Below are 1,124,982 nucleotides of genomic sequence, written 5' to 3' on the forward strand. Positions count from 1 at the left end.
CGCCGTGTTGTTGGCGTGGCCCGGAACCCCTCCTGGGTTGCCGCGGCAACACGAGGACGCCAGCCGTCCTCCGAGGGCGTTCCCACGGCAACGTGGAAACGCGGAAATGACGTGTCGGAGAGGTCCGACACGTCTGTTCCGGTGGATGCGATGCTTGTGTTCGGGCTCGCCCGTTCACACAGTACAGCCAGGATCCCCAAGAAGGGTGTGTCAGACAACTTTTCAAAAGATGCAGTATGTGCCCCCCACCCCCCCACCAGCTTGGATTTAGCTGTGCCCTGCTTAGAAGTAGGTAGCACATCCCTTCCTGCAGGGAAATGGGAGGAATTGAGCCCCGTTGCTGGCTGTAGCCTCTTAACTGGTGAGTAATAGGCCCCAAAGCTTCAACCAGATCTCACTCCAAGAAGCTATCAGGGTGCTCTTGGTAGGGGTCAACATCTACTTCAGAGACGCCATAGTGGGCCATCTTGTCAGTCACAAACCTGATACCCCCGAGGAGTTTACAGACAAGGGGATGCTCCCTTATGGGGCGACTATCCACCGGATCATGGCCTGCGGAAATTACAGAACGAAACGTATTGATGGATCTATAGGCTAGGCCAAGGAAGCCAAAACATTAAGGATGTGGACATTTTTTTGACCCCACAGAATCCAGGTGCCGTGGACAACACTAGCCCAGCCATCTAGTCCAAGCTGATCGGTTCTACTTGATGACACAGTCAGCCCATGATTTTGTGAGCAGAGTTGCAGCCTCTCACAAAATGCCTGGGATTTTCCAACGTTCTCTGTAATCTTCAAGTCCTAGAGGCGTAGAGAACGCTCTGTCACATGATGGTGGCAATTTCCCGGAAAAAGTAAAAGACAGATGGGAGAATCCCAAGACAGTTCCATCAGAACTGGAAACCAAACTTGCGATCTCATAATTGGGTATTTACCACCAGGTCCGCAATCTGCCACCAAGTCTAAATGGACAGCCTCATGATCATAGCGAATGGGGAAAAGTATACCCCATTCTCCAGGCTTCAGGTCTGGAGAAATGTATCCTTCACCGAGGGATCTGACTTCCAGCTACAAAATCTGTCCAGCTGACGGTCCAGTCTTGAGGCAAACAGGTCCTTTGTGAAAAGGCCCTAATGGGATTGGATCCCTTGAAACACCTGCGGATGTAGTTGCCAGAGGCTGATATCCCGATAATAGCGAAAATTCCAATCCACCACTTGGTTGAACCTCCCTGGAAGCTGTTCCGCTGTCACAAATATCTGGCCTCTTTTGGGCATTGACCCAATATCAGGATGTCGTCTACATAAACAAGCATCCTGATTCCTCGAGCCCAAAGGTGTTCTACCACTGGCAGTAAGACCTCCAGAGGTGTTCTACCACTGGCTGTAAGACCTTGGTGAAACACCACAGCACAGAGGATAGACCAAAAGGGAAAGAGGTGAACTCAAAAGTCCGTCTTCTCCACTGAAATTGGAGGAAACGCCTGTGAGGTGGGAAAATGGGATTCATGAAATAGGCGTCCTTTAGGTCCATGCAAACCATTTAGTCATTCACTTGCAGGAGATCCCTGAGTAGGTGAATTCCCTCCATTTTGAAATGGTGGAAAACCAGCCACTCGTTGAACTCCTTGAGGTTTATAACGGGCTGTTGTCACCTGTCCCTCTTTTCTACTAGAAATAGATTGCTGAGGAACCCAAAGGGGTGTAACCAAGCCGGGACAATCTCACCTTTCTCCAAAAGTTCGGAAACTTCAATGTCCACTAGTGCCATCTGTGGAGAGGAACATTTTAGAGGGCGTGGTCTCATAGCCTGGAAAGGGGATCCATAGAATTCTATAAGGAACACTTGGACAGTCTGCAGCACCCATGCGTCTGAAGTAAGAGCCTCCCAAATTGTGAAGAAACATAGCCAGTCTGTCCCCCAGCTTGAGCCCCGAAGGGGGTTGAACACTCACTTTGGGAAGAGGTGTTGGAGGCACCATTCCTGGAGCCTCCTCTGAAGCCGCTCTGGCGCAGATAGCCTCTTATGGGGTAAAAGGTCTGAAGTTGGACAAATCCTGCCACTGTCCTCCTCAGACTTCTGGTCCATTGGAGGATTGGTAAGTGCCTTGCCTGGTCAAGCGCCCCCTACCACGACCTGCGTTGGCAAAAACACAAAGCGTGAAGACTCGTTTAATCAATGTCTGGACCTTATCAAGAGAGGTAAATAAATGTGTTAACAAACTTCCCTAACTCCCGAATAAAGGGTTCCCCAAAGAGATTCCCTTGGGGAGTTGGTCCGGCTTCAGATGTTGCTAATTCCTCCAATTTGGGGTCGTTCTTGATTCATTCGGGAACGGCAACTTTCTGTGGACATAGCACAATTTGCGTTCCCCAAAATAAATACAGCTTGTTGAGCACAGCCGGGCAATGCTTCAGGAGATATAAGTGTACCCGATGCCTTGGCATCATCTGCCATGTCCAATATTTCTGTTAGAGGACCAGCGACATCCAGTAACTTACCTTGGCATGAACGCCAAGACCAGTTGATCCCTTTTTTGGGATCCTTCACAAATGTAACAAAAAAGGTAGCCCTCTTAGTGTCGATATCTGGTGTGAGGAATACCTTACCCTCCAGTTAGGGCCTAGGGCATTTTGCCATTTGGTATTTACTGACCTTCCTGAGGTGGCTCGCCACATATGATGCGACTTTCAGAGCCAAGGACTATTGCGTGGAGCGTGGGTGCAACAACTCATCCGGGTCCAGCATATCAGAGTGTGTGAATAGAAGGTCCTGTTCTGACTTACGTTACTCTGAAAAAGGAGGATGAAATAGCAGATGGACGCCAAGGCCTCAGATTCTCCCCATCGCCCTCTTCATCAGTGGCTGATCCATTACTTGGTTGTAGGATAGCCTTGGAGGTACTGGGAATGGGTGAGGGAGACCTAGGCGGAGGCTGGGACTCCATGAAGGCCGTCTTTAGCCTTACCAAGGCATCCAGGTCCACCCCTGGTTCGAGTGCGTGTGTACGCGTCTTTTCTGATGGTGCCTGGGGCTGCCCTGGAGGTGTGGGGGCCAATAACCTAGTTAAGTCTTCCCTCCCCAAGAGGAGTTGTAGACACAGGCCCTCATTATGACTTCTGCAGTCCATAACCTAGACCGCCAAAGTCCCGCCAGCCACAAGATCGCCAGGGATGGCAGTCATCCGACCGCTATATTATGACTTCTGGCGGCTCTTCCCCAGAATTTGAGCGGAGAGCCACCAGCAGCCATATTGGCTGTCCGCGATGCAGTGACGGCTGCTCCGCTTGCACCACCATGTCATCACAACACCGCCACCCCTATTACGAGTTGGTAATAGGCGTGGCGGTGTTGTGGTGACAGGGCAGTGCCAGCGGAGCAAGCCCCAAGGATCCCTCCTGGACGTCCACTATGTAAAGGTAAGTGCCCGTCCGATAGGGGAGTGATGAGTGGTGTGTGCGTGCATGGGGGTGTGCGTTTGTGTGATTTGAGGGAGGTGGGGTTTGTGTGCGTGTATGTGTGATTATGAGTGTGTGAATGGATGCAGGGTGGTGGGGGTGTGTGCTAGTGTGTGTGTCTGTATGAGTGCGTGAATGCATGATTGCATGTGTGTGTGTGTGGTGCGTGCATGTTTGAATAGGGTGGGGGTGTGGTGGTCTCTAGGGGATGAGGGGGGACCGTGGCTAACGTTTAACAGCACGTTTAGCACAAGTGATTTTGGTGCACGGCCCTCTAGCGGTCGGCTGAGGATGTCGCACCCAAGAGCCCAGTCACACAGATCAAAGAAAAAGTGCCCGCGTAGGAGCGGCAAGCGTTCCCGGGGCTGTGCTACCAGGGATCAGTATCGCGAAGCATAACTGTACTAAACACCGGTGTGCCAAGCACTCACTGTAAACGCACACATTCACAAATCCAAAGAGGGAAGGCAAGGTACTGATCCTCACGACTTGCCGGAGCAGTGAAGAAAGAGGAGAAGATGCGACCTGAGCGGCTCTTGAAGGGGACGATGCTGTGAATTGGAGGCGTATCTTCTGTGGATTCATGGGACTTGTAGTTTGTTGTTACACTGTTGACCTTTTCCATGTTTGTCAAAGGCAGCTGGTTAATAACGCGAAGAGAGGAACAGCCTAATTCTCACCTTCGGTGCTGCCATAGAATCTTGTGGTACATCTCAGAAAACCTGGTCCAGCCTGGAAGTAAAGTTTCCTAACACAACTTGGTGCAAACATCCAGAGAGGAAGATTCTCACACAACTAAGAACTAAAGATTTGAGGCCCATCCTCTGTTCAAGGATTTTGAGGAGGATAGAGGAGGGTGGAGTGGTCTGCTCTGTTAAATACTGCAGATACATCTAGTAAGACAAAGTGGCAGGTATCGCCCTCATCAAGCATGGGATGGATATCATCAAGTATTTTCAGAGTTGCTGTTTCTGTGCTGTGGCCAGCTTGAAATCCGGATTCAACAAGGGAGAGTAGATTTTTTGTTGTCAATGTGTTTGCTCAATTGAGAAGCCACACATTTCTGAATGCCTTCACCTAATCAGGGGCAATTTGTTATTCATATGTTATTATCAGGTATGTTGGATCCACATTATACTTTGTCAGAATACGTGAGATCTGGTCTACCGTGAGACTGTTGGGGAGGGATCCTTGGTGCAAGGATGCGCTGATAAGTAAAAGCCAGTGGAGAGCAAACAAGTTTAACTCTGTTTCTATGGCCTTGGCAGTAAAAGGTCTGCCCTCCATGGGCTTCCCTGGACTAGCTCTCTGACCAGTGAAGGCCCTTGGGGACCCGGCTCCTGCACCTGAGGCTCCCACCTCTGGCCTCTCCTACTGCACTCTCATTCCAGCTCTTCTGGGCACTGCTTTGCTAGTTTTCTCACCCACTCTGTGATCTTTTCTTTCACACTTTGTTTGTTCTGCTCCCTTTCCCCTGTTTTCTCTCCCTCCGCTCTTGCTTTCACTCTGTGGTTATGTTTGTACTTTTCACCTTTTTTCTCGCTCACTCTGTGCTCTCTCTTTCACATGTTCTTCCCTTTTTGACCTGCTTTTCTCTCTTTATGATCACTCTTTCCTTTCACTCTTTGCCTGTTTTGTACTTTTTGGCCATTTTCTCACTTCCTCTGTGCCCTCTCTTTCACACTTCGCATGCTTCTGCGCCTTTTACTCTGTTTTTCTCTCCCTCTCTTAGATCTCTTTCACTCTTTGCCCATTCTGTACTCAACGTTCTTTTGTTCTTCTTTTGCTTTTTTCTGCCTTGTGCCTTTTGCCTTCCTCCTCTGCTATCTCTTGGTGCCTGTTTTTCTCATCTACCACCTGCCGCCCTTCCCCTCCGCCTACCGCTCCTTACTTGTTTTCCCACACTGCTGCTCCTTTCCCATGCCGCTATAAGCCCTGCCCACTGCTACTTGTGCTTCTCACTTTTTTTGTTTCTTGCACTGAACAGGGCCCCCATGGCAGAAGTGGGCATGGTAGAAGGTTAAATTCACTATTCTAACTCCAGTCCTAGAATATTTAGGGAAAGAACAACTTTCCCCCAAATATTCCAGGAGGCTTATTTACTGTTCTAACTCTAGTTCTGGAATATTTTGGAGAAAGTTATAAAGTCCCCAAGTGTTTTAGGGTTGAAAAGTAATGATTTTGAATTAGAAAAAGTGCTGACCTCTGGGTTCAGCTTAGGGCAAAAAAAATAGGAATACTGCGCTCCTGTCCCCTTTATGGACCTAGTTAATGTCGGCTGCTGATGCGCCAAGGACCGTGCTTAGCGCCACAAACCCTGATCCCTCCACCCCCTGCACTACTCTGTGGTGCGCCTCCGGTCACTGAATCCAGGGAACCCATCCACATGTTGCTACTGCACCGGCCTAACCAGAGTGAGCTTTCGCCTTCTCCACCCGCTTGTTTGTTTGCAACACCACACCCACCATGTCAATCAATCAATCAATCACAGAATTTGTAGAGCGCGCTACGTACCCATTAGGGTTTCAAGACGCTGATGGGGGGGGGGGGGGGGGGGGAAGCTGCTACTGGTCGAAGAGCCAGGTCCTAAGAAGTCTCCTGAAGGCGTGTAGGTCCTGGGTCTGTCGTAGGTAGGTAGGGAGGGTGTTCCAGGTCTCGGCGGCGAGGAAGGAGAAGGATCTGCCGCTGGAGGTCTTACGCTGGATGCGGGGAACGCTGGCGAGGGCGAGGTTGGCGGAGCGGAGTTGGCGGGTAGGGGTGTAGAAGTTGAACCTGTTGTTCAGGTATGCTGGACCAGCGTTGTGGAGTGCTTTGTGTGCGTGGGTGAGGAGCTTGAAGGTGATCCTCTTGTCCACGGGGAGCCAGTGGAGGTTTCTTAGGTGATGGGAGATGTGGCAACGGCGGGGTGCGTTGAGGACCAGTCTGGCGGAGGCGTTTTGGATGCGTTGGAGGCGTCGTATGTTTTTTGCTGAGATGCCTGTGTAGAGTGCGTTACCGTAGTCTGGCCTGCTGCTGACGAGGGCCTGGGTAACCGTTCTTCTTGTTTCTGTCGGGATCCATTTGTAGATTCTGCAGAGCATGCAGAGGTTGTGGTAGCAGGAGGAAGAGACTGCGTTAACCTGTTTGGACATGGAGAGGGAGGAGTTGAGGATGAAGCCCAGGTTGCGAGCGTGATTGGTGGGTGTTGGCAGGGCTCCCAGTGAGGTGGGCCACCAGGAGTCGTCCCAGGCGGAGGGGGTGCGTCCGAGAATGAGGACCTCCGTCTTGTCAGAATCATGTCATGTCTACTCCACGCACACACACAATACCAAGACAAACTTCCATGCATACTTCTCAACACACGATCACTTAGCAAACATGCCACAGAAATCTGGGACATGCTGGACAATGACTCCCTGGGCCTCCTCTTCCTTACAGAAACCTGTCTCGCATCGGCATCCGACATATACCAGCAGGATACAAGCTTGCACACCAAGCCCGCAGCACTGAACAGGAAAAGGGATCACAATATTATTCAAAGAATCCTTCAACTGCAACACAGCCTCCTCCGTGAGCTCCTACACTTCAGACTACGAATCACAGCATCTTTTTTTTTATTTTTATATTTTTATTAGCATTTTTTCAACAAACAAGCATTAATCAACTTGCCCCACATTTCCCTCCCCTAATCCTGTATCCCTTTATCAGCTCCAATCCATGTACACTGTCCTGCTTGGGTATTGTCATTCTGAGTCACTGGTGCCAGGTGCGTGACGCAGCTCGTGTCTTTTATGTTCTAGTGATTCTGCTCTTCAGCTGCATCTGATTCCCATCGATGATGTGCCTTGTTCCCGGGATTCAGTTTTTGGGTCCTGAAGGCGATCAAGCAAGTGGTCCCACTGCTGCGCCCCGTCCACATTCCCAGCCCCTTTCGCTACTTCTTGGTGCAGGGCCCTTCCTTCTGCTTCAGCCCGTCGGACTAGTGTGTCCCGCCATCTTGATGTATGTGGGCCTCTGGGATCCTTCCAGTGCATTGTGATCTCCCTTTTTGCCAAGATCAGTGCTAAATCTAGGTATTTGGTTGTAATTCTCTTCGGGTGGGGTCTGGGGAATCCTCCCAGCAGTGCCACATTAGGGAAGACTGGAGCCTCCTGTTCGTCACTATTGTAATGCTATGTAAGACCTCATCCCAGTATTGTTACAGAACCCTACATTTCCATAGCATATGTATCAGTCCAGCCTCTTGCTCCGAGCACCGAGGGCATGCATTATTTGCATTGTTATACATCGATGCTATCTTTGCAGGGCTGAGATATGCTCTGTGGTATATATATATAAATTAATTAACTTAAAGCGGGCATTTCTAGGTACCTTATATACATGTGTTGTAATTCTTCCCCATTGTGCATCATCTATGGGTTCCTCAATGTCTTCCTGCCAGAGGGTCCTCAATCTTTCTAGGGGGGACAGTGTGCCTCTTTGTAATGTTTTGTAGAGTATGGATACCACTTTCCTCTCTCCCCCTATTGTGCAGAGGGCGTGGCATCCAGCATGTGTAGGAGGTTCCCTTGATCCCTGCTTCCAGTGTCACTGTATTTGGGCTGTGAGTGATCTATGCATTAGGAACATCCCTGGTGGGGCTCCAGAGTGTGCCATCATATCCTCGTATGACATCAACTCCCTGTCCCTGAAAAGGTTCCCTAGCACAGTGATGCCATATGTCCCTAGTTTTGTATTTCCCGCAATAGTATTTCCCCCAGGAAGCGAGGTCAGACAGGCCAATGGTAGGTTCGGTGAGTATGGGGATGTGGTTCTGGTGCGCTGTAAGCTGCGTTTCCAACAGTCGCTCATGAGCTGGAGGTCCAGCGAACCTATCGTCTGTTTCCCTCCAGGAACCAGGAGTATCACCACGAGGGCTGCAGTAGTGCATCCCTTTGGGTGCCCTCCTGGTGTTGCAGAGAGTGCTGCATGCCATGCTTTAGTCAGCACTTGAAGCTGGCCTGCTAGGTAATATAACTCAATGTCTGGCGCCGCCAACCCCCCCCCCCTCCGTCATGGGTCTCTAGTTTATGCCAAGCTAATCTATGACGTCCTAGTCCCTAAATAAGACTAGTGAGAATAGAGTCAATCTCCCGGAAGGTTGGGCGGGGGATCAGTATGGGCAGAGTCGAGAAGCCGTACAGCAATCTTGGCAGGGCCACTTGGCCCGCTACCGACAAGGGTAAAGTCCTCCAGAACTGGGCATCTGTTCTCAGTTTACGGATCGCACTATTCACATTGCCCTCTAGGAGGTCCCCTAGCTCGTGGTATATGTTGACACCCAAGTAGCGGAAGGTGGTCGAGAACCATTCCAGGCCGCGATTATTTATAATTTGGGGCGCTCCTTTTTGTAGTGGGGTAGATGAGGGATTTCTGGCAGTTTATGCAGAGCCCGACATGTCCCCAAATTGTTCTAATAATTTCATGGCACCTGAGAGTTCGATCTTTCAGGAATATTAACATGTCGTCAGCGTAGAGTGCGATTTGGTGAGTCTGGTCCCCAACTGTCAGTCCCTCGTGCTTCCTGGTTCTGGCCATCTGTGCCAATGGCTCCATTGCGATGGCAAATAGCAATGGCAATAGCGAGCATCCCTGTCTGGTGCCCCTACCTATTTTGTACGAGCTCGAAATTGTTCAGCCTGTGCAAACCCGTGCTGTGGGGGTTGAGTATAGCAGCTTCGTCCACTTTAGGATCCCAGGACCCAGGCCCAACTGTTTCATTATTGTCTCCAGATAGTCCCATCTGAGACTATCAAATGCTTTTTCAATATCTACTACTATTGTTGCTGCTGTGCTGAGATTTGGGGAACCGATTGCATTATCTTAACCAATCTCCTTATATTAAGGGCGGTATTGCGTTTTGGGGTAGACCCCGTCTGGTCGGGGTTGATACATTTTTCCATGTGGGGTAGTAATCTTGTGGCGAGGATGCGACTGAGTATTTTGTAGTCCATGTTAAGCAGGGATAGAGGGCGATATGAACGTACGTCTGTGGGTGGGCAACACTGTTTTGGCAGTGGTACCACAATGGCCTCATTTGTGGACGGGGGGAGACTTCCAGTCTGCAGCGCCTTTGTGCAGAGAGCACTTAACTGTGGCGCCAGGAGGTCCATGTACGCACTATAAAATTCTGCAGGCAGTCCGTCTGCTCCGGGTACCTTCCCTCTGGCCATCGCCCCCACCGCGACTGTCACGTCCCGAGGGGTTATCACCTCCCCCAATACCTGTTGTTCGTCCTCTCCCAGGGCTGGGAGCTGGATGCCCTCCAAGCATCTCAGCTGTTCCGGTTCTAGGGTCGCTGCTGGGGGGGCGTAAGGCGTCAAGTAGTACTCAGTGACGCTAGCATTAATTTCACTTTGCTCGTACAGTCTTTTCCCTGTCGGGTCCACTATTTTCATCACCAGCGACTGCTGTCTCGGCGGAGCTGAGAGCCAGGCCAGCAATGCCCCTGCTCCATCTCCTTCTGCATGCTGTCTAGCAATGTATTTCTTATAGTCAAAGCATCTAAGCTTTTCCAGAGCTGCTGCCACTTTGTTTTTGGTTTCGAATATTCTTGGGGCTAGATCTGGGTCATCTGGTCTGTTACGGTCCAGGATTCTCAATTCTTTCTCATATCTATCAATTTCTCCCTCCAGGGACCTCCTGACCCCCATTACCCCAAACATGCAATGGCCCCTGATAGTCACCTTAAACGCTTCCCACTCCAGGACCCGAGAGGATGCTGAGCGCTGGTTTTGTGTGAAAGATCCTTTAATTGTATCTCTAATGGTTTGCTGGAAGGCACTGTCTTCCAATGTTTCTACATTGAGTAGCCAGTCTGGTATCTGGGGGTGTTCTCTTCTCCAGTCCAGTGTGAGCAGTAGCGGGTTGTGATCAGATACTGTGCGGCAGAGATATTCTGCGCATCGTACTGTGCAATTCACATCGGGGGATGTCAGGAACACGTCCAGTCGGACATGTAGGTCATGCATGGGCTAGTAGAAAGAGTAATCCCTCTCTTGCAGATGAAGATGTCTCCAGGAGTCCGTAAGGCCCCAGTCCCTTTGCCAGTCAGTGAAACTTTTAGCTGCCCTGAATAGAGGGGAGTGTCCCAGGGGCGGATGAGATCTATCCCACTTAGTATTTGCATTGTAGTTAAAGTCGCCCCCCACTGTTGTTGCCGGGGTTAGATGTGGTCCCCACTTGTGTGAGATTGCGTTCAGAAAGGTGCCCTGGTCGTGATTAGGAGCGATAAATACCTCCCAGTGTGATGTCCCGTCCCCCCAGCCGGCCGGTCACTAGCACATAGCGGCCTTCTTTGTCTATTAGTGCTTCTGTTTTTTGGAATGGGACCCCTATCCGCACCCACATCAGGGCCCCTCTTGCATATGCCGAGTATTCTGTGTCATATTTCTGCCCTCTCTATAGTTTCGATATCGCTGTGACCTCCTTTCCTGTGAGGTGTGTTTCTTGCAGTATTGCTATATGTACTCCTTTCCTTTTGAGCTGATTATAAACTTTGTATTGCTTATTCATGCTGTTCAATCCTCTGATGTTCCAGGTGAGGAGTTTGTAGTCTGGTGGTCTATCCATAGTCTGTGTGGGTGTGTGGTTTGTGGGTATGTGGTTTGTTGGCGTGTTCGCCCTCAAGTGCCCATTTCGTGTGTGACAACGACCATGGATCTAGCCAAGGGGATATGTGACATGGAGCTGATATCCCTGCTATAAACCAATTAACTTCAAACATAACAGTTCTCTTCTTGTCCAAACTCCCTCTCCCCAGGACTGGTGTTGTAACTATCCCTGTCCAAACAGTCCCCAACTTATTAAACATTATGTGTGAGAGCCGAGGCAAGCTCTGTGCTTCACCCTTAGACCCCCTCCCATACCTAAGTCACTTGATGTTGTGCGCTTCTCCCCGGCGTTACTTGCTGTTATTGTGCGGTGGTGAAGAACCAAAGCAGTGCAGTCTGTTGTTTGCCGACCCCGTATGCAAACATTCCTGGGGCCCCGTTTAGCACCATAGTTCTGCAATGGCCCGGCTTCTGACAATGTCTCCTCTAGGGGCCAAACCTCCGTGTTTGTTGCTTCAGAGCGTAGTGTAGACGCCGCTGTCCCTCAGATGATCTCGTCGGATGTCCCTGGGGTGATTCTTGGTGGGTTGTCGGATGAGTCAGGTGATGAGCAGGAGGCGCCGCCGGATAAGGATTCCTAGTCTGATTGAGTCTCAGATGGGAACGGGGAGACAGACCCCTCCTTCCCCAGGTAAGCCACGGCTTTCACCGCTTCTCGCCGTTCCTGTAGGGCCTGGTTTCATTTTGGGGCTGCGCCCATTAGACGTCTCCCCTTTTTCCTGCGAGGTTCCATGTGCGTCCTTACAGCCCCCTCCTGGTTCTCTCCCACGGTCGTCCCCAGCTTGTCCAGCCATTCCTGCGCCTGCTGCGGCGATGTGAATAAGAGTGTGTCATTATTCGTGATGATCTTTAGTTTGGCCGGGAATAGCATGGCATATCGGATGCCTCGTTCTCTGAGTCGTCGCTTAACCTCCATGAAAGTGGCTCTCTGTCTCTGGGTGTTCCTTGTGAAGTCCGGGAAGATCATTATCCGCTGGTCACCCAACGTGATCTCCCCTTTCTTTCTTGCCTGTGATATGATGAAGTCCCTGTATTTTAAATGGAGCAGCTTCGCTATGATAGGGTGCGGCCTGGCCCCCGGAGGAGGAGCCCTTGCTGGTACTCTGTGTGTCCGTTCTATTGCAAAGTATTGCGACCGTCCCTCCGGAGCCACCTCTTTGCGCATCCATTGCTCCAGGTATGTTTCCATATCAGGTGCCTCCTGTTCTACCTTCTCGGGGAAACCAACCAGACGTAGGTTACTTCTCCGTGCTCTGTTTTCGGCATCTTCCGCACGTGCTTCTAGTGTTTTAATCTGCAACATCAGTTTGGTCACCGTTTTGGTAATCTTCAGGCATTCCGGGGTGAGTTGCTCCAGGGACTTTTCATTGGTGACCACTCTATCAGTTAATCGTCTATGAGGAGCGTCAGGTCCACGGATAAAGTAGCTATTTTAAGTTCTAGTGCGTCTCTAGATGCTTGTATGGCCTGTAGTATGGTGTCGAGCGTGGTTTCTTGGTGCAGGGTCTTACCAGGTTCACCGGTTCCTCCTTCTTCGTGGGAACCACTTTCATACCCTGGGCCGTCTCGTTTCCTTGGTTTGCCCATCTTTTGCAGTCTTCTCTCTGTTCCTGGGCTGGGGCCCCCTTTGCCTCTGTCCCGGTTGCTCCGCAGACACTGGTCGCCCTCACCACTCCTGTTAGGATCTTCTCTGAGCTGTTTCCCTGACTTGTCTGCTCAGTTTATTGTGTGCAAATAGGCGGCAGGTTTTAGATTAAAAACAATGGAGGGACCCGGGGTCACTTCAACGATGCAGGCAGGCACAGGGGGGGGCTCCTCGGGGTAGCCACCACCTGGGCTAGGCAGAGGGTCGTCTGGGGGTCGCTCCTGCACTGAAGTTTGGTTCCTTCAGGTCCTCGGGGCTGCGGGTGCAGTGTTGGTTCCAGGCGTCGGGTCCCTTGTTACAGGCAGTCGCGGTCAGGGGGAGCCTCTCAATTCTCTCTGCAGGCGTCGCTGTGGGGGCTCGGGGGGGGTTCGTCTGGTTACTCACGGGCTCGCAGTCGCCGGGGAGACCTCCCTGAGGTGTTGGTTTTCTGCAGGTCAAGCCGGGGGCGTCAGGTGCAGAGTGTGAAGTCTCACGCTTCCGGCGGGAAACGTGAAGTCTTTAAAATTGTTGAAAAGTTGCAAGTTTGTTGCAGATTGTTGAGCAGAGCCGCTGCTCACGGGAGTTTCTTGGTCCTGGGAGTCAGGGCAATCCTCTTAGGCTTCAGAGGTCGCTGGTCCCTGTTGGATGCGTCGCTGGAGCAGGTTTTCGAAGTTGGAGACAGGCCGGTAGGGCTGGGGCCAAATCACTTGTCGTCTTCCTCCTTCTCTGCAGGCTTGTAGGTCAGCAGTCCTTCTACTTTCTTCAGGTTGCAGGAATCTGATTTCCTGGGATCTGGGGAGCCCCTAAATACTGAATTTAGGGGTGTGTTTAGGTCTGGGAGGGCAGTAGCCAATGGCTACTGTCCTTGAGGGTGGCTACACCCTCTTTGTGCCTCCACCCTGTGGGGAGGGGGGCACATCCCTAATCCTATTGGGGGAATCCTCCAAAACCAAGATGGAGGATTTCTAAAGGCAGGGGTCACCTCAGCTCAGGGCACCTTAGGGGCTATCCTGACTGGTGGGTGACTCCTACTTGTTTTTCTCATTATCTCCCCTGGATTTGCCGCCAAAAGTGGGGGCTGTGTCCAGGGGGCGGGCATCTCCACTAGCTGGACTGCCCTGGGGCATTGTAACACGAAGCTTCTAGGTATTACTGTTCCTGCAGGGGGGAAGTGTTAAGTACCTCCACCCAGAGCAGGCTTTTGTTTCTGTCCTCAGAGAGCACAAAGGCTCTCCCCCCAGGGGGTCAGAAACTCGTCTCTCAGCAGCAGGCTGGCACAGACCAGTCAGTCCTGCACTGAAGGATTGGGTAAAATACAGGGTGCATCTCTAAGATGCCCTCTGTGTGCATTTTTTAATAAATCCAACACTGGCATCAGTGTGGGTTTATTATTCTGAGAAGTTTGATACCAAACTTCCCAGTATTCAGTGTAGCCATTATGGAGCTATGGAGTTCGTTTTCAACAAACTCCCAGACCATATACTTAATATGGCCACACTGTACTTACAATGTCTAAGAATAGACTTAGACACTGTAGGGGCATATTGCTCATGCAGCTATGCCCTCACCTGTGGTATAGTGCACCCTGCCTTAGGGCTGTAAGGCCTGCTAGAGGGGTGATTTACCTATGCCACAGGGAGTATTTTGTGGTCATGGCATCCTGAGGGGGATGCCATGTCGACTTTGTCTTTTTCTCCCCACCAACACACACAATCTACAATGGCAGTGTGCATGTGTTAGGTGAGGGGTCCCTTAGGGTGGCACAACATATGGTGCAGCCCTTAGGGACCTTCCCTGGTCACAGGGCCCTTGGTACCACTTGTATCTTTTACAAGGGACTTATCTGTGTGCCAGGGGTGTGCCAATTGTGGAAACAATGGTACATTTTAGGTGAAAGAACACTGGTGCTGGGGCCTGGTTAGCAGGGTCCCAGCACACTTCTCAGTCAAGTCAGCATCAGTATCAGGCAAAAAGTGGGGGGTAACTGCAACAGGGAGCCATTTCCTTACAACTCCTGTAAGAGCAGGAGTGATGCGGCCAGCACATTTCTTTCCTGAAGTGAGCCTAACTGCTGCATTGAGTGTTGCTTTCACAGGGGCTGATTTAGGTGGAGGCTATCCCCTAATGATGTGATTTTTAAGGCATAGATGTGTTCGTCCGCATAGGGGTGATAGCTGAGGTTGGCTTATTTCAGGATCACCGTAAGTGGTTTATATAGAGGTTTAATAATCTGGGATTTAGGATTGAGCTGGGACACCTTGGTTGACTGGAATTGTGTTGTATAGTGAGTCATCCATTTTGACCAGTTGTGTCTGTCGAGGTGTGAGATGAAGCATTTTAGGACAGTGTCCTTGATTCCCATGTGTGACTCACGGGTACTTAGTAGTGTTGTGCGTTCAACTGTTTTGAAGGCGGAGGAAAAGTCTAGGAGTATTAGCAGACATGAGTTCCCTTTGTCAAGCATCCTATATATGTCATCTGTTATATTTAGAATGGTTGTATCTATACTGCAGACTGATTTGAAGCTCCACTCAAGTATGTTGGACTTCCATGTGTTGACTGGGCTGAGGTTGTGTGCATTTTTCCAGGGCTTTTGGTAGGAAAGGTAGGTTGGTTCCTGAGTGGAAGTTGTTTAGGTCCTTGCGGTCTGCACTTTGTTTCTTGAGGAGTGGAGTGATTTGTCCTAGTTGAAGGCAGTCTGGCATTGTCCATTGGGTTAGTGAGGTGTTGATGATGTTGGTCCATATAGATGCTGTGTTGTGTTTGAGTTCTTCGATTAGTGTAGGGCCTGCCCGAACAAAGCCCTGTTGATGCAAGGCTTGTTTCTGATGTCTTCCCTTCTTTTCTCGGGCTCCCTGGTGTCTTTGTGGAATCCCTCTTCTCTGCTGCACCTGGTAGCATCTGGTGATTCTTCATCGACCGAAGGTTCATCCATTTCTTAGGGACAAAAGAAGAGAGACAATAACTTGAAAAGCAGCAGAGGTCCTGTCTTTGGATTGCGCACCACATGTGCTGCATATTTTGACATTCAGGATACTTATCAGGTTTAGGGTTGATGTTGGCAGCGTATTCCAGTGCTCTGCTGAAGATGAACCTTGTAACAGAAAAGACACACATACTTCAGTGAATGAAGGATTTAGTCACCATGTGCTAACTGGCAACATATATAGCGCACTACAAATATTTGATAACTGAAGCAATGAGTGATTGAGCTGCCTATACTGTGAGTTTTGTTAGCCAGTGTTCTGAATGTTTAATAGAGGCATTGAGGAATACATTGAATCTGCAGATATGTAGATGTTTATTTTTTCTTCATATGCATACATATGTTTGGTACCTGCAGGTTCATTAACTTCAAGTTTAATAACCAGGTATACAAGAGTATAGGTGTGCAACTTATTAGGAATGACTACATTTATTTCTATAATAATAATTAGCAGTGGCATATTTAGAATTACAAAACGTTTGTTATGTTATATATAGGAAGATAACACTGTTAAGCAGCTTTATACTACCACATAGACAGAGGAGGGGATTACCAGGTACTACACTATATCAGGGTTCCATATACCATTGAGGAGATACATACTCATACACCAAAACATAGTAAATATTGTTTTGTTTAATTACAAGAGGAGCTTGCGAGGAATCTTGGTGACTCAGATGTAGCGACCCTTGCTTGACGACTACCAATGTTTTTCCTTTCCCTCTTCCCAGTATGCCAGGATAGTCTTTGACTTCTGTTGTGTCTTCTTGTCCGACAGGGAGGTTGGGACTATTTCCGTGGCCGTTTTTCACTCCTGCGAGAAATACCAGATGAGATCCTGACAATTAGCAGTGATGGAAATGGGTCAGCAACGTAAGTTGTTGGGTTGAGATCTGATATGGTTTTGATTTTATTCTCTTCTTTTGAATGTCTGCCATACTACGTTGTTTTTCAAGGAAAGCAGGGTTGGATATGCTATGGTCTCTTTGTCCTCTGTTGTTTGTTTTACAAGTGGGTTGTGTCCATTAAGTACTCCTTAATGTCAAGGTTGTTGAGGATGCTTTTATATATGTGATTTATTTCTGTGAAGAACTTTGGTAAGTTTTTTACATTGAACCACTGTAGCCATTGTTTTGGTGAGGTATTTTGAAATGTTTGTTGTTTGATGATGTTGAAGAGCTGTTATGGGCAGTTATTTCCTTTAATTAGCTATGATCGAACTTGTCTCCAGTTATGGAGATGTATTTGTTGTGTCTGTTCCCCTCCTAGGAGTTTAAGGTTAGAAGGGGGATAGGTCCCATCTCCCGTTTCTTTCCATTAGTCTGAGCTGTCTTCTTTATTCATGTATTTCCTCCTTGAACCACAGGCATGATGGGCTATCTCTTAGTTGTGAAATTGGGCTCTTCAATAAACTTGACAAGACGGAAGCATTTTTAGGTAAGAAGTCTTGTTTATTATACATTGCCCCTGCCATCCAGCTCCCTACAACCGTCGTCCTCCTTGCCGTTCCCCTCGCTCGCGTCTCTCCCTGGAGACCGCGTGCGATCAACAATACAGCATCTCCGTGGACAATGCCTGTGCGCGATACAGCAATACACCGATGCCTGCGCGCAATATAGCAATATGCCACACATCTCCCTCCTTTATTATTAACAAATATTAACATAGAAGTATGTGTTATCCACATAAAAGATCCTAAACACAAAGTTAAAAACATTAGTACAACAGGAACTCATATGCCCCAAGAAATGTGAAACAACCAATGACCCAAACAACCCATATCCCCCACTACACAGTGAATTTGATTATATACACTATAACAAAGTAAATGCAATATTTCCCCTTGCTTATACAGAGCAAACTTACAAACCTATTAACCATTACCCAATTCATTCAATCTAGGACATAGTCTTTAAGATGCTCAGGACAGACTTTCCTCCGACTACTTTTCCTCGTTCCTTCACCTCTTTTAACTCCACTCCAGCTGTCATTTTGTGTTCTTGACCAAGATCCACTTCCGCTTTCATCTTCTATACTCAATTCCGGTTCCACCACTTCCTTCATCCGAACTACACGGTTCATGTTCCAAATTCTCCCATCAGACGTTTTTATGGCGTTCTTAAATAGTTTGACTACCAAAAGGGGTCTTGTGAATTTTGATCCATCTACACACCCTGTGGGTGCCTTTATCTTCACTATATCACCCACAGCTATGTTCACTTTACACACCTTTTTCCGTGCATTAAATTCTTGCTTCCTTTTCTCTATGAGTCTTAGTTCTCTATCCCGCCAATCAGATTTGTCCACATTGAAACTATTTTTTCCCCACTCCATCCAACCTGGACACAGTTTAGTATAGGTATCCTTTTCTTGACCAATTCAAAAGGAGATTTACCAGTGGTAGAATGTGGTGAAAACCGATAAGCCGTGATCCTCTTCAATAGTTCCGTCCGCCAATTCAAAGTTTTCACCTTTGCCAGTTGGATACTTTCTTTGATATACTTGTTGAATCTCTCTACTGCACCATTGGTCTCGGATGATATACCACTGGCCTTTTGTGCTTTATGCCGCACTCACTCATAAATTTCTCAAAACCTGTTGAGCAAAATTGTGGATCATTATACGATAACAATGATTTAGGAAATCCTTCTTTCCTAAAAATGTCCTCCAAGAAACGTATCACACTAGAAGAGGAGACATCACGTACATTTTTAACTTCCACCCACCTGGAATACAGATCTATTAATACAATCAGATATGGGGTAAAATGTTCACCTGATAAAGGGCCAAGAATGTCTATAGCCACTTCATCCCAGGGTTTGTATGACAAATTCCTACAGTACATTGATACATTATGAGTTTTTAATATTTTGTCGCTCTGTGAACATTGTATACACTCTCTGACCACACGTTCCGCCTCCAAATCCATTCCTGGCCACCAGAAGTTCGCTCTTAAATTTTCTTTTGTCTTAACTATTCCCAGATGGCCTTCATGTGCTTGGTTCGTTATCTTATTCCTTAGTATCCCTGGTGAAACCAATCTTGTACCTCTCAGCAACATGCCATTATCTGCTGCCAATTCATCTTTTATCAAACCCCACACCCTTCCTAAGACACCAAATCTTCCATATTCTAACGCTTCACACACCTCACTCAGTTCTACATCTTCCATCACCGCTTCTTTCCACTCTTGCTCAGTTATCACCCCACATGTAATTTCACACACATCACAGAAAATGTCACAAGTATTATCCTCCTGCCCAGTTAATTCCTTTTGCTCAACCTTCTTCACATCTTCCATTACTAATCTGGAAAGACAATCTGCACTGACATTCAACGCGTCCGGTAGATACTCCACTTTAAATTTGAATTCCTGTAGACTAATGATCCACCTCCTTATTCTTGCTGAAATACAATGTAAACCTTTGCTGCCAAACACCTCAACTAAATGTTTGTGATCGGACAGCACCACAAACTCCGTACCCCAGACAAAATGTCTGAACTTCCTCAGTGCCCAGTATATAGCCAATGACTCCCTTTCGATCACTGAGTTATTCTTCTCAGCTCCACTCAAAGCCTTGGATGCACAAGCAATCAACCTCTTCTTCCCTTTGTCATATTGCATCAAGATCGCACCCAACCCTTTCGCACTGGCATCAGTGACAATAGCTGTCGGCCTGCCCGGCTTAAAAGCCTGTAGACACGGAGCATTATCCAATTCTTCCTTGATTTTGGCAAATTCCTTTTCACATTCAGTGTCCCACCTGAACTCCTTTCCTTTCTTTACTAGGTCTCTCATGTTCACTGTTTTCTCTGACAAATTCTTGATGTACCTCCCATATTATTCAACCATCCCCAAAAATGAACTCACTTCCTTCTTGGTTTAGGGAGCAGATCATTTTTTTATCGCCTAAACCAACTCAGGTTTGGGTTTCACACCTTCCCCAGTAATCAAATGTCCCAGATACTCAACCTCAGTCAGACCAAAACGACATTTTCTCTTCTTAAGGGTGAAACCAGCTTGACTTAAACTTCTCAACACCAACCTCACTCGCTCCCAATACTCTACTGCTGTGTCTGCAAAGATCAAAACATCGTCCTGGTAACACTTCACACCACTCACGTTTCCCAAAATCTTGTGCATAATGCGTTGGAACACAGAGGCTGCAGATACAAGTCCAAAAAGCATCCTCTTGAACTTAAAGGCACCAAAAGGTGTGATGAATGCCATCAACTCTTGTGAACTCTCTTCCAACTCTACCTGATGATACGCCGATGTTAAATCTAGCTTGGAGAAATATTTTGCTCCCCCAACCATGGACACAATTTCTTCAATATTTGGAAGGGGAAATTTGTCAACTACTACCTCTCTGTTCAGGGCCCTAAGGTCCACACATAGTCTAATATCCCCATCACCCTTCCTTGCCACCACTATAGGTGCCAACCATTCAGTTGCTTCCACTTCCTCAATTATACCCAAATCCTGCAGTCTTTTAAGTTCTGACACAACCGGCTCTTGTAACATCAAGGGAATTTTCCTCATTTTTGCTACTACTGGAATGGCACCCTTCTTCGGTTTAATTTTATGTCTGTATCCTTTTAGACATCCCAACTTCTTTGAAAATACTTCAGGAAATTCAGAGACTAACTCACCTTTATCACCACCTACACACTACACTTGCACTTGTGGTCGTGCATTTAGATTTAATACAACGCCTAACAATCTTTGATGTGTCCAACTTAAAAGATTGTCTCCCTGGTTGGACACATAGACTTTTCCTACTAAATGTCTCCCTTTTAGCTCAAGATGACCTTCAAAATATCTTAACATCTTTATTGGTTGTCCCCCATAACCACCTGGACACACATCCATTTTTCTTAAACCTCTATCTTTCCTTGTTATTAGATCAAAACTTTTCTTGGAAATTATCGTCAATTGCGAGCACAAATCAAATCTCATCAATAAATCAACACCATCCACTCTCACCACCTCACTTGGATGTTCCTCACTCTTCCCCCGTGCTTCAACTTGGAAAATCACCTCCTGAGACACCTCTTTGATCTCTCTCATCATACTGCCATTACCATTCCTCTTCTTTTTGTTACGACAACATTTATAGTAGTGTCCTTTTCTCCTGCACCCATTGCACACTACATTTAGTGCTGGGCAATTGCTTGCATTAGCTTTGTGGCCACTTCTCCCACATCAAAAGCATTCTCCTTTAAATTTTAACCACTCATCTTTCTTTTACTCTGCACCAAACTCTTTGATTTTCACTTCACATACCACCTCTTCCACCTTCGTAGATAAACCACTCATAACCTTGTTACCACTTAATTCTTTAACGCACTTCAGCATGTGCTCCATCCTCTTTGCTGCCATGATCACTTCCTCCAAAGGTGGTTCATCTTATAACCACAATTCCTCCCTAATTTTGTCACTACTGCACCTTACTACAAATTGGTCTCTAATTCTTTCGTCCACTAACGTTCCAAATTTACATGACGCTGCAGTTTCCTCAAACTGGTAATATACTCCTCCACCGATTCATCCTTCCCTTGTTCTCTTCTCCCAAAATAGTACCTTTCCATTATCATACTCACTCTAGGTAAGTAATGTTTGTCCAGTTTCTTAATGCACAGTTCGTATTCATTCAGATTCCTAGACTCTTCAAGACTTAAATCTGATAAATTTTCAAGTACCTCTTGACCCTCACCCCCCAAACAGTGCATCAATATTGTGTGCTTCCTCTCCGCGCTGAGTGTCGGTCCACACACTCTAGCGTAGTGAACAAACATTTTCTTCCATTTAGTCCAAGGATATGTTGGATCTCCTGGACTGCTTAAGAAAAGCGGAGGGGGTGTTACGTTCTGCATTCTTTAACTATGATAATTCCCACCTTTCTAACACATTAACCAACACCACAGGTGTTCTTTACTTACCAACACAACACACTTTTCTTTAAATATGCAGGTGCAAGACTAAAAGAGCATTCCAACCCTGCAAATTTCCCGTAGGATACACAACACATATGTTTCCACCCTTAATACGTGTTTGTCTTTTCCTTGAGTCAGCCAACTTTATCATAGGTGTGCCTGTCACCGTGCAATGTACATGACAGGCAGAGTGCCTTATTAGAATATTGAGGAGGTGCCTGTCACTGTGTTATGTACACAACAGGCAAATTAACTATTAAATGTTGGAGGTGTGCCTGTCACCGTATCCAGTTAACACTGTTATGGTAATGTATCTTGAGATGTACACCAAAATCCAGCTTTACTTCTCCCCTTTAAGACAGTCTTTGATGATCCCTTTAAGGTCAAGGGAAACCTTCCCCTTTAAGACTGTTTCCTCGATGATCCCTTTAAGGGCAAGAACTCCTAATTCACACCTCCTGGAAACCGGAAACCAGAGCACAGCTTCCAACCGAGATGAGACTCCGGGGAACTCCACTGCTACACACTCTTTGCGTTTGAAAATGTGGCCTCCTTAATGTAATTAGCAGATGTGCAAAAGTTTAACTAATCGCCGGACCCAAAATGGACTCACGAACACGATGTAGGGAAGAACTGGGAGCCTCAGGATGCAGCGCATCAAACGCCAGATTACGATCGACTAAACCGCCGTCTTTAATTTAATCCTGCTGCGATTTTGAGCCATCCTCGTCACCAGTGTGAAATTGGGCTCTTCAATAAACTTGACAAGACGGAAGCATTTAAGGTAAGAAGTCTTGTTTATTATACGTTTCCCCAGCCATCCGGCTCCTTACAACCGTCGTCCTCCTTGCCGTTTCCCTCGCTCCCGTCTCTCCCTGGAGACCGCGCGTGATCTACAATACAGCGTCTCTGTGGAGATTGCCTGTGCGCGATATAGCAATACACCGATGCCTGCGCGCGATATAGCAATACACCACATTAGTCTCTTGTGTTTAGTGGGTTACTTAGTTGAGTATGTCTGACAGTTTTTCGTTGAAGAGTGCTCTTAGGTCTTTCCTTGAGTGGAGCTCTTTTGAGGAAGAGATGTGGGAGCTGATCTTCACTGCTAATTCTTCTTCGTTGATTTGTTTTGTGTTTCGTATCCAATGTTTGGGTCTGTGGGCTTGGCCTTTGGTATCTTCGCGTTCTGTGCTGAGGTGGGAGTAAATGATGTAGTGTTCTGACCAGTGTACCAGTTGGATGGTGTCTAGGCTTAGGTACTCAACTTTGGCTATTAGCAGGTCTAGTGTTGCTCCCTTTATGTGTGTAGGTGTGTTGCAATAATGTTTTAGGTCATTGTTTTCAATTAAATGTATCAGGATTTGTTACCAGGATGTTATTGGTGTCGTTCCACAGAAGTTGAAGTTGTCTAGTAATATAGTGGTGGTTTCCAGGAGTGACTGTTGTGACATGAAGTCCATTAGTTGTTCTGAGAAGAACTGTTGCTCTCCCAGTGGGTGATAGATTATATGGATTTTGGTTGGTGAGGTTCCATCTGAATTGAGGACTATTCATAGACACTCAAAAGTGGAGTATTTTTCTGTCCCAAAGACGTTGATTTACAGGGTGCTCCTTTGAGTGACCTCTAGGCCTTCTCCTTTTCTTCCATCTTGGTCTCAGCGTTTTATTGTGAAGTCCAGCATCAAATATGGGTGCCACGGTTTCATTCAGCCATGTTGCTGTAAGGAATGTTATGTTGATTTTATATGAGATAATTACTTTTGTTATTTTGGTTCTGTGTTTAAGAGCAGATCTGCAGCAGTGCAGCATACATTTTGATGTTGGTTTGGTAGTGTTGATTGCTTGGCCTGATTTAGAAATCGGCTGATGGGTTACTCCATCACAGCGGATATCCCGTCCAGGGAAATCTAAATCCCATGGGGAGTAATAGGATTTGTATTTTGGCAGATGGGATATCTGTCACTGTTGTGACGGAGTAACCCGCAGCCGATATCTAAATCAGGCCCAATGTCTCTATCAGTATCTTGTAGCTTCTCTGGGTCTTGACTTCTGTATTTGTTTTTTTTGTATGCCCGAAGCAGGGCATTATGTCTCAAGCAGTTACTTGCTGAGGTTACAATAGTACTATATCCACATATTCGTTGTAAGAGTTCCTACAACATGACAGCCCTGATTCTTGACAGCCTTTTTCTGATTAGTGGTTTCTGATTGTGGGTGTATTATGCTTTAAATTGTGGTTCCTTTTGACAGTTCACATCCACCTTGCAGTGCTCTTCATGTCAAGCGTACTAGTCAGTGCAAGCGCTGATATTTGTGAGGCATATTGTGGCTTAACAACATAGTGGGGCTTGAAGCCCGGCCACTGCTTACCATTGGTTGGCTTTCCTTATCCCTTCATTTGCCTCCTCCTTTTTTGAACTCCAGTATGTCAATATGATGTTCTTCCTCCTATGAGGCATTGCCTTTTCACAATCTCCTTGAATGGGTGGCACGTCTGCTTACACTGCTTGCTTTTCTAGCACTATTTGTTCTTTTGTGTTGAGCACTCTATGACTGTGCATGAGTTTCTGAGCAGACTCCCTTGTGTACTCCTCTGCCCCAGGGTTGCTGTTTGTCTCCTGACCCCTTGGCTGCTGGGCTAGCCAGAGTGCTTCTCTCCAATGCCTCTCCTCCATCTGTGTTGCCTCGCTGTCCTTCCCGCCCTCTCCATTATTGCAGACCAGTACCTCTTTGTGGCTTTTGCATCTGTCACCCTCATTCTCCCCTGTGTTGCTTTTGCAATAAATGGTTCTAACCTACATTGGAAGAGTGCTAAATCACACCAAATATTCCCATATTCAGTAAAAAGAAATCTCAAACATCCCATAGCCGCTCTTTAGTTTCCTACTTTAACTTCTACATTATAAGTCTAGAGTAGACAACTAGAAGCTGGTTTCAACTCAATGGTTAAAGTAGGAAAAGGTGGTACTGGCAATATGGGAGTGGCTCTATTTCCCAGCAGTAGTTACAATGCAGTATCTTTAGGGACAATAGTCCAGCCCTGCAAAAAGAAGTCCTACCCACTTCCACAGGAACTGCATCGGAATGAACCTCCCCACTGCTCCGAAGGCATGGCTCAGCCAAAGATGAGATGGTGCTTAAGGTGCTGTGATTGTGGGCCCCTGCATGATATTGTAAGTGCAGAGACCCCTGTGACGAATGGGCATATGGATAGACTGATGTTGTGAGAGCTGGATTTTGCAATTAGCTGGGGTTCCTCCTGTTGAAAGCCACTGCAGCACAAATGAGCTTTGCATTGACTTGACAGCAGGTCAGTGTTGATGAGAGAGGATGAAAACAATGGGACATCCCTTAATCAGGCGTAAAAACAGAACTACAATTTAGAAGCTGTCACAGTAGGAAAGGGGTGATATTTAGATTCTAGGTTCCAAGATTGCCATTTTTGTGGTTATGTCTTGGGGGAATGCAGAACTGTCATGTTTGCCAATTCTGTGGACGAGTAACCCATTCAATCCAAGTGATTTCATTGCATTGTGGGATTTGTAGCATTGTGTTGTTATCACCTAGCCATAGCTGTCAACACCTGTGTCATTTGGCATGCAAGGGATGACCAGAAGACACCTTATTTGCTCTAACTGATTTTATTTCTTGTATGATTATTGTGCAAGGAATTTGTTGGCAGAATCTTCTGAATCTTTCTCCTTCTTTTCTCTCCTGTAGGTTCCTCCAAAGGTATGTGCTCGCCAGCATCCTCGGAAAAAGGAGAGACACAGATAAGTGGTGTTCCTTCCCTATGTTTACTTTTAGAGGGTTAGGGTATTGAACCTGTCACCAGGTTATTTCCCAGGTTCCCCTGAACATGCAGGGTTATGTAGTGCCCAAGTAAGCAATTCCGTGAGGGTCTCAGAGTGCTCAGGGGTAGGGAGAAAGTGAGAACACAAAACACAACCTCTATCCATGGAAGACACAAAACAGAAATGAGTACTGAGAGAACACTCCTAAGTCAGGGAGTTTCTCGCCTTTGTAATACTAGTGAGAGAATCTGGCCCAACTTGCTCCCTTAAAGCAGTCCGAGCCCATTGTATCCGCGACCCCCTCTCACTTCTTTTGACGCCCCTACAAGCGGTCACGCACCTGTGATAGCCATGCTCCTCCTGGAGTGTGGCGGTGCGATGCAGAAGGCTTTCCTGGCATGAATGGCTGTTCTCCACTTCAGGTTCCTGTTCGACGTGGATTCTTTGCGGCCCTATCTTCTCCGACGAGCTGGTGTCCTCCACTACAAAGTCTCCAGTGTGTGTTGAGCGTCGACGGTGACTCCTCTTCCTTTCTACATGACGACCACGGAGTCCTTCTTCGTTTGCTCTTATGTCCCAAGCTGCTACTGCCTGACCTTCTCCTTCCTCCCTGTTGTTCCCTCATGGAAAGCCTCCAGGGACAAAATAGGGTTTTGCGCATGGTGGTGGTTTGAAATGCGGCCCAAGGGGAGCAGCAGGTAAGTCTTTCTCCCCATCATACCCTCCATCCTGACGATCAGGCTTAAAAAATGTGGGTAAAGTCAGTCATTTCAGAGGGTATGCCATTAAGGAGAGGCAAGCAGGAAAGGGGACAGGAGACAGACAGCAGCGGTAGGGGAGAGGAGTACATGAGGGACACTGCTCTAAAATGCATGCACAGTTAAAGAGTGCTCAACACAAAAGAAAAAACAGAGCTTGAAAAGCAAGCAGTGTAAACAGAATCAGAGGTGCTACCCATTCAAGGAGATTGTAAAAAGGCACCCATTAGGGGTCTAAACACATATTGGAGGTTTATGTTGGTTCGCAAAGATGGTAACTCCATTAATGTTTAGAGAGACATTATGCATGTTTGTTGGGCAGCTAAATAGCAGTAAAATGTGAGTGATGCCCTCCAAATGCAAGTGTGTTAACAGATATGGCTAACTTATGTACAGTGGCACAGTGAGGTTCCGGAGAACCTTCTGAGGATCTCCTGAGCCAGTGAGGTCTTTAGTAACACTTGCACAGAGATCTGGGTGGGACTGGATGTTGGGACTCTACACTGTTTTTTTTTAAGCTGACTAAATGATTAAGAGTGAATACCTGAACTTGAGGGCTGTTGGGGGGAATTTATAACACACCCTCAGTTCCCCGCTGTTAGAAACTGGGTTAATAGTTGACTTGGGTGTGAGCTCTGGTCCAGCAGCAACCACAAACACAGTAAGTCACAAGCAAACTCCAGAATAACCTGTGCTCAATCCCCTGGTAGCTTGGTATGGAGCAGTCAGACTTAACTTAGAAGCAATGTGTAAAGGAACTGTGCAACACTTCAAACTGTGAAGACACCTCACAAAAAACTCAAACCAGGCTAGAAAAATAGAGCTTAATTTAACAAATAAAACAAGACCACAATGACAAAAATTCAGTCAGATGATGCTGCGATATGCAGTTTTAAAGAGTGAAGTAAAAATAGTGCATAAAAGCACAAAGTGCCAACTGTGGTTATTAGGTTGTGCTGGACCTAGACAAAGGCACAGGGTCAGGCTGACCACGATGGAGCACGGGCTGGCTACAGGGACCCATGCAATGTTGCTTTGCAAGACCTCATGTTGCCTGGTGTCACTTCCAATCAAGCGGTGCAGCAATGCTTTGCGGGGCTTGAAGTTGCTTTACGTTGATGCTGTGTGACGAGGCTTTGCAGGCTTGGCTTAACTTTGCATCGGTTCCGAAAAGCTGTGCTGTGAAGCTTGGGGGGGACCTTGCGTCACTTTGCATCGGTTCCAGTCAGCTTGCAGCAGTGTGGCAAGGATTTGCTGGACTTGGCAGAAGCACCTTCAGGCCCACTTCCAAGGGTCCAGGACTGGAGTGGTTTGATTTGGGAGGGCAGGACTTACAGATGGCAGAGTCCAAATACTGGGTTCAAGGTTGTTGGAAGCCCGTTATGGCCCTGAGGCTTCTGATGAGGAGGACAGCCAGCCAGCCCTTGGAGTCACTCTGGGTTTAAGAGATGCAGGTCCAGTCCTTCTCACCCAGGCAAGATGGCAGCAGTTTAGCACATCAGGGCAGCAGACCTTCAGAGTAGCATTGTTTACAGCAGCAGTCCAGCAGTGTCAGTCCTTGTAGCAGCACAGCAGTCGTCCTTCCTGACCGAGTATCCACAGGTCCAAAAGTGTACTAAAGTGGTGGTGTCACTTTTATACACAGTTGTGCCATTTAAGTGGCCAGAAGCTTCTAGAGGCATCTCTTTGAAGTGCACAGATGCATTGCCTTCCCTGTCCTGGCTCTAGACAAACTTTATGAGGTATGTAGCACTTTGTGTGGAGATAGGACACAGCCCATTCAGATGTAAGTGAGGCTGGGCCTAGCTCCTCCCTCCCATACTACCAGTGATGGCACATCCAGTCACACCTAGTGCAGGCATCAAATTGTTGCTCAATCATGAATTTACCTTAAAAGACAAGAGGCGTCTGGCAAAACAGGAACAGGTGGTTTAATTAAACATTACGGCCAGGAGAGCAGTTACAGAACCGGGGTCTGAGGACTGTCTCTCAATGTACATCAGTTTGGAGTAGGGTTTTATACATTTCTCTGCGTACCATAAAGTAATAAAAACATTCCTTTCTTGGTTAAGAATGTGAGCAGTTATCATGGAGTCATAATTAAGGTCCAGATAACAAATGCAGGGGGCCTCGACCTTGCATGTACACAAAATGGACCAGCGAGTACTTGTCTAGCTGTCCGGTCTGAGGGGCAAGTGGTCACTGCGTGTGCTGTGTTCTGATTGACTAAGGGGGTGATTCTAACGCCAATGTTCCCCCCGTCAAAATACCGCTCCGCGGTCACAAGACCGCTGAGGGTATTTTGAGATTTGCCCTGGGCTGGCGGGCGGCCGCCAAAAGGCCGCCCGCCAGCCCAGGGCAAATCTACCTTCCCACGAGGACGCCGGCTCCGAATGGAGCCGGCGTAGTGGGAAGGTGCGACGGGTGCAGTTGCACCCGTCGCGTATTTCAGTGTCTGCTTTGCAGACACTGAAATACTTTGTGGGGCCCTCTTACGGGGGCCCCTGCAGTGCCCATGCCATTGGCATGGGCACTGCAGGGGCCCCCAGGGGCCCCGCGGCACCCCCTACCGCCATCCTGTTCCTGGCGGGAGACCCGCCAGAAACAGGATGGCGGTAGGGGGTGTCAGAATCCCCATGGCGGCGGAGCGCGCTCCGCCGCCATGGAGGATTCTGTAGGGCAGTGGTAAACCGGCGGGAGACCGCCGGTTTACCCTTTCTGGCCGCGGCTAAACCGCCGCGGTCAGAATGCCCTTGGGAGCACCGCCAGCCTGTTGGCGGTGCTCCCGTGGTCGGTGACCGCCAGGGTCAGAATGACCCCCTAAGTGTTCCTAACTACATGTGGCATCTAACTTTATAGTGTTTTTTGTGAATGCATACACCCCTCTGGCAATGTGTGTTTTATTGGGGCCAATCTTCTGAGACCATTGTGGTGTATCTGCACCTATCTATGGGATTTGATCTATGTTTCCTGTTTGTGCATTTGTCTGCAGGCTTCCTGTCACCCTAACTGTGACCTGTCAGTCAGTGACCGCAGGCCTGTGTCTCAGAGCCTGCCAGACCTCATATCTTCATGACGGGGTTGACGGAGAGTTCACGACAGAGGAATCTAAGAATGGTGATGTGACTTTGTTCTTGTGTGTGAATATATCGTTGCGTCCATCGACATTGATTATTCCAATATTAACATTCCCCCCCTCTAGTTGAGTTTTCAACTACACCATCAAACCCATACGTCATGACAGTCTCATTGGTGTCCCACTTCCCTAGCCACTTGCATTCTACCCAATTTGAGGACTCGTTTTTACAGCAGGAAACCTCCACTTGCAGGAAGACACACGAAAACAGAAATACGATGAAACGGGCAACAATGACGTGCACAGACCGGTCAGCCACCAGGGGAGCCAGGAGAACCAGTTTGTGAACCATTCCTGTTCAGGGGCACCTCCTTCACACATCTTTTTTGTAGTTGGTTAAATGCTTGGATGGCAAGAGTCAGAGTCCCATTGTCCATGTCATTGCTAGGTCTGAATGTACAGCAAGATGCACTGATCTTCGTGGATACTCCACCCTCCACTGCGGTCATCAAATCCAACACGTACTGATGTTGCATCACCATGAGGCGGATGGCTCTCAGTTCTTCCTTGATTGCATTTAGGCAGAGCTCAGTGCTGTTCATCATTTTGAGCATTTTCCATCTGGTTATTTGCAACCAGAGGACTTCAGTGTTGTGTGCAAGGTGAAGAAGGGTATGGACCCTCCTGCTGATACTTGTGCGTCACTGACAAGTTGGAATCCCTTTGGAAGGTCCTTGTACTAAGCCCAGCCAAAATAATTAGCTGTTATTTTCTCTTAAGCCTGATGCAACAGAGTTGTCTCCTTCCTTAATGGATGTTGGTACAGATCTGACAGGGATCCAGGGATGAACAAGGTTGTGGTGTGTATGGTGAGAAGGGAACAGAGGCCACGCCATCCAGGGACAGCCTTGCTGGATTTCCAGTAAATGTCCATCAGCGTGGAGGTGCCCCATTGCATGTCTGGAGTTTGCAAGATTGTACCACAGTTTTTGTTTGTACCCAGCGGAATTGTTCCTTTGCCTCTGAAACATAAGGAACAGCATGAGTCTCTGTAAAATTAGGAGTTGCCCTTTCCCTTCTATCCACCAATAACTATCTATCTCAGTGTCCCAGATCTCCTGACATGGAGCAGCTACGTTATTATTCAACCCTTTCCCCTATGAGACCTATTTCCCGTCATGTCATCAAGGTGGATGGCCCTGCACTGAAACACATGTCTGGGGTCCACGGTTTGTTAACGAAGACCGTCCCAGATACCCTAAGCTCCACTCTGGGACCACAGATAGACACGGGTGTGGATGTGTTTGTGCACTGATTTGGTGGTTTTGCTACCTCCAAGAATATTTTCTCTGGAAAATCTCGGGGACAAACAGTAGCCTCCCTCATAGTGCCCTTTCTGTGCATCCTAACTAGCTCAGTTTGGGTATCCCTAGGCTCGGTGAGAAGGTGGTCTTGTAGGGGGGCAGATTTACTACCTCCCTATGGGGATCTACTCTAGTACGTTGTATTTTGGCCCTAATCCTACATAGGTAATGATGGAGAAGTCATTTTGCTTTTTCAGGGGCTACCTCTTGGGATAAGTAAAGCCTGTCTGTGCCTACTGCATGTGGTATCAGCGAACAGATGTAACATGAAGCAGCTGATGTCCTGGAACCCACAGCAGTCATGTGCTGATACCACATGTTGTGTAAAAGGTCGCTGTGTAGTGTGTGTGTGGAATGCTAGTGTTGGGTGCCGTGTAATTATAGGTGACGGGAACAGAGACCATTAGACTAGGCCACTCTTTGGAAATGCATTGATGCAGTAGCAACCCTAGTATACAGAGGGTGTTTAAATGTATAAAAACACATAACTTGTAAAACATTGTAGTTCTTAAGATGATTCTGGTGGAGATGTCCGTGGTCTTCCGGTGATGGGAGTTTCTTGGTTGTAAACAATTTGAAAAAAAGTCTTTGGAGCAGTGTGTAGTTCGGGATCCTGTGGGATGTATTGATATGGAAAGTTCCTGGAGCAGGTTGTAGCTCTTAATCCTGTTGGGGGTATTGGTGCAGAAAGTTCTTAGAGTAGTTTGTGGTTCTGGATCCTGTTGGGGGTACTGTTGGACAAGAGCTAGATTTAGTTGTTAGAAAAGCAAAAAACATACTCTTGCGTGTCGTCTTGTGTTTTCCGCAGCTTTAGTAAGCCACCAGAAGGTGGCTCCACTCAGGATACCTAGTCTGGAAAAAAAATTAAGTGTATGTCTCTGAGTATGTTTTACTGTGTAATTCTCCTGTGCATGTTGGTAATTTAAATTTTTAAGTGGTGCTTCGCAAGCCATCCACTACCCTAGTGTGTGCATGGGGGTGCTATCGATGTGGACCTTGTTTTTGACCTGCATATGCGCAGGTGATGTATAAAGTAGAGGTGTGTCGCACTTAACGTTGGTCGGTGATCACAACATGCCCTGAGGTCACATGTTTACCCTTCTAGTCCTGACATGTGGCATGCAACGTGAACCTCCCAAGTGGCACCAGGTGTCTTAATTGCACCCTTTTCTAGAGGGTTCCTTTGGGCTAGCTTTGGCTTTTTATTTGGTCTTTGGGTGCTTCCCTAGACCTTCGCATGCTCTGTTATCTTAATTGTCGTGAACCTTAGTGGGTCGGAGAGTATTTCTGCGGCACTCATGTGCCTCTGATTTGCAGGGTTCAAAATTGAGATTGTTGTTCCCTTCGGATGGTGTGTGTAAGGTCTTGCATGTTGACTGATTGCTAGGCCTGATGAAGGGGTGAGCATATCTGTGTTCTATTCTGCTCAGAGCTATGAAGGATCTGTTGGACTCCCTTTTTCCCCAGCACCCCCTCTCCCTTGGACCATATCTTATTTGTACCTATGGTTCCGGGCTGGTAGTGGAAAACTTTGAGGGAAATGAAGAGGCAAAAATATTGCTGCATGGAGAGTCTGGAGCAAGGCCAAGAACTTGCCAACGTTTGCCTGAAATATGGGAATGGACTGGGATGGCTGGATGTTCTGCTGGACTCCCTATACTAATTCGGTACCATTGGTGCTTCACAATCTGTTGGAACTCGTGAATGTACTGTAGAGGTTATGGGGTCTCCGCTGTCCCAACCGCGTGGGAAGCCTTGCTCCCGACACTGGAGGACAGCTTCGTTTTGGAACCAAAAGGGGGCCTCCATTTGGCTGGAGGCTATTAACTTTATTTGGGCTCTATTGCTGCTGGTACTACATGCCAAAAAGAACTCTTGGTCCCAGCTGGGTGCCCAGGATTGGGGACCTTTTGAGCTCATATAGGAACCCGTCCCATTTGAACGATGGGTGCAGGAACCTGGGTGCCTGCTTTTAAATAGTGATCGGGGAGTTGTCCTGCCCCCCCTGGTCAGATAGCCCTCCCCCTGGGGTGTGGCTGACTAGCCCTGCCCTGGGGGATCAGCAGTAGAGTGGGGCAGAAGCTCCAGCAGGCACGCTGAATGGCAAACTTTACTGAGGACACCTAGTCTACAAAACATATACAGCAGTTCTGAGTTTCCTGAACACAAGTAAAAGCTTGAATCTCTAATGTTGTCTTGTTTGCCTTGGTTTTGAGTTTTAGTACAGCAAAATTTAAGGTGTGTGTGAAATTGATGCTTGCCTTGAGGGTATTATGTTACTGCATACTTGAGTTCTGAGTCTGTGTGAAGGCGCTGCTTCCCCAAACAGTTACCCCTCCTTGCCGCGGTTCTGATCCTAGTCCTTGTTGGGCTGGTTTCCCTGTCTGTGGTTGCTGATGCCATGTGTTGGTCCAGCTACCTAACCCCTGTTGCGGTGGTGCAGCAGTGGACTGACTTCCCTGCAGCTAAATATAAGCTGCATTCAGGTTTTCCTAGGCTTGGTTTGTTGATGGAAATTCTGCAGGGACTGGCCCCGGCTTATTGACTTCTGCTTGTGATATGCTCTTAGCCGGCATTTGTCGTTCATGTGGCCCATTCTGTAGCAATAGTGACATTCTATGGGGTCTAGCTGCTGCCAACCTCCCTGATTTTGATTGTTGTAGCTATATTGAAACCCTCTGGGGTTTTGCTGTGGAGCACCTTTAAGAACTGGTGCCATTTGCATGCTTGCAGCCAACATGGCCCCCTCAGGGGCAGTCTTTCTCAGGTTTTTTTGGTCCAACTTAGTGGTGTCTCTCTGGGCTTGCTCTCGGTTTTCCCTTTCCTTTTCCTGTTTTTTTGTTTTTTGTGAAAATGTGAATGCGCATGTATCTCCCGCCAGGGTTTGGTATCTAGTCCTACCACACTGTCCAAACCGCTTTGTATTTCGGTGGCCAGCCCCTTTGTGAGGATATTGTAAAAGAATACAATCTGAGGGACAGTATTGGTCTATGGCCATCTTGTCTCCTGTCCCCGCCATTCTCTCTTCCTGTCTTGAGAATCAGTTATGGTCTTCCCAGGTTTCATGGTTTCTGCCATCAACCCACCTACATCTGGGCAGTCAGGGATCATTTCCCTCAGAGCCGTTAATATATGGTGCCTGCATCAATTGAATGCGGCCTGTCATGCTCAGTGCTTGTCACTGATTGCTGGGGCTCGAGCTCAGTTGAACACGTGTTAGTCTGCTATTTGATAATACTACTTAGCAGACTTTTAACATTGTCTATCACTAGGGTTAATCCCACTGAGTTCTTCTCAAAGCATGAGATCCATTTCCCTGTCCCATCCAACAACAGCGGCAGTTTGGATCTTAGCCCTCATCCATCCGAGCCCATGGCACATAGATGGTCCTTGATGTGCCCTTCTGCAGTAGCGGGCATATTCTACTTTTGGGCAGCTCCATTGGTTTCTCCTCAACATAGCGTTCCCATCTCCTTAGACAATCCTGCCTGTAAGGGAAGTTCCACTGGGGATCTCCCCCTCTATGCCGAATGCAGTCTTGTGCAACAGCTATGTCCTCTGGTTCAAAGGATCCCTCCTCCAGCCAGGATCTATCATACTGGTCACTTACTGTGGTCCAGCGTGCTAGGAGGTGGCAAAATGGTTGTGCAAAGACCTTCCTTTCTTGCTACTATGTCCCTTGAGGTTAGTCTATCTGTGCTGCGCATTTGGGAGGAGCAGCGGATGTCCTCGTCACTGCTCTCCTTGTGTGCATGCAAAGGTGCCATCTTGGTTCTTCTGTGTCTAAGCTGAGTTTGCACCAGGCTACCTGGGTCCCTGATTTCCTGGTAAGCCCCTCTCCTCCGTTGGCACTCTGCTGAGGCTCGTACCCCAGTCAAAAGTCTCCCCCCTAATTCTACCTCAGATTGTTCCAGAAGTGGGGCTCTGTAGCTACCCCTGCTCTCCTCAGGTAGAGGGCGTGCTGCTCTACTCTCTCGTTGGGCTTCCAGGGTGCAAGCTTTCTTCCTCACTCTCCTTAATTCACAGCTTTCCTCTAAATACCACTGTAGGAAGTTGGCTCTATATATACTATTTCAAAGTAAGAAATAGTGTGCACAGAGTCCAAGGGTTCCCCTTAGAGGTAAGATAGTGGCAAAGGTAGATAATTCTAATACTCTATTTTGTGGTAGTGTGGTCGAGCAGTAGGCTTATCAGAGGGTAGTGTTAAGCATTTGTTGTACACACACAGGCAATAAATGAGGAACACACACTCAAAGACTTACTCCAGACCAATAGGTTTTTATATTGAAAAATATATTTTCTTAGTTTATTTTAAGAACCACAGGTTCAAGATTTACATTAAACACTTTAAATGTAAGGTACTTCACTTAGATACTTTAGGAACTTTGAATAAAAGCAATATCATATACAGTCTTTGTAAAAATGGCAATAAGCTATTTTCAAAGTAGACAGTGCAAAAATCAACAGTTCCTGGGGGAGGTAAGTAAAGGTTAGATTAGGAGGTAAGTAAAACACTTACAAGTCTCAGTTCTGGGGCATAGGCAGCCCACCGTTAGGGGTTCAAGTCAACCCCAAAGTTACCACACCAGCAGCTCAGGGCCGGTCGGGTGCAGAGGTCAAAGAGGTGCCCAAAACACATAGGCACCTATGGAGAACAGGGGTGCTGCGGTTCCAGTCTGCCAGCAGGTAAGTACCTTTGTCCTCGGGGGCAGACCAGGGGGGTTTTGTAGAGCACTGGGGGGGACACAAGTAGGCACACAAAACACACCCTCAGCGGCACAGGGGCCGGCCGGGTGCAGTGTGCAAAGCAGGCGTCCGGTTTCAGGTAGGAAACAATGGAGGTAGCCGGGGGTCACTCTAGCGGTGCAGGCAGGCACAGGGGGGCTTCTCGGGACAACCACCACCTGGGCTAGGCAGAGGGTCGCCTGGGGGTCACTCCTGCGTTGACGTTCGGTTCCTTCAAGTCCTGGGGGCTGCGGGTGCAGTGTTGGTTCCAGGCATCGGGTCCCTTGTTACAGGCAGTCACGGTCAGGGGAGCCTCTGGATTCTCTCTGCAGGCGTCGCTGTGGGAGCTCAGGGGGGTCGCCTCTGGTTAACCACGGGCTCGCAGTCGCCGGGGAGTCCTCCCTGAAGTGTTTGTTCTCTGGATCTCGAGCCGGGGGCGTCGGGTGCAGAGTCTGAAGTCTCACGCTTCAGACGGGAAACGTGCAGTCTTTGAAAGTTGCTTCTTTGTTGCAAAGAAGTAGCTGGTTTTGAACAGGGCCGCTGTTCACTGGAGTTTCTTGGTCCTTTAGTCCTCTGAGGCTTCAGAGGTCGCTGGTCCCTGTCGGATGCGTCACAGGTTTTCGAAGTTGGAGACAAGCCGGTAGGGCTGGGGCCAAAGCAGTTGTCGTGTTCCTCCTTCTCTGCAGACTTGTAGGTCAGCAGTCCTTCTTGTTTCTTCAGGTTGCAGGAATCTGATTTCTTGGGATCTGGGGAGCCCCTCAATACTGAGTTTAGGGGTGTGTTTAGGTCTGGGAGGGCAATAGCCAATGGCTACTGTCCTTGAGGGTGGCTACACCCTCTTTGTGCCTCCTCCCTGTGGGGAGGGGGGCACATCCCTAATCCTATTGGGGGAATCCTCCAAAACCAAGATGGAGGATTTCTAAAGGCAGGGGGTCACCTCAGCTCAGGGCACCTTAGGGGCTGTCCTGACTGGTGGGTGACTCCTCCTTGTTTTTCTCATTATCTCCCCTGGACTTGCCGCCAAAAGTGGGGGCAGTGGCCGGAGGGGCGGCATCTCCACTAGCTGGGATGCCCTGGGCACTGTAACTTAAGGGGTGAGCCTTTGAGGCTCACTGCCTGGTGTTACAGTTCGTGCAGGGGGAGGTGAGAAGCACCTCCACCCAGTACAGGCTGTGTTCCTGGCCACAGAGTGACAAAGGTACTCTCCCCATGTGGCCAGCAACATTTCGGGTGTGTGGCAGGCTGGCAGAAACTGGTCAGCCTACACTAGAAGTCGGGTAGGTATTCAGGGGGCATCTCTAAGATGCCCTCTGGGTGTATGTTACAATAAATTGCACACTGGCAACAGTGTGCATTTATTGTGCTGAGAAGTTTGATACCAAACTTCCCAGTTTTCAGTGTAGCCATTATGGAACTGTGGAGTTTGTGTTTGACAAACTCCCAGACCATATACTCTTATGGCTACCCTGCACTTACAATGTCTAAGGTTTTGCTTAGACACTGTAGGGGCATAGTGCTCATGCACATATGCCCTCACCTGTGGTATAGTGCACCCTGCCTTAGGGCTGTAAGGCCTGCTAGAGGGGTGACTTACCTATGCCACAGGCAGTGTGAGGTTGGCATGGCACTCTGAAGGGAGTGCCATGTCGACTTAGTCATTTTCTCCCCACCAGCACACACAAGCTGTGAGGCAGTGTGCATGTGCTGAGTGAGGGGTCCCCAGGGTGGCATAAGACATGCTGCATCCCTTAGAGACCTTCCCTGGCATCAGGGCCCTTGGTACCAGGGGTACCAGTTACAAGGGACTTACCTGAGTACCAGGGTTGTGCCAATTGTGGAGGCAAAGGTACAGTTTAGGGAAAGGACACTGGTGCTGGGGCCTGGTTAGCAGGGTCCCAGCACACTTTCAGACCATAACTTAGCATCAGCAAAGGCAAAAAGTTAGGGGGTACCCATGCCAAAGAAGCATTTCCTTACACCCACCTAGATTGCCTCCTTCATTCTGAGCTATGCACTGTTCTTCTTAGTCGTCGGGACCTGCCCTCAAGCTTGCTTTCTGTTGTTTCCTCAGTTACCTGAGCATACTCTGTGGCTCTCCCTCAGCATCAGATCCCGGAGGACTGGGACCCCTTTCCTCACCCTCACTAGGTGTCTCATTGTCCAGAAATGCAATGAATCTCCCTGTCACTCAGGTGTGTCCCCCGGAACCAGTGGGAGTGTGTGTTCTTCATGCCGCTGAGGTTCGGTGGCCTGGACGGACGGGGGGTGTCAAACCTCTGGGAGTTCTAGCGCTGGACTGGGGTGGTACTGGGAGTGTCTTGGATTGTTGGCCTGTTAGTATATCATGTCTAGACCTGACAGCTTGTTGTTCGGTAGGGGCTCCTTGGACTCCATCGACCGGCAGATTGGTGTGACCTAATGCGGGGGTAGCAGGCACCGGGGAGAGCACCTCTATACCTTCATATGGTGGGGGAGGTGCGGACGCCTTGCTTGCTGATTGAGGGTTAGCGTTGTTGGCCTGGGCTTCCGCAAAGATAGCCCTTATTTCTAGTAATCCTTCTCTTCTGTCCTCCTTTTGCCCTGTGTTTTTCCTTTGTATGTGTGTTCTTGTGTGTTTGATTATGTTAGTGTCAAAGATTCCCTCTTTTGGCCAGGGTGTGTGATGGTGTCTTTTAGGGGACAGTTACTCTTTTAGGTTATTAGGGGATCTTAAGTTATACATGTCTAACTTTTCTGTTTTTGGAGAATTTTAAGTTTTACTCTGGTAGCGGGAAAATATGTACACAGGGATTACTAATTCTACTCTGATAGTGGGGAAATGTATGCACGGGATTACTATATCTAATAATTAGCTCAATGTTATTCACAGATGCATAAAAATAAACATTAAACAAACATATATATTAATGCATATGAAGGATCACAACCTAGGAAAAAGTGCAATTGTTAATTCACACAGCATGAAATTTGGCATCAAAATAGCAAGCCTTACTTTGGTATCAAATAGCAATTTGTGAGAATCAGCAATGGCTTCATAGGTGTTAACTGCCGTGTTCATGTTGGCGGTCATTTAACTGACCACCAGCCCTCCTGGGACCCTGCCGGCCGTATAATGTACATTCTGCTGGGCCGGCGGGCAGAAACATTGTTTCCGCCCTGCCGGCCTAGCAGAATGCATGGAATGCCTCTGTGCGGCGGGTGCAGCTGCACCAGTCGGGCATATCACTGCCCGTGCATAGGCAGTGCAGGGACCCCCAGGGGGGCCCCAGTGCACCCCTTCCGCCAGCCTTTCTCCGCCAGGGAAAGGCTGGTGGCAGTAGGGATCATTATCCTAGGGGCAGCAGCGCTGAACTGTCGGATAATGATTCCCTCCGCCGTCAGGCTGCCTGTCAGAGGCAGCCTGGCGGTAGAGGAGGGCCACCTATGGCGGCCCTCCATGTGTTCTTTATATGGCGGTTCAGCCCGCCATGCCGGTGGCTGTCTTTTCACCTGCCGCCGGCATAGCGGGCTGAACTGCTGGGGATCATAATGAGCCCCTAAGTCATCAACAAAACACAACACTTAAGAGAAATGCAATTACAATAATATTAATTTACGGGCCTCACAGCATAAAACCAACATCATTTTAACTGGCGCAAAGAAAAGCGGACTAGGCACAAAAAAACATAAATGGCCTTGTCAATAATAACTTAGCCCGCTCCTCGCGCATGCTATCCTGTGGCTAGAGGAAGCTCTTCACAGTACTCGGATCCAAGGGAGCCTGAAAATCTCATCGATATCATCTTAGGGGGTGATGATAACAATTTATGAGGCAAAAGAAAGAAATAACTTCAACAACTGTTACACCGCAGCGCTCGCTGCGGCCGCGGGCTCAGGTTGCCGCGGCACGGCACGTTATTTTTGCCGCGGCCGACGCCCGGGCCGCGGTAGACACCGAGGCAGACACCCAGGTCGCGGGGGTCGCCGCGGCTCCGGCGAGGGCCATAAAGGCTCCAGGGAGCCGGTCTGGGGGTCACGGCGCTCGCCGCTCCCCCTTTTTCAAGTTCTGCCTTAAAGGCAGACGCGGCAGAGCCTGAAACCCCGAGGGGGTTTCAGGCATGGCCGCACACAGCGCATTATGCGCTTAACATTTATTTCTCTTGCATGTATTCACCTGCCCACCACCACTTACCGATGTTCCTAGGACAAACCGAACCCTTACACTGGGGGTTCTTTATACTTGCCTTTTTTCTCTTCCCAGCATGCTTACCACTTCCTCTCTACCCAGCATGCATTGTCTAACACACATACCTAATTCATTACTGTTTTCTTTTCCCCAATCCAAGATGGCGGTGTTCTACTTCCTGTTTCCTGTTTCCTCTCCAGGGGTATTTAAGGGGATTCCAACTGCCTGTTCATTGCGTTGCAACACTCCTTGGTGATAGTCACGCTCCTATTTGATATCCTTCTGCGAATCCTGTTTGTTCCTGATTTGCTTTGTTTTCCTGCCTTCCTGAACTGCGGTCCTAATACCCTGGTGTCCTCCTTTTCGTTTCAGGGAGTTCCTGTGGAGGTTTTTTACCCTACTGGGGTTTTTCCTCTGGGACTCCTTCTGGAGGGCACGGACTGTAGTGGTTCGCTCATACCAAACAGCACCGTGGCTACCGGAAGGGGTCGCCCCTACCTCGGCCAGAGCAGAACCCGTCGGAACAAGGACCGTTCCCCTACGCCTCTCCGCTCCGAGGGTAAGACCGTTGAGAACCGCGACAGATTGCAACGCCCACAATTCCTGTTGCAGTCCGGAACTATGGATAACCCAGTGGTAAACACGGAACCTACTAACCAGGACCTACTGGCGACGATACAACAACAGGCTCAAGAACTCCAGCAATTACGTACTGAGAATACTGTTTATCGACAAACCTTTGCCTCCAGGACCACAGATGTCCCTGCAGTAGCCGCCTCTACACCTCGATTTTCCGGGGATCCCACCACATTAAAAGAATTCCTGGATGCCTTAACGGTGTACTTTGCCTTTCGCCCCTCGCAATTTGTACAAGATAAGACCAAGGTGGGGTATTTGATTAGTGCCTTATCAGGACCAGCCTTGGCCTGGGCCACACCTCTAGTAACCAGAAACGATCCCTGTCTATCTAATTATTCCACCTTTATCACTACTTTTAAACAGATGTTTGAACGCCCTGGACTCGAGGCGTCAGCAGAAGAGGCTCTTTGCGAAGTCCAACAAGGGAGTCAGGATGTATTACAATACATCACCAGTTTCAGACAATTAGCTGCAGAAACAACCTGGGTGGAACGTACCTTGGTGACACTCTTTCGTAGAGGTCTAAGAGAGGACATCAAAGATGAACTAGTACATTCTGCCAGGATAGAAAACCTCAAAGGGTTGATGGACCAAGCACTAACTATAGAGTATCGGTTAAATGAACGACGAATGGAGAAAAAGAAGAGTCGTTTGCCTTTTCACTCAGTACCATCTCGTCCCTTCGCCCATCGTTCCGAGGAAGCCCGCCCTGAATCCAAAGGGAATACCGAGGAAGAGCCCATGCAGATTGACACAGCTCGCGGACCTCTATCCGCCAGCGAAAGGGAACATAGACGAAGGAAGGGGCTTTGCCTATATTGTGGTGCAGCTGGTCACCTAATTCGCGCCTGCCCCATTCGTCCAACCAAGCCCTTGGGAAACGCCAACTCCCGTCCCCAGTAAGAAGGGTGAGGACGGGATATCGTGATATACCTTCTATTTGCTCTTCCAGGGAGGAAGGAACTGCTCTTTTTCTCTTACCAGTTATCCTCCATTTAACTGATGGCCGTGAAGCAAGAACTTTGGCTTTATTGGATTGCGGAGCCAGTGGCCTATATTTAGATGAAACCTGGGCCAAAGAACAACAAATAACACAAATACCCAAAGAAATACCAGAACAGGTACATACTGTTGATGGGTCACTCTTGGCCTCTGGACCGGTACAATACACCACCCCTACTTTCTGTTTACAGTTCGGTAAACATCAGGAAATTCTCTCGTTTGACTTAATCTCATCACCACACCATGTCATGATCCTGGGAATTCCATGGCTTACACGGCACAATCCTTACATCAACTGGGAAACAAAAACCATTTCGTTATCCTCCCATTTTTGTCAACACCATTGCTATCCGGCCGGGGATTATTGGTCCCCAAAAAGTCTCTCAACAGCACCTGCCCAGGTGGGAGGATCCATTAATGTTCTACAGGGAGTTCCCAGACAGTATCAGGACTATATCGATGTATTCCAGAAGCCAGAAAGACCTGAATTGCCACCCCACAGAGAATACGACTGTGCCATTTCTTTAGAGCCAGACACTGTAGTTCCTTTTGGGCGGATGTACTCCCTCACCGAACCAGAGAAACAAATTCTGAAGGAGTACCTAGATGAGAATCTACAAAGTGGGTTAATAACTCCCTCCTCTTCACCCGCCGGGGCTCCTCTTTTCTTTGTACCAAAGAAAACCAAAGACCTGCGTCCCTGTATCGACTTCAGAGGGTTAAACAGGATCACTATCAAAGACCGGTATCCGCTACCCCTCATCAAAGACATCTTAGAAGCAGTCAGAGGAGCCAAGAGGTTCACTAAGCTGGATCTCCGAGGAGCCTATCATCTGCTAAGAGTCAGAGAAGGTGATGAGTGGAAGACCGCCTTTAGAACACCTTTTGGTCACTACGAATATAGAGTAATGCCCTTCGGACTCACTAATGCCCCGTCCATCTTTCAAAGATTCATGGATTCTATCTTTTCTGATCTTTTGCAACAAACAGTGGTAGTGTATCTTGACGATATCCTAATTTATTCGGTTCATCCAGAGGAACATTCCAAACACGTCCGCCAAGTCTTAGAAAGACTCCGACAACATCATTTGTTCTGTAAGCCTGAAAAATGCGAATTTGATCAGATAGAAGTGAAATATTTGGGATACTGTATAGACCAAACCGGAATTGCCATGGACTCAGACAAAGTACAGGCTATATTGAACTGGCCATCTCCTTCTTCCATCAAGGAGACTCAATGTTTTCTGGGACTAGCCAACTTCTACCGGCAGTTCATAGCAGACTTTGCCCAGAGAACCAGCTTCATTACTCAAACCCTCAAAAAGGAACACCTAAAGAAAGGTTTTTGTTGGACACCAGGCGCTGAGTCAGCTTTTCAGGACTTAAAGAAAGCCTTTAGTCAAGCCCCTATTTTTCGACACCCAGACACTAGCAAACAATTCATTGTTGTCACAGACGCCTCAGAAAGAGCCATTGGGGCTGCCTTGTTACAAAGACAAGACGATGATGACCTAGAACACCCTGTATTCTATCTATCCCACATTCTATCTGATTCTGAGCGAAACTATTCCGTGCTAGAACGCGAATTACTCGCCTTAAAGGTCGCGTGCACTGAATGGAGACACTTTTTGATGGGATCAAAGGAGCCCTTCGAAGCCCGGACCGATCATAGAAATCTACAGTGTTTAAGAAATTTCCAGTGCCAAAATAGCCGGCAAGCTCGATGGGCCTTCTTCTTCAGCCAGTATGATTTCTATATCACCTACATCCCTGGTTCTCAGAACATCCTGGCGGATGCCCTGTCCCGACGTTATCCTGGGTGCGGTGATTCCGCGGTTCAAAACTTATTCGACAACAATAAAATCATAGGGGTAGCACAGACCTTTTTAGATCAAGTTAAGTCTGAATATGCCCGTCTACACGAAACAGAACTAAAGAGGTTACGTCCACAGCTGCACATAGATCATGACTACTATTATCATGATAAGGCCCTGTTTTTACCCACTAAAACAGTGCAAATCGAAGCCTTACACATGTGCCATGATTCTCCTATTGCGGGTCATCGAGGAGTGAAAGCGACTCAAGATCTTTTGCTTCGCTCTTTCTGGTGGCCAACTCTCAAGGCTGACACTGAGGCATATGTGTTATCTTGTCCTACATGTGCTCAAGCCAAAACACCCCGAACCAGACCTGTGGGCTTACTCCGCCCATTACCTGTTCCCCCAGGCCCATGGCTTACCATATCCACCGATTTTATGTGCGCCTTACCTTCCTCAATGGGAAACCACGTCATAATGGTAACTGTGGACTCCTTCACCAAGATGGCCCACTTCACGGCCTTGAGAAAGTTACCCACGGCAAAGGAGTTAAGTCAGGTCTTTACTCAAGAAATTTTCAGGCTACATGGGCTACCCCAAGTTATTATATCAGACAGAGGTCCCCAATATATCTCCCGTTTCTGGAACCAATTCTGCAAGATCTTGGGGATCCAGGTGGCCTTGTCATCCGGGTTCCACCCTCAAACCAATGGACAAACAGAACGACTCAATCAGGGTCTCGAGCAGTACTTACGTAGCTTCTGTAACGCTACACAAAGTAATTGGGCTCCCTACTTACCGCTTGCCGAATTCTCCTATAATAACTCTCTACACAGTGCCTCTAAAGTCTCTCCTTTCTATGGCTCCTATGGTTTCCATCCCAGGGCCTTCCCAACTCCCCTGAGAGACAACTCCAACCTTCCCGCCATCTCCTCTTTCGTTCGACAGCTACGGGGTATACAGCGAATTATCCATTCTAACCTTGTGTCCACCAAGTCCCGCATGAAGACAATAGCAGATAGGAGACGCTGTGCGGCTCCTCTATATCAAGTCCATGATAAGGTCTGGCTCTCCTCTAGATTCCTACCTCTCCGACTCACCCAAAACAAATTCAAGCCCCGCTTTTATGGTCCCTTTCTCATTCTCAAGAAGATCAACCCAGTGTCCATGCGTCTTCGCCTACCTCGGACATGGAAGATCCACCCAGTATTCCATGTCTCGCAACTGAAACCTTACCGTCCTGATCTCTTTCATAGGCAGTTGCCCTGTCCCCCTCCTTTGTTGGTTGACAATGTGCCTGAATACGAAGTGCAGGAGGTCTGTGACTCTCGATTTTTCCATGGGCGCCTCCAATACCTTATTCATTGGAAGGGGTACCCTTTGAGTGAGTGTTCCTGGGAGGATGCCTCTTCACTCCATGCTCCTCTTTTAATCCGCCGCTTTTTTCGGCTCTTCCCTCACAAACCCGGGGCCTCGGGGAGGGGGCATACTGTTACACCGCAGCGCTCGCTGCGGCCGCGGGCTCAGGTTGCCGCGGTACGGCACGTTAATTTTGCCGCGGCCGACGCCCGGGCCGCAGTAGACGCCGAGGCAGACACCCAGGTCGCGGGGGTCGCCGCAGCTCCGGCGAGGGCCATAAAGGCTCCAAGGAGCCGGTCTGGGGGTCACGGCGCTCGCCGCTCCCCCTTTTTCAAGTTCTGCCTTAAAGGCAGACGCGGCAGAGCCTGAAACCCCGAGGGGGTTTCAGGCATGGCCGCACACAGCGCATTATGCGCTTAACATTTATTTCTCTTGCATGTATTCACCTGCCCACCACCACTTACCGATGTTCCTAGGACAAACCGAACCCTTACACTGGGGGTTCTTTATACTTGCCTTTTTTCTCTTCCCAGCATGCTTACCACTTCCTCTCTACCCAGCATGCATTGTCTAACACACATACCTAATTCATTACTGTTTTCTTTTCCCCAATCCAAGATGGCGGTGTTCTACTTCCTGTTTCCTGTTTCCTCTCCAGGGGTATTTAAGGGGATTCCAACTGCCTGTTCATTGCGTTGCAACACTCCTTGGTGATAGTCACGCTCCTATTTGATATCCTTCTGCGAATCCTGTCTGTTCCTGATTTGCTTTGTTTTCCTGCCTTCCTGAACTGCGGTCCTAATACCCTGGTGTCCTCCTTTTCGTTTCAGGGAGTTCCTGTGGAGGTTTTTTACCCTACTGGGGTTTTTCCTCTGGGACTCCTTCTGGAGGGCACGGACTGTAGTGGTTCGCTCATACCAAACAGCACCGTGGCTACCGGAAGGGGTCGCCCCTACCTCGGCCAGAGCAGAACCCGTCGGAACAAGGACCGTTCCCCTACGCCTCTCCGCTCCGAGGGTAAGACCGTTGAGAACCGCGACAACAACCACAGGCCATTGTTGGCCAAACACAAGCTGTGCCCAAGCTCCTGGATGCCAGTCGTTCTTGTTTCCTAACGTCTGAATCACATCCTTTGTCACACCCAGGTGTTATGCATACCATCAATGTCACGCCCAACGGTCCAAGAGAACACACCTTTCCCTTTTTTCAGATAGTAACAGTGTTAAGAAATCTGTAGCACTGAGAACCAGTTTAGCCTAATAAGATTGAGGTGTAGGCCGTATATCAAACCCAGAGCCCATCCCCACAACCTGTGTCATGCCCAGCGGTCCAAGTGAAGAGCATCTCTTAAAACAGAGATGCTGACCCTATATCACACCCAGGGATGCGTACCATCTGTGTCACACCCAGCGATCTAAGTGAAGAGCAACTCTTAAAACAGAGATGCTGACCCTATATCACACCCAGGGATGTGTAACATCTGTGTCACACCCAGCAGTCCAAATGATCAGCAACCTAAACAATATTCAAAATGATTTAAACAATATTCACCTGTCCTAATGTGGATAATCAAAAAAAGGTGACTTCTGCGGGTTATGCTTTTTCCTAGTTTGCCACACGCCAAATGCTAGGACTAAGGCTCTGGTGTAGTCTCTTACTCTTCTGACGGCGGCTTCAGGACGGACCTCAATCCCGCGGATATAGCAGAACTTCCAGTCAATTGCGGCATCTGCTCACCTTTCTTGTTGTGCAAATTTGAATCCGTCTGGGCTAGGTCCCCTTCGGTCGTAGTGCAGTCCGAGGAACCAATCAGCTCCTTGCTGGCTCACCTAAATGTTGCTCAAATGTATATTTACCTTACAAAACAAAAGACAAGAGGTGTCTTGCAAAATATGAACAGTTTAATTAAACAGTACGGCCAGGCGAGCAGTTACAGAACTAGGGTATACGGACTGTCTCTTAATATACTGGAGTAGGTTTTTATACATTTCTCTGAGTACTATAAAGTAATAAAAAAAATTCCTTCTTGGTTAGGAATGCGAACAGTTGTCATGGATTCATAAATAAGGTCCAGATAACAATTGCAGGTGGGCGTCTACCTTGCCTGGACACAGTGTGGGCCAGCGAGTATGTGTTCAGATGTCCGGCCTGAGTGGCGTGTGGTTGCTGCGTGTGCAATGTTCTGTTTGGCGAAGTGTTCCTAAATACATGTGGTATCTAACTTTATGATGTTTGTAGAAAAGCACGCACCCCGCTGGCCATGTGTGTTGTATTGGGGCCAATCTTGTGGGGCCATTGTGGTGTTGCCTCGCCTATCTGTGGGATTTGATCTGTGTTTACTGTGTGCACATTTGTCTGCTTGCTACTTGTTACCCCACCTGTGACCTGTCAGTAACTTGAGGCCTAGGTCTCAGAGCCTGCCTGACCACATAGCTTCTTGCCGGGGTTGATGGAGAGTTCAGAAAGGGGGAATCTAATAATGGTGATGCAACTTTGTGTCTATGAATGTATTGTGTGAATCAACACTGATTATTTCAATATTAACAAAATAGCTAAGGCAATAAAATGATAACTTTCTAAAAGAGGAATTTTCAAAATAGTAATTTAAAATCCAACTTCACTATACATTAGGATTTTAAATTAGGATTCCAGAAAAACGAAACACGAAACAGTTATTACAGTTATAAAATGTACAAAGTCAAATCCAAAGTTATCCTATGGGAAAGATAGGTCTTGCAGTGGTGAAAAACAAATGTAAGAGTTTTTCACTACCAGGACATGCAAAATTTGAAAGTACATGTCCAACTTTATAAATACACTGCACTCTGCCCCTGAGGCTTCCCAGGGCCTACCTTAGGAGTCACTTTTATGTATTGTAAAGGAAGGTTTGGGCCTGGCAAAAGATTTATTTTGCCAGGTCAAAATGGCAGTTCAAAACTGCACACACAGGCTCAGCAGTGGCAGGCCTAAGCCATGTTTGTTCAACCCATTCGCTGCCAGGCCTTTTCCCTCTCAGGTACCACGCCTTTTTTTGGCTATATGGGGCATTTCATGCTTTGGCCCTCATAACTTTTTGTCCACATAAGCTACCCACACCAAATTTTCGTCCTTTTTTTCCAACATCCTAGGGATTCTATAGGTACCCACAGTTATGAGTTCCGTTGCAGGAGACCAAGAAGCCAAAATACAGCATTTTTTTTTTTTTTTTAAATGGGAAAAAGGGCTGCAGAAGTGGTTTTTTCCCTGAATATGGCATCAACAAAGGGTTTGCAGTGCTAAAATCACCATCTTTCCAGCTTTCAGGAACAGACAGACTTGAATCAGAAAAACACATTTTTCCACACAATTTTGGCATTTAATTGGGACATACCCCATTTTTACAATTTTTGGTGCTTTTAGCCTCCTTCCAGTTAGTGACAGAAATGGGTGTGAAACCAATGCTGTATCCCGGAAAGCTAAACATTTCTGAAAAGTAGACAACATTCTGAATTCACCAAGGGGTCATTTGCATAGATCCTACAATGTTTTCCTACAGAACAGAAACAGTTGAAATAAAAAATAAATTGAAATTGAGGTAAAAAAACAGCCATTTTTCTCCACTTTTTACTCTGTAACTTTTTCCTGCGATGTCATATTTTTGAAAGCAATATACAGTTACGTTTGCTGTACTCTTCTGGTTGTGGGGATAAATAGGGCTTGTAGGTTCATCAAAAACCCTAGGTACCCAGAGCCAGTAAATGAGCTGCACACTGCAATGGGTTTTCATTCTATACCGGGTATACAACAATTCATTTGGTGCCCATACTAGCATGTGAATTACAGGGCATTTCTCAAATAGACGTCTTTTTTTACACACTGTCTTACATTTGGAAGGAAAAAATGTAGAGAAAGACAAGGGGCAATAACACTTGTTCTGCTATTCTGTGTTTCCCCGAGTCTCCCGATAAAAATGGTACCTCACTTGCGTGTGTAGACCTATTGACCACAACAGGAAATGCAACATGGACATGTCACATTTTTACATTGAAAACTGATGTGTTTTTTGGAAAGTGCCTAGCTGTGGATTTTGATCTCTAGCTCAGCCGGCACCTAGGGAAACCTACAAAACCTGTTCATTTTTTAAAACTACACACCTATTGTAATCCAGGATGAGGTGACTTGTGGGACTCTCACCAGGTTCTGTTACCCAGAATCCTTTCCAAACCTCAAAATTTGGCCCAAAAAAACCTTTTTCCTCACATTTCGGTGACAGAAAGTTCTGGAATCTGAGAGGAGCCACAAACGTCCTTCCACCCAGTGTTCCCCCAAGTCTCCCCATAAAAATGGTACTTCACTTGTGTGGGTAGGCCTACTGCCCCTGAAAGGAATTGCCCCAAAACACTATGTGGACACATCAAAATTATCAGATACTAAAACTACCTGTTTTTGCAGCAGGGAGACCTACGTTTTTGGTCCTGGGCTCAGCAGCCATATAGGGAAACCTACCAAACCCAAACATTTCTGAAAACTAGACACCCAAGGGAATCCAGGGAGTTGTGACTTGAGTGTATCCCCCATTGTTTTCTTACCCAGAATCCTCAGCAAACCTCACATTTAGCTAAACAAAAAAAAAATCAAATTTTTCCCACATTTCTGTGTGGGATCACTACACTGGGACAAAGTCCCTACAACCCAACGTTCCCCTCAGTCTCCCAGTAAAAATAATTCCTCACGTGTGCAGGTGGGCCAAGTGCCTGTGACAGGGAAGAGCCAAAAACATGTTGAAATTGAAAGGGAACCAAAGCGGGTCCAGAAGGGCAGTTTGAAAAAAAACAAAAACATTTTGGGCTGACAAGTGGAACAGACTTTTTATCAGTACAGATGAGACAATGCTGGGTGGTAGGAATTTTGGGGATTCCTGCAGATTCCGGAAGGTTCCATCACAAAAATGTGTGATTTCCAGCAAAGTTGGAGGTTTTCAGGGCATTGTGGGTAAGAAAATGGTGCGGGTTGCATGTGAAGCACACCACCCTGGAATCACCCAGATGTTTAGTTTTGAGATGTGTCTAGGTCTTGTGGATTTTTCTACATGGCAGCGTCTCAAAGTCCAAAAAGTGCAGACCTCACCATTCCAAGTGAGTCGATTTTGAGAGTTAGCCAAGCTCTCATGGCCCAAATGTAAATCCAAAACCCAAAATAATCATATGTCCTCTTGCTTGCTGTGGAATAAGATGCTTTAGTGTGCGGGGGTAGAGCTGAAAGACTATTACCCTTTTCAGTTGGGGTGGGGGGCACAACCAGGCCCATACTTGTTGATAGCCACCACCACACTTTTTTTTTTTTTTTTAAATCCCTGGCATCTAGTAGACTTTCTGCCTCCCCCAGGGGTGTGGTTTGGGGGGGTAATTGCCCCATCTGCCCACTGGTAGGCAGAACCACCTTGGGCCCATTTATTTGTGGTAGGGGTATGTCCATACCCCCACACTCTTATTTTGAAAAAAAAAAAAAGTCTTACCTGGTCTCTGGGGGGCAGATGGGCCTTCCAAAAATAGGCCGATATGGCCAACAGTAAAATGCCCCCATGGGGAGCGACCCAAGCATAATAAAAACAGGCCGTTCTCTTCCAGGGGATCCTCATCAATAGTCATAAACATTGAATATTCCCGCCCTCGTGTGGGGATCCCGGAGCATATATAAAACACACACATGTATAAGTATAAAATATATATGAAAAATATAGCATTTTTTAGTAGACAATTTTCATACCAGATTCATGTATACATGTGTATAACAGCAATGCAGACTATATTGATAAACAGGCTAAAATGCTTTATTTCTATGGAGTTTTTTTTTTTTTTTAAACACTCTCCTTGATAATTACAAGAAAAAACGTTCCAAAGCCCCATAGCCGGGCACAGAAAAAGAAGTACCAGCAACACATGTGAAAAAAGAGAAAAAACGTCATTGAAAACAATAGAGCATTATTAGCCAATAGGCTGCATGCAGGTTAATATAGCAGAACCACAAAATTTGGCACCGTGCCTTTAAGACCCTGAGCACCTCCAGTATCACACCATGCCTCAGGGGTAAAGGAGAGGTGACAGTTGGTTCACAGTTAGGTCAGTTCTTTTTTCCGGCTTCTTGTGGGAGGATCCTGGAGCATTGAGCTCTCAATTTTTCTGAGTTTTTCACAGTAAAATATTCAAAAACAGTGTTTTTTCTACCTTCAGTCGACATTTTTCACCTTTTTCTGAGTGAGGGGATTTTTTCCTGACTGGAAAATGCCTTCTCTTTTTGTGAAGTGCCCTTCCTGTGGGAAGAAGAAGGCCCAGTCTGATACACACTATCTCTGTATTGTGCATTTGCCTCAGAGCCACTGCCCTGACACATGCAGGCACTGTAAAAACATGTCCAAAAGGACTCTGAAGGACAGAGAGAAAATCAGACTTCATGGTCTTCATGAGAGGCAGAAAACATCGTCCTCTTCGCTTCCCAGGGAGTCAACAAGCCATTCTCAGGAGAGACAGGCTAGATTGACGTCAGCTGGTAAGAAGGTGCCTGTCTGTTCCCCGTCGACGTCATCGCTGCCACCGTCGCATCATCGCAGATTGCCGTCAATGGCTATCTGACCGACGTCGAAGGATACGACATCGAAGGCGCACAGCCATCATCGGGACAGATCTCCGTTGACGGCAACCCCACCGATCGACGTCGAGCCAGCACCGCCGTGCTCGTACGCCGTCTAAGGCATCACACCCCTCGACGACATGGAAGACGACGTCGAGATCGCCTCAACGGGGAGAGCAGAGGCTTCTGTCGTCAGCGGTCCATCACTCGACGGCGAAGCATACGACGTCGAGCCACGCACATTCAAGGGACCACCGGTCGCCGTCGAGGCACTTGACGTCGAGACCTGAGCAGTCCACGGTACTTCCTTCAACGTCGGTACACCTTTCGACGTAGAACAGGTACTGCCTATCTCTCAAGCGGAAGAGCGTCAGCAACTACCGGCTGACAAGAATGTCACTCCACCAAGTCCAGTGGTCTCCATAAGGAGTGGATCGTCTAGACGGTCAAGGGCCGCATTGTCAGGGCACATCTCGCCCATAAACCTATCGCCAAGGTGGTTGGAGAGTCTTAACAAGGCGCCTGCTTCTCCAGACTCTTAATACTCGCGGATGTATTCACCATCAGCGTTGCTTCCGAGGACACCATCGCCAACGGCGCATACAGAACGGGCTCGTTCTACGTCTCGCCAGTCTGCCAGTAGGCCTCGGCGCACTACAACAAGATCTAGGAGCAGGTCATGCTCCCAGAGAAGGTCTAGGTCAAGGTCGCGCCATCACAGAAGGTCTCCTTCTTGGTCCACATCGTCGAGGTCTTCCATAAGAGGTTACTCCCCGCCTCTGATGGATTCTCCAACAGCTAGAGTTTCCCCGGTGGATGACATAACAACCTTCAATGAGGTGCTGCTCAGGGGAGCACAAAAGCTTAATATTGATGTCCCGGAACCGTCAACCTCCTTGTCAGTAATCTTTGAAACCCTGCAACACAGGACGGTTTCAAAGAAGTTGTACCACTCGTGCCTGGTCTTCTCCAGCCAACCATGGAGACTTTTTTAACGCCAGCAACCTCTGTTCAGCTCCCACTAGGATCCTGAAAAAATACAAGGCCCCTGATCAGGATCCTTTGTTTCTCAGGGCTGATCCACCACCAGACTCAGTCATATTAGCCGCAGCACGCAAGACGCATTCAGTGGCGTCATCCTCTACGGTTCCACTGGACAAGGAGAGTAGACACCTGGACTCTCTGGGGAGGAAGATGGGTGGCACGGCGGCATCGATGATGAAGGTCTCCAGCGCCTCAGCACTCCTAGGCAGATATGATCGATCCCTCTGGGACTCGCTGAGCAGATTTGCGGAAAAGCTGCCCAGAGAGGACAGGTAGGACTTTCAGGAGATCCTTTAGGAGGGAAGTCTGGTGTCCAATCAAATCATCAGTGCAGCAGCAGACGGTGCAGACTTGGCAGCACATGGATACGCGCATGGGGTATGCGCAAGAAGATCTTCCTGGCTGATGCTTACAGGGTTAAAGCAGGAAGCGCAACAGCGTATCATGAATCTTCCGTTTAATGGAAACTCGTTATTTGGAACCCACACCGATGATGAGATGGCACGTATGAAGGCGGAGGTCGAAACAATGAGGGCAGTGGGCCTCGAAAGAAGGAAAGACTTCAGAAGGAGGTACAGGCCTTACGACAGGCGCCCGTTCCAACAGAGGGTTCAAACCCCTCATTGGTCCCAGAGGCCGCAACAGAAGCAAGGGCGTCCCCTCTTTCAGTCTCGCAAGGCCACAAGAGACCGAGGATCAAGCAGACCTCCGCAGTCTACCCCCAAAGCCCCCGCAAAACAATGAGAGTTTGCTTCCCTTAATACCGTACACCACTCCGGTTGGGGGAAGTATCAAAGCGTTCGCTCACGAGTGGCATGGCATAACAAAAGACAAATGGGTGCTGAACATTGTAGAGAGTGGATACTCTCTTCTTTTCCGACAACCTCCACCTCATTTGCCACCAACCAAGTCGAGACCTGCTCAGATGAACTTACTACGCAAAGAGGTTCGTGCTCTGTTACAGAAAAGAGCGATAGAAAAGGTGCCAGCCGCACAGAGAGGAAAGGGGGTATACTCCCGCTGTTTTCTAGTAGCAAAAAAGGGTCGGGAAGGAGTCTTGAGACCGATTCTAGACTAGGCTACTGAACAAATACATACGGAAGCAAAAATTCAGAATGCTGGCTCTTCATCAGATTTTCCCTCAACTGCATCGAGGAGACTGGATGTGCTCCATAGATCTGCAGGATGCGTATTTTCATATCCCGATCATTCCCAAACATCGGAAATTCCTACAATTGGTGATAGCCTCCCAACACTATTAGTTCAAGGTGCTTCCTTTCGGCCTAAAATCTGCCCCTCGCGCATTCTCCAAGTGTGTAGCAGTGGTAGCGGCGCATTTAAGGAAGCAGAAAATCTTCATTTATCCATACCTAGATGACTGGCTACTGAAAGCCTCCTCTCCGGAACAGGCGAAAAAGCATCTAGACATTATGCTTAGTGTTTTCCGATCTCTAGGTCTGCAAGTCAACTTCCAAAAGTCCACCCTCATCCCAACACAAACCCTCCACTACCTGGGAGCGATACTAAATACAGAGCTCGAAACAGTGTATCCTTCGGAGGAACAACTGTTATCAATAAGGAGGAAGTGTTGCGATCTTCTGGGTTTCCCCGCGCCTACAGCCCGTCAGGTGACATCTCTGTTGGGCTCCATGGCCTCTTGCATTTTCATTGTCCCGAACGGCAGATTGCATATGAGACCTCTTCAAGAGGCTCTAGAGGAAAACTGGAATCAACACACAGGCCACTGAGAGGGCAGAATGCTTCTTCCGGTAGGAGCGCGACGATCATTACAATGGTGGATGCGCAGACATCACCTGTCAGTAAGAGTTCCTCCTTTTCACCATCCAATCCCGTCCGACACTCTGGTAACGGATGCATCGCTTCAGGGCTGGGGAGCTCATCTGGGTTCCCTTCAAGCTCAGGGCTTGTGGTCCAGCAAAGAGAAGTCGTACCATATCAACCTGCTGGAGCTCAGAGCGGTTCATCTGGCTCTCAAATCATTTGCTCCATCGATACAGGGAAAATCTCTCCTGGTGCAGACGGACAATACGACAACATTGTATTATCTGAACAAGCAAGGAGGAACGAGATCCGGGCCCCTGTCTCGGGAGTCTCAAGCCATTTGGCATTGGCTCATTGCGAGGGGAATGTCTCTTACAGCAATTCACCTCCCAGGGCAGCAAAACGTGGAGGCGGACTTCCTAAGCAGAACCCTTGAGGACGCCCACGACTGGGTTCTTCACGACGAGGTTGTAGAAGACATCTTCGTTCAATGGGGTCAGCCTCAGTTAGATCTGTTCGCAGACGAGGTAAACAAAAAATGCCCAGACTTCGCGTCCAGGTTCTACCATCCGGGGTTTCGAGGGAATGCCCTGTTGATCGACTGGTCAGGGATATTTCTCTACGCTTTTCCACCGATTCCCCTGATACCAGCGGTGATAAACAAACTCTACAGATCCAACACCAGAATGATTCTCATAGCCCCGCAATGGCCTCGTCAGTTCTGGTACACGGATCTCCTCAACCTGTCACGATTCACCCTGGGCTTACCGTCGAGGTTGTGAGCGGCCCCGGTTCCTGCAGGTCCTGCTTTGGCCGAGGTAGGGGCGACCCCTTCCGGTAGCCACGGTGCTGTTTGACAATAGTAAGCCACTACAGTCCGTGCCCTCCAGAAGGAGTCCCAGAGGAAAAACCCCAAAAGGGTAAAAAACCTCCAACAGGAACTCCCTGAAACAGAAGGAGGACACAAGGACGTTAGGACTGAAGATTCTGGAGTTCAGGAATTCTGGAGACGGAAGACAGATCAAGAATAACTGGCTCCACAAGAGGAAACCAGCCAGGGCGTGACTACCACCGCAGGAGTGTTGCAACGCAATGAGAAAGAAGCTAGATTCCCCTTATATACCCCTAGACAGGAAGTGAAAAACAGGAAGTAGTAATACCACCATCTTGGATTGGGGAAAAGGTCATAACTAATAATAGAGAACATGCATCTGAAAAAGAGAAACAATGCATGCAGGGAAGAGAGGAAGTGAACAGCATGCTGGGAAAGGGAAAGGCATGCATAAAAGCTAAGCATGTGCAGGCATCCGGCTTTTTGCCGTGTAACAGGTAAGTGGTGGCAGTGAGGGTTCCCTGGGGAATCCCAAATGTGTGTTATTTAAATATGTGCTGCGCGCGCTGAGCGCGGCAAGGATTGAGACGCGACTCGGTGTCTCCTACCCTGCCTGCCCAGGAACCAGCGGCCTGAGAAATGGGGCGCGGCGAGTGCTGCGACCCTTGACTCGAGCCGCGGCTTCCCCCGCGGCCCACCCACGGGCCGCCGCAGTCCCAGAGTGCTGCGCGGCGGCGGCCCGTGCTCGCTGCGGTGGCGCAACAGTAGGTCCCCCCCCCCCGAGGCCCCAGGTTTGTGAGGGAAAAGCCGGAAAAGGCGAGGGACCAAAAGAGGGGCATGAACTGAAGGGACATCTTCCCAGGAACACTCACTCATAGGGTAACCTTTCCAATGAACAAGATATTGAAGGCGCCCATGGAAAAACCGAGAGTCACAGATTTCCTGGACCTCGTATTCGGGTACATCATCAATCAGCAGAGGGGGAGGACAGGAAAATTGCCTGTGATAAGGATCAGGAAGGTAAGGTTTAAGTTGTGAGACATGGAACACAGGATGTATTTTCCAAGTCTGGGGCAGACGAAGACGCACAGATACTGGATTAATCTTCTGGAGAGTCAGGAATGGACCATAATAATGAGGTTTAAATTTGTTCTGGGTAAGTCGGAGAGGTAAAAATCTAGAGGAAAGCCAAACCTTATCGTGGACCTGATATTGTGGAGCCTCACAACGTCTTTTATCAGCCATCCTTTTCATGCGTGACTTAGTGGCCACAAGGTTAGAATGGATAACACGTTGGACACCCCGTAGCTGCCGAACACAGAAGGAGATGGCAGGAAGATTGGAAGTATCTTTCAGGGGAATTGGGAAGGCCTTAGGATGGAAATCGTAAGATCCATAGAAAGGGGAGACTTTCAAGGCACTGTGTATTGAGTTGTTGTAGGAGAATTCTGCAAGTGGTAAATAGGTAGACCAATTACTCTGCGTAGCATTGCAGAAGCTGTGTAAATATTGTTTGAGGCCTTGATTTAGTCGTTCCGTTTGTCCATTAGTTTGAGGATGGAACCCTGATGATAAGGCCACTTCTATTCCCAGGGTCTTACAGAATTGTTTCCAGAATCGGGAGATATATTGGGGACCCCGATCCGAGATAATGACCTGAGGTAATCCATGAAGCTGAAAGATTTCTTATGTAAAGATTTGGCTTAATTCTTTTGCCATTGGTAGTTTTCTTAATGCCGTGAAAAAAGCTATCTTAGTGAAGGATTCAACGGTCACCATAAGTACTTCATTTCCCACTGAAGAGGGTAAAGAGCACATAAAATCGGTGGAGATAGTGTGCCATGGACCTGGGGGAACAGGTAATGGGCGAAGTAATCCTACTGGTTTAGTACGGGGTGTCTTGGCTTGTGCACATATGGGACAGGATGATAAATAGTCTTCAGTATCCGCCTTGAGTGTTGGCCACCAGAAGGAGCGAAGCAGAAGCTCTTGGGTAGCTTTCATTCCGCGATGACCTGCGATGGGGGAATCGTGGCACATACGTAAGGCTTCTGTCTGGACTAACTTAGTGGGTAAGAACAGGGCCTTGTTATGGTAATAGTATCCTTGATCTACATGAAGTTGTGGGCGCAATTTATTCATCTCTGTAGTTTCTAGACGGGAATATTCGGACTTGACCTGGTCTAGAAATGTCTGTACTAAACCAATGATCTTGTTACTTTCAAATAGGTTCTGTACAGGAGAATCGCTACACTCAGGGTAACGTGGAGACAAAGCATCGGCCAGGATATTCTGAGAACCAGGGATGTATGTGATGTAAAAATCATATTGACTGAAAAAGAAAGCCCATCGAGCCTGCCGGCTGTTCTGACACTGAAAGTTTCTCAAGCATTGTAAGTTTCGGTGATCTGTCCGGGCTTCAAAAGGTTCTTTCGAGCCCATCATGAAGTGTCTCCATTCCGTGCACGCGGTCTTCAAGGCGAGTAACTCTCGTTCTAACACTGAATAGTTCCGCTCTGAATCGGATAAGATGTGTGGAAGGTAGAATACAGGGTGCTCTAACTCATCATCGTCTTGTTTCTGTAGTAAGGCAGCCCCTATAGCTCTTTCGGAGGCGTCTGCGACAATGATGAACTGTTTGTTGGTGTCTGGGTGCCGTAAAATGGGAGCTTGAATGAAGGCTTTCTTTAATTCTTGAAAAGCTAACTCTGCGTCTTGTGTCCAACAAAAACCCTTCCTTAGATTGTCTTTTTTAAGGGTTTGAGTAATGTAACTGGTTCTCTGGGCAAAGTCCGCTATAAATTGTCGATAGAAATTGGCCAATCCCAAAAAACACTGAGTTTCTTTGATGGAAGAGGGAGACGGCCAATCCAGTATAGCTTGAACCTTATCTGAATCCATGGCAACCCCAGTTTGGTTAATGCAATATCCCAAGTATTTTACCTCTGTTTGATCAAACTCACATTTTTCTGGTTTGCAGAATAAATGGTGTTGTCTGAGACTCTCTAGGACTTGGAGAACATGTTTAGTGTGTTGTTCTGGGCGGACAGAAAATATTAAAATGTCGTCTAGATAAACAACCACTGTTTGCTGTAGAAGATCGGGAAAAATAGAGTCCATGAATCTTTGAAAAATGGAGGGGGCATTGGTGAGCCCAAATGGCATTACTCGGTATTCATAGTGACCGAAAGGTGTTCTGAAGGCGGTCTTCCACTCATCCCCTTCCTTTATCCTTAAAAGATGTTATGCTCCTCTAAGATCCAACTTGGTGAATCTCTTTGCCCCTCTGACAGCTTCTAAGATGTCCTTAATAAGAGGTAGCGGGTACCGATCCTTAGTAGTGATCTTGTTTAATCCTCTAAAATCAATACAGGGTGTGAGAAAGTAGCCTCTTTCTAGCCTTGTTACCCTCACTTTTGGCCTGTTTGTGAGTATATGTCAGTGTGTTTTCACTGTCTCACTGGGATCCTGCTAGCCAGGACCCAGTGCTCATAGTGAAGACCCCATGTTGTCAGTATGTTTGTTATGTGTCACTGGGACCCTGCTAGGCAGGACCCCAGTGCTCATAAGTTTGTGGCCTATATGTATGTGTTCCCTGTGTGATGCCTAACTGTCTCACTGAGGCTCTGCTAACCAGAACCTCAGTGGTTATGCTCTCTCTGCTTTACAAATTGTCACTAACAGGCTAGTGACCAATTTCACCAATTCACATTGGCATACTAGAACACCCTTATAATTCCCTAGTATATGGTACTGAGGTACCCAGGGTATTGGGGTTCCAGGAGATCCCTATGGGCTGCAGCATTTCTTTTGCCACCCATAGGGAGATCTAACAATACTTACACAGGCCTGCCAGTGCAGCCCGAGTGAAATAACGTCCACGTTATTTCACAGCCATTTACCACTGCACTTAAGTAACTTATACGTCACCTATATGTCTAACCTTTACCTGGTGAAGGTTGGGTGCAAAGTTACTTAGTGTGTGGGCACCCTGGCACTAGCCAGGGTCCCCCCACATTGTTCAGGGCAAATTCCCCGGACTTTGTGAGTGCGGGGACACCATTACACGCGTGCACTATACATAGGTCACTCACTACCTATGTATAGCGTCACAATGGTAACTTCGAACATGGCCATGTAACATGTCTAAGATCGTGGAATTGTCACCCCAATGCCATTCTGGCATTGGGGAGACAATTCCATGATCCCCCCAGGGCTCTAGCACAGAACCCGGGTACTGCCAAACTGCCTTTTCTGGGTTTGCACTGCAGCTGCTGCTGCTGCCAACCCCTCAGACAGGTTTCTGCTCCCCTGGGGTCCAGGCAGCCCTGACCCAGGAAGGCAGAACAAAGGATTTCCTCTGAGAGAGGGTGTGACACCCTCTCCCTTTGGAAATAGGTGTGAAGGCTGGGGAGGAGTAGCCTCCCCCAGCCTCTGGGAATGCTTTGATGGGCACAGATGCTGCCCATCTCTGCATAAGCCAGTCTACACCGGTTCAGGGATCCCCCAGCCGTGCTCTGGCGCGAAACTGGACAAAGGAAAGGGGAGTGACCACTCCCCTGACCTGCACCTCCCTGGGGAGGTGCCCAGAGCTCCTCCAGTGTGCTCCAGACCTCTGCCATCTTGGAAACAGAGGTACTGCCGGCACACTGGACTGCTCGGAGTGGCCAGTGCCAGCAGGTGACATCAGAGACTCCTTCTGATAGGCTCTTACCTGTGTTGCTAGCCTATCCTCCTTCCTAAGTAGCCAAACCTCCTTTTCTGGCTATTTAGGGTCTCTGCTTTGGGGAATTCTTTAGATAACGAATGCAAGAGCTCATCAGAGTTCCTCTGCATCTCTCTCTTCACCTTCTGCCAAGGAATCGACCACTGACTGCTCAGGACTCCTGCAAAACCGCAACAAAGTAGCAAAGACGACTACTGCAACCTTGTATCGCTGATCCTGCCGCCTTCTTGACTGTTTTCCTGGTGGTGCATGCTGTGGGGGTAGTCTGCCTCCTCTGCACTAGAAGCTCCGAAGAAATCTCCCGTGGGTCGACTGAATCTTCCCCCTGCAACCGCAGGCAACAAAAGACTGCATCACCGGTCCTCTGGGTCCCCTCTCAGCACGACGAGCATGGTCCCTGGAACTCAGCAACTCTGTCCAAGTGACTCCCACAGTCCAGTGACTCTTCAGTCCAAGTTTGGCGGAGGTAAGTCCTTGCCTCCCCACGCTAGACTGCATTGCTGGGTACCGCGTGATTTGCAGCTGCTCCGGCTCCTGTGCACTCTTCCAGGGTTTCCTTTGTGCACAGCCAAGCCTGGGTCCCCGACACTCTAACCTGCAGTGCACAACCTCCTGAGTTGTCCTCCGGTGTCGTGGGATCTTCATTTGTGACTTCGGATGAGCTCCGGTTCACTCCTCTTCGTAGTGCCTGTTCCGGCACTTCTGCGGGTGCTGCCTGCTTCTGTGAGGGCTCCCTATCCTGCTGGGCGCCCCCTCAGTCTCCTCACGCAATTGGCGACATCCTGGTCCCTCCTGGGCCACAGCAGCATCCAAAAACCCTAACCGCGACCCTTGCAGCTAGCAAAGCTTGTTTGCGGTCTTTCTGCGTGGGAACACCTCTGCAAGCTTCTTCACGACGTGTGACATCCATCCTCCAAAGGGGAAGTTCCTAGTCCTCTTCGTTCTTGCAGAATCCACAGCTTCTACCATCCGGTGGCAGCTTCTTTGCACCCTCAGCTGGCATTTCCTGGGCATCTGCCCAATCTCAACTTTGTCACGACTCTTGGACTTGGTCCCCTTGTTCCACAGGTACTCTCGTCCGGAAATCCACTTTGGTTGCATTGCTGGTGTTGTTCTTTCTTGCAGAATTCCCCTATCACGACTTCTGTGCTCTCTGGGGAGTATAGGTGCACTTTACACCTTCTTTTCAGGGTCTTGGGGTGGGCTTTTTTTCTAACCCTCACTGATTTCTTACAGTCCCAGCGACCCTCTACAAGCTCACATAGGTTTGGGGTCCATACGTTATTCGCATTCCACTTTTGGAGTATATGGTTTGTGTTGCCCCTATACCTATGTGCTCCTATTGCAATGTATTGTAACTATACACTGCTTGCATTACCTCCTGTTGCTATTACTGCATATTTTTGGTATTGTGTAGTTAATTCTTGTGTATATTTGGCATCCTCATACTGAGGGTACTCACTGAGATACTTTTGGCATATTGTCATAAAAATAAAGTACCTTTATTTTTAGTATATCTGTGTATTGTGTTTTCTTATGATATTGTGCATATGACACCAGTGGTATAGTAGGAGCTTTGCATGTCTCCTAGTTCAGCCTAAGCTGCTCTGCTATAGCTACCTTCTATCAGCCTAAGCTGCTAAAAACACGTCTTCTACACTAATAAGGGATAACTGGACCTGGTACAGAGTGTAAGTACCCCTTGGTACCCACTACAAGCCAGGCCAGCCTCCTACACAGGGGCGCAAGTCTTTCGTCTTCTTAGGCACAAAGAAGAGAGGAGCCCCTGCAGGTGAAGAGGAGGGAGCAATCAATCCACTCTGTATGTTCTCCTCTAGGTATTCATTAAGGATCTGCTTCTCAGGTTCTGTTAGAGAGTACATTCGCCCAAAAGGAACCACAGCATCTGGTTCCAAAGGAATGGCGCAATCGTATTCTCTATGGGGTGGCAGTTCAGGTCTTTCTGGTTTCTGGAATACATCGGCATATTCTTGATAATGTCTGGGTACCCCCTGTAGGACGTTAATAGAACATCCCACCTTAGGGGGTGTTGTTAAGAGGCTCTTTGGGGACCAGTAGTCTCCTGCTAGGTAGCAGTGGTGTTGGCAGAAGTGAGAGGATAAAGAAATGGTTCTAGTTTCCCAGTTAATGTAAGGGTTATGCCGTGTGAGCCATGGAATTCCCAGGATCATAACGTGATGTGGTGAAGAAATCAAATCAAAAGAAAGGTTTTCTTGATGTTTCCCGAATTGGAGACATAAGGTAGGGGTGGTATACTGTACGGGTCCTGAGTCCAAGAGTAATCCATCAACCGTGTGGACTTGTTCTGGTACTTCCTTAGGTATTTGCAAAATCTGTCTCTCCCTGGCCCATGCTTCATCTAGGTAGATACCACTGGCTCCACAGTCCAACAAGGCCAGAGCTCTTTCTTCCCAGCCATCAGTTAAGTAGAGGATAATGGGTAAAAGGAAAAGAGCAGTTCCTTCCTCCCTAGAGGAACGAATGGAAGGTATTTCGCAATATCCTGTCCTCACCCTTCTCACTGAGGACGGGAATTGGCGTTTCCCAAAGGCTTGGCTGGACGGACAGGACATGTGCGAATTAGATGACCAGCCGCACAACAATATAGACAAAGTCCCTTCCTTCGTCTGTTTTCTCGTTCACTAGATGATAATGGCCCTCGAGCTGTATCGATTTGCATAGGCTCTTCCTCAGTAGCACCCTTAGTTTCAGGACGAACCTCTTCGGCACGATGAGGAAGGGTGCGAGACGTCACTGAATGTGATGGTAAGCGACTCTTCTTTCTCTCCATTCTTCGCTCATTTAACCGATATTCTATCGTCAAGGTCTGATCCATTAACCCTTTAAGATTCTCTATTCTGGCAGAGTACACCAGTTCGTCCTTAATGTCCTCTCTGAGACCCCTGCGAAACAAGGTCACCAAGGTACGTTCCACCCAGGACGTCTCTGTTGCCAATTGTCTGAAACGAGTGATGTATTGTAATACGTCCTGATTTCCTTGCTGGATATCGCAGAGAGCTTCTTCTGCTGAAGACTCGAGTCCAGGGCGCTCAAACATCTGCTTAAAGTAGTGACAAAGCTGGAATAATTAGACAAGCTAGGGTCGTTGCTTGTCACTAAAGGAGTTGCCCATGCTAGGGCTGGGCCAGATAGGGTGCTAATCAAATATCCCACCTTGGTCTTGTCTTGCATAAATTGTGAGCGGTGGAATTCGAAATAGACCGTCAAGGCATCCAGGAATTCTCTCAATTTGTTAGGATCCCCGGAGAAACGAGGTGTAGTGGCGGAGACCGTAGGAACATCAGTGGTTCTGGAGGCGAAGGCTTGTCAGTAGACAGTGTTTTCGGTACGTAGCTGTTGAAGTTCTTGAGCCTGTTGTTGTATAGTCAGGAGCAGGGTTTGGCTTGTTGGTTCTGTACTCATCACTGGATTATCCATGGTTCCGGACTGCAACTGGAGTTTTGGGCGTTGCAATCTGTCACGATTCACCCTGGGCTTACCGTCGAGGTTGATGAGAGGTGGTGAGCGGCCCCGGTTCCTGCAGGTCCTGCTTTGGCCGATGTAGGGGCGACCCCTTTTGGTAGCCACGGTGCTGTTTGACAATAGTAAGCCACTACAGTCCGTGCCCTCCAGAAGGAGTCCCAGAGGAAAAACCCCAAAAGGGTAAAAAACCTCCAACAGGAACTCCCTGAAACAGAAGGAGGACACAAGGACGTTAGGACTGAAGATTCTGGAGTTCAGGAATTCTGGAGATGGAAGAAAGATCAAGAATAACTGGCTCCACAAGAGGAAACCAGCCGGAGCGTGACTACCACCACAGGAGTGTTGCAACGCAATGAGAAAGAAGCTAGATTCCCCTTATATACCCCTAGATAGGAAGTGAAAAACAGGAAGTAGTAATACCACCATCTTGGATTGGGGAAAAGGTCATAACTAATAATAAAGAACATGCATCTGAAAATGAGAAACAATGCATGCAGGGAAGAGAGGAAGTGAACAGCATGCTGGGAAAGGGAAAGGCATGCATAAAAGCTAAGCATGTGCAGGCATCCGGCTTTTTGCCGTGTAACAGGTAAGTGGTGGCAATGAGGGTTCCCTGGGGAATCCCAAACGTGTGTTATTTAAATATGTGCTGTGCGCGCTGAGCGCGCTACGCGCGGCAAGGATTGAGACCCGACTCGGTGTCTCCTACCCTGCCGCGCCTGCCCAGGAACCGGCGGCCTGAGAAATGGGGCACGGTGAGTGCTGCGACCCTGGACTCGAGCCTCCGCGGCCCGTGTTCTCGCCCGCGGCGCAACACAACCTGTCAGAACAACCACACAAGAGGCTGCCGTGCAGACCAGATCTCCTTTGCAGGCTGGGAGGCAAGATTCTTCACCCCAACCTTCCCTCTCTGAGCTTGACGGCATGGCTCCCGAATTCCTGCAGTATGGGCATCTAGGGCTCTCGCAGGAATGCATGAACATCTTAAAGGAGTCCAGAAGGCCTTCCATGCGGCGCTCTTACGCGTTCAAGTGGAAGAGATTCTGCATATGGTGTCGTCAGCAGGGTCAGAATCCTATTCTGGCTCAGGAGGAGGTCATATTGTCTTACCTGCTCCATCTGGCAAAATCAGGTCTGCAAGTGTCATCTATTAAGGTACATTTATCTGCCATTACAGCTTATCGTAAGTCACCTTCTCAGGAATCCTTCTTTACAATGCCAGTAGTCAAGGATTTCTTAGAAGGTTTAAAGAAGATTTTTCCACCCATTCGAAAACCCTCGCCTCCATGGGAACTGAACATAGTATTATCTAGACTCATGGGCCCTCCTTTCGAGCCTATCCACAAAGCTTCTTTGCAGCACCTTACGTGGAAGACAGCTTTTCTTGTAGCCATTACTTCGGTGAGGAGGGTCAGTGAGATTCAGGCCTTGTCCTCCAAGGAACCATACACGGTTTTCCATGAAAATTGAGTTGTTCTAAGAACTCATCCATCATTCTTACCGAAGGTGGTGTCGGATTTTCACATCAATCAGACTATATCACTACCAACTTTTTTCCCCAATCCGGATGCTCCAGCGGAGAAAGCATTGCACTCCCTGGATTTGAAAAGAGTGCTAAAATTTTACCTGGAGAAGACCAAATTGATTAGACGATCTCACCACCTGTTTGTAAATTACAGACATATGAGAACAGGCGATGCAGCCTCAAGACGAACCATATCTAGATGGATAGTTTCATGTATTGTTACTGCATATCAATTGGCTAACAAAAAGTTATTGGTTAGGCCTAGGGCTCATTCGACAAGAGGAAAAGCGGCTACTGCTGCCCTCCTTAATAATAATCCAATCTCTGAAATCTGTAAGGCTGCTACATGGAAGTCTGTACATACATTTACTAGGCATTACTGTTTAGACTCAGATGCCAGAGCGGACGCTCAAGTTGGGCAAGCGTCTCTGAGAAATTTGTTTGCATAGTGTATGTCTTTTTCCTGCTCTTCTATTAGACAGTCTGCAGAGATAAGGGCTTGCTAATCTATTCAATGTTTATGACTATTCATGAGGATCCCCTGGAAGAGAAGGATAAGTTACTTACCTGTAAATCCTAGTTCTCTTCCAGGGGTATCCTCATCAAAGTAATAAACAACCCACCCTCCTCCCCGGACGCAAGTCTCCTAGAAGTGTAGGACAGACTATCTTTCGAATCGGCTACACAGATTGTCACCGTAAAAAAGTACTGACCTAACTGTGAACCAACTGTCACCTTTCCTTCACCCCTGAGGCATGGTGGGATACTGGAGGTGCTCAGGGTCTTAAAGGCACGGTGCCAAATTTTGTGGTTCTGCTGTATTAACCTGCTTGCAGCCTATTGGCTAATAATGATCTATTGTTTTCAATGTAGTTTTTTCTTTTTTCACATGTGTTGCTGGTACTTCTTTTTCTGTGCCCGGCTATGGGGCTTTGGAAAGTTTTTTCTTGTAATTATCAAGGAGAGTGTTTAAAAAAAAAAAAAAACTCCTTAGAAATAAATCATTTTAGCCTGTTTATCAATATAGTCTGCATTGCTGTTATACACATGTATACATGAATCTGGTATGAAAATTGTCTTGCTATATTTTTCATATATATTTCATATTATACATGTGTGTGTTTTATATATGCTCGGGATCCCCGCACAAGGGCGGGAATATTCAATGTTTATGACTTTGATGAGGATACCCCTGGAAGAGAACTAGGATTTACAGGTAAGTAACTTATCCATCTGCCCCCTGGGGGGTCAGAAATGGCCTAAAAATATTTTGCCCCCTGGGGAGCGGGCCCTTGTGCGAGGGGCGCCCTAGTGAGGGCAGGCACAACCCATTCAGGTGTAAGTGACCACTCCTTCCTCCACTCTAGCTCAGATGGCTCATCAGGATATGCAGGCTACAGGACGCTAGCCTGGTGTGGTGGGTACCTAAGGTCCCTGGACACCCAGGTATCCCCTCAGTGAAATGTAGGCAGTGTCCAGAAGCCGGGCACTCTAGAGGTAACCAAGGTCTATCTAGGAGACATGCAAAGTTCATCGGAGCAAATCACCACAGACGACTAGAAGGGCAACCCACCAATTGGAGGTAAGTAATACACTAGTAGTCAGGCAGAAGCATAGAAAAAGGTTAAAAAACAGTGCAAATACCAATAAACAATAGTGACCCTCGGGGGGGCACAAACCATATACTAAAAGAGATGGAATGCGAATAAGGCACCCCCACCTACGTAAGTAAAATGTGTAGAGGGGGGCTAGGGATATCAGAAAACCACAAAGGTAAGTAACACAATGCCTCCCAGCGACCAGGAATGTAGGAGTAAAACACTAGATGTTCCCCAAACCACCCAAAAGGAGGAAAAGAAGACACCCAGAGTAGACTGCAAGAAAACCAGCAGTGGATTCCTAAAGTAAGAAGACCTGTGGAGAGAGGGGACCAAGTCCAAGAGTCACAGTGGAGTCAAGGAGGAGTAGGAGCTACTCCCACCCAGCTGTAGTTGCAGGAGTTGGTCGACGGTGATGAAGAACAGGTCAGCACTGCAGCTGAAGAAGAGTTCCTGATGGATGCAGATAATGTCCCACGCTTGAAGGAAGATAGCAGACGGGTGTCGGTGCAGGAATTCCACCAAAAAGCCTTGGCAAAGGCAAACTCATGGTTAGTGGAAAAGTGGTGCCTACCAGGGACCAGCAAGGCCCAGGAGGACTCAACCCAGGAGGGGGAGTCACAGGGGGCCCTCAGTTTTGCAGAGAGTCCACAGGAGCAGAGGCAGCACCCACAGGAGTCCAACAGCACGGGAACACAGGAGTCGCAGAAGAAGCCCACACAGCACTACAAACCACGCCGCAGGAGAACCACGCAGGAGGCTGTGCTTTGCAGGATGGAGTGCTGGGGGCTGGAGTACATGTCGCCTGAATATCCCTTGAAGGAGATGCATACAAGCCTTGATTCTGTACACGGGGGTACTGTTCTGCGTGGGAAGGCAGAGGCTTACCACCACCAAAGTCACACAGCTGACAGAGAGAACCAAGAGGACTACTCCAGACTACCAACAATGATTCAGGATCCATGCAGCTCAAGATGAGGGGAGATCAGCACAGCCAGTCGTCGCTTGTTGTAGGTGCCTGCGGTTGCAGAGGAGTGACTCCTTCACCCCAAGAGAGATTCCTTCTTCTTCTTGTGCAGGCTGAAAAGTTGCAGTCTTCTGAGGATGCACGGCCGGGGAAATGTTGCAAAGCTGACAGGAGACGTGGAAACACAGTTGCAGAAGAGTCTTCTTCGTTGTAGCAGCTTTGTTGGCTCCTGGAGGATCCAGTCACAGTTCCAGTGGGCAGAAGTCAAAGTGGAGTTTGCAGAGGAGTCCTGCTGGAGCACCCACCCAACAGAGAGACCCTAAATAGCTCTGAAAGGCGGATTGGTCACCTAACGAGGTAAGCACCTATCAGGAGGGGGCTCTGATGTCACCTGCCTGGCCTGGCCACCCAAATGCTCCCAGAGTTCACTGCCAACCTTAGAAACAAGATGTCAGAACACAGGGACCCTCTGGAGGAGCTCTGGGCACCACCCCTGTGGTGGTGATGGCCTGGGGAGTGGTCACTCCCCTTTCCGTTGTCCAGTTTTACGTCAGAGAAGGGACTGGGGGTCCCCTGAACCGGTGTGGACTGGTTTATGCACAGAGTGCACCAAATGTGCCCTTCATAGGAAACCAGTGGCTTGGGGAGGCTACCCCTCCCAAGCCAGTCACACCTATTTCCAAAGGGAGAGGGTGTTACCTCCATCTCCCAAAGGTAGGGCCCTATGTCCAGAACACGTGTAAAATTGTGTCCCCGCTCTCACAAAGTCTAGGAAAATGGATCTGGAGTTTGTGGGGGCACCTCTGCCAGTGCAGGGGTGCCCACACACACAGGTACCTGCACCCTGGCCTCTGGGCTGAGAGGGCCTAACATAGAGGAGACTTACAGTGACCTGTAGTGAAAATGGGTGCATGCACCCATTTCACACTGACTACAATGGCAGTCCTGCAAAAACCTTTGCATGGGCTCCCTATGGGACGTATAATAACTGCTGCAGCCCATAGGGATCCCCTGGAACCCCAATGCCCTGGGTACCATATACTAGGGACTTACATGGGGGACCAGTATGCCAATAGTGGGCATATAAAGTTACTAGCAACCAAATTTAGAGGAGAGAGCATAGTCACTGGGGTCCTAGATAGCAGGATCCCAGTGAACACAGTCAAACAAACAGACAAACAGGCAAAAAGTGGGGTAACCAAACTAGAAAGAGGCTACTTTCTTACACAAGCGACACCCCGCCCACCTTTGTGTCGCTGTCTAGAGGAGATTCACAAACAGCCCAACTGTCAGTCTGCCCCAACAGGGAATACACAAACAGGCAGAGTGACAGAATGGTTAAAGAAAGTGGAATTTTCAAACTAACAATCTAAAAAACAACTTTACTGAAAGATGTATTTTAAAATTGTAAATTCAGAGACACCGAACTCCACATTTCTCCCTGCTCTCAAAGGGAATATGACTTTAAGAATATTTAGAGGCATTATGAGAATGATAGGCCTTGCAACAGTGAAAACCGAATTTAGCAGGATTTCACTGTTAGGACATGTAAAACACATCCCTACATGTCTCACCTTTAACATACACTGCACCCTGCCCAGGGGGCTGTCTAGGGCCTACCTTAGGGGTGCCTTGCATGTATAATAAAGGAAGGTTTAGGCCTGGCAAGTGGGTACACTTGCCAGGTCGAATTGGCAGCTTAGAACTGCACTCATAGACACTCCCTCCTCGACCATGGCTCTTCTGTGCTGTGTTCTCTCTCCTCTCCTCCTGGACCACAGCTCTTCTGTGCTTCTCTGTTCTCCCCTCCCTCCTGGACCACAGCTCTTCTGTGCTGTGCTCTCTCCTTTTCTCCTGGACCACAGCTCTTGCATGCCTCTCTCCCCTCCTAGACCACAGCTCTTCTGTGCTTCTCTGCCCTCCTGGACCACAGCTCTTCTGTGCTCTGCTCTCCCCTCTCCTCCTGGACCACAGCTCTTCTGTGCTTCTCTGCTCTCCACAGCCCTCCCAGTTCGCCCTCCCCCTCTCAAAGCCCCCCTCCCTCCTCTCCACAACCTTCCCTCCCCTCCCCAGCCCACCATACCCTCCATGCCACCCACATCCCTCACTGCCTCTCCTCAGCCCTCCCTCTCCCTCCATCTCTCCCACCCCACTCTCCCCCAGGTCAACACATCCCTCCACAGCCCTCCCTCCCCACAACCTTCTCCCAGCCCGCCCCTCCCCCTCCCTCCCGAGCCCTACTCCCCCCCCCCCCCCGCTCCCACCTAATGCTTCTTCCCCTCTCCCAAGCTCCCCCTCCCCCTGCCCTCCACAGCCTCCCCCCTCCCTCCCTCGCCTGCACCGGGTCCTCCGGGCCTGCAGTTGGAGCTGCGCTCTGCTCCTCCTGTTGGTTTCCTGCGGAGGGAGGAGGGAGGAGGGAGGGAGCGTCACCTCGGCTGCACAGCTCCTGTTTGGGTATCTGCACAGGGTGGGCCCCGGCCCCCGATCGGACCCGCTTGTCCCGCGGTGAGCATCGCCGGGGGGCGGGGGTGGGCGGCTGCACAGGGCTCCTCACCCGTGGGGCGCCCTGCTCCAGGCTCCGCTCCACGGCTTTACAGGTCTCTTTACAACCCGGGGCTTTCCTGGGACACGGTGCATGCTGGGCTTTGTAGTCTTTGCTCCCAGTCACCCAGCTCTGCACCCGTGCAGGTGAAACCCATGACGGCTGGCCATGGGGGGATGGGGTCTCCCTTCTCGCACAGGCGTGCTTTCCTGTGGGGGGCTGCGTAGGGGAGGGTGCCTGCAAAGGACTTTAAAATAAGGGGGGGATTACTTCACCCTCTCATGCCCAGGCGTAGGTCCATCTAGGGCCTCTTGCCAAGACGTCTCTTCTGTAGTGTTTGTTGTGCAGGGAGCTCAGCCCATTGTAGGTTCCTGTAGAGTTCATAACCCAGGTGAGGGGGCGCAGCCCGGTGTTTGTGTACTGTAGTGTTTATAACACAGGTGTGCAGAGAGGGCAGCCCAGTGTGTACTGTAGTCTTTATAACACAGGTGTGCAGAGAGCGCAGCCCAGTGTTTGTGTACTGTAATGTTTATAACACAGGTGTACTGTGGTGTTTATAACACAGGTGTGCAGAGAGCACAGCCCAGTGTTTGTGTACTCTAGTGTTTATAACACAGGTGTACTGTAGTGTTTATAACACAGGTGTGCAGAGAGGGCAGCCCGGTGTTTGTGTACTGTAGTGTTTATAACACAGGTGTGCAGAGAGGGCAGCCCGGTGTTTGTGTACTGTAGTGTTTATAACACAGGTGTGCAGAGAGGGCAGCCCAGTGTGTACTGTAGTCTTTATAACACAGGTGTGCAGAGAGCGCAGCCCAGTGTTTGTGTACTGTAGTGTTTATAACACAGGTGTACTGTGGTGTTTATAACACAGGTGTGCAGAGAGCACAGCCCAGTGTTTGTGTGCTGTAGTGTTTATAACACAGGTGTGCGGAGAGCGCAGCCCAGTGTTTGTGTACTGTAGTGTTTATAACACAGGTGTACTGTGGTGTTTATAACACAGGTGTGCAGAGAGCACATCCCAGTGTTTGTGTGCTGTAGTGTTTATAACACTGGTGTGCGGAGAGCGCAGCCCGGTATTTGTGTGCTGTAGTGTTTATAACACAGGTGTGCTGTAGTGTGTATAACACAGGTGTGCTGTAGTGTTTATAACACAGGTGTGCGGAGAGCGCAGCCCGGTATTTGTGTGCTGTAGTGTTTATAACACAGGTGTGCTGTAGTGTTTATAACACAGGTGTGCGGAGAGCGCAGCCCGGTATTTGTGTGCTGTAGTGTTTATAACACAGGTGTGCTGTAGTGTTTATAACACAGGTGTGCAGAGAGCACAGCCCGGTGTTTGTGTGCTGTAGTGTTTATAACACAGGTGTGCTGTAGTGTTTATAACACAGGTGTGCGGAGAGGGCAGCCCAGTGTGTACTGTAGTCTTTATAACACAGGTGTGCAGAGAGCGCAGCCCAGTGTTTGTGTACTGTAATGTTTATAACACAGGTGTGCAGAGAGGGCAGCCCAGTGTGTACTGTAGTGTTTATAACACAGGTGTGCAGAGAGCACAGCCCAGTGTTTGTGTACTGTAGTGTTTATAACACAGGTGTGCTGTAGTGTTTATAACACAGGTGTGCAGAGAGGGCAGCCCAGTGTGTACTGTAGTCTTTATAACACAGGTGTGCAGAGAGCGCAGCCCAGTGTTTGTGTACTGTAATGTTTATAACACAGGTGTGCAGAGAGGGCAGCCCAGTGTGTACTGTAGTGTTTATAACACAGGTGTGCAGAGAGCACAGCCCAGTGTTTGTGTACTCTAGTGTGTATAACACAGGTGTGCAGAGAGCGCAGCCCAGTGTTTGTGTACTCTAGTGTGTATAACACAGGTGTGCAGAGAGCGCAGCCCAGTGTTTGTGTACTCTAGTGTGTATAACACAGGTGTGCAGAGAGCGCAGCCCAGTGTTTGTGTACTGTAGTGTTTATAACACAGGTGTGCAGAGAGCGCAGCCCAGTGTTTGTGTACTCTAGTGTGTATAACACAGGTGTGTTGTAGTGTTTATAACACAGGTGTGCAGAGAGCGCAGCCCAGTGTTTATGTACTGTAGTGTTTATAACACAGGTGTGCTGTAGTGTTTATAACACAGGTGTACTGTCGTGTTTATAACACAGGTGTGCAGAGAGCACAGCCCAGTGTTTGTGTACTGTAATGTTTATAACACAGGTGTGCGGAGAGCGCAGCCCAGTGTTTGTATACTGCAGTGTTTACAACACAGGTGTACTGTAGTGTTTATAACACAGGTGTGCAGAGAGCACAGCCCAGTGTTTGTGTACTGTAATGTTTATAACACAGGTGTGCAGAGAGGGCAGCCCGGTGTTTGTGTACTGTAGTGCTTATAACACAGGTGTGCAGAGAGCACAGCCCAGTGTTTGTGTACTGTAGTGTTTATAACACAGGTGTGCAGAGAGCACAGCCCAGTGTTTGTGTACTGTAATGTTTATAACACAGGTGTGCAGAGAGGGCAGCCCAGTGTGTACTGTAGACTTTATAACACAGGTGTGCAGAGAGCGCAGCCCAGTGTTTGTGTACTCTAGTGTGTATAACACAGGTGTGCTGCAGTGTTTATAACACAGGTGTGCAGAGAGCACAGCCCAGTGTTTGTATACTGCAGTGTTTACAACACAGGTGTACTGTAGTGTTTATAACACAGGTGTGCGGAGAGCGCAGCCCAGTGTTTGTGTACTGTAGTGCTTATAACACAGGTGTGCAGAGAGCACAGCCCAGTGTTTGTGTACTGTAGTGTTTATAACACAGGTGTGCAGAGAGCACAGCCCAGTGTTTGTGTACTGTAATGTTTATAACACAGGTGTGCAGAGAGCTCAGCCCAGTGTGTACTGTAGTGTTTATAACACTGGTGTGCAGAGAGCGCAGCCCAGTGGTTGTGTACTCTAGTGTGTATAACACAGGTGTGCTGCAGTGTTTATAACACAGGTGTGCAGAGAGCACAGCCCAGTGTTTGTGTACTGTAATGTTTATAACACAGGTGTGCAGAGAGGGCAGCCCGGTGTTTGTGTACTGTAGTGCTTATAACACAGGTGTGCAGAGAGCACAGCCCAGTGTTTGTGTACTGTAGTGTTTATAACACAGGTGTGCAGAGAGCACAGCCCAGTGTTTGTGTACTGTAATGTTTATAACACAGGTGTGCAGAGAGGGCAGCCCAGTGTGTACTGTAGACTTTATAACACAGGTGTGCAGAGAGCGCAGCCCAGTGTTTGTGTACTCTAGTGTGTATAACACAGGTGTGCTGCAGTGTTTATAACACAGGTGTGCAGAGAGCACAGCCCAGTGTTTGTATACTGCAGTGTTTACAACACAGGTGTACTGTAGTGTTTATAACACAGGTGTGCGGAGAGCGCAGCCCAGTGTTTGTGTACTGTAGTGCTTATAACACAGGTGTGCAGAGAGCACAGCCCAGTGTTTGTGTACTGTAGTGTTTATAACACAGGTGTGCAGAGAGCACAGCCCAGTGTTTGTGTACTGTAATGTTTATAACACAGGTGTGCAGAGAGCTCAGCCCAGTGTGTACTGTAGTGTTTATAACACTGGTGTGCAGAGAGCGCAGCCCAGTGGTTGTGTACTCTAGTGTGTATAACACAGGTGTGCAGAGAGCACAGCCCAGTGTTTGTGTACTGTAATGTTTATAACACAAGTGTGCAGAGAGGGCAGCCCGGTGTTTGTGTGCTGCAGTGATTATAACACAGGTGTGCTGTAGTGTTTATAACACAGGTGTGCTGTGGTGTTTATAACACAGGTGTGCAGAGAGCACAGCCCAGTGTTTGTGTACTGTAGTGTTTATAACACAGGTATACTGTAATGTTGATAAAACAGGTGTGCTGTGGTGTTTATAACACAGGTGTGCAGAGAGCACAGCCCAGTGTTTGTATACTGCAGTGTTTACAACATAGGTGTACTGTGGTGTTTACAACACAGGTGTGAAGGGAGCGCAGCCCAGTGTTTGTGTGCTGTAGTGTTTATAACACAGGTGTGCGGAGAGTGCAGCCCAGTGTTTGTGTGCTGTAGTGTTTATAACACAGGTGTGCAGAGAGCGCAGCCCAGTGTTTGTGTGCTGTAGTGTTTATAACACAGGTGTGCAGGGAGTGCAGCCCTGTGTTTGTGTACTGTAGTGTTTATAACACAGGTGTACTGTAGTGTTTATAACACAGGTGTGCAGGGAGTGCAGTCCAGTGTTTGTGTGCTGTAGTGTTTATAACACAGGTGTGCTGTAGTGTTTATAACACAGGTGTGCAGAGAGCGCAGGCCAGTGTTTGTGTACTGTAGTGTTTATAACACAGGTGTACTGTATTGTTTTCAACACAGGTGTGCAGAGAGCACAGCCCAGTGATGGTGTGCTGTAGTGTTTATAACACAGGTGTGCAGAGAGCACAGGCCAGTGTTTGTGTGCTGTAGTGTTTATAACACAGGTATGCTGTAGTGTTTATAACACAGGTGTGCAGAGAGTGCACCCAGTGTTTGTGTACTGTAGTGTTTATAACACAGGTGTGCAGAGAGCTCAGCCCAGTGTTTGTGTACCGTAGTGTTTATAACACAGGTGTACTGTCGTGTTTATAACACAGGTGTGCAGAGAGCACAGCCCAGTGTTTGTGTACTGTAATGTTTATAACACAGGTGTGCAGAGAGGGCAGCCCGGTGTTTGTGTACTGTAGTGTTTATAACACAGGTATACTGTAGTGTTTATAACACAGGTGTGCTGTAGTGTTTGTAACACAGGTGTACTGTAGTGTTTATAACACAGGTGTGCAGAGAGCACAGCCCAGTGTTTGTGTACTGTAGTGTTTATAACACAGGTGTGCTGTAGTGTTTATAACACAGGTGTGCGGAGAGTGCAGCCCAGTGTTTGTGTACTGTAGTGTTTATAACACAGGTGTGCTGTAGTGTTTATAACACAGGTGTACTGTAGTGTTTATAACACAGGTGTGCGGAGAGTGCACCCAGTGTTTGTGTACTGTAGTGTTTATAACACAGGTGTGCAGAGAGCTCAGCCCAGTGTTTGTGTACCGTAGTGTTTATAACACAGGTGTACTGTCGTGTTTATAACACAGGTGTGCAGAGAGCACAGCCCAGTGTTTGTGTACTGTAATGTTTATAACACAGGTGTGCGGAGAGCGCAGCCCAGTGTTTGTATACTGCAGTGTTTACAACACAGGTGTACTGTAGTGTTTATAACACAGGTGTGCAGAGAGCACAGCCCAGTGTTTGTGTACTGTAATGTTTATAACACAGGTGTGCAGAGAGGGCAGCCCGGTGTTTGTGTACTGTAGTGCTTATAACACAGGTGTGCAGAGAGCACAGCCCAGTGTTTGTGTACTGTAGTGTTTATAACACAGGTGTGCAGAGAGCACAGCCCAGTGTTTGTGTACTGTAATGTTTATAACACAGGTGTGCAGAGAGGGCAGCCCAGTGTGTACTGTAGACTTTATAACACAGGTGTGCAGAGAGCGCAGCCCAGTGTTTGTGTACTCTAGTGTGTATAACACAGGTGTGCTGCAGTGTTTATAACACAGGTGTGCAGAGAGCACAGCCCAGTGTTTGTATACTGCAGTGTTTACAACACAGGTGTACTGTAGTGTTTATAACACAGGTGTGCGGAGAGCGCAGCCCAGTGTTTGTGTACTGTAGTGCTTATAACACAGGTGTGCAGAGAGCACAGCCCAGTGTTTGTGTACTGTAGTGTTTATAACACAGGTGTGCAGAGAGCACAGCCCAGTGTTTGTGTACTGTAATGTTTATAACACAGGTGTGCAGAGAGCTCAGCCCAGTGTGTACTGTAGTGTTTATAACACTGGTGTGCAGAGAGCGCAGCCCAGTGGTTGTGTACTCTAGTGTGTATAACACAGGTGTGCTGCAGTGTTTATAACACAGGTGTGCAGAGAGCACAGCCCAGTGTTTGTATACTGCAGTGTTTACAACACAGGTGTACTGTAGTGTTTATAACACAGGTGTGCAGAGAGCACAGCCCAGTGTTTGTGTACTGTAATGTTTATAACACAAGTGTGCAGAGAGGGCAGCCCGGTGTTTGTGTGCTGTAGTGTTTATAACACAGGTGTGCTGTGGTGTTTATAACACAGGTGTGCAGAGAGCACAGCCCAGTGTTTGTGTACTGTAGTATTTATAACACAGGTATACTGTAATGTTGATAAAACAGGTGTGCTGTGGTGTTTATAACACAGGTGTGCAGAGAGCACAGCCCAGTGTTTGTATACTGCAGTGTTTACAACATAGGTGTACTGTGGTGTTTACAACACAGGTGTGAAGGGAGCGCAGCCCAGTGTTTGTGTGCTGTAGTGTTTATAACACAGGTGTGCGGAGAGTGCAGCCCAGTGTTTGTGTGCTGTAGTGTTTATAACACAGGTGTGCAGAGAGCGCAGCCCAGTGTTTGTGTGCTGTAGTGTTTATAACACAGGTGTGCAGGGAGTGCAGCCCTGTGTTTGTGTACTGTAGTGTTTATAACACAGGTGTACTGTAGTGTTTATAACACAGGTGTGCAGGGAGTGCAGTCCAGTGTTTGTGTGCTGTAGTGTTTATAACACAGGTGTGCTGTAGTGTTTATAACACAGGTGTGCAGAGAGCGCAGGCCAGTGTTTGTGTACTGTAGTGTTTATAACACAGGTGTACTGTATTGTTTTCAACACAGGTGTGCAGAGAGCACAGCCCAGTGATGGTGTGCTGTAGTGTTTATAACACAGGTGTGCAGAGAGCACAGGCCAGTGTTTGTGTGCTGTAGTGTTTATAACACAGGTATGCTGTAGTGTTTATAACACAGGTGTGCAGAGAGTGCACCCAGTGTTTGTGTACTGTAGTGTTTATAACACAGGTGTGCAGAGAGCTCAGCCCAGTGTTTGTGTACTCTAGTGTGTATAACACAGGTGTGCTGCAGTGTTTATAACACAGGTGTGCAGAGAGCACAGCCCAGTGTTTGTATACTGCAGTGTTTACAACACAGGTGTACTGTAGTGTTTATAACACAGGTGTGCGGAGAGCGCAGCCCAGTGTTTGTGTACTGTAGTGCTTATAACACAGGTGTGCAGAGAGCACAGCCCAGTGTTTGTGTACTGTAGTGTTTATAACACAGGTGTGCAGAGAGCACAGCCCAGTGTTTGTGTACTGTAATGTTTATAACACAGGTGTGCAGAGAGCTCAGCCCAGTGTGTACTGTAGTGTTTATAACACTGGTGTGCAGAGAGCGCAGCCCAGTGGTTGTGTACTCTAGTGTGTATAACACAGGTGTGCTGCAGTGTTTATAACACAGGTGTGCAGAGAGCACAGCCCAGTGTTTGTATACTGCAGTGTTTACAACACAGGTGTACTGTAGTGTTTATAACACAGGTGTGCAGAGAGCACAGCCCAGTGTTTGTGTACTGTAATGTTTATAACACAAGTGTGCAGAGAGGGCAGCCCGGTGTTTGTGTGCTGCAGTGATTATAACACAGGTGTGCTGTAGTGTTTATAACACAGGTGTGCTGTGGTGTTTATAACACAGGTGTGCAGAGAGCACAGCCCAGTGTTTGTGTACTGTAGTGTTTATAACACAGGTATACTGTAATGTTGATAAAACAGGTGTGCTGTGGTGTTTACAACACAGGTGTGAAGGGAGCGCAGCCCAGTGTTTGTGTGCTGTAGTGTTTATAACACAGGTGTGCGGAGAGTGCAGCCCAGTGTTTGTGTGCTGTAGTGTTTATAACACAGGTGTGCAGAGAGCGCAGCCCAGTGTTTGTGTGCTGTAGTGTTTATAACACAGGTGTGCAGGGAGTGCAGCCCTGTGTTTGTGTACTGTAGTGTTTATAACACAGGTGTACTGTAGTGTTTATAACACAGGTGTGCAGGGAGTGCAGTCCAGTGTTTGTGTGCTGTAGTGTTTATAACACAGGTGTGCTGTAGTGTTTATAACACAGGTGTGCAGAGAGCGCAGGCCAGTGTTTGTGTACTGTAGTGTTTATAACACAGGTGTACTGTATTGTTTTCAACACAGGTGTGCAGAGAGCACAGCCCAGTGATGGTGTGCTGTAGTGTTTATAACACAGGTGTGCAGAGAGCACAGGCCAGTGTTTGTGTGCTGTAGTGTTTATAACACAGGTATGCTGTAGTGTTTATAACACAGGTGTGCAGAGAGTGCACCCAGTGTTTGTGTACTGTAGTGTTTATAACACAGGTGTGCAGAGAGCTCAGCCCAGTGTTTGTGTACCGTAGTGTTTATAACACAGGTGTACTGTCGTGTTTATAACACAGGTGTGCAGAGAGCACAGCCCAGTGTTTGTGTACTGTAATGTTTATAACACAGGTGTGCAGAGAGGGCAGCCCGGTGTTTGTGTACTGTATTGTTTATAACACAGGTATACTGTAGTGTTTATAACACAGGTGTGCTGTAGTGTTTGTAACACAGGTGTACTGTAGTGTTTATAACACAGGTGTGCAGAGAGCACAGCCCAGTGTTTGTGTACTGTAGTGTTTATAACACAGGTGTGCTGTAGTGTTTATAACACAGGTGTGCGGAGAGTGCAGCCCAGTGTTTGTGTACTGTAGTGTTTATAACACAGGTGTGCTGTAGTGTTTATAACACAGGTGTACTGTAGTGTTTATAACACAGGTGTGCGGAGAGTGCACCCGGTGTTTGTGTACTGTAGTGTTTATAACACAGGTGTGCTGTAGTGTTTATAACACAGGTGTACTGTAGTGTTTATAACACAGGTGTGCAGGGAGCGCAGCCCAGGTGTAGGTTCTGTAGTATTTGATACACAGGTGTGCTGGGAGCACAGCCCAGGTGTAGGTTCTGTAGTGTTTGATACACAGGTGTGCAGGGAGCGCAGCCCAGGTGTAGGTTCTGTAGTGTTTGATACACGGGTGTGCAGGGAGCGCAGCCCAGGTGTAGGTTCTGTAGTGTTTGATACACAGGTGTGCAGGGAGCGCAGCCCAGGTGTAGGTTCTGTAGTGTTTGTAACACAGGTGTGCAGGGAGCGCAGCCCAGGTGTAGGTTCTGTAGTGTTTGATACACAGGTGTGAAGGGAACGCAGCCCAGGTGTAGGATCTGTAGTGTTTATAACACAGGTGTGCAGGGAGCGCAGCCCAGGTGTAGGTTCTGTAGTGTTTATTACACGGGTGTGCAGGGAGCGCAGCCCAGGTGTAGGTTCTGTAGTGTTTGATTCACAGGTGTGCAGGGAGCGCAGCCCAGGTGTAGGTTCTGTAGTGTTTGATACACAGGTGTGCAGGGAGCGCAGCCCAGGTGTAGGTTCTGTAGTGTTTGATACACAGGTGTGCAGGGAGCGCAGCCCAGGTGTAGGTTCTGTAGTGTTTGATACACAGGTGTGCTGTGAGCACAGCCCAGGTGTAGGTTCTGTAGTGTTTGTAACACAGGTGTGCAGGGAGCGCAGTCCAGGTGTAGGTTCTGTAGTGTTTGATACACAGGTGTGCAGGGAGCGCAGCCCAGGTGTAGGTTCTGTAGTGTTTGATACACGGGTGTGCAGGGAGCGCAGCCCAGGTGTAGGTTCTGTAGTGTTTGATACACAGGTGTGCAGGGAGCGCAGCCCAGGTGTAGGTTCTGTAGTGTTTGTAACACAGGTGTGCAGGGAGCGCAGCCCAGGTGCAGGTTCTGTAGTGTTTATTACACGGGTGTGGAGGGAGCGCAGCCCAGGTGTAGGTTCTGTAGTGTTTGATTCACAGGTGTGCAGGGAGCGCAGCCCAGGTGTAGGTTCTGTAGTGTTTGATACACAGGTGTGCAGGGAGCGCAGCCCAGGTGTAGGTTCTGTAGTGTTTGATACACAGGTGTGCAGGGAGCGCAGCCCAGGTGTAGGTTCTGTAGTGTTTAATACACAAATGTGCAGGGAGTGCAGCCCAGGTGTAGGTTCTGTAGTGTTTGTAAGACAGGTGTGCAGGGAGCACAGCCCAGGTGTAGGTTCTGTAGTGTTTGATACACAGGTGTGCAGGGTGCGCAGCCTAGGTGTAGGTTCTGTATTGTTTGTAACACAGGTGTGCAGGTGCCCGGCCCAGATGTGTGTCTAGTAGTGGTTGATACTCAGGTATGCAGCTCATATGTAGTTTCCTGTACTGTCGCCCACTGAGCCTTACCTGCAGTCAGTAGCCTGAGTGAGGGGGGGAAGGACGGGAGCTGCTCTCTCATCCTATGCTCTGTTTTCAGGTTTCCTTTGTTAACAACTTTCGAAGATGTTTAACCAGCACCATCCTCATCTACCGCACCCTCCTCCTCATCACTCCCAGCAGCACTTCCACCAGCACATGATGCAGCTGCAACAACTGCTGCAGCAGCAGCAGCACCGCCCTCGCCCCATCCCTCACGGAGGAAGGTAAGTGTGCGAACTTGCTGCCCCCCCCGGTGTGTCTTGTTCCCATGGACGCCAGTTACTCAGCAGGGGTGTAGCTTCAGAGGGGTGTTTGTGTTGTGACACCCCTAAATAAATGTATTCTTGGTTTACAGTTAGGTCTGTGGCCCTTAGTCGGACCTGTTAACCATGTGTCATGTTTTCTCGATGAGAGCCAAGAATGAAAAATAAAACTGTGACATTTCATGTAAACAGGAGAGAGAGAGCGAGAGACAGAGATACAATCTGGTGGCTGAATTTCAAAATATGAAAGAAAAAAAACCTGGAATCAGTACTTTCTTCCCTGCTTGTCCAAATTGTGTGATCCTAAGCACATATGTTACTTCATAGAGGCTCCTTTTTTCTTTGTCACATGAGGCCACTTTGAAATACTTGAGTTGTGCACTGTACAAGCACCTCCTATACTTCATATAATAGTCTACTGCTACTCCATCTGTAGTAGGAATCTAGGCCAAGTATTTAATTAATTAATTAATCTTTATTTCGGCCAATTAGGCCATAAAAGATGTACACAAAAAACACACATATGAACATGTAAAACCATCAGGGGAAAGTAAACAGGAAACACATCAGATAAAAGACCATACAATTAAAATGAAAACTTAAAATTAGATAGGAGCCTGCAACTTTAAAATACGGGTACGAATATGCCAGACATTGGTAAGGAATTTGGCTAGTGCAAACACAATTGGACCTGAAACATCAGTTTTTAAAATTCTGTACACCGGGAGGTACTCCCTAAAACCAAGGTTTCTAATAAGTGGTAGGAGCCAATATTTCCTGGCGGCCTTGTAAGTTGGACAAAACAAGACCACATGCAGATCACTTTCCTCTGCTCCCACACATGTCGGACATAGCTTGGTAGATGGCAGTGTTGACCAGGAGCAGGTGTAAGATCGCAGAGGCAATGTGCCATATCTCCATTGGAGAAAAAGCTTCCTGGCCAGCACAGGAGACATAGCATCCAGAACCCTCTCCAAACGGTATGAGTCCTTGCTTTGCGCGAATACAGATGTTAATGACCCCTCATTCTTGCAGTCTAGGGCCATAGCTAATTTCTGCTCGTGGTAAGCACTGACCAAAGCTCTTCGTGAGATCCTTAGTGAGGCGTTAGCTGGATCCGACCACAGGTCAGGGAGGCCCAATCCTATACAGGACTTTTTTATATATTTTATCCACGGGATCTGTAGGGCTTTAGGGTGGTTTAAAAACTCCCTCAGTTCCGCCCTATAAGAAGAGAGTTCTTCGGTGCTCCATAGCCTTCGCCAGAAGACTATGGGTCTGAGACCTAATTCATCTGCTATTGGTCTCAGACCCAGATCCATCCTCAGGGGGAGGAGCGGAGTACTGGACGGAAGTGCTACTATCTGTCTAATGAAGTTGTTCTCAGTTATAGACAAACTGCAGGAAGCTGTGTGACCCCACAGTTCCGCCCCGTACATCAGAGCTCCTCTAGCCTGTGCCTTGTATATCTGGATACGCGGCCCCAGCGGTCGATATGTGGAGCTTCTCATCAACCGAGCAATGCCGCCAGTGGTCTGCACTAATTTAAGGTTAACCCTAGTCTGGTGAGTTCCCCAGGACATGGTTTCATTCAACGTTACACCTAGATATTCAAAGGTGGAGACTCTCTCTAAACGTGAAGCTCCCAGTAAGGGGTTCGGGCGTGATCTTGGGGTTGGGTTAATAACCATAAACTTGGTTTTGTTAGCATTGATTTCTAACCCCCTATCTGTGCAAAAAGCCACAAAAGAATCAAGGATCCTCTGTATCCCCATGGGGGTTTTGGACAGCAGCAGGGTGTCATCTGCAAACATGATTGCAGGCACCCTGCTGCCATTCAATTTTGGGGCATCAGTGTATTCAGTTCCATTGAGATGGGCGATTACCCCGTTGACGAAGAGGCAGAACAGGGTCGGTGCCAATACACAGCCCTGTCTAACCCCCCTGTCAACGGGGAATCTGTCTGTTAATTCCCCATGTTTCCCGCACCTGACCCTGGCATAGTTATTATGGTGCAATCTCTTTAAAATTATCAGGATGTCTGGGGGGACCCCCATCTCAGCCAAAACACTCCAGAGTTTCCCTCTGGGCACGAGGTCGAACGCAGCCCTCAGGTCCACAAATATAGTGTATAAACTACCCCCTTCCAATATTGCTGCCCTCCAATAGATAACGTTCAGACGAAAAACCTGGTCCACTGTAGAAACTCCCTTTCTAAATCCCGCCTGATACGGACTAAGGGCACCCGTTTCTTCCACCCAGTCCTGAAGCCGATTCAGCAGTATCCTGCCAAACAGCTTCTGTGACACGTCAATTAGACTGATTGGTCTGTAGTTGGCTGGGAGCAGGGGCGAGCCCTTTTTAAATATAGGAACCACCTCTGCCCCCAGCCAAGTACTCGGAATTTCCATGCCACACAAAACTCCATTAAACACTGCAGCCAGATAGGGGGCCCAAACACCGGGCTCCTGCTGGAACAGGTCCCCGGGCAGGCCGTCCAATCCTGGCGCCTTTCCAGCTTTAAGTCCCATTAGTGCTACCTTCACCTCCCCCACTGTTATCAAATCCCCGCCATACTCTACCAGTCCAGTACCGAAATCAATCTTAGTTTCTCCCTGCTCGGAACTGTAGAGAGACTGGAAGTGTGCCTGCCACACCCCTGCTGCAATATTTGGTTCTATTGCCGAATGGAGGTTCCCCGACCCCCCGTTTACTACTCTCCAAAACATTTGGTGGTCTCTTGTTGCGAGGGAAGTGGTAAGCTCCTCCCACTGGTTCTCCTCCCATTCGGTTTTAGCATGGATGACCAGTTTTTTATAAGCCCGTCTACTTTCTCGCAGCTTCTCTCTATCTGTTCCCTCCTTGATGCATCTGAGGAGTTCTCCCTTTGCCTTCCTACAGACTGCATTGTACCATAAGGAGTTATGTTGTTGGATCCTCTTCTGATTCTGGACCCTGGTAAAAAGCTCAGAGGCCGCTCCCTTTATAAGGTCCTCATGAGCCTGGTATAATTTCTCATAGTGGACTATATTGCCCACATCGTTGGCTAGCTCTCCCACTTTTTTCAAAATGGGGATTAAACCTGCGTAGAGCTTCGAAAGTTTCACTTGGCTCGTAGCTAGTTTATCCCACCTGATTCTTCTCCTGTTATTGTCTAATAATAGTTCAGGTTTGGACTCCCCCATGGTTGTTATGGAGGCCTTTGGCCCAGGATGGCTAAGATCGAGTTCAAGGGCGTTATGGTCACTATCCAGTCTCTCCACCACCCTAAAGTCCAGGATAGAAGACCAGTTCACTATCTGTACAAGAGCATAGTCCAAGCAGGACTCTCTTCCCACTCTATTGTACGTGGTTTTGCTTGGTACATCAGACTTAATACGTCCATTGCAGGCTCTAATTCCATGCTTTAGGGTGAGAGCAGTAATCTGCAAAGCCACAGGCGTCCATGCCTTTGGGGAAGGTGCTACAACAGAGGGTACTGACCACCTGAACTCTTCTTCCATGGGAAATCCCTCTACGAGACCGACCAACGGCTCGAAATGGGAATTTAAATCCCCTCCCACTATATAAGGGATATCTCTTGGCATTTCCGCTAAATATACTGAAAGCTCCTCTATAGTGGGGGATTCACGCGAAGCTCCCACTGGCCTAGAGTAAATATTTATCAGGGCAAGTTTCGCTAGGTTCGGCCAGGCTAATAAAACCACTAGGATATCATCTGATGGCACCGGTAGGCGTGAAGCCTGACATCCTAAGTGGGAAGCCACCCAAGTTGTGAGTCCACCAGAGGGGCGGCCCCTACCCTCCCACCTAGCAGAGATGGAAAATGACTCGTAACCTTGATGGTTGTAATCTTCCCTTGCCCAAGTCTCTTGGAACATGCAAACATCCCCGGACTCAATGTAAGTTATCCAATCTTGGGTGCCCAGTTTGCTGGCTAAACCAGCCACATTCCACCAAATTAGTCTCATGTGCGCTGGAGAAGCCACAGAACAGATTGCAGGGATGGAATGGGGGGAAGAGCCAGTACCAAAGCCAGAAACTACACCAATTAATCTAACGGGGTCATTTTCTAAAGTGGGTTCAGCCGGATCAGGCAGTTTACTGGGACCATTATCCAAGGTCACAGGATTTGAGTTCGGGTTTGGGGGCAGTCAGTCCACACCATCCAGACCCTTCAGACAATTAAAACGATTGTGGTCCAAAAAGGGAGTCTCCGAAGGTCGATAAACTGGACGTGGAGCATATCCCCTGTGTCTAGATCTTCGTTCCACCCTTGTCCAGTTACCTTGTGGCAAGTCATGGTGCAAGCGAGTGGGAGGGAAAAAGAAAGAAACTGGCAAAGTCTGTATGGTAGAATCTAGTGATCTATTTGACCCAGCACAAATGTATAGTACTGTTCCAGGGTCTCGAAAAGACACAATGATACAGTCCCCTGCTATTGATTTCCCCGACTTCCCCAACCATGGTACCCTTCTTACCATAATGATCTCATTGTTGAGGTGAGCTGGAAGAGGTCTATTCCAATTCAACCATTTAATGGTTTTCCTCTTGAGTGAGTGATAGTTCTCATTTTCACCCAATTCTAGAGAGGGAACACCAGCCAACACCACCATGAGGCTGTTAGCCTCTGGTGGTAAGTCGGGTCCTCGTGGTCTAGGGGCAGGCTTACCAGGGAGTATACGTTGGAGTGCTGGGCCATCTGTTTCTGATGGTAGGATGTTAGAGTTAGTAGGTAAAATTGGAACTGGGGTAGCCATAGGTGGCTGTAAAAGAGGGGCGGCAGTGGTGCCCAAGGGAGGCCCCGTGTGGATCGGTGGGTTTTGTATATTGGGGAAGGTTCCTATTGGTAGATTGGACTCAGTGGTTCTACTCTGTTTGTTGTCCAAAATTTTCAGGGTGGTTAAAGTTGCCTCCAGAGTGGTCAGCCTGAATTCTATTTTCTGCAAGCTCTCGCTAATGGGCAACAAGAGTGATCTAATTAAAGATTCAATGCTCCCCAAAGAGCTACCGGGAAATAATGTGTTAAGTGGGCTCTTCCCTTTGTCGCTAATGGAAGCAGTGGTAATAATATTAGTACCCTTGGGGGGAGTAGCCTTCTGCACATTAACTAAAGGCCTGTCCAACATAGGTACGGACTTGAGTGACTTTCCAAAATCAGAGTGGGGGATCTTTTTCTTCCCCTGACCACCCCTCATCTTCCTTCTGCGTTTATTTGGTGGTAGGTCATACACCTCTGCCACCACAGTTTGCTTTAGCTTATTAATCTTGGTTTTGGCTCTGGTGTGTGTTTGGGTGAATAAGTCAACTGCCGAACTACTGGCAACTAATAGTGGAGTGGCGTCCGTAGTTTGTTTAGGAGGTGGGCCAGAAATGGGAGAACTATCCCGGAGTAATAGGGGAACGTCTTCTTGGGATGAAAGATCCGGGCTGCCATTGAGGGAACCTTCCTCTTGGGAGATAGGATAGGGAGTTATGTCACTGAGGGGCCTATTTTTCAAGTGTTCAATCGAGCGACGACGCTCTGTCCTACGCATCTCCAGAGAGGTTTCGATTCCTCCATCACCCTTTACCGATTTAAAGTAATTGTCCAGAGTCCCATTGTTGGCTCCCCCCTCCTTCGCTGCTGTTCCACCTAGGGCTGATGATGACATACCCAGAACCTTTTTCGCATACCAAGTAGGATCAAGGAAATGCAGGTGAAAGAGAGTGGGCCCAGCCCAGCCTCCTGACGGCCACAGACGGTCCCGCCCTTGTCCCGGGCTTATCCCCGGGCGCTCCCGCGCGCTCCCGCGACGCGGAAGTAGCTGTTTGAATTTATAAGAGAAAAGTTAAGCTATAAGTGAGGCGGGGCTTGCAGGGAGAGCGGCCAGGTGACAGGAGGCGCGGGTTAACAGGACTGCTGGGAGACGTAGTCCTGTCCCAACGCTCGCAGCCCTGCACTCGCCCAGTCCCTCACTGAAACTGTCCGTAGGTTTTGCACAAGCGGCTCTCACGCCGCAGCGGAACCCGCGAAGTAGAGGAGAGTCCAAAGGCAAACCAGCAGCAAACAGCAAGTCCGACGGTATCCGTGCATGTACTATTTTACCATCAATATGCCTAAATCTTCACCATTCATTTGGTGTTATACAGTTATTTACAACCTTGGATGTGGGACACGATACATAGAGGGTGCAGGACCCCACTTCTTATCTCCGGACACACTCTCTTGATACTGTTATTTCAGTCACTAGGAAGTAATGGAAAACCTCCTAATGCCCTTATTTTGAAGGCGTATCACCAGTTCCACACAGTTGGGGCTTTTATTTTGAAGTATGTCAGGTTGCGATGTTCCGCTTCTCTTGACGGGGAGCGAGTTCCTCTCGTTGCTTTTCCACAGTTCACAGTCGCCGCTGGAATCCAGGCACTTCGCACCCAGGTAGGCTATGGGCTCCGCTGTTGTTTGTTCGCACTATTCCCACCCGGGGACTGCGCTGCTGGGGACGCTCTAAGAGAGAGCTTCCCGCAGTGCTTCCACGCTGCACTGCCTGTAACGCTCGGGAGAGCTTAGCGCGATGTTCCGGGGATCACAGAATCTCCAATTTTTTTTTGGAAGTGTTAAATATTCTTCGACCTCTGCAGCTGAGCGGGCGACCCCAGGCCTTCACAGCAGCTCCTGCGTCCTCCCGACAATCCACCATGCACGCCTGCTCCAAACCAGGTATAGTATTTACACGAGCACTAACATAGCTTTGTTTCTAATGGCTTTGTCGTTGTGCGAGGCGAGCCATTAATGCTTCTGAAAAGTATCACTTTTAATAAATGTCTGTCTATGCAGTGATATAAACTGATGTACCAAGGTGTAACGCTTTCCATGTTAAGAGAAATATGAAGGAAAGTACACTAATTTTGGCATAGTTAACCCCACTTTTTGCCTGCGCTCAGTATTCTTTGACTGTTTTCACTGGGATCCTGCTAACCAGGACCCCATTGATTGTGCTCTCTCCCTCTAAATTTGGTTGCATAGGACTTTGCACACCACACAATTGGCATACTAGTGCCCCCATAGAAGTCCCTAGTATATGGTGCTTAGGTACCCAGAACATGTGTCTGCAGGCCTTCTATTGAAGCCTGCATAAAAAGGTGCATGCACCCTTTCACCACAGCTCACTACACCAGGTCACTGTAGTCACACATATGGTAGGCCCTTCCAGCCCAAAGGGCAGGGGTGCAGGTCCCTGTGTGTGAGGGCACCCCTGCATGAGCAGAGGTGCCCCTAAGAACTCCAGTTCCATTGTACTAGACTTGTAAGTGTGGGGAAGCCATTTTACCCGTGTACTGGAAACAGGTCATTATCTGTGTCCAGCTACATAATAGTAACTCCGAACCTGGGCATGTTTGGTATCAAACATGTCAGAATCATACTCCAATACTGTTGCCAGCATTGGTTGTATGATTCCATGCACTCTGGGAGCTCATTAGAGGACACCCAGTATTGCTCCTACCAGTCTTCTGTGGTTTTCTGGGCAGCCCACGCTGCTGCCACCCCTCAAACAGGTTTCTGCCCTCATGCTGCTTGACCAGCTGAAGCAGAGGAAGACAGAACAAAGGATTTCCTTTGGGAGAGGGAGGCAACACCCCCTCCCATGGAAATAGGTGTCACATGGCTTGGGAGGGGTAGCCTCCCCAAGCCACTGGTATGCTTTGAAGGGCACATTTGGTGCCGTCCTTGCATAAACCAGTTTGCACAAGCTCAAGGACCCCCCCCCGTCCCTGCTCTGGCACAAAACTAGACAATGGAAAGGGGAGTCGCCACTCCCCTGTCCATCACCACCCCAGGGGTGGTGCCCAGAGCTCCTCTAAGTGGCCACTTGATTCAGTCATCTTGAATCCAAGTTGGGCAAAGGGCCCTGGGAGTATCTGAGTGGCCAGGTCAGGTAGGTAACGTCACAGCTCCCTCCTGATAGGTGGTCATCCTGCTAGGTGACCAGTCCCCCTTCCTGGGCTATTTAGGGTCTCCCTCTTGGGTGGGTCCTCAGACTCGGCGTGGAAGATTCCAGCAGGACTCCTCTGTATTGTGTACTTCATCTTCTAGCCACTGGGACTGCGACTGGACCCTCCAGGAACCGACAAGCTGTAACCTCACCAACGAGTCTCCTCTGCAACAGTGCTTTTTCAGTGCCTTCCTGCAACTGCAACATTCCCCCAGCTGTGCATCCTCTGAGGGTGAGAAGTCTTCAGCTTGCACAAGAAGTAAGAAGGAATATTCCTTGGAGTGAAGGAGTCGCTCACCCCGCAACTGCAGGAACCAACTGCAACGATGACCAGCTGCGTGGATTTGCTCTCCTCCGGAACTGCGTGAATTCTGCATCACAGGTGGTGGTCTTGAGTGTTCCCCTTGGTCCTTTCTGCCAGCTGTTCAACTTGGAAGATGATAAGCCCTTGCCTCTCCTCGCAGGACAATACCCCTGTACACCATGACTCTTGCACCTACCAAGGCTTGTTTGTTCCTCCTCCAAGGGATCCTCACGCTCCGTGTAGTCCCGGCCCCCAGCATTTCTTCCTGCAAAGCACAGTTTCCTGCTTGCTGCTCCAGTGACATGGGACTCCTCTTCATGTGTGCTGAGTGGGCCTCACTGCGACTGCTGTGCCCGCTGTAAGTATGATGCCTGTGGGGGCTGCCTTCTTGTGATTCTCCGACTGCTGAGGGTCACGCCGGGCTCCTCACTTTGAGTTGAGTCCCCTGAACCTTACTGGTCCTCTTCAGCGCTGCAAAACATATTCTCCGTCTCTTGCATTTCCCAAGGCTTGTATGTGGTCTTACAGCACCACTGACCGACTGCACCTCGACCGCCGACGTGGGACACCACTTGCATCACTCCTCTTCATCTCCGGTGCTGTGTCTACCACACATCAGGCCAGCTTCCCACAGATGTCACCTTGGCAGCGAGGCGTCCCTCCACATAATCGGTGGGCGGCAGCTATTGGGACAGATTTGTGGACTGATTAAGGGCCTGTCAAATTGACCCATTTCAAGCAGAGTTGTCTGAAGTTTTGTTTATTTTTTCTACGAAGCACAGCAAGAACTTCCTTTGGACATTTGCTTTCTGGGGTTGCAGTCCTCAACTCCATCTAGCCTGGGCTTCCAAAACGAAATCCACAGGCCTCCATATAATGTACCAAGCATGTGAACATATACAAGGGCTGCCTATCAGCCCTTTTAGCTTTTTTGTGGTTGCTAATTGAGCTTCATTTTTTAAATCACCACATTTGTTTGTGCCAAAACCTTTGGTGATGTCTCCGTGTGACTTGAACTTAGTCCTCACTTTTTCGATGTGCACTCCTTTGAGCCTCTCCGCAGTTGTCCTTTGAGACTTCTGTTGTTAAACTCAGTCTTTGTCATGTCCAAAACATCAGCTAGATATGTGTGTGAACTCCAGGCTCTTACGAGGACCCTAGCTTCATTTCTTCTGAGAGTGGTTACTTATTATGTTGTGCAGGCTATTAACACTTCCAACAGTCTGTGCCCTCCCCCGCATCCCTCTAAGAAGGTAGACAGACTACACTGGTTGGACCCTAAGAGGGCACTAAGCTTTTACATTGATCGTGCCGTGGAACATCTAGTACAGCAATGGTTCCCAACCTGGGGGTCTGCGAAGCCTCCTCAGGGGGTCCACGACTGCTAAGAAATTAAATAATATTAGCAGATTAGTTCTCCAGTTTTAAGTAATGACTTAGTTGGGGAGCGGGGAGGGGTCCCCAGATTCCAGTAATGTTTCATTGGGGGTCCCTGGGTTCTAATAATGATAAAGTTGGGGTCCACAGATGTCAAAAGGTTGAGAACCATTGGAGTAGGCGATCGGCTCTGTGTAGATTTTTTCAGAGCAAAGAAAGGCAAGGCAATGCCAAAATAGATTTTCTTTTGATTAATTTTTGTCTGCCTAAGATCTGCCACATACTGGTGATGAAACTGCCCCCAGAACGATTGTGGGCTCATTCCACCAGAGACAAAGCTGTTACTACTGCGTTAGCACAAGGGATCCCTGTCGTGGTCATCTGTGAGGCAGCTATATGTGCATCATTTCTGATGTTCAGGAAGCACTACTACTTCTACAGTCACATCCATTGAGAGGAACATTTTGTTTGCTCCTTTCTGATGGACCTTTTGGTATGACCCTGTTCGCAGACCTGCTAATTTGGAAGGTACTTCTAAGGTATCTATTTACTAGGTGAGAAATATGGGGTTAGAGGTTTCTATCTGAGAGTTACTGTCAATAAAAATCTTTCCAGTGGATACACTAACCACAGGTTTCTCATCTTGTGACTACCCCCAGGTGCCAGACTGTTTATTCTCAGTAATTCCTGTGCACACAGGTAGGTGGCTTCACGTGGCTCTGCACTGGGTCTGTTCCGCCCAGAAGTAACTCACTTGTTCTTCTAATAGATACTTCAAACCCAGATTCCTTAACCACAGCAGTACTTCCCCAGGTGGTTTGTCTGTGGAATGTTTCAGACCAGAACGTCCTGCAGGAGTGAACGGGCAGAATCCGCTCCTCGCCAGAACTACCTGTGCGAGCAGTTGTGCTCTGTGATTGTGCGAATTTGGGAACTCCATTGCACAAAAAGTTGAACGCTACATGTTATCTGCTGTGGTGAAAAGATCAAGACAAGGTTCTTCTCATTGATCGAAGATGCCGAGTGCCATCTCTCAATGTTGCAGCCATTCTTGATCGGTAAGGCAACATCGAATGAGTTCACCCACCCTGTCATTTAAAGAGCCTGCAGATGTAGTGTGACCAGGGAGATCCTCTGGCAACTCAGCCAGTTCCGTAGGCATAAGAGTCTCTTGGCCCAGAAAACTACCCCACCCGGCTTGTTTCACTCCCACATGGCAGTTGTGTTGTCTGTAAGAACCTGCACGTGTTTTCCTCTTGATGATCGATAGGAATGCCTTTATTGCCAAGTGAATTGCTTTGAAATCCAACAGGTTGATATGGAGAGGGTTTCCGCCAGAGATGAGTCTTCTAATCTCCACCTCTCCCAGATGGATTCCCCAATCTAGCAATGACGCATTAGTCCACATCCATTAGCTCTGAATTGATTCTAAGTTCCCTTGAAGCTGAGCCCACTGAGACTTCAGATTTCATTGAAGAACCCACATTTGCCACCGATTGTGGTCCACAAGCAGGATGCAGGAAGGCCAAGAGGTAAAAAAGCTTCAGAACCGCTGTCAGTGAGACTGAGGTCGAGGGTTAAAACATCAGGATCATAGTTTTCATATCCTGGATTCTAGGCGGAGGGAAGGATGGCTCCAGTGAAAGGGAGCCTCTGTGAAGGAGTCCAGTGTGACTTCAGCACATTGATGGAATACCCCAGGGATGTCAACATGCCAGCTGTCATCTGGAGGTGGTGGTACCTGTCTGTAGTATCAGACCTCATCGGATCACATACTTGGCTGCATCTTGACCATTCTGAATCATCTGTTGGAGGTTGGCACGAAGGTCATCTGGGACTGTGGGCAAAATATCACTCATCATGTCCCACAACGTGAAAAGTAGCGCCTCAGGAATCAGCTCAAGTTTACGGACTTGAGGGCAAGGCTGGCAGAGGAGAACATCTGCTTCTCAAATGTTTCTGTAGTTTTCTCTTTCTGGTGGGGAGGTCAGAAACTCATTTGGGTTTCTTTGACTGGCGGAAGCCTGAACAAAAAGGCTCTCTGGTGCTGGGTGCTGCAGGAGGAATGGTGGGTCCACCGGAGCTGGCCTGTATTGTTGGGATGTTTGACTGTTAACAGAATAAGAACATGGTTTTGCCCAGCTGCCCAAAAGGGTGCCTGTTAGGGCCTCGTTGAATAAGAGTGGTTCAGACGAACTCCACTTCAGCTGCAGAAGCTCTGTAAATATGTTTGTTTAACCTCCTCTGAGTGTAGCTTGATATTGAGGACTTCTGCTGCCCTTCTTGTGACCATTGCAAATGAGTCAGATTTCAGGGGAGAGGGGCCAGGGGAAGAACTGAGGCCGTTGTTGGAAGAAGAGTAATGATCACTGGCCTTCTGGGGGGTCATCATCATACATTTGCATTCATCATTGCAGTCGTCGTCCTGCGGTGTTGGAGTCTGACAATTTGTGTGGTAGTGTGTCAGTCAGAAAGGTTGTGGAAGAGGTTGAGGTGAGTGCAACTTCGATCGAGGTCATGGTAAATTACTTCAGAGTCCGAAAGGACTATGGGGTCTTCCTCTGGAGTTGGCGGTGCTGTTGTTACATAGCCCATTTGATGGCTTGAACTTTCTGCAGCATTGCTAATGGATGCAGGAACTCGGGCAGGATCGGTATTAGTGAGGTGGTCAGTTCTTTGGTGAGGGATCAGGACCAAGATCTGGTGTTACTCTAGTAATGAAGCTTTCATAGGTGCACGTGCTTGAATCCTTCCCTGTCGTTGAGATGGGAGTCCCCTGTACCTTATAAAAACAATGCCCGAATAGGCATATACATATCAGGCCCTAGGCCTTCAGCTTAGTAACGTATCACAATCATTTACTGAAAAAGGACCAAACTCTAGAGTCCACTAATCAGGTCACACCACCCTCTAGTACCATTCTGGGAGGAGCTGCTTTCCCTCAGATTTTCCACTGCAGTGCTAAGGAGTCTTCTATGAGCTCTGATCATTTTTTTTTCTCGCAGTCACAGATACTTTTAGGATTTCTGCTTGAATTTTTGAATTTCACAAAAATACATTGTTTTCAAACTGGTAATTCAACCTGATGTCCACCTTGTCAGAGACACCAAAAAAGAGGCTTTTCAGTCCTTGTGCTACCTGCATGATGAAAAGGCTTCATACTGACAACCCACATAAAGACTGCATATGCTGTCTCTACCAGGAACATAAAACCAGAGACTGCAAGGTATGTTGCAAAGTGACTACAAAGACATGCGAGGTCTCCTGATTAAAGTGGTGGGAAGAAGGGGAACCATGTTTGGTCTTCTTGTGTTGTTTCTTCTATGTATGCTGGAGAACGCAACAAATAATAAAAGGAAGAAAAATGAAGTGAAATAATGATTTTTCTCCTCGTTGTGCCTGCCCTGGGGAGGCGCACAGATTAACACATTTCCAGGTTTAAACATCCTTGTAAATCCGGAAATGTATCAAAAACCATGGATGATGCATGGGAAAACACACTGCAACTCAGATGGAACACCTCCCTGACACAGTGTAAGGCAACACAGTGACTTTTGCGGTGTTGCCTTACACCATATCTATGAGGCTGTGAACCACGAAAAGCCACGCAAACTGGTTTTGGGTGCCCTTGTAAATATGGGCCTGCACTCTGCGTCGCCCGTGCGTCACAAAAAGTGACCCACCGGCGGCGCAAAGGGCTTGTAAATAAGCCCCTTAGTGTGGCCAGATTAATTCATGGGATTACATGAAAACAAAGTTAGATAAAGATTGTCCCAGCGACAGGCATCTTCTCTATTCGGAATTTACCATGGTAGCGTTCCGTATGTTAATCTGTGGTTGTTTAGTTAGTTTCTGATTTTTCTTGAAAACCGTGCTTTATTCATTGTATTTTTGCAGGGTGATGCCTCCACCACAGCAGCCTCCTGCGCCACAGCAGCCACCACCTCCACAGCAGCAGCCACAGATGATGTCCCTACGGGCAACGAGTCGTGCAACCATTTTGAGCCCCAACCCAATGCTGCAGCAAGCTCTGTTTATGCAGCACATGCAAGGTACTGACAGTTGTTTGTTTGTTCTTGGGTCCAGTTGATTCTGTAAGAAATGTACTCTGATCCAAGCAAGACCCTTCCAGATCAGTGTGTGTAGGGCAAGAGAGAGTTCCCTTGAGAAAAATGCCTTCTAGGCTTGGGTCTTTAGAGACCACTGTCGTCTTCAGTGCGTCCTGTTGACCAAGAGAGATGTTTAGCAACTAGAGACTGCTTAGTCTGCAAAAGGAAAGTGTTCTCCTATTGGAGAACAATATCCTCTTGATGACAGGAAAGGATCATTAGTAAGATTAATCCTCTGAGGCATGGCGACCCGCAGTGTCCTTTGAGGCAAGAGTGACACTTGGCTACTAGAAGCTGTTTTGTTAGTAAAGAATGCTATAGAATTGTTCAGTTCAAATCACTTTGTTAGATTTATCTTAATAAAAATAAAAGCAGCAAAAATCATTGTAACCGGGAAACCCTTGGGCGAATGGGGACATTATCCCTTGGGAGGAATTGCAATCAGACTACCACCAGTCCCCCACAGAGCCATATAGATACTCACAGGTGCACAATGGATTAAGGCCAGTATTGCCTAAGGGATCAGAGGTCCTTGAGGCCTCCCCCTTGAGATTCGCCTGCTTGATGAGCAGCTGACCCGTAAAGCGACTACCTTACCATGCACGAAAATACTCAACCACACGCCTGATACATTGCAACACCTAAGGGACCAGTGGGCACAAGATTTGGGCGAGTTGGAAGATGAGTGAGTGGAGGCACTGGCATCCCATAGAGAGGTGGCTATCAGAGCGTGCTTCCGACTCGTCCAAGTAAAAATATTGCATTGTTCCTACTATCCACAAACCACATTGATGAAATGGGCAGGACCACTCTCGGAGGCGATGTGGTGGTACAGGCACGTTTTACCATACAATATGAGGTTGTCCAGCAAAGCCGGACTTTTGGGAGGGGGTGGTAGCATGTATGTGTGAAGTAACAGAGGGCTCCATGACCCCAACTTTAAAGTGGTGTCTTCTCAATATATGGAGTGAAACGGACATGACCCGAATAAAGCAAATCTGGTAGATACTAGGCTTAATGATTGGCTAACACAACATTGCACGTTTATGGGGGACAGAACAGATACCGTGGGTGGGTGATAGGTGACGGGACATGGATTGGTGCATGTTGGCTGAGAGAGTGGCCTACGAAGGGAGATGTTGTCCCTGAAAATGGTCAAAACTCTGGGGGTCCTGAAATACCTTCAGGGGTATTATTTGAAGCAACTCTATCTCATTGGTCAAGACAGAAATGCTGACGGTCCCACCACGTTCTTCCTAAAATGATAGCTGAATGATTGCTTGGGGAAACATTGTGAAGTTTATGTTAAATGTCTTGCAAATTATTATTATTGTCTATAGTGTTTATCTGCTGAAACGATGTCTACCTGTCTTATTGCAACCATTAAGCGGGAAGAATGAAAAACACCCGCTCGAAACCATGATACATAAAAATAAACTGTATGACTCTTAAAAAATTTAGGTAGAGAAAAGCTGACCTTGCTTCCATAAACCCCAGTGGCATACATGAAAATGTAATCTAATACAATAGTGTACGGTATAATAGCTTAGAGTATAGTGGTTTACACTGGAGTAGCATACAGTGCCTGGCATACTTTCAATAGCGTAGAGTACAGTGGCGTAAATTCAACTCGTATAGACTGGAGTGACATAATGTGGAGTGTGTAAGTTAAATAAAAGGTACTGTAACATTATATGAGCACAATATTGTATCTCCAAAATATCAATTACTCCAGTATTGGAACTTTCATAGATTGACATGCTTGAATCCTTCCCCGTCGTTGAGATGGGAGCCCCCGGTACATCAAAAAATCTATACCTACAGGCTACTGCAATGGAAAAAAGGCCTAAAGGCTTTCACTATAGTAGCCTATCCTTATCACTATGAGTAAAAAGGACCAAAGCAAGGCCCAGCCAATCAGGCTTCCCCTCCCTCTAGAACCCTCCTGAGAAGAGCTCCCTTCCCTCAGATTTTCTACCGCATGTCGTGCTAGGGAGTCTCCATTGAGCTCTACTCAGTCAACACTTCAGAGAAATGTATTACTGCTATTTTTCCTCAGAAAAAGGATGTCCTACAGCAAGTAAGGTGTCTTCTTCCTACTTTACTTAAGGGAACTCTTTTTTGAGGAGAATTCACCATGTCTGATAAAGAGAAAAAAAAAACTTTTCAGAGCCTGTAAGACCTGTGGCAAGAAAAGGTTTCACTTTGAGGACCCACACAAGGACTGTATTTATTGCCTCTACCCTGTCCATGTAGCCAAAGACTTCAAGGTTTGCAGGACCTTTTCTAACAAAACCCTCAAAGACAGGGAGGGTAGGCTAGTAATTTGGCTCCAGAAGTTGAAGTCCAGATCTAATCCAGTGTCTGGTTTCGACAGTGAGGAATCTACAACTTCTTCCAGAAAACTACAGAAAAGAGGCAGATCTCCTCAATCCCACTCAGAAGATCTTCCAAAAAAAGGCTCACAAAAGACCAAACGGGTGTCCCCTAAAGCTGGAAGTCCTTCCAGTTCTCCTCACAGGAGTTCTGTTTCTTCTAAAAGACTACTAGAGAAAGATCTCTCTCCTCAGAGCGCAGCAAAAGAGCCTTTTCTGAGCCTCCAACACCACCTCCTGTGGTGAAACATGTCTTTAAGAGGCCATCCGAAAAATCTACGACGACGATGCTACCGCCGGTGAGACCCTCGACGTTGACTCTGCTGTCGTTGGTTTCCTGGTCAACGAGAATTTCTCCAGCGATGTCTCCGTCAGTGCTCCCGTCGACGATACCGTCGACTAGAGTTAAAGCACATAAGAAGTCTGATTTCCTTTCCCCATTGATGACATCTCCAAGTAGGGTTTCAGCCTTGGTACCTACGCATTTACTGGAACAAGAGGACTCAGATGATGAGGGACCTTTTGGGGTTGCTCATAGCCCATCAGAACTACATGTCAAGTGCCAGTATCTAGAGGAAGACACCAAGCATGATCCGCACTCTTATTACCCGCAGGCACACCTATAGCCCTATCAGGAGCAGATGGTTTCCTTGCCAGGATCGCTCATAGCTGATCTGCAACTCATTTTGGATGACTACAGAAGGCGGTTTCCACCAGCTGGCTTGGAAGTTCAGCAGCCTTCTGTTGCTCCCTCTGTGCCTTCTACTCCGGTCCATCTGGGGGTCCAGCCATTACATGGACAGCCACAGACACAAATTTCCATCCCTACGCAGGATTTGTCCTCTTCTGATGATGATGATGACAGAGAGGGGGGAGAATTACCGGATGCAATAACAGATTGGGACAATTATCAAATTCCTACTCCGTCCTCGCCCTCTCCGGTTCCTGTGGATTCCCCTCCTGGTGACATCGGCGGTTTCCACAGCTTGCTTGAAAGAGATGCGAAAAGGTTTGAATTGCCCATGCCCACGAAGCAGATGGACTGCTTTTTGTATGATTTTAAGGAACCATTTCAAAAGAGTGTAAAATCTATGCCGATTGTAGACTACATGTGGAATGAGGGCATTAAAGTGGTGAAGAACCTGGTCACGGTCACTCCGGTTCTACCTCGCCTTGACAAAAAGAGTAAGGCGCCTGATGACTCTCCGGCCTGCCTCACGGGCCGTCCCAGACCCGACTCAGTTATTGCCCCGGTGGCACAGCGTAGATCTAGGAACCCTTCAGCACCAATCTGCCCCACCGGACAACGAGGGTAGGAGGTTAGATAATATAGGAAAACGCTTCTCTTTAATGGCTTCGCTTATTATAAGAGCTTCTAACTCTCTGGCTATCATAGCCAGATATGATAGGCAGCTATGGGCTGACATTGCGCCCTATTTGGATCAACTGCCAGAAGACTCTAAATTAGAAGCCAGGAAAGTCTTGCAAGAAGGAGAGAGGTCTTCTGCCGAAATCATAGACTGTGCTATGGACATCGCCACCATGGCTTTCCGTCAGAGGGCAGGTTCCGCGGTTCTAAGAAGGCAGGGTTGGCCTAGAGCGACTTCGTTTAGACCCGAAGTCCAGAACAAACTTCTTGACCTCCCTTTTGATGGTGAAGCCCTATTCGGGAAGCACATTGATGATGTGCTTCAGTCAATCAAGACAGACACTGACACATGGCCAGGTCCCTTGGCACCCTGCAGTTTAAAAGACAGCCTTTTCTAGGAGCTAGAGGCCGAGGCTACTCATCGTACAGACTAGATTTTCAGCAGTATAGATATACTTCTGTCTCAGCGGCATCCCATTCCTTTCATCCACAGTTTCAACAGAGAATGCCTCCACAGGCAGCTTATTCGAGAGCTTCCCAGAGAGGAAAAGCCGGAAGACAACCAAAAGATACAGGTTGTAGACAATGACTTGCTATCGTCTCCGGCTACAAACCTTCCCTTGGGCTCAAGACTAGGGGGAAGGATTTCCCTCTACTTTCACAATTGGCAGAAGATAACATCAGACCAATGGGTCCTAAATCTCATTCAGTTTGGCCATACCCTGGAGTTCCTGCACTACCCTCCTACGAAGCCTCCCCTTCCTCGAAAAGTGAAACACTTGCATCTGCTCAAGCAGGAGGTCGAGTCCATGCTTCTCAAGGGATCTATAGAAAGGGTTCCACATCAGGAGAGAGGAAAGGGTTACTACTCCTGATTCTTCCTAGTTTGAAAGAAGCAGAAAAGTTGGCGTCCGATCCTAGACCTCAGGGATCTCAACACTTACCTCAAAAAGCAATCATTCCGTATGATCACCCTATCCGACATTCTGTCCCTCCTAAATTCGGGGGATTACATGGCCACCCTCGATTTGCAGGACGCATACTTCCATATCCCTATTCATCCCTCCCACAGAAGGAATCTCAGATTTGCAGTAGCTGGAGACCATTTCCAGTTCAAAGTCTTGCCCGTCGGCCTGAAATTGGCCCTCAGGATCTTCACCAAATGCCTGGCTCCAGTGGCAGCTTTCCTCAGAAGGCAGAACCATCAAGTCTTCCCGTATCTGGACAATTGGCTGGTCAAAGCCAGATCCAGATCTCAGGCGCAGAAGTCCATGAGAACTTGTATTGAGCTGTTCACGAGCCTGGGCCTAACGGTCAATCGCAAAAAGTCAGCATTCCAACCCTTAAAGAGGAGAACATTTTTAGGGGCAGTACTGGACACTTCCACTATACGGAACTCCTTCACCTCTTTCAGAACCGCAGCATCCCTCTACCAGTTATGCCCTCCCTGCTTATGATGAAGGAAGGCGAAGTTCTCCACCCGGATCCGGCTTCACTTCACTTGACAGTCTGGTTTCTGACCACCATGAGTTTGCGCATCTAGTTATACCTTTGGATTGCAGAGCCATCCTTGCCAGAGCTGCAGCTGAGAGTACCAACAAATGTTATTGTTTGATGTGGAGGAGATTTTGCTCTTGGTGTGCTCAGGTTCAATTGCATCCCTTTTCTTCATCACCGCAGCAGATACTACCTTATCTCCTACTGCTGGCCAGATCAGGATTGGCTATTTCTTCGATTAAGGTCCACCTGGCAGCTATTTCCCATTATTGGCGTACGTAGAACGTGCCTCCTCTGTGGTCGTCAAGAGTCATAAAGCTGTTTCTTAAGGGTCTATTCAGGTCCTTTCCTGCGGTACGGCCTCCACCTCCATCATGGCACCTTAATTTAGTCTTGTCTCAGTTAATGAAACCACCGTTTGAGCCAATCCACAAAGCAGACATGAAGTTCCTATCCTGGAAAGTCTCTCTCCTTCTTGCTCTCACCTCAGCCAGAAGAGTAAGTGAAATAAAGGCATTCACTATCCAGGATCCTTTCTTACAATTCAAAAAGGATAGAGTAATTTTACGAACAAATCCAAAATTCATACCTAAGGTCCCGTCGGACTTTCATTTAAACCAACCGGTGATACTGAAACATACTTTCCTAATCCATTGACGTCAGCAGAGCAGGCTCTACATTCTTTGGATGTTCAGAGGTGCCTGAAGTTTTACCTGGGCAGAACTAAACAGTTTAGGCAATCTAACCAACTTTTCGTGGCTTTCAGTGCTCCGCGTAAGGGACGAGCATTATCTAAACAAGGAATTGCGAGGTGGATAGCCTCTGCTATTCACTATTGTCATACAGCGGCAGAAAAACCTTTGCAGAATCCAGCGCGTGCACATTCTACAAGGAAAATGGCTGCATCCATGGCACTTTTTGCAGGAGTGCCCATTCAGGACATCTGCAGGGCAGCTACGTGGAAGTCTGTGCATACTTTTGCAAGATATTACTGTTTGGAGGAAACTCAGCAAGGTGATATGACGGTAGGACAAGCGGTGTTACAACATCTTTTCCAGTAACGGTGAGCTGTTGAAAATTCTTTATTCCTTTTTTTTTTTCCCGGCCAGCCCAGTTTAATTTGCGCACATTGCATAGGTTTGTTTCTTCCTTTACGGTTCTCATATTCCTTGTTTTACCTACTTAGGGTAACGTTCTATTATCTTATTTATTGCTTATCTAAAATGCTATTCTTTCCTACGTAATCTTTTTCTTTAAAGATTTTGCTGATATATATATGTTCCAAAATATATCTATATATGTATGTATGTATATGCATATAACAACAAGTATACATACATATAGTTTGATGCTATACAATGTGCTTCATTACTGCTTGCTATTCTGATTCAAGCATGTGAATCTATGAAACTTCCAATACTGGAGTAAGAAAATAAGTTACTTACCTGTAACTGTAGGTTCGATGGCATCTGTCGCTGTAGATACGCATGTTTTGCTATAGCCCGCCATCTGGTGTTGGGCCGGAGTGTTACAAGTTGTTTTTCTTCGAAGAAGTCTTTCGAGTCACGGGACCGAGTGACTCCTCCTTTTGTGTCCATTGCGCATGGGCGTCGACTCTATCCTCGATTGTTTTTTTTCCGCCATCGGGTTCGGACGTGTTCCTGTCGCTCCGAGTTTCGGAACGGAAAGATAGCTAAATTCGGAAGATTTTCGTCGGTATTGTTGCGTTCGGGATCGGCGTAGTTAGATTCAACACCGCATCGAAGATCGAAGAGCTCCGGTGCCCTTCGGGGTAGTTTTTCGATTCCCCCGTCGGGGCCTGGTCGGCCCGACCGCGTGCTGAAGAACGCCGATGGAACGGACCCCGTTCCGTTTCTGTCCCAAATGCCACAACAAGTACCCCTATACAGACCAACACTTGGTCTGTAACCTGTGCCTGTCACCTGAGCACAGTGAAGACACCTGCGAGGCCTGTCGTGCGTTCCGGTCCCGAAAAACACTCCGAGACCGTCGAGCCAGAAGACTTCAAATGGCGTCCGCGCCGACAGCCCACCGAGAGTTCGAGGAACAAGAAGAGGAAGGTACCTTCTCGATCCACGAATCGGACTCCGAGGAATTCGATGACCCACAAACTGTGAGTAAGACGTCGAAAACAACACATAAGAAGATTGACAAGGCACAGGGGACGCCACTGCCACCAGGCCATGGCTCGACCCATAAATTCGGTGACCGACCGTCGGCACCGAAAAAGGCCCAAACAGTGCCGAGACAGTCCGACTCCGGTCGAGACACCGGTACGCAGCCTTCTCGGGACCGAGAAAGTGCTGGAGACAAGCATCGACACCGACATAGCGGTGTAGACACGGCTCGACGCCGAGACAGCGGCACCGACGAAGATCGACGCCGAGAGGTTTCGGCCCCGAAAAAAAGAAAAGTCAGCTCGGAGCCGAAAAAAGATGCAGACAGGGTTTCGGTGCCAAAACAACCTGCAACCGACCCAGTTTCAGGCTCTTATACAGAGGAGCATTCACTAACCTCCCAAATGCGAAAGCATAGGTTCGAGGAAGAGCTGCAATCTACCGATGTAGACCATACGCAAAAGCGTATCTTCATACAGGAGGGAACAGGGAAAATAAGCACCCTTCCCCCTATTAGAAGAAAGAGAAGACTGGAGTTCCAAACTGAACAAACACCACAAACAAAGGTGGTGAAAAAGGTTACTCCACCACCCTCTCCTCCACCTGTAATTCACGTCTCACCAGCACAAACTCCATCACATTCCCCAGCTCACACCACCATGAGCCAGGGTGACAAGGATCAGGACGCATGGGACTTATACGACGCCCCAGTGTCAGATAACAGCCCGGAGGCATACCCTACGAAGCCATCTCCACCAGAAGACAGCACTGCGTATTCTCAAGTGGTGGCTAGAGCAGCACAGTTTCACAATGTAAGCCTCCACTCAGAACAGGTCGAGGATGACTTTTTATTCAACACCCTCTCCTCCACCCACAGCTCCTACCAAAGCCTGCCTATGCTCCCTGGTATGCTCCGGCACGCAAAAGAAATTTTTAAGGAGCCGGTCAAAAGTAGGGCAATCACACCAAGAGTGGAAAAAAAGTATAAGGCGCCCCCTACAGACCCTGTTTTCATCACTGCACAGCTGCCACCAGATTCCGTCGTTGTAGGAGCAGCTAGGAAAAGGGCCAACTCCCACACATCTGGGGATGCACCACCCCCGGATAAGGAAAGCCGCAAGTTCGATGCAGCTGGAAAGAGAGTCGCAGCACAGGCTGCAAACCAGTGGCGCATCGCCAACTCTCAAGCACTACTTGCGCGCTATGACAGAGCCCATTGGGATGAGATGCAACACCTCATTGAACATCTACCCAAAGACCTACAAAAAAGGGCAAAGCAAGTGGTTGAGGAAGGTCAAAACATTTCAAACAACCAGATACGCTCCTCCATGGACGCAGCAGACACAGCTGCAAGGACAATTAATACATCCGTGACCATCAGAAGGCATGCATGGCTACGAACGTCTGGGTTTAAACCAGAGATACAGCAGGCAGTTCTCAATATGCCTTTCAATGAAAAAGAACTGTTCGGTCCAGAAGTGGACACAGCGATAGAAAAACTTAAAAAGGACACGGACACTGCTAAAGCAATGGGTGCACTCTACTCCCCGCAGAGCAGAGGAAACTACGGCACCTTCCGCAAGACACCCTTTAGAGGGGGGTTTCGGGGTCAGGCCACACAAGTCAGCACCTCACAGGCAACACCGTCCAGTTACCAGGGACAGTACAGGGGAGGCTTTCGGGGCCAATACAGAGGAGGGCAATTCCCTAGGAATAGGGGAAAATTTCAAAGCCCCAAAACCCCTGCAACTAAGCAGTGACTCACATGTCACTCATCCCCTCCAAACAACACCAGTGGGGGGAAGAATAGGTCATTATTACAAAGCATGGCAGGAAATCACTACAGACACTTGGGTTCTAGCAATTATCCAACATGGTTATTGCATAGAATTTCTACAATTCCCTCCAAACATACCACCAAGAGCACAAAATTTATCACAACATCGTTCCGAGCTCCTGGAGACAGAAGTTCAAGCACTATTGCAAAAGAATGCAATCGAATTAGTACCAAACACACAAATAAACACAGGAGTTTATTCACTGTACTTCTTAATACCAAAGAAGGACAAGACGCTAAGACCAATCCTAGACCTCAGGATAGTAAACACATACATCAAATCAGACCACTTTCACATGGTCACACTACAAGAAGTGCTACCATTGCTCAAACTACACGACTACATGACAACCTTAGACCTCAAAGACGCGTATTTCCATATACCAATACATCCATCGCACAGGAAATACCTAAGGTTTGTATTCAAAGGAATACATTACCAATTCAAAGTATTGCCTTTCGGTTTAACAACAGCACCAAGAGTCTTTACAAAATGTCTAGCAGTAGTCGCTGCACACATCAGAAGGCAGCAAATACATGTATTCCCGTATCTAGACGACTGGCTAATCAAGACCCATTCGTTATCAAAGTGCTCACACCACACAAATCAAATCATACAAACCCTCTACAAACTGGGGTTCACCGTCAACTTCGCAAAATCAAACATCCTGCCGTGCAAAGTACAACAGTACCTAGGAGCCATAATAAACACAACAAAAGGAGTAGCCACTCCAAGTCCACAAAGAATTCAAAACTTCAACAACATCATACAACGCATGTATCCAACACAAAAGATACAAGCAAAGATGATATTACAACTCCTAGGCATGATGTCTTCATGCATAGCCATTGTCCCGAACGCAAGACTGCACATGAGGCCCTTACAACAGTGCCTAGCATCACAATGGTCACAAGCACAGGGTCACCTTCTAGATCTGGTGTTAATAGACCGCCAAACTTACCTCTCGCTTCTATGGTGGGACAATATAAATTTAAACAAAGGGCGGCCTTTCCAAGACCCAGTGCCACAATACGTAATAACAACAGATGCTTCCATGACAGGGTGGGGAGCACACCTCGATCAACACAGCATACAAGGACAATGGAACGTACATCAAACAAAACTGCATATAAATCACCTAGAACTGCTAGCAGTTTTTCAAGCACTAAAGGCTTTCCAACCAATAATAGTTCACAAATACATTCTCGTCAAAACAGACAACATGACAACAATGTATTATCTAAACAAGCAAGGGGGGACACACTCAATGCAGCTGAGCCGGTTGGCACAAAAGATATGGCATTGGGCAATTCACAACCAAATTCGCCTAATAGCACAGTTTATCCCAGGGATTCAGAATCTACTCGCAGACAATCTCTCTCGAGATCACCAACAGGTCCACGAATGGGAAATTCACCCCCAAACTCTGAACACTTACTTCAAGCTCTGGGGAACACCTCAGATAGACTTGTTTGCGACAAAAGAGAACGCAAAATGCCAAAACTTCGCATCCAGATACCCACACAGGCAGTCCCAGGGCAATGCCCTATGGATGAACTGGTCAGGGATATTTGCCTACGCTTTTCCTCCTCTCCCTCTCCTTCCTTATCTGGTAAACAAACTCAGTCAAAACAAACTCAAACTCATATTAATAGCACCAACTTGGGCAAGGCAACCCTGGTACACAACGCTGCTAGACCTATCAGTAGTACCACACATCAAACTGCCCAACAGACCGGATCTGTTAACTCAACACAACCAACAGATCAGGCACCCAGATCCAGCATCGCTGAATCTAGCAATCTGGCTCCTGAAATCCTAGAATTCGGACACTTACAACTTACACAAGAGTGTATGGAAGTCATAAAGCAAGCCAGAAGGCCATCCACCAGGCACTGCTATGCAAGTAAATGGAAGAGGTTTGTTTGCTACTGCCATATTAATCAAATCCAACCATTACACGCAACTCCAAAAGATGTAGTGGGTTACTTGCTTCACTTACAAAAATCTAACCTAGCTTTCTCTTCCATTAAAATACACCTTGCAGCAATATCTGCATACCTGCAGACTACCTATTCAACTTCCCTTTATAGGATACCAGTCATTAAAGCATTCATGGAGGGCCTTAAAAGAATTATTCCACCAAGAACACCACCTGTTCCTTCATGGAACCTAAATGTTGTCCTAACTAGACTTATGGGTCCACCTTTTGAACCCATGCACTCCTGCGAAATACAGTTCCTAACCTGGAAGGTTGCATTCCTCATCGCCATTACTTCCCTAAGAAGAGTAAGCGAGATTCAGGCGTTTACAATACAAGAACCTTTTATACAACTACACAAGAATAAGGTTAAGGACTAATCCTAAATTTTTACCAAAGGTTATTTCACCGTTCCATCTAAATCAAACAGTGGAACTTCCAGTGTTCTTCCCACAGCCAGATTCCGTAGCTGAGAGGGCACTACATACATTAGATGTCAAAAGAGCATTAATGTATTACATTGACAGAACTAAAAACATCAGAAAGACTAAACAACTATTTATTGCATTCCAAAAACCTCATGCAGGAAACCCAATATCAAAACAAGGTATAGCCAGATGGATAGTTAAATGCATCCAAATCTGCTACCTTAAAGCTAAACGACAGCTGCCCATTACACCAAGGGCACACTCAACCAGAAAGAAAGGTGCTACCATGGCCTTTCTAGGAAACATCCCAATGCAAGAAATATGTAAGGCAGCCACATGGTCTACGCCTCACACATTCACCAAGCACTACTGTGTAGACGTGTTATCCGCACAACAAGCCACAGTAGGGCAAGCCGTATTAAGAACATTGTTTCAGACTACTTCCATTCCTACAGGCTGAGCCACCGCTTTTGGGGAGATAACTGCTTACTAGTCTATGCAAAACATGCGTATCTACATCGACAGATGCCATCGAACTGAAAATGTCACTTACCCAGTGTACATCTGTTCGTGGCATCAGTCGCTGTAGATTCGCATGTGCCCACCCGCCTCCCCGGGAGCCTGTAGCAGTTCGGAAGTTACCTTCAACTATTTGTATATATATAATTTCAACCTTATATAGGTACATACTTAGTCACTCCATTGCATGGGCACTATTACTACAATACAACTCCTACCTCACCCTCTGCGGGGAAAAACAATCGAGGATAGAGTCGACGCCCATGCGCAATGGACACAAAAGGAGGAGTCACTCGGTCCCGTGACTCGAAAGACTTCTTCGAAGAAAAACAACTTGTAACACTCTGGCCCAACACCAGATGGCGAGCTATTGCAAAACATGCGAATCTACAGCGACTGATGCCACGAACAGATGTTCACTGGGTAAGTGACATTTTCATTCTCTTCCAGGGGATCCTCATCAATAGTCATAAACATTGAATATTCCCGCCCTTGTGCGGGGACCCCGGAGCATATATAAAATACACACATATTAACATGTGTAAAAAACAGCAATGCAGGCTATAATGTAAAAAACAGGCTAAAATGCTTTATTTCTATGAAGTTTTTTTTTTTTTTTTTTTTGTTTTTTTTAAATTATAAAGCTACAATAGAGAATAAATATCTACCCAAGCCCCTCAAACTAGGCTTAGGGAAGTAAGCAGCCGCAAACTCTAGAGAAAAAGAGAAAAAACTGCATTGAAAAACAATGAAGCATTCTTAGCCAATAGGCTGCATGCAGGTTAACACAGGAGAACCATAAAAACTTTGGCACCGTGCCTTTAAGACCCTGAGCACCTCCAGTATCCCACCATGCCTCAGGGGTGAAGGAAAGGTGACAGTTGGTTCACAGTTAGGTCAGTTCTTTTTTCTGGCTTCTTCTGAGAGGATCCTGGAGCATTGAGCTCTCAGTTTTTCTCAGAAAAATTCTTTAAAAAAGCGTTTTTTCATTTTTCACTCGACAAATAATATCTTTGTCTGAGCTAGGAAGGTTTTTTCTGACAGAAAAATGCCTTCTCTTTTTGTCAAATGCCCTGCTTGTGGGAAGAAGAAGGCCCAGTCAGATCCCCACTCTCTGTGCATAGTGTGCCTGCCTCAGAGTCACTGCCCTGACACTTGTAAGTACTGCAAGAACATGTCTAGGAGGACTATGAAAGACAGAGAGAAGATCCGACTTCATGGGCTTCAGGAGAGGAAAAGAACATCGTCTTCCTCACTTCCCAGACAGCCAGAAGGCCATTCTCAGGAGAGAATGGCCCGGTCGACTTCGACAGGTAGGAAAGTGCCTGTTTGTTCACCGTTGACGTCGTCGCTACCACCGCCTCACCGGCATAGATCGCCGTCGACGGCGACACACCCGACGTCGAAGGGAACGGCGTCAAGGGAACATCAGAGCAGGGGCAGGTCTCCGTCGACGGCAACCTGCCGATCGACGTCGAGCCATCGCCGGCGTGCCCGGTCGCCGCCTAAGGCTGTGCGCCCCCCGACGTCAGGACACACGACGTCGAGATCACCACGACGGCACGAGAAACCTCCGCCGTCGAGCTCCGATCGCTCCACGTCGAGGCACACGACGGCGAGCAGGTCGAGGTCCAAGGAGCGTCGTTCGACGTCAAGACACTCAACGTCGAGGCACTCAACGTCGAGGCAGGACCAACCGGCTGGGCGCCCTTCGACGTCGAAACAGCCATCGACGTCGACGCAGGTTTTACCTGTCCCACAGGGAGCAGAACATCGCCCCACGCCAGACAAGGCGCCATCTCCAGTGGTCTCCATACCGAGCGACTCTTCTTGGTCAAGAGCGGCATCATCTGGGCATGTCTCGCCCATCAATCTATCTCCGAGATGGCTGGAGAGCCTCAACAGACCAGCGGCCTCCCCAGATTCGTCAATCCGTCTCATCTCAGCTTGCTACGCAAGGAGGCTCTCGCCCTCCTAAGAAAGAATGCCATAGAAAAGGTTCCACCTGCACGAAGAGGACAGGGGGTCTACTCCCGTTACTTTCTAGTGGCAAAGAAGGGTCGAGAGGGCGTTTTCAGGCCAATCCTGGATCTACGGCTGCTGAACAAATACATAAGGAAGCAGAGGTTCAGAATGCTAGCGCTTCACCAGATTTTCCCTCAACTGCATCAGGGAGACTGGATGTGCTCCATCGACCGCAGGATGCGTATTTTCACATCCCAATAGCTCCAAAACATCGAAAATTCCTGCGCTTCCGAGTAGCGTTACAGCATTACCAGTTCAGGGTTCTACCCTTTGGCCTGAAATCTGCCCCAAGAGTTTTCTCGAAATGTATGGCAGTGGTGGCGGCACATCTCCGAAGACAAAGGATATACATATATCCATACCTAGACGACTGGCTACTAAAGGCTTCTTCTCCGGAGCAGGCGAGAAGCCATCGGGACATTGTACTAGGAGTTTGCGAAGCTCTAGGTCTTCAGGTCAATTACCAGAAGTCAACCTTGACTCCAATGCAGAATCTTCACTACCTAGGAGCTATCATAAACACAGAACTACAAAAAGTGTATCCTTCGGAGGAACGACTATCCTCAATAAACAAGAAGTGCCAGGACCTGTTGAGAGCCAGCGCACCTGCGGACGTCAGGTGACATCACTACTGGGCTCTATGGCATCGTGCATTTTTATTGTCCCAAATGCCAGACTCCACATGAGACCCCTCCAAGAGGCATTGGAGACCAACTGGAGCCAGAGAACAGGTCGCTGGGAGGACACGGTGCGGCTACCGGAGGTAGCACTTCAGTCATTGAGATGGTGGATGCACAGACCTCACCTGTCAGTGGGTGCTCCGTTTCACCAGGTGCTTCCATCCGACACCCTAGTAACGGATGCATCTCTTCAGGGATGGGGGGGCTCATCTGGGTCCTTTTCAAGCACAGGGTCTGTGGTCAGACAAGGAAAAGCAGTACCACATCAATCTGCTAGAACTCAGAGCGGTCCATCTCGCTCTCAAGTCCTTCATACCGCTAATTCAGGGGAAAACTCTCTTGATACAGACGGACAATACAACCACGATGTATTACTTGAACAAACAGGGGGGAACGAGGTCCCTACCCCTATCGCGAGAGTCCCAAGCGATATGGCATTGGCTCCTGGCCAGGGGAATGTCAATTACAGCAGTTCACCTGCTAGGTCAGCAGAACGTGGAAGCAGACTTTCTAAGCAGACACCTGGAGGACGTTCACGATTGGGTCCTGCACGGCGAAGTCGCAGAATACATCTTCGTGCAATGGGGTCGGCCTCAACTGGACCTCTTCGCAGACGAAGTAAACAAGAAATGCCCAGACTTCGCATCCAGGTTCTACCGTCCGGGATCTCGAGGGAATGCCCTGTTGATCGACTGGTCAGGGACATTTCTTTACGCTTTTCCGCCGATTCCCCTCATTCCGGCAGTGATCAGCAAACTTTACAGATCCAGGACCAGAATGATTCTTATAGCGCCGCAATGGCCCCGACAGTTCTGGTACACGGATCTCCTCAACCTGTCGGAAGAACCTCACAGGAGGCTGCCGTGCAGACCGGATCTTCTGAGCAGAATGGAGGGCAGGATTCTACATCCCAACCTACCCTCTCTGAGCTTAACAGCATGGCTCCTGAATTCCTGCAGTATGGGCACCTAGGACTCTCGCAGGAGTGCATGAGCATCTTGAAAGAGTCCAAACGACCTTCCACGCGGCGTTCCTACGCTTTTAAGTGGAAGAGATTCTACATATGGTGCTGTCAGAAAGGTCATAATCCCATACGGGCGCAGGAGGATGTCATACTGTCCTATTTGCTTCATCTAGCGAAGTCCGGTCTGCAGGTATCATCTATTAAGGTACATTTGTCTGCTATTACTGCCTATCGCAAATCGCCTTCTCAGGAATCCTTCTTTACAAAACCTGTAGTCAAGGATTTCTTAGAAGGTTTGAAGAAAGTTTTTTTCCGCCAATTCGGAGGCCTTCTCCTCCATGGGAACTGAACATAGTCCTGGCAAAACTTATGGGCCCTCCTTTCGAGCCTATCCATAAGGCCTCTTTACAACACCTTACGTGGAAGACGGCTTTTCTAGTGGCCATTACTTCAGCGAGGAGGGTCAGTGAAATCCAGGCCTTGTCTGCAAAAGAACCGTACACGTTTTTTTATGACAATAGAGTGGTTCTGCGAACTCACCCATCTTTCCTTCCGAAGGTGGTGTCAGAATTCCATATTAATCAGACCATAACTTTACCGACGTTCTTTCCCAATCCGGAGACTCCGGCAGAGAAAGCATTGCACTCATTAGACTTGAAAAGAGTGCTGAAATTTTATCTGGACAAGACAAAATCGATTAGACACTCTAACCGCTTGTTTGTAAACTATGGTCATTTAAGGACAGGAGAGGCAGCTTCTAAGCGAACAATATCAAGATGGATAGTTTCTTGCATTGTTAATACTTACCAGCTAGCTAATAGACAATTGCTAGCGCGGCCTAGAACGCATTCCACAAGGGGTAAAGCGGCTACTGCTGCTCTCCTTAACAATGTTCCGATATCTGAGATTTGTAAAGCTGCTACATGGAAGTCTGTCCATACGTTTACAAGACATTATTGTTTAGACTCAGATGCAAGAGCGGATGCCCAAGTGGGGCAGGCCTCTCTAAGAAATCTATTTGCGTAAGACATATCTATTCCTGCACTTCTATCGGACAGTCCGCTGGGTTTAGGGATGGGCTTGCTAATCTATTCAATGTTTATGACTATTGATGAGGATCCCCTGGAAGAGAAGGATAAGTTACTTACCTGTAAATCCTAGTTCTCTTCCAGGGGTATCTTCATCAAAGTCATAAACAACCCACCCTCCTCCCCGGACGCACGTCTCCTAGAAGTGCAGGACAGACTGTGTTTTGAATCAGTTATACAAATTGTCACCGTAAAAAGAACTGACCTAACTGTGAACCAACTGTCACCTTTCCTTCACCCCTGAGGCATGGTGGGATACTGGAGGTGCTCAGGGTCTTAAAGGCACGGTGCCAAAGTTTTTATGGTTCTCCTGTGTTAACCTGCATGCAGCCTATTGGCTAAGAATGCTTCATTGTTTTTCAATGCAGTTTTTTCTCTTTTTCTCTAGAGTTTGCGGCTGCTTACTTCCCTAAGCCTAGTTTGAGGGGCTTGGGTAGATATTTATTCTCTATTGTAGCTTTATAATATAAAAAAAAAAAAAAAAAAAAACTTCATAGAAATAAAGCATTTTTGCCTGTTTTTAACATTATAGCCTGCATTGCTGTTTTTTACACATGTTAATATGTGTGTATTTTATATATGCTCCGGGGTCCCCGCACAAGGGCGGGAATATTCAATGTTTATGACTTTGATGAGGATACCCCTGGAAGAGAACTAGGATTTACAGGTAAGTAACTTATCCTTCTCCAGTATTGGAATCTTTCATAGATTCACATGCGACCCTCCCTCCTCCACTGGGAAGCTCACCTTTTCCTGTCTTCTTCAGATACTCTGGCACTCGTGCTTGGGAAAATCTGAGGGAAGGGAGCTCCTCTCAGGAGGGTTCTTGCGGGAGGGGAAGCCTGATTGGCTGGGCCTTTCTTTGGTCCTTTTTACTCATAGTGATAAGGGTAGGCTACTAAAGTGGAAGCCTTTACGCCTTTTTTCATTGCAGTAGCCTGTAGATATAGCTGTTTTGATGTACTGGGGGCTCCCATCTCGACGAGGAGGAAGGATTCAAGCATGTGAATCTATGAAAGATTCCAATACTGGAGAACTACAGTTACAGGTAAGTAACTTATTTTCTTATAATATGTAAATGTTAATTTTGTGACCGTACATATAAATAGTGTATTTGTAAACTTAGACCATAATGGCAGTGAAACAATCACTTTAACAATTCAGCCATATTGTTTAAGAGGAACCGAACTCCAGCCAATCAGGCGACAGTACCCTCTTGCATATTCCCCAAATAGGGTGATTGCCTCAGATTTTCTATTTGTAAACTTGTAAGTTTAAAGGTTATAAGCTAATAAGCCAGTTGACAGTATAGCAGTTACATGGGCTTGGAGGTGGTGATGTGATAGATAACAATCAGCCATGTAGTTTTTATCAGAATTTTCCCTTATTATACGGTCAGCGTATGTCACTGACTTGTGGGTTAGGGTCTTATAGTTATCCATTCATTTTTATGATTGGTAATAACTTATTCCAACTTTATTTAAATGATACTTGTTTAATTTTGTTTTTCAAATTTGTAAAGTTATCACCTCCCTCCCAGGAATATTTTCAAATGTATCCCTTAATAATTTTCACCCCTTTTAGGAATGTAAGCAAATTCTTCCTGCGGTTTAATTCTTGAATTAGTCAAACTATGTGGGTTTATTTAAAATACAGTTTTAGATTTTGCATTGTGCCCAGACCCCAGGAGGGCAAAATCCTGTCTGAGGGGTTGGCAGCAGCAGCAGCTGCAGTGGAAACCCCAGAAAGGCAGTTTGGCAGTACCCGGGTTCTGTGCTAGAGACCCGGTGGTATTGGGGTGACAATTCCATGATCTTAGACATGTTACATGGCCATGTTTGGAGTTACCATGGTGACGCTACACATAGGTAGTGAACTATGTGCAGTGCACACGTGTAATGGTGTCCCCGCACTCACAAAGTTCGGGGAAATTGCCCTGAACGATGTGGGGGCACCTTGGCTAGTGCCAGGGGGCCAACACACTAAGTAACTTGGCACCCAACCTTCACCAAGTGAGGGTTAGACATATAGGTGACTTATAAGTTACTTATGTGCAGTGAAAAATGGCTGTGAAATAACGTGGACATTATTTCACTCAGGCTGCAGTGGCAGCCCTGTGTAAGAATTGTCCGAGCTTCCTATGGGTGGCAAAATAAATGCTGCAGCCCATAGGGATCTCCTGGAACCCCAATACCCTGGGTACCTAAGTACCATATACAAGGGAATTATATGGGTGTACCAGTGTGCCAATAAGAATTGGTAAAATTAGTCACTAGCCTGCAGTGACAAATTTAGAAAGCAGAGAGAACATAAACACTGAGGTTCTGGTTAGCAGAGCCGCAGTGATACAGTTAGGCACCACACAGGGAACACATACAGGGCATACACTATGAACACTGGGGTCCTGGCTAGTAGGATCCCAGTGACACAAGGGCAAAAACAAACATACATACAGTGAAAATGGGGGTAACATGTCAGGCAAGATGGTACTTTCCTACACTGAACAACTGGCTCATAAAAGCCAGCACCATTCAAACCTGTCAACGGCACACACATTCCACAATCGATACCCTACACAGTATAGGGTTCACAATTAATTACCAGAAATCTCACCTACAACCAGCGCAAATACAACCATATCTGGGAGCAATTCTGAACACTCAATCAGCATTAGCTTACTCAAACCCACAGAGAATTCAAGCGTTCCACAATCTCCTATCTCAGCTACAATACAATCAATCTTACACAGTAAGATGTATTATGACACTGTTGGGAATGATGGCATTGTGCATAGCAGTCGTACCCAATGCAAGTGTAAACATGAGACAACAGTGTCTCTCGCAACAATGATCTCAGGCACAGGGTCAACTTCACGATCTAGTGTTGTTGGACCACCAAACTTACAACTCTCTGCTATGGTGGAATCACACCAACTTCTCAAAAGGGCGGCCATTTCAGGACCCTGTGCCACAGACCATAATCACCACAGATGCATCACTGACAGGTTGGGGACCCCATCTCGACAATCTTACAATACGGGAGAATGGGACTCAGTACAGCAGACTTACCACATAAACCACCTGGAATTGCTGGCATTGTTCTTAGCACTCAAAGCATTCCAGCCACAGATCACACACAAAACAGTGTTAATAAGGACAGACAACATAACAACAATGTATTACAGACGATTTGGTAATGGGCAATTTATAATCGCATTCAACTACTAGCAGAGTATATCCCAGGTATACACAACCAACTAGCAGACCTCTTAAGCAGGACACAGCAACAAATACACAAATGGGAAATACACTCATAAGTGATTCAGCAGTACTTTCGTATGTGGGGAAGACCACACATAGACCGCTTTGCAACAAACGAAAACGCAAAATGCCCCTACTTCACATCCAGGTACCCACACCCACGATCCAGGGGCAATGCTCTATGTATCAATTGGTCAGGGGTATTTGTTTACACTTTTCCCCCTCTCCCTCAAATTCCATTTCTAGTCAATAACGTCCATCACACATCCCTCACCATGATACTCTTAGCTCCCACGTGGGCACATCAACACTGGTACACATTCCTGTTGGATCTATCTGTAGTACCACATCACAAGCTCCCAAACAGACCGGACCTGTTGACTCAAAACAAAGGTCAGATCAGTCATCCCAATCCCAGTATGCTCAATTTAGCGATTTGGCTCCTGAGGTCATAGAGTCCGGATATTTACAGCTTCCATCAGAATGTATGAACATTCTAAAAGAATCACGTAAACCTACAATTAGACAGTGGTATGCAGCTAAATGGAAAAGTTGTGTATATTACTATCAACCCAAAAACATTGATTCACTTAAAGCATCAGTACACAATATTGTATGTTATTTGCTTTACTTACAAAAAAAAAATCTTGCATATTCATCTATTAAAATTCGTTTAACAGCAATATCAGCCAACCGCCAAAACATACAGCATACTTCTCTGTTTAGAATTCCTGTCATAAAAGTGTTTCCTGAAGGCCTTAAGAGTTACTCCACCTAGAGCCCCACCAGCTTCTGCCTGGAATCTTAACATTGTGCTCACAAGGCTTATGGGGCCACCATTTGAACCCATGCATTCTTGCACTCTACGATTTCTCTCATGGAAAGTTGCTTTCTTAGTAGCAAGTACTTCCTTAAGGAGAATTGGTGAAATTCGCGCATTCACTTTAGAACACCCTTTCTTCCGAATCGACAAACCAGAATGGTACTTAGGACAGATCCAAAATTCCTACCCAAAGTGGTTTCACCATTTCACATCAGTCGGTCAGTGGAATTGCCAGTGTTCTTTCCACAGCCAGATTCAGTTGCTGAAAGAGCTCTTCACACTCTTGATGTCAAAAGAGCTCTTATGTATTATATAGACAGAACAAAGGATTTCAGAAAATCTAAACAACGTTTTGTGGCTTTCCAGAAACCTCATAAGAGTAATCCTATTTCAAAACAAGGATTATCCAGGTGGATAGTAAAGTATATTCAAACTTGCTATCTTAAAGCTAAAATACAACTATTAGTAACTCCTAAAGCACATTCTACTAGAAAGAAAGAAGCTTCAGTGACATTTTTAGGAAATATACCAATGGCAGACATATGCAAAGTGGCCACATGGTCCACACCACGCACATATACTAAACACTACTGTGTGGATCTGCTATCTCGCCAACAAGCATATGTTGGTCAAGCTGTGCTTAAACACTATTTCAGACTACTTCAACTCCTACAGGCTAGCCACTGCTTATTTAAGGAGGGGACTGCTTTTCAGTCTATGCACAGCATGTGTCTCTGCAGCTACATATGCCATCGAACAGAAAATGTCACTTACCCAGTAGCCATCTGTTCGTGGCATATAGTGCTGCATATTCACATGCACCCTCCCTCCTCCCTCCTCCCCAGAAGCCTGTAGCCGTTGTAATACCTTCTTTATGTAAATATTTATATACATTGCATGGGCATCTTCTTTTCTTAATATATATGTACATATACATTTCTTCACTCCTTACTTCACCCTCCTGCGTGAAAACAATCTAACAAAGGACTCGATGCCCATGCGCACTATCACCGAGAGGAGTCACTCGATCTCGTGACTAAAAAAAAGCTTATTTGAAGAAAAACAACTTGTAACACTCCGAGCCCAACACTAAATGGTGGACTTATGCAAAGCATGTGAATGTGCAGCACTATATGCCACAAACAGATGTCTACTGGGTAAGTGTAATATTCCATATATAACATTGGATCTTTTATATATTCACACGCTTGAATCATTCCCTATCGTGAAGTTAGGAATTGCCGGTGTGGACGACATTGTCGATGGTGTGAGCTTCATTAATGGCATGCTCAACAGTGTCATCGTCAATGGAATGCTCAACTTCAACTGTTTCATTGTCGTCAACAAGGAAGTTAAAGTCTTAGATGTTGACAGTCTTGTCGTTGACAAGGTCTCCTTTGTAGACTTTCTTGTCACAGGTGAGTTTCTGTAGCGAGTAGGCTTTGGTTTGTCAGCCGAGGAGGTGGCTGCAAGAGTTGTACTGAACTGTAAAATTCTCCTCTTGTGCGCTGCCTTCATGGAAGTGCGTGAGGAGGCACTTCTCACTGCATCTTCCCCTTAGGAAGGGGCATCTCCTTTAGAAGGAGAAACATTCTTTTTATTCATAAGAAACATCGCCGACCTCCTTTCCCTGTCCTTAAGAGTCTTAGTGGAAAAAGACTTATAGATCTTGCAATCCACTGAGTTAGGTTTAGGATAAAGACGATAAATACCCTGAGAATGTGAGTCTTCAGTGTAAATCTTCTTGCTGCCACAAGATAAACAGGTTTTAAAAAGAGATCTCTTCTCCTTGTCAACCAAGGTGAGAATCGCTTATCAGACCAAAAGATCTCCTTGGTCCAGAAATTTAAGCAATCTTCCCTAATTATAACTCGGAGTACAGAAGAGCTGAGGAAAGGGCTGGTTCAAATCCTGGGCAGACCATATAGAACCAATTTTGGGTTCAATGAAAAGTCAGAGCAGGGCTCTGAAAGGGGACTCCCTCACACAATGTGCTGTAGAAATCTGAGCTGTGATGGCTTAAATTTATGAGAGCTTAAGTTTACACCTCATTGACTGAAGTTTGGTTTTTTTCAAATGAGGTGGATGTGTTGCTAAACATACTATGTTTCAGGCCGATGGGCTTTTTACATTATGTGCTGTATGTTGTATATTTTTTACACTGTATGCTGCTATTTTAATGTACAGGGGATTCCCAGTCTGATGAAGGGGAATGCTTCAAGTATGTGAATATACAAACGATACCAATGTTGAAGAAGGAAATGTTTCTTATCTGAAACTCCTTTTCTCTCGTAGGGGAATTTCTCAGTAGCTCATAAGCACTGAATAGTCCTGCCCACGTGCCGGGCCCCTGGAGCAGTTCATCAGTATATATATTTATATGGAGATTTTTTTTTTTCATGAAGGACCGCAAAGACATTTAAGAGAGAGACAGATAATGACGTCTACATATTTAGGCTACAATGGCCAAAATCTTCATCATGAAGTCAAAAAGTGGCAATACACTGAAATTGTGGAATTTAAGATGGTTCACACACACAGTGTACATCTCCTTCACAAACCCCTTTTATTATGATAGAGATGATGAAGAGCAAGGAAATGTGGACTCATAGACTGCCATTATATGGCTAAAAACCGAGACTGAGGCTAAGATCCCAGAGACCACCAGTATCCCATCATGCTCAGCTGGTGGCAGTTGCTTCAGTTCTTTTTTAAGGCTATGTGTGACCTATGAAGATTGTAGAGATATCTCTGTCCACTCCACCGGAGAGGAGGGGCGGTTGCTTGAACCATTCCTTAACATTTGTCTTGTATTCCAATGTTGGAAAGATGCAGTTGCAAAGCCTCTATTAAAAAAATCTAAACTCGATGCAACCCTCTTTAGTAACTATAGACCCATTGCTCTTCTTCTTATTGAATCTGAGATACTTGAAAAACATGTCAACAATTAACTGACGTGCTTTCTCGAAGATCACCAACTCCTTCATCCTTCACAAATGGGTTTCAGACCACAACACAGCACAGAATCAGCTCTGTTAGCTGTTATGGAAGAAACTCGCCAAAGATTGGATTTTGGCAGACACGCAGTAACCCTTTTTTCTGATGGATACACCTACCTGTGGATTCCTCACCTAAAGAATTCTCCCCTCGCGCCAGCCTCGACGGAAATTTCTTCTGGCTCTGCACGTCGACGTCACAATCGCCCGACTCCATGCGATGCCGTATGACGTCATCTATGCAGTAAGAAGCCCTTGTCGATGTGCAGACGTCAGTTCCCTTTTTTCCGTGTATCCGAGTAACGTTTTTTCTTCGAGGCTCACCGGGAGCTACAGTTGCGTATCGACGGTTACAATGTCGCAACCAAGAAAATCCGGTTTTAAGCCTTGTAACCAGTGCGGGGGTCGAATGTCGGTTACTGATCCCCATGAGAATTGCCTCTGGTGCCTTAGCTCCGACCATGAAGTCGAGTCATGCGGCTCCTGTCAGCGCATGAACCCTAAGGCGCTTAAGGAAAGAGAGGCTAAATTATTCTTGGCCCGTTCCAAGAAGGAGAGGCGTCATCGGAGAGAGTCCTCTTCAAGATCTTCGAGGGCTCATCATCGCCATGGAGACTCTCGGCGCTGTCACGACTACTGGCGCCGATCGAGTAAAGGACGGTCCAGGTCCAGATCGGCTTCTCCATCAGCTCGACGCCGTCCGACGTGGGAGATAAGCCCGACCGTCACTCCTCCACCTCCCACGACTCCGACATCACCTGGGTCGGTTTTCGAGGTAGAGCCTCTTCAGAGGCCAGAGGATTCTCCTAGCCAGGAGTTGCCTGGCCCATCTTCGGCGTCTATGCCGGCGCCAGTGCAACAGCAATATCCGGCTTTCCCGGCGCCGGGTACGGATCCTGCGGCTTTTTTGAATGCCATGTTTAACATTTTTTCCACCATGGCGCCGGGTGGAGGACAAGCAGCTCCGTCGGGCCCTTTGGCCTTTAATTTGGGTGTTCCGACGTCTTATAAGTCGACGCCTTTTATGCCATTTTTGTCTGCTGCAGCCGAAGCGGGACCGATGCCCTTGACGTCGCCCAGGAGACCTGCAACACCTACTACGGCGCCAATGGATTCGCCTCGGATCCAGTCCACAGTCAAGGTTTCTGTGGAGCCGGAGGGTCCGGCGTCGGATGGATCCGAGGTTCGGTGCCAACGAAGATCTTCGGCGTCGGCCGACGCCTTATCGACGCCGGGGTCTCGAATCTAGACTTCGATCCAGACGTCTGGCTTTGCGCCTTCTGGAGGAGGAAGTGTACAGCAGACAACACCTGGAAGAGGGTGAAATCTTGGAACCTTCCGGTGACTTTCAAGGACTGGATACTGCAAGTGGCATAGATACTTCCCCTGAGTGGGATCTGGCTTCCCCTGGGGAGTACACTGAGGAAGCTGCATCTTTTCATGCAGTAATACGGAAGGCTGCAGACTTCTTAGATCTTCCTCTTCCGGCTGCGGAGGTGAAAAGGAACCTTTTGACGGAGGGGTTACATCCAACTTCTGTGACGGCAGAGCCTCTCTTGCCTTTTAATGAGGCTCTTCTAGACCCTATCAAAGACATTTGGAAAAAACCTGTGTCTTTAGCAGCTGTCAACAGAGCAGTAGCACAACACTATCGGGCGGCACCAGGTGACCCTGTCTTCTCTCCAAGCACCCGACACCGGAGAGCTTAGTAGTTCAGGCCTCCTGATCTTCCAGGTCCTCTCCTGGCTCGTTTCCCAGAACCCCTGCGGACAGGAAATCGAAGAAAATGGACCATTCTGCCAAAAACTTTTCTTCATGTAGTATGGCCTTAAAGTCAACCAACGCAACCTGCATTTTGGGACGTCATATTCATGCCTTTATGGAGGAAGCGAAAGGCCATCCAAACTTGTCCCAGTAAGTGTTACAATTGCTGACGGACGCTCAGGCGGCAGCGACCCAGGTGATCCAGTCTGGGTTAGACACTTCAGGCTCAGTTGCAAGAGCTATGGGCACGTCCATAGTTTCCAGGTTACAATCTTGGCTGCGTTCGTCTGGCTTTTCATTAGATGTGCAGGCGTCTCTCCTGGATCTGCCCTTTGATGGTGAAAAACTCTTTGGAACAAAGGCAGATTCTGCTCTTGAACGATTTAAAGAGAGCAGAGCCACAGCGAGGTCGCTAGGACTTCAGTCAGCTGCCTCCTCCTCATTTAGGTCTTATAGGAGGTTTAGGGGCTTTGGACGTGGCTCCTCCTTTCGGTAGCAGATTTCAAGGACCACAACAAACTGCAAGCTCCCTGCCATACAGATCCTTCAGGGGCAGGGGCAGAGTCCGTACAAGAGGAGCCACCCAGCAGCACTCTGCCTCTTCCTCTTCCCCGGGAGGGGTGCAGCAGGGAAAGCAACCTTAGTCCTCCACCACTCCCTGTCCACTTGTCTCCGGTAGGGGGGAGACTTGCCCATTTTCTTCCAATGTGGGTGTTTATAACAACAGACTCTAGGGTCATCGACATTGTGCAGAGGGGGTATGCTCTTCCCTTTCGGCAGTTCCCTTCTCCCTTCCCTCCCCGCCCATCCTTCTGTTCGGAAGACCATCTTCTGTTACTACAACAGGAGGTGTTATCCCTATTGGCAAAAGGCGCAGTAGATTTGGTTCCCGAGCAGGAGAGGGGTCAGGGCTGTTATTCAAGGTACTTCCTGATCCCCAAAAAGAATGGTCGGTTAAGACCAATTCTGGACTTGAGGATTTTGAATTGGTTCCTCAGGCAGGAAAAGTTCAAAATGCTGACCCTTTCACAGGTTCTTTTGGCGTTGAATGAAGGAGATTGGATGGTGTCTGTCGATTTACAGGACGCATATTTCCATATTCCGATCCTCAAATCGTACAGGAAGTAACTCCGGTTTGTGGTGGGATCGCAGCATTATCAGTTTGCGGTCCTCCCGTTTGGTCTTACTTCAGCACCTCAAGTCTTCACAAAGGTGATGGCGGTGGTAGCGGCAGAGCTCAGAAGAAGGGGGATAGCGGTGTTTCCCTATCTGGACGATTGGTTGATCAAAGCCAAGACTCTGGAGCTCGTGCGGCGTCATCTCCAGTCGTCAACTCAATTGTTGTATGACCTGGGTTTTTGAGTCAATGGTCCCAAATCTCACCTGGAGCCCTCTCAACGCCTCCTGTTCATAGGGGCAGTATTGGACACAACATTGAATCGGGCCTTTCCTCCGCCCCAGCGGGTTCAGGACATCCAGGCATTGATTACAATGTTTCGAAATGGAGCGGTAGTTCCAGTCCTCAAGGTCCTAATTCTGCTCGGTCTGTTTGCTTCTTGCATACTGCTGCTCACTCATGCATGCTGGCACATGAGGGCTCTTCAGTGGTGCGTCCGCAGGCAGTGGTTTCAGCACAAAGGAGATCTTGAGGAATCGATAAAGATCTCCAGAGACACTGCAGTGGATCTTCAGTGGTGGGCAGCGGTCGACAACCTGTCACAAGGAAGGCCGTTCTCGCTACCGCCACCAGTGGCCACAGTGGTAACGGATGCTTCCACTCTAGGGTGGGGAGCTCATCTGGGGGACCTGGAGGTCAAAGGCCTTTGGTCTCCAGTGGAACAGAGATTTCACATCAATCTGTTGGAATTGCGGGCAGTACGTCTGGCTCTCAAGGCCTTCCTCCCTTCCATTTGCGGTCAGTCAGTCCAGATCCTAACGGACAATACTACCGCGATGTGGTATATAAACAAGCAGGGAGGAGTGGGATCGTATCTTCTCTGCAGAGAAGCTCTTAGACTCTGGTCCTGGCTTCAGGATCACAAGATCTGCTTGGTAGCACATCATTTGGCCAGGGCTCTGAACGTGCGTGCGGACGTTCTCAGTCGACGCAACTCGGTCGACCACGAGTGGCGTCTTCATCCAGATCTGGTTCTGTACATCTTCCAGATGTGGGGATATCCACAGATAGATCTGTTTGCAACTCAGGAGAATGCGCAGTGCCCGCTATTTTTCAGCCTCCAGTATCCGGTGCAAGGAGCTTTGGGGGGCACGTTTCATATGTCCTGGAAGGGTCAGTTGCTTTACGCGTTTCCTCCCATACCCTTGATTCCTCGAGTTCTGAGGAAGATCCGCCAAGACCGAGCCCAGGTCATCTAATAGCTCCGGATTGGCCAAGAAGGGTGTGGTACTCAGACCTTCTCCAACTCTCACTGTGCCCTCTGCTCCGTCTCCCTTACAGGGTGGACCTCCTCTCGCAGTCTCAGGGGCAGATTCTACACCCCCACCTCCAGAGCCTGCACCTTCATGCCTGGAGATTGAACGGGGCAATCTGAGTGCTTTTTCTCTCCCACCAGAAGTGGTGGATGTTATTTTATCGGCCAGGCGACACTCCACCAAATCGATCTATGCAAGTCGTTGGGCTAAATTTGTATGCTGGTGTGGAGACAACAGAATTGATACCTTAAAGGCTCGTTTGTCTGACATATTGTCATTTGCTCTTTTCCTGGCGCAGAAAGGTTGTGCGGTTGCCACAGTCAAGGGTTATTTATCTGCACTGTCGGCTTTTCTGTGCCTTCCTGATCAGCCTTCCTTATTTAAGTCTCCAATTGTTTTAAGGTTTGTTAAGGGGCTTACTAACAAATTTCCACCATCACCATTTGTTATGCCTCAGTGGGACCTTAATTTGGTGTTAACATTCTTAATGGGGTCCCTACTTGAGCCGAGCATTCTTGCTCTTTGCTGTTGCTAGTTCTCAAGACTGTGTTCCTGGTGGCCATAACATTGTCCAGAAGGGTCAGTGAGCTTCAGGCTCCTAGTGTAGAGCCCCCATTCCTTTCTTTCTATAGAGACAAAGTGGTGTTAAGGACCAAGGCGGCTTTCCTCCCGAAGGTTGTTACACCCTTTCACCTGGGGCAGTCTATTACTCTCTCTTCCTTTTACCCTCCACCTCATCCATCCAAGGAGGAAGAGAGGCTCCACCGGCTGGATCCACGAAGAGCGCTGAGCTTCTATGTCGACAGGACGGAGGAGTTCAGGCAAGACGATCAGCTCTTCGTTGGATACGTGGGGAAGAGGAAAAGTAGAGCTGTCCGCAAGAGAACGCTATCCAGGTGGGTCATTCTATGTATTAAAATTTGTTATTCTTTGGGGAAGAAAGAACCACCTGTGGGGCTTCGTGCCCATTCCACCAGAGCTAAGGCTGCTTCTTCGGCTTTGGGTCGGGGTGTTCCTGTGGCTGACATCTGCAGGGCGGCGACTTGGGTGTCCCTCCATACTTTTGTCAAACATTACTGTTTGGATTCTGAGGTTAGGAGGGATGGCCATTTTGCTTGCTCGGTGCTGCAGGATTTCTTGGTTTGACCATTCGGCACCCACCTCCGGAGGTAGTACTGCTTTGGGACTCTATTCTTTAGGTGAGGAATCCACAGGTAGGTGTATCCATCAGAAGAATAAGTTCCTTACCTTTGGTAACGCTTTTTCTGGTGGATACAGTAACTACCTGTGGATTCCTCACGGTCCCACCCGCCTCCCCGTTGCCTGACTGGTCATACCATGAAATCCATGGGTGACCATCCTTTGTCTTGTGTATATATGTATATACCTGGCTTATGTATATAGTTAGGGCATGTATATATGTATTTCTTTCACTAATTTAGATGGTTCAAGGAACACATGTTTGGACTTGTTTGACATATTTTAATTTCATATAGAGCGATTATTGCTGTTACCTGACTTTATCTTTATTATATTAAATGCTGTGATTTCATTCCATTTGTTGTGACTATGTTCCCTTTAAGGTCACTTCACCTGTTCGCCTCTTAGGCACATAAAAAATGGTGATAACTGACGTCTGCACGTCGACGAGGGCTTCTTATTGCCTAGATGAAGTCATACGGCATCGCGTGGATTTGGGCGATTGTGACGTAATCGTCGACGTGCAGAGCTAGAAGAAATTTCCGTCGAGGCTGGCGCGAGGGGAGAATTCTTTAGGTGAGGAATTCACAGGTAGTTACTGTATCCACCAGAAAAAGCGTTACCGAAGGCAAGTAACTTAATCATTAGATCTCAGTGCTGCGTTTGATGCTGTAGATTACAGTATACTACTACAAAAACTTCTGGCAGTAGGAACTGAAGGCACCACAGAGGTTTTCATCCTTCCTGAAAGATAAAACTTTTCAAGTCCTTGATCGCTCCTTCTCTAACACTTTCTCCCTCACATGCGGACTCCTCGCTGAGCCCCACTCTTTTTAATATCTACATGTCCCCCTTAGCCAAAATTGCTGAACCTCACAGGCTCTCCTTGGTATCATATGCCAACGATACCCAGTTGGTAGTTTCTCTTTCCAGTACCAGCAATATTGTTCAAACCATTTTATCCCCTTGTATCACGGATGTAGCTAGATTGATGGCTCATTCTAAACTTAAACTTAATGATGAAAAATCAGAAGTAATGAAAGTTGGAAATCATGCTCTTCTTAAGTCTCCAGCCATGGTATTGGAAGTTCATAAAGATCTCCCTTCGCCCAAAGAAAACATAAAAAACTTAGGTTTCTGGTTAGATTCCCATCTTACGATGGACTGCCAATCTGAAAAGTTGGCCTCCACCTGTTTCGGCTCTTGAAGAAACATTAGGAAAATTCTTAACGTCCTCCCTTCTTTGGCCAGAAGCCTCATCATTCAGGCCCTGATACTGTCTTGCTTAGACTATGGTAACACTCTTTTCCTCAGCTCTCCTGGCTACGTACGAAAGAGATTGCAGGTTGTGCAAAACGCCGCTGCACGTCTGCTTATGAACACACCCAGACATATATATATTTTTTTAATCTGTTTATTAAACAGGATATAAAAACAGCAGTTCATTCCACTTATTTAAGGAAGAGAATAGACATCTTCTCTTCTCATGTACATTTACACGTATTTGTAGATTTTGTACAATAAGGTTTCAATTTAGCGTACTGGCATACAACTTAAAATTGTGCAACTTGTAACAATAGACATATCAATTATTATGTTTGAGTATATATAGTGGCGTCATAAATAATAGAGGTAACATTAGAATGTAGTGGCCAGAGAGGTACCTTTACTTTATGTGTGTATAATATAATCAGTAGAAGGGTCAGGTCGAACACACCCAGACATTTGTCTGCCGAACCCTCTCTGGCTTCACTTCATTGGCTTCCCATAGAACAACGTATCAATTTTAAGGCCATCTGCATGACACATAAAGCCCTTCATAATAAGGGTCCGCTGTTTCTCAGGCAATGTATAACACCCTGTACCCCTCAGAGGGCACTTAGATCCTCTACCGCCTCGTTGGTCAACACGCCCCTTTCAGGAAAGCAGCATGGGTAGGTAGTTCTTTTTCAGTTAAAGCCGCATATCTTTGGAACTCACTCCCTTTGGAACTCCAACAAGATCAGTCCGAATCTTCCTTTCGTAAAAGACATTTCTGTTCACAGCATAGGCATCTCTGAGTTTAGTGGTCTACCTTCAGCGCTGGGAAGCCTCTGGGTAGCCATGCGCTCTAAAAATTTGTTAAACTAAACTAAACTTATGACTTCTCATGGAAATTCCCTCATGAGAGAACAGGATTAACAGGTAAGAAACATTTCCTTTGTTTGCAGTCTGTTGCCTGTGGGGGCTGCGACTGCTTCTGCTGAGGGTCAGCCTGAACTCCCCTACAAGGGTCGAGTCCCCTGGACCTTGCTATTCCTCTTCTTTGCTGCAAATCCTCTTCCTAACAGATTAGCATTTGGCAAGGCTTGTTGGAGGTCCTCCTTACCACTAACCATCTGCGAAGGGAGGGGGTCACCTCAGCTCTAGACACCTTGGGGGTGGTCCCAGCTGAAGTGGTCACTCCTCCTTATTTTCCCTAATTTTCTCGCCGGACTTGCCGCTAAAAGTTGGGTTTCGTCCCGGGGGTGGCCTCTCCTCCAGCTGGAGTGCGTTGGGGCACTGTAACAAGAGGCCTGAGCCTTTGAGGCTCACCACCAGGTGTTACAGTTCCAGGAGGGGGAGGTGCAAAGCACCTCCACCCAGTGCAGGCTTTGTTTCTGGCCACAGAGTGCACAAAGGCTCTCACCCCATGTGGTCAGAAACTCGTCTGGAAGTGACATGCTGGCACGGACTGGTCAGTCCTGCACTAGACATTTGACTAAAATACCGGGGGCATCTCTAAAATGCCCTCTGTGTGCATGTCTCAATAAATCCAACACTGGCATTAGTGTGGGTTTATTGTGCTGGGAAGTTTGATACCAAACTTCCCAGTGAAGCCAATATGGAGCTTTGGAGTTTGTAATGACAAACTCCCTGCCCATATACTTTATATGGCCACACTGTACTTACAATGTCTAAGAATGGACTTAGACACTGTAGGGGCATATTGCTCATGCAGCTATGCCCTCGCCTGTGGTATAGTGCACCCTGCCTTAGGGCTGGAAGGCCTGCTAGAGGGGTGACTTACTTATGCCACAGGCAGTGGTTTGTAGGCATGGCACCCTGAGAGGGGTGCCATGTCGACTTTGTCTTTTTCTCCCCCCAGCACACACAAGGTGCAAGGGCAGTGTGCATGTGCTTGGTGAGGAGTTCCCCAGGGAGGCATAATACATGATACAGCCCTTGGGGACCTTCCCTGGCAACAGGGCCCTTGGTACCATGGGTACCTTTTACAAGGGACATAACTGTGTGCCAGGGGTGTGCCAATTGTGGAAACAATGGTACATTTTAAGTGAAAGAACACTGATGCTGGGGCCTGGTTAGCAGGGTCCCAGCACACTCTGTCAAGTCGGCATCAATATCAGACAAAAGGTGTCGGAGGGAATAACCATGCCAAAAGGGTCACTTTTCTACATCACGTGTATGTATAGTTGACTGCTCAAGTCGACTGACTCTTGGCCTGACTAAGATAAGAAGCGGCCTGAAGCTAGGAGTTGTTCTCTGTGACTGGAGGATGAAGAACCCTGTCTGTATCCAAGGAGATTCTGAATAGAGCAGCAGTTGCCTTTCCCCCTGACCACAGGGACTGGACTTAGCTGATTGGCTCCCTGAGTCTCTGCTGCACCTGAGACCCCCCCCCCCCCCCCACCTGCTCTGGCCCCTTAAAGTTTGTGGAGGGAAGGCCAAGACAGCCACCTCCATTTTGTGAGCCTCTGTGCATCTCCCCTATGTCCTGATACAGCCCAGTGTTCAAGGATTGCAAAAAGACCTAGGTAAGGAGCCTAGAGATTTTCTGGGTAAATAGTATTATTTGTTCAAAAGTGTTTGTTTCAGCTACCCGTGTCTGTTTTACTGTGGACTCTCTGTGTTTCAGGCAGCCTGGCCTCTTTTAAAGTGGTGTTTTTTTATTTTTTTTTATTCGTTTTTGCCGTGACTGTGTGAATTGCCTTGCTAGTTTGTGGCACCTCCCCCCCCCCCCCCCCCCTTTTTTTCTCTTCTAAGTAAAAAGGCTACATACATCTTGCTGAGTGTGTTTTTAGGAGACTTTAATCTGTTTCTGTGATTTAAATTGTGCTTAAAAACTGTCTGCCCCCCTGTATTTTTGCCTTTAAAAAAGCCCGATTTTAGAGTACGCACCCAGCACTATTGCAGTGTTTGTTTCTTAAACAATCTCTCCCTCACCTGGAAAGTAGACTCTGCTAGCTTGATAGTGTGGATTCAGCATGTCTGTATCCAAGAAGATTCTGAACAGAGCAGCAGTTGCCTTTCCCCCTGACAACTGGGACTGGACTTCAGTGAACTTGCTCCTTATATAAGTTCTTATTGGTTGTTGCATATGTTGTTGTGATAGGTTGTTGGGAGATGGTCTTTCATTGGTTGCTGGCTCCAGGGCTGCAGTTTTGATTGGTGGATAGGGCTGGGAATCTGATTGGCTGTTGGTTCTAGGGCTGAAATTCTGATTGGCTGTTGGTTCTAGGGCTGTGATTGGTGGATAGGGCTGAGAATTTTGATTGGCTGTTGGTTCTAGGGCTGTGATTGGTGGATAGGGATGAGATTCTGATTGGCTGTTGGTTCTAGGGCTGTGATTGGTGGATAGGGCTGAGATTCTGATTGGCTGTTGGTTCTAGGGCTGTGATTAGTGGATAGGGCTGAGAATTCTGATTGGCTGTTGGTTCTAGGGCTGCGATTGGTGGATAGGGCTGGGAATCTGATTGGCTGTTGGTTCTAGGGCTGAGATTCTGATTGGCTGTTGGTTCTAGGGCTGTGATTGGTGGATAGGGATGAGATTCTGATTGGCTGTTGGTTCTAGGGCTGTGATTGGTGGATAGGGCTGATAATTTTGATTGGCTGTTGGTTCTAGGGCTGTGATTGGTGGATAGGGCTGAGAATTCTGATTGGCTGTTGGTTCTAGGGCTGTGATTGGTGGTTAGGGCTGGGATTCTGATTGGCTGTTGGTTCTAGGGCTGTGATTGGTGGATAGGGCTGAGATTCTGATTGGCTGTTGGTTCTAGGGCTATGATTGGTGATTAGGGCTGGGTCTCCCATTAGTTGGTTGAATCAGGGCTTGAAATTGGATTGGCTAGGGTTAGGACCAGCTTCTTATTGGCCAGTAGGGCTATAAAAGGCTAGGACTCGGGGCGTCTCAGCCCGGGCGTCGAGGCGAAGGGTGGAGAGGACAAGGGCAGTTGCCTGTTTGGGCCTGTTCTGGACAGGTAGGGACTAGGGCCAGAAATGCTGCCCAACTCACAATTGACCAGGAATGGTTCTAGCCTCTACACATACCTCAACATGCAAACACATATCCTACAAAGGCATCCAACTCATGCATCACAAACTGACCACAGACAGATTGGATTGCCCCTTCACCCAACACAATACCCTATATACAACACATATCCCCCACAACTACTGCAGTCAAACACCTGCATTCTCACAGCCAACACTACTCTGTCCACTCCCGCTAACACAACCTGCCATCACCCACACAATACAAAACTACAGCATACATTTCTCTCAGTCTCAGCCTTCCAGATACACACACTCTGCTCATACTAACCAACAACACTATCCGCTGTTTGCTCCACACAGGCCACCTGTCATCATAACAATGCCCAAACCCTGCCTTCAAACACACTATCTACAAACACTCTTCCTCTCTCTTCACCAATTACACACAACCATACAATCCCCACATTTCACTCCACCACACATATTACCTCTTCCAGTCATCGCACCTAACACTAACTCCCCTGGCACACACCCATCACCTCTTACACACCTCGTACATTCATCTCCAAAACACATCAACACCCCATCTAACACTCAAATTCCACTTACCATCACTAACTCACATACAAATCCCTCACAAAAAAACACTACACCAATATCCCCCCTCACTATTCCACAAAAACAATACCAACCACAAACATCAGCACATCAAAGCAACACAAACTTACATTACACCTATCATCATACCCACTCCCACCCTCAGGACTACACAAAGAATACAAATTCCATCCTATCTCCACCTCTACTTTCTCACTATTCACAACACCTACCACAAGCACCCCAACCCAGCAACTTTCATTCACTCGCCTCTCCTCCATTGCACAGTTTAGAGCCTTACATCATGATCCACATGCTCCTCCACCACCCCTAACCCATACTCCATCCACACTAAACAAACGCAAACAAAATAAAAAACATGCCACTCAAAGCAACCTTGCATCTCCTTGTCTGTTACATAATAAAACTACCCTACAAAAAACACTACACTCCTCATGGCTCTCTCAGCCACCAAGTCCACCACCCACACACACAGACCCAACAAAATGCCTCCTTAACCTGCTGGAAGAGGAACACTATATTGAAAAGCAAAACTATTGTGAGCCTCAAACAGTTATCACAACTAGCAACACTCCTGCTTCAAGCTCACATTATACTACTTATCCTTCTCCTAAACAAAACAACACTACCACTAACACACCTTTTCTAAACTGCCAGCTCATAAATGCTCGATCACTCTCAAAAAACAAGCACCACATGTACGACCTGCTCACAGACACACAACCTGACTTAATATTCATAACTGAATCCTGGTTGGGAGGTGACATGGCACCAGTGTTGCACGAAGCCGTTCCTCCGGGCTATCAAACCATCACTCAAAACCGTATAGGCAAGAGAGGAGGTGGACTAGCTATTATATTCAAACAGGCAACGAACCTCAGTAAAACAGACAACATCTCCATACAAGGTTGTGAAGCCCTCCTTACAAGATGCCACCCTACTCCAACTTTCTCCTGTAACTTTCTCCTCCTTTACAGACCTCCACCTAACAACTCCACATTCCCAAATGCTTTTCTAGACAGTCTCAAACCTTATTACACTATACTCCAATCTATGCATTCTTGGGGATCTAAACATTTGGTTTGACAAACCCAATATGCCCCATCCAAAAGCTATCACCACTGGCCTAGTCGCATTGAACCTACATCAGATTATACACAATCCCACACACATCACTGGTCACATCCTAGATGTCATTTTTGCTAAGCCTGAACTAGTTACTATTCATAGCATCACGCCAATCACTTGGTCGGACCACCATATGATAACTTTCCAACATACAACTCCACAAATCAACACACCCCACAACTACTTACATTCGTACACCTATCGACCATGGAGCAAACTCCATTTGGATCACTTAGAAACACAACTAACAGAAAACACAGATCTAGATACAATTAATTCTGTGCCAAAACTTTGAGTGGCTACAGGAAGCTTTTGATATCCTAATACCACTCAGAAAAACTAAACACAAAAAAAGAAAACCAACACCTTGGAGAAACACAGAACTTAAAAAGATAAAGCAACAAATCAGAAAGTTGCAGCGGACATGGCTCAAAACAAACAACATTCAAGACAAACTGCAGCTACACAAACTTAACAGGATATACAAATCATCAATCAAATAAGCTAAAAAAAGATACTACTCAGACAGAATTCAAAATGCTCAATCTACAACCAAGGAATTTTATAAAATTCTCAATGAATTTCGAAAACCTACATGCATGGAAGGAAGTCATCCCACTACTCAAGATTTCACAAACAAATTGGCAACTCACTACACAACCAAGGCAGACACATTGGACTCTTATTTAAAACAGAAGAAAACCATCAGCACCAACTCCTTTCCTAAAATACCCTTTAAGAATAAACCAACCCAACCTCTACAGTCCTTCAAACAAATATCCCAGGATGAATTTACGGATTTGGTCAAAGCAAGCAGACCTTCTGGTTGCCCTTCTGACCCTTGCCCACCACAAATCTTCAAGAACATTCTTCTATCTACTTCTGCTGCCACACCTGTAAGAAGAATCATCAACAACTCTTTAACTTCAGGAACTTTTCCTGCAGACCTGAAAAATACGCATACATACGACCTTTATTAAAGAAAACAAACCTAGACTCGCAAGACCCCAACAACTACAGACCAATCACAAATGGACCTTTCCTGGGCAAATTGATAGAAAGAGCAGCATTCACCCAGATGTCACAATTCATTGAAGACAATTCTATACTTTCAGACTTCCAAACTGGATTCCGCCCAGGAAGAAGCACTGAATCAGCACTCATAGCAATCTGGGATGATCTTAAAAACACAGTCGACCGCAATGGAGTTCCTGCACTACTTCTCTTGGACCTCTCAGCTGCCTTTGATACGGTTGACCATGGCACCTTAACTCAAAGACTCCACGAAGCCGGCATACAAGGGATTGCTCTCGACTGGATTACTTCCTATCTTCAATAAAGATTGAATATCATCCACTCGCCCCCCTTCTCGTCTGAACTCTACCTCACAAAAGCAAGGGTCAATCATCTCACCTTTGCTTTTCAACATCTACATGAGATCTTTACCAGAACTGATCAGTGATTTCCATCTCACATGCTACAACTATGCAGATGACACACAAATACTACTTAAATTAGAATGCCCCAAAAACATTGAAAACTCACAAATCTTCAGTTGCCTCAGAGCCGTTGATCAGTGGATGACCTGGAGCCATCTCAAACTAAATACCTCCAAAACAGAAATACTCATGTGGTGACTGGAAAAATGATGACCCTCTGTGCGTCTGGCCTGACGATCTCGACCACCTCCTCAATTATCCAAGGAAGTTAAAAACCTAGGAATCACCATGGATTCCAAGTTAACTATGAATGCCCAAGTGGACAAATTAGCTCGAACAAGCTTCATCACCTTGAAGACTTTACGACGCATCTTCCCCCACCTCGGATTTCCACACAAGGTGCAAGCTACTATCTCACTTGTACTATCCAAACTGGATTATGCCAATGGCCTCTACCATGGATCATCTCTATCTGTTATGAAAAAACTACAACGTATCCAGAATTCCGCAGCCAGGCTACTATTACATGTAAAGCCGCAAGCCCACATCTCCCCTGCCTTGAGAGCACTACACTGGTTACCCGTTGCCAGAAAATGCACTTTGAAGCTGCTTTGTATCACCCACAAAGCTATACATGGAACAGGACCGGTTTTTATCAGAAAGAAAATTACCAAATACATCCAACAAAGAAACCACCGCTCAAGATTGGCACCCCGCCTTAGAACACCACCATACAAGAAAAATACTATAGGTGGTACATCCTTCTCCGTCCAAGCAGCCACACTATGGCATTTATTACCCCCAACTATAAGAGCCACAGATAACTTTCTTGTCTTCAGAAAACTACTCAAGAGTTGGCTCTTTCCTTCATAACCACCATATTCAAACAACTATGAACTGTATATGCCTATGTTGATAAATATTTTTTCAGATTATGTGTATATTTCTATTTATTTATAGTTTCTTTAGAAAATATGTATTGCTACTATGTCATAACAATAAAATACACACACACTCTTTAAACCTGTTTGACTAAGTATTTTTTACCCATGGTTCTAATTATGTATTGTATGTGCATATGTGTGTGTATTCGTGTGTGTGTGTGTGTGTGTGTGTGTGTGTATATATATATATTATGTATGTGTATATGTTGTTTCTGTGCTTGGCATGTTCGTGGATCATTGTATGGCTCCTGGGTGGGTTGTTATACTAGATATCTATGATTCTCTTCCAGGGGATCCTCATCAATAGTCATAAACATTGAATATTCCCGCCCTTGTGCGGGGACCCCGGATCATATATAAAACACACACATATTAACATGTGTAAAAAACAGCAATGCAGGCTATAATGTTAAAAACAGGCTAAAATGCTTTATTTCTATGAAGGTTTTTTTTTTTTTTTTTTTTTTTTTTTTTATATTCTAAATCTACAATAGAGAATAAATATCTACCCAAGCCCCTCAAACTAGGCTTAGGGAAGTAAGCAGCAGCAAACTCTAGAGAAAAAGAGAAAAAACTGCATTGAAAAACAATGAAGCATTCTTAGCCAATAGGCTGCATGCAGGTTAACACAGGAGAACCATAAAAACTTTGGCACCGTGCCTTTAAGACCCTGAGCACCTCCAGTATCCCACCATGCCTCAGGGGTGAAGGAAAGGTGACAGTTGGTTCACAGTTAGGTCAGTTCTTTTTTCCGGTTTCTTCTGAGAGGATCCTAGAGCATTGAGCTCTCGGTTTTTCTGAGTTTTTCTCAGAAAAATTCTTTAAAAAAGCGTTTTTTCATTTTTCACTCGACAAATAATATCTTTGTCTGAGCTAGGAAGGTTTTTTCTGACAGAAAAATGCCTTCTCTTTTTGTCAAATGCCCTGCTTGTGGGAAGAAGGCCCTGTCAGATCCCCACTCTCTGTGCATAGTGTGCCTGCCTCAGAGTTACTGCCCTGACACTTGTAAGTACTGCAAGAACATGTCTAGGAGGACTCTGAAAGACAGAGAGAAGATCCGACTTCATGGGCTTCAGGAGAGGAAAAGAACATCGTCTTCCTCACTTCCCAGACAGCCAGAAGGCCATTCTCAGGAGAGAATGGCCCGGTCGACGTCGACAGGTAGGAAAGTGCTTGTTTGTTCACCGTCGTCGTCGTCGCTACCACCGCCTCACCGGCATAGATCGCCGTCGACGGCGACACACCCGACGTCGAAGGGAACGGTGTCGAGGGAACATCAGAGCAGGGGCAGGTCTCCGTCGACGGCAACCCGCCGATCGACGTCGAGCCATCGGCGGCGTGCCCGGTCGCCGCCAAAGGCTGTGCGCCCCCCGACGTCAGGACACACGACGTCGAGATCACCACGACGGCACGAGAAACATCCGCCGTCGACCTCCCATCGCTCCACGTCGAGGCACACGACGGCGAGCAGGTCGAGGTCCAAGGAGCGTCGTTCGACGTCAAGACACTCAACGTCGAGGCAGGACCAACCGGCTGGGCGCCCTTCGACGTCGAAACAGCCATCGACGTCGACGCAGGTTTTACCTGTCCCACAGGGAGCAGAACATCGCCCCACGCCAGACAAGGCGCCATCTCCAGTGGTCTCCATACCGAGCGACTCTTCTCGGTCAAGAGCGGCATCATCTGGGCATGTCTCGCCCATCAATCTATCTCCGAGATGGCTGGAGAGCCTCAACAGACCAGCGGCCTCCCCAGATTCGCAGTATTCGCGAATGTATTCACCTACTGCCTCCCTGCCAAGAACGCCATCACCGACAGCCAGGGCAGAACGGGCTCGTTCAGCTCCTCGCCAACCGACCGCGAGGCCTAGACGCTCCGCTACAGCGTCTCGCAGCAGATCTCGCTCTCAACGGAGATCCAGGTCGCGGTCAAGGAGAAGATCACCCTCTTGGTCTTCATCAGGTTCTTCTGTCGGGCGTTACTCACCAACCCTTACAGAATCACCACCTGCTAGAGTCTCACCGGTGGATGATATTACCACATTCAACGAGGTGTTGCTAAGAGGGGCGCAGAAACTCAACATAGAGGTTCCAGAACCATCTACCTCCTCATCGATCATCTTTGAGACTCTACAACAGAGATCAGCGTCGAAAAAGTTGCTGCCTCTAGTGCCTGGCTTGCTGCAGCCAACCATGGACACTTTTCTGGCCCCAGCATCGCTTAAGTCTGCCCCGGCTAGGATTCTTAAGAAATACAAGGCTCCAGAACAAGACCCTTTATTCCTTAGAAAGGATCCGCCACCGGACTCGGTGATCATAGCTGCCGCCCGTAAGACCCACTCGGTGGCATCTTCATCCACGGTACCCCCGGATAAAGAGAGCAGGCATCTAGACTCTCTAGGGAGGAAGATATGCGGGACGGCGGCTTCAGCAATGAAGGTCTCCAGTGCGTCTGCGCTCCTGGGCAGGTACGATCGTTCTCTGTGGGATTCCCTCGGTAGATTTACAGAAAAATTGCCCAGAGAAGACAGACAAGATTTCCAGGAGATACTACAAGAAGGATGCCTGGTATCCAACCAGGTTATCAGCGCGGCAGCGGATGGAGCGGATTTGGCTGCTCATGGGTACGCACATGGTATCTGTGCGAGGAGATCTTCCTGGCTGAGGCTCACTGGCTTGAAACAGGAAGCACAACAACGCATCCTGAATCTCCCATTTGCCGGGAACTCTCTATTCGGTGCCCATGCAGACGAAGAGATGGCCCGCATGAAGACAGAGGTGGATACCTTGAAGGCGGTGGGCCTCGAAAGAAAGAAAGATTTCAGGAGGAGGTACAGGCCGTATGATAGGCGCCCTTTCCAGCAGAGGGTTCAAACCCCTCATTGGGCGCAAAGGTCACAGCAGCGACAGGGACAACCTCTTTTTCAGCGAAGAAACACAAGGGAGCGAGGGTCAAGCAGACCTCAACAATCCACTCCGAAAGCACCCACCAAGCAATGAAATCTCGCTTCCCTCGACACTGTACACCACTCCGGTGGGGGGAAGTATTACGGCTTATCTTCACGAGTGGCACTCTATCACAAGAGACAAATGGGTGCTCAATATTGTCGAACATGGCTATTCTCTTCTTTTCAAACAGCCTCCACCACACTTGCCACCAACCAAAGACAATCCATCTCATCTCAGCTTGCTACGCAAGGAGGCTCTCGCCCTCCTAAGAAAGAATGCCATAGAAAAGGTTCCACCTGCACGAAGAGGACAGGGGGTCTACTCCCGTTACTTTCTAGTGGCAAAGAAGGGTCGAGAGGGCGTTTTCAGGCCAATCCTGGATCTACGGCTGCTGAACAAATACATAAGGAAGCAGAAGTTCAGAATGCTAGCGCTTCACCAGATTTTCCCTCAACTGCATCAGGGAGACTGGATGTGCTCCCATCGACCTGCAGGATGCGTATTTTCACATCCCAATAGCTCCAAAACATTGAAAATTCCTGCGCTTCCGAGTAGCGTTACAGCATTACCAGTTCAGGGTTCTACCCTTTGGCCTGAAATCTGCCCCAAGAGTTTTCTCGTAATGTATGGCAGTGGTGGCGGCACATCTCCGAAGACAAAGGATATACATATATCCATACCTAGACGACTGGCTACTAAAGGCTTCTTCTCCGGAGCAGGCGAGAAGCCATCGGGACATTGTACTAGGAGTTTGCGAAGCTCTAGGTCTTCAGGTCAATTACCAGAAGTCAACCTTGACTCCAACGCAGAATCTTCACTACCTAGGAGCTATCATAAACACAGAACTACAAAAAGTGTATCCTTCGGAGGAACGACTATCCTCAATAAACAAGAAGTGCCAGGACCTGTTGAGAGCCAGCGCACCTATGGCACGTCAGGTGACATCACTACTGGGCTCTATGGCATCGTGCATTTTTATTGTCCCAAATGCCAGACTCCACATGAGACCCCTCCAAGAGGCATTGGAGACCAACTGGAGCCAGAGAACAGGTCGCTGGGAGGACACGGTGCGGCTACCGGAGGTAGCACTTCAGTCATTGAGATGGTGGATGCACAGACCTCACCTGTCAGTGGGTGCTCCGTTTCACCAGGTGCTTCCATCCGACACCCTAGTAACGGATGCATCTCTTCAGGGATGGGGGGCTCATCTGGGTCCTTTTCAAGCACAGGGTCTGTGGTCAGACAAGGAAAAGCAGTACCACATCAATCTGCTAGAACTCAGAGCGGTCCATCTCGCTCTCAAGTCCTTCATACCGCTAATTCAGGGGAAAACTCTCTTGATACAGACGGACAATACAACCACGATGTATTACTTGAACAAACAGGGGGGAACGAGGTCCCTACCCCTATCGCGAGAGTCCCAAGCGATATGGCATTGGCTCCTGGCCAGGGGAATGTCAATTACAGCAGTTCACCTGCCAGGTCAGCAGAACGTGGAAGCAGATTTTCTAAGCAGACACCTGGAGGACGTTCACGATTGGGTCCTGCACGGCGAAGTCGCAGAATACATCTTCGCGCAATGGGGTCGGCCTCAACTGGACCTCTTCGCAGATGAAGTAAACAAGAAATGCCCAGACTTCGCATCCAGGTTCTACCGTCCGGGATCTCGAGGGAATGCCCTGTTGATCGACTGGTCAGGGACATTTCTTTACGCTTTTCCGCCGATTCCCCTCATTCCGGCAGTGATCAGCAAACTTTACAGATCCAGGACCAGAATGATTCTTATAGCGCCGCAATGGCCCCGACAGTTCTGGTACACGGATCTCCTCAACCTGTCGGAAGAACCTCACAGGAGGCTGCCGTGCAGACCGGATCTTCTGAGCAGAATGGAGGGCAGGATTCTACATCCCAACCTACCCTCTCTGAGCTTAACAGCATGGCTCCTGAATTCCTGCAGTATGGGCACCTAGGACTCTCGCAGGAGTGCATGAGCATCTTGAAAGAGTCCAAACGACCTTCCACGTGGCGTTCCTACGCTTTTAAGTGGAAGAGATTCTACATATGGTGCTGTCAGAAAGGTCATAATCCCATACGGGCGCAGGAGGATGTCATACTGTCCTATTTGCTTCATCTAGCGAAGTCCGGTCTGCAGGTATCATCTATTAAGGTACATTTGTCTGCTATTACTGCCTATCGCAAATCGCCTTCTCAGGAATCCTTCTTTACAAAACCTGTAGTCAAGGATTTCTTAGAAGGTTTGAAGAAAGTTTTTCCGCCAATTCGGAGGCCTTCTCCTCCATGGGAACTGAACATAGTCCTGGCAAAACTTATGGGCCCTCCTTTCGAGCCTATCCATAAGGCCTCTTTACAACACCTTACGTGGAAGACGGCTTTTCTAGTGGACATTACTTCAGCGAGGAGGGTCAGTGAAATCCAGGCCTTGTCTGCAAAAGAACCGTACACGGTTTTTCATGACAATAGAGTGGTTCTGCGAACTCACACATCTTTCCTTCCGAAGGTGGTGTCAGAATTCCATATTAATCAGACCATAACTTTACCGACGTTCTTTCCCAATCCGGAGACTCCGGCAGAGAAAGCATTGCACTCATTAGACTTGAAAAGAGTGCTGAAATTTTATCTGGACAAGACAAAATCGATTAGACACTCTAACCGCTTGTTTGTAAACTATGGTCATTTAAGGACAGGAGAGGCAGCTTCTAAGCGAACAATATCAAGATGGATAGTTTCTTGCATTGTTAATACTTACCAGCTAGCTAATAGACAATTGCTAGCGCGGCCTAGAGCGCATTCCACAAGGGGTAAAGCGGCTACTGCTGCTCTCCTTAACAATGTTCCGATATCTGAGATTTGTAAAGCTGCTACATGGAAGTCTGTCCATACTTTTACAAGACATTATTGTTTAGACTCAGATGCAAGAGCGGATGCCCAAGTGGGGCAGGCCTCTCTAAGAAATCTATTTGCGTAAGACATATCTATTCCTGCACTTCTATCGGACAGTCCGCTGGGTTTAGGGATGGGCTTGCTAATCTATTCAATGTTTATGACTATTGATGAGGATCCCCTGGAAGAGAAGGATAAGTTACTTACCTGTAAATCCTAGTTCTCTTCCAGGGGTATCCTCATCAAAGTCATAAACAACCCACCCTCCTCCCCGGACGCACGTCTCCTAGAAGTGCAGGACAGACTGTGTTTTGAATCAGTTATACAAATTGTCACCGTAAAAAGAACTGACCTAACTGTGAACCAACTGTCACCTTTCCTTCACCCCTGAGGCATGGTGGGATACTGGAGGTGCTCAGGGTCTTAAAGGCACGGTGCCAAAGTTTTTATGGTTCTCCTGTGTTAACCTGCATGCAGCCTATTGGCTAAGAATGCTTCATTGTTTTTCAATGCAGTTTTTTCTCTTTTTCTCTAGAGTTTGCTGCTGCTTACTTCCCTAAGCCTAGTTTGAGGGGCTTGGGTAGATATTTATTCTCTATTGTAGCTTTATAATGTAAAAAAAAAAAAAAAAAAAAAAAACTTCATAGAAATAAAGCATTTTAGCCTGTTTTTAACATTATAGCCTGCATTGCTGTTTTTTACACATGTTAATATGTGTGTGTTTTATATATGCTCCGGGGTCCCCGCACAAGGGCGGGAATATTCAATGTTTATGACTTTGATGAGGATACCCCTGGAAGAGAACTAGGATTTACAGGTAAGTAACTTATCCATTCCTGCTCTCATCTTATCACACTTATCTACTCATCATCATATGTAATGTCTCTATCAAACTATCCTCCATTCTCACTCTGACTCATCCCAAATCCCTTCTACTAATTTAATCTCCTAAATAACTCTGCCTAAGCTCTTCCCTCCCCTTCCACATCTAATTCACCGAACCTCACTCTACTACTGTGACCTCCCACACAACCCTACTAAATTCTCCCACATTTATCTTGCCCTGCTACTATGCTCTCCCTAACCCTTCCACATACTCTTCCCTCCTCCACCCCCCTTTACTCATCCCAAGCCTTTGGGTTGAGTAAATGAAGAATATACTCCCAATTAACACTTCTGGATTTCTTTCCTCCTCCACCCCTCCATTACTCCAGTCAATCTAACTAACAAACTCTCATATCCGCGGCTCAAATCAACTCATAATAATACTAAAACTGTACTCCTTATTTACCGATACTAATCCATCACTAATTCTTGTTGGGTTCCATAGTAGCGTGCTACTCATCGAAAAGCGCTTTGACGCCTCGTCAGGGGTAGTAAGCTCTATATAAATACGATTACAATACAATACAGTACTTGCAAATATTGTGCAGAAAGTTTCATTGACTCTCCTTGCTGATCTTGGAAGAGTCGTATTTTCTGTATGGTTTTAAAGAGAAATTGAGTAATGTCTTAGATCACTGCCACTGATATTCTTGTCCATTTTTTAGATGAAGGTTTCACCAATATGAAAAGGAGCTGGGCCTTCTCCCTCCTATTATAATCACTTTTTTCTTTCAATTATATACACGAAGTATTGGACTCTCCACTTTGTGAAGAACAAATATTTGCTGTTAACATGCTGTGAAAACATCATGCTTAGTTGCAGAGGTATTCTTGGGGTCAGTGCGTGCATGCTTGTAATCTGCGCCCTCTGTCTAGCAGTTCACAAGGTCTTCCTGAAGATGTCAGTTGTAACGATCTGGTCCATAATACTCAAATGCAACTTTTTTTGTGTCCAGGTTACAACTATTACTCAAGAAAGTCTTTAGTTAATATGTAATCGGCAAAGTATCGTCGGTGCTTTACAGCCTCAGTCCAAGCATAAGGAGAAGTCAGTGAGGTCTTCATGAGGTCTTTACTTGTCCCCAGTCTTGTCTTGTTTTTGAGATGAACATATATTTTTGTGTTACTGACTACTGTTTTACTCTAGAATCAGTTAATTAATTGAGGGAATTAGCCTGTCTTTATTGCGAGAATTGCTCTGGCTGGGTGCCATTTAAGGAACAGCTTGAAAATCTTGATGAAATATGTGGATTAATCCTTGCATACGGTTTGCCAGAGACTCATGTCTTATAAGCAGGGTGACGGGGTGAACAAAAATGGCATTGTAGCATCGTTACCCAGAAGAAACTGCCACTTCAGAGCTGTGAGTCTTCACTGTCGTGGAAGAAGACTGATGACACCTTAGATCCTGATGGAGACCTTGTTCTCGTTGACTTATGCTTGGACTGAGGTCGAAATACATTGATGATACCTCGGAGATTACATAGCATATGAAAGACTTTGGGCCAAAGGCATCCACACAGTCAGTGAGTGATAGCAGAGGTAGCTGGATTCTGGCAGCAGAAGTTATTGTTACTACAGTATCATCTGTGGATTTGCTATACCTCTATGCGCTTCCGCTTTTGTACATGACAGCTGTTATCGACTTCTTTAGTTATTGTTATACTGTTCATATGTTAAAAAGAACCAATGACTCCTGCCTTTTACTGGTCATGCATGTATAAAGACAATCCTCTTGCCACGCTTTACTATATAAATGTCAATTGAACTCCGATTACGAGGTTGGTCACTGTACACCATTGCAGTATTTAATAAAGATCGGGGGAAAAAAGCATCATGTAGTGTTCTTTAAAAATGTACATCTCCAATTGTTTCCTAAATTAGAGCAGCATTGGGGTGTGGTGAATCCATTTTAGTTCTTATTGGGACTGAGGAGTTTAGCTTAGCCTCTGTCTTTCAGGTCTGTGCCCAGTCACCCAGTGACTTTTAACCTACTTAGCTCGCTCTGTTTTATTCCATTTATTTTATTATTTGTTCTAAGATAGCTGCCATTGTTTATATTTTATACAAATGCTTTGATTTGCATTATCAGTGCCACTCTGAGAAGGCGTCATTATCAGCGGCTTGATAAGTGATACACTTAGGTATTGTCATCCTGTCCCTTTCTCACTCACGTGTGATGGAACATAATGTGCACTTGTTGGGGGTTGTTTCTATAATTGCCGCTACAAGTCTGCCTCCTTATCAGTTGTTTAGGAACATACCTGCGTCAGGGATCCTACATGATCTGTATGAACACATCTCACACAGACAAGTCATTAGAGGGTTCCTTCCAGATCCCATCGACGCTGCACGTCACCTCGCTGCAGAACTTAGCCTTTGTGTCACCACAGATTCTGACCTAGACACCTCATTCCAAGGTAACGAAGGTTGGGGAGCACTTCTCATGGACATGGCACTGGCTGATTAGATTTATCACACCTAGTTCTCATTAAGTTAGAGATTAGGCTTCCTATGTTACGAATTTTATATCTCATGTTTACTGTAAGATGGTTGGGGGGGGGGGGTTTCATATTCACAACTCACAGCTTTTAATATGATTAATTATCCTAACCATTGCAGCATATGCATTTTATCGTAGATTGTAGTCTTTTCAATTAATATATTGAAAACTCTCCTGCATCTTCTTCACTACCTGTGTGTGACTGAAACGTATTGCCAACGAGAATAAAGGGTAACTTCTGTTCCACTATGACTCCCCTGAAAGGTCTTATCTAGAGTTCATGCGTAAGACTGCCAGAAATCACCTTTGCTTTCTGAGTTTTGGCGAGGTACTGCTTGTGAGCCGGGAGGGTTGGGCCAATAGCTGGGACTTGTTGTAGGAGTAAATCAGTCGCTTACAAACATAAGTGCTGTCATCCCTAAACCAGCAGTCTCACCTAGGGCAGCGGTAGTCCTGATTGATACTGGGATGTTGTTACACATCCTGTGTGCATAGATGGAAAAGGCCTGCTCTCTTGATTATTTTTTTATTGAAACTATTTTTTAGAGTTCTTAGTCTCCGACCTGATTGTGCCCTAGCTGTTTGTGTACCTAGAGTCACCAAAGATGGTGAGTGTGTATGCAAACGAAGCAGAGGTGCTGGTCTGATGGCTTTGTTAATGATGTAGCTGGTAGTGAAGATGGTGCACTCGCGTCTTTCATAAAGCAGACTAGTTGTTGATAACATTTGGAAACTCTTCAAAAAGGTGCCCCTTCTCAAAATAAGGTGTAGCCCTTTTGGTTGTAGCAGCAATATCTGTCATTCCAAGGCAGGCAGACTGATCCAGGACCATCACAGCACTCCCTAAATATCTCCACTTCCACAACTCAGGTTGTTGGAGTTCCATTGGCAGACATACGTAGGTCAGCGACCTGGAACACTCAGATCTTTACACAGTATTGCTGTCTAGAAGTGGCAGTGCAAAGAGACGCAGCAATGGACCAAGCCGTCCTTCGTCAGCTGTTTCAGCACGGTTAGTACAATCTTCCATTCCTGCACACCACTGTTACATTTGTATATTGCCTTATTGCACTGCTTGAATGTGGGAAGACCCAGTACTGTGGAAGGAAATAGTTACTTACCTGCAACAGCCGTTCTTTAGCTTTGGTATCTTCCATGGATTCACATGTGGCCCACAGTCCCCACAAAAAGCTTCCCTACCATTGGCAATCCTTCATACTAGTTATGAAGTCTGAGTGATGTTGGCCTCTGGAAGGTGTGATCTTTACTGTGCGCTCACCTCACTGTTTGAAGCTTGGTTGGTTTTCAGTTAGGTGAGTAGGATATGTAGGTGACGAGGTCTACAGCCGTTCTGGCTCTAACATTTTTCTGCTATTATAATGTTATTGGGGTATTCGCAGCTCGGCGAATGGGATGATTCATGCTTGCTACAGGTAAGTAACTTTTCTTTCTTTTCACCTTCCCTTTCTTTTTGTGAAAAAGCTGGTAAAGTACTAAATTGAATTCCTTCAAAGCCTGTTAGAACTAAATGATATCTGCTAAACAGTGTAATTTCTGCCTGTAGGTCTGGCCATACCCAACAGAACACCTTGAACAGAATACCTCCTATACATTTATCAAAGCCCTTGTGCTGTAGGTAACCCAGTTCCCCAAAAGCACCAGCCCACCACCAAGGTATGCCAGAGGCAAACATCCAGCAGAACACAGTAGCCCTTTACCTACATCTAACAGAGCACATATATACATCAATGATTTCTTTTTTAATCCACATCTAATTTTGACACGCAAAAAGTATACTCCATACAGTAAAATATACAAGTCAAGATGTGTTGCATTTGCAAATGCTTGCAAATTGTCCAGATGTCCATTTGATTTTATTACAAGATAAAAAAAAATAAGTTGGTGTCTTTAATTATGCTAAGAAAATGCTAGCAGAGACTGCCTCACAATTCTGTTTTTGTTCCTTAGTATTTAGTGATGCTTTTCTTCTGCAGGTAACATGCGTGGATTTGCACTAGGGCCAGCTCCTGCCATGCCGCAGTTCTTCACTCACCCAAGACATTCCATTATGAGAACCCCTCCCATTGGGATCTCAATGAAACCCCCACGATTGGGCTTTCCAGCCATGTCCTTTCAACCTCAAAATCGGATGTTTTACAAGGTAAGAAACACTTCATTCCCATGATGGCCATGAGATTGAATGGAACTGTGGGAGCAGGTGTGTAGGTCCTGGTTAATTGAAATCCTGGTCTTCCTTCTGGGTGACACATTTCTGGTCTCCGAACAGCTATGGAATTTGTTCACTAGATGGTAAAATAATGCACTCCATGTGAATCTAGAATGGTCTCAAGCTTCAAAACTAGTGTTAAAGGAAAGTAAATGCCTTTCTGTTGGTGAGAAACAGAATGAAGGACCAGTGGACTTTGGGAGATGACGAGGAAGACCATATCAAAGCAGTTAGTTCTCTTTCAGCGGATCACGTTTGATAAATTATGAACACTGAATAGTCTCACCCATGCCCACATCCGAAAGCACTTTTTATAAAATTGATTTTGAAACTTTTCTTTAAAAAAGCTAATTGTTAAAACAAAAATATAATGTTGGCAGCTTATTTGTAGGCTATTTTACATATATTTTGTTCCTTTTCTTTAAGGAAAGGTCAGTTGCAAATTATAGTTCTCACTAATTTAGCAAAAGAAGCAAGGCATATTAATAATCTTTTTGAAAGGAGATGTGGGAGAAAACAAGGGCAGTGTAACTTGATAGGATGTAGTCTGAGGAGGCTACTCCTTGAGGAAGCATGCTTCACCAGAATCCCATCCTGCCTGGTCAGTGGCAGTTTCTCCAGTCTGTTTTTTTTTCCAGCTCCTGTTAACCGGATCGTGCAGTACTGAACTTGGCCTTGCAAGCCTTTTTTAAGAAAGATATTCCCATATCTCGTGAATCTTCTTCCCCTCATAGTCTTTACAATGTATGTCTTTTTTCTGCAAAAAATATTTTTCTTTTTAATCAAAATGTTTTCACCTACTGTAAATTGTCCTGAGCGGGAAATTGCTAACAAAGATCTCTTTTACCTCTGTATTATGTTCCTGGCAGAATAATATAAGGAGGACAAGTGCCCCCACGGCCAGAGGTGTTTTATTGCAGGACCCAGAAAGATATGGAAAAGATTGCCTCCATGGTGAGCAGTTAGTAGGAGAAGTGTCCCCAGGGTCAGAGGTGTTTTTGAAGGACCCAGAAGAATATGGAGAAGATATGCCTCCATGGTGAGCAGTTAGAAGGAAGTGTCCCCAGGTTCAGAGGTGTTTTTGAATGGCCCAGAAGAATATGGAGAAGATACGCCTCCATGGTGAGCAGTTAGAAGGAAAAGTGTCACCAGGGTCAGAGGTGTTTTTGAAGGACCCAGAAGAATATGGAGAAGATACGCCTCCATGGTGTGCAGTTAGAAGAAGTGTCCCCACGGCCAGAGGTGTTTTTTTGCAGGACCCAGAATGATTTGGAGAAGATACGCCACAACGATGAGCAGTTAGAAGGAGAAGTATCTCTATGGTCAGAGACGTTTTTGGCAGGACCCAGAAAAATATGGAGAAGATACGCCTCCATGGTGAGCAGTTAGAAGGAGAAGTGTCCCCACGGTCAGAGGTGTTTTTTTCAGGACCCACAGGGATATGGATAAGATATGCCTCCATAGTGAGCTGTAAGAGAGACACTGCCTAGAATCTCCTTCTGAGGTCTCTGGCAGCAATTACTTGTGGGCTGACTCTACTTCTGCTATCACGGCTGACTCAGAGGACTCCACTAGGGGGAGCTGCAGAAAGAGCTCTTACTTGAGGAGATGGTTGAATAATATGGAATTCTGAAACCACCTTAGGCAGAAAACTGTGATGAGTTTTCATTACTCTATGATTGTGGAATACTGTTTCTTTTCCAGGGGATCCTCATCAAAGTCATAAACATTGAATATTCCCGCCCTTGTGCGGGGACCCCGGAGCATATATATATAAAATACATACATATTATCATGTGTAAAACAGCAATGCAGGCTATAATCATAAATAGGCTAAAATGCTTTATTTCTATGCAAGTTTTTTTTTTTTTTTTTTTTTATATTATAAAATCACAATAGATCATAAATATCTACCTAAGCCCCAAAAACTGGACTTAGGGAAGTAAACAGCAGTAAATATCAGAGAAAAATAGAAAAAAACACATTGAAAAACAATGAAGCATTCTTAGCCAATAGGCTGCATGCAGGTTAACACAGGAGAACCATAAAAACTTTGGCACCGTGCCTTTAAGACCCTGAGCACCTCCAGTATCCCACCATGCCTCAGGGGTGAAGGGAAGGTGACAGTTGGTTCACAGTTAGGTTAGTTCTTTTTTCCGGCTTCTTCTGAGAGGATCCTGGAGCATTGAGCTCTCAGTTTTTCTGAGTTTTCCTCAGAAAAATTCTTTAAAAAAGCGTTTTTTCACTTTTCACTCGACAAGTAACATCTTTGTCTGAGCTAGGAAGGTTTTTTCTGACAGAAAAATGCCATCTCTTTTTGTAAAATGTCCCTCTTGTGGGAAGAAGAAAGCCCAGTCAGACCCACACTCTCTGTGTATTGTCTGCCTGCCACAGAGTCACTGTCCTGACACCTGCAAGTATTGTAAGAACATGTCAAGGAGGACTCTCAAAGACAGAGAGAAGATCAGGCTACATGGGCTTCAGGAGAGGAAAAAGTCAACATCCTCTTCACTTCCCAGACCTACAGCAGAAGGAATGGCCCGATCGACGTCGACAGGTAGGATTGTACCTGTTTGTTCTCCATCGACGTCATCGGCACCACCGTCTCACCGGCATAGATCGCCGTCGACGGCGACCAGAGCGACGTCGAGGGACAAAACGTCGAAGCATGGACACAGGGGTACATCTCCGTCGACGGCAGGCCGCCGTTCGGCGTCGAGTCATCTCCGGCGCTCCCGTTCGCCGTTGAGAACGTCTCACCCCTTGGCGTCGAAGGACACGACACCAAAAACACCTCGACGGCATGAACATCCGCCGTCGACCACTCGCCACTCAACGTCGAGACACACGACGGCGAGTAGGTCCAGGTCCCGCGATAGGCGATCGGCGTCAAGACACTCGACGGCAAGACCTCCGACGTCAAGACCTTCGACGTCGAGAGCAGACCAGCCATCGCAACCTTCGACGTCGAGGATGCAATCGACGTCGACACAACCTTCAGCTGTGTCACAGGCAGTAGAGCCAGCGGACAAAGCTCCCTCACCGGTGGTCTCTATAAGGAGTGCATCATCCCATTCCAGAGCATCGGGGCATGTTTCTCCCATCACAGCATCCCCGGATTCACAATACTCGAGGATGTATTCTCCTACTGCCTCATTACCGAGAACGCCATCGCCTACAGCTAGAGCAGGACGGGCTCGTTCTGCTTCTCGTCAGCCGACCACAAGACCTGCACACTCTGCTACAGCCTCTCGGAGCAGGTCCCGTTCCCGAAGGAGAACCAGGTCACGAACACCACGCAGAAGATCACCTTCTTGGTCTTCTTCAGGATCGTCTGTGGGGCGCTACTCCCCCACACTCACAGATTCTCCACCTGCTAGAATTTCCCCGGTGGATGATATCACCACTTTTAATGAGGTTCTTCTAAGGGGAGCGCAGAAGCTAAATATTGAGGTACCGGAGCCGGCCACCTCATCCTCAGTTATCTTTGAGACCCTACAACACAGATCAGTCTCGAGAAAACTGCTGCCACTAGTACCGGGTTTGCTGCAACCGACTATGGACACTTTTCTGTCTCCAGCCACTCTCAAGTCTGCCCCGGCTAGGATTCAAAAGAAATACAAAGCTCCGGAACAAGATCCTTTATTCCTGCGGAAGGATCCGCCACCGGACTCTGTGATCTTAGCCGCAGCCAGAAAAACACACTCTGTGGCATCATCTTCCACAGTCCCCCCGGATAAGGAGAGCAGACACCTAGACTCTCTGGGGAGAAAGATGTGCGGTACGGCGGCATCTGCTATGAAGGTCTCCAGCGCCTCAGCACTTCTGGGCAGATATGACCGCTCTCTGTGGGACTCACTCCACAGATTTACAGAAAAGTTGCCCAGGGAAGATAGACAGGACTTCCAGGAAATCTTGCAGGAAGGGGGCCTAGTATCTAACCAGGTCATCAGCGCGGCGGCGGACGGGGCGGATTTGGCTGCGCATGGGTATGCGCACGGAATCTGCGCTAGGAGGTCTTCCTGGCTACGGCTCACGGGTCTGAAACAGGAAGCACAGCAGCGCATTTTGAACCTCCCATTCAGCGGGAGTTCGTTGTTCGGTACCCACGCGGATGAAGAGATGGCCCGAATGAAAACGGAAGTCGACACGATGAGGGCAGTGGGCCTGGAACGTAAAAAAGACTTCAGGCGGAGGTACAGGCCGTATGACAGACGACCATTCCAGCAGAGGGTTCAAACCCCTCACTGGTCTCAAAGGCCACAACAACGACAGGGACGTCCCCTGTTTCAGGCACGTAGACCCACAAGAGACAGAGGGTCAAGTAGACCTCAACAGTCTACAGCAAAGACACCATCAAAGCAATGAGGCATTGCTTCCCTCAGCACTGTGCACCAATTCCCGGTGGGGGGAAGTGTTACGCATCATCTTCGCGAGTGGCACTCAATCACAAAAGACAAATGGGTGCTCAATATTGTCGAACATGGCTATTCTCTCCTTTTCAAAAAACCTCCTCCACACTTGCCGCCAGCAAGGTGTTTTCCTTCTCATCTCAGCCTGCTACGCAAGGAAGTTCTCGCACTCCTACAAAAGAAAGCTGTAGAAAAGGTTCCTCCGGCACAAAAAGGAAAAGGGGTGTACTCCCGTTACTTTCTGGTGGCGAAAAAAGGTCAACAGGGCCTCTTCAGACCAATTCTGGACTTACGGCTCCTGAACAAGTACATAAGAAAACAAAAGTTCAGGATGCTAGCCCTTCACCAGATTGTCCCGCAACTGCATCAGGGAGACTGGATGTGCTCCATCGACCTACAGGATGCATATTTTCACATCCCAATAGCAACCAAACATCGGAAATTTTTACGTTTCCAGATAGCGTCACAGCACTACCAATTCAGAGTTCTTCCATTCGGCCTGAAGTCTGCACCCCGAGTCTTTTCAAAATGTGTAGCAGTGGTAGCGGCACACCTTCGAAGACAAAAAATATTCGTCTACCCCTACCTGGACGACTGGCTAGTGAAGGCCTCATCTCCGGATCAGGCGAGAAAACATCGAGATATCGTTCTAAGAACTTTCGAGTCTCTAGGTCTTCAAATCAACCACGACAAGTCAAACTTGATTCCAACACAAAACCTCCACTACCTGGGAGCGATACTAAACACAGAGCTCCAAAGAGTGTATCCTTCGGAGGAACGACTTTTATCAATCCACAGGAAGTGTCAACATCTATTAACAGCCGATGCACCTACAGCTCGTCAGGTGACATCGCTTCTGGGCTCCATGGCTTCATGCATCTTCATTGTCCCGAATGCCAGGCTACGCATGAGGCCCCTTCAGGAGGCATTAGAGAACAATTGGAGCCAAAAGACTGGTCACTGGGAGGACAGAGTTCGACTACCAGCAGTGGCTTTTCAATCACTACAATGGTGGATGCACAGACCTCACCTGTCGATAGGTTCTCCGTTTCATCAGACAATTCCAGTCGAGACTCTGGTAACGGATGCGTCTCTTCAGGGTTGGGGTGCTCATCTGGGTTCCTTCCAAGCTCAGGGTCTGTGGTCCGACAAGGAAAAGAACTATCACATAAATCTTCTGGAACTCAGAGCAGTCCATCTGGCTCTCAAATCTTTCTCTCCATTGGTTCAGGGGAAATCTATCCTAATTCAGACAGACAATACAACCACAATGTATTACCTGAACAAACAGGGGGGAACAAGATCACTACCTCTGTCTCGAGAATCCCAAACGATATGGCATTGGCTCCTGGCCAGGGGAATGTCTATCACAGCGGTACACCTGCCAGGTCAGCAAAACGTAGAGGCAGATTTCCTGAGCAGACATCTGGAAGACGCGCACGACTGGGTGCTACACGACGAAGTCGTCGAGGACATCTTTGGTCAATGGGGTCGACCTCAGTTGGATCTCTTTGCAGACGAAACAAACAAGAAATGCCCAGACTTCGCGTCCAGGTTCTGCCGTCCGGGATCTCAAGGGAATGCCCTGTTGATCAACTGGTCAGGGACATTTCTCTACGCCTTTCCACCGATTCCCCTCATACCGGCAGTAATCAACAAATTTTACAACTCCAGAACCAGAATGATTCTGATAGCGCCACAATGGCCCCGCCAATTCTGGTACACGGACCTACTCAACTTATCGGAAAGACCTCACAGGAGGTTGCCGTGCAGACCGGATCTCCTGAGCAGAATGGAAGGCAGAATCCTACATCCCAACCTTCCCTCTCTGAGCTTGACAGCATGGCTCCTGAATTCCTACAGTATGGGCACCTAGGCCTCTCACAGGAGTGCATGAGCATCTTGAAAGAGTCAAAACGACCTTCCACGCGGCGTTCTTACGCTTTTAAGTGGAAGAGATTTTACATCTGGTGCTCTCAACAAGGTATAAATCCCATACGAGCTCAGGAGGACGTCATACTATCCTATTTACTTCATCTGGCGAAGTCTGGTCTGCAGGTATCTTCTATTAAGGTTCATTTGTCTGCAATTACAGCGTATCGTAAGTCGCCTTCTCAGGAATCCTTCTTTACGATACCTGTAGTCAAGGATTTTTTAGAAGGCTTGAAAAAGGTTTTTCCTCCCATTCGGAGACCTTCTCCTCCATGGGAACTGAATGTAGTCCTGTCAAAACTTATGGGCCCTCCCTTTGAACCTATCCACAAGGCCTCTTTACAGCACCTTACGTGGAAGACGGCTTTTTTGGTGGCCATTACTTCAGCGAGGAGGGTCAGCGAAATTCAGGCTCTGTCTTGCAGAGAACCGTACACGGTTTTTCACGATAATAGAGTGGTTCTGCGAACTCACCCATCTTTCCTTCCGAAGGTGGTGTCAGAATTCCATATCAATCAGACTATATCTTTACCGACTTTCTTTCCCAATCCGGAGACTCCGGCTGAGAAAGCATTGCATTCTTTAGACTTAAAAAGAGTGCTGAAATTCTATTTGGACAAAACAAAACCGATTAGACATTCTAACCATTTGTTTCTGAATTATGGTCATTTAAGAACAGGAGAGGCAGCGTCTAAACGAACTATATCAAGATGGATTGTGTCTTGTATTGTTAACACTTACCAACTGGCTAATAAGCAATTACTGGCTAGGCCAAAAGCGCATTCCACAAGGGGAAAAGCGGCTACTGCTGCCCTCCTTAACAATGTACCAATTTCCGAGATTTGTAAGGCTGCTACATGGAAGTCTGTGCATACCTTTACTAAGCATTACTGTTTAGACTCGGATGCAAGAGCGGATGCCCAGGTGGGGCAGGCCTCTCTTAGAAATCTATTTGCATGAATATGTATTCTTTCCTGCACTTCTTTCGGACAGTCCGCAGAGTTTAGGGATGGGCTTGCTAATCTATTCAATGTTTATGACTATTGATGAGGATCCCCTGGAAGAGAAGGATTAGTTACTTACCTGTAAATCCTAGTTCTCTTCCAGGGGTATCCTCATCAAAGTCATAAACAACCCACCCTCCTCCCCGGACTTAAGTCTCCTAGAAGTGCAGGACAGATTATCTTTCTGATCAGTTACACAGATTGTCACCGTAAAAAAGTACTGACCTAACTGTGAACCAACTGTCACCTTCCCTTCACCCCTGAGGCATGGTGGGATACTGGAGGTGCTCAGGGTCTTAAAGGCACGGTGCCAAAGTTTTTATGGTTCTCCTGTGTTAACCTGCATGCAGCCTATTGGCTAAGAATGCTTCATTGTTTTTCAATGTGGTTTTTTCTATTTTTCTCTGATATTTACTGCTGTTTACTTCCCTAAGTCCAGTTTTTGGGGCTCAGGTAGATATTTATGATCTATTGTGATTTTATAATATAAAAAAAAAAAAAAAAAAAACTTGCATAGAAATAAAGCATTTTAGCCTATTTATGATTATAGCCTGCATTGCTGTTTTACACATGATAATATGTATGTATTTTATATATATATGCTCCGGGGTCCCCGCACAAGGGCGGGAATATTCAATGTTTATGACTTTGATGAGGATACCCCTGGAAGAGAACTAGGATTTACAGGTAAGTAACTAATCCGTATGGTTCAATAGCACATCACAGCTGAATTTCACTCATGCTGCGTGCTGTTGTAATCGCTACTAAGAATGCAAATTTCCATGTAAGGTGTTTCAAAGAGGATTTATGAATTGGCTTGAGTGGGATAGGTTTTGTTAATTCAGATAGGACAGTGTTAAGTTCCCAGGGAGGGGATGTGACTTAATTGAAGGGAATACCTTCTTATTCACTTCTAGGAACACTTTAATTACAGGTATTTTCTATAGGCTGTTATTGCCACAAGATGTACTTTTAATAGAAAATTGTAAACCACACCTTGCCAGATGAAGTAGGTAGGTATAATTACTTCTTCCTGCCACAAGAAAGGATTGCGGCTGTTCTGAATGCTCCATAAGCAAAATCTCTTTCACTTAAGGTCATACAGTTTTATTCTGCAAGGTCTTTTGGCCTCTCCTAGTATGTCCATGCAATCTTCTGAAATCCCTAGATGTCCATATTGGAGGAATTCAGGAGCCAAGCAGTCAGGTTCAGTGATTGAAGGTTAGGTTGCAGGATCTGGCCCTGGACTTGTGTATTAGAGTCTCTGCACGGCAATCTCTTGTGTATTCTCTGTGACAGGTGAAGCAGGTCTGTGAACCGCCGTATGTGAGACCATTCCGGTGCTATGGTTATCATTCTGCTTTTGGGTTTGTAGAGTTTGATGAGAACTGTTGGTATGAGATGGACTCTGGGAAATGCTTCTATCAAAAAGGCATTTCCTTCCGACTCTGGTTGGTAGAATCTGTGTGCATTTAACAGTGTTAAACATTTAAGGCCCTCTCTTAAAATCATTTAATTGCAGAAGTCTCCCATCTGGGTAAGCTTTTATAGTTTGCACATTAGAGGGTACAATATCCACTTTGAGACCTCACTAAAGATTTTCCTCAGAGAAATAAATGAACATTCTCTGCAACCACCCATGCAGGCACCATTTGCAGCAACATTGTTGTTGCCCGTGTATAGGTTTGACCTTTCTTGGGTGTGGCATTTGCATCACTGCCTTAGATAGAAGAGTTTAAAATTCAGGCAAGCCTTCAAACAAGACATTTGCTGTTTTTTCTTAAAAGAATATGTTCTAAGAACATGTCTAGGCTTTTTGCCCAATTTTTGTGGGATATACACATTAATTAATCCATTTCTTTTTCTTTTCATTTTCTAATTTCTCCTACCCAACTCCGAACATGTTACCCACGTTTACCCTCTAGTTCTCATTGTATTACCACATGGATGGTACAGTGTATTGAGTACTTGTTATAGGGGATTCTCCATTTCTATAGGCTATTTCTAAGTTGAGTCAGTTGGTTTCGATTTTGCCACGAAAAAAACATTTCTCTCGTAGGGGATTTCCATGTATAGTCATAAGCACTGAATAGTTCCGCGCGCCTGCGGGGACCCCGGAGCACTGATGTGAAGTATATTCTTAAGTGCAGATACCAACCCTTTGAAAAAAGGTTTGTCAAAAAACACTTAAGAATAACACTGTGCAGCCTATGTGAACAGCTACACAGGCCAAATTGTTGAAAAGAAAAATCAATATTAGTGTAAATTCAAGTTCAAACACCTATTTATTCTAGAAATGTAATAACAAGTACATTCTCATACTTTATTTACACCTCTGATGAGAATAAAACAATGCAGGGCAGTGTAGCCCATAGGCTGCCATTATACAGAATGTAAATAGAGCTGTGCCTTTAAGAAAGTAAAGTCTTCCTGTATCCCATCATGCACAGCAAAAGGCAGTTGCCTTAGTTCTTTTTTCCGTCTACTTCTGACAGGACCCTGAAGCATTGAGCTCTACCTTACAAAGCTTTTTGTGACAGAAATTCATTTAAAATCTTTTAAATTTCAATTTCACTCGACGTTTTTAACATTGAGTGATCATTTCCTAGTATTTTCTGTTAAATTCTGACAGAATTTTGAGGTTTTTTCTAGTTTAGAAATGCCTTCACTTTTTGACAAATGTCCTTCTTGTGGCAGAAAAAAGGCTAAAACAGATCCACATAGGGTCTGCATAATTTGTCTTCCATCCAGCCACAAACTGGAGTCGTGTGACATCTGTAAAACCTTCTCTAGAAGAACTCTTCGTGATAGAGAGAAAATCTGACTTCAGGCGAGAGAGGACAGGAGAAAAAGTGGCCATTCCACCACAGAGCGAGGAGAAGGTCAGGCTTCTACCAGGGCTCAACCTGTTTCCTCTATAACTCCTACCAGACCTGCTGAAAAACGGCACAGGTCTCCGACGTCAAGGGAGTCGACGTCGAGACAGGGAACGGCAGCAACATGTTCGCCGTCGAGGAGTGGTTCGCCGGCGAGGAAAAGACATCGTTCGCCGTCGACAACCATTTCGCCGTCGAGACGGCGTGGACACCCGACGTCGAAAGGATCTGGGTCGCCGTTGACACGGCGAGGACGTTCCACATCGAGGAGATCCGAGTCAGGCTCGCCGTCGACACGGCGAGGGCGGTCGAGAGAGAGTGCTCGCCGTCGGAGACGTTCGCCGTCACCACAACGACGTCGAGGGTGGTCGTCGAGAGGTTCTCAACGGCGAGAGGAATCGACGTCCAGAGGCACTCGCCGTCACCGCACTTCGACGTCGAGGAGTGTGTCGACGTCGAGACGACAATCAAAGAGGCCTAGAAGGGTTTATACAACGTCTGAATCCTCGGCCTCACTTATCCTGCTTCCAGCGTCTCCACAGCTCTCGCCTCGGCAGTCGCCTTTACCGCAGACACCGGTAACACCTACGGCTCCTCTTCCGGCTCCTCCTTCAGAGTCTGTTCCGAGGACTCCAACGCGATCTGTAAGGCGTTCTGGACATTCTTCTAGACGTTCATCTTCCTCTCAGCACCATCGTCATGAATCACGACAGAGATCTCAGCATTCACATCATAGACATTCTTCTTCGTCTACACAGGACTACTCTCCAACCCTATCGGACTCACCGTCCCCGAGAGTGTCCCCCATAGATGATGTGAATACATTCCAGGAGGTCTTAGTGCGAGGGGCAACCAAACTGAATATCCCGCTGGCGGTGCCGGCCCCATCGACGTCAGTAATCTTCGAGACCTTGCATCACAGGACATCTTCGAGACCTTTGCTTCCACTGGTTCCGGGTCTTATTGAGCCGGCAATGGTCATTTTTCTTACACCGGCTGCAACAAAGTCTGCTCCTTCCAGAAATACCGTCCACCAGAACAAGATCCTCTATTCTTGAGGTCGGACCCAGCACCGGACTCGGTGGTTATAGTGGCAGCAAAGAAATTGCATTCTACGTCACCGTCTTCCTCTTCACCTCCAGATAAAGAGAGCAGAAAGATCGATGCTGCAGGAAGAAAAGTATGCTCTACTGCATCCATCACCATGAAAGCAGCCAGTGCCACTGCTTTATTAGGGAGATACGATCGAGCCCTCTGGGACTCTGTACTGCAGTTTGCGGAGCATCTTCCTAAGGACAAAAGGGAGGATTTCCTGGAGGTCGTGGGTGAGGGAGCTATGGTTTCTAACCAAGTTATAAGTGCTGCGGCGGATTCTTTGATACTATCCGCACATAACTATGCTCACGGAATAGCGCTCAGGAGACATGCATGGCTGCGACTTACATCTCTTAAACCTGAAGCACAGCAGAGAATACAAAATTTACCTTTCTCAGGCTCCACTTTGTTCGGCTCTCATTCCGATGACGAGATGGCCAGAATGAAGTCTGAGCTGGATACCCTGAAAGGGGTAGGCATAGAACGACCGAAAGAACAGCGAAAGGTATTCCGCCCATATCAACGAAGACTGTTCACCCACAGGTATCAGACTCCACATTGGATGTCTTCACACCCCCAGCAACAGCAACAACAGCAGCATCATAGGGGTTTCTCCACACAACGAAGGTCGACAAGGGGTCGTTCAACACCTCAAACCAAGACAACTCGACAGGCTCCCGCATCTAAGCCCTGAATCTTCGCTTCCCCCTCCTCCATTATCCACTCCGGTAGGGGGAAGTATCTCAAATCATCTGAACGAGTGGCTACGCATCACATCAGACGCCTGGGTATTGAATATTGTGAGACATGGTTACGTTCTCAGATTCACTAGTCCTCCACCATCTGTTCCACCCAAAACAACCAGCCGACACCTCGAAGCTCTTCAGTTAGAAGTCACCATTCTATTACAAAAAAGAGCCATAGAACCCGTCCCGATCAGCCAGCAAGGGAAGGGGATTTATTCGAGGTATTTCCTTGTGCCCAAAAAAGACAAGCAAGAGTTTCGTCCCATTTTAGATCTAAGGACAGCAAACAAGTGGATTCGCAAAGAGAAATTCAGGATGCTATCTTTGCACCAAATTTACCCACATCTTCGTCCGGGCGACTGGCTCTGTGCAATAGACCTTTGCGACGCTTACTTTCATATTCCGGTGGCCAAGAAACATCGAAAATTCCTAAGGTTCACCGTCGGAAAACATCATTACCAATTTGCGGTTCTGCCCTTCGGCCTCAAATCAGCGCCAAGGACTTTTTCCAAATGCATGGCGGGGGTAGCCGCCCACTTGAGGAAACATCGAATATTTGTCTACCCCTATCTAGACGATTGGCTCATAAAGGCCTCCAGTTATCTAGAGGCGCAACAATATTTCAAATGGACTCTACAGCTGTTGCAGAAGCTCGGTCTTCAAGTAAATCTCCTGAAATCCACAGCAACACCTGTTCAGAGGTTGCATTACTTAGGGGCCATTATAGATACCAATCTAGGAAAGGTGTTTCCTTTGGAGGAACGACGATTATCGATTCTCCAAAAGTGCAAACAACTGCAAGAGACTCCACAGACCACTGCAAGAGTAATAGCTTCTCTACTGGGCTCGATGGCGTCTTGTATCCATCTCGTTCCCAATGCTCGCCTCCATATGAGACCATTACAGGAAAACCTGGAGGATCAATGGAGTCAACTAAATGAACGAATGGGAGAGCAAAGTCCTCCTTTCTCCCCACGCCCTACAGTCCCTCAAGTGGTGGTGTCTACCCGACAATCTCTTGGTGGGGATTCCGTTCCAACAACAGCCTCCAGCTCAAACCATCGTAACAGATGCCTCACTGCTCGGATGGGGAGCGCACATGGAACATCTTCGAGTCCAAGGCAAGTGGTCACAGAAAGAGAGTCTCTATCATATCAACCTGCTGGAGCTTCGCGCAGTCCACCTTGCGCTCAAAGCTTTCCTTCCCTCTCTGAGAGCGGAAACTCTCCTTCTCCAGACGGACAACGTGGCCACTATGTACTATGTAAACAAACAAGGAGGCACCAGGTCCAGGATTTTATCCAGAGAGGCTCAGACAATCTGGCATTGGCTTCTAGCCAGGAACATGTCGCTAGTAGCAACTCACCTGCCTGGCATCCAGAATGTTCAAGCGGATGCTCCCAGCCGCGTAATGGACGAGAACCACGAGTGGGTTCTACACGACGACGTCGTTCATTCCATTTTCGCACTATAGGGTACCCCCTCTATAGACCTATTCGCAACCCCAGAAAAAAAAAAATCCCAAAACTTCGCCGCCAGATATTACCATCCAGGGACACTGGGGAATGCCCTGTGGATAAGCTGGTCAGGAGCATTTCTTTACGCCTTTCCACCGCTTCCCCTGATTCCGGCGGTCCTCCAGAAGTTATCCAATGCTCAGTCCAAAATGATCCTGATTGCTCCGGAATGGCCACGCCAATGGTGGTTCCCAGACCTCCTTCACCGGTCACTCAAACCACACATCAGGCTCCCTTATCGTCCGGACCTGCTCACGAAGTTCAGAGGGCAGATATCCCATCCCAACCTCTCATCGTTGAGTTTGGCAGCATGGCTCCTGAGCTAGTGCAATATAGACACTTGAACTTACCTCAGGATTGTATGGAAATCCTGAAAGAAGCAAAGCGCCCTTCCACACGATCGACTTATGCAAGCAAGTGGAAGAGATTCTGCGTGTGGTGTTTAGACAACAACATTGACCCGATATCCTGCGGAGAGGAGTCTATTCTGCCATACTTGCTAAGTTTGGCAAAATCGGGCTTACAATTGTCATCAATAAAGGTACATTTGGCTGCTCTAACAGCATACAGAAAGAGCCCCTCACAAACTTCCTTTTTTCGAATCCCAATTATTAAGGACTTCCTGGAGGGTTTAAAAAAGGCTTTTCCTCCCATTAGAAGACCATCTCCTCCATGGGAACTGAATGTTGTCCTATCGCGTCTGATGCTACCTCCATTCGAGCCAATACATAAGGCATCACTTCAACATCTCACATGGAAAACTGCTTTTCTGGTGGCAATCACTTCAGCGCGTAGGGTCAGTGAAATACAGGCCCTTTGCGCTCAAGAACCCTACACGGTTTTTCATTCTGCGAAAGTGGTAATGAGGACTCATCCAAAATTTTTACCGAAAGTCGTCTCCGATTTTCATGTGAACCAAACCATTTCACTACCAACTTTCTTTCAAAATCCAGCTACTCCTGCTGAGAGAACTCTGCACTCTCTGGATGTAAAGAGGGTTTTGAAATTTTACTTGGACAGGACAAAATGCTTACGTAAATCACAACAGCTTTTTGTTAACTATGGCCCAGTTAGAACAGGGTTGGGCACGTCTAAGCAATCATTATCCAGGTGGATTGTTTCATGTATAATGTTATGTTATCAGTTAGTGAACAAGTCCCTCGGTGGTAGGCCAAAAGCCCACTCTACTAGAGGGAAGGCAGCTACTATAGTCTGTCCATACTTTTACTCAGCATTACTGCCTTGATACAGACGCTAGGGCAGATGCGCAGGTTGGACAGGCCTTGCTTAAGAACTTATTTGCATAACTTTTGTGTTTTGGCAGTATTTTTCTGTCTACTCCACCGCGGTTATGGGGATGGGCTTGCTAGTCTATTCAGTGCTTATGACTATACATGGAAATCCCCTACGAGAGAAGGAATGGTTTCTTACCTGTAACTCCAGTTCTCGCGTAGGGGTATTTCCATGATAGTCATAAGCAACCCTCCCTCCTCCCCGGTGGAGTTCACATAGAAAAGGTTGCCATAAATATTGTTGATGTTGGTACTCCAACAAAGGGTGATCCAGGTTAAAACCCTTCAAAAAGAACTGAGGCAACTGCCTTTTGCTGTGCATGATGGGATACAGGAAGACTTTACTTTCTTAAAGGCACAACTCTATTTACATTCTGTATAATGGCAGCCTATGGGCTACACTGCCCTGCATTGTTTTAATCTCATCAGAGGTGTAAATAAAGTATGAGAATGTACTTGTTATTACATTTCTAGAATAAATAGGTGTTTGAACTTGAATTTACACTAATATTGATTTTTCTTTTCAACAATGTGGCCTGTGTAGCTGTTCACATAGGCTGCACAGTGTTATTCTTAAGTGTTTTTTGACAAACCTTTTTTCAAAGGGTTGGTATTTGCACTTAAGAATATACTTCACATCAGTGCTCCGGGGTCCCCGCAGGCGCGCAGAACTATTCAGTGCTTATGACTATCATGGAAATACCCCTACGATAGAACTGGAGTTACAGGTAAGAAACCATTCCTTGTGCTCTTCCAGGTCAGCCATGTTTTAATTTCACCTGAGGTGAAACTATAACAAACGCACATTGCACTGTACTTAGTTCTTCAGGTAAAAAGCAAGAATGAAAAATTCCCTAGCTATCGTAAAGTAAAGTTTCAATTTTGTTAAGGACACCTGAGACTCCTCTGCAAGATATAAGACAGAGTAGCAAAGCCTAGCTGAAAGCTCCCTTCTGGAGCGATACTGGTTAGGTTGGCAGGACAAAAACAGATTCAAAACTTGAGTGACATCCCAAAGGGATGTATTACTGGGGTCTGGTGGAAGGGAAAGCCTGATTCCCTGAAGGAGATGACACACGCCCCTATGTTTCTATGGAGAGCTGTCCCCCATAGAACATCCAGCCGAAATAGCTGAACTAATAGTATTAATAGGACAATATGCCAGGCCCTTAGTTGCAAGGCTGGCTAGAAAATGAAGTACATGAACTACATCAACGTCCACTGGATCTAGACTCCTTAGCAAACACCAACGAGACCACTGACCCCATGCTGATCTGTAGTGTTTAGGCATGCTTGAAGCCCATGCTTTACATAAAAGTTTTTCAGCTTGTTGCGAAAGGCACGGAATCGACCATTGCCCCCTGAATTTCACCACGCCATCAGCGATAGAGAGCCCCCCCCCAAGAACCATCTGATGCGACATATGGTCCGGATTTAGGAAAAGCGAGGGAAATAGGGAGAGTCGATTGGAAAATCCCAAAACAGTTCCAGAAGAAACCAGACTTGAGACTTCCAAATGGGTATAATCAGGACCAGATTGGCCAGTTGGCGTTGTAGTTGAGTGGATATTTGAGTAATCATCGCAAAGGGAGGAAAAGCGCATCCCCTCTCTTGGCTCCAGTCTTGTAGAAAAGCGTCTGTGGCTGTCGCCAGGAGATCCGGCTTCCAACTTAAGAATCTGAGAAGTTGATGATCCAATCTCGATGCAAATGGATCTACTAAGAACAACCCAATAAATCCTGGAGATGTGAAAACACCGCTAGATGGAGTTTCCACAGGCTGGAATCTCTGAAGTGTCTGGAATGGAAATCCGCCATCTAGTTCTGTTTGACTGGAAGGTATTGAGCTGTGACCGAAATTTGATGATCTAAGCAGTATTGCCCAAAACTCATCACCAGGTTGGAAAGGGTTTTGGAACGAGGGCCTCCCAGGTGATTGATATAGCAGACCGCTGAAACAATGTCCATTTTTGGGAGAACACCTGATTGAATTGAGTCTTTGGTCCAGCACTTGATTGCAAAAGAACCAGCTAAAAGCTCCAGACAATTTATATGCAAGTTTTGTTCCTCCGAAGACCATATTTCTCTGGTGGAAAAATCTCCACACTGCACGCCCCAGCCTGACGTGTTGGCGTCTGATTCTAAGATGAGATCCGTGGCCGAGCCAAAGATTGCTCACCCTTTCCAGGCCTCCATGCGTGAAAGTTACCAATGGATCTCCTCTTGTGATTCCTTCGACAGAAGGACTTCTTGAGAGTACGTCGACCCTCTGCGAAGATGTGCCACCTTTAGACGTTGAAGAGCTAGATAATGGAGAGGACCGGGAAACATTGACTGGATAACAGACAAGAGGAGTCCCACCAGACGAGCAATCTGCCGAAGTGAAACATGTTGCTTGGCCAGAGTGCGCCGCAATTCGTGATGATTCTTTGTCATTTTGCAAGATGGAAGACTTAGCGTGGAAGAAACTGAATCTATGATGAAACGTAGAAAAAATGCTTTTTGAGAAGGGACTGTTCCACCACTGGTTTGAGAACCTTTGTGGAGCACTATGGTGCAGAGGATAGACCAAACGGAAGGGTCGTAAATTGGAACGTTTGGTGTCGCTAGACGAATTGAAGAAAACGCATGTGTGGTGGGAAAATAGGTATAGTCAGACAAGTTGAGACACAATAGCCAATCGAGAGGCCATAGGAAATTGCATAGAAGGTGAATCCCTTCCATTTTTAAATGGCAGTAGTCCAACCATTTGTTGAATTAGTGTAAATTGATGACTGGTCGTTGACCCCTGTTGGCTTTGTCGACCAGCAATAGATTGCTGATGAACCCCCAAGGATGCAGCACTGCAGGGGAAATACTGCCTTTGTCTAATAATTCCACAACCTCTGCATCCACCAAAGCAGTACCTTGAGAGGAAAAAAGAAGAGGATGTGGACAGAAGTCTTGTCTGGGAGTGCCATAAAATTCTATCTGAAAACCTTTGATCATTTATAAGACCCACACATCCCTTGTGATTGACTCCCATGCCTGGTTAAATTCGCCAAGCACCCCCCCTACTTTTAGAAAGAAAGAAGGGATAACACTTACCGGAATAAGACATAGCGGAAGCTCCTCTGCCACCTCAACCTCGGAAACGCTGGCCTCTTGTTGGATAGAAATTGGTGAAGCTGGTTCGAGCTTGGAATTTCCCTTGTCTAGATGGAGCCTTGTCCTTTGAAAGAGTTTTGTGCTTGAGCATGGCCGGCCGTGCGACCCCTCTCTCGACCGGCCTCGTGGAAAATTCAGGAGGGAAAGACTCTTTTAATAGACGTTTGTGCCTTGTCCAAAGATGTGAATGTGTTCACAAACTTTCCTAGCTCTTTAATGAAAGTTTCTCAGAATAAACCTACCTGAGCCACAGCACCCACTTCTGAATCAGGCTTAGAGTTCCCCTTTATTAACAGAGAGCGGTGATGCTCAGTTGAAAGGGCACAGTTTGCAATGCCCAGGAAAATAATAGCGCGTTGCTCCCAACCTGATAGAATCCCTGGAGTAATCAAAGTGCCTGAGGCTTTAGCATCCTCAGCCATATCTAGGATTTTTGTTAACGGGCCCAGGACATCCAGGAGTTTATCCTGACATGCATGCCAGGATCTATCAATTCCCTTTTTAGGGTCTTTAGCCCCTTCGCTGCGAGGCCTTTTCTCTCTCCTGTGCCAAGCCTTTTTTTGACTATTTGGGGTAGTTCGCGCTTAGGCCCTCATAACGTTTTGTCCACTTAAGCTACCCATGCCAGATTTGTGTCCTTTTTTTTTTTCCAACATCCTAGGGATTCTAGAGGTACCCAGAGTTTGTGGGTTCCCCTGGAGGAGACCAAGAAATTAGCCAAAATACAGCTAGAGTATCGTTTTTAAAAAAAAAACAATGGGGAAAAAAGTGCTGCAGAAGAAAGCATGTGTTTTTCCCCCCTGAAAATGGCATCAACAAAGGGTTTGCTGTGCTAAAATGACCAGCTTTCAGGAACAGGCAGGCTTGAATCAGAAAACCACATTTTTCAACACAATTTTGGCATTTTACCAGGACATACCCCATTTTTACTATTTTTTGTGCTTTCAGCCTCCTTTCAGTTAGTGACAGAAATGGGTGTGAGACCAATGCTGGATCCCGGACAGCTAAACATTTCTGAAAAGTAGACAAAATTCTGAATTCAGTAAGGGCTCATTTGTGTGGATCCTTCAAGGTTCTCTTACAGAAAGTAACAGCTAAAATAAAAAACATATTGAAATTGGGATGAAAAAAGAGCCACACTGTCCACCTTTTCTTCTATAACTTTTTCCAGCTATGGCAGATTTTTGGAAGCAATATACTGTTACGTCTGCTGGACTCTTCATCTCGTTGCTGGGATATATAGGGCTTGTAGGTTCATCAAGAACCCTAGGTACCCAGAGCTAATAAATGAGCTGCACCTTGCAATGGGTTTTCATTCTATACCGGGTATACAGCAATTCATTTGCTGAAATATAAAGAGTGAAAAATAGGTATCAAGAAAACCTTTGTATCTCCAAAATGGGCACAAGATAAGGTGTTGAGAAGCAGTGGTTCTCTTCCAGGGGATCCTCATCAATAGTCATAAACATTGAATATTCCCGCCATTGTGCGGGGACCCCGGAGCATATATAAAATACACATATATAAAGTATGAAATATGCACGAAAAATATATATAGCATTTTTAGTAGACAAATTTTCATACTAAACTCATATATACATGTGTAAAACAGCAATGCAGACTATAATCATAAACAGGCTAAAATGCTTTATTTCTATGGAGTTTTTTTTTTTTTTTTTTTTTTTAAATTGTTCTCAAAATTACAATAAGAGAAAAATATCTACCAAAACCACACCACTGAGCCTAGGGAAATCAGCAGTAGTAATCATCAGAGAAAAAAGATAAAAAACGACATTGAAAAGCACTAGAGCATTCTTAGCCAATAGGCTGCATGCAGGTTAACACAGGAGAACCATAAAAACTTTGGCACCGTGCCTTTAAGACCCTGAGCACCTCCAGTATCCCACCATGCCTCAGGGGTGAAAGAGAGGTGACAGTTGGTTCACAGTTAGGTCAGTTCTTTTTTCCGGCTTCTTCTGAGAGGATCCTGGAGCATTGAGCTCTCAGTTTTTCTGAGTTTTTCTTAGAAAAATACTTTAGAAAAGCGTTTTTTCCTACTTTACTCGACATCTAACATCATTGTCTGAGTCTGGAAGTTTTTTTCCTGACTGAAAAATGCCTTCACTTTTTGTGAAATGCCCTTCCTGTGGGAAGAAGAAGGCACAGTCAGATCCACACACTGCATTGTGTGCTTGCCTCAGAGTCACTGCCCTGACACTTGCAAACACTGCAATAACATGTCAAAGAGGACTCTGAAGGACAGGGAAAAGATCTGGCTTCATGGGCTTCACAAGAGGCAGAAAACATTATCCTTTTCGCTTCCCAGGCAGCCAACAAGCCACTCTCAGGAGAGACAGGCTAGATCGATGTCAGCAGGTAGGAAGATACCTGTTTTTTCCCCGTCGACGTCGACGCTGCCACCATCTCACCGCCATAGATCGCCGTCGACGGCGACCCGACCGACGTCGAAGTATGCGGCGTCGAGAGAACATGGCCACCGCAGGGGTATATCTCTGTCGACGGCAACCCACCGATCGACGTCGAGCCATCACCGGCGTGCACATTCGCTGCGAAGGCCTCGCACCCCTCGACGTCAAGAAAGGTGACGTCGAAATCGCCCCAACGGCGGGAGCGAGGACATCCGCCGTCGACTGCCCACCGTTCGACGTCGAGGCACACGACGGTGAGCAGGTCGCGGTCCAGAGATCGCCGTTCGACGTCAAGACACTCAACGTCGAGGCAGGAACAACCGGCGGCGCTCCCTTCAACGTCATTACGGCTGTCGACGTCGACGCAGGTTTTACCTGTCTTGCAGGGAGCAGAGCATCGGCTTCTGCCAGCAGATAAGACCACTCCATCTCCAGTGGTTTCCATAAGGAGTGGTTCATCTCGGTCGAGAGCGGCATCGTCGGAGCATGTCTCACCCATCAATTTGTCACCAAGATGGTTGGAGAGCCCTAATAGACCAACGGCTTCCCCGGACTCGCAGTATTCAAGGATGTACTCTCCTACTGCCTCTCTCCCGAGAACACCATCACCGACAACGCGGGCAGGACGGGCTCGTTCTGCTTCTCGCCAGCCGACCACGATGCCTGGGCGCTCTGCTACAGCATCTCGCAACAGGTCACGTTCCCAGCGACGATCTAGGTCACGATCAAGACACAGAAGGTCGCCTTCTTGGTCATCGTCAGGGTCATCCGTCAGACGTTACTCTCCCACCTTAACAGATTCTCCAACAGTGAGGGTTTAACCGGTGGGCGACATCACTACTTTTAATGAGGTGCTTGTCAGGGGAGCACAGAAGCTAAATATAGAGGTTCCAGAACCATCAACCTCCTCATCCGTCATTTTTGAGACTCTACAGCATAGAGCGGTTTCGAAAAAGCTACTGCCGCTAGTGCCTGGTCTGTTGCAACCAACCATGGACACCTTTTTAGCGCCAGCCACCCTCAAATCGGTTCCTGCTAGGATTTTGAAAAAATATAAAGCGCCTGAACAAGACCCTTTATTTCTCAGAACGGATCCGCCGCCGGACTCAGTCATATTGGCCGCAGCCCGAAAAACTCACTCAGTAGCATCATCCTCCACGGTTCCACTGGACAAGGAGAGCAGACATCTAGACTCTCTGGGGAGAAAAATGTGCGGCACGGCAGCATCTATGATGAAGGTCTCCAGCGCGTCTGCACTCCCATGACCGTTCACTGTGGGACACTGAACAGGTTCACAGAAAAGTTACCTAGAGAGGACAGGCAGGACTTCCAAGAGATCCTTCAAGAGGGATGTCTGGTCTCCAACCAGGTCATCAGCGCAGCGGCAGATGGGGCAGACTTAGCTGCACATGGATACGCACATGGGATCTGTGCAAGAAGGTCTTCCTGGTCGAGACTGACTGGATTAAAACAGGAAGCACAACAGCGTATCCTAAATCTTCCGTTCAACGGGAACTCGCTGTTTGGTACCTATACGGACGAAGAAATGGCGCGCATGAAGACGGAAGTTGACACCATGAGGGCAGTAGGCCTGGAGAGGAAGAAGGACTTCAGGCGAAGGTATAGGCCTTATGACAGGCGCCCTTTCCAGCAGAGGGTTCAAACCACGAGGGAACGAGGGTCAAGTAGACCACAACAGTCCACACCCAAAGCGCCGGACTCGCTTCCCTTAACACTGTGCACCACTCCGGTGTGGGGAAGTATCACAGACTTTATTCACGAGTGGCGTGCTATAACAAAAGACAAATGGGTGCTCAACATTGTCGAGAATGGCTACTCTCTTCTTTTCCGGCAACTTCCACCGCACTTGCCACCAGCCAAATGCAATCCGTCTCACGTCAGCCTATCGCCCTTTTATGAAAGAAGGCAATAGAAAAGGTTCCACTCGCGCACAGAGGGAATGGGGTTTACTCCTGTTATTTTCTGGTAGCGAAAAAAGGCAGAGAGGGCGTTTTCAGACCAGTTCTGGACTTACGGCTACTGAACAAGTACATAAAAAAGCAAAAGTTCAGGATGCTGGCTCTTCACCAGATTTTCCCTTAGCTACATCGGGGAGACTGGATGTGCTCCATTGACCTGCAGGATGCATACTTTCACATCCCAATAGTTCCCAAGCATCGGAAATTCCTGCGCTTCCAGATAGCCTCACAGCACTATCAGTTCAAGGTGCTACCATTCGGCCTGAAATCTGCCCCTGTGTTTTCTCGAAATGCGTGGCAGTGGTAGCGGCACATCTACGAAAACAAACAATCTTCATTTACCCATACCTAGACGACTGACTACTGAAAGCCTCCTCTCCGGAGCAGGCGAGAACCCATCGGGACATTGTGCTCAAGGTTTTCGAGTCTCTAGGTCTTCAAGTCAACTGCCAAAAGTCCACCTTGATTCCAACGCAGAACCTCCCCTACCTGGGAGCAATACTAGACACAGAGCTCCAAAGAGTGTATCCTTCGGAAGAACAACCATTATCAATAAAGAAAAAGTGTCAAGACCTGTTAAGATCCGACGCACCTACGGCCCGTCAGGTGACATCTCTGCTGGGCTCCATGGCATCATGCATTTTCATTGTCCTGAATGCCAGGCTACATATGAGGCCCCTCCAAGAGGCGTTGGAAAACAACTGGAGCCAAAGGACAGGTTGCTGGGAGGACAGAGTGCGGCTGCCGATAGCAGCACGTCAGTCATTGCAATGGTGGATGCACAGACCTCACCTGTCAGTAGGGGCTCCGTTTCACCAGGTAATTCCATCCGACACTCTGGTAACAGATGCGTCTCTTCAGGGATGGGGGGGCTCATCTAGGTCCCCTTCAAGCTCAGGGCCTGTGGTCCGATAACGAAAGGAAGTACCACATCAATCAATCTGCTGGAGCTCAGAGCCGTCCATCTGGCTCTCAAGTCTTTTGCTCCATTGATTCAGGGGAAATCTCTCCTAATACAAACGGACAATACAACCACAATGTATTATTTGAACAGACAAGGGGGAATGAGATCCCTACCCCTATCTCGGGAGTCCCAAACAATCTGGCATTGGCTCCTGGCCAGAGGAATGTCGCTTACAGCGGTTCACCTACCAGGTCAACAAAATGTGGAAGCAGATTTCCTGAGCAGACACCTAGAGGACGCCCACGATTGGGTCCTACACGACGAAGTCGTCGAAGACATCTTCGCTCAATGGGGTCGGCCTCAATTGGATCTCTTCGCAGACGAGGTAAACAAGAAATGCCCAGACCTCGCGTCCAGGTTCTACCGTCCGGGATCTCGAGGGAATGCCCTGTTGATCGACTGGTCAGGGATATTTCTCTACGCTTTTCCACCGATCCCCCTCATACCGGCAGTGATCAACAAACTTTACAGATCCAGCACCAGAATGATTCTCATAGCTCCACAATGGCCCCGTCAGTTCTGGTACACAGATCTCCTCAACCTATCGGAACAACCTCACAGGAGGCTGCCGTGCAGACCGGATCTTCTGAGCAGGATGGAGGGCAGGGTACTGCACCCCAACCTACCCTCTCTGAGCTTGACAGCATGGCTCCTGAATTCCTGCAGTATGGGCACCTAGGGCTCTCACAGGAGTGCATGAACATCTTGAAGGAGTCCAGACGACCTTCCACGCGGCGTTCTTACGCGTTTAAGTGGAAGAGGTTCTACATATGGTGCTGTCAGCAAGGTCAGAATCCCATACGGGCTCGGGAGGAGGTCATACTGTCTTACTTACTCCATTTGGCAAAATCCGGTCTGCAGGTATCATCTATTAAGGTACATTTATCTGCCATTACAGCCTATGGTAAGTCACCTTCTCAGGAATCCTTCTTTACGAAACCAGTAGCCAAGGATTTCTTGGAAGGTTTGAAAAAAGTTTTTCCGCCCATTCGGAAACCCTCCCCTCCATGGGAGCTGAACATAGTACTGTCAAAACTTATGGGCCCTCCTTTCGAACCTATACACAAAGCCTCTTTGCAACACCTTACGTGGAAGACGGCTTTTTTGGTAGCCATTACTTCCGCAAGGAGGGTCAGTGAAATTCAGGCTTTGTCCTCCAAAGAACCGTACACAGTCTTTCACGACAATAGAGTAGTTCTGCGAACTCACTCATCATTCCTACCGAAGGTGGTGTCAGAATTCCACATCAATCAGACTATTTCTCTACCAACTTTCTTCCCCAATCCGGAGACTCCGGCGGAGAAAGCGTTGCACTCCCTAGATCTGAAAAGAGTGCTAAAATTTTATTTGGATAAAACAAAGTTGATTAGACATTCCAACCACTTGTTTATAAATTATGGTCATTTGAGAACAGGAAAGGCAGCATCTAAACGAACCATATCAAGATGGATAGTTTCTTGTATTGTTAATGCATACCAGTTGGCTAACAAACAACTACTTGCTAGACCTAAAGCGCATTCCACAAGAGGAAAGGCGGCTACTGCTGCCCTCCTTAATAATGTTCCAATATCTGAAATTTGTAAGGCTGCTACATGGAAGTCTGTATTTATCCAGTATTGGATCTTTCATAAATTCACATGCTTGAATCATCCCCGTCGTCAAAGTGGGAGTCCCACGGTACATAAAATAGCAATAAATAATAAATACATTTTTTTTGCCATAGGCTATAATGGAGCTAGAGCTTGCTCATGTAGCCCAGCCATGTCCTTTTGTGAAAGGACCCAAACCTGCCTGCTGTCCAATCAGGCACCAGCACCCTCTAGAACCTTCTCCAGAGAAGCTCTCTTCCTCAGATTTTCTACCGCACGTCGTGTGAAGGGAGTCTCCCTGAGCTCTGCTCAGTTTTTCTTCTACTTCAGAGATTTTCTCTCAAGAAAGCTTCAAATATGTCAGATTCTTCTAGAAAAGGCCTTTTCCGCCCTTGCAAGACCTGTGGGAAGAAAAGGCTCCATGTGGATGACCCACATAAAGACTGTTTGTACTGTCTCTACCCACAACATCAGGTTAAGGACTGCAAAATATGTCGCACCCTCTCCACAAAGACCCTCAGAGCCCGGGAGGGCAGGCTCCTGACATGGTTACAGGCCAAATCCTGTACTTCAGGTGAGGAGAGTGGGTCAGAGAGGCCACATAAAGGTCCAGATCTGAGGACCTAGGCCACATAGAAAAATCCAGGAAGAGGCAGAAATCTCATCATGGGAAGGGCTTACAGACTTCAGTCTCCTCTGAGCCTTCCTCTCCTCTTCAAAAGAAGGAGTCCTACCATCTATCTCCTTCTTCAGAGCCTTCCACTTCTGGAAAAATGACTCTGAAAATCAGATCAACGACGACAACACCGCCGACGACCGTGACGACGACGATGGTACCTACATCTACCGTCTCCACTTCATTGTCGACGAGACCGTCGTCAGCGTCGACGACCTTAACATCGTCGGTAAGGGGTCCGATCCCCTCTCTCCAGACTCCATCGGCACCGTCGACGACTGCCCCGTCGACTATAACTTCAGCGACGCCATTCTCATCGGCGATATCACTATCGACGGGGTCAAAGAAACTACCGTTGGCGATACCATCGTCAGCGAAACCATCGTCGTCGACGAGACCATCGTCAACAGAAAAATCTCTACCATCCACGGCTGCTTCAACTTTCACGCCATCGACAGCAGTGATGCCTAGTAGACAGGTTGAGGCCACTCGTACCTCTTCCAGGTCTCCAGATTTCCGAGCCATGGTCCGCATCAGAAATTTACCTACACAGGACATTTATCCAACCGACACATCTCCAAACAAGGTGTCGGCTTTACTACCCAGTCATCTTCTGGACTGGGAGGAATCGGACGAAGGTCCTTTCGGAGATGCACATAGCCCTTCGCAGCTCCATGTCAAAAACCAAGATGACGATGAAGAGGATGAGTATGAACAGTTTCAACCATACTACTCTCATCAGGACCAATACTATGAAACACGAGAGCCTCAACACAGAGACACCGTACAAATGCCTTCCTCCTTAAGCCAGGATTTACAATCCATGCTTCAGGATTATAGGAGAAGGTTTCCAGCAGAAGGTCAACCATCAGCGCCGGTCTCTACGGTGATGCCAGTTAATGCTCCTCCTCCTCCAGCTACTCCAAGATCAACATCACATTCGGTGTTAGCTGCACCCCCCAGAGATGAAGGTTCCACTTCAGGGGAAGAAGAACAAGAAGAAGGAGAAATTTCCACTCCACAACATCCTACCGAGGAATGGGATGATTACTTGGCCCCCACTCCTTCTCCCCCACCTCCTCGCCCCTCTGATTCTCCGCCCGAGGACATAGGTGGTTTCCATAATCTTATGGACAGAGCCGCAGTGCGTTTCCACCTACCAACATCTGTCTCCCAATCAGAATGTTTCCTGCATGATTTCAAAGAACAATCACGGAAGTCGGTACGGTCCATTCCGATTATTGATTACTTATGGAGCGAGGGCACAAAAATTATGCGGAATCCGGCTACGGTTCCTCCAGTTCCACAAAAACTGGATAAAAAATATAAGGCAACCCAAGATTCTCCGGCATGCCTTACTGGCCATCCAAAGCCTGATTCGGTCATCTCACAGGCTGCTCAAAGACGCTCCAAAAATCCATCAATGCCTATCTCTACTCCTCCAGACAAGGAAGGTCGCAGACTGGATAATATTGGCAAGAGATTCTCCTCCATGTCTGCAATCACTGTCAGGGCAGCAAATTCATTAGCAATTTTAGGCCGATATGATCGTCAAATGTGGTCCAACATGCAACCTTTCCTGGACCTCATCCCAGAAAATAAGCAAGAAGAGGCACGAAAGATCCTACAGGAAGGTGAGCGTGCGTCGGAAGAGATTATTGACTGCGCTCTGGACATAGCCTCTACTGGTTTCCGCCAACTAGCGGGTGCCGCTGTCTTACGACGACAAGGTTGGCTCAAGGCCACATCCTTCAGACCAGAAGTGCAGTCCCGAATTCTAGACATGCCTTACGATGGGGAATCTTTGTTTGGCAAACATGTGGATGACGCACTTCAAACCATTAAGACGGACACAGACACGGCCAAGTCCCTGGGTACCCTGCAGTACAGGAAGCAGCCCTTTCGAGGGTCTAGAGGGAGAGGTTTCACCTCATTTTGAGGTTCCTTTCATAGACCATACCAGCAATCCCAGTACAGGCCTTCATACCACCAGCAGTACAGGCAATCATCGACTGCCTCCTATACCAGACAAGGAGGGAAACGAAGGCAGGGTTCTCTATCCAGAGATCAACCCAGAAAGCAATGATCTTCCACAGGCACCGGCTATGCTCCCTCAATGCCCGCAACATCAGCAAGTAGGAGCAAACATTTCCAACTTCATCCAACAGTGGAAGAAGATAACATCAGACAAGTGGGTGCTGGATATAGTGACAAGAGGTCATACCCTGGAGTTCATACAAAAGCCACCGCTTCACCCACCAACATCAGGCAGCTCTCTCCACCTTCGTCTGCTTCAAGCGGAAGTCTTCAGCCTTCTGGCCAAAGGGGCTATAGAGACAGTTCCTCTGCAACAACGGGGTCTCGGATTCTACTCCTGTTTTTTCCTCATAAGGAAGAAGTCAGGAGAGTGGCGTCCTATATTAGACCTCAGGAAACTCAACAAGTTCCTTCAGAAACAATCCTTCAGGATGATCACACTGTCAGATATCTTGCACCTCTTGAATCCTGGAGATTTTATGACAACCTTAGATCTCCAGGACGCCTACTTCCATGTTCCAATACACCAAAAACATTGCAAATATCTCTGTTTTACAGTAGCCGGTGCCCATTATCAATTCAGAGTCCTGCCATTTGGCCTCAGATCAGCTCCGAGAATCTTCACGAAATGCCTTGCCCCAGTCGCAGCATCCCTCAGAAGCAAGGGTTTCCAGGTGTTCCCTTACCTGGACGACTGGCTCATAAAAGCTCCGTCATCTCTACTAGCCTCAAAAGCCACAGATGCCTGCCTAAGACTATTCAACAGTTTGGGTCTAACAGTGAACCTACAAAAGTCAGTCGTGTCTCCCGCGCGCAGAAGAGTTTTCCTGGGAGCAGAATTGGACACTATCCAAAACAAGGCATATCTTACCCTAGCAAGGCAGCAGAAGCTGACCCAATTGGCTGTCACAATCTCCGCAAGAAAGTTCATTTCCGTACGGCTATTCAAATCGCTTCTGGGCATGATTTCCTCAGCCATAGTCCTAGTACCGCTGGCAAGACTCAAAATGAGGCCTCTACAAGAAGAACTACAACTTCAATGGATCCAATCACAAGGATCCTTCGACGACTTAATAACCATCACACCAAGGATTCGGCAAACGTTAGAATGGTGGTCTCACATCGACCACCTCTCCCACGGTCTAACTTTTCTGGCACCAATAGCAGATTTTGTTATCACCACGGACGCCTCCTTGGAAGGATGGGGAGGCCACTTACAGGACATGCGCATTCAAGGCAGATGGTCCAAGCTCCAAAAAGAGATGCACATAAATCTGTTAGAACTGAAGGCGATTCATCTTACGCTCAAAGCTTTTCTGCCACGCATCGCAGGATCATCAGTGTTAGTCAGAACAGACAACACAACAAGCATGTTCTACATCAACAAACAGGGAGGAACAAGATCCCTCTCCCTCTCAAGGGAAGCTCAGTCTCTCTGGAACTGGCTCACACGGAACAACGTCCGCCTCCGGGCAGAGCACCTGGCGGGTGTCAACAATGCTCTAGAGGACTCTCTCAGCAGGACAGACGACAACTGTCACGAGTGGGAACTCAACCAGACCATACTCGAGAGCATCTTTCAACGATGGGGTCGGCCGATCCTAGACCTGTTCGCCACCAATCTGAACGCCAAATGCCAGTTTTACGCCAGTCGATACCCGCTCCCGGGGTCGTGGGGAAATGCTCTTTTGATAAGATGGTCCGGGATCTTTGCATACGCTTTTCCCCCCATTCCACTGATTCCCAGACTCCTCAGGAAAATGAAGACCGAATGCTGCAAGATCATTCTCATAGCCCCCAAGTGGCCGAGGCAGTACTGGTACACGGAGGTCCTCCTCCGGTCAATAGCCAATCCAGTCAGTCTCCCTCGCAACCACAATCTTCTATCGAAGAATCAGGGGCTCATCTTACATCCCGACCCAACTTCACTGCACTTGCATGCTTGGCTCCTGAGTTCAGAGAGTTCCAAGATATGAACATCGACCAAGAATGTAGGCTCATATTATCTAAAGCACGAGCAGAGAGCACGAACAAGACATACAAATTAAAATGGAAGAGGTTCTGTGTTTGGTGTTCTCAGAACAATTTTCACCCATTTCAAATCAATCCTGAGCAAATTCTTCCTTACCTGCTCTCCCTTTCCAAAGCTGGTCTTTCCTATGCATCAGTCAAGATTCACCTAGCAGCTATAGCCTCTTACAGACGATCGGCTAACATGCCGTCTATTGGTTCAACCAGGGTAATCAAACAGTTTATGAAAGGGCTGTTCCGCACCTTTCCTCCGGTACGCTTACCTCCGCCAGAGTGGCACCTTAATATTGTTCTCTCCCAACTCATGAAAGCCCCTTTTGAACCCATCCATAGAGCTGAACTCAAGTACATCACCTGGAAAGTATCAACCTTGCTCGCTCTCATCTCTACCAGAAGAGTCAGTGATATACAGGCGTTCACTACCAAAGAACCTTTTTTATTTCGTTATGCTCCGAACCAATCCCAAATATATTCCCAAGGTTCCATCTTCGTTCCACCTCAATGAGCCCGTTATTCTACGAACCTTTTTTCCAAACCCTACTACGATAGCAGAGAGAACTCTCTATTCTTTGGACATTAAACGATGCCTAAAATTTTACCTGCAAAGTACCAAGCACATCAGGAAATCTGACCAACTCCTAGTATCTTATTCTCTGGGACGTCAGTGAACAGGAGTAACCAAGGCCACTATAGCCCGATGGATTTCTTCAACAATCCAATTTTGTCACACCAAGACAGGAAAACCCTTGACTAGGCGCCCGAGAGCCCACTCTACAAGAGCAGTCTCCACATCGGCTGCTTTGTTTCAAGGTATTGCCCTTGATAAAATTTGCCAGGCTGCGACATGGAAAACTACGCACTCCTTTACGCAGCACTATTGTTTGGAGTCATCTCAAAGAACAGACTTTCTAGTAGGACAAGCTGTGCTACGCCATCTCTTTCATTAAGGTGAGACCTTTCCTTAATTATAGTCATATGGTTTGAGATGCAAATAACCATGTTTCTATTATGCTTCCATGTGAATATGTAAAGTGTATGTATGTACTTATGAATGTGTATACACGTACTTAAAGTATCTGTATTCCTTCGTAACTCACGGTCAGAAATGTATGAGTTTTCTATGATTGTTATTATTATTATGATTATTATTATTTATATTTGAGATAGAGGGTCTTCATGCTCGCACCCTCCACCCACGCTGGATACAATGTTTATCAACCATACTGCTGTCTATTCAGATTCAAGCATGTGAATTTATGAAAGATCCAATACTGGATAAGAAAACAAGTTACTTACCTGTAACTACAGTTATCCAGTATTGGTATCTTTCATAAATTTACATGCGACCCACCCGCCTCCCCTTTGATGCTCGCATTTCCTCTCAGGTTTTAATTTTTCACTCTCGTGCTGGAAAATCTGAGGAAGAGAGCTTCTCTGGAGAAGGTTCTAGAGGGTGCTGGTGCCTGATTGGACAGCAGGCAGGTTTGGGTCCTTTCACAAAAGGACATGGATGGGCTATATGAGCAAGCTCTAGCTCCATTATAGCCTATGGCAAAAAAAAATTATTTATTATTTATTGCTATTTTATGTACCGTGGGACTCCCACTTCGATGACGGGGATGATTCAAGCATGTGAATTTATGAAAGATACCAATACTGGATAACTGTAGTTACAGGTAAGTAACTTGTTTTCATACATTTACTAGACATTACTGTTTGGACTCAGATGCAAGAGCAGACGCCCAAGTCGGGCAAGCCTCTCTGAGAAATTTGTTTGCATGATACATATCTATTCCTGCACTTCTATTGGACAGTCTGCAGAGTCAAGGGATGGGCTTGCTAATCTATTCAATGTTTGACTATTGATGAGGATCCCCTGGAAGAGAAGGATAAGTTACTTACCTGTAAATCCTAGTTCTCTTCCAGGGGTATCCTCATCAAAGTCATAAACAACCCACCCTCCTCCCCGGACGCACGTCTCCTAGAAGTGCAGGACAGACTATCTTTCGAATCGGCTACACAGATTGTCACCGTAAAAAAGTACTGACCTAACTGTGAACCAACTGTCACCTCTCATTCACCCCTGAGGCATGATGGGATACTGGAGGTGCTCAGGGTCTTAAAGGCACGGTGCCAAAGTTTTTATGGTTCTCCTGTGTTAACCTGCATGCAGCCTATTGGCTAAGAATGCTCTAGTGTTTTTCAATGTAGTTTTTTATCTTTTTCTCTGATGATTACTACTGCTGATTTCCCTAGGCTCAGTGGTGTGGTTTTGGTAGATATTTTTCTCTTATTGTAATTTTGAGAACAATTTAAAAAAAAAAAAACTCCATAGAAATAAAGCATTTTAGCCTGTTTATGATTATAGTCTGCATTGCTGCTTTACACCTGTATATATGAGTTTAGTATGAACATTTGTCTACTAAAAATGCTATATATATTTTTCGTGCATATTTCATACTTTATATGTGTGTATTTTATATATGCTCCGGGGTCTCCGCACAAGGGCGGGAATATTCAATGTTTATGACTTTGATGAGTATACCCCTGAAAGAGAACTAGGATTTACAGGTAAGTAACTTATCCTTATTTGCACATCTCTGAATTCCAGGGTGCCCCTACTAGCATGTGAATTACAGGGCATTTCTCATATAGACGCCTTTTTATTTGGAAGGAAAAAATGTACAGAAAGACAAGGGGCAATAACACTTGTTCTTATATTCTGTGTGCCCCCAAGTCTCCTAATAAAAATAAAAAACCTCACTGTGGGTAGGCCTAGTGCCCGCGACAGAAAAAGCAACATGGACAAATCACATTTTCACATTGAAATCAGACTTGATTTTTGCAAAGTGCCTAGCTGTGGATTTTGGCCTCTAACTTAGACGGTACCTAGGGAAACCTAGCAAACCTATATATTTTTTTTAACTAGACAGCTAGGGGAATTCAGAATGGGGTGACTTGTTACCAGGTTCTGTTACCCAGAATCCTTTGCAATCCTCAAAATTTGGCCACAAAACCACTTTTTCCTCACATTTCAGTGATCGAAAGTTGTAGAATCTGAGGAGCCACACATTTCCTTCACCCAGCATTCCCACAAGTCTCTTAATAAAATGATACCTCACTTGTGTTGGTAGGTCTAGTGCCCGCAACAGGAAATGCCCCAAAACGAAACATGGACACAACACATTTTTAAATTGATAACTGACATGTTTTTTGCAGAGTGCCTAGCTGTGGATTTTGGCCTCTAGCTCATCTGGCACTAAGCAAAACCTAGCAAACCTGGACATTTCTGAAAAATAGACACCTAGGAGAACCCAGAAACATTAGCAAACCTTAAAATTTGGCAAAAAAAAAATTTTTTCCTCACATTTCGGTGCTGCAAAGTTCTGGAATCTGAGGGGAGCCACAGACTTCCTTCTACTCAGCATTCCCCCACATCTGCTGATAAAAATGGTACCTCACTTGTGTGGGTAGGCCTAGTGCCAGCGACCTGAAATGCCCCAAAACACTACGTGGACACATCAAAATTATCAAATACAAAGCTACCTGTTTTTGCTGGGGGCACCTGCGTTTTTAGTCCTGGGCTCAGCAGCCATCTAGGGAAACCTACCAAACCCAGACATTTCTCAAATCAAAACTAGACACCAGAGGGAGTCCAGACAGGTGTGACTTGCATGGATCCCCCAATGTTTTCTTACCCAGAATCATCAGCAAACCTCAAATTTAGCTAAAATAAATATCACATTTTCCTCACATTTATGTGTGGGACCACTGCACTGGCACAAATTTCCTACCACCCAACATTCCCCTTGGTGTCCTGATAAAAATGATACCTCACTTTTGTAGGTGGTCCAAGTGCCTGTGACAGGGAAGAGCCAAAAACATGTTGAAATTGAGGGGGAAACAAAGCAAGTCCTAAAGGGCAGTTTGGGAAAAAAACGTTTTTAGGCTGACAAGTGGGGCGGAAGTTTTATTGGTGTAGATGCGACAATGCTGGGTGGTAGGAATTTTTGTGGATTCCTGCAGATTCTGGAAGGTTCCATCACAAAAATGTGGGGAAAATGTGTCATTTCAAGTAAAGTTGGAGGTTTGCAGGGCATTGTGGGTAAGAAAATGGTGCAGGGTGTAGGAGGCTGGCCTGGCTTGTAGTGGGTACCAAGGGGTACTTACACTATGTACCAGGTCCAGTTATCCCTTATTAGTGTAGAAGAGGTGTTTCTAGCAGCTTAGGCTGATAGAAGGTAGCTATAGCAGAGCAGCTTAGGCTGAACTAGGAGACATGCAAAGCTCCTACTATACCACTGGTGTCATATGCACAATATCATAAGAAAACACAATACACAGAATTACTAAAAATAAAGGTACTTTATTTTTATGGCAATATGCCAAAAGTATCTCAGTGAGTACCCTCAGTATGAGGATGCCAAATATACACAAGATATATGTACACAATACCAAAAATATGCAGTAATAGCAAAAGGAAGTAATGCAAGCAATGTAAAGTTATAGTAGATTGCAATAGGAGCACATAGGTTTAGGGGCAACACAAACCATATACTCCAAAAGTGGAATGCGAACCACGAATGGACCCCAAACCTATGTGAGCTTGTAGAGGGCCGCTGGGACTGTAAGAAAACAGTGAGGGTTAGAAAAATAGCCCACCCCAAGACCCTGAAAAGTAGGTGTAAAGTGCACCTATAACCCCCAGAGAGCACAGAAGTCGTGATAGGGCGTTTCTGCAAGGAAGACCAACTCCAGCAAAGCAACAACAGTGGATTTCCGGACCTGAGTACCTGTGAAACAAGGGGACCAAGTCCAAGAGTCGTGACAGTGTCGAGAGTGGGCAGATGCCCAGGAAATGCCAGCTGAGGTTGCAAAGAAGCTGCCACCGGATGGTAGAAGCTGTGGATTCTGCAAGACGAAGAGGGCTAGAAACGTCCCCTTTGGAGGATGGATGTCCCACGTCGTGAAGAAGCTTGCAGAGGTGTTCCCACGCAGAAAGAACACAAACAAGCCTTGCTAGCTGCAAGGGTTGCGGTTAGGGTTTTTGGATGCTGCTGTGTCCCAGGAGGGACCAGGATGTCGCCACTTGGATGAGGAGACAGAGGGGGCACCCCGCAAGTCAGGGAGCCCTCACAGAAGCAGGCAGCACCCGCAGAAGTACCGGAACAGGCACTTGGAAGAGGAGTGAACCGGAGTCCACCCGAAGTCAGAAAAGGGAGTCCTACGACGCCGGAGGACAACTCAGAAGGTTGTGCACTGCAGGTTTGAGTGTCGGGACCCAGGCTTGGCTGTGCACGAAGGAAACCCTGAAAGAGTGCACAGGAGCCGGAGCAGCTGCAACTCACGCAGTACACAGCAATGCAGTCTAGCGTGGTCAGGCAAGGACTTACCTCCACCAAACTTGGACTGAAGAGTCACTGGACTGTGGGAGTCACTTGGACAGAGTTGCTGAGTTCCAGGGACCACGCTCGTTGTGCTGAGAGGGGACCCAGAGGACCGGTGATGCAGTCTTTTGTTGCCTGCGGTTGCAGGGGGAAGATTCCGTCGACCCACAGGAGATTTCTTCAGAGCTCCTGGTGCAAGAAGGAAGCAGGCTACCCCCAGAGCATGCACCACCAGGAAACAGGCGAGAAAGCCAGCAGGATGAAGCGATACAAGGTTGCAGTAGTCATCTTTGCTACTTTGTTGCGGTTTTGCAGGCGTCCTGAGCAGTCAGCGATCGATCCTTTGGCAGAAGGTGAAGAGAGAGATGCAGAGGAACTCTGGTGAGCTCGGGCATTCGGTATCTGAAGAATTCCCCAAAGCAGAGACCCTAAATAGCCAGAAAAGGAGGTTTCACTACCTAGGAAGGAGGATAGGCTAGTAACACAGGTAAGAGCCTATCAGAAGGAGTCTCTGACGTCACCTGCTGGCCCTGGCCACTCAGAGCAGTCCAGTGTGCCAGCACACCTCTGAATCCAAGATGGCAGAGGTCTGGGGCACGCTGGAGGAGCTCAGGGCACCTCCCCTGGGAGGTGCAGGTCAGGGGAGTGGTCACTCTCCTTTCCTTTGTCCAGTTTCGCGCCAGAGCAGGGCTGGGGGATCCCTGAACCGGTGTAGACTGGCTTATGCAGAGATGGGCACCATCTGTGCCCATCAAAGCATTTCCAGAGGCTGGGGGAGGCTACTCCTCCCCAGCCCTGACACCTTTTTCCAAAGGGAGAGGGTGTAACACCCTCTCTCTGAGGAAGTCCTTTGTTCTGCCTTCCTGGGCCAGGCCTGGCTGGACCCTTGGAGGGCAGAAACCTGTCTGAGGGGTTGGCAGCAGCTGCAGTGAAACCCCAGGAAAGGTAGTTTGGCAGTACCCGGGTCTGTGCTAGAGACTCGGGGGATCATGGAATTGTCTCCCCAATGCCAAAATGGCATTGGGGTGACAATTCCATGATCTTAGACATATTACATGGCCATGTTCGGAGTTACCATTGTGACGCTATACATAGGTAGTGACCTATGTATAGTGCACGCGTGAAATGGTGTCCCCGCACTCACAAAGTCCGGGGAATTTGCCCTGAACGATGTGGGGGCACCTTGGCTAGTGCCAGGGTGCCCACACACTAAGTAACTTTGCACCCAACCTTCACCAGGTGAAGGTTAGACATATAGGTGACTTCTAAGTTACTTAAGTGCAGTGGTAAACGGCTGTGAAATAACGTGGATGTTATTTCCCTCAGGCTGCACTGGCAGGCCTGTGTAAGAATTGTCAGAGCTCCCTATGGGTGGCAAAAGAAATACTGCAGCTCATAGGGATCTCCTGGAACCCCAATACCCTGGGTACCTCAGTACCATATACTAGGGAATTATAAGGGTGTTCCAGTATGCCAATGTGAATTGGTAAAATTGGTCACTAGCCTGTTAGTGACAATTTGTAAAGCAGAGAGAGTATAACCACTGAGGTTCTGGTTAGCAGAGCCTCAGTGAGACAGTTAATCATCACACAGGGAACGCATACAGGGCACACTTATGAGCACTGGGGTCCTGGCTGGCAGGGTCCCAGTGACACATACACTAAAACAATATATATACAGTGAAATATGGGGGTAACATGCCAGGCAAGATGCTACTTTCCTACACTGGGTGCAAGTGAAGCACACCACCCTGGACTCACCCAGATGTTTAGTTTTCAGATGTGTCTAGGTCTTGTAGATTTTCCTACATGGCAGTGTCCCAAAGTCCAAAAAGTTCAGCCTTCACCATTCCAAGTGGGACGATTTTGAGAGTTAGACAAACTCTCAAGGCCCAAATGTAAAACCAAAACCCAGAATAATCAAATGTCCTCTTGCATGCCTTGGATAAGATCTTTTAGTGTGCAGGGGGAGACCTGAAAGACTGTTACCCCCTTCAGTTGGGGTGGGGGCCTAACCAGGCCCATACGGCTTGGAAGCCACCGCCCCACTATTTATTTATTTTTTATTCCCTAGCAGGCTTTCTGCCCCCTCAGGGAGTGGATTGGGGTAACTGCCCCCATCTGCCCACCGGTGGGCAGAACAACTTTATCCCCATTTATTTGGGGTGGGGGTATGGCGATACCCCCACCCTATTTTTTTGAAAAAACAGTCTTCCCTGGTGTCTGGGGGCTTTCTGCCCCCCTTGGGGGCAGATGGGTCTTACAAAAATAGGCTGATCTGCCCCAAGGGGGGCAGAAATGGCCAACAGTAATGGGCCCCCATGGGGCGAGCGACCCTTGCCAAGGGGCTGCCCCACCCCCACAAACAAAACACACACACCAGCTCCTGGTGCCTAAGTGGGGAGGCAGCTCGGCCTACAATAAATATACTCCCCCTAGGGGAGCGAACCTTGCCTTAGGGGTTGCACCCCTTGCGTGAAATTCGCGCCCATAAAATCCCTGGTGTCTAGAAAAATAGGCTGATCTACCTCCAAGGTGGGCAGAAATGGCTAAACTTGCACCCCAGGGGAGCAACCCTTGCCTAAGGGGTCGCTCCCCATCTGTAAAAAAAAAAAAAAAAAAAGAACTAGAAAAAACAATCCCTGGTGCCTAGTGGTTTCGGCGCCACTTGGGGGCAGATCAGCCTAATTAAAATAGGCCGATCTTCCCCCGAAGGCGGGCAGAAATGGCCTAAAATAAATTTAGCGCTCCCCTCATGGGCTGGTGCCAGGATGTAATGGGTACTTCCGTGGTGCTCCAGCACTGCGCCACCAGACGTAACCATTGCGTCTCTGGCACCCAAAGGTTTAATAAACTTTTTTTAGGAATGTGGACATTCTGGGATCCGATTCAGGAGTTAGGGCAACCTTATTTCATAAAGAAGGACTGGGAGACTCAGCTCTGAGGCAATTACAGGATTCCTTCTCCAACAGTTTTCAGATCCGCTCCGATACATAATTCCCGAGACTGGGCCCATTCGGAAAAACGAGGATGAACAATTTTATCAGGATCCAGCATATCAGAAATTTCTGGTGCAGAGCTCTGAGGAGGAGGTTGATAAGAAGGGAGACAAGGCCTAGATGGATTGGCATCATCTGGATCACCAGAAGAATCAGTGTACTAATGCGACGGGGAGTGGGGAGATTGAACATCTAGAAGACCTGAGGGATCTAGGGAAAGAGAGGGTCGCAGTTGGGTTAAAAGAGAATGTTTGACATGGCCCAAAACGTTGCGATCAACACGAAACATTGCTTTGCAACAGTGCTTTGCCAGAGTTGCGCCAATAGATGAAGGTTCAGAATCATTTGGAGGTAAAGGAGGTGCTGAGGGAGTTAGGGTAGAAGCTGAAAGCTTGGCGCAGTCACGTGCGATCTGTTGCGAAACCCTGTCCTCAAGAGGACCAGTGCCTCGTAGAGTTCCTCCTCACTGATCTCCATTATTTTAGTAAGAATGAGAAGCAATCAGGGCAACAAAACCACTAAAAATGGTAGTATAGGCGAAAAGGTGGGGAAAAAACTATGAATTATAAACATATCTGGGTAAACCCTTGTTTAATGAGATGGAGGCTGGGTGGCTGCCTAAATGATCTTAAGTGGGCGAAGCCAAATTGAAAGAGGGTCTCAGCCTGGGACACTTCACCCCTGGTGCATTCAAAGTTGTTATTATGGGATTGCTGCTTAGGAGCAATATTATGCCCAAAATTACAGATTTCGTTCAGCGCCCAGAAGAGTAGTACAGGCTGCGTGTATTCAAATGGGCGTCAAGCAAATACATATTACAGCTATGGACCCCAAAGAAGAACTGGGACATAACTCTCCAGTCATCAGAGGCTCCACTGAAACTGATGTGCAGCTTCGCTCTTGATGTGAGGGAAAACTTAAGCTGCGCGTCTACTTCAGCACGTTTACCGCAGCTCGAGTGTTCTGTGCGATACGTAGTGGCCTCAGAACTCTGCAGGAGCTGCACCTCGTCCAGGTAAAGCCACAAAGGAGCAGCATCATTCCCGCGGCTGAAAAAAGCAGCATGCCAACTATGCGAAATACAACAACATAAAAAATATACATAAACCTGTACAAATAAACACCAAGAAAATAAACACTAAGTAGAGGTAAATAAGTTAGTACAGTAGAGAGCGAACATATCTCGGCTGCGAGCAGCGAAGAAAGAGGAAGGGGAGAAACAGACGTTGGACTATATTCTGGACTACTATTATCTGATTGGACATGTTACTTACCTAATTCCAATTGCATGTTTTTTCTTATACTTCGATTCCCAAGGTTTCATGGGAATAGTAGTTTTTGACGTTTGATGTTTTTGTGATCGGCTGCTATTCAATAAAGCGGAGAAAGGCAAAGCATAATCCTTGCCTCTGGTCCTGACATAGAATTGGCAACACTATTAGGTCAGGCCTATGACTAAAAGTGCCTCTTCAGTCACTATTGAGTTTAGACTCGGTATCAAATTTATTTGGACTATGTCACTCATACTTGCTCTCATGCACCCATTTATCGTCCCGCTGATATTCACTGTATAAACTTTAGAGGGTGGTGTATGCTTTTATTGGGTAGCCGTCTCTGGATAGTGTTGGGCTGTGTTATTACAGCGATGCAAGATGGCTGTCATGTTGCTTCTTAATACAGTGGCCATATTGAAGTAGAGATAAACTATAGCAAATGTCATCCTCAGACGTCCACCCTGTTTGGGAACAGTGGCTGTACAGGCTGGCGCACACTACAAATGTAAAATACAAAGAAACAAAATAAAACAAGCACTGGTTAAGCCAGTAGGCCTGGTAATATTTTCGTTATTGCAAACATATGTCAGAAAAATAAGAGGAAAAAACAGTAAACATACTGCCTAAAGTGGCAGACATTCACTTGCAATAATAATGTTTATTTAAAAAAAAAAAACGGAACCATTACAAATAATTTTAACAGAACAGTACTAGTGCTTTCTAGGAAGTGGGCTCACAGAACAGATCTAGACACCCTTTGTAGTTTTAATGCCCATCGTTTATAAATATGATTCATAACTATACCTGAAAGACAAAGTGGAATGATTTAGATATTGACGGACAAGTTACTCCGGCAGGACGGTGACGGATATCCCATCCACGGAAATCTAAATCCTGTTATATCCTGTGGTGTTTAGATTTGGGCTGGTGGGATCTCTGTCACCGTTGTGACAGAGTAACCCGTCCACCAATATCTAAATCAGGTGCATAGTGAAAGCATGCAAGGATTACTGAATATAAAATTTTTATAAACAAATGGGGAAAAGCATAGGGAAATTCAAGTTTTGACAAATAAGCTTGAGCACGTAAGTGCACTTCTTTTTAGGAGGATTTTCACATGTGGTCGGGTGAAAAATGTAGTGTCTCAAAGTGGCTGGTTGAAGTGTGTTGACTCACTGTCCCAAGCTGTATGCTCTCGCGAGCAGTAGCAAAATGTGAATAGCATTTCAACAAATGTATGAAGGTGGTTGAGCAAAAGCCCGTCCGTGCATGTAGGTATGTTTTGTTTATGATGTGTTTTGTATTTATTGCACGAAGCTGGCGACGCAGCCAACACTATACCTCTTAATAGAGGAAGTGCTATATGTTGATTTGGGTGGAAGATGTATGTGAAAGACACTTGAATAGACCAGTGGCTGAAGAGGGATGACACAGGGTCCCTCTACGTATGTTTGTGTACGTATGCATTTTTAGTGATTTAGTGAAAAGTCTGAAAGACAGTTAAAGCTGTTAGGCACGACATAAAAGGTTCTTTAACCCACACACAGCTAAATACTATGCATAAAACTACAATTATGTCCAAAAAAGGGCTAGTTAACCCGGCAAACCTTCTACCTCCATAGTTTGTCATAGAGGGTAACTAGCTTCACATAAATTGCCTAATGTGGCCATCTGTGATATTCCATGTGACAAAACAAATGGATACAGGCTTTTACACCGTGCCACAACAATCCAGCCTTAAACGGCTGTTGGCTCTTGCATATAAATAAGTAATGGTTGTTACCTTTGTCGTAACGTTTAATAGTAAATAGATCAGACCTATGACATTGGACAGAATGTTACCCAAAGGACCAGCTGAGCCTATTTATTCCCTTCATTATTGGTTTGTCACCATAGCCTACTCAGGCCTACTGTATTCAGCATAAGCTTTCCCACAAGGCAGACATCAGGCGTATAGACATACAATTAAATATATGCACAACATTACAGATGGAAAAGCAGTATACAGCCATTTCAGGCTGGTGACCCTGGGGGTGTGTCCAGCCTGAAAATACAACATGCCTCCTCATAGCCAATTTTCCCGCCTGTCCAGGTGCCAGATGGGCCTTGGCGGGGAGGGGTTGCATCTTCCTCTGAGGAAGACCAGATCTGCATACCAGAGGTGGTGGGCCTCTTTGCTGCTCCCCTGCCTTGGGAAGCAGGTTTGTGGGTCATCCTTTTGGGAGAGGTGTGTTAACACTCCTGCCAGAGCAGGTTTTGTTTCTGACCTCCAGTGACCTCTGGAGAGCAAAGGCTTTCATTCTTGTGGGTCAGAACTTTGACTGTTGGCGGCAGGCTGGCTATAACTAGTCAGTGAGCCCACCAGCAGTTCGTAGGTTTTCATGGGTTACCTGTAAGGTTCTCTCTGGGTGCATGCATTAATAAATCCATCACTGGAAACATATGAGATGTTTGATACCAAGCATCCCTATTGCCAGTGAAGCCATCATGTAGCTGGGGAACTTGTAAAAACCAGTGTCCAGCACATGCACTTAAAATGGCTTCACTGTTAACTTACTGTGTCTGAGAATCGACTAAAGCATAGCAGGGGCATATCTGCTCATGCAGGTAGGCCCTCACATATAATATAAGGCACCCTGCCTTTAGGGCTGGAAGGCCTGCCAGAGGGGTTACTTACATATATTGCATGCAGTGTAAGGGGACAGGGCACACAGGCTGTGTGCCATGTTGTGTTTCTTTATTTTGTTCTTCACCAAGACACGCAGCCTGCAAAAGCAGCAGTGTGTGCACTTAGTGAGGGGTCCCTGAGGGTAGCACAGTTCATGCTGCAGCCCTCAGGGGCTTTCCTTTAGTACTGCATGACCTAGGTACCAGGGGTACCATTTATTGGGGAATTATAGTGGTAGCTAAATGTTTGCCAATTGGGAAAAACGTCTGTGCAGTTTTAATGGAAGAGATCTGGCACTGGGGACATGTTTAGCAGTGACCCAGTGCACTTTCAGTTCAAATTGTGCCAGATAACAGGCAAAAATTGTTTAGGGGGCGGAGGGTGACCATGTTAAAAGAGGCACTTTCCGACAACATGCCTGACACAGTAACCAACTCAAAACTACTGTACTGAGGATAAGCTTGCCTCAATGAAAAAAGTGTAATACAAGTAGTCCTTTTCACACCGCCTGCCCAAACAAAAGCTTATAGAGAGGAAGATTAACATGTGGGTGGAGCTTAAGTCCTTCCCTCCATACTGTTTCTTAAAGTTCTTTTTCTGGTGATCAGATAAGGTATGATATATTGCCCTGTTAAACCAGACCTAAAAAAGAGTGTGTGTTTTTTGCACATATGATCTGTCTACTGCTGGACATGCAGTTTTTAAGCTCTGTAAGTAACGTGTGTTACATTTGACCTCGTTGGGCGTCTGAGTGTTCGTGTCTTTGACCACAGTCCTTCAGGGTTGCGAAGTATCTCGTCTACCTTTGACTTGTTAGTATCTTTGAGTACAGATCTCTGATGATGCATCAGCACTCTGAGATATTTTGCCAGCTTTCGAACAGTGACATTGTTGACCCCGTGAGGCATCTCTCCTGCCTTTGTCGGTAGCTTGTTTGACCACAGAACTCGGGGAGCACATGAACCCCTGCAGTATCTTACCAGCAATAGAATGTTGGTACCTTTGACCACATATCTCCACGGAGGTACGTATAGCCCTTGAGGTATTTCACCATCCTTCAAATGTTGTTACTATTGACAAAATGATTTATGGAACCTTTGAAGCCCCCAAGGTATCTCGCCAGCCCTTGAATGTTAGTACCTTTGGAAACTGATCTTGTATGGCACACCCGTCTTTGAACTTTGGTTCATAAACTGGTCAAGCATGCACTGGTCAAGCATGCACTCTGGTCCCAGGATGACTCTCGTTTGGGTGAAAGTTGTCCTCCGGCATATCTCTTAGTATGTGTAAGGAAATGCCTCCTTGGCATGGTTACCCCCTGATTTCTTTGCCTTTGCTGATACCAAGTTATGATTTGAAAGTGTGCTGAGGCCTGCTAACCAGGCCCCAGCACCAGTGTTCTTTCCCTAACCTGTACCTTTGTCTTCACAATTGGCACACCCTGGCACCCAGGTACGTCCCTTGTAACTGGTACCCCTGGTACCAAGGGCCCTGATGCCAGGAAAGGTCTCTAAGGGCTGCAGGGTGTCTTATGCCACCCTGGGGACCCCTCACTCAGCACAGACACACTGCTTGCCAGCTTGTGTGTGCTGGTGGGGAGAAAATGACTAAGTCGACTGGCACTCCCCTCAGAGTGCCATGCCAACCTCACACTGCCTATGGCATAGGTAAGTCACCCCTCTAGCAGGCCTTACAGCCCTAAGGCAGGGTGCACTATACCATAGGTGAGGGCACCAGTGCAAGAGCACTGTGCCACTACAGTGTCTAAGCAAAACCTTAGACATTGTAAGTGCAGGGTAGCCATAAGAGTATATGGTCTGGGAAGTCTGTCAAACACGAACTCCACAGCACCATAATGCCTACACTGAAAACTGGGGAGCACCATAATGCCTACACTGAAAACTGGGAAGTTTGATATCAAACTTCTCAGCACAATAAATGCACACTGATGCCAGTGTACATTTTATTGTGAAATACACCCCAGAGGGCATCTTAGAGATGCACCCTGAAAACATACCGACTTCCAGTGTGGGCTGACTAGTTTTGCCAGCCTGCCACACACCAGACATGTTGCTGACCACATGGGGAGAGTGCCTTTGTCACTCTGTGGCTAGTAACAAAGCCTGTACTGGGTGGAGATGCTTATCACCTCCCCCTTGCAGGAACTGTAACACCTGGCGGTGAGCCTCAAAGGCTCACTCCCTTTGTTACGGCACCCCAGGGCACTCCAGCTAGTGGAGATGCCCGCCCCCTCCGGCCACGGCCTCACTTTTGGCGGCAAGGCCGGAGGAAAACAAGGAGGAGTCACTGGCCAGTCAGGACAACCCCTAAGGTGTCCTGAGCTGAGGTGACTGTGACTTTTTAGAAATCCTCCATCTTGCAGATGGAGGATTCCCCCAATAGGATTAGGGAGGTGCCCCCCTCTCCTAAGGGAGGAGGCACAAAGAGGGTGTAGCCACCCTCAGGGCTAGTAGCCGTTGGCTACTAACCCCCCAGACCTAAACACACCCCTAAATTGAGTATTTAGGGGCTCCCAGAACCTAGCAAGATAGATTCTTGAAACCTGAAGACGAAGAAGGACTGCTGACCTGAAAGCCCTGCAGAGAAGACGGAGATACCAACTGCTTTGGCCCCAGCCCTACCGGCCTGTCTCCCCACTTCAAGAAAAACTGCACCAGTGATACATCCCCCAGGGTCCAGCGACCTCCGAAGCCTCAGAGGACTACCCTGCATCTAAAAGGACCAAGACCTCTCGAGAGCAGCGACTCTGCTCCAAAGAAGAAACAACTTTGCAACAAAGAAACAACTTTAAAAGGACTCCACGTTTCCTGCCGGAAGCGTGAGACTTTGCACTCTGCACCCGATGCCCCCGGCTCGACCTGTGGAGAAACAACACTACAGGGAGGACTCCCCGGCGACTGCGACCTTGTGAGTAGCCAGAGTTGACCCCCCCACCCCCCAGCGACGCCTGCAGAGGGAATCCAGAAGCTCCCCCTGACCAAGACTGCCTGCTTCTAAGAACCCAACGCCTGGTAAAGACACTGCACCCGCAGCCCCCAGGACCTGAAGGATCAGACCTCCAGTGCAGGAGCGACCCCCGGGTGTCCCTCTCCCTTGCCCAGGTGGTGGCTACCCCAAAGAGCCCCCACACCTGGCCTGCCTGCTTCGTTGAAGAGACCCCTGGGTCTCCCATTGAACTCCATTGAAAACCTGATGCCTGTTTGCACTCTGCACCCGGCCGCCCCCGTGCTGCTGAGGGTGTACTTTTTGTGCTGACTTGTGTGTCCCCCCGTGCCCTACAAAACCCCCCTGGTCTGCCCTCCAAGACGTGGGTACTTACCTGCTGGCAGACTGGAACCGGGGCACCCCCTTCTCCATTGAAGCCTATGCGTTTTGGGCACCACTTTGACCTCTGCACCTGACCAGCCCTGAGCTGCTGGTGTGGTAACTTTGGGGTTGCCCGGAACCCCCAACGGTAGGCTACCTTGGACCCAACTTTGAACCCTGTAAGTGGTTTACTTTCCTGCAAAACTAATCTATACTTACCTCCCCCAGGAACTGTTGAAAATTCACTGTGTCCAGTTTTATAATAGCTTTTTGCCATTTGTGTGAAAACTGTATATGCTATTTTGCTAATTCATTTAAAGTATTGTTTGTAAATCTTGAACCTGTGGTTCTTAAAATAAAGTAAGAAAATATATTTTTCTATATGAAAACCTATTGGCCTGGAATTGTCTCTGAGTGTGTGTGTTCCTCATTTATTGCCTGTGTGTGTACAACAAATGCTTAACACTACCCTCTGATAAGCCTACTGCTCGACCACACTACCACAAAATAGAGCATTAGAATTATCTCTTTTTGCCACTATCTTACCTATAAGGGGAACCCTTGGACTCTGTGCATGCTATTTCTTACTTTGAAATAGTACATACAGAGCCAACTTCCTACAGTATGTATGTATATAAGTGTATAGCTCAAACCTAGCCAACATGACAGCAGAGTGCTGTTAGGGTCATGGTGAAGCATACAGTCAAAGGGTGACAGAAGAGGTAGCTGGATATTGGATTAATACATCATGGTGAGTTAGTATCCTTTAAAGAGATGTCTTCAACTCGTTCCTATATTGAAGCGGAGTTGCCTTATTTTTTTTATTTTTTACACAGTCTGATGGTATTTTCACTGTGGGAGTCCCAAGATAAGTGGTTGTGCTGGTGATGATAGCTTTGTAAATAATGAAACTGGTTTTGAAGATGGTGCGGGCTGGCAACAGGAGCCAATGGAGTTTCATCAGGATGGGGGTTATATGATCAGATTTCTTATAGGCCTGGATGAGACTTGTTAGAGCATTTAAAATGCCCTAGGGGATGCCAGTACAGATTCTGGGAGGCCATTTAGCAAGATATTACCACCATCCACATGCAAGAGTAGGAGGGCTTGCACAAAAGTCCTAAAGATGCTTTCTGTAAGAAACAATTCAACTTCCTGTAGTAGTGAGTGGGTACCAGACCATCCTAATTTTTTTGGCAATCTGTTTCTTGGGTCTCAAGTTGAATCCAAGTGACTTGGCATTCAGTAAAAACCAGGGGTTCAAAGCCATGAGGCTTAATGTAACTGAGATGGGTTTGTACTATTTCTTGTTTGTTTTTCTTGACAAATAATAGTAATTTTGTCTTAGTTGGGTTGAGCTTCAGGTAGGAACTGGACATCCAGGTCTGGGTTATGTGCAGGCAGTCCTTGATGCGACTTTCAGGGGAGTTGCGCATCATCCATTTAATGGTGAAACTTGATGCTGTTTTCTGTGAGGGGAGCTCCATGCAGAGGCTGAAGATGACAGGCAGCAGGATGGAACCCTGGGACTCCACAGGTGATAATCACCTCCAGGTCCCAAAAGATCCCTATGTGAACTCACTGGTGTCGATGGGAAAGATAACGGGAGAACCAGTGAGGGGCATTACGAGTGAATCCCATTCGAGATTCAAGGGGTCTGGATGACGATTGGATGTTTGACTGTGTCTGCAATGTGTAAGGCAGTGGTTGCCGTGCTGCAGCGTGATCTAAAGCCAGATGGTAGTTACGAAGGAGCTGTTTAACACTGATGTGATCTTACAATTAATCATAGGCTTAATCACCTTGCTGATGACTGGCAGGTGAGTTACAGTCTGGTAGCTACGTCATCAGAGTATTATGTAGGTTTATTCAGAATTGAGAGCATCTGGCCTGCCTTGAGAGCTTCTAGGAAGATGCCTTGAGTGAGGGAGGCGTTGAGGTGGTGAGTAGGGGGCGGTATATGAACTTCAGCAGTTTCATATAACAAGCATGATGCGAAATGTTGGAAATCATACAGGATTAGGCTGGTGTAATGAACATTTGGCCCATGCCTACTGTTGACAATGACGATCACTGTCTCATGGCCAGTCAGAATAGGTTTTCTTGTGGTATCTTTGTGGGCTCATTTTACTGAGCTTTGTCTACAGCACTGCAGGTCACCAGTTCAAACCCGAACAGGAATGACTTAGCCTTTGACTTGGCCCTTCATCCTTATAAGGTTGATCAAATTAGTATCAGTCACTCTGATAAAGCTAATGTGATTGTCTCAATAAACGCTATGCAAAAAAGGCCTTGTTGATTAGTGCTTTAACAAAAATAATTAGTTATGACCAAGAATATTTTACATCGTAAGCATCTCACCATGTGAGTTGAAGCATTTGCATGCTGAAAAAAATCCTATTTCTTGTTTGTTTTATAGGATTATCAGAGAGGCTATGAGAGGAAACGTGAACTGGAACCAGGGACTTCTTCTCAGACAACAGGGAGTGATGTGAAACCCTTGGAAAAGACTGAATTGGATGTTCCAAAAGCAGCATCGGAAGCAGAGCAGGGCGCCATCTCCCCAGCCGGTAATTCATTCTCTGCCAGCCCAGGATGTGGCACTGACTCTGTTATTACTGCTTATTTTCTTCCTGTATAAGCTGGTTTGGGGGATTCTAAAGGCTAGACATTGTATGATGCGGACATTTTTCTTCTGGTGTGCACCCTTTCCTCTCCTAGGGACATGAGTGACCAGACACTGTGTATATCTCTGAATACACTCCATCTGTATTGTTTTTCGGTGGTTTAACTGGCTATACTTCATTCAGGAGAAGCTGTATGCTGTACACACCATGAGATCTCGAGGGAAACCATGGATCAACCTCCCCCAGCACATTAGAGCCTCTTTCTCACTTCTTGAGTTCTGCAAGAGCTGAAGACCTGGCTCGTTGAGTAACTCTGCAGGGACCGTACGCCCACTCGGATACCCTCACAGGTGCTCAGTCGCGCTCCCCAAATCAGCCTAACACAGTGGTGAACCCCTTCTTTGGATCTGTGCGTGGCAGCTCAAAAAATGTTTTGATACTTTGCATCCAGGGTTACAGAATCAAATTCCGTGGAGAATGCCTGTTGATGTGGCTGCTAGAAGAGATTTCTCCATGCCTTTCCACTAACTCCACTCCTTTCAGCAGTGTGCTTCAGGTTGTGCCAAACTCAGTTGAAGATTCCCACCAATGTGGCTGATTCAGTGGTGGTACCCAGACCTCTTTCAGAGGGTTATCTGACCTCACAAACAGAATCTACTCACCAACTCAGCGTTCCAATATAGGATGATTGAATTGTGCACACAGCTCCTGACGGCGTTCAGCACCAGCACATAAATCCCCCACCTGTTCGTATGGAGATTCAAAAGGAGGCCAACGCTCTTTAGCAAGAACGTGCTATGCAGTGAAGTGGAAGAAGCTCTGCATATTAGTTTAGTAATGATGACCATAATCCAACCTTACGACAGGAGACTGTCATCACCCCTCACCTCTTACACCTGGCCCAGTCAAAATTGCAGTTTTCCTTCATAAGGGTACATTTTACTATAATCACAGCAGTCCATAATTTGTGAAAAGAACAGTGCTGGTGTCCTGGAGCACTGCTCAGAAGCCACAGGTGTTAAAATTAAATGCTGGCTTGCCAAATATCAAGGCTGAATGAACCTCGTGCCTCTTGAATCCACTGCCAGACACTCCCGGTCCCTTTATCTCACTTCAGCAAGTCCCTAATTTCTTTCTTTTTGTTGGTTTTTCCATTCTCTTTCTCCATCTTTACAGTTTGTGGGCTTTTCCCTGTCATCCTCTCGGGCAATGTCTGATGTGGAAAAAAGTGCCGGTCCCCAACAATAAGTGCTGGCTGTCTCCATCGGCCAACGCTGGCTCAAATTAAGCACTGGATCACTTCCTGTAAGACATCCCCAGACCGGATTTCTGTTTTCATGATAGCTATGTTAAAACGTTTTTCAGAAAGTCTGAAAAACTGTTCCATCTAATAAGGAAACTGTCCCTTCCCTGGGAACTCAGTGTGGTCTTATCTATATTAATGTCAGTGGCATGGGTGTAGAAAGCTGGCTCTTTATATGATATATCAAAATTAAATATATTGTGCAGAGAATCCAGGGATTCCCTTACCAATATATTGTATATTTTGTGGCACCAGAATCAATTTGTTCAGGTAAATACGTTTTGCAAGAAAAATCTTTACAGTTTTGAAAAGTCGACACTTAGTGCAATTTTTGGAACCTGCAATGTTATCCTATGGAGGAAAAACAAAGATGGCAAACAGGTACAGTACAGTGAATTACAGGACTAATCTCCTGTACTAAAGAGGAGTATTGGACAAGGGTCAGGACCACACCAAAAGGACACAACTGGCGGCACGGGGGCAGCTGAGTGCAGAGGTGTAGTATGGCATTGGTCGCCCAATGTCAGACGGTGAGGATCGGTCCTGTCGAAAAGATGCTGCAGGTGGGGAATGGGGATCCAGCTGGGAAAAACCAACAAGTGGGTTACAATCTTTGGGTGTCAAGGGACGTGGGGACACCTCAGGTCCTCTTCTCCAGGGGCCAAAGGCAACAGGTGCAGAGGTGTCTTAAGGCATCAGGATTTCTCCACTGGAGCACTTGCGGTTGAAGAGGCTTGCACGCAGAGGCTGCAAGCAACATCTGAGGATCCAAAGTAGACCAACGTGGACTTCGTCTCTGGAGGGCTGAGGAACCAAGTTGGCACCGTTGGTCCACTTGAACTCTGGCTGTGAAGGCACGGGTGCAGTGGTGCTTTCAGGTGTCGGGTGTTTGGCGGCCCTGAGTCCCTGTGCTGTTCCACAGGAGTTCCTGGGTCTTTGTTAAAGGCAGACAGACCTCCCAGGCTTCGGAGGCACAGCAGCTGCAGGGCGAGTCGACTGTGGCGCAATTCAGCGGGAGCAGCAGACAGACCAGCAGGGCTGGGTCCAGGTCAGGTGCTTCTTCCTTTGCTTTTGCGGCTCTTCAGTGTCCTTCTTCATAGGTCAGCAGGAATCTGCCTTCCTTGTGCCAGAGCCCCCCCTAAGTACTGCATTTAGGGGTGTTTCAGGGAGTGTAGCATAGTAGCCAATGGGCTACTTACTTCTGGGGTACCTACACCCCCTATATGGACACTTCCCACGGGAAGTGGCCATAACTTAGTCCCGTAATTCCTACGTCCAACAACACCAAGATGGCAAATTTCTAAAATTTGTATTCACATCAGGCAATGCACCTTAATGGTGGGACTGACCTGAGGGGTGTACACACCTCCCTGAATACTAAATTCCCACCTGTCCACGTGCCAAGTGGGCCCTGGGGCAGAGGGGGTGGCAACTCTCCTTTGAGTGAAGTGAGATCTGCATGCCAGGGGCTGTGGGTTTCTTTGAAGCTTCCTGCCTTGTAATGCAGATTCACAGTTCATCCTGTTGGGTGGGGAGTGCAAGCACCTCTCCCAGAGCAGGCTTTGTTTCTGACCACCCAAGAGCAAATGCTCTCACCCTTGGGGGTCAGACTCGTGTCTGGTGGTGGCTGGCTGGCTCAAACTAGTCACTCCACACACAGGTAGTTGGTAGGTTTTCAGGGGGCACCTCTTAGGTGCCCGCAGGGTGCATGTATTAATAAATCCATCACAGGCTTCAGTGACGACTTATTAATGTGAGATGCTTGATAAAACCCATTCCCATTTTCAGTGAAACGATCATGTAGATGGGGTACTCGTAGTGACCAGTGTCCAACATATACACTTAAAATAGCTTCCATATTCACTCACTATGTCTAAAAATGAAAAAAGACATAGCAGGGGGATAGCTGCTCGTGCAGATATGTCTTCACATGTAATATAATGCACCCTGCCATAGGGCTGTAGGGCCTGCTAGAGGGATGACTTGCATATATCGCATGCAGTGTTAGGGGACATGGCATACAGGCTGTGTGCCATGTTGTGTTTGCACTTTTAACTGCACCAAGACACTCAGCCTGCAATGGTAATCTGTATGTGCTAGGTGAGGGGGGCCTTGAGGGTGGCACAATTCATTCCTCAGCCCTTGGGGGTCCTCTTTGGTGCTCATGCCCTAGTTACTAGGGGTACCATTTACTAGGAACTTACAGGGGGAGTCAAAGGTATTGCCAGTTGGGGAACAATTTCACAGTTTTAGGGAAAGAGAACTGGCACTGGGGACCTGGTTAGCGGGAACCCAGTGCACTTTCTGTCAAAATTTCATTAAATACCAGGAAAAAAGTGGTGTTGACCATGTCAGAAAGGGGCACTTTCCTACAAAAGATACCAAGCCTCGATTCAAGGCAGCACTGAGTTGGCCTTGAGGGAAGTACCAGTCCTCTTCATAGCTGAAATCTACACCTCCTTCACAGGCACTGAATAGATCCTAATTGAGCGAGGTATCTCCAGTCATCAGGTTACCCAAGGTCCCTGATATTAGACTGTTCAAGATTTACATTTACCGATCCACAGGGTAAATCCCTGCTTCAGTCACAACTCGTTGGGAGGTTATAAGCACCACAGACACTCCTAGCGAGGAAGAGAAAGTTACCTTTTGAGGAGTGGATAACAGAGGAGCTAGATAGCTTTCCAGGTCTTAGAAGGGCAAAGAACTCCTAACCACCCCTGTGCCACAAAACCCTCTGCACAACCCATCACATACACCTCACCCATATGGTCCCCCACCACAGTTACCATATCAGTCACCATCGCCTCAGGAACCTACCTACTGTCACACTCAGATAGTCAGTCATTATGACGAGCAACCCTTATTTGGAGCTCATGCCTCCAAGTGCTGGAGATGACCCATGGGAAGACTATCAAGCTGGCTGCAGCAGGATACAAGCTTTGAGCCCTACCCTGAGTCCAGGCACCCATACTGCATACATGCGGTGATTCAAAGAGCTATAGAGCACCACAAAGTGTAGCGCCACATTGTGAAGGAGGAGGATTTCATGGTGGAAAGAGGGCAGTACAATACTAGCTAATTCTTAAAAGCATGTCAGGGTGCGCCTCAGAAGATTTCAGTTAATTAGTTAAAGTTTGTAAAGTTATTTCAACAGTGTAGAAAAAAGTACAAGCCCACTCCCAATGACCCACATTATATACCAGGGGCACAGTGCCGGAACTCCATGTTCGTATACACAACGAAGAAAGGAGCTGCTCCCAGGCCACTGGGGGTGCCCCTCCTCCTGACAGCAAGAGCTAGAAAAAAATGGAACACTGGGTATGCAGTTGCACGTTTTCTGTCATGGAAAGCAGATCAACCCCTAGAAGTATTCTCAAAGTGAAGTCCGCAAGAAGCATTACAGTATCAGTGGGCCTCTACTCAGTAGTGCCAATAGCAGATAAACACTGGCCTGGCAATAAAGAGCAATGCCACACAATGAAACAGCACTGTTGCCAGAAGGAATGGTACAAAGAGACATGGCGGTGGGCCTGACAGTTCTTAAATATCTTTTTCCTATTAGGTGAGCGTCTTTCGGATTACCTGCCATCCACTGTTTTGCTTATATGCAACTGAGATAAACTGCCTGGTACACTGATTCAAATATGTAAATCTTTTTTAAACCTCTAGTGCAGAAGAAGAAAATGAGTTACTTACTTGTAACTTCAGTTCTCCAGTATTGTTATCTTTCATAGATTCACATGCTTGAATCATCCCTGTTGCCGAGGTGGGAGCCCCACTGTACCATAAATTAGCAGTATAGAGAAATTTTCTTTAGAAAACAATGTTAAAGTGCATTCACTTTGACTGCTTAATTGCTTCGTTAGAAAAGACCCAAAGTCCAGCCAATCAAGTGAGAGCACCTTCTAGAACCCTCAGCACGGTAGCTCCTGTTTCTCATATTTTCCAGCACATCAAGGAGACATTAGGGGAGCCTTTATGGGTAGGTGGGTGGGTCACATGTGAATCTATGAAAGATACCAATACTGGAAAACTGCAGTTACAGGTAAGTAACTCATTTTCTTCTCCAGTATTGGATCTTTCATAGATTCACATGCTTGAATCAGAATAGCAAGCAGTTTCAAAATATTAAGTACTTATGATTGCATTAAAGTGTGGATAGTGGATTGCACAATGATAGCAATAATAATAGTAATAATCAGAATATATGTTTGTAATGTATTATGTTAAATACATAATGCGACCTGAGATACTAAACACTGAGTCAATTGAGAATTGATAAAGAAACCAGAGGCTCACCTTGCTGAAATAGATGTCGTAACGCAGCCTGCCCGAGTGCTGCGGTGTGATGAGTCTAAGCAATAGTGCTGAGTGAACGTGTGTACGCTCTTCCGCGATGCAGCATGACAGATCTTTTCCACTGCAACTCCTGCGAACAATGCAGCCAAAGTGTAAACAGCTTTTGTTGAGTGTGCTTTTTAATTGGAGTAAAGAGGTTTGCCTGCTGTTGAATGGCAAAATTGTATGGTTGCTGAAATCCATCTAGCAATGGTTATTTCCGCAACAGCAGCGCCTTGTCGTGATTGTGCATATACGACAAATAGCTTTTCTGATTTTCGAAAGGGCTTAGTGCGATGTGAGTAAAACTTGACACAACTTACTCCAGTATTGGAACTTTCATAGATTCACATGCTTGAATCATTCCCCGTCGACTAGAGCCCCCTGTACATTTAACCAAGCAGGTTTGACATAAATAGAACCTAAGGGCCATAGGCCTCTTAATTTAGCAGTCTATCAGAGTCATTTTAAGAAAAAGGACCAAACTTGAGCATCCACCAATCAGAAGACACCACCCTCTAGAACCCTCCTGAGAGAAGCTCCAGTACCTCAGATTTTCTACCGCACGTAGTGCTAGGGAGTCTCCTCAGAGCTCTGCTCTTTCTTCACACTTTTGGATTTGCGCTAAGCTGATTTTCGTCTGCTAAACTTGTTTTGACTGATTGTGGGTGAGGCCTACAGCATGTCTGACAAGGTAAAGAAGGGTTTATTCAGAGCCTGCAAGACCTGTGGCAAAAAGAGACTATACTCTGAAGACCCTCATCAGGACTGCATATACTGCCTCTAGCCAGACCACTCAGCTAAGGACTGTAAGGTGTGTCATTCCTTTTCTTTTAAGACTCTGAAGGATAAAGAAGGCAGATTATTTATATGGCTGCAAAGATTTAAGTCCAGAGATAATCCAGTCTGTGACTCGTATAGTGATGACTCCTCAACATCGTCCAAAAAGTCTTCAAAAAGGGCTAGATCACATTTAAGATCTTCTTCAGAGCAATCAAGAAAAGCCCACAAAAAGACCACCGCAGGGTCTTAAAAGGGCCGCAGCCCCTCCACTTCACCTCATAGATCCTCCAAAAAAGGGGAAAGAGGTCATGCCAGCAGCTCTGAAAGGCACAAAAAGGCATCTTCTGTATCTCCATCTGTGCCTGCTGCACCTTTCAAAAGGCCCTCATCTGCTCCTGGGGCAAAAACTATACAGTTGATGTCCGTCTCATCGTCAACGTCGGTGAGTGCCTTTTCACCGTCGACAACGGCTTCCACTTTTTCAGCGCCAACGGCAGTTCTGACAACGACGAGCATCCCACCGTCGACGAGGACACAGTCGACTATGTCATCGTCCACAAGGATCTACACGTCATCATCGTCAACGGCAGTAACAATGGTGTCCCCATTGCTGTCGTCATAGTCGACGACCACGTCGAAGGTAGACTCTTCAGTAAGACTGTTGACGATTAAGATCTCTATGCGTTTGTGGTCGACGACTCGACTGTCGAGGAAGGCTATTTCTGCGACGTCAACGACACAGTCGACGAGGGGAAAAAAGCACAGAAGCCAGGAAAAACTTACCCCCCAGTATACTTCACCTAGTAAAGTAACCCCTCTTATTCTAGTACATCTGCTGGAGGGGGGATGAAGAGTCAGACGAAGAGGGACTATTTGGAACATCGCATAGCCCCTCACAGTTAAATGTGAATTATCAAGAGGAGGATGATGAGTATGGCAAGACCTATGACCTGCAGTACTATGTAGGGGAGTAGGCATACCAGGAGGAGGCATATATACCAAGCTCTTTGCTGTCTGATCTCAGAGCAGTGCTTGCTGATTACAGTAAGCTCTTTCCACTTCAGGAACAGAGACAACAACAGCCTCCTCCGTCGCCCGTTTCAAGAGTTACCATTCCACGTCAGAGGCCAACCTCTTTGCCACAAGCGAATATGGCCACGCCGGATATGACCATACCACATGACATTGATGTTTCGAAATGTGATCAAGAAGAAGGAGAGCTCCTTGACACTCAGTTGGAGTGGGACGAATATGTAATTCCTGCTCCTCCTTCCCAGCCGAAAGTGGATTCTCCTCTAGATGACATCAGGGGGATTCCATAATCTCCTGGAGAGAGCGGCTAAACGGTTTGCTCTTCCAATGCCATCTAAGCAAACAAATTGCTTCCTATATGATTTTAAAGAGCTATTCCAGAAATCTGTACTTTTCACACCATTAGCCAACTTCTTATGGAAAGAGGGTTTAAAAGTAATGCACAACCCTGCTACGGTCATGGTGGTGCTTCCTCGACTGGACAAAAAGTACAAAGCACCGGAGGATGCCCCAGCATGTCTAACTGGTCACCCTCATCCAGATTCAGTGGTCGCTCAGGTGGCACAGAGAAGGTCCAAAAATCCCTCTGCTCCAATTTCCGCACCTCCGGAAAAGGAGGGTAGACGCTTGGACAATATTGGAAAGAGGTTTTCGTCAAAGGCTAGCCTCGTTATAAAAGCAGCTAACTCCCTGGCAGTGTTAGCCAGATATGACAGACAACTATGGGCAGACATCACCCCACATATTGACCAGTTGACGGAGGATGTAAAGTCAGAGGCGAATAAAATGTTACATGAGGGAGAGCGTACGTCAGCGGAAAAGATAGATTGTGCTATGGATATAGCCAGGACTGCGTTCCGTCAGCTCTCAGGTGCGGCTGTCCTTCGGAGGCAAGGCTGGTTAAAGGCTACATTGTTCCATCCTGAGGTCCAGAATAAAATCTTAGATCTTCCTTTTGATGGGCAGGCATTGTTTGGAAAACATATTGACGAGACACTGCAGTCTATTAAATTTGACACAGATACGGCAAAATCCTTGGGAACTCTCCAGTTCTGGAAACCTTCCTTTCAAGCCACGAGAGGACGTAGAATCCCTTCATATAGGGGAGGCTACCAGCAATACAGATACGCAACGTATCCTTCCTCTCAGCAGTTCCGTCAATACTACAAACAAAGTCAAGATCTGGTTCTAGAGGACGCTCAACTCGCCTTGCTAAAGACTCAGGTCGCAGAGCTTGATACACCCAAGGCTCCACCTGCATCCAACCATCCTCCTCTGGTTCTAGGCAGAAAGATATCCCTATGTTCGATGGCATCTGTCGTTGTAGATACGCATGTTTTGCAATAGCTCGCCATCTGGTGTTGGGCCGGAGTGTTACAAGTTGTTTTTCTTCGAAGAAGTCTTTCGAGTCACGGGACCGAGTGACTCCTCCTTTTGTCTCCATTGCGCATGGGCGTCGACTCCATCTTCGATTGTTTTTTTTCCGCCATCGGGTTCGGACGTGTTCCTGTCGCTCCGAGTTTCGGAACGGAAAGATAGCTAATTTCGGAAGATTTTCGTTGGTATTGTTGCGTTCGGGATCGGCGTAGTTAGATTCAACACCACGTCGAAGGATCGAAGAGCTCCGGTGCCCTTCGGGGGTAGTTTTTTCGATCCCCCGTCGGGGCCTGGTCGGCCCGACCGCGTGCTGAAGAACGCCGATGGAACGGACCCCGTTCCGTTTCTGCCCCAAATGCCACAATAAATACCCCTATACAGACCAACACTTGGTCTGTAACCTGTGCCTGTCACCTGAGCACAGTGAAGACATCTGCGAGGCCTGTCGTGCGTTCCGGTCCCGAAAAACACTCCGAGACCGTCGAGCCAGAAGACTTCAGATGGCGTCCGCGCCGACAGCCCACCGAGAGTTCGAGGAACAAGAAGAGGAAGGTACCTTCTCGATCCAAGACTCAGACTCCGAAGGATTCGACGATACACAAACCGTGAGTAAGACGTCGAAAACCACTCAGAAGAAGATTTACAAGGCCCAGGGGACGCCACTGCCACCAGGCCATGGCTCCACCCATAAATTCGGTGACCGACCGTCGGCACCGAAAAAGGCCCAAACAGTGCCGAGATCGTCCGACTCCGGTCGAGACACCGGCACGCAGCCTTCTCGGGACCGAGAAAGTGCTGGAGACAAGCATCGACACCGAGATGCCGGTGTAGACACGGCTCGACGCCGAGACAGCGGCCCCGAAGAAGATCGGCGCCGACAGGTTTCGGCCCCGAAAATAAAAAAAGTCACCTCGGAGCCGAAAAAGGAAGCAGACAGGGTTTCGGTCCCGAAACAAACTGCAACCGACCCAGCTTCAGGCTCTTATACAGAAGAGCACTCGCTAACCTCCCAAATGCAAAAGCATAGGTTTGAGGAAGAGCTACAATCAACTGACGTGGACCATACGCAAAAGCGTATTTTCATACAGCAGGGGACAGGAAAAATAAGCACCCTTCCCCCTATTAGAAGAAAGAGAAGGTTGGAGTTCCAAACTGAACAGACACCACAACCAAAAGTGGTAAAAAGAGTTACCCCACCACCCTCTCCTCCGCCCGTGATTAACGTCTCACCAGCACAAACTCCATCACACTCCCCAGCTCACACCACCATAAGCCAGGGTGACCAAGATCAAGACGCATGAGACCTATACGACGCCCCAGTGTCAGATAACAGTCCGGAGGCATACCCTACGAAGCCATCTCCACCAGAGGACAGCACCGCATATTCTCAAGTGGTGGCTAGAGCAGCACAATTTCACAACGTAAGCCTCCACTCAGAACAGGTCGAGGATGATTTTTTATTCAACACTCTCCTCCACCCACAGCTCATACCAAAGCCTGCCTATGCTCCCTGGTATGCTCCGGCACGCAAAAGAAATCTTTAAGGAGCCGGTCAAAAGTAGGGCAATCACACCAAGGGTGGAAAAAAAGTATAAGGCGCCTCCTACAGACCCGGTTTTCATCACTACACAGCTGCCACCAGACTCTGTCGTTGTAGGAGCAGCTAGGAAAAGGGCCAACTCCCACACATCTGGAGATGCACCACCCCCAGATAAAGAAAGCCGCAAGTTCGATGCAGCTGGTAAGAGAGTCGCAGCACAAGCTGCAAACCAGTGGCGCATCGCGAACTCCCAGGCACTACTTGCGCGCTATGACAGAGCCCATTGGGACGAGATGCAACATCTCATTGAACATCTGCCCAAGGACTTACAAAATAGGGCAAAACAAGTGGTTGAGGAGGGACAGACCATTTCCAACAACCAGATCCGCTCCTCCATGGACGCTGCAGATACAGCTGCACGGACAATTAATACATCTGTAACTATCAGAAGGCATGCATGGCTCCGAACGTCTGGATTTAAACCAGAGATTCAACAAGCAGTTCTCACTATGCCTTTTAACGAAAAAGAACTGTTCGGTCCAGAAGTGGACACAGCGATTGAGAAACTCAAAAAAGATACGGACACTGCCAAAGCCATGGGCGCACTCTACTCCCCGCAGAACAGAGGGAATTACAGCACATTCCGTAAAACACCCTTTAGAGGGGGGTTTCGGGGTCAGAGCACACAAGCCAGCACCTCACAAGCAACACCGTCCAGTTACCAGGGACAGTATAGAGGAGGTTTTCGGGGGCAATATAGAGGAGGGCAATTCCCTAGGAATAGAGGAAGATTTCAGAGCCCCAAAACCCCTACTACTAAACAGTGACTCACATGTCACTCAGCCCCTCCACACAACACCAGTGGGGGGAAGAATAAGTCATTATTACAAAGCATGGGAGGAAATCACTACAGACACTTGGGTTCTAGCAATTATCCAACATGGTTATTGCATAGAATTTCTACAATTCCCTCCAAACATACCACCAAAAGCACAAAATTTGACAAAACATCATTCCAATCTCCTGGAGATAGAAGTGCAGGCACTATTGCAAAAGAATGCAATCGAATTAGTGCCAAACACACAAATAAACACAGGAGTTTACTCACTGTACTTTCTGATACCAAAGAAGGACAAAACGCTGAGACCAATCCTAGACCTCAGAGTAGTGAACACTTTCATCAAATCAGACCACTTTCACATGGTCACACTACAAGAAGTATTGCCATTACTAAAACTACACGACTACATGGCAACTTTAGACCTCAAGGATGCTTATTTCCATATACCAATACACCCATCGCACAGGAAATACCTAAGGTTTGTATTCAAGGGAATACATTACCAATTCAAGGTACTGCCTTTCGGATTAACAACCGCACCAAGAGTCTTTACCAAATGTCTAGCGGTAGTCGCTGCACACATAAGAAGGCAGCAAATACATGTGTTCCCATATCTAGACGACTGGCTAATCAAGGCCCATTCGTTAATACAGTGCTCAAATCACACAAATCATATCATACAAACCCTCTTCAAACTAGGGTTCACCGTCAACTTCACAAAATCCTAAATTCTACCGCGCAAGGTACAACAATACCTAGGAGCCATAATAGACACATCAAAAGGAGTAGCCACTCCAAGTCCACAAAGAATTCAAAATTTCAACACCATCATACAACGCATGTATCCAACACAAAAGATACAAGCAAAGATGATATTACAACTCCTAGGCATGATGTCTTCATGCATAGCCATTGTCCCAAACGCAAGACTGCACATGAGGCCCTTACAACAGTGCCTAGCATCACAGTGGTCTCAAGCACAGGGTCACCTTCTAGATCTGGTGTTAATAGACCGCCAAACTTACCTCTCGCTTCTGTGGTGGAACAACATAAATTTAAACAAAGGGCGGCCTTTCCAAGACCCAGTGCCACAATACGTAATAACAACAGATGCTTCCATGACAGGGTGGGGAGCACATCTCGATCAACACAGCATACAAGGACAATGGAACGTACATCAAACAAAACTGCATATAAACCACCTAGAACTTCTAGCAGTTTTTCAAGCACTAAAAGCTTTCCAACCAATAATAGTTCACAAATACATTCTCGTCAAAACAGACAACATGACAACAATGTATTATCTAAACAAGCAAGGGGGGACGCGCTCCACGCAGTTAAGCCTGCTAGCACAAAAGATTTGGCGTTGGGCAATTCACAACCAAATTCGCCTAATAGCACAATTTATACCAGGGATCCAAAATCAACTCGCAGACAATCTCTCTCGAGATCACCAACAGGTCCACGAATGGGAAATTCACCCCCAAATTCTGAACACTTATTTCAAACTCTGGGGAACACCTCAGATAGACTTGTTTGCGACAAAGGAGAACGCAAAATGCCAAAACTTCGCATCCAGATACCCACACAAACAGTCCCAAGGCAATGCCCTATGGATGAACTGGTCAGGGATATTTGCTTGCGCTTTTCCTCCTCTCCCTCTCCTTCCTTACCTGGTAAACAAACTCAGTCAAAACAAACTCAAACTCATATTAATAGCACCAACTTGGGCAAGGCAACCCTGGTACACAACGCTGCTAGACCTATCAGTAGTACCCTGCATCAAATTGCCCAACAGGCCAGATCTGTTGACACAACACAACCAAAAGATCAGACACCCAGATCCAGCATCGCTGAATCTAGCAATCTGGCTCCTGAAATCCTAGAATTCGGGCACTTAGAACTTACCCAAGAATGTATGGAAGTCATAAAACAAGCCAGAAGGCCATCCACCAGGCACTGCTATGCAAGTAAATGGAAGAGGTTTGTTTGCTACTGCCATATTAATCAAATACAACCATTACACACAACTCCAGAACATGTAGTGGGTTACTTGCTTCACTTACAAAAATCTAACCTGGCTTTCTCTTCCATTAAAATACACCTTGCAGCAATATCTGCATACCTGCAGACTACCTATTCAACTTCCCTATATAAGATACCAGTCATTAAAGCATTCATGGAGGGCCTTAGGAGAATTATACCACCAAGAACACCACCTGTTCCTTCATGGAACCTAAATGTTGTCCTAACTAGACTTATGGGTCCACCTTTTGAACCCATGCACTCCTGCGAAATACAGTTCCTAACCTGGAAGGTGGCATTTCTCATCGCCATTACTTCCCTAAGAAGAGTAAGCGAGATTCAGGCGTTTACAATACAGGAACCCTTTATACAACTACACAAGAATAAGGTCGTCCTAAGGACCAATCCTAAATTTTTGCCAAAGGTTATTTCACCGTTCCATCTAAATCAAACAGTGGAACTTCCAGTGTTCTTTCCACAGCTAGATACCGTAGCTGAAAGGGCACTACATACATTAGATGTCAAAAGAGCATTGATGTATTACATTGACAGAACAAAGAACATCAGAAAGACTAAACAACTATTTATTGCATTTCAAAAACCTCATGCAGGAAACCCAATATCAAAACAAGGTATAGCCAGATGGTTAGTTAAATGCATCCAAATCTGCTACCTTAAAGCTAAACGACAGCTGCCCATTACACCAAGGGCACACTCAACCAGAAAGAAAGGTGCTACCATGGCCTTTCTAGGAAACATCCCAATGCAAGAAATATGTAAGGCAGCCACATGGTCTACGCCTCACACATTCACCAAGCACTACTGTGTAGACGTGTTATCCGCACAACAAGCCACAGTAGGTCAAGCCGTATTAAGAACATTATTTCAGACTACTTCCACTCCTACAGGCTGATCCACCGCTTTTGGGGAGATAACTGCTTACTAGTCTATGCAAAATATGCGTATCTACAGCGACAGATGCCATCGAGCTGAAAATGTCACTTACCCAGTGTACATCTGTTCGTGGCATCAGTCGCAGTAGATTCGCATGTGCCCACCCGCCTCCCCGGGAGCCTGTAGCAGTTTGGAAGTTACCTTCAACTATTTGTATATGTATCATCTCAACCTTAAATAGGTGCATACTTAGTCACTCCATTGCATGGGCACTATTACTACAATTCAACTCCTACCTCACCCTCTGCGGGGAAAAACAATCGAAGATGGAGTCGACGCCCATGCGCAATGGAGACAAAAGGAGGAGTCACTCGGTCCCGTGACTCGAAAGACTTCTTCGAAGAAAAACAACTTGTAACACTCCGGCCCAACACCAGATGGCGAGCTATTGCAAAACATGCGAATCTACTGCGACTGATGCCACGAACAGATGTACACTGGGTAAGTGACATTTTCATTTTCAAACAATGTCAAGTCGTAACATCGGGCGAGTGGGTCTTACAATTAGTGAAACAGGGTCACACTCTAGAGTTTGTCCAAATGCCTCCACCTGTAGTGAATCCTAGTTTGATTTAATGGGATAACGGGAGTTAGCTTAGCCTCTGGCTTGCAGACTTGTGCCCCTGTCACATAGTGACTTTTAACCTACTTAGCTTGCTCTGTCTTAGCCCATTTATTTAATTAATTCTTCTAAGATGGCTGTCTTGTTTATAGATAGGCCCTTTTGTTTAGAGTTATGTTATCAGTGTCACTGCGCTAAGGCGTCAACTCATGCAACAAAGACAAACAAACTGTAGGTGCTCACATTAGAAATTACCGTCCAAGCACGCAGTGTTATCTATTGTTTTGGAACAACCTACGTCATGGGTCCAAGTAGATCTGTATAAATACATCACTTTTTAGACAGATAATCAGAGAGATTCCGACCAGATACCATCGCTGCTATCAATGCTGCATGTCGCCTTGACGCTGACCCGGACTTCGCATTCGTCCGAAGTCTGAGCTCGAGACCTCATTCAAGGTAACCAGGTTGGCGGCTCCTTCCAGGGACATGGCATTGGCAGATTAGGTTTAACATACCCAGCTCTCCTCTAGGTAGAAGGTTAGGCCTAATATGATAGGGTACACAGACATATGATACACTTTATGTCTTTCTCTGTTAATGCAAGATGGTGGGGGTCTTCATAATCATGACCCTCGTCCTTACAATTCTATCTCTTGCACTGTTCATTATCCTAATCATTGTAGCCCATACGATTCATCGTATTGTATTTAATAAAAACTATTGAAACATTACTGCATTTTCGTTATTGCCTGTGTTTGATTGAGACATGATATATCTCTGAGAAAGGGGTAATCTCCGTTTAACCACGACACTCCCTGGGATGTCATACTTTTGAGTCCATGCGTAAAGGCTGCCACAAATCACCTTTAACTGTTTGGGTTGTTGGTGAGGTACTGCTAGTGAGCCGGAAGGGTTGGGACTACAGTTGCAACTTTTTGTAGGATAGGCATAGTTGCCTACAAACATAAGTACTGTCATCCTTGAACCAGCAGTCTTGCCCAGAGCAAGAGTCCAAACTCCTCCTCGCAGAACTTCACCAAAGTATCTAGAACAACTCAAAAGGGAGATCAACAAAATGCTCCTCAAAGTAGCAATAGAGAGAGTACCTTCATCACAGCAAGGAAGGTTTTTTTACTCCAGGTTCTTTCTCATTCGCAAAAAGTGGAAGGACTGAAGGCCGATCCGCAACCTCAGAGAATTAAGCACCTACGTGAAAAAACAATCCTTCTGCATGATAAGCCTACAGGATGTCCTTCTGCGATTGAACCAGGGAGACTTTATGTCTACACTAGACCTAAAGGATGCATATTTCCACATCCGCATTCATCCAGCCCACATAAAATACCTGAGATTCATGGTTGCCGGAAGCCATTTTCAATTTCGAGTCCTCTTTTGGCCTAAATTCAGCCCCCAGGATATTTACGAACTGCCTAGCTCCGATTGCAGCCTTTCTCAGGAGAAGAAAATATCAGGTATTCCCATACCTAGACGATTGGCTGATAAAAGCAAACACCTATACAGGAGCGCGCAGGTCAACAAGAAAGTGCGTGTCCTTGCTCAACAGCTTAGGCCTGACCCTCAACTGGGAGAAATCCAAACCCCTACCATCACGCAGGATCACCTTTTTAGGAGCAAAACTGGACACTCAATCCACCATGGCATGTCCCATGGTGGAGAGACAACAAAAAATATGAGCTCTAGCAAAATCGATTCAGAGAGAGGACTACATTTCAGTTTGCCTCTTCAAATCTTTACTGGGCATGATGTCATCATGCATACCTCTAGTTCCTCTCTGCAGGCTCAAGATGCGCCCCCTGCAAGAGCAGCTCAATCTGCAATGGCTCCAGATTTCAGGAAGCTTCGAAGATCAGATAAACATATCCCCAGCATTAGTCAAAGCTATGGTATGGTGGTCTCAGAAACACCATCTGTCTGTCGGCCTATCATTTCTCCATCGCCCAGCACTGTGGACTATCACCACAGACGCCTCCCTGGAAAGTTGGGGAGCTGTTTTGCAAGACCTAAGAGTAAGTGGCAAGTGGCAACTAGAGTTGACGACCATGCTTATCAATCTGCTGGAGCTCAAAGCAGTTTATCTGGCTTTACAAGCTTTTCTCCCAAAGATTGCCGGGTCAGAGAAGGTAATAAGACCGGACAACACCACTACGATGCATTACCTCGACAAACAGGGAGGCACAGGATCTCTTCCTCTCTCCAGGGAAGCTCAAAGACTATGGAACTGGGCGTCTCAGCAAGGCATCAGGCTCACAGCGGTGCACCTTCAAGGTATACAGAACAAGACAGTGAACTTGCTCAGCAGACAAAAATGTATGTGTCACGAATGGGAACTGGACCAGTCCCCAGTCAATCACATTTTTCCCCAGTGGGGAACGCCCAGATTCGATCTATTCACCAGCGGGTTGAACGCCAAATAAGGATAAGTTACTTACCTGTAAATCCTAGTTCTCTTCCAGGGGTATCCTCATCGAAGTCATAAACATTGAATATTCCTGCCCTTGTGCGGGGACCCCGGAGCATATATAAAATACACACATATAAAGTATGAAATATGCATGAAAAATATATATAGCATTTTTAGTAGACAAATTTTCATACTAAACTCATATATACATGTGTAAAACAGCAATGCAGGCTATAATCATAAACAGGCTAAAATGCTTTATTTCTATGGAGTTTTTATTTTTGTTTGTTTTTTACAATTCTTTTCAAAATTACAATAAGAGAAAAAATATCTACCAAAGCCCCACAACTGGGCCTAGGGAAATAAGCAGTAGTAATCATCAGAGAAAAAACTACATTGAAAAACAATGGAGCATTCTTAGCCAATAGGCTGCATGCAGGTTAACCCAGGAGAACCATAACAACTTTGGCACCGTGCCTTTAAGACCCTGAGCACCTCCAGTATCCCACCATGCCTCAGGGGTGAAGGAGTGGTGACAGTTGGTTCACAGTTAGGTCAGTACTTTTTCACGGTGACAAGCTGTGTAGCCGATTCGAAAGATAGTATGTCCTGCACTTCTAGGAGACGTGCGTCCGGGGAGGAGGGTGGGTTGTTTATGACTTTGAGGATACCCCTGAAAGAGAACTAGGATTTACAGGTAAGTAACTTATCCTTCTCTCGTAGGGGATTTCCATGTATAGTCATAAGCACTGAATAGTTCCGCGCGCCTGCGGGGACCCCGGAGCACTGTTGTGTAGTATATTCTTAAGTGCAATCATCAGCTCCTTGACAAAAAGGTCTGTGAAAAACACTTAAGAATAACAATGTGCAGCCTATGTGAACAGCTACACAGGCCAAATTGTTAGAAGAAAAAAACAGTTGTAGTGTAAATTTCACGTTTAAACCTCTATTTATTCTATAAATACATAAATAAATACATTCTCATATTTTATTTACACCTCTCATGAGAATAAAACAATGTAGGGCAGTGTAGCCCATAGGCTGCCATTATACAGAATGAAAATAGAGCTGTGCCTTTAAGAAAGTAAAGTCTTCCTGTTTCCCATCATGCACAGCAAAAGGCAGTTGCCTCAGTTCTTTTTTCCGGCTCCTTTCTGACAGGACCCTGAAGCATTGAGCTCTACCTCACAAAATCCTTTTGTGACAGAAATTCATTTAAAATCTTTTGAATTTCATTTTCACTCGACGTTTTTAACATTGAGTGATAATTTTCTGCTTTTTTCTGTTAGATTCTGACAGAATTTTGAGGTTTTTCTACTTCAGAAATGCCTTCACTGTTTGACAAATGTCCTTCTTGTGGCAGAAAAAAGGCCAAAACAGATCCACATCGGGTCTGCATAATTTGCCTTCCATCCAGCCACAAACCGGAGTCGTGTGACATCTGCAAAACCTTCTCCAGAAGGACCCTTCGTGACAGGGAGAAGATCCGACTCCAGGCGAAAGAGGACAGGAGGAAAAGTGGTCATTCTACCACAGAGCGAGGAGAAGGTCAGTCTTCTACCAGGGCTCACACTGGTTCCTCTATAACTCCGACCAGACCGGCTCAAAAACGGCACAGGTCTCCGACGACGTCGAGGGAAGGAACGGCGCCAACATGCTCGCCGTCGAGGAGTGGTTCGCCGGCGAGAAAGAGACATCGCTCGCCGTCGACGACGATTTCGCCGTCGAGACGGCGTGGACTTTCGCCGTCGAGATCTGGGTCACCGTCGACACGGCGAGGACGTTCCACGTCGAGGAGATCTGAATCCGGTTCGCCGTCGAAACGGCGAGATCGATCAACGTCGAGGGGTGCTCGACGTCGTAGACGTTCACCGTCATCACGGCGACGTCGAGGGTCGTCGTCGAGAGATTCTCAACGGCGAGAAGAATCGACGGCGAAGGACACTCGCCGTCACCGTACTTCGACGTCGAGGAGTGTGTCGACGTCGAGACAATCAAAAAGACCTAGGAGGGTTTATACAACCTCAGAATCCTCGGCTTCAATCATCCTCCTTCCAGCGTCTCCACAACTCTCTCCTCGACAATCACCATTGCCACAGACGCCGGTAACACCTACGGCGCCTCTTCCGGCTCCGCCTGTAGAGTCTGTTTTGAGGACTCCAACGCGGTCTGTAAGACGTTCGGGACATTCCTCTAGACGCTCTTCTTCCTCTCGACACCGTCATGACCCACAGAGATCTCAGCATTCACATCACAGGCGTTCTTCTTCGTCTACACGGGACTACTCTCCAACCCTATCGGACTCACCGTCCCCGAGAGTGTCCCCCATAGATGATGTGAATACGTTCCAGGAGGTCTTAGTACGAGGGGCAACCAAGCTGAACATCCCGCTGGCGGTACCTGCCCCATCGACGTCAGTGATCTTCGAGACCTTGCATCACAGGACATCTTCCAGACCTTTGCTTCCACTGGTTCCAGGTCTCCTTGAACCAGCAATGGATATTTTCCTTGCACCGGCCGCAACAAAGTCTGCTCCTTCCAGACTTATTAAAAAATATCGTCCACCAGAACAAGATCCTCTATTCTTGAGGTCGGACCCAGTTCCTGATTCGGTGGTCATAGTAGCGGCAAAGAAACTGCATTCAACCTCACCATCTTCTTCTTCACCTCCAGATAAAGAGAGCAGAAAGATAGATGCTGCAGGACGAAAAGTATGCTCTACTGCAGCCGTCACGATGAAGGCAGCCAGCGCTACTGCGTTATTAGGGCGGTACGATCGTGCCCTCTGGGACTCTTTAATACAGTTTGCGGAACATCTTCCTAAGGATAAAAGGGAAGATTTCCTGGAGGTCGTGGGTGAGGGATCCATGGTGTCTAACCAAATTATAAGTGCTGCAGCTGACTCTTCGGTGCTATCCGCACACAATTATGCACACGGGATAGCGCTCAGAAGGCATGCATGGTTGAGACTTACATCACTCAAACCTGAAGCGCAGCAGAGAATACAAAACCTGCCTTTCTCGGGCTCCACCTTGTTCGGTTCTCATGCCGATGACGAGATGGCTAGAATGAAAGCTGAACTAGATACCTTGAAAGCGGTAGGGATGGAAAGACCGAAAGAACAAAGAAAGGTTTTCCGGCCATATCAACGACGACTTTTCACCCACCGGTATCAGTCGCCACACTGGATGTCTTCGCGCCCCCAGCAACAGCAACAACAGCAGTATCAAAGGGGTTTCTCTACTCAGCGAAGGTCGACAAGGGGTCGTTCAACACCTCAAACTCAGGCAACTCGACAGGCTCCCACGTCTAAGCCCTGAATCTTTGCTTCCCCCTCCTCCGTTATCCACTCCGGTAGGGGGAAGTATCTCAAATCATCTGGACGAGTGGCTACGCATCACAACAGACGCCTGGGTATTGAATATTGTGAGACATGGTTACGCTCTCAGATTCACCAGTCCTCCACCATCTGTTCCACCCAAAACAGCCAACCGCCATCTCGAAGCTCTACAGTTAGAGGTCAATATCCTATTGCAAAAAAGAGCCATAGAACCCGTTCCCATCAGCCAGCAAGGGAAGGGGATTTATTCGAGATATTTCCTTGTACCGAAAAAAGACAAACAAGAGTTTCGTCCCATCTTAGATCTGAGGACAGCAAACAAATGGATTCGCAAAGAAAAATTCAGGATGTTAGCCTTACACCAAATTTATCCACATCTACGTCAGGGCGACTGGCTATGTGCGATAGATCTTTGCGACGCTTACTTTCACATCCCAGTAACCAAGAAACATCGAAAATTCCTAAGGTTCACTGTCGGAAAACGCCATTACCAATTTGCAGTTCTACCTTTCGGCCTAAAATCAGCGCCAAGAACTTTTTCCAAATGCATGGCGGTAGTAGCCGCCCACTTGAGGAAACAGCGAATATTCGTCTACCCCTATCTAGACGATTGGCTCATAAAGGCCTCCAGTTGTCTCGAGACACAGCAACATTTCGAATGGACTCTACAACTGCTGCAAAAACTTGGTCTTCAAGTCAATCTCCTGAAATCTACAGCAACACCTGTTCAGAGGTTGCATTACTTAGGGGCCATTGTAGATACCAGGCTAGGAAAGGTGTTTCCTTCGGAGGAACGACGGTTATCGATTCTCCAGAAGTGCAAACAACTGCAGGAAAGACCTCAAGCCACTGCAAGAATAATAGCTTCTCTACTGGGCTCGATGGCGTCTTGTATCCATCTGGTTCCCAATGCTCGCCTCCATATGAGACCATTGCAGGAAAACCTGGAGGATCAGTGGTGTCAACTGAGGGACGATTGGGAGAACAAAGTCCTTCTTTCTCCTCACACCCTACAATCCCTCAAGTGGTGGTGTTTACCCAGCAATCTCTTGGTGGGGATTCCGTTCCAACAACGGCCCCCATCTCAAACCATCGTAACAGATGCGTCACTGATCGGATGGGGGGCGCACATGGAACATCTTCGAGTCCAAGGCGAGTGGTCACAGAGAGAGAGTCTCTATCACATCAACCTGCTGGAACTTCGCGCAGTCCACCTTGCGCTCAAAGCCTTCCTTCCCTCTCTGAGAACGGAAACTCTCCTTCTCCAGACAGACAACGTGGCCACTATGTACTACGTGAACAAACAAGGAGGCACCAGGTCCAGAATTTTATCCAGAGAGGCTCAGACAATCTGGCATTGGCTTCTAGCCAGGAACCTGTCACTAGTGGCAACTCACCTGCCCGGCATCCAGAATGTTCAAGCGGATGCCCTCAGTCGGGTAATGGACGAGAACCACGAATGGGTACTACACGACGACGTCGTTCATTCCATTTTCGCACTCTGGGGTACCCCCTCTACAGACCTATTCGCAACCCCAGAAAACAAAAAATGCCAAAACTTCGCCTCCAGATATTACCATCCAGGGACACTGGGGAATGCCCTGTGGATAAGCTGGTCAGGAGCATTTCTTTACGCCTTTCCACCGCTTCCCCTGATTCCGGCGGTCCTCCAGAAGCTGTCCAATGTTCAGACCAAAATGATCCTAATTGCTCCGGAGTGGCCACGCCAGTGGTGGTTCCCAGACCTTCTTCACCGGTCACTCAAACCACACATCAGGCTACCATATCGTCCGGACCTTCTCACGAAGTTCAGAGGGCAGATATCTCATCCCAACCCCTCATCGTTGAGTTTGGCAGCATGGCTCCTGAGCTAGTGCAATATGGACACTTGAACCTACCTCAGGATTGTATGGAAATTCTGAAGGAAGCAAAGCGCCCTTCCACACGATCAGCCTATGCAAGCAAGTGGAAGAGATTCTGCATTTGGTGTTTACACAACAACATTGACCCGGTTTCCTGTGGAGAACAATCTATCCTGCCATACTTGTTAAGTTTGGCAAAATCGGGCTTACAACTGTCGTCAATAAAAGTTCACTTGGCGGCTGTCACAGCATACAGAAAGAGTCCTTCACAAACTTCCTTTTTTCGGATTCCGATTATTAAGGATTTCCTAGAAGGTTTAAAGAAGGTTTTTCCCCCCATTAGAAAGCCTTCTCCTCCATGGGAACTGAACGTTGTCTTATCACGTCTGATGCTGCCGCCATTCGAGCCAATACATAAGGCATCGCTGCAACATCTCACATGGAAAGCTGCTTTTCTGGTGGCAATCACTTCAGCGCGTAGGGTCAGCGAAATCCAGGCCCTTTGCGCTCAGGAACCCTACACGGTTTTTCATTCTGCAAAAGTGGTAATGAGAACTCATCCAAAATTTTTACCTAAGGTAGTCTCCGACTTCCATGTGAACCAAACAATTTCATTACCGACTTTCTTTCAGAATCCAGCTACTCCTGCTGAGAGAACTCTGCACTCTCTGGATGTAAAGAGAGTATTGAAATTTTACTTGGACAGGACAAAAAGCTTACGAAAATCACAACAGCTTTTTATTAACTATGGCCCAATCAGAACAGGTTTGGGTACATCTAAACAATCTTTATCCAGGTGGATTGTTTCATGTATAATGTTATGTTATCAGTTAGCAAACAAATCCCTTGGTGGTAGGCCAAAAGCCCACTCTACCAGAGGGAAAGCAGCTACTGTAGCCTTGATGAGAAATGTCCCTTTGGCAGAAATATGCAAGGCTGCCACTTGGAGGTCGGTCCATACCTTTACTAAGCATTACTGCCTTGATACAGACGCTAGGGCAGATGCTCAGGTTGGGCAGGCTTTGCTCAAGAATTTGTTTGCATGATTCATGTTTTTCTCAGTATTCTTATATCTACTCCACCGCGGTTATGGGGATGGGCTTGCTACTCTATTCAGTGCTTATGACTATACATGGAAATCCCCTACGAGAGAAGAAATGGTTTCTTACCTGTAACTCCAGTTCTCTCGTAGGGGTATTTCCATGATAGTCATAAGCAACCCTCCCTCCTCCCCGGTGGAGTTGACATAGAACATGAATATTATGGAGGTTGGTACTCCAACAAATGTTTTGTTTTTTCTTCATGTCAGGTTAATAGCCTCCAAAAAAGAACTGAGGCAACTGCCTTTTGCTGTGCATGATGGGAAACAGGAAGACTTTACTTTCTTAAAGGCACAGCTCTATTTTCATTCTGTATAATGGCAGCCTATGGGCTACACTGCCCTACATTGTTTTATTCTCATGAGAGGTGTAAATAAAATATGAGAATGTATTTATTTATGTATTTATAGAATAAATAGAGGTTTAAACGTGAAATTTACACTACAACTGTTTTTTTCTTCTAACAATTTGGCCTGTGTAGCTGTTCACATAGGCTGCACATTGTTATTCTTAAGTGTTTTTCACAGACCTTTTTGTCAAGGAGCTGATGATTGCACTTAAGAATATACTACACAACAGTGCTCCGGGGTCCCCGCAGGCGCGCGGAACTATTCAGTGCTTATGACTATCATGGAAATACCCCTACGAGAGAACTGGAGTTACAGGTAAGAAACCATTTCTTCTCTTCCAGGGGATCCTCATCAATAGTCATAAACATTGAATAGATTAGCAAGTCCATCCCTTGACTCTGCGGACTGTTCAATAGAAGTGCAGGAATAGATATGTATCATGCAAACAAATTCCTCAGAGAAGCTTGCCCAACTTGGGCGTCTGCTCTTGCATCTGAGTCCAAACAGTAATGTCTAGTAAATGTATGTACAGACTTCCATGTAGCAGCGTTACAAATTTCAGAGATTGGAACATTATTAAGGAGGGCAGCAGTAGCCGCCTTTCCTCTTGTGGAATGCGCTTTAGGTCTAGCAAGTAGTTGTTTGTTAGCCAACTGGTATGCATTAACAATACAAGAAACTATCCATCTAGATATGGTTCGTTTTGATGCTGCCTCCCCTGTTCTCAAATGACCATAATTTATAAACAAGTGGTTGGAATGTCGAATCAGCTTGGTTTTATCCAAATAAAATTTTAGCACTCTTTTCAGATCTAGGAAGTGCAAAGCTTTCTCCGCCGGAGTCTCCGGATTGGGGAAAAAAGTTGGTAGAGAAATAGTCTGATTGATGTGAAATTCTGACACCACCTTCGGTAGGAATGATGGGTGAGTTCGTAGAACCACTCTATTCTCGTGGAAGACTGTGTACGGTTCTTTGGAGGACAAAGCTTGAATTTCACTGACCCTCCTTGCGGAAGTAATGGCTACCAAAAAAGCATTCTTCCACGTAAGGTGTTGCAAAGAGGCTTTGTGTATAGGTTCGAAAGGAGGGCCCATAAGTTTTGATAGTACTATGTTCAGCTCCCATGGAGGGGAGGGTTTCCGAATGGGTGGAAAAACTTTTTTCAAACCTTCTAAGAAATCCTTGACTACTGGTCTTGTAAAAAAGGATTCCTGAGAAGGTGACTTACGATAGGCTGTAAGCGCAGATAAATGTACCTTAATAGATGATACCTGCAGACCGGATTTTGCCAAATGGAGTAGGTAAGACAGTATGACCTCCTCCTGAGCCAGTATGGGATTCTGACCTTGCTGACAGCACCATATGTAGAACCTCTTCCACTTGAACGCGTAAGAACACCGCATGGAAGGTCGTATGGACTCCTTCAAGATGTTCATGCACTCCTGCGAGAGCCCTAGGTGCCCATACTGCAGGAATTCAAGAGCCATGCTGTCAAGCTCAGAGAGGGTAGGTTGGGGTGAAGTAACCTGCCCTCCAGCCTGCAAAGGAGATCCGGTCTGCACGGCAGCCTCCTGTGAGGTTGTCCTTATAGGTTGAGGAGATCTGTGTACCAGAACTGACGGGGCCATTGCGGAGCTATGAGCATCATTCTGGTGCTGGATCTGTAAAGTTTGTTGATCACCGCAGGTATGAGGGGGATCGGTGGAAAAGCGTAGAGAAATATCCCTGACCAGTCGATCAACAGGGCATTCCCTCGAGATCCCGGATGGTAGAACCTGGACGCGAAGTCTGGGCATTTCCTGTTTACCTCGTCTGCGAAGAGATCCAATTGAGGCCGACCCCATTGAGCGAAGATGTCTTCGACGACTTCGTCGTGCAGGACCCAATCGTGGGCGTCCTCGAGGTGTCTGCTCAGGAAATCTGCCTCCACGTTTTGTTGACCTGGTAGGTGAACTGCTGTAAGCTACATTCCTCTCGCCAGGAGCCAATGCCAGATTGTTTGAAACTCCCGAGATAGAGGTAGGGATCTCGTTCCCCCTTGTCTGTTCAAATAATACATTGTGGTCATATTGTCCGTTTGTATTAGGAGAGATTTCCCCTGAATCGATGGAGCAAAAGACTTGGGAGCCAGATGGACCGCTCTGAGCTCCAGCAGATTGATGTGGTACTCCCTTTCGTTGTCGGACCACAGGCCCTGAGCTTGAAGGGGACCTAGATGAGCCCCCCATCCCTGAAGAGACGCATCTGTTACCAGAGTGTCGGATGGAATTACCTGGTGAAACGGAGCTCCTACTGACAGGTGAGGTCTGTGCATCCACCATTGTAATGACTGTCGTGCTCCTATCGGCAGCCGCACTCTGTCCGTCCTCCCAGCGGCCTGTGCTCTGGTTCCAGTTGTTTTCCAGCGCCTCTTGGTGGGGCCTCATATGTAGCCTGGCATTCGGGACAATGAAAATGCATGAGGCCATGGAACCCAGTAGAGATGACACTTTTTCTTTATTGATAAGACGTTCTTCCGAAGGATACACTCTTTCGAGCTCTGTATCTAGTATTGCTCCCAGGTAGTGGAGATTCTGCGTTGGAATCTAGGTGGACTTTTGGTAGTTGACTTGTAGACCTAGAGACCTGAAAACCTGGAGCACAATGTCCTGATGGCTTCTCGCCTGTTCCGTAGAGGAGGCTTTCAGTAGCCAGTCGCCTAGGTATGGGTAAATGAAGATTTTTTGCTTCCGTAGATGTGCCGCTACCACTGCTACGCATTTCGAGAAAACGCGAGGGGCAGATTTCAGGCCGAATGGTAGCACCCTGAACTGATAGTGCTGTGAGGCTATCCGGAAGCGCAGGAATTTCCGATGCTTGGGAACGATCGGGATGTGAAAGTACGCATCCTGCAGGTCGATGGAGCACATCCAGTCCCCCTGATGTAGCTGAGGGTGAAGGGCCAGCATCCTGAACTTTTGCTTTTTTATGTACTTGTTCATTAGTCGTAAGTCCAGAATCGGTCTGAAAACACCCTCTCGGCCTTTTTTCGCTACCAGAAAATAACGGGAGTATACCCCCTTCCCTCTGTGCGCAACTGGAACTTTTTCTATTGCTTTCTTTCGTAAAAGGGCGTGAGCCTCTTTGCGCAATAGGCTGACGTGAGACAGATTGCGTTTGGTTGGTGGCAAGTGCGGTGGAGGTTGTCGGAAAAGAAGAGAGTACCCATTCTCAACAATGTTGAGCACCCATATGTCTTTTGTTATACCACGCCACTCGTGAATAAAGTCTGTGATACTTCCCCCCCCCCCACCGGAGTGGTGCACAGTGTTAAGGGAAGCGAGTTCTCATTGTTTGGCTGGCGCTTTGGGTGTGGACTGCTGTAGTCTACTTGACCCTCGTTCCCTCGTGGTCTTACGAGACTGAAAAAGTGGGCGTCCTTGCCTCTGCTGTGGCCTCTGGGACCAATGAGGGGTTTGAACCCTCTGCTGGAAAGGGCGCCGGTCGTAAGGCCTATACCTTCGCCTGAAGTCCTTTTTTCTCTCCAGGCCTACTGCCCTCATGGTATCCACTTCCGTCTTCATGCGCGCCATCTCTTCGTCTGTATGGGTACCAAACAGCGAGTTCCCGTTGAACGGAAGATTTAAGATACGCTGTTGTGCTTCCTGCTTTAATCCAGTCAGTCTTAACCAGGAAGACCTTCTTGCACAAACCCCATGTGCGTATCCATGTGCAGCTAAGTCTGCCCCATCTGCCGCTGCGCTGATGACCTGGTTGGAGACCAGACATCCCTCTTGAAGGATCTCCTGGAAGTCCTGCCTGTCCTCCCTAGGCAATTTGTCTGCGAACCTGTTCAGAGAGTCCCAAAGTGAACGGTCATATCTGCCTAGGAGTGCAGAAGCGCTGGAGACCTTCATCATAGAAGCCGCCGTGCCGCACATTTTCCTCCCCAGAGAGTCTAGATGTCTGCTCTCCTTGTCAGGTGGAACCGTGGAGGATGATGCTACTGAGTGTGTTTTTCGGGCTGCGGCCAATATGACTGAGTCCGGCGGCGGATCCGTCCTGAGAAATAGAGGATCTTGTTCAGGCGCTTTATATTTCTTCAAGATCCTAGCAGGAGCTGATTTGAGGGTGGCTGGCGCTAAAAAGGTGTCCATGGTTGGTTGGAACAGAGCAGGCACTAGCGGCAGCAGCTTTTTCGAAACCGCCCTATGCTGCAGAGTTTCAAAAATGACTGAGGAGGTTGACGGTTCTGCAACCTCTATGTTAAGCTTTTGTGCTCCCCTGATAAGCACCTCATTAAAGGTAGTGATGTCGTCCCCCGGGGAAACCCTAGCTGGTGGAGAATCCGTTAAGGTGGGGGAGTATTGTCTGACCGATGACCCTGACGACGACCAAGAGGGCGACCTTCTGTGTCTTGACCGTGACCTAGATCGTCTCTGGGAGCGTGACCTGCTGCGAGATGCTGTAGCAGAGCGCCCAGGCCTCGTGGTCGACTGGTGAGAAGCAGAACGAGCCCATCCTGCCCGCGCTGTCGGTGATGGTGTTCTCGGGAGAGAGGCAGTAGGAGAGTACATCCTCGAATACTGCGAGTCCGGGGAGGCCGTCGGTCTATTAACGCTCTCCAACCACCTCGGTAACAAATTGATGGGCGAGACATGCCCAGACGATGCAGCTCTTGACCGAGATGAACCACTTCTTATGGAGACCACCGGAGATGGAGTGGCCTTATCCGCCGGCGGAAACCCATGCTGTGCTCTCTGCAAGACAGGTAAAACCTGTGGCGACGTCGACAGCTGTAACGACGTCGAAGGGAGCGCCGCCGGTTGTTCTTGTCTCGACATTGAGTTCCTCGACGTTGACCGGCGATCCCTGGACCGCGACCTGCTCGCCGTCGTGTGCCTCGTCGTTGAGCGGTGGGCTGCCGATGGCAGATGTCCTCGTTCTCGCCGCTGAGGCGATTTCGACGTCGCCTTCCTTGACGTCAAGGGGTGCGAGGCCTTCGGCGGCGAATGGGCACGCCGGTGATGGCTCGATGTCGATTGGTGGGTTGCCGCCGACGGAGATATGCCCCTGCGGTGGCCATGTTCTCTCGACGCCGTATCCTTCGACGTCGGTCGGGTCGCCGCTGACGGCGATCTATGACGGTGAGATGGTGGCAGTGACGACGTCGGCGGGCAACAAACAGGTATCTTCCTACCTGCTGACGTCGATCTAGCCTGTCTCTCCTGAGAATGGCTTGTTGGCTGCCTGGGAAGCGAAGAGGATGATGTTTTTTGCCTCTCGTGAAGCCCATGAAGCCTGATCTTCTCCCTGTCCTTCAGAGTTCTTTTTGACATGTTCTTGCAGTGTTTGCAAGTGTCAGGGCAGTGACTCTGAGGCAAGCACACAATGCAGAGAGTGTGTGAATCTGACTGGGCCGCCTTCTTCCCACAGGAAGGGCATTTCACAAAAAGTGAAGGCATTTTTCAGTCAGGAAAGAATTTCCAGACTCCGACAATGATGTTAGATGTCGAGTAAAGGTGGAAAAAATGCTGTTCTGAAGTATTTTTCTGAGAAAAACTCAGAAAAACTGAGAGCTCAATGCTCCAGGATCCTCTCAGAAGAAGCCGGAAAAAAGAACTGACCTAACTGTGAACCAACTGTCACCTCTCCTTCACCCCTGTGGCATGGTGGGATACTGGAGGTGCTCAGGGTCTTAAAGGCACGGTGCCAAAGTTTTTATGGTTCTTCTGTGTTAACCTGCATGCAGCCTATTGGCTAAGAATGCTCCATTGTTTTTCAATGTAGTTTTTTCTCTGATGATTACTACTGCTTATTTCCCTAGACCCAGTTGTGGGGCTTTGGTAGATATTTTTTTCTCTTATTGTAATTTTGAGAAGAACTGTAAAAAAAAAAAAAAAAAAAAAAAAAACTCCATAGAAATAAAGCATTTTAGCCTGTTTATGATTATAGCCTGCATTGCTGTTTTACACATGTCTATATGAGTTTAGTATGAAAATGTGTCTACTAAAAATGCTATATATATTTTTTGTGCATATTTCATACTTTATATGTGTGTATTTTATATATGCTCCGGGGTCCCCGCACAAGGGAAGGAATATTCAATGTTTATGACTATTGATGAGGATCCCCTGGAAGAGAACAATAGTTCGCAAGTTGGCATCACCAAAAGGGATCCTGGGGGAATGCGTTTTCCATAGCATACGCTTTTCCTCCAATACCACTGATGCCGAGAGTCCTGACAAAGATGAAGAGGGACCCGTGTACTCTAATATTAATAGCTCTGTACTGGCCTTGCCAACATTGGCTTGCAGAGCTGCTTCTTCTGTCAATGAAGCCTCACATCCCACTTAAACCATCTCCGCACTTGCTGACAATGAGCAGAGGGCAAATATTGCATCCGGATCCTTAGTCGATGCGATTATCCGCATGGCTCCTGAGCACAGGGAATCTGCAGATTTAAATATTCCACAGGAGTGTAGAGACATTCTGTCCAAGGCCAGAGCATCTAGCCCCAATAAGGCTTACTCTTGTAAGTGGAAAAGGTTTTGTTTGTGGTGTCATCAACAGCAAATTGATCCTCTTTCCTCATCTCTGGAGCAAATATTGCCTAATTTACTGCATTTAGCGCAATCAGGAGTTGTGCATTCCTCTATAAAGGTGCACCTGGCAGCAATTGCATCGTACAGGCGTTCAGACTCTTCACCTTCGTTATAGTCCTCTAGATTGATAAAATGATTTCTGAAAGGGCTTTTCAGAGTTTTTCCTCTATTCAGGCCTCCTCCTCCCTCGTGGAATCTGAATATTGTTCTTGCGCAACTGATGAAGCAGCCGTTTGAGCCACTTCATCGAGCTTCTCTGAAATTCCTCTCCTGGAAAGTTGCCTTACTTGTGGCCCTCACATCAGCCAGACGAGTCAGTGAGATACAGACTCTTTCCATATAAGAGCCGTTTTTACAGATTAAACAGGACAGACTAATCTTGCGCAATAACCCGCATTTTATCCCAAAAGTCCCTTCAGATTTTCATCTGAATGAGCCCTTAGTTTTCAAAACATTTTTTCCAGATCCGTCAACTCCTGCAGAGAGAGGTTTGCACTCTTTAGACATTAAAAGATGTGTTAAATTCTATTTGGACAGGACAAAATCTTTTTGCAGGTCCAATCAGCTGTTTGTGGCTTACAGTGCACCCAGGCGAGGTCAACCGCTCTCCAAACAGAGCATAACTAGATGGATCTCCTCAGCAATTCAATTCTGCCATCAGGCAGCGGGCAAGCCACTGCATTCATATGTCCGTGCACATTCTACGTGGGCAGTTTCTTCTTCAGCAGCGATGTTTGCTGGGGTTCTGCTGCAAGACATTTGTGGAGCAACGACGTGGAAAAGCAGCCGTACGTTTACAAGACATTACTGCTTGGAAGCACTATCTCAAGGAGAGGTAGCAGTGGGTCAAGCAGTCCTCAGGAACCTCTTCCAGTGAAGGTGAGCCATCTCTTTCATCCCTCCATCCTGATGTCAGGTATGCACATTGTTTATTGCTAATAGTTTCAGATTCAGATCCAATGCTTGTGATAATGTGATTATAATGGAAAAAAGGGGGAACAGACAGAATTAAAATTTAAATTTTGCTGTATATTAACATGTTTTCAGTGTGTATCTGGAATAGACGGCTAGAGTGTTACAATGTGCATACGTACTGCTCGCTACTCTGATTCAAGAATGTGAATCTATGAAAGTTCCAATACTGGAGTAAGAAAATTAGTTACTTAACTGTAACTTTAGTTCTCCAGTATTGGAATCTTTCCTAGATTCACATGCGACCCGCCCGCCTCCCCGGAGAAGCTCACCTTCACCTCTTTTTCTTTTGTCATGTTATACGCACTTGTGCTCTGAAAATCTGAGGTACTGGAGCTTCTCTCAGGAGAGTTCTAGAGGGTGGTGTCTTCTGATTGGTGGATGCTCAGGTTTGGTCCTTTTTCTTAAAATGACTCTGATACACTGTTAAATTAAGAGAACTATGGCCCTTAGGTTATATCTATGTCAACACTGCTTTGTTAAATGTACCGGGGGCTCCCATATCAACGACGGGAATGATTCAAGCATGTGAATCTATGAAAGTTTCCAATTCTGAAGAACTAAAGTTACAGGTAAGTAACTAATTTTCTTCTCAGGTCTAGAGTATGCAGAGATTGCTCTGCTTGGGTGGTTGGATTTGGTAAGAATGTTCGTAGAACAACAGCTTCATTAAGATGACATTGCAAGGACACCTTTAGAATCAATTTTGGGTTAGTTCTTAGTATAACTCCCTCATCTGTGAGTCTGAGGAAAGGCTTGTAGTGTCGCGTAGGCTCTCATTATCCTAATGAGACTACTGGATTTTTGGGCGGCAAGATCGTTTCACAGTGTGAGGGACTAAGTCTGACCCACGGTGAAGGACGCTTGTCACCCCAAATCCGGGTTATGCTCCGGCTAACTAGCAGTGCCTTATTTCTCCTGAAGAGAAGGGACAATTGGGCAGCTGAGCGCATGACATCTTATTACTTCCCAGGGAAGTCGTGGTCACTCAGGTCACAACCGGTGCTCTCATACATAGTACGGTCTCATATAAAAATGACAAAGGCAGTTTAAGTTTTAAAGATTGGTTTAATAAAACGACTGCATTTTATATAGTAAGGCATGAGCTGCGATAACCAGAACGAAACAACAGTAGGATTAAAATAGTAACGGTGAGAGTGAAGCACAAGAATAAGGCTATCATAGTGCAACTATATTAAGTTCTCTCGAAGTTATATTATGAGCACAGCATGGGAAGCTCTAAGCCTGCCTTTCAGGTTTCCCCGGGAGGACATCAACCCTCATACCTGAGCAAAGGCCTGTAAGCTGCATCAGCATCTGCAACGGGGCAGTGAGCATCTAGTTGTAGGTTCCTGGTCGGAATCTCCCTCTGCCTGTACTAGGACTAGAAAGTGATTTTATAACTAACACGCAGATGTTCTAAGAAGAGGTCCCTACGTAAGGATGTGTATCGTCTACGAACACCAGAGACTAAACTTCTACCACATGTACCGGCAATTTACCAGACTGTAGCCTTGACTGAAGCACAGAGTGAGAAAGAATGCAGTGTTAGCGAACACAGAGCTGAACTAGGCTAAACAGTGTGATAGTAAGAATAAAACAAGACCGTAAAACTGGTTATTATAAAATAACAGTGCAAGGCAAAATAAAAACGTGTCTAGGGTAAAGTGCACAGAGGCCTAATATGCAAACCCAACTTGCACAACGCTACACTAAAATGGCACTAAAAATGGCTACACTACACCCTCCCCTTGTCAGTAGAAAGTGGTTTAAGCAAAAGCTAAAAAATGTCCTTATGCTAAAATATAAGTAAGACTCTATCCAATTTCAACAAGTTAAGAGGACACATAAGCATAGAATTTCACAATTTGAAAAAGGAGCATGCGGCCAAATGCCGAATTCAAGGGATAATGTCAGTTTAGAATAAGTCCAATTTAAGCAGTGGTCACGGAAAGCAGGAGATTCTCCACTTCGGTAGACGACAAAACTGGAAAATCCACGACGAAGACTAGCAGGGAGCAGGCGTGTTCCAAAGCCTCAGTAGCCACCAAGGCGCCATCCCGTGCAGTGCCTATAAACGAGTGAACATCCTCCAGGAAGGGTATCTTGCATTGAGCTTCTCTAAGCAAACGCAGCCGCATCGCGCATGTCTGGTAATGAGCCCTCATCGGGAACACCAACAGATCAGCATCAACCACTGGGGGGCGTTGCCGTGAGAGACAGACCTCTAGTGCATGTTCAAAAGAGCACCAACTGCACCGAAACACAGGCTGCACACAATCCAAAACTGGTCTGAATGACAGAGACCAGTCACACCCCAAATGTTCCTGGAGTGTTGCTCCGAAATACTGTATCACGCGTTCATGACACAGCTGCACTGATGGGAGCGCCCACATTCGTCCTCGAAGCGGCGGGACAGCCATTGCGTAAAAACAACAGCAACAGTAAAATGCCGGCCAATATAGCCAAAGTTATCAGAAATCCTCCAAAAAAGCTTCTGAAAATTGAATGGATAGCCGTAGGTATTAAACTGAATATGGAAGAGAAGGTATGAATAAAACCAACACCAACGGCTTTGAAAAAATTTGCTAGTCCAGCCATGCTGGACGCATTAAATATACGTCCCACGAGTTCACCAAAGTGGCCCGGAAAGTTGGTATTTAACAGGGACTGTATTTCCGCCAATGACCTTGCCACTTGAAGAGTGTAGGTCTCGCGTGCAGATGTAAGGCCACATGCTTCTGAAACAACAAAGCTTTCAGTCTGCTTAACTTGTCAAAATTCACCTTGGAAGTAGCAATGTGAGGCCAATAATCTGCTACCTCCCTAATTCTAGTGGGGGGAAACAACACGTTCCCGCAGCAAGTAACGACCTTAGAGACCTAAACAACGTAAACTATTCTGACTCGCATACCACAACAGTCTTCACTATTGAGGAGGGCATAGCTGCCGTTTGAAAGCACCTGGAACGTTTAATCAAGGGGACTGGAACTCCCTTCAGATAGCAAGCCAAATTCGCAACCGAGGCATTACACGCCCCATGCAAGGACAGCTGCTTACAAATCATCGAATGGCTGACTGAAGTCCCACATTCACTACCGCTAAGAAAGACCTCTTTCATGCCATTGAGGCATTTGTACAAGAAGGGAAGCTCCCACACCTCATGGATGTAACTATCTCCTAGCTTCTCATATCTGCCTACCGGAACATGTTTCAAACAAGAAGTGAATTGTAATGTAGAAATAGGCAGATTAATAACCCTGTGTATCAACCATTCTGCAGAGGGAATCTCGGCCACGGTAAAAGGCAATCTTTCTAATTTTTCAATGTTAAGCATGACATAAGTCGCCTCTTTCTTAGCCATTAGTTGTTGTTGTCGCGTCAAATTAAAGGAAACAAATATGTTCGGTGGCATGTGTAGCTGCAGATACACATGCTGTGCATAGTCCGCCGTCTGGTGTTGGGTCGGACTGTTACGAGTTGTTTTTCTTCGAAGAAGTCTTTTCGAGTCACGAGACCGAGGGACTCCTCCCACTTCGGTTCCATTGCGCATGGGCGTCGACTCCATCTTAGATTGTTTTTTTTCCGCCATCGGGTTCAGACGTGTTCCTTTTCGCTCCGTGTTTCGGGTCGGAAAGTTAGTCAGAATCAACGGAAAATTCGTCGGTATTGTTTCGTTCGGTATCGGGATAGTTAGGGCAAATCGACACCGAGCCTTAAAGAGCTCCGGTAACCCTTCGGGGTATTTTCGATCCCCCGTCGGGCCTGGTCGGCCCGACCGCGTGCAACATCGAGGCTGATGGAACGGACCCCGTTCCGATTCTGTCCTAAATGCCACAGTAAATATCCTTATACAGACCAACATTTGGTCTGTAACTTGTGCCTGTCCCCCGAGCACAAGGAAGAGTCGTGTGAGGCCTGTCGCGCGTTTCGGTCGAAAAAAACGCTCAGGGACCGAAGAGCCAGGAGGTTGCAGATGGCTTCCACGCCAACAGGACAACAAGGGTTCGAGGAGGAGGAAGAAGAAGAAACTTTCTCCATCCGCGAATCGGATTCCGAAGAATTCGACGTCGACGAGCAACCAACCGTGAGTAAGACGTCGAAAGAAAGGTCACACGAAAAAACAGACAAAGCCCAGGGGACGCCACTGCCAACAGGCCATGGCATAACCCATAAAGTAGGTGACCGTCCATCGGCACCGAAAAAGGGCGAGCTGGTGCCGAAGTCGTCCGACTCAGGTCGAGACACAGGCACGCAACACTCTCGGGACCGAGAGAGTGGTGCAGAAAAGGCTCGACACCGAGATAGCGGCACCGAAGCTACTCGGCACAGAGATAGCGGCACCGAAGATGGTCGGCACCGAGAGGCCAAGACACTGAAAAAGAGAAAGATCTCGTCGGAGCCGAAAACAACTAAAGACACGATTTTGGTGCCAAAACACCCGGCAACCGAACCAAAAACCAGTTCCTACTCAGAGGAACAATCACTGTCCTCCCAACTAAAAAGACACCGATTTGAGGAGGAATTACAAACTACAGAGGTAGATCACACGCAAAAGCGGATCTTTATCCAAAGGGGTACAGGGAAAATCAGCACTCTTCCCCCAATCAGAAGGAAAAGGAAACTTGACTTCCAACAACAAGACAAGCCACCACAAACAAAGGTGGTAAAGAGGGTAACTCCACCACCCTCTCCACCACAGTCAACTCATGTATCACCGGCACAGACTCCACCACAATCACCAGCTCATACCACCATGAGCCAGGATGATCAGGAAGCATGGGACCTCTATGATGCTCCAGTATCGGACAATAGTCCAGAGTCGTACCCAACTAAACCCTCACCACCTGAGGACAGTACAGCATATGCACAGGTGGTAGCTAGGGCAGCCGAATTTCATAATGTATCTCTACATTCGGAGCCTATTGAGGATGACTTCCTCTTTAACACCCTGTCCTCCACCCACAGCCATTATCAAAGCCTTCCCATGCTCCCGGGAATGCTAAGGCACGCTAAACAGATTTTCAAGGAGCCGGTTAAAAGCAGAGCAATAACTCCAAGGGTGGAGAAGAAATACAAGGCACCGCCCACAGACCCTGCTTTTATTACATCGCAACTGACACCAGATTCAGTAGTCGTAGGAGCAGCTCGTAAAAGAGCCAACTCGCATACATCAGGCGACGCACCACCTCCGGACAAGGAGAGCCGCAAGTTTGATGCAGCTGGGAAAAGGGTTGCAGCACAAGCTGCAAATCAGTGGCGCATCGCCAACTCGCAAGCACTCCTAGCGCGATACGACAGGGCCCATTGGGACGAGATGCAGCATCTCATCGAGCACCTCCCCAAAGAATTCCAGAAACGAGCGAAACAAGTGGTTGAAGAGGGGCAAAATATCTCCAACAACCAAATACGTTCTTCTATGGCTGCAGCAGATACAGCTGCAAGAACAATAAATACTGCTGTGACAATAAGGAGGCACGCATGGCTGCGCACATCTGGCTTCAAACCTGAGATACAACAGGCAGTGCTCAATATGCCGTTCAATGAACAGCAATTGTTTGGCCCAGAAGTGGACACTGCAATTGAAAAATTAAAGAAGGACACTGACACAGCCAAAGCCATGGGCGCACTCTATTCCCCGCAGGGCAGAGGCACATTTGGCACATTTCGCAAAACAACTTTCAGAGGAGGGTTTCGAGGTCAAGCCACAGAAGCCAGCACCTCACAAACAAGACCACCTACCTACCAGGGACAATATCAAAGGGGTGGCTTTCGAGGCCAATACAGAGGGGGCCAATTCCCAAGAAACCGGGGAAAGTTTCAAGGTCCCAAAACCCCTCAAAATAAACAGTGACTCACAGGTCACACATCCCCTTCACACAACACCAGTGGGGGGAAGACTAAGTCAGTTCCACAGATCATGGGAAGAAATAACAACAGACACTTGGGTCTTAGCAATTATCCAACATGGTTATTGCATAGAATTTCTCCAACTCCCTCCAGACGTCCCACCGAAAACACACAATATGTCAAAACAGCATATAGACCTTCTAGGACTAGAAGTTCAAGCATTACTGCAAAAAGACGCAATAGAATTAGTACCAAAAACACAAAAGAACACAGGAGTTTACTCACTGTACTTTCTAATACCGAAAAAGGACAAAAGTCTGAGACCAATATTAGATCTCAGAAAACTAAACACCTACATCAAATCAGACCACTTTCACATGGTCACGTTACAAGACGTAATACCACTACTGAAACAGCAAGACTACATGACAACGTTAGATCTAAAAGACGCGTATTTCCATATACCGATACATCCCTCGCACAGGAAATACCTAAGGTTCGTATTCAAAGGAATACATTACCAATTCAAAGTGTTGCCATTCGGAATAACAACAGCACCAAGAGTCTTTACAAAATGTCTAGCAGTAGTAGCTGCACATATCAGGAGGCAGCAAATACACGTGTTCCCGTACCTAGACGATTGGTTAATCAAAACCAACTCGCTAACAAAGTGTTCACACCACACAGATTATGTTATACAAACCCTTTACAAACTGGGTTTCTCCATCAACTATGCAAAGTCACACCTTTTGCCGTGTCAAACACAGCAATACTTAGGAGCGACAATCAACACAACAAAAGGGATAGCCACTCCAAGTCCACAAAGGGTTCAAATTTTTCACAAGGTGATACAAGCTATGTATCCAACACAAAAGATACACGCAAAGATGGTATTAAAACTCCTAGGCATGATGTCCTCATGCATAGCCATTGTCCCAAACGCAAGATTGCACATGCGGCCCTTACAACAGTGCCTAGCATCACAATGGTCACATGCACAGGGTCAACTTCTAGATCTGGTGTTGATAGACCGCCAAACATACATCTCGCTTCTATGGTGGAACAGTACAAATTTAAACAAAGGGTGGCCTTTCCAAGACCCAGTGCCACAATACGTGATAACAGATGCTTCCATGACAGGGTGGGGAGCACACCTCAATCAACACAGCATCCAAGGACAATGGGACGTACATCAAAGAAAGTTTCATATAAATCACCTAGAATTGTTAGCAGTATTTCTAGCGTTGAAAGCATTCCAACCAATGATAACCCACAAATACATTCTTGTCAAAACAGACAACATGACGACAATGTATTATTTAAACAAACGGGGGGAACACACTCGACACAGTTGTGTCTCCTAACACAAAAAATATGGCATTGGGCAATTCACAACCACATTCGCCTAATAGCACAGTTTATTCCAGGGATCCAGAACCAGCTAGCAGACAATCTCTCTCGGGATCACCAACAGGTCCACGAATGGGAAATTCACCCCCAAATCCTGAACACTTACTTCCAAATTTGGGGAATACCTCAAATAGATCTATTTGCAACAAAAGAAAACGCAAAATGCCAAAACTTCGCATCCAGGTACCCACACCGGCAATCTCAAGGCAATGCTCTATGGATGAATTGGTCAGGGATATTTGCGTACGCTTTTCCCCCTCTCCCTCTCCTTCCATATCTAGTAAACAGATTGAGTCAAAACAGACTCAAACTCGTACTAATAGCACCAACATGGGCAAGACAACCTTGGTATACCACACTACTAGACCTGTCAGTAGTACCTCATGTCAAACTACCCAACAGGCCAGATCTGTTAACACAACACAAACAACAGATCAGGCATCCAAACCCAGCATCGCTGAATCTAGCAATTTGGCTCCTGAAATCCTAGAATTTGGACACTTAAACCTCACACAAGAGTGTATGGAGGTCATAAAACAAGCTAGAAGACATCCACTAGACACTGCTATGCAAGTAAATGGAAAAGATTTGTTTGTTACTGCCATAATAATCAAGTCCAACCATTGCATGCATCTCCAAAAGATGTAGTAGGATATTTACTACATTTACAAAAATCAAATCTAGCTTTCTCTTCCATAAAAATACATCTCGCAGCAATATCTGCTTACCTGCAGATTACTCATTCAACTTCCCTATTTAGAATACCTGTCATTAAAGCGTTTATGGAGGGCCTAAAGAGAATTATACCACCAAGGACACCACCTGTTCCTTCATGGAACCTCAACATTGTCTTGACAAGGCTCATGGGTCCACCTTTCGAACCCATGCATTCTTGTGAAATGCAATACTTAACGTGGAAAGTTGCATTTCTCGTTGCCATCACATCTCTAAGAAGAGTAAGTGAAATACAGGCGTTTACCATACAAGAACCATTTATTCAAATACACAAAAATAAGGTCGTTCTAAGAACAAGTCCAAAATTCTTACCAAAGGTTATCTCACCGTTCCACTTAAACCAAACAGTGGAATTACCAGTGTTCTTCCCACAGCCAGATTCAATAGCTGAAAGAGCACTACATACATTAGACATCAAAAGAGCACTAATGTACTACATTGACAGGACAAAACGCATTAGGAAGACAAAACAACTATTTATTGCCTTCCAAAAACCTCATACAGGAAATCCAATTTCAAAACAAGGTATCGCCAGATGGATAGTGAAGTGCATTCAAACCTGCTATCTTAAAGCAAAGAGAGAACTGCCTATTACACCAAAGGCACACTCAACCAGAAAGAAAGGTGCTACTATGGCCTTTCTAGGAAATATTCCAATGACCGAAATATGTAAGGCAGCAACATGGTCTACGCCTCATACATTTACTAGACACTACTGTGTAGATGTGTTATCTGCACAACAGTCCACAGTAGGTCAAGCCGTACTAAAAACTTTATTTCAAACTACTTCCACTCCTACAGGCTGAACCACCGCTTTTGGGGAGATAACTGCTTACTAGTCTATGCACAGCATGTGTATCTGCAGCTACACATGCCACCGAACGGAAAATGTCACTTACCCAGTGTACATCTGTTCGTGGCATTAGTCGCTGCAGATTCACATGCGCACACCCTCCTCCCCGGGAGCCTGTAGCCGTTTAGAAGTAGATCTTGAACATTTGTACATTTGTAAATATATTACATTAAACATTCATTTTGTACATACGTATTTATTCCATTGCATGGGCACTATTATTAGCATACACAACTCCTACCTCACCCTCTGCGGGGAAAACAATCTAAGATGGAGTCGACGCCCATGCGCAATGGAACCGAAGTGGGAGGAGTCCCTCGGTCTCGTGACTCTAAAAGACTTCTTCGAAGAAAAACAACTTGTAACACTCCGACCCAACACCAGACGGTGGACTATGCACAGCATGTGAATCTGCAGCGACTAATGCCACGAACAGATGTACACTGGGTAAGTGACATTTTCCTTCCCTGGCACTGATGTGCTGCCACGGAACACGACCCGCCTTCAATGTCTGGAGCGTTCAACCCAACTGCATAATGGACCTGGTTTGACTCTGTCCATGATATAAAGAAGACATATCAGATCGTATAATGTCTATAGCAGAAGAAACAATGTTGTTAATTGTATAAATCCGGTCGGACAAGGTGTGAATTCCATTATCCACAACAGCTAATGCCCTTTTCAGATTATCCTGATCTATCTGCCGTAACCAGGCTGCAGCTTCTTGTTATGAAAGTTTCCAAATTTCATTGTATACTTCATACAAGAAACGCTTCCTACGTGGCACCTTCCGGCCTGACAAAAAATCTTGTAAGTCAGTGTCATTAGATAGGAGAGTGAGATGTGTCTTAACTGCATCTAGCGAGGATGATTTCAGCCATTGCTGGCATTTTCCCACACTATATGTCGTAACTATTTCAGCATGTTCTGGTGATATATAGCGAGGGTCTGACCTACTCGTTCGGAATCCCCCCGAGGAAGTGACAAAACGTTGATGACACCCGTTGGGATCTATTGGCCACAATAACCACCCGCCTGGACGTGTCAGTGAAGTGTTAAATGTACCATTTCAGACCCATTCACTAAGCTCACTAAAAGTTGCATTAAAGTACTTTTGCCAGTTACTAAATTTTGCAGGGACAGGTATTCTGGGCATGTTTAATTCTCTGATTGTAGCTAAACCCAAGCAGCTGGTCTGCTGTACAGTTTAATTTATAAAAATCATTTGAACGAGAATGAGGCATGCTCTAAACAGTGTTTCTCTACCCTTAGTTTGCCAATTCTTTTTTCCTCAAACACTTTTCAAATCAAAATTTTCTGACCAATATTCATAACCTTCAATTGACAACCGGGAAACAAAGGAATCCAAATATATAAATTTTGTGTTGGTCAAGAACACTTGTTTATCTTTAGTTGGAGTTAATTTAAAGTAATACGACTCAGCATACTTTTGATGGTGCCCAGAAAAATACGTAAATTTATCAAAGTACGTTTTGGAACTCCCATACGGGGGAGTGGGCAATGTTCCCATTGTGTATAGTCAAATATCGTCTTGGGAATACTCGCTCTATGTATGAAATGGTGCCCATAATAATTATAGCAAAACATGTCATCATAATTGTCTCTAAACTGGTAAGACAAGGCCGCACCATCTCCCGTGGTCTCCATACCGAGCGACTCATCTCGTTCAAGAGCGGCATCATCTGGGCATGTTTCGCCCATCAACCTATCTCCAAGATGGCTAGAGAGCCTTAACAGACCAGCGGCCTCCCCGGATTCGCAGTATTCGCGAATGTACTCGCCTACTGCCTCCCTTCCAAGAACGCCATCACCGACAGCAAGGGCAGGACGGGCTCGTTCTGTTCCTCGTCAACCGACCGCGAGGCCTGGGCGCTCTGCTACAGCGTCTCGCAGCAGGTCTCGTTCTCAACGGCGATCCAGGCCTCGTTCACGAAGATCACCCTTTTGGTCGTCGTCAGGATCATCTGTCGGGCGTTACTCCTCCATCCTAGCAGATTCCCCACCTGCTAGGATCTCACCAGTGGATGACATTACCATGTTTAACGAGGTGCTGTTAATGGGAGCGCAGAAATTAAACATAGAGGTTCCAGAGCCATCTACCTCCTCGTCAGTCATCTTTGAGACTCTGCAGCATAGATCAGCGTCAAAAAAGCTACTGCCTCTAGTGCCTGGTTTGTTGCAGCCAACCATGGACACTTTTCTGGCCCCAGTTATGCTCAAATCTGCCCCGTCTAGGATTCTGAAAAAATATAAGGCTCCCGAACAGGACCCTTTGTTCCTAAGAAAGGATCCGCCACCGGACTCTGTCATATTGGCCGCAGCCCGAAAAACCCACTCGGTGGCATCATTCTCCACGGTCCCCCCGGATAAAGAGAGCAGGCATCTAGACTCTCTGGGGAGAAAGGTGTGCGGTACGGCGGCTTCGGCAATGAAAGTCTCCAGTGCTTCTGCACTCCTGGGCAGGTATGACCGTTCTTTGTGGGACTCCCTCAATAGATTCACAGAGAAATTGCCCAGAGAAGACAGACAAGATTTTCAAGAGATCCTGCAGGAGGGATGCCTGGTATCCATCCAGGTTATCAGTGCGGCGGCAGATGGGGCGGATCTAGCTGCACATGGGTATGCACATGGAATTTGTGGAAGAAGGTCTTCCTGGCTGAGACTGACTGGGTTAAAACAAGAAGCACAACAGCGCATCCTGAATCTCCCATTCGCCGGGAACTCGCTGTTCGGTACCCATGCAGACGAGGAAATGGCCCGCATGAAGACCGAGGTGGACACCATGAGGGCTGTAAGCCTGGAAAGGAAGAAAGATTTCAGGAGAAGGTATAGGCCTTATGACAGGCGCCCTTTCCAGCAGAGGGTTCAATCCCCTCGCTGGTCCCAGAGGCCACAACAACGGCAGGGACGTCCTCTCTTTCAGCAAAGGAACACAGGGGAGCGAGGGTCAAGTAAACCTCAGCAGTCCACACCGAAAGCGCCGGCCAAACAATGAGATCTCGCTTCCCTCGACACTGTACACCACTCCGGTGGGGGGAAGTATTGCAGGTTATCTTCATGAGTGGCACTCTATCACAAGAGACAAATGGGTGCTCAATATGGTTGAAAATGGCTACTCTCTTCTTTTCAAACAGCCTCCACCACACTTGCCACCAGCCAAATGCAATCCATCTCATCTCGGCCTGCTGCGCAAAGAGGCTCTCGCCCTCTTACAAAAGAATGCCATAGAAAGGGTTCCACCTGCGCACAGAGGAAAGGGGGTTTACTCCCGTTATTTTCTGGTGGCGAAAAAGGGCCGAGAGGGCGTCTTCAGACCAATTCTGGACTTACGACTGCTGAACAAATACATAAGAAAACAGAAGTTCAGGATGCTAGCGCTTCACCAGATTTTCCCTCAACTACATCAGGGAGACTGGATGTGCTCCATCGACCTGCAGGATGCATATTTTCACATCCCAATAGTTCCCAAGCATCGGAAATTCTTGCGCTTCCAAGTAGCGTCACAGCATTATCAGTTCAGAGTTCTACCATTTGGCCTGAAATCTGCCCCACGCGTCTTCTCGAAATGTATGGCGGTGGTAGCGGCACATCTTCAAAAACAAAAGATATTCATCTACCCATACCTAGACGACTGGTTACTGAAGGCTTCTTCTCCGGAGCAGGCGAGAAGCCATCGGGACATTGTGCCCAGGGTTTGCGAGTCTCTAGGTCTTCAGGTCAATTGCCAAAAGTCAACCTTGATTCCAACACAGAACCTTCACTACCTGCGAGCTATAATAAACACAGAACTCCAAAGAGTGTATCCTTCGGAGGAACGACTATCCTCAATAGACAGGAAGTGTCAGGACCTGTTGAAAGCCAACGCACCTACGGCACGTCAGGTGACATCGCTGCTGGGCTCCATGGCATCATGCATTTTCATTGTCCCAAATGCCAGACTGCACATGAGGCCCCTCCAAGAGGCATTGGAGAGCAACTGGAGCCAAAGGACAGGTCGCTGGGAGGACAGAGTGCGACTACCGGCAGCGGCACTTCAGTCATTGAAATGGTGGATGCACAGACCTCACCTGTCAGTAGGTGCTCCGTTTCACCAGGTAGTTCCATCCGACACTCTCGTAACAGATGCGTCTCTTCAGGGATGGGGGCTCATCTGGGTCCCCTTCAAGTTCAGGGCCTGTGGTCAGACAAGGAAAAGCAGTACCACATCAATCTCCTGGAACTCAGAGCGGTCCATCTGGCTCTCAAGTCTTTCACACCATTAATTCAGGGGAAAACTCTCCTAATACAAACGGACAATACAACCACGATGTATTATTTGAACAAACAGGGGGGAACGAGATCCCTACCCCTATCTCGAGAATCCCAAACGATATGGCATTGGCTCCTGGCCAGAGGAATGTCACTTACAGCGGTTCACCTGCCAGGACAACAAAACGTGGAAGCAGATTTCCTGAGCAGACACCTAGAGGACGCACACGATTGGGTCCTACACGGCGAAGTCGTCGAATACATCTTCGCTCAATGGGGTCGACCTCAATTGGATCTCTTCGCAGACGAAGTAAACAAGAAATGCCCAGACTTCGCATCCAGGTTCTACCGTCCGGGGTCTCGAGGGAATGCCCTGTTGATCGACTGGTCAGGGATATTTCTCTACGCCTTTCCACCGATTCCCCTCATACCGGCAGTGATCAACAAACTTTACAGATCCAGAACCAGAATGATTCTCATAGCGCCACAATGGCCCCGTCAATTCTGGTACACAGATCTCCTCAACCTATCGGAAAAACCTCACAGGAGGCTGCCGTGCAGACCGGATCTTGTGAGCAGAATGGAGGGCAGGATTCTACATCCCAACCTACCCTCTCTGAGCTTAACAGCATGGCTCCTGAATTCCTGCAGTATGGGCATCTAGGGCTCTCACAGGAGTGTATGAACATCTTGAAAGAGTCCAAACGACCTTCCACACGGCGTTCTTACGCTTTTAAGTGGAAAAGATTCTACATATGGTGCTGTCAACAAGGCCAGAATCCCATACGGGCTCAGGAGGATGTCATACTGTCCTATTTACTTCATCTGGCAAAGTCCGGTCTGCAGGTATCATCCATTAAGGTACATTTGTCTGCCATTACAGCCTATCGTAAGTCACCTTCTCAGGAATCCTTCTTTACGAAACCTGTAGTCAAGGATTTCTTAGAAGGTTTGGAAAAAGTTTTTCCGCCCATTCGGAGACCATCTCCTCCATGGGAACTGAACATAGTATTGTCAAAACTTATGGGCCCTCCTTTTGAGCCTATACACAAGGCCTCTTTACAACACCTTACGTGGAAGACGGCTTTTTTGGTGGCCATTACTTCAGCGAAGAGGGTCAGCAAAATTCAGGCTTTGTCTTCCAAAGAACCGTACACGGTTTTCCACGACAATAGAGTGGTTCTGCGAACTCACCCATCTTTCCTTCCGAAAGTGGTGTCAGAATTCCATATCAATCAGACTATATCTTTACCAACTTTCTTTCCCAATCCGGAGACTTCGGCAGAGAAAGCATTGCACTCCTTAGACTTGAAAAGAGTGCTGAAATTTTATTTGGATAAAACAAAATCGATTAGACATTCCAACCGATTGTTTGTAAATTATGGTCATTTGAGGACAGGAGAGGCAGCATCTAAACGAACTATATCAAGATTGATAGTTTCTTGTATTGTTAATACTTACCAGCTGGCTAATAAACAATTACTAGCTAGGCCTAAAGCGCATTCCACAAGGGGAAAAGCGGCTACTGCTGCCCTCCTTAACAATGTTCCAATATCTGAGATTTGTAAGGCTGCTACATGGAAGTCTGTACATATGTTTACTAGACATTACTGTTTGGACTCAGATGCAAGAGCGGATGCCCAAGTGGGGCAGGCCTCTCTGAGAAATGTATTTGCATAATATGTATCTATTCCTGCACTTCTATTAGACAGTCCGCAGAGTTTAGGGATGGGCTTGCTAATCTATTCAATGTTTATGACTATTGATGAGGATCCCCTGGAAGAGAAGGATAAGTTACTTACCTGTAAATCCTAGTTCTCTTCCAGGGGTATCCTCATCAAAGTCATAAACAACCCACCCTCCTCCCCGGACTCACAGGCTCCTAGAAGTGCAGGACAGACTGTCTTTCGAATCAGTTACACAGATTGTCACCGTAAAAAAGTACTGACCTAACTGTGAACCAACTGTCACCTTTCCTTCACCCCTGAGGCATGGTGGGATACTGGAGGTGCTCAGGGTCTTAAAGGCACAGTGCCAAAGTTTTTATGGTTCTCCTGTGTTAGCCTGCATGCAGCCTATTGGCTAAGAATGCTCCATTGTTTTTCAATGTAGTTTTTTCTCTTTTTCTCTAGAGTTTACTGCTGCTTACATCCCTAAGCCCAGTTTTGGGGGCTTGGGTAGATATTTATTCTCTATTGTAATTTTATAATAAAAAAAATAAAAAAAATAAAATAAAAAAAACTTCATAGAAATAAAGCATTTTAGCCTGTTTAACATTATAGCCTGTATTGCTGTTTTACACATGTATAATATGTGTGTATTTTATATATGCTCCAGGGTCCCCGCACAAGGGCGGGAATATTCAATGTTTATGACTTTGATGAGGATACCCCTGGAAGAGAACTAGGATTTACAGGTAAGTAACTTATCCGTGTAGTATAATCAGGAATGTATGTTCTGCCAAAATTTAGAAAGCCCAACAACGATTGGAGTTCCTTAATCATATTTGGTGGTTGCAATTGTGCGAATTTTTCTAAAAATTGTGGCGCTAGGCTCTTACCCTCACTCGACAGCTCATATCCCAGGAATATGACGCTGAGGAAGGCAATTTTTGATTTTTTTAAGTTAAATTTGTAGCCGATTTCGGCAAATACTACAACAATGCGGGCTGTCCGTCTTAAATGTTGTAGCAACTCGTCATCCGTGAGATATATATCATCCACATATGACAATGCTTTAGGGTCGAGCTCGTGCAAAATTTCAGTCACACGAGCTGTAAACAGTCCTGGGCTGTTCTTATTCCCCGGAGGCAAACAAGATAATTTTTCTGGGAGCCTAGTGCGCTAAAGCTGGTTAAATCCCTGCTTTCAGGGTCTATATTCTGGCAGAAGAATCCATTCGAGATATCCAAGGTTGTTTTATATTTCTTCCGCACAATGTTGCTTATTAGTGCAGTGCTATGTGAATTTTGTATAGCATATGTGCGTGTATGTCCATTCAGATGTCTGTAGTCTAAGACTATTCTATATGAATGGTCCGGTTTAGCTACAGGGAATAAGGGATTATTCATCGGTGAGACACAGGGTTCAATTACCCCCTGGTATTCTAATTGTGTAAGTATTTCTCTCAACGGTGCCCTTGCTTTATGTTTTATGGGATACTGCGGTTGTGGTTGAGGCTCACCTTTTAATAGGAATTACATGATAGGGAGAATCCCTAACCCACCCAACGTGATTTCTATATAACGCAGGTGCCTGTGCAAGAGCCTATTTCATAGAATAGGACTTAGCGAGTTCCTCCGGAACAAGGGGCGAGAAGGAAGCTCTAATGACCCCCTCCCCTGCAGGGCAGTTGCGGACAAAATCTTGCAGCCAATCCTGTTCAGCCAACAAAATGTCATGTATCTTAACTACTCGATCCCAAAAGATTGCGTGTATAGTGCGTTCAATGTCTCCTTCCAACTGTAAAGTCACTGCATACACCCTATCGGGTTCGTAGACACGCATGTCCGCTGTTTCTACCTGGATGAAGTCATCAGTTGCTTTCACCTCCAGATGCTCTAGAAGATTCCGGTGAACTATTGTGGCCTCTGCTGCGCTGTCTAGCAGAGGTAGAGCCCATGTCTTGTTCTTCAAGAGAACCCTCTTTCTGAGTGGCATGTCTAACTGAGACAGGCGCCACCTTTTTCTTTTTAAACTGTTGTTATTTAAACTGTTTTTTTTTGTTGTACTGGTTTCTCTTACTTCTTGACAGAAACCTCAGAAGAGCGTTGTGAGTCCTGTCTCGGTTTCACGTACTCTTGTCTCCGCTCTGACTACCCACCTCTCTCATTTCTCTTTTCCGATGAGTCCTGAAAGGAACGAGATTGGCGTGTATCAGTATATTGACATCTATCAGGCGTCTTAATATTATCCCTATTTCTGAGATTATATCTATTCTGCGGGGTCTCCGTATGTGGAGATTCTCCCCTCTCCTTTTTAGGCGGTTGTTGTTTTTTCTCCCAGCGCTTCTTAGTACCCTCAGGTTGCTGTTTCGTACTATCTTTAGTAATTTTCCCCTGAATCTGAGGTTTTTGTGGTCTAGCCCCCAGGCTATCTCGACCAATACTGGAATATGTTTCCACTATTATTTTAGGCAGTTCCCGCTCCTGATCTTGTTGCAGAATGTCACGAAGACGCATGCGCACTGCAAGCGCAACTGCTTCCCCTTTAAGATTGCTTAGGATCATTGAAGAAACCGTGGCAAAATTGCCTATCTGTTGCATTCCCAAATCTAAGGCCAGGGCAGCCCCGTATTCATCTTGAATCTGTTTAAGCACTTCCGGTAGGTTAGCCAGTGTAGGTGTACCGTGTGCCGTGGTATAGAGCGCAGCAAACACCGTGCCCCACGTATTACAAAGTTTCACTGTGGGAACCATCCCAAAGGGTAAACACATAGTTAATATCCTATGTTTGTCCTGAGGTCCAGTATGGGGAAATACCGCCTCCAGCGTATTCATTTTCTGTGCCAGCCAAAACGGAGTCTCCTCTCGTTTGGCAGGGACCTTACCCATAATGGAATGTACAGTCACCGGATTAATACCTGGTGTTACTGCATGTGATTGTGCTGGTGCAGCACGCACTGGGTGTGTATTAAGTGTCTGCATCACAAATTGTACTAAGCGTCTATATATTGCCGTTAAGTCAGTATATAAGCGTCGAACCTCCACCACCGCCATATTCGCAGCCGCAGGATGCGGTGTATAGATGGCCAATAAAGGCCAGGTCGGACCGTGATTGCTCAGGGGACCTAAACTTACTGGTAACATTGTATGGGGTAGGGCGCCATCAACCCTTTTATTATGGTCTTGATAAGATAGAGGTATCTCTAAATATGCGTACGCCCTGTATTGTCCAGGCGCGTTCGCTACTGTATATGTATGGAATGCATGTTTGTTCCCATCAACTGCTGGAAATGTGACCCAAGAGTAGAAAAGTTCTGTTCTATAGGCTGCGTGGGCGTCCACCACAAACGTGACTGGACCACCCTGGGCCATAAGGCCGTGTGCTAGCAAATGTGCCGTGAGCGGTTGTCTTATGTTAAGAGAAATTTGTATTACCTGGGGATTCGCCATCAGCAAAGCACCATGAACTCAGAGAAAGCACACCAAAAGGGGAATTGTTTATTTCCTTTCTAAGGTTCAAGCTTGAACAACCATCCGCTGAAAATAGGGTTACCTATGCAACGGAGGCGGGATTCCTCAGTACCACGGACGTCTCTGTATACGGAACTGAGGGATCATTATATTATATGAGACCGAGATATACCGGTGGACCCGAAAATTAGAGCCTGACCAATCGTTGGTGGCGCCATGTTGCGTAGGCCCTCATTATCCTAATGAGACTACTGGATTTTTGGGCGGCAAGATCGTTTCACAGTGTGAGGGACTAAGTCTGACCCACGGTGAAGGACCCTTGTCACCCCAAATCTGGGTTATGCTCCGGCTAACTAGCAGTGCCTTATCTCTCCCGAAGGGAAGGGACAATTGGGCAGCCGAGCGCATGACATCTTATTACTTCCCAGGGAAGTCGTGGTCACTCAGGTCACAACCGGTGCGCTCATACATAGTACGGTCTCATATAAAAATGACAAAGGCAGTTTAAGTTTTAAAGATTGGTTTAATAAAACGACTGCATTTTATATAGTAAGGCATGAGCTGCGATAACCAGAACGAAACAACACAGTAGGACTAAAATAGTAACGGTGAGAGTGAAGCACAAGAATAAGGCTATCTTAGTGCAACTATATTAAGTTCTCTCTAAGTTATATTATGAGCACAGCATGGGAAGCTCTAAGCCTGCCTTTCAGGTTTCCCCGGGAGGACATCAACCCTCATACCTGAGCAAAGGCCTGTAATCTGCATGCCAAAAAGAGGGTACTTTCGTACACTTGTGTTACTTCATCCCTATGCACCAGGGCTCCCTGGTGTAGGTACTCCGGTCTTCTGGGTATCCAAGGGTGGGGGCACTTTCCAACTTACTTTGTGCCAACTGGTTTCCTTGGGGTCCACTTGGAATGATACTGAATCCATAAAAATCTAACCGCAACAGTCCTGTGTTATCCTATGGGACACCCAGCACGATTGCACCGAGTTGCCTGTCGGATTTCTAGTACTTACCCCTGGTAATTTCCTGCTCCTCAAGCCCCTGGGATTCTAACGCACTTACCTTGGTTGGGCACCTCCATTCTTATACCGCTTTCTTAGTAAATGGTTTGCTCCCCCCATAGGGCTCCATGTGTTTCAATGCTTTTCCTGCTTGCTACTAAGTGTATATTTTGTGTGAAGCTATACCAATGTTAGTATAACCTTAGTGTTGTAATAAAGAATAGTTTATTTTTGCAACACCTGGTGTTCTTTCTTGTGAACAGTTCCTGACTCTGTTATGGTATCTTACAAGTGCTTTACACTCCTCATGGCTAAGGTTTAGCTGCTCACCGCAACTACCTCGAGAGAGCTTTTGCTTTTCTGGACCCCTGCACACTATCACTAAGGGTTGCCTGTAATCAGTATAGGGAGCCACACCATAGGTGTACAGCATAAACTGAGCCATCCTCCTACAGAAAGCACTTCTCCAATATTAGGTGCAACTCCAAATACCCGTGGTTTGACCGCCACAAGGAGTTCAAACTTTGCCTCTCCCCTGACCATAATGAGGCCACCTGCCGCTCCTTTCTTGCCTTCCGGTTCAAGAAAATGTTATGGTTTTGAAGAGAATGACATTGGACACACACCACCATGCAGCAACAAGAACTTCTGAAACTCTCATTCCCCAGTTCCCTCCTCCCCACTTCAAGCCAAGCACCTCCTAGTCTTCCTCAGCTTCGAAGTTCTCAAAAGCATCCATGCCTCCTTCAGTGCAGAAGGCCTCCTTCCGCTCCAAGGCCTTCGTCAGTTCTCAAGCTCCCAGCAGCATTAAAGCCTTCATTGGTGCCAAAACTTGTATTACCATTGAAGCTGCAGTCTGCTCTGAAACCACATGAAGGGCCCAAAACAAAAGGACAGAAACCTGGAGCAACACACTCATGTAGGAGGATGTCAAAGCCCCAATCTTGGAGAGATTACAATGAGAGTTGGGTGCTAGACAACAGCACCTCTACATTCACCTGCTCATGGTCACGACCTCTATTAATAAGGCGCCATCGGCTCCAGCAGCACCTCTGGAGCCAATCCCTCAGAATAGGTAACTGGTTTTCAAAGAAGAGTTCCACTTTACAGTTACACGTTTCCCTCAGAACCTCTACCCATGAGACAGGGAGACACAGCCATCAGTTCTGTCTCTCTTCTGCACACTAATCCTCTACCATCACAGCCATCTGCTCCGCCGCCACTGCCCCTGCCAGCATCTCCAGAGTTACCCTCCTAGTCAGTTTCTCCCCAGGACAGTTCCTACAGTCTGTTTGACCCCTACGACTAGCCCCAGGAGGAGGAGCCCACTGATGACCCATGGGCCAATGACTGTGTGAATCCTCCAGGTGACCCTGACCTAGAACATTACCCCTTGGGAATTCACCTCCCTGATGACACGTGCGTACCATGAGGTTATACAGCATGTAGCCACATACATATAAAGTGTGTAGGAAGTTGGCTCTGGATATACTATCGCAAAGTGAGAGATAGTGTGTACAGAGTACAAGGGTTCCCCTTAGAGATTGATGGTGGAAAAATTAGATAATTCTAATGCTCTATTTTGTGGTATTGTGGTCGAGCAGTAGGCTTATCAGAGGGTAGTGTTAAGCATTTGTTGTACACACACAGGCAATAAATGAGGAACACACACTCAAAGACTTAACTCCAGGCCAATAGTTTTTATATAGAAAAATATATTTTCTTTATTTTAGAACCACAAGATTTGAAGTAAATACATAAAATGCAAGGTACTTCACACAGGTAAGTAAGGAACTTTGAATTAAAGCAGTAGTACACACAGTATAGGTTAAAATAGCAATAAGCTATTTTAAAAGTGGACACTGCAAAAATCAACAGTTCCTGGGGGAGGTAAATATGGTTAGGTTTTGCAGGTAAGTAAAGCACTTACACAGTAAGTCTCCTGGGCATAGGCAGCCCACCGCTGGGGGTTCAAGGAAACCCCAAAGTCACCGCACCAGCAACACAGGGCCGGTCAGGTGTGGAGATCAAAGGAGGGCCCAAAACCCATAGCCGCCTATGGAGAACAGGAGTGCTCCGGTTCCAGTCTGCTGGCAGGTAAGTACCTGTGTCCTCGGGGAGCAAACTAGGGGAGTTTTGTGGAGCACTGGAGGAGACACAAACAGGCACACAAAACACCCTCAGCGGCACAGGGGCGGCCGGGTTGGCATCGGGTTTGCTATAGGAAGCAATGGAGGGATCGGGGGGGTCACTTGGGCAATGCAGGCAGGGCACAGGGGGCCTTCTCGGGCCAGCCACTGACTGGGCTAGGAAAAGGGCCACCTGCTGGTCACTCTGCACTGGAGGTTGGTTCCTCTCGGTCCTGGGGGCTGCGGGTGCAGTGCTTGGTCCGGGCGTCGGGTTCCTTGTTACCAGGCAGTCACGGTCAGGGAGAGCCTCTGGATCCTCTCTGCAGGCGTCGCTGTGGGGGTGCGGGGGGGGGTTGACTCAGGTTACTGACGTTGTTGCAGTCGCCCGGGAGTCCTCTCTGCAGTGTTTGTTCTCTGGAGCTCGAGCCGGGGGCATCGGGTGCAGAGTGTGAAGTCTCACACTTCCGGCGGGAAGGGAGAGTTCTTTCAAAGTTGTTTCTTTGTTGCAAAAAAGTTGCTGTTGGTGAACAGTGCAGCTGTTCTCTGGAGTTTCTTGGTCCTTCGGTTTCAGGGCAGTCCTCAGAGGTCGCTGGTACCTGTCAGATGCGTCGTGTTGCAGGTTCTTTGAGTCTGGAGACAGGCCGGTAGGGCTTGGGCCAAGTCAGTTGTTGTCTCTGTCGTCTCTGCAGGGCTTTCAGGTCAGCAGTCCTTCTTTGTGTAGGTTGCAGGAACCTCATTTCCTTGGTTCTCGGTGGCCCCTAAATGCTAAATTTAGGGGGGTGTTTAGGTCAGGAGGGCAGTAGCCAATGGCTACTGTCCTGGAGGGTGGCTACACCCTCTTCATGCCTCCTCCCTGAGGGGAGGGGGGCACATCCCTAATCCTATTGGGGGAATTCTCCAATCTTAAGATGGAGGATTTATAAAGGCAGGGGTCACCTCAGCTCAGGACACCTTAGGGGCTGTCCTGACTGGTGGGTGACTCCTCCTTGTTTTTCTCATTATCCTCTCCTGCCTTGCCGCCAAAAGTGGGGCCAGTGGCCGGAGGGGCGGGCATCTCCACTAGCTGGGATGCCCTGGGGTGCTGTAACAAAAGGCATGAGCCTTTGAGGGTCACCACCAGGTGTTACAGTTCCGGCAGGGGGAGGTGAGAAGCACCTCCACCCAGTACAGGCTTTGTTCCTGGCCACAGAGTGACAAAGGCACTCTCCCCATGTGGCCAGAAACTCATCTGGTTGTGGCAGGCTGGCAGAAACTGGTAAGCCTAGCACTAGAAGTCGGACTGGTATTCAGGGGGCATCTCTAAGATGCCATCTGGGTGTATTTTACAATAAATTCCACACTGGCATCAGTGTGCATTTATTGTGCTGATACGTTTGATACCAAACTTCCCAGATTTCAGTGTAGCCATTATGGAACTGTGGCGTTCATGTTTGACAAACTCCCAACCCATATACTCTTTATGGCTACCCTACACTTACAATGTCTAAGGTTTTGCTTAGACATTGTAGGGGCATAGTGCTCATGCACATATGCCCTCACCTGTGGTATAGTGCACCCTGCCTTAGGGCTGTAAGGCCTGCTAGAGGGGTGACTTACCTAAGCAACAGGCAGTGTGAGGTGGGCATGGCACTCTGAGGGGAGTGCCATGTCGACTTAGTAATTTTCTCCCCACCAGCACACACAAGCTGTGAGGCAGTGTGCATGTGCTGAGTGAGGGGTCCCCAGGGTGGCATAAAACATACTGCAGCCCTTAGAAACCTTCCCTGGCATCAGGGCCCTTGGTACCAGGGGTACAATTTACAAGGGGCTTATCTGTGTGCCAGGGCTGTGCCAATTATGGGAACAAAGGTACAGTTTAGGGAAAGAACACTGGTGCTGGGGCCTGGTTAGCAGGGACCTAGCACACTTTCAATCATAACTGGCATCAACAAAAGGCAAAAAGTTAGGGGGTAACCATGCCAATGAAGGCATTTCCTTACAAAGTGGTAATGCATATCGTCTAAAAAGAGGATGATTTCCTTATATAGGCACTCACTAAGTTAAGTGCTCAGTCAGTTTCCTCCCTATGCTTAAGGGAATGCTAAAATCTGCCTCTGAGAGCTTCCGAAAGCTCGCCAGTACTGTTCACCACTAGGGTGGAAAAGAATTTGAATCCCTCTCCCTGTGACCAGGTGTACATTAAGGATTAGGCCCTGCCATATTCCGTAGAGGTTCACACTGCCTGCAAGCGTGCCTCCGCCCAAGCCACTGGCTATGCCTGTCCTCCAGATAAGGAGGGTAAAAAGTTTGACTAGTCGACCAAGAGGATGGCAGTGAGAGAAGCTACCCACTGGCACATAGCCAGTTTGGTTGCTCTCTTATCCAGATATGACAGGGCACATTGGAAGAAGATGGAAGGGAATAAGTTCTGTAAAAAGGGGTAGGAGATAGTATCAGAAGAGAAAATCATCTCCAACGCCAGCGTCCATTGCACGTTGGATGCTGCCAGTACATCCTCCATGGGCTAAACAACAGTATCATACTTGGACACCACACCTGAGGTGCAGCAGCATTTCATCAACATTTAACGGGGCATTATTTTCGGGCCACATGTTGATGAGATGCTTGAATAGAACAAGATATGGAGACAGCCAAATACAAGGGGGCTCTCCAGGCTGCAACATACAGGGCTTCCTTACGGGAGCAGCAACCCAGAGGATGGTCCAATACTATCTCGTCCGAGCAGCATCACTCATATTAAAGACAGCAGCAGGCAGACTTAACACCCCCAGGCCAGCAAGGGGTACATTAGAGGCTCCTAGGGAAGAAATACTAGGGGGAGGATCAAAGGAAGCTCCAACAAGGGGTCTGCCTCCTCCAGACAGGGACAAGCCCCATACTCCGTCCAATCACACATCATCTGTCAGTGGAGACCATGCAGCTTTGTTATCACATCACATCAGACAAGTGGGTTCTAGCCATCATTCAGCATGCCTGCAGCCTTTAAATGTAATCCACCCCTTTAAGCATCCCACCAAGGACACACAGTCACGTCTCTCTCTTTCTCTCCTCCAGGAATAGGTGTGTGCCCTTCTACAAATGGCAGGAGGGGGCCATTGGACTGGTACCCCCTCAACATCAGCTGCACTTCGTCATTCTCAAGAAGGACGGTTTCTTTAGGCCTGTCCTCGATATCGGATCCCTCAGAACATTTTCGGATGACAGCCCTACAAGAGATCATCCCCTCCTTCAGCAAGAGGACTGCATGATGGCTCTTGATCTAAAGGACGCCTATTTCTATACATCCTGTGCACCAGAAGTACCTTCACTTTGTGCAAGTTGGATGTCACTGCCAGTTTAAAGTACTCCCTTTCAGGTTCATGACGACCCCGAGAATGTTCACGAAGTATCTGGCACTGGTGGCAACACATCTGTGCAGGAAAGAAATTCATGTCTTCCTCTACCTCAGTGATTTGTCTGATAAAGAGCAGTAGCTGACCTTAGTGTTTTGCACACACAAAATTGGTGACGTCCTTGCTACATGCATTAGACTTTACTATAAACACTCCCAAGTCCCACCCCTTGAAACACAACTTTCCTCAACTCCATCCTAAAATACAGTCACAGGCAAAGCATGCCCCAGCGAGCAAAGAGCCTTAGCATGAAACCAGCTGCACCCTTTTTTCAGTTAACAAATAGCAGTTCATATTACCATGCACCTTTTGGGTATGAAGGCATCCTGCGTTGCAAACGTTCCCCATGCAAGGTTGCACAACCCCCCTTTCTAAATTGTCGACCAGTCTAATGGTCGCAAGCACAGGGTCATTGGGATGATCTAGTGTTCTTTCAGGCCAAAGCACACCGCTCTTTGCAGTGGTGGTCAGCCACCAACGTAGGGGAGGGCAGACCTTTCACAGACCCAGTCCTGCATGTGACCATTACCATGGGCGCTTCTCTTTAGGGTTGAGGAGCCTGTCTCAGACAGTACGCAGGTCCAAGGAGGACAGCAGCTCTCACAGTACGCCACAGTAATTACTACGGGCAATTCCACTAGAGCTCAAAGCCTTTCTGCAGCTCATTCCCAGCAAAGGTAGCATGACCAGATGAACATCCCCTCCCCTCTGCTATCTCATCCAGCGCAGAGCATCTGTAACTGGGCAGTCTGCTGCAGCCTTCCCCTTCTCACAGAGCGTCTAGCGGGGTACTTAACAGCATACACTTCAACAAGCCAAAGAGTGCAAACTCCACCTTCACAGATACTTTCAGTACCGGTGTACTCCACAGAGAGACCTGATCTTCACCCCAGTGCACACAAAACGCCAAGCTTCACCCACTGGCACTGCACTGTGGATAAGCTGGTAAGAGATCTTTGCCTAAATGTTTCCACCTCTCACTGCTTCCTTTATGGTGACAGAGTACATACAAGAATCTTTAACTCCCATCATAGTGGCACAAACCTTGACCAAACAACTTTGGTTTTCCATTCTGCTGGAGTTATCAGTCGGCGCCCATGAAAGGCTTCCCGTCATGCCAGAGCTTCTCAACAAAGAGACAAGGTTAGATCAGGCATCCGGATCTGGGGCAGCAGAATTTTACGATTTGGCACCGGATGGACTATATTTCAGCCAGCTCCGCCTCTGGCAAGAATGTATGCTTATCTCAAAGAAGGCTCAAAGACCCACAACATGTGCCTGTTTTGCATCAAAATGGGAGAGGTTCCTGCATCAATGCATTTCCAACAACTTGGGTTGTTTAAAACCCACAGAGCAGGACATTGTTTCCAACCTTTTGCATCTTTCGCCTAAACTTGAAAGCAGTTTATATGCAGAACAGAAAGCACATCTGTGTTCAGGATACCAGTAGTTAAGGCCTTTTTGTAGGGACTTGAAAGGGTCTTAGCTCCCAGAGTGTGCCTCCTGCTCTGGTCTGTAACCTCAACACAGTTTTTTTACCAGACTGATTGGGACAGCATTTGAACCTATGCTCTCTACAGTTTCTTTCCTGCAAGGTGGCCTTCATTGTGGCCTCTATTGCTGCATCAATGAGCTGCAAGCACTCACAATACAAGAACATTTTATCCAGGTCTGTAGAGATAGGGCCATTCTTGGAGTTAACTCTACGTTCCTCCCTAAGGTGGTGTCACTGTTCCACCTCCGGTCTTCAAGCAATCCAATTCCGTGGCAGAAAGAGCTCTGCAGACTTTATAAGTTAAGAAGTCCCTTGTGTACTATATTAATAGGACCAAATTGTTCCGTAAATCAAACCAGCAATTTGTCTTCACTGCTAAACCTCACAAAAGGCAGCCTATGTCTAAGGCCGGCATAACCAGGTGGATTGTCAAATGCTTTCAAATTAGAAAACTGTAATTAGAGGTACACAACAGTCTCTCTGTGTTCAATTTTTATTTCAGCCTTTTTTAATTTAGGAAAACAGACTCTCTGATGTCATCATTTTTATGGCAAACTCCAGCCATAGACTGGCACTAAGCCTCTTTATATTGTCTGACCGCAGAAGGAGGGATAGTACCACCAAATTGTAAAACCTATTACTGTGCATATTTGCACAATATTCTACCAGATTCAGAACAGCGCAATCTCCAAATCCATGTTATGATAGCTGATGGAGATTATGGTAAAGGATGTTAACATTAAGCTTATTCTCAGATTAAGAAAATCACAGAAAAAAGTACACTATTAAGTAATTCAATGGTTTCTGAAATGTAAGCCCAGTTTTATAAGAATTTCTCAATTCTGCACTTTGTGCGTTACCTTCAGGGTTTGGCTTTTAAAAATCAAGATGTTTTTGATGAAGCATTATCAGAGAGATGGAAGGCAAATGGCTTTTCAAAAGTAACTGATTTTTTTTTTTAGCTGGAGATTAATGGAAAATTTGGGGAAAAAGAGTGACAGCAATAAGGATGAATGCAAATCTGCTGCAATGGCCTTCCAGTATTATGTACCTCACGTTTAGGACGATCGCCCTCAGCTAATATTTGATCCGACAGAATACATTTGTAACTTAATTGAACATGCTGCATAAAAATGCGGTGAACTAGAAACAATATGTGACAAGTCAAGCAAATAAATGTATTTCTCAAAATCCCCACTAAGTGGAAGAAGCAGGAAGATATTGTGTCACCAGAAACATAAAACAAAGTTGGTAAATTAACTTTTCTATATTTAGAGGTTTAATTTGTGTAAAATATATTTTTATTACAAAAGAGTAGTGAGTTGTTCAGCAACTTATCAAATTAAAATCCGCCCAGAAAGCTCAATAAGTTGTTTTAGATGTGAGGCCGCCAAAGGTGCAAATTGGTCCCATATCATATAGCATTTTCCCGGATTATCCAGACTGATGCTCCACATTTCAATATTTTCAGAGTATACTTTCAATTCAAATTCCTTCAAGTTCGATTATCCCTTTCTTGAGCTATTACCTATTTAATATCATATAGCATTGTCCCGGATTATCCGAACTGATGCTCCACATTTGAATATCGTCCAAGTATACTTTCAATTCAAATCCCTTCAAGTTCGATTATCCCTTTCTTGAGCTATTACCTAGTTAATATCATATAGCATTGTCCCGGATTATCCAAACTGATGCTCCACATTTGAATATCGTCAGAGTATACTTTCAATTCAAATCCCTTCAAGTTTGATTATCCCTTTCTTGAGCTATTACCTATTTAATATCACATAGCATTGTCCCGGATTATCCAAACTGATGCTCCACATTTGAATATCGTCAGAGTATACTTTCAATTCAAATCCCTTCAAGTTCGATTATCCCTTTCTTGAGCTATTACCTATTTAATATCACATAGCATTGTCCCGGATTATCCAAACTGATGCTCCACATTTGAATATATCGTCAGAGTATACTTTCAATTCAAATGGCTTCAAGTTTGATTATCCCTTTCTTGAGCTATTAACCATTTAATATCATATAGCATTGACCTGGATTATCCAAGTTCATACTCCACATTTGAATATCATCACAGTATACTTTCAATTCAAATTCCTTCAAGTTCGATTATTCCTTTCTTGAGCTATTACCTATTTAATATCATATAGTATTGACCCGGATTATCCAAACTGATACTCCACATTTGAATATTTTCAGAGTATACTTGCAATTCAAATTCCTTCAAGTTCGATTATCCCTTTGTTGAGCTATTACCTATTTAAGAAAATAGCCTGGAGATTTCAAACGTTGATCTGTATTTCGGTGCTGGTGGCACACTCAGAGATATTATTATAGAAATGGAGGACCAATTTAATTCCATCGTTAAAGGATTGGTTTAAGAAAATGGGTAGATTACGACAGTGTGAAGAATTAAATGTGAAATGGGCTGGTCCAAGTTCAAAGCATTTTAAAATATGGAAGGAATTGTTTGTCTAAGTTATTAGCACTACTGTACTTTATTATTTTAGCAATTTCTTTATATTCTGTTATGCGTTGATATGTAGACGTGTAACAATGATTTAATTATATATATACATGTGCAGTTTGAGAAGCAACCTGCAATTTTTTCACTTTGTGCACTTTAGTGTTTTACTAAAACATGGGTTTTAGCTCTTAGCTTGACTATATCCATAAATGATAAAATAGACTCATTGTATTATTTATTTATTTTATGGAATTGTGCAATTCCAGTAAGTTTGGATGTGTATATACTTCTCAAGATGCACTTCCTCTCTCATGATATTCTCATGGCACTTGTTCTGTTTTTTAGCTTTTCTTTTATGCCCCTTGTAATATGTGATCTGTTTTTCAGAACCAGAAAACCGAGAAGAATCTGCATCTGAAGATGGGCCTGAGCCCTCGGCGAAGAGGCTGAAGAGGTATTTTCCACTAACATGTTTCCGTTGATCACCTTTTTCCTTCAAGGCCTGTGTTTTGCAGTGGTGCTGAAGCAAGAGATGGGGAGCAGTCTTGGTTTGCGCATTCAGATTGAGGGATTTCTCTGTGATAGATTTGTAGCTGGATGATCAGGACATGTCTAAGCTTCCCTCTATTCTCCGTAGTCCCACCACATTGCTTCCCTGAGGTGGCAATTAATGTTCATGTCATCAGAGGCTGAGTGTAGCTGCCTCCAACTTTCTCTTCCCCACTGCGATGAACACCGCAGCCTCAGCACCTGAAAACTTTCCTTTTTGACAGTTTTCTATAAAATGCAAGGCCCTCCTTCATTAAGTGATCGAAGGCCCTTCCAGCAGAGCTGATGGAGCTTTTTGAAAAGCATGTCACCATCACAGAGGTTTTTATGAACATCCACATGGTCTCTTCCAAATATATCCAGGAAACCTTGGACAGTTATTTATTTATTATCTCATCTCTGGTTTGTACTAACTGTTCTTTTCATGACTGTTGACCTTCCCTGGCTTGGCTAAGCTGGAAGTCTTCCTATTTTTATTTGCTAGAAAAGAGCATTTATTTATCCTTATGCTACTCTTTCTTCTCTATCGTCGTTTTACACCCCCTGGCAGCTGCTTGCACCCCTCTAGCTTCTGAAACAAGCTTCTGTGTCAGGCATGATAAGCAGTGGGTATGATGTTGATTGCACTCATGGACATGCTTGTATGCGGTACCTTTGGTATTGCAGTTTTCAGGTGGCAATTACATAGCAACAGATCCCAACTCTGTGGTATACATCATAGCTTAAAACGCCTTTCTATTTCCCTTTTCCCTTGTGAACCATTTTGTTATGCAGAACGTGTTTGCAAAATGTTCTGGAAATAGGTTATTTTATGCAAACACCCTCAGTTTCTTCCGAGAAGCATTGCTTGTAGCATGCGTGGCAGTAGATGTACATGTTCTGCATTCTGCATATTTTGCATTCTCCTGCCATGTGGTACTGGGCTCAGACGTTTGCAACTTGTTTCCCTTCAGTTACAAGGTCCAGTGGCTCCTTCCTTAGTTGGCAGTGTGTCTGGGCACCAGCTCCATTGATATATATATATTTTTTTCCGCCATCAGATTCGGATGTGTACTGATCAGGCTCCGTGTTCGGCACCTTATTGTGCTTGTCGCTGGGACCACTTGACCACTCGATTCTTGTTTTATGGAAGAACACTAACGGATCCTTGATCCAGCTTCTTTTTTGATTGACAAACATGAAAACCAGACTTGTGTCGGTGACTTTCCCCTGGGACCTCGGCCCTCTCATGGTGTCTTTTGCCCATGATCTCTGGTACCTCGTGAACAAGAATGCCAGGTCAGGAAAGATCACCATTCCAAATTCTGCCCCTAGTGGCACTCTAATTTCCTCTGGATCGACCATCATCAAGGCACTGATTTAGATGTCAGCGGACGGGTTTCTCCGTCACAGCTGAGGCGGATATCCCATCCGCTGAAATATAAATCCCATAGGGAATAATGGGATTTATTTTTCAGCGGATGGGATATCCATCACTGTTGTGACGGAGTAACCCGTCCGCTGACATCTAAATCAGGCCCAATTCTGCAAACTCTTGTCTTTCTTCTGAGCACATCAGCATCACGTGCCAGGCTTGCCTCACCTTACAGTTGAAGAACACTCTTGACTACCGACACGAGTGGAGGTGGGCCCATCAGGGTATGCAGAGACGGGGCCAACGACACCCCCAGTATCTTTGGGGAACGTGGGATTGAGGTGGAGAAACAGGCTGCTCCATCAGAAGCCCATCTGGTCCAGTCCAGGTCAGAGACAAGCTCTCCGAATCCAAGGGAGAACAGCAACCAAAACCCCATAGCTCCACAGCTGCAGAAGACGTAGACTCTGAGTATGCTCTGTACCAACATGCAACCCACAGCCATGCAGTGAACACGTGGACAGGCAGAGCACCACTCCAGCGGAGGTCGGCGTCAAGCCTGAGGCTCATCCGCAGTCTGCCAGGCCCCCACTGCCTTCGAGCCATGGTCGACATCACCCAAAGCCTTTGGAGCGGATGATGCTGCCTCTCTGGCTACATAAGCCCCACAAAAGGAGCAGCCCCTTCAGGGCTGACAGTCTACTCGACTCCGACACCAAAGCTAACATCGGCACTGACACTGTCACTGAAGCCACCACCAAAAACAACATCGGCACAGAAGGCCTCCACACCAAAAGTCCCATCAACGCCAAAAACCCACTCTGCTGAAAACTCCCTAGATTGCAAACTCCGAAGGAGACGTTACATGCTCACCAAAAGTATTTGTTTATCTACCCTCAAACTGGCAGAATCACCACCAATGTGCCACTGAAGTACACAGGAGACTCTTCCAAGGAAGAGGAACTTAACTTTTTGGGAGCAAATTGCTTTGGAATCTTCACCTCCTCTACGTAATAAGAATCATAAAGATAGGGGCACTAGCCCACTCCCTTCTCAACGTACTCCTTCTCCTCCCCTTTCACTACCTCTTCTTCACCACCACTTCCACCCCGCCTCATGCTTCACCTTCTCCTGTTTCACCGGAGGGATCTTCACACTCTTCCTATGGAGAGGGCAGCCCTCTGTGTCCAGCTATAACCTATGACGCACCCCATGCCCGTGAGCCCAGGAATAACACATGGGGCGACTATGATGGTGATACAGACCACAATTTGTACCCAGCCAAACCTCCCCCCAGACGTCACCCCCATGACACGACCACTTCATGCTGTCAGGTCAAACATGGGACAACTACAAATTATAAAGTTGATATGTCTGTTGACCAGGAAGACAACAACATTATTGAAGACCCAACGCACCCTTCAGTTCCCTCTGATGCTTAAAGAGAGGCTTAGAACCTCACCCAAAACTTTCAAAGATCCAGTCAAGGCTTGGGTCATTACACCTGGGGTCGAAAAAACATATAAACCTTCATCCAATGACCCTCCCATTTGTGGCCAGACTCGCTTGTAGTCCCTACAGCATGGAATTGTGCCAAAGGGGACGCTCTGCCTCCTGATACACAGAGTGTAAAGCTAGATGCTCCTGGCAAAACAAAAGAGTGCAGTACAATCAACCACCCACTGGAGGATTGTCAACTCAGTTGGCCTGCTCTTCTGATATGACAGGACGCATTAGGATGAGACGGAGAAACTTCTCAAACACCTTCCTGGGGAGTATAGGCAGTGTCGGCAAGAGCTGGCTACTCAGGGTAAAACTATTTCAAATGCCACTATCCGCTCTAGTCACTGCCAACACTGCGGCCTAGGTAATTAACTCCAGCATCCTGATCAGACGCCACACTGAGCTCTCTGTGATTGGGATTAAGCCAGAGGTACAGCAGCATCTGTTAAACCTGCTATTTGATGATGAACACTTCTTTGGACCACAGGTAGAACAGGCTATTGAAAAGCTTAAGAAAGACACAGGCCTATCCAAGGCTATGGTGCCCTTTCCAAATCCACCCTTAGGGGGTCCTTTCAGAGGGCACAGAACAGAGAAGGCAGTAATCCACTTTCCCAGACTCTTCCGCTGTCTATCAGAGGCAGCAACAGCAATACCACTTCTTGAGGGTCCAAGCTCTATTTCTCCAGGGGGCAATAGAACCAGTGCCACTGCACCATCGCCACAAATTGATGCACTCCCTATATTCTCTAAACTTAAAAAAGAATGTGTCTCTAAGGCCTATACTCTACCTCAACCCCCTCAACAAGTACATCCTCTCAGAACATTTTCTCATGGTCACTCTGCAGGATGCCATCCCTCTGCTGCAGAAGCAAGGTGACCTTATGACTGTGCTACATGTGAATGGCGCCTACTTCCTTATACTCATCCATCCCACTCACCACCACTACCCAGGCTTCGTCATAAGTGGTCAACATTATCAGTTTAAGTGTTGCCCTTTGGGGTCACCACTGCCCCCAGCGTCTTTGCATTATTCCTGGCTGTGGTAGCCAGACATCTGAGAAGGCATTCATATATTCCACAACTTAGATCACTGACTGATAAAGAGTGCAAGCAACAACAGTATCTTTCTGACACCAAGCCACTATATTCCTTCTTCCCTGTTAGGGTGTCGCTATAATACTGTAATTCTCTTCCAGGGGATCCTCATCAATAGTCATAAACATTGAATATTCCCGCCCTTGTGCGGGGACCCCGGAGCATATATAAAATACACACATATAAAGTATGAAATATGCACGAAAAATATATATATAGCATTTTTAGTAGACATATTTTTCATACTAAACTCATGTATACATGTGTAAAACAGCAATGCAGGCTATAATCATAAACAGGCTAAAATGCTTTATTTCTATGAAGTTTTTTTTTATTTTTATTTTTTTAATCTTTATAAAACTACAATAGAGAATAAATATCTACCCAAGCCCCAAAACTGGGCTTAGGGAAATAAGCAGTTGTAATCCCTAGAGAAAAAGAGAAAAAAAACGACATTGAAAAAAAATGGAGCATTCTCTCGTAGGGGATTTCCATGTATAGTCATAAGCATTGAATAGTTCCGCGCGCCTGCGGGGACCCCGGAGCACTGATGTGAAGTATATTCTTAAGTGCAAACACCAGCCGTTTAAAGAAAAGGTCTGTCAAAAAACACTTAAGAATAACATTGTGCAGCCTATGTGAACAGCTACACAGGCCAAATTGTTGAAAAGAAAATCAATAGTAGTGTAAATTCATGTTCAAACACCTATTTATTCTAGAAATGTAATAACAAATACATTCTCATACTTTATTTACACCTCTGATGAGAATAAAACAATGCAGGGCAGTGTAGCCCATAGGCTGCCATTATACAGAATGTAAATAGAGCTGTGCCTTTAAGAAAAGTAAAGTCTTCCTGTTTCCCATCATGCACAGCAAAAGGCAGTTGCCTCAGTTCTTTTTTCCGGCTCCTGCTGACAGGACCCTGAAGCATTGAGCTCTACCTCACAAAAGCTTTTGTGACAGAAATTCATTGAAATATCTTCTGAATTTCATTTTCACTCGACGTTTTTACCTTTGAGTGATCATTTTCTACTGATTTCTGTTAAATTCTGACAGAATTTTGAGGTTTTTCTAGTTAGAAATGCCTTCACTTTTTGATAAATGTCCTTCTTGTGGAAGAAAGAAGGCTAAAACAGATTCACATAGGGTCTGTATAATTTGTCTTCCATCCAGCCACAAACCGGAGTCGTGTGACATCTGTAAAACCTTCTCTAGAAGAACCCTTCGTGACAGAGAGAAGATCCGACTCCAGGCGAAAGAGGACAGGAGAAAAAGTGGCCATTCCACTACAGAGCGAGGAGAAGGTCAGACTTCTACCAGGGCTCAACCTGTTTCCTCCATGACTCCTTCCAGACCTGCTGAAAAACGACATAGATCTCCGACGACGTCGAGAGCGTCGACGTCGAAGCAGGGAACGGCGCCAACATGTTCGCCGTCGAGGAGTGCTTCGCCGGCGAGAAAACGACATCGTTCGCCGTCGACAGCTATTTCGCCGTCGAGGCGGCGAAGACACCCGACGTCGAGAGGATCTGGGTCGCCGTCGACACGGCGAACACAGTCCACGCCAAGGAGATCCGAGTCGGGCTCGCCGTCGACACGGCGAGGGAGATCGCCGTCGAGAGACAGTGTTCGCCGTCGGAGGCGTTCACCGTCACTGCACCGACGTCGAGGTTCGTCGTCGAGAGGTTCTCAGCGGCGAGACGAGTCGACGTCTAGAGGCACTCGGCGTCACCGCAGTTCGACGTCGAGGAGTGCTTCGACGTCGAGAAGACCATCTAAGAGGCCTAGAAGGGTTTATACAACCTCAGAATCCTCGGCCTCGCTTATCCTACTTCCAGCATCACCACAGCTCTCACAAAGGCAGTCGCCTTTACCACAGACGCCGGTAACACCTACGGCTCCTCTTCCGGCGCCTCCTCCAGAACCTGTTCCGAGGACTCCAACGCGATCTGCAGGGCGTTCTGGTTATTCCTCGAGACGTACATCTACCTCAAGGCACCGTCGTCAATCACATCATGGACATTCTTCATCGTCCACACGAGACTACTCTCCAACCTTATCAGACTCACCATCCCCAAGAGTGTCTCCCATAGATGATGTCAACACATTTCAGGAGGTCTTAGTGAGAGGGGCAACCAAGCTGAATATCCCGCTAGCAGCTCCAGCCCAATCGACATCAGTAATCTTTGAGACCTTGCATCAAAGGACATCTTCACGACCTTTACTTCCACTGGTTCCGGGTCTTATTGAACCGGCAATGGACAATTTTCTCACGCCGGCTACAACAAAGTCTGCTCCTTCCAGACTCATTAAAAAGTACCGTCCACCAGAGCAAGATCCTCTATTCTTGAGGTCGGACCCAGTACCAGACTCGGTAGTTATAGTGGCAGCGAAGAAATCGCATTCGACGTCACCGTCTTCCTCTGCTCCCCCAGACAAAGAAAGCAGAAAGATCGATGCTGCAGGAAGAAAAGTATGCTCGACGGCATCTATCACCATGAAAGCAGCCAGTGCCACTGCTTTATTAGGGAGATATGATCGATCCCTCTGGGACTCTATACTACAGTTCTCAGAGCATCTCCCTAGGGACAAAAGGGAAGATTTCCTAGAGGTCGTGAGCGAGGGAGCAATGGTTTCTAACCAGATCATAAGTGCTGCGGCAGATGCTTCAACTCTATCCGCACATAACTATGCTCATGGTATAGCGCTCAGGAGACATGCATGGCTGGGGCTTACATCGCTTAAACCCGAAGCACAGCAGAGGATACAGAACCTGCCTTTCTCAGGCTCCACTTTATTCGGCTCTCATGCCGATGATGAGATGGCCAGAATGAAGTCGGAGCTGGATACCTTAAAAGCGGTAGGCATAGAGCGACCTAAAGAACAGCGAAAGGGATTCCGCCCATATCAAAGAAGACTGTTCACCCACAGGTATCAGGCTCCACATTGGTCGTCTTCACGCCCTCAGCAACAGCAGCAGCAGCAGCATCAGAGGGGCTTCTCCAGAAAGTCGACAAGGGGTCGTTCAACACCTCAGACCCAGACACCTCGACAAACTCCCACGTCTAGGCCCTGAATCTTTGCTTCCCCCTCCTCCGTTACCCACTCCGGTAGGGGGAAGTATCTCAAATCATCTAGACGAGTGGCTACGCATCACAACAGACGCCTGGGTATTGAATATTGTGAGACATGGTTACGCTCTCAGATTCACCAGTTCTCCACCATCTGTTCCACCCAAAACAGCCAACCACCATCTCGAAGCTCTGCAGTTAGAGGTCAATATCCTATTGCAAAAAAGAGCCATAGAACCCGTTCCCATCAGCCAACATGGGAAGGGGATTTATTCGAGATATTTCCTTGTACAGAAAAAAGACAAACAAGAGTTTCGTCCCATCTTAGATCTGAGGACAGCAAACAAATGGATTCGCAAAGAAAAATTCAGGATGTTAGCCTTACACCAAATTTACCCACATTTACGTCAGGGCGACTGGCTATGTGCGATAGATCTTTGCGACGCTTACTTCCATATCCCAGTAGCCAAGAAACATCGAAAATTCCTAAGGTTCACTGTCGGAAAACGCCATTACCAATTTGCAGTTCTACCGTTCGGCCTAAAATCAGCGCCAAGGACTTTTTCCAAATGCATGGCGGTAGTAGCCGCCCACTTGAGGAAACAGCGAATATTCGTCTATCCCTATCTAGACGATTGGCTCATAAAGGCCTCCAGCTATCTCGAGGCACAGCAGCATTTCGAATGGACTCTACAACTGCTACAAAAACTTGGTCTTCAAGTCAATCTTCTGAAATCAACAGCAACACCTGTTCAGAGGTTGCATTACTTAGGGGCCATTGTAGATACCAAGCTAGGAAAGGTGTTTCCTTCGGAGGAACGACGGTTATCGATTCTCCAAAAGTGCAAACAACTGCAGGAAAGACCTCAAGCCACTGCAAGAATAATAGCTTCTCTACTGGGCTCGATGGCGTCTTGTATCCATCTGGTTCCCAATGCTCGTCTCCATATGAGACCATTGCAGGAAAATCTAGAGGATCAGTGGTGTCAACTGAGGGACGATTGGGAGAACAAAGTCCTGCTGTCTCCTCACACCCTACAATCCCTCAAGTGGTGGTGTTTGCCCAGCAATCTCTTGGTGGGGATTCCGTTCCAACAACGACCTCCATCTCAAACCATCGTAACAGATGCGTCACTGCTCGGATGGGGGGCGCACATGGAACATCTTCGAGTCCAAGGCGAGTGGTCACAGAAAGAGAGTCTCTATCACATCAACCTGCTGGAACTTCGCGCAGTCCACCTTGCGCTCAAAGCCTTCCTTCCCTCTCTGAGAACGGAAACTCTCCTTCTTCAGACAGACAACGTGGCCACTATGTACTACGTGAACAAACAAGGAGGCACCAGGTCCAGAATTTTATCCAGAGAGGCCCAGACAATCTGGCATTGGCTTCTAGCCAGGAACCTGTCGCTAGTGGCAACTCACCTGCCCGGCATCCAGAATGTTCAAGCGGATGCCCTCAGTCGGGTAATAAGCGAGAACCACGAATGGGTACTACACGACGACGTCGTTCATTCCATTTTCGCACTCTGGGGTACCCCTTCTACAGACCTATTCGCAACCCCAGAAAACAAAAAATGCCAAAACTTCGCCTCCAGATATTACCATCCAGGGACACTGGGGAATGCCCTATGGATAAGCTGGTCAGGGGCATTTCTTTACGCCTTTCCACCGCTTCCCCTGATTCCGGCAGTTCTCCAGAAGCTGTCCAATGCTCAGACCAAAATGATCCTAATTGCTCCGGAGTGGCCACGCCAGTGGTGGTTCCCAGACCTTCTTCACCGGTCACTCAAACCACACATCAGGCTACCATATCGCCCGGACCTTCTCACGAAGTTCAGAGGGCAGATATCTCATCCCAACCCCTCATCGTTGAGTTTGGCAGCATGGCTCCTGAGCTAGTGCAATATGGACATTTGAACTTACCTCAGGACTGTATGGAAATTCTGAGGGAAGCAAAACGCCCTTCCACACGATCAGCCTATGCAAGCAAGTGGAAGAGATTCTGCATTTGGTGTTTACACAACAACATTGACCCGGTTTCTTGTGGAGAACAATCTATCTTACCATACTTGTTAAGTTTGGCAAAATCGGGCTTACAACTGTCGTCAATAAAAGTTCACTTGGCGGCGATAACAGCATACAGAAAGAGTCCTTCACAAACTTCCTTTTTTCGGATTCCGATTATTAAGGATTTCCTAGAAGGTTTAAAAAAGGTTTTTCCTCCCATTAGAAAGCCTTCTCCTCCATGGGAACTGAACGTTGTCTTATCACGTCTGATGCTGCCGCCATTCGAGCCGATACACAAGGCATCGCTGCAGCATCTCACATGGAAAGCTGCTTTTCTGGTGGCAATCACTTCAGCGCGTAGGGTCAGCGAAATCCAGGCCCTTTGCGCTCAGGAACCCTACACGGTTTTTCATTCTGCAAAAGTGGTAATGAGAACTCATCCAAAATTTCTACCTAAGGTAGTCTCCGACTTCCATGTGAACCAAACAATTTCATTACCGACTTTCTTTCAGAATCCAGCTACTCCTGCTGAGAGAACTCTGCACTCTCTGGATGTAAAGAGAGTATTGAAATTTTACTTGGACAGGACAAAAAGCTTACGAAAATCACAACAGCTTTTTATTAACTATGGCCCAATCAGAACAGGTTTGGGCACATCTAAACAATCTTTATCCAGGTGGATTGTTTCATGTATAATGTTATGTTATCAGTTAGCAAACAAATCCCTTGGTGGTAGACCAAAAGCCCACTCGACCAGAGGGAAAGCAGCTACTGTAGCCTTGATGAGAAATGTCCCTTTGGCAGAAATATGCAAGGCTGCCACTTGGAGGTCGGTCCATACCTTTACTAAGCATTACTGCCTTGATACAGACGCTAGGGCAGATGCTCAGGTTGGACAGGCTTTGCTCAAGAATTTGTTTGCATGATTCATGTTTTTCTCAGTATTCTTATATCGACTCCACCGCGGCTATGGGGATGGGCTTGCTACTCTATTCAATGCTTATGACTATACATGGAAATCCCCTACGAGAGAAGGAATGGTTTCTTACCTGTAACTCCAGTTCTCTCGTAGGGGTATTTCCATGATAGTCATAAGCAACCCTCCCTCCTCCCCGGTGGAGTTGACATAGAACATGAATATTATGGAGGTGGGTACTCCAACAAATGTTTTGTTTTTTCTTCATGTCAGGTAATAGCCTCCAAAAAAGAACTGAGGCAACTGCCTTTTGCTGTGCATGATGGGAAACAGGAAGACTTTACTTTTCTTAAAGGCACAGCTCTATTTACATTCTGTATAATGGCAGCCTATGGGCTACACTGCCCTGCATTGTTTTATTCTCATCAGAGGTGTAAATAAAGTATGAGAATGTATTTGTTATTACATTTCTAGAATAAATAGGTGTTTGAACATTAATTTACACTACTATTGATTTTCTTTTCAACAATTTGGCCTGTGTAGCTGTTCACATAGGCTGCACAATGTTATTCTTAAGTGTTTTTTGACAGACCTTTTCTTTAAACGGCTGGTGTTTGCACTTAAGAATATACTTCACATCAGTGCTCCGGGGTCCCCGCAGGCGCGCGGAACTATTCAATGCTTATGACTATCATGGAAATACCCCTACGAGAGAACTGGAGTTACAGGTAAGAAACCATTCCTTCTTAGCCAATAGGCTGCATGCAGGTTAACACAGGAGAACCATAAAAACTTTGGCACCGTGCCTTTAAGACCCTGAGCACCTCCAGTATCCCACCATGCCTCAGGGGTGAAGGAGAGGTGACAGTTGGTTCACAGTTAGGTCAGTTCTTTTTTCCGGCTTCTTCTGAGAGGATCCTGGAGCATTGAGCTCTCAGTTTTTCTGAGTTTTCCTCAGAAAAATTCTTTAAAAAAGCGTTTTTTCACTTTTCACTCGACAAGTAACATCTTTGTCTGAGCTAGGAAGGTTTTTTCTGACAGAAAAATGCCTTCTCTTTTTGTCAAATGCCCTGCTTGTGGGAAGAAGAAGGCCCAGTCAGATCCCCACTCTCTGTGCATAGTGTGCCTGCCTCAGAGTCACTGCCCTGACACTTGTAAGTACTGTAAGAACATGTCTAGGAGGACTCTGAAAGACAGAGAGAAGATCCGACTTCATGGGCTTCAGGAGAGGAAAAGAACATCGTCCTCCTCACTCCCCAGGCATCCAGAAGGCCATTCTCAGGAGAGAATGGCCCGGTCGACGTCGACAGGTAGGAAAATACCTGTTTGTTCACCGTCGACGTCGTCGCTACCACCGTCCCACCGGCATAGATCGCCGTCGACGGCGACGCACCCGACGTCGAAGGGAACGGCGTCGAGGGAACATCAGAGCAGGGGCAGGTCTCCGTCGACGGCAGCCCGCCGATCGACGTCGAGCCACCGCCGGCATGCCCGGTCGCCGCCAAAGGCTGTGCGCCCCCCGACGTCAGGACACACGACGTCGAGATCTCCACGACGGCACGAGAAACATCCGCCGTCAACCTCCCATCGCTTCACGTCGAGGCACACGACGGCGAGCAGGTCGAGGTCCAAGGAACGCCGTTCGACGTCAAGGCACTCAACGTCGAGGCAATCAACGTCGAGGCAGGACCAACCGACTGGGCGTCCTTCGACGTCGAGACAGCCATCGACGTCGACGCAGGTTTTACCGGTCCAACAGGGAGCAGAACATCGCCCCTCGCCAGACAAGGCTCAGTCTCCAGTGGTCTCCATACCGAGCGACTCTTCTCGGTCAAGAGCATCTCCTGGGCATGTCTCGCCCATCAACCTATCTCCGAGATGGCTGGAGAGCCTCAACAGACCAGCGGCCTCCCCAGATTCGCAATATTCGCGAATGTATTCACCCACTGCCTCCCCACCAAGAACGCCATCGCCGACAGCCGGGGCAGAACGGGCTCGTTCAGCTCCTCGACAGCCGACCGCGAGGCCTAGGCGCTCGGCTACAGCGTCCCGCAGCAGATCTCGCTCTCAACGGAGATCCAGGTCGCGCTCAAGAAGATCACCCTCTTGGTCTTCATCAGGTTCTTCTGTCGGGCGTTACTCACCTACTCTTACAGATTCACCACCTGCTAGAGTCTCTCCAGTGGATGACATAACCACTTTCAACGAGGTGTTGCTAAGAGGAGCGCAGAAACTCAATATAGAGGTTCCAGAACCGTCTACCTCCTCATCAATCATCTTTGAGACGCTACAACAGAGATCAGCGTCGAAAAAGTTGCTGCCTCTAGTGCCTGGTTTGTTGCAGCCGACCATGGACACTTTTCTGGCCCCAGCCTCCCTTAAGTCTGCCCGGCTCGGATTCTTAAAAAGTACAAGGCTCCAGAGCAAGACCCTTTATTCCTTAGGAAGGATCCGCCACCAGACTCCGTGATCATAGCTGCCGCCCGAAAGACCCACTCGGTGGCATCTTCATCCACGGTACCCCCGGATAAAGAGAGCAGGCATTTAGACTCTCTGGGAAGAAAGATGTGCGGGACAGCGGCTTCAGCAATGAAGGTCTCTAGTGCGTCTGCGCTCCTGGGCAGGTACGATCGTTCTCTGTGGGATTCCCTCAGTAGATTTACAGAAAAACTGCCCAGAGAAGACAGGCAAGATTTCCAAGAGATTCTACAGGAAGGATGCCTGGTATCTAACCAAGTTATCAGCGCAGCAGCGGATGGGGCGGATTTGGCGGCTCATGGGTACGCACATGGTATCTGTGCGAGGAGATCTTCCTGGCTGAGGCTCACTGGCTTGAAACAGGAGGCACAACAACGTATCCTGAATCTCCCATTTGCCGGGAATTCTCTATTCGGTGCCCATGCAGACGAAGAGATGGCCCGCATGAAGACCGAGGTGGATACCATGAAGGCGGTAGGCCTCGAAAGAAGGAAAGATTTCAGGCGGAGGTACAGACCGTACGATAGACGCCCTTTCCAACAGAGGGTTCAAACCCCTCATTGGTCGCAAAGGTCTCAGCAACAACAGGGACGCCCTCTGTTTCAGCGAAGAAACACAAGGGAGCGAGGGTCAAGTAGACCTCAACAGTCCACTCCAAAAGCACCCACTAAGCAATGAAGTCTCGCTTCCCTCGACACTGTACACCACTCCGGTGGGGGGAAGTATTATTGCTCATCTTCACGAGTGGCACTCTATCACAAGAGACAAATGGGTGCTCAATATTGTCGAACATGGCTATTCTCTCCTTTTCAAGCAGCCTCCACCACACTTGCCACCAACCAAACACAATCCGGCTCATCTCACCTTGCTACGCAAGGAGGCTCTCGCCCTCCTAAGAAAGAATGCCATAGAAAGGGTTCCACCTGCCCACAGAGGAAAGGGGGTCTACTCCCGTTACTTTCTAGTAGCAAAGAAGGGTCAAGAGGGCGTTTTCAGGCCAATCCTGGATCTAAGACTGCTGAACAAATACATAAGAAAGCAGAAGTTCAGAATGCTAGCGCTTCACCAAATTTTCCCTCAACTGCATCAGGGAGACTGGATGTGCTCCATCGACCTGCAGGATGCGTATTTCCACATCCCAATAGCCCCAAAGCATCGAAAATTCCTGCGCTTTCGAGTAGCGTTACAGCATTACCAGTTCAGGGTTCTACCCTTTGGCCTGAAATCTGCTCCAAGAGTTTTCTCGAAATGTATGGCAGTGGTGGCGGCGCATCTACGAAGACAAAGGATATACATATATCCATACCTAGACGACTGGCTACTAAAGGCTTCTTCTCCGGAGCAGGCGAGAAGCCATCGGGACATTGTACTAGGAGTTTGCGAAGCTCTAGGTCTTCAGGTCAATTACCAGAAGTCAACCTTGACTCCAACGCAGAGTCTTCACTACCTAGGAGCTATCATAAACACAGAACTACAAAAAGTGTATCCTTCGGAGGAACGACTGTCCTCAATAAACATGAAGTGCCAGGACCTGTTGAGAGCCAGCGCACCTACGGCACGTCAGGTGACATCACTACTGGGCTCCATGGCATCTTGCATCTTTATTGTCCCAAATGCCAGACTCCACATGAGACCCCTCCAAGAGGCATTGGAGGCCAATTGGAGCCAAAGAACAGGTCGCTGGGAAGACACAATGCGGCTACCGGAGGTAGCACTGCAGTCATTGAGATGGTGGATGCACAGACCTCACCTGTCAGTGGGCGCTCCGTTTCACCAGGTACTTCCATCCGACACTCTGGTAACGGATGCGTCTCTTCAGGGATGGGGGGCTCATCTGGGTCCTTTTCAAGCGCAGGGTCTGTGGTCAGACAAGGAGAAGCAGTACCACATCAATCTGCTAGAACTCAGAGCGGTCCATCTGGCTCTCAAGTCTTTCACACCGCTAATTCAGGGGAAAACTCTATTGATACAGACGGACAATACAACCACGATGTATTACTTGAACAAACAAGGGGGAACGAGATCCCTACCCCTTTCACGAGAGTCCCAAGCGATATGGCATTGGCTCCTGGCCAGAGGAATGTCAATCACAGCAGTTCACCTGCCAGGTCAGCAGAACGTAGAAGCAGACTTTCTAAGCAGACACCTGGAGGACGTTCACGATTGGGTCCTGCACGACGAAGTCGCAGAATACATCTTCGCGCAATGGGGTCGGCCTCAACTGGACCTCTTCGCAGACGATGTAAACAGGAAATGCCCAGACTTCGCATCCAGGTTCTACCGTCCAGGATCTCGAGGGAATGCCCTGTTGATCGACTGGTCAGGGACATTTCTTTACGCTTTTCCTCCGATTCCCCTCATTCCGGCAGTGATCAGCAAACTTTACGGATCCAGGACCAGAATGATTCTTATAGCGCCACAATGGCCTCGACAATTCTGGTACACGGATCTCCTCAACCTGTCGGAAAAACCTCACAGGAGGCTGCCGTGCAGACCGGATCTTCTGAGCAGAATGGAGGGCAGGATTCTGCATCCCAACCTACCCTCTCTGAGCTTAACAGCATGGCTCCTGAATTCCTGCAGTATGGGCACCTAGGACTCTCGCAGGAGTGCATGAACATCTTGAAAGAGTCCAAACGGCCTTCCACGCGGCGTTCCTACGCTTTTAAGTGGAAGAGATTCTACATATGGTGCTGTCAGCAAGGCCATAATCCCATACGGGCGCAGGAGGACGTCATACTGTCCTATTTGCTTCACCTACCGAAATCCGGTCTGCAGGTATCATCTATTAAGGTACATTTGTCTGCTATTACTGCCTATCGCAAGTCACCTTCTCAGGAATCCTTCTTTACGAAACCTGTAGTCAAGGATTTCTTAGAAGGTTTGAAGAAAGTTTTTCCGCCAATTCGGAGGCCTTCTCCTCCGTGGGAACTGAACATAGTCCTAGCAAAACTTATGGGCCCTCCTTTCGAGCCTATCCATAAGGCCTCCTTACAACACCTTACGTGGAAAACGGCTTTTCTGGTGGCCATTACTTCAGCGAGGAGGGTCAGTGAGATCCAGGCCTTGTCTGCAAAAGAACCGTACACGGTTTTTCATGACAATAGAGTAGTTCTACGAACTCACCCATCTTTCCTTCCGAAGGTGGTGTCAGAATTCCATATTAATCAGACCATAACTTTACCGACGTTCTTTCCCAATCCGGAAACTCCGGCTGAGAAAGCATTGCACTCATTAGACTTGAAAAGAGTGCTGAAATTTTATCTGGACAAGACAAAATCAATTAGACACTCTAACCGCTTGTTTGTGAACTATGGTCATTTAAGGACAGGAGAAGCAGCATCTAAGCGAACAATATCAAGATGGATAGTCTCTTGTATTGTTAATACTTACCAGCTAGCTAATAGACAATTGCTAGCGCGGCCTAGAGCGCATTCCACAAGGGGAAAAGCGGCTACTGCTGCTCTCCTTAACAATGTTCCTATATCTGAGATTTGTAAGGCTGCTACATGGAAGTCTGTCCATACTTTTACAAGACATTATTGTTTAGACTCAGATGCAAGAGCGGATGCCCAAGTGGGGCAGGCCTCTCTAAGGAATTTATTTGCGTAAGACATGTCTATTCCTGCACTTCTATCGGACAGTCCGCTGGGTTTAGGGATGGGCTTGCTAATCTATTCAATGTTTATGACTATTGATGAGGATCCCCTGGAAGAGAAGGATAAGTTACTTACCTGTAAATCCTAGTTCTCTTCCAGGGGTATCCTCATCAAAGTCATAAACAACCCACCCTCCTCCCCGGACACACGTCTACTGGAAGTGCAGGACAGACAGTATTTTGATTCAATTATACAAATTGTCACCGTAAAAAGAACTGACCTAACTGTGAACCAACTGTCACCTTTCCTTCACCCCTGAGGCATGGTGGGATACTGGAGGTGCTCAGGGTCTTAAAGGCACAGTGCCAAAGTTTTTATGGTTCTCCTGTGTTAACCTACATGCAGCCTATTGGCTAAGAATGCTTCATTGTTTTTCAATGCAGTTTTCTCTATTTTTTCACTAGAGTTTGCTACTGCTTACTTCCCCAAGCCTAGTTTTAGGAGCTTGGGTACTTATTTATGCTCTATTGTAGTATTAAAAAAAAAAAAAAAAAAAAAACTTCATAGAAATAAAGCATTTTAGCCTGTTTTTAACATGATAGCCTGCATGACTGTTTGTTACACATGTATAATGTGTATATATTTTATATATGCTCCGGGGTCCCCGCACAAGGGCGGGAATATTCAATGTTTATGACTTTGATGAGGATACCCCTGGAAGAGAACTAGGATTTACAGGTAAGTAACTTATCCTTCTCTTCCAGGGGTATCCTCATCAAAGTCATAAACAACCCACCCTCCTCCCCGGACGCACGTCTCCTAGAAGTGCAGGACAGACTATCTTTCGAATCGGCTACACAGATTGTCACAGTAAAAAAGTACTGACCTAACTGTGAACCAACTGTCACCTCTCCTTCACCCCTGAGGCATGGTGGGATACTGGAGGTGCTCAGGGTCTTTAAGGCACGGTGCCAAAGTTTTTATGGTTCTCCTGTGTTAACCTGCATGCAGCCTATTGGCTAAGAATGCTCCATTGTTTTTCAATGTAGTTTTTTTTTCTCTTTTTCTCTAGGGATTACAACTGCTTATTTCCCTAAGCCCAGTTTTGGGGCTTGGGTAGATATGTATTCTCTATTGTAGTTTTATAAAGATAAAAAAAAAAAGAATTCATAGAAATAAAGCATTTTAGCCTGTTTATGATTATAGCCTGCATTGCTGTTTTACACATGTATACATGAGTTTAGTATGAAAAATATGTCTTCAAAAAATGCTATATATATATTTTTCATGCATATTTCATACTTTATATGTGTGTATTTTATATATGCTCCGGGGTCCCCGCACAAGGGCGGGAATATTCAATGTTTATGACTTTGATGAGGATACCCCTGGAAGAGAACTAGGATTTACAGGTAAGTAACTTATCCATTCCCACCTTCAGCCCTTTCAGATCCAGCTGTTTTCGGGGGCCATACAAAACATAGTCCCCGTCAAGGCTTACCCCAGCCAGGCACAGGTGTATGCCCTCCAACTGGAACTGATGCTTTTTCAGCCAAATTCTTTTCACAGAACAGTTATGCATGTTTTCAGAATATTGGCTCATGCACAGCCATTGTTCCCCACGCAGACTTCTCAAGTGCCCGCTTCGACAGTGACTATCAGACAATGGTCACAAGTGCAGGGTCACTGGGAGGATCTATTGTTGAATCGGACTAGTACTCCTCACTCTGTGCAGTGGTGGAAAAACAGCAATCTGTTGCAGGTCTGGCCCTTCATGACACCAGTTCTGCAGGTAGCCACCATCACGGACTCCTCACCCTGAGGGTGTGGAGCGCATCTTCAACAATTGACTGTTCAGAGCATCTTGTTGCCACAACAAAGGTTGGCCATTGTGTATATTGCAATTGAAAACAAAGTAAAATGGTAGCTTTGAACTCTCCTGGCTGGCGATGCTGCCTGCAGCAATGTAGAATTGGGACATTGTATAGAGTCAGATGATGCTGCAGTTATGGATCTGGGACACTAGAGGTACGGGCATGGGGAAGGGGATATGAAGAGGGTAGGGGGCAAGGTAGTATGCTGCATATGTCCTAAATATTGTTGAGTAATTCTTTGTTGAGCAATTGTGTGGAGGTGAGGGATTCATATAGCCCTATCTTATCAGGTGACAAGTTCTTACGAGAGATTTCACAGTCTGGGGGGGGGGGTAGATTCACATTTATCAGATAATTTCAAAATGTAGGAGGCCCACAGTGCAGCTGCCCCACTTCCCCCACGTAGCCTACAATCCAGCGGTTGCTCCTGGCAATAACTCTCGGTGGGGCAGCACTCAGGGGGGGTGAGGGAGAGAGCTCACAGAGGGGGGAAGGGGCTTGGAGTAATAAAAATAATAAAACCACTTACTTGCCGCACACCGCCTCAGTGTTCCTCACCACCTCGGTGCTTCTCTGATTACTCCCCTCCCCACCCAAGTGCCGGGATTGGTCTGAGCGGGCTAAAATTCCCCTCAGATGAGGACTGGGAGCCTGCGCTTGTTCGCCACCCAGCTGTGCAACACATCCCGGGTGGAGAGTTCCAAGTGTGCATGTCAGTCTGACTGGCCTGAGATGGCTGGCCAAACTGACATGGGCACTTAGATTGCACCGAATACTCCTCCTCCTCCTGCTGACGCAGAGCATGGCCCCACCCTACCCTAGACTGGCAAACTTGATAGTGAAAATAAAATAGTTTTTCTGCTTTTTGTTGCCTTTCAGCAGTGGGGTGACGCTCCTCCGCAATAACAGAGGTCCCCTGCTACAATCATACAACAGGGAGTCTACCTCCGCTAAAGCCCATCTGTAGAGGTCACCCTAAGCCAGCATTCAATTGTGGGTGGCTGAGCGGCTTTCAAAGCCATGGCAGTTAGGCATTTAAATAAGCCCAGCGCCCGATCAACAAACTTCAGGTAATGTTTGTTATACTTAGTTCGCTTCGTAATCCTTAGTAGGTAGAGGAGCAGATCCGGGGGCAGTTCGGTATTGAACACTGTCGACACATGTACCATTACCTGGATCCAGGTGTCCTTCATTGGTGAGCATTCCCATACCATGTGGATGAAGGTGGCATCCATATGTCCACATCTAGAGCATGCCGGTGATACTCCTGGGAACATTTTTTGTGAGCGGTGTGGTGTAAAGTTGGTTTTATGTATGTAGGTAAATTGTGTACATTTTAGACGAGCATTACGTGAGACTCGCTTTACTCATTTTAAGGCCATGGTCCATTGCTTGGTGGTTAAGTCTGCGCCCAAGCAGGCATCCCATCTGGTCTTGCTCCGAGTTAATGATGGATCGCTCCCCTCTTCCATTGCTGTGTACAATATCGATTTTGCCCTAAGGACTAGTCTATGTGTTAGAAAGCACTGCAGACCCTTATGTAGCAGCGGTTCAGCTTACCCATTTTTCCATATTTCCCCAATCCCCGCCCTAATCCCAGTGTGCATCAGGAAGAGGCCTGCTTCTAAGTTATACAGTTCTTGTAAGCCCTGAAAGGATAACAGGGTGCCATTGCTGTACAGGTCATCCATCTGGGTGAGCCCAGTGTCTCTCCATGGAGTAGAATCATGAACCCTTAGTAAATTTTTCATGGCAGGCATACTCCGTAGGGACAACTGTGGTGCATAAGGATTTGGTGCATGTCTGGGTTGTATATACCTAGTTCAAATGAGCTTGGCTATTCGCGTGAGTTTGCCCAAGCTTCTGGACAGTTTTCCCAGTGAGAAAAGCCAATTCAGCATGTCTTTGTCCCTCGGATCTGCTTGGGTCAGTCTACCCTCTGTTGCCTTATCCCTGGCGAGCCAGCGCATTGGCCATTGTTATTGGGCCACTGCAAAATATAACTCCAGGTCTGGGACTCCAAGTTTTCCCTCGAGAATGGGGCGCTGGAATGTAAAAATCGCAACCTGCTTTCGAACAGGTCGCAAAACAAGTTTAGCTTGCAAACTCCTCAGTGTCTTAAAAAAGGATCTAGCAGTCATTACCGGTAAGTACACAAAAAAGTATAAGAGCTTTGGAAGAACTAACATTTTAGCCACCATTTCTCCGCCTATAGAAGAAGGGGGCACTAGCTTCCAGGAGTGCATAGATTTGCGGATCGAGTTTAAGGCTTTGCCGTGTTTGCCATCAAGCAAATCCACGTTTGTATTGTAAATGTTCACACCAATTTAAGGAAATGTCTCAAAGGACCAGGAGATGCGCCCTTCCTCTGGTGCCATTCGGTGGTACGGTTCAATCTTACGTAAAAGGAAGATACAAGATTTACCCCAATTTACCTTGAGACCAGTTATTTCCCCAAAGCGGTTAAGTAGGTCATCTAGGGCTGGCAGTGTGGGCGGATGATCTCGCAGGTAGACCAACACATAGGGGGTTATTCTAACTTTGGAGGAGGTGTTAATCCGTCCCAAAAGTGACAGAAAAGTGACGGATTTACCACCAGCCGTATTACGAGTCCATTATATCCTATGGAACTCGTAATACGGCTGGTGGTATATCCGTCACTTTACCGTCACTTTTGGGACGGATTAACACTCCTCCAAAGTTAGAATAACCCCCATAGTCTGTGTACAGAGGTACTGTATGCCAAATTGATCTCACCGAATACCTCAGTCAGGTCCCCTAATGTGCAGCATGACTGCTAGAGACTCCATGGCTAAGGCAAAGAGCACTGACAGTAGGGAGCACCCCTGGTGGGTTCCTCTGTAAATAGGGAGAGACCATGAGATCTGATGGCCAGTGTCCATACCCACGCCTGTGGGCGGCATATAAGAGCTTAACCCAGCCTAAGAAATTAGGACCCATCCCAACTTTCTCTGGGACCTGTAGTAAGTAGGACCAACTCAGCGGATCAAATGCTTTCTCAAAGTCTAAGGAGACTGCTACCAGTGTGTCAGCTCCTGTGGACATCACATCTAATATATGGCACAGTGTCAGATGTTAGTGTGTCGCTCTCTGAGGCACAAACCCACACTGGTCTGGATAAACAAGCAAGCCACGTGTCAGGACCTTACTCAAGATTTTGTAATCAATGTTCAGCATTGACAGTGGTCGATAGGAGCTTACCTCAAGAGGGTCTCTACCTGGTTTCAGAAGCACCACTTTGAGGGTGTCACGCAGAGAGCACAACAATACACCTTGTTGGTGGCCTTCTTGGTATTCCTCTAGTAGGAGAGGAGCAAGGGTAGTTTGAACGGTGGCATTGTATTCTACGGGAAACCCGTACGTACCCAGGGTCTAACCACGAGCCATCTGACGATTGCCAGATTGATGTCCTCTATCTGTAGAGGTTGCTCCACGTCTAACAGTTGTAGTGGAGTGAGCTGGTAAGTGTCACCGCTGCAAATACTCTTGCGACTGTCTCTTGGGGGGAAGAGTACAATTACTTATAGTACTGAGCGAATACTTCCTTGATGTCTGCCTGAGTGTTTCTCGGCTGGCTTGTGCTGTCGCTTCTGACACCCACCAGGTTTTTGAGGGATCGCAAAAACCATGCCAGCACGCATCCAGGTTTATCGCCATCTGCATGTTGGCAGGCTAGAAAGGACTTTGGTCCAGATCGCAGTCCCACTTCATCCCCTTCCAGAACTGGTGCCACAAGTTTGTCAGATGAGGGCGCATCTCCGAAGATGACACCTCCTCTAGTTCCATGGTTTGTAGTATGTGCCTCGAGTGCCTAGACACTCCCTGTAAGAGAGGAGTTGACTCCCCTCGTCGTGGCAATGCATTGTCCCCTCCTAAGTACTTTCATGGCATCCCATTCAACCGCATAAGACTCCAGCGACCCCGTATTTGCTTTGAAGTATGCTGAGTTGTGTGGCCAGTGTATCTTTGTATGCCATGTCTCGTAGGGCTTCTGTCCGTAGCCGCAATGTTGCTATGGGGGCCCTCGGTCACCCCATTGGAACGTGACCCTGAGTGGGTTGTGATCTGATAGGGTTCAGTCCAGGTTCTCAGAGCTATGCATAAGGGGCCAGCAATCTGTGATGCAGAAGAAATAATCTAGTCGTGTATGGACCTGATGTCCCGGTACGTAATAGAAGAATTGCCTCTCCCAGGGTGCTTCATGGGCCAGACATTGTGACGATCAGATGACCTGGACCATAACTGAAAGTGTTTAGTTGCGTATATACCTTTGACCACCAAGTATTATCTGTAAAAGCAAGGTGGAATACTCTCACCGCAGCTATCAGCACTACAGCAAAGCATTTAGCATTGGGTACTTTGCCATCAGATATACCTCCTATTTGAGGTCTTCCAGGAGTGGAGAACAATTATGCAGACCTGCTTACCAGGATGCAGCAACAGTTCCACAAGTGGAAACTCCACCCATGAGTCCTAATCCCGTACTTCCACCTTTGAGAGGTACTTGAGATCTACCTTTTGGCCACTGGCCAAAGTGCAAAATGCCAAACATTCACCTCCATGTTCCCACATCTGCCGTCCAAGGGCAGGGCTCTATCTAGGAATGAGGTCCAGAAGCTTCTCAATCTAGACATCTGACTCCTGAGGACCTGGAATTCGGCTATCTCAATCTCCCCTCTCACTCGAGTGCATATTTAACCTCAAGGAACAAGCAGACCCACTACACGAGCGTGGAAAAGGTTTGTGCATTACTGCATTCCCAAGCATCTGGACCCTTTGAACCTGCAGTTCAGTATATTGTCTGCTATGTTCTCCATTTGCAGAAATCCGGTCTAGCTTACACTTCCATATGCCTTCACTTAGCTGCTATTGCAGTCGGCATGCAGAACAGACAACCATTCTTTATTCAAAACACAGGTGATCAAAGGTTTCATGGAAAGACTCAAATGGGCTATCCTACTTGGGGTACCGTCTCCTCCCTGTCTGCAACCTTAACGTTGTTGTTCTCAAATTCATGGGCCCTCCCTTTGAGCCTCTACATTTCTGCCCTTTACATTTCTTCTAGAATGTTGGTTTCCTTGTCACTATTACACCCTTGAGGAGTGTTAGTGAGTTAAAGGCCCTCACCCTGAAGGAATCCTTCTTTAAAGTTCCTAATGACAGAATTGTCCTCAGAACGAACCGTAAATTCCTTCCTAAGGTGATATCCCCCTTCCATCTTAACAAGACCATTGGTCTCCTTTTTTTCCCTCAGACAGGCTTCATGACAGAGAGAGCCCTTAACACCCTTGATGTCAAGCGTGCCCTCATGTATTACATCAAGACAACAAAGTCCTTTTGAAAAACACAGCAACATTTTGTTACTTTTGCCAAACCTCACAAAGGGCATGCTGTATCATAGATGAGGCAGATATGTGGTCCACTCTACACACATTGACCAAGCACTACTTAGCACGCCAACAAGCAAGATTTGGGCAAGCTATTCTAAGAACTTAGATTCAGTTTTCTCTAACATCCACCAGCTAACCGCCGCTTAGGCAGTACTGCTTCGCAACCTATCCACAGTCACACATACTCCAAATGGAATGAGTTACTTACCCTGTAAGCATCTGTTTGTAGCGTATCGTGCAGTGGATTCACAGGCACCCACCCACCTCCCTGGAAGCCTTTGGTTGGTGTTGAAGTACATTGTTTCACTTGAACACTTTGTTTATGACTTCTTGCAAGGTCAGCAAACTGTCTGATCTACTGCTCCTTCTCTACCCTCACCCACTGTGCAAGCAATAGTCTAACAGTGGAGCCTGTGCCCTTGCACATTGCCAACAAAGAGAGGAGTTACCGTACCTCGCGACTCGGAAGACTTCTCCAAAGAAAGACAAGTTGCCATCGCCCGAGCCCAATACTAGATGGCAAGAGTATGCAGAGCATGTGGATCTGCAGTACTGCACATCATGAGCAGATGATTACACGGTAAGTAACATAGTCCTTTCCTGTCAGCCACTCCATCTCTTTTCCTGTCGCTTTACTAAATGCGATAACCAACCAAGCCTTCCTCTGCTCACTCTTGAGAATCCTCTTTGGATGTTTATGTTCACAGAATGAGAATCCTCAGTAGAAATTCTAAATTAGCAGTGACAGAACGAATTTGCAATTGTTTTTTAGATCAGTTTATGTAAATAACAAGTACAATAACTACACAGTTAACTTATTAAAAAATAACCTAGGTGTGCAGGAAGACATAATAATACCAATGACGAGACCAATCCATTGAGAAAAGCGACACATTCTTAACTGTGCTCTAAGCATGGGAATTTCATTTGTTCTCTTACAACTATATCCAGCTTACGTCGCTGGGACCGAGCAATCCGTTGCAAGAAATACTGTTGTCCCAGCGGAAACGCCTATTCATTTTTTGATTTTTTCAGAAAGTAACATGCTTCAATCATTCCCTGTCATTGAGCTATGCTTTCTGTATTTACTTTCCACAGCCATAAAACATATTTGTGTGTCTGCTTAAAAATAGTCTGTATTTAGCAGCACAGTCACTTACTTGAAAATGGCCCATCCTCTAGAATGTGAGCTGAAGGAAGCCCCACTGAACTCAACTGCCATCTGGGAGCACCATACTTTAGAATTTCAGTGTATGTTAAATGAATCCCTCTCTAAGCTCCGCTCTGTTTACGATAAGGGACTTTCTCCGGTTTTGGTTCTTTCATTGATTCACATGCTTGAATGATTCCCTGCGCCAGTCTGGGAAACCACAGTAACTTCCAATAGAAGTTAACACTATTAAATGGACATAGGACTCAACAACAGTGTTTCTTTAGTAGCACATCCACCTAATTTGAGACAACATGAACGTCAGCCAATGAGGTGGTGCCTGAACTTTCCTACTCTTCCTAGAGACCATAATAGCCCAGATTTCTACCACACATCCTGAGTAAGGGAGTCTCTTAGAAAAGCCTGGCATTAGCACAATTCTAGATAATCCCCGTGGTCAGGTGTAAATGGGTTCTTTTTCATGTTATTGTACCACAGGAGCCCATTAAGCACGTTTAACTTATGCTAAGTTAGCAGTAGTACCCGAGACATGAGCCTGGCTGAGGTTCCTTAAAATATCTATGATACATGGTTGTCTGGATCATGTACTAGATATAACACTGAATACTGCACAGAGGTTACGCTGTTAGAAAATACTGGTTCTGGCTGGAATTTTCCATTTCACTACTGTTCTGCATGTCAACCTCAATCAGTTAGATTAAGCAGTGGTATTTTTATTATATGAATAGTGGAGTTGGACTATTCCGCTTAGAACTGTCCAGAGAGATGTCGGGTTCTGGATCACCGGCTGCTGTCCTTCCTGGACCTAAGTTGGATTCATGAATCTAGAACCAAGTTCAGCTGAACGCTGATCACAGAAGTTTTCTGCTGCCTTGCAGACTCCCAGTCCGATAACACAGACGCCCTCTGTGTTGCAAGGATGCAGAGCGACAGTCATATCACTTCACCCACGGGCAGCATTAGATTACTTTTACACTTTCAGAGTAGTGGTTAGAGAATGATAAAGTTGGGTGTACGAGTAAGGGAATCTGGTGCTCTGAACCATGATAAAAATATTCATTGGGTTCACTCTTCCTCACTGTTGTAATGGCAGTCCTTCATGTGTTCTTTAGCCTTGATGCATACACTCATTCACAGATTATTGCAGTAAATGTTTTAAAACAATGATTGCATCATTATTAGTGCAAATGCTTGAGTGTGGCATTCCAAGTACGGTAATGTGTTTCCTGACTACCACGCGTCTCTGAGAGAGGGCAGACCATTCCCCATACTACAGGGCGAGCTGCAGGTGTGTGGTAAACCAGACCTGCGTCTCTCATGCGTAGCACATTGGTACTGCAGGGCCAGCTGCAGGCGTGGGGTAAACCAGACCTGCGTCTCTCATGCGTAGCACATTGGTACTGCAGGGCCAGCTGCAGGCGTGGGGTAAACCAGACCTGCGTCTCTCATGCGTAGCACATTGGTACTGCAGGGCCAGCTGCAGGCGTGGGGTAAACCAGACCTGCGTCTCTCATGCATAGCACATTGGTACTGCAGGGCCAGCTGCAGGCGTGCGGTAAACCAGACCTGCGTCTCTCATGCATAGCACATTGGTACTGCAGGGCCAGCTGCAGGCGTGCGGTAAACCAGACCTGCGTCTCTCATGCATAGCACATTGGTACTGCAGGGCCAGCTGCAGGCGTGCGGTAAACCAGACCTGCGTCTCTCATGCATAGCACATTGGTACTGCAGGGCCAGCTGCAGGTGTACATTGAGCACAGGCCTTGTGTTATCGGGCTAAGAGGCCTAAACCTGTAGACTTAGGGTATATCCATAAGATACGCAGCACTCCAACCAGTCTTTGGCCCTCAATTGTTTGCTTGTTGATCTTTATTTTATCCTCTTTGGACTGCAGTCCGCCGTAGCTTCAGCTTTCCCCAAACTGCTGTGTTTTGGGGGATTTCTGAGATTTTCTCCTCAGCACTGGTCCTGAGGGTCTGTCAACAGTCACCAAATGCCTCTGTGGCTGAAAAAGAGAAACAAGCTGTCTTTAAGTCTTGTTCAGTCTGTGGATAAAAGATCTACACTGAGGATCCTCACGATCAGTTTATTGATTGCTTTTACCCCATTCATAAAGTGTCTTCCTGCAACATGTGCTAGACCTTCCAGTCACTGAGTGAAAAAAAATATCCAGCTTTTTATTTGCTGGAGGAGAAGAGAATTGCCACTTCTGAAGGGAATGCTTCACCATCTGGGGAAGGTTCTGCGAAAAGTGCCTGACCAATCACTTCCCCAAAGGTGGCGCAAAAAAGAAGCACATAGAACTTTCTCAGCTCAAATTTATCTCAAAAACATCTGCAGCCTCCTCCTCCAAACATCAGACAACCCCTTCCTTAGAAAAAGGTGTTAAATAAGGCAAGGATCAACCTGCACAAACAATGCACAAAATTCAGCCCCACTTGCTGCCCAGGTCGTTGATGACCATGACAGGAAAGACCTCATCGACAGTCATGTAATTGATGGACACCTTCCCCCTTTGACCGATATCGTTGACAATCTGCATCGGACACAGCCTACTGTCCTGCACAGTTGGAATGACTCTACTTACCTGAATTTGGGGAGGTTGCGTATGAGGAGGAGGAATACCAGTAGGACTATGAACATCGGCCTCAGACCTCCAGAGGGTTGAGGACGCCCACGCAGTTGTGGCCAGCCTTATCAATGAAGTCTCTACTGGGACACCCTACAAGGCAAATTCTTGTGGCATTCAACCATGTTCCAAGAAATACACACACTGCCGAGCTTCCTTCCACAGCAACCGCAACCACCAATACCACTTATTAATCCTGGTCTCTCATGGACGTAATCTGGGATGTGCTCACAATCTGTATCCTGCAGGTTGGTGAGAAGTGAGTTCAGCGGTCACTACAGTGTCACTGAATTGTAAGTCAGTGCATTATCATAATGTGTAGCCGAGTATACACAGCTTCCCAAACGATGACAGACACTCAGAGGTTGAAAGTATCCAGCTCAGGTTTGATGTGAGTGTCTCTACAGCTGTATATACATGTAAAACCAAACCCCTTAGCACTCCCCAACCTCCTGTCTCTGTAGGTTTAATGGAGCAGAACGTGCAACCCTGATAGAAAATACAGTGAACATGCAAAAGTTGCAGAGGTTTATTGTAAGAGTTCCATAATTGTATCAGTTTTGTCCTTGCGTGATCCGAGAGAGTGTTGCTGCGGTTGCTGTCCATTCAGCCAGGAGCATGTGTTCCAGCACAGTCTGTGCTCTCGGCAGATTTATGGCTTCATGTTAGGAAGGAGGACTACTTTACAGACTCATCCCTGACCATGCACATCTGACAATTGATTTTTGCTCTATCTGGAAAGCCAAAAATACATGTGTTTAAGCTTGTTCTCAGGCAAAAGCACATGGTGCAAATTTGCTGTTGCAGCAGTTGGCATTCAAAATAGATGTACAAACTACAATGTAAGAAAAAAAATGCTAAATATTGAAGGGGATGCCAGCTGTCTTGTTTGTAGGGCTCTTTCACATGTTGCCTGTACACATGATGGAGTCCATTTCCGAATTATTCCCACACACCCGTGGACATATCTCTCCCCACCTTCACCGGCTCTCATGACGTCACCCCAGTTCTAGGGCCTGCCCACCAATTCCTGAGAGAGAATAGAACACTTCTGAAAGTGTTGTCGTAGGCAGACATGGATAATGCGTGTGCTCTATGACATTGGTCTGTCTTACAGAGAGTGGTGTTTTGCACCGGGAGAGGTGCTCATAGAGCAGCGCTCATAATGGTGGAAGGCTAGTGCCTTCACCAGGAGTTAAGCAGCATGAGAGCAGTGATGGCAGCGCACCGTGTAGGGATCAGTAGAAGTGAACAGGTTCTTTTTACCCTGTGTCACTGAAGTGAGGCCTACAGTCCCATTCACCTTTTTAAAGTTCCACTGCTGTGTGCGTTAAACACCCTTGGCCTACATCAGGTGAATGTAGAGTGGTGCATAGCACAGGAATAGTGAGATGTAGTGCTGTGCAACATGTGCGCAATAAAGGCATGTGCTTGGGTGTATGTTTACTTGTGAAAAGTAGAGTACATGAAGGGTGAAGTGTTGTGCAGTGCGAACATGGTGTGTGTGTGTATGTGTTGGCATCATGTGGGTTTGTAAGTAGCACACCCTAGTACAATACAGAAGAGCTACAGTACTGATCAGTGTGCACAGACAATGTGTGTGCTGATTGTATGTGCGTTTGTAGTGGCACAATGGATGAAGGCAACAGCATTGGAGAGTATGTGTGCTGTGAAGCTACACTGAGTACAAGTTTACCTTCAATGGTACATTATATGGAGGACCGTGGGTTCCGTTTTGAGAAGCCCAGCCCTGCCTGGTGATGCCATGAGGAAAAGAGAAATCACCTGGACAGATTTGTGAATTGTTGTGTGCTGGGTGGGACACACACTGGAGGAAAGGGCGAAGAGATTCCCCCTTTACACTTCAAAAGGTTGCTCTTTGATTCAGTGATAGTTCACAAGGAAAGGGCCTGGACACATCTAAGGAAGGGGTTGGGCAGATAATGGAATCATAAAGAGCAGGGCTGGGAGCTCAAAAGTAACCATTTAATGCACATGTGACTGTGGCTGACATCCAGGTGTGCAGTCTGCTCACTCCCATGAACTCTCTTGTGAGTCTATCAACTCCGGAGTCTTTCCTGCTGTGACAGCCAGCCTTTCAAGAGGGAAGAAGACAAGGAAAAATGTGCACTTCAAAAGAAGCAGGACCCCAACATAAAACTTCAAAGACTCAGATCCTAACTCTCAATTGGTGTTTGGAAAAGGAATATAAGATGGGTAGGTTGAGACCCCAAACTTTGTCATCTGCCAAGCAGCCTGATGGGCTTTATAAGAAGGCGAAGCTTCTGCAAGACTTCTGCATGTGACGAGGTCAGGTGTCCAAGGCCTGCTAATCTTCCTGCTGGTTGAATGGACATCACCCAGGGAAACCAAGACCAAGGCCTGGAGCACCATCGCCTGCCTGCTTGCCAGGACCAGTGTGCCCTGTGAGGAAGAGGAGAGCGTTGAAGGGAGGAAGGTCCAGTGGGGAGCCCTACCATGAGGACTCCCTATGCGAGGAGTGCCAAGCCCATACTGCCGTGCTGCGGTAACCCCATATGCCAGAGGGGGCCACCTTTGAAGTATTCCACCTTTGAAGTATTTGTGTGACCAGCATGCCAGGACTCGTGAACTCCTTAGTGGCGATCCTGTGTGCCGGGGGGTGGCGTAGTATGGGTGATTGCACCAGAGGAGACTACATTGGGTCCAGAGGTACTGCATGAGGCTACATTGTGTCTGGAGGTGCTGCAGCAATCCCATATGCCAGCAGGGGCTACTGGCACTAAATCGCCAAAGATTTCGGGCCATTGCCTGGGCCATTACCAGTGGTTTGAGCCCCCACAAAGAGAGATGCCTTGACTGACTCCTCCAAGGACTGTGGAGGACGCTGAAAAAGATGTTGCACCCTCATTGGGCTCTGGTCAGGAGCAGGAGGATAGAATACCCCCCCCCCCCCCTCCTCCCCTCATGACAGCCCCTCGCACATATTTGTGAGCTGGGAGTTGCTCCAATCACTGGAGAGAGTCAGCAGTGCCACTTGGGAGAAGTAGCCTGCGTCTGGTGGGTACCGCAGTGTGTAACACGAGCAGCCTGACTTCTCCAAGCAGGATCATAACTTTTGAGTGCCCGCGCTTAGGGCACTCGCTGCGACATATAACGCTTCTGTGCTGCAGGAAGAGGATCAGACTTGAACTGGGCCTGTGGGGTTCTGGGGATCACTGCTGAAGATGCTGCCACACCATAGGCACTTTTGACTAATTCCTAAGAGCGAAAAGGTTGCTGTTGAGCACAGCCTAGTTGTGAGTATTTTCTGGATTTGGCCATCAGTAAATGGAGAATAACTCTAACCACATTACAAGGTAGAGGATGGGACAGGCATCCGTCTGTCAAACACTATAATCCCTGACCTCAAGGGGATCGTTTTATTGCTTACGAATGCGCTATACCTTTAAATGTGTAGTCAGAAATAAAATACTTATTTTTCTTGTAAAAGCAGGTATTTGACTGGACATTGATTCAGTACTATTAACTCTTTGAGTTATGAATCGTGTTCATTCACCTGTATCTACTCTCCCCTCTTCCCCCCACCACCCATCCCTCCAACAGAGCCTTCGAGTGTTCGTCCACAGTTACCACTGAGTCAAGTGCAGAAGGAGTACTTGGCCCTCTTGCGTAGGATCCGTAGTAGATCGGGTCCTGGGACATCAGGAGTAAAATGCCTCAACCTCCACAGTTGGGCCCAGTAGCCCCTGTGTGCCCTGTGACCCCCTGAAATGGGTTCTGACACATGTCGGGCTGGAAGGAGTAGCGAAAATGTTTGACCTCCCCATGACTTCGCTGGCGCAGTAATGTTTCCTAAATTATTTTAAAGCACAACCTGAGAAATCTATAAATTCCATTTGTCTGGTTATAGGGTGCTATACTATGTTTACGCTGGCCACCGTTTAGGCAGTCATAGCCTGCCTGGAGAAGTAGTATAAGGTGCCCAAATCTGGCCACCTGCAGCCTGAATCCAGATTTGCAGCAGCGACCAAGCGTAGATGAGAAAATCCTCTTCCATCAGCTTCTCCTTACAGGGATGGCAGGCACACAGACATCTTGGGGCATAGAGGCAGCTATATGGTTACAATATTAATAAAAGCTGGAAATTGCTTAACCATCCAGTGACAATATGATCGGCACATGTTGCATGACATTTCATCCCTCGTCAATCTCTTCCCTTAGGATAGAAGGGAAAAGACAATGGCCATTATCAGGGAAGGTGAAAAATGTGTCCGCTGATGTCATCAAAGCAGTAACACACACAGGGTTCTGTCATCTCACAGCGACAGCAGTCCTGCACAGTGAGGGATGGGTTCTGGCAAATCCCTTTCATGTAGAAGTCCAGGCAAAGATTTTAGACATGCCTTTTGATAGCCACACTTTATTTGGAAAGCATGAGGATGATGCCCTGCAGAATGACACTCACCCTCTACTCGATGGCTCAAGAAGATCTCAAACCTAGAAAGGGAGCTCCTTCCAACACAGAGGCCAGGGAAGATCCAATCACCTTCTAAGACAATCATGGTATGATCAAGGCTATTCTTCATGCAGGGATCAGCTCCAGGGCTACAGCAGAACATCAGCAGAGATGAAAGGAACATCCCAACCTTCCTCCCAAGGCAACCAGAAGAGAACTCAACTTTCATCCGCTGCCAGCGTCCCCCACCACGCTCCTTATGCCCCAGGTCCCACACGCAACCTACTCTAGTGTTTCAGGTTGGGGGAAGAATCTTTATTTTATGCCTTCACTTGTGAAGCAGTAATTACAGATGCCTGGGTTTTTCAACTAGTGAAGTCTGGTCACTTTCTGGGTTTTATGCAGAAACCATCCACCCAGAAAAGAACATCAGATTTGTAGGAGCTAGAGCAAGAGATTATTATTATTCTTCTAAAAGGAACCATAGGAAAGGTCTAAAAGAACCAGATGAACCAAGGAATCTATTTCAGAGTTTTTCTGCTCATGGAAAAATCAGGTCAGAGGAGGAAAATACCGGACCTTCGATATTTATTTATTAATTAATTTTTTTACTTAAATTTCTGAAAAAACAATCATCGTAAATGGTAACACTTCATAAAATCTCTTTGAAGTTTCAAAAAGAGAAGCACCATACCTTCCTGGACTGTCGGGATGCACATTGAAATCACAGGCAATAATCATGACTTTCAATGGGGAGCAGCGCTAACAATTCAGGGTGCTTCTGTTTGATCTATAGACTGTGCCCAGGATCTTTATAAAGTGACTGGCAGTAGTTACTGCCTTCCTTTGAAGACTGGGTCACTAAGTACACCCGTACTTGTACAAATGGGTCATCAACGCTTCAAAAGTAGAGGCTCATGGCTCCACAAACAACATGCACTGACACTGAAAACATAGAAATCCTCCATATATACTGTGCCAAGACAGAAGATCCTATAGACAGTCTTGGACCCTCAACTGGTGAAGGCATACCCTTGGAGGGTAGAGTTACAGAACATCAGGCCATAGCAAAAGCGTTTGACTCCAAGCAAACCATGCTTGTCAAGTTATACAAATCCCTCTTACTTTTCATGTTGTCTTGCATTGGCCTGTTTCCTTTCTGCTGGCTTGGAATGAGGCCTATTCAGAAAGAGCTGGGTTGTAGGTTGAAGCAGGCAACTGGCTCATGGAGCGACACAGTAAATGTTAGAAGCTTCCTTAAGCAAGCTCTACCGTCATAAAGGTTTGCATTGTATCTCGGACCAGTGCTTCTGTTCAAACCTCCAATGAGTAGGATAATCATGACAACAGATGTGTTGTTGAAAGAATGGGGTAGACACATCCAAGAGCTATTCACAAGATTCACAAGGTACCAAAGAAGGACAAATGAGTTTCGTCCCATTCTAGACCTAAGGATAGCAAACAAGTGGATTTGCAGAGAAAAATTCAGGATGCTATCCTTGCACCAAATTTACCCTCAACTTCATCAGGGCTACTGGCTCTGCGCGATAGACCTTCGCGACGCTTATTTTCACATTCCAGTGAGCGAGAAACATCGAAAATTTCTAAGGTTCACAGTCGGCAAAAGTCATTACCAATTTGCGGTTCTACCCTTCGGCCTCAAATCAGCACCGAGAACTTTTTCCAAATGCATGGCGGTGGTGGCCGCCCATTTGAGGAAGCATCGAATATTCGTCTACCCCTATCTAGACGATTGGCTCATAAAGGCCTCCACCTATCTAGAGGCTCAACAACATTTCAACTGGGCTCAGCAGCTGCTCCAGAGCCTGGGTCTTCAAGTCAATCATCTCAAGTCCACAGCAACGCCTGTTCAGAGGCTGCATTACTTACGGGCCATTATAGATACCAATCAAGGAAAGGTGTTTCCTTCGGAGGAACGATGGTTATCGATTCTCCAAAAATGCCAGCAGCTCGAGAGAACACCACAGACCACTGCAAGGGCAATATCCTCTCTACTGGGCTCAATGGCGTCTTGTATCCACCTCGTTCCCAATGCTCGCCTCCATATGAGACCCTTACAGGAGTGCCTGGAGGATCAATGGTGCCAACTGATGGACGATTGGGAGAGCAGAGTCCTTCTTTCCCCTCACGCCTTGCAATCCCTCAAGTGGTGGTGTTCACTCAACAATCTCTTGGTGGGGATTCCTTTCCAACAACAGCCTCCAGCTCAAACCATCGTAACAGACGCATCGCTGCTCAGATCGGGAGCGCATATGGATCCTCTTCGAGTCCAAGGCAAGTGGTCACAGAGAGAGAGTCTGTATCATATCAACCTGTTGGAGCTTCGGGCAGTCCATCTTGCGCTCAAGGCCTTCCTACCTTCTCTGAAGACATAAACTCTCCTCCTCCAGACGGACAACGTGGCCACCATGTATTACGTAAACAAACAAGGAGGCACCAGGTTCAGGATATTATCGAGAGAGGCTCAGACAATCTGGCATTGGCTTCTAGCCAGGAACCTGTCGTTAGAAGCAACTCACCTTCCCGGCATGCAGAATGTTCAGGCGGATGCTCTCAGCCGCTTAATGGACAAGAACCACGAATGGGTATTACACGACGACGTCGTCCGTTCCATTTTCGCACTGTGGGGTACCCTCTCTATAGACCTATTCGCAACCCAAGAAAACAAAAAATGCCAAAACTTCGCCTGCAGATATTACCATCCAGGGACTCTGGGGAACGCCCTGTGGATAAGCTGGTCAGGAGCATTTCTTTACGCCTTTCCACCGCTTCCCCTGATACCGGCAGTCCTCCAGAAGCTATCCAATGCTCACTCCAAGATGATTCTAATTGCCCCAGAATGGCCACGCCAATGGTGGTTTCCAGACCTCCTTCACCGGTCACTCAAGCCACACATCAGACTGCCTCATCGCCCGGACCTTCTTACGCAGTTCCGAGGGCAGATATCTCATCCCAACCTCTCATCGTTGAGTTTGGCAGCATGGCTCCTGAGTTAGTGCAATATGGACACTTGAACCTACCTCAGGACTGCATGGAAATCCTAAGGGAAGCAAAGCGCCCTTCCACACGGTCGGCTTATGCATGCAAGTGGAAAAGGTTCTATGTGTGGTGCTTGGACAACAACGTGGACCCAATATCCTGCGGAGAGGAAACTATCCTGCCATACTTGTTAAGTTTGGCAAAATCTGGATTACAATTGTCATCAATAAAAGTGCACCTGGCGGCTCTAACGGGATATGGAAAGAGCCCCTCTCAACCCTCCTTCTTTAGGATTCCAATTATCAAGGACTTCCTTGAGGGCTTAAAAAAGGTCTTCCCTCCCATTAGGAGACCATCTCCTCCATGGGAACTGAAAATTGTCCTCTCGCGTCTGATGCTGCCTCCGTTTGAGCCAATACATAAAGCATCACTTCAACATCTTACGTGGAAAACTGCTTTTCTGGTTGCAATCACATCAGCGCGTAGGGTCATTGAAATCCAGGCCCTTTGCGCTCAAGAACCCTACACGTTTTTTCATTCTGCGAAAGTAGTGATGAGGACGCATCCAATTTTTTTTTACCAAAAGTCGTTTCAGACTTTCATGTGAATCAAACCATTTCATTACCAACTGTCTTTCAAAATCCAACTACCCCTGCCGAGAGAACCCTGCATTCTCTGGACGTAAAGAGGGTTTTGAAGTTTTACTTGGACAGGACAAAATGCTTGCCTAAATCACAGCAGCTCTTCGTTAACTATGGCCCAGTTAGAACAGGGTTGTGCACGTCTAAACAATCTTTATCCAGATGGATTGTTTCATGTATAGTGTTGTGTTATCAGCTAGTGAATAAATCTCTTGGTGGCAGGCCAAAAGCCCATTCTACTAGAGGGAAGGCAGCTACTGCGGCCTTAATGAGAAATATCCCTTTGGCAGAGATATGCAAGGCGGCCACTTGGAAATCGGTCCATACCTTTACACAGCATTACTGCCTTGATACAGATGCTAGGGCAGATGCGCAGGTTGGACAGGCCTCGCTTAAGAATCTATTTGCATGATTCATGTTTTTCATTATTATTCAGTCTACTCCACCGCGGTTATGAGGATGGGCTTGCTAGTCTATTCAGTGCTTATGACTATACATGGAAATCCCCTACGAGAGAAGGAATGGTGCTTACCTGTAACTCCAGTTCTGCTTTGAAATGTGAGCTATAGCGACTTGTAGGGGGAGAAGGAAAGCTTAAGCGTCCACCTCATTGGCTGAAGCTTGGGTTCTTTCAAATAAGATGGGTTTCCTACCAAGTATACAATGTTGTTTCAGACCAATGGACATTGTACATTTTGTACTGCTATTTTCATGTACACGGATTCCCATCTTGATGATGGGGAAAGATTCAAGCACATATATGTTAATCAAAATAAAGGACTATGTAAAATATACCAATGCTGGAGAACTGAAGTTACAGATAAGTAACTAATTTCCTAAACATACGATCATGTGATTCAGAGGGTATTTTGTTAAATATCTTATTTCTTACAGACTGGCTTACACTTGGAAGCCACAAGTGCAGAGAAATCCGACGGGTAACAACAAATGTTCAACTTTTCTGTGTGTGCTCTCACATGTTTACCTATTAAAAATGCTGCCCCACTTGTGTGGCTGGGCCTAGGGCCTGCTACGTAAGAAACACCCCAAAACCTGATCTGGAGACATCAACACATTATTACAGTCTGGGTAGCTGTGGATTTTGGGTACTAATTCAGCCGCCACCCAGGGAAACCTACCATATCCAGACATTTCTGAAAACAAGACACCCGGTGGTGTCCAGGGTGGTGTGATTGTTCTGATTCTCAAAGGTTTTCTTACCCAGAAGTCCTTGCAAACCTCAAATGTTGGCTAAAAAACTAAGATTTTCCTTACACTTCTGTGAGGGAAATCTCTAGAACCTGCAGGGAGACACAAATTTCTTACCACCCAGCATTCCACACTCCCCTACACACACAATCTTCAGATAAATATTGCACCGTATGTGTGTGGTCGGGCCTAATGTAAGTGATAGCTCAGAGCCCAAAACTCAACATGGACAAATCAGGGATTACATTTTTCCACCCAAAATCAACTTTTTTGCAATGGTGGAAGCTGCAGAATTTGGGCCCAAGCAAAGTCGGCACACAGGGAAACGTATTGAACACAGAGATTTCTAAAAACTAGATATTCAGGAGAGTTCAGGGTGGCATGACATATGTGGATCCTGTGAAGTTTCCTTACCCAGAAGCCTTTGCAAACCTCAAACTTTGGCTACAAACACACATTTTCCTCACATTTCTGTGAGAAAAACTTCTGGAATCTGCAGGAAGCCACAAATTTCCTATCACCCAGCGTTCCCCCACGATTCCCAATAAAAATGGTACCTCACTTTTGTTGGTGGGCCTAGTGCGTGCAACAGGAAAGTGTCGTAAACTCAACATTGACACTTCAATTTTTTCCACTGAAACTGACCTTCTGTTTTGCAAAATGGGGTAGCTGTGGACTTTAGGCTGTAGCTCAGATGGCAATTAGGGAACCCTACCAAACCTGCACATCTATAGACACTCAGGGGAGTCCAGGGGTGGTGTGGCTCTCACAAGCACTTGCAAACTGCAATCTTTGTCTAAAAACTCACAGAAATCTTACAGTCAGCAGGTGTTCCAAGGACTCCCATTGACTGGTTTGACCCATCCCTGTCACGGATACTAGGCCCAACCACACAAGCGGTGTAGCTTTTTTTACCCGGACAAATGGGAAAATGGTGGGTGGTAGGAATTTTGTGGATCCCTGCAGATCCCAGAAGTGCAAGGAAAATATTCAATTTTAGGCAAAGTTTGAGGTGTGCAGGGAATTCTGGGTAAGAAAACATTGTGGGATCCATGCAAGGCACACCTCCCTGGAACCCCTCCGCCCTGGTGTTTTTTCAGAAATGTCTGGCTTTAGTAGGTTTCCCTTGGTGACCGCCGAGCCCAGGGCCCACATACAGCAGCTATTCACATTGCATAATTAGGTCATTTTTGGTAGAAAATATTCATATCTCCACATTGCGTTTTGGGTCTTTATTTGTCGCAGGCACTAGTGCCCATCCACACAAGTGAGGTACCATTTTTATTGGGAGACATAGGGGAACAGTGAGTGGTAGGAAATGCATGACTTCATGCAGAACCCGGTTCTTTCACCTACAGAATGTGAAGAAAATGTGAGTTTTTAGCCAATGTTTGAGATTTGCAAGGACTTCTGGGTAAGAGAATGTTGTGAGATCCACTCGAGGCACCCTACCCTGGAGTCCCCTGCATCTAGTTTGCAACAATTTCTGGAGTTGGTATATTTCCCTAGAGACAATGTATACCCTGGCAGTGAAAGTCAGAAAAGACATATTAGTGCACATCCCTCCACTAGTACCCACATATTCTGGTAGGATTTGGCATGAGGGTGAGTAAAAAGTGAAAAATGTAAATTTTATTAACAAATTATTTTTAAAAAATGAAAACCGAGAAACCACTGCTAATAAGATAATTGAAATTTCAGAAAACTGAACCTATGTCTCACAGCACTTGTTTTAAAGCCACATCAAGGCACCAACCGCTTTACAGCACTTTTATATGTAACACACAGAAAGGCATTTATACCGCCATTTGTGGGCCCAACACATTACAGCACTCAGATCAACAAACTGTGCCATTCAAGGGCCCTTCACTTTCATATGCCCACAGGACAATCACACCATCAATCACCCAGACATCAACCAACTTACAAGCACGCCACCAGCAAGCCACTACACACACACAACCAGCCAGCAGGCCAATACACCCACACACGATCAGTCAACCACCACTACACACTCATACATACACAGACAAACACACGCACCATCAAACATCTGCCACCACACACACACACGTCAGTCTACTGTTACTACTCACACACCCCTTTTCAAACACCTACAGACACACACTGCCAGTCAACCACCACCAACCCCCCCGTGCAACCACCACTAAACAGACAGCACAAGTCAACCGCCAGTACACCCACACACCGCCAGTCATCCACTACAACACACCCAAACTCTTTGAAACGCCAGCTAACCGCCACTTAGACTTCACCATGAAGCTCCATGCCACTTTCATTTCTAAAACACTACCACAATGAACAGATTACACACACAAAGAGGATACAAAACAATAAACATTCAACTAAAGACTGCACGTTAATTTAATTTTTTTTCAAATTTAAAATACCTACCTATTGTTAAAAGAAGAAAAAGCAACTATTGGTGCGTGCGCAACCGGTGTTACTAAACACATCAAACAATTGGCAACCTGGTGTCAAAACAGAAAATATGTAGCAATAAAGACCATAGTGTGATTTGGTTTTTACTCTCATGGTTACTCCCAATACTTGAGTTGAGTGTGGTACAGTTTAAAACATGTGGGCACAAACAGACCAGGATTAGAAGGACACCCTCGGCAATACATACATTTCTCCGTTCGTACATCTCTTCAGACACAGACTTTACATCTTCAACAAGTAAAGTCTTTTTTGGGTGTTGGTGGAATGTATTCAGGAAAGTGGTGATATCTCAATTTAGCTACATTTTCAACCAGTCTGATTCTAGGAACATTTGCTTGCATCTGCTGCAACAAGGCTGCCTATTAGAGATTGAAACTTTACAAAAGTAATTGTGGAGTCTGGAGAACGATATTTGAAAACAATGTAAGCGTTGAAGGATGCAAAATGAAACAAATGAACAGCCAACTTCTTGTACCAGATATATAACTTTCAAAATGCATTGTAAGGCTCCAATCCTTGATCTGCTCTACTGACGCCTCTCATTCTTGATCTGCTCTATCTACGCCTCTCATTTGCTTGTTGTAGTCTAGAATGCACACTAGTTTGTGTACCTCTGCTGCCTGGCCCCAAACAGTCACTGGGGAAGTGCTTTCATATTGAATAGTTGTGAGCATATGGACAACTCTTGTACCTGAACATTTGAAATCAGTAATGCATCTATGCAAGGCACCATCCTGTTCCATTTAAAGTTTCCTACACACAAGCTCCTTAGGGTAACCTTTGCATTTAGACTGAATTGTGCCACATTCCACAGTACCCATTTTGTTCAATTCTTCAAATAATTGACCTCCTGTGTAGAACTTTTCCACACATACATGGTAACCTTTATGAACAAGTGTGCTGGTGAGTTCCCATACATTTTACACTGACTCCAAAAGTGGAATGACAGCCAGAGGGGTCAATTGAAGATTCGCTACCCGTATACACCCACAAATTATATGCATATCCATTGGCACTTTCATGCAACATAAATGACCTAATATCATAGCATGTCCTGGCTAAAAACCAAATGGCCCTTGATCAGGGCCAGAGACTCATCCACAAATTATCTTGAACTGGAACATAGATCTCCTAAAAACAATAAACTAAATGGCCAAGGACACACCGAACCTTGACGAAACAGTCACAGTCAGGGTGACCTTGTGGCACTGCTGCAGCATTATCCACAAAATACAGCATCCACTGCAGATGGATGCTGGGAAAATAGCAGCAGCCATCAAGCCAATCCCATCAAATAAGTTAAACCCCATTCCTGCTTCATCTCATGGAGATTTGGGTTGTATACTGGGTAGCTCCAGGCTGGGTCTTAAGTGTGGCAATATTGTCTCTCAAAAACTGTTCTGCTTACAGATTGGTCTGTTCAATAACACATTATCAATAAAACGCTAGAAGGAATTTATAGGAAAAGTTCTCTGTATTAACTCTACACCCTGCAACACCAGTAAAGACAGGCAAAAAAGGCTGCAACATGTTAGCAGCAACTCACGGTTCAGCACTTTCAGTGGGAAGCCTTCATCCTCTCAGGGTTCAGCAGTTCCAGTGGGAAGCCTTCCATCCTCTCAGGGTTCAGCAGTTCCAGTGGGAAGCCTTCATCCTCTCAGGGTTCAGCACTTTCAGTGGGAAGCCTTCATCCTCTCAGGGTTCAGCAGTTCCAGTGGGAAGCCTTCCATCCTCTCAGGGTTCAGCAGTTCCAGTGGGAAGCCTTCCATCCTCTGGCTGAAATCCAGCTTCCTCATGCTGCACTACAGGCAGTGTCCTTCTCCAAATGAGCACTTAATCAGCGCTAATAGCGGATGCATCATCAGATGATTTCTCTTGGACAGAAAATCCACTGACAGAGTTCTGCCTCAGCTGCTTAGTCAGCCTCAGAGCCATGTTCAGAAGTAGATTCAGAAAGCAAACCAACAACCTGCTGGGCGCTCAGCCTGCGAGCAGCGTAATGGTTACTAATAAAACTGTTAAAAAAAGTAGACACCTATAAACAACTGTCAAATTAGAATTCAACAAACTGGCCGTATCAAACAGTAAGTACAACTATTGAAATATAATAATCTGGAAAAAAACGATCAATACAAACCACACAATGAACCTTCTACTACAAAACCATTCCTGAATACATCTTACTTGTGACACAAAGCTAGACTGAGGATCATCTGTACCTTCTCTGCACAGACACAGCAAGCGCTAAAGGTATCCCACTAGAATGTAAAAAAAACTACAAAAGCCACATGGGCAACATGTTATAGATCTTGCACAAATCCAAGTGTGAATTTGAAAGACAATAAAACGTAACTTAAATCTGATAACATCATTGCAACAATAAAAAAAAAAAAAGTATTGGTTTTGCGCAGTCATTTGGGTTTTTATTTAATCCAGCATCCGCTGTAGACAGCAAACTAACTGCCCCCTTTTGGAAGTTAACAAGAGGAAATGTCTCCAGACTTTAATTTATGGTTAAGGAGTCTGAGGGTACACAAAATGCCATTTGCCTTTAGGTTGAGAAACACAGGGCCAGGAGGCACTCGCTGGGCCTCCCAGCGAGCAGTCCTTGTTCCATAGTACACCAGGAGCTCAGTCCTGACTGTGGAGCACCAGATCACCATAGCTCCTCTTATTATGGTGCTCAAGTTGATGGAACGCTCATGCTTTGTTCAACAAAGAGGTTATCATAGACTGTCTATCCTGTGGTTAGGACACCCGATTCCTAGACATTGTTAAATTAAGTAAATCTGAAATAAACGTGGTAGGCCTTCCATTTTCCTCAATCCTCCTGACCTAAACAAATGGACAGATGCTGGCTTAGAAAAATATATAGACAGCGCAAGAGGAATAGAGTGGAGTTATTAAATTTCACAACCAATAATATATTTAGATCCAAAACACCTCTGGCATTGAGCCGTATCTGGGATGGGTGGCTAATACTTGGGACAGGACACTCTTGACAAGGTTTAGATTGAGGTCCATTAGATCCCATCTTTGCTTTCCCCGGGCCAGAAGGATTCTGCTGCCATTTTAAGCTGAACATGCTTTGAATCTTCCCCGCAGAAACTGTTACATTTTATATTTGTTTTGTAAATTTTACTAGCCATTTGCCTGGAAATGTTTAATTTCTAAGTCTTGAATTCACAAGATGTAAACCTGCTCTGATATACCGCCAACTGCTTAATTCCCCGGAGATATGTCGTATAGTATGTATCTTTCTTAAACATGCTTTACGTCACAGAAAATCATTTGTTTTCAGCAGTGTTTTATTATAGATTTTCAGCTTTCAGAAAAAACAATACAGAAATCACACGCCATCAGCATTGTATATATTTGTTACACACTATACATTCATGTTACATAAAGGTCTATGCTGCACACACCTTACTTTACATTGCGCCACGTAGATTTAGCAGCAGTTTACAGATCGCTAGTGAATAAGTATATCAGGGTATCCCAGCAAGTGAGCAGTTAGAGAGCCCCATATATCTCTGGGACATGAAGAAGCTGGAAGTTTCTCCATGTGTGTCTCCAGGGTGTCCCTAGAGTATTCCATGGATACCAACCATTGTTTATATTTGGTGGACAGCATTGTCCCAATGCATGGCTAGTTTTCTCTAGGCCAACAAGAGTGCCACTGCTACAAATCTGCCCCCATGAGGCTGAATCTTAACCAGTCCCAGTAAGTACATCTAGATAGTGCAGTCTACTGAATCCAACCTCCTATCACGCAGATCTCGTACCACCTGTTGCCAGAGCTTCTTGACCTGGTCACAGCTCCATGCAAGGTGAAGGAAATCTGCATCAGTTAGCCCACACCGTTGGCAACGTGTATCCTCCCGCAGCCCATATTGATACAGTCTAACGGGTTTATAATACAGCTGCAGTAAATACCTAAAATGTATGATGAGCAAATTGCAGTTGGTGTTTAGGAGTCCAGTCAATGTCCAGCAGAAAACCCATTCCTCCTGTGTTAAGGGTTCCACCACTCCAGCGCTTTGGCTACCAATGGTGGAGTGTCCTCTTGTGAAGCGTTGTGTAATTTTGTAACCAGATGGCATTGAGAAGGACTCTAGTGATCAGCGTTTGCAACGCACGTACAGTTGGGGTGGGTTCTTCTGTAAAGGATGGCATATAAAGCCCCAATAGCCAACCTGAGACAGTGCTAATGAAATGTAAAAAACTATGTCACATTTTGTATACATTTCAGGTCACTGGGGTCTAGAAATTCTCATTCTGGGTAGACATCCCCCATCGTCACGATCCCTACTTGTTTAAAGAGGGCGAGAGCTCCCGCTTCTTGTGTTACTGAGAGGGCTGGGTTGTGTCCTTTTGGGAATACAGGGGCGTACAGTGGACGTTTGCGGGCTCTTGTGCCTAAAGCGTGCCACGCCGCTGCTGTGCGGTTAATTCTATTGATTCCTGTTCGTGGTATATCCTTGCGTATGTATGGCAGGATGTTGTTGGGTGGGGTATGCATCCTCCATAGGCGAGGGGTTGGTGCCAAAATAGTAAAGGTAGAAATCTGGTGCAGCAAAGCCACCTTTCGCATGTGGCATTGTCAATGTATTCCACTATATGTTTAAAAACAGCTCTAGGGAGTACAAAGGGGATATTACTAAATAAATAGAGAAAACGTGGCAATATTTTCATTTTTATTACTGAATGTATCCGCAAGTGAGGACGGCATCGTGATCCACCTGTCCACCTGCGCCTCAAGTTTCTCCAAGGCTTTGCCATAGTTTTTGCGCAGTAGCATGTCTAGTTTGCTGTGTATCATCAATATTCCCCAGTTTATACACAGGCCAGAGTATTGTTCAAACCGGACATATTATCTAAGTATTGGTGTAAGATGTGTTGTGAGGTGTCTTACTTATACTATCATGTCATCTCATAGAGCGATATGGCAATAGGACATTGCCGGAATCGGACCGCCGCTGCTGCATGTCGTCTGATCACGCAGGCAACGCGAATAGGATCGGGGAAAGGGAGCACCCTTATCTCGTACCTCCATTTATATGTACAGTGCCAAATTATGCCCGTTGTGGTGGACCCTCGCCATGGTTTTTGTATACAGCAGTCGCACCCATTGTAGAAAATTGCCTTATGTAGGAAAGTGCACTTTTTGGCATGGTTACCCCTCCACCTTTTGCCTGATATTGATGCTGACTTCACTGACAGTGTACTGGGACCCTGCTAACCAGGCCCCAGCACCAGTGTTCTTTCCTAAACCTGTACCATTGATCCCACAATTGGCACACGCCTGGCACACAGTTAAGTCCCTTGTCAATGGTACCCATGGTACCAAGGGCCCTGTGGCCAGTGAAGGTTCCCAAGGACTACAGCATGTATTATGCCACCCTGGGGACCCCTCACCAAGCACACGCACACTGCCATTCAAGCTTGTGTGTGCTCGTGGGGAGAAAAAGACAAAGTTAACATGGTATCCCTCTCAGAGTGCCATGCCCACAAACCACTAGCTGTGGCATAGGTAAGTCAACCCCTCTAGCAGGTCTTACAGCCCTAAGGCAGGGTGCACTATAGCACAGGTGAGGGCATAGCTGCATGAGCAATATGCCCCTACATAGTCTAAGTCCATTTTTAGACATTGTAAGTGCAGTGTGGCCATACGAAGAATATGGGCTTGGAGTTTGCCATTAGGAACTCCTGAGCTCCATAATGGCTTCACGGAAGTGTGGGAAGTTTGGTATCAAACGTCTCGGCACATTAAACCCACACTGATGCCATTGTTGGGTTTATTGAAAAAACCACCCAGAGGGCATCTTAGAGCTGTGTTTTAGCCAAGCTTTTAGTGCAGGACTGACTAGTCTAGGCCAGCCTGCCACCTCCAGATGAGTTTCTGGCCACACGGGGTGAGTGCCTTTGTGCTCTCTGTGGCCAGGAACAAACCCTGTACTGGGTGGTGGTGCTTCACACCTCCCCCAGCAGGAACTGTAACACTTGGCGGTGAGCCTCAAGCGCTCAGTTCTCTTGTTATAGCTAATCGACCTTCAGTGCGGCAACATCCAGCAGCGGCCCTGCTCCTTGTCCAGCCTCTTGGTTCCCGGAACCAACCCCCTGGACTTCATCTGCAGCATCTTTGTGACCCCCGGGGTCCCCCTATAGGAAAGCATTGGGAGTCCAATGCTGTGTTTGCACCCTTCACCCGGCCGCCCCTGTGTCGCTGAGGGTGTGTGTTTGGTACTGACCCGTGACCCTCCTGGTGCTTTTCTAAAAAAAAAAAACAGGTCTGCCCTCCGAAGACGCAGGTACTTACCTGCAAGCAGGCCTGATTCTGAGTGCCCTCAGTCTCCATAGGAGCCCATGTTAAATCTACCTCAACTTTGACCTCTGCTCCCTGCCAGCCCCGTGTTGCTGGTGGTGGGTGTTTGGGGTTAAATTGAACCTCAACCTTTGGACATCCTAACCTCTGGAGACTGGAACTGTAAGTCTTGTGCTTACCTCAAAACTGTGATAACATTTCTTCCCCCAGAACTGTTTCTGAAAATTGCACTGTCAACTTTTAAAGCAGATTATTACTATTTATTCACGAACCGTATAACTTGCCAGTTTGACACAAAGTGGTATTAATACATATGTTGGATACTTACTTGCAAATGTACTTACCTGCAACTTGAATCTTGTGGTTCTAGAAATAAAGTAACAAAACCTATTGTTGCTACATAAAAACAATTGACCTGGAGTTAGTGATTGAGTGTGTGCTTCATTTATTGCCTGCGTTTGTACAACAGATGCTTTGCACTATCCTCTAACAATCCTAACTGCTCGACCACACTACCACAAAGAGATCATTAGTATTATCTACTTTAGCCTCTGTTAAGCCTCTGGGGACCCCTGGACTCTGTGCACACCATATCTCATTTTGATACAGTTTATACAGAGCCAGCTTCCTACACCTGGTATCTCCATGCACCCTAGAAAAGTGAACATGAAATTCCACTCTATAGAGTTGAAAGCTTTGGCGGTGTCAAGGAGTCCCGCTGCCAGTTCCAGCTGATTGAGGAGCGCAAATATCATGCACAGATAATGTGTGGTTGAACGAGTTGGGACAAAGCCCGACTGGTCCCCTATGACCAGATTCGTCAGTAAAGGCTGAAGTCTGCTAGCAAGAGTCTTTGCCAGGAACTTGGTGTCAGTGTGAGGGCAGGGCACAAGTCTGGTTTATCTGGGTTCAGTAGTACTACAATAAGGGTCTCGCAGAGTGTCATTGGAAGAGCCTGTGTAGTGTATGCCTCTGCATACGTTGCATGGTTCAGAGTGCAAGCAGGTCAGCCTACTCTTTGTAGAATTCATGGTTAGCCCGTCTGGGCCCGGTGCTTTTCCGATTGGCAATGATCGTATAGCTTTGTGTACATCCGCAGTCCCTATGGATTGTGACAAGTATCCTCTTTGCCCCGCTGACAACCACGCCAGGGCTACATAGTCTAGGTATTCTGCGACCTCCTTTGCCTCAGGTCCCGCAAGAGGCATATAGCTTCCCATAAAAGTCGGGAAATAAACGCAGGATCCCCAGCGTGTCATACTAGTCAGCCCCATTACTATTATTTATTTTTGTCACATGCTGTGGTCCTCAGGGTGGTTTTAGCTTAGCGGCCAAGTCGTCCACCCTCTTCATATGGCCTCGCCGTGTGGCGGTGAGACATGTAGTGCTGTTCTCGGTCTTCCATGTGATGGTAACTGATGGTATGGTCTCTAATTTTGGACAGGGTAACGGCCTGGGGTGCATGCTCATATTCTTTTTCTAACTGCTGCAAGGTTTGCTCTATTTTTTTGTAACTGTGTTCGTATGTCTTTGAGTATCCCCGCGTTCATGCTAATGCATAGTCCCCTTATCGCAGCTTTAAAGGCTTCCCAGAGGATATCCGCACCAGACATTGAGTCCTTGTTTATGTCAAAGTATTCACCTATGGCCCGTCTGACGTTCTCATTGTGTGGGAGTGTGCATTGAGATAGCCATGTCCAACTGTACCCGCTTGTGATCCGAGAGGGTTCTTGCGAGATGAGTATGTCCATTACTCAGGTGCTCACCCCTCTGGTCGTCAGCCAGTAGTCTATCTGGGACCAGGTTGCATGCACATCCGCATTGAGCAATCTCCACATGTCTACCATATTGAACTCCTCCATGCCCTCCCTTATCACCTTGGCAGACTCTCTATGGTGAGGATGCTTTTGAACACCCCTATGGGGGGGACAATACCGCTCCCTCAGCTGGGGGATGGGGGGTTAAAAGGACTGCATTGCCCATACAGAAAGTACATTGGGGTAAGGGACCGTGCACAAGAAATTCGGGAGGAAGAGCGGAGGATGATGTACCTGTTGCTGGAGTCATTCATTTTGCACAGAGGCTGCTGCGCGATTTGGGGAGTACCGTCTTGCCCCACCTGCGATGCGGCCCATCCTCGGGTCTCAGAGGCCACAGAGTGACTCTCCCTCGCAACACGACCGGCTGCGCTGGCCCATCATCGTTTCCTACTCAGAGAGGCGGGTGGAGCCCAGCAGCAACTGCGGACCGAAGGGTCATGCAGCGGCTGGAAGCCTACAGGTAAGTGTGCTTAGGCGGTACGCAGTGATTTGAGAAATGGTTGTGCTTTAAACAGCTGTGATGCTGTATGATGCTTTTTGTGCAACGTGTTCCGCAACATCACTTCGACTAACCTCGGCACGGAGGGTGGGGTGGGGAGGGGGCGACACGGTGATGCCATCCCCTTTGTTCCTCCTGTGAACTAGCGGTTGTTTACAACAGCGCAGTAACGCACGAATACTGTAATGATTTTTTGTGGCCTTGTCATCCTGATTTATGACTGACGACTGTGATTTATGATGTATCGCAAGAGTCTATGCATGTAATAAAACTGCGGCCAAGTATTCCTACAGCAAAATGCAGACACATGGCTGATGTGAGTTAATTCATAAATGTATATGGAAAATTGCGCTAACTGGAGTGGGCCAAGTGCAGGGGTTAAAGCTGCAGCAGGGTGGGTGAGTCGGTGCCTCTTCGCATCAGCCCGTGGGGTGGTTGTATGTGGCCCTCTGTCGACCACCCCCGCTCAGTTATCAGTCTCACTGCGGCGTCAGTCACTGCTCTAAGCACCATCTTTAGCTTTGGTTGAGCACCCTCCCTGGGGCCTGCGCACTTCACAGCTCTGCCCACTTCTGTTGGGCTATCATGACTTTCACTGCACCACGTTCAGGCGCCGCAGCCCGACACCTCCTCGAGCCAGTGTTATCCACCGCCGCCCCGATGTCTTCTCCCGGCCACCCCCGCTCTGAGGCCAGTGCAGCTCCTCATAGTCACTCAGGGATGTGTCTTGTGAGGGACAGCCCGCCTCACCAGCAGGCCACCTCAGAGGTTTCAGCGCTGTCAACTCTACTGATGAAATAATAGCTTGCGGCCGGCGGCGCTGCGCTACAATGTGGTCATCTGCCGTGGGCTTTCTAGCGCCCCCCTTCAGCAGTGGATTGCAAGATTATTCTCTAGTTTACGTTCAACAATTCTTTTGGTTGATTTTTAAATGTAATGTCTTGGTTTTATGCATATATTTGTTTTGGAGCTTACCATGGTGCTATTTTGCATTGTACGTGCTTTCATGCTTATTTTTTAATGATCGAATAAAGCTAAAATACGGAAACAAACATTCAAGCATGGCATTCGAAAAAAAACATTACAAAAAGGTTTCCTTACCAAGCACATCCAACTACACAAACTGCAGACCTACCAGTGACCATTGCCAAAATGGCAGGCAGGATTTGCCACATAGAAAATCAAAAGCTTTGCACTACACTCAAAAGGTTGAAAAATAAGGTCACAAATGCACATGTACAGTGTACTCTGAAGGGCAGATTGAAATCCAAAAAGGCTGATCCACCCGCAAGGGGAACACAAAGCGAAAACAGAAAATTGGCACCCTATAGGGGGAGTGACCTTTACCCCAGGGGCACTCCCCCGACATAAAAAACATATTCCTTGATGTCTTGAAGGTTTCCACCCCCGGTGAACAGATTGGCCAAACAAAATGGCCCTATTAGTGGCTGAAAACAAAAAAAACAATGCACCAATTGGGATAGCGACTCTTAACCAAGGCTCCTCTCCTCTACATACATAAAATAGATATTCCCCTGGTGCCTACTCGGTTTCCATCACTCTGGGTTCAGACGGACTGAAAAACTGCCAGTCTTACCCAAGGGACGCTGCCAACAAAAGAAGAAGGCTCCTTCAGGAGAACGACTCTTGCCCGAGGGACTGCTCCCCACAAAAAAACTGTGTACAAATTCCCTAGTTGTAGGAAAGTACCATCTTGCCTGGCATGTTACCCCCATTTTTCACTGTATATATGTTGTTTTAGTTGTATGTGTCACTGGGACCCTGTTCACCAGGGCCCCAGTGCTCATAAGTGTGCCTGAATGTGTTACATGTGTAGTGACTAACTGTCTCACTGAGGCTCTGCTAATCAGAATCTCAGTGGTTATGCTCTCTCATTTCTTTCCAAATTGTCACTAACAGGCTAGTGACTAATTTTACCAATTTACATTGGCTTACTGGAACACCCTTATAATTCCCTAGTATATGGTACTGAGGTACCCAGGGTATTGGGGTTCCAGGAGATCCCTATGGGCTGCAGCATTTCTTTTGCCACCCATAGGGAGCTCTGACAATTCTTACACAGGTCTGCCACTGCAGCCTGAGTGAAATAACGTCCACGTTATTTCACAGCCATTTTACACTGCACTTAAGTAACTTATAAGTCACCTATATGTCTAACCTTTACCTGGTAAAGGTTAGGTGCAAAGTTACTTACTGTGAGGGCACCCTGGCACTAGCCAAGGTGCCCCCACATTGTTCAGGGCCAATTCCCCGGACTTTGTGAGTGCGGGGACACCATTACACGCGTGCAGTACATATAGGTCACTACCTATATGTAGCTTCACAATGGTAACTCCGAATATGGCCATGTAACATGTCTATGATCATGGAATTGCCCCCTCTATGTCATCCTGGCATAGTTGGTACAATCCCATGATCCCAGTGGTCTGTAGCACAGACCCTGGTACTGCCAAACTGCCCTTCCTGGGGTTTCACTGCAGCTGCTGCTGTTGCCAACCCCTCAGACAGGCATCTGCCCTCCTGGGGTCCAGCCAGGCCTGGCCCAGGATGGCAGAACAAAGGACTTCCTCTGAGAGAGGGTGTTACACCCTCTCCCTTTGGAAAATGGTGTGAAGGCAGGGGAGGAGTAGCCTCCCCCAGCCTCTGGAAATGCTTTCTTGGGCACAGATGTGCCCAATTCTACATAAGCCAGTCTACACCGGTTCAGGGGACCCCTTAGCCCTGCTCTGGCGTGAAACTAGACAAAGGAAAGGGGAGTGACCACTCCCCTGACCTGCACCTCCCCTGGGAGGTGTCCAGAGCTCCTCCAGTGTGCTCCAGACCTCTGCCATCTTGGAAACAGAGGTGCTGCTGACACACTGGACTGCTCTGAGTGGCCAGTGCCACCAGGTGACGTCAGAGACTCCTTGTTATAGGCTCCTTCAGGTGTTGCTAGCCTATCCTCTCTCCTAAGTAGCCAAACCCTCTTTTCTGGCTATTTAGGGTCTCTGTCTCTGGGGAAACTTTAGATAACGAATGCAAGAGCTCATCCGAGTTCCTCTGCATCTCTCTCTTCACCTTCTGCCAAGGAATCGACTGCTGACCGCGCTGGAAGCCTGCAAACCTGCAACATAGTAGCAAAGACGACTACTGCAACTCTGTAACGCTGATCCTGCCGCCTCCTCGACTGTTTTCCTGGTGGTGCATGCTGTGGGGGTAGTCTGCCTCCTCTCTGCACTAGAAGCTCCGAAGAAATCTCCCGTGGGTCGACGGAATCTTCCCCCTGCAACCGCAGGCACCAAAAAGCTGTATTACCGGTCCCTTGGGTCTCCTCTCAGCACGACGAGCGAGGTCCCTCGAATCCAGCAACTCTGTCCAAGTGACCCCCACAGTCCAGTGACTCTTCAGTCCAAGTTTGGTGGAGGTAAGTCCTTGCCTCCCCACGCCAGACTGCATTGCTGGGAACCGCGACTTTTGCAGCTACTCCGGCCCCTGTGCACTTCCGGCGGAAATCCTTTGTGCACAGCCAAGCCTGGGTCCACGGCACTCTAACCTGCATTGCACGACTTTCTAAGTTGGTCTCCGGCGACGTGGGACTCCTTTGTGCGACTTCGGGTGAGCACCGTTTCACGCATCCTCGTAGTGCCCGTTTCTGGCACTTCTCCGGGTGCTACCTGCTGTTAGGAGGGCTCCTTGTCTTGCTCGACGTCCCCTCTACCTCCTGGTCCAATTTGCGACCTCCTGGTCCCTCCTGGGCCGCAGCAGCGTCCAAAAATGCTAACCGCACGATTTGCAGCTAGCAAGGCTTGTTGGCGTTCTTTCGGCGGGAAAACACTTCTGCACGACTCTACAAGGCGAGAAGGATCCGTCCTCCAAAGGGGAAGTCTCTAGCCCTTTGCGTTCCTGCAGAAACCGCAGCTTCTCCTGTCCAGTAGAAGCTTCTTTGCACCCGCAGCTGGCATTTCCTGGGCATCTGCCCATCTCCGACTTACTTGTGACTTTTGGACTTGGTCCCCTTGTTCCACAGGTACCCCAGATTGGAAATCCAGCGTTGTTGCATTGTTGGTTTGTGTCTTTCCTGCATTATTCCTCTAACACGACTTCTTTGTCCTTAGGGGAACTTTAGTGCACTTTGCACTCACTTTTCAGGGTCTTGGGGAGGGTTATTTTTCTAACTCTCACTATTTTCTAATAGTCCCAGCGACCCTCTACAAGGTCACATAGGTTTGGGGTCCATTCGTGGTTCGCATTCCACTTTTGGAGTATATGGTTTGTGTTGCCCCTATCCCTATGTTTCCCCATTGCATCCTATTGTAACTATACATTGTTTGCACTGTTTTCTAAGACTATACTGCATATTTTTGGTATTGTGTACATATATCTTGTGTATATTTCCTATCCTCTCACTGAGGGTACACTCTAAGATACTTTGGCATATTGTCATAAAAATAAAGTACCTTTATTTTTAGTATAACTGTGTATTGTGTTTTCTTATGATATTGTGCATATGACACTAAGTGGTACTGTAGTAGCTTCACACGTCTCCTAGTTCAGCCTAAGCTGCTCTGCTAAGCTACCATTATCTATCAGCCTAAGCTGCTAGACACCCTATACACTAATAAGGGATAACTGGGCCTGGTGCAAGGTGCAAGTACCCCTTGGTACTCACTACAAGCCAGTCCAGCCTCCTACACTAGTGTCTAATGGGTTTCCAGCCCAAGGGGGCAAAAAAAAAAAAAAATTCACCCCAGGGGGTTTAGGTGGGAAACGGACAAAACATAACTACCTAAATTAGAGGGTGACGCATAACAAAGGGTTTGCTCCCCCGGCACAAAAAGAACCCTAGTGGTTTAGTGGGTGCATTCCTGGTGTGTGATCGCTGTCCCGCCCATGATCCTGCAACAGGAATACACTCAAGAGCTATGCATACTCCTGCTATTTAGTTTTGAGCTTGGACGTAGGGGCTTTGTTTTTCTTTGATGAAACCTTTCAAGTCACAAGGTATAGTGACTCGTCCTAAGCCTGGTAACGCGCATGGGATTGACTCCACTGTTAGGTTGTTTTCCTTCCGCCATCTGGTTCAGTAATGTGTCATCTGAGCTCCAGGTTGACGTCTTATAGAGCTCATCGTCAGATGCTTTTGGTTCATTCAGTTCTGTTGGCACAAACAATCTTTCTTTGTGTTTGTTTCCCCTTTGTTACAACCTTCATTGGGCTTAGAGATTGGGTTTCCACTCGATGTCCCTCCTGGGGTTTCATACTCAATCCTCCTGTACTGAAAATGCAGAATCTGTGATGGAAAGGACTCCTTTCAAGTATTGTCCTCATCGTCACTCCAAATACCCCTGGACTGACCACCACCAGCTCTGCAACCTTTGTCGCCAAAGCACGACGAGACCACCTGCTCTGCCTGCCCTACGTTTCAGTCGAAGAAGACCTTGAGATACTGATGCAATTGGCACCTCATGCAACGCACCGTAGAGCAGCAACAGGAGGGTTACGCTTCCGATATCTTTGGACCCTGCACTGAGGAGCAGCCAGGGTCTGGCTTTCGAGTGCACAATCTTTCCAGTTCAGCCTTGAACTGAGATTAGAGTCCTTGTTAGCTGCAAGAGTTGCGGTGCACAGGGGTAGTGTTCTGCAAGGAGAGGCAAGGGCTCACCGTCTCCCAGGTTGGACAGCTGGTAAAGAGGACCAAGGGGACCACTGCAGACCACCACCTGTGATGCAGGATCCACGCAGTTCAGGAGGAGAGCAGATCCACACAGCCGGTCGCCGTTGCAGTTTGTGCCTGCAGGTGCAGGGGAGTGACTCCTTCACTCCAAGGGAGAGTCCTTCTTACTTCTTGGTGCAGGCTTGGAGTCTTGTCGACCTCAGAGGATGCACAGCTGGGGAAATGTTGTAGTTGCTCAATGGAGTTGGAGAAACAATGTTGCAAAGCGGAGTTTTCACTGTAGTTGCAGATTGGTGGTTCCTGAAGAGTCCAGTTGCAGTTCCAGTGGCCAGAAGATGAAGTGAACAATGCAGAGGAGTCGTGGACATTGAATCTGAGGACCCACCCAAGAGGGAGACCCTAAATAGCCCAGGAGGAGGGATTGGTCACCTAGCAGGGTGACCATCTATCAGGAGGGGACTGTGAAGTCACCTACCTGACCTGGCCACTGAGATGCTCCCAGGTGCCTCTGCCCACCTTGGATTCAAGATGGCAGAATCAAGTGGCCACCTAGAGGAGCTCTGGGCACCAACCCTGGGGTGGTTATGGACAGGGGAGTGGTCACTCCCCTTTCCTTTGTCCAGTTTCACACCAAAGCAGGGACCAGGGGGTCCAGGACTGGTACAAACCGGTTTGTGCAAGGAGGGCACCACAAATGTCCTTCAGACCATACCTGGTGGCTTGGGGAGGCTACCCCTCCCAAGCCATGTAACACCTATTTCCAAGGGAGAGTGTGTTACCTCCCTCTCCCACAGGAAATCCTTTGTTTTGCCTTCCTGGGCCTGAGCTGGTCAAGCAGCAGGAGGGCAGTAACCTGTCTGAGGGGTGGCAGCAGCGCGACCTTCCTGGAATATCCCAGAAGACTGGTAGGAGCAATGATGGGGGGGTCCTCTAAGGAGTGCCCAGAGTGCATGGAATCATACAACGAATATTGGCAACAGTATTTGGGTATGATTCTGACATGTTTGATGCCAAACATGCCCGGGTTCGGACACGGATAAAATAGCTTCTCCGCACTTACGAAGTCCATTGCAATGGAGCTGGAGTTCGTAGGAGCACCTCTGCTCATGCAGAGGTGCACTCTCACACAGGGACCAGCACCCTGCCCTCTGGGCTAGGAGGGCCTACCCAGTGCATGCACCTCTCACGCAGGCTGCAATGGCAGGCTTGCAGACACATTTGGCGTGGGCTCCCGTGGGTGGCACAATACATGTTGCAGCCAATGAGGAACCCCTGGTGCTCCAATGCCCTTCGTACCTAAGTACCACATATTAGGGACTTATAAGGGGGCACCAGGATGCCCATTGTAGGGTATGCAAAGTCCTAAGCAACCAATTGTAGAGGAGAGAGCACAGTCACTGTGGTCCTGGTTAGCAGGATTCCAGTAAAAACAGTCAAAACACACTCACAGCAGGCAAAAATGGGGGTAACCATGCCAAAAAGCGGGTACTTTCCTACAGGGATCAGGGCTGTGTGTGCTGTATGGGCATGGCGAGTTGTGGGTGGGACTTCAAGGCCAGCGAGGAGGCAAAGGGTGGTTCAGGTTAGTGATGTTTGTGCAGTGGACAAGCTGAGTCAGGACTGATCCCAGGCATGTCCACTGACCCTTCTTAGGACTGTCATCAGGCATCCTTCCTCAGTTCACTGCCTGAGTGGAAGATTGTGCTGGAAAGAGAGAAAGGATGACATAGAGAAATGAGATGGGCAGAACAGAGTTAAAAGGAGAGGTCAAAGTTCCGGGGTGACCAAAAAAAAAATGAAGAGAAGAGATATAACGGAGTGATGATCTGGAGTAGGGCAAAAATAGCGGAGAGAGGGGGCATGGCAGCTGTTGGATAGGGGGAGGCTGTGCCCCTGTGGAAGTGGGTGCTGGACTCTTTAAACAATTGTGGGGCACAATTAACAGCTGTTTTTAAGCCTGTATTCCCTGGGATTTGGGGATTTTTATTTTTCACTCCATCACCACTTTCTGAGGTAAGAGGGTAATTGTACCCTTTTTATTTTGCTGAACAGTTAGGTTTTTCTTTTATCACAGCTGACCAGTTGTCTATCTTGAGGTCCCTCTAAGTGCATGTGCTTTGTGTGCGGCAAAGAATATCCGTGGAGATGATCCCAGCACACACTGGATTTATTGGCTTTTTCCCCACCCATGGTGCAGAGAGATGTGATTTCTGGCATCATTCTTCAACGAGGAACCGTAGCCATTGAGAACCATCTGTTTTTTGCCCTTCAAAACAATCATGTAGGGAGGATAGATTTGCCTTTATATTGCAGGAAATGGATAGACTGTCAAAATGTTATTTTTATTTAAAAAAATGGATATTCTAAGAACATTGTTTAAGGGAGAGACTCTTCACTGCTTATGACTTCAATGCAGATATCCCTTAAGCAAAATTAGTATTGTAAGGAGATTTTCCTTGTGTTTTCTTGAACCCTCAAGTACCAATATCCATTTCTGCGGAACCACTGGTTCCAGGGTGCTGGTCTGTCAGTACCTGGCATGCACAGGGGTGTCATATGTAGCTTCCCCTACACTGGCAAGCTTTTTCACTTTCGTTATTTTGAATAGGTAAAGAAAACAATAGGGAAACAATAACAGGCACAAGGAAATAATGACAATTGTGCTTTGTTTCAGCTTGGAGGAAGAAGGCTGTGATGGAGAAGCTTGTGCTGGTGTGAGCCAGAAGCAAGAGGAAACAGATTCCCCAGAAACAGGTGACTGGAATTTGACATCTTCAGGAACAACGCTAAGAGCGCTAACTCGAGCAGACGCAAGGCCCATTGTATTGCAAATGCGTGTTAAGCTTTCTCCTGACTGGAACGTTTTTTTTTTTACAGCTGGGAGTAGTTTGTTTTAAGGGCCTTGTTTGTAATATTATTCTAGTAGGCCTGTGAAGCCTGAACATGTGTAAGGCACTACACCCTCTAGGGACCACATATATGGTTACACTGCATTACTTTCTGCCATTCTGTTTTCATGTGGATATGCCCTCTAGGGGCTGACTATGTGGTTACATGACCATGTTTCTTACAAATGCTATTTTTATTGTGGTGCCCTTGAGGGGCTGTTCTGAGCATTACAGTCAAGATAGTATAATATTCGTTGCACTCGGACATTGCCTCATCATGCTGGAGACATTCCTTTTACAAAACATTTTTGTCCATAACTCACCACACAGTGTTCTCCTGTCTAAGTTATCTCTCGGTCCCCACACTAGGTTGGGGGAAACCCCAAAATAATTATATAAATAAATGTAATAAATAATGGCAAATTTTCATTTTTGCTGCAGATAAAAGACGAACGTAAATGGAAGTGCTTTAGTTATATGAAGGCCCACTGGAATTATGTGGCAGAGAGGACTAAATGATGTGGCATGGTTGACCAATGTATGTGACAAGAAAAGTCCAGTTATGCATTTACAGCACCAATCGCTCTATCTCTTGCAAATGTGAGACCTATTGCATTGCAAATGCTTTTTCCTATTTTATTGTGCTTTCAGTCTCCAACCAGTTTGTGATGGAAACATCGGAAATGGTGTATCTCACAAAGGTAACATTTCTGAAAACTAGACACAATTCTGAATTCAACAAGGGGTCATGTTTTTTAGACCCTTCAAGGTTTTCGAAAATTGTTGTGATAAAATATTATTGTAAAGTACTAGGAAAAAAAACATCCATTTATGATGTTTTCATTTGTCACTGCCTGTCCCAATGGTCGTTTTACAAAAGCAGTATACCATTACATCTGCTAGACCCTTCTGTTTGAAGGGATATATAAGGTTTGTGGGTTTTCCAAGAACTTGAGGTACCCAGAGCCAACACCTGAGCGGAACCTCGCAGTGGTTTTTCATTATGTACCGGGTATAGATTTATTTATGTGGTAAAATATAAAGAGTGAAAATTTGGTATCAAGGAAACCTATGTATTTCTGAAATGGGCACAAGATATGGAGTTAAGAAGCAGTGGTTATTTGCATATTTCTGAATTTGGGGTACCAATACTAGCATGTGAATTAGAGGGCATTTTTCAAGATATCTTCTTTCTTGCATGCTGGCTTACATTTGGAAGGCATAAATCGAGAGAAATAAAATTGGTAATAACACATGTTCTACTATTCTGTGTTCCCCTAAGTCTCCAAACTAAAATGGTACCTTATTTGTGTGGGTACGGCTAGTACCCGCAATCGGAAAGACCCCGAAAAGCAACATGGATACATCACTTTTTCCACTGAAAACTGACCTTTTTTCGCAATGTGCTTAGCTGTGGAGGTTGGGCCCTAGCTCAGCCGGCACCTAAGGAAACCCAGCAAAGCTGTACATTTTTTTAAACTAGACACCTAGGGGAATCCGGGATGGGGTGACTTGCGTGGCTCTCACCAGGTTGTTTTACTCAGAATCCCTTGCAAACCTCAAATTTGACTAAAAAAAGAATTTTCCTCAAATTTTGTGATGGAAGGTTCTGGAATCTGTGGGGAGGCACAAACTTTCATTCATCCAGCATTCCCCCGAGTGTTCTGATAGGAGTGGTGCCTCACTTGTGTGGGTAGACCTAGTGCCCACGACATCACAAAGGATGTGTTTTTTACAATGTTCGTAACTGTGACTTTGGAGCCCAGGGTCGGCTGACACCTAAGGAAACCTACCAAACCACACATTGCGGTGGAGTCCACGGAGGTCTGGTTTGCATGGATTCCCAAACGTTTTCTTACCCAGAATCCACCACAAACCTCAAATTAGGTAAAAAGTCACATTTTGCCCATATTTCTAGGTGGGAAAGTTGTGGGATCACTGGACCAGCACAAATTTCCTACGACCCATCGTTCCACAGGTCTCCCGATACAAATCGTTGTTCACTTGGGTGGGTGGACCAAGTGCCAGTGGCAGGGAAGGGCCCAAAATTTTTAAGTGTGCAAATACTTAAGTAGATAGTGCAGTGCAGTGATCGTTGTAATCTTTGAGAAAGCTTCCTTCTAACTTCCAGCCATTAGTTTATTAGATACTATGTTTGACTAGAACGCAGGATAAGGACCAGTAGTATAAGTTCCACATTTCGGGCTAGTTTTTGGTAGTGGGCCTAGAATGAAACCCTGGGGTCTGTTAGAAGAGGTGAGTGTCTTGCACTACTCCCTTGGTTGAAGGCTACATCCATGCACATATTTTTCATTCGGCTTATACATCATTGGCGTTCCCACCTACTTATCACTTGGCCCCAGAGTTGCACGTAGGCTATGAAACTAGTTCATTGCTGCTCTTTCAGATCATGTGTCCATTGTTTCTGAGACCCCTTGGGTGTAAGTCACTTGCTCAAATGACTTGCTGATGTCGGTTAACGAAGAGGAGGACTAAACATCAATTAAAAAAATATAACGTATGCTCTAAACCCACGCAAATCATGTAGATCAAACATAATTCTTTAGCAAGTGCTTCTTGAAAGGGTCTAGGAGTTTTATTACACTCAAGTGGACTGTAAATGGGATGACCAAAGCACATATAGTTGTGCAACCCTATTGCGTAGAGGTAGGTGTTGTGAAGAGTTTTCCTGCAATTGGGTGGCAGTGCAGTTCCCGTCACCTTCAAAGTATACCTTGGAAAAGCTCGTACAGCTGTTGTCCATGGAGCTGAACTTTGGGGACACATAAATGTCCCAACTTTAGTGCCATTAAAAACTGTTTTCTCAAAAGGTTTCTTTGTCTTCCTACAAGTGCTGCACTTATGTGTGTGTTTCTGGACCTTGAACTTGATGCAACGTCGCAGAAACATGAAATTTAACTTGCATTACTTAGGCTTAAATTGTGGTGCTTTCTTAGCCCCTAATTCCTACAGAGCAGGGTTGGCTGAACAATTATGGTCCCCTCAACAAGCCATTTGACCTGGTTTTGATGTGTGTGCCTTATACATTGGCCATTCGGCTTTCTAGTTACATAATATTCCTATTGCTTTTCTTGGAGGAATTGTAATAGTGATTAGGTGTAACTGCTCCCCAGGCACACAAATAGGCTGCTGGTTAAACATTTGTTAACTATCAGATATAGCTAGGGTACTGAACCATATTTGAATTGGCTTGAACTCAGAAAAGAAAGCTCTAGGTTAATTACATTTTACCACAGTGTTCTACAGATTACATCACTGACCAAGAACTGTACTGGCAGTTACGTGCACTCAAATCCGTGTTGCTTCTACTTGGATACTGGAATCAAAATGTGTTTGATTTTCTTTAGTCTATGGGGGTCTTCCCAGACAGAGGATCTTATAGCTATTTACCATATCGCTACTCAACATCAATCAATCAATCAATCAGGAATTTGTTATGCACACTACTCACCCGTGAGGGTCTCAAGGCGCTGAAGAAGGGAAGGGGGAGAAGGGAGGTGGGGGGGGAGGTGCTGCTACTGCTCGAACAGCCAGGTCTTGAGAAGTTTCCTGAAGCATTTCCAGAGAGAAAGACAAGGCAAGGTTAATCATCATCGCACACCAGCCTTCCATCGTTGAACTTCTCAGCCAATCAGTCAATCAAATTATTTGTTGAGCGTGCTACTCACCCGGAAGGGTCTCAAGGCGCTGGGGGGAGGGGCGGGGGGGGGGAGTACTGCTGGAAGAGCCAGGTCTTGAGGTGCTTCCTGAAGGTCAGGAGGTCTTGGGTGTTACGTAGGTTGGCAGGGAGTGAGTTCCAGATTTTGTCTGCAAGGTGAGAGAAGGATGTGCCGCCAGTTGTGGTACGGTGAATGCCAGGGACTGTGGCAAGGGTGAGGTTGGCGGAGCGGAGCTGGCGTGTCTGGTTGTGGAAGTTGAGTCGATCGTTGAGGTAGACCGGTCTTGTGTCGTGGAGAGCTTTGTAAGCGTGGATTAGGATTTTGAAGACGATCCTTTTGTCGATGGGTAGCCAATGGAGGTCCTTGAGGTGGGCAGAAATGTGTTTGTGGCGAGGAAGATAGAGGAAGAGACGGAGTTTTTTCTGGAGCTTGGCCGTTGTTCCTGCATAGAGGGAGTTGCCGTAGTCCAGTCTGCTGCTAACGAGGGCGTGGGTGACCGTTCTTCTGGTTTCTATGGGAATCCACCTGAAGGTCTTGCGGAGCATTCGAAGGGTGTTGAAGCATGAGGACGAGATGGCGTTGACTTGCTGGGTCATGGAGAGTGAAGAGTCTAGTATGAAGCTGAGGTTGCGTGTGTGGGTGGTGGGGGCGACCCCAGGGTGGCTGGCCACCAGGAGTCGTCCCATGCTGACTTGTTGGGGCTGAAGAGGATGATCTAATTTTTTTCTGAGTTCAGCTTGAAGTGGCTTGCTGTCATCCAGTTGGCAATAGCGAGGAGTCTGGTGTGGAGCCAGGCCAAATTGCATGATATCATGCAATTTGGTCATTTAGATGTTCCAAAAGGTTTCTTAAACATTTTGAGGGAGGCCAGACCTTCCGTCACAAAAGCATCCTGTTCCCTTAAATGAAGAGGTTTTGAATTTGGTGTCTACAAATAATTTCGATCTAATCAAATGTCGGGAGGAAGTGATACTTCCATACCTTCAATGTACACTTAGCAGCCTCCTCCGTCCCTATGGAAAAAGACCTAAAGAGTTGGATGGAATTAAAAAGTTTGTTGGCCCTCAGCAATAGCTATGAATGCTACTACTGCTACTACCCTGTTAGATAGTTACGCTAGATCATTTTGGGGTTCACTGCAGCGTTTCATAGAGAAGCTTCCACATGAAGATAGTGAAGACTTCCAAGAAGTTTTGAATATAGCTGCTGCTGATTCTTTACCACTCATTCATATTGTCAAGGTGTTGGCAAGTGGTGCAATTCCTGGCTTTGCCTTACTGACCTTCAATCTGAAGCTCCACAAAGGATTTTGAACCTTTCTTTTTCTAATAACTAGCTATCTGATACAGGCTTTTAGCTGCAGATTCCTTATCTAAGAATTATCCCCAGACGTCAGACTGGATCCAGAATGTTTTTCTGAACAGCACCTCTGTGTGCCAGTAGGTGGCGTTGATCAGCTTCACACGGCATCGTCCACACCCGAATTGTTTGCGGTGCCTATATAGGCCGAAACCCAGCAGTAATTTCTTTTCTTTCCGTGCCAGTTAGTGCAGATCCAGAGAACAGCTATCCCTTAGTCATTTACTAACATTTTTTTAATGTTTTATTGAGTCTTTTTGAGCTTTTTTCATCCTTTTGTGGCAGGAATGTCATCCAGAAAGGCTGGCTTCAAGCCCTGCTGCACCTGTCCTTGGCGGATGTGAGACCCGCACCTTCTATGTGTCTCAAGTGCGACCCTAAGGTCTGCTCTGATTGCCACGCCATGAACCTGAAGGCCTTGAGGGAGAGGTCCCTCAAGCTTCTGGCAGCTCAATGTGCGATGCTGTGACGATCCAGATCTCGGTTGAAAGGAAGGTCCCGGGAGCAGTTGTGGAGTCTGAGATCCTCGTTGCAATCAAGGTTGTCAGTTTATTGGGGTAAGTCCCGTCATAAGATGAAGTCAAAGAGATTTCATCTTGTCCGTCGGCTGACGAGACGAGGGATCATCGACATTCAAGGCCTGGTTCCGTAGTAGAGCCAGCACCTGAGCCGTCTCTGCGCCTCCCAGTATTTCCAGGAGCCAGAGTGACCCCTACTCAATAAAACAAATGTATGATGCTTTGCACCTGGATCTAGGCAGCTCATTCCCAATGGCATGCCTTCAGGCCCCACAGGTTTGGGAGAGTTCCTACTGGAGCCATGCCTGCTGCTCTTGCGCCAGTCGAGCCCCAGGAATTCACAGATGGATCCAGATCAGTGCTGGTCATGCCACCTCAACCTTCCCCCGCACCGATCTTGATGCCAACATCACCGGCGGTGCCATCCCAATTCTGATCCCCAGTTCGACTCAGAGCCGGATGGGCGTAACTCGATGCAGCTTCCGGCGCCGTTTGGTGCCATGCCTTCCAGGTGGAGCCTGAGCCCAATTCCTAAGGGCCAGGTGTTGGGGAAGAATGGAAGGTTGCTGGACCCTGGAGAATACCAACCTTATGATACCACAGACTGGTGTGAGGATTTAGCGGAAGCCAGCGGACTATATATCCCTCCAGATACTTGCATGCTTTCTCCCCCTACAGTGTGCTATGGAGGAGGGAGCATCATTTTCTTTGGTGGTGAGAAGGCGGGCCCAGGTCCTGACCTTAGCTTGCCCTCTGTGGCAGTCAAGATGAAGGTCTTAACAGAAGTGCTTCGACTGGGAGTGACCCCTGCAGAGCTGCTTTCCCCATTTAATGAAGCTCTTACTGACATCCTACTTTGGTCTTGTTCCATGCGGAGCACAGGGGCTCGTGTGAACAGGAATATTGCCTGCGATCCCCACTAAGCACTCTACCCTGGAGAGCTCGATAGTCCAAGCCTCCACTTCCATGTAAATCCTGGTGCATTCCCATCTGCACCACTGGATTGGAAATCCAAGAGGCTGGACACCTTGTGGGAGAAGATGTTTTCTTTCACTAGCCTGGCATTGTGATCCGTAAACGCCTATTGGGTTGCTATTCCCACAAACAGCGGGACACAGTTGCACATGTGCTGCCATCGGTTCTGGGATGGCCCGGGCCCTACTTTCTCAGGCTGTTACATATGGGAGAGACACAGCTAAGTTTGCGATTATCTGTGGACTGGGAACCACTGACTCACTGGGCAGAGCAGCTATATAGACAGTAGCCTTACAGTGCCTGATTGAGGACAATTGGGTTTTCTGGTGATGTCCAAGCATCACTTATGGACATGCTCTTTGATGGCTCCCATCTCTTCAGAGATGGCTCCCTTTTCTTCTTAGGTCATCAGGATCTGAGTTCGAGGGATGCCACCTAAATACTGAATTTAGGGGCATTACAGGGTGTGCCAGGTGGCAGCCAATGGGTTGCTCTCATTTAGGGTGACTACACCCTTCAAATGACCACTTCCGCTAGGAAGTGGGCATAGCCCTAACCCTAGTGGCCCAATTCCTTCCAAACAAAGACATAGGAATTTAAAAAGTGGTATCCACTTCAGCTCGTCCACCTTAAGGGTGGGATTGGCATGAAGTGGGCACACCTAATTTGTCTAATTTTACTCCCTGTTCTGCCACCAAAAGTGGGATCAGGACAGGGGTCAGGACAGGCCATCTGGATTGCATTACAAAGGTGGCTAGGCCTTTGATGCTTCCCACCCTGAAAAGTCCACCTTGTCTGGGTGAGGTTGTTAACACCCCCGCCCAGTGCTTGCTGTTGTCTCTGCCCCTCGAGCATGATGGCTCAAACGGGGGTGGGGGGTAGGGCAGGGATCATAAACATTGTTAGGGGGGCTGAACTGGTCAAGACCAGACAGTGAACACATCAGTAGCAAGTAAGCTTTCAGGGGGCACCTCTAAGGTGCCCTCTGGGTGCAGGTATTGCTGAATCCAACACCGGCATCAGTGTGAGCTTACCAATACGAGATGTTTGATACCGAACATCCCTATCTTCAGTGAAACCATCATGTAGCTGGGGAACTCATGTTGACCAGTGTCCAGCACATGTATTTAAAATGGCTTCCCTGGTCATTTTCTATATCTGAGAATCGACAAAGGCATAGCAGGGGCATATCTGCTCATGGAGATATACCCTCACATGTAATATAATGCACCCTGCCTTAGGGTCGTACGGCCTAATAGAGAGGTGACTTACATATATTACATGCAGTGTTTAGGGGACACGGCACACAGGCGGTGTGTCATGTTGTGTTTTTACTTTTGTCTGCACCAAGAAATGCAACCTGCAGTGGCAGCCTGTCATATGCTTGGGGTCCTTTAGGGTGGCACAATTTGTGCTGCAGCCGTTAGGGACCCTCTTTAGTATCCTAGGCCCTAGGTACCGCAGTATCATTTACTAGGGACTCACAATGGGTGCTAAAGGTTTTGCCAATTGGGAAAAAACAACTGTACAGTTTTGTAGGAAAGAGATCTGGCACTAGGGACCTGGTTAGCAGGAACCCAGTGCACTTTCAGTCGAAATTACACCAGAAACTAGGCAAAAAGTGGGAGGATGACCATGTCAAAAGAGGCACTTTCCTACACTTATCCACATCATTTATTAAAAACCAAACTTCAGCCAATCAGGCAAAACTCCCCACAGAGGCTTTACTCCCTCAGATTTTCAAGCACTAGTGGGAAAGGAGAAGCTAAGCAAGTAAGGGGAACATCTCTGGGAAAGAGGTTGGGTCACATGTGAATCTTTGAAAGATACCAATACCGGAGAACTACAGTTACAGGTAGGTAACTCATTTTCTTCTCCAGTATTGGATCTTTCATAGATTCACATGCTTGAATCAGAATAGCTAGCCATTAGAACACATGCATAATCAACATTGCAATGACCCAATAGCAGATGGTTAGTACCAGAATAAGGCAAGGCTCAGCTTATTGGAATAGATGATGCAACACTGCTTGTCCCACAGACGCAACAATCCAGGCAGTAGTGCTGTATGAATGTATACCTATTCCTCCATGTTCCCACCCGACATTTTTCCTCAATAAGTACACCAGCAAAGAAAGCGGTGTTAGTAGAGACAGCTGTGGTAGAATGTGCTCTTATTTTATCTGCCAATGGCCTTCCAGCATTAGTGTGACAAAACTTCATAACTGCTGAAATCCATCGGCTATGCTAGGCTCGGAAACTGGAAAACCTTACGATGGTTCCCATATGCGACAAGTAGCTGGTCTGATTTTCTCAATTCTTTTGTCCCACGTAGCTAGAACGTGAGGCATCTTTTATCATCTAAAGTTTGTACGGATCATTCAGTCGCATTCTGTACATTCAGGAAGCATGTCTTCAGGACAATTGGTTCACTTAAATGAAAATCAAATGAAAATGTAGGTATACATTTAGGATTAGTTCTAAGAACCACACTGTTATGTTTGAACCGTATAAATGGTTCTTGAATTGCTAATACAAGTGCCATTTCCCGTGTTAGAAACGTCACATCTGCTTTGTGAATGGGCTTAAATTGAGTTTCCATCAGCTGTGAAGCACTGCACGGAGTTGCCAAGATGGAGCAGGTTTCTTTATTGCAGAGGAGACTCTGAAAAGGACCTTAAGAAACAGTTTGATCACAAGGCACAGGGAAGGCGATCCAGTCGATCTTCTACATTTTGTGATTGCTGCTGAGTGCACTTTAATCGAAGTGTGTGCTAAACCTCATTTTGCTAAAAGCAGCAGATAGGATATAAGTTGCTCCGGTGGTGCTGAAAAAGGGTGAATTTCTGCTTTTTGGCACAACAAACGAAAACACTTCTTTTTCAGCTTCTATGTCCTAATTGTAGTATCCGCTTTGGCCTTCGTAAGAATTTCTCTACAATCTTCACAGATATTCAAGTTTGCAAACTCACTGTACTCAGGAGCCAGGCTGATAAGTCCTAGGATGTTGGATTCAGATGCAAGATCATGTTGTGGTTCACTGTCAGTAGTGTAGGCAGAGGTTTCAGGTGAATGTGAGTGTCTTCCAATAGAAGCAGTAGTTCTGTGATTCAGTGTTGTGTATGTCATCTCATGACAATCACGATCATTCGCCACGGTTCCCTTTTTATTTTGTTGGTCCAGCTTGCTACTTGTTATTGTAGAGCCCACTTCCAAATCTCTTCTATTACTTACTATAGAGCTAGTGATTTTGTACCCTCTTGTAGGAAAGTGCTCTCTTTCTTGGCAAAGTTACTACCTGATGTCAGTATGTTTGATTATGTCCGCTGGAATCCTGCTAACCAGGACTCTAGTGGTTATGCTCCCGCCTGTAAGTTTTGGTAACTGTACCTTTTTCTTCCCACATTTGGCATACTGGTTCCCCCATGTAAGTTTCTAGTATATGGTACCCAGGGCATAGGGGTACAAAGGGGTCCCTATGGGCTGCAGAAGTTATGCTGCAACCCACAGGGAACCCATACGAAGTGTTCTGCAGGCCTGCCATTGCAGTCTGTGTGAAACGGGTGCGTGCACCCGTTTTCACTACGGGTCACTGCACTAGGTCATTGTAAGTCACCCCTATGGTAGGCCCTCTCAGCCCAGAGGGCAGGGTGCAGGTACCTATGTGTGAGGGCACCCCTGCACTAAACTCCAGATAAAGTTTTCCGGACATTGTGAGCGCGGGAATGCCATTTTATGAGTGTACTGGACATACACCTATGTCCAGCTAAATAATGGTAACTCTGAACCTGGGCATGTTTGGTATCACATTTCAATACTGTTGCAAGTATTGGAAGTATGATTCCATGCACTCTGGGGGGCTTCTTAGAGGACCCCCCAGCATTGCTACCACCAGTCTTACAGGGTTTTCCGGGCAGCCCAGGTTGCTGGCCTCCTGTTGCTTGAGAAGCTCGAGCTCAGGAACGCAGAACAAAGGATATCCTTTGGGAAAGGGAGGTAACACCCTCTCCCTTTGGAAATAGGTGTGACTGGCTTGGGAGGGGTAGCCTCTCCAAGCCACTGGTTTTGTTTGAAGGGCACATTTGGTGCCCTCTGAGCATAAACCAGTCCACATCAGTTTAGGGACTCCCAGTCCCTGCGCTCGCACAAAACTGGACAGTGGAAAGGGGAGTGACCACTCCCTCGTCCATCACCACCCCAGGGGTGGTGCTCAGAGCTCTTCCAGAGGATCTCTGGGTTCTGCCATCTTGAATCCAAGGTGGGCAAGGGAACTCTGGGAGCATCTGAGTAGCCAGGCCAGGCAGGTGACGTCTGAGGCACCTTCTGATAGGTGGTCACCTGGCCATGTGACCAAGCCCACTCTCTGGGCTATTTACGGTCTTCCTCTGGGGTGGGTCCTCAGATTCGGCGTGCAAGATTCCAGCAGGACTCCTCTGCGATGTTAACTTCGACTTTGGGCCACTGAAACCGCAACTGGACTTCACAGGAACCTACAGTCTGCAGCTTTAGCGACGACCCTGCTCTGCAACATTGTTTTGCCGGCTCCTTCCAGCAACTGCAACATTTCCCCGGCCGTGCATCCTCTGAGGGGAACAAATCTTCAGTCTGCATCAAGAAGTAAGAAGGAATCTCCCGTGGAGTGAAGGAGTCAATCCCCTGCATCCACAGGCACCTACTTCAATGATGACCGGCTGCATAGATCTCCTCTCATCCTGAGCTGTGTGGATCCTGCATTGCGGGTGGTGGTCTGGAGTAGTCCTCTTGGTCCTCTCTGTCAGTTGTCCAACTTTGGTGGAGGTAAGCCCTTGCCTTCCCACGCAGGACAGTAACCCCATGCACCGTGTCTCTAGCAGCTGCCAATGTTTGTTGGCATCTCCTCCAAGGGATCTTCAGACGGCCTGTAGCTCCAGCCCCCAGCACTCCTTCCTCCCATGCACAGCCCTCTGCGTGGTTCTCCTGTGGCGTGGGATCTCTTTCTGTAGTGTTGCGTGGGCTCCTTCCGCGACGTCTGTGTCCCCGTCCTGTGGGTGATGCCTCTGCTTCTGTGGGCCCTCTCTGTCGCTTAGGGTCCCCTGTGACTCCCTCTCCTTGGTTGAGTCTTCCGGGCCTTTGCTGGTCCTCTGCAGCACCACTTTTCCACTAACCGCAAATTTGCCTTTGCCAAAGCTTGTTGGTTGAATCCCTGCACCAACACCCATCTGCAATCCTCATTACAGTGTGGGACATCTTCTGCATCCCTCAGGAACTCTTCTCCGGCTCCAGGGCTGCAGTGCTGACCTTCTGTTCATCACCGTCGACCAACTCCTACAAGTACAGCTAGATGGGTAGTAGCTCCTACTCCTCCTGGACTCCACTGTGACTTCTGGACTTAGTCCCCTCTCTCCACAGGTCTTCCTCTCCAGGAATCCACCACTGGTTTCTTGCAGTCTTGTTTCTGTGTCTTCTTTTCTTCATTTTTGTCCTTTTCGGTGGTTTGTGGAAATTCCAGTGATTTACTCCTGCTTTCCTGGTTGCTGTGGGGTATTGTGTTACTTACCTCTGTGGTTTTCTAGTACTCCCAGCTCCTCTCTACACATTCCATTTACCTAGGTGGGAGTCCTGTTTTCACATTCCATTTTTTTTAGTATATGGTTTGGGCTCCCCCTAGGGTCACTATCGCTTATTGCTATTTGCACTGTTTTCTAACCTTTTCTATGCCTGTTCTATTGCCCTTTCTATGCCTATTACTGCTTACTAGTGTATATGTTTAGTGTATTACTTACCTACTATTGGAGGGTTGCCTCTCTAGTATTTTGTGGTGTTGTGTGACCAAAAAAAAAGTACCTTTAGTTTTGTACAACTAAGTGTTTTCTTTCATGTGTGTGAGTGCTGTGTAACTACAGTGGTTTTGCATGAACTTTGCATGTCTCCTAGATAAGCCTTGGCTGCTCATCCACAGCTTCCTCTAGAGAGCCTGGCTTCTAGACACTGCCTAAACTTCACTAATAGGGGATACCTGAACCTGGTGTATGGTGTAGGTATCTTAGTTACCCACCATACACCAGGCCAGTTTGTTTATATAATGCACGCTGGTGGTGTGGTCTGTACGAATCAATACTGATGAACCTTTTATCCTGAGTAGGAATGACTGCAGACACAGTGCTATGGCTTTGAGCTCCAGCAGATTCAGGTACATTTTCAGTTGGCATTTAGTCCACTTTCCACTGATTCAAAAATCCTGTAGGTGAGCGCTTCACCTCTCTAGGGACACATCTGTGGTGATAACAAAGTAGGGAATATGAGGAAGGGAGGTTAACCCTCTGGACAGATTTGCCTTCTTCATCCACCGGTGAAACAATGTTTTTATGTTTGGAGTGATATGTATTATGTCGTTGAATGACCCCTGAATTTGAAGCCACTGTTTGTCTAATTCATCTTGTAAAGGCCACCTTTGGAGGTGGCAATATGGTACTAGTGAGATACAAGAGGACATCATCCGAAGAGTAAACTGAATAGGTGGATTGAAACAAACTTTCTTTTCAGTAATCTCTGTGATGAAAGCTTGAGTCTTTATTTGTCTTTCTTGCGCCACAATTGCTTTGCCTTGAACTGTGTCGAGCACTGCTCCCAAGAATGTTATCTGTGTCGAAGGATTGAGAGACGATTTCTGGGGGTTGACTAAGGCCCAAGTTGTGGAATACTGAATAAAGTAAGCTAGGCTTTTGTTACCATCGTTGCCAGATGAGAAGTTGGTGCTTTTATCAACCAATCGTCGGGGTAAGGGACTACCTAAAAACCCCTTTGTCTCATATCAGCTGCAACCTGAGCTAAGCATTTTGCAAAAATACAGGGAGTTGATTTCAGTCCAAAAGAGAGAACTTTGAATTGATAATGAAAGCCGGCCACATTAACTCTTATGGAACTTGTGATGGATTGTGGATTGGGATGTGAAAGTAGGAATCCTAGAGATCCAATGTTAATATATAATCCCCGTGACTGAGAAGGTGCAGGATGTCCTGCAGAGTAACCATGCAAAAGAATTGTTTCCTTAGATATGTGTTCAGCTTTTGCAGATCCAAAATGGGTCGCCCCTCTTCAGTCTCAGAAGAACCGGGGTTTAAAAACACTTTCCTTTCTGGGTGAGCGGTACTCTCTCTATTGTGCCTTTGTTGGTCATGGTTATTATTTCCCGCTGAAGCAGGTGCAGATGACGAGGGGATGCTCCTTCCGAGGGGTATTTGGAGTTTTTTTTAATGCATTCAAAGGTGTGACCCTAGGTGATTAGATCCAAAACCCCCCTGTCAGTTATCATCAGTTTCCATTTATGTAAATAATTTGTCATTCGGCCCCTAATATATTTCCTGGATAAAGAGGGTGTAACTGCCGCCATTAAGACTTCAGTGTTTTCGCCCCTTCCTTGAGAAGATTTTTTCTTTCTTGGAGTTTGTTTACTGTAAGCTGCTGTCAGTAGGTATCTAAACTGTTGTTGGGGATAAAAAAGGTCGATACTGTTACTAAAAGGCCTGATATTGTTGATGAATCTATGGTTGATATCTTCCGCTGTAGGAGTATAGCCTTCTTCCTCTTGCTACTAGAAAATGCAGCTCTCTCAATTGTAAGGTACTCAAAGATTTTGCAGTATCTGGGTCTGTTTTTATTGCCTGCAAAGCTTCGTCCATAAGCTTGCCAAATAGTGCTTCTCCATTGTATGGCATATCTAAGATTCTTCTTTGTATTTCTGGTCTGAACGCTGTTGCTTTCAGCCATCCTTGCCTCCTGAGAACATCAGCTCCTGCCAGCTGGAGAAAACCTGTTGACACTACGTCCATCGTACAGTCAGTCATTTCTGAGGACGTTCTTTCCCTTTTCTTGTAGCGTCTTTTTTTGCTTCTCCTTGCATCTTTAGTGCTTCTCCTTTCATCTTTAGTGCTTCTCCTTTCACATCTTCAAGCAAGAGATCTATGTATGTGGCGATGACTGACCACATTTGTCTTTCCCAGAGGCCAAGAGTAGCCAAAGAACAGTGGTCGCTGACATCGCAGAAAACCATTTTCCTATGTTATCCAAGCGTGACCTTCTCTATCAGGAGGCGTGGAAAAAGGAGTGGATGGATTTTTGAATGAACGCTGACCTGCTTGTGTTACAACTGAATCCAGTTTTGGATGACCAACTAAACATGCTGACAAATCTTCTGGTGCTTTATATTTTTTATCCAGTCTAGGTAACACCACAGAAACTGTAGCTGTGTTTTTCATTGCCTTCATACCATCTTCCCAAATAAAATCTATGATTGCTCTGGTTGATTACTTAGCAGGTTCCTTAAAGTTCTGAGTGTATTATTGTTAGTGGTAGTTGAAACCTCTTTGCTGCTCTCTCCATCAAGTTATGAAATCAGTCATGTAGTCTGGAGGAGAGTCTACTGCTTGTGGTGCTTCAAGATGTCAGAATGCGGTTTTCTCCCTTGTCAACAATGTAATTGACGATGTTGTCAAGGACCCAAATGCAATCTTTATCATCACCATGCCACAAACTTCCTCCAACAGCAGGCATATGCCATTTTGGTGGAGGAACGCCTGGCTGCCAAGAGAACACTGCAGACTTTAGGCAGAAGGTCGAAAGTTGTCAACTGTCAGCGCTCAATTTCCAAGCAGTGAGGTGGAGTATTGAGAGGTTCAGGTAGAGAACTCTCTCCTTCTCCTGCGACAGAAGATCCTCCTGAAGGGACAGCTTGATGGAAGGACAGATGGCCATGTTCAACAGCTCAGAATACCAAACTCCCTGAGCCCAGTCCAGAGCCACAAAGATGACTTGGTTCCAGTCGTTCCTGAGTTTCTTATGAACTCTAGGCGGGAGTGGTATGGGCAGAAAGGCATACAGGAGGGCTGAGCTCCTCTCAAGACAAAAAGCATCTCCGAGCAAGTGCTGGCTTGGAAATTCCAGTGTGCAAAACTGCTGACATTTTGAGTTCTCTGCAGTGGCAAACAGATCTAACCAAGGCTCTTCCCACTGCTGAGATGACATTTGTGATTCGCTAGGCATCTTGGGCTGAGTTTGTGTGCCTTAGCATTCAGTGAGGCTGCCTGGTGTTGAACTACCAGGGATATGCCCTGACATTCCAGCCAGGTCCAGAGATGCAGGGCCTCTTGACAGAGAGTCCATGATCCCACCCTACCATTATTGCAATACCACATGGAGGTGGTGTTGCTTGTGAACACCTTTCCTAGCCTTTCCTTGAGGCCTTTAATGCCAGCCGGATCGCTCAGAGCTCCGGAAGGTTGATGTGGAGTCTGGATTTCACTGGAGACCAGAGGTCTCTGATCTCTGCCTCTCCCAGATGGTCGCCCCATCCCAGGAGTGACGCCATCTGTCACTACTGTCAGATCTGGTTGGAGAAGGGAGAGGGGTCTGCCACTGACCCAATCACAGTTCGTTAACCACCACTGCAGATCGTTCGCAGTTCCCTTCGAAATTCAGGCCATGTCAGAGATTCACCTGATGCTATTGTTTACTGGAACTTCAGGTCCCACTGCAGAGCCTGCATTTGCCAGCAGGCAAGTGTCACCAGCAAGATATGGGATGCCATGAGGCCCAGCATCCCCAGAGTCAGCCTGAACGAAATCTAGGATAGAGGCTGAAACATCTGTATAATAGCCTGACTATCCTGGACTTGCCGATCCCTAAAAGGGAGCACAGCAAACTGAAAATGCTGGTGGCCCTTTGTGAATCACAGATAAAGCCTGTGGGCAGGCAGAACAGGGATGTGAAATTATGCATCCTGTAAGGAAATGCCTCCTTGGCATGGTTACCCCCTGACTTTTTGCCTTTGCTGATGCTATGTTTTGAATTGAAAGTGTGCGGAGGCCTGCTAACCAGGCCCCAGCACCAGTGTTCTTTCCCTAACCTGTACTTTTGATTCCACAATTGGCACACCCTGGCATCCAGATAAGTCCCTTGTAACTGGTACCTCTGGTACCAAGGCCCCTGTTGCCAGGGAAGGTCTCTAAGGGCTGCAGCATGTATTATGTTACCCTGGAGACCCCTCACTCAGCACAGACACACTGCTTACCAGCTTGTGTGTGCTAGTGAGAACAAAATGAGTAAGTCGACATGGCACTCCCCTCAGGGTGCCATGCCAGCCTCTCACTGCCTATGCAGTATAGGTAAGACACCCCTCTAGCAGGCCTTACAGCCCTAAGGCAGGGTGCACTATACCATAGGTGAGGGTACCAGTGCATGAGCACTGTGCCCCTACAGTGTCTAAGCAAAACCTTAGACATTGTAAGTGCAGGGTAGCCATAAGAGTATATGGTCTGGGAGTCTGTTTTACACGAACTCCACAGCACCATAATGGCTACACTGAAAACTGGGAAGTTTGGTATCAAACTTCTCAGCACAATAAATGCACACTGATGCCAGTGTACATTTTATTGTAAAATACACCACAGAGGGCACCTTAGAGGTGCCCCCTGAAACCTAACCGACTATCTGTGTAGGCTGACTGGTTCCAGCAGCCTGCCACACTAGAGACATGTTGCTGGCCCCATGGGGAGAGTGCCTTTGTCACTCTGAGGCCAGTAACAAAGCCTGCACTGGGTGGAGATGCTAACACCTCCCCCAGGCAGGAGCTGTAACACCTGGCGGTGAGCCTCAAAGGCACACCCCTTTGTCACAGCACAGCAGGGCACTCCAGCTTAGTGGAGTTGCCCGCCCCCTCCGGCCACGGCCCCCACTTTTGGCGGCAAGGCTGGAGGGAACAAAGAAAGCAACAAGGAGGAGTCACTGGCCAGTCAGGACAGCCCCTAAGGTGTCCTGAGCTGAAGTGACTCTAACTTTTAGAAATCCTCCATCTTGCAGATGGAGGATTCCCCCAATAGGATTAGGGATGTGACCTCCTCCCCTTGGGAGGAGGCACAAAGAGGGTGTACTCACCCTCAGGGCTAGTAGCCATTGGCTACTAACCCCCCAGACCTAAACACGCCCTTAAATTTAGTATTTAAGGGCTCTCCCTGAACCTAGAAATTAGATTCCTGCAACTACAAGAAGAAGGACTGCTGAGCTGAAAGACCCCTGCAGAGGAAGACCAGAAGACACCAACTGCCTTGGCCCCAGACTTAACGGCCTGTCTCCTGCCTTCCAAAGAACCCTGCTCCAGCGACGCTTTCCAAGGGACCAGCGACCTCTGAATCCTCCGAGGACTGCCCTGCTTCGAAAAAGACAAGAAACTCCTGAGGACAGCGTCACTGCTCCAAAAGAACTGCAACTTTGTTACAAGGAGCAGATTTAAAGACCCCTGCAACTCCCCGCAAGAAGCGTGAGACTTGCAACACTGCACCCGGCGACCCCGACTCGACTGGTGGAGAACAACCAACTCAGGGAGGACCCTCCGGCGACTCTACGACTGTGAGTAACCAAAGTTGTCCCCCCTGAGCCCCCAGAGCGACGCCTGCAGAGGGAATCCCCAGGCTCCCCTGACCGCGACTGTCTGAACTCCATTTCCCGACGGCTGGAAAAGACCCTGCACCCGCAGCCCCCAGCCCCTAAAGAAACTGAACTTCTGTGCAGGAGTGACCCCCAGGAGGCCCTGTCCCTTGCCCAGGTGGTGGCTCCCCCGAGGAGCCCCCCCCTTGCCTGCCTGCGACGCTGAAGAGATCCCTTGATCTCTCATTGACTTCCATTGAAAACCCGACGCGTGTTTGCACACTGCACCCGGCCGCCCCCGCGCTGCTGACGGTGTACTTTCTGTGCTGACTTGTGTCCCCCCCGGTGCCCTACAAAACCCCCCTGGTCTGCCCTCCGAAGACGCAGGTACTTACCTGTTGGCAGACTGGAACCGGGGCACCCCCTTCTCTCCATTGAAGCCTATGTGTTTTGGGCACCTCTTTGACCTTTGCACCTGACCGTCCCTGAGCTGCTGGTGTGATAACTTTGGGGTTGCTCTGAACCCCCAACGGTGGGCTACCTTGGACCAAAAACTGAAAACTGTAAGTGACTTACTTACCTGTGAAAACTAACAATAACTTACCTCCCCCAGGAACTGTGAAAATTGCACTAAGTGTCCACTTTTAAAACAGCTTATTGTGTTTTATGTAAAAAGTATACATGCTAAAGTAATGATTCAAAGTTCCTAGAGTACTTACCTGCAATACCTTTCAAATGAGCTATTACATGTAAAATTTGAACCTGTGGTTCTTAAAATAAACTAAGAAAATATATTTTTCTATAACAAAACCTATTGGCTGGATTTGTCTCTGAGTGTGTGTACCTCATTTATTGCCTATGTGTATGTACAACAAATGCTTAACACTACTCCTTGGATAAGCCTACTGCTCGACCACACTACCACAAAATAGAGCATTAGTATTATCTCTTTTTACCACTATTTTACCTCTAAGGGGAACCCTTGGACTCTGTGCATGCTATTCCTTACTTTGAAATAGCACATACAGAGCCAACTTCCTACACATCCTCTAAGTCCACCACTACCATTCAGACTCCCGGATCTATAGCAGCCAGAACTTGAGCAAGCTTTAGCATTTTGAATTTCTCCTTTTTCAGGAAAAAAATTGAGAGGGTGCAGGTCTAGGATAGGACAAAGACACCCTCTCCAAGGCTCCCTCGGCCAAGAGAAGCATCACTTCCTGGTGGACTAAAGCAAGATGATCCTCCGTCAGCATGTTGCAAGCAGCCAGCATGAGTGGAGGTGTAGTCAGGAAGGGGAGGGAGTAGCCCCTTTGGACAACCTGCAAAACACACTGATCTGATGTTATAGACAGCCAGTGAATCAGGTAATGGGAAGTCTGCCTCCCACTGGGTGCCCATGATGGTAAGAGGGCAGGCTATAAGAGTTTGGAGGCTGTAGCTGCCAGGGGAGTGGTGGTCTGGCCCAATCTGTTGATGCCTGACCCACAGGGCTGTGTTAGTATAGATGCAACTGGAAGCCCCTTCTGTGGCCAAGAAAGGAGCGAAAGGCAGATTAGGGGTGATAAGGGGCAATGGCAAGGCCCTATGACATGACCGTAGACCTGCTGTTCTTTAAAGAGCTCCAGCGCTGAATCCATCTTGTCTCTGAAGAGAAGAAGAAGAAGAAGAAGAAGCAGCTGACCTGGTACCAACCCCCCTGGCCTGTCTGTACTCTTCGACGGACTCTCCCCAAAAGATGCTTCGTCCTGCAGCTGAACCTCCAGAAAACTGGGAGGACTGCCTACCTTTGAAAAAAGAATGAAGTCTCCAGTAAGCAGCGGACCTGCTCTCCAACCAGTTCTAAGGAAAGGATTCTGCAGCTTCCGGAACTGCAAAGCCCACTGCACCTGCAGTCACTGACCCGAGTAGGAATGGACCTCTGCTGCCAATAAGGTCCCTCGGCTGCCAAGAATCCAAATCCATCATGGTTTCACCTCTGCTGGACTCCCTGAAGTCTCTGCACACAGGCCTCTCCCTCTCCTGCAGCTACTACAGTGAAAGAACCCGACACCTAAAGCAACCACTGCACCTGTTGCTGCCGTCCCGAGTTTAAGTAGATCCTTGGTGTCAAAGATGTCCCCTAGCTCTGCTGAGCTCGAGTCCACTGTGGTTTTACCCGTCCTGGGCTCCGCTACAACGCCTTTAGCCTCAGACCAAGGGCAGCTCAACTGTGAGTGCTCCTGGTCCAGGAAACCAACCTCCAAAGGACACCCCTGCATCCGTCGCCCCTGGGCATGGGAGAAGAGGACCAAAGATGCACCTACGTCCCCGAGCACCTCATGTTTGTGGCCTACCTGTTGGTTGACTCCGACTGGGCCCACAGCCTACATCCACGGAGACCAATCCCCATTGAAATACATTGGATATCCGAGTGCTGCCCAGAGTGACCTGTTGGTGTGGTCCTGACCTTTACCCAGTACTTACCTTAATTCTACAAGTTTGGTCCCGTGAGTCGTCAATAAGTGCTTGTTATCTAACTGTGTTTTCCTCCCATAGGTTAACATTGAAGAATCTTGAAATTGCACTGTCGATTTTTGAAACTAAAAAGTATTTATGCTTGAAAACGTACTTTAATTATAACGAAGTTCTTGGGTATAAAGTATATATAAAAAGAAGTGTTATTTTTCTAAATTGGTCTCAGATTTATTCTTTGAGTGTGTGTCTCATTTATTGCCTCTGTGAGTACAACAAATGCTTAGCGCTACCCTTTGATAAGTGTAACCACTCACCCACACCACCACAAAATAGAGTGTTAGTACTATCTACTCTTGCCTCTGCAAAACAATTGGGGATCCACTGGACCCTCTTCGTGGTGTTCTTCTTTTTAGTGCACCATATAGAGAGCCAGCTTCCTACAATAAGTTATTGAAGTGAATGTTTTCTAGTCATTATACGCTATATGTATCATTATGGGCTGCATTCTAATTGTACTGTGGAAGTCCCAGTTTGAGGACGAGGAATTATTCAAGCATGTGAATCCATGAAAGATATCAATACTGGAGAACTACAGTTACAGGTAAGTAGCTTATTTTCATCCTTGATAATAAGTTGGTTCCGTGGGGAACTCGCTTTCCACTTGCATGGGTAAGGTAGAAAATCACAAGATTACTTGTTCTGCTGAATAAGTGATAACATAAACTTTGAATTGTTTAGAAGGTTGCAGGTCCTATCATCCTTTTCTTAGCACCATCACTTGGGTCTGCCCACTGCCTCATTGATCTCACACAAATGGGTTCAGTGGAAGGTTGTGAGATCAGTCATCATCCCCTTCAGAGGAAGTGATTGATTAAACATAGGTAAGGTAGAAGGTCACAAGGCCCCATGCACCCTACAGAGCTGCCTTGATTGTGAAAATGCAAGGTTGCCCATAGCAACAGCACCAGTTGCCTAGGAATTTTTTATTACTATACTATTGGAAAAGTGTAACATAACAAGGGAGTACTGGGAAGGTAAGGGACTATAATATATTGTTGTGAACTTGTGGTCTTCATGTAATGTTCTTTGTTTCCAGGCCTCGATAGCTTGCAGCAGTGCAAGGCTGACGGTATTCCAAGTGCACAGAACATCTCCATGGACTCCAAGGCTGAGGTGGGTAGTTCAGAATTGTCATTCCTACCACCCCTCCCCTCCTTACCACCCCTCCCATCCCACCAACATCATGGAGCTATAAATGTGCAATTAAGGATGACAAGGAACTATATGCCTGCATTTCATCTGTGGATTAAGCCTCTGTTGATGGTACTTTGCAATACCTCATGTGTCTGCCACTCACTTGCCAGCAGAAGACTGGAATTGTTCATATTTGCATACAAAATGTCGAATAACCAGGCAAGCGAGCACTAAACGTATTGCTGTGTTTGATTAGTATTGTCCCAGTACCAGAAAAAACAATTTAACCTGACCTGAAAAATGAAAGTTAATGTTGGATTTATGTGGATTATTGATAAATCATAAAAAGCAATGAATGATGGCAGGAATAGGTTGGTGATAATTAACACACAAGAGTACTCTCCAGGAGCTGCAAAGAATGTCTTATTCTCCAGCATTGGATCCTTCATAGATCCACTTGCTTGAATATTCCCCAATTTCAGGCTGGGGAATCCATGGTAGTAAATGTTCTCTTCCAGGGAATCCTCACAAAGAGTCATAACAGTGAAGTGACCCACCAACACACGAGAGCATGGAGCACTTCCCTAAAATATATAATTCCATACTGTTAGACCTACCATCCTTGGGTGGTGGTCCCTCAAACATTTTACCTTGACCCCTCCAGTTTTGCTAACTCTACAACTGCTTACCAGTGCTAAAAGACTCTCTCACTAAAACATGGTACACTTAGGCTACACCTAATTGGCACTTTTCTTTTACATATAAGACCCTAGTAAATGGTATTACATGTGCCAAGGGCCTGTAAGTTAACTGCTACTAGTGGACCTGCAGCACTTATTGTGCCACACACTGAAGTAGCCTTTTACAACATGTCACTGCAACCTGTAGTATTGTGTTAAACTGCCAAAGTGTTAAACTGCCAAAGTGCTCTGTCAAAATAAACCCTTTACCCTCTGTTTTTTTAATACATATAAGTCATCCCTAAGGTAGGCCTTAAAGTCTCATAGGGTAATGTGCATTTTATGTAAAAAGTAGGATATGTGTGCTTAAGTTATGCATGTCCGAGTTGTGAAAAACTCATATAGTCCTTTTTCACCAATGTAAGGCCTATCTCCCCCGTAGGATAGCATTGGGTCACCTTGTTTTACTTGGTAACTTAAGTTTGCGAGCAAGTAGGAAAATTATGTTTGCTCTCAAATGAATTGTAATTTGAAATCCTCTTTTATGGTAAAGTTGGATTTTAAGTCACAATTTAGAAAATGCCACCTTTAGAGAATTGGCATTTTCTTGTCTCGGTGTTAGGTGCCTGGAGCCTATGTCCTGGGTCACATGACTGTGCATAGTTTGGGAGTTGGCGGTTGTGTATTCCTCCCATACAATGAGACAAAGGGGGACTAGGTTTTCGCAGTATGGCCATCCTACCAGGATGGTTGGGGAGGAGCTATTCCTGTCCCATTTACATTTCAGAGGGCAGCCTCCAGCCCATACACAAAAGAGCCTAATACTAATCTTTGACACCCCAGATGTCTTGGAGCTTTGACAGGGGAAAGAAAGAACTTTCCAGAACCAGCTGTAGGGTTAATATTGGGATCCACCCCCCACTTCAAAGCCTGGCACCAGGGATAAATATTAGACCTCCTGAGCCACTAACCAAATCACTTCTGGACATGTTTAAGACTCAGAGGGAGTAGTAGCCTGCTGCTAGAAGGACTGCCCTGCTGCCTGAGGAAGGAAACCTGGACATGCTCTTCAAACCCAGGACCACCAGAGTGACTCCAAGGCCTAGCTAACTGGCCTCCCGTGTGAGCTACAGAGACATAATGAGATCCAGATAACTGTTCTGCATCTGCCCAGCTGACCAGACCAGAAACTGCTAGCCTCTGGTAGAGTGAGTCCCTGATCCCCAGGAGGTACATACTTAGGTCATGGACCCTTGTCTGGCATCAGAGTGCAGTCCTCTGTATAAAAGAATGAAATCCTGAAGTTTTGGTCGGGTGAATGAGCCTGTTTGCACAAAGACTCTACCACCTGTGCCAACTGCCAACATGAAGCTCCAGTGAACATGACTCTACAACTTCCTGTGGATTCCTCACCTATTGAATTCTCCCCTTGCGCCAGCATTCAACGGAAATCTTCTTCCTAGCTTCTGCACGTCGACAAGGACGTCACAATTGCCCACGTGACGCCGTCTGACGTCATACAGGCAATAAGAGGTCCTCGCCGACGTGCCAATGTCAGTTCCCTTTTTTCCGTGCCATTCGAACGACGGTTATTCTTCGAGGGAGCTACTGTTACTACTCTACGTAGTTACAGTTATTTTTGCTGTTTCTTCTTTGAGAAAAGATAGAATGTCGCAAAGAAAATCCGGATTCAAGCCCTGCAATGAGTGCGGTGGCAAGATGTCGGTTACGGACCCACATACAGACTGTTTGTGGTGTCTCAGCTCCGACCACGACGTTGACAAATGTGACTCTTGTCAACGGATGAATCCGAAGGCGTTAAAAGAGCGAGAAGCAAAGCTCTTTTTGGCGAAGTCTTAGAAAAAAGAAAAGCGGCATCATCGCAAGTCATCGTCTCCGAAGTCGCATCGGCGTCATCGTGACTCCCGGCGTTGTTGTGAATCTCGGCGCCGGTCGAGTAGGGAGAGATCGCGTTCGAGGTCGCCTTCAGCTCGATGCCGCAAGACATGGGAAGTGAGCCCCACCATCTCTCCACAGCCGCAGACGCCGTTTGCATCACCGACTTCACCAGCTTCGCCGACGTCGCCTGTGAATCCTCCATCGGTGTTTGAGGTTCCTCAGCGTCAGAAGTTTTCACCAGCTTCTCAGATGCTGCGGCCGGCGCCGATGTCGCCTCGAGTCCAGGCTCCTCAGTATCCGGCTTTCCCAGCCCCAGGAGCCGACAGTTCCGCATTCTTGAATGCGATGTTTACAATTTTTCAGCAGATGGCTCCAGGTGGTGGACCTGCTGGTCCTTCGGGCCCCTTGGCTTTCAACATGGGTACTCCGGCTCCGTTACGACCGGCACCTTTTATGCCCTTTCTTCCCATGGGAAATGTGGGCTCGGCGCCGGCGCCTATGGCGCCAACCTCTCAACCGGTGACGCCGAATAGACCTGTGGCTCCGGAACAGTCTCCTGTCCGCCCTTTGCCTCGTACGGCGCCAAAGAAATCCATGGCGCCAATGGATCCGGCGTCTGATGGATCCGAGGATCGGCGTCAAGCTGTCAACGCCTAGAATTGAGGCCAGGTTGCATTCGAGGAGGCTTGCTCTTCGCCTCCTTGAGGAGCAAGAATATCAGAAGCAGGCATTGGAGGAAGGAGAGATTGAGGAATCTCAGGGAGACCTCCATGGTTTGGATACAGCCAGTGGTTTGGACACCTCTCCAGAATGGGACTTAACATCGCCTGGAGGAGGCTGCATCATTCCACTCGGTTAATAAGAAAGCAGCTGATTTTTTTGACCTTCCTTTGCCGGTGTCTGAGCCTAAGCCTAATATTTTAACAGAAGTATTGCATCCTGCTTCAACAGCTGCAGAGCTACTTCTGCCTTTTAGTGAGGCTCTGTTAGATCCAATCCTGGAAATATGGAAGAAGCCGGTGTCATCTTCGGCAGTGAATAGATCGGTGGCTCGAAGATATCGAGTGCCTCCTGCTGACCCAGGCTTTCTGTCCAGGCACCCAACCCCTGAGAGCCTGGTGGTTCAGGCTTCATGTTCATCCCGTTCTGCCCCAGGTTCATTTCCAGGTGTGCCTTCAGACAGAGACTCAAAGAAGATTCTTCTAAAAAGGCTTTTTCGTCATGTAGCATGGCTTTAAAATCTACTAATGCTACATGTATTTTGGGAAGATACATTTACGCCCTGATGGATGAAATAAAGTCGTCCCATACTGAGGTGCCTCAAGAGGTAATGGGCCTGGTTTCTGATGCTCAAGCAGCGGCAACCCAAGTAATCCAATCTGGTCTGGATACGACTGACTCTGTAGCCAGGGCTATGGGTACTGGTGTTGCTACAAGGAGGCAAGCCTGGCTTCGTAGCTCTGGTTTCTCGTCTGATGTACAGTCTACCCTGTTGGATCTTCCCTTCGATGGGGATAAACTTTTTGGCTCCAAGGCGGACTCTGCCCTAGAGAGGTTTAAGGAGAGTAGGGCCACGGCGAAGTCTTTAGGCTTGCAGGCCTCCTCTTCTGTTTCATCCAGATTTTTTAGAAGGTTTAGAGGGTTTGGTCATGGTTCTTCCTCTTCCTTTTGAGGCAGATGTCAGCAATAACCCGCCTCTGCTCTCTCCTACAGATCGTACAGGGGGAGGGGTAGGGTCCGAACCAGGGGAGCCACCCAGCAGCACTCTGCCTCTTCCTCTTCCTCTGGAGGGGTGCAACATGGGAAGCAGCCTTAGTCTTCCACCAATTCCTTCTCATACCACTCCTGTAGGGGGGAGGTTATTGCACTTTCTACGCAAGTGGGAGGTTATAACATCAGACTCCTGGGTCATCAGCATTGTGGGGAAAGGCTATGCCCTTCCCTTTCTGGAGTTTCCTCCCCCCATCCTGCCCCGCCCATCCTACTGTTCAGAAGAGCATCTCCTGTTGCTAGAACAGGAGGTTCAAGTCCTCCTTTTAAAGGTTGCGGTGGAGTTGGTTCCAGAGCAGGAGAGGGGTCAGGGTTGTTACTCAAGATACTTCCTGATCCCCAAGAAGGATGGTCGGTTAAGACCAATCCTGGACCTGAGGATCTTGAATTGGTTGCTCAAACAGGAGAAGTTCAAGATGCTGACCCTGGCTCAGGTGCTTTTGGCGCTGAACAATGGAGATTGGATGGTGTCCGTCGACTTGCAGGATGCTTACTTTCATATCCCGATACTCAAGTCGCACAGGAAGTATCTCCGGTTTGTGGTGGTATCGCAGCACTATCAGTTCGCAGTCCTTCCGTTTGGTCTTACTTCAGCACCTCGAGTCTTCACAAAGGTGATGTCGGTGGTTGCGGCAGAGCTCAGAAAGAAGGTGATAGCGGTATTTCCTTACCTGGACGACTGGTTGATCAAAGCCAAGTCTCCGGAGCTTGTGTTGCATCACCTACAGTCGACAACCCAGTTGTTGTTCGTCCTGGGTTTTTCAGTGAATGTGCCCAAATCTCACCTAGAGCCCTCTCAGCGCCTCCTGTTCATAGGGGAAGTTCTGGATACAACATTGAATCGAGCCTTTCCTCCTCCTCAGCGGTTTCAGGACATTCAGGCGTTGATTCCAATGTTTCAAAGTGGAGCGGTCGTTCCAGTCCTCAAGGTCCTGCGTCTGCTCGGTCTGTTCGCTTCTTGCATTCTGTTGGTCACTCACGCTCGCTGGCACATGTGGGCTCTTCAGTGGTGCCTCCGGAAGTAGTGGTCTCAACACAAATGGGATCTCGAGGAATCGGTAAAGATCTCCAGGGACGCTGCGGCGGATTTAAAATGGATTGCGGACGGCAATCTTTCTCAAGGGAGGCCGTTCTCGCAACCTCCGCCGGTAACCACAGTAATAACGGATGCTTCCACTCTAGGGTGGGGTGCTCATCTGGGGGACCTGGAGGTCAAAGGTCTTTGGTCTCCAGTGGAACAGATGTTTCATATAAATCTGTTGGAGTTGCGGGCAATACGTCTGGCTCTCAAGGACTTCCTCCCTTCCCTTTGCGGTCAGTCGGTTCAGGTCCTGACGGACAATACTACCGCAATGTGGTATATAAACAAACAGGGAGAAGTAGGGTCATACCTTCTCTGCAGAGAAGCTCTGCGGCCATGGTCCTGGGCAAGGGACCATCGGATTTGCTTGGTAGCAAACCATCTGGCCGGAGTCTTGAACGTGCGTGCGGACAGTCTCAGTCGGCATTTCTCGACCGATCACGAGTGGCGTCTCCATTCGGATCTAGTCCGACAAATCTTCCAGATGTGGGGGTTCCCTCGGATAGATCTTTTTGCCACTCGGGAGAACTCGTATTGCCCGTTGTTCTGCAGCCTCCAGTATCCGGTGCAAGGAACGTTGGGGGGCGGGTTTCAGATCACCTGGCGTGACAAGTTACTTTACGCGTTTCCCCCCATACCTTTAATTCCTCAAATTTTGAGGAAAATTCGCCAAGACCGAGCCCAAGTCATCTTAATAGCCCTGGATTGGCCAAGAAGGGTATGGTATTCGGATCTTCTCCAACTCTCTCTGTGCCACCCGCTCCGTCTCCCCCTCAGGGCAGACCTCCTCCCGCAGTCGCAGGGGCAGGTTTTACACCCCCACCTCCAGAGCCTGCACCTTCATGCCTGGAGATTGAACGGGGCAACCTGAGTTCCTTTTCTCTCCCACCTGAGGTCGTGGATGTTATTTTATCGGCCAGGCGACACTCCACTAAATCTATCTACGCTAGCAGGTGGGCTAAATTTGTGATTTGGTGTGGAGAGAAGCAAATTGATCCCTTACGTGCCCACTTATTGGATATCTTGTCTTTTGCGTTGTACCTAGCACAGAGGGGTTGTGCAGTGGCTACGGTCAAGGGATATTTGTCGGCCCTGTCAGCCTTTCTATGTCTTCCAGACCAGCCTTCTTTATTTAAATCTCCTATAGTGCTAAGATTTTTAAAAGGTCTCATTAATAAATTTCCTCCCACTCCTTTCATTATGCCCCGGTGGGATTTGAACCTAGTCTTGACTTTTCTTATGGGCTCGCCGTTTGAGCCAATGCACTCTTGCCCTTTAAGGTTATTGGTTCTGAAGACGGTTTTCCTTGTTGCAATTACTTCAGCAAGAAGAGTGAGTGAGCTGCAGGCTCTATCTGTTGAACCCCCGTATACATCTTTTTATGGGGATAAGTTGGCGTTGAGGACCAAGGCTGCTTTCCTGCCGAAGGTTGCTTCACCCTTTCATATGACCCAGACAATTACTCTTTCCTCGTTTTATCCTCCACCTCATCCTTCGAAAGAGGAAGAAAGACTGCACCGCTTAGACCCAAGGAGAGCGCTGAGCTTCTACGTGGACAGAACGAAGGATTTTAGGTTGGAGGATCAGCTCTTCATCGGGTACGTGGGAAAGAGGAGAGGAACGGCAGTCCACAAGAGAACACTCTCCAGGTGGGTCATACTTTGCATTAAACTGTGTTACTCTCTGGCAAAGAAGGAATCCCCTGATGGAATAAGAGCTCATTCCGCCACAGCTAAGTCGGCCTCTTCGGCCTTGGCTAGGGGTGTTCCTGTCGTCGACATCTGCAAGGCCACAACTTGGTCATCCCGCCACGCTTTTGTGAAGCATTACTGCTTGGATTCGGAGGTTAGGAGGGATGGCAATTTTGCACGGTCAGTGCTGCAGGATTTCTTGGTTTGACCATTCAGGCACCCTCCACCGAGTGCGGTACTGCCTTGGGACTCTATTCAATAGGTGAGGAATCCACAGGTAGTTGTATCCATCAGAAGAACAAGTTCTCTTCCAGGGGATCCTCATCAATAGTCATAAACATTGAATATTCCCGCCCTTGTGCGGGGACCCGGAGCATATATAAAATATATACACATTATACATGTGTAACAAACAGTCATGCAGGCTATCATGTTAAAAACAGGCTAAAATGCTTTATTTCTATGAAGTTTTTTTTATTTTTTTTTTAAATACTACAATAGAGCATAAATAAGTACCCAAGCTCCTAAAACTAGGCTTGGGGAAGTAAGCAGTAGCAAACTCTAGTGAAAAAATAGAGAAAACTGCATTGAAAAACAATGAAGCATTCTTAGCCAATAGGCTGCATGTAGGTTAACACAGGAGAACCATAAAAACTTTGGCACTGTGCCTTTAAGACCCTGAGCACCTCCAGTATCCCACCATGCCTCAGGGGTGAAGGAAAGGTGACAGTTGGTTCACAGTTAGGTCAGTTCTTTTTTCCGGCTTCTTCTGAGAGGATCCTGGAGCATTGAGCTCTCAGTTTTTCTGAGTTTTCCTCAGAAAAATTCTTTAAAAAAGCGTTTTTTCACTTTTCACTCGACAAGTAACATCTTTGTCTGAGCTAGGAAGGTTTTTTCTGACAGAAAAATGCCTTCTCTTTTTGTCAAATGCCCTGCTTGTGGGAAGAAGAAGGCCCAGTCAGATCCCCACTCTCTGTGCATAGTGTGCCTGCCTCAGAGTCACTGCCCTGACACTTGTAAGTACTGTAAGAACATGTCTAGGAGGACTCTGAAAGACAGAGAGAAGATCCGACTTCATGGGCTTCAGGAGAGGAAAAGAACATCGTCCTCCTCACTCCCCAGGCATCCAGAAGGCCATTCTCAGGAGAGAATGGCCCGGTCGACGTCGACAGGTAGGAAAATACCTGTTTGTTCACCATCGACGTCGTCGCTACCACCGTCCCACCGGCATAGATCGCCGTCGACGGCGACGCACCCGACGTCGAAGGGAACGGCGTCAAGGGAACATCAGAGCAGGGGCAGGTCTCCGTCGACGGCAGCCCGCCGATCGACGTCGAGCCACCGCCGGCATGCCCGGTCGCCGCCAAAGGCTGTGCGCCCCCCGACGTCAGGACACACGACGTCGAGATCTCCACGACGGCACGAGAAACATCCGCCGTCAACCTCCCATCGCTCCACGTCGAGGCACACGACGGCGAGCAGGTCGAGGTCCAAGGAACGCCGTTCGACGTCAAGGCACTCAACGTCGAGGCAATCAACGTCGAGGCAGGACCAACCGACTGGGCGTCCTTCGACGTCGAAACACCCATCGACGTCGACGCAGGTTTTACCTGTCCAACAGGGAGCAGAACATCGCCCCTCGCCAGACAAGGCTCAGTCTCCAGTGGTCTCCATACCGAGCGACTCTTCTCGGTCAAGAGCATCTCCTGGGCATGTCTCGCCCATCAACCTATCTCCGAGATGGCTGGAGAGCCTCAACAGACCAGCGGCCTCCCCAGATTCGCAATATTCGCGAATGTATTCACCCACTGCCTCCCCGCCAAGAACGCCATCGCCGACAGCCGGGGCAGAACGGGCTCGTTCAGCTCCTCGACAGCCGTCCGCGAGGCCTAGGCGCTCGGCTACAGCGTCCCGCAGCAGATCTCGCTCTCAACGGAGATCCAGGTCGCGCTCAAGAAGATCACCCTCTTGGTCTTCATCAGGTTCTTCTGTCGGGCGTTACTCACCTACTCTTACAGATTCACCACCTGCTAGAGTCTCACCAGTGGATGACATAACCACTTTCAACGAGGTGTTGCTAAGAGGAGCGCAGAAACTCAATATAGAGGTTCCAGAACCGTCTACCTCCTCATCAATCATCTTTGAGACGCTACAACAGAGATCAGCGTCGAAAAAGTTGCTGCCTCTAGTGCCTGGTTTGTTGCAGCCGACCATGGACACTTTTCTGGCCCCAGCCTCGCTTAAGTCTGCCCCGGCTCGGATTCTTAAAAAGTACAAGGCTCCAGAGCAAGACCCTTTATTCCTTAGGAAGGATCCGCCACCAGACTCAGTGATCATAGCTGCCGCCCGAAAGACCCACTCGGTGGCATCTTCATCCACGGTACCCCCGGATAAAGAGAGCAGGCATTTAGACTCTCTGGGAAGAAAGATGTGCGGGACAGCGGCTTCAGCAATGAAGGTCTCTAGTGCGTCTGCGCTCCTGGGCAGGTACGATCGTTCTCTGTGGGATTCCCTCAGTAGATTTACAGAAAAACTGCCCAGAGAAGACAGGCAAGATTTCCAAGAGATTCTACAGGAAGGATGCCTGGTATCTAACCAAGTTATCAGCGCGGCAGCGGATGGGGCGGATGGGGCGGATTTGGCGGCTCATGGGTACGCACATGGTATCTGTGCGAGGAGATCTTCCTGGCTGAGGCTCACTGGCTTGAAACAGGAGGCACAACAACGTATCCTGAATCTCCCATTTGCCGGGAATTCTCTATTCGGTGCCCATGCAGACGAAGAGATGGCCCGCATGAAGACCGAGGTGGATACCATGAAGGCGGTAGGCCTCGAAAGAAGGAAAGATTTCAGGCGGAGGTACAGACCGTACGATAGACGCCCTTTCCAACAGAGGGTTCAAACCCCTCATTGGTCGCAAAGGTCTCAGCAACGACAGGGACGCCCTCTGTTTCAGCGAAGAAACACAAGGGAGCGAGGGTCAAGTAGACCTCAACAGTCCACTCCAAAAGCACCCACTAAGCAATGAAGTCTCGCTTCCCTCGACACTGTACACCACTCCGGTGGGGCGAAGTATTATTGCTCATCTTCACAAGTGGCACTCTATCACAAGAGACAAATGGGTGCTCAATATTGTCGAACATGGCTATTCTCTCCTTTTCAAGCAGCCTCCACCACACTTGCCACCAACCAAACACAATCCGGCTCATCTCACCTTGCTACGCAAGGAGGCTCTCGCCCTCCTAAGAAAGAATGCCATAGAAAGGGTTCCACCTGCCCACAGAGGAAAGGGGGTCTACTCCCGTTACTTTCTAGTAGCAAAGAAGGGTCAAGAGGGCGTTTTCAGGCCAATCCTGGATCTAAGACTGCTGAACAAATACATAAGAAAGCAGAAGTTCAGAATGCTAGCGCTTCACCAAATTTTCCCTCAACTGCATCAGGGAGACTGGATGTGCTCCATCGACCTGCAGGATGCGTATTTCCACATCCCAATAGCTCCAAAGCATCGAAAATTCCTGCGCTTTCGAGTAGCGTTACAGCATTACCAGTTCAGGGTTCTACCCTTTGGCCTGAAATCTGCTCCAAGAGTTTTCTCGAAATGTATGGCAGTGGTGGCGGCGCATCTACGAAGACAAAGGATATACATATATCCATACCTAGACGACTGGCTACTAAAGGCTTCTTCTCCGGAGCAGGCGAGAAGCCATCGGGACATTGTACTAAGAGTTTGCGAAGCTCTAGGTCTTCAGGTCAATTACCAGAAGTCAACCTTGACTCCAACGCAGAGTCTTCACTACCTAGGAGCTATCATAAACACAGAACTACAAAAAGTGTATCCTTCGGAGGAACGACTGTCCTCAATAAACATGAAGTGCCAGGACCTGTTGAGAGCCAGCGCACCTACGGCACGTCAGGTGACATCACTACTGGGCTCCATGGCATCGTGCATCTTTATTGTCCCAAATGGCAGACTCCACAGGAGACCCCTCCAAGAGGCATTGGAGGCCAATTGGAGCCAAAGAACAGGTCGCTGGGAAGACACAATGCGGCTACCGGAGGTAGCACTGCAGTCATTGAGATGGTGGATGCACAGACCTCACCTGTCAGTGGGCGCTCCGTTTCACCAGGTACTTCCATCCGACACTCTGGTAACGGATGCGTCTCTTCAGGGATGGGGGGCTCATCTGGGTCCTTTTCAAGCGCAGGGTCTGTGGTCAGACAAGGAGAAGCAGTACCACATCAATCTGCTAGAACTCAGAGCGGTCCATCTGGCTCTCAAGTCTTTCACACCGCTAATTCAGGGGAAAACTCTATTGATACAGACGGACAATACAACCACGATGTATTACTTGAACAAACAAGGGGGAACGAGATCCCTACCCCTTTCACGAGAGTCCCAAGCGATATGGCATTGGCTCCTGGCCAGAGGAATGTCAATCACAGCAGTTCACCTGCCAGGTCAGCAGAACGTAGAAGCAGACTTTCTAAGCAGACACCTGGAGGACGTTCACGATTGGGTCCTGCACGACGAAGTCGCAGAATACATCTTCGCGCAATGGGGTCGGCCTCAACTGGACCTCTTCGCAGACGATGTAAACAGGAAATGCCCAGACTTCGCATCCAGGTTCTACCGTCCAGGATCTCGAGGGAATGCCCTGTTGATCGACTGGTCAGGGACATTTCTTTACGCTTTTCCTCCGATTCCCCTCATTCCGGCAGTGATCAGCAAACTTTACGGATCCAGGACCAGAATGATTCTTATAGCGCCACAATGGCCTCGACAATTCTGGTACACGGATCTCCTCAACCTGTCGGAAAAACCTCACAGGAGGCTGCCGTGCAGACCGGATCTTCTGAGCAGAATGGAGGGCAGGATTCTGCATCCCAACCTACCCTCTCTGAGCTTAACAGCATGGCTCCTGAATTCCTGCAGTATGGGCACCTAGGACTCTCGCAGGAGTGCATGAACATCTTGAAAGAGTCCAAACGGCCTTCCACGCGGCGTTCCTACGCTTTTAAGTGGAAGAGATTCTACATATGGTGCTGTCAGCAAGGCCATAATCCCATACGGGCGCAGGAGGACGTCATACTGTCCTATTTGCTTCACCTACCGAAATCCGGTCTGCAGGTATCATCTATTAAGGTACATTTGTCTGCTATTACTGCCTATCGCAAGTCACCTTCTCAGGAATCCTTCTTTACGAAACCTGTAGTCAAGGATTTCTTAGAAGGTTTGAAGAAAGTTTTTCCGCCAATTCGGAGGCCTTCTCCTCCGTGGGAACTGAACATAGTCCTAGCAAAACTTATGGGCCCTCCTTTCGAGCCTATCCATAAGGCCTCCTTACAACACCTTACGTGGAAAACGGCTTTTCTGGTGGCCATTACTTCAGCGAGGAGGGTCAGTGAGATCCAGGCCTTGTCTGCAAAAGAACCGTACACGGTTTTTCATGACAATAGAGTAGTTCTACGAACTCACCCATCTTTCCTTCCGAAGGTGGTGTCAGAATTCCATATTAATCAGACCATAACTTTACCGACGTTCTTTCCCAATCCGGAAACTCCGGCTGAGAAAGCATTGCACTCATTAGACTTGAAAAGAGTGCTGAAATTTTATCTGGACAAGACAAAATCGATTAGACACTCTAACCGCTTGTTTGTGAACTATGGTCATTTAAGGACAGGAGAAGCAGCATCTAAGCGAACAATATCAAGATGGATAGTCTCTTGTATTGTTAATACTTACCAGCTAGCTAATAGACAATTGCTAGCGCGGCCTAGAGCGCATTCCACAAGGGGAAAAGCGGCTACTGCTGCTCTCCTTAACAATGTTCCTATATCTGAGATTTGTAAGGCTGCTACATGGAAGTCTGTCCATACTTTTACAAGACATTATTGTTTAGACTCAGATGCAAGAGCGGATGCCCAAGTGGGGCAGGCCTCTCTAAGGAATTTATTTGTGTAAGACATGTCTATTCCTGCACTTCTATCGGACAGTCCGCTGGGTTTAGGGATGGGCTTGCTAATCTATTCAATGTTTATGACTATTGATGAGGATCCCCTGGAAGAGAAGGATAAGTTACTTACCTGTAAATCCTAGTTCTCTTCCAGGGGTATCCTCATCAAAGTCATAAACAACCCACCCTCCTCCCCGGACACACGTCTACTGGAAGTGCAGGACAGACAGTATTTTGATTCAATTATACAAATTGTCACCGTAAAAAGAACTGACCTAACTGTGAACCAACTGTCACCTTTCCTTCACCCCTGAGGCATGGTGGGATACTGGAGGTGCTCAGGGTCTTAAAGGCACAGTGCCAAAGTTTTTATGGTTCTCCTGTGTTAACCTACATGCAGCCTATTGGCTAAGAATGCTTCATTGTTTTTCAATGCAGTTTTCTCTATTTTTTCACTAGAGTTTGCTACTGCTTACTTCCCCAAGCCTAGTTTTAGGAGCTTGGGTACTTATTTATGCTCTATTGTAGTATTTAAAAAAAAAAAAAAAAAAAACTTCATAGAAATAAAGCATTTTAGCCTGTTTTTAACATGATAGCCTGCATGACTGTTTGTTACACATGTATAATGTGTATATATTTTATATATGCTCCGGGGTCCCCGCACAAGGGCGGGAATATTCAATGTTTATGACTTTGATGAGGATACCCCTGGAAGAGAACTAGGATTTACAGGTAAGTAACTTATCCTTACTTACCTTCGGTAACAACTTTTCTGGTGGATACACCCGCCTCCCCGTTGCCTGTCTGGTCTAACCAAGTTATTCTTGGGTGTGCTCCTCTTGGTATTTGAGGGCTTGCAGATATATTGTATATATATTTATGTATTTATTTAAAAAAAAAAAAAAAAGTTTTGAGATTTTGGAACGTTGTTTTTATCTGTTGGTGTTATTAAATATTGTTATATGATTGATTGTTTCAATGGCCTATTCGTCTCAGGCACGTAAAAAATGTTGGTACTGACATCGGCACGTCGGCGAGGACCTCTTGTTGCCTGTATGAAGTCAGACGGCGTCGCGTGGGCAATTGTGACGTCCTCGTCGACGTGCAGAAGCTAGGAAGAAGATTTTCGTCGAATGCTGGGGCAAGGGGAGAATTCAGTAGGTGAGGAATCCACAGGTAGCTAATGTACCCACCAGAAAAGTTGTTACCGAAGGTAGGTAACTCGTTCATTTACATCCAGGCCTCTTCTGTCTCTTGGTTATTCTAGACTTCAGTTTTGTTGAAGTCAGCACCATCATGACTCCAGAATAAAAATAAACCTCCTGGCCAAGACCTTCTGTTTCTAAGAACAGATCCATATCCATATTTGGCCATCAGTTTGGTGGCCAGAAGATCTCTCCCTTTTCTTCCACTGTCCGTCAGAGAAGGAAAGCAAGTAGATGGACTCAGCAAGAAGATGTATGGCAGACTGAAGCTATGAAAACTGTCAGTGACATGGCATTTGTATGCCGAGACAACAGATCCCTCTGTGATTTGTTTGTAATGGAAAGACAGGCAGAATGTTCCCAAAGTCCTGCCAGAACGAGTGCTGGTCTCTAACCAAGTCATTGGTGCAGCAGCAGACTCTGCAGACTTGGCAGCCCCTGGTTCTGTCATGAACTATGCTTAAGGTGCGCATCATGGCTAAGACTAACTTGTCTCACGCTGGAAATACAACAACTAATCCTGAATCTCATTTTTTCAGGAAATTCCCTGTTTAGCTTGCACACCAATGATGAAATGAATCGGATGAAGTCTGAGATGGAGACGTTGAAGGCTGTTGTTCTTGAAAAGAGGAAATTATATAAAAGGTACTGCCGGCCATACAATAGGCACTACTTTCCTCACAGAGTTAAAACCCCTCAGTGGTTGCACCAACAGATGCATTCTTGTCCCCACAGAAAGCCTCCAAAGGAAAGAGGAGATCAGAAACCATGTACAGTTACAGGGATGCCACCTCCCTGACCGAAACTTCTACCCTCACCACCCACTGTTAGTCACTCTGAGGGGGCGAGGAATTGTTAAACATCAGTTATCCAGTATTTGATCTTTCATAAATTCACATGCTTGAATCATCCCCGTCGTGGAAGTGGGAGCCAGACGGTACATAAAATAGCAATAATTAACAAATCATTTTTTTTTGCCATAGGCTATAATGGAAACAGTAATCGCTCATATAGCCTATCCATGTCCTTTTGTGAAAAGGACCCAAACCTGCCTGCTGACCAATCAGGCACTAGTACCCTCTAGAACACTCTCCAGAGAAGCTCATTCCCTCAGATTTTCTACCGCACGTCGTGTGAAGGGAGTCTCCCTGAGCTCTGCTCAGTTTTCTACTTCTTCAGAAGCTTTTTTCTCTCAAAGAAATTAAAATATGTCGGATTCTTCTAGAAAAGGCCTTTTCCGCCCTTGCAAGACCTGTGGAAAGAAAAGGCTCCATGTGGATGATCCACATAAAGACTGCTTGTATTGTCTCTACCCACAACATCAGGTGAAAGACTGCAAGATATGTCGTACTTTCTCCACAAAAACCCTCAGAGACCGTGAGGGTAGACTCCTGACATGGTAACAGGCTAAATCCTGTACTTCAGGTGAGGAGAGTGGGTCAGAAAGGCCTCACAGAAGGTCCAAATCTGAGGACCTGGGCCAGACAGAAAAATCCAGAAAGAGGCAGAAATTACACCATGGAAAGGGCTTACAGACTTCAATTTCCTCTGAGCCATCCTCTCCTCTTCAAAAGAAAGAGTCCTACCGTCTTTCTCCTTCCTCAGAGCCTTCTACCTCTAGAAAGGTGACTATTAAAATCAAATCGACGACGACACCACCGCCGACGACCGTGATTATGACGACGGTAATAACAGCTGCATGACTACTTTGACATCAACGGTAAGGGCTCCTATCCCCTCAATCAAACCTCCGTCTACGAGGACTCCAGAACGGAGTGCGTCGTTGACATCATCGACGATGACAACAACATCGTTGTTTATAGCACCATCGACAACAGCCCCGTCCACTATATCAACGTCGACAGCATCATCGGCTGTCTCACCGTCGACGAGGACACCGTCGAAGAAGCCATCGTCGATGGAAAAATCCTCACTGACCACATTACCGTCCACGGCATCTTCAACTCTGACACCATCTACGACTACACTGGTTCCTGTCAGGCAGATAGAAGCTACTCCTACCTCTTCCAGGTCTCCTGATCTCCGAGCCATGGTCCGGATCACATCTCTGCCCAGATCAGACATTTATCCCATGGACATGTCTCCAAGCAAGGTGTCAACTTTGGTACCCAGTCATCTTCTTGACTGGGAGGAATCTGATGAGGGTCCATTCGGAGATGCACACAGCCCATCACAGCTCCACGTTAAATATCAAGAGGAAGGTGACGATGATGAGTATGACCAATACCAACCATACTACTCACATCAAGAACACTATTACCAACCAAGAGTGCCTCAGCCAAGAGAGACTATACAGATGCCTTTCTCCTTAATCCAGGATTTACAATCTATGCTACAGGATTATAGGAGAAGGTTCCCAGTAGCAGCAGAAGATCAGCCACCACTGCCAGTTTCTCCTGCTACACCAACCAATGTCCCTCCTCCTCCAGCTACTCCAAGAATGACACCCCACTCTGTGTTAGCTGCACCCCCTAGAGATGAATGTTCCACTTCAGGGGAAGAAGAGGAAGGGAGAGATTTCTACCCCGCAACATCCTACTCAGGAATGGGACGACTACTTGGCCCCCACTCCTTCTCCACCACCTCCTCGCCCTTCTGATTCTCCACCTGAGGATATAGGTGGTTTCCACAATCTTATGGACAGAGCTGCTGCACGCTTCCACCTTCCAACATCTGCCTCCCAGTCGGAATGTTTCCTGCATGATTTCAAGGAGCAGTCAAGGAAGTCTGTACGGTCCATTCCGATTATCGATTTTATATGGAGCGAGGGTACAAAGATTATGCGCAACCCGGCAACAGTCCCACCAGTCCCGCAAAAACTGGAAAAGAAATACAAAGCAACCCAAGATTCTCCGGCATGTCTTACTGGCCATCCAAAGCCTGACCCAGTTATTTCACAAGCTGCTCAAAGGCGTTCTAAGAACCCATCAACGCCTATCTCTACTCCTCCGGACAGAGAAGGAAGGAGATTGGATAATGTGGGCAAAAGATTCTCCTCCATGTCAGCAATCACTGTCAGAGCAGCAAATTCATTGGCAATCCTGGGTCGTTATGACTGGCAAATGTGGTCTGATATGCAACCTTTCTTGGACCTCATCCCTGAAAGCAAGCAAGCAGAGGCACGGAAGATCCTCCAAGAGGGTGAGCGTACGTCGGAAGAAATAATTGACTGCGCTCTTGAAATAGCTTCTACTGGTTTTCGCCAGCTAGCTGGTGCCGCTGTCTTACGCCGCCAAGGTTGGCTCAAAGCCACATCTTTCAGGCCAGAAGTGCAGTCCCGTATCCTCGACATGCCCTACGATGGTGAATTTCTCTTTGGCAAGCACGTAGATGACGTGCTCCAAGCCATCAAGACAGACACTGCCAAGTCCCTAGGTACCCTCCAGTACCGGAAACAGCCCTTTTGGGGTGCTAGAGGAAGAGGTTTTACCTCATTTCGAGGTTCCTTTCACAGGCATTACCAACAACCCCAATATAGGCCTTCCTACCAACAACAGTACAGGCAACCATCTACAGCTTCCTACGCCAGACAGGGAGGAAAGAGAAGACAGGGTTCGCAAAGCAGAGATCAACCCAGAAAGCAATGATCTTCTCCAGGCACCTGCTATGCTTCCCCAATGTTCACACCATCAACAAATAGGAGCAAACATTTCCAACTACATCCAGGAGTGGAAGAAAATAACATCAGACAAATGGGTACTGGATATAGTGACAAGAGGTCATACCCTGGAATTCATACAAAAGCCACCGCATCATCCACCAAGAACAGGCAGACCTCTCCATCTTCCTCTGCTTCAACGGGAGGTATTCATTATGCTTGCCAAGGGAGCTATTGAGACAGTTCCAGTTCAGCAATGAGGTCTCGGATTCTACTCCCATTTCTTCCTAATAAAGAAGAAGTCAGGGGAATGGCGGCCGATACTAGATCTCAGGAAACTCAAAAGTTCCTTCGGAAGCAATTTTTTGGGATGATCACACTGTCAGATATCCTGCACCTCCTCAATCCTGGAGATTTTATGACAACTTTGGATCTCCAGGATGCCTATTTCCACATACCACTACATCAGAAACATCCCAAGTACCTCCGCTTTACTGTAGCCGGTGCCCATTCTCAGTTCAAAGTCCTACCATTCAGGCTGAGATCAGCTCCAAGAATCTTCACGAAATGCCTTGCCCCAGTCGCAGGTTTCCTCTGCAGCAAGGGTTTCCAGGTGTTTCCATACTTGGACGACTGGCTCATAAAAGCTCCGTCTACGCTACTAGCCTCCAAAGCGACAAACGCTTGCTTAAAATTATTCCACAGTTTGGGGCTAACAGTGAATCTACAGAAGTCGGTCATACTTCCCTCATGCATAAGAGTTTTCCTGGGTGCAGAATTAGACACTATCCAGAACAAAGCATATCTCACTCCAGCAAGGCAGCAGAAGCTAACCCATTTAGCTGTCAGAATCTCCACAAAAGAGTTTAAGTACGACTGTTCAAGTCGCTTCTGGGCATGATTTCCTCGGCCATCGTCCTAGTTCGACTAGCAAGGCTGAGAATGCGACCGTTGCAAGAAGAACTACAACTCCAATGGACCCAGTCACAAGGGTCCTTCGACGACTTAATAACTATCACACCAAAAATTCGGCAGGCGTTGAAATGGTGGTCTCAGGCCAACCACCTCTCCCAAGGTCTTAGGTTTCTAGCACCAATAATCAGACTTTGTCATCACCACAGATGCTTCCTTGGAAGGCTGGGGAGGCCATTTGCAAGACATGCGCATTCAGGGCAGATGGTCCAATCTCCAGAAAGGAATGCACATAAACCTGCTAGAACTGAAGGCGATCCATCTCACGCTCAAAGCTTTTCTTCCACGCATCGCAGGGTCCTCAGTGTTGGTCAGGACGGACAACACAACAAGTATGTTTTACATCAACAAGCAGGGAGGAACAAGATCCCTCTCCAGGGAAGCTCTGTCTCTTTGGGACTGGCTCACACCGCACAATGTTCGCCTCAGGGTGGAGCACCTGCCAGCGCCCTAGCGGACTCTCTCAGCAGGACGGACGACAACTGCCACGAGTGGGAACTCAACCAAAACATACTCTACGGCATCTTCCAACGATGGGGTCAGCCGATCCTAGACTTGTTTGCCACCAACCTGAACGCCAAATGCCAGTTCTACGCCAGTCGATACCCACTCCCGGGGTCGTGGGGAAATGCTCTTTTGATGAGATGGTCCGGGATCTTTGCCTACGCTTTTCCCCCCATCCCTCTGATTCCCAGGCTCCTCAGGAAAATGAAGTCCGAATGCTGCAGGATCATTTTCATTGCCCCCAGATGGCCCAGACAGTACTGGTACACAGAGCTCCTACTCCGGTCCGTGGCCAATCCAGTCCGCCTTCCTTGCAACCACAACCTTCTCACGAAGAATCAGGGTCTCAACCTTCATCCCGACCCAGCTTCGCTGCAATTGCATGCTTGGCTCCTGAGTACAGAGAGTTTCACGATATGAATATCTATCAGGAATGTAGGCTGATATTATCTAGGGCGTGAGCAGAGAGCACAAATAAGACGAACAAACTCAAGTGGAAGAGATTTTGTGTTTGGTGCTCTCAGAACAACTTCCACCCGTTACAAGTTAACCCTGAGCAAATTCTTTCTTACCTTCTCTCACTCTCCAAGGCTGGTCATGCATCAGTCAAGATGCCTCCTATAGGCGATCGGCGGAGATGCCCTCAATCGGCTCATCCAGAATCATTAAGCAGTTGATGAAAGGACTTTTCCGCACTTTCCCTCCGGTGCGGCTACCTCCGCCAGAGTGGCACCTTAATATAGTCCTGTCTCAGCTCATGAAAGCTCCTTTCGAACCCATTCACAGTGCAGAACTCAAGTACATCACATGGAAAGTGGCAACCCTGCTTGCTCTCACTTCTACCAGGAGAGTCAGTGATATACATACGTTCACTACTAAAGAACCCTTTTTGTTTTTTTCTGATGACTTTGTTATGCTCAAAACCAACCCCAAATACATTCCCAAGGTGCCATCTTCGTTCCATCTCAATGAGCCTGTGATACTACGAACCTTTTTTCCAAACCCAACTACAATCGCAGAAAAAACTCTACACTCTTTGGACATCAAACAATGCCTCAAATTTTATCTTCAAAGTACCAAACAAATCAGAAAATCAGATCAACTCTTGGTATATTATTCTATTGGACGACAGGGAGCAGGAGTCACCAAGGCCACTATAGCCCGGTGGATTTCCTCTACAATCCAGTTCTCACACCAAGGCAGGAAAACCGTTGACGAGGCGCCCAAGAGCCCACTCCACGAGAGCTATCTCCACATCGGCTGCTTTGTTTCAGGTATTGCCCTGGATAAGATATGTCAAGCTTCGACATGTAAAACTATGCACTCCTTTATGCAGCACTATTGTTTGGAGTCATCACAGAGAACCGACTCTCTAGTAGGACAAGCTGTTCTACGCCATCTCTTTCATTAAGGTGAGACCTTTCCTTGGTTATATAGAAATGGTTTGATATGCAAATAACCGTGATTTCCATCATATATACTCTGATATGCTTCTATATAAGTTTATATATATTTATTCTATATGAATATACATATGTATATATATATATATATATATATATATATGTGTGTGTATTTATAACACAAATGTTCAGTATATGTGTACATGTGCTTAGAAGTATCTATAGTTCTCTGAAGTTCATAATGCAAGATTTATGAGCTAACTATTTTATATTGGGTATAAAGGATTTTCATGCTCGCACCCTCCATCTGCTGCGGGTATAATGTTTATCAACAGTACTGCTGGCTATTCAGATTCAAGCATGTGAATTTATGAAAGATCCAATACTGGATAAGAAAACAAGTTACTTACCTGTAACTACAGTTATCCAATATTGGTATCTTTCATAAATTCACATGCGACCCACCCTCCTCCCCTTTGACGCTCGCATTTCCTCTCAGGTTATAATCTTCACACTTGTGCTGGAAAATCTGAGGGAAGGAGCTTCTCTGGAGAGTGTTCTAGAAGGTGCTGGTGCCTGATTGGTCAGCAGGCAGGTTTGGGTCCTTTTCACAAAGCGATTACTGTTTCCATTATAGCCTATGGCAAAAAAGTTGTATTTGTTAATTATTGCTATTTTATGTACCGTGGGACTCCCACGTTGACGACGGGGATGATTCAAGCATGTGAATTTATGAAAGATACCAATACTGGATAACTGTAGTTACAGGTAAGTATCTTGTTGTTCGATGGCATCTGTCGCTGTAGATACGCATGTTCTGCAATAGCTCGCCATCTGGTGTTGGGCCGGAGTGTTACAAGTTGTTTTTCTTCGAAGAAGTCTTTCGAGTCACGGGACCGAGTGACTCCTCCTTTTGTCTCCATTGCGCATGGGCGTCGACTCCATCTTCGATTGTTTTTTTTCCGCCATCGGGTTCGGACGTGTTCCTGTCGCTCCGAGTTTCGTAACGGAAAATTAGCTAATTTCGGAAGATTTTCGTCGGTATTGTTGCGTTCGGGATCGGCGTACTTAGATTCCACACCGCATCGAAGATCGAAGAGCTCCGGTGCCCTTCGGGGTAGTTTTTCGATCCTCCGTCGGGGCCTGGTCGGCCCGACCGCGTGCTGAACAACGCCGATGGAACGGACCCCGTTTCGTTTCTGCCCCAAATGCCACAATAAATACCCCTACACAGACCAACACTTGGTCTGCAACCTGTGCCTGTCACCTGAGCACAGCGAAGACACCTGCGAGGCCTGTCGTGCGTTCCGGTCCCGAAAAACACTCCGAGACCGTCGAGCCAGAAGACTTCAAATGGCGTCCGCACCGACAGCCCAACGGGAGTTCGAGGAACAGGAAGAAGAAGGTACCTTCTCGATCCAAGACTCAGACTCCGAAGGATTCGACGACACACAAACCGTGAGTAAGACGTCGAAAACCACACAAAGAAACATTTACAAGGCCCAGGGGACGCCACTGCCACCAGGCCATGGCTCCACCCATAAATTCGGTGACCGACCGTCGGCACCGAAAAAGGCCAAAACAGTGCCGAGATCGTCCGACTCCGGTCGAGACACCGGCACGCAGCCTTCTCGGGACCGAGAAAGTGCTGGAGACAAGCCTCGACACCGAGATGCCGGTGTGGACACGGCTCGACGCCGAGACAGCGGCACCAAAACAGATCGACGCCGAGAGGTTTCGGCCCCGAAAAGGAAAAAAGTCACCTCGGAGCCGAAAAAACACGCAGACAAAGTTTCGACGCCGAAACAAACTGCAAGCGACCCAGCTTCAGGCTCTTATACAGAAGAGCACTCGCTAACCTCTCAAATGCAAAAGCATAGGTTTGAGGAAGAGCTACAAGCAACTGATGTGGACCATACGCAAAAGCGTATCTTCATTCAGCAGGGGACAGGAAAAATAAGCACCCTTCCCCCCATTAGGAGAAAGAGAAGGTTGGAGTTCCAGACGGAACAAGCACCACAACCAAAAGTGGTTAAAAGAATTACACCACCACCCTCTCCTCCGCCCGTGATTAACGTTTCACCAGCACAAACTCCATCTCACTCCCCAGCTCACACCACCATGAGCCAGGGTGACCAAGATCAGGACGCATGGGACCTATACGACGCCCCAGTGTCAGATAACAGCCCGGAGGCATACCCTACAAAGCCATCTCCACCAGAAGACAGCACCGCGTACTCTCAGGTGGTGGCTAGAGCAGCACAATTTCATAACGTAAGCCTCCACTCAGAACAGGTCGAGGATGATTTCTTGTTCAACACACTCTCCTCCACCCACAGCTCCTACCAAAGCCTGCCTATGCTCCCTGGTATGCTCCGGCACGCAAAAGACATATTTAAGGAGCCGGTCAAAAGTAGGGCAATCACACCAAGGGTGGAAAAGAAGTATAAGCCGCCTCCTACGGACCCGGTTTTCATCACTACACAGCTGCCACCAGACTCTGTTGTTGTAGGAGCAGCTAGGAAAAGGGCCAACTCTCACACATCTGGAGATGCACCACCCCCAGATAAAGAAAGCCGCAAGTTTGATGCAGCTGGTAAAAGAGTCGCAGCACAAGCTGCAAACCAGTGGCGCATCGCGAACTCCCAGGCACTACTTGCGCGCTATGACAGAGCCCACTGGGACGAGATGCAACATCTCATTCAACATCTGCCCAAGGACTTCCAAAATAGGGCGAAACAAGTGGTTGAGGAGGGACAGACCATCTCCAACAACCAGATACGTTCCTCCATGGACGCTGCAGATACAGCTGCACGGACAATTAATACATCTGTAACTATCAGACGGCATGCATGGCTCCGAACGTCTGGATTTAAACCAGAGATTCAACAAGCAGTTCTCAATATGCCTTTTAATGAAAAAGAACTGTTCGGTCCAGAAGTGGACACAGCGATTGAGAAACTCAAAAAAGATACGGACACTGCCAAAGCCATGGGCGCACTCTACTCCCCGCAGAGCAGAGGGAATTACAGCACTTTCCGTAAAACGCCCTTTCGAGGGGGGTTTCGGGGTCAAAGCACACAAGCCAGCACCTCACAAGCAACACCGTCCACTTACCAGGGACAGTATAGAGGAGGTTTTCGGGGACAATATAGAGGAGGGCAATTCCCTAGAAATAGAGGGAGATTTCAAAGCCCCAAAACCCCTACTACTAAACAATGACTCACATGTCACTCACCCCCTCCACACAACACCAGTGGGGGGAAGAATAGGTCATTATTACAAAGCATGGGAGGAAATCACTACAGACACTTGGGTTCTAGCAATTATCCAACATGGTTATTGCATAGAATTTCTACAATTCCCTCCAAACATACCACCAAAAGCACAAAATTTAACAACACACCATTCCAATCTCCTGGAGATAGAAGTGCAGGCACTATTGCAAAAGAATGCAATCGAATTAGTGCCAAACACACAAATAAACACAGGAGTTTACTCACTGTACTTTCTGATACCAAAGAAGGACAAAACGCTGAGACCAATCCTAGACCTCAGAGTAGTGAACACTTTCATCAAATCAGACCACTTCCACATGGTCACACTACAAAAAGTATTGCCATTGCTAAAACTACACGACTACATGGCAACTTTAGACCTCAAGGATGCTTATTTCCATATACCAATACACCCATCTCACAGGAAATACCTAAGGTTTGTATTCAAAGGAATACATTACCAATTCAAGGTACTGCCTTTCGGATTAACAACCGCACCAAGAGTCTTTACCAAATGTCTAGCGGTAGTCGCTGCACACATAAGAAGGCAGCAAATACATGTGTTCCCATATTTGGACGACTGGCTAATCAAGGCCCATTCGTTCATACAGTGCTCAAATCACACAAATCAGATCATACAAACCCTCTTCAAACTCGGGTTCACCGTCAATTTCACAAAATCCAAAATTCTGCCACGCAAGGTACAACAATACCTGGGAGCCATAATAGACACATCAAAGGGAGTAGCCACTCCAAGTCCACAAAGAATTCAAAATTTCAACACCATCATACAACGCATGTATCCAACACAAAAGATACAGGCAAAGATGGTATTACAACTCCTAGGCATGATGTCATCATGCATAGCCATTGTCCCAAACGCAAGACTGCACATGAGGCCCTTACAACAATGCCTAGCATCACAGTGGTCTCAAGCACAGGGTCACCTTCTAGATCTGGTGTTAATAGACCGCCAAACTTACCTCTCGCTTCTGTGGTGGAACAACATAAATTTAAACAAGGGGCGGCCTTTCCAAGACCCAGTGCCACAATACGTAATAACAACAGATGCTTCCATGACAGGGTGGGGAGCACACCTCGATCAACACAGCATACAAGGACAATGGAACGTACATCAAACAAAACTGCATATCAATCACCTAGAACTTCTAGCAGTTTTTCAAGCACTAAAAGCTTTCCAACCAATAATAGTTCACAAATACATTCTCGTCAAAACAGACAACATGACAACAATGTATTATCTAAACAAGCAGGGAGGGACGCACTCCACGCAGTTAAGCCTGCTAGCACAAAAAATTTGGCATTGGGCAATTCACAACCAAATTCGCCTAATTGCACAGTTTATACCAGGGATACAAAATCAACTCGCAGACAATCTCTCTCGAGATCACCAACAGGTCCACGAATGGGAAATTCACCCCCAAATTCTGAACACTTATTTCAAACTCTGGGGAACACCTCAGATAGACTTGTTTGCGACAAGGGAGAACGCAAAATGCCAAAACTTCGCATCCAGGTACCCACACAAACAATCCCAAGGCAATGCCCTATGGATGAACTGGTCAGGGATATTTGCTTACGCTTTTCCTCCTCTCCCTCTCCTTCCTTACCTGGTAAACAAACTCAGTCAAAGCAAACTCAAACTCATATTGATAGCACCAACTTGGGCAAGGCAACCCTGGTACACAACGCTGCTAGACCTATCAGTGGTACCCTGCATCAAATTGCCCAACAGGCCAGATCTGTTGACACAGCACAACCAAAAGATCAGACACCCAGATCCAGCATCGCTGAATCTAGCAATCTGGCTCCTGAAATCCTAGAATTCGGGCACTTACAACTTACCCAAGAATGTATGGAAGTCATAAAACAAGCAAGAAGGCCATCCACCAGGCACTGCTATGCAAGTAAATGGAAGAGGTTTGTTTGCTACTGCCATATTAATCAAATACAACCATTACACACAACTCCAGAACATGTAGTGGGTTACTTGCTTCACTTACAAAAATCTAACCTAGCTTTCTCTTCCATTAAGATTCACCTTGCAGCAATATCTGCATACCTGCAGACTACCTATTCAACTTCCCTATATAAAATACCAGTCATTAAAGCATTCATGGAGGGCCTTAGGAGAATTATACCACCAAGAACACCACCTGTTCCTTCATGGAACCTAAATGTTGTCCTAACTAGACTTATGGGTCCACCTTTTGAACCCATGCACTCCTGCGACATACAGTTCCTAACCTGGAAGGTGGCATTTCTCATCGCCATTACTTCCCTGAGAAGAGTAAGCGAGATTCAGGCGTTTACTATACAGGAACCTTTTATACAACTACACAAAAATAAAGTCGTCCTAAGGACCAATCCTAAATTTTTGCCAAAGGTTATTTCACCGTTCCATCTAAATCAAACAGTGGAACTTCCAGTGTTCTTTCCACAGCCAGATACCGTAGCTGAAAGGGCACTACATACATTAGATGTCAAAAGAGCATTAATGTATTACATTGACAGAACAAAAAACATCAGAAAGACTAAACAACTCTTTATTGCATTTCAAAAACCTCACGCAGGAAACCCAATTTCAAAACAAGGTATAGCCAGATGGATAGTTAAATGCATCCAAATCTGCTACCTTAAAGCTAAACGACAGCTGCCCATTACACCAAGGGCACACTCAACCAGAAAGAAAGGTGCTACCATGGCCTTTCTAGGAAACATCCCAATGCAAGAAATATGTAAGGCAGCCACATGGTCTACGCCTCACACATTCACCAAGCACTACTGTGTAGACGTGTTATCCGCACAACAAGCCACAGTAGGTCAAGCCGTATTAAGGACATTATTTCAGACTACTTCCACTCCTACAGGCTGATCCACCGCTTTTGGGGAAATAACTGCTTACTAGTCTATGCAGAACATGCGTATCTACAGCGACAGATGCCATCGAACTGAAAATGTCACTTACCCAGTGTACATCTGTTCGTGGCATCAGTCGCAGTAGATTCGCATGTGCCCACCCGCCTCCCCGGGAGCCTGTAGCAGTTTGGAAGTTACCTTCAATTATTTCTATATGTATCATCTCAACCTTAAATAGGTGCATACTTAGTCACTCCATTGCATGGGCACTATTACTACAATTCAACTCCTACCTCACCCTCTGCGGGGAAAAACAATCGAAGATGGAGTCGACGCCCATGCGCAATGGAGACAAAAGGAGGAGTCACTCGGTCCCGTGACTCGAAAGACTTCTTCGAAGAAAAACAACTTGTAACACTCCGGCCCAACACCAGATGGCGAGCTATTGCAGAACATGCGAATCTACTGCGACTGATGCCACGAACAGATGTACACTGGGTAAGTGACATTTTCATTCTTCCTCAAGTTTGGATCTTTCCAGTATTGATATGTTTGAATAATTCTGTGTCATATGCTGGGAATCCCTGGTAACTATAAATAGCAGGAAACAGTGGTAAAATACCCATAGGCCTCAAAGACGGTGTTTGGTTAGTAGTGCGTCCACCTCATTTGAAACAATCCAAACTTTGTCCAATGAGGTGTAACTGCAGACCTCTTCTACTCCCAATGAGGCCGCCATAGAACAGATTTCTACCTCATGTTATGCATGACAGAGTCCCTGAGAAGTGTTCTACTTTAACATTTCACTGACTTTATCCTGATACTTTTCTGGTTTGCCCTGGAGTTTGCCCAGCCCCATCTTCAGCTTTCAGTGTGCTGTAAGTTTTATTTTTGGGGTGATTTTCTTTCAGATTTATTTTTCGGGACTTGGGAGATCTTTCTTCTGTCCCCATCTGTCACCATGACTGACAGAAAAAAAATCTCTGGTCAGAAAAAGATCTATATTGATGCCCCACATGAACAACCCATTTATTGGCTTTATCCAGCACACAAGGCTTCATGCTGCAACATTTGTAAAACCTTTTCTTCAAACCCTCTAAAGGATAGGAAGAAGAGGTTGGCCCTCTGTGCCAGAAAGGACAGCCCTCCTGTTAAGGGGGTTTGCTCCCTAACCTGGTGATGATTCCATGAAAAGTCCTCCACCAGGCACTTCCACAAAGGTGCTGCAAAAACAAAAACATGGAGTCTGCAGAGTTGGACTTACCTCATAAGGCACCTGCTGTCACGTCCTCCCATAAAACAATGGAATGTCTTCAAAAAATCACTCCAGTCAGGACGAACACCAGCCTGCGCCAAAACCTGTGTGAAAATCCAGCTGCCTTGATGCCCTGACTGAAATCAAGTCCCAGCTGTTCACTTCCATGTCCTCATCATCAATCACGCAGAAAAAACACCTCTGTCTGTGCCAACTCTTCCATTGTACCTATAGCACAGGCATCATCGACTTCTATGGAGAAATAATTTTTTATGACTAGACCTCCATCAATGACAGCACCTTCAACGACGGGGCCATTGTAGACGACACCAAGGATGTCTCTACTCTGCCACTGAGGAAGACCCTATCGGCAGCAACCATTCCTTCATCATCTAAGACGTCAACCTCGTGTACGACATCCTTAACACCTGCAACCACATCTCACAGAAAAAGACTGTAGTTTCTTCAGAAAAGCCCCAGACAGGACGAACACCAGCCTCCGCATGTAATCTGCATGTAAATGTAGCTCTTCTGATGTTCTGACTGAAATTCAATCCTCACCGGAGACTTCCATACCATTATCCTCAATGACGAAGAAAAAAAACACTGTTGTTGATGACACTCCCATTGAAATCTATGGCACAGCATTGTTGGCATATATGAAGAAATCCTCAACAATTACCCCATCGACAAACAGCCGTTTGTCAATGGCAACACCACCTTCAACAGCAAGACCATCATCGACAACAATGTCTCTACCTTCGCCATCAACAAAGACCCCATCCCCCATCAGCGGCGACCCTTCCTTCATCATCTAAGAAGCTGACATCATCAACTACACAATCTGTGGCAGTCTTTTTTTACACCAGTCCCTTTTTCATCTGTAAAGATGATAGCATGCCTTTCCACCCAGATTCTGGATTGGAAGTGGACTTCAGCAACCAGGACACCTCTGAGACTGCCTATGGCCCTACTCAGTTGGATGTGCATTACTTCCTGGAGTTTGAGGGATATACCTTGGATGAAAAGGAACCTTACCAGGTATATTACTATATGCTACAGGCTTTTGTAACTGATAACCCTCCTCAATCCTATGCAACTTGTCATTGCTAGACAGACTCTGAGGTCACGTGGGTGCTTGTAGCATTTTTGTCAACCTTACAACAGGTGATGTACACCTTTCAAAGACTGCTCCCATAGCAGCTTGGTGAGCAACCTGTGTCTGCCTGGCCTCTGCCACCACCTCAGCTACCAACACATCCTCTGCCACCTCCACCCCCTTCACTTCTGACAGAGCAGCCTCCAGGGTTGGTCACTCCACCACTACACTAGTCCTGCCAACTCCTAAGGATATGGAAGACAAGGACTCATTGGATTCAGTGTATTCTGATTTGGAGGAAGAGGGCGAACTGCCACATGATGGATGTATAGAGGAGTGGAATGATTAAATCACACCAAAGGAGGGATACAAATTGCTCGTCCAACCAGGTTCTCCTTCACACAGCATAGCCCTTTTCCACGTGCTGATTGAAAGAGTAGCTAAAAAGTTCAATTGCATCTGTGGAGCAGCAGTGCTTCCTGTATGATGTCAGGGAGCAGCTACACAAAGCTGTTAGGTCCATGCCTACACTGGACTTTGCTTGATCATAATGTCTAAAATTGATGTAGATGCCAGCCACAGTTTCAGCTGTGGTTGTCCGTTAAGAAAAGAACTACAGGACCCCAGACCAGGCCCCGGCCTCCCATCACAAACCATACGGTCATTAAGCCTGCAGCTTAAAGCAGATCAAAGTCTTCAAACACAGCTATCATCTTCAATCCTGATAGGGACAGCAGGTGTGTAGATAGTTTGAGCTGTAGAGTCAGTTTCATGGAAACTACATCAAACAAGGCCACAAATGCCTTGGCAATTTTTGGCTGTTATGATGGCCAGAGGTGGCATGACGTTTCACCAATAATCAACCTTATACAGGAGGATAAGAGGGAGACTGATAAAGTCATCATCAAAGAGGGTGCAATAACATCATCAGCAATCATTGACGCAGCAGTGGACATGTCAAACACAGGCTTTCGCCAGATAGCCGCATTAACTGTATTAGGAAGACAGGACGTGGCTAGAACTACAGCTTTCCATTCAGAATACCAAGTAAAATAACTGTATATGCGGTTTGATGGAATCATCTTGTTTGGAAAGCATGTTGATGATGCCATGCAGAATATTCAAACAGTTAAAATATAATCTATAGCCACCCTCCAGTATGGACAACTTGGCTCATGGAGGATTCACTCAGAACCTAGGTCAAAGCCGGCTGTATTATCTCCCGAGGCAGCGACAGGACTATGCACCCAACTGAAGCCAAAGACAAAGGTATGGCAGATCTTCTGAGTGAAAGAGGAGCACCTCACAAAGGCCCTCGCTGGACAACCAAAAGCATGCTGGACTTCTTGAAACTGCAGCCTCTAGCAACCCAGTCTCAATGGATGGGTGAATAATTTCCCTTTTTGCCCACATATGGGAGTCCACAACATCGGACTGGCCAGTGCTGCAGATTGTACAATCCAGGTCATATGTTGGCATTCAGAAAACACCTGGCTGCTGACCCAGGAAGGAACATCATCTTGATGTGAGAGCTGCAACAGCTGCAGGAGGGAAATTCTCCTCCTCTTTTTTTTTTTTAAACGATGTCCGCTTTATACATTTGGTAATCCCATGTATCAGTTCTTACCCACCTCTTCCCACCCTCACCCTTAAGGAATTGGTACACCCGCTCGGAAATGGGGCCTTGTTTCATGTTCACTCGCATGGGGGACACAGAAGGCCCTCTCGATAGTCATTCCATTTATTCCGTATTTTCTCCCATTTTTTTAGACATCCTCTATTTTTATAAAACACTTTCTCAACTATCATACATGAGTCCATGTCGTTCTTCCAGTCTCTCAAGCGTGGTGCTATCAACGGCCCATTGATGAGCAATATGACGTTTGGCTATCGCCAGGCCCAAAGTCATCCAGATCTGGTTCATTTGGTTAAGGTCTGACTCTTTTCAAATATGATGCAGGCACCATTTAGCTGTGGGAGGTATAATCGTGCCAAGGAGGGTATTCAGACGCTCTGCTACTGCGTGTCAATAGCAATGCACGACTGGGCAATCCCATATAATATGGAAAAAGGTAACTGTCTGACCGCATCACCTTCGACAGGTGTCGTCTGTCACACTACCCATCTTTACTAGTGTGGTACAGGCGTAATATACTCTGTGCAAAACCTTAAGCTGCACCAATCAAAATCCGTCCTTAATCAATATTTCCCTAGGGAAAGCCAGGGCTCCTAGCCATTCCTCGTCCTCTATTCTACCCAGCTCCAGGACCCACTTCTCCTGCAGTTATATAAGGATGTCTGGGGTGTTGTTTATCAGTTTGCGGTATGTGAGGGATGTTGCTTTACGCACATATGATCGTCAAGTAGTCTGTCCTCCAGAAGGGAGGACTTCGGCAGCTCCCCATCTCTAGGTAGTACCATTTGAAGAGCGTGTCGAACCTGTAAATAATGGTATGTTCCAGTAGGAGTTAATTGATAGTCTCTCTGCAGGTCCTCAAAGGAAATGACTGATCCCTGCGACCACAAGTTGCCCACCCTGGAGAGCCCTATGTGGTCCCATTTATCTAATCCCGATACCGTGCCTAGTGTGCCCAGTGCCTCTGAATCTCATAGGAGTGTGGATTTGGTTAGTTTACCCCTCCAGCCCAGCGGTGTCAGTACAGTGTGCCAGAGCATGAGCGTGACAGCTGTGGGGTTTTGTATAGTGTGGAGCGTTGTGACAAAATGTAAAAGACATTCAGGTTCGGCTGCATAGTCGAGCGATCCATGTGGAGCGACGGTTTGTCGTCAGGAAGTTGTACCCATTGACTGATAACTGTTAGCTGGGCTGCCTAGTAGTATTTTTGTATGTCAGGTATGTAGGAAGCTGACATGGTGTGTGGTAAACTGTTAGTGAAGTGTAGGCAGTGTCTAGGAATCCAGGGCTCTCTAGAGGTTGCTGTGGATGAGCAGCCAAGGCTTATCTAGGAGACATGCAAAGCTTATGCAATACCGCTATAGTCACGCAGCAACTTATCACATATGAAAGAACCACACAGTGTTAGAAAAATAAAGTACTTTATTAGGGTAACACAAATACTAGAATACTAATAGGCAGTCCCCCAACTGGAGGTAAGTAAACACACTATTACATACACATTAGCAATCGGTAAAGAGCATAGAAAGAATGAGCATTGGCAAAAGCAATAGAAAATAGTGAGAGCCCTAGGGGAGGGCCAAACCATGTACTAAGCAAGTGGAATGTGAGATACAGTCCCCACCAAAGGATGTGGAATCGTTAGATGGGAGCTGGATGAACTAGTAACCCCAAGAGGTGAGTACCAGAGTGACATCCAGCGACCAGGAGCGGTGAGGTAAGTACCTGGTTTTCCCTAAACCCAACAGGACGACTTAGGAAAAGGATTTTACAAGACCCAAACAAGACTGGTAGAACCCAAAGGTGGATCCTGGCAGAAGAGGACCTGCAAAGGAAGGTGGCCAAGTCCAATTAGTGATGGAGTGTCTGGTCGTGGCAGGCGCCACTACCCACCCTTTTATGGATGCAGGACCAGATCCACGAGGGATGGCGAAGACAAGCTGTGCAGCACAGGAGATGAAGAGGAGTCCCTGAAGTGATGCAGATGGTGCCCCATGTCAGCTGTTGGGTTGCAGTTGGACAGTGGTGCAGGAAGACCACCAGCAAGTCTTGGCAAATGCAGAAGATGGAAAAGAAGGACTGCAAGGCTGGAGAGGACCAGCAAGGCCCAGGGGACTCGATCCAAGGAGGGGGAGTCGTGGGTGACCATCAGCGGTCGGGAGAGTCACCAGAAGAGGAGGCAGCCCCCACTGGCAACCCACTGGCAGCTGGCACAACAGTCGCAGTGAGGCCCACTGAGCACATCTGAAGAGGAGTCCCACATCGCTGGAGCAGCAGAGAGGAGACTGTACTTGGCAGGTTGCAGTGCTGGGGGCTGGGGCTACACAGAGCCTGAAGATCCCTTGGAGGAGGAGCAAACAAGCCCTGGTAGCTGCAAGGGGCCCGGTGCACGAGGTTACTCTCCGGCAAGGAGTGGCAAGGTTTTACCGTCTGCAGGCATCAACTGCAACGACGACCGGCGGCTTTGATCTGCTCTCCTCCCGACCTGCTTGGATCCTGCATCACAGGTGGTGTTCTGGAGTGGTCCCCTCGGTCCTTTCTGCCAGCTGTCCAACTGGGGAGACGGTAAACCCTTGCCTTCCCATGCAGAACAGTACCCCCGTGCACTGCGTCTCTTGCAGCTGCCAAAGCTTGTTTGCATATCCTTCAAGGGATCTTCAGGATTTGTGTAGCCCCAGCCCCCAGCACCCCTTCCTGCAACGCACAGCCCTCTGTGTGCTTCTCCTGCAGCGTGGAAACCTTCTCCAGTAGATCTGCATGGGCTCCTCTGCGACTCCTGGTTCCTCATCCAGCGGGTCTCCTTTGAGGGCTGCCTCTTCTTCTTTGGAGTCTCTGCCTTGCTGAGGGTCCCCCTAGGACTCCTCTGACCCCCGCCCCCTTTTTGGGTTGAGTCCTCCTGGACCTTGCTGGTCCCCAACAGCTCCACTTTTGCTTCACTGCGACTTCTGCCTTTGCCAAGACTTGTTGGAGGCTTTTCCACGCCAATGACCGACTGCAATCATCCATCCAGCATGGGACATCAACTGCATCCTCCAGGAACTCTTCACCTGCTCCAGGGCTGCATTCCTGACTGTCTTTGTCCTACTATCGACCAACGCATGCATCCACAGCTGGTTGGGTACTTCTGGACTCGTCTGTGACTTCTGGACTTGGTCCCCATCTTCCATAGGTCTTCCTCTTTCGGAATCCACCGCTGGTTTCTTGCAGTCTTGTCTGGTTGTTGCATCTTCATTTTCTTCCATTTGGTGGTTTGGGGAAAATCCAGTAACTTACTCCTTTCCTCCTGGTCGCTAGGGGGCACTGTGGTACTTACCTTTGGGGTTTCCTAGTACCCCAGCTCCCCTCTACACATTCCACTTACTTAGGTAGGGGTCCTGTGTTCGCATTCCATTTTTTTAGTATTTGTTTTGGGCTCCCCCTAGGATCACTATTGCCTATCTGCATTTGCACTGTTTTCTATCATTTTCTATGCCTATTGCTGATTACTAGTGTACATATCTAGTGTGTTACTTACCTCCTATTGAAGGGTTGCTTCTCTAGTACTTTTTGGTATTCTCACTAAAATAAAGTACCTTTATGTTTGTACAACTGAGTGTTTTCTTTCATGTGTGTAAGTGCTGTGTGACTACTGTGGTATTGCATGAGCTTTGCATATCTCCTAGATAAGCCTTGGCTGCTCATCCACAGCTACCTCTAGAGAGCCTGGCTTCTACACACTGCCTGCACTTCACTAAGAGGGGATACCCAGACCTGGTATAACATGTAGGTACCCTGGGTACCAACCATACACAGGGCCAGCTTCCTATACAAAGGAACCCAAATCTGGTGCCACCAGGAGGTTGGTAGCGCCTCTGCAATATAGAGAATTGTTGTTGACCCTGGCACAATGCATTCCCCTGGCAGGTCACTTAGGGCAAACCAAGACTTGGGACAGGCTTGTTCCTCACTTTCCCTGGCCCCACATGTCAGAAGATGCTAAGGAGTTTTGTCGCTCCTATGTCACCTGTCAAGCCAGTGGCATAACAGGCGGCACCCCAAAGGCCCCCTTAATTCCACTGCCAATGGTTGGGGTTCCCTTTGAGAGTTGGGGTGGATATTGTTTGCCCCCTTGACCTGTCTACAGCCTCTGGGAACAGAGTTTTTCTGATGGACCATGCCACCAGGAACCCAGAAGCTATACCTCTAAGGACCACTACAGCTCCTGCAGTGGCAAAAGCCCTCCTGGGAATGTTCTCTAGAGTGGGTTTTCCTAAAGAGGTGGTATCAGACAGAGGTACCAACTTCATGTCTGCATACCTAAAAGCAATGTTGAAGGAATGTGGTGTTACTTACAAGTTCACCACCCCTTACCACCCCCTTGGTAGAGAGGTTTAATAAAACTCTCGAGGGCATGATCATGGGACTCTCAGTCTCAGAAGGAGATGGGATGTCCTACTGCCGTACCTCTTTTGTGACTACAGGGAGGTCCCTCAGAAGGGAGTGGGCTACAACCTCTTTGAACTTCTGTTTGGGCTCCCCATTAGGGGTCCTCTTGCTCTTGTCAGAGGGCTGTGAGCAACGTCTCAAGCCCCCTGAACAGGACATAGTGGACTATGTACTCTGCCTGTGATCGAGGATGACTGAGTACATGAAAAACACCACTAAAAACCTTCAACCCAGCCAAGAACTGCAGAAGCAATGGCATTGACCACAAGGCTGTTACGACTGTTTACCAGCTAGGGCAGAAGGTGTGGGTCCTGGAGCCTATGGCTCCCAGGGCACTCGAAGACAAGTGGAGTGGTCCCTACACAATAGTGGAAAAGAAGTATGAGATCACCTACTTAGTGGACCTAGGCACTCCCAGAAGCCCCCTCAGGGTGCTTCATGTGAACTGCCTGAAGCCCTACTATGACAGGGCTGACATCACCCTGCTCATGGCCACTGATGAGGGACAGGAGGATGAGAGAAACCCTCTCCCTGACCTCTTCTCCAACACTGCAGCTGATGGCTCAGTTGATGGAGTAGTCCTGGCAGACTGTCTTTCTGAGTCTCAGAAAGAAGACTGCAGGAGTCTCCTGGGGCAGTTCTCAGAACTGTTCTCTCCAACACCTGGTCAGACAACATGATGTGAACACGCCATTGATACAGGGGATAGTTTGCCTATAAAACACAAAATCTATAGGCAACTTTACCATGTTCAAAGCAGAAGTGCAAAATATGCTGGACCTGGGAGTCATAGAGCACTCTGATAACCCCTGGGCTAGCTCATTGGTGCTGGTCCCAAAACCTCACTCTTAGAATGGGAAAAGAGAAATGAGGGTTCTGTGTTGACTACAGATGTTCATCCTATCCCTAGGGCAGATGAGCTAATAGATACACTGGCATCTGCCAAGTATCTTAGCACATTTGATATGACTGCAGGGTATTGAGAGATCAAATTATCAGATGATGCTAAACCAAAAACTGCATTTTCAACCCATTGGAGGGCAATATCACTTTACAGTGATGCCCTTTGGTCTAAACAATTCACCTACCACATTTCAGAGGCTGGTGAATACAGTCCTCCAAGGATTGGAAGCCTATAGTGCAGCTTATCTAGATGATATAGCTGTCTTTAGCTCCACCTGGGAGGATCACGTGGTCCACCTCTGGAGTGTTTTGGAGGCTCTGCAAAAAGCAGGCCTCGCTATCAAGGCCTCTAAGTGCCAGATAGGGGAGGGGAAGGTTGTATATCTGGGCCACCTGGTAGGTGGAGGCCAGATTCAACCACTATAGAGGAAAATCCAAACAATTTTGGATTGGACTCCCCCCCCACTACGCAAACTTAGGCCCCACTGGGTATTACAGGAGGTTCATTAACAACTTTGGCTACATTGTAGCCCCTCTTAATAACCTCACCGCAAAGAGAATGCCTAAGAAAGTCTTATGGACAACTGGCTATCAAAGAGACTTTGAAGATTTCCAACAGGCCATGTGCTTTGCACCTGTTTTAAAAAGCCCTGACTACTCCAAGAAGTTCATAGTACAAACAGATGCTTCTGAGGTAGGGGCAGTTCTATCTCAACTTAATGCTGAGGGCCAGGACCAACCTGTAGCTTTTATAAGCAGAAGGTTGACCCCCAGGGAAAAGCGTTTTTCAGCCATAGAAAGGGAGGCCTTTGCTGTGGTGTGGGCCTCTGGGCACCACCCCTGGGGTGGTGATGGACAGGAGAGTGGTCATGCCCCTTTCCATTGTCCAGTTTCACGCCAGAGCAGGGACTGGAGATCCCTGAACCAGTGTTGACTGGTTTATGCTTGGAGGGCACCAAATATGCCCTTCAAAGTATACCAGTGGCTTGGTGAGGCTACCCTTCACAAGCCATGAAACAATGGCTACCATGGGCCCCAGAGTGAAAGGTAAAGTGTCTCATTGTGGGATTGAGGGAGCACCACACGTTGACAAGCCCCATGGCATTGAGGAAATCTGACAGTACATTGCGGTTGGTTGGTATTCATCTGGGGGGCCAGCGATCACTACCTTCGCTGAGCGAAAGCTTGAAATCTCCCCCTAGGAAGAGTTCTGCACCAGGGTGATCTAGGACCAGCGAGCTCAAATCGGGTAGTGCTGTGTCATGAAGGTGAGATATAGACACTGACAATGTTGTTGATTGCTCCCTCCCAAATGCCAGAGAGGGCCACATATCGACCACTCCTATCCCTGCATGTCTTTTTTATTGTCAAGGCCAGTGACTTCCTGACCAGTATGCCTACTCCCCTTGAGCCTGTTGTGTAGCCCACATGGGCTACCATTTTATAGCCCCACCGATCCATGGCCTTACAAACTGTGCCTACTAGGTGCGTCTCCTGGAGAAGGACTACGTCGGGGGAATATATTGTAGCACTACCCCCTTCTTGATCTTATTGCCCAGGCCATTTACGTTCCAGGACATCAGGCAGAGATGTCCCTTATCTGCGTTACCTTTCATGTGTGGTGGCTGGGCTTGTAGGTAAGGTGCTATCTTTCCTATACGGTGGTATGATAGGGGCAGGAGTGCCTCGGGACTGCTCATGTGATCGTGGGTGTACAACCCCATGTATTGTGGTGTGAACAAAGCAACAATATAAACCCAACAATTTCCCTGCCTCCCTTCAAAGCGGACTTGAAGCTGCCCGCTCCCCCAACATTGCAGAGCGCCTATCACCCCTAAGAAGAACTTAAACTGTAACTACAGGGAACAAGGCTGGTGCCCCTCCCATCCTTCCTCTTTGGCCTCTCCTATTTCAGTTCCCAGCCTTTAAGGTTTAATGATGTAGTGGTCGACTTGTGGGGTTCAATCATATTGCTGTGGCAAAAGGCTCTGTGAGCTCGGTTGTCCTTGGTGATCGTCAGTAGCTGCGCCGGGTAATGGCCATAGTTCCAGTATTTCGATGAATTTCTGATACCCCCGCTAGTGGGTGTCATAGCGCCGAGTGGTGAGGGGAAGCACTCTGGTCTCCATGACTGTCTGCTGGTCCCTGGGATTCTGGTGTGTTGGTGTCCCTCGTCCATTTCCGTGGGCGATTGTGTGACTTGGGACCAGGAGCAGGTCTCCACCCCTCCAACCAGTCTCATGCCTCCTCTGCTGAAGAGAAATACCAAGTATTGCCTTCTGGTACAACTCTCGAGCGGCCCGGAAAGATCAGGGAATATTTAAGTTCCTTGTCGCGCAGCGATTTTTTGACCTCAAGAAAGCTGACGTACATCTTAGGCACCATTAAGGTAAAGTCAGGAAAGAATGAGATAGCTGCATTTTCATAGGTGAGTTGGGGGGAGCTGTGGGCAGTTTGAAAGATGACATCACAGTTGCGAAAGTTGAATAGCTTTGCTATAATGGGTCGCGGAGGTGCTCCAGGTTTTGATCAGGCGGCCAGGACTCTGTGGGCCCTTTTTACTGAAAAATTTGTGGAAAAACCACAAGGGCGGAGGTGTGCTGTTGGTTGAGGTCTTCCATAAATAGATCTGTTGCCAGTCCTCCCGCCCTTTTGGGGTCTCCTAGGATGTGAATATTATTCCACCTTCATCGGCCTTCTGAGTCTTCAAGGCGGGCTTCCAAGTGTGCTATCACGGCTCATGTGTCGGCGACTTGCATTTTCAAGGTGTTCATGTCTTCCTTGAGGACACTTGTTTTGTCTTCCACTTCCTTCACTCTTGTTCCAATATTCTGAAGATCTGCCTTCACTAGCGTAAGCTTCGAGTTGATTGCATCTATTTTGGTCTCAAGGGACGAGCATATTCCCTGATGTGCGTTCATAATGTCTTTCAGTGTGAGCACTTCGTCTCAAGGGGTCCCTGGTATTGTCTGCAGCAGCATTGCCGAAGTGTCTCCCACTAGTGGTGCCTCCCATGGGACGGTGTACTACTCCAGCTTGGTTTGTCATGTTGATGTAGGAGGCTCGCCCAGTGTGTGGTGGACACCCATAGTGTTACACCTTATACTGGGTCCAGGCAACCCTTACTAGATAGTGTTACAGTGTCTAGGTAGCCAGGGCTCTCTAGTGGTAGCTGTGGTGAGCAGCCAAGACTTATCTAGGAAGAGTGTGAAGCACTTGCAATGCCACAGTAGTCACACAGTAACTTGCCTCACATGAAAGGAACCACACATTGTTGCAAAAATAAAAGTACTTTATTACGGGAACACCAAACTAGATTACTATAGGCAAACCCCCTTCTGGAGGTAAGTACACACAAAATATACACAGGTAAGTATTAGGCAATAGCACAAAATAGCAAGGACCCTAGTGGGGGGGGCACACCATATACTAAAAAAGTGGAATGCAAGAACGGATCCCCCCCAAGGGGCGATGGAGTATTTAGCCAAGGGCTTGGAGAGAGTGGAACCCCAAGAGGTAAGTATCTAGAAGACCCCAGCGACCAAGAGAACAGAGATAAGTTACCTGGTCGTCCCATAGGCTAACATGGGGACTCATAAATGAAATATTGTAAGAACAGGACCAAGCTGGTGGAATCCGGATGAAGAGGACCTGCAAAAGAAGGGGACAGAATCCAGTTCACGCATGAGTGTCTAGGCGAGGCAGGAGGCAATGCCCACCCTTCTGTTGGTGAAGATCCGGGTCGACGGTGGTGGAAGAAGTCCAGCTGCGGAGTACAGGAGCTGCAGAGGGGTCCTTGAAGTCACAGAGGAGCTGTCTCTCGACGGTCGCCAGATTGCAGAAGGGTCAGTGGTCAGTAGGACCACCAACTAGCAAAAGCAAATGCAACTGGAGATGTTGGAGATTTGCAGAGCTGAAGAGGAACAGCAAGGTCCTGGGCACTCGACCCTTGGAGGGGAGTCCGGGCTAACCCTAAGAAGACAGGAGAGCCAGCAGAAGCAATCAGAGCCCCCACATGCAACCCACTGCCGGCAGGCACAGCAAGTCACAATGAGGCCCAGGCAGTACACCTGAAGACGAGTCCCACTAAGCTGGAGCAGCAGAGAGGAGACTTCACAGGTCCAGAGAAGAGCAGATCCCAGCAGCCGGACATAGTTGCCTTAGGTGCCTGCAGATGCAGCGGAGTGACTCCTTCATTCCAAGGGAGATTCCTTCTTGCTTCTTTGGTGCAGCTGAAGTCTTGCCGACCCCAGAGGATGCACAGCCGTGGAAATGTTGCAAGTTGCTGGCAGGAGCTGCAGAAACAATGTTGCAAGGAGAGGTTGTCTCGGTGTTGCAGTCTTGTTCGGTTACTGTGAGGTCCAGCAGCAGTTCCGGTGGCCAGGAGCAGAAGAGGTTGTTGCAGAGGAGTCCCGGTGGAGTCTTGTATTCCGAATCTGGGAACCCACCGACAAGGGAGTCCCTAAATAGCCCAAAAAGGGGCTTGGTCACTTTGCAAGGTGACCACCTATCAGAGGGGGTGGCTGACGTCACCTGCCTAACTTGACAAGTCAGATGCTCCTAAGGGCCTCTGCCCATCTTGTATTGAAGATGGCAGAATCAAGTGACCACCTGGAGGAACTCTGGGCACCACCCCTGGGGTGGTGATGGACAGGGGAGTGGGCACTCCCCTTTCCTTTGTACAGTTTCGTGCCACAGCAGGTACCAGAGTTCCTTGGACTGGTGCAAACCGGATTATGCAAGGAGGCCACCAAATGTGCCCTTCAAAGCAAACCAGTGCCGTTTCCACTGGGAGAGGAGGTTGCTGGTGTATCTTTTAGGACTGAGGCATTCCACTGTTTTGCTTTCCTTCTCTTATCTTAGGACGGAGCTTATAAAACTTCTCTGGAATGCATGTCTTAGTTTAAAGAAGACATTTATTATTATTCTTACTTCACCACGAGGTTCCTGAAAGACGAAATTAGTAGGATGGAAGCACACGTTTAAAAGTAGTCGCAGCAATGAAAGCAAAATATATCAAAGTACTTCTCAGTTGCAATGTACACAGCAAATACATGTGATTATATTATAGCATAACTTCAAAGCAAAGCATAAAAGTCAAAATTGCATCACCGTAGGGCCTATCACTCCACTTCATCTTTCTGGGGCCTGCAAGTTGATGACTCCGGTTCAACGGCGAGAAAGAGATTTTCTACCCAAACGGGAGACAGGCAACTGACTTCCGTTCCTGTCTGAAGTCAAGATATTTCTCCCCCTTGCTGTTGCCCAGGGCCATCGTTCCAAAAATGTGCCCCCTCCTTTCAGACTCGAGAAAACTAAGCAAGCCTTTGGAGATTGGCCAGATCTCCTAGACCCCTCCTCTTCCCAAGGCTGAGCAGAAAGGAAAACACCAAATGTACTCTCTCTTATCAGCTAGGGTTTGGTTTGAATTCAATTTGAAAAACACAGCTTGATCTATCATGTGGAAAAACACAGCTTGGAAAAACACAGCTCATCTGCAATGTCTCAACTGCAATGTCTAACTCCACGTTAAAGCCAATAGGCAGCTAACCTAAATACCAAATGTAATGTCTAATGCCAGGTTAAAGCCAATAGGCAGCTAAATTGAATACAGAATGTAATGGCTAATGCCATGTTAAAGCCAATAGGCAGCTAACCTAAATACCAAATGTAATGTCTAATGCCATGTTTAAGCCAATAGGCAGCTAAACTGAATACAACATGTGCTACTGGTGAACATTGAGCAACTAATATGCGCAGTGGTGAAACACAAAGTCATTGGTCAAACACAATTAATAGCATAACAACCACCAACGGTTGCCATGTTCGAGCCGGCCTGCAGCTCAGGACTGCCACTTCTCCACAGCATCTCTCTGCCGCCGTGGGGGCAGCTGTGTATCTATCGGTCTCCAGTCAGCCCTCTTGCAGTATTCCCTGAGGTGCTCAGAGACTAAACTTCAGCGCTGTGCTCTGCTGTCAATCTGCTGCGTTAGATCGATCGGAACTCGGACTCTGCTCTCCTGAGTTGCCGGTTCAGCACCCAGGGATCCTCTCAGGGGGCAGGAATCTCCTGCCTGTCGCTGCCATTGTGCAGTCAGATCCTTTATGATACGCCGCGGTGCCTACTCCTGACATGGCGGTTAAAGGTGGTTTACTGGGCTGTCACTGTATCCCACATGATGCTCGCTGGGGAATCTGTGATAATGATGGACTCCGTGCCCCCTCGTTTAGGCTGCACACACCTGCAAGGTGTTTTCTACCAAGCACCCAGTTAGTTGTTGGTTTGCTTGATTCCACAGTTGCCAGCCAGCAGGAACATACTTATGGTGAACGGCAGGGATCCGATTAATGTATGGATGTTAGGGGATTACAGTGGACGGTGCTTGAAGCCTCACTAGAATGTGGACATCTTTATCGGCAGTCGGCCACACCCCACCCTTCCTCCTCCTTTTTAAATTACAGAGAAATTAGAGATTTCATTCTAGATTCTTTCTGCTAAAGAAAAATATAGGACAATGGACCTATTATGGACCTTAGGGAACTGAACACGCTCTTAAGAAAAAAAATATTTCATATGGTAACGCTCCAAGAAGTCCTCGTGATGATCCAGAGAAACAACTATCTGATGTCCCTGAATCTTCAGGATGTGTTTTTTCAGATTCCAATACACTAAAAGCACAGGAAATAACTACTTTTCAGTGGAAGGGCTGTACTACCATTTCAAGGCACTTCTAAGCTGCCTCAAGTCAGCACCACATAAATTTACTAAGTGCCCAGTACAGGTTGCTCCCTTTCTCAGATGCCATGTGTAAGAAATTGGGTGGTTGGTTAACTGGGGTGTGAGCCCTGCTCAAGCAGCAACCACAATCCTTTTCAGAATAAGACACAAGCAAACCCCAAATTAACCTGTGCTCCTATTGGTAGATTGGGAACAGAGCAGTCAGGCTTAGGTTATAGGCAACGTGTAAAGTATTTGTGCAACACTTCAAAAAGTATTGTTGTGTAGCCATTTCAAGTATAGCTCCATGCACGTTAGTTTAATATACTAAGCCACTGTGCACTTTGCCCTAGATATTTTTTATTCGGCTTCACATTGTTATTTTACAATAACCAGTTTTTACGGTCTTGTTTTAATTCCATCTATCGCACTGTTTAGCTTAGTTCAGCACTGTGTTCTCAAATAAGGCATTCTTGATCGTCCTGTGCTTCAGTCAAGGCTACAGTCTGGTACATTGCCGGTAAACGTGGTAGAAGTTTAGTCCCCAGCATTCGTAGAAAATACACATCCTTACGTAGGGACATTTTCTTGGAACATCTGCGTGTTAGTTATAAAAACACTTTCTTGTCCTAGTACACGTCAAGAGGGAGATTCCAGCCAGGGAACCACAACTGAATGCTGAATGCCCCGTTGCAGATGCTGATGCAGATTACAGGCCTTTGCTCACATATGAGGATTGATGTCCTCCCGGGGGAACCTGAAAGGCAGGCTTAGAACATGCTGTGCTTGAAATATAACTTAGAGAGAGAATAATCTAGCGGCACTATGATAGCTTTATTCTTGTGCTTCACTCTCATTGTTACTATTTTAATATTATTGTGTTGTGTAGTTCTGGTTATTGCAGCTCACGCTTTGTTATCCAAAATGCAGTTGTTTTATCAAACCAATCTTTAAAACTTATACTGCCTCAATTGTCATTTATATATGAGACTGCACTGTGTATGAGAGAACCGGTTGTGACCTGAGTGACCACGACTTCCCTAAGAAGTACTGAGATGTCATGCACTCGGCTGCCCAATTGTCTCTACCATTTGGGAGAGATGAGGCACTGCTAGTTAGCCGGAGCAAAGCCCAGATTTGGAGTGACAAGTGTCATCTACCGTGGGCCAGACTCAGTCCCCCACATCGTGGACGATCTTGTTGCTCAAAATCCAGTAGTCTTATTAAAATAATGAGAGCCTACGTGACATGGCGCCGCCAACGTTTGGTCAGGCTCTAATTTTCGGGTCCACCAGAATATCTCAGTCTCATTATATATAATGACACCTCAGTTCTGTAAACGGAGACGTCCGTGGTGCTGAGGATTTCCACCACAGCCGCATAGGTAATCCTATTTTAGCTAGTGGTTGTTCAAGCTTGAACTTTAAAAGGGAAAAAAAACCATCTTGGTGTGCCTTCTCTGAACTCTTAGTGCTTCTATGATGGCGAATCCCCAGGTTGTACATATAGCTCTTAACATGAGACAACCTCTCACAACACACTTACTAGCACATGGCCTTACGGCCCAGGGAGGTCCAGTCACTTATGTGGTGGATGCCCACGCAGCCTATAGAACAGAACTTTTTTACTCTTGGGTCACATTTTTAGCAGTTGATGGGAACACAAATACATTTCATACATATACAGTTGCGAACACGCCTGGACAATACAGGGCGTACGCATACTTTGAGATATCTCTATCTTATCAAGAACATAATAATTGGCTTGATGGCGCCCTACCCCATACAATGTTACCAGTAAGGTTAGGTCCACTAAGTAATGACAGTCCTACCTGGCCTTTATTGGCCACATATACACCACATCCTGCGGTTGCGAATTTGGCAGTAGCTGAGGTTCGACGCTTATACAGTGAGTTAAACAATATACAGACAAGTAGTACAATTTGTAATGCAAACTTTAAATACAAACCCAGCGCGTGCTGCTCCAGTACAACCACTTGCAATAACACCAGGTATAAATCCGGTGACTGTACATTCAAATATGGGTAAGGTCCCAGCCAAACGAGAGGAGACTCCGTCTTGGCTAGCACAAAAAATCAATACGCTGGAGGCAGTATTTCCCCATACAGGACCTCAGGATAAACACAGAATATTAACTATATGCTTGCCCTTTGGGATGGTCCCTACCATGTCATTCCCATTAAAAATGAACCTCAGCCACAACCGCAGTATCTCATAAAACATGAAGCAAGGGCATAGGTGAGAGAGATACTCACGCAATTAGAATACCAGGGTGTGATTGAACCCTGTGTCTCACCGATGAATAACCCTTTGTTCCCTGTAGCTAAGCCGGACCATTCATACAGAATAGTCTTAGACTACCGACATTTAAACGGACATACATGTAGATAATGCTATACAAAACTCACATAGCACTGCACTAATGAGCAACATAGTGCGGAAAAAATAAAAAACAACTTTAGATATCTCGAATGGGTTCTTCTGCCAGAATATAGTGCCTGAAAGCAGGGATTTAACAAGCTTTAGCACATTAGGCTCCCAGAAAAAAATCTGTTGTTTGCCCCAGGGGTATAAGAACAGCCCAGTACTGTTTGCAGCTCGTGTGACTGCTATTTTACACGAGATAGACCCTGAAGCATTGTCATATGTGGACGATATATATCTCACGGATGACGAGTTACTACAACATTTAAGACGGGTAGCCCGCATTGTTATAGAGTTTGCCGAACTCGGCTACAAATTTAACTTTAAAAAGTCAAAGATTGCCTTCCTCAGCGTCCTGTTCCTGGGATATGAGCTGTCGAATTAAGGGAAGAGCCTAGCGCCACAATTTTTAGAAAAATGTGCACAATTGCAACCACCAAATACGATTAAAAAACTACAATCATTGTTGGGCTTTCTAAATTCTGGCAGAACATACATTCCTGATTATGCAACACGCCTAAAACCTTTATATGACTTAACAGTGAAAACACACCACAAATGGAGCCCACAACAGAGTTGGAACAAGAGAGTACGTTTTAATAAAGAGAGAAGACTGAAACAGCAAAAATCCAATTAGTAGAACTGAAGATATTGAAGTTTCATTTTTTTAAGTAAAAATAGCGCCAAGAAATGCTATTGGGATAACTGATTGTGCCGAACTGGGACGAAGTCACAAGTTTAGGCTGACTGCGATGGAGTGCATGCCGGCTATAGGGATCCAGCTAGTGTAGGGGGCTGGCTCAGCTTATAGTGTACACCTATGTGGCACCCTATACTGAGTCCAGACAACCCTTAGTGATAGTGAATAGGTGTCTGGATAGCAAAAGCTCTCTAGGGGTACCAGAGGCGAGCAGCTAAAGCTTATCCAGGAGGAATGTAAAGCACTTGCAAAACCACAGTAGTCAGCAGACAGTAACTCACTCACAAGAAAGAACCACACAAGTGTTACAAAAGGGATTCTTTATTTCAGCACTGCTACTAGTCTAGCATTGGTATATCTCCGTTTGGAGATATCTACACACAATATATACACAAAATAACCATCAGAAATAGCATAAAATACACAGGGCCCTATTGGGGGGGGGGGCAATCCATATACTAAAAAAGTGGAAATTGAAACAGTACCCCAAGCAAGGCAAGTGTGGTAGTTAGCTAGGGGCTGGGTCAGTTAGGAACACCAGAGGTAAGTACAATAAGTGACCCCAGCAAACAGGAGTAAGGTAGTTGCCCACCGAGTTGTCCCATAGACTAACACAGGGAGTAGTGGTTGGAGTTTGTGCAATTCAGGACCCTTCCCAGTGTTCCCCGAGGAAACCAACAGACGAGAGTGCCCCTACCCCAGGATACACAGACGACAGGAGTACCTACACCAGGGTCCCGGATGCAGAAGGGAGAAGGGACTTTCTCTCTGAAGTCAGTCGTGTAGTTGCCTGTTGTCAGTGTATTTGGACTGTAGTTCACTGGGATCCTGCTAACAAGGACCAAAGTGACTGTACTCTCTCCCATAAATTTAGTTGCTGGTAACTTCTTACACCCACAATTGTCATGCTGGTACACCCATGTAAGTCCTTGGTATATGGTACCTAGGTACCCAGGGCATTGATAAACCAGGGGTTGTCCATGGGCTGCAGCATGTATTATGCCACCCATGGGAGCCCATGCAAACTGTGACTGCAGGCCTGCCATTGCAGCAAATGGTGCATGCACCCTTTCACCACCGAACCGGACCACTGCACTTAGACGTTATAAGTCACCCATCTGGTAGGCCCTTGCGCCCTAGGGCAGGGTGCATGTCTCCAAGTGTGAGGGTACACCTTCATGTGCAGGGTACCTCTATATACCCCAGGCGAATTCCTGGACTCTGTAATTGCAAAGAAGCCATCTTAAGGTATGTAGTGGACACTGGTCCACACGAGTGCTCCAACTACATAATAGCTACTCCGAACCTAGCCATGTTTGGTATCAAACATGTTGGAATCATGCAACTACACCGATTCCAAGGTTAGTTGCATGATACCATGTACTCCGGGGGTTTCCTAGGGGATCTCCCAGTTCTGCCTGTGCAGCCTTATGGGGTCCACCTGCCAGCCAGCGTTGCTGTGGACCCCAGACACGGTTCTGCCCTCCTGATGAGCCAGGCTCAGGTCGGAGGTGCAGAACAAAGGATTTCCTGCAAGGGAGAGGTGTGACCACCTCTTCCTGTATATTAGGTGTCTAAGAGCTGGGGTGAGGTATTCTCTGAGCGCCACCAGACTGCTTTGAAGGGCACATTTGGTGCCCGCCATGCATAATCCAGTTTGCACCAGTTCAGGAACCCAGGCTTGCCGTTTTAGCACGAAACTACACAAAGGACAGGAGAGTGACCATCCCCCTGTCCCACTTTTCCCCTAGGGGGGTGCCCAGAGCTCTGCCAAGTGGCCACTTAATTCTGCCATCTTGAAAATCAATGTGCAGAAGCCCCTGGGAGCATCTGGTTGGTAAGGCCAGGTAGATGACGTCCCTGACCCCCTCTGATAGGTGGGTCACTGCAGAGAGTGACCAACCCCCTTTTAGGGTTAATTAAGCACTCCCTTGTGGGTGGTTCCTCAGATGTGTCGAGCAAGACTCTCCAAGAAACTCTCTTCAAGATATATGTTCCTAGTCCCTGGAACCGCTGCTGGTCTTAATTGAAACAGAACAAGTCTGCTTCTGGTGGCAGGGATCCCACTTCAACATTATTTCTCTAGATCCTGCAAGAATTCTGCAACATCCAAGGCTGTCAATCCTCCAGGGTCACAAAGACTCTTTGCACCAGGAAGCACGAAGTAATCTCCCTTGGAGTGAAGGAGTCACTCCCCTGCAACCGCAGGCACCTCAAGGCTTCATTGACCGGTTGATGGGGTCTGCTGTCTCTGGACATCTGAAGATCCTGCTTCACATGTGATGAGTCTGTGGCCTCTGCTGGGTCCTGCTTGTCTTCCATCCAAGTTGGAATACTGTAGGCCCTTGCTCCTGCCACTGGACTGGCACCCTTGTGCACCGCAAGTAATGCACTTGCCAAGGTTTGTTGGCTCTTCCTCCAGGAGATCTTCAGACTCCAAGAAGCCCTAGCACTCTGCAAACTGAAGATCAGCTCCTGCCCTGCAACTCCTGTGACGTGGGACTACTGTTTTGCTGGGCTGGAATGGCCTCCTTGTGACTCCCTGTTTCCGGCGCCTTTGGGTCACTCGTGGGGGGGGCTCCATCGATTACTAATGGCCTTCCTCTGTGCTGAGGGCCAGCTCTGACTCCTCTTCTTGGGTATAGTCTCCTGGACCTTGCTGCACCCCACAACTTTGCAAACTCCTCTTTTGCTCCTACTTGCACTTGCCAGTGCTTGTTGGTGACCTGGCTGGGCAATGGCCCTCCTGCAATCCAGCGACTGTCGAGGGACAGCTTGTATGCAACTCCTGGGATCTTCAACGGCTCCAGGACCCCACAACTGGACTTCTTCTCCGACGACTTGCAGGAACTTCATCTCCAGGACGGTCGGCATTGCCACCTGCACCACCTGAGCACCTCCTTGGGTGTTGGACTCTGTCCCCTTCCTTTGTAGGTCCTCCATGTCCACAATCTGTCCCTGGGTTCCACCGACCTGGTCCACAGGTCCTGACTGCAGCTGGACAATCCAAGGCATCCACAGTCTTCTGTGGTTCTTTCTTGTGACTAAGTTATTGTCTGACCACTGTGGTATTGCAAGTGCTTTACATTCCTCCTGGGTAAGCGTTAGCTGCTCACCTCAGCTACCCCTAGTGAGCCTCTGCTATCTGGACACCTATTCACTATCACTAAGCGTTGCCTGGACTCGGTATAGTCACCATAGGTGTACACCATAAATTGAGCCAGCCTCCTACAGGGGCCACTCCACTTGTCTTAACGTGCTCTTGGGGCCACAGTTTCTAAGAACCACACTTTCTGTCCTTGCTAGTAAACAGTCAAAACAGCCTTTTGGTCATACGACTGCTTTTGAAGCTCCTGGCTGGCCTCAAGGTTTTTGGAAGTCTTTTTCTTCTACTCTGCCATGCGTGAGCACACACCTAGTACATATCCAACTATGTCTTGTTTAGGGGGATCGAGAGGTTGCTCCCACCCTTTCTTCACAAGAGCAAAAGGACCCCTAAATGGATGTCCAAACGGAAGTTCAAATGGACTGTAACCCACTCCCTTCTGTGGAACCTCTCTGTAGGCAAATAGAAGGCAACTTACTAAGACATTGCATCTTCCCATATGTCTTTTAGAGAGTCCCATAATCATAACTTTTAGGGTTCTGTTGAACCTTTCAACTAACCCATTTCCCTGTGAATGATAGGGAGTGGTGAATTTATAGGTGATACCACATTCCTTCCACTTCACATTGCATTGAGGTATTTAGACATTAAGTTTGCATCTCTGTTAGATACAGCCTCCTTAGGAAAGCCCACCCTGAAAATGATTCCCAGGAGGGCCTTAGCCACTGCAGGAGCTGTAGTGGACCTAAGGGGAATGGCATCTGGGTACCTGGTGGCATGCTCCACCACCACCAGAATAAATGTGTTCCCAGATGCTGTTGGAGGGTCAAGGGAGCTAACAATGTCAACCCCTATCCTCTCAAAGGGAATCTGAACCACTGGAAGTGGAATAAAGATGACCTTTGTAGTGCCACCTGTCTTGCCACTGGCAAATGGGGCCACTTAAAGTGAGGGACAAGCCTGTCCCAAGTCTTGCTCTGCCCCACGTGGCCTGCAAGGGGAATATCATGTGCCAGAGTTTACAGGAATTCCCTAAACTTCAAAGGGATAACCAGTCTCCTGGTGGCACCAGGTTTAGGGTCCCTTGCTTCCGAGTATAGGAGACTGTTATCCCAGTACACCTTATGGGTGCCACTAACATCTCCTGCCTCTTGTGCTACAGCTTGCTGCCTTAAGCGCTACAGTGTGGGACAGGTCGTCTGTTCCATACTGAGTTCCTCCCTGGTGGGCCCCCTGCACCCAAGAGCTCAGCTGTGTCAGCTTTGAGCTCCTTTGGTGTAGGTTCCACCCAAGGAGCACATTCTTCTCCCTCTGGAGTTGAATCCTCACTGGAGGCTCTTTTGTTTAGGAGCCTTCTGGGCCATTGTTCCAGGTTCCAGGTTTCCTTGTTCCCTTTGCTTCTTGGCATGTGCTCTGGTGAGGGCAAAGATATGCCCACGGATGCCTAGCATTGCTGCATGGGCCTCCAATTCCACTTCAGCCCAAGCTGAAGTCTCCAAGTCGTTATCTACAGGTAGATCAGAGGACACTACAACCTTTTTAGGGCCAGTAACCCCACCCCCCAGCTAAAGTCAACCACTGCCATGGGGTGGCACAAAGTGTTATTGTGAGCATCAGTCACTTGGTACATGTGACCAAGTAGGTGTTGCTCAGGAGACGCCAGTTTTTCAGTCACCATAGTGACACTGGCACCTGGGTCCCTGTAGGCCTCAGACTCAACACCATTGATTAAGGGGTGCTGCCTGTACTTACCCATGTTAAGGGGGCAGACAGCTAGGTTGGCAGAGTCAGTGCCCCCATCAGAGGCCAACACAGCCTCAGTGGTCTCCCTGAGTAGCCCAGATCCCACTACAGTCCCTAAGGTGACCCCAGCTACACTTTTGAACTGACTACTGTTATTGTTGTTGCCACCACTACTGCCTATTGCTAGGGGCACTAGGAGTAGACGTGGTATTAGTGGAGGTGGGGAGCTTGGTACCTTTGTTAGGACAGGAGCTGTCCCCTGCCCTATGGCCTTTGTCTTTACAAATGTAGCACCAAGGTTTCTTAAAATGTGAGGAAGAAGAGGATGTATTCCCACCCCCAGAGGAATTTTGTGGGCTGATGAATACTCCTTAGTTTTATCTTTGTCCCCACCCTCATCCTGATGCTTACCTGTTTGCTTCTTTTTGTGTTCACTCCGGGTGAGTTTTTCTATTCAGCCTGGTGTGGACCCACTTGTCTGCCTTCTTTCCAAAGTCTTGGGGAGAGGTCAAATCCGAGTCCACCATGTGCTGATGCAGCTGATTAGATATACAGTTATTCAAAATGTCCACTCATCAGAATCAAATTGTATAAGCCCTGGAAGTCACTCACTTTGCCCCCATGCAACCAGCCTTCCAGAGCTTTAACTGAGTAGTCCACAAATCTACCCTATCTTGGGAGGACACCTTTTTGGTTTCCCAGAGCTTGATCCTGTATTGTTCACTGGTCAAACCAAAACCATCTTACAGTGCACTTTTGAGGGTTGTATAATTGTCTGCATCTTTATCTCTGACAGTGAGGAGTTTGTCGCTGCCTTTCTCAGAGGAGAACAACAAGATTGCTGTCTTTGGGGGACCTTCTGAACTTTCCAGGCCCTCTCCAAAGCAGTGAACCTTTTGTAAATATCACCTCCCACCATGTAAGGTGGGACTATCTTGCTCCGGTTCCTAGAATCATAAGAGTCCTCCCTGATTCTATTGTCTTTAAAGCTAAGATTGCTGCCAGCATGGGGTGCTAACCCCAAACCCTGTCTCTCTCTTTCCACTGCCAAGGCCTCCCTATCTAGGGCCAGCTGTTGCTGTTGCAGCCTCAGCGTGGCCTCCTCCAACCTTAGTTTCCTAAGTTCCCTATCTAAGGAATCTTCCCCTGAGGTAGAGCAGTGGGTCCCCTCAGATACTGAGGAGACATGAGTATGGACAGAGGAGGACCTACTCTCCCCCTGGAACTCTCTGAACCAGCCCCCTAGGAGTAAAGGTGGGCCTACTGACATGACCCCCATTCTTACAACCTGCAGTGCTCCTAACAGGGCAGTGGTGTTCTCCAGGTTCTTCCTGACTCTCCCCAGTGTAGTCTAAATCTACCCTGTCTAGGGCTGGAGGGTCCATTTCTCCTTCCTCCTCCTCCTCCTAGGTGCCTGCATTATCCTGGTCAGCCTCGAGGAGTAACCCTAGGAGCAGACTTTAATTGGGATTTCTCTCTGTCTTCAGTTTTCTAGAGGCACACATCTCCCTCAGCTCTTGGAAAGTAAGACCCTCATAGTGAGAGTAGTGGGCCTGAGATTTGTGTTCTTCTGAAGACATTCTTGCTACAGTGGTGTAGGTATACCCAACTACTCTACCAACTAGGCTTCCTAGGAAAGTTTGGAGCAAGGGCTATGCTAGACCGCTAGTTTACCCCAGCCTAGGAGACTAGATATCCTGACACAAAATGTAGTGTGTATCCAACAGCTAGTGGTGGTTTTTCCTGTGGAAAGTGACTAGTGACAGAGTGGTAAGGCTTACCCACTGCTGCACCACCAATCAGGAAGCTGGCCTGGTGTGTGGTGAGCACCTATAGTGTTATCATCTTATACCAGGTCCAGGTATCCTCTATTAGTGAAGTGTAGACAGTGTCTAGGAGTCCAGGGCTCTCTAGAGGTAGCTGTGGATTAGCAGCCAAGGCTGAACTAGGAGACATGCAAAGCTTATGGAATACCACTGTAGTCACACAGTACTCACACACATGAAAGAAGCACCCAGTGTTACAAAATAAAAGGTACTTTAACACAAATACTGAAACACTGTATGGGCAATACTCCACTAGCAAGTGAGTAAACACACTATTCTATACACATTAGGAGTCAGGAATTGCCATAGAAGGCAAAACATTGAAATAAAGAGAAAATAATGGAGAGTGGAATCTGTAGAGGGGAACTGGGCGAACAAGAACCCCCAAAAGATAAGTACCAGAGTGCCCCCCAGCAACCAGGAGAGAAGAGGTAAGTACCTGTTTTTCTCCAAACCCACAGGTGATCTTTGTAAAAGGACTGTGCAAGACCCAAGGAAGACTGGAAGGAACAGAAGATGGATCCAGACAGAAGAGGACCTGCAAAAAGAAGGGGGCCAAGTCCAGGTCGAGTTGGAGTGTCCAGTTGGAGCAGGAGCCACTACCCATCCTTCTGGAGATGCAGGATCAGGTTGACAGTGAAGGCAAGCAGTCAGCTGTGCAGCATAGGGGCAGAGGAAGAGTTCCAGAAGTGATGCAGTCGATGTCTCCCGTCGGAAGAACCTTTGCATTCAGTGAGTGGTGTGGAAGAACCATCAACAAGCCTTGGCAAACGTAAGAGTCGCAGATGAAGAGTTGCAGAGCTGCCGGGGACCAGGAAGGTCCAGGGGGACTCAACCCAAGGAGGGGAGCCCCAGGTGACCCTCAGCAGTCAGGAGAGTCAGAAGTCGAGGATGCAGCCCCCACTGGCAACTCACAGGCAGCAGGCACCGGAGTCGCAGTGAGACTCACTCAGCACACCTGGAGAGGAGTCCCACGTCGCTGGAGCAGCAGGCAGGAGACTGTGCTTTGCAGGGAAGAGTGCTGGAGGCTGGGGCTACATGGAGCCTGAAGATCCCTTGGAAGAAGAGCCAACAAGCCTTGGTAGCTGTAAGAGTTGCGGTGCACATGGGTACTGTCCTGCAAGGAGAAGCAAGGACTTACTGTCCCCCAAGGTGGACAACTGGTAGAGAGGACCAAGGGACCACTCCAGACCACCACCTATGATGCAGGATCCAGGCCATTCCAGAGGAGAGCAGATCCACGGAGCCGTTCGTCGTTGCATTAGGTGCCTGCGGACTCATCACCCTCCGAGGATGCGCAGCCAGGGAAATATTGTAGTTGCTGAAAGGAGCCGGAGAAACAATGTTGCAAAGCGGAGTCATCGCTGAAGTTGTAGATTGTCGGTTCCTGGAGGATCCGGTTGCAGTCCCAGTGGCCAGAATCGTGCACATCGAATCTGGGGACCCACACAAGCAGGAGACCCTAAATAGCCTAGGCAGGGGGTTTGGTCACCTAGCAGGGTGACCACCTATCAGGAGGGGGCTGTGACGTCACCTCCCTGACCTGGCCTCTCAGATGCTCCCAGGGGCCTCTGCCCACCTTGGATTCAAGATGGCAGAATCAAGTGACCACCTGGAGGAGCTCTGGGCACCACCCCTGGGGTGGTGATGGACAGGGGAGTGGTCACTCCACTTTCCATTGTCCAGTTTCACGCCAAAGCAGGGACCAGGGGTCCCTGGACTGGTGCAAACCAGTTTATGCAAGGAGGGCACCAAATGTGCCCTTCAAAGCATACCAGTGGCTTGGGGAGGCTACCCCTTGCAAGCCATGTAACACCTATGTCCAAGGGGAGAGGGTGTTACCTCCCACTCTCAAAGGAAATCCTTTGTTCTGCCTTCCTGGGCTTGAGCTGGTCAAGCAGCAGGAGGGCAGAAACCTGTTTGTGGGATGGCAGCAACGCAGCTGCCAGGGAAACCCTGCAAACTAGTAGGAGCAAAGCTGGGGGTCCTCTAAGGATCCCCCAGAGTGCATGGAATCATACAACTAATACTGGCAACAGTATTAGTTTGATACCAAACATGCCCAGATTCTGAGTTATCGTTATGTAGCTGGACGCAGGGAAGTGACCTGTGTACAGTACATGGGTGAAATGGCTTCCCCGCACCTACCAAGTCCAGGAAAATGGAGCTGGAGTTCATAGGGTCACCTCTGCTCATGCAGGGGTGCCCTCACACACAGGTACTTGCACCCTGCCCTCTGGGCTAGGAGGACCTGCCAAAGGGGTGACTTACAGTGACCTGGTGGAGTGACCTGTAGTGAAAGGGTGCATGCACCTTTGCATGCAGGCTCCAATGGCAGGCCTGCAGCCATATTTTGCATGGGCCCCCATGGGTAGCATAATACATGCTGCAGCCCATGGGTAACCCCTGGTGCCCCTATTCCCTGGGTACCTAGGTACCATATACTAGGGACTTACATGGTGGCACCAGTATGCCAATTGTGGGGTGTACTATGTCAGGGACAACCGAATTTAGAGGGAGAGAGCACAGTCACTGGGGTCCTGGTTAGCAGGATCCCAGTGAACACAGTCAAAACATACTCACAGAAGGGAAGACGTGGGGGTAACCATGCCAAAAAGAGGGTACTTTCCTACAGTTTGTTGTTATTGTTATATAGTGCGGCATTTCAGCAGTTAGAAAATGTCCTTTTTCATAGGTTACATGAGAACCATGCATCTTCGTTGTCCGGAATGCAAGGCCACACAAGACCACTGCTACAGTGTCTCACAAGTCAGTGGTCCCAGTGGGAAAATAGCTTAGTCCGAAACCTATAGTAAAAAAAAAAAAGTAAGTTGCTGTCACATCAGTTGCTTGGAGCATAGGCTAGTCCATTCAGTTGTCAAGGCTTTCGTACTGTCGAATATTATCCTAATTAGACGGAGAATACCACAGACATGGATTATCTGAACAAACAATGTAGATAATCACATCTGGTTATGGTCTACGGCTAAAAGCCTGACTATGAAGACTTTCCGCCTATCATGAATTCAGAATTGCCAAGTAGAGTTCATAACAAGGTTTTACATAAGAAAATCTTGAGTGTGTTTAGACAAAAAGGTTCTTCAAAAAATCTAAGTGGCGTGAGGTGATCCACCAATAGATCTCTCTTCGCAGCTCAAAACACAAACTGCTAAAGCTTCAGCTCTAGGAGATGAGAACCAGGCACGAATGTCTCAAGAAGGGCTCCGGCATTGGTGGCTCTCTGCTACTGGTGTTGCTGAAACCGCACAGCAGACTACCATGCAAACTGAACCTGCTCACAGATCACGAGGTTGGTTACTTCACCTGATCCTGACATCGTTGAATTTGTTGTCAGAGTTCCTGAGACCAGACAGGATGTGCACCCTTAGTCATGTATCATGTATGGACCTGTTGAAAGACGCAAAAAGTCCTTTTACAAGGGCTTCTTATGCCTTCAAGTGGGAACAGATTTGCTTGTCCCAGCACAAAGGTCACATCCCATCTACTACCGTAAAGAAGTGATTCTACCGTATTTCTCACGTTAAGTTGCAATTTTCCTTAGGTAAAGTCCACCTCGCATCTAAAATGGCTTACAGAAAAAGGCCTCATCAGACATGCTTCCTTGAGGTCCTTGTGCTGAAAGGCTTCCTAGAAGGTCGAAAGAAAGCCTTTACTGTAATAAGGCACCTTCACTGGCTTGAGAACCCAACATTGTTTTTTTTGTGTTTTAAATTAATGGTTCCTTCATTTGAACATACTTTTAAGGCTTCATTGGAGCGTTTTTGGCGGAAGACATCCTTAGTTAGTTTCTGTTATCTCAGCTCACAGAGTTGGTCAGATTCAGGCATTTTTGTCTCTCTAACCAAATATGATTTTCCATTCTAATAGGGTAGTCATGACAACCCATCAACTTTTCTTATCAAAAGTGGGTTCAGAATATTATATTATTGCTCTTCCAGTTTTCTTTAACAACTCATCTCCTTCAGCTGAATGTCCCTTCGCCTCAGTAGACATCCAGAGGGTTTTAAGTTTTGTGTTAGAAAATATCACAAAAACTAAACCATTTGTTTATCAACTGTGGCCCCTGCACACAGGCCTCATCTCCTCAACAAAATCTGTTTCTTGCTGGATTGTGTCAAATATATCTCTTTGTTTTCAACTGGCTAATAAACTGCTGCCATGGAAACCCAGAGCCCATTCCACCATAGGTAACCTGGCTACCACAACATGGTCGAGAGACACCCATTAACAGATGTATTTACGCTGATAGGAGGACTAACTGTAGTGTCGGTCAAGGCATTTTGAGAAATCCTTTTGGGACTCAGTTAAGAGTTTATGCTTCTGTAAAGTTGATATACCTTTTTGCCCCTTTATATCCAAGAAACGCAAGGAGAACAGTGATTTTGCTTGCTACTGTAATGTTTGACAATCAATGAAGATTCTGTGAAGCAGAAGGAATTGTGACTGACTTTACTCATGATTCTGCATAATAAGCAGCTTTGTTGAAGTCATAAACAAGCCACCCTGCTCCCCAGCTTGCTGTCTTAGTCAGATCTGATAACGTTTATTCTCTGATTCCTTCAGTATATCCTCCAAATAGAATTTACTCTGAGTCTGTCTAGGTCTTGATATTATGTATTTCTCTAAACTGTGATGGCAGTTTGTTTGCTGATTTACATAATATGATCCTCCACACCCTTGGCCCTTCCCCTTCTTAGTATTAGGAACCATTTCACTGGGGTTGTGCCCAAGTAAGCTTACCTGGCAACCTAGATCTAGGATTTAATGCCCGAACTCCCTTCAGAGAAATCAATTCTTTCCAGTGGGCTATAACTTTTCAGATGCAATTTTAGACCAATCTTTGCCCTGAGAGAAATCTAACGTTTTAATGGATTTTGTGTTATAGGCACCGAGTACTGGGAGCTCCTTGAAAGTGACAATCCAGCAGAGCAGCGAGAGTCGCGCCATCAGTGCTACCGCCCAGAAGCCTGGAGCGAGGAGCAGCGAGGGGAGCTCCGCAGGGCAGCCAGCTCCAGGAATGAGACCCCAGTTCTTCTGTTACATCTGCAAAGCCAACTACCACAGCCCGGAGGTAAAGCGGTGGGCCAGGTGGGCTGGAGGTGGAAGGGGTTGGGGCGTGAGGGCACCATGCCCACCCTCTGCCTCAGTGTTCTGCATTGCCAGGGAACAGACAGGGATCCAAAGAGCTTGATAGGTTTAGCAGAAGTATTTTCCATTTTCTGCAGCAGCCACTCTCCAGTGATAATAATAGCACCACTACGGGATCCTGTAGCACCTTCACAACCTAGTTACCGAAAGCACCTTTGTTCATAAAATGTAATACTTGAAATACACAGTTCCAGTGGTGGCAGACTATTAGAAACACTATATTGGCCAAAATACACGAGTGGCCTGATTTAGGGCTTGGTGGGCAGGTTACTCCGTGACAAACACAACAGATATCACACCTTCCTTGTTACAAGTGCATTATATCCTTTGACACTTGGAGGACGGGACATCTGTCACACTTGTGACCGAGTAACCCTCCTCCCAATCAGGCTCTTATTTTCTTTAAAATGAGGCCAGTTATGATTAGAAATAGTCAATACATCAAGAAAGACTATTTATTTCACAAATCTTTTTTCAACAAAAAACTAAGTGAAAAAGGGCCAATGTAGTCAGACTGCAGCTCATTGTAGCTGGAAAATCGGGCTTCGCCATTAAAGGTGCCCACGCCACTGGTGTCGTCTCATGCTCTCCCCGTGACGGGTAATGCAGCTCGTCTAGAAAGAAAGCAGTGGATAGCCCCAGAGTGTCCCTACTGCTTGTCTTCCCTTCTCACATCCTCCTAAAGAATACAAGTTCTATGTAGAAAATACCCTGACCTTCTGAAGGAGAAAGACCAGGGCTGCATTGGCAAACAGGAGGAGTCAGCACTAGGAATACCTTTTTAGCAAGGACAAGGGACTCCTGCCTTACCTTCTGCTGCCTCCGCAGACTCCCCAGAGCCCGAAGAAGATTGAGAAAGAGATTTAGACTTTAGAAAGCTGGCTATCTATGTAGTGCAGTGGTTCCCAACCTGTGGTGCGGGGACCCCTAGGGGGCCACAGATGCTTAGAAAATTAAATAATAACAGATTAATAAAGTGTATATTAATAAAGGGGCTAAATGTACAATTGCACATTTTAAAACATAATGTAAATTTCAAGAAATTTTAAATTGGAGGCTAAAAATTAAATTAGTATCCTCGGTTTGATTCATGGGAGCAGTGCAGGTACAAATTAAATAAAATGTGTCACCATTTGTGTATGTGTATGCTTGTTTCTATATTTTTTGTGTTTTGTTTTGCGGTTCAGATCATTAACAATGTTTAGGCCACGGTCCCCGGCTTCCAGTGATGACTCAGTGGGGGGTCCCCGGATTCCAATAATGATTCAGTGGGGGTCTCTGGGTTCGAATAATGGTAACGTGGGGATCCACAGAAGTCAAAAGGTTGGGAACCACTGTTATATTGTACCGAGGTACATGATGCAAAGAACAGACACTGATAATCTTTTACACGTCCGCTTGTAATCATGGCCTTGTAAATCTTCCCTGGCCACTAGCAGAGCAGGTTTGTAGCAACTTGCTATATAAACACTGAAGGTGTGGGGTAGTAGGAACTAAAAAGGGGGGATGCTGTGTTGTCACACAGGAGTCAAGGGGAGTTTCCTTTACGGAATACCAACATGATATCTTTCCTGTACCAAAAATCTTCCTTTTTTAACTTTTAATGTTAATCCATTTATACTTTGCAACTGTATTTGAGTATTTTTTTAAGGACCCCTGTATTTTTCTAAGGACCCCCCCCTTTTTTTTCATTGAACCCCCCTTTTGTTTCATTGAACCTTTAAAAGCCCCACTGTGGGACCCTGCTACCATGACCATGTGGAGCAATTCCACATACTTGAGTAAACCCCTAGACCCCATATCAGTTACACCATCATCACTCCCCCTCCCTACACCTCCTGCTTTTCCCCCCCCCCCCCTTTTTTTCTTTTTTCCTCTCTTTCACCTGTTTTTTTTCCCCCCCGATTCCTCCACCTTCTGTGTGTTCAACTGCGTCTCCCTTTTTCTCTCTCTATCTTTTGCTCTTTCTTCCTCACCTTGTTTTTTCCCCCCACACTTGGCTTTCCGCCCCCCCTCCTCTTTTTTATCTTTGTTATCAATTTCCTGATTTCCCCTCTGTTTCTTTACTGTCCTTTCCTTTCTCTCCCCTTCTTTTCCCCTTTGTAGCTCTCTCCCCCTTTTTTTCCCTTCCCTTTCCCCCCCCCCAACCCCCCCCCCCCCCCCAACCTCCCCTGCCCCCTCTTCGTGACTATCCATCTCTTCTTTTTTCTCCCCCGACTGGGCTCGTCTCCTCATTATCCATTCCATTGGTTTCCTTTTTCTTCATTTCCTCCTTGCTGTCTCTATTTCTTCCTCACTTCCCCTTTGCCCCCCCCACTTAGCTCTTCCTTCCCCCCTTTCCCCTGCCTATCAATTACCTTTTTCCACCCCCCCGTTCCCCTCCCCCTGCTCCCTTTCGTTTCCTTTTCTTCCTTTTCGGCTTGGACTACCAGTCCGCCGTTCTGGGACTCGCTCTCCCAGCGGCCCCTGCTTTCAGTGACGCGTCGCGCGATACGCGCCGCGTCACTGCGGATTCCACCCCCGTGTGCGCCAGCCGCGCCACGACAGGGATACAACTATGCCTACGTTCCGTGGACTTTCCCACGGGGCCCCGGTTCCCAGAGGTCCCGCGGACCACAACGCTTCACCACGGCCCTGCTGGCCCCCAGGCCCATGACACGGCACAGCCCCCGAGAGGGCGCGGCCAATCATATGGGCGTGGCACACCAATAATTTCGAACCGGGCTCACCTGGTTTTGCCCGGCATACTTGATCCCGTCCGGGCCCCGCCCCCACGCCAGGAGCACCAGACCGATTGGCTGCAAGCCACCATAAAGACTCACTTTGCTTACTAGCCGGTAGCAGAGCGGCCTGGCTCCGGCATGTAGGTACCCCCCATGGTATTCCCTTTGGAGTGGTAAGTGATGGCCTCCCTGGCCCCTTGGAATTCTCTCCCTTTCCCTTGCTCTCTTCCACGCTCTGATCTTTCTTTGGACAGTCTCTATGACCTGGCGTTTTCTTTCTTTTCTTCTCTGACACCTTTCCCCTTTTTTTTCATGTTCTGCCCCCATTTTCTTCCTTTTTCCACCCCTTTTTTCCCCCTCTCTCTCTCTTTTTTCTATTAGTCCCTCCTCCCTTCCTTCTCTCCTCCGCTCTTTTTATCCCCTCCCCTCATTAATCCCCCTGGTCTCTAGTCTCCCCTCTGCATACATTGCGCCCCTACTTTTCGTCTCCTTTTTTACTGTTGACCCCACGCTAAACTGTTGACCCCCTCAGAGTGTGACTACAAGGGAAACCCCCCCCCGGCATCAGCCAGACCTGAGGCATACCGCCCCTCTGCCCGGGGTAAGTCACATTTGCATGCGTGTGTGATTGTTTTTTACCTTATCTTATTTTATTCCTCACCAATTGCTGTGTTGTGTGCAGTGCCCACTTATTCCACCTTGAATAACTGTGATCTAATTATCATCTACCACAGGCCTACCCCACCGTGAACTACCTGTTCAGGTAGGCCACACCATTCTCTTTGATCACCCCACTGACTACATGTGCTCCGACCCTGACGAATGCCCCTGACTTCCCAGCACACAGTGAGGGCAGAAACATGTTGGTCCTATGTACTTCTTTTTAGACTCCTAGAGACATTATTCTCTAACGAGCCTCTCTTCCCCCATATAGATTTTTTAGTCTTACCAGCATACACCACCATTAAAATTAGGAATAGTTATCGGTGACTTGCTCGGTAATTTTATTACTCACCCTATCTGGATCACTGTAACTATCCAGTCAGTTTAATTTCAGCACTCCCTCTGGTTCTTTTAACCAAGAGGTTGAGTCCGCCCAAGTAGTATCATCTTACTTGGGTGGGGCTAGGTGGTCATATGATGAAGCAAGACACTATTATGTGTGTGAGACCACCTAGTCCGTAAAGGAAACTCCCCTTGACTCCTGTGTGACAACACAGCATCCCCCCTTTTTAGTTCCTACTACCCCACACCTTCAGTGTTTATATAGCTTCTTCTAGGGAGACGGTGTGGGCCAGCTATTCTCCCAGTACTCTCTTTTTGTGTATTTGTTGTAGCAACTTGCTACCTTGGGTGGAAGGAACAGACGGGCTGTGGCCCAAGCATCTCCCACAACTTAAATGGCGATAATGCATATTCGGCAACTACCACACATTGTCAGAAAAACATTTTATTTTAGTGGATTACTGGAACACCTTTCCCCGAAGAATTCACACACAAGAAATCCATACAGTCTACGATCCCATATGCACGCTTAAGGTCTTTTAAGAGACTGAAGGTGTCTTGCCGAAATGCGTCGGCTCTATTTTTGCTTTTAATGTTCCCCTATATGTTTAATATTCTTGATATGTTGAAATAAATTATATTGTGCCCAGTACAACTATAAAGTTATGAGTTTGTGCTGCTGAGCTGCTGGGGGAGAAAACTCTGGGCGGAAGGAGATATATAAATGGTATTTATAGTTAAATCTGCGTTTCTAGAAAAATGCATTTTTTGATTGCTAATAACTTTGGTGCCAATTGACAAATCTTCACCAAAAAGGAGCTCTTTCTTATCTAGTTTGAGCATAAAAAATGTTTTGTGGTGATTCATCAAGTGCGGGCTGAGAAAAAGGAGGGATCTCAAAACGCAGAATCTGCACATATTTTTCTTTTAACAGTGCTACCGCTAAAACTGCTGAACGGAATTACACCAGGTTTGGCAGGCAGCTAGATCTTGGTCCAGAAAGCGTTTTGTAATTTGCTGCAAATCTTTTCAGCAGTTTTTGAGAAATTAAGGATCAAAAATATTTGAATATCTGGACGTTTGGGTTCGAGGGACTCTTGTGAGAGTCCCTAGAACCCAGTTAAAAAAAAAATAGAGCATTCTGATTGGCCTAGGTGACTTTTGTTTCCTTGAGCTAACTCACTCCTCTGGGAGTAAGGCTCCTGCTCTGATTGGCTGCCTGCAGCATTAGAAGACATGTTGCAGGCAGCCATAACAGGACTTGAGGACTTAGTCCTATGTCCTAAGATTAATTAGTAAACAAGATATAAAGGGGCTGGGTAGGCATACATTGCTCTCCTAGCCCATGTGGGTGGGATTCTAGGTCCAAAATAAAAGAGAAATATATTTTTTAAATCTGTGATCTCCTGGAGTCCTGCAAGACTGGGTGGTCTTTATATTAATATATATATATGAAGGGAAGGGTGTGAGTGGGAGCCTCTCCCCAAGCTGCTCCTGCCCCTGGGATCCTTTGGGGCCAAGCACATTCAAGGTGAGAGGGAAGGCGCCCCTCCCCGAGTTACTGTTGGGCCCTGTGGATCCCATCTTTCAGGGCCGAATACTTCAAAGGGTGGGGGACAGGGCACTAATGGACCCCAGAGACCTCATCCCCCAGAAAAAGGAGAGGTGGGCCCACGTCCACTTCCCCTGATCCTCTGTTGGGACCCCATCCCCTGGGGCAGATATCTACAAAAAAGGGAAGGGGGCTGTGCACCCCCTCCCTGTGCTTGTATCGGCCCCAGGAACCCCAACCCTGGGGGCTTGATACTACACAATGTACCAGGGAGCCCACTCGGGGGCAAGAGCAAAGAAAAAAAGGTGCTGTTTGGGGAGCCAGTTGGGGCCAAAGGGGTCCTGGGGCTCCCCCGCAGTCCCCAGTGTAGTGTTTTGTGGGTGCCACAAGAAGGCATCGACCGGAGGCCCCAGGGACCCCATGCCGTGAATGCTCATGGGGGTGCTGCATGCCCCTCTCCTTAATTTAAAAAGAAGCCCCTGGGGTTTGGGGTACCCGTGGCCCTTAATAGCTCGGGAAGGGAGGCACCACACACACATCCTTCCCTTTATAAAAAAAAAAAAAAAAAAAAAAAGCAAAAAGGCACCGGGTTATACTGTCCCTAGGGCCCCTTGTTACTCGGGGTGGGGGCTCGCACATCCCCTTCTCTTGATTTTTTTTATATATATATATGTTCGATGACATGTGTAGCTGCAGATACACATGCTGTGCACAGTCCGCCATCTGGTGTTGGGCTCGGAGTGTTACAAGTTGTTTTTCTTCGAAGAAGTCTTTTCGAGTCACGAGACCGAGGGACTCCTCCCATTTCGATTTCATTGCGCATGGGCGTCGACTCCATCTTAGATTGTTTTTTTTTCCGCCATCGGGTTCGGACGTGTTCCTTTTCGCTCCGTGTTTCGGGTCGGAAAGTTAGTTAGAATCTCGGAAAAAAACATCGGTATTGTTGCGTTCGGTATCGGGTTAGTTAGAACAAATCGACACCGAATTTTGAAGAGCTCCGGTGGCCCTTCGGGGTAATTTCGATCCCCCGTCGGGGCCTGGTCGGCCCGACCACGTGCGACTTCAAGACTGATGGAACGGACCCCATTCCGCTTCTGCCCAAAATGCCATAACAAATATCCGTATACGGATCAGCATCTGGTCTGTAACTTGTGCTTGTCCCCCGAGCACAAGGAGGATACTTGTGAAGCCTGTCGAGCGTTTCGGTCGAGGAAGACGCTGAGAGACCGAAGAGCCAGGAGATTACAAATGGCGTCCAAGCCGACAGGTCAACAACGGTTCGAGGAGGAAGAAGAAGCTTTCTCCATCCACGAGTCGGATTCAGAAGAACTCAACGCCGAAGAAACAACCACAACCGTGAGTAAGACGTCGAAAATCAGGACTCACGAAAAGTCCACAAAAGCCCAGAGGACGCCACCGCCAACAGGCCATGGCTTAACCCAAAAACTAGGTGAACGACCCAAGGCACCAAAAAAGGGCATGCTGGTGTCGAAGTCATTCGACTCCGGTCGAGATACCGCCACACAGCAGCCTCGGAGCCGAGACAGCGGCTCCGAGAAACTTCGGCACAGAGACAGCGGCACCGAAGAGATTCGGCACCGAGACACCGCGCCGAAACCAAAGAAAGTTTCTTCGGAGCCTAAAAAGACTTCCGAAAAGGTTTCAGTCCCGAAACATCTAGCCTCGGAGCTGAAGACTAGTTCCTATACAGAGGAACAAGGATTAACCACCCAATTACATAGATTTGGAGAGGAGCTTCAAGCTGTAGAGCCTGACTACACGCAAAGAAGGCTTCATATTCATGAGGACACAGGGAAGATAACCACTCTTCCCCCAATCAAGATAAAAAGGAAACTTGCCTTTCAACAAGGGGACAAGCCACCACAAGCAAAGGTGGCAAGGAAAACAACCCCACCACCTTCTCCACCACCACCAACACATGCATCACCAGCAACAACTCCACCACTGATGCGCTCACCAGCTCATACCACAATGAGTCAGGATGATCCCGATGCATGGGACCTTTACGATTGCTCCAGTGTCTGACAACAGCCCAGACTCCTATCCTTCAAAACCGTCACCACCTGAGGACAGTACATCCTACACACAGGTGGTCGCAAGGGCAGACGAATTTCACAAAGTCACCTTACATTCGGAACCTATTGAGGATGACTTTCTCTTTAACACCCTATCCTCCACCCATAGCCAGTACCAAAGCCTTCCCATGCTCCCAGGAATGCTAAGACATTCAAAACAAATATTTCAAGATCCAGGTAAAGGCAGAGCCATAACTCCAAGGGTGGAGAAAAATTACAAGCCACCGCCAACAGATCCAATCTATATTACAACACAACTAACACCAGACTCAGTAGTTGTCGGGGCAGCTCGTAAGAGAGCCAACTCTCATACCTCAGGAGACGCACCACCTCCAGACAAAGAGAGCCGCAAATTTGATGCTGCGGGGAAAAGGGTTGCAGCACAAGCAGCAAATCAATGGGGTATTGCCAATTCAAAGGCACTTTTGGCAAGATACGACAGAGCTCATTGGGATGAAATGCAACATTTCATCGAACACTTACCCAAGGAGTTCCAAAAAAGAGCACAACAGGTGGTGGAAGAGGGACAAAGTATCTCAAATAATCAGATACGGTCTTCCATGGATGCAGCGGATACAGCTGCAAGGACAAAAAACACGGCAGTCACAATACGAAGGCACGCATGGCTGCGCACTTCAGGGTTCAAGCCGGAAATCCAACAAGCTGTGCTCAATATGCCATTTAATGAACAGCAATTGTTTGGGCCGGAGGTAGACACTGCCATCGAGAGACTCAAAAAAGACACCGATACAGCCAAAGCCATGGGCGCACTCTACTCCCCGCAGAGCAGAAGCACATTTAGAAAAACACCTTTTCAGGGAGGGTTTCGAGGTCAATCCACAGAAACCACAGCCGCACAAACAAGACCTACTTACCAGGGTCAATATCAGAGGGGAGGTTTTCGGGGGCAATATAGAGGGTGCCAGTTCCCAAAAAATCGAGGAAAATTCTAAGACCCAAAAACTCCTCAAAATAAACAGTGACTCACAAGTCACACAACCCCATCACATAACACCTGTGGGGGAAAGACTAAGCCAATTTGACAAACTTTGGGAGGAAATAACAACAGACACTTGGGTCTTAGCAATTATCCAGCATGGTTATTGCATAGAATTTCTCAAATTCCCTTCAAACATCCCACCGAAAACGCACAATATGTCAAAACAACATATAGATCTTCTAGGACTAGAAGTTCAAGGATTGCTACAAAAGGACGCAATAGAATTAGTACCAAACCTACAAAAAAACACAGGAGTTTACTCACTGTACTTTCTAATACCCAAAAAGGACAAAACTCTGAGACCAATACTAGATCTCAGAACACTAAATACCTACATCAAATCAGACCACTTTCACATGGTCACGTTACAAGACGTAATCCCACTGCTCAAACAGCAAGACTACATGACAACATTAGATCTAAAAGATGCGTATATACCAATACATCCTTCACACAGGAAATACCTAAGGTTCGTATTCCAAGGAATACATTACCAATTCAAAGTGTTGCCATTCGGAATAACAACTGCGCCAAGAGTTTTTACAAAATGCCTGGCAGTAGTAGCTGCACATATCAGAAGGCAGCAAATACATGTGTTCCCGTACTTAGACGACTGGTTAATCAAAACCAACACGCTAAGACAGTGTTCACAGCACACAAAATATGTCATACAGACCCTTCACAAGCTAGGTTTCTCCATCAACTACGTGAAGTCACACCTTTTGCCGTGTCAAACACAGCAATACTTAGGAGCGACAATCAACACAGCAAAAGGGATTGCCACTCCAAGTCCACAAAGGGTTCAAACATTTCACAAGGTAATACAAGCCATGTATCCAACACAAAGGATACAAGTCAAAATGGTAATGAAACTCCTAGGCATGATGTCTTCATGCATAGCCATTGTCCCAAACGCAAGATTGCACATGCAGCCATTACAACAGTGCCTAGCATCACAATGGTCACAAGCACAGGGTCAACTTCTAGATCTGGTGTTGATAGACCGCCAAACATACATCTCGCTTCTATGGTGGAACAGTACAAATTTAAACCAAGGGCGGCCTTTCCAAGACCCAGTGCCACAATACGTCATAACGACGGATGCTTCCATGACAGGGTGGGGAGCACACCTCAATCAACACAGCATCCAAGGACAATGGGACATACATCAGAGGCAGTTTCACATAAATCACTTAGAACTGTTAACAGTATTTCTAGCGCTGAAAGCATTTCAACCCATAATAACCCAAAAATACATTCTTGTCAAAACAGACAACATGACAACAATTTATTATCTAAACAAACAAGGAGGGACACACTCGACACAGTTGTGCCTCCTAACACAAAAAATATGGCATTGGGCGATTCACAACCACATTCGCCTGATAGCACAATTTATTCCAGGGATTCAGAACCAGTTGGCAGACAATCTCTCTCGAGATCACCAACAAACCCACGAATGGGAAATTCACCCCCAAATACTAAACAATTACTTTCAAATTTGGGGAACACCTCAAATAGATCTATTTGCAACAAAGGAAAACACAAAATGCCAAAACTTCGCATCCAGGTACCCACAAAATCAATCCCAAGGTAATGCTCTATGGATGAACTGGTCAGGGATATTTGCGTACGCTTTTCCCCCTCTCCCTCTCCTTCCATATCTAGTAAACAGGTTGAGTCAAAACAAACTCAAACTCATACTAATAGCACCAACATGGGCAAGGCAACCTTGGTACACAACACTACTAGACCTTTCAGTAGTACCTCATGTCAAACTACCCAACAGACCAGATCTGTTAACACAACACAAACAACAGATCAGACATCCAAATCCAGCATCTTTGAATCTAGCAATTTGGCTCCTGAAATCCTAGAATTCGGACACTTACTCACAAAAAGATATAGTAGGATATTTGCTACATTTGCAAAAATCAAATCTAGCTTTCTCTTCCATAAAGATACATCTCACCGCAATATCAGCTTACCTGCAAGTTACTCATTCAACTTCACTATTTAGAATACCAGTCATTAAAGCGTTTATGGAAGGCCTAAAGAGAATTATACCACCAAGAACACCACCTGTTCCTTCATGGAACCTCAACATTGTCTTAACAAGACTCATGGGTCCACCTTTCGAGCCCATGCATTCTTGTGAAATGCAATACTTAACGTGGAAAGTTGCATTTTTGATTGCCATCACATCTCTAAGAAGAGTGAGTGAGATTCAAGCATTTACCATACAAGAACCATTTATTCAAATACATAAAAATAAAGTAGTTCTAAGGACAAATCCAAAATTTTTACCAAAGGTCATCTCACCGTTCCACTTAAATCAAACAGTAGAATTACCAGTGTTCTTCCCACAGCCAGATTCTGTAGCTGAAAGAGCACTACATACATTAGACATCAAAAGAGCACTAATGTACTACATTGACAGAACAAAACTAATTAGAAAAACAAAACAACTATTTATTGCCTTTCAAAAACCTCATACAGGAAATCCAATTTCAAAACAAGGCATTGCTAGGTGGATAGTTAAGTGTATTCAAACCTGCTATCTTAAAGCAAAGAGAGAGCTGCCTATTACACCAAAGGCACACTCAACCAGAAAGAAATGTGCTACCATGGCCTTTCTAGGAAATATTCCAATGAACGAAATATGTAAGGCAGCAACATGGTCTATGCCTCATACATTTACCAAGCACTACTGTGTAGATGTGTTAACTGCACAACAAGCCACAGTAGGTCAAGCTGTACTAAGAACATTATTTCAAACTACTTCAACTCCTACAGGCTGAACCACCGCTTTTGGGGAGATAACTGCTTACTAGTCTATGCACAGCATGTGTATCTGCAGCTACACATGCCATCGAACGGAAAATGTCACTTACCCAGTGTACATCTGTTCGTGGCATCAGTCGCTGCAGATTCACATGCACCCACCCGCCTCCCCGGGAGCCTGTAGCCGTTTAGAAGTAGATCTTGAACATTTGTACATTTGTAAATATATTACTTTAACCTTTATTATGTACATACGTATTCATTCCATTGCATGGGCACTATTACTAACATACACAACTCCTACCTCACCCTCTGCGGGGAAAACAATCTAAGATGGAGTCGACGCCCATGCGCAATGGAATCGAAATGGGAGGAGTCCCTCGGTCTCGTGACTCGAAAATACTTCTTCGAAGAAAAACAACTTGTAACACTCCGAGCCCAACACCAGATGGCGGACTGTGCACAGCATGTGAATCTGCAGCGACTAATGCCACGAACAGATGTACACTGGGTAAGTGACATTTTCCATCTGTGGGATGGGGTCCTGGGGCATGTGGAAGGGGAGCCACATGCCCCCTTCCCTTAATATAAAAAAAAGGAGGGCTCAGGGGATGGGGTCCCCGGGTCCTGCAAAGGCTCAGAGGAGGTGGGGGCATTTGTGCCCTCACAGTAATAATAAAAATTAAAAAAACTGTGGCCCCTGGGGATGGATCTCAAAGGCATGCAAAGGCTCGGGAAGGGGAGGCCACCCACCCCCTTATTTTTTATTTTTTTAAATGATATGGTGTCCAGGTGGGCATTGGGACATCCAAAATATATATTTTTTAAATGAATAATAAATGACCAGCAGGAGCTGCTCCTTTAGTATTCACTGCTCCTAGGAAGGAGCACCCCATAATGGCCTAAGGCATTTTTATATACAATATTTTTATACTTGGGGTACACCTAGAAGAGACAGGGGCACCACCAAGCGTTTTGTTTATGTTCTGGGTGGCTGCAGGAAGTAAAGCAGTCCCCAACAACATTAAACAAAAAAAAGAAATATTAAGTCTCCTGGGTCATTAAATCCATCACCCAAGGAAATCTAGTTTTAGCTGGATTTTTATGCTCCTCAGCTGGAGTGCAAGGCCCTCTTGTAATTGTTTTTATGATTGCATTTTGTGGTCTGAAAATGTTAAAAGAAAATCTCATAGATATGTTTGTTTAATTTAAAAAAAATAAAAACATGTCTGAGTCTTTCTTTTAACATTTTTCAACCCACAAAATGGAGTCATAAAAACAATTGGTGTAAGCCAAAACGCATCATGGAGAAAAAAACTTGCAGCATTTGCACCGTTAGTTCTAACTGCGCGTGGTTCCTTTGGACAGATGTTTGTAGACTTATGGATTTTGCTTACACTGGGCACCGCTCGTAGAATTACACGTGACACCGTTGTGGGGTCGGGCATCCGCAGTAGTGGTTGTTTGGTCTTCACACACGCACAGAAAAAGTAATACGTTGTAGAAATGGCTAAATTTCATATGTTTCATTTTAAAAATACTTTCCAGTTGTAGAAATACAGATATGATAAAGTGATTAGAAATATCTGTCACCAACCTCTTTTTTTTAAATGGGAAAATAAAGGAAATGCAAGTCAATTTTTACACATAATCTACACATCTAGAGCAGTGAACTGACACTGACGTTCAGGCGTTACCCATGCTCCAATGTCCCATCATGCAACACGGGTGATGGTTAGGTCAGTTCTTTTTTCTGGCTCCTCTCATCAGGATCCTGGAGCACTGAGCTTGGCATTTTGGGCTTTATTTTTCAAAAATCTTTTTTGGAAAGTCAATTTAAACAACTTCACTTGACATCCTTTGGGAGCAGAGAGATTTTCCAACATTATCTGACACTAACTTATTTTTTCCAGACAAAATGTCTTCACTCTTTGTGACATTACCTAATTGTGGCAAAAAAAGACCAGACAGACCCTGACAGCCTCTGCATAGTATGCCTTCCGAAAACCATCGACCGGAAGATTGTGAACACTGCAAAAAAAGGCCAAGAAGTACCCTGATGGACAGGCAGAGGATCAGACTGCTCGGGCTACAAGAGAGGCATCAGGAGGGGCGAGGAGGCCATTTCCAATCTACCTCTGTGCACTTTTGAGACTGCCATAGAGGTAGATTCAAGAAGCGCAGAAACTCCCACAACGGCGAAACCCATGATGTCGATTACATATACTTCAGCAACCTGCTTGCCATGAAGACAAGGTACTTCTCCATCAAGGGAATAAAGTAACTCGACTACGATAGTGATATTGAGGCAGAGACCTCCAACTATTGACGTTGAGACCACCACCAGCCCCATAAAAACAGTTTCATTCGACTCAAAACCTCTGTCCTCTTCTCTTCCAGGGGATCCTCATCAATAGTCATAAACATTGAATATTCCCGCCCCCGTGCGGGGACCCCGGAGCATATATAAAATACACATATATAAAGTATGAAATATGCCCGAAAAATATATATATCATTTTTAGTAGACAAATTTTCATACTATACTCATATATACGTGTGTAAAACAGCAATGCAGACTATAATCATAAACAGGCAAAAATGCTTTATTTCTATGGAGGTTTTTTTTTTTTTTGTTTTTTTTTTAACAGTCCTTTTCAAGATTACAATAAGAGAAAAAATATTTTCCCAAGCCCCCTACCTGGGCCTAGGGAAATAAGCAGTAGTAACATCAGAGAAAAAGAAGAAAAAACTACATTGAAAACAATGGAGCATTCTTAGCCAATAGGCTGCATGCAGGTTAACACAGGAGAACCATAAAAATTCTGGCACCGTGCCTTTAAGACCCTGAGCACCTCCAGTATCCCACCATGCCTCAGGGGTGAAGGAGAGGTGACAGCTGGTTCACAGTTAGGTCAGTTCTTTTTTCCGGCTTCTTCTGAGAGGATCCTGGAGCATTGAGCTCTCAGTTTTTCTGAGTTTTTCTCAGAAAAATACTTCAGAACAGCATTTTTTCCACCCTTACTCGACATCTAACATCATTGTCTGAGTCTAGAACTTTTTTCCTGACTGAAAAATGCCTTCTCTTTTTGTGAAGTGCCCTTCCTGTGGGAAGAAGAAGGCCCAGTCAGATCCACACACTCTCTGCATTGTGTGCTTGCCTCAGAGTCACTGCCCTGACACTTGCAGACACTACAAGAACATGTCAAAGAGAACTCTGAAGGACAGGGAGAAGATCAGGCTTCATGGTCTTCATGAGAGGCAGAAAACATCGTCCTCTTCGCTTCCCAGGCAGCCAATAAGCCATTCTCAGGAGAGACAGGCTAGATCGACGTCAGCAGGTAGGAAGATACCTGTTTGTTCCCGGTTGACATCATCGCTGCCACCATCTCACCGTCATAGATCGCCGTCAACGGCGACCCGACCGACGTCGAAGGATACGACGTCGAAAGAACATGGCCACCACAGGGGCAGATCTCTGTCGACGGCAACCCACCGAACGACGTCGAGCCATCACCGGCGTGCTCATTCACCGCCGAAGGCCTCGCACCCCTCGACGTCAAGGAAGACGGCGTTGAAATCGCCTCAACGGCAAGAGCGAGGACATCCGCCATCGGCGGCCCACCTCTCGACGGCGAGGCACACGACGTCGAGCAGGTCGCGGTCAAGGGATCGCCGGTCACCGTCAAGGCACTCGACGTCGAGACCAAAGCAACCTACGGCACCCCCTTCGACGTCCTTGCAGCTGTCGATGTCGACACAGGTTTTACTTGTCTTGCAGGGAGCAGAGCATCGGCTTCCTCCGGCGGATAAGACCACTCCAACATCTCCGGTGGTCTCCATAAGAAGTAGTTCATCTCGGTCGAGAGCTGCATCGTCTGGGCATGTCTCGCCCATCAACTTGTCGCCAAGGTGGTTGGAGAGCCTTAATAGAACGACTGCCTCCCCAGACTCACAGTATTCGAGGATGTACTCTCCGTCTGCCTCTCTCCCGAGAACACCTTCACCAACAGCGCGGGCAGGACGGGCTCGTTCTGCTTCTCACCAGTCGACCACGAGGCCTCGGCGCTCTGCTACAGCATCTCCGAGCAGGTCACGCTCCTAAAGACGATCTAGGTCACGATCACGCCATCGCTGAAGGTCTCCCTCTTGGTCACCATCGGGGTCCTCTGTCAGACAGTACTCCCCGACCTTAACGGATTCTCCACCGGCGAGAGTTTCCCCGGTGGACAATATCACAACCTTTAACGAGGTGCTTCTCAGGGGAGCACAAAAACTAAATATAGAGGTTCCGGAGCCTTCAACCTCCTCATCCGTCATCTTTGAAACCCTACAACATAGAGCGGTTTCAAAAAAGTTGCTGCCACTAGTGCCTGGTCTGTTACAACCAACCATGGACACCTTTTTAGCACCAGCTACCCTCAGATCAGCTCCTGCTAGGCTCTTGAAGAAATATAAAGCACCTGAACAAGATCCTTTGTTTCTCAGAACGGATCCGCCGCCGGACTCAGTCATATTGGCCGCAGCCCGAAAAACACACTCAGTGGCATCATCCTCCATGGTTCCACCTGACAAGGAAAGTAGACACCTAGACTCTCTGGGGAGGAAAATGTGTGGCACGGTGGCTTCCATGATGAAGGTCTCCAGCGCTTCCGCACTCCTAGGCAGATATGACCGTTCACTCTGGGACTCACTGAGAAGGTTCGCAGACAAATTGCCTAGGGAGGACAGGCAGGATTGCCAGGAGATCTTTCAGGAGGGATGTCTGGTCTCCAATCAGATCATCATCAGCGCAGCAGCAGATGGGGCAGACTTAGCTGCACATGGTTACGCGCATGGGGTTTGTGCGAGGAGGTCTTCCTGGTTGAGACTGACAGGATTGAAGCAGGAAGCGCAGCAGCGTATCCTAAATCTTCCATTCAACGGGAACTCGCTTTTTGGTACCCATACAGACAAGGAGATGGTGCGTATGAAGGCGGAAGTGGATACCATGAGAACAGTGGGCCTGGAGAGAAAAAAGGACTTCAGGCGAAGGTATAGACCTTACGACAGGTGCCCTTTTCAGCAGAGGGTTCAAACCCCTCATTGGTCCCAGAGGCCTCAGCAGAGACAAGGACGCCCACTTTTCCAATCTCGGAAGGCCACGAGAGACCGAGGGTCAAGCAGACAACAGCAGTCCACACCCAAAACTCCAGCAAAACAATGAGGACTTGCTTCCCTTAGCACCGTGCACCACTCCGGTGGGGGGAAGTATCACAGCGTTCATTCACGAGTGGCGGGCTTTGACAAAAGACAAATGGGTGCTCAACATTGTCGAGAATGGGTACTCTCTTCTTTTCGACAACCTCCTCCTCACTTGCCGCCAACCACATGCAATCCGGCTCACATGAGCCTATTACGCAAAGAGGCTCCCGCCCTTTTACGGATAAAGGCAATATAAAAAGTTCCAGTCGCGCACAGAGGGAAGGGGGTATACTCCCGTTACTTTCTGGTAGCAAAAAAAGGTCGAGAGGGAGTTTTCAGACCGATTCTGGACTTACGACTACTGAACAAGTTCATAAAAAAGCAAAAGTTCAGAATGCTGGCTCTCCACCAGATTTTCCCTCCGCTACATCGAGGAGACTGGATGTGCTCCATCGACCTGCAAGACGCGTATTTTCATATCCCGATCATTCCCAAGCATCGGAAATTCCTATGCTTCCGGATTGCCTCCCAGCACTATCAGTTCAAGGTGCTGCCATTCGGCTTGAAATCTGCCCCTCGCGTTTTCTCAAAATGCGTAGCAACAGTAGCGGCGCATCTAAGGAAACAAAAAATCTTCATTTACCCATACCTAGACGACTGGCTACTGAAAGCCTTCTCTCCAGAGCAGACGAGAAGCCATTGGGACATTGTGCTCAGTGTTTTCAGGTCGCTAGGTCTACAAGTCAACTACCAGAAGTCCACCTTGACTCCAACGCAAAATCTACATTCTCTCGTAGGGGATTTCCATGTATAGTCATAAGCACTGAATAGTTCCGCGCGCCTGCGGGGACCCCGGAGCACTGTTGTGAAGTATATTCTTAAGTGCAATCATCAGCCCCTTGACAAAAGGTCTGTGAAAAACACTTAAGAATAACAATGTGCAGCCTATGTGAACAGCTACACAGGCCAAATTGTTAGAAGAAAAAACAGTTGTAGTGTAAATTCACGTTTAAACCTCTATTTATTCTATAAATACATAAATAAATACATTCTCATATTTTATTTACACCTCTCATGAGAATAAAACAATGTAGGGCAGTGTAGCCCATAGGCTGCCATTATACAGAATGAAAATAGAGCTGTGCCTTTAAGAAAGTAAAGTCTTCCTGTTTCCCATCATGCACAGCAAAAGGCAGTTGCCTCAGTTCTTTTTTCCGGCTCCTTTCTGACAGGACCCTGAAGCATTGAGCTCTACCTCACAAAATCCTTTTGTGACAGAAATTCATTTAAAATCTTTTGAATTTCAATTTCACTCGACGTTTTTAACATTGAGTGATCATTTTCTACTTTTTTCTGTTAGATTCTGACAGAAGTTTGAGGTTTTTCTACTTCAGAAATGCCTTCACTGTTTGACAAATGCCCTTCTTGTGGCAGAAAGAAGGCCAAAACAGATCCACATCGGGTCTGTATAATTTGTCTTCCATCCAGCCACAAACCGGAGTCGTGTGACATCTGCAAAACTTTCTCCAGAAGGACCCTTCGTGACAGGGAGAAAATCCGACTCCAGGCGAAAGAGGACAGGAGGAAAAGTGGTCATTCTACCACAGAGCGAGGAGAAGGTCAGTCTTCTACCAGGGCTCACCCTGTTTCCTCTGTAACTCCGACCAGACCTGCTCAAAAACGGCACTGGTCTCCGACGACGTCGAGGGCGTCGACGTCGAGACAAGGAACGGCGCCAACATGCTCGCCGTCGAGGAGTGGTTCGCCGGCGAGAAAGCGACCTCGCTCGCCGTCGACAACTATTTCGCCGTCGAGAAGACGTGGACTCGCGCCGTCGAGATCTGGGTCGCCGGCGATACGGCAAGGACGTTCCACGTCGAGGAGATCTGAGTCCGGCTCGCCGTCGACACGGCGAGGGCGATCAACGTCGAGGGGGAGTGCTCGACGTCGTAGATGTTCACCGTCACCACGGCGACGTCGAGGGTCGTCGTCGAGAGATTCCCAACGGCGAGAAGAATCGACGTCGAAGGGCATTTGCCGTCACCGTACTTCGACGTCGAGGAGTGTGTCGACGTCGAGACGACAATCAAAAAGGCCTAGAAGGGTTTATACAACGTCAGAATCCTCGGCCTCACTCATCCTACTTCCAGCGTCTCCACAACTTTCTCCTCGAAAATCGCCATTGCCACAGACGCCGGTAACACCTACGGCGCCTCTTCCGGCTCCTCCTTCAGAGTCTGTTTTGAGGACTCCAACGCGGTCTGTAAGACGTTCTGGACATTCCTCTAGACACTCATCTTCCTCTCTGCACCACCGTCATGAATCACAGAGATCTCAGCGTTCACATCACAGGCGTTCTTCTTCGTCTACACGGGACTACTCTCCAACCCTATCGGACTCACCGTCCCCGAGAGTGTCCCCCATAGATGATGTGAATACGTTCCAGGAGGTCTTAGTACGAGGGGCGACCAAGCTGAACATACCGCTGGCGGTTCCTGCCCCATCGACATCAAATGATCTTCGAGACCTTACATCACAGGACATCTTCCAGACCTTTGCTTCCACTGGTTCCAGGTCTCCTTGAACCAGCAATGGATATTTTCCTTGCACCGGCCGCAACGAAGTCTGCTCCCTCCAGACTTATTAAAAAATATTGTCCACCAGAACAAGATCCTCTATTCTTGAGGTCGGACCCAGCACCGGATTCGGTGGTCATAGTAGCGGCAAAGAAACTGCATTCAACTTCACCGTCTTCTTCTTCGCCTCCAGATAAAGAGAGCAGGAAGATAGATGCTGCAGGACGAAAAGTATGTTCTACTGCAGCCGTCACGATGAAGGCAGCCAGCGCTACTGCGTTATTAGGGCGATACGACCGGGCCCTCTGGGACTCTTTAATGCAGTTTGCGGAACATCTTCCTAAGGACAAAAGGGAAGATTTCCTGGAGGTCGTGGGTGAGGGAGCCATGGTTTCTAACCAAGTTATAAGTGCTGCAGCTGACTCTTCGGTGCTATCCGCACACAATTATGCTCACAGGATAGCGCTCAGAAGGCATGCATGGTTGAGACTTACATCACTCAAACCTGAAGCACAGCAGAGAATACAAAATTTACCTTTCTCGGGCTCCACCTTGTTCGGTTCTCATGCCGATGACGAGATGGCTAGAATGAAGGCTGAACTAGATACCCTGAAAGCGGTAGGCATGGAAAGGCCGAAAGAACAAAGAAAGGTATTCCGGCCATATCAACGACGACTTTTCACCCACCGGTATCAGTCGCCACACTGGATGTCTTCGCGCCCCCAGCAACAGCAACAACAGCAACATCAAAGGGGTTTCTCCACCCAGCGAAGATCGACAAGGGGTCGTTCAGCACCCCAAACTCGGACAACTCGACAGGCTCCCACGTCTAAGCCCTGAATCTTTGCTTCCCCCTCCTCCGTTATCCACTCCGGTAGGGGGAAGTATCTCAAATCATCTGGACGAGTGGCTACGCATCACATCAGACGCCTGGGTATTGAATATTGTGAGACATGGTTACGCTCTCAGATTCACCAGTTCTCCACCATCTGTTCCACCCAAAACCGCCATCTCGAAGCTCTTCAGTTAGAGGTCAATATCCTATTGCAAAAAAGAGCCATAGAACCCGTTCCGATCAGCCAGCAAGGGAAGGGGATTTATTCGAGATATTTCCTTGTACCGAAAAAAGACAAACAAGAGTTTCGTCCCATTTTAGATCTGAGGACAGCAAACAAATGGATTCGCAAAGAAAAATTCAGGATGTTAGCCTTACACCAAATTTACCCACATCTACGTCAGGGCGACTGGCTCTGTGCAATAGACCTTTGCGACGCTTACTTTCATATCCCGGTGACCAAGAAACATCGAAAATTCCTAAGGTTCACCGCCGGAAAACGTCATTTCCAATTTGCAGTTCTACCTTTCGGCCTGTTATCTCGAGGCGCAACAACATTTCAAATGGACTCTACAACTGTTGCAGAAACTTGGTCTTCAGGTCAATCTCCTGAAATCTACAGCAACACCTGTTCAGAGGTTGCATTACTTAGGGGCCATTGTAGATACCAAGCTAGGAAAGGTGTTTCCTTCGGAGGAACGACGATTATCGATTCTCCAAAAGTGCAAACAACTGCAGGAAAGACCTCAAGCCACTGCAAGACTAATAGCTTCTCTACTGGGCTCGATGGCGTCTTGTATCCATCTTGTTCCCAATGCTCGCCTCCATATGAGACCATTGCAGGAAAATCTGGAGGATCAGTGGTGTCAACTGAGGGACGATTGGGAGAACAAAGTCCTTCTTTCCCCTCACACCCTACAATCCCTCAAGTGGTGGTGTTTACCCAGCAATCTCTTGGTGGGGGTTCTGTTCCAACAACGGCCTCCATCTCAAACCATCGTAACAGATGCGTCACTGCTCGGATGGGGGGCGCACATGGAACATCTTCGAGTCCAAGGCGAGTGGTCACAGAGAGAGAGTCTCTATCACATCAACCTGCTGGAACTTTGCGCAGTCCACCTTGCGCTCAAAGCCTTCCTTCCCTCTCTGAGAACAGAAACTCTCCTTCTCCAGACAGACAACGTGGCCACTATGTACTACGTGAACAAACAAGGAGGCACCAGGTCCAGAATTTTATCCAGAGAGGCTCAGACAATCTGGCATTGGCTTCTAGCCAGGAACCTGTCGCTAGTGGCAACTCACCTGCCCGGCATCCAGAATGTTCAAGCGGATGCCCTCAGTCGGGTAATGGACGAGAACCACGAATGGGTACTACACGACGACGTCGTTCATTCCATTTTCGCACTCTGGGGTACCCCCTCTACAGACCTATTCGCAACCCCAGAAAACAAAAAATGCCAAAACTTCGCCTCCAGATATTACCATCCAGGGACACTGGGGAATGCCCTGTGGATAAGCTGGTCAGGAGCATTTCTTTACGCCTTTCCACCGCTTCCCCTGATTCCGGCGGTCCTCCAGAAGCTGTCCAATGCTCAGACCAAAATGATCCTAATTGCTCCGGAGTGGCCACGCCAGTGGTGGTTCCCAGACCTTCTTCACCGGTCACTCAAACCACACATCAGGCTACCATATCGTCCGGACCTGCTCACGAAGTTCAGAGGGCAGATATCTCATCCCAACCCCTCATCGTTGAGTTTGGCAGCATGGCTCCTGAGATAGTGCAATATGGACACTTAAACCTACCTCAGGACTGTATGGAAATTCTGAAAGAAGCAAAGCGCCCTTCCACACGATCAGCCTATGCAAGCAAGTGGAAGAGATTCTGCATTTGGTGTTTAAACAACAACATTGACCCGGTTTCCTGTGGAGAACAATCAATCCTGCCATGCTTGTTAAGTGTGGCAAAATCGGGCTTACAACTGTCATCAATAAAAGTTCACTTGGCGTCTGTAACGGCATACAGAAAGAGTCCTTCACAAACTTCCTTTTTTCGGATTCCGATTATTAAGGACTTCCTAGAAGGTTTAAAAAAGGTTTTTCCCCCCATTAGAAAGCCTTCTCCTCCATGGGAACTGAACGTTGTCTTATCACGTCTGATGCTGCCGCCATTCGAGCCGATACATAAGGCATCGCTGCAGCATCTCACATGGAAAACTGCTTTTCTGGTGGCAATCACTTCAGCGCGTAGGGTCAGCGAAATCCAGGCCCTTTGCGCTCAGGAACCCTACACGGTTTTTCATTCTGCGAAAGTGGTAATGAGAACTCATCCAAAATTTTTCCCTAACGTAGTCTCCGACTTCCATGTGAACCAAACAATTTAATTACCGACTTTCTTTCAGAATCCAGCTACTCCTGCTGAGAGAACTCTGCACTCTCTGGATGTAAAGAGAGTCTTGAAATTTTACTTGGACAGGACAAAAAGCTTACGAAAATCACAACAGCTTTTTATTAACTATGGCCCAATCAGAACAGGATTGGGCACGTCTAAACAATCTTTATCCAGGTGGATTGTTTCATGTATAATGTTATGTTATCAGTTAGCAAACAAATCCCTTGGTGGTAGGCCAAAAGCCCACTCTACCAGAGGGAAGGCAGCTACTGCAGCCTTGATGAGAAATGTCCCTTTGGCAGAAATATGCAAGGCTGCCACTTGGAAGTCGGTCCATACCTTTACTAAGCATTACTGCCTTGATACGGACGCTAGGGCAGATGCGCAGGTTGGACAGGCCTTGCTCAAGAATTTATTTGCATGATTAATGTTTTCTCAGTACTCTTCTGTCTACTCCACCGCGGTTATGGGGATGGGCTTGCTACTCTATTCAGTGCTTATGACTATACATGGAAATCCCCTACGAGAGAAGGAATGGTTTCTTACCTGTAACTCCAGTTCTCTCGTAGGGGTATTTCCATGATAGTCATAAGCAACCCTCCCTCCTCCCCGGTGGAGTTGACATAGAACATGAGTATTATTGAGGTTGGTACTCCAACAAATGTTTTTTTGTTTCTTCATGTCAGGTTACTAGCCTCCAAAAAAGAACTGAGGCAACTGCCTTTTGCTGTGCATGATGGGAAACAGGAAGACTTTACTTTCTTAAAGGCACAGCTCTATTTTCATTCTGTATAATGGCAGCCTATGGGCTACACTGCCCTACATTGTTTTATTCTCATGAGAGGTGTAAATAAAATATGAGAATGTATTTATTTATGTATTTATAGAATAAATAGAGGTTTAAACGTGAATTTACACTACAACTGTTTTTTCTTCTAACAATTTGGCCTGTGTAGCTGTTCACATAGGCTGCACATTGTTATTCTTAAGTGTTTTTCACAGACCTTTTGTCAAGGGGCTGATGATTGCACTTAAGAATATACTTCACAACAGTGCTCCGGGGTCCCCGCAGGCGCGCGGAACTATTCAGTGATTATGACTATCATGGAAATACCCCTACGAGAGAACTGGAGTTATAGGTAAGAAACCATTCCTTCTCTTATTGTAATCTTGAAAAGTACTGTTTAAAAAAAAAAAACTCCATAGAAATAAAGCATTTTAGCCTGTTTATGATTTTAGTCTGCATTGCTGTTTTACACACGTATATATGAGTTTAGTATGGAAATTTGTCTACTAAAAATGCTATGTATATATTTTTCGTGCATATTTCATACTTTATATGTGAGTATTTTATATATGCTCTGGGGTCCCCGCATGAGGGCGGGAATATTCAATGTTTATGTCTTTGATGAGGATACCCCTGGAAGAGAACTAGGATTTACAGGTAAGTAACTTATCCATACTTAATATGGCCACAACTGTACTTACAATGTCTAAGAATAGACTTAGACACTGTAGGGGTATATTGCTCATGCAGCTATGCCCTCACCTGTGATATAGTGCACCCTGCTTTAGGGCTGTAAGGCCTGCTGGAGGGGTGACTGACCTATGCCACAGGCAGTATTTTGTGTGCATGGCATCCTGAGGGGGATGCCATGTTGACTTTGCCTTTTTCTCCCCACCAACACACACAATCTGCAATGGCAGTGTGCATGTGTTAGGTCAGGGGTCCCTTAGGGTTGCACAACATAAGCTGCAGCCCTTAGGGACCTTCCCTGGTCACAGGGCCCTTGGTACCACTGGTACCTTTTACAAGGGACTTATCTGTGTGCCAGGGGTGTGCCAATTGTGGAAACAATGGTACATTTTAGGTGAAAGACCACTGGTGCTGGGGCCTGGTTAGCAGGGTCCCAGCACACTTCTCAATCAAGTCAGCATCAGTATCAGGCAAAAGTGGGGGGTAACTGCAACAGGGAGCCATTTCCTTACACCAATCCCCTCCATGATCTTTCCCTAAGGGGCCCACCCAGGCCAACCCACCCTACTCTCCGGGTTAGGATCATCTGGTGGGCATCCAGCACATAACCTTATGCTTCAGGTCACCCTGTTGCTCACTCTGATCAGACCGTAGAGGGGGGACTTTGGTCATGATTATAACATAGGGTCAAAATTCAAGGGGTAGATTAACAATAGGCTGTTATGTGTTGGTGGGCGAAGCCATTTTTCAGGGGGTTCGAGGAGAAGTGTCCTGGAGCTGCAAGGTTTGGTATCTGGTGTGGGTCATCTGGAGCGGAGCCCGGTGGTCTGCTCTTAGAGGTTATGTGCCACCCACTAGAATGATCAATATTTTGGGCCACCCTTGGTTGCCTAGGATGGGCTGTATTTAGGGCCTTCCTTACTTGCCCTTGTATACGAGCCCCAGGATTAATGCTCAATACAGTTCCTTGCAGATCTAAGGTATCTGTATCCTGTGATACATGTGAATGACCTGTCACATTAGGAGTAGTATTCTGTACTACAGGGTTCTTAGGGTTAAGGGACAACGTTGGCAAGGGGAGTTTCTGGCAGATTTCCAGAATTTTTCCCACCTCCTCTTCCAATTTATCCAGTTTTAAGCAGGTTTAAGCAGGTTGTCAAAGAGGAATGTGAGATCTTTCCAGTCAGTAGATACCATATTTTCACCCATGATAGGGCCCAGGTTACTATCAGCCCCCCTTCTGCATCGTTTATTTCTTTTTATAATGGGTGACTGACTTTGAGGTGTTGGATTTTTACTTGTGTGTCAGCTGAGGGGTGAATAACTGATTTATATTCATGTGGTGTTAAAGTTCCCCCTATCCCACCTCCCAATCCAGCAGCCCCCAGAGATAAGCCTCCTTCTGCAAGGTCAATTTCCTTTGAGATGACCGCTACCGCTCTAACTAGGAAGGAGTCAGTCGTTGTGTGGCCGGGTTCCATATCTACCTTCCTCTTGCCCATAATTAGGTCATAGATTTACTGCCTCCTTAAGTAGTTGTGTGCTCTCTATGGCTTTGTTACCCAAAGGCCTACGTTTGTTGTATTGAATCAGTCCTGGTTGCAGGTCTTATTCTTATCTCACTATATACTAGATAACAGGGAAGTTTAAAAGGTCATTGAGTATGTATTAATATAAAACATAAGGGAAAAAGGTTAAAATCCAAGAGAGTGGGCCCAGCCCAGCCTCTGTCGGCGCTGATGGGCGCAGACCCAATTAAGGTGCCTTTGGCGCTTTGGAGCGTTGTGGGCGGCCTCCTCCCTCAGGTTCTGCTGGGAGGTGTGGTTCAGCCCAGCCTTCCGCCCCCGTATCCAAGTGCAGAGTGATGCCTATCCTCTACCCATAAATACTACCAATGCTTACCAATGCTTCCTGGTGTGCTTCGGCACGCAGACGACACATTCAAAGAACCAGTCAAATCTAGGGTTCTAACTCCAAGAATTGACAAGAAATATAAACCTGTACCGACAGACCCAGTCTACATTACACAACAACTGCCACCAGATTCCATTGTGGTCAGTGCAGCCAGGAAACGGGCTAATAGTCAGTCTTCAGGGGATACCCCACCCCCTGAAAAAGAAAGTAGAAAATTAAATGCTGCAGAGAAAGGGTGGCAACGCAAGCAGCCAACCAATGGCATATTGCCAATTCCCAGGCCCTGTTGTCAAGATACGACAGGGCACATTGGGATGAAATGCAAGAATTCTTGCAATACCTACCCAAGGAACTCCAAAAGAGAGCGTAGCAAATTGTAGAAGAGGGGCAGGCTATTACAAATAACCAGATTAGATCTGCTCTAGATGCAGCTGAAACTGCAGCTAGTAATATCAATACTAGCATTAAAATCCGATGACATGCATGGCTAAGGTCTTCTGGTTTTTAAACCCAAAATACAACAGGCAGTGCTTAACATGCCATTCAATAAACAGCATCTCTTCGGACCAGAAGTAGACACTGCTATTGAGAAACTCAGAAACGTTTCAGATACTGCAAAAGCCATTGGAGCCTTTTATACCACACCCTTTCTTGGTTCCTTTCGGAAACAACAGTTTAGGGTAGGTTTTAAATCCCAAACTGAAGAGGCTTCCACTTCCCATCCAAAACAAACACACCAGTATTATTCAAGAGGGTCATTTAGAGGCTCTTAAAGAGAACAGAACTTCAGAGCCAGAGGAAAATTTACAGCCTCAAAGAGTGCTACCACACCCACAAAACAATGACTTCCCAAACATCTCACAATCCCATATGTTTCCTGTGGGAGGTAGACTGCAACAATTCCACTCTCAAAGGCAAAATATCACCACAGATCAGTGGGTACTTTAAATTATCCGCAATGGCTATTGCCTAGAACTCATCTATTACTAAAAGGGGCAATAGAAATGGTTCCCATCTCACAGCAGGGGACAGGAGTATACCCGCTATACTTCCTTATACCTAAAACGGATGGTACTCTCAGACCCATTCTAGATCTCAGACCTCTAAGTCTATATATCCTGTCAGAACATTTTCACATGGTTACCCTACAGGACGTCATCACCCTACTACAAAAACATGATTACATGACCGCGTTAGATCTAAAGGACGCCTACTTCCACATTCCCATACATCCAGCTCACTGCAAGTACTTAAGGTTCATAATATCAGACAACCACTACCAATTCAAAGTACTATCCTTCGGCATAACAACAGCTCCAAGAGTTTTCACAAAATGTCTATCTGTAGTAGCAGCTCACCTCAGAAGACACCACTTACATGTCTTCCCTTATCTAAAGGATTGGTTAATAAAATCAAGCAACATTCTACAGTGTCAACAACACACTCAATACACAATAGATACCCTACACACATTAGAGTTCACAATCAATTCACAGAAATCTTATCTTCAACCAGCACAAATTCAACCTTATCTAGGTGCAATTCTCAAATACTCAAACAGCATTAGCTTACCCAACATCCCAAAGGATACAGGCTTTTCAATATCTCATATCACAAATCCAGATCAATCAGACTTACACAGTAAGAGTTATCATGAAACTATTGGGAATGTTGGCATCACGTATAGCAGTAGTACCACATGCACGACTAAACATGAGACCACTGCAGCAGTGTCTCTCTCAACAATGGTCTCAAGCACAGGGTCAGTTACAGGATCTAGTGTTGTTAGACCGCCAAACTTACAACTCTGTGCAGTGGTGGAATCACAACAACTTAATAAAAGGGTGGTCATTTCAAGACACAGAGCCACAGACCCTAATCACAAGAGATGCGTCAATGACAGGTTGGGGAGCTCATCTCAACAACCTAACCATACAAGGGGAATAGGACTCAACACCATCAACTTATCACATAAACCACTTGGAATTATTAGCTGTGTTCTTAGCCATCGAAGCATTCCAACCTAGGATCATTCACAAAACAGTCTTAATAAGAACAGACAACATGACAATAATGTATTATCTGCAAAAACATTCATCCCAATTGTACCTTCTAGGTCAAACAATATGGAAATGGGCAATTCACAATCAAATTCACTTACTAGCGGAATATATACCACGGATAAACAACTAGCTAGCAGACCTTCTAAGCAGGGCGCAGAAACAAATACACGAGTGGGAGTTTCACCCACAGGTACTTAAATATTTTTTTTCAAATGTGGGGAACGCCAAACATAGACCTTTTCGCAACAAGCAAAAACCCAAAATGCCAAAACCTCACATCCAGACACCCACACCCTTAATCCAGGGGCAATGCTCTATGGATCAACTGGTCGGGATATTTGCTTACGCTTTTCCCCCTCTCCCGTTAATTCAATTTCTAGTCAGTAAAATGTGGCAAACCTCTCTCACCATGATACTCATAGCTCCAACGTGGGCACGCCAACACTGGTACACAACACTCCTGGATCTGTCAGTAGTACCCCATCACAAACTTCCAAACAGACCAGATCTGTTAACTCAGAACAAAAGTCAAATCAGGCATCCCAATCCAAGTGCACTCAACTTAGTGATTTGGCTCCTGAAGTCATAGAGTTTGTATATTTACAGCTTCCACTAGAATGTATGAACGTTCTAAAACAAGCACGTAAACCAACAACCAGACAATGTAATGCAGATAAGTGGAAACAGTTTGTATACTACTGCCAACCTAAAAATGTAGATCCACTTAAAGTGTCAGTACAAGAAATAGTGTGCTATTTGCTTTATTTACAAAAAGCAAACCTGGCTTTTTCCTCTATTAAAATTAATTCAATAGCCATGTCAGCGTACCTACAAACCATACAACATACTTCTCTCTTTGGAGTTCCTGTCGTAAAAGCATTTATGGAAGGACTTAAATGCAGTATTCCACCCAGAACTCCACCAGTTCCTGAATGGAATCTTAATATTGTACTTACAAGACTTATGGGTCCTCCTTTCGAACCCATGCACTCTTGTGTTGTTCAATTTCTTACATAGAATGTTGCTTTCTTAGTAGCAATTACTTCATTAAGAAGAGTAAGTGAAATTCAAGCATTTATTCTGGAGGAACCGTTCTTCCAAGTACACAAAGACGAAGTAGTACTTAGGACAAACCCACAATTCTTACCTAAAGTGGTTTCACCTTTTCACATTAATCAGTCAGTTGAATTGCCAATCTTCTTTCCACAGCCAGACTCTACTGCTGAAAGAGCTCTACACACTCTTGACCTTAAAAGAACTCTAATGTATTACGTGGACAGAACAAAAGATTTTAGAAAAACAAATCAACTTTTTTTTTGCTTTCCATCAACCACATCAAGGTAATCCCATTTCAAAACAAGGATTAGCTAGATGGATCGTGAGATGTATTCAAACATGTTACCTTAAGGCAACAAGGCAACTATTAATACCTCCAAAAGCACATTCCACTAGGTAAAAAGGTGCCTCTATGGCATTCGTAGGAAATATACCAATGGCAGATATATGCAAAGCTGCCACATGGTCCACACCACACACATTCACAAAGCATTACTGTGTGGATGTTTTATCTAGACAACAAGCAAATGTTGGACAAGCAGTGTTAAAAACACTATTTCAAACCACTTCAACTCCTATGGGCTAACCGCTGCTTATTTGGGAGGAGAACTGCTTTGCAGTCTATGCACAGCATGTGTATCTGCAGCTACACATGCCATTGAACGGAAAATGTCACTTACCTAGTGTACATCTGTTCGTGGAATGTAGAGCTGCAGATTCACATGCACCCTTCCTCCTCCCCGGGATCCTGTAGTCGTTGTGGTACTCATTTGTACATATGTATATATATAATAATATATATATATATATATATATGTATATATATATATATATATTTGCATCTACATCTTAGTTACTTATTATATATCTATAGTTGTACATACACAATCTTTCACTCCTTACTTCACCCTTCTGCTGAAAAACAGTCTAACAAAGGAGTTGATGCCCATGCGCAGTATCACCGAGAGAAGTCACTCAATCCTGTGACTTGAAAAAAGACTTCTTTGAAGAAAAACAACTTGTAACACTCCGAGCCCAACACTAGATGGCGGGATATGCACAGCATGTGAATTGGCATCACTACATGCCACGAACAGAGGTACACAAGGTAACTGACATTTTCCATATACACACATATCGCTAGTAGGTATAGTTAGGACCTAGTTTCTAAAGAAAAAGCATTTTTTTACTTGGCAATATCTTTGGCGCTGGGTGACGAAGCTTCACCAAATGTTCCCAAAAAATTTGCCGCTCATGTGAACTGTTGCCTGGAAAGTTTCGGGTGACCCGTCAAGCAGGGGCCCCAAAATGCTTTATCCCAATTAATTTTTCCATAGGGATTTTGAATAGGGATATCGCCCGAACCAGTGGACGGAATTACACCAAAATTGGCAGAAAGGTAGCTCTAGGTCCAGAAAGCGATACTGTTGGTACTTGGTGTAAATCCGTTCAGTAGTTTTAGAGAAATTGAAGAAAACCCAAATTTATATATATAGGGATGCAAAGGCTTAGCGATCCCTCCCGAACTTGTGCTGAGATCTGATTGGCTGCCAACACTTGAACAAGTAAGTGTTGGCAGACATCTTGGGACTCAGCTTCAGCCTAGTCCCAGACAAAAAGGTAAAAAAATAGAAAAAGGGGCAGGGTAGGGATACCCTGATCCCTTAGCTCTGGTGTTGGATCCCAGAGCGACCCTCTCCAGGGCAAAAAAGCATTTTGTTTTCATTCTCACAGCGAGTTGCGGCAGATCCCGTGAAAATCCCCCCCCCCCCCCCCCCCCAAAAAAAAAAGCATGGGGAGCATAACCTCCCCAGGGCAAAGTGTTTATCTAAAATAGGGGAGGCCAGTATGGCCTCCCCCAGAGCCCAAAGACCTAACTATGAATGAATGCGGGGGCCTGCACACCACCAACCTGTCCCCGCAGCCCTGGGGACTGCCACCTCCCCAGGGCAATTTAATAAAATTTAGGGGGCCACAAGGCCCCCTGCAGTCCCAGAGGCACCACCTCCTCCTGGGCTAAATCAGTCATTGTCAAACTTCTCTCACTTGCTGCGAGCTGAGGTTTCCTCTGTTTCCCTGCAGAGATGTAGGCAGGGAAACAAAGGTTACAATTGCTCTCACAGAAAGGGAACTGCATGTTTATCAATTCTCTGTCGGTGACATCAATGCCGGCTCCTGCAGGGGCAGCAGATGTGGTCCTCGGGCCACAATTGGCCAGGGGAGTCACATAGCCTTGCTGCCAACCCCTGCTGCGCACGGCCTTTGGCACTGGATTAACGTATAGTAATGAAAATTGCTTCACATTAAAAAAAAAAGACATAGAAATTCACTGAAAAAACAAAGGTTACAGGAATATTGTAGTTAGGAAATATAATTAAAAAAACCTTAGAAATTCACTTAAAAAAACAAAGGTTTTCTGGGACATTATAGTTGGGTGCTGAATTCACTCTCGCAAAACCCTAAAAATTCAGCAGTTATATTTAGAGTTATTTCAAGTAACTATAACTCGCGTCCTAAGGTCACTATATCTCGCTCCCTTGCCATGCACTGCAAATTACCCCAGATATTACAGCACTCATGACAGCCTTCATAACATCAATAAAAATATCAATGAAACATTAGAAGTGAAATTATTGAAGAAAAAACTGTGCATAGCGGGGGCGCGAATTATAGTTACCTTAGGCCGTGATATCCTGATGGAGAAGGAATGCTTACCAGTAATCCTAGTTCTCATTCATATGAATCTCCATTGAAATCAAAAGTAGACTACCTTTCTCCCGGAGAAAGAGATAAAGAAAGTTAGTGATCCCCTAAATTAGTATCCCATGACTTCTGTAAAAAAAAAAAAAAAGTCCCAAGGAAACTGCCACTCCGAGAGAATGATGAAATACTGGTGGGCTGGTTGCCCTTAAAAGCGAGTGCCAGATTTTCATTTTACATGGCTGCAGCATATCTGGCTACTTCGTCCTACTCTTTGATTCAAAAATGGTTTGTGAAAGGTTTTTTTCTTTGTCAGTTAATTCTCTAGTTATATATTTGGAATCAACTTAATTTTTAAAGTAAATGGAATTGGCCACTAGAGCTTGTTTATTCAAGCTGCTAAATTATTTTATTCAAATAAAAAGATAAGTACTAAATGATTTGACCTCAAACTAGACATTTTTGGCCTTTCTGAAAAATTCAAATGGGAAATGTATATTTTCATTTAAAAGTGTTCCTGCATTCGGTACATGGGTGTGACTGTTTAGTGTTTATGATTTTGATTTTGACAGATTCCCCTGAAGTAGAACTAGGATTACAGGCAAGCATCCATTCCTTTGAGTCTTTAAACCCCTTCTTCTCCCGGAATAACCCTAGGCCACTGCTCACTCTTGCTCCCCCAAGAGAGTAAAGTGCGTGATAGGAGATTGACTCGCTAATTTGGAGTTACCCTGATATACCCATGATAACCAACACTACTGCCCAGTAACCTTTGACTGCCTCACGACCCCAAGAGCTTGGCAGATGCTCCCCCACCTTCCCTTATATACGATACTGTGTGCAAGTCCAATTCAAGAGCATGCCGCTCACCCAGTGCCAGGAATGAAGGTTACTAGCCTCTAACTGAATCTCTCCTACATTGGAAACTCTCAGCGACCTAGGTTCCTCCCTGTTAATATTTTGTGTATATGTGGGCTTAAAGGTCTGAAAGTGGCAACCACTGGGTGATTAATTTTGGCCAGACAAAGGGCCTATTTTTGGTGGTCAGGATACTCTGTTGTAAAAATGATAAGAGTACCCTGTCCCCAAAACTCTGTCTGCCCACCATATTTTAAGTCTGGCGACCGTCGGGTTCACACTGATGAAGTCCAGATGGTGTAAATATTCCTCCAGTGGCAAGTGATTACCGGCCATTGGAGGTAAGCCATCCGACCACCCACTCTTTAGAGTGGGCAATCATGGCGCTTTTTATTTTTACTGTAATAATAAAAAATAAAAATTCCCACACTATGAGAGAAAACTTCTATGGTGTTGGGGCCATTAGTTGTTTTCTTTTCCAGAAGCAAACTCCTGATTTGGGAGTTTGTTTTTTTTAAATACTTTTTCTCCAGTATTGGGGTATCTTTCATAGATTCACATGCTTGAATCATTCCCCGTCGTTGAAGTGGGAGTCCCACGGTACATAGAAAGCAGTAGAAAAAAAAAATCTTTTTTTTTCTTTCTTTTTCTTTATTGCAGTCAGTGGCAAAAATACATCCACTTTTCTAGCTTATTAGCTTCATTAGGAAAGGCCCAAAGTTTAACCAATCAGATGAGACCACCCCTTTAGAACCCTCAGCACAGAGGCTCAGTCTCTCAGATTTTCTACTGCATGTCGTGTGTAAGGGAGTCTCCCTGAGCTCTGCTCAGTTTACCTTCTCTTCAGGAGATATTATCCAGTTTTTTCATTCCTAACGTTGGCTGTATTTTTGTCAATCATGTCTACAGCTAAAAAAAGGTTTATTTAGAGTTTGCAGTACCTGTGGGAAACTAAGGTTTCATTGTGAAGACCCTCGCAAGGACTGTATCTACTGTCCTCATCCTGAACATAAAGTGAAAGACTGCAAGATCTGCAGAACATTTCCCAGCAAGACTCTCAGAGATAGAGAAGCCAGGCTCCTTTTTCGGCTACAAAAGCAGAAGTCCAGAGAGTCTTTGTCTGATGAGGAGGACAGTGATACTTCAGTGGCCTCAAGGAAGAGATCTGTGGAGAATTCCTGTCCCAAAACCAGTAAGTCAGTCAAGAGGCTGCATGTGTTCAAGGACATGCCTCAACTTCCAGAGAATATGGTGGTAAGTTTCATTCCGAGCCATCTACTCCAGCTACCACCTCAAAGAAGTTGAAAAAATCTTTAAGCTCCCTACCACCGTCGGCATCTAAGATTTCTGCACCTTCGACGAGCGCATCGTCGACGGCAGGCTTTGCTTCATCGACGACTACAGCGACGGCGACATTTACGGCTCTGTCGTCGCCGATGGTCATGACTTCCTCACTATTATCAGCTTCTACTATAATGTCGGTGAGTTTAAAGTATGGTCCCTCACCTGCTCAGACCATCAAGATTTCAAAAAGACTGTAGACTGAGAAGAAGGTGAGGTCTCTTATCACCGACGAGCGCACCGTCGACATCAACGGGTAAGCTACAAAGATCATCGTCGACGATTCCACTGACAGCTACGTCGATGACGGCACGAAAATCTACTTTGCCGTCGACATTTTAACCGTCGGCGATCACCCCGTTGACGACAGCTCCATCGGCGACCACACCATCGCCGACAGCCCCGTCAATGGGCCAAATTTCTGAGTCCACAACCAAGCAATATGAAGAATCTTCTTTCTTGCCTGTAAGGATTTTAGCAATAAAAAGGAAATCTACTCACCTTTTGCCTTCTCATACGTCACCTAGTAAAGTGTCGCCAGCATCTCCACAACATCTGTTTGATGACGAGGAGGAGAGGAGGAAGATATATATTAAGACAATGGGCTTTTCCCTGTGGCATGTAGCCCTTCAGACTTGCGCATAAAATTTCAGGAGGAAGATGTTGAGGAAGAGAGCGAACAACTGTACTTAGGACACTCCTTACAGGAGCAGAGACACACAGAACCTCAGGAGTTGCAACAGGAGCAAACCATCCAGATGCCAGTCTCCTTGATTGCCAACCTTCAGCACATGATGCAAGATTATTCTGCTAGATTTCCACCACCTGGCTCGACCACTCTGGTGCAACCTCCACCCATACCGCTGAGCCCTCCCAATCAGCCATCAGAATCTGTAGGACCTATCCAAGTCCTGTCATCGGGCCAGGAAAACAATCCGCCTTTGTCGGATGACGAACAAGAGGAGGGCGAAATACAGGACTCGGAGTCGCTTATCCAGGAATGGGATGAATATCAAATTCAGACGCCATCTCCTTCTACACCACCACCGGTTGACGCTCCACCGCAAGACATCGGTGGCTTCCACAGTGTAATGGAGAGAGCAGCAAAGAGATTTCAACTGCCCACTACATCCAAGCAGTCGGACTGTTTCCTCTATGAACACAAAGAGGACACTAGAAAGTCAGTGAGAGCAATACCGATTGTTGACTTTATTTGGGAAGAGGGGCTTAAGGTCATGCAGACCCCATCTTCAATCCCAGCAGTGCTACCAAGGCTGGAAAAGAAGTACAAGGCACCAGATAACTCACCAGCCTGCTTAGTTAGTCACCCTAAGCGGGATTCAGTAATAACTCAGGCAGTACAGCGAAGGTCCAGGAATCCGTCTTCACCTTTGACTGCACCCCCGGATAGAGAGGGGCAGCAGTTAGATTAAATTGGGAAGACATTTTCAACTATAGCGGCCACCACAGTCAGAGCAGCGAATCCCCTGGCAATCTTGGGAAGATACAACCGTCAGATGTGGTCAGACATATCCCAGTTTATAGACCTACTGCCTGAGGATAGTAGAGTGGAGGCGCAGAAGATATTGCAGGAATGCGAAAAGATCTCGGCTGAGATTATAGACTGTGCCATCGATGTCTCATCTACGGGTTTCCACCAGTTAGCTGGGGCTGCTGTACTCAGACGTCAGGGGTGGCTGAAGGCTACATCTTTTCTCCCAGAGGTGCAATTAATGTTATTAGACATGACTTATGATGGTGAACTATTATTTGGTAAGCATGTTGATGATGCTTTGCAGTCCATAAAGGCAGACACGGCAACAGCCAGATCCCTGGGTACGCTACAATTTAGAAGACAGCCCTTTCGAGGAGCGAGAGGAAGAGGACTTTATTCTTACAGAGGCGACTCACACCAGTACGACAATATCCATCCTACCAAGGCCAATTTAGTTCCACCATTGGTCAACAGCAGCCGCATACTTATCGGCAACCACCATCTGCACACTTCCGGCAAGCCACAAGAGGAAAATCATCTTACAAGGCCAAGGGCACAGTGAGAAATACTGACCTCCATCAGTTGCCTGCACCCAACCCCTATTCCAGCACTCTGATAGGGGGCAGAATTTCCAACTTCCTTCACTAGTGGTCCCAGATTACATCAGACAGATGGGTCCTCGATATTGTCAGCAAGGGACACACACTAGAGTTTCATCAATCTCTTCCGCGAGTGCCACCAGGAGGACCCCCACCTGCCCATCTAAAAGAACTCCTAGCACAGATTGCCATCTTGATAGACAAGGGAGCAATAGAGCTCGTACCAAGGAATCAGAGGGGAACACGTTTCTACTCTCGCTTCTTCCTCATACGGAAGAAGACGGGAATGGCGACCTATTTTAGACCTTCGCTCTCTGAACAATTTCTTGAAAAAACAATCATTTCGGATGATCACCCTTCAAGATGTCCTACGCTTACTCAGCCAAGGAGGTTTCATGGCGTCCTTGGATCTCGAGGACGCATACTTCCACATCCCTATTCAACCCAGTCACAGGAAATTCTTACGGTTCAAGGTTGCATTATCAGTTCAGAGTGTTACCTTTTGGCCTCAGATCGGCCCCAAGAGTTTTCACCAAGGTCTTGGCACCTCAGGCAGCTGGGAATTCAGGTGTTCCCATACTTAGATGACTGGCTAATAAAAGCGCGAACAGCGTCCAAAGCGGCCAGAGACACAAGGACATGCTTATCTCTCTTCAAGGCATTGAGTCTAACAGTCAACTAGCCAAAGTCTCGCCTAGACCCTTCGCAGAACATCACCTTTCTAGGAGCTGTCTTGGACACAGAGCGAGCGAGAGCTTTTGCTTCTCACGTCAGACGGAAAAAACTTCAAGTTCTAGCGACCTATCTCAGCAGAAGAAGGTCCGCTTCTGTCCGGACTTAAAAGTGTTTTCTGGGGATGCTTTCTTCGTGCATTCCGTTGATAGCAAAGTGTCGCCTCCACATGACAACACTTCAGCAACAATTGGACATTCAGTGGAAACAAATAGACGGATCTTTGGACGATGTAGTCCAAATCACTCTACCAGCGAGGCAAGCCTTAATGTGGTGGAAAGACACCCCTCTCATCTCGGAGGGTCTCTCCTTCCTGAAAGACAAACCAGTACACATTATAACAACGGATGCGTCTTTGGAGGAATGGGGCGCACATTTACAGGACCTGTCAGTGAGAGGAAGATGGTCCACACAGGAATCAGCTCTCCACATCAACATATGAGAATTAAAAGCAGTTTTCCTGGCGCTCATGGCCTTCCTCACCAAGATCAGAGGTTCCTCAGTGTTGATAAGAACCGACATCACCACAGTCATGCATTACCTCAACAAGCAGGGTGTACAAGATCACGGGCGCTGTCTCTGCAGGCACAGGAACTGTGGCATTGGGTTCTTCGTCATCAGATATCAATCAGAGCGGAACATCTTCCAGGGGTTTCCAACACTTTGGCGGATGCCTTAAGCAGAACTCGGACCACCTGTCACGAACGGGAGCTCAACCAGGCAATTCTCGACCGCCTCTTTAGTCATTGGGGCAAAGCCAATCTAGATCTGTTTGCGACAAGGGAGAACAAAAAATGGCAACACTTCGCAAGCTGGCAACCGCAGAGAGGGTCAAAGGGGAATGCGTTTTTGATCAAATGAAAAGTACACAATGACAAAGTGGTACGTAGTTACAAGTACTTATCCCACCGATGCACAACCAATGTAGGAGGCTGGCCTGGCTTGTAGTGGGTACCAGAGGTACTTACACCTTGTGCCAGGTCCAGTTATCCCTTATTAGTGTAGAAGAGGTGTTTCTAGAAGCTTAGGCTGATAGAAGGTAGCTATGGCAAAGCAGCTTAGGCTGAACTAGGAGACATGCAAAGCTCCTGCTATACCACTGGTGTCATATGCACAATATCATAAGAAAACACAATACACAGAGTTACTAAAAATAAAGATACTTTATTTTTATGACAATATGCCAAAAGTATATCAGTGAGTACCCTCAGTATGAGGATAAGTTATATACACAAGATATATGTACACAAACCAAAATTAGGTAAGTAATAGCAAGAAAAGTAATGCAAGCAGTGTAGAATTACAGTAGATTGCAATAGGAGCACATAGGTATAGGGGCAACACAAACCATATACTCCAAAAGTGGAATGCAAACCACGAATGGGCCCCAAACCTATGTGAGATTGTAGAGGGTCGCTGGGACTGTAAGAAAACAGAGAAGGTTAGAAAAATAGCCCACCCCAAGACCCTGAAAGGTAGGTGGAAAGTGCACCTACTACCCCCAGAGAGCACAGAAGTCGTGATAGGGGGATTCTGAAGGAAGAACAAACACCAACAATGCAACAACAGTGGATTTCCGGACCTGAGTACCTGTAAGACAAGGGGACCAAGTCCAATAGTCACAACAGTGTCGAGAGTGGGCAGGAGCCCAGGAAATACCAGCTGAGGGCGCAAGGAAGCTGCCACTGGATGGAAGAAGCTTGGAGTTCTGCAAGAAAGAAGAGAGCTAGGGGCTTCTCCTTTGGAAGGCAGATATCCCACGTCGCGATGAAGCTTGCAGAGGTGTTCCCACGCAGAAAGACCGCAAACAAGCCTTGCTAGCTGCAAGGGTCGCGGTAGAGGTTTTTGGGTGCTGCTGTGGCCCATGAGGGACCAGGATGTCGCCACTTGGAGGAGGAGACAGAGGGGGCACCCAACAACTCAGGGAGCCCTCACAGAAGCAGGCAGCACCCGCAAAAGTACCTGAACAGGCACTTGGAAGGGAAGGGAACGGGAGGCCACGCGAAGTCACAAAAGGGAGTCCCACGACACCGGAGGACAACTCAGAAGGTTGTGCACTGCAGGAAGGAGTGTCGGGGACCCAGGCTTGGCAGTGCATGAAGAAAATCCTGGAAGAGTGCACAGGAGCAGGGGCAGCTGCAAATCACGCGGTACCCAGCAATGCAGTCTAGCGTGGGGAGGTAAGGATTTACCTCCACCAAACTTGGACTGAAGAGTCACTGGACTGTGGGAGTCACTTGGACAGAGTTGCTGAGTTCCAGGGACCACGCTCATCAGGATGGGAGGGGACCCAGAGGACCAGTGTTGCAGTCTTTAGGTGCCTGCGTTAGCAGGGGGAAGATTCCGTCAACCCACGGGAGATTTCTTCGGAGCTTCTGGTGCAGGGTGAAGGCAGGCTACCCCCAGAGCATGCACCACCTGGAAACAGTCGAGAAAGTCGGCAGGATGAGGCGATACAAGGTTGCTAGTAGTCGTCTTGCTACTTTGTTGCAGTTTTGCAGGCGTCCTGAGCAGTCAGCGGTCGATCCTTTGGTAGAGGGTGAAGAAGGAGATGCAGAGGAACTCTGATGAGCTCTTGCATTTGTTATCTAAATAATTCCCCAAAGCAGCCAGAAAAGGAGGTTTGGCTACCTAGGAAGGAGGATTGGCTATCAATAGTGGTAAGAGCCTATCAGAAGGAGTCTCTGACATCACCTGCTGGCACTGGCCACTCAGAGCAGTCCAGTGTGCCCTCAACATCTCTGTTTCCAAGATGGCAGAGGTCTGGGACACACTGGAGGAGCTCTGGGCACCTCCCCTGGGAGGTGCAGGTAAAGGGAGTGGCCACTCCCCTTTCCTTTGTCCAGTTTCGCGCCAGAGCAGGTCTGGGGGATCCCTGAACCGGTGTAGACTGGCTTATGCAGAGATGGGCACCACTGTGCCCATCAAAGCATTTCCAGAGGCTGGGGGAGGCTACTCCTCCCCAGCCCTCACACCTATTTCCAAAGGGAGAGGGTGTTACACCCTCTCTCAGAGGAAGTCCTTTGTTCTGCCTTCCTGGGCTAGGGCTGCCTGGACCCCAGGAGGGCAGAAACCTGTCTGAGGGGTTGGCAGAAGCTGCAGTGGAGACCCCGGAAAGGCAGTTTGGCAGTACCCGGGTACTGTGCTAGAGACCAGAATGGTATTGGGGTGACAATTCCATGATCTTAGACATGTTACATGCCCATGTTCGGAGTTACCATTGTGACGCTATAGATAGGTAGTGACCTATGTATAGTGCACACGTGTAATTGTGTCCCCGCACTCACAAAGTCTGGGGAACTTGCCCTGAACGATGTGGGGGCACCTTGGCCAGTGCGCCCACACACTAAGTAAATTTGCACCCAACCTTCACCAGGTGAAGGTTAGACATATAGGTGACTTATAAGTTACTTAAGTGCAGTGGTAAATGGCTGTGAAATAACGTGGACGTTATTTCACGCAGGCTGCAGTGGCAGGCCTGTGTCAGAATTGTCAGAGCTCCCTATGGGTGGCAAAAGAAATGCTGCAGCCCATAGGGCTCTCCTGGAACCCCAATACCCTGGGTACCTCAGTACCATATACTAGGGAATTATATGGGTGTACCAGTATGCCAATGTGAATTGGTAAATTTAGTCACTAGCCTGTTAGTGACAAATTTGGAAAGCAGAGAGAGCATACCCACTGAGGTTCTGGTTAGCAGAGCCTCAGTGAGACGGTTAGGCATCACATAGGGAACACATACAGGGCACATACTTATGAGCACTGGGGCCCTGCCTGGCAGGGTCCCAGTGACACATAGACTAAAAGAACATATATACAGTGAAATATGGGGGTAACATGCCTGGCAAGATGGTACTTTCCTACAGTTACCCCCTGACTTTTTGCCTTTTGTTGATGCCAGTTATGATTGAAAGTGTTCTGGGACCCTGCTAACGAGGCCCCAGCAGCAGTGTTCTTTCCCTAAACTGTACCTTTCTTCCCACAGTTGGCACAGCCCTGGCACCCAGGTAAGCCCCTTGTAAATGGTACCCCTGGTACCAAGGGCCCTGATGCCAGGGAAGGTCTGTAAGGGCTGCAGCATGTTTTATGCCACCCTGGGGACCCCTCACTCAGCACATGCACACTGCCTCACAGCTTGTGTGTGCTGGTGGGGAGAAAATGACTAAGTCAACATGGCATTCCCCTCAGAGTGCCATGCCCACCTCACACTGCCTGTGGCATAGGTAAGTCACCCCTCTAGCAGGCCTTACAGCCCTAAGGCAGGGTGCACTATACCACAGGTGAGGGCATATGTGCATGAGCACTATGCCCCTACAGTGTCTAAGCAAAACCTTAGACATTGTAAGTGCAGGATAGCCATAAGGAGTATATGGTCTGGAAGTTTGTCGAACACAAACTCCACAGTTCCAAAATGGCTACACTGAAATCTGGGAAGTTTGGTATCAAACGTCTCAGCAAAAAAGGCTCACCCCTTTTGTTACAGTGGCCCAGGGCATCCCAGCTAGTGGAGATGCCCACCCTTCCGACCACTGCCCCCACTTTTGGTGGCAAGGCTGTTGGAGATAATGAGAAAAACAGGGAGGAGTCACCTACCAGTCAGGACTGCCCCTAAGGTGCCCTGAGCTGAGGTGACCCCTGCCTTTAGAAATCCTCCATCTTGAGATTGGAGGATTCCCCCAGGATTAGGGATGTGCCCCACTCCCCTCAGAGAGGAGGCACAAAGAGGGTGTAGCCACCCTCCAGGACAGTAGCCATTGGCTACTGCCCTCCTGACCTAAACACACTCCTAAATCTAGTATTTAGGGGCGTCCCAGAACCCAGTAAATCAGATTCCTGCAACCTACAAGAAGAAGAAGGACTGCTGACCTGAAAGCCCTGCAGAGACGACGGAGACGACAACTGCTTTGGCCCCAGCCCTACCTGCCTGTCTCCAGACTCCAAGAACCTGCACAGCGACGCATCCAACAGGGACCAGCGACCTCTGAAGCCTCAGAGGACTGCTTTAAACCCAAAGGACCAAGAAACTCCTGTAAACAGCGGCACTGTTCAAAAACAGCAACAACTTTGCAACTTTCTTGCACCTTTTAAAGAACTCACTCTTCCCGCCGGAAGCGTGAGACTTCACCCTCTGCACCCGACGCCCCCGGCTCGAGCTCCAGAGAACCAACACTACAGGGAGGACTCCCAGGCGACTGCGACCTTGTGAGTAACCCGAGACAAGCCTCCTGGACCCCACAGCGACGCATGCAGAGAGAATCCAGATGCTCCCCCTTACCGCGACTGCCTGTAACAAGGAACCCAACGCCTGGACCAAGCACTGCACCCGCAGCCCCCATGACCAGAAGGAACCAAACTCCAGTGCAGGAGTGACCATCAGGCGACCCTCTGCCTAGCCCAGTCGGTGGGTGGCCCGCAAAGCCCCCCCTGTTCCCTGTCTGCACCGCTAGAGTGACCCCCGGGTCCCTCCATTGATTCCTATTCAAAACCCGACGCCTGCTTTGCACACTGTATCCAGCCGCCCCTGTGCCACTGAGGGTGTGTTTTGTGTGCCTACTTGTGTCCCCCCGTGCTCTACAAAACCCCCCCTTGTCTGTCCCCCGAAAACGCAGGCAGTTACCTGTTGGCAGACTGGAACCGGAGCATCCCTGTTCTCCATAGGTGCCTTTGTGTTTTGGGCCCGCCTTTGATCTGTGCACCTGACCGGCCCTGTGTTGCTGGTGCGGTAACTTTGGGGTTGCCTTGAACCTCCAACGGTGGGCTACCTATGCCCAGGAACTTGAACTTGTAAGTGCCTTACTTACCTGAAAAACTAACCAATACTTACCTCCCCGGGAACTGTTGATTTTTTCAGTGTGTCCACTTTTAAAATAGCTTATTGCCATTTTAACTAAAATTGTGTATGTTACTGCTCTAATTCAAAGTTCCTTAGTTACCTGTGTGAGGTATCTTGCATTTTATGTATTTACTTCAAATCTTGAATCGTGTGGTTCTAAAAATAAATTAAGAAAATATATTTTTCTGTATGAAAACTATTGGCCTGGAGTTATGTCTTTGAGTGTGTGTTCCTCATTTATTGCCTGTGTGTGTACAACAAATGCTTAACACTACCCTCTGATAAGCCTACTGCTCAACCACACTACCGCAAAATAGAATTATCTAATTTTGTCACTATCTTACCTCTAAGGGGAACCCTTGGACTCTGTGCACATTATCTCTTACTTTGAGATAGTATATACAGAGCCAACTTCCTACAATATCCCTTCAGACTGTCGAGAGGTGCTTGCCTGTGCCAGAACCCAGTCTATGAATAAGACGTACAAACTCAAGTGGAAGAGATTTCGCTTATGGTGCAAAACCTTCAATGTTCACCCTCTAAAAGCTCCAGAGCAGGTTCTACCATACCTTTTACACTTTGCGAAGTCAGGTCTCTCCCATTGGTCTATCAAAGTTCACCTAGTTGCCATATCTCGTTTCCGCCGTACGGCAGTATTTCCATCTTTATGGTCATCCAGGATAATAAAACAATTTCCAAAAGGCTTGTTCAGGATGTTTCCTCCTATTCAGCGCCCTCCTCCTTCCTGGCATCTGAACATTGTGCTGTCCTAATTGATGAGGCATCCATTTGAGCCTATTCACAAAGCCGACCTGAATTACATCTCTTGGAAGACGGCACTCCTTCTGGCCCTCACTTCCGCAAAGAGGGTTAGCGACATTCAAGCATTCACAGTAGGACTAACCCAAAATTCATTCCCAAAGTTCCTTCGAACTTTCATTTGAATGAGCCAGTGGTTTTGAAGACTTTCTTCCCGAATCCTCGAACTCTAGCAGAGCGAGCCTTGCATTCCCTAGACCTTAAGTGGTGTCTGAAATTCTACATACAGAGAGGACTAGTAGCTTTCGAAAAGCTTATCAGCTGTTTATTAGCTCTGGCCAAATCACTAAGGGCAATGCTGTTTCCAAACAAGCCATAGCACGGTGGATCTCCTCTGCCATACAGTTCTGTCATCAGCTAGCGGGAAGACCGCTATCAACCAACGTCAAGGCGCACTCCACTAGAGCGGTGTCTACGCCAGCAGCTCTCTTCGCAGGGGTGCCTCTAAACCAGATCTGCAGAGCGGAAACTTGGACTCACAGCCACATCTTTACTCAACACTACTGTCTGGATGCTGCTGACAGGATGGACACAGCGGTAGGACAAGCAGTGTTGCGTAATTTATTTGCATAAGGTGAGCCAATAGTCTTCTATACCCACCATCCTCGAATATTGTTATTTCCACACTGAAATTCATCTTATATATAGATAAAGTATATGTATGTATATATATATATATATATATATATAGATAGATATAGATAAAAGATATCTAACTAGCTATATAAGTTACTATGTATGTATGTATATGTATATATATATATATATATATATATATATATGTTCGGTGGCATGTGTAGCTGCAGATACACATGCTGTGCATTATCCTGCCATCTAGTGTTGGGCTCGGAGTGTTAAGAGTTGTTTTTCTTCTAAGAAGTCTTTTCGAATCACGAGACCGAGTGACTCCTCCCTTTCGGCTCCATTGTGCATGGGCATCGACTCCATCTTAGATTGTTTTCTTTCCGCCATTGGGTTTGGACGTGTTCCTCTTCGCTCCGTATTTCGATTTGGGAAAGTTAGCTACGGTATTGTTATCGTTCGGTACCGGGTTAGTGTTAGTGTATCGGCACCGACATCAAGAGCGCTCCGGCGGCCCTTCGGGGCTTCCACTCTTCACCGAGGCCTGGTCGGCCCGACCACACCCGTCATCCCAGACTAATGGACCAGACCACCTTCCGCTTCTGTCCTAAGTGTCATTCGAAGTATCCTTATACAGACCAGCACCGGGTCTGTAATCTGTGTTTATCACCTGAACAAAGGGAGGATACTTGCGAAGCTTGCTGAGCATTTCGATCGAAAAAGACCTTGAGGGATCGACGCGCAAGAAGACTACAAATGGAAGAACCGGACCATACACAAAAGTGGTTACATATCCAGAAAGACACTGGAAAAATACAAACTTTACCTCCACTCAAATCTTAAAGGAAACTTGCATTTCAGGAGACAGAAATGCAACCTAAGGCAAAAGTGGTTAGAGACAAATCTCCACCACCAAGGTTCTCACCAGAACCGTCCCCACCGCACTCACCACAACTGTCACCAGTGGGAACACCTATAATGCAGTCACCCACACATACTGGGATGACACAGGATGATGCTGATGCATGGAACTTATATGATGCACCAATATCGGATAACAGTCCGGATAGTTATCCAATAAAGCCGTCACCACCAGAAGACATTACTGTATATACGCAGGTACTATCCAGGGCAGCTACGTTCCACAACGTAGCAATGCACACAGAGCCAGTGGAGGATGATTTCCTGTTTAACACTTTGGCATCCACCCATGCTTCCTATCAGAGTCTGCCAATGCTCCCGGGCATGCTCAAGCACGCGAAACAGGTCTTCCAGGAGCCTGTAAAGGGAAGGACTATCACGCCTAGAGTTGAGAAGAAGTACAAACCTCCCCCAACAGATCCTGTGTTCATAACACAACAACTTACACCGGACTCAGTGGTTGTAGGGGCAGCAAGAAAAAGAGCAAACTCTCAATCGTCAGGAGACGCTCCACCGCCTGACAAAGAAAGCAGAAAATTTGACGCAGTGGGCAAGCGAGTGGCAGCACAAGCAGCCAATCAATGGCGGATTGCAAATTCGCAAGCCCTACGTGCACGCTACGACAAGGCACACTGGGACGAGATGCAACACATCACACAGCACTTGCCCAAGGAACACCAAAAACGTGCCCAGCATGTAGTGGAAGTAGGACAGGCCATATCTAACAACCAGATAAGGTCCGCACTAGACTCGGCAGACACGGCAGCACGAACTGTCAACACGGCGGTAACCATTCGCAGACATGCATGGCTGAGAAGTTCTGGATTCAAACCAGAGATTCAACAAGCGGTGTTGTTTGGGCCGGAAGTCGACACAGCCATTGAGAAATTGAAAAAAGACACGGAGACGGCTAAAGCCATGAGCGTGCTCTATTCCCCACAAGTCAGAGGCACATTTAGACACAATCTGTCCCAACAACACTTAGACCTATTACAAATAGAGGTCCAAGCAATACTTCAAAAACAAGCAATAGAGCTCGTACCCAATCATCAGAAAGGAACAGGCGTCTACTCACTATATTTCCTGATTCCAAAAAAAGTACAAAAGGTTATGACCTATCTTAGATCTCAGAACACTGAATCTCTTCATCAAATCAGATCACTTCCACATGGTAACACTTCAAGACGTAGTTCCCTTTGTTAAAGAAGGAGGAATACATGACAACATTGGATCTCAAGGATGCGTATTTCCACATACCCATCCATCCTTCTCACAGAAAATACTTAAGGTTTGTAATGCATGGCATACACTATCAATTTAAAGTACTACAGTTCGGAAAAAAAAAACAGCCCCAAGGGTATTCACAAAATGCCTAGCAGTAGTAGCCGCTCACATAAGGAGACAGCACATGCACGTATTCCCATATTTAGACGACTGGCTAATACAAACCAACACTCAACAACCGTGTCTTCTTCACACGCAATATGTCATAGAAACTACACAAACTGGGGTTCTCTATAAATTACCAGAAATCACATCTGCAACCATCCCAAATACAACAGTACTTGGGAGCAACACTCAACACACAAAGGGCAATTGCCACTCCAAGTCCACAAAGAGTCCAATCGTTCCAAAATGTAAGATCAAGCATACAATCAAACCAACACTACACAGTAAGGTTTGTAATGAAACTTTTAGGCATGATGTCCTCATGCATAGCCATTGTCCCAAATGCAAGATTACACATACAGCCCTTACAACAGTGCCTAGCAAAACAATGGACACAAGCACAGGGTCAGCTTCAAGATCTAGTGTTGATAGACCGCCAAACACACACCTCCTTGCTTCAATGGTGGAACCCTATTAATTTAAACAAAGGGAGGCTATTCCAAGACCCAGTGCCTCAAGCTGTTATCACAACAGATGCTTCCATGATGGGGAGGGGAGCACACCTCAGCAAGCACAGCATACAGGGTCAATCAACAAAAACAACTTCACATAAATCATTTGGAACTGCTAGCGTTTTTTCTAGCATTAAAAGCATTTCAACCACTGGTAGCCCACAAACACATCCTTGTCAAAACCGACAACATGACAACAATGTATTATCTCAACAAACAAGGGGGGACACACTTGTCACAACTGTGTCTCTTAGCACAAAAGATTTGGCATTGGGCAATTCACAACCACATTCGCCTAATAGCACAATACATACCAGGCATTCAGAATCAGTTAGCCGACAATCTCAGTCGAGATCACCAGCAAACTCACGAATGGGAAATACATCCCCAGATCCTACAGGATCACTTCCACCGCTGGGGAACAACAAACATAGACCTATTCGCAACAAAAGAAAATGCAAAATGCCAAAACTTCGCGTCCAGGTACCCACACCCTCAATCCAAGGGCAATGCACTATGGATCAGTTGGTCAGGGATATTTGCTTACGCTTTTCCCCCTCTCCCACTCATTCCTTATCTGGTCAACAAACTAAGTCAAAACAAACTCAAACTAATACTCATAGCACCAACCTGGGCTCGCCAACCGTGGTACACAACACTGTTGGACTTATCAGTAGTACCCCACATCAAATTACCAAACATACCAGATCTGTTAACACAACACAAACAACAGATCCGACACCCGAATCCAGCATCGCTCAAATTAGCAATCTGGCCCCTGAGGTCTTAGAATTCGGACATTTAAATCTTACAGAAGAGTGTATGGAGGTCATTAAAAAAGCGAGAAAACCTACAACAAGACATTTTTACGCAAACAAATGGAAAAGATTTGTTTGCTACTGCCACACTAATCAAATTCAACCACTACATGCCTCCACAAAGGACATTGTAACTAATTTATTACACTTACAAAAGTCTAATCTAGCATTCCCTTCCATTAAAATCCATCTCACTGCAATATCTGCTTATCTGCAGATTACACATACAACATCACTTTTTAGAATCCCAGTCATTAAAGCATTTATGGAGGGACTAAAAAGAATCATACCCCCAAGGACACCACCAGTACCTTCGTGGAACCTTAATATTGTATTAACACGACTCTTGGGCCCACCATTTGAACCCATGCATTCTTGTCAAATGCAATACCTGACTTGGAAAGTAGCCTTTCTAATAGCTATCACATCACTTAGAAGAGTAAGTGAAATACAGGCATTTACTATTCAAGAACCCTTTATACAAATACATAAACATAAAGTGGTTCTCCGTACCAATCCAAAATTCTTACCAAAGGTCATATCACCATTCCACCTAAACCAAACTGTGGAACTCCCAGTCTTCTTTCCGCAACCAGACTCATTAGCCGAAAGAGCCTTACATACATTAGACATAAAAAGAGCACTAATGTATTACATTGACAGAACGAAACAATTTCGTAAAACAAAACAATTGTTTGTAGCTTTCCAAAAACCTCATGCAGGTAACCCTATATCCAAACAAGGCATTGCCAGATGGATAGTTAAATGTATTCAAACTTGCTACATTAAAGCAAAAATAGATCTACCTATTACACCAAGAGCGCATTCCACTAGGAAAAAAGGCGCCACAATGGCTTTTCTTGGGAATATACCTATGACAGAAATTTGTAAGGCAGCCACCTGGTCTACGCCTCATACATTTACTAAGCTTTACTGTGTAGATGTGTTAGCACCACAACAAGCCACAGTAGGACAGACTGTATTAAGAACATTATTTCAGACAACTTCAACTCCTACAGGCTAAGCCACCGCTTTTGAGGAGATTACTGCTTATTAGTCTATGCACAGCATGTGTATCTGCAGCTACACATGCCACCGAACGGAAAATGTCACTTACCCAGTGTACATCTGTTCGTGGCATGAGACACTGCAGATTCACATGCGCCCTCCCACCTCCCCGGTAGCCTGTAGCCATTTTTAGTTGAATGAAAATTGTAAATATGTAAATAAATATTATTTTAATAGACATTAGGTACATGCACCTCTATACTCACAACTCCTACCTCACCCTCTGCTATGCACATGTCCTGCCATCTAGTGTTGGGCTTAGAGTGTTACAAGTTGTTTTTCTTCTAAGAAGTCTTTTTGAGTCAGGGGACCGAGTGACTCCACCTTTTCGGCTCCATTGCGCATGGGCATCGACTCCATCTTAGATTGTTTTCTTTCCGCCATCTGGTTCGGACGTGTTTCTTTTCACTCCGGTTGTTCGAGTCGGAAAAGTATTACAAACTCTCTAAATTTGACGGTATTGTTTTCGATCGAGTACCATCTATCATCGACACCTCTGTACCGGCGGACACAGATCTCTACTTGCCCTTCGGGGCACCTGCGCCCAACTTGGGCCTGGTCGGCCCGACCAAAAGTCTTGTCGAAGCCTCATGGACCGGACCCCGTTTAGATTCTGCCCTCGGTGCCACGCCAAGTATCCTTACACGGACCAACATCTAGTCTGTAACCTGTGTCTATCTCCAGACCACAGAGAGGATACTTGCGAGGCCTGCAGATCCTTCCACCTGAAAAAGACTCTGCGAGACTGAAGAGTGCGAAGGTTAGAGATGGCGTCCAGAAGCACCGAACGCCTCGAAGAGGAGATGATCCACACCGCAGTCTCCATTCGGGGGTCCGACTCCGAGCACAAGTCTGACAACGACCGACCAATAACAGCGGGCCAGCACGTGAGTACGCTTGCCCCGACCCAATCCAAGCCCAAATACAAGGCCTCGGGATGCCACTGCCAAAAGGCCATGGCTCCACCTGTAAGAAAACTACCGGTGACCAAGCAACATTTTTGGCACCAAGAAAGGCCATGCCACCAAAGCCTTCGCACTCAAGCCGAGGCACATGCTCCGAAATCCTCAAGCACAGAGCCATCGAGTCGAAGCCCTGAAAATCCCTCTCGGAGAGCAGGCCAACAACTACTTCAGGCCTTTCGATCCCGAAGAAACTGGCTTCGGAGCCGAAAAAACACACATATACAGAGGAGCATGGACTTTCCAAACAATTAAAAGAAAGCCATAAATTTGCGGAAGAACTTACGCAAATTGAGGATTTTGATGAAAAACAGGCCAGAATCCAAATTCATAAAGACACTGGCAAAATCCTCACTGCACCTCCTCTAAAAACAAAGAGGAAGCTGGTCTTTCAAGGACATTTGGACACTGACCAGCCACCGGCTAAAGTGCCAAAACCGACACAAAAATCTCCGCCTCCTCAGTTTTCACCTCACCAGTCTCCTCCTCATTCTCCTCACCTAACTGTCCCCCGCCTGTTACCCCCACTGCACAGTCTCCAGCACACTCTGCACAGTCACACCAGGATGACACTGACCCATGGGACCTTTATAATGATCCCATTTCAGACAATAGTCCAGAGTGCTATCCATTAAATCCATCACCTCCAGAGGATAGCACCTCATATACACAGGTTCTAGCTAGGGCAGCGGCATATCATAACGTAGCCATGCACACAGAACCACTTGAGGATGATTTTTTATTTAACACGTTGTCCTCAACTCACGCCACCTACCAGAGTCCACCCATGCTTCCTGGCATGTTAATACATGCGCATCAAATCTTCCAGGAACCAGTTAAAGCAAGAGCAATCACTCCAAGTGTAGAAAAGAAATATAAGTCGCCTCCTTCAGATGCAGCTTTTATTACCCAACAGTAACCCCCAGATTCCGTAGTGGTCAGCGCAGCAAAGAAGTGGGCTAACTTCCAGTCGTCTGGGTTTGCACCCCCACCAGATAAAGAAAGTAACAAATTTGATGCTGCGTAAAGGTGAAGGGGTGGCATCACAGGCAGCGAATCAATGGCGTATAGCCAATTCCCAAGCGCTAATGGCCAGATACGACAGGGCCCACTGGGACGAGATGAAAGACGTTATCCAGCATCTCCCTAAAGACCAACAGAAGAGAGCCCAGCAAGTAGTAGAGGAGGGACAGGCAATTACCAACAGTCTGATCAGGTCAGCGTTTGACCCCGCAGACACAGCCGTAAGAATTATTAATACAGCTGTCACCATTAGGCAACACGCATGGCTAAGGTCGTCAGGCTTTAAACCTGAAATCCAGCAGGCTGTTCTTAACATGCCTTTTAACAAACACCAACTATTTGGCACACAGGTTGATACAGTCATTGAGAAAATGAAAAAAGAGGCCGACACTGCCAAAGCTATGGGGGCGCTTTACTCAACTCAATACAGAGGCTCATTTCAAAAGCCTCAATATAGGGGAGGCTTTAGACCCCAAACATCTGAGCCATCTACCTCCCAATCCAAACCCTCTTACCAGACACAATACCAGAGAGGGGGGTTTCGGGGAACCTACAGAGCACAATTTCCCAGATCTAGAGGAAAATATCAGCCCTCAAAGCAACCCACGCATACCAAACACTGACTTCATCCACATCTTCCCTCACCACACTTCCCCTGTGGGAGGAAGACTGCAATAGTTCCACACCCACTGGTTACCCATCACAACAGACAATTGGGTCTTATCCATTATCCAACATGGTTACTGTATAGAGTTCGCACAAACTCCTCCAGATGTATCCCCAAAACCACACAAACTCTCCTCTCAACACATTTCAATGTTACAAACAGAGGTACAGGCACTATTACTCAAACAAGCCATAGAGCTTGTGCCACATCATCAAAGAGGAACAGGGGTTTACTCCCTGTATTTCCTCATTCCAAAAAAAGACAAAACACTGAGACCAATACTAGATCTCAGAACTCTCAATCTTTACATCCTATCAGAACACTTCCACATGGTAACACTACAGGATGTAGTTCCACTGTTACAACAAGATTTTATGGCAACACTGGATCTAAAAGATGCGTATTTTCACATACCCATCCATCCAGCGCACAGAAAATATCTCAGATTTGTAATACAAGGAAAACATTACCAGGTCAAAGTGTTATCTTTCGGGATAACAACAGCTCCCAGAGCATTTACAAAATGCCTTGCTGTAGTCGCAGCATACATAAGAAGACAACATATCCATGTCTTTCCATATCTCGACGACCGGCTAATAAAAGCCAACAGTCAAACACAGTGCCAATATCATACACGTTCTGTAATAAACACCCAACACACACTAGGGTTCTCAATAAACTACCAAAAATCACACCTACAACCAGCGCAAGTTCAACAGTATTTAGGTGCCACATTAGACACCCAAAGAGCACTTGCAAGCCCAAGTCCACAAAGGGTACAATCATTCCACAACATATTACCAAAAATCCAGCCAAACCAACAGTACACAGTCAAATTTGTCATGAAACTGTTGGATTTGATGGCATCATGCATTGCCATTGTCCCAAACGCAAGACTAAACATGCAGCCCTTACAACAGTGCCTTGCAAAACAATGGTCACAGGCACATGTCATCTTCACGATCTAGTGTTGATAGACCGCAAAACTGACATCTCGCTTCAGTGGTGGAATTCCACAAATTTAAACAAAGGGCGGCCATTTCAAGACCCTGTGCCTCACGCCATTCTTAAAACAGATGCATCAAGGATTGGATGGGGAGCTTACCTCCACAATCACAACATTCAGGGACAATGGGACACCAAACAAAAACAACTTCACATAAGTCACTTAGTACTGCTAGCGGTATTCCTAGCACTAAAAGCTTTTCAACCTCTTCTTGTTCACAAGCACATTCTCATCAAAACAGATAGCATGACGAAAATTTTACTACCTGAACAAACAAGGAGGAACCCACTCACAACTTTATCTTCTATTACAAACAATTTGGCATTGGGCAATTCATAACAACATTCACACTGTAGCACAGTATATTCCAGGGATTCACAATCAATTAGCAGACGATCTCAGCAAGGATCATCAGCAAACACATGAGTGGGAAATTCACCCCAAGTACTTCACAAGTACTTTCGCCAGTGGGGAACACCAGACCTAGATCTATTCGCCACCAGCCAGAATGCAAAATGACAACACTTCGCATCAAGGTACCTACACCCTCTACCCAAGGGCAATGCTCTATGGATCAGGGATATTTGCTTACGCTTTTCCCCCTCTCCCGCTCATTCTATTTCTGATCAACAAACTGCGTAAAAAAAAACTCCTACTTATAGCGCCAACGTGGGCACGTCAGCCTTGGTACACAACATTGTTAAACCTGTCCGTAGTACCACACATCAAACTACCAAAACAGGCCGGATCTGTTGACACAAAACAAACAACTGATCAGGCACCCCAATCCAGCAATACTCGATCTAGTAATCTGGCTCCTGAAGTCTTAGAGTTTGGATGTCTACATCTTCCACCAGAATGTATGGAAGTAATCAAACAAGCAAGAAAACCCACTACCAGGCAGTGCTATGCAAACAAATGGAAAAGGTTTGTCTTTTACTGCCAATCCAAACACAACACCTCTTGCCACATCCATACAAGACATTGTAAGTTACTTACGTCTACAAAAAGCAAAACTAGCTTTTTCATCCATTAAAATACATCTCACAGCTATTTCAGCCTATTTACAAAATATACAAAACAAGTCTCTATTTAGAGTGCCTGTCATCAAAGCCTTCATGGAAGGTCTAAAATGTATCATACCTCCAAGAACACCACCAGTACCTTCATGGAATCTCAATATTGTGCTCACACGGCTCATGGGTCCACCGTTTGAACCCATGCATTTGTGTCAAATTCATTACTCCAGTATTGAAACCTTCATAGATTCACACGCTTGAATCATTCCCCCTCGTCGAGATGGGAGTCCCGGTACAATTTTCACAAGTAATGTTAAGACATATTAACAGAGGAAAAAAGTCCCTAGGCCTCTTCAATTTCACAGTCTATCAGAGTCATTTTGTGAAAAGGACCAAACCTGAGCCTCCACCAATCAGGCGACAGCACCCTTCAGAACCTCCTGAGAGAAGCTCCAGCACCTCAGATTTTCTACTGCACGTCGTGCTAGGGAGTCTCCTCAGAGCTCTGCTCTGTCTTCACACCTTTTTCAACTATTTTCTCTCAGAGAAACTCATTTAATTGGATTTGTCAGCTATTTTTCAACTATGTCTGACAAGGAGAAGAAGGGTCTCTTCAGAGACTGCAAGACTTGTGGGAACAAAAGGCTTCATTCTGAAAACCCTCACCAAGGCTGCATTTACTGCCTGTACCCAGATCATTCAGCCAAAGACTGTAAGATTTGCCGTACTTTTTCTTCTAAAACCTTAAAAGACAGGGAAGGCAGATTATTAATATGGCTGCAGAAACTAAAACATAGGAAGGATCCAGTTTCTGATTCTGAGAGTGAGGAATCATCAACATCTAAGAGATCATCTAAAAGGGCGAGATCACTCTCTAGATCTCCCTCACAACTCTCAAGAAAGGCCCTCAAAAAGACTACTTCAGGGTCTTATAAGGGTCGCAGCCCATCTTCTTCCCCAAAGAAAGTTTCCAGCAAAGAGGGGAAAAGACATTCTTCCAGTTCTGAGAGGCACAGAAAGTCTTCACCTGTTCCACCATCTGGGCCTTTCAAGAAGCCATCCTCTGTGACTGGAAAAAAGGCACTCACCGCCGGTACCGTCGACGAGAACTGCAGCGACGACATCAGCGTCAACGACCGTCTACACCTCGTCATCGTCGACGGCGCTGATGTCAGTGTCAGCCCTACCGTCGTCGACGGCAAGACTTTCTGCTATTAAAATAACTGTGCGTCCAGCATCGACGGCACCGTCCATGACGAAGTCTATTTACACGTCGTCGACGACACCGTCGACGAGGGAAAAACGTCTAAAAAGAGTAGAAAAGCTAACACCAACCCACACATCACCTAGTAAGGTGTCCTCCCTTGTGCCAGTATATCTTTTGGAGGGAGACGAAGACTCAGATGAAGAGGGGCCTTTTGGAACAGCCCACAGTCCATCTGAATTGAATGTAAAGTACCAGGAAGAAGAGGAATATGAAGAAGCTTATGATCCCCAGCTTTACTCAGAGCAACAGCAATATCAACAGGGGACGTTTATTCCTTCCTCCCTGCTTACTGACCTTAGAGCGATGTTAGTGGATTACAACAGAAGGTTTCCTCCTCAAGGAGAACAACCTCCTCCATCGCCTATTTCTGGTGTTTCTACTCCACATCAGAGACCAACGTCCTTACATCTCACAAATGTAGCCACTCCGGACATGACAATTCCTCAGGACACCGACATCTCAGAAGGGGATCAGGAAGAAGGAGAGCTCATGGACACTCACTCAGAGTTGGACGAGTACATTATCCCTGCTCCTTCTTCTCCTTCTCATGCGAAGGTGGAATCCCCACCAGAAGACATTGGAGGTTTTCACAATCTTCTAGAGAGGGCAGCCAAGCGTTTTGCCTTTACGTTACCTACTAAACAAACAGACTGTTTCCTGTACGATTTTAAAGAGCCCTTTCAGAAGTCGGTGCGCTCTATGCCGATGGTGAACTACCTGTGGGAAGAGGGCCTCAAAGTCATGAATAATCCGGCTACAGTCACAGTAGTATTGCCACGTCTGGATAAAAAATACAAAGCTCCTGATGATGCACCAACATGCTTAACAGGACATCCTCCTCCGGATTCAGTAGTAGCTCAGGCAGCTCAAAGAAGATCAAAGAGTCCTTCTGCCCCGATTTCCGCACACCCAGACAAGGACGGTAGGCGGCTAGATAACATAGGGAAAAGGTTTTCTTCTATGGCTAGCCTAGTAGTTAGAGCTGCCAACTCTTTGGCTATTCTGGCTAGATTCGACAGACAGCTTTGGGCGGACATTGCACCTTTTATTAACCGACTGGGGAGGATGCGGGATCGGAGGCAAAAAAAACGGTACAAGAAGGTCAACGCACGTCTGCAGAGCTTATAGACTGTGCAATGGATATAGCGACCACTGCTTTTAGACAACTTGCAGGTGCAGCTGTACTAAGAAGACAGGGCTGGCTTAAAGCCACCTCGTTTCGCCCAGAAGTTCAAAATAAAATCCTAGACTTACCCTTTGATGGCCAAGCGCTATTTGGAAAACATGTCCTTGAAGCCCTACAATCAATCAAAACGGACACGGCAAGGTTATTAGGGACCCTGCAATATCGAAGATCGTCCTTTTGTCCTAGAGGGCGTGGCCAACCCTCATACAGAGGGGGATATCAACAACACAGATATTATTCCTATCCATCATCTTCACAGCAATATCGTCCATACTACTCGCAAAGGCAGCCGCCACAACCAGCCTATAGTAGACCTGCCGGCCGTGGACGTTTAACCCGTCGGGCTAAAGAATCGGCTCGTAGAACCTGATGTTTTCAAGGCTCCGGCTACGTCCAGTCCGCCTCCTGTCACTCTGGGCGGGAGGATCTCTTTATTCCTCAGTCAATGGCAAACCATTACGTCAGACAAGTGGGTCCTACAATTAGTGAAACGGGGCCATACTTTAGAATTTATCCAGATACCTCCCTCCAACCCTCTCCGCAGGACTCCTTAAGGATACCCTCAACAACTCAAAAAAGAGATCAACAAGATGCTTCTCAAGGGAGCTATAGAGAAGGTGCCTCGGGCCCAACGAGGAACAGGATTTTATTCCAGGTTCTTCATCATTTGGAAAAAGTGGAAAGATTGGAGGCCGATCCTCGATTTAAGGGAAATAAATGTATACCTAAAGATGCAATCGTTCCGAATGATCAGCCTGCAAGACGTCCTTCTGCGTCTCAATCAGGGAGATTTTATGTCATCACTAGACCTGAAAGACGCATACTTCCACATACCCATCCACCCTGCCCACAGAAAATACTTAAGATTCACCGTAGCCGGGAGCCATTATCAATACCGTGTCCTTCCTTCCGGACTGAAATCAGCCCCAAGAATATTTACCAAATGTCTAGCACCAGTCGCAGCCTTTTTCAGAAGGAGAAAGCACCAGGTTTTTCCATACTTAGAAGATTGGTTAATAAAGGCAAAGACTTACGCAGGAGCGCACAAGTCAACAAAAAAGTGCGTTTCCTTATTAACCAATCTCGGATTCACAATCAACTGGGAGAAGTCCAACCCTCTACCAGTACGCAATATTACTTTTCTAGGAGCAAGACTGAACACAGAATCTGCCATGGCATGTCCCACGTTAGAGAGGCAACAAAAATTACTGACTCTAGTAAGTTCCATACAGAGAAGAGGAAAGGTTACTGTCCGTCTGTTCAAATCGCTGTTGGGTATGATGTCTTCATGCATACCTCTGGTCCCTCTGTGTCGGCTAAAGATGCGCCACTTACAAGAGCAACTAAAATCGTCAATGGCTCCAAGTATCAAGCACTTTCGAAGACCAGATACAAATAACTCCGATAATGATCAGAACTCTGAGATGGTGGTCTCAAAGGCATCATCTATCAATCGGCCTTTTGTTTCTACAACAGCCAGCCCCGTGGACCATAACAACGGACGCCTCACTGGAAGGCTGGGGAGCAGTGTTACAGGATCTGAAAATAAGTGGCAAATGGCCACTGCATCTGGCATCAGTGCATATCAATTGGCTAGAACTCAGGGCAGTGCACCTGGCCTTACAAGCGTTTCTCCCAAGGATCTCGGGATCGCAAGTGGTGATAAGAACGGACAACACCACTGCGATGCACTATCTCAACAAACAAGGAGGCACAAGATCTCTCACCCTCTCCAGGGAAGCCCAAGCGATCTGGAACTGGGCCTCGCAGCAAGGCAGCACACTATCAGCGGTACACTTGCCTGGAATAAACAACAAGACAGCAGATGCACTCAGCAGGCAGAAATCTGACTGCCATGAGTGGGAGCTAGACCGGACAGTACTGAACCATATTTTTTCCCTGTGGGGAACACCAACGGTGGACCTGTTTGCGAACAAAGACAACGCCAAATGCCGGTTCTTCGCAAGTTGGCATCACCAGAAGGGATCTTGGGGGAATGCGTATTCGATAGTCTGGTCGGACATCTTTGCTTACGCCTTTCCTCCCATTCTGTTGATCCCAAGGGTCCTCACGAAGATGAAAACAGAACTGTGCACTCTGATACTGATAGCCCCGTACTGGCCGCGCCAACATTAGTTTGCGGAACTTCTCCTTCTGTCAATCAAACCTCATATTCCACTGGAGTCGTTACCTCAATTACTAACAATGAACAACGGCCAGGTTCGGCACCCCGATCCGCAGTCAATGCGATTATCAGCATGGCTCCTCACCACAGAGAGTTCGCGCATTTGAGTATCCCGCAGGACTGCAGGGATATTTTGTCAAAAGCCAGAGCGGATAGCACTAACAAGACGTATCAGTGTAAATGGAAAAGATTCTGTGCCTGGTGTCATCAGCGTCGGATTGACCCTCTAGTCTCACCACCAGAGGAAATATTGCTGTATCTCTTACAGCTAGCTCAATCTGGCCTAGCACACTCATCCATTAAAGTTCACTTAGCAGCTATAGCTGCATACAGACGTTCAGATGACACATCCTCACTCTTCTCTTCTCTGCTGATTAAGAGATTTCTGAAGGGGCTTTTCAGGGTTTACCCTCCTTTCAGACCACCGCCTCCTTCGTGGAATCTGAATATTGTCTTGGCACAACTGATGAAGCATCCGTTTGAGCCGATCCATCGTGCTTCCCTCAAGTTCTTGTCGTGGAAGGTTGCCTTATTGGTAGCCCTTACATCAGCTAGGCAGGTCAGCGAGGTGCAAGCGCTGTCCATCCAAGAGCCATTCCTGCAGCTTAAACACGACAGACTGCTAATGCGCACTAACCCACATTTTATTCCAAAGGTTCCATCAGACTTTCACATAAACGAACCTTTAGTCTTCAAGTCTTTTTTTCCTCATCCATCTACTCCGGCGGAGAGGTCATTACACTCCTTAGACGTTAAAAGATGTGTTAAATTTTTTTGGGACATTACCAAATCTTTTCGTCTCTCTAATCAGTTATTTGTAGCGTACAGTGCTCCTAGGAAGGGGTACCCACTATCCAAGCAGAGTATTTCCAGATGGATCGCCTCAGCCATTCGCTTTTGCCATCAAGCAGCGGGCAAACCTTTGCCATCATCTGTGCATGCTCACTCTACGAGAAAAGTCTCATCGTCAACGGCACTGTTTGCTGGAGTTTCACTACAAGACATTTGTAGGGCAGCAACATGGAAGAGCTGCCATACATTCACGAAGCACTATTGCTTGGAATCTCTATCTCAGGGAGAGGTAGCAGTAGGCCAAGCGGTTCTCAGGAATCTCTTCAGGTGAAGGTGAGCCATTTCTCCTACACCCCTCCATCCTAGAACAGGGATGCACATTGTTTACATTTAAAAAAAAAAAGAGAGAGAGAAAAACAGAAATGTATACAAAACAAGGATAAAAGAACGTTATGACAATCTCATAAGTAAACGGGTTTGAAGACAACAGTCATGTTACAGTAGTGTCTTATAATAATTTATTTTTACTGTGTCTCTTGGTATTTCATCAGGTATCTGTACATGTATATCTATGTGTATGGAGGTATATACATATATATATGTTCGATGGCACATGTGGCTGCAGATACACATGCTTTGCACATCCTGCCATCTAGTGTTGGGCTCTGAGTGTTACAAGTTGTTTTCTTCGAAGAAGTCTTTTCGAGTCACAAGATCGAGGGACTCCTCCCATTTCGGCTCCATTGCGCATGGGCGTCGACTCCATCTTAGATTGTTTTTTTTCCGCCATCGGGTTCGGACGTGTTCCTTTTCGCTCTGTGTTTCGGGTCGGAAAGTTTGTTAGAATCTCGGAAAAATCGTCGGTATTGTTTGCGTTCGGTATCGGGTTAGTTACAACAGATCAACACCGACTTGTGAAGAGCTCCGGTGGCCCTTTGGGGTTTTTTCGACCCCCCCCGTCGGGGCCTTGTCGGCCCGGCCACGTGTCTCTTCAAGGCTAATGGAACGGACCCCATTCCGCTTCTGCCCAAAATGTCATAACAAGTATCCGTATACAGACCAGCACCTGGTCTGTAACTTTTGTTTGTCTCCAGAGCACAAGGAAGACACTTGTGAAGCCTGTCGAGCGTTTCGGTCGAGGAAGACATTAAGAGACCGAAGAGCGAGAAGACTGCAGATGGCGTCGGCGCCGACAGGACAAGGGCGTTTCGAGGAGGAAGAAGAAACCTTCTCCATTCAGGAGTCGGACTCAGACGAGCTTGATCCCGAAGAAACGCCGAAAACCGTGAGTAAGACGTCGAAACATAAAACTCACGAGAAGACCACAAAAGCCCAGGGGACGCCACCGCCAACAGGCCATGGCTAAACCCGAAAAATAGGTGACCGATCATCGCACCGAAAAAGGGCACGCTTGTGTCGAAGTCATCCGACTCAGGTCGAGATACTGGCACACAGCAATCTCTGGCCCGAGACAGCGGCTCCGAGCAAGTTCGGCACCGAGACAGTGGCACCGAAATGGGTCAGCACCGAGACACCACAATGCCGAAAATAAAAAAGTTTTCGTCGGAGCCCAAAAAGGCGACCGAAAGGGTTTCGATTCCGAAACATTCAGCCTCGGAACCGAAAACAGGTTCCTACACAGAGGAACAGGGATTGTCCTCCCAAATGCAAGGACATAAGTTCGGACAAGAACTTGAATCAATGGAGCCAGACTACACTCAAAGGAGGCTCCACATTCCAAACGACACAGGGAAGATAAGCACTCTTCCCCCAATTAAAATGAAAAGAAGACTTGCCTTTCAAGAAAAGGACAAGCAGCCACAGGCAAAGGTGGCAAGACAAACAACTCCGCCACCATCTCCACCACCATCAATGCACACATCACCGGTAGCCACTCCACCACTGATGCAATCCCCGACTCATAATGCAATGAGTCAAGATTATCCCGACGCATGGGACCTTTATGATGCTCCAGTATCAGATAACAGCCCAGACTGTTACCCTGCGAGGCCGTCGCCACCTGAAGACAGTACCTCCTACACGCAGGTGGTCTCAAGGGCAGCTGCTTTTCATAACGTCACCTTGCATGCAGAACCAATTGAGGATGACTTTTTGTTTAATACACTATCCGCCACTCATAGCCAATACCAAAGCTTACCTATGCTCCCTGGAATGCTAAAACACTCCAAACAAGTATTTCAGGATCCTGTGAAAGGCAGGGCCATAACTCCAAGGGTGGAGAAAAAGTACAAGCCACCGCCAACAGACCCTGTTTATATTACGCAGCAATTAACACCAGACTCTGTGGTTGTTGGGGCAGCTCGCAAAAGAGCAAACTCTCATACCTCGGGAGACGCTCCACCTCCAGACAAGGAGAGTCGCAAATTCGACGCTGTGGGGAAAAGGGTTGCAGCACAAGCAGCAAACCAATGGCGCATTGCCAACTCACAAGCACTTCTCGCAAGATACGATAGAGCTCATTGGGACGAAATGCATTTCATAAAACACTTACCCAAAGAGTTCCAAAAAAGGGCACAACAAGTGGTGGAGGAAGGACAAAGTATCTCAAACAATCAGATACGGTCAGCAATGGATGCAGCAGATACAGCTGCAAGGACAGTAAATACTGCAGTAACAATAAGGAGACATGCATGGTTGCGTACGTCAGGATTCAAGCCGGAAATACAACAAGCCGTGCTGAATATGCCTTTTAATGAACAGCAGTTGTTTGGGCCGGAGGTGGACACTGCTATTGAGAAACTTAAAAAAGACACTGATACGGCAAAAGTCATGGGCGCACTCTACTCCCCACAGAGCAGAGGCATATTTCGCAAAACACAATTTAGGGTGGGGTTTCGAGGTCAACCTACAGAAGCAAGACCTCACAAGCAAGGCCCACTTATCAAAGCCAATATCAGCGGGGAAGTTTTCAGGGGCAATATAGAGGGGGACAATTCCAAAAGAATAGAGGGAAGTTCCAAAGCCCCAAAACTCCTCAAAACAAGCAGTGACTTCCAAGTCACACATCCCCAACACATAACACCTGTGGGGGGGAGACTAAGCAATTTTTACAAACATTGGGAGGACATAACAACAGACACTTGGGTACTGGCAATTATCCAGCATGGTTATTGCATAGAATTTCTCAAATTCCCTCCAAACGTCCCACCGAAAACACACAATATGTCAAAACAACACATGGATCTTCTAGGACTAGAGGTCCAGGCATTGCTACAGAAAGGAGCAATAGAATTAGTACCAATCCAACAGAAAGGAACAGGAGTTTACTCTATGTACTTTCTCATACCCAAAAAGGACAAAACACTAAGACCTATATTAGATCTAAGAACATTAAATACCTACATCAAATCAGACCACTTTCACATGGTGACATTTCAAGACGTAATCCCACTGCTCAAACAACAAGACTACATGACAACACTAGACCTCAAGGATGCATATTTCCATATACCAATACATCCTTCACACAGAAAGTACCTAAGATTTGTATTCCAAAGGGTACACTACCAATTCAAAGTGTTGCCATTCGGAATAATTACTGCGCCAAGAGTCTTTACAAAATGCCTGGCAGTAGTAGCTGCGCATATCAGAAGGCAGCAAATACATGTGTTCCCGTACCTAGACGATTGGTTAATCAAAAGCAACACACTAAAACAGTGTTCACAACACACAAAGTACGTCATAGAAACCCTACACAAACTAGGTTTCTCAATCAACTACACAAAGTCACACCTTCAACCGTGTCAGACACAGCAATACTTAGGGGCAACAATCGACACAGCAAGAGCGATTGCCACGCCAAGTCCACAAAGAGTACAAGCATTTCACAATGTAATACAGGTCATATATCCAAACCAAAGGATACAAGTCAAAATAGTAATGAAACTACTAGGCATGATGTCCTCATGCATAGCCATTGTCCCAAACGCAAGATTTCACATGCGGCCCTTACAACAGTGCCTAGCATCACAATGGTCACAGGCACAGAGTCAACTTCTAGATCTAGTGTTGATAGACCGCCAAACATACACCTCGCTTCAATGGTGGAACAATATAAATTTAAACCAAGGGCGGCCTTTTCAAGACCCAGTGCCTCAATTCGTAATAACTACAGATGCCTCCATGATAGGGTGGGGAGCACACCTCAATCAGCACAGCATCCAAGGACAATGGAACACTCAGCAAAAACAGTTTCACATAAATCACCTAGAACTATTGGCAGTATTTCTAGCGTTAAAAGCTTTTCAACCAATAATAAGCCATAAACACATTCTTGTCAAAACAGACAACATGACAACGATGTATTACCTAAACAAACAGGGAGGGACACACTCAACACAGTTGTGTCTCCTGACACAGAAAATATGGCATTGGGCGATACACAACCACATTCACCTATTAGCACAGTTTATTCCAGGAATTCAGAATCAATTAGCAGACAATCTCTCTCGGGATCACCAACAGATCCACGAATGGGAGATTCACCCCCAAATACTAAACACTTACTTCCAAATTTGGGGAACACCACAAATAGACCTATTTGCAACAAAAGAAAACGCAAAATGCCAAAGCTTCGCATCCAGGTACCCACAAGATCATTCTCTGGGCAATGCATTATGGATGAGTTGGTCAGGGATATTTGCATACGCTTTTCCCCCTCTCCCACTCCTTCCATATCTAGTAAACAAATTGAGTCAAAACAAACTCAAACTCATACTAATAGCACCAACTTGGGCAAGACAACCTTGGTACACAACACTACTAGACCTCTCAGTAGTGCCTCATGTCAAACTACCAAACAAACCAGATCTGTTAACTCAACACAAACAACAGATCAGACATCCAAATCCAGCATCGCTGAATCTAGCAATTTGGCTCCTGAAATCTTAGAATTTGGACACTTAGACCTTACACAAGAATGTATGGAGGTCATAAAATAAGCTAGGAAACCAACCACTAGACATTGCTATGCAAATAAGTGGAAAAGATTTGTTTATTATTGGCACAATAATCAAATCCAGCCATTACACGCATCTGCTAAAGACATTGTAAGCTACTTACTACATTTGCAAAAGTCAAAGCTAGCTTTTTCATCCATTAAATACATCTTACCGCAATTTCAGCTTATCTGCAAATTACACACTCAACTTCATTATTTAGGATACCAGTCATTAAAGCATTTATGGAAGGCCTAAAGAGAATTATACCACCAAGAACACCACCAGTTCCTTCGTGGAACCTCAACATTGTCTTAACTCACCTCATGGGTCCACCCTTTGAACCTATGCACTCATGTGAAATGCAATACTTAACATGGAAGGTTGCATTCCTAATTGCTATCACATCTCTAAGAAGAGTAAGTGAGATACAAGCATTTACCATACAAGAACCATTTATTCAGATACACAGGCATAAAGTAGTCTTACGAACAAATCCTAAATTCTTACCAAAAGTCATATCACCGTTCCACTTGAACCAAACAGTAGAACTACCAGTGTTCTTTCCACAGCCAGATTCTGTAGCTGAAAGAGTACTACATACATTAGACATCAAAAGAGTGTTAATGTACTACATTGACAGAACAAAACTAATTTAAAAAACAAAACAATTATTTATTGCTTTCCAAAAACCTCATACAGGAAATCCAATTTCTAAACAAGGCATTGCTAGATGGATAGTTAAGTGCATTCAAACCTGTTATCTTAAAGCAAAAAGAGAACTGCCTATTACACCAAAGGCACACTCAACTAGAAAGAAAGGTGGTACCATGGCCTTTCTAGGAAATATTCCAATGACCGAAATATGTAAGGCAGCCTCATACATTTACCAAACACTACTGTGTAGATGTGTTAACGGCACAACAAGCCACAGTAGGTCAAGCAGTACTACGAACATTGTTTCAAACAACTTCAACTCCTACAGGCTGAACCACCGCTTTTGGGGAGATAACTTCTTACTAGTCTATGCACAGCATGTGTATATGCAGCTACACATGCCATCGAACGGAAAATGTCACTTACCCAGTGTACATCTGTTCGTGGCATTAGTCGCTGCAGATTCACATGCGCCCACCCGCCTCCCCGGGAGCCTGTAGCCGTTTAGAAGTTGATCTTGAACATTTGTAAATTTGTAAATATATTACTTTAAACTACATTATGTACATACGTATTCACTCCATTGCATGGGCACTATTACTAGCATACACAACTCCTGCCTCACCCTCTGCGGGGAAAACAATCTAAGATGGAGTCGACGCCCATGCGCAATGGAGCCGAAATGGGGGGAGTCCCTCGATCTCGTTACTCGAAAAGACTTCTTCGAAGAAAAACCACTTGTAACACTCCGAGCCCAACACTAAATGGCGGGATGTGCACAGCATGTGAATCTGCAGCGACTAATGCCACGAACAGATGTACACTGGGTAAGTGACATTTTCCATATATATAGATATATGGGTATATACTTATATAGTTGCATATTGTATGCAGGATGATAATAAGGTTTTGTGGGTCAAAGTGTTTTTTCTATTAGAGGTGTTGTCATATTACAATGTGCATAGTTATTGCTCTCTACTCTGATTCAAGCATGTGAATCTATGAAAGTTCCAATACTGGAGTAAGAAAATAAGGTTCGATGGCATCTGTCGCTGTAGATACACATGTTGTGCATAGCCCGCCATCTGGTGTTGGGTCGGAGTGTTACAAGTTGTTTTTCTTCGAAGAAGTCTTTCGAGTCACGGGACCGAGGGACTCCTACTCTTTGTCTCCATTGCGCATGGGCGTCGACTCCATCTTCGATTGTTTTCTTTCCGCCATCGGGTTCGAACGTGTTCCTTTCGCTCCGGGTTTCAGAACGGAAAGTTAGCTAAATATCGGAAAATTACGTCGGTATTGTTGCGTTCGGGATCGGCTTAGATAGAATCGACACCGAATCGAAGAGTGAAGAGCTCCGGTGCCCTTCGGGGTAGTTTTCGATCCCCCGTCGGGCCTGGTCGGCCCGACCGCGAGTAAAACAACGCTGATGGAACGGACCCCGTTCCGTTTCTGTCCTAAATGCCACAACAAATACCCGTATACAGACCAACATTTGGTCTGTAACCTGTGCCTGTCGCCTGAGCACAGTGAAGAAACTTGCGAGGCCTGTCGTGCGTTCCGGTCCCGAAAAACACTCCGTGACCGTCGAGCCAGAAGACTGCAGATGGCGTCCACGCCGACAGCACACCGAGAGTTCGAGGAACAAGGGGAAGAGGAAACCTTCTCGATCCATGAATCGGACTCCGAGGAATTCGACGACCAAAAAACTGTGAGTAAGACGTCGAAGCCAGCACACAAGAAAAGTGACAAGGCCCAGGGGACGCCACTGCCACCGGGCCATGGCTCGACCCATAAATTCGGTGACCGACCATCGGCACCGAAAAAGGCCGAAATAGTGCCGAGATCGTCCGACTCCGGTCGAGACACCGGCACGCAGCCTTCTCGGGACCGAGAAAGTGCTGCTGAAAAAGATCGACGCCGAGATAGCGGAGCCGAAACTGCTCGACGCAGAGACAGCGGCACCGAGGAAGATCGACGCCGAGAGGGTTCGACTCCGAAAAAGAAGAAGGTCACCTCGGAGCCGAAAAAGAGTACAGACATGGTTTTGGTGCCAAAACGACCCGCAACTGAGCCAACTACCGGTTCCTATTCAGAGGAGCAATCACTATCCTCTCAGATGCGAAAGCATAGATTTGAGGAACAGTTACAATCCACCGAAGTGGACCACACTCAGAAACTTATTTTTATACAGAGTGGAACAGGGAAAATAAGCACCCTTCCCCCTATTAGGAGAAAAAGGAGACTGGAGTTTCAGTCAGACCAAGCACCACAAACAAAAATGGTGAAAAAAGTAACTCCGCCACCCTCTCCTCCACCTGTAACTAACGTTTCACTGGCACAAACTCCATCACATTCCCCGGCTCACACCACCATGAGCCAAGGTGACCAGGACCAGGACGCTTGGGACTTATACGACGCCCCAGTGTCGGACAACAGTCCAGAGGCGTATCCTACAAAGCCCTCACCACCAGAAGACAGCACAGCATATTCACAAGTGGTGGCTAGGGCGGCAGAGTTCCACAACGTGTCCCTACACTCGGAACCAGTCGAGGATGACTTCTTATTCAACACCCTCTCCTCCACCCATAGCTCCTACCAAAGCCTGCCTATGCTCCCAGGAATGCTTCGGCACGCAAAGGAAATCTTCAAGGAGCCGGTCAAGAGTAGAGCAATAACGCCAAGGGTGGAAAAGAAATATAAAGCACCTCCCACAGACCCTGTTTTCATCACCTCACAGCTGCCACCAGATTCCGTCGTAGAAGAAGCAGCTCGCAAGAGAGCCAACTCCCACACATCTGGGGATGCACCACCCCCAGATAAAGAGAGCCGCAAGTTCGATGCAGCCGGAAAGAGAGTTGCAGTACAAGCTGCAAACCAGTGGCACATCGCTAACTCTCAAGCACTACTTGCGCGCTATGACAGAGCCCATTGGGACGAGATGCAACACCTCATTGAGCATCTACCCAAAGAGCTACAAAAGAGGGCGAAACAGGTGGTTGAGGAAGGACAGAACATATCTAATAATCAGATACGCTCCTCCATGGATGCAGCGGACACAGCTGCGAGAACAGTTAACACATCTGTGACTATAAGAAGGCACGCATGGCTACGAACGTCTGGTTTTAAACCAGAAATACAGCGGGCAGTGCTCAATATGCCATTCAATGAGAAACAACTGTTCGGACCAGAAGTGGACACGGCAATTGAGAAACTAAAAAAGGACACTGACACTGCTAAAGCCATGGGCGCACTCTACTCCCCGCAGAGCAGAGGCACTTACAGCACCTTCCGCAAGACAACCTTTAGAGGGGGGTTTCGGGGTCAGGCCACACAAGCCAGCACCTCACAGGCAACACCGTCCAGCTACCAGGGACAGTACCAAAGGGGAGGCTTTCGGGGCCAATACAGAGGAGGACAATTCCCTAGGAATAGGGGAAAATTTCAAAGCCCCAAAACCCCTACAACCAAACAGTGACTCACATGTCACTCATCCCCTCCACACAACACCAGTGGGGGGAAGAATAGGTCATTATTACAAAGCATGGGAGGAAATCACTACAAACACTTGGGTTCTAGCAATTATCCAACATGGTTATTGCATAGAATTTCTACAAATCCCTCCAAACATACCACCAAAAGCACAGAATTTATCAAAACAACATTCAGACCTTCTGGAAATAGAAGTTCAAGCATTATTGCAAAAGAACGCAATAGAACTGGTACCAAAGACACAAATAAACACAGGAGTTTATTCACTGTACTTCCTAATACCAAAAAAGGACAAAACACTGAGACCAATCCTAGACCTCAGAACACTAAACACCTACATCAAATCAGAACACTTTCACATGGTTACGCTACAAGAGGTGTTACCATTGCTAAAGCAACAGGACTACATGACAACCTTAGATCTCAAAGACGCGTATTTCCACATACCAATACATCAGTCGCACAGGAAATACCTAAGGTTTGTATTCAAAGGAATACATTACCAATTCAAAGTATTGCCGTTTGGTTTAACAACCGCACCAAGAGTCTTTACAAAATGTCTAGCAGTAGTGGCTGCACACATCAGAAGGCAGCAAATACACGTATTCCCGTATCTAGACGACTGGCTAATCAAGACCAACTCACTGACAAGGTGCTCACACCACACAAATCAGGTCATACAAAACCTCTACAAACTCGGTTTCACCATCAACTATGCAAAATCACACATTCTGCCGTGCAAAGTACAACAATACCTAGGAGCCATAATAGACACAACAATAGGATTAGCCACTCCAAGTCCACAGAGAATTCAACATTTCAACAAGATCATACAACGCATGTATCCAACACAAAGAATACAGGCAAAAATTATATTACAACTCCTAGGCATGATGTCCTCATGCATAGCCATTGTCCCGAACGCAAGACTGCACATGAGGCCCTTACAACAGTGCCTAGCATCACAATGGTCACAAGCACAGGGTCACCTTCTAGATCTGGTGTTGATAGACCGCCAAACATACCTCTCGCTTCTATGGTGGAACAGTATAAATTTAAACAAGGGGCGGCCTTTCCAAGACCCAGTGTCACAATACGTAATAACAACAGATGCTTCCATGACAGGGTGGGGAGCACACCTCGATCAATACAGCATACAAGGACAATGGGACGTACATCAAACAAAACTGCATATAAATCACCTTGAACTGCTAGCAGTTTTTCAAGCACTAAAAGTATTCCAACCAATCATAACTCACAAATACATTCTTGTCAAAACAGACAACATGACAACAATGTATTATCTAAACAAACAGGGGGGGACACACTCAACGCAGCTGTGCCTTCTAGCACAAAAGATATGGCGATGGGCAATTCACAACCACATTCGCCTAATAGCACAGTTTATTCCAGGTATCCAGAATCAACTTGCAGACAATCTCTCTCGAGATCACCAACAGGTCCACGAATGGGAAATTCACCCCCAAATTCTAAACACTTACTTCAAACTCTGGGGAACACCTCAAATAGACTTATTTGCAACAAAAGAGAACGCAAAATGCCAAAACTTCGCATCCAGATACCCACACAGGCAGTCCCAAGGCAATGCCCTATGGATGAACAGGTCAGGGATATTTGCATACGCTTTTCCCCCTCTCCCTCTCCTTCCATATCTAGTAAACAAATTGAGTCAAAACAAACTCAAACTCATACTGATAGCACCAACATGGGCAAGGCAACCCTGGTACACAACACTGCTAGACCTATCAGTTGTACCCCACATCAAATTGCCCAACAGGCCAGATCTGTTAACACAACAAAAACAACAGATCAGGCATCCAGATCCAGCATCGCTGAATCTAGCAATCTGGCTCCTGAAATCCTAGAATTCGGACACTTAGACCTTACCCAAGAATGTATGGAAGTCATAAAGCAAGCTAGAAGACCATCCACTAGGCACTGCTATGCAAGCAAATGGAAAAGGTTTGTTTGCTACTGCCATCATAATCAAATCCAACCATTACACGCATCTCCAAAGGATGTAGTGGGTTACTTGCTACACTTACAAAAATCAAACCTAGCTTTCTCTTCCATTAAAATACACCTTGCGGCAATATCTGCATACCTACAGATTACCTATTCAACTTCACTATTTAGGATACCAGTCATTAAAGCATTTATGGAAGGCCTTAAAAGAATTATACCACCAAGGACACCACCCGTTCCTTCATGGAACCTCAATGTTGTCTTAACAAGACTCATGGGTCCACCTTTTGAACCCATGCACTCTTGCGAAATACAATTCCTAACCTGGAAAGTTGCATTCCTCATCGCCATCACATCTCTACGGAGAGTAAGCGAAATTCAAGCGTTTACAATACAAGAACCTTTTATCCAACTACACAAAAATAAGGTAGTCCTAAGGACCAATCCTAAATTTTTACCAAAGGTTATTTCACCGTTCCACCTAAATCAAACTGTAGAACTACCAGTGTTCTTCCCACAGCCAGATTCCGTAGCTGAGAGGGCACTACATACATTAGATGTCAAAAGAGCACTAATGTACTACGTTGACAGAACAAAAAACATCAGAAAGACTAAACAACTATTTATTGCATTCCAAAAACCTCATGCAGTAAACCCAATATCAAAACAAGGTATAGCCAGATGGATAGTTAAGTGCATCCAAATCTGCTACCTTAAAGCAAAAAGACAGCTGCCCATTACACCAAGGGCACACTCAACCACAAAGAAAGGCGCTACCATGGCCTTTCTAGGAAATATTCCAATGCACGAAATATGTAAGGCAGCCACATGGTCTACGCCTCACACGTTCACCAAGCACTACTGTGTAGACGTGCTATCCGCACAACAAGCCACAGTAGGTCAAGCCGTGTTAAGAACCTTATTTCAAACTACTTCCACTCCTACAGGCTGAGCCACCGCTTTTGGGGAGATAACTGCTTACTAGTCTATGCACAACATGTGTATCTACAGCGACAGATGCCATTGAACTGAAAATGTCACTTACCCAGTGTACATCTGTTCGTGGCATCAGTCGCTGAAGATTCACATGTGCCCACCCACCTCCCCGGGAGCCTGTAGCCGTTCGGAAGTTAGCTTAAACTTTGTACATTTGTAAATATATTATTTAAACCTTAAATAGGTACATACTTATTCACTCCATTGCATGGGCACTATTACTAACAAACAACTCCTACCTCACCCTCTGCGGGGAAAACAATCGAAGATGGAGTCGACGCCCATGCGCAATGGAGACAAAGAGGAGGAGTCCCTCGGTCCCGTGACTCGAAAGACTTCTTCGAAGAAAAACAACTTGTAACACTCCGACCCAACACCAGATGGCGGGCTATGCACAACATGTGAATCTTCAGCGACTGATGCCACGAACAGATGTACACTGGGTAAGTGACATTTTCATTACTTACCTGTAACTGTAGTTCTCCAGTATTGGAATCTTTCATAGATTCACATGCGACCCACCCGCCTCCCCGGAGAAGCTCACTTCACCTCTTTCTTTCTTTCTTTCTTTCTCTATTTAACATATTATACGCACTTGTGCTTGGAAAATCTGAGGTGCTGGAGCTTCTCTCAGGAGGTTCTGCAAGGTGCTGTCGCCTGATTGGTGGAGGCTCAGGTTTGGTCCTTTTCACAAAATGACTCTGATAGACTGTGAAATTGAAGAGGCCTAGGGCCTTTTTTCTCTGTTAATAAGTCTTAACATTACTTGTGAAAATTGTACCGGGACTCCCATCTCGACAACGGGGAATGATTCAAGCATGTGAATCTATGAAAGATTCCAATACTGGAGAACTACAGTTACAGGTAAGTAACTTATTTTCATTTGTAACATGGAAAGTAGCATTCCTCGTTGCAATCACTTCATTACGAAGAGTTAGTGAAATACAAGCATTCACTATTGAACAACCCTTTATCCAAGTACACAAACATAAGGTTGTACTTCGCACAAACCCAAAATTCCTACCTAAAGTCATCTCACCGTTTCATTTAAATCAAACAGTGGAACTTCCAGTCTTCTTCCCACAGCCAGACTCAGTAGCAGAAACAGTGCTCCATACATTAGACATTAAAAGAGCTATAATGTATTACATTGACATAACAAAATCATTTAGAAAGACTAAACAGCTGTTTGTCGCATTCCAAAAACCCCATACTGGTAATCCGATCTCAAAACAAGGCATAGCCAGATGGATAGTAAAGTGCATCCAAACCTCTTACCTAAAGGCTAAAAGACAGCTATTAGTAACACCAAAAGCACATTCCACCAGGAAGAAAGGAGCAACAATGGCATTTCTAGGAAATATACCAGTGACAAAAATCTGTAAAGCAGCCACTTAGTCAACACCCCGTACATTTACAAAGCATTACTGTGTAGATGTGTTAGCAACACAACAAGCCATAGTAGGACAGGCTGTACTAAGAACACTATTTCAAACAACTTCAACTCCTACAGGCTGACCACCGCTTATGGCAGGATTACTGCTTTGTAGTCTATGCGCAGCATGTGTATCTGCAGCTACACATGCCATCGAACGAAAAATGTCACTTACCCAGTGTACATCTGTTCGTGGCATGTTCTGCTGCAGATTCACATGCGCCCTCCCTCCTCCCCTGGAGCCTGTAGCCACTTAAGTTACATTTAAATTTGTACATATGTATATACATCTCTATTCCATTGCATGGACATCTCTTTCTTTACACTCTATCACTCCTACCTTACCCTCTGCGGGAAAACAATCTAAGATGGAGTTGATGCCTATGCGCAATGGAGCCGAAGAGGAGGAGTCACTCGATCCCATGACTCGAAAAGACTTATTCGAAGAAAAACAACTTTTAACACTCCGAGCCCAACACTAGATGGCAGGACCTGTGCATAGCATGTGAATCTGCAGTGGAACATGTCACGAACAGATGTACACTGGGTAAGTGACATTTTCCATATATACACACACACATATATATATATATATATATATATATATATATATATATATATATATAGATAGATAGATAGATAGATAGATAGATAGATATATATATATATATATATATATATAGATAGATATATATATATATATATAGATAGATATATATAGATATATATATACACATATATAAAAGAAATGTAAAGAAAGATGTTTTCTTATAGTTACAGAGCATAACATCTTCTTGTACTGCTTATTATTCTGATTCAAGCATGTGAATCTATGAAAGATACCCCAATACTGGAGAAGAAGATAAGTTACTTTCCTGTAACTGTGGTTCTCCAGTATTGGTATCTTTCATAGATTCACATGCGACCCTCCCTCCTCCCCATGGAGGCTCACCTCTTTCGTCTCTATCTTGAAATCACTAGTGCTAAAAAATCTGAGAGACTGAGCTTCTGTGCTGAGAGTTCTAAAGGGGTGGTCTCACCTGATTGGCTGAACTTTGAGCCTTTCCTAATGAAGCTAATAAGCTAGGAAAGTGGATGTATTTTTGCCATTGACTGCAATGAAAAAAAAAAAGAAGAAAAAATATAATTTTTTTCCACTGCTTTCTATGTACCGTGGGACTCCAATTCAACGACGGGGAAGGGTACAAGCATGTGAATCTATGAAAGATACCAGTGCTGGAGAACCACAGTTACAGGTAAGTAACTTATCTTCTTTTTTTTTTAAAGTTTGTTGGAAGCATCTATCACCACTGCCAGATGCACCGAAAACCTTTGAAATGGCTTAGTATAAACTGCAGTGGTCATGGTTTATATAAACACACAGAGTTTACTGCAGGGCTGTCGGTGAACTCTAAACATTGTCTGGCAGAGTAAGGACTGTGTGGCAGATGTGAATTCCTCCACCACCCAGACTGCCTTTACTCCGTCGACCAAACTCTAAATCAGACCCAAAGAGTTCAAAAAATAAAGTTGTTAGGCTACATAAAGCATTACATTAAATGCTATGTTAAACCTTTTCTTTGTAACTGCAGAGCCTTGCCTCAGTGAATAACTCAAAGTACCTGAATCTTTGAAAGAATCCAAATACTGGAGAAATGTAGTTGCAGATTAATGTCTTTTTTGTATGCTTGTAAATTAAGTTATGCTAATGAAGAAATCTAATGCTATTTTTTCCCTTCTGGCATCATAGCAGTTCCAGTCTCACATGGCTACAGCACAGCACCTACAGAGACTTCAAGAGATTCAACACATAAGCAATACCTGCCTGGTGACATTCATGCCCATCGCAAAGGAAAATCCGTTTCCAGTGACTGGGAGAGATGGGTAAGTGTTGCGAGGCAGCTACGGCCATGTGATAGGGTTATTAACTTGTACATGCTACTTGGGAGGAAACAGGAAAGGTTGACACCTTACTGGGAACATTACTTGAAACTTTACATTTGCAGTGGAAAGCTGCTTTATATTGGTGTAGACTCTAACCCCATGCTGTATATGTTGGTCCTGTATATGTTGATCTTCGGACATCTTTTAAGCCAACCTCTCAGGGAAGGCCTCATGATGACCTCCCTGACCTCTGAATTGTCTCACATGATCTGATAGACTTCTAGTTGGAGATTCCTTACCTTAGAATTATCCCCAGACATCAAACTGGATCTGGAAACGTTTTCATGAGCATTCCCTGTGTCGTTCAGCTCCGCATGGCATGGTGTCATTGGTGTAGAAGTGAAGTGTACGGCGCCTATATAGACACCACCCCAGCACGCTGACATCAGTTCCTTTCTTTCCACACTAATCAGTGCAGATCTAGAGAAGAGATACCCCCAGACACTTTTTGTCTGACCTTTTTCGGCCCTTTTGTCAAAGATTTTTTAAAGACATTGTCTCCTGGTGTGCCAGGGATGTCTGTGAGAAAGGCTAGTTTAAGCCCTCTGGAGCCTGTCAGCGGTAAATTTCAGTGACGGACTCTCACCTTGTCTACTTCTGGTGCCTCAAGCGTGACCACAACACTAAGAGCTGTGTTGATTGTCACACCATGAACCCCAAGGCCATGAGGGAGAGCTCCGTCAAGCTCCTTGACGTGCTACGCTACGACGGTCTCAATCCTGTTAGAGAGGAAAGTCCTGGAATCGTTACCAGAGCCACTCCCAACGCTCCTCGTCACACTGAAAGCCGTCCAGGGGTTCGGATAAGTGTCACAGGCACACAAAGAACAAGAAGCTGAAGAGGTCTTTGACTTCGCCCTGTCTGTCAGTCATCCAACTAAACGAGGGAGCATCGGCTGCCCCTGGCGCCACCCCCATACTCATCCCGGATTCCAACATGGAGCCAGATGGGCGTCATCCAACGTCGACTCCAGCACCGACTGGAGGCATTCCATCCAGGCTGGAGCATATGCCGTACTCCTACGGGCTAGAACTTGGGGATGACCGGGAGGGTCCACTGGACCCTGAAGAATACCAGCCACTAGATGTCACAGAGGACAGCTGGTGTGTGGATTTGGTGAATGCCAGTGGACTGGACACGTCCCTAGATACTGGCTTGGTCTCACCTTCTACTGTGGTTCCGGAGGAAGGAGCCTCATTTGGTGTGGTGGTGAGGAGGGCAGCTAAGGTCTTGGACCTTCAGCTACCCTTGCTGGCAGTTAAGACTAACGTCTTGACAGAGGTGCTGTAGGAAAGTCCTCTCTTTATGGCCTGGTTACCCCCACTTTTTTCCTGATGTCAGTGTGCTTAGACTGTTTAATTGGGATCCTGCTAACCAGGACCGCAGTGATTGTGCTCTCTCCTCCAAATGTACTTGCTTTGGTACTTCTTGCACCCCACAATTGGCATACTTGGGTAAGTCCCTAGTATATGGTACCTAGGTACCCAGGGCATTGGTACACCATGGGTGCCCCATGGGCTGCAGCATGTATTATGCCACCCATGGGAGCCCATGCAAACTGTGTCTGCAGGCCTGCCATTTGCAGCCTGCATTAAAAGGTGCATGCATCCTTTCACTGCTGGTCACTACACCAGGTCACTGTAAGTCACCCCTGTTGTAGGCCCTCCTAGCCCAGAGGGCAGGGTGCAGGTCCCTGTGTGTGGGCACCTCTGTACGAGCAAAGGTGCCCCTAAAACTCCAGTTCCAATTCCCTGGACTTTGTAAGTGCAAGGAAGCCATTTTAGGTATGTACTGGCCACTGGTCACTCACTACCTGTGGTCCAGCTACAGAATGGTAGCTTCAAACCTAGGCATGTTTGGTATCAAACATGTCAGGATCATACCCCAATACTGATGCCAATATTGGTGGCATGATTTCATGCACTCTAGTGACTCCTTAGAGGACCCCCAGTACTGCTCCAACCAGTCTTTCCTGGTCTGCAGGCAACCCAGAGGATTCTGCCATCCTGCTGCTTGACTAGCCCAAGCAGGGGAAGGCAGAACAAAGGATTTCCTGTGCGAGAGGGGATGCAACATCCACTCCCTTGGAAATAGGTGTTACTGGGCTTGGGAGGGGTAGCCTCCCTATGCCACCAGACTGCTTTGAAGGGCACATTTGTTGTCCTCCTTGCATAATCCAGTTTGCACCAGTCCGGAGACCCCTGGCGCGAAACTGCATGAAGGAAAGGGACTGACCACCGTTGCCTCCTTTCCCACCTGGACAATTCTGTGTAGACTGGACTGTCCCCTTCGTGTGCAAGTCTTCTTCATCTGGAATCCACTGGCTTGGTCCTACTTTGCAATATTCCATTCACAAGTCCCCTTGTTAGCCTATGGGATGACCAGGTAACTTAACTCTCCTCTCCTGGTCGCTTGGAGTCTTCTAGATACTTACCTCTTGGTGTTCCACTATCTCCCAGCCTTTGGCTAACTACTCCATATCCTCTGGTGGGGGACCCATTCTCGGATTACACTTTTTTAGTATATGGTTTGGTGCTCCCCCCCCCCCCCTTTATAGGGCCCTTGCTTTTTTTATGCTATTTCTCAGTACTTACCTGCGTATATTTGGTGTGTACTTACCTCCAGAATGGGGTTTAACTATAGTAATTTAGTTTGGTGTTCCTGTAATAAACTACCTCTATTTTTGCAACATTGTGTGGTTCCTTTCAGGTGTGATAAGTTGCTGTGTGACTACTGTGGTATTGCAAGTGCTTCACACTCCTCGATACGTCTTGGCTGCTCACCACAGCTAGCACTAGAGGGTCCTGGCTATCTAGACACTGTAACACTATCTAATAAGGGTTGCCTGGACCCAGTATAAGGTATAACACCATTGGTGTCCACCACACACTGGGCCAGCCTCCTACGTTGGTGCTGCAGCGGTGGGACAAGACACTTGCATTTGCATTACCACTCTGTCACCAATGACTTTCCACAGGAAAGGTCACTACTAGTTCTTAGCACACACTACACTTGGTAGTAGGGATTTCGAGACCTCTAGTTTGGATAAGTTGGGGGCCTAGCATAGCCCTTCCTCTAAACTTTTAGATAGTCTAGATCCTTAGAGTAGGTAGGTGCACTCACACTACTCTAGGAAATATGCCTATAGCAGAGTGCACAACCCAGGCTCCAGAAGCTAAATATGAGGGCCTCACCTCTAGGAAGCGGAAGACGGAGAGAAATCCCAACAAAACTCTACTCCTCCAACACCCAGAGGGTCAGGAAGACCAGTAAGGAGAGACTGACACTCCGGTGCTAGACAGGATAGACTTGGATCCTACTGGGGAGGGTCAGGAGTCCTATTGGGAGCACTCATGGTAGTGAAAAAGGGGGACATACAAGTAGCCCCACTTTTTCTCCTAGGGCGTTGGTGAAAAGGGTCCCCAGAAGGAGGGATAGATCCTCCTCATCTTTCCACACCCTTGTCTCAGCAGTGTCTGATGAGACTAATCACTCTAGCTCAGGGGGGAATCCCTAGACAGGGAATTCAGTAGACTAGGACTAGAAGAGGCCAGACTGAGGCTGGCAGCTGCCACAGTTAGTGATAGATAGGGAGGCCTTGGCAGTGGAGAGGGCGAGACAGAATTTGGAGTTGACACCCCATGGTGGCAGCAACAGCTGTTGAGAGATCAGGGTCAGGGAGGAATCATGTGACTCTAGGAATCTTAGCAAGATAGTTCCCCCCCCCTTTACAAGGCTACAAGGCTGGGGACGACATCCACAAGTGGGTCATTTCCTTAGAGAGGGCCTGTAGAGTACAGAAGGTCCCTCAGAGACCGTGGCAGCCATCTTGTGGCTTTCCTTTACTGACAAGGGTAGGGACAAACTCCTCACTGTAAAGCAAGAGGATGCAGACAATTATCAGGCACTTAAGGATGCTCGCATATATGGATTTGGGTTGACCACAGAAGAGTATAGAATAAAATTCAGGGAAACCAGGAAGGAGTCCTCCCAGGATTGGGTAGATTTTGTGGACAGCTCTGTCAAGGCCCTGGAAGGTTGGTTACATGGCAGTAATGTGCATGATTATCAGAGCTTGTACAATCTTCTTATGAGAGAGCACATTCTTAATAATTGCATTTCTGACAAACTGCATCAGCATCTGGTGGACTCAGATCGGACCACTCCCCAAGAATTGGGAAAGATGGCAGACATATGGGTTTGCACCAGAGTGGGAGGAAAAACTCACACTGGAGGTGACCAGAAGAAGATTTCTTCCAGGAATGAGGACAAAGGTGAAAACACATCTAAAGACAAGAAAGAGTCTTCATAAGACCCACAAAACTCTTCTTGGGGTGGGTCTAAATCCTCTTCCTCTTCATCCTCCCACAAGAAACCTTGGTGCTACATCTGTAGACAAAAAGGCCATAGGGAAGGCGACAGCACCTGTCCTAAAAAGAGCACCAAGCCTGCTACTACCCATACCACTTCTAGCCCTAGTTCCCCTAGCAATAGCACTGGTGGTAGTAGTCAGTTCAAGGGTGTAGCTGGCTTCACCTTTGGAACTGCAGTGGGCTCTGGGTTAGGCAGGGAGACCACTGAGGTAGTGTTGGTCTCTGAGGGTACTATTGATCTTGCCACCCTAGTTGCTTGTATCCTTAATATGGTAAGTACAGGCAACATCCCCTTATCAGTGGTGTTGAGGCCTATAGAGGCACAGGTGCCAAATGTCACAATGGTGACTGAAAAACGGGTGTACTCTGAACAACACCTACTTGGTCACACATACCAAGTTACTGACGCTCACAACAACACTAAGTACCACCCCATGGCTGTTGTTGACCTTAGCTGGGGTTGGGGGTTACAGGCTGTAAGAAAGTTTTAGTATCCTCTGACCTGCCTGTAGAGTGTTTACTGGGCAAATATTTGGAGACTTCATCCTGGGTGAAGTGGAGTTGGAGGCCCATGCAGCAATGCTGGACATCCCTAGGCATATCTTTGCATTGACGAGCACAGGCCAAGAGACAGGGAGAGCAGCCATCACTGCAGCCTGGAAAAATGGCCCAGGAGACTCCCAAAAAGAGAGGAAGCAGGGTAAGAAATTACCCCCGGTCCAGGCTTCAGGTGAGGCTCTCACTCCTCATGGAGAGGAATCCACCCCTTGAGTGGACTCAAAAGAAGCGACACCGATAACATGAATCACAATGTAGTTCGTCCCGAGATTGGTCCCGGTCTCCTCCGAGAGAGCGCCACACAATGTGGGAGGTCAGCCCTACAGTGTCTCCTAAGCCTCAAAGTCCACAGGCTTCTCCGGCGCCGACTTTAATTGAGATCTCAGAGTCCCCGGCAAGCCCAGTAGCTTATTTTTCTCCTGCATCCACTCATGGATCAGGAGTTGGGTGTACAAGCATCGGATCCAGTCCAGCTACCTCAAGTGCCTTCCCGGCGCCAGGACCGGATCCATCTGCATTCCTCAGTGCTATGTTCAGCATATTTAACAGAGCTGTGGCCCCCTCTAATGCACCTGCTCGTCCCACAGGTCTGTTGGCATTCAGGCTTGGGACGCCGGCACTGTACAAGCAGGCCCCGTTTGTCCCCTTCTATGTGAAGGCACTGGTTCAGCGCCGATGATGTCGCCACCTCTACCTTGAATGATGGTGCCAGCGGCGCCGACGTAGTCGATACCGGCGCTGGTTGGATCCCAATCGATGCAGAGTGTCGCTTCGTGTCCCTCTCCTCCTCCGCCAGACCTACCTTCTACTTTGAAGCCGACATCGTAGACGTTGGTTAACTCTCTGTCGATGCTGTGTTTGGAGTCCAGACTGAGATCGAGAAGGTGGGCCTTGAGTATCGAGAACAACTATTGGGGGAAGGAGAAATTCCAGCCCTTGCAGGTGAATTTCAGGGTATAGACTGCTGGTTTGGATACATCCCCTGAGTGGGAATTTTCTTCCCCTTGAGGTAAACACGCGGCAGAGGCAGCTTCTTACCACGGTGTGATGAAGAAGGCTGCTGAATTGTTGGGACTTACCACTTCCTGCATCGGAGAGGAAAACAAATATTTTAACTGAGGTGTTGCATCCATCGGCTACAAGTATGAGTAAGTCTTCACTGAGCCTATTTTAGAAATTTGGAGGAAACCTGTTACAACACCGGCAGTTTCCAAGACTGTGGCTAGGAGGTACAGAGTTGCTCCAAGAGATCCTCAGTTCCTATCACAGCATCCAACGCCTGAGAGCTTGGTGGTGCAAGCCTCTTGTTCTGTGTGGTCTGCTCCTGGTTCGTTCCCTATGACTCCATCCGATAGGGAGTCTAAACTGATGGAGCAGACAACTAAGAAGAGCTTCTCCTCTGGTAGCATGGCCTTGAAATCTGTAAATGCTATGTGTGTGCTGGGGAGATATATCTGTGCCCTAATGGACACAGCAAAAGCAGTTCTACCGAAATTGCCGGAGGATGTGCAAGGACACTTTAATGAACTCCTGCAGGACAGTCAAGCGGCAGCAAACCAGATCATCCAATCAGGTTTGGACACTGCAGACCCAGTTGCTAGGGCCATGGGCACTTCCTTAGCAACTAGGAGGCATGCGTGCCTCTGAGGTTCTGGTTTTTCCTCTGATGTTCAAACTACCTTTATGGACCTCACTTTTGATGGAGAAAAGCTGTTTGGGGCTAAGGTGGAATCAGCCTTGGAAAGATTTAAAGAAAGCTACTGCAAAATCTTTGGGTCTTCAAGCATCATCATCTGCACCCTTTTCAGAGATTCAGAGGATATGGCCGTGGGTCGTCTTTTTGTGGAAGGCTACAGTCCAGTGTCCAGCAGCCTACCAACCCTCTCTACAGGTCTTATAGGGGCAGTGGGAGAGTTAGAATGTGAGGAGCCGCACAGTAGCCTTCTGCTTCATCATCATCCTCTGGGGGAGTCCAACAAGGAAAGCAGCCCTAGTTTTTACTCCATATAGCAGCATGTTTTACCCATAAGGGGAAGGCTGTTACATTTTCTCCACAAGTTGGAGTTAATTACATCAGACTTTTGAGAGCTGAGTATAGTGGGAACAGGTTATGCCCTTCCTTTTCAGGAATTTCCTTACCGTCATTCATTTTACACTGAAGATCATCTCCTGTTGTTTCAGCAGGAGGTGCATGCCCTTTTGTTAAAAGGTGCATTGGAGTTGGTTCCAAAGCAGGAAAAGGGTTAGGGATGTTATTCAAGGTATTTCCTGATTCCCAAGAAGGATGGTCGATTGAGACCTGTCCTGGATCTGAGGATTTTGAATTGGTTCCTCAAACAGGAGAAGTTCAAAATGCTGACCCTAGCACTGGTGCTTCTTGCATTGAACAAGGAAGACTGGATGGTGTCTTATCGACTTACAGGATGCTTATTTTCATATCCCTATTCTGAAGTCGCACAGGAAGTATCTCTGGTTAATGGTAGTGTCGCAACACTACCAGTTTGCAGTTTTTCCTTTTGGTCTTACTTCCGCACCTTGAGCCTTCATGAAGGTGTTGGCAATGGTTGCATCGGACCTCAGAAGGAAGGGAATATCTGTATTCCCTTACCTGGACGATTGGTTGATCAAAACCGGGTCCCCAGACCTCGTGCTGCATCACTTGCAGGTGACAACCCAGTTGTTGTTGAACCTGGGCTTTCCGGTAAATGTTCCCAAGTCTCACCTGGAGCCCTCTCAGCGCCTCCTGTTCATACGGGCAGTACTGGACACAACATTGAATCAGGCCTTCCACAGAGGATTCAGAACATTCAGGCGCTAATCCCAATGTTTCAAAAGGGAGTGGCTGTTCCAGGCTTTAAGGTCATACGTCTGTTCGCTTCCTGCATTCTGTTGGTCACATGAAGGCTCCCCAGTGGTGCCTCAGCAAGCAGTGGTTTCAACAAGAAGGGGATCTCGCTGCAGTAGATCTACGATGGTGGACTGTGGACGGAACCTCTCTCAAAGAAGGTCGTTTTGTCTTCCACCTTGGGTGACCACAGTCATAACAGATGTTTCCACTCTAGGGTGGGGAGCTCATCTGGGGGACCTGGAGATCAAAGGCCTTTGGTCTCCAGTAGAATCAATCTGTTAGAATTGCGGACGATATGTCTGGCTCTCAAGACCATCCTCCGGTCCATTTGCGGTCAGGCAGTTCCAGTCTTGACAGACAACACTATCGCGATGTGGTACATAAACAAGCAGGGAGGAGCATGGTCGTACTTTCTCTGCAGAGAGGCTCTGCGGCTCTGGTCCTGGGCAAAGGACCATCCGATTTTCTTAGTAGCAAACCATCCAGCCGGAGTTCTCAACGTACGTGCAGACAGTCTTAGTCGGCACTTTTTGACCGATCACGAGTGGAGCCTTCATCCGGAGGTAGTTCTTCACATCTCCCGGATGTGGGGAGTTCCTCAGATAGACCTGTTTGCCACTCACAAGAACGCACACTGCCTGTCGTTCTGCAGCCTTCAGTATACGGTGCATGGGCATTGGGGGGCGCGTTTCAGCTGTCTTGGTGTGACCAACTGAGGAAGATTTGCCAAGATCGGGCTCGGGTCATTTTAGTAGCCCCGGATTGGCCAAGAAGGGTGTGGTACTAAGACCTTATTCAACTCTCACTGTGCCCTCTGCTCCGTCTCCCTCACAGGGCAGACCTCCTCTCTCAGTAGCAGGGGCAGGTTCTACACCCAACCTCCACAGCCTACATCTACATGCCTGGAGATTGAACGGGGCAATCGGAGTTCCTTTTCTCTCCCTCCAGAAGTGGTGGATGTTATATTATCAGCCAGGCGACACTCCACCATGACTGTCTATGCCGGTATATGGGCAAAATTTGTTGCTTGGTGTGGAGAGAGACAAATTGATCCCTTAAAGGCTCATTTATCTGATATTATGCTTTTTGCTCTTTCCTTCGCACAGATGGGTTGCGCAGTTGCAACAGTGAAAGGCTATTTATCAGCGCTGTCGGCTTTTCTTTTACTTCCTTTTCTCCCACTCCGTTTGTAATGCCTCAGTGGAATTTGAATTTAGTTCAAATTTTTTTTATGGGTTCACCGTTTGAGCCTATGTATACTTGCCCGTTGAGGCTTTTAGTTTTAAAAACTGTATTCCTAACAGCCATTCCGTCTGCTAGATGTTTGAGTGAGCTTCAGGCTCTTAGTGTGAAACCTCCTTTTACATCCTTTCATGCTGACAAGGTGGTGCTGAGAACCAGGGCGGCTTTCCTTCCTAAAGTAGTTACTCCCTTTCATCTGGGACAATCTATAACACTCGTCCTTTTACCCACCTCCTCATCCTTCAAAGGAGGAGGAAAGACTGCACTGCTTGGATTCAAAAAGGGCTCTGAGTTTCTACATTGAGAGGATGAGAGACTTCAGAATTGATGATCAACTCTTCATTGGATATGTGGGCAAAATGAAGGGCAAAGGCGTCCACAAGAGAACCCTTTCAAGGTGGGTCATTCTTTGCATAATGATCTGTTATTCGCTAGCAAAGAAGGTTCCCCCTAAGTGCATTAGGGCCCATTCCACCAGGGCTAAGTCAGCCACTTCAGCTTTAGATAGAGGTGTGCCAGTTGATATTTGTAAGGCAGCAACTTGGGCTTCCCTCTACACTTTCGCAAAGCATTACTGCTTGGACTCGGAAGTTAGGAGGGATGGCCATTTTGCCCGATCTGTTTTACAGGACTTCTTGGTTTGACCAGTCGGGCACCTACCTCTGAGTGCAGGATTACTTCAATCAATCAATCAAAAAATTTATAGAGCACGCTACTCACCCGTAAGGGTCTCAAGGCGCTGGGGGGTGGGGGGAGATTGGGGGTTGGGGGTGGGATGCCGTTTTACTGTTCGAAAAGCCATGTCTTGAGGTGTTTTCTGAAAGACAGGAGGTCCTGGGTTTTGCAGAGGTTGGTGGGGAGGGAGTTTCAGGTTTTGGGGGTGAGGTAGGAGAAGGACCTGTCTCCGGAGGTGGTGCGTTGGATGCGAGGAACTGTGGCGAGTGGGAGTGTGGAAGTTCACTCTTTTGTTGAGGTAGGCTGGTTCAGTGTTGTGGAGGGATTTGTGTGTGTGGATGAGGATTTTGAAGATTACCCTTTTGTCCATAGAAGCCAGTGAAGGGATCTGAGGTGGGCGGAGATGTGTTCATGGCGTGGGAGGTTCAGGATGAGGCGTGCGGCTGCATTTTGGATCCTCTGGAGTTTCTGCTGGAGCTTGACTGAGGTGCCAGCGTAGAGGGCGTTTCCTTAGTCTAGCCTGCTGCTGATGAGCGCATGGGTGACGTTCTTTCTGGTTTCTATGGGTATCCATTTGAAGGTTTTTCGCAGCATGCGGAGGGTGTTGAAGCATGAGGAGGTGATCGAGTTGATTTGCTGGGTCATGGAGAGAGAAGAATCTAAGATCTTTGGGATTCTATTCCTAAGGCGAGGAATCCACAGGTAGTTGTATTCATCAGAAGATCAAGTTACTTACCTTGGGTAACACTTTTTCTGGTGGATACGGTAGCTACCTGTGGATTCCTCACGGTCCCTCCCGCCTCCCTGTTACCTGTCTGGTCATACCAAGGCTTCGATTATTGTCTTAGTTAGAATGTACATTAAAAGATTATTTATATAAAAAGATTATATATATATATATTTGTATGCATATGTATATATATTTGAATGCATATATATATATATATATATATATATATATATATATATATATATATATATATAGTTGGATTGGCACATATTGTGCTTGTAAGGTCGTTATTCACCTGTTCGCCTCGAAGGCACGGTAAAAAATGGTGAAACTGACGTCAGTACGCCGGTAAGGACATCTTATGGTTCCGATGATGTCAGACAGAGTCGCGTGCGGAGCCGTGCTATTTTTTGGTTCTTGCCAACATTAGGAGCTAGGAAGAATTTCCATTGAATGCTGGCACATTGGGAGAATTCATAAGGTGAGGAATCGACAGGTAGCTACTTTATCCACCAGAAAAAGTGTTACCGAAGGTAAGTAACTTATTCTTTAGGGGCATTACTGGGAGTACCAGCTGGTAGCCAATGAGCTACTCTCTTTTAGGGTGACTACACCCTTCCTATAAGCACTTATTTTAGGAAATGGCTTAGCCCTAACTCTATTAGCATAATTCCTTCCATGCAGGATGGAGGAATTTAAAAAGTAGTGTCCACTTCAGCTTGTCCACCCTAGATGTGGGACTGGCATGAAGTGGGTACTCCTCCTAATTTTCCTGCCAGTCCTGCTGCCAAATTGGGGTCAGGAACTGGGCGTCGGCCTCCTCCACCATTTGGAGACCTGGGTCACATTTCAAAGGCGGCAAGGCCTTTGAAGCTTCCTGCCCTGGAATGTCTATCCTGCTTGGGAGAGGAGGTCACACCTCTGCCCAGAACAGGTCTTTGTTCTGGGCCTCGAGAGTACTGGCTCTCACCTCAGGGGGCCAGAACACTGTCTAAGGTGGCTTTGACCAGTCAGTGCCACGCTAGGAGTTGTTAGGTTTTTAGGGGTCACCTTCCAGGTGCCCTCTGAGTGCATGTATTAATAAATCCATCACTGGCTTCAATGAGGGTTTATTATTAGGAGATGTTTGATACCAAACATCCCTATTGTCAGTGAAGCCATCTTGTAGCTGGGAAACTCATTGTGACCAGTGTCCAGTAAATGTACTTAAAAATGGCTTCTCTGTTCACTTACTATTTCTGAGAATCTACTAAGACATAGCAGGGCCGTATCTGCTCATGCAGGTAGGCCCTCACATGTAATATAACGCACCCTGCCTTTAGGGCTGGAAGGCCTGCTAGAGGGCTGACTTACATATATTACATGCAGTGCAAATGGGGACAGGGCACAAAGGCTGTGTGCCATGTTGTGTTTTCCTTTTCGTTCTTCACCAAGACACGCAGCCTGCAAAAGCACAATTCGTGCTGCAGCTCTCAGGGCCCTTCCTTTAGTGCCCTAGGTACCAGAGATACCATTTACTAGGGACTTATAGTGGTAGCTAAATTGGGAAAAATGACTGTGCAATTTTAGGGAAGGAGATCTTGCACTTGGGACCTGTTGAGCAAGGACCCAGTCCAGTTTCAGTCAAAAGTTCACCAGAAACCAGGCAAAAAGTCGGGTGGTACCATGTCAGAGGAGGCACTTTCCTACAGGAACTTAATAATATTCCATTGTCACAGTAAAGGTATAGATTTAGGAAATTAATTATATCCGTACTGAAGTTACTGTGAATTTGATGTAAGCCATGGTTAAGCCATGCTTGGAAATCTAGAAAGTCTTCCAAGCTTTTCCGTTTCCGGATCGCGTCATCTGTGAATGTTTTCCAGATCATATGCCGGGTCGGACAGGTTTTTCCCTGGTGGACTGTAGCCTTTGAAGGCCATGTTTGAAAGCTCTGATGCTCCTGTCTCTTTCGCTAGGTCTTGAGGTTATTTGTAGCAGGCCCGTGGACACTTCAAGAAAGGGGGGCGGTGGAAGGTAGAGGGAAAGCTTTCAGAGAGGGAAACAAGTGAGAACGGAGAAGGCTAAAGAGAGAATGGATGGTTGGGAAGAGCGATTGCACAAGGAGTCAAAGGGAGATGAGCTGGTTTGCATATTTTGTGCCAGGGGTGTTTTTGGTTTTCCAGTCCAGATCTGTGCATGTGCTCCTTAAATGGGTGATCACTCTGTGTCCATTTTTTCTCGAGTTCAGTCATGAATAGGTTCGCAATTTTGGGCGAAAAGCAAAAGCCCTCGGCCACACACTTCATTTGTAAATAATAATGGTCTTAAACACAAAAAGTTGTTGTACAATAGACACATTTTTGCAAATTCTAATAAGAAAGGTGTATAAGACACTGAGCTGTAGCTGAGTAATGGGCAAGCGACTCCCACAATCGCGAGAAAAATGGAAGAGCCCTTTTCGTACGCCAATCAAAACTACCAAAACATCTAGTTCAGCCTATTTTACTTGCACAATAACTGACACTAATGATTGAATAGCTAGTTTCACCTTTCTGAGCAATTCAATATCGAAACTGACAACATTGTTCACTAATCCCAAAATGTTGCTAAGAGGTCTTTATATACACTAGATGCTATCAGTGACATCTTAAGGAATTGTGGGGTCCCTGGCAAGATATATTTTGGGGCCTCCTGTTTGGAGCAACCATGAATTTATTACCGCTTTTCAGCTCATTGAAGCCCTCATTATATCAAACAATTTAGAATTATATGTTAAACCTTCAAAAAGGGTGTACACAAAAACAGAACAGGTGAAAGCGGAAGCTGTCGGCTTGAACAAGCAGTGACAAAACCATTTCTTTTGAGTTTTTTTCCTATATTTTTATTTTACTTGCAACAAACTTTTACAAGTTCCACTGTTCCAGTGTTACTTCCACTGTAGGAAAAGAAGCGAAGGATGACTTGTTAGCTGTTTAGTGGACTAGTGCATAATATTAGAGTGAGACATACGTGTATACTGCTGGAAATTGTAGCTTTAGTTGCCAAATATTTGAGGGCACAACGCAACTCCCCTTCAGTACATGTGATTTTGCTGCAACAGTAAAAATCAGAGCACTGCTCTGAGGATTTTCACTGTTCCATCAGTTAAAATGTAATTACTTTCTCCTAATGTCTCTTCGCCTGTCTTGTCCGTCTTTACTTCTTTATATGTGTGCACTTCTGTGGCTCAAGAGTTCCTTGTGACCCTGCTAAGTAAGAGAAACGGGATGGAGTGGGTTCAGTAGAAGGACAGAGACCTAAAGAAAGCTGTTAAGTGAGAGAAGTAAGGGAGAGATGGAGATGATGTAGAAATCTATGCCAGGTAGGTAGAGTAATGAAGTAAACAGAGAAAGAAAAGATAAGGAGAGGTGGAAGATGTAGTAATATGTAGGCGTAGAAATGGGTACGTTTTTAGAGTATAGTAGAGAGAGCTAGAGTTAGGGAGAAGGAAATGTAGCGAGAGGCAGAGGAGTTCAGTACTTATAGGGGTGAGGTAGAGAGACAGATAACGTAAAGCAAACTGAGAGATTTAAAGAAAAACAAAGAAATGTGGGGTAGAGAGAAAATGTGAAGAGGTATAGATATGTGTAAGGAAATGCCTCCTTGGCAAGGTTAACCCCCGACTTTTTGCCTTTGCTGATGCTAAGTTATGACTTGAAAATGTGCTGGGACCCTGCTAACAAGGCCCCAGCACCAGTGTTCTTTCCCTAAACTGTACCTTTGTCTCCACAATTGGCACAACCCTGGCACTCAGGTAAGTCCCTTGTAACTGGTACCCCTTGTACCAAGGGCCCTGATGCCAGGGAAGGTCTCTAAGGGCTGCAGCATGTCTTATTGCGACCCTAGGGACCCCTCACTCAGCACATGCACACTGCCTCACAGCTTGTGTGTGCTGGTGGGGAGAAAATGACTAAGTCGACATGGCACTCCCCTCAGAGTGCCATGCCAACCTCACACTGCCTGTGGCATAGGTAAGTCACCCCTCTAGCAGGCCTTACAGCCCTAAGGCAGGGTGCTCTATACCACAGGTGAGGGCATATGTGCATGAACACTATGCCCCTACAGTGTCTAAGCAAAACCTTAGACATTGTAAGTGCAGGGTAGCCAAAAGAGTATATGGTCTGGGAGTTTGTCACACACGAACTCCACAGTTCCATAATGGCTACACTGAAATCTGGGAAGTTTGGTATCAAACTTCTCAGCACAATAAATGCACACTGATGCCAGTGTGCAATTTATTGTAAAATACACCCAGAGGGCATCTAAGAGATGCCCCCTGAAAACATACCCGACTTCCACTGTAGGCTGACTAGTTTCTTCCAGCCTGCCACACACCAGACATGTTGCTGGCCATATGGGGAGAGTGCCTTTGTCACTCTGTGGCCAGGAACAAAGCCTGTACTGGGTGGAGGTGCTTCTCACCCTCCCCCCCCCCCTTGCAGGAACTGTAGCACCTGGCGGTGAGCCTCAAAGGCTCACCCCTTTTGTTACAGCGCCACGGGGCATCCCAGCTAGTGGAGATGCCCGCCCCTCCGGCCACTGCCCCCACTTTTGGCGGCAAGGCTGGAGGAGATAATGAGAAAAACAAGGAGGAGTCACCCACCAGTCAGGACATCCCCTAAGGTGTCCTGAGCTGAGGTGACCCTTACTTTTAGAAATCCTCCATCCACAATATGGATGGAGGATTCCCCCAATAGGATTAGGGGTGTAGCCACCCTCAAGGACAGTAGCCATTGGCTACTGCCCTCCCAGACCTAAACACATCCCTAAATTCAGTATTTAGGGGCTCCCCAGAACCTAGGAAACTAGATTCCTGCAACCTTAACAAGAAAGACTGCTGACCTGAAGCCCTGCAGAGAAGACGGAGACGACAACTGCCTTGGCCCCAGCCCTACCGGCCTGTCTCCCTACTTCAAAGAAAACTGCAACAGCGACGCATCCAACAGGTACCAGCGACCTCTGAAGCCTCAGAGGACTGCCCTGCAACCAAGGACCAAGAAACTCCCATGAACAGCGGCCCTGTTCAACAATCTGCAACTTTCTTGCAGCAAAGAAACAACTTTAAGGACTTCACGTTTCCCGCCGGAAGCATGAGACTTTCCACTCGGCACCCGACGCCCCCGCCTCGACCTGCGGAAAACCAACACTACAGGGAGGGCTCCCCGGCAACTGCAAGCCCGTGAGTAGCCAGAGACAACCCCCCTGAGCCCACACAGCGACACCTGCAGAGGAAATCCAGAGGCCCCCCTGACCGCGACTGCCTGTAACAAGGGACCTGACACCTGGAACCAACACTGCACCCGCAGCCCCCAGGACCTGAAGGAACCGAACTCCAGTGCAGGAGCGACCCCCAGGCGACCCTCTGCCTAGCCCAGGTGGTGGCTACCCTAAGGAGCCCCCCCTGTGCCTGCCTGCATCATTGAAGTGACCCCCGGGTCCCTTCATTACTTCCTATCTAAAACCCGACACCTGATTGCACTCTGCACCTGGCCACCCCTGTGCTGCTGAAGGTGTACTTTTTGTGTCTGCTTGTGTCCCCCCCCCCACCCCCGGTGCCCTACAAAACCCCCCTGGTCTGCCCCCCGAGGATGCGGGTACTTACCTGCTGGCAGACTGGAACCGGGGCACCCCTGTTCTCCATTGAAGCCTATGTGTTTTGGGGTCCTCTTTGACCTCTGCACCTGACCGGCCCTGAGCTGCTGGTGTGGTAACTTTAGGGTTGCCTTGAACCCCCAACGATGGGCAACCTTGGACCCAACTTTGAGACTTGTAAGTGTTTTACCTGTAAACTTAAACTTTACTTACCTCCCCCAGGAACTGTTGATTTTTGCAGTGTCCACTTTTAAAATAGCTTATTGCCATTTTTACAACGACTGTACATGATATTGTGATTATTCAAAGTTTCTAGAGTACCTGAGTGAATTACCTTTCATTTGAAGTGTTACTTGTAAATCTTGAACCTGTGGTTCTTAAAATAAACTAAGAAAATATATTTTTCTATATAAAAACCTATTGGCCTGGAGTAAGTCTTTGAGTGTGTGTTCCTCATTTATTGCCTGTGTGTGTACAACAAATGCTTAACACTACCCTCTGATAAGCCTACTGCTCGACCACACTACCACAAAATAGAGCATTGGAATTATCTCTTTTTGCCACTATCTTACCTCTAAGAGGAACCCTTGGACTCTATTTCTTACTTTGAAATAGTATATACAGAGCCAACTTCCTACAATATGCGAGTCAGGTGAAGAGGTTAGTGGGGAAGAGAGAAGGGTGAAGAGAAAAAAGAAATGTGGTGAATGAAAGAATGAAATGGAACTTATGAAGCGCACGGCCACTCCATGGAGTGTCCCGGTGCTGAGCTTTCAAGCAGATCTCCAGATGGTACCCCGGATATTTTCGGGGAAGAACGTGAGCAGGAGGAACCCCACCAGGAAGCCATGTCCATCCAAGATTCGGATTCAGACATCCAGTCTGATGTTGAGAGCCAAGATCTGACTTCGGCGCAAACCATTAGTACAGAGGCCCCACCTCTTACCACAAAACCTCCAAAAAGACTCCATACTGAGGTCACCAGACCACCACTGCATTCAAGCCATGATAGGTCTTAGAAAGAAATTTCAGATGGCCCGCCCATCGTTTGACAGTGAAAACTATGAAGACTGCGGCTCCGACCTCGTCAACTTCATTCCGACCTTCCACCAAGCACTCGACACCGACCGCATCGGTTACAAGCCGACAATCTTTGGATCTGGCACTGAAAAAGATCTGTCCAAAAATTTGGGCACAGAAACCAAAGGAACATGTTCCTTTGGAGCATTTGGACTCAAGCCACTCCTCTACCATGCCTTCGCCTGTTCAACCCATATTAGAGACAATGGACTCTAATTAACTCTAGAGGACTCTTTCTTTCAAATTCATAAGGATAAGGCAGTCTTTCACACAAATCCACGATTCCTATCAAATGTAGTGTTTCAATTTCATATCAATCAGTCCCTTGATTTGCCAGTTTTTCCCCACAACCTGATTCAAAAGCAGAAATGGCACTCCATGCTTAAGACATAAAGAGGGCACCCCTGTACTCTGATGAAAGAACAAAAAGTTTAGGAAAACAAAACAACTTTTTGTGGCTTTCAGTTTGCCATTCAAGGGCAATACAATTTCAAAAAATGTCATAGCTAGATGGATTGTTAAATGTATACAAACATGTTATGCTAAGGCAAAAAGACATTAGCCACACACTCTTAGGGTACATTCCACTAGGAAAAAAGGTGCTACTATGGCATTTTTGGGAATTATTCCTTTAGTTGACATATGCAGAGCAGTTACTCGGTCTACACCACACACATTCACAAAGCATTATTGTGTGAATGTGCAAGCACAACAGCAAGCAAATGTAGGACAAGCTGTTGTACGAACACTTTTCCAGACAACCGCAACCCCCACAGGCTAGCCACCGCTTTTTGGAGGGACGGCTTTACAGTCTATGCAGAGCATGTGAATCTACAGCCACACATGCCACCGAACAGAAATTGTTACTTACCCAGTAGACATCTGTTTGTGGCCTGTAGTGGTGTAGATTCATATGTGCCCACCCCCCTCTCAGGGCATGTTTGGCCGTTGCAGTTACTATATATTTGTACATATGTAGATACACTTGCATGGACATCTTTGTCTATACTTCCTTCTCATTCCTCTTTCCCACCCGTGGGAAAACAACGATACAAAGGACTCGATGCCCATTAAGTATCAATGAGTGGAGGAGTCACTCAATCCCGTGACTCCAAAAACATCTTCTTCGAATAAAAAAAACAGGACCCAACACTAGATGGCAGGATAATGTATGTGAATCTACAGCACTATATGCCACTAACAGATACTGTAGGAAAATACTCTATTTTTGGCATGGTTACCCCTACTTTTTGCCTGCTGTCAGTATGCTTGGACTGCTTTCACTGGGATCCTGCTAACCAGAACCCCAGTGATTGGGCTTTCTCCCTCTAAATTTCTCTACTTAGGACTTTGCACACCCCACAGTTGGCATACTGGTGCTCCCATATAAGTCCTTAGTATATGGTACTTAGGTACCCAGGGCATTGGGGTACCAGGGGTTCCCCATGGGCTGCAGCATGTATTGTGCCAACCATGGGAGCCCATGCAGATTGTGTCTGCAGGCCTGAAATTGCAGCCTGCATGAAAAGGTACATGCACCCTTTCACTACAGGTCACTGCACCAGGTCACTGTAAGTCCCCCCCCCTATGGCAGGCCATCCTAGCCCAGAGGGTAGGGTGCAGGTACCTGGGTGTGAGGGTAACCCTGCAGGGGCAGAGGGGCCCCTGCGGACTCCTGTTCCATTGCACTGGACTTTGTAAGTGCAGGGAAGCCCTTTTACCCGTGTCCTGGACACAGGTCACTACATATGTCCAGCTACATAATGGTAACTCCAAACCTGAGTGTGTTTTGTATCAATCATGTCAGAATCATACTCCAATACTAATGCCAGTATTAGTTATATGATTCATTGCACTTTGGGGGCTCCTTAGAAGACCCCTAGTATTGCTCCTACCAGCCCATGCTGCTTGCACCCCACAGACAGGTTTCTGCCCTCCTGCTGCTTGGCAAGATCAAGCAGGGGAAGGCAGAACAAAGGATTTCCTTTGGGAGAGGGAGGCAACACCCTCTCCCCTTGGAAATAGGTGTGACATGGCTTGGGGGTGATCTTCCCCAAGCAACTGGTATGCTTTGAAGGACACATGTGGTGCTCTCTTTGCATAATCTGGTGTGCACCACTCCAGGGACCCTTGGCCCCCTGCTCTGGCACGAAGCTGGACTAAGGAAAGGGGAATGAGCACTCCCCTGTCCATCACCACCCCAGGGGTGGTGCCCAGAGCTCCTTCAGGTGGCCACTTGGTTCTGCCGTCTTGAATCCAAGATGTGCAAAGGCCCCTGGGAGCATCTGAGTGGACGTCACAGCCCCCTCCTGATAGGCGGTCACCCTTCTAGGTGACCAATCCCCCTTTTTGCCTATTTAGGGTCTCCCTCTTAGGTGGGTCCTCAGATTCGACGTGCAAGATTCCAGCAGGGCTACTCTGCAATGTTTACTTCATCATCTGGCCACTGAAACCACAACTGAACTCTTCAGGAACCATCAGTCTGCAACTCCAGCGACGACTCCGATTTGCAACATTGTTTTCCTGCTCCTTCCAGTAATTACAACATTTCCCCAGCTGTGCATCCTCTGAGGTTGATGATACTCCAACCTACACCAAGAAGTAAGAAGGAATCTCCCATGGAGTGAAGGAGTCACTCCCCTACATCTGCAAACACCAACTGCAATGACGAACGGCTGCGTGGATCTGCATTCCTCCGTAACTGCATGAATCCTACATCACAGGTGGTGGTCTGGAGTGGTCCTCTCTGCCAGCTGTACAACTCTGGAGACAGTAAGCCCTGCCTCTCCTTGCAGGACAGGTCCCTGTGCACCGCAGCTCTTGAAGCTACCAAGGCTTGTTTGCTTCTGCTCCAAGGGATCTTCAGGCTCTGTGTATCCCTGCCCCCCAGCACTTCCTACTGCCAAAACACAGTCTCCACCCTGCTGCTCCATCGGCATGGGACTCCTCTTCAGGTATACTGAGTGGGCCTCACTGCGACTCCTGTGCCTGCTGCCAGTGGGTTGCCTGTGGATAGCTGTCTCCTTTTCTGGTGACTCTCCTGAGTGCTGAGGGTCACCTTGCACTCCCCTCCAAGGGTCGAGTCCTCTGGACGTTGCTGGTACTCTTCAACCTTGCAACACTTCTGATATTAGAAACAATCTGATCAAGCACATGACCCATTTTTTTGGTTCTCCTACACCACTGATGAACTGCAACCCGACAGACAACGTGGAAAACCATCTGCATCACTCCAGGAACTCCTCTTCATCGCCTGTGCTGCATAGCTGGTCTTCTTCATCCCTCGTCGAACTGGTCGTGGATCTACAAACGGGTGGGTAGTTGCTCCTGCCACGACCAGACACTCCATTACGAACTGGACTTGGTCCCCTTCCTTTGCAGGTCCTCTTCTGCTGAAATCCATCTTTGGGTTCTTCCAGTCTGGTTTGGGTCTTGCATAATCCTTTCCCAAAGTCCTCCTGTTGGTTTTGGGGAAAATCAGGTACTTACTTCAGCTCTCCTGGTCGCTGGTGGGGTCACTCTGGTACTCACCTTTTGGGGTTCCTAGTTCCTCCAGCTCCCCTCTAATGATTCCACATCCTTGGGTCGGGGACTGTAATTCGCATTCCACTTTCTTAGTATATGGTTTGGCCCTCCCCTAGGGCCTACACTATTTTCTATTACTTTTTGACAATGCTTATTGCTCTTATGCTCTTTTACTGATTGCTAATGTGTATATAATAGCGTGTTTACTTACCTCCAGTTGGGAGGTTGCCTATTAGTATTCTAGTATTTGTATTAGCATAATAAATTACCTTTATTTAGTAACATTGTGTGGTTCTTTCATGTGTGTAAGTGCTGTGTGGCTATATTGGTATTGCATAAGCTTTGCATGTCTCCTAGATAAGCCTTGACACTGCCTACACCTCACCAACAGGGGATACCTGCACCTGGTATACGGTGATAACACCTTAGGTGATCACCACACACCAGGCCAGCTTCCTACAGATGTCTACTGGTAAGTAACATTTTCCTTCAGTCTTATGTGCATTACGCTTTCATTGATGTGAGGTCATCCAGTGAAAATCATAAGAAAGGCAGGTTCTTATGGACTCTCCCTCAATCTCCTCTCCCTTCCCACATGTGAACTGTAGCTGGGTGTTGTCCGCGTATGTAATCACCTGAGCCCCCAAGGCCTCTGCCAACTGTGCCAAAGGGGTATGGTACACATTAAACCATGTAGGACTCACAGCTGCCCCTGCGACACTCCCACTGTCAGATCCTATGCTCTGGAGTAGTATGGGGTAACCCACACTTCCTGCCCTCTGTCCTCCAAAAAGGAGGCTAGCTAATTCAAAGCCAGTCCATCTATTCCAGTGGTTTGGAAGTGTGCTAGGAGCATAGAATGAGGGAACATATGGAAGGCTGCTGACAGATTTAACCTAATCAGGACGGCCTTCCCCGCCACGTCTGAGGTACCGCTAATGTGTTACGTGAGTTCGATCAGTGCTGTCTCAGTACTGAGGCTTGACCTAGAGCCAGACTGGCTGGAATGGAACAGCTCATTAGTTTTGAGGTAATGATACAGCTGTTGATTCACACATTTTCCAGTACCTTGGACAATGCTGGCAGTAGAGAGGTTGGCCTATAGTTTGACTGCTCCGTAGGGTCCACTGCGGGCTTTTTTAGGAGAGGCAGACCTTTAGCCTGCTTCCATGACGCATGGACTGTTGCTGAGGACGACGACGCATCGAGCACCCTTTTAGCCTTTGTATTAATGGCAGCTGCACCCATCACTAATAGATTTAAAGGACAGGGATCAGCTGGTGATCCTGATTAGAGGACATGTATGGTCGTCAAGGATTCCTCCAAAGGGATAGGCTGAAGATTAAAAAGTGAAGCAATGGTGGGAGTGACTGAGCTGGAGCAAACTGACTCCAACTGACTCTTCTCCGGCTGGATCACTTACATTAGGTTGGCTTGAAGAGCTGTAATCTTATCTTGGTAGTAAAAGGCCAACTGGTTGCACCATTTTGTAGTGGTTTGGTGCTGTCTAGTGCAGGCCTCTGGGAACATGACGTTTTTAACGACTGAAGATTTCCTTAAATGTATTGCCTGCTTTCTCTATCCTCTACTCAAAGTGTGCTGTTTTGCTGTCCTGATCCCTGCATGGTATTTTTTAGGACTGTCTTGTAGATGTCTCGGTCCTCGGCCATGTAGTTTTTTCACCATTGCCTCTAATATTTTGCATTGTTTCTTCAGAATCCTGACATTATCTTTAAACCAAGGGCTGGAAGGTGTGTTTCTGCAGGGTGTATGTGAGGAGACCGGTGCTAGCTTATTGGAGGTCTTCCTCCACTGGACCCGAGAGAGAGGGGATACTCCCCTCCAGAGAGCAAATAAATTCCGAAGGTAGATTTTTATGAAATGCTCTTGTGACTGATGGAGTTTTTATTTGTCATGGGTTAGGATTTTACTAATATAGGTGAAAAAACTTGACTAAATAATGCTCTGTCCAGACTAGTGATGCAGGGTCTTCAAGGTGTAGTCTGATATTAGAAACAATCTGATCAAGCTCATGACCTTTATGTTTGGGGCTAAACACATTTTGGAAGAATTATAGTATCTAACAGTGGTGCCATCTTACTGTTTCCTATTTCATCCATATGCAGATTAAGGTCCCCCAATACTATAAAGTGTGCAAATCTTAGGGCCCAATGCGCCCAGCCCAGTCCCAGGAAGGCAGAATAAAGGATTTCCTCTGACAGAAGGCGTTACACCATCTCCCTTTGGAAATAGGTGTTAAGGGCTGGGGAGGAGTAGCCTCCCCCAGCCTCTGGAAATGCTTTGAACGGCACAGATGGTGCCCTCCTTTCATAAGCCAGTTTACACCGGTTCAGGCATCCCCAGCCCCTGCTCTGCTGTGAAACTTGACCACTCCCCTGTCCATCACCACCCCAGGGGTGGTGCCCAGAGCTCCTCCAGTGTGTCCCAGACCTCTGCCATCTTGAATGCAGAGGTGTGAGGGCACAATGGAGGCCTCTGAGTGGCCAGTGCCAGCAGGTGATGTCAGAGACCCCTCCTGATAGGTGCTTACCTGACTAGGTGGCCAATCCTCCTCTGAGGGCTATTTAGGGTCTCTCCTGTTGGCTTCTCTTCAGATAACGAATGCAAGATCTCACCAGAGTTCCTCTGCATCTCCCTCTTTGACTTCTGCCAAGGATCGACCACTGACTGCTCCAGGGCACCTGCTAAACTGCAACAAAGTAGCAAGACGACTACCAGCAACATTGTAGCGCTTAATCCTGCTTGCTTTCTCAACTGTTTCCTGGTGGTGTATGCTCTGGGGGCTGTCTGCCTTCACCCTGCACTGGAAGCCAAGAAGAAATCTCCCGTGGGTCGACGGAATCTTCCCCCTGCTAACGCAGGCACCAAACGTCTGCTACACAGGAGCTGGATCCAAGTGACCTCGACAGTCCAGTGGTCCATCTGTCCAAATTTGGTGGAGGTAATTCCTTGCCTTCCCACGCCAGACAGTAATCCTGTGTACTGCGTGAACTGCAGCTGCTAGGGCTTCTGTGCACTTTTGCAAGGAATCCTTCATGCACAGCATAGCCCAGGTCCCCAGCACTCCGTCCTGCATTGCTCAACTTGCTGAGTTGACCACCAGCTTCGTGGGACCCTCCTTTGTAGTGTTGAGACGACCGCCGTGCTCAGTTCTCTTGAACCTCTGTTCAGGTGCTTCTGCGGGTGCTGCCTGCTTCTGCATGGGCTCTCTGTGCTGTGCTGCTGAGCGCCCCCTCTGTCTCCTCCTCCAAGGGGCAACCTCCTGGTCCTTCCTGGGGCCGGGCAGCACCCATTTTCTTCAACCGCAACCTTTGCAGCTAGCAAGGCTTGTTTGCGGTCTTTCTGCGTGGAAACAACTCTGCATCCTCCAGCATGCCGTGGAACATCTTCTGTGCAAAGGAGAAGTTCCTGGCACCTTCCGTTGTTGCAGAATCTTCAGCTTCTTCCACCCGGAGGCAGCCAGTTTGCACCTTCATCCGGGGTTTAGTGGGCTCCTGCCCCCCCTGGACACTTGCGTGACTCTTGGACTTGGTCCCCTTCCTTTGCAGGTCCTCTGGTCCAGGAATCCGTCTTCAGTGATTTGCAGTCAGTTGTTGTCCTTGCAGAATCTCCTATCACGACTTTAGTGTGTTTCTGGGGCAGTAGGGTAACTTTACTCCTACTTTTCAGGGTCTTGGGGTGGGGTATCTTGGACACCCTTAGTGTTTTCTTACATTCCCAGCGACCCTCTACACACTACACTAGGCCTGGGGTCCCTAAGTGGTTCGCATTCCACTTTCTTAGTATATGGTTTGTGTTGCCCCTAGGCCTATTGTCTCCTATTGCATTCTATTGTGTACTACATTGTTTGCACTACGTTTCTAACTGTTTACTTACCTGCTTTTGGTTTGTGTGTTTATTTTGTGTATTTTACTTACCTCCTAAGGGAGTATATCCTCTGAGATATTTTTGGCACATTGTCACTAAAATAAAGTACCTTTATTTTTAGTAACTCTGAGTATTGTGTTTTCCTATGATATTGTGCTATATGATATAAGTGGTATTGCATGAGCTTTGCATGTCTCCTAGTTCAGCCTAAGCTGCTTTGCCATAGCTACCTCTATCAGCCTTAGCTGCTAGAACACTACTAATCTACTAATAAGGGATAACTGGACCTGGCACCCGGTGTAAGTACCCTTGGTACCCACTATAAGCCAGGCCAGCCTCCTACACTATCTCTATTTCCCAGGTCAGTGGTAGTTACCTTTGTCCGTGGTGGAGAATTATTTGCCACCTACACAGGGTGACGCCAGAGGCAGGTCAAGCAACTCATCCCTGTTGAAGTAAATAGGTGGCCTTCTGTCTGAAGTCCCCGGGCAAAGTGGCTGGCGCTGGGAAGCTTATGGGTGCAGACGGGCTTGCCTTTGGCGCCCCTTGAGTGCAAGACATGTAAGAAAAGGAAGCTGAAAGACATAGGTGCAATAGAGAGGCAAGTGAATGTTATACAGAGGTAGAGGTCTGTGAGGGAGAAAGAGTCCGAGATGGTAAGCCTGGTGTGGCAATCTTAGTAGATTGGGCTTTACGCTAAAAACTATGGGTGGTTGTGGTAATCTGCCTGTGTTACACCCAAGTAACTAACGCCCCCTTAATGCAAAGTGGCACAAAGCGCCTCAACGCAAGGAGTTGTTTGCACTGAGAGAAGGGTATCTTTCAAGCGCAAAATATCGTTTACGGTGGCAAGTAAATACCCTTGCAAGACATTCTGCTGCTTTGCATCACTTTGTGTGAACGTGTCCTGCACAAACCGTTAGTCAATCTGCACCTCATTTTCTGGTAAGAATGCGTGGCATTCAAAGCAGAAACACAAATAATTTATTATGGACAAGGTTATTATGGTAGGAATTTCGACTGCACCACCCGCTTTACTGGGGAGAGGGGTGCCTTGGAAGGTGGGGGCCCTGGGCAATGTCCACTTTCCCACCCCTGCCATACAGTGTCCCTGGATCCTAGGTGATCCCCTATCATTCGACAAAATCATATTTGCTAACAACTACCAATTGTAGTTCCCCTTGTACCTTCCCACCTCTGCAAAGCCATCTCGAAATCAGGTTTTGCTTGGCGGATTGAGTCAAGCGTACGTAGCTGTTAGCATGGCCCAATCAGTCTCTTCAGGACACTCCATAGTCACATGCAGGAATGACACTTTAATTTCAATAATCTGATATTTATTTGGGAGTTTTATATTGCACCACATTTAACACAAAAGTAAGCTAGAGGAAATCGAATTAGGGGGAGAAAGCATTATTCAGGTACAATGCATGCTCATAGCGGATAGGTCCATTAGAATGAAAGTTTGAACACTTTGGTTTCCAAGAGTTTCCTGAAACGGAGGTTGTTAGGTCTGAAACCCAGATTAGCCGGTGAAGAACACAAGTATTGGGAGGTTGGCTTTGCAGAGGACAGCAGTGCTACAAGGATATAAACTTAGGAGAAATGTGGAATATAAACTTGATGCAAAAGAAAACAGGTAGTGCAGTATTGGGGTGTTTGCTGGGGTTAATGAAGGCAGACCTGCATGGTGTAGGGTTGCAGAGGACAGATCGGGAAGGTTACTGAGAGCAGGTTTTGGGGGATTACAGAACACAACTTTAGTAGGTTAGCAGATGGCCTTCTGGAAGGCTATGGTAAGAGCTGGGCATTGCAGATGGCAGTACTAGGAAGAGGCGTGATGTATAAAATGGACTTGGGAAGTGAGTGAGTTCAATAGGGGAGTCTTAAAGAGTATGTGGTTCCAGAGGGCAGACTTTAGGGTGCTGCAGGGGATCAAGGCATTGTAGAGAGCGGACCTGGAAGGTGGTTTCAAGTATAGCGCTGATTTGAAAGGTGGGAAAGTTGCAGAGGGCAGACTGGGGTGTGTGGTTGCAGGCATGGTGGCTAGTTTTAGAGGTACAACAGGAAGTCTGCAGAGGAGGGAGCCTTTGGGGGTCGCAAAGGGCAGACAGAAGCATGAACACAGTATTGCTTAGTTAAGCATTCATCTCTTTAGAATTGGCATTAAAGGTTTGTCTCCTTCCTTCTCACAGAAAAGTGAAGCCCCCGCAGCAGAGATGGTGCAACGCCTGTCAAGTCCACTTCAGTGGAGATTTAATTCTGCACCGACGGACCCCAGAGCATAAGGTACAAAGATAATAATTGTGTATATAATTGTATATGTAATTTATTGTACATCAATGGCCTTCGTGAAAGTAGTGCTAGAGTTTGTCCCCCAGAGGATCTTCATTATAGCCGTAAGTATTGAATTATCTCACCCAGGTGTATGATCTCAGTGCACTTTTAACAAAATATATATTGTAATTTTCAGTTTTGAAAAGCCAATTATTAATAAAGCTTTGATAGCCTAATGCAGGCCATATTGGACGATTTTGATTCATTTTCCTTAAATAAGGATGGCAACTTCTAGCTGTGGCTGCTCTGCAGTGGCAGAGAAGCATCCCCTCCCCCAGCCAGCAGTAGCCGCTGCATAATTTTAACACTAAAAAAATAATAAACTATGTTTTATTTTTAAAGGGTGGGGCCATTGTGATGAAGAGTACAGCACTCCCCTCAGTGCGCATGTGTGTTTGGCCTGACATCTTGGGCTGGCCAAACACGCATGCGCACTGTGCTCTCTCCATCCCGGCACTGTGTTTCTGGGCTGGAGAGAGCAGGCAGAGGCTCTTAGTCTGCCAAGCCAGGGCGCTCTCCTGCTGCCATCAGCATGAGAACAGCGTTCAGATTGGCCGCAGGACAGGATGGGAGCCTATGCCTGGAGTGGAGCCGGAACAGTCAGGTAAGCCTTTTTTTTATTTATTTAATTTTTCTGTTTGTTGTTGCCCCCTTCCCGCCACCCGCCCCTTTTCCGTTCCCCAGAACTTCAAACATAGAGTAAGATACTATTTAAATAGATTTGACCAGCAGACTTCCACAAACCTTTTTGAAGGAATTATGTGATAAAGGGTAGTGTCTCCAAATAGGGTGCAGTTTGGGAATGCTAAAAAATTGGCAGTTCTTCGTCTCCTAGGAGGACAACTTTGAGCAGATCTTTCAGAGGAGTAGGTTCAAAAAGTAAGAGAAATAACTCAGATGGAAATTAGAAGGACCTAAATCACAAATGTAGATTAGGCAAACCCAGACACTTTAGACTCTGAATAATGTAGGGTGTGTTCACCATTAAGCAATACCTTTCTGTTGAGTGTCTTGTCTCACACGGCATAATCACGGGGTGTTTCACCAGCACCTGCCTGTCCCTGCAGACCCCAGGCAGCCACCACCACTACCTGCCGCTCCTCAATGAGTCTCCTTGTCCATTGACTCTTCTCAGCCTTTGTTTTCTCTGATAACTTTATCAACATCTCCACTCCGTAGAAAGTCTCCGGATGTTAGACAGCACTCTAGAAAACGAGATAGGTATTCTAGAAGATCTAGACATCATTCATGCTGTTGAAGATCCATAAAATATTTTCCATCATCATACAGTTAGCACTGAAGGTCTCAAACCAGCTAATCTTGGTATTCCATCAGAGATCACTGTCCTATGCTGTCTTAGTCTCCTCCTTTCAGGTTTTTTCCTCCTTCCAGGATCTCGCCTATACATGATATAAGGCACTTGTGACAGGTGCAAACAAGCTAAATATTTCCATCCCTCCTTTTCAAAAGACTACTGTGTCATTTTTGTGTCTTTCCTTCAGCACACTAGCTCAGGACCACGCCTTCCTTTGGTTCCTGGCTTGTTGTAGCCTGCTATGGAAGTATGCTTAGCCTTGGCTTCAGTAAGCGCTTTTTCTGCCAGAAAGCAGAAGTACTAACTACCAGAACAGATTATGAACCTCTTTTCGCGCACATAGATCCTCAACCAAACAGTTATGGTTTTGCAGGAAGCAAGCTCCCTCCTACTTCCCCCAACATTTACCCTGCCACCTGAAAAGGAAAATAAGTGGCTGGATGTTCCTGGCTGTAAGGTCTGTGGTACATCTGCAGCCACAACAGCAATGCTTAGAAGGTGTGGTTGTTCCTTGTGGGATTCTCTTCAGTGTTTGTTGAGAAACTTTCTCGAGATAGGGAAAGCTTTAAAGAAGTCCTTTAGGACGTCATGATTGTTTCAACGCAAGTGGTCAGCTTTGCTAATCATACCTCAGATCTAACTGCTCATGAATCTTGGCCATGGCCATCAGGTCCTACTGACTGGATGAAAACAAGAAGCTCATCAGAGAATACTAAATCTTTCCTTCTCTGGGTCTTCCTTCTTTGTCCCGCGTGCAGATGAAGCACATGAAGGTGGAGATGGAGACCTTTAAGGCTGCTGGCTGAAGGAAAAGAGATTATCCCAGACATCAGTACAAGCCTCATGACCGCTGTTCACAAATCAGTGTTCAAACCCCTCAGTGGCCACAGCAGTACCACTAATAGAAGCAGCCGTATCAACTCAGGGAGCCAGCTAAAGGGAGAGATGGGCATTTGTGGCAGTCTGTCACTAGAATTCATACCCATTCTTTATGTGGCAAAGGGCAAACGCATTAAATGTTGGCCATGCATCAAATCTACTTTCAGTTACATTAAAGGGAGTGGCTGTGTGGAATAGACCTACATGATGTCTATCTTCATATTCAGATCACAAAGAAATATCACAAATTCTTGAGCTTTATGGTGTGAAACAATCACTACTAAAGCAGAGTCTTTCCCTTCTGACTCAATTCCACACCATTAATGTTTTTAAAAATGGCAGTGGTGGCTGTGCAGCTCAGACATTAAATGATTTTGTTTATCGTTACCTGGACAATTGGTTTCTGAAAGTGTGCATACCTCAAAAAACCCAACAGTATTTCTAGATGATGATGGACCTAAGAATTATCCACATAAAGTCGATATAGTGCTGCACGCACACTAGATAAAGAGTCACCCAAGCCCTCATCACCAGCAGACTTGCCTCAGCAACAAATTTCATATTTGGATCTCCAGCCAACTGACACAAAGACCCCAAACTATCCAGAACACTTCTGCCAAACGCATCCTAGACGTTCCCAGAAGCGCACACCCCATGCCCTACCTCGCAGAACTGTACTCGCTTTGCATCCAGAGACACTGCAAATGTAATCTTGTCATCCACACCTACATAGCCCTTCATGACGCTGACCAGCCTACACCAACAACTAACTCCAATTCTACCAACCCTCCAGACACCTGTGCTCCACCTCTCTCTTCCTTGCACAAATACCACACACACTCAGAAAGCAAGACAGGTGGCGCCGATTTCTCCTTCATCGCATCCAAAAGCTGGAAAAAAACACCTTCTACATATTAGGACCACCATTCCACTACTCGACTTCTGCAAGAAGCTGGAGACCTGGATGTTCACCTAGGAGCACTTCAGAACCACGCGCCTTCTCCGGCACCTAGATACATTCACAGGTGATTAGCTTTGCCATACAAATCTACATAACACTTCAGAACAATTTCTTTATTTTTTTGTGAAATCCCTCCCGTCCAGCGGAGAGGTCTTTATACTTTCTGGGCTTTAAATGAGAATTGAAGTTCAAAAAGTATTGGCCAGTTTCCATGAGTTAGCCGCTTTAAAAGAGTCAATGTTTAGGTAAACTGTTTTGTCTATTCTTTTGTGTTACCAGCTACAATTTTACTATAAGCCCAGAATCCATTCTACAAGGGGTAAAATGACTGCTGTTGCATTACTAAGGAATGTATCTATTTCCAAAGTAGGTAAAGCAGAAACTTGTTGAGACATCAGTGTCTTGATTCGGATTCCTAGGCAGATGCCTAGATGGCTCAAATGTCCTAGTGGAATATACTTGAATAAGGATTTTGTTCTCTATCTGTCTACTATGTTCATGGCTTATTCCCTCAAATAAAGGTTCCCTGGAGGACAAGTGTAAGAGGCTGGCCTGGTGTGTGGTGTTGGCACCTTATACCAGGTGCCGGTGTCCTCTGTTAGTGAATGAAGGCAGTATCTAGGAATCCAGGCTCTCTAGAGGTAGCTGTGGATGAGCAGCCAAGACTTATCTAGGAGACGTGCAAAGCTTATGCAATCCCACTGTAGTCACACAGCACTCATACACATGAAAGAACCACACAGTGTTACAAAAATAAAGATACTTTATTACAGTAACACTACACTAGATTACTTATAGACAGTCCCCCAACAGGAGGTAAGTATACACTATATATATATTTATACACACAATTATAATTAGGAATTAGCACAAGAAACAACAGGCATTGGCAAGAATTAGTGAAAAATAGTGTGGGCCCTAGGGGAGGACCAAACCATATACTAAAATAGTGGAATGCGAAATGAAGTCCCCCACCCAAAGTATATGGAGTTGTTATAGGGAAGCTAAAATAACTCGGGACTCCAAGAGGTGAGCACATAAGTGATCCCAAGCGACCAGGACAGCAGAGGTAGGTACCTGGTCTTCCCAAGTACTAACAAGAGGGCTTAGAAAATGGATTGTGCAAGAACAGGACCAGACTAGAAGAACCCAAGGGTGGATTCTGACAGAAGAGGTTCTGTGAAAAAAGGGGACAGAGTCCAGTCCACGATGCAGTGTCCAGTTGGGGCAGGAGCCACTACCCACCCTTCTTAAATGAAGTTCCGGATCGACAGGGTAAGGATAACACCAGCTGTGGAGCCCAGGAGCTGCAGAGGAGTCCGTGCAGATGATGTCCCACGTTGGTCCCCGAGTCGCAGATGGTCAGTGGTTAGGAGAATCACCAACAAGCCTTGGCAAAAGCAAGATAAGGCAAAAGAAGCATTGCAAGGCTGAAGTAGTGCAGCAAGGTCCAGGGGACTCGGCCCTTGGAGGGGAGTCCGGGCTGATGCTTAGCAGTTGGGAGAGCCAGCAGAAGCAGTTGCAACCCTTATAAGCAATCCACTGGCTGCAGGTACAGTAAGATGCAGTGAGCCCCAATCAGCACACCTGGAGAGGAGTCCCACGTCGCTGGAGCAGCAGAGAGGAGACTGTCCATGCAAGGATAAAGTGCTGGAGCCCGGGGCTACTCGGAGCCCGAAGATCCCTTGGTGCAGGTGAAAACAAGCCTTCGTAGCTGCAAGAGTCACAGTGCACAGGGTTATTGTCCTGCAAGGAGAGGCAAGGGCTCACCTTCTCCCAAAATGGACAGAGGGCAGAGAAGACCAAGGGGACCACTCCAGACCACCACCTGTGTTGCAGGATCTTCGCAGTTCCAGAGTAGAGCAGATCCACACAGCCAGACATCGTTGCTGTAGGTGCCTGGAGGTGCAGGGGAGTGACTCCTTCACTCCAAGGGAAAGTCTTTTTTGCTTCTTGGTGCAGCTGAAGTCGTGGAAATCTTGCAATTGCTGGAAGGAGCCGGGGAAACAATGTTGCAAGATGAGGTCGTCTCAGGAGTTGCAGTCTTGTCGGATCGTGAAGTGTCAAGCTGCGGTTTCGGTGGCCAGGACTAGAAGTAGACAATGCAGAGAAGTCCTGGTGGAGTCTTGCACTCTGAATGTGGGGACTCTCCCACAAGGGAGTCCCTAAATAGCCCTACCAGAGGGATTGGTCACTTTGCATGGTGACCACCTATCAGAGGGGGGTTACTGACGTCACCTGCCTGACCTGGCCATTCAGATGATCCCAGGGGCCTCTGCACATCTTGTTTTCAAGATATCAGAATCAAGTGGCCACCTGGAGTTTGCGTTTCACTTTCTTAGTATATGGATTGGCCCTCCCCTAGGACCTACACTACTTTCTATTACCTTTGCCAGTGCTTGTTGCTTTTTATGCTCCTCACTGATTGCTAAGGTGTATATAATAGTGTGTTTACTTACTTCCTGTTGGGGGACTGCTTATTAGTATTCTAGTGTTTGTGTTATTATAATAAAGTACCTTTATTTATGTAAAACTGAGTGTTTTCTTTCATGTGTGTAAGGGCTGTGTGACTACTGTGGTATTGCATAACTTTGCACGTCTCTTAGATAAGTCTTGCTTGCTCATTCACAGCTACCGCTAGAGAGCCTGGCTTCTAGACACTGCCTACACTTCACTGATAGGGGATACCTGAACCTGGTCTAAGGTGATAACACCATAGGTGCTCACCACACACCAGGCCAGCTTCCTACACTAGGTACCTAAGTACCATATACTAGGGACTTATAAGGGGACACCAACTGTGGAGTGCACAAAGGTCCTAGGTTACTGAATTTAGAGGGAGAGAGCACAATCACTGGGGTCCTGATTTGCAAGATCCCAGTAAAAACAGTCTTAGCTCACTGATAGCAGGCAAAATGTGGGGGTAACCATGCCAAAAAGAGGGTACTTTCCTACAACAAGGAATAGTAACTTATGCATCATAGCATCTTCATTGATAGCTTTAACCGGGAAAATACTTCCCTACTGCATGCAGGATCCCCGGAACACTTTTTATCCGATATTTCAGACTGTGGCAGATTGAAGAGTCCGGGATGACCAAGTGCAGATAATCGTTCTCAAAGAACCTAGGCAAACGTTTTTGAAGCTGTACAATAAATTAATAATATATAAATCTTCTCAAATTTACATTACAGCACCAGTAGTACAATATGCCGCTTAATATGTCTAAATAAAAAAAAAGCAGCCTGGTCTGCTTACGTTAGACGACTTAAAAAAAGCACCATGATTCTTTAAGAAATCAGAGACTTCCAAATTTCAGAGTCCGATCTCTTATCCGACTTATGCGATAGGTAAATAAACGCCTATCTTATGGAAATTTTCATTATGGATCCTTTTCATTTCCCTCGAAGACTTTGTCCCTTTCAAGGTTGTGTGAGTTGTTTTCTAGAGATTTCCTGGATTTTTCCCATCATCATGCTTTCACTATTCATGAAGTGCCCTCCTGTCGAAGAAAGAACGCTGCTCTTGGCCCACACTAAGTATGTCTGCTCTGCCTATCATCATCTTACTACATGAAGGAATGTAATGTTTGTTAAGAAAACAGAAGAAAAGAAAAGAAAAAAAAATCTGAAACAACACTCAAAGACAGTTAAGGCATCAGGCCTCATGGCAAGTAAGAGTATGTCAAGTTGAAGGAGGAAGGAACGAGGCTTCCAGGGACCACTCGGGCCTCATTTAGAGGTTAGCAGACATGCTACACCATCACAAGTTGATAAATATCCCGTCTACCTTATTATAAGTGTGTTATTTCCTATGGCACTCGTAATGAGGCAGACAGGATATCAATCAAATTTGAACCTTCACCCAAACTCCAGATCAGTCTCTCAGTTTCCACTAGTACAGTACCTGTTTCCCCTTAGGCCTCCCACAAAGGAAGATTCAAGGGGAAAAAGGTAAAAACATTGCCACTGCGACTCACATCAATGTCAAACACCTTAACTGAAACATAGGCCCCAGCTTGCTCACCGTCAAGAATGTGCTTGCGTTTAACATAAAGACATTGCCATCGACATCAGATAGGCAGGTTTTTGTCATCAAAGCATTCCTATGTGACATCTCCTTCACATATGCCATTGATGGTTCAACATCAAGGCTATCAGTGTTTTGCCTATCTCTTTAGGCTGCCTTTACTCCAAAGAAGAGATTGAGGCTTTCGCCTTTCCTGGATCAGTCTCCCCAGCCACTGTGATGTTCACCTTCTGCCATCCCACTGAAGGATCAGCCTCAAACACCTCTACAGCCTCTGAATTTTCCACCTCCTCCTGGGATGGTACCTAGGCAAAGATCCATGTTGCTTGCTCTAAAACAATCATCAATGTCAGAGAGATCCCCCTCTTCATAAACTCTTCCCACTCTGTTGAGGGAAAATAATCCTTCACATATGCCAAGAAAGCGTAGACATACTTGAACCCCTTCATGTTCTCAAAGATCATCTGTTACAGATGATAAACTCGGTGTCCTCCGAAATACCTTCTTTTTTTACTGCATCTCCCTCAAAGGTCTCCCCTTTGGGCATCACCACCTTTCATGATATCATGGCGTGGGGTATTTAAAGTTGAACATCTCTATGGAGATATCACAGTTATAAGTTTCTGTCATAATGGTGACCTTAGAACCCAGAGCTTCTCCCCAGCCTTTTGTCCATTGGCACCATATTTAAAAGTTGCCAGAGAACAGATTCCTCACAGCTGGCATGGTGGACATGTCTTCATTTAGCTTACTAAAGAAATACAGACCTCCACAGGAGGACCCTACATTTATAAAGGGAGTGCCAACGCTGGATTTGGTGATAGTCTTGACTGTAAGGAGAAGACATGGTTTGACCCTGAGTCTTTGGCTCCTCCCAATAGCGAGAATAAAAGATTAGACATCACAGGCAGTATCATATGTGGGACTGCAGCCACAGCCATGACGACTGCAAACGCTATTACTTTATGCAGCCACAGTCATGATGACTGCAAGTGCTATTATTTTTGTACAGCCATGACGACTGCAAGTGCTATCACCTTTTGCAGCCACAGCTATGACGACTGCAAATGCTATTACTTTATGCAGCCTCAGCCATGACGACTTCAAGTGCTGTTACTTTATGAAGCCACAGCCATGACGACTGCAAGTGCTATTACTTTATGCATCCACGACAACTGCAGGTGCTATTACTTTATGCAGCCACAGCCATGATGACTGCAAGTGCTATTACTTTTTGCAGCCACAACCATGACAACTGCAAGTGCTATTACTTTATACAGCTATGACAACTGCAAGTGCCATTACTTTATGCAGCCATTACAACTGCAAGTGCTATTACTTTATGCAGCCACAGCCATGACGACTGCAAGTGCTATTACTTTATCCAGCCACAGCCATGACGACTGCAAGTGCTACTACTTTATGCAGCCATGACGACTACAAGTGCTATTGCTTTATGCAGCCACAACCATGACAGCAAGTGCTATTACTTTATGCAGCCACAGCCATTACAACTGCAAGTGCTATTACTTTATCCAGCCACAGCCATGACGACTGCAAGTGCTATTACTTTATCCAGCCACAGCCATGACGACTGCAAGTGCTACTACTTTATGCAGCCATGACGACTACAAGTGCTATTACTTTATGCAGCCACAACCATGACAGCAAGTGCTATTACTTTATACAGCCACAGCCATGATGACTGCAAGTGCTATTACTTTATACAGCCATGACGACTGCAAGTACTATTACTTTATGCAGCCTCGGCCATGACGACTGCAAGTGCTATTACTTTATACAGCCACGGACAACTTCAAGTGCTATTACTTTATACAGCCATGACGACTGCAAGTGCTATTACTTTATGCAGCCATGACGACTGCAAGTGCTATTACTTTATGCAGCCACAGCCATGACGACTGCAAGTGCTATTACTTTATCCAGCCACAGCCATGACGACTGCAAGTGCTATTACTTTATGCAGCCATGACGACTACAAGTGCTGTTACTTTACGCAGCCACAATCATGATGACAGCAAGTGCTATTACTTTATGCAGCCACAGCCATGACGACTGCAAGTGCTATTACTTTATCCAGCCACAGCCATGACGACTGCAGGTGCTATTACTTTATACAGCCATGACGACTGCAAGTGCTATTACTTTATGCAGCCATGACGACTGCAAGTGCTATTATGCAGCCACAGCTATGACAACTGCCACTTAGAAGTCTTCCACAAGACACTGTTGTTTTGGTACATGAACTGACTCTAGTGTAGGCCAAGCTACTATGAGAAATCTTTTCAGATAATGCTGAATTCTCTGATCAAGAGCCACAAGAAAGAGGATCTTAGGCTTCTTGCTTTATTTTGACATTTATAAAAATTAACAATAATGAAGATCCTATGATGCAGAAGAAATAGTTACTAACTTGGAGTCCAGATTATGAATCGTAGACATCTTAAGTGAAGTCATAGACGGCCCACTCTCCTCACCAGCTTCATCTTGATCGTACACCATTAACATTTTGAGAGTTAATTCTGGAATCAGACCGTGTACTCGTCAAAAAGAGCTGACTTTGTGAGGCATCTGCTGGTGCAAGGTATCATGGGATATGAAATCCCTTAGAGGAAGGACTCCTAAAGGAGCAGGGCTCCTTTATAACTCTTCTAATGCAGACCCATCGGGCTGCTCTCTTCTGTTAGGCAGCACGTTGTTGTATAGGTGCTGCAGTGTAGTTTTAAGAAGTTTATTTATTTATACATATATAAGTATAGAATAGACTTTTTGAGGGTGAATTGCTACAGTCTAATACAAGCAGTGAAAAGTGTTACTGTGTCCCTGCAGGTATTGGCCACTTAGTCTAATGTTTATGACTTCAACATCACAGTTATCTGGACAAAACAGGAATTGGGGGGGTCACCCCATGTACCCTAATGACTGACTAATCATGGGTTCCCCAATTTTGAAAGATTAAATAACAAAAATGGCTTACTGCAAGAGCTGGCAGGGGTTGTGGCTGACTAGTTCTGGATGCCCTGAGTAGGCACTTGGGCACCCACGTTTGGGGAAAATAATAATAAAAAAATGTTCAGCTCCTTTCATAGTTGAGCTGGGGAGCTGGTAGGGGCTGTGGGAGTTTGTGGGTCCCCCTGCAGCTGCATTTCTAAAAATACAAAAAAAGTGGGGGTACCTCAGGTGGTCACCAGAGCGCCCACAAATTTGAAAAAAGGCTAAAAAAAAGAATAATAAATGAGCAGCAGGTGCCACTTATTTATTATTCCCTGCTCTGGCAAGGAACACCCCAAAATGCCCTAGTATTGGAACAGAGCTATCCCTGGCAGATGAGTCCTTACTAGGGCTAAACAGGTCCTGGGTTACTTGTGCTCTGGTTCAGGGAGAACCGAGACGTTTGGGCTGGACTGCTCCCATTGGAGCAGTGTCAAGATTGAGTTGCATATGGCTGATTCCAAACTGCGTTGGCATGGTGTGCAAAGTGACAACTGATTGGGATGCGGCCCGAGTACTTAGCAGTGGCTGAGAGTAATTTAAGCCTTCCATTTATCACTTTTGTATACTTCAGTCTGTCTTGTGGAGTGAGTATGTCCAGACGTGGATCCTGTGCACACAGTGTCACTGGAACCAAGCTATACCTTGTTGATGGAGCCCTAAGTAAGGCAAAATCAGCCCTGAGTGGCTTGTGTTCTGGCTCAGGGATAACCTGGCCTGGCAGTTCAGGCTGGCTTGTTCCCATTGGTGCAGGGTCAAGACTGATTTGCATATGGCTGGGTCCAAACTGAAGTGGTATGGTCTGCAAAATAATTATGGATTGGGATGCAGCCCGAGTGATTACCAGTGGCTGAGAGTCTTTCAAGCATTCCTTCTTTTACTTTTGTATACTTCAGTGTTTTTCTTAATGCACTAGGGCTTTTTAAAATGATAGTTTTCAACATGGTGGAGCTCCTAGAAAAGACAGACACCACCAACCATTTTTTTAAATGTGTGTGGGGGGAGTGCAGGGAGTGCAGCAGCTCCTTAGCAACATTATGGGGGTCATTACAACCCTGGCGGTTGGCGGAGAAGTGGCGGTCTTACCGCCAACAGGCTGGCGGTAAACAAATTGGAATTATGAATTCCGCCATGGTCATCCGCCACTTCTCCGAACCGACCACCAGGGTGGACTGGAGACTTGGGTCTCCAGTCCGGCAGCCGTCACAAGACTGCAAGCAGTATCATGACCCGGCTGACCGCCATGGATTTCATGGGGTTGGGAACCGCTATGAAATCCATGGCGGTAAGCACTATCAGTGCCAGGGAATCCCTTCCCTGGCACTGATAGGTGTCTCCCCCACCCCAAGTCCTTCCCCGACACCCCCCACCCCCCTGCCACCCCCCAGAGGTGGCAGGAACCCCCTCCCCACCCCTAACCCCGACATCACTACCCAGACACACACCCGACACGCATGCAGACACCACCAACACACATACCAGCACACACACAAACAAACGTGTCAACAAACACACACACAGTCATACACGCACACCCACATTCAGACATACACGCACACATCCATACAGACATACATACAGGCAGACACGCACACATTTCCAAACACACTACACCCCACATGCATACTCGCACTCACACACCCCTTCCCCTCTTCATACTCACACACATACCCTCATGCACGCACACAACACCCCCCATCCCCCTCCGACGATCAACGCCGACAGCACCCCGTCAACAGAACACCGCCACGCCGAATCACGTAACGTGATTCGGTTGGTGGAGCTCTGTTGACGGGGCGGTGGAGGTGGAGCAACCTCCACTTCCCCGCCGACCGCCAGTATGGCTGCTGGCGGCTCTCCGTCCGGAAAAGGACAGAGGGCTGCCAGCAGTCATAATTCCCCGAGCGGAAAACCGCCAGCACTGGCGGTCTTCAGCACGGCGGTCCCTCGGCGGTCTTGTGAAAAGACCGCCGAGGTTGAAATGACCCCCTAATTCTTATGGGTTATTAAATCCATGACCCCAGCAGAGCTCACCCTAGTTTTTTAAACCTCACCGAGCTGGAGTTGTATCCTCTTCAGCTTGGAGTGCAGGTCATCTTATAGTGGGTTTTAGGGTTGCATTTTATAGCCTGAAAAATGTTTTAAGAAAAAGACTCAATAGCATGTTGATTTATTTTTTTATTTTTTTAGTAAGGCTTTTTTGAAAATATTTTATGGCAATCATTATTATTAAACATTACAATGTATAAATTTATAAAATGTATGTTTGATTTTAATTATTGGTGACTTTTTGACAAATACAATAGGTCTGCTCTGTATGTTAATGTGCTTTTTATATTTTGGTGTTCTGACCCTTTGACAAAGTCAGTAGATCTTCCTTACCCTAAATGACACCCTTTATATTGTTATATCACATAGTCAGACATGCGCGTTCGCAGGGTTTGGGTAACAGAAAGAATTGGATGCAGGGCCTGGCCACAAGGCAGGATGTGTGCCCAACCTCAAGCTGCAGACAGCCAAAGGTCTAACCCCACGCCATGCATGGTGATGGGCAACTTACTTTACTTTTTTTAAAACTGTTATAATTAGGTATCTTATTTTATAATATATATTTTTTTTAAACCTTACAAATTCACTGGGAAAAAAACAAAGTTTAAAGGGACATTACAGTTAGATGAAAATGTCAGTTAAAACATACTATCTTAAATGAGCAAAACCACTGAAATTCATTGGTTATATTTACCTCAAATCTCAAGTAACTATAACTCGTACCCTTAAGTAATTATAAGTCACACGCTCACTATACACTTCTAATTACTTCACATAGCACATCGCTCATGACATGTTCTATGACATCGTTAATAACATGATTGCAACATCTGAAATGACATCATTGATAACAACACTATGCATGGGGGGGTGCACAAGTTATAGTTACTTCAGGGTATAAGTTATAGTTACTTGAAATAACCATAACTGGTGAATTTCAAATCTTCTTAAAATTCCTAACTATAACGTCAATTTAACCTTGTATGTGTTTGTAAATGTTCATGGCGTGTGGCTGTAGGTATACATGTTATCCATACTCCTGACATCTAGCTTTGGACCCGGAAGCTTGCAACTTGTTTTTCTTCGAAGAAGCCTGAGTCACAAACCTGTCATGACTACATCCTTGCTCCACTGACTGAGCGCACGCTGCCGTTGGGAGAGTCAGTGTAGTGGAGAGCTGGTGTCTCACCTTGCCAGGTTTGATGAGGTGTACGGCCAAGCTGATCTGTGCCCGAGGATACACGCGGTGGGTGAGGTGGAATGGATTTTATTCAGAGTGTTGTGTTCCCCATAATAGCACAATTTTCAAATACAAACCTGACTGAAAATTGCACAGTTTTGTGTAACCCAGAGAGATGATTTAGGTAATATGGGGACTCCGTACGCTGACACCTACCGGTTACATTCCGCTAAGAAGGGACATGGAACATGCATGTTGCTTGTGGATACGCAGCTGTCACATGTTTTGATGGGTATCACTGAAGGTCCTGTCAAAGGCAGACTTGGTGGAAAGTTATAGTAAGTATTGAATATGGAGAAATGATCACACTTGACACTTGAGGCGTGTACTTTATGACTTTCCATAGGTGTTTAACAGTGTCACAGGGAGTAGGCCCCACTTAAGTAAGAAATAGAGGGAGTTCTGGTCAGAGGAAAAAATGAGTGATGCAAGAGCTATTCTTGGTAGCGACACACAATAAGCAAGAAAAGGTTTGGCCTCTGTGGTTGTGCCAGATCAGTGGGGTGCAATGCTTTTAAAGGTAAGAATCTTACCTCTTATTTGAACCCGCAGGACTAGATTTATGTGGGAACAGATGTTACCTCAGTATTGGAACTTTCATAGATTCATATGCTTGAATACTTCCCCGTCGTCAAGATCAGAGTCCCCGGTGCAATATAAAAGCTTTGCTTAAATGAATCGAAATCTCGGAGCGAGATGGAAACACGTCCGAACCCAATGGCGGAAAGAAAACAATCTAACAACGGAATTGATGCCCATGCGCAATGGAACCGAAGAGGAGTCACTCGATCTCGTGACTCGAAAAGACTTCTTTGAAGAAAAACAACTTGTAACACTCCGAGTCCAACACTAGATGTCGGAATTTGGATGCTTAAATCTTCCATCTGAATGTATGTAAGTCATTAAACAAGCATGAATAGCACTACTAGACAGTGCTATGTAAAGAAGTGGAAAAGATTTGTCTACTATTGTCAATCTGAGACCACAGATCCACTTACAGCATCTATACAAGATATATTATGTTATTTACTTCATTTACAGAAATCAAATGTGGCTTTTTCCTCCATAAAAATACACCTTACTGCAATATCTGCATACTTACAAACTATTCGACATACTTCTTTATTCAGAGTTCCTGTTGGGATTAAACGCATCATTCCACCCAGAACACCACCAATTCCATCATGGAATTTAAATATTGTACTTACAAGACTCATGGGACCACCTTTTGAACCCATGCACTCTTGCCAAATTCAATTTTTAACATGGAAGGTTGCCTTCCTTGTAGCAATTACTTCTTTAAGAAGAGTTAGTGAAATACAAGCATTCACTCTTGAAGAAACTTTTTTCCAAGTACACAAACATAAGGTTGTACTAAGAACAAATCCAAAATGTCTACAAACGTACTATCTCCTTTCCACATCAATCAAACATTGCAATTGCCAGTCTTCTTTCCACAGCCAGATTCTGTGGCAGAAAGAGCTCTTCATACCCTAGATCTAAAAAGAGCTCGTATGTACTATATAGACAGAACTAAACAGTTTAGGAAAACAAAGCAACTTTTTGTTGCTTTCCAACAACCACATACAGGCAATCCTATATCAAAACAAGGTTTAGCTAGATGGATTGTTAGATGTACACAAACATGTTATGTTAAAGCAAAAAGACAACGTATAATCACTCCTAAAGCACATTCTACAAGAAAGAAGGGTGCAACAATGGCTTTTTTAGGAAACATACCAATGGTTGATATATGTAAACATGGTCAACCCCTCATACATTTACTAAACACTACTGTGTTGATGTTTTCTCACAACAACAAGCCACTGTAGGACAAGCTGTACTAAGAACATTATTTCAAACAACTTCAACTCCTACAGGCTAGCCACCGCTTTTTGGGAGGACTAACTGTTTTGTAGTCTATGCATAGCATGTGTATCTGCAGCTACACATGCCATCGAATGGAAAATGATACTTACCCAGTGTACATCTGTTCGTGGCATGTTCCACTGCAGATTCACATGCTCCCTCCCTCCTCCCCGGAAGCCTGTAGTCGTTTAAGTTACTAACTGTAGGAAGTTGGCTCTGTAAATACGATCTCAAAGTGAGAGATAGTGTGCACAGAGTCCAAGGGTTCCCCTTAGAGGTAAGATAGTGGCAAAAAGAGATAATTCTAATGCTCTATTTTGTGGTAGTGTGGTCGAGCAGTAGGCTTATCAGAGGGTAGTGTTAAGCATTTGTTGTACACACACAGGCAATAAATGAGGAACACACACTCAAAGACAATTCCAGGCCAATAGATTTTTGTATAGAAAAATATATTTTCTTAGTTTATTTTTAAGAACCATAGGTTCAAGATTTACAAGTAATACTTCAAATGAAAGGTATTTCACTTAGATAACTTAGGAACTTTGAATCAGCAAAATAGCATGTACAGTTTTCACAAAAATGGCAGTAAGCTATTTTAAAACTAGACACAGTGCAATTTTCAACAGTTCCTGGGGGAGGTAAGTGTTTGTTAGTTTTGCAGGTAAGTAAACCACCTTCAGGGTTCAAAGTTGGGTCCAAGGTAGCCCACCATTGGGGGTTCAGGGCAACCCCAAAGTTACCACACCAGCAGCTCAGGGCCGGTCAGGTGCAGAGGTCAAAGTGGTGCCCAAAACGCATAGGCTTCAATGGAGAAGGGGGAGTCCCGGTTCCGGTCTGCCAGCTGGTAAGTACCCATGTCTTCAGAGGGCAGACCAGGGGGGTTTAGTAGGGCACCGGGGGGGGGACACAAGTCAGAACAACAAGTACAGCCTCAGCGGCACGGGGGCGGCCGGGTGCAGAGTGCAAACAGGCGTCTGGTTTGCAATGGAGTTCAATGGGAGACCCAGGGGTCTCTTCAGCGAAGCAGGCAGGCAAGGGGGGGCTCCTTGGGGTAGCCACCACCTGGGCAAGGGAGAGGGCCACCTGGGGTTCGCTTCTGCACTGGAGGTCAGATCCTTCAGGTCCTGGGGGCTGCGGGTGCAGTGTCTTTACCAGGCATCGGGTTCCTAGAAGCAGGCAGTCGCGGTCAGGGGGAGCCTCTGGATTCCCTCTGCAGGCGTCGCTGGGGGGGCTCAGGGGTGTCAACTCAGCCTACTCACAGGGTCACAGTCGCCGGGGAGTCCTCCCTGTAGTATTGTTTCTCCGCAGGTCGAGCCGGGGGCGTCGGGTGGAGAGTGCAAAGTCTCACGCTTCCGACGGGAAACATGTTGTTTTTAAAAGTTGCTTCTTTGTTGCAAAGATGTTTCTTCTTTGGAGCAGAGCCGCTGTCCTCGGGAGTTCTTGGTCCTTTTAGATGCAGGGTAGTCTTCTGAGGCTTCAGAGGTCGCTGGACCCTGTGGAACGCGTCGCTGTTGCAGTTTTTCTTGAAGTGGGGAGACAGGCTGGTAGAGCTGGGGCCAAAGCAGTTGGTGTCTCCGTCTTCTCTGCAGGGCTTTCGGGTCAGCAGTCCTTCTTCGTCTTAGGTAGCAGGAATCTATCTTCCTAGGTTCTGGGGGCCCCTAAATACTCAATTTAGGGGTGTATTTAGGTCTGGGAGGGCAGTAGCCAATGGCTACTGTCCTTGAGGGTGGCTACACCCTCTTTGTGCCTCCTCCCTGAGGGGAGGGGGGCACATCCCTATTCCTATTGGGGGAATCCTCCAAAATCAAGATGGAGGATTTCTAAAGGCAGGGGTCACCTCAGCTCAGGACACCTTAGAGGCTGTCCTGACTGGTGGGTGACTCCTCCTTGTTTTTCTCATTATCTCCCCTGGACTTGCCGCCAAAAGTGGGGGCTGTGTCCAGGGGGCGGGCATCTCCACTAGCTGAAGTGCCCTGGGGCATTGTAACACGGAGCCTGAGCCTTTGAGGCTCACTGCTAGGTGTTACAGTTCCTGCAGGGGGGAGGTGTGAAGCACCTCCACCCAGAGCAGGCTTTTGTTTCTGTCCTCAGAGAGCACAAAGGCCCTCACCACAAGGGGTCAGAAACTCGTCTCTCAGCAGCAGGCTGGCACAGACCAGTCAGTCCTGCACTGAACAATTGGGTAAAATACAGGGGGCATCTCTAAGATGCTCTCTGTGTGCATTTTTTAATAAATCCAACACTGGCATCAGTGTGGGTTTATTATTCTGAGAAGTTTGATACCAAACTTCCCAGTATTCAGTGTAGCCATTATGGAGCTGTGGAGTTCGTTTTTGAAAAACTCCCAGACCATATACTTAATATGGCCACACTGCACTTACAATGTCTAAGGTTTTGCTTAGACACTGTAGGGGCATAGTGCTCATGCACCTATGCCCTCACCTGTTGTATAGTGCACCCTGCCTTAGGACTGTAAGGCCTGCTAGAGGGGTGACTTACCTATGCCATAGGCAGTGTGAGGTTGGCATGGCACCCTGAGGGGAGTGCCATGTCGACTTAGTCATTTTCTCCCCACCAGCACACACAAGCTGGCAAGCAGTGTGTCTGTGCTGAGTGAGGGGTCCCTAGGGTGGCATAAGACATGCTGCAGCCCTTAGAGACCTTCCCTGGCATCACGGCCCTTGGTACCAGGGGTACCAGTTACAAGGGATTTACCTGGGTGCCAGGGTTGTGCCAATTGTGGAGACAATGGTACATTTTAGGTGAAAGAACACTGGTGCTGGGGCCTGGTTAGCAGGGTCCCAGCACACTTCTCAGTCAAGTCAGCATCAGTATCAGGCAAAAAGTGGGGGGTAACTGCAACAGGGAGCCATTTCCTTACACTTACTAACCAACCTCGGACTCACCATCAACTGGGAGAAATCCAAGCCTCTACCAGCACACAATATTACCTTTCTAGGGGCAAAACTGGACACACAATCCACCATGGCATGTCCCATGTCAGAGAGGCAACAAAGGTTACTGACTCTAGCAAGTTCCATCCAGAAAAGAAGCAAGGTTACTGTCCGTCTGTTCAAGTCTCTGTTGGGCATGATGTCTTCATGCATACCTCTAGTTCCTCTATGCCGTCTAAAGATGCGCCCCTTACAGGAGCACCTAAATTGTCAATGGCTCCAAGTGTCAGGCACTTTCGAGGATCAGATACAAATAACTCCGATAATGCTCAGAGCTCTGAGATAGTGGTCTCAAAGGCATCATCTATCAATCGGCCTTTCGTTTCTACAGCAACCAGCTCCGTGGACCATAAGGACGGATGCATCACTGGAAGGCTGGGGAGCTGTGTTACAGGATCTGCAAATAAGTGGCAAATGGCCACTGCATCTGGCATCAATGCATATCAATTGGCTGGAGCTCAGAGCAGTGCACCTGGCCTTACAGGCGTTTCTTCCCAAGATCTCAGGATCGCAATTGGTAATAAGGACGGACAACACCACTACGATGCATTACCTCAACAAACAAGGAGGCACAAGATCTCTCACTCTCTCCAGAGAAGCCCAAACAATCTGGAACTGGGCCTCGCAGCAAGGCATCACACTATCAGCGGTACACTTGCCGGGAATAAACAACAAGACAGCAGATGCACTCAGCAGGCAGAAGTCGGACTGCCACGAGTGGGAGCTAGACCAGTCAATAGTGAGCCACATTTTTTCCCAGTGGGAAACACCAACAGTAGACCTGTTTGCAAACAAACACAACGCCAAATGCCAGTTCTTCGCAAGTTGGCATCACCAGAAGGGATCTTGGGGGAATGCGTTTTCGATAGTCTGGTCAGACATCTTTGCTTACGCCTTTCCTCCAATTCCGTTGATCCCACGGGTACTCACGAAGATGAAAGCAGAGCCATGCACTCTGATATTGATAGCTCCGTACTGGCCGCGTCAACATTGGTTCGCAGAACTTCTCCTTCTTTCAATCAAGCCTCACATTCTGCTGGAGCCGTTATCCCAATTGTTAACAATGAACAAGGGCCAGGTTTGGCACCCTGATCCGAAGTCGATGCGTTTATCAGCATGGCTCCTGACCACAGGGAGTTCGCGCATTTGAATATCCCACAGGAATGTAGGGATATTTTGTCGAAAGCCAGAGCGGATAGCACCAATAAAACGTATTATTGTAAATGGAGATGATTCTGTGTCCGGTGTCATCAACGACAGATTGACCCATTAGTCTCACCACCAGAGGAAATATTACCGTACCTATTGCAGCTAGCTCAAGCTGACCTGGCACATTCTTCCATTAAAGTTCACCTAGCAGCTATAGCTGCATACAGACGTTCGGATGCTACACCATCACTCTACTCCTCTCGTTTGATTAAGAGGTTCTTGAAGGGGCTTTTCAGAGTTTTCCCTCCTTTCAGACCAGTACCTCCTTCGTGGAACCTGAATATTGTCTTAGCACAACTGATGAAGCATCCGTTTGAGCCGATCCATCGTGCTTCTCTCAAGTTCCTGTCATGGAAGGTTGCTTTATTGGTAGCTCTCACATCAGCTAGGCGAGTCAGCGAGGTGCAAGCTCTTTCCATTCAAGAGCCATTCCTACAGCTTAAACACGACAGACTGCTAATGCGCACTAACCCGCATTTTATTCCAAAGGTTCCTTCAGACTTTCACATCAACGAACCTTTAGTCTTCAAATCCTTTTTTCCTCATTCATATACTCCGGCTGAGAGGGCATTACACTCCTTAGACGTTAAAATATGTGTTCAATTTTATTTGGACAGGACTAAATCTTTTCAACGCTCTAATCAGCTATTCGTAGCATACAGTGCTCCTAGGAAAGGACATCCACTCTTCAAGCAGAGTATTTCCAGATGGATCGCCTCAGCCATTCGCTTCTGCCATCAAGCAGCGAGCAAACCTCTGCACTCACCTGTACATGCTCACTCCACGAGACCAGTCTCATCGTCAGCGGCGCTGTTCGCCGGAGTTTCACTACAAGACATCTGTAGGTCAGCAACATGGAAGAGCTGTCATACATTCACAAAACACTACTGCTTGGAATCTCAGGGAGCGATAGCAGTGGGTCAAGCGGTGCTCAGGAATCTCTTCAGGTGAAGGTGAGCCATCTCTTCTACATCCCTCCATCCTAGAACAGGTATGCACATTGTTTATATCCCTTATATTCGCTTATACAAAAAAAAAAAAAAAAAGTAAATAGTAGTAAGAGAACATTCTAACAGACAGATAAGTGGTCGTTTTTAATGATGGTATTCATATTACAGACGTGTTTTGGGATACTTTTTGCTCTCTCACTCTGCTGTCCTTTATGTGTATGTATATATATATATATGTATATGTATTTATATATATATATAGGTATATTGGTGTTGATGATTTTATATATATATATATATATATATATATAGTTATATATATATATAGTTATATATATAGGTGTATACCTTTATAGTTACATATATTTTTATACAGGAATATAATGAGGTTTCATGTATCAAGATGCTTTTGATCAAATATGTTATTATATTACAATGTGCACAGCTACTGCTATGTACTCTGATTCAAGCATGTGAATCTATGAAAGTTCCAATACTGGAGTAAGAAAATAAGTTACTTACCTGTAACTGTAGTTCTCCAGTATTGGAATCTTTCATAGATTCACATGCGACCCACCGCCTCCCCGTAGAAGCTCATATCTCTCTCTCACTCTCTCTCTTTTTCCTGTATTGTACGCACTTGTGCTTGGAAAATCTGAGGTGCTGGAGCTTCTCTCAGGAGGGTTCTGAAGGGTGCTGTCGCCTGATTGGTGGATGCTCAAGTTTGGTCCTTTTCACAAAATTACTCTGATAGACTGTTAAATTAAAGAGGCCTAGGGCCTTTTTCTTTGTTAATATATCTTGACATCCCATCTCGACGACGGGGAATGATTCAAGCATGTGAATCTATGAAAGATTCCAATACTGGAGAACTACAGTTACAGGTAAGTAACTTATTTTCTTTGTGCACATTCCACCAGAGCTGTATCCACGTCCTGTGCATTATTCTCAAGTGTATCTCTACCTGACATCTGCTGAGCCGCGACGTGGAAGATGCCACATACTTTCACAAAGCATTGTTTGCTGGATTACGGAGGCGCTCTGGGATGAAGCTGTTGGCCAAGCGGTCCTTCGATCGACATCTGTTCCAATGAAGGTGAGCCATCTCATTCTTCCCATCTTCCGCTTCTACTCTCTCCCGTCACATTTTCTAAATAACATGATTCATTTCTATTTTGTCTGTTTTCTTCCCCAAATTGCCAAATATAACTTATTTGAAGTGTTCATATATTTTGCTGATTTGCACATCTTCAGATACTATCAATAGAAAATGTGACCGTTAGTGCTTACTATTCTGATTCAAGCATGTAAATCTATGAACGTTTCAATACTGGAGTAAGAAAATTAGTTACTTACCTGAAACTATGGTTCTCCAGTATTGGAATCATTCATAGCTTCAAATGCAACCCACCCGCCTCTCAGTAGTATCCGCATTACAGCTCTAGTGCTTGGAAAATCTGAGGGAAGACAGCTCCTCACCGGAGGGTTCTAGAGGGTGGTGTGTTTTGATTGGCTGACTCCGAGTTTGGTCCTTTCTACGCATAAGGCCTGTGATATGCTACTAAGCAAAGGGCCTAATACATATTTAAGCAACGGTTTTATATTCCACTGGGGACTCCCACCTCGACGATGGGGAAGTATTCAAGCATGTGAATCTATGAAAGAGTCCAATACTGGAGAACCACAGTTACAGTTAAGTAACTTATTTCTTAATCAGCAGCGCATACGCTGAAAAATTCTGTAAGACTGTAAGAAATCTGAAATCTAAAGTATTTTACTTGTTATTACCCAGTGGGTGACTGTGAAGCCTCCATGCTGGAAAGGTCTGCCACCTCTTAATGATAGCAAGGGGGAGGGACAGTATAGCAGACTGACATAGCGGCTACTTGCCCCATCTCACCTTGTAATTTGCATCTTTGTTGCAGCTGGCGAAACATTCACTGCGTCCCTTCTGCACTGTGTGCAGCCGACACTTCAAAACTCCACGGAAGTTTGTGGAACACATGAAGTCACCGGAGCATAAACAAAAGGCCCGTGAGGTAAAGCAGACCTGAGAATCTTTTGCCGGTAAAGGCTGCCAGGATTCATTGGAGGCGCACCCATGCTGGGGATGTTTGGTGGACTGGCTGGGAGTGAAAAAGTCCTATTACTGACTTGCCCACATTGAAGATAAGATGGGATGTTAAGTTTCAGGACTGATTTGGTAGTGGTTGTACCCAGTGAAAGCTCCATAAACATTTTGAAAGTTTTTTCTGACCTAAATTACTGTCTATTTTGGGGCCATGAATTGTTTTATAAAACACTTGTTATTGATGACTTTAAATTAGCACAGTACAAGTGGAATTCCTTTAGTTACAAACCAGCATAATTTATTTTTCAATCATGTATTGGTGTTACTGAGTGTTGTGATGTTTGTCTGTCAGTCAGTAAGACCTTGAAGGGCCAGAGCCCTTATTACTTTTCCTGCTGGGTAGGCATGGATGTCTCTCTATTCCACAAGGTCCTGCATTGTAGACCCCAAGATGATTTAAGTTGCGCCTTTCCCTGGTTTCCGAAGAGTCCCTAGTCCTGAGCTGACCACAGAATGTGCCTTCCTTGCAGGAGAGGGTCTCCGAGAAGGAGCCTGGTGGCCCTGAGGATGCAGACGAGTTGATTACAGTCGATGCAGTGGGATGTTTTGAAGATGATGACGATGAGGAGGATGGGACTGGTGAAGAAGAAAATGCAGAGGTGCTGTTTGAAGGAGAGGAGTGTACTGCCAGAAAGGTATTTACATGTTGTTATTGAAAGGATTGCTTTCACAGCTCTTTCCTTTTCAGTTACCCCACTCTTGTAATCGTGTCTATTCGTTGATGTATAAACCTTTCCACTCACCTTGCTCCTCATAAAAACAGTTTGTGCAAGGGCAAGAAAGCCTGAAAAATCATTATAATTGTCTTATAACTTTAGTAAAATAGCCCCGCGTACTAAAACGAACCGCTGCGCTGAGTATTCCAGTCTAACCTGCTGAACTGAATTTTCAGAACCTCTTCCAAATGAATGCGTATGAGAGTGGCTATGCAGTTCTCGTGAAGCTTTACGCGTGCACACTATAAGACCTCAGGAATAAAGCAATCAAAGTTCAGTGATGGAAGGCTGCAATGGTGGCGGCTGCCGACATCTAGGAAATCAAATCCGACCTGATCAGCAGGTGCTTGTGCTGCAGAAGACAAGAGAAGACGGTCTGGGTACCACCATTGAATAGGCTAGTCTGAAGCAGTGAGAATCATCGTTGCATTACTAATTCTGAACTTTTTCAGAAAAGGGATCAGTGAAAAAGCATAGAGAAATCTTTTCAACCAATATATTGAAAGTACATTTTCTTCGTGCCAGATGGTGACTCAGCTCGTCTGTTTTTGTGTCCTGTAGTCCCATAAGACGAACTGCTGTATGCCTCTAGCTATCATACATTGTCAAATTGTGCCATGGGAGAGCAGCATGGACCTTGTCCCTCCCTCACTGTTCAAACTGTACATGGTTGACTAGTAGCAGAATAAGAGTGTCTCTGGTAACTGGCAAGAATGGCTTCAGAGCCAAGTGAACTTGCGCTCTACTCCAATACTAACCTCTTTCCAGTTGTGGCCACAGCTCCCTGGGTCATAAGGATGTTCATCTGAGGCCTCCAGCTGTCCAGAGAGGTGGCTGTTACCACTGTTTGTGAAGGAGCAGAAGGTCAAAATGGAAACTTGACCCGGATGATTTTCTTTTAAACTGCTTGACGCTTGGCAACAGTTTTCACAATTTCCTAGCTTATGATGCCACTTATCTACCAAATATTCTTGCAGAGGTGCATATGCAACCATGCATCCCAGATGACAAAGCTGCATGAGGCCTTGCACCCCAGATGACAAAGCTGCATGAGGCCTTGCATCCCAGATGACAAAGCTGCATGAGGCCTTGCATCCCAGATGACAAAGCTGCATGAGGCCTTGCATCCCAGATGACAAAGCTGCATGAGGCCTTGCATCCCGGATGAAAAAGCTGCATGAGGTCTTGCAATCACAAAGCTGCAAGAGGCCTTGCATCCCAGATCACAAAGCTGCATGAAGCCTGTCAATCACAAAGTTGCAAGAGGCCTTGCATCCGAGATCACAAAGCTGCATGGGGCCTTGCAATCACAAAGCTGCATGAGGCCTTGCATCCCAGACCTCAAAGCTGCATGAGGCCTTGCAGTCACAAAGCTGCATGAGGCCTTGCATCTCAGATCACAAAGCTGCATGGGGCCTTGCAATCACAAAGCTGCATGAGGCCTTGCAGTCACAAAGCTGCAAGAGGCCTTGCATCCCAGATCACAAAGCTGCATGAGGCCTTGCATCCCAGATCACAAAGCTGCATGAGGCCTGGCAATCACAAAGTTGCAAGAGGCCTTGCATCCCAGATCAGAAAGCTGCATGAGGCCTTGCAGTCATAAAGCTGCATGAGGCCTTGCATCCCAGATCACAAAACTTCATGAGGCCTCGCAATCACAAAGCTGCATGAGGCCTCGCAATCACAAAGCTGCATGAGGCCTCGCAATCACAAAGCTGCATGAGGCCTGGCAATCACAAAGTTGCAAGAGGCCTTGCATCCCAGATCACAGAGCTGCATGAGGCCTTGCAATCACAAAGCTGCATGAGGCCTTGCATCCCAGATCACAAAGCTGCATGAGGCCTTGCAGTCACAAAGCTGCAAGAGGCCTTGCATCCCAGATCACAAAGCTGCATGAGGCCTGGCAATCACAAAGTTGCAAGAGGCTTTGCATCCCAGATCAGAAAGCTGCATGAGGCCTTGCAGTCATAAAGCTGCATGAGGCCTTGCATCCCAGATCACAAAGCTGCATGAGGCCTTGCATCCCAGATCACAAAGCTGCATGAGGCCTTGCATCCCAGATCACAAAACTGCATGAGGCCTCGCAATCACAAAGCTGCAAGAGGCCTTGTGTCCCAGATCACAAAGCTGCATGAGGCCTTGCAATCATAAAGCTGCAAGAGGCCTTGCATCCCAAATCCTCACCTCATATACTGAAGGAGACTGAACAACATGGGTTTGTAGGCATTTCTGACAGATGCAAAGAAACTTCTTTGGAAGACATACAGACCCTCATTACAACCTTGGTGGGCGGCGGAGGCTGCCCGCCAAGGTTGAACCGCCAAGCGGCCGCCTATGCAACCGCAAACCCACCGGCCGCATTTCAACATCCCCGCTGGGCCGGCGGGGATGTTGGCCGTAACATTGCAGCCGGCTCCTAATGGACCCGGCCGTGTTGCGGCTGTGCGACCGGTGGAGCTGCACCCGTCGCGCTTTTCACTGTCTGCTGTGCAGACAGTGAAAAGCAGGGTGGGGCTGTGCCTGGGGGCCCCGCGACTCCCCTTCCTGCCAGCCTTTCCATCGCGGTCTCTACCGCCATGGACAGGCTGAAGGGAAGGGGAGTATTACTCCCCAGGGCATCGCTGCAAGCAGCACTGCCCTGGCGGATTATAACCGCTGGGACAACGATGGTGGAAAACCACCGGTCCCGGCGGTGTGCAAATTGTTCTGCCAGCCTGTTGGCGGTACGATCGCCAAAACAACCCTGGTGGTCTTTGACCGCCAGGGTTGTAATGAGGGCCACAGTTCCTTTTCTATGTCTTGAACCTCTTGCTTTATGTTAGAACCAGAGCAGATTTCTTTACATTCAGATATAGACCCAACTTGTAGAGTAGGTCTACAGCCAAGTGCAGACCTTGAAGTTTGGGAAGAAAGGAATGCATTGTTTAACTGTAGGAAGTTGGCTCTGTATATACTATTTCAAAGAAAGAAATAGTGTGCACAGAGTCCAAGGGTTCCCCTTAGAGGTAAGATAGTGGCAAAAGTAGATAATTCTAGTGCACTATTTTGTGGTAGTGTGGTCGAACAGTAGGCGTATCAGAGGGTAGTGTTAAGAATTTGTTGTACACACACAGGCAAAAAATGAGGAACAATCACCCAAAGACTTACTCCAGGCCAATAGGTTTTTATATTGAAAAATACCTTTTTTTAGTTTATTTTAAGAACCACAGGTTCAAGATTTACAATTAATACTTTAAATGTAAGGTACTTCACTTAGATACTTTAGGGACTTTGAATGAAAACAATATCATGTACAGTCTTTGTAAAAATGACAATAAGCTATTTTCAAAGTGGACACTGTGCAAAAATCAACAGTTCCTGGGGGAGGTAAGTAAAGGTTAGATTAGGAGGTAAGTAAAACACTTACAAGTCTCAGTCCAGGGGCATAGGCAGCCCACCGTTAGGGGTTCAAGGCAACCCCAAAGTTACCACACCAGCAGCTCAGGGCCGGTCAGGTGCAGAGGTCAAAGAGGTGCCCAAAACACATAGGCGCCTATGAAGAACAGGGGTGCTCCAGTTCCAATCTGCCAGCAGGTAAGTACCCGTGTCCTCGGGGCAGACCAGGGGTGTTTTGTAGAGCACTGGGGGGGGGACACAAGTAGGCACACAACACACACCCTCAGTGGCACAGGGGCGGCCGGGCGCAGTGTGCAAAGCAGACGTCGGGTTTTGTATAGGTTTCAATGGAGGTACCTAGGGGTCACTCTAGCGGTGCAGGCAGGCAAGCACAGGGGAGGCTTCTCGGGACAGCCATCACCTTGGCAAGGCAGAGGGTCGCCTGGGGTCACTCCTGCGTCGAAGTTTGGTTCCTCCAGGTCCTGGGGGCTGCGGGTGCAGTGTTGGTTCCAGGCGTTGGGTCCCTTGTTACAGGCAGTAGCGGTCAGGGGGAGCCTCTGGATTCTCTCTGCAGGCTTCGCTGTGGGGACTCAGGGGGGTCGTCTCTGGTGACTTGCGGGCTCGCAGTCGCCGGGGAGTCCTCCCTGAGGTGTTGGTTTTCTACAGGTCGAGCCGGGGGCATCGGGTGCAGAGTGTAGAGCCTCACGCTTCCCGCGGAAAACGTGAAGTCCTTGGAAGTTGCTTCTTTGTTGCAAAGAAGTAGCTGGTTTTGAACAGGGCCCCTGTTCACGGGAGTTTCTTGGTCCTGTAGTCCAGGGCAGTCCTCTGAGGCTTCAGAGGTCGCTGGTCCCTGACGGATGCGTCGCTGGAGCAAGTTTTCGAAGTTGGAGACAGGCCGGTAGGGCTGGGGCCAAAGCAGTTGTCCTCTTCCTCCTTCTCTGCAGGCTTGTAGGTCAGCAGTCCTTCTTCTCTCTTCAGGTTGCAGGAATCTGATTTCCTGGGATCTGGGGAGCCCCTAAATACTGAATTTAGGGGTGTGTTTAGTTCTGGGAGGGCAGTAGCCAATGGCTACTGTCCCTGAGGGTGGCTACACCCTCTTTGTGCCTCCTCCCTTTGGGGAGGGGGGCACATCCCTAATCCTATTGGGGGAATCCTCCAAACTCAAGATGGAGGATTTCTAAAAGTAAGGGTCACCTCAGCTCAGGACACCTTAGGGGCTGTCCTGACTGGTGGGTGACTCCTCCTTGTTTTTCTAATTATCTCCTCCAGCTTTGCCGCCAAAAGTGGGGGCAGTGACCGGAGGGGCGGGCATCTCCACTAGCTGGGATGCCCTGGGGCGCTGTAACAAAAGGGGTGAGCCTTTGAGGCTCACTGCCAGGTGTTACAGTTCCTGCAGGGGAAGGTGAGAAGCACCTCCACCCAGTACATGCTTTGTTCCTGGCCACAGAGTGACAAAGGCACTCTCCCCATGTGGCCAGCAACATGTCTAGTGTGTGGGAGGCTGGCAGAAACTGGTCAGCCTCCACTAGAAGTCGGGTAGGTATTCAGGGGGCATCTTCTAAGATGCCCTCTGGGTGTATGTTACAATAAATTGCACACTGGCATCAGTGTGCATTTATTGTGCTTAGAAGTTTGATACCAAACTTCCCAGTTTTCAGTGTAGCCATTATGGAACTGTGCAGTTTGTGTTTGACAAACTCCCAGACCATATACTCTTATGGCTACCCTGCACTTACAATGTCTAAGGTTTTGCTTAGACACTGTAGGGGCATAGTGCTCCTGAACATATGCCCTCACATGTGGTATAGTGCTCCCTGCCTTAGGGCTGTAAGGCCTGCTAGAGGGGTGACTTACCTATGCCACAGGCAGTGTGAGGTTGGCATGGCACTCTGAGGGGAGTGTCATGTCGACTTAGTCATTTTCTCCCCACCAGCACACACAAGCTGTGAGGCAGTGTGCATGTGCTAAGTGAGGGGTCTCTAGGGTGGCATAAGACATGCTGCAGCCCTTAGAGACCTTCCCTGGCATCAGGGCCCTTGGTACCAGAGGTACCAGTTAGAAGGGACTTACCAGAGTGCCAGGGTTGTGCCAGTTGTGGAGACAAAGGTACAGTTTAGGAAAAGAACACTGGTGCTGGGGCCTGGTTAGCAGGGCCCCAGCACACTTTCAAATCATAACTTAGTATCAGCAAAGGCAAAAAGTTAGGGGGTAACCATGCCAAGGAGGCATTTCCTTACACTCTCACATTCTGAGAGATGAGGCTATTATTGGGAATACAGAATCTTAAATCTGTCACTAATAATGAGGACAGTGAGGATTCCTTCACCTCACAGGATAGGTCAGTGGGAGACGCTGCGTCAGGCTCCACAGAAGGCGCACAGAAAAGCCATAAAAAGACTTATCATGAGTCTTCATAAGGCACTTCTCACAGAGAGAAAAATTGGAAAAAGACCCTCAATTCCCTCTTCAGCTCTGACAATACATAAGAGAGATCCTTATAACCTTACAATAGGGCGTCTAAAAAATGCCTGTAAAATCATCATTAAGAAGAATTACAAGGACGTAGTTGATGACCATTTCGACTATTGTTACCTCGTCTGTGATGGTCTCGTCTACGAAGGGCCTCGTCTATGATGGCCTCATCTATGGTGGCTTCATATACAATGGGAATCTATGACGGTTGTCCACGACGGTCATCTACAGTGGTCGTCCACGATGGTCATCTAAAGTGGTCTATGAAGGCCTCATCGACGAAGGGCCTCATCTACTGTGGCCTCATCAATGATGGTCATCTACTATGGCCTCATCTATGATGGTCGTGGACGACAGTTACCTACAGTGGTGGCCGTCTACGACGGTCATGCGACTGTCGTCTACAGTGGTCGTGGACGACAGTTACCTACAGTGGTGGCCGTCGACGTTGGTCGTCTACAGTGGTGGTCGTCGACGACAGTCATCTACAGTGGTCGTCGAAGACGGCCTCATCTATGATGGTCATCTACGACAGCCTCACCTACGAGAGTTGCTTACGACAGCCTCACCTACAATGGTCGTCTACGACGGCCTCATCCACGAGGATCGTCCACGACAGTCATCCACGACAGCCTATGTCTATGACATCCTCATCTATGATGGTCGTATATGACAGCCTCATCTATGAGGGTTGTCTACGACAGCCTCATCTATGATGGCCGTCTACGACAGCCTCATATATGATGGCACTATCATCTACGACAGTCGTCTACAGCGGCCTCATCTATGATGGTCGTCTATGACAACCTCATCTACGATGGTCGTCTATGACAGATTTATCTACTATGTTTCTCTTCCAGGGGATCCTCATCAATAGTCATAAACATTGAATATTCCCGCCCTTGTGCGGGGACCCCGGAGCATATATAAAATATATACACATTATACATGTGTAACAAACAGTCATGCAGGCTATCATGTTAAAAACAGGCTAAAATGCTTTATTTCTATGAAGTTTTTTTTTTTTTTTTAAATACTACAATAGAGCATAAATAAGTACCCAAGCTCCTAAAACTAGGCTTGGGGAAGTAAGCAGTAGCAAACTCTAGTGAAAAAATAGAGAAAACTGCATTGAAAAACAATGAAGCATTCTTAGCCAATAGGCTGCATGTAGGTTAACACAGGAGAACCATAAAAACTTTGGCACTGTGCCTTTAAGACCCTGAGCACCTCCAGTATCCCACCATGCCTCAGGGGTGAAGGAAAGGTGACAGTTGGTTCACAGTTAGGTCAGTTCTTTTTTCCGGCTTCTTCTGAGAGGATCCTGGAGCATTGAGCTCTCAGTTTTTCTGAGTTTTCCTCAGAAAAATTCTTTAAAAAAGCGTTTTTTCACTTTTCACTCGACAAGTAACATCTTTGTCTGAGCTAGGAAGGTTTTTTCTGACAGAAAAATGCCTTCTCTTTTTGTCAAATGCCCTGCTTGTGGGAAGAAGAAGGCCCAGTCAGATCCCCACTCTCTGTGCATAGTGTGCCTGCCTCAGAGTCACTGCCCTGACACTTGTAAGTACTGTAAGAACATGTCTAGGAGGACTCTGAAAGACAGAGAGAAGATCCGACTTCATGGGCTTCAGGAGAGGAAAAGAACATCGTCCTCCTCACTCCCCAGGCATCCAGAAGGCCATTCTCAGGAGAGAATGGCCCGGTCGACGTCGACAGGTAGGAAAATACCTGTTTGTTCACCGTCGACGTCGTCGCTACCACCGTCCCACCGGCATAGATCGCCGTCGACGGCGACGCACCCGACGTCGAAGGGAACGGCGTCGAGGGAACATCAGAGCAGGGGCAGGTCTCCGTCGACGGCAGCCCGCCGATCGACGTCGAGCCACCGCCGGCATGCCCGGTCGCCGCCAAAGGCTGTGCGCCCCCCGACGTCAGGACACACGACGTCGAGATCTCCACGACGGCACGAGAAACATCCGCCGTCAACCTCCCATCGCTCCACGTCGAGGCACACGACGGCGAGCAGGTCGAGGTCCAAGGAACGCCGTTCGACGTCAAGGCACTCAACGTCGAGGCAATCAACGTCGAGGCAGGACCAACCGACTGGGCGTCCTTCGACGTCGAAACAGCCATCGACGTCGACACAGGTTTTACCTGTCCAACAGGGAGCAGAACATCGCCCCTCGCCAGACAAGGCTCAGTCTCCAGTGGTCTCCATACCGAGCGACTCTTCTCGGTCAAGAGCATCTCCTGGGCATGTCTCGCCCATCAACCTATCTCCGAGATGGCTGGAGAGCCTCAACAGACCAGCGGCCTCCCCAGATTCGCAATATTCGCGAATGTATTCACCCACTGCCTCCCCGCCAAGAACGCCATCGCCGACAGCCGGGGCAGAACGGGCTCGTTCAGCTCCTCGACAGCCGACCGCGAGGCCTAGGCGCTCGGCTACAGCGTCCCGCAGCAGATCTCGCTCTCAACGGAGATCCAGGTCGCGCTCAAGAAGATCACCCTCTTGGTCTTCATCAGGTTCTTCTGTCGGGCGTTACTCACCTACTCTTACAGATTCACCACCTGCTAGAGTCTCACCAGTGGATGACATAACCACTTTCAACGAGGTGTTGCTAAGAGGAGCGCAGAAACTCAATATAGAGGTTCCAGAACCGTCTACCTCCTCATCAATCATCTTTGAGACGCTACAACAGAGATCAGCGTCGAAAAAGTTGCTGCCTCTAGTGCCTGGTTTGTTGCAGCCGACCATGGACACTTTTCTGGCCCCAGCCTCGCTTAAGTCTGCCCCGGCTCGGATTCTTAAAAAGTACAAGGCTCCAGAGCAAGACCCTTTATTCCTTAGGAAGGATCCGCCGCCAGACTCGGTGATCATAGCTGCCGCCCGAAAGACCCACTCGGTGGCATCTTCATCCACGGTACCCCCGGATAAAGAGAGCAGGCATTTAGACTCTCTGGGAAGAAAGATGTGCGGGACAGCGGCTTCAGCAATGAAGGTCTCTAGTGCGTCTGCGCTCCTGGGCAGGTACGATCGTTCTCTGTGGGATTCCCTCATTAGATTTACAGAAAAACTGCCCAGAGAAGACAGGCAAGATTTCCAAGAGATTCTACAGGAAGGATGCCTGGTATCTAACCAAGTTATCAGCGCGGCAGCGGATGGGGCGGATTTGGCGGCTCATGGGTACGCACATGGTATCTGTGCGAGGAGATCTTCCTGGCTGAGGCTCACTGGCTTGAAACAGGAGGCACAACAACGTATCCTGAATCTCCCATTTGCCGGGAATTCTCTATTCGGTGCCCATGCAGACGAAGAGATGGCCCGCATGAAGACCGAGGTGGATACCATGAAGGCGGTAGGCCTCGAAAGAAGGAAAGATTTCAGGCGGAGGTACAGACCGTACGATAGACGCCCTTTCCAACAGAGGGTTCAAACCCCTCATTGGTCGCAAAGGTCTCAGCAACGACAGGGACGCCCTCTGTTTCAGCGAAGAAACACAAGGGAGCGAGGGTCAAGTAGACCTCAACAGTCCACTCCAAAAGCACCCACTAAGCAATGAAGTCTCGCTTCCCTCGACACTGTACACCACTCCGGTGGGGGGAAGTATTATTGCTCATCTTCACGAGTGGCACTCTATCACAAGAGACAAATGGGTGCTCAATATTGTCGAACATGGCTATTCTCTCCTTTTCAAGCAGCCTCCACCACACTTGCCACCAACCAATCACAATCCGGCTCATCTCACCTTGCTACGCAAGGAGGCTCTCGCCCTCCTAAGAAAGAATGCCATAGAAAGGGTTCCACCTGCCCACAGAGGAAAGGGGGTCTACTCCCGTTACTTTCTAGTAGCAAAGAAGGGTCAAGAGGGCGTTTTCAGGCCAATCCTGGATCTAAGACTGCTGAACAAATACATAAGAAAGCAGAAGTTCAGAATGCTAGCGCTTCACCAAATTTTCCCTCAACTGCATCAGGGAGACTGGATGTGCTCCATCGACCTGCAGGATGCGTATTTCCACATCCCAATAGCTCCAAAGCATCGAAAATTCCTGCGCTTTCGAGTAGCGTTACAGCATTACCAGTTCAGGGTTCTACCCTTTGGCCTGAAATCTGCTCCAAGAGTTTTCTCGAAATGTATGGCAGTGGTGGCGGCGCATCTACGAAGACAAAGGATATACATATATCCATACCTAGACGACTGGCTACTAAAGGCTTCTTCTCCGGAGCAGGCGAGAAGCCATCGGGACATTGTACTAGGAGTTTGCGAAGCTCTAGGTCTTCAGGTCAATTACCAGAAGTCAACCTTGACTCCAACGCAGAGTCTTCACTACCTAGGAGCTATCATAAACACAGAACTACAAAAAGTGTATCCTTCGGAGGAACGACTGTCCTCAATAAACATGAAGTGCCAGGACCTGTTGAGAGCCAGCGCACCTACGGCACGTCAGGTGACATCACTACTGGGCTCCATGGCATCGTGCATCTTTATTGTCCCAAATGCCAGACTCCACATGAGACCCCTCCAAGAGGCATTGGAGGCCAATTGGAGCCAAAGAACAGGTCGCTGGGAAGACACAATGCGGCTACCGGAGGTAGCACTGCAGTCATTGAGATGGTGGATGCACAGACCTCACCTGTCAGTGGGTGCTCCGTTTCACCAGGTACTTCCATCCGACACTCTGGTAACGGATGCGTCTCTTCAGGGATGGGGGGCTCATCTGGGTCCTTTTCAAGCGCAGGGTCTGTGGTCAGACAAGGAGAAGCAGTACCACATCAATCTGCTAGAACTCAGAGCGGTCCATCTGGCTCTCAAGTCTTTCACACCGCTAATTCAGGGGAAAACTCTATTGATACAGACGGACAATACAACCACGATGTATTACTTGAACAAACAAGGGGGAACGAGATCCCTACCCCTTTCACGAGAGTCCCAAGCGATATGGCATTGGCTCCTGGCCAGAGGAATGTCAATCACAGCAGTTCACCTGCCAGGTCAGCAGAACGTAGAAGCAGACTTTCTAAGCAGACACCTGGAGGACGTTCACGATTGGGTCCTGCACGACGAAGTCGCAGAATACATCTTCGCGCAATGGGGTCGGCCTCAACTGGACCTCTTCGCAGACGATGTAAACAGGAAATGCCCAGACTTCGCATCCAGGTTCTACCGTCCAGGATCTCGAGGGAATGCCCTGTTGATCGACTGGTCAGGGACATTTCTTTACGCTTTTCCTCCGATTCCCCTCATTCCGGCAGTGATCAGCAAACTTTACGGATCCAGGACCAGAATGATTCTTATAGCGCCACAATGGCCTCGACAATTCTGGTACACGGATCTCCTCAACCTGTCGGAAAAACCTCACAGGAGGCTGCCGTGCAGACCGGATCTTCTGAGCAGAATGGAGGGCAGGATTCTGCATCCCAACCTACCCTCTCTGAGCTTAACAGCATGGCTCCTGAATTCCTGCAGTATGGGCACCTAGGACTCTCGCAGGAGTGCATGAACATCTTGAAAGAGTCCAAACGGCCTTCCACGCGGCGTTCATACGCTTTTAAGTGGAAGAGATTCTACATATGGTGCTGTCAGCAAGGCCATAATCCCATACGGGCGCAGGAGGACGTCATACTGTCCTATTTGCTTCACCTAGCGAAATCCGGTCTGCAGGTATCATCTATTAAGGTACATTTGTCTGCTATTACTGCCTATCGCAAGTCACCTTCTCAGGAATCCTTCTTTACGAAACCTGTAGTCAAGGATTTCTTAGAAGGTTTGAAGAAAGTTTTTCCGCCAATTCGGAGGCCTTCTCCTCCGTGGGAACTGAACATAGTCCTAACAAAACTTATGGGCCCTCCTTTCGAGCCTATCCATAAGGCCTCCTTACAACACCTTACGTGGAAAACGGCTTTTCTGGTGGCCATTACTTCAGCGAGGAGGGTCAGTGAGATCCAGGCCTTGTCTGCAAAAGAACCGTACACGGTTTTTCATGACAATAGAGTAGTTCTACGAACTCACCCATCTTTCCTTCCGAAGGTGGTGTCAGAATTCCATATTAATCAGACCATAACTTTACCGACGTTCTTTCCCAATCCGGAAACTCCGGCTGAGAAAGCATTGCACTCATTAGACTTGAAAAGTGTGCTGAAATTTTATCTGGACAAGACAAAATCGATTAGACACTCTAACCGCTTGTTTGTGAACTATGGTCATTTAAGGACAGGAGAAGCAGCATCTAAGCGAACAATATCAAGATGGATAGTCTCTTGTATTGTTAATACTTACCAGCTAGCTAATAGACAATTGCTAGCGCGGCCTAGAGCGCATTCCACAAGGGGAAAAGCGGCTACTGCTGCTCTCCTTAACAATGTTCCTATATCTGAGATTTGTAAGGCTGCTACATGGAAGTCTGTCCATACTTTTACAAGACATTATTGTTTAGACTCAGATGCAAGAGCGGATGCCCAAGTGGGGCAGGCCTCTCTATGGAATTTATTTGCGTAAGACATGTCTATTCCTGCACTTCTATCGGACAGTCCGCTGGGTTTAGGGATGGGCTTGCTAATCTATTCAATGTTTATGACTATTGATGAGGATCCCCTGGAAGAGAAGGATAAGTTACTTACCTGTAAATCCTAGTTCTCTTCCAGGGGTATCCTCATCAAAGTCATAAACAACCCACCCTCCTCCCCGGACACACGTCTACTGGAAGTGCAGGACAGACAGTATTTTGATTCAATTATACAAATTGTCACCGTAAAAAGAACTGACCTAACTGTGAACCAACTGTCACCTTTCCTTCACCCCTGAGGCATGGTGGGATACTGGAGGTGCTCAGGGTCTTAAAGGCACAGTGCCAAAGTTTTTATGGTTCTCCTGTGTTAACCTACATGCAGCCTATTGGCTAAGAATGCTTCATTGTTTTTCAATGCAGTTTTCTCTATTTTTTCACTAGAGTTTGCTACTGCTTACTTCCCCAAGCCTAGTTTTAGGAGCTTGGGTACTTATTTATGCTCTATTGTAGTATTTAAAAAAAAAAAAAAAAAAAAACTTCATAGAAATAAAGCATTTTAGCCTGTTTTTAACATGATAGCCTGCATGACTGTTTGTTACACATGTATAATGTGTATATATTTTATATATGCTCCGGGGTCCCCGCACAAGGGCGGGAATATTCAATGTTTATGACTTTGATGAGGATACCCCTGGAAGAGAACTAGGATTTACAGGTAAGTAACTTATCCTTATCTACCACGGTCCTATACAATGCCCTCATCTATGATAGTTATCTATGACAGCCTCATCTACGATGTTTGTCTGCAACAGCCTCTTCTGATAGTTGCCTACTACGACGGCCTTCCCTACACTGACCTAGTCTACGTGAAACCACATCTATGATGGCCTCTTCTCTGTATGCTTTGTCGACGACGACCTTGTCTATGACTGCATCCTCTACGATGGCCTCATCTGCGGCGAAGGCCTCGTCAACAACAAACATTGTCTACATCCGCCTCGTCGAACTTGATCACAATACAAATTAAGACAAAGCATGTAATTGTTGACAAGAGCAAAACACACATAATCCAGAATAATTTAGTGTCAAGCATTAAGGTACCAATATCTGTCTTCAACAGTCAATATATTGTGGGGCAATATATGGAGCAATTACACCACTCCACCTCCAACTGCAGAGCATGGGTCAGGTCCATGTATCTTTAGTACTAGAGCGTCAGAGCATATTACACCCGCAGCTGGTGGATTCCCCCACCAGATTCATTTTGGTGGTTTCCATACCGTTCAAAGCGACCTACCAAACACTTCCAGCTTCCTATAGCAAAGAAAAAAATAGTTTTTTTTCCTTCATGAATTTAAATAGGAAAGCTGTAAAAGCTATTCCAATTGCTGATATATCCAGGAGGAATTACAATCATGGAAAACCCTCTCAATCATAATTCCGCCTAACCATCAAGGACACGTTCTCATCATGGCCCAGACTAATGTACGGGCTGCCAATTCACTGGCAATACGAGGCAGGCATAGCCACTAGAAGTGGTCAGACATGGCCACATAAATAAAATGTTTGCCGGAAGATTTGTTTTTAAAATGCTGCTGTAGGGGGGTGCGAAATCATATGTCAGCATAGATTGTGCTATTGATAAAGCTTCAATAGGATTCCCACAACCAGCAGGGTAGGTGTTCCCTGGATGCTATGGTTCAAGGCCACAACATTTAAAATTTGAGGTACAAATATATATAATATTTTTATAGTACTGTGCAGACACTCTGTTTGCCAAGCACGTTGACGACTCCTTGCAAGCACAATTTCGAATGAAACAGGGACTCAAAAAATACACTTATCCATTGATAGGTATCTGACTTAGCAACGCTCTCAGTAGCCCTTAGGCTAGCTTACCTACAGTGACAACATTCTAATACTGATTACTCCATCCTGTGGGAAAAACAGTTCAAAAAATGTTTACATCTATGGCAGAAAATAGCATTGGACAAATAAGTCCCGGATCTCATCACACACAGATATATGTTGCAGCTCACCCAGATTTCACCACCTCCTTCGGAAGGAAGTGCTAGCCACGCTGACCAAAGGTTCCATAGAGAAAGGCCCCCATTCTCAGCAAGGAAGAGGCTTCTATTCTTGGTTTTGCCTCATAAACCAGAAAACAGAGGAGTGTCCATCCATCATACACCTCCAGAAATTCACAAGTATTTCCAGAAACAATCCCTTTATGTGGTCTCCTTCAGCACAGGAATTATATTTTTGTATTCCCACCCACTCATTAGAGTTCTTCCATTTGGCTTCAGATCAGCTTTTTCAGGAAGGGTTTCCCAAACTTCGACAACTCGTTGATAAAAGCACCAACGGCATTTTGAGTGTCCACGGCTACAAAGGCTTGCCTAAAGTTGTTTCACAAGCTGTCTCCTTGTGAATTATCAGAGATAATCAACTGCTCCATCAAAGAAGATACTGTCTGTTGAGTTAGCTTTTGGGAGTCAGGTCCTCAGCGATCAATATGATCCCTCTTGTACACCGGAAAATGAATACCTTACAGGAGCAGCTACAAAAACAATAGATTCAGTCAAACAAAGCATTTGAGAGCCTGGTGAGGGAAACACCCGTAAGAACGAGTCTGCGACCACGAGGTTGTGAAAAACGAAAGCGAAACAACGCTTTCGTTTTCCACGACTTCCTGGTTTTGGTACCTTAACCACGCATGTCTGACCAACGTACATGCATGGTTAAGGTACAGAAGGGAGTCGGAGTGGACGCAGTGAAGGAGGAGGTAAGTTGGGCTGGGGCTGTTTTTGGGGGGGGGCAGGGGGTGATTTGGGTTTAGGCGGGGGCAGGGTTTATGTTTTAGGGGCGGGGTGGGGACTCGGGTATTTTTAGTTTGTGGGGTGGAGGGCTGGGGGTGCTTAGGGTTTTGTGGGGAGGGGGATCAGGGTTTAGGTTTAAGGGCTGGGGTGGAAGCTTGCTGGGTTGTGCATGCTGATTGGTAATGCCTTTACTAGGAATGCGTTTACAACGGTAAAATCATTGTAAACGCATTTGTGGTAAAGGCATTAGTGTTTAGAACGAGGTCGTTGTTCTGACCTCGTTGTTGAGCCACGGGTGGTTTAGGCACCCGTGGTTACGACATATAACCGCCTGGTGAATTTCACATAGGTATGATGGAAGCTCTAGTCTGGTAGTCTCACACTAAAAATACTTCCCTGGAAAGCTGGGGCAGTCATATACAGAACCTCTAATTCGAGGAAAGTAGTCTGCTCCAGAAGAGCCTACATATTGCTCACCTAGATCTGAAAGCCATTGTTCGGTCTCCAAACTTTCCTGCCAGTGTAGCAGAGTCTTCGGTGTTAGTTCGCATGGACAACAGCACCAGCATGCAATATGTGAATAAACAAAGCGGCACAAGATCTTTGGCAGTGTCCAAGGAAGACCAGGAAATCTAGAGTTGGCTAATGACACACAGGATAACTCTTTGGGCCGAACATATTCCCTGGACTAGAAATCCCTTAGCAGACATGCTAAGCAAAACTAGAAACAGCCTTCAAGAAGGAGAATTTAATAATTCGGCTCTAAGTGTGTTCTTGTTCACAGCAAACTGGCTTCACATCTCTTTGCAACAAACAAAACCGGCAAATACCAGTTCTATGCAAGTTGGCTTCCACATCCAGGATCTTGGAGGAATGCCTTTCGACAGATGGTCCAGTATCTATACCTAACATTTTCCCCAAAACCTTTAATACCAAGGATTCTCACCAAGAGGAAAGCAAAGCAGTGTTCTCTTGTCCTGATAGCCCTCAGGTGGCTAGTGCAGCATTGGTTTGCTGGGCTTCTCCTGCTATCACAATACAACCACATTCACCTACCAACATTCTGTGAACCTTTGATGATAAACTAAGTCCAGGCCCTTCATCCTGACCTGACTTCTTTCCTCTTAGGCGCAAAGCTCCTAAATTCCATCAATCCAAAGATCTCAATATTCCTCACGACTGCAGGCATATTCTCTCCAAGTCAAGGAGGCCACAATAAGGACACATAAACATTAATGGAAAATCAAACCTACATCCTCTACTAGAATAATCTGGCAAATAACTATCCTATCTCCTATCACCAGCTCAGTCACAGTTGTTACATGAGTCCGTTAAGGTACAGCTTACAGCACTATCAATCTATAGCTGTTCATCACATTTTTACTTTCTACTTGTAGGAATTTGGCTCTATATATACTATTTCAAAGTAAGAAATAGTGTGCACAGAGTCCAAGGGTTCCCCTCAGACGTAAGATAGTGGCAAAAGTAGATCATTCTAATACTCTATTTTGTGGTAGTGTGGTCGATCAGTAGGCTTATCAGAGGGTAGTGTTAAGCATTTGTTGTACACACACAGGCAATAAATGAGGAACACACACTCAAAGACTTACTCCAGGTCAATAGGTTTTTATATTGAAAAGTATCTTTTCTTAGTTTATTTTAAGAACCACAGGTTCAAGAATTACAGTAAACACTTTAAATGTAAGGTTCTTCACTTAGATACTTTAGGAACTTTGAATGGAAACAATATCATGTACAGTCTTTGTAAAAAATGGCAATAAGCTATTTTCAAAGTGGACACAGTGCAAAAATCAACAGTTCCTGTGGGAGGTAAGTAAAGGTTCGATTAAGAGGTAAGTAAAACATTTACAAATCTCAGTTCTGGGGCATAGGCATCCCACCGTTGGGGGTTCAAGGCAACCCCAAAGTTACCACACGAGCAGCTCAGGGCCGGTCAGGTGCAGAGGTCAAAGAGGTGCCCAAAACACATAGGCGCCTATGGGGAACAGGGGTGTTCCGGGTTCCAGTCTGCCAGCAGGTAAGTACCTGCGTCCTCGGGGAAGACCAGGGGGGATTCGTAGAGCACTGGGGGGGGCACAAGTAGGCACACAAAACACACCCTCAGCGGCACAGGGGCGGCCGGGTGCAGTGTGCAAAGCAGGCTTCGGGTTTCAGGTAGGAAACAATGGAGGGACCCAGGGGTCACTCTAGCGGTGCAGGCAGGCACGGGGGGGCTCCTTGGGGCAGTCACCACCTGGGCTAGGCAGAGGGTCGCCTGGGGGGTCACTCCTGCGTCAAAGTTCGGTTCCTTCAGGTCCTGGGGGCTGCGGGTGCAGGGTTGGTTCCAGGCGTCGCGTCCCTTGTTACAGGCAGTCGCGGTCAGGGGAAGCCTCTGGATTCTCTCTGCAGGCGTCACTGTGGGGGCTCAGGGGGGTCGTCTCTGGTTACTCATGGGCTCGCAGTCGCTGGGGAGTCCTCCCTGAGGTGTTTGTTCTCTGGATCTCGAGCCGGGGCGTGGGGTGCAGAGTGGGAAGTCTCACGCTTCCGGCGGGAAACGTGAAGTCTTTGGAAGTTGCTTCTTTGTTGCAAACAAGTAGCTAGTTTTGAACAGGGCCGCTGTTCACTGGAGTTTCTTGGTCCTTTAGTGCAGGGCAGTCCTCTGAGGCTTCAGAGGTTGCTGGTCCCTGTCGGATGCGTCGCTGGAGCAGGTTGTCGAAGTGGGAGACAGGCTGGTAGGGCTGGGGCCAAAGCAGTTGTCATCTTCCTCCTTCTCTGCAGGCTTGTAGGTCAGCAGTCCTTCTTGTTTCTTCAGGTTGCAGGAATCTGATTTCCTGGGATCTGGGGAGCCCCTAAATACTGAATTTAGGGGTGTGTTTAGGTCTGGGAGGGCAGTAGCTAATGGCTACTGTCCTTGAGGGTGGCTACACCCTCTTTGTGCCTCCTCCCTGAGGGGAGGGGGGCACATCCCTAATCCTATTGGGGGAATCTTCCAAACTCAAGATGGAGGATTTCTCAAGGCAGAGGTCGCCTCAGCTCAGGGCACCTTAGGGGCTGTCCTGACTGGTTTGTGACTGCTCCTTGTTTTTCTCATTATCTCCTCCGGCCTTGCCGCCAAAAGTGGGGGCAGTGGCTGGAGGGGTGGGCATCTCCACTAGCTGGGATGCCCTGGGGTGCTGTAACAAAAGGCATGAGCCTTTGAGGCTCACCGCCAGGTGTTACAGTTCCTGCAGGGGGAGGTGATAAGCATCTCCACCCAGTACAGGCTTTGTTCCTGGCCACAGAGCGACAAAGGCATTCTCCCCATGTGGCCAGCAACATGTCTGGTGTGTGGCAGGCTGGCAGAAACTGGTCAGGCTACACCAAAAGTCGGGTAGGTATTCAGGGGGCATCTCTAAGATGCCCTCTGGGTGTATGTTACAATACATTGCACACTGGCATCAGTGTGCATTTATTGTGCTGAGAAGTTTGATACCAAACTTCCCAGTTTTCAGTGTAGCCATTATGGAATTGTGGAGTTCTTGTATGACAGACTCCCAGACCATATACTCTTTATGGCTACCCTGCACTTACAATGTCTAAGGTTTTGCTTTGACACTGTAGGGGCACAGTGCTCATGCACATATGCCCTCACCTGTGGTATAGAGCACCCTGCCTTAGGGCTGTAAGGCCTGCTAGAGGGGTGCCTTACCTATGCCACAGGCAGTGTGAGCTTGGCATGGCACTCTGAGGGGAGGGCCATGTTGACTTAGTAATTTTCTCCCCACCAGCAGACACAAGCTGTGAGGCAGTGTGCATTTGCTGAGTGAGGGGTCCCCAGTGTGGCATAATACATGCTGCAGCCCTTAGAGACCTTCCCTGGCATCAGGGCCCTTGGTATCAGGGGTACTAGTTACAAGGGACTTACCTGAGTGCCAGGGTTGTGCCATTTGTGGAGACAAAGGTACAGTTTAGGGAAAGAACACTGGTGTTGGGGCCTGGTTAGCAGGGTCCCAGCACACTTTCAAATCATAACTTGGCATCAGCAAAGGCAAAAAGTCAGGGGGTAACCATGCCAAGGAGGCATTTCCTTACAGTGTGCATATTATTCATGCAGCATTATTACCTGGAATCGGCGCAGCGCAATCATACAGTGGTTGGATTGGTTTTACTATACCACTTATTTCATTAAGGGCAGCCTCTTTTGGTTCCATGTGTTTATGTATTCATGCAGATTTTCATGTAGGATGTGTATATGTGGATATATGTATAAATGTATTATATTGCATATGAATATATATATTTTCTACTCACTATCCACTATTTGCGCTAATACTATAAGATATACAAGTACAGTAACTGCTTGCTATTCTGATTCAAGCATGTGAATCTATGAAAGATCTAATACTGGAAGAGAAAATAAGTTACCTACCTGCAACTGCAGTTCTCCAGTATTGGTATATTTCATAGATTCACATGCGACCCTCCCTTCTCCCCAGAGAGGCTCCTCTTATAACTCGGGATTATCTAGTCCCACTTGTGCTTGAAAATCTGAGGGTCTCAGCCTCTGTTGGGAGTGTTCTAGAGGGTGCTGTCGCTTGATTGGTTATAGTTTGTTTGGTCCTTTTTTTACGAAAGGAGATGGATAGGCTATTAAACTGACCTTTTCATTGCCATTATAGCCTATGATAAGTCATATATATTCATATACTGCTTTATTAAGTTATCATGGGACTCCCACTTCGATGACAGGGAATTATTCAAGCATGTGAATCTATGAAAGATACCAATATAGGAGAACTGCAGTCACAGGTAAGTAACATTTTCTTACTATGGGAAAACCCCCTTCTGGAGGCAAAGACACACTAAATTTACACAGTCAGGTACTGGGAAATAACATAAAATAGCAAGGGTCCTTTGGGGGCCCCAACGGTGGATTCTAGATGAAGAGGACCTGCAAAAGAAGAGGACAGAGTTCAGTCCACGCAGGAGTGTCCAGGTGGGGCAGGAGGCAATGCCCACCCTTCTGTGGGTGAAGAGGAAGTCCAGCTGCAGAGGAGTCCCTGAAGTCACCTAGGAGCTGTCTATCTTTGGTTGACGGATTGCAGACGGGTCAGTGTCAGGAGGACCACCAACAAGCACAAGCAAATCCAACTGGAGCTGTTAAAGATTTGCATAGCTGAAGAGGACCAGCAAGGTCCTGGTGACTCGACGCTAGGAGGGGGGTCAAGGCTGACCATCAGAACACAGGAAAGCAAGCAGAAGCAGTTGGAGCCCCCACGAGCAACCCACTGGCAGCAGACACAGTAAGTCACAGTGAGGCCCAGGCAGCACACCTGAAGAGGAGTCCTACGTCACTGGAGCAGCAGTGAGGAGACTGTCCTTGCAGAGGTGAAGTGCTGGGGGCCAGGGCTACTTGGAGCCTGAAGATCCCTCAGAGCAGGAGTCAATAAGCCTTAGTTGCTGCAACAGTCGCGGTGCACAGGGGTTCTGTCTTGGAGGAAGAGGCAAGAACTCACTGTCTCCAAAGTTGGACAGAAGGCAGGTAAGACCCAGAGGACCCCCTCAGAACCACCACCTGTTTTGGAGAATCTTTGCAGGTCCAGAGGACAGCAGGTCCCAACAGCCAGATGTCCTTGCTTTACGTACCAGCGGATGCAGGGAATTGACTCCTTCACTCCAAAGGAGATTCCCTCTTGCTTCTTTGCTGCAGCTGAAGTCTTGCCGATCCCAGAGGATGCACAGATAGCCTCTGAGCGCCACCAGACTGCTTTGAAGGGCACATTTGGTGCCTTCTTGCATAATCCGGTTTGCACCAGTTTCGGAACCCCTAGTTCCGGCTCTGGCGCAAAGCTACACAAAAGACAGGGAAGTGACCACCTCCCTGTCCAACTCCTCCCTTAGGGAGGTGCACAGAGCTCTGCCAGGTGGCCAATTTATTCTGCCAACTTGGAAATAACATGTGCAGAGGCCCCTGGGAGCACCGGACTGTTTAGGCCAGGTAGATGATGTCCCTGCTCTCTTCTGATAGGTGGGTCACTTCAAAGAGTGACAAACCCCCTCTTAGGGTTACTTAAGGGCTCCCCCGTGGGTGGGTCCTCAGATCCGTTGACTCGGACTCTCCAAGGAGCTCTCTACAAGACATCTTTGCTCCTGGCCTCTGGAATCGCTTCTGGTCTTCGTTGGAACCAAACAAGTCTGCTTCTGATGGGAATGCTCCCATTGCAAAATTGTTTCTTGAAATACTGCAAGAATTCAGCAACATCCAAGGCTGTGCATCCTCCAGGGTCACAAGGACTCTGTTTGCACGTGGAAGCACAAAGGCGTCTCCTTTGAAGTGAATGAGTCACTCCCCTGCAACCGCAGGCACCTCAAGACAATGTCGACTGGCTGGTGTGATCTGCTGTCCACAGACATCTGAAGATCATGCAACACAGGTGGTGAGTCTGTGGCCTCCTCTGGGTCCTACTTGTTTTTCAACCAACTTGGGAGACTGTGGGCCCCTGCTCCTACCACTGGGCTGGAACCCCTGTGCACCGCGACTGTTGCACTTGCCAAGGCTTGTTGACTCTTCCTCCAGGAGATCTTCAGGCACCGAGAAGTCTTGGCCCCCAGCACTCTGCAACGTGAAGATCAGCCCCTGTCCTGCAGCTCCTGCGATGTGGGACTTCTGTTTTGTTGTGCCGGTGAGGCCTCTCTATGTCCATCTCTTGTGGGGCATTCATGAGGGCTCCATCGACTTCTGTTGGCCTTCCTTTGTGGCCTTCCTTTGTGCGGAGGGCCAGCTCCGACTCCCCCTTCTGGGTAGAGTCTCCTGGACCTTGTTGGTCCCTAAAACTTTGCAAACTCTTCTACAATTCCTGTTTGCATTTGCCAGTGCTTGTTGGTGTCCTGGCTGGTCACTGACCCTCCTTCAATCCGGCCACTGTCCAGCTGTAGATTCACATGCACCCACCCTCCTCCCCGGAAACCCATGGCTGTTGTAGTATAACTTTAAATTCTTATACGCGTGGACATCTCTTTCTAACACTTCACTCACACTCCATTCTCACCAGAGTGCAGGAAAATTATGTGGAGTCAATGCGCATGTGCACTATCACCGAGAAGAGGGGTCACTGTACCTTGTGCCTCCAGAAGATTCTTCAAAGAAAAACAACTTGTGTACATCTGGACCCAACACTAGATGGCAGAAGTATGCAGAGCATGTGACTCTACAGCACTACATGACACGAACAGTTGCTTACAGGGTAAGTAACTTAATCCTTTTAAAGGAAGACAAAAGTCCATCTATTGGAGCGGCCTCCTTCTTTTAAGTCGAAAAGATTGTGAATCTGCGGTATTGAGGAAAAACACCGATCCTACGAAATATCGGGAAGAAGAAGTTCCTTACCTCCTATTTAAGCAGATCAAGCTCACTGTTCTATTCTTTAAAGATAGAGCTTGCTGCTATTAAAGCTTACAGGAAAGATAAGGTGTTCCCATCAGTTAGGAGACCTTCTCTTCTTTCGGAACTCATTCTAGTTGTTTCTAAACTTATGTATCCTACTTATGAATCTATTCAAAAGGCTCCCTTCCAGCTGCTTTTTTAGTGGCAATCAATTGTGCACACAGCATTAGTAAATGTCATGCCTTATGTTCTGACAAGCCCTGAACAGCCTTCCAGAGGATCAAAGAAGGACACACTCAGGGTTTCTTTTCAGGGTGGTCTCAGTTTTCAATGTAATCAGACTATTCACTGTTGCTGAAAGGTCCTTGCAGACTTTGGATGTTGGGAGGGTTCTTAACTTTTATCTCAATAAAATGAAACACAGCCGCTGGTCTGACTCTCTTTGTAAACTATGGACCTGTTCAAGCAAGCTTATCTATTCCAAAGCAGTCAATTTGCCGAAGGATTGTCTCTCGCCTTTTTCTTGGTTAATTGAAGGTGCAAAAATCCTTGATGGTTAAATCCAAGGCCCAATCTACTAGATGTTAAGCTACTGCTTTGTTAAGGAATAGCTTTTTATTAAAGAATATCCCTGCAACAGAGATTTGTAAGGTTCCAACTTGGTGCTTGGTCCATACTTTGTCCAAGTTTCAGGTCCATAGCAGATGCTGAAGTTGGGAACCTACTTTGAGGAATCTTTTTGCCTAAATGGAAATGTTTTCTTCTTTCGACTGCGTGATGTGGGATTGGTTTGCTATTCCAGCAGGTGCTTATGATTATCAATTTGAGTTCCCCTTAAGGAGAAGAAAAAGTTGCATATGCTCCCTTAAAGTAGCAGTGACATGTTTTTCAGTGTCTTTAGGAGTGTCCAAATATATTGCCCTCTTTTTTGCATACTTAAAGAGGTTTGTGGAAGTGTTTTTCATTACTCTTCTTTATTTCGTTTTCTTTTTAAGTTTGAAGTGGATTTTTTTTTCTTCATTTAGCCAAAATAGCATTCAGTAAGCTGTAAAAATAGTTTTAGTTTAAAGCAAAACGTGGCTTTTGTAAAGAAAAGTATACATTTTTATTTTTAACAGTGTTCTGGGTTCCCGCACGTGGGTGGTATTATTCAGTCCTTATGATTTCAGTAAATGTAAAAAAAATGTAAATTAGCACTTGTATAGCGCACTACTCACCCGTTAGGGTCTCAAGGCGCTGTACTCATACTGCTATGGAACCCCTCCTGGCTTTTCCCTGTGAGGCGCCCACTCCTGAGCACCCCCAGGGTGAAGCCAGGCCTCCAAGCACTGTTGGGGCCGTTGTGGAGATTAAGCAAGCTATTGCCCAGAGTTGCAGAGTGGGACCCATGAATTAGATTAGGCACCGAGGCGAGAATTATCTGGTCAAGGGGAATTGAGTCCAAGACCTGCCGAAGCGGGACTTGAACCCTGGTCTTGAGCCAGATCTCTGCTTCAGGGTCTGCCGCTCTAACCATTGAGCCACACTTCTCCACAGTGGATTCCCCTAAAGGAGGACTAGAATTACAGTGAACAACCATTCGTTCTCCTCAGTGTTTCATATCCTAAGCAAAGGTGACCATCATTTCTTTCAGTTTCATGTAAGCTAAGCCTTCACATTTAGTCCATCCACTTTAATCTGTATAGGTGCGTCCCAAAGTTTTAAATATTTCAAGTGTTACCTTATGATTGCCACACTAGGTTTGTACATTAAACAGGAATTCAGTAAGGCACCATTTAATATTCCAGTAAAAAAAAACTTTATATTGCTAATGAGCGAGGGCCAATCACACTCACGGCGTGTATTACCAACGACTGAGGAAGACACAAAGCTGACTTTTAGCATTTATTCTAACGAAATCCAAATTCAGGTCCAAGGCATTTACTGAACATAAACCTGTGCAGGCGCTTTCAGCAGGTCAGCAAGAAATAAACTAAAAAGTATTATTGCGGCACGGCATACATTCTGCGTAGGTATCATGGTTGTCACTGGCCACCCATCCCTAGTTGTACTGTTGTCCAGCTCCTCCTGTGCAGTGCACATGCAATGCACATCAAACCATATGGCATGCCAAAATCTATAGATTCTTTTCACAGTGCTTGCCTACCTACAAGATCAAATACAGCTCAGACATCCACTAAATAGCAGTTCAAATGCCCTTGAATGTGGTGTGCTGATCTCCCATCTGTTTGATCTTCTTGAATGTAATGAAGAGGGGCATGCTGGAATAACTTTTTCATCTGTTTTGTTAAGCTGTGGGAGATTGTGCAGGATACCAGGCGTTTTCCCGGCCAGTGTTCAGTAGGTGATGTCTTGTTCTCCCAACACTGCCAGCATTCAGCAGGTACGGTGTTAATCAGTTTGGTGTGGTGCTCTCCCTACACTGCCAGCATCCAGCAGGTAGGGTATGCATCTCCATACCAACGTTCACCAGATTGGTGTGTTGCACTGCCAGCATTCAGCAGGTAGGGTGTGGATCTCCATACCAACGTTCACCAGTTGGATGTGTTGCTCTCCCTACACTGCCAGCATTCACTAGGTGGGGTGTGGACCTCCATACCAACGTTCACCAGTTTGGTGTGTTGTTCTTCCTGCACTGCCAGCATTCCGCCGGTCGGGTGTGGATCTCCATACCAATGTTCACCAGTTGGATGTGTTGCTCTCCCTTCACTGCCAGCATTCAGCAGGTAGGCTGTGGACCTCCATACCAAAGTTGACCAGTTTGGTGTGTTGTTGTTCCTGCACTGCCAGCATTCAGTCGGTCGGTTGTGGATCTCCATACTAACGTTCACCAGTTGGATGTGTTGCTCTCCCTTCACTGCCAACATTCAGCAGGTAGGGTGTGGACCTCCATACCAAGGTTCACCAGTTTGGTGTGTTGTTCTTCCTGCACTGCCAGTGTTTAGCCGGTTGGGTGTGGCTCTCCATACCAACGTTCACCAGTTCGCTGTGTTGCTCTCCCTGCACTGACAGCATTCAGCAGGTAGGGTGTGCATCGCCATACCAACGTTCATCAGTTGGATGTGTTGCTCTCCCTACACTGCCAGCATTCAGCAGGTAGGGTTTGGACCTCCATACCAACGTTCACCAGTTTGGTGTGTTGTTCTCCCTGCACTGACAGCATTCAGCGGGTAGGGTGTGGACCTCCATACCAACGTTACCAGTTTGGTGTGTTGCTCTCCCTGCACTGCCAGCATTCAGCGGGCAGGGTGTTGATCTCTATACCAAAGTTCACCAGTTCGGTGTGTTGCTCTCCCTATACTGACCGCATTCAGCAGGTAGGGTGTGGATCTCCATACCAACGTTCACCCGTTTGGTGTGTTGCACTGCCAGCATTCAGCGGGTAGGGTGTGGACCTCCATACCAACGTTCACCAGTTCGCTGTGTTGCTCTCCCTTCACTGCCAGCATTCAGCGGGTAGGGTGTGGACCTCCATACCAACGTTCACCAGTTTGGTGTCTTGATCTCCCTACACTGCCAGCATTCAGCAGGTAGGTTGTGGACCTCCATACCAACGTTCACCAGTTCGTGTCTTGATCTCCCTGCCGGTATTCCCTGTGTGGGTTGTGGAACTTCCGACTAGCGTTCACTGATCATTATTTCCTGTGATGTCAATATTATTGTAAAGCTTATGTGAACAGTATGATTTTCTGGGTTCATCTGAAGAGCAGTTGATTTTATTTTGCACTTTGGGATTGGTTAGGAACTTTGCAGAATCCTAGGACCTTTCTCTGAGAGACCAGCCCCACCCAGGTTAGTGCTGGGTTGTTAGTTGGTGGGCCCTATGCACGCAGACACCACAGAGGTCTATCATTGCGCATAATTGCATAATTTTTGTGCATTTTCTGTTTACATCCTACTGTATTACTGTTGAAACTTGGTTACCGTGAAATAATTATTTCTTCGGAAAAACCTTTAGACCATTCTGCCTGCAATTGAGAATTTTCTCTTTGCTTTTTCTTCTCTATGAAAGTTGAAGACTATTTTCATCTACTCTCTTTTTGTTATGAAAGAAACTCCTTTCACTTACTGATTGTTTAAGGGTGGGGCTGCTTTCCCTACCTACGATAAGCACTGTTAGAAATTGGGTTTGGTCCACTATATAAAGAGTCAGTTCCTACAAGCACATCCAGCATTCATGAGATTTTGCTTTGAGTTCCCCCACCTGTTCATGCTTTATAGTCTTTGACTTATTTAATGTTTAGTTATATAGGGCTATGTTCTTAGGAACTGCTTTCAATACTGCTGTTGCAGAGCTAAATGTTCTGTTAGGATGCAATGCCATACCATGTAGAAAAACGGTCTAATGCGTTACTGTCTCTGTCATAGATGCTGGATAAAAATTTAAGACCCTACCCAATAGACCAAATGTCTGCAGCCGTCTACCTTGTTACTTTCTCAGTTGTAGATATTGGATAAAGATTTAAGACCCTATCCAATAGGCCAAATGTCTGCAGCTGTCTACCTCGTTACTGTCTCAGTCGTAGATGCTGGATAAATATTTAAGACCCTGTCCAATAGACCAACTGTCTGAGGTGGAATATTGCGGTACTATCTTAGTCGTAGATGCTGGGTAAAGATTTAAGATCCTGTCCAATAGACCAGCTGTCTATCATGTAACTGTCTCAGTCGTAGATGCTGGATAAACATTTAAGACCCTACCCAATAGACCCACTGCCTGCAGCTGTCTACCGCGTTACTGTCTCAGTCGTAGATGCTGGATAAAGATTTAAGATCCTGTCCAATAGACCTACTGCCTGTGGTGGAATACCGCGTTACTGTCTCAGTCATAGATGCTGGATAAAGATTTAAGATCCTGTCCAATAGACCAACTGCCTGCATCTGTCTGTTGTGTTACTGTCTCAGTCATAGATGCTGGATAAAGATTTAAGATCCTGTCCAATAGACCCATTGCCTGTATCTATTGGTTGTGTTACTGTCTCAGTCATAGATGCTGGATAAAGATTTAAGATCCTGTCCAATAGACCAACTGCCTGCAGCTGTCTACCGCATTACTGTCTCAGTCGTAGATGCTGGATAAAGATTTAAGATCCTACCCAATAGACCAACTGCCTGCATCTGTCTGTTGTGTTACTGTCTCAGTCATAGATGCTGGATAAAGATTTAAGATCCTGTCCAATAGACCCATTGCCTGTATCTATCGGTTGGGTTACTGTCTCAGTCATAGATGCTGGATAAAGATTTAAGATCCTGTCCAATAGACCAACTGCCTGCAGCTGTCTACCGTGTTACTGTCTCAGCCGTAGATGCTGGATAAAGATTTAAGACTCTCCCCAATAGACCCATTGCCTGCAGTGGTGCTGTCTCATACCTGTGCACTGTATAGAAGCGAGGGCCACAGCCAGTAGAACACCAATCAGTGCTCCAATCACCAGCCTACGTATTGTGTAGGGATGTAGGGCCACGTCTTATAGAACTAACTTGCGTGTTCCAGTCACCGGCACCGCCAGGCATTCAGAGTCAAGTGCTATAGAAGAACTGCTTCTCGCAAAATTGGTGCAGAACTGGGCACAGTACAACCACACAGGGCCACACCTTATAGAACAACTACCTTGAGCTGTACTGTCGCCTACCTGGGTACTGTGTAAGAATTCAGTGCCACAACTCATGGAACCACTGCCTTCAGTCCTCTGGTCTCTGACAAAGGTTCTGTGTAGGAATGTAGGTTCTCTTCCAGGGGATCCTCATCAATAGTCATAAACATTGAATATTCCCGCCCTTGTGCGGGGACCCCGGAGCATATATAAAATACACACATATAAAGTATGAAATATGCACGAAAAATATATATATAGCATTTTTAGCAGACAAATTTTTCATACTAAACTCATATATACATGTGTAAAACAGCAATGCAGGCTATAATCATAAACAGGCTAAAATGCTTTATTTCTATGGAGTTTTTTTTTTTTTTTTTTTTTTATCATTACAAAATTATAATAGAGAATAAATAACTACCAAAGCCCCAAAACTGGGCTTAGGGAAATAAGCAGTAGTAATCATTAGAGAAAAAGAGAAAAAACGACATTGAAAAACAATGGAGCATTCTTAGCCAATAGGCTGCATGCAGGTTAACACAGGAGAACCATAAAAACTTTGGCACCGTGCCTTTAAGACCCTGAGCACCTCCAGTATCCCACCATGCCTCAGGGGTGAAGGAGAGGTGACAGTTGGTTCACAGTTAGGTCAGTTCTTTTTTCCGGCTTCTGAGAGGATCCTGGAGCATTGAGCTCTCAGTTTTTCTCAGAAAAATACTTTAGAACAGCGTTTTTTCCTATTTTACTCGACATCTAACATCATTGTCTGAGTTTGGCAGTTTTTTCCTGACAGAAAAATGCCTTCCCTTTTTGTCAAATGCCCTTCGTGTGGGAAGAAGAAGGCCCAGTCAGATCCACACTCTCTTTGTATTGTGTGCCTGCCTCAGAGTCACTGCCCTGACACTTGCAAACACTGCAAGAACATGTCAAAGAGGACTCTGAAGGACAGAGAAAATATCAGGCTTCATGGACTTCACGAGAGGCAGAAAACATCATCCTCTTCGCTTCCCAGGCAGCCAACAAGCCACTCTCAGGAGAGAATGGCTAGGTCGACGTCAGCAGGTAGGAAAGTACCTGTTTGTTCCCCGTCGACGTCGTCGCTGCCACCATCTCACCACCATAGATCGCTGTTGACGGCGACCTGCCCGACGTCGAAGGATACGACGTCGAGAGAACATGGCCACCGCAGGGGCATATCTCCGTCGACGGCAACCCGCCGATCGACGTCGAGCCATCACCGGCGCGCCCATTCGCCGCCGAAGGCCTCGCACCCCTCGACGTCAAGAGACACGACGTCGAAGTCGCCACGGCGACGAGAGCGACATCCGCCGTCGGCCGCCCACCGCTCCACGTCGAGGCACACGATGGCGAGCAGGTCGAGGTCCAGAGATCGCCGTTCGACGTCGAGGCACTCAACGTCGAGACAGGAACAACTGGCGGCGCTCCCTTCGACGTCATTACGGCTGTCGACGTCAACACAGGTTTTACCTGTCTTGCAGGGAGTAGAACATCGGCTTCCGCCAGCAGATAAGGCTGCTCCATCTCCAGTGGTCTCCATAAGGAGCGGTTCATCTCGTTCGAGAGCGGTATCATCGGGGCATGTCTCACCCATCAATTCGTCACCAAGATGGTTGGAGAGCCTTAACAGACCAGCGGCCTCCCCGGATTCGCAGCATTCACGGATGTACTCTCCTACTGCCTCTCTCCCGAGAACACCATCACCGACAGCGTGGGCAGGACGGGCTCGTTCTGCTTCTCGCCAACCGACCACGAGGCCTGGGCGCTCTGTTACCGCGTCTTGCAGCAGGTCACGTTCCCAGGGACGATCTAGGTCACCATCAAGACACAGAAGATCGCCCTCTTGGTCATCGTCAGGGTCATCAGTCAGACGATACTCCCCCACCTTAACAGATTCTCCACCAGCTAGAGTTTCACAGGTGGATGACATCACTACTTTTAATGAGGTACTTTTCAGGGGAGCACAGAAGTTAAATATAGAGGTTCCAGAACCATCAACCTCCTCATCAGTCATTTTTGAGACTCTACAGCATAGAGCAGTTTCGAAAAAGCTACTGCCGCTAGTGCCTGGTCTGTTGCAGCCAACCATGGACACTTTTTTGGCGCCAGCCACCCTCAAATCTGCTCCTGCTAGGATTTTGAAAAAATATAAAGCGCCTGAACAAGATCCTTTATTCCTAAGAACGGATCCGCTGCCGGACTCAGTCATATTGGCCGCAGCCCGAAAAACTCACTCAGTGGCATCATCCTCCACGGTCCCACCAGACAAAGAGAGCAGACATCTAGACTCTCTGGGGAGAAAAATGTACGGCACGGCGGCATCTATGATGAAGGTCTCCAGCGCGTCTGCACTCCTAGGCAGATATGACCGTTCTCTGGGGGACTCTCTCAACAGGTTCACAGAAAAATTACCTAGAGAAGACAGACAGGACTTCCAAGAGATCCTTCAAGAGGGATGTCTGGTATCCAACCAAGTCATCAGCGCAGCAGCAGATGGGGCAGACTTAACTGCACATGGGTACGCACATGGAATCTGTGCAAGAAGGTCTTCCTGGTTGAGATTGACTGGTTTAAAACAGGAAGCACAACAGCGCATCCTAAATCTTCCATTCAACGGCAACTCGCTGTTTGGTACCCATACGGACGAAGAAATGGCGCGCATGAAAACTGAAGTGGACACCATGAGGGCAGTAGGCCTGGAAAGGAAGAAGGACTTCAGGCGGAGGTATAGGCCTTATGACAGGCGCCCTTTCCAGCAGAGGGTTCAAACCCCTCACTGGTCCCAGAGGCCACAGCAAAGGCAGGGACGCCCTCTTTTTCAGGCTCCTAAGGCCACAAGGGAACGAGGGTAAAGTAGACCACAACAGTCCACACCCAGAGCGCCGGCCAAGCAATGAGAACTCGCTTCCCTCAACACTGTGCACCACTCCGGTGGGGGGAAGTATCACAGATTTTCTTCACGAGTGGCACTCTATCACAAAAGACAAATGGGTGCTCAACATTGTCGAAAATGGCTACTCTCTTCTTTTCAGACAACCTCCACCGCACTTGCCACCAGCCAAATGCAATCCATCTCACGTCAGCCTATTGCGCAAAGAGGCTCTCGCCCTCTTACGAAAGAAGGCAATAGAAAAAGTTCCACTTGCGCACAGAGGAAAGGGGGTTTACTCCCGTTATTTTCTGGTGGCGAAAAAAGGCCGAGACGGCGTTTTCAGACTGATTCTGGACTTACGGCTTCTGAACAAGTACATAAGAAAGCAAAAGTTCGGGATGGCTCTTCACCAGATTTTCCCTCAGCTACATCAGGGAGACTGGATGAGCTCCATCGACCTGCAGGATGCATACTTTCACATCCCGATAGTTCCCAAGCATCGGAAATTCCTGCGCTTCCAGATAGCCTCACAGCACTATCAGTTCAAAGTGCTACCATTCGGCCTGAAATCTGCCCCCCGCGTCTTCTCGAAATGTGTGGCAGTGGTAGCGGCACATCTTCGAAAACAAAAAATCTTCATCTACCCATACCTAGACGACTGGCTACTGAAAGCCTCTTCTCCGGAGCAGGCGAGAACCCATCGGGACATTGTGCTCAAGGTTTTCGAGTCTCTAGGTCTTCAGGTCAACTACCAAAAGTCCACCTTGATTCCAACACAGAACCTCCACTACCTGGGAGCTATACTAAACACAGAGCTCCAAAGAGTGTATCCTTCGGAGGAACGACAATTCTCAATAAAGAAAAAGTGTCAAGACCTGCTAAGATCCGACGCACCTATGGCCCGTCAGGTGACATCTCTGCTGGGCTCCATGGCATCATGCATTTTCATTGTCCCGAATGCCAGGCTACATATGAGGCCCCTCCAAGAGGCGTTGGAAAACAACTGGAACCAAAGGACAGGTCGCTGGGAGGACAGAGTGCGGTTACCGATAGCAGCACGTCAGTCATTGCAATGGTGGATGCACAAACCTCACCTATCAGTAGGGGCTCCGTTTCACCAGGTAATTCCATCCGACACTCTGGTAACGGATGCGTCTCTTCAAGGATGGGGGGCTCATCTAGGTCCCCTTCAAGCTCGGGGCCTGTGGTCCGACAACGAAAGGAAGTACCACATCAATCTGCTGGAGCTCAGAGCGGTCCATCTGGCTCTCAAGTCTTTTGCTCCATCGATTCAGGGGAAATCTCGCCTAATACAAACGGACAATACAACCACAATGTATTACTTGAACAGACAAGGGGGAACGAGATCCCTACCCCTATCTCGGGAGTCCCAAACAATCTGGCATTGGCTCCTGGCCAGAGGAATGTCGCTGACAGCGGTTCACCTACCAAGTCAACAAAACGTGGAAGCAGATTTTCTGAGCAGACACCTAGAGGACACCCACGATTGGATCCTACACGGCGAAGTCGTCGAAGACATCTTCGCTCAATGGGGTCGACCTCAATTGGATCTCTTCGCAGACGAGGTAAACAAGAAATGCCCAGACTTCGCATCCAGGTTCTACCGTCCGGGATCTCGAGGGAATGCTCTGTTGATCGACTGGTCAGGGATATTTCTCTACGCTTTTCCACCGATTCCCCTCATACCGGCAGTGATCAACAAACTTTACAGATCCAGCACCAGAATGATTCTCATAGCTCCACAATGGCCCCGTCAATTCGACCTATCGGAACAACCTCACAGGAGGCTGCCGTGCAGACCGGATCTTCTGAACAGGATGGAGGGCAGGGTCCTGCATCCCAACCTACCCTCTCTGAGCTTGACAGCATGGCTCCTGAATTCCTGCAGTATGGGCACCTAGGGCTCTCGCAGGAGTGCATGAACATCTTGAAAGAGTCCAGACGACCTTCCACGCGGCGTTCTTATGTGTTTAAGTGGAAGAGGTTCTACATATGGTGCTGTCAGCAAGGTCAGAATCCCATACGGGCTCAGGAGGACGTCATACTGTCTTACTTACTCCATCTGGCAAAGTCCGGTCTGCAGGTATCATCTATTAAGGTACATTTGTCTGCCATTACAGCCTATCGTAAGTCACCTTCTCAGGAATCCTTCTTTACGAAACCATTAGTCAAGGATTTCTTGGAAGGTTTGAAAAAAGTTTTTCCGCCCATTCGGAAACCCTCCTCTCCATGGGAACTGAACATAGTGCTGTCAAAACTTATGGGCCCTCCTTTCGAACCTATACACAAAGCCTCTTTGCAACACCTTACGTGGGAATACGGCTTTTTTGGTAGCCATAACTTCCGCAAGGAGGGTCAGTGAAATTCAGGCTTTGTCCTCCAAAGAACCGTACACAGTCTTTCATGACAATAGAGTAGTTCTGCTAACTCACCCATCGTTCCTACCGAAGGTGGTGTCAGAATTCCACATCAATCAGACTATTTCTCTACCAACTTTCTTCCCCAATCCGGAGACTCCGGCGGAGAAAGCGTTGCACTCCCTAGACCTGAAAAGAGTGCTCAAATTTTATTTGGATAAAACAAAATTGATTAGACATTCCAACCACTTGTTTATAAATTATGGTCATTTGAGAACAGGAGAGGCAGCATCTAAACGAACCATATCAAGATGGATAGTTTCTTGTATTGTTAATGCATACCAGTTGGCTAACAAACAACTACTTGCTAGACCTAAAGCGCATTCCACAAGAGGAAAAGCGGCTACTGCTGCCCTCCTTAACAATGTTCCAATATCTGAAATTTGTAAGGCTGCTACATGGAAGTCTGTACATACATTTACTAGAAATTACTGTTTGGACTCAGATGCAAGAGCACACGCCCAAGTGGGGCAAGCCTCTCTAAGAAATGTGTTTGCATGATACATATCTATTCCTGCACTTCTACTGGACAGTCCGCAGAGTTTAGGGATGGGCTTGCTAATCTATTCAATGTTTATGACTATTGATGAGGATCCCCTGGAAGAGAAGGATAAGTTACTTACCTGTAAATCCTAGTTCTCTTCCAGGGGTATCCTCATCAAAGTCATAAACAACCCACCCGCCTCCCCAGACGCACGTCTCCTAGAAGTGCAGGACAGACTATCTTTCGAATCGGCTACACAGATTATCACCGTAAAAAAGTACTGACCTAACTGTGAACCAACTGTCACCTCTCCTTCACCCCTGAGGCATGGTCGGATACTGGAGGTGCTCAGGGTCTTAAAGGCACGGTGCCAAAGTTTTTATGGTTCTCCTGTGTTAACCTGCATGCAGCCTATTGGCTAAGAATGCTCCATTGTTTTTCAATGTAGTTTTTTCTCTTTTTCTCTAATGATTACTACTGCTTATTTCCCTAAGCCCAGTTTTGGGGCTTTGGTAGATATGTATTCTCTATTGTAATTTTGTAATGATTAAAAAAAAAAAAAACTCCATAGAAATAAAGCATTTTAGCCTGTTTATGATTATAGCCTGCATTGCTGTTTTACACATGTATATGAGTTTAGTATGAAAAATGTGTCTACTAAAAATGCTATACATATATTTTTCGTGCATATTTCATACTTTATATGTGTGTATTTTATATATGCTCCGGGGTCCCCGCACAAGGGCGGGAATATTCAATGTTTATGACTTTGATGAGGATACCCCTGGAAGAGAACTAGGATTTACAGGTAAGTAACTTATCCTTACACCCTATAGAGCTGCCTTCAGTCCTCTGGTCTCTGACAAAGGTTCTGTGTAGGAACGTAGGCTACACCCTATAGAGCTGCCTTCAGTGCTTTGACCTCTGTCAAAGGTACTGTGTAGGAACGTAGGCTACACCCTATAGAGCTGCCTTCAGTCCTCTGGTCTCTGACAAAGGTTCTGTGTAGGAATGTAGGCTACACCCTATAGAGCTGCCTTCAGTGCTTTGACCTCTGTCAAAGGTACTGTGTAGGAACATAGGCTACACCCTATAGAGCTGCCTTCAGTCCTCTGGTCTCTGACAAAGGTTCTGTGTAGGAACGTAGCCTACACACTATAGAGCTGCCTTCAGTGCTCTGGTCTCTGACAAAGGTTCTGTGTAGGAATGTAGGGCTGCACCCTATAGAGCTGCCTTCAGTGCTCTGACCTCTGTCAAAGGTACAATGTAGGAATGTAGGCTGCACCCTATAGAGCTGCCTTCAGTGCTCTGACCTCTGTCAAAGTTACTGTGTAGGAATGCAGGCTGCACCCTATAGAGCTGCCTTCAGTCCTCTGGTCTCTGACAAAGGTTCTGTGTAGGAACGTAGGCTACACCCTATAGAGCTGCCTTCAGTGCTCTGGTCTCTGACAAACGTATTGTGTAGGAATGTAGGCTGCACCCTATAGAGCTGCCTTCAGTGCTCTGACCTCTGTCAAAGGTACTGTGTAGGAATGCATGCTGCACACTATAGAGCTGCCTTCAGTCCTCTGGTCTCTGACAAAGGTTCTTTGTAGGAACGTAGGCTACACCCTATAGAGCTGCCATCAGTGCTCTGGTCTCTGACAAAGGTTCTGTGTAGGAATGTAGGCTACACCCTATAGAGCTGCCTTTAGTGCTCTGGTCTCTGACAAAGGTACTGTGTGGGAATGTAGGCTGCACCCTATAGAACTGCCTTCTGTCTGGTCTCTGACAAAGGTACTGTGTGGGAATGTAGGCTACACCCTATAGAGCTGCCTTCAGTGCTTTGACCTCTGTCAAAGGTACTGTGTAGGAACGTAGGCTACACCCTATAGAGCTGCCTTCAGTCCTCTGGTCTCTGACAAAGGTTCTGTGTAGGAATGTAGGGCTACACCCTATAGAGCTTCCTTCAGTGCTGTGGTTTCGGACAGAGGTACTGTGTAGGAATGTTGGGCTGCACCCTATAGAACTGTCTTCTGTCTGGTCTCTGACAAAGGTACTGTGTGGGAATGTAGGCTACACCCTATAGAGCTGCCTTCAGTGCTCTGGTCTCTGACAAAGGTACTGTGAGGGAACGTAGGGCTGCACCCTATAGAGCTGCCTTCAGTGCTCTGACCTCTGTCAAAGGTACAGTGTAGGAATGTAGGCTGCACCCTATAGAGCTGCCTTCAGTGCTCTGACCTCTGTCAAAGGTACTGTGTAGGAATGCAGGCTGCACCCTATAGAGCTGCCTTCAGTCCTCTGGTCTCTGACAAAGGTTCTGTGTAGGAATGTAGGGCTACACCCTATAGAGCTGCCTTCGGTGCTCTGGGCTCTGACAAACTTATTGTGTAGGAATGTAGGCTACACCCTATAGAGCTGCCTTCAGTGCTCTGACCTCTGTCAAATGTACTGTGTAGGAATGCAGGCTACACCCTATAGAGCTTCCTTCGGTGCTGTGGTTTCGGACCGAGGTACTGTGTAGGAATGTAGGGCTGCACCCTATAGAACTACCTTACGTGCTCTGGTCTCTGACAAAGGTACTGTGTGGGAATGTAGGCTACACCCTATAGAGCTGCCTTCAGTGCTCTGGTCTCTGACAAAGGTACTGTGTGGGAATGTAGGGCTGCACCCTATAGAGCTGCCTTCAGTCCTCTGGTCTCTGACAAAGGTACTGTGTGGGAATGTAGGCTACACCCTATAGAGCTGCCTTCAGTGCTCTGGTCTCTGACAAAGGTACTGTGTGGGAATGTAGGGCTGCACCCTATAGAGCTGCCTTCAGTCCTCTGGTCTCTGACAAAGGTACTGTGTAGGAATGTAGGCTGCACCCTATAGAGCTACCTTCAGTGATCTAGTCATTGACATAGGCTGTGTGAAGGATTATAGGGTCATGTCCAGTAATACTGCCCTGAGCACTATGGTCACAGGTCTAGGTACTGTGTGGAAAGGTAGGGTTAGGGTCACGCCATATAGAACTGTCTTCAGGGCTCAAGTCACTGAACTGTTTACTGTATAGAAATGTAGGACCTTGTCCTATAGAACTGCCTTCAGTGCTATAGTCACAGGCCTAGGTGCTGTATAGGAATACAACTCCTGCGTCTAGCTGCACTACCACTGAAGTAGGACTGTGTAGGGATGCAGGCCCTGGTTACACAGAGTAAATGCCATTAGGCATGATTTCAACAATTCTAAATACTTTATAGGGACAGATGCAAGGCCTTGTTGTTCCATTCAATCCTGATTACTTTATGGGGTTTGGGCCACGTGTGCATCAGCGTACATCCTGTAGGATGACTGGATTCAGCTCTGTTACAGTACTGAGTATTGTACAGGGATGAAGGGCTCTGTTATCTAGACTGATGGATGCTTTATCCTCTACAAAATGCCGTTGGAGTTTGCTCTACCTATATCATAGGAGGTTTGATGATAATCTGCTGGTGGAGTCTGTAGATATGTTCTGCTAGTCTGTCCAGTGTTCATGACAAGAAATGGGGCACTTGTTTTGTTTATTTAACATAACGCACAAATGTATTTTGTATTAAAAGATTTGTCAAAACTGTTGTTAGAGAGTTTGCAAAATCAGAAACAATTATTCAGGTTAAAGACAAAATTAAATAGTCTCAGGAGGATTGGCGAGTTCAACAGCATCATCTAAAACACACCTGTAATTTTGTAAAATGTCAAATACATGGAGCGGGGACAAAGGGATGACCAGCCTCCTCAGAGGCTTCCTGTCCGCCAGACTCCCACTGCCCACCAACGAGCAGAGTTGATAGATTTTGTGCTATCTCGTTTACAGGACGGGACGAAGGAGAAGTCTTTCCAGGACAGCGAAGAAAATGATGAGTACCGCCCAGACATGGTGTATGGTAAGTGTCTCCACTCTGAAATGTAGCAGTTCACGGACAACCTACACAGTTAGCATTGACATTCAAGCCGCTACATTCTTTATGGTAAGTGTGCTTATGGCCAAGGCTCACGAAGATCAGGTGATGCAAAACCTTCTCCGCATTCTACCTCATGCTGCATTAGTGTTGTGGGTGGTAAGTAGCTTTACCTCTGGTCTCAGTGGACCAAAGAGTGCCTTACTGCACAAGTAGCCTGTATCCTTGAGTTGTGCTGTCCTGTGCCAGCACCAGTGTGTGTGTAAACACAAGTGGCAGCTCTGTTATCCCCCTCCCCCCCTAGATGGGCAATCATTCATTGGTTCACACTTGATGCTGTATCCAAGATTTGTTGCCCAACAGGACTGTCCCTGCTGCACGTATCTGTGGTGCAGATATCTTGTAGTCACGATTAGAGTATGTGCTGTGCACTCCTCTGTATTCTCTAGCTTCATCATCAAATACTTCTTCAATGCTCCATCCATCCCTCCTGAAATCTGTATTTGGGGTGTGTGATGTCTTAGCTAAAGGGGGATATTAGAATGAGCTGTCGCTGTTCAAATGAATGCAGGTTTTGAGGTGCTAGGATCAGGTGCTCTCTTTGAGAGAAGTCCATCATATTCTGACCATGTGCATGCACATGGGCTAGCTACCTCGCAAAGAGACAGGTGGGTCTTTAAAAAATTGATACGTAATTGTCCTTCTGGGCAGCCTAGAAGAGTTCTAGCAGACGTGATGCACTTGGGGACGGCCTGGCTCTTGAGTTCCATTGTTAATAGTTCATTCCATTGCGCACATGCTCACTGCCTCTTCCTTGCTTCTTTGTGTCACACATCTTCTGTCCTCATTTTATAATGCTGTTTTGTTGGCTCTTGTGCATTGTAGATTCTTGTGACATCTCCACACTTGTTGAAGTTCCTGTCCCCCTAGTAGGCGTTGTCTGTCCCTCACACCTTCACTTTGGCTGCCTGCTGATGGGAAGCCCTGCTCTTCTGGACCAGCAAGCTCTTCCTGTGCCTTCTTTAACCTTCCTTGTTTCTTATCATTTCTACTGACCCTGATGTATGACTTGCCCTCCCGTTTCGCAGGCCCGGATTTTGTGGTCCCTGTGGCAGGTTACCTCTGCAGACTGTGTCACAAATTCTACCCTAGCGACTCCGCGGCCCGGATCGCACACTGCAAGTCCCTGATGCATTTTCAGAACGTAAAGGTCAGATTCTTCTGCTGCTGCTGCATGGCTCTGCTTTCGTGCTTCTTTGTACATCTTCCCATGGATGTGAACCATACCAGAGTTCCTGTGTCTTATTTGTTGCATGGGCTGGCTTTTGTTGTTGCCCCATCTGTGATTTGTGCCATAACTTCTATGTTCTGTGTTTTGCACAAGCTGCTTTTTCTGTCTTGTACATCTCTTCTGCTTCAGTGTGGCTCAAGCTGCAGTCATTGTCTTTTCTGTGCTGCATGTCTCTGTGGATGTAATCCTGCACTTTGGTGTGTGCCAAAGCCCTTCTTTTCTCTTTGCTGTACAGCTTGGCTGTTGTTATTCTGTAGGCCTCTTCCTCCTCAATGCGAACCATGCCACAACCCAATGTTCTCTGTGCAATGTCACTTGGATTTAGTTTTTCTACCTTGGATGTCTTCCTTCTCAATGTGCAATAAGCCATCAGACTACCTGACGTTTGTGTGCGTGTTCAGCCATAATGTGATGTGTGACATATATATTATGTTTTATGATGCATGGCCTGGTCTATACTTTTTGCTGTGTGTATCGCCCTCAGTGATTTGTTTGTGTTCCTGTCTTCTCTCAGTTGCATGGACTACTTTTTACTGGTCTGTGTTGGTCTTCCTTTTTAACTTGAATTGTCTGACCATCCCTTCTTCCCTGCTTTTGCATGGCCTGGGTTTTACCATTACATGTCTCTTCTCCTTTGTATCTGTTCTCCTTCGGTGTGAATTGTACCCCAGCCCAGTCTTTTCTGTGCTGCATCTGCCCAGCTTTTGTAGAACACTTGATTTAAATTCTGATTTCTCTTATAAACTCTGCTTTTGCATCAGTCCTCCCCATCTACTATTTTTTTTTCTGAATTTCATTTGGCATCAAGCTATGATAACAATGCTGCTCCTCTTCCTGATCTCCTTGAGATGAAGTGCCCTTACAGTGTTGCCCTTCCGTTAAGTTAATCTGCACCATTAACTGTTTCTGTACCAGTGCTTGGATGCTGTTCTGTGTTGGTAACCTACTATTGTCTTTAAAGAGGTGCTTTGCTTTTGGCTTGTCAGAATTGTACATTCCCTACCTCTCCAGGGCCAATCCCCCCTTTGCAGTCTATCAATATCTACTCATGTACCCTCTACTGTCACATGTGACCTAGTGCACCAACTAATACTGCAAATGTTGAGCTAGCTTGAGGTCTCAGTTAGTGTGCTCCGCCCCCAGCCATCAGAGTTAGGATCACGTCAGCAGACATTGCTTATGAAGGATTTAAATGATAGTAGAATGCATTTAAAGAGGGCCACTGTTCTTGGATTTTATCGGATCACAAAAGTTGAAAAATGGTGGTTAAGGAATGAAAAGTGCACCAACATTGGATCTTTCATAGATTCACATGCTTGAATTATAACCCCCGTTGTCCTGCTGAAAACCCCCGGTAGGCAATGCACTTATAAAATCAATAACATTGACAACAGGGGTGAACACGTTTTTTTCTACCTAAAGTTTTTTCAGACTTTCACATTAATCAATCAGTTTCTGTGCCAGTAGTTTTTAGTAACCCCGCCAAGATATATCTATGCTCACTAGATGATGTTGGAAGAGTGTTAAAACTAAATACCTATGTAAATCTCACCACTTATTTCTCAACTACAGACCTCTCCATACAGGGGTGGCTTCCACCAAGCAAACCATTGCATGATAAATAATGGCCGGCATAGTCTGTTGTTATCAACAATCTAACAAACTCCTACTTTGTAAATCGAATACACACACTGCTTGAGAATAGGCAGCTATTTTGGCTTGGTTAACAAAACGTTGTGCTTGCTGAAAGCTGAAAAGCTGCCACATGGAGCTCTGTTAATATATGTACTCAACATTGTTCAGACAAAGGGTGTGATTTAGGCCTTGGCGGAGGGGAATCCTCTGTCACAAACGTGACAGATATCCCATCCGCCTTTATTACGATCCCATGATACCCTATGGAGGTTGTAATAACGTGGACGGGGCACAAAATGCTCTTTTTTGTGGTAGTATGATTGAGCAGTTAGGCTTATCAGAGGGTAGTGCAAAGCATTTGTTGTACACACACAGGCAATAAAGGAAGCACACACACCCAGTGACTAACTCCAGGTCAATGGTTTTTATATAGCAAAAATATATTTTGTTACTTTATTTCTAGAACCACATGATTCAGTTTGCAGGTAAGTACATTTGCAAGTAAGTAGCAAGCATATGTATCAACACCACTATGTTTCAGTTTGGCAAGTTAAACGGTTTTCAATAAAATAGGAAATATCTGTTTTAAAAGTTGACACTGCAATTTTCAGAGACAGTTCTGGGGGAAGAAACGTTAGTACAGTTTTTGAGGTAAGTACCAGGCTTACAGTTCCAGTCTCCAGGGGTTAGGATGTCCACAGGTTGGGGTTCAAGTTAACCTCAAACACCCACCACCAGCAGCACTTGTCTGGCCGGGTGCAGAGTTCAATGTTGCTAACGGATTAAAATTTTAACCCTATGGAGACTTGGGACATTCGGGATCAGGCCTGCTTGCAGGTAAGTACCCGCGTCTTCGGAGGGCAAACCTGGGGAAGTTTAGGATAGCCAAACACAAACCCTCAGTGGCGCAGGGGCAGCCGGTGCAGGGTGCAAATTTAGCATTGGGCTCACCTGCAAGGAGGGGGTCACTTCGGCTCTGGACACCTTGGGGGTGGTCCTAGCTGAAGTGGTCACTCCTCTTTGTTTTTCCTAAATTTCCCGCCAGACTTGCTGCCAAAAGTGGGGCTTTGTCCGGGGGCCCGGTATCGAGTGCCCTGGGCACTGTAACACGAGGCCTGAGTCTTTGAGCTGTGTGGGAGCCGGCATTGCTCTCCCAAGCAGGGAGCTGCTGTTAATAGCAGCTCTCTGCTTGCAGGAGCAGTCTCTTCATCTGTCTCCCCCGCATGCATATTTGCATGCGGGGAAGACATATGAAAACCCTGCTTTCTCCAAGTGAGAGCTGTTTGACAACTCTCAGCTTCAGAAGGCATACTTTGTTTGCTTTTGCTTGGTGGGAGGTATCAGCTGTCACCAAGCAAAACCAAACAGCTATGTCGCAGAGGTGGGTATCCCGGGACATAGCAGGAGCCGGCCCTGGGGTTTGCCGGTCCCCAGGGCCATCATTGGCTCCTGGAGGGGGGCTGCATACCCCTCCGCAACGTGTATTGTCCTGGAATGGTGGTGGTCCCTGGGACTGTAGGAGTCCAAAACTGACACCTTTTCTTTGTTTTCATGTTTGTCCCAGGGTACTGAAAAAGCCAGGAGTGGGGCCCCATGCACCACCCTCCTTATGTTTTTTTCACTTTGCCCCCCAGCACCTGGCCAACTCGGGGCTTTAAAAAAAAACACAAGTGCGGTCGCCCAAACTTATTTACACCATTCGTGTCTAAAGGTCCCATGGGACTTAACATGGACAACACAATGTTTTTGACCCCCCCTTTTTCTCAGGCCCCGCTTGACAGATCACCCCAAAACTTTCCGTGTGCAACAAGAAGCACTGGGGCACTTTTTTTGGGAAACTTTTGTGAAGATTCGTCAAACGGTGCCAAATATAGGCAAGTCAAAAGACACTTTTTGTATGGAAACATGGTCCTAACTATAACTACCTAGTAACAACTGCCAGTAATAATGTAGGTAATCTTTCAGCAAGGCTCCCCTACCGCTGACTGCTGTGTCTCCATTCAAATAGGGGTTTGACAGACTTAGCCAGCCTACTCTTTCAAATGTATTGACTTCCTTAGAGATGAGGCCAAAAGGACCAGGCACAGACTCTAGTGCAGTACTCATAGTGCTTTTGTACACAAAAGAATTGGTCTGCCAATAAACGTATTGGCCGATACACTCGGCCTTGTTCACTGACCTGCGGCTCTATTTTGAATGCTTATATATAGTGCTCTTGTAACTCTAAAACCAAAAAAAAGTACAAAAATTGCTTTTCATCTATGTTGTGCTGTCGTAGTTTGGACTCTTGCTCTAGGCAAGACTGCTGGTTTAAGGATGCCAGTACTTTTGCTTGTAGGCGACTATACCTATCCTACAGCAAGTCGCAGTTGTCGTCCCAACCCTTCTGGCTCAATAGCAGCACCTCACCAAACACTATAGTAAAAGGTGATTTGTGGCAGCCTTTACGCATGGACTCGAGAGTATGACATCTCAGGGAGTGTCGTGGTTGAACAGATATTACCCCTTTCTCACAGATACATCATGTCTCAACCAAACACAGGCAATAACGAAGATGCAGTGAAGATTCAATAGTTTTTATCTAACACAACTGCAATTTGATAAATATGTTGCATGGGCTGCAATGATTAGGATAATGAACAGTGCAAGAAACAGAATTGTGAAGACAATAGTCATTATTACAAAGACCCCCACCATCTTGCAATAGCATGTAAAAGACATAAGAGGTATAATATGCCCTAATACCCTAACATGATAGGCCTAACCTCCTACCTAAAGGAGAGCTGGGTTTGTTAAACCTAATCTGCCAATACCATGTCCATGAGAGGAGCCCCCAACCCTTGCTACCTTGGAATGAGGTCTCTATCTCAGACTCCGCAGGGACACGAAGACTGAGTCTGTGTCAAGATGACGTGCAGCATCGATATCAGCGATGGTGGTGATGCCCTCTGGTCGGAATCCCTCTGATTATCTGTCCAAAGTGCGATGTAGTTATACAGATCTACCAGGACCCCTGACGTAGCTGTGTTCCCAAACAATAGATAACAGACATGCTTGGGACGGCAATTAATATAAACAATCCCTCGAAAGTATAGAGAGGGAAAATCTATAAGTGTGAACACCTACTGTTTGTCTTTGTCACTTGATCTTGACGCCTTAGCGCGGTGGCACTGATAATGCAAAGCATAACAAGTGGCCTAACTATAAACAAGGCAGCCATCTTAGATTAATTAAATAATTAAATGGACTAAGCCAGAGCAAGCTAAGTAGGTTAAAAGTCACTAGGTGACGGGGGCACGAGTCTGCAAGCCAAAGGCTAAGCTAACTCCTGTTATCCCATTAAAACAAACTAGGATTCACTACAGTGCTTTGCTTTGCAAAATTATGTTTTCTTTTTGTAAATGGAATTAATTCTGCAAATACAATAGCACAATAACATTTTCTGCAATTATTGCACCACTAATCGAGAGTCTTTGTTAGATCTGTTTGCCCCTGCCGAGAATGTGCAATGTCAGTAGTTCTGCACGCTGGAGTTTCTAAAGCCGTTCTCATTTGAAGACACTTTTCGTCTGGAGTGGAGCTCGGGCCTCCTGTATGCCTCTCCGCCAATATCACTCCTGCCCAGAGTTCTCAAGAAGATCAGGAATATAGACTCCTTCTGACAGGACCCTGAAGCATTGAGCTCTACCTCACAAAGCCTTTTTTTGACAGAAATTCAATTAAAACCTTTTGAATTTCAATTTCACTTGACGTTTTTAATATTGAGTGAACATTTGCTAACCTTTCTGACGAATTCTGACAGAAATTTAAGGTTTTTCTATTTTAGAATGCCTTCACTTTTTGATAAATGTCCTTGTGGCAGAAAGAAGGCTAAAACAGACCCACACCAGGTCTGTATAATTTGCCTTCCATCCAGCCACAAACCTGACTCCTGTGACATCTGTAGAATTTTCTCCAGAAGAACCCTTCGTGATAGGGAGAAAATTCGACTTCAGGCAAGAGAGGACAGGAGAAGAAGTGGTCAATCTCCCACAGAGCGAGGAGAAGGTTAGTCTTCTACCAGGGCTCACCCTGTTTCCTCTGCAACTTCTGCCAGACCTGCTCAGAAACAGCATAGGTCTCCGACGATGTCGAGGGCATCGACGTCGAGGCCTGGAACGGCGCCAACATGCTCGCCGTCGAAGACCGGTTCACCGTCGAGAAAGAAGCATCGCTCGACGTTGGCAGCTGTTTCGCCATTGAGACGGCATGGACGCTCGCCGTCTAGAAGATCTGGGTCCGGGTCGACGAGGACGGTCGGCGTCGAGAAGATCTGGGTCCGGGTCGCCGTCGATGCGATGAGTACGATCGGCGTCGAGGGAGAGTGCTTGTCGTCGAAGACAGTCGCCGTCATCACATCGACGTAGAGGAAGGTCGTCGTCAAGAGGATCTCAGCGACGGGGGGATCAACGCCAAGAGGCACCCGCCGTCACAGTACTTCGACGTCGAGGAGTGTGTCGACGTCGAGGCGACAGTCAAAGAGGCCTAGAAGGGTTTATACCACTTCAGAATCCTCGGCCTCACTCATCCTTCTTCCAGCTCCGCCGTCGAGGACCGGTTCACCATCGAGAAAGAAGCATCTCTCGACGTCGGCAGCTGTTTCGCCGTCGAGACGGCGTGGACGCTCGCCGTCTAGAAGATCTGGGTCCGGGTCGCCGTCGACGCGACGAGGACGGTCGGCGTCAAGAAGATCTGGGTCCGGGTCGATGCGATGAGTACGATCGGCGTCGAGGGAGAGTGCTCGTCGTCGAAGACGGTCGCCATCATCACATCGACGTCGAGGAAGGTCATCGTCGAGAGGATCTCAGCGACGGGGGGATCAACGCCAAGAGGCACCCGCCGTCACAGTACTTCGACGGCGAGGAGTGTGTCGACGTCGAGGCGACAGTCAAAGAGGCCTAGAAGGGTTTATACCACTTCAGAATCCTCAGCCTAACTCATCCTTCTTCCAGCTTCGCCTCAGCTGTCTCCTCAACAGCCGCCGTTGCAGCAGACACCGGTAACACCTACGGCTCCTCTTCCGGCTCCTCCTTCAGAGTCTGTTCCGGTGACTCCAGCGGAATCCATAAGACATTCCAGGCATTCCTCTAGACGTTCGTCTTCCTCTCGGCACCATCGACATGAGTCACTTCAGAGATCTTCACATTCTCGTCATAGACATTCCTCTTCGTCTACACGGGATTACTCTCCAACCCTGTCGGACTCACCATCCCAGAGGGTGTCCCCCATAGATGACGTAAATACCTTCCAAGAGGTCCTAGTGCGAGGGGCGACCAAACTAAATATCCCGCTGGCGGTACCCGCCCCATCGACCTCAGTGATCTTTACACCAGAGAGCATCCTCAAGACCTTTACTTCCACTAGTCCCGGGTCTTCTTGAACCGGCAATGGATATTTTTCTGACACCGGCCACAACGAAATCTGCTCCTTCCAGGCTTATTAAAAAGTATCGCCCACCGGAACAAGACCCTCTATTCCTAAGGTCGGACCCAGTCCCGGACTCAGTGGTTATAGTAGCGGCAAAGAAATTACACTCTACATCTCCGTCTTCCTCCTCGCCTCCGGACAAGGAGAGTAGAAAGATCGATGCCGCAGGCCGAAAAGTATGTTCTACCGCAGCCATCACAATGAAAGCAGCCAGTGCTACTGCTTTATTAGGAAGATACGATCGTGCTCTTTGGGACTCTATGCTACAGTTTGCGGAGCACCTACCCAAAGACAAAAGGGAAGATTTCTTGGAGGTCGTGGGTGAGGGTGCCATGGTTTCCAACCAGGTGATAAGCGCTGCTGCTGATTCTTTGGTGCTGTCGGCACATAACCACGCTCATGGAGTAGCTTTAAGACGACACGCTTGGTTGCGATTGACATCTCTCAAACCAGAGGCACAGCAGAGAATTCAGAATTTACCATTCTCAGGCTCCACCTTGTTCGGCTCACATACCGATGACGAGATGTCAAGAATGAAGTCTGAGCTAGACACTTTAAAAGCGGTAGGCATCGAACGCCCAAAGGAACAACTAAAAGTATTCCGTCCCTACCAGCGAAGACTATTCACCCACAGGTATCAGACACCACACTGGATGTCCTCACGTCCCCAGCAGCAACAACCGCATCAAAGGGCCTTCTCGACACAGCAAAAGTCGACAAGGGGTCGTTCCACGCCGCAAACTCAGGCAACTCGCCAGGCTCCCGCGTCTAAGCCCTGAATCTTCGCTTCCCCCTCCTCCGTTATCCACTCCGGTAGGGGGAAGTATCTCAAATCATCTGGACGAGTGGCTACGCATCACATCAGACGCCTGGGTATTGAATATTGTGTGAAATGGTTACGCTCTCAGATTCATCAGTCCTCCTCCATCTGTTCCACCCAAACCAGCCAGCCACCACCTCGAAGCTCTTCAGTTAGAAGTAGCAATCCTATTACAAAAAAGAGCAATAGAGCCCGTCCCGATCAACCAACGCGGGAAAGGAATTTATTTGAGGTATTTTCTAGTGCCAAAGAAGGACAAACAAGAGCTTCGTCCCATTCTAGACCTAAGGACAGCAAACAAGTGGATTCACAGAGAGAAATTCAGGATGCTATCCTTACACCAAATTTACCCGCAACTTCGTCAGGGCGACTGGCTCTGCGCGATAGACCTACGCGACGCTTATTTTCACATTCCGGTGAGCGAGAAACATCGAAAATTCCTAAGGTTCACCGTCGGCAAAAGTCATTACCAATTTGCGGTTCTACCCTTCGGCCTCAAATCAGCACCGAGAACCTTTTCCAAATGCATGGCGGTGGTAGCCGCCCATTTGAGAAAGCATCGAATATTTGTCTACCCCTATCTAGACGATGGCTCATAAAGGCCTCCAACTATCTAGAGGCTCAACAACATTTCAACTGGGCTCAACAGCTGCTCCAGAATCTCGGTCTTCAAGTCAATCTTCTCAAGTCCACAGTAACGCCTGTTCAGAGGCTGCATTACTTAGGGGCCATTATAGATACCAATCAAGGAAAGGTGTTTCCTTCGGAGGAACGACGATTATTGATTTTCCAAAAGTGCAAACAACTAGGGAGAACACCACAGACCACTGCAAGAGTAATATCCTCACTACTGGGCTCGATGGCGTCTTCTACCAGGGCTCACCCTGTTTCCTCTACAACTCCTACCAGACCTGCTCAAAAACGGCACAGGTCTCCGACGACGTCGAGGGCGTCGACGTCGAGACCGGGAACGGCGCCAACATGCTCGCCGTCGAGGACTGGTTCACCGGCGAGGAAGAAGCATCGTTCAACGTCGACAGCCATTTCGCCGTCGAGACGGCGTGGACGCTCGCCGTCGATAGGATCTGGGTCGCCGTCGACACGGCGAGGACGATCCACGTCGAGGAGATCTGAGTCCGGTTCGCCGTCGACACGGCGAGGGCGATCGGCGTCTCGAGAGAGTGCTCGCCATCGGAGACGTTCGCCGTCACCACATCGACGTCGAGGGTCGTCGTCAAGAGGTTCTCAACGGCGAGAGGAATCAACGTCAAGAGGCCCTCGCCGTCACCGCACTTCGACGTCGAGGAGTGTGTCGATGTCGAGGCGACAATCAAAGAGACCTAGAAGGGTTTATACCACTTCAGAATCCTCGGCCTCACTCATCCTGCTTCCAGCATCTCCACAGCTCTCTCCTCAACAGTCGCAGTTGCCGCAGACACCAGTAACACCTACGGCTCCTCTTCCGGCTCCTCCTTCAGAGTCTGTTCTGAGGACTCCAACGTGATCCATAAGGCATTCTAGACATTCCTCTAGACGTTCGTCTTCCTCTCGGCACCATCGTCATGAGTCACGGCAGAGATCTCCGCATTCACATCATAGACATTCTTCTTCGTCTACACGGGACTACTCTCCAACCCTATCGGACACACCGTCCCCGAGAGTGTCCCCCATAGATGACGTGAATACATTCCAGGAGGTCTTAGTGCGAGGGGCGACCAAACTGAATATCCCGCTGGCAGGTAAGGCGGTACCTGCCCCATCGACATCAGTAATCTTCGAGACCTTGCACCAGAGGACATCTTCAAGACCTTTGCTTCCTCTGGTTCCGGGTCTTATTGAACCGGCAATGGATATTTTTCTTACACCGCCCACAACGAAATCTGCTCCTTCCAGACTTATTAAGAAGTATCGTCCACCGGAACAAGATCCTCTATTCTTGAGGTCGGACCCAGTACCGGACTCGGTGGTTATAGTAGCGGCAAAGAAGTTGCACTCTACATCACCGTCTTCCTCCTCACCTCCGGATAAAGAGAGCAGAAAGATCGATGCTGCAGGCCGAAAAGTATGCTCTACTGCAGCCATCACAATGAAAGCAGCCAGCGCCACTGCTTTATTAGGGAGATACGATCGGGCCCTCTGGGACTCTATACTGCAGTTTGCGGAGCATCTTCCTAAGGACAAAAGGGCAGATTTCCTGGAGGTCGTGGTTGAGGGAGCCATGGTTTCTAACCAGGTAATAAGCGCTGCTGCTGATTCTTCGGTGCTGTCTGCACATAACTACGCTCACGGAATAGCGCTAAGAAGACATGCATGGTTGTGATTAACATCTCTCAAACCAGAAGCACAGCAGAGAATACAGAATTTACCTTTCTCAGGCTCCATTTTGTTCGGCTCTCATGCCGATGACGAGATGACCAGGATGAAGTCTGAGCTAGACACTCTAAAAGCAGTAGGCATGGAACGCCCGAAAGAACAACAAAAAGTATTCCGTCCATATCAGCGAAGACTTTTCACCCACAGGTATCAGACACCACACTGGATGTCTTCACGCCGCCAGCAGCAGCAGCAGCATCAAAGGGCCTTCTCCACACAACGAAAGTCGACAAGGGGTCGTTCAACACCACAAACTCAGGCAACTCGACAGGCTCCTGCGTCTAAGCCCTGAATCTTCGCTTCCCCCTCCTCCGTTATCCACTCCGGTAGGGGGAAGTATCTCAAATCATCTGGACGAGTGGCTACACATCACATCAGACGCCTGGGTATTGAATATTGTGCAACATGGTTACGCTCTCAGATTCACCAGTCCTCCACCATCTGTTCCACCCAAACCAGCCAGCCACCACCTCGAAGCTCTTCAGTTAGAAGTCACTATTCTATTACAAAAAAGAGCTATAGAACCCGTCCCGATCAGCCAGCAAGGGAAAGGGATTTATTCGAGGTATTTTCTTATGCCAAAAAAGGACAAGCAAGAGTTTCGTCCCATTCTAGATCTAAGGACAGCAAACAAGTGGATTCGCAAAGAGAAATTCAGGATGCTATCCTTGCACCAAATTTACCCACATCTTCGTCAGGGCGACTGGCTCTGTGCGATAGACCTTTGCGACGCTTACTTTCATATTCCGGTGACCAAGAAACATTGAAAATTCCTAAGGTTCACCGTCGGAAAACGTCATTACCAATTTGCGGTTCTACCCTTCGGCCTCAAATCAGCGCCGAGAACTTTTTCCAAATGCATGGCGGTGGTAGCCGCCCACTTGAGGAAACATCGAATATTTGTCTACCCCTATCTAGACGATTGGCTCATAAAGGCTTCCAGTTATCTAGAGGCGCAACAACATTTCAAATGGGCTCTACAGCTGTTACAGAATCTCGGTCTTCAAGTCAGTCTCCTGAAGTCCACAGCAACACGTGTTCAGAGGTTGCATTACTTAGGGGCCATTATAGATACCAATCTAGGAAAGGTGTTTCCTTCGGGGGAACGACGATTATCGATTCTCCAAAAGTGCAAACAACTACAGAGAACTCCACAGACCACTGCAAGAGTAATAGCCTCTCTACTGGGCTCGATGGCGTCTTGTATCCATCTCGTTCCCAATGCTCGCCTCCATATGAGACCCTTACAAGAAGACCTGGAGGATCAATGGTGTCAACTGATGGACGATTGGGAGAGCAAAGTCCTCCTTTCTCCCCACGCCCTACAGTCCCTCAAGTGGTGGTGTTCACCCAACAATCTCTTGGTGGGGATTCCTTTCCAACAACAGCCTCCAGCTCAGACCATCGTAACAGACGCGTCACTGCTCGGATGGGGAGCGCACATGGATCATCTTCGAGTCCAGGGCAAGTGGTCACAGAGAGAGAGTCTCTATCATATCAACCTGCTGGAGCTTCCCGCAGTCCACCTTGCACTCAAAGCCTTCCTTCCCTCTCTGAAAGCGGAAACTCTCCTTCTCCAGACGGACAACGTGGCCACTATGTATTACGTAAACAAACAAGGAGGCACCAGGTCCAGGATATTATCCAGAGAGGCTCAGACAATCTGGCATTGGCTTCTAGCCAGGAACCTGTCGTTAGTGGCAACTCACCTGCCGGGCAGGCAGAATGTTCAAGCAGATGCTCTCAGCCGCGTAATGGACGAGAACCATGAATGGGTATTACACAACGACGTCGTTCGTTCCATTTTCGCACTATGGGGTACCCCCTCTATAGACCTATTCGCAACCCCAGAAAACAAAAAATGCCAAAGCTTCGCCTCCAGATATTACCATCCAGGAACGCTGGGGAATGCCCGGTGGATAAACTGGTCAGGAGCATTTCTTTACGCCTTTCCATCGCTTCCCCTGATACCGGCAGTCCTCCAAAAGCTATCCAATGCTCAATCCAAAATGATTCTAATTGCTCCAGAATGGCCACGCCAATGGTGGTTTCCAGACCTTCTTCACCGGTCACTCAAGCCATACATCAGACTGCCTCATCGTCCGGACCTTCTCACGAAGTTCCGAGGGCAGATATCTCATCCCAACCTCTCATCGTTGAGTTTGGCAGCATGGCTCCTGAGTTAGTGCAATATGGACACTTGAACCTACCTCAGGACTGTATGGAAATCCTAAGAGAAGCAAAGCGCCCTTCCACACGATCGGCTTATGCATGCAAGTGGAAAAGATTCTGTGTGTGGTGTTTGGACAACAACGTTGACCCGATATCCTGCGGAGAGGAAACTATCCTGCCATACTTGCTAAGTTTGGCAAATCGGGTTTACAATTGACATCAATAAAAGTGCACTTGGCGGCTCTAACGGCATATAGAAAGAGCCCCTCTCAACCCTCCTTTTTTGGGATCCCAATTATCAAGGACTTCCTGGAGGGCTTAAAAATGGTCTTCCCTCCCATTAGGAGACCATCTCCTCCTTGGGAACTGAATGTTGTCCTCTCGCGTCTGATGCTACCTCCGTTCGAGCCAATACATAAAGCATCACTTCAACATCTCACGTGGAAAGCTTTTCTGGTTGCAATCACATCAGCGCGTAGGGTCAGCGAAATCCAGGCCCTTTGCGCTCAAGAACCCTACACGGTCTTTCATTCTGCAGAAGTAGTGATGAGGACGCATCCAAAAATTTTGCCTAAAGTCGTTTCCGACTTTCATGTGAACCAAACCATTTCATTACCAACTTTCTTTCAAAATCCAACTACCCCTGCCGAGAGAACCCTGCATTCCCTGGATGTAAAGAGGGTTTTGAAATTTTACTTGGACAGGACAAAATGCTTGCGTAAATCACAGCAGCTCTTTGTTAACTATGGCCCAGTTAGAACAGGGTTGGGCACGTCTCAGCAATCATTATCCAGATGGATTGTTTCATGTATACTGTTGTGTTATCAGTTAGCGAACAAATCTCTTGGTGGCAGGCCAAAAGCCCATTCTACTAGAGGGAAGGCAGCTACTGCAGCCTTAATGAGAAATATCCCTTTGGCTGAGATATGCAAGGCAGCCACTTGGAAATCAGTCCATACCTTTACACAGCATTACTGCCTTGATACAGACGCTAGGGCAGATGCGCAGGTTGGACAGGCCTCGCTTAAGAATTTATTTGCATGATTCATGTTTTTTCAGTATTATTTTGTCTACTCCGCCGCGGTTATGGGGATGGGCTTGCTAGTCTATTCAGTGCTTATGACTATACATGGAAATCCCCTACGAGAGAAGGAATGGTTTCTTACCTGTAACTCCAGTTCTCTCGTAGGGGTATTTCCATGATAGTCATAAGCAACCCTCCCTCCTCCCCAGTGGAGTTGACATAAGAATAGTTGCCATAGTAGTATCGATGTTGGTACTCTAACTAATGTTTTGTTCCTTCATGTCAGGTTACAAGCCTTCAAAAAGAACTGAGGCAACTGCCTTTTGCTGTGCATGATGGGATACAGGAAGACTTTACTTTCTTAAAGGCACAGCTCTATTTACATTCTGTATAATGGCGGCCTATGGGCTACACTGCCCTGCATTGTTTTATTCTCCTGGGAGGTGTAAATAAAGTATGAGAATGTATTTTTTATTACATTTCTAGAATAAATGAGTGTTTGAACGTGAATTTACAATACAGCTGTTTTCTTTTCAACAATTTGGCCTGTGTAGCTGTTCACATAGCCTGCACAGTGTTATTCTTAAGTGGTTTTGACAGACCTTTTTCAAAGGGCTGGTATCTGCACTTAAGAATATACTTCACATCCGTGCTCCGGGGTCCCCGCAGGCGCACGGAACTATTCAGTGCTTATGACTATCATGGAAATACCCCTACGAGAGAACTGGAGTTACAGGTAAGAAACCATTCCTTCTGTTCACCACAAAATTACTATATGTAACTGCACAAACTCAGTCGAGTAATGGTAAGAAAAAAAAAAATAACTCTTTAAATACGAACCACGTCTGTACCATTGTGCTGCATAAATTAGCCCTCATATAATCTTCTGTAAGAAGGGAACATGTTCATCAAATGAGCAAAGAACAAAAGCAGGATTGAAACTTGTGCTTGTCCAAGAGTCCAAGTGATGATGGATCTGTCTGATGCCAGTCTACATGATCACACTCCTATAATGAGATGTCGGTGGCAATAAACGTATTGGCACCCTCTTTACCCAGACACAACCTTAGCTTGGAAACACAGTCAAGCACTGTGGCGAAAGAGGAAGGCTCGTTCGCAGCAAGTCATCAAAAACGGGCAAGCTCGATTCATAATAAATCCGATGCAGGGAGAACCACAAAGGCAGTGTGTCCAAGCCCCCTTCTACTCAGCAGTCAGAGAGACCCTCTGTCTAGTGGCATTTACACATACAATTTTTTCCATTACATAAAATAAAATTGATTTCGTTTCTGTAGATGCATTCTTTGTTCAAAATATCTTCATGTTCGATGGCATGTGTAGCTGCAGATACACATGCTGTGCATAGTCTGCCATCTAGTGTTGGACTTGGAGTGTTACAAGATTTTTTTTTTTTTTTAAATCTCTTATTGCTTTATATTTGCATGACAACGCATACATAACAAAATAACTTCCTAATTTTTTGATCCCCCTCCCCCTCCCTTTTCCCTTCTGCACATTCTATCAATTGCATTAAATGTGTTTGATCAGTTCACAAATGGATAACATATTTGACCTCTTGTATGAGTATCTTAGTTATGCAGGGTCTGGCTCTGATAAATTAGCCTCTGTATCAGAATTAGAAGTGTCGGGTGTTCTAAAATTGTCCAGTATCGTATTCCAATGCTGAGCATTGTCTCTAGGCCCTTGAGAGCTTCCCTCAGTAGTACTGCCCCTTCGGTTTCCGCCCATTTAATTAATGCATTTCTCCAACGATTTATCTGTGGGCCCTTCGGATCTTTCCAGTGCGAGGTTATTTCTCTCCTTGCTAATATCAGGGCCAGGTCTATGAACCGGTTTGTAATTTTATACTTGCTGGGGCGTGGGAAATCTCCCAAGACCACCACCATGGCTGTTCAGGGTAATGTTCTACCCGTGCAGGTGGAGAGCGACTCAAATATCCCCGCCCAGTAATCCCCGATTAGTGGGCAACTCCAGAGCATGTGCAAAATTCCGCTGCCAGTTCTGCACAGCGAGGGCAACTGGCATTTTCTACACCATAAATCTTTGATATCATATAGGGGGTTAAGTAGGCCCTATGAAAGACATATACATTTATTAATTTAAACCTGGCATTTCTGGAAACTGTATATACAGTATGTGTGAGGTTATTCTGGACCACTGTGCGTCGTCTATTGTAACACCCAGCTCCCCCTGCCATTTGGTCTTAAGTTTATTTAAGGGAAGACATGTGCTGGTTAGCAAGGAAGTATATATCCCTGATATCATCCTCCCTTGGTCTCCTATAGTGCATATTTGGTCACAGGTAGGATGTCTGGGGGGTTCCTCCAGCCCTGTACCCCACTGTCTACAAAGAGTTCTGGCAATCGCGTTATAGGTTAGGTTAGGAACAGCCCTGGTGGGAACCTTTCTTGCAGTTCTGCATAGGTACATAGTTTCCCATTATTATATAGAGCCCCTATGGTGTTGATCTGAAATGACATGAATCGGGTGATACCCCCCTATCGGATGATTTTCCGCAATAGATCTCACGCAAGTCAGGGGGGCTTCTGGTGAGTATGGAGCTCTGGTGTGCGTTCGCTTTAGGTATTGTTCCCAGCAGTAACGTGATGCCTCCCATTCCACCGGCAGCGGTCTATTCTGTTTCTTGGGGTTTAGTAATATGCCCAAAATTCTATCTCGGGAGCAGTGGAGAGGGGCTCTCAGGGCCTCTCCCACTGGGGGTGCCCTGAGAAATCGCGCCAGCCACTGGAGTTGGCTCGCCCAATAGTATAATTCGAAGTCGGGAACGGCTATACCACCCTCCGCTGTTGATCTTTGGAGGGTGCGCAACGCAATCCTATGTCTGCCGGTTCCCCATATAAATCCTGTAATCAAGGACGTGATTGTTTTAAATACTACCCTCGGAATTATGAGTGGAATGGTTGCGAAGTAGTATAACACTCTAGGCAGCACTATCATCTTAATCAGCGCAACTCTCCCAGTGACCGCCAACGGAAGTGTCTGCCAGAATACCATGCTGTTTTTGATATTCCTAATTGTGCTCTGTATGTTCCCCTCCAGTAGTTCTTCAGCAGAATGATAGATATTAACCCCTAGGTATTTGAATGTGGACGGGGACTACTGGAGGCCCCGATTATCTGTTGGTTCTCTGATGCCCCTGGTAGCAGGAAAAATGGACGACTTCCCCCAATTAATCCGGAGCCCGGATGCCGCACCAAAGTTGTCTAACATTGTCATTGCTCCCGGCAGGTCGGCCTCTACGTTCTGGAGAAAAAGTAACATGTCGTCCGCATGTAGTGCAATATGATGTGTCCGGCATTGATTGTAATGCCTTTATAAAACCTCTGGGATCTAGCCGACTGGGCGAGAGATTCAACCGCCAATGCAAAAAGTAAAGGTGACAGCGGACAGCCCTGTTTGGTGCCCCTACCTATGACAAAAGAAGGGGATATTGTACGGCCTGTGCGCACTCGCGCCGTGGGGTTTGTATAAAGAAGCCTCGTCCATTTGACAAAACCTTCCCCCAGTCCCAGCTGCAGCATGACTCATTCTAAGTAGTCCCATCGCAGGCTATCAAAAGCCTTCTCGACATCAATCGAGATGATCACTGCTCTAGATGCATCAGAAGGCAGGGCATAAAGGAGTGAAATCAATCGTCGAATATTTTGGGCAGTGCTACGCTGTGGGATAAATCCCGATTGGTCCTGATGGATTAATGAGAACATGTGCAGTAGAAGTCTATTAGCTAGCACCCTGCTTAGTATTTTATAATCTAAGTTCAACATTGATAGTGGGCGGTATGATCGAACGTCCGGGGGGATTTGGTGGGTTTCAAAAGAGGAATCATTATAGCTTCCGTAGTGGAATGAGGCAAGCTATTGTTATTCCATGCCTCCGCATATAGTATGCTGAGCTGGGGAGCTAATGCATCCTGGTACGTAAGGTAAAACTCCAGGGGGAGACCATCCGCTCCCGGGACCTTGCCCCTGGCCATACTTTGAATTGCAGTCTTTATTTCTGTAAGTGATATGGGAGTCGCCAGGGCTATTCTATCCTCCCCTCCCAGTGTTGGGAGGTTGAGGTTTCCCAGTTCTTGTAATTGAGCGTCGCTAAGTACTTCGGTGGGGGGGCATATAGTTCAGAGTAGTATTCAAGAAAGGTAGCATTGATCTCCTTCTGCCCATACACTTTAGTACCCAGGGTAGCCTCCAGCTCTACCACTATGATTTGATGCTGAGGTGGTTTAGCCAATCAGGCCAGGAGGGCACCCGCCCTGTCACCCTCCGCGTGTTGCCTCTGCAAAAATTGCTTGTAATCGAAACAAGACAGTCTAATGTTAGCTTCCGCTATTCCAGCCCTTGTCTCTTCTAGTTGTGCTGAGAGGTCGGGCTGTGCCGGGTGTTTGCGTTCAAGATCTCTAAGGGAATTCTCGAGATCTCCTAGTTCAGTCTCCAACACCTTGCGTACTCCTACAGTCGTGCTAATACAATATCCCCTGACCACTGTTTTAAAGGATTCCCATTCGATGGATCTGGACGAGGCAGTTTCAGCATTGTTCCTAAAGAAGTCAGTGATCTGCGTACTCAGTAGAGCCTTAAAAGCCTTAGGCGCCAAGTGGGAATCAAAGGTCTCTCGCCGCACCAGGTCAAAGAAATTAGTAAGGGATTATTATCTGAGATGGTGCGGCCAAGATACTCGGCCTTCGCCACCACAGATTGCACCTCCGGAGATGCCAAAAAGGTGTCCAGTCGTACGTGCAGGTCATGGACTGCTGAGTAAAAAGAATATTCTCTGTTGAGGGGATTAAGTTTGCGCCAACAATCCGTCAGTTGCCAGTGTCTTTGCCACTGCCGAAAGTGCAGTGCTGTTTTATGGATTGCAGATTGCAACAATGGTGGGTGCGATCTGTCCATTGTGGCATCCGTTACACAATTAAAGTCCCCTCCTATTAGTGTGGTGCTGGTGAGGAGTTGATCTAGAAATCTCCCCTGGTCGTGATTTAGGGCGTATAGTCCCGCAATGGTTACCTCCCTCCCGTCCAATCTACCAGAAATCACTACATATCTCCCTTCCGTGTCAATCAAGGTATGGAGAACCTGCAATGGAACACCTGGTCGGATCCATATCAACACTCTATTTGCACTCCCCTTCGTTTAAGGAAATTGTGAACTTTGTACCTTTTGGACATGTTATTTAGGCCCCTAATATTCCATGTGATTATCTTGTATTCTGTGGCCATAATTTAAGGAGGAACGTAAAGGCGGCCTGCCAACGCCGCTCTGTTACTACTAATGGATGTACCTATCGAGATCAGTAATCTAAGGTGTGAACTGTCTGTGCCGTGAAGTAGATGTGCATAATGTACCCTTAAAACAACAAAAACAAAATCAAAACCCCTTTGCAACTCCCTCTCCCCAGGACCGGTACCTGCAACTCTCCCCGTCCAAACCATTACAACTATTGTAATCTTAATTATCAACCTATTGGAAGGAGGTGCGCCAGAGACCAAGAGATAGCTCTCCGGACCATTCCCCAGGCCCGACCACATGGAATGTGCCAGTTAGGAAGTGTTATCCAGGGTCATATCGTCATATATTCACGGGTGGGACCCAGCAGGGCCCCCAAACAAAGCGAGGTTCTCCCATAGGCGCCAGCTCACTTGCCAGCTTGTTCCTTCAGTGAGGTCATATAAGCTTGTCCGCTGTTCTTGGGGTGATTGGTGGCAAACCGATAAGAGTGTCTCGGGAGGATGCTGAGGAGTGTTCGCAGCTTGAATCGACATCCGATGTAGCATCCGGGGTCCGACGTGTGTGGAAGTCTCCTCCGCTCAGCGCTGCTGCTGTTTCCACCGCATCACGCATCTCCTGAAGTGACTGATGTTTCGATGGGGCCGCCTCTGTGGTCTTCTTCCGAGATCTACTACTTTTCTTCCCGGGGTTTCGAGATGGTCTATCGTGGGCTGATCTGCAGTGGATGTTCAGTGATTCAAGCCAATCCGTCGCCAATTGAGGGGTGAGAAAAAAATGGGTCCTATTATCGTATTCCACTCGGAGTTTAGCTGGAAAGAGCATGGCATATTTTATACCATGCTCACACATGGTACGTTTTACTGCAATGTAGGATGCCCTCTGTGATTGCGTCTCTCTTGTAAAATCAGGGAATATCATGACTTTTTGACCGTCCAATTGTATCTCTCCTTGCTGGCGGGATTGTGACAGTACATAGTCCCTATCCTTGTGGTGGAGTAATCTGGCGATTATCGGCCGTGGCCTGACTCCCGGTGGAGGGGGTCCGCCAGGGACTCTGTGGGCTCGTTCCACTGCGAAAAACTGCGAGAAGCCCTCTGGGGCCATCGTGTCGCTAAGCCACTGTTCCAAGAACGTTTATATATTGGCTGCGACGGACTCTGCTCCCTCCGGAAACCCTACCAGTCTGATGTTGTTCCATCGGGCTCGGTTCTCGGCATCTTCCGCCCTTGCTTCCAATGTTTTCAGCCGGATGGCCAGATCTTTAACTTCCGAGGATGAAGTTTTGTGTGCCGCTAAAACCCCCGTCAGCGTACTCTTCTGCGAACCCACCATTTCCTTTAGTTTATGGTGATCATCTCGTAATAGGGAAAGGTCTGTGGTAAGGTTGTCAATCTTGCGTTCAAGTGCTTCGCGGGAATCTTTAATGGCCAGCAGCACAGTGTCCAGAGTTGTTTCTTGTTGCTCGTGTCCAGCTTGTGATTCTTTGACGGGTGTTGGGGGCGGATTCCCAGTGGGCGAGGAATCCCCCGCTGACGGCTTGTCGTGTTTTTTGGGTTTTACCATTGTAATAGGCCTCAGGGAAGCGATGGCCGTTCAAATTTGTAAAAGGTGATACCGCTCGTCAATGCCGTCCAACCTGGGTGTCGCCTGTCCCCAGTCCCGGTATTCTCATATGGAAAGCACTGTGAGATGTTCTCTGTTTAGGGCAGCTTGTCCACGAGGGGGTTCTCCCACTGTTATGCACGTGCTGGCCGCCGGCTGGGGCAGCCTGAGAATGTAGAAAGGCATTGCTAAAATCTCACCTCCGGCCGGGCATCGGCTGGCGGCATCAGCTTAATGTTCTGGCAGCAGGGGGGAGTGCTGCACCGATGTCCCCGATCTCTCCCTCCAACTGAGCATCTGTTGTGCAAGATATCATGGATTTCTGGGGTGCATGAGAACAGGGTCTCTGACTCCCCTTAATGTGCCAGCATCAGCTCCCGTCTCAGCAGGCGGCCTTCACACTCTCTCTGGCCTTGCGGCAGCCGGGGACCCAATCCGTCGAAGCCGCCTCTCTCCGACTCGAAGCCCCAGGGACTCAGCACCTCATCCGCTCCCCCCCACGCTCCCCAAGGTCCGCTGGTGCTCCGCTTCGTATCTTTACTCTTGCCGCTGGGGGCAAAGGTGCTTGTACCCCTGGTGCTCCTCGATGGATGGCGTGGGGGTCCTCACCTCCACAGGTCCGCTGCACTCCCCCGGCCGAGGGCCGCGGCCGCGACGGGCTCACTGCTCCGCCGTGGCCACCATTTTGGATCGCAGCAGCCGCGGAGTTGTCGAGGTGATTTTCGGGCAAAATCCACCTCAAAGTAGGGGTGCCGCGGTCCCTACTCGTGCCGCATGTTCTCCGATCACTTCTCTTCAATTTTCAGGGCCTCTGGTCGTTATTATGGCAGGATTTATGCTTCGGGCCTGGTTTGGGGCCCGGGAACGTCGCACTATGCGTGCAGCTCCATCGGCCCCAGGCCACGCCCCCCCTTGGAGTGTTACAAGTTGTTTTTCTCTCGTAGGGGATTTCCATGTATAGTCATAAGCATTGAATAGTTCCGCGCGCCTGCGGGGACCCCGGAGCACTGATGTGAAGTATATTCTTAAGTGCAAACACCAGCCGTTTAAAGAAAAGGTCTGTCAAAAAACACTTAAGAATAACATTGTGCAGCCTATGTGAACAGCTACACAGGCCAAATTGTTGAAAAGAAAATCAATAGTAGTGTAAATTCATGTTCAAACACCTATTTATTCTAGAAATGTAATAACAAATACATTCTCATACTTTATTTACACCTCTGATGAGAATAAAACAATGCAGGGCAGTGTAGCCCATAGGCTGCCATTATACAGAATGTAAATAGAGCTGTGCCTTTAAGAAAAGTAAAGTCTTCCTGTTTCCCATCATGCACAGCAAAAGGCAGTTGCCTCAGTTCTTTTTTCCGGCTCCTGCTGACAGGACCCTGAAGCATTGAGCTCTACCTCACAAAAGCTTTTGTGACAGAAATTCATTGAAATATCTTCTGAATTTCATTTTCACTCGACGTTTTTACCTTTGAGTGATCATTTTCTACTGATTTCTGTTAAATTCTGACAGAATTTTGAGGTTTTTCTAATTAGAAATGCCTTCACTTTTTGATAAATGTCCTTCTTGTGGAAGAAAGAAGGCTAAAACAGATTCACATAGGGTCTGTATAATTTGTCTTCCATCCAGCCACAAACCGGAGTCGTGTGACATCTGTAAAACATTCTCTAGAAGAACCCTTCGTGACAGAGAGAAGATCCGACTCCAGGCGAAAGAGGACAGGAGAAAAAGTGGCCATTCCACTACAGAGCGAGGAGAAGGTCAGACTTCTACCAGGGCTCAACCTGTTTCCTCCATGACTCCTTCCAGACCTGCTGAAAAACGACATAGATCTCCGACGACGTCGAGAGCGTCGACGTCGAAGCAGGGAACGGCGCCAACATGTTCGCCGTCGAGGAGTGCTTCGCCGGCGAGAAAACGACATCGTTCGCCGTCGACAGCTATTTCGCCGTCGAGGCGGCGAAGACACCCGACGTCGAGAGGATCTGGGTCGCCGTCAACACGGCGAACACAGTCCACGCCAAGGAGATCCGAGTCGGGCTCGCCGTCGACACGGCGAGGGAGATCGCCGTCGAGAGACAGTGTTCGCCGTCGGAGGCGTTCACCGTCACTGCACCGACGTCGAGGTTCGTCGTCGAGAGGTTCTCAGCGGCGAGACGAGTCGACGTCTAGAGGCACTCGGCGTCACCGCAGTTCGACGTCGAGGAGTGCTTCGACGTCGAGAAGACCATCTAAGAGGCTTAGAAGGGTTTATACAACCTCAGAATCCTCGGCCTCGCTTATCCTACTTCCAGCATCACCACAGCTCTCACAAAGGCAGTCGCCTTTACCACAGACGCCGGTAACACCTTCGGCTCCTCTTCCGGCGCCTCCTCCAGAACCTGTTCCGAGGACTCCAACGCGATCTGCAGGGCGTTCTGGTTATTCCTCGAGACGTACATCTACCTCAAGGCACCGTCGTCAATCACATCATGGACATTCTTCATCGTCCACACGAGACTACTCTCCAACCTTATCAGACTCACCATCCCCAAGAGTGTCTCCCATAGATGATGTCAACACATTTCAGGAGGTCTTAGTGAGAGGGGCAACCAAGCTGAATATCCCGTTAGCAGCTCCAGCCCAATCGACATCAGTAATCTTTGAGACCTTGCATCAAAGGACATCTTCACGACCTTTACTTCCACTGGTTCCGGGTCTTATTGAACCGGCAATGGACATTTTTCTCACGCCGGCTACAACAAAGTCTGCTCCTTCCAGACTCATTAAAAAGTACCGTCCACCAGAGCAAGATCCTCTATTCTTGAGGTCGGACCCAGTACCAGACTCGGTAGTTATAGTGGCAGCGAAGAAATCGCATTCGACGTCACCGTCTTCCTCTGCTCCCCCAGACAAAGAAAGCAGAAAGATCGATGCTGCAGGAAGAAAAGTATGCTCGACGGCATCTATCACCATGAAAGCAGCCAGTGCCACTGCTTTATTAGGGAGATATGATCGATCCCTCTGGGACTCTATACTACAGTTCTCAGAGCATCTCCCTAGGGACAAAAGGGAAGATTTCCTAGAGGTCGTGAGCGAGGGAGCAATGGTTTCTAACCAGATCATAAGTGCTGCGGCAGATGCTTCAACTCTATCCGCACATAACTATGCTCATGGTATAGCGCTCAGGAGACATGCATGGCTGCGGCTTACATCGCTTAAACCCGAAGCACAGCAGAGGATACAGAACCTGCCTTTCTCAGGCTCCACTTTATTCGGCTCTCATGCCGATGATGAGATGGCCAGAATGAAGTCGGAGCTGGATACCTTAAAAGCGGTAGGCATAGAGCGACCTAAAGAACAGCGAAAGGGATTCCGCCCATATCAAAGAAGACTGTTCACCCACAGGTATCAGGCTCCACATTGGTCGTCTTCACGCCCTCAGCAACAGCAGCAGCAGCAGCATCAGAGGGGCTTCTCCAGAAAGTCGACAAGGGGTCGTTCAACACCTCAGACCCAGACACCTCGACAAACTCCCACGTCTAGGCCCTGAATCTTTGCTTCCCCCTCCTCCGTTACCCACTCCGGTAGGGGGAAGTATCTCAAATCATCTAGACGAGTGGCTACGCATCACAACAGACACCTGGGTATTGAATATTGTGAGACATGGTTACGCTCTCAGATTCACCAGTTCTCCACCATCTGTTCCACCCAAAACAGCCAACCACCATCTCGAAGCTCTGCAGTTAGAGGTCAATATCCTATTGCAAAAAAGAGCCATAGAACCCGTTCCCATCAGCCAACATGGGAAGGGGATTTATTCGAGATATTTCCTTGTACAGAAAAAAGACAAACAAGAGTTTCGTCCCATCTTAGATCTGAGGACAGCAAACAAATGGATTCGCAAAGAAAAATTCAGGATGTTAGCCTTACACCAAATTTACCCACATTTACGTCAGGACGACTGGCTATGTGCGATAGATCTTTGCGACGCTTACTTCCATATCCCAGTAGCCAAGAAACATCGAAAATTCCTAAGGTTCACTGTCGGAAAACGCCATTACCAATTTGCAGTTCTACCGTTCGGCCTAAAATCAGCGCCAAGGATTTTTTCCAAATGCATGGCGGTAGTAGCCGCCCACTTGAGGAAACAGCGAATATTCGTCTATCCCTATCTAGACGATTGGCTCATAAAGGCCTCCAGCTATCTCGAGGCACAGCAGCATTTCGAATGGACTCTACAACTGCTACAAAAACTTGGTCTTCAAGTCAATCTTCTGAAATCAACAGCAACACCTGTTCAGAGGTTGCATTACTTAGGGGCCATTGTAGATACCAAGCTAGGAAAGGTGTTTCCTTCGGAGGAACGACGGTTATCGATTCTCCAAAAGTGCAAACAACTGCAGGAAAGACCTCAAGCCACTGCAAGAATAATAGCTTCTCTACTGGGCTCGATGGCGTCTTGTATCCATCTGGTTCCCAATGCTCGTCTCCATATGAGACCATTGCAGGAAAATCTAGAGGATCAGTGGTGTCAACTGAGGGACGATTGGGAGAACAAAGTCCTGCTGTCTCCTCACACCCTACAATCCCTCAAGTGGTGGTGTTTGCCCAGCAATCTCTTGGTGGGGATTCCGTTCCAACAACGACCTCCATCTCAAACCATCGTAACAGATGCGTCACTGCTCGGATGGGGGGCGCACATGGAACATCTTCGAGTCCAAGGCGAGTGGTCACAGAAAGAGAGTCTCTATCACATCAACCTGCTGGAACTTCGCGCAGTCCACCTTGCGCTCAAAGCCTTCCTTCCCTCTCTGAGAACGGAAACTCTCCTTCTTCAGACAGACAACGTGGCCACTATGTACTACGTGAACAAACAAGGAGGCACCAGGTCCAGAATTTTATCCAGAGAGGCCCAGACAATCTGGCATTGGCTTCTAGCCAGGAACCTGTCGCTAGTGGCAACTCACCTGCCCGGCATCCAGAATGTTCAAGCGGATGCCCTCAGTCGGGTAATAAGCGAGAACCACGAATGGGTACTACACGACGATGTCGTTCATTCCATTTTCGCCCTCTGGGGTACCCCTTCTACAGACCTATTCGCAACCCCAGAAAACAAAAAATGCCAAAACTTCGCCTCCAGATATTACCATCCAGGGACACTGGGGAATGCCCTATGGATAAGCTGGTCAGGGGCATTTCTTTACGCCTTTCCACCGCTTCCCCTGATTCCGGCAGTTCTCCAGAAGCTGTCCAATGCTCAGACCCAAATGATCCTAATTGCTCCAGAGTGGCCACGCCAGTGGTGGTTCCCAGACCTTATTCACCGGTCACTCAAACCACACATCAGGCTACCATATCGCCCGGACCTTCTCACGAAGTTCAGAGGGCAGATATCTCATCCCAACCCCTCATCGTTGAGTTTGGCAGCATGGCTCCTGAGCTAGTGCAATATGGACATTTGAACTTACCTCAGGACTGTATGGAAATTCTGAGGGAAGCAAAACGCCCTTCCACACGATCAGCCTATGCAAGCAAGTGGAAGAGATTCTGCATTTGGTGTTTACACAACAACATTGACCCGGTTTCTTGTGGAGAACAATCTATCTTACCATACTTGTTAAGTTTGGCAAAATCGGGCTTACAACTGTCGTCAATAAAAGTTCACTTGGCGGCGATAACAGCATACAGAAAGAGTCCTTCACAAACTTCCTTTTTTCGGATTCCGATTATTAAGGATTTCCTAGAAGGTTTAAAAAAGGTTTTTCCTCCCATTAGAAAGCCTTCTCCTCCATGGGAACTGAACGTTGTCTTATCACGTCTGATGCTGCCGCCATTCGAGCCGATACACAAGGCATCGCTGCAGCATCTCACATGGAAAGCTGCTTTTCTGGTGGCAATCACTTCAGCGCGTAGGGTCAGCGAAATCCAGGCCCTTTGCGCTCAGGAACCCTACACGGTTTTTCATTCTGCAAAAGTGGTAATGAGAACTCATCCAAAATTTCTACCTAAGGTAGTCTCCGACTTCCATGTGAACCAAACAATTTCATTACCGACTTTCTTTCAGAATCCAGCTACTCCTGCTGAGAGAACTCTGCACTCTCTGGATGTAAAGAGAGTATTGAAATTTTACTTGGACAGGACAAAAAGCTTACGAAAATCACAACAGCTTTTTATTAACTATGGCCCAATCAGAACAGGTTTGGGCACATCTAAACAATCTTTATCCAGGTGGATTGTTTCATGTATAATGTTATGTTATCAGTTAGCAAACAAATCCCTTGGTGGTAGACCAAAAGCCCACTCGACCAGAGGGAAAGCAGCTACTGTAGCCTTGATGAGAAATGTCCCTTTGGCAGAAATATGCAAGGCTGCCACTTGGAGGTCGGTCCATACCTTTACTAAGCATTACTGCCTTGATACAGACGCTAGGGCAGATGCTCAGGTTGGACAGGCTTTGCTCAAGAATTTGTTTGCATGATTCATGTTTTTCTCAGTATTCTTATATCGACTCCACCGCGGCTATGGGGATGGGCTTGCTACTCTATTCAATGCTTATGACTATACATGGAAATCCCCTACGAGAGAAGGAATGGTTTCTTACCTGTAACTCCAGTTCTCTCGTAGGGGTATTTCCATGATAGTCATAAGCAACCCTCCCTCCTCCCCGGTGGAGTTGACATAGAACATGAATATTATGGAGGTGGGTACTCCAACAAATGTTTTGTTTTTTTCTTCATGTCAGGTAATAGCCTCCAAAAAAGAACTGAGGCAACTGCCTTTTGCTGTGCATGATGGGAAACAGGAAGACTTTACTTTTCTTAAAGGCACAGCTCTATTTACATTCTGTATAATGGCAGCCTATGGGCTACACTGCCCTGCATTGTTTTATTCTCATCAGAGGTGTAAATAAAGTATGAGAATGTATTTGTTATTACATTTCTAGAATAAATAGGTGTTTGAACATGAATTTACACTACTATTGATTTTCTTTTCAACAATTTGGCCTGTGTAGCTGTTCACATAGGCTGCACAATGTTATTCTTAAGTGTTTTTTGACAGACCTTTTCTTTAAACGGCTGGTGTTTGCACTTAAGAATATACTTCACATCAGTGCTCCGGGGTCCCCGCAGGCGCGCGGAACTATTCAATGCTTATGACTATCATGGAAATACCCCTACGAGAGAACTGGAGTTACAGGTAAGAAACCATTCCTTCTTTGACGAAGCTTTTTCGAGTCACAAGATCAAGTGACTCCTCTACTCGGTGATAATGTGCAGGGGAATCGAGTCCTTTGTTAGATTGTTTTCTTTCTGCCGTCCGGTTCGGACATGTTCCCTCTCGCTCCGGTAGATCTCGGTTTAGTACTATCTGAACTTCTCTATCTTTTCCTTCAACGTCAATCTAATTTTCCAAACGCGTTTTCTGACTACACTCGATCCGATTATAGCATCGGGATCGATTAAATGTCCTCTTGGGTGCCCGCGCCCTTCTCGGTCTACTGCGTCAGAGGCTCATGGATCGGACTCCATTTTGATTCTGCCATCGGTGCCACGCCAAGTTCCTCTACACCGACCAACACTCGGTGTGTAAACTCTACCTCTCTCCAGACCATAAGGAAGAAAGCTGCGAGACGTGCCGATCCTTCTGATCCAAGAAGGCTTTACGGGATCGAAGAGCAAGACGGCTAGAGATGGCATTGAAGTCGACAGAACAAACTCCCGACATTTTTGGTGAGGAACAGGCGCAAATTGCACTCTCCATCACAGACTCGGACCGTGACCCAGATGGGGACAGCCAAGTTATTCCTGCGGCGCAGTACGTGAGTACACCAGCCCCTTCCCATCATCAAAAACTGTTTTAAAAGTCACTGCTTGCCGGCCATGGTCAGACCCGAAAAATACATCTTGTCGACCGACCCTCGGGTTCGGCGTCGAAAAAGGCCAAAATGCACTCCGCCGAACAGACTGTTTTGGGATCGAGTGGTAACATGGAATCTTCCACATCTGAACCAAAACTGCTACATACCACCTCAGAGCCGAAAGATCCAAGCTCTTCTTTGGAGCCGAAACCACATTTCCGGCCCATTGAAAGCAGTCTATCACCAAGCGTTCGGAGCATTCATTTATGGGAAGTAAACAGGTTCCATCTCCATAGGAGTCAACAGACATTAGACCCATATTCTTGAGGTCATGGACTATAAGCAGAGGAAAATACAGATCCAAAAGCATACAGGGAAAATTATTGCCTCACCTCCTCCTATAACGAAGAGGAAACTCATTCCAAGAAAGTTTGGAACCTGGCCCTTCACCGGCGAAAAAATGTAAGCACAAGGAGAAGCGAAAGACAGTGCATCAGCCTTCTCCACCGCACTTGCCTTTTCTTTCCGCTTCTCCACCACCTCACACTCCACCACCTTCACCCACACAGTTTTCAGAACAATCTCCTGTCTCCTCACACAGGGATTATATGGGTGATAATCCTTATAATATGGACCCATGGGATATGTAGGATCCTGATCCAATTCCATCTAACGACCCTGATCTGTATCCCACAAGGCCATCTCCACCTGAAGACACCACGGCCTATAATCAGGTCATTGCTAGAGCAGCCAAATACCACAATGTGCAGATACACTCTGAGCCCATAGAGGATGATTTCCTCTACACATAAGCAGTACCAATGTTTGCCAATGTTACCAGGCATGTTAAAACATGCTGATGACATTTTTAAAGAGCCGGCAAAGGCTAGTGTACTAACACCTAGGGTGGATAAAAAATATAAAGCTGCGCCATCAGATCCAATTTTTATATCAGAACAATTGCCACCTGATTCCATTGTGGTCAGTGCAGCTAGAAAAAGGGCAAACAGTCAGTCCACAGGGGATGCTCCTCCCCCTGATAACGAAAGCCACAAATTCGATGCAGCAGGCAAAAGAGTGGCAACTCAAGCTGCAAATCAGTGGAAATTGCCAATTCCCAAGCTCCTTTAGCCAGGTATGACAGGGCCCATTGGGACAAAATGCAGGAGTTCCTTCAATATCTCCCTACAGAACACCAAAAAAGGACACAGCACGTAGTGGCAGAAGGACAAGCTATTGCCAACAATCAGATTAGATCCGCACTAGACGCAGCTGATACCTCAGCTAGGGGAATTAATACTAGTGTTATGATTAGAATGCATGCTTGGTTGCGGTCCTCAGGATTCAAACTTAAAATGCAGCAAGCGGTCCTTAATATGCCATTTAATAAACAGCAACTATTTGGACCTGAGGTGGATACCACCATGGCAAAATTAAAAAAGGACTCCGATACAGCAAAGGTCATGGGTGCCCTTTACACAACACCTTTTAGGGGCACTTTTCGCAGGCCCCAATTCAGAGGGTTTTTTAACCCCAAACATCAGAGGCCTCTACATCCCAACAAAAACAGGGGCAACAGTATTTTTACAGGGGATCTTTAAGAGGTTCCTATAGAGGACACAACTTTAGAAGTAAGGGCAAATTCACTGCCACAAGAGATGCCTCCACCTCATGAAAGCAGTGACTTTCTCTCCTGTGAGGAATACTGCAACATTTCTACCATCAGTGGCACAAAATTACATCAGATCAATGGGTACTGTCAATTATCCGCAACGGTTATTGCCTAGAGCTCATCTCCACTCCACCAAACACCCCCCTCATTCACAGTCTTTCTCCCAACCACATTGTTCTGTTAGAACAAGAGGTAGAATCTCTTCTACTCAAAGGTGCAATAGAGGTATGTAGGAAGTTGGCTCTGTATATACTATTTCAAAGTAAAAAATAGCATGCACAGAGTCCAAGGGTTCCCCTTAGACGTAAGATAGTGGCAAAAAAAGATAATTCTAATGCTCTATTTTGTGGTAGTGTTGTCGAGCAGTAGGCTTATCAGACGGTAGTGTTAAGCATTTCTTGTACACACACAGGCAATAAATGAGGAACACACACTCCCAGACTTACTCCAGGCCAATAGGTTTTTATATAGAAAAATATATTTTCTTAGTTTATTTTAAGAACCACAGGTTCAAGATTTGCAGTAAACACTTTAAATGCAAGGTACTTCACTTAGATACTTTAGGAACTTTGAATAAAAGCAATATCATATACAGTCTTTGTAAAAATGGCAATAAGCTATTTTCAAAGTGGACACTGCAGAAAATCAACAGTTCCTGGGGGAGGTAAGTAAAGGTTAGATTAGGAGGTAAGTAAAAGACTTACAAGTCTCAGTTCTGGGGCATAGGCAGCCCACCGTTGGGGGTTCAAGGCAACCCCAAAGTTACCGCACCAGCAGCTCAGGGCCGGTCAGGTGCAGAGGTCAAAGAGGTGCCCAAAACACATAGGCTCCTGAGGAGAACAGGGGTGCTCCGGTTCCAGTCTACCAGCAGGTAAGTACCTGTGTCCTCGGGGGGCAGACCAGGGGGGTTTTGTAGAGCACTGGGGGGGACACAAGTAGGCACACAAAACACACCCTCAGCGGCACAGGGGCGGCCGGGTGCAGTGTGCAAAGCAGGCATCGGGTTTTGTATTGGTTTCCATGGAGAAACCCGGGGGTCACTCTAGCGGTGCAGGCAGGCATAGGGGGGGGCTTCTCGGGACAGCCACCACCTGGTCTAGGCAGAGGGTCGCCTGGGGGTCACTCCTGCGCTGAAGTTCGGTTCCTTCAGGTCCTGGGGGCTGCGGGTACAGTGCTGTTTTCAGGTGTTGGTCCCTTGTTACAGGCACTCCAAATTCTCTCTGCAGGTGTCGCTGTCGGGGCTCAGGGGGGTCGTCTCTGGCTACTCACGGGCTCACAGTCGCCGGGGAGTCCACCCTGTGGTGTTTGTTCTCTGGATCTCGAGCCGGGGGCATCGGGTGCAGTGTGTGAAGTCTCACGCTTCCTGCGGAAAATTTGCAGTCTTTGAAAGTTGCTTCTTTGTTGCAAAGAAGTAGCTGGTTTCGAGCAGGGCTGCTGATCACGGGAGTTTCTTGGTCCTTTAGTCCAGGGCAGTCCTCTGAGGCTTCAGAGGTTACTGGTCCCTGTTGGATGAGTCGCTGGTTGCAGGTTTTTCGAAGATGGAGACAGGCCGGTAGGGCTGGGGCCAAAGCAGTTGTCGTCATCTGGCTTCTCTGCGGGCTTGTAGGTCAGCAGTCCTTCTTGTTTCTTCAGGTTGCAGGAATCTAGTTTCCTAGGTTCTGGGGTTCCCCTAAATACTGAATTTAGGGGTGTGTTTAGGTCTGGGAGGGCAGTAGCCAATGGCTACTGTCCTTGAGGGTGACTACACCCTCTTTGTGCCTCCTCCCTGAGGGGAGGTGGGCACATCCCTAATCCTATTGGGGGAATCCTCCAAACTCAAGATGGAGGATTTCTAAAGGCATGGGCCACCTCAGCTCAGGACACCCTAGGGGCTGTCCTGACTGGTTGGTGACTCCTCCTTGTTTTTCTCATTATCCTCTCCTTCCTTGCCGACAAAAGTGGGGGCAGTGGCCAGAGGGGTGGGCATCTCCACTAGCTGGGATGCCCTAGGGTGCTGTAACAAAAGGCATGAGCCTTTGAGGCTCACTGCCAGGTGTTACAGTTCCTGCAGGGGGAGGTGAGAAGCACCTCCACCCAGTACAGGCTTTGTTCCTGGCCACAGAGTGACAAAGGCACTCTACCCATGTGGCCAGCAACTTGTCTGGTTGTGGCAGGCTGGCAGAAACTGGTCAGCCTAGCACTAGCAGTCGGACTGGTGTTCAGGGGGCATCTCTAAGAAGCCCTCTGGGTGCATTTTACAATAAATCCCACACTGGCATCAGTGTGCATTTATTGTGCTGAGAAGTTTGATACCAAGCTTCCCAGATTTCAGTGTAGCCATTATGGAACTGTGGACTTTGTGTTTGACAAACGCCCAGACTATATACTCTTTATGGCTACCCTGCACTTACAATGTCTAAGGTTTTGCTTAGACACTGTAGGGGCATAGTGCTCATGCACATATGCCCTCGCCTGTGGTATAGTGCACCATGCCTTAGGGCTGTAAGGCCTGCACAGGCAGTGTGAGGTGGGCATGGCACTCTGAGGGGAATGCCATGTTGACTTAGTCATTTTCTCCCCACCAGCACACACAAGCTGTGAGGCAGTGAGCATGTGCTGAGTGAGGGGTCGCCAGGGTGGCATAAGACATGCTGCAGCCCTTATAGACCTTCCCTGGCATCAGGGCCCTTGGTACCAGGGGTACCATTTACAAGGGACTTATCTGAGGACAAAGGTACAGTTTAGGGAAAGAACACTGGTGCTGGGGCCTGGTTAGCAGGCCTCAGCACACTTTCAATCATAACTGGCATCAACAAAAGGCAAAACGTCAGGGAATAACCATGCCAAGGAGGCATTTTCTTACAATGTACATATACAACTCTTCACTCCTTACTCCACCCTCCTGCGGGAAAACAATCTAACAAAGGACTCAATGCGCATGTGCACCATCACCGAGAGGAGGAGTCACTCAATCTCGTGACTCGAAAAAGCTTCTTCGAAGAAAAACAAATTGTAACACTCCGAGCCCAACACTAGATGGCGGACTATGCACAGCATGTGAATCTGCAGCACTACATGTCATGAATAGATGTACACTAGATAAGTGCCATTTTTCTTATTTTACAAAAGGGATAAACAAACATTAGGACATATGGAAAAACAAACAAATAAGAGACAGAATGTGCTCTTGAGTGCAATCCATATTACAGTTGTATCACAGAACATATTAAGCACAGGCGGTACAGGAATAGAAACCTAAGGGGAGGTGGGAGGTGACGACTGTGCAGTAAATACATTTGTTAATAACATCTTTGGCTGCACAGTAGAAAGTGCAGGCAGCATTTGAATTAATACAGTGAGTACGAGTAGTTGATCTGAGTTCGTTAGAGGTTGCATGTTAGAAATGGGGTCTCTAGCTGGCAGTCGGTTTGCACCCTGTCCAAGCAGGGACCCTCACTCTAGTCAGGATAAGGGAGATACCCACTCAGATAACCCCTGCTCACCCCCTTGGTAACTTGGCACGAGCAGTCAGGCTTCTCTCAGAAGCAATGTGTAAATCATTTGCACATAACACACAGTCATAAGAGAAAACACTACAGAAGGACACCACACCAGTTTTAGAAAAATAGCCAGTATTTATCTGTGTAAAACAAGACAAAATACGATAAAAATCCAGCATACAGTAATAAAAAAATATGAATTCTGGCAGATTTACTCAAAAATACAGTTCCTTAAAGTCGATAGCTCCACCTGGGGCTATCACGGCGTCATGATCAACAAAATCAACAGTTCAGGCCGGCTGCGGTGTTGCGGGCCAGCTACGGTGCCGGGAAGACCCGCAAACAGTACCTTTGAAATTGCAGGGCGTTGTGATCCTTGCGGTGAGCACCGGAGAGCGGCGGTGCTGGCGTTACGGTGTCTGTTCCGGAGTCGGTGCGGTGATCGTTGGGCCCTTGAAGTCACACGGGTTGCAAATCGAACTCCGGGCTGATGAAGTCGGGAGCACTGGCATGGCTGGCGTCAGGGCTGCAGTGTGAAGCGGGACGATGCGACATGCAGTGCCCACAGGTCACGGTGCAGGCAGCGGCTCAGTGATGGCGTCCAGCGGCGTCGGTGAGACCAGGGCTACGGTGTGAAGTGGGGCGGTGCGACGTGCAGTTGTCACCAGGTCACGGTGTAGGCAGCGGTGTCGTAGTTGCTGAAGCGCTGTCATCGGTAGGCACAAGCCGGCAGTGCAAGACGGGACGGTGCTTCATGACCCTCAGGAGCAGTGTCCACAGGCCACGGTGCAGGCATGCTGAATAATGCAAACATTCACCCCCAGTCACAAAGATCTGGGTTTAATCCATTGTTATTTTGCTCACCATGCCACCCTAGTTTGGACCCAGCCATGTGCAAATCAGTCTTGACCCTGTTCCTCATGGGAACAGTCCAGCCTGAACTGCCAAGGCAGGTCCTCCCTGGACCGGAAACAAGCATCCTAGGACTAGGTTCAGGGTATCACCCTTCATCGGGTAGGCTAGCTTGAATCCAGTGGCGCAGTGAGCAGGCGTCCATCAACTGTTCTTTTTACTTTCTAAAGCTGGCGTTTTCAAACTCGCAATCCAAAAAACAACTTCTCTAAAAGATGTTTTTTTAAATTATGAGTTCAGAGACCCTAAACTCCCCATTTCTATCTGCCCTCAAAGGGAATCTGCGCTTCAAAGTTATTTAAAGACAGCCCCCATGTTAACCTATGAGGGAGATAGGCCTTGCTACAGTGAAAACCGAATTTTGCAGTATTTCACTGATAGGACATGTAAAACACACCAGTACATGTCCTACCTTTTAAATACACTGCACCCTGCCTATGGGGCTACCTAGGACCTACCTTAGGGGTGCCTTACATGTACCAAAAGGGAAGGTTTGGGCTTTGCAAGTGGGTACACTTGCCAGATCGAATTGGCAGTTTAAAACTGCACACACAGACATTGCACTGGCAGGTCTGAGCCATGTTTACAGGGCTACTAATGTGGGTGGCAGAACCAGTGCGGCAGGCCCACTAGTAGCATTTGATTTACAGGCCGTAGGCACCTCTAGTGCACTTTACTAGGGACTTACTAGTAAATCAAATATGTCAATCAGGAATAAACCAATCAACAATATAATTTACACAGAGAGCATATGCACTTAAGCACTGATTAGCAATGGTAAAGTGCCCAGAGTCCTAAAGCCAACAAAAACTGGTGAGAGAAATTATGAGGAAGGAGGCAAAAAGATTGGGGATGACCCTGCAAAAAGGGCCAGGTGCAACATTGCAGTACTGGAAATTGTGATTAAAGAGAAAAACCAGGATTGAGTGTGCAGCGCGTCATGGCTACAGGCCCTAGTGGGAGGCTTATGAGCCTGTGCTGGGCTGAATCACAATTAAGCCCCATATAGGTCTGTTGTTCTTCCAGTTAGTGAGAACCAGACTGCAGGGAGAAGCTGATGCAGGAAACTATGGGCCAATAACGCAACTATAAAAAGTAATTTGGGAAGCTAAAAGAAACGCCAAAGAACAACAGTATCTATATAATGCCAGTCTCTCAAAATGGGGGTGGTTTTGGCGATGGATAAACCCGATTCCCAGAGAAAGTAGAATCTCGATATTCAATAATATGAATGCTCCCTCTTCTCACACCTATGTAAAAGCTCTGTGTGTGACAGAAGAACTGAAGAAGGCGCAGTATTGGACAAATTCAGCGGTCCAGTTTACAGCACCAAAAACAAAACCCAAAAGGCTAAGACTATTGCAGCACTGGAAAACACTAGAACAATTACTGGCAGCAATAAATAAAAGCAGAGGAAGGATGTGGCACCACGACCAAATGGTCTGCCAACAGCAGTGTTTAAGACTAAAATGAGCCACATGGTGCAATAGCTAGAAAAGATCCTTGACAATTGCTACACTAATTCGACAGTGCTGGCATCTGGCATCATGGCAAGGATCCTCCTGCGATCCATTACACAAAGGTAGCAAGCTAGGATCTACTAGCTAAAAGCTCATAACTCTGCTGGAAGTTAACTCCAAACACTGTGCTGAACTGTGTGACTGAGAATCAAACAGAAACCTGGTTCTAAACTGGCATTAGGGCAGAAAGTGGTACCATCAACAAGATTGAGGTATTATCCCTATTGGTCCATGAAACACTGTATTAAGGCATCCATTTATTTGCATGTTTTATAGACTTTAGAAAAGCATTTGTTACCATGAATAAAGCCTTGCTGTGGGCTTTACCAGGCCGGGAATCCAAAATAGAAGCAATAATTTTAGTCCAAAAAATGGATCAACGTTTAACTGGAAACGACTGGTCTATAACTACCAAAATACAGATCAGTAAGAGCCTCAAACAACAGAGGTGTGTTCTGGCCCCAGTCTTACTCAATCTATATGTGGCAGGCACTGAAGAGTCATTAATTGATTCAAGAGATTGTCCACCCAAGCTGAATGAGTGTCCAGTGACAGTAATACAGTTTACAGATGACACAGGTATTTATTCTAGACTCCACCTCAGTTGGTATACAATACACTTAAACCAAGTAGCTGAAATTTTTAAAGCACTACAGTGTTGACAGTATGTGGAAACTGGGCAGTATAAAGATTTTTTCCAATCAGTCTAATAAATACCTAGGCGTCGAGTTACGAGTAAACAGGAAATGTAACTTGCATCTTCAATTACTATAGAATAAAAATAGCATGATTAAAATGTGCATTTATAAAACTATCAAAAAATCTCACTGGCTCTTCAATAACGTCACTAAATGCACACCACTGGATTCAAGCTAGCCTGGCTGATGAAGGGTGATACCCTGAAACTGGTCCCAGGGTGTTTGTTTCCATTCCAGGGAGGATCTGGCCTGGCAGTTTGGGATGAACTGGTCCCCCGGGGAGCAGGGTCAAGACTGATTTGCATATGGCTGGGTTCAAACTGGGGTGGCGTGAATTGCCAAAAACGATGGGTTAAACCCAGATCTGTGACTGGGGGTGAGTGTTTGAAAAGTTTCAGCACTCAGTCCATCATCCTTTTGTGTTGCCAGAGTTGCCATAAGTGAGAAGGGTATGCCCAGACGTGGGTCCCATGCTCATTGTGCCACTGAATTCAAGCTAGCCTGGCTGATGAGGGGTGATACTCGCAAACCAGTCCTAGGATGCTTGTTTCCGATCAAGGGAGGACCTGACCTGGCAGTTTGGGCTGGACTGTTCCCATGGAGAGCAGGGTCAAGACTGATTTGCATATGGCTGGATCCAAACTGAGGTGGCATGGTGAGCAAAAGAACGATGGATTAAGCCCAGATCTCTGAGACTGGGGGTGAGTGTTTGCATTGTTCAGCAGGTCATCCATCTTCTGTTCTTTTTAACAAACATAGTAAAGGAAGAGTTCCTCCCATCACAAACGAATAGTTTATAAGTTTTCCCTAAAAAATGTAATTGCTGCTTAAAGGAAACTCTTTAAAACAGTTTTCCAGCTCTCTATATCAACCAGTCAGGATCAGATTTGTTTAGAGAGGAACTAGTCCTATCCATTACTCACATTAAGTGCAGCCTTATTAAGATACTGATATAAAATGAAAAAAAACATACTCAAACTCATTTGGAAGCTCTCTTTTCAAAAGAAGCAAAGAATCTGATTTCGCAAAAAAACATCATACTATCCCACAGTTACATATTACCATCAGCACCCCGCTATTAGAACTTAAGATGGCTCCTCCATGGGAACAGAACCTCTCTTAACTCAGCCTCAAGCAGATATTAAGGAAGGAAATTAATAACCAATTCAGGAAATGAGCTTTTTGAATCTTTTGGTCCTGGGAAGATATGAACCAAATTAGTTCCAATGCCTCCCATCTTGAGCTTGCAATACCACCGGCAATAAAAATTAAAACACCTAGGTCTTCGCTTTGGTCCATTCCACATAGGTGTTGTCCGCCATCTTTGAAGATACAGAACACAAAACCCTGCTTGCTGCTTTTGCAATTACAAAAACAATTCTCTTACTCATGTCATGTGTTGTTGTCAGTCTTTTTAGTCAGACAAAAAGGCTTTTAATAATGTTCCTAAAATTGAACTCACAATGTTTTAAAGCTGCAATTACTATGTGTTTTAATAAAACAGAAGCCATTTTAATAAGCAGCTTTGTTAAATGTATGAATATGTTTTTTTAAAACAGACAATCTGTATTAAATTAATTGGGTGTATTTATATTCAGTTTTAAAGAAAAAAGATGTCTGTAACTTCTGAATGTTTTTAATTAACTAACAACAATAGCAATGTATCATATTGTAACCAAAAAGGATACTGGCAGCCGCAGCGTATTTCTGTAGGGATCCGATAAAGCGCATTCCTTCGACCTGACATTTCTGCTGTGTGCAAAAAGGGCCAGGCCATAGCAATGGAGAGCAATCCTGCTTGCAGCGACTGGCCTTTCAGAAGATCATTCAGCTTCTACCACTATGAGGTTCACTGTCACGAAGAGACAATATGCAAAACTTTCTGTTTCTTATTCTTTTGTTGGCTTTTATCAACTCTAAGTTCAGCCTGTAATCCTTCTTCAGAGCTAGATCTTTTTTTTAAATATCAAGTAGTACATTGAGTATTTTCTGTGTCCTCTTCATGATGAAGGAATGTATTCTACTGACCACTTGTTGAGATTTTTTCTCAGCAGTTGCAGTGAGATTTTCAGACATTTCTTTGGTGGCAACAAAGGAGACACAAACTTGAAATCGACTGCTAGCATCCATCACTCATCTCCTTCTAGTCCTGCTTCATCATTCTTCCAGCTGTGATGAAATACTTCCCCCCCGTCGTACCCCCCACTTGAATGGAGCACAGAAGGAAGGAAGTGTAGACATCATTAATGGATGTTCTGAGATTTCCTACCGGGGTTGTCTTGTTGAGGACCAGGCCTCTGATGGCCTCTTCTAGTGGTATCGCTCGTTCGGATTGTTGCCGTTGTTGAGGTTGTCAAACAGGGGTTTGAGTCCTCTGAGCTGATGATATAGGTTGTTAACTCCTCCCTTGTGGTCTGAACTGAAATCTGAAGTATCTCGGCCTTTCTTCCAAACAGACCTTAAGGTATCCCCTTCTGCCTTCACCGGTTGGCTGTGTGTGGACCAAGAAGAATTGAACCAGACATTTAACCTTTTTTTGATCAGCATAGAAGAATTACTCTCACACGAATGAATAGGCTATTGGGGTGTATTGTTATGCTATGCAGTGTTTGCAGTGATTACTCTACAACTATATAGTTCACTTTTTGTGCCTTCTGGCTCCTCCTGCGCATATTGCTCTACCCAACCCCCTCCACTACATTTGTTGTTTCTCCTTCCTTCTCCTACTTTTGCCCTGTGTACTCCTTGGTTACCCATACCTGTCTCCCTGTGGCTCCCCCACATCTGTCACCCTGTGGTTCCTGGCTCCTGCCCTCTGTACTCCTTGGTTCCCCAAACCTGTCACCCTGTGGTTGCTAGCTCCTGCGCTCTCCACTCCTTGGTTCCCCACATCTGTTACCCTATGGGTCCTTTCCTCCTTCCCTGTGTGCTCCTTGGTTCAACACACCTGTCAAACTGTGGTTCCTAGCTCCTGCCACTGTGCGCAGCTTAGTTCCTCACACCTGTCACCCTGTGGTCCCTACCTCCTGCCCTTGAGTACTTCTTTGTTCCCCACACCTGACTCCCTGTGCTTCCTACCTCCTTCCCTGTGAACTCCTGCGCTCCCCACTCCTTGGTTCCCCACACCTTTTACCCTGTGGGTCCTTTCCTCCTTCCCTGGGTACTCCTTGGTTCCCCACACCTGTCACCCTGTGGTTCCTAGCTCCTGCCCCTGTGTACTCCTGGGTTCCCCACAATTGTCACCCTGTGGTTCCTACATCCTGCCCCTGTGTACTCCTAGGTTCCCCACACCCGTCACCCTGTGGTTCATACCTCCTGCGTATTCCTTGGCTCCCCACACCTGTCACCCTGTGGTTCCTACCTCCTGCCCCTTTGTGCTCCTTGGTTCCCACACCTGTCACCATGTGGTCCCTACCTCCTGTGTACTCCTTGGTCCCCCAGACCTGTTACCCTGTGGTTCCTACCTCCTGCCCTGTGTGCTCCTTGGTTCCCCACAACTGTCACCCAGTGGTTCCTACCTCCTGCCCTGTGTAGTCATTGGTTCCCCACACCTGTCTCCCTGTGATTCCTTCCTTCTGTCCTTGTGTGCCCCTTGGCTCCCCACACCTGTCATCCTGTGGTTCCTAACTCCTGCCCTGTGTACTCCTTGGTTTCCCACACATGTCACCCTGTGGTTCCTAGCTCCTGCCACTCTTTGCTCCTTGCCTCCCCACACATGTCACCCTGTGGTTCCTTCCTCTTGCCCTGTGTACTCTTTGGTTCCCCACAATTGTCACCCTGTGGTTCCTACCTCCTGCCCCTGTGTACTCCTAGGTTCCCCACACCTGTCACCCTGGGGTTCCTACTTCCTGCTCCTGTGTGCTCCTTGGTTCCCCACACCTGTCACCCTTTGGTTCCTACCTCCTGCCCCTATGTGCTCCTTCGTTCCCCACACCTGTCACCCAGTGGTTCCTACCTCCTGCCCCTGTGTACTTCTTGGTTCCCCACACTTGTTGCCCTGTTGTTCCTAGCTCCTGCCCCTTTGCACTCCTTGATTCACCACACCTGTCACCCTGTGGTCCCTACCTCCTGCCCCTGTGTACTCCTTGGTCCCACAGACCTGTTACCCTGTGGTTCCTAGCTCCTGCCCTTGGGTACTCCTTGGTTCCCCACACCTGTTACCCTGTGGTTCATACCTCATGCCCTGTATACCCTTTTGTTCCCTACACCTGTCACCCTGTGGTTCCTACCTCCTGCCCTGTGTACTCCTTGGTTTCCCACACCTGTTTCTCTGTGGTCCCTACCTCCTGCCCTGTATACTCTTTTGTTCCCTACACCTGTCACCCAGTGGTTCCTACCTCCTGACCTCTGTACTCTTTGGTTCACCACACCTGTCACCCAGTGGTTCCTTCCTTCTCCCCTGTATGCTCCTTGGCTCCCCAGACCTGTCATCCTGTGGTTCCTAGCTCCTGCCCTGTGTACTCCTTGGTTTCCCACACCTGTCACCCTGTGGTTCCTAGCACTTGCCCCTCTGTGCTTTGGCTCCCCACACCTGTCACCCTGTGGTTCCTACCTCCTGCCCTGTGTACTCCTTGGTTCCCAGCACCTGTCACCCTGTGGTTCCTAGCTCCTGCTCTGTGTACTCCTTGGTTCTCTTCCAGGGGATCCTCATCAATAGTCATAAACATTGAATATTCCCGCCCTTGTGCGGGGACCCCGGAGCATATATAAAATATATACACATTATACATGTGTAACAAACAGTCATGCAGGCTATCATGTTAAAAACAGGCTAAAATGCTTTATTTCTATGAAGTTTTTTTTTTTTTTTTTTTTAAATACTACAATAGAGCATAAATAAGTACCCAAGCTCCTAAAACTAGGCTTGGGGAAGTAAGCAGTAGCAAACTCTAGTGAAAAAATAGAGAAAACTGCATTGAAAAACAATGAAGCATTCTTAGCCAATAGGCTGCATGTAGGTTAACACAGGAGAACCATAAAAACTTTGGCACTGTGCCTTTAAGACCCTGAGCACCTCCAGTATCCCACCATGCCTCAGGGGTGAAGGAAAGGTGACAGTTGGTTCACAGTTAGGTCAGTTCTTTTTTCCGGCTTCTTCTGAGAGGATCCTGGAGCATTGAGCTCTCAGTTTTTCTGAGTTTTCCTCAGAAAAATTCTTTAAAAAAGCGTATTTTCACTTTTCACTCGACAAGTAACATCTTTGTCTGAGCTAGGAAGGTTTTTTCTGACAGAAAAATGCCTTCTCTTTTTGTCAAATGCCCTGCTTGTGGGAAGAAGAAGGCCCAGTCAGATCCCCACTCTCTGTGCATAGTGTGTCTGCCTCAGAGTCACTGCCCTGACACTTGTAAGTACTGTAAGAACATGTCTAGGAGGACTCTGAAAGACAGAGAGAAGATCCGACTTCATGGGCTTCAGGAGAGGAAAAGAACATCGTCCTCCTCACTCCCCAGGCATCCAGAAGGCCATTCTCAGGAGAGAATGGCCCGGTCGACGTCGACAGGTAGGAAAATACCTGTTTGTTCACCGTCGACGTCGTCGCTACCACCGTCCCACCGGCATAGATCGCCGTCGACGGCGACGCACCCGACGTCGAAGGGAACGGCGTCGAGGGAACATCAGAGCAGGGGCAGGTCTCCGTCGACGGCAGCCCGCCGATCGACGTCGAGCCACCGCCGGCATGCCCGGTCGCCGCCAAAGGCTGTGCGCCCCCCGACGTCAGGACACACGACGTCGAGATCTCCACGACGGCACGAGAAACATCCGCCGTCAACCTCCCATCGCTCCACGTCGAGGCACACGACGGCGAGCAGGTCGAGGTCCAAGGAACGCCGTTCGACGTCAAGGCACTCAACGTCGAGGCAATCAACGTCGAGGCAGGACCAACCGACTGGGCGTCCTTCGACGTCGAAACAGCCATCGACGTCGACGCAGGTTTTACCTGTCCAACAGGGAGCAGAACATCGCCCCTCGCCAGACAAGGCTCAGTCTCCAGTGGTCTCCATACCGAGCGACTCTTCTCGGTCAAGAGCATCTCCTGGGCATGTCTCGCCCATCAACCTATCTCCGAGATGGCTGGAGAGCCTCAACAGACCAGCGGCCTCCCCAGATTCGCAATATTCGCGAATGTATTCACCCACTGCCTCCCCGCCAAGAACGCCATCGCCGACAGCCGGGGCAGAACGGGCTCGTTCAGCTCCTCGACAGCCGACCGCGAGGCCTAGGCGCTCGGCTACAGCGTCCCGCAGCAGATCTCGCTCTCAACGGAGATCCAGGTCGCGCTCAAGAAGATCACCCTCTTGGTCTTCATCAGGTTCTTCTGTCGGGCGTTACTCACCTACTCTTACAGATTCACCACCTGCTAGAGTCTCACCAGTGGATGACATAACCACTTTCAACGAGGTGTTGCTAAGAGGAGCGCAGAAACTCAATATAGAGGTTCCAGAACCGTCTACCTCCTCATCAATCATCTTTGAGACGCTACAACAGAGATCAGCGTCGAAAAAGTTGCTGCCTCTAGTGCCTGGTTTGTTGCAGCCGACCATGGACACTTTTCTGGCCCCAGCCTCGCTTAAGTCTGCCCCGGCTCGGATTCTTAAAAAGTACAAGGCTCCAGAGCAAGACCCTTTATTCCTTAGGAAGGATCCGCCGCCAGACTCAGTGATCATAGCTGCCGCCCGAAAGACCCACTCGGTGGCATCTTCATCCACGGTACCCCCGGATAAAGAGAGCAGGCATTTAGACTCTCTGGGAAGAAAGATGTGCGGGACAGCAGCTTCAGCAATGAAGGTCTCTAGTGCGTCTGCGCTCCTGGGCAGGTACGATCGTTCTCTGTGGGATTCCCTCAGTAGATTTACAGAACAACTGCCCAGAGAAGACAGGCAAGATTTCCAAGAGATTCTACAGGAAGGATGCCTGGTATCTAACCAAGTTATCAGCGCGGCAGCGGATGGGGCGGATTTGGCGGCTCATGGGTACGCACATGGTATCTGTGCGAGGAGATCTTCCTGGCTGAGGCTCACTGGCTTGAAACAGGAGGCACAACAACGTATCCTGAATCTCCCATTTGCCGGGAATTCTCTATTCGGTGCCCATGCAGACGAAGAGATGGCCCGCATGAAGACCGAGGTGGATACCATGAAGGCGGTAGGCCTCGAAAGAAGGAAAGATTTCAGGCGGAGGTACAGACCGTACGATAGACGCCCTTTCCAACAGAGGGTTCAAACCCCTCATTGGTCGCAAAGGTCTCAGCAACGACAGGGACGCCCTCTGTTTCAGCGAAGAAACACAAGGGAGCGAGGGTCAAGTAGACCTCAACAGTCCACTCCAAAAGCACCCACTAAGCAATGAAGTCTCGCTTCCCTCGACACTGTACACCACTCCGGTGGGGGGAAGTATTATTGCTCATCTTCACGAGTGGCACTCTATCACAAGAGACAAATGGGTGCTCAATATTGTCGAACATGGCTATTCTCTCCTTTTCAAGCAGCCTCCACCACACTTGCCACCAACCAAACACAATCCGGCTCATCTCACCTTGCTACGCAAGGAGGCTCTCGCCCTCCTAAGAAAGAATGCCATAGAAAGGGTTCCACCTGCCCACAGAGGAAAGGGGGTCTACTCCCGTTACTTTCTAGTAGCAAAGAAGGGTCAAGAGGGCGTTTTCAGGCCAATCCTGGATCTAAGACTGCTGAACAAATACATAAGAAAGCAGAAGTTCAGAATGCTAGCGCTTCACCAAATTTTCCCTCAACTGCATCAGGGAGACTGGATGTGCTCCATCGACCTGCAGGATGCGTATTTCCACATCCCAATAGCTCCAAAGCATCGAAAATTCCTGCGCTTTCGAGTAGCGTTACAGCATTACCAGTTCAGGGTTCTACCCTTTGGCCTGAAATCTGCTCCAAGAGTTTTCTCGAAATGTATGGCAGTGGTGGCGGCGCATCTACGAAGACAAAGGATATACATATATCCATACCTAGACGACTGGCTACTAAAGGCTTCTTCTCCGGAGCAGGCGAGAAGCCATCGGGACATTGTACTAGGAGTTTGCGAAGCTCTAGGTCTTCAGGTCAATTACCAGAAGTCAACCTTGACTCCAACGCAGAGTCTTCACTACTTAGGAGCTATCATAAACACAGAACTACAAAAAGTGTATCCTTCGGAGGAACGACTGTCCTCAATAAACATGAAGTGCCAGGACCTGTTGAGAGCCAGCGCACCTACGGCACGTCAGGTGACATCACTACTGGGCTCCATGGCATCGTGCATCTTTATTGTCCCAAATGCCAGACTCCACATGAGACCCCTCCAAGAGGCATTGGAGGCCAATTGGAGCCAAAGAACAGGTCGCTGGGAAGACACAATGCGGCTACCGGAGGTAGCACTGCAGTCATTGAGATGGTGGATGCACAGACCTCACCTGTCAGTGGGCGCTCCGTTTCACCAGGTACTTCCATCCGACACTCTGGTAACGGATGCGTCTCTTCAGGGATGGGGGGCTCATCTGGGTCCTTTTCAAGCGCAGGGTCTGTGGTCAGACAAGGAGAAGCAGTACCACATCAATCTGCTAGAACTCAGAGCGGTCCATCTGGCTCTCAAGTCTTTCACACCGCTAATTCAGGGGAAAACTCTATTGATACAGACGGACAATACAACCACGATGTATTACTTGAACAAACAAGGGGGAACGAGATCCCTACCCCTTTCACGAGAGTCCCAAGCGATATGGCATTGGCTCCTGGCCAGAGGAATGTCAATCACAGCAGTTCACCTGCCAGGTCAGCAGAACGTAGAAGCAGACTTTCTAAGCAGACACCTGGAGGACGTTCACGATTGGGTCCTGCACGACGAAGTCGCAGAATGCATCTTCGCGCAATGGGGTCGGCCTCAACTGGACCTCTTCGCAGACGATGTAAACAGGAAATGCCCAGACTTCGCATCCAGGTTCTACCGTCCAGGATCTCGAGGGAATGCCCTGTTGATCGACTGGTCAGGGACATTTCTTTACGCTTTTCCTCCGATTCCCCTCATTCCGGCATTGATCAGCAAACTTTACGGATCCAGGACCAGAATGATTCTTATAGCGCCACAATGGCCTCGACAATTCTGGTACACGGATCTCCTCAACCTGTCGGAAAAACCTCACAGGAGGCTGCCGTGCAGACCGGATCTTCTGAGCAGAATGGAGGGCAGGATTCTGCATCCCAACCTACCCTCTCTGAGCTTAACAGCATGGCTCCTGAATTCCTGCAGTATGGGCACCTAGGACTCTCGCAGGAGTGCATGAACATCTTGAAAGAGTCCAAACGGCCTTCCACGCGGCGTTCCTACGCTTTTAAGTGGAAGAGATTCTACATATGGTGCTGTCAGCAAGGCCATAATCCCATACGGGCGCAGGAGGTCGTCATACTGTCCTATTTGCTTCACCTAGCGAAATCTGGTCTGCAGGTATCATCTATTAAGGTACATTTGTCTGCTATTACTGCCTATCGCAAGTCACCTTCTCAGGAATCCTTCTTTACGAAACCTGTAGTCAAGGATTTCTTAGAAGGTTTGAAGAAAGTTTTTCCGCCAATTCGGAGGCCTTCTCCTCCGTGGGAACTGAACATAGTCCTAGCAAAACTTATGGGCCCTCCTTTCGAGCCTATCCATAAGGCCTCCTTACAACACCTTACGTGGAAAACGGCTTTTCTGGTGGCCATTACTTCAGCGAGGAGGGTCAGTGAGATCCAGGCCTTGTCTGCAAAAGAACCGTACACGGTTTTTCATGACAATAGAGTAGTTCTACGAACTCACCCATCTTTCCTTCCGAAGGTGGTGTCAGAATTCCATATTAATCAGACCATAACTTTACCGACGTTCTTTCCCAATCCGGAAACTCCGGCTGAGAAAGCATTGCACTCATTAGACTTGAAAAGAGTGCTGAAATTTTATCTGGGCAAGACAAAATCGATTAGACACTCTAACCGCTTGTTTGTGAACTATGGTCATTTAAGGACAGGAGAAGCAGCATCTAAGCGAACAATATCAAGATGGATAGTCTCTTGTATTGTTAATACTTACCAGCTAGCTAATAGACAATTGCTAGCGCGGCCTAGAGCGCATTCCACAAGGGGAAAAGCGGCTACTGCTGCTCTCCTTAACAATGTTCCTATATCTGAGATTTGTAAGGCTGCTACATGGAAGTCTGTCCATACTTTTACAAGACATTATTGTTTAGACTCAGATGCAAGAGCGGATGCCCAAGTGGGGCAGGCCTCTCTAAGGAATTTATTTGCGTAAGACATGTCTATTCCTGCACTTCTATCGGACAGTCCGCTGGGTTTAGGGATGGGCTTGCTAATCTATTCAATGTTTATGACTATTGATGAGGATCCCCTGGAAGAGAAGGATAAGTTACTTACCTGTAAATCCTAGTTCTCTTCCAGGGGTATCCTCATCAAAGTCATAAACAACCCACCCTCCTCCCCGGACACACGTCTACTGCAGGACAGACAGTATTTTGATTCAATTATACAAATTGTCACCGTAAAAAGAACTGACCTAACTGTGAACCAACTGTCACCTTTCCTTCACCCCTGAGGCATGGTGGGATACTGGAGGTGCTCAGGGTCTTAAAGGCACAGTGCCAAAGTTTTTATGGTTCTCCTGTGTTAACCTACATGCAGCCTATTGGCTAAGAATGCTTCATTGTTTTTCAATGCAGTTTTCTCTATTTTTTCACTAGAGTTTGCTACTGCTTACTTCCCCAAGCCTAGTTTTAGGAGCTTGGGTACTTATTTATGCTCTATTGTAGTATTTAAAAAAAAAAAAAAAAAAATTCATAGAAATAAAGCATTTTAGCCTGTTTTTAACATGATAGCCTGCATGACTGTTTGTTACACATGTATAATGTGTATATATTTTATATATGCTCCGGGGTCCCCGCACAAGGGTGGGAATATTCAATGTTTATGACTTTGATGAGGATACCCCTGGAAGAGAACTAGGATTTACAGGTAAGTAACTTATCCTTCCCCACAGCTGTCACCCTGTGGTTCCTACATCCTGGCCCTGTGTACTCATTTATTTTCCCCCACACCTTTCACCCTGTGGTTCCTACCTCCTGCCGTTGAATACTTCTTGGTTACCCACACCTGACTCCCTGTGCTTCCTACCTCCTTCCCTGTGAGCTCCTTGGTTCCCCACACCTATCACCCTGTGGCTCCCCACACCTATCACCCTGTTGTTCCTACCTACTAACCTGTGTACTCCTTGGTTCCCCACACCTGTCACCCTGTGGTTCCTACCTCCTGCCCTGTATACTCGTTGGTTCCACACACCTGTCACCCTGTGGTTGATACCTCATGCGCTGCATACTCTTTCATTCCCCACACCTGTCACCCTGTGGTTCCTTTCTCCTCTCCCTGTGTGCTCCTTGGCTCCCCACACCTGTCACCCTGTGGTTCCTAGCTCCTGCCCCTGTGTACTCTGTGGTACCCCACACCTCACACCCTGGGGTTTCTACCTCCTTCCCTGGGTACTCCTTGGTTCCCCACATCCGTCACCCTGTGGTTCCTACCTCCTGCCCCTCTGTACTCCTTGGTTCCCCACCCATGTCACCCAGTGGTTCCTTCCTCCTGACCTCTGTACTCTTTGGTTCACCACACCTGTCACCCAGTGGTTCCTTCCTTCTCCCCTGTATGCTCCTTGGCTCCCCACACCTGTCATCCTGTGGTTCCTTCCTCCTGCCCTGTATACTCCTTGGTTTCCCACACCTGTCACCCTGTGGTTCCTAGCTCCTGCCCTGTGTACTCCTTGGTTTCCCACACCTGTCACCCTGTGGTTCCTAGCTCCTGCCCCCGTGTGCTCCTTGGCTCCCCACACCAGTCACCCTGTGGTTCCTTCCTCCTGCCCTGTGTACTCCTTGGTTTCCCACACCTTTCACCCTGTGGTTCCTAGCTCCTGCCCTGTGTACACCTTGATTTCCCACACCTGTCACCCTGTGGTTCCTAGCTCCTGTCCCTGTGTGCTCCTTGGCTTCCCACACCTGTCACCCTGTGGTTCCTTCCTCCTGCCCTGTGTACTCCCTGGTTCCCCATACCTGTCAGACCGTGATTCCTACCTTCTGCCCTTTGTGCTCCTTGGTTCCCTACACATGTCACCCTGTGATTCCTAGCTCCTGCCCTTGGGTACTCCTTGGTTCCCCACACCTGTTACCCTGTTGTTCATACCTCATGCCCTGTATACCCTTTTGTTCCCTACACCTGTCACCCTGTGGTTCCTACCTCCTGCCCTGTGTACTCCTTGGTTCCCCACACCTGTTACTCTGTGGTCCCTACCTCCTGCCCTGTATATTCTTTTGTTCCCTACACCTGTCACCATGTGGTTCCTATCTCTTGCCCATGTGCACTCCTTGGGTCCCCACACTTGTCACCCTGTTGTTCCTACCTCCTGCCCTGTGTACTCCTTGGTTCCCCACACCTGTTACCCTGTGGTTCCTACCTCCTGCCCTGTGTACTCCTTGGTTCCCCACACCTGTCACTCTGTGGTTCCTAACTCCTGCCCCTGTGTACCCCTTTGGTTCCCCACAACTGTCACCCTGTGGTTCCTAGCTGCTGTCCTTGGGTACTCTTTGGTTCCCCACACCTGTCACCCTGTGGTTCCTACCTCCTGCCCTGTGTACTCCTTGGTTTCCCACACCTGTTTCTCTGTGGTCCCTACCTCCTGCCCTGTATACTCTTTTGTTCCCTACACCTGTCACCATGTGGTTCCTATCTCTTGCCCCTGTGCACTCCTTGGGTCCCCACACTTGCCACCCTGTTGTTCCTACCTCCTGCCCTGTGTACTCCTTGGTTCCCCACACCTGTTACCCTGTGGTTCCTACCTCCTGCCCTGTATACTCTTTGGTACTCCACAACTGTCACCCTGTGGTTTCTTCCTCCTCTCCATGTGAGCTCCTTGGATCCCCACACCCATCACCCTGTGGCCCCTACCTCCTGCCCCTGTGTACTCCTTGGTTCCCCAGACCTGTCACCCTGTGGTTCCTACCTCCTGCCCTGTGTACTCCTTGGTTTCCCACACCTGTTACTCTGTGGTCCCTACCTCCTGCCCTGTATACTCTTTTGTTCCCTTCACCTGTCACCATGTGGTTCCTATCTCTTGCCCCTGTGCACTCCTTGGTTCCCCACACTTGTCACACTGTTGTTCCTACCTCCTGCCCTGTGCACTCCTTGGTTCCCCACACCTGTTACCCTGTGGTTCCTACCTCCTGCCCTGTATACTCTTTGGTTCTCCACAACTGTCACCCTGTGGTTTCTTCCTCCTCTCCATGTGAGCTCCTTGGATCCCCACACCCGTCACCCTGTGGTTCCTAGCTCCTGCCCTGTGTACTCCTTGGTTTCCCACACCTGTCAACCTGTGGTTCCTACCTCCTGCCCTGTGTGCTCCTTGGTTCCCCACACCTGTCAACCTGTGGTTCCCACCTCCTGCCCTGTGTGCTCCCTTGGTTCCTCACACCTGTCACCCTGTGGTTCCTACCTCCTGCCCTGTGTACTGCTTGGTCCCCACAGCTGTCACCTGTTTTTCCTATCTCCTGCCCCTGTGTACCCCTTTGGTTCCCCACAACTGTCACCCTGTGGTTCCTAGCTGCTGTCCTTGGGTACTCTTTGGTTCCCCACACCTGTCACTCTGTGGTTCCTAACTCCTGCCCCTGTGTACCCCTTTGGTTCCCCACAACTGTCACCCTGTGGTTCCTACCTCCTGCCCTGTGTACTCCTTGGTTTCCCACACCTGTTACTCTGTGGTCCCTACCTCCTGCCCTATATACTCTTTTGTTCTCTTCCAGGGGATCCTCATCAATAGTCATAAACATTGAATATTCCCGCCCTTGTGCGGGGACCCCGGAGCATATATAAAATACACACATATTAACATGTGTAAAAAACAGCAATGCAGGCTATAATGTTAAAAACAGGCTAAAATGCTTTATTTCTATGAAGTTTTTTTTTATTTTTTATTTTTATTATAAAGCTACAATAGAGAATAAATATCTACCCAAGCCCCTCAAACTAGGCTTAGGGAAGTAAGCAGCAGCAAACTCTAGAGAAAAAGAGAAAAAACTGCATTGAAAAACAATGAAGCATTCTTAGCCAATAGGCTGCATGCAGGTTAACACAGGAGAACCATAAAAACTTTGGCACCGTGCCTTTAAGACCCTGAGCACCTCCAGTATCCCACCATGCCTCAGGGGTGAAGGAAAGGTGACAGTTGGTTCACAGTTAGGTCAGTTCTTTTTTCCGGCTTCTTCTGAGAGGATCCTGGAGCATTGAGCTCTCAGTTTTTCTGAGTTTTTCTCAGAAAAATTCTATAAAAAAAGTGTTTTTAAATTTTTCACTCGACAAATAATATCTTTGTCTGAGCTAGGAAGGTTTTTTCTGACAGAAAAATGCCTTCTCTTTTTGTCAAATGCCCTGCTTGTGGGAAGAAGAAGGCCCAGTCAGATCCCCACTCTCTGTGCATAGTGTGCCTGCCTCAGAGTCACTGCCCTGACACTTGTAAGTACTGCAAGAACATGTCTAGGAGGACTCTGAAAGACAGAGAGAAGATCCGACTTCATGGGCTTCAGGAGAGGAAAAGAACATCGTCTTCCTCACTTCCCAGACAGCCAGAAGGCCATTCTCAGGAGAGAATGGCCCGGTCGACGTCGACAGGTAGGAAAGTGCCTGTTTGTTCACCGTCGGCGTCGTCGCTACCACCGCCTCACCGGCATAGATCGCCGTCGACGGCGACACACCCGACGTCGAAGGGAACGGCGTCGAGGGAACATCAGAGCAGGGGCAGGTCTCCGTCGACGGCAACCCGCCGATCGACGTCGAGCCATCGCCGGCGTGCCCGGTCGCCGCCAAAGGCTGTGCGCCCCTCGACGTCAGGACACACGACGTCGAGATCACCACGACGGCACGAGAAACATCCGCCGTCGACCTCCCATCGCTCCACGTCGAGGCACACGACGGCGAGCAGGTCGAGGTCCAAGGAGCGTCGTTCGACGTCAAGACACTCAACGTCGAGGCACTCAACGTCGAGGCAGGACAAACCGGCTGGGCGCCCTTCGACGTCGAAACAGCCATCGACGTCGACGCAGGTTTTACCTGTCCCACAGGGAGCAGAACATCGCCCCACGCCAGACAAGGCGCCATCTCCAGTGGTCTCCATACCGAGCGACTCTTCTCGGTCAAGAGCGGCATCATCTGGGCATGTCTCGCCCATCAATCTATCTCCGAGATGGCTGGAGAGCCTCAACAGACCAGCGGCCTCCCCAGATTCGCAGTATTCGCGAATGTATTCACCTACTGCCTCCCTGCCAAGAACGCCATCACCGACAGCCAGGGCAGAACGGGCTCGTTCAGCTCCTCGCCAACCGACCGCGAGGCCTAGACGCTCTGCTACAGCGTCTCGCAGCAGATCTCGCTCTCAACGGAGATCCAGGTCGCGGTCAAGGAGAAGATCACCCTCTTGGTCTTCATCAGGTTCTTCTGTCGGGCGTTACTCACCCACCCTTACAGATTCACCACCTGCTAGAGTCTCACCGGTGGATGATATTACCACATTCAACGAGGTGTTGCTAAGAGGGGCGCAGAAACTCAACATAGAGGTTCCAGAACCATCTACCTCCTCATCGATCATCTTTGAGACTCTACAACAGAGATCAGCGTCGAAAAAGTTGCTGCCTCTAGTGCCTGGCTTGCTGCAGCCAACCATGGACACTTTTCTGGCCCCAGCATCGCTTAAGTCTGCCCCGGCTAGGATTCTTAAGAAATACAAGGCTCCAGAACAAGACCCTTTATTCCTTAGAAAGGATCCGCCACCGGACTCGGTGATCATAGCTGCCGCCCGTAAGACCCACTCGGTGGCATCTTCATCCACGGTACCCCCGGATAAAGAGAGCAGGCATCTAGACTCTCTAGGGAGGAAGATATGCGGGACGGCGGCTTCAGCAATAAAGGTCTCCAGTGCGTCTGCGCTCCTGGGCAGGTACGATCGTTCTCTGTGGGATTCCCTCAGTAGATTTACAGAAAAATTGCCCAGAGAAGACAGACAAGATTTCCAGGAGATACTACAAGAAGGATGCCTGGTATCCAACCAGGTTATCAGCGCGGCAGCGGATGGGGCAGATTTGGCTGCTCATGGGTACGCACATGGTATCTGTGCGAGGAGATCTTCCTGGCTGAGGCTCACTGGCTTGAAACAGGAAGCACAACAACGCATCCTAAATCTCCCATTTGCCGGGAACTCTCTATTCGGTGCCCATGCAGACGAAGAGATGGCCCGCATGAAGACAGAGGTGGATACCTTGAAGGCGGTGGGCCTCGAAAGAAAGAAAGATTTCAGGAGGAGGTACAGGCCGTATGATAGGCGCCCTTTCCAGCAGAGGGTTCAAACCCCTCATTGGGCGCAAAGGTCACAGCAGCGACAGGGACGACCTCTTTTTCAACGAAGAAACACAAGGGAGCGAGGGTCAAGCAGACCTCAACAATCCACTCCGAAAGCACCCACCAAGCAATGAAATCTCGCTTCCCTCGACACTGTACACCACTCCGGTGGGGGGAAGTATTACGGCTTATCTTCACGAGTGGCACTCTATCACAAGAGACAAATGGGTGCTCAATATTGTCGAACATGGCTATTCTCTTCTTTTCAAACAGCCTCCACCACACTTGCCACCAACCAAAGACAATCCATCTCATCTCAGCTTGCTACGCAAGGAGGCTCTCGCCCTCCTAAGAAAGAATGCCATAGAAAAGGTTCCACCTGCACGAAGAGGACAGGGGGTCTACTCCCGTTACTTTCTAGTGGCAAAGAAGGGTCGAGAGGGCGTTTTCAGGCCAATCCTGGATCTACGGCTGCTGAACAAATACATAAGGAAGCAGAAGTTCAGAATGCTAGCGCTTCACCAGATTTTCCCTCAACTGCATCAGGGAGACTGGATGTGCTCCATCGACCTGCAGGATGCGTATTTTCACATCCCAATAGCTCCAAAACATCAAAAATTCCTGCGCTTCCGAGTAGCGTTACAGCATTACCAGTTCAGGGTTCTACCCTTTGGCCTGAAATCTGCCCCAAGAGTTTTCTCGAAATGTATGGCAGTGGTGGCGGCACATCTCCGAAGACAAAGGATATACATATATCCATACCTAGACGACTGGTTACTAAAGGCTTCTTCTCCGGAGCAGGCGAGAAGCCATCGGGACATTGTACTAGGAGTTTGCGAAGCTCTAGGTCTTCAGGTCAATTACCAGAAGTCAACCTTGACTCCAACGCAGAATCTTCACTACCTAGGAGCTATCATAAACACAGAACTACAAAAAGTGTATCCTTCGGAGGAACGACTATCCTCAATAAACAAGAAGTGCCAGGACCTGTTGAGAGCCAGCGCACCTACGGCACGTCAGGTGACATCACTACTGGGCTCTATGGCATCGTGCATTTTTATTGTCCCAAATGCCAGACTCCACATGAGACCCCTCCAAGAGGCATTGGAGACCAACTGGAGCCAGAGAACAGGTCGCTGGGAGGACACGGTGCGGCTACCGGAGGTAGCACTTCAGTCATTGAGATGGTGGATGCACAGACCTCACCTGTCAGTGGGTGCTCCGTTTCACCAGGTGCTTCCATCCGACACCCTAGTAACGGATGCATCTCTTCAGGGATGGGGGGCTCATCTGGGTCCTTTTCAAGCACAGGGTCTGTGGTCAGACAAGGAAAAGCAGTACCACATCAATCTGCTAGAACTCAGAGCGGTCCTTCTCGCTCTCAAGTCCTTCATACCGCTAATTCAGGGGAAAACTCTCTTGATACAGACGGACAATACAACCACGATGTATTACTTGAACAAACAGGGGGGAACAAGGTCCCTACCCCTATCGCGAGAGTCCCAAGCGATATGGCATTGGCTCCTGGCCAGAGGAATGTCAATTACAGCAGTTCACCTGCCAGGTCAGCAGAACGTGGAAGCAGACTTTCTAAGCAGACACCTGGAGGACGTTCACGATTGGGTCCTGCACGGCGAAGTCGCAGAATACATCTTCGCGCAATGGGGTCGGCCTCAACTGGACCTCTTTGCAGACGAAGTAAACAAGAAATGCCCAGACTTCGCATCCAGGTTCTACCGTCCGGGATCTCAAGGGAATGCCCTGTTGATCGACTGGTCAGGGACATTTCTTTACGCTTTTCCGCTGATTCCCCTGATTCCGGCAGTGATCAGCAAACTTTACAGATCCAGGACCAGAATGATTCTTATAGCGCCGCAATGGCCCCGACAGTTCTGGTACACGGATCTCCTCAACCTGTCGGAAGAACCTCACAGGAGGCTGCCGTGCAGACCGGATCTTCTGAGCAGAATGGAGGGCAGGATTCTACATCCCAACCTACCCTCTCTGAGCTTAACAGCATGGCTCCTGAATTCCTGCAGTATGGGCACCTAGGACTCTCGCAGGAGTGCATGAGCATCTTGAAAGAGTCCAAACGACCTTCCACGTGGCGTTCCTACGCTTTTAAGTGGAAGAGATTCTACATATGGTGCTGTCAGAAAGGTCATAATCCCATACGGGCGCAGGAGGATGTCATACTGTCCTATTTGCTTCATCTAGCGAAGTCCGGTCTGCAGGTATCATCTATTAAGGTACATTTGTCTGCTGCAAATCGCCTTCTCAGGAATCCTTCTTTACAAAACCTGTAGTCAAGGATTTCTTAGAAGGTTTGAAGAAAGTTTTTCCGCCAATTCGGAGGCCTTCTCCTCCATGGGAACTGAACATAGTCCTGGCAAAACTTATGGGCCCTCCTTTCGAGCCTATCCATAAGGCCTCTTTACAACACCTTACGTGGAAGACGGCTTTTCTAGTGGCCATTACTTCAGCGAGGAGGGTCAGTGAAATCCAGGCCTTGTCTGCAAAAGAACCGTACACGGTTTTTCATGACAATAGAGTGGTTCTGCGAACTCACCCATCTTTCCTTCCGAAGGTGGTGTCAGAATTCCATATTAATCAGACCATAACTTTACCGACGTTCTTTCCCAATCCGGAGACTCCGGCAGAGAAAGCATTGCACTCATTAGACTTGAAAAGAGTGCTGAAATTTTATCTGGACAAGACAAAATCGATTAGACACTCTAACCGCTTGTTTGTAAACTATGGTCATTTAAGGACAGGAGAGGCAGCTTCTAAGCGAACAATATCAAGATGGATAGTTTCTTGCATTGTTAATACTTACCAGCTAGCTAATAGACAATTGCTAGCGCGGCCTAGAGCGCATTCCACAAGGGGTAAAGCGGCTACTGCTGCTCTCCTTAACAATGTTCCGATATCTGAGATTTGTAAAGCTGCTACATGGAAGTCTGTCCATACGTTTACAAGACATTATTGTTTAGACTCAGATGCAAGAGCGGATGCCCAAGTGGGGCAGGCCTCTCTAAGAAATCTATTTGCGTAAGACATATCTATTCCTGCACTTCTATCAGACAGTCCGCTGGGTTTAGGGATGGGCTTGCTAATCTATTCAATGTTTATGACTATTGATGAGGATCCCCTGGAAGAGAAGGATACGTTACTTACCTGTAAATCCTAGTTCTCTTCCAGGGGTATCCTCATCAAAGTCATAAACAACCCACCCTCCTCCCCGGACGCACGTCTCCTAGAAGTGCAGGACAGACTGTGTTTTGAATCAGTTATACAAATTGTCACCGTAAAAAGAACTGACCTAACTGTGAACCAACTGTCACCTTTCCTTCACCCCTGAGGCATGGTGGGATACTGGAGGTGCTCAGGGTCTTAAAGGCACAGTGCCAAAGTTTTTATGGTTCTCCTGTGTTAACCTGCATGCAGCCTATTGGCTAAGAATGCTTCATTGTTTTTCAATGCAGTTTTTTCTCTTTTTCTCTAGAGTTTGCTGCTGCTTACTTCCCTAAGCCTAATTTGAGGGGCTTGGGTAGATATTTATTCTCTATTGTAGCTTTATAATAAAAAAAAAACAACAAATAAAAACTTCATAGAAATAAAGCATTTTAGCCTGTTTTTAACATTATAGCCTGCATTGCTGTTTTTTACACATGTTAATATGTGTGTATTTTATATATGCTCCTGGGTCCCCCGCACAAGGGCGGGAATATTCAATGTTTATGACTTTGATGAGGATACCCCTGGAAGAGAACTAGGATTTACAGGTAAGTAACTTATCCTTCCCTACACCTGTCACCATGTGGTTCCTATCTCTTGCCCCTGTGCACTCCTTGGGTCCCCACACTTGTCACCCTGTTGTTCATACCTCCTGCCCTGTGTACTCCTTGGTTCCCCACACCTGTTACCCTGTGGTTCCTACCTCCTGCCCTGTATACTCTTTGGTTCTCCACAACTGTCACCCTGTGGTTTCTTCCTCCTCTCCATGTGAGCTCCTTGGAGCCCCACACCCGTCACCCTGTGGTTCCTAGCTCCTGCCCTGTGTACTCCTTGGTTCCCCACACCTGTCAACCTGTGGTTCCTACCTCCTGCCCTGTGTGCTCCCTTGGTTCCTCACACCTGTCACCCTGTGGTTCCTACCTCCTGCCCTGTGTACTGCTTGGTCCCCACAGCTGTCACCTGTTTTTCCTATCTCCTGCCCCTGTGTACCCCTTTGGTTCCCCACAACTGTCACCCTGTGGTTCCTAGCTGCTGTCCTTGGGTACTCTTTGGTTCCCCACACCTGTCACCCTGTGGCCCCTACCTCCTGCCCCTGTGTACTCCTTGGTTCCCCAGACCTGTCACCCTGTGGTTCCTATCTCCTGCCCTGTGTACTCCTTGGTTTCCCACACCTGTCACCCTGTTCCTACCTCCTGCCCTGTGTACTCCTTGGTTTCTCACACCTGTCACCCTCTGGTTCCCAGCTTCTGTCCCTGTGTACTCCTTGGTTCCCCACAGCTTTCACCCAGTGGTTCCTTCCTCCTGCCCCTGTGTACTCCTTGGTCCCCCACACCTGTCACCCTGTGGTTCCTACTTTCTGCCCTATGTACTCCTTGGTTCCCCACACCTGTCATCCTGTGGTTCCTAGCTCCTGCCCTGTGTGCTCTTTGGTTCCCCACAAATGTCACCCTGTTGTTCCTACCTCCTACCCTGTGTACTCCTTGGTTCCCCACACCTGTCACCCTGTGATTCCTACCTTCTGCCCTGTGTGCTCCTTGGTTCCCCACACCTGTCACCCCATTGTTTCTAGCTCCTGCCCGTGTGTACTTCTTGGTTCCCCACATCCGTCACCCTGTGGTTCCTTACTCCTGCCCCTGTGTACTCATTTATTGTTCTCACACCCGTCTCCCTGTGGTTCCTAGCTCCTGCCCCTGTGTACTCCTTGATCCCCATACCTGTCACCCTGTGATCCCTACCTCCTGCCCCTTTGTACTCCTTGGTTCTCCACACCTGTCATCCTGTGTTTCCTACCTCCTGCCCTGTGTACTCCTTGGTTTCCCACACCTGTCACCCTGTGGTTCCTACCTCCTGCCCTGTGTACTCCTTGGTTTCCCACACCTGTCACCCTCTGGTTCCCAGCTTCTGCCCCTGTGTACTCTTTGGTTCCCCACAGCTGTCACCCAGTGGTTCCCATCTCCTGCCCCTGTGTACTTCTTGGTTCCCCACAGCTGTCACCTTATGGTTCCTAGCTCATGCCTTGTGTGCTCCCTTGGTTCCTCACACCTGTCACCCTGTGGTTCCTACCTCCTGCCCTGTGTACTCCTTGGTTCCCCACACCTGTCACTCTGTGGTTCCTAACTCCTGCCCTGTGTACTCCTTGGTTCCCCACAGCTGTCACCTGTTTTTCCTATCTCCTGCCCCGGTGTACACCTTTGGTTCCCCACAACTATCACCCTGTGGTTCCTAGCTGCTGTTCTTGGGTACTCTTTTGTTCCCCACACCTGTCACCCTGTGGCCCCTACCTCCTGCCCGTGTACTCCTTGGTTCCCCAGACCTGTCACCCAGTGGTTCCCATCTCCTGCCCCTGTGTACTCCTTGGTTCCCCACAGCTGTCACCTTATGGTTCCTAGCTCATGTCTTGTGTGCTCCCTTGGTTCCTCACACCTGTCACCCTGTGGTTCCTACCTCCTGCCCTGTGTACTCTTTGGTTCCCCACACCTGTCACTCTGTGGTTCCTAACTCCTGCCCTGTGTACTCATTGGTTTCCCACACCTGTCACCCTGTGGCTCCCCACACCTGTCCCCCTGTGGTTCATACCTCCTGCCCTGTGTACTCCTTGGTCTGTCACACCGGTCACCCTCTCGTTCCCAGCTTCTGCCCCTGTGTACTCCTTGGTTCCCCACAGCTGTCACCCAGAGGTTCCTTCCTCCTCCCCTGTATACTCCTTGTTTCCCCACACCTGTCACCCTGTGGTTCGTAGCTCCTGCCCTGTGTGCTCTTTGGTTCCCCACACCTGTCACCCTGTGGTTCCTTCCTCCTGCCCCTGTGTACTCCTTGGTTCCCCACATCTGTCACCCTGTGGTTCCTACTTTCTGCCCTGTGTACTCCTTGGTTCCCCACACCTGCCATCCTGTGGTTCCTAGCTCCTGCCCTGTGTGCTCTTTGGTTCCCCACAAATGTCACCCTGTTGTTCCTACCTCCTACCCTGTGTACTCCTTGGTTCCCCACACCCGTCACCCTGTGATTCCTACCTTCTGCCCTGTGTGCTCTTTGGTTCCCCACACCTGTCACCCCATCGTTTCTAGCTCCTGCCAATGTGTACTTCTTGGTTCCCCACATCCGTCACCCCGTGGTTCCTTACTCCTGCCCCGGTGTACTCATTTATTTTTCTCACACCCGTCTCCCTGTTTTTCCTATCTCCTGCCCCTGTGTACCCCTTTGGTTCCCCACAACGGCCACCCTGTGGCCCCTACCTCCTGCCCCTGTGTACTCCTTGGTTCCCCAGACCTGTCACCCAGTGGTTCCCATCTCCTGCCCCTGTGTACTCCTTGGTTCCCCACAGCTGTCACCTTATGGTTCCTAGCTCATGCCTTGTGTGCTCCCTTGGTTCCTCACACCTGTCACCCTGTGGTTCCTACCTCCCGCCCTGTGTACTCCTTGGTTCCCCACACCTGTCACTCTGTGGTTCCTAACTCCTGCCCTGTGTACTCATTGGTTTCCCACACCTGTCACCCTTTGGCTCCCCACACCTGTCCCCCTGTGGTTCCTACCTCCTGCCCTGTGTACTCCTTGGTCTGTCACACCGGTCACCCTCTGGTTCCCAGCTTCTGCCCCTGTGTACTCCTTGGTTCCCCACAGCTGTCACCCAGAGGTTCCTTCCTCCTCCCCTGTATACTCCTTGTTTCCCCACACCTGTCACCCTGTGGTTCGTAGCTCCTGCCCTGTGTGCTCTTTGGTTCCCCACACCTGTCACCCCATCGTTTCTAGCTCCTGCCAATGTGTACTTCTTGGTTCCCCACATCCGTCACCCTGTGGTTCCTTACTCCTGCCCCGGTGTACTCATTTATTTTTCTCACACCCGTCTCCCTGTTTTTCCTATCTCCTGCCCCTGTGTACCCCTTTGGTTCCCCACAACGGTCACCCTGTGGTTCCTAGCTGCTGTCCTTGGGTACTCTTTGGTTCCCCACACCTGTCACCGTGTGATTCCTACCTCCTGCCCCTGTGTACTCCTTGATTCCCCACACCTGTCACCGTGTGATTCCTACCTCCTTCCCCTGTGTACTCCTTGATTCCCCACACCTATCACCCTGTAATTCCTTCCTCCTGCCCCTGTATACACCTTGGCTCCCCACACCTGTCATCATGTGATTCCTTCCCCCTGCCCTGTGTACTCCTTGGTTTCCCACACCTGTCACCCTATGGCTCCCCACAATTGTCACCCTGTGGTTCCTGCCCCTGTGTACTCATTGGTTCCCCACACCTGTCACTCTGTGGTTCCTACCTTGTGCCCCTGTGTGCTCCTTGGTTCACCACACCTGTCACCCTGTGGTTCCTACCTCCTACTCCTGTGTGCTCCTTGGTTCCCACACGTCACCCTGTGGTTCCTACCTCCTGTCCCTATGTACTCCTTGGTTCCCCACACCTGTCACCCTGTGGTTCCTACCTCCTTCCCCTGTGTGCTCCTTGGTTCCCCACACCTGTCACCCAGTAGTCCCTACCTGCTGCCCTGTGTACTCCTTGGTTCCCCACACCTGTCACTGTGTGGTTCCTACCTCCTGCCCCTGTGTACTTCTTGGTTCCCCACACCTGTCACCCTGTGGTTCCTAACTCCTGAACTCCGCAGGAAATCAACAAAATAGTTCCAGTCGGAGGTATGGGTACGAATGCACTGTCACTCCCACTCTGGGTGCTGCTTCTGTGACTGTTTGTCAAGGTTACAAAGTTTGGGTCGGTCAAAGCAGCATAAGATGTCCAATCATGGGTGTCTGTTGTGACCACCATTTGGTGGCACGCAACGCTCTGGGCACCTTGAGGCCAAGAAGTGGTTCACCCACATCGGAACCAATTTTGCCGTGGATTACAGTGTGCTTTAACCTCCCCAGGCCATCAGTGATACCCCAATAGCTCATTGACTTGAAGCAGGCCTCAAACACCACCTTCAGTGCCTGATGGGGTCCCTCTAGTACACCTTCAGGTCCCAAGAATTTGAGGTGGCCTCCAGTTGGGTGTCCAGGTCCCCAGATGCAAAGTTCCTTCAGACATTGCTGTGTTGGGGAGGTCATCTGGGATTAGTGGAGATCAGAGGTCTGTGGCTGAGACCCAGATCCACATCAACTTGTTGGAGTTGCGAGTCACTCACTTAGCATTTAAAGCCTTTATGCTGTCAATGAAGGTGAGGCTCATTCAGGGACTCATGTACATTGCAGCAAAGAGGGTAGAGTGTAGTTCTGGGTCCTCTGCCTAGAAGCTCTGCATCTTTGGAAATTGCAGAAGACTTGAGACATTTCCTTGATTGCCCAGCATATGGCAGGATCTTTAAATTCCAGGGAAGACTAACTTGGATAGCTGATCACAAATGGCAGTTACACTACAATGTGGCACACGGCATCTTTGAACTTTTCACCTCTGCGGAGAACCACAATGTCCAGACTTCTTTTGCATTGGAGTTCCCCAGGTGTTACTTCCTCAGAGATGCTTTCGGTCTCCACCGGGGCTTGCAACTTCTTTATACCCCTGCATCTCCTTCCCAGATTTCTGAAAAAGATCAAGAAAGACCAGGCCCAAATCATCCTAGTGGCCATAGACTGGGTAAGAAGAATGTGGTACACAGAGCTCCTGTCCATGTGTATTTGTCCTCCAATAAGGCTGCCTCTTAGGGAGCACCTCCTCTCGGCATTGGCAGGGCCTGGTCCTCCATCTGAGCATGAACTTGCACCTCTATGGGTGGAGACTGAGCGGCAACATTTAATGCCATTTGATCTCCCTCCTGAAGTGGCTGGTGTCATCTTGACAGCTAGGTATTCAGCTACCAAAACTATGAGCGTAGGATTTTGGGAGGAGTTGGTTGCCTGAGATTTCCCATATGACATCCAACCCATTAATGTAAAGTTGTCTGACATTTTTCTTTTGTCTGTCTTCAGCCCTACAAGGCCTTGCAGGGGCAATAGTTAAGGGTTATCTTTTGAACTTTTGTGTTTGCCAGATTGGCCATCACTTTTCAGATCACCTATTGTGATGGCTTTCTTGAAATGGCTGATCCAGAGATTCCCACCAACACCTTTTGTGATGCCACAATAGGACCTTAATTTGGTTCTCATTTACCTTGTGCAATCCCTTTGAACTGGTGCACACCTGTCCTCTACGTCTGTTGGCCAACAAAACTGTCTTCCTCATTGCCATTACTTTGGCAAGGCAAGGTGAGTGAGCGAGCGAACTCCAGGTCCTATCTGTCCAGCAGCCAAACACCTCATTCTTCCAGGACAAATTGTTCCTCCAGACAAAAGCAGCATTCCTGGCAACAGTAGTTACACCCGTACACATCATGAAACCCATCACCTTGTCTCGTTTCTACCCTATGCCTCACCTCCTAGGGTGGAGAAACACAAAAGATTTGTGCTCTGTATTAAGATCTGCTATGGACTACTATTGACTAGCCAGAAAGCAGCCCCTGAAAGGCCTGCACCCTCATTCATCAGAGTGAAAACTGCTACGTGGTGTGCCTGTCTTGAACATCTGCCAAGCTGCTACGTAAAGGTGCCGTCACACGTTCAAGAAGCACTTTTGCCTAGACAACCCATCTGACAAGAAGGCATTTCACAGTCTGTCCTGCAGGATTTCCTGATGTGAACCATTCCACAGACCCTCCACCAGGAACAGTACTTCCTGGGTAAATATTCATTAGGTTAGGAGTCTGCAGTTAAAAGCCTCTAGCAGAACAACTAGTTATTTCTGGTTACGCCTTTTCTATTAGAGACTCAACTGCAAATTCCTCACCAATACACTCTCCTCCCCATTCTGTGGAATGGTCGATCAATAGGATCCCACTCTAGAGATCTGCATACTGGCTCATTCTGACTCCTGTGGGCTCCAGGTCAGACAGGGTGGACAGAAATCAGGAAAAAAACTGACATCAGTGCGTGGAGGTGGCACAGAATAATGGGGCGCTGACCTCACATCCGGGGCAGAATAGATTAGACTCTGTGCTGCATGCTGCCACCTATCGACGCATGAGTGAATTGCTATTAAAAAAAAAAAAAAAAAATCCAGATCCATTCTGGTGCCTCATTGGAGCATCTTTTCTGGAAGGCAGCTTTTTCTTTTTAATGCTGCCTATGTTTGCTACCTCAGTTTAAAGAGTTATTGAGATCCAGGCCTGATCGTCTTACAGACCTACACCTCAGTTAATCACTATTATTTACTAAGATAGAGATTTGATGAAGTTCCTTTGTCTAAGGTGGTATCAGATCGCCCGATCTCTTTATGATTATATTTTTAAATCCTCCATCTCCGGCTGAATGGAACCTTCACACTCTAAATGTTTGTTGTGTTGTCAAATGCACTCCAGGCGAGACGAAATCCACCATCTCTCAACGGACTTCATCATTCCTAGAACTGAAGGTTTACTCATTTTTATTGTGTCCAACATGAGGCTGCAGATGTGACCTCTCCTAGAGTGAAGGGAGCATCACTGAAACCAGCACTATGGGAATTTGAAAGAAACAATTACATAGTGAAGTAGACAATCATTTTGGATGAGAAATTGATTAAACCAACTTGATGCTCTTCAAGGAACACCCCTTCGCAGGTAAGCCTCTCAAGCTAGTGTAACCATTGGAAAATCTGCCCACCCCTTCAGTTCATCCCTGCCCTTCATATGGCAGCTTCTCTCCCCCTGCAGCCCATTGATGTACATCCTACATGCTACATTTGTGCTATACAAGACCACAAAATAATGCACACAAAAGAGTTTCATTGCAGACAACAGTAATTTTGCCTCCCTAGTAGAGTAGCGAGTCCACTTCAGCAATCTCCAGATTCGGGAAGGGGTTCATAAAAGGATATCATACAGCGTAAACATGCTGGAAGACAGGGGGTGGCACGTTTCAATGTCATCTTCTCCTAAAGCATGAGAGTAGTTAAGTACTGATTCAAACAGACAATACAACAACTGTACCATCTGAAACAGTAAAGAATTTTGGGACATCCGGCACGGCTCTTCAGCAGGAAGCTCGCCTTAACAGCAGTTCACCTAGTAGCTGTACACTTGCCGGGTGCACAGAGTGAAGTAATCCCTGAAAGTGATAAGTGACACATCTCGCACAACTTTCCCAGCCAAATCTTCCTTCACGTGGCAAAACCTCAAATATCCAGTGTTTGGAATTGAAAAAAAACAACATGCAAACTGCCAACATTTTACAGCTAGTTTAAGACGTAAGCAAGGCAGGATCCAGGGGAAGATTCACTTTTGCTAAACTTTTTTGTGATGTCTCGAGTGATGCATTTTCCAGGATGATGTGCTGTCATCAAATGCCCTTTGCTCGCCACAACCCGTAAAGGAACAGCAGCAAAAGGAGTGTCTGTTTATGTTTCTGCTTAACCACTACAAAGTCTCCTTTGTCAAAGACTGTCTCTTGAGCAGGCAGCCATTATCTGCATATGTTTGAATTTTTCTTTTCTGAGCTATGTCAGTGTCTTGAACTTCGTCAGTATACACTGACCGATCCAGAGTCCACTGAGGTAGTTTCGTTCTAATGTTTCTCCCAAATAGCAAAGTGGCTGGACTCTCACCCGTTGTGGAGATAGGAATTGATCGATAGGCCTGGAAGGTCTGACATATGGCTTGATTCCAGTCAATTTCCTCCATGAACACTCTTTGAATGACTCTCTTGAGGGTATTTCAGTGTGTAATTTGGGGTCAAAGTAGGCCATTTCCATAGCATTCTCACTTGTATATTTAACGTCTTTGAAACTTTGATCACATTCTGGAGACCATTGGAATAGCACATTGGGCTTTGTCAAGTCTCAGTGAGGCACTCACTGTAGCAAAGCTGCAGATATATCTTGAGCAATAATTGCTCATGCCTAAAAACGATCTCAATATGGTGACATCTTTTTTGGGGGGGCTCAAGTTGATGATAATGCTTCCACCTTGTCTGGATCCGTAGTCATCGGAGCATACGTGCCCAAAGAAATCGGAGTTCGGGCTTATAATTTGCGGCATCTAGAGTGAGGCCTGCATTAGTGAACTGGCACACTTGGATAAGGCATTTGTCTTGTTCTTTTCGTGTTTGCCCAAAAAACAGTATGTCATCACTGTAATTGAAAGTTTATGTTACAGGTTGAATTACTCAGAAAATTATATCCTGAATTATTTCACCAGCTAAAGACACTCCAAAACTCAGTTTCTTGCACCTGAACAAACCAACATAAGTTGTAAAAGGTAGTGAAGTACCTGCAGTTTTCCTCTAGCTCGAGTTGATGGTATCCTTTATTTAATTCGAGGCGGGAAAATATTTTGGCTCCGTTCAGTTGCAGATCGTGTCTGCTATGTGTTGACCAGGATGTTTCTTCCTCTCAGTGGCTTTGTTTGCTTGGTGCATATCAGCGCAAATGTGCACCGCTCCACTACTGTCTTTTTTTGGTAGTACTACTAGGGGTGAAACCCATGGTGAGGGACCTGTGGAGTGCTCAATGATGTCAAGTTTTAAGAGGGCTTCCAATTCTTTCTCTACAGCTTCTTGTAGATGGAAAGCAACTCTACGATGTCACTGAGCAACAGGGCGAATGTTTTCATCGATGTGAAGCTGTACTTTTATTTTCTTGAGTTTTTCCAGGCCACGGAATGATGGGATTGAGCTCGTAATTTCCATTTAAATAGGGAGGTTGTAGTTGAGCATCATCAGTCCCATGTCAGGAGCAGTGGTAAAGCTGAGTAGGCAAGCACTTGATGATATGTCTCTTGTAGAACGTGAATGGTGGCTCGCACCAAAGTCTTTTTGTATTGCGTTCTCTCACAGAATGAACCTTGGCTTTGCAATGGTTCAGAAGCTGGCCATGTATGCCAGCCTTCATGCATGATGGAGTGAAGTGAGGCACAGGGGATAAGCTGATAAACTTTTCCATTGGCATGATTTTGATTGACGCACCACTGTTAATGATGAAGTTTATTGTTCACCTTAAACTTGATTTTGGGACAATGTCCAAGTGACGTTTGACGTCTTGTTGGTGAACTTTCTTTGAATCGATCCTCTGAAGGTAGCTGACCCCACATGTGCACACCGTCCTTTGATGGATACCATCAGTGCAGATTGATCCTCTTTGCTAGGGCTTGATAGAGACGTTGAAGAACCTTTGTACTATGCGCTCAGTGACCATTGATTTTGCCTGTTTTCCATTTGGCATAGCAGATGTTGCTTTTCGGTTTTGTGGGCATGGTGCAAATGCTTCTGGAACGTTCTTGCAGCCATTTTCTTTTGCCATTGTGACGCCTTTCAGTTTTCTTAGGCCCTGTACACAGTTATGAAGTGGTTCTCTGTTCCACGGCCTTTCCACATCTGTCCCATGGTGGGACATTTACCTTCATGGGGAAATGAAAATCAAATCACAATTTTGTTTACGTTGACAACTTCGATCTGCTAGTGTCCTATTTATGCTTGTGCCTCCCTTTCATAGTCAACGCCGATTAATGGTGTGCCATTCCTGCTACCATGTCAGCAGCTTGTCGTTCCGCTCGCTCTTCTGCTCTCGCTCCCATCAGCATTTTCCCTAGACTGTGTGTTGAAAGGCAGCCAGCAATGATTCTGAGGCGCATGGCTTCTTCATCAGTAAAGTTGCAGAACTTTAAATTTTATTAAATGCACTAGTCTTTCAACAAACTTCTTTCACCAACCTGTTGTCGTGCTTGGTTGAATATATATCTTTCATAGTCAACGTTCAGTATTGTATTAAACTTGGCTGCTAAGGCTTTTTTTTAACCTTTTGGTATGATTTCACATCAGTCTGTGAGATTTTCTTTATCATTTCTTTTACTCCGTCACCTGAAAGTTTTTTTTTTTTTTTTAAATATATTTGATGATCTTGCCATCTTCTTCCTCTAGTGCATCTATGAAGTTGTTGAATGTTTCAATCCACTATGCCCACCTGCCACTGATGTTTTGCTTCTTAGGAGCATCAAAAGACTTTGTTGGCTTCAGGAACAAGGCCAAATTATATTTTGCTCTCCCTTCTGCCGCCATGAGAGCACTTGCTATTCAGACAGCTTTCGCCACGCAGAGTGGCCCCAACAACTGAGAGCAGAGGTCGTGGGAGGAGTGTGTGTCATAGGGTACTTTAATCACCCTTGACAGTAAGTAAAGTTTCTGTCTTTTGTACCCTGCTGAAGTGCTCGTTATTTCTTGCTTCACCCTGTCTTTGATGCACAGCAGCGTCTCCATCAGCCACTTCCTTTGTATTTTGGTGGATGTTTTAGAAATGTGCTCCTTTGCAGGGCCTTCTAATTCCTCCACTGCTCTATTCAACCTGGAGCACAGCTTCGACTCAATATGTGCCAGTCACAGAGCACTCTATATTGATTTAGAGCACAGGTGGCACGCACAAGCAGTTTGCTTTATTACTAAAAACTCTCAGGGAGAGCGGGCTTGTCTTCTCGGGCACGTATCCCCTACTCAGATGCACTATTTAAACAGCCCTACGCGTCGGCTGTATAAGTTACGTTCCTGCTCCTGCTCCAGCAAACAATTTTAATTTTATTATATTAACAAACCTAGCACATTTTTAACTCTTCATCTCTAATTTATTTTTTACTTCAACCCGCCTTACTCTGTTATTAACGCTCTTTCTTTTACTGCTCGTTCCCGTCTTCAGAGGCACTCAGCAGTATTTCCTATTAAATGCACTAACTTTTGGCTCCCAAGATCATCTACATAATCCTCTCCTCCTAGTCCTTCTATTTTATCAACATCGGCGCAACAGCCATTTTGTTTATTTTGGCAGTCCCATTTTCCGCCCACTATATTGGGCGGCGGTCTAGTTGTTTGGCATCCATTTTCAGATGCACTATTTAAACAGCCCTACGTGCCGGCCGCGAAGTGGGTGCGCTGCTGGCACGCCGAAGGCGCTCCTAAGGCAAGCCTGTCTACACCCAGGAGAGCCCGGAGGCCAGATAAGCTGCTGAAAAACCTTTAAAAGGGCAGTTTACTCACGCCAGCAGCTGTTGGCCTATAACAATTCCCCTTTGGATATATCCCACTCTGTTTTCACCCATGACTCTGTAAATTGGGCATGCCACAACTGCCTTTGGACCCCTTTGCATGACCTGCCACCACCTCCTATTAACTTTACTAAATACCTGGGCAGACTTTTTTTTTGGTCAACTGTCATTCCTTGTCTGCCCATAGCCTACATATTTTTTCATTGCTAGAAGATTAGCGTCCAGACACCCTGTTTCTGATGGATACAACTACCTGTGGATTCCTCACCTCATGAATACTCCCATGGCGCCAGCATTCTACGGAAATCTTCTTACTAGTCTCTGCACGTCGACGAGGACGTCACTGTCTCGCACGCGACGCCGTCTGACGTCATACAGGCAATAAGAGGTCCTCGACGACGTGCGGACGTCAGTTCCCTTTTTTCCGTGCATTCGAAACGGTTATCTTCGAGGGAGCAACTGTTACTCTTGCGGTTACAGTGTATATCTTGCTGCGTACTCTTTCTCTGTGGAAATAATGTCGCAGAGAAAGTCTGGATTTAAGCCTTGTCGTGAGTGTGGAGGCAAGATGTCGGTGACGGATCCTCATTCCGATTGCCTTTGGTGTTTGAGCTCCGACCACGACGTCTCGACTTGTGATTCGTGTCAGCACATGAATCCGAAGGCCATTAAAGAACGCGAGGCGAAGCTGTTTATGGCCAAGTCAAAGGAGAAGCATCACAAGAAAAAGTCTTCTCCAAGACATCGGCGTCATCGAGACTCCCGGCGCCGTAGAGAATCTCGACGTCATTCAAGGGAGGCTCGTTCCAGGTCTCCGGATCGGCGCCGGAGGACATGGGAGGTCAGCCCCACGGTGACGCCGCATCCTTCGACGCCGTTGCTCTCTCCGACGTCTCCAACTTCGCCTGGACAGGCGTCGGTGATTGAGGTATTGGAGCCTCAGGTGTTTTCTCCGGCGCAGACGCCGAGGCCGGCGTCGGGGTCGCCTCCGAGTCAGGCACCCCAGTATCCGGCTTTTCCCACCCCTGGAGCCGATAGTTCCGCATTCTTGAATGCGATGTATGCCATCTTCCAACAGATGGCTCCAGGGGGTGCTCCGGCTGGGCCTTTGGCCTTTTCTTTGGGTGATCCTGCGCCTCTTCGGCCGGCACCCTTTATGCCCTTTCTCCCGTTTGGGAACGTGGGCTCGGCGCCAGTGTCGGCGCCGGTGGCCGCTCCGATGGCTTCGGAGGGATTGGCCCCAGGGATTTCCATCCCGTCGACGTCGAGATTTCGGCCTGTGACTCCGGTGGGTCCATCCGTTTCATCTGCTCTTCAGTCGGCGCCGAAGTTACCTGTGGCGCCGGATGCGGCGTCGGTGGCTTCGGAAGATCGGCGCCGATCTCCGACTTCGGCGGAGGTGTTGTCGACTCCACGGATTGAGCAACGACTGCATTCAAGGAGGCGTGCTCTCCGGGTACTAGAGGAGCAGGAGTACCAACGAGCCCTAGAGGAAGGAGAGCTAGAGGACTCGGGTGATGGGCTGCGTGGACTGGAGTCGGCCAGTGGGCTGGACACTTCCCCTGAGTGGGACCTTTCGTCCCCGGGGGAATATACCGAGGAAGCTGCTTCCTTTCATACAGTGGTACGGAAGGCAGCTAGTTTTTTGGACCTGCCTTTGCCGGTGGTGGAGGCGAAACAAAACCTTTTGACAGAGGTGTTGCATCCGGCCTCAGCCGCGGCGGAGCCTCTATTACCTTTTAATGACGCTCTGCTGGATCCGGTTTTAGAGGTGTGGAAGAAGCCGGCATCTTCCCCAGCAGTTCACAGAGCCGTGGCCAGGAGGTATCGGACGGCTCCAACTGATCCTGGTTTCCTATCTAGGCACCCTACGCCGGAGAGCTTGGTTGTGCAGGCCTCCTGTTCGTCCAAATCAGCGCCTGGTTCTTTCCCGACGGTGCCCGGGGACAGAGACTCAAAAAAGCTAGAGGCGCAGTCGAAGAAGATTTTTTCGTCCTGCAGTCTGGCGTTAAAAGCCACTAATGCGACCTGTATCCTGGGGAGGTATATTCATGCTCTGATGGATGACATCTCCTCTTCGTTTACAGAGCTTCCCCAGGGTCTTTTGGATCTTGTCTCTGATGCCCAGGCTGCTGCGACCCAAATTATCCAGACGGGACTGGATACCACCGACTCGGTAGCCAGAGCAATGGGCACAACTGTGGTGGAAAGGAGACAGGCCTGGCTACGTAACTCGGGCTTTTCGGCAGATGTACAGTCCACATTGTTGGATCTCCCGTTTGATGGGGACAAACTGTTTGGGGCTAAGGCTGATTCGGCCTTGGAACGTTTTAAGGAGAGCAGGGCCACGGCTAAGTCGTTGGGACTCCAAGCTCCTTCTTCCACGGCCTCTTCCAGATTCTTCAGGAGGTTTCGTGGATTTGGGCGTGGCTCTTCCTCCTCTTCCTTTCGGGGAAGATATCAGCAACCTGCCTCTTCCCACCCCTATAGATCTTTTAGGGGGAGGGGTAGGGTCCGCACCAGGGGAGCCTCTCAGCAGCACTCTGCCTCTTCCTCATCCTCTGGCGGGGTGCAGCAGGGGAAGCAGCCTTAGGCTTCCACCATTTCCCACTCACTCCTCTCCTGTAGGGGGAAGATTACAGCATTTTCTCACCAAATGGGAGACTGTTACGTCGGACACTTGGGTTCTCAGTGTTGTGGGAAAAGGCTACACCCTTCCCTTTCGGGAGTTTCCGCCCCTCATCCCGCCCGCCCTTCGTATTGTTCACAAGAACACCTCCTGTTGCTAGAACAGGAGGTGGAAGTCCTCCTTTTAAAGGGCGCGGTGGAGTTGGTCCCGGAGCAGGAAAGGGGTCAAGGAGTTTACTCAAGGTATTTCCTGATTCCCAAGAAGGATGGTCGTTTGAGACCAATTCTGGACCTGAGGATCTTGAATTGGTTCCTCAAGCAGGAAAAGTTCAAGATGCTGACCCTAGCACAGGTGCTTTTGGCGTTGAACATGGAAGACTGGATGGTGTCTGTCGACTTGCAGGATGCTTACTTTCATATCCCGATACTCAAGTCACACAGGAAGTATCTCCGGTTTGTGGTGGGATCGCAACACTACCAGTTTGCGGTCCTTCCGTTTGGTCTTACTTCAGCACCTCGAGTCTTCACGAAGGTGATGTCGGTGGTTGCGGCAGAGCTCAGAAGGAAGGGGATAGCAGTATTCCCTTACTTGGACGATTGGTTGATCAAAGCCAAGTCCCCGGAGCTTGTGTTGCGTCATCTGCAGTCAACAACCCAGTTGTTGTTCGACCTGGGCTTTTCGGTGAACGAGCCCAAATCTCACCTGGAGCCCTCTCAGCGCCTCCTGTTCATAGGGGCAGTACTGGATACGACATTGGGTCGGGCCTTTCCTCCGCCTCAGCGGATTCAAGATATTCAGGATTTGGTTCCAATGTTTCGAAACGGAGCGGTAGTTCCAGTCCTCAAGGTCCTTCGTCTGCTCGGTCTTTTTGCCTCCTGCATTCTGTTGGTCACGCATGCTCGCTGGCACATGAGGGCTCTTCAGTGGTGCCTCCGAAGGCAGTGGTCTCAACACAGAGGGGATCTAGAGGGTACTGTCAAGATCTCCAGAGATGCTGCTGTGGATTTGAAGTGGTGGATTGCAAGCAACAATCTTTCACAAGGAAAACCATTCCAGCAGTCGCCACCAGTGGCCACAGTCATAACGGATGCTTCCACTCTAGGGTGGGGAGCTCATCTGGGGGATCTGGAGATCAAAGGTCTTTGGTCTCCAGAGGAACAGATTTTTCACATCAATCTGTTAGAGTTACGGGCTGTACGTCTGGCTCTCAAGGCCTTCCTCCCTTCCCTTCGTGGTCAGTCGGTACAGGTCCTAACGGACAATACTACCACGATGTGGTACATAAACAAGCAGGGAGGAGTGGGGTCGTACCTTCTCTGCAGAGAAGCTCTTCGACTATGGTCCTGGGCAAAGGACCATCGGATTTGCTTGATAGCAAACCATCTGGCCGGAGTCTTGAACGTGCGTGCGGACAGTCTCAGTCGCCACTTCTCGGCAGACCACGAGTGGCGTCTCCATCCAGATCAAGTCCGTTTAATCTTCCAGAAGTGGGGGTTTCCTCGGGTAGATCTGTTCGCCACTTGAGAGAACGCGCATTGTCCGTTGTTCTGCAGCCTTCAGTATCCGATGCAGGAAGCATTGGGGGACGCGTTTCAAATGACCTGGTGCGGCCAGTTGCTTTACGCGTTTCCTCCCATACCCTTGATTCCTCGAGTATTGAGGAAGATTCGCCAAGACCGGGCTCTAGTAATCGTAATAGCTCCGGATTGGCCAAGGAGGGTGTGGTACTCCGACCTTCTCCAACTCTCAACGTGCCCGCCGCTCCGTCTCCCTTTCAGGGCAGACCTCCTCTCGCAGTCGCAGGGGCAGGTTCTACACCCCAACCTCCAGAGTCTGCACCTACATGCCTGGAGATTGAACGGGGCAACCTGAGTTCCTTCTCTCTCCCGCCTGAGGTAGTGGATGTTATATTAGCGGCCAGGCGACACTCCACTAAATCTATCTACGCTAATAGGTGGTCTAAATTTGTTGCGTGGTGTGGAGAGAGGCAGATTGATCCTTTACAAGCTCATCTATCGGACGTTTTGTCTTTTGCTCTATCTCTGGCGCAGAAAGGTTGTGCAGTGGCTACCATTAAAGGTTATTTATCGGCCTTGTCAGCCTTCATATGTCTTCCAGACCAACCATCTTTATTTAAATCCCCTATTGTTATCAGATTCTTGAAAGGTCTTCTAAATCAATATCCTCCAAAGCCATTCGTTATGCCGCAATGGGATTTGTCCTTAGTCCTGACTTTCCTTATGGGGTCCCCTTTTGAACCTATGCACTCTTGCCCCTTAAGGTATTTGTTTTTAAAAACAGTCTTCCTGATAGCTATAACATCAGCAAGGAGAGTGAGTGAGTTGCAGGCCTTATCAGTAAAACCCCCTTATACAACTTTTTATGGGGATAAGGTGGTGTTGAGGACCAAGGCTGCTTTCCTCCCGAAGGTTGTTTCACCCTTCCATTTGGCTCAGGCAATTACTTTGTCCACGTTCTATCCTCCGCCTCATCCTTCCAAAGAGGAAGAAAGACTGCACCGTCTGGATCCAAAGAGAGCGTTGAGCTTCTTTATCAATAGAACAAAGGATTTCAGGCTGGAGGATCAGCTGTTTATTGGATACGTGGGCAAGAGGAGAGGAAAGGCAGTCCACAAGAGAACACTATCCAGGTGGGTTGTTCTTTGCATTAAAATATGTTACTCTTTGGCAAAGAAGGATCCTCCTGAGGGCATTAGAGCTCATTCCACCAGAGCTAAGTCGGCCACTTCGGCCTTAGCCAGAGGTGTTCCTGTGGTCGACATCTGCAAGGCCGCAACTTGGTCGTCCCTTCACACTTTTGCAAAACATTACTGTTTAGATTCTGAGGTTAGAAGGGACGGCCATTTTGCACGGTCAGTGCTGCAGGATTTCTTGGTTTGACCATTTAGGCACCCACCGCCGGGCGTGGTACTGCTTTGGGACTCTATTCATGAGGTGAGGAATCCACAGGTAGTTGTATCCATCAGAAGAACGAGTTACTTACCTTCGGTAACGACTTTTCTGGTGGATACATTAGCTACCTGTGGATTCCTCACGGTCCCACCCGCCTCCCCATTGCCTTTATGGTCTTGCCAAGTAATCCTTGAGTGCGCTCCTCTTGATCTTTGAGGGTGCAATAGATGTATATATATAATATATTTATATATATATATATATGGGTATATGTGTATATATTTTTATGTATATACTTGGTGTGTGTATATATTTTTAAAAGAAAGAGTTTTATATATATATATATATATATATATATATATATGTACATAAAAAAGATTTACAGTTATTCATACAATGTGGTGTATTTTTACAATATAATGGATGTTGCTTTGTTCTTTCATTGCATTGCCTGGTTGTTCTCATGCACGTAAAAAATGATTGGTACTGACGTCCGCACGTCGTCGAGGACCTCTTATTGCCTGTATGACGTCAGACGGCGTCGCGTGCGAGACAGTGACGTCCTCGTCGACGTGCAGAGACTAGTAAGAAGATTTCCGTAGAATGCTGGCGCCATGGGAGTATTCATGAGGTGAGGAATCCACAGGTAGCTAATGTATCCACCAGAAAAGTCGTTACCGAAGGTAAGTAACTCGTTCTTCTGACGGAAACTTGGCTCAACAAAGACTCCTCCCCTGAAGTATTAGGGTCCCTACCACATGATTATTCAATTATTCGGTTAGATAGACCCCAGGCCAGGGTTGGAGGTATTGCCATTATCCATAAAAAGTCCATCAATCGCTTCACTACTCCCTTAGATATCCCTGGATGTGAAAGCTTGTTCTTTTCTTTAAATCTCAATGCAACATTCACCTTTTCGGGAATACTCGTCGATCCTCCTCCCGGTCCCTGTGGGAGCTTTCTACAGGCCTTGCCTGACTTTGTAGCGGGCATTTCTTGCAAACCCCCCAATTTTACCATACTTGGAGACTTCAATATACATGTAGACAATATACACTGTTCTTCTGCCAAAACGCTCCTTTCGAACCTGGCGGCATTAGACTTGACTCAGCACATTACAGGAGCCACTCATAGTAAAGGCCATACTATCGACTAGTCTTCAGCAACCTCTCTAATTTTCTTTTCTATACTCCTATGCCTCTTATTTGGACAGACCACCACTTACTTTCATTTACACCACCATGTGGAGCCCCTTCTCCCCAATAAAGACAGCTTCTTGCCAATGGTCAAAATTGGATCCTAGAGGTTGGCAGGCTACTCTCTGCCTCTCATCCTTTAACCAAATGAACCTAGTATTGGCCCTGTAGAAAACCTTAACAACTGGATCTCTACCTCCCTAGATATCCTCCTTCCGGTTAAGGCGACTATTAAAAGGTCCAAGCATAAGGCCAAACCCTGGTTCACACCTCAACTGCTGGAACAAAAAAAGAGTGTAAGAAGCTAGAGAAAAGGTGGAGGAAGGACAACAGCATCTCCTCAAAAAAATTACAGCCAGCTATCATGAGGGAATCAAATCAGCCCAATCTGCATTTTCCAGTACTAGAATAGAACAATCTGCTAATTCTCAGAAAGAGATTTTCCATATCTTTAAAGAACTTACTCATATTTCCCCTGGTGACCCTCCTATAGAGGCCTCCATTGATCATAGTAATAATCTGGCAGATTTCTTCCAGAAAAAGATCATTGATATCTATTCCTCCTTTCCGGTTATTTCTGGCCAAGAAATAGACGATTATCTGCATATTAGCTTCCAGACCTCACCGGTTTCGCTTGTAGTCTTTCAGCCTCTGACAGAGGCACTTGTTACCAACTATCTGCATAATATAAAATAAGGATCTCCCCTGGACCCTGCCCCTCCCTCTATTCTAGCGCTGGCTTCCAACATATCTTCTCTTCTGACTAACATTTTTTACCATTTCTTAACTTCGGGATTTATACCTCAATCCCTTAAACATGCTGTGGTCAAACCCCTACTGAAAAAAACTAAGCTCGACCCCACATTGCTAAACAACGATAGGCCTATTGCTCTTTTCCCAATTCTGTCTAAGATAATGGAAAAACATGTCAATAATCAGTTGACACATTTCCTCGAAGACCATGAACATCTGAACCCTTCTCAAATTGGATTCAGGCCCCGGCACCGCACAGAATCAGCTCTACTAGCAGTCACGGAAAGCGCCTGCCAACTGTTATATCGCAGTGGACACGCAGCTATCATCCTGTTAGATCTCAGTGCCGTATTTGACACTGTAGACCACAACATCCGCCTTCAAAGACTTTCTGCTATAGGAATAGAAGGCACAGTATTGGGCTGGTTTTCCTCACTCCTGAAGGGTAGAACCTTTCAAGTCCTTGACTGCTCGTTTCTGTCTAAAACACTCCCCCTTACATGTGGTGTCCCTCAGGGCTTCTCGCTGAGCCCCACACTTTTTAATATCTATCTGTTCGATGGCATCTGTCGCTGTAGATACGCATGTTCTGCAATAGCTCGCCATCTGGTGTTGGGCCGGAGTGTTACAAGTTGTTTTTCTTCGAAGAAGTCTTTCGAGTCACGGGACCGAGTGACTCTTCCTTTTGTCTCCATTGCGCATGGGCGTCGACTCCATCTTCGATTGTTTTTTTTCCGCCATCGGGTTCGGACGTGTTCCTGTCGCTCCGAGTTTCGGAACGGAAAATTAGCTAATTTCGGAAGATTTTCGTCGGTATTGTTGCGTTCGGGATCGGCGTACTTAGATTCCACACCGCATCGAAGATCGAAGAGCTCCGGTGCCCTTCGGGGTAGTTTTTCGATCCTCCGTCGGGGCCTGGTCGGCCCGACCGCGTGCTGAAGAACGCCGATGGAACGGACCCCGTTCCGATGGAACGGACCCCGTTCCGTTTCTGCCCCAAATGCCACAATAAATACCCCTACACAGACCAACACTTGGTCTGCAACCTGTGCCTGTCACCTGAGCACAGCGAAGACACCTGCGAGGCCTGTCGTGCGTTCCGGTCCCGAAAAACACTCCGAGACCGTCGAGCCAGAAGACTTCAGATGGCGTCCGCACCGACAGCCCAACGGGAGTTCGAGGAACAGGAAGAGGAAGGTACCTTCTCGATCCAAGACTCAGACTCCGAAGGATTCGACGATACACAAACCGTGAGTAAGACGTCGAAATCCACTCAGAGGAACATTTACAAGGCCCAGGGGACGCCACTGCCACCAGGCCATGGCTCGACCCATAAATTCGGTGACCGACCGTCGGCACCGAAAAAGGCCCAAACAGTGCCGAGATCGTCCGACTCCGGTCGAGACACCGGCACGCAGCCTTCTCGGGACCGAGAAAGTGCTGGAGACAAGCCTCGACACCGAGATGCCGGTGTGGACACGGCTCAACGCCGAGACAGCGGCACCGAAACAGATCGACGCCGAGAGGTTTCGGCCCCGAAAAGGAAAAAAAGTCACCTCGGAGCCGAAAAAACACGCAGACAAAGTTTCGATGCCGAAACAAACTGCAAGCGACCCAGCTTCAGGCTCTTATACAGAAGAGCACTCGCTAACCTCCCAAATGCAGAAGCATAGGTTTGAGGAAGAGCTACAAGCAACTGATGTGGACCATACGCAAAAGCGTATCTTCATTCAGCAGGGGACAGGAAAAATAAGCACCCTTCCCCCCATTAGGAGAAAGAGAAGGTTGGAGTTCCAGACGGAACAAACACCACAACCAAAAGTGGTGAAAAGAGTTACCCCACCACCCTCTCCTCCGCCCGTGATTAACGTTTCACCAGCACAAACTCCATCACACTCCCCAGCTCACACCACCATGAGTCAGGGTGACCAAGATCAGGACGCATGGGACCTATACGACGCCCCAGTGTCAGATAACAGTCCGGAGGCATACCCTACAAAGCCATCTCCACCAGAAGACAGCACCGCGTACTCTCAAGTGGTGGCTAGAGCAGCACAATTTCACAACGTAAGCCTCCACTCAGAACAGGTCGAGGATGATTTCTTATTCAACACACTCTCCTCCACCCACAGCTCATACCAAAGCCTGCCCATGCTCCCTGGTATGCTCCGGCACGCAAAAGACATCTTTAAGGAGCCGGTCAAAAGTAGGGCAATCACACCAAGGGTGGAAAAAAAGTATAAGGCGCCTCCTACGGACCCGGTTTTCATCACTACACAGCTGCCACCAGACTCTGTCGTTGTAGGAGCAGCTAGGAAAAGGGCCAACTCTCACACATCTGGAGATGCACCACCCCCAGATAAAGAAAGCCGCAAGTTCGATGCAGCTGGTAAAAGAGTCGCAGCACAAGCTGCAAACCAGTGGCGCATCGCGAACTCCCAGGCACTACTTGCGCGCTATGACAGAGCCCACTGGGACGAGATGCAACATCTCATTGAACATCTGCCCAAGGACTTACAAAATAGGGCAAAACAAGTGGTTGAGGAGGGACAGACCATCTCCAACAACCAGATACGCTCCTCCATGGACGCTGCAGATACAGCTGCACGGACAATTAATACATCTGTAACTATCAGAAGGCATGCATGGCTCCGAACGTCTGGATTTAAACCAGAGATTCAACAAGCAGTTCTCAATATGCCTTTTAATGAAAAAGAACTGTTCGGTCCAGAAGTGGACACAGCGATTGAGAAAATCAAAAAAGATACGGACACTGCCAAAGCCATGGGCGCACTCTACTCCCCGCAGAGCAGAGGGAATTACAGCACATTCCGTAAAACGCCCTTTCGAGGGGGGTTTCGGGGTCAAAGCACACAAGCCAGCACCTCACAAGCCACACCGTCCAGTTACCAGGGACAGTATAGAGGAGGTTTTCGGGGACAATATAGAGGAGGGCAATTCCCTAGAAATAGAGGAAGATTTCAAAGCCCCAAAACCCCTACTACTAAACAGTGACTCACATGTCACTCACCCCCTCCACACAACACCAGTGGGGGGAAGAATAGGTCATTATTACAAAGCATGGGAGAAAATCACTACAGACACTTGGGTTCTAGCAATTATCCAACATGGTTATTGCATAGAATTTCTACAATTCCCTCCAAACATACCACCAAAAGCACAAAATTTAACAACACACCATTCCAATCTCCTGGAGATAGAAGTGCAGGCACTATTGCAAAAGAATGCAATCGAATTAGTGCCAAACACACAAATAAACACAGGAGTTTACTCACTGTACTTTCTGATACCAAAGAAGGACAAAACACTGAGACCAATCCTAGACCTCAGAGTAGTGAACACTTTCATCAAATCAGACCACTTCCACATGGTCACACTACAAGAAGTATTGCCATTGCTAAAACTACACGACTACATGGCAACTTTAGACCTCAAGGATGCTTATTTCCATATACCAATACACCCATCGCACAGGAAATACCTAAGGTTTGTATTCAAAGGATTACATTACCAATTCAAGGTACTGCCTTTCGGATTAACAACCGCACCAAGAGTCTTTACCAAATGTCTAGCGGTAGTCGCTGCACACATAAGAAGGCAGCAAATACATGTGTTCCCATATTTGGACGACTGGCTAATCAAGGCCCATTCGTTCATACAGTGCTCAAATCACACAAATCAGATCATACAAACCCTCTTCAAACTCGGGTTCACCGTCAACTTTACAAAATCCAACATTCTGCCGCGCAAGGTACAACAATACCTAGGAGCCATAATAGACACATCAAAGGGAGTAGCCACTCCAAGTCCACAAAGAATTCTAAATTTCAACACCATCATACAACGCATGTATCCAACACAAAAGATACAGGCAAAGATGGTATTACAACTCCTAGGCATGATGTCTTCATGCATAGCCATTGTCCCAAACGCAAGACTGCACATGAGGCCCTTACAACAATGCCTAGCATCACAGTGGTCTCAAGCACAGGGTCACCTTCTAGATCTGGTGTTAATAGACAGCCAAACTTACCTCTCGCTTCTGTGGTGGAACAACATAAATTTAAACAAGGGGCGGCCTTTCCAAGACCCAGTGCCACAATACGTAATAACAACAGATGCTTCCATGACAGGGTGGGGAGCACACCTCGATCAACACAGCATACAAGGACAATGGAACGTACATCAAACAAAACTGCATATCAATCACCTAGAACTTCTAGCAGTTTTTCAAGCACTAAAAGCTTTCCAACCAATAATAGTTCACAAATACATTCTCGTCAAAACAGACAACATGACAACAATGTATTATCTAAACAAGCAGGGGGGGACGCACTCCACGCAGTTAAGCCTGCTAGCACAAAAAATTTGGCATTGGGCAATTCACAACCAAATTCGCCTAATAGCACAGTTTATACCAGGGATCCAAAATCAACTCGCAGACAATCTCTCTCGAGATCATCAACAGGTCCACGAATGGGAAATTCACCCCCAAATTCTGAACACTTATTTCAAACTCTGGGGAACACCTCAGATAGACTTGTTTGCGACAAGGGAGAACGCAAAATGCCAAAACTTCGCATCCAGATACCCACACAAACAATCCCAAGGCAATGCCCTATGGATGAACTGGTCAGGGATATTTGCTTACGCTTTTCCTCCTCTCCCTCTCCTTCCTTACCTGGTAAACAAACTCAGTCAAAGCAAACTCAAACTCATATTGATAGCACCAACTTGGGCAAGGCAACCCTGGTACACAACGCTGCTAGACCTATCAGTGGTACCCTGCATCAAATTGCCCAACAGGCCAGATCTGTTGACACAGCACAACCAAAAGATCAGACACCCAGATCCAGCATCGCTGAATCTAGCAATCTGGCTCCTGAAATCCTAGAATTCGGGCACTTACAACTTACCCAAGAATGTATGGAAGTCATAAAACAAGCCAGAAGGCCATCCACCAGGCACTGCTATGCAAGTAAATGGAAGAGGTTTGTTTGCTACTGCCATATTAATCAAATACAACCATTACACACAACTCCAGAACATGTAGTGGGTTACTTGCTTCACTTACAAAAATCTAACCTAGCTTTCTCTTCCATTAAAATACACCTTGCAGCAATATCTGCATACCTGCAGACTACCTATTCAACTTCCCTATATAAGATACCAGTCATTAAAGCATTCATGGAGGGCCTTAGGAGAATTATACCACCAAGAACACTACCTGTTCCTTCATGGAACCTAAATGTTGTCCTAACTAGACTTATGGGTCCACCTTTTGAACCCATGCACTCCTGCGACATACAGTTCCTAACCTGGAAGGTGGCATTTCTCATCGCCATTACTTCCCTAAGAAGAGTAAGCGAGATTCAGGCGTTTACAATACAGGAACCTTTTATACAACTACACAAAAATAAAGTCGTCCTAAGGACCAATCCTAAATTTTTGCCAAAGGTTATTTCACCGTTCCATCTAAATCAAACAGTGGAACTTCCAGTGTTCTTTCCACAGCCAGATACCGTAGCTGAAAGGGCACTACATACATTAGATGTCAAAAGAGCATTGATGTATTACATTGACAGAACAAAAAACATCAGAAAGACTAAACAACTCTTTATTGCATTTCAAAAACCTCATGCAGGAAACCCAATTTCAAAACAAGGTATAGCCAGATGGATAGTTAAATGCATCCAAATCTGCTACCTTAAAGCTAAACGACAGCTGCCCATTACACCAAGGGCACACTCAACCAGAAAGAAAGGTGCTACCATGGCCTTTCTAGGAAACATCCCAATGCAAGAAATATGTAAGGCAGCCACATGGTCTACGCCTCACACATTCACCAAGCACTACTGTGTAGACGTGTTATCCGCACAACAAGCCACAGTAGGTCAAGCTGTATTAAGAACATTATTTCAGACTACTTCCACTCCTACAGGCTGATCCACCGCTTTTGGGGAAATAACTGCTTACTAGTCTATGCAGAACATGCGTATCTACAGCGACAGATGCCATCGAACTGAAAATGTCACTTACCCAGTGTACATCTGTTCGTGGCATCAGTCGCAGTAGATTCGCATGTGCCCACCCGCCTCCCCGGGAGCCTGTAGCAGTTTGGAAGTTACCTTCAATTATTTATATATGTGTCATCTCAACCTTAAATAGGTGCATACTTAGTCACTCCATTGCATGGGCACTATTACTACAATTCAACTCCTACCTCACCCTCTGCGGGGAAAAACAATCGAAGATGGAGTCGACGCCCATGCGCAATGGAGACAAAAGGAGGAGTCACTCGGTCCCGTGACTCGAAAGACTTCTTCGAAGAAAAACAACTTGTAACACTCCGGCCCAACACCAGATGGCGAGCTATTGCAGAACATGCGAATCTACTGCGACTGATGCCACGAACAGATGTACACTGGGTAAGTGACATTTTCATTCTTCTTTAGCCAAAGTCGTGGAACCCCGCGGCCTTTCTTTGGTCTCATATGCTGATGACACAGTTAGTAGTGTCACTCTCTAACGCCAAGGGTTCCTTTCATACGAACCTTTCATCCTGTTTGGCAGATGTAGCCAAATGGATGACAGAGTCCAAACTTAAACTCAATGATGGAAAGTCAGAAGTAATGATTGTGGGTAATTGTGCCCCCTCTAACTTTCCTGCACTACTTCGAGGATTTTAATTATCTTCTGCCCCCAAGGATCATATAAAGAGTCTAGGCTTCTTGCTAGATAGTCTCCTTACGATGGATCAGCAATCCAAAATCGCCTCATCCTGCTTTTGCCTCTAAAGAATCTTGAGGAAAATTCTCAATCTCCTGCCTCCTCTTGCCAGGAGAATTCTTATCCAGACCCTGATATTGTCACGACTGGATTATGGTAATTCCCTTTTTCTCAGCTCCCCTGGCTGTGTGATAAGGAGACTGCAGGTTGTGCAAAATGCGGCCGCGATATTACTCATGAATACACTTAGACATTTATCAGCTAAACCTGCTTTAGTCTCCCTCCACTGGCTACCCATAAGACATCGGACTTACTTTAAGACCCTATGCATGACACACAAAGCCCTTCATAATAAGGGCCCTAAATTTCTTAGGCAAAACACTTCATTTTACGTTCCTACAAGGACTTTGAGATCCTCTGCTGCCCTGCTAAGTCACACCTCTTGATTCAAGAAAACCTCATGGGGAGGCAATTCTTTCTTAGTTAAAGCTGCTCACCTTTGGAATGCCTTCCCCCTAGAACTTCGACAAGAACATCTGGAACTACCTTTTCGTAACAAATTGAAGACCTTTTTATTCTCATCATAGTTCTTTTCCTGTTTTTTTTTTGCCTCTAAGCTGTCATTTATCTTTTCAGCGCTAGGAGGCCTTCTGGTAGCCATGCGTTTTACAAATTTCCTAAACTAAACTACTTGTCACCAGTTGTAGCGTCTTCTCCAGCCCTGGAGCATACACATGAACAACACCACACGGTAGCTGCGTTCAAACGTTACTTTATTACTCCTGTATTGGAACTTTCATAGATTCACATGCTCAAATACTTCCCCGTCGTCGAGATGGGAGTCCCCGGTGGAATATACAACCTAGGCCTGAAAATGTACATATACAATACATGGCCTAAGCCTCACTAGAATAACCCATCACAGTAATTTTGTCAAATAGACCCAAACTCAAATTTGAACCAATCAGATTGCCTCACCCCTTAGAACCTCCTGTGAGGAGCTGCCTTCCCTCAGATTTTCCACTGCACATCGTACTGAGGAGTCTCCTTTGAGCTCTGCTCAAAACTTTTCTCTCAGACGATCTACTACCTGAATTTTGGGACATTTCTTTTCTTCTCTGGTGCTTCAAACTGGCTACTATGTCAAAGACACCAAGGAAAGGCCTTTTTAGATCCTATGCCTGTTGTTTGAAGAAAAGATTATATGTGGATGATCCACATGAGAATTCTCTACAAAGACTCTGAAGGACAGAGAGGGTCATCTGCTTTTGTGACTCCAGAAAGGTAAGACTGGCCACTCAGTCTCTGGTGAGGATAGTGCCTCTTCCTCTATCTCTGCTACTAAAACACCTGTTAAAAGAAAACAGGAGGGCTCATATGTTCAAGAGCCACCCAAGAAAATGGCAGAAAAATCATCTGGGACCTCTTCTAAAAGTCATAGCTCTCTACAGAAGAAAAGAACAGACACAGAATGCCTAAAAGAAATCCTCTAAAAAGACTGTTTATGAACCGGCTACTCCACCTCTGAAAGTTCTCCACAAGTTCAAGAAACCAAGTTCAGCACCGTCGACGGCACCATCGATGACTGTTTCATCAGTGACGCCGGTAGCAGTCACTCTCTCAATATCGACGGCAGCGGCTGCAGGATCCTCATCGGCGACGCTATCATCCTCGTCGACGGGACACCCCATCTCATCAACGCTGTTCTCATTGGCGGTGCCTCCGTCGACGATACTTCTGACGACGACGCTCGCGTTGATGGCACTATCGTCGTTGATCACACCGTCGACAATGTTTCCAGTAACGACGATATCGACGACGACACCAGGTTTCTTCTTGTCGACAGTCAAAATGTTCCCGGCAAAGACCATCATCACCTCTGTACCACTCTGCAGAGCATATTCCTCTCAAGAGGCTTTCAAAGACTCATTTGACACTGTCTGTCACATCACCAAGTAAGGTGCCAAGACTTTTGCCATCTCTCTTTTTAGATGCCGAATCAGAACAAGACGGAGTATTTGGAGTAGCCAGGACTCCGTCCCAGTTACATGTAAAATGTCAGGAGTACTCTGATGATGACTCCTATTATGATCAGCATTACTATGATCCAGTCCCACAGCAGCAACAACAAGGAATGGTGTGCTTAGCTTCTGGCCTGGTTTCTGACCTACAGGCCATGCTGGCGGATTATAGGGAGTGCTTCCATCAACAGTCTACAAAGGTTCCTACTCCACTGGTTACGGCACCATGTACTCCGGTACCTCTACCAATTCTCCCTGCTACTCTGCAGATTCCTCCTCAAGCTCCACAGAGTCCACAAGCCCAGGCTTCCTCAGATGAAGCAGCTGAAGAAGGAGAAGTTCTTTCGGAGCAGGAGGAATGGTATGACTATGCACCCCCTTCGCCGGAGCCCACTTCAGTTTATTCCCATCCAGAGGATATTGGATCTATTCATAATTTATTAGAAAAAGCGGCTGCACGATTTGAACTCCAAATGCCATCCACACAGCATGATTGCTTATTATACGACTTTAAAGAACCGCCTAGGAAGGTGGTCAGAGCAATCCCTATTATAGACCACATATGGAATCGGGGACTAAAAATTACGCGTAACCCTGCTACAGTGCCAGCGGTATTGCCAAAGCTAGACCATAAATATAAAGCGACAGATGATGCCCCTGCTTGCCTGGTGGAGACATCCGAAACCAGACTCAGTGGTTTCTCAGGCTGCCCAGCGACGTTCTAGAAACCCTTCGGCATCTCTATCTGCACCCCCAGGCAAGGATGGTAGGCACCTTGGCAACATTGGGAAAAGATTTTCGTCCATGTCTGCCATCGTGGTCCGCGCTGCAAACTCACTGGCGCTTCTGGGAAAATATGACAGGCAGCTATGGTTGGACATTTCTCACTCTGTAGATGATCTTCCTGATTCTGGAAAGATGGAAGCGAGGAAGATTCTCATTGAAGGTCAGCGCACATCTGCAGATGTTATTGATTGTGCATTAGACTTTGCCGCTATGAGGTTTCGGCTCCTGGCTGGATCAGCGGCTTAAAGCCACATATTTTTGACTGGATGTCCAAACCAAAATTCTTGGCCTCCCTTTATGATGGACAAGATCTTTTTGGCAAGCATGTGGATGACGCTCTCCAAGTAATCAAAGTAGATACTGATACTGCCAGGTCTTTAGGATCACTGCAGTGTAAGTGCACACCCTTTCGAGGAGCCGGGGTAGAGGACACTCTTCCTTTCGAGGAGGTTACCAATCATTCAGGTACCCAGCTTATTCCTCACAATTCCAATCTGCCAGACCCCAATATCATCGGAGGCAGCCTCCAGCGGCGGCATAAAGCAGACCTCCTCCCAGAGGAAAGTCGGGGAGACAATCTAAAGACACCTCCTGCCACAATGACAGCCTCCAAAGGCCGGCCACCTCTCCTTCTTTGAGACATCACCTGCAACGTTGGCATCAGATCACAAACGACAAGTGGGTTCTGGACATAATAACTTATGGTCATCTGCTAGAGTTCATTTGCATGCCCCCCGAGACTCCACCATCCCGGCTACGTCAACAGCATCTACATCATCTTCTCCCTCTGGAAATAGATGTCATGTTGTCCAAAGGAGCGATAGAAGCTGCAACTTATTCTTAAAAAGGAAGAGAATTCTATTCTCGCTTCTTCCTAATCAGGAAGAAATCTCTTCTGTGGAGACCCATCCTGGATCGGAGAGAGCTCAACAAATATCTAAAGAAACAGTCCCGCATGGTAACATTGAAGGATGTTCTGCAGCTTCTCAACAGAGGAGATTTTATGGCTTCCATAGACCTGCAGGATTCCTACTTCCACATACCCATTCACCCGAAGCACAGGAACTTCTTAAGATTTATGGTAGCCGGCACTTTCAATTCAAAGTGTTACCTTTCGGACTCAAATCCGCTCCCCGGATTTTTACAAAGTGCCTAGCCCCTGTTGCAGCATCTCTGAGGTGTATAGACACCAAATATTCCCATATCTGGACGACTGGTTACTAAAGGCTTCCAACATCCAGTCTCCACGTCATTCTCTCAAGACCACTTTATGCCTGTTCAAACAATTAGGTCTCACTCTCAATCGAGAGCAGACCCATCTTCAGCCTACCAGAAAAATAGTTTTCTTGGGTGCTATATTGGGCACAACTCAAACAAAGGTGTTCCCAGCGGAGGAAAGACAACTCAAACTCATCACCCTAGCAGACGCAGTTCAGAAAAGAAAGTCTCTTTTAGTTTGGAAGTTCAAATCATTGACTGGGGATGATGTTCTCCTGTATCTCTCTAATTCCCCACTGTCGCCTTCGGATGCGCCCACTAGAAGAAGAGCTCGACAAAAAATGGAGACAGACACAAGGTTCCTTTGGGGACATCATACAGATAACAACAAGGATCGTAGATTCCCTCAATTGGTGGACAACACCGGCAAACATCTCCAGGGGTTTAGGATTCTTAGCGCAGGTCCCTCCGTTTACGATAACAACAGACGCTTCGATGGAGGGATGGGGTGCATGTCTTCAAGACCTTCAAGTGAGAGGCAGGTGGCCCCCTTCTCATGCTACTCTTCACATCAACCTCCTCGAGCTCAGAGCTGTGTATCTGGCACTGCAGGCTTTCCTGCCAAGAATCCGAGGCTCATCGGTGCTGGTCCGAACAGAATACGACCACCATGCACTACATCAACAAGCAAGGAGGGACTCGTTCTCATCTGCTGTCCAGGGAAGCTCAGAATACTTGGACCTTGTGCATTCAACATTCAGTGCACATCAGAGCAGAACACCTTCCAGGAGTGAGCAACACCACAGCAGACTCGCTAAGCAGGCTCAGCACATCTTCCCACAAGTGGGAGCTGAATCAGGGGAGGCTGGACGCGATATTCCTCAGATGGGGAAAAGCAAATCTGGACCTGTTTGCAGCGTCCCACAATGCAAAATGCCGGTTTCATGCAAGCTGGCATCACCAGCCAGGGTTGTGGGGAAATCCGATACCTATACTTCCGCGGGTCATCAGCAAGGTCAAATCGGAGCCATCTCAGATACTCCTCATTGCTCCAGCCTGGCCACGTCCGCCGTGGTACACAGAGCTTCTGTTGCTGTCCCCGTGTCCTCCCATCAGGTTAACACCGATTCCGGAGCTATTAACCATCAACCAGGGCCAAGTGAGGCATCCGGATCCCAAGTCTCTCAGATTATGTGCATGGCTCCTGAGTTCAATGAACTTGGCCATTTGAATATTCCTAGTGACTGCAAGACAGTTCTAGCTAAAGCGCGTGCTGATAGCACTAGTAAAACATACAAATTAAAATGGAAACGATTTTGCTTATGGTGTGCTTCTAATGGCATTCACCCGCTTACATCTGCTCAAAAGCAGGTTTTACCTTATCTTCTTCATCATGCACGCTCTGGTCTCGCCCATGCATCTATTAAAGTTCACTTGGCTGCTATCTCTAGATATAGGGGGTTATTACAACTTTGGAGGAGGTGTTAATCCGTCCCAAAAGTGACTGTAAAGTGACGGATATACCACCAGCCGTATTACGAGTTCCATAGGATATAATGGACTCGTAATACGGCTGGTGGTATATCCGTCACTTTACCGTCACTTTTGGGAGGGATTAACACCTCCTCCAAAGTTGTAATAACCCCCATAGACTGCTTTCTAAGGGGCCATCCTCTGGTCTCATAGGCTCATCAAGCAATTTGTGATGGGTGTGTTCCGGTCTTTTCTTCCAGTCAGAACACTGCCTCCAGCCTGGCAATTAAATAGAGTCCTGGGTCAGCTAATGAAGGAGCCTTTTGAGCCCATTCATAAATCGGACATCAAATACCTCACCTGGAAGGTAGCTCTTCTCTTGGCCTTAACATCTGCTTGTTGAGTCAGCGAGATTCAAGCATTTACCATCCAGGAACCCTTTCTGAAATTTGCTGGCGATAAAGTCAGCCTGCGAACAAACCATAAGTTTATCCCCAAGGTTCCATCAGACTTCCATATTAATGAGCCAGTGGTGCTAAAGGCTTTCTTTCCACAGCCTCAGACTGGAGCAGAAAGATCGCTTCATTCTCTTGATGTCAAAAGATGCCTTAAGTTTTTTTTGCAGCCAACGTCTTCGATCCGGAAATCAAATTAACTCTTTGTTGCATTTAGTGCGCCCGGAAGAGGGCATCCTGTCACTAAACAGACGATTTCTAGATGGATCTCAAGCACAATAGCCTTTTGCCATCAAAGGGCAGGTCGACCCCTGGACGCCAGAGTACGTGCACATTCCACCAGGGAAGTCTCTACATCCTGTGCGCTCTTCTGTCGAGCAGCGACGTGGAGAACGACACACACCTTCACGAAACATTACTGTCTGGATGCTGAGGCGCTCCGAGATGCAGCAGTGTGACCCACTCCTGTCCTGAGGCATTTGTTCCGAAAAGGTGAGCTGTTTGTTTTCCCACCATCCGCTTCTGCTATAGTATCACATTTTCTGTCCAATATTAACGTAGATCTTATGCATATAGATGTATGTTTGAGTGGGTTAGCTCTTATTGCTTTGCATTTACCTGTTCTAATGCAGATGATACCTCATTATATGATAAACAGTGTTTTACGAATACAGAAAATGTGCGGGTTACTGCTTGCTAGTCTTATTCAAGCATGTGAATCGATGAAAGATCCAATACTGGACTAGGAAATAAGTTACTTACCTGTAACTGTAGTTCTCCCGTATTGGAAGCTTTCATAGATTCACTTGCGACCCACCCGCCTCCCCAGGGGAGCTCAGCTTCCCTCTTTTCTCAGTGTTCTTCATCATTACAGCACTTATGCTCGGACAATCTGAGGGAAGGCAGCTCCTCACAGGAGGTTCTGAGGGGTGAGGCAATCTGATTGGTTCAAATTTGAGTTTGAGTCTATTTGACAAAATGACTGTGATGGGTTATTCCAGTGAGGCCTAGGTTATGTATTGTATATGTACATTTTCAGGCCTAGGTTGTACATTCCACCGGGGACTCCCATCTCGACGACAGGGAAGTATTCAAGCATGTGAATCTATGAAAGTTTCCAATACTGGAGAACTAAAGTTACAGGTAACTAACTGTTCGATGGCATCTGTCGCTGTAGATACACATGTTGTGCATAGCCCGCCATCTGGTGTTGGGTCGGAGTGTTACAAGTTGTTTTTCTTCAAAGAAGTCTTTCGAGTCACGGGACCGAGGGACTCCTCCTCCTTGTCTCCACTGCGCATGGGCGTCGACTCCATCTTCGATTGCTTTCTTTCCGCCATCGGGTTCGGACGTGTTCCTTTCGCTCCGGGTTTCGGAACGGAAAGTTAGCTAAATATCGGAAAAATTACGTTGGTATTGTTGCGTTCGGGATCGGCTTCAATAGAATCGACACCGAATCGAAGAGTGAAGAGCTCCGGTACCCTTCGGGGTAGTTTTCGATCCCCCGTCGGGGCCTGGTCGGCCCGACCGCGTGTAAAACAACGCTGATAGAACGGACCCCGTTCCGTTTCTGTCCTAAATGCCACAACAAATACCCGTATACAGACCAACATTTGGTCTGTAACCTGTGCCTGTCGCCTGAGCACAGTGAAGAGACTTGCGAGGCCTGTCGTGCGTTCCGGTCCCGAAAAACACTCCGTGACCATTGAGCCAGAAGACTGCAGATGGCGCCCACGCCGACAGCTCACCGAGAGTTCGAGGAACAAGAGGAAGAAGAAACCTTCTCGATCCATGAATCGGACTCCGAGGAATTCGACGACCAAAAAACTGTGAGTAAGACGTCGAAGCCAACACACAAGAAAAGTGACAAGGCCCAGGGGACGCCACTGCCACCAGGCCATGGCTCGACCCATAAATTCGGTGACCGACCGTCGGCACCGAAAAAGGCCGAAATAGTGCCGAGATCGTCCGACTCCGGTCGAGACACCGGCACGCAGCCTTCTCAGGACCGAGAAAGTGCTGCTGAAAAAGATCGACGCCGAGATAGCGGAGCCAAAACTGCTCGACGCAGAGACAGCGGCACCGAGGAAGATCGACACCGAGAGGGTTCGACTCCGAAAAAGAAGAAGGTCACCTCGGAGCCGAAAAAGAGTACAGACAGGGTTTCGGTGCCAAAACGACCCGCAACCGACCCAACTACCGGTTCCTATTCAGAGGAGCAATCACTGTCCTCTCAGATACGAAAGCATAGATTTGAGGAAGAGTTGCAATCCACCGAAGTGGACCACACTCAGAAACGTATTTTTATACAGGAAGGAACAGGGAAAATAAGCACCCTTCCCCCTATTAGGAGAAAAAGGAGACTGGAGTTTCAGTCAGACCAAGCACCACAAACAAAAATGGTGAAAAAGGTAACTCCGCCACCCTCTCCTCCACCTGTAACTAACGTTTCACCGGCACAAACTCCATCACATTCCCCGGCTCACACCACCATGAGCCAAGGTGACCAGGACCAAGACGCTTGGGACTTATACGACGCCCCAGTGTCGGACTACAGTCCAGAGGCGTATCCTACAAAGCCCTCACCACCGGAAGATAGCACAGCATATTCACAAGTAGTGGCTAGAGCAGCAGAGTACCACAACGTGTCCCTACACTCGGAACCAGTCGAGGATGACTTCTTATTCAACACCCTCTCCTCCACCCATAGCTCCTACCAAAGCCTGCCTATGCTCCCAGGAATGCTTCGGCACGCAAAGGAAATCTTCAAGGAGCCGGTCAAGAGTAGAGCAATAACACCAAGAGTGGAAAAGAAATATAAAGCACCTCCCACAGACCCTGTTTTCATCACCTCACAGCTGCCACCAGATTCCGTCGTAGTAGGAGCAGCTCGCAAGAGAGCCAACTCCCACACATCTGGGGATGCACCACCCCCAGATAAAGAGAGCCGCAAGTTCGATGCAGCCGGAAAGAGAGTCGCAGTACAAGCTGCAAACCAGTGGCGCATCGCTAACTCTCAAGCACTACTTGCGCGCTATGACAGAGCCCACTGGGACGAGATGCAACACCTCATTGAGCATCTACCCAAAGAGCTACAAAAAAGGGCGAAACAGGTGGTTGAGGAAGGACAGAACATATCTAATAATCAGATACGCTCCTCTATGGATGCAGCGGACACAGCTGCAAGAACAATTAACACATCTGTGACTATAAGAAGGCACGCATGGCTACGAACGTCTGGTTTTAAACCAGAGATACAGCAGGCAGTGCTCAATATGCCATTCAATGAGAAACAACTGTTCGGACCAGAAGTGGACACGGCAATTGAGAAACTCAAAAAGGACACTGACACTGCTAAAGCCATGGGCGCACTCTACTCCCCGCAGAGCAGAGGAACCTACAGCACCTTCCGCAAGACAACCTTTAGAGGGGGGTTTCGGGGTCAGGCCACACAAGCCAGCACCTCACAGACAACACCGTCCAGCTACCAGGGACAGTACAGGGGAGGCTTTCGGGGCCAATACAGAGGAGGGCAATTCCCTAGGAATAGGGGAAAATTTCAAAGCCCCAAAACCCCTACAACCAAACAGTGACTCACATGTCACTCACCCCCTCCACACAACACCAGTGGGGGGAAGAATAGGTCAATATTACCAAGCATGGGAGGAAATAACTACAGACACTTGGGTCTTAGCAATTATCCAACATGGTTATTGCATAGAATTCCTACAAATCCCTCCAAACATACCACCAAAAGCACAGAATTTATCAAAACAACATTCAGACCTTCTGGAAACAGAAGTTCAAGCATTATTGCAAAAGAACGCAATAGAACTAGTACCAAAGACACAAATAAACACAGGAGTTTATTCACTGTACTTCCTAATACCAAAAAAGGACAAAACACTGAGACCAATCCTAGACCTCAGAACACTAAACACCTACATCAAATCAGAACACTTTCACATGGTCACGCTACAAGAGGTGTTACCATTGCTAAAGCAACAGGACTACATGACAACCTTAGATCTCAGACGCGTATTTCCACATACCAATACATCAGTCGCACAGGAAATACCTCAGGTTTGTATTCAAAGGAATACATTACCAATTCAAAGTATTGCCGTTTGGTTTAACAACCGCACCAAGAGTCTTTACAAAATGTCTAGCAGTAGTGGCTGCACACATCAGAAGGCAGCAAATACACGTATTCCCGTATCTAGACGACTGGCTAATCAAGACCAACTCACTGACCAGGTGCTCACACCACACAAATCAGGTCATACAAAACCTCTACAAACTCGGTTTCACCATCAACTATGCAAAATCACACATTCTGCCGTGCAAAGTACAACAATACCTAGGAGCCATAATAGACACAACAAAAGGGTTAGCCACTCCAAGTCCACAAAGAATTCAAAATTTCAACAAAATCATACAACGCATGTATCCAACACAAAGAATACAGGCAAAAATGATATTACAACTCCTAGGCATGATGTCCTCATGCATAGCCATTGTCCCGAACGCAAGACTGGACATGAGGCCCTTACAACAGTGCCTAGCATCACAATGGTCACAAGCACAGGGTCACCTTCTAGATCTGGTGTTGATAGACCGCCAAACATACCTCTCGCTTCTATGGTGGAACAGTATAAATTTAAACAAAGGGCGGCCTTTCCAAGACCCAGTGCCACAATACGTAATAACAACAGATGCTTCCATGACGGGGTGGGGAGCACACCTCGATCAACACAGCATACAAGGACAATGGGACGTCCATCAAACAAAACTGCACATAAATCACCTAGAACTGCTAGCAGTTTTTCAAGCACTAAAAGTATTCCAACCAATCATAACTCACAAATACATTCTTGTCAAAACAGACAACATGACAACAATGTATTATCTAAACAAACAGGGGGGGACACACTCAACGCAGCTGAGCCTTCTAGCACAAAAGATATGGCGATGGGCAATTCACAACCACATTCGCCTAATAGCACAGTTTATTCCAGGGATCCAGAATCAACTTGCAGACAATCTCTCTCGAGATCACCAACAAGTCCACGAATGGGAAATTCACCCCCAAATTCTAAACACTTACTTCAAACTCTGGGGAACACCTCAAATAGACTTATTTGCAACAAAAGAGAACGCAAAATGCCAAAACTTCGCATCCAGATAGCCACACAGGCAGTCCCAAGGCAATGCCCTATGGATAAACTGGTCAGGGATATTTGCATACGCTTTTCCCCCTCTCCCTCTCCTTCCATATCTAGTAAACAAATTGAGTCAAAACAAACTCAAACTCATAATGATAGCACCAACATGGGCAAGGCAACCCTGGTACACAACACTGCTAGACCTATCAGTAGTACCCCACATCAAATTGCCCAACTGGCCAGATCTGTTAACACAACACATACAACAGATCAGGCATCCCGATCCAGCATCGCTGAATCTAGCAATCTGGCTCCTGAAATCCTAGAATTCGGACACTTAGACCTTACAGAAGAATGTATGGAAGTCATAAAGCAAGCTAGAAGACCATCCACTAGGCACTGCTATGCAAGCAAATGGAAAAGGTTTGTTTGCTACTGTCATCATAATCAAATCCAGCCATTACACGCATCTCCAAAGGATGTAGTGGGTTACTTGCTACACTTACAAAAATCAAACCTAGCTTTCTCTTCCATTAAAATACACCTTGCGGCAATATCTGCATACCTGCAGATTACCCATTCAACTTCACTATTTAGGATACCGGTCATTAAAGCATTTATGGAAGGCCTTAAAAGAATTATACCACCAAGGACACCACCCGTTCCTTCGTGGAACCTCAATGTTGTCTTAACAAGACTCATGGGTCCACCTTTTGAACCCATGCACTCTTGCGCAATACAGTTCCTAACCTGGAAAGTTGCATTTCTCATCGCCATCACATCTCTACGGAGAGTAAGCGAAATTCAAGCATTTACAATACAAGAACCTTTTATCCAAATACACAAAAATAAGGTAGTCCTAAGGACCAATCCTAAATTTTTACCAAAGGTTATTTCACCGTTCCACCTAAATCAAACTGTAGAACTACCAGTGTTCTTCCCACGGCCAGATTCCGTAGCTGAGAGGGCACTACATACATTAGATGTCAAAAGAGCACTAATGTACTACATTGACAGAACAAAAAACATCAGAAAGACTAAACAACTATTTATTGCATTCCAAAAACCTCATGCAGGAAACCCAATATCAAAACAAGGTATAGCCAGATGGATAGTTAAGTGCATCCAAATCTGCTACCTTAAAGCAAAAAGACAGCTGCCCATTACACCAAGGGCACACTCAACCAGAAAGAAAGGCGCTACCATGGCCTTTCTAGGAAATATTCTGATGCACGAAATATGTAAGGCGGCCACATGGTCTACGCCTCACACGTTCACCAAGCACTACTGTGTAGACGTGTTATCCGCACAACAAGCCACAGTAGGTCAAGCCGTGTTAAGAACCTTATTTCAAACTACTTCCACTCCTACAGGCTGAGCCACCGCTTTTGGGGAGATAACTGCTTACTAGTCTATGCACAGCATGTGTATCTGCAGCTACACATGCCATCGAACGGAAAATGTCACTTACCCAGTGTACATCTGTTCGTGGCATCAGTCGCTGAAGATTCACATGTGCCCACCCGCCTCCCCGGGAGCCTGTAGCCGTTCGGAAGTTAGCTTAAGCTTTGTACATTTGTAAATATATTATTTAAACCTTAAATAGGTACATACTTATTCACTCCATTGCATGGGCACTATTACTAACAAACAACTCCTACCTCACCCTCTGCGGGGAAAACAATCGAAGATGGAGTCGACGCCCATGCGCAATGGAGACAAAGAGGAGGAGTCCCTCGGTCCCGTGACTCGAAAGACTTCTTCGAAGAAAAACAACTTGTAACACTCCGACCTAACACCAGATGGCGGGCTATGCACAACATGTGAATCTTCAGCGACTGATGCCACGAACAGATGTACACTGGGTAAGTGACATTTTCATTATTTCTTCATCAGCATCCAGTAATGTACTGTGCATTACATCATACTTTCTGTTAACCACGCCTTAACACCTTCCATTACGTCCTTCCTGTTCAGAGTCCGCCTAGAACCAGGAGGTTTCTTGTGTGCACACCTTCAAGATGCTACACCCGCCTCTTTGTATACAGGGAGTAGCCACAGGTTAAGGTCCTAGCCTGAACGGACAGCTGCCGAAGGTGTCCACTTGCTTTGGGACAGTAAGAGGCACAGAAGGCAGTATTTGTCTCCTGTGCCACCAACCACCCATTTTGCTTGATTTTGTTGGGGGGGAGGGGGGGGATTTTTAGTCTGTCCGTTTATTAATCTTTCTATAAAAATGGGTATGTACTTTTGTTAATTGTGTTCTTTTACAAAATGTTGTAGCATCCTGCAGAAATAAAGAACTATTCCCCATTAAAAAAATAAAAACAGGAATGATTCCTATGATGGAAAACAAGGATTCCAAGTAAGCATCGTTTCCTTGTCTGTGAACCAGAAGGCTCCATGGTGGAATAAATGGCCACCGCTCCATGTGTGAGGTGCTGAGTTCAGTAGGCCCCTGGACTGTATGAAGGCATGTTCAAGTTGGAACGGTGATACTGACCATCTTCCCTCGAGCCCTGGCCCAGATTTCCACATAACCCATGGCTCCATGCAGCAGGTATGTCAGTGTTGAGCCGAGCCAGCCTGGTGAAGCTGGTGCGGAGCTGCTCAGGCCCCGATCTCCCTGCAGTGAGCCCCTGAACGAGATAACTTGCTTCTTGGCCAGCGCAGCACAGACAAAAGAACAATCACAACCACATGCAGCATTTCTCACCTCAAAAACATCATTACTGTGATGAGGAGTGGGCTCTTTATGTTTTTTTTTTTAATGATGGGCTTTTTCTTTGGGTCCGGCGATGATCCATCTTAGAAGATTTCCCATCCTCCTTCCCAGGCTGGTACTCCTTCTGCCCAGGCTGGTGGTCCTCCTCTGGCTCAGAGATATGCACTGGAGCAAAGCCGAGCAGTGCAACGCTGCACAAAGCAGCAGAGCCAACTGGAATGTGCTTGTGCTGTGCGCACACACTGCAGAGCTGTCACTGCACTGGAATGAGCAAGAGAATTAGCCTAGGCTTGTGTTCAGAATTTGGATTCTGCACACCTTCCCTCAGGAGTGCACAAGGTGGGGTTCATTACTCTCTGCTAACGGAGGACAAAAAAACCTGTTAACGATTAGATGTTGCACAAATGAAGACCCTGGCTACCCATTCCCCCGCCTACTGAGCTAACAAAAAGGCCCAACACACTTCCCCCCTGATGTTTTCTTTCTTCTTTTCCCACAGAAATTCAGAGCAGCAAAAAGTCTAGCGCAGCCCGAGTCAAACTTGTGCCCTCAGGACCCTGGAGTTACCCTGGAGGGTGACCAGAGCCTGGAGCATGCCAGCCAGGATCCAGGCGAGACTGAGCCCTGGCCCCCCAGGACCTGCAGCGCCCTCATAGAGGATGGCGAAGATATGGTTGGGACACCAGCCCCTGCACTAAACTGCGAGACGGAGCGTGACCATGAGGTAGAAGTAAAGGAGGAAGGCGTAGAAGCCCATGAGAGCGGGGATGGTACCTTGGAGGAAGGTGAAGCATCTGCTATAACAGAAGACCTGTCACCATCTGTCCGCAGACGCTCATGCAGGCGCAAAAACAGATAAAAAAAATACTCAGAAGGCCTTTACTAAAACATGCTAAATAAAAATATTTTCTTTAGTCAACAATGAGCTGGTAGGTTGTACTGGCATGTGGTTTTATTTCAAAGTAGTAATAAAATTGTTTTGAGAATATTCAATGTGTTTTTGTAGCTCATCTCTATACATTGAATTAACAAAGCGAACACTGTAGGAAGAACGCCTCACGTAGGAAATCCAACAGTCAGTCATCACAGCTTCTGTCCTTGGCACCACAGCAGGAGGTGGACTGGCATGCGAGTAGATGTCTCCAAGGTGGACAGTAAGTAGCCATCCTTCCTACTCAGAGGTGCCGCATTCCTGTCATTTACCTCTAATGGGAGGAACAGTGAACTCATAGGTTAGAAGCTACCAGAATAGGTTGTGAAAGGACAATTCTGGCTCTTGTGCGATAAGTGATGGCAAGTGGCACTGCAGGTCATAGGTCCAAGAGTTCAGCAGCAGCTTTGGATTATCCATTAGTGGGGCATGAGACGTAGAAGAGTCACAGTGCCGCTAGATCATGTCAGAAGAAGCAATCTAGCGAGGAACAGTAGCGACAGCTCTCCCATGATTCAGGTTGATGCAAGGCAGAGTATCTCGAACAATAGAGGGGGCAATACACACCAACAGTAGTAAAGACTTTTTTTGTTTTCATAATATTCCACACCGATTCAAAAAGACACACGTTTGATGCCCCTCGCTCGAGTTCCTCCAAAGGCTTCCAGAACATTTCACGTTGGTCCGACTAGTCAGTGCACCCTACAGCAGCTGCCGACGGCCAGCCTGGCAGAGTTAGTCCTAGGGGGCCACCACTGACTAGGTAACAGGTGGAAGACCACAGCACAGTGACATGCCAATCGTTTCCCATAGATGTCTATTGCACAAGACCCCAGCTTCAGGTAGATCTACTAATGCTAGTGCCAGGAACACACTCCAAGGTGGATTTTCTGCTAAGGAAGAAGAGAGCACATCAAGCCTGTTTATTGTCATGTGAGAGCACTGCTCGGGTGCCGCTCTGCTCTTGAAACTCTCGGCGAGCCTCTCTGTTGAGCTCCAGCAGCTCCCTTAGCTGCTCATGCAGATGGTCGTTCCTCTCCTCCAGATGGTCCAAGCAAGAGTTAATCTGATCCAGCATTGAGTTTATTGAGTCATACTCTAGAGAGAGAGAGAGAGACCACTAATTAACACCTTACAAAAAAATGCACAGACAGCAATTTCCCTTCTGCAGAGCCTTAAGCCTGTATTTACTCTTCTTCCCTGATGTAAGAGAAGTTGCGAATTATTTCACTTTGTAATATAGTTTTCTCTTCACTTCCTTTGCATTAGTACTTATCTTACGTTCCACAGAGAGCCAGACCTCTCAAAGGTGCAACACTTTGAAGTCATTTTCTTTCTTTCCACTGCTGTAGATCACATGGGCTCACTGGCATTTTCAGTTTGATGATACCGAAGAGTGATTTCTACCTGGGTGTGCATGGCAGCAAGCCTTCTTTTGTATCTAGTACGGGGTAATGATCTACACATATGCGCTACTATTGTTATTTCTCTGTCATTTTTGGTTTTGATTTGAGGTACAGCCATGTTTGAGACCGACTCCTCCAACAGATGTATTTTTTCCTACCCTCTGAAGCCCACACTTAATTACAGCACGTGTAAATGTTTGAGAGTAGCAAATGCAGGATCAGGGTTTAAAGGGACATTCCTGCTACTTTCTGTAATTATGTAATAAATACACCCCTTCCACCTTTTTTTCCAGTTCTACAGAGGAAATACGAACTAGATTGGGAGAGAATAATATTAACATGAATATAAAACCTGGGGTGAGGAGAAGGAGGATTACACTCAAAATCAACTCTTTTGGATTTCGTTTTTTTGTTAAGTAAAATTAATTTTCTCCTGCCACAAGGACAGGGCTACAAACCAAAACTCAATGAAAACCTCTTAGATAAAGTTATTCTCCCTGCAATGTGTTCTTGAAAGTTCTACGTATTGAATTGCCTGTTTCTGGGGACATGTTCCACCCCAATCCCTGTCAGCATCTGCTTTGTTTTTTTGTCGTTGTATATGATCAGCTGCAGTCCGGGAGGTGTGGCTCTCTGTAGGTACAGAATGGGTTGAACTGTGCTCTCTCCTCTTGGGCTTAGTGAGACCCTCTAGTACCCATCAGTGATCCGTTCACCGGGTAGCCAGTTCTGAGATCTTTTACATAAGAAAGCAAAACGAAGACTAGCTGCAGTAAGGTGGATGGCTGCTGAAACAGACAGGGGTTCCCTACTTGGTCCAGAACAGCGAGTGCCCCTGCCTGAGTACACGATAGTGAGTGTCTGGTTAGTTATGGGATGTACTTTTTTTCCTTGCTTCTTCACACCGGATATCATTCATGCGTGGAAACAAACAGACCCAGAGCTTGGTTCTGCACATTAAGTGTTCCCTCCTTTTCTGAGCATGACTACCTTCAGCTCAGCAGCCTCTGGAGGACCGACTGATGACAGCAACTGATTAAACCTCCAGGATGGGTTTTTAGGTCGAGCTTAGACAGTGCTGTCGCTCAGCGACCTGTTGTAAATTGTTTGTGAGGTTCAGCTCCACCCAGTCATTGTGATTTGTGTGTGCCAGTGTCCTTTAAAAATCGTTGCTTTCAACTGGGTAATCTTACCCTTTGTCCCAACAAGGTTGCTGTTCATTGAATTGCCCACCACTGGGAACAACAATGTTGGGTTTAGGAAGATTCAGTTCATCTTTTACTAGTGTATGAGGCCTCTGCCAACTTGGGTATTTTTTTTTAAATGTACCACTAAATTGGCGCAAGGGAAAAAAACTCAAGTGTTATTTTCAAGAGCTTGACTAAATCTAATTTCCTTGTCGTGCCGTGGGAGTGCTTCAGCTGTAAAGCATGCACGATGATCTGGCCCTTGTGTGCAGAGCTGCCATATTCTTTCGCTTTATTCAAATGGATGCTTCACCATTTTGCAACAGGAACAATGGAAAGGATGTGGCGAAACGGCCTCAGCTGCCGACTATGAAGCTAGGGACCCAGGTTTGAGCTTCGGTGCCAGCTCAACATCCTGTGATTATGGGGAAATCACGTAATCTTCCCGTGCCTACCAAAAACAGAAAGCACTAAAAATACCTTCATGTTGAGTTTGTGCTGTTTAAAAATGCAGAAAAAAAATACAGCTAACAGAGGAGCTGCGTGTAGGGCGTCTGGAAGTAGTTCCGAGCTGCGCAGTCTATGCATGGCTGAATCAGCCCGGTGGCCCTTCATTGGCCATGATAGTACTGGGACTGGTTCCAGTTGAATCTTACTTCTCCTGACCCTCTCGCCTCTTTCTTCGACCCTCCCTCTTCTCTACTTTCGCACGATCTTGCCAGCCTGTTTTTCTGCTCCCTCACACTCCGTTATTCTGTTTCTGCCACAGTGTGCTTCTTACTCTCTCCCGCCATGCTCCGGTCTTATTTCATTTTTATGGCGGGTTTGAAGATTTTGCCCCCCTCACTCTGCCACCAGTTCTGAGCTCCTCTGTTTGACACTCTTCCCCCTCCTCCCTCCACAACCGCTCGTCACTCCTGCCTAGATTTTGTGAGCCAGGAATAATGCTGGAGTGCGGATTGCCTCCTCTGCACACATGGCACTAACTGCTCGGAATCGCATATACTTGCAAAGTGGCATCAGGCTGGGCTCTTAACCCACCCGGCAACAGCCGCCTTATCCTTGAGAGTGACCCAGAAGAGGGCATCTGTGGAACTCTAAGTCCTAAGGGAAGTGGGTTACTAGTGATCCATGTCATTGCTTACATACGTGAGAACCTCACACTTCTTTGCTTTGATGATAGTTATCATGGTTAGGAAAACACTGATGGGTGGATTGCTGGACTTAACCTCAGTCACTGGTAATTACTGGTTTGTCATCCAGACAGAGGCCAGACGCAGCTCTGCCTTGCTCCAGCAGATCAGTCAGGTTCAAGTGCCACATTCTAGAGGGAATACAAGCAACCCCTTCTCGGTTTGGCCATTTTGACCACAGATTAGTGTATTGTGTTTTTTGTAAAATGGGGCTTTAGTCTTTATGGATCCATCTCAGATGATGTGCCTTCAGATTACAAAACCTGTATTTTTGTGCAATTTACATACATTGTTATGTACTCAATGCTTCCCTACCATCCATATTCTCTATTACGTAATCATATAGTCTTTGCTAACCGGGTTATATACTCTGACAGGTGCATCTCAGTCGATTTTGGATGCTTCTGTACATTGGCAAAATCCACTGTGAAGAACTTGCACTGCTGCCTGTACTGTATGCTGTGTGTGAGGGAAGCTTGCACTGCCGCCTGTACTGTATGCTGTGTGTGAGGGAAGCTTGCACTGCCGCCTGTACTGTATGCTGTGTGTGAGGGAAGCTTGCACTGCTGCCTGTACTGTACGCTGTGTGTGAGGGAAGCTTGCACTGCCGCCTGTACTGTATGCTGTGTGTGAGGGAAGCATGCACTGCTGCTGTGTGTGAGGGAGCATGCACTGCTACCTGTGTTGTGAGTGAGGTAAGCTTACACGGCTACTGCCTGTGCTGTATCTGCTCTGTGTGTGAGTGAATCTTTTACTGTTGCCTGTACTGTACTGCTGTGTGTGAGGGAAGCTTGCACTACTGCTGGGCTGTATCTACTGTGTGTGAGGGAAGCTTGCATTGCTGCTGTATCTGCTGTGTGTGAGGGAAGCTTACACTGCTGCTGCACCTGCTCTTTGTGTGAGGAACGCTTGCACTGCTGCTGTATCTGCTGTGAGTGAATCTTGCACTGCCGCCTGTACTGTATTGCTGTGTGTGAGGGAAGCTTGTACTGTACCTTTTCAGTGAGGTAAGCTTGCACTGCTGTATCTGCTGTGTGTGAGGGAAGCTTCCACTGCTGCCTGCACTGTATCTGTTCATTGTGTAAGGAAAGCTTGCATTGTACATATCTGAGAGGGAAGTTTGCACTACTGCTGGGCTGTATCTACTGTGTGTGAGGGAAACTTACACTGCTGCTGCCTGTGCTGACCTGCTTTGTGTGAGGAACGCTTGCACTGCTGCTGTGAGTGAAGCTTGCACTGCTGCCTGTACTGTATGCTGTGTGTGAGGGAAGCATGCACTGCTACCTGTGTTGTGAGTGAGGTAAGCTTACACGGCTACTGCCTGTGCTGTATCTGCTCTGTGTGTGAGTGAATCTTTTACTGTTGCCTGTACTGTACTGCTGTGTGTGAGGGAAGCTTGCATTGCTGCTGTATCTGCTGTGTGTGAGGGAAGCTTACACTGCTGCTGCCTGTGCTGTACCGGCTCTTTGTGTGAGGAACGCTTGCACTGCTGCTTTATCTGCTGTGAGTGAATTTTGCACTGCCGCCTGTACTGTATGCTGTGTGTAAGGGAAGCTTGCACTGCTGCCTGTACTGTATGCTGTGTGTGAGGGAAGCTTGCACTGCTGCTGTGTGTGAGGGAAGCTTGCACTGCTACCTGTGTTGTGAGTGAGGTAAGCTTACACGGCTACTGCCTGTGCTGTATCTGCTCTGTGAGTGAATCTTTTACTGTTGCCTGTACTGTACTGCTGTGTGTGAGGGAAGCTTGCACTGCTGCTGTGTGTGAGGGAGCATGCACTGCTACCTGTGTTGTGAGTGAGGTAAGCTTACACTGCTCCTGCCTGTGCTGTATCTGCTCTGTGTGTGAGTGAATCTTTTACTGTTGCCTTTACTGTACTGCTGTGTGTGAGGGAAGCTTGCACTACTGCTGGGCTGTATCTACTGTGTGTGAGGGAAGCTTGCATTGCTGCTGTATCTGCTGTGTGTGAGGGAAGCTTACACTGCTGCCTGTACTGTATGCTGTGTGTGAGGGAAGCATGCACTGCTGCCTGTACTGTATGCTGTGTGTGACGGAAGCTTGCACTGCCGCCTGTACTGTATGCTGTGTGTGAGGGAAGCTTTCATTATACCTTCTCTGCATAATTCCACAAGTAACACTCAAAATCCAAACCACAAATTTCCACCCCACACCACATTTATCCCCCACACTCCAAACCAAAACACAAAAATACAAGCATTTGCAATGTAATAGGTCTCACATTTGCTTGAGTTAGAGCTAATAGCGTTATTAATAACTGGACTTTCTTGTCACATAAATTGGTCAACGCTGCCTCATAATTTGGTCTTTTCTTGCCATATAGTTCCAGTGGCCCTGCAATTAACTAAAGCACTTCCATTTACGTTCTTCCTCTATCTGCAGCAAAAAATGAAAATATTGCCATTTAGCATCCTAATTTAAATCTGTCAGGCTTATTCTAATAGAATACCACTCTCCCCATCTCACCATCCGAGCTGCTGGCTGACACAATTCTCATAACAAGACAGCCACGGAGGAATGAGAGAAATAAACTAGAAGAGTCACCCAAACACATCAAGAGTGTTCAAACAGTCCTAGTGTAATAAGGATGTTAAGTTGGCCTGAATCATGGGCAAAATTGAGAGATTAAACATATACGATTTTCATATAAACCCAATAAAATCATTTTTCAGAAATAAATTTTTGGCATTAGACTGTAACTAGAAATTAAGCACTGAGAGCTAAAGGGGTTAAAAGTGTCTGTACATATATTAAGAATGCTCAAGGTGGCTTAAGAATAATGGCGCCTCAGTATTCACATTGAACTGTAACAGCCCTGCATTGCGAGGAAAGCGTTAGGCACTTGCACGTGATTATTTGAAAATTAAGCACTGCGCTAAAGGGGGTTAAAAGTGGCTGTACATGTATTCACAATGCCCGAGATGGCTTTAGAATAATGCTGCCTCAGTATTCACATTGAAATGGAATGCTTTAGGCACCGGCACGTGATTGTTTACAAATTAAGCACTGCGAGCTAAAGGGGTTAAATGTGGCTGTACATACATTACAAATATAGACAGAAGGTGGAAGAAGAGAGAAGACGGCAGGAGGCGTGAGAAGATAAAGGACCTGAGAAGACGGCATGCAGTGAAGAGGACAGCATGCAGTGAAGAGGACAGCAAAGACAGAAGATGGCATGCAGTGACGAGGACAGCAAAGACAGAAGATGGCATGCAGTGACGAGGACAGCAAAGACAGAAGATGGCATGCAGTGATGAGGACAGCAAAGACAGAAGACGGCATGCAGTGACGAGGACAGCAAAGACAGAAGATGGCATGCAGTGACGAGGACAGCAAAGACAGAAGACGGCATGCAGTGACGAGGACAGCATGCAGTGAAGAGGACAGCAAAGACAGAAGATGGCATGCAGTGACGAGGACAGCATGCAGTGAAGAGGACAGCAAAGACAGAAGATGGCATGCAGTGACGAGGACAGCAAAGACAGAAGATGGCATGCAGTGACGAGGACAGCAAAGACAGAAGAAGGCATGCAGTGACGAGGACAGCAAAGACAGAAGATGGCATGCAGTGACGAGGACAGCAAAGACAGAAGACGGCATGCAGTGACGAGGACAGCAAAGACAGAAGACGGCATGCAGTGACGAGGACAGCATGCAGTGAAGAGGACAGCAAAGACAGAAGATGGCATGCAGTGACGAGGACAGCAAAGACAGAAGACGGCATGCAGTGACGAGGACAGCATGCAGTGACGAGGACAGCAAAGACAGAAGATGGCATGCAGTGACGAGGACAGCAAAGACAGCAAAGACAGAAGACGGCATGCAGTGAAGAGGACAGCAAAGACAGAAGATGGCATGCAGTGACGAGGACAGCATGCAGTGACGAGGACAGCAAAGACAGAAGATGGCATGCAGTGACGAGGACAGCATGCAATGACGAGGACAGCAAAGACAGAAGACGGCATGCAGTGACGAGGACAGCATGCAGTGACGAGGACAGCAAAGACAGAAGATGGCATGCAGTGAAGAGGACAGCAAAGACAGAAGATGGCATGCAGTGACGAGGACAGCAAAGACAGAAGAGGGCAATCAGTGACGAGGACAGCAAAGACAGAAGATGGCATGCAGTGAAGAGGACAGCATGCAGTGACGAGGACAGCAAAGACAGAAGACGGCATGCAGTGACGAGGACAGCAAAGACAGAAGACGGCATGCAGTGACGAGGACAGCAAAGACAGCATGCAGTGACGAGGACAGCAAAGACAGAAGACGGCATGCAGTGACGAGGACAGCATGCAGTGACGAGGACAGCAAAGACAGAAGATGGCATGCAGTGAAGCAAAGACAGAAGATGGCATGCAGTGACGAGGACAGCATGCAGTGAAGAGGACAGCAAAGACAGAAGATGGCATGCAGTGACGAGGACAGCATGCAGTGACGAGGACAGCAAAGACAGAAGATGGCATGCAGTGAAGAGGACAGCATGCAGTGACGAGGACAGCAAAGACAGAAGACGGCATGCAGTGAAGAGGACAGCAAAGACAGAAGACGGCATGCAGTGACGAGGACAGCATGCAGTGACGAGGACAGCAAAGACAGAAGATGGCATGCAGTGAAGAGGACAGCATGCAGTGACGAGGACAGCAAAGACAGAAGACGGCATGCAGTGAAGAGGACAGCAAAGACAGAAGACGGCATGCAGTGACGAGGACAGCATGCAGTGACGAGGACAGCAAAGACAGAAGATGGCATGCAGTGAAGAGGACAGCATGCAGTGACGAGGACAGCAAAGACAGAAGATGGCATGCAGTGACGAGGACAGCATGCAGTGAAGAGGACAGCAAAGACAGAAGATGGCATGCAGTGAAGAGGACAGCAAAGACAGAAGATGGCATGCAGTGACGAGGACAGCATGCAGTGACGAGGACAGCAAAGACAGAAGATGGCATGCAGTGAAGAGGACAGCATGCAGTGACGAGGACAGCAAAGACAGAAGACGGCATGCAGTGAAGAGGACAGCAAAGACAGAAGACGGCATGCAGTGACGAGGACAGCATGCAGTGACGAGGACAGCAAAGACAGAAGATGGCATGCAGTGAAGAGGACAGCATGCAGTGACGAGGACAGCAAAGACAGAAGACGGCATGCAGTGAAGAGGACAGCAAAGACAGAAGACGGCATGCAGTGACGAGGACAGCATGCAGTGACGAGGACAGCAAAGACAGAAGATGGCATGCAGTGAAGAGGACAGCATGCAGTGAAGAGGACAGCAAAGACAGAAGACGGCATGCAGTGAAGAAAAAAGAAGGCGGACGGCAACGAAGAAAGAAGACCGAGAAGAAGGCATGAAAGAAAGAAGACATTAGCGAAGTAAGAAGACTGTATGCTGGATTAAAAAAAAAAAAAGACATCAACGAAGAAAGAAGACAGAAGACGGAAGCAAAGAAATAAGACGTCAGAGAAGAAAGAAGACGGCATGCAAGAAGCAAAAAGAAGTACCAACAGCGTCGCAGCCGGTGGGAAGGACACTGCCCAGTGTCCACCATGAAGTGATGGAAGAACACTGGGCCCCAAGGAAAGTCTACGGTAATATCGGCAAAGACCACGACAGGAGTGGCGCGAATACGACGTGCTGGCCAATCAAAAGCAAGTAAATCAGAGCGACGTTGGAGTAAGCCAATGGTAAGTAAGGGGCTGGTTCCAAGCCCCTTTTAAGTTTTTTTTTTTTTATTACTAACACAGGATTTTGCAAGCATGCCCGTATGCAGGCAATAGCTAAAAAGGTGGTGGAACTTTTTTTTTCTTTCTCTCAGCTCAGTGTGGTATACGAGTGACGTTGTCTCGTAGATACCTGAAAATATTTGCTTATCAGTCACAGGTAAAGTCTTATACTCAAGGGTCCAGGCATTAATTACGTCTCTGCTCTCCTGGCATGAACGTCTGCAAATAGAGCATGTACCGTAAGGCCTCACCACATAGCCATAAACTCAGAGGAAGTTAACCTGACAGCCTCACTTCAGTAAGTACTGGTACTTTGAAGAACACATCAAGAATGAAAAGTAAAACAACTTCAATATGGCCCTGATGGGCAGGCACTGGATCTTTGGTGGGTGACCCAGCCGCACGGGGAAGGACATGAGCCCCAGAAAGCTGTTGTGACGCTTACTATAAGCACGGCACATACTCCTTCAGAGGTAGCCAAGGAAATCAGGTTTAGAAAAAAAAATATTCAAACTTATTCTGAAAGGGCCATGTCCAGGTGTGTTTCTACAGTACAGAGTTCATAAAGCAGACATGATGGGATGACATCTCCTAAAAGTAAAGCTTGAAATCCCTTGTTCTTTGTATAGAGCTGGAAGGCGCCCGGGTTAAAAGACTTGGATAACCTGCATGCATTTCTGTGGCCAATGCTTGCTCAGTGCTGTAATGTAACCAATAACTAGATGGAGAGTGAAGAAAGATGAATGTTTACCCCCCCAATTTGAAGCATACACTTATGTCCAGTACATAAGCAACTTTAAAACCACAACACACAAAGTCTGACCAACTGGAGCATGATGAACTACAAAACGAGTGCACAATGAAAAATTGCTGTGTTTTCCTGGGAAAAATAAACAATATTACGAAATAATATGTGAAAAGTTATGGGGCAGAATGGACAACATTTAACAATATTAATGTGTGTGCAGAAAATTAAACTAATCAAGAAATATAAATTGTTAACTGCAATGATGGTTGAATATCCTGTTTGTTTTAGACCAGTGGTTCCCAACCTGTGGTCTGGAGACCCCTGGGGGTCCGCGACTGATTAGAAAATTAAATATTATTAACAGATTAGGTCCCCAGCTTTCAGTAATGACTCAAAGGGGGGGGGTCCTCGGATTCCAATAATGATGCAGTGGGGGTCCACAGAAGTCAAAAGGTTGGGAACCACTGTTATAGACAGTACACAAGAATATCAAAATTATAGATTTAAATGCATTGATCGAAAAAGACACAAAAGTGCAGCTTGTCATGCGTTTGACATGAAATAGCCATAACGCATGGTAGGGGCAATTTATTCTGAAAAGTGCGTCAGTAACCGCATTGAGCAGTAGGAAATGGGCAGTTTCACGGACTCTATACAGCAATTAATACAGTCACAGACAACATACAAAGACAAAAGCTGCTGGCAAATGTGATGTGCCTGGGCATGTACAACAGGATGTAGCGATACCAATGCGTTGCCTGGCAGTGATTCCCACGGCCTGCAACTCTTTGGAGAAACTGTAGAAAGCCAAGAGCGGTGCATATAGCCACACAGGAGCACTGTAACATGTGGAAACATGTATGTGAATATATATTTCCATATGTCCGTAAACCAGTGGGCACATTGTTACCTATTGAGTTAGGCACTTAGCATCAAAGGTTTACTTCACTCCAATGCACACTTATTGACAGCACAGGTACAAATTGTAAAAACAAGCACTTGCAATGCAATAGCTCTTGCATTTTCTTAGGTTACAGCTATTGGTATTGTAAATTCGTAACTGGACTTTTCTGGCCACATAAATTGGGTCAACCCTGCCTCATAATGTTGTCTTTTCCTGCCATATAATTCCAGTGGCCCAGCATTTAACTAAAGCACTTATATTTACCCTTTTCCTCTATCTTAAAACATATATGTAGGGAAATGCTTTCCTTGGCATGGTAACCCCCTGACTTTTTGCCTTTTGTTGATGCTAGTTATGATTAAAAGTGTGCTAGGACCCTGCTAACCAGGCCCCAGCACCAGTGTTCTTTCCCTAACTGCACCTTTGTTCCCACCATTGGCACTACCCTGGCACCCAGATAAGTCCCTTGTAAATGGTACCAAGGGCCCTGTTGACCTCAGAGTGACATGCCCACCTCTCACTGCCTGTGGCATAGGTAAGTCACCCCTCTAGCAGGCCTTACAGCCCAAAGGCAGGGTGCACTATACCACAGGTGAGAGCATATGTGCATGAGCACTATGCCCCTACAGTATCTAAGCAAAACCTTAGACATGGTAAGTGCAGGGTAGCCATAAAGAGTGTATGGTCTGGGCATTTGTCAAACATGAACTCCACAGTACCATAATGGCTAAACTGAAATCTGGGAAGTTTGGTATCAAACTTCGTAGCACAATAAATACACACTGATGCCAGTGTGGGATTTATTGCAAAATACACCCAGAGGGCGTCTTAGAGATGCCCCCTGAATACCAGTCAGACTCCTAGTGCTAGGCTGACCAGTTTCTGCCAGCCTGCCACAACCAGATGAGTTTCTGGCCACATGGAGTAAGTGCCTTTGTCACTCTGTGGCCAGGAACAAAGCCTGCACTGGGTGGAGGTGCTTCTCACCTCCCCCTGCAGGAACTGTAACACCTGGAGGTGAGCCTCAAAGGCTCATGCCTTTTGTTACATCACCACAGGGCATCCCAGCTAGTGGAGATGCCCCAAGGAAGGAGAGGATAATCAGAAAAACAAAGAGGAGCCACCCACCAGTCAGGACAGCCCCTAAGGTGTCCTGAGCTGAGGTGACTCCTGCCTTTAGAAATCCTCAATCTTGAGATTGGAGAATTCCCCCCATTAGGAATAGGGATGTGCCCCCCTCCCCTCAGGGAGGAGGCACAAAGAGGGTGTAGCCACCCTCCAGGAGAGCAGCCCTTGGCTACTGCCCCCTTAACCTAAACACACCCCTAAAGTTCGTATTTAGGGGCGACCCTGAATCCAGGAAATCAGATTCCTGCAACCTCCACAAAGAAGAAGGACTGCTGACCTGAAAGCCCCGCAGAGACGACGGAGACAACTGACTTGGCCCCAGCCCTACCGGCCTGTCTCCAGACTCAAAGAACCTGCACCGCGACGCATCCGACAGGGACCAGCGACCTCAGAGGACTGCCCTGAACCTGAAGAACCAAGAAACTCCTGAGACCAGCGGCAGAGTTCAAAAACTGCAACATCTTTGCAACTTTAAAGCAACTTTTAAAGAACTCTCTCTTCCCGCCGGAAGCGTGAGACTTCTCACTCTGCACCCGACGCCCCTGGCTCAAGCTCCAGAGAGGACTCCTAGACGACTGACTACGTGAGTAACCTGAGTCGACCCCCCTGCACCCGCACAGCAACACCTGCAGAGAGGATCCAGAGGCTCCCCCTGACCGCGACTGCCTGGTAACAAGGAACCTCACGCCTGGACCAAGCGCTGCACCTGCAGCCCCCAGGACTGAGAGGAACCACCCACCAGTGCAGGAGTGACCAGCAGGCAGCCCTCTTCCTAGCTCAGTCGGTGGCTGGCCGAAGAAGCCCCCCTGTGCCCTCCCTGGCTCCATCGCCTAAGTGACCCCCAGGTCCCTCCATTGCTTTCAATAGCAAACCCGACGCCTACTTTGCACACCCCACCAGGCCGCCCCGTGGGTGTGTTTTGTGTGCCTGTTTGTGTCCCCCCCCAGTGCTCTACAAAACCCCCCTGGTCTGCTGCCCAAGGATGCAGGTACTTATCTGCCAGCAGACCGGAACCGGAGCACCCCTGTTCTCCATAAGTGCCTATGTGTTTTGGGCCCTCCTTTGACCTCTGCACCTGACCGGCCCTGTGTTGCTGGGGCAGTGACTTTGGGGTTGCCTTGAACCCCCAAACGGTGGGCTGCCTATGCCCAGGAGACGGACTGTGTAAGTGCTTTACTTACCTGCAAAACCTAACCAAACTTAACCTCCCCCAGGAACTGTTAATTTTTGCACAGTGTCTACTTTTAAAATAGCTTATTGCCATTTTAACCAAAACTGTGTGTACTATTGCTTTGAATCAAAGTTCTATACTTACCTGTGTGAAATACCTTGCATTTTATGTACTTACCGGAAATCTTGAATCTTGTGGTTCTAAAATAAATTAAGAAAATATATTTTTCTATATAAAAACTATAGGCCTGGAGTTAAGTCTTTGAGTGTGTGTTCCTCATTTATTGCCTGTGTGTGTACAACAAATGCTTAACACTACCCTCTGATAAGCCTACTGCTCGACCACACTACCACAAAATAGAGCATTAGAATTATCTCTTTTTGCCACTATCTTACCTCTAAGGAGAACGCTTGGACTCTGTGCACACTATCTCTTACTTTGAGATAGTATATACAGAGCCAACTTCCTACAATATACAATTATCATATAAACCTTTATCAGACATAAACTTTTGGCATTAGAGTGTAATGCTCAAAACTCCATATTAAAAATATCATTTGAGACAGATTGGAGGGTGAAAGGAAAGAGGGAGTCGGGAGCAAAGATGGAGAGGACAAGTGGCGTAGTAACAGTGTCGTGGGCCCTCGAGTAATAAAAGGAAAATGGTTGATTGGACTTTCAGCGTTAATTTGAGTTGAGTGAGGTCCAGATGTCTCTGGGACCCGGTGCCACTGCACTTCTTGCTCCATTGATAACTAGGCCTCAGGAGAGAAAGCAGATGGGACAGAAAAAGAGAAGCAAAAGGAATACAGCAGACAAAAGGAAGAAAGAGAAGGGGTTGCAAAGAAATATAAGAAAGAAGGGACAGAAAGAACAAGAAAATGAAAACAGAACTAAGAAGAAATAGAACAAACGTGCGAGACAAAAGAAAAAAGGGAAGGAAGCCAGCGAACGAAAAAGAGGAAAAAATAATGAAGGAGGTGAGAAAAGAAAGGGAAAAATGAACATTAGAGGAAAAAAAGAGCTGGTGAGAGAAACAAGCAGCGAAAGAACCAGGGCATGTATGTAGTGACACGTTTCCCCTCAGACACAGAGTGGGAAAACCACTTTGACACTTTGTGTACCGACAAGTAACTTGTGGCTTCCACATAGAGACAGGAAAAAGAGGGATTCATAGTAGAATGAGAATTGACAGATGAAGATAATAAATACACCAGAAAATGAAGGAAGAAAGATCTAGGAAAAAAAAACCTGAAAGGACGCATACTGAGTCAAAGGAAAGAGCAAATAAAAAAAATTAAAAAAGAATGAAGGGAAGAGAAAAAATTGTGAAAGAATGAATGCCTTATGAAGGAAAAAAAGAGAGGAACGAAACCAGGAAAGAAATAACGAAGTGTTTGCAAGGTTAAAGGAAGAGGGAGGAAGAGGGAAATTAAAAAAAAGGGAGAGTAGTAGAAATAAACAGTTGAAAGAAAGAGCAAAACTTAACATGTAGACTTCAAGAGCTGGAAAGAGAACATTGAAAGTAAACAGAGTAAAAGAAAGAACGGAGTGAGATAGGTGAAACAGACCCTCCCAAAAAAAAAAGATAGCAGCTAAGACTAGATTTAATTGGCTCCACCATGTCCTCAAACATAAGTCAGAGTGTGGAACAGCAGGGGGTGCATTAGCAGAGTTGTATGTGAACCCCAATACAGCAATATTGGGGCACTTCAGATCAGGATTGGGGGTATAGACAGAGCTGTGTCCCGGCCCAGTGCTGGAATGACAGAAAGGCAGCGGGTGAGGAATGAGAAACGGAGCGACGTGTAATTCCTGGTATTGGAACAATGGGGCGCTGCAGGTTAGGGTTGAGGTGCACTGACAGAGCTGTATGTGGGCTGCAGTACTGGAATAGTAACGGCCACACAAAGTCAGAAGTGAGGTGTGTTAATGGAGCTATGTGTGGAACCTAGTACTGGTGTGCCAGTGCTGCCTGGAGGTGCCCTGGTGAAGCTGCGAGTGGGCCCCAGCATGGGAGTGGCACTGCCTCTGATCCACAGAAGTGAGGAGTCCTGAAGGGCGTGTGTGAGCCTCAGTACTGAGAAGAAATTAGCACTGAATGTAAGAAGTGATGAACTGTGGTAGATTCTAACAACAATGGCGTCGACTGTTAGACTTGAGATGCACTGGCTGAGCTGTGTTTTGCTCTTTTGGGTCCAGTATTAGCTTGGCCGTAGGACTGAATATCAGAATTGAGCTGCTGTAACAGAACTGTATGTGAACGGGGTACCAGTGTAGGAAAGGAGATGACCTCGCCGGGGTAGAACTGAGGTGCACTGATGGAGCTGCGGCCGAGGTCCCAGTACTGGAACAGCAGTGTACACTGGCTGTAAGAACTGAGGTGCTCTAGCAGATAGCGTGTGTGGGGTTCTGGCATGGGTGAGGGGCTTGGAGTGTGTGAACTGAGGCGCACTGATGGAGCTGCGAGTGGGATCCCAGAATGGAGCAGAAGTGGGCACTGTTTCTAAGGATTGCAGAGCCCTGGTAGAGTTGGGTGCCAAGGCTATAAGCAATTAAAAGCGATTCTCTGCCCTGGGGACCACAGGCAGGCACACTCAATACAGAAAATCCAAGCCAAGGAAGGGCGGGAGCCAGGCAGCTGAGAGAGGGTGCAGAGAGCCCACAAAGACCAAATGTGACCAAGATAGCCTGATTCATAGCCTTGTTTACAGCTAAGCTCAGAACAAGAATGCTCTGCCAATGAAAAGAGAAGCTTCCTTGGACAGGAGCAGGAAACAAAGTTAAAAAAAAAAGTTACCCTAAAGACCAGATAAACAGGACACCGCATAATTATACAGAGTAATTACTCCCTGCTCCCACAGAAGGAGGGACAAAGAGGCATGACTGACCACTACCAAGCAAGGATTTTTAAATGACACTGAAACTAACAAATTAAATAGCTGTAAGCCCACAGAAGTATACAAGAGGTCGTACACTTACGCTCGACCAAATAAATAATCACCTGAAAAAAGTGAAAGTCGATCATTCAAACAGAAAACAGAGCGCCTCTGATACCAATAAGATGTTAGGCTCCAAAGGCACTGTGAGGCAACTTCTACTTAATTGTAATTTTTGCCTTAACTACACATACACATTAAGGATAATCATTCTTGTTATTGCTGGGATACTATTTTGGAACTATTCTGTATGAAAAAATAAGATCATTGACAGCTCTGTACAGCGAGTTTCCTCATCTGAGGAGCAGGTGACTGATTTGTTTAAATGGCAGATTCTGTTTAATCCTTACACGCCGCTGTCAAAAGAATTGGGGGTTTTGTGTAAACGTATTAGTGAGCTGTAAGGTCTAGAAAAAGTGGCTAAGATCAAAGGGGAAGCAACAGTACAGGAAGGGTTAGTTGCTAGAAAGGGCTCTCCTGCAGCAGCAGCCTCCCTCTCTGTGCTGCTAGGGAGGCTCTGCAGCAACAACTGTAAGCCGATCCCAGGACTGGAGAAAAACAGGGCTGAGCTGAAGTGGTTTCCCGGGTAGAAAAATACAAGGATTGTATGGTGTAAGCGAAAAGCAAGGCTTCCGATTCATTTGGAGAAAGTTAAATCTTTATTTGCAAAGCCATAAAATCATGTTAAGGTGCAGCTAACTGCAGGGGAAAGAGGATAGAACAGGTTTGCGCTCTATGAAGCAGCATGGCCGTCACAGAGCGTGCAGAGACAAAATAAAGAATGTGACGTACCTGGTAGTCATGTAAAGCGCTCCAATACTGCCGATCGTGCGGTATGAAACTTTTAAGTGCCATGTCCGGCATGAACGCGAAGGGGAGAGAAATAAAAAAAAGGGGTTCGCTCACAGTAAAACCTATAGGCAATTGTGTATTTATCCATGTAAAAGGGTCAGTCCTCAAGGCGGTACAAACGTAAAGCATTTACCAACAACATCCAAGACTTTTCGAAAGGCAGGCCCAGGAACGAATATAAGTGATGGGCGTGAGGTGGCTGTGGTTAAAGCCCACGGAAGACATTAAATCACGCCGGAAAGCAGCAAGCAGCGCTTGTGCGATGCTACGCTTGACCTAAAAATACATTGTCATTTACAACGCCAATAGCTCTGACTTTCGCAAATGCGAGACCTATTGCATTGCAAATGCTTGTTTTAATCTGTTGCCTGCAGAGGGGAAGTTTGCTATACACCTTTTTTGTTTTAAATTGTGTGCCAATACTCTACAACCTAGTCCTCCTCCCCATTCTTGGGAGACACGGATGCTGCATGTATGTTTATAAAGTATACGTGTAGTAGTAATACAAAAGACAGGTATGAGATGTGCTCGGCTGATGCCACGCAGGAATCCATTTTAGATCTCCTGTGAATGAATGATACACAACATGGCTCATCAGACGACCCTACCAGACAGCGTTGTGAATTGCAGGGTTCCTCAAATGCATTTCTGAGGTCCTTTGAATGGACCAGATTCCAGGATGTGCAAGGCGGGAGATCACGCCCCTTTGAAAGATAGGGACAGTTATTACCCCACAGGTGTAGGTTGAGAAGTCACTGCATGAGGAAGCTTCTACCTCCCAGGACCACCCTCCTTCTTACTGAAGCTAGATGACAAAGATTGTGGGTTCTGTCGGAGTGGAATATGCAAAAGAACTGCCTAAAACAGGTTCCAGAGTGGACTTGTGAAATCCACAAACTATGTCTAGAACAAAAACCTTCAGTAATTGTAGCAGGATTTCTTCTTACAGTGGCAGGGTCTTATGTCGGAGGAGACAGATACCCTCTGAGCTCTGGGTGGGTTACTGAGTGCCAGTTCTCATTCACAGGGTTTTGGATCAGGAACCTGGAAGTTCTGCACAGAGCTATAAGACCACTATGAGGGAAGGAGCCCACTGCCCGCTGATGAAGGGTGCTGGAGGTATCCTTGCATGAAGGAGGGGCAGCCTAGAAGGGGAGGAAAATGACAAGCTGTGGAGGAAGAAATGAAGTTGGGCAGATGCAGCCCAGAGAATGATCTGTCCAGCATGGTCACGTGACATTGCCTTGTGACCCTGATCTCCCTTCAATGTACCCCTAAAGTGCTTGCTTTGGGCACTTGAGCCAATTCCTGCCGTCTGCCAAGTACCGCGGAAAATGTACAGCACAGACAGTAGAATCACCACATCCACATTCAGCAATTCTCACCTCAACAAGACAGCCACCGTTATCGGGGTGGGCTCTTTCTTTGGATGGTGGGCGTAATCTTTGGGTCAGACAAAGATCCAGCGTAGAAGAGGTTCCATCTTTGCAGTTCTGCAATGGGCGGCAGAGCCAACTGGTTTCAGTCCCCGGGGAACAGGTGTGAGCCGACCGCCCTTGGGTTCTTGAATAAGTTCTCAGGAGTGCTCTCCCTCTTAGAAGTAGGACTGGGTAATAAAAGCAGTGTTCTCCACTCCAAGACTTTATCTGATCTTCATATACAGTAGAATATCGACAAGCCTGTGGGGGGGACCTACAACACATTCTAAATAGACACGTTTTCATTAGTGAATTTTTTTTAATATGAAAACATGTCCACAATAGACAGGATTTTCTTTTTATTTTCTAAGGGCAAATTGTAGGAAGTTGCTCTGTATATACTTTATCTAAGTGAGATATAGTGTGCACAGAATTCAGGGGTTCCCCAGAGGCTTAGCAGAGGCCAAAGTAGATAATACAAATGCTATCTTTTGTGGTAGTGCAGTTAGGCTTATCATAGGGTAGTGCTAAGCATTTGTTGTACAAATGCAGGCAACAGAAGCACACACTCAATGACTTACCTCCAGACCAATGGTTTCTATATAGCAAAAATAATTTTTCTTCATTTATTTCTAAAACCACCGGATTCAAGCTGCAGGTGTAAGTACTTCAATAGATTCACATTTCACACATATATCAATAGTCTTTTGTTTGAAATCAATAAGTCATACAGTTTTTGAAATATTGCTCTGATTTATAACTTGGTACAAGTGCAATTTTCAGAAACAGTTCCTGGGGGAAGAAAAGTTAATATGATTTACAGGTAAGTACTCGACTTACATTTCCAGTGTCTGATGGTTAGGAAGTCCACAGGATGGGGTTCAAGTTAACCCCAAACACTCACCTCCAGCAACACGGGCCGGTCGGCCGCAGAGGTCAACATTGAGGCAAAATTAACATGGGCTCCTATGGAGACTGGGGACACTCGGAATCAGGCCTGTCTGCAAGTAAGAACCCACAACTTCGGAGGGCAGACCTGGGGGATGTAGAGGAGCACGGGGGAGAGTGGCACACGTAGGCACCAAACATACACCCTCAGCAGCACAGGGGCGGTCGGGTACAGGGGGCAAACAGGACGTCGGGTTTCCAATACTGCTCCATGAGGTGACCCCGGGGGTCACTCAGAGGCTGCAGGCGAGGTCCAGGGGGGTGTCTCGGGCACACAACCTATTGGACAGGGAGGAGTGCCGCTTGCTGAACATAGCTGAACCAGAGGTCGGGTTCTCCAAAGCCTGGGGGCTACGGGTGCAGTGGTCTTTTAGGTGTTGGGTATCTTCGTCCGGAGCTTTTGGAGTCAGGGGGGTTCTCGGGATTCCCTCTGCAGGCGTTGTCATGACTGGGTGGAGTGCTCAACCCAGGATGGGCACTGGCTCTCAATTGCCTGGGAACCCACTCTAGTTGGTTGGACCACCTGGGCACGGGCCGTGGGCGTCTGGTGCAGAGTGGTCAGGACTCACGCATTCGGAGTGAGGTTGGAATCCTTGGGTGGTGTTTCTTCTTGGACCGGGTCGCTGTCCATGGGAATTCTTGGTCCTTTTGGGTGGAGGGCAGTCCTCTGGAGCTGGGCATAGGTCACTGGTCCCACTGGATGCGTCGCTGTTCTTGTGCAGGTTCTTTGAAGCAGGAGACAGGCCGGTAGGGCTGGGGTAAAGTCAGCTGTCGTCTTCCTTCTCTGCTGTGGGTTCAGCTAAGCAGTTCTTCTTTCTTGTCAGGCCGACAGGAATCTTACAACTTGTGTTCAGGGAAGCCCTTAAATCCTGGATTTAGGGGCATCTAAGGGTCACAGGGCCATCCCTTTGGGGACGGGGACACAAACCTAACCCTATTGGTCCCTGTCCTCCAAACCAAGATAGAGGATTCTGCAGGGAGGGGGGTCACCTCAGCTATGGACACTTTAGGGGTGGTCCTGGCTGGGGTGATCACTCCTCCTGCCTTGCCGCCAAAAGTGGGGCTTTGTCCGGAGGGCGGGAAACTCCACTAGCTGGGGTGCCCTGGGGCACTGTAACAATAGGCTTGAGCCTTTGAGGCTCACCGCCAGGTGTTACAGTTTCTGCAGGGGGAGGTGAGAAGCACCTCCACCCAGGACAGGCTTTGTTTCTGACCACCGAGAGCACAAATCATCTCACCCCATGTGGTCAGAAACTTATCTGAAAGTGGCAGGCTGGCACAGACTGACCAGTCCTGCACTAGCAGCTTGGCTGAGATACAGGGGGCATCTCTAAGATGCCCTCTGTGGGCATTTTTTTAATAAATCCCACACTGACATCAGTGTGGGTTTATTGTGCTGAGCGTTTGATACCAAACTTCCCTGTATTCAGTGAAGCCATTATGGAGCTGTGGAGTTTGTGATGACAAACTCCCAGACCATATACTCGATATGGCTACCCTGTACTTACAATGTCTAAGAATGGACTTAGACACTGTAGGGGCATATTGCTCATGCAGCTATGCCCTCACCTGTGGTATAGTGCTCCCTGCCTTAGGGCTGTAAGGCCTGCTAGAGGAGTGACTTGCCTATGCCACAGGCAGTGATTTGTGGGCATGGCTCCTCACCAGCACACTGGGTGCAAGGCAGTGTGCATGTGCTGGGTGAGGGGTCCCTTAGGGTGGCACAATACATGCTGCAGCCCTTGGGGACCTTCCCTGGCCACAGGGCCCTTGGCACCAGTGGTACCTTTTATAAGGGACCTAACTGTATGCCAGGGCTGTGCCAATTGTGGAAGCAAAGGTACAGTTTTGGGAAAGAACACTGGTGCTAGGGTCTGGTTAGCAGGATCCCAGCGCACTCTCAGTCAAAGTTGACATCAATATCAGGCAAAAAGTGAGTGGGGGTGTAACCATGCTAACAGTGGCACTTTCCTACGCAAATGAAATCGACTGAATACTTCAATGAAATCTCCTTGCCAAACATCATAACTACAAACATTGGCAGTGCCAATAGCTCAAGCTTATGTGAAGTTGGACCCAAAAATCCTTGTCAGTTAATGGCCATCTCCTCCCACCTGTGCTGCTGCTGCCGTAGTTGGGTTTGGATCCAGGCAGATCCGGTGTCATTTCCCCTTTCATAGTTGGGATCGAAGTAGATCTACGCACTTCCCACTACGATAGCTGGGTTTAGATCCAAGTAGATCTCTATCTCATTCCCAGTACTGTAGTTTGGATCCAATCAGACCCCTGATTCCCAGTACTGTAGTTTGGATCCAAGCAGACCCCTGATTCCCAGTACTGTAGTTTGGATCCAAGTAGACCCATCTCATTCCCACTACTGTAGTTTGGATCCATGCAGATCCTATATCATTCCCACTTCCATAGTAGGGTTTGGATCCAAGTAGATCATTCTGATTCCAAGTACTGTAGTTTGGATCCAAGCAGATCCTATCTCATTCCCAGTACTGTAGTTTGGATCCAAGTAGACTCCTCTCATTCCCACTAGTATAGTTTGGATCCAAGTACACCCCTCATTCCCACTACTGTAGTTTATATACAAGTAGATCCGTCATTCCCACTACTGTAGTTTGGATCCAAGTAGATCCTATGTCATTCTCAGTACTGTAGTTTTGATCCAAGCAGACCCCTCATTCCCACTTCTGTAGTTTGGATCCAAGTAGACCCATCTCATTCCCACTACTGTAGTTTGGATCCATGCAGATCCTATATAATTCCCACTTCTATAGTAGGGTTTGGATCCAAGTCGATCTATCGGATTCCAAGTACTGTAGTTTGGATCCAAGCAGACCCCTGATTCCCAGTACTGTAGCTTGGATCCAAGTAGATCCCTCATTCCACTATTAAAAGGAATAACCTGTCTCACCCTGACAGAGCAGTAATGCAGCTTAGAGAAACTGTGAAGAGGCTGAATTCTAATAATGGCTGTCATGGTTTACCCACGCGGCCCAAGGGATGTGATGTCAAAGTCTTTGTTAAATGGGAGACAATCAACGCCCTTTGGCACAGATCGTTTCTAAAACAGTTGGTTGTCATCTAGATTAGAAACCAGCCAACAAGATAAAGAGCATCAGTGACCTGATCCTAAGTCACTGAGCTCCCTTTCAGAAAATCGGGGCAACAGGAAAGGTCCTGTTTAATGTGTGTGAAACAGAACAAGAGTACAACCAGAGAAACGAAAGGAGCATGGAGTAACATAGGCCGTGCTTCAGAAATATGGGGCACAATGAGGCCCTTTCTCCCCAGCAAACAGGACAAACTGTAAATGAAGAAACGCCCCAGTGGTAGACCAGAACCAGACCGATGACTACCGAGAGGGGGGGGACTGTGGCGCAGGGGGCGCTACTTTCAAAGGAAGACGGTGCTATCCAGTTGGCATGAAGGGAAGGTTTCCACTAGTGGTAAACAGAAGGTGGAGAATCCCAACCCGGGGGGCTGAAGTTACAGCCCCTGGACCTGCCACGCGGCCACTGCGATTGGCTCACTGTGTACCCCCCTCCCCCCCCCAATAATCGTATACCCATCAGTAAATAAACAGATACACCAAAAAAGGAAGAAATGTAAAACGGCTGAGAACGAGTTAGGTGGCATGAATCAGGAGGGCGCAGGTGCCACCTGCAGACAAAACCGCATCCTGGACGTTGCCATCAAGAGAAGACTTTCCACAAGATGAGGGGAGCAGGGGTGGTCTGCGGCGCTCACCAAGGATCTCACATTTGGCCAGCTAACACTTTTTAACTTGATTTCTTTATATGTTTGCTTTTAGATAAATGTTTCAGAAGTGAAAAAATCCCGGACTTCAAAGCTTTCCCTCCATTTGTACCTAGAGTTATGGGTTGGCATGCAGCGTTGCGTCATGGGGTGGTGGGCTTAGAGGGCACCGCCTGTATTGAGCCCTTTACTGATCTCCAAAGAGTAAGAATTGCACATTTACCACCCGCTGGGTATTTGAATCTGCTCAGTGAGTTGAACTGTTGCATCCATCTCCGTGACCTATAAGTGGGTACATAACTTCATGTTCAGCCAACGCCCCCCTATCCATGTGAAAAGTCATATGGCGCCTCCCACTGGCACTTCCAGAACTCTGCAAGACTCACTGTGACCTGTCACAGGAGGATACAATTGCTGCAGTAGGGCTTGCGCTCGTGTAAATACAAAATAATCATTAAAAATAAATTCTTGAAAGCGCCCATTAATTACCATTTCTTGGCTACCAAAGCCTCTCGTTTCCTTGCTTCCCATTGGTCAACGCTCCTCCTGGGCTCCGGCTTCCTCCTCCTGGGCTTGGACCAAGTACTGCTTCCTGCAGTGTCTTTCCACTGGCTGCATACTTCCCAAGGTACTATTTTTTATTTGTACTTTTACATACATTCTCTGTAGGAGTGCATGTGTCTGCAGTCTGTCCTCCCAACCCCGCTGTCGGTGCTTTTCCTGACTTCACCTGCTGTCTTGCCCATACCTCCCTCGCCCACCCTTCTAGTACTGGTTGCCTGTCCTGCCATACTCCTGGAGGGAGGGCAGTGGATGCTGCAGAGGGCATGCATACCGCTTCCTGTGTTTTGGTTTTTTGGCACAGAGGGATTTAGTGATTTGCCATGGATCACAAGGTGGTGAACCGATGCACAGAATCACACCTGGCCCCCCAGCTCCAAAGTCAGCAGCTCTGGCTGTTATACCACATCCTCCCCCCTCTCTCCGAGCCTTGACATGAAAATGTGCACTGTGTGCACTTAATATGAAAACTCCCTCTACTCGCCAAGGACCCTCGAATACCCACTCCCCCTCTTCTTGAGCATGTTAGGAGCAAACAATGCATGTTTTCATGGCATTACTGGGCTAACAATGATCGTAAAAAGACCAAGCTTTGAAAGCCCCACCGACCTGCACTCCTTTTTGATGCTAGAAAGTCGTGTGCAGCTGTGGTGTGTGCTCCTGCGAAAACACTTGTGCTGTTTAAGGATTGTGATGCAATGAGTTCTCAAGTGGCCCGTGTCTGTTGACATGCATGAGTTGTTAGAGTATGTCAGACAAATGTACTTTTTAGGGTCAAGCCTGCGAGTGCGTGCGCTAGCACATGCGTATCGCTTGTGAAGGGCTTGGAGCCCGCCTGTCGCTCACCATTTGTTGGCTTGCGTGGCTCTCTTCTTTACAGCCTTGTAATTCGTCCACTTCAGGCCTGGCATCATTTCCGGTCCTGTCCATGGAGCAGGGACCAAGCACTAATTGATCTAACTTAATTAGTGCCCATCCACTGCTCCTTTATTAGTGGGTTTTTTCTAGTTCAGTATCTGTCCTTCCTCCCATTAAAGGTTTAGAGGACTGACTTTCATGCCAGAAAGGGCGAGAGTTTTCAGCTCCCCATTTATTGAGTAAAATTTACTTTTAAGAGGATGCGCCCCCCCTTTAAGGAAAATCATGCTGTGTCTGTGCTACAATGGGAGGCTGCCTTCAGATTCATCAGCGGTTGTTCGCTTCAGTTTTAGGGTTGTGGGTTGCTCGGCGTCTGCAGGACCTGCACGTTTCGAGCCTTTTTTTGTCAGAAACTATTGTAATCTAAAGGTCCATCTGGTTCCTATTAAGTGAGTCCGTACTGCAGCCCCCAGAATGCATGGGTTTGGTTGTCAAATGACAGTCCAAGATTGAAGACGGAGCTGTCGACAGAGTGCTGGCAGTCTTACCCAGAATAAATAACCCCTTAGGTGGGTGGGGGCCAAGATCATGCATATGTACCTTGAAAATGGTTAATCAACTAAGGAAGGGTTTAGAGCAGTGGTTCTCAATCTTTTGACTTCTGTGGATCCCCATTTTATCAATACTGGAGCCCGGGGACTCCCACTGAATCATTATTGGAACACGGGGACCCCCGAGGAGTCATTACTGATAGCTGGCACCTAATATTATTAAATGTTTTAAGCAGCCGCGGACCCCCTGAGGAGGCTTCGCTGACCCCCAGGGGTCCCCGGCCCACAAGTTGGGAACCACTGGTTCAGAGTGCTACCACTATGGACCCTACTTAGAGACTGGTATAGTGTTAGAGTCTTGTACCAAAATCTACATCGGTGCCACTGGAATTATGCGGCAGTGGAAGATCAAATTGTGCAGCAAGACTGAGAATTATGCGACAAGGAAATGCAAACAGTGATGCATAACGTGGCACAATTTGTGGCAGTGTTACATTCTTATTCTGTCATTCTAACAGCTATTGGCCCTGCTTGGGCACAGTTTATCACATGAGATTAGCAATCCACAACTGGAATATAACCTCTACCACTGTGTGGCCCTAAACTTCCTCTTTAGAATCTTCTGATACATTTGTGCTTGAAACATTTTTTTAGTGAAATCTGCAGTTTATGCAGCAGACACAGAAGCACTTAATCCACTCCTCCCTTTAGCCACTGTGATTGGTAGTAATGATTTTGTTTTAAGAAAAACAAAAATGCAATTAATAACTTTTTTGTACTTAGTGTTGCATATCACACATGTGCCATTTTTAAATACCAGCTGTTATTGTTACCCAGTATGAGTCAGTGCTTAATTTGTAAATAAAGAGGTGCCGGTGCCCAAAGCCGTCCTCTTAAACACGCGGCTGCTGCAATTAAATCTGCCAGCATTGAACACTGAGGCAGCGTAATGCTGAAGCCATCTGGGGCCTCTTCAATCCATTTACGGCCACCCCTGCCCCTTCAGGTCATCCTGCAGCGTTCTGCTTTCTCTCTTTGTGACGCTTTTTCGTTTCTCCCTTCCTCCGTCTTTTCCATACGTGTCTTTTGCTCGCAGTTAATGCTTGAGGCAGAAGAATAAGCCCCGGCCCTCAAAAATAAGTGCCGGTGCTCAGCACCGGAAACAAGAAGCACAAATTAAGCACTGGTATGAGTCCTCAGTTACCCTCTCATCACTGCACGTGTGAGCGTGAACGTTCAACTCGCTGAACCATCTTTCCGGCTTATAAAATGACAGAATACTGTAAATAAAATAACAGGGAGTACTGAGAATTATGAAAAACTAAAACTGAGTTATTTTTGCCACGTTTGCTTGGGCGTGTTAAAGGCCTACCAAAACTCAGGACAACTTAATTTAGCAACCTCTCTTCTTCAGCGCTTAGAACTCAAGGCCTTTCGGCAGCAGGCGGATCAGATCTCTACAGCAGCCGCTCAACCCTCTGAACTAACCTCTTGTTTAAATTCACCCCAAGCACACTGGCTTCACTGTGACATGTTTCTGACTTGCATCCCCTTTAGACCTAATCCTTGAGTTCAACCCCCTGTTAAACTCCCCGTCCTGGTACTGTGTTAACATTTGCAATTGGTCAATTTAATATAGGGTTAATGTGGTGTTTTGAAACTAGCTGGTGTGAAGTACTACGGGGGATTAAAAATTCTGTGCTTTATAAAGTGATTCCTGCCACGACCTTCCAGCTTTACAGAGTGGTGATTCATATGTGGTATTGATCTACAACTCAGTGATACGTGCGTTATCGACTTCAGAAGGATGAGTGTCTGATTTACTCCGCTCCTGATTTACAAGTGCGGGCTGCACAAGGATCTCAGCAGCAGATGCATGAACCTGCTGGGCTATTTCATTGATCTGGAGTTACCACTGCATAAGAGGAGGAGGTCAAATCTGCCTGTAGTTTAAATATTAAATGGACTTTTTATTATGGTCTGGCTTAATAGTGCAGCTATCGCCAGTCAATTACGTGAGCATCACTAGAGGGGGCTTTGGCCTCGCCCACATATTGGAAGTCAGGAGTACATTTTGATTGGACAGGAGTTGCTCGCTTCCACTAAAGACGTGATTAACCTCCATGCAGCCGTGATCGTGTTTATGTATCCAGCTGCCTAATCTTGAACTTTCTGGGGCACACACATGACTTTGAAATGCTATTAAAATGCCTTAGATAGGTAGATAATTTGTGCTGTTTTTCTATGTCCGCGCACAGTGGGGAGGAAGGCAGTTGTTAAGTTGCGTGGGTTGTAGGTGCGGCTGTCACTTGACCTTCTAACATACACCAATATTATTCTACAGTTCTTTGCTTCCACACAAATACATATCTATCCCCATAATATTTGCTTGTAAAGCTACACACTACCATACAGCATTCATTTAAAGCCAGACCTACTGGCAATGCCAAGGCTTATTAGCCTTCCAAGCCCAAAAGGCTACTTTACAGGGAATAGCCAGCTACTGTGGCTTTCTCCTTCCTCAAAGGATGCTTCTCTTGAGTGGAGATGTGTGTGTGGGGTATCGGAATGGGACAAAAGGGGTGTGGGGGTTTGACTGGGGCGAAGGGTGGTGCTGAAGTGACTCCTGGGGCTAGAGTTTCTGGTGTACTTTAACTCTCAGACTCCATGCTGAGACAAACGCATGCCAAGCCCCCCATTTGTAAAATAAAACTACCTAGCCCCCTCTATCTTCCTTTCTGTCTATTCTGTGTAGCTCTCACCCCTACCTATTCACCATGCCACATCATTTCACTACACAAATACACCCCATCCCACACAATTCCACAACAATGTCAATACAACCTATATAATTCCACTCCACACCACAAACATCCACTACAGTCCAAAGCGAAACATAGTTATAAGACATTGTCATATGTGCCAATAGCTGAAACTCTCACAAATGCGAGACCTATTGCATTGCATATGCTGGTTAGCTCTTCCGACCACTAGGAAAAGCTTGGCAGGCCTTAACAGAGGGAAAAACATGATCGTGACACAGGGGGTATTTTCTCCCAGGATATGAATCATTATTCTTTTAGTTTTTTAAATACACATATTTTGGTAATTTGTTTTGGGGAATAAAAAGTGTCGGGCAGCTGCACTGTGCGACGTGACCAGTTTTATCATTCACTGTTTATTGCCAGCACATTTAGCAAAAGGTGTAAAAATAAGGATCAGATGTTAAGTTAAGTGATGGTATGTGCCCACATGTTAATGTGTCTTTTCTAGAATTTGTTACGTGTCTTGTGACCATTTCCAAGCCCTCTTACCCCCAATACTTCCAAACAGGGTGAAGCACCCACCGGGTCCCTTTTGCCTGACATTAAAGCAGGTCTGTTGCGTTTAAATTGTGCATTTTTCGACAAAGTCTGGATAAAAATAGCATTGAGCGGCGTTGTGTATAGGGTTCATGTTAATGCAGTGCTTTGTGCTATTTACAAGTACATTTATCCTAACATATTTTTATAGTGCTTTGTATTGTGGCTCTGCTTTTTCTAAGCACTACAAATAACAAAGGTTACCATTACTCAATTTACCAGTACTCGGTTTAGCGACCTCAGAAAGATGGCATGCTGAGTTGGACCCGCCAAGATTCACTGCAGGCCTAACAACGATTATGAAAAGCAACATATGAATAGCAACACCAGTCAGTATCCTGTTAGCTCTCTTTAGCAGGCGGATTCTGCGCAGGTCACCCACGGATGTCACCCATCACCATGAATGAGGGCTCTGAGGAGAGGGAGCCTTGGTAAGCGCTCACCCGGGCAGCCTACTGAAGGAAGCCAGCGCCTGCTGCCGTGTCTGGCCCTAATGTGTTGTTCATGTTTTCTTCAACCAACTTGAGAAGATATTTTTGAGACATTTTGGGAACTGCAGAGTTTTAAAAAAAAGATCTAGACTGCGTGCATTAGCAAGTGTGTGCTGTTCATTAATAATGAACTTTGGAATTGTGTGTCATAGGTGAAGCACACATTTGACATGGATCATTTCCTGCTGCCAAAAGCTGAGACGGTGTTTAAAAAAAAAAGAAAAAGGGGGTGGTCAAAACAGATGGTGAGAGGAAAAGATGGAAAATAAGGGAGTGTGATACCTCCTACTTGGACTTTGGTTTCACCTCCATCTCTGACAAAGGAGATATTTGTGATTACTGTGCGACCACTAAACTTACAATTTCAAGAACTATGGGCCTATGTCTTATTTTATTATTCTGCATCAGTCCACTAAACATCTCCAAAGTCGCCCTTGGCATGTTTTTCCTACAACAGGAGAAACGAGTTGGCAAGGCACTGAATTCCACTAACTCATTATTGCAAGTGCAACAATATAGATCCAACCTCAAAAAGAAATGGCTTAATTAATGCTTGTTCAAGTTTCCTTTTGGTATTTTTGGCTGGTGAACACCAGGTAGCTTCAGCTTTTTTGTGTACCCACTCCCCTTCTGAAGGTTTAACATAGAATTCAACATTGTTTGGCATCACGAAGGGACTGCATATGCCGAAAAGGGGTAACAACTTCAAAGCTGTTCCAAACAGGGGGCCCCAAAATATATCTTGCTCGGGGATCCAAGTGTCACTGTGCAAGCCGCAAGGTCTGCAGCAGCAGCGGTGGTCCGGTGTTCAAGCACAAACCAAAACTGGGTCTGTAGTCAAGGCTGGTTCCCCCAAGCCAGTGAAACTGCTAATGTGGCTGCAATGTCAGCACCAATTTCTAGTGTCCAGGAGGTGTCCAAACCACCATGCAGCTACTGGGCAGCACTCCTGCATCAAACATCCACCTGGGCATGCGCTGGATGAGGTCTACGTAGCGGGCCAGCAAGAATGACAGAGCATTGTGGGGATATCTGGCACGTCTGGGTGAGGGGGCTCACTGCCTGGCCACTGGGTCACATACCCCCCCATGCAAAGTAAAAATAAAACATATCACCTATTCCTATTACTTTCTAGTAGCAATTACATTTATTTCTAAAGGCCCTTCTCAGTTTAATATAGTGGTCGGGTTGGAAAAACAGAAGTGCAGGAACTCATGATACCGGAGCACCCATTTGCTCTTGGGAGTTGTTGGTACCTTCCTATTGCAATTAGTGCACATACTCTTACTTTCCAGTGAACTGAAAACTGTGCTTCAGGACTTCAGCCACTGAGTTGTCCAATGTAAAGCCATGAAACAGAACACTGAAAGGGTGGACAGACATTTCATGATAGAGTTGCTACACTGTGTTCTTCCTATTCGGCACCCATCCCCAGCAGTTCAGGACTGCTAGTGAGCCCAGCAGTAAACCAGAGTCCCAGATGCATTTCCATGCCGCTCCTGACTGGCGTAATGTACATTGTGTTCTATTCCCAGCTATGCCCCCCATTCCCCGAGCACAGCCCCATTTGGCGGCATTGCGCATAAAGCCAATGTGGTAAAAAAAAAATGCAATGCTTGGCAATACTTACTCACTGGTAAATAAAAGTATTTGTGTTCTTTGAAGACATGGGACTATATGGCGATGGGTTTACTGTGAACTATACACTGGGTCATGCTCTATCTGAGTTTCAAGCCCCCTTCATCTCATAAAGGCTGGACTGCTTGACCTCACTGCCCCTTCATCTTATGAAGCCTGGACTACTTGACCTTATTTCCTCCTCATCTCATGAAGCCTGGACTACCTGACCTTGCTTCCCCTTCATCTCATGAAGCCTTGACTACTTGACCTCGTTTCCCCTTCATCTCATGAAAACAGCCTGGACTACTTGACCTCGCTTCTGAAATAAGCCTGGACTACTTGACCTCACTTCCCCTTCATCTCATGAAATAAGCCTGGACTACTTGACCTCATTTCCTCCTCATCTCATGAAGCCTGGACTACCCGACCTTGCTTCCCCTTCATCTCATGAAGCCTTGACTACTTGACCTCGTTTCTCTTTCCTCACATGAAAACAGCCTGGACTACTTGACCTCGCTTCTCCTTCATCTCCGGAAATATGCCTGGACTACTTGACCTCGCTTCCCCTTCATCTAATGAAATTACCCTGGACTACTTGACCTCATTTCCTCCTCATCTCATGAAGCCTGGACTACCCAACATTGTTTCCCCTTCATCTCATGAAGCCTTGACTACTTGATCTCGCTTCCCCTTCATCTCCTGAAATAAGCCTGGACTACTTGACTTCGCTTCCCCTTCATCGTATGTAAGAAGCCTGGACTACTTGACCTCGCTTCCCCTTCATCTTATGAAATAAGCCTGGACTACTTGGCCTCGCTTCCCCTTCATCTCATGAAAACAGCCTGGACGACTTGACCTAGCTTCTCCTTCATCTCATGAAATAAGCCTGGACTACTTCACCTCGTTTACCCCTCATCTCTTGAAGCCTGGACTTCTTGACCTTGCTTCCCCTTCAACTCATGAAGCCTTGTCTACCTTACCTCGTTTCCCCTTCATCTTCTGAAATAAGCTTGGACTACTTGACCTCGCTTCCTCTTCATCGTATGAAATAAGCCTAGACTACTTGACCTCGCTTCCCCTTCATCTTATGAAATAAGCCTGGACTACCTGACCTCGCTTCCTCTTCATCTCATGAAATAACCTGCACTACCTGACCTCACTTCTCCTTCATCTCATGAAAACAGCCTGGACTACTTGACCTAGCTTCCCCTTCATCTCATGAAATAAGCCTGGACTACTTCACCTCGTTTCCCCCTCATCTCTTGAAGTTTGGACTACTTGACCTTGCTTTCCCTTCAACTCATGAAGCCGTGTCTACCTGACCTCGTTTCCCCTTCATCTTCTGAAATACGCCTGGACTACTTGACCTCGCTTCCCCTTCATCTTATGAAATAAGCCTGGACTACTTGACCTCGCTTCCCCTTTATCTTATGAAATAAGCCTGGACTACTTGACCTCGCTTCCCCTTAATCTTATGAAATAAGCCTGGACTACTTGACCTCATTTCCTCCTCATCTCATGAAGCCTGGACTACTTGACCTAGCTTCCCCTTCAACTCAGGAAGCCTTGACTGCCTGACCTTGTTTGCCCTTCATCTTATGAAATAAGCCTGCACTACCTGACCTTGCTTCCCCTTCAACTACGGAAATAAACCTGGACTACTTGACCTAGCTTCTCCTTCATCTCATGAAATAAGCCTGGACTACTTCACCTCGTTTACCCCTCATCTCTTGAAGCCTGGACTTCTTGACCTTGCTTCCCCTTCAACTCATGAAGCCTTGTCTACCTGACCTCGTTTCCCCTTCATCTTCTGAAATAAGCCTGGACTACTTGACCTCGCTTCCCCTTCATCTTATGAAATAAGCCTGGACTACTTGACCTCGCTTCCCCTTTATCTTATGAAATAAGCCTGGACTACTTGACCTCATTTCCTCCTCATCTCATGAAGCCTGGACTACTTGACCTAGCTTCCCCTTCAACTCAGGAAGCCTTGACTGCCTGACCTTGTTTGCCCTTCATCTTATGAAATAAGCCTGCACTACCTGACCTTGCTTCCCCTTCAACTCTGGAAATAAGCCTGGACTACTTGACCTCGTTTCCCCTTCATCTTATGAAATAAGCCTGCACTACTGTAGTGAATCCTAGTTTGTTTTAGCGGGATAACAGGAGTTAGCTTAGCCGTAGGCTTGTAAAAATGGTGCCCCCGTCACCCAGTGACTTTTAACCTACTTAGCTTGCTCTGTCATAGTCCATTTAATTATTTATTTCCTTTAAAATGGCGGCCTTGTTTATAGTTAGGCCACTTGTTATGGGTTCTATTATCAGTGTCATTGCGCCAAGGCGTCAAGATCAAGCACGAAAGACAAACATACAGTAGGCATTCACACTTAGGGATTTTCCCTCTCTATACTTTCGAGGGATTGTTGATATTAATTGCCGTCCCAAGCATGCCTGTTATCTATTGTTATGAATAACACTTATGTCAGGGGACCTTGTAGATCTGTATAAATACAACACACTTTTAGACAGATAATCAGAGGGATTCCGACCAGAGGGCATCGCCACCATCGCTGATACCGATGCTGCAGTCATCTTGACGCTGACCCAGTCTTCGTGTCCCTGCGGAGTCTGAGATAGAGACCTCATTCCAAGGTAACGAGGGTTGGGGGCTCCTCTCATGGACACGGTTTTGGCAGATTAGGTTTAACGAACCCAGCTCTTCCTTTTTAGGTAGGAGGTTAGACCTACTCTCCTTAAGGTATTAGGGCTTATTCCATCTTTTACATATACATATATTTTTATCTTATATTGCATAATGGTGGGGGTCTTTATAACAATGACTCTCCTCTTTATAATACTGTTGCTTGGTATATTCATTATCCTAATCATTGCAGTTCATGCAACTTATCACAAATTGCAGTTATGTTGAATAAAAACTATTATAACTTTACTGCATCTGTGTTATTGCCTTTGTTTGTATGAGACATTATAAATCTGTGAGAAAAGGGTAATTTCCGTTTAACCACGACAACCCTGAGATATTGTATTTTGAGTCCATGCGTAAGCGACTGCTACAAATCACCTTTTACTATTGTGTTTTTGGTGAGGTACTGCTAGTAAGCCGGTAAGGTTTGGACAACAGTTACAAATAGTTGTAGGAAGAGACTTAGGGGGTCATTCTGACCCTGGCGGTAAAATCCGCCAGGGCCAACGACCGCGGGAGCACCGGCAACAGGCTGGCGGTGCTCCCATGGGCATTCTGACCGCGGCGGTACAGCCGCGGTAAGAAACGGAAAACCGGCGGTGTACCGCCGGTTTCCCGCTGCCCTGGGGAATCCTCCAGGGCGGCGCATCTTGCTGCGTCACCATGGGGATTCCGACCCCCATACCGCCATCCTGTTCCTGGTGGTTTTGGCCGCCAGGAACAGAATGGCGGTATGGGGTGTCGTGGGGCCCCTGGGGGCCCCTGCAGTGCCCATGCCAATGGCATGGGCACTGCAGGGGCCCCCGTAACAGGGCCCCACAAAGATTTTCAGTGTCTGCCATGCAGACACTGAAAATCGCGACGGGTGCAACTGCACCCGTCGCACCCCTTCCACTCCGCCGGCTCCATTCGGAGCCGTCATCCTCATGGAAGGGTGTTTCCCGCTGGGCTGGCGGGCGGCCTTCTGGCGGTCGCCCGCCAGCCCAGCGGGAAACCCAGAATACCCACGGCGGTCTTTTGACCGCGCAGCGGTATTCTGGCGGTCCCAGCCAGGCCGGCGGCTTCCGTCGCCGCCCGGGGTCAGAATGACCCCCTTAGTCACCTACAAACGATACTGTCATCCTGAGACCAGCAGTCTTGCTCAGAGCAAGAGTCCAAACTACGACACTACCTGACCTTGCTTCCCCTTCAACTCCGGAAATAAGCCTGGACTACTTGACCTCGCTTCCCCTTCATCTCATGAAGCCTTGACTACTTGACCTTGTTTCCCCTTTATCTCATGAGAACAGCCTGGACTACTTGACTTCACTTCTCCTTCATCTCCGGAAATAAGCCTGGACTACTGGACCTCGCTTCTCCTTCATCTCATGAAATAAGGCTGGACTACTTGACCTCATTTCCCCCTCATTTCATGAAGCCTGGACTACTTGACCTCGCTTCCCCTTCATCTTATGAAATAAGCCTGGACTACTGGACCTCGCTTCCCCTTCATCTCATGAAATAAGCCTGGACTACTTGAACTTGTTTCCTCTTCATCTCTTGAAGCCTGGACTACTTGACCTTGCTTCCCCTTCAACTCATGAAGCTTTGTCTACCTGACCTTGTTTCCCCTTCATCTTCTGAAATAAGCCTGGACTACTTGACCTCGCTTCCCCTTTATCTTATGAAATAAGCCTGCACTACCTGACCTTGCTTCCCCTTCAACTCCGGAAATAAGCCTGGACTACTTGACCTCGTTTCCCCTTCATCTTATGAAATAAGCCTGCACTACCTGACCTTGCTTCCCCTTCAACTCCTGAAATAAGCCTGGCCTACTTGTCCTCGCTTCCCCTTCATCTCATGAAGCCTTGACTACTTGACCTTGTTTCCCCTTTATCTCATGAAAACAGCCTGGACTACTTGACCTCACTTCTCCTTCATCTCTGGAAATAAGCCTGGACTACTGGACCTCGCTTCCCCTTCATCTCATGAAATAAGGCTGGACTACTTGATCTCGCTTCCTCTTCATCTCATTAAATAAGCCTGGATTACTTGACCTCATTTCCTCCTCATCTCATGAAGCCTGGACTACCTGACCTTGCTTCCCCTTCATCTCATGAAGTCTTGACTACTTGACCTTGTTTCCCCTTCATCTCATGAAAACAGCCTGGACTACTTGACCTCGCTTCCCCTTCAACTCATGAAGCCTTGACTACTTGACCTCGCTTCCCCTTCATCTCATGAAATAAGCCTGCACTACCTGACCTCGCTTCCCCTTCATCTCATGAAAACAGCCTGGACTACTTGACCTCGCTTCTCCTTCATCTCATGAAAACAGCCTGGACTACTTGACCTCGACTCTTCTTCATCTCCTGAAATAATCCTGGACTACTTGACCTCGCTTCCCCTTCATCTCATATAATAACCTGCACTACCAGACCTCACTTCCCCTTCATCTCATGAAAACAGCTTGGACTACTTGACCTCGACTCTTCTTTATCTCCTGAAATAAGCCTGGACTACTTGATCTTGCTTCCCCTTCACATTATGAAATGAGCCTGGACTACTTGACCTTGCTTCCCCTTCATCTTATGAAATAAGCCTGGACTACTTGACCTAGCTTCCCCTTCATCTCATGAAATAAGCCTGGATTACTTGACCTTGTTTCCCCCTCATCTCATGAAGCCTTGACTACCTGACCTTGTTTCCCCCTCATCTCATGAAGCCTGGACTACCTGACCATGTTTCCCCCTCATCTCATGAAGCCTCGACTACTTGACCTCATTTCCCCCTCATCTTATGAAGCCTGGACTATTTGACCTCGCTTTCCCTTCATCTCATGAAATAAGCCTGGACTACTTGACCTCATTTCCTCATCTCATGAAGCCTGGACTACCTGACCTTGCTTCCCCTTCATCTCATAAAGCCTTGACTACTTGACCTCGCTGCGCCTTCATCTCATGAAATAAGCCTGGACTACTTGACCTCATTTCCTCCTCATCTCATGAAGGCCGGACTACCTGACCTTGCTTCCCCTTCATCTCATGAAGTCTTGACTACTTGACCTTGTTTCCCCTTCATTTCATGAAAACAGCCTGGACTACTTGACCTCGCTTCCCCTTCATCATATGAAATAAGCCTGGACTACTTGACCTCGCTTCCCCTTCATCTCATGAAGCCTTGACTACTTGACCTTGTTTCCCCTTCATCTCATGAAGCCTTGACTACTTGATCTCGTTTCCCCTTCATCTCATGAAAACAGCCTGGACTACTTGACCTCACTTCTCCATCTCCAGAAATAAGCCTGGCCTACTTGACCTCGCTTCTCCTTCATCTCCTGAAATAAGCCTGGGCTACTTGATCTCGCTTTCCCTTCATCTCCTGAAATAAGCCTGGACTACTTGACCTCGCTTCCCCTTCATCAAATGAAATAAGCCTGGACTATTTGACCTCGCTTCCCCTTCATCTCATGAAGCCTTGAATACTTGACCTTGTTTCCCCTTCATCTCATGAAGCCTTGACTACTTGACCTTGTTTCCCCTTCATCTCATGAAAACAGCCTGGACTACTTGACCTCGCTTCCCCTTCATCTCATAAAATAAGTCTGGAGTACTTGACCTTGTTTCCCCCTCATCTCATGAAGCTTGGACTACTTGACCTCGCTTCCCCTTCAACTCATGAAAACAGCCTGGACTACTTGACCTCACTTCTCCATCATCTCCAGTAATAAGCCTGGACTACTGGACCTCGCTTTCCCTTCATCTCATGAAATAAGCCTGCGCTACCTGATCTCGCTTCCTCTTCATCTCATGAAAACAGCCTGGACTACTCGACCTCGCTTCTCCTTCATCTCTGGAAATCAGCCTGGACTACTTGACCTCGCTTCCCCTTCAAATCATGAAGCCTTGACTACCTGATCTTGTTTGTCCCTTCATCTTATGAATTAAGCCTGGACTACTTGACCTCGCTTCCCCTTCATCTTATGAAATAAGCCTGGACTACTTGACCTTGCTTCCCCTTCATCCCATGAAAACAGCCTATACTACTTGACCTCGCTTCCCCTTCATCATATGAAACAAGCCTGCACTACCTGACCTCGCTTCCCCTTCATCTCATGAAAACAGCCTGGACTACTTGACTTTGCTTCTCCTTCATCTCATGAAAACAGCCTGGACTACTTGACTTTGCATCTCCTTCATCTCATGAAAACAGCCTGGACTACTTGACCTCAACTCTTCTTCATCTCCTGAAACAAGCCTGGACTACTTGGCCTCGCTTCCCCTTAATCTTATGAAATAAGCCTGGACTACTTGACCTCGCTTCCCCTTCATCTTATGAAATAAGCCTGGACTACTTGACCTTGCTTCCCCTTCATCTCATGAAAACAGCCTGGACTACTTGACCTCGCTTCCCCTTCATCTCATGAAGCCTTGACTACTTGACCTTGTTTCCCCTTCATCTCATGAAGCCTTGACTACTTGACCTCGTTTCCCCTTCATCTCATGAAAACAGCCTGGACTACTTGACCTCACTTCTCCATCTCCAAAAATAAGCCTGGCCTACTTGACCTCGCTTCTCCTTCATCTCCTGAAATAAGCCTGGGCTACTTGATCTCGCTTTCCCTTCATCTCCTGAAATAAGCCTGGACTACTTGACCTCGTTTCCCCTTCATCTCATGAAGCCTTGACTACTTGACCTTGTTTCCCCTTCATCTCATGAAAACAGCCTGGACTACTTGACCTCGCTTCCCCTTCATCTCATAAAATAAGTCTGGAGTACTTGACCTTGTTTCCCCCTCATCTCATGAAGCTTGGACTACTTGACCTCGCTTCCCCTTCAACTCATGAAAACAGCCTGGACTACTTGACCTCACTTTTCCATCATCTCCAGTAATAAGCCTGGACTACTGGACCTCGCTTCCCCTTCATCTCATGAAATAAGCCTGCACTACCTGATCTCGCTTCCTCTTCATCTCATGAAAACAGCCTGGACTACTCGACCTCGCTTCTCCTTCATCTCTGGAAATAAGCCTGGACTACTTGACCTCGCTTCCCCTTCAAATCATGAAGCCTTGACTACCTGATCTTGTTTGTCCCTTCATCTTATGAATTAAGCCTGGACTACTTGACCTCGCTTCCCCTTCATCTTATGAAATAAGCCTGGACTACTTGACCTTGCTTCCCCTTCATCCCATGAAAACAGCCTATACTACTTGACCTCGCTTCCCCTTCATCATATGAAATAAGCCTGCACTACCTGACCTCGCTTCCCCTTCATCTCATGAAAACAGCCTGGACTACTTGACTTTGCTTCTCCTTCATCTCATGAAAACAGCCTGGACTACTTGACTTTGCTTCTCCTTCATCTCATGAAAACAGCCTGGACTACTTGACCTCAACTCTTCTTCATCTCCTGAAATAAGCCTGGACTACTTGGCCTCGCTTCCCCTTCATCTTATGAAATAAGCCTGGACTACTTGACCTCGCTTCCCCTTCATCTTATGAAATAAGCCTGGACTACTTGACCTTGCTTCCCCTTAATCCCATGAAAACAGCCTATACTACTTGACCTCGCTTCCCCTTCATCATATGAAATAAGCCTGCACTACCTGACCTCGCTTCCCCTTCATCTCATGAAAACAGCCTGGACTACTTAACTTTGCTTCTCCTTCATCTCATGAAAACAGCCTGGACTACTTGACCTCAACTCTTCTTCATCTCCTGAAATAAGCCTGGACTACTTGGCCTCGCTTCCCCTTCATCTTATGAAATAAGCCTGGACTACTTGGCCTCGCTTCCCCTTCATCTTATGAAATAAGCCTGGACTACTTGACCTCGCTTCCCCTTCATCTTATGAAATAAGCCTGGACTACTTGACCTTGCTTCCCTTTCATCTCATGAAAACAGCCTGGACTACTTGACCTCGCTTCCCCTTCATCATATGAAATAAGCCTGCACTACCTGACCTTGCTTCCCCTTCATCTCATGAAAACAGCCTGGACTACTTGACTTTGCTTCTCCTTCATCTCATGAAAACAGCCTGGACTACTTGACTTTGCGTCTCCTTCATCTCATGAAAACAGCCTGGACTACTTGACCTCGCTTCCCCTTCATCTCCTGAAATAAGCCTGGACTACTTGGCCTCGCTTCCCCTTCATATTATGAAATAAGCCTGGACTACTTGACCTCGCTTCCCCTTCATCTCATGAAAACAGCCTGGACTCCTTGACCTAGCATCCCCTTCATCTTATGAAATAAGCCTGGACTACTTGACCTCTCTTCCCCTTCATCTCATGAAGCCTTGACTACTTTACCTCGTTTCCCCTTCATCTCATGAAAACGGCCTGGACTACTGGACCTCACTTCCTCTTCGTCTCCGGAAATCAGCCTGGACTACTGGACCTCACTTCCCCTTCGTCTCATGAAATAAGCCTGGACTTTACCTCGTTTCCCCCTCATCTCATGAAGCCTGGACTACTTGACCTCGTTTCCCCTTCAACTCCTGAAGCATTGACTACCTGACCTCATTTCCCCTTCATCTTATTAAATAAGCCTGGACTACTTGACCTCGCTTCTCCTTCATCTTATGAAATAAGCCTGGACTACTTGACCTAGCTTCCCCTTCATTTTATGAAATAAGCCTGGACTACTTGACCTAGCTTCCCCTTCATCTCATGAAATAAGCCTGGACTACTTGACCTTGTTTCCTCCTCATCTCATGAAGCCTTGACTACCTGACCTTGTTTCCCCCTCTTCTCATGAAGCCTGGACTACCTGACCTTGTTTCCTCCTCATCTCATGAAGCCTGGACTATTTGACCTCATTTCCCCCTCATCTTATGAAGCCTGGACTATTTGACCTCGCTTTCCCTTCATCTCATGAAATAAGCCTGGACTACTTGACCTCATTTCCTCCTCATCTCATGAAGCCTGGACTACCTGACCTTGCTTCCCCTTCATCTCATAAAGCCTTGACTACTTGACCTCGCTTCCCCTTCATCTTATGAAATAAGCCTGGACTACTTGACCTCGCTTCCCCTTCATCTTATGAAATAAGCCTGGACTACTTGACCTTGCTTCCCCTTAATCCCATGAAAACAGCCTATACTACTTGACCTCGCTTCCCCTTCATCATATGAAATAAGCCTGCACTACCTGACCTCGCTTCCCCTTCATCTCATGAAAACAGCCTGGACTACTTGACTTTGCTTCTCCTTCATCTCATGAAAACAGCCTGGACTACTTGACCTCAACTCTTCTTCATCTCCTGAAATAAGCCTGGACTACTTGGCCTCGCTTCCCCTTCATCTTATGAAATAAGCCTGGACTACTTGGCCTCGCTTCCCCTTCATCTTATGAAATAAGCCTGGACTACTTGACCTCGCTTCCCCTTCATCTTATGAAATAAGCCTGGACTACTTGACCTTGCTTCCCTTTCATCTCATGAAAACAGCCTGGACTACTTGACCTCGCTTCCCCTTCATCATATGAAATAAGCCTGCACTACCTGACCTTGCTTCCCCTTCATCTCATGAAAACAGCCTGGACTACTTGACTTTGCTTCTCCTTCATCTCATGAAAACAGCCTGGACTACTTGACTTTGCGTCTCCTTCATCTCATGAAAACAGCCTGGACTACTTGACCTCGCTTCCCCTTCATCTCCTGAAATAAGCCTGGACTACTTGGCCTCGCTTCCCCTTCATATTATGAAATAAGCCTGGACTACTTGACCTCGCTTCCCCTTCATCTCATGAAAACAGCCTGGACTCCTTGACCTAGCATCCCCTTCATCTTATGAAATAAGCCTGGACTACTTGACCTCTCTTCCCCTTCATCTCATGAAGCCTTGACTACTTTACCTCGTTTCCCCTTCATCTCATGAAAACGGCCTGGACTACTGGACCTCACTTCCTCTTCGTCTCCGGAAATCAGCCTGGACTACTGGACCTCACTTCCCCTTCGTCTCATGAAATAAGCCTGGACTTTACCTCGTTTCCCCCTCATCTCATGAAGCCTGGACTACTTGACCTCGTTTCCCCTTCAACTCCTGAAGCATTGACTACCTGACCTCATTTCCCCTTCATCTTATTAAATAAGCCTGGACTACTTGACCTCGCTTCTCCTTCATCTTATGAAATAAGCCTGGACTACTTGACCTAGCTTCCCCTTCATTTTATGAAATAAGCCTGGACTACTTGACCTAGCTTCCCCTTCATCTCATGAAATAAGCCTGGACTACTTGACCTTGTTTCCCCCTCATCTCATGAAGCCTTGACTACCTGACCTTGTTTCCCCCTCTTCTCATGAAGCCTGGACTACCTGACCTTGTTTCCTCCTCATCTCATGAAGCCTGGACTATTTGACCTCATTTCCCCCTCATCTTATGAAGCCTGGACTATTTGACCTCGCTTTCCCTTCATCTCATGAAATAAGCCTGGACTACTTGACCTCATTTCCTCCTCATCTCATGAAGCCTGGACTACCTGACCTTGCTTCCCCTTCATCTCATAAAGCCTTGACTACTTGACCTCGCTTCTCCTTCATCTCATGAAATAAGCCTGAACTACCTGACCTTGCTTCCCCTTCATCTCCGGAAATAAGCCAGGACTACTTGACCTTGCTTTGCCTTCATCTCATGAAATAAGCCTGGACTACTTGACCTCATTTCCTCCTCATCTCATGAAGGCCGGACTACCTGACCTTGCTTCCCCTTCATCTCATGAAGCCTTGACTACTTGACCTTGTTTCCCCTTCATTTCATGAAAACAGCCTGGACTACTTGACCTCGCTTCCCCTTCATCATATGAAATAAGCCTGGACTACTTGACCTCGCTTCCCCTTCATCTCATGAAGCCTTGACTACTTGACCTTGTTTCCGCTTCATCTCATGAAGCCTTGACTACTTGACCTCGTTTCCCCTTCATCTCATGAAAACAGCCTGGACTACTTGACCTCAATTCTCCATTTCAAGAAATAAGCCTGGCCTACTTGACCTCGTTTCTCCTTCTTCTCCTGAAATAAGCCTGGACTACTTGACCTTGCTTCCCCTTCATCAAATGAAATAAGCCTGGACTATTTGACCTCGCTTCCCCTTCATCTCATGAAGCCTTGAATACTTGACCTCGTTTCCCCTTCATCTCATGAAGCCTTGACTACTTGACCTTGTTTCCCCTTCATCTCATGAAAACAGCCTGGGCTACTTGACCTCGCTTCCCCTTCATCTCATAAAATAAGTCTGGAGTACTTGACCTTGTTTCCCCCTCATGTCATGAAGCTTGGACTACTTGACCTCGCTTCCCCTTCAACTCATGAAAACAGCCTGGACTACTTGACCTCACTTCTCCATCATCTCCAGTAATAAGCCTGGACTACTGGACCTCGCTTCCCCTTCATCTCATGAAATAAGCCTGCACTACCTGACCTCGCTTCCTCTTCATCTCATGAAAACAGCCTGGACTACTCGACCTCGCTTCTCCTTCATCTCTGGAAATAAGCCTGGACTACTTGACCTCGCTTCCCCTTCAAATCATGAAGCCTTGACTACCTGATCTTGTTTGTCCCTTCATCTTATGAATTAAGCCTGGACTACTTGACCTCGCTTCCCCTTCATCTTATGAAATAAGCCTGGACTACTTGACCTTGCTTCCCCTTCATCTCATGAAAACAGCCTGGACTACTTGACCTCGCTTCCCCTTCATCATATGAAATAAGCCTGCACTACCTGACCTCGCTTCCCCTTCATCTCATGAAAACAGCCTGGACTACTTGACTTTGCTTCTCCTTCATCTCATGAAAACAGCCTGGACTACTTGACTTTGCTTCTCCTTCATCTCATGAAAACAGCCTGGACTACTTGACCTCAACTCTTCTTCATCTCCTGAAATAAGCCTGGACTACTTGGCCTCGTTTCCCCTTCATCTTATGAAATAAGCCTGGAATACTTGACCTCTCTTCCCCTTCATCTCATGAAGCCTTGACTACTTGACCTCGTTTCCCCTTCATCTCATGAAAACAGCCTGGACTACTGGACCTCACTTCCTCTTCGTCTCCGGAAATCAGCCTGGACTACTGGACCTCACTTCCCCTTCGTCTCATGAAATAAGCCTGGACTTTACCTCGTTTCCCCCTCATCTCATGAAGCCTGGACTACTTGACCTCGTTTCCCCTTCAACTCCTGAAGCATTGACTACCTGACCTAATTTCCCCTTCATCTTATTAAATAAGCCTGGACTACTTGACCTCACTTCCCCATCATCACATGAAGCCTTGACTACTTGACCTCGCTTCCCCTTCATCTCATGAAAACAGCCTGGACTACTAGACGTTGCTTCTCCATCTCATGAAAACAGCCTGGACTACTTGACTTCGCTTCCCCTTCATTTTATGAAATAATCCTGGACTACTTGACCTCGCTTCCCCTTCATCTCATGAAGCCTTGACTACTTGACCTTGTTTCCCTTTCATCTCATGAAAACAGCCTGGACTACTTGACAAAGCTTCCCCTTCATCATATGAAATAAACCTTGACTACTTGACCTCGCTTCCCCTTCATCTCATGAAATAACCTGCACTACCTGACCTCACTTCCCCTTCATCTCCTGAAATAAGCCTGGACTGCTTGACCTCACTTCCCCTTCATCTCCTGAAATAAGCCTGGACTGCTTGACCTCGCTTCCCCTTCATTTTATGAAATAAGCCTGGACTGCTTGACCTCGCTTCCCCTTCATCTTATGAAATAAGCCTGGACTGCTTGACCTCGTTTCCCTTTCATCTCATGAAGCCTTGACTACTTGACCTCGTTTCCCCTTCATCTCATGAAAACAGCCTGGACTACTTGACCTAGCTTCCCCTTCATCTCATGGAGTAAGCCTGGGCTACTTGACCTTGTTTCCCCCTCAAATCATGAAGCCTGGACTACTTGACCTCGTTTCCCCTTCATCTGATGAATTAAGCCTGGACTACTTGACCTTGTTTCCCCTTCATTTTATGAAATAAGCCTGGACTACTTGACCTTGTTTCCCCTTATCTCATGAAGCCTGGACTACTTGACCTAATCTCTCCCTCATCTCATGAAGCCTGGACTACTTGACCTCATTTCCTCATCTCATGAAGCCTGGACTATCTAACCTTGCTTCCCCTTCATCACATGAAGCCTTGACTACTTGACCTCGCTTCTCCTTCATCTCATGAAATAAGCCTGAACTACCTGACCTTGCTTCCCCTTCATCTCCGGAAATAAGCCTGGACTACTTGACCTTGCTTCGCCGTCATCTCATGAAAACAGCCTGGCCTACTTGACCTCACTTCTCCTTCATCTCCTGAAATAAGCCTGGACTACTTGACCTCGCTTCACCTTCATCATATGAAATAAGCCTGGACTCCTTGACCTCACTTCCCCTTCATCTCATGAAGCCTTGACTACTTGACCTTGTTTCCCCTTCATCTCATGAAGCCTTGATTACTTGACCTTGTTTCCCTTTCATCTCATGAAAACAGCCTGGACTACTTGACCTCGCTTCCCCTTCATCATATGAAAGAAGCCTGCACTACCTGACCTTGCTTCCCCTTCATCTCATGAAAACAGCCTGGACTACTTGACTTTGCTTCTCCTTCATCTCATGAAAACAGCCTGGACTTCTTGACTTTGCGTCTCCTTCATCTCATGAAAACAGCCTGGACTACTTGACCTCGCTTCCCCTTCATCTCCTGAAATAAGCCTGGACTACTTGGCCTCGATTCCCCTTCATATTATGAAATAAGCCTGGACTACTTGACCTCGCTTCCCCTTCATCTCATGAAAACAGCCTGGACTCCTTGACCTAGCATCCCCTTCATCTTATGAAATAAGCCTGGACTACTTGACCTCTCTTCCCCTTCATCTCATGAAGCCTTGACTACTTGACCTCGTTTCCCCTTCATCTCATGAAAACAGCCTGGACTACTGGACCTCACTTCCTCTTCGTCTCCGGAAATCAGCCTGGACTACTGGACCTCACTTCCCCTTCGTCTCATGAAATAAGCCTGGACTACTTGACCTCGTTTCCCCTTCAACTCCTGAAGCATTGACTACCTGACCTCATTTCCCCTTCATCTTATTAAATAAGCCTGGACTACTTGACCTCGCTTCTCCTTCATCTTATGAAATAAGCCTGGACTACTTGACCTAGCTTCCCCTTCATTTTATGAAATAAGCCTGGACTACTTGACCTAGCTTCCCCTTCATCTCATGAAATAAGCCTGGACTACTTGACCTTGTTTCCCCCTCATCTCATGAAGCCTTGACTACCTGACCTTGTTTCCCCCTCTTCTCATGAAGCCTGGACTACCTGACCTTGTTTCCTCCTCATCTCATGAAGCCTGGACTACTTGACCTCATTTCCCCCTCATCTTATGAAGCCTGGACTATTTGACCTCGCTTTCCCTTCATCTCATGAAATAAGCCTGGACTACTTGACCTCATTTCCTCCTCATCTCATGAAGCCTGGACTACCTGACCTTGCTTCCCCTTCATCTCATAAAGCCTTGACTACTTGACCTCGCTTCTCCTTCATCTCATGAAATAAGCCTGAACTACCTGACCTTGCTTCCCCTTCATCTCCGGAAATAAGCCAGGACTACTTGACCTTGCTTCGCCTTCATCTCATGAAATAAGCCTGGACTACTTGACCTCATTTCCTCCTCATCTCATGAAGGCCGGACTACCTGACCTTGCTTCCCCTTCATCTCATGAAGTCTTGACTACTTGACCTTGTTTCCCCTTCATTTCATGAAAACAGCCTGGACTACTTGACCTCGCTTCCCCTTCATCATATGAAATAAGCCTGGACTACTTGACCTCGCTTCCCCTTCATCTCATGAAGCCTTGACTACTTGACCTTGTTTCCCCTTCATCTCATGAAGCCTTGACTACTTGACCTTGTTTCCCCTTCATCTCATGAAAACAGCCTGGACTACTTGACCTCACTTCTCCATTTCCAGAAATAAGCCTGGCCTACTTGACCTCGCTTCTCCTTCTTCTCCTGAAATAAGCCTGGACTACTTGATCTCGCTTTCCCTTCATCTCCTGAAATAAGCCTGGACTACTTGACCTTGCTTCCCCTTCATCAAATGAAATAAGCCTGGACTATTTGACCTCGCTTCCCCTTCATCTCATGAAGCCTTGAATACTTGACCTCGTTTCCCCTTCATCTCATGAAGCCTTGACTACTTGACCTTGTTTCCCCTTCATCTCATGAAAACAGCCTGGACTACTGGACCTCACTTCCTCTTCGTCTCCGGAAATCAGCCTGGACTACTGGACCTCACTTCCCCTTCGTCTCATGAAATAAGCCTGGACTTTACCTCGTTTCCCCCTCATCTCATGAAGCCTGGACTACTTGACCTCGTTTCCCCTTCAACTCCTGAAGCATTGACTACCTGACCTCATTTCCCCTTCATCTTATTAAATAAGCCTGGACTACTTGACCTCGCTTCTCCTTCATTTTATGAAATAAGCCTGGACTACTTGACCTAGCTTCCCCTTCATTTTATGAAATAAGCCTGGACTACTTGACCTAGCTTCCCCTTCATCTCATGAAATAAGCCTGGACTACTTGACCTTGTTTCCCCCTCATCTCATGAAGCCTTGACTACCTGACCTTGTTTCCTCCTCATCTCATGAAGCCTGGACTACTTGACCTCATTTCCCCCTCATCTTATGAAGCCTGGACTATTTGACCTCGCTTTCCCTTCATCTCATGAAATAAGCCTGGACTACTTGACCTCATTTCCTCCTCATTTCATGAAGCCTGGACTACCTGACCTCGCTTCCCCTTCATCTCATAAAGCCTTGACTACTTGACCTCGCTTCTCCTTCATCTCATGAAATAAGCCTGAACTACCTGACCTTGCTTCCCCTTCATCTCCGGAAATAAGCCAGGACTACTTGACCTTGCTTCGCCTTCATCTCATGAAATAAGCCAGGACTACTTGACCTCATTTCCTCCTCATCTCATGAAGGCCGGACTACCTGACCTTGCTTCCCCTTCATCTCATGAAGTCTTGACTACTTGACCTTGTTTCCCCTTCATTTCATGAAAACAGCCTGGACTACTTGACCTCGCTTCCCCTTCATCATATGAAATAAGCCTGGACTACTTGACCTCGCTTCCCCTTCATCTCATGAAGCCTTGACTACTTGACCTTGTTTCCCCTTCATCTCATGAAGCCTTGACTACTTGACCTCGTTTCCCCTTCATCTCATGAAAACAGCCTGGACTACTTGACCTCACTTCTCCATTTCCAGAAATAAGCCTGGCCTACTTGACCTCGCTTCTCCTTCTTCTCCTGAAATAAGCCTGGACTACTTGATCTCGCTTTCCCTTCATCTCCTGAAATAAGCCTGGACTACTTGACCTTGCTTCCCCTTCATCAAATGAAATAAGCCTGGACTATTTGACCTCGCTTCCCCTTCATCTCATGAAGCCTTGAATACTTGACCTTGTTTCCCCTTCATCTCATGAAGCCTTGACTACTTGACCTTGTTTCCCCTTCATCTCATGAAAACAGCCTGGGCTACTTGACCTCGCTTCCCCTTCATCTCATAAAATAAGTCTGGAGTACTTGACCTTGTTTCCCCCTCGTCTCATGAAGCTTGGACTACTTGACCTCGCTTCCCCTTCAACTCATGAAAACAGCCTGGACTACTTGACCTCACTTCTCCATCATCTCCAGTAATAAGCCTGGACTACTGGACCTCGCTTCCCCTTCATCTCATGAAATAAGCCTGCACTACCTGACCTCGCTTCCTCTTCATCTCATGAAAACAGCCTGGACTACTCTACCTCGCTTCTCCTTCATCTCTGGAAATAAGCCTGGACTACTTGACCTCGCTTCCCCTTCAAATCATGAAGCCTTGACTACCTGATCTTGTTTGTCCCTTCATCTTATGAATTAAGCCTGGACTGCTTGACCTCGCTTCCCCTTCATCTTATGAAATAAGCCTGGACTACTTGACCTTGCTTCCCCTTCATCTCATGAAAACAGCCTGGACTACTTGACCTCGCTTCCCCTTCATCATATGAAATAAGCCTGCACTACCTGACCTCGCTTCCCCTTCATCTCATGAAAACAACCTGGACTACTTGACTTTGCTTCTCCTTCATCTCATGAAAACAGCCTGGACTACTTGACTTTGCTTCTCCTTCATCTCATGAAAACAGCCTGGACTACTTGACCTCAACTCTTCTTCATCTCCTGAAATAAGCCTGGACTACTTGGCCTCGCTTCCCCTTCATCTTATGAAATAAGCCTGGAATACTTGACCTCTCTTCCCCTTCATCTCATGAAGCCTTGACTACTTGACCTCGTTTCCCCTTCATCTCATGAAAACAGCCTGGACTACTGGACCTCACTTCCTCTTCGTCTCCGGAAATCAGCCTGGACTACTGGACCTCACTTCCCCTTCGTCTCATGAAATAAGCCTGGACTTTACCTCGTTTCCCCCTCATCTCATGAAGCCTGGACTACTTGACCTCGTTTCCCCTTCAACTCCTGAAGCATTGACTACCTGACCTAATTTCCCCTTCATCTTATTAAATAAGCCTGGACTACTTGACCTCACTTCCCCATCATCACATGAAGCCTTGACTACTTGACCTCGCTTCCCCTTCATCTCATGAAAACAGCCTGGACTACTAGACGTTGCTTCTCCATCTCATGAAAACAGCCTGGACTACTTGACTTCGCTTCCCCTTCATTTTATGAAATAATCCTGGACTACTTGACCTCGCTTCCCCTTCATCTCATGAAAACAGCCTGGACTACTTGACCCAGCTTCCCCTTCATCATATGAAATAAGCCTTGACTACTTGACCTCGCTTCCCCTTCATCTCATGAAATAACCTGCACTACCTGACCTCACTTCCCCTTCATCTCCTGAAATAAGCCTGGACTGCTTGACCTCACTTCCCCTTCATCTCCTGAAATAAGCCTGGACTGCTTGACCTCACTTCCCCTTCATCTCCTGAAATAAGCCTAGACTGCTTGACCTCGCTTCCCCTTCATTTTATGAAATAAGCCTGGACTGCTTGACCTCGTTTCCCTTTCATCTCATGAAGCCTTGACTACTTGACCTCGTTTCCCCTTCATCTCATGAAAACAGCCTGGACTACTTGACCTAGCTTCCCCTTCATCTCATGGAGTAAGCCTGGGCTACTTGACCTTGTTTCCCCCTCAAATCATGAAGCCTGGACTACTTGACCTCGTTTCCCCTTCATCTGATGAATTAAGCCTGGACTACTTGACCTTGTTTCCCCTTCATTTTATGAAATAAGCCTGGACTACTTGACCTTGTTTCCCCTTATCTCATGAAGCCTGGACTACTTGACCTAATCTCTCCCTCATCTCATGAAGCCTGGACTACTTGACCTCATTTCCTCATCTCATGAAGCCTGGACTATCTAACCTTGCTTCCCCTTCATCACATGAAGCCTTGACTACTTGACCTCGCTTCTCCATCTCATGAAATAAGCCTGAACTACCTGACCTTGCTTCCCCTTCACCTCCGGAAATAAGCCTGGACTACTTGACCTTGCTTCGCCGTCATCTCATGAAAACAGCCTGGCCTACTTGACCTCACTTCTCCTTCATCTCCTGAAATAAGCCTGGACTACTTGACCTCGCTTCACCTTCATCATATGAAATAAGCCTGGACTCCTTGACCTCACTTCCCCTTCATCTCATGAAGCCTTGACTACTTGACCTTGTTTCCCCTTCATCTCATGAAGCCTTGATTACTTGACCTTGTTTCCCTTTCATCTCATGAAAACAGCCTGGACTACTTGACCTCACTTCTCCTTCATCTCAGGAAATAAGCCTGGACTACTGGACCTTGATTCCCCTTCATCTCATAAAATAAGCCTGGACTACTTGACCTCGTTTCCCCCTCACCTCATGAAGCCTGGACTACTTGACCTTGCTTCCCCTTCAACTCATGAAAACAGCCTGGAGTACTTGACCTCACTTCTCGTTCATCTCTGGAAATAAGCCTGGACTACTTGACCTCGTTTCTGCTTCATCTTATGAAATAAGCCTGGACTACTTGACCTCGCTTCCCCTTCAACTCATGAAGCCTTGACTACCTGATATTGTTTCCCCTTCATCTTATGAAATAATAACCCTGGACTACTTGACCTCGCTTCCCCTTCATCTTATGAAATAAGCCTGGACTACTTGACCTCGCTTCCCCTTCATCTTATGAAATAAGCCTGGACTACTTGACCTCGCTTCCCCTTCATCTTATGAAATAAGCCTGGACTACTTGACCTTGCTTCCCCTTCATCTTATGAAATAAGCCTGGACTACTTGACCTTGCTTCCCCTTCATCTTATGAAATAAGCCTGGACTACTTGACCTCACTTCCCCTTCACCTCATGAAGCCTTGACTACCTGACCACGTTTCCCCTTCATCTTATGAAATTAGACTGGATTACTTGACCTCACTTCCCCATCATCTCCTCAAATAAGCCTGGACTACTTGACCTTGCTTCCCATTCATCTTATGAAATAAGCCTGGACTATTTGAACTTGCTTCACCTACATCTTATGAAATAAGCCTGGACTACTTGACCTCGCTTCCCCTTCATAATATGAATAAGCCTGGACTACTTGACCTCGCTTCCCCTTCATCTCACGAAGCCTTGACTACTTGACCTCATTCCCCCTTCATCTTATGAAATAAGCCTGGACTACTTGACCTCGCTTCCCCTTCATCTTATGAAATAAGCTTGGACTACTTGACCTTGCTTCCCCTTCATCTTATGAAATAAGCCTGGACTACTTGACCTCACTTCCCCTTCACCTCATGCAGCCTTGACTACCTGACCACGTTTCCCCTTCATCTTATGAAATAAGCCTGGATTACTTGACCTCACTTCCACTTCATCTACTCAAATAAGCCTGGACTACTTGACCTTGCTTCCCCTTCATCTTATGAAATAAGCCTGGACTACTTGAACTTGCTTCCCCTTCATCTTATGAAATAAGCCTGGACTACTTGACCTCGCTTCCCCTTCATAATATGAATAAGCCTGGACTACTTGACCTCGCTTCCCCTTCATCTCACGAAGCATTACTACTTGACCTCATTCCCCCTTCATCTCATGAAAACAGCCTGGACTACTTAACCTCACTTCTCCTTCATCTCCGGAAATAAGCCTGGACTACTGGACCTCACTTCCCCTTCATCTCATGAAATAAGCCTGGACTACTTTACCTTGTTTCCCCCTCATTTCATGAAGCCTGGACTACTTGACCTCGCTTCCCCTTCATCTTATGAAATAAGCCTGGACTACTCGACCTCGCTTCTCCTTCATCTCTGGAAATATGCCTTGATTACTTGACCTCTCTTCCCCTTCATCTTATGAAATAAGCCTGGACTACTTGACCTCGCTTCCCCTTCATCTCATGAAGCCTTGACTACTTGACCTCACTTCCCCTTCATCTCATGAAATAAGCCTTCACTACCTGACCTCGCTTCATCTTCATCCCATGCAAACAGACTGGACTAATTGACCTTGCTTCTCTTTCATCTCATGAAATAAGCCTGGACAATGTGACCTCGCTTCCCCTTCAACTAATGAAGCCTTAACTACCTGATCTTGTTTCCCGGTCATCTTATGAAATACGCCTGGACTACCTGACCTTGCTTCCCCTTCATCTCATGAAGCCTTGACTACTTGACCTTGTTTCCCCTTCATCTCATAAAAACAGCCTGGAATACATGACCTCGCTTCTCCTTCGTCTCCGGAAATAAGCCTTGACTACTTGACCTCGCTTTCCCTTCATCTCATGAAATAACCCTGGAATAATGGACCTAATTTCCTCCTCATCTCATGAAGCCTGGACTACCTGACCTTGCTTCCCCTTCATCTCATGAAAACAGCCTGGACTACTTGACCTTGCTTCTCCTTCATCTCCTGAAAAAGCCTGGACTACTTGACCTCGCTTCCCTAGAATCTCATGAAAACAGCCTGGACTACTTCACCTTGCTTCTCCTTCATCTCCTGAAATAAGCCTGGACTACTTGACCTCGCTTCCCCTTCATCTCATGAAATAAGCCGGCACTACCTGACCTTGCTTCTCCTTCATCTCATGAAAACAGCCTGGACTACTTGACCTTGCTTCTCCTTCTTCTCCAGAAATAAGCCTGGACTACTTGACCTCACTTCTCCTTCATCTCATGAAATAAGCCTAGACTACTTGACCTCATTTCCCCCTCATCTCATCAAGCCTGGACTACTTGACCTTGCTTCCCCTTCATCTCACGAACTAAGCCTGGACTACTTAACCTCCTTTCCCCCTCATCTCATGAAGCCTGGACTACCTGACCTTGCTTCCCCTTCAACTCATAAAGCATTGACTACTTGACCTCACTTCCCCTTCATCTCATCAAATAAGCCTGGACTACTTGACTTGGTTTCCCCTTCATGCCATGAAAGAAGCTTGGACTACTTGACCTCGCTTCCCCTTTATCTCATGAAATAAGCCTGGACTACCTGACCTCACTTCCCCCTCATGAAATAAGCGAGGACTACTTGACCTCACTTCCCCTTCATCTCATGAAAACAGCCTGGACTACTTGACCTCGCTTTCCCTTCATCTCATGAAATAAGTCTGGACTACTTGACCTAGTTTCCCCTGCATCTCATGAAACAAGCCTGGACTGCCTGACCTCACTTCCCCCTCGTGAAATAAGCCAGGACTACTTGACCTCGCTTCCCCTTCATCTCATGAAAACAGCCTGGACTACTTGACCTCGCGTCCCCTTTATCTCATGAAATAAGCCTGGGCTACCTGACCTCACTTCCCCCTCATGAAATAAGCCAGTATTACTTGACTTCGCTTTCCCTGGAGAATCATCTGCTTAAAGAAAGTAACTTGCTTATCTAATTGAAAAATAATTGTGTTGATGGCCCTTAAACCCCACTGGTACAGACTGCACAAAGCCAGTGAGTGACCAGTAACACAGCTCTCTCAGGAAAATGCACCTCAGGGGCTCAAGACCAAACCAGGTGAGAAGGAAGCCTTCTGGACTGCTGCAGATACACTCTCCCTCGCTTACTAGGAAGGTCGGCAGAATGATGCAGAGGGGCAACAGAATGTCCTAGAAAGTGTTTCTGCAGTTCCTCACCCTCTAGTGATGCCTATTTGTGACTTACATGGAGATTCTGCCCAGTATGGCTCTCATGGCTCCTAGAGTCAACTTGGAGCTTCATTAGGCTGGGCAAAGTGTGGACCTTCTTTTTAATCCTGGCTGGGGCGTTCAGCTTCCTCTTTTTTTAGGCAGGCCACAGAAACAAGGATAATTCATCGCCCAAAGCTTGGTCCCAGCCTTTAGGTAAGATGGCAACCTTCAAGAGTCCAGTCTCAAAGGAACGTCCTTTGTGTGCGTGGATTGTCCTTGCAGTCCGGAAGATGCACACATATATGTCCTAGAGACCTCTACATAGCCACCTTATACAGGCTGCAGAGCAAGGGCAAGAAAGTTGGCCATACTGACCGGGGTCACAATGCGATAAGGTACTCCAGGCTACCCAGTCCTTGAATCCTGATCTCCAAGTGATCCATCGCCCCACTGCGTACTAGAGGCTCCCATGGCCAGAGGCTCTGTGCCATTAGGAGGCTCCCACGGCCAGAGGCTCCGTGCCATCAGGAGGCTCCCACGGTCAGAGACTCCGAGCCATCAGGAGGCTCCCACGGTCAGAGACTCCGAGCCATCATCTCCCACGGTCAGAGACTCCGAGCCATCAGGAGGCTCCCACGGTCAGAGACTCCGAGCCATCAGGAGGCTCCCACGGTCAGAGACTCCGTGCCATCGGGAGACTCCCACTGCCAGAGACTCCGTGCCATCGGGAGACTCCCACTGCCAGAGGCTCTCTGTGCCATCGGGAGACTCCCACTGCCAGAGGCTCTCTGTGCCATCGGGAGACTCCCACTGCCAGAGGCTCTGTGCCATCGGGAGACTCCCACTGCCAGAGGCTCTGTGTCATCAGGAGGCTCCCAATGACCAGAGACTCTGTGCCATCAGGAGGTTCCCACAGTCAGAGACTCCGTGCCATCAGGAGGTTCCCACGGTCAGAGACTCCGTGCCATCAAAAGGCTCCCATGGCCAGAGACTCCGTGCCATCGGGAGACTCCCACTGCCAGAGGCTCCGTGTCATCAGAAGGCTCCCATGGCCAGAGACTCCGTGCCATCGGGAGACTCCCACTGCCAGAGGCTCCGTGTCATCAGGAGGCTCCCACGGCCAGAGACTATGTGCCATCAGGAGGCTCCCACGGCCAGAGACTACGTGCCATCAGGAGGCTCCCGCGGCCAGAGACTACGTGCCATCAGGAGGCTCCCGCGGCCAGAGGCTCTGTGCCATCAGAAGGCTCCCGTGGCCAGAGGCTCTGTGCCATCAGAAGGCTCTGTGCCATTAGAAGGCTCACATGGCCAGAAGCTTTGTGCCATTAGAAGGCTTCCACATCCAAATGCTTCATGCCATCAGAAGCTCTGTATCATCAGAGGCTCCCACGGCCAAAGCCCCCATTAGTGCTGAGGTTCTCATACTTCATGCTGACACTTTGACCTTATCAATCAGGCACAGGGCTGCTACCTGGTCCTAAAACACAACCAGGTGTGTCCTGCTGATTAGGCATACATTTAAATAAAGTAAATTCTTTTGAGTTTAGAAAACCTAACCACAGAGCAGACCAGTTCCTCCTCAACGAATATGCCAGGGGTGACTTTGGTACAACAAAGTTTCTGCCTGCTTGTGTGAGGCTGAAGGCGGCTCATATTCCTGCCTTAATAATGCATTCAGGACAGGGTGCACCGGTGCCTGCACCACAGTGAGGCGTTGCAGGCGTGTGTAGACTAGGAGTGCTTGTGTGAACAACCAGTGCAGTGGACCAGCAGCTATACACTGCAGGGCCCTAGCAGGCAGAGCTCAGGGCACGGGTAAGCGCTAAGAGGGGCCTGCTGGTGTGTCAGGAAGCTAATCTCATACTTTAGGCATTGATTTTATCAGTTGCTCCCACAAATGAAACATTGGTTTTGTTAAATGATTTCTGTGTTTTCCCCCAAATTACACTTTGCTGAACCAGGGCACTTTGGGACATTTTCTCCTTAGAATATTAAGGGGAAGCTGTAGACAAAAATTTAGACCATGCAGAACTGTGGCAAACCCCTTTTAAGCAATACACAGGCAGGAGAACAAGCATGCAGAGTCCACAACTGGCCATGACACAGCATCTTATAGGATTGTTTTTTTTCCACAAACTAATCTGACAGAATATGTTGCACACACTGCTGTCTGCGACAGTTGTGCAGCTCACTTCCCCCAGTTTTATACAATGCTTAGTATCAGCATCTTCTGTGGTGTCCATGGAAGGAATGACTGGGAGTTGCCAGAGTGACACACTATATCTGTGGCCCAGGCCCTATAAACACTCATGACATCCTTTAATGTGTGTTTTGTTTTCAGCAGAGGCGGAGTCAAGACTTCACTGTATCAGAACAAGCCATACCTGGGTAGCTGTAATGGAATTAAGTATGTTTGACCACTGACTTTAGTTGTTCAATGTTCACCAGTAGCAAATTACATTTTGTATTCAGTTTAGCTGCCTATTGGCTTTAATATGGCTTTAGACATTACATTTTGTATTCAGTTTAGCTGCCCATTGGCTTTATCGTGGCGTTAGACATTGCAGTTGAGACATTGCAGAGGAGCTGTGATTTTCCACATGGTAAACCAAGCTTGTGTTTTTTTCATATTTTTTTCTCTCACCGAACACTAGCATGATAAGGAAGCGCATATTTTGTGTTTTTCTGTAGTGCAGCCTTGGGAAAGACAGCCTTGAAAACTTGGCCAACTTTCAACGCTTGTTTCTTCTAACTCTGACCTACAGTAGCCAGCATGTTTTAACTATTAGAGGGAAGGGCCTTTTAGCAGGCTTTTTCATTATTCAATCTATAAAAGGTGTCCCTGGGCAGCAGCGAGGGGAATTTTCCGAGACTTCAGTCAGAAGTGGATGTCAGCTGTCTGACCTGTCCTGTAAGGGTGGAAAATCTCTATCTTGCAGTTGAACAGGAGTTATCAACTGGCGGACATGAGAAAGATGATGAGCAGTGATAGGCCCCACGGTGATTAATTTTGGCTTTTATTCTTTGCTTTTACAGTTATGCTATAATATAATCACATATATTTTTGATGTGTGCATTGCAATTGAGAATCACTTTGATTTATTTTCCTTTCATTGCTGTGACTATTTTTAAATGTGTGACTCCAACCTACTAATCTCCTCTCTCAGGAACCTCGTGGTGAAGTAATAATAAATGTCTTCTTTAAACTAAGAAGTGCATTCCAGAGATTGTTTTCAGCTTGGTCATTAGTGAAAGCAAAACAGTAGCACAGACCTGGAAGTGGCTGGAGTCAACCAGAGCTGAACTGAACACAAAGGCCTTCAACCTGCAAGGTCAGCAACTGCACATAAGTACACCCTGCCAGGGCTGCATATACATAAACACACTGCCACATGTCCACAGAGCTAGCTGCAGAAACACACTTTACAATACACCTTTCCAGTGTATCTCACACAGCCACAGGGTGAGACCTGGGGTGGGGGGGGCACATCAGAAGACACTGATCTCCAACTGTGACAAGTACCACTGGTGTCCTTCTGCCGCCTTGATATCAAGAAAGCACCTCCTAACCACAAATAGTAGAAAGAACTTGTGTAACAGAAACACTTGCTGCAGAAAAATAAAGACCTTGAGAAGTATTGAAAATGTGGCATTAAGCCACTCTCTCCTTCTCCCTCACTGTGGTCACTCATTCCACCTTCCTCTCTAGTCCTTCCCTCACATTCTCTGCACCCCCCTCATATCCCTTTGCCTTGCCTCCTCTGCCCACACCTTATCCTCTTCACTTGCCTTTTCAGCCCTTACATTCCCCTCTCTGCCGAAAACCCTCTTGCCCTCCCCGTCCCTTTGCTTTCCTCTACTTGCCCCCACACTCTAACCTTCCTCCCCAGTCCTGCCTACTCCCTCTATCTTCCTGCCAAGCTTTGCCTCCTATCTCTCCTTATCCTCTCTCCCTCCGTTAGTGCTTTCTCGCTTCCATCCCATTCCTCTTGCCTCTCTTGCTCACCTTTCTCCATCTACAGCCCTCTCACGCCCTCATCTTCCATCCTATCTCACTCCTCCTCAGCCCCAAGTCCCTACCTACCCCTTGCACCCTCTCCATTCTCCCCAACCCATACTCTCCTTGTCTCTCTCCTTCCTCCTCAGCCCTAACTCCTCGCCTCTCTCCTTCCGCCTCAGCCCTAACTCCCCTTGTCTCTCTCCTTCCTCCTCAGCCCTAACTACCCTTGTCTCTCTCCTTCCTCCTCAGCCCTAACTCCCCTCGCCTCTCTCCTTCCGCCTCAGCCCTAACTCCCCTTGTCTCTCTCCTTCCTCCTCAGCCCTAACTCCTCGCCTCTCTCCTTCCGCCTCAGCCCTAACTCCCCTTGTCTCTCTCCTTCCTCCTCAGCCCTAACTCCCCTTGTCTCTCTCCTTCCTCCTCAGCCCTAACTCCCCTCGCCTCTCTCCTTCCGCCTCAGCCCTAACTCCCCTTGTCTCTCTCCTTCCTCCTCAGCCCTAACTCCTCGCCTCTCTCCTTCCGCCTCAGCCCTAACTCCCCTTGTCTCTCTCCTTCCTCCTCAGCCCTAACTCCCCTTGTCTCTCTCCTTCCTCCTCAGCCCTAACTACCCTTGTCTCTCTCTCCTTCCTCCTCAGCCCTAACTCCCCTTGTCTCTCTCCTTTCTCCTCAGCCCTAACTCCCCTTGTCTCTCTCCTTCCTCCCCTTGTCTCTCTCCATTCTCCCCAGCCCTTACTCCCCTTGTTCCTCTCCTTTGTCCTCAGCCCTTACTCCTCTTGTGCCTCTTTTCTCCTCACTCCTTACATCCTTTGCCTCTCCTTTCTCCCAGCTCTTACTTTCCTGTTCCTCTTCCTCCCCTGGTCTTACTCCCCTGTTCCCCTTTCTCCTCAGCCCCTACTCCCCTGGCCTCTCCTTTCCCCCAGCCCCTACTCCCCTTGTCTCTCTCCTTTTCCCCAGCCCTTACCCCCTTCTCTCTCCTTTCTCCCCAGCCCTTACCCCCTTCTCTCTCCTTTCTCCCCAGCCTTTACTCCCCATTTCTTTCTCCTCAGCCCTCGCTCCTTTCTACCCAAACCTTACTCCCCTTCCCACTCCTTTCTTCACAGCTCTTCCCCCTCCTTCCTCCTCCCTCAAATTTCTCCTCACATTCCTGCCATCTGCTCACCCTAGCAGCATCACCTTCCTCCCCTTTGCCCCAGGTGATCTCACCTTCTTCCCCTCTGCCCCCAGTGACCTCACCTTCCTGCCCCAGCCCGTCCTCCTCCTCCTCGGTCTCCATGGGCAGCTCCATGTCCCCGTTGGGCCCGGACATGTCTCCAGAGCTGGGAAGAAGCTCTGACTGACCCTGGCAGGTCACGTGACTGTACCTGGCACGTGACATGCGTCCTCAATGCCTGTGCCTGACTCTAAGATGGCTGCAAGCCCCCCCATTGAGCCCGGAAATGTCTCCAGAGCTGGGCAGACGCTCTGAATGACCTTGACAGGTCACGGGGCTGTACTTGGCACGTGACATGCGTCCTCGCTGCCTGTGCCTGACTCTAAGATTGCTGCTGGTCTCAGTTGGGCCCGGATATGTCTCCAGAGCTGGACCAAACCTCTGAATGGACCGCCCCATCCCCCCTTGCTGGTCACATGACCGTCCTAGCAGATGATAGGCGTCCTTGCTGCTGGCGCCTGACTCTGAGATGGCTGCTTCTGCAGGTCCCCGTTGGCCTCCGACATGTCTCTAGAGCTGGCTCGAAGCACCAAATGGCCCTCGTAAGTCACGTGACTGCACCGGACAGGCGTCCTTGCTGTCTGGCTGACTCTAAGATGGCTGTAAGTGGATTTCGCACATGCGTAGTTGGTGTAATTTGCTAGGAACCCTGGTTCAGACCTAGCCGCCGGACTGTGTGTATGTGCGCGGGAGGGCGGAAAAGAGGGGCTGCGCATGCGCGTTGTGCACGGACGTTTAATAATCTGATGCTCGTGCCCGCCGTAGCACTGACAGCAGCAGAGCCCGGGACTCCAAGATGGCGGCCTGCAGGGGCTGTGTGCTGGGGGCAGCATGGAGGGCCTGCAGGGCCACCCCTGGGGCAGGAGCGAGCGGGTACCACACAGCACGGGGGGGCAGCACTGCCCTGCCTGGTGCAAGAGTGAGGGGGTACCAGTCCTTCCCTGGGGCAGGAGTTAGGGGGCAGCAGGCCCTCCCTGGGGCAGGACTGAGGGGGCAGCAGGCCCTCCCTGGGGCAGGAGTGAGGGGGTACCAGACCCTCCCTGGGGCAGGAGAGAGGGGGCAGCAGACCCTCCCTGGGGCAGGAGTGAGGGGGCAGCAGACCCTCCCTGGGGCAGGAGTGAGGGGGCAGCAGACCCTCCCTGGGGCAGGAATGAGGGGGTACCAGACCCTCCCTGGGGCAGGAGTGAGGGGGTACCAGACCCTCCCTGGGGCAGGAGTGAGGGGGTACCAGACCCTCCCTGGGGCAGGAGTGAGGGGGTACCAGACCCTCCCTGGGGCAGGAGTGAGGTGGCAGCAGACCCTCCCTGGGGCAGGAGTGAGGGGGTACCAGACCCTCCCTGGGGCAGGAGTGAGGGGGCACCAGACCCTCTTTGGGGCAGGTGTAAGAGGGCTGGGGACCTTCCCCTGGGCAGGAGCCAGTGGGCCTCCGCTCTTCCCATGGTTGAGGGGTAAAGGACCCCTGCCAGTCCCTGTGACTGGGGTGCAGGGGTGCTCGTCCCCTGCAGGGGTGGGTGCTCAGCGGGGGTATCAGGCTGGGGGAGGTGGGCATGGCCCGTTCAGTGCCCAGAGCAGGCGCAGCAGGTACCTGGGCATTGCCTTCCTCCTAGGAGGTGCCCTTGGCCTCATCCAGGCTGTGCGGTACTACACGACGGAGCACCTGGCAGAGCAGGTGGTGACCAAGGTAAACCTTGAATGATTCCAGGCGTTTTCTGACCCCACATGTTGTCTGCCACTACTGCATGCATCCATTTCACAGGGGGTTCTTCCCAGCCTGCACTTTTAACCTCCAAACACTTGCTATCAGCTATAGTCCCTTTAGTCCAGTGGAAGCAGACCAAGACTACAACGCCTAGAATGCTTTTTGTTGTCATATGAAAGCCCAGGACTGAGTACTGAATCCGCTTTAACATGCAACGAGGTAGCCACAGTTACTGCCCAAGCTTTCTCCACCACTGCATGAAACTAAACCACCACACTGAAGATCTATCCACCACTGCATGATGCTAAACGACCACACTACAGATCTATCCACCACTGGATGATGCTAAACCACCACAATGCAGATTTATCCACCAGTGCATGATGCTAAACCACCACACTGCAGATCTATCCACCACTGCATGATGCTAAACCACCACAATGCAGATCTATCCACCACTGCATGATGCGAAACCACCACACTACAGATCTATCGACCACTGCATGATGCTAAACCACCACACTGCAGATCTATCCACCACTGCATGATGCTAAACCACCACACAACAGATCCATCCACCACTGCATGATGCTAAACCACCACACTACAGTTCTATCCACCACTGCATGATGCTAAACCACTGGACTACAGGTCTTATCCACCTTTGTATGATGGTAAACCACCACACTACAGGTGTTATCCATCACTGCATGTAACTAACCCTAAACTACAGGTCTTATCCATCTCTGCATGATGCTAAACCACCACACTACAGTTCTTATCCACCACTGCATGATGCTAAACCACCACACTACAGTTCTTATCCACCACTACACGATGCTAAACTGCTAAACCACCGCACTACAGTCGTTATCCACCACTGCATGATACTAAACCACCACACTACAGATCTCATCCACCACTGCATGATGTTGGATCACTACACTACAGTCCTTATCCACCACTGCATGATGCTAATTCACTACACTACAGTTCTCATCCACCACTGCATGATGTTAGATCACTACAGTCCTTATCCACCACTGCATTATGCTAATTCACTACACTACAGTTCTCATCCACCACTGCATGATGTTAGATCACTACAGTCCTTATCCACCACTGCATGATGCTAATTCACTACACTACAGTTCTCATCCACCACTCAATGATGTTAGATCACTACACTACAGGTCTTATCCACCTTTGTATGATGCTAATTCACCACACTACAGTTCTCATCCACCATTGCATGATGTTAAACCACCATACTAGAGTACTCATCCACCTTAGCATGATGTTAAACCACCGTACTACTGTTCTGTCCACCACTGTACGATGCTATTCTGCTCCAGTCAACACAGGCCTTGTCTGCCTAAGAGCTCAGGTAGGTTGAGGTTTGTGTTGACAAATATAGGGTAATTGAAGACCCAATAGTAGCCCAGCAGTTCACTGTAGACGTGTCACTGTTAAAAGTGCCTGGTGAAGGCAGGCCCCTAGATATGATTGACATAAATGCATCACTTATAAACACAGCTTGGAGCTGTAATGAACCAATGTTGCTGATGAGGCTCTTAAGAGCTGTCCATGTCATGAAGAAACTTTAGCGATTCAATACTCAGACTCCATTGTACTTTTTGTGTGCTATATGTTCTTCGCCTTTTCATTCATGATGTCCTTGGCAGAGACATTTTAAAGCATGGGCAGTGGGCAGTTGTCCAGAGCCCCCACATTATAAGGCTTCCCCTGGTAAAGTGAGTGGGAAAGTCAAGTCCTTCCACTTCTGCATGCTGTGAGGCCCTCTACGCAGCCGAGAGCTCAAATGCTTTATTTGTTAACTTATACCAAAGTGGCAACTTTCATAGTCTGTAAAAATCTGAATGTAAAGATTTGCATTTCCAGAATACTGCAGCAGTATCAGTCCTAACAATTATGCAGCCAGTCGCAGAAATAAATAGTTTATTGTGTGGTCATTCTTGCTTTTTTTTTGGTACTATTTGAATGGAGAGCAACAGGGAGTTTTAGCTTTCCCTCCTCATTTCTGAATGTTTAATTCATTATTGTTCAGCATCATTATGTCTTGAATTGCCAAAACATAATTCATTCAGATGTATTACAGACAGCCCTCCACCCTAAAATACATCTTGCTCAAGGCCTTTAAAATTTCTAAGCCTTCACTATTCCTTGGTCTCCAGGCAGTGTTTGTATTGTTACTCACTGGTAATTAGTCTTCTCTTTCCCATGGTGTTAGTTTTCTCTCTCCCATGTCGTCGTTAGTCTTCTCTCTCTCATGTCATCATTAGTCATCCTTCTCCCATGGTGTTGTTAGTCTTCTCTCTCCCATGATGTAGTTAGTCTTTTTTCCCATGATGTTAGTCTTCTCTCTCCAATGTCGTCCTTAGTCTTCTCTATTCCATGTCATCATTAGACTTCTTTCCCATGCCATTAGTCTTCTCTCTCCCGTGTAGTCATTAGTCTTCTCTCTCCCGTGTCGTCGTTAGTCTTCTCTCTCCCGTGTCGTCGTTAGTCTTCTCTCTCCCGTGTCGTCATTAGTCTTCTCTCTCCCGTGTCGTCATTAGTCTTCTCTCTCCCGTGTCGTCATTAGTCTTCTCTCTCCCGTGTCGTCATTAGTCTTCTCTCTCCCGTGTCGTCATTAGTCTTCTCTCTCCCATGCCATGTTAGTCTTCTCTCTTCCATGTCATCGTTAGCCTTCTCTCTTCCATGTCGTCGTTAGCCTTCTCTCTTCCATGTCGTCGTTAGCCTTCTCTCTTCCATGTCGTCGTTAGCCTTCTCTCTTCCATGTCGTCGTTAGCCTTCTCTCTTCCATGTCGTCGTTAGTCTTCTCTCTTCCATGTCATCATTAGACTTCTCTCCCATGCCGTTAGTCTTCTCTCTCCCAGTTAGTCTTCTCTCTCCCATGTCGTCATTAGTCTTCTCTCTCCCATGGCGTCATTAGTCTTCTCGCTTCCATGTCATTAGTCTTCTCGCTTCCATGTCATCATTAGACTTCTCTCCCATGTAGTTAGTCTTCTCTCTCCCATATTGTCAGTCGTTCTCTCCCATGTCGTCATTAGTCTTTTACATATCGTCATTAGACTTCTCTCCCATGTCATTAGACTTCCCTCTCCCATGTCGTTCTCTCTCCCATGTCATCATTAGTCTTCTCTCTCTCATGATGTCGTTAGTCTTCTCTCTCCCATGTCATTAGTCTTCTCTCACACGTCGTCATTAGTCTTCTCTCTCCCATGTCGTCATTAGTCTTCTCTCTCCCATGTCGTCATTAGTCTTCTCTCTCCCATGTCGTCATTAGTCTTCTCTCTCCCATGTCGTCATTAGTCTTCTCTCTCCCATGTCGTCATTAGTCTTCTCTCTCCCATGCCATGTTAGTCTTCTCTCTCCCTTGCCATGTTAGTCTTCTCTCTCCCATGCCATGTTAGTCTTCTCTCTCCCATGCCATGTTAGTCTTCTCTCTTCCATGCCGTAGTTAGTCTTCTCTCTTCCATGTCGTCGTTAGTCTGCTCTCTTCCATGTCGTCGTTAGTCTGCTCTCTTCCATGTCGTCGTTAGTCTGCTCTCTTCCATGTCGTCGTTAGTCTGCTCTCTTCCATGTCGTCGTTAGCCTTATCTCTTCCATGTCGTTGTTAGCCTTCTCTCTTCCATGTCCTCATTAGACTTCTCTCCCATGTCTTTAGTCCTCTCTCTCCCATGTCATCAGTAGTTTTCTCTCTCCCATGTCATCATTAGTCTTCTCTCTCCCCCATGTCGTCCTTAGTCTTCTCTATTCCATGTCATCATTAGACTTCTTTCCCATGCCATTAGTCTTCTCTCTCCCTTGTCATTCTCTCTCCCATGTCGTCATTAGTCTTCTCTCTTCCATGCCATCGTTAGTCTGCTCTCTTCCGTGTCATCGTTAGTTTGCTCTCTTCAGTGTCGTCGTTAGTTTGCTCTCTTCAGTGTCGTCGTTAGCCTTCTCTCTTCCATGCCGTCGTTAGCCTTCTCTCTTCCATGCCGTCGTTAGCCTTCTCTCTTCCATGCCGTCGTTGGCCTTCTCTCTTCCATGCCGTCGTTGGCCTTCTCTCTTCCATGCCGTCGTTGGCCTTCTCTCTTCCATGCCGTCGTTGGCCTTCTCTCTTCCATGTCGTCGTTGGCCTTCTCTCTTCCATGTCGTCGTTGGCCTTCTCTCTTCCATGTCGTCGTTGGCCTTCTCTCTTCCATGTCGTCGTTGGCCTTCTCTCTTCCATGTCGTCGTTGGCCTTCTCTCTTCCATGTCGTTGTTGGCCTTCTCTCTTCCATGTCGTCGTTGGTCTTCTCTCTTCCATGTCGTCGTTGGTCTTCTTTCTTCCATGTCGTCGTTGGTCTTCTCTCTTCCATGTCGTCATTGGTCTTCTCTCTTCCATGTCGTCGTTGGCCTTCTCTCTTCCATGTCGTCGTTGGTCTTCTCTCTTCCATGTCCTCATTAGACTTCTCTCCCATGTCTTTAGTCCTCTCTCCCCCATGTCGTTCTCTCTCCCATGTCATCAGTAGTTTTCTCTATCCCATGTCATCATTAGTCTTCTCTCTTCCATATCATCATTAGCCTTCTCTTTTCCATATCATCATTAGTCTTCTCTCTTCCATGTTATCATTAGACTTCTCTCCCATGTCGTTAGTCTTCTCCCTCCCATATCGTCAGTAGTCATCCTCTCTCCCATGTCATTAGTATTCTCTCTCTCCCATGTCGTCATTAGTCTTCTCTCTCTCCACGTCGTCATTAGTCTCTCTCCCACGTCGTCATCTCTTCTCTCTCCCATGTCGTCATTAGTTGTCTCGTTAGTCTTCTCTTTCACATGTTGTTAGTCTTCTCTCTCCCATGTCGTTAGTCTTCTCTCTCTTATGTCGTCATTAGTTGTCTCTCTCCCATGTTGCTAGTCTTCTCTCCCCATGTCGTTAGTCCCTCCCCAATGTTGCTAGTCTCTCTCCTGTGTCAGTCTTTTCTCTCTCCCTTGTTGTTAGTCTTCTTTCTCCCATGTCACTAGACAGGCATTTTATGGTGTCCGTCTGTCATGGGTTCACCCCTGCATGATGGGCTGACAGATTGAAGCTCTCCCTCTTATCTGTCATTACTGGATTATGGGTATTACTAGATGTTCCCATATAAAGTTTGCTTTAAGGCTGTATCATTTGAAGTCTATTCAATAGTATATTCTTCACCTGAAGGGAGATAGTAACTTCAAGCTGGTTTTCTAATAGTTTCAGACATGTTGCCCATGAGAGAAGCTGGGAGGGGAGGCAGCTGGTGGCAAGTTAGAGAGTTCATGTTACGGGTTCAAGTTACAGGCACTAACTGGGATGGTTGGTAGACATGGGGCATTTACCTTGAGTCTGATGAGTGAGTCTATAAGAGGGCCTATATCTTTGCTCCAGCTCTATCAGCCCTTCAAAAGACTCATGACTTTAGGTGTCCATCCTCTTTATGACCGATCGAAAGCCCCTGAACTTTCAGAGCCAATAAATGGCTTTTATTAGTTAACGAATCCTGGGTTTGTCTGGTACCTGTCGGGATTTTTGGGACATTGATCATGAATATGTAATTTTGCATGATGTTGGCCCCCAATAGTCTTACTGTATGTCTTTTGGAATTTGGTGTTAATAAGGCTTTCTTCATGTTTTGATGGCCTATTCTGCCATTACTCCTATGGGGTTCTGTGGGCCTCGGACGACAACCCTAAGGTGGATTAAAATTACATTTTACGTTTGGCAAGAGCGAGGATGTGTCCCCACCCACCACCCCCAGCCGCTCTGCTACTACCCGGGGCAATTGTTGCATGGGTCCAGTTTGGTTAACGTGATTTGGGGCCATCTATTGGAGTACTTCCCAAGTTCTTGTTATGGCTAGGGTGATAGGGGGTCAGCTTTCCCTTTGGTTTGAAGTAGGTTGGACTTAAGCTTCGATACCAGGGCTGCCAGGTTACCCACCTCGTCATTAAGGGCCTTAGACAGCCTTCCCATATAATCTCTTAGCCTAGTTATCTGTATTTAACCACTGACTCCATCTTGACCATTGACTCCATTTTGTACTTAACTTCAGATGCTGTCACATTGGTGGCGCAGGTATTTTTCCACGCGCAGCTTGTTAACATGTTTTCGCTTTTCTCACCAGGGAGGGTAACATAATATGGGGCATGCAGCGTTGATAAGAGTGTACAAGGATGAGAAATGGGAATGTTTATGGCATTGAAGTGTACAGCTTGATCTTGGAAAGACACCTTGGGACCTGGCCAATCTCATGCATGTTTTGTTTTAACACAGACCCTGTATGGGCAGCGCTTGAAATATCACAACTGACTCAACAGGAGGGGGGTTTCTAGAAACTTCCTCTAAAGTTTGTTTAAGGTATGTAAGATGGGGAAGCTTGACACTGAAGTATGAGGAACTCATTTCTGAGAGTGGACGCATTGCTCATAATAATCCTGTTGGGGTGGTTTCTCCTGCCTTAGCTGTCACGGGTTCCTCAGCTTGACGTTGGCAGACAAGGATGATGTTGGATTCAATCTTTAAAGAAGTTAGCTTCGAGTTTGTGGAATCACTACAGCAGGAAAAGTGCTACTGTGGGTTGTTTGTAACAGTGTATTGTCCGTAGTTGGTTCTTCTTTAGTCCCTAAAGCTTCAAACTAGTTGCTACGTTCAGTAGTTATTACAGGTGTTGCAGTAATTGAACCAGGCGGCTGGTGTATTGCCGGGCTTTGCCATCGAATCGGAGGTTTTGGAGAAGTACTATTATTAGTATCTACGGTGGTGTGAGCCAGTATTTCAGAACCCTCAGATTTTTTAAAGGTAATTATTCAATATTGCCTTTCTGCCCTTCGCTGGCTGTTTCCCTTTCGCCTTTAGCTAAGAGGCCTTCAACTTATTCTAACTGTACATTTATTTCATCTAAAGTGCACTTCTCAGCTGCAGGTCGTGGCTGTTTTTATTTTTGCTTTCCCTGTGTGGAGTGAGTTATTGCCGCCTTTTCGTTTCACCATAGTGGAAAGGGGGGCAGTAGTGTTAGAACACCTCCTGCGAAATTATTACATCAGGGAGAGGATGGCAGAAAATTATCTAAGGCTTGCCGCCCCAAAGTAAACTAGTTTATAGTAACATCCAGATAGGTTAACAGCCCAATTAACAGGAGTTCAAGACCTAGGCGGCTGTACTTTCCTCTATATGGGTCAAACAAGTATAACACACAGATAGATTTAGTATTCTGGGTTACAACATTATCACTAAACTCTAGATAATAAAAGCAATCCACTATTTCACTCCTCCGGGGACTAGCACTGGTTAATATGGATACAGAGTATTTTGTAGGAATCAGTCCGGTGCAGCAAAAAACGGGGAACAGCTTGCACCCTACCAGCAGGACCTCTGCAAGGAATGTCATTATCACTATATCCCAGGAGCCCTTCCCTTCAGATGAAGTTGAGCCGCCTGGCCTCACAGAAGTCTTGGGCCTCCAAACATCCGATCTTCCAGATAGACAGGGCGCAGGGGGAAGAGGCTGTGCAGTGTTATTAATCTGTTACCGGCTCAGTAACACAATCGAGGAGACTTGCTGCTTTATAGAGTTTTGTGATGGAGCCAAGGCGGGAGGACTGTGGCCCAACTCATGAAACAAATGTGTTCCGATACTGTGGCATCCAGCTATGCATGGCCATTCGCCAAATAAGCCCACTTTGGCCCCTTCCAGTGTCTTGCATATACTGTGGGGCGCCTCTCCAAAGTGGTGGAAATAATGTGAGAGGGCTTAGAGGCAGACTGAGTCACTCTCAACAGTTTGCTGATTTCAGGCACAAGTGCTTCTATTTACAAAACCCACAGCATGCCCAAGGTCTTACAAAAAAAAGACACGAAAATGCATTTTCAAATATTTATTAAAATGCTCTTATCCTTGTATATAGGACATAAGCTGCAATTATTAAGCAGATGTGATATAGCATTGTAATAAGCATTATTAGAATGGTGAAAAATACAATTCACCTATGTTAATTGGTGGGCTGCACAAAGCAGTTCCATGATAATCTCAGCGCTGAGTGCCTCTCACGAGTTCAGCTGCTCAAATAATAAAACGCCATCCTTATCATACTGTGCCACAGGTGCAGAGCAGTATCATTAGTTTGACCCTGGAAATAATTGTGCAGACTTCATGATGACAATGCCGACCAAGAATAAATGCATGCGCGGCACATTCTCATACTAGAAAAAAAACGTCAAACCACCATTAGAAAAATAAGGATTGTTTAAAAAGGAAAATGAAACAAGCATTTGCAATGCAGCAGGTCTCCCATTTGCTCGAGATAGAGCTGTTAGCGTTTTAAAGTGCTAACAGGACTTTTCGTGCCACATAAATAAAAAATGAAACGTGTAGGAAAGTAGCCTCTTTCTAGCATGGTTACCCCCACTTTTTGCCTGTTTGTCAGTGTGTTTGACTGTGTTTACTGCTAGCCAGGACCCCAGTGACTATGCGCTCCTATTTTTCACCCCACATTTGGCATACTGGTGCCCCTATGTAAGTCCTATTACATGGTACCTAGGTACCCATGGCATTAGGGTGCCAAGGGGTTCCCCATGGGCTGCAGCATGTATTATGCCACTGTAAGGACATGCCTCCTTGGCATGGTTACCCCCTGACTTTTTGCCTTTTGCTGATGCCAAGTTATGATTGAAAGTGTACTGGGACCCTGCTAACCATGCCCCAGCACCACTGTTCTTTCCTAAACTGTACCTTTGCTTCCACAATTGGCACAGCCCTGGCACTCAGATAAGTCCCTTGTAAATGGTACCTCTAGTACCAAGAGCCCTGATGCCAGGGAAGATCTCTAAGGGCTGCAGCATTTCTTATGCCACCCTGGGGACCCCTCACTCGGCAGATGCACACTGCCTCACAGCTTGTGTGTGCTGGTGGGGAGAAAATGACTAAGTCGACATGGCACTCCCCCCAGAGTGCCATACCAACCTCACACTGCCTGTGGCATAGGTAAGTCACCCCTCTAGCAGGCCTTACAGCCCTAGGCAGGGTGCACCATACCACAGGTGAGGACATATGTGCATGAGCATTATGTCCCTACAGTGTCTAAGCAAAACCTTAGACATTGTAAGTGCAGGGTAGCCATAAGAGTATATGGTCTGGGAGTTTGTCACACACGAACTCCACAGTTCCATAATAGCTACACTGAAATCGGGTAAGTTTGGTATCAAACTTCTCAGCACAATAAATGCACACTGATGCCAGTGTGGAATTTATTGTAAAATGCACCCAGAGGGCATCTTAGAAATGCCCCCTGAATACCAATCCGACTTCTAGTGTGGGGCTGACCAGTTTCTGCTAGCCTGCCACAACCAGACGAGTTGCTGGCCACATGTGGTGAGAGCCTTTGTCACTCTGTGGCCAGGAACAAAGCCTGTACTGGGTGGAGGTGCTTCTCCCCCCCCCCCCCCCCCCTGCAGGGACTGTAACAACTGGCGGTGAGCCTCAAAGGCTCACCCTCTTTGTTACAGCGCCACAGGGCATCCCAGCTAGTGGAGATGCCGCCCACTGCCCCCCACTTTTGGCGGCAAGGCTGGAGGAGATAATTAGAAAAACAAGGAGGATTCACCAACCAGTCAGGACAGCCCATAAGGTGTCCTGAGCTGAGGTGACCCCTGCCTTTAGAAATCCTCCATCTTAGTTTTGGAGGATTTCCCCAATAGGATTAGGGATGTGCCCCCCTCCCCTCAGGAGGAGGCACAAAGAGGGTGTAGCCACCCTCCAGGACAGTAGCCATTGGCTACTGCCCTCCCAGACCTAAACACCCCCCTAAATTTAGTATTAAGGGGAACCCAGCAACCCAGGAAATCAGATTCCTGTAACCTGAACTAAGAAGAAGGACTGCTGACCTAAAAGCCCTGCAGAGACGACGGAAGACAACTGCTTTGGCCCCAGCCCTACCGGCCTGTCTCTTGACTCGAAAAACTGCAACAGCAACGCAACAGGGACAAGCGACCTATGAAGCCTCAGAAGACTGCCCTGAACCTAAGGACCAAGAAACTCCTGTGAGCAGCAGCTCTGCTCAACAACAGCAACAATATTGCAACATCTTGCAACTTTTAAAGGACTTCACTGTTCCCGCCGGAAGCGTGAGACTTCTCCCTCTGCACCCGACGACCCCAGCTCAAGATCCTGAGAACCAACACCACAGGGAGGACTCCCAGGTGACTGCAACCTCGTGAGTAGCCCGAAACAACCCCCCTGGAGCCCCACATCGACGCATGCAGAGAGAATCCAGAGGCACCCCCTGACCGCGACTGCCTGTAACGAGGGACCCGACGCCTGGACCAAGCGCTGCACCCGCAGCCCCCAGGACCAGAAGGAACCCAACCTCCATGCAGGAATGACCCCCAGGTGACCCTCTGCCTAGCCCGACGGTGGCTTGCCCAAGAAGCCCCCCTGTGCCCTGCCTGCACCACTGGAGTGACCCCTGGGTCCCTCCATTGTTTAAAATACAAAATCCGACACCTGCTTTGCACACTGCACCCGGCCGCCCCTGTGCCGCTGAGGGTGTGTTTTGTGTGCCTACTTGTGTGTCCCCCCCGGTCTGCCCCCCGAGGACGCGGGTACTTACCTGCTGGCAGACTGGAACCGGAGCACCCCTGTTCTCCATAGGCGCCTATGTGTTTTGGGCAACTCTTTGACCTCTGCACCTGACCAGCCCTGAGCTGCTGGTGTTGTTACTTTGGGGTTGCCTTGATTTCCCCCATTGGTGGGCTGCCTATGCCCAGGAACTGAGACTTGTAAGTGTCTTACTTACCTCACAATCTAACCAATACTTACCTCCCCCAGGAACTGTTGATTTTTGCAGTCTACTTTTAAAATAGCTAATTGCCATTTTAACAAAAACTGTGTATGTTATTGCTCTAATTCAACGTTCCTAACTTACCTGTGTGGAGTACCTTGCATTTTATGTATTTACTTCAAATCTTGAACTTGTGGTTCTAAAAATAAATTAAGAAAATATATTTTTCTATATAAAAACCTATTGACCTGGAGTAAGTCTTTGAGCATGTGTTCCTCATTTATTGCCTGTGTGTGTATAACCAATGCTTAACACTACCCTCTGATAAGCCTACTGCTCGACCACACTACCACAAAATAGAGCATTCAAATTATCTAATTTTGCCACTATCTTACCACTAAGGGGAACCCTTGGACTCTGTGTACACTATCTCTTACTTTGAGATAGTATATACAGAGCCAACATCCTACAGCCACCCATAGGGAGCCCATGCAAAGTGTTCTGCAAGCCTGCCATTGCATCCTGCATGAAAGGGTGCATGCACCCTTTCACTACCAGGTCACTGCACCAAGTCACCCCTATGGCAGGCCCTCCTAGCCCAGAGTGCAGAATGCAAGTACCTGAGTGTGAGGGCACTCCTGCACTAGCAGAGGTGCACCCCCCCACGAATTCCAGCTCCATTTTCCTGGATTTCTTAAGTGCAGGACGTCATTTTACGTGTGTACCAGTCATAGGTCACTACCTATGTCCAGCTACATAATGGTAACTCTGACCCTAGGCATGGTTGGTGTCAAACATATTGGAATCATACCCCAGTACTGTTGCAAGTATTGGAAGGATGATTCCATGCTCTCTGGGGGCCCCTGACCAGACCCCCAGCAGTGCTACCACCAGTCATACAGGGATTTCCATGCAGCCCAGCTGCTGCTTGATCTGATCGAGCCCAGTAAGGTAGAACAAATAATTTCCTTTGGGAGAGGGAGGTAACACCCTCTCCCTTTGGAAATAGGTGTGACTGGCCTACCTAAGCCACTGGTATGCTTTGAAGGGCACATTTGGTGCCCTCCGTGCATAAACCAGTCCACACAGGTTCAGGGACCCCCAGTCCCTGCTCTGGCATGAAACTGGACAATGGACAGGGCAGTGATCACTCCCCTGTCCATCACCACCCCAGGGGTGGTGCCCAGAGCTCCTCCAGATGGTCCATGGTTGGCAGGGAACTCTGGGACCATCTGAGTGGCCAGGCCAGGCAGGTGACGTCAAAGCCCCCCTCCTAATAGATGCTTTCCTGGTTAGGTGACCAATCCCCCTTTCAGGGCTCTTTAGGGTCTCTCTTGGGTGGGTCCTCAGATTTGGCTTGCAAGACTCCAGCAGGGCTACTCTGCAACCTCCACTTTGACTTCTGGCCACTGGAACTGCAACTGGACCCTCCTGGAACCGACAACACTACAAGCAACGAAGAAGACTATTCTGCAACTTTGTTTCCACGACTCTTGACAGATTTGCAACATTTCCCTGGCAGTGCATCATCAGAAGACCTTAACTCTTCAGCCTGCACAAGAAGAAGAAGGAATCTCCCATGGAGTGAAAGTCACTCCCCTGAAACCGCAGGCACCTACAGCAAGCGACAACCTGCTGCATGGATCTCCCTTCATCTTGAGCTGCATGGATTCTGCATCACGTAGTCCTCTTGGTCCTCTCTGCCAGCTGTCCAACTTTGGTGGAGGTAAGCCTGTGCCTTCCCACGCAGGACAGCACCCCCGTGCACCACGTCTTTTGCAGCTGCCAAGGCTTGTTGGCATCTCCTCCAAGGGATCTTCAGGCGACGTGCAGCTCCAGCCCTCAGTACTCCTTCCTGCAAAGCACAGCCTCCTGTGTGGTTCTCCGGTGGTGTGGGAGCCTCTTTTGTAGTGCTGCATGGGCTCCTTCTGCGACTCCTGTGTCCCCATCCTGTGGGTGCTGCCTCTGCTCTTCTGGACTCTCTGTGATGCCGAGGGTCCCCTGTGACTCTCCCTCCTGGGTTGAGTCCTCCTAGGCCTTGCTGGTCCCGGCAGCACCACTTTTCCTCTAACCGCGAGTTTGCCTTTGCCAAGGCTTGTTGGTGGAATTCCTGCAGCGACAGCAGTCTGCAATTCTCACTCCAGTGTGAGACATCATCTGCATCCATCAGAAAGTCCTCTCCGGCTCCAGGACTGTAGTGTTGACCTGTTCTTCATCACCGTTGAGCAACACCTGAAAGTACAGCGGGGTGGGTAGTAGACTCCACTGTGACTCTTGGACTTAGTCCCCTCTCTCCGCAGGTCTTCTTTCTTCAGGAATCCAACACTGGGTTTCTTGCAGTCTTGTCTGGGTGTCTTCTTTTTCTCCTTTTGGGTGGTTTGGGGAAATTCCAGTGATATACTTCTGCTTTCCTGATCGACTGGGGTTACTGTATTACTTATCTCTGTGGTTTTCTAGTACCCCCAGCTCCCCTCTACACATTCTATTTACCTAAGTTTAGCTCCTGTGTTCACATTCTATTTTTTTAGTATATGGTTTGTGCTCCCCCTAGGGTCACTGTTAGTTATTGCTATTTACACTGTTTTCTATGCCCATTTCTGATTGCTAGTGTATATATTTTGTGTTTACTTACCTCCTATTTGGAGGGTTACCTTTTTAGTATTTTGTGGTGATTTGTTCCAAAAATAAAATACCTTTATTTTTGTAACACTGTGTGGTTCCTTCATGTGTGTAAGTGCTGTGTGACTACAGTGGTACTGCCTGAGCTTTGCATGTCTCCTAGATAATCCTTGGCTGCTCACCCACAGCTACCTCTAGAGAGCCTGGCTCCTAGACACGGCCTACACTTCACTAAGAGGGGATACCTGGACCTGGTTTAAGGTGTAAGTACCGCAGGTACCCACCACACACCAGGCCAGCTTCCTACAAAAAGTAATACAGTTTCACATAAGTGAGCTGATTCAAAGCGGCACGGTAAGAGCGTGAGTGAAGGAGACACACAAAAGGTAAAAGAAGTTCACTCACATTCAAACGTATCGGAAAAAGTGCAATTAGCCATGTAACTGGGTCGATGTCCAAGATGTAACCAAACCGCCCCAAGGAGGGACGAACGGAAAGCATTTACCAATGATAACAAAGGATTTTTGAAGGGCAAGCCCATCAAACAGTGATAGTGATGGGCGTGAGATGGGCATGCTTAAAAGCCCAAATAGATAACTACACGTCAGAAAAGCAGCGCTTGCGTGCTGCTATGCTCGACCCAATAAAAAGGAGATTAAATGTAAGCCCTACAGCAGGAGCTGGTGGGGTAACCGGCATGGACGAGGCCCCTACCCAGGAACCCACAGTTGTTGCCAGCCAGGTGTGTTTCCTGGAGGGAGGATAAGGTGCAGTAAGTGCTGGACGAGGTAATTTATGACCACCCCTCTTTTAAATTTATTTCTGAGGCCATGTACGTTTCAGGATAGAATCTTACGGGAAATGCCATCCCTCAGTGTGTGAGATGTAGTCAGTGACACAGTTGTGGGGCATTGTTTCAGAACCCCCTGACAGACCTCCCTTGGCTCCATGTCCAGTGGCCAATCTGCTTCGCGGCAGCCACCCTCACCCAACCCACCCTCCCTATCACCTTATACTGCGGGCTGAAAACAACCCTTCACCCCAAGTCATTCCATGTCCTCCCTGGAAGCGGATGTGCCTTCATCCGAATGTCCAGAGTGTCTTTCCAGTGGCTCCCACTGCTACCACCTTGTCCGTTTCAGCTTGTGCCTCCACTTTTGTGGGAGTCACCTCGAGACGCTGGTGTGGACAGCGGCTGGATATTTTGCATGTACTAAAGAACAGCGTGTTCTTTTTCCCCGGCTTTGGGTAGCCCTGGCGTCCCAACCAGTCCCCCACCTCTGGCGTTTCCACCTTCTGAGGGATTTTGCTAAGTGAAGGCTTGATGGTCTGCATGAACTTGAAGGATGCCTACTGACTGGTTCCTAACTTTCACCCACATTACAGGATTCTCTGTGTTTTACAGATTCACCTACATTGGACAGTCTCTGCACCCCAGGACTTGGACATCATTTTGAAGTAGAATTATTCCATTGTGTTTCAGTTTTCTTTTTCACCAACCCCCTACATATCTCTTCCCCCAAGAAATCTGTGAAATGAATAGTAGTTTGATAATGCAGCAAAATCAGACATAGTTCCACACAGGCCTGTGGAATTTCTTGGCTTCAGAATAGATTCACTGGCAGCAGGACTTTGTTGTTCACTTTGAAGATGCAATCAATGAAAGAGTGGGGGAAAGTATTCCTACAACAGTGCATCGCTCTGGCCCTTTTAGTGAGATTTTTAGGCCTTTTTACTTTCAAGCCGCTTTCTGGGCCCCCTACATTACTGGGTCCTCCAAAGACTAGGTAGCTCCAGGGGCTGGGTGCAGTGTATTTAAAAGGTAAGACATATACTGGTGTGTTATACATGTCCTAACAGTGAAAATACTGCCAAACTCGGGTTTCACTATTGCAAGGCCTATCTCCCTCCATAGGTTAACATGGGGGCTGCCTTTAAACAACTTTAAAGCACGGATTCCCTTTGAGGGCAGATAGAAATTTAGAGTTTGGGGTCTTGGAACTCGCAATTGAAAAATACATCTTTTAGTGAGGTTGCTTTTTAGATTGTGAGTTTGAAAATGCCACTTTTAGAAAGTAGGCATTTTCTTGCTTAAACCATAATGTGACTCTGCCTGTTTGTGGATTCCCCGTCTGGGTTAGTTTGACAGTTGGGCTGTTGTGAATTTGTGCTAGATAGTGACCCAAAGGGGTCTGGGGTGTAGCCTGCATATCCTGATGGGCCATCTGGGCTAGAGTGGAGGGAAGAGGGGCCGCTTACACGCAAAAGGGCTGTGTCTGCCCTCACACAATGCAATCTCCAACCCCCTAGTATGCGTCTGGGGCCTGGCCTGGCCACGACAAGGAAAGATCTTGCAAACACTTGAGACTTTGCTTTGAAGTTTGCCAACTTCAAAGGCAGAACGGGGTTTAAGAAGAAGATCCAAAACCCCAGACTTCTAGAATCTTTCTGGAATCAAGAGGAACCTCTGCCAAGGAAAAGAGCTGGAGTAGGAGTACTGTCCCTTTCTGTGTTGCTTTGCTGGACTGGCCTGCAGTTGCTGCTTCTGCCTGAAAAGAGTGCAAAGGGTGAACTTTGCTGTGTGTCCTGCTTGAGAAAGTTCTCCAAGGGCTTGGAGTAGAGCTTGCCACCTGTTGGAAGTCTCAGGGACACCAAAGACTTCAGTTTCCTCGACCTGCAGCACTGGGAACTGTGTGTTTTGTGCTTTTCAAGAGGAGAAACCACTGCAACGCCGCCAATAAAGCAGCTGGCCTGCACCGTGTCCTGCCGATGCCGTACAGAGTCACAATGCCGTGCTTCGCACCACGACCCTGGTCTCACTGACATCGTGATCGGACGACTTCACCCAGCCTCTACTCACAACGCGACCTGTGGGCATCGAATTCCGCCATTGCCTACTGACACCGCAGCCTGGGCACCCCCGATGATGGCGCTCCTGCTGACACTGGAGCTACTGCCTGCACCGTGGCCTGTGGTACACGAAACACCATCCCGCCCGCGCCGCAGCCCCGGTCCACTGACGCTAGCATCATCTATTCCAGTGTCGTCACCAGGTATCCTACCTGCACTGTGGCCTGTGGACACTGCTCGTGAGGGTCACAAAGCACCGTCCCGCACCGCTGGCTTGGGCCTACTGACGACAACGCTTCAGCAACAACAACAACGACGCTGCCTGCAACGTGACCTGGTGACACCGCACGTCGCACCGCTTCACACTGCGGCCCTGGTCTCTCCGATGTCGCTGGGCGCTGTCACCGAGCCGCTGCCTGCACCGTGACCTGTGGGCACCGCATGTCGCCTCGTCCCGCTTCGCACCACAGCCCCGACGCCATCCATGCCTGCACTCCTGACTTCATCAGCCCAGAGTTGGATCTGCAATGCGTGTGACCTCAAGGGCCCGAAGACTCTCGCACCGACTCTGGAACCGACACCGTGACGCCAGTGATGCAGCTCTCCGGAGCTCACTACGAGGATCACGACGTCCTGCAATTCCAAAGGTACTGTTTGCCGACACCGTAGCTGGCCTGAACTGTTGGTTTTGTTGATCACGACGCCGTGATAGCCCCAGGTGGAGCTATCACCTTCAAGGAACTGCATTTTTGAGTACATCTTGCAGAATTCATACATTTATTACTGTATGGTGGATTTTTATCATATTTGGTCTTGTTTTATATAGATTAATATTGGCTGTTTTTCTAAAACTGGGTTGGTGTCCTTTTGTAGTGTCTTCATTTATTACTGCGTGTTATGTGCAAATGCTTTACACATTGCTTCTGAGATAAGCCTGACTGCTCGTGCCAAGCTACCAAGGGGGTGAGCAGGGGTTATCTGAGCGGGTATCTCCCTTATCCTGACTACATTGAGGGTCCCTACTTGGACAGGGTGCAAACCAACTGCCAATTAGAGACCCCATTTCTAACACCCAGCATCTCCTACATGTTAAAAGGTATCCATCCTGCAATCCTACACATGTAGAGGCCCGTACACACTATCTCCACAACAGCATTCGTGTCCCCTGAGGAAATTCCTCTCCTACTCTTGCAGGTTTTTCCTGGTTCCTTCACGGATCCTCTGAAAAATCTTCAGGGCTTCCTTTAACCTCGTAATAGAAGATTTGGCCAGGGGAAGTCCACTGCTTGTTCTGTAGCCCATCAGTTTTCCCACTTTCTCGTCAGTTCTATATTCTTTCCCAAATCGCATGTACACCCAATACCCTCTTATGACCACAAATGTTCCTTAACGCTACCATGAAATGGCCTCTGATGCCCAAAGAACCTGTGACTGCTGGCTCTGAAAGAGTCTCTGTACCACAAGCCCCCGCAATTGAACCAGATATCCTTGTGAAGTTCCCATGACACTTAGTGTCATTTCCTGTTCCAAGGCATGCTGGTTGGTGGCGAAAGTGACTCTCTTGGCTCTTTGCTTGCCCTAATGGCATTTCATTGTTTTCTTATAAGAGTCCTGGGTATTTTCTTTTGCAGCTCTCTGAAGGTGATCTTCCTTTGACTCTCTACCAATATCAGACGTGTCCCTTTTGCAGCAAGGTCCGGGCATTCCTTGACTACCACAAGGTACCCCATGAAATTGTGGAGGTGAACCCTGTGCTGAGGAGTGAGATCAAGTTTTCCAGCTACCGCAAGGTGCCCATCCTCCGGGCGGGTGAGACCCTTGTGAGTATGGAATGTGACACTGTGTGAAAGCCTGGGCTGATGGTACCACACTCTTTGTGTATCCTACCTTTTAATGTCTTGTCTTTTCTGCAGCAACTAAACGACTCCTCTGTGATCATCAGTGTGATGAAGACGCACCTAGTGTCCAAGTAAGCGTGTGTGAGTGCTGCTGCGTTGGGTATGTTGGAGCGAAACAACCTAGTGTAGAACTGTTGTGTGTGCAGATGCTTGTAGGAGGTCTATCGCCTCACCGTGTGGAAGTGATCCACAGGTTTTTAATGGGAAGGCCCTCACCTGCAGCTCAGAGATATGTTCTGGGTCTTGATTTCAGGCCCAGCAGAGCATTACATAGGCACTGGGGCTCTAGGATGACAGCAGGATAACTGAGTGTGCAGGCACTAGGAAACCAACACTGTCTTTTCAGTTTTAGCTCTGAGAATTTGGAACATTTCATTTATCAGCTAAAACCCTATACAACACCACACACTGATGTGAACAAGCCAAGTTACCATAACCTCCCATAGGTCATTCTTCCCTGTCCATCAGGTGCACACCTCCCTTCCCATTTCATATGCACATTAGATATGTACACACCTGTCTCCCTGTCCACACCCCACTGTGTCCAACCCATGTACTCGCCACCTTCCGTCCATCAGGCACACCCCACTGTGTCCATCACATATACTCACCACCACCCGTCCATCAGGGCCACAGCCACTGTGTCCATTTTATGTACTCGCCACCACCCATCCATTAGGCACACCCCACTGTGTCCATCACGTACTTGCCACCTCCCGTCCATCCGCATGGCCCACTGTGTCCATCACATGTACTCACCACCTCCCGTCCATCAGGCACACCCCACTGTGTCCATTTCATGTACTCACCACTTCCCGTCCATCAGGCACACCCAACACATATACACCTCAGGTATGTACAGACTCTCTCTGCATCCGTCCATCGGGCACAACCATCTCTATTCATCACATGTACTCATTATGTAGTGTACACACCCCACCCGTCCATCGGGCTCACGCCTCCTTGTCTATCAGATATACTCATCATGTATGTACACACCCCACCCTTCCATCAGGTCTACCCTTCCTGTCCATAACATAACAACATTGGGAATGAACACCCCCACTCTGTGTCCATCAGGCCCACGCCTCCTTGTCTGTCACATATACTCATCATGTATGTACACACCCCATCCGTCCATCGGGCCCAAGCCTCCTTGTCTATCAGATGTACTCATAATGTATGTACACCCACCCACCCGTCCATCAGGCCCACACCTCCTTGTCTATCAGATATGCTCATCATTTATGCACACACCCCACCCGTTCATCAGGCCCATGACTCCTGGTCTATCAGATATACTCATCATGTATGTACACACCCCACCCGTCCATCAGGCCCATGCCTCCTTGTCTATCAGATATACTCATCATGTATGTACACACCCCCACCAGTCCATCAGGACCACGCCTCCTTGTCTATCAGATATACTCATCATGTATGTACACACCCAACCCATCCATCAGGCCCATGACTCCTTGTCTATCGGATATACTCATCATGTATGTACACACCCCCACCTGTCCATCAGGACCACACCTCCTTGTCTATCAGATATACTCATCATGTATGTACACACCCAACCCGTCCATCTGGCCCACGCCTCCTTGTCTATCAGATATACTCATCATGGATGTACACACCCCACCCGTCCATGGTGCCCACGCCTCCTTGTCTATCAGATATACTCATCATGTATGTACACACCCCCACCCGTCCATCAGGCCCACACCTCGTTGTCTATCAGATATACTCATCATGTATGCACACACCCCACCCGTCCATCCTGCCCACGCCTCCTTGTCTATCAGATATACTCATCATGTATGTACACACCTGCCCATCCTGCCAACGCCTCCTTGTCTATCAGATATACTCATCATGTATGCACACACCCCACCCGTCCATCCTGCCCACGCCTCCTTTTCTATCAGAAATACTCATCATGTATGTACACACCTGCCCATCCTGCCCACGCCTCCTTGTCTATCAGATATACTCATCATGTATGCACACACCCCACCCGTCCATCCTGCCCACGCCTCCTTTTCTATCAGATATACTCATCATGTATGTACACACCCCCACCTGTCCATCAGGCCCACGCCTGCTTGTCTATCAGATATACTCATCATGTATGTACACACCCCACCCGTCCATTAGGCCCACGTCTCCTTGTCTATCAGATATACTCATCATGTATGTACACACCCCACCCGTCCATCGGGCCCACGCCTCCTTGTCTATCAGATATACTCATCATGTATGCACACACCCCAGTCCATCAGGCCCAGCATGAGATATGCTCATCATGTATGTACACCCCCCCACCCGTCCATCATGCCCAGGCCTCCTTGTCTATCAAATATCATCATGTATGTACTCACCTCCACCCATCCATCAGGCCCACGCCTGCTTGTCTATCGGATATACTCATCATGTATGTACACACCCCACCCGTCCATCAGGCCCACGCCTCCTTGTCTATCAGATATACTCATCATGTATGCACACCCCCCCCACCCGTCCATCCTGCCCACTCCTCCTTGTCTATAAGATATACTCATCATGTATGTACACACCCCCTCCCATCCATCGGGCCCACGCCTCTTTGTCTATCAGATATACTCATGTATGCACACACCCCACCCGTCCATTGGGCCCACGCCTCCTTGTCTATAAGATATGCTCATCATGTATGTACACACCCCCACATGTCCATCAGGCACACGCCTGCTTGTCTATCAGATATCATTATGTATGTACACACCCCACCCGTCCATCAGGCCCACTCCTCCTTGTCTATCAGATATACTCATCATGTATGTACACACCCCACCCGTCCATCAGGCCCACTCCTCCTTGTCTATCAGATATCATCATGTATGTACACATCCCCACCTGTCCATCAGGCCCACGCCTGCCTGTCTATCAGATATCATCATGTATGTACACACCCCACCTGTCCATCCTGCCCACGCCTCCTTGTCTATCAGATATCATCATGTATGTACACACCCCCACCTGTCCATCAGGCACACGCCTGCTTGTCTATCAGATATCATCATGTATGTACACACCCCCACCCGTCCATTAGGCCCACGCCTCCTTATCTTTGAGATATACTCATCATGTATGTACACACTCTGCCCGTCCATCAGGCCCACGCCTCCTTGTCTATCAGATATACTCATCATGTATGTACACCCCCCCCACCCGTCCATCAGGCCCACTCCTCCTTGTCTATCAGATATACTCATCATGTATGTACACACCCCACCCGTCCATCAGGCCCACTCCTCTTTGTCTATCAGATATACTCATCATGTATGTACACACTCCACCCGTCCATCAGGCCACGCCTCCTTGTCTATCAGATATACTCATCATGTATGTACACACCCCACCCGTCCATAACATAACAACATTGGGGATGTACACACCCACTCTGTGTCCATCGGCTAAGCTCTTTCTCGGTCCATCACATAAACACATCAGGTAGGCACGCAGGCCCTCCGTGTCCATCACATACACATCGGCCGGGTACACAACCCTTCCCTGTGAAGGACAGTGCGACAGAGGGCTGTGGATGGTAGCCTGAGAGCCGAAGGGATTGTCACCAGGGCAGTGATGCTTGCTGGGCTGGGACCGCGCAGTACCACAGTGCATGAGGTGGTGGGTCGTGCCCGTGACGACTGCCGTTCACATGCACTATTTACCCCTCTGCTCTTACAGCAGAGTGAGAAAGCTCAACGCTTAAACCATTTGCATCAAAGAACACGCCACAGGAGTTATTGAAGACTTAGAGTGAGTTGACAAGTGACCCTGCAGCTCTAACTGAGCCACAGGTTTCTCAAACATTTTTCAACTCTTGATGTGTTTTCCACCGGAAGATTATTGACCTCAGGACAAAAAATGACCACCAGGGGGACAAGTGACAGAACCAACGTAAAGGGTTTGTACTGTTTCCGAGTGGAAATAGTGTTTCTGAGCTTCCTCCTTCAGATTCCAATCATGATGTACTTCCAGCCGACAGCATCTCTCTTTGCAGTGACACTGAAATGACAATGAATCCATCTCTCCATGGAGGGTCCTTCCCGGTGACTTAAGTGGCGCTCAATACTCCATACCTGGAGGAATATTACACACAGTGGCAGGTGCCACACACTGGAATAACCTTCCTGCTGCTAGACCATTCAGAAATGTCATATTTTTCAAATGTTAACTGGGAAAACTCCTTTGAGTTAGATAGTAGTTTTGAGTTAGATGATAGTTTTTGTACATAGGATTTCATTATTTCATAGTTTTGATATATTTTTTGCTAGGTAAGGGCATATTGTTCGGCACCTAAAGCTTGGGGCTCCAAGTGTGTTGGTTGTGCGTTAAGGATTAAAGACTATACAACCACCTAGAAGTGTTGTAGCATGCATAGAAGTTATACCAATTAGGGGCCTGATGTATCAATCATTTTTGTGCGTTTGCGATCGCAAAAATGCATTTTGGTATGTATCAAATCCAATTTGCGATTTGGTAACTTGTTACTGAATCGCAAATTGGATTTGCGACTACATACCGATACAGTATTAGGAAGGGGCGTGTCAAGGGTGTCCCTTGCCAATACCGAATTGCAGCAGTATGTGTGATTGTTTTGTGACCGTGAATGTCGTCGCAAAACAATTGCAGTTATCACCAATTTCAAATTGGTGCTAACCCATTTGCAAACGGACAGGGGTCTCTAAGGGACCCCTTCCCCCTTTGTGAATGGAAGCGAAAAAAGTTTTTTAAGAACAGGCAGTGGTCCCACGGACAACTGCCTACTCTTAAAAAATGAAAAGAAAACTTTGCATTTTTCATTTTTAAATGCATTCCGTTTTCCTTTAACCTCTTCGCAGCCAAGGACATAACAGTTACGTCCTTGGACCGGCTCCACGCCTCCAGGGCAGGGATGGAAGGGGAAGGCACTTTGCAAAACACATGTCAGATTTCAATGTAAAAATGTGATGTGTCCATGTTGCGTTTCCTGTCGCGGGCACTAGGCCTGCCCAAGCAAGTGAGGTGCCATTTTTATTGGGGGAACACAGAATAGAAGAGCAAGTGTTATTGCCCCTTGTCTTTCTCTACATTTTTTCCTTCCAAATGTAAGACAGTGTGTAAAAAAGAAAAGACATCTGTTTGAGAAATGCCCTGTAATAACCACTGCTTCTCAACACCTTATCTTGTGCCCATTTTGGAAATACAAAGCTTTCCTTGATACCTTTTTTTCACTCTTTATATTTCAGCAAATGAATTGCTGTATACCCGTAATACAATGAAAACCCATTGCAAGGTACAGCTCCTTTATTGGCTCTGGGTACCTAGGGTTCTTGATGAACCTACAACCCTATATATCCCGCAACCAGAAGAGCCCAGCAGACGTAACAGTATATTGCTTTCAAAAATCTGACATCACACTAAAAAGTTAGAGTAAAACATGGAGAAAAATGGCTGTTTTTTTCACCTCAGTTTCAATTTTTTTTTATTTCAGCTGTTAATCTCTGTAGGAAAACCTTGTAGGATCTATACAAATAACCCCCTGCTGAATTAAGAATTTTGTCTACTTTTCAGAAATGTTTAGCTTTCCAGGATCCAAAATTGGTTTCGCCCCCATTTTCGTCACTAACTGGAAGGAGGCTAAAAGCACAAAATATAGTAAAAATGGGGTATGTGCCTGTAAAATGCCAAAACTGTGTTAAAAAATGTGGATTTCTGGTACAAGTCTGCCTGTTCCTGAAAGCTGGGAAGATGGTGGGTTTACCACCACAAACCCTTTGTTGATGCCATTTTCAGGGGGGAAACCACAAGGCTTCTTCCGGAGCCCTTTGTTCCCATTTCTTTTTTTTTTTTTTTTTTTTTTAAAAAAAAAATCACTCTACTTTGGCTAATTTCTTGGTCTCCTCAGGGGGAACCCACAAACTCTGGGTACCTCTAGAATCCTTAGGATGTTGGGGGAAAAAAAGAATGCAAATTTGGCGTGGGTAGCGTATGTGGACAAAAGGTTATGAGGGTCTAAGCGCAAACTGCCCCACATAGCCAAAAAAAGGCTTGGCACCTGAGGGGGAAAAGGCCTGGCACCGAAGGGGTTACGGAAAATTGGCTGCATTTAAAAAAATTAAAAAAAAATACATAAAAATAAAAAAAGATTTCTTTATTGAAAAGGAATCACAGACATGGTGCTCTGCTGAGCCCAGCAGGCCACCATCCCTGTGATTGTAGCCATTCGCAATGGGTTGCAAATTGCAACCTGCCTCATGAATATTAATGAGGTAGGTCCATTTGCGAGCCCTTGCGAATCGCTAAATGAAACTCCTGGAGTTTCATACATTCCAATAGCGATTACTTAATTGCGGTTTGCAAAAAAAAAAAAGGCAATTTGGTCATCGCTATAGCAAAGAATGATACATCTGGCCCTAAGTGTCTTCACTGTGCTGCTTTGGAACGTGAAGGGGTGAAAAGATGGGGTGGTTGGAACACTGCTCACACACACATCACAGACTGAATCATCTTTGGGCACAGTCCTGTGGAGGAGAGCCTGAGTGTAGAGGGTGAGCGCAGGAGAGATCGGGTCACAACAGGATCAGAAGTGGAGGCCTGAACAGAACAAAAGCTTTAAAACAGCATGCTGTTTGGACGAGTGAGACTCTGTGAATGGCGGTTTCCCCGTGTCTGTCCTGTTGCACTTCATGCTGTTTCCCGCAAACTGCCCCCTCAATGGTTCTCCAAACGACAACTGTTGAGCTGTGCACAACCGTCATTAAGGAATAACTGTCATGGGGGGTAAGGATGGGGCTTCACGCCAGCCAGTGCCTGTAGCTGAAGAAGCTAGCAGGCTGCGTAAGAGTCTGAACGCCCACTGTGTGCCAGGTGATGAAAGCAGTGAGATGGCATCTTTCTGCGTCTTGGGCCTTTACCTGGATGCTCAGAGGATGAGCGCCTGCCTTTGAAACCTATATCCCTCATGCACATCTAGCCTCTTCTGATCAGCACAGTCAAAATATCCAAGCCCTCTCGCCTTATTACCTTTTCCTGTAGTCCACCACTCGGCCGGTGTCAGGACACGTTCTCAGTGGCCGACATTCTCCTGTGCAGACATTGAGTGGATTTGTAACATGCAAGTTGGATACCAGGACCGATGGGAACAGCACCAACCACAGACATAGTGGGACTGAGATAAGTCATTTGCTACAGGAGTAGGCATTATCTTGAAGTACAATTATTCCATCTTCTTTGAGTTCTCTCTTTCACCAACCCTCCTATCCTTCTCTTCCCCCAAGAACTCTATGAAATGAGCAGTAGTTTGATAATATGCTGCAGTATAGCTGAGTTTAGAACATGAGTGGTGATGTTCTACAGGAAGAGAATGTGGGCTGGATGTTGAACTAGACGGAGTTCAGCACAGGCGTGTGTGTTGTCATGATGAACAGATGGATAGTGTGTGTGGGGGGAGGGGAGGTCAGGGACACCTTTTGGAAAGGGAAGCGTAGATAAGGGAGTGGAGAATATGGCATGGGGGATTGGAGCACTGTATGGCCTGCCCTAGTGATGGGTGTTTTTGTCAGTGCGGTGGTGTTGTTTTGTGACCTTGAATTGTGTGTTAAAGCAGGCCTGTGCCGAAGGAAGGGGTGGTGTGGCGTTGCATTTCCCTGATATGGTTTACTGTTACCCTGATGCCTCTGTTGTTTGACATTGGTTCTTTCTGAGCTCTGGCAGTGTGGTGCTGATGTACATTCTTCTGTTTACAGGAGGAAGGAGCTGACAGAGATAGCGTCGTACTACCCTTCAATGAAGGCTGTGAACGAGAAGGGGAAGGAGGTGATAGAGTACAACAACAAGTACTGGTTGATGCTGGATGAGCAGGAAACTCAGCGTGTGTATCCCACCAAGGAAGCCAGAATGTAAGTACCAAAGAAGGGCTGGTGTACCCAAGAGAAGTCTACGGGAGGGCCATAGAGTATACCCAAGAGAAGTCTATGGGAGTGCCTTAGAGTGTACCCAAGAGAAGTCTACGGGAGGGCCATAGAGTGTACCCAAGAGAAGCCTACGGGAGGGCCATAGAGTTTACCCAAGAGAAGTCTAAGGGAGCGTCATAGAGTGTACCCAAGAGAAGTCTACGGGAGGGCACAGAGTGTACTCAAGCGAAGTCTACGGGAGGACCATAGAGTGTACCCAAGAGAAGTCTACAGGAGGGCCATAGAGTGTACCCATGAGAAGTCTACAGAAGGACCATAGAGTGTACCCAAGAGAAGTCTACGGGAGGGCCATAGAGTGTACCCAAGAGAAGTCTACGGGAGGGCCATAGTGTGTACCCAAGAGAAGTCTACGGGAGAGTACTCAAGAGAAGTCTACAGGTGGGCCATAGAGTGTACCCAAGAGAAGTGTATGGGAGGGCCATAGAGTGTACCCAAGAGAAGTCTACGGGAGGGCATAGAGTGTACCCAAGAGAAGTCTACGGGAGGGCATAGAGTGTACCCAAGAGAAGTCTACGGGAGGGCATAGAGTGTAACCAAGAGAAGTCTACAGGAGGGCCATAGAGTGTACCCAAGAGAAGTCTACGGGAGGGCCATAGAGTTTACCCAAGAGAAGTCTACGGGAGGGCATAGAGTGTACTCAAGCGAAGTCTACGGGAGGACCATAGAATGTACCCAAGAGAAGTCTACAGGTAGGCCATAGAGTGTACCCAAGAGAAGTCTACAGGAGGGCCATAGAGTGCATAGAGCGCACCCAAGAGAAGTCTACGGGACCATAGAGTGTACCCAAGGGAAGTCTACGGGAGGGCCATAGATTGTACCCAAGAGAAGTCTACGGGAGGGCATAGAGTGTAACCAAGAGAAGTCTACAGGAGGGCCATAGAGTGTACCCAAGAGAAGTCTACGGGAGGGCCATAGATTGTACCCAAGAGAAGTCTACGGGAGGGCCATAGAGTGTACCCAAGAGAAGTCTACGGGAGGGCATAGAGTGTACCCAAGAGAAGTCTACAGGAGGACCATAGAGTGTACCCAAGAGAATTCTACAGCAGGACCATAGATTGTACCCAAGAGAAGTCTACGGGAGGGCCATAGAGTGCATAGAGCGTACCCAAGAGAAGTCTACGGGAGGGCATAGAGTGTAACCAAGAGAAGTCTACAGGAGGGCCATAGAGTGTACCCAAGAGAAGTCTACGGGAGGGCCATAGATTGTACCCAAGAGAAGTCTACGCGAGGGCCATAGAGTGTACCCAAGAGAAGTCTACGGGAGGACCATAGAATGTACCCAAGAGAAGTCTACATGAGGACCATAGAGTGTACCCAAGAGAATTCTACAGGAGGACCATAAAGTGTACCCAAGAGAATTCTACAGAAGGACTATAGAGTGTACCCAAGAGAAGTCTACAGGAGGGCCATAGAGTGTACCCAAGAGAAGTCTACTGGAGGACCATAGACAGACAACTCGTAACTAAGCAAGAGTGTCTTAGCATAAGTATAAACAGCAGACACTGTACCAAAAGAAAAATAGAGCAAGGGTCATCAGCAGGAACTGTGTGTAATTAACCAAGGGAATCAGATCTTATGCTTTATAAGCACTGCTGCTGTTTACTGACCTCAGGAGCCTGAGCACCAGCCCCATGCGGAGGACTGACGTGTACTAACCTTAGGAATCCAAGCGTGAGCCCCATGAGCAAGACTGACGTGTGTCTAACCTTGGTAGTCCAAGCGTGAGTTCCATGAGCAGGACTGGCGTGTACCTAACCATGGCAGTCCAAGCGTGAGCCACATGAGCAGGACTGGCGTGTACCTAACCTTGGGAGTCCAAGCGTGAGCCCAATGAGCAAGACTGCAGTGTACTAACAGTGGGAGTCCAAGCCTGAGCCCCATGAACGCGTCTTCTGTGTTCTAACAGTAGGAGTCCAAGCCCCGTGAGCAGGACTGGCTCTTATCTAACTGTGGGAGTCCAAGCGTGAGCCCCATGAGCAAGACTGGTGTCTACCTAACCATGGCAGTCCAAGCATGAGCCCAGTGAGCTGGACTGGCGCCTACCTAAACATGGTAGTCCAGACGTGTGCCCCATGAGCAGGACTGGTGCGTAACTAATCATGGCAGTCCAAGCGTGAGCCCCATGAGGAGGACTGGCATGTACCTAACCGCGGGAGTCCAAGCGTGAGACCCATGAGCAGGACTGGCATGAACCTAACCATGGGAGTCCTAGTGTGAGTCCCATGGGCAGGACTGGCGTGAACCTTACCGTGGGAGTCCAAGAGTGAGCCCCATGAGCAGGACTGGCATGAACCTTACCGTGGGAGTCCAAGCTTGAGTCCCATGAGCATGACTGCCACGTGCCTACCCAAAGGAGCCAGGATGTAAGCTTCTCAAGCAGGGCTGGTATATATAACCAAGGGTGCTCAAGCGTGAGCACCTGGAGCGGGGACTGACCACAGGGCGCTCGAGCACCATAAGCAGGTCTCCCCTCCCCCACATAGTTAATGCTCCAGCAGACCGGATCATACATTTTGGTATGTGGATTTGGAGAACTTTTGCCTTTCTCTGTAGCACTGCTTGAGGGGGGATGAGAGAGCCTAAGCCTTCCCCTGTAGCAATGGGGCTGTGGATTGGAGACCCTGAGCCTTCCTCTGTAGCACTGCTGGGGGAGGAGGGGTGCCTGAGCATTCCTCTGTAGCACCGCTGGAGGGGGGGGGGGGGGTGCGTGAGCCGTCCCCTGGAGCATCTCTGGAGGGGGGGGGGGGGGGCTGAGCCTTCCCCTGTAGCACCACTGGCTATGGATGGGAGAGCACGAGCCTTCCTCTGTAGCACCGCTGGAGGAGGGATGGGAGAGCTTGAGCCGTCCCCTAAAGTACCGCTGGAGTGGGAAGGGGAGAGCCTGAGCCGTCCCCTAAAGTACGGCTGGAGGGGGATGGGAGAGCGTGAGCCTTCCTCTGTAGCACCGCTGGAGGAGGGATGGGAAAGCCTGAGCTATCCTCTGAAGCACCGCTGGAGGGGGATGGGAGAGCCTGAGCCATCCTCTGTAGCACCGCTGGAGGAGGGATGGGAGAACCTGAGCCATCCCCTGAAGCACCGCTGGAGGGGGATGGGAGAGGGCGAGCCTTCCTCTGTACACCGCTGGATGAGGGATGGGAGAACCTGAGGCTTCTCCTGTATCACCGCTGGAGGAGGGATGAGAGAGCCTGAGCCGTTCCCTGTAGCACCACTGAAGAAGGGGTGATGGGAGAGCCTGAGCCATCCCCTGAAGCACCGCTGGAGGGGGATGGGAGAGCCTGAGCCATCCTCTGTAGCACCGCTGGAGGAGGGATGGGAAAGCCTGAGCTATCCTCTGAAGCACCGCTGGAGGGGGATGGGAGAGCCTGAGCCATCCTCTGTAGCACCGCTGGAGGAGGGATGGGAGAACCTGAGCTATCCTCTGAAGCACCGCTGGAGGGGGATGGGAGAGCGCGAGCCTTCCTCTGTAGCACCGCTGGAGGAGGGATGGGAAAGCCTGAGCCGTCCCCTGAAGCACCGCTGGAGGGGGATGGGAGAGCGCGAACCTTCCTCTGTAGCCCCGCAGGAGGAGGGATGGGAAAGCCTGAGCCATCCCCTGAAGCACCGCTGGAGGGGGATGGGAGAGTGTGAGCCATCCCCTGAAGTACTGCTGGAGGGGGATGGGAGAGCCTGAGCCATCCCCTGAAGCACCGCTGGAGGGGGGTGGGGTGGGGGGGGGTCTGAGCTTTCCCCTGTAGCACCACTGGCTGTGGATGGGAGAGCCTGAGCCGTCCCCTGTAGTATCGCCGAAGGTAGACTACAAACATAACGTAAGAGCAGCAGTCGGGACTCACAAGGAGAGATGGGCTTGCTGCTATTGACCTCATTGTGAAGAGCATTGGCACCCCAAAGCAGACTGCCCATGAAAAGTCTCATCAACCCACAATAAGTCTTCATAAATATATTGTGCATGCAATTTGCATTTCCCGTTTATTATGTATATCATTTGGGACAACTTTTACCTAATCCCTAATGCACTCAATAACATGTTGTGAACCCTCAAAACAACAAAATTATCTTGAGCTCAGCCCCCTGGTAGCTACAGCACAGAGCAGATAGACGTAACTTGCGATAACATGTAAGGTATTGAAACAGCAAAAATTAAAAAACCCAAGCAGTTAAAATCCCCCCAAAAATTGGAAAAATAGAGTCAAATTTAATAAATAAAATGACATCAAAAATGACAAAAAAACAATAAGGGAAACATGATATATGGATTTTTACATTTTTAATAAAAATAGAACCACAAAGTGCCAGTGATAGTCAATGCTAAAACATTGGGGCAACCCACTCGTCCCCAGATCTAAACCCAAACTGAAATTCTTAATTTGGGCATCAAGTTAGGCGAAAGAACTCCCCTTGGGCTCAAGAGCCTCCTGTCAGTAACTGCAAGATCGGGGAATAAATCTCTAAAGGGGGCCGCTGACACTTCACACCTAAAGTGGTTTGACCAAGATTGTCTAATGAAGAAGAAAGCACTGTCTTGTGCCCTGCCACAAAGGCACAAGTCCCACGAAGGCAAAAATATCTGAAAAATCATAGAAAAAAACTACAAGCTTCTAATAGAAACAAAGACGGCACAACTAGGAAACCAAGCATCACAGTCAGTGTAGACGACAGTTGCAGAGGAAAAACTCAACCAAATTTTGGGACTCGTCAAATGGGGGTGCGAGGGACCAAAGAAAAACCTAGAATCGTGGATCATCTGCCGCGAATGTCGCAACCATTTCTCCTCTTTGTACCAACTTAAACCTGACAGCCTAATGGCAGGAATAGCCAGAGAAGGAATTAATCTACCTAGATAATAAACAACAAGGAAGATTCAAGTCAAATGGAGAGGCCCCAACCACACTTCTTTTGTTGCAATTCCCATGCCAGCTGTGATCACTCACCCGTGCGAAGAAACCACTACTACTCTTACGTCCGAAGTTCTGGTTAGCCATGTCAAAGAAATGAATGTGGACAAAGTATGAGCCAAGGAAAAGCCCCAGGTCCAGACAGTGTCCCTGCAGGTGTCTTCTGAAACAATTTATCCATCCGGCTTTTAGCTACGACATTCAGGGAGGTGCGTGGAGACTCACACAATGTCTGGCAGACACCAAGATCAAGCTACAGTCTAGGGCCAGTTTCTAATGCTCAGCTGGCTTCTTCCAGAAAAAGGCCTCTTGTAGCGTGTTTCCCTGTAGCCACACAGCCAACTGACCCTTGGGGGTCCACATCTCAGTCCTGGGTACAAGAGGGATCAAGTTCAGTCCTCTTTTGATCTTCAGTAGATCCGCAAAGTGTTTGGAAGAGGGTTTCTCAGAATGCCACATTTATGCCTGGAACCAGCTAGTGGGTGGTGACTCCTGGTTAGTTCCTATCCAGTGAGGTACAGGTTCCCAGGGGTAAACCCCCCACCCCCACGTTTGCAGCAGTTCGTGTTTGCCTTACTGCAAACAGTCCCATAATGCCATGTGTCAGGGTATTTCAAGATGGAAAAAGTCTCCAGGTACACTACAATGGGCACTGAGGTCCGGGGTGTATGTGAATGGTGTACCATGGTAATCCTTGCGTCCTTCCACATCTAACGCTGAAATCCAGTTTGAAGCAGGTACTGTACCCACAAGAAACCCAGGGACAGAAGTCTGGCAGGAGAAAAGGAGGTCCTTTCGTAAGCAAATAGGGGATCCACAAGCATTGTCTTGGCATCCTGTTCTCTCCCTTTCAAGTGCACCCCAAGTGTTATATGTTGCTCAACATATGATTTGACAATGTAGTGTCAGAGGATGCCCAGAGTCTCCTCTCTGAATATTCTGTGGAGTTCAGAGAAGTCATCTCTGCCCACTCAGGTCAGCCTATTGTTCGCTTCTGAAAGGCATTGTGCACCCCGTTCAAACCTAATCAAGGCTGAGCACAATGTGAGAGCTGGGGGCAGCTCATGTTAATTAGCCTTCTGACCGTTTAGGAAGTCAAAGGGTCACTTTTTGAAAGATACTTTTCCTTGATATTTATTAAAAAATTGACTTTACATTTGAATTGGATTATAAAAAAGATTGGTTAATTACTTTTCCTGCCATCCCTGCGATGCTCTCCTAGTTGTTTAATGTGTGCTGTGTTTTTCTACATAGGATAGTAAGGCCTGCCTTAGTGAAAATAGCCTTTTGGACCTTGTTACTGTGAGGGCATGGTCATGTTAATTTTCTACAATGTCCCACTTTTAAATACCATGCATCCTACCTTGTTCGCTACAAGGCCTACATTGGGGTAACTTACTAATATTTAAAAGGCAGGTTTTTACCTGTCAAAAAATATGTTTTAACAGGTTGCATTGCCATTTTTACTCACAGCAGTCTGGCTATAAGGGGCAGGCCTGAAGATTTGTTTTCTTTGTAAACACTAGAGAATGGCGCAATAAGTGCTGTATTCCACAGGTGATGGTTAACTTTTCATGTCTCTGGTGTATTTTCACAATATATACTATGATCTTATAGAAAAGTTAAATATGCGAATCGGGGATTTGCTAATGCCTCCATGTTTTAGCGGTAACTTCACATACACTGGGCACTGGACAGCAATTCCCAGTGTACAAAGTCTAACAAAACAGCAATAAAATAGGGTCCAGCAAAAGGCGATCATCAGAAATGCGCCTAAAAGTGCAGAAATGCAGGTTTCCTACATATGTCATTCAGTCAACTGCCCATTCAGTGGTGGCTCCATCCGGCCCCTCCCGCAATAGGTGCCACCATTCACAGCTTCACTCGCAGCTTTCTGTTGCTTTTGCGTACCCTGCCTACTCGCATGTCCCTTTGCTTCCAGAGGCTCACATTTATCGTCTTTTCTTCTGACATGCATTTTCTTCCTTCTGACATGTATCCAGAGAGGAAATGAAGTGGAGGCGATGGGCGGATGACTGGCTGGTGCACCTCATCTCTCCCAACGTTTACCGCACTCCTGGCGAAGCTCTGGCCTCCTTCGATTATATTGTCAGTGTGGGCAAGTTTGGTGCAGTGGAAGGTTTTTTTGGCAAGTACTTCGGTGCAGCTGCCATGTTCATCATCGGCAAGAGGCTGAAGAGCCGGTGAGTGAAGTTTTAGGAAATTTAACCTACCAATGCATTTAGGACTCATCCACTTCCCCCCAAAGGCCTGGCCATTCCGCATTTTCAGTTGAATTCTAGAACTGTGGTTACTATACTTGTGCCTCTCTCCCCTTCCCTTTCCTTCCAGATGTTTATTGACGTCTGCTCCTTGTGTGTTGTGCTAGCAGTAGAGTGCAAGTGTGAATGGTGTTTATTCGTGCGGCGTGTAGTGAAACAGATGTACATGATTGTGGTATCTCTTCACTTAAGTCTGATATGCTGTCGCTATTAGTGGTATCTGTTTGTGTAATACATTGTTGGTACTATACATGCATGAGATGCATCTGTTTTATGTGCCATGCTGTCTGAAGTGAGAGATATGGGTAGTGTACACATATGAGTGGTATGTGTGCTTATACATGAGATCCAGCTTAGTGTGTGTGCGCAAGTGTTGTCTTATGCATGAGATATCGGCTTAGTGTGTACACAACTGGTATCTTAGCCAATGCATAAGGTCCAGCTTAGTGTGTGTACAAGAGTGGTATCTGTGCTTATGGATGAGATCCAGCTTAGTGTGGGTACGGGCGTGGTATCTTTGCTTATGCATGAGATCCGGTTTAGTGTGTGTACGGGAGTTGTATCTGCTTATGCATGAGATCCTACTTAGTATGTGTACGGGAGTGGTATCTGCTTATGCATGAGATCCAGCTTAGTGTGTGTACGAGAGTGTTGTCTTATGCATGAGATATCGGCTTAGTGTGTGTACACGGCTGGTATCTTAGCTTATGCATGAGATCCAGCTTAGTGTGTGTACGAGAGTGGTATCTGTGCTTATGCATGAGATCTGGCTTAGTGTGTGTACGGATGAGTGGTATCTGTACTTGTGCATGAGATCCGGCTTAGTGTGTGTACGGGAGTGGTATCCGTTTATGCATGAGATCCAGCTTAGTGTGTGTGTACGAGAGTGGTATCTGTGCTTATGCATGAGATCTGGCTTAGTGTGTGTACGGATGAGTGGTATCTGTGCTTATGCATGAGATCCGGCTTAGTGTGTGTACGGGAGTGGTATCTGTTTATGCATGAGATCCAGCTTAGTGTGTGTGTACGAGAGTGGTATCTGTGCTTATGCATGAGATCTGGCTTAGTGTGTGTACGGGAGTGGTATCTGTTTATGCATGAGATCTGGCTCAGTGTGAGTGGTATCTGTACTTATGCATGAGATCCAGCTTACTGTGTGTTCATGTGAGTGCTATCTGTGCTTGTGCATGAGATCCAGCTTAGTGTGTGTACGAGAGTGTTGTCTTATGCATGAGATATCGGCTTAGTGTGTGTACACAGCTGGTATATTAGCTTATGCATGAGATCCAGCTTAGTGTGTGTACGAGAGTGGTATCTGTGCTTATGCATGAGATCTGGCTTAGTGTGTGTACGGATGAGTGGTATCTGTACTTATGCATGAGATCCGGCTTAGTGTGTGTACGGATGAGTGGTATCTGTACTTATGCATGAGATCCGGCTTAGTGTGCGTACGGGAGTGGTATCTGTGCTTATGCATGAGATCTGGCTTAGTCTGTGTACGTGTGAGTGGTATCTGTACTTATGCATGAGATCCAGCTTACTGTGTGTTCATGTGAGTGCTATCTGTGCTTGTGCATGAGATCCAGCTTAGTGTGTGTACACAAGGTGTATATTATACATGAGATATCTGTTTAGTGTGTGCGCAAGTGGTATCTGTGCTTGTGGATGAGATCCGGCTTAGTGTGTGTACGTGAATGGTATCCTTGCTTATGCATGAGATCCGGCTTAGTGTGTGTACGCGTGAGTGGTATCTGTGCTAATGCATGAGATCAAGCTTAATGCCTGTACGGGAGTGGTATCTAAAGTTATGCATAAGATCGACCTAGAGCATGTCCACGTGAGTGATATCTGTGCCTATGTATGAGATCCAGCATGCTGTGTATAGGCGAGTGGTATCCTAGCTTATGCATGAGATCCGGCTTAGTGTGTGTACGTGAATGGTTTCTTTGCTTATGCATGAGATCAGGCTTAGTGTGTGTGTGTACATGTTGGAAATGGCCCTTTTTGCAGGGTTATCCTCAAACTTTTTGCCTTCTTCCTCCTATTTTTTCAGGTCTGTTTTTGCTGGTTTATTGTCTCTTCGCACTTTACCAGTGCTAATCAGTGCTAAAGTGCAACTGCTCCCTATAGAAATTGTACTGTTGATTGATTTATCCATGATTGGCTTATTTGATTTACTGGTAAGTCCCTAGTAAAGTGCACTAGAGGTGCCCAGGGCCTGTAAATCAAATGCTACCAGTGGGCCTGCAGCACTGGTTGTGCCACCCACATAAGTAGCTCTGTAATCGTGTCTCAGACCTGCCACTGCAGTGTGTGTGTGCAGTTTTAACTGTAAATTCGACTTGTCAAGTGTACCCACTTGCCAGGCCTAAACCTTCCCTTTTCTTACATGTAAGACACCCCTAAGGTAGGCCCTAGGTAGCCCCAAGGGCAGGGTGCAGTGTATGGTTAAGGTAGGACCCTTAGTAATGTGTTTTATATGTCCTGACCGTGAAATATTGCTAAATTCGTTTTTCACTGTTGCATGGCCTGTCCCTCTCATAGGTTAACATGGGGGCTACCTTTAAATCTGATTAAAGTGTAGATTCCCTTTGGGAGCGGATGGACATGTGGAGTTTGGGGTCTCTGAGCTCACAATTTAAAAATACATCTTTTAGTAAAGTTGATTTTAAGATTGTGCTTTTGAAAATGCCACTTTTAGAAAGTGAGCATTGTCTTGCTTAATCCATTCTGTGACTCTGCCTGTTTGTGGATTCCCTGTCTGGGTCAGTTTGACAGTTGGGCTGTTCACACCTCTCCTCTAGACAGGGATACAAAGGGGGCTGGGGTGTAGCCTGCATATCTTGATTAGCCATCTGTGCTGGAGGGGAGGGGAGGAGTGGTCACTCACACCTGAAAGGACTGTGCCTGCCCTCACACAATGCCGCCTCCGACCCCCTGGTGAGTATCTGGGGCCTGGCCTGGACAAGGAAGGATCTTGCAAACACTTGAGACTTTGCTTTGAAGTTTGCAAACTTCAAAGGCAGAACTGTGTATAAGAAGCAGACCCAAAACCCCAGACTTTTAGAATCTTTCTGGAATCAAGAGGAACCTCTGCCCAGGAGAAGAGCTGAAGAGCTGAAGGAGGAGTACTGTCCCTTTGCTGTGTTGCTTTGCTGGACTGGCTTGCAGTTTCTGATTCTGCCTGAAAAGAGTGCAAAGGGTGAACTTTGCTGTGTGTCCTGCTTGAGAAAATTCTCCAAGGGCTTGGAGTAGAGCTTGCCTCCTGTTGGAAGTCTCAGGGACACCAAAGACTTCAGCTTCCTCAACCTGCAGCACTAGGAACTGTGTGTTTTGTGCTGTTCAAGAGGAGAAACCACTGCGACGCTGGCAACGACGCCGCTGGCCTGCACCGTGACCTGCCGACGCCGCACGAAGTCGCATTGCCCCGCTTCGCACCGCGACCCTGGTCTCACCGACGCAGTCATCGGACAACTTCACCGAATCGCTGCTTGCACCGCAACCTGTGGGCCCCGCACTCCGGCAACACCTGCTCACACCGCAGCCTGGGCATCCCCGACGACGTTGCTCCTGCTGACACCGGTGCCGCTGCCTGCACTGTGGCCTGTGGACACCGCTCGTGAGGAGCACGAAGCACTGTCCCGTCCCGCACCAAAGCCCCCGTTCTAACGGCGCCAGCACCATCGACTCCAGTGTCGTCACCAGGCATCTTTGCCTGCACCGTGGCCTGTGGACAACGCTCGTGAGGGTCACAAAGCACCGTCCCGTCCGCACCGCTGGCTTGGGCCTACCGACCACAGTGCTTCCGCAACGACGCCGCCGCCGCTGCCTGTACCGTGACCTGTGGACACCGCACATGGCACCTCCCTACTTCACACCACAGCCCTGGTCTCACCGACGCCGCTGGATGCTGTCACCAAGCCGCTGCCTGCACCGTGACCTGTGGGAACCGCACGTCGCATCCTCCCGCTTCGCATCGCAGCCCCGACGCCATCCACGCCAGCGCACCTGATTTCATCAGCCCAGAGTTCAATCCCTGAGGTGCGTGACTTCAAGGGCCCGACGACTCCTGCACCGACTCAGGAACTGACGCCGCTCTCTGGAGCTCAGCGCGAGGATCACGACGCCCTGCAAATCCAAGGTACTGTTTGCGGGTCTTCCCGACACCGCAGCTGGCCCGAGACGCCGAGGCCAGCCTGAACTTTTGGTTTTGTTGTTCACGACTCAGTGATAGCCCCAGGTGGAGTTATTGAGTTTAAGGAACTGTATTGTTAAGTACATCTTGCAGCATTCATATTTTTATTACTGTATGTTGGATTTTTTTTATCGTATCTGGTCTTGTTTTAAATAGATAAATATTGGCTATTTTTCTAAAACTGGTGTGGTGTCCTTTTGTAGTGTGTTCACTTATTACTGTGTGTTATGTGCAAATGCTTTACACATTGCTTCTGAGATAAGCCTGACTGCTCGTGCCAAGCTACCAAGGAGGTGAGCAGGGGTTATCTGAGTAGGTATCTCTCTTATCCTGACTAGAGTGAGGGTCCCTACTGGGATAGGGTGCAAGCCGACTGCCAACTAGAGACCCCATTTCTAACAGTACACATGAGTAGTATCTGTGCTAATGCATGAGATCAAGCTTAGTGTCTGTACAAGAGCGCTATATTAGCTTATGCATAAGATCCGACCTAGTGTGTGTACACGTGAGTGCTATCTGTGCTTATGTATGAGATCCAGCTTGGTGTGTGTAGGCGAGTGGTATCTTAGCTTATGCATGAGATCCAGCTTAGTGTGTGTAGGCAAGTGGTATATTCGTTTATGGATGCGATCCCGCTTAGTGTGTATACAGGAGTGTTATCTGTGCTTATGCATGAGATCCAAGTGTAGAGAAGTGGTATCTTAGCTTATGCATGAGATCTGGCTTAGGGTGTGTAGGCAAGTGGTATCTTAGCTTATGCATGAGATGCGGCTTAGTGTTTGTACTCGTGAGTGATATCTGTGCTCATGTATGAGATACAGCTTAGTGTGTGTACGCATGAGTGGTATCTTAGCTTATGTATGTGGTCCGGCTTAGTGTGTGTGCGCATGAGTGGTATCTTAGCTTATGCATGAGATCCAGTTTAGGATGCGTACGCTTGAGTGGTATCTGCGCTCATGTATGAGATACAGCTTTCACGTGTGTGTGTGTGTGTGAGTGGTATCTGCTCATGGAATCCAGCTTTTCATGTGTGTCTGCGTGAATGGTATCTGTGTGTGATTGGCTCGTGACTGGGCAGACATACAAGGGTAATAGCAGTAATGAATATTAACTGAGATCCGAGCGTGCCCACATCCCCCAGTTTAAAGACGAGGGAAGCCAGAGGCGGCCCCAATCAGTCACCTTCAAAATCCTACTTTTTGGGGGGATCTCAGGAAGACAATGGTCACGAAGGATGAATGCAAGTAACAGGAGACTGTATTTACCTAAAACTGATGAATGTGTATTTCACCATTCTCAGCAGAAAGTCAGTTTGTTTCCCCTAATCTGAAAGTCCACGGAAGCCCATTCAGTTCTGTGAGCTTTTTCAAATAGTTGAAGGTGGTAAAAGGTAAAATGCTGAGTGGGGTCAAGTGTTCGGCTGAGCCAGGTTTATATTATACCGGCTTCCGGGCTAAGGTTGGGCCAGATGGAGACAAGTTGCCTTAGGGCATTGAACCTAGTCCCAAGCAAAAACGCCTTTGTGGGAGTTGGTCCCACCCGCTAGCCTCCGCAGATCCCACCCGCTAGCCTCCGCAGGTCCCACCCGCTAGCCTCCGCAGGTCCCACCCGCTAGCCACAGCAGATCCCACCCGCTAGCCACAGCAGGTCCCACCCGCTAGCCACAGCAGGTCCCACCCGCTAGCCACAGCAGGTCCCACCCGCTAGCCACAGCAGGTCCCACCCGCTAGCCACAGCAGGTCCCACCCGCTAGCCACAGCAGGTCCCACCCGCTAGCCACAGCAGATCCCACCCGCTAGCCACAGCAGATCCCACCCGCTAGCCACAGCTAGCCACAGCAGGTCCCGCCCGCTAGCCACAGCAGATCCCGCCCACTAGCCACAGCAGGTCCCGTCCGCTAGCCACAGCAGATCCCACAGATATAAAGGGTGGCATCAAGAGGGAAGTGGCAATAGCAAGGCTCTTGCTGACTTATCCTGATGCACCTTCCTCGAGAGTCAGGAGGCTTCACTGGGCCGTTGTCCTGTCGGTATCCGTGGACAGTTCCTGTTTTCCAGACGGGGATAAGAGGAGTTGACTGGGAGGTTTAGGAAGGTGCAGTTGGTGTAAACAGTCAGAGTTCAAAGAGGCGACGAACAAAGGGTGCACCTTCATGTTACAGATCAAGCTGTGTCTCGGTTGTCCATTTCTCACACCTGGGCTTTCTGAGAACTTGGAAACTTTCAAACCTTTCTCTTAGTTACTCGCCATACTGCACATACCTCTGGGAGCTGGGAAGTCTCAACTGTGCAGATCAAGTACCTCACTCAGACCAAATCTCTCACTTGACTCTGGTGCCTAACGGGTGCCCCCTGTCCTGACCTGTCACTGATAGAAACACCACTGTTAACCCTGAAGTTATTACTTGGGAGAGATTGGGGGATAGATGGAAACTTTGATCCCTTCTTTAAAGACCTGGTGTATCTATGCTGTATTCAACGCTCAGCGTGAAAGGTAAGCACCCCTCGCACACTCCATTCTGGGATGGCTACTATGCCCAACCCGACAGGGCAGTGCTGACCTCAATCCAAAGGAACCCTTGGCTGTAGGGATACTTGTAGTGTATACCTGGGGATATTTGTGACCTATAGAAAGGGTTCTAGTGTAGGACCCTGTGTCTTCTCAACCTTCCAGGTGGTCAGTGTAACGTAGATCATGGATGAATGACTGCCCTTTGCAGCCGTCCTGTCTGTGTGCCAGTGATCTCTAGCTGTATCTGTCAATTATTTTTCCATTGGCTTGTGACGTTTAAATCTGTATTCCAGTCATGGTTCAGTTCTTGTCTTATTGATACCTAGATCATGTTTATTGTAGGTGCCAAGTTAGAGGTAGTAGGAGCCAGCTTTATGTTGACACCTTATAAGGATTTCCGGGAAGGAGATAAGGGGTCCTTATTGCAGGCGTTGAAGAAGCGCGTTTGTTTTCTTGCAAGTCATTGATGTTGTCCCGCTTTGTTGACTTGCTTGCTTATGGTGTGCACAGCTTGACAGGAACTTGCTTGTAGATGAGGGTGAACATGTCTTCTCCAGCCACCAGAACAGCCTGAGTTAATGAGCTGATCCGCATTTCAGAGCAAGGATGGGCCCTGAAAGCCTGGAGCCGGACACCGCTTACCTGTCCATGTGTTGAAACTGTTCTGCAGCAGGAGTGTCATTCGCGTATTAAGCAAAGGATTGGCTGTTGGTCACTTGGGTGATTCAGCTCTTCCCTTTCCCTCATTATCAAGGTGATGAAACCACACCAAAGAGAGAAGAAGCCTCATCACAAACACAGCGGTGATGCTGTGCGCTTGAGGATGGGGGTGCTTCTCCAAGGGAACGGAGAATCCTTTGGCTGGAATTTGAGAGACCACGGATCAGAACACAGTAAGGAGAATGAATAAACACTTAATTTATAAACTGTAGTAAAGCGTGATATCCTAGAGTAATTTAGAAGCTATTCGAATGTATTACAAATTATGGAGATGTCCACTTTGCTGTACGGTTGGTCCGTACGTGTCAAGCACCTACAGGTGAGCGTGCACTCGGCTGCAGCCCATGTTCTGCAGCACAGAGAATGGACCAGCTTCTTTCCTCGTTTGCTGTACTGCCTTCGTTTAACCTTTAGCCTTTTTCACACATGTATTGGGCCTTCATTTGGTTACACATATGCCAGAAACCCATAATTCTTCCTTTGGTGTGATACAAGCCTAGCATTTACAGGCACCAACTTCTGGTGCTGCTTTTCAAGGGCCGAAGAACACACAAACAAAATGTCTAAAGCTTCATTTCAAGACAATTGAGAACATGGTCGTTAGCGGACCTGTGTGGCCCACTTGGTGGGATCAACACCGGGAAATGCTGTCAGAGCAATCAACATGCTGAGTCATTGGACATTTATTCCTGAGCAAGATCTCTCCTTGGAACCCAGACATCAGCCTTTTCTTCAGCCCACTCCTACCTGTCAGATTCTCCCCATGACCTTCCTGCTGCCAATCTCCGCAGAAGTTGTCCCGGTGGACTCCAGAAGAGACTACAGGAGCTTCTGTTTGAAGATCTCCAGTGGCTTCGTCAGCCAGATGCAAGTGATTGAATGTCATGTATCCCGCGTTACCACTCATACCGTGGTCCTATCCCTTTCATGACACAGTGCGCACTGCGCAGATCTTTCACGTGTACGTCCACAGCCTTCGTGAAGAAATAGCCTTGGTGGCAAGAAGCTGATCTTTGTCTAAGTTCAGAAGACCTTCTTTAGACCAGAGAGGTCCGTTTCTCTATGCAGCCTTCTCTGTGCCAACTCCTCAGATCTAGGCTAAGCTTCCATTTCACCTTCAAAAGAAACAGACATTTGCAAAGCTTGCATAAGTAGTTTGACTGTTGAGGAAATCATGACTGCACAGCACGTGCACATCTAAAAATGTGTGAACATTTGATTGCATTTTGGGATGTTTCTGATCAGATGCCCGGCCTAATGCCTGTCAGAAGCAAGGCATGGTTGGTGAGCACTCGTAGGTCCGACAGCTGAAAGCAAGGGTGTGTTATTGAGGCATCCAGAGAGTATCTAAGACCCTTGGACATCTGCCTGCAGTAGAATATGTACAAGTCAGACCCGCAGCCGAGGGGAAAAAAACAAAAAATATTCTGGGGAGTAAAGCAAGACGACGAATCATCATAGCTGTGTGTGCATGGGATGTGGATTTTGCTGGTGTGGATGTGGATTTTGCTGTGCTGTCTCTACTGTACCTGCAGTTGGGGGCGGCTGCACTGTGTGCTGTTCAGGGGTGAGTGGTGTTTGTGTGCTGTTATGTGAGCTGCACTGTTTGACGTGTACAGTGTGGGCAGTGCCTACTGCCAGTAATGGTATCCTGGGATACTTCTGTGCCAGTTATGGTATCCTGGGATACTTCTGTGCCAGTAATTGTATCCTGGGATACTTCTGTGTCAGTAATGGTATCCTGGGATACTTCTGTGCCAGTAATGGTATCCTGGATACTTCTGTGCCAGTAATGGTATCCTGGGATACTTCTTGTGCCAGTAATGGTATCCTGGGATACGTCTTTGCCAGTTATGGTATCCTGGATACTTCTTTGCCAGTTATGGTATCCTGGGATACTTCTGTGCCAGTAATGGTATCCTAGGATACTTCTGTGCCAATAATGGTATAATTGGATACTTCTGTGCCAGTTTTGGTATCCTGGAATACTTCTGTGCCAGTATTGGTGTCTTGGGATACTTCTGTGCCAGTAATGGTATCCTGGGATACTTCTGTGCCAGTATTGGTGTCTTGGGATACTTCTGTGCCAGTAATGGTATCCTGGATACTTCTGTGCCAGTATTGGTATCTTGGGATACTTCTGTGCCAGTAATGGTATAATTGGATACTTCTGTGCCAGTAATGGTATCCTGGATACTTCTGTGCCAGTATTGGTGTCTTGGGATACTTCTGTGCCAGTAATGGTATAATGGGATACTTCTGTGCAAGTAATGGGATACGTCTGTGCCAGTAATGGTATCCTAGGATACTTCTGTGCCAGTAATGGTATCCTGGGATACTTCTGTGCCAGTTATGGTATCCTGGGATACTTCTGTGCCAGTTATGGTATCCTGGGATACCTCTGTGCCAGTAATGGTATCCTGGGATACTTCTGTGCAAGTAATGGTATCCTAGGATACTTCTGTGCCAGTAATGGTATAATTGGATACTTCCGTGCCAGTAATGGTATCCTGGATACTTCTGTGCCAGTATTGGTGTCTTGGGATACTTCTGTGCCAGTAATGGTATCCTGAGATACTTCTGTGCAAGTAATGGGATACGTCTGTGCCAGTAATGGTATCCTGAGATACTTCTGTGCCAGTATTGGTGTCTTGGGATACTTCTGTGCCAGTAATGGTATCCTGGGATACTTCTGTGCAAGTAATGGGATACGTCTGTGCCAGTAATGGTAGCCTAGGATACTTCTGTGCCAGTAATGGTATCCTGGGATACTTCTGTGCAAGTAATGGGATACGTCTGTGCCAGTAATGGTAGCCTAGGATACTTCTGTGCCAGTAATGGTAGCCTAGGATACTTCTGTGCCAGTAATGGTACCCTGGGATACTTCTGTGCCAGTTATGGTATCCTAGGATACTTCTGTGCCAGTAATGGTATCCTGAGATACTTCTGTGCCAGTAATGGTATCCTGGGATACTTCTTTGCCAGTAATGGTACTGTGGGATACTTCTGTGCCAGTAATTGTATCCTGGATACTTCTGTGCCAGTAATTGTATCCTGGATACGTCTGCGCCAGTAATTGTATCCTGGATACTCTGTGCCAGTAATGGTATCCTGGGATACCTCTGTGCCAGTAATGGTATCCTGGGATACCTCTGTGCCAGTAATGGTATCCTGGGATACTTCTGTGCAAGTAATGGGATACGTCTGTGCCAGTAATGGTATCCTGGGATACTTCTGTGCCAGTATGGTATCCTGGGATACTTCTTTGCCAGTAATGGTATCCTGGGATACTTCTTTGCCAGTAATGGTACTGTGGGATACTTCTGTGCCAGTTATGGTATCCTGGGATACTTCTGTGCCAGTAATGGTATCCTGGGATACTTCTGTGCCAGTAATGGTATCCTGGGATACTTCTGTGCCAGTAATGGTATCCTGGGATACTTCTATGCCAGTATGGTATCCTGGGATAATTCTGTGCCAGTAATGGTATTCTGGGATAATTCTGTGCCAGTAATGGTATTCTGGGATAATTCTGTGCCAGTAATGGTATTCTGGGATATTTCTGTGCCAGTAATTGTATCCTGGATACTTCTGTGCCAGTAATTGTATCCTGGATACTTCTGTGCCAGTAATTGTATCCTGGATACTTCTGTGTCAGTAATTGTATCCTGGATACTTCTGTGCCAGTATTGGTATCTTGGGATACTTCAGTGCCAGTATGGTGTCCTGGGATACGTCTGTGCCAGTAATGGTATCCTGGGATACTTCTGTGCCAGTAATGGTATCCCGGGATACTTCTGTGCCAGTAATTGTATCCTGGATACTTCTGTGCCAGTAGTTGTATCCTGGATACTTCTGTGCCAGTAGTTGTATCCTGGATACTTCTGTGCCAGTATTGGTATCTTGGGATACTTCTATGCCAGTATTGTTATCTTGGGATACTTCTATGCCAGTATGGTATCCTGGGATACGTCTGTGCCAGTAATTGTATCCTGGATACTTCTGTGCCAGTATGGTATCCTGGGATACTTCTGTGCCAGTAATTGTATCCTGGATACTTCTGTGCCAGTATGGTATCCTGGGATACATCTGTGCCAGTAATGGTATCCTGGGATACTTCTGTGCCAGTAATGGTATCCTGGATACTTCTGTGCCAGTTATGGTATCCTGGGATACATCTGTGCCAGTAATGGTATCCTGAGATACTTCTGTGCCAGTAATGGTATCCTGGGATACTTCTGTGTATGCAGAACTATTGTATCTCGGCTACAAATACCAAGGGAGGAAGATGGTTAGATCAGTTCCTCCCGAATCAGTATCCATTCCAAGTGGTTCATCCAAGGCGATTAGCAAGTCAGTGCTCCAAAATATCCAATGCATCTTGTGTCTTTCAACAAGGAGTGCATTTCCTCAGCATATGGTCTGAGAAAGTAGTCGCAGAAAATAGATAGTGGAAGAGAAGAGACCTGATGATACCTGTGATAACTGGTCTACCAGGGTGCAGCTTTCTTAATTTGTGAATTTTTGGAAGGATATAAAAATATGATGGTTTTTGATTCAGCTTTATGGGTAGCTCTGCTTCAGGCTTAAAAATCCATCCAGCACATTCTTTTGTGGATCCTCTGATAGAATTTTGTTTGGTCTGACCATTGAATCTTTGTTTTTGCCTTCCCCTAGTTAAGGATACCCCTTTTTATGATTACATTTTGTAATGTAATTTTGCAGTTTAGTATTTTTTTTTTTTTGAGTCAGAAAGTCCTTGTTCTGATTTCATCTCTTTGTTAATGTAATCGAGGCATTTTTTGTAAACTGAGATCTGGCAGCTTATCTTAAGATGGGATTCACTCGCCAAGTTTCTGATGAGTGGAGCATCCGAGATGCACTTGGCAGCACGGATAAAAAAATTAGCCAATCCCGAGTACACTTCCATGCTACTTCAGAGCACTCGATGGGGAACACGAGTTCCTCCAGAAAGATACGTGGCTCATTCAGGACAGTGGGCCCACGGCGCATTATTGGCTTGCAAATACTCAGTCATTATAACACTTCAGCAGGCTGTTCTGACTTGGTTTATTTCAGGTGAGCTAAGTATTTCCAATCTTCTCGATGACTATTGCTGCACGGTCTGCAGGACTCACCTAGATGGAGTAGATAAAATGGATGCAGTCATTTCATCATCAAAGCTGAATCCCTGGTGATTAGACACAATGCAATCAGTAATTTTTTAGTTGCACAGGAATGCAAGCATCATACTCTAAGGCTTGACTTGTCTGAAGTCAGAGAAAATACTCTGGTAGCAAATATTGATTTCTTAAATATTCACAGCTGAACTCTACACTGAATCAGCTATACCACAAAGTCAGAGCGAGAGAGGATTCCATTGGTCTGTCACGCTTCCTCCCAGACCACTATCCATCCATAATGCTCTGATGTTCCAAAAAGAAAGTGGAGGGCGTAAATTAACCTTTGAGATATCTTAAGTGAGAGGTTTATCCTTTATAGGATGCACTGCCTCCAGTGCTCATGTGAGTGATGTTTGAGATCATACACAAATCTTGCACTGTTTGGGTAGTTGTGTGTGTGCACAACACTGCCTCCAGTGCTCACGTGTGAGTGATGTTTGAATTCATACACGTCTTGCACTGTTTGGGTACTTGTGTGTGTGCGCGTGCATAGCACTGCCTCCAGTGCTCATCTGTGAGTGTTGTGTGTGTTCACACACACATCTTGCATTGTTTGGGTACTTATGTGTGTGCACACAGCACTGCCTGCAATGCTCATGTGTGAGTGTTGTTTGAGTTTATACACATGTCCTGCATTGTTTGGGTACTTGTGCGTGTGCACAGCACTGCCTTCAGTGCTCGTATGTGTGATGTTTGAATTCATACACATATCTTGCATTGTTTGGGTACTTGTGCGTGTGCACACAGCACTGACTCCAGTGCTCACGTGTGAGTGTTGTGTGAGTTCATACACATATCTTGCACTGTGTGGGTACTTGTGCGAGTTTGTGCACAACACTGCCTCCAGTGCTCATGTGTGAGTGATCTTTGAATTCATACATTCATACACGTCTTGCACTGTTTGGGTACTTGTGTGTGCGTGCACAACACTGCCTCCAGTGCTCACATGCGAGTGATGTTTGAGTTCATAACATACACATATCTTGCACTGTTTGGGTACTTGTGTGTGTCTGTGCACAGCACTGCCTCCAGTGCTCATGTGAGTGATGTTTGAGATCATACACGTCTTGTACTGTTTGGGTGGGTCTGTGTGTGCACACAGAACTGCCTCCAGTGCTCATGTGAGTGATGTTTGAGGCAATACACATGTCTTGCATTGTTGGGGTACTTGTGTGTGCACAACACTGCCTCCAGTGCTCATGTAAGTGATGTTTCAGTTCATACATTCATACACGTCTTGCACTGTTTGGGTACTTGTGTGTGTGTGTGCACACAGCACTGCCTTCAGTGCTCGTATGAGTGATGTTTGAATTCATACACGTCTTGCACTGTTTGGGTACTTGTGTGTGTGCACACAGCACTGCCTTCAGTGCTCGTATGAGTGATGTTTGAATTCATACACGTCTTGCACTGTTAAGGTACTTGTGTGTGTGCGCGTGCACAGCACTGCCTCCAGTGCTCATGTGCGAGTGTTGTGTGAGTTCATACACATGTCTTGCATTGTTTGGGTACTTGTGCGTGTGTGTGCACAACATTGCCTCTAGTGCTCATGTGAGTGATGTTTGAATTCATACATTCATACACGTCTTGCACTGTTTAGGTACTTCTGTGTGTGTGTGTGTGTGCCTGGACAGCATTGCCTTCAGTGCTCACGTGTGAGTGATGTTTGAGATCATACACATCTTGCACTGTTTGGGTACTTGTGCATGTGCACACAGCACTGCCTCCAGTGCTTACGTGTGAGTGATGTTTCAGTTCATACACATATCTTGCATTGTTTGGGTACTTGTGCATGTGCACACAGCACTGACTCCAGTGTTCATCGTTTCTCCAGAGTTCGCTTCTATCCTTGGTTTTATGTAATGCTGTGGTGTTTTCTGCATAATTATGAATTTGCCAAAGAATCCACCATCTTCTACATAATTTGCATATTTTAACAAAAAAGGTTTCTAGTTTAAACAAATCAAAAGTTATTTAAACCATACCCTTGCTTGTTGCAGTGCAGTGGACGGCCCTTTACACTGCAGTCACAAGTCACCTCTACTTTGCTGATTACCACATGTAGGTGTTGAACTAATACTAATGATCTGCAGTCTCTGCCCAGACAGTGCTAATAGTGTAACATGGGGAAATGGTGAAGTAAAACTGCCACAACATGTGGCATTGTGCTGCTAAATTTGCCCTTTAATGCCACATAATTTAGTAATCTGTGCCTCATAATTTGTTCCTCCACTGCCGCATAATTCCAGTGACCCTGATCATCTATCCTGCTTTGAACAGTTGTCTGTAAAGGGCTCAGCTGCCCTTGTGGTGCCAATGAAATACTGTGAATAGGAGCGTTCTTGTGTGTTTATATGTTGCACGTAGTGTGCTTGTTAGTGAGCTGATCTTTCGTATGTACTGTGTCTAGTGTACACATGAGGGAGATGTGTGTGAGGTAACGTGCACTTCTTGTAGCATGTACGTTAGTGGTATCTGTTAACCATGTTCATAGGACGAATGGGGCTGTGAGATTTTAAAAGATTATTGAAATTATACTGTGTTTTTGTAGTGTTACATTTTTTTGTACGAAGAAGCTTAAATATGTTTGTTTTGTGACACTATGAAAGTAAGGCAATATATAGAAATGTTTCAAAATGAGACAAGCCTTATGGAAATGATAAAGAAAAGTAAAAATAAATAAAAGTAATTTTTCTATGAAGTGATGTAGAGTGCCATTTGAGACTTTCCACCTAGGATTCATTTTTACTGAAAGGATAAGATAGGTTAGGCGGGATGTTTTGTATTTCTTGTTGATATTTTCCCTTGTTCCAGTATCCATAAATTGACCGAATCTCCGGGATCCCCCTTCTTTGCGTAAGTTGAATTCCTGCCTGTACTCAGATCGAGAGGGTGTTTGCTTGTTGTGGGTGAAAAACTGGACAAGTGTCATAGTGTTGAGGCTCACACTTGTGCATATGTATTGGCTGTGTGTAACAGTACCTACACGTCTCGCTTTTCCTAATTGTGTCATCTCTCTGATCTCAGGCACAACCTCCAGGATGATGTCCGGCAGGACCTGTACAAGGCAGCCAATGACTGGGTGAAGGCCATTGGCAAACACCGGCCCTTCATGGGTGGGGACCAGCCCAACCTCGCTGATCTGGTGAGCACAGGTTTAGGGAGGTCTGAGTATATGGGGCGTGAGGCGCCTCCTGCCTGCACGCATCGATGTGTGATTGTAGACGAGTAGCGGCAGATGGAGAGCGTGGTTCCTCGAGCTTGTGGCCATGAGCACATTTTCTCTGATCCAGCTGCCCCTTTGAGTGGATCTCCTGTCTCGGCAGCATGACCCGGTGTCACACCCAAACATACAGAATCTATACCTCCCTGTGTGGGGATTGAGCAGTGACAGTGGATGGCTTTTGATCTTCTTCCCGAACTGATTAGTTTAATCTTAGCAGCTAAGCATCCATCCATAAAGCGCGTGTATGCCATACGCTGGGTGAAGTTTGTTTGTTGCTTTGCGTTCACTCCAAGCATCCAGCCCCTCAATACCCATTTATTAGGTATTCTAATGTTCGGTCTGTCTTTAGTCCAGCATGTCCTTGCTGGAGAAACGTTTAAAGACTGTTTGCCTGATCAGCCTTCCCTCTTCAAGATACTTGTTGTTGTGTGTTTTTGTAGGGACTGGTCCATTTGTTCCCACCCATATCGTTTAGGCTTTAATTTGGTTCTCACATACTTAAGGTGCACTCCTTTTGAGCCCATGCACAGTTGTCCTTTCTGTCTGTTCACTATTAAAACAGCATTCCTCGTCGCATGACATCTGCCAGGTGAGTGAGTGAACTCCAAGCCTTGCCTGTAGTCGATGCATATACATCTTTCTTCCCAGACAAACTGATTATCCAGACAAAAGTGATTTTTCTATCAAAGGCAGTCGCATCCTTTCGCATCGGGCAGTCTATCACCTTGCCAACTTTTTATGCTCTATCTTAACCCCCTGAAGAGAAGGAACAGCTCCATCAACCAGACCCCAAGCGGGCACTATGTTTAAAAAAAAAAAATTATATATATCGACCAGATCGGAGACCATTACCTGGACGATAAACTCTTTTTGAGCTTGTCTGAAGCAAAGAAAGGGAAAGTGGTACAAAAATGTGCTGTCCCCAGGTGGATGTTCTCCGTATGAAGGTCTGCAATGGGTAGCCAAAAATCAGCCCTGAATGTTTGTGTTCATCACACCAGAGCAAACGCTGCTACAGCTGCGTAATGTGCAATGTGCCAGCCATGAACATTTGCCAGGCTGCTACGTGGGCGCCCTCCACACATTCTCCAAACACTACTGCCTGGGCAGCCAGGTCCAGCGGGATGGTCACTTCCCAACTGATCTGCAGGATTTCCTGGCATGAGCCATTCCACAGACCTGCACCTGAGGGGATGTACTGCTTTGGTGTCTGTTGACAAGGCGAGGAATCTGCAGTTGAAAGTCTCTATCAGAAGAACAAGTTACGTAACTTCGGTAATGATGCCTTTTCTGGAAGAGACCATGTAACTGCAGATTCCTCACCGACCCTTCCTCCCTGATCGGTGGAATGGTCTCCTATAGTCCATTAATGAGAGGCCAATATCTAACATATACGCACTGTCATATTCTGATTTCTGTGGCTCCGCACCGACAGAGATCAGAAAGAAACTGATATCTTTTAGTGGTCCCAAAGTCATAATTGTAACAGATAGACCTCGCATGGAGCCGCACGGCACCACCTGTCGTCGCACAAGGGAATTGCTTGAGAGCTTCCAGATAGTCTGACACCTGGAGGAAATTCACCAGGTGAGTAATCTGCAGTTAGAGTTTCTCCCAGAAAAGGTGTTTCCGAAGATAAGTTACTTGTTTGTCTGGACGTGTCACAGTGTGAACTTTGCACCTTTCATGTGACGCAGTGAAGGGGGTATTTGACAAAATCAAGTACCCTGGTAACGTCATGTTTTTAGGTCTTGTCTAGAGAGTAGTTTAGTTGTCTCGCCAGCTCTTTGTTTTCCAAAACAATAATACACATTGATTCAAGGACTTTTGCTCAGCTTTCTTCATCCATTGGTGTGTTCATGAGGCTTTCACGTTTGGCTTCAGCTCACAACTGCATGAGGCAGTGGGTCAGTCCACTTCATCTATTGCGTGTCTTCCATTCTTAGTGATAGCATTTTAACTGATCATGTGCATGTGACAGATCACATGTGCACCTAAAGAGGAGTGCACTTCAGTACCGGAGGGCTGCCCCTTCATTTGTTTTACATACTTTTGTGTGACACCCATGCAAAAAAAAGGAAGTAAAAACTATTGCACACTTGCAAAGGCAACCTATTGACATTGCCAAAGCTTGTTTTGTTTATTTGCAGCCAGAAAGCCATCTTCCCAGAGCCAAGGCATCAGCTGCCACAAGGACACTGCTGCAAGCTCTAGACATCGAGACATCCCTTGGTAGGGGACTCAGTCCTATCTTTCGGGTACGCCGAGGGGACCTAATTGTGCTGGTCCATTTTCAGTGCACTCCAAAGCAGTGCCAGGGCCTGGGCACCTGCTGGTTTGTTTCTGGGGCCCCTTGATTGAGTAGTTGGTCCTTTTGTCCTAATGAGAGTAGATTCTCTCTCACCCCACTGCTGCCTGAGCTCCATGTAAAGGGAGACGCGTGTAGCGCTCCACTGCCTGCTTAGTGCTCAGTATTACAAACAAGGCTTTTCATTTGTCAAATGGCCCATCCGCTCGCTGCACATTTTTACTTGTACTCTTTCTGTTCTCTTACTGTTTTGTTCTCATGTGTGTTTCGAGCAGTCCGGTCGCCCGCAGCAGTCACCCTAGAGACGTGGGCGTGCTACCTTCTTACTTGATGTCTAGATCAGTGGTTACCAACCTTTCGACTTCCTTGGACCCCCACTTTATCATTACTGGAACTCGGGTACCCCCAGTAAATTATTATTGGAATCCAGAGACCCCCGACTAAGTCATTACTGAAAGCTGGGGACCTAATCTGATAATATAATTTCATTTTCTAAGCAGTCGCGGACCCCCTGAGGAGGCTTTGAGGACCCCCAGGGGTCCCCAGACCACAGGTTAGGAACCACTGGTCTAGATCATGCCTTGTGTATGTTCTCTCTTTTGGTGGAGACACCTTGTGATTTCTGCCTGGAAGCTGTCTCCTGACTCTCTCTTCGAGAGAGACAGAGAGAAGGAGGTATTTTCCTTCTGATGTGAATACCCTGTGACTCATTCCTGGTATGTGTGATCTGAGTCTTCCCTTTTGGGGGCGTGGGGGGGTGCGTGTGTGTGTGTGTGTGTATACTAGTTCTGTCTCCCAGTGAGACTGCTTCTCTCTGTCCTGATGCTGAAGACAGTGGCCCCTCATTGCGCAACCACCCTTGCTCTAGTTAGTGGGTCTTTGTACAGTGCTAGGATACTGAACTTCTGTTTCTGTCCATGACATTCAGTGTTTCTCTTCTCGCTTGTGGTGCAGGCGGTGTATGGCGTCCTCCGAGTGACGGAGGGCTTGCAGACCTTTGATGACGTCATGAGCAACAGCAAGATTGGGCCCTGGTACCTCAGGATGGAGAAAGTGATACAGGAGAACAAGATGTCCTCCGGCTGAAGAAGATGAGGTGATCTCCAAGGTGGTTCTGGGAGAAGTAGTTTGCAACCCTCTCCAGGCTTACACGACAAAGAAGCGTTGTCGCCAAGTTGAGCCAACCTTCATCACTCCCACAGCTTCCCTCTTTGAAGACCCTTTTACGGCCCCTACCTCTCTGCCCTTTCAGACCTGCACCCCCTGTTCTTCAAGACCCCTGCCACCCACACCCAGTCACTCTCCCTCTCCTGTGCACTTCAAGCTGCTAAAATGACCACATCCCATGGTGCGTGATATGTTTCTCCCTCTTATAGTGCCCTGAAGGCAGCACTCCAGCTACGATAGCTCTCCAGGGTCTGCAGTGGGGGGGCATCTGGTGTCTGTCCACCACCAAAGAAAACTCTTCAGAGCTTCTTTTCACCTCTGTGAGCATTTAGGCTTATTTTTAGGCTTTTCTGTACTGTGACTGGAAAATCTTTGCTGCAAGAATGTTTGGAATCGGTTAATATGTCAAAGTTTGTGATTTTTTCCCCATGACTTCAGTGAAGATTGCTCTCCAGGCTGAGGGCCTCGGCCTCTACAGTGGTAGATCCCAGGATGCCTGCCTACCAAGCCCTTCTGCCTGTGAGTTCCTGGCTTGTTGGAGAATGATTTCTGCCCCCTCGTGTGAGAATATCCACTCTCACAACGCACCCTCCTGCCTTTGAGGGGACAGGTCTTGGGTCATCAGCCTCTGTGGGGAGCTCACTTGAAGTAAACTTTTGGGGAGCCTCTGTCCCCCTTGCAGAAGATGCAGGTGCAACAAGCAGAACAAGTGGGTCCTTCGCACTGAACGCTTGAAGCTTTGCGAACATTTGTTTTTTGGTAACTGTGGGACTTTGCCAGTAGGATCTGTGGCCGCTCCGAGTGGGTTTAAAATGCTGTAGTCAGTCCACCAGTCTCGGCTTTCAGAACAGAACGCAGAAGTACTAACGACTACATCATTAAACGGTTCTAAAACCCCAAAACGGTGTTTGATGTCTGCAGTGAAATGTGTACTTTGAAGTCTGAAGTTCCCATGCGGGCACTAGGCGGTATTCTGAGAAATAATAGGCGCTTTCAGGATATTGTGTTTAAAATATCAAAAATGGTTGCAATTTGAAGAACAAATGTTAAGAATGAATGATTTACTTACTGTATGATTACTTAAAATCATTACAAATATTCAAGACAACGGCCAAAGTTCTACCAAAAATTTCACAAAAATATTCACTAGAAGTCAATTGTTCCTTTAAAGGTAAAGCTCTTAAAACCTGCATTTTAAAAAAGAGGTTACCAGTGCCATAAGCATGTGGGCCGACCCTCTTCCCCCCCCCCCCAAAAACAAAAAAAGAAAGGGCAATCTAGGGGACACTAACACCTTCTACATTAAAACTGGGAATTAAAATAATTTTTTTAAAGCGCCGATGCAGGTGGATATCATGCCACCTCACTCATCGCTCAGGACTCCAACCTCTCTGCTGGGCTGTTCAGGGAGGGCATGAAATGTGTAGATTGCCTGTTTCATAACCTTTAGGAACCGTGCTGCGAGCTGAACTCAGGCACGTGGCGCGCAGGATAATCTGGATGTAGCCTTCAACAAACTTTAAGTAGCTCCAGAAGGTTGGGGCAGATACATACCATATGAAATAAAGATTGACGCAGCCACACGTTACTGACACTGTCCATCCAGGACGGTCTTTAATCTGCAATACCAATGGCCCTCAGTGGGGTTAGGCCAAATCTGCAGCGTGTCATCTGCTGCTTTAGTTCCAATGACCAAAGCTACTTAAAGACAGATGTGGTGCTGGTGGAGTCAGACAATGTGAATGCAGAGTTGGAGTGTGCCTTATTGTGGAGTTCTGTCCTACCCTGGATACCAGATATCAATCAGTCAATCAATCAGTAAATTTGTTGAGCACACTACTCACCCGGTAGGGTCTCAAGGCGCTCGGGTGGGGTGGGAGGGTGCTACTGCCTGAAGAGCCAGGTCTTGAGGTGCTTCCTGAAGGTCAGGAGGTCCTGGGTCTTGCGTAGGTTGGTGGAGAGGAAGTTCCAGGTTTTTGTGGCGAGGTGGGAGAAGGATCTGCCGCTGGTTGTGGTGCAGTGAAAGCGAGGGACTGTTGCTATGGCGAGGTCGGCGGAGCGGAGCTGGCGTGTCTGACTGTGGAAGTTAAGTCGATCGTTGAGGTAGGCCGGTCTGGTATTGTGGAGTGCTTTGTGAGCGTGGATTAGGATTTTGAAGTCGATCCTTTTGTTGACGGGTAGCCAGTGTAGAGCTTTGAGGTGGGCGGAGATGTGTTCGTGGTGAGAGGGCTTGAGGATAAGACGTGCGGCGGTGTTCTGGATGGATGCGCTGGAGTTTTTTTCTGGAGCTTGGCCGATGATCCTGCATAGAGGGCCTTGCTGTAGTCCAGTCTGCTGCTAACGAGGGCGTGGGTGACTGTTTTCTGGTTTCCACAGGAATCCACCTGAAGGTCTTGCGGAGCATACGAAGGGTGTTGAAGCATGAGGACGAGATGGCGTTGACTTGCTGGGTCATGGAAAGTGAAGAGTCTAGTATGAAGCTGAGATTGCGTGTGTGGGTGGTGGGTGTTGGGGGTGGCCCTAGGGTAGCCGGCCACCAGGAGTCGTCCCATGCTGACTTGTTGGGTCCAAAGATGATGATCTCGAGAAGTCCGGTGTGGAGGTTGTTCTTTGCGGTTGCGGGGCTCCTCATGAGGGAGAGGATGAGCTGGGTGTCATCGCGTAGGAAATGATGTTGAGGCCGTGGGGTCGGACGATGCTGGCGAGTGGAGCCATGTAGATATTGAAGAGGGTGGGGCTGAGTGAGGATCCCTGGGGGACTCTGCATATGGTCTTGGTGGCCTTTGACCGGAACGGGGGGAGGCAAACTCTTTGTGTTCTTTCGGAGAGGAAGGAGGGGAGCCAGTTCAGGGCTCTGTGGCGAATTCCGGCATTGAAGAAGCGTGTGTGAAGGGTTTGGTGACATACGGTGTTGAAGGCTTCGGTAAGTTCGAGAAGGATGAGGGCAACGGTTTCACCTTTGTCTAGCCTGGTCCTGATGTTGTCGGTGCAGGTGATGAGGGCGGTCTCGGTGCTGTGGTCTTTGCGGAATCCAGACTGGGAGACGTCGAGTAGGCTGTTGTCCTCCAGGAAGCTGGAAAGTTGGTTGTTGACTATCTACTCTATGACTTTCGCGGGCAAGGGGAGTAGGGCGATAGGTCGGTAGTTTTTTAGGTCTTCGGGATCGGCTTTGGGCTTTTTGAGCAAGGCGTTGACTTCGGCGTGTTTCCAGCTTTCCGGGAAAATGGCGGTCTTAAAGGAGCTGTTGATGATGGTCCGGAGCTGGAGAGCGATGATTTGGCTGGCCTTATTGAAGACGTGGTGAGGGCAGGGGTATGTGGGAGAGCCGGAGTGGATGGTGTTCATGGTTTTGGTGGTTTCTAAATTGTTGGTGGGGGTCCAGGCGCTCACTACGTTGGTGCAGCAGGGTGCGATGAGGTTGACCATGTCAGTGGTGGTGGTGGTGGGGGACGACGTTGCGTAGCTTCCATGTATGTCTGTGATCTTGGAGTGGAAGAAGATGAAGAGGGAGTCGCAGAGGTCTTCTGAGTGGGGAGGGTCGTTGGAGCAGGATTTGGGGTTGGTGAGTTCCTTGATGATGTTGAATAGTTCCTTGCTGTTGTGTGCGTTGTTGTCTATCCGCTCTTTGTAGAAGGATCTTTTGGTGGTCCGGATGAGCTGGTGGTGTTTGGGCATGGCTGATTTGAGGGCGGTGAAGTTGCTCTCTGATTGTTCTTGGCGCCAGGTTTTCTCAGTTTTCCAGCATTCTCGTTTGGAGGCCTGAAGGTCTGCGGTGAACCAGGGAGCTTTCTTGTTGATGCAGGTGTTGTTGGTTTTCTTAAGTGGAGCGAGGGTGTTGGCGCAGTCAAGCCATTGTTTGAGGTTGAGGTCAGCAAAGGTGAGGTCGTTGGTTTTGGGTTGTAGGGATTGGGCGAGGTTGGAGATCAATTGGTCCTTGGAGATCTCGTTCCACTTGCGGTGAGGGATCAGGTGCTGTTGGTGGTGAGCTTCAGGAAGGAAAAATGAATGCAGTGGTGGTCTGTCTAATGGAGTTCGGTGGTGTGAGTGAAGGTGATGTGGCTGCTGGAGGAGAAGATGGCGTCAAGCTTGTGCCCGGCTGAGTGGGTGGGCGAGGTGACCAGTTACTTGAGGCCGAGGTTTGTGAGGTCGTCCAGTAGGGCAGTGGAGTTGCAGTCGCTGGTGCTCTCCAGGTGGAAATTTAGGTCGCCGAGGAGCACGTAGTCCGGGAGGCAAGATAGCAGTTTTGGCTGTTCTTGCAAAAGTTTGCTTAGCGACTTACTTGACAATGCGCTATTCCAAAGGTCTTCAGCTTCTGGTGCATGTAGTGAATCCTCCAAGAACGCTTTCCAATGTGAAGATGCTCTTGTTATATGGGCCCATAGGGTACTTTTTAAGAGTATCAGTTTGAGCCCTGTTGAGTTTAAAGCAGTTCAAGAGGTATGTTTGCAGCATCAGTTGGAATCTAGTAAGAGTAAACTCTAAACAAAGTTTGGCTTGAGATGCTCCATTGGGTAAAATAAATGAATACCAATATTAGCTGCACTGGATATTGTCAAGCCACTTAGAAAGAGCGAAATTCAAAGCCACTGTCCCCTGCAACAATCTTGAAGCTAATTTTCCCTCAGTGACTTTGCACAGTTTGCCAAGATCAGCCCCGCATAGCTGACTCAGCAGTCACATGAAAGATATATTCAGTGACACAGTAGGGGTTTAGTTGCCTGTTTCTGCGGCACGATGCGTCCTCTGTTGTCAAACCATACTCCAAGGAAGAAACCCTTTCCACCGTTTTGTTTTCTGTTCGGCAGTGCCCTGGTTTATGGAGCTGACAACAGACTAAGTTTCTCCTAGTTCTTGTTATTTTTTATCTTAATAGAGTTGCTGACACAGTAACCAGCTAATCATTCCATGAGCTTCGTAACAATGCAGTCTGATCTGGTAAAATCATATCATCCGCATATTGTACACGGTTGATCTTCTCTCCCGCTACTTGGTGTGCCATGCTCTAGAGGGTGTAAAACTGGCAGGCATGTCTGCCTGATATAGATTGAATAGAAACTGGGCTAAAATACATACCAGTTTTAAGGCTTTGTGCATCATGATGTTTTCCTAATGTATTCCACTTGGATGTTTGGTTTATCTTGACCCAAGTGTCAGAATACAGGCGTATTATTGATCTTAACTGCAGGGGTAATGCTCTTTCTTTTTCATTCATTGCTTCGTCCACCAAGATTGCTGGGACAAGCAAATTATTAAGTATGTTTCCTCCTGTATGGAGGGGCGGCATCAGATGTTTCTCAGGCGCCCACATTTCCAGGCCTGTAAGCAAGCGTTTTGAATAGTATGTACTGCTGATGTCTAGAAGTCCTTTAAGCTGGTAAATGGTCAGGCATTTAGGGGATCCTTTTCTTTGAATGCTGGGAAAAAAATGACTCCAGGAAATTTTGGCATCATTCAGTGTTTAGCCCATCAAAAATAGGTAACCGTAATTAACATCTAGCTGGCGGAGTAGTCGGCCCTCCTAACCAGCTTATATGGGGATAACTCTCTACCAGCACAACCGAAGCAATCTCCAAAGGATCCACAATTGTAGCGTCCATCTCTGATCAAAACCCAAAAACCAGAGCTGAAGTTGCAGACACCATCAGATCTTCACAATGAGATGGGGCTCCTAAGCCTAACACATCCCTGCAGGTATTTTAAAAATTCATGAGCTCCAGTAGCCCAACCCCCACCCCGCCCCCACTTTAGCCCCACTGTATCGTTACGTACAAGTTCTGTTCCAGAGAGGTGACCGCACTCGCTATTGGTTCCCATCCAGTCACATGGGTCAAGATAAAACTGACATCCAAATGGAATCCATCTGAAAACGTCGGGCATGTATTTAGCCCCCTTTCTATTCAGTCTATACCTGACGGCCATGACTGCCCCCTTCTAGGGACTGACAGGCATGTATAAGAGTGAACAGCAGGGACTTCCCCAAAAGCCAGGGTGGAATGAAGGCAGAGCTGCCCCTCATCATCGCTTCTGTGTGCATTATACCTAGCATAGAGGTTGTGTAATGACCCAGAAAGGGTGAGGTTAGGGATTGATTATTTTAAGATATCTGTGTTTGCTGATGATTTATTGGTCACTATGGCAATCCTTAAGGGGACTTTACCACTACTCTTGGGGGAGTTCCAAACCTTTAGCAGAGTGTTGCGATTACAGATATGTTTGCATAAATCTGAACATCAACATTTGGAACAGTCTAACCCCTAGCTTAAATTACCACCTCTTCGCCACTTCCTCAACCAGGACCACATCCTGCTTCTGGAAGAGGAGCTTCAAGCACTCTTCCAGGAGGGTGAAATACAGGTTGTGCCGCCACATCCTCAGTCAAGGCCACATTGCGCTTCTGGAAGAGGAGGTTCAAGCACTGATCCAGAAGGGTGAAATACAGGTTGTGCCGGCACATGGTCGGCCAAGACCACGTCGCGCTTCTGGAAGATGAGGTTCGAGCACTCTTACAGAAGGGTGAAATACAGGTCGTGCCGCCACATCCCCAGCCAAGGCAACATCGTGCTTCTGGAAGAGGAGCTTCAAGCACTCTTCCAGGACAGTGAAATACAGGTCGTACCACCACATCCTGGGCCAAGACCACGTCGCGCTTCTGGAAGATTAGGTTCGAGCACTCTTCCAGAAGGGTGAAATACAGGTTGTGCCGCCACATCCTGGGCCAAGACCACGTTGCGCTTCTGGAAGAGGAGGTTCAAGCACTCTTCCAGAAGGGTGAAATACAGGTCGTGCCACCACATCAATGGGGCAAAGGCATGTGCTTGTTGTACTTGTTCATTCCACAGAACGGATCCCTCCAGACCATCCTAGACCTGAATCTGCTAAACCAATACATGTGACATCCCCTGAAAACGGTCAGACTATTCCTTCTACAAGGAGACTGCATGACAGCACTGGATCTCAAGGGTGCCTACTTTCATGTTCCAATGTTACTTGAAACGTTAATATGAGCTTCTCATATTTTATAAAACCATCAGTAACAATTATTGCACATAAAAACAAATGTTTGGATATAACCACACACCTACCAACTAGGATAACTTACAAAGCACAAGCCTGCAAAACAACAAACTAGAGAAACCTGGAAGCCTGGGTATGTAGAGTTTTTTTTTTTTAATCTGAATCGATCAGAACAATGGATTCATTTAACCTAGGACAACATTCGACTGCTGGAAAAAGATTCAGAAAGCAGAAGTGATTACTAGAGTTTGTAACACTGTAGTGGTAACTTGAAGGTACTTTGGTGTGTGTTTGTCTGATTTCTTATTCAAAAACCAAGGTTCATGTACACTGATGCAGATTTGTGGGAAGTGACTGACATACAACTGGTCATTTTCTGGAAAGATTATGTATAATACAGGAATACCATATGTACCAGCTGGTCAGTGCAGCACATCAGAAAGGAGCCTAAAATACTGTGTAAAACTCTAAGGGGAGTGTCAAACAAGTTATACATTTGGAACCTAACAAAGGTGGTAAGTCTGTGTGTAATATGTCCAACATTGTGTGTTGTAAAAGCAAAAGGTGTAGCCCAGAAGCATTTAGCAGAAGTGTTGGTATAAGCTTTTATTGTGCGTTGTTTGCAACAGGTCACCTTATGACACAGTGGTGAGGTGGTAAAACAGATTGTTTGGCACTTGTCAAAAAAAAAAACATACTCCTGTCATCTACAGTTGGGCTTGAATATTACAACTTGTTTTTGTTCAAAGATGTTTCGAGTCACAGGATTTGCAGTGACTCTTCTCCAGCAGTGAGCATGGGCACTGACTCCACCCTTAGATTGTTGGTTTCCACCATGAGGTTTGTCTTGTCCAGCAACAACTCCAAAACCAATGTGCGTCCTTGCAGCTTTTGTAGGCCTAGGTACTGTATACCCTTCTAGACTGAAGACCATCACCGTGTGGTTGGCACCCACCAGGCTGTTCTTCCGGCTGATAAATTGCTCAAACTCCTCTACCCACTATAGCCTTTGTGCTTGGAGGACCCGCAACTTGGCCTTTCCCTAACCGGTGATGAAAAGCACTCCCTTTCAATTTTGCCCCAAATCTCTGCCTCTTCCCTGACCATGAGGCTTCCTGTTGGTTTTGCCTTGCCTTTTGCTGCACAAAGACAAAGGTATCAAAGACATAGGTGTTGGGCGTATAGGAAGCTGCATCAGCAACCTTCTCCAGAAACTACTGTCCACTTGGAGAACGCAACCTTCTCAACATCAAAGAAGAAGATCTGGCCCCTACGGGCTCCCAGCAACTCAACCCACACCCAGCCCAGAGATACTGTCCTTAAGCACCTGTTAGGGCAAGGAACAAGACAGGGCCTCATCTACATCAAAACCAGCAAGGCCTGAACAATGAAGACTCCTAGGGGCATGAGTGTGTTGCTTGCGCAACAAGGTTGGGGAGTGAAACCCCGCACCACCAAACACCCTCATCTCATGGCAAGGCACTGAGAAGGATTAAAAAAGCATTAGCATACTGATTTGCTGCTGCGAACAAGCTCTGGTTGACTCTGAGAGGAAGCTTCGGAGTCGAGCATGCCTCCAATAAAAGATGTTGAACCATGACACCTGTCGGCTTCCCCTGAGCTAAGGGTACCATACACCCTCTGTTGGAATTGAAATAAAGCGCATGTGACACAAAGATTGGAGGCATCCTTCAAGCACAAGCTGGTCAAAGCACTCCACACCCTCCAGTTCCAAAGAAGCACAAGCTGAATTTTGAAGAGCTCGCCTTCAATTCACCCAGACATCCGGTTCCCAAGAAGCATAAAGATAAGGGCAGAATCCCATCACTCCAACTGCCTACACCAAGCCAATCACCTCATCCTCCACCTCCACCCCATACACCACCAGTCACCAGAGAGGCCAGTGCACTTGTACTCAGACATAGAGAGTCTTGGCCTCTAGCGCCAGGAGACAGTGACAACCCCTGGCAGGATTATATTGTTGACCCTGATAGAGAGCCAAGCCAGCAAAGCCATTTCCACCAAGCAATGGACCCGCATTTCATTTGGTCACTCAGAAGGCAGCTTACCGTCATGAGGTGTACTTGTGTACAAGTAAGAGGACTTCTCAGTGGAGACCCTCTCCAAGAGTGAAAGCGCAGTCCACCTGCACGCTATCCTCAAGGGCTTGTTAAAATCGTCCAAACTTTAAAGAACCTGTCAAGGCAAGAGTCGTCGCAACATGGGTCAAGAAGTTGTTCAAAGCTTCTCCATATGACCAGGTCCCCATAGACTCATTGTGGGTGCATACAGCATGTAAACGTGCTTCTGCACGAGTGCTGCCACACTAGACAAGGACAAGTGCCTTGATGTTGCAGGCAAGCAGACGGCGCTGAGAGCAGCTTCCCATTGGCATATCGCTAACTCTGTTGGTTTACTATTGAGGTACAACAGGTGTCGCTGGGAGGAAATGGAGGCACTGGTGCAGCATCTCACATAAACTTACAGGAAGATGACATCAAAAGTATATATCTGTTGCGCACAAAATGCCATGTATACTGCTTTCTGTGGCAGTAGCGCTGGCATTGTCTGTGTGCGAGCAGGAAACGACTATGAATCCATGATTCAAACCAGAGGTACAACAGCATCCCGTTCGATGGAGAGCACCTAAAGTGGACAAGATGCAAAAAAACTAAAAATGGATGCAGACAGTGAAATCCTTGGGTCAACTACAATTCAAAGGGCACCAGTCAGCTTAATTAAAGGAGCCACCACCTCCAAACACTGATTGCTGCCTGCACTCTCTCCATCACTCATCACCTGGATCTCAAGATCATGGTCAACATACCTACTAACCTGGAGCTGCTGGCCAGCCAGCAAGCACTCAAAGCTTTCTTCATGCTTGTCCGAAGCGAAGTGGTCTCCTAAACACTGACAACATGACGGGCATGTATTACATACAGAAACAAAGGGGTACTCATCCCCCGCCCCAAGGCCCCCTCCCTGGGTGTCTTCGTCTTACACAGGGGTTCTGGCACTGCGCAATGCACAAGATGATTACCAGTGTGGACGACACCTGTGCTGACCTGCACACATCAACAAGTCCACAAGTGTGAACTCCACCGCAAGTCCTGCACAGGTGCTTCCACCACTGGGCTTCTTAGGCCACTGACCTCTTTGCGGTATCAGAAATCGCAAAATGCCTAAGCTTTGCTGTAGGAAAGTAGACTCTTTCTAGCTTGGTTACCCCCCACTTTTGGCCTGTTTTTCAGTGAGTTTGACTGTATTCAATGGGATCCTGCTAACCAGGAACCCACTGACTGTGGTCTCTCTTCTAAATTTAGCAGCTGGTAACTTTTTATCCCCACAATTGGCATACTGGTGCCCCCATGTAAGTCCCTAGTGTATGGTACCTAGGTACCCAGGCCAGGGCATTGAGTTCCAGGGGATCCCTATGGGCTGCAGCAGTTATTCTGCCACCTATAGGGAGCCCATGCAAAGTGTTCTGCTGGCCTGCCATTGCAGTCTGCGTGAAATGGGTGCACACATCCGGTTTCACCACAGGTCACTGCACCAGGTCACTGTAAGTCACCCCTGCTGCCCTCTCAGTCCAGAGGGCAGGGTGCAGGTACCTGTGTGTGAGGGGACCCCTGCACTAGAAGAGGTGTCCCCACAAACTCCAGGACCATTTTCCTGGACTTCGTAAGTGCAAGGCGCCATTTTATTCGTGTCCTGAACATAGGTCATTACCTATGTCCAGCTACATAATGGTAACTCCGAACCTGGCATGTTTGGTATCAAACATGTCGGAATCATACCCAAATACTGTTGCAAGTACTGGAAGTATGATTCCATGCACTCTGGGGGCTCCTTAGAGGATCCCCGGCATGGCTACCACCAGTCTTGCAGGGTTTTCCGGGCAGCCTGGCTGCTGACATCCCTCAGACAGGTTTCTGCCCTCCTGCTGCTTGATCTGATCAAGCCCAGGAAGGCAGAACAAAGGATTTCCTTTGGGAGATAGAGGTAACACCCTCTCCCTTTGGAAATGGGTGTGACTGGCCTGGGAAGTTTAGCCTCCCCAAGCCACTGGTTTGCTTTGAAGGGCACATGTGGTGCCCTCTGTGCATAAACCAGTCCACACCAGTTCTGGGACCCCCAGTCCCTGTTCTGGTGCAAAACTGGACAATGGAAAGGGGGGTGACCATCCCCCTGTCCATCACCACCCCAGGGGTGGTGCCCAGAGCTCCTCCACAGGATCCCTGGGTTCTGCCATCTTGATTCCAAGGTTGGCAGGGAACTCTGGGAGCAACTGAGTGGCCAAGCCAAGCAGGTGACGTCAGAGGCACCCTTTGATAGGTAGTTACCTGGTTAGGTGACCAAGCCCCCTTTTTGGGCTATATAGAGTCTTCCTCTGGGGTGGGTCCTCAGGTTCGGCTTGCAAGATTCAAGCAGGACTCTTCTGCAACCTCTGCTTTGACTTCTGGCCTCCAGAACTGTGACTGGACCCTCCAGGAACCTACAGGCTGCAGATCCACAAGGACTCTTCTGCAACATTGTATCCAGAATTCCTGCCAGCTTTGCAACATTTCCCCAGCCGTGCATCCTCAGAAGACTGTACATCTTCATCCTGCACAAGAAGAAGGAATCTCCCTTGGGGTAAAGACATCACTCTCCTGTAACTACAGGTACCTGGCTACAACGACGACTGGCTGTGTGGATCTCCCCTCATCCTGAGTGGTGTGGGTCCTGCATCACAGGTGGTGGTCCGGAGAGTCTCCCTTGGCCCTCTCTACCAGCTATCATACTTTGGTGGTGGTAAGTCCTTTGCACTCCACGCAAGACGGTGCCCTGGTGCACTGCTTCCTTTGCAGCTGCCAAGGCTTTTTTGCTTCACCTCCAAGGAGAACTTTAGGCAACGTGTAGCTCCAGCCCCCAGGACTCCCTCCTGCAACCCCTGGGCGTCTGTGTGGTTCTCCGATGATGTGGGAGCAACTTCTGTGGTTCTGCGTGGGCTGCCTCAGCAACTTCTGTGTCCCTATCCTGTGAGACAGCTGTGGGTGCTGCCTCTGCTCCTGTGGAACTTGTGCGATGTGGAGGGTCCCGTGTGACTTCCCCTCCTGGGTAGAGTCCTCCTGGACCTTGCTGGTTCTCATCAGCACCTCTTTTCCTTCAACTGCGAATTTGCCTTTGCCAAGGCTCGTTGGTGGAAATCCTTCACTGACACCCATCTGCAATCCAGCTTCCATCGTGGGACACCTTTTGCACTCATCAGGAACCCTTCTCCAGCTTCTGTGCTGCAGTGCTGACCTGTCTTGCTTCCTCATCGACCAACTCTAAAAGGTACCTCTGGGTGAGTAGTATCTCCTACTCCCCCTGGACTCCACAGTCTCTTCTGGACTTGATCCCCTCTCTCCAAAGGTCTCCATCTTCGGTAATCCACTGCCGGTTCCTTGCAGGCTGTTGAGGGTGTCTTAATTTTCTTCTTTTCATCCTTTGGGGTGGTTTGGGGGGAATCCAGTGTTTTACTCCTGCATTCCTGGTCGCTGGAAGATACTGCATTACTTATCTGTGTGGTTACCTAGTACTCCCAGCTCTCCTCTACATGATTTACTTACCTCGGTAGGGGCCCTGTGTTCGCATTCCACTTTCTTAGTATATGGTTTGGGCTCCCTCTAGGGCCAATATTGCTTATTGCTATTTTACACTGTTTTCCAACCTTTGTATGCCTCTTACTCTTTATTAGTATATATATATATTGTATCTTCTATTGAAGGGTTGCCTCTCTAGTATTTTTGGTACTGTGTTCCAAAAAGAAAGTGTGTGTAAGTGTTGTGTGACTGCAGTGGTATTGCCTGAACTTTGCATGTCTCCTAGATAAGCCTTGGCTGCTCATCCACAGCTACCTCTAGAGAGCCTGGCTTCTAGACACTGCCTACACTTCACTAAGAGAGGATACCTGAACCCGGTATAAGGTGTAAGTACCATGGGTACCCAGCACATACCAGGCCAGCTTCCTACATTTGCTTTCAGACAGCCACAGTCCATGGGCAACACATTATGGATGAACTAGTCCGGGATATTTGCTTAAGCTTTTCCTCCTCTCCCACTTATCTCCTGTGTGGTGAGAAATTGATGCAAGGGGCTGACCCTCATCCTAGTGGCCCCAACCTGGATCAGAGAGATCTGGTATTCAGTACTCCTGGAGATGTCCATCAGTCCCCACACTTACAAATCAGGCACCCATACACCTAGCAGCTCAGCCTAGCTATCTGTACTTTTAAAGTTTGGATTACTAAACCTCCCTGATGAGTGTATGGCCATACTTCGTGAAGCTGGTTGCGCTGCTGTATGTGAATGTTATGAAGCAAAGTGGAAGAGATTTGCCCCTGTTGCATCTCACACCAACTCTGCTCTTTAAAGATCAAGGTTCAGGACATCATCTGCTAACTTTCATATTCACACAAGGTAAGTCTTGCGTATATTCCCATATGTTTTCACGTAGCCGCTGTTCTAGCATATATGATAGGGAACACTCATTGCTCTTCAAAATCCCTCTGATTAAGGCGTTCATAGCTGAGTGCACATCTGAGTGAGTGGCGGTGTACATTAACCTGGGCCTGTGCTTGACGCCCACTGCCTCTTTATAACATTGCCTCCCTTGGAGGGTTCACATCCTTGAGTGTAGTCACAGTGTGTATGTGAAGAACAGGTGGTGTGCGTAAACTTGAGCCTTTACCTATGTCTGGTGAGCTTTCTGCGACTACGCTTTGAGCTAATATTGTAAATCTCCTGATTGCCCATTAAAGGTGGCCCTGGGCCAGGGGCTCTCTGCAATGAAAACCTGATCGCTCTTGCATGCCCTTTGCCCACCTCGGACCTCTGGCAGGTGTGTAGCTGACAACAACATACTGGGAAAAGAAGAAAACAAACAGTTCAAGATGATATTGGCGTCCCGTTGTGTGCCCGAAGATGATGGACCCCGAGTGCTCCTGAGCCAAACATGTTGCTCAAGCTGACATCTGTGGAACATTGCACTTCTGACATGAAGGATGACGTGCATGGCAAGAAAGAGAAATATCTGTGTTGGGATTATCTGGGAAATGTTGGGTACAGCCTGGAATCTCCATGATACCGAGGTTCCATGTGATGGCGTAGAGCTCGGTGTGAGAGGGTTCCACGGCTGTTGGTTGGGTTGGAAGTGGATGTGCCTGCTGTGGCTTGGTGGCTAACTAATAAAGCTCTTCTTATTGAATTTACTCGCCTCTGGATCTTAACACTGGCGACGAGGGCCTGTTCCTCACAGGCGCTGCCACCAACCCAGAACCCACTGGATGGCGTGCTCAGATTTTCATTAACTTCAATTCCTACTGCGATAAGTCCCCGAGGTCTGCCAGACTTCAAACAGCCACCAACAGCCAACACCTACTCTTTAGCGGCTGAAGGAGTGCGGCTGGAGCGGAGGAGTGCAGCTGAAGAGTCCTGGCGGGGGTGTCCCAGTGGTTTTGACAGGGGACAGCCAACGCCTGGAAGCACGCTTGGAGTTTTCCAACAATATTCTCCAATTTGGTCAGGTGTTTCTTCTGGCTTTTGTTGTTTCTCGAGGCGCAAGCCCTTTAACAGTGCTCCATTTTACGCGCAAGGTAACTGCATGCGCAGTCTCAGAATGATGCCTCGCATATTATGAACCTTTGGAAGCGCGTTGCCACGGCATGGCGTTGCGAGTGTTCTAAAAGTATAAAGCTACTAAAAGACTAGACCGCACACCGCTCCTTCAACTTCGAAGTTATTTCTATTGTACATTTTGGGAACACTAGACTGCTCACCTCCTACTCCAGTTTATCCACTTCTAGTTTTACTTTTGCCTTCTACCTGTTAACCTTTGGAAGATCTTTGCCAATATTACATTTACAAATCTCTTGTTTTCCTCAACAAATTTATTGTGTGCTATACGGGTTAGCTCATTATGGCTACCCCCAGGATGTCTCAATTACCTCCTTTTTTATCTGACAAGGGGGACCCAGTTCTGCCTTGGAAACGTTGGAAGAACCTATTTGACTCCTACTTAATAGCAATAGGGTAGGAAAAATTCTCTCCACAACTTAGGGATTGAAGGCAGGAACATTTATGATAGTCTTGAGACCCTACCCATCGGAGGGGCAGAAGGGGAACCCAGGGATATTTCTGAGATGTCTGTAACGATGTTGGCAGCACATTTTGAGTCTAAGCTCAATGTCGTCTTGGAAAGACACACATTTTTTGCAAGATCCCAGGGTAAATCAGAGAGTGTTGGAAACTTTGTCGCCGTTTTACGTACATTAGCGCACACTTGTGACTTTGGAGATATCACGGATTCCCTCATTCGTGACCAATTAGTGCGTTGTACAAACAACAAGCGAGTTCAAGAGAAACTGTTAACGAAGAACCCTGATTTGAGGAAAGCTATTGCAATTGTTGAAGGGATAGAAAGCACCAATAACTGGATCAAGGAAATGAATGACCACAAAGGGGATAGTTTGTGCATGGTACAGGCACCGGTATCTGCACAGGAAAAAAGAAAAGAAATCAAACATCAGCGTTGTTACCGCTGTGGCAACCCTGGACACGCAGCGAACAGCTTAAATTGCTTTGCACGTAATTCTCTGTGAAGGAAGTGTGGAAAGAAAGGCCACTATGCTAGGGTTTGCAATAGCGACAAATGTAACATAGATTCAGTCACTGAACATGTTAACAAAATGATTTTGTGTGTGGAACCTGATATTAACCATGTTGGGGATAACACTGGTGTGGTGGACGATGGGCCCATTGTTATGCCTGAATGTACTATTAGACTTAATGATAAAACAGTTACGGTTTTGGCAGACTCCGGATCTCCTTACACCATGGTAGGTGACAGGAATTGTCAAGTAATTTTCGGGAAGGACCTTGATTCCTTAATTAAACCAGACATTAACCCTGTCAGCTATGGTGGCACTAAAATAGAAGTGATTGGATACAAGATCATGAGAATTCAATTCCAGAATAAGACCACAATAGGGAAAGTTTATGTAGCGATGCGTGGAAATAATCTTCTAGGTTGGCGTCACCGGGACATGGGAATTAAGTTAGACCCTAACTCTGAGCGCCAAGTCATGGTGGTGAATGATGAGAATAATCACCTTGAGATTTTTAAGGATTTCCCTGGAGTATTTAGTGACAAGTTAGGGTGCCTAACTAATTTTGAGCACATAATCATACTGAAGAAAAATGCAGCTCCTTCTGTACACAAAGTGAGGCGAGTTCCAAAGTTGATGTTGGAACCCTTCAAGGCAGAGTTGAACAAACTATTGAACGCTGGAGTAATTGAAGAGATTCAATATTCTGAATGGTTGGCCCCTATTGTCTTAGCACCAAAAGACAATGGGAGACAGATCCGCATGTGTGTGGATCTTAGAGATTTTAATAGGCACATATGGGTAGATCGTCAACCTTTACCCAACATATCGAAGGAGGAGTTGTGTTTGGTGGCTCAAAGGTGTTCAGTGTGTTAGATCTGTCCTCAGGCTATCACCAAATCGTCTTACATCCTGAGTCTAGACATCTCACCTCATTTGTGAAGCTGGTAGGGGCCTACCAATTTTTAAGGAGGCCTTTTGGACTGGCCTCTGCGGCCGCCTGTTTTCAACAAATTATGAAGAAGGTCTTAGAGGGAGTCTATGGAATCTTATTTTTCCAAGACGATATTTTGGTTCATGGTAAAACCGTGAATGAATATGACAGGATTCTTAGGGAAGTGTTAGGTAAATTAGCCCGGTCAGGTCTTACTGTAAAGAAAGAAAGGTCACTTCGGTGACTTACCTGGGTCATACTATATCAGGTGAGAATTAGTTGATTCCGTTGTCTGGGCACCTGAACCCAAAGACAAGGATGGAGTAAGATCTTTCCTAGGGTTAGCGGAATATTACTCCAAGTTCATTGCCAACTTTTCGAGTGTAATCCAACCCTTGAGATCCCTCTTAAAGAAGGGGTGTGAATTCATTTGGACGGATGAGTGTACGTCTGCTTTCACTTTTGTTAAGAGTTGTATCGGGAAGATGCCCACCTTGGGACATTTCGATACGTGTGCCAAAACCTTCTTGTACACTGATGCTAGTATCAAAGGGTTAGGGGCAGTCTTAATCCAAAGGGTAGACCAGGAAGAAAAGGTAACTGCCTTTGCTTCTCGTTCCCTCGGGGAAGCTGAACAACATTATTCTGTTATAGAAAGAGAGGCACTTGCGTGTATGTGGCCAGTCAAGCACTTCAAATTCTACCTGTGGGGTTTACCTTTTATTGTGAGGACAGACCACAGGCCACTTGTCCAAATCTTTTCTTCTAAGAAGGGAGAAGAACTGACACATAGGATAAGAAGGTGGGTGGAAGGATTAATGGAATACAATTTCTCAGTGGAATAAGTACCCGGGCCAAAGAATACAGTGGCATATTTCTTGTCCCGAACTTCAGTTGACAGTAGTGATGAGTCTGATGATGAGTGTGTGATCAATTGGGTGAGGGAGATGGCCATATCTGAAGATGAGTGGAAGTCTGCAGCTGACCTGGATTCTGACAGGCATAAACTTGTGGAGTTTATTGTGAGAGGTTGGCCAGAGCACAAGGACATTTCCGACTCTTTGAAGAGGTACTGGAATGTAAGAGATGAACTTTCCTTAAGTGGAGGTGAATTATTCAGAGGTACCAAATCCATACCTCCTATTGGTGTGAGGAGTAAAATTATTAACTTGGCTCACGAGGGTCACTTGGGCAGGAACTTGACCAAAGCTAGACTGAGAACAGTATACTGGTGGCCGGGTCTAGATTGTGATGCTGAAGCAGTTGTGAAAGATTGTGTAACCTGTGCACGCAATGATAAGGGCAAAGTTATGCTGAAAGCCCCACTTTCCCAAGTTGCAATTCCTGAGAAACCCTAGGTGAAATTGGGCCTTGATTTTAAGGGTCTGTAGGCGGGTGTCTGACACCGCGCCTCCGGAACTACACCAGTGGCGACGGAGGAGTCTTTCTTCCGTCTCCATGATGCGTTGTCATGGAGACGCATCGGAACCGCGCCTCGGGGAGAGGCCGGGCTTCCGGGTTGTCAGCAAGGAAAACGCCGAAACCCAGATAAAAGGGGACGCCGCGGCAGAGACGGAGAGAAAGGTCGAGAGGAGTCAAGGAGAGGAGAACGGAATCTCAACGGCAGCCGAACCCAGACGGAAGGAGCAGCACCCCTGCAGATACCTGGAGAAGGGAGAAGCCTTTCAAGAAGACGAAGAATCCCGCCACAATCCTGGAGGATCGTGGCTCAACAAGGTACGGGGATTTTTCAGGGACAGTTACCCTAAAGGGGCAGGAGGGAGGAAAAAGGAGGGAAAAGGAACCGGGGAGGGTAGAAGGGGAACAGGGCGGTTTTGGATGGGGAACTGGGGAAATCACACTGCCCATCCATTGCCTGGCACTACCCTGACACAGACCCAATAGTCATCCACCAAAACCCCCCCCTAACTACACCAACCCCTATCAGCTTTTCCCTCACACCCCTCCCTTCTATTAATAAGAGATAAAAATAATACTTACCGTCCCACTTACCGTGTCTTGTCCTCTGATTCTGTCGAGGGTATACGTGCCCCAAGGAGAAGCCGCCAGTAGAACGACCCTGAAAGACAGAAGGAAACACTGAGGACCTACATACACCACCGGACCGATACCCAGAGACTCCTCAAAGAAAAAGAAAGACAAAGAGAAGAGCAGTTTCAAGAGTTTATTTTTTTGGTTGTTTATTTGTTTTTTATTACCTAATAAAACCCTGGCCTCGGCCTTATAAACCCCTATAAAACTGGGTCTGAGCCTCTGTACTAGCAAGCCCAATATCCACGCCCCACCACAGGGTCCTTTCCATCTTTTACTTGCAAATGAGCGTTATGTCATGCTTATGGTGGATTATGCGTCAAAGTGGGTGGTGACTAAATGTGTGAATTCAGTAGATACCAGAACAGTGATCGAGTTTTTGAAGGAGGAGTTCTCTCGGTAAGGTGTACCTTGCCATTTAGTCACTGACAACGGTGTACAGTTAACATCTCAGTAAATGAAATTATTTTTAGATTCCTTAGCCATTGTGCATTTGAAAACAGCTTTGTACCTACCCCAGGCCAATGGTCTCTGAACGTATGAATAGCATGGTAAAGTCCTGTGTCCAGGAGGCTATCGAAACCTGGGTTCCTCTAGCTGATCTCCTTAGAGACATGTCGTGGGCATATTGTAATACCCCTGATAGCATCACTAACATTGCCCCTTTTGTGTATATGAGGGGCAGGTCAGGTTGCACCAAAATGTTTCCTGCATGGATTAAAAACAGATTGGGGCAAGCTGATCTTGATCAAGAGAAATTTAATAAGGCACCTGATCTTAGAGAGAATTATCAGCGCAAGTATAAATTGCGGTATGATTCTAGGTATGGTGTTTCCAATGTTAAATGGAGAGTTGGTGACATGGTGCTGATGAAGAACCCTGGCTTTAGAACCAAGGGTAGGTCAAGCTTCAAAGGTCCATTCCGCATCAAAGAGGTGAAGAAGAATATTGTGGTCCTAGACAATGGAGATGTGTGGAGCATGTCCAGGATTGTGTAATGGAGCAACTTGGCGGAAGATTCCTCTAGCCTGGAAAACCAGGGAAAAAATCACCCCTCAATTGGATCTGAGGCATCACCACGCACCAAGGCTCCCTTCAGGACATGCTCCAGGCCACTGTGGATGAGAGACTATGGGCCTGATCACAACTTTGGAGGAGGTGTTAATCCGTCCCAAAAGTGACGATAAAGTGACGGATATACCACCAGCCGTATTACTAGTCCATTATATCCTATGGAACTCTTAATACGGCTGGTGGTATATCCGTCACATTTGGGACGGATTACCACCTCCTCCAAAGTTGTAATCAGGCCCTATGTGTCCTAATGCCTTGTAATATCTGTCATTGTATACACCTGTGCATCGCAAGTTATTGTGTATTTTCTAACACACTTCTTGTGTAATATTTATTATCTTTGTTATTTTTAACTGTTCATTTTTATCCTTTAGTATGTTTTAGTGTAGGTAAGGGGGGTGTGCTGTGATTATCTGGGAAATATTGGGTACAGCCTGGAATCTCCATGATACCGAGGTTCCATGTGATGGCGTAGAGCTCGGTGTGAGAGGGTTCCACAGCAGTTGGTTGGGTTGGAAGTGGATGTGCCTGCTGTGGGTTGGTGGCTAACTAATAAAGCTCTTCTTATTGAATTTACTCGCCTCTGGATCTTAACAATCTGAACATGGACAAAGTTCTAAGCCTGCTTAATGCCAAATATGAAGACCTTGACGCGTATCCTTGTTGCAACAACCTTCATATACTAGGCATACAGAGTCCACAAACACTGGCAGGCTTGAGACGTGGAGGAGCTACTCTTGTCCATATTTGGAGCAGATAATCTGCCTTGCCGCTTTGTGGTTGAGTGGGCCATGACTTTCACGCTGTGACCTACGCAAGGGGCACCTGCATGCCCCATAGTTTTCCGCCTGGTCCATTTCAGGGATAGGGATACAATACTTGAGATGGTGAGAGAGAACAAAGACCTGAACCATAATGGCCAGTTGTTAGAAATGGGGCTTCTGGTCGGCTAGGGTAGGCGTCCCAGCCAGGCAGAACCCACCGCTCTGGTCAGGGTAAGGGAGCTACCCACCCACGATAACCTCTGCTGACCCCCTTGGCAGCTTGGCTTGAGCAATGAGGCTTATCCCAGAGGCAATGTGTACAGTGTTTGCACAACACACGTGGCACAATAAATACACTGCAAAGGGAAAACAACTAGGTATATAAAAATAAACTGTATTGCATAAAATATCATTACACCAAATACAACATGTATCAGTAATACCCTGCTACCCATGCAGTTGTCAGAACATCACACAGGTTACTGGTACTCTGCAAAAGCAAGCAGTAGTCAGGTAAACATAGAGGTTATTACTATCCTTCAACACAAGCAGTAGTCAGGTCATCGTTATCACCAAAAGTGCACATCATCATAAACACATTAGCATGAATGCAAAAATAAGAAGCTACATCTCTATATTACATATGTCATAAAACATTACCCCCCATTGCATGTCATCACAAAACAATCCCTCCCAATGCATGTACCATAGACCCTGAAATATTACTTATTACAACACAGTAACAGGGCATAATAAGTTAGAGCAGGTCATAGTACACAGCATACAAGGACTGTGAGGTCATAAAACATCAGAGAAATGCAACGCGTTTGGTACTCCTCTCACCACCTTCCTACGGAGGTTACAGCGCATTTGGCGCTTCTATTAGGAGTTATACGGTGAGCAAAAAGCACCGCACCCAGCACAGAGGCTCCGGTGCTCCTTGCACCGTAACTACGGTAGGGAAAAGGCTTGGCAGGGGTCAAGGGTTCCCTTCCCCTCCTGCGACCCATATTGCAAATGCCCCCAAAGGACTCCAAACAAACAGGTACGCCTCTCCAGGCAGCGTGGGGGCACATCCGCCTTCCCCGTTCTCCCTGCAGGCACACTACAGTGTGGCAGCCCGTAAGGATGCGGTGCAGCCATTGAGGCTCTGATGCTACCCCCTTCTCCGGGTCAAAGGGGTTATCTTGGCCCGCTGTGACCAGTGTCACAGTGTCAGGCAGCCCCAAATCTAAGGATGCACACAGGCTGCCACGTACGGCGGGGAACCCTCTCTGGGTTACTTGCGAAAGAAGTAGCAGCCAGGCAGCCATCTCCTTCCCTGCGGCCAGCTGCTCCCTCTGGTGGAGTCCTCTCTGGCAGCGTGCCCCTCCTGGGCTCCGCGGTCACATGGCCGTTCTCCTGGCCGGCCTGGTCTCTGGCGGCAGGGTCAGGGTCGCACTCATCCGTGCGGTACAAATTGCTGCCGGCGGGTTCCTCTCGGTCTATCCTGCATCGGGGTGAGAGGGTGTAGGAGGCTAGCCTGGCTTATAGTGGGTACCTTGTGGTACTTACACCCTGTGCCAGGTCCGTTTATCCCTTATTAGTAGAATAGAGGTGTTTCTAGCTGCTTAGGCTGATCGAAGGTAGCTATGGCAAAGCAGCTTAGGCTGAACTAGGAGACATGCAAAGCTCCTACTATACCAATTATATCATGTAGCACTATATCATAAGAAAACACAATACTCAGAGTTACTAAAAATAAAGGTACTTTATTTTAGTGACAATATGCCAAAAGTATCTCAGAGGATATACTCCCTTAGGAGGTAAGTAATATACACAAAATATATGCACACAAACTAAAATCAGGTATGTAACAGTTAGAAAAGTAGTGCAAACAATGTAGAATCACAATAGAATGCATTAGAGAGAAATAGGCCTAGGGGCAACACAAACCATATACTCCAAAAGTGGAATGCGAACCATGAATGGACCCAAGGCCTAGTGTAGTGTGTAGAGGGTTGTTGGGAGTGTAAGAAAACACTAAGGGTGTCCAAGATACCGCACCCCAAGACCCTGAAAAGTAGGAGTAAAATTACCCCACTACCCGAGAAAGACAGTAAAGTCGAGCCCACTAAACCCTGGATGAAGGTGCAAAAGGGCTGCCTCCGGGTGGAAGAAGCCGGAGATTCTGCAACAACGGAAGATGCCAGGAACTTCTCCTTTAGTCAGAAGATGTCCCACAGCGTTCTGGAGGATACAGAGTTGTTTCCATGCAGAAAGACCACAAACAAGCCTTACTAGCTGCAAGAGTCGCGGTTAAGGATTTTGGGTGCTGCCAGGGCCCAGGAACGACTAGGAGGTCGCCCCTTAGAGGAGGAGACAGAAGGGGTGCTCAGCAACACAGAGAGCCCACGCAGAAGCAGGCAGCACCCGCAGAAGCACCTGAACAGGCACTTAGAAGATCTGAGGACGACGGTCGTGCGTCTTGCCGATTCGAATGCAACCTCATAAATGGCATAAAGTGGTTGCGCACAATGAATATCAAGATTTGTATACGAGGAAAGAATCACGCGTCTAGCCGATTCGAATGCCAGTGAGTAAATGCCATTAAACATCAAGCGCACTTTCACACACACAAGAGCAAAATGGATTTATCATGCTAATTAGGCCCAAGAACTTGAAATCCTTCGAGAACGGGATTTGGGGCCCAGCCCGACCTCCATCTTACCGCCCTGATCAAGAATCACCCAGCAAAGTGAAAGGGCGAGGCCTGGAAGATCAAAGTAGGCCTTCGGAACAGGAGCTCAGGAAGTTGCTGCCACTCTGCACCAGGACGTCTGAATAGTGAGCACGTGGAGCTGCGCTGGCTCCCTTATATAGAGTCTTGGCCCAGCCCACAAACCACACCCAGGCATGCTGCAGGGAAAGCTTCTAGAAGGCCCTGGAAAGGGACCACACACTGACACACTCTGAAAGCCTGCAGCAATACATTGCAAATCAACAGTATTTAAAAGCACCTTGAACATAAGTCTTCAGGATTAAACAATGCAATGCAAAAGGTTAAACAACAGCATATCAGCACAATGCATAAATTACGTTATCTTGAGAGTGTGAGTTTTTGCATTCCAGTCGCCCGTAGAGCGCGCACTGCCCAAATGTTGACAGTACTCCCCTCTCCCAAGCGTGCTTTAGGGCCTGGTTTGTCTGGTTTTAGGCGATGAAAACGCCTCACTAATCGTAGAGCATGAATGTCAAAAGCAGAGTCCCATGAGTCTCTCTTAGGACCATCATTTTTCAGAGAGAGCTGCATTTCATAGGTTATTGGATTGCCTTGTTGAAAGACAGTGTAAGGACCGGTGAACTTGGGACTAAACAGTCAATATGTCGTGTAGACATATTCTATCCTCTAGGATAGGAGTACTGGAAAAGAATTCCTTTGAAATCGAAAAAGCTTTCTCGGCTTCTGGGGGCCGCAAGAAGGGCTCTCCGTTCTTCCTTGCCCCCTCCACACCAGTACATGAAATGCTTTGTGAAGGCAAAGTAATTTCCTTGGTAGCGACTATAGCTAACGGAGATTCCCTCAGATTGAGAACATTCAAAGTTTTAAGACATCTTGTCTTACAAAGGGATGCCTGGAATATTATCTTTCTCTCCTCCCAGTCTATCTGAGGATTATGGTGACTCAACCAAGGCATTCCGAGGATGATTCCATACTGAGGAGCGTAAATAACATCAAAGGTTACTAACTCGACGTGTTTAGTGTCATAGGTTTGTCCATCACAAGCTATTGACAAGGGCAGGGTCTGTAGAGTCACTGGACTTCCAGTCAGGAGTTCGCCATCTGCGGTTTCCACTAACCCCGGTGTTTTCTTTTTCTCACACGGGATCCCCCGTGCTTCCCCCAATTGAGTGTCTATGAAATTCTCAGTATCCTGAGTCCACTAAAGCTTCTCTTAGGTAGGTATGTCCTTCTACTTGAATTTCTTGATCCAATTTCAAATACCGTGATTTTCTTAACGGTGGTGTCTCTTTCTGAGAAAGGTCTGAGGTGACTCCCAAGACTAAACCTTCCTTGCACTCTGGGGATTTTAGTTTTGTCTCAACCTTTTTGGCAACAGTGTTATCATGAACACGCCAGGAATATTTCTCAGTTTTTTTTGCGTGTTCCCCTTCGTTCTGCTAAACGATGATCCAATCTCAAAACGAGGTTTATCAGATCTTGACAATCTGTAGGCTGCGGGTCTTTTAGCTCCTCTTTGAGTCCCTTGTAGAACAAGGCCACTTGCTTTTCTTCAGGCCAGGATGTCTCGGCTACCAGCTGATTAAAATTGGCTAAATATGACACTAAATCCTGGTTACCTTGTCGCAAGTCTAATAATTCACGATCTGCCGACAATGTCACAGTTCTACGATCAAATACTCGTTCAAACTCACGAACAACATTTCTCCAATTGTAAAGCAGGGAACTGTCTTTACACACAAGAGGAATTGCCCAGGTGGCTGCGCCCCCCGTCAGGTATGATAACAAGAAGGCCACCCTGGATTGGGCATCAGGGAAAACACTTGGTCGACAGGTAAAGTGCAATTCTACTTGCATCAGAAAGGATTGCGCTTTCAAGGGATCACCTGAGAACCGTTCTGGAGGAGCCAGAGGAATGGCTGAGGGAACGTTAAGAGAAATGTTATTTGGAGGGTGACCTCTTGTACCTTGAGGAGGAGGACCTGGCCAACCCGCATCCAAAGGACCCTGCTCAATTTTTCCCTACTCTTTCCTGCAACTGACTCAATCTCTCAGCTAAGTTGGTTGGCTGTTATGTCCCTTGATGACACTACTTCTGCTTGGAGCTGCGTAATAACCTTGACTAGCTCATACAGAGTAGCTATGTTGAGAACACTCGCAAACCAGGAGGATAATAATTCGTAAGCTCACTATTCTGTCAGAGTCACCAGATCCTCGGTGTAGGAAGTTGGCTCGGTATGCACTATTTCAAAGTAAGAAATAGCATGCACAGAGTCAAAGGATTCCCCTTAGAGGTAAGATAGTGGCAAAAATAGATAATTCTAATGCTCTATTTTGTGGTAGTGTGGTCAAGCAGTAGGCTTATCAGAGGAGTAGTGTTAAGCATTTGTTGTACACACACAGGCAATAGATGAGGAACACACATTCAAAGACAATTCCAGGCCAATAGGTTTTTATATAGAAAAATATATTTTCTTAGTTTATTTTAAGAACCACAGGTTCAGGATTTACAAACAATACTTTAAATTAAAGGTATTTCACTCGGGTATCTTAGGAACTTTGAATCATCACAATAGCATGTACAGTTTTGGCAAAAATGGCAATAAGCTATTTTAAAAATGGACACTGCATAAATCAAAAGTTCCTGGGGGAGATAAGTATGTGTTAGTTTCACAGGTAAGAAAAACACTTACAGGGTTCAAAGTTGGGTCCAAGGTAGCCCACCGTTGGGGGTTCAACGCAACCCCAAAGTTACCACACTAGCAGCTCAGGGCCGGTCAGGTGCAGAGGTCAAAGAGGTGCCCAAAACACATACGCTTCAATGGAAATAGGGGCGCCCCGGTTCCAGTCTGCCAGCAGGTAAGTACCCACGACTTCGGAGGGCAGACCAGGGGGGTTCTGTAGGGCACCGGGGGGACACAAGCAGGCACAGAAAGTACACCCTCAGCGGCACAGGGGCGGCCGGGTGCAGAGTGCAAACAGGCGTCGGGTTTGCAATAGGATTCAGTGGGAGACCCAGGGGTCCCTTCAGCGATGCAGGCAGGCAAAGGGGGGGCTCCTCATGGTAGCCACCACCTGGGCTAGGAAGAGGCCCACCTGGGGTCGCTCCTGCACTGGAGATCGGATCCTTCAGGTCCTTGGGGGCTGCGGGTGCAGTGTGTCTCCCAGGCGTCGGGTTCTTTGAAACAGGCAGTCGTGGTCAGGGGGAGCGTCTGGATTCCCTCTGCAGACGTCGCTGTGGGGGCTCAACTCTGGCTACTCACGGGCTAGCAGTCGCCGGGGAGTCCTCCCTGTAGAGTTAGTTTTCCGCAGGTCGAGCCGGGGGCGTCGGGTGCAGAGTGGAAAGTCTCACGCTTCCGGCGGGAAACGTGTGGTCTTTAAAAGTTGCTTCTTTGTTGCAAAGTTGCAGTCTTTGTGGAACAGGGCCGCAGTCCTCGGGAGTTTCTTGGTCCTTTTAGATGCAGGGTAGTCCTCTGAGGCTTCAGAGGTCGCTGGACCCTGGGGGACGCGTCGCTGTTGCAGTTGTTCTTGAAGTGGGGAGACAGGCCGGTAGGGGTGGGGCCAAAGCAGTTGGTGTCTCTGTCTTCTCTGCAGGGCTTCAGGTCAGCAGTCCTTCTTTGTCTTCAGGTTGCAGGAATCTGTCTTCCTAGGTTCTGGGGGCCCCTAAATACTCAATTTAGGGGTGTGTTTAGGTCTGGGAGGTTAGTAGCCAATGGCTACTAGCGCTGAGGATGGCTACACCCTCTTTGTGCCTCCTCCATGTGGGGAGGGGGTCACATCCCTAATCCTATTGGGGGAATCCTCAATCTGCAAGACGGAGGATTTCGAAAAGACAGAGTCACCTCAGCTCAGGACACCTTAGGGGTTGTCCTGACTGGCCAGTGACTCCTCCTTGTTTTTCTCCTTATCTCCTCCGGACTTGCCGCCAAAAGTGGGGGCTGTGGCCGGAGGGGCGGGCATCTCCACTAGCTGGGATGCCCTGTGGCGCTGTAACAAAGAGGTGAGCCTTTGAGGCTCACCGCCAGGTGTTACAGTTCCTGCAGGGGGAGGTGAGAAGCACCTCCACCCAGTACAGGCTTTGTTCCTGGCCACAGAGTGACAAAGGCATTCTCCCCATGTGGCCAGCAACATGTCTGGTGTGTGGCAGGCTGGTAAAACTAGTCAGCCCACACTGGAAGTCGGGTATGTTTTCAGGGGGCATCTCTAAGATGCCCTCTGGGTGTATTTCACAATAAAATGTACACTGGCATCAGTGTGTGTTGGACCTGGCTTTTTGACAGCGACATCCCCAAACTTTTTGCCTCCTTCCTCCTATTTTTTCTGACCTGTTGTTGTTGGCTTTTGACCTCTGAGCACTTTACCACTGCAATCCAGTGCTAAAGTGCATATGCTCTCTGTGTAAATTGTACTATTGATTGGTTTATCCATGATTGACTATTTAATTTACTTGTAAATCCCTAGTAGAGTGCACTACATGTGCCTAGGGCATGTAGAATAAATGCTACTAGTGGGCCTGCAGCACTGGTTGTGCCACCCACTTCAGTAGCCCCTTAACCTTGACTCAGGCCTGCCATTGCAAGGCCTGTGTGTGCAGTTTCACTGCCACTTCGACTTGGCATTTAAAGGTACTTGCCAAGCCTAGAACTCCCCTTTTTCTATGCATAAGTCACCCCTAATGTGTGCCCTAGGTAACCCCTAGAGCAGGGTGCTGTGTGGGTAAAAGGCAGGACATGTACTTGTGTGGTTATATGTCCTGGTAGTGTAAAACTCCTAAATTCGTTTTTACCCTACTGTGAGGCCTGCTCCCTTCATAGGCTAACATTGGGGCTGCCCTCATACATTGTTGAAGTGGCAGCTGCTGATCTGAAAGGAGCAGGAAGGTCATATTTAGTATGGCCAGAATGGTAATGTAAAATCCTGCTGACTGGTGAAGTCGGATTTAATATTACTATTCTAGAAATGCCACTTTTAGAAAGTGAGCATTTCTTTGCACTAAAACCTTGTTGTGCCCTTCAATCCACGTCTGGCTAGGTTTAGTTGACAGCTCCTTGTACATTCACTCAGACACACCCCAAACACAGGGTACTCAGCCTCACTTGCATACATCTGCATTTTGAATGGGTCTTCCTGGGCTGGGAGGGTGGAGGGCCTGCCCTCACACAAAGGACTGCCACACCCCCTACTGGGACTCTGGCAGACAGGATTGAACTGAAAGGGGGCTTGGTGCATTTCTTAGACACTCTTTGAAGTCACCTCCACTTCAAAGGCACAACTTAGTATAAAACAGGGCCTCTGCCCTACCTCATCAGACACTTGCTGGAGAAGAAACCTGAACCAGAAACTACATCCTGCCAAGAAGAACTGCCTGGCTGCTCAAAGGACTCACCTGTCTGCTTTTCTACAGAGGACTGCTGCCTTGCTGTTGGCCTGCTCCCTTGCTGAACTCTTGTCTGGCTGTAAGAGTGCTCTCCAAGGGCTTGGATAGAGCTTGCCTCCTGTTCCCTGAAATCTCAGGACCAAAAAGACTTCTCGCTTTCACTTGGACGCTCCGTGCGCCGAAATTTTCGACGCACTGCTTGCTCCGCGGCAAGAAAAACGCCGCACACCGACGCTGATCGACGCCTTCGGGACGACCGAAACTTTGACGCACGGCCTCGCAAGGACAATGCCGCCCGACTTCTAAAGAGAAATCGACGCGACGCCTACCGTGAGCTCGAAACTTTGACGCACGGCCTCGCAAGGACAACGCCGCACGACTTCCAAGGAGAAATCGACGCGACGCCTGCCATGAGACCAAAACTTCGACGCACGGCCTCGCAAGGACAACGCCGCCCGACTTCTAAGGAGAAATCGACGCGACGTGAGATCGAAACTTCGACGCACAGCCCCGCAGAACGACGCGCAGCCGAAAAACAAGCAGGAAAATCCACGCACAGACCCGCGCCATCTGGTAATCCCCGCGATCCACAGAAAGAGACTGTCCGCGCGCCAGAAAACAATGCCCGACTTCCCCGCGTGAAAAATAACTACGCAAGTCGGGGTGTGCTGGGGAGAAATCGACGCACACACCATTTTTCCACGTATCTCTTCTCCTGTGGCCCTCTGAGGAGATTTCCCACCAGAAACCAGGTACTTTGTGCTTGAAAGACACTTTGTTTGCTTCTTAAAGACTTAAGACACTTTATATCACTTTTCAGTGATATCCTTACAAATTCATATTGCATCTTTGATCGTTTTGACCTGCAAATACCCAGATAAATATTATATATTTTTCTAAACACTGTGTGGTGTATTTTTGTGGTGTTATATTATGGTATTGTATGATTTATTGCACAAATGCTTTACACATTACCTTCTAAGTTAAGCCTGACTGCTCGTGCCAAGCTACCGGAGGGTGGGCACAGGCTGATTTTGGATTGTGTGTGACATACCCTGACTAGAGTGAGGGTTCTTGCTTGGACAGAGGGCAACCTGACTGCCAACCAAAAACCCCATTTCTAACAGTGTGCATTTATTGTGCTGAGACGTTTGATACCAAACTTCCCAGTTTTCAGTGTTGCCATTATGGTGCTGTGGAGTTCGTGTTTGACAGACTCCCAGACCATATACTCTTATGGCTACCCTGCACTTACAATGTCTAAGGTTTTGCTTAGACACTGTAGGGGCATAGTGCTCATGCACCTATGCCCTCACCTGTGGTATAGTGCACCCTGCCTTAGGGCTGTAAGGCCTGCTAGAGGGGTGACTTATCTATGCCATAGGCAGTGTGAGGTTGGCATGGCACCCTGAGGGGAGTGCCATGTTGACTTAGTCATTTTCTCCCCACCAGCCCACACAAGCTGGCAAGCAGTGTGCATGTGCTGAGTGTGGGGGCCCCGGGGTGGCATAAGACATGCTGCAGCCCTTAGAGACCTTCCCTGGCATCAGGGCCCTTGGTACCAGGAGTACCAGTTACAAGGGACTTACCTGGGTGCCAGGGTTGTGCCAATTGTGGAGACAAAGGTACAGTTTAGGGAAAGAACACTGGTGCTGGGGCCTGGTTGGCAGGCCTCAGCACACTTTCAAATCATAACTTGACATCAGCAAAGGCATAAAGGCAGAGGGTAACCATACCAAGGAGGCATTTCCTTACACTCGGGGTCTGCGCGCGTTCCCAACACGTCCACCACAAGACAGCTCCAATACTCTGATTAGAATGTCACAGAGTCTTAAGAGAGTCCAAGTGGGGAAAAGGGAATTAGGAAGGGAACAGCGGGGAAGGAGACCTGTGGGAAGCAAAAGAATAAACAACACAACATCAGATTCAAAACCACATTTAGATTCATAAAAACTCTCTGTTGAATCTAGGGTTCAATGATACTTGGAACATGAAATAACACTCTATTGAGTCCAGAGTTCTATGACACTCAGGACATGAAACGACACTCTGTTGAGTCTTGAGTTCAGTGATACTTAAAACATGAAATAACACACTGTTGAGTCTAGAGTTCAGTGATACTTTAAACATGAAATAACTCTCTGTTGAATCTAGAGTTCAGATATACTCAGAACATGAAATAACACTCTGTTGAGTCTAGGGTTCAGTGATACTCGGAACATGAAATAATACCTAGACTAAGGAAACATGTATGGCCTTGAACTAGACTCTAATTAGGCCTCACTAAATCTAGGTACCTGGAAAAGAATCAAAAATGGTTAGTACAATGTTTCATATGGAATTTTCATGAATTGAAACATACTGTTTTAGGAATACAAGAACCTTCCTGAACAATGCCCCAGAACAAACACCGCCATATTACATGAGGATAAAGGCCATCCAAACATTCCTTGGAAAACAATATGAATTGTACTAAAGACCTTACATGCACATAGAATATAACATCCAGAATTCTAACACCTTAGATGATTCTTAGAGTGCAAGAACATGAATTGCGCACATTGCGGATTTCCACAAGAGTTTGTAAATATCATGAAATAGTTGCGCACAATGAATAACATGAATTAAACACAAGAAATGCAATGCGTGTCTTGCCGATTCGAATGCCACCAAGTGAATGCCGTAAAATGGTAGCGCACTATGAATAACATGAATTAAGCACAAGGAATGAATCGCGTGTCTTGCTGATTCAAAGGCCATCAAGTGAATGCCAAGAAATGGTAGCGCACAATAAATAACATGGATTAAGCACAGGAAATTAATGCTGGGTCTTGCCGATTCGCAGGCCACCGTGTGAAATGCCAAGAAATGGTAGCGCACACTGAATATCATGAATTAAGCACAGGAAATGAATTGCGCGTCTTGCCAATTCGAATACCACCATGTGAATGCCATGAAATGGTAACGCACAACGAATATTATGAATTAGACACAAGAAATGAATCGTGCTTCTTGCCGATTCGAAGGCCACCATGTGAATGCCAAGAAATGGTAGCACGCACAGTGAATATCATGAATTAGACACAAGAAATGAATTGCGCGTCTTGCCGATTCGAAGGCCACCATGTGAATGCCAAGAAATGGTAGCGTACAATGAGTAACATGAATTAAGCACAGGAAACTAATCGTGCGTCTTGCCGATTCAAATGCAACCTTGTAAATGCCATAAAATGGTTGCGCACAATGAATATCTAGATTTGTACTCGAGTAAAGAATCACGCGTCTTGCCGATTCAAATGCAACCTTGTAAATGCAAAAAAATGGTTGCGCACAATGAATATCTAGATTTGTACTCGAGTAAAGAATCACACGTCTTGCCGATTCTAATGCAACCTTGTAAATGCCATAAAGTGGTTGCGCACAATGAACATCAAGATTTGTATACGAGGAAAGAATCGCGCGTCTAGCCGATTTGAATGCCAGCAAGTAAATGCCATTAAACATCAAGCCCACTTTCACACACACAAGAGCAAAAAAGATTTATCATGCTAATAAGGCCCAAGAACTCGAAATCCTTCGAGACCGGGATCGGGGGCTCAGCCCGACCTCCGTCTGACCGCCCTGATCAAGAATCACCCAGCAAAGTGAAAGGGCGAGGCCTGGAAGATCAAAGTAGGCCTCCGGAACAGGAGCTCAGGAAGTTGCTGCTACTCTGCACTGTGACCTCTGAATAGTGAGCACGTGGAGCTGGGCTGGCTCCCTTATATAGAGTCTTGGCCCAGCCCACAAACCACACCCAGGCATGCTGCAGGGAAAGCTTCTAGAAGGCCGTGGAAAGGGACCACACCCTGACACACTCTGAAAGCCTGCAGCAATACATTGCAAATTAACAGTTTTTAAAGGCACCTTGAACATAAGTCCTCAGGATTAAGCTCTGCAATGCAAAAGGTTAAACAACAGCATATCAGCACAATGCATAAATTACGTTATCTTGAGAGTGCTGAATTTTTCATTCCAGTCGCCCGTGCGCCCACTGCCCAGATGTTGACACACTGGGACCCAGCTCCTGTGTTCCAGAGATCACGCTTGTCAGGATGAGAGGGGACCCAGAGGACCGGTGATGTAGAAGTTTGGTGCGTTAGCCGGGGGAAGATTCCGTCGACCCACAGGAGATTTCTTCTTGGTTTCCAGTGCATGGTGAAGGCAGACAGCCCTTAGAGCATGCACCACCAGGAAACAGTCGAGAAAGCCGGCAGGATGAGGCGCTACAGTGTTGCTGGTAGTCTTCTTGCTACTTTGTTGCAGTTATGCAGGCGTCCTGGAGCAGTCAGCGGTCGATTCTATGTCAGGACCGGAGGCTTCGGATTATTCTTTCTCTTCACTTTACTGACAAACACAGCAGCCAATGAAAGTATAAACAATTTAAACTACATTTCCCATGAGCCCCAGTCCACCAATCATGTCTCTACACCGTCCATAAATAGCCTGGAAGCTACAGTCCTTCCTCTTTCTTTTCTGCTCCAGCAGCCAGTTAAGTGATGCGTCGCTCATGCGAAAGTATTTTGCTGTATTTAATGTTGAGCGCGCGCATTGTATTACACGGCCGCGCTTTACTCCCGATTGTTTGCCGGGTTATTGCGGTCTTTTTTCTAGGGATTTCACCCTCTTTTAGACCGGTGTGGAGCGGGAGCAAGCCGTCATATGAGCGGTCGCTCGTATTGAAGAGGACGTAGTCCTCTTTCTCTGTCCTTGCTCGCGCATGCGCGTTGAGCTGCATCGGAGATTCCGACCGGCTTAACACGTGCATTCAGAGCCGAGGACAGAAGGCACAATACGGCTGCATTTCGCCCGACGGGGCTGTATTAATACATTCAGGGCACTGCCCAGGGGGAGAAAATATATAAAATATATAAAATAAATTTATATAAGCAGGTGGCTCCCTCCACATTCGAATTTTGCCGGCATATCAGCTTTGAGCTGTAAATCTCTCAAGCATCTCACCTGCTTCAGGGTGTTTCCCCCCCCCGCCAACTCCTCCAACTATATCAATCTTACTATGGCGTACTACGCCGATGAAGATGAACAGTTCCAAGAACTGCAGGAAATTCCTGTCGAACAACAAATGGAGGAACGTCTTGTGGAGGCACTGGGCTACCATGTGCAAGACTCCGTGAACTGGGCACTGATTCAAGCCTTAAAACCTTTTACAAAGCCCTTAACTAATTTTGGGCGTAGAGAATTTCTAGGCGAAAGCAGCCAGCAGCCTCGGTTGCATTCTGGGGATCCTAGAGGGATTTCAGGCCTCTCTCTCCAACGCCCCGGAGGTTCTTCCTCCGCAGAAATACTGGCGCAAATGGCAGCCTCGGTGCTGCGTGATCACGAATATGGGGCTCCCTCACCCCAAGAGGCATCTTTTCCATCGACCCAGGCAGGCTTCCATGAATCCTCTTCATCCAAATCAGAATCTGAGGACTCGCAAGCGGATTCCGTTCCGCATAAGAAACTGCGAAAAACACGACATTCCACACCGGACGCAAATGCTCCGACTGGTAAAAATCTCTTGTTTTCCCCTGAAGATATTATACACCCACGTTCCACTGACTGGGTTCCCTCAGAAGAGGTAGGCCTTTACGTGCAAGATAGGCTACGCAAGAGTTTTGAAAAGGACGTGCGCAACACCCTCAGGTCGGAATGCCCTCGGCCTTCCCTGTCGGGGAAAGAGGCCAAGATGCCTGAGCTGGACCCCAGCATGGCTACCTTTTTACGTAAATTCGCTAAAGACCCCAAAAAAGGTCTAGATCGCGCCTGGTGAGGCTGCCAGGACATATTATTGGACGTCTCTGGCCCCTTAACTAAAATACTAGACCTGGCAGTACAATCTAAAGAGGCTAACACCCCTTTAGACCCAGAAATGGTGTTACAATAGACACATAGAGCGATTTGTCTTTTAGGCAACGCAAACTGCACCATGTCTACCGAACGTAGGCGATCTTTTCTCATTTGGCTGGACCCTAAACTTGCTGAGCTGGCAACTAATGAAGCAGGACCTGCGGCCAATGGGTTACTTTTTGGTGACAAATTCATAAAAATTTGGGCAAATATGTCGCTACCTTCACAGCTTTGGACAAAGCCCAACATCAAAAAAGTTTTCAATAACGCTCTTTTTACACGGGCCGGGCGCTTCAGAGGCCGAGCTCCAGGCCGTGCTCACCAGGCCTCCAGATTCTCCTATCAGAAAAACGGAGGAGGTGCCACAGATCACCAAAACCTCTACCCTAACCGCTATAGAGGCCGGGGGCGCTCCTCCAGAGGCTATCGTGGAGGTGGTTCCAATCAAGAAACCTCCAATTCAGGTGAGGATTATTCCTTCATCAGAGGTGATCTTGGGGGTCAGACTGCAATTTTTAATCCCAGCCTGGCAGAATATTACACAAGACCCTTGGGTCCTTCAAACAGTTCAGGGTTTCCGATTAGAATTCTACACCCCTCCGAAACAAAGAACTCCCCCCTCTCCTCTCCTTTTTTCCCTCGCAAATCGCGAGTTCATCACAGAGGAAATCTCCTCTCTCATTCGGAAAGGAGCGGTCGTGCAATCCAAACCGCACCCTCAAGGGTTCGTCAGCACAATCTTCTTAGTGCAAAAGAAAGGCGGCAGCTCCAGGTTAGTGTTAAACCTCAAATCCTTCAACTCTTGGATGGTATATCGCCATTTCAAGATGGAGGGTATACATCTTCTCCGAGACCTGTTAAGAGACGGATATTGGATGACACGTTTGGACCTCAAAGACACCTACCTTTCGGTTCCAATTTTCGCACCACACAGACGTTTTCTCCAATTCCAATGGGATTCCCAATGGTTCGAATTCAACGTCCTCCCCTTCGGCCTGTCCTCAGCCCCTTGGTGTTTCACCAAGCTGCTGCGTCCTGTAGTCCAATTCTTAAGAGAGCGGGAATGTAAGAGGCTGGCCTGGCTTGTAGTGGGTACCAAGGGGTACTTACACTCTGTACCAGGTCCAGTTATCCCTTATTAGTGTAGAAGAGGTGTTTCTAGCAGCTTAGGCTGATAGAAGATAGCTATGGCAAAGCAGTTTAGGGTAAACTAGGAGACATGCAAAGCTCCTACTATACCACTGGTGTCATATGCACAATATCATAAGAAAACACAATACACAGATATACTAAAAATATAGGTACTTTATTTTTATGACAATATGCCAAAAGTATCTCAGTGAGTACCCTCAGTATGAGGATGCCAAATATACACAAGATATAAGTACACAATACCAAATTTATGCAATAATAGCAAAAGGAAGTAATGCAAGCAGTGTAAAGTTACAATAGATTGCAATAGAAGCACATAGGTATAGGGGCAACACAAACCATATACTCCAAAAGTGGAATGCGAACCACGAATGGACCCCAAACCTATGTGAGCTTGTAGAGGGTCGCTGGGACTGTAAGAAAACAGTGAGGGTTAGAAAAACAATGTCGAGAGTGGGCAGATGCCCAGGAAATGCCAGCTGAGGGTGCAAAGGAGCTGCCACCGGATGGAAGAAGCTTGGTGTTTTTCAAGAATGAAGAGGACTAGGAACTTCCCCTTTGGAGGATGGATGTCCCACGTCGTGAAGAAGCTTGCAGAGGTGTTCCCACGCAGAAAGACCGCAAACAAGCCTTGCTAGCTGCAAGGGTCGCGGTTAGGGTTTTTGGATGCTGCTGTGGCCCAGGAGGGACCAGGATGTCGCCACTTGGATGAGGAGACAGAGGGGATGCCCAGCAAGTCAGGGAGCCCTCACAGAAGCAGGCAGCACCCGCAGAAGTACCGGAACAGGCACTTAGAAGAGGAGTGAACCCGAGTCCACTGAAGTTGTGCATTGCAGGTTAGAGTGTCGGGACCCAGGCTTGGCTGTGCACGAAGGAAATTCTGGAAGAGTGCACAGGAGCCGGAGCAGCTGCAAATCACTCGGTACCCAGCAATGCAGTCTAGCGTGGGGAGGCAAGGACTTACCTCCACCAAACTTGGACTGAAGAGTCACTGGACTGTGGAAGTCACTTGGACAGAGTTGCTGAGTTCCAGGGACCACGCTCGTCGTGCTGAGAGGGGACCCAGAGGACCGGTGATGGAGTCTTTTGTTGCCTGCGATTGCAGGGGGAAGATTCCGTCAACCCACAGGAGATTTCTTCAGAGCTCCTGGTGCAAGAAGGAGGCAGGCTACCCCCAGAGCATGCACCACCAGGAAACAGTTGAGAAAGCCAGAAGGATGAAGTGATGCAAGGTTGCAGTAGTCGTCTTTGCTACTTTGTTGTGGTTTTGCAGGCGTCCTGAGCAGTCAGCGTTCGATCCTTTGGCAGAAGGTAAAGAGGGAGATGCAGAGGAACTCTGGTGAGCCCTTGCATTCGGTATCTAAAGGATTCCCCAAAGCAGAGACCCTAAATAGCCAGAAAAGGAGGTTTGGCTACCTAGGAAGGAGGATAGGCTAGTAAGAAAGGTAAGAGCCTATCAGAAGGAGTCTCTGACATCACCTGCTGGCCCTGGCCACTCAGAGCAGTCCAGTGTGCCAGCACACCTCTGAATCCAAGATGGCAGAGGTCTGGGACACACTGGAGGAGCTCTGGGCACCTCCCCTGGGAGGTACTGGTCAGGGGAGTAGTCACTCCCCTTTCCTTTGTCCAATTTCACGCCTTAGCAGGGCTGGGGGGATCCCTGAACCGGTGTAGACTGTCTTATGCAAGGAGGGCACCATCTGTGCCCTTCAAAGCATTTCCAGAGGCCAGGAGAGGTTACTCCTCCCAGGCCCTTCACACCTATTTCCAAAAGGGAGAGGGTGTAACACCCTCTCTCAGAGGAAATCCTTTGTTCTGCCTTTCTGGGACCGGGCTACCCAGGCCCCAGGGGGGCAGAGGAGACCCCGGAAAGTTAGTTTGGCAGTACCCGGGCTCTATCAATCAATCAATCATTCGCATTTATAAAGCGCGCTACTCACCCATAAAGGGTCTCAAGGCACTGGGGGGGGGGGTCAGTGCTTGAAGAGCCAGGTCTTGAGCTGCCTTCTGAAGGAGAGGTGTTCAGGTATGGCGCGAAGGTGGCTGGGCAGAGAGTTCCAGGTCTTCGCTGCCAGGAAAGAGAAGGATCTTCCTCCGGCGGTGGCTTTGCGGATGCGGGGTACGGCTGCCAGGGCCTGTCCGGCGGATCGTAGAGTGCGCGGAGGAGTGTAGAAGGAGACGCGGTTGTTGATGAGTTTGGGTCCGAGGTTGTGAAGGGCTTTGTGTGCGTGGGTGAGGAGTCGGAAGGTGATCCTCTTGTTGACGGGGAGCCGATGGAGTTTTTTCAAGTGTCCTGAGATGTGGTGGTGGCGAGGGATGTCCAGGATAAGTCTTGCGGCAGCGTTCTGGATCCGTTGGAGTTTCCTCAGCAGCTTGGTGGTGATGCCCGCGTACAGGGTGCTCCCTTAGTCCAAGCGACTGGTGACGAGGGCGTGGGTGACAGTCTTCCTGGTGTCGGTGGGGATCCAGCGGAAGATCTTGCGGAGAATGCGTAGGGTGTTGAAGCATGCTGAGGTCACCGAGTTCACCTGTCTGGTCATGGTGAGGGATGAGTCCAGGATGAAGCCGAGGTTGCGTGCGTGGTCGGTGGGTTGGGGAGTGCTGCCTAGGGCGGGGGGCCACCAGGAGTCGTCCCATGCGGTGGGGGTGGGGCCGAGGATGAGGACCTCCGTCTTGTCGGCGTTCAGTTTCAGGCGGCTGTCTGTCATCCAGTTCGCCACTTCCTTCATTCCTTCATGAAATCTGGTCCTAGCTGAGGTGGGGTTGTTTGTGAGGGATAAGATGAGCTGGGTGTCGTCGGCGTATGATATTAGGTCGAGTCCCTGTTTGCGTGCGATGTTCGCCAGGGGGGTCATGTAGATGTTGAAGAGAGTGGGGCTGAGGGAGGATCCTTGAGGTACGCCGCAGATGATCTCCGTGGCTGTGGATCTGAAGGGGGGCAGGCGGACTCTCTGAGTCCTTCCGGAGAGGAAGGAGATGATCCATTCGAGGGCCTTGCCTCTGATGCCGGCGTTGCTGAGGCGTCGTATCAGGGTGCGGTGGCAGACCGTGTCGAAGGCTGCGGAGAGGTCCAGGAGTACGAGGGCCGCGGTCTCACCCTTGTCGGTCAGGGCTCTGATGTTGTCCGTGGCTGCGATGAGGGCGGTTTCGGTGCTGTGGTTGGTCCTGAAACCGAACTGTGTGGGATCGAGGGAGTCGTTGGTTTCCAGGGCGTTGGTGAGTTGAGTGTTGACAATTTTCTCAATCACTTTGGCGGGGAACGGCAGGAGAGAGATGGGCCGGACGTTTTTGAGTTCGGTGGGGTCTGCTGTGGGTTTCTTTAAGAGGGCGTTGAGCTCTGCGTGTTTCCAGCTCTCCGGGAAGGTGGCGGTGGTGAGGGAGGCGTTGATGACATCTCGGAGGTGTGGTGCGATGATGTCGTCGGCTTTGTTGTAGATGTGGTGCGGGCAGGGGTCCGATGGGGATCCGGAGTGGATCGAGTTCATGACGCGGGTGGTCTCCTCGGTGGTGGTTGGGCTCCAGGTGAGGATGGTGGCGATGTCGGTAGCGGGTTCCGGGATGGGGGGGTCGCGTCGGTGGTCGGGAAGCTGTTGTATATGTCGGTGATCTTGTGGTGGAAGAAGGTCGAGAGGGAGTCGCAGAGGTCCTGTGATGGAGGGATGGAGTTGTTTTCTGCGTCCGGGTTGGAGAGCTCTTTGACGATGCCAAATAGTTCCTTGCTGTTGTGGCCGTTGTTGTCAAGTCTGATCCGGTAGGCTGTTTTTCGTGCGGCGCGGAGGCGTTGGTGGTGTTGGCGGGTGGCGTCCTTGAGAGCTGACATGTTCTCTTCAGTCTGGTTGAGGCGCCACGTCTTCTCGCCTGCGCGGCATTCTTTCTTGGAGTCCTTGAGGTCGGGGGTGAACCAGGAGTTTTTCTTGTGGTTGTTGGTGCTGGCTTGAGTTTTCAGGGGGGCCAGGAGGTTGGCGCAGTCGGAGATCCAGTTGGTGAGGTTGTTGGCGGCTTCGTTTGGGTCGGTGGTGCTGGTGGGTCGGTTCTGGGAGAGGGTTGATGCGAGCTGATCCGTGGTGATAAGATTCCAGTGTCTTCTTGGTGGTTGCTGGGTGTGGTGGTGCACAGTGGTCTTCTTGAAGATGAAGTGGACGCAGCTGTGGTCCGACCAGGTGAGTTCGGTGGTGTGGCTGAAGGTGATGTGTTTGCTGGAGGAGAAGATGGGGTCGAGCGTGTGTCCGGCGTAGTGGGTGGGGGTGTTGACTAGCTGATTCAGTCCCAGGTTGGTGAGATTGTCCAGTAAGGCGGTGGTGTTGTTGTCGGTGAGGTTCTCCAGGTGAAAGTTGAGGTCTCCTAGGAGGATGTAGTTGGTGGACGAGAGTGCGTGAGGGTTGACGAAGTCTGCAATGTCCTCGCTGAACTTGGTGCGGGGTCCTGGTGGTCTGTACATGAGGGTGCCTCTGAGGGTGGTCTTGGGGTCGCTGTGGATCGTGAAGTGGAGATGTTCGGCGTCGGGGAGTGAGTTGTCGGTGTCGGTTGAGATGCGGATGGAGTTTTTGTGTGCGATGGCGATGCCTCCTCCGATGCGGTTGGTGCGGTCTTTCCGGATGATTTTGTAGCCGTCGGGGATGGCTATGGCGATGTCGGGTGCCGAGGAGGGATTCATCCAGGTCTCGGTGAGGAAGGCGATGTCCGGGTTCGTAGAGTTGATGAGGTTCCACAGTTCGATGGCGTGCCTGTGGACGGATCGGGTGTTGACCAGGATGCAGTGGAGATTGCTTCCGGGGGAGTCGTTCTTGACGGGAGCGGTGTTGGTCCGTAGGCAGGTGAAGTGACAGTTGCTGCAGGTGAAGGGTCCGTGGGTCCGCTTGGGGGGGGCGCGGTAGCAGCCCGGAGTACGGCCGGGGTTGAGGTTGACAAGGGTGGCGGAGTCGTAGGTCAGACGGGGGGCGCGGGGGCCAGGGGTTCGGGCGCTGTGCGCGGTCCAGGCGCGGACGGGCGCAGACGGGCTTGCCTTAGGCGCGCCTTTGGCGCGCCAGCGGCGCGCCCGCTGCGCGCCTCCGCTGCACGGCCTTGCAGCGGCTGCCATTTAAGGGGTAGCCGGGGTCAGCTGGGAGGCGGGAGGAGGGCGGGTAGGGTGAAAAAAGCAGCAAAAAAGCGGCGGGAAAAAGGCTCCGAAGGCGAGGAGGCCTAGAAAAATGGCGAAGTGCCGAAAGGCGCAGAAAAACAGGAAAAACAAGGGGGAGACGGCGGGAGGGCAAGGGGGACGGCACTCAGAAGATGCAGGCACTCGGGGATACAGAAGAAAACCAGGGGAGCGCGATCACACAACACAGGCACTCGGGGATACAGAAGGAAAAAAGGGGAGCGCGATCACACAGCACAGGCACTCGGGGATACAGAAGGAAAAAAAGGGGAGCGCGAACGCAGACACACGGCAACACAGACACTCGGGGCACAGGCAGCGATGCAGGCAAAAGAGAAGGCAGAACAGGGGATCTGGATCTGGTGGCGCTGTGAGGACAGGGGAGCGACCTACCCTGGGGTCAAGGGTCGCTACTACTGCCTCGCAGCGGCCGCCATTTAAGGGGTAGCCGGGGAGGCGGGGTCAGCTGGGAGGCGGGAGGAGGGCGGGTAGGGCGAAAAAAGCGGCAAAAAAGCGGCGGGAAAAAGGCTCCGAAGGCGAGGAGGCCTAGAAAAATGGCGAAGTGCCGAAAGGCGCAGAAAAACAGGAAAAACAAGGGGGAGACGGCGGGAGGGCAAGGGGGACGGCACTCAGAAGATGCAGGCACTCGGGGATACAGAAGAAAACCAGGGGAGCGCGATCACACAACACAGGCACTCGGGGATACAGAAGGAAAAAAGGGGAGCGCGATCACACAGCACAGGCACTCGGGGATACAGAAGGAAAAAAAGGGGAGCGCGAACGCAGACACACGGCAACACAGACACTCGGGGCACAGGCAGCGATGCAGGCAAAAGAGAAGGCAGAACAGGGGATCTGGATCTGGTGGCGCTGTGAGGACAGGGGAGCGACCTACCCTGGGGTCAAGGGTCGCTACTACTGCCTCGCAGCGGCCGCCATTTAAGGGGTAGCCGGGGAGGCGGGGTCAGCTGGGAGGCGGGAGGAGGGCGGGTAGGGCGAAAAAAGCGGCAAAAAAGCGGCGGGAAAAAGGCTCCGAAGGCGAGGAGGCCTAGAAAAATGGCGAAGTGCCGAAAGGCGCAGAAAAACAGGAAAAACAAGGGGGAGACGGCGGGAGGGCAAGGGGGACGGCACTCAGAAGATGCAGGCACTCGGGGATACAGAAGAAAACCAGGGGAGCGCGATCACACAACACAGGCACTCGGGGATACAGAAGGAAAAAAGGGGAGCGCGATCACACAGCACAGGCACTCGGGGATACAGAAGGAAAAAAAGGGGAGCGCGAACGCAGACACACGGCAACACAGACACTCGGGGCACAGGCAGTGATGCAGGCAAAAGAGAAGGCAGAACAGGGGATCTGGATCTGGTGGCGCTGTGAGGACAGGGGAGCGACCTACCCTGGGGTCAAGGGTCGCTACTACTGCCTCGCAGCGGCCGCCATTTAAGGGGTAGCCGGGGAGGCGGGGTCAGCTGGGAGGCGGGAGGAGGGCGGGTAGGGCGAAAAAAGCGGCAAAAAAGCGGCCGGAAAAAGGCTCCGAAGGCGAGGAGGCCTAGAAAAATGGGCTCTATGCTGGAGACCCGGGGATGCATGGAATTGTCACCCCAATACCAGAATGGTATTGGGGTGACAATTCCATGATCCTAGACATGTTACATGGCCATGTTCGGAGTTACTATGGTGACGCTACATATAGGTATTGACCTATATGTAGTGCACACGTGTAATGGTGTCCCCACACTCACAGAGTCCGGGGAAATTGCCCTGAACAATGTGGGGGCACCTTGGCTAGTGCCAGGGCGCCCTCACACTAAGTAACTTTGCACCTAACCTTCACTAAGTGAGGGTTAGACATATAGGTGACTTATAAGTTACTTAAGTGCAGTGTAAAATGGCTGTGAAATAACGTGGACGTTATTTCGCTCAGGCTGCAGTGGCAGTCCGGTGTAAGATTTGTCTGAGCTCCCTATGGGTGGCAAAATAAATTCTGCAGCCCATAGGGATCTCCTAGAACCCCAATACCCTGGGTACCTAGGTACCATATACTAGGGAATTATAAGGGTGTTCCAGTGTGCCAATAAGAATTGGTACAATTTGTCACTAGCCTGCAGTGACAATTTTAAAAGCAGAGAGAGCATAAACACTGAGGTTCTGGTTAGCAGAGCCTCAGTGATACAGTTGGGCACCTCACAGGGAACACATATAGGCCACAAACCTATGAGCATTGGGGTCCTGGCTAGCAGGAGCCCAGTGAGACAGTAAGAACACCCTGGCATATACTCACAAACAGGCCAAAAGCGGGGGGAACAAGGCTAGAAAGAGGCTACCTTCCTACAGAGGGGGAGAGCCACCACCACCGGGATATGGGGTGCTTTCCTACGCATCAAAGCAGGCAGTGCTTCATGAATAAAGTGCTCTTTGTGCGCTATAACAAACAGGTGGAGCGCTCTCCATGCTTCTGCCTAGTACACAAAGTGCTTCCCTCGAGCTGGGAAAATAAATGATCAAGCGCCCTTCCTACTCTTGAGTAAAGGTAATTGCAGGGGAAAAGGTGGGGGAACCACCCAGCCCCTGGAGACAGCAGTGGGGGCACAGGGCTGCAAGGTCCCAGCAAGCAGGCAAGCAGAAGGGTTCAAAGGCAGTGGCAGTCACAGGTCAGCACAACAGCAGAGCAGTCCCAAGGCGGTTCCTGGTGAGTCCTTCCAGCAACATCCAGTGTCCTGGTTCATTAGTCCAAAATGGGGAACAATAATTATACTCATTTTCCGCAACTTCCACAAAGAGGGAGAAGGGGTTCCAACCAGCACTAGCCGCTTCCAGAAATGTCCCCTTTCTCCTCCAGCGCTGGCTCCAGACATCAGTAGGGGGTAAACAAGCCCTTTGTGTGAGGCCTGGGCACAGCATTTACAAATGCAGGTGTGCCCCGCTGCTACCTCTCCCAGCCCAGGAAGACCATTCAATATGTAGATGCACTCTTGTAACACCTCCACCCTCACTGTGTACAGGCTGTCTGAGAAGTATGCACAAAGCTCTGCTGTCACCCTGCCCCAGACGTGGATTGGAGTCAAGCTGCAAAGCACCAGAGTCTTAAGCTCAATTTCTAAAAGTGTCATTTCTGCAATGGTAATGAAAAACCCACCTACACCAGTAAGCAGCATTTCACACTGCCATTGCACCATATCAAACATGCCTACACCACCCCTCATAGACCAGACAATACCATTAGACGTATGAAAGGACATTTCCAATGTAGTCTTATGAGAGATTCAGCACTGTACATGTAGTACATAAAGATATAGTCCTACATTTTACATACACAGCATCCTGCCCATAGGGTCCTACCTTAGGGGTGACTTATATGTAGTAAGAGGGGAGTTCCAGGCCTGGCAAGTAAATTTAGATGTCAGGTCCCTGTGCAGTAAACTGCGCACGTAGGCTCTGCGTTAGCAGGCCTGAGACAAGTTTGAAAGGCTACTTCTGTGCGTGGCACAATCACTGCTGCAGGCCCACCAGTAGCGTTTAAATTACAGGCCCTGGGTATAGAGCTACCACTGTACAAGGGACTTACAGGTAAATTAAATGTGCCAATTAGGGGTAAGCCAATCATACTAACTTTAGAAGGGAGAGCCCATGCACTTTAGCACTGATCAGCAGTGATAAAGTGCTCAGAGTCCTAAAGCCAACAAAAAAAGGTCAAAAAATAGGAGGAGGAAGGCAAAAAGTTTGGGGTTAACCCGGTGAAAAGGGCCAGGTCCAACACCAGTCCATCTCAATATTCCCAAACTTCACTGTAGCAGTTCAGAGGGCGCAATGGAAGTATCAGCGGTTGAAAAGAAGCTGCAGCAGGGAGGGATTGCCCATGCTAAATTATAACCTGATAGACAGAAACTCCTGATGCTCAGTAAACAAAACGTCTCCTAAAATCCGAAGCAATCCTATTCCTTTCTGAACAGTATAGGGTCTGCTACAGACTGACTGCACCAAGAACACTGAAGCCCCATCTATCTCATCGCCACTGAGTGACACCGAATAACACTTGCTGAATGCAATCATCAGGAGTGCAGTTGGTGGTTTTACGCATGGCAAGGCCTCGAGGATGATCAGGGGTGTCAGATGGTTTCTGTTTACGATCAATAGCACGGCCCTCTGCTTAGGGGCTGTGCTGGGTATTACTATCTTTGCAATACATTCATATTTCATCTTCAATTCTACATTTAAGGTTGCTAGTGATATCGGTTTGGCTTCAGTATACATAGTTAGCTGCTTCAATCACTGTACTTTTCCAACCACCACCACCACTCTTGGGTGGACGAGTAGGTCTGTTGCATGTGGCGCGCCCCTGTGGACACTCTCCATGCCTGAAGTTATAATGGGTGTAGCCTGTTGGAATGTTTGGTTTTAGATGGCTCAGTTTCAGGTAGTTCCAATGGGTGCTGGCAGTGTTGCGTTGCTGGTGTGGGCGGGTTACCAAGGTTAAACTACTGCTGTTTGGGAGTTGCACATACAAAGGCAAAACAAGGCACTTTCACACCACAAGACTCATGCATGGTCGCAGCTCTTTGATGCTTAGGAGGCCAGCTCTACAAGATTATATGAGTGGTCCCTGTGTGTGTTACATCAATCCTGTTCCTTACTTGGAATGTGACAGGGCTGGGTAATCATCCTAAAGTGCATCGGATACAAGCGTACCTTGACATTCAGGAGGTTGGGGTTGCCATGCTGCCAAGAGCTCACCTATTCAGCACCTAGCTAAAACACTCACACAACACTCCATTCTGGATAATTTTCAGGTACACTTTGCCCTCCTTTCTCATAGAGGCTGCATCAAGATGCACTCTCAAAACCAGTATTCTGCAAATAACTTTTACAAGCATGTTTGTGCCTGTACATTCAGGATGGGGAGTACACTGTAGGCGTACATGCCGGAGGATCCCGAGAGAAGAATAGGTCAGGATAGGACCCCTTGCTGCTGGCCGCAGCCTATGGGGTAGTCACTAGCATGTTCAAAGATTACTGGCACAAACACACTTGTAAAAGAGATCAAGTTATACGAAAATAATGACGATCTGTCAGTTAATGTACTTACCTTAGCACAGTATCTGTCAATTATATGAACATGGATCTGATCTGTAAGGTCCTGATGAAGGCCAACAGACCTATAGGGGCATATATGGCTGAAACATGTTGACCACTTTGCTTTGATACTGAGGTCTGGTACTACATCCGAACAACATTGTTTTGTTCTTTTTAATCTTACCTCTGTCCGACTTTCGATATTAAAAATATATTTCTATAGGTATGGGAGGTCATTTTAATTGTTTTTTATTGCACAGATCCCACCAGTATCTTTTACCAGGCATCCCCCCTCCAAGTGGACGCACTACTCACCTGAAGAAGTGAGTATCCTGGAGCGGTACCTGATTATGACACTATCCACTATATCACTTCAGTGGAGATTATATACATCACTAATAGTTATTAGTGGTTGGGGGTTTCCTGGAAAACACTCGGAAGACTCCGGTATCAAGATCAGTGTGGTTCACGCTACTGTTGATTTGTGAAGTATGGCATTTCTAGCTGAGTGAACCCCCTTCCCTTTTTTTGCTCCTCTTCCCGCTCCTCCCCCACGGCTTTTGGTTTTGATGGGTGTAGGAAGCTGGCTGGGTGTGTGGTGGACACCTATGGTGTTGGCACCTTATACCAGGTCTAGGCAACCCCTATTAATTAGTGGAACAGTGTCTAGAAAGGCTCATGCCATACCACAGTAGTCACACAGTAACTTATCTCACATGAAAGGAAACACACAGTGTTGCAAAAATAAAGAACTAGATTACTTATAGGCTGTCCCCCAACTAGAGGTAAGTACAAACTATATATACATGGCAGGGGTGTGGAATTTATTAAAATATCTACTTGTCCAGGGGACAGGTTGCTTCTCAAATCTACTTGTCCTGTAAAAAGATCTACTTGTCCCTCTGGTGCCATATAGTGTGGCGACAAATTTTGGCAGCAATCTCTTTATGTAAGAGCTCTGATAATAGCCTCTCTGATTATGCCAGGGCTACTACCATAGTAGGACTTGAATACTTGCAGTTTCAATCCCTACTGTAGCAATTTCCTTATTTTGCCACCTTTCTGCAGATCTGCATACTGGGGCTGGAGGACGAAGTAAGCAATAGTTCCAGAGCTGGAATGCCTTTGAGTCTGCAAACCTACTAACCTGCATGTTTTAAAGATTTTCACCACCTTCTCTCTAATATTTTCCCATAATAAGAAAGGTTGGACATTTACTCCTGACAATGGCAGAATTAGAACTTCTTCCAGGGTTGGGAAGAAAGTGGCTGGAGGGAAAATGAACTTTAAAATGCTCAATAGATTTTCACATGAGCAAATCTACACATCGTATTTACCCATGCTAAAATACAGTTCACAAATATTTTATAGGGGTACGACATATACCATGGGTGCACTTTTGTGACTTTAAGAATTTGGGGTCGCATGTAGGTAGGTTCAGATTTGCGACCCGCAAATTGCGAGTCAGAGCGACTCGCAATTTCGCAAATCCGAATGTAGGATGGTGTCCCTGACACCATCTGTGATTCGCGAGGGCTTCACAAATGCCCAACTCATGAATAATCATGAGGTGGGTTGCAATTTGCGACCCCCCTTGCGAATGGCGGCCCTCACAGGGATGGTGGCCTGCTGGAGACAGCAGACCACCATGTCTGTGACTGCTTTTCAATAAAGCAGTTTTTTTTTTGTAATGCAGCCCGTTTTCCTTAAAGGAAAACGAGATGCATTACAAAAACGAAAAATGAAACGTTTTCGTTTCATTTTTTCAGAGCAGGCAGTGGTCCGTAGGACCACTGCCTGCTCTGAAAAAATGTTTAGTGACATTCACAATGGGGAAGGGGTCCCATGGGGATCCCTTCCCTTTTGCGAAAGTGTTAGCACCCATTTGAAATGGGTGCAAACTGCGATTGGTTTGCGCCCGCGTTCGCGGTCACAAAACAATCCTACATTGCACTGCGAGTCGCAATTAGGAAGGGAACACCCCTTCCTAATTGCGAGTCGCAAACCCGTTTTGCGATTCGGTAACCAGGTTACTGAATCGCAAAACTGGGTTTGTGCATCTCAATGTGCTTTTGCACGTCGCAAACAGCGAAAGTCGCTGTTTGCGACATGCAAAAAGCTACTTACATGTAGGTCTTGGTCCCTAATTAGGTCTGGCGTTAACAAAGACATTTTGTTTTTATTAACCTTCTATTTCTCTCTTTCGGCTGGCTTTACTGTGAGTGCTCGCATTCTGCTCTTCCACAAGGAGCATATTGGCACACAAAGTAGTTTTGTTCAGTGTCAGGAACTACAGTGGCAATCAGTGACGTAACGAAACTGGAGGGTGCCCCTTTGCAAAGAACATGGAGGAGCCCCCTCTCCAGACTCACTCAGGGCAGGTGCTGTGCTGAAGGGGACCCCTGGAGGGCGGCTGCGGGTCCTTTGTTATGCCACTGGTGGCAACGTGTGCTTTTAGAGTTCAAAACCTTTTGGGGGGGTTTTTGCCAGTGTTTGTTACAATGTTGAGGGCCTGGTAGCTCCCACAACAATAAAGTGTTACAAAAACCATGTCAAAACAAGACACGCATTGATAAAACTAAAAGACTTATATAAATATAAGTCAGATCAGTTGGCTTTGTCAGTGTTTGTTTATTTTCATGCTTCCCATAATCGTGTTGAAAATGGTTACACTGATTTTCCATTAAAATATTTTTGGGAAATACTAGCATGCATCAACACATTTTACTAAATGACACTTCATTTGCATCTAATCAGAGAGCATTCTGGGAGCATTATACTTAGCCTCATAGCCTAAACTTTTCAAATATGTGTATACACGTTTTTTTTGTTTTTGTACTGGAACCAACGTCAGTAGTGAAGTGTGACCTTAAAACATTTATTTACAGCACTCACCCTAATAATGAAGACTTTCAAATAATGAACCATAAATATAAGTTCGCACAGCATTATCTTTTGGAAACACATTACCTCAACTGCAGAGAGTTCCACTCTCTGTAAACAGGCAGCCAAAGGGTTTGTGCTGCAGAGGGTTGGGCCTACTTGTCCCAAGGACAAAGTAAACATAAAAACTTGTTTCCCTTGACCCCAAACAAGATGTTCAGGGCAATAGGAATTCCACATCCCTGCATGGTATTAGGAATTAGCATAGAAAAATAACAAGCATTGACAATGAGAGAGCGAGCATAATCTAAACATTACCTATTTTAGATGTGAAATACTTATACTTAACAATGCTGCAATAATAATCATAAAGTATTATTCATTTGAATGTATTCTAAAACATACTCATAAGAGTGAAGTTATTATTGTACATATATACTAATGTCGACTATAAGAAATAATTGCTTGCATTATGATTAATTGAATACATTAACATCTACGAAGATTGCATTTATTAGAATCCATAAGCTTTAAGTTAGCGTGAGTCGAAGAATTAGCTGTGTAGCTCTCATATTAAAGCATATTTTTTGTTGTTTCTCCAGTGTGCTGACTCGCAAAAGGCCATGACCCAGCATGTGTTCTTTTCTTTGTTTTATGTAGCAAACTTAGGTTTGTTCCCATCCGCACGCTAGCTGCTTTAGTATAAGTTTTATACGTTTTTGCAACATTATTCGAAACATCCAAGGACCATCGACCATGGAAAAGAGAACTTTTGACCTGAAGAACGTGCCAGAAAATGAAGTAATCCCGGATGTGCCACCTACGAAAAACGTCAATTATGAAGACCAATCAAAGTGTTATAATTTATTGTAGGGTGACAAGTGCATTACTTAATGTATAATTTGATAGGTTAAAGACAGTGGGGTGTAGCGACTATGCAATAGAATTTTGGGGGAAGGTATTACGAAAAAGGGATAAAAACTCATGACACAGGAGACTCAAGAGAACTAGGTAGGGAATTATATCAATTGCATCCAGAAACTCTGTCACTCTGTTTGGTGACTTGAGACTTAATAAAACCATCCTCACCCTTAGTTTGCCCCATTACACTTTTCCTCCTTATGAGGGAAGTGCCCCTGCCTTTAGATGAGATAGACTGACGGCGATCTAACTGATGTCCTGAAGATGAAGACTGATCCTGTATGCTGACTCATTCCGAGGAGGGTAATTATGACAATTGCTATTGTAATTTGTCTATCTGCTTTTCCTTTCTAGGTACCAACTGCTGTATTTTTGGCTAGAGACCTTAGTTAGATGTTTCTAAATTGATGTTCTAAATTGTTTTGCATGAAGTCCAACATGCTAATGCTAATTAGTGGACAGACTAGGGGTTCACCTTAACTGACGCAACGAACGTGACTGACATTGTGCTATGCCGAACTGAGATGTATATGATGTTCTATGTACTCTGATCCGTGTATATCTTATATTAGTGTTTTAATGTTTATAATTTTCGCACTGTCAAAATCTTATCACAGTTGCCATATCGTGGCTATGCTCTTTTGCTTCTTGGTTTTGAGATTGATATTCTTGCTACTAGATTGTAATCAATAGGGAATAAAATCACAAACTTCAATAAAGGTGTGGTTATTCATGACTGAAAGGTCATGGTTGCGCCGTCAGTTTAATCAATGTCCAAAGTAAAGTATATTGTGGTGACATATGTTGATAATATAATTGATATATTGCTTGACATATTGATCAGTTATCTTGTTCTGCGGTGTCTCACCACTGGGTCAAAAGATTCATCGGTCTAAAACGAGTCCTAATGTGTATAAATTGACATAAAGGGACGCGTTAACAGTTCTGGTAGCAGAGCGACAGTTTGGCCCTTGGGGGCCCTACGACAGAGATTCATTGTTTAATTAGTTTTTCTGTGATAATGCAATTCGGAGGTATGATGGGTTTCTAAGCTCACCATGGCTTTCCCGGGATCTCGGAGCCTGCCTAAATGAGTTGGGAATGTTCTCGGCGTCATAATGTATGTGGTTAGGGTCTTTGCGCTTGCCTAAGCTTATGCAATTTGCAGATGATTGTGGAAAATCTGGGTGTATTTAGGCCAAATTAAGTGTCGTTTAGTAGGAGTAGGCGTACTCCACAGTATGAGAGTAGGGAAGTCGATGTACTTCATGTGAATGTAGCGCTTGTTGCTCAAAATTATCCACGTGGTTGGTTGTTGTGTACGGACCTGTCGAGGTCTAAGACTCCGGAGTATGAAGATAAATGTGGTCTTTGTTGTAATCTGTGCGGTTTAATAGGTCAATCGGGCATGGTTGACAAGTCAAGTTTGAGTTATAATGTGCGTATGAAACCTTCAATGGAGATTCGACAAACTCTAAAGTGCACTAGAGGGAGTCATTGACAAGTTGAGAGTAGAATTTGTGGGTCGAATTCTGCTTGCCTATGTGGGAACTGATAAGGAGAGAGTAGCAGCCGAGGCTTCAAGTGAAATCTCTGTAAAGCTCTGAAGCGAATGTGTTACCCTTCCTATAGTAAACCAACAGATTTGTGTTGTCATTTTAAGGTGCTCGCAATAATTTGCATTAGTTTGTATGATTGTAAGGGTCAGTGAGGAGCGGACAAGCCGCAAGACTTTGTCAGCTGCAGTGTGTGTGAGTGTGACGTCAGTGGTACCGCGGTGAGATAGGTCAGATGTCGAGAGGGGTCACGCACGGATTGGCTGCCGTCCGTGAGAGTGTCCTGGGAACTAAGCCATTTCTGATTAAATACGCAATAAGGGAATCGCAAAAATGAATTTTGTCAAAGCATTCAAGAGCGCTCTAAAAGGAGATGTATATATTGTAGCAACCGATGGGGAACCTACACCACCTGAGGGTACACCAGCTTATACGGTTATGGAAGAGAAAGGTGTCGCGCCTTATTTATGGATGAAACAGTGGCACAAATTAACAGAGAAAGAAGGGTGTCTAGTGTTCCCAGAACATGTGACGTTTAATCCAAAGGTACTAGAAAATCTGAGGTGGATGTTAAGTACACAAAAACCACCTCCGAGACCGGCACAATATGAGGCTTTAGCGATTTGGGACTTGATGGCTCTTAAACATAGACAAGAAAGGTTTCAGAGAAGACTGAGAAGAGCAGAAAAATCTTATGCAGAGGCTAGATGGGATAATGAGAGCAAAATGTGGAGACGGGGAATTGTGGACGGGTTAAAATTATTCCCAGCAATAACTCAGGGAGAAGAAACACAGGGAAAGAAAGCCTCTTGTAAAACCGACAAAGACTCAGGCAAATCTACAGAAAATAAGAGATCTTGGGAAGAGAACGATGATTCAGACGATGAAGAATTCATGGATAGACTGTTACATGATCGTCCGCCACCATATGCGGTGAGCAACAGTGCTCCAAGCACTAGCTTAGATCCTGGGAACTAGACGCGGGAAAAGTGAGTTACTGATACGGTACAGACTAGCGATACAGCTTTGATACAAAATGGTGTCAGTGTACCCACTGCACCCGACATGCTGATACAATTACAACCTCCACCACAGATAAAGAGAATCTATCCTGATGTCCCAGTGCTTGAAACTACTACGAATTTAATAGTACCGCCAGACCCGATATACACGAAGCCAAAGCTAATACAGATTGAATTGACTCCGAAATTAACGTCTCAACCACCACAATTAATACCAGGATATAACCCTGTAGCGGGACCACCGTTAGTACCTGTTCCGGGTACATTGGAACAGACCTATGGTGTCGAGGCTCCAAGAGGTCTGGGTCCAGGTCAGACACCTGCCGCTATATCATTACCCATTACTGTTGGTCCCCCAGTACCATTGTATGCACAAGGTAAAGCAGGGGTATGTGATCAAGGAGGGATGACTCAGGAAGTGATAAGAGGAGGGCCTATGGGAACTCCACAGATAATGGCCCCTGGAGAGCAAGTAAATGAGCCTCCAAGACCCTTAATGGACCTTAGTCCAGTGGGGGCACCTCTCGAAGCAATGCGTCAAGCAGGCTTGGGAGTTTTGACTCCCCAAACCATGAGTACGAATACCTCACATTCTCCAATGATATATGCAGGGAATATTTCACTGCAGGGTTTTACGGTACAGCAGTTAAATGAATGGTTAGAAAAAACCTATACTTCACAAAAGACTACAGTGACTACAGTTGAACCTGAGAAAGAAAAACAAGACGAATACCTGAACCTTGTACGATTAGGGGCAGAAGCTGCCGAATTAGTGGAAGGGACAATGGGAGTAAATAGATTGGAGTCATACACAGAAGCAGAATTAAGATACTTGTGTCCTAAAATTACCAAGGAAGTAGGCAAAGTACATCAGAGATTGGCAAACTTAGCAGACAAATACAATATCGATATCGGAGCACTAAACATTTGAAAAGGAGTTACAGATTAGATTTCGATTCAAAAGATTTTGAACACATGAGATCTGCAGGCATGAAAGCACATTTGAGAGAATTGCTGCAAAGTGCACATATTTGGGGTGCATTGGAAAAGTGGGAAGGCAGATGGGCAAAGAAAAGAGATAAGGGAAAGGGTGATAGCCCAGGGTCTAATCAAGCTAGGACCTCACCTGAATTGGATTCTGTAAAAATATTACCTATGAGAGAGACAGCTGGTGGTGTTTTAGTACATGTGCCATGGACTAGAGGAGACATTTTATCTTTAACTAATGATTATCCCAGACTGAGGGAGAAGCCGATTTAGTGGTACCAACAAACGGACAGGTTTGTGAAACATGCAAAATGTCTCTGGGAAGACTTGAACACCTTGTTCGAGATCATTGTTCCGCCTGATTTGTGGCTCGAGTGCAAGAGAGGGGTAGATTGGCCGACGAAGGAGCCGGCGAGGGACAAGGTGACCGGAGCACCTTCAGAAGAGGTGATGAAATATTATCATAAAGTGATTGAGTTTTTGAAACAGAAGGTGTCGCCGAAGGTGACTGATTGGCAGAAAATCGACCGGACATCTCAAAAGGTTAAGGAGTCAATACATGCTTATTATGAGAGATTGTTGAAAGCGTTTAAGCATTACAGTGGTACTGAAACAATTGAACCAAAAGACACGAATCACCTTGTGTTTAGATTTGTCGAAGGGTTGAGACCGGAAGTTAGTCAAATGATTAAGAATCATTTGATTTGTTGGCAGGCTAAACCGATTGATGACGTATTGCAGTATGCAAAATACTGTAGTGATGAGATCGAGTTGAAGCAGAAAAAGTTAAAGGAAAAGGTGATGGTGATGCAGATAAGGGCTGCACAAGCTGGAATACAGGGAAATGGAGTCCAGCAGATGATACAACAACAACCGCAAATGAATGGTGTGTTTCAGGCACAACCAAGAGGCAAAGGTCGAGGGTTTGTGAACTGCGGTTCGGACATGAATAATGTTGTTATCCAAAATGATGTTCAAGGGGTGAAAAAGATGTCACCATGTCACACGTGCGGGGACGTGGTACACTGGAAACGGGAATGTCCAAATATGGTGCAGGATGGTTCAGTTCAGCAGAGCACTAATGTTGGTACATTACAAAATTCACGAGGTCCAAAGGTGAGACATCAAAACCCGAATTTTCAGAATAATTTGGTACAAATGCAAGGGGTACAGCCCATGCAGCAGATGCAAATGCCGCGTTTTCAGTCAATACAAATGCAACCAGTGCAACAGCAGATTCCTATGGTGCCTAGACAGCAAATGCAATTACCAATGGCTCAGATGGGACAGCAACAGGTGATGCTTCCTCAGCAGGTCACAGGTCAGGTAACAAATCAAAACAACGCTGTACAACAGTTTCCATTACGAGGAGAAAATGTCATGAATGAGGACTGGTCAGATGATAGCTCAGACAGTGAAGAGTGCAGGCTTGCAGCATCCCTAGAGGTGGACCAGAGAGGCCCATATGTAGAGGGAAAGGTGATGGGCTATAAGGTTTCATTTTTGGTTGACACAGGAGCTACACGCTCTACAGTCCGAAGTGCAGAAGTCCCAAGATTACCTCTCTCAGGGCGTACTATATGAGTGGTTGGAGTAGCCAATCAGTATCTGACTAACCCGATTACTGATCCGGTACAAGTTAAAATTGGCAATTTTCAAGGGCTGCATAGATTTGTTGTATGCGACTCAAGTCCGGTATCCCTACTGGGAAGGGACTTACTGTGCAAAACAAAATGTTCAATTACCTGCTCCAACGATGGAATTGAAGTGCAGACAAATAGTGACGACGAGGGAGAGGAGAGTCAATTTATAGAGGAAGAAGCAGGAACAAATGAAGACTACCCTTTGATTACTTTATTCCCGATGCATACTTTGATTGACTTACCTGTCGAATTACAAGGAACAGTGACAGAGAAAGTGTGGGATTTGACTGGGAAGGAAGTAGGATTGATAAAAGGAGTAGAACCAGTCAAAGTTCAGATAAAACCAAATGCAGTATTCCCACAAGTGCCACAATATCACATGACCCAAGACGTCCTTATTGAGGTGTCACAAATAATCGCAGATTTTCTCAGACAGGTAGTCCTGAAAGAAGTTTTGAGCAGTCCATGTAACTCTCCCATAATGGGTTTAAAGAAGCCCTGTGGAAAAGTTCGAATTGTGCAAGACTTACGGAAAATAAATGAAATTGTGATAAAATGCTGCCCTGTGGTACCTAACCCAGCGGTAATAATGTTCCAGGTCCCCTGTGATGCTGAATGGTTTACTGTAGTAGACCTATCACAAGCTTTCTTTTCAATACCTCTTCACGAGGACAGCCAATTCTTATTCAGTTTCAAATTCCTGGATAAGGTGTACAGTTGGTGCAGAATTCCTCAAGGGTTCTCAGAGTCACCATCCATCTTCAATCAGATATTGAAGAAGGATTTAGAACCTCTTGTGCTGCCTTTTAATTCAACTCTTGTGCAGTACATCGATGATTTGCTAATTGCATCCAAAACCAGAGACAGTTGTAAATACGACACCATTGCATTACTGAATCATCTGGGAAAGAATGAACACAAGGTGTCACCCAGAAAGTTACAATATTGTCAGAAAGAAGTAAAATACTTGGGACATTTGATTGAGAAAGGATCCAGAAGAATATCAAAGGAAAGAATAACAGCTGTTTTGCAGATGAATCCCCCAACAACAAAAAGAGATGTCAGGATGTTTTTGGGAATGGTGGGCTACTGTTGTCAGTGGATACCCAACTTCTCAATCATCTCAAAGCCGTTAATAAAATTGACAGGAAAGGAAGTCAAAGATGAGCCATATACTATAACTTTGTCAAAAGAGGAGCTTGAATCATTCGTAGAATTAAAAGAATGCATGTGCAGAGCACCAGCATTGGGAATGCTAGACTACGAGAAACCTTTTCTGTTGTTTTGTCATGAACGTGATGCTTGTTCTTTGTCTGTCTTGACACAGGTCCACGGAGATGCAAATCGCCCTGTAGCATATTTTTTCAGCTACCTTGGACCCTGTTGCAGCAGCCTTGCCAGGTTGTTTGCGTGCAGTCGCAGCAGTTGGTCAGAGCCTTTTACAATGTGAAGGCATAGTCATGGGATACCCTCTGACAGTAATGGTTCCACATTCAGATGAAATTCTGTTGACACAAACTAAGACTCAACACATGACAAATGCACGTCTCACTAGGTATGAGACGATCATACTGGGGTCACCGAATGTCACTCTTAAGAGATGCACTGTACTGAACCCGGCAACTTTACTTCCTAATGAAAATGCTGAAATCAAAGATGGGGAAGAATTTGAACATGATTGTCTTGAAGTGACTGAACTCTGTACCAAACTTCGCCCAGACATACAGGATACCCAGTTAAAAGAAAATGATTGCATTATGTTTGTTGATGGGTCCTGTCTAAGAGAGTCTGCAGGGACATTGAGAGACGGTTACGCGGTATGTACCATAACTGGCATTGTCGAAGCCTCCTGGCTCGAGAGAGTGTTTTCTGCACAAGTAGCAGAATTAATTGCCCTTACTAAGGCATGCCACGCAGCTGTAAATTTGAAAGTCACTATCTATACTGACAGCAGATACGGATTCGGAATTGTGCATGATTTTGGCCAACTTTGGTCACAGAGGGGTTTTATGACCTCCTCTGGTTCTCCTGTGAAAAACGGTGAACAATTAAGAGATTTGTTACACGCGATTCAGTTACCTCAAGAAATTGCCGTGGTGAAGTGCAGTGCTCACATCAGGTCACAAGATTTTGTGTCTATGGGAAACGGTTATGCAGATCAAGTTGCAAGATTTTGTGCATTGAACTGTATATCGTTTAAAGAGCAATGGGAATTGTTACCACAATCTGAAAATGATACATGTTTAAATCTAGCATTACGAGTGGTTGACACCTTAGACGAACTAAAAACGTTACAAGGTCGTGCCAGCAAAGAAGAAAAACGCTCTTGGCAAAGAATGCAATGTGTACAAAGAGCTGATGACCTATGGGTTTCAGAGGAGGGAAAAATGGTCTTGCCAAATAGCCTTTTGTCACAGTTTGCCCGGCTCTACCATGGGCAGGCACATCTGGGAAGAGATGCCATGATCAGGTCCTTTAAGATTGATTGGTTCAATCCAAAATTTAGACATGCCGTAGAAATAACCTGTCACAGATGCGTCATCTGTCAACAGATGAATGCTGGAAAAGGGACTGTGGTAACTTTGAGCCACATTGGGAGAGCTGGAGGTCCATTCAACAAAATGCAAATGGATTTTATCGAAATGCCTGTTTGTGGAGGATTGAAGTACATGTTGGTGATTGTGTGTGTTTTCAGTCATTGGATTGAGGCATATCCCACACGTAGGAATGACAGTCTTACAGTTGCAAAACTACTACTTAGGGAACTGATACCAAGATTCGGGTTTCCGGTTTCTATAGAATCAGATAGGGGAAGACACTTCGACAATGAGGTGATTACAATTCTGTGTGCCGCACTCAACATTGAACAAAAGCTGCATTGTAGCTATCGCCCTGAAGCATCAGGACTAGTTGAGCAGATGAATGGTACTTTGAAATCAAGGATGGCAAAAATGTTTGCAGCAACAAATATGAAGTGGCCAGATGCCTTACCTCTAGTACGGATGTCAATGAGAAACACCCCAGACAAGAAAACGGGATTGTGCCCCCATGAAATCCTCAGGGGCAGAGCTATGAGATTACCAGCAGTACCTGCAAATGCACTAGTGAATATTACAGATGATATGGTGTTGGATTACTGCAAAGGTTTCGCTGACGTGATTCGCTCTTTTTCTCACCAGGTGGAAGCTAACACGTTACCACCGATTGGCGATCCAGGTCACTCTCTACAAGCCAGTGATTGGGTGGTTGTCAAGAAGCACGTGAGAAAATCGTGTCTAGAACCACATTGGAAAGGGCCGTATCAAGTAATACTAACGACTACTACTGCTGTGAAGTGTGCCGGGGTTCCCAACTGGATACATGCCAGTCATACAAAAAAGGTAATGTGTCCCGTTGAAGAGGAACTTGAAGTTTCCGGCACAGCAACTTTAGAAAGGGAAGTCTCAGGGCCAGAGAACAGTCAAGAAGAAACTGAGACTACCGGAGAGCCCACTGAGAACAGCCTTGTCCCTCAAACAGTCAATGAGTTCGAGAGAGGAGACAGAGTGCCTATCTCAGTAGAGGCAGCAGGAGAACTAAGCCAAGGAGAGGTTCTCCCAGAAGTAGACGAATACGGATTAGAATCTGAACCCAACATAGAACCGGAAGAAGAGAGAGAAGAAGAAATTGTAGAAAGGAATCAAAACGCATCAGAGTCCCCTGAACCAGTTGCAGGTCCGTCAAGAAAAAACACCATATCACAAGAGGAGGGTGCTGTCCAATGTTCTGAAGGGAAACATTGAGTAAAGACACATAGAGGTGATAATTGGCCAGACAAATCGCATCCTAAGATAAGAGAGGCATCAAATGACACAATAATAGAAGAGAGTGATACCTCACAAGCAAATGATCTAAGTGAAGGAGAACAACAAGGTGAACGAAGATTAAAAATAAAAAGAATCGCAAACAGAAGATATACAGGTCCTGAATGGGCGTACGCTACAACCTCTGAATGGCAACAAGAATTCCTAGCATTTTGTTTTGATCGAGAAGTACCAGGCCAATATTACGGTACCTGAACAAAGTTCAAGGAAGACTTGGCTAAGTTTGAAATTTGGAGACTGAAAGAGAGACTTTATAAACTACTGGAAGTGACACTAAAACCGGATTTGACTTTAAAGAAACTGATTATGACAAGTGTAGGAAGTTGGCTCTGTATGTGCTATTTCAAAGTAAGGAATAGCATGCACAGGGTCCAAGGGTTCCCCTTAGAGGTAAAATAGTGGTAAAAATAGATAATACTAATGCTCTATTTTGTGGTAGTGTGGTCGAGCAGTAGGCTTATCCAAGGAGTAGTGTTAAGCATTTGTTGTACATACACATAGACAATAAATGAGGTACACACACTCAGAGACAAATCCAGCCAATAGGTTTTGTTATAGAAAAATATATTTTCTTAGTTTATTTTAAGAACCACAGGTTCAAATTCTACATGTAATAGCTCATTCGAAAGGTATTGCAGGTAAGTACTTTAGGAACTTCAAATCATCAAAATTGCATGTATACTTTTCAAGTTATTCACAAATAGCTGTTTTAAAAGTGGACACTTAGTGCAATTTTCACAGTTCCTAGGGGAGGTAAGTAATTGTTAGGTTAACCAGGTAAGTAAGACACTTACAGGGCTTAGTTCTTGGTCCAAGGTAGCCCACCGTTGGGGGTTCAGAGCAACCCCAAAGTCACCACACCAGCAGCTCAGGGCCGGTCAGGTGCAGAGTTCAAAGTGGTGCCCAAAACACATAGGCTAGAATGGAGAGAAGGGGGTGCCCCGGTTCCGGTCTGCTTGCAGGTAAGTACCCGCGTCTTCGGAGGGCAGACCAGAGGGGTTTTGTAGGGCACCGGGGGGGACACAAGCCCACACAGAAATCTCACCCTCAGCAGCACGGGGGCGGCCGGGTGCAGTGTAGAAACAAGCGTCGGGTTCGCAATGTTAATCTATGAGAGATCTCGGGATCTCTTCAGCGCTGCAGGCAGGCAAGGGGGGGATTCCTCGGGGAAACCTCCACTTGGGCAAGGGAGAGGGACTCCTGGGGGTCACTTCTCCAGTGAAAGTCCGGTCCTTCAGGTCCTGGGGGCTGCGGGTGCAGGGTCTCTCCCAGGCGTCGGGACTTTAGGTTCAAAGAGTCGCGGTCAGGGGGAAGCCTCGGGATTCCCTCTGCAGGCGGCGCTGTGGGGGCTCAGGGGGGACAGGTTTTGGTACTCACAGTATCAGAGTAGTCCTGGGGTCCCTCCTGAGGCGTCGGATCTCCACCAGCCGAGTCGGGGTCGCCGGGTGCAGTGTTGCAAGTCTCACGCTTCTTGCGGGGAGCTTGCAGGGTTCTTTCAAAGCTGCTGGAAACAAAGTTGCAGCTTTTCTTGGAGCAGGTCCGCTGTCCTCGGGAGTTTCTTGTCTTTTCGAAGCAGGGGCAGTCCTCAGAGGATGTCGAGGTCGCTGGTCCCTTCGGAAGGCGTCGCTGGAGCAGGATCTTTGGAAGGCAGGAGACAGGCCGGTGAGTTTCTGGAGCCAAGGCAGTTGTCGTCTTCTGGTCTTCCGCTGCAGGGGTTTTCAGCTGGGCAGTCCTTCTTCTTGTAGTTGCAGGAATCTAATTTTCTAGGGTTCAGGGTAGCCCTTAAATACTAAATTTAAGGGCGTGTTTTAGGTCTGGGGGGTTAGTAGCCAATGGCTACTAGCCCTGAGGGTGGGTACACCCTCTTTGTGCCTCCTCCCAAGGGGAGGGGGTCACAATCCTAACCCTATTGGGGGAATCCTCCATCTGCAAGATGGAGGATTTCTAAAAGTCAGAGTCACCTCAGCTCAGGACACCTTAGGGGCTGTCCTGACTGGCCAGTGACTCCTCCTTGTTGCTTGCTTTGTTCCCTCCAGCCTTGCCGCCAAAAGTGGGGGCCGTGGCCGGAGGGGGCGGGCAACTCCACTAAGCTGGAGTGCCCTGCTGGGCTGTGACAAAGGGGTGAGCCTTTGAGGCTCACCGCCAGGTGTCACAGCTCCTGCCTGGGGGAGGTGTTAGCATCTCCACCCAGTGCAGGCTTTGTTACTGGCCTCAGAGTGACAAAGGCACTCTCCCCATGGGGCCAGCAACATGTCTCTGGTGTGGCAGGCTGCTGGAACTAGTCAGCCTACACAGACAGTCGGTTAAGTTTCAGGGGGCACCTCTAAGGTGCCCTCTGTGGTGTATTTTACAATAAAATGTACACTGGCATCAGTGTGCATTTATTGTGCTGAGAAGTTTGATACCAAACTTCCCAGTTTTCAGTGTAGCCATTATGGTGCTGTGGAGTTCGTGTAAAACAGACTCCCAGACCATATACTCTTATGGCTACCCTGCACTTACAATGTCTAAGGTTTTGCTTAGACACTGTAGGGGCATAGTGCTCATGCACTGGTACCCTCACCTATGGTATAGTGCACCCTGCCTTAGGGCTGTAAGGCCTGCTAGAGGGGTGTCTTACCTATACTGCATAGGCAGTGAGAGGCTGGCATGGCACCCTGAGGGGAGTGCCATGTCGACTTACTCATTTTGTTCTCACCAGCACACACAGGCTTGTAAGCAGTGTGCCTGTGCTGAGTGAGGGGTCTCTAGGGTGGCATAATACATGCTACAGCCCTTAGAGACCTTCCCTGGCATCAGGGCCCTTGGTACCAGAGGTACCAGTTACAAGGGACTTATCTGGATGCCAGGGTGTGCCAATTGTGGAAACAATGGTACATTTTAGGTGAAAGAACACTGGTGCTGGGGCCTGGTTAGCAGGGTCCCAGCACACTTCTCTGTCAAGTCAGCATCAGTATCAGGCAAAAAGTGGGGGGGTAACTGCAACAGGGAGCCATTTCTTTACACAAGCCCCCCCCAGCCCACAGGCCAGGAGACTCAGCCAACGCTGGAAGAGTCTTCCTAGTCTGTCAGGCGAGGAAGAGTAGAGGAAATGGCTGGTTTGTTGCAGGGCCTACTCTGCCTTACATCCTCCTGTTCAGGTCATTCCCTCTGGGGAACTGACCCACTTCCACAGTGATAGGACCTAGTCTGAACTGCCTCTTGTCTGTGCTTTTTATGTCTTCACCCATTCTCTCTATTTTGAGGTCAGAGGTATCCACCTCTGCTAATCTGATCTTAGCCAGGGTCACCCCTAGCTTACCCAAAGAGGTTACCCAGAGCTGGAGTAACCCCACCATGACCAACAGGGTCAGGGGGCCTAACTTGTTATTTGGCATGGGGTCAGACCACCATGCCAGGGATAGTGCAGCCATAAAGGCTAACACCCAGCAGAGGCCACTGACAGCTGTCAGTGCCCAGAACCACACCTTTAGCTCTTCACCTACAAGGGAAGGGGCTAAGTTACAGGCTTCTTTGGGTTCAGGGTGCCTGTCTGCTGTATTAGAGTGGGGGGTTACCACATCTTGTAGTAAACACCCTTCTTCCACTCTTTCTTCTGTTAGCTGAGGAGCCACCCACCCAGGCTTAACAGTTGCCTGACTAGCCAGGACTTCTTGTGGGTCAGGTTGGACTTTATCAGAGCCATTTTTGGAGTTCTCCCCTACTGGAGCAGAATCTCCTTGGCTTGCTGGAACCTTGGCTAAAGGTTGTCCACCTTTCCTACTCTGTTTCCTTTTCTTTTTCCTCTGGGGCCTACTTGCATTTACTGCAGAGGCAGGCACTCCAGAATCCTTGGGAGAGGACTGGCACTGGACCAGTTCCTCTCTTGGGCTCTGACTAACCTCTGGGTAGTCATTTCCAAGGAGACAATCAAGGGGGAGGTCTGTACTGACTACTACCCTTCTCCAGCTAAGAGTGCCACCCACTTCTATGGGCACTAAAGCCACAGGCCTCTTAGTGACCCTGTCTAGGCTAACTCTTACCCTGGCAGTCTCACCTGGGATGTACTGGTTTGAGAGCACCAGCCTGTCATGCACAATAGTGTGACTGGCACAAGTGTCTCTCAGGGCAGTGGTTGGGATTCCATTCACCAGTAGGTGGTGGAAGTGTCTACTTCCCTCTGGAATCTCCAACTCACCTGTTGGGCCCTGTTTCCAGTTGAAGGCTATGAAGACCTCCTCGTCTGAGGAGTCATCTCCCATGGCTACACTGGTTACCCCTGGAATTTTGTTCTGGGGTTTGTTTTTGGGACAAGAAGTGTCCTTGGTGTGGTGCCCAGACTGTTTACAGTTGTGGCACCATGCCTTAGTGGCATCCCAGTTCTTACCCTGGTACCCACCTTTGTTTTGGGTTGTGTCTTGGGGCCCACCCACCTGTTCTGGTTTTTGGGGGCCTACAGAGGACTCTTTTTCTTTGTTTCTAGTGTCACCCACTTTCTCCTGGGGAGTTTTTGTAACCCCTTTCTTTTGGTCACCCCCAGTGGAAGTTTTGGTTACCCTAGTCTTGACCCAGTGGTCTGCCTTCTTTCCCAATTCTTGGGGAGAAATTGGACCTAGGTCTACCAGATACTGATGCAACTTTTCATTGAAGCAGTTACTTAAAATGTGTTCTTTCATAAACAAATTATAAAGCCCAACATAGTCACACACTTCATTTCCAGTTAACCAACCATCTAGTGTTTTTACTGAGTAGTCTACAAAATCAACCCAGGTCTGGCTCGAGGATTTTTGAGCCCCCCTGAATCTAATTCTATACTCCTCAGTGGAGAATCCAAAGCCCTCAATCAGGGTACCCTTCATGAGGTCATAAGATTCTGCATCTTTTCCAGAGAGTGTGAGGAGTCTATCCCTACACTTTCCAGTGAACATTTCCCAAAGGAGAGCACCCCAGTGAGATCTGTTTACTTTTCTGGTTACACAAACCCTCTCAAAAGCTGTGAACCATTTGGTGATGTCATCACCATCTTCATATTTTGTTACAATCCCTTTGGGGATTTTTAGGATGTCAGGAGAATCTCTGACCCTATTTAAGTTGCTGCCACCATCGATGGGACCTAGGCCCATCTCTTTTCTTTCCCTTTCTATGGCTAGGAGCTGCTTTTCCAAAGCCAATCTTTTGACCATCCTGGCTAACAGGGGGTCATCTTCACTGGAGTTATCCTCAGTGATTTCAGAGGTGTTGGTCTCTCCTGTGAGGGAACCAGCATCTCTGACTATTATTTTTGGAGTCAGGGTTTGAGGGACCCTGTTCTCCCTAGATAGGACTGGTAGGGGGGAATTTTCCTCCAAGTCACTATCCTCTTCCTCTGAGTTGCCACCCTCAGAGGGGTTGGCCTTTTCAAACTCTGCCAAAAGCTCCTGGAGCTGTATTTTGGTAGGTTTGGGGCCCATTGTTATTTTCTTTATTTTACAGAGTGACCTTAGCTCCCTCAACTTAAGATGGAGGTAAGGTGTGGTGTCGAGTTCCACCACAGTCACATCTGTGCTAGACATTTTGCTTCTAAAAGTTGGAATACTTTTTAAGAATCTACAACTGGTTCTAGAATCTAATTCAAACTTTTACAAACTTTTAAACTCTAAAAGAAATGCTAAACAGGATCTAACACAAGGCCCTAGCAGGACTTTTAAGAATTTAGAAAACTTTTCAAATTGCAAAAATCAATTTCTAATGACAATTTTGGAATTTGTCGTGTGATCAGGTATTGGCTGAGTAGTCCAGCAAATGCAAAGTCTTGTACCCCACCGCTGATCCACCAATGTAGGAAGTTGGCTCTGTATGTGCTATTTCAAAGTAAGGAATAGCATGCACAGGGTCCAAGGGTTCCCCTTAGAGGTAAAATAGTGGTAAAAATAGATAATACTAATGCTCTATTTTGTGGTAGTGTGGTCGAGCAGTAGGCTTATCCAAGGAGTAGTGTTAAGCATTTGTTGTACATACACATAGACAATAAATGAGGTACACACACTCAGAGACAAATCCAGCCAATAGGTTTTGTTATAGAAAAATATCTTTTCTTAGTTTATTTTAAGAACCACAGGTTCAAATTCTACATGTAATAGCTCATTCGAAAGGTATTGCAGGTAAGTACTTTAGGAACTTCAAATCATCAAAATTGCATGTATACTTTTCAAGTTATTCACAAATAGCTGTTTTAAAAGTGGACACTTAGTGCAATTTTCACAGTTCCTAGGGGAGGTAAGTAATTGTTAGGTTAACCAGGTAAGTAAGACACTTACAGGGCTTAGTTCTTGGTCCAAGGTAGCCCACCGTTGGGGGTTCAGAGCAACCCCAAAGTCACCACACCAGCAGCTCAGGGCCGGTCAGGTGCAGAGTTCAAAGTGGTGCCCAAAACACATAGGCTAGAATGGAGAGAAGGGGGTGCCCCGGTTCCGGTCTGCTTGCAGGTAAGTACCCGCGTCTTCGGAGGGCAGACCAGAGGGGTTTTGTAGGGCACCGGGGGGGACACAAGCCCACACAGAAATCTCACCCTCAGCAGCACGGGGGCGGCCGGGTGCAGTGTAGAAACAAGCGTCGGGTTCGCAATGTTAATCTATGAGAGATCTCGGGATCTCTTCAGCGCTGCAGGCAGGCAAGGGGGGGATTCCTCGGGGAAACCTCCACTTGGGCAAGGGAGAGGGACTCCTGGGGGTCACTTCTCCAGTGAAAGTCCGGTCCTTCAGGTCCTGGGGGCTGCGGGTGCAGGGTCTCTCCCAGGCGTCGGGACTTTAGGTTCAAAGAGTCGCGGTCAGGGGGAAGCCTCGGGATTCCCTCTGCAGGCGGCGCTGTGGGGGCTCAGGGGGACAGGTTTTGGTACTCACAGTATCAGAGTAGTCCTGGGGTCCCTCCTGAGGCGTCGGATCTCCACCAGCCGAGTCGGGGTCGCCGGGTGCAGTGTTGCAAGTCTCACGCTTCTTGCGGGGAGCTTGCAGGGTTCTTTCAAAGCTGCTGGAAACAAAGTTGCAGCTTTTCTTGGAGCAGGTCCGCTGTCCTCGGGAGTTTCTTGTCTTTTCGAAGCAGGGGCAGTCCTCAGAGGATGTCGAGGTCGCTGGTCCCTTCGGAAGGCGTCGCTGGAGCAGGATCTTTGGAAGGCAGGAGACAGGCCGGTGAGTTTCTGGAGCCAAGGCAGTTGTCGTCTTCTGGTCTTCCGCTGCAGGGGTTTTCAGCTGGGCAGTCCTTCTTCTTGTAGTTGCAGGAATCTAATTTTCTAGGGTTCAGGGTAGCCCTTAAATACTAAATTTAAGGGCGTGTTTTAGGTCTGGGGGGTTAGTAGCCAATGGCTACTAGCCCTGAGGGTGGGTACACCCTCTTTGTGCCTCCTCCCAAGGGGAGGGGGTCACAATCCTAACCCTATTGGGGGAATCCTCCATCTGCAAGATGGAGGATTTCTAAAAGTCAGAGTCACCTCAGCTCAGGACACCTTAGGGGCTGTCCTGACTGGCCAGTGACTCCTCCTTGTTGCTTGCTTTGTTCCCTCCAGCCTTGCCGCCAAAAGTGGGGGCCGTGGCCGGAGGGGGCGGGCAACTCCACTAAGCTGGAGTGCCCTGCTGGGCTGTGACAAAGGGGTGAGCCTTTGAGGCTCACCGCCAGGTGTCACAGCTCCTGCCTGGGGGAGGTGTTAGCATCTCCACCCAGTGCAGGCTTTGTTACTGGCCTCAGAGTGACAAAGGCACTCTCCCCATGGGGCCAGCAACATGTCTCTGGTGTGGCAGGCTGCTGGAACTAGTCAGCCTACACAGACAGTCGGTTAAGTTTCAGGGGGCACCTCTAAGGTGCCCTCTGTGGTGTATTTTACAATAAAATGTACACTGGCATCAGTGTGCATTTATTGTGCTGAGAAGTTTGATACCAAACTTCCCAGTTTTCAGTGTAGCCATTATGGTGCTGTGGAGTTCGTGTAAAACAGACTCCCAGACCATATACTCTTATGGCTACCCTGCACTTACAATGTCTAAGGTTTTGCTTAGACACTGTAGGGGCATAGTGCTCATGCACTGGTACCCTCACCTATGGTATAGTGCACCCTGCCTTAGGGCTGTAAGGCCTGCTAGAGGGGTGTCTTACCTATACTGCATAGGCAGTGAGAGGCTGGCATGGCACCCTGAGGGGAGTGCCATGTCGACTTACTCATTTTGTTCTCACCAGCACACACAGGCTTGTAAGCAGTGTGCCTGTGCTGAGTGAGGGGTCTCTAGGGTGGCATAATACATGCTACAGCCCTTAGAGACCTTCCCTGGCATCAGGGCCCTTGGTACCAGAGGTACCAGTTACAAGGGACTTATCTGGATGCCAGGGTGTGCCAATTGTGGAAACAATGGTACATTTTAGGTGAAAGAACACTGGTGCTGGGGCCTGGTTAGCAGGGTCCCAGCACACTTCTCTGTCAAGTCAGCATCAGTATCAGGCAAAAAGTGGGGGGGTAACTGCAACAGGGAGCCATTTCTTTACAACAAGCTGCTAACCTGATTTGACAAAAGGGGTCTTGGAGTGAGTGAAGACGCTGTAAAATACGCAGAAAAAAAAGAAGTTGATTCTCAAGTTGATTGTCAATCTGCTATTCTGATTCTATACAAACATGGCTCATAATAAAAATAGTAGCAAGGGAAGTAAGGTGTGTGGTTGGTTAGGTCTTATAATAGGTGTTGTGTGTGCAGTGATGATTGTAGGAGTGATCGTGGGAATGCCATGGAGAGAGAGAGAAACTATTAACGCAACTTCAAAACCTGAAACTACTACTAAACTAACACCGTGGGAGAGATTTGAGCAGGATGCAAGACATATGCATGAGGGAACTAATGCAAAAGGGGAACTTTCTACTAATGTCTTTTATTACTTACTAAACGAATATGTGGAAACCATGGATGCGAAAGATTGTTATGTATGTACTAAAATTCCTTCGTCTGTACAGGAGGGAGTTACCTATCATAGTCTCCCTCTCACTTATGGAATTAGTTGCAGCTTGCTACTAACAAGATTCTATAATCAAGAGCATGTGCAATACTTTTATTCTAATTTGGATGTTGTGTTTTCTTTTGTGCCTGTGATTGAATTTTTTAATAAATTAGCTAAAGAACATGATATAAAAATAGTTAGAGGATTCTTTGAGCCAACACTTACATTTGGGACTGCTTATGCACATCGCAATAATTTGACTTGCTTATTGTCACCTGTAGAGAAAAGCTTTTTAGATCATACAGATGATAGACGCAAAGCACTGAAAGAAAGGTTAGAAAAAGGATTAGAGAAACGTACCTATGCAAATGATTATGCTTATACTGCAATTAAGACACAAGGCAAACTAGCTATAGATGCATTACACGTAGGTAGACTCTGTGTATATAGACCAAAATCTGATCAAGACAATTTGTTTGTGGGTACGAGTGAGTGTAGGCATGTGTTTTTGTTTCAGAGTAAATGGACCTTTATGCTGAATGGACAGGATCCAGCGATCCCTGGAATCTATTACATCTGTGGGCTAAATGCTTATTACCGTCTCCCTAAGGGATGGTATGGAACATGTTATTTGGAGATAGTATTCCCAAAGATATACCAGATTGATGACTTAAAACAAATACCTAAAACATCTGAATTACAACATCCTAGACAAAAACGAGAATCAGTGGCGGCTGTCATTGGTGATATATTTGGAGCTATAATCCCATCAGTAGGGGTTATCTTGAATTCTATGAAAATTCAAACTTTGTCTACTATAGTGGATAACATGTTGACAAATTTTACAGGAGCCATACTCCTGATGGATACTGAACTTGCTGCAGAAAGAGCTATGACTCTTCAAAATCGGCTTGCTTTAGACATTCTTTTAGCAAAAAGTGGTGGAGTCTGCAAAATGCTTAATGAGCGTCATTGTTGCTCATTCATACCTGATAACAGTAAGAAAATTAGAAGCATGCTTACTAACCTTACTAGAGATAGTACAGACTTGAAAGATCTGAAAGAACTTGGTGTTTGGGAGAAATTTGGGAAAGGAATTGCCCGAGTTGGAAGCTGGTTTACCAACATTTGGAATGGAGTACTTGCAAAAATACTAATGGGTCTATTAATTTTTTTGGTTTGTCTATTAGGATTATGGGGGGCATGTAAAATTAATGACAAAATAAAAAGAAATTGGACCAAAAGAACCAGAAGAAATGAAGAAAGTGAAAGAGAGAAAATGTTCAATGAGATATGGGAAAGCTCACATAAAGGGCAAGATGTTGAAATGCGTATTATGCGCAAGGTGAAAAATTAGAAATGAAAGATCAAAGAAAGATTTGTGTGATGACGAGCGTCATCAGAGGAGGGACTGAGAGAGCGTAGTCTAAACATTACCTATTTTAGATGTGAAATACTTATACTTAACAATGCTGCAATAATAATCATAAAGTATTATTCATTTGAATGTATTCTAAAACATACTTATAAGAGTGAAGTTATTATTGTACATATATACTAATGTCGACTATAAGAAATAATTGCTTGCATTATGATTAATTGAATACATTAACATCTACGAAGATTGCATTTATTAGAATCCATAAGCTTTAAGTTAGCGTGAGTCGAAGAATTAGCTGTGTAGCTCTCATATTAAAGCATATTTTTTGTTGTTTCTCCAGTGTGCTGACTCGCAAAAGGCCATGACCCAGCATGTGTTCTTTTCTTTGTTTTATGTAGCAAACTTAGGTTTGTTCCCATCCGCAGGCTAGCTGCTTTAGTATAAGTTTTATACGTTTTTGCAACATTATTCGAAACATCCAAGGACCATCGACCATGGAAAAGAGAACCTTTGACCTGAAGAACGTGCCAGAAAATGAAGTAACCCCGGATGTGCCACCTACGAAAAACGTCAATTATGAAGACCAATCAAAGTGTTATAATTTATCGTAGGGTGACAAGTGCATTACTTAATGTATAATTTGATAGGTTAAAGATAGTGGGGTGTAGAGACTATCCAATAGAATTTTGGGGGAAGGTATTACGAAAAAGGGATAAAAACTCATGACACAGGAGACTCAAGAGAACTAGGTAGGGAATGATATCAGTTGCATCCAGAAACTTGGTCACTCTGTTTGGTGACTTGAGACTTAATAAAACCATCCTCACCCTTAGTTTGCCCCATTACACTTTTCCTCCTTATGAGGGAAGTGCCCCTGCCTTTAGATGAGATAGACTGACGGCGATCTAACTGATGTCCTGAAGATGAAGACTGATCCTGTATGCTGACTCATTCCGAGGAGGGTAATTATGACAATTGCTATTGTAATTTGTCTATCTGCTTTTCCTTTCTAGGTACCAACTGCTGTATTTTTGGCTAGAGACCTTAGTTAGATGTTTCTAAATTGATGTTCTAAATTGTTTTGCATGAAGTTCAACATGCTAATGCTAATTAGTGGACAGACTAGGGGTTCACCTTAACTGACGCAACAAACGTGACTGACATTGTGCTATGCTGAACTGAGACGTATATGATGTTCTATGTACTCTGATCCGTGTATATCTTATATTAGTGTTTTAATGTTTATCATTTTCGCATTGTCAAAATCTTATCACAGTTGCCATATCGTGGCTATGCTCTTTTGCTAATTGGTTTTGAGATTGATATTCTTGCTACTAGATTGTAATCAATAGGGAATAAAATCACAAAGCTTCAATAAAGGTGTGGTTATTCATGACTGAAAGGTCATGGTTGCGCCAACAGTTTAATCAATATCCAAAGTAAAATATATTGTGGTGATATATGTTGATAATATCATTGATATATTGCTTGACATATTGATCAGTTATCTAGTCTTATGGTGTCTCACTACTGGGTCAAAAAATTCATCGGCCTAAAACGAGTCCTAATGTGTAAAAATTGACATAAAGGGACGCGTTAACAACAAGAAATAGCAGAAAATAGCTAGGACCCTATAGGGAGGCCAACCATATACTAAAATAGTGGAATGTGAAGTTAGGTTCCCCACCCAAGGATGTGGAATAGCTAGGGGGGAGCTGTGAGAACTTGGGACCCCTGAAGGTGAGTACCTAGATGACCCCCAGCGACCAGGAGAGCAGAGGTAAGTTACCTTGTCTCCCCGAAGACTAACAGTGGGACCTGGAAAAGGAACTTAGCAAGAACAGGACCAGTCCAGTGGAACAGTGGATTCCGGAAAAAGAGGACCTGCAAAAGAAGGGGACAGAGTCCAGTCCATGCAGGAGTGTCCAGATGGGGCAGGAGCCACTGCCCACCCTTCTGTGGGTGAAAATCCGGGTCGACAGTGGAAGATGAACATCAGCTGTGGAGCCCAGGAGCTGCAGAGAGATCCTTGAAGTTGTGCAGAAGATGTCCCACACCGGTCACCAGTCAGGTGCACATTGATTCTGTCCTGCAAGGAGAGGCAAGGGCTCACCGTCTCCAAAGTTGGGCAGCAGGCGTAGGGGACCAAGAGGACCACTCAGAACCACCACCTGTGTTGGAGGACCAACGCACTTCTTGTGGAGAGCAGATCCCAGCAGGGTGTTCTGCATTCTGTTTTCCATGCGTCACCTGATCCGATCCAGATCTGGTGGTAAAGATCTTGATAATAAACCTCACCTTATATCTTTGGAAGCATTGACGATGGGTTTGAAAGTAAAACCAACCTGGCAGGTAGATCTAAAAAGGCCTTTAACTTCTTTGGAGTGGCATCAGATTTGATCTTTGTTAAGCCAGCCAGATGAGGATCCAGGTTGCCTTGTTGTAAAGTGTCCAGTGACTGATGAAGCCAAACATTTTCCGTGGTCAGGTTTTAGACATGTTGCATTAGGTTGTTAACCGAAATTCTTGAATTAGAGGTACTTCTTGGACCTGATCCATTTGCGGAAGGTGTCCACTTTGCAACATGACAAGTTTGGGTTTTTGTGTGAATCTGGGAGTCTCTTCCTGGTTTGAAGAAAAGGTCTCTTTCCTCCGAGGCAATGCCAGATTTAAACAGGTAGTCTAGCAGAAAAATATTCCAGCAAGAAGGAGAAAACTGGAAAACAGAATTTTTTTTCTAGCTGACCAGGCCAAGCAACACAGTGACTAGTGGAGAAATAAAAATAGGAACTGGAGAGACGTGGAGTCCACAAAGTCCAGTGAACAAGCAATGATTCAGGAGCAACTGCAACACAACTGAACTATCAATGGAGTTCCTTTTATAGTAAGAAACAGGACATGACAAAATTCCAAAAAGATGTCAGCCATCTCGGATTGGGAAAGACTATTTAAACAGAAAAAATATATTTGTATGTACAAACACATTAACATAATTCCTAGTAATACATTTTATGTGGAAAAAACATGTATGTTTTCTTCTTTCATGCTGCATTTTCTTTAGCAGTTTGCAGAGAGACTCTCCCCATAAATTGATAACGTAGTCGCATTTTCACTGCTGGAGAAGTGCTGCGCTGCCTGAGACCCTGAATGAAAAGCCACTGTGCAGAGCCCGCTTGTCTCAGGAAGGTCAGGAGAAATTCTTTACACATTCACCTTACCTTGAGGCTTACATAGGAATGACTTACTAATATTTCAAATGGACGTTTACACTGCAACAGCCAACCTACATGGAGTAGACATGAAGTCATGTTTGTACTGACATTATAGTGGATGACAACATAGGTGGTGCAGTCCACAAGTGGCATATAACTTCCAGGCCCTGGGTGTACGTTTTTAGAGCATATACTAGTGACGTACAGGCAAGTTAAATGTTCAATTAGGAATAAACCTATTTAAGAATGGTAAAAGGGGAAGCACAGTCGCTTTACTGCTGGTTAGCAGGGGTAAAGTGCACAGGGTTCTAAAGCCATCAAAAATGTAGGGTTCAGCAAAGGCAAAAAATCTGGGGTGACTATGCAGAACACGTGCATTTCCTACGTGTACTAAGTGGAAAAATAAATAAATAAAGATTTTTGCCCCAACTGGGACATAAAAATACTGATTATGTCGGTAAAAATAAAATGATCAGGTGGCAACCCTATCTTTAATCTGTGGAGAACAGGGTGAGACTTTAATAAAGGTACCTTTGTGACCAATTAACAATGTTAATACATCTTGACATGAAGATTTAGTTGAAGGCTTTGCAGAAAGGTGAAGCACGAAACATAAAATGATACCTAAAAATGTAATGACTTAATATTAGCCTATGTTTTATTTACTATTTCCTGAATGTTATTCTGCTCTGTCCTTGTTGAGTATTTCCTTATGTGCATCATATTATTTGGGTACTGTTTTGTTTTTCTCATGATTCTTATGCATTTTGTAAAGTGGGATGATGTGTGGTGGGGGCCACTGGGTGTGGGTTGTAGAACATGCTAGTTATGGATGTGTGAGTTATGGAATGTTGGCTTGAGATGGGTGGAATATTTGGAGGCTGGAATGTGGTGATTGTTTTGAAGTGCGACAGTTGGTGGATGTTAGGAGAGCGTGAGGTGCAAAACAGATCAAGGACCCTTGTACAGATATGGAGAGCAGTTACCAGGGGAAATAGAACATTACACGTCAATAAATACTGCATCTCCTGAACAGTTTTAACTCAAATGTGTTTTCCTCATAAGTAAATACACTGAGCATGAGCTGCAGCCAGCAGGTCACCAGAAGTGGGCATGTACATTATGTTCTCTAAATAGGGTGACCAGGCGTCTCAAATTTGCAGGAACAGGTCTAGTTTTTCATCAGCTTTCCCAGCACATTTCTGCAAATTTAGCTCATGTTCCACCTTTCAGAGAGAATTGTCTAAAAACAGAGGGAGGTGCGTTTTCATGTGTTACAAGGCGGGACTAGTTAGGAGCTCTTGTCAGAAAACAAGTTAATTGTCACAAGTTAGTAAGATTAAAAGTTATGTTTAATTTATCCCCTTAGTGTCTTGTCTGTGTTGCTGAGCTCTGTCACATAGCTGTCAAGTTCCCCAGGTCCATGTGTGATGTGCAACCCAAAATCCAAGTTTTTTTAATTTGAATTCTGGGTCATGTAGTCCTGTTTTATAACTGAATAAACAAGACTGCAAGTCCCAGAATTCAACGAGCCTGGGCTGGAGCAGCGCATCACACATGGACCCTGCATGCCTGCTTTCATTTAAATCAATTTTTTATCTCTCTTTTAAGGAAAAAGTGTAGTCCTCTCATGGTCACAAAATGGCCCAGTTTTTGGATTTCAAAAATCTGGTCGCTTTATTTTTCAAAGCCTTCGTTGATTGTATGCTTGCCCCCCAGAGTGACAATAAAGCGAACCAATGGTAAGCAATGGGCGGGGCTAAGCCTGTTCTAACTTAACATTAGGTCACCCCAACATATGTGGTGAGCCAGACCTAAAATTAAATGCCCAAGACGTGTAGTCCTTCTTCAATGTTTATGCCGAAATCGGGCCGTGTTTGCGGGCGGGCGAGAGTCTCTCTTCCCTTGCCACTCTCTGACGCCTGAGGCGCTCGGGCGGCGCGTGGCCCGTCGCCATGGTAACCACGGGCCCGCGTTCTACTTCCCTCTTCCCGGGCGGCGGGCTGCGAATCAGGGCGGCGGAGCGGGGTCACGGGGCGCGAGGGGGCCAATGGCAGGTCAGCGGGGCGGGGTCACGGGGTCCTGGGGACCAATGGCAGGAGGCGCAGCCGCGTCCCGGAAGCCGTGCCCGCCGGGCTTCGGGAGGTTGGCCTGGTACATCCTGCACGGGGGCTTCGGGGCCCCGGAGAGCGAGAGCGGCCGGGGGCGGAGGTGAGAGGGGGCTGGAGCATGGCGGGGGGCTCAACCGTGGAGACCGGGTCACGGGGGGATGCAGCAGGAGACTGTCAGGAGGGTGGGGGTGTCTGCACCAGCGGGACCCGAGGAGCACAACCGGAAGAGGGTCTCAACCATTATAGGAGATTGGGGGGGTAACAGGAGGAACCATTATAAGGAGGAGGGGAGGGGTCTGCACCACTGGGACCTGGGGGAGGATAACAGGAGGAACCATTATAGGAGGAGGGGGGGGTCTGCACCACTGGGACCTGGGGGAGGATAACAGGAGGAACCATTATAGGAGGAGGGGGGGGTCTGCACCACTGGGACCTGGGGGAGGATAACAGGAGGAACCATTATAGGAGGAGGGGAGGGGTCTGCACCACTGGGACCTGGGGGAGGATAACAGGAAGAAACCTTATAGGAGGAGGGGAGGGGTCTGCACCACTGGGACCTGGGGGAGGATAACAGGAAGAAACCTTATAGGAGGAGGGGAGGGTGGGGGTCTGCACCACTGGGACCTGAGGGGGGAGGATAACAGGAAGAACCATTATAGGAGGAGGGGAGGGGAGGGGTCTGCACCACTGGGACCTGGGGAGGGATAACAGGAAGAAACCTTATAGGAGGAGGGGGAGGTCTGCACCACTGGGACCTGGGGAGGGGGCTAACAGGAAGAACCATTATAGGAGGAGGGGGGGGTCTGCACCACTGGGACCTGGGGGAGGATAACAGGAAGAACCATTATAGGAGGAGGGGAGGGGTCTGCACCACTGGGACCTGGGGAGGGGGATAACAGGAGGAACCATTATAGGAGGAGGGGAGGGGTCTGCACCACTGGGACCTGGGGGAGGATAACAGGAAGAACCATTATAGGAGGGAGGAGGGGAGGGGTCTGCACCACTGGGACCTGGGGAGGGATAACAGGAAGAACCATTATAGGAGGAGGGGAGGGGTCTGCACCACTGGGACCTGGGGGAGGATAACAGGAAGAACCATTATAGGAGGAGGGGAGGGGTCTGCACCACTGGGACCTGGGGGAGGATAACAGGAAGAACCATTATAGGAGGGGGGAGGGTCTGCACCACTGGGACATGGGGGAGGATAACACAAAGAACCATTATAGGAGGAGGGGAGGGGTCTGCACCACTGGGACCTGGGGGAGGATAACAGGAAGAACCATTATAGGAGGAGGGGAGGGGTCTGCACCACTGGGACCTGGGGGGGGATAACAGGAAGAAACCTTATAGGAGGAGGGGAGGGGTCTGCACCACTGGGACCTGGGGGAGGATAACAGGAAGAACCATTATATGAGGAGGGGTCTGCACCACTGGGACCTGAGGGGGGAGGATAACAAGAAGAACCATTATAGGAGGGGGGGGGTCTGCACCACTGGGACCTGGGGGAGGATAACAGGAAGAACCATTATATGAGGAGGGGTCTGCACCACTGGGACCTGAGGGGGGAGGATAACAGGAAGAACCATTATAGGAGGGGGGGGGGTCTGCACCACTGGGACCTGGGGGAGGATAACAGGAAGAACCATTATAGGAGGGAGGAGGGGAGGGGTCTGCACCACTGGGACCTGGGGAGGGATAACAGGAAGAACCATTATAGGAGGGAGGAGGGGAGGGGTCTGCACCACTGGGACCTGGGGAGGGATAACAGGAAGAACCATTATAGGAGGAGGGGAGGGGTCTGCACCACTGGGACCTGGGGGAGGATAACAGGAAGAACCATTATAGGAGGGGGGGGGGTCTGCACCACTGGGACCTGGGGGAGGATAACAGGAAGAACCATTATAGGAGGAGGGGAGGGGTCTGCACCACTGGGACCTGGGGGAGGATAACAGGAAGAACCATTATAGGAGGAGGGGAGGGGTCTGCACCATTGGGACCTGGGGGAGGATAACAGGAAGAACCATTATAGGAGGGGGGGGGGTCTGCACCACTGGGACATGGGGGAGGATAACACAAAGAACCATTATAGGAGGAGGGGAGGGGTCTGCACCACTGGGACCTGGGGGAGGATAACAGGAAGAACCATTATAGGAGGAGGGGAGGGGTCTGCACCACTGGGACCTGGGGGGGGATAACAGGAAGAAACCTTATAGGAGGAGGGGAGGGGTCTGCACCACTGGGACCTGGGGGAGGATAACAGGAAGAACCATTATATGAGGAGGGGTCTGCACCACTGGGACCTGAGGGGGGAGGATAACAAGAAGAACCATTATAGGAGGGGGGGGGGTCTGCACCACTGGGACCTGGGGGAGGATAACAGGAAGAACCATTATATGAGGAGGGGTCTGCACCACTGGGACCTGAGGGGGGAGGATAACAGGAAGAACCATTATAGGAGGGGGGGGGGGGTCTGCACCACTGGGACCTGGGGGAGGATAACAGGAAGAACCATTATAGGAGGAGGGGAGGGGTCTGCACCACTGGGACCTGGGGGAGGATAACACAAAGAACCATTATAGGAGGAGGGGAGGGGTCTGCACCACTGGGACCTGAGGGGGGAGGATAACAGGAAGAACCATTATAGGAGGGGGGGGGGGTCTGCACCACTGGGACCTGGGGGAGGGGATAATAGGAAGAACTGTTATAGGAGGAGGGGGAGGTGTGCACCACTGGGACCTGGGGAGGGGATAACAGGAAGAAAACTTATAGGAGGAGGGGAGGGGTCTGCACCACTGGGACCTGGGGGAGGATAAGAGGAAGAACCATTGTAGGAGGAGGGGAGGGGTCTGCACCACTGTGACCTGGGGGAGGATAACAGGAAGAACCATTGTAGGAGGAGGGGAGGGGTCTGTACCACTGGGACCTGGGGAGGGGATAACAAGAAGAAACCTTATAGGAGGAGGGGAGGGGTCTGCACCACTGGGACCTGGGGAGGGGGATAACAGGAAGAACCCTTATAGGAGGAGGGGAGGGGTCTGCACCACTGGGACCTGGGGAGGGGATAACAGGAAGAAACCTTATAGGAGGAGGGGAGGGTGGGGGTCTGCACCACTGGGACCTGGGGGAGGATAACAGGAAGAACCATTGTAGGAGGAGGGGAGGGGTCTGCACCACTGGGACCTGGGGAGGGGATAACAGGAAGAAACCTTATAGGAGGAGGGGAAGGGTCTGCACCACTGGGACCTGGGGAGGGGGATACCAAGAAGAAACCTTATAGGAGGAGGGGAGGGGTCTGCACCACTGGGACCTGGGGGAGGATAACAGGAAGAACCATTGGCGGAGGATGGGAGGGGTCTGGACCACTGGGACCTGGGGAGGTGGATAACAGGAAGAACCCTTATAGGAGGAGGGGAGGGGTCTGCACCACTGGGACCTGGGGAGGGGATAACAGGAAGAAACCTTATAGGAGGAGGGGAGGGGTCTGCACCACTGGGACCTGGGGGAGGATAACAGGAAGAACCATTGTAGGAGGAGGGGAGGGGTCTGCACCACTGGGACCTGGGGAGGGGATAACAGGAAGAAACCTTATAGGAGGAGGGGAGGGGTCTGCACCACTGGGACCTGGGGAGGAGGATAACAGGAAGAACCATTGTAGGAGGAGGGGAGGGGTCTGCACCACTGGGACCTGGGGAGGGGATAACAGGAAGAAACCTTATAGGAGGAGGGGAGGGGTCTGCACCACTGGGACCTGGGGGAGGATAACAGGAAGAACCATTGTAGGAGGAGGGGAGGGGTCTGCACCACTGGGACCTGGGGAGGGGATAACAGGAAGAAACCTTATAGGAGGAGGGGAGGGGTCTGCACCAAATCAAATCAAATCATAAACATTTATAAAGCGTGCTACTCACCCGTGCGGGTCTCAAGGCGCTAGGGGGAAGGGGTTACTGCTGCTCGAAGAGCCAGGTCTTGAGTTGCCTCCGGAATGCGGAGTGGTCCTGGGTGGTCCTGAGGTTGGTGGGGAGGGAATTCCATGTTTTGGCCGCCAGGTAGGAGAAGGATTTCCCACCTGCCGTGGTGCGGCGGATGCGAGGGACGGCAGCGAGAGCGAGGTTGGTGGAGCAAAGTTGACGGGTGGGTGTGTAGAAACTGAGGCGACGGTTGAGGTATTCGGGTCCCTTGTTGTGGAGGGCTTTGTGTGCGTGGGTGAGGAGTCGGAAGGTGATCCTTTTGTTGACGGGAAGCCAGTGCAGGTGTCTCAGGTGGGCGGAGATGTGGCTGTTGCGGGGTAGGTTGAGGATGATGTGGGCGGAGGCGTTTTGAATTCGTTGCAGACGTTTCTGTAGTTTAGCAGTGGCTCCTGCGTATAGGGTGTTGCCGTAGTCCAGGCGGCTCGTGACGAGGGCGTGGGTCACGGTCTTTCTGGTGTCGGCAGGGATCCAACGGAAAATCTTTCGGAGCATGAGGAGGGTGAGGAAGCAGGAGGATGATACGGCGTTGACTTGTTTGGTCATGGTGAGAAGTGGGTCCAGGATGAAACCGAGGTTGCGTGCGTGGTCTGAGGGGGTTGGTGCGGTGCCAAGGGCCGTGGGCCACCAGGAGTCGTCCCAGGCGGTCAGGGTGTTTCCGAGGATGAGGACTTCCGTTTTGTCTAAGTTCAGTTTCAGACGGCTGAGTTTCATCCAATCTGCGACGTCTTTCATTCCATCTTGCAGGTTGTTCTTGGCGCTGGTGGGGTCCTTGGTGAGGGAAAGTATCAGTTGAGTGTCGTCGGCGTAGGAGGTGATGATGATGCAGTGTTTGCGTACGATGTCGGCGAGGGGGCTCATGTAGACATTGAAGAGAGTCGGGCTGAGCGAGGAGCCTTGTGGGGCGCCGCAGATGATCTCGGTGGGGTCTGAGCGGAAGGGTGGGAAGTAGACTCTTTGGGAGCAGTTGGAGAGGAAGGAGGTGATCCAGTCCAGGGCCAGTCCTTGGATCCCGGTGGAGCGGAGGCGGGATATTAGGGTTCGGTGGCAGACGGTGTCGAAGGCAGCCAAGAGGTCTAGGAGGATGAGGGCGACTGTTTCTCCGTTGTCCATCAAAGTTCTGATGTCGTCAGTGACTGAGATGAGGGCAGTTTCTGTGCTGTGGTTGGCTCGGAATCCGGACTGCAAGGGGTCGAGAAGGTTGTTGTCTTCAAGGAAGTTGGTAAGTTGCTTGTTGACGGTCTTCTCTATGACTTTGGCAGGGAAGGGGAGGAGCGAGATGGGGCGGAAGTTCTTCAGGTCCCTGGGGTCCGCCGTAGGTTTCTTCAGTAGGGCGTTGACTTCAGCGTGTTTCCAGCTCTCGGCGAAGGTGGCAGAAGAAAACGAGCTGTTGATGATGGTCTGGAGATGCGGGGCGATGATTTGTCTGCTTTGTTGAAGATGAAGTGTGGGCAGGGGTCCGATGGGGCACCGGAGTGGATGGAGTTCATGGTGGCTTTGGTCTCTTTCGTGTTGATGTGAGTCCAGGCGTTGAGGGTGATGGCTGGGGTTGTAGGTTCTGTGGTGGTTGGCTGGGTCTGGTGTCCGAAGCTGTCGTGTAGGTCGGTGATCTTACGATGGAAGAAGGTGGCGAGGGAGTTGCAGAGGTCTTGTGAGGGCGTGATGGCGTTGGCGTTGGGGTTGGAGAGCTCTTTGACGATGTTGAAGAGTTCTTTGCTGTTGTGAGTGTTTTTGTCCAGTCTGTCTGTGAAGAAATTTCTTTTGGTGGCGCGGATCAGTTGGTGGTGATCGCGGGTAGCGTTCTTGAGGGCAGTCAAGTTATCTTCGGTGTGGTCCTTGCGCCAGGCTTTCTCGAGGGTGCAGCAGTTTTTTTTTTTGATTCCTTGAGGGTATCAGTGAACCAGAGAGGTTTTTTGGTGTTGGTCTGACTTGGGAGGTGTCTGAGGGGAGCGGGGTTGTCTGCGCAGTTGGTGATCCAATGCGTGAGGCTGAGGGCTGCGTCGTTGGGGTCGGTGGAGAAGGTGGGTTGGTTGTCGCTGAGAGTGGAGAGAAGCTGTTCTGCGGGGATTTTGTTCCAATGTCGGCGTGGGATGGGTAGAGTGCGGAGGTGGCGAGTCTCGCGTCGGAAGGTGAAGTGGACACATCTGTGGTCAGTCCAGTGTATAGTGGAGGAGTGGCTGAAGGATACGTGGTTGCTGGCGGAGAAGTTGGGGTTGAGTGTGTGTCCGGCGAGCAGGGCGGTGGTGTTGGGGTCGTTGTTCTGCTCCAGGTGGAAGTTGAGGTCACCGAGGAGGATGTAGTCCGGCGAGGCAAGGGCGTGCGGGGAGATGAAGTCAGTGATAGAGTCGCTGAAGAGGGCGCGTGGTCCAGGGGGTCTGTAGATGAGAGTTCCTCTGAGGGTGGTCCTGGGGTCGGTTTGGATCTGGAAGTGCAGGTGTTCGGCAGCGAGGGGGGTGTCTTCGGTGGAGGTGGTGACGTTGATGGAGTCCTTGAAGACCATGGCGATTCCTCCCCCTACTTGGTTGGTGTGGTCTCTCCTGGAAATCTTGTAGCCGTTGGGGATGGCTATGGCGATGTCGGGGGCCGAGGAGGCGTTCATCCAGGTCTCAGTGATGAAGGCGACTTCCGGTGCGGTGGAGTCCAGGAGGTCCCAAAGTTCAACGGCGTGCTTGTGGACGGAGCGTGCGTTGATCAGGATGCATTTGAGGTGGTTGTTGGCGCGTGGGCTGGCGGGCGTGGTGGTTTCGTGGTGGAAGGTGAGTTTGCAGGTGTGACATACGAAGGGTCCGTGGGTACGTTTCGGGTTGGCTTGGAAGCAGGTGCTGGAGCTCCCCGTGTTGAGGGTGTGGAGGGTGATGGGGTCGTAGCGGTGCTGCGGGGTTTGGGAGTGCTGGGGGTCAGGGGTCGTGGCGCTGGGCGCGGACGGGCGCAGACGGGCTTGCCACTGGCGCGCCCGCTGCGTGGCCGCCGTAAGAGGGAGGAGGGGTCAGCGGGGGGCGGGAGGGGGGCGACGAATGGGAGCTGGGGGGGTGGAGCGAGCAGGAGGTGGCGGTGGGAAAGTGGAGGGTGGGGGGGTCAGGTAGAGGGGAGGGGAGAAAAGATAGGGGGGGGTGTTAAAGGTGGAGGGGAGTAAGGAAGAAAGATAGGGGAGGGGGGGTTACAGAGGTGGAGGGGAGTAAGGAAGGACAGAGAGAAGAGCCAGGAGCAGAAGAACAGAAGAGAGAAGAGCCAAGAAGAAGGTAAAGAAGAAGAGGAGTCAGGAGCAGAAGAGAGAAGAGCCAAGAAGAAAGGTAAAGAAGAAGAGGAGCGAGGAGTCAGGAATAGAAGAACAGAGGAGAGAAGAACCAAGAAGAAGGGTAAAGAAGAGGAGGAGAGAAGAGTCAAGGAAGAGGAGTCAGGCAGAAGAGGAGAGACCTGAGGAGCAGAGGATACGAAGAACACAGATGAAGAATACAGATGAAGAAAGAAGAAAGCACACGCAGGTCGCGGTGCAGAAGAGAAGGAAGAAACACAGAAGAAGTACACAGAAGAAGTACACAGAAGAAGTACACAGAAGAAGTACACAGAAGAAGTACACAGAAGAAGTACACAGAAGAAGAACACAGAAGAAGAACACAGAAGAAGAAAGAACACGCAGGACGGGGTGCAGGGAAGAAAGAAGAACATAGATGAGGAATACAGATGAAGAACACAGAAGAAGACCAAAGATGGGGAAAGAAGCAGGAAGAGAACGCGGTGAGGAAGAGGAGCGGGGCAGAGGAAGAGCAGAACACGCAGCAAGAGTGCTGCAGAAGAGGAGCAGAGAGCGAAGGGAAGAAGGACGGCAGAGGAGCGGAGAGAGGTAGGAGGTGAGAGTGGAAGGCAGAAGACCGAGGCACAGGAGAAGAGGTGAGTAGCGCGGGGCAGGGCGAGGGGCTGGTCGGGGGGGGAGTACTTACTGTATTTTCGCAGGACTTGCTTGGAGGTTTCAGGAGCCTGGGCTGGTGGAGCTGCAGTGGCAGGGGGAGCGACCTATCCTCGGGTCAAGGGTTGCTAACTCTGTCGCGCAGCGGCCGCCATAAGAGGGAGGAGGGGGGGAGGAGTGGTCAGCGGGGAGCGGGAGGGGGCGAGCAGGAGGTGGCGGCGCGAAAGCGGAGGGTGGGGGGGTCAGGTAGAGGGGAGGGGAGAAAAGATAGGGGAGGGGGGGTTAAAGGTGGAGGGGAGTAAGGAAGAAAGATAGGAAGATAGGGGAGGGGGGGTCACAGAGGTGGAGGGGAGTAAGGAAGGACAGAGAGAAGAGCCAGGAGCAGAAGAACAGAAGAGAGAAGAGCCAAGAAGAAGGTAAAGAAGAAGAGGAGCGAGAAGTCAGGAGCAGAAGAACAGAGGAGAGAGGAGCCAAGAAGAAGGGTAAAGAAGAGGAGGAGAGAAGAGTCAAGGAAGAGGAGTCAGGCAGAAGAGGAGAGACCTGAGAAGCAGAGGATACGAAGAACACAGATGAAGAATACAGATGAAGAAAGAAGAAAGCACACGCAGGTCGCGGTGCAGAAGAGAAGGAAGAACACAGAAGAAGAACACAGAAGAAGAACACAGAAGAAGAAAGAACACGCAGGACGGGGTGCAGGGAAGAAAGAAGAACACAGATGAAGAATACAGATGAAGAACACAGAAGAAGACCAAAGATGGGGAAAGAAGCAGGAAGAGAACGCGGTGAGGAAGAGAAGCGGGGCAGAGGAAGAGCAGAACACGCAGCAAGAGGGCTGCAGAAGAGGAGCAGAGAGAGAAGGGAAGAAGGACGGCGGAGGAGCGGAGAGAGGTAGGGGAGAGCGGAAGGCAGAAGACCGAGGCACAGGAGAAGAGGTGAGTAGCGTGGGGCAGGGCGAGGGGCTGGGCGGGGGGAGTACTTACTGTATATTCGCAGGACTTGCTTGGAGGTTTCAGGAGCCTGGGCTGGTGGAGCTGCAGCGCCAGGTCCCAAGGACCTACCTTTGGGACCTGGGGGAGGATAACAGGAAGAAACATTATAGGAGGAGGGGAGGGGTCTGCACCACTGGGACCTGGGGAGGGGGATAACAGGAAGAACCATTATATGAGGAGGGAGGGGTCTGCACCACCGGTACCTGGGGGGGATAACAGGAAGAACCATTATATGAGGAGGGGTCTGCACCACAGGGACCTGGGGGGAGGATAACAGGAAGAACCATTATAGGAGGAGGGAGGGGTCTGCACCACTGGGACCTGGAAGAACCATTATAGGAGGAAGGGAGGGGTCTGCACCACTGGGACCTGGGGAGAGGATAACAGGAAGAACCATTGTAGGAGGAGGGGGAGGTCTGCACCACTGGGACCTGGGGGAGAGGATAACAAGAAGAACCATTATAGGAGGAGGGAGGGGTCTGCACCACTGGGACCTGGGGGTGGATAACAGGAAGAACCATTATAGGAGGAGGGAGGGGTCTGCACCACTGGGACCTGGGGGAGAGGATAACAGGAGGAACCATTATAGGAGGAGGGAGGGGTCCCCACCACTGGGACCTGGGGAGGGGGATAACAGGAAGAAACCTTATAGGAGGAGGGGAGGGGTCTGCACCACTGGGACCTGGGGAGGGGATAACAGGAAGAACCATTATAGGAGGAGGGGAGGGGTCTGCACCACTGGGACCTGGGGAGGGGATAACAGGAAGAACCATTATAGGAGGAGGGGAGGGGTCTGCACCACTGGGACATGGGGGGAGGATAACAGGAAGAACCCTTATAGGAGGGGGTAGGGTGTGGGTCTGCACCACTGGGTCCTGGGGAGGGGATAACAGGAAGAACCATTGTAGGAGAAGGGGGAGGTCTGCACCACTGGTACCTGGGGGGAGGATAACAGGAAGAACCATTATAGGAGGGGGAGGGTGGGGGTCTGCACCACTGGGACCTGGGGGAGGGGATAATAGGAAGAACTGTTATAGGAGGAGGGGGGGTACGGGTAATACCACTGGCACCTGGGGTGGGGTTAATACCAGATGAAAAGTAGGATAGACCATTACAGCAGGAAGAGCTACATCAATGGTACCTCAGGGAGCTTAAGATAAGCAGCAGAGGACAAGCCTGTGTATCAGGAGTGGACCTTTACCACTGAGTCCTGAGGGAGGATAATTGAGAAAGAAAATAACCATTCTAGCAGGAGGGGTCTATACCACTGGGACCTGAGGGATGATAACGGAGGAAGAAGAGGATAATTCATTGCACCACGAGGAGGTCTCTACCACCTCGGCCGGAGGGGGGGGGGGGGGGGAATAATGGAAGAGGACAAACGATTATAACAACATGGGTCTTTACCAGTCTGGCTTAGTGAACACAGCAGCGGGGCGTAAACCACTCTCCTACGAGGAGGGCATAGCACTGGTACCTCAAGGAGGATAAGAAGATAAACCCTTGTAGCGTGATGGGATCTATACCACTGGGGCTTGGGGAGGATAATGGATGAATAAGAGGATAAACCCTTACAATAGAAAAGGGTCTACACCACTGAGGCCTGGGATAAACCATTATTGGAGGAGCACTGGTGCCACTGGGACTGGGGAATAACACATCAGCAGGGGGATCACGCATTGATGCAGCAGAAGAAGGGTTATAACAGCAGAAGACGACAGAGTATTGCGCAGAAGGGGCAGTCCCACTGGGACCTAGCAGTTATAGCAGGAGTAGAATGTACCAATGATCCGAGGGGTGTCTCCTATAACAGGAAGATAAATCCTTACATAGAAGGGGTAAGGAAGGACAATACTGCTGCAAGGGAGAGAAGGGTGAGCCAGAAAGACTATGGTAAACCCTTATACTGGAAGGTTTATACCACTGGGCCCCCCTCCCCAGGCCAAGTTCCAAGGGGTGCATTTATTTATAAAAAGTGCTCCTCTCCCCTTTTTAAATATGAAGTTGGTGGGCTCCAGGGCACCCACTATTTACTGGGCGGTCCCCAGGGGATGGTGGGGACCCTGGGGCCAGGTATGAGGGTGGGGGTGGGATGTGCCAAAAGAAAGAAATGAAAAAGGTGTCAGGCTATCGGGGATGGGATGTCTGGGGTCAAAATTGGCCCGGGGACATGGGCTGTTTGCACCTCACCCAGGTTGAGAGCCTTTGGCGGGTTGGCCACAGACCCTGGCCACTTCGGGTGTGTGTGGCATGGGGTTGGCTGCATGCAGGGGGCTGGCAGAAGAAACTATACCTCAAGCTTTAAATTAACTTTAGCCACAAATGATAGTTTTTTAACATAAGTATAACAATAGCTGCTGAATTTGCATGGTTTTGTGTGAGTAACGTGTGCGCCTAACTAGAACGTCCCTGTAACCTCTGTTTTTTTTTGTTTTTTGTTCAGTGTGTGCATATACACACACACACACACACACACACACACACCCCACCTCCTCCCCTCCCCCCCACTTTCAAAGTCACCTGTGAGGTGCAACTAACAATAACCATGGATTGGAAATAGAATGTTAATGGTTTGTTAGTTTTGTATGAGTAGAGTATTAATGAAACAGTAGGCAATGTTAAAGTTATTTTGGGCTGTCATTGGATGAGGAATCCAATATTTCTCATGAACCTTTAAATATTTTACCTATTTCATGGGTCCCCATGAAATGGGGCTTCCAACCCACTCTAAAGTGGTTGCCTATATCAGCTCATGTGTGCACATCCCAGGGAGGGAATCTTTGAATTTTTTTAAAAAAACTCTGTTACAAAAGCATTCAGATATCTGTTTGTGCGTACACATGCACTTGTACAGGCGTCCGTCTCTGGATGTTATTGTAAAACTTAAGCCTTCCAGTTTTGTGGTTGTCTGACCGGTTAAACATTTTTTCTAATAAAAAAAATTACAAAAACATTTATTTAAAGGTAAAAACATTGTTGGCAGCCAATGCCTGATCTATGGGCTTTGCTAATTCTTGTTTTCCTTGTTACTACCATTTGGTGTAGATTTTGTAACACCAAAGAAAGTTTTTTTCCAGTTTAAGTTTGACATAGCAAATTTTGTGCAATCTTTCCTGGGGAGGGGGTGTCTAATAAAGGGAAGTGAAATTAGCAGTGTTTCCAACTTTAACTCTCATCGGAAGCTTTGCTGTCAACTACAGCAAAAAAATCTTAACAACGACGCATCAAACTTGTTAATACCCTTTGGTGTAGATTTCGTAACACCAAAGAAAGTGTTTTCAGTTTAAGATTGACATGGCAGATTTTGTGCAATTTTTCCTTGGGAGGGGGTGTCTAATAAAGGGATGTGAAATAAGCAATGTTTACAACTTTTACTCTCAAAGGAAGCTTTGCTGTCCACTACAGGTAAACATTCTTAACAACACTACACCAAACTTTGGTATTCTTTTGGTTTAAGTTCATCCAGGAGTTTTTGAAAAAGTAGCATTAAAACACATGTTGGGTGACCTTGAAGGGTTTAAAGGTGAAGCTATCATGACATTTGAAAAGGTGTTTTTTGATTTACCCACAACTTTAGCACTGTCAGATGAATTTACCAAAAGTTCAGCAGATGCCTTGTAGTCTTTGCTTACTGTTAGTATTTGTACAGGTTCTTCGCAGGGTAGAATTAGAAGGAGGGACAAGGGGTTATAAAAGTTTTTATTTGCTAAAACAGTGGCATACTTTGACGCATCCACATTAAATTTGGCAGACATTTCACATGTGGAGTCTTCTGTGGGTATGACAGATTTTGTGCAGATTGTCAAGGAGCGGGAGCAAAATTAAAAGGGTGCCTGTAAGGAAATGCCTCCTTGGCATGGTTACTCCCTAACATTTTGCCTGTGCTGATGCTAAGTTATGATTTGAAAGTGTGCTGGGACCCTGCTAACCAGGCCCCAGCACCAGTGTTCTTTCCCTAAACTGTACCTTTGCTTCCACAATTGGCACAGCCCTGGCACCCAGATAAGTCCCTTGTAACTGATACCCCTGGTACCAAGGGCCCTGATGCCAGGGAAGGTCTCTAAGGGCTGCAGCATGTCTTATGCCACCCTGGGGATCCCTCACTCAGCACATGCACACTGCCTCTCAGCTTGTGTGTGCTGGTTGGGAGAAAATTACTAAGTTGACATGGCACTCCCCTCAGAGTGCCATGCCAACCTCACACTGCCTGTGGCATAGGTAAGCCACCCATCTAGCGGGCCTTACAGCCCTAAGGCAGGGTGCGCTATACCACAGCTGAGGGCATATGTGCATGAGCGCTATGCCCCTACAGTGTCTAAGCAAAACCTTAGACATTGTAAGCCATAAGAGTATATGGTCTGGGAGTTTGTCAAACACGAAGTCCACAGTTCCACAATGGCTACACTGAAATCTAGAAAGTTTGGTACCAAACTTCTCAGCACAATAAATGCACACTGATGCCAGTGTGCAATTTATTGTAAAATACACCCAGAGGGCATCTTAGAGATGCCCCCTGAATACCAATCTGACTTCTAGTGTTAAGCTGACCAATTTCTGCCAGCCTGTCACAACCAGACGAGTTGCTGGCCACATGGGGAGAGTGCCTTTGTCCCTCTGTGGCCAGGGTCAAAGCCTGCACTGGGTGGAGGTGCTTCACACCTCCCCCTGCAGGAACTGTAACACCTGGTGGTGAGCCTCCCACCAGTCAGGGCAGCCCCTAAGGTGCCCTGAGCTGAGGTGACCCCTGCCTTTAGAAATCCTCCATCATAGTTTTGGAGGATTCCCCCAATAGGATTAGGGATGTGCCCCCCCCCCCCCGCAGGGAGGAGGCACAAAGAGGGTGTAGCCACCCTCCAGGACAGTAGCCATTGGCTACTGCCCTCCCAGACCTAAACACACCCCTAAATTTAGTATTTATGGGCACCCCAGAACCCAGGAAATCAGATTCCTGCAACCTGAACTAAAGAAGGACTGCTGACCTACAAGCCTGCAGAGACGACGGAAGACGACAACTGCTTTGGCCCCAGCCCTACCGGCCTGTCTCCTGACTGGAAAACCTGCAACCAGCGACGCATCCAACAGGGACCAGTGACCTCTGAAGCCTCAGAGGACTGCCCTGAATCCCAGGACCAAGAAACTCTCGTGAGCAGCGGCTCTGCTCAACAACCTGCAACAAACTTGCAACTTTTCTACAACTTTAAAGACCTCACTCTTCCCGCCGGAAGCGTGAGACTTCACAATCTGCACCCGACTCCCCCGGCTCGAGATCCAGAGAACCAACACCACAGGCAGGACTCCCCGGCGACTGTGACCCCGTAAGTAGCCCGAGACGACCCCCCTGGATCCCCACAGCAACGCCTGCAGAGAGAATCCAGAGGCTCCCTCTGACCGCGACTGCCTGTAACAAGGGGCCCGATGCCTGGACCAAGCACTGCACCTGCAGCCCCCAGGACCTGAAGGAACCGAACCTCAGTGCAGGAGTGACCCCCAGGCCACCCTCTGCCTAGCCAGGTGGTGGCTGGCCCGAGAAGCCCCCGTGCCTGCGTGCACCTCTAGAGTGACCGCCGGGTACCTCCATTGAAACCAATACAAAACCCGATGCCTGCTTTGCACACTGCACCCAGCCACCCCTGTGCCGCTGAGGGTGTGTTTTGTGTGCCTACTTGTGTCTCCCCCACCCCTGTTCTCCATAGGCCCCTATGTGTTTTGGGCACCTCTTTGACCTCTAAACCTGACTGGCCCTGAGCTGCTGGTGTGGTAAGTTTGGCGTTGCCCTGAACCCCCAACGGTGGGCTGCGTATGCCCAGGAACTGAGACTTGTAAGTGTCTTAGTTACCTCAGAATCTAACTAATACCTACCTCCCCCAGAAACTGTAGATTTTTGCACTGTCTACTTTTAAAATAGCTTATTGCCATTTTAACAAAAACTGTATATGTTATTGCTCTAATTCGAAGTTCCTAACTTACCTGTGTGGAGTACCTTGCATTTTATGTATTTACTTCAAATCTTGAACTTGTGGTTCTAAAAATAAATTAAGAAAATATATTTTTCTATATAAAACCTATTGGCCTGGAATTGTCTTTGAGTTTTTGTTCCTCATTTATTGCCTGTGTGTGTACAACAAATGCTTAACACTACCCTCTGATAAGCCTACTGCTCGACCACACTACCACAACATAGAGCATTAGAATTAACTAATTTTGCCACTATCTTACCTCTAAGGGGAACCCTTGGACTCTGTGCACACTATCTCTTACTTTGAAATAGTACATGCAGAGCCAACTTCCTACAGTGCCGAAGCATTTTCATGAGCTAGTAACCTTGCTACAGTTCAGCGCTTGTGTGAGACATTTGACAGGTTGTCAACAAGGTACACTCCGTGCAAGAATCTCTGATTTTGTGCATATATAAAGGGTAGAGGTAAGTCTATGGGCAGGTGGGTCAAAAATGGATTGGTTTGATAATACCTTTGTCTTAGTTTCACGGTTCTGCACATCTCTCAGCAGAGAGCTTATTCTTTGTATTTTGTGGTGCATGAAAATACATCAAAGGGCACAGCTCGGGAGGATATCAAAATTTTTTCATTTGGTGATAAGTTTGTTGCTTTTAAATGAATCTTAAGGTTTGTGGCTGTTAGCAAGTAATGTTAAGTGTAGTGCTGGGATTCCAGGTTTAAATGAGATTAGATGAAGGAGCAGAGTTAAAGAGCAGCATGTAAAACATTTGATGTGTTTTAAACTTAGTACAAATTTATAGATCTGCACTGAATTTGGCAGACATTTGGCATGTTTAACTTATTTCTGATATGTGGACTTTCAGACGGGTGGGTTCGCGGTACATGATTAAAGAGGGTGCAAAGTAATGACTTGGACATCCTTTGACAATTCCTCACAAAGTCCATAAGGAATGTTCATGTTTCGATTTTTGTTGGTATGCCAAGTTAAGCCTAGTGTAGGGATTCAAGGTTTCATACAGAACTGGCAAGTGTGCTGAAGTTAAAGATGGGGGTGAAAAATCTTTGATTTGCTGATTACTTTGGCACCATTTGAGGAAATGCATGAAAGTTGAGATATCGGAATTGGTTCTCTTTGGCCAACTGTGTGTGCATCTGGCGGCTGAGCACATGGTAGTCTTGTTGCATGTGCCAGAACATCCCGTCCACACGTCCAAAGCCTATGTACGGTGATGGTTAAGCATCAAGATGATTAACATGTCCTGGTCTGTAAGCAAGCCCGGCGGTGATCCACCTTACACAAAGCTACGGACTGGGCCCAATGGGCGTGGGAGGTGTCTGCAACATGATAAAGAGGTATCACCATTTACTTTTGCGTACAGAAATTGATACAACCAGCACTAAAACACCATTATATTTCGATGTTAAAAAAACAAAATTAATATGAATGTATGGTTGGCTTAGGTCATAACACCTTCATATATGTGTTAAATAATAAATCTGAAATGCACTTAAAAAGAAAATAAAAGTGCAGTTCTGGTTACAAAAGCTGAAACTTAAAGGAATGAATGGGGAGGTACTATCAGGAGTGGAGACTGCGGCTTACCCAGCATGGGAAACCTCAACCTTCCCCAACACTGACAGAATTGTCGAAGCTGATGGCTCTTTCTCGTGTCGATATGTGGCTCTGCATGGCTGTTTTGTTTGGAAGAGCAATGTGACTGTTTAAATAATACCGGGAAGTATTGTTATCATTATTAATGTCTAACTATATGAGTTATTACCTTTTAAATAATTAATAAACTTTTCAAGGAATTCTATTTACTCTTGCATTTACAGGAAACATAGTATTTTGAGTTCTGCTGATTTCTCTGAGTGTACACAACTTTTGTTTAGTTCGATGTATTGATAGAGTGGTGGGCAACTGTATAGAACTAGTTGCATGAAAAGTTATAGTTAGGGTGGAGCGTGTCTGGCGTGAGATATTTTATAACATAGTCAGAAGTGGGAAAGAGTGGGGTGAAGATGTACGGAAAATCTGGTGAACAAAAGTGTGATTAGAGTTTTGTGTTGGGCGTTTCAGAGTCAGTGCTGCCAAATCTGTGACATGCACTTTTTGTTATTAGGCTGGTGCGCCCACAGCATCGAAGGCCGAGGCAGGATACAAAGGTTTTCATTACAGCTGTATATTGATGTAGTGCAGTTGTTATCCATCCAAGGCCATACTAGCCATACTGGGCTGTTCTCCGGGAGACTGGAAGAGTGCGGGCCTCTTTTGTTACTGGGGACGGGGGTCAGTTTTGTAGCAGGTCAGCATTTGTAAAAGCACTGCAGAGTTCCTTGTATAGCCAACAGTTTTCAGGCAACAATGAAAGTGCCAAGATAACTGGTGTGATTAATGTGCCTGCTGAAGAGAGATCCGTGTTCTGTCTAGGGACATATTTGACTCATCTTGGGTAGTGCAGAGGGTTAATATGCCGCGGCAAAGAACGTGTACTCTGCTGTTCTGCTATACTGCAGACTAAGAAGAAATACAGGAATACTGAAAGGAATTTCTAGCATGCAACCCTCTCAGTCCAAGAAACAGATTTATCAAGACACTCTGCAAGGTTTAAATAGAAAGGTCAATGGTGTACAACCTGGTGCACATTTGAAGAAATTTACAGTAGTGAAATGAAAGTGTACTGCTTTACTTTAACTGAGAGGAAACCTGAATAAAAGGAATTCCAACAATGCAGAGCTCTTAGTCTGAGTAATAAATGTATTAAAGTACTGATTAAGGTTCGAAAAGGTAAGTTATGTAGGTCAAATGCAACAACACAAATACACTTCCAAAAATGATTACAGCAGTAAAATAAGATTGCTTATCAAACACCGAAAATAAATTACTTTAATCGTGGATTATATATCTGCACATTCAGTGATTATATATTCATGCACAATGCAAAGCTAGAAATAATAAAAAGAATACCTCACCATGGGGCTTGCTAGCTTCATCTCTTGGCCAGCAGCAGGTTGTGAACCCTGTCAACTCAAGGGAGTGATGGCAGACAGAGTGTCCTCTCCTCCCCGTGTTCAATCTTTTTCCCATGCTCACCTGGTTTCGGCCTCTTAAATACTTTAAACAAGCAGGAGAGGAGAATTCTAGAATTCCCCCCCCCTTCGATTTTGAGTTGTTGATCAACCGTAGTCTACCTCAGGTCAGTTTAAAAAAAAAAAAAAAAAACACTTTGAGGCTTGCCACATCCCAAGGTGCGTGCTCAAGACCAAGCTGTTCCTTGCCGTACCATAAACATTCTCCTGGTACATCCTCATCTCCCTTTCGCTTCCCCATATTATGTCCTAGCCCTTGGTGAGAAGAGAACATGCAGAGTGAAAACATGAGCAAAAACACATTGCTTAACTTATGCGCGGAAAAAATACCTGCACATTCTGCAACACTAACGTGGCAGTGGCTAAAGCTAAGAACAAAATGGAGTTGGTGTTCAAGATGGAGCAGTGGTTAAATACAGATATCCTTACATATGCAGATCTCAGAACAGTATTTTATGTTCAGTGGGACACTCCTTTTGTCACAGAGATCCTTTCATTACTGTGCAGTTCAGAAGTTACAGTCATAATCTAGCACAGTGAGCTATGCACTGCCATCAAAGAGCTGCAAGCAAACTACGTGGTACAGGTTAGAAAGTCATGTTTTTTTTTCCCCCAGTCTTCCATTATCGTAATTTTGGTAAAAGGCTTTGTTTATGTAGTAATAAATTACTAGTAAAGTCAACCCTTGTTCTGAATCGTGAGTTTATGCTTCCCCAGAACAAGTAATCTTAAAAAATGCCACCAGTATGGGTGAGATGTGAATCCTACACCTTGTAGTCCCTTTTGTCTTGTATAACATTTACCAAACACTGATGTACACATACGAATTGTCTCTGTATATTTGAGATGTAAAGTGCTCCAGCACCCCACGCTCTTAAAACAGGCGCTATAAAACAAACTAAATACATGTGAGAGAGGGGCTGCGGAGAGGTGAGGCGCTGTTAGAGGGAGATGTTGAGGGGATAATAACCCCAATAAAGATTGCCATATCCTGGTGCCCTGTACGGTCATCATTTAGTATGCTTTATAAACTAATCCAATTGAATATATAATGAAAAATGTGTTGTAGAATGCACTGCTTTTGCCATTTTTTTTTTTACAAAGCTGCTTGAGAAGGGAGAACCCCCAAAGCCCTATTCTAGTGGTCAGCCTTGCTCACTATGCACCCGATGGGGCTGGTCTGACCAAATTTGCCAGGGCTGCTTTGAGTCCCCAGTCGGGCCCTGTATCCATCCAGTGGTGCACAACATTTCTGTCTCCCTTGATGTGTAGGTTAGAGGCAGTGGGATAGACAAAGTAGTATACAAAGGTTGTGATTAGTATGATGTGTTGGTGTAGTGGAGTGGAACGGAACCAGTGTGTACAAAGTTTGTGGCTGAGGTGATGTATAGGTGGTGGGTAGGATTGTGGCACCAGAAGTGTGCAAAGTTTGTGGTTTGTGGTAATATGTCTGCGGAATAGGGAGCACAGACTTATGTCTGATGCCGGGTGACATTGTTTTTTTCTGGACAGTGTCCTGAATTGTAGGCCTGCTTGCTGCCAGTGATTTGTTGCTCATGGGGTCGGATGGCTAGGCATATAGTGGTCCTGTAACACTACATCAGTGACTGTTCTTGTCCCCATTCAGGCCAGTCTGCAGAAACAGGAATGCAGCAACTTCAACCAGGAAACACAAGTTACAAAGACCCAATCCCGCACTCCAGGAAACGGTATGTGATTCTTTGGTATTCCAGAATATGAAAGGTGATCCCTTCCACACTCCAGAAGTGAGTATATAACCTCTCACTCTGCAGAGTAAGTTGTTAACCAACCCACACACCACCAAAAGGTGGATGCTCTCCGTTTATCCAGAACTCAGCAGATATTCTCTCACTCCAGAATGAGGTACTTGTCCTTTTCTGCACTCCAGAATCGGGTATCTAACACCCAGAAACCCTATACTCTCCAAAATAAAGTATTTGAAAGCTCTTTCTCGTTAACATAGGCTAGGTAATCTCCCTCAATTCAGAAAGCAGCGGATAATCCCTCTCACTCCCCAGAATACAGTAGATAATACATCCAGCAATTCACAGTATACTGGAAGAAAACTTGCATTAAGTCACAAAAATACAGTGACTGGCAGATCCATTCATAGCAACATGTTTTCCGATATTACATTGACGTCATTCCAGTTTTGAAATTCAGTCCTTCAGCGCTGCACAATGGTCTGGTGAAAGCTCTGAGAGAAACTTTGTAGTGCCTGAACCAAGCCTGCAGAAGCTGCACCATGTAAGGAGAGCATCAGTCGGACAACATGGGAAACGTCCCCAAGGGGGGCCTTGTATAGCAGTGTTCAAGAACAGAGTAAGATACATGATGCTGCTAGGAGAAGCTGGCATGAATACTGGCCCAAGAGAGGGGGTATATGGCACTGCCAGGAGCAGGCATAAATACTGAGGATTGTACCCATGGTAAGAACATAGTAAGACGCATGGCACTGCCAGAAGCAGGTGGCATGGATACTGGCCCAAGAGAGGTGGTATATGGCACTGCCAGGAGCAGGCATAGATACTGAGGATTGTACCCATGGTAAGAACATAGTAAGACGCATGGCACTGCCAGAAGCAGATGGCATGGATACTGGCCCAAGAGAGGGGGTACATGACACTGCCAAAAGCAGCTGGCATAAATACTGGCCCAAGAGAGGGGGTACATGACACTGCCAGGAGCAGGGATAGATACTGAGGATTGTACCCATGGTAAGAACATAGTAAGACGCATGGCACTGCCATAAGCAGGTGGCATGGATACTGGCCCAAGAGAGGGGATATATGACACTGCCAAAAGCAGCTGGCATAAATACTGGCCCAAGAGAAGGGGTACATGACACTGCCAGGAGCAGGCATAGATACTGTGCAATGTACCCATGGCAAGAGCGTAGTAAGACACATGACACTGCCAGAAGCAGGTTGCATGGATACTGGTGAATGAATTTATGCTCAAAAGCAAAGTAGGATTTGTGGCTCCTTCATGAGCAGGTGGCAGTAAGCCTGAGTAACTTGCATATGCTAGAATAAACTGTGACATGGAGTGCTACCAAGGAAAGTGTTCACAACAACCAAGGAAGGAGCCAAGAGAGCCTGCTTGCCCGGAAACCCCACAGGTAAAGACCTGCACAAGCCATCGAGTTTGCGAGTCCAGAGTGGCCATGTGCTGCAAGACCAGGCGATAGCTGGTGCTGATGGGTTGTTTGGGCAGGCAGAAAGCTGGTCTATACTCAGTGAGTTGAGTTGGGCACTAGTCGTGCCCTGTGTATGTGGTATGGTCTGGTGTTCTTGTGCATTTGTCTACATTAGAGAGGTGGTTGTGGCCTTTGTGTGTCCATTGTTAAGGTGTTTTGGGAGACAGTGATCCTCTTGCGTGTGTGGCTGGTAAGCTTGTCCTTGTGTGTTCATGAAGGTGAGCTGTATTAAGTGATTTTCTCTTTCTGTTTTTTGTGTCCTGGTGTTTCTGTCTATTTGGAAAGTATCACAGCCGCATGGAGTGTTTGTCCAGGTTTGTCTGTCTGGCTAGGGTGGGGGTGGTAATCATGACATGACTTGGGGATGCTGTTGGGTGGGTGGTTGAGGTTGGGGGGGTGTATATCTTCTTGGGTGAGGTGTGTTGCTGTGGCATGTCATATTTCTCCTTTAAATAGATGGATGTGGTTTGTTGGGATGAGACACCTTGTCACTGGTACTGATTACGTTGGTATATTTTGAGTGCATCTGTGTGCAAGTTGCAGGGGTTGCACTGACCCCATTTGCTAAGAGTACATCAGTAAACTGTGATGTGGTGGCCCAAGTCTGCATAAGTGAGTGAGCTGTGATGGGGTGCCGCAGTGATCCTGGACAGTGTATATGTCTGGGAGGTAGTGGTGGTCCAGGTCCATTGTCCTGGTCTGTGCTGGCATCAGGAGTTGTATATTTGGATTGAGTTGTGTCCGCGTTCCTCTCTGGTCCTGTTCTCGGCTTGTAGTTCAGTTACTTTGGGGAATAGCAGTTTTTCTTTTCTGTGTTTGTGTGAGCACAGTTGTGACCTGGCAAGGGTGCTTTCTTTGTGTGTACTTCATTGTGTTAAAGTTCTCATGAACTGCATTTATATAGGTGGGATTGTGGTCCTGGTCTCTTTCTACATTGGTGTGGCAGAAGCAGTGATCTGAGTTACTGTAGGCCAGTGGTCTCCAAACGTTTTAATGCTGCGCCCCCCAGTTGGAAAATAAAAATCCTTGGGGCCTCCCCTCAGAATTTTTCACAATTATTTTATAAAGATGGCAGTGTTTAAAGATATCTAGCCCTATTTAAAACTTTGCAGTTAAGTACTGTTACCTTTTTAAAAATGCAATGACACGATTCTGCTTAAAACTAAGGCATGTTATCTGTATAATGCTTCTTTTGGCCAGAGTCTGCACCTCCCCCGGGTCACTTGGGGCCCGCCCCCCAGTTTGCTAGGCTGATGGTCCTGTCCTCTCTGTACTTGTCAATGAACTATGTTGGAGTGTGGCAATGGTCTGTGTGTGTATGTGGATGAGGTATGCTGGGGTGGTACTGGTCTATCTAAATGTGGGAAAGGTGTGGTATGGTGAGGCATTGGTCCAGGCCTGTGCTTATGTGGATGAGGTGTGTGGATGTAGGGATGTGGAATTCCTATCTCCCAGGACATATTGTTTGAGGTCAAGGGGCAACAGGTTTTCTTGTTTATTTTGTCCTTGGGAGAAATAGGCAGAACCCCCTACATCACAAACCCTTTGGCTGCCAGTTTACAGAGCAGGAAAGTGTCTGAAGTTGAATGTTTTAAGGTCACACTGCACTACTGGCAGTGATACCAGTTTAAAAAAAAGAAAATCTACACACGTTTGAAACGTTTAACAATATGAGGCTAAGTATAATGCTCCCAGAATGCTCTCTGATTAGATGCAAATGTTTACAGAAGCTTGTAAGCAAAAGTTATGATTCTTTGCTTTCAAAATAAAATGTTCAGAAAATGCAGGTGGGAAATTTTGGGTGCTGTTTCTTTGAAGCGTCACTTAGTTTAATGTGTTGATGCATGCTAGTATTTCCCAAAAATATTTGTAATGGAAAAATCAGTGTAACCATTTTCAACAAGATCATGGGAAGCATAAAAATAAACAAGCAGTGGCAAAGCCAACCGATCCAACATTTTGTTTTGTGAGTCTTCAATCCTTTTCTTGTTTTGACATGGCTTTTATAACACTTTATTGTTGTGGGAGCTGCCAAGCCCTCACCATTGTAACAAACATACCCACCACCACCAGACCCCCAACTCCAACCATCGCATAGTAACTGGACAAGAATAACGGACGATCAGCTCACCGCCGCCGCCGCCACCACCATCGCACACAACGATGACCCAAACACCGCAGCACGCACCTTCCACAAATGGATCACTGGCTGGGCCAACACCATTGTCCCCCCTCAAAAAGAACAACAACACCCACGCAAAGAGAGCCAGCTGGTTCACCCACAAACTCATCAGAAACACCAGAAAGAAGGCTATACAAGACAGAATCTCCTCCTGAGCACACAACAGCAAGGAACTCTTCAGCATCATCAAGGAGTTCGCCCAACCCAACAATGAAACAACAGACATCCCACCCTCACAGGACCTCTGTGACAGACTCAACACCTACTTCCACCACAAAATCGAGACCATCTATGACAGTTTCAACAAGGAAACCTACACGCAGAAACCCCTCTACCAAACCCCGACACGAACAAACCAACAATCTCCACCTGGACACCCCTCTCCACTGAAGATATGCTGAAAACATTGAAGTCCATACATTCCTCCCCACGGACCCATGCCCCATCACATCTTCAACAGAGATGCAGACACCATCGCCCGAAGCTCCGCCTCACCCACAACGGCTCACTAGCTGCTGCCAACTTCCTCGACGACTGGAAACACGCAGAGATCAACCCCCTCCTGAAGAAACCCTCGGCAGACCCCACTGGCCTCAAAAACTTCAGGTTCATCTCCCTACTCCCATTTCCTGCGAAAGTCATTGAAAAAGCAGTCAGCAGCCAACTCATCGTGTTTATAGAAGATCACAACATCCTCAACATCTCCCAATCCGGATTCAGGGCAAACCACAACACCAAAACAGCCCTCCTGGCCGCAACAGACATCTGCTTCCTACTGGACAAGGAAGAGACGGCGGCACTCCTCCTACTAGACCTCTCGGCGGCTTTCAACACAGTCTCCCATCACACCATGGTAAGAAGACTCCATGAAGCCGGCATCAGAGACAAGGCCCTCGACTGGATCCAATCCTTCCTCTCCGGCAGAGCGCAACGAGTGAGACTCGCCCCCTTCCTCGCAGATCCCACAACCACCACCTGCTGAGTGCCCCAGGGATCTTCCCTCAGCCCCATGCTGTTCAATGTCTACATGGCCCCGCTAGCCACCCTCATCAGAAGCTATGGAATAAACATCATGTCCTACGCCGACAACACCCAACTCATCCTCTCCCTTTCCAGCGAACCTGACAAGGCCAGACACAACTTCCACGAAGGCATGGAAGCAGTCGCCAACTGGATGAGAAACAGCTGCCTTGAACTCAACACAAACAAGACAGACGTACTCATGATGGGTCCTCAACCCAATGCATGGAGTGACTCCTGGTGGCCACCCACCCTCGGAAACCCGCCCACCTCCCCCAGCCAAGCCTGCAACCTCGGAATCATCCTGGACCCCGACCTCGGCATGAACCGTCAAATCAACTCAGTCACCTCCACCTGCTTCCGCCCCCCCACCTCCTACGCAAGACCTTCAAATGGATCCACCCTTGAACATAGAAAGACCGTCACACCCACCCTCATCCTCATCACCATCACCAGCAGACTGGACTAGGGCAACGCACTGTACGCCGGAATCAATAAAAAACTCACCCGCAAATTGCAAAACATCCAGAACGCCACCCACGCTGATCCTCGACCTACCCCGACACTGCGACATCTTGCAACACCGACGTACACTGCACTGGCTCCCCATAGAGAAAAGAATCACTTTCAAGATCCTCACCCACGCACATACGCCCTCACAATACCGGACCAGCCTACCTGAACCAGCGACTCAACTTCCATGTACCCCACAGGACCCTACGCTCAGCCTAGCTCTCTCTCGCAGAAGTACCCCGCATCGGGAGAAGGAGCGTCCTCCTGTTCTGGTTTTCCTATCTCTCAGCCACCGCCTGAAACGCCTTACCCATCTACATCAGACAAACAACCTCCCTCATCAGCTTCACGAAGGAACTGAAGACATAGCTGTTTTAAACCCCCTCACCGGTATATGCTACACTCTCTTCCCGCCACCCCATAGCACCCCCCCCCCCACCAGGGCCGTGAGTAGCAGCACTTTTCAAGCATTGATTGATTGATTGATTGAACACTGGCAAAAATAAAAAAAAGTTTTTGGTCCAAAAAAGCACACATTGCCACCAATGGTGTAACAAAAGCCCCGCAGCCTCCCTCGAGGGTGCCCCCTCAGCAAAGCACCTGCCCTGAGTGAGTCTTGCAGGGGTGGCGAGGGTTATGAGGGGGCTTCTATGTTCTTTGCAGCAGGGGAACCCCCTCCAGTTTTGTTAGGACACTGATTGCCACAGTGGTTCCTGGCACTGAATAAAACTACTTTGTGTGCCAATATGCTCCTTGTGGAAGAGCGAATGCGATCACTCACAGTAAACCAGATGATAGATAGAGAAATAGAAGTTTAATGAAAACAAAGTTAACGCCAGGCCTAATTAGAGACCCTATTCTTAAAGAGAGTCACAAAAGTGCACCCCTGGTATATGCCTTTGAATTAGTGGCTTTCATGAATTCACAAAAACTTACAGAAGTAGACCTGGAAATCGGACTCCTAGAAAATATTTATGAACCATATTCTATTTTAGCACTAGCAGAGATCCATGTATAGATTTGCTCACGTGAAAATCTGTTGAGGATTTTACAAGTTCACTTTTCTGCCAACCACTTTTTTCCCCAACCCTGAAAGAACCTCTACTTCTGCCATTGTCAGCAATACATTTCCAACCTTTCTCATTATGGGAAAAGATTAGAGCAGAGCTGGTGAAATCCTTAAAACATGCAAGTTAGTAGGCATTCCAGCCCTGGGACTATTGCTTACTGCTTCCTCCAGCCCCAGTATATAGATCTGGGGAAAGGCGGCACAATAAGGAAACTGCTATAGTAGGGATTACAATAGCAAGTATCCAAGCCCTACTATAGTTGTAGCCCTGGCATGATCAGAGAGGCTGTCATCAGAGCTCTTACATGAATAGATTGCGGTCATAATTTGTTGCCGCACTACAGGGCACCAAAGGGACAAGTAGATTTTTTCCAGTAGTTTTAAGAAGCAACCTGTCCCATGGACAAGTAGATATTTCATTACATTCCACACTCCTGGCGGAGTGTTAAGGGGCCCTGTTCTCTGTATATAGGAGGTGACATGTGTAACAGTTGCAGCTCTGGCCTTGCTCTGTGTATATGTGCGTACGTAGTATTGGAGTGCTGTGCTGTACCTGGTCTCCATTTGTACAAGTGAGGTGTGTTGCTGTGTGATAATGCCCATGACCTGTGCTAGTGTGAAGTTCTATTCCTGCTCAGTGCACTGTGGTGCATCAGTGTTCATGGTCTCTGTGTATATTGATGAGGTGTGCAGCTCTGACCCAGGTCTGTGTGTTAGTGGATGAGGTCTGTCACAGTGCAGCATTGGTTTGCCCTCTGTTTGGGTTTAGCATTTGTTGTGGTCTGTGGATAGGTGGGTGAACTGGTGGGGGGGGGCTTGGTTCTTCCTTATGTATGTGTGAGTGAGGTGTGTTCAGGTGTGTCAATGCTCAAGGTCTGTGTATATGAGAATGTGTCTGGTTTGGCACTGGTTTTAGTCTATGCACTTGCTGATGTAGTGTGTTACAGAGGGTTCCTGATCTGTCCTGTGTGAGGTGTGTTGTGTTGGGTACAGGTCATTATCTCTCCTTTTCTGTATCGCGTTTGCTGAGGTCTAAGCACTGCTCCTGCTCTGTTTGTGCGAGTAAATTGGGTTCAGGTGTGGCATTGCGCGTGGTCTTGTATATCTATGGGTGAGGTGTGTTGTACTGGGACTCTGGTCTTGCATCCGTATATACAAATGTTGGGTTGTGTCTCTAGTTAGGGAAATCTGGATATAAGCTTTCTTTAAAGTCAACTTCCTTGACTAATGTATCATTCCTTTCTTTCCCTGTCAGATAAAAGATATGAAGAACTGTTCTCCGACTCCACCTTTGCACGTTCACGTGGATGAAAGCACCCCTGTTCACGTCTACGTGAAAAAGAGCCAGAAGACTTCACCCCCAAGAGTTCAGGTACAACGAAGGCAATGTCTGTGCTGGGACTTTGCTACCTGGTGTATGTTCTCAAAGTGTCCTGAACAGTAAGTGAGGCCAGGAATCGATGTTGCCCATCCTCTGGCACTGTAGTTCCCAGCAGTGTCTTAAGAAGGGGTGAGGGGGCTGACTCTCATTCCACTTCGTGTCTGCTGATAAATCAAGGTGTGAAGGTCTTCCCCTCGAATAGATGTGTATTCTGGCTGGGCCTAGCAAGATGTGAAGAAGTGGTTGTCACGGTGGTGGACTCATTCCTCCGAAACCCCCCACCCCCCTGCAGTGGTATATCGTGAAAGTGCGTGGGGCTGACGGATATCCACTGTGTGTGTGTTGATCAGTGAAGGTGTGAAGATCTGGCCCTCGCTCTGCTGTGTGTTCTTGCTACCAATCATGAAATGGGGTTGGACCTATGTAAAGAGGGGAAAAGGCTGGGTGGCAAAAAACAATATATACAATGAAAAAATGGCATATCCCTCTACCTTCAAAATTTTTACTCCAGGAGAAAACTGCAAAAGTCACAGTCCTCAAATTAAATTGCGTAACAACATTCAATGAACTAGCTTTGTTCCTTTTTACATACTTCAGTTTGCTAAAACAATAGGAGCACAGTTTCTGAATGTGATTCCATTCCTCAACATGTTTCAGGATGTGCCCCATATCAAATGTGAGATAATGTGCTTTAACCTACGTGAGTGCTTGTGAACGTATCCTAACAAGATGACAGAATCTTGTGCCAATTGTGAATTCTTAAATTGTAATAAAAACATTAAACACAGTAAATTGAACCACCCTTTCAGGTAGCTCCATTCGTACATGTGGTAAAACAAAATTGCCACATCATTAACTAGACCACTATATGTACCAAAGTGGCACGATATGGACGATCAAGCAAAGAAACGCCCAGCTCCTTAACCCCCTTGCCCTTTCATCAGAGTATTTAAAAAAAAAAAAAATGTTTTTGATAAGCACATTTTATTTAATTGGCCTCCATCTCCCTGACCTACACTTCCCACCGTGGCAGAGAGTATCCATGGTCTCTGGGGTGTTGTTTATCAGGGTGCGGTACCGCTGGGAGCTACAGCCCTGTCTCATTCTTCCCATCAGTAGCTTAGCCTCGAGAGGTTTCCGGAGGTCCTGAAGGTGCGGCGTATAACAAGAGCATGACGCATTTGGGGTTATTAATGGAATTGAATGCGGAAAGGGAGAACTATAAGCAAAGTCTTCTAGTTGCTTCCGCTGAATGGTAATAACTTCACAAACTCTGAACAAACAGGGGTTCGATCTTGCCTCACTTGTTTCTTGTGTTTTTACGGTGGCAATGTCCACCTCAGTTATCAGATGTTCCCATTGCACCCACTTCAGAAGCCCAGCACTGTTTCCTGTGTGTTTGTTCAAAGTCACATACGACGGCTTGAGTGGCAGCTCATCACTTTTGTTTGTGCCCTATGGCAGTGCCACATGAAAGTGTGATGGACAGGCCCTCTCAGCAGTTTATGTGACAGGGATATGTGAAGGTATGACGATGAGAAGGGCTGGCCATTGCTCTACTGTGTATTATCTAGAAATAACCCATGAGCGTGTGCAGGACGGCTTGTCACTGCTGTGTATCTAGTAGGGATGTGGTGTACTGAGAGCTGTAGCATGGATCTTCCACAATACAAAAAAGTGCTGTTTTCCTTTTTCACTTGCAATTTATAGACCCGACCATCCATAAGCAAAATGAAAGGGGAGGTTGCCAGCCTGCGGCGCACCGTCAATGTGAAGACCAAAGTCCCCTGGATTCCTCCAGGAAAAACATCCCAACCAGGGAAGACATCACGACCACCGAAGGACTTCAAGTGGGAGGTATGTGACACTCGGCTCCGCACTTTCAGTTACTCTTCACTGTTTCACTTGTATGTGTAGCTCCTAGTTTCAAACATCCTCCTGAGTGGCTCTCTGATGGATGTCCACCACTGTCCTACCTGCTGCACGCGACGGCTGCCATTGCCTATCCTTTCTGCAGAACTGATGTGGAGTGGAGGACCACAGGGTGCTGTTGTCTGCACAGTTTTTTTGTTTTTTTTATTTATTTTAATGCGCTGCCTGATCCATGCAGTGAGTGCAGCTTCGGTGCAGGCCTGTATGCTCTGCACTCTGCTGGTGTGTATTGTTCCACTAGGAGGCAGCATTAGGAGGCGTACAGAACAATGTTTCAATGAGTGAGGCCAGCTAAGGATGTTCATGGTTCCTAGTGTCTGGACATTGGGCACTCCCGTGGAAGGGTACACTTTATCCCCTTGTTGTTTTCCTTAATGTATAGGGTACAGCAAGCGTTATCCATTTATCTCCGCAAGCGAGGGAGGAAACCCAAGCTCAGTGATGGAGTGGTCTCCTGCGTCTAAAGATCATATTGATGCAAGCAGTGTATGGTTTGCATTACCAGATCTGTACATATATGTTCAAGATGCTGTCTGCGAATAACATGTTTTACTTAAGCCTGGTGCACATAAAATGATCAATAGCCAGTAAATTTCATAATCCCAAAAGGATGTCCTTATTACTTGTAGCTCTAAGTTGTGTGTAATGTAATTAACAAATGTTTTTACATGTTCCCCATAGTGCAAAAGGTCAGAGGTGAACTCCCAACTACCAGCTTCATCCGTGCGTGGTCACTATAGATCTGAACCCCTCATGCCTCTGACCCTCCGTGCAGAAATGGTCACTTTGATCTAAGCCCCTCTTGCCTCTGACCCTCCGTGCGGTGATGGCCACTCTAAATCTGAGCCCCTCACGCCTCTGACCCTCCGTGCGGTGATGGCCACTCTAAATCTGAGCCCCTCACGCCTCTGACCCTCCGTGCGGTGATGGCCACTCTAAATCTGAGCCCCTCACGCCTCTGACCCTCCGTGCAGTGATGGTCAATCTAGATCTAAGCCCCCTCATGCCTCTGACCCTCCGTGCAGTGATGGTTACTCTAGCTCTGAGCCCCTCATGCCTCTGACACTCCGTGCAGTGATGATTACTCTAGCTCTGAGCCCCTCGGGAGAGGATGTAGCGCAGCGGTCAGAGCGACCACCTCTGGAGCTAGAGATCGGGGTTCGATCCTCCGGCGGCGCTACATCCTGTGATTCTGGGCAAATCACTTAATCTCCCTGTGCCCATGGACAGCGCCTTGAGACCCTCACGGTTGATCAGCCACGCTATATAAATCTACATCTCATACCTCTGACCCTCCATGCAGTGAAAGCCAGTCAGTGAATCTCAGAACCTCATGCCTTTGGCCCTCCGTGCAATCATGGTCAGTCTAGATCTGAGGTGGTCCTGCCTCTGACCCTCTGTGCAGTGATGGTCAGTCCAGATCTGAGCTCTTCATGCCTTTAACCCTCCGTGCAGTAAAGTTCACTCTAGAGCTGAGCAGCTCATGCTTTTCAACTTCGGTGCAGTGATGGTCACTCCAGATCTGAGCCCCTCATGCCTCTGACCCTCAGTGCAGTGAAGCTCACTCTAGAGCTGAGCCCCTTATGCTTCTTACCTTCTGTGCAGTAATGGTCACTGTACCATTGGTTTTCATCTATGCTCTTCCAGTTATCTCAGTTTTCTAGTTATTGAGAGTGTTTACGTCCTGTTTAAGTTAGAGAGTTGGTGGCTGCAATGTTACCCAAAATGTTCTCGAAGTTTTCTGCATCTCCGAAATGTTGAACTTTATAGTAGAGGGTCCTATTGGAGTCACTGTTTATCAGATGATAGCAAAGGTGAGGTTGATGGCAGTAGGGCTAGTCATGGTACCACGCTCATCACCATGCTTTATCTTTGAATATGCAGGACCAACCATCATTAGCGAAGAACAGAAGTAATCCTTCTGCCACCCCAAGTGTCTTGCCAACCCCCAGCAGTCTGTCAAGCAAGTCAATGGTGTCCCAAGCAGCAGAAAGAGCTGTCGGCAGCACCAGTGCAGGCTCTACCTCGCTAGTAAGTGAGAACAGGGTGGTCTTTGTTTACATCAGCATCTCAAGTGTCAGTGAGGGCAGTGAGTCGTTTACTCTGTCAGTACCAGCAGTACAGGTTCTACCTCGTCAGTAGGTGGGAGCAGGGTCTCCTTTACTCCTTCAGTACCAGCAGTGCAGGTTCTACCTCGTCAGTAGGTGGGAGCAGGGTCTCCTTTACTCCTTCAGTACCAGCAGTCCAGGTTCTACCTCGTCAGTAGGTGAGAGCAGGGTCTCCTTCACTCTTTCAGTACCAGCAGTGCAGGCCTTACCTCATCCGTAGGTAGGAGCAGAGTCTCCTTTACTCCTTCAGTACCAGCAGTCCAGGTTCTACCTCATCAGTAGGTGGGAGCAGGGTCTCCTTTACTCCTTCAGTACCAGCAGTGCAGGTTCTACCTCGTCAGTAGGTGAGAGCAGGGTCTCCTTTACTCCTTCAGTACCAGCAGTGCAGGCTCTACCTCATCAGTAGGTGAGAGCAGGGTCTCCTTCAGTACCAGCAGTGCAGGTTCTACCTCGGCAGTAGCTGAGAGCAGGGGCTCCTTTACTCCTTCAGTACCAGCAGTGCAGGTTCTACCTCGGCAGTAGGTGAGAGCAGGGTCTCCTTTACTCCTTCAGTACCAGCAGTGCAGGCTCTACCTCGTCAGTAGGTGAGAGCAGGGTCTTCTTTACTCCTTCAGTATCAGCAGTGCAGGTTCTACCTCGGCAGTAGGTGAGAGCAGGGTCTCCTTTACTCCTTCAGTACCAGCAGTGCAGGCTCTACCTCGTCAGTAAGTGAGAGCAGGGTCTCCTTTACTCCTTCACTACCAGCAGTGCAGGTTCTACCTCGGCAGTAGGTGAGAGCAGGGTCTCCTTTACTCCTTCAGTACCAGCAGTGCAGGCTCTACCTCGTCAGTAAGTGAGAGCAGGGTCTCCTTTACTCTTCAGTACCAGCAGTGCAGGCTCTGCCTCGTCAGTAGGTGAGAGCAGGGTCTCCTTTACTCTTAAGTACCAGCAGTGCAGGTTCTACCTCATCAGTAGGTGAGAGCAGGGTCTCCTTCACTCCTTCAGTACCAGCAGTGCAGGTTCTACCTCGTCAGTAGGTGAGAGCAGGGTCTCCTTTACTCCTTCAGTACCAGCAGTGCAGGTTCTACCTCGTCAGTAGGTGAGTTCAGGGTCTCCTTTACTCCTTCAGTACCAGCAGTGCAGGCTCTACCTCATCAGTAGGTGGGAGCAGGGTCTCCTTTACTCTTCAGTACCAGCAGTGCAGGTTCTACCTCGTCAGTAGGTGAGAGCAGGGTCTGCTTTATTCCTTCAGTACCAACAGTGCAGGCTCTACCTCATCAGTAGGTGAGAGCAGGGTCTCCTTTACTCCTTCAGTACCAGCAGTGCAGGCTTTACCTCATCAGTAGGTGGGAGCAGGGTCTCCTTCACTCTTTCAGTACCAGCAGTGCAGGTTCTACCTCGTCAGTAGGTGAGAGCAGGGTCTGCTTTACTCCTTCAGTACCAGCAGTGCAGGTTCTACCTCGTCAGTAGGTGAGTTCAGGGTCTCCTTTACTCCTTCAGTACCAGCAGTGCAGGCTCTACCTTATCAGTAGGTGGGAGCAGGGTCTCCTTCACTCTTTCAGTACCAGCAGTACAGGTTCTACCTCGTCAGTAGGTGAGAGCAGGGTCTCCTTTACTCTTCAGTACCAGCAGTGCAGGCTCTACCTTATCAGTAGGTGGGAGCAGGGTCTCCTTCACTCTTTCAGTACCAGCAGTGCAGGCTTTACCTCATCAGTAGGTGGGGGCAGGGTCTCCTTTACTCCTTCAGTACCAGCAGTGCAGGTTCTACCTCGGCAGTAGGTGAGAGCAGGAACTCCTTTACTCCTTCAGTACCAGCAGTGCAGGCTCTACCTCATCAGTAGGTGAGAGCAGGGTCTCCTTTACTCTTCAGTACCAGCAGTGCAGGTTCTACCTCGTCAGTAGGTGAGAGCAGGGTCTCCTTCACTCCTTCAGTACCAGCAGTGCAGGTTCTACCTCGTCAGTAGGTGAGAGCAGGGTTTCCTTTACTCCTTCAGTACCAGCAGTGCAGGTTCTACCTCGTCAGTAGGTGAGAGCAGGGTCTCCTTCACTCCTTCAGTACCAGCAGCGCAGGCTGTACCTCATCAGTAGGTGAGAGCAGGGTCTCCTTTACTCCTTCAGTACCAGCAGTGCAGGTTCTACCTCATCAGTAGGTGGGAGCAGGGTCTCCTTTACTCTTCAGTACCAGCCGTGCAGGTTCTACCTCGTCAGTAGGTGAGAGCAGGGTCTCCTTCACTCCTTCAGTACCAGCAGCGCAGGTTCTACCTCGTCAGTAGGTGAGAGCACGGGCTCCTTTACTCCCTTAGTAACAGCAGTGCAGGTTCTACCTCGTCAGTAGGTGAGAGCAGGGTCTCCTTTACTCCTTCAGTACCAGCAGTTCAGGCTCTACCTCGTCAGTAGGTGAGAGCACGGGCTCCTTTACTCCCTTAGTAACAGCAGTGCAGGTTCTACCTCGTCAGTAGCTGAGAGCAGGGTCTTCTTCACTCTTCAGTACCAGCAGTGCAGGTTCTACCTCGTCAGTAGGTGAGAGCAGGGTCTCCTTTACTCTTCAGTACCAGCAGTGCAGGCTCTACCTCGTCAGTAGGTGAGAGAAGGGTCTCCTTCACTCCTTCAGTACCAGCAGCGCAGGCTTTACCTCGTCAGTAGGTGGGAGCACGGGCTCCATTACTCCTTCAGTACCAGCAGTGCAGGTTCTACCTCGTCAGTAGGTGGGAGCAGGGTCTCCTTTACTCCTTCAGTACCAGCAGTGCAGGCTCTACCTCGTCAGTAGGTGAGAGCAGGGTCTCCTTTACTCTTCAGTACCAGCAGTGCAGGCTCTACCTCGTCAGTAGGTGAGAGCAGGGTCTCCTTCACTCCTTCAGTACCAGCAGCGCAGGCTTTACCTCGTCAGTAGGTGGGAGCACGGGCTCCTTTACTCCTTCAGTACCAGCAGTGCAGGTTCTACCTCATCAGTAGGTGGGAGCAGGGTCTCCTTTACTCTTCAGTACCAGCAGTGCAGGTTCTACCTTGTCAGTAGGTGAGAGCAGGGTCTCCTTCACTCCTTCAGTACCAGCAGCGCAGGCTGTACCTCGTCAGTTGGTGAGAGCACGGGCTCCTTTACTCCCTTAGTAACAGCAGTGCAGGTTCTACCTCGTCAGTAGGTGCGAGCAGGGTCTCCTTTACTCTTCAGTACCAGCAGTGCAGGTTCTACCTCGTCAGTAGGTGGGAGCAGGGTCTTCTTTACTCCTTCAGTATCAGCAGTGCAGGTTCTACCTCTGCAGTAGGTGAGAGCAGGGTCTCCTTCACTCTTTCAGTACCAACAATGCAGGTTCTACCTCGTCAGTAGGTGGGAGCAGGGTCTCCTTTACTCTTCAGTAACAGCAGTGCAGGCTTTACCTCGTCAGTAGGTGAGTTCAGGGTCTCCTTTACTCCTTCAGTACCAGCAGTGCAGGTTCTACCTCATCAGTAGGTGAGAGCAGGGTCTCCTTTACTCTTCAGTACCAGCAGTGCAGGCTTTACCTCGTCAGTAGGTGGGAGCAGGGTCTCCTTTACTCCTTCACTACCAGCAGTGCAGGCTTTACCTCGTCAGTAGGTGGGAGCAGGGTCTTCTTTACTCCTTCAGTACCAGCAGTGCAGGCTCTACCTCGTCAGTAAGTGAGAGCAGGGTCTCCTTTACTCCTTCAGTACCAGCAGTGCAGGTTCTACCTCGTCAGTAGGTGAGAGCAGGGTCTTCTTTACTCCTTCAGTATCAGCAGTGCAGGTTCTACCTCGGCAGTAGGTGAGAGCAGGGTCTCCTTTACTCTTCAGTACCAGCAGTGCAGGTTCTACCTCGTCAGTAGGTGAGAGCAGGGTCTTCTTTACTCCTTCAGTATCAGCAGTGCAGGTTCTACCTCGTCAGTAGGTGAGAGCAGGAACTCCTTTATTACCATACTACAGCACTACCTGTTTCCAGAGACTAATACTTGTTAATTTAAATTACCAAGCAATAGTCTCTGGACATAGGTGATTGTAGGGATCTTTCGATAGTACAAGATTAGTTGAAGGCTCCCCTCTTTGCTGTTATGGTATGAGTTGGGGTAAGACAAGGTGGACCTTTTCTGGAAACCTCCTCCTCCATTATTTATGGTCTTTATTCCCATCAGTAATGTGAGTGTGGGGTGTACCTTGTAAGTGAGTGAAGACTCACTCACTTCCATCTGCACAGCAGTTGAAGGTTGTTCCTTGTTAGTGAGAGCAGGGACTCACGTCCATCAGCACAGCAGTTGAAAGTTGTATCTTGTCACTGAGAGCACAGTCTCGTTCACTTCCATCAGCCCGGCAGTTGAAGGTTGTGCGTTGTTAGTGAGAGCAGAGACTCGCTCACTTCCATCAGCACAGCTGTTGAAGGATGTACCTTGTTAGCAAGAGCAGAGACTCGCTCACTTCCATCAGCACAGCAGTTTACAGGTCTACCTTGTCAGTGAGAGCAGAGACTCGCTCACTTCCATCAGTACCGCAAGTGGAGGTTTTACCTTTTTATTAGTAACTGCTTTGTACTCTTCTAACAGCTGCGCAGGTGCATGTTTCCAAGAGAAGACTTGAAACAAAGGTCTCTTTAATCCTTGACCTGCACCTCTAGGTGATTTGCTAGCCTGGTGATCTGCACACCCCATTCAGTTGTTGTTGGGTTTTCCATTGTTGCTCCCTAGGAGTAGAAACTGGCTGCTCCCTGGGATATGATCTCATGCAGAGAGGCTCTTGTTGAATAGGTACTCACTACTTTTTCGTATCTGAGCTGCTTTAAGACCAGCTCTGTTACATTTATTTGAGGCACTCCAGAAAGAGTGACGTTTGTGTTATGAATTACACTCAATGCACAAAAAACTGTCTATAATGAAGCTGGGAAAGATGAACTGTATGATTAAACCATAATACAAAGCAAGTCTGCACACAAACCGCGCCTGTAAATGATTTGTTGTCCTGATGGTGTGCACACCCCACTTGTTTGTTTTTCTTGGAGAGTTGGGTCCATGTTTATTTCCATCAGAACCGCAAGTGGTGATTTAGTAGGAAGTGCAGGCCATCCACCCCTTCCAGTGAGGTAGTTTCGTTAGTCCTGTTAGATCAGGAGAGACTCACTCGGCCACGATGGAGATACTTGAAGGACCACAGCCCCCTTCCTTCTGTGTTACTCCATTTCTTTAGAGTTCAACTAGTCCCTTCGGCCTCTCTTATCCTGTTTTGGGGACACTGAAGAGTCTGGGTTAATAAGCAGTTTCTCTCCCACTAATCTCTGGGGAAGGGTTCAGTGGAATACAAGTCCGTTTGGTCTTTTACTCCATGCTGTGTGGACAGTCTTCATGAATCACAAGTTTCTACTCTCTGCTGCTTCATGTGCCACAGACCGACGTGGACAGATTCAATGAAATACAAGTTTCTTATGACTTTTATGGCATACTTTGAGGACGGACTCCATGGACTGAGGTCCCTCATGCCACAGGCTACTCAGACGATAAGTTGTTTGTCTGCTGCCCTCTGCATTAGTCCTCGCTGAGTTCTGCACCCTAAGAACTAGGCCATGATTACTTTCTGGTTCATGGCTGCGTCTGGAGTCAGATGCCTGGACTGGATGTCAAGTTACATGACTAAACGGGGGCACAGATGGGACGATGCATTTGATGAAGGGCTGTAGTAACGCCTACCCTTATTTAGTAATAACCCGCACCAAAACTAAGGTCCCTCAGTTTTGTCAGGCAAGGGTGGCCCATCAAGAGGTCGCCATTATCCCATGTTTCAAAAGCTACTTTTCTTTACTTTAAAGGAGTGAATGCCCTCACGTGCACCTCAGTGCTTTATCCTTTCGCACATCCTTTCATGGCACACTAGCCTGAAGCAAGCCCATTTTTGTAGACTTTTCTTTCCTCACTGGAATCCCATCTCAATATGAATCTATTCACTGTGCAAATTTGGCACTTCAAACCTTTTAATTAAAATTGACTTGTGGTGGATTCATTTCCTTTGATTCTGTCCCTCATGTGCCCAATTACCTACAAGACTGAAATACCAGAGTGTGTTTTAGGACCCTATGTGTTGGTTAAACCAGTTGACTTGTTTCAGCCACTACTCCCTATAAAAGATCTATGGCCTTCTTCAGGACTGATGGACCTTGGCTCAAGCATAGCACCAAGTGCACATAAGGGCTTTTGCCATTTTTTTTCTCTTCAACTATAAAGTAGGCCCCATAGCGGCATGATGTATGAGTGATCTAGAAAATGTCTCCTGTTAATATAATTATTGTCTTGGTAAGTAATGTAAACAATAAATGGGTGAATGACTTATATTTGAGTAAGAACAACTTGGCAAAACTATCTTGAAAGCCCCAGGTGACCAGAGAGAGCCCAGTAATTAAACTGTTTTTGAGCACACAGGAGCAGCAGTCTGCAGTGAGAGATGGAAACCAGGAATCTGTTGACCCAGTTGTTTCACCAACACACACAAGTCTGCCAAGCAAGATATCAGAGGCCAGGATGCCGACTGCAGCAGATAGACAGAGCAGTGCCATGAGTGCAGGTTCTACCGGGGCAGTAAGTGAGCACAGGGCATTGTTTACATCCGAGCAATGCAACCCATACAGATCCTACCTTGTAAGTGAGAACAGGTCCACATTGAGTTCCAGGCAGCACCACGAGTGGTGATTCTATCTTCACTATGATTTGAATCAGGTTTTTTAGATTCAGGCAGTCCCACAAGTGCCGATTCTGTCTTGGCCACGAATAAGGGCCAGACCTCGTTCATGTCCAAGCCACATTGCAAGTACACATTGTATTTGGCAGTAATCAAGAGTCGGGTATGTTTACATCCAATTTGGCACCTTCAGGGTTATTTTATCTTAATCTGTGTTTCAATGAGTCCTTTCTGTCTGTTAAACCATGCCTTGAGTGATAGCCTCGATGTGCTACAAGTCCCTTTGATGTCTTTTTTCTGCATGCAATGCAGACAGACTGAAAGGACCACATGCCCCTTCTGCCTCAGGCTTGATGGTCCACGCGTTGCCTCCATCCCTGCGGCCTCATGTGCAGAGGAAGATTGCATTCAACACCAGTGCATCTGTGTCTTGTGTTGTATGTCATCTGTTGGCAGAACCAGAGCTAGACTTTTATGCTTTCTGGGGCAGTGCCACTAGGAATCGCTGAGGGATAGGAGCTGTGTTAGATTATGTCACAGTAGGAGAACAGAAGCAGAAACCATTAGGGAACCCCAAGTAACCGCAGAGGGGCTAGTAATAAAATTCTCTTTGAATACACAGGAACAACAATCTGCGATGAGAGATCAAATCCTGGCATCTTCCGCCCCAGAGGACTTGGCACCTCACACAAGTCTGTCAAGCAAGCGGTCTGAATCCTGGTTGCCCATCGCAGCAGATAGGACATGCAGTGACATATTTGCAGGCTCTCCCTTGGCAGTAAGTGAGAACAGGGCCTCATTTGTATATATTAGTTCCACAAGGCAGATGCTATCTTCTCAGTGTCAGCAGGGCATCACTTAAAACACTGGTACCAAATGTGCAGTGTTTACCTATGCAGAGCCTTGTTTTTCTCCCAGGCAGTACTGTGAGTGGAGGTTCCACTTTGGGCTTACACAAGAGCAAGGCCTCTTTTTGTAGTAGAAATCTGTTATGAATTGACATGTTGTATGCTATTTCGACATCTGGAAGTTGGGCCCAGAAAAAATATTTTGGAGTGAGGAGGAACTTTTATTTTTAGTGTTTACCTGAGGTGTATTCGGAGTGATACCTTCACCCGTAAGCCCACAGCGCCCCACTATGTGACGTCCATCTTACGTTTCTGTTTTTCACCATCTGTTTCAGAAGGATGCACACATAGGATATTAAAGATTAATTGTGAGCATTAAAACAAAATGCAGATGACAGAATCTGCAAAATATCACCACTCGGAATCGATAATTAAGAGGGACAGAACAATTTGAAGGCTCACAACTTTTTCATATTAAATGCAGACATTAATCATAGGGTGCAACCAGATTGTGCATAGTGACATAAGGGTTCTTTCTTTCCTTGATCTACAAAACTCGCTTTAGGCTCTGCCCTCTGCTTCAGCATCAACACCTGTAGGCGTACCAGCAAACAGAATATAATTTACGTCAGACCTATACTAAGTGACCGGCTGCCCGGTTTGCAATCCTGAAGGTTTGGCCTGTTGAGCATTGCAATCTGACACCAGTGCTGTTCTCAGTCTGTAAAACGGGATTTGGGTTTTGGCATGGATGATGCTTTCAAAGTTAAATGCGTTAAGTCGTACAGGAGGTGTAGACCTCTTAGCAGAGGAACAGGAGAATGAGTCTGAGAACATGGCCTCACTGCCAGAAAATTATTTTTAGAATGTTGAAAAGTCTTAATCCTATACTACCTGTACCTAAAAGGGTTTCTTAGTCAAACCTTTCTAATTCTCGAACCTCCAAAGATATCCACATCGCATACAGCCTTTAAAAGAGCAGCGGGAACCTACGGGCTGCAGTTAGAGGTGCTACCAGAAGAATCTCTCCTGTTAACATCTCCAAGTCCTCTTCAAAGGAAGCCCGCCGATGCTTCCTAGTGCCATTCAATAATGGCAGGTACAGCAGACGCTGCAATGCTGAGAACTGTAAGATGACATAACAACCTCCCTCCCCCCGAGGACCTAAGGGCTACACTTTCATGCAGTACTTGAGTCTCTAGCTGTATCAACAGCAAGGAAGAGAGAGTGAACCCGGATACATACTACAGACCTTCAAGGCTGCAGCTACAAGCCTATACCAGCTTCCGGCAGTGGGAAGACGCTGGGGAGATCTTGCAGCATCGTCCAAGGAGTTTAATGAAGTGGCCACGGCCGCGGCCACTGACCAGTCTGGAGAGATTGGCCATCTGTAGTATGCGTCTTAAGTCCTCTTTGGAAGATGAGTGAGCACAACCCCTGTCATTCAAGGTACGCCAGGTTCAAGATTCAAGTGCAAACTCGAGAGGATGAAAAAGGGCACGTACTGCTAAAGCAATGGGATTCGCAAGACAGGAACACCAGCTTGGTAGAGGGAAGAGTTCAGTGTGCAGAGCTGGGTGATTCTCCACAACAGGCTCACGGCGACCAGCAACCAAGCACATCTGGATCGCAACCCTTGAGGCCAATGCGGCGCGACCTCTGCTTCCAAGGCACACATTCTTTGTTCCCTCTACAAGGGCACATCTGCGGAACTTCCAGCTACGATGAGATCACATCCTACCAGCGGGTCCTAAGAATCAGATACCAGGGAACATGAAACAAGATCACACTCCATTCTTGTTAGTGCAGGATACTGTGTGCTGCTAGAGGGAGCAGCAGGGGAAGCGCCCGCACAATTGAAATTAGCGTCTTTCTTCTACTTTTTGATCCTGGGGTAAGATGGGACACTGATACCAGCACCAGACTTGTGCTCACAGAGAGGCGTGTGAAGGCAACAGAGTCCATGATGATGGCGACACTGCAGGACATTATCCTAGCATCTGAAGACGACACCTACTCGGCAGCAGTAGACACCTCAAGGATGCCATGGCCACACCCCTATGCATCCTGGGTATTCTGAGAGCCTCGGATTTCTGTTATTGTAGGAAAGTACCCTCTTTTTGGAATGGTTACCCCCACGTTTTGCACTCTATCAGTATGCTTAGACTGTTTTCACTGGGATCCTGCTAAACAGGACCCCGGTGATTCTACTCTCTCCTTCTAAATTTGGTTGCCTAGGACTTTGCATGCCCCACAATTCGCATACTGGTGCCCCCATATAAGTCCTTAGTTTATGGTACTTAGGTACCCAGGGCATTGGGGCGCCAGGCGTTCCCCATGGGCTGCAGCATGTATTTGCCACCCACAGGAGCCCATGCAGTGTGTGTCTGCAGGCCTGCTACTGCAGTCTGCGTGAAAAGGTGCAATCACCCTTTTACTACAGGTCACTGCACCAGGTCACTGCAAGTCACACCTATGGTAGGTCCTCCTAGCTCAGAGGTAGGGTGCAAGTTCCGGTGTGTGAGGGCACCACTGCATGAGCAGAGGTGTCCCTACGAACTCCAGCTCCATTGCACTGGACTTCGTAAGCGTGGGGAAGCCATTTTACCCAAGTAGTGGACACAGGTCACTACCCATGTCCAACTACATAAGTAACTCCTAACCTGGGCATGTTTGGTATCAAACACGTCAGAACCATACCCCAATACTTTTGCCAGTATTGGTTGTATGATTCCGTGCACTCTGGGGGCTCCTTAGAGGACCCCCAGTATTGCTCCTACCGGTCTTCTGGGGTTTTCCGGGCAGCCCGTGCTGACCCCACCCCTCAGGTAGGTTACTGCCTTCCTGCTGCTTGATCAGCTCATGCCCAGGAAGGCAGAACAGAGGATTTCCTTTGGAAGAGGGAGGTAACACCTTCTCCCTTGGAAGTAGGTGTTATAAGGCTTGGGAGGGGCAGCCTCCACAAGCCACATTGGTGCCCTCCTTACATAAACCGGTTTGCACCAGCCCAGGGACCCCCAGTCCCTGCTCTGGCGCAAAACTGGACAAAGGGGAGTGACCTCTCCCCTGTTCATTTCCACAGAGGGGTGGTGCCCAGAGCTCATCTAGGTGACCACTTGATTCTGCCATCTTGAAACCAGGATGCGCAGAGGCCCCTGGGAGCATCTGAGTGGTCAAGTAGGTGATGTCACAGCCCCCTCCTGATAGGTGGTCACCCTGCTAGGTGACCAAAGGCCCTTTCAGGGCTATTTAGGGACCCCTTTGAGGGTGGGTCACCAGATTCGACGTTCAAGATTCCATCAGGCCTCCTCTGCCTTGTTTACTTCATCTTCTGGCCACTGGAACTGCAACTGGACTCTTCAGGAACCAACAATCTGCAACTTCAGCGACAACTCTGCTTTGCAACATTGTTTCTCCAGCTCCTTCCAGCATCTGCAACATTTCCCCGGCAGTGCATCCTCTGAGGTCGGCAAGACTTCAGCGTGCACCAAGAAGCAAGAAGGAATCTCCCTTGGAGTGAAGGAGTTACTCCCCTGCATTGGCAGGCACCAAATGCAATGACGACTGGCTGTGTTGATCTGCTCTCCTATGGAACTGTGTGGATCCTGCATCGCTGGTGGTGGTCTGGAGTAGTCCCCTTGGTCCTCTCTGGCACCTGTCCAACTTGGGAGGCGGTAAGCCCTGCCTCTCTTTGCAGGACAGTACCCCTGTGCACTGCGACCCTTGCAGCTACTAAGGCTGTTTGCTCCTGCTCCAAGGGATCTTCAGGCTCCATGTAGCCCCTGCCCCCAGCACTCCAACCTGCCAAGCACAGTCTCCTCTCTGCTGCTGCAGCAACGTGGGACTCCTCTTCAGGTGTGCTGACTGGGCCTCACTGCGAATTACTGTGCCTGCAGCCAGTGGGTTGCCTGTGGGGGCTGCAACTGGTTCTGTTGGCTCTCCCAACTGCTGAGGGTTAACTCGAGTCCCCTGACCCCTGCTGGACCTCTTCAGCCTTGCAACTCTTCTTTTGCTCCTCTTGCATTTGCCAGGCTCCACAACTGGTCTTCTTCCCTCATCGACCTGTTTCTGCATCCACAGAAGGGTGGGTGGTGGCTCCTGCCCTCACTGGACACTCCATCGTGGACTAGACTCTGTCCCCTTCTGTTGCAAGTCCTCTTCTACTGGAATCTACCTGTTGGTTTCTTCTTGTCTTGTCCTCGTACAATCCTTTTTCCAAGTCCTCCTGTTAGTCCTTGGGAAGACCAGGTACTTACTTCTGCTCTCCTGGTGACTTGGGGGGGGGGGGGTCACTCTGGTACTCACCTCTTGGGGTTCCTAGTTCTTCCAGCTCCCCTCTAACGTCTCCACATCCTTAGGTGGGGACTGCATCTCACATTCCACTTTCTTAGTATATGGTTTGCCCCCCCCAAGTCTGCACTGTTTTCACTAAGGATTACAAATGCTTGTTGTTTCTATGCTAATTGCTGATTGCTAATGTGTATAGAATTAGTGTATAATTACCTCTGGTTGGGGGGAACTGCCTATAAGTAATGTAGTGTTGTGTTACTATAATAAATTACCTTTATTTTTGTAACACTGGTTCTTTCATGTGTGCAAGTGCTGTGTGACTGTAGTGGTATTGCATAAGCTTTGCATGTTTTCTAGATAAGCCTTGGCTGCTCATCCACAGCTACCTCTAGAGAGCCTGGCTTCTAGGCACTGCCTACACTGCACTAAGAGGGGATACCTGGACCTGGTATAAGGTGATAACACCATAGGTGTTCCCCATACACCAGGCCAGCTTCCTACAATCATCCAGAACGAGAATGATTCATGAAGTGTTTAGAGCAGAGCTTAATTTGAGCCAGTGGTTTCCGGTGCTCAGTACCTGCACTTAATTGTCAACACCGGCACTTATGAGTCTGCCACATGGTGGCGCTGTTCATCTAATTTAGAGACAAGCACAATAACAATTGTTTATTAATTCCACACACAATAAGAATGCCTAATACCTGCCACCAAAGCCATTGTCATAGCTTTGGGGGCCTGGAGTAGTCAGAATTGTCGCACTTGTAGGAGTGTCATAAGACGTAGAAATAGACGCTTAACGCAGAAGCAGTGCCAACAGCAGAGGGGATTCTGGCATTTCAGACAATCTTTGGTTTACGGGACGTCAGAATCTGCCCGTGTAGGTTGTGATTGGAAATGATGGAATCTTGTATGTTCTGCAGCTCTAAACTATTTGAGAGGGGCAGAGAGGATCTAGTGGTTGTAAATCACACGTAGTGGAAGTGGTGGAACGAGAACAGGGTAATTGGAGGAAGACACGTTACAGAATCAGCCCGGCTGTGATCATTGCAACGAATACCTCTCGCACAGGCTGTGGGTTCATCCCAACGAGCTTCATATGCATTGACTCTGGATTCTAATGGAAACTCGGCAACTAGAACTCAGTGCATAATATCTAGCACTGAGAGCATTTCTTACTCGGTCAGTTCTGTTTTTTCGTACACCACCTTGCAACAACATTTGAGGAGTTAAGAAGTCTGACGTTCATTTCAAAACTGGGACAAGAGATTTTGCAATGGACGACTCGGCACAGTTCAGCTCATTCTCTATCCCCTGCCAGGAGAAAGTAAAGTTAATTCACACATGTTAGGCAGACACACAGGTGCATTGCCCAAATAGAATTGCATCAGCAATTCCTAGACAACATCTTTGTTTAACAGGGAACACCTTTACTATACTTGTGTGTGTGTCAAGATTACACCCAAAATGCCAGAGTGCTGCTAAATGATTGATGCCCCGCATGTGAATCTAGGATAGGTTTGTTTTGCAAAAGAAACCTGTTTCTTAACTGCAGTGATAGGTTTGCTGCTTGACCATTCCTTGTTCACATGATTTCCTCTCAGTTCTTCTGAACGCAGTAGTACACGTCTGCAGAATGAAGATGTAACTAGGTTAATTAAAATGCATGTCCTAACCTTACATGTCACGGTCAGTGAAGAATACAATGTGAATGTGGCCGTCACAAAGTGGGGCGCTGTGAGCTTGTGGTCAGTGTAACCACAAATCGTGCAGACTCCTTCTGTGGTCAGCACCTGAAATAAAGTAAATTTTTTCCAACATGATTTTCCAGGCCCAGCTACTAAATAGCCGACGAAATGCACAACAGGTCAAAGTAGAACACCCTGAACTGCACAGCTGCTGTCGCAGGCACGTAGCCTCTTTGTTACGTACAAGAAGTACTGCAGATGCAGAAGGGTATCCTCCATGCCCAAGCAGTATTGGAAGTGCAGCTTGCACCTTGCCCATGATTCAGAGCAGAACATCTTTTATGTCCAAGCATCACCACCTGTGCAGATTCTACCGTGGGTGCCAGTGGGAGAAGGCATCATGTTTTTAGACCGATTCAGAAAGAAGTGGTGGAAGGAATGCTCAACAATGTCAAACATTCACCCCCAGTACAGAGATCTTGGCCTAAGTCCATTGTTTTTTTGCTCACTATGCCATTCTGTGTTGGGCCCAGCCATATGCAAATTAGTCTTGACTCTGCTCCCCATGGGAACAGTCCAGCCAAGATGGCAAGCCAGGTCCTTCCCGGACTGTAAACAAGCATCCTGGGACCAGTTTGGGGTATCACCCCTCATCAGCCAGTCCTTTTGCTTTTGGGGGGTGGGGGGAGAGGACTGGCAGTAAGGGCTGGAGTGTTCCCGTGGGAAGTAGGGTCAAGACTGACTTGCATATGGCTGGGTCCAAACGGGGGTGGCATGGTGAGCAAAAAAAAACCAATGGATTAAATCCAGATCTGTGACTGGGGTGAGTGTTTGCATTGTTCAGCAGTCCATCCATCATCTGTTCTTTTTGCTTGTGTCTTTACTTCTAAGCACTGCTGCAAGTGCAGACTCTAGCTTGAGAGCAGATGAGTGAGTGAGATCTTACATAAAGCATGGAACTAGCCCTGAATAGATGTCCTGGAACTACCACTAGCGCCCGTTCTGCCAAGGCCACTAGGGAGAGAGGCCCTCATTTGCATCTAATCCAGGAACACGACTGCCAGTTCTACCTGGTCAGTGAGTGCAAGGCCTTGTTTGTTGCGAAGCAGCATCACAAGTGCAAACTCCTTCTCGGGCATGCGTGAGAGCAGGTTAATGATTCTGCCTGGTTTGACCCCTTGAGTTCTCCTCTGGGATCTGATCATACTAAGCAGTATGAGTCCTTAGTGTCTGATCATTCCTTGAGGGACTGACTCGAAGGACAATGAGTTACTGTTGCTCACCATGTGGCCCAGCCAGGCTCGAAGGACCACGCGTCTCTTGTCTCCGTTTCAGAATTGATGGTCCACAGCCTCTTATTACCACATGTGGCGGGCGCATAGTCCCTGGACAAGAGTTCTTCCTTCTCTGCCACCATAAGTAGTGGTGAAAAGAGTGCAAGGACCTTGGTTCTTTTTCTCTTTTACCCCCTGCTTCTAGCCCCCCATCAGCTGTGGACCCTCAGTCGTCAGAGTCAGCGCTAGTTCCAGATTCTCTTTGTGGGGCTGATGGAAACCCTATGATGTTTGCAGCTGTGAGCCATGAACAGCCGCCAGATTTATGTTTGGGGGTTGGAGAAAAGAAGGCGAAATCCTTTGGGACCAGGGCAATTGCAGAGTGGCTGGTAATGAAAATGTCTTTAAATACACAGGTACGTCCACCAGTGATGAGAGACCGGAAGCTAGAGTCAGACATTCCTGGTGACTTGTCACTCCCAAGTTTATCAGACGAGATGTGCACGTCCTGGTTGTCCAGTGCAGCGGATAGATCGTGCAGCGCCATGTTTGCAGATGCTCCCTGCGCAGTAAGTCAGAGCAGGGCCTCCTCTGTGTTTGTTAGTACTGTGAACGCAGGACATCATTCATACTCAGTCAGAACCGCTAGTGCGCATCCTTCCTGTGCAGGAATATATAGAATGGGCCTCATTCACTCCGTGCCACCGGTGCTGATCCTACCTGTGCAGGAAGTGATAGCAGGGCCTCATTCACATTCACTCAGTGCCACCGGTGCTGATCCTACCTGGGCAGGAAGTGATAGCAAGGAATAATTTACATTCACTCAGTACCACTAGTGCAGATCCTAACTGGGCAGTAAGTCAGAACAGGGCCTCCTCTATGTTGTTAGTACCGTAAATGCATATCCTACCTGTGCAGGAAATACCAGGGCCTCATTCATACTCACTCAGTACCATGTGTGCATATCCTACCTGTGCAGGAGGTTGTAGAAGGATCTCATTTGTATTCACTCATTGGCACCGGTGCTGATCCTACCTGTGGAGGGAGTGATAGTAGGGCCTCACTCACATTCTCTCAGTGCCACCAGTCCACATCCTACTTGTGCAGGAGATACCAGGGCTTCATTCATACTCATTCAGTGCCACCAGAACCTATCCTACTTGTGCAGGAAGTGCGAGTAGGGCCTCATTCATATTCACTGAGTCCCACCAGTGCTGATTCTCCTTGTGCAGGAGGGGATAATAGAGCCTCATTAATATTCACTCAGTACCACGAGTGCAGATTCTACCTGTGCAGGAAGTGATAGCAGGGCCTCATTCATACTCCGTACCATTAGTGCATATCCTACCTGTGCAGGAGGTCATAGCAGGATCTCATTCATAATCACTCAGTGGCACCTACCTGTGCAGGAAGCTATGGTAAGGCCTCATTCACATTCTCTGTGTCACCAGTCCACATCCTACCTTTGCAGGAAATACCAGGGCCTCATTCATATTCACTCAGTACCATAAGTGCATATCCTATCTGTGCAGGAGGTTATAGCAGGATCTAATTTGTATTCACTCAGTGGCACCAGTGCTTATCCTCCCTGTGCAGGAAGTGATTAACAGGGCCTCATTCACATTCACTCAGTACCTCTAGCACAGATCCTACCTGTGAAGGAAGTGATCGCAGGACCTCATTCACATTCACTCAGTACCTCTAGCGCAGATCCTACCTGTGCAGGAAGTGATAGCAGGATCTCATTCACTCAGTACCTCTAGCACAGATCCTACCTGTGCAGGAAGTGATCGCAGGACCTCAGTCACATTCACTCAGTACCTCTAGCGCATATCCTACCTGTGCAGGAAGTGATAGCAGGGCCTCATTCACATTCACTCAGTACCTCTAGCGCAGACCTTACCTGTGCAGGAAGTGCTAGCAGGGCCTCACTCACATTCACTCAGTACCTCTAGCTCAGATCCTACCTGTGCAGGAAGTGATAGCAGGACCTCATTCACTCAGTACCTCTAGTGCAGATCCTCCCTGTGCAGGAAGTGCTAGCAGGGCCTCATTCACATTCACTCAGTACCTCTAGCGCAGTCCTTACCTGTGCAGGAAGTGCTAGCAGGGCCTCATTCACATTCACACAGTACCTCTAGTGCAGTTCCTACCTGTGGAGGAAGTGATAGCAGGACCTCATTCACTCAGTACCTCTAGCGCAGATCCTACCCGTGCAGTTAGTAATACTCTGCTTCTCATCCTCACTCACCTGTGAACCCTCTGTTGTTAGAACCAGGACTAAGGCCTGATACTTCGTGCACCACTGATTGGGTCTGGCCCCTATACCAGGTGCACATGTAAGTCATAATCCTTTCCTAAAGTTACCTTTGAGTGGGAGAAGATGCCATTTGAGGGAATGTGGGCTGGTAATGATGCCGTCTTTGGATGCGCAGGTACCGAGGCCCGCGATGAGACCTGGACTCTGACACTTCAGATGATTTGGCATCAAACCACAGCCTGTCGAGTAAGATGTGCGAGTCTCGGCTGGCCAGCTCAGCAGAAAGCTTGTGCAGTGATGTCTGTGCTGATTCCTCCTGGGCAGTAAGTGAGAGCCGGACCTCATTTATATTCATTAGTTCCACTGTGCACTTTCTACCCAGTCAGTGAGGGCAGGGCTCAATCTACACCATCTGTAGCACACGTGCAGAGCCTACCGTGGCAGTAAATTCTAGAGGGGTTTTGTGTAGCTCGATCAGTAGTACAAGTGCAAAATCTATCCTGGTCCTGCGTGAGAGCGGAGGAATCCTATTTATTGCAGAAGCACCGCGAGTGCAGACTCTGCCTTGGCAGTCAGTACACCTGAGTGCCGTAGAGTCACTTGTCTTGTACAGAACTTGGCTGTCATGTTTTGGATATTGACCGCCTTCTCTGAAAAGATATGTATAAAGTCTTCAAAGGTTTCAGTGGTGACTAGTACCAGCATCTGCCCACCCCCTAGGGCCCTGCCCCATGCTTGTCCTTCAGGAGTCGTCACCCAGTTTGGTTCGCTCCATCAATTGACAGGAATCAGTTTTTCGTGGTGCTTTCCCTTGGTACCCAGCGTCTCGTTTATTTGCTAGTTACCCTCCCTGAAAGGACTTAAGTAATATTTTTGTGATTAAAAACTTGCACTGCTGCTGATGCCGTGGACATCTGCTTGAAGCAGTGCATCAGGTGTGACTAACATTTTGGAGCCGCACAAAGCCTGCATCGTATCCGGGAGTCTAGCGTGTTGTATGCTCCTGCCTACTCTGTGAATAGCCTTTCTTTATGACACAAAAGGGTCCGCGCCAGAGGAGACCTTCGGCTTTGCTGTGGGGCCTTTGACTATGGGAACGGAAGCATTCTTCTTACTAAATGCAGAGGCGATCCTGCCCTCAGCCTATAGGTGTGGTCCTGTGTACTACTGGGCCTCAAAAGTTCTTTCAAATCTGTTTGTTTTGTATTTAATAGATGTTTATTCAACTTATTTATATAGCATTACTAAAACGTAAAGTATTGAAGAGAAATGAGGGTTTAAGAGTAATAAGCAGTGGCTGAACTCGGACAGGTCACATACCGAGGAGTAGAATCTGGATGTTTGTAAAATGTTATTCCGGCAGAATTTGCAGAATGGGACTTTTCAGTTGTTTCTTGAAAGAGAGAAACATGGGTTGTTTCCAGGTTTCCTGAAAGTAAGTTCAGCATGTTTGCTGCAGTACCTCTGAAGATCTTGTTTGGTGCTCAGCAGATCTCGAGTCTTTGTTTATCAGTAGAGGTAGTTCTTGCTCCGGTAGCCTCTTCGTCTGCCTGAGTGTTGAATAGATTGACAAGGTAAGTGGGGGGTCAGGGGGTCTGCTGAGCGGTCTGTTCAGGTGAACGGTGTAATGTGTGAGCCTTCAGAGTTTGAATTGGACTCAGGCATTCATGGGCAGTCTGTTTTCTCTAAACGTGTGACTCTGATCACATTTTCAAGTGAAGGATAAGAGCCTGGCCGTTGACTATGAGGAAAGCCTAGGCAGGGGGAAGACGAGCGCGGAGCACTAACTTCGATGGCACTTCCACAGTGTTTATTCTTTTTGAAGGCATGTAGGAGAAAGTTTGTGGGTTAGCATTTCTGTTGGAGGGATAACGTGGAATGAAATGCGACTCACAGCAATTTCACTGAAGTAAAGCCGTCATGAATAAGTGATGAAGCAAATTTGTTCCTGTGTGTGGGACGTAGATCTTCTTCATTTGTTTGGGAGTGAGCATTAGTGAGTTGTCTGGCATTGAGGCCTGGAGTTTCACAGCTTTGATGTGAAGGGTGTGAATGCCATTGATGGACGATGTTTTCAGGCTGATTTGAGTTTCAGCCGCATGTTGGTGAATGGTTGCTCTTGAAGGTAGATAATGAGCAAATGTCAATGACCAACATCACTTCTGTTTATGAAGCTCATACAGAAGGAGAAAGGTGCCTAAGACAGGACTATGATAAGATAAGTCCAAAATCCATAAAGGCCACATATTCTTCCACCTAGAGATGGTGGTTGAGTGCAGTCGACTGGTGCAATTCATAACTAGCTATGAGCACTGGAGTTAGGCAGCTGTAGGAAGAGACCACTGTACACGTAAATCTTCCTCTTAGTTATCTAGGCTTTTCATTAGTCCTCCCGAAAGGACAAAGCCTTGTATAACATCCCAGTTAGCTGAGAGGGACAGTTCTGAGAAACAAAAGCAAAATTGGCCTTCAACATTTACTGTGCAAAGATTGAGATTGTAGGCTCAGCACTTTGTTGGGGACTGATGTCTATATTTTTTGCACCCGACGGATTGACTGAGAGTCTATTTCAAGTGGCATCTCTTGGGCGGGGCCTGAGATGGACAAGTACAGATGCCTTTATTCTTCCTTCGGGGTGGGGCAGAGTCTCTGTGCTTTTTATATTTCCTTCTCCACTGCCTTGTGAGCTCAGTCTTTAATGGGGGAGATTGCAATGGGGCCATGAAGAGATACTGGATGCAGTGGCTTATTGAATTGTTTGGAAACTGAACTGGGCGGGGGGGGGCATGAACCTGCATTTGTGTGATTGAAAGGGAAGTCAGAAATGACCCTTGTTGGACTGGAAATATTGGGTCCTGGCCCTCAGCTAGCATTCATGACAACAGGATAGGACATATAACAGTAAAGGGGATGACCCTATGCTGGTGGGGTCATCTTCACAAGCCACTGGCTATCCCTTTAGTCCAAGTTATCGGCTACGCAAGCCTCCGCATAGCCGATAAAGTGGCCCTTTCTTCAAAGGGAATAGCCATTGGGCCAAGGCTGCCACAACCTTCCAATAGCTTGGTTCCAAGATTGGTGTTAGTTTGGACTTTTATTCTTCAACGTTAAATCCAATGTCTCGTGGCTTGGGACTCTCTTCTCTCCGCACTGGCAGGAGTTCATTCTTTAGAGACGTTGCTGCACTGAGAACATGGGTAGGACAAAGATAATAAAGGCCCAGCGCTGCGAACTGTTCAAGGCACAACGTGCACAGCTGGAATCGAGAGTGTTGCAGCACAGGCTGCGTCAGATCAAGACACGTTAAAAGAGCTGGAAGACACAAAACGTTTAGGCGAGCCACTGTACAGAAAGGTTGACCATAAGAGAAGAATGGTGGCATGCAAGCTACTATCTGAAAAATGGTGCTGATCAGGGTATAGATCCCCAGTTCAAGGAAAGGAGGCAGTGCCACGTACTGGGCGATCCAGTGCACGGTACGGATGGAATAAAGTTTTAGTTACAACAGCTTTTTTTCTAACAGTCCTTTCATAACACCTGATCTGCCAATGCCCATCATTTCGACACTGCAAATCTCTTTTCCAAGACATTCTGATGCATTCCAGAAGCCCAGCTGAAAGCACATTCCCAGACGATCATCCACACCAGAGGGTTACGCCTAATGTGAAGAAAGCTCACGCTGGTGGTATTACCAACATCTACAAAGAATTACTTAACTGCACCACCACGCCTTCAGGCTCTGAATATCGCTAAGACACAATCTGTTGTCATCCAAAACCTCCTGTCTGCAAATCACCCATTACACACCCAAAGAAAAACCAAAAGTCATTGACAGATCTCTTACTGCTTTGCTCTAAGGCTAATTATGTCACCTAAAAACATATTCATGGGGAATAAAAAAAAAATATTTGGTGTAATCCGGAGCGCAGGCAAAGTATCGCTGTGGTGCCTTTTAAACCTCCACGATCTTCTGCCTAATAACCAAAAAGGAAGATTACTGGTCTCCTCACTGCTTCAGCAATGGAAAATGATACCTCAACACTTGATGGTGGCTATTCTGATCACTTTCGAATCCCATTCCATACGCCACATTAACCTTTCCTAAACCCCAAACATTGAAAACCTGGGCATGTTCTGTGAACGTGGTACCCACCACTCTTCACAACATCTTCCCACCTAGACTCAACCAGCCCCATCCATCTGTAGATATTTACGACTCATTTTGAAAGACTACAGCTCCATCTTCTGCAGAGCAGGAAAATCCATTGCTTGGGTTCAAAGAAAACCTCAGTGGAAATAAATATGTCAGTCTTGGTTCACACCAGTATTGAAAACTGCCACATCTTTTTTGTTCCAAATTTAAAGCATTGAAATAGACGATAAGCAAGTTAATCTCGCTGCCAAATTTATTTTGATATTGCAACAAATTTCCACCTTTCCATGGGCACTGTTCCATTACAAGAACTCGAATACCAGTCCACCTTTCACCGACATTGCAAATTCCTTAGTCTCCAACTGTAATGAATTCATCTACTACTTAGATCGACTACCCAGGGGGTAAATCACACCTAAATCACCTCCTAGTGTAATTCCCTCAACCAACACCATCACATCCTTGGGATCCTTTCTACCATTAGCAGTGACAAGCCTGCTGAAATGATAAAACTCCTTCTTCTTATCAATAGTTGCTTGGACACCCTTCCTGTGAGCATCGTCAAAACCAACAACCACCTCTTCGATCGAATATGATGCTCCCAGTTCAAAGTTTCCCTCAATTAAGGAGTCTTCACCCCCATACTAAAACTGATAAATCACTCCAGTTCTGCAAAGTGTTCTCCAACTTCAGCCTCCAACCTGCCAAGGATAGGCAACGCCATTCAGAGGCATCTCTCTAACCAAAAGACTTCTCACAACAACAAGCTCTTATGCTTTCTGATTTCTGCTCTTGTGCAAATACTAGCTGATGTTCATGGCCAGTTGGATGAGGGGCACTTTTGTGTACTTTTCCACTCTCTGTGGGTTTAATTGATTAGGCTAACTATGGAAAAACACAGGGGCTTCTTGGCCACGTCCTGATCTGGTGGTTCTCTTTTTTTACGACCAGTTGCTATTAATTGGTGATGACGTCTAAGAAGGCAGAGATGCCATGTGATGATCCCCAGTGGGGTTCATTGGTACCTACTTTATTTGATCTATATGTTGAGGGGACCATCTCTGCCCCCCTCCAGAGATGCCACTTGACTTGGAATCTCAGGCACCCCTGCAGGGGCAAGAAATATAGACATCAGTCCCCACAAAGTGCTGAGCCTGCAGTCTTAATCTTTGCACAGTAAATGTTGAAGGACAATTTTTCTTTTGTTTCTCAGAACTGTCCCTCTCAGCCAGTTGGGCTGTTGGACAAGGCTTTGTCCTTTCGGAAGGACTAATAGAAATCCTAGATAACTATGGAAGGAAGACGTACTTGTTCAGTGGCCTCTTGCTATAGCTGGCTAACTCCAGTCCTCATAGCTAGTTATGAATTGCCTCAGTGAATGAATGAAGCAATATTTATAGAGTGTGCAAATACCCGAGGGTATCTTGGCGCTAATGATCTGGGTTCAACTAAAGCAGCATCCTAAGGGTATCAACCCACCTGAAATATTTCAAGAGGAGGCAAGCATGAAAGCACCACTTCACCGGACAGGACAAACAAACAATCTAGTGAAGAGAATATGTAACCAGCTGGGATTTTAAAAGCTTGTGAGATTTCTGATGACTAGATCGATTTCTGAGATGAAGGGGCATTTTATTCATAGCTAGGCAAACCTGCAGCCTCCCCATGAAGCCTTATTTATCTTGGTAACCGATACCAGGTAGGATGCTGAAGATCTCAGATGTCGAGCTGGATTATACCACAGGATTTGTTTAGCTAGGTAACCAGATTTGACATGTATAAATCTTTTTGGGCCAGGCACAGTGCTTTATCAGCCACCCGCTTTTTTATTGGCAGCCAATGGGGGTCTTTTAAAGCGTTTGCTGCTGACATAAACGTTGGCACTTTCTTGAGGACACGTGCAGCTGCGTTTTGCGGTCTCTGTAGTTTTTTTAGTACTGCTTGTCTCGCCCCTATGTATGAGGCGTTACAGTCATCGATCTTAGACATGGCCCCAGCCAGCATTACAGATTTCTGGTGCTCAGAGGGATGTAAGGAAGCACCTTCGTTAGAGTCTTCAGTGGTAAGAAGCAGGAGGATGAACGCTTGTTAACCTGCTCCTTAAAAGACAGATCAGTCTCAACAAAAGACCCCAAGGTTTCTTACTTTAGAAGTCAAGATTGGAGGGGATCCCAAGCCTGGTGGTCACTAGGAGTGGCCCTAGAAAGTGGGATATTTACCGAAAGTTCTAAACAGTTCGAGGTCATCCTTCCAGCTATTGTCTTCATACAGGTATTAAACCTCTCGGGTACTTCATTCATACAGGTATTAAACCTCTCGGGTACTTCATTCATACAGGTATTAAACCTCTCGGGTACTTCATTCATACAGGTATTAAACCTCTTGGCTACTTCATTCATACAGGTATTAAACCTCTTGGCTACTTCATTCATACAGGTATTAAACCTCTCGGGTACTTCATTCATACAGGTATTAAACCTCTCGGCTACTTCATTCATACAGGTATTAATTAAACCTCTTGGGTACTTTATTCATACAGGTATTAAACCTCTTGGGTAGTTCATTCATACAGTTATTAAACCTCTCGGCTACTTCATTCATACAGGTATTAATTAAACCTCTTGGGTACTTAATTCATACAGGTATTATACCTCTCGGCTACTTCATTCATACAGGTATTAATTAAACCTCTCGGGTACTTCATTCATACAGGTATTAAACCTCTCGGGTACTTTATCGGTGTTACCTGGGACCGAAACTACAATTTGTAGAATGTTGTGTATCGTCAGCATAGACTGCGAAAGCAAAACCATAGGATAGAATTAGTTTAGCCAATGGAGCTACATAAATATTGAAGAGGGTAGGACTAAGTGATGACCCCTGGGCAACCCCACAGGGGAGGGATAGTAAATCCTTAAGGGCCACTGCCTGTTCTCTTTCCTCTAGGAAGGAGGCAATAAGCTTGCGAGCAGGATCTGAAATGCCAATGTTAGTTAAGCTGTTTAATAGTACAGAGTGACTGATGGTATTCAGTGCGGCGGAGAGATTCAGCAAGATCACTGCTGCTCTCCCTCCTTTATCCTTTAAAGTTTGGATATCTTCTGAGATGGCAATTAAAGCTGCCTCTGTACTGAAACCTGGTCTGAATCCATGTTGCGTTGTTTCCAGCAGAGTATTTTCTTTAAGATAATCTGATATGCATACATTTACATGTTTTTCCAGCAATTTAGCAGGAAAAGAGTCTAGAAATAGGGTGGTAGTTTTTCTCCAGTCTAGGATCTAATGAGGCATTCAGCTGCTATCTCCAGGTGGACCTGTATGAGGCCTTTCATGGATTATGGACATACCTAAGCCACTGAGACCTTTCTTGGTCACCTTTCTCCCTTTGATGTACATCTGAATGCGCTTCATAAACAGGAGCAAAACAATATTGGTCTTTGATATCTTTAAGGAGCACGAGATTGGCACTTCCTGATTACCTCCTTAAATTTGTTGATTAATTCTGAGAAAATAAAGGGTACCCTAAGATGAAGCAGGCTGTACCTGGCCCACTTGCACTACTTAGCTGTGCCTATTCCTGACCTAGCCCCTTCAGACTCCGCTCTGATGCCTTAGTGCGACACCCTGCCTCTCTCTTGTGCTGTGCTCCGTCCTTCCTCTTCCCCCATTTTTGGATCTTTCTTGTACCCCTGATTTCTGACGTGTCTCCCCTTCTAGGATTTCTTGCCCTATGAACTCACTTTTGCACTGCTCTTACTACACCCACTTGCCCGCTAAGCTCTTTTACTCACTCTTGGCCTCATTGCTTTTCCCCCCACTCACGTTTGGCTTTTTGCCTCCTTTCTCTCTCGCTCTTCACCTTTTTGGCTTTTTATTCTCACTCACCCTTTGCGTTTTTGCCTTGTGCCATTTAACCTTTCACCCCTTTTCTGCCATTGTTCCACTTTGATCTACCCACCCCCGTCACCCCTGCTGTTCCTGTTACCCCTTTGTAGGTTTTCATTGTTTGGGGTTTAGGAATTATTAATGAGGTGTATGGAATGCGATTCGAAAGTGATCAGAATAGTCATCATTAAGTTTTGGGGTACAATTTTCCATTGCTGAATCAGCAGGAGACAAGTATTCTTCCTTTTTGGTGGTTAGGCAGGCGTGGAGGTTTAAAAGGCACCAAAGCAATACTTTGCCTGCGTTCCAGATTACCCCAGATATGGTTTTTAAATCCCCCATTAATATGTTGTTAGGTGACATAATTAGCCTTAGAGTGAAGCAGTACGAGATCTGGTCAATGAATGTTGTTTTTGTTTGTGTGTGTGTAATGGGTGATTTGTAGGTAGAGGGTTTTGGATGACTATAGATAGGGTCTTAGACCCTCCAGACTCCTGCGCTCCACCTCCCTCTCCCTGGCCTGCACCTCCCGCATCTGCCACAGCAGCAGTGGAGGCCAGTCTTTCTTTTATCTCGCTGCAAAATCCTGGAACAGCCTACCCATCCACCTGAGGACCTCTCCCTCCCTCCTGGATTTCAGAAAGGGACTCAAGACCTGGCTCTTCAGCTGAAGGCCCCTTGCTTCCTGGATCTAGCACCTGGGTATCCTCACGGGTGATTAGCACGCTCTATAAATCCTGATTGATTGATTGACTGATACCTTCTCTCATTTCCGTGCTCTTTCCTCCCTGGGCCGGTGCCCCCGCAGCTGCCTTTCCCGCTTACTTCTCCCACATTGCGCTCCATCCTGCTCCCGTCTCTAGCACTAGTCTCGCCCCTGCCTTTGGAACTCCTTCCCGCTCCTACTTAGTGGGGGTCACAGTGTGGGCCAGACATTATAGTGGCCCTTTTAATCCAAAGACTTTGCAGTTCCTATTATGAGCGGTTCGAAGAGGAGAACCAAGAGAAAACAAAAAAGGAGGCCAAAAAGGAGTGAGCGCTGGGTAATAGTGAGAGCTCCAGGAACGTTGCTCGCCCCTGTTGCTCAGGAGCAAGAACCCCGACACACCCAGTTGTGTGTCATGCTTCATCTTCAGGCTAGCTCCAAGATGAGCCAGCGCTGCAATGCCCAAGAGTGTTTTAGATACGCACAGAAGTGCTAGCATTATGGAAACTTACACCGAAAGCTTGCACGTTTCTGCTGTTTTAGTTATAGGAGTAAAATATCTTCATGTTTATCAAGATAACTCGTGTATCGCCTTACGTATTGTGTCTTACTGGGTCTCAAGTGTCTTCAAACCTTTAAACATGAAATAAAATCAGCGATCAGATATTCTAAAAGCCCAAACATCTGACTATTAATTGAAGGGACCTTGCAACAGCACTATCAGGCCAGAGGTCACACCGGTTTGCACCAGCTTCAGTCAGGGGCTGCTCCGAGAGCTGTGCAGAGAAGACGTCTTCAGCCAGGCACTGCTCATCATTCCTAGGTAAGGACTGTGATAGAGAATAGCCAAAAGGCTGTTTTCTTGCAGAGAAGGTATATTGTGCGATCCATATTAAGGAATTAGATTTATATTCTTGCTATTTTCTTCTTCTGATAAATTTTAGCCTACTGCTTCGAAGTAGTGATAGGGTGTTAGGATGCTTTCTTTCTCTTTTCAAAACCAGGAGAACTTAGACAGTATGTGGCAGTAGAGTTGAGTGAGCCACGTTTAACTGAAAGGTGAAATCTGTAATCTTGATCATTTAGGTCCTGGCCATAATGAGATGGACCCTTGAACCGAACTGAATTCAATTGGTTTACAAGAGGCAACTGCACCAAACACTGCTCAAATTCTCTCAGGACAATAAACTATCCTCACTGCAAGGTTTTGAATTATCCAGAATTTCCTGATTGTCCCTGCTGGCAGACCTAACTAACAAGAGTTTACAAAGTCCAGTCTGGACAGAATGACGAAACCGACCAATGGATAGGCAGTTGCGATGGAATAAATGGTACTTTTTATGCCCTGGTAAAAACTTGGGTTCACAGCGGTAGATTGCAGTGCCACGTCTTCAGTCCGGTGTAAATCACCTGCCTTGAGTTCTGTATGAGGTATCAGACGTAGGAACTCTGTTCAAGATAGCAGCTGGGGAGTGTGAGACCAGAGAGAGGCTCTCTCATCCACTGCCTGACTGAATGGAAACAGCCTAGGTTCTTAGCATTCCACAGTTCTGATGTGGAAGGTAATCTCCTGATTATTGTAATTAATAAAGACAATATTTTATTCTTCTCCCGCTTAAAATGTACTTGACGAATACTACACGTTTATTGGAATACTAATTTCTCAGATCTTAGACTTAGTTTATTCCAAATGTGGACATGTATGCATAAATATCTCTAATAACCAACTCACACACAGGACTGTGGTTATTTTGTGAAATTATTTGAAGAGAGTTGAATCCAGGGTTAACCTTATCCCTAAACTAACCAGTTTCCAGTTTGTTTTTGTGCCTCCAAGTGCCCCACCACAAGCACATTCTGGCTGTGAAAGTAGATCATGAGATAAACGCCAGTCTAAAGTATCTTGGAGATGCTATTGTGGGAGGTGGAACTATATTTTCGTCTGTTCCCCATCAATAATTATAGGTACCATTTGTCCCCTAAACATGTACCTGTTCCAGTTGACTGGACTTAGTTCCTAACTAGACAAGGGTAACAGTGTCCTGGGTCACCAGCACGTCAACTCCTCAGGGGCTAGAGATTGGATCCTGTTTATTTCTGTGATAAGTGTTTTCGAGCTCTACTTTTATGTGGCGCTGCATTTAGTCTGGACTTTTGTTCATTCTCTTGATACCAATTGAAGGACAATAGCAGATGTAGGTCTAATGTCCCTGCCACCTTTTAGATCCATTAGTGGAGGTTTGGCTTCCGCTGAGAGTTGACTGAATACCCCTAGAGATTCCCAAGTCACCCTGACCAATCCTCTCACAATAACATTGGCTATAGTACAGTCCAGTGTTACCAAAAGCTATGCAGCTATTACAATGGTTGGTTTGTTTGTTGGCCTCGGTGGGTATTAGCACCTTCTGCTTGTGTTTGTAAATATTACTGTTGATTGTCAACTCACATGTTCTCGTGATCATCATTCGATTTCATCATCATAAAACTTCATTTCGGTTTTACATGGAAAGCCATAAAAGTGCAAAAATATGGTTTCTGATACAAAGAGACAGAAAACATAAAGTATAAACCATACATTGATTTTTCACCTAATAACCCCACTTATAAAACAAGCAACGGTAAAGCTAACAAGTTAGTTTAGAAGTAACTGCAAATAAAATCCAACAGGCCTATCTTATGTAAAATGTAGTCCCCTCAAAAGTGGTAGAATAAATCTGCATTGTAAGTTATGATAAAAACCTCAAAATAAAACGTACAGTGTTTGCTCCTAGAAGGAATCCGAATGGCAGGGCCCCTAACCGTTTACAGAGTTCTAATCAGTAGGGTTTCCTAAAATGCAGTGTAATGAATCCAATGTAAATCCTGATCAACAAACAACAATGACACCTTTCCTGTGGTTAGTTAGTGCTGGGAAGCCCTTCTGGGTAGCCATGCGCTCTATAAATTTTGAAGAATAGAATAGTCAGTAAAGCACGCTGGCCCGGCCCGTAGCGACAGACCCTTGTGAGCGAAGACTGGGCCAACACCTGGCACATCTGCACTCAAGTGAGGCTGGGCCACATCTTTCACCTACAGTGTACTTCCGTGGACTTTATGGGGATGCAGAAGATCTCCTCCTTTACAAATTCAAATATTACAGATAAAGGTGGATGTAAAACTCTTCTCTGTCTATCTCTTCTTCAACCTGTGCTGTGGGGGTTCTGTCGAAGGAGATCTCGAGGATGGAGGGAAAGTTGGATATATACTGTGTATAGGAGCAAGTATTGTTATTCGGGCACCAGGTGATTTTCCTAATGGGCCTTTCGCCTCCACAGTTTATTTTATACCTTACGCCGTCCTACGCTTCGCTTGAGACACCAAGTGCGTCGCAGAAAGTTTGCCCCGCTCTGAGCGTGATGGCGGAGATACATAATCGCAATACAGGATCGCCACTTGAGCTGGAAGCGCCAGCTGGCATACATGATGCAGCTATGTCTGGTGAAGTTATCCGTACAGCGGTACAGAATAAAATGAAATCTGCATTTGGACATAAATGTTTCAGGTTTAGTTAATGGAGTACACAAGTATCATCTATAATATCATTGTACAATAAAAACAATATTTTTTGTTACATGATATATGTAAAATGTTATAATCAGAATAGTTACCTACTGTCAAAATACAGCAGAAAATTATCCCCTGGACCCAGCTCACCTCCCTTTAAAAATGCTCATTCCTGAATCCTGCCTTCATCCGAGAGCTTGTTGATAAACAGAGTGTTTGTCACTCCAGGACTGATGCTCAGACCTGGCTACAAATGCAGAAGCATTGGCAAATCTCACTGCTTGGTTTAAAGGCATAAAGAAATTCTAGGATCATTCTGTGCTAATTTATTGTAGTGGACTCCATCTGTCTTTCTTGGGACCTCGCTGGTCTAAAAAGTGGTTAGCAGAGCAAAGGGGTCCTGTTGTTGCTACTCAGACTGTTGACATCCGCATGTTTTGTGTCCGGGATCTTGATGCAATTATGTGCAGTAGCGCTTGTCATTATGGAGTGGATGTCGAGGTTGGCTTGGCGATGGAGGTACCTTAACATTAAGCTTATCTCATCATCGAGGGTTCCTTGACATGAAAGAAGGTGACAACTTTCTTGATGTACACACCCTCTCAACGCTGTAATTTTGGTCTACACCGATGAGGTCTTTAGCATAGGTGGTAATATTCTGTCCAGCACCTCTCATGGCTTCTGGCACCCAGTGGAGAGGGTCCATAATTGGATAAAGCTGACAACTATATCTCTGTCATGCAGCAAGCCCTGTCCACAAGGTTTCACCTTGAGCGCGGCTGCAAGGGTCATCACTGGCTTGAAAAAAAAGGATCATATCACCACGACCTCCAGTCACTGAAATGGCTTCTCTGTGAGGCTAGGATCCATCTTAAAATGTCCTGTATGACCCACAAAGCGCTACACAGCAACACCCCTTATCATCTGGCCCAGGAACTGACCATATCTGGCAGAAACAGATCTTCGAGATGCACAAGCTGACTTCTACTTAAGCACAAAAATTCAACAGAAAGAAAACCTTCAACCTATCGTTTTCCAGAATTTCCCCTACAAACTGGAACTCCCTACCTCCGGAGGTCAGGTGCAAGCTTTCCACATCCATCTTCAGAAATGAAGTAAAAATTCTACTATCCAACAGATTCCTCTCATACCTCCCTCTCCTCATTCAAGACGTCTACGTGCCAGTCTAACGCCCCTGTCCACACCACCGAGATTTGAGCTTTTTTTTTATTTTTATTGCTAACCTCCACACTCCGCCTCAACACCTATCAGACTCCGCTCACACCAGTATTTACCAACGACTTTGTTTTCCCGTTCTGTCTTCCTTTTATTTGCTTATGTAACTTTACCAATTTTACGTTTATTCTTCTATGTATATCCGTCATCTGTGCATCATAACTACCTTTGTTAATATTGTAAATTGCTCTGTCACCCGAAAGGGTCTTGTTCGTGCTATATAAAACTCTGAAAATAAAATAAGATGAGGTCCAAGGGGAAACACTGGTGCCACCACCATAGAGGTAGCTAAGTTAGTACTGGTGCGATCAAAGATAGCTCTTCAGTAGTTTTCCTAATTTAGATTGCGGAAATGAGAAGGTACCGTGTTCATGTATGTACATAACAGATGTGGAGATAAATTATTGTGCAAACTCAGATGGTTTCACTGGATATGTTGGAATTTGTGGTCTGTGGCTACATAGTTTACCGTACTGTGACTCGAGGGAAAGCCTCCAGAAGTGCGTGCTCTCTCAGGACAGATCCTTCTTTACATGCTTTCATTTTTGTGTCTCTTTTACTGTGCTTGGAGAATTATCATCACCATCTGGGTGCTGTCCGATTGGGCAATAATTGTGTCACTTTGGTTCCATATTCAGCAAAAGAACTGTGATGAGGAATGCGTGTGGTTTTAAAGCAGGATCAAACCTGCAATGGATGACCTCCATAGATGATAATGGTGTAGTCCTCATGCTGAGGGATGCCTGCCTAAGGATGCTCTGGGTGCTGTGCGGTCCACTGAGGAAAGTCCAGTCGAGTCGTCGGTCCACAGGTGAGTGGGTGCCACTGTGGTCATGAATTTCAGTGTCCCACGAAGTCGTCTTTGCAGGGTTCCAAGGGCTTCCAATGTAGACTTTGCGCTTTTGCAACACAGCGGTCACAGTGAAAATGTTTGGTGGCGCCTGGTGTCCCTCTCAGGTGACGAATCCGGTCACAACCAACACTCACGAGTCCAGCAGACACGGTGCACCTTTTGGCTGTCTCCAAATTGCCTTTGGGGGTGCCCGGGGTCCAGTAGCTACAAGACGTCTGTGGTGGCTGCCGGAGACGCAACTTGGGCTCCTGCAACCTCAGTGTCCCCAGTGCCGTTCTGGGGGCCCAGCTAACTGACCCTTGGAGGCTCTGCTTTGGACTGGGACTGGGCATGAGCATCTCCCCAGGCTGGGCACGCGGAATAGGGTCCAAACTATACTAGCCTAAAGTGCAGCAAGTGCCGTCGCTCTGGCTTCGCAGCCTCTCTGTGCGGGTGCAGAATGCTGGTCTTCTCGTCCTCCTTCCAGATCCATCGAGCACTGATGGTCAATGTTCCGGGGGTGCCATATTTATCCCAGGAATGTGCCCTGAGGGGATTATGCGGTCTCTAGCCAATGGGCTTCTGGGTCCCCTCAAACCTAGTGACGAAGTTCCTGTGATGTGTGGCATCCGGCTATCCCAGAATTCCACTTTCTTGCCCCCTTCATGATGGCATGACCCTTCCTCGGTCATGAGGCGCAAGGTAGCCCACTCTAGAGGTATGGCTACCTGGGCACAACACGCCCACAGCAGACCTGGTTTTGGGGCGAGTTTCCCTCCTCTGGTCCTGTCTCCACACCGTCTACAAGGACAAAGGCATCATGTTCAGTTGTGTTGGGCCTTTCAGCCTATCGAAGGCAGCTTCCCTTTTGAAGCCCACCTCCAGGCTAATACCCTGAGTGGCCCTCCGGGCAGAGGAGGTGACACCTCACTGCTGCGGCATTGCCTTCGTCCTCGAGCCTGAGAGTCGTTCACACGTCTCCCCAGGCAGTCAGAAAGCTGTCTCTATGTGTGTGCCTTTGTGAGGCCGCTGCACGATCAGAGTACAGAGTGGTCACTTTCCTAAAAGTGGCCAACTAGTAATAGTGACAATAATTTCGACCTGAATATTATATCACATTTAGTGTCATGATCAAGTTTATACCTCACATAGTTTGGTAGTCCCAGTGAAAAGTTAGTCAGGTGGGAATGTCACTGGTACCCCTGTGGCATCCTCACCCGACTAGCCAACGGGTCTACCAACTTTACCCACAGCAAAATGACAACTTAAAAGTGTTGCTGTCGAGACATATTGAAATATATACGTGTCGCATAACAAAATACAGCTTCATTTCATAGTGCTTAATAGACCTTCCTTAAGGGAGATATTATTGGTTTAAATGGCAAAGTCGAACTGCCAGTGAAAACACTGCCCTTCCAGTCTGCAGCGGCAGGCTGGGTTCATCTTGTGTCTTGTCATATGAAGGGTGGCACAAACAGTGCTGCAGTCCTGCGTGGACACTCTTAGATGCCCCTGGGTACCACAGGCCAGGGACTTAAAAGTAAGCCAGGCCTTGCCAGCTGGGGGTATCCAATTCAACATATACTTTGCATGGGACCAGAACACTGGCACAGAGGTCTGGTTAGCAGTCCTCACTGCACCCTCAGTCGAAAAACCTGCAGTTAATAGTCCAAATGGGTGCAAACTAAGTTGGAGGGAAGCCTGCAACAAGCATGTTTTCTTACAGTACACATTTATATATTCTTATACTTCAGATTTAAGCCACGTTTGCTATGATAGAGAAATGGGGGGGGGGTGGTATGTTTGTATTAGTAGAGTCATGCTAGTCCTGTGGCTCACTCACTTTCAACCTTTTCTTTCACATCGTAGCCTCCCTTCCTAGTTACAACTTTGTAGTACACGTCTTGAGGTCTTCTCATGACTTCAGACTGAGTTGGTGGATGGGCACGTGCGGTAGCTAGTTCTATCAAGACGTGCTTCACTAGAAGTCTATATCTGCTGAATGAACAACCCCTTCCTTATTCCTCAGTCTTGAGGTTCAGTATTTTTAATGCTTTTCCTATGGAAAACACAAGCTCAGGGATCTACGTGGTACCATTTTTCGAGAGGAGCTGTGGTCCAAAGTTTGCCTCAATTAGTCTTTTTTGTTCTTTCTCACTTTTTTCCTTCCCTCTACTTCCCCTTTGTTTGAAGAGCAGAGTATAAACTCCCTTGTGTTGTATCTCGGTTAAAGGGTTGGGCTCCCCTTTGATATGGACCTGAATTATTAGGAAGCACAAGAATGAATTAAGAGCAGGAATGAACAGTTATTTTTTCTGTGAAATGTTTATCATGTTATACCTTCACATCGCTGTCGGTAATTGTGGATTAAATTAAGTACGCACAACTCCCGGAGTGCTGGTCTTTGCTGCGTGATTTGGAGCAGCACATTCAATCGTCATGTCATATCTGTGTACTTTGCTCTACCTATGTAGCTCAGGTGTATGATTTCTTCCCTGAAGCACTCTGCCTTCTTGGGAAGGGTCAAAGTTGCTATTGACCAGGGTCTATACAACCTTGTATTATTGGTCAACAGTTTTTTTAAATTACTGCCTCTGTCACGATGACCCTGGAGCAAGAGGCAACATTCCTATCACTGGCACTGTTGACTGCTTACTGAAAACAAACTATATTGGTTGTTAAGGGGATCTGACCTTCATTCGGAGCATCCTTTTCTGTGTATGAGGCCAGTTCCATGTGTGTTGGAGACATTAATGTATCCTGGCCCTGACAATCTACCTAACCTTGAAAGTGTCCTGTATGGAAACACACTGATTGTTTGAAACGGGGTAATTATGTTTGTATTACTACATTGTAGGTTCAGATGATGTGCTTGCTCCTACATCTTTTGTTGGGCTTGGACTTTACAGTTGTTTTTGTTTGACGTAGTCTTTTCAAGGCAGGAGGTAGTATGTGACTCATTCCTTACTTGGCAAAGTTCATGGGCAGTGACTCCATTGTTAAATTGTTTTTCTCTGCGTTGGATTGGGAAGCCTACCAACGGGGCTTCCACATTTGACACGTTCTGAGTTTGCTGCTTCAGACCTGTACAGTAAAACCTCTGTTTCCAACTTCGAGAAACATTGTATCGGCGTTGCTGTCTGTCTACTCGATTTTTCATCACTTCCTGGGAGTCAGCATATTCACTGATCTTCAGGCCACCCAGACCCCTTCAGGGTTGCACTTCACTATGTCCTTTAAAAAGCGCTGTCAGAGTGGCATAAGATACCGCTCGACCCACCTGCACAGTTAATTTGTCTCTTTCACAAGGACACTAAGTGTACCTCCTGTTTAGTTTTTCCGCTGCAAGAAAACATTCCAGCATCAAAAGGATCGATGCTGGGGGGCATCACCATCCAGCCGCAATCTTTAGACGTCACACCTGACATCTTTGGTGACTTAGACCCACTCTGCGCTGAGGAAGAAGAGCAGGACAACATCAAATCTCAAGGCCTGACCAAGGCCCTTTGTTGTCGAGAAGCCAAAGGATACCTTCAATGCTGAATTCACCATCTGCCCCTGAAACTGCCATCTGGGGGAGACTGTCCTCCGTCGCTGGCTCTTTCGACTCAGAGACTAGTCCTGGAGAGAATGCAGGAAGAGATTGATGAAAGGCAGAAGTGCATTTTCATCCATCTCCAAACGTGGAAAATCATTTCCAAGGACCAAAAAGGGTGACCTTTGCTTAAGATGAGGTGGTTAACTTTTGAGGCTGCACCCTCGCCAGACACACCCTTAGAGCTGTCATTGCAACCAAAGAAATTCAGGGGAGCAACCATCAGTCCTCCTTCATTTATAGCTTCGCCCCAACTACCACCTCTGCCAGACCTGTCTCCATCGCCATCCTTTCACATTCCCCACCAGGGTCCCCACAATCCTCCTCGATCATAGGCGGCCTCTGTCCGCACAAGTCTCTTGAAGATTATGAAACACAATTTTATTCTCAACCTACAGAAGACATTATGATGTACATCACCTCCCCCCCACAGACATAGATCATGAACCGATTCCACTTGGCCTCTCTCCAGATGACCCCGTGACATACCGGGGGACCTGCAGAGAGCTGCATCCTGCATGCAAGGTAGACTTGCGTGGCCTTCTGTGCACTTCCTTCCCGTGCTTAAGGGGATGCTGAAAGCTACCACAGACGCCTTCAGAGACCCCTTCACAGAGCCCGTCAGGACCTGGGTAGTTACTGCAAGAGTGGAGAAAGGATTCAAAACGTCCACTTCATACCCTCCTTATATCAAGAACCATGTGCTAGATATACAAAGATTAGTAATAGCAAATGTATTATTATTTTTTTGTTTTTTTGCAAATCGCTATATGGTAATCGCTATTACCAATGTCCAAAAGTAATATCTGGCCTATTAGCGATTCGTAGGGAGTTGCAAATAGACCTACTTCATGTATATCAAAGAGTTATGTCCCAATTTGTGACCCACTAGGATCCGTTGCCATCATGGTGGCCTGCTGGGGTCAGCAGACCACCATGTCTGTGATTGCTTAATGAAGCAATAATTTATTTAAATGCAGCACGTTTTCCATCAAGGAAAACAGAATGTGTTTACAAATAAACAATGAAAAGTTTCATTTTTATTATTTTTAATAATTATTTTTAAAATATTTTTTTGCACCTTCTCAAAAGGGAAGGGTTCCTAAGGGAACCCCTTCTCATTTGCAAATGGGTTAACACCATCTATGAGTTGGTGGTAAAGTGTGAATGTTTTGTGACCACATTTCGGTCACAAAACATTCATACATTCAGTTCGGAGTCGGTATTTGGAAGGGATGCCCTAAACATGTCCCTTCCAAATACCGAATATGTATGTATTTGCAATTCCAAATTGCGATTTGGTAACATGTTACTGAATCACAATTTGGGATTCATACATACCAAAATGCATTTTTTCATTTGGTCTGCAAAAATGCTTTGTACATCTATCCTCATGTCCCCCACCCTTTGGTGAAATGGGCTGCTGCACAGACCACAGGTTATGCCCCCTCTGCACTCCCATAGGGAAAGCTAGGGAATCGACATTCCAGGGAACAGGGTAAAGTGGGAGCTGCCACACATTGGCAGATTCGTAACTCGGTGGGTCTCCTGTCAAGGAATGACAGAGCACAGTGGCAACTTTATTTCTGTTCGAAGAACCTTAAAAGCACACAGACAAAAATAAATAAAATGTGGAACATAACAGATACAGAACTTATTGTGATGTAATACAGTTGGTTGATCTGATATGAATTCTAATGCGTCCTACAGCACAGAATGATTGGTGGATCAGATATAGTTCCTCCAGTAAAATGTCTGCATACTCGAACAGGAAGCCGGTGTAGCAGAAACCTCAAGAGGAAGCCTAAGACCAGCTCCAGAAGGATCCGCCATGCCGTCTGGCGAAAGATTGTACCCACAGGAGGCAACGCAAACACTGTCTAGCGCTAAAAGTACGTAGTGCTAGAAGCGCTCAAAAGTATTGAGTAAAAGCTGTGAATAAAGCAAGTAAACACAGTGTACATAAAGGGTTCCTATAAATCACAGAATAAATGGAGGTATTCCTTAACGAGGAATGTTGTAAGATGTTGTACCATCGGTAGCACGAGCACACTTGGACGGCCAAATTCAAGCCGTCTGGAGGTATCTTGCAACTGCAAACACCACCAGCCTAGGTATCAGTTCTCAGGATTCTGGCAGCAACCAAGTAACTCCTAACTCCCAGTGAGCTGCACAAAGTTTGTAACCATTTTCTCCTCTGGGCCTAATACACTGGACAAAAAACGAAAACGTAAGGTGGATCTTCTGGAGGGCCCTTGCACGTGGGGCACTCAATACTGTATTTATCCACATTTGCCCACTTAGCACAGAAAGACTTGATAGGTAGGGACTGGTATCTGAATTGTGAAAACAGTTTCCTAGCAAGAGTGAGAATCATTTAATCGATTGCATCCTCGTAACTAGGGGACAGCTTGAACTCCAAACACATCCAGTGTCAGAGGGCCTCTTCTTCTACCTATTGCCTTTTGATGCACCATCTGCCAGGGAGCCGATTTGATCGAGGTTCTGGAACTGGGCGTAAGGGCCTCAGGTGCTTCCCAAATATGAGCCAATCCCAACTTCCTGAGCAAGAACCTAATGTACCTAAAGCTGGGTACCCGCTGGTTGCCAGGGAGGCTAATGCATCTTTAAGGGATGCTCTGTAGGCATTCAGGGCTGGTGAGGTCCACATTCTGTGCACATACAATAAAAGTCAGACCTTGACTTTCCAAGACGTTTTCTTGAGTGTCCAATCCAGATGCAGTGTGGCCAGCAGAGTGTTCTTTGGAGTGCAGATAGCTGCCTAAGAAACCTGCTCTCCAGAAGAGATCGGACACTACAGTCTGCACGGCCCGAGTCTCCGCAGCATGTAGGACTGCGCCCAGAGCCTTAGTGTCATACATTCTATCACTGCTGCTGCTTTCTTTCAGAGAGATTAACACCTCCTCCATAATCCTACGTAGGCAGCAACATCTCATGAATCTATTTGATGATGAGCACCTCTTGTGTCCACAAGTGGATCAGATCTTAGGAACAATATCCTAGGGACCCTTCAGACATCACCTCCCAGGCACTCCTTTTGTACGCAGCAGTAAAGGTGCGCACCAAAGGCCACATGCCCAGAAAAAATCCTGTCTTATCAATGCCTGCAGCAGAAGTACCATCAGCAAATGGAGTAGGGTCTATGCAAAGGCAGCATTTCTGGCCAACAACAATAGCGGCAGAGGCACCCCCACCAAACATTGACTTGCTACACACCCTCCTCGATGCGTCACCTGTTGGGAGAAGATTACAGGGGTTTCTCCCATGTTTGGAAGAAGTCACGTCAAACCGCTGGTATCTAGACATCATCCAGCGCAGTTATTATCCAGAGCTTCTTTCAGCCCCATCATACATTTTACCCCGTGCACATACCACAAGTATGGCACACCTCTGCTTCTTCCAAGAAGTGGTACATACTCTGTACTCTAGTGGGCCATAGAGCCATCGCCCCTACAACACCAGGGCAACCTATACTTTCTAATTCCCAAAAAGGATGTCTCTTTCTTTCCTAGACCAATCCTCAGCCTATGGCCCCTCAACAAATACATCCTGTTGGAACATTTCCATGTGACTGCATTTCAGAATGTTATCTCTCTGTACTAAAGCAAGGTGGCTTGATGACCACACCGGAACTGAAGACCGTCCACTTCTGCATCCCACCCTGTCCTGCTCCTTGGTGCTACCTCCACTTTGCGGTAATTGGACAACATTACCAATTCAAGGGTCTCACTTCGATGTCACCAGAGCTCCAAGTGTGTTTACCAAATGCCTAGCGGTCATGGCCGCCCACCTCAGGAGAGGGGCACACATGATTTCCCATCTAGACGAATAGCTGATCAAGCGGTCCGGCAGGCAGCAGTGTCTAGCATACACTCAAACTGCCATCTCTTTCCGCCACAGTTTGGGACTCATAATAACTGCCACCAATATCCCTCCTTTCGCCCATACAAATTCAGCCCTTTCTGGGCACAATTCTCAATGCCCTCACTGGCAACACCTATCTCAGTCCTTAGTGGGTGCTAGCTTTCCAGCAGATCCTGCCTCATTTTCTGCCTCAATTTTTGGCCAAATCATCGTCTTCCACTCAGAACAGTGATTTGATTAATACGGATGATGGCCTCCTGCACTGCAGTATTTCCTCGTTCCAGGCTACATATGTGTCTATTGCAGGAACGTCTTTTGACACAAGGGGCACAGGCGGAGGATCTAGTGTTGGTAAGGACCAGTACACCCTTTGGTGTTTTGTTGTGACATTGTCGCACTTCCTTTGGTTGTCTCCGCCATCTTCAGATTCTTTTTTTTCGCTGTTGGGCCTGGATGTTTTCATGGAGATATCTTCAGCTTAATAAGGAACTTTGAAGAACTGCAAGAAAATCATTATGAATGTCAGCAGAGTAGGAGAAATTGGAAGAAAAACACCATTGCGGAGCAGTTGAAGTGAGTCAGAAGAGTTTTTTTTTTTCTTCCATTGATGAATTGCCGAGGATGCCCGAACGAGGGGCTCCCCCACGCGGAGTAATGGAAAAGACTCCTTTTAAATTTTCTAAGAATTGCCACCATAAGTACGCCCTGAAGGACAAATGTCCAGTGTGCAATCTTTGCCTTCCTTTGGACCATCGGAATGAGGAACCTCGCATGCGCACTATTTGTGCTGAAGAGGCTGAGGATAAGGCATAAACAGAATGGCACACCATGCACTTCAGGGGCAAAACTCGTCACCATCCCTGAGAGATCTCAGCCCCTCCAGTGATGACAATGAGAATATTGCAGAGGGCGCAGAAGGTGAGACTTCCGAAGGCGATCAGGAGATTGTGGAGATCAGAGAGGAGGTGTCGAAAAAGAGTCGCATGGAGGTAAGAGAGCCTCAGGCCTCTAGTAAATCCCTTGATTCCCCCCAAAAAAATCAGACTCACAAAATCAGAAGTTGGCCTCTGCATCGAAGCGCTCGCTGTCCACAGACAGAATCCATGAGAGAGAATCCTACGGAGCCCTCAAAGTGTTTTCCGGTAGGGAAAAGGGCATGAAAAAGCATGAGTCATCAAAAGAAGGGAAGGCGAAAGACGCCGCATCCCCATTCAAGGGCATCTATGCACACACGAGCCATCAAAGTGCAGAGTCAGAGCGGGCTGTGAAAGAGGCTTCAGCATCAGCATCGAAAAGAAGTCACAACAAAGAACGAGCTTCGGAAACTGAGAATAAAGGAAGAGGCCTGAGGTCGAAATGGCTGCACTCATCCAAAAGAAGGAGGCCAAAGACAAAAGTCTTAAAGCCTACAAAATACCTCAAAAAACTTTGTCAAAAGAACTCCCCGAACAGGAAACACCTCAAGAAGAGGAAATAAAATGAGGAGGAAGACCAGGGTTATTTTCAACCTTCAAAAGGAGAGTATGAGGAGTCAATGGGAAGACTCTGAAGGGGATTCCCCCGAGGAGGAGGTCAAGTCCTATCCATCACAACCATCCCAACCAGATGACATAGCAATGTACTATCTGGTAATAAATAATGCGTTTGACAGATTCAGTGCCCAGTTAGAGGAAGACAAGCCACAGTCTTACATCCTCCTAGAAACACTACTACCAACACAAACGAAGAATCAATATCTGCCCATGCTTCCAAGTGTATTGGACCAGGGCAGGAAAGCATTTATGGAACCAGTGACCTGTAGAGCGGTAACTCCCAGAACTCAGAGGAAATACAAGTTCTCCCCTAAGGATCCGCCTTATGTAATGGCAACGATTCCAGCAGATTCTTTAATCACAGCAACAGCTTGGAAAAGCACAAATGTTCTCTGCAGTGCAGCGAACCAATGGCGCATTGCTAATTCAAATGCTCTTTTAAACAGACGCGCTCATCACCACTGGGAGGGAATAGCTGATGAAACACCTCCCCGATCAGTGCAAAAAGAGAGCGGCACATCTGGTGGATAGTGGAAAGAACATTGCAAATACTTCCTTAAAATCCACATTAGATGCTGCAGGTACATCTGCCCGCCGGCTCATGATGGGGTCACATTAAGACAACACTCCTGGTTAAGAATTTCAGGGTTCAGACAAACATAATAAATACCCCATTCAATGGCCAGCAATTTTTCAGGAACCAAGTGGATGATTGCTGAAACCAATTAAAGAGAGACAACAAGTCTTCAAAATCTAGGGGGCCATTGCAGTTTCAGGGTTTTTTTTGGGGGGGAGGGGGGTCCTTTCCATCAAGAAGACCAGCCTTGAGTGGTACCTTTCAGACTTGGAGTACTCACCAAAGCTTCCAGGGGAGGGCACAGTCAGTACCTTTCACCGGGGAGCACCCACCAAAGTTTCCAGGGGAGCTCACAGTCAGCACCCCTGCAACAAAGCTGACAATACCAAAAACAAGGAAAGAATACATTTAGGGGTAGAACTAAAGCCAGAGGGCAACCAGGAACAGTAAGTTCAACACCAGCAAATAACCAAACATGAAAATAACAAACCTGAACATCCACAAAACAAATATACATCACAATCACCAGTAGGTCAAATCAAATCAAATCATTAACATTTATAAAGCGCGCTACTCACCCGTGCGGGTCTCAAGGCGCTAGGGGGGAAAGGGGGGGTTATCGCTGCTCGAACAGCCAAGTCTTTAGGAGTCTCCGGAAAGCGGAGTGGTCCTGGGTGGTCCTGAGGCTGGTGGGGAGGGAGTTCCAGGTCTTGGCCGCCAGGAAGGAGAAGGATCTCCCACCCGCCGTGGAGCGGCGGGTGCGAGGGACGGCAGCAAGTGCGAGGCCAGCGGAGCGGAGGGGGCGGGTGGGGACGTAGAAGCTGAGGCGTCTGTTGAGGTATTCCGGTCCCTTGTTGTGGAGGGCTTTGTGTGCGTGGGTGAGAAGACGGAAGGTGATCCTTTTGCTGACTGGGAGCCAATGCAGGTGTCTCAGGTGTGCGGAGATGTGGCTGTTGCGGGGTACGTCGAGGATGAGGCGGGCCGAGGCGTTTTGGATGCGTTGCAGGCGGTTTTGGAGTTTGGCGGTGGTCCCGGCGTAGAGGGTGTTGCCGTAGTCCAGGCGACTCGTGACAAGGGCGTGGGTCACGGTTTTTCTGGTGTCGGCGGGGATCCAGCGGAAGATCTTGCGGAGCATGCGGAGAGTGAGGAAGCAGGCGGAGGACACGGCGTTGACTTGCTTGGTCATGGTGAGAAGAGGGTCCAAGATGAAGCCGAGGTTGCGGGCGTGGTCTGCGGGGGTCGGTGCGGTGCCGAGGGCCGTGGGCCACCCGGAGTCGTCCCAGGCGGACGGGGTGTTGCCGAGGATGAGGACTTCCGTTTTTTCAGAGTTCAGCTTTAGGCGGCTGAGCCTCATCCAATCTGCGACGTCCTTCATACCCTCTTGTAGGTTGGTCTTGGCGCTGGCGGGGTCCTTGGTGAGGGAGAGTACAAGTTGGGTGTCGTCGGCGTAGGAGGTGATGATGATGTCGTGCTTGCGTACGATGTCGGCGAGGGGGCTCATGTAGACATTGAAGAGTGTCGGGCTGAGCGATGAGCCTTGAGGTACGCCGCAGATGATCTTGGTGGGTTCTGAGCGAAACGGAGGGAGGTAAACTCTTTGGGAGCGGTTAGCGAGGAAGGAGGCGATCCAGTCCAGGGCCTGGTCTTGGATCCCGGTGGAGCGTAGGCGGGTGATTAGGGTGCGGTGACAGACGGTGTCAAAGGCAGCCGAGAGGTCGAGGAGAATGAGGGCGACTGTTTCACCGTTGTCCATCAGGGTTCTGATGTCGTCTGTGACTGAGATGAGGGCGGTTTCCGTGCTGTGGTTGGTTCGGAATCCGGTTTGTGAAGGGTCGAGCAGGTTGTTGTCTTCCAGGAAGGTGGTCAGCTGTTTGTTGACGGTCTTTTCTATTACCTTGGCTGGGAAAGGTAGAAGAGAGATGGGGCGGAAGTAGGTGGAAGAATTAAATTTTTTCTCCCGCAGAGCTGGAAAATAACTTCAGACTAATGGGTCATACATATATTAAAACATGGATATTGCATAAAATTACTAAAATTTCCACCAGCAAGGAGACCAAAGAAAAGAATTTGAAGGAGCAAATAAATTGTCGTCTAAAGGAAGTCAAAGACTTGTTAGACGAGCAAACTATAGAAAGAATACCAAAACAATATATCAACAAGGGAAATTACTCAACATAGTTACTAATTGCAAAAGGGGACGGCTCCTTTTGTCCAATTCTGTACCTCCGATACATCAACAAATTGATAAAAACTAAAAAATTCAAAATGACAATCCTACAGGAACGTATTCCTCAACTTCAAAAAGGTAATTCGATGGCAACCATAGATTTAAAGGATGCTTACTTGCTTGCACATCCCAATGAATACAAAACACAAAAAATATCTAAGTTTTGTACTCAACAAAAAACATTACCAATTCAAAATCCTGGCCTTTTGGGATAAAATAAGCACCAAGAGTGTTCACAAACTATTGAGCAGTGGTTGCAGCAACCCCTCAGGAGGAGAGGGATGCTTGCATATTCTTACCTGGACGACTGGTTGGTGAGAGCAAACAGGACATTTCAAAGGTGACGAGAGCACTACACACTCTAGGGTTTTGCTTAAACATAGAGAGGTCATCAGCAAGACCAGAACAGGAGGAGGTGTTTTTTGGGAGCAGGACTGAATTCCATTCGAGTAAAACCATTCCCCAGCGAGAAGTGGACTCATCCTTGTTGGAGGAAACTCTCCGTTACCGGAAGGGGCAAGCTCAGACGGCGAGGCTGGTGGGGAAATTACTAGGAAAGATGGCATCATGCATTCCATTAATCCCATATGTGAGACGAATCCAAGAATGGCTTCAGAATCCATGGTCTCAAGCGACAGGGAGCCGGGAAGATCTAGTGGTTGTCATGCAGAAGGTTCAGGAGGAAATGGCGTGGTTCAACAGGGTAAAAATGATTCAGGGAAGCCTTTCTGCAACCAACTCATAAGTGACCATAGCTACAGATGTCTCATATAGGTGGGAAGCACATATATTCTCTCTAAAGAGAGGGATATGGAACAATTGGGATGCATTGAAACACATACATTGAACTAAAGACTGTTTGGTTAGCCATGAAAGCGTTTCAGAAACACATTCATGGAAGGCGGTTCTAATTTAGACAGGCAACACTGGAATATTCTATATCAACAAACCCAAGGGACCCAATCGCCCTCTCTCAAGGTTGTCTCAACATATCTGGAAGTGGGTGATCCAGAGAGACTTAGAGATTCAAGCAATTCACTTACTGGGGAAGGAAAATTGCGAAGCAGACAGATTGAGCAGGCTGGCTACATGCTCACACAAATGGGAGTTGAATCAGAAGGTGGTACACAATATGGGGTACCCCATCAGTAGACCTGTTTGTGACCCCTTGGAATGCAAAATGCCAAAACTTTGATTCCAAACTACCATACCCTCAATCTTAGGTGAATGTCCTTTCGATTGACTGGTCTGGGTCATTTGCTTATGCATTTCCACCAATTCCCCTTTTGCACAGACTAATCAACAAATGCAAGAGGAGCCACATGACGCTAGTTCTAAAAGCGCCACAATGGGCAAGACAAACATGGTACTCAGAGCTGATCGCGCAGGGGAGTATACAACGCCTGCCAAAAAGACAAGACTTGCTGTTCTTGGGAAAAGGGAAAATTCTACACCCAGATTACTTGAAATTAGCAGCGTGGCTCCTGAAGACATAGAATTTGGGCACTTGAAGCTACCAAAAGACACATTAGCGGTTTTAAAAGAAGCCATAATACCTGTAACAAGGAAATGTTATGTGGCAAAATGGAAAAGATTTACATTATGGTGTAGAAAGAAAAAAAAAATAGATGACAAAGGAGAAAACAAAAAACTGTTCTGAAATGTTTAACTCGGCTATTGCAAGAAGGACTTATGCTTCTTAAGAATTCATCTGGCTGCTATAGCTGCTTACACATGAGGTCAAAGGGGAAAAGTTTTTTTACATCTCCAGTGGTGAAACGATTCCTAGAAGGAGCTAAGAGGAAAGCACCTCCAAGGAGGGTTGCAGCGCCTACATGGAACCTAAATCTAGTTCTCACTCAACTCGTGGTTAAACCATTTGAGCTGTTCCACAAAGCAACTTTGCAAATGTTAACATTAAAAACGGCTTTTTAGTGACGATTACTTCTTTACATAGAGTGAGTTACAGGGGCTCACTATTCAAGAACCCTGTTTCAAAATACATAAAACAGGATTGTCATGAGAACAGACCCTCACTTATTACCATAAGCGTTCTCACAGTTTCATATTAATCATTCTATTCAAATACCAAGATTCTTTCAAAATCCAAAAATGCAGAAAGAAACCGACAAACATTGGATACAAGACGATGCATCATGTATTTGAAAGCACTAAACCTTTCAGGAAATCTCAGCAATTGTTTGTTGCATTCTCCAAACATTTTAGGGGAAAAGCAATGTCAAAGAACACTATTTCAAGATGGATTGTACAAGTCATTCACTTATGTCACTACAAGGCAGTAGAAGCTTTACCTAGAGCTCCAGGAGCGCGCCCTACACAGGGGAAAGGAGCGACAGTAGCCTCTATGTCAAACACACCATTACCTTCACAAAACACTGCTGTATTGACATACAAATGAGTACGGAAGCCCAGGTAGGACAAAGAGCGTTAAAACATTTATTTTCGGATCATATACCCATCTTCGACCCAGCCACCACAATAAAGGGAAACTGCTTTAAAATCAGTGCACAGCATGTGAATCCAGAAAAGATTTTCACTTCAAAAGAAAAAGTTTCTTACCTGTAAGTGTAGTTTTGCGGTTGAATTTTTCTGGATTCACATGCAGCCCACCCGCTTCCACCAAGAAGATGGAGAAAAGAAAGAAAAAAAATAAAAAAGAATCTGAAGATTGCGAACTGGGGTGTAGACCTCCGGAGGAAGTGTGACGGCGACACAAGACACTACACAGTGGTTCCGTCAACACCCCCCAACAAAGGTAGGGAAAGAAGACGGACCAAAAAATGTTGTAGAGGAATAGGAGAAAATCCAGACCCAATCACTAGATGGCAGAGCAATGCACAGCATGTGAACCCAGAAAATCTTCAAGCTGAAAAACTACGGATAAGAAACTTTTTGTTGTGGTGGGTTGGGTACTCGATCTAACAGCAGATTCTTCACTGTCTCTCCCCTCCCCATTCTGTGAACTGGATTCCTTTCCATCTGAAAAGGTCCTAAGCTCGAGATCTGCTCACCGATCATACCAATTTGCCGATGGGCTCTGCATCTGAGGGCACAGACAGCCTAGAAAGCAACTGGTTTCAGTGCGCTTGGGTGGCGTTTTTATGCAGCTCCACACCTCACTTCTGGAGTGGAATGATGCTGACGCAATGCTGCATGACGCCATCTACCGGCGCGCAGAGGCGCTGCTTAAAGGTTTTTGGGAGGTGAGGTATCGGCGGTTAGATAGAATATCCACCAGAAATATCATTTGTAAGTAACTTCTTCATTAACTCAGTGCCGTTAGAACATGACTGTGTCGGGCTGAATGCTAAATAATAATTCTCTGATAACCTGATGTGTGCCTACCCTTACAAATCACATACTGAAGAAAAGAACGCAAGCTCTGGATTGCAAGAGAAATCAAACATCTTCTTAAGCCACTGATCATGGCCTTTCTGCAAAGTCGGTCCTGGAGAGCCGGGTCCATGCCAGATTTTTAGCATATCCACATTTAGAAAAAAGATGTTTCAGAAATCTAAATTTTTCTAAATGTGGATATGCTAAAAATCTGGCATGGACCCGGCTCTCCAGGACCGACTTTGCAGAACCGGGGCCTAGAGGAAGTGAAATATATTTTGAGTCAATGGAAAAATTAAATCTACTTACTTTGACATGCAATTAATGTACTGCGTTTATGGCAAGTTATCACGGGAGGGGTTACGTTTTAGGTCATTGGGCTGAAGGTGGCACATGGGCTCAGACAATTTTGGATTCCCAGCCTTTCTTTGTTCATAGTTGTAAATGTCTATGAAGTCCTTAACTTTCATTTTCGCAGATGGGAAAGCATTTCCTTTCATTATGTAGGTCCTCCCTTTGGTTCTAGTAAGCATGACTGGACAGCTTCATGGTTGACCCCCACACCATCCCCTCAAGCAAATCAGTCTCCTCGCTCTGATAGTCTAGTTGACACTTTGGATGTGTCTGCACTCTGCCTCTCCATGAGGTAGAATCTTCAACACAAGACTAGATCCATAAAAAACTAACGTACACAACCTGTGAGCGTTGTGGGATGCAGACGCTAGACAAAGTGTAGGCAGTAGTAACCCCGCCCCACCTTTTCCTCCAAATCAACCTTGCAAAACAACCTCCCATTCACTCCCCCGTCCCCGCATCAACATCGGCACAAGCTCACAAGAGCGTTGATTAACTCAAGACTAGACTATGACAGTGCTTTGCACCAGGGCGGCCAGCCATCCAAACCCGAAGACTGCGGAAGGCGCAGAAACCTGCAGCCCACCTAGAGTCTTCATTGGCTCTAGTAAAAAATGGAATCACATTCAAGAGTCACGTCTCAGGTGTATGTGCATAGAAGGCACAGTCCTCAAATACTTGCTAGAAAAATAGTAACTTTCACCCGGCAAGCGACTTCTGCTCATTAGAAGATTCTGCTTACGTCTAGTTGTGGTGATGGATGCTTGTCACTGGCAGCTACCCACTTGTGGAACAGTCTGCACAGCCAGCTCTGTGGCTTCAGGCGCTGAAGAAGTTCAGATCAAGGCCTGAGGCCCATTTGTTCTTATCCCTATGCCCAACATGTTGTAAGTGTATATTGTTTTTTGGTATCAATAACTTGTTTTTCTATGTCCTTCCGAGTTGTTGTACCTTGACCTCCAAGTGCCCCCTAACTCTGGTGATTGAATCCTCCACTGCTCAGCCTTGGGTGTGAGCTAAAGGCCCCATATGCATCTCTGTGTAACCTGCGCATAACCTCTGTATGACCTCTGTGTAACCTCTGCTTAGCCTGTGCATAACCTCTGTGTAATCTCCGTAACCTGCGTGTAACCTCTGCATAACCTGTGTATAAACTCTGCGTAACCTCTGTGCAACTTTGTAATTCTGCTTCCAGTTGTATCCGAAGCTTAAATGTATTTTATTACCTCTTTCTTTGTGAGTCTTCCTTACGCTTGTGCCTGGAAACATACATATAAAATTATAAGTGAGATAATAAATAAGCAAGAAGAATGCTAAGCAAAGGAAACTTACTCACATATACACTACAAATAATTGTTACGAATATTTACAATATTTATGTGAAAATGTACTTCATATAATTTGCAGATTTACATTTTCATGTAAATATTTGTAAACCTCTTCCCCCTGCATCAGGCCAGCCACAGGACACGCTCAGCTCACTGATGGCCGCCAGAGCAAGGGCCAATGTTAATGCATGCAGCAGCCATGCACGGCTCTGGATTTCAGGGCACGCCAGGCGGTGACTCCCTGCCAAATTGACTTTAAATGGATGAAACATAGGGAACCTCGGGCAAAAAGCCGTCTCTGCAGTGCTGCAAACCCAAACTAGAATCCAAACTTCATTGCTTTAAGCTACCATTGGCTCTTTGCATTCCATAAAAGACTTTTAACTCCGGATAACTCTAAAACCCTTCCCATGTGGCATTGTGTTTCTTAGGGTTAGTGTGCAGTACGCTCTTGTCGCGTAGGCTCTCATTATCCTAATGAGACTACTGGATTTTGAGCGGCAAGATCGTCCACAGTGTGGGGGACTAAGTCTGACCCACGGTGAAGGACCCTTGTCACTCTAAATCCGGGTTTTGCTCCGGCCAACTAGCAGTGCCTCACCTCTTCCAAAGGGAAGAGGCATTTGGGCAGCCGAGCGCATGACATCTTAGTACTTCCCCAGGGAAGTCGTGGTCACTCAGGTCACAACCGGTTCTCTCATACACAGTGCGGTCTCATATATAAATGACAAAGGCAGTTTAGGTTTTAAAGATTGGTTAAATAAAACAACTGCATTTTAGATAGTAAAGCGTGAGCTGCAACAACCAGAACTATACAACACAGTAGGATAAAAATAGTAACGAGGAGAGGGAAACACAAGAATAAGGCTATCATAGTGCAACTAGATTATGTTCTCTCCAAGTTCTATTTCGAGCACAGCATGTGAAGCTCTGAGCCTGCCTTTCAGGTTTCCCCGGGAGGACATCAACCCTCATACCTGAGCAAAGGCCTGTAATCTGCATCAGCATCTGCAATGGGGCAGTCAGCGTCTAGTTGTAGGTTCCTGGTCAGAATTTCCCTCTGAGCTGTACTAGGACTAGAAAGTGTTTTTATAACTAACACGCATATGTTCTAAGAAAATGTCCCTACGTAAGGATGTGCATTTTCTACGAATGCTGGAGACTAAACTTCTACCACGTTTACCGGCAATGTACTAGACTGTAGTCTTGACTGAAGCACAGGGCGATCAAGAATGCATTATTATGAGGACACAGTGCTGAACTAAGCTAAACAGTGTGATAGAAGAAATTAAAACAAGACCGTAAAACTGGTTATTGTAAAATAACAGTGCGAGGTTGAATAAAATGTATCTAGAGCAAAGTGCACAGAGGCCTAATACGTCATGCTAACGCGCACGAAGCTATATTAAAAATGGCTACACTACACTCTAAAGGAGGGACCACATGCAAAAATCCAGGCTGAGTTTCAAAATCACCAACAATCAATCTCTACTGAAATACATCAGTTCGTTAATTAGTATTTGTCTTGCATTTTCCAAAGATGTGCGTGGAGTTTACCATTCAGTGGATGAACACAGTCCTACATTAGTGACTTAAAGATAGCTTGTGGTCCTATGCAGTGAAAATCAAGAAATATCCTTCCTTAACCTTGTGCCTTTGTATGTCCTGGAATTGTCAAGGAGTTGTTTGGCATCACTGTGCCATTCTCTGGTATCACTGGATGTCCCCTTTGGCAATAAAAGGTGCTACGTTTCCAGCTGGATGCCACAGCCTGACAGCATGGATCACTATTCTTTGCAAACATGGGGCATGCCTGTTGCAGAATGGAGTGCCCCAGTAGCCACACCGGGCACATATCTTGAAGCATGGTTCCACTCGGGCAGTAGTGAGTAACCTTAGGGCAGCATAGGGCACACCCCTTAAAGCTTGGTTCCATTCACTGGCAGCAAGTGATTTCCCTCTGGCAGCATGGGGCTAGCCTCTTGTAGCATAGTTCTACTTTCTGACAGCCTGGGGCAGCTTTCCACAACCAATTCATTTATTTCATCTTCTGGATTTTTCTTAAATCATGATATTTGCTACATTTTCGGTTTGCTCTTTACCCAATTCATTTTCTTTGTTCCCTACCTTTCACCACGTTACACTTGTGTTCTCCAGTGTCCCAGGTCAATGGAGCTCAAAGAACTCAACACCTTATTAAACCCACATAGCCGACTCTGCTGTCTGATTGGTGGATCCCAGTCATGTGACTGCCAATAATCTTAGATTGTTATGTCATCAGACAGTAGGCCTGGAGGCCAGCGGTTGGCCACCTTACTGCTGTGTAAGCCTTGAGGCAGCTCTACTGAAGCAGAACATCTGGGCTTCTATGGCACAGCCCAATCCATTCTGAAAAGGGGTGTCTTTGGACGTGTACTGTCAACCAGGACTCGCACTAGGTGGTATGTATGAATTTAGGTCCTGGGTTTCAACCAGGGTGTCTGAACCTGCTGACCTGGGGTGATGAGATCACAATGGCGCCTGGGCTGGTTGGCCCCCCATGCCAGAGCTTTGTAAACCCTGCTAGTCAAAGCAAGGTGTAAACTGTCCACTGTACAAACACTATACTCACCCAGTCTGTTATTTGTTAGTATATGGCAAAGTTGTCATATCCAGCACTCTCTGATGCTGTGTGTACTGTAAATGGAATGAGATGTTGTACTGTAGAACTCTCGTCCCAAAGGGGAAACTTCCAGCTAGTCCACTTTGTCTCTCTTTCTGGGGAACAAACACTTCAGGACATGGCCAATGTCTGAATTGTTCTGTTTGCTCATTTCTGAAAGTGTCTGAATGTGTATTTCCAGTCATTCTGCAGTGCAAATAGCTTCCAAAAGCCCTTCATTTGCAAGGATTCCTGAAGGTCCATACAGAAATGATGCGAGTGGCCCCACTCTAGTTAGCGTCCAGAGTAGGACCGTTCCAGGGTAGGTGCAGTGAGAACACTGATTCCTCTCTATCTTTGAGGTCATTCCCACAGGCCTGCTCAGACTGTGGGAGCCGTGTGGACTCTAGCCTTGCTGATCCCACAAGGCTGTGACTAGTTTGCTTGGCAGTCCAAATGCTCCCTGGCAGCCGTCTATCATTAAGGCTCCCTTGAATTAATCTTATGATGTAAGATTGAAACTTGTATTCCTTCTTGCCTCCCTCCATACTCAATATACATGAATGTGGTTGTCCATTCTGTGCTCCTCTCTGGTATCTTCACAAAGTCCTTCTTCTCCTGCTTGCCTCTGTCCTGGTCCTGCGCCTGATCCCTTGTCTCTGATCTCTGTACACATGGATATTGTCCTCGCCCTGCTTCCCTCTACACATATGTGATGGTTACTCCCAGCAACACACACACAGCTGTAATCTCTGCACCCCGTTGTCTTTTTTCAGTCTTGATCATTCACCCGTGCTTGTCGTTGCACACATGGGTGTATTTGTTCCTCCCACCCTCTCATCTCCGTACAGATGTGGCTCTCAACCCTGGCTGGTGCACACATACATTACTGTTTCTCTCCTGCGTGCCTCTGTGCACACATATGTTCTCATTTATTCCATGGTTCTCTCTGCACTCTTGCAAATGGTCCACTCTGCCTTACTTATATCCCCCCCACAGTAAACCCTAGGTATGTAGAAGCTGTTAATCACCACCTCTTTTCCTTCTCTGCAGGATTAAGGTTGATCAGTTCTATGCTCTTTTTTTTTTTCTCTTCCTAATTTACTGCCAGTGAGATCATTCTATTACACTTTGAATCTGACAAGCCAAAGCTATTTTGAGATCCCTCTGTACTAGATAAAAGCACACACACACACACACGCTGACCCTCACTTGATTCTCTGCACTCACAGACATAGTCTGCACACACACACACACACACCTCTCTGATCTCTGCACAGATAGTCACTGAAAACATTCTCTCCACCTCCATTCCCCCGCCTCTAACCCTATACATATGAATGATTCTCCAGACATTCCCTCCTTCATCTCTTGTTAATGCTGTTTCTTGTTCTTGTTTTTCTTGCCATAGATGACCGTACACATTACTTCCCAGGCTAACAATAATTTCAGTGCCTTGTGAATTCTCTAGGTTTAGTTTCTTGCATTCTCTTTCCTTGTCAGGGCGCCACCCATCGCCTCGAAATAACACCACCAGAATTAGACAAAATGTCGTCCTGTCATTCATGCGACCTCTCGACTGATGAGGAAGATCTGGTCCGCAGCAAAATGCAAGCCTATGACAAGAAGCTAGAGTGCCTGATGACTGAGATCGGGTCCTTAAAGACTGAGGTAAGTTCCCCTGTGTCTTTTTTGTGCTGAGGGTCATTCATCGAAGAAAGTGTTGCTTGATGGGTTTAACTGAGGGAACCTGGGAATGGGACTTGTGATTGCATCTGCGTACAAGGATTGGGCTTAGATTTGAGGGTGAACATGGCTCTACCTTGGGATCAGCAGTTGATAAGGGTGGATATTGGGATAGGCATTGACTGAGTTTGAGGTTTGGATTGATGTGTCAGAGGATTGGATTGGCTTGCTCTGACTCTGGCTGATTCGTGGGATTGGCTGTGACCCGAGGATGGAGCTAGGATTGGCTAAGAGTTGACTATGGAGCTAGGATTGGCTGTGATTTAGGCCATAATGTGGTTTGGCTTTGTCTGAATTTCGAGCTCCTCTTTGGGTTGAGGTAATGCTCTTCTTCCGCAATGACTGAGGGTGGTGCTTTCCTTTGGCTGTTAGTAGAACAAGCCCTCAGCTTTGGCTGCGACCAGAGTTAGTGCTTTGCGTTGGTTTGATAGAAGCATCTACGATGTCCTAGGCTCGGTCTCCCTTGTGGCCAAGTGTGAGACTGATATTGGCGCATGGGCAAGGTCACGCTTCTTTATGTCTGTAACAGAAGGCAGTGACACACTTGTGACCAAGGCTGGGGCTTCGCTTGTCCTGTGACCGGTACTTGAACTTGTCTTGGGATGTGATTAAAACTAGGGTTTAGTTGTAGCTAAATGCCTGTGGTCTGACTCTTTCTTAGCCAGAAAAGTAAACGCAATGATGTCCTTGCTTTCCTTTGCCTAAGATGTGGCAGATTCTGATGCTTTAATAAATATCTCTTCGGTGATGGCGTTCTAAGACTGATTCTGAACTTGAAACCCCCACTCCGCCCACATACCCACCACCCACTGTGGGTGTTTTCTACCTTACACCGGTGGTATAAGACCAGCACAGCTGCTCCTGCTTCAGTGATGTAGCCTCTGAGTTCAGGCAGCTGCTGCCATAGACCTTTGTGAGGTCAGAGGGCCAGGGGTACAGCAGCCTTACCCTACCCAAAGCTCAGTCATTGATGCTGCTGTGAAGCACTGGAGTGGTTGGGAAACATCAGGCCTGGCTGGCAGGTAGGACAGGAAAGGGACAGCCGCCGACTGCAGGGATCCGCAGCTTGTTATCTTATGGAGAATGGCTTGCCCCGTCTGTGTAAGTAGATCCGACTGTTGTAGGTGTCACTATTTGACACCATCCTGTCCATGTAAGTAGGTCCGACTGTCACAGCTGTCACTGTTTGTAAACCAAATCCTATCACAAATTAAAGATATTTCTGTTGTTGGAACTCTGAACAGTGAACCTTAAGACCGGCAGCATAGGGAACATTTTAGAGACACCAGAACCAATTTAAATTGTATTACTTATAAAGTAAATTGGACTGGTCCATAAGTCAGTTATTTCATGATACAAAACTGAAAATGTAATTTATAGTGTTTCAATGTTAAGTGTTTCCTTAGTGCAGGCGTCTGAGAGCTTGAGCGTGTGCCTCTAAACCAGAAAAGTATATATCTCAAAAATGGAGCGATGCGAGCTGGAAGCATGCATAATATTCACACCTGTTGTGAATCGTTCATAGCTGGGGATTGTTCAACGGACCAAGGAAAAGTTCTAGTCCTTGTTCATTAAATATTTCTTGCACGCAGTTAATTAAACAACATAAAAATAGGATTGCTGTGCCCTTGGTGAGGGGATATGTGGTAGTGTATAAACAGCTAGAGTCACATTGAGTGAAATAATTTCTAGTGAAGTTTTTAAAAATGTTTGCACGGTGTACGAGGAGGTGGTACTCGGGAGGTGCTGAGAGGGTGTTGAGTGAATAGGCAGCAGGAAGCTTGTCCTCATATGTACGGCTACCAGGGCCTTTCTCTGCAATCGGCCAAAGTCGGAAGTTTCACATCATTGCTGGATTGATGTTAAGAATATGTGCCCAGCCAGAGAACACCCATCTCTGTGCTTATAGCAACCTGTGAAACGCATTATGCAAGAAATCAATATTCTAACAAACTCTCCCAACTTGTATTGCACAAAATGGCGATCAGCACATGCCTGAAAGTATGTGATACCAAGTCACAACAAGCTGCACCCTACTTGGTGGCTACGTTTCATCTAAGGATTTCAAGGGAAAAGGAGTCAATGTCTCTGCTAAGGGTCATCCAGCCACGTCTTTGAGCCCAAGGAGCCCGAGGCTCAGCTGGAAATAAGTTTAGAAGATAAATGAAGGGTACCACCAACCTCCTCGTAGTGGAAAAAGTAGTACTACATTTCTACCAGCCCTGTTACTGTGCCTCTCTTATGAGTATTCTTAAAAGGGTGGCTTTAGTCACATTAACAAGCCTTATACTCTATGCTAGGAGGTAGGGTGGGTGGGGGGGTCATTTATTCAGTGTACTGATGACCACAATCCCCTTATATGGCTTCAGATCACAGATTGAGACACACGATGTATTGGCTCTGCAGTGTCTGCCAGTGCGTCACACTGGTCCATAGGTGAACAGACAGTATAGTGAAAAGAGCTTATGAGCCGGCAAAGTTCCTGGAACTTGATGCAAGCTTTATTTGTGGGTGATTTGTCTCCAGAACTATTCCCCCCCTGAGGAATCTAGAAATGGGTTCAAAACATATATCTTAAGGGCAATTTAGCCAGCAGTCCCTCTCTCCAAGTATGTGTAGTTGCTTCTCATGATGTCGACACGAGGAGGCAGCTTTGTCTGTTCCATCTCTCAAGAATGTCCCCTCTACTAGATTGTGAAACCGCACTAGAAGTGGCAACAGGCATAAAAGACAATTTTACCTGCATCCGTTTTCTCCCCTTCTAGCTCAGCACATTGACAACCGTACTCATGGTGACCCTCAGTCCACCATCTCTGAGAGATTGAGCTGCAGCCCGTAGATCCTCTTGTGTAACATTCGGAGTATAGTCCCAGAAACCTACACTAGCAAGGACGACAATACGTTTACATTGCTATATAACATCTTAAGCTTCCAGGAGACATTGAAACCTAGAACCACATTCAAGCAAGGATGTAACACATGAATAACTTGGCAGAGAAAGGCCTGTAGGATGATTCCTGTGGGGACTGACAAACTAAGCTGGAGTTTGTTGTACACTTTGTCTGGATGCACATTCTCCAAGATTGTTCATCTTAGGGACCCTGTGAATCATGCTTTGACTTTTTCTCTCAAAATAGAAATTGGCACTCTGAAGTACAATCAGTAGTTCAAGAATGAGCCTCAAGCTGTTCTTAGTGCCTTGGAAATGGGGTGTTCGATGGCATGTGTAGCTGCAGATACACATGTTGTGCATAGCCCGCCATCTGGTGTTGGGTCGGAGTGTTACAAGTTGTTTTTCTTCAAAGAAGTCTTTCGAGTCACGAGACCGAGGGACTCCTCCTCTTTTGCTTCCATTGCGCATGGGCGTCGACTCCATCTTCGATTGTTTTCTTTCCGCCATCGGGTTCGGACGTGTTCCTTTTCGCTCCGGGTTTTCGAACAGAAAGATAGTTTAAAATTCTGAAAATTACGTCGGTATTGTTGCGTTCGGGATCGGGTTAGATAGAATCGACACCGAATCGAATCGTGAAGAGCTCCGGTAGCCCTTTGGGGTAATTTCGATCCCCCGTCGGGGCCTGGTCGGCCCGACCGCGTGTAACATCGAGGCTCATGGAACGGACCCCGTTCCGATTCTGCCCTAAATGCCACAACAAATACCCATATACAGACCAACATTTGGTCTGTAACCTGTGCCTGTCGCCCGAGCACAAGGAAGAAACTTGTGAGGCCTGTCGCGCGTTTCGATCCCGAAAGACGCTCCGTGACCGGCGAGCCAGAAGATTACAGATGGCGTCCATGCCGACAGAACACCGAGAGTTCGAGGAACAAGGAGAAGAAGAGGAAGCCTTCTCTACCCCGGAATCGGACTAGGAGGAATTCGACGTCCACGAAACAGTGAGTAAGACGTCGAAGCCAGCACACAAGAAAACAGACAAGGCCCAGGGGACGCCACTGCCAACAGGCCATGGCTCAACCCATAAAGTCGGTGACCGCCCATCGGCACCGAAAAAGGCCGAACTAGTGCCGAGATCGTCCGACTCGGGTCGAGACACAGGCACGCAGCAATCTCGGGACCGAGAAAGTGCTGCCGACAAAGATCGACACCGAGACATCGGAGCCGAAGCTGCTCGACGCAGAGACAGCGGCAACGAGGAGGATCGACGCCGAGAAGTTTCGACTCCAAAAAAGAGAAAAGTCGCCTCGGAGCCGAAAACGAGTAAGGACATAGTTTCGGTGCCGAAACGACCGGCAACCGAGCCAACAACCAGCTCATATTCAGAAGAGCAATCACTGTCCTCTCAATTGCGCAAACATAGATTCGAGGAAGAGTTACAGTCCACTGAAGTAGACCACACTCAAAAGCGGATCTTTATACTGAGTGGAACAGGGAAGATCAGCACCCTTCCCCCTATTAGGAGAAAAAGGAGACTTGAGTTCCAAATACAGGAACAAGCACCACAAACAAAAGTGGTGAAGAAGGTAACTCGGCCACCCTCTCCTCCACCTGTAACTTACATATCATCGGCACAGACTCCGTCACACTCACCGGCTCACACCACCATGAGCCAAGATGACCAGGACGCTTGGGACCTATACGACGCCCCAGTGTCAGACAACAGTCCGGAGGCGTATCCTACCAAGCCCTCACCACCAGAGGACAGCACAGCGTATTCACAGGTGGTAACTAGGGCAGCAGAGTTCCATAACGTGCCGCTACACTCGGAACCTGTCGAGGATGACTTCCTTTTCAACACCCTCTCCTCCACCCATAGCACCTACCAGAGCCTGCCTATGCTCCCAGGAATGCGGAGGCACGCAAAGCAAATCTTCAAAGAGCCTGTCAAGAGTAGAGCAATACCACCAAGGGTGGAAAAGAAATACAAAGCACCGCCCACAGACCCTGTTTTCATCACCTTACAACTCCCACCAGATTCGGTTGTAGTAGGGGCAGCTCGCAAGAGAGCCAACTCTCACACGTCAGGCGATGCACCACCTCCGGATAAAGAAAGCCGCAAGTTCGACGCAGCCGGAAAAAGGGTCGCAGTACAAGCTGCAAACCAGTGGCGCATCGCTAACTCTCAAGCGCTCCTAGCGCGATATGATAGAGCCCATTGGGACGAGATGCAGCACCTCATCGAGCATCTACCCAAGGATTTACAAAAAAGGGCGAAACAGGTGGTTGAGGAGGGACAAAATATCTCCAATAACCAAATACGCTCCTCTATGGATGCAGCTGACACAGCTGCAAGAACAATTAACACAGCAGTAACCATAAGAAGGCACGCGTGGTTACGCACATCTGGCTTTAAACCGGAGATACAGCAAGCGGTGCTCAATATGCCATTCAATGAGCAACAATTGTTCGGACCTGAAGTGGACACAGCAATTGAGAAGCTAAAAAAGGACACTGACACTGCCAAGGCCATGGGCGCACTCTATTCCCCGCAGGGCAGAGGCACTTTCGGCACCTTCCGCAAAACAACCTTCAGAGGGGGGTTTCGGGGTCAAGCCACACAAGCCAGTACCTCACACTCAACACCATCTACCTACCAGGGACAGTACCAAAGGGGAGGCTTTCGGGGCCAGTACAGAGGAGGACAATTCCCTAGAAACAGGGGAAGATTTCAAAGCCCAAAAACACCTGCAACCAAACAGTGACTCACAGGTCACTCATCCCCTCCACACAACACCAGTGGGGGGAAGAATAAGTCAGTATTACCAATCTTGGGAGGAAATAACAACAGACACTTGGGTCTTAGCAATTATCCAACATGGTTATTGCATAGAATTTCTCCAAATCCCTCCAAATATACCACCAAAAACACAGAATATATCAAAACAGCATTCAGACCTTCTGGAAATAGAAGTTCAAGCATTACTGCAAAAGAACGCAATAGAACTGGTACCAGGTACACAAATAAACACAGGAGTTTACTCACTGTACTTTCTAATACCAAAAAAGGACAAAACACTGAGACCAATCCTAGATCTCAGAACACTAAACACCTACATCAAATCAGAACACTTTCACATCGTCACGCTACAAGAAGTGTTACCATTGCTAAAGCAACAAGACTACATGACAACCTTAGATCTCAAAGATGCATATTTCCACATACCGGTACATCCCTCGCACAGGAAATACCTAAGGTTCGTATTCAAAGGAATACATTACCAATTCAAAGTATTGCCGTTCGGTATAACAACCGCACCAAGAGTCTTTACAAAATGCCTAGCAGTAGTAGCTGCACACATCAGAAGGCAGCAAATACACGTATTCCCGTATCTAGAAGATTAGCTAATCAAGACCAACTCACTGACAAAGTGTTCACACCACACAGATCAGGTCATACAAACCCTATACAAACTCGGTTTCTCCGTCAACTATGCGAAATCACGCGTTCTGCCGTGCAAAGTACAGCAATACCTAGGAGCAACAATAGACACAACAAGGGGAATAGCCACTCCAAGTCCACAAAGGGTTCAAAATTTCCAAAAAGTTTTACAAGCCATGTATCCAACACAAAAAATACAGGCAAAGACGGTATTACAACTCTTAGGCATGATGTCCTCATGCATAGCCATTGTCCCGCATGCAAGACTGCACATGAGGCCCTTACAACAGTGCCTAGCATCACAATGGTCACAAGCACAGGGTCACCTTCTAGATCTGGTGTTGATAGACCGCCAAACATACATCTCGCTTCTATGGTGGAACAGTATAAATTTAAACAAAGGGCGGCCTTTCCAAGACCCAGTGCCACAATACGTAATAACAACAGATGCTTCCATGACAGGGTGGGGAGCACACCTCAATCAACACAGCATCCAAGGACAATGGGACGTACACCAAACAAAGCTGCATATAAATCACCTCGAACTGCTAGCAGTTTTCCTAGCGTTAAAAGCATTCCAACCCATCATAACCCACAAGTACATTCTTGTCAAAACAGACAACATGACAACAATGTATTATCTAAACAAACAGGGGGGGACACACTCGACACAGCTGTGCCTCCTGGCACAAAAAATATGGCAATGGGCAATTCACAACCACATTCGCCTAATAGCACAGTTTATTCCGGGAATCCAGAATCAACTTGCAGACAATCTCTCTCGAGATCACCAACAGGTCCACGAATGGGAAATTCACCCCCAAATTCTAAACACTTACTTCAAAATTTGGGGAACACCTCAAATAGACTTATTTGCAACAAAGGAGAACGCAAAATGCCAAAACTTCGCATCCAGATACCCACACAGGCAGTCCCAAGGCAATGCCCTATGGATGAACTGGTCAGGGATATTTGCGTACGCTTTTCCCCCTTTCCCTCTCCTTCCATATCTAGTAAACAAATTGAGTCAAAACAAACTCAAACTCATACTGATAGCACCAACATGGGCGAGGCAACCATGGTACACAACACTGCTAGACCTATCAGTAGTACCCCACGACAAGTTACCCAACAGGCCAGATCTGTTAACACAACACAAACAACCGATCAGGCATCCAAACCCAGCATCGCTGAATCTAGCAATCTGGCTCCTGAAATCCTAGAATTTGGACACTTAAACCTCACCCAAGAATGTATGGAAGTCATAAAGCAAGCTAGAAGACCATCCACTAGACACTGCTATGCAAGCAAATGGAAAAGGTTTGTTTGCTACTGCCATAATAATCAAATTCAACCATTTCACGCATCTCCAAAGGATGTAGTGGGTTACTTACTACACTTACAAAAATCAAACCTGGCCTTCTCTTACATTAAAATACACCTCGCAGCAATATCTGCATACCTGCAGATTACCCATTCAACTTCACTATTTAGGATACCTGTCATTAAAGCGTTTATGGAAGGCCTCAAAAGAATTATACCACCAAGGACACCACCCGTTCCTTCGTGGAACCTCAACATCGTCTTAACGAGACTCATGGGTCCACCTTTTGAACCCATGCATTCTTGCGAAATACAATTCCTAACCTGGAAAGTTGCATTTCTCATCGCCATCACATCTCTAAGAAGAGTAAGTGAAATTCAGGGGTTTACAATACAAGAACCTTATATCCAAATACACAAAAATAAGGTAGTCCTAAGAACCAATCCAAAATTTCTACCAAAGGTTATTTCACCGTTCCACTTAAATCAAACGGTAGAACTACCAGTGTTCTTCCCACAGCCAGACTCGGTAGCTGAAAGGGCACTACATACATTAGACATCAGAAGAGCACTAATGTACTACATTGACACAACAAAACAAATCAGAAAAACAAAACAACTGTTTATTGCATTCCAAAAACCTCATACAGGAAACCCAATATCAAAACAGGGTATAGCCAGATGGATAGTTAAATGCATCCAAATCTGCTACCTTAAAGCCAAAAGGGAGCTGCCCATTACACCAAGGGCACACTCAACCCGAAAGAAAGGCGCTAGCATGGCCTTCCTAGGGAATATTCCAATGCACGAGATATGTAAGGCAGCCACATGGTCTACGCCTCACACATTTACTAAGCACTACTGTGTAGACGTGCTATCCGAACAACAAGCCACAGTAGGTCAAGCCGTACTAAGAACTTTATTTCAGACTACTTCCACTCCTACAGGCTGAGCCACCGCTTTTGGGGAGATAACTGCTTACTAGTCTATGCACAACATGTGTATCTGCAGCTACACATGCCATCGAACTGAAAATGTCACTTACCCTGTGTACATCTGTTCGTGGCATTAGTCGCTGCAGATTCACATGTGCCCACCCGCCTCCCCGGGAGCCTGTAGCCGTTTGGAAGTTATCTTCAACTTTGTACATTTGTAAATATATTACTTAAACCTTAATTGGTACATACTTATTCACTCCATTGCATGGGCACTATTACTAACACACACAACTCCTACCTCACCCTCTGCGGGGAAAACAATCGAAGATGGAGTCGACGCCCATGCGCAATGGAAGCAAAAGAGGAGGAGTCCCTCGGTCTCGTGACTCGAAAGACTTCTTCGAAGAAAAACAACTTGTAACACTCCGACCCAACACCAGATGGCGGGCTATGCACAACATGTGAATCTGCAGCGACTAATGCCACGAACAGATGTACACTGGGTAAGTGACATTTTCATTCCTGATGATCCTAATGCTCTGTGTAAGCTGAATTGGAGCCCTTGGACATTGAAAGTAATTTTGGATGCTTCTAAATGTCAAGATCTCCTATTGTCAGATCAGTCCTCTCAATCAGCCAACAGCAGATTTCAATATGTTGTTACCGGACCCTACAAATAGACTTGTTTCTAAACGAAACATGACTTCACTTTTCCTTCACCGAGAAGCCTTGAGGTGCAGAGAGGATATAGAGATAAAAATGTGCACACTGATCAATCCTGATGGTTTATTCTTGAACCTTAAGTACCTACATTACACCAGGTTTACACATAAACCTTTTGAACTGATAGACGTCATCTTCGTTCTTGGAGGCCACGACATTGACTAGTCACATCAGGCAGTTACAAGCCCTTTGGACTACCAAACACATGCCAGTGTTCTACATGGTGCTCCAAAGCCACTTCCCTTCTTCATTTCAGTAGTGTTGCCAGACTTCCATCTAAGTGAAGAGATCAGTCCCCTGACATTCTTAGCATATCACCTGCAGACGGCTAGAGAAAAGTTGGAGGAACAGCAAGTCCCTGGAAGACTTTGAGGCTTTCAAAGCTGCCACCACATCCCACCACCACCACCTCATCAGAGTCACTAAAAAAGCTGCCTTGCAGGACAGCATCCGCACCACCGCTCACGACACCAAAGAGTTTTTCACCATGGTCAAAGAATTGCCAACCCCCACTCAGAAACTGCAAGCATCCCTCCATCGCGAGACCTCTGTGACAGGCTAACCAACTTCTTCCACTAGAAAATCAAAGACGTATATGCCAGCTTCGGATCCCAAGACCCCCTGAGCCTTCCAATAGCCCCCCAGATCCGTCCCATTGAACCACCACAGTCCCTGCACCGTTTGACGAGCCTCACCACAGACGAGACCCGCACCATCCACTCTGGAGCTCCTTCGGACCCCTGTCCTCACCACATTTTCAACAAGGCCAGCACATCTATCACACCCAAGCTCCGACACACCCTCAACTGTTTCATAGAGACAGCAACCTTCCCAGAAGACTGGAAGCATGCCGAGATCTGACTGCTCTTGAAGAAACCCACAGCCGATTTCCCCCCCCCCCCTCAAGAATTACCGCCTCATCTCTCTACTGACTTTCCCACCCAAGGTCATTGAAAAGGCCATCAACGCTCAGCTCCATAAGTACATTGAGGACAACAACATCCTGGACACCTCCCAGTCAAGTTTCAGGCGCAATCACAGTACAGGTACCGCTCTCCTTGCCGTCACAGATGACATCTGTTCGCTGGACCTATCTGCTGCCTTCGACACAGTCTCGCACCTCACCCTCTGCTCCAGGCTCCACCTAGCTGGCATCCGTGTAAGTGCCCTCAGTGTATACGCTCCTTCCTGTCTGGCCGAACACAGAGTCAGACTCCCCGCCTTACCTGTCAGGACCTACGGAGATCAGCTGCGAAGTTTCACAGGGCTCCACCCTGAGCCCCACACTCTTCAATGTCTACATGGCCCCTCTCTCATTGATTGTCCGGGACCATGGAATGAACATCATCTCCTACATCGACAATACCCAGCTGATCATCTCACTGAATGAAAACCCCAGTACAGCCAAGAAGAATTGCCACAACGGAGTGGAAGCCGTTGCTGCCTGGATGAAGGACAGCTGCCTCAAGCTCAACTCAGACAAGACTGAGATCTTCATCCTGGGACCTTCCACATGAGCCTGGGGTGACTCCTGGTGGGCTTCGACCCTCGGCAAATGACCTTGACCCTGACCTTCTGTCTCAGTCAAAACAACCCCTGGTGGCTCCTTTTTTTATAAAAGAAAGAGAAAAGAAAAAAGGGAACAGGCAAATGTTCTCGTACACACATGCTCGTGTGCAGGCTGCGTAACAGTCATGCATGTGTGGTTCAGGTTGCTAATACCTAATTTTACAGGTATAGACGCGGTTTTCTTTATGAAGCCACACTTAGATCCTGTTTACTTTCTTTTTAACCAATCTACTTCCTGAACCTGCAGTGCTGCATCATGTTTGTGGTTGGGCCACGGCCTGTTTTGGTAAGTGTGGTGTTCCAAATGTAATCGAGAGGGTATCAATCATGAAACGAGAAGGATAACGAAAGAGGGAGGGAGGGAAGGAATGAACGCTTCGGGCTTTGATGATGAAAAGTCAGGATTGTGTGCTTGGGGGCTTGGGTGATGCTTTCTACTAGGATGAATTCCGCTTTTAGGGCTCAATTGAAGGTATCCGGCAAACACCCAGGATTCACGGGGTAGGCATCTTTGCTGGATGGCATTTGCAGTTGTTGCCCTTCATTAACTTACTTATATACCAGGACCTCCCGTTTTCTAGCATGACACCAGTTGCCTCCCTGTACAGGTCAAAGATATTTGGGGACAGTCGATTTTTCATAAAAGTTTGGATTGTCCTCCAGTGTGGTCGTGTTGACGAGTAGTTAGGCCTATTCTCTCGATTCTTCCTTTGTGCAACGGTTGATGGTAATGCAGACTGTCCTGTCAAACCCCATCCATTGTGATAGGTGTTGATAGTTGCTAGGACTGTCCTCTCAGTCCTATCCGATGTAATATAGTTCACAGTAGTGTGGACTATCCTGTTGGCCCCATCCATGCGTATAGAGGTCACAGTAGCATGGACTGTCCTCTCAATCCCTTCCACTGCCATAGAGGTCACAGTAGCATGGACTGTCCTCTCAATCCCTTCCACTGGTATAGAGGTCACAGCATGGACTGTCCTCTCCATCCCTTCCACTGGTATAGAGGTCGCAGTAGCATGGACCGTCCTCTCAATCCCTTCCACTGGTATAGAGGTCACAGCATGGACTGCCCTCTCAATCCCTTGTATTGGTATAGAGGTCACAGCATGGACTGTCCTCCCAATCCCTTCCACTGGTATAGAGGTCACAGCATGGACTGTCCTCTCCATCCCTTCCACTGGTGTAGAGGTCACAGTAGCACGGACTGTCCTCTCAATCCCTTGTATTGGTATGGAGGTCACAGTAGCATGGACTGTCCTCTCCATCCCTTCCACTGGTATAGAGGTCACAGTAGCATGGACTGTCCTCTCAATGCCTTGTATTGGTATGGAGGTCACAGTAGCATGGACTGTCCTCTCCATCCCTTCCACTGGTATAGAGGTCACAGCATGGACTGTCCACTCCATCCCTTCCACTGGTATAGAGGCCACAGCATGGACTGTCCACTCCATCCCTTCCACTTGTATAGAGGTCACAGTAGCATGGACTGTCTTCTCCATCCCTTCCACTGGTATAGAGGTCACAGTAGCATGGACTGTCCTCTCAATCCCTTGTATTGGTATGGAGGTCACAGTAGCATGGACTGTCCTCTCAATCCCTTCCACTGGTATAGAGGTCACAGCATGGACTGTCCACTCCATCCCTTCCACTTGTATAGAGGTCACAGCATGGACTGTCCTCTCAATCACTTATATTGGTGTAGCGGTCACAGTAGCACGGACTGTCCTCTCCATCCCTTCCACTGGTGTAGAGGTCACAGTATCACGGACTGTCCTCTCCATCCCTTCCACTGGTGTAGAGGTCACAGTATCACGGACTGTCCTCTCCATCCCTTCCACTGGTGTAGAGGTAACAGTAGCACGGACTGTCCTCTCAATCCCTTGTATTGGTATGGAGGTCACCGTAGCATGGACTGTCCTCTCCATCCCTTCCACTGGTATAGAGGTCACAGTAGCATGGACTGTCCTCTCAATGCCTTGTATTGGTATGGAGGTCACAGTAGCATGGACTGTCCTCTCCATCCCTTCCACTGGTATAGAGGTCACAGCATGGACTGTCCACTCCATCCCTTCCACTGGTATAGAGGTCACAGCATGGACTGTCCACTCCATCCCTTCCACTTGTATAGAGGTCACAGTAGCATGGACTGTCCTCTCCATCCCTTCCACTGGTATAGAGGTCACAGTAGCATGGACTGTCCTCTCAATCCCTTGTATTGGTATGGAGGTCACAGTAGCATGGACTGTCCTCTCAATCCCTTACACTGGTATAGAGGTCACAGCATGGACTGTGTCCACTCCATCCCTTCCACTTGTATAGAGGTCACAGTAGCATGGACTGTCCTCTCAATCCCTTCCACTGGTATAGAGGTCACAGCATGGACTGTCCACTCCATCCCTTCCACTTGTATAGAGGTCACAGCATGGACTGTCCTCTCAATCACTTATATTGGTGTAGCGGTCACAGTAGCACGGACTGTCCTCTCAATCCCTTGTATTGGTATGGAGGTCACAGTAGCATGGACTGTCCTCTCCATCCCTTCCACTGGTATAGAGGTCACAGTAGCATGGACTGTCCTCTCAATGCCTTGTATTGGTATGGAGGTCACAGTAGCATGGACTGTCCTCTCCATCCCTTCCACTGGTATAGAGGTCACAGCATGGACTGTCCACTCCATCCCTTCCACTGGTATAGAGGTCACAGCATGGACTGTCCACTCCATCCCTTCCACTTGTATAGAGGTCACAGTAGCATGGACTGTCCTCTCCATCCCTTCCACTGGTATAGAGGTCACAGTAGCATGGACTGTCCTCTCAATCCCTTGTATTGGTATGGAGGTCACAGTAGCATGGACTGTCCTCTCAATCCCTTACACTGGTATAGAGGTCACAGCATGGACTGTCCACTCCATCCCTTCCACTTGTATAGAGGTCACAGTAGCATGGACTGTCCTCTCCATCCCTTCCACTGGTGTAGAGGTCACAGTATCACGGACTGTCCTCTCCATCCCTTCCACTGGTGTAGAGGTCACAGTATCACGGACTGTCCTCTCCATCCCTTCCACTGGTGTAGAGGTCACAGTATCACGGACTGTCCTCTCCATCCCTTCCACTGGTGTAGAGGTCACAGTATCACGGACTGTCCTCTCCATCCCTTCCACTGGTGTAGAGGTAACAGTAGCACGGACTGTCCTCTCAATCCCTTCCACTGGTATAGAGGTCACAGCATGGACTGTCCGTTCTTTTCAACATCTGATTAATTTTTAGAATCTACTCAGCATCATTTTTAGATAAAATAGCATGTTATATTGATTAGCTATATTAGACACTTATGTATTAACACATTTACCTATAGTCACATAATGTGCAAAAACCCTTAAATACATTGGTTGCTTAGTTCTAAAAAGAACTGTTGTATTCTCTCTATTCCAGAGAGATTCCCTGTAGTGTCAATCGAGGGTGAATGCGTGTGTGTTTGTATTTTCTAGTTTAATAGTTTGTCTCCTTTGGTCTAGTGGGGATTTGGTGTAGGTAGTGTCTTAGGTGAGTATGTGAAGGTATGGCTGTGTTTTCGTTATCGATGGATACTCTTGGTCTCGGGTGCAGATAGAGATGGTGTAAATAGTATCGTATGGTAGAGTGTGCCGTGTAGCTGGGATTGGCCCTCTCGAGGGACGTGGTAAGTGGAGAGGACAGTATCACAGTGCAGTAGAGGGGGAGCTGGTGTAAATAGTATCGTATGGTAGAGTGTGCCGTGTAGCTGGGATTGGCCCTCTCGAGGGACGTGGTAAGTGGAGTGGACAGTATCACAGTGCAGTAGAGGGGGAGCTGGTGTAAATAGTATCGTATGGTAGTGTGTGCCGTGTAGCTGGGATTTGCCCTCTCGAGGGACGTGGTAAGTGGAGTGGACAGTATCACAGTGCAGTAGAGGGGGAGCTGGTGTAAATAGTATCGTATGGTAGAGTGTGCCGTGTAGCTGGGATTGGCCCTCTCGAGGGACGTGGTAAGTGGAGTGGACAGTATCACAGTGCAGTAGAGGGGGAGCTGGTGTAAATAGTATTGTATGGTAGAGTGTGCCGTGTAGCTGGGATTGGCCCTCTCGAGGGACGTGGTAAGTGGAGTGGACAGTATCACAGTGCAGTAGAGGGGGAGCTGGTGTAAATAGTATTGTATGGTAGAGTGTGCCGTGTAGCTGGGATTTGCCCTCTCGAGGGACGTGGTAAGTGGAGTGGACAGTATCACAGTGCAGTAGAGGGGGAGCTGGTGTAAATAGTATCGTATGGTAGAGTGTGCCGTGTAGCTGGGATTGGCCCTCTCGAGGGACGTGGTAAGTGGAGTGGACAGTATCACAGTGCAGTAGAGGGGGAGCTGGTGTAAATAGTATTGTATGGTAGAGTGTGCCGTGTAGCTGGGATTGGCCCTCTCGATGGACGTGGTAAGTGGAGTGGACAGTATCACAGTGCAGTAGAGGGGGAGCTGGGGTAAATAGTATCGTATGGTAGAGTGTGCCGTGTAGCTGGGATTGGCCCTCTCGAGGGACGTGGTAAGTGGAGTGGACAGTATCACAGTGCAGTAGAGGGGGAGCTGGTGTAAATCGTATCGTATGGTAGAGTGTGCCGTGTAGCTGGGATTGGCCCTCTCGAGGGACGTGGTAAGTGGAGTGGACAGTATCACAGTGCAGTAGAGGGGGAGCTGGTGTAAATAGTATCGTACGGTAGAGTGTGCCGTGTAGCTGGGATTTGCCCTCTCGAGGGACGTGGTAAGTGGAGTGGACAGTATCACAGTGCAGTAGAGGGGGAGCTGGTGTAAATAGTATCGTATGGTAGAGTGTGCCGTGTAGCTGGGATTGGCCCTCTCGAGGGACGTGGTAAGTGGAGTGGACAGTATCACAGTGCAGTAGAGGGGGAGCTGGTGTAAATAGTATCGTACGGTAGAGTGTGCCGTGTAGCTGGGATTGGCCCTCTCGAGGGACGTGGTAAGTGGAGTGGACAGTATCACAGTGCAGTAGAGGGGGAGCTGGTGTAAATAGTATCGTATGGTAGAGTGTGCCGTGTAGCTGGGATTGGCCCTCTCGAGGGACGTGGTAAGTGGAGTGGACAGTATCACAGTGCAGTAGAGGGGGAGCTGGTGTAAATAGTATTGTATGGTAGAGTGTGCCATGTAGCTGGGATTGGCCCTCTCGATGGACGTGGTAAGTGGAGTGGACAGTATCACAGTGCAGTAGAGGGGGAGCTGGTGTAAATAGTATCGTATGGTAGAGTGTGCCGTGTAGCTGGGATTGGCCCTCTCGAGGGACGTGGTAAGTGGAGTGGACAGTATCACAGTGCAGTAGAGGGGGAGCTGGTGTAAATAGTATTGTACGGTAGAGTGTGCCGTGTAGCTGGGATTGGCCCTCTCGAGGGACGTGGTAAGTGGAGTGGACAGTATCACAGTGCAGTAGAGGGGGAGCTGGTGTAAATAGTATTGTATGGTAGAGTGTGCCGTGTAGCTGGGATTGGCCCTCTCGAGGGACGTGGTAAGTGGAGTGGACAGTATCACAGTGCAGTAGAGGGGGAGCTGGTGTAAATAGTATTGTATGGTAGAGTGTGCCGTGTAGCTGGGATTGGCCCTCTCGATGGACGTGGTAAGTGGAGTGGACAGTATCACAGTGCAGTAGAGGGGGAGCTGGTGTAAATAGTATTGTATGGTAGAGTGTGCCGTGTAGCTGGGATTGGCCCTCTCGAGGGATGTGGTAAGTGGAGTGGACAGTATCACAGTGCAGTAGAGGGGGAGCTGGTGTAAATAGTATCGTATGGTAGAGTGTGCCGTGTAGCTGGGATTTGCCCTCTCGAGGGACGTGGTAAGTGGAGTGGACAGTATCACAGTGCAGTAGAGGGGGAGCTGGTGTAAATAGTATCGTATGGTAGAGTGTGCCGTGTAGCTGGGATTGGCCCTCTCGAGGGACGTGGTAAGTGGAGTGGATAGTATCACAGTGCAGTAGAGGGGGAGCTGGTGTAAATAGTATCGTATGGTAGAGTGTGCCGTGTAGCTGGGATTTGCCCTCTCGAGGGACGTGGTAAGTGGAGTGGACAGTATCACAGTGCAGTAGAGGGGGAGCTGGTGTAAATAGTATTGTATGGTAGAGTGTGCCGTGTAGCTGGGATTGGCCCTCTCGATGGACGTGGTAAGTGGAGTGGACAGTATCACAGTGCAGTAGAGGGGGAGCTGGTGTAAATAGTATTGTATGGTAGTGTGTGCTGTGTAGCTGGGATTGGCCCTCTCGATGGACGTGGTAAGTGGAGTGGACAGTATCACAGTGCAGTAGAGGGGGAGCTGGTGTAAATAGTATTGTATGGTAGAGTGTGCCGTGTAGCTGGGATTGGCCCTCTCGAGGGACGTGGTAAGTGGAGTGGACAGTATCACAGTGCAGTAGAGGGGAGCTGGTGTAAATAGTATCGTATGGTAGAGTGTGCCGTGTAGCTCGGATTGGCCCTCTCGAGGGACGTGGTAAGTGGAGTGGACAGTATCACAGTGCAGTAGAGGGGGAGCTGGTGTAAATAGTATCGTATGGTAGAGTGTGCCGTGTAGCCGGGATTGGCCCTCTCGAGGGACGTGGTAAGTGGAGTGGACAGTATCACAGTGCAGTAGAGGGGGAGCTGGTGTAAATAGTATCGTATGGTAGTGTGTGCCGTGTAGCTGGGATTGGCCCTCTCGAGGGACGTGGTAAGTGGAGTGGACAGTATCACAGTGCAGTAGAGGGGGAGCTGGTGTAAATAGTATTGTATGGTAGAGTGTGCTGTGTAGCTGGGATTGGCCCTCTCGATGGACGTGGTAAGTGGAGTGGACAGTATCACAGTGCAGTAGAGGGGGAGCTGGTGTAAATAGTATTGTATGGTAGAGTGTGCCGTGTAGCTGGGATTGGCCCTCTCGAGGGACGTGGTAAGTGGAGTGGACAGTATCACAGTGCAGTAGAGGGGGAGCTGGTGTAAATAGTATTGTATGGTAGAGTGTGCCGTGTAGCTGGGATTGGCCCTCTCGAGGGACGTGGTAAGTGGAGTGGACAGTATCACAGTGCAGTAGAGGGGGAGCTGGGGTAAATGGTATCGTATGGTAGAGTGTGCCGTGTAGCTGGGATTGGCCCTCTCGAGGGACGTGGTAAGTGGAGTGGACAGTATCACAGTGCAGTAGAGGGGGAGCTGGTGTAAATAGTATTGTATGGTAGAGTGTGCCGTGTAGCTGGGATTGGCCCTCTCGAGGGACGTGGTAAGTGGAGTGGACAGTATCACAGTGCAGTAGAGGGGGAGCTGGTGTAAATAGTATCGTATGGTAGAGTGTGCCGTGTAGCTGGGATTGGCCCTCTCGAGGGACGTGGTAAGTGGAGTGGACAGTATCACAGTGCAGTAGAGGGGGAGCTGGTGTAAATAGTATCGTATGGTAGAGTGTGCCGTGTAGCTGGGATTTGCCCTCTCGAGGGACGTGGTAAGTGGAGTGGACAGTATCACAGTGCAGTAGAGGGGAGCTGGTGTAAATAGTATCGTATGGTAGAGTGTGCTGTGTAGCTGGGATTGGCCCTCTCGAGGGACGTGGTAAGTGGAGTGGACAGTATCACAGTGCAGTAGAGGGGGAGCTGGTGTAAATAGTATCGTATGGTAGAGTGTGCCGTGTAGCTGGGATTGGCCCTCTCGAGGGACGTGGTAAGTGGAGTGGACAGTATCACAGTGCAGTAGGGGGGGAGCTGGTGTAAATAGTATTGTATGGTAGAGTGTGCCGTGTAGCTGGGATTTGCCCTCTCGAGGGACGTTGTAAGTGGAGTGGACAGTATCACAGTGCAGTAGAGGGGAGCTGGTGTAAATAGTATCGTATGGTAGAGTGTGCTGTGTAGCTGGGATTGGCCCTCTCGAGGGACGTGGTAAGTGGAGTGGACAGTATCACAGTGCAGTAGAGGGGGAGCTGGTGTAAATAGTATCGTATGGTAGAGTGTGCCGTGTAGCTGGGATTGGCCCTCTCGAGGGACGTGGTAAGTGGAGTGGACAGTATCACAGTGCAGTAGAGGGGGAGCTGGTGTAAATAGTATTGTATGGTAGAGTGTGCCGTGTAGCTGGGATTTGCCCTCTCGAGGGACGTTGTAAGTGGAGTGGACAGTATCACAGTGCAGTAGAGGGGGAGCTGGTGTAAATAGTATTGTATGGTAGAGTGTGCTGTGTAGCTGGGATTGGCCCTCTCGATGGACGTGGTAAGTGGAGTGGACAGTATCACAGTGCAGTAGAGGGGGAGCTGGTGTAAATAGTATTGTATGGTAGAGTGTGCCGTGTAGCTGGGATTGGCCCTCTCGAGGGACGTGGTAAGTGGAGTGGACAGTATCACAGTGCAGTAGAGGGGGAGCTGGTGTAAATAGTATCGTATGGTAGAGTGTGCCGTGTAGCTGGGATTGGCCCTCTCGAGGGACGTGGTAAGTGGAGTGGACAGTATCACAGTGCAGTAGAGGGGGAGCTGGTGTAAATAGTATTGTATGGTAGAGTGTGCCGTGTAGCTGGGATTTGCCCTCTCGAGGGACGTGGTAAGTGGAGTGGACAGTATCACAGTGCAGTAGAGGGGGAGCTTGTGTAAATAGTATCGTATGGTAGAGTGTGCCGTGTAGCTGGGATTGGCCCTCTCGAGGGACGTGGTAAGTGGAGTGGACAGTATCACAGTGCAGTAGAGGGGGAGCTGGTGTAAATAGTATCGTATGGTAGAGTGTGCCGTGTAGCTGGGATTGGCCCTCTCGAGGGACGTGGTAAGTGGAGTGGACAGTATCACAGTGCAGTAGAGGGGGAGCTGGTGTAAATAGTATTGTATGGTAGAGTGTGCCGTGTAGCTGGGATTTGCCCTCTCGAGGGACGTGGTAAGTGGAGTGGACAGTATCACAGTGCAGTAGAGGGGGAGCTGGTGTAAATAGTATCGTATGGTAGAGTGTGCTGTGTAGCTGGGATTTGCCCTCTCGAGGGACGTGGTAAGTGGAGTGGACAGTATCACAGTGCAGTAGAGGGGGAGCTGGTGTACATAGTATCTTATGGTAGAGTGTGCCGTGTAGCTGGGATTGGCCCTCTCGAGGGACGTGGTAAGTGGAGTGGACAGTATCACAGTAGAGGGGGAGCTGGTGTAAATAGTATCGTATGGTAGAGTGTGCCGTGTAGCTGGGATTGGCCCTCTCGAGGGACGTGGTAAGTGGAGTGGACAGTATCACAGTGCAGTAGAGGGGGAGCTGGTGTAAATAGTATCGTATGGTAGAGTGTGCCGTGTAGCTGGGATTGGCCCTCTCGAGGGACGTGGTAAGTGGAGTGGACAGTATCTCAGTGCAGTAGAGGGGGAGCTGGTGTAAATAGTATTGTATGGTAGAGTGTGCCGTGTAGCTGGGATTTGCCCTCTCGAGGGACGTTGTAAGTGGAGTGGACAGTATCACAGTGCAGTAGAGGGGGAGCTGGTGTAAATAGTATTGTATGGTAGAGTGTGCTGTGTAGCTGGGATTGGCCCTCTCGATGGACGTGGTAAGTGGAGTGGACAGTATCACAGTGCAGTAGAGGGGGAGCTGGTGTAAATAGTATTGTATGGTAGAGTGTGCCGTGTAGCTGGGATTGGCCCTCTCGAGGGACATGGTAAGTGGAGTGGACAGTATCACAGTGCAGTAGAGGGGGAGCTGGTGTAAGTGGTATCTGATCGTTTAGTGTGCAGTGTACCTGGGATTCTCCCTCGTGAGGGATGGGTGTCTGTTGTCTGTGGGGTGGGCAGTATCTCGGTGCTGTGGGTTTCACTGTTCTGGGGGTGGGAGGGCACCTGGTGTGGGTACCACCTCAGTGCAGAGAATACGCTGTGGCTGGGTGTGTATCTGGGCAAAAGATCAGTGCCTGTCCACCTCTTGCAGCAGGCCAGACGCTCTATGTGAATGTTTGTTGTCGATGTCTGTGTCCTTCAGCCTCTCACCAGGCCTTGCCTCTTCATCTTGTGCAGGTGGAGTCGCAAAGGAAAAGCCAGTGCCACCGCTCGAGCAGGAATAAATCGCACGACCGCTGCAAGGATGATGACGCATGCCCTACCGAAGCCGAAAATGCAAGACTCAGGCGCTGCATTGATCGCATCAAGGAGGAAAAATCTTGTCAAATGTATGTACACTAGAGGGCAGTAGCCTGGGGTATGTGCCGTACCGGAGCAGGCTTCTTTTGTGTGCTCTTCCCTGGTGTATGTGCAATATCAAGTCGAGCTTCATTTGTCCTCTGTACCCCGGGGATGACAATAATGGCGGTGTATGTATGTACAATACCGAATGGGCTCTATCTGTGTGCTACACCCTGGAGATGTTGATACATCTTTATGCTGTGCTGGGAGGGGCTCCATCTGCGTGCTGTACCCTGGAGATGGTGCTATGTGTAAGTAGTAGATTGGGGCGGGACTCCGTCTGGGTGCCGTACCCTGGGGTTGGTGGTATGTGTAAGTAGTATATTGGGGCGGGACTCCGTCTGGGTGCCGTACCCTGGGGATGGTGGTATGTGTAAGTAGTATATTGGGGCGGGACTCCGTCTGGGTGCTCTACCCTGGGGATGGTGGTATGTGTAAGTAGTATATTGGGTCGGGACTCCGTCTGGGTGCCGTACCCTGGGGATGGTGGTATGTGTAAGTAGTATATTGGGGCGGGACTCTGTCTAGGTGCCGTACCCTGGGGATGGAGGTATGTGTAAGTAGTATATTGGGGCGGGACTCTGTCTGGGTGCTCTACCCTGGAGATGGTGCTATGTGTAAGTAGTATATTGGGGCAGGACTCCGTCTGGGTGCCGTACCCTGGGGATGGTGGTATGTGTAAGTAGTATATTGGGGCGGGACTCCGTCTGGGTGCTCTACCCTGGGGATGGTGGTATGTGTAAGTAGTATATTGGGGCGGGACTCCGTCTGGGTGCCGTACCCTGGGGATGGTGGTATGTGTAAGTAGTATATTGGGGCAGGACTCCGTCTGGGTGCTCTACCCTGGGGATGGTGGTATGTGTAAGTAGTATATTGGGGCAGGACTCCGTCTGGGTGCTCTACCCTGAGGATGGTGGTATGTGTAAGTAGTATATTGGGGCAGGACTCCGTCTGGGTGCTCTACCCTGAGGATGGTGGTATGTGTAAGTAGTATATTGGGGCAGGACTCCGTCTGGGTGCTGTACCCTGGGGATGGTGGTATGTGTCAGTAGTATATTGGGGCAGGACTGCGTCTGGGTGCTGTACCCTGGGGATGTTGATACATCTAGGTGCTGTGCTGGGAGGGGCTCCGTCTGGGTGCTGTACCCTGGGGATGGTGGTACGTGTCAGTAGTATATTGGGGCGGGACTCCGTCTGGGTGCTGTACCCTGGGGATGATGGTATGTGTAAGTAGTATATTGGGGCGGGACTCCATCTGGGTGCCGTACCCTGGGTATGGTGGTATGTGTCAGTAGTATATTGGGGCGGGACTCCGTCTGGGTGGTCTACCCTGGGGATGGTGGTATGCGTAAGTAGTATATTGGGGCGGGACTCTGTCTGGGTGCTGTACCCTGGGGATGGTGGTATGTGTAAGTAGTATATTGGGGAAGGACTGTGTCTGGGTGCTGTACCCTGGGGACGGTGGTATGTGTAAGTAGTATATTGGGGCGGGACTGTGTCTGGGTGCCGTACACTGGGGATGGTGGTATGTGTAAGTAATATATTGGGGCGGGACTCCGTCTGGGTGCGGTACCCTGGGGATGGTGGTATGTGTAAGTATTATATTGGGGCGGGACTCCGTCTGGGTGCTGTACCCTGGGGTTGGTGGTATGTATAAGTAGTATATTGGGGCGGGCCTCCGTCTGGGTGCTGTGCCCTGGGGATGGTGGTATGTGTCAGTAGTATATTGGGGCGGGACTCCGTCTGGGTGCTGTGCCCTGGGGATGGTGGTATGTGTCAGTAGTATATTGGGGCGGGACTCCGTCTGGGTGCTGTACCCTGGGGATGGTGGTATGTGTAAGTAGTATATTGGGGCGGGACTCCGTCTGGGTGCCGTACCCTGGGCATGGTGGTATGTGTAAGTAGTATATTGGGGTGGGACTCCGCCTGGGTGCCGTACCCTGGGGATGTTGGTATGTGTAAGTAGTATATTGGGGCGGGACTCCGTCTGGGTGTTCTACCCTGGGGATGGTGGTATGTGTAAGTAGTATATTGGGGCGGGACTCCGTCTGGGTGCTCTACCCTGGGGATGGTGCTATGTGTAAGAAGTATATTGGGGCAGGACTCCGTCTGGGTGCTCTACCCTGAGGATGGTGGTATGTGTAAGTAGTATATTGGGGCAGGACTCCGTCTGGGTGCCGTACCCTGGGGATGGTGCTATGTGTAAGTAGTATATTGGGGCGGGACTCTGTCTGGGTGCGGTACCCTGGGGATGGTGCTATGTGTAAGTAGTATATTGGGGCGGGACTCCGTCTGGGTGCTGTACCCTGGGGATGGAGGTATGTGTCAGTAGTATATTGGGGCGGGACTCCGTCTGGGTGCCGTACCCTGGGGATGGTGGTATGCGTAAGTAGTATATTGGGGCGGGACTCTGTCTGGGTGCTCTACCCTGGAGATGGTGCTATGTGTAAGTAGTATATTGGGGCAGGACTCCGTCTGGGTGCCGTACCCTGGGGATGGTGGTATGTGTAAGTAGTATATTGGGGCGGGACTCCGTCTGGGTGCTGTACCCTGGGGATGGTGGTATGTGTCAGTAGTATATTGGGGCAGGACTGCGTCTGGGTGCTGTACCCTGGGGATGTTGATACATCTAGGTGCTGTGCTGGGAGGGGCTCCGTCTGGGTGCTCTACCCTGGGGATGGTGGTATGTGTAAGTAGTATATTGGGGCAGGACTCCGTCTGGGTGCTCTACCCTGAGGATGGTGGTATGTGTAAGTAGTATATTGGGGCAGGACTCCGTCTGGGTGCCGTACCCTGGGGATGGTGGTATGTGTAAGTAGTATATTGGGGCAGGACTCCGTCTGGGTGCTGTACCCTGGGGATGGTGGTATGTGTAAGTAGTATATTGGGGCAGGACTCCGTCTGGGTGCTCTACCCTGGGGATGGTGGTATGTGTAAGTAGTATATTGGGTCGGGACTCCGTCTGGGTGCTGTACCCTGGGGATGGTGGTACGTGTCAGTAGTATATTGGGGCGGGACTCCGTCTGGGTGCTGTACCCTGGGGATGGTGGTATGTGTAAGTAGTATATTGGGGCGGGACTCCATCTGGGTGCCGTACCCTGGGTATGGTGGTATGTGTCAGTAGTATATTGGGGCGGGACTCCGTCTGGGTGGTCTACCCTGGGGATGGTGGTATGCGTAAGTAGTATATTGGGGCGGGACTCTGTCTGGGTGCTGTACCCTGGGGATGGTGGTATGTGTAAGTAGTATATTGGGGCGGGACTGTGTCTGGGTGCTGTACCCTGGGGACGGTGGTATGTGTAAGTAGTATATTGGGGCGGGACTGTGTCTGGGTGCCGTACACTGGGGATGGTGGTATGTGTAAGTAGTATATTGGGGCGGGACTCCGTCTGGGTGCGGTACCCTGGGGATGGTGGTATGTGTAAGTAGTATATTGGGGCGGGACTCCGTCTGGGTGCTGTACCCTGGGGTTGGTGGTATCTATATGTAGTATATTGGGGCGGGACTCCGTCTGGGTGCTGTGCCCTGGGGATGGTGGTATGTGTCAGTAGTATATTGGGGCGGGACTCCGTCTGGGTGCTGTGCGCTGGGGATGGTGGTATGTGTCAGTAGTATATTGGGGCGGGACTCCGTCTGGGTGCTGTACCCTGGGGATGGTGGTATGTGTCAGTAGTATATTGGGGCGGGACTCCGTCTGGGTGCTGTACCCTGGGGATGGTGGTATGTGTAAGTAGTATATTGGGGCGGGACTCCGTCTGGGTGCTGTACCCTGGGGATGGTGGTATGTGTAAGTAGTAGATTGGGGCGGGACTCCGTCTGGGTGCCGTACCCTGGGCATGGTGGTATGTGTAAGTAGTATATTGGGGCGGGACCCCGTCTGGGTGCCGTACCCTGGGGATGGTGGTATGTGTAAGTAGTATATTGGGGCGGGACTCCGTCTGGGTGCCGTACCCTGGGGATGGTGGTATGTGTAAGTAGTATATTGGGGCGGGACTCTGTCTGGGTGCTCTACCCTGGAGATGGTGCTATGTGTAAGTAGTATATTGGGGCAGGACTCCGTCTGGGTGCCGTACCCTGGGGATGGTGGTATGTGTAAGTAGTATATTGGGGCGGGACTCCGTCTGGGTGCCGTACCCTGGGGATGGTGGTATGTGTAAGTAGTATATTGGGGCGGGACTCTGTCTGGGTGCTCTACCCTGGAGATGGTGCTATGTGTAAGTAGTATATTGGGGCAGGACTCCGCCTGGGTGCCGTACCCTGGGGATGTTGGTATGTGTAAGTAGTATATTGGGGCGGGACTCCGTCTGGGTGTTCTACCCTGGGGATGGTGGTATGTGTAAGTAGTATATTGGGGCGGGACTCCGTCTGGGTGCCGTACCCTGGGGATGGTGGTATGTGTAAGTAGTATATTGGGGCGGGACTCCGTCTGGGTGCCGTACCCTGGGGATGGTGCTATGTGTAAGTAGTATATTGGGGCGGGACTCCGTCTGGGTGCCGTACCCTGGGGTTGGTGCTATGTGTAAGTAGTATATTGGGGCGGGACTCCGTCTGGGTGCCGTACCCTGGGGATGGAGGTATATGTCAGTAGTATATTGGGGCGGGACTCCGTCTGGGTGCCGTACCCTGGGGATGGTGGTATGTGTCAGTAGTATATTGGGGCGGGACTCCGTCTGGGTGCTGTACCCTGGGGATGGTGGTATGTGTCAGTAGTATATTGGGGCGGGACTCCGTCTGGGTGCTGTACCCTGGGGATGGTGGTATGTGTAAGTAGTATATTGGGGCGGGACTCCGTCTGGGTGCTCTACCCTGGGGATGGTGGTATGTGTAAGTAGTATATTGGGGAGGGGCTCCGTCTGGGTGCTGTACCCTGGGGATGGTGGTATGTGTAAGTAGTATATTGGGGAGGGGCTCCGTCTGGGTGCGGTACCCTGGGGATGGTGGTATGTGTCAGTAGTATATTGGGGCGGGACTCCGTCTGGGTGCCGTACCCTGGGGATGGTGGTATGTGTAAGTAGTATATTGGGGCGGGACTCCGTCTGGGTGCCGTACCCTGGGGATGGTGGTATGTGTCAGTAGTATATTGGGGCGGGACTCCGTCTGGGTGCCGTACCCTGGGGATGGTGGTATGTGTCAGTAGTATATTGGGGCGGGACTCCGTCTGGGTGCCGTACCCTGGGGATGGTGGTATGTGTCAGTTGTATATTGGGGCGGGACTCCGTCTTGGTGCCATACCCTGGGGATGGTGGTATGTGTCAGTAGTATATTGGGGCGGTACTCCGTCTGGGTGCCGTACCCTGTGGATGGTGATACATATATGTGCCATACTGGAAGGAGCTCCATCTGTATGATGTACCCCTGCCCTGAGGATGGTGGTATGTGTTCGATGGCATGTGTAGCTGCAGATACACATGTTGTGCATAGCCCGCCATCTGGTGTTGGGTCGGAGTGTTACAAGTTGTTTTTCTTCGAAGAAGTCTTTCGAGTCACGAGACCGAGGGACTCCTCCTCTTTTGCTTCCATTGCGCATGGGCGTCGACTCCATCTTCGATTGTTTTCTTTCCGCCATCGGGTTCGGACGTGTTCCTTTTCGCTCCGGGTTTTCGAACGGAAAGATAGTTAAAAATTCGGAAAATTACGTCGGTATTGTTGCGTTCGGGATCGGGTTAGATAGAATCGACACCGAATCGAATCGTGAAGAGCTCCGGTAGCCCTTCGGGGTAATTTCGATCCCCCGTCGGGGCCTGGTCGGCCCGACCGCGTGTAACATCGAGGCTCATGGAACGGACCCCGTTCCGATTCTGCCCTAAATGCCACAACAAATACCCATATACAGACCAACATTTGGTCTGTAACCTGTGCCTGTCGCCCGAGCACAAGGAAGAAACTTGTGAGGCCTGTCGCGCGTTTCGATCCCGAAAGACGCTCCGTGACCAGCGAGCCAGAAGATTACAGATGGCGTCCACGCCGACAGAACACCGAGAGTTCGAGGAACAAGGAGAAGAGGAAGCCTTCTCTACCCCTGAATCGGACTCGGAGGAATTCGACGTCCACGAAACAGTGAGTAAGACGTCGAAGCCAGCACACAAGAAAACAGACAAGGCCCAGGGGACGCCACTGCCAACAGGCCATGGCTCAACCCATAAAGTCGGTGACCGCCCATCGGCACCGAAAAAGGCCGAACTAGTGCCGAGATCGTCCGACTCGGGTCGAGACACAGGCATGCAGCAATCTCGGGACCGAGAAAGTGCTGCCGACAAAGATCGACGCCGAGACATCGGAGCCGAAGCTGCTCGACGCAGAGACAGCGGCACCGAGGAGGATCGACGCCGAGAAGTTTCGACTCCAAAAAAGAGAAGTCGCCTCGGAGCCGAAAACGAGTAAGGACATAGTTTCGGTGCCGAAACGACCGGCAACCGAGCCAACAACCAGCTCATAATCAGAAGAGCAATCACTGTCCTCTCAATTGCGCAAACATAGATTCGAGGAAGAGTTACAGTCCACTGAAGTAGACCACACTCAAAAGCGGATCTTTATACAGAGTGGAACAGGGAAGATCAGCACCCTTCCCCCTATTGGGAGAAAAAGGAGACTTGAGTTCCAAATACAGGAACAAGCACCACAAACAAAAGTGGTGAAGAAGGTAACTCGGCCACCCTCTCCTCCACCTGTAACTTACATATCATCGGCACAGACTCCGTCACACTCACCGGCTCACACCACCATGAGCCAAGATGACCAGGACGCTTGGGACCTATACGACGCCCCAGTGTCAGACAACAGTCCGGAGGCGTATCCTACCAAGCCCTCACCACCAGAGGACAGCACAGCGTATTCACAGGTGGTAGCTAGGGCAGCAGAGTTCCATAACGTGTCGCTACACTCGGAACCTGTCGAGGATGACTTCCTTTTCAACACCCTCTCCTCCACCCATAGCACCTACCAGAGCCTGCCTATGCTCCCAGGAATGCTGAGGCACGCAAAGCAAATCTTCAAAGAGCCTGTCAAGAGTAGAGCAATAACACCAAGGGTGGAAAAGAAATACAAAGCACCGCCCACAGACCCTGTTTTCATCACCTCACAACTCCCACCAGATTCGGTTGTAGTAGGGGCAGCTCGCAAGAGAGCCAACTCTCACACGTCAGGCGATGCACCACCTCCGGATAAAGAAAGCCGCAAGTTCGACGCAGCCGGAAAAAGGGTCGCAGTACAAGCTGCAAACCAGTGGCGCATCGCTAACTCTCAAGCGCTCCTAGCGCGATATGATAGAGCCCATTGGGACGAGATGCAGCACCTCATCGAGCATCTACCCAAGGATTTACAAAAAAGGGCGAAACAGGTGGTTGAGGAGGGACAAAATATCTCCAATAACCAAATACGCTCCTCTATGGATGCAGCTGACACAGCTGCAAGAACAATTAACACAGCAGTAACCATAAGAAGGCACGCGTGGTTACGCACATCTGGCTTTAAACCGGAGATACAGCAAGCGGTGCTCAATATGCCATTCAATGAGCAACAATTGTTCGGACCTGAAGTGGACACGGCAATTGAGAAGCTAAAAAAGGACACTGACACTGCCAAGGCCATGGGCGCACTCTATTCCCCGCAGGGCAGAGGCACTTTCGGCACCTTCCGCAAAACAACCTTCAGAGGGGGGTTTCGGGGTCAGGCCACACAAGCCAGTACCTCACACTCAACACCATCTACCTACCAGGGACAGTACCAAAGGGGAGGCTTTCGGGGCCAGTACAGAGGAGGACAATTCCCTAGAAACAGGGGAAGATTTCAAAGCCCAAAAACACCTGCAACCAAACAGTGACTCACAGGTCACTCATCCCCTCCACACAACACCAGTGGGGGGAAGAATAAGTCAGTATTACCAATCTTGGGAGGAAATAACAACAGACACTTGGGTCTTAGCAATTATCCAACATGGTTATTGCATAGAATTTCTCCAAATCCCTCCAAATATACCACCAAAAACACAGAATATATCAAAACAGCATTCAGACCTGGAAATAGAAGTTCAAGCATTACTGCAAAAGAACGCAATAGAACTGGTACCAGGTACACAAATAAACAGAGGAGTTTACTCACTGTACTTTCTAATACCAAAAAAGGACAAAACACTGAGACCAATCCTAGATCTCAGAACACTAAACACCTACATCAAATCAGAACACTTTCACATGGTCACGCTACAAGAAGTGTTACCATTGCTAAATCAACAAGACTACATGACAACCTTAGATCTCAAAGACGCATATTTCCACATACCGGTACATCCCTCGCACAGGAAATACCTAAGGTTCGTATTCAAAGGAATACATTACCAATTCAAAGTATTGGCGTTTGGTATAACAACAGCACCAAGAGTCTTTACAAAATGCCTAGCAGTAGTAGCTGCACACATCAGAAGGCAGCAAATACACGTATTCCCGTATCTAGACGATTGGCTAATCAAGACCAACTCACTGACAAAGTGTTCACACCACACAGATCAGGTCATACAAACCCTCTACAAACTCGGTTTCTCCGTCAACTATGCGAAATCACGCGTTCTGCCGTGCAAAGTACAGCAATACCTAGGAGCAACAATAGACACAACAAGGGGAATAGCCACTCCAAGTCCACAAAGGGTTCAAAATTTCCAAAAAGTTATACAAACCATGTATCCAACACAAAAAATACAGGCAAAGACGGTATTACAACTCCTAGGCATGATGTCCTCATGCATAGCCATTGTCCCGCATGCAAGACTGCACATGAGGCCCTTACAACAGTGCCTAGCATCACAATGGTCACAAGCACAGGGTCACCTTCTAGATCTGGTGTTGATAGACCGCCAAACATACATCTCGCTTCTATGGTGGAACAGTATAAATTTAAACAAAGGGCGGCCTTTCCAAGACCCAGTGCCACAATACGTGATAACAACAGATGCTTCCATGACAGGGTGGGGAGCACACCTCAATCAACACAGCATCCATTGACAATGGGACGTACACCAAACAAAGCTGCATATAAATCACCTCGAACTGCTAGCAGTTTTCCTAGCGTTAAAAGCATTCCAACCCATCATAACCCACAAGTACATTCTTGTCAAAACAGACAACATGACAACAATGTATTATCTAAACAAACAGGGGGGGACACACTCGACACAGCTGTGCCTCCTGGCACAAAAAATATGGCAATGGGCAATTCACAACCACATTCGCCTAATAGCACAGTTTATTCCGGGAATCCAGAATCAACTTGCAGACAATCTCTCTCGAGATCACCAACAGGTCCACGAATGGGAAATTCACCCCCAAATTCTAAACACTTACTTCAAAATTTGGGGAACACCTCAAATATACTTATTTGCAACAAAGGAGAACGCAAAATGCCAAAACTTCGCATCCAGATACCCACACAGGCAGTCCCAAGGCAATGCCCTATGGATGAACTGGTCAGGGATATTTGCGTACGCTTTTCCCCCTCTCCCTCTCCTTCCATATCTAGTAAACAAATTGAGTCAAAACTAACTCAAACTCATACTGATAGCACCAACATGGGCGAGGCAACCATGGTACACAACACTGCTAGACCTATCAGTAGTACCCCACGTCAAGTTACCCAACAGGCCAGATCTGTTAACACAACACAAACAACCGATCAGGCATCCAAACCCAGCATCGCTGAATCTAGCAATCTGGCTCCTGAAATCCTAGAATTCGGACACTTAAACCTCACCCAAGAATGTATGGAAGTCATAAAGCAAGCTAGAAGACCATCCACTAGACACTGCTATGCAAGCAAATGGAAAAGGTTTGTTTGCTACTGCCATAATAATCAAATTCAACCATTACACGCATCTCAAAAGGATGTAGTGGGTTACTTACTACACTTACAAAAATCAAACCTGGCCTTCTCTTCCATTAAAATACACCTCGCAGCAATATCTGCATACCTGCAGATTACCCATTCAACTTCACTATTTAGGATACCTGTCATTAAAGCGTTTATGGAAGGCCTCAAAAGAATTATACCACCAAGGACACCACCCGTTCCTTCATGGAACCTCAACATCGTCTTAACGAGACTCATGGGTCCACCTTTTGAACCCATGCATTCTTGCGAAATACAATTCCTAACCTGGAAAGTTGCATTTCTCATCGCCATCACATCTCTAAGAAGAGTAAGTGAAATTCAGGCGTTTACAATACAAGAACCTTATATCCAAATACACAAAAATAAGGTAGTCCTAAGAACCAATCCAAAATTTCTACCAAAGGTTATTTCACCGTTCCACTTAAATCAAACGGTAGAACTACCAGTGTTCTTCCCACAGCCAGATTCGGTAGCTGAAAGGGCACTACATACATTAGACATCAGAAGAGCACTAATGTACTACATTGACAGAACAAAACAAATCAGAAAAACAAAACAACTGTTTATTGCATTCCAAAAACCTCATACAGGAAACCCAATATCAAAACAGGGTATAGCCAGATGGATAGTTAAATGCATCCAAATCTGCTACCTTAAAGCCAAAAGGGAGCTGCCCATTACACCAAGGGCACACTCAACCCGAAAGAAAGGCGCTAGCATGGCCTTCCTAGGGAATATTCCAATGCACGAGATATGTAAGGCAGCCACATAGTCTACGCCTCACACATTTACTAAGCACTACTGTGTAGACGTGCTATCCGCACAACAAGCCACAGTAGGTCAAGCCGTACTAAGAACTTTATTTCAGACTACTCCCACTCCTACAGGCTGAACCACCGCTTTTGGGGAGATAACTGCTTACTAGTCTATGCACAACATGTGTATCTGCAGCTACACATGCCATCGAACTGAAAATGTCACTTACCCAGTGTACATCTGTTCGTGGCATTAGTCGCTGCAGATTCACATGTGCCCACCTGCCTCCCCGGGAGCCTGTAGCCGTTTGGAAGTTATCTTCAACTTTGTACATTTGTAAATATATTACTTAAACCTTAATTGGTACATACTTATTCACTCCATTGCATGGGCACTATTACTAACACACACAACTCCTACCTCACCCTCTGCGGGGAAAACAATCAAAGATGGAGTCGACGCCCATGCGCAATGGAAGCAAAAGAGGAGGAGTCCCTCGGTCTCGTGACTCGAAAGACTTCTTCGAAGAAAAACAACTTGTAACACTCCGACCCAACACCAGATGGCGGGCTATGCACAACATGTGAATCTGCAGCGACTAATGCCACGAACAGATGTACACTGGGTAAGTGACATTTTCATTCAGTCGTATCCTGGGGCGTCCTTTGGTAACTTTGACATCTGTCGGGTCCTTAACCTCTTAATAAAGTTTTGAAATCGGAGTCAATGGGTGAAAGACGCCAGACAGAAGGCTACCATATATCAACTCACTTTGGCGTACTTGTGTTTGCCCCATTCTCTTCTGGCCCTTGGGTGTCATGAGGCAGTAGGTTTGGGTCCAGATTTTCAAAGTGAGCTTAGTTGTACAGAGTTACACTCGGAATGCATATCGTCTGGCTTTTTAGCTTGAAATAAAATGAAACCCAACTTATGTCTAGGTACAAATGAGCAGTATAAACTCACTAATCGAGAACTTGCTCATGCACTCACTAATAAAGCTAAGAAGTGGCCGCCTGTCTGTGTTTGTGGTTACAGAAAACAGTAAACAGACACAGGGAGAGCAGGACTATTGAGCTGAATTTGAAAGTAGATCAGCACCAAAACAACCGGATTGACAGAATTCCTGTGTTCTTACTTTTATGTTTATTCAGTGCTAAGAGAGCATTCTAGAAAGCCATTGGAGTAACAAGGTGGGCTCAGGCGTTTACAAGTTATTTTCCTTCAAATAAATCTTTTGAGTAACAAGGTGGGCTGGGGTGTGTGAAAGTTGTTTTCATTCAAAGAAATCTTTCGAGTAACAAGGTATGATGTGACTCCTCCCGTATTTGGTACTGTGCATAGGCACCAGCTCCATTGTTAGATTGAATTTTTGCCCAGCGGGTGAAAGATAGGATGAAGTGGTGAATCCCACAATCATTTATGTAGTGTGGCAAATCACCAGTGAAGTTCTCGAAGTGCTGAAGTGGTGAGTACAGATAGTGTGATAACCGTCACTACAGTAGGAGGGTGTCTGTGAATCTACAGCGGTTTACAGGGTAACGTATTCCATTCTTAGCATATGTGGCTGTAGATACATCTGTTCTGCATAGATTGTTAATTTGCAGCCCTACATGCTGCGAACAGATGCTCAGATAGTGTGATAACCGTCAGTACAGCAGGAGGGTGTCTGTGAATCTACAGCGGTTTACAGGGTAACGTATTCCATTCTTAGCATATGTGGCTGTAGATACATCTGTTCTGCATAGATTGTTAATTCGCAGCCCTACATGCTGCAAACAGATGCTCAGATAGTGTGATAACCGTCAGTACAGCAGGAGGGTGTCTGTGAATCTACAGCGGTTTACAGGGTAACGTGTTCCATTCTTAGCATATGTGGCTGTAGATACATCTGTTCTGCATAGATTGTTAATCTGCAGCCGTACATGCTGCGAACAGATGCTCAGATCGTGTGATAACCGTCAGTACAGCAGGAGGGTGTCTGTGAATCTACAGCGGTTTACAGGGTAACGTATTCCATTCTTAGCATATGTGGCTGTAGATACATATGTTCTGCATAGATTGTTAATCTGCAGCCCTACATGCTGCGAACAGATGCTTAAATGGAATGTAACATCTCCTTGTGTGTCCGAAGACTTGGAAAAAGATGCATGAGGGATTGAAACTTCCCTGCCATGTCTGTACCAAGTTAGTCCAAGGACACCTCGAATGATGGGTGAAGAGGAGTCAGGTGGCGGTGGCCTTGGTTTAAGGACACCGCAGATGATGGGCAAAGATGAGTCAAGGAGGCCTCACTACAAGAACACCACAGATACTGGATGAAGATGAGTCAAGGAAGCCTCACTACAAGAACACCACAGATACTGGATGAAGATGAGTCAAGGAGGCCTCACTACAAGAACACCACAGATACTGGATGAAGATGAGTCAAGGAAGCCTCACTACAAGAACACCACAGATACTGGATGAAGATGAGTCAAGGAGGCCTCACTACAAGAACACCACAGATACTGGATGAAGATGAGTCAAGGAGGCTTCACTACAAGAACACCACAGATACTGGATGAAGATGAGTCAAGGAAGCCTCACTACAAGAACACCACAGATACTGGATGAAGATGAGTCAAGGAAGCCTCACTACAAGAACACCACAGATACTGGATGAAGATGAGTCAAGGAGGCCTCACTACAAGAACACCACAGATACTGGATGAAGATGAGTCAAGGAGGCCTCACTACAAGAACACCACAGATACTGGATGAAGATGAGTCAAGGAGGCCTCACTACAAGAACACCACAGATACTGAATGAAGATGAGTCAAGGAGGCCTCACTACAAGAACACCACAGATACTGGATGAAGGTGAGTCAAGGAGGCTTCACTACAAGAACACCACAGATACTGGATGAAGATGAGTCAAGGAGGCTTCACTACAAGAACACCACAGATACTGGATGAAGATGAGTCAAGGAGGCTTCACTACAAGAACACCACAGATGAGTCAAGGAGGCTTCAGTGCAATGCCTCAGATGATGGGTGAAGAGGAGTCGAGAAGAAGGCCTCTGTACGCGTACATCTCAGATGATTGGTGAAGATGGGTCATGAAGACGGCCTTGGCACAAGGCAACCTCAGATGATGTGCAAAGACCAGTCAAGAAGACCTCAGTACAGAGACACCTCAGATGATGGGTGAAAAACACGCAACCCTGTTTTTAGTGACAGAAAAGAACAGAACAGAGCAGAGATGTGAAGACCGTTCTAACTGGGCCTGGGTGGTCCGGTACTGGAGGAGGGCTTACCAGGGGAAAAGGGACAGTCCTTCACTTATGAGTTTGTATGCTAGCATGCCTCAGTGGACAAGCCATTCAATTCCTAAAGTTGATTAAACACTCCTCCGTTCTGAACCTCTGCGCCCCCCCTTTTCTCCCAGTGACAGAAGATCAGGCCAGTGAGTGGTTCTCCGTGAATCTGCAGAAAGCTAACTTTTGGATACTGCCCGTCACCCCAGCTTAGGGGAGCATGACTATAAGTGCAAAATGTTTGTACTGGGTCTAAACAGAACCTGCAAGTTTGTTTCAAAATTCTCACAATGGTCTTGGCCCTCCTTCGGCTGCAGAAGGACACTGCTTGCTCTACTCCGATGAATGTTCACTTGACGTGTGTTCTGGAGCTTTTGTTTTAATGATCATGGCTCTTCTAATCAATATTTACAACCTTGAAGTCTCACTGAACTGCCCCAGATCTGACACTTTGCAGGGCAATAAAAAGTATCTGTACCGTCCTGGAGTTTGGACTTTTGGTGGAATTCCCCCATCCAGAAAAACTACTTCATAAAGGGCAGTAAGTCTGTTATTTGAGTGCAAGACTATGGCAGCCTGATGGTTCTGGAAGTTTCTGGCATTGTTTGGAAATCTGCAGCCGTTTTCCCCCCAGTACCAGGCGGCATTTGAAATCTCTATAGCTTCGTCTAACAGCTGTTTGAACTTGGTTGGGGCTCCCAGGCCAATCCCTACTCTCCCATTCGACATTGAGAGGGTGGCCCACAATCCTAATCTGCCCGTTCCTCCTGCCACAGTTGTTACAGCCACCAGAAACTAGTCGGGGTAGTTGAGTGCACGCTGTGAAGACCTTGGGGATCAGTTCATTCATCCTTCCGCCTTCACGTGCAATCTTCTCGGGCACAAGCCTTTCTCTATGTGCCCGCAACTAACATGATGAGGAGTACAAAGGCCTGTTTTACATCAGAATGCAGAGGAATCCATTCACTACAGCTTCGATGGCAATTGAAACATCTGAGCGGGCCATCTCCCATGGCTGGTTCTGGAACGTTCTGCACCTTCACACTGAGGCCATCTGCCCCCCACTAAGGCACGACTTGCAGATCATGAGCACTTGTGCGTCATCACTCCTCACAATAATCGCTCCGCTTGAGCTCCGCCGTCCTGGGAACCGTTCTATCCTGTGGTTGTCTACCGGCTGACAGAAAATCCACAAGGTCCCACTAAAAAGCAAGTGACAAGTGCTGCTGCTCCCAGACCTTGCCAAAGGCATCAAGGCTCTAACTTCATCGGCTGGCAGAGGTAAGTACTTTACCCAAGTAAAAGGACCATCAGTGATTCAGGGGCAAACTTGCAAGACCTGTTTAATGGACTGCAAGCCTTGAGGAGTGCGCCAAGAGAGTCAATTTTCAGCGCCAGTGATGTCATCCAAGGCCATCTCTGCAGGTTCAGCTAGTAGAATGAGATTCTCCAAACACATGCATTCCATACCCCAATTGTGGCAATAGAATTTTAACTACTGATACAAGGAGATTTTTTTCCTAGTTTTCATTTGGTGTCCACATATCACTTCTGCTGCAGAAGAATTGTACGAAACCGATGGCACAAACATGCTGTTGTTTCCGCATGACAGAAAGAGTGCCCTGCGTTCTTTGTTACCAGTGGCAATGCAGGTGCATGCAAGTTCGCATTCGTAATTACTGTTGCTCGGCCGCACTCTTCCTGCACCTTTCAGGTTCTGCTCTGCTGAGATAATCTTTTCCTTCGAATGTCTGGGTTTATTTCTTGAGAGCCAGTGAAGACCGCGTGTACTGTACAGGCACATTCCTGGCAAGGACGTTTGTAGGGCAGCAATGTGCCAAACAACACACATTCTGCAGCACTATAAATATGTTTTTATTTCCTAGTTTGTTTACGAGGTCTTGATAAACAATTTTCCTTACACTGACTAGCCAGTTCTGTTGTTGTGCATGTCCTTTTCTGTTTTTTCTGTGGCTGTGTAATTTAACTGCAGGTTGCAAGATTGAGAATTAAGTTATAGAGGGCTACGTTCACCTTTTGGTTACCTCTCGTCCGTAGGATCTCCCACATTACTACCTTTGTGCACCATCCATCTGAAACAGTTCTCTGGTGTGCTGTGTTTAAAAAGAGGAAACAGACAAGGGCACTCCCTGCTCAGGGGAAGGGTCATGTCACGGATAGGCCAAATTTAAAAAGAGGGAACTGACAAGGGTACTCCCTGCTCGGGGGAAGGGTCATTTCACGATAGGCTAAATTTAAAAAGAGGGAACCGACAAGGGCACTCTCCTGCTCGGGTGAAGGGTCATGTCACGGATAGGCCTAATTTAAAGAGAGGGAACCGACAAGGGTGCTCCCCTGCTCGGTGAAGGGTCATGTCACGGATAGGCCTAATTTAAAGAGAGGGAACCGACAAGGGTGCTCCCCTGCTCGGTGAAGGGTCATGTCACGGATAGGCTAAATTTCAAAAGAGGGAACCGACAAGGGCGCTCCCTGCTCGGGGGAAGGGTCATGTCACGGACAGGCTAAATTAAAAAAGAGGGAACCGACAAGGGCACTCCCATGCTCGGGGGAAGGGTCATGTCACGGATAGGCTAAATTTAAAAAGAGGGAACCGACAAGGGCGCTCCCTGCTCAGGGGAAGGGTCATGTCACGGATAGGCCAAATTTAAAAAGAGGGAACCGACAAGGGCACTCCCTGCTCGGGGGAAGGGTCATTTCACGATAGGCTAAGTTTAAAAAGAGGGAACCGACAAGGGCACTCCCCTGCTCGGGTGAAGGGTCATGTCACGGATAGGCCTAATTTAAAGAGAGGGAACCGACAAGGGCGCTCCCCTGCTCGGTGAAGGGTCATGTCACGGATAGGCTAAATTTCAAAATAGGGAACCGACAAGGGCGCTCCCTGCTCGGGGGAAGGGTCATGTCACGGACAGGCTAAATTTAAAAAGAGGGAACCGACAAGGGCACTCCCCTGCTCGGGGGAAGGGTCATGTCACGGATAGGCTAAATTTAAAAAGAGGAAACCGACAAGGGCGCTCCCCTGCTCGGGGGAAGGGTCATGTCACGGATAGGCTTAATTTAAAGAGAGGGAACCGACAAGGGCGCTCCCCTGCTCGGGGGAAGGGTCATGTCACGGATAGGCTTAATTTAAAGAGAGGGAACCGACAAGGGCGCTCCCTGCTCGGTGGAAGGGTCATGTCACAGATAGGCTAAATTTAAAAAGAGGGAACTGACAAGGGCGCTCCCCTGCTCGGTGAAGGGGACATGTCACTGGAGTCACTGATTGGCTGCGTATAAAAAGAGGAAACCGACAAGGACACATATATCAGCTTTAATTATTGCTAAGAGTATGATCTGGGACTATGCCAGTTGCTGAATGTTATTGACATTTAACTGTGGTGAGAGTGTTGTCCTAAGCATCACTGAAGATTTGACAACTTATCTCCAGAAACTCCTTGATGCTTTATTTTTTATCACTGAATTCTTGTTGGGTAAGACTTCCACTCCCGCCCTGGAGGTCTATTACAAGAGGGTGCAGTGTCCTCAGGTTAGAATGCATTAAGAGAGGGTGAGTTATTCTTTGCAATAATTTTAAATCTCAGTTGGAATTTTCCCTTGTCACAAGCCTTCCTGTCCACTTTCCACAATACTCTTGTGTAGATTGATCTCCCACTGCCTTGACGGTTTTTATTATAGTTAAGTCAAGAGGCCCAGCTGGTATTGTCAGGCGAGGAGGACCTTGGCCTGGGCAGAAATCCCCTCTTCTCGGGTCCCCTCCACCCAGCTGTCTGTTCTACCAGATCTTGACACATGGAGGAATTCTGGAGGTTCTGTGAACCAGTGACTCTTCAAATCCCTCCATCCATATGTAAACTGGGCAGCAATTTGCGTGGTAAAATCTGCACCCTGTACTTACCTGTGTTTCTAAAACTGGTGAAGATCATGCATGATACAGGTTATATACCTCACTGGCCAGGCTGATCTGCTCTAATCACTTTGTGTTAAATCTATTGTAGTGCGTGTTAGGGTGTTCGTATAGCACTTCTTACCTCTGTATCTGCTGATGATTCCATGTTCTTGCTTTCACTTCGTAAGTAGGAACCTTTGTCAGACACTTCACCAGTATTAGCAGGAGGTCAGTAAGTGTTTTGGTTAAACAACTCATACAAGACTAACATAATAGTGGACAGGAGTGCGCACCTTTCGCAGACCCAGGCCTCTAGGGGCGAATAGAAACTTGAGTCAGATATGAGAGCAACCTTATCTTTGCGGTACAGATTTCACTTGTCATTTTCTCCTGTGACTAGAAACTTTACATACTGCCTTGGTTATGCCCCATGTGACTAGAGAGGTTAAATGCCATGTGATGGTGGCCACAGTAGACTAGCGCCTGTACTATGGAGTCACCATCTGCTTAGAGCTACTTACATTCCTTATTGTCATGGCTAACCTTTGGCCTTCTAAATAGTTCACATTATCTACAAATGCCTTTATGGCTTGTCTCATTACTACATCCTTGCTAAAGCCCTATTTTCTTCGAGTGTGGCCTTTCGGTAAGTTGTTATCGCCACTGCTGTACGCCAGAAGACAGAAGCTTCTCTGTTGTAGGATGTACTGTATCCCTGCCTCTTACTTGAGTCTTTCTTCTCATCTCTGTTTTATAAGCTTCTCAAAATCCACCTATTCACCCTAATAGTTTGTACCCCATTTTCCAGTAGGGACTGTTCTTTCTACCCTATAGTACTGAGAAATCTTATGTTGTGCAAACGCTTTACAAAAAGACTACCACCCCCAACTTCTCATCTGTATACTGAATACTCGAGCTGAAAGCTTTGTGTACCGTGCATTGACAGCTTCTACTCTGACGGAATCGTAGCAGCTGTACTGCACGCAAACTATGAGATCCGCCAGACTCATGCACCCCTTTTCCTATGTAACCCCTGCCTGAACGTGTGAACATAAAGAAAAGAGCACATTTGGGGTTTATGCGTAAAAGTGATTAGGCCGATTGCAGGAGAGTCAAGGTTTTATATATTGTAGATGAAGCATTGAGTGCGTGGGCTGGTTGGGCCTGGGACAGGATTTACTTATTGTAGGTGGAGCATGAGCTGGACAGATTGTAAATGGAACTTGCACTGGGAGGTGATCTTTGTGGCACAGGAAGTGGGCAGGGTGTAAACAGAACTGGAACTCAGTGGGTCAAAATAAGACGGTAGATAAGTTGACAGGGGTAGGCCAAATGCAAATAGGGCCTGGATTTGGTGGGATCTAGACAGGACAATCCCTGGTTGGGTTTTAGACTGGTCATGGATAGGATGTTAACTACCTGAATGAAGGGATTGACTGGGCGTAGATGGATTTGAAGTGGTTAGTATGCAGACTGGAAACAAACTGTCTGGGACATGACTGTACCGTACATAGAACATGCAAAAAGATAACTGTAGGCCTGATTAAAAAAAACATAAGAGTCATGCCCTGTAGAGTGAGTCGGAATGGTATAGATTCTCGCATGTGTCTAATACAGTACCATGAAAGTTGATTCCACAAAACTACCCCTCTTACTGTAGATGAATCAACGTTCTGAGTTACTGCGATTTGTTTTGGCCAGAGAGCGTAGAAAGCTTGTTTGTTTCTATGGTTTTCCGATATGACCTTTAAATCCTAAATTTAGGCACCTGCATAGTTTGAGAGCACTGAGGCTTTAACTGTGACAGCCTTTGTGAGTCGCCATGACGCCTAGGCCTCAGCCTGATGATGTCACAGTGGCCACAAGCATGCTGCCCACCTCCTCCCCTTCTACCCTCAGTCTCATTTTGGTGGCTTGATACACACAGACCCTGGGAGACTGCTGTACATTACATGGCCATTGGGCTTGTTTCTGGGAATATTTTTTAGGTTTTTGATTTTCAAGGCTGTTTGTGCAGTTTCCCTCAGTGGCGAAGGACGTACTAAGGTATGTCCCTTCCTCGTCTTCTCAGCTGGCTCACGTTCAGCTGGGAGTCTCCTGGCGGCCCTACATCCTAAATCATGTCCTTCAAGTGTGACAGCTGTGATGATGGATCCAGCTCTGACTGCCCGTCAAGGTAGGTTTCAGCCTTGTGTCAGTCTGTCGTGTGGGTCATGCTTAACAGCTCCTTTTAACTGGACCGAGTTGTAATGCCAAGTCCTATGAGGAAGGAGGAAGTTTGTTTTCCTCACATTGTCCCAACAGAGCTTTTTGAGGGCGTATAATCCTCTAATAGAGATATATAGAGCTGGGTTATTTAATCATGCGGTTATAGTTTTATACCATGCCTTTGTTCACCTTATCTTAACTGGAAAAACAGTGGTGTCGATCAGTTGGAATTGTGGTTCTACATCCATGTAGTAACCCAAGGTACATCACAGATAGGAGAGAAAGTTAGTCCATCACCCAGCAGTAAAAATGTATTCCATTTGCCGTTCCAATTTTTCCATTTCCTCAACTCAGTTGAAAAACCAAAATATCCCACTTCCTAACTTCATCAACCTCTCAACTGTCTGAGGGCAGTTAATAAACCAGCCTTCAAAACTGTAAACCGTGCAGTTACAACTAAATGATAAATAAATTGTACTTCCACTGATTCTGTTGTATCCTCACCCAAGCCCCATATTATCAAGGAATGTTTCACATTGAGGACATTGCCGTGCCTGCTTCTCACCATTAACTGCACCGAGATGAGAAGAGCGGCATCTCCAGCAGGAGGCCAGCCACGTCTGCACTCGTGTTGTACTGTAGAAAGGACGTAAGCTGCCCCTTGAGTAGATTTTTCCTTTTGTAGAGAAATTAATTCTATTTGGAGAGTAGTAAATGTCATGTTGATGCTTATTCAAATGTTTGGGTCTTAGCAATCTGTATCTATAAGTGATACGGAGATAACATCATCTAAATTCCTTTTCTAACTTACTTCAATTGGATTAACGATCAGGGCAAGCATGTAATGAGTTTGTGTGACGAGGAGACGATGACCTGGTGATCTCAAACAGTTGTCTCTCAGATGGACTTCTTGCAGGTGGAGATTGAGTACAGTACTGCTGTAATAGCACACGATTTTTAAGTGAGGATCTTTGAACTTCCATGTGAAATTTCCTGAAAAAAGCACTGTTGAAATGTTTGAGCCTTGTCCGCTGGTATTGCATCTCGACGAGTCGGTCCACTTTACAGGAAGGCTTGCCTTTCTTGCAGTACTGCTGCTGGTCCTATGGCTGGAGGTCCAGCAGTCCCCTCTTGTCCCTACAGATTTTTTGGTAAATTTATTTTCTTCTAACCACTGAGTGGTTTCCCTGACCCAAAGAAAGAAGCCAGAAATGACTGTGATTAAATACAAAATGTTTCCTTTTTTGGTTGTATTTGTTCCTCTAGTAATTAACAATTAGAAATTACACCTTCTTCTTTGTTATGAGAAACAAACAATATTTTCTCTCAACATAACTGACAACATTGTCAGTCTAATCACCAAATAACATACATAGTTCTCGTAGGAAGGAGGAGATTAATTATCCGCAGTCCTTATTAGCTCAGGTTTAGAGTTCATCCATTATGCAGAGTGCACCAAAATCTGTCATCTAGTTCTAACTATTTAAAAGAAAAATCTGGATTTCAGTTGGAAATGCAAGAGTATCCTAACCTACACACACAGCCTTACAGGGTGAAACAGACAAATGAAAAGATCATTAAAAGCACCTTCTAGAGGCTCAAATGTGAAGTCAGGGAAGAGCTGTGTAGTTGTTTGTGGGGAACAAGGCACAGCTTGATACTGTACCTTGAGAAATGTTCAAGAGATGAACTTAGACTATTCATACTGATTTTCCGCCTTCTGATCAGGACCTTAACTGTTTTTTTCAGTGTTGAACCTATCCCTGTATTCATTAGGGTAGTCCAAAAATAATCTTAATCTACCCTTTTAATTGCCTTTTCCGTGTTAATACTGCCTGACAAAGCCTTGTCTGTATGGCCAATTTCTGATTATGTTGTGCATGTTTGTTTGCAGATGCCACCCTTCTAAAAAGCCTACCCGAGCGCTGTCAATGTTGAAATCAACCCTGCTTAATCTATAAAATAATATTCTGAACATCATGTTTGGTTAGCGGATACGGGATATCACTCTAGCTCTTTTCTGGTTTTACAGTCTCTTAAGTTGTGAGCCCTCTTCTACGACTGATGTGTTTTACCAGAGTTTATTTCATTATTAAAGACTATCTCCAAATATAGAGGCTAATCATTCCCTAATCAGCCTACAGATTTCTGATGGGATTCTACCTGATCCTTGTGCCTTCTCCCCAGGTCAATATTTAATACACGGATCCCTTATGCAAGGCAAAATAGCCTTGCAGACTGGATAGATGTGGTGGGCCTATAAATGTAGTGTCCTCTTAACTTATGTTGCATGCCTGTATAAAAGCCCCGATACACAACTCATAATGACCCACATTCTGCTCCTGATGTCGAGTGTGCATGATGCGCCATCTCCAGTCTATTGTGGTCCTGATTCCGCTCAGACCACTCGATAGCACGACAGCCTCTTTTCCAAGCTTCTGGAATCGTAGCTTGAGTGTTTTCTGCCGCAGCTGTCTCCTTCGTTACTATTGTAATTATCCTGTTTTCTGAAATGGCAGCTGATGACTTGATAAGCTCTTCAGCTCCAGCTCCTAGATTTAATATTACAATCTTCTTTTTATAATTATTTTTCTTAGGTTCAATACGTTAACAACAGTACCGATCACTGGCAGCACACATGTAGTTTCATACTAAGACTCAACATAGTAGCTACAGCACAAAGCTTTCCAAACATTAACTCTTATCTGTTTGAAAAAACAATGCATTAATACAATGCAATTGAGTTAATGGACCCCAAATGTCTCTTATTTCTGCATCCCCTCTTGTTATATAGACTACTACTTCTGCCTTTGGGTTGTAGTCGGTACCTTGCGTCCATTCTGCAGTTGAGGATTCCCCCTCGGAGCGCCTGTGTCTTGATGTATTACATTTGGCCAGCTTTCTTCCCGTCGTTGAGAGCATGAGTCCGTTCAGGACCCACCAGATCATTCATGATCCCATCGACTTTGGGTTGTAGAGTTACTGCCTGTCCTTTAGCTCTTCCAAGTGTAGTGTGTGTGCACCTCCAGTACACAAGAGAGCACACACAGATCTTATTAACGTATGTTCCTGGCACTGGATGTCCAGGTTTCACCTCATTTTCTGCAGCCTTTCTTCCTATGAAAATATCTAAATTGTATTAGTCGTAGTTATGACGAGATCCCCAAAGACTGTGCGACTGTCTTGGCTTATGTCCATTCCTCTTCCTCAAGCACACCCAGGCCCGCTTCCAGTTTGTTCCACGATTGGAAATGGTGTGTTTAATACAAGTGACTTGACAAATTGTGCTTTTTGCAGTATGTGGTCTTGTATGAGCAGTTCATATGATCTGGTCTGAGCCCCATCCCATATTCTTTCAGTTATGAGACGCCATTTAGTTTTGCTACTTCGTTCACCCAGCTTCCTTGACAAAGTGGGGTTTCCTAGCTAAGCTTCCTCTCCCAAACTGTTCATCTGAGCGCCTCCCACCAGCACTGCTTTGGGATTTTAAAAATGTAAGGAAGTACACTCGATATAAGGGGTCCATAGTGTAAATGTAGGTAATTCCACTAAATGAGTAAATTCATTCTGTTTGCAGGGTCATCACATGTTGAAAGATCCAGTGGTTGATGGGAAGTATTTGTGTAACTCAGTAGTATGATTTTTTGTTTTCAATCCCCAGTCCACTGACATTGGGTGATGTGTGTGTGAGAGAAAACCCTGGGAGGCTCCTTCCCATCGAAAGTTGGTCAGGGAGAGCAGGAGCCTCGATTAGAAGCTGAGGAGAGGAGTTGTGCATCAGTAGTTTTGCAGGATATATGTGAAAAGGTGTAGGGAAATCCTCTTGAAATTTCTCTTCTCTCCATTATGATTGGTGGAAACTTTCTTCATGCTGCCAGTGCCTTGAGTCAAAAGCCTTTTCAAAGCTGAACGATATCAAAGTGTTATATCGTCCTGTAGTTTATCCACTTGGGTTAAAGCTACCTGTAAGTGCCATACGCAGTGTCGTATTTTTCAACCATGTATAAAGGCTTTGGCATCACTAAAATGATTACAACCTATAGATCATATGGAATCTGGCGGACCTTCTTGTACAATGCCTTCAGGTGATGAGCTAGGAGTGACACAGTATTCTTGAGAAATTCCAGAGGGTGACTGTTAGGACCTGGAGTCTTTCCAGACTCCTGTATTTTTCGAGTCTTTCCAGACTCCTGTATTTTTCGAGTCTTTCCAGACTCCTGTATTTTTCCAGGTGCAATGGGAGCATCCTTATCTGCTCATCGTGTCGATTGCACAGAATGTGGTGCTTGGTAGTTTGTTTTTTAATCTAGTTTTCTAATTTTTTTCTCAGTTTACCTTGTGGGTTCATGAACCATAGAGGAGTTTGATATTACAGTATTTAAGATCATTTGCCTGTTATCTTGACAAAGTTCAAAAGAGTAAAACACAGGTCTCACCTTAATGAGATTATTGATGAGATTAATTATCCTGCAAATCCTAGATTATAATCATTGAACCTTGCAGAAAGCCGTCTAAGCGTATGTCCCCACGGGGTTTCATTAGTTGTGGGATTTACATGTAAACTACAATTGGATGCAAGAACGACCCCTTTATCCGGCTAATGACCAAAGTATCTTGAAAAGCAGCAGAGTTGTCTAAATTGTATTGCAAAAAATAAGGTGGAAAAAACTGCTTGCCCCAAGGTGTATGAAAGCGACCTGCTGCAGCGTTTGCTCGCTGGACCGAAGAGTGCGACCATATCACAGCATTGGGCCGATCTTCCGGAATTGTATTACGTTGCTCAATTTCTATTGCGCTTTAGCATCTCTTCTGGAGGGCTGCGAGTGCCTTGCAGGTCAGGGGTTCAGATTCGGAGGAGTGTGCATGAGAGAAGGGTGTCAGTGGTTGTGACATCGATTGGTGAGTCTTGGTGTCATGGTTGTTGCCTTGAAGGTGCTACAGACTTGGCAGAGAAGCGAATGCGCACCTTTAATGTGAAGGGTGAGGGTAGGTTTGCGAGCAGCATCTCCAGAAGTACTGGAGTCGTGGTTATGGAAAGAGAAAGGACGTTACTTCTCTTCTGCATCGCAAATGATTGTTGAAGGATCTGATTTTCTTTGGTAGTTTATTCCACTGTTTACAAGTCTGTACTGAGAAGCAGCTCCCTTCCTATGTGGAAGCCAGGACTGGCTTGTGAATCTGTGTGGAGTGCAGAGGGCTTTGATAGCTAATATTCTGTCCAACAGTAGCCAACAGAGTCCTTTCAGGGAAGGGGTGATGTGGACTGTCTGTTTGGGTTGAGGACTTGTTTTGCTGCTGTGTTCTTTACTCACTGTAGTAATCTAGTCTTGCTGTGACTAGACCTGCAGACACTGTGTCCTGTGTGAAAACCTTAATTAGGGTAAACATGACATTGGACTTTCATTGTGTAGAATGAATCTGTTGTCACTTTTTTCACTTGGGATTGAAAACAAGAGGTCAGCGTCCATAACCAATTCTAGGTTTTTAACTTCGGGGGAAGTGGTAGATGGCTGCTGATCTCCTTGGGCCAGGAGGATACAGGCTGTAGGTTTGCCACCAATCTGCAGATGAGTAACTCTGCTTTTGAGGAGTGGAGTTAAATAATTCCCTAGCATCAGCAGATCCACAGCTAGTGCATTCCACTGTCTCTTGGAAGCTTGACCACTCAGGGCTGTTGGAGTGTCAGTCATGTAGTTGTAGCAGATGGCATTGAAAGACATGACTTGTTCCACAATAGGGACAAGGTAAGCATTGAAGACTAAAGGCCAATAGTTGAGCTTTCCAAAGCAATTTGGGGCCTGGCCTTAAGGAAGGATTTTATCCAGCCGATTACTGCGCCTTGTATCCCAGTTTAATGTGGCCTGTGTTCTGAAGGATACTTCTAATTGCAGATTCTTCACTGTAGGAAAGTACCATCTTCCTGGCATGTTACCCCCATTTTTCACTGTATATATGTTGTTTTAGTTGTATGTGTCACTGGGACCCTGGTAACCCAGGGCCCCAGTGCTCATAAGTGTGCCTGAATGTGTTACCTGTGTAGTGACTAACTGTCTCACTGAGGCTCTGCTAATCAGAACCTCAGTGGTTATGCTCTCTCATTTCTTTCCAAATTGTCACTAACAGGCTAGTGACCATTTTTACCAATTTACATTGGCTTACTGGAACACCCTTATAATTCCCTAGTATATGGTACTGAGGTACCCAGGGTATTGGGGTTCCAGGAGATCCCTATGGGCTGCAGCATTTCTTTTGCAACCCATAGGGAGCTCTGACAATTCTTACACAGGCCTGCCACTGCAGCCTGAGTGAAATAACGTCCACGTTATTTCACAGCCATTTTACACTGCACTTAAGTAACTTATAAGTCACCTATATGTCTAACCTTTACCTGGTAAAGGTTAGGTGCAAAGTTACTTAGTGTGAGGACACCCTGTCACTAGCCAAGGTGCCCCCACATTGTTCAGGGCCAATTCCCCGGACTTTGTGAGCGCGGGGAAACCATTACACGCGTGCACTACATATAGGTCACTACCTATATGTAGCGTCACAATGGTAACTCCGAATATGGCCATGTAACATGTCTATGATCATGGAATTGCCCCCTCTATGCCATCCTGGCATAGTTGGCACAATCCCATGATCCCAGTGGTCTGTAGCATAGACCCTGGTACTGCCAAACTGCCTTTCCTGGGGTTTCACTGCAGCTGCTGCTGCTGCCAACCCCTCAGACATGTTTCTGCCCTCCTGGGGTCCAGCCAGGCTTGGCCCAGGATGGCAGAACAAAGGACTTCCTCTGAGAGAGGGTGTTGGAAAATGGTGTGAAGGCTGGGGAGGAGTAGCCTCCCCCAGCCTCTGGAAATGCTTTCATGGGCACACATGGTGCCCATTTCTGCATAAGCCAGTCTACACCGGTTCAGGGACCCCTTAGCCCTGCTCTGGCGCGAAACTGGACAAAGGAAAGGGGAGTGACCACTCCCCTGACCTGCACCTCCCCTGGGAGGTGCCCAGAGCTCCTCCAGTGTGCTCCAGACCTCTGCCATCTTGGAAACAGAGGTGCTGCTGGCACACTGGACTGCTCTGGAGGCCAGTGCCACCAGGTGACGTCAGAGACTCCTTCTGATAGGCTCCTTCAGGTGTTGCTAGCCTATCCTCTCTCCTAGGTAGCCAAACCCTCTTTTCTGGCTATTTAGGGTCTCTGTCTCTGGGGATTCCTTAGATAAGGAATGCAAGAGCTCATCTGAGTTCCTCTGCATCTCTCTCTTCACCTTCTGCCAAGGAATCGACTGCTGACCGCGCTGGAAGCCTGCAAAACTGCAACAAAGTAGCAAAGACGAATACTGCAACTCTGTAACGCTGATCCTGCCGCCTTCTCGACTGTTTTCCTGGTGGTGCATGCTGTGGGGGTAGTCTGCCTCCTCTCTGCACTAGAAGCTCCGAAGAAATCTCCCGTGGGTCGACTGAATCGTCCCCCTGCAACCACAGGCACCAAAGAACTGCATCACTGGTACCCTGGGTCTCCTCTCAGCACGACGAGCGAGGTCCCTTGAATCCAGCAACTCTGTCCAATTGACTCCCACAGTCCAGTGACTCTTCAGTCCAAGTTTGGTGGAGGTAAGTCCTTGCCTCCCCACGCCAGACTGCATTGCTGGGAACCGCGACTTTTGCAGCTACTCCGGCCTCCGTGCACTTCCGGCGGAAATCCTTTGTGCACAGTCCAGCCTGGGTCCACGGCACTCTAACCTGCATTGCACGACCTCCTAAGTTGTCCTCCGGCGGCGTGGGACTCCTTTGTGCAACTTCGGGTGAGCACCGTTTCACTCTACTTCGTAGTGCCTGTTCCGGCACTTCTGCGGGTGCTGCCTGCTTCTGAGAGGGCTCCTTGTCTTGCTCGACGCCCCCTCTGTCCCCAGACGCAATTGGCGACATCCTGGTCCCTCCTGGGCCACAGCAGCATCCAAAAACCCTAACCGCACGATTTGCAGCTAGCAAGGTTTGTTGGCAGTCTTTCTTCAGGAAAACACTTCTGCACGACTTTCCACGGCGTGTGGGATCCATCCTCCAAAGGGGAAGTCTCTAGCCCTTGTCGTTCCTGCAGAACCTTCAGCTTCTACTGTCCAGTAGCAGCTTCTTTGCACCCACAGCTGGCATTTCCTGGGCATCTGCCCATCTCCGACTCGCTTGTGCCTTTTGGACTTGGTCCCCTTGTTCCACAGGTACCCTCGACTGGAAATCCATCGTTTTTGCATTGCTGGTTTGTGTCTTTCCTGCAGAATTCCCCTATCACGACTTCTATGTCCTTTGGGGAACTTTAGTGCACTTTGCACTCACTTTTCAGGGTCTTGGGGTGGGCTATTTTTCTAACCCTTACTATTTTCTAATAGTCCCAGCGACCCTCTACAAGGTCACATAGGTTTGGGGTCCATTCGTGGTTCGCATTCCACTTTTGGAGTATATGGTTTGTGTTGCCCCTATCCCTATGTGTCTCCATTGCATCCTATTGTAACTATACATTGTTTGCACTGTTTTCTAATACTATTACTGCATATTTTGGTATTGTGTACATATATCTTGTGTATATTTGCTATCCTCATACTGAGGGTACACTCTGAGATACTTTGGCATATTGTCATAAAAATAAAGTACCTTTATTTTTAGTATATCTGTGTATTGTGTTTTCTTATGGTATTGTGCATATGACACTTGTGGTACTGTAGGAGCTTCACTCGTCTCCTAGTTCAGCCTAAGCTGCTCTGCTAAGCTACCATTATCTATCAGCCTATGCTGCTAGACACCCTATACACTAATAAGGGATAACTGGGCCTGGTGCAAGGTGCAAGTACCCCTTGGTACTCACTACAAGCCAGTCCAGCCTCCTACATTCACCTTAGAATATTCCCCGTGCTCCAGACTAAGGTGGTCATTACAACCTCGGCGGTCTTTTAAGAAGACCGCCGTGCGGAAGACCGCCAGTAGTGGCGGTTTGCCGCGCGGCGTATTATGATCGTTGGCTGCCCTCCGTCGTTTTCCCGATGGAGAGCCACCAACAGCCATACTTGCGGGCGGCGGGGAAGTGGAGGTTGCTCCACCGCCACGCCAACAGAACACCCACGAGCTAATCACGTCATGTGATTCTGCGCGGCAGTGTTATGTTGGCGGTGTTGTGTTGGCGGAGCTGCCCCCATGGCTCCCGTCCCCTCCCGGAGGATCGACAGAACAGGTAAGTCAATCGTCCGTTAGGGGAGGGGGGTTGTGTGGGTGCATGGGGGTGTGCGTCTGTGTATGTAGGGGGGGGTGTGAGTGCGTGTATGCTTGCGGGGGTGATGCGTGTTTCGGAAATGTGTGCGTGTATGTCTGTATGTATGTCTGTATGGATGTGTGCGTGAATGTGGGGATACGTGTCTGAGTGTGTGGATGTTGGCATGTATGTTGGTGTGTGTGCGTGTATGTGTGTTGGTGGTGCCTGCGTGCGTGTCGGGTGTGTGTCAGTAATGGTATGTTGGGGGTCGGGGTGGGGAGGGGGGCCCTGCCACCTTTGGGGGGTGGCAGGGTTGGTGGGGGGTGTAGGGGAGGGAGTCGGGGTGGGGGTAGAGGGGACCCCTATCAGTGCCAGGGAAGGAATTCCCTTGCACTGATAGTGCTTACCGCCATGGATTTCATGGATCCACGGCGGTAAGCCGGGTCACAATACCGGCGGCGGTTTTGTCACGGCCGCCGGGCTGGAGACCCAGGTCGCAGGCCAGCCCAGCGGGCGGAACGGGAAAGCGGCGGATGGCCATGGCGGTAACCGCCATGGTCATAATACTGGAAAAAAAGACTGCCAGCCTGTTGGCGGTCTTACCGCCGCTTTAACACCGTCCGCCAGGGTTGTAATGACCCCCTAAGTCCATAAAGCTTTTGCTAACAATGATCCTGGGTGGCTCTGTGCGGCTCTGCATTGACATCACACTGCTGTGGAAGTGATGAGAGGAAGATGCATAAAAGTGCCACCCGCTCATTGGCATCAGTTTCTTTCTTTCTGCAACCTCTGATGCAGATCTGGAGCTCTCCTCTACTTTGTTAGCCTTCCAATGACTCCTAAAGGAGAAATCTAGTGGGCTACGGGACAGTGTCCTCTCCTAAGACTACAGGTTTCAAACCATGCTGTGATTGTAGAAAACAAATGTTGATCACAGACTTGCACGAGGTGTGTCTCCGGTGTTAGGGCTCGGGGCACAACTCAAAGATGAGCCACATGTAGCCAAAGGCGAGCCGGGAACAAAAAGCAAATATATATGTCTCCAAACACAACAAGTTATTGGCCTTGCTTAAGTGCCACTCCAAGTCGAAGGTGCGGATTTGCTCCTGTTCTGAGTTGCTTCTGCAAGAGGTCAACTTTACAGTCAAAGTCCTCCAGTAAGTCCAAATCAAAGTCCAAATGCAAGCACCCAAGAGCAAAAAAGAGTGTGTCCTCATGTTTTCTAGCATAGTTACCCCCACTTTTTGCCTGGTGTCAGTATGTTTAGACTGATACACTGGGACCCTGCCAATCAAGACCCCAATGTATGTGCTCTCACCTCTACATTTGGTTGTATGGTAACTTTTACACCCCACAACTGGCATACTGGCGCACCTATGTAAGTCCCTAGTGTATATATTACTTGAGTACCCAGGGCATTGGTACACCAGGGGTCTCCCATGGTCTGCAGCATGTTTTATGCCACCCATAGGAGCCAATGCAAACTGTGTCTGCAGGCCTGCGATTGCATCCTGACTGAAGTGTGGTGTCTGGACCTTTCACTGTAGATATAAGGCGTGCCTTATATCGCGGGCACTGCCCTTGGACACTGAAAGTCACTCCTATGGTAGGCCCTGCAGCCCACGGGCAGGGTGCATGGTCCTGAGTGTGAGGGCACCCCTGCATGAGAAGGGTGCCTCTGCAAACCCCACACTCCATTGCCAGGAAGCCATTTTAAGGTATGTAGTGGGCACCTGTCAACACGAGTAGTCCAACTACATAATGGCTTCACCGAACCTAGGCATGTTTGGTATCAAACATGGTGGAATTATGCAACCACACTGATTCCAGTGCTAGTTGCTTGATATCATGTGCTCTGGAGCTTCCTTAGAGGATCCCCCAGATCTGCCTGTACAGCCTTACATACAGGGTATGCATGCCAGCCTGCGCTGCTGCTGACCCTAGACACTGTTCTGCCCTTCTGCTGATGAGCCTAACTCCAGCAGAGGAAGGCAGAACAAAGGATTTCCTGTAGGGAAGATGTGCAGGTGTGACCACCTCTCCGTTTGAAATGTGTGTCTCTGGGGTGGGGTGACCTTTCCATGCCACCAGACTGTTTTGAAGGGCACATTTGGTGCCCCCCTTGCATAATCTGGTTTGCACCAGTTTGGGAACCCCTGGTTCCTGCTCTGCTGCAAAACCACACAAAGGACAGTGGGAGTGACCACTCCACTGTCCAGCCCTCGCCCCCCACCCCCAGGGAGGTGTGCAGAGCTCTGCCAGGTGGCTGGTTGATTCTGCCATCTTGGAAACGAGATAAGCAGAGGCCCCTGGGAGCATCTGACTGGTTAGGCCAGGTGGGTGACTTCCCTGACCCCCATTGATAGGTAGGTCACTGCAGAGAGTGACCCACCCCGTTTTATAGTTATTTAAGGGCTCCCCTGAGGGTGGGTCCTCAGATTCGTCGATCAAGACTCCCCAAGGAACTCTCTGCATGACATCTTCTGCTCCTGTCCTCTGGACTCTCTGCTGGTCTACTTTTGGAACTGAAACAAGACTGTATCCAGTTGGGAGGGCTCCCACAGCAACATTGTTTCTGCTGCTCCTGCAAGATTACTGCAACATTCGTGGCTGTGCATCCTCCAGGGTCAAAAGGACTACGCCTGTACCAGGAAGCAAGACTGAATCTCCTTTGGAGTGGAATTACTCCCCTGCAATTGCAGGCACCTCAAGACGACAACGTCTGGACAACGAAAAGGCTCTGCTCACACGTGGTGGTTCTGTGGTCCTCTTCAGGTCCAACTTGTCTTCTGTCCAACTTGAGAAACAGTGGGTCCGTGCTATAGCCACTGGGATGGAACCTCAGTACACTGCATCTGTTGCTGTTCCCAATGCTTGATGACTGTTCCTCCAGAAGACTTCCAAGCTCCAAGATGCCCCAACCTCCAACCCTCTGCAATGCCAAGAACAGCATGTACTCTGCAACCCCTGTGTTGTTGGACTCCTTCAGTGATGTGCTGTTGAGGCCTCCCTGCGACTCCCTGTGCCTGCTGCCATTGGGTCCTTGTGGGGCTCCAACGATTCTTGCTGGCTCTCCTGCTTGCTGAGGGCCAGCTCCCCTCCAAGGGTCGAGTCGGTTGGACTTTGCTGGTCCCCAAAATCCTGCAAGGTTTCCTGCAGCTTCTTCCTGCTTTTGCCAATGCTTGTTGGGGGTTTTGCTGACCACTGACCCTGCTGCAAATTGGCGACCGACGTGGGACAGCTCGTGGGCGTCTCCAAGGATTTACCTGCATCACCTGGACTCCGCAGCTGTGCTTCTTCCTTCACTGACCTGCAGGAACTTCTCCCCAAGAAAGGGTGGGCATTGCATACCTGCACAGTCTGGACATCTCCGAGTGTTCTGGACACTATACCCTTCTTTTTCAGGTTCTTATCTGGAATTCGCCCTTGAGTTCCACCGACCTGGCCCCAGGGTCGTGACAGCAGCTGGACAAACGAGGTTCCCATTGACTCCTAAGATTTCTGATGTCACTTCACCCCAATGCACCCGGGCTCCCTGGTGGAGATACTCCACTTTTGTGGGTTTCTAGGGGTGGGGGCACTATAAAATCTTCCTTGTGCTAACTGGTTTCCACAGTTTCCTCTGGGAAGGTTCCTGAATCCTGAAAATTCCAACCACGACGGTCCTGTGTTAGCCTATGGGACACCGGGCTAGATAGTACCTCTGCACACTGGCGCCTGGGAATTCCTATTAGGTGATTTCATACCTAGTCCCTGGGATCCTAACACACGTACCTTACTTGGGCAGACCCATTCTTATACCACTTTCTTAGTATATGGTTTGCCCACTTCCCCCCATGGGTTCCCATGTATTTCTGTGCTGTTCCTGTTTGTTTCGAAGTATAGTTTCTGTGTCGAGATATCTCCAAGTGGTGATATACCAAGATTAGGATAGTGCTAGTTTTATAGTAAAGTAAAGAATATTTTATTTTTGTAACACCTGGTGCGATTCTTTCTTGTGTGAACATCACTGACTCACTATTGTGGTATTGTAAGTGCTTTACACTCCTCCTATATAAGCCCGAGCTGCTCTCCACAGTTACCCCGAGAGAGTTCTCATGGACACCACCATCATGTGGTACTGCAACAAACAGGGCGGAGTGTCCGGAGTCTTTGCGCCTCTGGAGTTGGCTGGAGCATCAGGACATCTTCCTGTTCACAAGCCACGTGGTAGGTTCCCTGAATGCCAGATAGGAAGAGCTCAACAGACAGCATCAGCCAGACCACAAATGCCAACTACATCCATAGGTGGTGCAGGGCATCTTCTGGCAATGGGAGAACCCTGGCTAGTTGTGTTTGCCATGGTCAATAGTTTACATGTTGCGATTTCCACAATAACACTTGCTAGGAGGTGGGTTGTGGCTGAATGGTACTTGGACCCTTGTTTACCTCTCTTGCACTGGTTTTGAAAAAGATCAGGAACCACCAGTTATTCTGGTGGCTCTGGTTCAGGCCGGGAGAGTGTGGTTTCTTAATCTTCTGGGCATGAACACCGGTCCTCCGATCAGGGTGCCAGTTTGGGAGGATCTCCTGTGTCAGCAACAGGGAGGAGTCTTGCACCACTCAATCTACACCTCTGTGCCTGGAGATTGAGCAGTAGCGGTGGAAGTGGTGGATGTCATCCTTGCTGCTAGAAGCCCTTCTGCAAAGTCAGTTTATGCCAGGCACTGAGATAGATTTGTGGGCTTACGTGGTACCCACAAGAGTGACCCTTTACAGGCCAAACTGGCAGATGTTCTTTTGTTTTGTTTTTTGGCCCACCAGGGTCCTGCATTGGGCACTATTGAAGGTAATTTGGTGGTCCTTTCGGCCTTTCTATGTTTGCCGGACCAACATTCCTTGTGTAGTTGTTCATTGAGTCTCCTGACTTTAAACACCATCTTCCGCATTGTGATTACCTCAGTTCATTGCATGAGTGAACTCCAGGTGCTTTCTGTGCAATTGCCATATATTTCCTTTTCCCCAGTCATGTTTGGGTTGAGCCCTCTGGCAGCTTTTTCGCCAGAAGTTGTGACTCCCTTTTCACACTTGGCAGTTGCTACCTTTGTTTTTTGCTATCCCTCATTTCTTGAAAGAGGAGCAGAAACTCCATCACTGGACTACAAAAGGGCCTTTGGTTTTCCATAAATCGTACTAAGAAAAACCATGTGGACTATCCGCTGTTTGTGGGGTTCTCTATTGCAAACAATGGGATGGGTCTGCGGAGAAGGATCCTGTTGTGGTGGAGTTCTCTGCCTTAAAATAAGGTGCACATAGCCAGGAAGCAACCCCCGGAAGATCTCACAGCCCTTTCCACCAGGTTTAGTGCTCCTACCACTGCTTTGTCTCACAGCGATCCCTTCTTCGACATCTGTCAGACTGTGACAATGAGTAACCATGGATACGTTCATGATGCACTATTTTCTTGACAGCTAAGACCGGCAGGAAGGACATTTCGCTCGCTTGCTCCTGCAAGACTTTGAGTCCACTCCACAGAGCCTCCACCTGGCGAGGTACTGTCTTGGTATCTGTTCTAAGAGGAGGAAGCTGTGGTAGAAAGTATCCCTCAGAAGAACAAGTTACTTACAGTCGTCCCACATGGACATACACTCTGTGCTTCTTCCTTGTCTGAATCCAGTCTGGTGGTGCCTCCTGCCGAAGACATGTGCATGGCCAAACAGTTTCCTCTGCAGACATTTGGTCCGGCCGTGGCTGAGCTCCAGGTGCCGGGTGTTCCTGTTTTGTTGGTGTCTATCCTATTTAAAACAAAAAAGCCCTAGAATCCTGCTGCATCAGGCTGTAAACCCTTGTCGCCTTCTAAATGACACCTTGACTCTTCAACCACTATCCTTTTGGAGGGTCAGAGTTCAGAATCTCTGGGCACTCAGTCCGTGGGTAAATAGCAGCCAAAGCCCTGGACACCAGTGGGGTGTCTGTACCCACCAGGACCTGGTGAAAAGGCTTGCAGGCGGTAACACAGCGTGTGACTCTGACATCAGCAGGAAACCAAGGTTGTGGCCTCATGCTACCAGAAAGAAGTAGCCATACAGGACCAGGTTTCCAGCAAAGGGTGACGAGTAGGAGTCTTAGCTGCTGTATGCTCCAGGCAGGGGTCTCTGCCCTCCAGCTCCCAGTTTGTTCCACAATCTCCCTCTCTGGTTTACGTGAGACACCAGGTAGCTGCAGAGTCACTCAGGGCTCCTCACTGTACTCACATTTGTTTAACATCTATGTCAGCCCATAGCCAAGAGCTCGTTCTATTTTTGTTTATAAAGCACACCAGCATTTCATGCACTGATCCATGTAGGGGCTCTACATTTCCTATGTGTTTATACAGCACATCAATATTTAATGTACTGATCCATGTAGGAGCTCTACAGTTCCTTTGTGTGTGTGTATACAGCACACCAGCATTTCATGCACTGATCCATGTAGGGGCTCTACAGTTCCTTTGTGTGTGTATACAGCACACCAGCATTTCATGCACTGATCCATGTAGGGGCTCCACAGTTCCTTTGTGTGTGTACAGCACACCAGCATTTCATGCACTGATCCATGTAGGGGCTCTACAGTTCCTTTGTGTGTGTGTGTACAGCACACCAGCATTTCATGCACTGATCCATGTAGGAGCGCTACAGTTCCTATATGTTTATACAGCACACCAGCATTTCATGCACTGATCCATGTAGGAGCGCTACAGTTCCTATATGTTTATACAGCACATCAGCATGTCATGCACTGATCCATGTAGGGGCGCTACAGTTCCTATATGTTTATACAGCACATCAGCATTTCATGCACGGATCCATGTAGGAGCGCTACAGTTCCTATATGTTTATACAGCACACCAGCATTTCATGCACTGATCCATGTAGGAGCGCTACAGTGCCTATGTGTTTATACAGCACATCAGTATTTAATTTACTGATTCATCTGTAGGGGCATACATGCGTATGTGTGTGTGTGTGTGTACAGCAACCCAATAGTTGCTGTGCTTGTCCATCCATAGGGGGAGTGCTGTTCTTCTATGTGTGTGTATACAGCACCCACAACATTTCATATGCATGTTAATCTATAGGGGCAGTACTGTTGTTGTATACATGTATACAAGACACCAACTCTTCCTAAACATATACATCTATAGGGGTAGTACTGTTTCTGCATGTTTGTATACAGCACCCACAACATTTCATATGCATGTTAATCTATAGGGGCGGTAATGTTCCTGTGTGTGTGTGTGTATGCAAGACCCCAACAGTTCCTAAATGTATACATCTATAGGGTTAGTACTGTTTCTGCATGTGTGTATACAGCACCCCAAGATTTAATATGCATATTAATCTGTAGGGGTTACACTGTACCTGTATGTGTGTGTGTGCATACCATGCCTTCACACTGGATATGTGCCTGTGTGTGTGTGCACATACAATGCCTTCACACTTGATATGTTTGCCTGTGTCCATACAATGCCTTCACACCTGATGTGTGCCTGCATGTGTGTGTGCATACAATGCCTTCACACCTATGTGTGCCTGTGTGCACATACAATGCCTTCACACTTGATATGTGCCTTTGTTTGTGTTCATACAATGCCTTCCCACCTGATGTGTGCTTGTATGTGTGTGTGCATACAATGCCTTCACACCTGATGTGTGCCTTTGTGTGTGTGCATACAATGCCTTCCCACCTGATGTGTGCCTGTATGTGTGTGTGCATACAATGCCTTCACACTTGATATGTGTACCTGTGTGTGTGTGTGTGTGTGTGTGTGTGCAAGAAATGCCTTCACACTTGATATGTGTGCCTGTATGTGGGTGAATACAATGCCTTCACACCTGATGTGTGCCTGCATGTATGTGTGTCCATACAATGCCTTCACACTTGATAATTGGCCTGCATGTGTGTGTGTGCATACAATGCCTTCACACTTGATATCTATGCCTCCTTCATGGACCTGGGCCCCTCCCTCTTGGTGACGGTTATTGGTAAGATAGACATCTTTCCCTGACGGTATTCATACATTAGGGATTAAAATGCAGTTTTTGATTCTGTTGGTGGCAAGTGTCCAGATGGCATGATTCTGGACACCTGTTTCATCCACCTGTGCACAAGACGGGAAGTTTTGTATGCATGCCATGTTTGTAACCTGTGACATAGGCACATTTGTGCTGTGGGAACGGATGTCTGTCAGCGCTGCTTGTCAATGTCTGGGCTGTCAGGGAATGGAGCTGCTTGAAGGGTTTGCAAAGGTGCTCTGTGGCTGGTGCTTTTCTGTGTTGTCTGCAGCTTTATGCCTATGAGGTTAGGTACCCATGTCCTTTGGTATTTTCTGCTGTGCCATGGATGAACCTTATTATGTGTGCATCGATGTAGAAGCCAGCCCTTGGATGCTGCTAAGACGTTTTGTGCTTTGTAGGTCCACGAAACAATGCCCATCGGACAAGGATGCCCTTCTCTGCAAGCTGGTGGAAGCAGAGATGGATGGCAATGCAGCCGCAAAACAACTGTTGCTACTCAGAGACTCTATGTGCAAAATTAAAAATGTAAGTTCACTTTCTGTAGGCAGAGGCTAAAATGAACTACATTGGCCAGAGGCCAACATAACCTACACCAGGCAGTGAGACCAACATGAGGCCATACTTTCCTGCACCTGACAGAGGTCACTGCACCATACGACGGGTAGAGAGGCCAACATAGCCTCCCCAGGCAGAGGCCAACATACCCTGAGCCAGGTAGCAAGACTAACATGCCCTGCATCAGTTAGAGAAACCAACAAGCCGTCCGAAAGGAAGAGGTTATCATATATACTAGGCAGAGAAGCCAACATACCCTACACCGGGGTAGAGACCAGCATGCCCTATCCCCAGCGGATACTTATTGTATGTCAGTGAGACACTAACACATCACATTCTACATAAATGAGGCAACCGCTTATCAGTTCGCTGACAGAGCCTTTGCCAGTGAGAGAGGCCAACAGACCCTTTGCTAGTGAGAGAGGCCAACAGACCCTTTGCTAGTGAGAGGGCCAACAGACCCTTTTCCAGTGAGAGAGCCAATAGACCATTTGCCAGTGAGATGCCATCTTGCACTGCCCCATCCTCCAGACACAGACCATCGTGTAGCCATCACTGGTGGCAGCAGCAAAAAGATCCTCCCATGCCTTACTGCATGAGGCACAGACTTCAGATGCTGCTGCTGGAGGTATCTTCTCCCTACATCCTGCCTTCTTGGAGAGATTGACCCCAATGTTTCCTGTCCCCACATCGCATGGCGACTCACCTGGGGTCTGTTATTTACTGGGAGAGCTGTCTCTCCATGCTCTATGGTAAAGGCACTTCTGTCCTGAGCTGCTTGAAGTGTGATCATGTCATGCTCTCTTAAACAGGACAAACACTCGAGCTGTCCATCAAACACCCTAAGCCAAGTTGAACAACAGAAAGAGAAGTTGCTTGAAAAACTGGAAACCTTTGACGAAACCAACCGCTGTCTGCGACAACTGCTGAGGGATCAGCAGTCCCGAGAGGTGAGTGGAAACCCAAATCTTAGTGCATGGTACACTCAGAAGTTTTGTTTTAGGAACGGCAGCCTGCCGCCTTGTGGGTATTGGATCATAATGCATGGTAGGTTTGTAGACATAGGGGTTTAGCAACAACTTAATTTGCAACTTTCTTTTCCTTGCCCCTGTGAGCACTGTGTTATGTCACCATGGAGCAACACTGCAAACAAAGTTCAGGGGCTTGGCTTCTGTTCAATGCTTCTTATATTGTGATGGGAATATGGTCTGCAAATTTAATCGCAAAATAAGTATTCAGTCAGCATGAGCTATTTTAGAATGGGAGTTAAGCTTGTAGGAGTCATTCAGAATGGGAGATAGTATCTAGGAGTCATTCAGAATGGGAGTTAAGTATGTAGGAGTCAGTCAGAATGGGCGCTAGTATGTAGGAGTCATTCAGAATGGGCACTAGTATGAAGGAGTCATTCAGAATGGGCACTAGTGTGAAGGAGTCATTCAGAATGGGGGCTAGTATGTAGGAGTCATTCAGAATGGTGGCTAGTATGTAGGAGTCATTCAGAATGGGGGCTAGTATGTAGGAGTCATTCAGAATGGGGGCTAGTATGTAGGAGTCATTGAGAATGGGCGCTAGTATGTAGGAGTCATTGAGAATGGGTGCTAGTATGTAGGAGTCATTGAGAATGGGTGCTAGTATGTAGGAGTCATTGAGAATGGGTGCTAGTATGTAGGAGTCATTCAGAATGGTGGCTAGTATGTAGGAGTCATTGAGAATGGTGGCTAGTATGTAGGAGTCCTTCAGAATGGGGGCTAGTATGTAGGAGTCATTGAGAATGGGTGCTAGTATGTAGGAGTCATTGAGAATGGGTGCTAGTATGTAGGAGTCATTGAGAATGGGCGCTAGTATGTAGGAGTCATTCAGAATGGGCGCTAGTATGTAGGAGTCATTCAGAATGGGCGCTAGTATGTAGGAGTCATTCAGAATGGGCGCTAGTATGTAGGAGTCATTCAGAATGGGCGCTAGTATGTAGGAGTCATTCAGAATGGGCGCTAGTATGTAGGAGTCATTCAGAATGGGCGCTAGTATGTAGGAGTCATTCAGAATGGGTGCTAGTATGTAGAAGTATGTAGGAGTCATTCAGAATGGGCGCTTGTAGGAAGTTGGCTCTGTATGCACTATTTCAAAGTAAGGAATAGTATGCACGGAGTCCAAGGGTTCCCCTTAGAGGTATGATAGTGGCAAAAAGAGATAATACTAATGCTCTATTTTGTGGTAGTGTGGTCGAGCAGTATGCTTATCAAAGTAGTAGTGTTAAGCATTTGTTGTACATACACACAGGTAATAAATGAAGAACACACACACAGACAATTCCAGGCCAATAGGTTTTTGTATAGAAAAATATATTTTCTTAGTTTATTTTAAGAACCACAGGTTCAAATTCTACATGTAATATCTCATTTGAAAGGTATTGCAGGTAAGTACTGTAGGAACTTTGAATAATCACAATAGCATATATACTTTTTACATAAAACACATATAGCTATTTTAAAAGTGGACACAGTGCAATTTTCACAGTCCCTGGGGGAGGTAAAGTAATGTTAGTTTTTGCAGGTAAGTAAACCACCTTCGGGGTTCAGATTGGGGTCCAAAGTAGCCCACCGTGGGGGGTTCAGAGCAACCCCAAAGTCACCACACCAGCAGCTCAGGGCCGGTCAGGTGCAGAGTTCAAAGTGGTGCCCAAAACACATAGGCTTCAATGGAGAGAAGGGGGTGCCCCGGTTCCGGTCTGCCAGCAGGTAAGTACCCGCGTCTTCGGAGGGCAGACCAGGGGGGTTTTGTAGGGCACCGGGGGAGGACACAAGTCAGCACAAAAAGTACACCCTCAGCAGCGCGGGGGCGGCCGGGTGCAGTGTGCAAACACGCGTCGGGTTTCCAATGGTTTTCAATGCGAGACCAAGGGGTCTCTTCAGCGGTGCAGGCAGGCAAGGGGGGGGCTCCTCGGGGTAGCCACCACCTGGGCAAGGGAGAGGGCCTCCTGGGGGTCACTCCTGCACTGGAGTTCCGATCCTTCAGGTCCTGGGGGCTGCGGGTGCAGGGTCTTTTCCAGGCGTCGGGATTTCAGAGTCAGGCAGTCGCGGTCAGGGGGAGCCTCGGGATTCCCTCTGCAGGAGTCGCTGTGGGGGCTCAGGGGGGACAACTTTGGTTACTCACAGTCTTGGAGTCGCCGGAGGGTCCTCCCTGTAGCGTTGTTTCTCCACCAGTCGAGTCGGGGTCGCCGGGTGCAGTGTTGCAAGTCTCACGCTTCTTGCGGGGATTGCAGGGGTCTTTAAATCTGCTCCTCTGAAACAAAGTTGCAGTCTTTTTGGAACAGGGCCGCTGTCCTCGGGAGTTTCTTGTTCCTCTTGAAGCAGGGCAGTCCTCTGAGGATTGAGAGGTCGCTGGTCCTGGGGAAAGCGTCGCTGGAGCAGGTTTCTTTAGAAGGCAGGAGACAGGCCGGTAGGACTGGGGCCAAAGCAGTTGGTGTCTTCTTTCTTCTTCTGCAGGGGTTTTTCAGCTCAGCAGTCCTCTTCTTCTTGTAGTTGCAGGAATCTAAATTCTTAGGTTCAGGGAAGCCCTTAAATACTAAATTTAAGGGCGTGTTTAGGTCTGGGGGGTTAGTAGCCAATGGCTACTAGCCCTGAGGGTGGGTACACCCTCTTTGTGCCCCCTCCCAAGGGGAGGGGGTCACAATCCTATCCCTATTGGGGGAATCCTCCATCTGCAAGATGGAGGATGTCTAAAAGTTAGAGTCACTTCAGCTCAGGACACCTTAGGGGCCAGTGACTCATTATTTTCTCCGGCCTTGCCGCCAAAAGTGGGGCCGTGGCCGGAGGGGGCGGGCAACTCCACTAGCTGGAGTGCCCTGCGGTGCTGGAACAAAGGGGGTGAGCCTTTGAGGCTCACCGCCAGGTGTTACAGCTCCTGCCTGGGGGAGGTGTTAGCATCTCCACCCAGTGCAGGCTTTGTTACTGGCCTCAGAGTGACAAAGGCACTCTCCCCATGGGGCCAGCAACATGTCTCGAGTGTGGCAGGCTGCTAGAACCAGTCAGCCTACACAGGTAGTTGGTTAAAGTTTCAGGGGGCACCTCTAAGGTGCCCTCTGGGGTGTATTTTACAATAAAATGTACACTGGCATCAGTGTGCATTTATTGTGCTGAGAAGTTTGATACCAAACTTCCCAGTTTTCAGTGTAGCCATTATGGTGCTGTGGAGTTCGTGTTTGACAGACTCCCAGACCATATACTCTTATGGCTACCCTGCACTTAAAATGTCTACGGTTTGGCTTAGACACTGTAGGGGCACAGTGCACCCTGCCTTAGGGCTGTAAGGCCTGCTAGAGGGGTGACTTATCTATACTGTATAGGCAGTGTGAGGTTGGCATGGCACCCTGAGGGGAGTGCCATGTCGACTTACTCGTTTTGTCCTCACCAGCACACACAAACTGGCAAGCAGTGTGTCTGTGCTGAGTGAGGGGTCCCCAGGGTAGCATAAGATATGCTGCAGCCCTTAGAGACCTTCCCTAGCATCAGGGCCCTTGGTACCAGGGGTACCAGTTACAAGGGACTTACCTGGATACCAGGGTGTGCCAATTGTGGATACAAAAGTACAGGTTAGGGAAAGAACACTGGTGCTGGGGCCTGGTTAGCAGGCCTCAGCACACTTTCAATTCAAAACATAGCATCAGCAAAGGCAAAAAGTCAGGGGGTAACCATGCCAAGGAGGCATTTCCTTACACAACCCCCCCACCCCCAAACGAAAGAGGATGAGACTAACCTTTCCCAAGAGAGTCTTCATTTTCTAAGTGGAAGAACCTGGAAAGGCCATCTGCATTGGCATGGGCAGTCCCAGGTCTGTGTTCCACTATAAAGTCCATTCCCTGTAGGGAGATGGACCACCTCAACAGTTTTGGATTTTCACCTTTCATTTGCATTAGCCATCTGAGAGGTCTGTGGTCAGTTTGAACTACAAAGTGAGTACCAAAGAGGTATGGTCTCAGCTTCTTCAGGGACCAAACCACAGCAAAGGCCTCCCTCTCAATGACACTCCAACGCTGCTCCCTGGGGAGTAACCTCCTGCTAATGAAAGCAACAGGCTGGTCAAGGCCATCATCATTTGTTTGGGACAAAACTGCCCCTATCCCATGTTCAGAGGCATCTGTCTGCACAATGAATTGCTTGGAGTAATCTGGAGTTTTTAGAACTGGTGCTGTGCACATAGCTTGTTTCAGGGTGTCAAAGGCCTGTTGGCATTCTACAGTCCAGTTTACCTTCTTGGGCATTTTCTTGGAGGTGAGTTCTGTGAGGGCTGTCACAATTGATCCATATCCCTTCACAAACCTCCTATAGTACACAGTCAAGCCAAGGAATGCCCTGACTTGAGTCTGGGTTTTTGGAGCTGCCCGGGTCCAGAATAGTCTGGATCTTAGGCTGGAGTGGCTGAACTTGGCCTCCACCTACAAGGTGTCCCAAGTAAACCACAGTTCCCTGCCCTATCTGGCATTTGGATGCCTTGATAGAGAGGCCTGCTGCTTGCAGAGCCTTCAAAACCTTCTTCAGGTGGACCAGGTGATCCTGCCAGTTGGAGCTAAAGACAGCAATATCATCAAGATAAGCTGCACTAAAGGACTCCAAGCCAGCAAGGACTTGATTCACCAACCTTTGGAAGGTGGCAGGGGCATTCTTTAAACCAAAGGGCATAACAGTGAACTGATAATGCCCATCAGGTGTGGAGAATGCTGTCTTTTCTTTTGCTCCAGGGGCCATTTTGATTTGCCAGTACCCTGCTGTTAAGTCAAAGGTACTTAAGAATTTGGCAGCCCCTAATTTGTCAATCAGCTCATCAGCTCTAGGAATAGGATGGGCATCTGTCTTGGTGACAGAATTAAGTCCTCTATAGTCCACACAAAACCTCATCTCTCTCTTTCCATCTTTGGTGTGAGGTTTGGGGACTAAGACCACTGGGCTAGCCCAGGGGCTGTCAGAGTGCTCAGTTACTCCCAATTCCAGCATCTTGTGGACTTCCACCTTGATGCTTTCCTTAACTTGGTCAGACTGTCTGAATATTTTGTTTTTGACAGGCATGCTGTCTCCTGTGTCCACATCATGGGTACACAGGTGTGTCTGACCAGGGGTTAGGGAAAAGAGCTCAGCAAACTGCTGCAGGACCTTCCTACAGTCAGATTGCTGTTGGCTAGAGAGGGTGTCTGAATAGATCACTCCATCCACTGAGCCATCTTTAGGGTCTGATGAGAGGAGATCAGGGAGAGGCTCACTCTCAGCTTCCTGGTCCTCATCTGTTACCATCAACAGATTTACATCAGCCCTGTCATGGAAGAGCTTTAGGCGGTTCACATGGATCACCCTCTTGGGGCTCCTGCTAGTGCCTAGGTCCACCAGGTAGGTGACCTGACTCTTCTTCTCTAGCACTGGGTAAGGGCCACTCCATCTGTCCTGGAGTGCCTTGGGAGCTACAGGCTCCAAAACCCAGACTTTCTGCCCTGGTTGAAATTCAACCATTGCAGCCTTTTGGTCATACCAAAACTTCTGGAGCTGTTGGCTGGCCTCAAGGTTTTTGCTTGCCTTTTCCATGTACTCTGCCATCCTTGAGCGAAGGCCAAGTACATAGTCCACTATGTCTTGTTTAGGCTCATGAAGAGGTCTCTCCCAGCCTTCTTTAACAAGAGCTAATGGTCCCCTTACAGGGTGGCCAAACAGAAGTTCAAAGGGTGAGAACCCTACTCCCTTCTGAGGCACCTCTCTGTAAGCGAAGAGCAGACATGGCAGGAGGACATCCCATCTCCTTTTGAGTTTTTCTGGGAGCCCCATGATCATGCCCTTTAATGTCTTGTTGAATCTCTCAACAAGGCCATTAGTTTGTGGATGATAGGGTGTAGTGAATTTATAAGTCACTCCACACTCATTCCACATATGTTTCAGGTATGCTTACATGAAGTTGGTACCTCTGTCAGACACCACCTCCTTAGGGAAGCCCACTCTGGTAAAGATACCAATGAGGGCCTTGGCTGCTGCAGGGGCAGTAGTCAACCTAAGGGGAATAGCTTCAGGATACCTAGTAGCATGATCCACTACTACTAGGATGTACATATTTCCTGAGGCTGTGGGAGGTTCTAGTTGACCAACTATGTCCACACCCACTCTTTCAAAGGGGACCCCCACCACTGGAAGTGGAATGAGGGGGGCCTTTGGATGCCCACCTGTCTTACCACTGGCTTGACAGGTGGTACAGGAGACACAAAACTCCTTAACTTTCTGGGACATGTTGGGCCAGTAGAAGTGGTTGACTAACCTCTCCCACGTCTTGGTTTGTCCCAAATGCCCAGCAAGGGGAATATCATGGGCCAAGGTCAGAATAAACTCTCTGAACTCCTGAGGCACTACCACTCTCCTAGTGGCACCAGGTTTGGGATCTCTTGCCTCAGTGTACAGGAGTCCATCTTCCCAATAGACCCTATGTGTTCCAGTTTTCTTGCCATTGGACTCTTGAGCAGCTTGCTGCCTAAGGCCTTCAAGAGAGGGACAGGTTTCTTGTCCCTTACACAACTGCTCCCTTGATGGTCCCCCTGGGCCTAAAAGCTCAACCTGATAAGGTTCCAGCTCCATAGGCTCAGTTCCCTCAGAGGGCAGAACTTCTTCCTGAGAAGAGAGGTTCTCTTTTTGTTGTTGTGTTGCAGCTGGTTTCCCAGCTGACTTTCCTTTTCTCTTGGTAGGCTGGGGCCATTTTTCCAGACTCCAGCTCTACTTTTTCACCCTGTGCCTTGCACTGTGCCCTTGTCTTGACACACACCAGTTCAGGGATATCCAGCATGGCTGCATGGGTTTTCAGTTCTACCTCAGCCCATGCTGAGGACTCCAGGTCATTTCCAAGCAAACAGTCTACTGGGATATTTGAGGAGACCACCACCTGTTTCAGGCCATTGACCCCTCCCCACTCTAAAGTTACCATAGCCGTGGGATGTACTTTAGTTTGATTGTCAGCATTGGTGACTGGATAAGTTTGTCCAGTCAGGTATTGACCAGGGGAAACCAGTTTCTCTGTCACCATGGTGACACTGGCACCTGTATCCCTCAGGCCCTCTACACTTGTCCCATTGATTAAGAGCTGCTGCCTGTATTTTTGCATGTTAGGAGGCCAGGCAGCCAGTGTGGCTAAATCCACCCCACCCTCAGAGACTAATGTAGCTTCAGTGTGACACCTGATTTGCTCTGGGCACACTGTTGATCCCACTTGGAGACTAGCCATTCCAGTGTTAGCTGGAGTGGAGTTAGAAGTGGTTGTTTTCTTGGGACAGGCCTTGTCTCCAGTTTGGTGTCCAGGCTGATTACAGCTACGACACCAGGCCTTCTTGGGATCAAAGTTTTTACCCTTGTACCCAAAATTGTTTTGTGAAGAGGCTCTGGGCCCACCCTCCTGTGCAGGTTTTTGGGGGCCTGTAGAAGACTCTTTACTATTTTTGTTTTTGGCTGTCTCACCACCCTTCCCCTGGGGAGGTTTTGTGACCCCTTTCTTTTGGTCACCCCCTGTGGAAGTCTTGGACACCCTAGTCTTGACCCAATGGTCCGCCTTCTTTCCCAATTCTTGGGGAGAAATTGGTCCTAGGTCTACCAGATGCTGATGCAGTTTATCATTGAAACAATTACTTAATACGTGTTCTTTCACAAATAAATTGTACAGCCCATCATAATTACTTACACCACTGCCTTGAATCCAACCATCTATTGTTTTTACTGAGTAGTCTACAATGTCAAACCAGGTCTGGCTCGAGGATTTTTGAGCCCCCCTGAATCTAATCCTATACTCCTCAGTGGAGAATCCAAAGCCCTCAATCACGGTTCCCTTCATGAGGTCATAAGATTCTGCATCTTTTCCAGAGAGTGTGAGGAGTCTATCCCTACACTTTCCAGTGAACATTTCCCAAAGGAGAGAACCCCAGTGAGCTTTGTTCACTTTTCTGGTTACACAAGCCCTCTCAAAAGCTGTGAACCATTTGGTGATGTCATCACCATCTTCATATTTAGTTTCAATCCCTTTAGGGATTTTCAACATGTCAGGAGAATCTCTGACCCTAGTTATGTTGCTGCCACCATTGATGGGTCCTAGGCCCATCTCTTGTCTTTCCCTTTCTATGGCTAGGATCTGTCTTTCCAAAGCCAATCTTTTGGCCATCCTGGCTAACTGGATGTCCTCTTCACTGGAGTTATCCTCAGTGATTTCAGAGAAGTTGGTCCCTCCTGTGAGGGGAACAGCATCTCTGACTATTATGTTTGGAGACAGGGCTTGAGAGGCCCTGTTCTCCCTAAATAGGACTGGTAGGGGGGAATTTTCCTCCAAGTCACTATCTTCATCCTCTGTGTTGCCATCCTCAGAGGGGTTGGCTCTTTCAAACTCTACCAAAAGCTCCTGGAGCTGTAGTTTGGAAGGTCTGGGGCCCATTGTTATTTTCTTTAATTTACAGAGTGACCTTAGCTCCCTCATCTTAAGATGGAGGTAAGGGGTGGTGTCGAGTTCCACCACATTCACATCTGTACTAGACATTATGCTTCTAAAAGTTGGAATACTTTTTAAGAATCTAAAACTAGTTCTAGGTTCTAATTCAAACTTTCACAAACTTTTAAACACTACAAGAAATGCTAAACAGGGACTAACACAAGGCCCAAGCAGGACTTTTAAGAATTTAGAAAAATAGTTCAAATTGCAAAAATCCATTTCTAATGACAATTTTTGGAATTTGTCGTGTGATCAGGTATTGGCTGAGTAGTCCAGCAAATGCAAAGTCTTGTACCCCACCGCTGATCCACCAATGTAGGAAGTTGGCTCTGTATGCACTATTTCAAATTAAGGAATAGTATGCACAGAGTCCAAGGGTTCCCCTTAGAGGTAAGATAGTGGCAAAAAGAGATAATACTAATGCTCTATTTTGTGGTAGTGTGGTCGAGCAGTAGGCTTATCAAAGGAGTAGTGTTAAGCATTTGTTGTACATACACACAGGTAATAAATGAGGAACACACACTCAGAGACAATTCCAGGCCAATAGGTTTTTGTATAGAAAAATATATTTTCTTAGTTTATTTTAAGAACCACAGGTTCAAATTCTACATGTAATATCTCATTTGAAAGGTATTGCAGGTAAGTACTTTAGGAACTTTAAATAATCACAATAGCATATATACTTTTTACATAAAACACATATAGCTATTTTAAAAGTGGACACAGTGCAATTTTCACAGTTCCTGGGGGAGGTAAAGTAATGTTAGTTTTTGCAGGTAAGTAAACCACCTACGGGGTTCAGATTGGGGTCCAAAGTGGCCCACGTGGGGGGTTCAGAGCAACCCCAAAGTCACCACACCAGCAGCTCAGGGCCGGTCAGGTGCAGAGTTCAAAGTGGTGCCCAAAACACATAGGCTTCAATGGAGAGAAGGGGGTGCCCCGGTTCCGGTCTGCCAGCAGGTAAGTACCCGCGTCTTCGGAGGGCAGACCAGGGGGGCACACAAGTCAGCACAAAAAGTACACCCTCAGCAGCGCAGGGGCTGCCGGGTGCAGTGTGCAAACACGCGTCGGGTTTCCAATGGTTTTCAATGAGAGACCAAGGGGTCTCTTCAGCGGTGCAGGCAGGCAAGGGGGGGGCTCCTCGGGGTAGCCACCACCTGGGCAAGGGAGAGGGCCTCCTGGCGGTCACTCCTGCACTGGAGTTCCGATCCTTCAGGTCCTGGGGGCTGCGGGTGCAGGGTCTTTTCCAGGCGTCGGGATTTCAGAGTCAGGCAGTCGCGGTCAGGGGGAGCCTCGGGATTCCCTCTGCAGGCGTCGCTGTGGGGGCTCAGGGGGGACAATTTTGGTTACTCACAGTCTTGAAGTCGCAGGAGGGTCCTCCCTGTAGCGTTGTTTCTCCACCAGTCGAGTCGGGGTCGCCGGGTGCAGTGTTGCAAGTCTCACGCTTCTTGTGGGGATTACAGGGGTCTTTAAATCTGCTCCTCTGAAACAAAGTTGCAGTCTTTTTGGAACAGGGCCGCTGTCCTCGGGAGTTTCTTGTTCCTCTTGAAGCTGGGCAGTCCTCTGAGCATTCAGAGGTCGCTGGTCCTGGGGAAAGCGTCGCTGGAGCAGGTTTCTTTAGAAGGCAGGAGACAGGCCGGTAGGACTGGGGCCAAAGCAGTTGGTGTCTTCTTTCTTCTTCTGCAGGGGTTTTTCAGCTCAGCAGTCCTCTTCTTCTTGTAGTTGCAGGAATCTAAATTCTTAGGTTCAGGGAAGCCCTTAAATACTAAATTTAAGGGCGTGTTTAGGTCTGGGGGGTTAGTAGCCAATGGCTACTAGCCCTGAGGGTGGGTACACCCTCTTTGTGCCCCCTCCCAAGGGGAGGGGGTCACAATCCTATCCCTATTGGGGGAATCCTCCATCTGCAAGATGGAGGATTTCTAAAAGTTATAGTCACTTCAGCTCAGGACACCTTAGGGGCTGTCCTGACTGGCCAGTGACTCCTCCTTGTTGTTCTCATTATTTTCTCCGGCCTTGCCGCCAAAAGTGGGGCCGTGGCCGGAGGGGGCGGGCAACTCCACTAGCTGGAGTGCCCTGCGGTGCTGGAACAAAGGGGATGAGCCTTTGAGGCTCACCGCCAGGTGTTACAGCTCCTGCCTGGGGGAGGTGTTAGCATCTCCACCCAGTGCAGGCTTTGTTACTGGCCTCAGAGTGACAAAGGCACTCTCCCCATGGGGCCAGCAACATGTCTCGAGTGTGGCAGGCTGCTAGAACCAGTCAGCCTACACAGGTAGTTGGTTAAAGTTTCAGGGGGCACCTCTAAGGTGCCCTCTGGGGTGTATATTACAATAAAATGTACACTGGCATCAGTGTGCATTTATTGTGCTGAGAAGTTTGATACCAAACTTCCCAGTTTTCAGTGTAGCCATTATGGTGCTATGGAGTTCGTGTTTGACAGACTCCCAGACCATATACTCTTATGGCTACCCTGTACTTACACACTGTAGACACTGTAGGGGCACAGTGCTCATGCACTGGTGCCCTCACCTATGGTATAGTGCACCCTGCCTTAGGGCTGTAAGGCCTGCTAGAGGGGTGACTTATCTATACTGTATAGGCAGTGTGAGGTTGGCATGGCACCCTGAGGGGAGTGCCATGTCGACTTACTCGTTTTGTCCTCACCAGCACACACAAGCTGGCAAGCAGTGTGTCTGTGCTGAGTGAGGGGTCCCCAGGGTGGCATAAGATATGCTGCAGCCCTTAGAGACCTTCCCTGGCATCAGAATGGGCGCTAGTATGTAGGAGTCATTCAGAATGGGGGCTAGTATGTAGGAGTCATTCAGAATGGGGGCTAGTATGTAGGAGTCATTCAGAATGGGGGCTAGTTTGTAGGAGTCATTCAGAATGGGGGCTAGTTTGTAGGAGTCATTCAGAATGGGGGCTAGTATGTAGGAGTCATTCAGAATGGGGGCTAGTATGTAGGAGTCATTCAGAATGGGGGCTAGTATGTAGGAGTCATTCAGAATGGGGGCTAGTATGTAGGAATCATTCAGAATGGGGGCTAGTATGTAGAAGTCATTGAGAATGGGCGCTAGTATGTAGAAGTCATTGAGAATGGGCGCTAGTATGTAGAAGTCATTGAGAATGGGCGCTAGTATGTAGAAGTCATTGAGAATGGGCGCTAGTATGTAGGAGTCATTCAGAATGGGGGCTAGTATGTAGGAGTCATTCAGAATGGGGGCTAGTATGTAGGAGTCATTCAGAATGGGGGCTAGTATGTAGGAGTCATTCAGAATGGGGGCTAGTATGTAGGAGTCATTCAGAATGGGGGCTAGTATGTAGGAGTCATTCAGAATGGGGGCTAGTATGTAGGAGTCATTCAGAATGGGGGCTAGTATGTAGGAGTCATTCAGAATGGGGGCTAGTATGTAGGAGTCATTCAGAATGGGGGCTTGTATGTAGGAGTCAGTCAGAATGGGCGCTAGTATGTAGGAGTCATTGAGAATGGGCGCTAGTATGTAGGAGTCAGTCAAAATGGGCGCTAGTATGTAGGAGTCAGTCAAAATGGGCGCTAGTATGAAGGAGTCAGTCAAAATGGGCGCTAGTATGAAGGAGTCATTCAGAATGGGCGCTAGTATGAAGGAGTCATTCAGAATGGGCGCTAGTATGAAGGAGTCATTCAGAATGGGCGCTAGTATGAAGGAGTCATTCAGAATGGGCGCTAGTATGAAGGAGTCATTCAGAATGGGCGCTAGTATGAAGGAGTCATTCAGAATGGGCGCTAGCATGTCGGAGTCATTCAGAATGGGTGCTAGTATCTAGGAGTCATTCAGAATGGGTGCTAGTATCTAGGAGTCATTCAGAATGGGTGCTAGTATCTAGGAGTCATTCCGAATTGGCGCTAGTATGTAGGAGTAATTGAGAATGGGCGCTAGTATGGAGGAGTTGGTCAGAATGGGCTCTAGTATATAGGAGTCCCTGAGAATGGGCGCTAGTATGTAGAAGTCATTGAGAATGGGCGCTAGTATGTAGAAGTCACTCAGAATGGGCGCTAGTAGGTATGAGTCTTTGAGAATGGGCGCTAGTATGTAGAAGTCATTCAGAATGGGCGCTAGTATGTAGTAGTCACTCAGAATGGGCGCTAGTATGTAGGAGTCATTCAGAATGGGCGCTAGTATGTAGAAGTCATTCAGAATGGGCGCTAGTATGAAGGAGTCAGAATGTGCGCTAGTTTGAAGGAGTCATTCAGAATGGGCGCTAGTATGTAGGAGTCAGTCAGAATGGGCGCTAATGTGTAGGAGTCATTGAGAATGGGCGCTAGTATGGAGGAGTCATTCAGAATGGGCGCTTGTATGAAGGAGTCATTGAGAATGGGTGCTAGCATGTAGGAGTGGGTCAGAATGGGCGCTAGTATGTAGGAGTCCCGAATGGGCACCAGTATGAAGGAGTCATTCAGACTGGGCGCTAGGTATGCAGTAGTTTTGCACCTTGTGCCTCGTGTCATCAAGTGTTTGTAGTTGCTGTAATGCGCACTGTTTTTCCTCCACACATTCTGCTTGTACTGTGGCACTTTTATATCTGGTGCACATTTGCGTACATTCTATCACGTATGCCTAAGTTGTGCTCCTCATCGTCTTATTCACTCATCCACTTTCTCCTTTAGATGAGTTTTGTTTTAACAGACATCCAAGGACTGGAATTAACCTTTTTTCTAAGCGACGGCATCTCAGGATAGCACAATAGCTAGAAGAACGTTCCCAAATGGCTATTACACACATAGTAGCCTTTTGACTCCTTTGTCTTTGGATTTTATTTTATTTCCTGTGGGACCATCTGTGTTCACAAATGGTATTGACTTTTGAAGATGTGCACTGTTGTTGCCCCTGGGCCTTGTTTTGAGGTCCAGACCTTTTTAGGTCTGCTGGACAGCACAGCTGACCCCTTTTTTATGTGATTGACAGAAAAGTGCTTTAAGAATCACTACTGAGAGAAGGGCTTAGTCTGCCCTCACCTGCTGATCATCTCCACAAGCTTTTCAGTGCATGGGTAGGATCTGGGCTGTGCCTTCCCACCAAAACCAAGGTCTAGGCAGTGCCTTGCCCCAGGGTCTAGGTACCTAGGCCCACAGAGAGCCTGGGAGTCTGGGAGGTTCCTTGGCCCCAAGAGAGACCATGGGTCAGGGTGCTATCTTGGTCCCCAGAGAAGACCACCAGATGCATTGGCCCCCAGAGAGATAGGGTGTCTTGGCAGTGCCTTGGCCCTCCAGAGAGAGAGGGGGTCTCAGCAGTGCCTTGGCCCTCCAGAGAGAGGGGGGTCTGGGCAGTGCCTTGGCCCCCAGAGAGACAGGGGGGTCTGGGCAGTACCTTGTCCCCCATAGTGGCCAGGGGTCTGGTCAGTGCCTTTGTCAGGCCCCAGAGACTACCTGAGGTGTATGTCCCCCAAGATACAGGGTATGGGTGTTGTTTTCTTGCAGTAGCCGTTTTGGCAGTGTATTATTACTGAAAAAGAGGTGGGTTCTTAAAGTGCCTATTCCCCCTAAGATGCTTTGTGGACAGTGCCTTTTTCTCTTCAGAGATGAGTTCTGAGCATTGTGTTCACCCAGAAAAGGGGCTGGTCGCCTCCTCCTCCCAGATACTGGGTCTGGTCAGTACTTCACCAGGGCAGTGCTGTGCCTAGAGATGAGTTGAGGGCAGCTCCACCTTGTTTCCAAAGATTGGGTTTGAGGCGGCCTGCCGTTCTTCCACTGGCCTGTGGTCTCCTACAGAAACGTTGCCCTGGTCGAAACATAAGTAGTGTCTTATTGGACTGAAAAACTGTCCTCTGATGTCTTTGGCCAGCTCCTAGAATGTAGGTTTGTCTGATAGATCCGCTCTTGCAGTGGTGCAAAAGAAGACGATCTGATCGTTTCTCATTGTTCCATTCTTTGAGTTCTCCCTTGCAGCTGGAAGTCTCTGTACGGTTATTTCAGTGATTGGTCAGTTTTTAGGATCCAGTTTTGTAAGGAGTTGTCTGTGTGGTTAGCTGTAAAGACGGAGTGTGGTCAGTGTAGTCCTCTCATTGTTAGTGTCTTGTCTGACCGGTTTGTCTGGTGTACTTCCGCTCTTGTCTGATTGATCAGTGTCCAGAATAGGCTCTAATTAAGAAGCCTTAGCTCCTGTTTTTTATTTTTCCCAGGAAGAAACACAACGCCTGGTAGAGCAGAAGGACACGTTGCTGAAGAAGCTTTCATGTTGCGACGCTGAAAAAACGGTGAGCTGCCCATTGCTTCTTTCCCTCTTAAAGAGGATGCCCAAGTCAAAAATAATTTTTTATTCTGCCCCCAAACCTTCTCAGTTTGACCGAGGATGTCCCTTTATGCCCAAGAGTTTTTGTGCTTCTATCGTCTCTTTTGGTGTCTCCTGGGAACCTCTTTCCGGTACTGTAGTGGGTTGGTCAGCTCATGTGTCTCTCTGTCTTGTATCTCATATGCTGCTTTCTTTGCCTCAACCTCTCTGAGTATCTCCCTATCATCTGGTCAGTCTGGGTATGTTTCTCTAGTACCTCTCAGTTTCCTGGATTTTCTCTCTTTGATTGCATTTCTTATGCTTCTTTCTCTGTGGTTTGGGCCACTCCCTGCATATCTCTCTCTAACATGGAGTCCTTATGTGGTTTGGATCTCGGCTAGGTCTCTTCCTGTGCTATAGTTTCTCACGCTGCCTTGCATCTCTTTTCCTTCTCTCTCTTTCTCTCTTCCTCAAATTTTCTGAAAATGTTGACCCCCTATATCTTTTTCCACTTGTTGGAGTGCCCGTGGTTTAGTTCTCTCTTGTGATATCACTGCTGTTTGGTCTCCCTCACACCCAGTTCTTGTGGAACCCCCAGTCTATATCCTTAGACTTTTTTTCTGGCAAACACCCTTTTTCTCCTGAAATAATAACCTTTCCTTCAGATTTTCAGACTCTTCTTTCTAATGTCTGCTTCTGTTTTCTTCTGCCTGGACATGGATAGATCCTACCTCCTAATGCACCTGTCATGCTGAGACACTCCTGATCCAGCCAGATGCTCAGACACCTCTATTATCAGCCCATATTGTGCATCATCCTCTCAGATTCATATTTAAAATGAAACTCAAATACCAAGTGTGACCACTGCATGCCAGGGTTGGCACCTCAAGATCCTACCTCGGAGTAGTCACAAGCTGAGATTGTGCAAATATACAAATGCAGATCACAGTATTTATCTCATAACCTTCCTTGATGTCGGGGGAACCTTACTGTGAGGTGCTTGCTGTGAGCTGCATCTGAAACTGGACGCTCCGAATAGCCGAGCTTAATAGTTAAATTAATAGAAATATTGTAGTTCAAAGGGCCCATGTACCCTGAATTTGGATAATTCGCCCTGATGAAGCAACAGATACCGTATTTTAATTAAATTCTTCTTTCTCGCTGGACATAAAACTGTATTTTTGGTGTTTGTGATGACATTGCTCTCGTGGTGACAATGAACACCAGTTGTTTCTGTTACCTAGATCAGAGACCTTCATTCATGTAAATGCAGCACCTCCCAAGTGTTATGAGATTGATTTTAAAAATTGCATATGAAGCAATGCTTCCCTCGCCTGTGATCAGTCTCTCTGCTCCCATACTTCCCTCACTTGTAATCTCTAGGTCTCTCTCCTCTCATGCTTCTCTCTCCTGTGATCTCTAGGTCGCTCTCCTCTCATGCTTCTCTCTCCTGTGATCTCTAGGTCTCTCTCCTCCCTTGCTTCCCTCGCCTGTGATCTCTAGGTCTCTCTTCTCCCTTGCTTCCCTCGCCTGTGATCTCTAGGTCTCTCTCCTCCCTTGCTTCCCTCTCTTGTGATCTCTAGGTCTCTCCCCTCCCTTGCTCCCCTCTCCTCTGATCTCTAGGTCTCTCTCCTCCCATGCTCCCCTCTCCTCTGATCTCTAGGTCTCTCTTCTCCCATGCTTCCTCCTCGCCTGTGATCTGTCTCTCTCCTCCCATGCTTCCCTCGCCTGTGATCTCTAGGTCTCTCTTCTCCCTTGCTTCCCTCTCCTGTGATCTCTAGGTGTCTCTCCTCCCTGACTTCTTTCACCTGTGATCTCTAGGTCTCTCTCCTCCCATGCTTCCTTCTCCTGTGATCTCTAGGTGCCTCTCCTCCCTGACTTCTTTCGCCTGTGATCTCTAGGTCTCTCTCCTCCCATGCTTCCCTCGTCTGTGATCTCTAGGTCTCTCTCCTCCCATGCTTCCCTCACCTGTGATCTTTAGGTCTCTCTCCTCCCATGCTTCCCTCACCTGTGACCTCCAGGTCTCTCTCCTCCCATGCTTCCCTCACCTGTGATCTCCAGGTCTCTCTCCTCCCTTGCTTTCCTCGCCTGTGATCTCTAGGTCTCTCTCCTCCCTTGCTTCCCTCTCCTGTGATCTCTAGGTCTCTCTCCTCCATTTCTTCCCTCTCCTGTGATCTCTAGGTCTCTCTTCTCCCATGCTTCCTCTCCTGTGATCTCTCTCTCTCTCCTCCCATGCTTCCCTCGCCTGTGATCTCTAGGTTTCTCTCCTCCCTTGATTTCTTCACCTGTGATCTCTAGGTCTCTCTCCTCCCATGCTTCCCTCGCCTGTGATCTCTAGGTCTCACTCCTCCCTTGCTTTCTTCACCTGTGATCTCTAGGTCTCTCTCCTCCCATGCTTCCCTCACCTGTGATCTCCAGGTCTCTCTCCTACCTTGCTTCTGATCTCTAGGTCTCTCTCCTCCCTTGCTTCTCTCTCCTGTGATCTCTTGGACTCTCTCCTCCCTTGCTTCCCTCTCCTGTGATCTCTAGGTCTCTCATGCACCCCTCTCATTCGATTGTTACTCCTCTCATGCACCGCTCTCATTCACCCCTCTCTTCTTACTCCTCTCATGGACCCCTGTAGTCTGTCTTACTCCACTGATGCACCACTCTAGTCTGCGTGATAGTATTCTTATGCACCCATCTAGTATGCGTCTCACTCCTCTCATGCACCCCTCACGTCTTACTCCTCTCAAGCACCCCTCTCATTAGAATGTTACTCCTTTCATGTACCCCTCTCTAGTCTGCGTCTCACCCCTCTCTAGTCTGCATCTTACCCCCCTCTAGTCCGCGTTTTACTCCTCTGTAATTTGTCTTACTATCTAGTCCGCGTCTTACCCCTCTCTAGTCTGCATCTTACTCCTCTCTAGTCTGCCTCTTACCTATTCTAGTCTGTCTTACTCCTCTCTAGTCTGTGTCTTACTCCTCTCTAGTCTGTGTCTTACTCCTCTCTAGTCTGTGTCTTACTCCTCTCTAGTCTGTGTCTTACTCCTCTCTAGTCCCCATCTTATTCCTCCGTAGTCTGCATCTTACTCCTTTCTATTGTCCTCTCTAGTCTGCATCTTAATCCTCTCTAATCTGCGTCTTACCCCTCTCTAGTCCCCGTCTTATTCCTCCGTAGTCTGCATCTTACTCCTCTATTGTCCTCTCTAGTCTGCGCCTTAATCCTCTCTAATCTGCGTCTTACCCCTCTTTAATCTCCTCTCTAGTCTGCGTCTTACCCTCTCTAGTCTGTGTCTTACCCTCTCAAGTCTGTGCTGACCCCTCCCTAGTCCGCGTCATACCCCTCTCTAGTCTGCGTCTTAATCCTCTCAAGTCTGCGTTTTACCCCTCTCTAGTCTGCATCTTAACCCTCTCTAGTCTCCTCTCTACTCTGTGTCTTACTCCTCTCTAGTCTGCGTCTTACTCTTCTCTAGTCTTGGTCTTTCTCCTCTCTAGTCTGCGTCTTACTCCTCTCTAGTCCGCGTCATACCCCTCTATTGTCCTCTCTAGTCTGCGTCTTACCCCTCTCTAGTCTGCGTCTTACCCCTCTCTAGTCCGCGTTTTACCCCTCTCTAGTCTGCGTCTTACCCCTCTCTAGTCTGTGTCTTACCCCTCTCAAGTCTGTGTCTTACCCCTCTCTAGTCTCCTTTCTAGTCTCCGTCTTACCCCTCTCTAGTCTCCTCTCTAGTCTGCGTCTTACCCTCTCTAGTCTGCGTCTTACCCTCTCTAGTCTGCGTCTTACCCTCTCTAGTCTGCGTCTTACCCTCTCTAGTCTGCATCTTACCCTCTCTAGTCTCCGTCTTACCCCTCTCTAGTCTCCTCTCTAGTCTGCGTCTTACCCTCTCTAGTCTGCGTCTTACCCTCTCTAGTCTGCGTCTTACCCTCTCTAGTCTGCGTCTTACCCTCTCTAGTCTGCTTCTTACCCCTCTCTAGTCTCCTCTCTAGTCCCCATTTTACTCCTCTCTAGTCCCCATTTTACTCCTCTCTAGTCCCCATTTTACTCCTCTCTAGTCCCCATTTTACTCCTCTCTAGTCCCCATTTTACTCCTCTCTAGTCCCCATTTTACTCCTCTCTAGTCCCCATTTTACTCCTCTCTAGTCTGCTTCTTACCCCTCTCTAGTCTGCTTCTTACCCCTCTCTAGTCTGCTTCTTACCCCTCTCTAGTCTGCGTCTTACCCCTCTCTAGTCTCCTCTCTAGTCCCCATCTTACTCCTCTCCAGTCTGCCTCTTACTCCTCTCTAGTCTTGGTCTTACTCCTCTCTAGTCTTGGTCTTACTCCTCTCTAGTCTTGGTCTTACTCCTCTCTAGTCTTGGTCTTACTCCTCTCTAGTCTTGGTCTTACTCCTCTCTAGTCTTGGTCTTACTCCTCTCTAGTCTTGGTCTTACTCCTCTCTAGTCTTGGTCTTACTCCTCTCTAGTCTGTGTCTTACTCCTCTCTAGTCTGTGTCTTACTCCTCTCTAGTCTGCGTCTTACTCCTCTCTAGTCTGCGTCTTACTCCTCTCTAGTCTGCGTCTTACTCCTCTCTAGTCTGCATCTTACCCCCCTCTAGTCCGCGTTTTACTCCTCTGTAATTTGTCTTACTATCTAGTCCGCGTCTTACCCCTCTCTAGTCTGCATCTTACTCCTCTCTAGTCTGCTTCTTACCTATTCTAGTCTGTCTTACTCCTTTCTAGTCTGTCTTACTCCTTTCTAGTCTGTCTTACTCCTTTCTAGTCTGTCTTACTCCTTTCTAGTCTGTGTCTTACTCCTCTCTAGTCTGTGTCTTACTCCTCTGTAGTCTGTGTCTTACCCCTCTCTAGTCCCCGTCTTATTCCTCCGTAGTCTGCATCTTACTCCTCTCTATTGTCCTCTCTAGTCTGCATCTTAATCCTCTCTAATCTGCGTCTTACCCCTCTCTAGTCCCCGTCTTATTCCTCCGTAGTCTGCATCTTACTCCTCTATTGTCCTCTCTAGTCTGCGCCTTAATCCTCTCTAATCTGCGTCTTACCCCTCTTTAGTCTCCTCTCTAGTCTGCGTCTTACCCTCTCTAGTCTGCGTCTTACCCTCTCTAGTCTGCGTCTTACCCTCTCTAGCCTGCGTCTTACCCTCTCTAGTCTGCGTCTTACCCTCTCTAGTCTGCGTCTTACCCTCTCTAGTCTGCGTCTTACCCTCTCTAGTCTGTGTCTTACCCTCTCTAGTCTGTGTCTTACCCTCTCTAGTCTGTGTCTTACCCTCTCAAGTCTGTGCTGACCCCTCCCTAGTCCGCGTCATACCCCTCTCTAGTCTGCGTCTTAATCCTCTCAAGTCTGCGTTTTACCCCTCTCTAGTCTGCATCTTAACCCTCTCTAGTCTCCTCTCTACTCTGTGTCTTACTCCTCTCTAGTCTGCGTCTTACTCTTCTCTAGTCTTGGTCTTTCTCCTCTCTAGTCTGCGTCTTACTCCTCTCTAGTCCGCGTCATACCCCTCTCTATTGTCCTCTCTAGTCTGCGTCTTACCCCTCTCTAGTCTGCGTCTTACCCCTCTCTAGTCTGCGTCTTACCCCTCTCTAGTCTGCGTCTTACCCCTCTCTAGTCTGCGTCTTACCCCTCTCTAGTCTGCGTCTTACCCCTCTCTAGTCTGTGTCTTACCCCTCTCTAGTCTCCTTTCTAGTCTCCGTCTTACCCCTCTCTAGTCTCCTCTCTAGTCTGCGTCTTACCCTCTCTAGTCTGCGTCTTACCCTCTCTAGTCTGCGTCTTACCCTCTCTAGTCTGCGTCTTACCCTCTCTAGTCTGCGTCTTACCCTCTCTAGTCTGCGTCTTACCCTCTCTAGTCTGCGTCTTACCCTCTCTAGTCTGCGTCTTACCCTCTCTAGTCTGCGTCTTACCCTCTCTAGTCTGCGTCTTACCCTCTCTAGTCTGCGTCTTACCCTCTCTAGTCTGCGTCTTACCCTCTCTAGTCTGCGTCTTACCCTCTCTAGTCTGCGTCTTACCCTCTCTAGTCTGCATCTTACCCTCTCTAGTCTGCGTCTTACCCTCTCTAGTCTGCTTCTTACCCCTCTCTAGTCTCCTCTCTAGTCGCCATTTTACTCCTCTCTAGTCCCCATTTTACTCCTCTCTAGTCCCCATTTTACTCCCCTCTAGTCTGCGTCTTACCCTCTCTAGTCTGCTTCTTACCCCTCTCTAGTCTGCGTCTTACCCCTCTCTAGTCTCCTCTCTAGTCCCCATCTTACTCCTCTCCAGTCTGCCTCTTACTCCTCTCTAGTCTTGGTCTTACTCCTCTCTAGTCTTGGTCTTACTCCTCTCTAGTCTTGGTCTTACTCCTCTCTAGTCTTGGTCTTACTCCTCTCTAGTCTTGGTCTTACTCCTCTCTAGTCTGCGTCTTACTCCTCTCTAGTCTGCGTCTTACTCCTCTCTAGTCTGCGTCTTACTCCTCTCTAGTCTGCGTCTTACTCCTCTCTAGTCTGCGTCTTACTCCTCTCTAGTCTGCGTCTTACTCCTCTCTAGTCTGCGTCTTACTCCTCTCTAGTCTGCGTCTTACTCCTCTCTAGTCTGCGTCTTACTCCTCTCTAGTCCGCGTCTTACTCCTCTCTAGTCCGTGTTATACCCCTCTCTATTCCCCTCTCTAGTCTGCGTCTTACCCCTCTCTAGTCTGCGTCTTACCCCTCTCTAGGCTCCTCTCTAGTCTCTCTCGTCCCCATCTTACTCCTCTCTAGTCTGCATCTTACCCTCTCTAGTCTGCGTCTTACCCTCTCTAGTCTGCGTCTTACCCCTCTCTAGTCTGCGTCTTACCCCTCTCTAGTCTGCGTCTTACCCCTCTCTAGTCTGCGTCTTACCCCTCTCTAGTCTGCGTCTTACCCCTCTCTAGTCTGCGTCTTACCCCTCTCTAGTCTGCGTCTTACCCCTCTCTAGTCTGCGTCTTACCCCTCTCTAGTCTGCGTCTTACCCCTCTCTAGTCTGCGTCTTACCCCTCTCTAGTCTGCGTCTTACCCCTCTCTAGTCTGCGTCTTACCCCTCTTTAGTCTCCATTCTAGTTTCTCTAGTCTGCATCTTACCCCTCTCTAGTCCCCGTATTACTCCTCTCTAATCTGCATCTTACTCCTCTCTAGTCCGTGTCTTACTCCTCTCTAGTCTGCATCATACCCCTCTCTAGCCTCCTCTGTAGTCTCTGTAATCTCTTATCCCTCTAGTCCGTATCTTACTCCTCTCTAGTCTGCATCATACCCTCTCTAGCCTCCTCTGTAGTCTCTGTAATCTCTTATCCCTCTCTATTCTCCTCTCTAGTCCCCGTCTTACTCCTCTCTAGTCCCCGTCTTACTCCTCTCTAGTCTACAACTTACTCCTCTCTAGTCTACAACTTACTCCTCTCTAGTCCGCGTCTTACTCTTCTCTAGTCTGCGTCTTACTCCTCTCTAGTCTGCGTCTTACCCCTCTCTAGTCTGCGTCTTACCCCTCTTTAGTCTCCTTTCTAGTCTCACTGGTCTGCGTTTTACCTCTCTCTAGTGTCTTCTCTAGTCCCCGTGTTATCTCCTCTCTAGTCTGCATCTTACTCCTCTCTAGTCTGCGTCTTACTCCTCTCTAGTCTGCGTCTTACTCCTCTCTAGTCTGCGTCTTACTCCTCTCTAGTCTGCGTCTTACTCCTCTCTAGTCTGCGTCTTACTCCTCTCTAGTCTGCGTCTTACTCCTCTCTAGTCTGCGTCTTACTCCTCTCTAGTCCGCGTCTTACTCCTCTCTAGTCTGTGTTATACCCCTCTCTATTCCCCTCTCTAGTCTGCGTCTTACCCCTCTCTAGTCTGCGTCTTACCCCTCTCTAGGCTCCTCTCTAGTCTCTCTCGTCCCCATCTTACTCCTCTCTAGTCTGCATCTTACCCTCTCTAGTCTGCGTCTTACCCCTCTCTAGTCTGCGTCTTACCCCTCTCTAGTCTGCGTCTTACCCCTCTCTAGTCTGCGTCTTACCCCTCTCTAGTCTGCGTCTTACCCCTCTCTAGTCTGCGTCTTACCCCTCTCTAGTCTGCGTCTTACCCCTCTCTAGTCTGCGTCTTACCCCTCTCTAGTCTGCGTCTTACCCCTCTCTAGTCTGCGTCTTACCCCTCTCTAGTCTGCGTCTTACCCCTCTCTAGTCTGCGTCTTACCCCTCTCAAGTCTGTGTCTTACCCCTCTTTAGTCTCCATTCTAGTTTCTCTAGTCTGCATCTTACCCCTCTCTAGTCCCCGTATTACTCCTCTCTAATCTGCATCTTACTCCTCTCTAGTCCGTGTCTTACTCCTCTCTAGTCTGCATCATACCCCTCTCTAGCCTCCTCTGTAGTCTCTGTAATCTCTTATCCCTCTAGTCCGTGTCTTACTCCTCTCTAGTCTGCATCATACCCTCTCTAGCCTCCTCTGTAGTCTCTGTAATCTCTTATCCCTCTCTATTCTCCTCTCTAGTCCCCGTCTTACTCCTCTCTAGTCCCCGTCTTACTCCTCTCTAGTCTACAACTTACTCCTCTCTAGTCTACAACTTACTCCTCTCTAGTCCGCGTCTTACTCCTCTCTAGTCCGCGTCTTACCCCTCTCTAGTCTGCGTCTTACCCCTCTCTAGTCTGCGTCTTACCCCTCTTTAGTCTCCTTTCTAGTCTCACTGGTCTGCGTTTTACCTCTCTCTAGTGTCTTCTCTAGTCCCCGTGTTATCTCCTCTCTAGTCTGCATCTTACTCCTCTCTAGCCTGCGTCTTACTCCTCTCTAGTCCGCGTCTTACCCTTCTCTATTGTCCTCTCTAGTCTGCGTCTTACCCTTCTCTAGTCCGCGTCCTAACCTTCTCTATTATCCTCTCTAGTCTGTGTCTTACCCCTCTCTAGTCTGCGTCTTACTCCTCTCTAGTCTGCGTCTTACTCCTCTCTAGTCTGTCTTACTCCTCTCTAGTCTGTCTTACTCCTCTCTAGTCTGTCTTACTCCTCTCTAGTCTGTCTTACTCCTCTCTAGTCTGTCTTACTCCTCTCTAGTCTGCGTCTTAGTCCTCTCTAGTCTGCGTCTTAGTCCTCTCTAGTCTGCGTCTTAGTCCTCTCTAGTCTGCGTCTTAGTCCTCTCTAGTCTGCGTCTTAGTCCTCTCTAGTCTGCGTCTTACTCCTCTCTAGTCTGTGTCTTACCCCTCTCAAGTCTGTTTTACCCCTCTCTAGTCTCCTTTCTAGTCTCTCTAGTCTGTGTCTTACCCCTCTCTAGTCCCCGTATTACTCCTCCCTATTCTGCGTCTTACTCCTCTAGTCCATGTCTTACTCCTCTCTAGTCTCCATCATACCCCTCTCTAGCCTCCTCTGTAGTCTCTGTAATCTCTTACCCCTCTCTATTCTCCTCTCTAGTCCCCGTCTTACGCCTCTCTAGTCCGCGTCTTACTCCTCTGTAGTCTACAACTTACTCCTCTCTAGTCTGCGTCTTACTCGTCTCTAGTCTGCGTCTAACCCTTCTCTAGTCTGAGTCTTACCCCTCTCTAGTCTCCTTTCTAGTCTCACTGGTCTGCGTCTTACCCCTCTTTAGTCTCTTCTCTAGTCCCCGTCTTACTCCTCTCTAGTCTGCATCTTACTCCTCTCTAGTCCGCGTCCTACCCTTCTCTATTGTCCTCTCTAGCCTGTGTCTTAATCCTCTCTAGCCTGTGTCTTAATCCTCTCTAGCCTGTGTCTTAATCCTCTCTAGCCTGTGTCTTAATCCTCTCTAGCCTGTGTCTTAATCCTCTCTAGCCTGCGTCTTACTCCTCTCTAGTCTGCGTCTTACTCCTCTCTAGTCTGCGTCTTACTCCTCTCTAGTCTGCGTCTTACTCCTCTCTAGTCTGCGTCTTAGTCCTCTCTAGTCTGCGTCTTAGTCCTCTCTAGTCTGCGTCTTAGTCCTCTCTAGTCTGCGTCTTACCCCTCTCTAGTCTGTGTCTTACCCCTCTCTAATCTCCTTTCTAGTCTCCTCTAGTCTCCTTCTTACCCCTCTCTAGTCTCCGTCTTACCCCTCTCTATTGTCCTCTCTAGTCTGCGTCTTAGTCCTCTCTAGTCTGCGTCTTAGTCCTCTCTAGTCTGCGTCTTAGTCCTCTCTAGTCTGCGTCTTACCCCTCTCTAGTCTGCGTCTTACCCCTCTCTAGTCTGTGTCTTACCCCTCTCTAATCTCCTTTCTAGTCTCCTCTAGTCTCCTTCTTACCCCTCTCTAGTCTCCGTCTTACCCCTCTCTAGTCTGCGTCTTACTCCTCTCTAGTCTGCGTCTTACCCTCTCTAGTCTGCGTCTTACCCTCTCTAGTCTGCGTCTTACCCTCTCTGGTCTGCGTCTTACCCCTCTCTGGTCTGCGTCTTACCCCTCTCTGGTCTGCGTCTTACCCCTCTCTGGTCTGCGTCTTACCCCTCTCTGGTCTGCGTCTTACCCCTCTCTGGTCTGCGTCTTACCCCTCTCTGGTCTGCGTCTTACCCCTCTCTGGTCTGCGTCTTACCCCTCTCTGGTCTGCGTCTTACCCCTCTCTGGTCTGCGTCTTACCCCTCTCTGGTCTGCGTCTTACCCCTCTCTGGTCTGCGTCTTACCCCTCTCTGGTCTGCGTCTTACCCCTCTCTGGTCTGCGTCTTACCCCTCTCTAGTCTGCGTCTTACCCCTCTCTAGTCTGCGTCTTACCCCTCTCTAGTCTGCGTCTTAGTCCTCTCTAGTCCACGTCTTAGTCCTCTCTAGTCCGCATCATACCCCTCTCTATTCTCCTCTCTAGTCCCCGTCTTACTCCTCTCTAGTCCCCGTCTTACTCCTCTCTAGTCCCCGTCTTACTCCTCTCTAGTCCCCGTCTTACTCCTCTCTAGTCCCCGTTTTACTCCTCTCTAGTCTGCGTCTTACTGCTCTCTAGTCTGCGTCTTACTGCTCTCTAGTCTGCGTCTTACTGCTCTCTAGTCTGCGTCTTACTCCTGTCTAGTCTGCGTCTTACTCCTTTCTAGTCTGCATCTTACTCCTTTCTAGTCTGCGTCTTACCCCTCTCTAGTCTCTTACCCCTCTCTATTCTCCTCTCTAGTCTCCTCTCTAGTCCCCGTCTTACTCCTCTCTAGTCCCCGTCTTACTCTTCCCTGCTCTGCGTCTTACCCCTCTCAAGACTGTGTTTTACCCCTCTCTAGTCTCATTTCTAGTCTCTCTAGTCTGCGTCTTACTCCTCTCTAGTCTGCGTCTTACTCCTCTCTAGTCTGTGTCTTACTCCTCTCTCTATTCTCCTCTCTAGTCTGCGTCTTACCCCTCTCAAGACTGTCTTACCCCTCTCTAGTCTCCTTTCTAGTCTCTCTAGTGTGCGTCTTACCCCTCTCTATTCTCCTCTCTGGTCTGCGTCTTACCCCTCTCTAGCCTCCTCTCTAGTCTCTTACCCCTCTCTAGTCTCCTCTGTAGTCTGCTTCTTACTCCTCTCTAGTCTGCGTCTTACTCCTCTCTAGTCCGCGTCTTACCCCTCTCTATTGTCCTCTCTACTCTGCGTCTTAATCCTCTGTACTCTGCATCTTAATCCCCTCTAGTCTGCATCTTAATCCCCTCTAGTCTGCGTCTTAATCCTCTCTAGTCTGCGTCTTAATCCTCTCTAGTCTGCGTCTTACCCTTCTCTAGTCTGCGTCTTACCCTTCTCTAGTCTGCGTCTTACCCTTCTCTAGTCTGCGTCTTACCCTTCTCTAGTCTGCGTCACACCTCTCTCTAGGCCCCGTCTTACTCCTCTCTAGGCCCCGTCTTACTCCTCTCTAGTCCTCGTCTTACTCCTCTCTAGTCCCCGTCTTACTCCTCTCTAGTCCCCGTCTTACTCCTCTCTAGTCCCCGTCTTACTCCTCTCTAGTCCCCGTCTTACTCCGGTCTGCGTCTTACTCCTCTCTAGTCTGCGTCTTACTCCTCTCTAGTCTGCGTCTTACTCCTCTCTAGTCTGCGTCTTACTCCTCTCTAGTCTGCGTCTTACTCCTCTCTAGTCTGCGTCTTACTCCTCTCTAGTCTGCGTCTTACTCCTCTCTAGTCTGCGTCTTACTCCTCTCTAGTCCGCGTCTTAATCCTCTCTAGTCCGCGTCTTACCCCTCTCTATTGTCCTCTCTAGTCTGCGTCTTAATCCTCTCTAGTCTGCGTCTTAATCCTCTCTAGTCTCCTCTCTAGTCCCCGTCTTACTCCTCTCTAGTCTGTGTCTTACTTCTTTCTAGTCCCGCGTCTTACCCCTCTCTATTCTCCTCTCTAGTCTGCGTCTTACCCCTCTCTAGTCTCTTACCCCTCTCTAGTCTCTTACCCCTCTCTAGTCTCATTTCTAGTCTCTCTAGTCCGCGTCTTACCCCTCTTTAGTCTCTTACCCCTCTCTATTCTCCTCTCTAGTCTCCTCTCTAGTCCCCGTCTTACTCCTCTCTAGTCTGCGTCTTACTCCTCTCTAGTCTGCGTCTTACTCCTCTCTCTATTCTCCTCTCTAGTCTGCGTCTTACCCCTCTCTAGTCTCTTACCCCTCTCTATTCTCCTCTCTATTCCCTGTCTTACTCCTCTTAGTCCCCGTCTTACTCCTCTCTAGTCTGCGTCTTACCCCTCTCTAGTCTCTTACCCCTCTCTATTCTCCTCTCTATTCCCTGTCTTACTCCTCTTAGTCCCCGTCTTACTCCTCTCTAGTCTGCGTCTTACTCCTCTCTAGTCTGCATCTTACCCCACTCTAGTCTGCATCTTACCCCTCTGTAGTCTCCTCTCTAGTCCCCGTCTTACTCCTCTCTAGTCTGTGTCTTACTTCTTTCTAGTCCCGCGTCTTACCCCTCTCTATTCTCCTCTCTAGTCTGCGTCTTACCCCTCTCTAGTCTCTTACCCCTCTCTAGTCTCTTACCCCTCTCTAGTCTCATTTCTAGTCTCTCTAGTCTGCGTCTTACTCCTCTCTAGTCTGCGTCTTACTCCTCTCTCTATTCTCCTCTCTAGTCTGCGTCTTACCCCTCTCTAGTCTCTTACCCCTCTCTATTCTCCTCTCTATTCCCTGTCTTACTCCTCTTAGTCCCCGTCTTACTCCTCTCTAGTCTGCGTCTTACTCCTCTCTAGTCTGCATCTTACCCCACTCTAGTCTGCATCTTACCCCTCTCTAGTCTCCTCTCTAGTCCCCGTCTTACCCCTCTCTATTGTCCTCTCTAGTCTGCGTCTTACCCTTCTCTAGTCTGCGTCTTACCCTTCTCTAGTCTGCGTCTTACCCTTCTCTAGTCTGCGTCTTACTCCTCTCTAGTCTGCGTCTTACTCCTCTCTAGTCTGCGTCTTACTCCTCTCTAGTCTGCGTCTTACTCCTCTCTAGTCTGCGTCTTACTCCTCTCTAGTCTGCGTCTTACTCCTCTCTAGTCTGCGTCTTACTCCTCTCTAGTCCCCGTCTTACTCCTCTCTAGTCCCCGTCTTACTCCTCTCTAGTCTGCGTCTTACTCCTGTCTAGTCTGCGTCTTACTCCTGTCTAGTCTGCATCTTACTCCTTTCTAGTCTGCATCTTACTCCTTTCTAGTCCGCGTCTTACCCCTCTTTAGTCTCTTACCCCTCTCTATTCTCCTCTCTAGTCTCCTCTCTAGTCCCCGTCTTACTCCTCTCTAGTCCCCGTCTTACTCTTCCCTGCTCTGCGTCTTACCGCTCTCAAGACTGTCTTACCCCTCTCTAGTCTCATTTCTAGTCTCTCTAGTCTGCGTCTTACTCCTCTCTAGTCTGCGTCTTACTCCTCTCTCTATTCTCCTCTCTAGTCTGCGTCTTACTCCTCTCTCTATTCTCCTCTCTAGTCTGCGTCTTACCCCTCTCAAGACTGTCTTACCCCTCTCTAGTCTCCTTTCTAGTCTCTCTAGTGTGCGTCTTACCCCTCTCTATTCTCCTCTCTGGTCTGCGTCTTACCCCTCTCTAGCCTCCTCTCTAGTCTCTTACCCCTCTCTAGTCTCCTCTGTAGTCTGCTTCTTACTCCTCTCTAGTCTGCGTCTTACTCCTCTCTAGTCCGCGTCTTACCCCTCTCTATTGTCCTCTCTACTCTGCGTCTTAATCCTCTGTACTCTGCATCTTAATCCCCTCTAGTCTGCGTCTTAATCCTCTCTAGTCTGCGTCTTAATCCTCTCTAGTCTGCGTCTTACCCTTCTCTAGTCTGCGTCTTACCCTTCTCTAGTCTGCGTCTTACCCTTCTCTAGTCTGCGTCTTACCCTTCTCTAGTCTGCGTCTTACCCTTCTCTAGTCTGCGTCACACCCCTCTCTAGGCCCCGTCTTACTCCTCTCTAGTCCCCGTCTTACTCCTCTCTAGTCCCCGTCTTACTCCTCTCTAGTCCCCGTCTTACTCCTCTCTAGTCCCCGTCTTACTCCTCTCTAGTCCCCGTCTTACTCCGGTCTGCGTCTTACTCCTCTCTAGTCTGCGTCTTACTCCTCTCTAGTCTGCGTCTTACTCCTCTCTAGTCTGCGTCTTACTCCTCTCTAGTCTGCGTCTTACTCCTCTCTAGTCTGCGTCTTACTCCTCTCTAGTCCGCGTCCGCGTCTTAATCCTCTCTAGTCCGCGTCTTACCCCTCTCTATTGTCCTCTCTAGTCTGCGTCTTAATCCTCTCTAGTCTGCGTCTTAATCCTCTCTAGTCTCCTCTCTAGTCCCCGTCTTACTCCTCTCTAGTCTGTGTCTTACTTCTTTCTAGTCCCGCGTCTTACCCCTCTCTATTCTCCTCTCTAGTCTGCGTCTTACCCCTCTCTAGTCTCTTACCCCTCTCTAGTCTCTTACCCCTCTCTAGTCTCATTTCTAGTCTCTCTAGTCTGCGTCTTACTCCTCTCTAGTCTGCGTCTTACTCCTCTCTCTATTCTCCTCTCTAGTCTGCGTCTTACCCCTCTCTAGTCTCTTACCCCTCTCTATTCTCCTCTCTATTCCCTGTCTTACTCCTCTTAGTCCCCGTCTTACTCCTCTCTAGTCTGCGTCTTACTCCTCTCTAGTCTGCATCTTACCCCACTCTAGTCTGCATCTTACCCCTCTGTAGTCTCCTCTCTAGTCCCCGTCTTACCCCTCTCTATTGTCCTCTCTAGTCTGCGTCTTACCCTTCTCTAGTCTGCGTCTTACTCCTCTCTAGTCTGCGTCTTACTCCTCTCTAGTCTGCGTCTTACTCCTCTCTAGTCTGCGTCTTACTCCTCTCTAGTCCCCGTCTTACTCCTCTCTAGTCCCCGTCTTACTCCTCTCTAGTCCCCGTCTTACTCCTCTCTAGTCCCCGTCTTACTCCTCTCTAGTCCCCGTCTTACTCCTCTCTAGTCCCCGTCTTACTCCTCTCTAGTCTGCGTCTTACTCCTGTCTAGTCTGCATCTTACTCCTGTCTAGTCTGCATCTTACTCCTTTCTAGTCTGCATCTTACTCCTTTCTAGTCCGCGTCTTACCCCTCTTTAGTCTCTTACCCCTCTCTATTCTCCTCTCTAGTCCCCGTCTTACTCCTCTCTAGTCCCCGTCTTACTCCTCTCTAGTCCCCGTCTTACTCTTCCCTGCTCTGCGTCTTACCCCTCTCAAGACTGTGTCTTACCCCTCTCTAGTCTCATTTCTAGTCTCTCTAGTCTGCGTCTTACTCCTCTCTAGTCTGCGTCTTACTCCTCTCTAGTCTGCGTCTTACTCCTCTCTCTATTCTCCTCTCTAGTCTGCGTCTTACCCCTCTCTAGTCTCCTTTCTAGTCTCTCTAGTCTGTCTTACCCCTCTCTAGTCTCCTTTCTAGTCTCTCTAGTGTGCGTCTTACCCCTCTCTATTCTCCTCTCTAGTCTCTTACCCCTCTCTAGTCTCCTCTCTAGTCTGCCTCTTACTCCTCTCTAGTCTGCGTCTTACTCCTCTCTAGTCTGCATCTTACCCCACTCTAGTCTGCATCTTACCCCTCTGTAGTCTCCTCTCTAGTCCCCGTCTTACCCCTCTCTATTGTCCTCTCTAGTCTGCGTCTTACCCTTCTCTAGTCTGCGTCTTACTCCTCTCTAGTCTGCGTCTTACTCCTCTCTAGTCTGCGTCTTACTCCTCTCTAGTCTGCGTCTTACTCCTCTCTAGTCCCCGTCTTACTCCTCTCTAGTCCCCGTCTTACTCCTCTCTAGTCCCCGTCTTACTCCTCTCTAGTCCCCGTCTTACTCCTCTCTAGTCCCCGTCTTACTCCTCTCTAGTCTGCGTCTTACTGCTCTCTAGTCTGCATCTTACTCCTGTCTAGTCTGCATCTTACTCCTTTCTAGTCTGCATCTTACTCCTTTCTAGTCCGCGTCTTACCCCTCTTTAGTCTCTTACCCCTCTCTATTCTCCTCTCTAGTCCCCGTCTTACTCCTCTCTAGTCCCCGTCTTACTCCTCTCTAGTCCCCGTCTTACTCTTCCCTGCTCTGCGTCTTACCCCTCTCAAGACTGTGTCTTACCCCTCTCTAGTCTCATTTCTAGTCTCTCTAGTCTGCGTCTTACTCCTCTCTAGTCTGCGTCTTACTCCTCTCTAGTCTGCGTCTTACTCCTCTCTCTATTCTCCTCTCTAGTCTGCGTCTTACCCCTCTCTAGTCTCCTTTCTAGTCTCTCTAGTCTGTCTTACCCCTCTCTAGTCTCCTTTCTAGTCTCTCTAGTGTGCGTCTTACCCCTCTCTATTCTCCTCTCTGGTCTGCGTCTTACCCCTCTCTAGCCTTCTCTCTAGTCTCTTACCCCTCTCTAGTCTCCTCTCTAGTCTGCCTCTTACTCCTCTCTAGTCTGCGTCTTACTCCTCTCTAGTCCGCGTCTTACCCCTCTCTATTGTCCTCTCTACTCTGCGTCTTAATCCTCTGTACTCTGCATCTTAATCCTCTCTAGTCTGCGTCTTAATCCTCTCTAATCTGCGTCTTACCCGTCTCTAGTCTGCATCTTACCCCTCTCTAGTCGCCTCTCTAGTCTGAGTCTTACTCTTCTCTAGTCTGCGTCTTACTCTTCTCTAGTCTGCGTCTTACTCTTCTCTAGTCTGCGTCTTACTCTTCTCTAGTCTGCGTCTTACTCTTCTCTACTCTGCGTCTTACTCTTCTCTACTCTGCGTCTTACTCTTCTCTACTCTGCGTCTTACTCTTCTCTACTCTGCGTCTTACTCTTCTCTAGTCCGCGTCTTACTCTTCTCTAGTCCGCGTCTTACTCTTCTCTAGTCCGCGTCATACCCCTCTCTAGTCTGTGTCTTACCCCTCTCTAGTCTCATCTCTAGTCTCTCTAGTCGGTGTCTTACCCCTCTCTATTCTCTTCTCTAGTCCCCGTCTTACTCCTCTCTAGTCCCCGTCTTACTCCTCTCTAGTCCGCGTCTTACTCCTCTCTAGTCCGCGTCTTACTCCTCTCTAGTCTGCGTCTTACTCCTCTCTAGTCTGCGTCTTACTCCTCTCTAGTCTGCGTCTTACTCCTCTCTAGTCTGCGTCTTACTCCTCTCTAGTCTGCGTCTTACTCCTCTCTAGTCTGCGTCTTACTCCTCTCTAGTCTGCGTCTTACTCCTCTCTAGTCCGCGTCTTATCCCTCTCTATTGTCCTCCCTACTCTGCGCCTTAATCTTCTCTAGTCTGCGCCTTAATCCTCTCTAGTCTGCGCCTTAATCCTCTCTAGTCTGCGCCTTAATCCTCTCTAGTCTGCGCCTTAATCCTCTCTAGTCTGCGCCTTAATCCTCTCTAGTCTGCGTCTTAATCCTCTCTAGTCTGCGTTTTACCCCTTTCTAGTCTGCATTTTACCGCTCTCTAGTCTCCTCTCTAGTCTGCGTCTTACTTCTCTATAGTCTGCGTCTTACTCTTCTCTAGTCCGCATCATACCCCTCTGTAGTCCGCGTCATACCCCTCTCTAGTCTCCTCCCTAGTCTGTGTCTTACCCCTCTCTAGTCTCCTCTCTAGTCTGCGTCTTACCCCTCTCTAGTCTCTCTAATCTGCATCTTACCCCTCTCTAGTCTCTCTAGTCTGCGTCTTACCCCTCTCTAGTCTATCTAGTCTGCGTCTTACCCCTCTCTAGTCTGCGTCTTACCCCTCTCTAGTCTGCATCTTACCCCTCTCTAGTCTGCGTCTTACCCCTCTCTAGTCTGCGTCTTACTCCTCTCTAGTCTGCGTCTTAATCCTCTCTAGTCTGCGTTTTACCCCTTTCTAGTCTGCATTTTACCGCTCTCTAGTCTCCTCTCTAGTCTGCGTCTTACTTCTCTATAGTCTGCGTCTTACTCTTCTCTAGTCCGCATCATACCCCTCTGTAGTCCGCGTCATACCCCTCTCTAGTCTCCTCCCTAGTCTGTGTCTTACCCCTCTCTAGTCTCCTCTCTAGTCTGCGTCTTACCCCTCTCTAGTCTCTCTAATCTGCATCTTACCCCTCTCTAGTCTCTCTAGTCTGCGTTTTACCCCTCTCTAGTCTCTCTAATCTGCATCTTACCCCTCTCTAGTCTATCTAGTCTGCGTTTTACCCCTCTCTAGTCTGCGTCTTACCCCTCTCTAGTCTGCGTCTTACTCCTCTCTAGTCTGCGTCTTACTCCTCTCTAGTCTGCGTCTTACTCCTCTCTAGTCTGCGTCTTACTCCTCTCTAGTCTGCGTCTTACTCCTCTCTAGTCTGCGTCTTACTCCTCTCTAGTCTGCGTCTTACTCCTCTCTAGTCTGCGTCTTACTCCTCTCTAGTCTGCGTCTTACTCCTCTCTAGTCTGCGTCTTACTCCTCTCTAGTCTGCGTCTTACTCCTCTCTAGTCCGCGTCTTATCCCTCTCTATTGTCCTCCCTACTCTGCGCCTTAATCCTCTCTAGTCTGCGCCTTAATCCTCTCTAGTCTGCGCCTTAATCCTCTCTAGTCTGCGCCTTAATCCTCTCTAGTCTGCGTCTTAATCCTCTCTAGTCTGCGTTTTACCCCTTTCTAGTCTGCATTTTACCGCTCTCTAGTCTCCTCTCTAGTCTGCGTCTTACTTCTCTATAGTCTGCGTCTTACTCTTCTCTAGTCCGCATCATACCCCTCTGTAGTCCGCGTCATACCCCTCTCTAGTCTCCTCCCTAGTCTGTGTCTTACCCCTCTCTAGTCTCTCTAATCTGCATCTTACCCCTCTCTAGTCTCTCTAGTCTGCGTCTTACCCCTCTCTAGTCTATCTAGTCTGCGTCTTACCCCTCTCTAGTCTGCGTCTTACCCCTCTCTAGTCTGCGTCTTACTCCTCTCTAGTCTGCGTCTTACTCCTCTCTAGTCTGCGTCTTACTGCTCTCTAGTCTGCGTCTTACTGCTCTCTAGTCTGCGTCTTACTCCTTTCTAGTCTGCATCTTACTCCTTTCTAGTCCGCGTCTTACCCCTCTTTAGTCTCTTACCCCTCTCTATTCTCCTCTCTAGTCCCCGTCTTACTCCTCTCTAGTCCCCGTCTTACTCTTCCCTGCTCTGCGTCTTACCCCTCTCAAGACTGTCTTACCCCTCTCTAGTCTCCTTTCTAGTCTCTCTAGTCTGTCTTACCCCTCTCTAGTCTCCTTTCTAGTCTCTCTAGTGTGCGTCTTACCCCTCTCTATTCTCCTCTCTGGTCTGCGTCTTACCCCTCTCTAGCCTCCTCTCTAGTCTCTTACCCCTCTCTAGTCTCCTCTCTAGTCTGCCTCTTACTCCTCTCTAGTCCGCGTCTTACCCCTCTCTATTGTCCTCTCTACTCTGCGTCTTAATCCTCTGTACTCTGCATCTTAATCCTCTCTAGTCTGCGTCTTAATCCTCTCTAATCTGCGTCTTACCCGTCTCTAGTCTGCATCTTACCCCTCTCTAGTCGCCTCTCTAGTCTGCGTCTTACTCTTCTCTAGTCTGCGTCTTACTCTTCTCTAGTCTGCGTCTTACTCTTCTCTAGTCTGCGTCTTACTCTTCTCTAGTCTGTGTCTTACTCTTCTCTAGTCTGCGTCTTACTCTTCTCTACTCTGCGTCTTACTCTTCTCTAGTCCGCGTCTTACTCTTCTCTAGTCCGCGTCTTACTCTTCTCTAGTCCGCGTCATACCCCTCTCTAGTCTGTGTCTTACCCCTCTCTAGTCTCATCTCTAGTCTCTCTAGTCGGTGTCTTACCCCTCTCTATTCTCTTCTCTAGTCCCCGTCTTACTCCTCTCTAGTCTGCGTCTTACTCCTCTCTAGTCTGCGTCTTACTCCTCTCTAGTCTGCGTCTTACTCCTCTCTAGTCTGCGTCTTACTCCTCTCTAGTCTGCGTCTTACTCCTCTCTAGTCTGCGTCTTACTCCTCTCTAGTCCGCGTCTTATCCCTCTCTATTGTCCTCCCCACTCTGCGCCTTAATCCTCTCTAGTCTGCGCCTTAATCCTCTCTAGTCTGCGCCTTAATCCTCTCTAGTCTGCGCCTTAATCCTCTCTAGTCTGCGTCTTAATCCTCTCTAGTCTGCGTTTTACCCCTTTCTAGTCTGCATTTTACCGCTCTCTAGTCTCCTCTCTAGTCTGCGTCTTACTTCGCTATAGTCTGCGTCTTACTCTTCTCTAGTCCGCATCATACCCCTCTGTAGTCCGCGTCATACCCCTCTGTAGTCCGCGTCATACCCCTCTCTAGTCTCCTCTCTAGTCTGTGTCTTACCCCTCTCTAGTCTCCTCTCTAGTCTGCGTCTTACCCCTCTCTAGTCTCTCTAATCTGCATTTTACCCCTCTCTAGTCTCTCTAGTCTGTGTCTTACCCCTCTCTAGTCTCTCTAGTCTGCGTCTTACCCCTCTCTAGTCTCTCTAGTCTGCGTCTTACCCCTCTCTAGTCTGCGTCTTACCCCTCTCTAGTGTGCGTCTTACTCCTCTCTAGTCTGCGTCTTACTCCTCTCTTGTCTGCGTCTTACCCCTCTTTATTGTCCTCTCTAGTCTGCGTCTTAATCCTCTCTAGTCTGCATCTTACTCCTCTCTAGTCTGCATCTTACTCCTCTCTTGTTGGCCTTTTACTTCTCTCTAGTCTGCGTCTTACTCTTCTCTAGTCTGCGTCATACCCCTCTCTAGTCTGGCTTACCCCTCTCTAGTCTGCGTTTTACCCCTCTCTAGTCTCTCTAGTCTGCGTCTTACCCCTCTCTAGTCTGCGTCTTACCCCTCTCTAGTCTGCGTCTTACCCCTCTCTAGTCTCCTCTCTAGTCTGCGTCTTACCCCTCTCTAGTCTCATCTCTAGTCTGTGTCTTACCCATCTCTAGTCTGTTTTACCGCTCTTTAGTCTCCTCTCTAGGCCTCGTCTTACCCCTCTCGTCTGCGTCTTACCCCTCTCTAGTCTCTCTAGTCTGCGTCTTACCCCTCTCTAGTCTCCTTTCTAGTCTGCGTCTTACCCCTCTCTAGTCTCCTTTCTAGTCTGGGTCTTACTCCTCTCTTGTCCGCGTCTTACTCCTCTCTAGTCCGCGTCTTACTCCTCTCTAGTCTCCTCTCTAGTCTGCGTCTTACCCCTTCTCTAGTCTCCTCTCTAGTCTCTCTGGTCTGGGTCTTACACCTCTCTAGTCTCCTCTCACTTCTGGTGTTCCCCACGTCCCTGTGCCTTGATGTTAAAGCTCTCCCTGTTTCCTGCAGCGTCTCCACTTGCAGTTAAGTGAGAGGGAGAAGGAGATGGAAGACATCCTCAACCAGCTGGCGTCCGAGAAGGTAAAATGTGCCCCTGCTTCCTTCTGCCAAGACCCTCAGGGTGGCAAGGAGGGCTCCTCTGCATCCACTTCCCAACAGTGCCACCTTTCATGAAGGACCTGAGTCTCTCCTCAGCCCTCCCTCCTCTTCCTCCACAAGTCCTCATCTTCACACAGTGGGTGGGAGGGAGCTCTCCTCAGCCCTCCCCTACCCTCCCTCCCTCCCACCTCCTGATCCTCCACATGTCCTCTCCTCTTCACACAGTGGGTGGGAGGGAGCTCTCCTCAGCCCTCCCCGCCCTCCCTCCCACCTCCTGATTCTCCACATGTCCTCTCCTCTTCACACAGTGGGTGGGAGGGAGCTCTCTTCATCCCTCCCTCCTCTTCCTCTCGCCTCCAGTTTCTCCACATGTCCTTCTCTCATGTTGAAAGGAAGCCATCTTGTTCCTTCCTCCTACCCTACTTGGCCTATCCTGCCCACCTTCCTCACATCTCTTCTGAGCGCTCTTTCGTTCCTCTGCCCTGCATCACCACGTCTGGGACAGGAGCTCTCCTACAATCCTAAATGTTAACTGTGCTTTTCTGTCTCAGGATCTCGCTCTAACAGCAACAGAGTACACCAAGTCCATCGAGTGCTCCAAGTCCCATTTACAGGCGCAGCTGAAGAAGTGTGAGGGGGAGAACAACTGCCTGAAGTCTAAGATCCAGGTAAGGAACACCTCCCTGTCCCCTCAAGGGTGGAACCTGCTCCCCACAGGAGACAGCATCCGCAGGGATTGCTAACTAAGGAAAACTGCTCAAGATCAAACACTCACTCCATCAGCACCACCTCCCACCAGCCCCAACCCACGCACCCGATCACCCCCAACACTCACTCTATCAACACCACCTCCTACCAGCCCCAACCCACGCGTCTGATTACCCCCAACACTCACTCCATCAACACCACCTTCTAGCAGCCACAACCCATGAGCCTGATCACCCCCAAAACTCACTCAACACCACCTACTACCAGCCCCAAACCATGCGCCCGATCACCCCAACACTCACTCCATCAACACCACCAGCCCCAACCCATGCGCCCGATCACCCCCAACACTCACCCCAACACCACCAGCCCAATCGCCTGATCACCCCAACACTCCCACCATCAACATCACCTCCTACCAGCCCACGCGCCCGATCACTCCCAACACTCACTCCATCAACACCACCTTCTAGCAGCCCCAACCCATGAGCCTGATCACCCCCAACACTCACTCATCAACACCACCTACTACCAGCCCCAACCCACGCGCCCGATCACCCCCAACACTCATCAACACCACCTACTACCAGCCCACGCACCCGATCACCCCCAACACTCACCAACACCACCTACTACCAGCCCCAACCCACGCGCCCGATCACCCCCAACACTCTCAACACCACCTACTACCAGCCGACGCGCCCGATCACCCCCAACACTCACTCATCAACACCACCTACTACCAGCCCCAACCAACGCGCCCGATCACCCCCAACACTCAATCCATCAACACCACCTCCTATCACCCCCAACCCACGTGCCCGATCACCCCCAACACTCTCATCACCACCTACTACCAGCCCCAACCCACGCGCCCGATCACCCCCAACACTCACACCATCAACACCACCTCCTAGCAGCCCACACGCCCGATCACCCCCAACACTCACTCCATCAACACCACCTCACACCAGCCCCAACCCATGCGCCCGATCACCCCAACACTCACTCCATCAACACCACCTCCTACCAGCCCCAACCCACATGCCCGATCACCCCCAACACTCACTCCATCAACACCACCTCCCACCAGCCCAAACCCATGCGCCCGATCACCCCCAACACTCACTCCATCAACACCACCTCCTACCAGCCCCAACCCACATGCCCGATCAACCCCAACACTCACTCCATCAACACCACCTTCTAGCAGCCCCAACCCACGAGCCTGATCACCCCCAACACTCACTCATCAACACCACCTACTACCAGCCCCAGCCCACGCTCCCGATCACCCCTAACACTCGCACCATCAACACCACCTCCTACCAGCCCATGCGCCCGATCACCCCTAACACTCACTCCATCAACACCACCTCCTACCAGCCCCAACCCACATGCCCGATCACCCCCAACACTCACACCATCAACACCACCTCATACCAGTCCCAACCAATGAGCCCGATCACCCCCAACACTCACTCCATCAACACCACCAGCCCCAACCAACGCACCCGATCACCCCAACACTCACACCATCAACACCACCTCCTACCAGCCCACGCGCCCGATCACCCCTAACACTCTCTATCAACACCACCTCCTACCAGACCCGACCAATGCGCCCGATCACCCCCTACACTAACTGCATCAACACCACCTCCTACCAGCCCCAACCCACATGCCTGATCACCCCAACACTCACTCCATTAACACCACCTCCTACCAGCCCCAACCCACTCGCCCGATCACCCCCAACACTCACACCATCAACACCACCTCCTACCAGCCCACGCGCCCGATCACCCCCAACATTCACATCATCAACACCACCTCCTACCAGCCCCAACCCACCGTCTGATCACCCCCAACACTCACTTCATCAACACCACCTCCTACCAGCCCACGCGCCCAATCACCCCCAACACTCACTCTATCAACACCACCTACTAGCCCCAACCCATGCGCCCGATCACCCCCAACACTCACTCCATCAACACCACCTTCTAGCAGCCCCAACCCACGCACCCGATCACCCCCAACACTCACTCCATCATCACCACCTTCTAGCAGCCCCAACACACACGTCTGATCACCCCAATACTCACTCCATCAACACCACCTCCCACCAGCCCCAACCCATGCGCCCGATCACCCCAACACTCACTCCATCAACACCACCTCCCACCAGCCCCAACCCATGCGCCCGATCACCCCCAACACTCACTCCATCAACACCACCTCCTACCAGCCCCAACCCACATGCCCGATCAACCCCAACACTCACTCCATCAACACCACCTTCTAGCAGCCCCAACCCACGAGCCTGATCACCCCCAACACTCACTCATCAACACCACCTACTACCAGCCCCAACCCACGTGCCCGATCACCCCCAACACTCACACCATCATCACCACCTCCTACCAGCCCACGCTCCCGATCACCCCTAACACTCGCACCATCAACACCACCTCCTACCAGCCCATGCGCCCGATCACCCCTAACACTCACTCCATCAACACCACCTCCTACCAGCCCCAACCCACATGCCCGATCACCCCCAACACTCACACCATCAACACCACCTCCTACCAGACCCGACCAATGCGCCCGATCACCCCCTACACTAACTGCATCAACACCACCTCCTACCAGCCCCAACCCACATGCCTGATCACCCCAACACTCACTCCATTAACACCACCTCCTACCAGCCCCAACCCACTCGCCCGATCACCCCCAACACTCTCTATCAACACCACCTCCTACCAGACCCGACCAATGCGCCCGATCACCCCCTACACTAACTGCATCAACACCACCTCCTACCAGCCCCAACCCACATGCCTGATCACCCCAACACTCACTCCATTAACACCACCTCCTACCAGCCCCAACCCACTCGCCCGATCACCCCCAACACTCACACCATCAACACCACCTCCTACCAGCCCACGCGCCCGATCACCCCCAACATTCACATCATCAACACCACCTCCTACAAGCCCCAACCCACCGTCTGATCACCCCCAACACTCACTTCATCAACACCACCTCCTACCAGCCCACGCGCCCAATCACCCCCAACACTCACTCTATCAACACCACCTACTAGCCCCAACCCATGCGCCCGATCACCCCCAACACTCACTCCATCAACACCACCTTCTAGCAGCCCCAACCCACGCGCCCGATCACCCCAATACTCACTCCATCAACACCACCTCCTACCAGCCCGAACCCACGCGCCCGATCACCCCAACACTCACACCATCAACACCACCTTCTAGCAGCCCCAACCCACACGCCTGATCACCCCCAACACTCAATCCAACACCACCTCCTACCAGCCCCAACACTCACTCCATCAACACCACCTCCTACCAGCCCCAACCCACGCGCCCGATCACCCCAACACTCACTCCATCAACACCACCTCCTACCAGCCCCAACCTATGCGCCTGATCACCCCCAACACTCACTCCATCAACACCACCTCCTACCAGCCCCAACCCACGCGCCGGATCTCCCCCAACACTCACTCCTTCAACACCACCTTCTAGCAGCCCCAACCCACGAGCCTGATCACCCGCTGCCATGTAGAGCAGAGCCCATGTAACTATAGTTTGCTTTGTCATTTGTACCTCAGGCTTCTGCTTGAGTTTTATTTCAGACTTTGAGCCCATGCTTATCTGCATTATTGCATGTGTAATCTTCTGGGTGCAGCAGTCGTGTGAGTTGCAGAGGGTCACAACGGATTAAGGGCATATGGGCAATACCCATTAGGAGGCATACAGAACCTCAGTGGTGGACATGAGACTGAAGTTACACATAGAGGGGGCAGTGAGGAGTAATGTTGGTCAGTAGCACTGCTCAGTGGGTCTTTACTTTTGTTGAGGAGTAGGGGCATCTCTACGAGGGATGCCGCACTGTCCGTCTAGGTGGTCACAGTTTCGAATGATGGATGGCTTGTTTGAGAGAGAAGACAATATACACACAAGCCCTTTGACATATTGTACAGCGTGCATCTTTGTGCTAAGATTGCAGTGAGGATGGGGCAGGTGCCCGGGGGTTTGCAGCCAAGGAAGGGCTGTCAACAGTTTGAGTTCCAGTCCCAGCAGAGCACTTTTAATGGTGGTGGTGGAAGTGCTGCGCTTAGTGCAAACTCTCGGACGAGGGAGGACCTAGTTTCTATGTAGGGAGCAGAGCAGTGTGTTGGAAGGGTAAGCTGCCTTGTTTTCAGTGTTTGTTTGAGGATTTGTGGGGGGGTTTCTCAGTGTTTTCCAAATCTTTTGAAATCAGTGCTTATCTGTGTTTATTCAGCTGCCTATCTCCCAACTTGGACAAAACACTGCTTTTTCGGTGTTTACAAAACGCCTTTTGCAGTGTTTTTATAAAGCACATGTTTAATTGAAAGGGGAAGTAATGCAGGCCATGAGGAACCTTCCTGTGGAAAGTGGGTCCAGTGGATTGATGTTGAAAGAGTCTGTTCACTCTGTCACACTGCCCCTCATTACCTCTCTCACCGACTCTCAGGACTCTGACTTGGAGGACTATTGCCTGAGTAAAAAAGTAAGAGTGCTGTATTCAAATGTTTAAATGAAAGCAGCGACATTAAAGCAGTCACTTCACAAACATCCTTTTGCTGCCGGTGACTGGCACAAGGAGCTGGCATGAGCTCTGCATTCTCAGCTGCACAGGATCCTTCCAGCTTTTCTTTCCCAATCATTCAACAAAAGCTGGAAAGACTCGATCTGTAGAGCTCCCCTTCTTTGATGTGGGTAAGTCCAGACGTTCTCCAGTGTAGATGTTACATCTTACGTCTGGAGACCCCGCTGTAGGTAAAGACACGGCCAACGCCTGTGGAGCACGTTGTAGCTTATACTAAAGAGAGCATCGCTCTTTGACGTACAAACTGTCCATCAAAGATGCTCACTCACTCTGTCCGATGTACAAACTGTCCAGCAGAGATGCTCACTCATTCTGTCTAACGTACAAGCTGTCCAGCAGAGATGCTCACTCATTCTGTCCGACGTACAAGCTGTCCAGCAGAGATGCTCACTCACTCTGTCCGATGTACAAACTGTCCAGCAGAGATGCTCACTCACTCTGTCCGATGTACAAACTGTCCAGCAGAGATGCTCACTCATTCTGTCTAACATACAAGCTGTCCAGCAGAGATGCTCACTCATTCTGTCCGACGTACAAGCTGTCCAGCAGAGATGCTCACTCACTCTGTCCGACGTACAAGCTGTCCAGCAGAGATGCTCACTCACTCTGTCTGACGTACAAACTGTCCAGCAGAGATGCTCACTCACTCTGTCCAACGTACAAACTGTCCAGCAGAGATGCTCACTCACTCTGTCCGACGTACAAGCTGTCCAGCAGAGATGCTCACTCACTCTGTCCGACGTACAAGCTGTCCAGCAGAGATGCTCACTCACTCTGTCCGACGTACAAGCTGTCCAGCAGAGATGCTCACTCATTCTGTCTGACGTACAAACTGTCCAGCAGAGATGCTCACTCACTCTGTCCGACGTACAAGCTGTCCAGCAGAGATGCTCACTCACTCTGACATACAAACTGTCCAGCAGAGATGCTCACTCACTCTGTCCGACGTACAAACTGTCCAGCAGAGATGCTCACTCACTCTGTCCGACGTACAAGCCATCCAGCAGAGATGCTCACTCACTCTGTCCGACGTACAAGCTGTCCAGCAGAGATGCTCACTCATTCTGTCCGACGTACAAACTGTCCAGCAGAGATGCTCACTCACTCTGTCCGACGTACAAGCTGTCCAGCAGAGATGCTCACTCACTCTGTCCTACGTACAAGCTGTCCAGCAGAGATGCTCACTCACTCTGTCCGACGTACAAGCCGTCCAGCAGAGATGCTCACTCACTCTGTCCGACGTACAAGCTGTCCAGCAGAGATGCTCACTCATTCTGTCCGACGTACAAACTGTCCAGCAGAGATGCTCACTCACTCTGTCCGACGTACAAGCTGTCCAGCAGAGATGCTCACTCACTCTGTCCGACGTACAAGCCGACCAGCAGAGATGCTCACTCACTCTGTCCGACGTACAAGCCGTCCAGCAGAGATGCTCACTCACTCTGTCCGACGTACAAGCTGTCCAGCAGAGATGCTCACTCACTCTGTCCGACGTACAAACTGTCCAGCAGAGATGCTCACTCACTCTGTCCGACGTACAAACTGTCCAGCAGAGATGCTCACTCACTCTGTCCGACGTACAAACTGTCCAGCAGAGATGCTCACTCACTCTGTCCGACGTACAAACTGTCCAGCAGAGATGCTCACTCACTCTGTCCGACGTACAAGCTGTCCAGCAGAGATGCTCACTCACTCTGTCCGACGTACAAACTGTCCAGCAGAGATGCTCACTCACTCTGTCCGACGTACAAACTGTCCAGCAGAGATCCTCACTCACTCTGTCCGACGTACAAACTGTCCAGCAGAGATGCTCACTCACTCTGTCCGACGTACAAACTGTCCAGCAGACGTACAAACTGTCCAGCAGAGATGCTCGCTCACTCTGTCCGACGTACAAACTGTCCAGCAGAGATGCTCGCTCACTCTGTCCGACGTACAAACTGTCCAGCATAGATGCTCGCTCACTCTGTCCAATGTACAAACTGTCCAGCACAGATGCTCACTCACTCGGTCCAATGTACAAACTGTCCAGCACAGATGCTCACTCACTTGGTCCAATGTAAGCTGCCTTGATGGTTTTCAGCTCTTCAAAAAGACCCAGTGCAACCCAGCAGCTCCGAATCCCACCCCCTTCTTACACCGGTGCATTGCATTGTAGTTCAAGGACTGACGCCCCATTTAAACAGATAATGTTACAAGATAGTTTTGTCTAGATTGTATACTCGGATTTGTTCCTGTTCACGCTTTGGATTCTTCCATTAAAAGTGAACGGCGTCATTGTCCTAGTGCTAAGTAAACTTTCCTAAGAATGGAGTTTGGCGCACCCTGTCCCCTCGAGCGCATCCTGGCCATGATTTACTCCTCTTGTGAAAGGGTTTGGGGCAGAAGGGGGGTGCGGCGGAACACCGGTTATTAAAGTCGTTAGGCGCTGCTTCTGGTACCGGTAATGGCTGATGGAATGCGGGAGTTACCACGGTGAGTAAAGTTGACTTGAAACAACTGATTTGAATGTTCTTACAGTGCCTAGAAAGACACAACTCGGAGTTGTCACTGGGTTTGTTTTCCTCCCTGGTAACTGGCTCTTCCTTTCCTGCTTCAGTCTCTGGAGGCCAACGAAGCGCTGCACAAGGAGGAGCTCTGTAAGGTGCTGAAGGAAATGCAAGAGATTAAGGCGAGGGCTGACCGGGACAAGGAGGACCTGAAGAAGGCCACACGTGCCCAGAGGCAGCGGGCCGAGCGCTGTGAGGAGTCCTTGGCGCAGCTAGCATGTCAGCTTAAAGGAAAGGTATGTGCCTTCACGCGCTGCGCCTCTAGCGCTTTGAGCTACTGATCAGGGCTGCTTTATGCACACTATTGGCGCCAGTCTTCCTTCTGCCAGAAGTGGCCGTTACTCCACCACAATTCCTAGTGTCCTGCTTAGCAGCAAGGCTTTATAGCTCGCATCAGGGCCAGGGGCTTCTACCTCACCTTCAGTTATCTCCTTTTACCTATCTTGTTGCCAGTGCTTAATTTGTAAAGAAATAAGTGCCGGGGCTCTTGTCAGACCACTGCTGGGGCCCTTGTCAGGAGACCACTCCCGGGGCCCTTGTCCACTACAGATTGCACCAACCTTTGCGCTGCTAATAACAATTCAGACTTTTTATGCATCAAAAATGACTTAATACCTGCCATCCAAAGTTATAAAGGCTCTTTTTTTATAACTTTGAGTGGCAGGTATTAGTCATTTTTAATGTATAAAAAGTCTGAATTGTTTTTAGGAGCGCAGAGTTATTAAACAACTGTTGTGATTTTAACAAAATTGGACAAACAGCTTCACCATGTGGCAGCTGTCATAAGTTCCGGTCTTGAGGATTAAGTGCCAGTGCTGAGCCCCAGAAACACCTACTCAAATTAAGCACTGCTTGTTGCAAAGATCTTGTGCAAACATGGGAGTTGTGCTTTCCTTGCATTTGTACCTAGTGCACGTGACTTCTATATAGATGCCATAAGATCTTACCTTGTACAGCTTTTTATGATTTATATATGCATCAGAAAGGCAGCCATAGAGTTAAAAGCACCTCCTCCAGGGTTCCAGTATCTGATCCTGTTTGCCTTGCTCACTCCCATGGCTGCAGGAAACTCAACTGGAAGAAGCCTTGGCCTGCGTGGAGACCTGGCGGGCCAAAGTCAGCAAACTGCAGTGCGAGAAGAAGCAGCTGGAAGATGAGGTCACCTGCCTCAGCATGTGCGTACTCTGGGACAGTGGGGTGCCAGTGGGGCTCTGGCCAGAGGCAACATATTGAGAAAGATGCGGGACTGTATCAGGGTGGTGGAGAATGGCTGGCGAATCATATTGAGGGGGAGTTGTGGAGCTTCAGTTTTATTGTGTGATTTCTTATTAGAAGGTAGACCAGTTACTTTAGAGGATGAAGACATAAGACAGAAGGGTGGACCTGTCTTGCAAGGGGCGATGTTCTGATAAGGCTCGGGTAGAGCCTTTGTTTCAGAAGGTAGATTTACCCTTGAGTGTTGGTCCGAGGAGGTGTTGTCCTATTAGGTGGGAAAGATGAATTATATGCATCAGACGGGAACTTGTGATAGCAATGCTCCTTATTAGACTAGGGATAATGGTTGAGGATCCCTCACGGTCCCACTAGGGCCATTTCCAAGCTGTAGACTCCTTTGAGCCCAGATTTGTTCACACCCCTCTTGCTCTAAGATCTGTCTCCTGTTTTTTTTTTGTTTTGTTTTTTTATATCCTAACCCAGAGTCTGTGAACTGTGATGAACTTACGAGGGCCATGTTAGTTTGAAATGAAGAATCAAACTCTGAACTTGTTTTTCTTACTATTCCTCTCAGATAGCTCCCTCACCCTCCATCAGCCCACCTCCACAGTCACCCCCTTTCACCTTCCCATCGTTTCCGATGCATTCTTCGACTCCGCACTACTGGTGGTGCTTTAACTTCTACTCACAATCTCGTGTCCTCCCTCTGTGCTCCTTATCTCTACCTCTCAGCATCCGTTCTCGCTTCTCCACCACAGAATGACTTCCGACTGCAGTGGAGGCTGTTAGAGCAGACAGCGTGGGCTGTGTGTCTGGTGTGGGTTGATTTGATGTTTGAGGGACGTGCATTTAGGGAGAGGGAGTTCTTTGTGCCCTGCTGGTGGGGTGCTGAACCTGTTGAGTGACTTCAGTAGCATTGCTCCTCATTCTCAACTTGGGGGAACTTTCGGATTCAAGCCTGATTTTATTTATTTATTTTTTGGGCAGCCGTGTTCAAGAACTGATCGAGGAACGTCAGTGTATCGAGGAGAAGGCGCGGCAAGAGAAGGAGTGTCTTTTAGAAAAAATGCACCGATTGACTCAGGAAAACCAGTGCATAAAGCTGGAATACGATCGATTGAAGGTCAGTATTGCGCCGTCACCCATCCCACCCTCGGTGCTGGCTGTCCGTTGGGCGGGAGAGAAGCTTGAAAGGTGTAGGCCACATTCCACCCAGTCTTCAGCGTGGGCTGGTAGGGTTGGGAATGCGGCTCTTTGGCGCATTAGGTCCTCCAGTATTAAGTCAGTACTGTTGATGGAAGTTCTAGTGTCTCTTGTTTATTTTATGGTGTTTTAAACCGCTGAGAGTGGCCGGGAGACACCGGAGTGTTATATTAGGAAATGTAAACATCACCACAATAAGAACGAAGACACCATCCCTGAGGAGCATTACCATCTGCCCTTCTCGATCAGAAGCCAGAAAAAGCAAACTTACAGGATGAGTTTCTTAACCTAGTAGCGTTGAAAGTGTTCTAGAGCAGTGGTCCGATTGTGTCATGCCGCTGTGCACCTAACCGAGAAGGCCGGGGGCTTGAGGTTGCTTCTAGGAGGTGCCTTGGCTCACCAGGAAGTTCCTTGCTCCTGAGGGACGTAAAGCTACCAAAACCTTTCCCCCAGTTGACAAGCAGGTAGTGTTCCTCAGTCGTCGCAGGAGTCTTGGCTGCGCAGGAAGCCGGCGGAGTCCTCTCAGCGCTGGTTCATATGGTTCCACTCCTTAATGGTGGGGATCAGGTGCTAGGCTCCATGTTAGTACAGCTGTCTTCCTATTTTACTTTTTCCTTCACTCTTTCCTCTTTTTTCCATTATTTTTTCTTTTTCTTTTTGTTTGTTTTGCTTGTATTTGCATCTCCCGCAGTACATCCCTAATAGCACCTGTGACAAAGCAGAGTGCTACCTGCCCCCCTCCACCTCCTTCCTGCAGCAGCCAGAGAGGAGTGGAGTAGGACCTGGGCGTTGATTGACTTTCAGATTCAGTGGTAAGTTCCATTCGCGCACAGCACTGGCAGCAACAAGGGTAAGCTTCCTTCACATAACAAAGTGTATGTAGCAACAGAAGCTTCTCACGCACAGCCAGAGTGCGCATGCACGCCAAAACGGATACTGCACAGGCAGAGTGCGCATGCACGCCAAAACGGATAATGCACAGGCAGAGTGCGCACGCACGCCAAAACGGATACTGCACAGGCAGAGTGCGCACGCACGCCAAAACGGATACTGCACAGGCAGAGTGCGCACGCACGCCAAAACGGATACTGCACAGGCAGAGTGCGCATGCACGCCAAAACGGATACTGCACAGGCAGAGTGCGCACGCACGCCAAAACAGATAATGCACAGGCAGAGTGCGCATGCACGCCAAAACAGATAATGCACAGGCAGAGTGCGCATGCACGCCAAAACGGATACTGCACAGGCAGAGTGCGCACGCACAACAAAACGGATACAGCACAGGCAGAGTGCGCACGCACGCCAAAACAGATATTGCACAGGCAGCCGCATGTTCCCTGAGCAGTGGAAGAGGCAGAGCTCGGGCAGCAGCAGCGCAAGGTCCCTCACGTACAGTGTCTGTGTCCCACAAATAGAGCATCAGGGCTGTGCACTGTTTGCAAGCCGGCGCCTCACTGGGTCGCACCCTTGCTGGAAACAGATTGTGAGAAACACCAGCAGCCCCCAGTAGGCAGATTAGTGCTCAGCAAACTCTTGTGGTGTGAGACGCTCATCTTTTAATTATGTTAAGACCCGCTGAGACGAGAAGTTGAACAGCAGTAAGCAAACACAACATGTGATTATGTGCTGACACTCCCTTGTGTCCTCAGTATGTCTGCGTAGAGTTCCTAGAGTATGTGTACATTCAGCGGTAGCTGTTGGACGCACATGTAGAAACACATACAAGGAATCCTTTACTTTAAACGAGTGAATAGTAAACAGCGATGACCTGAGCCCAGAACCTCCAGTGACATTACACCGAGGGTCCCTGTGTGAAATGTATTGTCAAGTGAGAAAGCTAAGTGCAGTATTCATCATACGGAGGACCCTCTACTGCAAAGGTCTTCAAACTGGGGTGGGGAGCACCTTAGGGCGGCCTCCAAGTGATCGGGGGGGGGGCAGACTCTGGCCAAAAGAAGCATTATGCAGATAACAGGCCTTTGTTTTAAGCAGAAGCGAACGATGACACCCAGATTTCAGAAAAAGACTGAGCAAACTCTTTGCGATCAAGGTTGCTGTGATCTTGAAAGATGCCTCGGTGCCCCAAGATCTCTTGCCACGCTAGGACTCGTCGCTGAAGAACAAGACACCACATCACCCTTAGGGTGAAGTGGTATATCTAAGCTCCTATATATCCACCCACGTCTCCTTCAAGAGTCTCACCAGTAGGTGACACATTCTTTAGAGGGTGGCAAGGCTACATCCCACTCACCTCTACTTGTTCAGGCACTCATCTTCAAGATGCTTCAGTACCGCACTCCAACAAAATCACCGCTGGCTATGGACCCAGGTCTCTTTGAAGCAGTCAAGGCTGTCAACAAGATATTCTCGATTTCTGCGGTCTGCAGATCAATTCGTCCGCTATAGGAGAAGGGCAGGTCTCCTAGTCAATATCTGTGTTTTCTGTGGTGTGACCTGCAACCTAGTGTAGTGACTGTTGCGACAGTCAGAAGAAGGCATTCTTTGGCCCACAATTTAGCCAGTCATGGACTAGATGGGTCTGAAAATCTGATACAGTGACATCAGTGAGGCTGTCCAGCGGGTGGTGAGCACCAATATTTAACTCTGCTTTATACATAATCTGCATAAACTATGGAGCCTCTGGCGGTTCCTTCCATTGGTGCCCATTGCATCTTGAGGGGATGGGCTTACAATTTGATTCAGTGCTTGAGAACAGCAGTACCAATCCCCTGAAAGAGAAGGAAAAAATGACTAGGTGAAATGCAGGGACTTATGGGCTGAGGACCCATCACACCACCTCTGTCATAAAGCAGGAGTATATTTTGCTTTTCTAGCAGTGTATGTTTCTTAGATTCAAATGCTTCTTTTGTTTTCCTGTCTGATATCTGAGCGACGTTCAAAGCAGGTGTTCAGCGTTAGCAGGCAAGTATTCCAGGTGAGTAACTTTGTCCCTATTTCTTCTGGTTGGAGCTGACTACTGTCACTTCCTTTCTCCTCGAGGCATGCCCTCATTCACCCTCATACCTAAAGAATATGGCAAAGATTGATCTCAAGAAGAAATGTATTTTTTAGGGCTCTCAGCATTTTGTGCTGGGACCGCAGCTTGTTGCTATAGAATGTTGAGGGACTTGTAGACTTCACGGTCATTATATTTCTGTTTAGGCAACAACCTGTGCAGTGGAGGAGAAGCTGAACCTGGCCCAAGCAGAGGTGCAACAACTAAAGGCTACGGTGCGACAATACGAGAGCCTGGTGGAAAGCTACAAGTGCCAGGTACGGCCGCCATTGATATCTCTTTCTCTCTGTCCCTCCCCACACCTCGGCCTTGCCTGCTTCGATAGTTGCTTCATATTTCTTTCCTGTACTCTTCTGCATCTTCTCTATAAATGTCACCCTCACTTGTATCTCACTTCCCATTCTTTCTAGGTGCCCTCTTGTCTCTGACTTCCACATATGTGTACACAATAGGTATGTATGAATGATTTGATATTTCTAAAGTGCCAACCCAGGTAGCTAGCAATGAAGCACTGTGGAGGGGAGGGAGGGGAAGCTGTTTCTCCCTGAATTGGCAGAGGGTTGGTGATGATCTGACGTCAGAGAGGGCGTTGCTACAGATCTTTCGGTGTATGCTGAGAAGGCTAGCTTCCTCTTCCCTGCAGTGTTTGTTCTCTAATCTTGCAGTGTCGGAGCTCTGGGAGACATTGACCTCCGATATTAGTTGTCTTTTAGATCAGGGTCTTGGTGCAGAGGTTGTTGGAAGTGATCTAGGTGGCCTTGAAGATGATCTGGGCTTGCAGGGAGAGCCAGGATAGATCCTTTGCATCAGAGGGGTGTAGTCTGATTTCTTCACCCCGTTGGCGAACCATGCTGCTGCTTGGAAGAGCAAGGGTAGTCTCCAGGATTCTGTTAAGCAGCGTTGCCGTCATCAAGGTGAGAGATCTTAGGGCTTTAAATGACATTCTGAAGTCTTCTGGGAGAAAAGGTTTTACTTTTTTTTCCCCAGAAAAGACAACTGAAACCAGACTGTTTTCTAGGCAATCAGTATTTTGAGTGAGTGTTTTTTGTCGGTGGAGCCCTGGGAGAACTCGACTGGTAGAGTCTGGCATGTGGTTGTTACTCCCTGAGTTGCTGTCGTTTGGTGAGGTAGGCTGTAAGGCATTTTAGTTTTGTGCAAGTGAAGCCCATGCACGTTTTCAGAGTGTGAGGCAGTGCTGTATGGTCAACAGTATTAAAAGCTGCAGAGAGATTGACAGGATCACGAAGCAAGGGTTGATTTTGTCATTGGGGAAGAAGGCGTCTTTGGCTGCTTTGAGCATGTCTCCTTCAATAGTGCAGTGTGGCCTGAACCCTCATTGATCGTGTTGATGTAGGTAATTCATTCTGATGTCCATCTGTAGCTGGGTGGCGACTGCTTTCTTGAAGATTTTTCCAACAAGTGGGAGGTGGATTATAGGACGGACGTTGGCACAGGTGGTTGGATCTAGTGTGGGCTTTATCAGCAGTGGGAGGATCTGTCCAGCTTTGAGACTGTCCGGGAAGTGAGAGCATCTCCTTGCAGAGACTTGATGATGGCCGGGGAGGAGCCCCTCATCCTTGTAGGAGGTGGCTCTGAGTGAATTCAGAACATTGGAAAGGTCTGTGTTGGGAGATCGCATTGGTGACCACTTACTGTTGTGGCTGCTGGGTACAGGTGATAGTGTGGATGACAGCGATGAACTGGTGATGTCAGATCTGATTTTCTCCATGAAGAAGCAGTTGACAGGTTTGCATCTCTCAGCTGATGGTGAGAGTGGCTTCCGGATGGGGTTGGCTGGACTTTGCTTCTGGTGATTGCATGTTGATTGCGTCTTGTAGTAGGTGGCTCTAGCTGTGGTGAGCATGCTGAAAGGACGCTTGGAGCAAAGTGCTTTCAGAAGGGTAGGGTGCTCCTAGTATCTTGATCTTCTCCGTTTCTTCTCCTTTGTTTTTATGACACTTGTTGTTAGTAAGTTCTTGGGTGCAGCAGGGTGCTGTCAGCTTGGGATTGGGAGAGAACCTACCCACATTCCAGTACACTCCCTGCGGACGCGCCTTCCGGCGCGTCACCTAGATGCATTTCATACCCTTTCAACATACCCCTTTCTTTGTTCCTGCCCCCTAATTGTCTTCAGTAATGACTTTGACATTGTCTCCTCCTCGCTCTAACTAACCCTCTTCTTGCCATCATCCATTGCCTCTCCCTGGCCTCTCCCGATTAGCCTTTTCTCTTTTCATCCTCTCTTCCTGCACTTTTCCTTCCAACATCTCTTGCCGTTCCCTGCTCTTGTTTTGTCTTCCTGAATTGAGGTGAGTGTGCACCTGCTTCTGTGATGGTTTCTTTCCCATTGATATTGTCCTTAGACCATATGAGGCCTTGTCTCTGGGTGCTGGCAGTGGTTAGAGGACAGTGTCCTCTGTGGGTTCTGCCACTTACCACTGGTGTCCCCTGGTCACAATACTAGTGCTATCCCACTGGGTGACCAAGTTACTATATTTAGTCACTTGACTCTCACAGGGCGGCTTAATCTAGGTGGCAGAAGGGACGGAAAGTCAATCAGTAAGATCCCTAAACAACACGCAATGAACTCAATGCCCAACCAGGGCTATAACGTCCAAGAAAAAAGAGATCCAATCACACTTTTAAACAAGCAGACCTCAGGAAACGCCTATACTAGAGAAATGTTACTGACAGTTTTGTACTGAAGCAGGTCAGCTGAAGCTCTGGGCTGAAAAGGACAGATCTGTGTCCTTGTGGAGCTGGATGGGGCAGAGGTTCACCTTAACGCACCGCACCATATGTCACCACATGTCACGTCCACGAGGAGAAGGCAAAGATACCAGTTATCGGATGCTGACGGGACCTAAAAAGGGAGAAAACAGAAGGCAGCCTCTTCTAGCGGGGTTGAACCCCACTGGCAGTCACCTGTTATAGTGGTATGTGGGTGCGTTTGCCACATTCATGGTTGAGGGGTATACTTCTTGTGTACCAGGTGATCAAAGCAGTACAGAACCTTCTGTTTTAGATGTCAAGTTCCACAATTACTGTAAGGCTTTTTTTATTTTGTTATGTTTTTATAGCCCTTTATTTTGATTCCTCTAACCCATCCTTGCGCCTCAATCTTTGCCTTCTCACCCCCTCATTATACTCTTTGTCTCTCCCTTGCTGCTGTGTCTGTCCCACCATTCATATTTCGAAGCATAGCCAGAGTGGCAGTGAAGCGATCTACAGTGTCGCTGGAACTGCACTGTGAGAAACCAAACCACGGCCGTAATGTGCCCTGCGCCCAAAGGCCCCACACACCCTTCACTTGCTCCCTCTTCCCTCCCATCCTGCTTGATTCACTCCCATCCTGCTTCCTCCAGTCTCGCCATGCTTTCCTTCATTCTCTCCCCAAATCTTCCATCTCATTGAAATATTTTTCCTGGTTCATCTTTGCTGCAGTCAACATCTATGTGCTCTCTCTAGCAACTGTCCAGCCCATTCCTGTCCCCTGGAAGTCCAGTTCTCTTGGTCCACAATTTTGCCCGCATCAACCTTCATCTCTCCTCCTTCATGTCTCTCCACAGCTGTGCTCTTGGTTTCTCTAGTCTTGATGTCCATTTCTTTCTTCTTGACTCTCTCTACTCTGTACACAAATATCTCCTCTTCCCTCCCATACCTGCCCTGTTGCCCCTCTTCTTCCATTTTTGACCAATTCCTCTGATCCTTTGTTCCCAGGTGCAAAAGACTCGAATGGAAGCTGACGAGATTTGCCAGAAACTGGAGGAGTGTGACAAAGAGAACAAACAGCAGAAGGAGTGCATGAACCGGGAGGTGGAGGCGGTAAGTACCCTGGCTGATGTCTGGAGAGTGGCTAGTCTTGGAGTCGGTGCCGTGAAGACCTCGGGGCCTGAGCTCTTCTTGCTTCATGACTACAAGCTTCCCCGCTACATCCGTTTTCTAGCTTTGTCCAACTGTTTCCCACCAATGACTAATAATAATGTCTTGTTTGATTCAATTATTTAGCCGTTTACCCCTTGCCCAGATGTCCATGCATAGTTATGATGAAATGGTTTAAATGGTATATTTTTACATGATTATACATGAAATTAAGCCGTTTAACCCATGCTCCTGGGATCAGGCCTTTGACATGTGCTTCCAGCTTCGCGCCTTTGACACGTCCTGCCTCACCCATCCTCTGCCCGCTCACGGTATTCTACTGAATTGCAAGAGAGGAACTTGCAGGCTTTGCAAGGACTTTGCTACCTTTCTAGATAAAGCTGTAATTTCAGAAGCTTGTAGAGATGCATCCATGTGAGGCTTTTGCGTTGTTTGCACGCCTACCACCTCCGCCCCTTGTGTTTATTTTCTCCAAAACGTTTTTTTTTTTTGCTCATGCAGCTTGAGTCCAGACTCTAGTCAGTAGATTATATCAAGATGCTCAGGTGTCATCTCACCATCCTGGATCTAATCTCTGTTTGCATTCATGTCTTTGTAGCATGATGATCTGGAGATGGTATGATGCCTTCTCATTATATAATCCATTAGGCATACTTTGCGATGTATAGTGGGGGAATTAACTTTTGTCATGTTTTTTTGTTTTTATTTCTTGTCCTGTATCTTGATGTGATTCATAGAAAATTCTGTCCCTTCTTTAAACCCTTCACTTGCGCTTACGTGACAGTCTTGAACCATGTGTTGGAGTTCTTTGTGGCAAATGATGACATCTTGCTGCCGATAACAGCCCCAGCTTCTTAGGTTTTTCAGACAGATGGGTGCACGTCCTTGGGAGTAACATGGATCGCACGCATCGCGAGCAGCTTTTTTTGGCTTATTCATCTTCTGGTTTGTTGTCTCTCGGAAACATTGTGTGATCAAGCTTTATATTTACAAAGATTATTGGAAACGTCCTCGCCAAGGCCTGTCGTAAACTTTTCAGTATCGTGATTTGAATGTTTTTGTACATGAGCTTTTTGTAATTGACCTTGTTTCCACTTCTTTAGACATGAACCTCTCTGATGTGGCTGCATTGCGTTTCCCTGTGCTTTGACTTTGTGTGGGTTTTTAGGTGTAAGCCCGTGGGACCTGGCTATCCTGGCAGTTCTTTGAGTGCGACTCTGTAATCTGACCCTCTTGATGTTCTCGGTTCTCAGAGTTGAGAGTTGATAGGACCTGCAGTATCTTTGGGTTTATATCTGGATGAAGTTGATGTACTGCCACTTTTTCTATACGTCTTTATGATTTGGCTTTATTTTGGGCTCTTTAGTGGCAAGTATGTCTGATCTGTGTGTACCTGAAGTTCTGTAGGTGCAGATATGTGTTATCTGTGTGTACCTGAAGTTCTGCAGGTGCAGGTATGTGTGATCTGTGTGTACCTGAAGTTCTATAGGCCCGGCTATGTGTGATCTGTGTGTACCTGAAGTTCTATAGGTGCAGGTATGTGTGGTCTGTGTGCACCTGAAGTTCTGTAGGCACGGGTATGTGTGCTCTGTGTGTACCTGAAGTTCTATAGGTGCACGTATGTGTGATCTGTGTGTACCTGATGTTCTGTAGGCATGGATATGTGTGATCTGGGTACCTGAAGTTCTATAGGCACGGCTATGCGTGATCTGTGTGTACCTGAAGTTCTATAGGTGCAGGTATGTGTGATCTGTGTGTACCTGAAGTTCTGTAGGCACGGGTATGTGTGATCTGTGTGTACCTGAAGTTCTGTAGGCATGGGTATGTGTGATCTGTGTACCTGAAGTTCTATAGGCACGGCTATGCGTGATCTGTGTGTCCCTGAAGTTCTATAGGTGCAGGTATGTGTGATCTGTGTGTACCTGAAGTTCTGTAGGCACGGGTATGTGTGATCTGTGTGTACCTGAAGTTCTGTAGGTACGGGTATGTGTGATCTGTGTGTACCTGAAGTTCTGCAGGTGCAGGTATGTATGATCTGTGTACCTGAAGTTCTATAGGTGCAGGTATGTGTGATCTGTGTGTAGCTGCAATTCTATAGGCGCAGGTATGTGTGATGTGTGTATAGACACTGGTATGTGTGTTCTGTGTGTACCTGAAGTTCTGTAGGTGCAGGTATGTGGGATCTGTGTACCTGAAGTTCTGTAGGCATGGGTATGTGTGATCTATGTGTAGCTGAAGTTCTGTAGGCATGGGTATGTGTGATCTGTGTACCTGAAGTTCTATAGGCACGGCTATGCGTGATCTGTGTGTACCTGAAGTTCTATAGGCGCAGATATGTGTTATCTGTGTGTACCTGTAGTTCTGTAGGTGCAGGTATGTGTGATCTGTGTGTACCTGAAGTTCTATAGGCCCGGCTATGTGTGATCTGTGTGTACCTGAAGTTCTATAGGTGCAGGTATGTGTGGTCTGTGTGTACCTGAAGTTCTGTAGGCACGGTATGTGTGCTCTGTGTGTACCTGAAGTTCTATAGGTGCACGTATGTGTGATCTGTGTGTACCTGAAGTTCTGTAGGTGCAGGTATGTGGGATCTGTGTACCTGAAGTTCTGTAGGCATGGGTATGTGTGATCTGTGTACCTGAAGTTCTATAGGCACGGCTATGCGTGATCTGTGTGTACCTGAAGTTCTATAGGTGCAGGTATGTGGGATCTGTGTACCTGAAGTTCTGTAGGCACGGGTATGTGTGATCTGTGTACCTGAAGTTCTATAGGCACGGCTATGCGTGATCTGTGTGTCCCTGAAGTTCTATAGGTGCAGGTATGTGTGATCTGTGTGTACCTGAAGTTCTGTAGGTACGGGTATGTGTGATCTGTGTGTACCTGAAGTTCTGCAGGTGCAGGTATGTATGATCTGTGTACCTGAAGTTCTATAGGTGCAGGTATGTGTGATCTGTGTGTAGCTGCAATTCTATAGGCGCAGGTATGTGTGATGTGTGTATAGACACTGGTATGTGTGTTCTGTGTGTACCTGAAGTTCTGTAGGTGCAGGTATGTGGGATCTGTGTACCTGAAGTTCTGTAGGCATGGGTATGTGTGATCTATGTGTAGCTGAAGTTCTGTAGGCATGGGTATGTGTGATCTGTGTACCTGAAGTTCTATAGGCACGGCTATGCGTGATCTGTGTGTACCTGAAGTTCTATAGGTGCAGGTATGTGTGATCTGTGTGTACCTGAAGTTCTGTAGGCATGGGTATGTGTGATCTGTGTGTACCTGAAGTTCTGTAGGCATGGGTATGTGTGATCTGTGTACCTGAAGTTCTATAGGCACGGCTATGCGTGATCTGTGTGTATCTGAAGTTCTATAGGTGCAGGTATGTGTGATCTGTGTGTACCTGAAGTTCTGTAGGCCTAGGTATGTGTGGTCTGTGTGTACCTGAAGTTCTATAGGTGCAGGTATGTGTGATCTGTGTGTACCTGAAGTTCTGTAGGCATGGGTATGTGTGGTCTGTGTGTACCTGAAGTTCTATAGGTGCAGGTATGTGTGATCTGTGTGTACCTGAAGTTCTGTAGGCATGGGTATGTGTGATCTATGTGTAGCTGAAGTTCTGTAGGCCCCGGTATGTCTGACATTTTTTAGCCATAATTCTGTGTATGTTCTGGCACGTGGTGGGTTTGTTTGATCTGGCCATATTTCTGTTCTTTGGACATGTGTGATCTGTCTGTTCAATCTTTTGTATTTCTTTGGTTGTGAATCTGTCTGATCAGGCTGTGTTGCTGCTCTTTGGCTGAGAGTTTCTAAGATTTGGCTGTATCGACAACCTTTAGATGTGAGTTTGCGTGAATAGCTGTACTTAGTTCTTTGGCTGCTGTCTGTAGGATCTGGTCTTGGGTGGGAGTCTGTATATTCCGGCCGAGTGTCTGATCTAGCTACTTTGCTATTACGTAGATTCAGGTCCAGAGTGGATGTAAGTTGGATCTGGCTGTATTATCTGTTCTTTGACAAGAGCCTGCGCCCACCTTGTGATGCGACGTTCATGGACTTCTCTCGAGGTCAGCTATTGGGTAGTTAAAAATTTGCTTTTCCACAATTTTCTTTCCAGTTTTCCTTTTGAATTTTTAGTGTTAGTAGTAAATCGCAGCCACACATGCAAGGATGCCTCTATCATTTTCTTGCAGTACTGTGCTTGTTGGCTGCTCCTACTTTATAGATTCCCATAAACACGGTGACAATCCCGATACTTCAGCTTTTTTCCCCCCACTCAAGAAAGCTGAGTCTTAAAGCTCAAGGTGTCTTTACCCCAACTAAGAAGGAATCACTTATTGCTCTTTTTAGTCTGTTTTTGTCTCCTTGCCAGAATACTTTCATTTTGCCCTTCTTTGGGGGTGCATCAAAGTGCCATTAAACGCGACGACTTTGCTTTGATCCGTATCTTGTTATTGTAACAGTAAATGTCCCTTTGTGCTTCGGTTATGTTGTGCACTCTTGAACGAACGTACGTTATCTGCATAAAGGAAAAAAGTCCTTTCGAAATCCTCATTCTACAGGATATTTCCTGAGTAAGCCTTTGTGCTTTTCTAAATGTGGTTTAAAAAGAAATTAAAATATGTATGTATATATCCTGAAAGAGCCCGGACAAATTGCTTGCTTCGTGTCACCATACTTGCGGTGTTTTCTCCTCAAGTGCCTGATTGTGTAGAGAAGGTTCCCTCCGACCTTCAGTACTTCCAGCTTCAGCTACGGTTTGTTTTCAGTTCTGTGGACGGAAGAATCCAAACAAATGAGTCCTCCATCAGGGGATTTCCTTGTTGTTCACTGCCCCAGAATACTTCCCTAGGATCCTGGAGCCCTCAATCCTCATCCACCCATCTGCTTGCTTGGGTGCTTCTGATCTGAGGCTGTCCGCTCTGCATCAGCCCACGCCCTCTGTCCCGTCCGCTTCCTCACCAGAGGTGAGCCCTGGAGGCCGAAGCTCTTTGCTGGCCTCATTTTTCCTGAGTTCTCTCTTTTCTGTCCTTGTTCTACTGTTTTATGTGCTCCTTCTTAAAAGACTTAAATTTCAAGCACAATTTTTCATGTTTTCTTTCTATTGTCCATCTCTGTGATTTCCAGGAATGTAAAAGTTTAGTCCACTACAGCTAGACCAGAGCGAAGATCTCCTTGTGTGGTGCTCAGGGTGTCCGGGTGACGTGGTCTAGAAAGATGATGGGCTTGTGTCATAGCACCTTATTCAGGGATGTTTCCGACATGCTTGAGCAGTCTGGGTTTCTTTGATTTTGGAGGTTAAATATCAGGAGCTCTTGATTACTCTTGGCTTTCAGAACGGGGATCTGCTGCTGATAGGCTCTTTGCTTATGACTGACCACATTCCCACACCTCCTCACATCCACAGTTGGGCCAAAGAGACTGAGAAGTCATCCTTAACTTTAACTTGGTAATTAAAGTTCTTATAGTAGAAGAATGCCTGCTTTGTGATAATTCTTGCTTCAACAAATTTTAGAGCTCCTGTTCTTTGTGCTGTGCACATCCAAGAAAACTAATTTTCTGCTTTTCGCAAGTGTTCCACTTCCGTTCCAGCAGTGTATTCTTTTACCTTTGCCATAATGTCTTCAGTCTGCCTTGGGGCCTTTAAGTTACTGAATGGCCCCTGCTCCTGTCTTGTGTTCGTTAAGGTGGTCACTGAGTTCTTTAAAGTTTTGCCCTGTCTTGTTGGGTCTGATGTTTCCCTGGTCATGCCCAGGATTAGTAAACTGGTCCGCGCTTGCTGACGGTGCATCATTGAGCAACTGATTCCTCTTATGCTGCCTCCTTTAGGGCCCAGTATTTCTGTAAGTTCTGTGTTTTAACATTTGTTTGTCATCTGTGACTGTATAGTAAAAAACATAGAAGCTGTTAAACGTGAAGTGATTTTAGACATTTAACAACTGTTGTGGTAGCCTCTGATCCTGGCTCCCCTGGGGTGTTGGTTGAGAGGAGCAAAGGACACCTGTAGGGTTTACGGGGTGTGTGAGATGTAGTCTTGGAGTTCGTCACTCACATTCCCTGGATGTCTTTCAGGCACATTGAAGTATGATATGACTGTAGGCTTTAGCTGCGGTGCATAACTGGATCACCGGTGCTTCCAGCTGGTCCTAGCTACCACTTCCCTGTGGTTACTGCGAGTTCTTTCCACTGCCGACGCTGACTTCAGTAGTATATATGTATCTGCAGGAAGGTCTTTGCCACATTTTAGTGTGTGATGGATTCCAGTACCAACAGGTTCATAAATCCTCCACCATTTGATGAATCTGCACTTTGGTATATTTTCCTTGATGTTCTGACGCAATCTTGTATACTTTAGGACAAAATGGCAATTTTGCTTCCTGCAAAACTTTACATAAAGTATTAGATTCCAAACTCTATTATTATTCATTATTAACCAGCATTTGTAAAGCACAGCGTTCACCTTGCAGGTATGATGGTGCTATCATACAGCCTGAAATGCAAAAATCCTTCCTAATTCAGCAACAGTTAACCTATAAATCAAGTCCATTTGTCTCTTAATTTTGTAGGAGCCATGTTTGGGTTCCTTCCTAAAGCTATAAAGATTTGCATCGGCTCTGAGGGGGGCTGGAAATCCATTCCACGACTGAGCTGCTTTGACCTGGAGCGACCTTCCTTCCAACCTTAATTTCTAAAGGCTTGGCACACAGACCAAGTTGGCCAATGAGGACCGTGGGTGCCTCTGAGGCCTGCAATGACAGAATCTCCTTTGTAGTAGCACTGGACCTGCCCTGTTTAGAGCTTTATAGACTACTCACAGGCCTGCTGGAGGTCAAGGGTGGGTTCCACACCTGATTATTGGTTCAGGCTGCCTGGACTTGTGTGGGCCTCTGTATGGAACTGAACCTTTTGTTTGTAGGATGTTACAGCTTGTGCTCTGGCAGGGCTTGGGTTGTGGCTGGACACTGCTTAATATGCACTCTGTCTCTTCAACAGTTACGCCGCAAGTTCAAGAACCGAATTGACGAACTGGAGCAGCTTCCTGAGATGCTGAAGTCCACTGAGTGCAAGCTCCAAGAGTGCCAAGAGCAGCTGCTGGGCTACGAAAAGAAGAACAACGAGCTCTCCTGTATGATTTCCGATCTGCGGATGCGGGTAAGAAATTGGAAGAATGCAGGCTCCAACACCAAGCTTTGCGAATCTCAAGAGAGGCGCAGTATGTGCGATAAAGGCTGTGAGGGGAGGTCTTACCGTTGCTGAACACCAGGAGCTCTGTCATCGCTCCACAGATCCTGTCCTGCCATCGCCGGCTCAACCAGCTCAGTGCATCTTGTGTTGAATTACATTAAACAACACTCATTGCAGAAATAAACTCTGTTGCCGTTTTGTCCTTATTGCGGTCTCCATAAAGGTTTATCTTCTACGCGTATTGCTGCTGCAAGTGGATCACCAAGGTAGGTGCTCGGGATGACTGGTGCAGTAAGTGGGTCTGTGTTGATCATGCCTCTTTCCATGAGTGGACTGGAGGCTGCATTAGTTAGGTACATGGCTGCATCTGTGCACATGCTGTTCAAGCATTTATCTTTGTGATGTTGCATAACTGGGATCAACAGTTTTTGTGTGTCTGCTGACTGTCTGTGTGGCTGCTGGTTACTGGACACCCATATATGTGCAGCTACTGGGTTCTGACTTTTGCAAATGCTGGTCCCAAACATATTTGTGCAACTGCGGTGCCCGGATGTACCTATATGATGGCTGGACACAAATCTTTGTGCCACTGCTTGGCAGAGGTGTATCTGTCCTACAGCTGAGCATGGGTGTATCTTAGTAACTGTTATTTATCACATCTTCATTTTGGAAATGTCAGTGGACTTTGTGACTGAATCCAAGGAGCTCAATCGGTATATTTGTGGATCGAAGAAAGGGCAAGTGTACGTAGACCGAAACCTGGAGGGCCAAAGATATATGCGGTTAAGCCCCCAGGTGAGCAGAAGGGGTTTGCGGCATGACTCTGATGAGGGCAGAGGGTGTATGATACTGGGCCTTGGGATGGGCAAGAGATACTGTCTGTGCTAGTCTTGCCCCTGTGATCATGAAGGCACAAGGTGGTATCTTTCTCTCTGATCTCATATGCCAGTGTCTGTGTGTCATGATAGCACAAGGTGAGGTCTGTGTTTGCAATGTGATAGCATGGTGTCATGTCTCCGTCTTTAACAAAAGTGGTGTCTGTTCAGAATAGCAGAGGGCAGTATCCCATTTATGTTCACATAGTGGTGTATGTGATCACAGAGGTTGGTGCCCGTGTGGGTCTATAACCAAGACTGTGGTGCCTCTGCCCCCGAGAAGGACAGGTAGTCTGGAAACCCCTGAAAACATGGGCTGCTGTCCTCGTGTGTCTATAACCAAGATTGTGGTACTTCTGCCTCCGAGAAGGACAGGTGGTCTGGAAACCTCTGAACACATGGGCTGCTGTCCTCGTGCGTCTATAACCAAGATTGTGGTACTTCTGCCTCCGAGAAGGACAGGGGGTCTGAAAACCCCTGAATACATGGGCTGCTGTCTTCGTGCGTCTATAACCAAGATTGCGGTACTTCTGCCTCTGAGAAGGACAGGTGGTCTGGAAACCCCTGAACACATGGGCTGCTGTCCTCGTGCACCTATAACCAAGATTGTGGTACTTCTGCATCCGGAAAGGACAGGTGGTCTGGAAACCCCTGAACACATGGGCTGCTGTCCTCGTGCGCCTATAACCAAGATTGTGGTACTTCTGCCTCCGAGAAGGACAGGTGGTCTGGAAACCCCTGAACACATGGGCTGCTGTCCTCGTGCACCTATAACCAAGATTGTGGTACTTATGCATCTGGAAAGGACAGGTGGTCTGGAAACCCCTGAACACATGGGCTGCTGTCCTCATGCGTCTATAACCAAGATTGTGGTACTTCTGCCTCCGAGAAGGACAGGTGGTCTGGAAACCCCTGAACACATGGGCTGCTGTCCTCATGCGTCTAACTTCTGCCTCCGAGAAGGACAGGTGGTCTGGAAACCCTTTCTATTGAGCTTCAGAGATGGCCTGTTGCTTATTCCTCCCAGCTCTTGATCTAACCATGATAATGGAGGCCGAGGTAGAAGCAGCACATGCAGATCCTTAGCAGGAAAAACTGATTGTCAAAAATAACCTCCAAGACATTAAACAGGTCAGTAAGTCAGAGGATGCTGAGGATCAGGAGAAGAACCTGGAGCATTTTGACTCTGAGAATGACAAATACACAAAAGCAGGGTCTCCTGGAGCAAGCAATCACAACAAGTCAATTATGACACACCAAAAGGTCATCCAACCAACCTCTGGATAGTTTGCAAGATTTGTCCCTGAAAGAGAACACAGGAAGCGGAGTTAGGATCTTTAGGGTGTACCCTAACAAGGAATTACTAGGGTTGACTATTGGAAGGTTCTAGAATCTTCTATCATTTGCCAGAACACCGAGATTTTAAAAGGCTCTTGGTGTACATGTGCAGAAGAAACAGAATACAGCAAAAGGTGTCTGTCAGAAAACTCCATGCCTCTTCGAAACGCCGCTGCAGCCTAGTCATCTGAGAGGTTGAAACTTAGCACCGACACAACCAAAACTGTCACTGCAGAGAAGACTGCAACCACGGCATCTTTGAGCAGTCGTGCCAGTGCATGAGCCCAACACCACAAAGTGAGTTCCTCCTCCTTGCAAAGGCTCTTGGGGAGTGGACTCTGTGCTTTAACACTTTGCACCTACGAAAGAACCAAGAAAGCCTGGCTTATCAGGATTTTTTTGGAATAAATGTTTTGACCAGAAGTGGGGCGTGAAAGGCTATTGCAGGTTCCAAAGACCTATCAGAAGGAGCATGTCCTTCCCTGTCAATAAGGTACTGCAATTTCCCTCCACAAAATCGTGAATAAGATTTCTTTTGATGTGGACTCTTCCTGATCATTCCCTAAAGTAGATGACAGAAGTATACTTCTCTTTATGTGAGAGAAATTGTGTTTGGCAGGTTTTAAGATGTCTACATGAAAGGTAGGGTGAATTCTCATTACTGGACAATCATTGGGCCTGTAATCTGTGGCATCTAATAGAGAAATTTAGTTGAAGATTCCTTACCTTAGAATTCCCCATGTATCAGTCTGAATCCAGATCTTTTTCTCGTAGTAGTACCCCTGCATGCCACCAGGTGGTATCGGTTGGCTCCACATCCTTCGGCGTCATGTGTGCTGGACATGACATCGCGGTTCCTATGTTGGCACCACCCTGGCGCGCTGACATTTCTTTTTGTTCCGCTCCAACAATCGCTGATACGAAGACCAGTTACCCCTCAGTCATTTTTTTGACAGAATTTTTTTTGACTTTTGTCGAAGCTTTTTTGACTGACTCATGCTGCATCGAGGGTTGTCTTTGTGTAAGACTGGATTCAAGCCCTGTGGATCATGTCATCGGGCGAGGTGCATGACTGATCCACACTTTGCGTGCTTATGGTGTCTGGAGCGCGACCACAACCTGATGTCCTGCTCCGACTGTGGGGCCATGAATCCCAAGACTTTGAGGGAGCGGTCCCTAAAGCTTCTAGTGGCTCAGAGCTCCGCTCTGCTTCATTTCTGATCTCGGTCGAGAGTAAGGTCCCGAGAATGGTCGAGAAGCCCTCATGCATCTTTTTACCACTTCAAGTCCTCAGGACAATCGGGTAAGAGGCACAAGAAGTCATAGAGCAAGCATTCTTCGATTTCACCTTGTCAGTTGGCAGACGAGGGACAGGGAGCGTCATTCTAGGCCTCTGTCCTCATAGGCTGCATCTGGGTCGACTCCAAGCTTCGAGTTTCCAGGACTCAGAGTGACCCCTGCCCAACTGAGGGAATTTTCTGAGTCCACGTGCCGCATATTTGAGCAGTCTGACTCCCCTGGAGCGCCTTTGGGCCCACGGAGTCGGCAGGGGCCCCCTTGGGTTAGGTGTTGCTGACTTATGCCTTGGCTCAAAAGGCACCCAGGATCTGTTGCTGGATATGACTTGGCATCGGTCGTACCACCTCTACCTTTCCCAACTCTGGTTTCGACACCACCCATGCCTCCAGATGGCATTGACCCCATCCTTTTATCCAGCTCCATCATGGGGCCGGATCTGCGTCATGCACGCCGACCCAACTCCGATATGCAGCCGGATCGGCGTTGCACAACACCATCTTTGGCAGATGCCTTGCCCTCTATGTCAGATCCTGACCCTTACTCTTATGGGTTGGGGTACGGAGGGGAATGGGAGGGGTCGTTGGACCCTTTAGAGTCACAGCTACAAGATCCTGTGGACTGGCATATGGACCTAGGTGAGGCCAGTGGTCTAGACATTTCGCCTGACTCTGGCATGCTTTCTCCCCCTACTGTGGCTACAGAGAAGGGAGACTCCTATTCAATGGTGGTGCGAAGAGCGGCCAAGGGCCTCGATCTACCTTCGGCTATAATCAGAATTAACCTTCTGACAGAGATAATTCAGCCTAGGGCTTCCTCCCTTGAACCCCTTCTATCCTGTAATGAAGCACTCACTGATGTCCTGCAGGTTACCTAGTCCAAACCCAGCAGAGGGGCTCCTGTGAACAGGACAATCGCCGGCCGCCATAGACCTTCTTCTAATGACCCAGCATTCCTGACGCAACACCCCACCACTGAGAGCTTGATTATCCAAGTGTCTACGTCCCAGGACACATTCCCTCCGCACCCCCGGATAGGAAGTCCAAGAGGCTGGACCAACTTGGGAAGAAACTGTTCTCTTTCTCCAGCCTGGCATTGCGGTCCGTGACCACCACATGCCTTTTGGGCTGTTATCCCCATACTTGATGGGATGCTGTTGTGCAAGTGGTGCCACAGGTCCCCGAGGAAGCCTGGGCCTTTTTCTCTCAAGTTGTTGCTGACAGGAGACCCGCAGCGAAGTTCAGAATCACTTGTGGGCTGGGCAGAGCGGTTGCATCCACGGTGTCCTTGAGGCGCCACACTTGGTTGAGGACGTCTGGCTTTCGGGGCATGTCCAGCTTCGGAGACAAAGCAGACTCTGTGCATGTGCTTTTCAAGGATTCTCGTGCTACAGCCAGATAGTTGGGCTTCATAGCTGCCCCTCACCCTCTTCAGTCTGCTTTTTACCCCTTTGGTGGCCACAAAAGGGGCGTTCCAACACATCCATTTCCCCCAGCCACCGTGCAGCACATTCTGCCCAGCCTCTGCATGACCGGGGATGTGAGATTCACTGTCCTCAAGGATCAGGGAGCCAGCGATACAGCCGGTCCACCCCACCGTTCCCCCTCTGCATGGATCTCCAAACCTTCCTAGTCTGACGTTTCCCCGCCAGGGACCAGTCGGAGACCGGAATCGCCATCACCTGCTCCGCTGGACAGACAGATGAGTTTTGCAAATAGTCCAAAGGGGCTACTCCCTCCCCCCCCCTTTCCAAGACTACTTGTCTATCCATGCCAACATCCTACGATCAGATGTCCAAGAGTCATTTAGCATTTCTCCGCGAGGAGGTTACAGCTCTCTTGGCCAAGGGAGCCATAGGGAGGGTCCCTGTGGCAGAAGTAGGTTGTGGTTGTTATTCCTGCTACTTTCTGGTGCCCAAGAAGGACAAAGGCCTGCGTATTATCCTAAACGTTTGGTCCCTCAATCTCTTCTGCAAAAAGGAGTTCAAAATGATCACTTTGGCTCAGGTCTGGACCCCAGAGGCTGGATGTAGCATCAGCCTTGAGGATGCTTATTTTTACATCCCTGTCCTGCCTGCTCACAGATGTTACTTGCCATTCACGGTAGGCATTAAGCACTTTCAATTTACCGTGCTCCCCTTTGGTCTCACCAGCGCCCCTCAGGTGTTCAGAGGTGATGGCGGTGGTCGCAGCTCATCTGTGCTGATCAAGGGTTTCAGTCTTCCCCCTACCTTGATGACTCGCTGTTGAAGGCGGGCTTGCCCTAGGCTGTCATCTCCCATCCTCCAGAGTACAGCGGAACTCCTGCATTCGCTGGGGTTCACTGTCAACGTGCTGAAGTCAAACGTGACTCCCCCTCAGACGCTCCCTTTCATCAGAGTGGTTTCGGACACAGTGCAGTTTCGGGTTTATCCTCCCGAGCGGCGAGTCCAGGATATTCAGGCTATGATGCTGATGTTTCAGCCTCTATCCTGGGTTTCGGTGAGACAGACTCTGAGGCTGCTGGGGCTCATGGTCTCCTGCATCCTGCTGGTGATACATACCAAATGGCATATGCAGGCTCTGCAGTGGGACCTGAAGCTCAGTGGGCGCAGCATCAGGGGAATCTCGCCAACATGGTCCAGATCTCAGAGGCAATTTAAAAAGATCTGCAATGGTGGTTAACGAGTCACGATTAGGTCAAAGGCAGATCCCTCTCCCTTCCCCAACCATTTCTGACAGTAGTGACAGATAGGTTACTCCTGGGACGGGCGGACACCTGGGAGAGGTGGAGATCAGAGACATCTGGTCTCCGGGTGAGTCCGGACTTCACATCAACCTGTTGGAGCTCCAGGTGATCAGACTGGCATTGAAAGAATTTCTTCCCTCTCTCAAAGAAAAAGTAGTGCAGGTGTTCAGACATCCCCACTGCCATACTGCAACAAGCTGGGCGGGGTGGGATCGTGGATCCTTTGTCAGGAGGCTCTGCATATGTGGACATGGTTCATCACCTGGAGAGGCTCTCTGAACACCAGAGCGGACGAACTCAGCCAACAATGCCTGGTCGAATATGAATACCATCTCCATCTGGAGGTGGCACAAGGTTTCTTTCAGCAGTGGGGAGAGCCTTGATTAGATTTGTGTGCCTCTGCAGAGAACGCTCAATGTCAGCAGTTTTGCGTGTTGGAGTTTCTTAGGCGACAGTTGCTCAGCTATGCTTTTCGTCTCGAGTGGAATTCAGGCTTCATTTTCACTTTTCCTCCTCTCTCCCCCTTTTAAAAGGTCCTCTTGTTCATTCATTCTTTGGCCCAGCGGGACTCTGCTTTGGGACACCCTCAAAGGTTATTGGTCTGCTGTCTGCATTTCCGACACCTTAAGTCACCTGCTGGTAGTAGGTTCCTTAAGGGACTTACTCACCTGTCTCATCCATCCCCATTCTTCATGCTCCTGTGGGATTTGAATGTGGTTCTGGCATTCCTCATGTGGGCTTCTTTTGAGCCATTACACAGTTGTCCTCTCAGGTTCCATACCTTAAAAACTGCTTTCCTTGTGGCCATTACTCTGCCCGAAGGGTGAGTGAGCTGCAGGCATTGTCATCTAAGCCTCCCTACCTCACCTGACAAAGTGGTACTCCGCACTAGGGCTTCATTCCTCCCTGAGGTGGTTACGCTCTTTCATGTAGGCCAATCAAGCACCCTAGCTACTTTTACACCCCCCCCCCCCACATTCTTCTAAGGAAGAGGAGAGACCCCACCACTTGGGCCCAAAAAGAGCACCAAATCGTACCAAAGAGTTCCAGGTGGATGATTAACTCCTTCTCAGATGGGTTGTTCTCTACATTAAAATGTGCTACACATTGGCTAACATCTACCCCTAGAGGGTTTGCACACTCACCATACAAGAGCAACAGCGGCAACCACTGCATTAGCATGGGGAGTTCCAGTCCTGGACTGACAGCAACGTGGGCATCCCTGCACACATTTACCCAACACTAGTGCCTGGACAGTCAGGTCCGAAGGGAAGGGTACGATTCCCGTTCGGTCCTTCAGGACTTCATCGTATTATCTTGGTTCGCAGACCCTCCTCCGGAAACAGTATTGCTTCGCTATTCTAAGGTATGGAATCTACAATTAAGGTCTCTATCAGATGAACATGTTGCTTGGCTTTGCTAAAGCTTTATCTAGTAGAGACAATATCTAGTTGCAGATTCCTCACCAACCCACCCATCATCCCCACTCTGCAGACTAATTTCTAGGGACAGGGACTTCCCTTTCAGGGCCCTACGTTTGACACATCAGTGCTCAGTGTTGTTCATGGCTCCACGCTTCTCGCGTGGAAAGTCGTGAAAAGAAACTGCTATCAGCGCGACAGGGTGGCACCTGTATAGGACCCTTGACATCATGTCTGGCTCGTACAACGCAGGACACGGAGCCGACAGATGCCATCTGATGACACGCAGGAGTGCTGCTGGGGAAAAATCTCCGGATCCAGACTGATGCTTGGGGGAAATTCTAAGGTAAGGAATCTGCAACTAGAATAGGTCTCTACCAGATAAGGCGTTACCAAAAGTAAGTAACTTGTTCATTTCAAAGGGTCCAAAATATTTAGCCGCAGGTCTGCTCTTTTAAGGGCATTGTGAAGATTGGCAAACTATCTCCAATTTTGTAAGAAGATTTTCTTTAACTTTCCCAGTCATCATAGAATTCCTTGCACCGCCTTTACGGAGTCATCCACCGGAAGGTTAATGAGAGTATCTTGAGGATGAGCCAAAGCAGCAAAGGATGGGCTGAATATTGTAAAACTGGTAAATGCCTATTCCCCAGTTAGACGTAACTCCTTCCAGTTAGACTGACTTGCTTTTACAAAGCATCCCGTACATGTTTTATGTATGGTTTAGCCTCTCAGTCTACGCGCGTGTCTCTGGATGAAACCCAGCCTACAATACTATATGGATTCCTGACTCCGTAAACAATTGTCCCCATAACTTGGAGCGAATTGAGTCAAAATGTTCGTCTGCCACCATGCTCTGTTACTCGCGTCTGAAGCTGATCGATCTACAATGAAATCCACAGAAATAATTTCCCATGGTCAAGAAAATGGTTCAGGATTTTGAAGAAATCTCAGGCGTTAACCTTGTTTTGCACACAAACCTACCGGGTCAATATATTCCTTTAAATCTTTACAAACTGATGGCCACCAAAAATGTTGCGATTGGAGGTCGTCAGAGGTTTTGTAGCCTATATGATGCTGTGATAGAGAACCAGGTCATAATTTTAAGACCGTCTTTTGAAAAACAAAACCACCTTGATAAATTATTCTTCCTTTGTTTTTTTCTCTCCCAGGAATAGGGTTGGAGATCTGAAGTTTTTTTCACGAACGTGTTCTAAAACAGAATCAGTAATGGAAAATAGTAACCCCCCATTTTAAAGAATATTTTTTCTTTGTAAGGGACACCAGGTCTCGTAATACTGGAGAGAAACACAGTCAACTGAGTACCCAGAAGATAATCGAAACATTGTGCTGCAGAGAGAAGTTGCCCAGCTAGCCTGATGACTGTTTCTGCACTTCTTGTCCTGGAGAACTTGTCATTTTGGTGAACAGCAGGACACAATGTTAAGAACCTAGTAAAAGATTCAGTGAAGCAATTCTTGATCACCAGTAAAGCTTCCTGGATAAGAGAGACTGGTGTCTGTTATTACATTTGCAGGAATAATAGACAACAGGATGTTGCATTGCAAGAGCTAAATAATTCTGCTTCAGTGGTTTTGTCTGAAGCATCAGTTTTCAGATTATACGTTTTGAAAGGATTAGAGTTTGAATTTTTTTCTGGTCTTTAAAAGCCTTAGATGCTTATGAAGTCCAGTTGAATATACTTCCCTTCATTGAAATTGTAAGAGGTAGAACCAGAACTGAGTAGTTCTCAGTTAGCTTCCTTTAGTAATTTACTTGCTAATGAAACATTGTACTTGTTTAATAGTATTTGACATTGAACGTTCCAGTGTGGATTTTACCTTCCTCTGATTCGTATCTAGTCCATCACCCGATATTACGTAGCCTTGATATTCCATGGTTGTCTTTTCAAAGGCACTTTTCTCTGGTGTCGCTCATAACGAACTAGTCTGTTGACAAGAGTACTTTGGCATGAATTTCATGTCCAGCTGGCTCGTTAGAAAACGCTGATTTATAATCTAGATATAATCTAGAAATACAACGGTAGTTATGAAGGAGAACATCATTAAAGCTGATGTCCATGAAGCGTTGGAAAACAGCTGGGGAACTGCTTAAGCCTAATGCCATAAGTGGATATTCGTAGTTTCTGAAAGGCAGTTTTCCATGTATCTCCTTCCTTGATACAGAGCAAATGATATGCTCTCATTACATCTAATTTAGTAAATACCTTTGCTCCTCTTACAACTTCTAAGACATTAGATATCAAAGGTAAAGAATATCTATTCCTTATGTTTACCTGGATCTGTCCATGGAAATCAACACAAGGACTACGTTCCGTCGCATTCGGTTTTGGTAAAAAAAATGATGACCTCTCCTGGAGACTGAAGGTGTTATTAACCTTTTCTTGAGAGTGGCATCCAGATACTCTCATAAGGCCTGCCTTTGTGATGGAGACCTTGTAGGGTAAAATAGCATTAGTTTAAAAATCAATTGCACGGTCATGAGGTTTTGAACTTGAGTTGTTAAGTTGTTCACACTGTTGATGATTCTTGTACCAGATCCGTTGAAGTTATAAAAACGTGAGCGGCGGCTGCAAGTGTGTCCTAGTGCCGGTTCCTCCTAGCCAGACTGACTGTTTATAAAGAAGCAGAATTTGCAGAAACGTAATGCTCAGAAAATCCTCCAAGACCATAAACAGGCCAACAAGTCAGACGATACTGAGGAGCAGAAGAGAGGAATCTGGATCAATCGGAGCCGAGGAGTGACGAATACAGACAACAGGGTCTCCTGCGGCCATCAGTCGCTAAGAGACCCAATTGTGATGCACCAGAAGGTTTGCCAACCAATCTTTTTATAGTCTACAAGACTTATCCTGAAAGAGACACTGAAAGAGGAAGTTAGCTGTACTGATAGAATTTGTAGGATCTGTCCCCAAAAAGTACTCTCTGGAGTGACCTTGCAGAAGAATCTGTAATCTTCTGTCCACTGCGAGAACACCGAGGTTTTAAAAGGTAACTCTCGTGCGGTGAAAAAAAGACTGCAGACTCAATGCTTCAGAAAAAACACCCAACCACAGCAGAAGTCTGCGTGAGCATTTAGCATCAAACTCTGAGGGAGCAAACCTCCTTGTCGCAGGGAGACCCACAACCATGAAGTGTTCAGCAGTGGGCGCGTGAGCCCAACACCCCCTCTCCATGGGCTCTCGGGCATGGACTCTATGTGCCTTAACAGTTGTCTTTATGGGATATCACTGGGTGTGACCTCTATCTAACCTCGGTGAAGTCTTTTTGACCAGTGGCATAGCACAGCGCACATGTTTCTGTAATAGCACATGGTGGGGTCTGTGTTTTTACTAGCATAGGACAGTGCTCATGTCGGCTCAGTGGTCGCACACGTGTTTTTTGGTTTTGTTTTCCCAGGGCGTGACCACATCTCTAATAGTACAATGACATCTGTTAGCAACATCTTTGGGCAGTGCCAGTGTTTCTGTAATAGCACATGGTGAGTCTCTGATTTTGATTACGTAGAACAATGTCGTGCGGATATGTGATCACACATGGTGCTGCCTATTTTTGCGAAATCATAGGACGGCTCCTCATGTCCCTGTTGTGATATGGTGGTGTTAGTGCTTGCAGTAGCATAGGACGGTGGTCATGCGTCGGACTGCACGCAGCGGTGTCTCGGACAGCATGTGGCGGTGAGTCTGACAGCACAGGGGAGAGTAGTGTGCTCGTCTGCACATGGCATTATCTGGGTTTGCAGTAGCGTAGAGCAGCGCATGTGTAGCCCAGCGTGGACTGTGCTTTTTTGATAGCACTGAATAGTCTGTGTCACACTGGTGCCACTGTTTGAGCTATCATAGGATGGGCATTTCCTATACGATTGTGTGCACGACTCTAGGAGCACACCGTGTTGTCTGCACAGATAGTCTGTGTCTCTGATGGCACACAGTGCTGTCTTTGTTCAGTTTCATAGGGTGGTCTGTGTATCTCTGATAGAATGTTTGGGATAACAGGTGCCTGCCTTGCATCTGTGATGCTGCACAGGGTGTCCTTGATCTTCCTTCTTCCTTTCCTGTAGTTATTCTTTTATCCTGTTTTTATCATAGATGGAACAGCAAGGCGATAAAATGGAGAGTACGCGGGAGAGATTCCAGTTTGCAGTGGAGGAGAACAAGCAGCTGAACCTGAAGTTGGAGGAGCTGGAGAGGTGAGGGGTCTCTTGCACAATCTCTGTAGCTTGATAGGTAAGGGGTCCATGTCCGTTTCTGTTCGAACTAAAACGGTCAGGGGACTGTGGCCTGTTCTTTCTGCAGGATACTTTTAACTGCAGATTCCTCATCTTTCCACATCTCTGCCGTGTGCCGGTATATAGCGTTCTGCGGCTCTGCATCTGCTTTGCCCTCCCTGGAAGTGACAAACAGAGAACACATAGAATGCAACTCCAGTGCGCTGGCGTCGTTCCTTTCTTTCTGTGCCTTCGTACACAGATCCAGCCTGCTCCCAACTTTTTCCCCATTTTTTGGTGATTTTGTTTCTCTACATTCTTCTCCAGTGTGCAAAAGCTATGTCCCCTGCTACACCTACAGGATGTCTGTGACAGACCGATCCCCACAATGTCTTGCTAGTGTTTGGGTCTGGCGCACAACTCCAGGTCCTGCGAGCAGTGTTCCCTTATGAACTCTCAGGGGATCCGTGACCACAAAGTGAAGCCGCATGTCGCAGAACACTGAAACAAGTCTCCAAGGTCCCACTCGAATTCGAGGGCACAGACGCACTCCCGCTTTTGAAAACATTCCGGCAACCAGACGTTCTTTCGATCCAGGTCTTCCAATAAGTCTAAATCTTAGCAACAGCACTAGAAGACCAAGCAAGATTCGTCTGAGGCCCACGACTGTCAGGATAGTCCCTTTGATGCCCCAGTTGCTCCTCCCCCCACCTTCCTTTGTCCTCACCCATGCCTCTGCTCCCAACCTCCTGCCCTGCATGGTGCATTCTGCTTCCACTGCTCCTCCTGCCTGACCTGCATGGTATGCTGTGCTGCCACTGTTCTGACTGCCTCCTCCCCTCCCGATGTTCTGCCGCTGGTTTCTCCCTCCTGCCCTGCATGATCCTATGTGCCGCCACTGCTCCCTCCCTCCTGCCCTGCATGGTGCATTCTGCTTCCACTGCTCCTCCTGCCTGACCTGCATGGTATGCTGTGCTGCCACTGTTCTGACTGCCTCCTCCCCTCCCGATGTTCTGCCGCTGGTTTCTCCCTCCTGCCCTGCATGATCCTATGTGCCGCCACTGCTCCCTCCCTCCTACCCTGCATGGTGCATTCTGCTTCCACTGCTCCTCCTGTCTGACCTGCATGGTATGCTGTGCTGCCACTGTTCTAACTGCCTCCTCCCCTCCCGATGTGCTGCCACTGGTTTCTCCCTCCTGTCATGCATGGTCGTATGTGCTGCCAATGCTCCCTCCCTCCTGCCCTGCATGGTCGTATGTGCTGCCACTGCTCCCTCGCCTCCTGCCCTGCGTGGCCCGATGTGCTGCCACTGCTCCCCCCCCTGCCCTGCATGGTGCATTCTGCTTCCACTACTCCTCCTGGCTGACCTGCATAGTATGCTGTGCTGCCACTGCTCCCCCCTCCTGCCCTGCATGGCCCAATGTGCTGCCACTGCTCCCCCCTCCTGCCCTGCATGACCCGATGTGCTGCCACTGCTCCCCCCTCCTGCCCTGCATGGTGCATTCTGCTTCCACTGCTCCTCCTGGCTGACCTGCATAGTATGCTGTGCTGCCACTGCTCCCCCCTCCTGCCCTGCATGGCCCGATGTGCTGCCACTGGTTTCTCCCTCCTGCCCTGCATGGTCCGGTGTTCTGCCACTGGTTTCTCCCTCCTGCCCTGCATGGTCGTATGTGCTGCCAATGCTCCCTCCCTCCTGCCCTGCGTGGCTCAATGTGCTGCCACTGCTCCCCCTCCTGCCCTGCGTGGCCCGATGTGCTGCCACTGCTCCCCCTCCTGCCCTGCATGGCCCGATGTGCTGCCACTGCTCCCCCCTCCTGCCCTGCATGGCCCGATGTGCTGCCACTGCTCCCCCCTCCTGCCCTGCATGGCCCGATGTGCTGCCACTGCTCCCCCTCCTGCCCTGCATGGTACATTCTCCTTCCACTGCTCCTCCTGGCTGACCTGCATAGTATGCTGTGCTGCCACTGGTCCCCCCCTCCTGCCCTGCATGGTACAGTGTGCTGCCACTGCTCCCCCCTCCTGCCCTGCATGGTACAGTGTGCTGCCACTGCTCCCTCCCTCCTGCCCTGCATGGTCTGATGGGCTGCCACTGCTCCCTCCCTCCTGCCCTGCATGGTCCGATGGGCTGCCACTGCTCCCCCCCTCCTGCCCTGCATGGTCCGATGTGCTGCCACTGCTCCCTCCCTCCTGCCCTGCATGGTCCGATGGGCTGCCACTGCTCCCTCCCCCCTGCCCTGCATGGTCCGATGGGCTGCCACTGCTCCCTCCCTCCTGCCCTGCATGGTCCGATGGGCTGCCACTGCTCCCTCCCTCCTGCCCTGCATGGTCCGATGGGCTGCCACTGCTCCCCTGCTACTGCACCTGCCCCCCCCCCCCCCCCTCCATTTCCCAAGTCCTTGCCCCCATCCTCTTCTTCCTGCCCTCCATGATCTGTTAACGTGTGTTGGAAGTTGGCTCTGTATATACTATCAGTTTGCTGCCTCTGGTTCTGCTCCCCTCCTCTCCATTGTCTGAGTCCGTGCCCCTCCTCCCTGACTCCCCAGTGTTTGAATGAACAACTAGAGCTCTAACATTCTGTATTTATGACAAACCACTGTCAAGTTTTCAGGATTACATACATGTAGCATTTCATTGCTTTCAAGGGGAGTATATGTGACGTTCTGTTGCCAAATGTGGGATACTTTGAGAGAGACTTTGTCAGGAGCAAAACCAACTAATGAAGGCCATGTACAGAGATACAAATCAGAAAATAACGTTTTGAGCAATGAAAAGCTCTAAAAAGGCCTTGAAATTGCTGCAACACCTGTGAAATTAAGTCACTAACCTCTCATAGCTGTTCATATTGTAGTGATTTTCAGAAAGAGTCTGATTTCTGTGATTAACTTCAGAGAATACCACCTGATCCCTCTTTGGAGAATGTTTAAGAGCGTTGTTCTGCATGTCCTGGAGTGTCTTAGACAAAGCTCCTGGCAGGAATGAAGAAAGAGGGAGAGCAACAGATGGACCACCCAGTCACAGTGGTTGCCACCTTACCAGTGTTGTCTACTCAGTACATGCACAATAAAGGGGAATATTACCTAATTTAATGTGTGTTACCTCTTGAATATAAACCTACTTACATGCACAAATCCAACGGAAACGGATCAAAGGTCTGAACTTCTTCTGAGTTTTAGAGCAAACCAGTTCAGCAGAAGTGGTATATTAAAAAATGAATACTGAACACTTTTATCTAAACTGAATAATTTAATCTCACAAGAGGTACAAATGGCTGTTTTGTTTCTCTTAGAAAGATGGCAAGCAGGCATCACTGCTTGCAGACATACCTCAGCTCTCTGGGGGTGGGCTTTCCCTGCAGTCAGTGGTGCTGTGCCCTCAAGCCAGTAGAAGTGGGTGAACCAACACATTAACAGCCGAGCAAGAGATGAGCCAACGGTCGGCTCTGGCTCGAAGTGCCTCCGTACGAGCCGAGCCATAATGATATTTGGCACATAAATCAAAAATGTGATAGTGTCTTCAGAAGTCCAAAAATTTTACTTCTTTTACATGCTAACATCAGATTTTATCGGGCATCACAAATTATACCACAGTTTTTATTAAAAGTGAGTTGTTAACTTGAACTGAGAAACATTTCTGCCCCTTGAGTGATGCCCTAATTACAATGCTATTAGTGAACTAAGAAGAAAGTAAGTCAGTTGTCAGGTGTATCCTAAGTGTGGCCTAAAATCTAATTATGAATAGAGCAGCACTATAGGCTATTAAACATGCGAGGTGTTTGCACAGAGCACGTCCGGAGCTTCAGTGTTTGAATGTGTTTTCATCTATGATAATGATCTGAAAGGAAGCTCAGTCAAATTGTTTGGCTAGGATCACACAATGTGGCAGGGAAGCCAGGAATAACCCCCGGTTTTCTGGTTTCGCACCAGGTAGAGCAGCCACAGACAGATGTCACTTTCCCACGTCAAAGGCTAATGCTTTGTTTTAAATATCGTCGGTTTTTAAAATTAGCCCGTGGGGGACGGGCAGATTCCACAGTTTAATGAAGAGCAAGACTTGCCCACAGACAGAAGCTCCCTTCATACCTGCTACAGGCTTTAATACACGTTTAGTCTTTAGTAGTTTATGTAAAAAGCAAGTGGATGATGATTTTAAAAGGTCAGAGGGTAAACCTAATTAAAAATGGCAAAACTTGGCTGTGGCACAGGTAGTTTTTTGGTGGAGATACTGCACAATTTACCGTCTGGGGCAGGTGTGGAATGTTTTTACTCATGAGGCGAAATTACATGTTCGATGGCATCTGTCGCTGTAGATACGCATGTTCTGCAATAGCTCGCCATCTGGTGTTGGGCCGGAGTGTTACAAGTTGTTTTTCTTCGAAGAAGTCTTTCGAGTCACGGGACCGAGTGACTCCTCCTTTTGTCTCCATTGCGCATGGGCGTCGACTCCATCTTCGATTGTTTTTTTTCCGCCATCGGGTTCGGACGTGTTCCTGTCGCTCCGAGTTTCGGAACGGAAAATTAGCTAACTTCGGAAGATTTTCGTCGGTATTGTTGCGTTCGGGATCGGCGTACTTAGATTCCACACCGCATCGAAGATCGAAGAGCTCCGGTGCCCTTCGGGGTAGTTTTTCGATCCTCCGTCGGGGCCTGGTCGGCCCGACCGCGTGCTGAAGAACGCCGATGGAACGGACCCCGTTCCGTTTCTGCCCCAAATGCCACAATAAATACCCTTACACAGACCAACACTTGGTCTGCAACCTGTGCCTGTCACCTGAGCACAGCGAAGACACCTGCGAGGCCTGTCGTGCGTTCCGGTCCCGAAAAACACTCCGAGACCGTCGAGCCAGAAGACTTCAGATGGCGTCCGCACCGACAGCCCAACGGGAGTTCGAGGAACAGGAAGAGGAAGGTACCTTCTCGATCCAAGACTCAGACTCCGAAGGATTCGACGATACACAAACCGTGAGTAAGACGTCGAAATCCACTCAGAAGAACATTTACAAGGCCCAGGGGACGCCACTGCCACCAGGCCATGGCTCGACCCATAAATTCGGTGACCGACCGTCGGCACCGAAAAAGGCCCAAACAGTGCCGAGATCGTCCGACTCCGGTCGAGACACCGGCACGCAGCCTTCTCGGGACCGAGAAAGTGCTGGAAACAAGCCTCGACACCGAGATGCCGGTGCCGACACGGCTCGACGCCGAGACAGCGGCACCGAAACAGATCGACGCCGAGAGGTTTCGGCCCCGAAAAAGAAAAGAGTCACCTCGGAGCCGAAAAAACACGCAGACAGGGTTTCGATGCCGAAACAAACTGCAAGCGACCCAGCTTCAGGCTCTTATACAGAAGAGCACTCGCTAACCTCCCAAATGCAGAAGCATAGGTTTGAGGAAGAGCTGCAAGCAACTGATGTGGACCATACGCAAAAGCGTATCTTCATACAGCAGGGGACAGGAAAAATAAGCACCCTTCCCCCCATTAGGAGAAAGAGAAGGTTGGAGTTCCAGACGGAACAGACACCACAACCAAAAGTGGTGAAAAGAGTTACCCCACCACCCTCTCCTCCGCCTGTGATTAACGTCTCACCAGCACAAACTCCATCACACTCCCCAGCTCACACCACCATGAGCCAGGGTGACCAAGATCAGGACGCATGGGACCTATACGACGCCCCAGTGTCAGATAACAGTCCGGAGGCATACCCTACAAAGCCATCTCCACCAGAAGACAGCACCGCGTATTCTCAAGTGGTGGCTAGAGCAGCACAATTTCACAACGTAAGCCTCCACTCAGAACAGGTTGAGGATGATTTCTTATTCAACACACTCTCCTCCACCCACAGCTCCTACCAAAGCCTGCCTATGCTCCCTGGTATGCTCCGGCACGCAAAAGACATCTTTAAGGAGCCGGTCAAAAGTAGGGCAATCACACCAAGGGTGGAAAAAAAGTATAAGGCGCCTCCTACAGACCCGGCTTTCATCACTACACAGCTGCCACCAGACTCTGTCGTTGTAGGAGCAGGTAGGAAAAGGGCCAACTCTCACACATCTGGAGATGCACCACCCCCAGATAAAGAAAGCCGCAAGTTCGATGCAGCTGGTAAAAGAGTCGCAGCACAAGCTGCAAACCAGTGGCGCATCGCGAACTCACAGGCACTACTTGCGCGCTATGACAGAGCCCACTGGGACGAGATGCAACATCTCATTGAACATCTGCCCAAGGACTTACAAAATAGGGCAAAACAAGTGGTTGAGGAGGGACAAACCATTTCCAACAACCAGATCCGGTCCTCCATGGACGCTGCAGATACAGCTGCACGGACAATTAATACATCTGTAACTATCAGAAGGCATGCATGGCTCCGAACGTCTGGATTTAAACCAGAGATTCAACAAGCAGTTCTCAATATGCCTTTTAATGAAAAAGAACTGTTCGGTCCAGAAGTGGACACAGCGATTGAGAAACTCAAAAAAGATACGGACACTGCCAAAGCCATGGGCGCACTCTACTCCCCGCAGAGCAGAGGGAATTACAGCACATTCCGTAAAACGCCCTTTCGAGGGGGGTTTCGAGGTCAAAGCACACAAGCCAGCACCTCACAAGCCACACCGTCCAGTTACCAGGGACAGTATAGAGGAGGTTTTCGGGGACAATATAGAGGAGGGCAATTCCCTAGAAATAGAGGAAGATTTCAAAGCCCCAAAGCCCCTACTACTAAACAGTGACTCACAGGTCACTCACCCCCTCCACACAACACCAGTGGGGGGAAGAATAGGTCATTATTACAAAGCATGGGAGGAAATCACTACAGACACTTGGGTTCTAGCAATTATCCAACATGGTTATTGCATAGAATTTCTACAATTCCCTCCAAACATACCACCAAAAGCACAAAATTTAACAACACACCATTCCAATCTCCTGGAGATAGAAGTGCAGGCACTATTGCAAAAGAATGCAATCGAATTAGTGCCAAACACACAAATAAACACAGGAGTTTACTCACTGTACTTTCTGATACCAAAGAAGGACAAAACACTGAGACCAATCCTAGACCTCAGAGTAGTGAACACTTTCATCAAATCAGACCACTTCCACATGGTCACACTACAAGAAGTATTGCCATTGCTAAAACTACACGACTACATGGCAACTTTAGACCTCAAGGATGCTTATTTCCATATACCAATACACCCATCGCACAGGAAATACCTAAGGTTTGTATTCAAAGGAATACATTACCAATTCAAGGTACTGCCTTTCGGATTAACAACCGCACCAAGAGTCTTTACCAAATGTCTAGCGGTAGTCGCTGCACACATAAGAAGGCAGCAAATACATGTGTTCCCATATTTGGACGACTGGCTAATCAAGGCCCATTAGTTCATACAGTGCTCAAATCACACAAATCAGATCATACAAACCCTCTTCAAACTCGGGTTCACCGTCAACTTTACAAAATCCAACATTCTGCCGCGCAAGGTACAACAATACCTAGGAGCCATAATAGACACATCAAAGGGAGTAGCCACTCCAAGTCCACAAAGAATTCTAAATTTCAACACCATCATACAACGCATGTATCCGACACAAAAGATACAGGCAAAGATGGTATTACAACTCCTAGGCATGATGTCATCATGCATAGCCATTGTCCCAAACGCAAGACTGCACATGAGGCCCTTACAACAATGCCTAGCATCACAGTGGTCTCAAGCACAGGGTCACCTTCTAGATCTGGTGTTAATAGACCGCCAAACTTACCTCTCGCTTCTGTGGTGGAACAACATAAATTTAAACAAGGGGCGGCCTTTCCAAGACCCAGTGCCACAATACGTAATAACAACAGATGCTTCCATGACAGGGTGGGGAGCACACCTCGATCAACACAGCATACAAGGACAATGGAACGTACATCAAACAAAACTGCATATCAATCACCTAGAACTTCTAGCAGTTTTTCAAGCACTAAAAGCTTTCCAACCAATAATAGTTCACAAATACATTCTCGTCAAAACAGACAACATGACAACAATGTATTATCTAAACAAGCAGGGGGGGACGCACTCCACGCAGTTAAGCCTGCTAGCACAAAAAATTTGGCATTGGGCAATTCACAACCAAATTCGCCTAATTGCACAGTTTATACCAGGGATACAAAATCAACTCGCAGACAATCTCTCTCGAGATCACCAACAGGTCCACGAATGGGAAATTCACCCCCAAATTCTGAACACTTATTTCAAACTCTGGGGAACACCTCAGATAGACTTGTTTGCGACAAGGGAGAACGCAAAATGCCAAAACTTCGCATCCAGATACCCACACAAACAATCCCAAGGCAATGCCCTATGGATGAACTGGTCAGGGATATTTGCTTACGCTTTTCCTCCTCTCCCTCTCCTTCCTTACCTGGTAAACAAACTCAGTCAAAGCAAACTCAAACTCATATTGATAGCACCAACTTGGGCAAGGCAACCCTGGTACACAACGCTGCTAGACCTATCAGTGGTACCCTGCATCAAATTGCCCAACAGGCCAGATCTGTTGACACAGCACAACCAAAAGATCAGACACCCAGATCCAGCATCGCTGAATCTAGCAATCTGGCTCCTGAAATCCTAGAATTCGGGCACTTACAACTTACCCAAGAATGTATGGAAGTCATAAAACAAGCCAGAAGGCCATCCACCAGGCACTGCTATGCAAGTAAATGGAAGAGGTTTGTTTGCTACTGCCATATTAATCAAATACAACCATTACACACAACTCCAGAACATGTAGTGGGTTACTTGCTTCACTTACAAAAATCTAACCTAGCTTTCTCTTCCATTAAGATTCACCTTGCAGCAATATCTGCATACCTGCAGCCTACCTATTCAACTTCCCTATATAAAATACCAGTCATTAAAGCATTCATGGAGGGCCTTAGGAGAATTATACCACCAAGAACACTACCTGTTCCTTCATGGAACCTAAATGTTGTCCTAACTAGACTTATGGGTCCACCTTTTGAACCCATGCACTCCTGCGACATACAGTTCCTAACCTGGAAGGTGGCATTTCTCATCGCCATTACTTCCCTGAGAAGAGTAAGCGAGATTCAGGCGTTTACTATACAGGAACCTTTTATACAACTACACAAAAATAAAGTCGTCCTAAGGACCAATCCTACATTTTTGCCAAAGGTTATCTCACCGTTCCATCTAAATCAAACAGTGGAACTTCCAGTGTTCTTTCCACAGCCAGATACCGTAGCTGAAAGGGCACTACATACATTAGATGTCAAAAGAGCATTAATGTATTACATTGACAGAACAAAGAACATCAGAAAGACTAAACAACTCTTTATTGCATTTCAAAAACCTCATGCAGGAAACCCAATTTCAAAACAAGGTATAGCCAGATGGATAGTTAAATGCATCCAAATCTGCTACCTTAAAGCTAAACGACAGCTGCCCATTACACCAAGGGCACACTCAACCAGAAAGAAAGGTGCTACCATGGCCTTTCTAGGAAACATCCCAATGCAAGAAATATGTAAGGCAGCCACATGGTCTACGCCTCACACATTCACCAAGCACTACTGTGTAGACGTGTTATCCGCACAACAAGCCACAGTAGGTCAAGCCGTATTAAGGACATTATTTCAAACTACTTCCACTCCTACAGGCTGATCCACCGCTTTTGGGGAAATAACTGCTTACTAGTCTATGCAGAACATGCGTATCTACAGCGACAGATGCCATTGAACTGAAAATGTCACTTACCCAGTGTACATCTGTTCGTGGCATCAGTCGCAGTAGATTCGCATGTGCCCACCCGCCTCCCCGGGAGCCTGTAGCAGTTTGGAAGTTACCTTCAATTATTTATATATGTATCATCTCAACCTTAAATAGGTGCATACTTAGTCACTCCATTGCATGGGCACTATTACTACAATTCAACTCCTACCTCACCCTCTGCGGGGGAAAAACAATCGAAGATGGAGTCGACGCCCATGCGCAATGGAGACAAAAGGAGGAGTCACTCGGTCCCGTGACTCGAAAGACTTCTTCGAAGAAAAACAACTTGTAACACTCCGGCCCAACACCAGATGGCGAGCTATTGCAGAACATGCGAATCTACTGCGACTGATGCCACGAACAGATGTACACTGGGTAAGTGACATTTTCATTTCCATCCTCTCGCTTGGTGGCGCGCACACACACACACACACACACACACCACACACACACACACCACACACACACACACCACACACACCCACACCCCACACACACACACACCCCCACACCCCACACACACACCCACACCCCCCACACACACACACACACCCACACCCCCCACACACACACACACACACCCACACCCCCCACACACACACACACACACACACACCCCCCACACACACACACACACACACCCCCCACACACCCACACACCACCACCACCACACACAGAGTTCTGACACAAATCCCACCTTCAATGTCAACATAGTCAAACAAACAAAACTATGGTGATGTAAGTACCAGAATGACACAAAACACGACAGTGTGTATTATTTATACCTTTATGTTTTCAACTAGGCATGTACGTCAGAGCCTAAATTTAAATACATTTACCAAAAGGCACACAATAAAAAGACTACATGGAGTTTGAACATTTTTGCAACACTTTTTTTTTTTTTTTTTTTACATTTGTTATTGTACTTTTTGGAGCTTTCGTTTTGTATTTTTGTCTTTCACTTTTATATTCCTGCCACCAGATCTGAGTCATTCCTAGGATGTGCTGCTGGGCACTAACCTTCCTTAGACCATCATTCAGCTCATCTCAGCTGTCCACAGATCAGGGGCACCATCCCCACCAGCCAGATACATGTGTACTGATCTGTGACCAGAGAAGAGAGGCCTCCACCAAGGCTTTGATGACATGGGAGTGGGTATGGTAGCAGATGCAGAGCATGAAGGCATGCTGCGGGTGTGTTTACACCACCAGCACTGGCAGATACTCATACATTACTGGATGAGTGGCTGCGCTCGCCTTATCCCCCTCCACTTCACTGCTGAAGCTGCTGGTAACACTTTCCCTACACAACCCACACCAGTGACCATAAGGTCAGTGACCACTTTTGTTGCAAGTGTGTCCTGTGATTACATTCACTACCCAGGTGCACTCTCTGCTTGTAGCAGCCTCACCCTCTCTGGCTGGTCATATCTGCTGCTGGCACACCACAACCTTGTCTGGGCACCACAGGAAGGAAACAACACCACACCGTGCACCCTAACTACAGCAAAGGGGGCCATATGTCGTTTGATAGCTGTGAGCCAGGCAAAGTAAACAAGCCAGGCCCAAGCTGGAATGGCTGTGCATGCACGACAACCACAGTCCTCTGCCTTCGACCCTGGGCCAGCTGCACGGTCACTAACGCTGCGGCGCCTTCGTGCCAGTGCAGTGATGCAGGGATGGGCATTATAATGCATTAGCCTAATCTGCGATGCGTGGTGCTTGGCTGGGCCGTACAAAAGTGTGGCATACCGGGGGAGATCTTGATGGAATCAAATCTGTACAACCTTAAGCATCTCCTTTACAAATGAACAAAATATGGGAGTTCCTGTTCTCATGGAAATTTTACTTATTGCTCTAGAAATCCAAAATGAGAACACCTTGTCTGGGTTCTCAAACGGCAACAAAGTACTTTTAAATTATGTCATTTATTATGTATTTATCCAGTTGATCACAATTGTGTTGCACAAGTTAAACATTTTGCACACTTCTGTCATTGGGATCCATGTCAGGGTGCTTGTTGGACTACATTTGGGCTGGTTCTTTCCCCTTAATTGGCCTTTTTGGGAGACTTTGTTTGGTTCTCAACTCATTTACTGCAGTATCCTGTGTAAGACGCTCCTTTCAGTTTTGCAGCTTTGATTCCATCATGATGACATTAAGGTGTGCACACTTTTGTAATAAACACAGAATGTTAGCGCTCTAGTTGTCAGGACACTGGAGTAAACTGCTGATCACCAGGTATTAAACTCAGGCTGCTGCCTGTGCATGTTTCAGTCTGCATGTCAGAACTGTTTACACAAATGAATGAGGAAGATATTTGAGAACTCATATAAAATGTGTCCAATTTGTTTTCTACAGCACTAATCATTATTTCTATAACAAAACAATGTTTTTTTTTCATTTCTAAAGGAAACATTTTTAATTGTACAGCTTTGTTGCAATAAAGATGGCTCCAGGTGTGCCACACGTTTGTCATGAATGAGAATGTTAGCGCTTTGCTTGTTCATTACAACACTAGGCAGTGTGAATTTTCAATCAATCAATCAATCAATCATAGTATTTATAAAGCGCGCTATGTACCCGTCAGGGTTTCGAGGCGCTGAGCGGGGGGGGGGGGGGGGGAGCGCTGCTGGTTTAGCGGTCGAAGAGCCAGGTCTTGAGGAGCCTTCTGAATGCGAGGAGGTCCTGGGTCTGGCGAAGAGATGTGGGGAGAGAGTTCCAGGTCTTGGCGGCGAGGAAGGAGAAGGATCTGCCGCCGGATGTCTTGCGCTGGATTCGGGGTACGATGGCGAGGTTGGCGGATCGGAGTTGACGTGTTGGAGTGTAGAAGTTGAGTCTGGTGTTGAGGTAGGAGGGTCCGGTGTTGTGAAGTGCCTTGTGAGCGTGGGTCAGGAGTTTGAAGGTGATCCTCTTGTCTACCGGGAGCCAGTGGAGTTCCTTTAGGTGAGGGGAGATGTGACTTCGGCGGGGTATGTTGAGGATCAGTCGGGCGGAGGCATTTTGGATACGTTGGAGGCGTTTGATGTCTTTGGTTGGGATGCCTGTGTAGAGTGTGTTGCCGTAGTCAAGTCTGCTGCTGACGAGGGCCTGGGTCACCGTCTTTCTGGTTTCTGTTGGAATCCACTTGAAGATTCTGCGGAGCATTCGAAGGGTGTTGAAACAGGAGGAGGAGACGGCGCTGACCTGTTTGGACATGGTGAGGGCGGAGTCCAGGATGAAGCCGAGGTTTCTTGCATGGCTGGCAGGGGTGGGTGGGGGTCCGAGGACGGAGGGCCACCATGAGTCGTTCCAGGCTGAGGGAGTGCGTCCGAGGATGAGGACTTCTGTCTTGTCGGAGTTGAGTTTCAGGCGACTGTTGTTCATCCAATCGGCGATGGATTTTAGTCCCTCGTGGAGGTTTGTTTTGGCGGTGAGCGGGTCTTTGGTCAGGGAGAGGACGAGCTGGGTATCGTCGACGTAGGAGATGATGCTGAGATGATGTTGGCGGGCCAGTTGAGCGAGGGGGGCCATGTAGACGTTGAACAACGTGGGGCTGAGGGAGGATCCTTGGGGGACGCCGCAGATGAGGTTGGTGGCTTTGGAGCGGAAAGGGGAGAGACGGACTCTCTGCGTTCTGTCGGAGAGGAAGGATGAGATCCAGTGGAGGGCTTTATCTTGGATGCCGGCTTCCTGGAGGCGGGTCAGTAGGGTGCGGTGGCAGACGGTGTCAAAAGCGGATGATAGGTCGAGGAGGATGAGGGCTGAGGTTTCGCCGTTGTCCATTTGATGTCTGATGTCATCTGTGGCGGCGAGGAGGGCGGTCTCAGTGCTGTGGTTTCGTCTGAATCCGGATTGTGAGGGGTCCAGGATGGAATTGTCTTCGAGGAAGTGGGTGAGCTGAGTGTTGACGATCTTCTCGATGACTTTCGCTGGAAAAGGGAGGAGAGAGATCGGACGGAAGTTTTTGAGGTCGTTGGGGTCAGCCTTGGGTTTTTTGAGGAGGGGTTGGATTTCTGCGTGTTTCCAGCTGTCCGGGAAGGTGGCAGAAGTGAAGGAGAGGTTGATGATCTTGCGGAGTTCGGGGGCGATGGTGGCGTTGGCTGAGTTGAAAACATGATGGGGGCAGGGGTCCGTGGGGGAGCCTGAGTGGATGGTGTTCATGGTTGCTAAGGTTTCTGCCTCGTCCACGTGGGTCCAGGCGGTGAGGCGGCAGTCACGGGAGGAGACGTCGGGGGTGGGGTCTGGCGGTGGACCGGTGATGAAGCTGTCGTGGATGGTGGTGATTTTCTGGTGGAAGAAGGAGGAGAGGTCGTCGCAGAGTTTCTGGGAGGGCGGGATGTCGTTGGAGTTGGCTTTCGGATTGGAGAGTTCCTTCACGATGCCGAAGAGTTCTTTGCAGTCGTGGGCGTTGTTGTTGATGCGTTCGGTGAAGTGGGCGCGCTTGGCGGTGCGGATCCGTTGGTGGTGTTCGCGGTTGGCGTTTTTGAGGGCGGCGAGGTTGTCGGGTGTGCGTTCTTGGATCCATTTCTTTTTGAGTTTCTGGCAGTTGCTTTTGGAGGTGGTGAGATCGTCTGTGAACCAGGCTGGTTTTTTCTTTCCTTGGATGGTGGTGGGTTTCTTGAGAGGGGCAAGGGTGTTGGCGCAGTCGAGGATCCATTGATGGAGGTTGATGGCGGCTGTGCTCGGGTCGATTGCGTCGGGTGGAAGGTTGTTGATGAGGGTGCTGGTCAGTTGTTCTTGGGTGACTTTGCCCCAGCGGCGGTGGGGAGGTAGCTGGATGCGGTGTTGCTCTGTGGTTTTCTTATAGGTGAAATGGACACAGTGATGGTCAGTCCAGTGGAGTTCGGAGGTGTGGCTGAAGGAAATGTGGTTGCTAGAGGTGAAGAGGGGGTCAAGGGTGTGACCGGCGATGTGGGTAGGTGTGTTGACTAGCTGGCGGAGACCGAGGTTGAGGAGGTTGGAGGTCAGTGACGCGGTGTTGATGTCGTTGGCATTTTCCAGATGGTAGTTCAGATCTCCCAGGAGGATGTAATCCGGGGAAGCGAGGGCGTGGGTGCTTGCAAGGTCAGCGATGGTGTCGTTGAAGGGGGCTCTTGGTCCTGGAGGGCGGTAAATGAGGGTTCCTCTGAGGGTCGTGTTGGGGTCCGTGTGGATCTGGAAGTGGAGGTGTTCGGCTGTCCTGAGGGTGTCGTCCGAGTGGGTGTGGATTTTGAGGGTAGCTTTGTGAGCGATGGCTATTCCGCCGCCGATTCCGTTGGTTCGATCTCTTCTGGTGATTTTGTAGCCGTCCGGTATGGCGATGGCGATGTCCGGAGACGAGGAGTCGTTCCACCAGGTTTCGGTCAGGAAAGCCACGTCAGGAGCAGTGGTGTCGAGCAAATCCCAGAGCTCGATGGCGTGTTTTCGTGCGGAGCGGGTGTTGATGAGGATGCAGTTCAGGTGGTTGGGGTTGGATGTTTCAGTAGTTGGATTGGTCGTTCTGATGCAGGAGAAGTTGCAGGTACGGCAGGAAAAAGGTCCTTTAGTGTGCTTCGGGGATGCCCGGTAGCATTCAGTGGAGGGGCCGGGGTTGAAGGCGCGGAGTTCGTTGATCGAGTAGCGGATGCGGGGGGCGCGAGGGCCAGGGGGTGTGGCGCTGGGCGCGGTCCAGGCGCGGATGGGCTTGCCTCTGGCGCGCCTCCGGCGCGCCAGCGGTGCGGACGCGCAGCGCCAGCCATTAAGAAGGGAGGGGGGAGGGAGGAGCAGCTGGGAGGCGGGAGGCGGGAGGGAGCGGCAAATGGGGGCGCGAGGGGGGCGGGCCGCAGGGAGGCAGCGGCAGGGAACGGGGAGCGCACAAGGGGCAAAACACTGAAAACGAGCAAAATACAAGCAGTTACAATAAGAAAAGCACACAATCAGAAAAACAAAATGGCACAATATACGATCGGGGAGACAGCAATCAGGGGGGCATAAAGGGGGCAGAAGCGCCGGCGGCGAGGCGCTGAAAAAAGCGAAAAAAACGAAAAACACTTACGGGACGGCGGAAAGCGGCACACGGGTCAAGTGAAGCTAGTCAGAGCCCACTATACCCCAGTGATGAGGCGCAGGATGATGCATGCGGGTGGAGGAGGGCCTCGAACACGCAAACAGCAGCGTGGTCAGGGGACAGAGGCAGGAGGCAGCAGGTTGGTGCTGCGGTCGTGGGGGGGCGAGCTCAGGACCTGAAACAGGTCAGAGGTCGCTCACTCGCGACGCGCAGCGCCAGCCATTAAGAAGGGAGGGGGGAGGGAGGAGCAGCTGGGAGGCGGGAGGGAGCGGCAAATGGGGGTGCGAGGGGGGCGGGGCCGCAGGGAGGCAGCGGCAGGGAACGGGGAGCGCACAAGGGGCAAAACACTGAAAACGAGCAAAATACAAGCAGTTACAATAAGAAAAGCACACAATCAGAAAAACAAAATGGCACAATATACGATCGGGGAGACAGCAATCAGGGGGGCACAAAGGGGGCAGAAGCGCCGGCGGCGAGGCGCTGAAAAAAGCGAAAAAAACGAAAAACACTTACGGGACGGCGGAAAGCGGCACACAGGTCAAGTGAAGCTAGTCAGAGCCCACTAGACCCCAGGGATTTTCAAAAAACATGCTTTCATTTTAGATTCTGTTGCACCTTCCGTACCCTCTGTGGGAAATAAAACACTTTTCTCTCAAATATGGTTCAGGAAATCCTGGCAGAAGGTCAGCATTTTATACAGGGTAAAATCACCTTAGAATACATCACAATTCCCAAAATTAATATGGCTCCACCAACAGACGATTTACAGTGTGAAACAATATGTTATCACCCTTTATATGCGTGTTTAGGTGACCCTCTAAATCAGGCTTTCTCTGCAATGCATTTCAATGAGTACCATGTCTCTGAGCCCTGTAGCATCACTGTGTGTAACTCTAACCTTTGTGTTTTCACTAGATATATATTTACATACATCTCCAACTAGTGATCCATTTCTTAAGACTGATAGATGTCCGCTTTTACCCCTATAAGGCCACTGGTCAAAGTCTCTTGTCCCGGGCAGAGAGCTGCTTCATCACACACCCCAGTGCTTTTGGTGTTGAGAGTTGTGGAGAGGTGAAGTACAATACACACTTGTACCCAGAGCTCTCTGGACCTGGGAGATGAGATCGCACAAAGACCCCAGTGTCCTTCGACAGAAAAACAGATGAAAAGTCAACCACACCCCAGTGGTGCTGGAGTAAAAGGGAGAGATTACACACCCCAGTGGTGCTGAAGTAAAAGGGAGAGATTACACACCCCGTGCCCCTGCTGTAAGATGAAGTTAAGCATCACAAAGATCCCAAAAACTGGAAGGGAGGGGAGAGTTTAAACATCCATCACAAACCTCAGCGCCTCTGAAGTAAAGTGGAGATGGTAAACATCACAAAGAATCCATGGACTGCAGGAGAGGGGAAGAGTTTAAGCAACAATCACAAACCTCAGTGCCTCTGAAGTAAGGTGAAGAGGTTAAACCTCACACAGACCCCCAAGGCCCGGAGAGAAGGGGATTGTGCATGGACTTCAGTGCTTCTAGTGTGTGGAGACTGTGTTAAACCTCAACCATTTGTCACTATACCTTTGCAGGATGATGAAGAAATTATAAATTGCTCACAGGTCTCATTGGTTTTGGAGGAGAGAGGAGAATGTAACTTTCACTCATGCATCCTACTGACCCATAGAAGGGGATGTTAAAGAACATATAAATCAAAAACTTTAAAAGGTTTGGAGTCCAGGACCCCAGAGGCTTTTGAGGGGATTCAGTAGGTTAAATGTCATACTTGTACCGCAATATCTCGAGAGTATGAAGGAGACGTTTTATGTTTCACAGAGATCCCAATGCCTTTTGAGTAGCTGGTAGAGGTGAGGTATTACGATGGGGGCGAGGTATCAAGGGTTGAGCCATGATCTTCTAAACTTCTTTTCAATTTTAGGAAACTGGATGAAGCCGGTGCCCAGAACAGAGATCTGGTTCAAATAGTAGCCAAACGTGAGGAGTCAATCCACCAAAACCAGGTGCGGCTGGAAGAGAAGACGCGAGAGTGTGCTTCCCTTGCGCGACAGCTCGAAGCTGCCATCCAGGATGCCAAGCGACAGGTGAGACATTGTGTGGGAGGTGGCCATTCACAAAAGCCATTTTAAAAGCCTGGCATGTAGGCACAAATGGAGGTTAGTTAAACTTCAACCTGAGTCTTCCCTGTGTCAACTTGTTCTACACCAGGAAACTGGAGACAGAAGCTAGCTCAGTACCTAACACTGGGTGGTGGGAAGAAAGTGAGCTGATGCCGTTCTTCCCACAGGGAATAAGAGATGCATAGCCTGCCCCCTGCAAGTGGGACATGGAAACCTCACCTAACTCCTGCTGTGGCAGCATGTACCGAAGCATGATACAGTGAGAGGGTCCTTTGCTCAACCTAGAGTCCTGTTTTGCTTCACTAATGACCGAGCTGAAATACTCATGCACTGACAAAAATCTCTGGAATGCACTTCTTAGACATTTACAATTTTGCGTCGCAAGGTTCGTAAAAGAAGATTAGCATGCTGAAAGCACACGTTTAAAAATGGTCACAGCAATGAAATGAAAACATGTACAAATTATTCTCCACTGCAATATATACACCAAATATATGGATCTATATTATAATGCAAAGCAAATAATGAATTAAAAAATATGCATCACCATGAGAAAAGGGCATCGCTGCGTCATCTCCCTCCTATTCAGCATCAGATCACCAGATCCCAGAATCGATTGAGGAGAGAGAGATCAGTTATCCTCACGGGAAGGATGACACACTCCAGCGTCCTGGATATGCCTGAGATCTTCAAACGCTCTCTGTCCCCGGTCCATCTGGTCTCGGCCTCTTATACTTTGAACAAAGAGAGGAAAATTTCAGAACCTCCCTCTCACTACAGAAGTTTATCTATTCAAAAAATGCTGATTGCTTTAGGCCAGCTTTGAAGATAATACATCGGGTCTTGGCCACAATCCCATGGTGCCACTTCAAAACAAGACCGTTTCCTGCCGTCTTAGTACATTCTTATCAGCTTAAGCCCTTGGTGGGAAAGAACCTGAAAAATAAAAACATGAGCACTCTGTACAACGTGGAAAACTACCTGCAGCTTTTAACGTGGCGGTGGCTAATGCTAAAATAAAATCAATAGGCAAAATGTAGCTGTTGGTCTCTACTGTGATGGTGTGCTGCTCGGCTGAGTGCAACGTGGAGTCAGTGGTCAACTCACCAATATCATTACAACTCCTTTGTAGCTGCAATATGTGGCAAGATACCTGGCTTCCACAATACATCGTTTAAAAGCGACGGGAGCAGAGGGAGAAGCACTCATGTTGTGTAATAGCATGTGCCACAGCGGGGCACACTAAGAGCGCCTGTGCTGATGTCATAACCCACGGTGAGAGGAATATATAGGGAGATACCACTACCCAATGGAGGGTTTCAAGTCTTGTTTCCTTGATAGCGTCAGAGGGTGAAGCGCTTGTTGTATAACAGCATGTACCATATCAGGACACAGTGATAGTGCCTATATGAAGCCCGTATCCAACACAGAGTACTTCCTGGGCAGAGGCCACCCCCCTCCAGATGGGTCAGAGTATCAGTATCCTGTTCCTTCCTAAAGGGGCGGTACTACGTACATCTGACCAGGGGCTGGTAGAGGACTAAAGTGAATCTTATCTGCAACACTGGGAAGTAGAAAGAATATTTTGTTGTGTGACCCCAAGGCTCAGAACAGTTCCTCCCGCAGAGTCTGCCGAAAAGGCTGACAACCATTCCAATCCTAAAGCACAGTCATTGCACTGTGTGGGACTGCGGACAGCAGTTTGCAACCTTCTTTCATACTGGCAGTGTTCATGTGCTTGTCATAAGCAGTCTGGCACATGTTCACCTCACCTGTTGCCATATTGGGACATTGAGGGCTGGTGTAGGCCTGTTCCTGATGGTGAGTCTTTTAGTGCAGAGTTACGTGCAGGTCTGACACTCGTGCACACCTTATTTTGGCAGGTAAGGGAACTGAAGCACAGAGAGTTGGTCATTCTCCCTGGATGTCATGTATTACTTGAGTTCAGCCGATAGGATCATGCAAATGTTTCCATAGCCTACAGCCTGTTTCCACGCTGGTTGCGTGATAGTTATGAAAATATTTATTTTCTTGTGTCCTCAGGTGGAACAGACCAGAGAGCGAGCATCATCCAAAGAGCGAACAACTACATCCAAAGTGCTCGATCTGGAGACCCAGCTGAGCAGAACGAAGACTGAACTGAATCAGCTGCGGCGCAACAAAGAGGACGTGAGTTTGAAGCCTTGAGTGGGGGCCCCTATTGAAGAATCTGAGTGGGACCACTTCAGAGGTTCAACCCTGGGAGGGGTCACATGAGGGTGTGAGCAGAGCCATGGAGAAAGGGCTGTGAGAGGGGTTTTACATGCAAGAGGTAGTCTCAAGTGAGGGTTTGAAGGCTACTACAGAAGAAGGGCATTGTGAGGGTATGACAAAAGCAGTCTTGGTAAATTAGCCTTCAGAAGCATGGACCCAAAAGATTAGTTCCATGGGTACAGTAGGGTATCTAAATGGAGAAATGACATGGGTTCTAGCCTATTGAGCCGTATGCAGCAGAGGAGGAAAGATTTTGAGCCACTGTAGAGCAGTCGGGAGGCTCTGTTGGGGCCTTGAGTTCCAGTGATGTTTGAAGTGTTGGCATTGTCCAGGTCTGGTATCTCTGGAATTGTGTGAAGGGCTGCTGGTCTTCAGTTATACACTTGTCGTCCTGAGAAGCCAAAAAACCCTCCCGCTCCATCACCCTTGTCAGTGTAGCATCCAGCCTGTAGCGCGCCATTGTGGGCAGACTTGTTAAACATAAACCATCTCATTTACTTGCGGTGAAGAGAATGTGCAAGACCAGCACACATACCCAACCCTCCACAGAAGAGACTCAATCTCAAGCATAATGGGGGTTGAGCAGTGTGAGGATATAGTTGTAGTGCTTCCCCTACCTCCGTTGAATGTTTTCTTACTCCTAGCTGGTGGCTTGAGCAGTGTGAGGATATAGTTGTAGTGCTTCCCCTACCTCCATTGAATGTTTTCTTACTCCTAGCTGGCGGCTCGAGCAGTGTGAGGATATAGTTGTAGTGCTTCCTCTACCTCCGTTGCATGTTCTTCTACTCCTAGCCGGCGGCTTGAGCAGTGCGAGGATATAGTTGTGGTGTTTCCTCTACCTCCGTTGCATGTTCTCCTACTCCTAGCTGGTGGCTTGAGCAATGTGAGGATATAGTTGTAGTGCTTCCCCTACCTCCGTTGAATGTTCTCTTACTCCTAGCTGGCGGCTTGGGCAGTGTGAGGATATAGTTGTAGTGTTTCCACTACCTCCGTTGCATGTTCTCCTACTCCTAGCTGGCAGCTTGGGCAGTGTGAGGATATAGTTGTAGTGCTTCCCCTACCTCCATTGAATGTTCTCCTACTCCTAGCTGTCGGCTTGGGCAGTGTGACAATAAAGTTGTAGTTCTGCCCCTACTTCTGTTGCATGCACTCATACTCCTAGCTGGTGGCTTGGGCAGTGTGAGGATAAAGTTGTAGTGCTTGTGTCCCTACCTCAGTACTCCGAAACTTGGGCTGAAAGGTACTATTCTTTCACTGGGTCAACGCTGTGCTTCTTTTTCCTCTAGGCTGAGCGCCGGTTCCAGAGCCGCTTGCAAGACATGAAGGACCGCTTAGAGCAGTCGGAGAGCACCAACCGCAGCATGCAGAACTATGTCCAGTTCCTCAAATCTTCATACGCAAACGTCTTTGGGGATACCGCATTGTCCAGCTCTCCAGTCCGGCCCCGAACCCCACTCTAGGAATTCACAAGGCGCGTTTCTATGCTCATGCACTGTGGAACGTTCTGTAATACGGCTGGTCAAATTGGGCTTCTGCCCTTTGCCCATTCATGAACCAAGCCATCCATTGGGGACCAGCTTGTGGTTGGGACCTGGAACTGCAGGAGGACAGATGTGCAGCCTGGCGGCACCCCCTGTGCCCAGGTCCTGTGGTTTTGGATTCCATCCCCAGGACTGCAGGTTTTTATTTTTTTAAAGATCTGAAATGTTCCAAAAGTAGCACAAATGGCTTCTCACTTTCTAGAGTCTTCCACCGTGCAGCACGCAGATTCAGTTCTGGTGTCTACACTCCAGGGAGCTTGTCATCCGCTGCTCTTCTGGTCTGGTGTTCTCATTGTCTTCTTCACTTCTGGTCTTGTGTTGACACACCATCTTGCATCTTCTGACATCTGGTCTTCCGTCTGGTGTCTGCATGCCAGGGTGCTCATTTCATGTTTTCTGTCCTGGCTCTGCTCATGACTGGTCTGGCCAGTTTCTAGTTAGAACCATCATAGAGACATGCAGACTGAAAGCTGGAAGGCACATGCTTCCAGTGTCCATGTAACAGACTGGCTCAGGGAAACCGACATGAGATACTTGGGCGTGCTCTGGCTCTATAAGGTGCATAAATGCGTGGCCACTGGAAGAGATAGAAGTTCAGATGCTGGTGACCACTTCTTAGTCTCTCTGCTGTTATCTCTGTCATAGAATTAGTCCTCCAGACCCACCATTGGCCCAGATTGGAAAGTCATGGCAAGTTTCGTGTGTGGAGGACTTTCATGTTGGTACAGTTGATGTGTGTCCAGAGGTACAGTTGTCAGTCACTACACTCTAGCAAACAAGCAACCACATACAGCACCCTATTGCATCCAAAATGACATATTTTACATCTTCTGACCTTGGTAACGAACACACCACAGAGTATGCAGCAGTCTGGGCTCATTCCCCGAGAAGAACATTAATGGTGCTCTTATTCCTACAAGGAAGTTGCATCGACATAATAACACCCATTCCCGTTAAAAGTATGAGTTCACGCAAGATGCTCTCTACGCTCCTTGTGAAAAACACAGACTATCAGGATTGCCCCTTCCCAGCCCCTAAATACCAACTCACAGCAACAAGCGAGAGCCCCTCCACAGCCCCATGATGAGCACATCTGAGCATCCGAGGCAGCCCTCTCACTCCCCTCGTATCCCCTAAACTCAGTTTGACAATTCTTTATAAGAGTTTCTCCTGTATCCCCTAAACTCAACATGCGGTTGTCTCTCTACCCCCCATGATGAACTCAACCAGAGGTAAAGCATCATCTTTCCCACGTGAAGAATGTTGAGATGTATAGAACATTTAGCATTTGAGTCCCTCATCGACATATTCACTTTTATATGTTTTGTATGGTTTTCTATTTATGATCTCCTCTGCCCTCGATGAAAGGTTGATCACGAGGACATTTCCTAAGGTTGAATGTTTGAATCAGTATTTATGAGTTGTGCTTGTATGAATTAAATATGAAAGGTGCTAATAAACTATTTCAGTTTTGACATCTGTATTTCATTCCCCTCTTGTTTTGCTGCGGTACCAATACAGTCAGTTTATCTTTTTCCAGACTGTTGTGCTATCCTGGCCACAAACCAGTGGTCGAGAAGGTGCCTTGTGCAACAGCGATGAACTGTAATGCATATGCGCTCTGTAAATAACACATCCCTTCAGAGCCTACCAGTCACAAAACTGCCGACCTTTGCTTCTGCTGGTCATGATCAGACATCTTTACAGCTGTTCCTCCTCACAGTTGCACTACCTTCCACTCACTTCTTTCTCTCCCAGTACTACTTTATGGCTTTGTGATGCTCGTCATGTCGATATTCAGAGTTCACCCACACTGCTCTACCTGCATCATCCTTATCCTTGCTGCAGCCACTGCACCCAACTTTCTTTCCAGTCCTTAACCCCGAGGCTTGTTTGGTGGCTCCCAGGCTCTGTGTTGCTCCTGCAGTGGTGTTCACCAAGAATGTATGTAGATGTAGTTGTGGCACGTGAAGCTTGCTTGAGAGCTTCACAGCGCTGAAGGGGGGGGCCTCACACGACTCGGGCAAGGGCATCTTTATTTCACTTGCTGATCTGTTTGTCCCAAAATGTTTGGCCCAGCAGTCCCGGGCGACCCCAGAGTGTCTCAATCACCTAATAAAAGATCTTGTGTTGAGGTATTGTCAAACCCTACTGCTCTAAAGTGCCCAGAGCATGGGCTGGGGGTGCCGTTAGATGTAACCCTGGCATATGGTGCTCTGGGGTGTCCTTCAAGTTTCAGTCTACTAAGAGCTCATCTGGAGATCCTGGCCCAAACCTCTTCCCACAGAAGGTCAGCCTAAGGTACCTTTGTTGTCCCTTTGTTCTGGAGGTCTGTCCTCTTATCTACTGCCTCTGTGGAGGTGCCTTCCAAAATGAGAAAAACAGTGTCATCCCTGGGGATCAGATAAGAAGGACCCAAGACTGTGGTATGACAGCTGATTTTCAGATCTCATAACCTTATCACTTCTGCCAGTAGACAAAAATGCAGCTCCTAGTCCACATGATTGACAAATAAATCTGGAAAGCCTGCCTCCTCAACCCGATCACTTTGTCTTTGGGATCAGAAGTGAGATGACCATGCAAAGCATCTTCTGACTTGTGTATGCCATCAGCTCGTCTAAGATCTCCAGTTTTCTGGTGGAAGGGTTCTTAGGGAGAGGTGACTCTCTCACCAAAGCTGAAACGCTTGTTCTGGTTGTGCCCTGAAGGGAGTCCTAGAATTCACATGCTTCCAGAAAGCCTAAGTGATAAAAGTAGTTTCAGAGGTTTGGCCGAAGTTGTAGTGTCCTTCGGTGGTAGCATGGTCAGAGACACAAAACATGCTCTTTCCTGAGATTATTTCTGTCCTTTTTGCAGACTCCAGCCCATTTGTTTCTGGTAGGAGCTTCCCTAGTTCTCTACTCTTGACCCTTTGAACAATGAGCTTATGAGAATTCTTCTCTTTGCTGTAGCATATCACTGGAGAGGGTGTGCTGGCTGGGTGAAATAACAAAATGTGAAAATACTTGAACTCTTGTTGGGCTTGATTTCTTGTCCCCTTCCTCTCCCAGGGCAAACAGGCAGAGGTTCAAGCTATTATCAGTAAAGTGAGAGTCTTAATTGTGAGTTACGCAAAGGGTACACTGACAGTCACAAGGTGTATGAGCTTCTTGCTAGACATACCCCACCAGACTTGCAGTGCTCGTCTGGCCTAACTCTTGACCTAAAACTCATGGTCCTTGATACCCAGGTTCATCTTGTTACTACCAGTCATCAACAGTTAAGGTGCAAATCTGGAGCTCTGGCAGACAAACGCTTGGTGATTTCCACTAGGTAGGGTGCTCTCTTTTTTCAGAATCCCTCAACCTTTTGCTTTGGAGTCAAAGTTCCTTCGGGGTTTTGTGGGTTTTCAGTCACTGCTAGGATCTTGATGCATCTCGAAGGCAGATGTGCAAGCAATAGAAACACCAAAAGGCATTCTGTGCTGGTGTGACCTCAAAGTCTAAAAGAAGCAGAATTGATGCACCCTCGTTCCGCTAGGTGTCATGGTGTGTTCTGCGCTGAAAGGCTCCTTTGTTGGTGGATCTCACAGGTTCGGCATTAATCCCACCCCTGTTCTTCCTTCACTGTACCTGTCTCGCAGCATCCTCTTGTTGGTGGAGCACATGTTAAGGATTCTCCCAGGACCCTCATCCTGGTGCATTACAGGTTTAGGATTCTCCCAGGATCCCCTTGGTGGTGAGCACAGGTTTAGGATTCTCCCAGGATCCCCTTGGTGGTGAGCACAGGTTTAGGATTCTCCTAGGACCCTCTTAGTGGTGGACCACAGGTTTAGGATTCTCCAAGGACCCTCCTAGTAGTGTATCACAGGTGTAAGATTCTCCCAGGACCCTTTTAGTGGTGAATCGTAGGTTTAAGGTTCTCCCAGGACCCTCTTTGTGGTGGATCATAGGTTTAGGGTTCTCCCATGACCCTCTTTGTGGTGGATAACAGATTAACGATTCTCGCAGGACCCTCTTTGTGGTCGATCACAGGTTTAGATTTCTCCCAGGACCCTATTAGTGGTCGATCACAGGTTTAGATTTCTTCCAGGACCCTCTTAATGGTAGATCGCAGGTTTAGGGGTCTCCCAGGACCCTCTTCGTGGTGGATCATAGGTTTAGGGTTCTCCCATGACCTTCTTCATGGTGGATCACAGATTAACGATTCTCGCAGGACCCTCTTAGTGGTGCACCCAAGAACCTTCTAAGTGGTGGAGCACAGGTTTAGGATTCTTGCAGGACCCTCTTAGTGGTGCATTGCAGGTTTAGGATTCTTCCAGGACCCTTTTGTTGATGGCTCACACGTTCAGAATTGCAGCACTTCTGCGATTCCTTCACAGTACCAGTCTCCCAGGACCTGCTTTGTGTTGGATCACAACTTGGTGGATCATTCACAGGCCTGCTTGGATTAGGTTATCTTGCTTTTCAGGAGACGTTCATGCCAGTCATATGTTCATGCCATTTGATGGCTCTTGACTTTTTAGACATAGAGCGGACTCAGTCCTGGAGCGGTTCAAAGATAACAGGGCCTCTAGCGCTCCCTGGGCATTTTCACTCCTCCACGCCAGCCTCACCAGCAGTTTTATACCCTCGGTGGCTATGGAATGGGCTTCCAGTACTGCGAACAGTCCCAGCAAGTGTAACAACCACCCCAACCTTTTTGAGGCAGTGGTACCTACAGGAGATGGCAATGGAGACACCATGCAACTCAGTCTTCTGAGACCCTTCCCCAAAGCCTCTTTAGCATGTCCTTGACAGCACAAAGCCAGCCTTTCAGAGGCAGAATCCAAACCTTTCTGTCAAGGTTGCAGGTGATAACTTTGGAGAAGTGGGTCCTGCAAATTGTTTAGCACGGTTACGCTTCTACCATTTCTCACGACCCCGTTGCACCTTCCAGTTTCCCCAAATCAGCTGAAGGAAGACCACCTATCACATTTGGAGCAGGAAGTGCGGGCTTCTTTGGCCTAAAGAGCCATAGAGAGGGTACCAGAACCAGTAGTTGTTTGTGATTGTTACTTTCACTACCTTCTGGTGCCAAAACAGGACAGGGGACATTGGCCTATTTTAGGCCTGTGCTCTCTCCATACCTTTCTGGGAAAGACAGAAAGGTATGCTGACCCTGGCCTAGGTCGTGTCTGCTCTCAACCCTGGAGACTGGATAGTAGCACTGGACCTGCAGGCTGCTTATTTCCACATCCTGCCTGCCCACAGACATTACCAATGGTTAATGGTGGGCCACAAGCATTTTTAGTTTCACTGTGGTTCCTTTTGGCCCTAACAGCACCCCTTTGGTGTTCACAAAGTGATGGCTGTTGCACATGTTTGGAGGCCATGGATTCCACTCTTCATCTACCTTGAAGACTAACTGTTAAACACTGGCTCACCCAGGCAGTCATCAACCACCTCCAGACTTTGCCGAACCTCCAGATGTCCTTTAGGTTCACTATCAATGTGCCAAAGTCACTCCGCCTCCTTCGCAGACTCCCCCTTTCAGCTGAGCAATTATGAACACTGCAGTTTGACACCTATCCCCAGGAAAAGATTCCAGGACTTTCAGGCTATGGTCCTGATGTTTCAGTCTGTGTCTTGCATCTCAGTGAAGATCACTCCTAGACTGGTGGGACTGGTGGCCTCCTGCATACTGCTGGTCCCAGATCAGACTACCTTGAACCAACTCCTAACTCCCTCCCTGGGGCAAACAGTCAATGAAATACGGGGGGAATGCAGGGTGTCTCCACACAGTCCAGGGGACCCCCACCTCCCTTGGGCAAATAATGAATTGCGCGGGCTGCATAGCCCCCCAGAGCTCTGTGGACCACATCTCCTCAGGGCTGAAGTTAAGGCCAGGCCCTGGGGGATGGGGTCCCTGGGACCGAGATCGGCCGGGGGAGGGGTGCCACATGGCCCGTCCCCAAAAATAAAATGTTAAGGCCAGGCCATGGGGCTGAGATTGGCCTGTGGAGGGGAGCCGCATGGCCCCCTTTCCTTCATTTAGTGAAGGCCGGGGGATGGGATCCCTGGGGCTGAGATTGGCCGGGGGGAGCATGTCCTCCCCACCCCAATTAAATTGTAGTGGGCCCTGGAGGATTGGGGCCCTAGGGCCAAAATCAGCCAGGGGTGGAGTGCCACACAGGCCCACCTCCCCCACACTGGCCATTCACCGAGTGAAATAACACTTACCAACTAACCAGTAGAAAGTGCTCCCTCTTACACCCACACGCACATAGATCCTCTCACACCCAGACAGACATTCTCACAGTCATTGTCACACCCAGAGACACCCTCTCACACCCAGAGAGACAGAGGCTGTGGCCCGCTCCTACCGCAGCTCGACCAAATGGCATGCGCAGCGTGTAGTTGTGTGGTTAGTGGGGTGGCTGCAGGGACGGCACAGGCAAGGCCCTGCGGACAACCCCGCTGCGAACAGCCTTTGGCCGTGCGCAGCAGTGGTTGGGTTAACATATAGTAATGAAAATTACTTTGTTAAAAAAACATAGAAATACACTGAAAAAAAGAATGGTTACAGGGGCATTATAGTTAGGAAATAGAATTTAAAAAAAACCTTAGGAATTCACTTAAAACCCAAAGGTTACAGGGATGTTAGTTAGGTTCAGTTTTACGCGCACAAAACCAGAGAAATTCAGCAGCTATAGTTAGAGTTATTTCAAGTAAGTATAACTTCAGGCCTAAGGCAACTATAACTTGTGTGCTTGCCACACATTACTAATTACCCCAGATATTACAGCACTCATGACAACTTTTATAATGTCAATAGATATATCAATGAATCATTAGAAGTCGAATTATTGTAGAAAAAACTGTGCATGGTGGGGGTGCGAGTCAGTTACTTGAAATAACTAACAACCACTCATTTTTTCTGGTTTTGTGCGAGTAAATTGAGAACCTAACTATTACGTCCTGTAAATTTTGTTTTTAAGTGAATTTCTAAGGTATTTTAAATTCTATTTCCTAACTATAACATCCCTGTAACCTTTGTTTTTTCTTAATTGAATATTACATATGTCGCTCATAGGATAGGCCTTAGGTAGCCCATATAGCAGGCTGCTGTGTAATTATAAGGTAGGGCATGTACTTTTAAGTTTTACACATCCTAGTAGTGAAAAACTCCCAAATTTGTTTCTCACTGCTGTGAGGCCTACTCTTCTTTTTTTTTTTTTTTTTTTTTTTTTTAATATTTTTTTTATTAACATTTTGTTATTTAATAAACAGTATCTTGTTTACAGCACCATCTCGTTTGCATCCATCATGTTTATGTGTAACAGTGTTACTATCACTACTGTCTACATTGTTTGAATGTTCTACTTCATTATTTGATAACCTTTATACTTTAAACTTATGTAGGAACATAACATTAGTGGCGCTTCTTCTTGTTTGGGTTGCCCCATTGGCTGGGTGCAACAGAGTCATGTTGTTCTAGGTATTATATAACACATTTAACTCGTATCAAACATTAATCAACTTATACTTGAACATGATGGCATTGTAAGGGGTGGAAGTTGCTTACGCAGGGGGATGCCACATCCTGGTTTTTCCAGTGTATATGGTGTCAGTACTCATAAACTTGTCAGGTTTCAGGTGGGTGGGGCGTCTACCGTGTCCAACCTGTCTGTTACTCAATGTCCTGGGTTCTATCCACTATTGACCGCCTCTTATTCAATCTCGGCCTTATCATGTCCTCCCTAGTCATGTCCTAGAGGGTGTGGTAACATCCCTTCCTTCCCAATGTTTACCCAGTCTCCACTTCTGTTGGTGTGTCTGTGTCCGCTGCTATCACCATATTGTCCCAGCTTGTCATTGCTACTTCCCATTTCTGTGCAAAAGGGTGGCGACGCAGTCCCCTCCCCTCCTCGCTCTTCAGGACCTGGAGTTCGGCTCTGGCCCATGTTGTAACGTCTTGTTTCCACCTAAACCGGGGGGGCCGAAACTGTGCCTTCCAGTTCTTTGCGATCTGTCTCCTGTACAGCACCAGGGCTCAGAAAGCGGATCTCCACCCTTCCCCGCGGTAGCCCATCCCCAAAGCCCAGCAGACATATGTCAGGGGTCGGAGTCAGGTTCATTTTAAGGAGTCTCGACAGGTCAGACATCACCTCGCCCCACCCCAGCTGGATCTCTGGGCAGGTCCATACCATGTGGTCAAACTTTGCGTCTACATTTTTACATCTAGGGCACATCCTAAGATCTCCCCCATAGATTACTGTTAGTCGATGTGGGGTGAGGTACGTTCTGTGGAGGTAATTATATTGTATATATCTCAGTCGTGTCCTGCGAGCGAAGGTCCGGGGATAAGCCAGAGCTCTGTTCCTCTCCGCATCAGACGGTTCCCTACCGACTATCCTCCCCCATCTCTCTCTCAGTGGCCGCAGGGAGTCTAGTGCATCCTCAACTTGAACTCGGTATAGTTTAGAGATCAGATGGGTCTCATCTCCTGATGTCAATAGGAGATGCAGCACCCTGTGGGTGGCCGGTTCTGCGTTGATCGTGATCCAGTGCGTTTTCAGCGTATGTATCAGTTTATGAAACAGAAGGAACTGTCCCGGGGAGACTCCATTGTCAACAAGGTTAGCGAAAGATCTCAGCATTCCCTCATGAAACAGGTCTCCCACCGTTTCTATTCCTGCTCTCCTCCAGGTTCCGAGGCTCATGCCTCCCAGGTTCCTCCCTCCTGCCTCAATCGCGAGTACCGCCAAGGGTAGGGCCGGGGAGTACAGGGGGCCAACTCCAGCCCTTTTTGCGCACCTCTTCCAACATGCTGACGCCACTCTTGTCATCAGACTGTGCATGTGGGGAGTGAGCTTCCTGTTTGTCATTCGAGCAATGAACCGATTTATGTCCTCCACCACTGGAGTGGTGCACCTTTCCAGTTGACCCTTACCTGTGAGCCATCCGGCTACCCATTGCAGCTGGGATGCCAGGTAGTAGGCTTCAAAATCTGGCACTCCTAGGCCCCCCTGGCGAGGTGCGTCTACAACCACCATCCCATATAAGTTCCCTGAGTAAACCATGCTGTTGATATCAGCAGTGGCAAGTTAGCGAAGTAGTATAGGAGCCGAGGCAGCATGACCATTTTGGACACTGCTACTCTGGCCATTATCGTTAATTTCAGCGAGCGCCAGAACCCAACCGAGGACTTCAGGGATCGTACTGCTCTGCCCAGGTTACCCTCGCGCAAGTCTGCCCTGTCGTGAAACACCTGTATACCCAAGTACTTTAAGGTTCGTGGGGCCCAAATCATATCCCCAGGGCATGTTGTCGGGCGTTCGCCGCCTGGTGCCATAGGGAACACGCATGTCTTGCTACGGTTGAGGCAAAGTCCAGATATATTCCCATAGTTCTCCAGCACTCCCAACGCCCATGGGAGATCCTTCTCTCCGTCCCCAAGGTAGACAAGTATATCATCAGCATAGAGCGAGATGATATGTTCTCGGTGTCCCCATTCCACTCCTCTACCTACGCCTTCCTGTCGCATCTGGGACGCCAGCGGCTCGATGGCCAGGGCGAATAACAGTGGGGACAATGGGCAACCTTGTCTGGTTCCCCTGTAAATTGGGTAAGTGTCGGACACCGTTTTACCTGTTCTCACTCTTGCCGGCGGTGACGCGTATAGTAAGTCCACCCATTTGACCCAACCTTCACCCATTCCCATACGGAGCCTCACTGCTCTCAAGTAGTCCCATCTGATCAAGTCGAACGCCTTCTCAAAGTCCACCGCGAGCAACACCCCTGCTGCAGGTCTCGTGTCGCTAGGCATATTCAGGACCGCAAAGAGACGTCTCCGGTTCAAGGAGGTGCTGCGATTCGGAACGAAACCATTCTGATCTTCATGTACCAGAGTTGGTACGTTGTGGAGTAGACGGTTGGCCAAGATCTTGCTTAGCATTTTAAAATCACTGTTTAGCATTGACAAGGGGCGGAAGTCGGTCACCGAGGGTTGCCTGGATTTTGTCTTAGGGAGTGGGATCACCATTGCCTCTCTCATGGTGCACGGCATTATCCCAATCTGTAGCACTTTTGTATACATCTCTACCAGCTGGGGAGCCAGTTGTTTCTCAATTTTTTTTGTAAAAGTCCATGGGGAGGCCATCTGTTCCCAGGCTCTTCCCAGGGGCTAATTGCGCTATAGCGTCACTGACCTCCGCCACCGGGCCCCCCAGCCTATCCCTGTCTTCGGTCGTCAGGCACGTTATAGGTGTATGTTGTAAGTAATTATCAAAGACCTCCTTGCTGATTTCAGCCGGTTTCCCATATAAAAAGGTATAATATTCCTTGAATGCGTCATTTACAGGGCGTGGCCTACTTCTGCATGTCCCTTCCTTATCCAGCACATTTGTGATGGGCTCGGCCTCCCCACCCGATCTCAATAACCAGGCTAACATTTTCCCAGACCTACCCTCTTCAGATTGTAAGGAGGCGAAGTATTTTTGTGTGTTGTGGCATCTGAGTTGTTGTTCGATCTGGGAATGGTCCCTCCTTGCCTGATTATATTTCTCATTTACTAGTGTGCCCGCCCCCTGATTCAGTTCTCCCTCATGCATTATCTTCTCTAGCTTGGTCAGTTCCCTTTCAAGTGTGCGTCGAACTCCAGCCGATTGTCCCAGACAAAAAACCCTTGTCACCACTTTGAGGGCCTCCCATTCCATAGATCTAGAGGTGGTGGATCCACTGTTAAATTGAATATGGTCAGTCAGGTGCTGTCTCAGGGTGTCTCTATATGCTGGGTCCTCAAGTGCTGTAGGGGTCAATCTCCAGGCCGGAATGGGGGGCCTAATCTCTGTCGCCATCCATGTTACCAGTAGGGGTTTGTGGTCGGACAGTGTACGGCCCAGATATTCTGAGTGAACCATCCTGCATGCAAGGTCTGCCGTGCACGCCACCCTGTTGATTCTGGTGTGGAGTCGGTGCAGGCCCGAGTAATGAGTAGTCCCTGTCATGTAAGTGTTGTTCCCGCCAGATATCCACCAGCCCCCAGGAGTTCAACCATTCACTAAGCTTCCAGGCTATCTTACTTGACACTGCACCCTGCAGCGGGGGAGTGGACCTATCCAAGTCTACATCTAATATACTATTGAAGTCCCGTCCAAACAAAAGCTCCCCTCTCCTATGGCGAGTGGGGTGGCTCGACAATTTCGTCAAGAAGGGGATCTGGTCTTGATTGGGGGCATACATGCAGCATAGGACAATCAGTGTGCTGTATAATCATCCCTCCAGAATCACAAACCTCCCCTCACGGTCTATGTTGGAAGCTTCTATCTCTAGGGGGACCCCTGCACGGACCCAGATCATTACTCCCCTTGCGTATGCTGAGTACTCTGTTGCGAACACCCGCCACCTCCATCTGCGTCTCAGTCTCTCAGGTTCACCAGCCGCCAGGTGGATCTCCTGTAGCATTGCTACCTGAATATTCCTCCTTTTTAAGTAAGCCAGTATTTTGTGTCATTTGGCCGGTGACCCCATCCCTCTAACGTTCCACGTTAAGAAGTTGTATTCTGTCATGTTGGTGATTTTTAGATTTACATTGGCTACTCTTTACCACTCTTACCATCTGCTCTCCCCTGCTCATTAATGAAATACTGTTGCTAACCGACCATTCTCCACCCCTTGCCATCCTAACTTGTAACTGCCTATCCCAACTCCCCCTCCCCAGGGTGCCTCCCAAACAGTAGGCTGCCCAAAAACAAATTAAACACCTGTGCAACAGTGCAGCTTGTTTCATCTTTTAGTTGCAGTTCTCACCAGTCCACCTGTACGGGCGAGATTCCAGTAGGGGGGGGTGGCCCTGCACGGAGGGGCCCTTAGTGCACCAGTTGCACCTGCCCCGGGGTGCCCGGTAAGCGTTTGGGCATCAAAGGTCGTCTGCAGTCTGTGGGGTCACTATTGGGGCCTGCACCGAGCTGCTCGAGCCTCCCGCCGATGACCTCATGGTCTCGTCCAATTCTCCTCCAGAGTCCTCCGGGGGGGTCCCTTCTCCATTCATACGGGCCGCTGCCTCCAGTGCTTCTCTTCTGCCACTTTCCTTTTGGTTCCGGGATGGTGTCAAGCGGGGCGGCTTCGGGTCTGTCGTCCCCTGGGGGGCCGGTGCGGTCTGCCTCTGGCTAGGCCCCCCCTCCCGAGCCACTCTGTCTGGGTCCCATGGGCTTCCAACCACTCTCATGCCTCCTCCGGGGACTGAAGGAATGTTGTTTTACTATCTAGCATTACTTTCAGTTTAGCTGGGTACAGCAATGAGTATTGTATACCTTCGTCCCTTAAAGCCCTTTTGACTGCCATGTATGAGGCACGTTTACTCTGTACCTCTACTGTAAAATCCGGAAACAGTGTGACTTCGCCATTTGCTACTTTAAATGGGCCCTCTTCTCGCGCCCTTTGCAGCAAGATGTCCCTGTCTCTGTAGTGTAGTAATCTTGCGATCACCACTCGGGGGGCCTGCCCAGCGCCAGGGGTCTCGAGGGTACGCGATGTGCTCTTTCCAGGGTGTAGAAGAAGGTCAGCCGGCCCGGCGCCACCACTGTGCTCAACCATTTTTCAAGGAATTCCACCATATTTGATCCCTCGGCCCCCTCCGGGAGGCCCACCACTCACACGTTATTCCGCCGGCTTCTCCCCTCTGCATCCTCTGCTCTTCGCTCTAGTCGTGTCACTCTGTCTCTGAGATGCGTCATTTCGGCCTGCAGGTCTTTTTGTTTTGGTGCGATATCAGCCAGTGTGGTTTCTGTCTCTTTGACTCTGTCTGATAATTTGTGGTGGTCAGCCCTCAGGAGGCCCAGCTCAACCGCGACCTGATTGATGTTGTGCTGCAGTGTGACCTTAGTGTCTTCCATCGCACCTAATATTTTGTCCAGGGTGTCCTGCACATTGACCTGCAGTGGAGCCTGCAGTTCCCCTCCCTTTTGCGCCCAGGGGCCGCTGTGCTGTCCATGACTTTAGCCTTGTGGCGGTTCTTAGGGGACATTGAGTGCGCAGGTGATCGTTCCCCCAGGGTGCAAATCAGACTCCAGTATGTCAGTTCAGGGGTTCCCCCACCTAGATCTTCCGTATCCAGCACAAGTCAAGGCCCGCAGAGGCTCCCAGGTAGGATCCCAGCAGCACCGGAGACCCGTGCTTTCTCGCTCTGGATCTCAGTGGACTCAGGGCGCGTTGCACTTGGGCAAAAGGAACATCATCGGATCGATCATGGCAGTCGTCGCTTCAGGAATCGGTCCGGTCCAGACAAGCAAGGCGCCCACTATGGACCACTCTTGTGGGGGACCACCGCATGGGGTACCGCGGGCCGCTCCCACCCCGTTTCGGCAGGCGAGCCCCGCCAGGCAGTTCATCCACCTCTAATGAGGTACCGCGAAGCGCCGCGTTGCTGTGCCCCACCCCTGGGCCAGCGGCCGTCTGCTGATATTCGGCTCCTCGAGGGGCGCGCCCCCGTCGGGGTCACCCCAGGATCCTCCTCTCCCCAGAGGCAGCTGGGCGATCCTAGACGTTCTCCGGCCCGGGGCCCGTCGGGCCAGACCTCAGCCTCAGGGCCACCGCACCGCCCACGCAGCGGGCCACCACAGGCCTTGTTACTCGCCAGGGGGTTTCCTCCATCAGCCAACCGTCTTGTTCCGGCGGGGCCCCAACACTCTCCTCCTCCGGGGGGGGGCACCCCAAGGGCCAGGCCCGGCCCGCAGTTGCGTGCCCCCGCTCAAGGTGGGCGTCCGCTACATCAGGGGCCCCCCGGGCTCTGCCAGACACCCCGCCCCGTGTGCAGGCCCGGTGTCCCAGCAGGTCTCCCAGCAGCCGGGCCCCTAGTTAGTCCCAGGGGTTCGGGCCCGCGCACATTCCTGTTCCAGTCGCCTCCCGTTTGCTTCCTCTAACTCGGGAGGAAGGGGGCAGAGGGCCCGCCCGCAGCCCAGGCCATCGTCAGTCTCTCACGGCCGCGGGAACACGAGGTTTTCCGGCCCAGTGACCCGGCCCGCTCCTCGATCAGCCCCGCGGGAGCCCCTCCGCTCACCAGTAGACTCCGGGCAGGAGGGGACCGCCTCGCCTTCCAAGCTGCGGTTGACCGGCTCCTCCTCACACAGCGCGCGGTCGCATGCCCGGCCACGCGCCTGCTCACTCGCTCACCCCGGTTCCCGGCACCAGCGCGGAGGCCGGCCCCAGGTCGGGGGCTCGCAGGACGCTTCCGACGCGCTCGATCAGGTTCGCTCCGGGCTCCGCCGGCGCTCGGGTCCCCCACGCGGGTTTCTGCTCCCGCTCCTTGACAATTTGCCCCGGGGGGTGGCCCAGGATAACAGGAGAAGTTTCGGCCCCTCCGGAGCAGACGGATCAGGCGTGCGCCATCTTCGGCTTCGTAGCCACGCCCCCCGTGAGGCCTACTCTTCCCATAGGATAACATTTGGTAATCCTTATTGTATTTAATAAGCTATAATTCCTAAAGGAGAAGAGGTTGATATGTCATGTTTGGTACCTATGAGTTTGTACTGATAAACCCTCTTTAATGGTAAAGTCGAATTTATCATTACAAGTTTGAAAATGCCACTTTTAGAAAGTTGGCATTTTCCTCCCCTTAGCCCTCTGTGCCTACAGCCTGTCTTAAGTCACATGACTGGACCCAGGCTGAGTGAGCCTTGAACCCCCAAGAGGTCTCCATACACTCCTGGACCGCTGGTTGTGGTGCTAAAGGCAACCAGGTGTCCGTGGTTGGCGCATTTATCTTTTAGGCGCTATTTTGAACCTTAAACTTAAAAAATTCTTAATTCTCGTTCTACTGATTGGATTTTTGTTGTTTTGGTATCAAATTATTTATTAAAATGTACCGTTTTTTTAAAAATTGTTTGAAATTTTTATTCGGTTGTGTTTTCGCTTTAATACTGTTTGTGTGCTGCATAAATACTTTACATATTGCTTCTAAGTTAAGCTTGACTACCTTTTTGAGCTAAGCTACCCAGGCTTAAGCAGGTTAATTTAGTGACTTTGTGGTTCACCTTGCAAGGGATTGTGGCTGTTGGTTGACTAGGACTCACACCCCACAGTCAACCAACAACCTAATTTCTCATATTAGCTTTCTAGTTGTGCCACTCCTTTATAAGCGCCTGCCTGGATTGAAAGTGTTTGTTTGCTTCACTCGTGTATTGCACCTTCAACTTCCTGGGATCAAATAGTCCTCCACATCCTTCTGTGGAGACTGAGGTTCTTTCCCACCCTTATGTGACTAAGGTGAGTGAACCCCGCACTGGGTGTCCTTACAAAAGCTCAATGGCACAGAAACCTACCCCCTTTTGTGGAACCTCTCAGTAGGCAAACAGACATAGCAGGGGAAGATTCCACTTCATCCAGAGTTCTCATCATGCTCTTTAGTGGTTTGATAAACGGCTCCACCAAACCACTGGTTTGTGGGTGGTATGATATGGAAAATTGGTGTGTTGTACCAGCTTGTTCCCATTTCTCTCAAGTGAAAGGAGATTAAATTAGTTCCCTGGTCAGAAATCATTGTTCTCAGAAATCTAAAACTAGAAAAGATCTCTACAAGAGCTCTTACTACCATCTGTGCAGTCATGCTCCTCAGACGTATAGCCCTGGAATACCTGGTGGCATGATCCACCACAACCAGGATATACTTGTTGCCTGAATGAAAGTAGGGGGGGAATCAGATGGAACAACTGCCTTTATTCCCACCACTCAAATGGAACACCTACAACAGGTAGAGACACTAAAGGTGCATTTGTCCTCCCTCCAGACTTATAACTCATCTGGCACAGATTCTACAGAATCTGTCTCTGCACATCCATGGACTGTAGCACAGAGGGTCCAGCCTCTCCTGGGATTTTCTAATGCCCAAATGTCCTGCCAAGGGTACTATGTGGGCCAGTGGCAACAGGAAATTCCACTAAGGGAACCACTAGCCTCCTGCTAGTTCCTTGCTTCGTATTTGAAGGCTCACTATAAAGTAGGCCGTCCTCCCAGACAACATAGTGTTTCGCGTCTACGTAGCTGGCACATTCCTGGTCTTCCTTCTCACAAGCATGGGACACTCTTCCTTTGCCTTGCGCAAATCTTCCTATGTAGGCCCTCTGACAGCTAGCACACTCTGCAGCTCTGGAAGTGTCCCAGACTACAGCAGTGAGTCTGCTTCAGGAGCCTCATCCTCCCGTCCCTTTGGAGCAGAAGCAATGATCTCCGTGGCCACTTGTAGGAGGCTGGCATGGTGTGTAGTGGTACCTATGGTACTTATACCAGATCCAGTTATCCCTTATTAGTGTAGTGTAGGCAGTGTCTAGAAGCCAGGCTCTCTAGAGGTAGCTGTGGATGAGCAGCCAAGGCTTATCTAGGAGACATGCAAAGCTCATGCAGTGCCACTGTAGTCACACTTAGTACTTACACACATGAAAGACAACACTCCATGTTACAAAAATAAAGGTACTTTATTTTGGTGACGCAAATACCAAAAATATCATAGAGACTATACTCCCTTAGGAGGTAAGACACAAATTATATACACTATTTTAGAAATGGGGTCTTTGGTTGGCTGTCAGGCTAGCCCCTGTCCAAGCAAAGACCCTCACTCTAGTCAGGGTAAAGGAGAATCACCCTCAGCTAACCCTCGCTCACCCCCTTGGTAGCTTGGCACGACCAGACAGGCTTAACTTCAGAGTTCTAGGTGTAAAGTATTTGTACCAACACACACAGTAACCTAATGAAAACACTACAAAATGACAGAACACAGGTTTAGAAAATATTTATCTAAGTAAAACAAGACCAAAAATGACAAAAATCCAACATACACAAGTCAAGTTATTAATTTTAAAAGAAAAAGTCTTACATCCTTTTTTTGTAAACAGGTAAAACACTGTTAGCGTTGAAAAGTACCTGGGTAACGTCAAAATAACACACACTGGCGAGTGTGCGTCGAAAAAGGTAAGCAGTGCATTGATTTCTCACCCGCAAGCGAGATCATGCGTCATTTCTCCTTCTCCGGTCGGGTCGGCGTGCGTTGGTTTTCTTCTCCACAGGAGAGCGATGCATCGATCCGGGCAGCACTCAGGGCTGGGCAGGCTGTACGTAGTTGTTCCACGCCCAGTAAGGTTTGCTTAGAAAATCCTGCTGCGCGGTGATAGCAAAACCACCATGTATGGGTTAGTAGCCTCCGTTAGCGATGCGGCACATCATTTCTCCAGCTGCGAGCATCTATTTTCCAGCCTCGCTGCAAGCGCTGCGTCGATTTCAGCCGCGGAGCCAGCGGCATGACGTTTTTTCAGCCACGTCTCGGAGGTTACGTCGGAAATTTCCCCACACGGCAGTCGGTGCGTGGATTCACAATCTTGGTCTGCCAGCTTTACCTGTCAAGGCCCCAGGAACTGGATAGGACACTACTTGGCAGGAGTCTCAGCAGAGAGTCCAGGTGCTGGCAGGGGAAGTCTTTGATGGCCCTGAGACTTCAACAACAGGAGGCAAGCTCAGGACAAGCCCTTGGAGATTTCTTCACAATCAGGAATGCACAACAAAGTCCAGTCTTTCTCCCCTTTCACCAGGCACCAGGCAGAAGCAGCAACTGCAGGATAGCCTCACCAAGCACAGTCACAGGCAGAGCAGCACTTCTCCTCAGCTCTTTAACAGGCAGAGGTTCCTCTTGATATCCAGGAGTGATCTAAAATCTGTGGTTTTGGGTGCCCTTTTTGTACCCATTCTGGCCTTTGAAGTAGGCTTACTTCAAAGGAAAGTCTCTTTTGTTTGTGAAATCCTGCCTTGGCCAGGCCAGGCCCCAGACACTCACCAGGGGATTGGAGACTGCATTGTGTGAGGGCAGGCACAGCCCTTTAAGGTGTGAGTGACCACTCCTCCACTCCCTCCTAGCACAGATGCCTCATCAGGATATGCAGGCTACACCCCAGCTCCCTTTTTGTCACTGTCTAGGGAGAGGTGCAAACAGCCCAACTGTCAAACTAAGCCAGACAGGGAATACACAAACAGGCAGAGTCACAGAATGGTTTAAGCCAGAAAATGCTCACTTTCTAAAAGTGGCATTTTCAAACACACAATTTTAAAATCAGCTTTACTAAAAGATATATTTTTAAACTGTGAGTTCAGTGACCCCAAACACCACATTTCTATCCACTCCCAAAGGCAATCTACGCTTTAATCATATTTAAAGGCAGCCCCCATGTTAATCTATGAGAGGGATAGGCCTTGCAACAGTGAAAAACGAATTTGGCAGTATTTCACTGTTAGGACATATAAAACACATTAGTATATGTCCTACCTTAAACACACACTGCACCCTGCCCTTAGGGCTACCTAGGGCCTACCTTAGGGGTGCCTTACATGTAGTAAAAGGGAAGGTTGAGGCCTGGCAAGTTGGTACACTTGCCAAGTCGAATTGGCAGTTTAAATCTGCACACACAGACACTGGAGTGGCAGGTCTGAGCCATGTTTACAGAGCTTCATTGTGGGTGGCACAACCAGTGCTGCAGGCCCACTAGTAGCATTTGATTTACAGGCCCTGGGCACCTCTAGTGCACTGTACTAGGGACTTACCAGTAAATCAAATATGCCAATCATGGATAAACCAATTACATACACATTTTGTATAGGAGCACTTGCACTTTAGCACTGGATAGCAGTGATAAAGTCCTAGAGTAATAAAAACAAGAAAAACCGAGTCCAGCACACATCAACAACCTGGGAAACAGAGGCAAAAAGTTAGGGGAGACCACGCCAAGGATGCCAAGTCTAACACATGCACCCCCCCCCCCCCAGCTTAAAGTGGGGAGCAACTACCTAACCTCATGGGAGTTCTCATCACTAAGGCGGAAGAATCTGGACAGACGGTCAACATTGGTGTGTTCTCTTCCTCTGTAGGGAAATGGACCACCTCATAAGTTTTGGATTCTTGCCCCTCATCTGCATTAACCATCTGAGGGGCCTGTGGTCGGTCTGAACCTGGAAGTGAGCCCCAAACAAGGAGGGCCTTAGATACTTCAGCGCCCAGACCACAGCAAAAGCTTCACGTTCTATGGCACTCCTCCTACGTTCCCTGGGAAGTAACCCCCTGCTAATGAAGGCTACAGGTTGATCTAGGCCCTCTTCATTAAGCTGTGAGAGTACTGCTCCAATACCGTGCTCTGAGGTGTCTGTTTGCACAGCAAACTCCTCAAAAGCGGTCTGGCAAGCCTCTGTCCAGATCACCTTCTTTGGTTGCTTCTTAGAAGTCAACTCAGTCAAGGGGGGAAACAGTGGTACCATACCCCTTGACAAACCTCCTGTAGTAGCCAGTGAGACCTAAAAAAGGCTCTCACCTCAGTCTGGGTTTTGGGAGGCTCCCAGGCCAGAATGGTGTCAATTTGTGGCTCTAGGGGTGCCACCGGGCCACTCCCTACCTAGTGTCCCAGCTACACCACAGAACCCTGCCCTATTTGGCACTAGCTTGCCTTAATAGTGAGGCCTGCATTTTGCAGGGCCTCCAACACTCAGCAGAGGTGTTGCAGATGTTCCTCCCATTTTGAACTAAAAACAGCAATGTCATCCAGGTAGGTGGCACTGAACTCAACCAGCCCAGTCAACACCTGGTTGACCAACCTCTGGAAGGTGGCAGGGGCATTTTTCATCCCAAATGGCATCACCTTAAACTGAAAGTGCCCATCTGAGGTAGAAAATGCAGACCTCTCCTTGGCCCCCCTCATTCAAGGCAATCTGGCAATACTCCGATTATAATCAAACATGCTGAGGTAGGTGGCAGCTCCCAACCGATCTATGAGTTTATCAGCTCGGGGGATGGGGTGGGCGTCAGTCTTGCTGACCGCATTGAGACCCTGGTAGTCCACACAGAACCGGAGTTCTGGAGTGGCACCAGGTGCAGCAGCCTTTGGGACCAATACCACAGGGCTGGCCCAAGTACTGCTGGAATACTGAATAACCCCTAGGGTTACCAACTTGGATACCTCATCCTTAATGCTAGCCCTGACCTTGTCAGTCACCCTGTAAACATTTTGTTTAATGGGTTGTAGGAAAATGCCTCTCATGGCATGGTTACCCCCTAACTTTTTGCCTTTTGTTGATGCTAGTTATGATTGAAAGTGTGCTGGGACCCTGCTAACCAGGCCCCAGCACTAGTGTTCTTTCCCTAAACTGCACCTTTGTTTCCACAATTGGCACAGCCCTGGCACACAGATAAGTCCCTTGTAACTGGTACCCCTGGTACCAAGGGCCCTGTGGCCAGGGAAGGTCTCTAAGGGCTGCAGCATGTATTATGCCACCCTGGGGACCCCTCACTCAGCACATGCACACTGCCTCACAGCTTGTGAGTGCTGGTGGGGAGAAAATGACTAAGTTGACATGGCACTCCCCTCAGAGTGCCATGCCCACAACCCAATGCCCTAAGGCAGGGTGCACTATACCACAGGTGAGGACATAGTTGCCTGAGCACTATGCCTCTACAATGTCTAAGCCAAATCTTACACATTGTAAGTGCAGGGTAGCCATAAAGAGTATATGGTCGGGGAGTCTGTCAAACAGAACCTCCACAGTTCCTTAATGGCTACACTGAATTCTGGGAAGTTTTGTATCAAACTTCTCAGCACAATAAATGCACACTGATGCCAGTGTGGGATGGATTTATTAAAAAATGCACCCAGAGGGCATCTTAGAGATGCCCCCTGAATACCAGACCAACACCTAGTGCTAGGCTGACCACTTCCTACCACAACGAGACGAGTTGCTGGACACATGGGGTGAGTGCATTTGTCACTCTGTGGCCAGGAACAAAGCCTGTACTGGGTGGTGGTGCTTCTCACCTCCCCCTGCAAGAATTGTATGTCAGGGCTACATTTCCACTGGGTCTGTATGAAGCTCAACAGGGCCCACCTCCAGATGCTTCCAAATCTGAATGCTCTTATAGTGCAGATTTTTGGAGTGATCTGATGAGGGGAAGGTTGTGGGATGGGATCAGCAGGGAAGGAGATCTGAGAAAACAAAAAAATTCCCGGAAAACAATACAAAGCACATTAACAATTCTGCACAGACTTGAACTGCAGTCTGGCGTAAGGGTTTCAGATTACTTTGAATTTTGAGTTACATTATGGAAAGATGATTGAGAAAATGAAAAAGCACCAGGACTTTAAGCAGTGGGTTTTGTCGAGCCTTTCCCTAATAAACATACAATTGGTTGTCTAATGATACCTTCTTTAAGGTAATATATATGCCACAACATTCACCCACTTGCGCTATGCTTGCATCATGAAGATCGTAAGTCAGCAATAAAACTCTTCAACTTGTAATCCTATTTATCATGTTTATAAAACTCTTGACTTCAGAGTTAGTTGCAGGCTAAACATTATTTTCAAAAGAATTCAGTGCACTTTTAATTGTATGAAAACATTCTGCCTGGAAGATGCTGAACTCAGAGTGACCCTGTAATGGAAATACACTGTGCTAGAGGCTCACACGAAGAGTAATGAGCGAGATGACTGCAGCTGATGATAGGAGAGACTCCGCACGAAAGCTGCGATGACAGCTGCCAGACTGGATTGAGGAAAATACCCGTAGGAATGTCTTCACCGAGATGAGAGCAAACCGGACTGCCTCCAGGGAGTCCCTGAGCAATAGTGAGCATCGTTTGCAGGGCGGGCCAGTTTTATATTAGGTGCCACGCCCAAGATGGTGGCTGTACAGCCTGCTGGGAATTGTAGTCTTTTAGACTACTACAATGACGCAGCACAACGCTAGCAAACAGCTATATGGAGGAACAAACATTTGTTTAACATTCAAGACATGTCATATAATACAATAAAAGATCTCATGGTGTAATACCACAGTTTAATAAGAAAACAAACAACGAGACCACCAGTTAGCTTTGCAGGCGGCCTTGTGAGCTTTCCCACAAGATGGTTTGGCACACAATGGTAACAATGAGCGCACAGGTAGCTTAGCTGGGGCGGGCCCTAGATCGCGCGCCAGCCGTGTTCTGACACTGTAACACCTGGCGGTGAGCCTCAAAGGCTCAAGCCTGGTGTTACAGTGCCCCAGGGCACTCCAGCTAGTGGAGATGCCCGCCCCTCCGGACACAGCCCCCACTTTTGGCGGCTAGTCCGGAGGAGATAATGAGAAAAACAAGGAGGAGTCACCCACCAGTCAGGACAGCCCCTAAGGTGTCCTGAGCTGAGGTGACCCCTGCCTTAAGAAATCCTCCATCTTGTTTTGGAGGATTCTCCCCAATAGGAATAGGGATGTGCACACCTCCCCTCATGGAGGAGGCACAAAGAGGGTGTAGCCACCCTCCAGGACAGTAGCCATTGGCTACTGCCCCCCAGACCTAAACACACCCCTAACTTGAGTATTTAGGGGCAACCCTGAACCCAGGAAACCAGATTCCTGCAACCTGAAGAAAGAAGAAGGACTGCTGACCTGAAAGCCCTGCAGAGACGACCGAGATGACAACTGACTTGGCCTCATCCCTACCAGCCTGTCTCCTGACTCAAAAACCTGCAACCAGCGACGCATCCAACAGGGACCAGCGACCTCTGAAGCCTCAGAGGACTGCCCTGAATCCCATGACCAAGAAACTCCTGTGAGCAGCGGCTCTGCTCAACAACCAGCAACAAACTTGCAGTTTTTCTACAAACTTCAAAGACCTCACTCTTCCTGCCGGAAGCGTGAGACTTCACACTCTGCACCAGACGCCCCCGGCTCGAGATCCAGAGAACCAACACCACAGGAAGGACTCCCCGGCGACTGCGACCCCGTGAGTAGCACGAGACAACCCCCCTGGACTCCCACAGCAACGCCTGCAGAGAGAATCCAGAGGCTCCCCCTGATGCGACTGCCTGTAACAAGGGACCCGACGCCTGGACCAAGCACTGCACCTGCAGCCCCCAGGACCAGAAGGAACCGAACTTCAGTGCAGGAGTGATCCCCAGATGACCCTCTGCCTAGCCCAGGTGGTGGCTGGCCCGAGAATCTCCCTGTGCCCTGCCTGGACCTCTAGAGTGACCCCCGGGGTCCCTCCATTGAAACCAATTCAAAACCCGACGCCTGCTTTGCACACTGTACCCGGCCGCCCCTGTGCCGCTGAGGGTGTGTTTTGTGTGCCTACTTGTGTCACCCCCCAGTGCTCTACAAAAACCCCCAGGTCTGCCCCCGAGGACGCAGGTACTTACCTGCTGGCAGACTTGAACCAGAGCACCCCTGTTCTCCTTAGGCGCAATGTGTTGTGGGCACCTCTTTGACCTCTGCACCTGACCGGCCCTGAGCTACTGGTGTGATAACTTTGGGGTTGCCTTGAACCCCCAATGGTGGGCTGCCTATGCCCAGGAACTGAGACTTGTAAGTGTCTTACTTACCTCACAATCTAACTAATACTTACCTCCCCCAGGAACTGTTGCTTTTTGCACTGTCTACTTTTAAAATAGTTTATTGCCATTTTAACAAAAAAGGTATATGTTATTGCTCTAATTCAAAGTTCCTAACTTACCTATGTGGAGTACCTTGCATTTTATGTATTTACTTCAAATCTTGAGTCTTGTGGTTCTAAAATAAATTAAGAAAAGATAGTTTTCTATATAAAAACTATTGGCCTGGAGTAAGTCTTTGAGTGTGTGTTCCTCATTTATTGCCTGTGTGTGTACAACAAATGCTTAACACTACCCTCTGATAAGCCTACTGCTCGACCACACTAACACAAAATAGGGCATTAGAATTATCTAATTTTGTCACTATCTTACCTCTAAGGGGAACCCTTGGACTCTGTGCACACTCTCTTACTTTGAGATAGTTTATACAGAGTCAACTTCCTACATTGGTGGATCAGCGGTGGAGTCTAAGACTTTGAACTTGCTGGACTACTCGGCCAATACCTGATCACACGACTAAATTCCAAAAATTGTCATTAAAAACTGATTTTTGAAATTTGAGCTATTTTTCTAATTTTTTAAAAGTCCTGCTAGGGCCTTGTGTACGTCCCTGTTAGCATTTCTTTTAGAGTTTAAAAGTTTGTAAAAGTTTGGATTTAAGTTCTAGAAGTAGTTTTTAGATTCTTACAAAGTTATCCCAACTTTTAGAGAAATAATGTCTAGCACAGATGAGATGGTGGTGGAACTCAACCTCACCCCTTACCTGCATCTAGGGATGTCAGAGCTAAGGACTCTCTGTAAGCTAAGAAATATAAAAACTGGTCCAACCCTACCAAACTTAAGCTCCAGGAGCTTTTGTCAGAGTTTGCAAAGGACCACCCCTCTGAGGATAATCCTGCAGAGGAAGAAATTAGTGAACATGAGGATGATTCCCTCCCTCCTATCTTGATTAGGGAGCCCAGGGTCCCTCAAACCCTGACTCCACAAGTGATAGTCAGAGATGCTGCTTCTCCCACAGGGGAGTCCAGTAACTCTGGAAGCATTGAGGGCAGTCTCAATGAAGATGACCTCCTGTTAGCCAGGATGTCACAAAGATTGGCTTTGGAAAGACAGCTCCTAGCCATAGAGAGGGAAAGACAACAGATGGGTTTAGCTCCCATCAATGGTGGCAGCAACATAAATAGGGTCAGAGAGAATACTGACATGCTAAAAATCCCCAAAGGGATTGTAACAAAATATGAAGATGGTGATGATATCACCAAATGGTTCACAGCTTTTGAGAGGGCTTGTGCAACCAGAAAAGTAAACAAATCTCACTGGGGTGCTCTCCTTTGGGAAATGTTCACTGGAAATACTGTACTGGGTAGACTCCTCACACTCTCTGGAAAAGATGCAGAATCCTATAACCTCTTGAAGGCTACCCTGATTGAGGGCTTTGGATTCTCAACTGAGGAGTACAGGATTAGGTTCAGTGGGGCTCAAAAATCCTCGAGCCAGACCTGGGTTGATTTTGTTGACTTTTCAGTCAAAACACTAAATGGTATGATGGGCTGTATAACTTGTTTATGAAAGAACATCTTTTAAATAATTGTTTCCATGATAAACTGCATTAGCATCTGGTAGACCTAGGTCCAATTCCTCCCCAAGAATTAGGAAAGAAGGCAGACCATTGGGTCAAGACTAGGGTGACCAAGACTTCCACAGTGGGTGACCAAAAGAAAGGGGTCACAAAGCCTCCCAAGGGAAGAGTGTTGAGACATCCAGGGGAAAAAGTAAAGACCCTCTACAGAGCCCCAAAAACCTGCTCAGGAGGGTGGGTCCAAAGACTCTTCACAATCCTCATTTGGGTATAAGGGTAAAAATGTTGATCCCAAAAAGGCCTGGTGTCGCATCTGTACTCAGCATGGACACCAAACTGGAGACAAGGCCTGTCCCAAAAAAAAGTCCCACAACTACTACTCCAGTTAGCACTGGAATAGCCAGTCTCCAGGTGGGAACAATAGTGTGCCCAGAGCAAATTAGGGTTCACACTGAAGCTACATTAGTCTCAGAAGATGTGGTGGACTATGTACTAGGCCTACGTTCAAGGATGGCAGAGTACATGGAAAAGGCAAGCAAAAACCTTGAGGCCAGCCAACAGCTCCAGAAGATGTGGTATGACCAAAAGGCTGCTATGGTTGAGTTTCAGCCAGGGCAGAAAGTCTGGGTTCTGGAGCCGGTGGCTCCCAGGGCACTTCAGGACAGATGGAGTGGCCCTTACCCAGTGCTAGAGAATAAGAGTCAGGTCACCTACCTGGTTGACCTAGACACTAACAGGACCCCCAAGAGGATGATCCATGTTAACCGCCTCAAGATCTTCCATGATAGGGCAGATGTAAACATGTTGATGGTTACAGATGAGGACCAGGAAGCAGAAGAGTGAACATCTCCCTGATCTCCTCTCCACTGACCCTAAAGATGGCTCAGTAGATGGAGTGATCTATTCAGACACCCTCTCTGGCCAACAGCAGGCTGACTGCAGGCAAGTCCTCCAGCAGTTTGCTGAGTTATTTTCTTTAACCCCTGGTCAGACACACCTGTGTACCCATGTTGTGGACACAGGAGACAGCATGCCTGTCAAAAACAAATATTTAGACAGTCTGACCAAGTTAAAGAAAGCATCAAAGTGGAAGTTCACAAGATGCTGGAGTTGGGAGTGATTGAGCACTCTGACAGGCTCTGGTCTAGCCCAGTGGTCTTGATCCCCAAACCTCACACAAAAGATGGCAAGAAAGAGATGAGGTTCTGTGTGGACTACAGAGGGCTTAACTCTGTCACCAAGACAGATGCTCACCCCATTCCAAGGGCAAATGAGCTGATAGACAAATTAGGTGCTGCCAAATACTTGAGTACCTTTGACTTAACAGCAGGGTACTGGCAAATCAAAATGGCAACTGGAGCAAAAGAGAAAACAGCATTCTCTATACCTGATGGGCACTACCAGTTTACTGTGATGCCCTTTGGCTTAAGGAATGCCCCTGCCACATTCCAAAGGTTGGTGAATCAAGTCCTTGCTGGCTTGGAGTCCTTTAGTGCAGCTTATCGTGATGATATTGCTGTCTTTAGCTCCAACTGGCAGGATCACCTGGTCCACCTGAAGAAGGGTTTGCAGGCTCTGCAATCAGCAGGCCTCTCTATCAAGGCATCTAAATGTCAGATAGGGCAGGGTACTGTGGTTTACTTGGGTCACCTTGTTGGTGGAGGCCAAATTCAGCCACTCCAACCCAAGATCCAGACTATTCTGGACTGGGTAGCTCCAAAAACCCAGACTCAAGTCAGGGCATTCCTTGGCTTGACTGGGTACTATAGGAGGTTTGTGAAGATATATGGATCAATAGTGACACCCCTCACAGAACTTACCTCCAAGAAAATGCCCAACAAAGTGAACTGGACCGTGGACTGTCAAAAGGCCTTTGTTGCCCTGAAGCAAGCAATGTGTACAGCACCAGTTTTGAAAGCTCCAGATTACTCTAAGCTGTTCATTGTGCAGACAGATGCCTCTGAACATGGGATAGGAACAGTCCTGTCCCAAACAAATGATGATGGCCTTGACCAGCCTGTTGCTTTTATTAGCAGGAGGTTACTCCCCAGGGAGCAGCGTTGGAGTGCCATTGAGAGGGAGACCTTTGCTGTGGTCTGGTCCCTGAAGAAGTTGAGACCATACCTTTTTAGTACTCACTTCATAGTTCAAACTGACCACAGACCTCTCAGATGGCTGATGCAAATGAAAGGAGAAAACCCTAAACTGCTGAGGTGGTCCATATCCCTACAGGAAATGGACTTTGTAGTGGAACACAGACCTGGGACTGCCCATGCCAATGCTGATGACCTTTCCAGGTTCTTCCACTTAGAAAATGAAGACTCTCTTGGGAAAGGTTAGTCTCATCCTCTTTCGTTTGGGGGGTTTGTGTAAGGAAATGCCTCCTTGGCATGGTCACCCCCTGACTTTTTGCCTTTGCTGATGCTAAGTTATGATTTGAAAGTGTGCTGGGACCCTGCTAACCAGGCCCCAGCACCAGTGTTATTTCCCTAAACTGTACCTTTGCTTCCACAATTGGCACAGCCCTGGCATTCAGATAAGTCCCTTGTAACTGGTACCCCTGGTACCAAGGGCCCTGATGCCAGGGAAGGTCTCTAAGGGCTGCAGCATGTCTTTTGCCATCCTGGGGACCCCTCACTCTGCACATGCACACTGCCTCACAGCTTGTGTGTGCTGGTGGGGAGAAAATGACTAAGTTGACATGGCACTCCCCTCAGAGTGCCATGCCAACCTCACACTGCCTGTGACATAGGTAAGTCACCCCTCTAGCAGCCCTTACAGCCCTAAGGCAGAGTGCACTATACCACAGATGAGGGCATATGTGCATGAGCACTATGCCCCTACAGTGTCTAAGCAAAACCTTAGACATTGAAAGTGCAGGGTAGCCATAAGAGTATATGGTCTGGGAGTTTGTCAAACACGAACTCCACATCACCATAACGGCTACACTGAAAACTGGGAAGGAATAGGGATTTGCCCCCCTACCCTCTGGGAGGAGGCACATAGAGGGTGTAGCCACCCTCAAGGGCAGTAGCCATTGGCTACTGCCCCCCTGACCTAAAGACACCCCTAAATTTAGTATTTAGGGGTGAGACTGAACCCAGGAAATCAGATTCCTGCAACCTGAAGAAAGAAGGAGGACTGCTGACCTGAAAGCCCCGCAGAGACGACGGAGACACCAACTGACTTGGCCCCAGCCCTACTGGCCCCTGTCCAGACTCAAAGAACCTGCACAGCGATGCATCCAACGGGACCAGCGACCTTTGAGGACTCAGAGGACTGCCCTACACCTAAAAGACCAAGCAACTCCCGAGAACAGCAGCACTGTTCAGCTACAGCAACAAACTTGCAACAAAGAAGCAACTTTTAAAGAGGCTCTCACTTTCGCCAGAAGTGTGAGTCTTCACACTCTCCACCCGACGCCCCTGGCTCGAGTCCAGGACAACCAACACCGCAGAGAGGACTGTAAAATTTGCTAGCAGTTGCACCAAGTATTTTCAATTCTATTAAGGACATGGAGGCGAGGATTATGCTTCTTTCTTTACTGCTCAAATTTCAGCAGCCAATCAAAACACAGAAAAAAGTTAACTACATTGCCCATCAAGCTTTGCACGACATGTCCAACAATCATCCGCTCCCTGACCCTATTAGAGTCCATAACACTTAGGAGAACTCCTCTTTCTTGGCTTCATGAACTGCATCACGAAGAGTCCTAAACCAAGAACTTGGAAAAACATCCACAAAGGAGAAACAACTGCTTGAAGACGATCGTTCGTCAAGATAGAATGTCCCACCATAATTTACTGGGAATGAAATCCCTGTTACTCCGACTTTTGCTCAGATCCTAGGAAAAATGGAAAAATAATAATAATAGCATGGTCATCCATACAACAACTGCATAACTCGGGAGGGAACATTAAAAACATATTTAGATATAATCTGCAATTAACATATTGCCGCCTAAAACAGCAAATAAATCCTTGGGAGGGATAATCCTTGCCTCCGTGTCCTTAATAGAATTGAAAATTCTTGGCGGGTCTGCTAGCACATTTTACATTCTATGGCAGGACTAGAGGCTCAGATTATGCTCGTTCAAAGCTGCCTGAAATACTCTAAAAGTAGAGTCCGAGGACCAATCAGCTGATTTATTACTATCATGCACAGACACACCCAAACGTACAGATTTAGAAGCCGTCGCACTCAGAACTGAGTGCGCTGCAAATAAATGCGCATCAATACCAGCTTCAACGATTACAAGGCACAACCACCTAGCAATGGTAGCTGCAGAGACCAGTTTAAAAGGTTTACAGGGTGAAATCAGCAATTGACCCGTCGGATTTGGCTTGAGTAATCTAGTACACTGTTCATATTCTTTCAAGCAAGCGACAACACACAACTTTTTAGAAAGCGGAAATGCAAAGCATTCTATACTCGTAGACATTGTCTTAGTTCTTTTAAAGATTGAAAAAGAAACACCCTCCGGTGTAAAACCTCTGCTTCTGAGATCCAAGGCCTTCACGTCAGAAGATCATCGCCAAGCCGCCAAGCACAGAAGCATTGCTAACTTTGTTGATAATTGTTTCCTAGACAAATCTGAATTATCAGGCCATCTCTCAAACAAGTGAAGAACTAAGTTCACGTCCCAAAGGAATGTATACTTGGGAGAAGGAGGATTAAAAACTCTCACACCTCTCAGAACCTTAGTCACCACAGGATGCATGCCTACTGGAGTGCCATCAACCTTGACGTGGCCTGCAGAAATGGCTGACCGAATGTTATTTACCAACCTGTACAACAATTCTTCCCCGGCTTTCTGCAACAAAAAATTCACGATTTGGACAAGCCCGGTTGCCATGGGATCCAAATGCCGCTCCAGTCACCAACTCCTCCAGACTCTCCAAGCTGAGAAATACCTCTTCCTAGTGGAGGGCACCCAAGCCCTATTGATAAATCTTTCAGCCAATTGTGAAATGCCTGGCAAGTGCCACTGTTGCCTTAAAGCCTACAAGCCATCAGCTGCAACTGCCTCTCCAGCACCAGAGGATGCTTCTTGCCCTGCGGACCCAGAAGCATGTCCGGAGACCAAGGAAGATGTAGAGGCGACTCGCACACCAGAGCTCTCCAAATTGGAGTGATCAGGATTACCTCTGCTCTCTGCTGCTTTATCTGAGTCGCCACCCTCGGGATCATGGTGAAGGGGGGAAAGGCATAATTGAGGGACCCAGCCCAATCCTGAAGGAAAGCATCTGTAGCCCTCGCCAACAGATCTGGTCTCCAACTGAAAAAATCCTCTATCTGCTTGTTCAGACGTGAGACAAAAAGATCTATCTTGCACGGGCCCCACAATTGCTGAGTCAAAAGAAATAATTGAGGCAGAAGCTTCCAGTCGCTGTAGTTCCTGAGGTATCTGGAATTCCAATCCGCTACCACATTGATCTGACCCGGAAGATACTCCGCCATCACCCGAAGTCTGTGTTTCAAACAGTAATGCCAAAAATCCTTGGCTATCTCGGCCAGGACGGGCAACCGGGTGCCCCCCAATTTGTTGATATACCTGACCTACGCATTATTGTCCATCCGCAGAAGAATGGAACACAAAACCTTCTTGGGCGATAGAGTCCTTATTGCAAAAGAACACGCTAATAACTCCAGGCAATTGATGTGCAACTGAAGTTCCTGCGGAGACCATCTCCCTCCTGTTGTGATGTTCCCGCATCTCGCCACCCCACCCCAAAGGCTGGCATCCGATTCGATCACCGTCCCCAGCTGGGAGCTGAAAATAGCTCTGCCATTCCCCACGTCGACTTGTGTCAACCACCAGTTGATCTCCGAGCGAACTTCGTCAGTCAAAGGAACCAGATCTGAATAGGTCAAGCCTCTCTGAAGATGGCGGATCTTGAGTCTCTGTAACGCTCTGTAGTGGAGGGGCCCTGGAAAAATCACCTGAATTGAAGACGCAAGCTTGGACTTGGGAAGGACCAATAGTGACCTCTCTGAATCGATCACAAAACCTAAGAATTCTACAGTCCTGGAAGGCATTAGGATTGATTTCTTTTCGTTTATGACAAAACCTATATACTGAAGAAGGGAGATGGTTGTGAGCCTGTGTTGCTTGAGCAACTCCTGGGATTGCGCCATGATCAGAATATGGTCGAGATATATGATCAAGCGGATCCCTTTCTCCCTCACATATGCAACTACCGGCTTGAGCAGCTTGGTGAAACACCAAGGCGCCGAGGAGAGCCCGAAGGGAGGACCGAATACTCCATCCAACTGCCCCTGCACCGGAACTGGAGGAAACGCCTGTGAGGGCGCCAAATGGGAACCGTCAGATATGCATCCTTGAGATCTAGTCGCATCAACCAGTCTCCCGTCTGAAGAAGATCTGGTAACAGATGGAGACCCGCCATTTTGAAATGCCGGTAGACGATGAATGAGTTGAATTTTCGTAGGTTTAACACCAACCGAGGAGGAGGAATACTCTACTGCTGCGGGATCTGAAAGAACTCCAAACGGAAACCCTGAACAGTCTGCCACACCCATGCATCCTGAGTCACGCGATACCAGTTGTGAAGGAAATACCGCACACGGCCCCCCAACTGAATGAGAGAATAATCTTGAAGTCTCACCAGCAGACAAACTTGACTGGACGTCTGTTCTTGAACCTCCTCGCTGGCCACGCCGACTAAGGAAACGGGAGTGGGAGGGGAAGACAGCACCTCCTCTGGCATAGTCCTGGCCTCTACTGAAAGAGCCTTGCTGGGAGCCTTGGAAGTTTGAACGGCCTGACGAGCGGCCCCTGCCTCGCCCATCCCGTCCAAAAAGACCCAAATGGAAAACCTTTTTCAAGTTTGCCTGCGCCTTTTCCAGGGTAGTAAAGGTGGTGACATACTTGCACCTCCTTGTCGAAACCGTTCCTTAACTTATCATGGAGATAATCTGCCATGGCCTGCGTCTGGGCCCAATCCGCAGAGCGAGGATTAATAATATCCTCCGGGTTAAACTGAAAGGGACTGGAAGGAGACTTAGGCCTTTCCTTGGCATGGGAAGAAACTGACTTCCTAGTCCTCTTGAGTTTACGCAAGGAGCTACAAGAATGAGAGGAGTCAGAAGCGGCTGAATCTGAAACAGACGAAACTTCAGCATCAAGGGGAGATCCTTTGGAAGAAGACGGAAGGGAGCAATACACATGGTCAGAAGAAGACTGGGTCAAAGCCGACATGGCTCCATCATGCGGCCACGAAGTGGTCTGAGGTTTCGGTTTAGCTGCAACCGAAGGGCCTTCGTCCGTCAACTTGTCATCTGTCAAGGGAACCAACCCCTGTTTCTTGACAAAGCATTCGAATTGCTGAGTGAGGGTCTGCAAAGCTGCCAAAACAGCTTGGTTGATTTTTTGCGGTACGGAAACCGCCAAAGCCCTGCTACGAGACTGTTGCACTGAGGCATTAATCACCTCAGACAAGCCTTCTCCCAACTGAGGACCTAGGGCCTCCTCATAGCCTTGCCCAAACTCCTCCTCCTCAAAAGGCAGCCACTCGGTCATTGTAGCCCAATGCACTTCAAAAAGGCAAATAACAAACCAGTCGAACACTGGACTCAACAAGGGGGGAGCCACCCAAGGTGCAAGCTCCTCAGCCACCGCTGTATAAAAATGATTGCAGCCACCTAAAATATCTGTGAGGGCGTCAATGGGAGCCTAAATGAACTTTTCAGCAAGCGTGCACACTGCTAGGAATGCAGGGAAGCTCCGTTATTCCAGCAAGAGCCAGACGTCTACACCGATGACAGGCACGTCAGGAATGCGAAAAACGTGCGATTATGACGTGCTGTCAGCGGCCGGGAGAAGGAGAAACTGACGACGGAATGCACGTAGCCCGACTAGTGGATCTAGTAGGATTTGGGCTATGTGCTCAGACTCCGCTCTCCGACATGGGCCGTACCAGGGGAGGCACCGGTCAACCAACACGATGCCAGGAACGCAAACTCATCTGTAAGATCCGCGGAAGGGGGCGCGTCCTGAACGCGGAACCCTGCCCGGATTGGAAAACCCTGAAGAAATGATCAAAGGGCAAGAACAAATAGTTTACAAAGGGCGCTGCGGCAACCAAGCGTGCGTGCCGCCAAACCAAAATCCCCAATACAGGAAACCCAGTATAAACGGATAAGAACAATGAGTACTTAGCTCGCCGAAGAGCAGCAAAGAAAGAGAAGTTCTCCCAAGTGTTATGGACTCTAATAGGGTCAGGGAGCTGATGATTGGTGGAAATGGTGGACAAGCTTTGGCAAAGCTTGATGGGAAATGTAGTTAACTTTTTTCTGTTCTTTGATTGGCTGCTGAAGTTTGAGAAGTAAAGAAAGAGAAGCTGTAGGAAGTTGGCTCTGTATATACTATTTCAAAGTAAGAAATAGTGTGCACAGAGTCCAAGGGTTACCCTTAGAAGTATGATAGTGGCAAAAAGAGATAATACCAATGCTCTATTTTGTGGTAGTGTGCTCCAGCAGTAGGCTTATCAGAGGGTAGTTTTAAGCATTTGTTGTACACACACAGGCAATAAATGAGGAACACACACTCAGACTTACTCCAGGCCAATAGGTTTTTATATAGAAAAATATATTTTCTTAATTTATTTTAAGAACCACAAGTTCAAGATTTGAAGTAAATACATAAAATGCAAGGTACTGCACATAGGTAAGTATAGAACTTTGATTTAAAACAGTAGTACACACAGTTTTGGTTAAAATGTCAATAGTGCAAAAATCAACAGTTCCTGGGGGAGGTAAGTTTGGTTAGTTTTCTCAGGTAAGTAAAGCACTTACACAGTCAGTCTCGTGGGCATAGGCAGCCCACTGTTGGGGGTTAAAGGCAACCCCAAAGTCACCACAACAGCAACACAGGGCCGGTCAGGTGCAGAGGTCAAAGGAGGGCCCAAAACACATAGACGCCTATGAAGATCAGGGTGGCTCCGGTCCTAGTCTGCTTACAGGTAAGTACCTGCATCCTCAGGGAGCAGACCATGGGGGGTTTGTAGAGCACTGGGGGGGACACACACAAGCCCACAAAACACACCCTCAGCGGCACAGGGGAGACCGGGTGTAGTAGGCAAAGTAGGTGTCGGGTTTGCTATGGAAAGTAATGGAGGGACCCAGGGGTCACTTAGGCGATGCAGGCAGGGCACAGGGGGGCTTCTCGGGCCAGCCACCGACTGGGCTAGGATGAGACCCGCCTGCTGGTCACTCCTGCACTGGTAGGTGGTTCCTGTTGGTCCTGGGGGCTGTGGGTGCAGTGCTTGGTCCAGGTGTCGGGTTCCTTTGTTACAAGGCAGTCGCGGTCAGGGGGAGCCTCTAGATCCTCCATGCAGGCATCGCTGTGGTGGTACAGGGAGGTCGACTCAGGGTGTCCACATCATTGGAGTCACCTGGGATTCTATGGCAGGACCGGAGGCTCAGATTATGCTTTTGTAAGGAAGTGCCTCCTTGGCATGGTTACCCCCTGACTTTTTGCCTTTGCTAATGCTAAGTTCTGATTGAAAGTGTGCTGGGACCCTGCTAACCAGGCCCCAGCACCAGTGTTCTTTCCCTAAACTGTACCTTAGCTTCCACAATTGGCACACCCTGGCATCCAGGTAATTCCCTTGTAACTGGTACCCCTGGTACCAAGGGCCCTGATGCCAGGGAAGGTCTCTAAGGGCTGCAGCATGTCTTATGCCACCCTGGGGACCCCTCACTCAGCACATGCACACTGCCTCACAGCTTGTGTGTGCTGGTGGGGAGAAAAAGGCTACGTCGACATGCACTCCCCTCAGAGTGCCATGCCAACCTCACACTGCCTGTGGCATAGGTAAGTCACCCCTCTAGCAGGCCTTACAGCCCTAAGGCAGGGTGCACTATACCACAGGTGAGGGCATATGTGCATGAGCATTATACCCCTACAGTGTCTAAGCAAAACCTAAGACATTGTAAGTGCAGGGTAGGCATAAGAGTATATGGTCTGGGAGTTTATCAAACACAAACTCCACAGTTCCATAATGGCTACACTGAAATCTGGGAACTTTGGTATCAAACTTCTCAGCACAATAAATGCATACCGATGCCGTTGTGCAATTTATTGTAACATACACCCAGAGGGCATCTTAGAGCCTTGCTGATGACTGATGACCTGGAGACCAAGACTGACTTGTTGCTGATCTAGCTTGGACAGGTAGCTGTAACCTGACTGACTAATGAATGCTTTTTCTTTCTAGGTACCAACTGCGCTGTTTTTAGAATGTTTTCTTTTTTAGATAGATTTTTCCAAATGAACGATTTTGACAAAGTTGTTTTCGCATGAAGCCCCACATGCTGATGCTAATTTGAAGATAGGTAGGCTGACAAGGGTGACTTAAGGTGACTCAGACTGACTGACTTATATTGCTGAATTATTCGATTGCTCATGAATTGCTATGCTTCGTTTGACGTTGGTTGCATATTAATAGAGTACTGAGAATTCATTGCTTATGTTGCTAATAAAGATTGGAAATTATGAAAGTTGATGAATAAAGGTTTATGATTAGAATTGTAACTAATAGGGAATAAAACGAACTAACTTCTATATGAGTGATGGTGGTTTCTGATTAATTTAGTTCATGGTGTTTTAAATTGATCGGATTGATTTGTTGAAATTTTCTTTAACTCGCTATACTTGACTAGGATACCCTATGCGATCCAAAAGATTCACCGACCCATACGCGTCCCCTTGTAAGTTTACTTACTAAGGACAGTTTTTCATAGCAGAGGATGGTTGGTTTCCTTAGGGAACTAGTTAAGTAATGAGTAAAGGTTATGGTGGTAGTTTAAAATTGAATATAGTTGTTTTGATTTTATGAGGTTTGAATTTTGTTTTTTCTGAAATGACAATGGTAGCAAAGATGATGTTCCCTTAAGCCCAGAAATGACTTTCCCAGATCCTGGATCCCGTGAGTAAGGTTGGGTATGTTCCTGGCATATTTGAGATAGTATGAGAGTGGTAGAATTGCGCTTGCCTAAGCTTAAGCAGATCGCAGGTGAATTGTGATGTATGTGAGGTAAACAGTAGGGAGTTTGCGTACTCCAGTTTAGAGTTAGTAGGAGTGTGCGTACTCCTAAATGGTGTGCGAGTAGGGAAGTCTTCGAACTTCATATGTGTGTGACGCTTTGTGCTAAAAAATTGTCCACGTGGTTGTTGGTGATGTACGGACCCTGCATGGTCTAAGACTCCGGAGTACATTGACAAGTGTAGGAGACACTTGGGTATATGTTGTAATCTGTCTGGTTTAGTAGGTTGATCGGGTGTGGTCAACAAGTCTGAATGAATGTATGTTGAGTAAAAGAAGCTTAGACTGAAATTTGGCGAGTCCTATGTGCACCAGGACAGAACCAGAGGATCAGTTGAGAGTAAAGTTTGCGGGGCGAATTTTACTTGCGAATGTGGGGGACTGAGAAAGAGGAATAGCTAAGGTCCCAGAGTGCGCCTTTTAGTGAAAATCTGTAAGGTCCCTGAAGCGATTGTGTCCCTTCCTATAGTAAAACAGCGGATTTGTTTAAGTTATTATTTGAATCGGTACCGACTCGCAAATTGTAAATGAGCATCGCAATTCAGCATTTTGCATGCCGCAAACTGCGATTTTCGCAGTTTGCACCATGCAAAATGCTTGCTACATCTGGCCCTTAGTCCTTTTGTGGCATTACCAGATGCGAATCAGAGTATGAGACTTTTGATACCACAAGCAGTGGGGACTGGGGTACAACAGTTGCCAGTGGTTAGTGCGAGTTATGTTTCATTACAAGGGTTGACACCACAGCAGTTAAACAGTTGGTTGGACAGTTTAAGTTCTTCGCAAGGTGCCTCAAAGGGAGAAGAGCAAGTGAATCGAGTTGGACCAAATATCAAAGCAAATTAATTGGTTGAGGGTACAATGTGACTGAATAGGTTTGAATCCTATACTGAAGAAGAGCTGAGGTACTTGTGTCCGAGGATTACAAAGGAAGTTGGGAAAATACACCAGAAATTAGCAGAAATAGCAGAGAAACATGACATTGATCTTAAGTCAACAAAACATTTGAGACGAAGCTACAGATTAGATTTTGAAGCAAAGGATTTTGAACACATGAGGTCAGCCGGAACGAAAGCACATTTGAGGGATTTGCTGCCGAGTGCGCAGATTTGGGGAGCATTAGAGAAGTGGGAAGGCAGATGGGCGAAAAGAGAAGATAAACGGAAACGAGATTCAGAAGGGGAAACTGAGGGAGTAGAAAAGGAAGAGCAGTCAAGATGTTACCAATGCTGAAATTCCAGGAGGGCAGTTTGTCCATGTTCCTTGGCATCAAAACTGACATACTGTCTTTTACCAATGATTAGCCTAAATTGAGAGAGAAGCCAGTTGAATGGTACCAACAGACTGAGAGGTTTGTGAAACTCTCCAAGTGTTTGTGGGAAGATTTGAACACTTTGTTCGAGATAGTGGTGCCAGACGACTTATGGGTTGAGTGCAAAAGAGCAGTAGACTGGCCAACAAGCGAACCTGAGAGGCACAAGATTACAGGCACTCCGTCACCTGAGGTAATGAAAAATTATTACAAGGTGATTGAGTTTTTGAAAACTAAGATTTCTCCGAAAAACATTGATTGGCAGAGAATTGACAGAACGGTACAGGAAACCAAAGAGTCAATACATACCTATTATGAAAGATTGCTAAAGGCTTTCAAGGAGTACAGTGGGAAGGAAGCAGTCGAACCAAAGGACATGTTGCATTTTGTGTTTAGATTTGTCGAAGGGTTGAGACCTGAAATAGGGCAGATGATTAAAAATCATTTGATTTGTTGGCAAGCAAAGCCGATTGATGAGGTGTTGCAGTATGCTAAATATTGCAGTGATGAGATTGAATTAAAGCAAAAGAAATTGAAGGAGAAGGCAATGGTGATGCAGATTAAGGCAGCACAATCAGGAGTACAAGGAGCTTTAGTGCCACCGATGCCGCCGCAACAGAGAGCTATTGCGTTACAGCCTCAAGTGAGGACGTGGTATGGATGTGAAGCGTGGTCCGGATCTGAATAAGGTGTGTAGGAAGTTGGCTCTGTATGCACTATTTCAAAGTAAAGGAATAGTATGCACAGAGTCCAAGGGTTCCCCTTAGTGTGATAGTGTGGTCGAGCAGTAGGCTTATCAAAGGAGTAGTGTTAAGCATTTGCTGTACACACACAGGCAATAAATGAGGAACACACACTCAGAGACAATTCCAGGCCAATAGGTTTTTGTATAGAAAAATATATGAGGCTTCAGAGGTCGCTGGTCCCTGTGGAAAGCGTCGCTGGAGCAGTGTCTTTAGAAGTGGGGAGACAGGCCGGTAGAGCTGGGGCCAAAGCAGTTGGTGTCTCCGTCTTCTCTGCAGGGTTTTTCAGCTTAGCAGTCCTCTTCTTCTTAGGTTGCAGGAATCTGAGTTCCTAGGTTCTGGGGAGCCCCTAAATACTGAATTTCGGGGTGTGTTTAGGTCTGGGGGGTTAGTAGTTAATGGCTACTAGCCCTGAGGGTGGCTACACCCTCTTTGTGCCTCCTCCCTGAGGGGAAGGGGGCACATCCCTAATCCTATTGGGGGAATCCTCCATCTGCAAGATGGAGGATTTCTAAAAGTTAGGGTCACCTCAGCTCAGGACACCTTAGGGGGTGTCCTTACTGGCCAGTGACTCCTCCTTGTTTTTCTCATTATCTCTTCCGGCCTTGCCGCCAAAAGTGGGGCCGTGGCCGGAGGGGGTGGGCAACTCCACTAGCTGGAGTGCCCTGGGGTGCTGTAACAAAGGGGGTGAGCCTTTGAGGCTCACCGCCAGGTGTTACAGTTCCTGCAGGGGGAGGTGTGAAGCACCTCCACCCAGTACAGGCTTTGTTACTAGCCACAGAGTGACAAAGGCCCTCTCCCCATGTGGCCAGCAACATGTCTGGAGTGTGGCAGGCTGCTAAAACCAGTCAGCCTACACGGGTAGTTGGTTAAGGTTTCAGGGGGCACCTCTAAGGTGCCCTCTGGGGTGTATGTTACAATAAAATGTACACTGGCATGTAGTGTGCATGTATTGTGCTGAGAAGTTTGATACCAAACTTCCCAGTTTTCAGTGTAGCCATTATGGTGCTGTGGAGTTCGTGTTTGACAGACTCCCAGACCATATACTCTTATGGCTACCCTGCACTTACAATGTCTAAGGTTTTGCTTAGACACTGTAGGGGCACAGTGCTCATGCACTGGTGCCCTCACCTATGGTATAGTGCACCCTGCCTTAGGGCTGTAAGGCCTGCTAGAGGGGTGACCTATCTATACTGCATAGGCAGTGTGAGGTTGGCATGGCACCCTGAGGGGAGTGCCATGTCGACTTACTCGTTTTGTTCTCATCAGCACACACAAGCTGGCAAGCAGTGTGTCTGTGCTGAGTGAGGGGTCCCCAGGGTGGCATAAGACATGCTGCAGCCCTTAGAGACCTTCCCTGGCATCAGGGCCCTTGGTACCAGGGGTACCAGTTACAAGGGACTTACCTGGATGCCAGGGTGTGCCAATTGTGGAAACAAAAGTACAGGTTAGGGAAAGAACACAGGTGCTGGGGCCTGGTTAGCAGGCCTCAGCACACTTTCAAATCAAAACTTAGCATCAGCAAAGGCAAAAAGTCAGGGGGTAACCATGCCAAGGAGGCATTTCCTTACAAGGTGGTTGTTCAGAATGACATGCAGGGGATGAAAAGAATGTTGCCATGTCACCTGTGCGGAAACGTGGGACACTGGAAGCGGGAGTGCCCATTAATGGTGCAGGAAGGAATGATTCAGCAAGTTGATGTCAATACAGTACAAACAGTGAGAGTCCCCAGAGTGAGGGGCCAAATCCGGAATGTTCAAACTCGAGGTCAAAACTTTTTACCAGTACAACAGATGCAGGTGCCACGAGCACAATTTACTCCTTTGGCACCGGTACAGCAGCAGATTCCTATGATGCCTAGATAGCAAATGCATATAGCCCAAGCTCCGATGGAGCAGCAACAGGTTATGCTTACTCAACCGGTCAATGGTCAGAGATCAGACAACAGTAGCAATACAGTACACCAATTCCCATTTCACAGTGAGGATGAAACAAACGAAGAATGGATGAGTGACAGTTTGGATGAGGGAGCTTGTATTCTAGCTGCATCTCTAGAGGTAGATCAGAGAGGGCCTTTTGTGAAGGGAAAGGTAATGGGACATAAAGTGTCATTCTTCGTCGACACTGGAGCCACGCGCTCCACAGTAAGGAGTGTAGAAGTACCAGACTTGCCCCTTTCCGGAAAAACAGTGCAGGTTGTGGGAGTGGAGAATAGACAATTAACGAATCCTATCACGGAACCAGTACAGATTGAAATTGGGAACTATACAGGACTGCATAGATTTGTAGTGTGCGACTCAGGTTCCGTATCTTTGTTAGGCAGAGACTTATTATGCAAAACCAAATGTTCCATAACTGTACGGATGCAGGAATAGAAGTCCAGACAAACCGTGATGATAAGGAAGAGCAAGCATCAGCCATGGTTCTTAATGAAGCATTCGAAGAATATCCCTTGATTGAGGCTTTCCCAATGTTCACTTTGAAGGAGTTGCACGCAGATTTACAGGGAACAGTGAAGGAGAAGGTTTGGGATTTGACAGGGAAAGAAGTGGGTTTCCTCAAAGATGTGGAGCCAATTAAAATCACTTTGAAGCCGAATGTTGAGCTTCAAAACTTCCACAGTACAATATGCCACAGGATGTGATGATGAAGGTGGCGCAAATAATTGGGGATTTCTTGGAGCAGGGTGTTTTGAAGGAAATATTGAGCAGTCCATGTAATTCACTGATAATGGGATTGAAAAAGCCCTGTGGGAAAGTGCGAATTGTGCAGGATTTGCGAAAGGTGAATGACATGGTGGTTAAGTGTTGCCCGATTGTGCCCAATCCAGCAGTGATACTGTTTCAGATTCCATGCGAGGCAGAGTGGTTCACAGTAGTCGATCTGTCACAAGCTTTCTTTTCAGTACTACTTCACGAGTATAGTCAGTTTCTTTTCAGTTTCAAATTCCTAGATAAAGTCTACAGCTGGTGCAGGCTTCCACAAGGGTATACGGAGTTACCATCCTTGTTTAATCAGATACTGAAAAAGAACCTGGTGTCATTGGAATTACCTTGCCAATCGACTCTTGTACAGTAAATTGATGACTTATTGATTGCATCCAGGACAAGGAACGAGTGTAAACATGATTCAACTGTCTTACTTAATTATCTGGGAGACTTTGGTCACAAGGTCTCACCTGCAAAACTGCAGTATTGTCAGAAGTCTGTCAAATATTTGGGTCATCAGATTGAGAAAGGATTGAGAAGAATTTCCCAAGAGAGAATTACAATGATTTTGCAGAGAAATCCACTGACTTCTCAGAAGGATGTACGCATGTTTTTGGGAATGGTAGGATACTGTAGACAATGGATCCCGAATTTTGCTGAGATTGCCAAACCTTTACAACAATTGACTCATAAGGGAGTTACAGATCCCATTACTCTAGATGAAGATCAGATGAGGGCTTTCACTAAATTAAGAGAGAGTTTGTGCAGAGTTCCAGCGTTGGGAATGCCTGATTACACAAAGCCTTTCACACTGTTTTGTCATGAACTTGATGCCTGTTCTTTGTCTGTCTTGACACAGGTCCATGGAGCTGCTTATCGCCCAGTAGCCTGTTTTTCAGCTACCTTGGACCCGGTTGCAGCAGCTTTACCACGTTGTCTGCGAGCAGTAGCCGCAGTTGGTCAAAGTCTTTCCCAATGTGAAGGGGTAGTCATGGGATACCCAGTGACGGTAATGGTACCACATTCAGTTGAGATTTTGCTGACAAGAACAAAAACACAACATTTGACGGAGGCACGACAAACAAGGTATGAAACGGGTATATTGGGAGCTCCAAATGTTACTTTGAAAAGATGTACAGTGTTGAATCCAGCAACATTACTACCAAGTGATACTGTCGAAGTCGAAAAAGAGGAAGACATAGAGCATGATTGTCTTGAAGTTACAGACCTCTGTACAAAGCCTACACCTGATATTAGAGACACTCGACTAGAAGAAAATGATCAAATTGTTTTTGTTGATGGTTCATGCCTTAGAGATGGGACAGGTACATTGAGAGCAGGATATGCTGTGTGTACAATTAAAGGAACACTAGAAGCATCTTGGCTTCCTGGTGTATATTCAGCACAAGTGGCAGAGCTGGTGGCTCTCACTAGAGCATGTTACGTCTCTACCAGGCTGCGAGTAACAATATACACAGATAGCCAATATGGATTTGGAATTGTTCATGATTTTGGTCAATTGTAGTCACAAAGAGGGTTCATGACCGCCAGTGGAACCCCAGTACAAAATGGTGACAGAATAAAAGAGTTGTTGAACGCAATATAGTTACCTGAAGAAATTGCTGTAGTGAAATGCAGTGCACACCAGAAAACACCAGACTACATTTCCTTAGGAAATGGGTATGCGGATCAGGTAGCAAGATTTTGCGTTCTGAACTGTATATCGTTCAAAGATAAGTGGGAACTAATGCAAGAAGAAGAGACCAGTTGTGCAAATTTCACTCTAAAAGTAATTGACACCGTAGAGGAATTGAAAACTTTGCAAGAAAAGGCGGACAAGGAAGAGAAGAAGCTGTGGGTAAATTTGAAATGTGTACAAAGGCCAGATGAGATCTGGGTATCTGAGGAGGGTCAGATGGTGCTACTGAATTGTCTGTTGTCTCAGATGGTTTGGTATTACCATGGTCAGGCACACATTGGAAGAGATGCCATGATTAGGTTGTTCAAGGTTGATTGGTTTAATCTGACAGTTAGACAAGCAGCTAAGGCAGTGTGCCATAAATGTGTGATTTGCCAGCAGTTGAATGTGGGGAAAAGGACAGTGGTAAATTTGAGCCACATTGGAAGAGCAGCCGGACCATTCAGCAGAATGCAATTGGATTTCATTGAGATGCCTGCATGTGGTAGACTGAAGTATGGGTTGCTGATTGTATGTGTGTTTAGTCATTAGATTGAAGCATACCCCACACGCAGTCTCACAGTTGCAAAGTTATTGCTTAGAGAGCTAATACCAAGGTTCGGATTTCCGATCTCTTTAAAATCAGATAGGGGAATACACTTTAATAACGAAGTGATCAAACTCTTATGTGCAGCACTAAACATTGAACAGAAGCTCCATTGCAGCTATCGTCCAGAGGCATCAGGATTGGTAGAGCAAATGAATGGTACCCTGAAATCAAGAATTGCCAAAATGTGCCCAGCCACAAACTTGAAATGGCCAGATGCATTGCCTTTAGTGTTGATGTCAATGAGAAATGTACCTAACAGGAAGACAGGTTTATCCCCTCACAAGATTCTCATGTGACTACCAACAATGCCAGCCAATGCTCTTGTCAATATGACAGGTGTTGGACTACTGCAAAGGTTTAGCTGATGTGGTTCGATCTTTCTCTCAGCAGGTACAAGCTGTTACTCTGCCACCTGTCCTTGATCCAGGTCACAACTTGAGAGCCGGAGACTGGGTCGTGATCAAAAAGCATGTGCGAAAAACCTGCCTAGAGCCACGATGGAGAGGTCCATACCAAGTGGTGTTGACAACAACCACAGCTGTAAAGTATGCAGGGTTGCCCAATTGTATACATGCAAGCCATACGAAAAAGGTGGTGAGTCCTCAGGATCATGAAGAAGTGTTGCTCAGAACACCCAGCAGCAGTGAAGCGAGTAATTCTGCCTGAACCAGAGCCAGAACAAGTTGAGCTGGAAGTGGGCCCAGAATTGGCAGAAGAAGGATCAATCACCCCAGTAAGAGACAAGGGTGTGGAAAATCAAGAGGCAGAATGACCAGACAATACAGAAAAGATGTTATGAGATCCATGCACAGGAGAAGTGCTAACGCAAACAAAAGGGACTGAAAAAAAAAGGGACTCAGTGCCAGAGCCTGAGGGGGAAAGAGTTGAGGCAGGTCAAAGCAAAGGGGACCGGACTCCTCCTGAACCCGTTGCAGGTCCATTAAGAGAAGGCACACCAGACAAGGTAAAAGAGAAATATCCTCTCTTGAAGAGATTATTGACAGAAGGTGTAAGAAAAGGGAATGATTGGCCTGAATCTCAGATAGGCAAGAAGAAGGACTTGGTAATAAATGAGACAATAGAGGAAGAACACTATACTACAAGGAAAGATGAACTGAGTGATGGAGAACTGACAGGGGAAAGGAGGTTGAAAAGAAAGAGAGTGGCAAGTCGCAAATACGCAGGACCAGAGTGGGCATACACCACAACAAGTGATTGGCAGAACGAGTTTATGTCCTTTTGTTTTGACAGAGAAGTTCAGAGTCAGTATTTCGACGCAACCTGAAGGAAAGAAAAGATAGACTGTGCTATTGGATAAGGAAAGGTTTCAAATTACTTACCGGAAAGGACATTGATAACCTGAGATGCCACATAAAACCTGGAGTTGACCAGCTGCTAACCAATTTCGATAAAGGAAAAAGGGGTCTTGTCGTGTGAAGTTTAAAGTGTGAAGAAAGAAGTATATTTTTCTTGAATTTTTTATTTTTGTGTTGCATATTAATTAAGAGTTGAAAATTCTGCTTTCTGATTCTTTACAGATCATGGCTAATTTAGATAATAACGCGAGACATATTAGGTATTGTAGGTATTTGAGTGTAGGTATGGCGATTGTGTGTGGAATATTATTTGTGATAATGATTGTGGGAATGTTAATTCATGAGATGAAAGAAATGAGAGATACATCTGTGTATGAAACTAATACACTAACAGCTATAGAGAGGTTTAAATTAGATGAGCAATATTTGCATGATTATACTAACGCAAAGGGAGAGTTGTCTTCTAATGTCTTATCGCTTATTGAGTGAGTATGTGGAAATGATGGATGCAAAGGATTGCCTTGTGTGTACACAAATACCTTCCTCTGTGGAAGAAGGGGTTACTTATCATAGTTTACCCTTGACTTACGGTATAACTTGTAGTCTGTTATTAACACGCTTCTATAATCAAGAGTATATTCAATACTTTTATTCCAACTACTACTTAGTATTTTCCTTTGTTCCTATAATTAGATATTTGAGTAAGATAGCTAAGAATCACAATATAGTATTAGGGGATTCTTTGAGCCTACATTAACATTTGGCACGGCTTATGCACATCGTAACAATTTGACTTGCTTATTAACTCCCATGGAAAAGAGCTTCATAGGGCATTCTGATGACAGAAGGAAAGCATTAAAAGAGAAATTAGAAAAAGGATTAGAGAAAAGGACATAGACAAATTATTATGCTTACACTGCTATTAAAACACAAGGGAAGCTAGCTTTAGACGCATTACACGTAGGGAAGCTTTGTATATAAAATCACGCACTGACACTTTATTTGTGGGAACAAGTGAATGAAGGCATGTGTTTTTGTTTCAGAGTAAATGGACGTTCATGTTGAATGGTGCTGACCCTGTGATTCCTGGGATTTATTATAAATGTGGACTCAATGCTTATTACCGACTCCCTAAGGGATGGTATGGGACATGTTATTTGGGAATAGTATTCCCTAAAATATATCAACTAGATGATTTGAAAAAGATACCGAAAACGACTGAATTACACCGGATGAGACAGAAAAGAGAAACAGCTTCTGCAATACTAGGGGATATTTTTGGAGCAGTAGTTCCTTCAGTAGGAGTTATACTGAACGCAAACAAGATTCAGAAGCAGTCAACTATAGTAGATAATATGTTAACTAACTTTACAGGAGCTATATTGTTACTAAACACTGAGTTAGCTGCAGATAGAGCTATGACGCTTTAAAACAGGCTTGCTTTAGACATAATTTTGGCGAAAGACGGAGGAGTCTGCAAAATGATTTATGAGAAACATTGTTGCTCTTATATTCCTGCAAATGAGAAAGAAGTAAAAAAATTGCTTACTAACTTAACTAATGCGAGTAAGGATTTAAAGGAGTTGAAGGAACCAGGAGTTTGAGGAAAAGTGTGAAAAGGATTTGGGACACTAGGAAACTGGTTTAGTCAAATTTGGGGTGGAATATTGTGGAAAAGTGTTCAAGGAATATTAATTGTGATCGTTATTATATTAGGATTATGGGGGCATGCAAATAATGGCACAAAATTCAATTAAAAAGAGCTAAGAATAATCAGAGGAGGGAAGAAACACCTAGAAGAAGAATCTATAGGGAAAATTGAAACAGAAGAAATCATAATGTAACTGAAAGTAATTTGTAATGTTTGACAAGGAAAGGTGTGATGACATATTTAGTCATCAGGGGAGGGACTGTTGCAGCAGATATGCTAATATGAGAATATGCTAATGAGTTGCGTATGATGACTAATGAGAAAATCTGACATTTGATTGATAGTAATTGCAAATAACGTGAAATGTGCAAAATGTGCCCACGGGGAGTGGTCACCATCTGTGTTAACAGTACTAAATAATGTGAATTTTTAAAAGTTTTGTATTAATATATCATAATTAACGATATAATCTATGTTTTGTAATGCCATACATTCTTAGCTTAGCCAGAGGTCTAGTCCGCGCTGGGCCTTGCCTGCTTAAACATGGAGAGGCGATGAGCTGCCGCAGACTGGAACTGGAGAAAGAGACCTTGAACTGTACAGAGTTCACCATGAAACACTGCTAGAAAAATCTGCAAACTCACCAGCGGACAGGAGACGATCAGAACAAATTGATACAATTATGTGTAGAGTAGGCTAAATGTACTTCCCCAGGACTTGAACAAAGGAGCTACAGACTGAGAGCTAGGAGAAATAATTTTGTTACTTGAAGAACCGGATGATGTACTCATCGACAAGAGAACCAATCATGTTAATGGAACTTGACTCTCAAAATAACATAGACAAGTGGTAAACCAAAATTATAGGTTAGAGTCATAACCCCTGATAAAGTTGACCAATGGGCAAATTGTGGGATGGACTGAGAGACCCTAATAAAAAGTCATGACATGAGGGGAAAAATCAGAACGGAGAGGCGAAAGTTGATGATGTCAGGAGACGCTGTCCGAAGTGCTGAAACTTGGGCTTGCTTCTGTAAGCCTGAGCCTTGCTGATGATTGATGACCTGGAGACGAATACTGACTCGTTGCTGATCTATCTTGGATAGGTAGCTATAACCTGACTGACTAATGAATGCTTTTTCTTTCTAGGTACCAACTGCGCTGTTTTTAGAATGCTTTTCTCTTTTAGATAGATTTTTCCAAATTAATAATTTTGACAAAACTGTTTTCGCATGAAGCCCCACATGCTGATGCTAATTTGAAGATAGGTAGGCTGACAAGGGTGACTTAAGGTGACTTAGACTGACTGACTTATATTGCTGAATTATTCGATTGCTCATGAATTGCTATGCTTCGTTTGATGTTGGTTGCATAATAATAAAGTACTGAGAATTCATTGCTTATGTTGCTAATAAAGATTGGAAATTATGAAAGTTGATGAATAAAGGTTTATGATTAGAATTGTAACTCAATCAATCAATAAATAACTTTATTTCGTCTGGAAGCCATAAAAGTGTCCAATAAACAACAAACAATAACCATACAATACAATTATAAATTAGTAAAGGATACAGATTCCACATAGAACGTTAAAAAGAAGCAAATGATTCTACTGAGTTAAAATGTTAAAACTCAATTATTAAAACGATGCAGGGCAACTATCTAAATTTTAAAATCCTCGGGCCTGGCTAGGCTTGGTTCTATATAGTGATCTATTTCTTCCTATGATAATTTAAGCTAAAATGAATTGTTGGTACACAAAGTTGTAGCAGCAATACAAAGCTAGCATCAAGATTCTTTTTTCTTTAGCAGGCGAGCCTTCAAGGTTTCATGCACATAATGATCAATTATGGCCTAAGATGATTATGGCTAATCGAATTGGTCAGCAATGTTTTCTCTGGTTCTTATGGCCCATATTATGTAGGTACCTTGCAACGGCAAGGACCACCTTCTCGCTTGTGTTACTTGCAAGAATTCACAAGGATATGTTATGTTTCCTTATCCCAATTAATCTACATAAAGGGGTTATCCACTTCTTCCTGGGCACCAAATATCTAGGACAAAAAAACATAAAATGGGCCAATGTCTCTGGTTGCTCAGGACAGAAGTGGCAGAAACTTGATTTATGAACCTCCTTGCACCATCTTACAGTAAATGTATTAAGAGGCAATATCCCTAACTAGAATTTAATAAAGAGAGTTTTGACATAGGGGGGATTGATATTATCCATGTGAGCCTCAAACTTGGGGCTACATTTGTGGTCCAGAAACAGTAGCGTCCTACTACCATGGTCCTTTTTGGACCAAAGTTGGGTCAGAATGAACTCCCAGTAACACTGCCTTAATCGTACCTTTGCTTCCTTTGTTAGGTTAAGGGGGTCTCTCCATACCTCGTTCATTTTGATAAGTTGACACGTGTCTCTGATGTGTTTGAACCAGGGAATTTTGACTACGCCATGATCCGCTAAGAACTCGGCAACTGCTGCTTGGTAAGGGGACAGATATTCGGAAGAATTGTAACTAATAGGGAATAAAACGAAGTAACTTCTATATGAGTGATGGTTTCTGATTAATTTAGTTCATGGTGTTATAAATTGATCGGATTGATTTGTTAAAATTGTCTTTAACTCTCTATACTTGACTAGGATACCCTATGCGATCCAAAAGATTAATCGATCTATACGCGTCCCCTTCTAAGTTTACTTACTAAGGACAAGGCACGCTATCATGTCCATGTTGCGTTTCCTGTCGCGAGCATTAGGCCTACCCACGCAAGTGAGGTACCATTTTTATCGGGAGACTTGGGGGTACACAGAATATCAAAACAAGTGTTATTGCCTCTTGTCTTTTTCTACATTTTTTCCTTCTAATTGTAAGACAGTGTGTAAAAAAAAGGCATCTATTTGAGAAATGCCCTGTAATTCACATGCTAGTAGGGGCACCCCGGAATTCAAAGATGTGCAAATAACCACTGCTTCTCAACACCTTATCTTGTGCCCATTTTGGAAATACAGAGGTTTTCTTGATACCTATTTTTTAGTCTTTATATTTCAGCAAATGAATTCTTGATGAACCTACAAGCCATATATATATACCGCAACCAGAGGAGTCCAGTGGACGTAACGGTATATTGCTTTAAAACATCTGACATCGCAGGAAAAAGTCACAGAGTAAAACGTGGAGCAAAATGGCTGTTTTTTTTCACCTCAATTTCAATATTTTTCTTTTTCAGTTGTTATTTTGTGTAGGAAACCCTTGTAGGATCTACACAAATGACCCCTTGCTGACTTCAGATTTTTGTCTACTTTTCAGAAATGTTTCGGTTTCTGGGATCCAGCATTGGTTTCACACCCATTTCTGTCACTGACTGGAAGGAGGCTGAAAGCACAAAAAATCGTAAAAATGGGGTATGTCCCAGTAAAATGTCAAAATTGTGTTGAAAACTTGGGTTTTCTGATTCAAGTCTGCCTGTTCCTGAAAGCTGGGAAGCTGCTGAGTTTAGCACCGCAAACCCTTTGTTGATGCCATTATCAGGGAAAAAAACACAAACCACCTTCTTCAGCCACTTTTTCCAATTTAAAAAAAAAACTTTTCACTGTATTCTGGCTAATTTCTTGGTCTCCTCCAGGAGAACCCACAAATTCTATAGCAGGACCGGAGGCGAGGATTATGCAGATCTTTCTTCACTTTTTATTGTATAGCAAGTTCAAAGTTAGACACAAAATGAACAAAAAAACTACAAGTTCCATGAAGCCGCCACCATGGTAACCAGTATCCAATGAGGTTCCTTCATTAACGCCGGTATAAATATCCCCAAATGCGTCACACTTCCTCTTTCTTCACTGCTCCAACATCAGATAAGTGCCTTTTCTGCCTCCAGTTACTTATTGTAATGACCTCACAGTGTTTGCTTTGCTTAGCGCGTTGCTCCATTTGAATTGTGCTGTGGTAGCAATGAGCGTTGCTACAGGCGTGTTTCGGCTCGGCAGGTGTTCCGCTCGAGCGCTTTCATTCTTTTCTCTGAACACACGTCGGGCCCGACAGAGGGCGCGCGCTGTGTTTTTCAAAGCGCGTTTGAGCGCTTGTGTGTTTAAAACTCTCTGCGCTCGTAGGCAATGTTATTTTAAGTTTATATTTCAGTTTCTTCTGTCACAATATTGTGTTTTTTCTTTTCCCTACCCCGTGACACCTATTTTGGTAAGCATTACCCCCGAGGGGAAGAATTTTTCTTGGCTTTCACTAGCTATTGCTTGACAGAGGGGGTAGGGAATTACCCTTTATATCATTTTTATAGGGTGTACTCTCTGTCGCACTGTTGTGTTTTGGTCTGAACCTCAGCATGCAATCCTCTCAGGAACATGAGCCTTTTGCCAACATGTCCCCAGGTGAGGGTCCCTCTCACCGTACCCTCCCCCCTGGGGTGGACACTTTGTTCTCGCAAGCGATTTCCCACGCTTTGGCCCCTCTTAGGGAAACCGTAGCTAAACTCACTGAACAGGTGTCCAAGGGTACGGGCATGTTTGGTGTGACGGGAGCGGAGGGTGATACCTCTACCCTTTCGGCTCCCAGGAAAATGCACAAGCGCGACGCGGGGCACCTGGAGGATAGCAAATTTTTATCTAACTCCAAGAGTGCGCGCGTGCATAAGCGTTTACCCTCCCGGGAGGGTCTGTTACCCGGAGCAATGGGTGACATGCTTCACCACCTATGGAACCCTGATTTGGAGTCACCTAAAGGCATCACGGGAGGTTCAGACGAGGATTCCTCCTCTTTAGATGATGACTCAGGTCGCCCTTGGCGTCCTGGTGCTACCCTACCGGATCCTTCTGACCAGGGAGATTCTGACTCCGATATGTTTGAACCGGAGGGTATCTACCATCCGCGTTCCTCGGACTGGCGTCCAGATCACAAGGTGGCTGAATATGTCGCCAGTAAAATTAGGCAACCTCTAGACAAAGAGGTGCGTGCTCGTTTACGGGCGGAA

At 47.5% G+C, this 1,124,982-nt stretch overlaps 4 protein-coding genes across 14 annotated transcripts; 3 read left to right on the forward strand and 1 right to left on the reverse strand.

The window, feature by feature from the left end:
• Positions 1-69,315: 69,315 nt before the first annotated feature.
• Positions 69,316-648,545, forward strand: CIZ1 (CDKN1A interacting zinc finger protein 1). 3 transcript variants are annotated; one of them, XM_069236987.1, is made up of 16 exons: positions 69,316-69,424; positions 79,643-79,808; positions 93,399-93,553; positions 143,599-143,765; positions 191,630-191,780; positions 252,379-252,445; positions 308,398-308,477; positions 330,094-330,170; positions 387,889-388,074; positions 461,851-461,984; positions 488,772-488,865; positions 511,306-511,419; positions 511,982-512,146; positions 549,990-550,059; positions 551,163-551,284; positions 648,052-648,545. In XM_069236987.1, the coding sequence occupies exons 2-16, from the start codon at positions 79,669-79,671 to the stop codon at positions 648,409-648,411; spliced, it is 2,082 nt and encodes a 693-aa protein (XP_069093088.1). In that variant the 5' UTR covers positions 69,316-69,424; positions 79,643-79,668; the 3' UTR covers positions 648,412-648,545. The 3 variants fall into 3 exon arrangements, with proteins under 3 accessions (XP_069093088.1, XP_069093090.1, XP_069093089.1); XM_069236988.1 differs by lacking the exon at positions 69,316-69,424 and adding an exon at positions 69,757-69,852; XM_069236989.1 differs by lacking the exon at positions 551,163-551,284.
• On the reverse strand, positions 648,483-707,572 carry BBLN (bublin coiled coil protein). Its single transcript, XM_069236993.1, has 2 exons — positions 707,402-707,572; positions 648,483-649,581 (listed from the first exon to the last, which is right to left on the reverse strand). Exons 1-2 carry the CDS (start codon positions 707,541-707,543, stop codon positions 649,397-649,399), a joined length of 327 nt encoding a protein of 108 aa, XP_069093094.1. The 5' UTR covers positions 707,544-707,572; the 3' UTR covers positions 648,483-649,396.
• A 147-nt stretch (positions 707,573-707,719) lies between these two features.
• PTGES2 (prostaglandin E synthase 2) lies at positions 707,720-762,625 on the forward strand. 2 transcript variants are annotated; one of them, XM_069236991.1, is made up of 7 exons: positions 707,720-707,980; positions 726,967-727,155; positions 727,249-727,304; positions 735,012-735,164; positions 742,135-742,335; positions 758,050-758,167; positions 761,511-762,625. In XM_069236991.1, the coding sequence occupies exons 1-7, from the start codon at positions 707,735-707,737 to the stop codon at positions 761,640-761,642; spliced, it is 1,095 nt and encodes a 364-aa protein (XP_069093092.1). In that variant the 5' UTR covers positions 707,720-707,734; the 3' UTR covers positions 761,643-762,625. The 2 variants fall into 2 exon arrangements, with proteins under 2 accessions (XP_069093092.1, XP_069093091.1); XM_069236990.1 differs by lacking the exon at positions 707,720-707,980 and adding an exon at positions 708,002-709,059.
• Positions 762,626-835,910: 73,285 nt separating this feature from the next.
• ODF2 (outer dense fiber of sperm tails 2) lies at positions 835,911-1,075,462 on the forward strand. 8 transcript variants are annotated; one of them, XM_069236994.1, is made up of 23 exons: positions 836,095-836,143; positions 855,576-855,657; positions 863,208-863,324; positions 865,044-865,190; positions 873,736-873,891; positions 874,614-874,769; positions 919,706-919,873; positions 940,802-940,953; positions 978,677-978,803; positions 979,646-979,783; positions 994,470-994,544; positions 1,015,887-1,015,958; positions 1,016,528-1,016,644; positions 1,023,958-1,024,143; positions 1,024,973-1,025,082; positions 1,026,110-1,026,245; positions 1,029,490-1,029,600; positions 1,033,064-1,033,168; positions 1,040,198-1,040,356; positions 1,052,155-1,052,255; positions 1,069,995-1,070,157; positions 1,072,237-1,072,362; positions 1,073,733-1,075,462. In XM_069236994.1, exons 3-23 carry the CDS (start codon positions 863,217-863,219, stop codon positions 1,073,904-1,073,906), a joined length of 2,787 nt encoding a protein of 928 aa, XP_069093095.1. In that variant the 5' UTR covers positions 836,095-836,143; positions 855,576-855,657; positions 863,208-863,216; the 3' UTR covers positions 1,073,907-1,075,462. The 8 variants fall into 8 exon arrangements, with proteins under 8 accessions (XP_069093097.1, XP_069093096.1, XP_069093100.1 ...); XM_069236995.1 differs by lacking the exon at positions 855,576-855,657 and having other exon boundaries at positions 836,023-836,143; XM_069236998.1 differs by lacking the exon at positions 873,736-873,891 and having other exon boundaries at positions 836,063-836,143.
• Positions 1,075,463-1,124,982: the final 49,520 nt, after the last annotated feature.

Source organism: Pleurodeles waltl, chromosome 6, assembly GCF_031143425.1.
Source record: "Pleurodeles waltl isolate 20211129_DDA chromosome 6, aPleWal1.hap1.20221129, whole genome shotgun sequence".
Classification (NCBI taxonomy): domain Eukaryota; kingdom Metazoa; phylum Chordata; class Amphibia; order Caudata; family Salamandridae; genus Pleurodeles; species Pleurodeles waltl.

Excerpts from the sequence above, each read along its gene's own strand:
- CIZ1 (XM_069236987.1), top strand. The coding sequence starts at position 79,669 with ATGTTTAACCAGCACCATCCTCATCTACCGCACCCTCCTCCTCATCAC. Across the intron at positions 143,766-191,629 it reads AAAATCGGATGTTTTACAAG|GATTATCAGAGAGGCTATGA; the intron begins GTAAGAAACACT and ends TTTGTTTTATAG. Across the intron at positions 511,420-511,981 it reads ATAAACAAAAGGCCCGTGAG|GAGAGGGTCTCCGAGAAGGA; the intron begins GTAAAGCAGACC and ends CCTTCCTTGCAG.
- BBLN (XM_069236993.1), bottom strand. The coding sequence starts at position 707,543 with ATGTCACGTGCCAGGTACAGTCACGTGACCTGCCAGGGTCAGTCAGAG. Across the intron at positions 649,582-707,401 it reads GGACGGGCTGGGGCAGGAAG|AGTATGACTCAATAAACTCA; the intron begins GTGAGGTCACTG and ends CTCTCTCTCTAG.
- PTGES2 (XM_069236990.1), top strand. The coding sequence starts at position 708,175 with ATGGCGGCCTGCAGGGGCTGTGTGCTGGGGGCAGCATGGAGGGCCTGC. Across the intron at positions 709,060-726,966 it reads CAGAGCAGGTGGTGACCAAG|CTCTCTGAAGGTGATCTTCC; the intron begins GTAAACCTTGAA and ends TTTCTTTTGCAG. Across the intron at positions 727,305-735,011 it reads AAGACGCACCTAGTGTCCAA|GAGGAAGGAGCTGACAGAGA; the intron begins GTAAGCGTGTGT and ends TTCTGTTTACAG.
- ODF2 (XM_069236995.1), top strand. The coding sequence starts at position 863,217 with ATGAAGAACTGTTCTCCGACTCCACCTTTGCACGTTCACGTGGATGAA. Across the intron at positions 1,016,645-1,023,957 it reads GCCTGAAGTCTAAGATCCAG|TCTCTGGAGGCCAACGAAGC; the intron begins GTAAGGAACACC and ends TTCCTGCTTCAG. Across the intron at positions 1,026,246-1,029,489 it reads TGGAATACGATCGATTGAAG|GCAACAACCTGTGCAGTGGA; the intron begins GTCAGTATTGCG and ends ATTTCTGTTTAG.